At 34.0% G+C, this 1,153,433-nt stretch overlaps 1 protein-coding gene, 1 non-coding gene and 1 pseudogene across 2 annotated transcripts; 2 read left to right on the top strand and 1 right to left on the bottom strand.

The window, feature by feature from the left end:
• The first annotated feature begins 342,498 nt into the window (after window positions 1–342,498).
• LRRTM4 (leucine rich repeat transmembrane neuronal 4) lies at window positions 342,499–1,028,043 on the top strand. The gene is made up of 3 exons (XM_045548887.1): window positions 342,499–342,766; window positions 344,952–346,498; window positions 1,027,695–1,028,043. Exons 1-3 carry the CDS (start codon window positions 342,760–342,762, stop codon window positions 1,027,914–1,027,916), a joined length of 1,776 nt encoding a protein of 591 aa, XP_045404843.1. The 5' UTR covers window positions 342,499–342,759; the 3' UTR covers window positions 1,027,917–1,028,043.
• LOC123636637 lies at window positions 786,062–787,234 on the top strand (annotated as a pseudogene).
• LOC123637562 lies at window positions 809,897–810,001 on the bottom strand. The gene has a single exon (XR_006734930.1). It is a non-coding gene; the product is annotated as a U6 spliceosomal RNA (small nuclear RNA).
• Window positions 1,028,044–1,153,433: the final 125,390 nt, after the last annotated feature.

Below are 1,153,433 nucleotides of genomic sequence, written 5' to 3'. Positions count from 1 at the left end.
ATTTGTATTTTTATTTTAATTCACTTTAAAGAATTTTTAAAATTTCTCTTGAGATGTCTTCATTTGTCACCACAGAGTATGAAAATATTAATAGAACTAAATGATTATATTAAGAAGAATAAAAGTTCTCAAATAAATAATCTATTTTACTACCTCAAGAAACTATAAAAATAAGTGCAACATATTTTAATTTTTTAATGGACATAGTTGAAAAAGTAACATTCTATGCTGTATTGGTCTTCTTTTTCATCCATTCTTACTATTGATCCCATTTCCTATCCATTCTTAATTTATTTTACCTATCTTTCAAATTCAACAGCATAGGACTAATTGAGTACCTGTCAAATAACATAATTTGTGAAGTTGACAAAAAACCCAGTTTTAAAGAAATTCTAGTCCAGTATATTTTTTTAACCACAGTGGCCTTTCTTTATATTGCAGACCTGAGTTTTTAGTTTGTTTGTACATACTTATATAACCAATACAGGAATAAATATTCAAAATGGTGTCAATAGAATCTATTTCCCTATACTATATGCTAGTGAATATTTATTTGCCATATACAGTGGAGATTATGATAGTTATGCAAGTAATTCAACACCCTTAATACTTATAGGGATTAATCAATATGTTGTCAATATAACCATCAAAAAAATAATGGATTGCTATCTAACATTTTAGAATCTATCTTTTATAATTTTAGACAAATAAATTTTATTCACTGAAATCGACCTGAAATATCATTGAGAAGGTTGATTCTTTGACTTATGCTCCATTACCTAAGAATAAGTCTCAAATTATTCTCAGTCCAAACCAGGTGGTTGAATGATATAGAGGATGTTATTTAAGAACATGACACCTGAATATTTTATGATAAAATTACTATGGTAGTCTCCTAAGGCTTGCATATTCTTCTTTCTGTAGAAAAAACCCTTAACATAACTTGGTCAAGGTGACAATATTTTGTGTTAAACTTCCAAGATGGATTTTGTATGTACGTGTGAGTCTATAATGTTCCTAGAAATTAAGTATATTATTTCTGTACAAGAAGACTACTCATTACTGGCACATTTTCAGTTTATACTTTTTTACCTGAAGTCCGATCTAATTTAGAATGTCAAGGATTTTTCAAGATACTTCATGCTTTTCATGTCAAGTCTATGAATTCTTTGCTTAGCCCTAGACCCTAAAATTCTTCCTATTATCATCATTTTATAAGAGAAAGGATATAGTGAAAAAGTATAAAGAGCACAATCTGAGAGTGAAAGGACACATTAATAGATGGAATACATTTGGTTGCATGACAAATTCATCAAACACTAACTTTGTAAAATTAATTTTGCTTTGGATTGCTGAAAACTTTTCCATGGATCTTTACTTAGGCTTAGATTGCAAAAATAACTATACTAAACTCATTTTCTCTCAGATTTACCTTTTATAAATTGAAAATGTTTAAGTTTTACCAAATGACATCTGAGAGAATTAATAAATAACATGGAGAAAATATAAGGCAAAAGAAAAGCTCAGAAAAGTACATAAGGCTGAAAATTTTAAGAGTACATACAACTTAATTGCTTTCTAAAAATAAATGTGCTTTAAACATTTTTTTAAAGGTTTTGTTTTCTTTCATTTTTATATATTAAATAGAGTTGTCCATTCACTTTCCCAGTCAGCCACAGCGGTTTATACAGAAATTTACTTAAATTTTACTTAGGAATTTTATCAGTTCTTGTGCATTTACAGAGAAACAAATGAGGGATAGAACTGTTAGACAGGTGGTCAGATAATTTAATCTTCCTGGGAATACTTATGTAAATATGTGCTAAGGCAATTTGCATGTACTTATTTACATCCATATTTCACTGGCCACTCATGATAGAGCATGTGCCAACTAATATTGTGAAAAACTGGGGGCATTTAATTGTATATAACATATGATATTTGTTTTGATCTTTTGCTAAGGACTCTGACAGGTAAATGTTTGTGAATCTATCCTCTGGCAGATTGGTACTGTCAACTTGATGACATAAAAATAGGACTTTAAGTAGAGCAGCTCCCAGGAGCAGATGGGAGAGCAGAAAGACTTCAAAATCACCCATCATTTTTTATGGATCTTTTTGAGACTACCTACAGGATACAACATAGCTGGTCAAGCCACACAGACTACATAAACAAAAACTCCTGAACTAAGTCTTTTCAGTAACGTGGGGATTCTTGTACAAATGTAGCAAAGACACAGTTGCGTATCTGAATGTGCAGGAAAGGTTAATGAAGTACATGCTCAGCTATCATGGATTAATTTGCATATAAATGCCTTTGCTTCTACACAAAACTTGTTTGGTGCTTTGGAAACCAGCAAATACAGTACATAAAATATGGTTTGTGCATAAATTATTTTTTAACTTTTATGTTTTCCTTTTTCTTTTCTTCTTATCTACCTTCTTTCATTACTCCTACCTTACCTCTGACATGCTTATCACAGTCCTACAACTTATTCTATAAATTATTATGTTATACCAATCCTCATTAGAAATACAGAGCTGTTAAGCAGTGCTGAGGTGAACAAAGTTCTAGTCCTCCACAGGTTGACTATGTATTAAGGAAAACATATAATTATAGGTAAAAAAGTATTTAAATATTTTTATGCTATGGCAAATGTTTCACAACTCTATGATGGTATTAATAATTCAATTCACTTAAGTTTATAATTTTTCTTTATCCTTCTTTGTTAATTTATTTTTCTACTTGATTTGTCAAATTCTGAGATAGTGTCTCATTGTGTATTGACATTTTTTTTCTCAAGGTATCTCTACATTTATAAACAATTTGTAAGTTTTATAATTTTTAAATTAAAAGATTCAGGGCTCATAATTATATATTTATGTATATATATTGATTTAAATATAAAATGTCCCTGTCTCCTTAATTCATATTTTTTCCTTAGCCATATGTGATATTAAACTTGCCAATCATTGTATTTTTGCTTATATTTTCTCAGACAGTATTTTTTCATACCTTTATTCCTATTTTATTTTTTAATTTTTAAGTTTTTTTATTTCAGCATTTGCGGGAGTACAAATATTTAGGTTACATATACTGCCTTTGCCCCACATGAGTCAGAGCTTCACCCATGGGTACTCACTGCATAGGTGTGACTATGCCCATCCTCTCCTCCCCCCTCCCACTTACCTGACACCCAATTAATGTTATTACTATACGTTCACTTGAGTGTTGGTCAGTTTAAGTCAGTTAATACTAATTTGGTGGTGAGTACATGTGGTGCCTGTTTTTCCATTTTTGTGGTACTTCACTTAGTGGAATGGGCTCAAGCTCTACCCAGGATAATACAAGAGGTCCTAGGTCACCATTGTTTTTTGTGGCTGAGTAGAACTCCATGGTATACATATTCCACATTTTATTAATCCACTCATGTATTGTTGGGCACTTGGGTTGTTCCTACGTCTTTCCAATTGTGAATTGTGCTGCTATAAACATTCTAGTGCAGATGTCTTTTTTATAGAATGTCTTTTGTTACTTTTGGTAGATGTCCAGTAATAGGATTGCTGGATCAAATGGTAGTTCTACTTGTAGCTCTTCATACCTTTATTTTAAAATAGACTATTGTTTCTCCTATAATTATTTGATCTACATCCTTTTTACACTGGAATTCTCCTTAAAAAGTTCTCCAATATGAATATTGGAAAAATAAAATTTAGTTCTAGAACCAACAGAAAATATATTTTTTAAGCTACTGAGTTGCCTTTATTTTAGCATGTAAGATCTTTATAAAATATTTTGATCTTGGCCACTTCAGGATAGAAGTATCACAGTTCAATTGCTATGCATAATAAATACTGGCAATTATGAAAATTAGAGGAAGTAGAACAAGACAATAAATGGGAGGTGAAAGATTTGTGAAGAAAAAGAATAATAAACATGATGAGAGGTTTGAGCCAAATTATAAGAGTTAAGCAGAAAATTCTGTTACAGGGCAAATGGCCAACATTTAATTTTAAATTCTTATTGGTATATGTCTTGTCATTTTTCCCTTATGCCTCTCCCTAAAATCTGCTGTATACTATATTAAAGTAGTGGTTCCTTGTGAGTGAAGTGTTAGGATGCTATTCAATGAGTCAGCATTCCTAGAGCAGGGACAACCTATTCAGAATGTAGAACTACAGATTAGGTTGACAATTCATTATTAAGAGAAACTATGTTAGAGGTGGCTAGGAAATTAGAAAAAAACATTTGGTATCCATGAATACCAAATACAGCTTCTCATTGTATTAAGAGTGGGATTTGAATTATTTATACAAAAAAATCAGAAGACAGGTTAATCACTGTGAAATTCCAAGCTGAGATTAGAATAATAAATATTAATAAATAGTATTATTAAGTAGTAATGTCTTCATAACCTATTCAATCATCACATCAACGTGAAATTTCCTCTTACCCATAATGCTCTTTAATTCCTAGGACTTATGCAATAAACTGCAACTGCCTTCCAGATATATATTTTTTCATATTATAAGGCTGGTTTTCAAAAAAATTCCATAAAGCACGTTAAGTAAAGCAGAATTATTTAGACTTAAATAGCATATACCTTTTGCTAATGATAACCATTGCCTCTTACAGTCATTCCTTCCTTTAATGAATTCTGCATGGCTAACTTATTTTTTTTCCATTTTTGTCTGACAAGCCATTAAATATGAGAACTATTATCTAACACAATCCAGTACTTCCTTAAAATGAAGCCATGCTCTGTGGACCAGGTTTAGTAGGAGGTTCCATCATAGGAGTCAATCTCCACTACAGCCAAGACATCCATTTGACACTTTTGGTAAAGACGTACAGATTTCTTACAAGAAGGACCAAATTCACATTCAATTAGATCCTGTTGAAAAGGCTATCATGAAAGTTACCAGCCAGCAGTGCCTGCATTTTTCTTGATAGATGCAGAGAATGAATCTTTCCAGATAGGAAACAAAACGACCATGATTGTGGGGAGATAAAAAGTTTCAGAAGAGTTCCAAACTGAGAAGAACCAGAAATGGAAGGTATGTGTACGCAATAGGCTAGAGTAGCCTGCTGGAGAAGCATGGGAGGATTAGAGGGAAGATACTCATCTTGGACCAGCTTTTCTTGGGCAAAAACTGGCTCCCATTCTAACCTCTGGTTTCCACAGATGTATGAACTATACAGCCATTTTCATGAGAATCTCAATTCCTACAATCACACAAAATACTATCTTCTCCAAAGGCAAGAAATTTAAGGGCTCTATAGGGTAGGCTTTCCAGGTGGGAATCTGAGGCTTTAAAAACTAACCCTAAATCCTAATTTTATATATATCAAGATAGTTTTGGTGTAAAAAGTAGACAAATAAAAAATTGAATTAATTTACAATAAAATAAACTTGATTTTGATATTTGGCATCTGCATTAAGTTCAAAAAAAGCAAGTATGACTGATGCCATATCTACATTTAAAACTCTTTGGAAATCCTTGGGAAATTAAATAAAACTTAAAATCTTGGAAAATTATTCAGAAGAAATGTGCTATTCAAGGAGATTTGGGGTCAATAACCCTCAGTTAAAATCCTAGTTCCAACACACAATAAATAGTATTAGCACTTTGAGTAAGTTCCTTTGTTAAACTTCATTTTCCTCTTCTTTAAAAGTAATATACTATTAGTACACATTTTACATACTAATCATAATTCTTAATATAAAATAGGCACAAATAAAATTACCTATTATTACTTTATTATTTTAGAATAGTATAAAATTTTAAAATATGAGAAGCTCTTTCTGGCATAGAGTTAGTATTCCATAATACTAGTAATTATTTTATTTATTACACTTACAATTAATAAGGAGCCATAATAAAGAAGCTATCAGACATAATATAAAAATTAATATTTTTCTATAAAACAATTATAAATCCATTCCTGACACATCAAATACATAAAATTCCTAGAAATAAATTAGGAGGAAATGTGCAAAATATTTGTGATGAACAATGCAAACCTTTACTAAGTAATATTCAAAATAAAGACACATGATGACCAGACAATATTCCAGCATCACTACTGTTGCTATTTGAGGCCATTGTTAAGTAAAATAAGGGTGACTTGAACACAAGAAACCCTGGCAATTGATCTTATAACGAAGATATCTACTAACTAACAGATTGGTAGTGTATACAGCCTGTATATACTGGCTGGACAGAGGCATAATTCATGTCCCAGGTGGGATGGAGAGAGATGGCATAAGATTTCATCATGCTACTCAGGATGGCATGCAAATTAAAACTTATGAATTGTTTAGTATGAGATTTAATAGTGTACCAATTTGTTTTGAAATATAATGGGTTAAATTGAATGCATAAGGTTAAATTATTACAGAGATTTCCTCATTTATTTCAGGTGTACATACTATCACATATTTAATGTCATTATTTTCAATTTATAATTTATCATTTTGATTTGTGTTTGGAATTCAGTGTCTTTTGTGTTCTTTCCATAGTTGTTAAATTTACTAAAATTCCTTGATAGATACACTACATTGTTTCTGTTTTAACAGACATAAATTAATCTGTTTCCCTTGAAATTCCTCCATATTGTCATTTAAGAAAAAATTCACTCTATTTTATTTTTATTTCTTTTTTTACAGAGTCAAAATCAACAAGGTCTTGGTCTAGAACACAAATAGAATAGTCCATTCACTTCATGTCTTCAAAGAGTAATAAAATTGTCTATTCATAAATTACCAAACAGATTTCAAATGATTGTTCTCTGGAAAAAGTAATTGCATTAGTTTTTCTTGCTAAATTGTGATGGGAACTCGTTTTATTGGGAGCAAAAAACATATTAAAAGTTTATCCAGATAAAACTTTCTTTTCCCTTTTTCTTTCTTTCTTGGAAAGTAACCTCTGGTTCAGATGGTTTCGATGTTCTTACACTATTTTTAAAAGCATAAAACTGTAGACTTTGCCTATGATATTTAGCAGTAAAGTTTAGGGAAAACAATGAATTAAAATTGTAATTATCTTTAGTTAATAAAAGAAATGATTAACAATATATAATGTACCATCTTCAGTAAAAACTTTAACTCAAGTTGTAGATAAAACATTTGTTTTCCTAATATTTATGATGAGACAGCAAAATAAATTGAAAATAGAACATCTGAAGTCAGAAATGAATATGACTTCTTCAATTGAGTAGCTGGTAATTGGGCCCTGGAGGATTTAGCTCATAGAGTTATTGTCTTCACCTGTGGTACCTGTCTCTTCCATCTTTTTTCTTAGCTGTCTCATAGTCAGGATTTTTGACAGCAGCCCTGAGGACAAACACCTAAAAAAAGAAAATAAAGCTAATTTTTGGGGTCAAATTAAAAGGGTCTGGGCTTCATTCAGTTATGCTATCCTCTCAGGAATTGAATCATAATATGAAAGAAATTTATATTTTGGTTTGAAGGAGAAAAGTTCAATTTGAACTCAGGCACTCATCCTCTATAACTACAATCTTGTTTTTCCTCTCTAGAGAATATTTTAATACTTTCTCTTAATAGTTTACTGAAATTATACCATACCTTGTAACCTGATTGGACCTTTGCGAATTTATTGTAGTTTGGAATATGTTCACTGAAATCTAAATGATTTTGAGCATTATAGACAAGAATGTAGAGCCCAGTGGTTAACAGCTCGATCTCTGACAACCACTAAACTATCTCCTTCTCACCCCCAAGAATGGCTAAAATTAAAAAGACTGAAACATCAAAAGTAGAGGAAGATGTGGAACAATCATAAGTTATATATTACTAATGGCGGTGTAAAATGGTATAACCATTTTGTAGAACTGTTTGACAGTTTCTTGAAAAGTTAGCAACTTCCTTCTGACTCAGCAATTCTACTACAAGTTATTTACCTTAGAGAAAGGAAAACATAAGTGCACAAAATGATCTGTACAAGAATGTTTAGAGTAGTTTTATTTATAATTGTCCCTCCCAAATGGAAACCACTCACATGTCCATCAATACAAAAAAGGATAAAGAATTTATGGTATGTTATTAGGTTATTAAGTATAAAATGTCCTAATTCCTTAAGTACTAAGTTTGACAGTTGTTATCTCTGCCATTTTACTTTGACACATCTAGTTTTATTTTTATTGCAAAGGTACATCCTCAGTCTTTCAAACACACCTTTTGGTTGTTATTATCTTTCAAATTTTTTTTAGAGCAATTTTTGTGAAACCATGAATAAGTCAAAAATCTGTATTATTTTCAGATATGAGTTCTGTCCTGGAACCGATTCAGAGCAGAGTGCTTTAAGTATCAAGGAAGTATTTGGGAAAGATATGACTAATGAATGCACAGTATGTCGATGGTTTGAGAAGTTTCATTCTGGTGACTTTAATCTTGAAAATGAGCCATGTGGGCAACTTGAGACCAAGGTAGATAATGATGAGCTGAAAGCTATAGTGGAAGGGAATCCATGTCAGCCTATGAATGAATTAGCAGCAAGGTTTGATGTTACTATTTCAACAATATTGGGCCATTTGAAACAAATTGGAAAAGTAAAGAAGGTGGATAGGTGAGTTCCACATGAATTGAATGAGTGGCAGAGGAAAAATCATCTCAAAGCTTGCTTTTTTTTGCTGTCACAACACAAAGATGAACTGTTTCCACACTGTATTATTTATGTGTGATGAAAAATGGATTCTTTTTGACAATTGCAAGCATTTGGCACAATGGTTGGATAAAGATGAAGTGCTGAAACACAGTCCAAAACCAATTATTCATCAAAAAAAAGCTAATGGTTCCTGTTTGGTGGACCAGTGCTGGTATTATCCACTACAGCTTCATGAAACCTGGTCAGTTGATTGCAGCAGATAGTTACTGCAACCAATTGGATGAAATGATGAGGATGCTTGCCATTAAGCAGCCAAGATTGGTCAACAGAGATGGCCAATCCCCTAGCAAGATGCTCAATCACATGTCACACAAACAAGGCTTCTCAAACAACAGCAGCTAAACTTGGAAATTCTGTCATCCACCATATTCACCAGACCTTGCACCAATTGACTATCACTGTTTCCATGCTTTGGACCACTTCTTGGCAGGGAAAAATATTCAATTCTCTACAAACTATGGAAAACACCTTTTATGATTTCATCAACACTCGCCTCTCCAGCCTTCTTTGTTACTGGCATAAACAAGCGACTGTTATGATGGCAAAATTGTGCTAATAATTTAGGTAGATACTTTGATTAATTCTACTGCTTCTTGCTTGGGATATAATAAACTACACTTTTGATTCAAAGCTGGACATTTCATATTTAATGACAATATGCAATGGGATATTAGTTCATAATAAGAAAGAATGGACAATTAAATAGGCAACAATATGGATCAAGCTTAAAAACTTTATGTTGCATGAAAGAAGCTCGGACAAAATATTAAATACTATCTTTTCATTTATATGAAATTCAAGAACAGGCAAGGGATTGACTCTGAAAAGTCGCAACATGGTACTGTCTAAGATGTTATAGATACTCTATAATGTAGTTTGAGTAGTGATTACACTAGTGTATACAACTGTCAAAACTAATTGAATTGAACACTTCATATTTGTGCATTTTAAAGTTTGTAAATTATATCTCAATTTGAAAAGTTTTTTTTTTTAATAAAAGCTGGAGATCTGAAGGCCACATGACTGAATTAGAATGCATGCTCCTCATCCTAATAGCTGTATGTCTGTGGTAAGATTATTTAACTCTGTGCTTCTATAAAGGACATGTAAGGATAATAGTACCTATTTTAGGGGGTTATTGGGAAGAAACCAGTACTGGCATATGATAAATTCAAGCACTTAGGCTATTATCATGTTTTCATGGCCTATTTTTGGTGTTTATTGTTTCAATTATAACACTTTTAATAATCATAATAAATATAAAATTTTACTAATCAAACTTCAGCATATACCTGATTTTAATATATTAGTTTCATCTTTTGTAACATGAATGATGTTCATACATGTGTATGAGTCTGTACACAGAGATAATTTAATATATTCAGAATTAAATGTATATACCTATGGATAAAGAAACTATATTTGAATAGCTTAAATTATGTGCCAATAATCAAAAAGCTAGCTTTGACAAAGCTACTAACTTAGATCTCTCTCATTTCTCCACTTTGGATGTTTTATAGGTATACTCAAAAGGAAAAGAATGCACAGGATAGGGACTTCACAGTTGACTTACTGATCAAATGGTTAGTTGATTCATTTTAAATCTTTATTCAATTTCTGTGCTGTATATATAATTATTATTCTTTACCAAGAAATGAAAAAACTTATTCTGCTCACTTTGATTGCACTAATTCTGCAGAGCAAGTGTTTATTTTTCAGTATGGACTCAATTTATGCTTAAATGTGGCCTCTCCAATTTGAGGTAATTTTGTTTCTTTAAATTTCATGTAACTGTGTCTTGTTAGAAACCATCTGATGAATACATCTAATCACCAGATCTTACCTACATCAATCATTTTATCATTACTACTATGATCACTATATTAAAAGTTATGCCCTATGATTTAAAAATTAATTGGAAACAACTTTTTCATCATCTTTATTTTTGCCCTTAGTTCAACATCATTGCCATAAACTAGGTATTTGAGTCTATGAGTAAGTGATTGACTTTTCCTTAGAACCCATGTCTCGGGTACTCCTGATAATAAAGTATAAAGATCAATGATACTGAATAAATCATAGGAAAATATTGTGCTCCATTTGCTTAATTAGAAGATGAACAAAAAGCTTAGTTAAGAGTGAGACAAAGACCTTGTGCAGAATGATTTCTCTGCATTTTTTTGCAATTTAAAAATTACTTCTTTTAATTCTTTTAAGCCCACCTGGGTTATTTCAACCCAATAATTTTTTTTTTATTTCAACATATTATGGGGGTACAAAAGTTTAGGTTATATATATTTCCCATGCCCCCCTGGGTGTATACCTACATAATGACTAGACTTAAAGGGACAAAGAATATCCAAAAAAAAAAAGTCTTACAACTATTTCTAATCGTTATCCTGGGCATTAAGAGAAAAATCCTTCTGGTTTTTCCTCAGGTTCAATAGGGCTTTTGTTGAGGAGTCTTGTTCAGTCTCAAGGCATAATTTGAACATCCAAGACTTGCACTTGCAGCACCCTCCTCCCGTCTGGTGCTTCTCGTACAGGGCTAATGAGTTAGAAACATGTGATGTTGTGTTGGGAAGGTGAGTGAGATGTGGTTGGGTGATACTACTGATAGTTGGAGATAATGGTTGGGGACCAGGGAGACCTAGTATTTATATTAACTATTTTAAAACTTAATGTGTCCCAAAGATTCAGCCAGAGAAATGAGAAATATGTCATTAGCTAAACAGTTTAATATATATATATATATATTCCTATATGATATATATTTTTAAGTATGTGTACATCTATTACGTATTTATTATATGCATTTGATTTTTGCCAACATTAAAGAAATACACCAATCATAATGAGGCAATTTCCATGAATGGGACCCAAATGCTACTTATGCATATCTTATATTACCTCCCTTCTAAACTTCTTGGATTTCTACCTTCCCACCGTGTGTTTTCCTTGGTCAATGGGTGTGTATTTCATTTTGTGACAAAAATGGGAAAATTTAATTTTGGTTTGTAACAAGAGCTTGAGAATGCTGAAGGAAATGGAATAATAACATGGATCTTTTTCACATCAAGCACTTGAACTCTAGTTGAGTTGAATGAATATTGGAGAAAGGGCCAGAAACCAGTAAATCTATAAATATGTTTCACAAATTGATGGAAATTCGATCAAATGATGCTCATTAAAGCTCAACATAAATGTTAAAATGAGACTTTGTAACACTCCTAGAAATAGAAAGCCTTCTTTGGAATCCAGGTGATAAAGTCTCATATAGGTTTTGGGAAGGGCAGTTATTGTCATTTATGCCCATTACACATTGATGCTCTAACACCACAAGAGTTGGAAACATTAAGAGGATTCATAAACAGCGTCTCTTCTATGTCAAACATTTTCATCACAGCTAGTAGCAGGAGTAGGTTTCTCTGAGTGGTTCTGTAAACAGTGAATCCAATGGACAAGTTGAAGCTGGAACAGTTAGAAAAAACAGGGTGAAGTCGCCGCATTTGTATACATAATGGCAAATATTTAGCTACATTTGTAACAATGGGGAAGAACTTCAACTCTTCTAAGTACTAACATATCCAATAACGATACTATATCTAAAAGAGTAAGACGAGTGCACCAGATCCATTCATTAACGAACCAAATTGTGTTAATAGTCCAGTGGCAGATCCATGTCCTGAGTGTTTGATATATATTGCAGTTAAAATTGGTAACAAACAGAAATTATTCAACAATAAAAAAATTTTGTGACACGTTGATTAAATAATAATTAAAAACCTCAATCTCTGTCAAAATAATTATAAAATATATTTTAGCAGGTTTATACATAATTTGTAAAAATAGCAAAACCACAGAAGTAGAAACATACACAAGTATCTAAACTTAAGGTAAAAGCTCCATTTAGTTATTTTTCATATATATTATATGATAATTCATCCACATATTCTTGTAAAATATTTTAAAATATGGAAATAAATTTAGTAAAATATAAATATCTTCATTTGTATTCACCCCAGAAATAATCATTGCCAAAACATTGCTTGGAAATTTTTGTCACTTTTTATGTAGTTATATGTATACATATACTTAAATATATTTAGATGTATTTAAATATATTTATATAGAGATAAAACTATAGATGCATGCACAAGCCTGAACATATACATATACATATTTTTGCCATTTGTATATAACATGGATTTTACTATTTATATTTTTAAAATGTTTTTCTTAATAAGCTTCAATGTATTATAAACCATAATGGAAAATGTAACTTTTCATAAAACGTAAAACTTCTATATCAAAAATATAAAATGACAACTACAGATTTATCAGTAACAAAATTATAGATCAGTTGATAACACTGTTATGAGAAAAGTCATCTTCCCATATCAAATGGAATGGAATATTAGCTACGGGTAGAGTGGCAATGAGTATATTTAATTCTACTTCTGGAGAATTTGGAATAAAATAAAATACAATAAGATTGAGATGAGTGGGAATTTTGATGGACTTGCTTAGATATACCAATTTTATACTAAAACTATTTGCTTGGAAATTTCTTAGGTCCTAAAGTCCAAATCAACTTTCAGGTTGCAAAGTATAGTTTCTGTAAATGATGAAATAAAGATCTGTGAATTTATACAGACTCAATTGATTTATCTAATGGCATTGTTGTATGTAAGAAATCCCCACTTGAACAATAACAAAGCAAAAAAACCACAGATAAGCAAGTTAACTATTAGCTGTGATTCAAACAGCATTTCTTAGGGGATTTGTTTCAAGATACTCATTTTTGAATGAGAAAATTTGTACAAGTTAAATCTAGTGTAATGTTTCATTTTTTACCAGGTGATTGATGATCACAATGGTAAACTTGATCTTACTGAGTCAATCTAAGAGATAAGAAGAAGCGGACTAGGCCTTGTATCACCACACACCTTGCTTATATTACCATACATAATAATCATTAATCAAATGTACAGGAAGATTTTTTTTTTGGTTAGACTTCAAACAGGAAAAAGAAATGATACAATCATAATAATTAGTGACTGAATAAGACTAAAAATGACATGGCTGTGGTATGTGTCATAATGTAAAAATTTGGCATCTGAAGTTGTGTAGATCATAATAATAATTGCCTATGTTTTATCACACAAGTAATTCCACAAGTATATTTTTATCACTTATGGTTATAGAACAATTTGCTTGGCAGTCTAGTTTGGTAAGATTAGTGGAATGATGTAAGATGTAACTGAAAAGCAAAACAGCTTGCCAAGTTTTGATCTGTTCTTGGTAAACACAGTTTACGAGTACAACAGAGAACAAGAATAAAGCTGAACATTTTACTTTATAGGTGGGAATACCTACTAGTGCATAGTGAACATTGTAGTGACTTATGGAATAGAATGGCACAGCCTTTCACAATATTGAATGATATTGTTTCTGAAATAATAAATCACGTATGACTGGATTTTAAATAAAAATGTCCTCACAAAATAGAGAATATTCAAAAAAGGAAAGGGAAAAGGAAGTATGGAGGCCAGCCTGGGAAATTATCAGGCCAGGCTTGAGAAGAAGAGAGTGATTAGAGTGCATGAAAGATATTATGGGCCAGGGTCCATCACTTTATCCAGACAACATTGGCATTTTGTTGCCCTAAAGAAGTCTGGGAAATATAGTTGAGCTTTGTGACTAGGAGGGGATGTAGACAGAGATTGCTAACATAAAGTAATCTTTATCACCCTTCCTCAGATCCAAAAGTAGCTTGGGATAGTACTAGAAAATTAATGATATAAATAGAATAGGTCTCATGCCAATTTGCTTTGGGTAAAATCATAAAGCCGTGTGTCTCAATATAATAGATACCATATAAAAAATATCCGGAGGATCCCCCTACCTTGTCTCCATTCCTTCTCTTCCCTCCCCCCCAAAAATTATCCAGAGCTTGAGAATGATTAAGTACGAAAAGCAGCCCTTTTATATGAAATATAACTTTATGTGGCAAACAGACATTTGACATAAAGTAAATGTACATTTTCAATGATTTTTACCATGTCTCAAATCTTCAGAAATATCATTCGGTTCACTTTTAGATGGACTTCATATTTTTTTAACTAGGGTATAAATTATTACTAACCTTAAAATCTCTTTCAGAAGGTGGTAAGTAAACATAAAATTCAAAGAAGGATATACTGTTGCAAGAAAACAAAGTTAAATATGCTATTTTGTAGACCAGATAAATCAAGGACTAATTGTGCAAGTTAAAAAGGATGTCTACTCTTGGCAGGCATCCTTTATTTTTTATTTTATTTTATTATTATTTTTTAGTAGGCATCCTTTAATCATGACTCTTTTCAACCCAGATTGAATAATTATAAATTATTTATAGCACACAATTTAAATAATTTAAATTCGCATTTTTGAACCTCCTAATGAAAAAATGAGATTTACCACTATAGATTTAATTATTGAAGTCTTAATTTTCTTATATCTATCATATAAATAAAAACAAAATATAACTAAGTGAAAGAATGTAAAACTATAGGTAAAACTGACTTGCATAAATGAATTTTAAAATTCTAAAAAATTAGCAAATTGAATCCAGCATATATATATCATATGTCATATTATATATAATATATAAGCAAACTGAATCCAGTATAATATAAATTATATGTAATACATAATACATATATATTAAAGGTCAAATTATTTCAAGACTGAAAGGTGGTTTGGTTTACCTGTATAAACTAAATTAACATAGTATATTACATTAATAGATGACAAGACTACAGGAGAAAAAGCAATTGATCATTTCAAAATTTGCAGAGAATGCATGTGATAAAAAGTTAGTACTACTCCTAATTAAAACACTTAACACTGAATAGAAAAGAATTTCCTTGTCTTGATAAAGGGTATCTGAAAAAATCCAAAAGTAAACATCAGTGTAATCAATACTGAAATGTAAAAACATTATCTTGAAAATCAGGAACAAGATAAGACCATGACCACTTCCATTCATCATTTTCAGGGAGTTCTTAAAGTGCTTAGAAAAAACAAAATCAAATGTAACAGTTCTTAGAACTGAAAGTGAATAAACCAAATTGTTACAGTTAATAAAATAACAAAAATATGATGAAAAGATCAGTATTCAGATATTCAAATATCTATTGTATCTCTCTGCTTAGGAACAAAGCATTAGAAAATCAAATAAAAGAATAAAATGTTCAACCACACAGATTAAGGAACCAAGAAATTCACTAAATAATATACTTGCAACCTATTGGAGAAAAAATATATAACTATATGGAAAATGCATTAAAGAAGGAATAAGTAAATAGAAAAATATAATTTCTTCATGGATATAGAAGCCAATATTTTAACAATGTAAAATATCATCCAAAAGGATGCCCAAATTTATGCTATATCATTAAATTATATCAGGGTTTTAAACAGAACTTAACAAACTTACTTTAAAATTTATGTGTAAGGAGAAAAGGCCAATAATAGTCAAGACCTTCCCAAAGAAGATTGGTCGGTGTGAATTCCAGGCATAGATTTATTGGTCAGTGGCCTCAGTAGGAAGCCTAGAAGCACACTCATACATGTGGAACTTTAGAGATCATAGATAGTATCTGAGAAGGTGAAAAGAAATGATGATTTAATATAATTACAATATTTTTTCCATATTAAAAAATGTAAAAAGTAATTGATCCACACCCCAAACACAAAATAAATAATTCTAAGAAGATAAAAGATATAAAAGTTATATAAAATAAGTTACTTACAGGAAAAAGTAGAAAATTATTTAATTCATGGTAGAAAATAATTTCTTAAATAAGAAATAAAATAGGATAATGGTAATTTTTTAAAATGATACATTACAATAACAAAATTTTTAAATTTATTTGAAGCTGCCATAAGGAAACACCTTATGTAATGCTTCTGGGAGTTCATGCATTCCACATATGTAATTCCCAAAGTGTTATTATTTTAAAAATGCAAACATATACCTACATACATATATGCATAAATTCTCTTAGAAATAAAAAATAATACAACTTATGAGAATTCTATGCAAAAACAAAACAAAACGGGCATTTCAGAAAATTGGCAGTACCAATAATGAATAAATGTGAAATATCTTTTTTCCTTGGCTATAGTTAAAAAAAAAGGGACAATGATTATCAACTTTAAAGGAATATGACAAAATTAGTAATTAGGTAAATGAAAATTAAACTACAAAAAATATCATGTTATATCCATTAAGATAGCAAATGTTTTAAATCTGAAAATTTAATTTTTGAAGAATATAAAAAACAAAAGAAGCTGTTATTTATTGTTGGGAGGAAAAGTTGGAAAAAACTAATTTTGAGGAAAATTATTATATTCTTATAAAAATTAAATATGTACAAACCCCAAATACCAACAATTTCTCTTCTAGGCTACCTTTGACTTTCTGTTACCTGCATTCAGTGTGCACCAGGGTACATATACAAATATGTCCATAACATCATTGTTGATAATAGGCAAGAACTGTAAATTATCTAAATTCTATTTGGAGAGCAAATGAAGTATTGTTTAAGTTGGGTACTAAAAATATATATGCAGGTTTAGAAAAAAAAATTAATCATTCCTAAAACAGAAGTTTATATTAAAAAGAAAGATTCAGAGGAAAATATACAGAAAAATAACATTCATAAATATAAAAACAGCTACAAGTAAACAATATAATTTCATTGGTGTTGCAAGTGTTTTAGGTTTTGACCACTCTGACAGGTGTAGTGGTATCTCATTGTTGTAATTTGAACTTCCCTAATGATATATGATGTGGATCACCTTTTCTTATGCTTATTGGCCAATTTTATATCTTCTTTGATGAGATGGTTGTTCAGGTTTTTACCAAATTTTTAAATAAGTTGCTTATTTTCTTATTGTGGTTTTTGAAGAATTCTTTGTATATTTTGCATGATAGTTCTTTATCAGATACACCTTTTGCAGATATCTTCTCCCAGTCTGTTGCTTGTTTTCTCATTATTTTGATGACATCTTTCATAGAGCAAAAAATTTTAATTTTAATGAAGTCCAGCTTACTGATTATTTTTTTCCTGGATCATGTCTTGGTGTTGTATTAAAAATCTCACTAAATCTAGATTTTCTCCTTTGTTATCTTATAAGATTTTTATAGTTTTGTGTTTTACTTCTAAGTCTATAAACTAATTTGAATTAACTTTTGTGAAAGGTATCAAGGCCTATGTCTAGGTACACTTTTTGCATGTGGATGTCCAGTCATTCCAACACCATTTGTTGAGAATTACTTATTTTGAAACTTGATTTTCAAGTTAAAACAGGGTCATTATTATATATTCTCTTGGTTCAATGTAACTTTTTCATTATTAAATTATAAATATGTTCCAAGATTTGTCTAATAGTATTTCAGAGAAGTAAACAGTGTTAGAGGAAGAAATGGATAATCCATGAAATAATAGAAAAATACTTCCCAGAGATGGAGTAAATAACACAAACCTGCAGTGAAAAGCAGGACAATAAAAAGAACATCTTGATATATTATGGTAAATTTATCATGCCAAAGATACATGGGATTTAAAAGACAGAAAAATACCAACAAAGAAAAAATAAATAGATTTTTATTAGATGACATTGTCCAAACTGGATTCAATAAAGCAACAGAACAAATATTCATTTTTTTTGCAGAAAATTCATTTCAAATTTTAAATTCTACAAACAGCCAAAATATCATCCAAGTGTGGAAAAATAAAATTATGTTCATTGATGTAAGGACTGAGGAATTTTAACACTTGTAAGACACTTCTGAAAAAAAAAAACAAAAGAAAGTCATTTGGAAAAATGAACGTAAATCCACAAAGTAATATATGTGATATCAAAAAAAGAGTTCATAAACAAAGAATCTAATAATACATATAAGTAAATTAAATTCATCCTAACTTTTAAAATGATGTAAATGTGTTCAGTTTTTCTATTAAAAGACAGATTCTCAGATTAGATTTTGGGGAAGAATGACTTTAGTGTATTTGCAACAGAAATATTTTAAAATGTTACAAAAAATTTAAAATAAAATCACAGAAAAGAAATATCAAAAAGAAATAACTATTACTACAAAAAGTAGTAGTTATCAGTTATAATTTTAAGCAATAAAATAAACCAAGAGTAAATATTTTATAAGTGTAATATTCTATTTCTTGGTTTGGGTGGTGGAAATATTTTTTTAATCATACTAATGAATAACTTTTATGTATCAAATGTTTCATAATCTAGAAATGCAAATCAAGAGTGTAATCAAGTCCAACTGTAATGTAACAAATTTGAAAGCTAAACATATTCATGTATAAAATTCCCAGGTTATGTATGCACATGTGTGTGGGTATGCCTTTAGCTTAGAATCAAATTATGCACATAAATTTGTTCTGTGGACTTTGTTTTTTTTTTTTTTTTTTTTTTTTTTTTTTTTTTGAGACAGAGTGTCACTTTGTTGCCCGGGCTAGAGTGAGTGCCGTGGCATCAGCCTAGCTCACAGCAACCTCAGACTCCTGGGCTTAAGCGATCCTACTGCCTCAGCCTCCCTAGTAGCTGGGACTACAGGCATGAGCCACCATGCCCGGCTAATTTTTTTGTATATATATTTTTAGTTGGCCAGATAATTTCTTTCTATTTTTAGTAGAGACGGGGTCTCACTCTTGCTCAGGCTGGTCTCGAACTCCTGACCTCGAGCGATCCACCCGCCTCGGCCTCCCAGAGCTAGGATTACAGGCGTGAGCCACCGCGCCCGGCCTGTTCTGTGGACTTTGTAATAACAAAGTAACTTTCCTTTATATGTAATAACTTTGAGTAATGTCATTACCTAACTATATTGAGACCATTGCATTGTCTTGTTTTTACACTTGACCTTTAAAGATTACAACAATCATTTTAAACTCTATTTATATATTTGAAAAAATTTGAACTTTTATAATTGATTTTTTTAAATATCTTAGGGAATAAAATATGACATTAAATTTTAAAAACAGAACACACACTGATAATCAAATAAAAAGTTTATTTGTATAGAGATTTTCAGTTCTATCATTAAAAATATATTCAAAATTGCTAACATACTGCACACAGTTTTTAAAAATATGGTTTAAGTATCCAAGAAGTAGTTAATTCTGTTTTCTTTTCTTTCTTGTTTCTCAGTGCTTGTAACTGGAGTGGTAAAAAAACTTGACTAAAGTGTGACTTGGAGCAATTCTCTCTGGGTGGTATATTTTCTGAGTTCTCTTATTTCTAGAACTACATTTTGTTACCATTCTGCCATGAATGATAATTTGGCCAGAAACATACATAATTTTAAGTTTGGGTGATTTTTTTTTTCATCATTTTGAAAACATCTCTCCTTACATAGATTAATTGTCATTGTAGCATTAATTTTCATGCCAAATTTATGTGGGCAGGAGTATTTTTTCACCAACTTTGACATGAATGTGTTGAGCAATTTTAATACATGTGCATAGGCCTTCTTTTGGTGCAGGATCATTTCTTAATTGACAAGAAGTTATTTTCTCCTTCATAGTGAATTTTATGTATTTTATTCTGGTCATAATTAGCCTTACTTATTCTTTCCTAGGTGCTGTGTCAAAGCCTACGAAATTTACCTTATGCTTTTCCCATACAAACTATTTTTTTCTTTAATATTACTATATGAATTCTTCTGTTTTCTTCTCTCTCCTTTATAATTTTATATTTTTTCCAGGTTTCCTTTTACTGTATCCCTAATTTCAATAACAAATGAATAATAATGATATACATTTAAAATTACAAATGAATTACATTTAGAAGTTCATTTGCAAAAATTATTATTAGCATTTGTTTTGAAATGATATTTTCAAGACAATTCAGCCTTATTTTGCCTACCTGTGTATTTGATACTCGTTGTAGATTTCATACAGCAATATCTCTTGCATTTTTATTTTAATTCATATTTTGGTTTCTTAGTAATTTTTTTTCAGAAGAGATATATAAGTGTTGTGTCTTTTGATTCTTTGAGCACCTAACCATTACTTTGGCTACACACATAATCTTCTTTTGTTGTGATAAAATTATAAAATCATAATATTTTTCTTTCATGGTGTTATTGTAATTTCCCCAGTGTTTGTTTTTTGGCTAGGTAGGCTTTTATAGAAAAAGACAAAGGTCATGCTGTTTTTTCCCTATAGAAATATACCTTCTTATATTATTCTCTTGGCAGATTGCTTGTCGTGTTTTAAATTCAAAATTTTGACATAGTTATAGACTCATATATGTATGTAGATATGTATCCATTTTACATTAAAATTAGGCTTTAAATATGATTTTCTTTTAATAATTTTAATATGCCTAGTTCCATGCCCCTGAACAAATCAGAATATCTGACACCACATCTTGGTAGTTCTGCAAGTTTTAAAAATCAAATCATACTCACGCTGTAGCTACAGCACTGGGATGAAAAATCTTGAAATTTTGATAACTAATTACTTCTAATTCATATATTTATTTTAAAAATTGACATTTAGAAACTATCTTAAATAACAGAATAAAGAGTAAGATAAGTGATTTTGAAGATTGTGATTATTTCCTTTATTCTTTTTTTAAATGCCTGCTCAAAAATATGCGGTGATCTCTTATACAAATCCCATATGTTTATATCCAAAAAGCAATTATATTTAAGATTCTTATATTTTATTTATAAGTACATCTGAGTATACAGGATAGTCTGATTCCTTATTTATGTTTTTAATTAAAGTTTTGTACATTTTCATCATTGTAAGCAATTAAATAGAAGTATTTGTAGCATAGCTGGAAATGAGGTAGCTTTTAAAATGTAAAATAGGGATTATTACTTTTATTACATTTATGGTAGGTGAAGGTAACTTAAACTATATCTGTGAAGGTTCCTTAGTCACCACAGAGAGATCTAACACTAATAAAGATAAAGCTGAGTCCATACTAGCATTGTTAGCTATTTTATTTGAATGCACAATGGGAAAATATATGACTCAACTGAAAATTTAAGAGACTATAGCACTATGACTATAGTATTCCTGTTTTCTTTTACAAAACTCAAACTTTAACAAAATTACTGTTTTACAGCTTTTGTTTAAAAAAATGCAAAAATCCTTTTCGATATACTTTAATTATGGGCTCAACCATTCTCTGTCTCCTTGATGTATCACTTTGAACCAAAATCTAAGGTTTTTCTCATTTAGTCTTTTACTTTTCATCACATTGAAATTTAGTTTTAAAAGCCCTTGCTTTTATTTTCAGTGCCTCTGTCAATCTTTCAACAATTCACTTGACCTTTCTTTTCAATTGGTAATCATGGTGGAAGTAATGACTTTCTCCTACAATAATCATCATAAGAGAACAAATAATTTTTATAATGACAGCCTGCACTTAGTGAAGAAATGTTCTATAAAAGAGAGATTTATTATCATTATTATATAATTTTCTTGTGTGTAAGGCAGTGTAATCATGAGACCTTACTTTTATTTCTGGTGCTTTTGGAGGACTGCTGAATGACCTTAAATATGTTTCTTAACTCCTTATTTGTCAGACAATGATGGGAGTTTCATGCTTTAAAAATTTTTTGGAGAAAATTATGTCTTTAGACTTACTCTTTTCACCTGATCTCATTTGATTAATTTTTCCTGGTAGTTGGTGAGTCTCTATTTTTCACTCAGATGAGAACATTCTACTACTATCTCTTGAATTATTTTTTCTATATTTACTAGGTTCTCTCCTTCTGGAGTCCTTATGTTAAGTGTATCGGTTCTCTCGAATTATATCATAACACTCACTAGTTTAATTTATTTCCTTTTATTTTTATAAGAATTCTAACTTTGCTAATTTTCTCTAGTAACTTCTCTGTGGAAAATGTCACTCATTGCATTGAAAAGTTTAGCAGTTATGAAACCACCTTATATAAAACTAATAAAGTTCCACAAGGTGGGAACTGTGGTAGGGGCCTGAACTCTGCAAAGGTATGGACACAGTTAAAAAAATATATAAACACACATACACACACACACACACACACACATACACACACATATAAAACCAGCCATTGATCCCTAGCTTGCTGTCCTAAAATTGCTTACTACTCAAGATTCATATAGCTGATGGTCATAAAGATTCTTAACTTTCTTCATTGCTCCCATAAATAACATCACTCTTGTGAAACCTAAAAGCTAGTTTTTGAGATATCTTCCAGTCCCTGTGTTCTGGTGGACCAGCTGACCCACCCAGATCAGTGGCCCATACCAAGAAAGTGACTCAACTGGTCTTGCAATCCACCACCCCCAAGAACTGACTCAGCACAAGAAGACAATTTCTACACCCCTGTGATTCCACCCAGAATTCAACCAATCAGCAGACCCAATTGCCTAGCCCCTTGCCTGCCAAACTATCTTTAAAAATCCTTTCTCCCAAATTCTCTGGGAGATGGCCTTGAGAAATTCCTCCTGTTTCCTCACATGGCACCTGCAATATTAAACTCTCTCTCCACTGTAACACCTGCTCTCTCACTGTGTTGGCTTCCTCTTGAGCAGTGGGCAGTAAACCTGGTTGGGTTGTAACAGTTATGTTTTTCATCTAAGAGAACTTTGTTATCACAATTTTTTCCACTTCTCAAAATTACTGAATTGTGTATTTGAATTAAGTATTCTAAATTATTTTTTCCCTTTCCTGAATTGCAGCTATTGATGATTTTAAACTTCTAACGCTATTTCCTTCTTATGAGCTACGGACTCATTAAATAATTTCTATTATTTCTCGTACTTTGTAAACCAAAAATAAAATCTAAGCTTCCCTTCTTACTGAATGCGCCCCCTTTTGGCCAAGAGAACTCCAGAAAAATCTTAAAACTGAGTTCCTGGCCATGAAGAAAGAGGAAATCAGCCACATCTCATTATACCTCCTCCCTCTTGAAATTTAGATACAACAACTGACCAGCATTAATGTTTGGTAAAACAGGGAACACAAGACTGACAAAGCAGACTCTTTGTGACAATAAGATACTAAATTTTTAATAGGACCTGAGGGCATGCAAGGAAAAGATTAAATCACACCTGCAGGCCATCAATTTTCTTAACAGATCACTTGAGTCTGTACCCTGTGGCTTGTCTCAGATTAACAAACTTCCTTATCTTAACTTAAAACATTTCAAGCCTTTATTTCCTTAAAAAAAAATACTTTATTTCTTTAACCAATGAAAAAACAAACAATCTTTGAACCTACCTATAGCAACCTTTTTGAGTCAATGAGCCTGTATTATACCAATGTATACCTTTTACATATTAACTTATGATTATTAAGCCAAACTGTAACCTTGGGGACATTTTCTTAGGATCTTTGACACTATACTTCCCAGGCATGGTCACACATGTTGAGCTCAGAATAAACCCCTTTAAGTTATTTTAGAGTTTGACGTTTTGGTTTTTTTTTCCTTTAGCAATTTATAGATAGAAGCTTATATTTGTTGGCAAATGGTGTGAGTTTTGAGTAGAATTTGGGTATCACAATTCAAATATCTGATCTGTATAAATTTTTGCTCTAAATAATAAACTTCTTTTATATTATTAGCTTATTTCCTTCCTTCCTATCTTCTTCATTGATAATTTTGCCTCTAAAAATTATTTTTTGACAAAATCTTATTTGAACTGATATGAAGGTAAAGGTGATACATTCCAAAAGAATGAATACCAAATGAATAATCATAAACTTCCTATTTCTAGAAACAATTCAGAAAATTAAAAGCCCTTTTTATTTTTATTAAATTTAATCCTTCTCATTACTTATTTACTGAAGAACTTTCCTTTTCCACACAGTTACTATACCTCCTTCTTTTTGTAAGTCATTGTGTTTTATAAATTCATAAGCAATGAGGGTGATGCTGTCAATTACAGAATTCATAAGGGATTTGTAAAAAATTTACATAAGCTTAATCACAAGCTGTTATCACTAACATATCTTCCAGAATGATGTTTTGCTAAAAATAATGTTAGACTCTCTCCTATGATAATGGCCTTATTATTTTACTATGAAAGATGACACCTCACAATAAGGAATGCTTAAATCTTTAGCCACATTCCGTGAATTCACTTATTTTAAAATATTAACAAACTGTGAAAGAATGAAAATTCAATCATATAAAATGTTACTTCTTATGGATAGGAAAAATAAAAAGATCAGGTAGTTAAACTTAACTTTATTAAAATACTCTAAGCCTTTCAAATGATAAAAACATCATTTAATATCAATATAAAATAGCTAATTTCAAAATACTTTCAGACTTGTGATAGTGAGAGAAAATTTATACATCATATAGAATTTTCCACTTTATGAACTTGATTACATTATAGAAAATAATTTAGGATTAAGTTATAATTAAAATGTATGTCAAATGTGGTTTTAAATTGACCTCAGAAGTGGGCTGTAAATAATTGTATGTCCAATCTTTGGTTTTCTTTGCATGTTTTCATATTATTTTAGCATAATAACAAATTGTAATAAATAGATAGATGAATTTGAATCCTTATCTCGTATATCTACATCTCAAGAGTTTTAACGACCCCACAACTTAATTCCTTCCTTATTTTTTTAATGTCAATTTTGGCTCTAAGAGTTATTTATTGGCAAAATATTATTCAAACTGATATGCGGATGAAGAGAATATACATCCTTCATTGATTCCAATTGTAATGAATGCATATATTTCTCTGCAAAATCATAATTGGTAGGTTTAATTACAGAGCACTGTCCCAAACCACTTGTGGCATTTTTGGTAATATACAGATTATGTATTCCTTACTATTATACATTGAAAATGTAGCTATTTAATGTCTTTTTCCATGCATGCAAGAACTTAAATTGTTGTAACATTATAATTTGATAATTGTGATGGAAATTACATGATGTGAAGAAATTATGCTAATAGAATAGAACAGAAATTCACAGATAATTTACCTGAGACCTGAAACATGGATGAGAATTAGCTAGGCAAATCACTTGCATGGAGTTTGGAAAGGTTGTATAAAAGATTGTTTTCAGGAGTCATAATAGCATATGTAATGGTCCTTTGTTTAAGAGGATATAGTGAATACAAAAGTTATAGTAAGATAAATGTACCTATCATGATGACCATGAAGGTGGGCAGGGGGAAAATTGAGGCTAGAAAAAGGGTAGGGCTAAATATATAAGAATATCAAAATATTGTTCTTATCATAAGATTAATAGGAGGCTTTGAGTATGTTAACATAGTCAGATTTGGCTGACTTTGGAATATGAATTTTGTGGCAGGCAATGAGAGGTGGTGTAGGTAGACCTACAGTTAGAACCCTATAGATATAGACTAGGAAACAGACTGATAGATAGTGTGGAAATAGTGAATATTAAAAATAATGAACAGAGATCCAAGGTATGGGTTGGAAGGGGGGAGATACCTGAAAAACAAAACAAAACAAAACAGTGTTTATTTCTTAAATGAATCAAAGGATGATAACTCTATTCACTACTGGGAAATTGGAGCAGGTTTGGGTGAGAGGGAGAAATCATTAGTTCCAATGTGAAAATGCTGAATTTGAGTTTCTTTTGAGACAGCCAAGTGAAGATTATAATAAAACAACTGAATATAGGTGTCTGACGCTTAAATGAAATTGCTGGGCTGAAGGTGTAAATTTGTGAGTCATCATTTTATATATGGCCATTAAAGCTATGGATATAGATAAAATTGCCTAAGAGAGTTGAATTGCCAGAGAGTTGAATGACAGGGCTTAAGGCTGTGTATAAGGTTTAAAAAAAAGTTGAATTTCAAAGTAAAAAAAGAAGAATCAAAAACATAAAGTGGGAAAATCAGGAGCTTATTGAGTCATGGTACTGAAGGAAAAAAAAATATTTTCAAGAAGAAAAACCATGAGTAATGTGTTTCTGAAAGAGAATGTTCTTTGCATCAAGGAAATTAAGGTTTTTGGCAGAAAAGATGCTCCAAATAATTGATAATTATATTGCACGGACAATGGCTGATCAGACACTAACTGTAAAGCTAAAGTAGGACCCTGGAAGATCCCTGGTATGCCAAGCACAACATACAGTGAGTGAAGATAAGAAAAAGGAATTGTTCTATAGACAGTTTTTTAATAGATATAATTTGACTGATAGAGACAAGTATGTAACTGGGTGGAGATAATTAATAGAATAGAGTTGTTTTGTTTAAATAGAAATTTTTTGGTAGTTGTTGTTTAAATTTCAGAATATTGTGGGAGTACAAATGCTTTGGTTACATATATTGCCTTTGTACCACCCAAGCCAGAGCTACAAGCAGGCCCAACCCCAAGATTTCATGCACTATACGTAGTAGGTGTGAATTTACTCATGCCCTCTTCCCTACCCCTACCTTCCCGATGACCTATGAATGCTGCTTCCATATATGCACGTAAGTGTTGATCAATTAATACCAATTTAATGGTGAGTACATATGGTGCTTGTTTTTCCATTCTTATGATACTTCACTTAGAAGAATTGGCTCCAACTCTATCCAGGATAGTACAAGGGTATTAGTTCATCATTTTTTATGGCTGAATAGTCCTCCATAGTATACATATACCATATTTTATTAACCCATTCATGTACTGATGGGCATTTGGGTTGTTTCCAAATATTTGCAATTGTGAATTGTGCTGGTACGAACATTTGAATGCAGATGTCTCTTTTATAGAATGCCTTTTTTCCTTTGGGTAAATGCCCAGTAGTGGAATTGCTAGATCAAATGGTAGTTCTACCTTGAGTTTTTTGAGGTATTTCCATATTAATTTCCACAGAGGTTGTACTAGTTTGCAGTCCCACCAGCAGTGTAAGTGTTTCCATCACTCCACATCCATGCCAACATTTGTTGTTTTGGGACTTTTTAATAAAAGCCATTCTCACTGGAGTTAAGTGATATTTCTTTGTGGTTTTGATTTGCCTTTCTCTGATGATTAGAGATATGGAGTATTTTTTCATGTGTTTGTTGGCCATTAGCCTGTCTTCTTTTGAAAATTTTCAGTTCATGTCCTTTTCCCACTTTTTAATGGGATTGTTTTATTTTTTCTTGTTGATTTCCCTGAGGTCTACACAAGTTCTAGTTATCAGCCCTTTATTGGAAGTTTAACATGCAAATATTTTCTCCCATTCTGTAGGTTGTCTGTTGGCTTTAATGATAGTTTTCTTGGCTGTGCAGAAGCTCTTTAATTTAATTAAATCCCATTTATTTATTTTTGTTGTTGCTGTGATTGCCTTTGGGGTCTTCTCCATAAATTCTTTGCCTAGGCCAATATCTAGAGAGTTTTTCCAACCTCTTCCATAATTCTTATAGTTTCATTCCTTAGGTTTAAGTCTATTATCCATTGTGAATTAATTTTTGTGAGAGGTAAGACATATGGATCCTGTTTCAATCTTCTACATGTGGCCATCCAATTTTCCCAGGACCATTTATTGAATAGGGATTCTTTTCCACAGTGTATGTTTTATCTGCTTTGTCAAAGATCACATGGCAATATGAGGATGGTTTTATATCTGGGTTCTTTGTTCTGAGCCATAGAGCTATGTCTCTGTTCTTGTGCCAGCATCATGCTGTTTTGGTTGCTATAGCCTTGTAGTACAGCTTGAAGTCTGGTAAAGTGATATGCCCCAATTTATTCTTTTTGCTTAAGGTTGCCATGCTATACGGGGTCTTCTCTGATTCCATATAAAGGATAGAATTATTTTTTCTAGACTTGTGAAAAATGATGTTGGTATTTTAATGGGATTGCATTGAATTTATAGATCACTTTGGTTAGTATGGACATTTTAACAATGTTGATGAGCATGGTGCAGTTTTCCATCTGCTTACGTTCTCTGCTATTTCCTTCCTCAGCATTTCATAGTTTTCCCTGTAGAGGTCTTTCACTTCCTTAGTTAAATATATTCCTAGGTATTTCAGCAAAGTCTTAGGTTACAAAATCAATGTACACAAATCAGTAGCATTCATATGCACCAACAATAGTCAATCTGAGAACCAAATAAAAGACCAAATACCTTTCAAAATATCAGCAAAGAAAATAGAAATATATTTTATAACCAGTGTGACTGATGATCATGTTGAGAAGTAGAGGAAATAAGGCAAGAAATTGTATAATTCATATTTAAAATGATGGTAAAACTATTACTTTTAGAAAGTAAAGAGTTGCTTTGTTTTGGGTGTATGCCTATATGATGAGTGCCTTGCACACCGTCTGGGGAATGGTCATGCTTGAAGGTGCTCACTCAGGGAGGTGGGGGGTGGGGGGAGGGGATGGAGGTATGACTACATGGTGAGTGCCAGGCGCACTGTCTGGAGAATGCACACGCTTGAGGCTATGACTCAGGGGGATGGGCGGGACACAGACAATGTATATAACCTGAGCTTTTGTACCCCCATGAAGAGCTGAAATTAAAAAAAAAAAAAAAAGAATATGAAGATAAAATGGTAAATAGAGGGGAAGAAAAATTCAAAAGAATAGAATGATTATTGTGAAGGGCAGCAGAATAAATTGACCATGGAACTTATGTGGTTTCCAGGCTTTGAAATTTTTATCATGAATTTGAATTTGAATAAATTCACCATGCTTGTTGATTTCTGTAGAAATTTGCATATCTCTGTCATTTTTAGTGTACTCAGGAAAAAATGGGATAGTTGAGATCATCCATGGTTGGAGTGTAATGTAGCAATAGAGATCAATAGAGTTTAGGGTGTTGTTAAGAGATCATCTATTGGTAACAGAATGGACCCAAGCATTATGGACCCAAGGAAATAAAAGGTAAATATTCCAGGACATCAAAAATGAGAATTATCAATTTACCCAAGCGGGAACACTGTGGTTTGATACCTCTATCCTGACTTTCCGTATACTTTCCATCAAATACAGATCAACAAGAAAGAATATAATCTATCCAAAACTTCTATCAAAAATGTTTCTAAATGTATCTTATTGCATCACACCCTGTATTGACCAATTTCACTGAGCAAAAGTGATATAAAAATGTCAAGAGACTATTTTATGTTTTTAGAACAAGACAGATTTTTAAATATGCAACTATAAATTCAAAAGACTGCTTGTTAAATAAAAACATCTGTCAAGCTCTATAACTCAACTTATGATTTTCTAGTAAATTAGTCATTTCAAATATTATTATTATTGAAGAATTAACTTATGGAGTTTACAAAAAAACTTCATGGAATGGAAGGATCTTGGAACTATATAATATATAATAATAAGCCAGACACAAAAAGACAATCACCACATGTGCTCACTTACATACGAGGGCTAAAAAAGTTGATCTCATGGAAATAGAGAGTAGAATGATGGTTACCAAAGGCTTAGAAGGGTAGAGTGGCAGGAGGATGAAAAAAATTGATTAATGGGTACAAAAAAACATAGTGAGATAGAAGGAATAAATTCTGGTTTTCAACAGCATACTAGGGTGACTAGAGCTAACAATAATTTATTACATATTTCAAAATAGCCAGAAGAGACAATTTGAAATGTTCCCAACACAAAGAACTAAGAAATGTTTAAGGTGATGGATATCCTAAATATCCTGAATTGATCATTACACATAGTATGCATATAATAATTTTTAATTAAATTCTCAAAAATTAAGAGAAAAAGAAAGACAATAATTTCCAAGTTTTCCAAAACTATGTACTTTTCAAAATAATAGAGTCCATACAGAAGATTATAAGCAGTTAGAAATTGAGCAGGAAAGTGACTTATTTCTGTGGATCCAATATTTGGAAGAGAGGCAAAGCTCAGAAGTAGAAAATGTATGAAAAATATCTGAGATCTATGATATCTAAATCTCACCTCTTAATTTTGACTCAGGTCATCACCATTTTTAGATTAGCTTTTGAACCTTTTATTACACTATTCTTATCTTGCCCCAAATGGGCCTGAGAACCTATCACAAGATGGTGTTCTAAATAACAGATTTAGAATGCCCATGGGGTTCTATTATTACTAAATTGTATCTTTAAGAATAGTATAGGAAGGAGCTAGGATAACCCCAATTAGAGTTTAACCAAGGTATAGAGATATAATGCTGACAGTCAGAGTAGGAAGTAATGAAACACATTTATCAAGGTCTAGACAATTATAGAGGGTGACTGTCAGAGGGTAGCAGTATTTCCAAAAAGTTTAAGAATGCACTGTATGACATTAAAAATCTTTTTAACCTGTAGAGTATGAAGAAGCCAGGCAAGGAATGCCAATGAAAACAATGAGGCACTGTTTTCTAACACTCCTCTTTCCCCATTTCAGCCAAAAAAGGATTCATATAGCATCTTGCCATTTGGGAAGAAGGGGAGCAAAAAGATAGAAAAAGCAAATGCTACTCCTACCTCCAATACTGTCAGCACCAACACTATAAATTGAAAAAGAGATGTGTTCCTAAAGTAAGCTGCATTTATCATTAATCATTCACTCCCCCAAGGATTCCTTCTGGACAAAGTACATTTCTGATCACCTCAATCCCCCCAAGAACAATCCTCTGGCTTCTATTATACTTTATCATCCGGACTCTGTGTACCTCCGGCTCTTTACAGCTCATCATCTGACTCAATCTCCAACCTCTTACAACACACAAAATACTCCAATTTGCAATTCATGCTCAAAATAATCTGTGATATCTTTAACTTCACCTGTGAAAGTTAGCTTTCCCCTCACTACACCAATTTTTCAGAGCTCTTTCAGAATATTACTTTTTCACATACACTCCAAATACAATCAGGTCTAGAAGGGAGGCAGTTGCTGTTCTTGTTCCACATGCCATCTTTCTGCCCCTTCCTAAAAACCATCTATTTCTTTCAAACAGTTGCCAACAAGGTCATTCTCCTTTATCAATGAATCATTACTAGTACCAGATCACTGTATTTCTCTCATTTGCTCCTGTTACTTACCATCCTTTTTGCACAATACATTCTTAGCCTCCCTCTAAGATTCTTGCGTTCCTCACATAATGTGTCCTCCCCTCTAGCCCTGACCTAAACATTTCTAATGTGAGAATCACCTCTAAAATATCAATATTTACTTTCTGACCAATACCTCCTCTTTCCCTCTAATACCTCCATTTCATTTATATACTATCCCCATTGCAGCTTCCAATTCATTCATCTACTGTTTTTTCACAGTCCATTGTCCATGTTCATTTCTTCACTTTCCTCCTTATCTATCTTTTCTCACAAAATTCTCTAAATTTATTTTGTAAACTTATATCCTTAGTCTTCTCTCCTCTTACAAAGTATGATATTTTCTGACTCCTATTTAAGACTAAGCACTTCATGTACTTACTAAATTGCATTCACTCTGTAATTAATGCCATTCTCTACAGTATAATCTATTTTTTTCCTTCACACTTTCTTTTTAATCAATAAAATAGCTATAATATTTACAATCTTAAAGAACAAAACCCACTAAACCACTTTTGAACCTAGATTCTTTCAAGAAACCAGTTGGTTTCTTATTTTTATGTCTTTTTTCATGGTAAAATAACTTTTTTAATGTTTTTGCTATATCTGCTTCCTATTTTCTACTCTATTTTAAAGTCACATCAGTCTAGCTTTGTCCCCACTATGTCTTTATGACTCTCTTTCAAGATAACCAATATGCTTCGCAGCTGCCAAATCCAATCCTGAATTCTCATCCTAGTAGCTCTGAGCACCATTTGAAAAAAGTAGTCATTCCCATTTTTTTGAGACATGTGAAATAATTGAAGATAGAAGAACAGCAAGTGAACCACAAAAATCAGAAGTTTATTTTAGCGTATTCTGAGTTTAAAGTCTGTGTGTATAAATAATTATCTCTCTAGTATAAGCTCTGTAGAGCCTATTTTGCATGTTTCTTATGGTATAAGCCATGATTTCTTGGAGACCCCAATGAAATAGGGGGAGCATATGATAAAGGTTTGTGCATTCTTTTTTATATTTTTTTAATTTTATTTCAGAATATTACAGGGGTACGAATGCTTTGGTTACATAGATTGCCTTTGCACCACCTGAGTCCAAGCTACAAGCGTGCCCATCCCCAGACAGTGGTCACCACATCTATTAGATATAGGTTTATCCATTGCTGCTCCCCACTCCCACCTGCCAAACACCCTGTGAATGTTACTTCCATATGTGCACATAAGTGTTGACCAATTAGTACCACTTTGATGGTGAGTGCATGTGGTGCTTGTTTTTCCATTCTTGTGACTCTTCACTTAGAAGAATGGGCTCCAGCTCCAACCAAGATAATACAATAGGTAGTTCATCATTTTTTGTGGCTGAGTAGTACTCCATGGTATACATATACCACATTTTGTTAATCCACTCATGTATTGATGGGCACTTGGGTTCTTTCCACATCTGTGCAATCATTCTTTTCATTTTGATGTGCCTCTGGATCACCCAAAAGTAGTTGTGTAGCAGAAGAGCTTTGCTTGATTATATGGTTTGGGCATTGTACAACACTTAGATAATTGTTCCATAGGAAAGAAAGAAAAAGCTTGTAAAATAGGGTAGGAAGCAAGAAAGACAAAGGAGACAGATGTAAGAACCAGCAGCATGTAAGAGGAGTGCACTGTACCAAAACCAGTATCAGACTATAATGAATAGTCAAAAATATTCAATGTTTACTATTATGAGAAAATGAGTAAATTATGAAAACAGAAAAAGTAGACCAAATTGTACTGCTTCGTAACTGAATTTACAATGAAAATTGATTATATTCTATGATAAAGTATGTTAATCATGTACAAATTATTATTTTTACCTTAAGCCATTATTCAACATGACCAGATATCATAGGTATTTACAAATATATGTAGGTATGTAAGAATTATTTGTTGCACCTAAAAATAACTTCTGCTTCTGCTTCCACCACAAAATTACCCCTAAATTGAAGAGAAAAGCAGATTCTAGAGCTTGTTTCTTATTATTTCTATAATGATAGGACTGTAATGGCAGTCTAATGATAGTAGTCCCAGTGACTCCATTCAGAGAAAGAAGTGTGAATTGCACATTTATTTTAGCAAATAAGCATGCAGTTAATTATAGCTCTTGGCTTCAATCTGCCTTTCTCTTGCATCTTTGGAAGCTAGATTCACATAGTTCATTTAAATAGCAGTTTTCATAAGAATTACAATGTTTCTTACAAAAAAAATGACACAAGAATTCATCTGCTACCTAAGGAGTAAAAAGCTTCTTTTCTTTGTAAAGACTCAATAATTATTTAGTACCTAAACAAATGGACAATTGAATGGAGAAGTATTACCAGTATTGAAGTTCATATTGCTTTCAAATAACTTTGTGCTAATCACCATATTTGTTTTCCATGTGTGTTTTAATTGCTTACACAATGTATGCCCTGCATTTGTGTATATTGCTCATCCTAGTTATATTTGTAATCTTTAAATGTGAACCCAGAATGAGCGCTCATGTTATATAAATATGGTGAAAGAAATGCAAACTGCTTCAAAATTCCTGTGATGACAGAACACAGTGGAAGTTAAACTTAATATTAAGGAGTGGGGAACAAAGAAGCAGCCAAGGTCTTATGACTGGCAACCTACAGGCTTTGCTGGAACAGATAATTTCCAGAGTCACAAAGAACAAATGATTTCCAAAGATAAAAGTAAGAGGAATTCTAAATAGATGTGATAGAGAAGCTGGATGATAGCTGAGTATCACTCTATCCATGGAGTCTGTGCAAGGAACTAAGTAGTTATAAATCCTCATTCTACTTCCAATACCAAGAAGTATTGAAAAGAATCTCTTTATCCTATCCCACTAGATACTTGCTATGGATTTTTGTTTGTTTGTTTGTTTTGTTTTGTTTTGTTTTTGTTTTTTTGATCATTCAAAGGCATTTAGTGAGATAGAATAATAGTCTTTTATGTTGCCCTTAGAATAATTACAGTGTAATTAACATCAGGTCCCATGAAAATTTGTCCTCAAGGGGTTCATACTCTATTTACTCCACTTCATAATGGAATAGATAAAAGAAAGAAACTTGGTCCATTAGTACCAATTTGATGGCGAGTGCATGTGGTGCTTGTTTTTCCATTCTTGTGACTCTTCATTTAGAAGAATGGGCTCCAGCTCATTCTGCCTACATTTTTATTGAAACATCCAAATGAATGAGCCTCTGCTTTGCAGATTTAAGTATTCTGGATTCAAGAATACTTAATTTGACAGGACTTTTCTAAAACTGGAGGGAAATTAGGAGTCCTAGTAAGTTCTACGATCTTTAAACTTCAATGACAATATGAACCTAACATGGAAATATAGTTCATGTATGCTTCAGATGTGGTTCTGTTGTCTTTGAAAATCTATGTTGCAGTCTAAAAAGTTCAGAACTTACTAGGTCAGATTCTAGTTTTATATACATCATTTTAGAAGGTTTTCTTTGCTATGTATTGCAGAGAAAAACTATAAAAATAAACACCAGAAAGGACACCACAGTCTAAAAATATGGGTACATTTATGCAAAAATAATGAAGTCACTTCTCTTTCAATAATGAAAGATCTCTCACAATCCCCTCCCAGTTCAGTGAATTAATATCACTTTAACCAACTACATTTCATAGTAAGCACTTAAAACACTCAGAGGAAAGTAATAGCATCTTCACAGATGTGCCACTAGCCATAACTGGCTGTACAGTTGGTTGCCAGAGTAGCTAAAGGGATGTCCTTATACTTTAGGAAATTTAAATGCAATTTGGTCATCTTACTCACTTAAGGTACATAAAATGCAATAACTTCATCCTTGCTGAACCCCTGAATTTATGAGATACAGCAGTATGCAATTAGCATTAATAAGCTCCTCATTATACGGGAGTAATCCTGGACACTGGAGCCAGAATACTATTGTATTTATTTTTCTCAACATCCAGCATCAATAATACATCAAGATTAAGCAAACAGAATATTAAATAAAACCTTCCTGGCAATTTTGGGGAAGATAAAAGATTGAAAATCTAACTATTCAATATTATTCACAGACACACATACATGAGAATAATAAGTATATATATAGTGATTAAACAAAGAATCATTAACTATAATGTTAAGATACCTCAGCAATATGAGTGAACTCAAGAAAAAAAAAAATCTAGTAGAAACTGCAGGCTGATGGGCAAAATTCCCTTCATTAAGCTTAGTCCTTAGTCCTTAGATTATACCTCACATAATGACTATTGTTTCTGTCCTGTTTGAATAACTAATAGCTATTATCATATTAATATGTTCATTTTAATGACAAGTTTATTATTAACATTGCATAGTTGGTCCATCAGAAATCTGGTTGCTAGGAAAGTATAACCATTTCCTTAATATCTAAAGCTAAGAATTTTAGTGCCATATTTTGTTTCTCTCTTTTCATCATTCATGCATTCACTACTTCACCACATTTTGTGAAGATTAACAGAAAAGAAGTTCCTAATAAGATTATGTTTATCCCAAGTCGGGTCCCATTGAGGCACATATTTGCTGAACAATACGTAATCTCTCTTCCTGAGGTTGACAATAGCACCCTAATACATTCCCCTGCCACATCTTTTAAATTCCAGTTCAATCTCTACTTTGTAACCAAAAGTTGTCATTTGCAGTATTGATATTGCTCATACTTCACCATAGTAGGCTAAATAAAACCTTTCATGTCCCTCCCCTTCAAATGTCCATGTCCTTAGTCCCCAAATCATTATATTACATGGCAGAATGAACTTTTCAGATGCGACGATTGTGTTAAGGATCTTGAGATAGGGAAGTCATTATGAATTAATCAGTGGGCTCCATGTATTCACAAGTGTTACTATAAGAGAGAGTCAGAGGGAGATTCCACTACAGAAAAAAGAAGATGTGATGCTGGAACCAAAGGTTGGAGTGGTATATACATTTTAAAGACAGAGGAAGAAGACCTAAGCCAAAAAATGCAGGAGATCTCCTGAGGCTGGAAAGGGAAGGAAACAGATTATTACTTGAAGCCTCCAGAAGGAAGACAAACTTGCCAATGCCATGATTTTAGACTTATAAACCCCAGAAATGTAAGAGAAACAATTTATGTTTTAAACCACTAAATTTCTGGTATTTTGATACAGTGGCAACAGAAAACTGTCACAGATTTTAATACCTGGAAGTGGAATGCTGCTGTCACAAATACCTAAACACGTAGCAGTGACTTTGGGATTGAGCAATGGGTAGAATCTAAAAGAATTTTTGAAAAACATGATAGAAAAAGCCTCGATTGCCTTGAACAGACTGTTAGCAGAAATATAAATAGTAAAGACTTTATCCATGAGGGCTCAGAAGGAAGTAGATGCATGGTAAAAAACAAACAAATAAACAAAAAAAAACATATACTAATTTAGAGAACAATTAAATTATCATAAACACACAGTTGATAGAAATATGGATGATAAAAGCACTGCTGAGGGCTCAGAAGGAAATGAACATGCTATTGGAAACTGAAGGAAAGGGGATCTTTGTTATAAAATGGTAGAATCTTAGTTGAATTGTTTCCTACAGTTACAAAGACAGCAAAATCTGTAAGTAATTAACTTTGATATTTTGCTGAGGAGATTTCAAAAAAAAAAGATATTGAAGGTGTGCCCTAGTTTGGGGGAGAGGGGGTTGTTTATTGTTGATGCTTATAGTAAAATGAGAGAGGGGAGATATATTGAGGAAGATCTGCTAAGCAAAAGAGAATCAGGACTTGATTACTTGGGAAAGCCTCAGCTGATCCAAATTGCAAAAGACCGTAAAATTAGGGGATTTACTTTCAGGAAAGTATCTTCTGGAATGAAAGCCAAGGGTGTGGCTGGGCAAACTTCTCTAGTACCTAGGAAGGACAAAAGGCCACAATATTCAGTCACACAGCAGGCTCTTTGAAGAGATTAGGTGTATAACTCATTGGTCCTCTCAGCCATCTCAGCAGAAATCAAAAGTAGAGATGATGTAATCTAGGAAAAAACCTGTTCAGAAGACTCTTATGCAATGGCAGGAATCCCTGGGACATGCATGGGAAATCTACAATGGCCTTGAGGATAACAGCATAAATATCACCAGCACCGATTGAAAGGAACAGATAGAGGACAGAATGAAAGATGGCTGTCAGATTAACAAAATTCTTCAGGCAGGAAACAGGTTGACCAAACTACTCAGCTGAAAACACATGCTAACCTTCATGAAAAAGAACAGTGATACAAAGGTTGCCTTGGGCCCAGCCTTGTGTTGAGCTGAGGGCCCCAAGGAAGGAGTCTTGATGGGTGGAGCTTCAGATCCAGAGGGAACTGAGAGAAATTGATTATTTCCAGACTTTGAAACCTAATAGAGTTTGCCTAGTTGGATTATATAATTGCTTGGGACTGGTGACTCCTTTCTTCCTTCTATTTTCTCCCTTTTTGAGTGGGGATGTCTGTAACTGTTATCTTATGGCTACCTCACTTTTATTTTGGGAGGAGATAACTTGTTTTCTAGCTTCACAGTGCACAAATGGAGAGGAATTTTGCTGTAGATGAAATCATACTAAAAGTCTCACCCATACCTGATTAAGTTAGATAATGAGATTTTGGGACTCTTGAAATGATCATATGTAGAGGAAGTTTTGGACTTTAAATTCATGTTGTAAATTATTAATAGTTGAGCTGTTCAGGGATGTTGGGATGGGATGAACATAATTTGTGTTTTAATGACTATGAATTTTGGTGGGCCAGTAGGCAGACTATGGTAGGCTGATTAATATCGCCAACATATCCATGAACTAATCCTCATAACCTGTAAATATGATACTTTATGTGGGAAAAGGAACTTTCAGAGGTGACTAAGAATCTTGAGATGGTGAGATTTTACTAGATAGTCCTGATGGCCCTAGTATAATCACCAAATGTCTTTACAAGAGACAGACAGAAGGAAATTTAACTATAGGAAAAGCAGATGTGATAGTGGAACCGGAGATTGGAATGATACACTTTGAAGGTAGAGGAAAGATTACAAACCAAGGAATACAGATGGGCTCTTGAAGCAGAAAAGGAAAAAAAGGGGATTTTCCCCATAAAGCATCCAAAGAGAATAAAATCCTGCCAACATCCTGATTTTAGACGTCTCACTTCCAGAAATGTAAGAGAATAAATATATGTTATTTGAAGCCACTAAGTTTGTAGTAATTTGCTACAGTGACCCAGCAAACTGATAAATTTACCTTAATTATTAGAAAGTAAACTGGTGGCTCCTCAACCCTTAAGGACAAAGTTTAAATGTATCATGATTCCAAGATATCTATACTCCTGTCCAAAAATACCTCACAAATCATGCTTATAATTAAATACACTTATGAATCATGCTCTAATTTTCACTGGTTCTCTAATATGTCCTATCAATGTTAGATAAATATGTCAAATATTTTCTTGTCTGAAGTGCTTTCCACAAACTTTATCACATGCAAAAAGGTCCTTTCCTCTAATTTTTATCTCAAATTTCACTTACTCTGTGTACTCTTCTTCAGCTCTACCAGAAGGATGACCTACTCCTCTCATGCCAGCACTATAATGGCCATCCTTGAACCCTGTAAATTGTTTGCTGGCATTTACATCAGGATGTACACACCTGGCTTTCCTACATACTGAAAAATTTTTCTCCGCAAAGTCTGTGCCCTAATCATTTCTTCATCTATAATGATAAACAGAGTGTCTGACACAGGGGATTCAATACCTATTTCTAGCTGAATCTACTATGAATTTTCAAATTTATAAAAGAATGAATAAAAGGGTGAGTGAATGAGTGAGAGAGGAAATAAAGCTTATATGCAATATTGAAATAACATTGTAGCTGAATGGAATCTCATCAAATATGCAAGAGATAATAAAATGTTTAAAAATTTGAGTTGATTTTGCTTTAGGAAATATATTTGAAGAATAGTGGTATGCATGAAAGATAAAATGAAAATTTGAGAGCATATACAATAGTTCTTTGGAAGAAGAAAGCTAACAATTTCCCATATGTTATGATTAGATAATCTGTAAGATGGTAATAATAACAGACATGTATATAGAATTTGTAATAAAGAGTAATTGTTCTCCATTGAAAAAGGAGAATAAGAGAAAATGAACTAAAATGTCTCTAAGAATACTTTTAAATTGGGCCTAAAAATGAACAAAGGAAAGAAAAAATGAATTATATACTTTTCTTTCACAGTAATTCAAATGTCCTAAATAATCCATATGTTTCCTCTTTTTTGTATAAAATAGGATAGTGATAGTAATTTTCTGCCCACATTTTGAGATCCATTTCCATCTCAAAGGAAGTGAACTGTGTTGTGTTATAAAGAATCAATGTACTTTTCAAGCATTTAGTTGTAAAATTTTTTAAATTCCTTAAAATAACTATTTTTCCAAATGTGACTATAAAGTGGCTTAGTTTTTTTGATAATCAAAATTCATGTATTTATTCATTCAAAACTGTTTATGAGCATCTCCACACTTCCAAACAATGTTAATAGGTACTGCAGATACAATTATGAACAAAAACAGGCACAATTCAAGCTTACAATCTAGTGGAAAGAACAAAAATTAATCACAGAATTATAAAATACATCTATAAATATAAATGGTGATCAGTTTTATGAAGGGGAAGGACACAGTTCTGTGAAAATTTGTAATAGACATAACTAATTCTACATAATAGGAAGGAAAGTTTTCCCTGAGAAGTTTATATTTGAGATTTCATGGATGAGTAGGAGTTAATTTGGTGAAGTTCATATGAATGTTAGATTTATCATAGATTAAATAGTAATTGTTGAAAATGCTATTGTGAAGTTTGATATACTTCCGAGGAAAAGATTTCTGAAACAGAAGAATGACAATGGCCAAAATTCAACAATAAAATAATAATTACACACAAAAGTATCAGATGATGTAAACCAAATTCTGATTTGGGAATGGAACAATAGAATGGAATAAAAAGATAGAAAAACAAAGGTATATTTTGTTTGGAACTGTGATATAGAATGTTCATTTCTAAGAATTATAACATAAATTTAAATAAATTTGGACATTTTAATGAATAATTATTAGTGTGATACAAATAAGACACAGAATATTTTTTAAAATGCAGAATGAAAACTTAATAAATCCAGAAGAACACTCAATAAACAGAATGACAAGATAATTGCCTGAAATAATAACAAGAGGTCACTATAAAGTAATGACTACAGTTGTGAAGAGGGTTAATTGCCCTATTAAAAGGGAACGAACCTTGGTATATTGCTTAGATTCAGTTATATGGTATTTTCAAGACATTATTTTTCAAACAAAAATTTTTCCCTTTTCACTAGTGTGATAGGCAACCTCTAAAATGGCCACAGATTATCCTACCTCCAGATATTCATGTTGTTATCTCATTCCCTCCCCTTGCTAATGTGCTGGATTTGGTAACTTGTTTCTATCAAATAGAATATGACAGAAGTGATGATGTGCCACTTTCATTTGAGGTTTTGTTTTGCTGTGTAATAAATACATTAGTCTGCTCTGTATAAATCTGTGACATGACAATGACATTAGAGTCATATTTGGCAGTTTTCTCTCAAATCTACATCTTCTTTTTACAGGCTCACAGAATGATATTTGTGTTCAGACCCAGTTAAAGAGTTGTTGCAGTTTTAAGATAATCTTTACCATTCTTTGCTTCTTTTATCAGCCTCATTTAAATGGGTCATATGACTCTGTTTTGCCACAGGTACATAAGTTATGAACCATTTGGGTTGGGTATTAGAAGGCTTTACTCACCTGAAGGTAAAACAGAAGTAACTGGTGATGTCCTTCCCTCTTGTTCCTTAATTTTAACAATGGGTGGGTGGAGCCACAGCAGCCATGTTATTTAATATAAGCAACAGGGACAACAATGGCCGCTCTGATATCATAGCACAAGCTTACCAAATCCAGCAATAGCTGTTTTTCCAGACTTGTCATCAGATTAGAAAAAACAAGTCTGATTTTATTATGCCACTGGGAGTAAGATTCTGTAATTTGTTGTCCCAACTATTCCTGATTTGTTACTCCTGAGAAATACATACACACAGACAGTATTGACACATCAGGATCTCAAGTCTACTCTGTAAAGAGCCACCAAAAAATGGTATCTATAAGTAGTCTGGGAAGGAAGTCTAGCATCCTACTTATATCATTGATTTTTATTTCTGAATAACTTGTTCTAAATATATATTGTATTGGGGACCCAAGGGATATAATGGAAGTGTTGGTTAGAACTGATATTTCTGGTTCATTTGTCTCCAGAGATCTTATCCCTTAGAGTCTTTGCATATTCTAAATACAGAATCTGGGGTTTTAACCTGAGCCAGAGTTCTGAAAATAACCACAGTCTATGTCTTTTAAAAAGCATAGAGTTAGTCTATGGAACATAATCTCTATGTATTACTAATTATACTGGATTTTCATATATCTGTTTAAATTAATATTGTAATAACAAGAGTATTAGTTCTGAGAACCAATGAAAGCAACATGTCTGATTCAAAAATTCTACTAATATTTTCTTTTCCCTTTAGACATGTTAAATAGGCTGATTAAATCAAGAATTTTCATGTTCGTTAATCTTAAGTGGGTAGCTCATAACCATTAAATATTTGTGCTTATTTATAAACCACTATAGACTCAGAATAAAGTGAATATGGATAGTTTTGAAGAATTATGTATCCAGGTATTAGGTTTAGAATGTGGATTGGTTATGAAGTTGTTTATTTTCTCAGTAAGTTTGAATTAGGTTCTATGTCATAACTTCCTGTTTGACTAGAACTGTGTGGGGTACTATAGTTCACTGTGAAGAAAGCTGATTCAGAGTGAAATAGATCTGAATTTACTTTTTGATTCTGGCATTTATTATATGTGTAATGTTGAGCAAAACTTTTCTGAGCATTCATTTTCTCATATTCAAAATAGGTAAAATAATGGCTAATTTGCTGGAACATCACTGTAATCGTTAATGCTGGTGATCAAACGTCTCTGATCTTCCCCTTTCTGAGCACATGGTATCAATTCATCTCCTAGATCCTGTTGTTTGCGTGGGACCAGGTGACTAGCGCTGGCCAACACACTGGGAACCAAGCACTGTTCCTTTGGTCTAGGGAATTTAATTGCTGAAACCAGATCAGCAAAAGTTGTTGTTCCTTCTGTGATAATAAGTAATTTTATTCATGGTAGCTGTTCCACGTCCCAGAGAGAGGACAACACAGAGAACAACACAAGCAACCCTCAACAGACATATAGAATGGCAAAAAAAAAAAAAAGCCTTTGTTTCTTAAGCCTCTGTTGTTTTGGTAATTTTATTGCATCACAACTGAAGATATCTGTAGTTACAATTATTAAGAGGACTACAGCTAAAGGAAGGAAGGAAGGAAGGAAGAAAGGAAGGGAAGGTGGGAGGGAGGGAAAGAAAAGAAAGAAAAAAGAACCAGTGATAGTTTTGGACATTTGAGGGTGCCAAATAAATGATAGTCACAGTTACTGTTGGGAATAGTCATAGTCATTGTCATTGTCACTTGGTACTTTTGAGGTTTTCTGGTAACTGGGTTCTAGAATAAAATGACTAATTTTAATTACTACTGCAGTAATTTCCATCTTAAGCTTGAATAGTGCAGAGAATAAAAAGGGTGTGATTGAGAAAAAGGATAGAAGAACTCTATTTAGATTGTGAAGATTTACAGGAGCTTTGTTCTCTAAAACTAGAATTGATGTCTAGAGCTGAGGGTGACCAACACAGGTGTTTACATTTTAAAGGAATTAGCTTCCATGTATTTAGGTTGTTTTTCATAGGAAACCAGTTAATGCTTTCTTGAAATAATAGTAATAATAGATAGTAATAGAAATCTTTAAACCAGGACAAGAAAACTAATGATAATTTCACATTTTACTCTTCAATGGTTTCTATGACATAAACTGAAGAAAAATTGCTACCTCTATATTCACTATGGTACCATCAAATAATAATCAGATTTAAATTGTGTATAATATAAAACTATATAATACATATAGGAAGTCTCTCTCTTTCCTCCTTTTTTTCTCCAAGCATAGAAAAATGCTCCCACTCACCCACATAAATACATAATTTTAATGTTTCAAAATTGAGAAAATACTTCCTCTGCATTAGGAAATCATCAGAAAGAAATCTTTATCTCAAAATTGTTTTTTTCTCAATATTACTTTTGAAATTCTTAAAATTATTGAAAAAATGAGAAATATGTTATATTTTATCTTTTAATGTATGTCAAAAAAGTTTAACACTACAATTTATGATATCATATTATTTATATCTTGCAAAATGTAAACATTATCATATGGCTCTTTAATCCCTCAGTGAAAGAAAATGCCTTCTATACTGAATTTCCAAATGAAATAAAGCAATGATTTGGATTTCTGCAATGTTCATATTTCCCTAAATTTGGTCTATATCTAAATTCTATCAATTCTTCAGGAGAAAAGAAATTTTCAATAAATTTTTCACTTCTCCCATATTAAAAATCTAGCCTTGGTGTTATAAGTAAAATAAATTTTCATACTGCAATAAAAAATCTGAAAACCTGAACTGTCTTGTTTAAGATGTCTATCTGACCACTATGTTCTAAAATGATTAGTGTCCATACTGCTTTTTCCAAACCATCATAAATTTATGTATTATAATGGAACAAAATACCTAGCTTTTATCTAATTTCTCTAATTTACATTGATCATGTATACTTTTAGAAATGGAAAAAGAATAGTTTGGGCAAATAATTATAAATTTATTTTCCCATTAAATATTTCAATTATATGATTTTTTTTCATTGACCCAATATAGACACCAAAGTGTTTAAAACTTCTCGGTAAACATTATGAACATTTAAACTACTATCATGCTATAGAATACAAAAATAAGATTCTATGATCTTTGTAAGCAATGAAAAAACTAGGTCTTCAATTTCTCCTTTATTACACCCAAAGATGAGACTAAAGTAAAAAAAATTAAAATTGATGAATATTTATTTGTAAACAAGGAAGTCTGAGATTTTAATCCATATGTTTATCTAAAGCTTGATTTTATTTATTCTACTATTAAGTAACATCATCTTATTAATAGTGATATAAAATATAGGCATACTTAACTATATGAAAATAATAAAATTGAAAAGTAAAATATTAAGAATACATCAATTTAGTGACTTTATTGAAGTAAAATTCACATAACATGAAATTAACCATTTTAAAGTGAACAATTCCATGGCATTTAGTACAGTAACAGTGTTATACAATGACCACCACTACCCAGTTCTAAAACAATTTTACCACCCCAAAAGAAAACCCATACTCATTAAGCAGTTACTTCCTATCCTCACTGTTCTGAACCCCTGTCAACCACCAGCAAGTGGTCTCTATTATTCTACCTAGTCTGGACATTTTATATAAATGCAATCATACAAAATATATAACCTTTTATATCCAGATATTTTCATTCATCGTAATATAATATTTTTGAGGTTCATCTGCATTGGATGAATAAAATAGTATACACATACCACATTTTGTTTTTCATTTATCTACTGATGAACATTTGGTTTGTTTCTACCTTTTAGCCATTGTGAATATTCTATGAGCATTCACGTATAAGTATTTGTTTGAATGCCTGTTTCAATTATTTTGTGTATGTATAGCTAAGTATTGTTGGTTCATATGGTAATTCTGTTTAACATTTTAACAAATTGTCAAACTGTTCCACAGTAGTTCTACCATTTTACATTCCCACAAGCAATAGATGAGGGCTCCAATTTCCCCACACATTCATTAACATTTGTTACTTTCTGTTTTGCTTTTTTTTAATTGTAGCCATCCTAGGAAGTATAAGGTGGTATTATTTGCATTTGATTTGCATTTTCCTAATAACTAATGATACTGAGCATCTTTCCATGTGCTTGTTGAACACTATATATCTTTAGAGAAATGTCTAATCAAGTCCTTTGCCCATTTTTAATTGGGCATTTGTTGTTTTGTTGTTGAAATATAAAAGTTATCTGGATATTAGACCCTTGTCTGATATAGTATATAATTTACAAATATTTTCTTCCATTCTGTAGCTTGTCTTTTCACTTTCTTGATAATATTCTTAGATGCCCAAAAGTTTTTAATGTTGATGATGTGCTCCCGGATCACAAATGATCCTCAACCAGGTTGAAGGTTTGAGACTAATTTTAAGCATTGCTGGGACAGGAACTGAAGAGGTAATAAACCTAAGAAGGTAAAGAAGGAAAGAAACTGCTTCACTTACTTTCTAGTCATGTCAATGGAAGAAGTAGGAAATAACTCCATCTTGATCTTACCTGCATCTTTTGGTTGAACCACTTTACCTTTTTTTGATGCTCAGCAAAGCTCTTCTCTATTTTCAGTCACAGGACAGAATGTTTGCATTTTTCCCTGGACACAAAGTAATCAAGTATTATTAATAATAACATTAGCATCCTGGCCTCTGATTACACCACAAATGTTTTCTCCAATTTTTCTAGTACCTCATATTCATTTGATGTATTTTTGGTGTACTGTAATGTTCAATGTACTTAAAATCTGGAATAAATACTGATGAACTTTTATACATATATCAGTCTCCATTTTCACACTATATTACAATTTAGGAAACCCAAACAACAACAGTAAAAGGAATAAATGGACTGTGGCATATTCATCCAATGGCTAGTATTCACTAATGAAAATATACAAATTACCTATACTTCACAGAAGGAATGAATGTCACAGATGTAATATTGAGCACAAACAATAGACATAAAAGAATACATGCAGGTGCATACATGTACATAATGTACAAAATCAGGCAAAATTAATGTGCTGTAACAGAAACCAATAAATTTAGAGGTGAAAATGCCTTGAAGAGGGAACAAGGGAGCATCTCAATTTCTGTTTCTTGGTTTGGGTGGTAGTTACACAGGTGGTTTTACTTTGTAAAAATTTGTTGAGCTGTAAATGTATGTGTTCAATTTTTTGTGTATGTCAGGCTTCAATTAAAATAGTTTAAGTAAAATAAAATGTAGGAAAATAGGGGACTGTAACTTTTGGACGAATACACAGATTAGTGCCAGTGTCTAGGTTGTGTGGTGCCAGTTTTGTGTCTGTGAGATCAGCATGAGGTTGGAATAGAGATTTCTCCAACCTCCACCCCCAACCTTGCAATAGATTTCACTATGAGAAAGCTGGAGATAATTATTTTTTTTCAAAGTCTAAACATGCATTTTCTATTTCAGTTTCATAATCTTTGTACTTACTGAAGATTCAACCTTAAATTTTCCATTAGATAAATTTTATTCAAGAATTTAGGGGGCCCCTCAGTCTTGTTTTTCTTATTTTGTTGGGAAATTCAAATATAATCATAATTTGGCTACTTTTCACCACCCTATTTTCATCACTAAGGTGCAAACCATCTTCCTATTTCACCATATTATTGTAATAGAGTCTTAACTGAATCTCTTCCCATTCCCCTCATCAACCTCAATCCTTTAGTCTATTCTCAGCTCAGCAGCAAAATTATCCTGAGAAAATGTAATCCAAATCTTGCCATTCTTTTTCTTAAAGCCCTACAATGACTCCCCATTTCCATAGGATTTTAAAAGCCCTCTTATTTTTCTGACTTCATACCCTCCTCTTCTCTCCCTCCTTCACTCCCATCCAGCAACACTGGGCTTCTTGCTATTCTTATACCTACACTTCCTTCTACCTTGGTGTCTACCCTCAGATAGACTCTTTGGTCAGCTTTCTCACAACCTTCATGCATTTACTCAAGCTTGAACTCCATCCTTATTCCAAAACTTCATCCCACATTTCTGATTTATTTGTCTCCCAAATGTTTATAACTGTCTGGAATATTCTATTTATCTTTCTCCTGTATGTTTCACTCACTATGATCAGGGATTTCCCCACCCCCTTCCCATCCCCACTGCCCCTTTTTTCTTCACTGCTATTTCCAGAACTTAACAAAGTGCTTGGCAAAAGGTAGAGTCTCAATAAAAATTTGCTGAAAGAATGAATAAAATATTTCAAGAGATATCATTTTCAACTACAAACACCTTGGTTTCTTTTTAGCTGTGTAGGCAAATGTAATATTAATGAAGAGACAATTCTCATCTATACAGACATGAGATGTAAATCTCAGTTTTTATTCCTTTTTGTGCAGAAATTATAAACTGGTAAACGAAAACAATTTGAGTTCACTATACCTTTAAATAAAATTTCTCCTGATAAAATTAAAAGCATTTATAAACAAATGTTACCACAGAATCTGGTATTTAGACACTAATATATAAAAATGGCTTATTCATGCAAGTACAAAAAAGAGGTAGGAGAAAGAGTTTCAGGAAATATGCATTTCAAATATTTCAGAGCATCAAATTGACACTTATATTCCTAATACTGGTTAAGGAGTCATATGATCAAGTCTTCTTAGTCTTTAATTTTTCCCTTCTACCTCCTCTGCCACAATTGAATACATTTTCTTATTAGGATAGGCTTCATCATTACTGGTGAAGCAAGAAAGTGAAGTAAGATTGCATTTCTCTAAAGAATCTCCAATTATGAAAAAGCTGTGAAAATAAATGTTGGCTTATATATTCAAAGCTTTAATGAATCTGAGATGAGGAAATAGGTAAAATGAGAAAGAATAAACTTATATAATCAGAATAAAAAAGAATAATGGATGAGAATATAAATGGAGTATATACCGACTTAATTAACTTCTCTTTATGAAATGTGAGTTGATTATTTTTCGTGTACTACCTAGACTCAAATGTGCTGAGGTATTCACCATGTGCTCTCGCTCACTAATTTATCAAGTGTTTTGTTATGGCATAGATGTGGTTTGAAAATGTGTTATCCTTCCTCACCATTTCCAGTTTAATAACTATTTGTTACCTCCTCGCCTTCAGAAGTGTTTAGGGTCATGGAGGTAGGGGGAAGTAAGTGTATACTATCATATACTATGATTGTGTATATATTTCTTTGAAATGTTACTATTTTGCTATTTCTATAATGATCTTATTTCTGTTAATCTAGCAGAATGGGGAATTGGAAATAATTAATTCATTAAAAGTATAATGTGACATATTTTCTCATGTTTATTATTCCTTAAATATACCTCAGAAAACAGGACATTGATATTGTAAAGGTATTTTTCAACTCTAATTGAACTGATACTTCAGCTATGGTTGCTGTCCCAGTCCTCTGCCTTTTTGGATAGGGTCTCTTAGCAGATTCAAGGACCAGAAGGTCACAACCAATGTAGCCGATTTTCATAGATATTAGCTAACAAGTATGCAAACAAATAGACCTAGCTCCTGGAAACCAGCAGAAGAATAAATTGCGTTAAATCCCAGTACAAGCTTCCCTTCATGTCATAATACCTTCTGATTGGCTACCTGGACATAACAACTGGTAGTGCTTCACCCATACATTCTTCTTTTTTTTTTTTCTTTTCTTGTCTTGTTCTGTTGCCCAGGCTAGAGTGCCGTGACGTCAGCAACCTCAAACTCCTGAGCTCAAGAGATCCTCCTGCCTCAGCCTCTCAAGTAGCTGGGACTACAGGCACGTGCCACCATGCCCAGCTAATTATTTCTATATATATTTTTTCAGCTGTCCATATAATTTCTTTCTATTTTTAGTAGAGGTGGGGGTCTCGCTCTTGCTCAGGCTGGTGTTGAACTTCTGAGCTCAAACAATCCGCCTGCCTCGGCCTCCCAGAGTGCTAGGATTACAGGTGTGAGCCACCTTGCCTGGCCATCCATACATTCTTGAACTTGCAGTCAATGCCTTCCACTCAGCTCTTTTCTGGGAAATGTGCAATATTTTACACATCTTCCCAAACTCTATCCCAGAACTTCTCTCTGTTTGATGGTTGCAAGGATGTCTAAATAGTACACCACTTATTAAGGTTTAGTTTCCAATTATTGTTCTGCCTTAGAAAAGGTCATATTGACAGATATATTGAAGTAGAGTATTTTTATTTCTATTTACATTTATAAAACTCCATGTCTATCACTAAATTTAATATATTCAACTATTTTATACCAGTCATTTCCCTCATGATCCATCTGGTCCATCAATGTGTAGACTACAGTCAGGAGTTTCCATAAATAACCTTTATATAAACTCATATCTCTTTCTATTTGTTCCTGTATAATGGCTTAATCCCATCAAGATATATTCCCATCCTAGCACTCTGGGAGGCTGAGGCAGGTGGATCATTTGAGCTCAGGAGTTCAAGACCAGCCTGAGCAAGAGCAAGACCCCATCTCTACTAAAAAATAGAAAAAAATTAGCTGGACAACTAAAAATATATGGAAAAAATTAGCCAAGCATGGTGGTGCATGCCTGTAGTCCCCAACTACTGGGGAGATTGAGGCAGAAGGCTTGCTTCAGCCCAGGAGTTTGAGGTTGCTGTGAGCTAGGCTGACACCACAGCACTCTAGCCTGGGCAACAGAGTGACACTCTGTCTGAAAAATAAAGATATATTCCTGACTCTGTGTTCTTTTTTAACAGTTTGTCATTTGCCTTCAAATGTGTGTTAATATGCTTTAATTAGTTACCAGACATTAAGTAAAAGGTGATAACGTTTTACTTTAAGCTTCCAAATGTAAAATCAAACATGATGATAAAATCATAGTGGCTTGAGATCAAATCTTAATGAGAGTTTTATAAAGTAGATATTTAAATAGGCACTTACTTAAAAGTCATTTTCTCCTATATTAACTCACTGGAATATTACAGAAAAGCATTCTTAGCAACACAAACAATCTACCACAAAATACCAGTAAAGGATAATGAACAACATTGAATATACAGAGAATTTCTATGAAAGCATGTCATTTCAAAATAAAGACATTAAACATGATGTAAGACCTTTCTTATTATTTAATAAGTATTTTTTAATTTTATAATTTAATCTCTCTCAAGCACTGCAGCAAAAGTTAATGCACTTTTATTATTTTGCCATGACAATTATTTTTGTTCATTGCAACTGTAAAATTCTATAGGAGCTTATCAACACCTACCTTCTTCTTTTAGAAAAATGCACTTCTGTGATTCTTCAGTGTAATTATTGTGGTTCATAAAAACTGTGTTATTATGTTGGCTTAGTATAATATGCTTTTTACATCAAAATAACTTATAGTTATTTTCTCCTCTGTTGGTAATTATAACCCAAGTCCATTGCAGTAATAAACTTGGGCTGAGTACTTGATAGACCACTTTATTTTATTCTAACTACCCTTTTTCTATTACGACTATTTATTATGTCTTCATAAATGTGATGCACAGCAACAGTAAAGTGCAAAGACACCAACACATCTAACTCTTTTCCTGAGGTATGCTTTTTTCTTAGGCAAAGGCTTCAAGTTGTTATTTATTTGAAATATTGGAAAGTATTCCAAAGCCATATTATCCCAGGTGTTTTCATCATCAAAAAAAGCTGTAGGAACACTTATTGTTGAACACAAACAACACTTCCCATAAGGCATGACCTTGTTGCCTATTGCGGCTTCACTCCTGATTTCACTACAAAAATGAAAGAAAAGCATTAGGGAACACAAGAAATGATTTTGGCAAGTGGAAATCCGGTTAGTGTTTATTATTGAGGTTGCTAAAAAGTGAGAACTAGTCTAAGATATTTCCTTTCCTACACTGCCCATAGAAAAGATGAAATTTATCCACTATGTTTGTATAATATAATTCATATATGCCTTCTTATTTCCATACCAAGAACTATTGTTTTGTTTTTTATATATTTTTGTTATGACTGAAGATATGCAAATTCATCTGCTGCAGAGATAAAACATTTCCTGAAATTGACTTATATAAAATGCATTATGGGACCTGTTATAAAAGGCATGTAGTAATGTCATTACCCTGACCTCCAGTCATAATTTTACAAAAAAAAAAAAAGGGGATAATCAGCTAGATTGTGTTGGTAGCCACAGTTTATGAGCCCATTGTATGACAACATAGTGAAAAAATTCTACATCTAATGATATTGTTAACCAGACATTTTGGCCTATTATGATCCAGCCTAATTTGATTTAAACTCATTTTCTCTTGTCTCTCATAAATAAAAACTATTGATTACATATTTCAAAATATTTAGATTATCTTCTCTCTGTTGCCAAGGTTGAATTCACTTTTCCATTCCACGTGAAAAATTTTTCTTTTTTATATGAATTTTGGTATGCTTTCCATGAAGGTCTATACTTTCTACAGCCTTCTAATTCTAGGAGCTATAGCTTTCCTTACCATGGAAAGACAGAAAAACAAAAAAAAAATCTCTAATTTCATTTGTATAAATTAGTTCAGATGGATCTATTCTCCATCCTGTGGCATTCATGATAACCAATATGTTGTTTTTTCTTTAATATTCTTAGTGATGAAATAATTTTCCCTAAATTGAGCCTTCCATTCTCAAACAACTGGAATTGTAAATAATTATTTCTAATGATTCAATTTCTGTGTCTCTGAAAACCCACTCTTTGGCCCTGGATCTACCTCTAAATGGTGAGATTGTGGAAGTCACAAATCCATGTCAAATATTTATACTATTTATTAAAAATTATTTTTATTACATAAATAATACCTATATGATTATGTTTTAAAACTTCTTTACACACTAAATACATTTTCATTGAAGTAAAACAGAAATGGAAATAATATAAATTTAAAAAAATTATTAGAAATCTCATATACAGAAAGAATCATAATTATTATAGAATATATTTTTCAAAATGCAAATATATACATGGGTATGCATCCTGCATATGATAGATTACCCCATATAAGAAATATTGTACCTTCTTAACATATTTAAACATACTATTCACCTTTCTTTGCTTCTATTCATATAACTAGACACATGTCCCAGAAGGCCCCAGAAAGAAGTATAAAGTGTGACCCATGAGAAAGTGTGATAAACACCAAAAGAATTACATACTTTTTCAAACTTATAAAGACATAAATTTGCATAATATGTGTGGAAGTGGATATTAAGGGTATAGCATTAAGCAAGCAGAAGTGAGAAACTGGATCAGTTTGAATTTAGTGATATGCACCCATTAAACAGAAATTTTAGATTCAATGTTTTAGATAGAGGGATATTGTCACTGGATATTAAAGTCTAGGGTGATAATATTTTCTTCACCACTTTGAAGATATCATTTGATCATCTTCTAATTTACAGAATTTCTGATAAAAATGAGCTGTATTCTTAAAATTTTCATCATTAAAAGAAATGGATATTTTCTTCTCTGGCTGTTTTAAAATTTTTCTCCTTCTCCTTGGTTTTCAGTACTTTTACTTAATGTACGCCGTTGGGGTGTGTGTGTGTGCGTATGTGTATGTGTAGTTCATTCTGCTTGGGGTTTGCATGGCTTCTTGAATTAGTGTGTAGAGTATTTTCATCAATTTTGCAAAATCTCTTCCAGTATCTATTCAAATATTGTTTGTAACACTGTCTTTTCTAAAGTCATGCTTAAGAGTGTAATCACCTGTATATTGGAACTTGATGTGGTACTCCATAATCATTTTATATTATTTTGTGTATTTTTCAACATTTTCCCCTTTTCTGCTTCACTCAGTATTTTCTACTGATAGGGAACACATTCTGATGTCTTAGTGTGATTGGGCTGCTACAACATAGTACCATAAACTTAGTGGCTAAAACAACAAAAAATTATTTCTCACAGATCTGGAAAATCTGGGTACTGGCCAATTCAGTTCTTCAAAAGGGCCTTCATCCTGGCTTGCAGACAGCTGTCTTCCTGCTGTGTCCTCACATGGCTGACAGAGAACCAGCAAGCTTTTGTCTTCCTATAAGGACACTAGTGCTATCATGAGGAACCCACCCTCATAACCTCATCTAAACCTGATTACTTCCCAAATGCCCACCTCATAATACCATTTCAATGAGGATATTATGTCTATTCACTTCTAATATCCATTTACTGAGTTTTTAATGTTAGTTATTATGTTTTATTAACACAATTTTTATGTAATTCTTCTTTAAAGATTTAGATTCACCTGTGGGATGATCCATCTTGTCATCTATTTCTTAACCTTATTAAGCACAGTTAACAGATTGCCCATGTACAATGATTCCAAAATCCTAAGAGAAGATAGTGCTTGGATGTATGGCAGTGAGAGTAAGGTGAAAACAGAATTGATCAAATCAGCAGTTGCATTGGTCTGAAGTTCTTTGGGCCTGGGGTGAAGGTTGAAGTGAAAGAAGTCATGTTTAATTCTAGCTTTCCTTAATTCCAGATTATATCTCATCAGGGAATCTCAATAGAATTACTGGCCTGTTGACCAAGTACACAGTTCCTATTAAGCCAATGCATTCCATTGTTTTCCCTCTTTGCTCTGTGAGCCAGCTTTATGGTTGGTTTCCATGTCTACTGCCCCTGTAGAATTTACTGATAGATTGTAAACTAAATACATATAGAAGTTCAGGCCCATATCTGTAGTTTTCTTTAGTGCAAATATCTGGTTTCCTAATCTGGATTTCAAGACTATGCTACTTCAGTTGACATGAATGCTAATTTTCTTATTCCTAGACCTTTGATATTTTTGAAAACCTTCTAGGTTGCTGCTTTTGGCAGGGCAGCAAATTTTTTCATCTGGAATCAACAAATGACCTGAGTGAAGGAAAGATGCAGGGGAGGAGTATTCTCTCTAGCCCCTTCAAGTCCTAGATTTATTGCTTACTTTCTTATGCCTTCAAACAGTTGGGATTTTTATTTTCTTGGCATATTATCTAGTTTTATAGTTGTTCTCAAGAAAAGAGTTGGTCTGATATAAGTGAAGCCATCATAGCTAATTGTAAAAGTCTGTTTCATTCAGTTTAATTTCTTTCTCATCAAATACTATAAAAGTTTGATATTATAAATTTACCTCAGAGCTTTTCAATAGCTATGTATTATAGGTTCCAATATGTAGTTTATTTTCTAGGTTCTGGAGTTTTAATTTAACCCATAATTGTTTAAAGTAAGTTTATAATTTTCTAAGTAATAGGGTTATTTGTCTTTCATTTTGTTACTCATTTATAATTTTATTGGATTTCCATAAGAGAATGCCTTGTACTATTTCTATTTTTATAAATGTATTGTCATTCTTTGTTGTTTAATATATGATACCAGAAGTTTTAGTGCCCATCGATACATGAATGGATTAATAAAATGTGGTATCATATACCATAGAGTTCTACTCAACCACAAAAAACAATAGTGATATAGCACCTCTTGTATTATCCTGGATAGAGGTGGAGTCCATTCCACTAAGTGAAGTATCACAAGAAGGGAAAAACAGACACCACATGTACTCACCATCAAATTGGTATTAATTGATCAACACTTATGTGCACATATAGTAATAACATTCACTGGGTGTCAGGCAGGTGGGAGGTGGGAGGAGGGGATGGGCATATTCACACCTGATGGGTGCAGTGCGCACCGTCTGGGGGATGGACACGCTTGAAGCTCTGACTCAGGAGGGGCAAAGGGTATATATGTAACCTAAACATTTGTACCCTCGCAATATGCTAAAATAATAAAAAAAAGTAACCAAAGGGAATGGAACTAAATAATCTCCTAAGGCCCCTTTTCTATGCGAAAGTCTATTTAATAAACTGTTTCTACTGTAATAAAAAAAAGAAGTTCTAATGGCATCTAAAATATTTGATACATGTAGTATCAAACGTGTAGTTTGATACATGTCTGTATCTCTTACAAGTTGTGAGAGTCTTGAGGGCATAGGATCTTTCTTCATTTGTGTATCTACAATGCTTGACAAAGAAAGCCAGCCAATGAATTGTGCTTATCGGAATGCTGTAATAAATACCATACATAATTAAATACAGTGTCTGATTTATTAGAGAAATAGCCCCTTTAGAGGAGATATAGCTTTGTATTAAGACAGATTTAATGCTCTCAAATAATCCACCTTTCCCTTCAGGAGAGACAATACTCTTATCGCTATTTTTTTTTTTTTTAAAAACCTCCTTCATTAACCTGTACCAAAAAAAAAGAAAGAGAGAGAGAGAGAGAGAGAGAGACATATTCTTTTAAAATGATTTTAACCATAATGTCATGAATAATTTTCTCTTGTCCATTTTCCTGATTCTACCATTGTAAGGTAGAATTATAAAGTACTTTTCATGTAAAGGTTATTTCCAAAAATCATCTAAATAGCCTTGAAATTAAAAAAAAAACACAAGGTAAGTATTAAATAGTACATAAGATTTCTAACATACGCTCTTGTCAGCAGACTGTTAATTCAAAGAAGTCTACCTCCTACTTTTTTCTTCTTGAAGTAAAGATTAGAAATTGTACTTATTGAATAGCAAACATACTGATGGTAAACAATAGAGAAATTAACAGCCTTGCTAATAATATTTTCTATCTATCTATAGGCAGGTAGCTTCAAAAAAGTTTGGAAGATACTGCACTTGTATGTCTAGCTAACTACTTATCTATGTACCATGTGAACCTCTGCAAGTGCACACAAGAGTATTTTCTCTTAGAGGTTTATTTATTTATTTTTTTGAGATAGAGTCTCATTCCATTGCCCTGAGTAGAGTGCCATGGCATCAGCCTAACTCACAGCAACCTCAAACTCCTGGGCTCAAGCGATCCACCTGCCTCAGCCTCTCAAGTAGCTGGGACTACAGGAGCACACCACAACACCTGGCTAATTTTTCTATTTTTAGTAGAGATGGGGTCTCGCTCTTGCTCAGGCTGGTCTGGAACTCCTGAGCTCAAGCTATCCTCCCACCTTGGCCTCCCAGGGTGCTAGGATTAGAGGCATGAGACACTGTCCCCAGCCTTAGAGATTTATTCTTACTGAATTTCTTTTGATGTGTTATTTAGTTAGTACATTGAAAATTTTATAGTATTTCTATAGTTCATGTTTCAGAGGGCGAGGGGAGGCTGTTGAAAAATTTATTCTAATGTTCCTTATTTCCTTAAGAAGGACTGCTTCTTAGCATCTTATACACAATGAGAATTGTTCCTATTTTCATGTAAAGTTCAGAATTTTAAAATCTTATTATCTTTCAACATGACATCAATAGTGAGCAATAATAAGAATTATTTTTGAAAAGTAGATAATACTATGAAATGTTGAATTTTATTATGTACATTTGAGTATTCTTAAATGACAACTTTAAAATGAAATTGTACTCTGACCCTTTGCTTTCAAAAAAGTTTTATAAATTCAATTCTTACTTCTTATAAAAGTGCTACATCAGGAGTGGTATAAATGCTCTTTCCTTCCCAATAGTAACTTAATGTCAAAAGTTAAAGCAATAACAACAACAAAAGTATAAAGAAAGCATATTTTTCTTTTAATATTTAAGATTTTAAACATTTATTTATTTAGCAGCACCTAAGCATCTGAGCTAAAATGACAGGAAGGACAACAAAAAATCACACATTATATATTGAATATTCTACCATTATAAAACTAACACAACTATTATCATAAAAGTAGTAATTTAATAGTCCTTGTAAATATTCTAATATACTGCCTACTATTTCTGAGATAGTTTAGAACCCACCAACTGAACTGGGAATAACACACATACAAACACACACATAAATGCATACACACACACAGAAAGAGGGAGGGAGCAAAACAAAATATTTTAAGAGCAAATTTTCACAACTGAACTTTGCATTACTATGCATTCAGTTTGGAAGTTGATTAGCATTTATCAAGCTCTCACAACAACTTAACTGATTTCAGAAAAGTATAAAATTTAGTCATCACAAAATTTGCAATGCAGATACTACTTTCATTTGTTTTAAAATACCATTACATAAGGGAAAAACATTCAAATGATCTCAATGTCTTACAGCTGGTAAATGGTGACTCTTGAATTCTAACTCTAGTCTATCTACCTTCAATGTACATGCACTTTACATTATATGTCACTACTTTCAGGCTTAAATCTAACAAAAAGTATGATTGATAAATCGGTTGGATGAACAATAGATCAAGCCTTGAAGGCCAAGAGGGAGAGATTATAGCATATAAAACAAGATGATGGATACTGTGCTTAGAAAAGATGATTCCATTATCTACTCACAGGATGCATAGGTACATAGGAGCAGGTAGAGACAAAATAAGCCAGGAGTTATACACACTTATGGATCTATTCCAACTAGTGAAGAATAAGCCAGTGGGCCCTAGAAAATAATGGCATTAACCATTACTGGAAAAAGTAAATAAAAAAAGAGAAAGAATGGGAAACTCTAGGAAGAAAGGTATTAGGATAAATTGCATGGAAGGATGAAAAAGTGGCAAATTTAAAATTATGTAAGATTATTTTATTGGGAAAATTAGAGACAGTGTGAATATTAATAACAACGAATTTGAAAATGCCTCCAATAAATGTGAGGAAGGGAATGATGTCTTTAATCTTTCATATATGAAAAATACCATTCTGTAAAAACAAAAAAGCTATGTATGTGGGTGTTAGTGTATGTTCCATGAATCAGTTGAATAAAATAAATAGTTGTGGGATTTACTGTCAGGCAACTCATGATTTAAATCATGTTTCTTTATTTTTTACTTTGTGATCATTAGGGAAAAACATTATCTTTGTCAGCTTTCTTTACTTACCTGTAAAGCAGAAATACAGACATGTACCTGGTAATATCATGATAAAAGCCATATAAGATGCACATAAATTATGCCTGAACAGTGTAGTCATTCAATAAAGAATTATTGCAGACTATTATTGCATTATCATTTTGGAAGTATACATCTTTTCTTTCAAAAGTACTTTAGAACATTTGGTTTTATTTTTATAACCAGACTCAAAGGAATTATTTAGACATAACCTTAGCATTTATTAAGTAATATTACTTATTACTGCTGAATATATTTTCCCTCTATAGTTAAGCTTTGTATTTCCCAATAATGAAACACATTGAAGTAAAACTTTTAAAATAAATGTAAAGACTTGTGTTTTGGTTTTTATAAAACAAATATATATATGAATATATTATAGAAACAATAGACAATGTGAATAGCTAAATGTTTTGAAGAGTTTTGCATCAGGTAATCTAAAAATAATCTGTATGTCCCCCACTTACAATTATCAAACATTGCAATAATAAATTGTTGGGTGTTTTTTAAGTTGATTTTGTTTTCCCATGAGTATTCATATAAAGACTTTCCTTAGTACAAAAAAGAGTTATTTGTTCTATGATCAATTGGTTGTATTTTACTACTGTTTTTGTAGACACTCCAAATCACAAACGAGCTTTGCATTTATTCTTCAATTTTCCCTTCAAATGTTTTATCTTCACTTATTTTTACATTTAAAAAAACTAATACTGGAAAAGCTCCTTGAATTTCTTTTCTATGTGGCAACTTTTGTTTTTTGGAGTGTTCATCAGCTTTGTAATGCCGCCAGTGTGGATTCTATAAATTTGTTTTAATTTTTTTACACAATTTACTTCATGTATGTAATTTCATTTTTCCCATTGCCTGTTTCCTTATCAGGCTTTATCTCTTTTTTACTTATTGCTACTAATTGACAGAATCTAGATATTCTTATACTGTAGAGAATATAAAACATTTTCTCCTGAATCTTGCATCACATACTTCTATTTCTTTGTGATATTCAGTATGTCCAACATGGCCAAATGTATATTTGCATGAAATAGGGAGATTGAATAGTCATTGGTCCTGTATACTATTTATTTCTATAGTAGCACGATCAAAACCCTTCTCAGATCAACAGAGGAAGTACAGGTTAATACAGTGAAATCCAAATCAACATTATAGGTTTAAAGATGAATTCTCAGCAAATACTGCTATTTGATTCCTTTCAATGTTTATTTTCCCTTCTCCACTATTTTACTCAAGTAGATCAAACCAGAAATTATAATACCAATTTGCTTTACAGAATATAAAATACTGTGAAAATTTAAGGGACTGTGATCTTAATTTTTTCACCTGTGTACAATGTTTTGTTCCTTTTACTATGCCTAAAACCAAAGAGTGGTAGATGATCATAGATGAGTTTCCACAGAAAGTAGGCTCTGACTCAGATTTGTATGCATGAGGTGATTATTGGAGAGAGCTTTTGGGGAAAATATATGTGAGTGAGTGACAAAAGCAGGATTGGATAGAGGGAGATATTGAACTATGTTACAGTGACCACAGAGTAGGGAATCTAGCTCCAAAATCTCAGTTCCAACTAGATTTCCTGGGAAACAGAGTCTGAAAGGCAGATTTACTTGCAGAGGGTTTATGAGGAGAACTCCTAGGAAAACATCTGTGAGTGGGAGAAGCTGGCTTTCACAGAGGGAGAGATTGAACTGAGGTGTATTTGCCTCCAAAGCTTTAGCAGATCATATAGACAGCTGCAGCTGGGATGGCCATTCAGAGCCGTTCTGAACTGAAGTGAAAAGACTTGACCTTTGTACCGTACATCAACCAGTTATTAAATATGGGTTCCCCTTAAGGAGAGAGCATAACCTTAGTTGAGACAGCTCCTTTCAGCCAAGGTCAGTCAAGGGTGAAGGCTCTGTCCTGTGCCATCAACAGGCATTATTTCTAGCTCCTGGAGAGACCAAGTACCCTGGTCTTGAAGGGCATCACTGTGTCCACTATGAGAACATAAACACCATTGAATATGTGTAGTAGGAAAGTGCATTTGTAGATGTTTATTCATTTATTCTAGCATCTTCTGTACTCTTTTTCCTCACATCTCCATACTGACTATATCAATAGGTATTTGATACCACCTGGAACTAAAATGCAATTACTTACCTACATAACTCAAACACCTCTTGTTATGAGCATAGAAGTGATAACATTTTAAGAGAATTATTAAGAGAAAAGAGGAATTTCTAAATTCTTTAGCAGGCCAATGTCACACTAAGAGCCAGAACCACAGGTCTTCACCTTGGTGTTTCATGGGATGAAGGTCTTCTCAGTGGAAAGGAGGAAGTGGAGAAAGCAGAGGATTTCCATGGTACAGGACTGCGGTAAAGACAAGAGACACACATGCCCATCTTTGTTCTTTTTTCCCTCTATTTATCTCTCTTGTTATGGAACTCCAAGGAGAGAGAAAATATTTAAAAATCCTAATAAATCAGACAGCCAACAGCAAGTAATGGCATGCTTACATTGGGAGGCATAACTTGGGGGAATTCCAGCCCCTAAGTCACATCCAGTATCTCCTGGGAGAGATAATGTAAACAATTTGCTAAGAAATGTGGCCTAGTTGATAGCCTTACAGAACATTCCTGGCTCAGCAAGTTTCATAGAGGGCATGCACACATTCCAAATACTCCAGTAAATCATAGCGAGGGAACAGGGGATGGCTCAGAAGGCTGGACCACAAACTGTGGCCTGGTACAGAGCAAATAGGTGGAGTGTAGATTCTTTTATATTGGTGCACATTTCTTAGTTCACAGACCATGGCAGTGGGTGCTATTATTAATACAATGCCCAAAAGACTAGATTGAATAGTTTGCAAATCAGTGGTCATAAATCCAGTGACCAGATCAACATAAGCCAGCACAGATCAGAAAACTCACTCTGCAGCCAGTTTTCTGAAGCCTATTCCCCTACCCTACGCACTCAGAAAGCCATCCAGGAGATAAGCAGGCAGCATAGGAAATCTGGGCACTCACCTCGAAGAGACTGAATCTTCAAAAGGAGACCGTTCAAACTAGCTCATAATAGGACCATGAATCTGAGTTGATTGCCGGTTTAAAAGACTGTTCAAACTGGAGGACATTGTGAAATCATTAATTAGCAAGTTACTTTTCCCATTTCCCTAGCTGGGAGAGGACAGTGGAAGTGATTATTCAGTTACAGGATATAAAGATGTTACATTTTGAGTAACATGAGTAGTTTGAGTGAATTTGTTATGCTATTCTGAATGTACAAGTGAATTGACTTGAATTCAGAGACCTCGTTTAAAGCTCTGCCTTCTTCTCCATTTACTTGCAATAGTTAGTGCGTAAAGGCCACCAGAATTTAAAAATAAGCTCATCTGCTGAGAGCCATACTAATCACAATCCACAAATACTTATCAAAGAGAAAGATTTTTGGAACTCAATAAATCTAAGGCAAAATTTCAGAAAAATGTAAAAATTAATATAAAAGAAAGTCATACAATCTTGCAAATATATTTGAAGAATTAATGTGTTAGAAAGAAGACAAGCTGGAATCCTGAAAAGAGAAGGTTAAAATCAGAAACTGGTGTTGTTCACACTTCATTGTCTGGTAGACGTGATAATTCTTGTCACAAGAAAAGAGTAATTTACTTTAGGTCAAAAGGTATATTTATTCATTTTTTTCAATCAGTGAATCCTTGAGTGCTTACTATAATTGAGGCCCTATGCTACACATGAGGCTTTGAAGATAAATAGGACATGGTCATTGTTTCTGAACACTTCACAGTCTTATAAGAGTAATAGAGAGAAAGCAAATTATCTCAATAAAGGGTATTAAATTCTGCAATAGAGATTTATGGAGAGAAAAGGGAAGATCTGGCTTGGAATGTAGATGGAAGACTATTGAATAAAGAAGGTAGGCAGTGAACAAAATCATAAGCAATTGGGCAATGTTATTGGCAACGATATCCCTAGCATGAAGTATACAGTACATTATATATTAAAAGACAGAAATGTTTGAGTTTTTTCTTTATTTTTATTTTTATTTTATTTTTTTTGTATTTTACTTCAGCATATTACAGGGGTACAAATGTTTAGGTTATGTATATTGCCTTTGCCCCAGCTGAGTCAGAGCTTCAAGCATGTCCATCCCCCAGACATGCGCACCGTACCCATTAGGTGTGTATAAACCCATCCCCTCCCCTCCCCTCCCACATGCCTGACACCCGATGAATGTTACTAATTTAATTTAGTAACTACTTAAGTGTTGATCAGTTAATACCAATTTGATGGTGAGTACATGAGGTAAGGAGAAACCATTTCTGAATTTAAAGCAGGAATATAGTATAACCTGATTTTCTCTTCGGAAAATCAATCTTCTTGCACATGGTAAAGAATGATTTGAATAGAAACAAGAATATATTGTTAGGAAGTATTAGGGATATATTCCAGGTTTTGAAAAAATAAATATGATGAACTAATCTGAAGCATTTAAACCAACACTAAGAAGAAATACAAGAGTTATTTAAGTTACTGAAAAAATTGGATTTGCTGATTAAATATGGGGAAATGAAGAGAAAGGACAAATCAGTTATGAGCCCTGATATCTGCTTTATTGACTGGATAGAAATTAATGCCACTCTCTGAACAGTAGAAGTAGAAGAAGGAGCTGTTTGTTGTTTGATTTTTTTGTTTGGGAGGGTTGGAGATGGTGAGAAGGAGGTAAGTCCAGTTTCCATTTGATCTACTCTGATTATGATATGTTTAGGTGTTACTCATATTTATCAGAATGTATAATCATTAACTAGCAATGTAGGTCAAAGCTGAAGAGAGGCCAGGCAAAGTGGCACGTTCCTGTAGTCCCAGCTACTTGAATGGTTGAGGCAGGAGGATTGCTAGAGCCCAGAAATTGAGTCTACAGTGAACTATGATCACACCACTGCATTTCAGCCTGGGAAACATAGCAAGACCTCATCTCTTAAAAAAAAAAAAAAAAAAAGAAAGAAAGAGAGAAAGAAAGAAGCAAGCAAGGAAGAAAGAGAGAGGAAGGAAGGAAGGGAGAGAGGGAGAGAGGGAGGGACGGAGGGAGGAAAACAGAAAAAGCTGAAAAGAACATTTAGAAATGAAAAGGTAGATTTTGCTATTCTTCAGATGGTGTCATGTGAAGCAATATGTGTGAGTTTGAACAACCTGAACCGATTCTCAGAATTAAAACTGAAAAGAGACAAGGGGACAAACCTAAAGAGAACTGAATTTTTAAGTAGTGAATAAAGGGAAGCAGAAATGGTAACAGAAAAAGAATAGGGTGGCTGGATATTAAAAGAAAGAAAAAATAGATTTCATTATTAAAGATGTGCTTTGCGCTTTGAAGGTCAAAAGGAGGCATACTTCAGAAATAGAAATATTCATTAGTACCATTCTGTATGTCAGAGATGGTAAGTCAGAAGAAAAAAACCCCCAGTGAATGCATAGGCAAAGTGATTGAAAATAAGGGAAAAAACCATACGGGAGAGTCTATTTTTTCAAGAAATTTAACTACATATAGGAGAATTAAGCCTGAGGATACATGGAAAATACCCAATTGAATTTTCTTCTTCTTTTTAAAAAGGGTGGGAAAAAGAGGAGAAAAGGCCATTAGTGAATAAAGAAGTTGTGGTATTCAACATAAAAAAAGGATTATTGAACAAGATTCATGAGCAGACCTTGGTATTGCTGGTTTGCTCATCAGATCAAGCCCTCTATTCCAGATGTAGGGCATAGATTTTGATGAAGTTGCAGATGTTAGTGGAAGGATGGAGTGGGGAGAGAGATTTGAAGAGATTTGCATTTAATGATTTTCTTTTATCTCAGAAGAAATTTGTACTGTGTTGAGAGCCTAGGGAGAGGTGTTGAAGTATGGGGCTTCAAGATACTGGAATACCTTTTGGAAAGATGTTATAAAATTGAGAGAGACAGCACACAGAATTCTTGCTCATCAGTGGGGAGGACCTAGTTAATATTATTGATCTTGAATTTTTATTGGATCCAATTCATATGTTTCTGGACTTCCCTTGTACCAGTGCTGGGTGACTTGGTTGCAAAGGCACATCTCGCATTTTTGAAGTCAAGGTGGAGGATAATGACTTAGTGTATTTAAAGACATAGGAAAGAGTTGAAGTCACAGAAAGAATTAAGGGAGTTAGAATGGGTAGGAAAATAACAAATCCAGGGCAGGAATAATATAGATAGGAAAAAATGGAGACGTCAGGAGATCAGAGATGAGGTCCCTATCAAGACAGAGAAGAGCAGTGAAGTAAAGAAGAGAGGGCTGGGCAGATTCCAGGGGTCCTGAGTATGATGTAATGTTGACAGTGTCAGAAGTGGTCTTTCCTAGAATGCTATCTTTTCAAACAATCTCATTGGCCTTAGTCCAATTCAGTGATGATGATCCAACAGATGGAAAAAAAACAGACCAAGGAGATGCCTCATTTTATGGCACTGAATCCAGCTAGCCTTCCTTTTCCACACCATGTTTGTTATACATACAATTTGTTTCACATTGGACAATCCACAAATATCTTTTCCTCTGTTTCTTATTCATATAATGTTGAATTCATAGAATTTTTGAAAAATTCTAGTAACTCACAATTTACTGAATATTAAGTAAACATATGTAAACCTTCCAACCTCACTAATGCAGAAGATGAGCAAATGTTATCGTTTTAGTTATTAAATATGAAAAAATGGAATTTTCTTTAATATTACGTAGGATATGGTACATAAAATGTAGTAAATATCAATAAGCATTAATTCATTCAAATGACCACATTATAAGGTCTCAGAACCCCATAGCTTGCAAATATAATTTAAAAATCTGGTTCCATAAATGGTCATAAGGTAAGCAGTTTCATTTAGGGGTAATAGAAACAAACGCTGGCAGTGTTTCAAAGCTAATTTGAGAAGCAGTTGCCTACTTTAAAGTATTTGTTAGGTAATAGCTTCCCCTGATTCATTTAAAGTTTCATATAATTAGTTGTTATTGTGGGAGTGACTAAACATATAAGAAAAATTTACATGAATATTTTTGAAGAGGCTTTTGTGTTGGATAAATTGGAACCTAAGAGGGTAATGCAAATGTAAGTATATTTCACTAAAAGGAAAAAAGCATATGTGGCTTCATATAGTTCCTCACAGCCACCGACATCCTAATGATACATTCAGTTCTTAATATTTATATGCCTTTTGTTTGATTTAATGGATTCTGTTTAGGTTCCAAGCACTAATCTCAAAACTTCGTAAATTGTTTTCTTTTCACCAATAAAACATTTCGGGGATATGTTTAGCATATGTATTCAAGATTAAAAAAAAACACTAAAGCAATGCCTGATTTAAATCTTAAATTGAAGAGGAAGAGGAATCATATTAATTTAAAATATTCATTTTTTACAAATGTACTGTCTCAAAATCTTTTGAATTAAGTATTTTGTAAGTATTTTTGTTCATCTAAATTTCAGAATTAAAATTATAACAGTCAGTAATTAAAGTATATCTAAAGGGTTAGAATTGAGTAAATGGACAGTATCTTCATAGCACTCCTAAATCCTGCCTTTCATTTTTAACATATTTTTTATTTTTCCCATTGCAAAGACAATTCTAGAATAATAAAAAAAATTCCAAAAAAAAGAAAATATACAAATCATGTATAGTATGATTATCCCAATACAGAGTGTGAATATCTGTATTTATAATTGATAACAAAGGCTTCCTCATTATTATTATTATACAAGATATTCATTGAAAAAGGAGGATAATGTTTTCAATGAATAGTGTAGGAGCAATTGAATATCCATAGGAAAAAAAAAGAACCTCAATTTAAAACTTATAACATAAAAATTTAACTCAAAATGCATTATAGGTTAAAATGTAAAAGGATAAAATCTTCTAGAAGAAAACATAAGAGAAAATGCTTGAAACCTGAAACCTAGGGCAAGATGAAAACTTATAATCTATAAGAGGAAAAAGTAGATAAATTGACTACAAAAAATAGGTTTGCTATGTTAAAAACTCTGAAAAGTTGAAGATTAAAAGAAAATATTTGTAAACCTCATATCTGACAAAGAATTTATACATAAAATGTAAAAACTCTCAAAACACAACAGAAAAAACTCAGAAAAAAATAGGCAAAAAATATAAATAAAGTTTTCACTAAAGAGCAAATATGGATGACAAATAAGCACATACAAATATAGTGAACACATTAGCCATTAGAAAAATGCAAATTAACCTAACAATGCAATACTACTACACATCTAACAGAATGATTAAAATGTTAAGATAAATGATAATAACAAAGGCTGGCAAGAATATAGAGAAACTGGATCTCTCATATATTGCTAGTAAAGATGTAAAATTGCACAACCACTCAAAAATTATTAGATAATTACTTATAAACTAAACATGTACTTACCATATAATCCAGCAATTACAGTCTTGGAAATTTAACTCAGAGAAATGACAACTTATATTGACATTGAAACTTATACATGGATGTTCATAGAAGCTTTATCTACAATAGCCAAAAACTGGAAACAACTCTGTCCTTAATAGATAATAAACTAAAAGAGCTAAATAAACTGTGATATGCACATATCCCGGAATATTCATCAACAGCAAATAGAAATAAATTATTGACACATGTAACTACTTGAGTGAATCTCAAGGACACTGTCTTTAGTGAAAAATGGCAATCTCAAAACGTAGTATGCTGCATAATTTCACTTTATATAAGTCTTCAAATGACAACACTATAGAGAATAAGAATGGATTTGTGATTACCAAATTATGGTGTGGAGGGAAGGAGAAACTATAAAGAGTAGCAAAAGAAAATTCCTTTGTGGTGAGGGAACAGTTCTGTATCTTGAGTGTGGTGATAATTGCATAAATCTTTATACATAAGGTAAAACTGTATGGAACTACGCACACACACACACATACATACAAACACTGATGAAAACTAAAGACTTAAATCTAGCCAATAATATATACCGATGTCCATTTCCTGGTTTTGATATTATATTAGAGTTATGTAAAATGTTACCATTAGGGGAAGTTTAGTAAGGATATTCAATTCTCTGGACTGTTTTTGTAAATTCCTCTAAATTATAATTATTTCAAAATGAACAAATTAAAAGATAAATAGAAGAAAGAGAATAATGAAAAATATGGGCAGAAATTAATGAATTTAAAAACAGGTTGCAGAAGATAACAATAGAAAATGATGTTTAATTTGAAGACACAAGTTAAATAGCCAAATGTCTGACAAGAAAGAATGATTAAGTAGATAAATTGTAAGAATAGAAAAAATGACTACAGATAGGAGATTTTACAAATTATAAATCAAATACTTTGAAAAAAATTTAGACCCAATATATATGAAAAAATTTTGAAACATAAATTCTTTGCAATTATAAATTGAAATATAATGAAAACAAAGTGTGAAGCTAACTATAATTATGAAAATATTTGAATCACTTTTTAAAATCCATATACCAAAACTCATCTCTGCTGAACAGTTCAGAGGGAAATTTCACAAACTTGGAAAATGGAAATATATGTATCTTCCACAATGTTATAGAGATTAGTTTGAGAGGCAATGTGTGCAATTCTATTATTGAGCTGGTGTATTCTTGAGAAACCCAAGCCAGAGAGGTCCTATGAAACAGAAAGAGCTTAGTGCAATCTCAGTTATAGACAGAGAGGCACAAATCATAATAAAGTCAGACAAAATAAATCATACATATGAAAAATTGAAATTCAGAAGGAAGATGAGTTTTCTTAGGACACTAAGAATTACTTATATGTTAGAATACCAATTGATGCAATATACTACATTAAAATACTAAAGAAGAAAATACTATTATCAAGAGATGCAAAGAATAAATCCATTAGATTTACTGTTAGCATATATTTATAATTTAAAATCATTCTTAGAAATTTTTCTATAGAAAGGAGCATCTTTGATTAGAGACAGTAGACAAATATATATATATTTATCATTGAGAAATATTAGAAAGATCATTTAAACTCAGGAAAATAAGAAATTTACTTGTATTGGGAATAATAACTAATGGACTAAGACAAAAATATATATATAAGAATTAGAAAAAAGAAACAGTCTCTTTTCGTAGACATTGTGACTATAATCAAATAAATTCCTATAAGAATCTATAAAATATTAGACTTAAAGAGTATAGCAAGTTTTGGGATATAATTTCAATTTTGAGAAATCAATTACTTTTCTGTATATTAGTCATAAACAGTATATCTCTTTTCAAGCCCCTATTTGTAAAGATAAAATTATGATATATATAGAAATAAATTGAACTAAATATGCATAAGGTTTTATTGGAGAAAATTACAATATTTTTGATAAAAATATCTGACATATTCTAAAGTGGATATTTCAAGTTTATGAATGAAAAGACACAAACATTGAGAAATTTATTTTATAAATTCAATGGAATTTCAAACAAAAATCTCAAAATTTCAACAAAGTTCATAGAGCATGAGGCTTTTTATTTCATTTAAGAGTGAAACATTACCACTACCAGTAATGTGTGTTTTTTATAACACAGAAAAAAAAGTACCAATCTATATTCTATAAATGACTAAAAGTGATAAAAATATATGAACATTGAATATTCATAGAAAAAAGTAGGAGGCTAAATTTACATAATATGTTTTTGGTAGGAAAAATTCTCCAAATTACAACAGAATTACACAATTTATAAAAGAAACGAGTGAAAATTTCAATTAAAATAACAGATTTTTTAAATCAAAAGCTACAATAAAAACTGTGAAAAAAGTTACATACATGAAAATGATATATACAAACAATATAAATGGAAAAGGATTAATATTCATTTAGAACATTTCAAAATTCTTTATTTGCTCTGAGTATACTGAAAGGTCATACCCATAATATTCCCTGTAAGGGAAGATTACAAAAAAAAAAAAAGTCATTCATATGGCTCAATGACTCAAAAAGGTTTTTGTCTTTCTTTGACCTGAAAATTTTTCTTCTATTATTTCCTTTTCTTTTTATATCTTCTTTACTATTTAATATATTTTTTACTTCTGTAATTCCTAGTAAATGAGTCAGTTTCACTGATCTTTTATATATATAAACTCTTGTCATATAAAATCTGAAAATTTCCTGGGCCACTTCTTCAATCACTTCTACTGACTATTTTACTTCCATTGCGCATGCGCACGTGTGTGTGCGTGTGTGTGTGTGTGTGTGTGTGTGTGTGTGTATGTATGTGGGTACATCATCCACTCTTTCCTATTTACTTGATCCCCATTTTTCATAGCAGACTGTTTTATCATCTTTAATCTCTCTGTAAGATGAGAGGCATAGACTGGCAAGCTTACTTTTACTTACATAAAAGGGGAGAAGTAGTCATGGCATCTGATCCAATCCAAAAGGAAGGAAAACTCATTTGGCATGCCAATTCACCTCCTGAGATTCTGTGTCTTTCCAAGCATACCACTCCATTTCTTTAAAGTCTTTATTATGTACCTTAATCTGTAGGCTAAAGCAGATGCTATGCAAGCAGAATTGAATGTGAGAAGTATTCTTTCCACATACAACTCTCAACTCATCACTTTGGTCTTTGCCCCACTTAAGGCATTTGCTTTGAAGCACTTAATATTTGTGGGCATGATGCTCAATGCACCTTGTGAACAGCTCATTTCATCACCACAAGAATCATATGAGTTATATATAATTTTGCTGTTTTTTTTTCAAAGAGAGCAACTATGGAAGTTTAAGTAATATACTCCTGATTTCTCAGTTGATAAACATTGTAAATGAGCTAAGGCAAATCTCACTCTAAAGACTATTTTCTTACTTGCACAGCAAATTTCTTCATTTATGTAGGGATTTATAATCTTACATGGATTTAGAAATGTTCTTTTAGGGCACTTCCATCAATAGTTATTGTCTTTAAATAGGATACCAAACAACATATATAAAACCAAAAAGTAAATGTTCCTTTCTCTCCACATCCACACCAGCATCTATTGTTTTCTGACTTTTTAATAATGGCCATTTTGACAGGAGTGAGGTGGTAACTCATTGCGGTTTTAATTTGCATTTCCCTGATGATTAGTGATGTTAAACATTTTTCACATGTTTCCTGGATGTCTTTTGCAGCAATGTGGATGGAACTGGAGACCATTATCCTAAGTGAATGACCTTAGGAATGGAAAAACAAACATCATATGTACTCACTAATAATTGGGAGCTAAAAGATGGGCACACACAGGCACAAAGAGAAGTAAAGGACATTGGAAACCAAGAATGAAGAATAGGGGGTTAAGGGGTATGAGGAGTAAAAAGTATCTGGTACAATGAACACTATTATGGTGACTGGCACACTAAAAGCCCTGACTTAAGTATTATACAAGGTATCCATGTAACAGAAAAATTCGTATCCTCTCAATGTTTTGAAATTTAAAAATAAAAACAAACAAAAAAACCTAAGACTGCAGAGGGAAAAGCTGGAGTGCCTGGGCCAGGTAAGGCCAACATTGTGGTGAGTTAAGAGGATCACCATGGACTTCTCTTTCCTAAGAGAAAGTTACAGGAAAGTTCTCTATTAGTAATATTGAGGATTATGTGCAAAAATAATTAAAATAAAATCAAATCATAAGGATTCCTTCATCTCTTGAACCATGTTTAACTGTGCTTATTCTTACCTTTGTTAAGTTCTGAAACTGGCTAAAAAGGTGACAGTCTTCATAAAATTTGAGTAGCCAATAGATTTCTGTAATCACAAGAGAAATTATATACCCAGTACTTAGTCTGAGCTGCTTTACATGCGCCACTGATGCTCAATGTAATTTTGTGATTAAATCCAGATGCTCCTTTCCACTTGTAAAATCATATTAAATAAAGGATAATGTACAACATTAATCATGTCATTTTACTTGATAAATCATAAGGGGTTCTTCTAAATAATCAAAGGCACTAAATAATCTAAAAACATAAATGTCATTAAAAAAATAAGTGAAATTCTCCCATGGGTTAACAGTTCAATTAAAATGGATATGCTTCATCAACACCTGCAATTTGCAAGATGAGTAGATTAGGTAACATCATCCATAAGGTAATGGTGAAAAAAAGTCAAGATAGCAGCATCAGCATAAAGGGTTTAGAGATGGATTCTAAAATTTCACATTTGAGCTTAACTTATATAAAGCTCTCTTCATTGATACACTTCAGGGTATAAATTCAATGATGCCAAAAAAATTGTTTAATACCTAGCAAGTGGTGTTTATCGAAAGAAATATTATTTAACTAGTCCTTATGTACACAATACCTCTCTTTATTCACAATATAAGTCAAAAATAAATATATAAATCTATAAATTAAAATACAAAGCTCAAATTATATTATAGACATACAAACAAGATGATATTTAAGCACAAAAGCTGAGGAACCTAACCTATGCTTGAGGAAATCTTAGATGCTTTACAGAGAATAAATAAGCATGAAATTTTTTGAATTGTATTCTGTTGAGTTCAATTCTACAAATAATCAATAATATCTGCTATTTCAGGGACCCTGCAAGAGAAAAGGATAGTGTTACCAATTGTTTCAGAGTATATACATTATGTGAAAATCAAACAGAGGAACAAATCATTTTAGATAAAATGTGGCATTTTCAGACGTTAATCTAGAGATAATCATAGATGGAATAATGAGGGGTAGCAGGAGAAGAGGTGGGGACCTGAGTATTGGAGGTTTAGGGAACAGTTTGCAAAGTCATGGAAGTATGCTCTCCACTCTGAACAGTTATGATGGGCATCTTGAGCAAAGCTGGAGTGTGTGGTTTTATTAAATTTGGATTTATTCTGTAGCAATTAGAGACCATAGGTTTTAAGCAGAAGAGTGACGTATTTGACTTTGTTTTTCAGGAGTCAATGAAGAATGGCCTGGTGCAAAGGAGGCTGGTGTCAGGAGTCAAAGCTGGTAGTAAAGACTTTCAGACGTTGTCAGAAAGAGGGTTTGAAAAGGAGAGCTGGAATTTTAGAGATATTTTTCTAATACAATTGATGGAGTCTGGTGAATAGATAGATGTGATGAGTGGAGAAGGTCAGAGAGAAAGAAGTGAAAGATGGTTTTGTTTACAGCTTTGGTGTCAGTGTTATAACTGGATAACATCACTCAAAATATTATATTGACAGGTAGTGTAAGTAGGAGGTTGGGGCTAAGGATTTTACAAGGCCTAAAATGCATGCCTTGTGGGGATTTTTAATGTTTGAAATACTTGTGAGACATATGAGTGGTGTGGAAAAACCCCGTAGGAAACTATAATTCTATAAATGAATGACAGGAAGAAAAATTATAGAGTCATCACCGTTTAGACGTTAGTAGAAGCTGTAAGAATATATGCAATCAGTCAGGGAGAAATTATGGATCAGAAATAAGAGGCCTCTTCTATTATTGAAGGCTTATGAATATATACTCTCAGGAAATCAGTTTAAATTTGTTGGAGGATTTAAATTCTCATAATCAATACGAGTCATGATCAATATCAGTGTTTTTCTTCCTAGATTATAAGGTGGAAAAATCATTTTCTTTCAGTTTACAAGAAGTGTTTTCCCTCCAGACTAAATGCACCAGAAGTGAGGAAAAGAAAGCAGCAAAATTGTTTTCCATTTATTGTATTTGGGGGGCCAGAGTTTATTCAGAAACTGATTATACAGTTGTCATTGGGTTGCCATTGTCCAAGAAGTAAAAAGAGTTGGCCATTAGTAACTCAGAGTGAAATTAAAGCACTACTCAGAACTGATGGGGGAAAAAAAGTAATTTGTAGAGAAAACTTAGAAGTTTAACTCCCCAGATGACAGTCCCTTTGCTTTGGCTCTCTCCTCATTTCAGAAGAGAAAAGTAAAGAGCAATAGAAAAATCTCCAAAGTGTATGACAGGTGTGTAAAAGCTAAAAATGCTGCAAGCTTGCAGAATGACATTTCAACTATTTGCTTCTCTGAGAAGTTAACTGTATCTGGCTTCTTACTAACACTCCACATCCCCATTCCCCTGCCACTCAACTCCTCAGTTGCCTTTGCTTCTAAATAGTGCCTGTCTTTTGACATGTAAACTTTGATTCAGATCCTGCTTAATTTTCATAATCTTTTCAGGTCACTACAGTTCATTTAGATAATGACCTTTTTGCTTGAAGTTAACCATGTACCACTGATGATTTACTTGTTTTCTCTTAGAGCTTAGTTTAATCATTCTGCCTTAGTTCAAAAGAACAGATTGCTTTCCACATTGTATCTGGGGAAGAGAATCTATTTCATTATGCCCTTGCTCATTACTGTTCCCTCTGCCAGTTCTGCTATTCTTCCTCCTGTCTCCCTTGCGTCATTCTAGAGCCATGCTATTGATTGAGCCCAACAATTTCCACAATATCACCCCTCCTCTACCATTGTAAGTACACGTGTGCACTTAGCCATAACTCTGTCCCACGCCCTGCAACACTAGGCATATTCTGTTGAAGAATATTAGAATTCTTTTACACCAAAATATGGCACTTTTGACATACTGGATTGGCTGAAGAACCCTCAAGGTCTCTCTGACTGTCCCCCCCGTCACCACCACCACTGCCACCATCCACTCTCCCCAAATCTTTGACATTTCTTTATCTGCCTGAGATCCAGACCCACCTAGGAGAATAATTGTCCTTTTCTTCACCTCCCTGGAAGACCAGAAGTGTGAGCACAGCTGAAGGGACTCTTTAAGAAGACCACTGTCCAGTCTCTCAGACTAATTTAAATTCTAAAAGGGAACTATTTACTAGTTAATTTTCTTCCCCCATGCATCAATCCTTCCTGGAGTCCTTTGTCGCACCTCCATAGAATTCTTCTTTCCCCCTTCCCATAACCCATTTTACCAGAAAGGCATATAAGCTTCTGAACCCCACTGAGGAGTTGAATTCTCATTTCTGGGGGTTCCTGTGTGTACATGTTAAATACATTTGGTAACTTTTCCATTATTAATCTGCTCTGTTGTCAGTTGATTTTTCAAGGAACCTTCTGAAGGCAAAGGGGAAATTTTGCCTTTGCCCCCCACTGCTATTGCAGCACTCTCCAAATCTGGGGGCTCCTTTGAGACATCAGTAATCTTGGTTAATACACATCTATCCTGTTTGATATCTTACCACAGTCCTTGACACTCAATAATACACAGTTCTAAACCATCTATAAATTGTAGTTATTTTGCAGGATGTAAATGTTGTATCCTCAGTTACATTGATTTTGATATTTCATGTCTAGACCCCTAACACCACAAAAGATGTTGTTATAAAATCCCACAAATATGAGAAAGAGACAGCAAGCCCCTGAGATAGGGAGATAACTAATCTTCTGAGGTAGGAAAAACAAACAATGAAACAAACATTAAAAATGCAAATTTTTAAAGGCTTCATAGCAGCTGTGCAGCTTTAGGGCTGGTAGCTTCATAGCCAGGTAGACACCTATTCATGTATTATACCCTTTGCTCAGAGACCATGAGCACTTTTTCAAAGTCATTTTTGACTTTAACATGTAAAAAAACAAGTGATACTGATATTCCTGACCTCAGCACACAAGTCACTAAATCTGCTTATCAGAAAAATAGGTTTCCATTTCCATATTTAAAAATTTTTTAATTATACATTGACAAGTTGTAGTTGTATATGTCTTTGGGGTACACAGTGATGTTGTGAGGAATACAGTGTGGAATAAATAAATAAAGCTAATTAACATATCCATCACCTCAAATATTTAATGTTTTTTTGTGATGAGAATATTTGAAATTTATTCTTGTTAAATTATGCCCCTGGCTGACAGACAAAATGGACTCCTCGTAACTAACTGAGGTACTCAAAGTTAAAGCAGAATCAGGTGGCCATGGCTGGGTGAGGGGGCAATTACATACTCTGTGTTCCTGTAAAGGTGACATTGGACTTCCCTTTCTACAATCATGCCAAGCCAGTTCTTATTGTTGATGGCGAGAAAAATTGTGGATGGGACAAGCCCCCCTCCCCACTCAACAATCACCAGCCTTTTGGAAGAAACATTTGACAGACTTCTGGTTTGGGGCTTGGAAAGCACCCAATTAGGACTTGACTATTTCAACCAATCAGGGCTTAACAAGTTTGAGCCTTTCATTTGCATAAACAGACTTGATGAAAACTGGGTGAGAAATTTCCCTGTTTAATCTGGACCCTCCCTTTGTCCTTCAGAGAGCACACTTTCACTTGTGTTGAAAGCTGTGCCTCCCCAGTCTGCAGATTGTTTCTTATAGAAAATAAAACCCTCCCTTTTTCCTCTACACATCTCATGATCTTTTGTTAACAGTCTTAGTGATTTATAAATGTGCATGACTCAGTTATTAACTATATTCACCATGCTGTGAAATAGATCTCAAAAACAATTGAATGTATTCCTCCCATCTAACTGAAGCCCTATATCCTTTGACTACCATCTCCCCATTTTCCCAATCCTCAACTCCAAACAACCACCATTCTACTCTCTGCTTCTATTACTTCAGTTATTTTTATTTCTAACATAAGTAAGAATGTGCTTGTGCACAATAAAGGAAACAATTAAAGCTCAAAAATACCAATGTTCAGGTAGGCAATGTGCTCCAATTAATGTATAAATGCTTCATAGTTAGTAGGAAATTTTCCCCAATTAAAATCGTTTTTGGTGTCAACCTAAAATAATCAAAATGGTCAGAATCTAATCTAAAGAGAGTTTGAGGACTGCTTCCCAGGAAGCACTGATTCCAAAGAATGGACATCAGTGTTCTGAAGTGTAGAAGTTTGGGATCATTTATATAGAAAAAGTTTAGGGAACCTTAACAGAATTTCAGCATCTTTCTGTATAAGGCTTCATGTATAGTTACAATGATATGATTAGTTGAGGTCATCTTTTTCTTTTGGGAAAGAAATATTTAATATTCCACACTGAAAATACAACAGCTATGAAGTCTTTTGCACCATCTGCTCAGAGTTAGGTATAGGACAATAAAGGAAGAAATTAATCTATAACAAAGATCAGTGATTGGAAGAGTCTGGGCTCTGGTCTCTCCTAGTCAGAGCAGGAACAGGAACAATGAAGAAGAGAGTTAATATACAATCTAAGAAGCAGAAGTTGCAAACATGCTACATGACTCAGTCTCCAGGGCTTAACTTCCCCCTTGGCATAATAAACTTAGAGCGCCCTAAAACATTATTTTCTTTTACAATGCTTCTCTCTCTCTCTCTCTCTCTCTGTCTGTCTCTCATACTTTTATTTTTTAAAAAATGAGAATTAAGATATAGGTTGAATGATAAATTCCTATTCCGATTTCCATACTTAGTATTTGTGCTAGCCATCTCTCATTATTCCCTATTAGGGTTATTACGACTCATTCTTCTCTTTGTGTTTTATTTTTCCTTTCTTAGTGCTTGAATTTACCTCAGTTATTTTAAGTAACTTTTCATTGTTCCCCTCTTTAGGTTTTGAGGTTCACTTGTATAGAGACTGTGTCAAGCTTATTTTTTATGTGCAGGGTATAATAAAACAGATACACAAATATAGACATGAACAGATGGGCCACTCTTATAGTTGGTTGGAAGAAAATGAATTATTTACAAAGGTGCCTCATGACAGTATGCAGTGAACAGTAAAGATTTTAGATGATTGGCCTTTAAGTGAAGAGAAGAAGAAATCATTTCCTATCTTTTAATGTGGCTTTTTATTTCTTAAACTAAACTAAAATTGTCCATGAGTTATTCTTTCACATTTTGATTTATATAAGTTAATTGTTACTGTTATTTCATTTTTAGACTTAATTTTTTAATAAAAACAGCAGGAATATTAAGGTTTATCTAATTTATTATAAATTCACAGTTAACACTCAAAGTAAACAGACTATGTAATAGATATACTGATTACACCCAAAGTAAATAATTAATGTATTGCTGTTAATTTTCTTATTATTTCAAAAAAGTTCATTATGTTATAGCTATACATTAAGCTATTTGGGACCAAGAGTCTTCATGTTAACTTCCCTGTTCCTGATGTTTGGCACAGTGCCTGACACAGAGTAAGCTCTCAATTGATGATTTTATAATCATGGAATGAATAAATGGATAGACGGATGTTACAATTAACAATAGCCTTGGCTGATACTTTTCAGCTGATTCCATGATTAAAAAGAGTGAATTCTCTTTTATAATTTCTTCTATACTTTGGTCCTGAGATTATCTTAATGCCTAGTATAGTGCTAATCAGAAGTCATAAACTTACTGGGGACAATCCAAGAAGACAATATTATTCTTCAGACACTTTTGGCAAGTGCAATGTAGAGAGACTAAAAATATCCAGAATATATTTGCCTCAGACCCAATTAATAAATTCCTACTTTGTGATATTATTTGTGCTTGTATCACAAGGCCTAATTATCCACAAGCTCATCATGCATTGAGCCTGAATAGGTTTTAAAAGGTCTCCACTCATAGATCTCAGGGGGACTTTAAACTGGATTTTTAATTTCCTGCAGAAGCTCTTTCAGTCCTACTATCTCACAGTATTAAATTCCATGTATTATCTATTTCTCCCACACTATCATAGGGGCCAGTCCACAATTTTCTTTCAGTATGGGTTTAATAACTTAGCAATATATAAATATAACAAAACATCATATTGTATATCTTAAATATAAGAATTTTTATTTGTAAATTGTGTTTCAATAAAGCTGGGAATAATAAATTAATTATTTTAAAATTATTTTTGAGTGTGAAAAAAAATTAGGATACAATCTATGGTCCTATATGCCAGAAACTCACCAAACTTGGCTCCATCCCTGTTCTGGTTTGGTGAGCACATGTTTCAGTACCTGAATAAGCAGTGGTGCTTATCCTAATAACTGGCTCATCTAAATAACAAGCACACTTAGCAGATATATTCAATACGATCTTTTTACTTCTAGCAATTTGCCAAAAACCCTGTGTTTGTTTTCTCTCTTTATATGACTAACAGAAAGTGAAAGTTTCTCATAGAGACTTTCTAGAAAGCAGACTTTCTAGAAATCAAACTTTCTAGAAACAGAATGGCTTTCTCATGAGAATAATGGATCCTTTTCTATAAAGACAAATCTCTTTTTCCTTCAGTCATATAATATCTTTGTTTAATAGAACAAAGATATTTTTATAGGACAAAGATATTTTAATAGGACAAAAATAAAGATATCTTTATTTACTTTTGAACAAGATAAGCATAGAATAAAAGTAAAATGACACATAAAACATATGAAATTTGTGGAAATGAACTGTTAAAAGTCTGTGTGCATGGGGGAGAGTGTTCCTCAGAATAATTCTAAGGAGTTTTGAAGGACACCATTATTGTAGCACTGATTTGCAATTTCAGTGTTTGCAACAAGATGTGTAGAAATATGGAGCTAGCAAACTTTGTCACAAACTTTTTCATTCAAATGTTTCAAATCCTAACAAGTTTATAAATCTGTGACTAAAAGAAATGGTTAATTTTTTGGCCATTTTCATTTTCTTTCTTAAATACCAGTGCATAGGAAAATCAGTTGAAAGTAGTCCTTACAACATGGATTGCAATATTTAATATAGGCATGATATTTAGAAAATAAACAGAAAGATTTAAAATCCATATTGAGCTTATTCCTGCAGATTTATTAGGATAGATAAGTAGCTTTTTAAATATTTTATTCCATAAATATTCCATAAATATTCATTGTACACACACTCTTCAGGTGCTAGGTACATATCAAAGCACATGTTCTCAGAAAGTGAGCAAGACTAATAAATACATAAAGGCAAAAATAAAATTGTGTTATATACGATAAAAAAATAAATAAATGTAGCAGTATTTGGTTGTTTAGAGAAAAACTTTTTGAGGAAGAGACAGTTGATCTGTGGTCTACTTATCAGATACTGTACCAGGAAAAATTTATATTTTATGCATAGAAAGAAAGTATCTGTGGGGCATAAAATATATATCAGTCACTCTGGAGTTACCAAATTATGAGAAACAAAGTCTTTCCTCCAGGAACTTGCAATATAGTAACAAAAACCTGGCATTTGCACACAGGTTTAATGTAAAGAAATTTCTTTAAATGAAGTTTAGTTTAGTTTGTGCTTCCTATGCTCCAGTGCTGTTCTGAAAGTTTTTCATTTTTTAACACTTTTTTTCTTCCAAATTCATTAGAAGGTAGCCTTTACTGTCATATGTAAGCAAACTGAGACAATAGAAGTAAGCTTCTCAATGTCACAAATATAATAGTTTGATGAATTGAGATTAAATTCAGTCTAGCATACAGCCCACAATCTTAATTTCTATGATAAGTAATTAATGTTATGATATAAATGCAGTGCTATAAAATTATAAAAAAATAGATTTCTGGCTGAGGTGGTCTGAGAAGGTGTCAAGGTATATATGCTCCTTCCTACATATCCGAGGAAATGTGAAAGGAAGTATTTTTTTGGACATGCCTCCAGGGCAACAGTGCCAACAATTACATTGACATTAGGTTAGCAACACAAATGGAAATAGTAGCTTAGGTCATAGAAGACCATCAGGAGTACATGCAGAAATTTCTCTTGGGACATTTGCAATGTATCTATAATGCTAAGATTATATATGACTCTTTTAAAAAAACCTTATATATATTAATATATGTATATGTGAATATATATGTGTATGTTAATATTGTAACATATATATGTAAATATTTAAAAAGAACAGGCGTGGTTATTAAACAATAATAAAAGAAAGGATATGAATGAGCAAATGCCTTGTGAAAATACATTCATTTTGAAGACCAATCAAGGCAATGGCAATTACAAATGTAAATCATGTTCCAATGACATTCACAGGAAAAAAAAAAGAAACAGAAAGAAGAGGAAGGAGGGAGGATAAGGAGGGGTGGAGAAAGGAAGAGAGGCAAGGAAGAAACCTCTGTCTCAAGGGTTTGGAAGGTAGCAATCTTCATATAGAGGAAAGAACTGAAAAATATATTGGAAAAGCTGTTTAAAGTTCAAGTCCTTTAAGACAAAGCTGTTTGACTTCTATAAAATAAAAACATATATAAATGTTTAACTTTAACTTTAATGAAATAATTTTAAAATATATGGATGAATATCACAAAAACAATCAAAATATATAAATACACTTATAGATATGAAAATACATTGAAAATAAACTGAGTTTAAAAGTTGTTTATACAGGGTGATGTTGGCTTCATAAAACGTGTTGGGAAGGATTCATTCCTTCAATGTTGTGGAATAATTTCTGCAGGATAGGCAACAGTTAGTTCTCAATTTACCAGACTTCAAGCTATACCACAAGACTACAGTAACTAAAACAGCATGGTATTGGCACAAGAACAGGGACACAGACCAGTGGAGCAGAACTAAGAACCCAGATGTAAAACCATCCTCATATAACCATCTAATCTTTGACAAAGCAGACAAAAACATACATTGAGGAAAAGAATCCTTTTTCATTGAACAGTGCTGGGAAAACTGGATAGCCTACATGTAGAAGACTGAAACAGGATCCGCACTTCTCACATCTCACAAAAATTAACTCACGATGGATAACAGACTTAAGCCTAAGGCATGAAACTGTAAGAATTCTAGAAGAAAATGTTGGAAAAACTCTTATAGATATTGGCCTAGGCAAAGAATTTATGAAGAAGACCACAAAGTCAATCACAGTAACAACAAAAATAAATAAATGGGACCTGATCAAATTGAAAGCTTTTGCACAGCCAAGGAAACTATCATGAGAGCAAACAGATAACCTACAGAATGGGAGAAAATACTCCTATGCCACACATCCAATAAAGGGCTTGTAACTACAATCTATATAGAACTAAGAAAAATCAGCAAGAAAAAATCAAACAATCCTATCAAAAAGTGGGCAAAAGACATGAACAGAAACTTTTCAAAAGAAGACAGAACAATGGCCAACAAACATATGAAAAAATGCTCAACATCTCTAATCATCAGGGAGATGCAAATCAAAACCACAATGAGATATCACTTAACTCCAGTGAGAATGGCTTTTATCAAAAAATCCCAAAACAATAAATGTTGGCAGGGATGTGGAGAGATAGGAACACTCCTACACTGCTTGGTGGGACTACCAAGTAGTACAACCTCTGTGCAAAATAATATGAAGATACCTTGAAGAGATACATGTAAAACTACCATTTGATCCAGCAATCCCATTGTTGGGCATCTACGCAATGGAAAAAAAGACATTCTATGAAAAAGACATCTGTACTAGAATGTTTACAGCAGCACAATTCACAATTGCAAAGATGTGGAAACAACCCAAGTCCATCGATACATGAGTGGATTAATAAAATGTGGTATATGTATACCATGGAGTTCTACTCAGCCACAAAACCCATGGTGACCTAGCACCTCTTGTATTAACCTGGATAGGACTGGAATCTATTCTGCTAAGTGAAATATCACAAGAATGGAAAAACAAGCACCACATGTACTCACCATCAAATTGGTATTAACTGATCAACACTTATGTGCACATATAGTAGTAACATTCATCAGGTATAGGGCAGGTTGGAGAGGGAAGTGGGGAGAGATATATTCCCACCTAATGGGTGCGGTGCACACTGTCTGGGGGATGGATACACTTGAAGCTCTAACTCAATTGGGGCAAAAGCTATATATGTAACCTAACCATTTGTACCCCTGTAATATGCTGAAATTAAAAAAAAATAGTTATTTATACAAATTTCCTGTTTTGCCTATAGAGAGAAGTATATTTTTATGTGTCATAGATTTACTTGAAGCTAAGTCCATTTAAAAATGTAATGAATGTCTTCTGATTCAACATTTTCTGGTTAAATTTAATATATACCACTATGCCATTTCATTCTATAAGAAATGTATCAATTTTAAAATTGCTCTATTGTTAAGTTTGACTACATTTATTACAACGTATCTTTTCTTTAGTCTGGTTTAAATGAAGCCTTCTTTTCCATCCTTTAAATGTATTCTCTACAATTCAGGCATGGTTGACTCTGATTTTTCCAGTATTAATTTTTTATGGCTTTTGTTTCTTTTAAAAGCATTTGCCAGTGAGATAAAGTAATTCATGGAAATATGTCATTTAGCTCTCTATTGTATTTTTAATTAATCTCTTTATGTTGAGATAACAGTAGGCTCACATTCTGTTGTAGGAAATAATTCAGAAAGATCCTGTGAACACTTTACACATTTTGTCCCTATGGTGACATCTTGCAAAACTATAACACGATACCAAAACCAGGATGTTGACATTGATACTGATTAACAACAAGTTTATTCTATTCTTCCAAGGATATCTCATGTTGCCCTTATAAGTACATCTACACCCCTCCCCTAGCCTTTCCCTAACCCTTGGCAACCACTAATCTGTTCTCAATTTTTATAAATTTGCCATTTCAATAATGGCAAATAAATATAGAACATGCAGTAGGCAAATTTTGAGATTGGCTTTGTCATTTGGCATAATTTTATGATAATTTACCCAAGTTGCCACATATATTAATATTTCTTTCCTTTTATTGCTTAGTGGTATTTTTTAGTATGAATGTATCATAGCTTATTTTGCTATATACTCATTGGAGTGTGTTGGACTCCTTCCAATTTGGGGCCATAACAAATAAAGTTTTGTCATTTAGAAACTGTTATATAAAAGGAATTATCCACTATATGATCTCTTGAGATGGCTTTTTTCACTAAACGCACTGCCCTTGGGATCTATCTAAGTTGTTACAAATATCAATAGTTTGTTTCTTTTATCCTTGTTTAGTATTCCATGTTGAGTATGTGTCACAGTTTATTTAACCATTTATCCACAGAAGTGCAGGGTTGTTTACAGTTTTTGGCTGCTACAAATAAACCTGCTATGAATATTCATTTACAGATAGGTTGTCATTTCTCTGGGATGAATGCCCAAAAGTGCAATTCCTGGGTCATATGGTAAGTACATGATTAGTGTTGTAAGTAACTGCCAGATAGTTTCCAAAGCGAAACTACAATGCTGATTTATATTCTTACCAGCAAAGTATGAGTGATTCAGTTTCTGCAAATTCTTGCCGGCATTTGGCATTATCACTATTTTATTATTTGTTTTATTTTAGCCTTTCTAATAGGTGTGTTACTATATCTCATTGTGGTGTTAACTTGCAATTCTCTGATGATTAAAAACATTCAACCTCTTTCTTATTTATTTGCCATTAGTTTATCTTGTTTGGGGGAATGTGCATTCAATTCACGCCTTGCCCCCATTTTCTGATTGGATTGTCTATTTTTAACTGTTGAATTTTGAGAGTTCTGTCCATATTCTACTATAATTAAAAATCTTTTGGTGAATAAGAGGTTTGCAAATGTTTTTTTCCTAACCTGTAATCTGTCTTTTCAATTCTTTTAACAGGGCCTTTCAGAGGGCAAAGATTTTTAATTTTGATGAAATATACCTTATTATTTTTTTTACGGTTTGCACTATTGTTATCAAGTTTAAGTCTTTGCCTAATCTCAGTGCCAAAGATTTTATCCTGCTTTTTGCCAAAACGTTGATAGTTTTATATTTTTCATTTAAGTCCAAGATAAATTTATGTTAACTTTGGCATAATGTGTGAAATTAAGGTTAAGATTTTTTCTTCTTCTTCTTTTTTTTTTTTTTTGCTTGTGGATGTCTGATTGTATCAACATTATTTGTTTAAAAGGCTATGTTTCCTGGATCAGATAGCTTTCATGCCTTTGAAAAAACTCAATAATCAAATATATTTGTGGGGGTCTAATGTTGAGTTCTCTATTCTGTCCCTTACAGCTCCACTAATACCACACTGTCATGATTACTATGTAGTAAGTCTTACTATTAAGTAAAGAGACTCCTCTCAAATTATTCTTCTTTTTCAAAATTGTTTTAGATATTCTAAGGGCCTGCACCTTTGCATATAAATTTTAGAATGAGCTTGTCTAAGTGAAAAAAAAGAAAAAAACAAAATGAAAAACTTTTTCAGATTTTATAAGAATTTCACCAAAGCTATGAAACTATTTCAAAAGAAATGATGTTTTTGCTATATTGGGTCTTTTTACAAGTACTATATACTTTTACATTTATTAGGTATTTCTTTTACTTCTTTCATCAGTGTTTTGTAATTTTTAATATATAGATGTACATGTTTTAACTTTGCATTTAAGTATTTCATTTTCTTGGAGAAACTGTAAATGATACTGTATTTTTAATTTTGATTTGCATATGTTCACTGTTATTACACAGAAATGTAATTTGGGTTTTGTGTGTGTCTGTCTGTGTGTGTATGTGTGTGTGTGTCTACACATGCTAGTCTTATAGGCTCAACCTTGCTTAACTCTTTTATGAATACTGAACAAGTTTCTACTTCATAGATTCCTTGAAATTTTCTACATAGATAATCATGTCATCTGCAAATGGGACGAATTTTGTTTCTTCTTTTCCAATATGTGTCTTCTATTTAGTTTTTACTTAGTTTACTGCAGTGGCTAGATCTTCAATTTCTATGTTGAGTAAGAGTGGGGAGTGTTGCCATTTTTTTTCCATGTTCCCCATTTTAGAGTGAAAACATTAAATATTTCAACATTAAGTATGGCATTAGCTCTAGGTCTCTAGGTTTACTCTACATATTTTTGTCAAGTTGAAGTAGTTTTATTTTGCTCAAAACTTGCAATATTATTATTATTATCATGAACAGATGTTAGCTTTTGTCAAATGATTTTTCTGCATCAATTGATACCACCATATTATTTGCTTTCTTCACTTGTTAATATGTTGGATTACATTGATTAACTTTTTCATATGACACCAGCTTTGCATACTTGCAATAAACTCCACTGAATCAGGTGTGTAATTTTTCATATATATATATATTGTTAGATTAAATTTGAAAATATTTTGTTGAGAATTTTTGTGTTAAAACTCATGGGTTTTTTTGTTTTGTTTTGTTTATTTTTGGTTTTTTTGTGTGTGTTACTTGTTTATTCTTTACTGTTTGGTTTTGGATCAGGGTAATATTGTCCTTATAAAATGATTTAGGAAGTGTTCTCTTCTATTTTACAAAAGAGATTGTATCAAATTGGTGTTAATTCTTCTTTAAATATTTAATAGAATTCTCCAATGAAGCCATCTGGGCCTGCAGATATCTTATCTGTGAGCTTTTAAATTATGAATTCAATTTCTTTAATGGTTTAATATCAGTCAGATTATTTATTTCATCTTGGTTGAATTTTGATAGCTTGTGTTTCTTTAGGAATTTGGTATTTTTTTTCTAAATGGTTGAATTTAGAAACACAAAGTTGTTTGTAGCATACTTTAATTATCTTTATATTGGCTGTAGGATTTTCAGTGATAGTCCTGTTTATTCCTATACTGGTGATTATATCTTCCTGCTTTTGATCTTTGTCAGGCTTACTAGAGATTTATCAATTGTGTTAATTTTTGGAAGAATCAGCTTTGTGTCATTGATTTTCTCAAATGATTTACTGTGTTTAATTTCTTTGATTTTCCCTATCTTTATTATTTCCTTTGTTCCTTTTTGTTGTTGTTGTTGTTAAAAACCAACACCAAATAAAATAGCCCTTTCTTTTCTAGTTACATGAGGTAGAAATCTAAATGACTGACTTGAGACTTTTCCTTTTTTTAATATAAGCATTTAGTGCTAAAAATTTTCCATCTCAGTATTGATTTAGCTGCATTCCACATATTTTTTATGCTGTATTTTTATTATCATTCTATTCTATGCATTTTTAAAATTTACTTTGATTTCTTCTTTAGCCCAAGGATTATTTAAAAGTATTTATTTTAATTTTCAAAGGCATAGATATTCTCCTATTTTCTTGTAATTTCTAGTTTGATTCATTCTTGGTCAGAGAGTATACACAATATAATTTCAATTATTTTAATTCCTTAATGTCTGTTTAATGACCAGGATATGATTTATTTTGGTGTATATTTCACAGTACTCAAAAGAAAATGTGTGTTACAATGTTGATGAGTGATCTATAAATATCATTCAGAACCTCTTAGTTGATTGTGCTACTCAGACCTTCTAGATATTCAATAATTTTCTATCTAAAGTTTTATCAGTTGCTGAGAGTATTAAAAAATAGACTATAATTATGGATTTATCTATTTTTTTCATTCAGCTATACCAGTTTTTGCTTCATTTATTTTGAGGCACTGTTGCTTTGGGCATACAGATTTAGGATCATTGTGTCTTCCTAGTGGATGAGTCTTTTTATCCTTATGTAACATGTCTTTTTTTCTCATACAATTTCCTATACACTGATGTGTGTTTTACATAAGATTATTAATAAAATAGTCATTCTTGCTTTTTAAAAAATAACATTTACATGGTATATCTTATTCTATCCTTTTACTTTAAATTATCCACATTGTTAAATTTGAGATGAGTTTCTTATAAACAACATAGAGTTAGGTTATGACTTTCCCCCCACCCAGCCAATTGCCTGATTTTAATTGGTATGTTTATACTATTTATATTTAAGGTGATTATTGTTATAGCTTAGGACCACTATTCATTATATATTTTCTATTTCTTTTCTCTGTATCTCTTTCCTTACTTTTATAATAAAAAGTCCTAACTATTTGTCTTCGTTGTTTTGTATTGTCATAACAGAATATCACAAAGAGGGTAATTTATAAATAGAAGTTTATTTTGCTCACAATTCTTAAAGTTTGAAGTCCAAGAGCATGACACTGTATTCAGGAAAAGGCCTTCATACTGCATGATCTCATGGTAGAAGTTGGAAGAGCAAGAGAGAGTGAGAGAAAGAGATAATGGGGGCCAAACTCATCCTTTTTATCAGGAACACATTTCTATGATAACTAAAGTATTCCCATAATAATAGCATTAATCCATTCATGATGCCATAGCCCTCATAACCTGATCATCTTTTAAAAGTCCCACCTCTTACCCCTGTTGCATTGGGAATTCAGTTTCCAACATATGAACTTTGGGGGACACATTCTAACCATAGCACTTTTTAATATTTTTTTAGTTATTAATCATTTGATCACTGTCCTTTTGGCCTCATTTCTCAATTTTCTTACATGCATTCTGTTAATAGTATAAAATTGCCTTCAACTCATTGTATTTCCCTTGCTCTTATCTGATTTAGCAGATTTTGCTTTCTTTGCTCAGGATATTCTTCCCCAAATTTTATTTTTGGCCACATTCTACTTGTTGCTCGAGATTTAGCTTTGTACTTTCTTTTACAGAAAACCTGCTTTGCTCCATTCTCCCAAACTGTATAACCTTACCCATCCTTTACTAAGAATCAATCATCTAAATTTCTATCTTATCCCATGTATTCTTCAATTTTGGCACTCGTTGTATGTTATAATTATTGGTTTACTTCTTTGTCCCCCACACCAGATCCTGAAACTTTTGAGTCTGGGTTTACAACACACTCCTCTTTATATTCCTATCAGTTAGCACTGTGCCTGACACATAAAATTCACTTGCTAAATTCTGGTTCTATGAACACATTAAAATATCTCACATATAATTCCTCCTGGTGAAAATACGTAAACAAATAGTATTTTCTTATTAATTTTGAACTACTCTATATAGAAAATAAAGTGGTGAATTAACATGCAGTAAAGATTTCTAACCATATATTCAGCACTGAATTGGGTAGAGTTGGAAATACATAAGACTAACATCCTATTCCGAGGTTATAGCAATCTGTTTGATCAGGTTTGCTTACACTATAAAATAGTTCAGACTATCCAAAAGCTAATTGAGGTTTAATAGAAAGGTGAGTCAAGGAGCGTGCACTAATCAAAAAAGAGTAGAAAATGTGAGTCTGAAAGCAATACTTTCCAAACTATAATTTGCAATTCATTACTGGGTTTCCAAATCCATTATTTCTACCAGTTCATTCATAATTAAAGCCAACAATAATATAGAGAAGTTTAGCTAAAGAGGAAAAGAAGATTTGCTATGCATATTTGGAAAACTTACTCAAACTTTTGTGCTATACTTTATTCCTTCTATACAAAAAGGGGATACCATAGAAAATTATATCTGTCTGTGAAGGCTATGAATAAAATAGGGAATAAAATCTACATGTTATGAAAATTTAGGATCTTTGAAATATAAGCAGAAATGTTATCAATCTGTTTATAACACTGAAAAAATATTTTCTCATGATGGAAAACACTGTACTCCAACATTTTTAATATAAAATATGGTTTATGGAAAAACTTTTCCGAACAGTACTCTCCCCAAAGCCCATAAACAATTCTGAAATATTCTCATATTAATAATAGTATTATTAAATACTCTCATATTAATGAAAGTATATGGGTGCTTTTGACTAATACCTAGACTACAGCACTACTTAGAAGAGAAACACACCTCTCACACTAATTAGAGTTCTTGAATGACATTGAAAGAGGGAGCTGGTTAAATCATTTTCTCCAGCACTAGGTTTAATTGACATAGATATAATGCCAATGATAATTTTATGCAATTGCAAGATCAGGAGTTTAATATATCTGGCAGTAAGGCAGCGATTTTCTTTCTCTGACAATACTGAATAAACCTCTCTAATCCTTTTCCTTTAACTTTCCCTTATTTCTAGGCTTACGCTTAATAAAAGGCTAAAAAAATCAGGATTCCTCTAGGCTTCTCAAGCTCAAGCATAGGAGAAAAAGATGTTATCTCAGGGAGGTTGTGGCTCAGAATCATTAAAAAGACTAATGGCAGGATCACAGGGCTAAGTTTACAATTCCCTTTGTATATTGCAGAGGAACCCTCTCCTGCAGTAAACACTTTATCTGCTTTCATCTTGCTTCCAAATCACCAAGATAGAGACAGGAGCCCAAGAGGGATTGGATGATTTTAGCTTACAAGGTGCTCAAAATGTTTCCTTGAATGTTCAATTTGTCTTACATATGATGTTTGTTTATTCATTTACAAGTTATTCCAAAGCCTTGCTATACAGAACTGGGATGTTTTGACAGAATAGACTTCCACAGCATGTTTCCTGAAACATTTAATGTTTTTCAGTTTAAAATAGTGATGATCCATACAAGGCAGCATCTTTGTGGGACATTTGGCAGAGGTGATAAAAAGCATGATATTTATTGAAGCCTCTGAATTAGGCCAAATGATTGTCAGTGTAAGAAGCCCCCACCTTTTTTTTTTTTTTCTCTGTTTTAATTATAAATTACAAAATGCAGAGCTCAGGCAGTCCTGAAATCTGGATCTTTATGCCCCTGGGACATTCCTGTTTTCCGTGTTTGTTTTATACTTTTCATTTTAACTCTTTGAACAAAATGCCATATTTATAGCATTTTTTCTCTGTTGACTTTTGGTCAATATTATAGGTGTTAATAAAAAATGTTCTCATTTTCATGTTTTCTAAGACTTCTGTAATTATGGTTTTTATTAACACTTAGACCCAAAAATTATTTAATGGACTATATTTTTCATGTGATTATTTTTTTCCTTTATACTTTTTTAAGCCATATTTTAGGTTGAATGTATGGTGATCCTGGGATGTAGCCTCTGAAATGTCTCCTTTTAAAAAAATTCATTGAGATTTTCTTTGTAGTCTAAAGCAAAATTATTTTTTCATAAATGGGCTATGGTAATTAAAAGGGCAAGCTATAGAATAAAACTCAAGATATACTTATCAAGTCCTCTGAAATCAAAGAATTTGTTTTGTAATATGTTTATTTTTTAAATAAAGCATAATTTTCATAATAAAAAATTAAAGAAACAAATACCTGGAAATTGTTAAATAGATCAATGTAATTCCAAGTAGTAGCATAAAATGCAACCGTTAAAATTCATACTGTATAAGAACATTACCAAGTTATATTAAGTGAGAAAAGCAAGTTATCAGAATATACAAATAATGTTTTAAAAAGTATATCTTGTTTTTCCATAATTCCCCAAAGGGTAGACAACTCAAATTTTAATTTGAGGACAGTATACAACAGGAACAATGAAGTATACAGTGTGCTATAATGAGAAAACAAAATGTAATCGTGTTTCTTATTCTTGTTCTTATTTTTTTAATGAAGGAAGAATAGTTTGCAAGTAGTAATGAGGATATGGAGGACACTAGTACTACCTCCAGGTCCAGTGGAATGAGATCTACATACATTAAGTAGAGCTAACGAGGGTCCTTAGGATTAACCAGGGTCCATTAGAACAAAAGGATGAAATAATTGTTTAGGATATATGATGAAGGTGTAAGTATTTAGCTATTAATGGAGCATGAATTTCAAATGGAATATGGGAATATTATAGTGTTTGGGTCAAGGTGAAGGAGAGGAAGGATGTACAGAGCTCTCTCTTTATTGTAATGATTGAGTAGACAGCCAGCAAGCAAGAAATGGTCCTACACCCAAGGTTCCAGGTCAGTCTGACTCTCTGTTGAGGTAGGAGAGATCTTCCTCCAGGTATGTGCACTACCTTGATGGCTTGTAGAATTCTTTAGCAGTTGATTGTTACATTAATCATACATAAAATTAAGTTGTGCCTATAGGTGAAAATGTCTACAGACATGCCATTTTTCTGTTTTGTTAAATTCTGAAAATCATGCATTGAAAGCCTCTATTTTTTCCCAGAAATTTCTCAACTATTATTTCCTGTCTTTTTTTCCAGATGTCCATTTTTTAAAAAAACTTTGTCAAACACCACTATAAAGAATTTGATTGCAACTACTAAAGCTATAGTCTGAAGGAACTATACGTCATGTATATCTGGAATTAAAATCTCAAAGAAACAATTAAGTTTTTAATTCTCATTTGAAATCTTACCTTTATTAAATTTTTCTTACTGAAATACTACTCTGTAGTCAGTCCTTAAGAGGGATAATTACCATATTTTGTTTTTGTCCTCTATTGATGTGACTGAATGTAAGGCTTGCGTGTCCTGGTGAATTTTCTGTGCATATGGTGGCTAAATTTTGGCTTGGGCATCACCGGGCTATTATTTTCTTGTGTGATTTTAGGAAATGTTTGGATACACAGACAAATTCTTCACAGGTAAAGTTTCTTGTCTTTTTTTAAATATCAGGGATGTTTTTCTCTCCTTTTTTAGAGGAAAAGTTTTTCATGGACTTCGTTCTTGCTTCTGGTATACTAATTCGGGAATCACTCAGTTGGCAACCACTTTGTTCTTTGAACAAATATGGAAAAATTGTGCTTATGCTCATGCCAGACATTATATTTTTCTTGTTAAACAGTATGACTCATTTATCAATTCATAAATTACATATTGAGTTTCTACCATGTGCCAGAGTTTTCAATGTCTGAAAAGTAATGGTAAATAAAATTAACCATAATTCTTGCTAATGCGTAGCCTACATTAAAATGAGTGATGTGGAATAAAGATAGAAAATAAACAATATAACCATAAAGCAACTCAATGTAATGGTGTGTTAGAATATGATAAGTGCTATAAAAAAATAGAATAGATTGAAGGAAATCAAGCATTTTGGATTGAAAAGTGGGTTGCAATTTTACATAAGGCTGTTGGAGCAGGTCTCACTTATCAAATGATGTAAGTGCAAATAGTGGGAGAAAGCAATATAGACAGAGAGAACAATCAGTGCAAAATGTCTGATATGGGATGTGGCTTGTGTGTTTGAGGAAAAACAAAGAGGTCATTATGGAAAGAGCTGTATAAGCAAGGTAGAACTAAATGAGGTCAGAGAGCTAATAGGTGCCAAATGATTTAGAGCATTATAGGCTATTTTAAGAAATTTCTATTTTATTCTGAAAAAAAGTGAGAACATTAAATGATTTGAATAAGAAAATAACATGATCTACCTTCTATGTCAAAATGGAGCACTCTAACTTCTGTTTTGATAATAGACTGCTCTGGGGCAGGGGTGAAAGCAGGGAGATGAACTTGGAGGTTAGGAGATCAATCAATACCAGAAACAAGGATGGCTTGGATCAGAGTCATAGTGGTGTAATAATGTTTGTATCATGCTGTATTTTTTAAAGTAAGGCCAACAGGAGTTCTTGGCAGATTATATGTGATACAAAAGAAATAGAGTCAAAGATGACTCAGGGCTTTTGGCCTGAGCCATTAAAAAAAGGAGTTGCCATCAATCAGCTGAAGTGGAGAAGACTGAGTGTGTGTGTGTGTGTGTGTGTGTGTGTGTGTGTGTGTGTGTGTATTTGTGATGTCTATTAGATATGTTAGTGGAGATGTAAGAAGGCAGTTGGACATACACATCTGGAGTTAAGGAGAGAGACCAACCTAAAGGTAAGACTTTAGTATTCTAGGCAAATATTTGATTATAAAGTAATCTAACTGAATAAAATGATGATCCAGTGAATGTGGATAGAAAAGAGAAGACAACCAAAGACTTAACTCTAATATTCACACATTTAAAAGTCAGAAACAGAAAAAGAAATCAGCAAATGCCCCTGAAGACACTAGTAAAGTAGAAAGACCGTAGAACTTTGTGATACCCTGGAAACCGACTAAAGATGAATGAAAGAGGAGGAGTTTGTGATAACTTAAGTACCTATAATGGTGTACTAGATAAAATGTGAGGCTGGTGGTAATAGTGAGAAAATTAAATCAGGATAGGAAACAGACAACTTAAAGTTAGGAAGTCCAAAGTGGAGGAGAATGGAGAGAAAAGCATGAACATCTGTATCCAAGAGAGTCCAACATGCATTTCTTTGGGACTAGCCTGCTGTTGCCCAACTTCTCAGCACAAAATCAGTCCCCTTGGTGTAAGACAGACCTTTGGTTGCCTACAGTTTCCATTCCTGGTGGTTCTGGTATGTTTGTTTGCTCTAGTTAGGCTGTATGTTTCTATCTCACAACCCACACTCCCTTCTGGTGATGGATCTCTCATTCTGCAATACTTTGAAAGAAGAAACATTGCTAAGCAAAGGAATTCTTCAGAGACAGTTCTAGGATTTTGTTTTCCTGTGGTGAATATCCAAATTTTTCCACATTCATGTCATTTCTGAAAACATAATATATGACATGATGTGACATAGAAGAAATCTTGATATTCCATCTTTAACAATAAATTTTCTAAAATATTTTTCACTTTAACAAATGGAAATTGACCCTCTGGGTGGGTCAATCTCTTTTGAATCTTCATAAATTAATATAATTGAATGGTGTAAGATAAAATCTAGGGGCAGCAGCTTTCACCAACTTTCAGGGCCAAAGACATAGCAAATCAATCATTGTAAACCATCACATCAACAATATAAAGAAGAAAACTCACATAATCATATAATTCAATAGAGAAACAGCATTCAACAAAACCATCCATTCCTGATTTTAAAAAAAAGGCTCAAAAAACTAAAGATAGAGGGTAACATCCATAATTTAATTTAAAAATCTGGAAAACAAACAAACAAAAATTACCTAACCTCATACTCAATGACGAGAACTTAAATCTTTTGAAACATGACAAGCATGTCCTCTTACCATTGTACTGGAAGTTCTACAAAGTACAATATGGCAAAAAGAGAAAATAAAAGGTATAAACATAGAAAAGGAAGAGATAAAACTGCATATATTAACAGATGACATAACTGTCTGGGTAGGGAATTCCAAAGAATCAACAATAACAATAATATTATAAAAACTCTTGTAACTAAAAAGCAATTATACAAAAGTTTCAGGATATAAGGCTAATGCAAAAAAGTCAATTGATTTCTCATATACCAGCAATGAACAATGAAATTATAAATCAAAAACATAGAACCATTCATATTAGAACAGAAAAAAAAAGAAATACTTAGATGAAAATTCAAATAAATATGTGTAAGATCTATATACAAAAACAAAGAAGATTTAAATGGATATTTTATGTTCATGGATTGACAGAGCCAACATTAAGGTGTCAGTTCTTCCCAAATTGATTGATAGATTCGAAGCTAAGCCAATTAAAATTATAGCAAGCTACTTTATAGATAGCAACATTGATTCTAAAGTTTATATGAAAAAGCAAAAGATCTAGAATAGCCAACATTATACTGAAGAAGAAAATCAAAGTTGAATTACTGACACTACCTGATGTCAAGATTTACAATAAGGCTACTATAATCCACACAGTGTGGTACTGGTGCAGGATTAGACACATAGATCAACAGAACAGAATAGAGAGCCCAAAGATAAACCTACATATATACAGTCAATTGATACTTGATTAAGGAGCAAATGCAATTCAATGGAGAAAGAGTAGTCTTTTCAAAAAACCACGTTGAAACACTTGGATGTCCATAAGTAAAACAATGAACCTAGACACAAATGTTAACCTTACAAAAAAGTAAATCATGTTGGACCTTACCTCTAAACACAAAATACACAACTTTAAAATGTTCAAAGATTACATAGGATAAAATCCGCATGACCTTGTGTTGAATGGAGTTTTCAAGTACCAAAATAAAGAGATGGAAAGCATATTATTGGTTATTAGTTGTGTATGGCAAGGGAGAGTTAAATAGGTAAAGCAAGGGGATATTTTAAGGTGGTGATTTTATTTTGTATGATACTGTAATTAGGTATTTGTCAAAACCCACAGAACTTTACTAGACAAAGAATAAACCTAATGTATACAAATTTAAAAAAAAATAGTACTGATGTTGGAGGATCCTAGGACAAAAGGAATGCGACCAAAGAATCTAAATGTATTAGAAATGCATTAAATAACATTAATTAAGGGATCTTGGGAATAAATAATAAAATAACTGAAATAAATAAGTTTGGAAATAAGTGAAGCCCTTGAGACTAAAGCAAGAACTATACATAAGTATTATATCTAGTTAAAAAGTTGTATCCTGTGGGCGTACGGGTTAAAATTCTGAAACCACTCTACATATATAACAGAATTGGATAATTAAGGAAATAAATGTCAGATGATGGGAGCCATGTTCCTTACTGTTGCAATGGCAAATTACAAAGAAATGAGGAGTAGAGCCTAGAATGACCAATGTGGTATGGATTAGTGTGGGAGACATCAGTATGAACTCATGTTCAGCTTAATATCTGTACATATGGTTCCATGGGGAATTATTATAGATGTTTATATACACAAGTAGACACCCATACTGTCTCCTTGCTCTGTCAGCTACAAGGACCTAGAAATAATGACATTCCAGTATCAATGAGCACACCTTGCATCTGGATCTTGGTTTCTAATACAATTCTTCACTAAAAGGAGCAGGGGCTTTTTATTGGATAAATGACTCATTCTAGGACTGGGATGGGAAATATACAAAATGAGCCTGGAACATCTGTGCATTATAGGGTCAAAAAGTAAGAAAGTGTTCAATAAAACAAAACACAACAAAACACACATGCACATATGCGTGCACACACACACACACACACACACACACACAAGATGGAGGGTATATCAAAGGGACATAGAACAAATAAAAGAGTTCCAAATGGCAAAATTGGAACAGTTTCAGCAATGAAATAAATACTGTTGTATTATAATAAAATATAAAATAAATATTTATGATAGAAATGATAAAATGCATAAACAAATGGATGAGAATAGATAAATCTCTCATGCGGAAGAATTCAAAGTAATTTATGTAGAAACTGTGCCCTTAAGAATGTGAAGCATAATCCTCCCCTTCTTAAAAGTTCACTTCACAGTGAATTTCTTCCAAAGAGTTCTGTATGTAAAGTGAGTAGCAAAGAGTAAATTTAGATTAAAGTGGCAAATAATATCTCAAGCTAGGCAATCAAGGTTGAAAACCACAATGATAAGTGTTAGTGATAGCATATACCTTCATATGATGTTATAGAAACTTTACCACTGTGATCTTCCTCCTCAAAACCATAACTCCTATATAATCATGAGAAAAATAACAGATCCCAGTTGAAGGACAGTCTGCAAAATATCTGAACAAGTAATTCTCCAAATAATCAAGGTCATCAAAAACAAGGAAAATCTGAGAAATATCACAACCATTAAAGAATTAAGAAGTGATTCTTATTGGAATTGGCACTAATTGATCAACACTTGTGTGCATATATGGAAGTAACATTCTCGGGTGTTGGGCAGGAGGGAGTGGAGAGGAGGGAATCGGTAAATTCACACCTAATGGGTGCGGTGCACACTTTCTGGGTGAGCGTGCTTGTAGTTCTGACTTGGGCGGTGCAAAGGCAAAGGCAATATATGTAACCAAAGTGTTTGTACTCCCATAATATTCTGAAATTAAAAAAAGAATTAAGGAGCTATGAGTACTTAATGTAGTGTGATATCATGGATGGGATCCTGGAACAGAAAGGATATTAGGGAAAGACTAAAAAAATCTGAATAATGTATGGACATTTGTTAATAAAAGTGTATCAATATATTGGTTTACTAATTGTAACAAATACACCTTAGCTGCGTAACATGTTTGTGTTAGATAGGATAATGTCCCCCACAAAAAGAAGTCCATATCCTAATCCCCAAGCTCTGTGAATCTCTTATATTATATGGAAACAGGAAACCTACAGATGTAAGTAAACTAAGGATCTTAAAATGACGAAATTGTTCTGGATTATACAGATATGCCCAATGTAATCCCAAGAGTTACTATGAGAGGGAGACAGGAGAGTCAGAGTTAGAGAAAGAGATATGATGATGGAAATAGAGATGCATGTGAGTGGGGTGTGTGTGTGTGGGTGTGTGTGTGTGTGTGTGTGTGTGTGTGTGAGAGAGAGAGAGAGAGAGAGAGAGAGAGAAAGAGAGAGATTTGAAGATGCTATGCTGTTGGTTTTGAAGATGGGGGAAGGAGGCTATAAACTAAGGAATGGAGATAGCCTCTAGAATCTGGAAAAGGCAAGGAAGTCGATTTTCCCCTACAGTTTCCAGAAGGAACACCACAATTTTAGGGCTTTTGAAGATTTTAGGACTTCTGACCTGTACAACTATAAGGCAAAAAATTTGTGTTGTTTTAAGTAACTACATTTGTTGAAATTTGTTACAGCAGGTATAGGAAACTAACACAGCTTTAATAATAGAGAAAATTAGATGTGATTATACAGGAATTTCTGAGTTATCATTGTAATAATTCTGTTAATTCAAAATTATTCCAAAAATAAATAGTTTATTAAAAACCAATTTAAATAATTGAATTATATGATGTAAAAACCAGCACACAGGATAGCAATTTATAGGCTTCTGACATATCCTGGCTCTTAGAGAATATATTTAGCTTTGCATTATTTGTCTTCCCTCTGTCTTTGCTTATATCACTCCTAATGGTTACTCAGCTCTCTTCTCAGGTATTACTTCCTTAAAATTTTCTTCTTTTATTAACTCTGAACTCAGAATGCATTTCTTCTTCATATATCCCAACTAAGATTTTCTCTAAAAATAATGTTTAAAGGAATATAGATAACTGTTGAAAATTTGGAAGGAGAGAATATTTTGCCAACTGGAATTATGCAAAATGATTTACAAGGAATCCAGTTGGTAGACTATCATGCAGCCCTTGAAAACATGGCAAACAACTAAAGAATGCTTTTGGAAGAAAAAATGTTCAAATAATTACAGTTGTATTCAAATTTATATAAAATTATTATTTTTAAATTTAAAATACAAAGTTTTCATAATCGTGTTTAGGGTTAAAAGTAGTAAAATTTCCCCAAATTATATTTTTTACTTTATTCCATTATTTAGTTTATTTTATCTACTTCATTATTTTTTCTGATTCAATGTATTAATCTAGTCAATAATGCTATTTATTATTCCCTTTAACTGGAAACCGTATTTTGAAGCACTAGGAAAAGTTCAAGAGCCAGCAGTTTAGACAAGTTTGATTATGTAACTTCTTTTAACCTGCAGCATTTATCATCTGAGATTATGTATAAATTTTTGCAAACCATGAAGTTCTGTCCACTGGTGTAGTGGTTATTAGAGGAGTTTTTGGAATCAAAGATCTCAGAGTCCTTACTTCACCATTCCTGTCCTAACCTTTTTTTCCACTAAACCTCAAAGACAAACTTCCTGTATACTGAGAGTTAGTCAACATTTATGGATTAGGATACACTTTTATCCTGCCAATAAAACTGTTTTTTTCATTCTATTCACGGTCCACTTCTCCTTACCCTATACCCTTCTAAAGGTTCACATGAATTCCAGATGTTTCAAAGAGACTTTTGCTAACTAATCCATTCCAAAGCTATCACCTGATATCCTATTAAATATATTTTTCCACTACTAGCTTCTTAATTTTTATTTATTACTAGAGACACCTCTGACCATACAGGCACCAGGAGTTAGTCACCATTTGCAGGGTCCTTCTTTTTTCCCATCTCTGTAACTAACATGGTTTCTTCTGGGTCAAAATGACAATATCAGATTACCCTGTAACAATGGTTTTCAATGAGTATTTTTCAATCTCTGGTGCCAGTGCTATAAAATAGCTAGAAGAGAGGCTTTTGAATGTTCTTACCACAAAATTATAAATGTGTGAGGTGATAGATACCTTAAACACCTTGATTTCAATATACAACAGTTATATGTATCAAAATATTGAATTATAACCCATTAATATATGCAATTATAATGTGTCAATTAAAAAAGAATAAAATCATTGGTGGAACTTTTTTTGATGAATAAATTATAATATTAGAGCACATTATATAAAACAGACAAAATTAGAGATGTCCTGGTACAAAAGTAAAAAGAGAAAAGCACCTGGAAGAGCTCCTTCTCCCTTCCCTTTCTGTCTCCTTCCAATTGGTTATTTAATGCCCTTGGATTTCCTATCAACAGAGTATAAAATCACTGGGCTAAAATGTAGAAATTATGAAAACTGACTGAATAGATTAGTGGACCCCAATTATTTGATTGTATATTCTATCAGTTAAAAAACTGAACTTCTCATGTCCAATATATTTCTATTTATGTGTTTATAATTTATAGTTAGGTACTACTATACTAATGTATTTTATATTGTACACAATATACAAACGTTTGAATCAGAAAATAAACATTTTTAAAGGGTGAAATTTAAAATCTAATTACAAATTCAAGTTCTAATATTTTTTTCTGAGCACACTGTTACAGTCCCTTGCACACCATCTGGTTGACTTGCTTGTCACTTCAGAGACCATTACCCTAGATCAACAATCCTGAAAAGCGTATTTTCAAACTAGATGCTGTCTGTGATCAAATTTACAATTGTAAATAGTGAAATCTGTTAAATAAGAACAATGTAATTAAATGTTTACAAAGTTAAACTGATTAAATTTAGAGGACAGTCCTTTATTCTGAAGTTATTTAATTCCTTGTGTTTAATATACTAAATATGATTATTTTCTTTTCTGAATGCCACTGACAATATCATATGTGTATATTGTTCCAGATTTTAAAATGATTAAACTCTGTTAATTCCGATGTCTGGGAACTGTAGTTTTGCAGAAAATTGTTTTATATATACAAAATAAATAGAATGAAGTAGTCACACAAGTGAAGCTGATAAAGTTTGCTTTGAGGTAAGGACTATATTTACATTCTAAATAGATCTCTGCTAAGTGACAGAGTGTCCCAGCTGTTTTACATGGTAAACTATGAGAAATACTTAGAGAACAAGGCCTATTTTTGAAAGTTTCCCCAGATGACTTCTTATTGGTGACATTTCACGGATCCTGTTCTACCTAAAGTGCAAAAAGATTCCATCTATTAGAAATTAACAAAAAAACTCTTCTCACTAGCAAACATATGTCCTTTCTGAGTACTTTTGTAAAGTGCAAATGCAGCTATAAGAAATACCACCAGAGATGAGAATAGTCAATTGACTGCCATCTCAAGTCAGACATAGGAGTAAAACTGAAACTCTAAGCCCAGAAAATGCATGCTAAAGGGATGTTACCTTTGGAATTTGAGGTTTACTTTTTTGACTAAATTTTGTCTATTTTGGAAGAATCAGAAAAAAGAAATGGAGAACTTAACATTATAGAGAACTAAACAAGAGCAAAAGGAAAATATAGCATCTTTTAATAGGCTGAAATAAAAAATAAAGCACTTATGAAATAAATGTTTTAAACATGACCCTGAATTTATTTTTGTTTATTTAATTTATTTCATTAAAGAATGTGAAAGATCAATGTCATCTAAGTTGGATTTTTTTAAAAAAGTATTAAAAAGGTTATTTCATAAAAGACTTATTATATTTAGCATACATAAAAAAATCTCTTTTTTAAGAATGAAGAAGTAGAGACGCATTTTTTCATTAACCAAAAATTTTCCTTCTTAATCCCAAGAAACTCATATGTAAAAATATTTTATGAATATCTGATTGATGCGGAGACAGCGTTCTAACCTACCTATAGCATAAAACTCCAATGTGAAAAATAAAGAAAAGAAAAGTGCTTTTTAAAATTTGGTAGATTGTCCAGAACCCTATTCACAAGTAGTGCCTTGAAAACTTGAAGGCAAGTTCTCTGGTCATCAGTGGTTCTTTGAAAATCATTCATCTAGGTCATAATGCAAGTGGAGTTATATTTTCTTTAAAATATCAAGTCGTTAAAAGGTAATTTCAATATAAAACTATTATCTTCCAACAGTAAGAAATAATTTTATTCTATATTTAACATATTGAATTTTGAATAAATGCTTTAACACATATCCAGTGGTAAAAGAAAGCATAAAAAACAACATTCAGGCCCAAATTTGTTTTACATTGTGAAATCTACTTTTTCTGGCATAGGAGGTCCTAGGAGAGGAGCAAAATGAATAAGTGAGCTGCTAATAAATGGTATGTGATTAGCGTCAGCCCAAGGCAATCCCTATGAGAAGATATTCTGAAAGAAGTTCCTCACTATCTCAGCAATATCTTTGATCTCTTTGCTTAATGAAATGTCCTCAGGTAGACAGAGGTATGAAACTCCTTCAGGTTCTTCTAAATACTAACTTTTATACAATATATGGCTTTTAAATGTTCAATAAAATGTCATAGCAAAAAATAGAAGTTTATAGCATGTGCATTTTACAAATATCAATTTCATAATATTTCAAATGTTGTCAACCTCTAGGTATATGTGGAGAGATACACAGAAAAATTAAAATTTCACTTTTCAAGAATTTAAGGCATTATTTTCTATATGCTCAATAAACCTCTCAATCACACACAATTAATCTATAAAAAATAGCAAAAAGTAGCTACATAATAAACATATATTTTGTTGTTCAGAAAAGAGATCAGAATTCAGGAAAGGTGAATTGGAGAGGGTAGTAGGGGAATTTTCCTAGAGGAAGTACAACCTCAAAGAACATACATAAGAAGTGTCAGCTTTCAAGGTGTGCCCCACCTTGATCTCTGGTCTAACAAGATTTGCAGTTACTTTGGTTGCACAGTGTTAGAAGACAAGGCCCAAAGCCTAATTGTGATGTGAACAGAGTTTCTTTCATGTATTTTACCATCTTTACTTTGAATACTTTCTTCCTTTTCAATGCTTCACAAAAGATTGGCCTGCCTTTTGTGAGAGAGGAGTAATACTCTCAAGAACTTGAAAAGAAAGATATCAAACTCATAAGGGTCTATATTTAAAGAGATCTTTTCTTTCCTGAATAGCTGCCCACATTAGTAATGCTCAGTGAAGGGGAAGTAACATTGTCTCCTCCTTCTTGACCCAAGCAATCTGTGAATCCTTGCAGAAATTGTGTGTGTGTGTGTGTGTGTGTGTGTGTGTGTGTGTGTGTGTGTGTTTGAGATCACTCTTCTAACTGGAAATTGTAGAAATAATCATGTTACCAAAATACACAAACCAACATCTATCGATTATGATTTTATACTGTCATGACTGACTTTTAGTTAACAATAGTCAAATTAGATGAGCCTAATCTTATTAAAAATGAATAATAAAGAGTAGTTAATACATCCATAATGAAAGATAAAATTACATAATACTTTGCTTGATGACTTGGGAAATAGAAAAAAATACATAATACTGAGTATGAACCATTTTGAAATAGTTGCTTAAGAGACCAGAGCCAAAATAAGTAGGAAAGGACACTATATACTTACCTACATGCAATAAGAACTGAGAAATGCCCTTCAGGTGGAGATTGGGTAAGAGTTTGCTCTTCACTGAAAATAAAATTTCCTCTCTTACAGTGGCTTAGGCGAGAATAACACTTGGAATCTATTTTTAGAGATTTGGTAATAGAATACTACTTTTATAAAATATAAATAAAAATGAAGCTTAGAGAGGTAAAAACAAAGCAAAAACAAACAAACAAAAACTTTCCCAGAAACACATAGTTATCATATAGTTATGTATATTTAGAGTTAAAGCAGGTATTCCTTTTCTTAATTTTTTTATGATTTGGTTCTGATTTCTCCCTAGACCTGTTCCATGGTAGTTCATCTCTTGTCCTTATTTCTTATTTAATAATGTCAATTGAAGAGAGAATAATATTCGCCAAAACGTTGCATGAGAGGAAGAAAAAAAAAAAACCACTTGTATTATTATTTTAAGTTTAGAAATAGCAATATTAACTTATCTTTGAGGGTGGTTGACATTTATTCAGCAATGTTAGCCATTCAATTTTATTCTTTTTCACAGTTGTTGAGGCCATTCCTGGTCCTTTGAATTTCTATATGAATTTTAAAATAAGGTTATCAATTTCCATGAATAATATACTGAAATTTTCACTGGGATTTCATTGACTATATAGCTCAATTTGTAAAGAATTACTATCTTACTAATTTTTACCCATAAAAGAGGTAAATCTCTTTACTTATTTTATTTAGGTCTTCTTCAGTTTCTCTTAGCAATATTTTGTAGTTCTCAGATTTTTTTCCAGCAATTCTCAAATTTATCCTTCTGTGTTTTCTATTTTTTATGCAAAGGCAACTTAATTTCTAGGAGTGAAACAGAACAGACTACCTTAATGGAACTTATGTTTTGTGGGGAATATAAATAACAAACAAGTAAAGAAAAAGAGGCAATTATAAATTTCAAAAGTACAATAAAGAAACAGGTAAAAAGCAAAGGGGAAATTTAGGGTAGTATACATACTTAGAAATAATGATCCAACCAAGAAGATATTATGGTACACATAGACTAAAAATAAAAGACTTAATTTCTCCTATAGATAATGAAGAGATTTTTCTCCCCTCCTTTTATGTAAGAACATTTACCTTAGAAACTTGTAAATGTTAGTACTTTCTCTGTCTCTTTAAAATGTATTATTTTAGAAACTAAATAAGACTTTTTCTCACTTTCATTACCTAGGAATATCTTCCTCAAGGACTTGAAAGCTATCTCTTCAAAATGTAAATATTAAGGGAAATTATCTCTCTATCTCTCAGTTTATGTGGGATGCTAAAAGCCTAAACTCAGTAAATACCTTGTTCAAAGTTGTAAAACTATCACAGTCATAAAGACAGGAGTTTCTTTGTTTTGTTTTTGTTTTTGTTTTCCCTGCCCTGGACAAAGTCAATTGGCTAGCATATAAGTTCACTCTAATTGGCAGATAAAAATAGGATGAAGTATGTGTGACCAAGTCCTCTTATTTGAGGAATAGTTATTGTTTATCTTGAAAACATATATATGAAAGATTGTATCTGCTCACCTACATAAAAGGGTGAGATTTCTTTCCATTGCAATGTCAGAGGATTGCCTGCAATGTATACCACAGAGTTTAATGCTTATCTAATAATAAATGTGTTTTCTTTCTCTACCATCTTTGTAGAGAAGATTTCTGGGCTGGAGGAAGATTATTTTAAAATTGAATTTTCCCAATAATATACCAAAAAAAAACATTCTAGAGAAGTGCATTTCAATGGAATAGTATCTGTAAAAATCCAAAGTGGAAAAAGAGTTTGAGTTAGTTGAAAAAAATACAGGAAGTTAGTGAGGCCAATTTGTGTGAGCTAGAGAGAGAATCACAAGAGATGAAGGTAGCAGGGATAGAAATATATATCAAACTATATTATGTAAGGATATTATACTGCAATAAGGGTTTAAATTTTATCTGATTGCAATGAATAGATATTGAAATGATTTGAGCTGTATCTAATTTGCATTTGTTAAGAATCCAACCAGCTGCTGTGTTGAGAATTAATTTAAAGGTTAAGAGTGGAAGGGGGCAGTTGGTATTGCAGTATCCTTGAAAAGAGATGATAATGGCTTTGTAGAGGTGAAGGAAACTTTCCTTCCATCCTCTGAAGGTTCAATCTCTGGGATAAATTTAACAATAGACAGACTAACAGGAGAAAAAGCATACAAATTTATTATATGCATATGCACAGTAGTCCCACAAAATATGAGACTCAAAGAAGGGAACGATGGTTAAAGCATACATAGCATTTTGAGCTACAGAGAGAAAAAGAAGCTTGTTGTGGGGAGGTGGTAACACCAGATATGGGAGGGTGAGGGAAAGAAAGGCATGATGAGCAAAAGTTGTCTTATTATGCAGATAAATTCTCTCAGGTAGCAGCCCTTAGAATAGGTGATAGGCTATGCCAAATTCTTTCTGGGTTAGGTGTAAATATGATCTTTCCTATATTTGTTCTAGGTAGATGAGGGTCCCTCAGAGAAAGCCTCTGTTTGCATTTGATGTTTACTTTATTAATGTAGATAGACATTTTTTTTTTTTACAAAAGGACAGTTTTTCAGAACTATTCCTGTGTCTGCAGCTTCTTTGAATAGCCATCTCCAAATATGCCAAGCAGTATGTTTTGGGGTGGCATATTTTAGTCTCCCAGAGTCATATTTTGGGGTGGTATTTCCTGAGACCCAACAGCTTTGAGAATAGGAAGTTCAAATGAAAAGGGTGCATATATATATTTTATATTTAAAGCAAAGAACAAAAGTTAAGAGAGAATATGGGGACAGGGAAGAAAACCAGAAACAAAATAATTCTTAAGTTTTTTTGGCTGGAGCATCAAGGTAGATGCTGATGCTCTTTACTTAAAGTTAAGAAGGGTCAAATTTGCTTGGAGTGGAAGGCAAAAATTATTTTGATTATCATTTTTTTTTACTCCATTTGAGAATAATAAAATATAGCTATATTTTTTTAAAACCTGATTTTTCATCATGTTATGGCACACCACCCTATGAATATATGCTAATGCAAATGAATATTCCTCTACTGTTTAATATTTGTTTCTCTATTATAAACAATATTACAATTAACATGCTTATAATTAAGTATGTATATGGGCTAAATTTGTGTTACTTTCTAAGAATTAAATTGTGGAAATAGAACCTTTAGTCTTATGCAATGTTTCAAATGCTTTGATACTGTTGACTGTTGCCCTCCCAGAAGACCAGTACAAAAAACTGTTGATTAAGCAAATCTAAGATTATTAGACTTACTGCAAAAAGGGGAGAAACACCAACTTGACATAGTGTCAGGATGGGAAAATTAGGACAGGATATTTATATGGTTTGAGTACTGGAGCTGTGTGGTTTTAAGTTAGAACTTGTAATTTGTATAACTAGCTGAGGTTAGCAGAATGTATGATAAAGTGGCTTTGGATTAATCAGCAAAGTGAGTTAAGGGTTTTGAAGTAAGTCTTAAACAAGCTATTAGTCTTGATAAGAAAGCTATTATAGTTGACTCATTGTCATATCTTCCAGAAGCAGTTATTTGATTGCCCCCAACATCTTAGGATAAGGATGGGGAATAGTCCAATATTGTTCAATACATGAACAGGGAATCATGTTGATTTTCAGCACTCAAGACATGTTGTCAAATTGGTCTCAGTGAAGTTTGCTTCAATTTAGATTTTTCTATATTTACTCTTTGGAGTTTTATTGTTGTCACTTATTATATTTTTAGTTGGCTCTAGGGCATAATTATCCTAAAGATGTTTTACTGATACTCAAATTTTGATGTATTACATTATCACATCTGATTTTTATTCATGCTATATTCTTAATGAGTTCATTACCTAATAAGGTAAAGAATAAAGTTGATCATTAATTATTCAATAAATAGAAATTTTAAAATATTCATATGCAAGCCAAGCATTAGTCTTCTAAGAGGAAGTACTAAATAAGAGAAAGGTGTTGAAAACAAATTTCCCTAAACTTCAGGGCAAACATAGGAATTCCTCTTATAAAAGACACTTTTGCAATATTTCCATTATAGAATTTCAACTGCCAACAGGGATTAGTGAGCAAAGATGGCTTTGGCATATTTCCAAAATGATCCCAGGAATTGAATCCTTCGTTTAAGGAGTTTTAGCAATGTTAGACAGATCATTATGGAGTCTCTTCCCAGTAGGAACACTTGAGTTGTATCTCTCACTTATCATTCTCATGCATAGCTACTATCAGAAATAGCAGTAGGAGATTAGCCAGTTTGGCTGGTTTTATCCAGGCAGAGCTTTCGTGGCAGGTATCAAAAGAAAGACACCTAATACTCATAATCTTTGTGAAATATAACCTAAGGGGAGAAATTCCATTTTTGTTTAGAAATTTTACAGGAAAATGTTTTATAAAGCAACAAGCATTTCAGATAATGCAATTCAATATAATTATTTTTCTAATGGCAACATTGACCTTTTCACTAAAAAAAGTCACTTCCTTAGAACTCAAAATAGAACAGAAGAGTAAAAGCGTCCAATCTGCATTCTTTAAGATTGCAGATAAACATACATATGTAACCTTTTTGCTGGAAAAGAGTGAAATATAGAGGATACTGACTTCTTGCTTTTTTTAAGATGTTGGATGAATACCACAGAGTGTGAACTTAATGGATTCATTTTTTGATTTCATTAACTTGTTATTGTAAATTAACATTATTTACTTAATATTCTAGTTAAGCTTTCTACATACGAGTTTGTCATGTAAATATTTATTTTCTTATCAACAAAGAAGTACGGGGTAATTTTAGATTCTTTGGCAAAGAGATAACTTCAAAGAAGGAAAAAATTACCTATAATCATAACATTGGAAAATAATTTTGAACATTTTATGTATATATATATCTCATTTAATATTATGCAGTAAATTTTGCTTGCAAGTTCTCAACAACTTCAAGTAACATATTTATAAGTATGAAAATAATGAAATGAGTAAACTATTTGATGGAACTAGGAGATAGAATTAAAACCCTATAGAAAAGGTGATTATATCCAAGAGTATCTAACACAGTGAACCAATCATATAGACAAGAAACAGAAATGAAAAAAGATTCAATGGATTGCTGGAGTTGCAGAGGACACACAGACTCATTCTTAGGACCCCTACCTCTCAGGTCCAGGCCTCACTCCCCAACTCCTGTCCTGTACCTGGCCACTTCACACTTGATCGACTTTCATTCCTCTAGGAAAACAGAACTCTATATACTTTCTGAAAAGGAAACTTCCTGTTACTTTAGTAATTTCAATAAGACTACCTCAAAAATGTTTCATTTTCTGAAAAAACAATAGTAGCAATTATGTTGCCACATAATTTTATAAGAAAAAAGTTTTTTGGCTTATGTTCCAAATAATTGGAATTTGTGCTTTTTACAATTTTCCAACAAATGCCAGGGTAGAAATTTTTTGGTCCTCTGACCCAGTTGTTACAGTAGATATTTGGTGTAACCACAAATGATATAAGCTTATGAGTACTTTGAATATATATTATTTTAAACTCAAACATGCATTCTTTTTGATATTGTCATTCAAAATAAATGGCTGTTTATTCTGTGGGGAATAAAAAGAAAATTAACTTTTTATCTAAAGAATATGTACCCCTGTATATTATTGGGCCCAGAGAGACATTGCAATGAAACAACAGTCACTTCACTCTCACTTAAGCTAAATAATCATTTCTCCAGGCCACTTGCAATGTGGGCTCCAGACGAACTAATGCCAAGAAGCCATAAAATGCCCCATACACAGGACATTATAACTCATACGCTATACTTCAACAATATATAGCCAATCATTAATCAATGTTATCTCTGTAAACCAATGAGAATTTCTGTCACACAACTTTGTGTCAGACAACTTTGTATCAGCCCACTCTTTTTTTCCCTTTGCCTTTAAAAACCTACCTGTAACAAAGGCTGACTGAGCATTAATTACCCAAGGCTACTTAGAAATATGTCAGGGCAGCTGTCCTCACTTTGGCTCAAGTAAACCCTTTATATTAAATTTTGTGCCTCAGCATGTTCTTTTTAGGTTTACAGGTCAAAAATAAGGAAAAAAAACATATTTTAAAACTGCATTATTATTTTTCTAATTTATTTAACTTGGACTCTTGCTAATTTCTGTTTGTGTTTTAAAAATATATATGTATTTACATATATTTATAGTCATTTTTCTTTGAGTTATTTAAATTTTCTCTCTTAGCCTTACCTGCAATTTTTAAAGTATCAATCTATAATTAACCTGCATTACATTATGATAAAAAATTTTAAAGTTGTTTAAAAATGCCCATAAGCATGTTTAGCTTTAACATGAAATATTAAGTGGATTTTCTTTCATTAACTATTTTTTTCAATTTTGTTATTTATCTTCTTTTTAGGAGGTGTTAGTTGAGTTTCTCTTTTTATTAATGAACCATAATTTGTTTATACAATCACATTGTATCGTATGTGTAAAATTTTTACAACTTATTCATTTTTATATACAATGGCTAATGAATATCAATCACATGTATATAGACCTCTGAAAATATATTAACTGCTTTTGTAGGATGTACTCTTTAAAAAGGGGAACTGGAACAAGTGTATGTACTTTTTAAAGGAAGTTTAAGATGATGTCTGCATTTTGGTTTATCTGCCTGGAGATTTTTGACTTTAAATTTACTCTTCCTTCAAGATTTCATGAGTTTGACAATTTCCCAAATACGCTGATGACACTGGACACTGCCATCATTTCTACTTTTGCCATTTTACAATAAAAAGATGCTACAGTATTATTGTTTCATGTTGTTTCTTTGATTAATAACAGATTTAAACATGGCATATGCTTATGGATTTTTTTTATTATAGCTAACTTCTTGGAGACAAACATATGCACAATTAAAATTGAGACATAATGTTTTTGCAATTAATTTTTAAGATTCATTTCTAAACCGAAGAAGCATCCTTACTAGCATATGCAATAAACATTTTTTTCTCATATCATCATTTCTTTTATAATCTGTGCGAAAATTTTTAACATACAGTTTATTTTTATATTAGTCTATTTTAATGTTGTGACATTTTTCTAGTTTATATCTTATATTTAAATATTTAATATGCCTATAATTATTTTTGTGTAAAATACCAGGTAGTTATATAACTTACCTTTTACAAAAATCAATCTAGTTTTAATATTGATTTTAAAAGTTTCATTAAAGCCCATTTATCTATCTGTTTTGTAATAATAATTATAATATTAGTACTAGGAAAGCTTACTGTGTTACAACACATTTGTTTTCACAATTTTCCAAATTATTTCTATTTATAGGTGTTAGGCTAATTCTATCAAGTTGCTCCAAAAATATATTTGAGGTAGTGATTTGGAAACAACTATAAATATTGATTTGTGGAGAATTACTATCCTAAACACATTGAAACACTAGGATTCATTTTCATTCGTTGGATATCAATTGGTAATTATTTCTACATCCATATTCTTAAGCAAATTTTTCTGGGTTTTATTTATTAATTTTAAAAATTGACAGATAAAATTGTATGTATTTACTGTGTACAATATATCTTGAAGTATGTGGTCTATATTTGTGTTGTATTTGTTCAAAATTTATATCTGTATGCCAATATTTGTTATAAGTACTGAATACATTTCAAAAATTATACTGTTTTTCTTTTAGCTTTGAAATATTTAAAACAGAATAGAAATTATTTCTTAACTCTATCCGGTAAATTTTGAAGGCCTTGGGCTTCACTGGGAGATATTTAAGAGACAGCGATATAGAAAAATGCAGTTAAGTGTGATGAGAAAAAGTAATAGAGTTCAGACTTTAAATTCAGAAGTGCCTAGGTTTAATATGCTAGCTAAGTAAATATTTTGAAGCATCTGATTATTTAATTGGACATAATAAAAATTGCTTAACTTATGTGGGTAGTTCAGAGCCTTGAATATATCTGACACAAATTAGAGTTTTCTTATCATTAGTTTTTGAAATATTTTATAGAAAAAACAAATAGTAACAGATTATTATCGTAGATTATTACAAAAAATAAGGTTTTCCAATACTAGTAAATTAATTTATATAATTAATGTCATTTATTAAAAATGAAGAAATTGTTATTACCTGGACAAAGGATATTTTTTTTTATTTTTTTGTATTTTTTATTTCAGAATTTTACAGGGTGTGCATTATTGGATTGCATAATTTGCTTTTGTACAGTTTGTATCAAAGTTCTAAGTGTGCCTTTCAGCCAGTTAGTGTGCATTGTACCCGTTAGATGTTAATTTACCCATTCCCTCCTCCCCGCTCCCACCTACTTGATTTCCCTTGAGTTTTACATCCATATGTGCACATAAGTGTTGATCGATTAGTTCCAATTTAGTATTGAGTGCATGTGGTGTTTGTTTTTCCATTCTTGCAATACTTCACTAACAAGAATGGCCTCCAGTTCTAGACAAAAAATATTTATTCTGCAAAGAATACATTCACTTTGTATATAAATTTAAACCTAGTTAGGATTACAAGTATGTTTTCTTTGTATAATGAAGCATAGCTATTTTCAACAACAAACAAAATTATTTAAAGTAACAATCAAAATGATATAAAATGCTCAAGGGGAATTTCCACCTGATAGCCAATTCCACAACAATAATTTTTTCTTACAGCAATAAACAGGTAGAAAATATAATTGTAAATTAATGAATGTTTAAAATAGCAATACAACTTTTGAATACAAAAATATGAGTACAAAAATGAATAAAATTGTAGCAAAAATTAATAAATTTTACAGAGGGGAACAACATTTTTGAATGAATGAGAGGACAATAGTGTTAAAAACTTTATTTTATCCAAACTGATTTTTTAACCAAAAGCAATGTTAATCAGATTCCCAACAATGGACAATGATGATGTACTCCCTGTCTACAATCTCTTCTCATTGAGATTTCCACATTTACAGCTCTTCTAATGGTGCAATCCACAGGATGAAAAAGGCCATTTGAAAGAGTAGAGAAGGGAAACTACAGGAAGACAATGCTTAGAGGGTGAAGACTCTCTTCTGCACTGGTTGGAAGAGAAAAAAGTGTGACAACACACACACAGAGTTAAAAGTAATAGAGTGATAAGTTATAAGTTACACTGCATTAATATCAGGGCATTCAAGTTATGCTGCAAATTATTACTGCTAAAAGACTCATTGTGCATCAAACTCAGCTAGGAAGTTCTGATGTAGTTCAACAAAATTGCTTGGATTTCCTTGGGTCTCCTGTCTTTCTTATTACTATGCAAATTCTTATAAAAAATTCACCCTAATTCAGGAGGCAATCTCTATTTCTTACAAATAAAACTTCCTAAAACCGTGTAGAAACGAGGTATGAAATAAGAGAAAGGTTATTTTATTTAATATTGCATGAAGAATATTTATTTGTGTGTTTGAGAGAAAGAGACAGACAAGAGATATCCATATATGTAACCATTGAAGGAAAATTCACCCAAAAATATCACTCCTTGGTAGGAGTTTTTGAATTAAAGGCCCTTAGATATCAACAGGCCCTTGGAAGGGGCTTTGCCTCTATCTGTATAAACCAGACTGACCCTTCAAAAAGAATAACTGACTCCCTTTCTCCTCCCTATTATCTCAATATATCATAGAAAAGAAGATTAATGATGCAACCAGATCTGGCCCAAATCATTTTAAATGTAATACCAGTTTCTCAGGTTAATTTAATTTTCAAAGAGAATCATTTGCAAGTCAATCTCTTTCCCCCATCCCTTCATCTTCCCTAGCAACCATTTATTGCCCTGTAGGAGGAAGCTCAGCCTTCAGAAATTGGAAGAAAAAGCGAGTGGCAGTGGCAGGTGAGACACGCTCTTTATTGTGGTGTGGGGGTGGGATACAGCAGCCATGAAAAGCATGGCTGAGAACATGGCGAGCACTTACATATGGCTCTGAACAATAGTGGCAATGTGCCATGGGAATGTGTGATCACATGAGCTTACATAGGAGATAACACCTTGCTTACAGAAGTGTGCTGACTCATGCCTACTCGGAAGGCCAGCTAGCTGGGGCTGGGGGTGGTGCTGGGGGTTTAGAGGAGGAGCTGGGCAGGAAAAAACACTGCGGCAGTCATCTTAGTTTGGCCTAAGAAAACTGTTGCCTATACAAATGCATTTTCCCTTGTATGCCCCTAAACAGAATTTCCTTTATTCCTCATCTCCACCTCTCCTCTAAAACGAGGATATAAAAATGTTTGGATCCCATTGGAATATTGGGTAATCACTCTATGACTTTCCCTGTGCACACGGTAAATAAGCCTCTTTCTCTTAATATTGGCTTCGATTGTGAGTTGAATAAACCTCTCTCTCTTAATAATGTTTCTTAATTGTGAGTTGATCTTTCAGCAAACTTTTAAGGGGAAAGATGAAGTTTCTCCTCACTCCCACACTATCTAGCAACAAGAAATGTATAGGACTCTCAATAACCTAACACCCTCCCTGCAAGAAACATTGCCAAACATTATTGTGAAATAGAAAATAGAAAGATAGGTATAAATTGTGAGAAAGAGACCATAATTCTGGAGGGTAACTTCTCAAATCTTTTAAAAGTTAGTTCATAACTTTAAATCAATTGTAATAAAATTCTGTATGCATAAGTTGTATTGATATGTTTTAATAAAAAAGTGGAATAGCTTTTAACTGGAAGATTCCTCTAGGAATTTTTCCTATGAATAAAATAAGAAAATTGTTTTATGTTTGTCACAATTGTGCATGTGTTTTCTTTCCTTTTTTGTGTGTAATATTTTCATATAATTTCAAACTTAAAACATTTGCAAAAATAATATAAGGAAATTTCATATTGCTTTTACTGAAATTCTCTATGCCCCTAATTCATTTGTTTACATTTTACTTCATTCTCTCTCTCTCAAAACCTAAAAATATATTTAAATATAGAGATGTATATTTGTGTGTCTGTATATTTATGATACTTATTTTTCTCATTTTGAAAACAATTTAAAAACATTGTATTACTTTGCCTCTAAATAATTTAATATTTTTATCCCAAGAATAAAAAAAAATTGTTAGAGTACAGTTGTCAAAATGAGGAAAAATATATATATACATAATACTTTTGCCTAAAATTCATACTGAAATTTCTTCAATTGCACCAATAATGCCTTTAATGAATATTATTCCTCAGGCAGGATCTACATTGCTTTACTTATTATGGGCTTTAGTCTACTTTAATCCAGAGCTGATCCTGAGCCTTCACATTTGCTTTTTTACCTTGCATTTTTTGAGGAGTACAGGCCAGTTATTATGTTGAATGGCCCTCTGTTGGGATCTGATGCTTATTCAGTAGATATCTACTTTATATACTTTTGAAAGGAACACAACTGAAATAATGTGTCCATTTTAGTGCATTCTATTAGAAGGCACATGATGGAGCTTTACTTCAAAATGGGTGATATTAGTTTTGATAATTAATGTAGTGTCCTCCAACTTTCTTCACTGTACAATATTTTTCCCCTTTGTGACTTAGTAAGTTTTAGACAGACTCCTTGAGACTAGTTTGAGCACTCATTGTTGCTTTTGTAACTTTATCATTTTTTTACATGTATTAGCATTCTACTATAAGGAAGCACTTTCTCTTTTGTTATCATTTTTTTAAATCTTGAATGTTTTGAAACCATTCAAATCAATACAAAATGTGCTAGTATTGACTATATACTACTCCAGACATACAACAGTATAAATATTGAAACCAGAATGTGTAAGAAATAAATATTTATTCTTTATTTTTTTGTGTGGTGTACAAAATCTACATTGATATCCATTTTTCCTTGAGGTGAAAATGCTTGCATTATTTCTGTTTTTAATTTTACGGCCTTACATAAGTGCAGAAGTAATTTCCTTAAGTTACATTTTTAGAACATAGAACTCTCTCCTTTACGTTCTCTGCAGAATTTGTTTGCCCAAGTGGGATGCTTATATTCATTTTTTAAACTTTAAAACTATAGAAAGTTCAAGCAATCAATCGATATTTTTGAGTGTCAAGTATATGCAAAGAGTGTAGAAAATGCAAAGATAGTTGGAGAATTTTAATTACTTTATTATCTTGCTTAGTAGAAACTGCTGCAGCCATATGGGTTGGTGCTTTCTCAGGGCCTTCAGAGCAGATATCTTTTGTCATTTTTCCTTCATTTTTATCCCCAAAGCCTGGCATAGAGCCCTGTATATAGGAAGTGTTCAATTCTTTGTTTAATTTGTACATACAATTCCTAACCCTTCTGAAAAACTGTAGTTGAAGAGAAGGCAAAACTTAAAGTAAATAATGCATATATAGAATACACAAAAAAATATAACCTGTCATGTATTTAGACTCTAAATTGACAGATTGTTGCCACCAATGGCAATTATTTGTCAGCTCTCAGTATGTTCACATGAGAGATGCTTAATATTGCTCTACACATACTAAACAGTATTAGACTGAACTCTACTAAGGGGAAAAAATTTAAATTAACACTATTTTTTCCTCTGTAAATTCCTTAGGCAAGTAGGCCTTCTGTCATTTCTACCCTGCCACAGCACCTGCAGAACTAAAGAGTATTCAATAGCCTTTCCAGCCTCATATGAAAGAAGCCTTCTCTAATCTCAAAGGAGAAGTATTCTGAAGGCATTTTCATAATCTTGGTTGGAGCTGGTGTGGGCTCTTGCAACAAGCATATAAAGAAAATCAGAATAACTTCTTTTTCCTTTGAATCCATGAAATGGAGGCTATCTAAAATTTTTGATCTAATGCTGCTGAGTCTTACATAATCTTAAATATTTCAGAGACTATGAGATGTCTAAAGCATAGATTTCCAAATTTACTTGGCAGAGTATTATAATTCCTGAGATACACAGAAATCTAGGAAAGAGATTAGATTGACATATTGAAGATGGTAACACCTAATGCCTTCATTGATGTTTTCTTTTGTCCCCCTTGGTGATATAGTTATGGTGATAGGAAGATTAGCATTATAGTGAGAAAAGCTAGTACAGTTGATCCTCCATATTCGGGGGCTTGACATCCCTAGATTTCACCACCATGGATTGAAAATAATAAAAAAAAATTGGTTGTGTCTCTACTGAATATGTACAGACATTTTTTCCTTGTGATCATTCCCCAAACAATATAGAATAACAACTATTTACATAGTATTTACATTGTATTAAGTATTAGTAATTTAGAGATGATTGAAAGTAGACAGGAGGATCTATGTAAGTTATATGCACATACCACACCATTTTATATCAGGGACTCAAGCTTTCATGAGTTTTTATATCTGTTGAGGGGGACGGTGGGGAGTGGGTCCTGGAGCCTCTCCTCCACAGATACCAAGGGGCTATTGTATTATTGGTAGAAATGTCCTTGAAGGCATAGGTATTTAATAAAATTGGGTTTCAGCCTCACTCATGGTGTCATTTGCCATCCCATAGCCAGTTTCTTCCTCTCCCTCTCCCTGTGCTCTTTCTTTCCTTTCCCTCTTCATCTTCCTACTTCTAACCCTAGGGTTAGCTGAACTTCAAGGTTTAGAACACAGTTCTCCAGAATACCAAGTCTGTCCAGGACTTCTGACCCCAACTGCAAGGAATTAGGGTTAGAAAGATGAATTTCCAGTTAGAAAGAAAAGTGCCCACAAGACCACTCTCATTTCCAATACCAATTGTAAATCTGCGGTTTCACAAAATCACATTCAATTTCACTAAATCACTAAAAAGACTCACAGCGTGCACCAAGAGCTATTATACTCATGGGTAATTATACTCATATTTATACTTATTTACAGAGAAATGGTACAAATTAGAACCAGACAAAGGAAGAGACTGATAGGGCGGAATGTAGGAGACTTCTAAATTTGAAACACCCGTTGTCCTCCGGATGTAACCGTCTGATATCCATGTGTGACAATGTGCCTGGGTTATTACCAATTCAAGAAGTTCACCTATGCTTCTGTTATGGTCTGAGATGCGAGAAATGACCACCAAAGACCGAATTGAGCCAAATCAGGAGTCTTTGTTGGCTGGCCAGCGACTACCCTCCGCACTGCCAAAGGCAGCAGCACAGAGTGCAGCAGTGAGCCTTTGAAACAGAAAGTTTTTATATTGTAAGTTTGTGGGTGGAAAATTATTAAGACAGAGCAAGCACATGTACAAAAAGCCTTGAGTAAGCATTACACCACTTTCTTATCTTTGGTGTAATAGGATCTGGGCAGTTTGGGCTCTGGGCCATATCTTGTTCACGCAAAATATGAGTGTTGTAATAGCTTCACGCAAAACGTGGGGGCTGTAATCATTTTACACAGAACATGGGTGTTGTAGTCACTTAGGAATTTCTGTGTTGGGGGTAGCAAGCAGGAGCAAGCAGGTTTTACGGAAGTAGAAAGGCAGATTAATGATTTTTTCGGCACGAAACTCAGACTGTAACACTTCAGTATTCAGTTGTATTGAGGCTTTATATGATTGATACATCATCCACATGGTTTAACTCACTTTCTATAACAGCTGAAACCTCCTGACCAAAGCCTCACCCTAAATCACATGCGTGTCTTGCCGGAATCGTCAGCGCCTCCCCCCCAACACCATCATGTGGACTGTTCAAACTCTGAGTCATCTCATTAGCATAGTCTATCAGTTGTGGTTAAAGGAGCCCACCATGAATAAAAAAGGACCAGCAACATCAGTATCACCTTGGAACTTGTAGGAAATGAAAATTCTTGAGCCTAGCCCAGACCTACTGCATCAGGAACTGTGTGAAAGAGGCCCATTTTAACAAGCCCTCCAGGTGATTCTCATTCATGCTCAGGTTTGCAATTGGCTATTCTAATCCTCAGACCCTTAATAGTCATGCAATAAGGAAGACAAAGGAGTAGAATTTAGGAGTTTTTCCAAAGGAGTAATATCACTGAAAAATTAAGCAGTGTTTAAATACACAGATTGCTATTCTTTTGCTTCCAAAAATTTAAATCAAGTTCTTCAATTTTGTGTCAAAGGAAATTTATGAGACACCTCATTCATCTTTCTTTTTGTTTTCTATTTGCTTAACTTTTAAAATAATTGCTAATTTAGGTTGGTAGTAATCATCAAAGAATTATGCAGAAATATATATATATGTATTTTTTTTTTTTTTTTTTTTTTTTTTTTTGAGACAGAGTCTTGCTCTGGGGCATCAGCTTAGCTCACAGCAGCCTCAAACTTCTGGGCTCAAGCGATCCTCTTGTCTCAGCCTCCCAAGTAGCTAGGGCTACAGGCATGCACCACCACACCCAACTAATTTTTTTCTATTTTTAGTTACTCAGCTAATTTCTTTCTCTTTTTAGTAGAGATGGGGTCTCACTCTTCCTGAAGCTGGTCTTGAACTCCTGTCCTCAAGCTATCCTTGGCCTTCCAGAGTTCTGGGATTACAGGTGTGAGCCACCACACCCTGCTCCAGAAATATTTTTAATAAAATAAAAGTCATATTTTCATTGTCAATGGTAAGTTTGTATTAAGTGTTTTCATTTTCCCAATTGAAAACAAAGATTTTCTCATAAGTGGAGAACTTGTATCATATTCTGAAAGATGGAATAATTTTTTAATATCCCAGCTATAAACCATTCAACTTGGGGTCCATAATATGAAGGCCCACAGTTTGTAATGTAGGGTTTAATTAAATTGAGCACTGCTATAATTAAGGGTTTTGAGTTATTAATGCATCACTCTGACAAACATTTAATTTTTATCTCTCTGGTGAAACCCTTATTAAAACAGGATATTAGGACAGTTAAATAGAATTTGCTGCAGAAATGGTTTGGAATTTTCAGATGTAATTCAGTACAATGCACTACAATGATTGTTTTTATTTTAAATAAAAAAAAGAGGACTTTTGCAACCTCAAGAAAATGACTACAGGCCAAGATAAGGGAGCAATTTCATTAAAAAAAATCTTATATTAGGTGTAGTGAAACTAACTTGCAGAAGGAATTTCTCTAAATGTTCAGTGTTGATAATCTGTCTATGCTCACTCCAAACTGCCCTGAGATTTTGTGCCCTCAAAATTGAATCTGAAGTTTAGGTTATTTCAATGTCACATACTATTTTAGAAAATATTTTACATATTTCATTTGCATCTACAAAAAGCAAAAGGGCAGATACAACCTTAACTTGTTGATTCCAAGTTTTCTGTAAGAGATAATATTAATTAGCAGTATCGTCTTTATTTATCCATCATGGGTTCTTGATGACTCTCCTAAGTAGACATGTTATTCTTAGCCAGCATTCCAATGCAGATTCAGTTATATTGTTCTTTCACTGAGAGTTATAATCTAAAATCTAGAGTGCAGAATCACAAAGTCCAGTATTCCCCAGGGAGAATTCTAAGGAATATTAGTTTGAGGGTTCAGTCTTCCATAAGGCAAACACAAACAAATAAAATTGGTAAATATTACATTATTTATCCCCTTTGCAAGATTAAAGTTATATAATAATAGTATATTACAAATTATGAAGAGTACTGTGGTTAGAAAACATAGGAATTTTTTTTTTCAATAGTCTTCAAACTTAATTTACCACAGGGTCCCTTCCCCACTCCCCCCATAATGTTGTTCCACAAAACACATGTTGGAAAATGTTGTCGTAATGAAAAGAGGATTGGTTTAGACATTACCAGACTCCAAATCAATCCTGCTTCCATTATTTGCAAATTATGTGAACTTAAAGATATTAATTAAATTCTTGAAGATTCAGTTTCTCATCTCTAAAATAAAGTTGGTAACTCTACTACAAGATTGTTGGTGAGGATTAAATGAATATATAGGCTCAAAAACTTGACAGACTTTAAAGTACAATTAAAAAACTTATTTTAATTTCTTCATCTTGTCAACCTAAAATAATCAAAAAGGCCAGAATGTAGTTTAAAGAGATTCTATTTAAGGGCAACTTGAGGACTGGCTGCCCAGGAAGCACAGTTTCCAAAGAATGAAAGTCAATGTTCTGATGTGTAAAAGTATAGGATCACTTATTGTCTTTGCATTGCTATAAAGGAATACTGAGGCCAGGAAATTTATAAAGAAAAGAGATTCATTTGGCTCGTGGTTTTGCAGGCTAGAGAAGAAGCATGGCATCAGCATCCACTCCTTGTGAGAGCCTCGGTAAGCTTTCATTCATGACAGAAAGTGAAGGGACGCAGGAGTGTCACATGACAAGTTAGGGAGCAAGAACAAATAGGAGGTGCAATGCTTTTTTTAATAATCAGTTCTTGTGTGAACTAACAGAGTTGAACACTCATTACCATGATGAGAGCAGGAAGCCATTCATGAGGGGTCCACCCTGGTGACACAAGCACCTCCCAGTAGGCATCACCTTCGACATTCAGGACCAAATTTCAACATTCAGAATCAAATTTCAACATGAGATTTGGAGGGGACAAATACCCAGACTACATCACTTACAGATAAAGTTTAGGGAAGTTTCATAGAATTTCAACATATTTGTATGTAAGGTTTAATTCATAGGTTTTTTTTTTTTTTTGAGACAGAGTCTCGCTCTTTTGCCCTGGCTAGAGTGCCATGGTGTCAGCTTAGCTCACAACAACCTCAAACTCCTGGGCTCAAGGGATCCTTCTGCCTCAGCCTTCTGAGTAGCTGGGACTACAGGCATGCGCCACCATGCCAGGCTAATTTTTTCTATATATTTTTAGTTGTCCAGCTAATTTCTTTCTATTTTTATTAGAGATGGGGTCTCGTCTTGCTCCGGCTGGTCTGGAACTCCTGAGCTCAAACCATCCGCCCATCTCGGCCTCCCAGAGTGCTAGGATTACAGGCGTGAGCCACCATGCTGGCCAGGTTTAATTCATAGTTACAACATCTGATTGGTCCAGGTGATCTTTTTCTTTTGGAAAGCTATACTTAACTTTCCTCCTCACTGAAAACGTAACAGTTATAGCGTCTTCAGTGCCATCTGATCTGAGTTAGGTACAGGACAATAAAGGAGGCAGTTAATCTATTAAAAAGATCAGTGATTTAAAGGGGGAACAGGTCTGGTCTCTGGTATCTCTTACTCATTTACAGAACAGGAACAGTGAGGGAGAGAGTTAATCTATAATTTAAGAAGCAGAATTGCAAACATGCTACATGACTTCATCTCTTAGTCTGTTTTGTGCTGCTGTAACAGAATTCTAAAGACTGGGTAATTGACAACAACAGAAAAATTGTTTCTTACAATTCTAGAGGCTAGGAAGTCCAATGTCAAGGTGTTGGAATCTGACAAGGACCTTTTTGCCTTGTCATCTTATGGCAGAAAATGAAACGGGGAGACACAGAGAGAGAAGGGAAAGGGGCTGAGCTCATCCTTTCATCAGGAACCCTCTCCTTCAATAACTAACCCACTCCTGCAATAACAGCATTAATCCATTCATGAAAGCATAGCCCTCATGATCTAATCACCTCTTTAAAGCCCCACCTCTTAAGACTGTTACATTGGAGATTTAGTTTCCAATACATGAACCATTGGGGGACACATTCAAACCATAGCAGTGTTAAGCACAATGACAGGGGTACAAATCCATATCCATGTACGTCTCTACTAGCTAGTTAACAATAGTCAGTTTCAACAAAAGGATTATAGATATATAGATGATGGATGGATAGAAAGATAGGTAGATATGGAAAAAAGTAAAGTCTAAGCGTTACCAAAAGTTCAGTGCTTGTTCTCAAGGCTGAATCAGTGAGAATGAAGAATGAAGACTAGTGGTTTGAGGAAAAGGAAAGAGAAGTGTATTAGTTTTCTAGTAAATGAGGAGTGCAGTGTACTAGCACCTCAAAGACCACCATCCTGTCGTTGAGCAGAAATGCAGAGTTTTTTAAAAGGGGGATTTCAGCAGCTGGTCTTGAGTCTACATGACCAATGTCACACATTGTGGCTTTCGGCTGTTGTTTATAACTGGCGGTTTCATTCAATCTTATCTCCGTTGAGGATGATCTCATGACCCTTGTGCAGACATTTCCGTTCAGCCATTTTGTGTGGTTTAAGATACTAGAAAACAAACAGCAAAGAACATTTTTATGCCCCTTTGATTACTGGCCTTGGGGAGGAATGCAGGTTTTAATTCCCAAAAAGGTGAGGAGTTTTAAAGAGATAACTCATAAGATATTTTGTTGCCCTTTTTCAGACCTTTATCTCTTAAATAAGTTGAATATATAATATGAATTAGCCCTTAAAGACTTTACTCAATAAATAAAACTTGGTTATAGTATGGACATTTGCAAAGAGAAAACAGCATAAAGGTAATTTTTGTCTAAAAAAAAGGAGGGTTTTTCTTATAATCAGTTTAGGGGGAGAATTGAAAAGAAAAGATTTTATAGCAAGCCTATGATTCTCTCTTGCTGGTGATGAGAATCGTTTCTGAGAAAATTGAATAGGAGTGGTGAGCCTCCAATAAACTTTCTCATAAACATAGTATGTCCTGGACCAGACTGATTGTCAACTTGCTGATGCTAAAGAACAATTAATCTCTTTTTGTTTTCTTAAATGAATCATTTCAGAAGGCCATATCTTGTCTCTATAGATAACTTGTGATAACTAAACAACCTGGAATTATAGATTTATAAAGCATAGTTATCTGGAGAATGGGAGATAGTCCAGTAGGCACTTTATATTCCCATAACTAACAGAGTCTAAACTGCAAAGCCCCAAAATTAAAACAGCTTTTTTTGTAAACTATAGTTCTTTGAATACATCATTCAGAGACTTATTTGTTAATCCAATACCAGGCAGGGCCCTAATCTAAGAGAAAGAAATTTCTTGGGTACTGTGATGAACAATTATCTGCTGCGCCAGAGTGAAATTATTTGTGGTCGGTTCTCACTTGAATCTGTGAATTATTTGTGTCAACAAAGCGTTCATGAATGGCAATGAACATCTTTTTTATTTTAGCATTATCTGTTACTGTCCACCACCCCATTTCTATGACATGCCTCACAGTTACTGGGATGCTCTTTCAATGTTCCACCCAAATCAGAATCAGGATCTCTAGATTTCAATTTTTTTTGCAAGCTCCCATGCAATTAAGTGCCATAAAGTTTTAGAACCACCGTCATAAGCTGCATTTTTTTATCCACTTTAATTAGATAGTAATGGTTTCACCCAGAATATAATTTGTACCAGAAACTTTATCTTTCAGATACTACAGTGTAACGGGCCCACTAAAAGAGAAATTCCTATATTTTATATCCCAGGAGGTGACTGACAGTAAACGATTTTAGTATGAGATAGTTACATCTAGGATATAACTGATTTAACAGAAAGAAGAATCTAGCCATAAAGTCTAATGTTTCACTTTAAACTTTTAAATACTTTAAATATTGAAAATGACTCTGTTATTTATAGAGAACCTAATACAGATCAAAATCCCTGAATAAAGAGATTACACATGTTTATATTTGTTAGCTTGGGAAATAGTGTCACTCTTTGACTTTTCAGAAAATCTGTGATAGTGGCAGTATTTATCAACCTTATAGAAATCACATATTTTAAAAATCTAGTGCAGTATCTTAGTTGAATAGTCTCCATTTAAATGCAAATTTTAGGTTCCTTCTGTCATAAAAAGAATTTTTCAATAAAAAAGAGGTGTGTGGTTTTTTTAATGCTAATGGCCTGTTTATCCCACTACATGACTTGGCATTAATATCCAACGAGGTTGGTCTTTGGGAGGGGATGAGAAAGACAGATGCACAGGAAAAATGCATAAATCTTCCTGGGGGGTAGGATTTACTAATGGAATATGAAAAAGTTTTTAAAGAGGAATTTTGAAAATGGTCTCTCTTAGGAAACCTAATTCTATTTTATGACAAAATATAAAGTCAAATAGTCTTAGTGACTGCAGTTTCCTGTAGGGAAAAGGATTTGCAGTTTTATAAATCTTCTTACTACAGTATAAAGAAGTATGGCTGGGTCTGTTGCATTCCAAATTTAAACAATTTCTTTTAAGACCTAACTGCCAAAAAAAATAAAAATAAATAAACTATTTCTTTTATTTTCTTAATAGCTTATATTTTTGAAATGAATAAACATGTATCGAAGAAATAACTATTGACAGCCCCTTATGCACAAGGCACCCTGATAGTCAATTGAGGGGATGATCAGTTCCTGTTTTGCTTTCTGTAGTTTCATTCAGCTGAGTAAATAAATATATGACCAACATTTTTAGTAGTTATCCTAATTCCTGCAATGATTCTAACTGAGCAGGTAATTAGAGCAGTACTTCAGTCTCCTAGCGTTAAATCTGAGAGATATAATATAATTATGATTACCAGGAATGCAAGGTAAGACATGACACGTAAATACAACCAATACACAGAGCAAGGACAGGGAAAACATTTGTGTTGGATCCAAGAAACCAGTATCATTTAAACATTGAAGAGGGATAAAGATGTATATGAAGATATGGTGGAAAAAAATAAATTTTCCATCTGGAAATGTTTAATAAATAAAAAGACACTAAATTAAATCTTAGCAAGTTTTATACAGTAATTGTAAGGTAATACAAAATAATGAAACAATAAAAGAAAAGAAAATTTTGGTTGGGGTCAAATTGAGGAAGGCCTCGAATGGCGATGAACTTAGTTGTAATTTTGGGGATAATAGAAGGAAAACTATGAAAGACTTCTAAAGAGAAGGTACAGATAACAGAACAATTTCACTTGGAAAACTTAGTAATTTATTCTTGGTTGCATTATTCACTGTTTATTGGTCCTGTTCTCTCATGTTGATAACATTTATGAATATAGAAGAAGGCTGTTTCTAACTTAGTCTAACCCCAAGAAAAGTGCTAGATTCAAGTAAAGGCTACGACAATGATTTTGTGAGTCAAAAGCTTGATCCTCAAATGTAGCAACCTCATATGCTTGTATTCCTTTACTTTCAACTTGACTCTCCAGTAGAATGCTTCCTCCCATCAGTCCGGTGTGTTAGGATGGTTTGGCTACATTCCTCAACTGGGAATTTTTAGAGATTAGCAGTTAAGGTCAGCTCTGCTGTGAAACTTCAGAACAGACTTCTCTTTCCCTTATCTCCATCTCTTGCTCTCTTAAATTCATAGTTTGCCCTCTCTTCCCACCAGAATAACTAAATGATGTACTTCAACAAGTTAACATAAGTACATGCAATGAAACAATGGATCTCAGAGGCAAATCATATCAGACAGTCAAAGTTAAAAACTAATTTTATTTAGAACTGCACTTATGTGGGTTATCTTTAGATTAAAAAAAAAAAAACCACCTGGCTTTTGTATTAGGAGACAATTTTGAAATCAAATTGGATGGCAGAAATTCTGGAGCTGGGTCAGCTATTCAGAGCAAGTTACAACTCAGAAAAAGCCAGGAGGTTGAAGATTTTTCTCCATTCCCCATTTTTCCATCTCCTCATCTTCACCCTGGAAATGGTCTGTTTTCTAGAGGCAGAGAAAAAGGCATCTGAAAATAGAAATGATTTATAGTGAAGTTTTATGAGATTTCTTAAACAAGATTTTCAGTAAAGTTATTATTTCATATGATGAGGGTTTACGTTTCAATTGCTGCAGCAGTGGGTTATTTTTGTTTGTTTATTTGTCTGGGCTTTTTCCTTCTATTTGTGTATTTCTGTGTTCTTTTCAGTGAGAACTTTGAGGAGGTTAAAAGAGGTGCGCTTGGAAGTATGTTCACTAATACTTCTCTATCTATGGAAAGAGAAGAGGCTTTCGAACAGTGTGCTTGGAGAACACTGTTGAGATGCTTCAAAGGTAGAAGTATTTCAAACTCAAGAGGGAAGCAATGATAATTGAAAAGCTCATTCCTTAGGTCACTATTTTTTTTTTCTTAAGATTAACAGTGCTTTTGAAACCAGAGCCAAAGTTTTGAGGAAACATGAATGAAAGTTCAGGAATGGAGAGACTCATAGGGTCATTTGAGGGCTTTTAAAAACTACTTATTCAGATACAGGAGGTAAAATTTCTAAGAGGAGATAAAAATTGCACCTACCAAGGTACCTGTTGAACACAGAAACATACAGAAAAGATCTCACTCTTAATAAGTCACCATTGCAGATCATTCCACTCACATAATTCAGGGCTTTAAACGTGAAATGCAGCCTTCAGATCTTAATTTAATAACACCAATCCTGAAAACTAGAAAATTAAAAAAAGGGAGGGTGCTCAAAACAGATATTGCTACTGAGAATTCTACAGTATCTATGTTGGGTAGTAAAAATTAGGTTCTAACAATATATCAAGTTAATGAGAAAAACCTTATAGGCCATCAATTAAAGGATTTTTATCCAAGCCATGTAAGACTAATTTTTCTGGAATAGATTGATGTGAGCCCACTACTCATTTACTTTATTGACAAGACCCATAAACTAAATTTAATAGCAATGATAGCAATCTCTTATAATTTTAGCTGCTATAGACTACATGAAGGAAATCTGAAAATGGTAGGTTATCACTGGGATGAAGTCGGCTAAGGCTTTAAAGGATACACCCAGATTCTAATGATTTTTTGTTTGTTTCTTTTGCCATCTCTACTGATAAGGAGTGGGGGAACATAAATAGTTAATTTCATTTTTTCATTTATTCACTGATGAAAATTCATCCAGAGTATAACTTATAAGTACTTACTGTACTCTTGATTTTTCCAAAGTGTATATTTCTGAAGGAAAAAATAAATATACAGGTAGTTCTAATAATTATTTTCATGGCCATTATTTGTATATATTATATTCAGATTTCTTGGACTACTTAGTCTTGGACTTTCTTCCATTTTCTTCTAAGCTTATCGGTTTCTATTTTACTGAGGATTATATTGTGATTATTTCCATTAAAACTTATATTCACCTTCAATGATTGACCTTTATTTCTATTTTATAAATTTATCCACAAGGGATTTGCCCCTGCTTTCCTTACCTTCTACATAAATAAATTATAACATCACCTCAACTTCTTATTCACTAATCAGTGCCACTTAAGACTAAAATATGTTTCAGTCACAATACTTAGGGCTTATAGAGAGAGATATTTTTAATTTCCACAATATCTGGAGTACTGTGTGAGGGAAATTATTCAGATAAAAAAAGGATTCTTGTATAATTCATTTCATTACACTAGTGCTCTGTTTTAATTTGATAACAGTGTGTTATGTAGAGGAAAAGGTCAGTCCATACAAAAGCTAAAAATGAATATAAAAATATAAGACAGAACAAAACAGCTCCAAAGTTATTGCGTGCATCAAGTTAATGTGTTTTCTACTGAAGAAGATTCTAAGTAAAATTGCTCAGTGGCTCCATAAAGGGAAATAACAATCGTTCAGCATCTTATTCTCTCTTTCAAAGGAAATTTGTCATTAAAATAAAAGTAATATTATGTAGATAGGGAGGGATTTTGGATCTCTTGGGGGTGAAAGTGGGTGCCTTGCCCTGGTTCTGCCTTGAGCGATTGCCCCACCTGGGAAGAAGTAAAAAGGCAGACCCCAGGCTCTGTCTTGATGCTGCCCAACCTTAATCGTCTCCTGAGAGACTGCCATACCTGGGCAATCAGAATTTAGCTGCCAACTGCAAAAGAATGCAGAGCATTCTCTAGCCCAAGGGCCAAGTGGGATAGGTACAATAGAGTCTGGAAGGTGACTTAGGACAACCTAAGTCTAATTAGCATGTCAGTAGCTTAAATCTGCCTTGTGGTTCACCCCCCTCTCAATGGGCTTTCAAAGAGGCTCATGGGAGATCTGATGCACAGTAAGACTCGGGTCATATAACTCCCAATTGTCCATCAAAGTGGTCCCATGATGAAGTCTGAACCACAGGGAGGTCCCTATCCAGACATTGTAAAACAAAACCCAGACTATAATCAAGGTCTCTTTTGCTACAACAAGGGATCTGGTCATCATCTGTGGCATATGTATCTTGCTCTGTAACCCTATGTCTTGCTCTTGCTCTATAATCCTATCTTCCTCCCCCTCAATAAATTTTACTTCATGCTTGCCTTACTTTGGTGTGTTTGGTCATTCTCCAGCCAAGAGTGTACCAAGAACACAGCATGAGATAGCCAAACGTGACAATAATGCATTGAAATAAAATAATCAATGTATTCTTTAAATTGTAATAAAAGGTTTTTAAAAACCCTTGATTTTTGTGTATAGAAACAAAATCCCAATATTTTGTTGTCTGAGTTTTCTAACTAGAATACTGCTGGGAAAGAAAATGCATCTACTGTTTCATTGCATTTTCCCATGCCTGATTAAGAAAGAGTTGCATTGTATATGTAACTGAAAAACAAAATCAATGACATATCAAAGTCCAAAGCAATAGAATGTTAAAAGTGCCACTATTATAAATAGCAACTTTAGATAATTAAATTATAGGTTAACATATAGAAATTATCATATGTATGCCTTCTGCTTGGCACTATAAGCCAAATTATTTATTACCCAAATCAGCTCAGCCTCACCTGACCTCTGTGTCTATGCCATTTGCTTTAGTTCTGGTTTAGAGACATCCCAGTGATGGCTCAGGTCATTACCAAGATCACAATGGCCTGTGCTGATGTGATTCATCATGAAAGTGTTGCTAGTAAGCAGACCACACCATTCATCTGAAAAGAAAGCAAGAGACACAGCAAGATAAGAGGACCTTGAACTAGGTTCAATGAAATTAGAACCACCAAAGCTCTGGTTTCCCTAAGGTTACCTGGAGGGGCCAGGTCAAATAAGTGGAAATACCAATGAAAAGCAGATAAGGAGCCAGCAGATAAATAGCTTGTACATCCTCTTCACTGTTTTGGGAAGCAAGGACTTTATCAGAGATATCTTACATGAACTGTCAATCACCTGCTTTCTTCAGAAATTATACCCAATCCGCAATGAATCTCCTTCTGTGTATTTTTCTTCTTTATTCTCCCCAAACTTCCTTCATTTTCTCTTTTCCTTCAGCCTATCTTCTTGGAATTGCACCTCCTAGTAAAGTGTTAGTTTGAAAATGTGCCTTAGGATTTGTTTCCTGGGAAACCCTTCAAAGACAAACTGCATAAACTATTTTCTTCTCTTGAATATTTTCTTGGTGAGTAGTTCAAAGTTTCTATTGAATGCTTTATTATTTTACAGCACTAAATTACAATTTTTTAAATAATTTTGACACCTTTGGTTATGTCACCTTTGAAGGATAAAGAAGAGTAATGTCAGCCTAGGAGTGAGATATTTTCTAAAGAATTCCATTATAATTTGCCTTGAAAATATAAGTAAACAACATTTTGAAAAGGTTTGCTTTTAATGTACAATGAAACAGAGAAAGCCTTGTACTTCTCAATATTAAAATTTCAGAGAAATATTTTAACACCCAATTATTATTTAAACTCTGATCTTTTAGAAAAAGCCATTGGGCAAAGAACAATTGAGCACATAATCCTCTGAGTGATTTTAAGAGAATATAAGCCAAAAAAGAGAGATAATTTCCAAATCTGATTAAAAAACATGAATGTTCATTAAGAAATTAGTTTTTGTAGCCTATAAAGGCAATATCATAAACTATGTCCCCAAATCTTCTCCTGAAATGATATGAAATATTATTACATTAGCAAAAATTCTATGTGATACTATGTCCTCAGCATTACCTGAAGACGAAGAATGTCAAAACTATAAAACAAGTATATGGAAAATGAAAAAAAAGAATCATTGAATAGCACTGCCAAATTCTCATGTGCTCTCAACTGCCCCCACCTGTCACAAAGCTTAGTGGCAGAAAAACTGAGAAAGAAAGTTGGGACTCTAAGAAAGGGGCCTAAGAGTGATGAGGTCCAGCACCCACCAAAAAGGTTAACTATACCCTAAATATGAAAATACTAAAAAGAATGTAACCAGGCCTACCAGATAATGAATTACACAGAAAGAATTTCAAAATATTTAATCCTTGTAGAAACAGGCATTAAAAAAACATGTCAGGCAAATGATTTAAATGGATGGATTCTATTTAATGAAGCAAATTCATTTAGAAGGACAAACAATTTAAGGGGACAGTCTTAATCCATGTATTTTAGAGAAGAGACAAAAGCCAAAAGGAAGAAAAAAGTATCATTGGCAACTGAATGATGACACAAATGACAGAGAGGTTTAGACCACTAAAACATAAAATAACACCACAGAATTGAAGGATTCACAACTCCTACCCTACTATACAAAAAAGCAAACAAGCCCTATAAAGCATGTGGACTTTGCCACACTGACAGAAAAATGTCAGGGATTATGTAAAACACCTCAATATAATAAAAGTTAACAAAAGCAAAGTATAATCCACAGAGAACTATTGCATAAATGCAGGAAAAATAAATTAAAACAAGAAAAGAATCATGAAGCAAAAGAAAACTTTGGTTTATATTTTAAGCAAATATACATAAAAATAATTTAGAATATGTAAAATGAATTTGAAACAAATTTAAACACATACACCTACAATACTAAATAAATAAATAAATGAGTTGATTGAACTCAGACATGAAATAGATGAAGCAGGAAAAAATTATCTCAGGATTGAAGAGAATAAATCACAAATTTCCCAGGGGAGAATATACACAAATTAAAACTTAACAATCGGTATAGAAGAAAGTTAAGAAACCAAAAGAACAAAAAAAAAAAGTAGAGAAAACAATGAAAATAAAGGCAAAGAAGGGATAATATGTGTATTATAGTTCTTGAAAAAGATAGAGAACATAATAGGGTTAATATTTAAAACTGTGTTCTAAAAAAAAGTCATAAATAAAACTGATATTTGAAAATTGAGAAGGCTTACTGGGTACTTGGAAAAATTACCAGGAATGATTAACTCCAAACATATCATAGTAAAGCTATTAGATTTCTAAGATAAAGATAAGATCTTTGAGAACTTGAGGCAAAAACATCAAATAGCTAAAAATGGCAAAAAAATTTAGACTAATGTAATGCTTTTTGAAATACCCATTCAAGGCAAGAATGGAGCAGCATTTCTTTAAAAAAATCAATGAGAAAAATGTAAACCAAAATTTTTTTATTGTTCATATATTAGATCACAAAGAAAATATATGTTTCATAAGGTAGTAATAAATACTACAAAAAACTGTTTCTGGTCACAATGCAATAAAACAAGAATTAAATAAAAACAAACAAACAAAAAAAAAACAAACCCAGAAAGGACCATTCATGTAGAAATAACAACCACCACCACCACAACAAACGCAAAATTCTATTAATCAACTTCCAGTTGAAAAAGGGAATACAAATGTCTGCAAGAAACATACTTCCTCCATAAAGGCACACATAGACTGAAAATAAACAAATGGAAAAAGACATTCCTTGCAAATGGAAACCAAAAAAGAGCAGAAGTAGCTATACTTCTATCAGATAAAATAGATTTCAAGACAAAAACTGAAAAAAAAGAGAAAAGGTCAGTATATAATGATAAAGTGGTTGATTCAGCAAGAAGATATAACAATTCTAAATATAAATGCACCTAACACTGGAGCACCCAGATATACAAAGGAAATATTATCAGAGTTAAGAGAAAGATAGACCTTAATACGATAACGATTGGAGACCTCAACACTCCACTTTCAGTATTGGACAGATCATCAGACAGAAAATCAACAAAAAAACAATGAGCTTAATCTGTACTATAGACCAAATGCACCTGATAGATATTTACAGAATGTTTCAAACAGCTGCAGAATACATATTCTTCTCCAAAGCTCATGGATCATTCTCAAGTATAAACCATATGTTAGGTCACAAAGCAAGTCTCAGAAAATTCAAAAAAATTGAAATCTTGCCAACTACTTTTCTTTTTCTAAGACTAGAAACCAATGCTAACAGGAACATTGGAAAATATACAAATACATGGAAATTAAACAAAATGCTACGGAAAGACCAGTGAGTCAATAAAGAGGTTAAGAAATAAGATTTAAAAATTCTTGAAACAAACGTAAATGAAAACTCAACATAATAAAATCTATGGAACACAACAAAAGCAGAAGTCAAATTATCCTTACTTGCAGGTGATATGATCTTATATTTAGAGACTCCAGCCACAAACTATTATCTCTGATAAACAACTTCAATAAAGTCGCAGGATACAAAATCAATATGCAAAAACCAGTAGCATTTCTATATGCCAACAGGAAACAATCTGAAAAAGAAACCAAAAAAGTAATCTCATATACAATAGTTGCAAATAACATAAAATACCTAAGAATAAACTTAACCCAAAAAGTAAAATATCTCTACAATCAAAGCTATATGACATTGATGAAAGAAATTGAGGGGACACTAAAAAATAGAAAGAGATTTCATGCTCATGGAGTGGAAGAATCAATATTTTTTAAATGTCACATTGTACGTCTGTATCAAAACATCACGTGTATGCTATAAAGATATACAACTATTATGTACTGATAATAATTAAAAGGAAAAAAGAAAACAATGGCCATATGACCCAAAGCAATCTGTAATGCAATCCTTATCAAAATATCAATGACATTCTTCTCATAAATAGAAAAAATAATCCTAAAATTTATGTGGAACCACAAGAGACCTAGAACAGCCAAAGCCATCATGAACAAAAAGAACAAAACTGAAGGAATCACATTACCTGACTTCAAATTATACTACAGAAGTGTTGTTACCCAAAGGCTAGGACTTCTTGAGTAGTACCACGAAAGCACAGGCAACCAAAGCAAAAATGGACAAAAAGAATTATAGCAAGCTAAAAATATTCTACACGACAAAGGAAACAATGAGCAAAGGGAAAAGACAGACTGGGAGAAAATATTTGCAAACTACCCATCTGACAAGGGATTAATAATAAACTCAAACAACACAATAGAAAAAAAAACTTCAAATAATACAATTAAAAATAGGCAAAATGGGTCCGGGCGCGGTGGCTCATGCCTGTAATCCTAGCCCTCTGGGAGGCCAAGGCGGGTGGATCGCTTGAGGTCAGGAGTTTGAGACCAGCCTGAGCCAGACCCTGTCTCTACTAAAAATAGAAATAAATTATCTGGACAACTAAAAATATATATAGAAAAAATTAGCTGGGCATGGTGGCGCATGCCTGTAGTCCCAGCTACTCAGGAGGCTGAGGCAGTAGGATCGCTTGAGCCCAGGAGTTTGAGGTTGCTGTGAGCTAGGCTGACGCCACGGCACTCACTCTAGCCTGGGAAACAAAGTGAGGCTCTGTCTCAAAAAAAAAAAAATAGGCAAAATACCTGAATAGACATTTCTCAAAATAAGACAAATGACCAGCACATATAAGAAAACATGCTCAACTTCACTAATCATCAGAAAAATGCAAATTAAAAGTACAATGAGATATCTCATCCCACTTAAAACGGCTTTTATCTGAAAGTGATGGAATATGAATGCTGATGAGGATGTGGAGAAAGAGGAACTTTCATATACATACTGTTGGTAGGAATGTAAATTAGTATAGCCAGTGTGAAGAATAGTATTGAGATTCCTCAAAAAACTATAAAACAGACGTCTGCGCTAGAATGTTTATAGCAGCACAATTCATAATTGCAACGATGTGGAAACAACCCAAGTGCCCATCAATACATAAGTGGATTAATAAAATGTGGTATATGCATACCATGGAGTTCTACTTAGGCAGAAAATACTATGGTGATATAGTACCTCTTGTGTTATCCTGGATAGAGCTGGAACCCATTCTACTAACTGAAGTATCCCAAGAATAGAAAAGCAAGCACCATATGTACTCACCATCAAATTGGCATTAACTGATCAACACTTAAGTGCACATAAAGTAATAACATTCATCAGGTGTCAGGCAGATGAGAGAGGGGAGAAGGGGATGGGTATATACACACCTAATGTATGCATGCGATGCACCATCTGGGGGATGGCCACGCTTGAAGCTCTGACTCAGGTTGGGAAAAAGCAATATACATAACCTAAACATTTGTACCCCTGTAATGTGCTGAAATAAAACAAATTAAAAAAACAAACTAAACATAGAACTACCATATAATCCAGCGATCCCACTGCTTTGCATGTATCTAAAAAAAAGGAAAATTAATTTATTGAAAAGATATTTGTATTCACATGTTTATTGTAGCACTGTTCATGATAGCCAAGATATGGAATCAACCTAAGTGTCCATTAATGGATGAATAGCTAAAGGAAATGTGGTACATATACACAATGGAATATTATTCAGCCACAATAAAGAATAAAATCCTGTCATTTGCAAAACATGGATGGAAATGGAGGACATTATGTTAATTAAAATAAGTGAGGCACATAAAGACAAATTTTGCATATTTTCATTCATATATGGGAGCTAAATTATTTTTTTAAAAAAGGAATTCAGCTCATGAGGACAGAGGACAGAATGATAGTCATCAGAGGCTGTAAAGGATAGTAGGGTTGGGGGAGTTGTAAAATGGTCATGGTTAATGTATATAAAAATAAGATTTGATAGAATGAATAAGATATATTAATAATTTTCAGTAGCATGATAGGGTGACTATAGTTAACAATAATTCACTTTATATTTTAAAATAACTAAAAGTATGAAACTGGAATATTTGTAACACAAAGAAATGATAAATTCTTGAGGTGATGGATACCCTAATAACGCTGATTTGATCATTACACATTGTATGCCTGTATCAAATCATCACATGTACTCCATAAATGTATATAACTATTGTGTACTTGTAATAATTAAAAATTAAAAAATCAATGGCCTTCATATATACAAATAGCAATCAGAGAACATAGTGATGCATAAAATCCTATTTGTAGAAACAAATAACACTAAATACTTAGGAATAAATTTAGCAAGAAATATGCAAATATCCTCTATTTGATGGATTTTAAAATAATCCTGATCCTGAAAGACACAAAAATATATCTGAAGAAATCAATAGACCTTAGGTCAGTCCATAGATTGAATGGCATAACATCATGAAGATTTTACTTTTAAGTTAATGTATATATTCAACGCAATTTCAATAAAAATACCAACAAAGCATTGCATATAGTCAAACAAGTTGATATAAAAGTTTATATGGAGAAAATAGACATGCAAGAATAGCCAAGATATTAATGAAAAGGATAAACTACAAAGAGTGACTAGCCCTACCATTCATGAAAACATACTATAAAATCTCTATAATTAAAAGAGTATGGTAATGGAATAGACAAAGAGATAGTGTAATAGAATAGCAAGTCCAGGTTAAGACCTAAACAACTGTTGGGGAAAGAAGTTACAAAATGGAAAGAGGATTAGCTAAAACGAACTTAATGATATTGAATTGGAAGCTAACACATTATTCTAAACTCATCACTTTTAAAATAGATGAATGAGTAGATAGCGATCTTATCTAAAAACCCAAATAGCCTGAAGAATCTCCAAATGGCTAAAGTGTGAACTAACTAAGCAAGAAAATAATGATAATATTAGATTACAACCACAGAATAAAATATTCATGTGCCTACATTAATACAAATAAATAATTGATTAAATAAATAGAGGAGAAGGAATTGATCTTCCCTTTAAATGTAAAATGCAAAAGTGAAATAGAAAATCTCCATTTGGAAAATGCCTGTTTAATAATTAATGAAGATGCTATCTACTTAATGAAGACAGACATTAAAATTAGTGAGTAAAAATTTGAGGATAAATACAATTACATAATCTGAAAGCATGTACACAAGGTGTTTATTAACTACAAAGGGAACAATAGTAACCTTAGGGTAGAGAAATCTGGAGAAACTAACTTGCATAAGTGATCAAGGTCAACTTCATCAACAGATATATCTTCTTCATGAACTCTGAGGTATAATGCATCAGAAGGACATACTGTTATTTCCACAGTATTCTTGCCAGGAAAGCATATTTGTGACGACGAGAAAACATCAGACAAATTCAAACTAAAAAAGATTTACAAAAATAACTGATCAACGCTCTTCAAAAATGTTCAAGTCATAAAAGACAAAGGAAAAAGGAGGAAAGATTATAGACTGTAGGAGACTAAGAAGAAAGAAGAAGTATGGATAATGTGGGAATAAATGGGCTTCTGGAAAAGAAATAAAATATTACTTAAACCTGGTGATACTTGAATAAGCTCTTTAGTTAAGTTAATAGTATTGTACCAGTGTTAATTTTCTGGTCTTGATAATTATACAGAAGTTATGTAAGATGTTGTTGACATTTGGTGAAACTATGTGAGAGATATATGGAAACTCTCTTTGCTATTTGGGCAGCTTCCTATAAGTCTAAAATTAGTGTCCGAAAATAACTTTTTTTTTAAAATCAAAAAAGAAGATAGTCTTACTCTAATGGACAGAAAATGGATGCCTTACTGTTATACTCTTGTATGGATGAAGACCTGAAATTTAATCTTATCCAGAAAAGAAAAATGTCCAGATCAAAAGGATACCTTGCTCTGGAACAAAATATAGAAAAGTAATGACAAAAAATGACAAAAAATGGTTCTATATGCCCTGGTCTAATATTCCCAATAATTATGCCTTTTTTTCCAAATATTTTTGTTGTCCTTTTAAATAAATTTGTCTTTTTGGTAATGGCCATCCTAGTTGAGGTGAGATGATACCTCATTGTGGGTTGGATTTGCAATCAAATGATTAGTAATGTTGAATATTTTTTTCATATATATTTTGGCCATTTGTATGTCTTCTTTTGAGAAATACTGTTCAGATCTTTTGCCCATTTCATTTTTATTCTTATTTTTTTATTTTTTTATTTCAGCATATTAGGGGGTACAAATGTTTAGGTTACATATATTGCCTTTGCCCTACCCAAGTCAGAGCTTCAAGGGTGTCCATACCCCCAGATGGTATGCACCACACCCATTAGGTATTAATATACTCATCCTCCCCTCCCCCCCCACCTGCCCAATACCCAATGAATGTTACTACTATATGTACGCATAAGTGTTGATCAATTAATACCAATTTGATGGTGAGTACATGTGGTGATTGTGTTTCCATTCTTTGATACTTCACTTAATAGAATGGGCTCCATCTCTATCCAGGATAATACAAGAGGTGTTATATCACCATTGTTTTTTCTGGCTGAGTAGTACTCCATGTTATACATATACCACATTTTATTAATTCCATTTTTAATTGGATTATTTGATCTTTGTTGTCAAGATGCTTGAATTCCTTATATATTCTAGATATTAATCCTCCATCAGATGAATGGTTCGTATGTATTTTCTCCCATTCTGTAGGTTGTCTTCCACTCTGTTGATTGTTTCCTTTGCTATGTTTTTAGTTTGATATAAATCCATTTGTTTATTTTTGCTTTTGTTGCCTGTGCTTGCTGGTGAGGATGCAGAGAAAGAGGAAATCTAATACAATTTTAGAGGCAATGTAAACTAGTATAGCCACTATGGAGAACAGTAAGAGGTTTCTCAGAAATCTAAAAATAGAACTACCATATGATTTAGTAATTCCACTAGTGGGCATTTATCCAAAGGAAAGAAAATCAGTATATTAAAGAGATATCTGAATTCCCATGTATATTACAGCACTATTCACAATTGTCAAAATATGGATCAATCTAGGTATCCAACAACAGATGAATGGATAAAGAAAATATGTTATATATACACAATGTGCAATACTATTCAGCCATAATAGAATGTTATTCAGGCATAAAAAAGTGTAAAATCCTGTCATTCATGGCAACATGCATGGAACTGGAGGACATTATGTTAAGCGAAATAAGCCAGGGACAGAAAGTTAAACACCACATGTTCTCACTCTTATGTGAAAGTTAAAAAAAAGTTGATCTCAAAAGAAGTAAAAAGTAGAACAGAGAGAGTATACTAGAGACTGGGAAGAATAGGGGGAAAGAGGGATATTGGAGAGATCTGTTAAAGAATATAAAATTACACAATTACAGCTATATAGGAGGAATAAAAAATTACAAAAGTACATCTAGATAGGAGGAATAAGTCCTAGTGTTCTATATCACTGTAGGATGACTATAGTTAACAATAGTATACTGTATAGTTTCAAATAGCTAGAAGGATATTGAATATTCCCAACACAAATAAATAAATGTCCTAGATGATGAATATGCTAATTACCCTGATTTGATCACTATACATTATAAGTATCAAAACTTCACTATGTACCATTTGAAAATGTAAAATTATTTTTCAACTAAAAATAATAAAATTTGTAAAAGACCTAGTTTAATGCTGAGAGGCTTTTAAGGTGATGAAATTATTCTATATGAAAATATAATGGTGGATACATGTTATGCATTTGTAAAAACCCATAGAACAGTACAATAAAGGAGTGAACCTTAATGTAAACTATGGACTATGGTTAATAATAATGTATCAATATCGGTTCACTGACTATTGCAAATGTACCACAAGTACAATGTCAACAGAAGAACCCACAGGGGATAGATTGGGGGTGCAGTGGGATGAGTAATACAGAACTCTATGTACTATTTGATTAATTATTCTGTTGCTATGTTTCCATGGCTTAAGATAAATACTCCATTTGTTGATTTCTTTCTTTCTTTTTTGAATTTTGGGAAAAATTCCTTTAGGATGGACACAAGGAAGGTGGGTTATTTTAGATAAATATTTTGAAGCCATCTCTACACTGTAGAATTACAAATGTATTCATTTAACCTACAAGTATTCAAGGTGAATGTCATGTGTCTCTACAAGTAGGTGAAAGTTGTGTCAAAAAAGTACCACCTTGTTGCCAAAGGAACTATTGTTTAAATTAATCTTCCAGAAGAAGAACTAAAAACAATGAATGCATATTACCAAGAGGTAGCTGAGAGGAACTGTTGTGAAATCTGTTTCATATTTACAACTGTGTGATGAAAAATGCATTACAAATGGTTAGGTTTAATTTAGAAAAGACTAAACAAGTCAGGGACACTTGAGAACAAATTCTTATAATAATTTGCAGTGTATGAAAAGTAAAATCATCAAATTCAAGACTGATTATTATAATAAAAACATTCAAAATTAGTCAAACTTTTCTCTAGATTTTATTTGGGCCCTATTCAAACATCTTTAATAACACTAGTTTAATTGTATTGATATTGGTGTACTTATTTTCCTTTTTCTGCACTTAGTCATGAATTCCTAACTTAGCCTGATGCCCAGAAAAAAGCAGACACTATATGTGTATTAATACTTTAAAGGAATAGGTAAAAATAATATCTTAGTCATTTCAGATGCTTCACAATAGAGTTCCTATTTCTTAAATTTATTCTTTTCAAAAAAGTACTGATATTTTCTTAATTAAAAGCTATGTATATTCCTTGTGATAATAAGGAACATTTAAAAAGCAAGTCAAAAAAATCACCTAGAGATAACTACTACAAATGTTTGGGGAATAGACACGTGTTTGTTCACTTCCAGTCTGCTTTTTGGTGAACACACACCACATACACGTACACACACACAATAGAAAATAGCCTTCGACTTTGTATTTTAAGTTAGATATGAGATTGTTGTATTTTCAACTATAGCTTATACTTATTTATAACATATTATTTGGCAAGCAATGTATTAAATAACTGTTCTGAAATGTTATCTTTCTAAAACCCTATGAGACATACAATTGTCTCTAATTTAGATAAAAAGGAACTGTGTTAGGGGAAACAGTGTTGGAAAGAAAAAGAAACAAAAAAATGAAAATAAATATTTTTTACATAGAGGAAAATCTTAGTTTGTCCTAACAATACCACAAACAACACAAAATATTCAAAAACATTCTATTAGATATTAAAAATTGCAGGAGGCATTTAAAATATGTAATTACAACTTTGCTCAGTTTTATCATTAAGAATATTTATTGCACAATTGTATTAAAATATTATAGCCAAATATTAATAGTAATATAATCAAAAACATGTGCTTGAATATGGTACCTCCTTCAAATGGAGTACTGTGCAATAATTGCAAGTAACATCACAGAAAAATATTTAGTGACGGGAGGAATATTCATGGTACTCATATAAATGCAAAAGCATTTTTCCCCCGGTGGTAACTAAGCTTATAAGCATATATAATACCTCTTTATCTCTCTGTATACATTGTGTACATCAAACAGAATTTTATCATCTTATAACTGAAAGTTTATACCCATTGACCAACATCTGCCCATTTTCACTATCCTCCCCCGTTCCTGGAAACCACCCTTCTTTCTACTGAATTCCATTATATATTAATATATCAAACATAAAATAAAACAAAATAAATATGTTGAAGAGATATCTGCACCTCCATGTTCATTGCAGCATTATTTACATAATAAATAATATGGATATGAAAACAACTGAGGTGTCCATTGGTGAATGAATGGGCGAAGAAAATATGGAATATTATTGGAATGGAATAAAATGGAGTATTATTCAGCCATAAAAAAGAAGAAAGTCTTGCCATTTGCAACAATATGGATGAATCTGGAGGACATTATACTAAGTAAAACAAGCCAGACACAGAAAGACAAATGCTATATGATCTCACTTACATGTGGAATCTAAAAAAATTTAAGTGGATTTTAAATATTAATAGATTTCTTTCTTACAAGGATGTTTGCTACTGCTGTCTTATGTATTACATCTGTGAACATTATAAATTCCACAGTACAGTATAATAACAATTTTTTTTTCCTAAAAGTTTTACCTTTAAGTCCATGACCAGCTTTGAGTTAGTCCTGGCATGAAGTAGGACATTGAGGTCAAGGTTTATCTTTTCTGCCTATGGATGTCCAACTGCTCCAGAACTGTTTGTGGAAAAGGCTATTCTCCCTGCATTGAATTTTTTTTGTGGCTTTGTCAAAATTCAGTTGGGCATATTTGAATATATTTCTGGGTTCTGTATTTTGTTTCATTGATTTATGTGTTTCTATTTCTGCCAATACTATACTGTCATGATTAATATAGCTATGTAGTAAGCCTTAATATAAGGTAGAGAGATTATCTCCTTTATTATTCTTTGTCCAAATTGTATTAGATATTCTAAGATCTGTATATTCCCATATAATGTTTAGAAAAAACTTGGTTGTGTGTACAAAAAACCTGGTTGAAATTTTGATCAGAATTGTATTAAATCTATAGATCAGTTTGTAGAAAATTGACATATTTATTATCAACCTTTGAGTCTTCCAGTCTGTGAACACAGTATATATTTTCATTTATTTAGATCTTCTTTGAGTTCTTTAATTAGCATTTTATAATTTTGAGTATATATACTTTGTACATGTTTTATTAGGTTTATATCTATGTATTTCATTTTTCTGCATTAACTGTAAATGGTACTCGATATTAAATTTGGTTTCTACATATTCATTGCTAGTAAATAAAAATACAATTTATTTTTGTGTGTTGATTTTTTATGCTGCAACCTTACTGAACTCTGTTATGAATTCGAGGAGTTTGTTTGTTCTTTTGTAGGTTCCCCATGTCATCTGCAAATAGGAAAAGTTTTATGTTTTTTTCCCTTTAAATATGTATGTGGGTTTTTTATTATCTTTTATTTGTCTGTTTTGCCTCATTGCAGTAACTGAGACTTTCAGAACTATGTTTAAAAAGGAATGAATGGTAAGAGTGGACATCCTTGACTCCATCTTTCACATTAAGGACAATTATTAATCGCAAATTTTTTGTAGATATTCTCTGTCAACTTGAGATAGTTATGTTCTTATCATTACTAAGTGTGAAATTTTGAAAGTACATTTTCTACACCAAATCATATCATTTTCATTCTGTAGCCTGTTGATATGGAAGATTATATTGATTAATTTTCAAGTGTTTAAACAGCTTTATATACCTGAGAAAACTTCATTTAACCATGGTGTGCAATTCTTTGTGTATACTGTTAGATTCAAATTGCTACATTTTATTGAGAGGTGTATCTAACTTCATGAGAGAACTTAATCTGTAGTTTTCTGTTTTAGTACTGTCTTTGTTTGGATTTGATATCAGCATAATTTTAGCTCCTTAAATTGTTCACTGATTTTCTATATTTTGGAAGAAATTGTGTAAAATTGGTATTAATGTTTTCTTGAATGTTTGAAAGAATTCCTCAGTTAAACCATCTAGAGCTTTGTGATGTCTTTTATTGGTGAGGTTTTAAATAAATAATTCCAAGTCTTCATTGGTTATAATTTTATTCATATTATCTATTTCACCTTGGCTGAATTTTTATAGTTTTTTATGTGAAGGAATTGGTCCATTTCTACTATGTTGTCAAATTTATGAATATCAATTTTTTTGTATCATTCCCTTATTATCCTCATAATGGCTACAAGACCTGTGGTGATACCCCTTTTATTCATAATACTGGTGACTTGTTTCTTCTCTCTTTTTATCTTTGTAAGTATTATGAGATAGAATTGGATCAATTTTTTTGAATTTTTCAAAGAAGTAGCTTTTTGTTTGATTGATTTTTCTCTATTGAGTCCCTTTCTTCAATTTCATTGATTTTTTAGATTTCATCTTTATTATTTTCCTTCTTCTTTTTGCTTTAGGTTAAAATAAATACCAATAAAATAGCTCTTCCCTTCCTAGTTACTCTAAGTGGGAAGTTAGATGATTGATTTGGCAACTTTCCTCTTTTCTAATGTATTTATTGCCATAAATTTCCCTCTTAGCACTGACTTATCTTCATCCCATATATTTTGATATGTTGAATTTTTTTCTCATTCAGTTTTATGTATTTTAAATTTTTCTCTGAGATTTCCTTTTTAGACAAGTGGGATTTGCTTTGTCTTATTTTGTTTTGTTTTGTTTTGTTTGAGACAGAGTCTCCTTCTGTTGCTCCAGGTCAAGTGCAGAGGCATCATCATAGCTCACAGCAACCTCAAACTCCTGGGCTTAAGCAATCTTCCTGCTTCAGCCTCCTGAGTAGCTGGGACCACAGGCATGCCACAATGCTTCACTAATTTTTCTATGTTTAATAGATACGGGGGTCTTGCTCTTGCTCAGGCTGGTCTTGAATTCCTGAGCTCAGGCAATTCTTCTGCCTTGGCCTCCCAGAGTGCTAGGATTACAGGCGTGAGCCAATGCACCTGGCCAACATGTGATTTTTTTGTTTTTCTAAGTATGTCAAGATTTTTCTTTCTTCCATTTTTGATTTACAGTTTTTCTCATTATGGTCAGAGTATAATAATTTCAATCTTTAAAATTTGTTGAGGTTTATTTCAAGGCTCAGGGTATTGTTTGTCTTGATGAATTTTCGATGGATGGTTAAAAAATAAAGGTGTATCCCAATGTTGGAGTTTCTTATATGAATCAAAACTTGTTAGTTGATTGTGTTGTTCAGATTTTTATGTTTGCTGATTTTTCTCTTTAGTAGTTCTGCCAGTTGCTATCAATCTTACAGTCCCCAACTTTGAGAATTGTCTATTTCTCATTTCATCTTGTTTTTGTTTCATGTATTTTGAGGCTATTTTTTTTTTTTTTTTTTGGCAAACACACATTATAGATCTTATGTCTCCCTGGTGAATTGATCTATTAATCATTATGTCATTATTACATTTTTTTGTCTCTGGTAACTTTCTTTGCTCTTTATGTGAATATTATTATAGCCACTTCTGGACATTTTGGCTATAATATCAGGAGACTCTGGGTCCAATTTTAATCTTTTATGCTTTTCAGGCAGTCACCCATTTTAGGCTTAGCATGTAGGTTCTGTCCTTCATTGAAGGCTGTAGTTTTTCTGGGCCTTCGTTTTCTCTCAGTGGGGGAAGGGAGTCTCTGGGCTGCAGGTCAAAGAAGCTTCTTGGGTGAACATTTTTGGTGCAATTGCCTTTGACCACACTCCTCGGCTGAATGGTATGTCTTGGTGGGGAACACAGGTTCAGGCCTGACAGAGAGACCTCATTGTCTGGCTGCTTATGGTCACTGGCACTCTCAGTCAATTCTGCTGGTATTACCCTACTGTTCAGTGTTGTCAGTTGGAATTCTATTCTGGGGGATGAAGGAGACCACCTGAGCTACCTTGTCTTGTTAGACTGAGTATCAGGAAATGCTGGGCCTGTGTTGTCTTTTTCTCTTGGGTAGAAGGGTTATAAGATGTCCTGCTGTTACGTTAGTCTTCTAACCTCTGAGTCTTTAGCCAGTCTGCCTCTTCTTTCTACCCTTCAGAGTTCTCCTTTGCTTGCCTCTTGCATTATTTCTATTGTTTATGGTTGTACTTATTTTAAGGGGGAGGGACAGAGAGAAATAGTCCATGCCATCTTATTCAGACTGAATATCTGCTGTAGCCTTTATCAGTCCCATAATATTGTTATAAACAGTTGTATGTATTTTAAGGAAATTAAGAGGAAAAATTAGTATTTATGTACATAAATAGCTTTCCAATGTACTTAATTTCTTTTTGAAGATTTGACCAGAATTCTGAAAAATTTTCATTAGCATTTATTTAGTACAAAACTACTATTATCAAATTTTCTTTTTGTTAAATCTGAAAATGTCATTATTTAGTATTCTTGGAAAATATTTTCATTAGATATAGAATTCTAAATTGACCAATTTTCTTTTTTTTAGCATTTTTAAAGATTTTGAGCTACCAAGGCTACCAACTTCTGGTCATTATTATTGTTAATAGCAACAATATTATCGTATACAGATATTAGCACACATACACTTATCAGTTCATACCTATTTATATCTTGCATACTATATATAGGTATCTAACTATAATGCTGATTAGCAGGATCACAAGTATATTTTAATATCTTCTTGCTTTTTTAATCTAACTACAGTGAACATCATCATCTTATAATTAGAAATACACAAAATGTAATTTATTTAAAAAAATTGAAGAGGTAGTGGCTGTTGTATACTGAGTTTGAAACTTTAGAATCATCTTCCAACTCTATCAAAATATGACTCTTCTATGCTGTACAATTCATGGCTTATGGCCCTATTAAAAATAAACAAGCGAGCAAAAAATTAACAAAAATCTTCCAAAATTTATTCCCTGAAGTGTAACTGGCTAATTATGGTTTAGTGTGTCATGCTTCTAAAGAGTTTAGCTTACTTCTAGAATCATGGTGTAGTGTCAGAATGAATGAAATCCCTGGAGTGAGAAAAGAGTATTTGAAATGCTTCTGTCTTTGAACTTGAGTGCTGCCTTTTGTTACCTTTTTGATTTGGGGTAATTCATTTAAATACTTTGAAGCTTAATTTCTTTCCCTTTAAAATATGTATAATAACTATATTGTGCCTAATATAGAGATGTTTTCCAAAAATATTGAAATATTCCTTAAATCTATCTAAAGATTAAGTAAAATATACATGCTAAACTATTTAGTAAACTCTCCAAACTATATAGTATTCAGTTGTAAAATATACTATTTAAGTGGTGAATACATTTTAGTGGCATAGAAAGCTGGAGAATTTCGAGAAGATGGTTAAGAACTGGAAGAAATGTAGCTTTTTTTTTAAAGCTCATTGATTTGTTCATCAAACTGTATCAATACAGTCTAAAATAACATATTGCATTTATACCATTTACCAAATATTGGTGTGAGATTCAAAGGAAAACTAGGCACAATTCCTGTCTAAAAGAGGCTCACATATGGTGGGGGAAATGAAAACAGAAATAAACAAGGAATGTTTTAATATGGTCATAGAGATGTGAAAAGCAGGAGGATATTGCAAACCAGGCAACTAGAAGAGTAATATAATTAGCCTAAATATGGGACTTCATTGAAAACTCAGAAGGAGCTCAAATCTGCCCTCTGTTGAGTCATTATTCTCATGCTGAGCACTCAGCTCCTCAAAGCGACTTTTCAATGTGCACAACTTAATCTTCATATTCCAACTTGAACCTTGAGAGTATTAGTTCCAGAGTTTGCCAGGCTTTAGTATTTCTTCTAACTTCTGTATAATTTGTCTCTATTTTATCAATTTCACTAATTTGTGTCTTATTAATAAAGACAAAATGATGTGTGCATTTATTACAGAAAATGCTACAATGCTTACTTTTCACATAGTGGTTTGGTACATTTTTAATTTAATATGTAAATAAACTATATAAGGGGTTTCCATTTTATAAAAGTTTAAAATGTCATCAATAAACTGATGTGATGGCACATACACAGAACCAATATTTAACATTTTTACTAACTTAATCTTTTTTGCCCTTTTATTTTACTTGCTGATTCACTGGACAATAAACCAGGATAATGGGAACCAGTAACTTGGGGTCTAAGGCCAAGTCACCGTGTGACACAGGACAAGATGGATCTAATATTTTGCATTCCATTTCTCTACTTATAAAGTATGTTCTATCAGTGGTGGTGATAACGATTGTTAGAAAGATCCAGCTAAAATGACCCGCCATCTGTGAACAAATCTATAGGTATGGTGAAAGAAAACCTATTCCCCTCTACTTTACTCAATAACTCCATGCAGTGTTGCCAAACAGTAACTTCAAGCAATAAAAGCTGCAGAAAAATGTTTCGCTTCACTGTTGATCATTCTTGTAGTTAGGAATGTTTCATGGCAAATGCTTGTTATTTATTGTTCATAAAACAGCATAATCAAATAAAGTGCTTATTTTCGGAATTACAGTAGATGATACTACACTAAATAAGATGCTGATAGAAATTTGAAGGAGGTTGAGAGAAAATGAATTCTTCACTTTTTAGATAGAATTTTTAACTCAATTTTTTTTAAATTCAAAAGCTGAGGGTCAGAAAATTGTGTATTTAGAGGATATTTCTTAACTGAAAATGTGAAAATATTTGTTCTACATTTCATGCATTAAGTCTGTCTTAGTAAGGCAAAAAATTAGGATTGTAAAAAAGATATTATTTATAACTTGAGGCTACTAAAGAAAACTTATGTTGAGTTTTGGCAATAACTTATAGTGACAATAAGTTATCTGTATAAGTTATTAAAGGAACCACTTAGTACTTGTTTTCCCTCTCAATTCTTGTCAATTTTTATAAAATACCACCTTTTGTTGTTTAAATGTTCCTTTGCTTCTTAAAAAATACCCAACAGAAGTCAAAAATTTCTACCTCTGACAATGAGTATGGTTGCTATGGAAATAATTATGACTTTTGGTGTGAAAAGGATATAAAAGCTGGAGAATTTGAAATGTTAAGAAATAAATACACTATTATCATGCAAAACTGCTTGGTAAAAAGAGATATTTAAAAGTATATACTGAATTAATCAGAATTGTTTCTAAATAGAACATTTTACAAAATCTTTTTTTTTTTTCTGGAGAAGTTTTGGGAACTTTGAAACTTCAGTAAAATTCAGTCAGTGAATGGAAGCTTTGCACATGAATGTTCCACACTGGCTCCTGTGTTACTTATATGTAGAAGCACAGCAATTTTAAAAATTGAATTAATTTTTCCAATGAACAACTGAATGCTGAGATTAGCTGGTGCTGTTAATCCATAGTTATAAAAAATAATATGTATAATATTTTCCATTGTAGGTTATAACTTTATTTTTCCACTTCAGCATTGCCATATTCTTCCTGTTTCCATTTCACAATAATTTATGCAAGAAATAATATCAATACAATATACTCTTAATTATATGTATTCAATTATAAAATAAAAAAGTAAATGGAATCCCTTTTCATATTATTCCAACAGGAAACACTTCCTAAATTTATTTTTGAAAACTGTCCATATAGTAAAAGAAAATATTCATAGGTGAATACATACACATATTCTAAGCCTTTTTATTTTACCAGGAATGTTTACATGTTCGTTTTTTTCATAACTATATGTCACGCATCTTTCCATGTTAGTACATAAGGATTTACCACACTCTCTTAAATGGTTACATGGTATTAAAACTATGGATACAATATTATAGGTAATTAATCAATACATGATTGATAATATATTGAGAATTTGAAAATATAAATAATATATATGTAAAGTGTACATATCACATTAATAAATATATATACATATGCAACACTAGATTTTCCTTACAATAATTTTGTAAAGTCTGTTTATGCACATATACTTTGAACACATGAGAGCTATTTTATAGGCTAAATTTTCTAAATATTAAATCATATTGGGAAAATAAATGCATTTTTGAAGCTTTTAAGAAAATTTGCAAAATTGATCTTCAGAAATATTGAAACAGTCAATGCCATTTACTGTCTGTATTAAGAAATTTTAATGATTTGGCACTTGGATTAATTCATTTAATAAATATTTATAGATTTATTACTAAGTCTGAGGCATGTTGTTGGATCCCAGACATGAATTATTTACTAAAATAAACACAGAATATATACTTTACCGGAAGGTAACTTTTTAAAAATCTCAAGAACTTTGATAAAAATTACAATAGGAAAATATAAGTTGCTATTGAAATGTGCTAAGAGTTCTGAAAAGAATATTTTAAAATGGATCTGAGGGAATCCAATTTAAGTACTCTGTTAATGTACTATGTTTTTGTTAACATTTTTCTTTATAGCATGTGAAGTTCTTCTTGAAGTCATGCTTACTGTGCTGGAATACCGTGAAGTAATATTCAGAGAATGTGGGAAAATTATAAAATATCTAAAACTTTGTGATTTGAGCCCCTAAAACATCAGTAGCAATGGCCTCCAATAAATCAATGAAATAGCATAGGAAGTCAAAGATCAAGTAAGCTGACCTGGGCTCCTGTCACACTTAGAGAAGAGAATTTCATGTTGTGTCTTTTTTGCTTACAGTTTTTCTTCATGTTGCAGTATCATTTACAATTGCTCTGTCTATACCCATGAAAATTCATCCCAGTAATACTAAACAAACACAATCTGAGGCAATGGTAAGTAAGTCTGCAATACAACTTTTCCTCCAATGTAGAGGAACTTATACTCACTGATCTCATATGAATGACCATTAAAATCAGTAGTTGACACAAAAACAGTAAGCAGAGCATGAAGACTAGATGTCCCTTAATCAGTAGCTTCAGATGAGAAGCAAATGATAGCAAAAATATGTGTGTCAGAAATTTGATAAGCACATTGAATCAGTTAAAAGATAAACACCAAAATTTAGAATGATAGCCCTTAGTAAGACCTGCTGATTCAAGTCCCAAATATTTGTGATTCAGTAATCATTTGAATTTCTGTATTTTACCAATACATTTTGGCTGATTAATATTTTAAACTTCTTTTTGGGGGCAGGAAGTTTTTAAAATCTTGGTCACAAGGGCAACAGTCAAAATTTCCCCATATTTACTATCAATATATATGATTGTGTAGCCCAAATTTAGACATCCCGAGAAAGGTGAATAATTTCAGTTCTTACTGAGTCAACCCCAGTCATACAAAAGGACAGCAAAATGGGATTGCAGAAGGTAATAGTTTGTTGTCCATAATATTAGCAATCATAATATCAACCAATTATAATAACAAATGATATTTATTTATGACTTCAATAGTCCAGAGTTTATAGGAAATTCTATTTAAGTCAGGTTAGAGTAGGTTTATGTTTCATTAGGACCACACACACACAGGTACACACACATGTACACAAATACATGGGTTCATTTCTCACTTACACCAAATCCTTTATAGGTCTGGTGAATCTGGAAAGCAGTTGACCATCATGGAGCCGGTCAATGGTCAATGGTCTGAGTTGCTGCAGTTCTGCCATGCTGACATGTCCATATGTGGCTCTAAAGGGGAAGAGGTAGAGAATAAAGGACTAACAACCACTTTTGTATACTTTCACCTGGAAGACACTGGGCACTTCTGTTCTCACCCCATTGGCTACATGGTTCTGCCATTTCTACAAGATAAATGAAGGGAAGCGGAGATGGAGGAGCAGAGTGGGCTCATCCATGAGCACTCTATGTGAATTATCACATTTAATATTCACAATAGCCCTGCATCGGAGAGGAAAGCCAAACTGGTCAGGAAGGCTTCTGTCTAAAGACAACCACGTTTAGATTTTTATCCTTTCTTAAATTTCTTCACCTTGAAAATGAGATCACCTGCTCATATAAACAATTTGAAGTATTATAAAGCAAAACTACTCATTTGGACTATGTGGATATAGGAGACATTTTTATGTTTTACTCTGAGCCTATTTAAATAATTATAATTTAAAAGCATTTAATATTATATATGCAGTAAAGGACAGTTTAGATTAAATAATATTCAGTATAGGCATGTATATAATAAAGTAAAACAATATTAGAAATAATTAATGACAGCTAACAGTTGAATAGCAGTTTAGGAAGAATCCTCAAAGCACACTTTCCTTTGATGAAAAGCAGCTGAGCACAATGATTAATAGCATAAGCCCTGGAGGCTGATTGCCTGGGGTGCATCTGGTAAATACTTAACTCTGTGCTTCTCTACTCTGTCTGTAAAACATCAATGATAATATGACCTAGCTCATAAGGCCATGTGCAAAGTAAATGAATGAATACTTATAATGTTCTTAGAACCGTACCTGGAAACTGGCAAACATACAAAAATGCTGTTTTTATAGCCATTATGTAAACCCCTCAGTTGCCTATGGGGTCAATATAATAAGCTTGACTCTTGTACTAATGAAGACATCTAGGCTTAGGAAGTGAAGTATTGTGTCCAAATATCACACGACTAAGAATAACTATTATAAAACTCAGGGGTTATTTTGGCTTCATATGCAGCTTTCCAATGCTTTCTCTGTTCAGGTCATAAGAATCAGTAAAATTTCCGTGCATGCTTTTAGTGTTTAGCTAGTGATCATCTGGGACTTGCGGTTTCATATAAAAGGCTCAGTAATGCGTGAAAACTAGTTGTCCATTTTCCTAATGTTTTACAGCAATTTATTCACAGAATTAAATTTGCAAACTGTGCACTGACAAACAAAAGATGTGTCTTAGTGTAAAAAATCTTCATTCATTTTTTTTTGTTATATTTATTCACTGAGTTGAAGCACATGGATGGGGTATGAGGAGAGGCAATGGTATGTTTTAGTAAAAATAGAATTTTTGTTTTAGTCACACACATCTGGATGCAAAATATACTTCTGTCATTAACCAGTTGAACAATAGAAATTTTTTCAAAAAATATCAGTCCTCTGTAGAACAGGAATTAAAATAGCTTTCCCATAAGTTATTGTAGAAATTAAAATGTATTTTAAGTTTCCCTTGGTCCATTTAAAAATGATTCAATGTGTGCATTTTCTGTTGGAACACAGATTTTCATGAATTCATAAAATGGACAAGTAAAAGTCAAACTATAATTATCCATTAAAGGAAATGATCCTCTACTATTATTAAAATGATAGAATCTTAGGAGTGTTTCATGGCTCTGGCATAGCTTGCCCTATGAATGCACAAATCTAAGGTCAGATAAAGGAAACATAACATTTGGCTTTCTTTACTTTTTTAGTTAATGAACACAGAAGATTCTTGAAACATCAGAGTAAATTTCAGCCAAAAAAGAGCAACTGGCTATTAGCAGATCCGGTATGTCCCAACTGCAAATTAAAATGTCTGTAGAGAACCAACAATTATGAAAATGAAAAAAAGACTGCGAAAACTAAGATTAAGAGAGAATTTCATCTACAGTTTTAGAGTCTCTACTCACTAACAGGCATACACATTCATAGTATTGAATTGAAGAAAACATATGCAGAAACCTAGTTAACAGAGATCATTGAGGGGAAACAGGAAAATATTCTATATTTTTCCCATTTCTAGCCCAGGCTGGGAGACACAAGGACCTGTGCTTTTCTTCCTACCACTGATCGATGAGGTTGATTTCCCTTTTAAATGCCCCTTACCTTCATCTCTTATATATCTCAGAAAACAATAAGGCAAAAATATAATAGCTGATGGTACACTGAAAACTAAAATTATGACATGTAAACCTTATTGTTTCTGAAATTAAGCTCTTGGACAAGATACTGTATTTAACCTATAAAATATAATTCTGTCCTTATCTAATAGAATTGATGTGAAAATTGAATAAAAGAAAACATTAAATGGGATAATACATTTAAATTTATCAGGCACATAGTATCAAGTTTGTGTTAGCTAAGAGTATTAGTTCATACAAATAAATAACTGCTAGGCAGAATTGGAGGTAAATTATTATAGCATTTTAGATTAGAGGTTTTTCTTATATATTCCTTTGGAGAAGACTATCAGAGAACTACACAGTTCAGTAAACTCTCACCTCAACAGAAGTGAACTCAGAGTAGAATTGAAGATGGTGGAAGCCTGACAGAAATGGCAGCTGGATGTCCGCCTTCTTCTGAGCACTTCCTTCCTGATTTAATACCTTAGAGTGAGCATAGGCACAGATATGTATGATCTGTGCATTTATACTCGACATTGTCTCCTAATTAAAATAACATATTGACTATGCTCTTCTATCTGTAGAAGATCAGCCCAACCCTTGTGACCCAAGTTCTCATCCCTTTCCTCTATTCAAGGGAACCACTCCACTGAAGGCATTTCCACTGCCCCCCACACCGCTTTGTCATTTTTTTTTTTTTAATTTTTTGTTGGAGCTTCTAGGGTACTGGATTCACTTAGTTCTTCTACCTTGATGGATGCTCAGACTCAACCTGCTTGCTCTTAAGTTCTCCTTATTGTGACTCATGAGCCTCTCCCGGTTTCCATGACTTTATTTACCACTATTTTTCCTTGTGCTCCTACTGATGAACCACTCTGGCACCTTTAATTCTCACAACACTAGATGTTGGTATTTTTATTTCAGAAGCTTTATTCATACTTCCTTTTCCTGGAATATTTTTCATAGCGATATTTGTATGATTCTGCTTTTGCTTCTTATAAGTCTTAAATATTATCTTTGAATTTTTTGACCACAGTATTTAAGATTGCAAACACACAAACATACAGGTGCATGGGCTCACACACAGATATACACGCATCCTTTCCTTTGCAGTAATTTACTCCTTAGACCCTATTATCATCTAATAAACTACATATTTCTTACTTTTCCTATTTATTGTCATCATTGCCACTAGAATGTAACTTCATAAAGGCAGACTGTCAATAATTGTATTTACTGTCATAACTGTGCATAGGACAGTGTCAGGCACACAGTTGAGGTCAATGTTTACCTGTTAAATCAATAAATTAACAGAGTGAAGTAAAATACAACACAGAGTAAAGGGTAGTTTAAAAAGTACTCATAAAAATTTTAAAGATTGGAAAATTAAATAGAAATTCAGGGACAACCCACAGCAAACATGATGTAAAAATACAGATTAGTGAAGTACAAAGTAAATATAAGATGGGCTTCCAAAACACAAAACTAATAGAACTTCCCATCGGAGACTCACAATGCCAAGCACTTGACTGATAACTCTGCATATTTTAATGCATTTAGTTATTTCAAAAATGCTTTTAGATAGGTGCTGTTATCCTCTCCCTTCTCTGCTAACACGGTTCTTTTTGTCCTAAATTAGGGACAATGATAAGTTTCATAGGGTTTTAGAAAGTTTCAAAAATATAACATTTGAGAACAGTTATTTAATAAATTGCCTGCCAAATAATATGTTATAAATGAATATAAGCTATGGTTAGAAATACAACATTCTCATATCTCATTTAAAATACAAAGTTTTTTAGTGAGTGTATGTGTATGTGTGTGTGTGTGTTTGTGTGCGTACATGTGCGTGTATGTGGTGTATGTTTGTTCATTTCCAGTCTGCTTTTAGGTGAACATAGGCTCGGCTCTGTTTTTCTAGAATTATTTAATACTTTCACAGGGATTATTGTTTGTTATTCTTTGTTTATTCCTACTTAACAGAAGGAGACATGTCTTTTCCCACCTGAATGGTTTACTCTAACTCCTATTAAAGACTGCTTGTTCCTGAACAAATCTTTAGTCACAGAAGGGGGAAAAGCTAAGTTTATATTTGCTCTGATATTATTTTCAGACACTGTGGTTCTGATTGACTTTGACAAGTAGGGAGGGAGTGAATGCAGGGGTAACGTAGCATCAGAGAAATCCCCTTCTGTGCTTAGAGATCAATTTTCTTGTGGTTTTCAACACCCTTGTACGTAACCTATTGCAATTAATACCTTTGCTTTATTTGACATGTGCTTCAACCACATCTACAAAGGTAAAGGAGAGAGTTGGTTAGTGGCTGGACCAGCCACTTAATTATCTGGCAAAGGTCTTTATCATACTGGCTGCCTTTGGCCACCTTTGCCTTTAGTCGTTGTTACTTTAGCATTAAGACGTTTTTACAAATACAATTACTTTGGTAAGTACGTTGATGTGAGCAGTATCTCTTCTTTCAGTCTGCATCTGGGAAATTTGCTGTATTTGCTTATATTACCCCAGGGAGATAAGCCAGCCAATTCCATTTGAGATGGCCCTGTTATTCACATGCTTTGAATCAAAAGTTATAAGTACTTCCTTTCTACGATGCAAACTTTCTATAGTATGTAATTCCAAAATACAGTGAAAGTTTGGTCTGTGATGACATCCTTCTCTGCTCTTCAGAAATGATGCAATTATTATTTTTCCCTGCTTTAATTTAATTGTTTTGGTCAATCCCATGACAATTTGAAAGTGAATATATTTAAATATTTGGATTAAAATGAATATCTTCAAAACAAAGAAATTGGTTTGTATATTAATGTATCTAATATATACAATAAACATATCACTTTTATCACTAAAATAGCACAACTGCTTTAAAATTAAGTCATTGTCTTGTTCTCCTTAACTAACACTATTTCCCTAATACCACAGATAATTTGTATATCAACTAAAAAGCATGAAAGTGCAAAAAAAGTTTTCATAGTTTTTGCAGTTTTTGCAGTTTGAGGAAAATATTGTTATCTTTTTCAGATGAATGCAAGTGCTGTAATTTTCAGGAAGCATAATCACATTTTTAAGTTAAAGGTATGCCTTTTTGTAACTTTTGACCTTTCTAATAGCTAAGGCAAGATAAGTAATTGATGTTTCTTCTTTAATGGCTCTGAAGGAGTGAGTAAAAGTGACCTTTTGATAGCGACTCTACTTAGTGATTGTGCCAACGCTGCAATTGGCATAATAGAATTTACAAAGTTGGGCCCAGGTATGTGAGTGTGTATGAATGTGTGTGCTCTTTAAATACCCATATTGAAATTGAAACACTAACTCAACAGAGGCTTTCTGCCAGCTGGCCCGAGACAGGTAACATTCAGCTCTTTATGGTTCACCTTCAGGTGACAGATATTTAGATAGGAAGTTTTTCGTTTTTTGTTTTTTTTTTTATTTTTACTCAGCTACTGCATCCAATCTGGAGGTGCAGTGGGCTAACAATTAAGTAATAAAATCAATTATATAGTGTTTCTCAGTTTATAAACACCTTTGCATTTATTACGCCCTTTACTTCTTTCAGCATAAAAGATAGATATTCATACAAGCATCATTTTTCACATAGAAAAAAAGAAGCTAACTCAATATAGAGATGTATTTGAAGCCCAAGTGTTATGTTTGCATATTTTTTTTCTTTTCATTACAACATACATCCTTACAAATATATATAGGTATTCTAGAGAATATTTTATAAAGCAACTATTCTCCAAGGAAATAGATATAAGAAAACTTTCAGAAATGCTTATGTATTTTGCCTGGATTAAAAAATTACATTTTTTAGACTTATCTGTTTGGTTGAAAATCCATCAAAAATACATTAAATGCACAATATAGCTAGCGTCTTAGAGTGGCAAATAACATTATTTCCTCCTCAGTTTATTTTAACTTCACAATTTGTCTCCAATAAAGGAGACTTTAATAAAAAAGTGAAATGAAGACAGATAAAAGGAAAGATTTGCAATTTCCTCACTTTTCAGTGCCAGACACCGAGAAAAAAAAATCAAAGGCAACTTCATAGTTATTGCTTCACTTTTGAAGACAGTAAATAAGACTACTTTCTCTTTAAGAGAAAGTAGAGGGACAAATAATATAGTAAGTAAGTCTATCAGATATCAATAATATTCTTTTCTCTCTGAAAAAGCAGTTTCTATTTAATATCTAAATAAAACTGTTTTATCAGAGAAATTTTGAAAATAAAAAGTAGTTTATAAAAGTTAAAAATCATCTACAGAGAGTTAATTCTGGTTAGGATATAAAGGGATTTGTAAGATCTTTACTTCCATGGCAACACCTACAAAATCTGGATAAAATACATATCAAAGAGCATTGTTTAAAAGGAAGCACAGATGAACTGAATTTCAGTCCATTCACAGATGAACAGAGAGTGGCAATAGGCTCCTAGAGGCAAAAATATATATTTTTTATATCAGAATTATTGTGAGGGTACAAATGTTTTGGTTACATGAGTTGCTTTTGTACTGCTTGAGTGAAAGTTAAAAGTGTGCCCATCAGCCAGATCTGTACATTGTACCTATTAGGTATGATTTTACCCATCCCACCTTTACGATATCTGCTGAGTTTTACTTCGCTCTATGCACATGAGTGTTGATCAGTTAGCTCCAATTTAATAGTGATTACATGCGGTGTTTGTTTTTTCATTCTTGCAATACTTCACTGAGGAGAATGGTCTCCAATTCCATCCAGATTGTTACAAAAAGTATTAACTCATTGTTTATGGCTGAGTAGTACTCCATGATGTATATACACCACATTTTATTAATCTACTCATGAATTGATGGACACTTGGGTTGATTCCACATCTTTGAGGTTGTGAACTGTGCTGTGATAAACATTGAAGTGCAAGTGTCTTTTTGATAAAATGATTTTTTTTTCCTTTGGGTCAAACCCAATAGTGGAATTACTGGATCAAATGGTAGGTCTACTTTTAGTTCTTTGAGGAATCTCCATATTACTTTCCATAGAGGTTATACTAGTTTGCAGTCCCACCAACAGTGTATAAGTGTTCCTTTCTCTCCACATCCATGCCAGCATCTCTAGTTTTGGGACTTTTTTGGGAAGAGTGGGGGGGGGGTGTTTTGGTAAGAGCCATTCTCACTGGAGTTAGGTGATATCTCATTGTGGTTTTGATTTGAATTTCCCTGATGTTTAGTGACGTTGAGCATTTTTTATATGTTTATTGACCATTTGTCTATATTTAAATACATGGTGTCAGTGCAGGAAGGCAGAGGATGTGGCTTGTTGAAGATCATCTGGGTTGAAGAGAGATGGCTGAGCTATTAGCAAAGGTGGAAGGCAAGTACAACCTAAAAGAGTCTGGAAGACTCCAAAATGCAACAGTAATTCCCTCAATCTTATAATTTTTCTTGCTCTAGCAAGAAGAACTGAGAAAACCACCAAAAGATAAATGTTTGTTATTTGAATAATTAAGAAAATTGGTAAATTCCTAACAAGACTTATCAAGAATAAAAGAGAGAAGGAAAAACAAATTATTAATATTGATGTTGGTAAAGGGATGTCATCACATATTCACAGACTTTAAAAGATACTAAAAGAATAATATGAACAGTTTTATCCTAACAAAATCAACAACACAGATGAAAGAGGAACATTCTAAAAAAAAAAAAAAAAATCAACTTACAAAACTGACACAAGATAAGGTGGACAACCTCACAAGCCCTACATCTGTTAAATAAACTGAAATAGTAAAATTTTAAAAAAAACCTCAATGGTGAGTCTTACAAAACATTTAAGAAAAAAGTGAAACTAAATATACACAACTATTTCAGAAAAATGGGAAAATATCCTAACGTGTTTCATGACCTATTGTAATCCTAACATCACACCTTGTTAAGGATATAAAAAATAAAATTTACCAATTTATATTACAAACATAGTTACTAAAATCTTTAGGAAAATTATCAAATTGATTTCTGCAATATTGAAAAACAGAAAAATACACCATAACCAAAGAGGATACCTCAGAAATGCAATGTTGATTTGACATATCAAAATTAATCCATATATTCTTCACATTAACACAATGCATTTGAGAAAAATCATATCTCAGTAAATGCAGAAAAATCATTTGACAAAATTATTACCTGTTCATGATAAAATATCCCATCAAAGTAGTAACAAAAGAAAACTTTCTCAAACTGAAGAGCTTGTAGAGAAATCAACATTTATTTTCTTCTTAATGATAAAATATAAATTGATTTTCTCCTAATGCTAGGAAAATGTCGAGCATATCTTATCTCACAACTTCTATTTAACATTAACTGGTGGTCTTAGTCAATGTAATAAGGCAAGAAAAAGAAATGAATGATATTAATAGCAGAAAGGAAAAAGTGTCTTTGATTTTACTAGTGGAAGATATGATTGTTTAAGTATAAGCACAAAGGAATCTACCCAAACGTAGTAGATCTAATAAGTGAAACCAACAAGGCACATTTAAAAGTTTATATGAAAATTCAGTTGCATTTCTGTACAAAAAACTTAGAAATTGAACAAAGCTGTCAGCTATAATAGCAGAAAAAATACATAAAATATGAGAAATATACTTAAGAAAAGATGTAGAAGATCTGCTTACTGAACATTACAAAACACTAGTGAGAAAAAATAAGAATAATTTAAATAAATAGATATATAATATTCATACTTGTTAGAAGCAATATTGTAGAAATGTTGATTTCTTCCAAATTAATCTATAGGATCAATGAAATTTTGATTAAAACCACAAATGGATTTATGTAGAAATTCATAAAAAAATAGTAAGACTTATAGAGTGATATAAAATCTATGGATTTGTCAAAATAACCTTGACAAAGAAGAATAAATTTAGAAGCATCACTCTAGCATATTTTAAGTCTTACTATAATTAAAATATTATAATTAGGTTATAAGTAAAAGAGTGGGGTGCCCATGCAAGATTAGACAAATGGTCAGTGGAAGATAGGACAGAATTAGATATACATATCTATAATAAAATGATTATTGATAAGCATATTATTGAAAGCTAAGGGAATACATATTCATAAATATTGTTAGAACAACCAAACCTATAGGAAAAGAAAAACTGAAAAAATGACCTATACCTCACACCGTATACAAAATTGATAGTTGTCGATTGCAGATCTAAATGTTAAAATGAAAACTACATATCTTTTTGAAAAAAACAGAGACTGCATTAATTACCTGGAGTAAAGAAAGATTTTTTAGACAGAATTCACAAGCACTAAGAATAAAATAAAATAAAATAAAAAATAATACTTTTTTTTGGACAGGTCAGTGCTAGTAGCCGTTTTTACTTTATTCTCTTATTTATTTATTCATTTATGTATTTACTTATAAATTGTTTTACTGTAAATATGTATATTCTATTCCTTATTAACTATAATTTCATAGAAGTAGAATTACTGAGTCAAAATTATGAGCATTTTTGAAATCTACTAATAAATGTCAGCAAATGTGTTGCCATAGAAGAGAAACAGTAACCAGTGAGCAACTTTTATTTTAGTTAACTTTTAAGAAATTAGCCATAGAACTCTTGTTAAGCATATAAACACATGCATTTATATGTATATACAGTCATCTGCTACATAGCAGTGTTTCAGTCAATGAATAAAAAGATATATGACAGTGGTCCCATAAGATTATAATACTGTATTTTTACTGTACCTTTTCTATGTTTATGTCTGTTTAGACACATAAATACTTACTATTGTGCTACAATTGCTTACAGTATTCAGTACAGTAACATGTTGTGCATTTTTGTAGCTGAGGAGCAATAGGCTATTCCATATAGCCTAGGTGTGTGGTAGCCCATACCAACTGGGTTCGTGTAATACTCTCCATGATGTTCACACAGCAACAAAATTCCCTAAGGTGCATTTCTCAGAACATATCTCTGTCACTAAGCTACACGTGATTGTAAGTTCACCTTACGTGTATTGCTTTTCCAGTAAGTAGTTGAGATAGTACGCCATTATATACTAATGCAAAGGTGATTTTCACAGGAAAGTCAGAACTCTAATGTAACCATCCATTTACTTTAAATATCAAAGAATAATTTTGCCATTTAGATATGTTCTTTGTTCTGTAGAACTGAAATCTAATGAAAATGTGTAAGTGAACCCAGAAATGGACTTAGCAAGGAAAATGTGGAGTTAAAACGTGTAAAAGGCTTGAAATCATGTGTAATAATGAATTCGCCATTGGAGCTGTTCAGAGCATTGATATTTAGTGCACCCACTCCCTCTAATCTTCTCCTAGGTGTCCACATGGCAAGCTTCCTCAATTCCTCCACTGTTTGTCCTCCTTCCCCTGGTATGTGTGTATGTGTATGTGTGAGTGTGTGAGCATGTGTGTGTTTATCTGTGTACATGTTTGTGCACGTATGTTTATTATCCCTCTACTAAAACATAAACTCTTTGAGGTCAGAGACTTTTTCTTATTTGTATGATACTTCAGGGACAATGACTTATATGTCACTTTATATAAGTTATATAAAGTTTGTTTTTGTTAGTTTTGTTATTTGATTGTTTTTGATTGCGTGCGTGTGTGTGTGTGTGTGTGTGTGTATGTATATGTAACCTCTATTATATGCTGCTCTCTAGTTGAAAGCAGGACCAATTCATATGTTTCCAAGTTGTTTTAATATGACAATTCTATATTTTAACATCTTTTGTATTTAAGTGTAATGGGCAAGTGACCAGCTAACCTGTCCTTAATTTGATTATTATTATGTGCAACTAGATAACTTCATGGCACAGAATATATAGGGGATTGTTTTCCCATATTATATTCTCCCATCTTCTCTCTAATTATATCTTTTTACTTCAGGGCTTTATGTGTGTTTTACTTGTGGGAATATACTACTGGTGATCTTTTCATATTAATTATATGTCAGTACTCTCTAGGAACAAACAAAATGTGTCATCAGACTTGATTTTGACCTCATATTTTAAATGCTTGATATCATCATTCTTATTTATTTATTTGTACAGCTATTGGTTACATAATATACTGAGTTTTCATTCTTAATGGAACTTTGTGTTTCTTTTGCATGCTTATAAATGTTACTGAATGATTGCAAGGTTAATGTTGGTGGCATTTTATTTGGTATGGCATATATTTATCATTATATCAATTGTCAGTACCAGTTAATAAACTTGTCTCAGTCCTACTGCACATATTTTACAAATGTTTATATTGTTATATTTTCATTTTTCCTTTATCCCAATTTGAAATCCATTTCAATTTATATTATAGAAGGATTACTAAAATTTTTGAAAAATAATTTTTTCCAGGCCCTGTACATGATATGTAGATTACATTAATTGCAGCTTACGAATGTATTAAATCTCACATATCACCCCTTCTAGTCTAAGTATAATTGATTAGTGGGACTACACTGACATATCTTTGCAATGAATAAATGAAAGAAAATTAACATTAATATTTGCAAGAAAGATGCATAATTTTGGCAGTTTTCAGGGTTTCATGAAAGCATGCTGTACACATAAACACATTAACATGTTTTGTTTTCATTTAAAATTAATCTGTTACTATCAATTTGAAAATCATCTGTTGAGTGAAAAATCTTTTACTATGAAGAATTTGCTCTTGCATTTGATTCTTGGAATTATATAGAACATTGCTCTAGATCAAGGCTGGGTTGGCAAACTTTTTCTGTGTGGTAAATATTTTAGTTCTTATTGGCCATAGAGTCTATGTTACAATTGTTTAACACAAATAGCAAAAAAAAGTGCTGTACACAATACAAAATAAATGAATATAGCTATGTTCCAATAAGATTTTATTTTCAAAAACCGGTAGAGAGCTACATTTTACCTACAAAATGTAGTTTATACATGCCTGCTTTAGATCAAGTAATAAGCAATTCATGTAACCTAAAAAATTTGTACCCCCTTAATATTTTGAAATAAAAAATCAAAGTAACAATTTGAAAAAATAATAGTAAGATAAAACAATTATAACAATTAAAAAAGGAGAAAAGAAACAAAGTATAGGAGGCTTTTAAACACACCAATATTAACTTTCTATTAACATAAATTTATTAAAATACTGTAAAATTTATAATATATACCCAGGATATGTGCAAATGGAGATATTTATTTTCATATGGTTATAAATGCAAGACTTATGTTAATGAAACAATACTCAAAGGCTGTAATTTATGTTTTATTATCACTATCCTTTTACATTTGCTCTGTAGGAATGATGTTTTGTTGCTTGTGGATCAAAATTAGGGTAAGCTCCATGAGTTTTTGAGTTAATATCAGGTAAGATAGCAAACTCAATTAATACATAATATATCTAGACCAATATAATCATAAAACCTTTAGACTTCACTCAAAGTTGTAGCTGCCACCCTTGCTGAGCATGGCCTAGAACAGGTTGGTCCTCTGCAGTGACAGAGGGGTGCCTGATCCCCACATCCATATCTCACCCAGTCGACGAATCATAATTTAATATAAGCCATCCAGGTGTGCTCAATGGAGAGAGAAGTGAGAAAAGAGGGCAGAAAAGTTCTTACTTGACTAATATTCTCATGAGATAGCATTAAGGCCTTTGGGTATGAGAGGTATTTAATACTAATTCTTTTTCTTATAGGGCCCTATGTGAGAATGGAATAGAAATCTAACCCCTTACCTAGAGATCTCAAACCTGAAGTTCCTGTGAAGTGTGGGGAAGCAATATTGTTTTTCAACAGTTGTTGACTACCCGTTTTCTAAGCCCTTTGGCAACAGAGTTCCACTTAGCTTCTGGTGAGATATAACCCTCATTCTAGGTGACAACCACACCCTGAAATTCTCAGCACTATGGCCCACATCTGGTCCATAGGAATCATTCACTTTTTTTCTGAAATACTTTGGGAGATCGGATCAGTTCCGACACATCCACCTCTCCTTGGCCTCTTAGTTAAGGCAGACTGACCAACTTTCACATTTTAGACTCCAGACAGAAGTCAAACACTTGGTCCCTGTTTCCCTCCGATCTGTAGAGATCATTTATGAAGTTTTCCCAGTGGCAGGAAGTCTTCATCCAGTATGTCCTTTTTCTTTTGGGGTAAAGGGAAAACAACACCAATTTTGACAAAATTAAAATATTCTCTCTAATTTTCAACATCTTTAAACTCATCATAGTTTTCTTGTGAGTGAAGATTTGAGAATTTTGCAACTGGCTCAACTGCATTCTTTATAAATCCTACATCCTGGCTTCTCTACTCACCTTGGAGTGTGGCATCTATTGCTATAGTGACCCAGCACAGGGCTGAGGCTCTGAAAGGAAGTGCAATTTGGCCACAATAACACTTTAGAATCTGTGTGAATGGTATGCTGTGGGGCTGCTGCATATGGCACTTATCCACCAAAAATGAGATTGGAAAAGTTATGCTTTAACATCCAGTTGCACAAATAAAATTTACTATAATCAGGAGTATGAGGAATTCCAGTGTTTTATTTGCATATTTGGTCACCACCTGAAATCTGATATATTTCAGGACTTGTCATATTTGGTAAGGCATTCCATACTATCAACTATTCTATTCTTTTCGACAAACTGTTATTTCTTTAATTTCATGTCATTTTGCTTTTCTGATCTTCCAAGTTTCTTGGTTTCCTCTCAGCCTCCTTACCAGGTCCTCCTCCTTTATCTATCTTTAAATATTGGACCTCATTATAACTCAGGCCTGTCACTATTCTTTCTTACAGTGTACATTTTCTCTACAGAATCCCATCCAATTAATTCAATGACCATTTATACACTGACATGTTCAAGATCATATTTTTAGGCTAAGCTTTGCCTTTATACATTTAACTGCCTACCCAATATGTCTTCTTTGAATATCTTAAAGGCACCTCAAATTCAACATGTCAGTAACAGAAGCCATGACTGACACCTCTACAGCCTAGTCTTCTCCATTTCTTCTTAACTTAGTAATTATCTTTATCCATTCAGTGCATCCTATTCAAGTAACATATAAAAAGCAAATCTGGTCATATACATTATCTTCTTAAAGCTCTTCAATATGTTTCCACTGCTGTTTAGAGAAGCTCACCAAATGCTGTGGACTACAATACCCTTTCCTTTTTTAACTTCTCTAACCTTGTTGCCTGATATTCCTATCCCTGTTATGTGTGCTCATTCAAACCTGACATTTGTTTGTTTTTATGAGTGCACCATGTTACAAGGATTATACAGAACCCCCACATTATTTTACCTCTATCTAGAACCATTATCCTCAATCTCCTATAACTAGTTCTAGAAGGATTACCTATTAAAACTAGATCTCAGCTCAAACAGAACATCCTTGAGAAAACATTTCTTAGGTTTTTCTAAACAAGATCAATTCTCTTTTTAGATACACTTCATCTAGCTTCTGATTATTTTTTTTCACTAACATCTACCAAAATACTTTCAACTGACTTTATCATAATTTTTGTCACCTTTGTAGGTCTTAGGAGGATGGATATTTTCACTTTTTTATTCACCATTGCAACCCTAATATCTAGTCTAGTGCTTGGCAAATAAGAGCAGACATTTTTTGAATGAATAAATAAACATGTTTCTACAGTGCATAGTGAAATTAATGAAAAATGAATAAAGTGTGATTTTTACACTTTTGTTCTCTAGGCAAATTATGTAAAAATAATAAACAGGACTTGGAAAAGTGAGGGCAATTAATCTTTTCTAGCAAAGAGTATAAACATTCAATATATTCAGGTAATAAAAAAAGAAAAACAAAAACCAAAGATGTGTTTCTAAATAGTGAACACTATATAAAATATTCATACTTTTTAAAATATGAAAAATGTAAGAACTTATTTCTATAATAGTTGAGGGTTGATTAAACCTATTCACAACATAGAAGAAGATTTTCAAATTAATTCTTTCTTGTTTTCAAATACTTGTTTCTGTGTATTTAAAAAACATGTAATGTAAAAGATGTTAGGAATAATAAAGAAAATACCTGGGTAGACTATAAATAAATATGCAAATAAATATTTCTTCTTTCATTGCAGTCTTTATAAATTTATTTCCTTTTATTGTCTTCCCATTCTGCAAGCATTATCAGTATAATATTAAATATATACCGTAATAACATATCTGTTTCTAGGGTTTATTGCAAAGATATTATGTCTAATGTATCTATAGTAAGCCTGATGCTTGCCCTGGGTTTCTTACTGATATATTTTATTAAGACAAGGAAAAACATCTCTGTGTCTATGTTGATAATAACATTAACATGAATAGATTTTTGAATTTGATCAAATGTTTCTTTCTGCACAGTAATGATTATTGCTTTTTTCTCTTAAATATTTTTAATTTGTTAATTGCATTCACCAGTGTTCTAATAATAAATCATCCCTGTGTTCCTATAACATACTAAACCTTGACATGTCATATTGTATGTATGTACATGTGTGCATGTATTAAAAAACATGCAGTTATTTATATACTTATGTGTATATATATTTATTATCTGTATAATAGTCATTAATAAATATATTTTATAATAGATATGACATTTGCATACTATATACATATATTTACATGTATATATAGAAATATGTATGCAAAATCTAATTGTATAGACTAATTCTGTGTGCTAACATATAGTATACAGTTTCCTAATGTGATATAATGCTTAAGAAGTTTTTAGTCTGTACTAAACAAAAAGAATGGTGTAATTTACTTTTCTTAAACTCTCCTTGCCCAATTCTCATGTCTGTTATACAAGACTTATAAAATAATGTCAGTATGTTTTTTTCCCATAATACCTGATATAGGTTATGCAAGATTAAAGCAAGAAATTTCTTTGAATACACTGTAGGAATCATTTGTATAAAACAGATATATATTTTATATGAAATCTTTAAAAAATATACATTTAAACTTCACTTTATAGGAATATGAAGATTTTCTATGTCTTTAGAAGTTAGATTTTTAAAGGCATGGTAAAATATATTTCTATATTGGAATTATATGGGAAATTGATCCTGCTTTACTGAAATAGAGAGTGGTATCCAGTGGAAATTAAAAAGCAGAAGAAATAAGGAAGCAAACATTCTTATTCTCAAGTCTAGCTCTATCTCTGGATACTTTTATGTTTTTCACATGAGTTATTGTTAGCTGAAAAGAGATGCTTATGGTTGGTGCAGAAGGAAAACCAAAACAAGCCAAACTAAATTAAGCAATGCTAGAGAATTATTTACCAGATATTTATATTTTTATTAATAGTACGGTATCTGACTTGAAGCTTATGTTATTTAAATATGTTTAAATGATTGTTTAGGGTCAGGAAGAAGCTGGTTTTTAATAAATAAAATTGGCCTTCAGAAATAAATTTCTAATAAATTTACTTCTGCCTAAAGCAGAGTCAAAACTTCATTGTGTTTTGTAATCACCCAAACATTTCTCATGTATCTTTGATCTTATTCTATGTTCATTCTTCTTTTTCAATTTTCAACACCAGACACTTCCAGAAGAACATGAAATGGTTTACTGCAATTACTAATTTGATAAATTTATCCGTACCCTAACTGTACCAGGATAGTAGACCACTTTGAAATAATCACTCATTCTTCTGTTACATGAGTAATCAGAATATGTCAGATCTAAAAAATAATAAATAATAAAAAATAAAAATAACTTTTTAGTTCTGTTTTATTTTTATCACTCAAACAAGCTAGTACCATTATTATTATTTTATAAAGTTAATGTTTATTTAAATTTCTCAACCTGATTCTCAACTTCTTTATTTGATATTCCTTTGTACATCTTCAGCTTTTCTTCTGGGACAATTTTCTTCTTTCCAGATTCTATCCTTCAGAAATTGGTGGGAAATTCCCAGTTTTTTATTTATCTAAAAATGTCTTTACTCAACTGATTATTCCATTTTTTCCAGGTGTAAAATTTGAGATTTACTATCATTCACTTTTATCAATTTGCATATAGTCTACTGTTTTTGTGTTTTCTTGTGTCTATGGAGAAATTCTCTTTCAAATTAAGTGTTTTCTTTTTATGGTGGGATGTGTGTGTGTGTGTGTGTGTATGTCTGTGTGTGTGTGTGTGTGTGTGCGCACACGTATGTGCTGTATTCCAATACAGGCAGAGTTATACCATCACTAAGAAACTACCTTTTAATTATCGCTCGGAATTTAAAAGCATCATTACATTGAATGTAGCCTTTTGCCCACTTATTTTTGCTTTCTCCTTCTGAAGCTCTTAGTAAGCAATGAACAAATTTCTCACTTTGTGACATATATCTTCAAATTTCTCTGAGAAAACTAATAAAAAAACAGATAAATCTGCATCTGGAAAGAGTAATGCCATCCATAATAAGCAAAGTATTAATATATGCACAAAGCAAGATCAAAAGTAACTTGAATTTCAAAAAAAATTGCAGTATTGAAAGACATTCACGATGACACAACCAGTGTTTTATGAGACCTAACAAATGTATTCTACAAATTATGCAAGTACATATGACTGGTGAGACTAGATTTAGTTTCCTGGATGCTTAAATGCAAGAAATAGCAAAAAGTACAGAACAAAAAATATGGAAAGTGGGAGAAAAGATAAGAGACTTGGAAGTAAGATCCAGGGAACTTAGCACATATATAATAAGAAGTACAAAGGAAGGTAATAGAACAGAGGAAATTACACAAAAGCAAAGAAATGTTCACTGAGCTATAAAAAGCCCAGAATCTGTAGCCTGAAATGCCTCACTCTAAAGCTGGGAAAAATTATGCAAAAAGACATTCGTCTCAGTATCATCTGTAAAATCACTTAAGTGTAGTGAACATTAAAAGTTCTACATGCCTCTTGAGAGAAGCATGTATGATGTCTGTAGATAAAGAATTTGCTGCTTTAGACTTATCTACCAAATGAGATGCTGAAAGACTGCAGAATGGATGCTACAGGCACCTGTGAAAGAGCCTGGTGACCACAGATTCAAAGTAAGGAATAGACATTTGGGGATATGTAAGAATTCAAAGAACATATCATGCTGATAACAGATTCTAAAAAAAAATACTAAAAAATAAACTTTTTTTTTTTTGAAAGAACAGGAATATGACATGAATACAGGAAAAACTGAAGAGGATGAAGTGGAATCAATAAATTTAACAAAAGCCTCATGAAATAGAGACATCTACGGAACTCCATCATGAAAGAACAACAAAAAAACCGTGTGTTGTAAGGGGTCAGGAGGCACAACTGAAAGCATTCTAAAGGGCTTCTGAGGCTTAAATAGGAAGATGAAGGGGAGAATACAGAGAACATTACAAAAGGGTCATTGTATTAGTCCATTTTCTGTTGCTTATATCAGAATACCTAAAATGGGTAATTTATAAAGAAAAATGTATTTCTTATAGTTACAGAGGTGAAGAAGTCCAAGGTCAAGGGGCCCCACCCATCTGGTGGGAACCTTCTTGCTGGTGGGTACTCCACAGAGTCTGGAGGCAGCCCAAGGCATCACACGTTGAGGGGGCTGACCATGCATGCTAGCTTAGGTCTTTCTCTTTCTAAAGGTGCCCGTTCCCCTCCTTTGGTAACCCCTTAATCTATCAGTTCAGAGCCCTCATGATGTAATCATCTCTTAAAGGCCCGACCTCTCAGTACTGCCACACTGGAGATTGTTACAAAATTGGAGGGGACATTCTAACCACAGCAGTCATCCTGTTGGCGTTTAATAATTAGAGGAGAAATAGTGAGTCATCATCAGAAAGAAAAAATTTGAGTTCTTTTCTAAATAGTAGTAGAAAAATATTTTTCTGTTTGTGAGTTTTGATTGCTAAGAAAAGATACAACTTTTGTTTTTCTGGAAGGTAATCTGTCAGTACTTACCAAATTTAAAAATATTCAATTCAGCAATTTCATCTCCAGAAGTTTATTTTTATGATAAAATTCCACAAAGAAATGTCTATCGGATATTCTCAAAGAAATTTTAAGCCACTGTAAATGTTTAATAATAAGAGTTTGATGAAATAAATTATAGTGCATTACAATGATAAAGTATGATAGTAAAAATATATTTATTGACTTTAAAAGCCTCTTCACTGATAATACATCTTCTTATATAGTATTATCTCATTCCTGCATATATCTACGTACGCACATGCACTGAAAAGTGACTAGAAAAATAAATTAGTAAATATTATCAAAAATCTTTTGTTTATTCTATTTCTGGTCATTTTTTTATGTTTCTGCATCATAATAAATACACATTAATAAATCAAAATGTGTATCCATATTTCAAAATTTTAAGAACAATTTTAAATTTAGAAATCAATGCAGAAAATATTATGATATAAAAATCAGTAAATCTGATACAAAAATTACACATTATTCATAAATTGTCATAAATTGATCAATAGATATCTAGCAACAATATTTCATTAATGCACATTGAAAATTAAGGGAGTGTTATTCTAGAAAGAAGCTGAGTATACTGTTTCCTTTTATTTCTTTATAAGAAATTTTCTAAATTGGTAGCAAATGAATAGAAAAAAATGTTCAAATAAGAAATGAAAGAAGGATGATTATTACTGACCTAGCAACAATTTTTAAAACAAATATAAGAGAATTCTATGAACAAATAAATGATAAATTTTTGATAATGTAGATAATATAAGTTCCTGAAATAACACAAACTGCAAAACTGACCCAAGAAGAAATAGAAAATCTGAAAATACATAGAAGAAATAACGAGATTAAATTAATAATTAATTCTTTTTTAAATATTTGGAAAAATTCACCAGTGCAGCTATCTAGGCCTGGGCTTCTGTGGGGGGGGGGCAGTATTTTTAATTATATTATTACTAATACTAAATTTTCTTCAGTGAACGTGGATTGCTTTACTAATAAAAATATTAAAGAACCACTAGCAATGAAATTAAAATTCAATTGACACATGAGGAAAAGTATAAAAAATATGGATTATATTATATTTATAAACAGAATTCCTTTCTATAAAAAATATCCTCATGCATCAATGAGAAGAAGATAAGCACCGGAAGAGAAAGAACTGGCAAAGTTGAGGGGCGAAAAGCCCAGTCACATAATATTATAATTCCATGTAGGAATATTACATGCTACAACCATTCTTAAGGACAATTTGCAATTGTACTTTAGAAAAAATCATGTTTAATTCTGAAATCTCATTTATCATAATGTATCAATGATTTAATTAGATTATTTTTGGCCAATTGAGAACACTTGCTTTTCCTTTCCAGTGTTCTTGCATGCTTTCACATTGGGAATGTCAACTGGAGAGAGTTATCTGCCTATGTTGGCATTATCATCTTACACTGTGCCTCATCTCATTTTACACGGAGAATATGTTAGAATATATTGCTTGTTGTAACACACAGAGAAAAAACTGTATAATGGCTCAAATGTGATAGAGATTTTTCACTCATACAGAGTCCAAATAAATGTTTTTAATTGATGTTTCTCAAAGCAATGTTGATAGATGTATCCAGGACCCATTTGGGCTTCTGCATTGACAGCAGGGGGCTTCCAAGGTCTCAGTGATCACCAGCAGCAAGCAAGTGAAAACACTGAAAAGAGTTTAAAGGAAAACATGGAAGATTTATTTTATGGACAGATTTGGAAGTAAAGTACATCCCTTCTGATCTCCCTCCTTTTGTTGCCTAGATCTTGGTCATATAGCCCCCCTCCCTCATAACCACATGGTAGGCTGGTGAATGCTGTCTAGCTACCTGTGAGAAATGAGAAACAGTCTTGAGGAATAACTTGCCTGTTTCTATGACAGGGTAAAAGAGAAATTATGCTCCCAGGGAAATGTTTTCACTAACACATATTAGTATTTTTCTCTGAGTGTTATGAATTTAAATTTTTGCTATGTAGCACCCACTACATATTATAATTCATTTGAAAACCTAAAAATTCTAATTATTCATGCTTGGTTTAAAGGTTTCCGTTTCTTTGCAGTGCTTTATCCTGCCTCTGCTCTGTAACAGACATCCACTTTAAAAAATGCAACCTTATTTTACCTATTCCCTCTTAACTTCTTTCACTTTCACCAAAAGTATTTTACCTCATTACTGCTTTACCTTTTGACTTTTTTCGATCATCCAAACGGCCTGTTATGTAAGTTGTGAAAAAAAGAGCTTAATATTGCCCCAATAATATGTCTTGTTCAAATAATTAACTCACTCAGATAGGTATTTGTGATCTGAAAGAATATGCATGATTTTATGAATGATCAACAAAGGCCAGCTATGAATAAAGGAAATCATTGGTAAATTACCTAATGTTTGTTTTTTTACCCTACACTATATCTCTCAATCCCTAAATATTACTTGTTTTCAATTTACTTTTATTTATTGGAGTTGTATAAGCCTATGATTTAAAAAGTAATAAAATAAAGCCCCAAAACAGTTACAATGGAAAACAACCTGCCCATGCCCTTATATGTACTCCAAATCCCAATTCTCAGAGTTAACTCCTTTAATTTTTTTTATTTGGAATATTATGGGGGTACAAACTCTTTGGTTACATATATTGCCTTTGTATCACCTGAATCAGAGCTACAAGCCTGCCCAATTCCCAAACATTGTGCACTGCACCCATTAGGTGTGAATTTACCCATCTCCTCATCCCTCTTCCCACCTATCCAACACCCTATGAATGATACTTCCATATGTACACATAAGTGTTGATAGTTAGTATCAATTTGATGGTGAGTACATATGATGCTTGTTTTTCCATTCTTGTGATACTGCACTTAGAAGAATGGGCTCCAGCTCCTTCCAGGGTAATAATGTAGTTTTGGCATCATGCCAAATCATTATTTACAGGAAAGAAATGTACAAGTAGAGGAAAACTAGTGCTTGCCCAGTAAAATGTGGAGGGCATATGAGGACATTTTTCTTTCCACCCCCATGCTACTTGGGATAGAGCTTAGCTCTTATTAGATACTTTTGTTATTTAGGATACTGGTGAAGCAGCTATAATAAGAGAACAAAAGTTACCATGGATTATATAAATGACAAGTTTATTTTCATTTTTTGAAAAGTCCATTTTCCAGGCATATGACCCAAAAGTAATAATGTAATAATGTTTTTGAGGACTTAGTTTCTTTCCATTTGTGGCTTTGTAGTTTCTCAGCACGAATCTTCTAATTTTTGATCCAGTATTTATGCTCCAGCTTCCACTGTCATATTTGTTGTTCGGCTAACACATATGGAGTGGGGAGGGGAGAGAAGAGTACACCAAATCATAATCAAGGAAAATCAATGACCATATTATGTAGGAGAACTCAACCTGGACAGCCCATTAGCATCACCTGGCACCTCACCAGGACTGTTCAATCAGGCCCTTTGGGAAACCAGTAAAGAGTGATTTCAAAAACATCACAGGTGGTTCCAACATGCAGCCAACATTGAATATGCTGAACTTAGGTGAACACAGATCACTGAGAGGATAGTGAAGGATATGTGTTTGAATATAAAGAATAGGTCACTCCTGTTGAAGTAGAACTCCTAGAATATCCACATGTGGAATTTAAATACAAGGAATAAGTAAAAGCTGTTAAGGAGATGAAATTAACACATAAAATATTTTCAGGCACTATAATCAAGGACTTTGAATTTTAACATTTGATAGACTAAGTAGAAATAAGATGGACACTATTAAGAGACAAGTTAATCTTCTGGAATTTCAAGTGGAAGAAATGTCTCAATATTCACAGTAAAAATGAAAAGAGATGGAAAAATGAGCAAAAAGAAACTTCATGTACATATACATTAGTTATCATATGTAGCACATAGGCCTTCCATAAAACAGGATATTAAAGAGAAATAGATTGAATTAGTAGAGAAAAATGTTTATTTTGTAAATAAGTAATTGACTCTACAGATTGGAGGGCTTTTGTAAGGCCAGGAAAAACTAAAAGAAAAAGAAGTAAATTCAACATCAATATTGAATATTAAAATATTGAATAAAAGATTAAAATTCAATATTGATATTAATGATTATAATAGTGAAAATCTTGAATTTCAAGATCAAAGAAAATAATCTTAAAGTTGAGGACAAATATTTTAATAGAGAAAGAAAATTTAACAACATACTTATCCTATACAAGTAGAGGAGACTAAAAGTGAATAGTAATAAATACACTATTCAGAGTTAGGAAGAGAGACCCAAGAATCCTATTCCCAGTTAAAATATTATTCACCCGTCAAAGGAAAAAAAGGAATTTGTAGTTATGCAAGGATTCAAAGAGGACAGCGTCCATATAATTAATATGAGGAACATTCTTGAAAAATGTTCTAACCAACAAGTAAAAAACTTTTTTTAAAAAATCAGGCAATAAAACGGGGACAGCAAATAGTAGAAAATTATTTTTAAATATATGTGTTATTAAATGTAACTTTATAAAGAAATTTTTAATATGTGTTTTGAACTAAAAGTTTAAAAGGATATCATCTAAACTCAGGAGTTGAAAAATCAAAAGAAGGATGGAGAATAAGAAAAACAGGGTTGGCGAATGTTTTCCTGTAAAGGGCAGGACAGCAACTATTTTGGCTCTGTGGGCCAAGTGATCTTTGTCACAACTGCTCATCTCTGATGTAACACAAAGGCAGCAAAGTCTGCCATAGACAACACATAAACACATGAAGATGACTGTGTTGCAATCAAACTTTATTTACAAAATCAGCAGTGGGACAGATTTCGTGTGTAGGCGGTAGTCTGACAACCTCTGTTCTAAAGGGTTTATTTATTTGCAGGGGCAGTGGAGGAGCAGACAGATGAATTAAAATATAAATGTATAAACAAACAGAAAAAGACCTATGGGGGACACCTTTTAGAATGACAGCATGAGGGGCTGTGTGGTTATGCTCCTCAGTGAAACACCCATAACTGGTAAAAGTTATATATATATAACTTTTGTTGTATGTTTGTTTGTATATACAGTGTACAGACATTAAAGTCTTTGGAAATTGTCCCAAGGGCATACATCAAATAAAATAACATTTATTCAAGAAAATCTACCAAATCTCAGAAAAAAGAGTGAGAGTCTGTGCCACTTGAGCTATACCCCTTCCTGCCTCCTACCCTCAGGTCAGTGTGACAAAAGCTTCACTATGAGTAGGTATGGCTAAAAAGATTAGGCTTCCTCATTTCCCAGTTCCCAGTCAAGGGCTGTGGAAGCTCCCTGGAAGGGGCAAGCCACTAGCATTTCTCATTTTCCCAAGCTCCACGTTACAGAGGCTAAACGCTGAGTGCAGACAGGGATTGGGAGCTCCTTCCCTCTACCTAAGAATATTGGGAGGACTTATCTCCCTCACCCCAATTTACTTGTAGAAATGTTGTTCCACACCAGGAAAAGCAGGCCAAAAAGACTGGGACTACTCCCCCTGCCTAGCACCTGGCTGGTAATGTTAGTGGAGGTTTCCCAGGTTCTTGGTGATCATCAGGAGAAAAGAATTTCTGCACACACTACTTAAGCCAAATAAGCAACAGTTTGGTTTTTTTTTTGTTTTTTTTCTTTTTAATTGAAAGTAAAAGTATGAGAGAAGAGAGAGAGAGAGAGGGAGGGAGAGGGGAAGAGGGAGGGAGACTGGGCAGGCTTTAAAAGAGCAGCTACACTGGGAGGAAGTGGTTTCTGGTCTTTTAAAGTCTTACTAATTGAGGGCAGGAATATTCAAGGCTAAAGGGTTGCTTTTAACTAAGAATTTGGGTAGTAATTCATAGAATTGGGTTCCCTCCCATTTTTATACTTTATATGGTTGTCTCAGAACTATCATGTCAATTTCAAGGGCAGAGAAAGTTTAAAACCACAAGGTAAATGATATTATAATTAGCCAGAGTTCATGTAAGGAGAGAGAGACAGCTGACAAGCCAGCTGAAGCTGGTTCTTGCCTGTAGTTATCAGCCCTAGCCCCTTAGTTAGCTCCTGCCTGAGGTTTGTTTACTTTAAACACCTGCACCCAATCTTCAGGCACCTGCATCTGGCCTCAGCCCTGTCTCTAATATCCTACTCTAACAGTAAAGCATGAATAGTCTCTTAAGAAGAGCAAGCTACTGTCACTGAATTTTATATGAAGATTACGGATTCTGAAAAGTTACACAGATACTCATTATAGCATTACTAATAAACATAAATTAGAAACAAAAATTCAATTTTATTAAGAATTAAATGTTTTTTTAAAATGTATGGCATATCCTCATAACATAAAATAGAATAGTCAAGGAATCCTTGAAGAAAAGAAAAAAAAATAGGGAAAGATGCAATTAATAAACTACAAAACAAAGGCAGAAGAAAGAGGATTAACAAAACTAAAGTTAACTCCAAAAGATTAAAAAATTAACAAAATAAGTGACAAAAATGAACACAAAAAGGTCAAGTAAACAAACAATTCCTGAAAGTAATTAAAATGAAGAATATCCACCTAGTTCCTGAAAATATTAAAGAGATAAAAAAGTATATCACAAAAACATTTTATGCCAATACAACTGAAAATGTAAATGGAATAGCAATATCCTGGAAAAGTCTTACCAATACTGACAAATTAACAAACTAGACCTAAAAGTTATGAATGAGCTTCACAAACACAACTCTGCTCAAAAGAATACAGAAACCGATATAATGTATACAGTTTAATTCCATTTTTGCATGTTTCAAAAACTCAGCAAAGATAAACTGCACTATTTAGAGAAGTGTGTTTATTTGGTAAAACTCTAAAGGAAAACAAATAAATTGTCTTATTTTATTTTGTTTTTTACCATAATGATCAGGCTAATTGTTCCCTTTTAGCAGGTAGGCAGGTATGTAATTTCAACTCAGCATGAGGGAGGTTTCTCTGGTGGTAACAGATTCTACTTCTGGATTCAGGTTACAAGGATGTTATTATATTATAATCACTGAGTGTACAACTTTTTTATTCCAATTTTCACAAGTATGTTGAATTTAACATTTAGAAAGAGTAATTGATGCATAAGTTACATCTTCACTATTGAGTACAATTAGGCTGGAAAAAAAAATTTGAAAAGTCTCAATAGATCCAGAGCAAGTAAAAGAGTTTAAAATCTCTCCTTCTTTTTATTTGACAAGAATGAACAACAGAATTACCTTTTCAAAAGTCATTTGCCCATGTATGTGTGAATCTATTTCTTGAGTTTCTATTCTGTTCTGTTGATCAGTTTTATCAAACTTGACACAATACCACACCATCTACTGTAGTTTTATAATAATTCTTGAAATCACATAGTGTTAGTCTTCCAACTTTGTTCTACATTTTCAAAGTTGTTTTGGTTATTCTAGAACCTTTGTATTTCCATATGGATTTGAACATTTATCATTCTTTTAAAAAATGGCTGCTAGAATTTTGATTGGAATTATATTGAACCTATAAAAAACTTTGGAGGGAAGGAACAGTTTAACAATATTAAATCCTCTGACCCATGAACAAAATATCTCTTTATATTTAATTAGATATTCCTTAATTTCACTCATCAATGTCATCATTCCATCCATGTTACCACAAATGATAGGATTTCATTGTTTTTTTATGGCTGAACAGTATTTCATTGTGTATACATATATCACTTTTTTATCTAGTCATCTGATGATAGGCACCTAGGTTAATTCCAAATCTCAGCAATTGTGAATAGTGCTGGCATAAACAAGAGATGCAGATGTCTCTTTGATGTAATGATTTCCTTCACTTTGGGTAAATTCCCAGCAATGGGATTGCTGGATCATTTGGTAGTTTTATTTGTAGTTTCTTGTATAAATAAACAGTATTTATTTATACTGTTCTCCATAGCAGCTGTATTATTTTGCATTCCCACAGCAATGTATAAGAGTTTCCTTTCCTTCACATCCTTGCCAACTTCTGTTACTTTTTGAATTTTTGGCAATAGCCATCCTAACTGGGGTGAGATGATACCGCATTGTGGTTTTGATTTGCATTTCCCTGATGACTAGTGATGTTGAGCATTCTATTGCTTGTTTGTTTGTTTGTTTTCTATTTCACTGATTTGCCCTCAGATCTTTTTTCCTTCTCCTGTTTACTTTGGTTTTCACTTGTTTTTGTGTTTATTTTATGTCTTTTTTAAGGTAGATGCTGATTTAGGACCTTTGGTCTTTCCTAATATTGATTTTCAGCACTATAAATTCCACATTAGTATTGTTCTAATGGCATCTCACAAATTTTCGTATGTCATGTTTTATTTTTATTTATTTCAAGAGAGTTTCTAATTTCCATTTTTATTTCTTCTTTTATTTATAAGTTATCTAAAGTATATTATTAGTTTCAAAATACTTGGAGATTTTCCAATAATCTTTCCAATAAGATTTCTAATTCTATTCAATTTTTCCAGAGAATATAATTTGTATAATATGACTTCTTTTAAATATGAGAAATGTTCAGTGTTCCAGAATATGGTTTATCTTGGTAAATGTTCCATGTGAATTTGAAAAGAATGTGTATTCTCATGTTGCTGGGTAAAGTATCCTCTAAATATCAAATAGGTCATGCCGGTTGATAGTGTTGTTCAGGTTATTCTTATTCCCACTGATATTCTATATACTTGTTCTACTAATTATCAAGAGAGAAGCATTAGAATCTCCAACTATGTTGTGGATTTTTCTATTTCTCCTTGTAGTTCTGTCAGTTTTTACCTCTTGTGTTTTAAATCTTTCATATTTGGATATATAAACATTTAGGATTGTTATGCCTTCTTGAATTAATCCTTTATTTTTATTAAATAGACTTTTAAAAAGTTTTTAGTAATATTCTTTGCTCTGAAATCTACATTGATATTAATATAGCCACTTCCCACTCTTCAAAAATTTGTGTTAGTTTGCTGTCTGTATACTTAATGTGTGTTTCATTTAGGCAGCATAAAGTGGATTTTGCTTTTTTGTATCTTATTTCATATTCTGTATTTTTAATTAGGATATTCAGGACACTTATGTTTAATGCGATTACTGATATCATTAGCTTGAAATCAATAATCTTCCTACTTGTTTTGCAGTTTCCCCATCTTATTTTGTTCCCCTTTCCTCCCTATCTGCCTTCTTTTGGATTAATTACTTCTTTTAATTCCATTTCATCTCTCTTCTTTGCTATAACTCTTTGTTATTTTAGTGCATGTTTGAGGATTTATAATAAGCACCTGTAGCTTTTCAGATTCTACCTTCCAGTGTTATTATATCATTTCATTTAAGGATTTTACAATAACATGCTCCCATTTCCCTTCTACTGTCTTTTGCGCTACTATTGTCAAATGCATAAACTCCATATGACGTTGTTGTTAATTTAAAGTCATTTACCTTTAAAGATATTTAGATAGTATAAAAAACCATGTATTTACTTATGTACCCACCACTTCTAGCACTCTTCATTCCTTTTTGTAGATCAGTATTTTTTTCTATTGTCATTTCCCTTCTGCTGTAATGACTTTCCTTTAATGTTTCATGTGGTACAGATTTCTTGTTGATAAACACTTGTATTTCTGGTAATGGTTTTGCATTTCTGTTTTCTGGATTTGTTCTGGTACGTAGTGAAGTTATCTGAAGATAGTTTGATCCTTTTGGGTTTTGCTTTTAAGATTTGTAAGGACCAGAATAAGAGCTCAGTTTAGGGCTAATTATTTCTCACTACTGAGAAGCACAGCCGGTCTTTGCACCTGACACAATTTCCTGTGAATCATGAGGTTTCACAGTTTACGGTGGGAAGAGGCAGTATTCTTGGACCTGTGTGAGTGCTGGGTACTGTTATCTTTCATCTTTTCTGATGGGTTCTTTTCACAGCTTTGGCATAGTTGTGTTGATCAGTATTCAGCTAAATACTCAAAGGGGACCCTGTGCAGATATCTGTGGAGTTCTCTCTCTGGGCAGCTCTTTTTTATTCAGCCCTCTGTTAATTCTCGCCACCCAGGTCTCCCAGACTTTCAGGTCTATCTCTATCTCTTCAATTAAAGGGGCCCACCAGTGTGCTCAGTGGTACCCCATTCCTCAGCCTGGAAACAATCTTAAGTAGCATTTATTATAGACTCACTTTGTTTTCCATCTTTCAGAAATCAATGATCTTCGAGGCCTGATGCCAAGTGTCTTGAAACCATTATTTTAGCAGTTTTGCCTATTTTCTATATTTTAGGGACTAACCTATCCCTGTTATTCCACCTTGGCAGGAAGTAGAATTCCCGAGGGTTATAATTGCCTGAAGTAGGTAGTTCAATGATTTGAAAAACAAAATCCTTCAATTAAATATAAGGTTTACTTACTTTTTTTTAAATTTCCTCTTAGAAGTAGGTAAATATGAACGTATAATTGAAAAATAGCCTTATATATTTGAATGATTCTTTCCAAGTCATCTAAAACAGGCTGGATTCCTGATGTTTTTACCATTATTCGGGAGATATTTGCATAATGCTAAGTCAGCCTCTGACTCAAAATCATTGGCAAACCAATTCACTATTTGCTAAATGCATAAAGATTACATTTGTAGATTTGTAGATTGCTTAGGTTTCTCTAAATTGATTCCAAAAATCTATACCATGTTAATTTGTGAATCATTCACAGACTTGGAGAATTTTAGAACCTGGCTTTTTAGCATCGAGTCAAAACAAAAATCTATACATTGAGGTAGCATAGCCATTTCAGAGACTAAAGAGAACCTGAAATTCTGTGCACGTGTGTTTTTTCAATTTTCAAACAATTGTTAATTTCTTATTTGATGTGGCCTTTGTAATATAAATGACTCTTCTTGAATAAAAATTTAAAGCCCATGTGAAATACATTTTTAAAGGCCTCTCAAAACCTCACTATGAGAGCCTATTACACAGAACCTAAAATTTTAAACTATAAATTTGTGAGATTGACAGAAAAGAGAAAAAGTTTAATGTCCTCCAGTGAATGCTCTAACTATGGAATTATGGCTGAAATGATAATTTATTATTAACAGGGATTTCAATTATAAGCTTTGTCATAAAAGCCAAAATTACCTACCAATAAGGATAAATTTGAAGTAAAAAAATGATAGCAAAAAATTAAACAAAGTAAATGACAAATAAACAGTGTGAACAGCAAAAGCATATCATCAAAAGTAATATGTATTGCTATAGATTCTAGAGATTCCTATTGCCATACTTGCAAACTATTTAGATATCCTAGGGTGAATAATTGAAATGGTGAATTGCCCCGAGCTGTTTTAATACAAAGTTTTAGCCTTACTGGTCTCAGAAGGACTTAATTTTCATTTTAACTTTAAATAAAAGCAGATGTCTATTTTGCCAATAATCTTACTTTTTTTTTAACATCTGTTGAATTGGAGATTCATATTCCCTTTATGTATAAAGGAAATTGATATTAATATAGAAATATTATACCTTCTGTACCTAGATTAGTTTTATTGCTGTTGTGTAAGGCTGAAAAATCCATAGGATGAAAATAATTTTTTTAATTTAAAATTGGAAAGAGAATTTACGCCATATACATATAGTTAAATGAACTTGAATTATGCTTAAGTCAGGGATCTTAATTATTTGTTATCTTATTCTAGTCATTATTAATAAGACTGACAAATAGTAGCTTCTCAATAAAAATTTTGCCTAACGAGAACACTAGAACAACTTGAGCACAAAAAGAAGAAACGTACAAACAAAACAAAAAGGAAAATGTTCTTCCAGAAGTGTCTATTTATTTGCAAAAACGTCCCACATTTCTTAACACTGTTTAAAAATCCATTTTTTCTCTAATATTCAGCACTTAAGCAACCACCTTTAGAGTAACATAATACCCTCTTATGATCCTGGATTTTCTTGCTGTAGAAGAAAAAGTGCCCCTCAGAGCAGGCTGTCTCTGCAGAATTATTTACACCAATCTACAAAGTGAGCTGGCATTGTCAACGCATTTATATATGCAAACATTCATGAAAGCACACACAAAAAAACCCTAGCTGTAACCAATTTGGGGAAGTATCATATAAAAAACAATCTCTGGCACTGTCAGAGGTTGAATAGCTATGACTTTTTAATAACCTTGAAATTGAACATAATTACTACTTACAGGCTTTCTGAGTAACTTTCACACATTTTTAATTTTTAAAATTAGACATGATAAATAGGAAAATGAAACAGTTTAAAATTAATTTTATCTAATTAATTTAACAACTAACATGAATTTGAACCTCTTGCAACCTTATTTGGGATTATTATAATAATTTCCACATTCATAGTTCTCTTATGATTATGGTTCAACTCGATCCTCATAGCAGCCTAATAAGAAGAAACCAATCTTTCTTATTTATAGACTAGATTAAGGAAACGAGGTTGATTTTCTCAAGTTTCTACAACTAAGTGAATCTATATGTCAAAACAATGTATCCTTCCCCTTCCTCTTCAAAGATTTTTTTTACATGAATGTTCCTTAATAAATGTTCTTCAGAACAGTCTCCACAGGATGATCAGTTTGATGTTTGATGTTAATTAATTAATCTGCCTTCCATCCCTACCCTTTAATATATTAAAATATTACAACTATGAGGAATTTTATTATAAATTTAAAAAAAAGAAATCATATTAACCTTCTTTAAATAGAATTATTAAAATGATTTTATTATAGAACTTATTTTTCACATAACACCTATTTGTATTTTAAGAACAGACCTTTAAACCAAAAACTTATTTAATTCTGATTTTCTATTTCAGAAGACACTGTTCCTCTTTAAGTGTTGTGGACCATTTCCGAATATCAGAAAACAAAACATACCTAGATACTTATTCGTACATTGTGATATACTTACTCTGACAAGTATTTTGGATAGTTCTAACATAAGCCAATTTTATATAGCATTTTACTCTACATTTAACTGCAGCCTTTGCAATCATTAGTGTAAAATAAATTAGCAAATATTCACATTATCTTCATCATTTATATATTCAGTTTAAAAAAATTTTTTTATCTTGTGCCAAGTCCTTTTGGAGGCACTGGGAGGTGAACGGTGAAAAAAAGACATATGAACTATGTACTACAGAGCTGTAAATATAGTAAGAACAAACGTGGATTGCTTACAGTTATCAAATGCTTATTAAGGGCTGATGAGTATTATATATATTTTATATGTATTACTTTATTTAATTTTTCTATCTAATTAAATATGTTCTATTTTTACTTTCTGTACCAAAAAATACCCTCAAAGATTGAATAATTTGTCCAAGGTCACACAATCAGGTAATGACAGACCAATATTTAAGGCCAGAATATCTCTCTGAATATTAAAAAAAAAATACTACAAATAAATAGGTTAACAGCATTTTAGAACTTTAGGAACTGAGCCTACAGGTAAAAATATAGTTAATTTACATTTGATAGCTTTTACTCACAACATAGAGCATCTCTGCAGGGTAAAAAAGAGTTTTATGCTATCCCCGTCTCAATGAGAAAGAACTGTAAATTCTGCTTATGGTTCTGTTTTTATAACATTAATGACACAGGTGTCATTCTATGGCACTAACATAGTAATAAAAGTTGTAATACACTAGAAATAAAAAATGGTTATAAACAGGTACATGTGTTATAAAGGAAGGAACAGGGTGCTATGACAGTTAGTAATAGGGGTCAGCTAATCCTCCCATGGACTATGTCACCAGAGTTGCAATCTGATATATGATTAAGGTTTAAATGGGTCAAGAGATGGGGGCAAAGGTTCCAGGAGTAGGGATTGCATAAGCAAACATTTGAGACAGGATGGAACATGGGGTGTTCAAGGAACCGAATGAGGGGCTAAAGCATAATGAGGAAAAGGAAAATTAGTTTGAAATGAGTATTGAGAGTCAACCTAAATAACAAACTTAGTGTCTTTCTAAAAGAAAATGATATTTATTTGAGAAGGAGCATTGCAGTGGGAATACGTGTGCCATAGTAAACAATGTGCATATTCAGGGAGGTAAAGGAAGACAGAGGTTTTTAAAGAAAAAATGAGGAGGATTACACAAATGTTTTGAGATAATTATGCTCGCCTACAAGGATCAATAGCAAAGGTGGCACCAGTCTAAGATTGGCCAAACTGTTGCTGGGCAGAAGTATTTTATTTTGTGCAGGTTGTGATGGCCTTTGCACAAGGCTGTGGTTTTCTTAGAGGCTTTTGTAGATAGTTCTTGTTATCAGATGTTTCTGCATGAGACCCCTTCTCTTCATGGCCCACACTATTTGTTAGGGTTTTGAAAACAGGTGATTCCATTCTGACTCTTGTAACTTTCACAAGAGTAAGAAGAGATCTCCTCCAGCCAAGCTGTTTTGGCTATGAATTTAGCTATGATCTAAAGTGCAGTGGAATGTGATTACAGAGTTTGAAGCTGTGTGACATGATCAGCTACAGTCTATACAAGATTATCCTGGCTGCTATGTAGAAAACCGGTAGGGGTAGAAGACATAAAGTAGGAAGCATAAGCCAGTCAGTGGGCTTCTGCGGAAGTTTAAAGGAAAGACCACACTAACCTGCAGTAGATGGTATTGGTAGATGATGAGAGAGATGGCCCAACACAGAATATATCCTCAATGTGGATTTTGATGTAAGAGCATGAAGGAAAATGATGTGTTAAGATTTCTAATATTTTTACTAGGAGTAAGGAGTAATAGGTACTCTATGAGGTAACACTGAGGAAGTAAAATTTTTATGATGAGAGAATAAAAAAATAATTTTGAACTTTCTAAGTTTGAGAAGAATATGTAACATACATAGGAAGATATCAATAAAGCATTTCAATATACACAGTTTAGAGAAGAAGTCTGGGTTTGATGTAAAATTTGAGAAACATCCGCATTTGGTTATTTTTGCAGAGTTGGGAGTGAATGAGATCGTATACAGAGAGGGTACAGAGGGGCAAGGCACAGGGAAGAATCTGTGGAATATCAACTTAGTTTCAAGTGACATTGATAAAATGAGTCCAAAAATCTAAAAGAAAAGTCAGGAATGTACTAACTTGGATTACATGCTGTGAAGAGGTCAATCATGTCCATTAGATTTAACAATGGGCAGCTCGCTAGTGACTTCCCGTGAAGACATTTTGTCTATAGTGTTGTAATAGTGATCATACCACAGTGATATGAAGAGCACATTTATTGGTGGAGAAAGATTGAAAGAGAAATGAAATAACTCTCAACTTTACTAAGAACCTTGTCTACTCTGAGGTGGTAAGAGATAGAACACATCTGGGGTGGCTTGCAAGGTCACAAAAGTGTATTATTTGTTTGGATTTTTGTGCTTTATGTCTTAATTAGTATTTATTACTTTGAATGTAGAGAAAAAAACAGGCAAATATAACCTGTATCTAAGCGCCTGATATTAACATTTTGAAAAATGCTGAAATTTGCTTCAGATCAATTTTCTGTTTTGTATGTGTGCATATATATATATATGTTATATATATATGTCTCCACTCTACCTCAAATTTTTCCTCCTTTTCTCCAGAGAGGCAACACCTAACATAAAGTATGTGTGAATCATTCTAATGTGAGTTTTGCATTTTTGCATAATTTTTACATAATTTTGCATAAATTTGTAAATAAGTAAGTATGGAATTTTGTTGTGTGCTTTAATATTTATAAAAACTTTCTTATTCTCATACTGTTTCATACTTTGACAACTAGCTCTTTAAACTTGAGCTATGTCTTTGACATTGATCCAGGGATACATGTAGAGAAAGTGCATTTTAATTATTATATATTATTCCTTTGTTAGAATTAATTTGTTCACTTTTGAGGGACATTTAAAGTTTTCACATTTTTTTAGTTTTTTACAGAGATACAATAAACTTTCTTATAAGTCTCCTTCAAAACATAAGAGATTCTCTAGAGTAGACATTTAACAGTAGAAGTGACAGGTTGCAAGTTACATGAATTTTCTTCTTTGGTTGGTAATTTCAAATTATTTTTAGCATGTAATGGCAATTTTACTCTTTCCAAAATATATGAACTTTTATTTACATGTTTGTCAAAACTTGACATTATTACACATTGGTTTTCTTATCAATTTGTCCATCAAGAAATATTAATTATTATACTTATTAATGATTATTAGTAGGATTGAGCATGTATATATTTGATTATTGGCCATGCATTCTTAGACTTCATAGAGGGAGAAATCCATTTGTGAATTTTCTTTTTTGAGTTGTAGGTGATCTAAGAGACTTGAATAATAGTAGATTCTGGGCACACGAATACATAAAGGCAACACTTTGTCATCATTTGGGACTCTTCCGTATGGTATCTAAAACCCTTCACAAATAGAGAAAACTTATTAAATGTTAAAATAATGATGATAATTATGATGATGATGATAATAAAAACCTAAGAAGGACAGAGAATAGAATATAGACTTGAGTAAATGATCACACACAAATAGGTCTCTCATAGGTTTGGAGTGAAAATAGAAAGTTTGAATTATTAGATGATTTAATAAAAGGCAAAGGATGAGAAGTAGGAGGAGAAGAGGAAGTGGAGAAAATAGAAAATATATATAATCCATGTAATCCAACATAGAGTCATCCGTCTGTATCCATAAGGGATGGTTCCAGGAAAGCCCTTCCCTACCCCCACAGATAACTAAAATCTGTGGATACCTAAGCCCTTATATGAAATGGAGTCATAAATCATCTCTAGATAACATGTTATACCTAATACAATGTAAATGCTATGTAAGTAGTTGTTATATTGTATTGTTTAGGGAGTAATAACAAGAAAAACAGCCTGTACATATTCAGTACAGATGTAACCATCATAGGCATAACTACATTTTTAATCCTGGTTGGTTGAATCTAAGGATGGGGAACTGGAAGATATGGAGGTCCAATTGTATACACATACATACATATATTAATATATATACATACACATTTTATGTATACACATAATCCGTATATGTAGATTAATTTATAAATGTAATTCACATATATACATTTGACCCTTAATACTTGAAATGTTTGGGTCCCCTTATACTTGGATTTTTTTTTTTAATAAATGCAGTCACCCCTCTGTATCACAGGTTCTGCATCTACAACAAGATGCTGATTGAAAATACAGTATTAGCAGGATTCAGAACCTGCCTATATGGAGGATAAACTTTTCATATACATGGGTTCTTCAGGGCTGACGACAGGACTTGAGTATTCATAGATTTGGGGGTATGCAGGGGTCCTGGAACACACTCCTCACATGTATGGAGGGACGACTGTATATGGATTACATATATCTTTTCCCAGATTTAATCTGATTTTTTTTAAATAATAAAGGTGATGATGTTGAATCATCACCACCATCATCATCATAAACAATACTCACACAGCACTTATCATATAGTAACAAGCACTGTTCTAAATACATTTATTAATACATTTATTCTTAACATCAGCCTTAAGAGTTTCATGATATTGTTAATGCAATTTTATAAATGAGGAAACTGAGGCATTAAACTTTAAATCTCACCCTTGGTTATCCAGCTAATACATGATGCAGTCTGCATTTGAGCTAGTTTAGTCCAGAATTGGTGCTACTCACCACTATTAGGTCTTCATTTATTTCCTTCTCTTATATGTGGAAATGGAAGTACATCCAGCAAGTAATCTGGAAGAAGTGGACTAAAGTCAGAATGAGGAAAGAGATGAGCTACATCTTGAAAATAACAACCAAAACAATTATCCAGGTTATTGGTTGTAAAGACCCACATAAAACAATCAAGAACTCCTCACTGTCTCTCAGTGTATCTCTAGGATGAATACAGGCTTTTGGGTGATGTGGAGTTAGAGCTGAAAATCAGGGAAATTCTCTCTCTCTACATTTCCTTAAAAGGAAAGAATGAATTAATGGATTTTAAAAAGCCTTTACTGGGTACTGATGTCAGCCTCAGTGATGAAAAGGGCCATTTCACAGCATGAAGTTAGGCTCTCGGATTGGACAGGAGGTTATATAGTTCAGATAATGTCACTAGTAGCTGCTTGCCAGTTAAAGGCTTTTAGGTTCCCAAGAAATCTGTGATGAGACAAGTTGTGTTTTTTTCCTTTCTCCATCTTACCAAAGAGCTTCAGCTAAGTTGCTGCATGCTTTGATGTATAAATTAGGAACTTAAATTAGTCCTTCCAAGTATAACTGTGATCTTTATCTACCAATTTGAAACTTTGTTGGGATGTTCCAGAAATCTTAAGATAAAGAAACAAGAGTGTAACATAAGAATGATGGTTTTTATTTAAAGAAAATAATTACCATTTTAATTTTTTGTTACTTTAAAAAATCTTTCTAAAGCATTATTCCAATTAAGAAAATATATGCCAAACAACCTGTCTCATGTACAGTGAAGAGAAGCAACACTGTCAAAATAGGCAAGTATTTTAATTCTAACGCCCATATATTCACTCCTACCTGAAGCTTAAACGGGAGGTCTAACATAAGCAGAGTGTTGTGAAGGTTGTTCTTGCTTTTGCTGTTTAAGAACAATAATGCTGAAAATGTTCAGGAGCCTGGGAGACTCTTTAAACAAAATTATAAATATAATAGTAATAAAATTGTAATATTAAAAACAGAGGTTGCATTCCAAAGAGAATTTTTTCATTCTCTGACTTCTATAATAGAAAAATCAAGACATGGAAATACATATTCCCATTGATAAAAATTCTAAAAGCTTAGTCTGTAAAGTAGTCAGTTCAATCAGTGAAGGACGCATCTCAATCAAGTACAGTGAATGGGAAAAATTCACACAATTAAATTGCATCAGTAAAGTTTGTTTCTTGAGTTGTTGTAGAGTAATCTAAAATTATGAGTAAATCAGGCATCTATGAACTTATGCAACATTTTAATCAATTATGCCCTGAAATGCTTTGACAAGAGTAGTCAAATCAGTAAAATCTGCAACTTATTCATAGAATAATGCATATTGATCATCACATTATGGTACTCGATTACCAATGAGTAACCACATGTTGCAATTCATCATATTTATTTCTGGCTTTGTATCTACTTAAAATTCCAACCAAACAACATCCTAATACATTAAATATATCCTTTTTCACAAATCTTACACATCTCAGAGTTCATCATTCACTACCTCTGGGACCCAGGTAACACAAGAAAAGATATTCAAGTAAATACTGACTGAGTTTGAATGTAGCCTTGAATTCTGCAAATATCCCATAAGTCAGGAGAAAAATAAACTCATTGTGCATTTTGCAGCTGTGTAAACCACACACAATTTTCAGATCCTATTGTTAAGCTTGATCTAAACATGACTCCTCCATAACTCTATGACCCCCTCAATTTGCAAAGAGATTCAAGGTTGTCTCAAGTTTTCTTTTTTTCTTTTCCTGTCTTTGTTTCATTTTTTTAAGGTTGGAAAAGATGAAGCTCTTCATTTTTTTTTTTAGATGAAGCACTTAGGGAATACTAGCCTTCTTCCTTTTGTAATGCAAACAAAGTCAATCATTTTATCTAATTGGAGACTTTATATTAATAATAGAAGAATTATAAATGTGAGGTAAAAAGGCACTACTCCGTCACTGCATCTTGCCACTTATTGTTCCTCCATCCTAGCTAACTTTATATATCAGCTACTTTATTTCCAATTTTTCACATTTCTAGTTTAGATAATAATCACAGATTACTCTCACATACCTATGATTCATTACACAAATACATAATTCATAAATATATACACCCACATGCATAAACACCTACTTTTCATGGTGGATTAACTTCCAAAAATGTCAACAATGTGATTAGAGCTATGAATCACAAAGTATGTAAAAGGGCCTTCAATTTTAATATAACATACTTTGTAGGCTATCTTTAGGTGCCAAACCACCCACGGGGCCTTATTCAAAAAGCATAAAAACAAGGTAGGAATATAAAAGAAGAAGTAAAAGTACAATGATATAATAAGAACAAAGTGTGGGGATGTGGGAGTGGGGTGGAGTATAATAAACAAAAATGTGTAAAACAATATCTAAAGCACTTTATACAATGTGTAGACCCAAAATTTTCTCAGCCTATGAATATCTCCTTAAATCCTGCCTTCCTAAGTGCTATAGTAATAAAATTTCCAGGAATTAATTATCAAATTAACTTGAACTTTACAGAATGGCCTCATGCCCTGCAGCAAGCTAGTACTCTGGAAATATATCAACACGAAGCATCATTTCACTTATTTCCAAATATTGCCTGTGGATTGGGATGGTGTACATGGTGAGAAGGCAATGCAATGACCTTCCAGGGTTTCCTGGACATGAGTCACCATTCTCTTTAATATCGATTCATGAAAATGTTAGGTATTTTGAAACATACATATTACGTGAAACAGAAAGGGTGCCAGGGACATTGTGTCTTCAAGCATCAATCTTCATTTATAAGTATATGCTCTAGCGCAGCAGTCCCCAGCTTTTCTGGCAACAGGGACCGATTTCATGGAAGACAATTTTTCCACGAACCAGGGCAGGGAGATGGTTTCAGGGTGATTTAAATGCATTACAGTTATTGTGCACTTCATTTCTATTATTACATTGTAATATATAATGAAATAATTATACAACTCAACATAATGTAGAATCAGTGGGAACCTTGAACTTATTTTCCTGCAACTAGATGGTCCCATCTGGGGGTGATGGGAGACAGTGACACCCAAAGTGTGTTGCTTATGTCCAGTCTACTCTGTAATCTCATTTTGGTTGCTGTCACTGCAGAAAATCGTGGTTCGCAAAGATAGAATGTTGGAAATGGAAACAGCCTTTTCGGTGTTTTGTAGCAATCTCAGGATATTCTGCCTTGACTTTAATCCAGTACATATGGAGATTTGAAGATGTCTCAAACATACTTTTAAGGTCACCATCATTTGTGATGTCAAGCAGTTGATCCTCTTCTAGCACAGACAAAGTTGATTCACCTGGCTTATTTCACACATACGTTGCAAACTGATTCCTTCCCAGTTCGGGAGTATTTTGTGGTTAGGAAATAATGCTTAAACTCTTTTGAAAGCTGAGATAGGTGATCATGAATCAGCTAGGAGAAAGAAGGCCCTGGCTCAGTCTCTTCCAACATCTCTGCTAATGTTTGCAACATGTCAAAAAACCCAATGTTCACTCTTCTCCCCCATAATTTCAGTTTGGCTTTGAATGTAGCTACTTGATCTGCCAACTTGAACACAGTTGTCCTTCTCCCCTGAAGTGACAGATTGAGTCTGTTGAGCAGGTTGAATATGTCATGCAAGTACATGAGTTTTGCAACCTATTCTATGTCACCAAAATGTGCTGCCAGTGGTAACTCTTTTTCTAAAATAAATCTCTGGAGTGACTCTCATAACTCAAAAACTCTGGCCACTGATCTACCTTTAGAAAGCTATCTCACATTTGGGTATAAGACAAGATGTGTGTGCTATGTGTCCATCTTCTCACAGAGCTGCACAAACAGATGTGAGTTAAGGGGATGTACTTTAATGTGGTTAATAATTTTAATTACATCCTACAAAACATTGTTTACTTCAGGTGACATTTTTTGGATAGCCAGCATTTCACTATGGATGACATAGTGGGTAGACTCAAATTCAGAAGTGACTTCCTTGACCCAAGTAGTGAAACCAGAAAGCCATCCAGTCATGGCAGCCACTCTGTCTGTGCATATACTGACACAAAATGACCAATTCAGTTTTCCTGATATGTAATCATTCAAAGACTTGAATAGTTCTGCAGCTATGGTGTTGGTTGGTAACAAAAGTACACATAACATATGCTCATGCACATCCTTCTGAAAACTATATGGCACAAAACAAGCATTGTTGACTTGTCATCAACACTGATAGACTCATCAACCTGGATTGCATACCACAATGACTCATTAATCCTCTCTAACAATTTTGTCTGATATCCTCTGCTATTTCATCAGTTTTGGTTATGGTGGTAGCCCAAAAAGGAACACATGTCACCTTTTGAACTGCAGCTTCTCCTAAAAATTCACAGCAGATGTCCTTAGCAGCAGGCAGGATCAACTCTTCACCAATAGTAAAGGACTTCTTAGCTTTAGCAATGCAGTTAGCCACTAAAAAATGATGTTCTCAGTGCATATACATGTGATGAAGTGGTGGTCTTCAATAAATTGCTTCTGTTCCTCATGTTCACTTTTTTTTTCTTTTGAAAAACTCCAAAGTCTTGTCTTTTAATGCAAGGTGCTTGGTCTCCATGTGGTGAAGCAGTTTTGAAAGTTCCATGGCTTTGTTGGATAGCCGGTAGCCACATATCATACAAAGCCAGCTTGAAGAATGTGAACCACCTGTTGCAATGAACCTGTAATTTAAGTAGGACTCTTGGTATTTTCTTTTAAATGTAGCTTTCATTTTTTGGGCAGTCTTAGAGTCTTTTGCTCTCTCATCATTTTGTCTTTCCCCCCTTTCAGAGAAGTTCCCAGAGACATTTGCTTTTTACTCATTTTTGCTAGGGTTAGCTTATGGGCTTCCCAAAACTATGACTGAGACAAGTGTGCAGTGCAGGAAAGAGGCGCAGATGGAAGTGGTAAAAATTCCATGGGGCTACCTTATTGGTAAGAGCAAACTTTGATATTTGGTAAAAGGGGGCAATTTAATCACTAAATATCTCAGAAAGATTCATAAGTCAGTAAGTGTACACTTGCCATTTTTTGGTTTTCTAACCTCTTTCTTTTGGGTAAAATTTACCCAAACAGGTGATAGGCAAGGGGTTTAGAGTCTGGCCTCTCTCCATAAAAGCCACTGCAGTTAAGACTTTATATTATCTCACCCACTGGGAATGCTGATCAGAGATTATTTACTGTGATAAAGGTCCAGTGACATGGCAGGAAAGAGGTGCGGCAGCTTGGACAGTGCATAAACCTAATCAGCTCTTCCAGTGACGGGATTTTTGGCTTGGCTTTGCTTCCCTTGGTGTGTATACTCACCAGATTTCAAATATTTTTATGTGAGCTACTCACTACTCACTGCATGTCTAAATTTTCCTTTCTTTCTCTTTCCTCCCTTTCTTTCCTCTTTCCTTCCTTCCTGTCTTCCTTCCTCTCTTTCTTTCTCTTCTTTTTTTTTTTTTCATTTTGCTTAAATTAACTTGAACTGGATTTTATTATTTGTACTCATGAAAGACAATTACTTGCTCACCATGTGGAATAAAGTCCGTAATGAAGGAAAGGTTTTTGGAGTACAAGGCAGTTATTGTAATAGAAACAAAGGGCATAAAAACTCAATGATTCTACATAGATCTGGTATAACTTTGTAAATACTGACATAAATATCAAAGTCTGATGCAATGTATGTGATTGGCTGTTTTTGTGGTTGCTCTCAGAAAATAAAATTAAAAACACCAGTAATTTTGTAATAATTTAAGAAAAAAAGGAAGTCAAAACTTTGGGAAACAGGATGCTGTAAATAATTTATCATATTACAATCACCTAGTAGTGTCACCCAAAAGGATACAGAACACACTGTCTTCAGCAAATTCCTGAGAAACACATTGTAGGGGTGAGCTACACACCTCTTAACAGCATTTCAATGACCATTCTCTGTAGTTGGTATTCAAAATACTCAGCATGATTTCAAAGAGCATAGGAAAATTCAAATAAAGACAAATAGCAATGAGTGTCATTTAAATGAAAGAGGTAAAGTTAGGTTAAAATGATCATTGGAATGGTTTGGTCTGTAGATATATTTGACAGTGGCTAATATACAGATAAAAGGGTAGTAATTATTATAAAATAAATAAAAAGCATTACACCAGTTGAACACATGTTTGACTTGAGCCCTGTATGCAGGTGGTTTTAAGGATGTAGGCAAGTTATTACCTTGGGTCCTGTGAGGACCATCTAAAGGATCCATATATCTTTTATTCCTCAGAAGCCTCTCTAAATAGCTGTGTAACATTCTGGTCCCACCAGAGTAGTCCTCATCTTAAATCCAGAATTAGACCAAGGTTCACTATAATAGTATCATTCTACAAAAGGGAACATTTGGGTGTCAGGTAGTATGAATGTATTCCATTATTAAAGTTTTAGTTGGTTTCTATGAGTGTCAGTCTGCTAAATTGCTTTGCACTTGTCACATGCTTTGGATGACCCGACATGACAGATTTCTCACTTGCTACACAAGGGAAATTAAGAATGTGGTCACAGTGTGCTTTCCCTCATTACAAGTGCTTGCATCGATTTGATTTTTACTGGTTTCCATTTCTCTTTCGATTCAGAATAAACTTTACATTAACCCTCTCTGCTTAAGTCTATCTGATGTCTCTTAACTGAATGACGTTTCCTTATTCAAAACTGAAATGAGACCTATTTCTTTGTAACAAATAGTCTTGTCCTTGATTCTTTGCTTCTTTAACTAAATTTCAACAGTATTTCTTTTAACCATACCAACCCAGAACAATCACAGCCCACATCTTAATGCCAAGCAATCTTTTTTTATTATTCATCCTTCTTTAGAAAAGTTAGACTTTCTCAATAGTGTTTTCCCTTCCTCCTCACCCCTTACCTCCTATATCCTCATACTTGGTTTCCTCATCTGTAAAATTCTTTCTATCTTAGAGTGTAGTTGGTGGCTGAACGTGATAATGTTCATGAAAGTGCTTTGTATTCCTTAAAGCACAAAAAAGAAGGAAGCAGCTTATATTAATATTCACCAAATATACTTTCCATTTTTATATTTACCTATTTTTTTGAATTTTGCTTTATTATCTCATTCATGGCTCCTAAGTTCTTGATCCAGCTTTTCTATATCTCTGTTTCTCAAGGAAACAAATAAAAAATTTTGATCTGAGTTAAAAGTAGTGATGAAGTTAGTATGAAAGCAGCTCCTCATTTCAAAATCAGTGGGACAAAATATTCTCCAGTTTTTGGACACTTGAATCAGACCTTCCCACATTAATTTCCCATTATTCTCTTGCAGACATCATGGGACTCACTTGGTTCCAGTCAAACTGAATTGTTCATATACTGCAAGTATAGTCTAGGCTTCCCTGGCTCAATAAATTTGCTCAATACAACATTTACTATGTCAACATCTTGCCATTCTCGAATACAATCTCCATTCTCAAGTCCCTTGCTGATCTGCTTTGCCGAATGTGAGCTCCTTCTTATCAAGTCTTTAGGTCTTTGAGTTTTTCTTAAGGTACTTCTCACACTCTGCCATGCATTAGTACGGCTGTTGGGTGTGTCTTCTCCCCACATTCTGGTAAGTTCTCTGAGGGCAGGGTCTACACTTACTTGTTTCTATATCCTCTATAAAGTGTACCATGCCCACAGCAGGAACAATGGACATTTTGAACTGAATATGGTTGAGATACTATTTAGAGTAAAATACCAGAATACACCTTTCAAGAAGGATAATACAAAGTTTATAACTTAGCCAGGAAATCTCAAGAGATTAATTGCATTAGGCCTAGAGCAAAATTCTGACTGGCAGTGGAATGATGTTAAGTGTTCGGTAGGTATCTGAGTGACTCTCATCAGAGTCAGGAGATATGCTACTACCCCATGGCCACTCAGATTTAGGTGGCAAGAACATTTAGCTATAGGCTTATTTCCTTCTATTCACCATGTGATCACGTGCTCACAACTGTTTCTCCCAGACATCCACTATGTAACCAACTCTGTATCTATAGATTGCAAGGTTTTTTTTTCGTTTTTTTTTGTTTCCTCTAGAATGTTTTTACATTCTCTTGGTAGTTAGAATAACACAGGTACAGGTCATAAATGTTCCTTTGAGTAGGTGTTATGAAAAGCAATTTTCTTATACTGATAAAGCAATGATTTTTATTTTATCTTCCATTTTAACTAATTTATTTTCTAATGGAAAGTCCCAAAGAATTTCCCAGAACTGCCTCAAACATTTTCATTATTGGTAGCTAAAGATGTCCCTCTGATTTAAACCTACTGCTGCATTTGCTTTTTGTTGACCAGAACCTATTTTATGGATCTTAAAAATTACCAAGTCTTGTATATTACTTCCATGGAAATCCATGCAAACAGAACCTACATTAGACTTGCAGACTATTTCCATTATCAAGACCCAGTAATAAACAGTTCTCTGCACACTTTGAAACATAGGGGATTTGGTTGTGTTTGCAAAGATGTCATCTCCCCTCCCATATTTTCCTATCTAGATAGAGGGATGTATGAGAAATAAAACCTAACCCTCATAACTAATACACAGCAATTTTATAACTTCTGTAGAGAGTCCTGATCTGAAAAGAATATTACTAGCATTTAAAATATTTCTGGTAACTAAGTTCTTGAGAACACTATATTTATCCTTTTTGAAATAGCTGAGCATATGAATTTTACATCCCATACCTCTGAAAATCTAGAATTACAGGGATAAATTGTTTCATAGCTATGTTTATAATGACCTCCTAATATCTCTTGCCTGGTAGTTTGTCTGTTACCTTATTAAAAATCCATACTCATAAACTGCTGTGTGGATTATATATTAGTATAAACTTTTTGGTAAGCAATTTGGTCATGGTTATAATGGTGATGATTAAAATGAAGTAGAAGTACAAGATCTTTTAAGAACCTATCATAAGACTTAGGAAAAAAGGGATTGAAACCACAAGGTGGGCATTTTCAAGAAAAAAGTATGATTCTCTATTTCCTGAGTCAAGACATAACATTAAATTTTTACAAAGGTGACAGATTGAGTATATACACAATCACATTTTTGTCAATAAATATAAATTTATTATATCATTATATTTATGCATGACAGAAAAACTAAAAGTACATAAATCAAATATACCAAGATGTTAACATCAATTATTTCTTAGGGGTATGATCTCCATTTTATTTTTTTATGTATGCTTTTTGTATTTCCCAACATTTTCTAATAAATTAAAAAATATGTAATAAAAATTACTATAGATATTTTTTTTTCACAGGTTAAGAAAACTATGGTCCTGGAGGCAAATATACACCACTATCTTGGTTTTGGAAATAAAGCTTTATTAGAGCACAGGTATGCCCATTTATGCTGATTTTTCTTACTTAGTGTCAAAGGCTGTTTTTATAATGTAATAACAAATTTGAGTAGTTGTTAAAGAGACCATATGGCCAGAAAATTCTAAAATATTTATTGTCTGGTGCATTAACAAAAAAAATTTTGCTTACTCTCGCTTTATGTCAATTGTTTCTCAACTTACCCTGTATAGCTGCAGTTCCCAACCCCTGTTAGTGAGGCTTCATCTGCGTTTACAGCCACTCCCCATGGCTGGCATCACCACCTGAGCTCTGCCTCCCCTCCCTGCCTGGTCCGTGGAAAAATTGTCTTCCATGAACGCAGTCCCTGGTGCCAAAAAGGTTGGGGACTCCTGCTGTATAGGATATCCCAGAGAACAGTTTATAGGCCAACACTTTCTTAAAAACATAATCTTACTTTTATAAAGATCAAGAATGTTTCCTAGGTTTAATTTTTACGCCAGTTTAAATTCACAGGTGGAAGAATATGTCAACAGATGCAAAATTTTGATTCCTGCTATATTTTAGTAAGCTATTTCAACAGTCATTTTTATTTAGTTAAAAATATTTTTATTACAATTCAAGCTTAAATAAGCTCTGTGTCTGTCTGTTATGATACTTTCATTTTCTGGCCTTTCTTTTGAATCCTTTTCTGAATAAAAAACAGATGGGATTCCAGAACTAGAAAAACAGTATGAATATTTGAGTTACTTGTTAAAAGTAGAAAAAAGAGAAAAGTCTACAGATATCTTAAAATTAAATGAATAACCCAGAAATGTAATACCTTACATGCACACCGTTTATGATGAAAGTTGTTGATACATTGTTTAGTTTGTGTATAATTTGATTGTATAGTTACAATATATGTGATTAAGCAATGTAAACACATTCTCTTTCAACAAGTGAATTGTGCAGCTATATGACACACAGTAATGCACTAAAGGTAGATCAAACTAATAAATTGGAGAGATCAAATAGAACCAGGGATGATGTTCAATACTTTATTCATGGCCTACAACATTCTTATAGATGGACCACAAGGTTGATTAAGATTTCACGTAGACAACATGGAAAGGGAAGTTTCCTCAGTCGTAGTTACTTGTTCACAAGATGAAAATAGATACATTTCCCAGAAGAAGCACAAATGGTTTTATTTAGTACAAACTCATTCTCCAGGAAGCCTCATAAAGAGGACAACTGAGTTAATGAGAGCCTCCTCCACCCCATTTCATGAGATAGCAAGGAGAAAAAACCTTATAGCATCTCATTATAAGCTGATGATGTCACATACATAGGATAATTTATTTATTTATTTATTTATTTATTTAAATAAAATAATGTTCTAATGGGGAGACCAGGTCTTTGCTACTCAGATCTACGGCAGGGATAATTGTTACAAAATGTTAAAATAAGTTAATGGATTATTTTACTGGTCAAAGAAGCTTCTCTATATGATACTATACATATAATACATGTATATCAAAAATATCATGTAATATGTATTTTTTAATGAAAATAGAGGTACATACATTATACACACACATATATATTTTTCTCAAAATTTCTTTTTATACAATGGGTGGAAATGACCTCTTAAAGTGGAAATAACATTGTTAGCAATGGATTTCTCCTACATAGAAATAGCTGATTTGATTTCTTTCTTTAACTGTGTTTTCTAGATTCTAAAAGAGTCAAGTGTTACTTCTTTAATAAGAAATACAATATTAAACTGCAGTGCACCTTAATCTGTCCACTACAATGGTCTACGGAATTATCGGTTTTTTCTTTCCTTGATTAAATTTATTATTAATGGATTTTCAGGAAGTTTTATTTTTCAAACACCTGTGTATAATTTCAAAGTGTAGCTGATGAGAGTTTTGAGGCCCCCCTTGCCACCTGGGTAGTAGTGAGCTAAAATCAGATGGGCAAGTTTAGAAGATATATTTAATAATTAACCTCAAATATCTGAGAAGAAATATATGATATGATTATGATACATGGTGCCACATTTAATTTAGAGTTAATATATGTGTACAGATTTATTTAAAACCCTAAATTATCTAATAAAAATTTATCAGATGTTTTTGCAACCTCCATAGTAATCAAAGAAATACAAATTAAGAAAACCATGAAATACTATGTCTGAGGCATTAAATTACAATGTTGCAATTATTTTTTGATGCTAATTTTAGTATTGGTGAAAGTGTGTAGGATTCCTAAAGCATGCTCTTAAAACTATTATTGAACAGAAAATTCCTTCATAATAGTGGTTATATACATCAAATGCATGACCTTTGATCAAGCAATTAATTTGTAGTTTATATACAAAATAACCACAAGGGTATGGCAAGATGTATACTCAAGGACAATTATCAATCAGTTCCAACAAGTAAAATACAGGCGATTTAATATAGAGAATTGGCTACACAGGTTATGTCAATTAGAGAATTAGAAGGTTGACAATAGCAGGAGTCTCCAATATCCTAGATTGTAGTGAGAAAGGAAGAAGATTCAGAGCCCAGAGACTGGGATTATTTGATAAGAGCTATAACCATGGTGAAGCTTTTCAATGGGAGCTGGAGCCTCAACAAAGAGTAAGCTGATGCCAGAGATTTCACTTAAGGCAGAGAGAAAAATAAAGGTACCCACACTCTTTTTTCTGCCTTCTAATGGCTCATTAATCAAACCAGCCAGAAGAAAGCTACCCTAGAAGCCCATTCAAACAGGTGGCAGAGTCTGTGTTTTGAGGTACAGAGCAGATCAAGGTCAGAATGGCTAGAGGGCAAACAGGAAAGAACCAGCAAATTACCAAAACCTGTGAGTAATCTTTCAGTCAACAATTATCCTACAGCCATATGAAGAGGAATACATAATATGCAGTTATGGAGTATTACATATAAAAGAGCTTGTAAAAATATTCAAGATCTATTGAAAAAGCCATATAAAATACTTTATAATCTATATTAGAAAATATGATTACAACATCTTAATTTTTATTTTTAACAATCTATATTACCTCACCCTTTGTGTGTGTGTGTGTGTGTGTGTGTGTGTGTGTGTGTGTGTGTATGCGCGCACTCACATGAGCACATCTTTCTCTCTCTCCCCAAAACCAGGAAAATAAGTGATTGGACACATATTTAACAAATAGTGTTGTTTTCTTTTGGAGTGTGGTGATAATTATGAGAGTTGTTTAAATGAGATTGATGGGAACTAGGGAACGATGTGCCCTCAGCACATGTAACATAATTATAGCATTTAGACGTGAAGCTCTTAACAAGTGATAGGAAGAAAATATCTTCATAAAATTAATCAATATATTAATTTAACACATTCAAAGCATTAAACATTAGATATCATATACATTCACTTTGAATTTGACAATGTTGTTTATATAGAACTTAGAAGACTACGTGATTTGGGTTTTATCATTTCAGAGATTCAAGTGACCACGCGTATTTATAAAGGGATTTACTAGGACAAAAGTATGCCATTGAAAGTTTATTCCTGGTTGACTTGAAGATGGAGAAACGGAGAAAATAAACACATTCTCAATGCTATATAGTGTGACTAGGATAAGATCTGGAATTTGCCTATGAAAGATAAAAAACATTACTAAGGGGGCAACCTTAGTAATGGGTACACTGATTTATAACTGGGTTCCTGATGGATACAGAAAGTGGTATTGAGAAAATCAGTGCTTTTATAAGAAGAAATGTTTTCTGAAGGTTTAATTATATAGAAACACTGCAACCCTTTCCAAATGTTTGTTATTAATGTGTCTTTCAAAGAGGTTTTTAGAAGTTTTGTAACTTCCTATCACAGGGTCATCTTCCCTACAGGCTGACACATCTCTTCTGCCTGAATATCTGAGAGTCCCCTATTACCTCCTGCGTGCCCTACACCCCACCCATCCTGAGTACCATGACGCCTTCGTCCCCTTGGCTCACAAAGGCTTCCTCAGAAAGGGTCTTGGGTGGTGCTCTGGGCACAAGACACCCTGTAATTTTACATAAACGATGTGATATTCCCAGCCCCCAACAGTGAGCAGTTTCTTCGTTTTTTTCCTGCAGTGCAGGCTTTTCAAAAGATTTTCACGATTATTAATAAAAATTTTTGAATTCTGAATCTGTGGTCTTTCCATAATAGCGAGAATAAGTAAGCTTGGAAAAAGGGGCAATAAGATAATATCTCATGTTTTGACATGTCAAGTTTTATTATTTTAATGAGATATCCAAGTGGAGATGTCCTATTTGATAAAGGAGCTATCGAACTAGATTAGATTTTAAATCTATGACAATGAAGTTTGATTCCATAATGTCATAATTCAACTGTGTGAAATAATTCAGAATTTCTGACTGTTGTTAAAAATAAATTAGATGGTCACTTGCCTCAGGACATTTAAGTGTTGTTCATTTTAAAAAACGGTTAATTAAATGTGCTTACATCATCACAATCTTTGCTGAAAAGAAATCTTAAAGAAGGAACAGCACATATACACTTGAACTTTGCTACTTAGTATATACTTTAAGATATTGCAAATTTTATCTGATGTATTTTCTTATAGAAACAAAAATTTGGGTTTTTTTCTGTGTTTTTTTTCTCTTGCTAGATTCAGAAGCAGTATCTTTATTGAATATCTGAGATATATGAAATGTAATAAATATTAGTTGTTCTCAAATAGAATGTTTATTGGTATCATGTTAAAGGAAGCAATGCCACAAAATGTTATTGAGGCAGAAAGGAATACTTTTAAATCCAAAAAAACTATCTGGACAGATGATTCATTTTGGAAACCTGAAAATTGTCATTTTTTTATTGCAGAATTTGACATCTTAATTAAATATGATTTTGAAATACAAATTAACAAATTAATATAATATTTTTATGCTTCCTATGTTATTTTGACTCCTGATTCATTCATAGATATTTTGGAGAAAGGGATTAAGTTAGGCCTCACCTTCTTGATAATACAAATTTCTGTTCTTACCATGACGGAAGTAGGATATAAAATTATTTTTTTTCATGTTAAAAATATAAAAAGGTCAAAACATTTTATATTCCACTTTACATCCTCACTTAGGTAAATATATGTTCAATGGACTATCTTTGAATTTTATTTTTTAATTAATTAAATTTTTCTGGAGCAAAAAATATTCGCCACATGTAAATAATGAGCATTTCACCACTGAGATTCAATTGGTATTTCTGGATCCTACATTTCTTTTGTATTTACTTCCACAGCCACTGTCAAATTCTCCTAAGGTTTTTACTTAAGTGACACAAGGGACTAAGCAATGCAAAATATGTACCACTACAAAATTTGACTTCTTTAATGGTTTATTGTAAAGTAAAATTGAGAAAAAGGATATCTTATAATTTGTACTATCCATAGTATTTAATTGCTTAAAACTTATTCAAAATTGTAAAATGTATAGAATTTTTAGAATGGAAACAAAATTTGAAGTAGAACCATATTCTAGTAAAAATAATTTATTTTCTTGAAATAACTGCCTCTTTTCGTATGGGACAAGTTTATTCACTACTTGAAACAAGTAGGTTATAGAAAATTATTCCATTTTGTTTTCATGTAAGAGAGATTATAAGTCAATATATTGTAAAATTTTAATAACCATTTATACTTACCTAAAAATTTCAAGGTAAAAACCGTGACTATATATTTTAAATATAGATATTACTGCACATTTCTTTTATTTCTTAATAATGTGAAAAATGACTTGTAATTGAAATGATAAATAACATTTGCAGAAACATCAGAAGGCTTTGCCATGATCAACAAGGCCCTATATGATCTGGTTCCAGCCTACCTTTAAAATCTTTCACAACTTGCACATTAACTCACTCTGCTCCTGACACACTGGCTTTCCTGCTTTTTCAACATGCCAGACTCATTCCTATTTCTAGGCCCCGATTCATTACATGTGATTTAGCAGATGCCTTTATACTTTGTCCCTTAATCTAGCTTCAGTGCTAGAATTATAGGAACTATATATATATTTCCTCATGGTTTTCAAACACAGCTACATATATAGGCACCCACACATGGGTGTATCATGCATACATACATGTCCACACACACACAAATACTTTAAATCTAATAACCTCCTAAGTTCTTCATGTAACTATTTCTAATAAAAGTAAATTACCTGCCCAATTTCTTCTTTATTAAAAATGTTTTTAAGAAGCTCACGGATATATCATTAAAGAAATAGGAAAATATTATACACTTAATTCATTGTGTTATTAAATCATGTCAAAATAAAGAGTGTTAACATAGAAATACTTTATGTAATCAGTGGAATTCAATTTGATGATTAAGTTTAGATCTTATTACATGAGTGAAAATAATCTTTTCTACGTTTCATGTAGCCAGGCCATTAACAAATTTATTAGTGCTGAGATGTTAGTGATAAGATATCCTAGGTTTAAATTATTAAACCAGTAAAAATTTTATTCATAGAAACAAGCTTCCAGACTTAAAAATGAACCAGAGCATAGAAAAAAAGTTCTCAAAACATTTGTAACGCTCATAGATACAATACAAAATCCTGAAAATGACAGTGCAATAAAGAAAGCTATAGAGCCATAATTTATAAGAATATAGATTTTAAAATAGCAATATATTTAAGCAAATGTTATTAAACAGCATATTAACAAAATAAATTAACATACTCCAAGAATAAAATATCCTAGCATTTCAAGGTTGGCTCAATAAGAGAAAATATAATAAACAATTCATTTAATCAACATATTTTTATTGAATACTTACTATGTGCCTAGCCCAATTAAATGAGGATGAAATACTACATGTAAAAAACTATCTTCCCTCATGAGACCTGTATTTTAGATTAGGGAGAGAGAAAATGATAGGGAGAGAGAAGATGATATTAAGTGTAATATTTAATTTGGATAGTAGGTTAGAAGGTGATAAGTGCTTTCAAAAAATAGAGAGGAGATGAGGCATTGAAATTATCCATGTTACTTAATTTGATAAGAATAAAAATATAAATATTGAAAGACTAAATTTAAGAAAACATACTGAAAGGCATTTGGAAGATGAGATATCTATCTCAAATATACAGAACATTGATAAAATAGGAATAGAATGATAATGTTCTTTTTTTAAAAATTTTTTTTATTTTTTCAGAATATTACAGGGGTACAAATATTTAGGTTACACGTATTGCCTTTGCCACGCCCAAATCAGAGCTACAAGCATGCCCATCCCCTAGACAGTGTGTACCGCACCCATTAGGTATGAATATATCCATTCCCTCCTCCCGCTCCCACCTGCCCAACACCCGATGAATGTTACTTGCATATGTGCACATAAGTGTTGATCAATTAGTACCAATTTGGTTCTATCATGAAAATATCTGTACCCCAAATTCGTAGTCAATAGAATTATTTTAGATTAACGTGTGTGACCTGTAGCCTTTTTAAATTTTTTGTCTTGACAATTTATGATAATATTTTTTGTCCTTTGTGATAATAGTGGATTGAACTCAGGTTCTTTTTTAGTTGATATAATTTTTTCCATCCTTTTATTTTAAATTTTATTTTAATTAATTCATTCAATAATTATTTGTTGAAAGTCTATAAAAAGCCAGGAGCAATACTTTTATTTAAGAATGTCAGTGAGTAAAACAGACACAAACAATAATCATCATTAATAACTGAATCATAAAATGTCAGAATGATCAGAATCACAGAAAATAATAAAGGAATGTAGAACTCATGGATTATCATTTAAAATAGGTTGCTCAGAATAAGCTCATTGTAAAGGTGACATTTTAGCAGATTTAAGGAGGTAAGGGAATTTTTCATGATGATATCTAACCTAAAATTGTACCAGACAGAGGAAACATCCAAACTGAGGTCTATAGGCAAGAGGGTATCTAGTAAGTTTAAGAAAAAAAACAGAGGAGGTGTAGTGGTAGCACATATGTGTTGAGTCAGAGGGAAATGTGAGCTCAAAGAGATAATGGAGGAGGGGGGATGGCACTTTTTGCACAATCCTTGTGTGTTATTATGTAGATATGGATTTTTACCTTGAGCAAGTTGCAGAACCATTAGATGGTTTTAAATGAAGGAAAAACAAAACCAGGTTTATAGGCTAAAAGAATATTCTTAAGTACACACTGAAGAGGACAATATTAGAAATGGTGAACCAGGATTTTTATTATAGAAAACTACCCAAGAGATGATGATGGGTGGGAAGTACTAAGACATTAACTGAGTTTCTAAGAAATAATGTAATTCTGATATATTGTGAAAGTAGATCAAGCAGTATTTCCTGGAATATTGAATTTGGTATGTGAGGGAAAATGATCACATATTGAGCTGGAACACTTAGAGAATGGGCTGTCATTAGCTCAAAGGGATAGATTATGTGTGGAATAAATATGGGAGGCAAAAACAAAAGTTCAATTTGAATTTAAAATGTTGATGTTAGACCTCCAAGTAGAGATGTTGAGGAGAGAGCTCGATATAGAGCTGGATTTAGCCAAATAAATATGAGCGATAAATATAAATTAGGGAGTTAACCAGAATTTAGGTAGTTTTTCAAGATATCACAAAAGAACTAGTTTAGTGAAAGCAGAGAAAAGAACCAAGGACTGAATCTTGGGACCAGATCTTGAGACAAAGCCCTTAACATTGACATGGAAAAATTGAGTGAGAAGGAATAAATAATCAGTAAGGTAGTAACACAACCATTGGTGTGTGGTGTATTAGAAACCAAGTGTAAAAATGAGGAGAGAATGTTAAATTTTGACCAATGCTTCAAATGAAACAGTACATCAAATTAGCCATTTGATGTAGCAATTATGAAGTTATTGGTGACCTGAATAACTCAATGACAGTGGAAGTTCATGCTGAGGTCATCAATCAAAGCTTGTTTTTAATGGGTTTAAGAGAGAATTAGAATAGAGAGATTATAAACAACGAGTAAAGATATTTCTTTTATTAGAAACAATGAGTAAAGCTATTTCTTTTTAGGAAACTTTGCTGCAGAAAGGAGCAGAGAAGTGGAACATTACCTGGTAGAAAAGTAAGGAAATAATGGCATAATAATTTTTGTTATAAAGTTGGAAGATAACAGCATATTTCTATGTTGAAGAAAATTATATAATAAAGAGCAGAAACTAACAGAGCATGAGAGAGGGAAGAATGTTTGGAGCCACTTCTTTAAGTAACTGAGAAAGGATGAAATCTAGTATATAAGCAGAGATATTGGCTTCATATAGAGCACAGATGGTTCACTATAGTAATAGGTGGGAAGGTAGATAATTTGAGTACAGATGGTAGAGTGTTGATAAGTGAAGTTGTGGGAGTTTGTGGAAGTTTGCTTCTGCTTGTTTTATTTATTTATTTATTTCAGTAAAGTAAGAAAACTCGATCAGTTGAGAGTAAGCCTGGAAAAGGTGTGTTATAAGGTTTTAGGATAGATAAAAGGTAAAACAATTATCTGAGGAAATGGTAGAATGTATGTTAGAGAAAAAAACAGTATAATTAGTGTGTGTTTAGGTACCACTTCACGATCATGGTTATGAGTTAAAGTGGGGCTTGTCAATATGCCTTTTTTTTTTTTTTTCCTGTAGCCACATTCAGTAGCATGGCTATGGGTGTGGAGTAGGCGGAATGATGTTTAATTAGAGTTGTGATTTTAGGAAGTAAAATGATGACAAAAGAGTCAATCTGAGGGTGGGGGAAACTGAGGACATTGGTAAGGAAGTGATTATGGTGCTGGATTATGGAATTTAAAATGAGTACATAGAAAAGAATCAGGATGGTGAAAACGTAGTGTGATAAACAGATTGAATGTGTTAGAGGGGGAAGGACTTTGGATTAAGGTAGCAGAGGGTATGAGAATATATATAGGTTTGTGAGCATTACTGGGACAAACGCAGTGAAATTTGTGGAGGGATTGTAGTTACTGGGATAATAAAACTTTAGAATATGACTGGGTGTGGTGTATGGTTCAAACTGGGTGATGGACAAGACTATGGAAGGAGAGTTCAAGGAAAGGAGAGGCTATAGTGTTGAGAGGGTCATCATCTGTATATCAAAATCACTGAGAATTAAGATAGGCATCATGTTAGAAAGATTAGCAATGATCCAGAAACTGAAATTCTTGAGAAATTTGGAAGAATGACTCTGGTAATTAACAGCAATAATGAAAGGAAATCTAACCCTAGACTTCTAGGCAGTACAATCTTTTAGTTGGATTCAGATTGTCTGACACAATTTAATGCGACCCTTTTCTTATTAATATTTTTTCACTAGCATTTTTCTCTGTTTTCCTTGGTTTTTGTTTACCAAGGTTCAGCTTTACTCTCTAGAACTTGTGGAGTCTCATGCATTATTTTCTACTTCTAATGTCTGAGTAATTTATCCCAGACTTTTAATGTGGATTTTTGTGTGGTGAATATTCTGAGGGCTTGAATGCTTGTGGATATTTGGGGTACATAATGACATATGACAGGTGATTTCACAAAATGCCAAACCACAGAATTAATTTGTTTTTTTCCTTGAATACTTTAAAACTATCATTCCATTATTGTTTTACATATAGAATAGCATTCAAAATTCTTATATAAATATGGATTTTGTTCTTCTGTAATTAATGTATATTTTCTCTTTAAACTTAGAATTAAATTTGTCTCTCATAGTCTCTCAGAATATTACAGTATGTATAGGTTGGGTTTTGCTTTATTCCTTGTGTTTATAATTCTATGAGTACATTCAATCTGAGGTTTTCCATCTGCCTTGAATTCTGAGAAATTTATCATTATATCATTATATCATTTATCATTATATCTTCAAATATTCCTTATTCTTCTTCTGAGGTGGCTATTATGTAAATGGTATATTTCATACTGCCTTCTATTTTGTCTTACTCTCATTTTTATATGCAGTTCATGGAAGGCATTGCAGTATCCTTAGGAATGTCACTTCATCTCGACAGCTATCGTCGGCCCAAGGATTTTTGCTAGCAAATATCTCCTGGGCAACTCTGATTTCATGCTAAGCTTGCACTGGCTAGTTTTCTCTTACTTTCTTAAGACCCAAGTCTGTGTGTTTGTGTGGAGAAAAAGATATTGCTATATTTTATCCAGAATTTTCAGGTGTTCTGTAGCTGGGGAAGTTTTCAGAATATATAGTCTCCTATTTTTCTTAGGTCTGTAAATCCCACTATGTCTAACTTTTAGTATTGTAGATGAGAAGTTGAATCCTATGCTGATATTTTTTTTCTTTCAAACATAACTCTTTTTTATACATAAACTCTTCTCTCTTGTATGTATATTTTTTCTTTACTGTATGGGTTCATAAATTCTAGCAAGAGATGGGATTTTTTTCTTAAGTTAGTATATCTGACACCCAAACTTTTTATTCTGAAAATCTAAGTTAGTCATGTTGGGTACTTTATTCCTTTATTAATTTCATATTCTATTTATGATTTCTTCTTACTTAACCAAGAATTTCCTTCCAGAATTATTTATTTTTAAAATATTATTTTTTATTTTCTATTTAAGCAATTATTTTTTTCAGTGGCTACTCACCTGTGGTTTCCATATCTTTTAGATCAATCTTCCTTTTTAAAATATTTGACCTTTGTTGTAGAAGATGCCCTCCATTTAACCATTATTTTGATTTTTCACCATGCCCATTCTTTTCTGCCATGAAATAAAGGCATGAAGTCTGTGAAGTTTTCATGTTATCTTCCAGGAGATAATTTTCTGAGACATATTATTCTTTACGTACCTTTCCAGAAGAGTTTGTCTTCTTGGTTCTGCAGTGTTCATTCCCATGACACTGGGAACTAATTTGTTATGCTTGTTCTTTTAATTCTTTAAATTAATCTTCTGCTGTTTTCTTGATTTTAAATTGCAAAGCAGCAACTTGATGTTTATAACCTTCAGATCAATTTCCAGTTTTTAAATAGTTTTCTATCAGGGACCCTCTATTCCAGAAATGGAAACTTCCCTACCTCCACTGTCTGTTATTGTTATTATTGTTGTTGGTGTTGTTTTGATATTCTGAATGAATCAAATATTTTAAAAATAGTCATGAAAACCATGTACTTTATTATGTTTGTTCCTCCCAGAGTTTTAAAACAGCCTCTTATATCCTTTGGGTCCTTCATATCAGAAAGTTTGAAGGTAGCACTATCTCTTAAAGCAAGAGATCATATTGCAAGAGTGGTGAAGGGGACTAGTCATGGTACAGGCAGAAGGAAACCAAATTTTGGCTCTTTATTCCAGAGGCTAAGAAACTGTTTCCTTTATAGTGCTATACCAGGGTCCCTGGATCCTATCTATATAGGCAGTGTGGGAAATACAAATAATACTTTTCGTTTTTTCATGTTATCTGCTTTATAAGATGTTAACTGAATGGGTTTTCCTTAATTAGCACATTTTCAGTATAGAATTTCTTCAAGCTCTTGCTAATAATTCATGATTTATGTGTAGTTTGATGAATTATTGGGAGGTTTATTTTATATTTATAATTTATCCATAGATATTTTCATTGGAATTTTGGAGAGACTACACTAGGGACAACTATTCAGATCTCCTTTGTGGAAAAGTTATAATTTTTTTTTTTTTGTTACCGATATATTTGATCTTTGTTTTAGAACACAATTGTTTCATTTGGGAATTAGAATTCATAGACCCACTTTTATTTAAACTTGTATCTCTTAAATGTGCCTTCTATTATGATAATATTTGAATTTTTTAATGACTTGTATTTTAAAAGTTCCTTCATTTCTCATATTTAGGAGCCAAAACAGATTGACTTACAAATTAATAATATGAAAGGACTAAATACATTTTAGTGGGATATGTAAATGCCAGAGATATTTTCTAATTTCATAGAAATCATGGTCAGAAATTCTTAAATCCTAAAGCTAAATACTAGAATATTTCATATTTAACTTATTTAGAGTTTTTAATTTATAGAGTAAAAAGGAAATATCTAAAATTAGTGCCATACTGTTTTCCTGAAAACAAGGTTATTTGGTTTGCTAACTATTTCTAAGAGTAAAGGTGGTTAAAAAGTTGGAAAGGGAGAGTAAAAGTAGAAGTTGTAGAATGAAAAGGCATTATGTTTCTTTGCTATGATGCCATCAGCCTCATTTACAATTCAATTTTGATTTGTACCTAACACATTTCACACAAATATTCTTCCTTTATTCTCCTTTGCCAGACTCCATGAAAGTTCTAACCATTGAATTAAGCCATTCTTAGCAGTAGACTACAATGACAGCCTCATATCTGTAGATGTTTGTGTATCCAAAACAAAAGAAATACAAAAAGAAGCATTAGTGATGTCCTCAGGATGTGAGAGTTGCCTAGGCATTGACTGCTGTTCTCTCACCATCATTTCTGCTGCTTACCAGTTGGAGACTCTAAGTACATGCCAGCAATTCTGTTTAACTCACAGAAACAGTCATAAAGATTAAAAAATGAGAGAAAATAATTTTTATGCAAGTCTAGAGAAGCTAAGACCTAATGCAACAAACATTGTGTTTTGGCTTTAAATTAATTCACAAAGTCACTAAATAAATATAGATAGACATTATACATCTATAAATATGCTTGTGTATAATATACATATACACACCCCCCATCCATATTTGTTTCTTAGAAAGAGTTTGATTGAACACTGGAGTTTTTGAATAGTGTTACTTTCATTTTAAGCATACTTGTTCCTAATTTGTGATATACCACCTGATTTCAAACCAGGCTTTTAAATCCACAATGATTATAAAATAGAATGAAATTAATATAAGATGGCTTATAATTTAAACATATAGTAATTTGGATACTTTAACATAATTTATTCCAGATTCCACAGTGTTTTAAATCATTAAATCCAAAATATAACCTACATAGTAGTTATGGTCATAAGTGCTCTGACAGCAGTCTTACTGCTCTCATTGGCCATCTGATCGATGAACTCAGCAAATGCATTAGATGTTGAATTGTGTTCCAGTTATCTACAGCTTCATAACAACCGTCCCCAAAATTTAGTAGCCTAAAGGAGAAATCATATTATTTTACTTCATTATTAACCAGGGCATAGTTCTGCTGGGGAATCTTTATACTCCAACGTAGCATTGGCAGGGGTCACTCAATGATGGTATTTAGCTTGTGGTCTGGATGGTCCAATATGGCTTCACTCATATGTCTGGCGCTTTAACAGGGATGGCTGGAAGACTAGACTCAGCTGGGCCCTTCTTTTTCTCCAGGTAGTCTCTGGGCCCCTCATGTGGTCTCTACATTAGGGTAGCTATGCTTCTTACATGGTGGCTGAGGGATCCAAGAACAAGTGTTCTCACAAACACAGGTGGGAGCTGTAACCCTTCATGTAACTCAGAAGTCTCAGAGTGCCATTACTAACACATTATATTGGTCAAACAAGTCTCTAAGGCCACCGCAGATCAAGGAAAGGAGTGTTAAACCTTACCTCTCAGTAGGAGGAGTGCCAATGATTTTGAGGCCATCTTTCTTCTGCCTCGGCTGTGTTTGATCCCATGTGCCTACCTCCTAATTAGGATATCCTAGAGAAATAGTTTTTTGTTTTGTTTCTAACATCTATGAACTTTTTTAAAAAAATCTATATTTCTGGAAAAAAGTCCCGGTGGTACTTCCAGAAATCAAAGGAATACATAAGGTTAAATACCTAACCTTACCTCTGAAGGTGAGAAAATTATTAAGCAAAGCAAAGAGGATCTTACATTATGAACTAGAAGAAACTACAGAAGAAGCAGTGAATAGAAAAGCAGTTGTCATGGTGAGTCTGAGAGACATAATGGAAGGAGAGAATGAAGAGGTAAATTAAGACATCATAAGATTAAACTCAGCAGTAGCAGAAAATTAGATCCAAGCCTACTCATCTGCTGCTTGGAAACTGTAGCCAATTCATTTTTTAAAGTAAGAATTGCTTTCCCAAGCAGGGACCACAGTTGTAGAGTTAGGTTACAGTTTGGCTGTGTATTTCATTTGCTGTTTGTTAATAATAATATAATTGTGTGAACTTTACTTAAAAGCTTAGTATTTTTGAGCTATAATTTATATTGTCTTAAAGACAGCAAAACTAGACAATAGCTGGAGAAGTTGACAAAGCACAGCACAAATTGCAGCTTCCAGGTCCCAAGTGACTTGGATAGGATGGTCTCAGTACCAAGACAGTTTGGTAGTTGTATATTATGTAGTGGTAAATAGGGGTCAGATTAGAGTGGTATATAGCAGTAAAAAAACAAGGGTCATATGAAGGGAACAGCTTTTAGCCAATGGAGTGGTAGCAAATTCAGAAACCACATGCATTTCTTTAACTATTTGGCTATCAGTGATATTAAAGTCATAAAGGCAAAATAAAATTCAGATTCCTGTAAGCCTCAAAAAATCATGTGTCATTGATTAAACATTCTATTCTCCCCCCTTAATGTCTCCTTGTTTGCCTATATTTAGATCACTAGGTGAACAAAAAATGGCCTCCAAACTCCAATGATTGGCTCAGAGATCTGGCGCATGATCAAGGATTTCCCAGATCAGGAGCAGAAAGACTTCAGTTGAATTTCACTGCAATAAACTTGAACTGACCCAGAACACACTGAGGAGCATCTTCTTAGAGATTGAGGTCATTATAGACATTCAAAGTTTCCAGATTTTTCAAAGTATGTGTCCAATCAGCCAGTATAAGAATTAGACCCCTACATCAGCAGTTTATTTATGTATCTTCCAAATTATTAATCAATTTGGATAAAATGTTTCTGTATAATACCCTAATATTTAGTTGAGTTATCTACCATGTGTCAAGTACCATACTGGGTATAATGCACTGGATTTATTTTACATAACTAAATTCTGATGAGGACTTTTTGTGGCTGGGTCAATGAAATTGTTCTCAGAGAAAAACTGACTTCATTGGGTGTATATGCTTTGAACCTAATTTGGTCTAAAAGGCAGAACTTTGAGTGTTAATTAAATGCACTTAATAAAACATTTGTCAAATGATTTTCTTGAATTTTGATGGAGTTTGGAAAGTAGTGTTGAAAAATATAGATATGGAAAGGTTAAGAAGGTTAAGCATCATCGTGTGACAAGAGAGTTCACAAAATTAGAGACTTGACAAAGGTATTTTTAATAATGGTATGTGAAGATTTTCCTTATGGACTATAAAATTATTTCTTTTACTTCCTTCAGAAGGATTAAGCAGTACAGGGATAGGTGGCCAGGTCAAGAACTTTCTTTTCTTATGAATATTTAATCATATCATTGCCTTAAATTTTAAAAATAATTTATAATTTTAAAATTGCCTATAATGATTCTTAATTAACATATTTAAAACAGTTTTTAGTAGATATCTTTCTAATTTCATATATAAGAAAACAGGCACAGAGAGGGACAGGGTTTCTGTTTAATATCACAAAGCTAGGATGCAGATATATTAGTCATAAAGCCAGATATATTTTAGTCAGGGATAGGACATTATGAGCTCACCCTCTGATATTTACCTTAAGACTCTCATTTAGCTATTCAATAATGATTTTTGTATAAGATCTGCCACTTTTTTATGTAAATGGAAGTTTATGTAGGTCTGGCTAGAAGAGCAGAAATAAGAGTGCAGAAAGTGCCTTCTTCCTAACATTCCAGAATTAGCTTTCAGAATGCTTTTCCAAGAAATATTATCAGAGTTGAAACCCAGTAGTTAACAGAGATCAGGAAAATAAATATCACTCCAGTTAGTTCAAGAGAGGAATAAACACAACTAGTAACTAAAAATGTTATAAGAGATCAATAGTCAAATAGGAGATTGTAATGTAATCCAAGCTTTACAAGAGTGGATTTTCTACCATCTCAAGGGATGGAAGAAATGTGTAGAAAGGATATTACTAAAACTTAAAAGCTCAGGTCACTTGGAAGGAGTTGGAACAACAGTGGAGGCTCCCCCACATGGAACTGTGTCCATGGAAAGAAGGGATGTTAATTTGGGGGGTCATATCACAGTAAAAATGTAGTCAATACCAGAGACTCAGCCCTGAACAGAGAGAGTGAAGGCATGAAATTCTAGTTTACAGTCTCTTCTCAGTACCTCCCATTTATAAAATATAATTTAAAAAAGAATATGCAAAGTCACCAAGTAAATGTATTTTCAGGAACGTGGGAAGAATAGAGGAAGTATTACAATAGAAAAATGCGAAATCAAATAGGCATACAAAAGGACAGATAATTGTATATAATCTAAAAATCATGGCCCATTGTCTATTAAGTATTCACAGGCTAAAATTTAAGTTTTATTTGCATATATACTTTAAAGTAGTGTTTAGAGTAATCCATCAATATTGGTTGTTTGAATTAGATTTAATACTTCACATAAGAAGAGAGAATATTTTAGACCATATCCCAAGAGTCACTGCATTCTTGGGAGATAACCATATAACTAATGTCTAATTTTGTCAGTTAGCTATAATTTAGGACCTTAGTCAATTAGCCTCAATTTAGGTCATCAGTGGATGATTTGTACTTTCAGATTTGGAGAGCAAGAAGTTACAGCATCTGGTTCATCTTCAGCCTTCTTCATAAAGATCTACGACACAGTTCAATGAGACAGAGAGAGAAAAAAAAGAGAGACAGTGAATTGATACTTCTGGAAACTAGGACTATGATGTGATGAGATGCCAGAAAATAAAAGGAAAGAAAGAAAGAACATCTGAAGCTTAAAATATGGAAGACCATGCCAGAACAGGACAATGATATAGGGGTTTGGGGGCCAGGAGAAGGGCCATGGAATTTAAGTTGAAAGGCCACATATGAAGCTTTATTAATTGCCTTGACTAAGGAAAGGGGACTCTGTTCTCACATAAAGGAAGGGATAAAGGAAAATGAAGGGTGAAAATTGGCACTACCAACCACTGTTTATTGCTTATTCTCTTGTTTAAGACCTCACCTTAAGATACACATCCTTCTCTACCCTGCTTACACAATATTTAAAGGAAGCAAAATAAATGTTAATACATTATAGTATCTCAACATTTATTCCTATATATTCTGTGCTAATGAAGTTGTCCTTCTTTCTTCACAAAAGGTCATAGAAACTACCACATTTTTCCTGCAAATACAACCCTCAAATTTTTCTTTTCAGCCATGGTTTCTTTCTCTACAACTTGTGATGAATAGAGTCATGGAGTTTTCATCAATTAAGGAAAGCTAGTTCTTTGCTAATCAAAATTGTTTCCTGGAAGATCTGTCATTGTACCATAATCCATTTCCCATTCTAAATCTTAATTGTTCTGTTTGGAGCCAGTGATTCATGCCATTTAAATCATAAGATACAAAACTGATAGTTGAAAAGAATTGAGTTTGGAGAAGACATTGGAATGGTGTAGTCTTGTAATAGTTAATTTTAGCTAGAAGAAAGAAGAGACTATTAATACATATGTCAAACTATGCAAAAATAAAATTTACCTCTTAGAAAAAGAATAACATAATGGGAACCTCAGACCCATGGACATTCATAGTCTTCAAAACAGCAGAAAGTAACTTAAAAGTGTTTTTGTTTGGTTGGGTTTTTTTGGGTTTTTTTTTGAGTCAGAGTCCCACTCTGAGTGCCGTGGCGTCAGCCTAGCTCACAGCAACCTCAAACTCCTGGGCTCAAGCAATTCTTCTGCCTCAGCCTCCCAAGTAGCTGGGACTACAGGCATGAGCCACCATTCCTGGCTAATTTTTTCTATATATTTTTAGTTGTCCAGCTATTTCTTTCTATCATTTTTTATTTTTTATTTTTTTAGTAGAGAGGGATCTTGCTCTTGCTCAGGCTGGTTCAAACTCCTGAGCTCAAACGATCCACCCGCCTCGGCCTCCCAGAGTGCTAGGATTACAGGCGTGAGCCACCACGCCTGGCCAATTTAAGTGTTGATATCCATCAGTCTTTTAGTAATAAGTTCTAACACAAACAAATTGAGTTGAGATGAGAACAAACAAGAAATCATACAATCAGGTAGTCAAAAATAGGTGTTAAAATGAATGAAAAATGTGATATAAAACAGGTCTATTTGTCACACTCTAACAAAATTTGATTAGTCTTTCTAAGCTAATCTCCCTTATATAATTCTTTTAATTATCTATCAATTCAATTTGCTATGTAGCACATCCCACCACTCAATTCTACAAACTCTTCTACCCCAAACTTGGGTTGTTAAGTGTATGAGAGGTTTTGTTGTTGTTGTTGTTTTTAATGGAGAGAGGAAAACTAGAGATCACTATTCTAGATCTTCAACTATAGTAAAAAATTCAATCAACAGGAAATTATTCTGCTTTATACCACTAGCATTAGTTTTCAACTTATGAAACTACCAGAAAACAATCTAAATAAGTCTATAATAGTTTCTACTGATGCTGTGTTTTAGAAAACAATTGGATGTTGGTCGGGATGATCTATCAACTTTAAGTATTAATAGCTAGGAATTCTTTAATGCATGCAGTATTTGAAAAAAACCCAAAGATCAATTGTAAATTTGTAGTTGAACCCTGAATTTTATGTCCCATAGTAAATTTTTCATAAGTAAAAATGGGGCTAGATAAAGAAGATATGTAACGAATTTGTGATTAAATGCTTTGGCTTTTAACAGAGTGAGAGTTTGAGTGAGTGAGATACACTCTTAGGAATTGTGTTCAGTTCTATGCAAAGTGACATAAATGAATTAAAGTGAATTCTAAGAGAGACCAGGACAGTGAAGACATTCAAGGCTATGGAATGTGAAGGACATTATATTAATATGAAAGGGGTATTTACATTTTGGAAGAGATAAATAAGATGGCATAGGAAATATCTCTTCAAAATGCTTGTAAAGCCGCCTGTGGAAAAGAATCCTGTGTGACTCCAGAGCTAGAATAAGGATGAGAGAATGGAAGTTTCAGAGAAGAATATTTCTGTTTAAAAAACAGAAGAACTGTATATCAATAAATACTATCAAAATTAGAATGAGTCTATGATCTATTTCTTAGAAAGGATATTAACAAATAATATTTTGTTTGTATCTTATGGGGAGAAGGAAGAAACAGAGAACTAACAGTAGAAAACTTGCAGGAATTTTTTCATCTCTTTCTGAAATTTTGTGAAATTATATACCCAAAGATATAGACCTCATTTAAGAATTATTAAAAAGATGTGGTAGAAAATTTTACCAAAACTATTAAATGTTGCACACCTTAAATAATTCTTAATTTTACATGATTTTTAATCTGTGGGTTGCAACTTCTTAGTAGGCACAAAACCAGTTTCGCAGGTCAGAACAGCATTTTCAAATGAATAAAGTAGAATAGATAAAATTGGAGAAATGGGGAAATTTCATCTAGCAAGGTTAAGTACTATTGTGCAAAACTTCTGCTTGAATGTGTATGTGTGTGCACACACTCTGTAATGACATAAAATGTATTTTTCACTACGGAAATATTCTAAAACTTTTTCAAAACATTTTTTCAGACCATGTCTCTCTATATAATTGTCACAATTTTGGTTGAATTGGATAATGAAGTAATAGGAATATATACAAGAGGCTAATTGTCGGATATTTTTGTCAATTAATTAATTTTAATTACTTTATTTCATTTACTATTACCATAATTCCATATTAGTAATCTTCTCCCATAGTGTTTCTCCCTTAAAAGTAATTGCAATGTCTTTCTTTGAGATTAGATTAAGATCCTTTGAAACAAAGGAGTGTTTGGGGACTGATGTTTCAAACAAGAACAGATAAACCCCTGGGTCCAGTGCTCATTTAATTTTGAGATCTAATTCAGAACTAAGTTACAAGGAGTTGGTAGAAAAACTAGTTTTAGAGCTGGGCATAACTGGGTTCAAATATTGGCACTTATATTTTGTTTAACCTTGGACAAATTGTTTTACTTTTCTGATCCTCCCCTATTGATACAGGTGTGTGTGTATGTGTGTGTGTGTGTGTGTGTCTGTGTGTCTGTGTGTCATTTTGACTAATGACAGCTACATCATGCCTACGTAAGTATCCTAAACTTAGTTACGGGTGTCAATAGGCAGTGGAGGTTTGAAATTTCAGTATATATATATATATATATGTATATATATATATATATATAGAGAGAGAGAGAGAGAGAGAGAGAGAGAAATTTTTTTTCTCAGAGTTTGATTTTTGTGCCATGTGCCATGTACCTCCCCTAAATCTAACTTCATAGGAGGCATTCAGGTCACAGAGAACACTAGAGCCATTGCACTTTATAATGGAGTCTTCAGTAAAATAATAATAATAATAATAAGAAGAAGAAGAAGAAGAAAGAGAGAAAAGAAATGGAGTTAAAATCCCTTCTGTCTGCTTGTCGTCTAGATATGTTATCTTTCGTGGAAGGAAGTATGCCTATCTAATTAAACTCTTTCCTTAACATGAGTATTTGAATCTACAGTAAGGCCAAGTGTAAAGGGAACAAACAAAAAGGATCTTGTTTCATAGACAAGATTTGATTGGGGTAAATGGGGTACCTGTGACAGTTTTATCACAGGACATCAAGGTAGATCCCCAACTAGGAATTTTAGACAGAAGGGTTATCTAAAAATTAAGAGTATCATTTTGACTAATGACAGCTACATCATGCCTACATAAGTATCCTAAACTTACTTACGGGTGGCAATAGGCAGTGGAGGTTTGAAAATTCAGTGTTCTAAGTCTTAAAGACAAATACTCAAAACTCATAAGCAAGGCTCCCAAAGCAAATACTATTTGTAATGACCCATTTTTTTGTCATCTTGGCCAGCAGATTATCCCTAAAGTAGTTGACATTTATAGAGCTTGGATATAAGGCTGACTAGTATATTTTGATTATAATGGAATAATTTTTTTTTTTTTTTTTTTTTTGAGACAGAGTCTCACTTTGTTGCCCAGGCTAGAGTGAGTGCCGTGGCATCAGCCTAGCTCACAGCAACCTCAGACTCCTGGGCTTAAGCGATCCTACTGCCTCAGCCTCCCGAGTAGCTGGGACTACAGGCATGAGCCACCATGCCCGGCTAATTTTTTTGTATATATATTTTTAGTTGGCCAGATAATTTCTTTCTATTTTTGGTAGAGACGGGGTCTCACTCTTGCTCAGGCTGGTCTCGAACTCCTGACCTCGAGCGATCCACCCGCCTCGGCCTCCCAGAGCTAGGATTACAGGCGTGAGCCACCGCGCCCAGCCTATAGTGGAATAATTTAAATTAAGACATGCATGTGCACGCACACACACATATATGAAAGAGTGTGCTTGTATTGAATGGTATGTTGGAGCTGAAAGGACAGAATTGCTAGTAACCTATCTAATGGAGAAAAATAAACTAACACAAAGAAAGAGGGATAAACTCACAGCTTATAATTGCCCCTTTGAAGAGAAAGATCACAGCACACACCTGAGGTTTATTTGATTAACCACCTGGGCTTAACTCATTGTCTTTAGTGTTAATCACCTGTGACTTTTCTAAGAGTTTGCTTTTCAGCACCTGAAAAGCAGGTGCACTGAGCAGATAGAAGGAACATGGACTCCCAGTTCCTGCCAGACTACATTCCAAGGACCCTGAGAAGCCAGCCTCACAAAGAGAAAAACAAAAAGGGGAGGAGTGGGACAGATGCAGCTGCCTTTTGCTATCAGCTGGCAGCAATCACTCTTTTTTTACCCCTTAAACTTCAGTAAAAACCCAGAACCTCTTACCCTCTCTGCTGGCACTTCTTCTTTCTTTTTTCTTTTGTTTGACAAACGCTTTCCCCCTTCTCTCAGGGAAAGTAAAATAAACTTTTTACTTCTTTCTATCCTAATCCTTGTGCCAAGAATTCTTTCTCATCCCATGCTATGAGTTCCCACCCTAACAGGAGCCAGCTTATAATGGCTCATGAAAGTCAATTTTTAAATTTTTAGGAACTTTTCAAAGTGCTTATTAAACATAGACAGCATTAAAAATTAAATTGTATAAGTGTCCCTTTTCATAAATCATTTTAAAGTGATAAATCCTCAGAATACTCAAACACATCACTTTCTAATTATTTTACTACAGTTTACTATTATCTACATTCTTGAGCTTATTCATTCTATTGTTTCAGTGTATTATAAATACAATGGTATGATACTGTGCATCTTTCCCCAGTGGTCAGTGATATCATGCTATTAGCTTGAAATAGATATTGTTGGGAATATTTACACCATAAACATTGGCAAGCACTATAATCAGGGCTTTTTTTTTATTCCTCCAGAAGAGACAGTTGTTAAACAATTGCTATTACCCCAATGGATTTCATCAAAAGATTTTAAAAGTATTGGTGACTTACATTTGTCTAGATCTCAGATCATGTATTTCCAGTTATTTCAATCTCATTTTGTTATATCACCCACCCTCAGTTAGGTCAGGGAACACCAGCGCTTTTAGAGGGAAGGTCTGAAGACTCTTTGTCTAGGACACCTGAAGGCCACAGTGTATGTGCCTAGCCCTTTCCACTACCTGAGAACCACTGAAGTAAATGCTCTACCTCATTTATATGAGAGTAACTAGAAACACTGTGAATAGTTCTTGAGACAATTAATATAAGCACTTTTTAATTTTTATTTTTCTTCAGTCAAATAAATCTTGCTTTTTCCTCAAGTTGAATAATTTTCTCTTGTACAAGTACATTCTGATACCTAAATAAACATGTGGTGAGAAGGAGATTTCCATTAGATTGCCACTGGATCATACAGTGAGTGCCCTGGCATCAGCCTAGCTCACAGCAACCTCAAACTCCTGGGCTTAAACGATCCTACTGTCACAGCCTCCCGAGTAGCTGGGACTACAGGCATGCGCCACCATGCCAGCTAATTTTTTCTGTATATATTTTTAGTTGGCCAGATAATTTCTTTCTATTTTTAGTAGAGACGGGGTCTCTCTCAGGCTGGTCTCGAACTCCTGACCTCGAGCGATCCACCCGCCTCGGCCTCCCAGAGTGCTAGGATTACAGGCGTGAGCCACCGCGCCCGGCCTGGATCATTGTTGATGTGTAGAAATGCCTTTCCTTTTACTTCTCCACTCTTCACTGCAACCCTTCATTACAAACAATATCTTTGTCCTAATGCTGAAATTCAATGAAAAGATCAATATATAATAAAGTAACAAAATCATGAATCAACAATGGAGGCTATGCTGACAGCTTCATAACACATACAAAATACACTGATCGTTATGCTAGCTAGAGCTCTCTTGCTGCATCAAAAGGGAGTTCTGATACGGGGGTTTTCTGTCTACTGAGATGAATGTAAAAATGTGCATTACTGAGATACAGTGGGAAGTTAAGATGTTTCTTTTTTTTTCAGACTAGATGGTGAATAAAAGAGAATCACTGTTACAACTGTGGAAGTAAGAGCCTATGGCAAACTGCCTGCTGTGTCCTCTATGGACACAGCTCTTAATGTAGTTTATTCTGTTATCACTTCTTTGCAAAAAAAATATATTAACTTGAGATGTAAGAGATTTGAGGATCCATCCTGTTCAACTTCTAGTAGATAAGCATTTTTTTCTATTAGAGAATAGAGTCTATTCTCTTCCTGGATATGCCATCATGGTATTTCTTTTTTTTTAAAAAAATAGACATTTTTAGGCAGTTTTAGGTTTACAGCAATATTGAACAAGAGGTACAGAGATTTTCCATATGCCCTCTACCCCCACATATACATAACCTCCCCCACTATCAACATCCCACACTAAAGTGGTACACTTGTTATAATTGATGGAGCTGCACTGACACATCATTATCACCCAAAGTCCATAGTTTTCATTAGGGTTCACTCTTGGGGTTGTAAATTCCATAGGATCTTAAGTTTTATAATGCTTTAAAAAGTCTGTTACTAAAAAAGCCAAATTACTTTGTGCACATTGTACTGTGGATATGTCACTAGAAGTGAATTTAAAATTTCAGTAAGTGCACTGAGAAATCGATTTACCACCTAATCTTGTCTCTGTATGTTATAGCAATAAACCATTATTCAAAACGTGTCAGGGTGTCTGGCACTTGCCTCAGAAATGAGAACTGTCAGTAAAATAGTTATTTATGTTTAGTAAAAATTAATGTAGTTTGAAGCACTCTGGAGGAAATTACAGGTGGATTAAAAGTCTTTGTGTATAATTATAAGATTCAGAATCTTCACAAACATAATATTCTCCAGACTTTTCTATTATTTTCTTCACTTTCACAGTTACATGCATTTTACTTTCATACTTTCTTTTATAATTGATGTGCTATGTAGATTAATCCATTTTGTAGAAAGATTAAACACTGAATTTTCTGACAAATCTCAAACTCAAGTTCAGACCAAGATAGTATTTCATAATCCCATGATATTTGTTTATATATTTATTCCTATCGATAGAATACACTCAACTCTACTCTAAGAGAGAAAAATCCCAGTACCAATGAGTTATTACTGACAATCAAAGTCTTAGATCTCTGAGGTACATGGTGCTCCCTCTCAGGTCCATATGTGGTTCCTTCTAGGAAGGAATGTCCAAAATTAAATGCACATCCAACAAACAGTGGGTGAGTATGGGTGGAATAATGACAATTCAAATTCCCATTGAGAGAATGAAAAACATATAAATGTCACCATTGAATAAAATTAACAGATCCTGTAATGAAAAAATTACTAAGAACCCTACTCCAGAAGTAGAATAAGTGCTTTGGTTAGCCCATCTGGCCTACCACTGATTATGTTCTCAGGGTGGTAAATTTTCAACCTTAACCTAGCGCAAATTTGTTCTTTGAACATTATCTTCTCTGGCCCATATGAAGTGGGCATTGAAAAACATCACATTTTTGGAGCCAGTTTTACCATCTTATATTTACTAGTCAGCTTGGGAGCCTCTTTGAGGTTATTTTAGGGATCCAGCAATCACAGTTGCTTTCTTAAGCAAAACTAATATGTTTGGCAATATAGTCCTTTCAGAACTTTAACAGGTTTCTGTCTATTGCATCTTGGGCAATTCTAGGGCAACACTATTTAGAAATAGTTTCTAAGCCTAAAATCTGTGGTCTTTTATATACCAGTCTTGTGCTTTGCTCATCCGAGTCTCTCTCAACTTAATCATACATAACTTGGGGCCACCTGAAACTATAGGTTTCAGTGAAAAGTAAACCTATTATTTTGTCTATGCTGCTTGGCTGGCTCTCATTATCTGGCAGAAAACAATTCCCAGGAGATGTTTCAAAAAAGCTTAAGGGCACAATCTTATTTCTTGAGATCCATCTCTTACATCAGCTTCAGTTCAGGACTAGGTTTTTCCCCATCTATATAGACCTCAGTCATCTTTAAGTTACAGCCAAAAGAGAACCCCTAACAGAGTTGTTTGTATAACAGTTTATATAATGGCTAGATTTAGACAAAATTCATTCCTGTTTTATAGGATTTTGTAAAAGCAAAGAAAAGTAGCCACATGCACTATATGCACTATAATTCTTTTTCCAATCATTTTCTCTAGAAATATAAATTCTATTGGCCCATTGTTTCCCTTGCAAGGTATTATAGGCTCTACAGCAATCACTAGATATCTAGACTGTGTCTTTTGTCCTTGTTGCCCCCTGTTGCCCTGCTAAGCCATGTCATATATTTTAGGTTTTTCATATATTTTTCATATAAAAGTTGAAGATTGTAGGTTGAGTTTTCATGTTAGAATTTGACATGGTCCTAGGCTCCCTCTAACTTATTGCTTTTCTGTTCTCAACACGTGGCTTTCATTTCATTGTGCATGATGACTGCTCCATTGTTTGCAACTATTCCAACCAGTGGGGATAAAAAGAAAGGCAAGACCTGGCCATGACCCATTACTTTAAAAACATAACCAGAAATTGCATATTGGCTAGATCTTGTTTATATATCCACATTTGCCTTGAAGAAAATTTAGGAGATATAATATTTGTTCTGTCATAGAATTTTATTACATATAATCCAAAACTGTTAAAGTTTATCAGGCAAAAGGAAAATGATGCTAGATGGAGAGCAAAATACACATAAAGGTATTTAGAGCAGTAGAAATGGTAAATATGTAGGCAAATACTTTTTTAAAAAACTAAATTCTTTGAAAGATAACTGAGTGTTTAAAACCAAAAATAATAATTTTATACACTGTGAAGTAAAAAATGTATGTGAAAAAATATGAAAATGAAATCCTCATTTAGGGTAAAGGGGGTAAAAGAACTATATTTTTACAAAGCTCTAACATTACATTTAAAGTGATATGATATTATTTAATTGTATATAGCAATAAGTTAGACATGCACATAAAATTCTTACAGCAATCAGAAGAAAGAAGTATGTAAAAAGGCAAAAAAATACATAGATTGGATAACTATATCAACTATTATAGAAATAATCAACTAATACAGAAAGCAGAAAAAGGAAGAAATACTAGATAACATTCCAATTTTTATAAGGCTTAACAGAAAAGCTACTGTCTTACTGACTTGAGTAACAAGAGTATGTAAATCAAGATGCTTCCATAAGTAGATAGTAAGGAGGGAAATTTATTTAAAAATGGAGCAGCAGAAGGCTACTTCTCTCCTACCTATAAACTAGGTCTGAATATTGGTCTGATCTATAAAGTATAAGTGCCCCGGGAATACCCCAAGCAGTACAGCTAAGGCTAAAGGAACTGACAAAATATTTCTGCTGCTTCCTGCCACAAGAGAGACAGATTTTATTTCAAATCTAGGAAGTTTTCTGTCCATTAAAACAAACAAATAAAAACAAAATACTTTAGAAGAGCATAACAGAACCCAGCATCTCTACAATGTATCATTAACAACGCCCAGGACAAAATCTAAAATATCATACATGCAAGAAAATATGACCCCGTCTTAGTCCGTTTGTGCTACTATAAATACCATAAATGTGGTTGCTTATTAACAAAAGAAATTTATGCCTCACAGTTTGAGAGTTTGGGAAGTCCAAGATCAAAGTACCAGCACATTCAGTGTCTGGTGAGGACCTGCTTTCTGATTATTATTCAATGAGATGGACCATATGCTGAGTAATTTTTTAAAAGTCTCAGTAAATTTCAAAGAGTAGAAATTACAGAGTGTGGTCTCTCATTACCAGGAATTTAAATTGAAATCAATAACAATAACATATCTGGAGAAATTCTGATCAGTTTGTAAATTAAGAAACAAACCTTTAAACAACTCATTAGTCAAAAAGAAACCTGGGTAGACCATAATCCTAAGTGAAGTATCTCAAGAATGGAAAAACAAACATCATACGTACTCACTAATAACTGGGAGCTAAATGATGCACACATATACGCACAAAGATATGTAAAGGGCATTGGAAACCAAGAAGGGGGGAGGTGGAAGGGTGATGTGAGTGATAAAAACTTACATATTCGGTACAATGAACCCTATTCTGGTGACAGGAACACTGACAGTCACTACTTAAGCATTAAATGAGGTATCCATGTAACAAAAACATTTGTACTCCCTTAATGTTTTGAAATAAAAAATAAGAATAATAATAAAAAGACAGAAAATTTAAAAAAAATTCTTGCCTACAGCCTATATTTGTGAACAAAATTTTATTGAAACACAGCCCTACCCATTTGTTTATATATTCCCTATGGCTACTTTCACATTACAACAATAGTGTTGGCTAGTTGTGTTACAGACCAAAAGACCTCAAAAACCTAAAATATTTACAATCTCATCCCTTATAGAAAAAGTAAATGGAAAAAAATCCACAGCAAAAACAGAAATAGTTTTCCAATTAAACTAAAGACTGATTTTATTCTTTTAGGGAGAAATATTTTTTTCCTGATGTATATAAATGATAATCATCAAACTCACTTTTTAAAATTATTATAAAAATATTTCACATTATTCACCATGGTCTCTAGCATGGTTTTTGAAACAGTAGCTACAGCATTATTTGTGAATTTGTTAAAATCCAACTCTTGGGCCCTATATCATAAGTAGCTCATGAGTATTTGAGAACTACTGATCCTTAGATAATGTAACCCCTGTATTGACTGCACCAGGTTGGGAGCTCACACTACTCCATCCTTGGCATTTGACTGCCTGTCATATTCTCTGTCAAATCTGCATCTTCTGCAGTCTTCCTCTTTTTACTTAATGTCAGCACTACTCTTCCTGTCACTCAGAATAAATACACACAAACACACACGTGCATGCATGCACACACACACACAGCACACATGTTCTGATGTAGGCTGATACAGAACTGGTGCCTAGTAAATATTTGTTGAATAAATGACAAAGTACTAACACCCAAGGGGATTACATCACCTGCTCAATTTCACAAACTGTTCACAATAATTGAATATCATTGTTAGAATAAAGGAGCATCAATAGCTAACATTTATTAAGTGTGTACTGTGGATCAGGCGCTGTTCTGAGCTCTTTGTATGTATATTTAAGTCTTTAACTCAAAAGAACATGGTGTGAGAGGTACTATTATCATTACATCTGTTTTAAAAACAAGGACATTGATATACAGAGAATTTATAAATTGACCAAAGTAAAAAAGCCAAGGTTTATGATGCCAGCAATCCATCACACATCACTTGCTTCAGATTCTGTGTACTTAACTGTGCTTTTTATCTGTTGTTTTATAACAACTCACCCTAAAATTTAGAAGCTGAAATCAATAAACATTTGTTATTTCACAATTTCTCTGAATCAGGAATCTAGGCACTGTTTAGCTGGGTGTCTAAAGAGAGATTCAGGGTCTCTCATGATGCTGCAATTAAGGTCTTTGCTAGGGGCGTGATTATCTGAAGGCTCCACTGGGGAAGGACCTATTTACAAGGTCACTTCTTTCACTGTTGTCTACTCTCACATTGTTACTAGCAATTGTCCAGAAAGGTCAGCGCCTTGGCACATGTGCCTCTCCCTAGGGCTGTTCAAAGTATGGCATTGTAATTCAGGGTCTTTAAGATAAAGAGTACCCCTTTAGTGATTCAGAGAAACATAAAATGAAAATAAAAATTTTATTACTTAAAGGTCCTGGGGTTACACTGAACATGCAGAGGCCACACACATGGAGGTCAGGAAACTGGAGAGAGAGAGAAGAACACACACACACACACACACACACACACACACACACAGACGACACATATCCAAACGAGACAATGCCCTTTTTAGATACAGAGCATTATCCAGATATATTTCCTAAGGGGAGTTCTAATTGATGGGCTTAAAGCAAGCAGGCACAAGTTCCAGGAGGGTCACACTATGACTGAGAGGTAGTTACTGTGGCATATCTGCACAGTCCATGTGAGGTGTGAGGACTGTCACAGTGAGGCCAGTCAAGTAGGCTATAATTAGTTGTGCCACAGGGAAGTGAAAGTGGTCACCAGGGAGCAGTGGCATAAGACAGATATCTGGATCAATTACATTGAGGAACTGGGAAGGGGATGGTGGGTATAATACTAGAAAGTGTGTAAAGCGTGACTGGATCCTGATTCTGTTGTGACAAAGTTAAACTGATATTCAAAATGAAGGCTGAGGCAACATAAAATTATAAGAATTCACTACAGCATGACTTCCTGCTTTCCTTAGAATAAGTGCTCAGAGACAGAACAAAAGTGAAACAGGGCCCATTGGAGGGGAAGTCACAATCTTTTTATGATCTTTAGTCATGAGTGTATATGAATCTTCAGTCTTCAATTCTTTACAAGAGTTGTCGGGTATATTTTCTGTTGGTCTGTAGCAAAAAAAAAAAAATCATTACATTATTGATCATTTAGCTTTTAAGGAGTTTGTGGAAATCTAGGCATCTTCTTATGAATACATTTTAGGTGTCAGTGGTCATTATTTATAACTGACTGAAAGTCAGCTGATTATAAATTTAGTCCATTTATGGGACTGTCATGGCAACAGAATCTAAAAGCAGAATACATTTTATACAAAATATTTTATTTTATTTGTTCTAAATTTGCCTGCTATTAATTTGATCTAATGATCTCTTGTTTTTAAATAATGAGCCACTAATTTTTTTCCAGCATTTTTATGTTAGTTACCAGGTAGGTGCAGCAATAAAACCCTACTATAAAGTAATTTAATCTCAGTAAGAAGAATATTTTTGCCATTACTCTCTCAATCCTTCAGCCAGGTTGCAAAAAGTTCTTTAGCCACCTAGTGGTTAGGTGCATTTGAGCAAAAATTTCCCCATTTTATGTTCTTAGGAATCTGAATGACTGAAATCTAATTGTGACCATGGAAGCACTTTAAAATACATTTGTTATTATCTTAATAAAATCCTTATTTCCATTTCTCTGCTGCTAATGTGAAATATAAGAGAATGGAAGAAGTCTGCAGTATATCTATCACTAAATAAATATGAAGACTCAAAAATATGATTTAACCTTACCCTTCTTAAGAGCAATTGGTCCAAATCAAGGCCTGTGGGACCAGAATAAAAAAGAAAACCTAAGTTCTTGTGTAATTCATCTTTCTGAAAACACAGTAAAGCTTAATTACAAGTATGTAGAACAGGCTTAGAATTGTTGACCGTAAAATAGATAAGAATTAATTCACTTTTGCACAGACAGATTGTAGGCATATGAAGACAAGAATGGTGAATGCTTTAAATGTGGAATAAAAGGACTAAGCTGTGAGCCCAACCCCAAGCCTAGTGGAAGGCATTTTAAAAATACCAAGTAGACTAAAGTATGTTTCTTCCATGAGTCTCTGCTAATATTTTACCTACAAAAAAGAAAGATAATGTGGTTTGCTTCGAACATCAGCTTTAAAACATTAAATGATATAATACAATGGAGTTTTATAAGGAAAGATGTTTGATCATAAGATGACAGTATTTTTTTTTTTTTTTTTTGAGACAGAGTCTCGCTCTGTTGCCCAGGCTAGAGTGCCATGGTGTCAGCCCAGCTCACAGCAATCTCAAACTCCTGGGCTCAAGTGATCCTTCTACCTCAAGACTATAGGCATGCACCATCATGCCCGGCTAACTTTTTCTATATATATATTTTAGCTGTCCAAATCGTTTCTCTCTATTTTTTAGTAGAGACGAGGGTCTCGCTCTTGCTCAGGCTGGTCTTGAACTCCTGACCTCGAGCAATCCTCCCGCCTCGGCCTCCCAGAGTGCCAAGATTATAGGCATGAGCCACTGTGCCCGGCCCCAAGATGAAGGTATTTGATTGCTATATTTCAATTCAAGTATAAAGGTAGTAAAATCTTTTTCTCAGACATGCAATACCACAAAAAGAATATGATCACTTTTTGAAAAGTAAAACAAAACTAAAATAAATGTATTCTATATTTGGAATATTTGTGTCCGCTCCAAATTTATATTTTGAAATTCTAACCCCTAATTTGATAGTATTAGGAGATGGGGGCTTGGAGAAGATGTTAGGTCATGAGGGTAGAACCCTCAGCATTGGGATTAGTTAGGGTCCTTATAAAAGAGAATATGGAGAGCTAGCTAGGTCCTTTGACCATGTAAAGATGCAGTGAGAAGACACCATCTATGAGAATTGGGTCCACACAAGATTCCATGACATTGGACTTCCCAGCCTCAAGAACTATGGGAAATAAATATATGTTGCTTACAAGTCACCCAGATTATGGCATTTTTTGATGTATCAGCAATATGTGAAGAATTACAAAGGAAGATCCATTTCATTTGTAGGTGGATCATAATGAACAACTTATTAAGAGGGAAGTCATAGCACTAAAGCTTTTCAATAATGTGTTATTGCTTTAGTCCTAAACTGAGAAAGTTTTGAGTAGAAATACAAAGCCATTTCCTGGTGTGAGAAGTTTATTACATGATTAGAAAATTACAGTGAGTTAGTTTTAAGAAAAGAAGATCTGAGGCAAAAGTTAAATTATTAATTTATGTGTGCCTTTATGTGTGTAATATCACTTTCTCTCAATTCATATAATACAAGGAGGGAGGGTCTGTGACTCCTTTCCTCACATACAATAACAGAACTGAAATAGAAACAACCTAAGGTAAAAAAATCTTTTGTAAACTCCTGGGCATATTGAGATCATGCTAAATGCCCTAAAGCAGCAGTCCCCAATATTTTTGGCACCAGAGACTATTTTCACGGAAAACAATTTTTCCACAGACCAGAGGGGAGATGGTTTGGGGATGATTCAAGCACATTACATTTATTGTGCACTTTATTTCTATTATTATTACATTCTAATATATAATGAAATATTTATGTAATTCACCATAGGTTTAGCCCATTGTTAAAGCCTTCTGGGGTGTTTTAAAATTTCCTAAATGACTCTTCCATTTCTCTAAGTTCTATCATATCCTTTCTTATGTTGTCTAGCTCTCTGGTGACTTTTTACCTTTTGTATTGATTTCATGAAAATTTTTTTAGCTTCAATTTGTTGGTTTTTAACTTTCTCTTCAATTCCATTCATCTTACTTTCCATCATATTCTGAATTCCATTTCAGTCATAGGATTAATAGGGTTTATAGGATTAATAGGTTAATAGGATTGCAGGGCACCTGTTCTTTTCTGGGCACTCTCTTAAATCAAGTCCAGGCAGGAATGATGGCTACTGAAAGCTGGGGGTCCTGAGTGAAGTGTTGGACTTCAGGGAGGCTCTGCCAGCCCAGTTGTAGTGGTGGAGATTCAGTGGTGAGGTCTTGGGGTCCAAGTACAACTTTGCTGTCTCAGGAGTGGAGTCACAGGTCCAGCAGGGGCCATGGAGCTACAAGGTCAGAGCCTTGCATTTGGTCACAATGAAAGCTTCAGAGCTGGCTCGGGGGATTTTGGAGGAAGAGCTTCCCATATGGGGGGCTGTTCCACTAGTGTGGGGACTGCTGATGCCCAGTCTTATAGGCTGGGGTTTGCCTTAGCAGCCCAGGGTCCATGTGGGCAGGCCAGTGCTGCTGGTTGGCCAATGTTCTCTCCCCACACCTAGGTACCACTGAGGCAGTCACCCCAGGCTTTCCAAGTGGTGCTTGTGGCATCTGGGGCTCCTCTTCTGCTCAGGTTCCACATTGGGAAAGCATTGTGCATGGCCCAGCCACAGGACACAAAATGGGGGAGCATCTGTTCCCTTCCCAGCCTCATGGGGGTAATGCAAAGGCTACTGCTCAAAGGCTGGGTCCTGAGTTAACTGGGCTCCATGCTCCAGAGTGATCAGGATGGTGTCAGTAGCAGAAACCTGGGATTGGCAGGTTCACCTGCTCTCCAATGGACTGTCTCTGCACAGACTCTGAGCAGCTCCTTGATCAGCCCAGAGATCTGCAGTGGAAGAGGGAGACCCCTTACAGATTGAGCTGCCTGTAACTTCTGTTTCTCTCCTATAAAGCAGTGTCCCTTGGGTTGCTTCTATCATACTGTCTTCATCTCTTTCCAACAATGTGATTTGTATTGTGACCCTCAGCTTAACCTCTGAGATGGCAGGTGATCGTTGTGAGTAAGAATCAGCCATGCCCTGTTTGGTTGAGTTGGTAGATGTGGTAATAAGCTATAGAGTTGTTCTCCCTGCCAGTGGTTGATGCTTGCAGGAAAAAGCCAACTGCAGAGATGTTCTTTTATCCATGGAATAAGCTCTAGTCCCTCTGGAGAAGCACTTGAATTCCCCAGAGTTTGGCAGGGGCCCTGTAGCTCCCAGGGGGTTGCTTCTTCTCCACCACAGCAGAGGTGGGTGGAGGAACAAGGGTGGGTGTGGTTAGGTTGGGCAAGCCTGGAGCCCTTGCAAAGCCTTGGCAGGGATCAAAGGTCATTTTACCAGCTGCTAGGAGGAAAGGCTGGAATGAGGGTCAAGGCAGGCTCTCCAAACCTGGATGACTGCTTATGAAGAAGAAGTCATAATTCCTTGACTGGCTATTGGGAGTGAGCTCCGCCCCTCCTGTGTCACTCTTGCCTTCCAGTGTCTGGTTGCAAAAGGGTGCCTGAAGGTGCTGCACTTAGTTGCTATGATGCCATAGGCTACGATTTTCCCTGCCAGAGGACTCACCCTAGTTCCATAGCATGGCTTTCCTGGAGAGGGATGCGCACTCCCCCAGATCTCCATGTCTTGGACCCCCACTGTATTCTTCCATCAGTTCTGCCTACATGGGCTCCCTTGCCTCCTGAGCTCAGCTCCCAAATCTCTCGGCTGTGTCCCCTAGCGATCTGCTTGAGTCTGGCAGCATGGAATCCAGCTTGTGTGTCTAATCGGCTGGTATGCATCTTTGGGCACTTCCAGTAACAGGGAGCTTCCAGATTGGGCACCCTGGGTCCACTGCAGGTCCTCAAGAGGAAAGGTGTGGGTCTCCACTCTCTTTGGAAACCCCAGGCTGGAGGAGGTGCCAGCTGGGGAGAGCTGGCTGCTTGCCAAATTCTCAGTTTAAACTGTTCTCCCAGTTGCAGTGGGTAGCGGAGGGGCAAGGAAGTATAAGAGTCTGAATGAAAGAAAGCCAACTGCCCCACTTCTCCCCTCACTCTCCTTGGAGGGAAACCCTGCTCAGAATGTTCAAGCTCTGGGATCATGCAAGTTCTCCCCACAATTCCGTGGTTGTCACAGTGCTTGGGCTTATGGGTTTGGAAAAGCTTCCAAGTAACTTGGTAGCCTCTGATCACAAAAGGAGTGTGGGAAGGAGAAAGGGCTCTCCCCTTACCCCTTCACTGGGCTCCAAGCCTCTCTGTGTTGATCTGGCTCTGAGCCTCCCTGTGTTTGATCCTTGCTGATATCTTTTTTTCTTTCTCTTCTTCCTTCTCTTTTTCACAGTTTTGCTCTCTGAGGTCCCTAACAGGCTCTGGTACTTCCTCTGACCTACACCTGAGGTGTGTCCTTTCTCCCTCTCCTTTATCTGAAATCCTTCCTTCCCTCCGGGATGGTCTGGTAATCGATGTCTAGTCAGCCATCTTTCCCTACTCTGCCTGTTATCATTCTTATTTTTTTATTCCCCAAAATGACTTAGAACTGTAACTGTTGCCTTAGCCATAATGGAAAATAATGACTATTAGTGAGGCAAAATCAAAGGCTGACAGCAAAAGTCATTTTACAAATTTGATATAATATTTATAATTATACGTGGAAAACTATATAATATTATAATTAACAAAAGTTTAAAATTTGTGCATGTTAATGTCAAGAAATATTATAAATATAATTATGAAGACAAATTATACAATAAAATACAATAATAAGATTTGACACATGAAGAAATAATTAATGTTACTATTATATAAATAGTCCTGTGCAAGTTAAAAGAAAAAAGTATACTAAGAGGCAATCTAAAAACGAAAATTAGGCTGGGCGCGGTGGCTCACGCCTGTAATCCTAGCACTCTGAGAGGCCGAGGCGGGCAGATCGTTTGAGCTCAGGAGTTCGAGACCAGCCTGAGCAAGAGCGAGACCCTGTCTCTACTAAAAATAGAAAGAAATTATCTGGCCAACTAAAATATATATAGAAAAAATTAGCCGGGCATGGTGGCACATGCTTGTAGTCCCAGCTACCTGGGAGGCTGAGGCAGTAGGATCGCTTAAGCCCAGGAGTTTGAGGTTGCTGTGAGCTAGGTGGATGCCACGGCACTCACTCTAGCCCGGGCAACAAAGCGAGACTCTGTCTCAAAAAAAAAAAAAAAAAAAAAATCAAAAACGAAAATTAAAATGGCTAATAAATAAAAATTAAAGAATTTAAAAATTAAGTGAGATAGCATGTCATCTACTTGAACTTCAAAGATGTTTGGATTGTTTCTTTTTCTAATTAAGGTTGTTTTGTGCATCTGGTAAAAGAGGGCCTCTCAGTTCACATAAGAGTTTAAACTGATATAAACTTTCCTGATTTCCACTTAGTGACACATACCAGAAACTTTAAAAGTAATTGCACCTTCTTACTCAATAGTTTCCCTTTTAGGAATTTAAAGAAGCAAAATTAATTATCACAAGGATTTCTGTATGAGGATGTTCACTGGCCTGTTTACTATACTTTTAGAAACAGTCTAAATATACAGATGATTCAACTATAGAGAAGAGAATCAATTGGTTTTAGTGTATTGATAGAATAGAGTTTCACTGAGTCTTGTATGTATTTCTAAGGAATAAGTAGTAATTGCAGTAAATCATATTGTTAGGTAAATAGGTAGAGCATCAAAGAAAAATAAAACACATTTTTAAATTTGTAACAATATGGATTGTAAATATTTTAATAAAAATTCTCAAAGGATATATACTCACATATAATGACCATTCTTTGGGTGCTGGATTTAATGCTAATTTTGTCTTATTTAACTTGTATTTTCCACATTTTACAATTGGAGCCATATGTTATAATTATTAATAGTTGTATAAAAATGTCCATTGACAATTATTGTGGCACATCTTTGTTAAAGCAGAGTGGTACTCAGTCTTCTTCTAAGTCAATGGTGTGGTGGAAATAATTTGCACTGGCTTGTGGTAGGGCAAATTTTTGCATCTTTTTCTAACTCTATGCTCAGAGATGGCATGTCATTGGCTTGATACTAGCCATGGAGAAATTTTACACCATGGAAATCTAAAAATACTGTTAATCTGGCTTTTTTGTTATACAAAGCTAGTTGCCTAACATTTACCATCACACCTCAGTGCTAAGAAAAGCCAAATAAAAATACTTCAGAAAATATGTTTAGCAAACAATTCACAATTCTCCTGAAAGAGATAGTTTGATGTCTGCACATTTATTTCTTAAAAAATAATAACATTCATACTTAAATAACAGCTAGAAAACATATTCTTTCCATGACTCTTATTTTATGTTGCCCTTGTCATTTTACTTTCCATTTAAACTAAGTTATTATTTTCATTTATTCTTAAGTCATTTTTGTTTAATGTTTACCCTCATGTAATTATGCAAAAGGCCCTAGTAAGATTCACACCTTTACCAGTCAATATTTATGAAGTAAACAGATACTAGAGCAATAGCCATAGATTTGGTTCCACGTAATAACATCATAAAATGAAAGATATATAAATATAGCACATATTAATAAAACTACATCTTGCTGGGAGAAACTCAGCCTTTTTAAATCACAGGTGCTAATGAGACCATACTTGCTGAGAAAGGGAAGCTGAACATTTTATGTAGATATATAGATTTAGTAAACACTATGAACTGTTAGCCAGACTTACCAATGAAGATTCAAGAACCATAGAAAAAAATGTATTTTAATATCTGTTATGTTTTATGTGTTTTAATAATATTTTGTGGGTTTCTAATGCTTGCATTTTGATAGTTTTTCCTAAAAATGAAGCTTATTTTTTGAATTGTTAATAATTAGTCCAATAATCCTTGGTTACTCAAAGTGTAGTCTGTGGACAAGTAACAATTGGAAGCTTGTGAGAAATGTAGCTTCTCAGGCCCAATCCAGAACTAGTGAAACAGAACCTGCAATTTAACAAGAAGCCCACATAATATGTATGGACATGAAAGTGTGTGCAGCAACACTCTAATCAATACTCATTGTCATCTTAGTAGCTAATTTCTTTCTATGTGTTTTAAAATCAAACAAGTCAGTTTATAAATAATTATTATATTAATAATTGAATGTGATTTATATTACATTATTCAGGTCTTTATTCTTTCATTATAAAGTTTAAGAAACTATGTGGTTAATATGCTATATATAAAACTATTGGTTTTTTTTTTTTTTTTTTCCTTTTTTTTTTGAGACAGATTCCCCTATGTCACCCAGGTTGGAGTGCAGTGACATGATCATAGCTCATGGTAACCTCCAACTCCTGGGATCAAGCAATCCTCCTTCCTCTGTCTCCTGAGTGGCTAGGACTACAGGAACATGCCATAATGCCCAGTCAACACAGTTCTTTAAATATCATTTTACAGAACCATATTTAGCCAAATCCTTATTATAGAGCTGTGTATATTTATTATCCTATTATATTTGTTTTATATTACTTGGAAAAGTAAAAAGATTCATGTCTTTTATGATTGGATTTTATTTGTATTACAGTGCTCATGCTAACTAGGCATCTTTCTGTGCCTGCGTTATTAATTGTAGGGACTACTTCATGTATCTTTGAGAAAATAAAATGAATTTATTGATAACAAGCAGCTGACATATATTAATTAATAGAAATGTGTTCTTTCAAGTTTATCAGTATCTAAATTTCTGATACATCTGAAACATTTGTCTTACTTAATTCTCCAAGTCAACATATTAGATGCATATGATTGGATTTGATAATCAAGAGACAATGTAGAAAAGTTAATTAAAAGTATCCTACATATCACGAGTTTTTGTAAACATACTACAAAAAGATAATAAGCTTGTTCCATCAGGCTTGATGCTAAGAATGTTTCATTTGATCAGTCCATAAAGGAAGCTTGAGATTCCATAAGAAATCTTGCCATAGCTTAAGTTACTTTGGAATACATCTAAGGAAGGGAATGCCTGATATCTTGAATTCAATTTCAAACAAGTGACTATGTTATAATCCCATCATATTTATGACCTTAAAAATGTCAACAAGATCAAGAATTATTGGTCTGGTATGTAAATAATCTTACAGACAGGGTTTTCCGAATTTCTTTTATGTTCCCATATGATTTTCAGTAGGTTCTTTGGAAGTGGCATAAAGCCTCTACGTCCTGATTGAATCTCATACACTTTAAACCAGAAATACTTCCTTTCAGTCTTTGCTAACTTAAGGCCTTCTTTTATAATGTTCATCACAGTGTTGTTTACAATAGGAAAATTTTTGAATATGAATCTTCAAATAACTCGGATAGGAAAATCAAATATGACACATTTAAACATGAAGGTAACCAACTGTAAAATATAGATGAATATTTGTTGACATAACAACCTATTTATGATACTTTTATATAATGTTCTATTGGAAAGAATACAAGTCAAACTATTAAAAGTAATCTCTGGTGAAAATGTAAATGATTCTTCTTTACTTTTATTCATCTTTTTTTCTGATGAATAATTAAAAACAAATGTTTCATCATAGTCATATAAAAATTCATTTTAAAAATAAGTTTCAATTTCAAGTTTAGAACTTCTTGCAGATTTTATGCAAAATATTACAAAATTTTTATTTCTATGTTTTGTCTGTGCTGAACATGAAAAACTGCTATATGCTATTTGTTCACTGGTTATGATTACTTCAAAGCATTGTAAGTTGATTCGGCCTTCCATTTTAATATGAACCCAAAACTCAATCAATCAACTTTTCTGAGTAAGAAATGGTGTGTTATCTCTAACAGAAAAAAGAAGCTGTGCTCCTTTTCTTTGTTGGAGTTTATGCTAATGTTAATAACTTAGATGTTTGATAATAGGGAAAAAAACAATAAATCAAGACAAAATTTAGTGAGTGCACTGCAGAGAAGTGAGTTTAATTTTTGATAAAAGGAGTTTTCATAAATATAATACTATTATAAGTTAACAAATTATGAATTGAATATAAAAGTGACAATTTTTCATTACAAATATTAAAGTTTAGTTATTACATATGTTTAATATTTTGTACCAATAACATGTCTAAGGATATTCACCCCTGATTTGAGTATTACTTCTGTGATTTGAAGAGAATGAGAAAGAGTATTTATGACTTGCACAACTGACAAAAAAAAATCAATTTGAGCATTTGAAAATTGTTTAATTTACAATAACTTCTACAGAGCAAACCACATTACTTAAGTAGAAGTATTGAATAACTAGAAATACATTTGAAAAGTCATCAATTTTCACAATTTCATGTAATTTATATAAAATGTGAGTAGTTTAGAATTTATTGTTATTTTACAGGTACGTAATTTTACAATTTTCACAAGGCCATGTAGTCATTTATTATATCTGGTAGATCTCAAACCCAGACCTATACTTTCATGTATCTTGCACTCTCCTATACATCATAATTTTTCTCTTAGTCTCTTAATCTTTCTTTCATGACGTTTCATATTATTCTAGCATAATATACCATTTAATAGGATAATTTGCCATGTTAATGAATTGATTGCCTATGTGATTCCCACTGGATATATAATGGCAAAAAAACAAATTGGCATGACTGTGATTCTCTCTATATGAGAAAGAAGAATAATAACAATTATTTAGAGATAGTATTTAGCATTTTTAGACTGCAGAGGCAGTATTTTATTAGTGCCCCATCTTTAAAAATACTTTTGGATCCCAGTTTAATATTCATGCACATTTCATTAACACTACGAAGAATAAATGCTTCAATAAGGGTGGTATAAAACAATTCAATCAGTCATCTTTCATTCTTTTTTTAAACATGAATTGAGTACTAACCATGTGCAAGGCATTGTGATTGCAAATATGTGGGCTATCAAGAATAAAATTGTCATCTCACAGAATATTCACAGTGGAGATAAGACGTAAAGCAATTATATGGATCAAGATTTTAAAAGTTAAGTATAATAGCAAAAAGATAAAATTAGCATGGTGGGCATTTGGAAGAGAAGAGAACTTTATTTTTCTTATGGAGAAGGGATAAAAACTTCAGTAACATAACCTCTCTAAGTAGGCAGGAAGATTTCCTAGAAGAGAAACCAAAATTTAGCTTTGCAGACAAGGTAAGATACAGGAAATTCCACTGTTATATGAGCTTTTGTATTTGGATTTCAGGAATGATAGTAGTTTTTACAATTAGAGGATAGAATTATTTGTTTTATGACTTGACTGCTACACTGTACATTCAAGGTATTGTGTCCCACATAAAAATGTTTTGTAATTAAAATACAGTATCTCCATGTTGCATAATTGATTATAAATTCTAAGAACAAAAATATGGTTTTCCTAAAAATGAAATGCATATCTGACATGGTGAAAAACAGTTCAGCGCATGAGGTTAAAGCTGATGTTAACTTTTTCATACAGCAGGTTAATTGGGTTAATTGTCAAGATTGTGAGTGGCACTTTCATTTAAACACTTTTTGAGTCATTAGACAGAGATCTCAAGTGATTCAATGTTATAATAAAGCAAAGCCATAAAAATAGGTGACTTAAAAAATAGTAATTCATAAGAGTACATTTCAAGTTCATATTCTTTATGCATTTTAAACTTTATCTGTTAATTATGGGATGTCTGTCAATTTGGCTAAGATTTTCAAGTCAGGAAAATTCCAAAATGTTTGATATATCTTTATGCAATTGATAGGAGGTCACAAACATCATTACAAGAAACAGTTAATTTTGTTGAACATAAAGGAAATAGTATACTGATTGCAAAATTAAATGTGACTTTTCAAATATATTTCAAGGCCGGGCGCGGTGGCTCACGCCTGTAATCCTAGCCCTCTGGGAGGCCGAGGCGGGTGGATCGCTCGAGGTCAGGAGTTCGAGACCAGCCTGAGCGAGACCCCGTCTCTACTAAAAATAGAAATAAACTATCTGGACAACTAAAAATATATATAGAAAAAATTAGCCGGGCATGGTGGCATATGCCTGTAGTCCCAGCTACTCGGGAGGCTGAGGCAGTAGGATCGCTTAAGCCCAGGAGTTTGAGGTTGCTGTGAGCTAGGCTGACGCCACGGCACTCACTCTAGCCCGGGCAACACAGTGACACTCTGTCTCAAAAAAAAAAAAAAAAAAAAAAAAAAAAAAAAAAAATATATATATTTCAAACTTGCTGGTTCCTACATTTTCTGCCCCAAATAGCATCAGGATGCTTTTTCTCTCATTTGACCAGAAATTCCTGAATGAAAACACTTGAATTAGTTATTGTTACCAAATAATCACCATAAGATGTTTTAGAAAACAGTTTGGCATAAATTTTTATATTCATAACAAAAATAAACAATATTAAAGAACTAATGTAACTTTTTAAATATTGAAAATACTTTGTTCAATTGTTACAAAGCACTAGATCCTTAGCAATCTCTCAAGTCAAATGAAGATAATTCACATAATAAGGACTCAATAATTGTGTTGAATAACTAAGTTAAAATGCATTTCCAAAATCATACATTTATAGGAAGTATTATCTCAATAGAATGTACCCACTGCCTTTAATTAATTACTGTAATTGTTCAACAATCTGGGTGTACCTTCTTGCTAGATTTGGAAGGGACCAAATCTAGAAGCTCAGTGGCCAGTGTTAATAACTCTGGAAAGCAGAGACTGGTAATCTAAGATAAATTCTAGATTTCTGAATTCTAAAAGTGAATTTCTCAAGTTTAATTTTCAGAAAATGTACAAGAATTGAATTAGAGGGCCAGAACTTTAAACTATTAGTGAACTGTTGTTTGATCTGTCCCAGGATTATAGGCAAGAATCCGAGGCTGAATCACACTGTATAACAACAATAAGGATATAGTCAGGGAGTTATAATAATGTACAATTATTTTATTCAACTGGAAATTCCCAGAGGGGAGGAATCATATTTTAGATATTTTTGTATTACCAGAAAATTTTTCTGTAATTATGGTGAATTATATATTTAATATTTGGTAATTAACCATCATTAATTACCTACTTAGTAAAGAGAAAAGAAAAAGTTTAACATTGAGCCACATACAGATACCAGGATAAAAATGGGACACGTAAATGAACCTCTATCTTTACCTCAGCTAATTTGACATAAATTAAAGGTGTATATTCAAAAGGAAACTTTAAAAATATGCAGAATGAGAGTTGGTCAAAAGAAGGAAATTCTTCGGTTTCGGGAGCAATGGATATTATTACACTTTTTCTTTATAAGAATATTTTTGTACTTTGTAGATATTTTAGTTTCAATATATTTACTTTTTTCTTTTCTATTAAAGAAGATCTATTGTACCAAAACACAAAAAGGAAAAAAAATAAAAAGAAACCCAATGTCATCTATCAGATAAAGCCACAGTTAGCATTGTGGTCATGTAGAATTTTCATATTAATATGAAATATTGATGTTTGCATTCACATGTAAGAGCACACACGCATGCACACACACACTCGGAAAAAATAAATCAGATTTGCTACCTACTTTTAAACTTAAATGTATATTAGAGAACATGATATATTCTATCACATTTTAATGGCCTCACAGTTCTCCATTGTGTGGAGGAAATATATATCTTTACTACAGGGCTAGCATATTCCATAGTTCCAATTTTTGCTCCTATAGGCATAACTTTTATGATCATCCCTGTAACTCTATGTCATATAATTATTATTTATTTAGGATTAATTCATTGAAAAGGAAAGGTTTAATAAAACAAAATATATGTTTTCAACTGTTAAGTTGCCAAGTAGCCATCTGAAAGTTATGCCAGTTTTTATTCTTTTCGAGTAAGTATGACACTGTCCATAGCAGTATGTTGTAAGTCAGTGATGGAAATTACAGCATGTTTTTAGTTTTGATTATGGAACATGAAAATATGATGCCTCGTCATTTTAAAAATCCCATTAATTTCATAATTTACTGATGTGTAACACTTTTTAAAATGTTTACTGGTCATTTAAATTATTTCTTTTACAAATTACTTTTAGTGAAATTTTTCCATTTTTCTAACAATTAATTTTTATTGATTTATAAAACATCTTTAGGAAATAATTTTGCTAACATTTTATATGTCATATATATTGAAAATGTTTCTAAAATTATTTCTTGATTTTTTATATTAATTTTTAGATATTTAACTATGCTCCTTAATTGTTTTTACCTTCAGTATCACAATGAAGTAATTCTTCATCCAAAATTCTATACATATTCACATATTATGTTCTAAATTTTTAATAATTCTTATCTTATCACATATACATGTTTATTCTGAAATACATTTAGTTTTCATTAAATGTGAGATAGAAGCCTAACTTTAAATTTTTCGTAAATCATTACAACATCGAAGTCATTCACTGAATAATCTATTTTTATCTCCTCTAATTGGGCATTTGTAACTATTTTTGAATTCTTTAATCAAAATATATATTAGGAGTTTGATAGAATTGCTATAATCAATAGATTAGTGATCTTCCATTTATATAAATATCATCAGGTTAATAACATTTTGTTTTTTTATTTTTGCCTCTTAAAAAAATGTCCTGTGCCATAAGCCTACTTCTTTAGTGTATATCACACTAATGTCACTCATTTAAATTTGATCATTTGAGTCCTCCCCAAAAGAATAACCATACCACCAGCAAATTTTTTTTCTTCTTCCAATAATCACAACACTTATTTTTGTTTGTTTTTTTTTTGCCTAATTGTAGCTTTTGAATTTCCAGAAACAAATGTGAAACCATTTTTATGCTTGCAAGAACTGTGTGCCTATTTTAAATGTTAACAAGAATGCTTCATTGTAAACTCAATGCTTGTGTGGCATATGCACATGTCTATAAAAATGTTTACATAAATTTCCTCAATTTCTAAAATCACATTCATTAAATTTTTACCTAATAATATTCATATTATGAATAGCATCAGGATTTCTATAAATTAAAATGTTTATGAAATAAATTCGTATTAAGAAGAGCTAATGAAATTCTTAATATATATTAATACATACATAATTCAATTTACTAGTTCCAAATATTTCTAAATAGAATCTTGTTGCGTTTTTTTCTCATTGATGTTATGGTGACTATTTTCTGTACTCCATCAGATTTTGGCTTAATGGGTAATGAAAATGGAATAAGAAGCTTTATATGATCTTGGGAACATTAAATAACATAAATTAGCTAATAGTAGAGTATTTGAATGAAAAGATATTTTGTATTTTTTAGAGATGGGGTCTCGCTCTGTCACCCAGGCTTGAGTGCAGTGGCATGAACATAACTCACTGCAACCTCGAACTCATGGGTTCAAGTGATCCTCCTGCCTCAGCCTCCTGAGCAGCTAGGGCTACAGTCATGTACCACCATGCCTGGCTACTGTTTTTATGTTTTTAAATTTTTTGGTAGATAAAGGGTCTTGCTATGTTGCCTGAGCTGGTCTTGAACTCCTGGCCTCCAGCAATCCTCCTGCCTCACCTTGGCCTCCCAAACTGTTGGGATTACAAGGCATGAATCACCATGCTCAGCTCTACTGAAGGAATTATATATATATAATGTATATATACTGCTTTCAAAATTATTTGTCTGTCTCAAAAATTTGAGTCTCTGTCTGTTTAAATATGTTTGCATTGATCCTAATCTTGGCTCATTTGGCTTCTTGAATATGAATGTCCATTTTCTTTCTCATTTTTAGGTAGTTTTCTTCCATTACTTTTTCAAATAAGCTTCCTACTCCTTTCTTTCTCTTGACTCTTCTGGATCTCCTGTAATGTACCTATCATTTCACTTGATGGTGAAATAAAGCCTAAGTCCTTTAGGCTTTCTTTATGCTTTTCCTTTTTTTTTTTTTTCCTTTTTTTCTCCACTGATTGAATAATTTCAAATGGCATTTTTTGATTTTATTTATTCTTTCTTCTGCTTGATCAAATGTGCTCTGAAATGTCTTTAGTAAATTTTTTAATTCAGCTACTGTATTCTTCAGCTCTCCAATTTGTTTTTTTTTAGTATTTTCTCTTTGTTGACATCTTCATTTTGTTTTTGCATAACTTTCCAGAGATCATTGAACATCTTTTTGATGGTTATTTTTAATTCTCATTCAGGTAATTCATATACCTCTGTTTCTTTAGTGTCAATTTCTGAATTTTTACTTCAGTTCTTTCATTAGGCTATGTTTTTCTGTTTCGTTCTGTTTCTTCCAATTTTGTGTTGGGATCTGCACATTTTGAAAAGAAATCCACCTCACCTCTCCTAGTCTTTATTTACTGGCTTTGTGCAGAGAAAGAATTGTCCAGAGAGAATGCATTCAGCTGAATATTCTGGGAATTTCTCAAACCTTTTCTGTAGATGCATTTCTCTGTACTTGGGCATGTAAATTCCAAGTTAAAGGGATTTTCCAGTTTCTATTCGCTAGAGCCCATAATCTCTTGCTTCTTCTATTGTCTGTATGTTGTATTGCAGGTTCTCTGGAACTGTTTTAAGCTGCTGCAACTCTCTTTTGTCATTAGAAACCCCCAGAATTATAAAGTTGGCAACCCATCTGTGTTTTGTGTCAGGCAAGATAAAAGCTAGTTCTTTTGGCAGCCCACTGGATATCTGGAACTTTAGACACAAAATCTAAATCTTTTCCTCCACAGGGAGAAGCCAGGAGTTGGAGTTTTTCTCCTGCTTATTTCACAATGAGCTGGGAGGGGAGGGACTATGGCAATGAGCTTCATGAATTCTCTTACTAGCTTCAGTGTGACTGGTTTTGTGCTTACCTGGGGTTCAGGGAGCTCTTAACTGGTTTCTTGATTTCTTGCAACGGGAACCAGTCTATATATTGTTGTTGAATTGTTGTCTCCATGGGTTGAAGGAGGGTCTGGAGCTTCCTATTCTTCCATTTTCCTGATGTCATCCCCTATAGAATTTCAATTCTTAATTGTTCCTTACTAACATGTAGAAATACAAAGAATATTTTTAAATGATCTTATAACCTGCAACTTCTCTAACCTGATTAGTTATAATAGCTTTTGGGGGTGCACTTATGAAAACTTTCTACTCTGATGATGATGTCATCTGTGACAGCCTTCCTTTTAATCTGTATGTTTTAAATATCTTTATTTGTCCTTTGGAACTGTGTAGAACATCCTGTGCTGTATTTAATGGAAGTAGTGAGAGAAGATATCTAGACAACTTTGCCTTCTTTCCGATCCTGAGTATTCATTTTTTCACCATTTCACTATTTCAAGACCAGAACCATTAGTTCTGTAGAGTCCATTATTATGAGGATGGGGAACATAAAATTCCATATCAGTCACTGGGAATAATGGCATATGAGGGCATATTTTTATTGGTGACACATCATCTTCTAGTGATCTCTGATTTAATAACTGTACTACATTATTAATTTGGCACTATACACTTTCAGAATGTTTCCTCTGAATTGGTGATTCAATTCCACCTTTATAATGTAATTGGAATCACCATAGAAGTAAGATGTTAATAACCCAAAAATAATTAACCAAAAATCTTTAATCTTCTGCATCATCAAAAGAGTAGAATTAAATGAAAATGTTATAAAAATCACCACATTATCTTCTAAAGTTTTGAAGATTTTTTTTTTTTTTTTTTGAGACAGAGTGTTGCTTTGTTGCCCTGGCTAGAATGAGTGCCGTGGCGTCAGCCTAGCTCACAGCAACCTCACACTCCTGGGCTTAAGCGATCCTACTGCCTCAGCCTCCCGAGTAGCTGGGACTACAGGCATGCGCCACCATGCCCGGCTAATTTTTTTTTCTATGTATATTTTAGTTGGCCAGATAATTTTTTTCTATTTTTTTTAATAGAGACGGGGTCTCGCTCTTGCTCAGGCTGGTCTTGAACTCCTGACCTCAAGCGATGCACCCGCCTCGGCCTCCCAGAGTGCTAGGATTACAGGCGTGAGCCACCTCGCCCGGCCTAAAATTTTGAAGGTTTTTATTAACCTCTGCAATCCTCTATAGGCTGCAGTATTGTTTTGAATTAACTATGAGAAAGGATCAATCCTTGTCCTCAAGTTGACACTACCATAATAACTCTTACTACACAAGACAAGGAACCATTGTTGGTATTCTCCCAGATGGTCATGTGACCAACATTAAAAGGAATTGAAATGCCAGAAATTTTGACTTATAATGTAGAAGAAGGAATCCAAAGATTTAGGAAGGTAGGAATGTTGGATTTGATTTAATCAAAGTGCTGTTGAATGAAGCCAATTATGCCACATAAGAAAGCATTCAGAATAATGCATTTACCATAGCTTTAAAATGAAATTTTGTGTGGGGAGCATAGTTTTTGTTCTTTGTATGATGGCCAAATATTTAGTTTTGGAGAAAATTGCTAGAGCTTGGTTATGAACTCACTGAATTCTTTGTAAAGTGAACCCCAAATAAAAATCCGTTTATTTTTCAACCCCCTTGACTTCTACTTTACCTGACTGAATAAAAAGAGGTAAAAGATGACTGAGTCTGCAAGAATAGAGTCAATATGGAAACAGCTGCCCAATAATTTTCAAAAGATCTGGGAATTTTATTTTTCCCCAGAGCCCAATTACCTTTTAAATAACTTGTGTTTACTTTGAGGTATACCAGGAATATTTAGAGTGAACAGTTGTGGAGTATTGCGAGACCTTTGTTGTTACTGTCAATTTCCTTCTTCATTTGAGAGTATCTAGGACTTTTAATTGCATCAGGCTTGGAATTAAATGAAATGTGATAAATGCATGTCTTTCCACTTAAAGTGAGCTCCCATTGCTCAGACAAGTTTGTTGTTACTGTTGTTGTTGTTGTTTCTAATTATAGAGATGAAACTAGACTTTACTTTCTTTCCATATATTTTCTATCCTAGAAACACTGTAATCTATTAATGATTACCAGTGATTTCTTGGATCAAATCATTTTGGCTCATGGGGACTGCTACATTGTATGATTGTTAACAGGGGAAACAGCCTGGAAAACTTCCCCCACTGTTTTGGGAACTGCAGCCTGCCCTGCGTCACTGAGGCAGGTTAAGTCTTTTGTTAAAACTCCCAGGTGGCACCAGCCCTCCAAGTGGGCAGCTGGCAGAATTCAGAGATGGGACTATTAGAATAGTCAACCACAGTAATTGCCTGACGCTGAGAACCCTCCCTTTAAAAGCTCTGTATTTCTGACTATGTTCAGGAAATTTGGGATTTTGAGACAAGAAGGTCTACCATATTTCCTCCTTTGCCAGCAAAGTAGACTCTCTCTTTCGCTCCTCCTCAAACCTCTTGTCTTTGCTATTCGGCCTCATGGACAAGTGGCCGAGTTTTCAGTAACACGATAACTGCTAACGTCCAACTTTTCTTTAATGTTTTGGATTCCTTTCTCAATATTAAACTTGGGTAGTAATTTAACAACCCACAGGCTCTAATTTCCTCTGCATTTGGCCACTTCAGCCCTATACCTTTAAGATAAAACAGGTTGTTTTAGGGAAGCAATGGAAACTCCTTGGTCCTCGAATCAAACATGGAGCCAGATTATTATCTCATCATTTTATTTACTTAAGTTTTACAGCATAAATATAATTAATTTACTCCTCAATCTATGTATTCCTCATTCTCATTGCCTTGGTGACAAAAGGTACTTCATTCCATAATAGGAATTTAGAGGAAGTATGTTAAATGATTCTTCTCTGCATGCCATGAGGAATGAGGATGAGGGAGTCAATCATATAAGTTAAATACACTTCAACATTTCCATATTCCTATATCTTTATGTTTCCTCCTAATTTTTTATATCAATGTTATTTTCTAGTTGGAACAAATCCTCACTGCCTACAAACTGTATCAGTTGAGACTGTAATTCCAGATTTTTATCCTTGGTGGTTTGTTGCCTGCAGCCATTTCTTCTATCAAATACTTTTTAAGTCAAGGTTAAATTTCAGAAAACAGAAACAATTCTGGTGTTTTAAAGTAGAAAGGAATTGAATGCAAATGATTAGATTTTCACACAGTCTTTTAAAGAGTTGGAGAAATACTCTGTTTCCAGGAATGACTTTCAGATTAACATTGCCAGTCTGGTCCAAGAGGGGTGTTGTTATTTTGCTACAATCACAAAGATGAAAAATAAGAAATCTACCTCTGAAAATACTGATCTTGGTACACATCATTTTATCTATGATACAGATATCAGGAATCTGCTACTATCATAAGTGGTTGGACCACCATCTAGATCTAGGGAGGATGTTTGTGCCTTAGTGCCCTATTTCTGACAGTCAGGAAAACCTAGTGCTTTCTTAACAATGGTAAAAAAGAGAAATATCAGAAGCAGAAGAAACAAAGCCTCTTCCTTAATCATATCTAAGATCATATCCATGATCCTAGCAATAAGATTGTTTGGAAAAATGCATTTTTTAGTCGGCTTGCCTTTTCAGTATAAATGAACACTGGAAGAAAGGTAGAAAGATGCCAAGAGCCATTCAATTATATACCCCGTGCTGAATATTTCTAAGTGAGCATATTATTCGGTCAACAGAAAAGAAGACAAACTCTGTAAAATAATTTAAGTAGGTTTATTCTGAGCCAAATTTGAGGACCATGGCCTAGAGCCATGCCCAAGAAGCCTTGAACAAGTGGACTCGCTGTGGTTATGTTACAGTTTGATTTTACACATTTTCAGGGAGACAGGAATTACAGATAGAATAATAAATCAATACATGGAGGGCATACATTGGTTTGGCCCAAAAAGGGCAAGACATTTCGACGTGGGGGATTGCAAGTCATAGGTGGATTTAGGGATTCTAGTTGATGATTGGCTGAAAGAGTTAGGTTTTGTCCAAAAAAAACCATGAATCACCTGAAAGGAATGTTAAGGGCCTTCAATCTTTCATGTGATCCAATACTGGAATCAGTAAACATCATAAAAACCTGTTTAATGAGTTTTTATCATTTGTAGGCGTGACTCACTAGGCCCCCTTAGAAAGGAATTTTTTTTTCAGGCAAAGAAAAAGATCAGAATTCAGTCCGCAATTCCATTAATTTTTGCATCAAACTCATTGAGTCCTTTAGATCTGAGTATATAGATCATGCGACAGCTCAAGAAAGCATCTATGTACTACTATTATTGTTGATTGCTGCTGTTGCTTTTCTTCCATTTTTTTGTCACAAATTTTTTAAATTCCTTAATTCTGCTTCAAAAATGACTATGACAGTCAATTTATTTACCTCTTCTGTTTCCCAGAAAATTATTACTAAAACAAGAATAAACATATGAAGAATAAGAACTGCAAAATTTCTCGATATAAAAGAAATGCCACTAAGTTAACAGCTGATAAAAGTGCAATATCATACAGCATGTAAGTCACAGTGTATTTTCCCAACACAGTGCTCAAATTCCCAATTCAGTTTCAGAAGAAGCAGAGAATGAGGGAAGCCCATAAAGCAGCTAGTAGGGTAATTTATTACCCAATTAAAAAAATAGCTCCTGCTCTTACAGTTTGTGACTTTCGACCCCAGATTAAATACAGAATTTTTTCTTTTTTTATAATGAGCATAAGCCATTGGGATTTTTTTTTTTTTTCCGCTGACCTTATGGATGAGAAAAAAAACATGGCAATACTTGCACATGATTTCAAGCTTCCTGAATGGTTGTGAAGGTTTCTGTGGAGACATGTGCAATAATGTTTATGACAGCACAGTTCATTACTGTCAAAAACTGAAATAGCCCAAATGCCCATCAACAGTAGGTGGATAAATACATTGTGGTATATTCATAAAATGGATTATTATACAGCAATAAAATAAAATAAATAGCACAGCATATAAACATGGATGAAAATCTCAGAAAGATAATATTGAGCAAAAAATGATATACATACAACAGTGCATAATGCAAGACTTAATCTATATTCAAAGAATAAACTTGAATGATGGTTTTTAGATATTTAGAGATACATAATTAAATGACACAAATTTGTCTATGTATCTATTTAAGTTAATAAAATATCAGTATAGTAATTACCATGGATTTGATAGAGTAGAATGAATTTTGAAGAAAGGCATGGGGGAAGATTTTTGGAGTGCTGGCAATGTTTCCTTTTTTGACTTGCATAGTGGATACATAAATGTTCATGTTATGATAACACATTGAGCTGTATAATATGATTTGTACATTATTTTTGTATGGGTATCTAATGATAAAAGATGTCAACAAAATCAACAATAACACAGATGGCAAATTGAAAAGGAGCTGATCATCATCAAGCCAAAAAACAAGAAAAATAAAATAAAATTTTTAAAAGAAAATAATCAGCTTTAAATTACTAGCTTTACAGAAAACTAAAAGATTCTGTATATATCAAACAAAAAGTGGGTGGCAGGGAGAAGGAAAGAGGGGAAGAGGAGAACACTCTTTGAAACAGCTCTTTGAAAGTAAATAGATAGGGATTGATAAATATAACTGCAAAAATAGTTACCATATTTATCTTATGTAAAATCTGAGGAGTTCTCGCATAAAATAGTCCAAGACAACAAAGATAAAAATTATGAAAAAAAACCTTGAGAGGTCAAAAATTGATCCAATATTTCCAATATCCATTTATTATTTATTAGGAAATTCAAAGGAAGGGATATAAGACAATAAACATGTACAAATACAAAAGTGTAATTGAAGAAAATGTGCCCAAACTTATGAAAAGATCATGGAAAGAGACAAAAGGAACTTTAAAAATTATTAACATTAATGTGAGATAAACACATTAATATGTACAAAAGAAATATTAAACTCAAAAAAATAAATAAAAAGTACTAGGTGTCCAAACATTTGGGGAAATAGGGGAATATATTTACATAGGAATAAAATCATGGATGTTTTCAGATTATTTAACTGAAAAAAACCATTCTGAAATCAGTGGATCACTGCCTTCAAATTCTAAGAGCAAGTATTTTAATTTAGTATCCCATAGCTGGCCAAACTTTTGATCAAATATTACGTAAAATAAATACATTTTTGGCAAGTAAGGACTCACCAAGTTTATGTCTCATATATCCATTCTGACAAAAAATTAAATAAATCTAAGAAAAGAGAAGATATGGATATAAGAAACATGAGGAGACAAGTAAGAACTAATACATATAATTAGATCTAAATAATTGCTGTGTAGTCAGCTGAGAAATTTAAAGCAACTGTTAAAGATTTTAAAAATAGAAAAATCATAATGTTCAAATGAATGAGAATTCTCTTTTTCCCCTCTAAAATGTACAAACAGAAGAAAGAAAAATGGCCAAGAGAATTTTAATAAAATCTGTGAACAAGGATATTTTAGGCAAACTTTAACAGCAACGAAAGTATTAAAATTAAAACTTAAATTGCCTATAATGGTGTTAAACTGAAATGATAATGGCATTTAAACAAGATTTACAGTACAATTCAACAAGATTAACAATACAAATCTCTATGTACCCTGAATGATAACATTAAACCATCAGGATGAAACTGTTAGATATTGAAAGGACAATAGATAATCTCAGTGGGCATATTTAACAAACCCCTTTCAAATACATGCAGATCAAGTCAATAAAACAAAATCAGAGTATCTAGGGAAATTAAGAGAGTTGTAAACATACATGGATGTATTTAGATGTTTTTCGAATTTTCTGATTGAATCTACCAATGAAATGAAATATCTTTAGCGTACACTATAGCATTTTGTATACTGGAGACTAATTCTTCCTTCATATTTTGTTCCAATGTTGGATTTAATCATTTCTCAGACACCATCAGACTGATTTAATTATTGTGGCTTCAGGATGGTTTAATGATGGTCAATCTAAATTAGCCACTGTTATTCTTTTTGATTAAAATTTTCATTATTAACCTTGCATCATTTATATTGCCAAATTTCAAAGGCAATTTGAAAAGATAAAGATGATTTATCTTTATATTTAAAAACTAGACATGTTTATGATAATATTGAATTGTCTTATCCGTCTGTTTGTTTTCTGCTTCTTACTAAAACTTCAGAATTCGCTTATTTCTTGGTTTCTTCCTAGATTATGGAGAGGTTTCTGCCTCAACTATGGCCTGTGACCAATTTTAGCCTGGAGCTTTCTCCATCATGTGCCATTTGTTAATATTCTTTCAACTGCTTGCTGCTTCCCAGAACTGTACTGAAAACTCTTGTCCATTATGGCTCATCTCCACTGCTCTTGTGTATATAAATTATTTCCCTTTGTCTTCATTTATAGAAAATTAAATACAGTCATTGGAAGTTGAGATATGAGCTTAATTTTCCATCTTGAATTAAAATCCACCAAATGAGTTTAAATGGTCTTAATTTGAGTTTTGTTTTACCAACCAAGCTATGAGAATTTTCTTTGGTAGGAAAGTTAGACCAGTCAACGTACTTAATTTAATTTATATCTGTTTGGGTATATATGCATTTAGAGCAGTAAGCAGGATTGTGATTAATTACCATATAATAATATTAACTGTTTTGCATTTTATTTTTTCTACTGTTTTTGATGTTTTGAAATCCATATATAAGCTGACAAAGACTCTGATTTAAAATTATTTTTATTTTTTCTAGGGAATATTATTAAGAATATGATAAAATATGAAAATGTATTTTTTCAAGAAAGATAAAAATGTGCCTGAAAATGCTTTACAGTAATAGAATAAATGATCAAATTTTTTTTTAGTTTTAATTCTACACTTATACATAATTTAAACTTTACTTATTGAAGAAAGAGTCCAAAGATACTTATTATTTACTAAAAGGGAAAGAATAGTTTCACTTAAGCAGATGTCTCAACTCATTTCATTGTATCATTTAATTTAAACATTTCCTGATAAGGAGCATCTGAGGAAGATTGAGGATAAAGGAATTAGCTGGTCAATATTTACAGAGGATGTAAAAATGGATCTCCCTCACTAAAAATCTGCAGACAATTCATCATTATTCCATTTTATAAGTACATAAGAAGAAACAGGCTATAGTTTACCAGAAAACAGACAATATAGTTATTCAAAGTTAGGATTCTAGCTCAAAGCTGCTCTGGATTGTCCTAAGTTAGAAATGGCAAATGGATTAATTAATTAATTCTCATGCACATGAAAATTGACATAAGTTAAATGTTGTCTTATGAAACTTATTTACTTCTGAACACAATACTCAATTCGCACGTGTAATGCAATGGTATCACAAGGATCAGGAAGAATTGTCTCAACAAGTCCTTTTGGGCTTATTTGTGATAAAAAAAAAGTCAAAAACAGTTATGATCTATTAGTAAAGACATTATTTAGCCAATATTTTTGATGGGCTTTGTAGCTGCTTCTACTTAATAATGACAAATATGACACAAGATGGAATCACCTGATTTATCTAATTCATTGGGAAATGCCTCAGTAATTTTTGTGGTGAGAAGATCGGAAGGTGTTTGAGTGGCGCCGCATGACTCTATTACCATACAAGGTGAACTTCTTTTTTCCATGCTCCTCACACTTAGTTTATCTTACTGCTTCCCGGCTACCTATACACATGCTTACCACTTCCCAGTCCCACCCAAATTCATCTTCCTGTGAAGGATTTCCTATTTGCTGCAGGTCTTTCTTTCAGTTCTTTGAAGTTTACCTGCGTTTATCTTCTATCGCTCTTATTTGTTGTAATTTAATGCTACTCTGTATTTTGTTTCTTTTTATCACGGCTTCCCAGGCAAATATTTTTTTAAAAAATAGAGGTTGTGATTTATACTTTCTATCCATCATGACAGTTAGCACGGTTCTATATGCATACAAGGCTCATAAAACAAAATATCAAACATAAATTAGTAAGATTTAAAACCAGCATTTTTCATTAAACATAGCACCCCTGAGTTTGGCTTATTTTATAACTTCTGGTACATTTATGGCTATAAATAATTAAGTCATATTCATAAATGCCACTACTATATGTCTCTGCAAAAATATAATAGAAACCTTTATTTTTTTTCTCCTGGAATTTTTTTCAATAATGAACTAAATAAGACTTCATTAGTAGTAACTATTTTGCTTTTTGAATATCAGCATTTTTCTACAAAGCTGACAGAACTATGGTAGACATATGAAGAGACTTGTAATTCTATTTTATTTCTTTTCAACTTCTCAGTTGTGAATATGATAGTAAATAAATTTGATAAATTCTTCTTATGCCTTTACAGCAGGTATAGCTTGTGGCTTGTGGTATTCAATGCATACATTCATTTATTTATTCACCTATTTATTCATTGAACTATTCAATTAACACCTACTGATTACATATTATGTGCTAAAGCCTCTACTGAATTGTGGGAATAAAATGCGACATATATGGTTGCTACATTTACACACCTTACAGCATATGGAGAGATAAATATACAATTACAGGTAGAACTTGGTGGGTGCTACAAGAGAAGATGCATCAGATGCTTTGGTAACCCATAGTTTGCTTTATATATCTGAGGACGATAACCTCTTCAAGTAAGCCATTTGATCTAAGACGTAAAGGAATTAGTCCTAGAAAGAGGGAAGCAGCTATGTAAAGACTTAGAATCCACCAAAACTCTTAGAATCTTCATGAAAATAAAAATAATTCAGTTGGTCTGTAAGTGCAGTATGTGGAGGGTGTTGAAATAAATATATGACTGGAAAAGTATCTTTAAAGGAATGTGAAATTTGGACATTATCCAGAAGCAAATAGGGCACCAATGAAAAGTCCAAATCATTTTTATGATTAAACTCAAAGCATGGCATTAGGATTCTTGACCTTAAAACCATCTTCCTGGATTCCAATCTTATCACTACCCTTGGAATTTATTAATTTATGACAAGTAGCAATCTCTGTATGCTTGTTTACTCATTATAAAATCAGAGTAGTAATAATACCTATCTTGTAGAATTGTTTGGAGGCTAAAATGACCTAATTTTTGATGTTTAGAAAAGTATGTGGCAGATAGTACTACATCAATGTTAAATATTTTATTATTGATTTGAAACATTTATTTTTATTAAAGAATGGAGAACAGATAGGATAGAGGAAACCTAGAGAAAGAAGAATCAGCTAAAACAACATTAATATAAATGATACAAAAAGAATCTTGGTGAACTCTGATTCCACCAGGAGCCCCATATCACTTCCATTAAATTGAAAGTTAAAGCTGCTCCTGGTGACTTCAGCCTCACAGAACAGGCAACAACAGAGATTTCTGTGTTGCCGGGGGTATTTTATGCTCACTATTAAGGGACAAGGATCACTCCCTCAGAAAAGGACAAAGAGGACTAGTGATAAGACCCAGTGCAATCCTGGGGCACTTCCTAGCAGTACCAGATCAAATAGCAGAAGTTATTGAAAGTCTATAGTAAAACAGTATCACTAAAAATTATATCTTGGAAAATGAAAGTTTGGTTATACTCACTAGATAAAAAATTCCATTGAAATAATTTCCTTAAATGAGAAGAAAATCTAAATTGAGCAGTAGAGGAAGAGAGTCACAAATCTAACAATGGCCTCATGACCAACTGCAGAAACAAGGGCTGAAGGATCTTCCTGTATATTAATAACATTTTTCTTTATCATATTTATGTCCATGTGTATAAACATAGACATATATAGAGAAACACATGCACACTAATTTGCATGCATGTATATTAAACAAATGCAGTCTATATATCTTTATGTTTATATTTTAAATTTGTATTTTGTACATAATATATATACATACATATACATGTTTTATTTTTCTATGATTTTGTTTAAGCATTTCTACTTTTTTAAGTATTATTTAATATTTTTCCTTTATTATTTTTCTAAGGTTTTAAGCACGGTTAAAATTACAACTTACTTTCTACAAAATATCAAGTTAACATTGTGAGATAATTAAAAAGGAGTGAACAACACCCACTGATTTTGGACTTAGCAATGGATGCAATAATTGATAGGACACAAGAGAATTATTTGTTTAAGGGATATTTGCAACATGCTAGAAAGGATAATGGGGGTGTTGGTGGAAGTGGTGGTATAGCAGGTTTATTTGTGGAAAATGGTGCATTTGGTGTAGAACAACTAAGTTGTGAACTTAAGGGGATACATTATTTAAGGCCATTTTTGAATAATTTCTTTCTATTTTCTAAATTTCCATCAAAATGAGTCCATATTAACCAGACAGACTCCAATATCCTCAGATTTTCTTACAAAAATATTGCATTTATATAAATTAGTTCTACCATCCAGCATCCATTTTCAATACTTGAGTCCAGAGCAAAATGAGTAATGAATGGAAACTTATCTTTGGATAGGTATAGTTGCTGTGGTAGTCAAGCCTTTAAGTATGACATCCAAAGAAAAGACATCACATTTGTATTTTGAAAGGATTACTTTGGTTTCAGTGTAAGGGAAAGACTGCAGAAGAGGTGGAAGGGAGTGTATGAAGTTGGAACAGTTAGAAAATCATTGCAGTCATCTGGCTGGGCGCGGTGGCTCAAGCCTGTAATCCTAGTCCTTTGGGAGGCCGAGGCAGGTGGATGGCTTGAGGTCAGGAGTTCGAGACCAGCCTGAGCGAGACCCCGTCTACTAAAAATAGAAATAAAAATTATCTGGACAACTAAAAATATATATAGAAAAAATTAACCGGGCATGGTGGCACATGCCTGTAGTCCCAGCTACTCGGGAGGCTGAGGCAGTAGGATTGCTTAACCCCAGGAATTTGAGGTTGCTGTGAGCTAGGCTGATGCTACGGCACTCACTCTAGCCTGGGCATCAAAGTGAGATTCTGTCTCAAAAAAAAAAAAAAAAAAATCATTGCAGTCATCTAGGCAGGATATGATAGTGACTTGGACTAGGGTTGGGGTGGTGATTCAACAGGCGAGCATGCTCATTATAAAAGTGCTAACAGATAAAGCTAGAAAATCTCCTTAATGAATTACTAGCAATGGTGAAGGGGGCATGAGGTAGGAAATGATGAATCAAACACCTAAGCTTATCTAGGTGAATAGCACATAGAGTGGTCACTCTTGTGAGCACATTTTACAGTGTATTTTTTTTTTAAAGTTATGTGTTGGCATCATTGTTGCTGGCTATGAATTTAAAAAAAAAGTACAGAGAGAAAGCCTTATGAAAGTAATTCACTGAGAAAAGTAGAGAAATAATTATCAAAATGTGCTGGGATTTTTTTTTTTTTCCTAAAACCAATGACACAGTTCTTGTCCACAACCCTTTGAGTGTCTGTATAGATTCCTTGAAGACCAGGCTTTCTTAAGGATCACTTTTAAAAATGGAGGCAAGTACAAATAACAACAAAATATCATATATCATTTGTTCCTCTGAGCTTTTCCACAGATAATTTTTTTTATCTTTAAGTGAATTACTTTACTTTGAAATGAGTTATTTTAGTCAAGTAAGATGTTAGTTTTGCAATTAAGAAATTAGCTAATTAACCAAATTTTTCAATGTCAGTGAGAATATAGGCTCCTCTTTTCAACCTGATAGACTTAAACTAATTATAAGGAGAGGTTATTAGAGCAGATGCTGGTCTATGGAAAGTCAAGTCATTAATTTTTCCTATGAATTTCAGAAATTAGTAATATTTATTCCTACCTTTTTTTGACATTTTTTCATGATTCAGTATATGGAAAAATTATTTGTTTATAGAGAAGATGAATTGTGCCTTTAACAACGGAGTGCCTTCCTTTGCGAATTACCTTGCTTAACATGATTTCAGCTCTTTATGAAGCAACTTTACTAGCAGTTTAGAAAAGAACACTAAATATAACGGTAATTTTTAAGATGTAAAATAGAGACATCTCTCTATGAAAAAACATTAACATTCATGTAAAATATGTGCATCTATATTTAAACCTGGGGGATTGGTTTTCATTATAAAGCTCAAATATTATTATGGTTATAAGTACCATTACAAAAAATTCCAATGACCAAATTATAAAATTGTCCATAAAAATATTACATTGGTATATTCTTCACATGCATCTTCTTACACATTAGAAACCTCATTCCATTATAAAATGTTTGCACTTCAACATATCTAAATTAATCATAAGTACGTATTACAAATCTATTAAAATTGTATTTTAGATTTGTAATGCTTAAAGTGCAGTTTTGTTTTGTTTTGGTTTTTATTATGTTTTCCAAACGTAGAGCTTTTCCACCTTGATAATTGTCTATGTCTTGGTTTGAAGTCTCCTTGCCCTGCATTGTGAAAGCTCTTTTCTGTACTTTGTATAGTAAAATTCATACAGAAGGTTTGCATGCCCTCTGCAAATGGTTTAAACCAACGATCCCCAACCTGTTTGACACCAGGAACAGATTTTGTGGAAGACGGTTTTTCCACGGGCCTCGGGGAGGGTTCGCAGCCTTGGCTCCACCTCAGATCATCATGCTTCGGATTCTCACGGGGAGCGCGCAACCTGCATCCCTCGTGTGTGCAGTTTGCAGCGCAGTTTCTGCTCCCGTAAGGGTCTGATGTGCTGCTGTGGGGGAGAACAGAGGGCGGGGTCCATCAGTGATGCCAGCTATGGAGAGCAGCTGTGGGTGCAGGTGGGGTGTCGGTTGCTCGCCTCCTGCTGTGCACCAGGCGATTGGTGAAGGGTGTTGGGGACCGCAGGTTTAAATGATAATTTATAGTATTCGCTTTTAAAGATAGTTGTAAATATATTAATAATAAAATAGATTTTCTTATTAAATTGTTAATTTCAAAATTTAATTTTAAAAGATATAAAATTAAATTTGTGAATGGCAACTTCAAGACACAATATACAATATATTGATAGGCTCTTAAAAATGTAGGTAAGGTTTTATTAGCTGTAGAAAAATAGTATTACATACTTCATCTTACTGATTTTCCTTCTACTTTTCATGTTTCTTCTTACCTACTGGCCATCCATTTCAACTGAATACTATTAGCATTGATATAGACACAGCTATCAGATTGCTGAAATGTTTTCTGCTGTAAATTTCTGTTCATTTATTTATTGTCATATTTATCAAAATATTATTTCTACATTCTGATATAATGATCTTTCCATCTTGCTCTGGAGCAGAGCATATATATATATATTATGTGACTGTATATCATATCTACAAAATTTCAGGCCAGTAGGGCCAATAGGGTAGGTGTTGGCTTTCATTCAAAGTTATGCTATTTAATGGAGAGATGACATAATGGCTTTAATAATACCACATATTGTGTTTGGCTGAGGTGATCTTTACCAGTACACAATAGATTTTGCCATTAGATATTTCAGTGGTGAATTTTGGGTCACAATAGGCTTGACTCAGGTAACCTTGATTTTGATATTCCAAGGATACTCCAGCCCTGTTTTCTTTCTTTAGGCTTCTGAGTGTTTGAGACAGAAAAAAACATTTTTGAGAAATCATTTATTGACTCAGATATTCAAGAGAAATTTCACAGCCAGGTGCAGTGGATCATGCCTGTAATCCCAGCACTTTGGGAGTCCGAGACAGGAGGATCACTAGAAGATAGAAGTTCATGACCCGTCTGGGCAACATAGTGAGATTCTGTCTCTACAAAAAATTTTTAAAAATTAGTTAGATGTTGTAGTTCATGCCTGTAGTCCTACATTTGGGAGGCTGAGGCAGGAGGATCACTTGAGCTCAGGAGTTCCAGCCTGGGCAACAGAATGAGACCCTGTCTCAAAAAATAATAATAATAATAATAACATCAGAATTCAATATTCAAGAACATACAATGCAAATTTCTATTATGCGGAAGGGGAAAGTAAGGAAAGACAAGAAGTAAGGAGTTACTTAAGTCTAAGTAAAATGGAATATGGAGGGTACTGAATGTTGGTCCAGCCTGTTTGGGAACTGTCAGAAAAAACAAAAAAAGTACACCTAGTATAGAAGATGTGTTAATCTCCTCTGGAAGAGTAGCTCAGTCATAAAGAGCCTGACTCTACAGCCAGCTGGCCTGATGCTGTCATATACTAGCTATGCTTTCTTCAATAATTTAAGTAATTCTGATATATGTTTCTTCCATTATCTATACGATGGGTGGAAATATTGTTCCAGATCACAAACTTGTTTTATGAAAGAAATCAGTTAGGATCTATGAAGTACTTAGAAATATGCCTAAGAATTATTATTATTTTCATTATTATTCTTATATAAGTTTCTGTGAGTCTGGATTAATAACACAAATTTCAATGTATATCAAATAATTAGAATGTTCTAGCCTAAGTTACCTGAATATCCAGGGACAACCCATGTACACTAGACTTTGGTCACATTGCAAGTGAATGTTCATGGAGATGTGGAGTGTAAAGGGAGGCAACATGGGGATAGGAACACAATGCTGGAAGGATCACTCAGTGTCATTACTGATGGCTTTTATCCATCCTGCCCAAATATAATAAACAAGCAAATCTCCCTGATATTTTACAGTGCTGTTGAAATCTCTTTATCTCATCCTTGGCTTGTATTTACCTGGACTGCTCTAACATTCCTCTGAACTCAACTAGCTGCTTCTGTGCTTTTACTACCTAATCCATTAATATCTTAGTGCAACTGAAGACCAACATTTATATAGGGCTTTATAGTATCTAAAATGCTTCTGCACTAATTTCTCACTAAATTTACTTTATCTTTCCCCAGAGAAACAAAAGTACAGCTCCAATAGAACCAGTACCAAGCTTTCCCTTTATTCCTATGCTGTTTTTATGAAGTTTGTTACTGTTAGATTTTTAAAAAATCATTTTAATAATAACTTTAGGTTTCACTGAAAATTTAGGAAGTAAAAATATATTACTTACAATACATCTCTTTACATATCCTTATATGCTATTCATTCTGTTTCTTTAGAGGAACCTGACTGATACATACATAAAACTAACAGTAATCATATCTATAGAACTAAAGCAAAGTATGAGAACAATGTCTTACCAACTAGACAATACCAAAAAAAGAAATTTATATGTATACATTTGTGTATATACATACATATGTGTGTGTATATATATGTACACATACAAATTCTGGAATTGAAATTTGGAATAGCTCAAACAAAAAATGTGCTAGAGTGGCTCAATATAGTGTTTGAATTGGCAGAAGACAGAATCAACAAATTTAAGGAAAGGACAATTGATATTGTTCAATCTTAGGGGCATGTGGAAAAAGAATGAAGAAAAATGAAAAAATCCTCAGAGACCTGTGGAATAACACCAAATCTACAAACATCCACAAATATGATCTCAAAAGCTCAATGAACTCTAAGTATGAAAAACTGACACTAAAGATAAAGAAGATATCATATAATGGTAAAAGTATCAATCTATCAACAAGATGTAACCATTATAAAAATATATGCCCCTATCAACAGTAGTTGAATATTTCAATAGCTCCCTTTTAACAATTGATAGAACAACTATGCAAAAAATCAACTAGAAAAATAGAAGACGTGACCAATACTATAAGCCTACTATACTTACCAGACATCTAAAGAATGTTCCATCCACAATAACAGAATGCACATTCTTCTCAAATACACATGAAAAATTCTTTAGAGTAAACATTATGTTAGTTGACAAAATAAGCCTCAATAAATTTAAGAAAGGAATCAAAATCACATAAAAGAATCAAAGTCATATAAAGTATGTTCTCCAATGACAATTAAACTGTAAATCAACAACAAAAAATGGGGAAAGTTACAAATATATGGAAATTAAGCAGCACACTCCAAAATAACCAATTGAACATAGAGGAGATCACAGGGAAAACTATACAATATTTGGAGATCCATAAAAACAAATAAAACACATATCACATTTTATTGACTTCATATAACTCAGACTAATGGCCAAGAAACATATGAAAAAACGCTCCACATCTCTAATCACCAGGGAAATGCAAACCAAAACCACAATGAGATATCATTTAACTCCAGTGAGTATGGCTTTTATCAAAAAGTCCCTAAACAACAAATGTTGGCATGGATGTGGTGAGATAGGAACACTCATACACTGCTGGTGGGACTTCAAACTAGTACAGCCTATATGGAAAGTAGTATGCAGATACCTCAAAGAACTGAAAGTAGAACAACCATTTGATTCAGCAATCCCACCACTGGTTATATATCCATAGGGAAAAAAAAAGACAGTCTATAAAAAAGACACCTGCACTCGAATGTTTATGCCAGCACCATTCACAATTGCAAAGATGTGGAAACAACTCCAGTGCCCATCAATCCATGAATTGACTAATAAAATGTGGTATTATTATAACATGGAGCATAACTACTCAGCCATAAAAAAAAATGGTGAACTAATACCTCTTGTATTATCCTAGATGGATCTGGAACCCATTCTTCTAAGTGAACTATCCTAAGAATGGAAAAACAAACACCAAAGGAACTACCATTAAATTGGCGGTAATCCATCAAAACTTATGTGCATATATGGAAATAACATTCATTGGGTGTTGGGCAGGTGGTAGGTGTGAGAAGGGGATAAGTAACTCACATCTAATGGGTGTGGTCAGCACTGTCTGTGGGATGGGCACACTTGTTGCTCTAACTCAGGTGGTGCAAAGACAATTTATGTAACCAAAGAGTTTGTACCCCCATAATACCCTGAAATAAAATGAATAAGTTAAAATAACCCATAACCCCCTACCAAAAAAAGTACAAAAAAGGACAAGGAGATACCACTTCAAACCCACAGGACTAAGATTTAAAAAAAAAAAAATCGGAGAATAAATAGTGTTAAAGAGGATGTGGAGAAATTGGAACTCTCAAATATTCGTGGAAGGAATGTAAAATGATGCAACCTCTTTAGAAAATGGTTTGGCAGTTCCTAAGAAAACCTAAACATATAAATACCATATAACCTAGTAATTCCACTTCTAGATATATAATCAGTAAAAATGAAGATATATATCTACTAAGAATTTTACACATGTTCATAGCAAAATTATCCATAATGGCAAAAATATGGAAACAACTCCTACATCCATCACTGATGAATGGTTAAACTAAATGTTGTCTATCCATACAATGAAATATTATTCAGCCATACAAATACATGAAGTACTAATATATGCTATAACATGGATGAACCATGATTATATTAAGCTAATGAAATATCACACAGTATGATTGCATTCATATCAAATGTCTACACTAGGCAAATTCATAGAAACAGAAAGTAGATTTGCAGTTGCCAGAGGCTGTAGAGAAGAGGGAAAAAGGGAGTAACTGCTAACGAATACAGTATTTCTTTTTGTGGTTATGAAAACGTTCTGGAATTATATAGTGGTGACGGTGGTACAACTTTTTGAATAAACTATAAACTATTGAATTGAAAAATTAAAAAATTTAAAACAAACCAAGAAAATATAAATGACACTTCATTTTTGGGGGGTAAGAAAGTGAAGTTGTATTTGTCAATGTAAAGTGAGATCATTTCTCACACTGGTTTATCAGTTCCTGCTCTATGATAACTATCTTCCTTGAAATACTGATCCAACTCTTAATATTCTTGCGATTCCATAAGTAATTAAAAGAACAATTTTGTTTATGTATGTTAAGTATCCAGTGCAGATTTGGCAGACTAATTAAATAAAGATCTAAGATAATAAGAAAAAAAAACGTGGTAATAGCAAATAGCAGTATGAGATCCTGTGGCAACTTTTTAAGGTCGTAGGTGGTAATTTTAGGCTGCAAGGAGGTAATGAACCACAAGTGCAAAGAAGAAAACCTTGCGGACTTCTTTCTTTTAAGTGAAGAACATCCACTAATTCACACTACCCAGAGGCAGCACTGGAATGCTCTGCCAATTATTAGATACTGGCACACATAACTAATGCCTGCTCTGCTCCCTTATGTGGTCAGCTAGTCTTAAAATGTACAAAATGTGTGCTCAGTTATGTCTATTAGTGTTAAAACTGACAGCCAGTGTCCCTTGTATTGCTAAGAGAATGTGTTCAACACTGTTATATGCTATCAGATGGGTGGCCAGTTATTTGCTGAATTGAGGAATTTTATTAAAATTTCTGTTTCAACCTGAAAAAAAATTTTTCTAGCACAAAGTTTCCATAAAATCACTGCTTTCTTTCACACATTCCATTTGGTGATAGCTCCTAGATGCATTAATATGCATCATTGTAGCTTTAGCTTCTGAGTTTATCATATATATCAGTTGCAGCAGAAGGATGTATTCAATTTTTCACACCATTTGAACAAGTTTTGAATATTAAAGAACAAACACAAAGAAGGACCACACTACCGGAACTGCTGACAGGGCTTTGGGTCCAGTTAATTGCTGTAAACAGAACAGTTCCTAATGCTCTTTTTAGTTATGTGTTTGCGGCTGCCAGCAGCCCTCAATGGGGCCTTTATAAATTCCCTCTTTATCTCTGACTCCAGTTGATTGACATGTGAACCATGAGTTGGTGGTGTTTGAAGAAGTGCACTAGATTTCTATAAAGCTATGAATATTTCCTGAACCGAACACAACCAGATCTAAATATGACAATTTCAACTGCAATTTTTTAATGCCTGAAAAATCACTGGGCTGGCACTTCAGTCAAATATTGTAGTTCAGTTCATTCCTTCATTTATTGAAAATGCATTCAGTGAGTATAAATTTGATGGAAGGGGGTTTTTTGTTGCAACATTTACTAACAAATATTTTAACTACGTCTTTGCATGTTAAAATATGAAATCTTTTTATTTTGATTTGTGCTCTAATTTTAGTTATATTAAGAAAAATCTACGTAATGCACTTTGTTTCTTCATTATGTTATTAATAATTCAGTTACTACTGATTTTGAGGAAATACTACAACTGTGACTTTTTTCAGAGAGGGGGTATAATATTTCTGTTTGTAATGAGTAAAAGATCCAATATTAGAATGTAAGTGCTCTTCTCTTTTTGTTTTGTTTTGTTTTGTTCTTGTTTTATACCTCCGTGGTAGCTTACTTTACTTTTAAAAAGAAGAAATTTTACCCCTAAATAATGCTGTGAAATATGGTAATAGCACTATTTATAGGAATGAAGTTCAAACAAGCTATATTATGTATTTTGACCTAAAATTATCTGTCTTAAAAGGGTAGAAATCTCTCATCTGAGAGATAGTAATTAAAACCTTTTTTTCCTTGTTATAAAAATCCTTATTAAATCTTTCAAAAGAAGAATGTGACAGGGTGTAATCCACTGTGGATTGTAAAGGCAAAAAATAAGTTAGATGTTTGATACTAAAGATTTCTTTTATGCCATAGATTACAACATTCTGTGGCTAATCTTCTCTTTGAAATACAACTTCAAAATACACCCCAACTGCAACTGTATCTTTATTTATATTGTTATTCCTTTGTAAAAGTATAATTTTAAATTTTTGTGCTATTTAATATTTCCATGAGCTGATAAAACATGAAGTAGATCTTAGGTGTTGGCAGTGAATGTAGACAAGAGGTTGATGAACAATACTGTTCAAAAAAGAATCAATATCTTCTATTCTGAAAAGAACATAGCCTCTTCAAAAACTTGACTTCTTGGTGTGGGGATAGTTTGTTTCATTATAAATAGCATTGCATATTTTCTCCATATTATTTGGGGATTTACAAGTTTTTCTTGGGTTTTGCTCCTTTCAATGGGCTGAACAGAAAATATTAATTCTCACAACTCAATTTACTGGATTATATGAAATTAATTTTAGGTTGGGTGCAGTGGCTCACACCTGTCACTCTAGCACTCTGAAAGGCCAAGGCAGGAGGACTGCTTGAGCTCAGGAGTTTGAGACCAGCCTGAACAAGAGCGAGACCCCATCTCTACCAAATACAGAAAAATTAGCTGGGCGTCATGGCACGCACCTGTAGTCTCAGCTACTGGGGAGGCTGAGGCAGGAGGATTGCTTGAGCCTGGGAATTCGAGGTTGCAGTGAACTATGATGACACCAGCGTACTCTACCCAGGGTGACAGAGCAAAACTCTGTCCCTCCCCCCAAAATAAATTAATTTTAAAGTGTTAGCCTGAATATATTATGTAAAACACAAACTTCATTAAGGATACAAAGACCTGATCATAGACCAATTATTCCATGATCACTACATGATTGAAGGTTCCTAATTAGTATCTCAAGGACTCAAATTTATCATATCTAAAATATGTGGTAGGAGGCAAAGATCTCAAAGGCGTTTGTAGTCTAAAACTGCATGATTTTTCTTAATCCAGTAGATGTGGAGTGTTGTCTTTCTAAATGATATAATTATTTCTTTGTGTATGTAGCAATGTTAAAATAAATATATACATATGTATACATATATATATATAAAACCTACTGTTCTAATAAAATGACAAGAGGGTGTTTCCACACATTTATTTTATAAATTATTAATATTAAAAGCATTGACAAAACAATGAGAATCCAGTTGAACATGATAGTGACAGAAAAGTTATTGCATACTGAAAAATAATGGTTCTAGTCATGTCTTGGCAAAACTTGGAGTGCATACAACTCTCATCTGTTCTGACTTGGAAGTTGGACAACTCCTGAGCCATGGCTTTTGATGAAGGTATCTAACTAACCAGAATATTTGAACATGGTGGCTACGTCTGCTGCTGTTAGTACAAGAGAGGATATCAGAGAAGAATTGGCCATTTGCAGAAAATGGAAAGAAATACAGTTCTGCAAAGGTAACTCTCTGCATGTGGACTACAATATAAACTGACCAAGAGCCCACTAATTGAACACTCCCCAGTTTGGAAAAGGCAATTGATTAAAAGAAAAAAACCTAAATAGGAACACATACAATTTTCTCTTAGAGCATTCTAGTAAACCTCCAAGGAATTATTCTTGGCCATATGATAGATGTAAGCAAAGAGGCAAAGATCAAATTATGAATTTGACCACTTTATAATGTAGAAATTTTGTTTTACTTTCTGATCCAAGCCTGTAGTCTCAGATAGGCTCAAATAGAGAAAGGAGGAAAGGCCAAGAAAAGTTCCTTTACATAAAAAAAGAGGCCAAAAAGTGGGAGGATTGTTTCAGCTCAGGACTTTGAGACCAGTAACAGCAGGACCCATCTCTACTGAAAATAGAAAAAATTAGCCAAGCATCTTGGTGCACACCTATAGTCCCAGCTACTTGGGAGACTGAAGCAAGAGGATCACTTGAACCCAGGATTTTGAGGCTGAGGTTGCAGTGAGCTGTGATGACCAACCTTCACTATACCTGGCGTGACAGAGTGAGAGTCTGTCTAAAAAAAGAGGGAGAGAGAGAGAATTCAGGTTCAAAAATTATATCAGAGATTTTAGTTTATCCTTATTTTCCCATAGGTCTTACCTGAAACAAATCAACTGGATTTCTTCTAAGTTTTAAAAATTTACTGCCAAGCAATCTGCCATCCTGGCCTAAGAATAGGTGTGATAAATTAACTTATACTCTAAACCAGCAGGAAGTAAGCTAAAAACACCCATGTAGGCTTTTTAGGTAGGATATTTTATTTCAGTGTTTTGCTTCCAATTCACATAAGCCAAGTAGACTGAAAGGAAAATCCACATGTATGTGAGGATTTATATATATTACAGGTGAATATATTAAACTATTTGAAATGATATTAAAACCATGACAATTCATTTGGGAAAAATAAAGTTATATGTTCATTATTTCATACACAATAATAAGTCCCAGATGAATGAAACAGCTCAACAAAAGAGTATACACACATACATATGCACACACTTACATATATCGTATTATATGTCTACAGACACATACATTATAGATAAAGATATAAACATATAGTCATAGATAAAGATATTTAAACATTTTTGGTCTTGATGAGCAAGATGACAAACCATGAAGAATTTATAAAAGAAAAGATTGATGGATTTGCTTATATAAAAATTAAATCAATTTTCAGGTGGCAAAGACAATAAGGAAATTCTGAAAAATGAGACATCCTGAAAAACAAGAAAAAAGACTGGAAAAATTTATTTGCCATATATATTACAAACAATAGGTTAAAACATAATTATATAAATATTTCTTTCAAAGCCATGAAAAGGACTCAGCCCCACAGAATAAAAGAGAGCAAAAGTTGTGAGCTGTCATTAACTATGGACATGAGTCGGTTAACATAAAAAGCAATACAAATCCCCATGAGCTAATTAAGCATATTTAAAGTGTTCAATATCTCAAATTATCTCTAAAATTCAAACTAAACACCTGTGAAATATCATTAAGATAAGCCAATTTAAAAATTGATAATTCGCAAGGTTATGGGGAAATGCTAATACAATACACATTTATTGTAAATTTACACTGGAACATCCCTTTTCAATGGCATGGCTACCAAATATACCAAATTTTGATGACTTTTGGCTACCAAATTGACCCATCAGTTACATTTCTTCTATTTTCAGAAATACTAACACCAAACTATAAAGTTATGTGTTCAAGAATATCCATTGGAACACATATAATGGGGAAAGGTTGGAGTAGAGTAACAGTCATTATTAGGGAAAATTTTCAGGAATATTTTGCTGTAACTAGAAGAAAATAATATGTCTATTTTTTATATAGGGAAATATTTCCAGCACATAATTCCATTTATGTAAATTCAAAATCCAGGAAAAAAAATCTAAGTTAGTGGTACTTAGAGAAATATCTGGGAGGGTTGTGGTTTTTGAGGTGTGTCATGGTACTGGTTGCAGAGTTTGTGGGGGCATTTTAACTTTGGAATACATAAAGTCGAGTATAATCTGAAAATTTTCACAAAAATAATTGCAATATTAATTTTAAAAAATATCAAAACTTTTCCTTTTGTGGATTGTGCTATTGCTAGATTATGACAGTTTGAGGTTTATATGCACTGATGGGGTTATGAAGGGTATTTATTTAATATGTTTCTAAAAATAACTCTGACACAATAATTTCTGCTATAATCTGTTTAGCTGCCCGAGGCAAAGTCGTTATCTCTTTATGTTCATTACAGTAGAACAACTTGGCATGTATATATTTTGAGGAGCTGGAATTTTAAAAGAACCAATGATTCCTACAACTGTGATATAAATTGCATGATTATTTTTCATGAATAACAAAACATCTGCAGAATCACACAAATAATGTCTACAGAATAACATGAATAACAAAATGTCTGTGGACTAGAAAGCTTTATTACTGGAATAGGCAACAGAATATTATATTCTACTCCTATCTCAGCACTAATTAGCTGCTATATGCTTATAAGTAAATATTTAAACTTCCCTAGCTCTTAATTTTGGTAACTATCCAATAAAAAGACAGACTAGGCAATATCTACATTCTATTCCAGCTCTTGTTTTATATTTGTTTAATTTTGTTTTCCAAAAGCCCAGTTAGAAAACCTAGTAGCTTCCCAAAAGTCATGGTCACATTTATTTCTTGTGCAATGAAAAAAAAATATGGTAAGCAGAGGATTAATAAGAGATAAATGCCTAAAAGTGAAAAGACTGAGTTACGGGGTAGGCATATTTTAAATTTAAATTTTAGTGACAAATTGTCCTCAAAAATTATGTATCAAATAATAGCAGCCACAACATTGTATAAGAATAATCTCTCCCTCATATCTTTGATATCACTAAACAATATATAAGATTTTTTAAAAAAATTAGTCATGGTATCTGATTTTTAAAAATTTTGTTGTATATCTGAAGCCAAACTAAATTGGTTTTAATCCTGACTCTTTACCTTGGTAGCTGTAATACAGGGCAGCTGGAATATTGGGCAATAACCTCTCTGGGTTCAGTTAGCTCATATGTAAAAGGGAAAAGTAACAGAAACTGTACCTAAGGTGATTGTGAGAACTAATTATATAATTTGAATAAAGAGTGGAGACAGTGTCTGACAGAGAGTAACTGCTCAGTATTCATGGTATTTATTATTGTTATGCCTTCTGGCTTCTGTGTTTACTGTTTTACTTAATATTGCCTTCCGTGTGGTCAAGACTATAAATATACTCACAAAGAAAATTATTTTCTTTGATACTATAGAATACCTCCTAAAGCCATTTAAAATGTATCCTTTATTATGGTGTAAAGTAAGAATTTATTGTTTTCCCCTAAACAGATGACCTATAATACATACAATGTATTCTATAGTCCATCTTTTCCTCACTTATGTCAACTATCACCTTTAATATTCCCTACTAAATCCTCATGGCTAAATGAATTTGTTATTAATTTCTATAATTGAAAAAAATACATCATGTCATGGGGAAAAATAAATATTAATATGTAATCTGAGTCTTCTTATATTAATACTTTTGGTCTCAAGTGTCAATGGGTTATATCATTAAGCTCTATATGCTGGAACTTACATTATTCCATTTAAGAGCACTGGAATATTAACTGTTAGTGTCATTTCACTGCAAATCTTACTAACATATTTTTCTTTGTAGTAAAGTTATAACTACCTTAATAACATCATGAGCATTTTCAAGTGGAGAACAATTTTAAACAGTGATCCTAAAAATATACCAAGAGATGTAACTAGGCATTAAGTTTGAGAAATACTTCATAGTTTGCCTTCCCTGTCATTTGGTTTAAAAAAGAATTAGGGAAACAAAGAATCACTTATCTAAGCTTGCTTAGCATAGAGTTCTTCCAAACATAACCAGCATCTTTTAAAATAACCTTTGACATCTCATAGGATCCAGTTTTCTATGTAGTATAACTAGAATTGGGAACTGCATCATCTGATTTTTAAAAAGTACCAACTCAAGTAGCCTATCTTGAACACATAAAGAATAGAAAGTCTCCTAATAATGTGTTAATAGACTTTCTCCCTTTGGAACCAAAGCACAAAAATCTCATATAATATCCATGGGAAATAATCACTTCAACCATACAATCTAATTCATAACTGAATGGAGATTATAGGGGATTCACTCTAACCTGCAAAGAGGAAAGAAATGTCTTCTTGAATTGATTCCAACATACTTTCCTTAGAAAAAGAAATATACTTTGATGCTCGGTCTTAATATGCTATGATTTCAAAGTGTCCCCCAAAGTTTAGCAACAGTGTTGAGAGATAGGACCTTTAAGAGATGATTAGATCATGAGGGCTCTACCCTCACAAATGGATTAATGGCATTATCTCAAGAGTGCAGTAGGCTTATTATAAAATCAAGTTTGGCACTCTCTCATCTGCTCTCTTGTACTTCAGTCTTGCACCTTGGGATGACAGAAAGAAGGCCCTCACCAGATGTGAGGCCCTTGATCTTGGACTTCCCAGACCCCAGAACTGTAAGAGATAAATCTCTGTTCCTTGTAAATTACCCCATCTCAGATATTCTGTTATAGCAATGGAAAACTGACTAAAATACGCACTATTCTACTTGTTAAGATACAATAATCCAGAATTTTAATACTGTCATTAGGAAGATTCAAGGGATAACTATTTGAATAATAGTGTATACAACCAGCCTTCCATATCACGTGTTCCTCATCTGTGGATTAAACCAACTGGGATCAAAAATATTTGGGAAAAAAAAGTGGTTGCATCTATACTAAACATGTACAGACTTTTTTCTTGTTATTGTTCCCTAGACAATTCAGTTTAACAACTGTTTACATTGTATTTAGCATTCACATTGTATCAAGTATTATAAGTAATCTAGAGATGATTTAAACTATATGGAAGAATACATGGAGGTTATACACAAATACTACACCATTTTTATATAAGGGACTTGAGCATCCATAGATTTTAGTGTACACAGGGGGTCCTGGAACCAATTCCCCATGGATACTGAGGGATAACTGTACAAAGTGTTAAATTATTTAAGGGTTATAGTGCTTCGATTTGAATCTTGGATCTACCAGTTATGAGTGAAGTGACACTAGAAAAATTGCTTAAAGTCTATGGACCTCATTACCTCATAAACAATTAGAAAATAATATAAGCATAGTTATAAATTTTTGTGTTAGATTAAATGAGTTAATATACGTAAAGCTTTTTAAAGAGTTTCTGGCACATAATAAACATTCAACAAAAAAGTCATTTCTTATTGTCATTCTGTAAGAGCAGTTTCTATTTCCTTTCTGACTTGACAAGATTTTCTTTTCTTGCCCAGAGGTAGATTAAGATTAAATATTTTGTTGTACATTCTATGAGTGTTATTTCAACCTATGTGGTTAAGCAACAAAAAATAAAATCTTGACAAGTTTTTTTCATAGAAATTATAGAAATTATGAAATTATGTCTTTTATATATTTTCTCTTATGTCTGGTAACCTTGAGGAAAAACATGGTTTCTGCTTGCTTATTTCAGATAATTACTGCAATTCCTCCTGAAAAAGAAATATATATATAATTTATTACTTATAATTATTTAATAGATATATATTCGCATGCCTATATACTCATAAATACGTACACATATATGTTTGTAGTAAAGGAATATATGTTCAAATATAAGTGTAAATAAAAATATATATATATGTGTATGTGTATGTATACATTGACTATACCACCCTTCACTCTTCCTAGCTTATTGTCTTTCAAATTATGGCTCTTTCTCTCCCATTGGTTCATTTAAGATTTTAACCTCTGCCCAAATGTCTAAGCCTTTTACTGAATGTGTATGTATAGTTTTTCTCTGTCTTTTTTTTTGGTGACCCCAATATACTGCCTCATATAATATGGCCACTTATTTTTTAATGTAATTTCTAAGAAACACTTCTCCTATTCAGCCACCTATTTTCAAAAGACTGTACACTTTTTTATCACCATAAAGAATGATTTCAGTCTCAATCATTAGTCTTCAATTCTTGTCCCTCCACTTTATACTTTACAGTTAAAATTTTTTTTGCTTACTTTTATAGTAATAAATTATTACAAGCCCACACTCTTTAACTTATACTTGATGAAAATTGTAGTGGAAATCAAAATACATATGTTTCAATGACACCTAATGAAAAAACTATAAAAAATGCTGCTGGTTTGTTTTTATTTGAGCTCCCCCTGCATCCTTACGTTTTTTCCACTAGGCTGTGATCTTCTGGATAGCAGAAATCTTATCATATGCACTATTATGCCTTGTGTATAGTAGGTACTAAATAAATGTTGATTATATTGAGATTAAATACACAGGTCCCATAAGGATAAAATCCACTGGATTAACCATAATGCAATTTTTAAATAATCTGTTTGGATGAAGACAGATTCATATATTAGATTGCCTACTTAACATCACTACTTAGAATTCTGATATCTTAAAATTAATTTGTCTGAAACTGAATTTTTCTTTTCTAAACCTCACCTCCAAAACATGTTCTTTCATTCTTCCTCATTTTAGTAAATGACAACTTCACGCTTTAAGTAGTTTAGGTCAAAAATAGTGAAGTCATCCTTAACTCTTTCAACCTTATATCCAACCCTCAGTGAACTCTGTCATTGTGTGTGTGTGTGCGTGTGTGTATCCTTATATGTGTGTATATATATAGTCACATATGTATGATTATAACAAGACAATAGAGGTGATAAAATGGAATAAGAATACAAATCAATCCAACAGTTAGCAGGGAAAAAATAAATAAAAAATTAAACAAATAGAAAACAAATAAGATTATGGTTGACTCAATTCTAATCATATCAATTGCATTAAAGCAAATAGTCTAAACACCAATTAAAATGCAGATATTGGCAGATTTTACAAAATAGCAAGGCCCAACTATGTTAAAAAATACTTTACATAGGAAGACAACATGGATAAGTTCTAAGTAAAAGACTGGGAAAATATATATCATGCCATCACTAAAAGAAAGCTGAAGCACTTATACTGTTACCATTATAAAATAAAGTAGATTCCATGAAAAATGATATTATCAGAGATGAAGACCAATATTTCATAAAGTCAATTCACCAGAGCTTCAACATGCATAAAGAAAAATTGATAGAAATAGATAATTCTTGAAATATATTTAATATTTGGAGAGTTTATCACTTGATTTAGAGATAAAATCAGTAAGGATGTAAAGTATCTGAACAAAACTATCAACTAACATGGCCTTATTTATATTTATGTAACATTCCATCCAATAACACAAAATACTTATTCTCTTCAAGTACACATGAAACCTTCACCCAGATAGCTGATATTCTGGACCATAGACTAACCATGAGCAAATTTTAAAAATTGAAATAATAATAAAAGCATGTTCTCTGAGAAAGGGAACTAAATCAACAAAAGATAATTCCCAGATATTTGGCAGTAAAACAATATAATCTTTAACTCTCATGAGTCACATAGAAAATCACAGTGAAATATGAAACTATTTTAATTTGAATTAAAACTGAAATACAACATATAAAAATGTGTTCAGTAACCACTGAAAATGACATCAGTGATCAAATATTAAAAACAAGGTAGATTTCCCAGAGTTAGGAAAAGCATTTAGAATGTTTTTTTCTTTGCATAGGAGTTATCGAGTAAAAACAAATGGGAGTTTTACCAAAAACAGTTTATAAACAATACAGAATCCATTGAACACTCCAATTTCGCTTACAGTACTTCTTTCACTTTACTTTCCTTCTTTTTAAAACAATATACATGGTCACTATTTTAATGGACTCCTTGCGAATCATCTTTTTTCCCTCATTTTTGTTCTTTTTTCTTGCTCAGAAAAATGTTTAATAAACCCTACAATCTACATTGTCTGTGTTGGCCTGGAAGTAGTGAAATTTTGCAACGGAAAATTACACAAATGTCCCAACTGGTTTCATCTCGAATTCATCTCCTCAGACCTCCTTTTGGCCCTACTCAGCAGTCTCAGGATATGTCTCTCAAGCATTTCCTTGATACCATGATGAGATTTAGCAACTTTGCAAAGGTGTCAGCCACCTGTGTGTTCCTTTGCCTATGAAATGGCATGTCAAGCTTTAGGTCATTTTCTTAGTGGGTCTTTTGTTTTGTTTTTTAGGTTTTCTTTCCATAATTTGAATATAACTTTATTGATTGTACTTGAAAATAACTTCTCTCAGTTAATGATTTGTCTTTTCAATCACTGTAAACCATTTTTTGTTTGTTTGTTTTTGTGATAAAGAATAGGCCTTGGCTGGGTGTGGCGAATCACACCTATAATCCCAGCACTTTGGGAGGCTGAACTGAGAGGATCACTTGAACCCAGGAGTTAGGGGCCACAGTAAGATATGTGAGCAACAGGGTGAAAAAAGGGCTTAAACTTAACAATCTTTTATTTATTCATTTACATTTTGGGAAATGCTTTTCTATCCCAATGCCTGGTAGGAAATGGGAATTCGATTTCATATATTTGTTCTCATACAGATAATTAGTTCTCCAGCAACAGGTATTTATTGATTTCTCTGCAATTTTTGCTGTATCATAAAATGTGGTATCTTTGTACATGGACTATGTCTTGTCTCCATACATACTACAGTGGTCTGTTTGGATACCCTTGCAGTAATAGCCTACTGTCTTAATAAATAAAGTTTCAAAATATGTTTAGATACCTTGGTATGGTAGAGCAGTCTCTCAAATTTATTAGAGTTCTTTAGGTTTGTCTTGGATAATCTTTTTCATTTTCAGCATACTGAATACTAAATTTCAGGATTCACTTATTCAATTGTATGGAAAAATCTCTGTTGGTATTGGTACTGGAATTGAATTGACTTGTGGGTTTAATTTGGAAAGAATAATCATGTTTAAGATATTATAGCCTCTTATCCGTAAGTATTTTATGGCTCTCCATAAAGTCTTATGTAATGTTTTTCATGAAAGTTGTTTGAAAGGTATTTCATAAAACATCATTCATGACAAAGGTGTTATGTAACATTTGTTAGATCATTTTGTCATTTTTATTTTTAAAATTGCATTTTGTAACTTTTTTGACCTTTTAGCTTATATATCAGTTATATCTGGCGAGCTTTAATAACTTTCTTATTGCCTATATAATTGGTATATACATTGGGCTGATATTTTAAGGATTCCTCTGCCTTCTATGTGAAGTAAAACAAACCTAACATTTACTTAGTGTTTACTATGTGCCAAGCACACATTTAAAAGCTCCATATGAATTATTTAACTTTCACAATAACTAAAAGTAATAGATACTATTGTTGGTCTCATTTTCCAAAAGCAGTAATTTTCTCAAGAATACACACCAGTGAAGTGGTGAATAGATAATAGAAAGGCATAAAAAAAAAGAAAGGCATGTCAGATAGGAGGCTTTTGTGATCTTCCAGGCAAGAGGTAATTGTAGCTTGGATTAGAGTGGTCAAAGTAAAAGCTATGATATATGGTAAGATTGAATACATTTTGAAGATCCAGTCAATTTGAGGAAAGATTGAATGTGGCATATTAAGGAAGTACAGAAAAAAAACAATGACTCGGTGGTTTTATACATTGGCAACTTAATGAATGCTTGAATCAATTACAGAAACGGGGGATCTGGGGAAGGAATGATTTGTGGTTAAAGGGGAGGATGTGGAAGTCAAGAATTACGTTTTGAACCTGTTAAGTTTATAAAGCCTATTATGCATCCAAATCAAAATCGTTAGAAAGGCAGTTGGGTAGGTGAACTGAACACAGAAAAAAAAACGCTTTTTCCACACCACTGGACCCTTAAAAACTTCACTCAAGATTAGTGACACAAGCATAATAGGTCTTATTTTCCAAAGTAATAACATATTTTTGTTTGTTTGTTTTTCCATTAGAGGAATTGTTTGCATTCTGTAACATGCAATAAAGGTCAACACACCAAGAAAAACCACAGCCTGGGATGCAATGTTGAAGGTAGCTTTTCTGGGAAGGCATACTTATCTCAACAAATTGAGCTACATGAAAAAAAAAAATTAATCTCTTCTTTGTCATGCCAATTTTTTTTTTCGTTTCCACAAAGAATTCCTAAAACAATTTTACCATATAACTTTTTATTAATTTATTCAGATAACTTAAGGGTGTAATGCTTCCCCCTTGATCAATTCCAAGTTCTTCTATTCCAGCCTATCCTCTGGGGTTCCAGGCCTTTAGTTTCTGCTCAGATTCATCTATTATAGCCTTGTCCTCAGGCTTAACCCCGTGCTGCAGCTTGTGCACAACCAATAAAAGAAAACACTGACAATGCACTCATCTGACATTTTATCTCCAAAGCAGTCGGTGTTGTCTAGCATCGTGCAAAGGCCTCATTCTGTGGTGGCAGCTGTAACACACAGTAGGCAGGTCCCCTGGCGACCGCTCAGTTAGAGCGGCGCTGGCGCAGCTTCTGCATGGGGTCTCAGTTTGCTTCTCCTGGGTAATGTTGGAGAGGGTCTGCTTCGTGACAATGTGGAAAGGCTCTTCCCCACCCCATCTCTAGGGTCTGACAGGACGGTGATATCTGGAAGGAGATTATCGATTGTTTGTTTCTTGTGGAAAGCTCATTGAAAAGCTCTTGGCCAGTCTCAGCAATCTGAGCCTCGGGATCAATGAGCCGCGCAGCCGTTTCCCTCCCCTGCCCCTTCGCCCTTATCACGGCCTGTAGGATCAGGTGAGTCCTTTTCCCCTCTCGCCCAGCTGCATCCTGGAAGTCAGCACACAGATGTGGTGTCCAGGGGTCTGCCAAGCGGGGAAGTGATGGCCGGATCCCCAGTGGCAACCATGGCATATCATTTTGTAATTAAAAAAAAAACAAAACATGAAGGGAATACATAAAGGAAGGTAGTATGTTACTAGTTTTGTTTATTTTTTTATTTATTTTTAATTTTGCTTGCTCTGTTTTTTAAAGTAAACTTTCCTCAGGCAATGGAGATTGTGTCTCTGAGTCCTCAGAGATCCTGTTCCTGTTGCTGAGACCCTAATTTTTCTCTGTTAATATCGTAAGTTTCAACCAAAAAAGAAAGAAGAAAGGAAGGAAGGAAGGAAGGAAGGAAGGAAGGAAGGAAGGAAGGAAGGAAGGAAGGAAGGAAGGAAGGGAGAAAGAAAGAGAGAGAGACAAGAAAAACACCTTGCAAGAATGTATATTCAGCTCTTGTTCTATATCCTCAATTCTGTGAAATCTGTTGCTGAGTTTAATAAAGTTCTCTATATAGGTTTAAACACTAAGATTTTTTGTTTGTTTGTTTATAGTCTTTGCATTTTATTCCATGCCTTGAGGCAAAAATTCAAGTTTGTGCTTGTCATTCTGTCACTTAATGTTCCTATGAGTGATCTCCTTTGGTGTAATAGGAAGGATAATGATTAAGTTTCCTAACAAAGGCCAAAATAGCAATGGCTGAACAAAATAGAACTTTAATGTTCTTTCTCAGTGCAATTCAAATATAAGTAGCCCAGGGCTACTGTGAACATTTCTCAGTGTGACTCTGACATTCTAAACTCTCATACTCCGTATTGTGGACTAATATTATTGTTTTGGCCTCTTTTACCAAGTCAATTTTCTAGCTAATGGAAAGGTTGGAAGAGAAAATAAAGAGCATGCCTCTTTGCTTTAATGGCACCCAGTAATTCCACAAATACATTTACTTACATCCCATTGGCTGGACCTCAGGCACATGACCATACCTAGCTGCAGGTAAGCATGCATAGGCAGTCTTTGACTAGTGACCGGAAAAATCTTGCCATTCTCTATGTAAAGGAATAAAAGCAAAATGGATAAAGAAGAGCAAAAACTAACCTTTATCACTATTGGCATTATTCATCTTTAAATTGACCTATCCCCATATGGGCTCATTAATTTCAGGCTTCATTATCAATGATTCTGAGTGATTATTTGAATATCTGGTTCCCCAAAACATCCTATATAATGCTATTCTGTCCAGAATGGATCTACCAACCTTGCTGTGTTTCATCCCATTTCTTTCTAACAATGAATTACAAATAATCCCACATTTCACTTCAAGTTTTTTGCTTACGCCTCTCTTTATCGGATAAATTGCTTTGAAAGTAACAGAAGCCAAATCTAGTTAACTAGAGGGGGAAAAAAAAAAAGGATGTTATTGAAAGTATACCAAGTGGCTCACTGTATGAAAAGGATAAAAGTCAGCAAACACTCGCGATGTTGTCTCTCTTACTTGGATGATCCCAGTCATTCTTATCTTTCCATTTATTGGAATACTTTTATTGACCTCTACAAAAAGAGAAGTAAAAAATTATTCCATCATAATATTATCCCCTTGCCTCTTAGATAAGTATTTTATTTTCCTTGGGCATTAGTTTTGTATCTTTAAAATGAGAAAAATTATTTTCTTTTAAGTTCCTTTGTATATTTATATTAGATAATTCTCATGCTGTCAATTATATTATAGGACTTAAAAATATAGTTTCCACATGTATTAACCAATATTACAGAATTATTTATTTAGCTTCCAATTCTTCCATTTGTGGTTCTTTTTCTTTTATTTCCTTTTTGGTTTATGTACAAAATAATAAACTCAAGAGATCACTTATTAAGTTAAATTGTTATCTTCTAAAATGTATAATTCAGAGCTAATCATCTATTTAGCATTCCATAAATACTTCTTCATTAATTGATAGTTGCATCTAAATTTTTCAACTGTCACAGTTTTACTAATTCCTTAGATTTAAAGGATAAAAAGGAAGAAAGTAACTTTATTAAAAAAACACCCACAAATCTGTAATCCTCCATATGTCAACTTCCGTTGATCAGGCAAAGCTATGTGGAGTTTGACAGTGAGAAGTTTTTGAATCATGATTGAGTGAAATTCAGTAGAAAAGTTTGCCTTGATTAATTACGGTACAGATGAGGGCATGGCAACATGTATGATTACTTGACAAAAGACTGGGCGTCTCAAACAGGGGCAATAGAAAGCACTTGGAAGACTAGATAAAATGCAGATTCTGTTTCATAAGATCTGGGGTGGGATCCAAGATTATTATACATTTTTAACAACCTGTCAAATGATGTGGATGCTGCTAGTCCACAGGCTGCACTTTGAGTATAAATGTGATAAATGTTTCCTAATCAATTAGACCATTTCTCATGGAGGTTTTTTTTTTTTTTGGCTGTATGAATAAAGATTCATGCATGCATGAATGCAACAAATATTTATTGACTTTCCCCTATGTACTTCGCAATTTTCTAAGTGTAGAAATACAGGCATAAATAAATTAAGGCAAGTCTCTTATCTCTTGGCTTGTACATTTGTGTGTGTGTGTGTGTGTGTGTTTGTGTGTGTGTGTGTGTGTGTGTGTGTTTAAGCAATAGAAGAGTAGGAGAGGAGAGGAGTAGAATAGCAGAAATTAAACAAATTAGCAAATAAATAAGTACCTAAACAAAGGGTATCTTGAGCTGGGAATATTTATCCCGACTTCGCTTATCAGTTCAGGAGCTAACCTAGCTAGTTGTTCTTAAGCAAATAAAAAGCTTGAGTCATTTTTTAGCAAATATGACAAGTTAGATTGAGTAAAGCAAATACTAGGCACCCCTGAGATCTTTCTAGTCCACATACCTTTAATTGTTCTGCCTGACATAAATCATAATATGACAGCATGGATTCCAGTATCAGGTGCCAGAACTTTATCCTAAATTACCAAATGGGTCAGCTACATTAAAGCAATCACTAGTCCAGTGATCACTCTAGACCTTGCCACTCACTACAAAGACAATCCAGCATATACAGGTAATATCCAGTCCCAGCCCACTACCTTCTTTTATCATTACAGTGAAAACACGATAGGACTCTCACCCACGGTCATCATACAAATAAGAGAACATCTGGAAAGTGTTAGGCCTTGGGGAATGAGAATTCAAATCTGAAAAACCCCAAGAGTCATCTCTTCCTGAGAGAAGAGAAATGCAAGCCTGAAAAATACTATGACAGAAGTGTCTTCTAACCAGTCCTGAAGACAAGGACTTTTTGGATAGAATTAATATTTTAGCTGAAATAAAATGGATTAAACTAGAAATAAATGAGTTTATTGTTAATTGGCAGGTCTAAGTGTGTTTGTGACCCAACAGAGTGGGAGCTCATAAGAATGATAGAGAAATGACAAAAAAAGCTATATATATATTTTTTGCACATTTGATTATAGCATGGGTAAATTAATGACCACATTTTATAGCCACAGACTACATCCTTAGACCCTTCTCTGCTGGCCCCCTTTTTGTTCACCCTCTGCTACAGAGGACTTTTGTGATATTGTCACTCAACTCATGATATGCAATGGTAAAAAAAAAAAAAAAGATGTATTTTTTTTTCTTTTGGAAAAGGTAAAATGCTCTTCACATTTGATCATAATACAGCTAAGATCTGAAGAATTTGATGAAGTCATTGCATAAAAGGAAATTCAGTGCAGAAGCTAGATGAGCACAAAACTAGGGAAAAAAATGAATTCCCTGAAAGATGGCAGCCCCTTTGAACTCATGATCCCTTCCTGGGCTACTTTACATCCTCACATCACACATATGGAGCAACAGCACAAAATAAACAATATTTTTACCCATTTGGCAGACTTAGTGGTAAAAATATTCCCAGGGAATACAGTAGTAGTACATCTAATTTTCTTATTAGAAATAAAGGTAGCACTTCAGCTTGAAGTACATCTCTCTGGGTTACCTCACTATTCATAGCTATAAGACGAAGAACTATGGGTAGGTCTTGCCTTCAATCCACATGACTTATAAGGTCCACCCTACTGTGTCTGTCTCAGAAAAAAAGTGAGAATATTTTCCCAGAATGACTCCAGTCTTCAAACTGAAAACTAGAAACTCTTTCAACTCTACAGTAGTCAATTTTCCAGCTGAAATTAAGGTTAGTTTAGTCTCTACCAGGTACTCCTTCAACTCAGGGCCTAATTTCTCCTTCTTTTCTTCTTTTGTCTCTCTCTCTCCTCCTCTCTTTCTTTCTTTCTTTTATTCTTTTTTTTCTTTCTGTGTACTGCTTAGGATAAAGATAACCATCATTTTAAAGACTTAGGTATAAATAAACCAGTATTAATACAATCGGCTTTCTGTATTCATGTGTTCTACATCCACAGCTTCAATTAAACATAGATCAAAAATATTTAGAAAAAAATATTTCATTCTTTTTTATGGCTGGGTAGTACTCCATGTTGTGTGTGTGTGTGTGCACGTGCACACGTGCATATGTGTGTGTGTGTATATATATTGAGTGGAGAGGGGTGACAGCGCCCAGACGTGTGAAACGTGTACGGTTCCAAAGGAAGAGGAGGGAGGCCAGTTGGGTTTGGGGTTGGCCATTTTTTTTTTTTTTTTTTTTTTTTTTTTTTTTTTTTCAATGTCCATCACTGACATGTTTTAATAAGAGATGAACACACACATTTGGCTTCTTTGCAATGTTTACTCCCAGCAGAGGGTCCATCTTCCCTGGCCTTTGATGGCATCTGCCAGCTTCCTCCCTCCTTGTCCAGGTCCCCTGCCCTCACTGTGGGGAACAGGCTCGTGTAAACCGAATCCCGGAAGTGGATACAGTCTGCTGAGATGCAGCTCCAGCCCCCTGAGGCCAACCCCAAACCCAACTGGCCTCCCTCCTCTTCCTTTGGAACCGTACACGTTTCACACGTCTGGGCGCTGTCACCCCTCTCCACTCAATGGCACCCCTGCCAGGGGCTCCGGCGCTGGAACCCTAGGGGCTGTCTTTGCGGCAAGACCAAGACAGCCCCTGGCGGAAGGACAGCTTTGCGCCAGGGATTCCTGGTCCCCTGATCCCGATGGGAGGCGGTGGTTGGGGTTTGGTTTTTCCGCCCATCCAACCATCTACCCGTGCACAAAATCCAAATCCCTGAAACCTGAGTCAACTGTGATATATATATATATATCACATTTTCTTAATCCACTTATGAATTGATGGGCACTAAGGTTGACTTTACATTTTTGCAGTTGTGAATTGTGTTGCAATAAACACTCAAGTACAGGTTTCTTTTTGATAAAATGACTTCTTTTCCTTTGGGTGAATACCCAGCAGTGGAATTGCTGGGTTGAATGGTTAGTCTACCTTTATTTCTTTGAGGAATCTCCGTATTGCTTTGCACTAATTTGCAGTCCCACCAACAGTGTATGTCTTCTTTTCTTTCTGCACCCACACCAGCATCTATTGTTTGTTGACTTGAATAGCCATTCTGACAGGGGTAAGGTAGTGTCTCATTGTTGTTTTAATTTTCATTTCCCTGATTATTAATGATGTTGAGCATTTCTTCATATGTTTGTTGGCCATTTGTTTATCTTCTTTTGAAAAACTTTTGTTCATGTCTTTTGCCCAATTTTTAATGGGGTTGTTTGGTTTTTTTGTTGTGTTTTGTTTGAGTTCTTTGTAGATATGAATATTAGCCTTTTATCAGATATATAATTTGCAAATATTTTCTCCCATTCTGTAGATTGTCTATTCACTCTGTTGATTATTTCCTTTGCTGTGCAGAATCTTTTTAATTTAATCAAGTCCTATATAGTTATTTTTGTTGTTGCTATATTTGCTTTTGGGGTCTTCTTCATAAATTCTTGGCCTAGGCCAATGTCTAGAAGAGTTTTTCCTACATTTCTTCTAGAATTTTTATGGTTTCATGCCTTACATTTAAGTCCTTTATCTATCTTGAATTAATTTTTGTATATGGCAAGAGATAAGACTCCTGTTTCGTTCTTCAATGGCTGTCTATTTTTCCCAGAACCATTTATTGAGTAGGACTTCCTTTCCCTAGTGTGTACTGCTGTCTTCTTTGTCAAGTATCAGTTGGTTGTAAGTAGATGGTTTTATATCTGGGTCCTCTGTTCAGTTTCATTGTTCTATCTCAGGAATGGAGAAATAAATACCACATCTACTTTCTAATAATTGGGAGCTAATCAATGGGCACAAGGAAATGTATAGGTCATTGGAAATCAAGAAAGGGGGAAGGGGCAGGGAAGAGGTGTAAAAACTTACCAAATGTTCCCAACATAAAGCAATGATAAATATTTTAAGTGAATCATGTTCCAATTACCCTGATTTGATCATTTATATGTTATATGCTTGTATCAAAATATAGCATGTACTCCATGAATATGTACAATTATGTATCAATAAAACATTTAAAAACAAAACCTTACCTATCCGGTACAATGAATACTATTCTGGTGATGGGCACACTAAAAACCCTGACTTAAAAGGTACTCATGCAACAAAAACCTTTGTAACCCCTTAACATTTTGAAATAAAAAAAAGTCAGAAAAAAATTTGTGTCTGTACTGATCATGTACAGACTCTTTTTTCATTATCCCCTAAACAATACGGTATAACAACTATTTACATAGCATTTACATTGTATTAGGTATTATAAGTAATCTAGAGATGATTTAAAATATACAAGAGTATGTGTGTAGGTTATATCCAAATACTGTGTCATTTTATATGAGAGACTTGAGCATCTGTTGATTTTGGTATCTGTGAGAGGTTCTGGAACCAATCCCCTAACCCAATGAGTATATTTTACAAGACTATGTATATTGGCCATTTTGAAAAAATCGAAAAAAAAAAAATCTCCTTTCTCTCTCTTCTGTTTTTCTTTTATACCTTTGGAAGAAGCCATATCATCTACATTATTTATTTTTCCAAGAGGAATGACATATAAGAGTCCCCTTGGCACAGACGGTTAAAAAAAAAGGTGATCAGGGCTAAACACTATTCAAGATAAAGTAGAATTCTTGAAAAGTTGAAAAAAACATAGGAAAATATACCTTCTATTATTGATGTGAAATAGATTTTTTTTATTTGAAGAAAAAAAGAATTGGCCCTTAGGGCTGAAAGAAAATGTTGAACTCACGAAAGTCAAATGAATGTTTCTTCTAAAGTTTAAATAATATAATTATCAATCATAAAATGTCCCACATTTTATATCCTGTTACACTTTCAAAATACGTTCCCATATGTTTTGATATAATTTTGTCCTCATAAATATCCTTGTGAAGAAGGGTGGGGAGTTATTAATTTTCTCTCTTATTCTCAGAGGCAGTCCCAAATCCTTGCTGAGTAGATTAAATATGCATAACTTCATTTTTCATTCCCTGGCTGATTCCAGAGTCAATATCTTAATATTGCTAAAAGAAGTTGCTTTCCTTAAACTAAGGCCTCTGTGATACAGAGAGAATATTTATAAGGTAATAAGTAAAGCATTTTTATGAAGGAGAGCCCAGGCATTAAGAAAAAAATGCATTTCACATTTATTATACAACTTTAATTATCGAAGAGGAAATGTTTCAACCAGGTAGCTAAAATTTTTTTCTATAAAATAGTGACATACACTTTTATTAAAATGCATTATTTTTTAAAATAAATTTTTGTGTGCTCTAAGATTTAACTCTTGCCCATGAGATAAGATTCTGAGTCTCTCACAGATTGAGGAAGAGGTTGCCTCATAAACTAGGAATGTGCAAAAGAGAACACCAAAGCTGATATCAGAGGTCGTGATTTCTTGTTGTGCAGCAAAGCCTGCAATGGAAGTCAGGGCATCTAGGAAAGGTAAATAAACCATGGGAAAATGAAGAAGATGATAGTTTCAGAAGGAGCAATGAATATGGCTCTTCTCTCTAGGAAGGAATTGTCTAAGAAAGAAAGAAAAAGAAAAAGGCCAAGGAGAGATCTCCATATTTCTCTGCAGAACTTATTAATACTACCATGAAAAAAAGCCCATCACTCAGAAATAGTCATTGGTTTGGGAGGTAAGTGTTTGTAGATTTTTCTGTTCCATGCAAATGTACATACATACATATTGCTTATATCCATACATACAGCTATACCTAAATTTCTGTCTATTCTGTCATCCACATATATCTAGAACAGTGCTGTGTAATGGAAATGTAATGTGAGTGACAAATATAAGGCAGATACACAATATAAATTTTCTAATGATCAGATTAAAAAATTTAAAGAAACAGGTAAAATTATTTTTAATAATATATTTATTTAACTTGCATCCACAATATTATGACTTTAATATATCCTAATAGATTTATTTAATAGATAAAATATTTAATATATTTTAATAAAAATCTAACATATGATTTTATATCACAATACTTGATTAATATGAAATTTAAGGTAATATCTCCATCCTTGAGGATAGAGGCTAGAAAAAAATGGGACAATTTTTGACATCATTTATTTCTATGTCATTGACAGCCCTAATAAAAAGCCCTTAATTTTTGAATCTGGGAATAAAGACATGTTGATTTCATCAGCTATGTGCATGTATTATAGAGCAAACAAAAGTAGTTTCCTTATCTTTATTCTTTTGGGTAGTTAACACTTGAAACACAACTCAGAAAATAAAGAGTTCAGTTTTAGTAGCCACACAGCACTCTTTTGCAATACTTAAAAAATTGGATAAAATTTGCTATTGATAAAGGTTCCTCCTCTGTTTTTGCATTACAAGCAGTGCTTGATAATCACATTTGTACACAGATCTTTGCCTGAAGGTATACCAAAATCTTTGGAAATTCAAGTCATGGGAAGAGGGATTTGGATAGAAAATTATAGCTTGGACTAAGATATCAGATTACTATCTTAAGTTTTTATCCAACTACCATTTTCCTTCAGGTATCTGAGGAAAAAAGATGCACATAGGACACAAGGGTACCCTCTATGGAATATGTAACCAGGCAACTTCAAACCTTGAGCTTAGTGAAGTTCTGTAGTGAAAAAGGCTTGGCTATGTGGAAATATAGTTTACTCATGCTAGAGAAAGGTATAAAAACAAGTCATTCTCTGCCTAAAGGGTTTTAGAGAGTTTTTATTAGGGAAACAGCTCTGACCCTGTCTCTTTGTAGCCTGTGATAAATAGGCATGTTTGTGATGCATGCATGACTATAACTAGGGTATAATGACTCTCTCCCCACCATGCCCACAATCCCTAGTGTTCTGCCACAGCCCATTCTCAACCTCTTGAGAAAGTATTATAAGTCTTTGGTTTAGCAGAAGTAAGAAAGAAAATCATCTAGATTAATGCAGGAAATCTAATTAATGTATTTCATTTCGCCATACAAAATTTTATGAATTCCTTAATAGTTAGTAGAAACAAGTCGTTAAAAAAGGAATAATTTGTTCCTTTAGTTATTCTGCCAAATCAGGTAACTGATTTTTACAAATTATTTTGCCTCTCTTAATACAAAATGTCTTATAAGTATACCAGAGCTGTCACTAATAAGGATGGAAACAAGTCAGCTTTTAAGTCATATATCTCTTAGGGCAGTGCTTAGCCTAGATTTATTTTGTTCAAATACAGAAATTAGAAAGTTGTATATTAAGGTACCATAGAAATTGGTGGGGGAGAGGGGAAGATCAGTATCAAAAAGACTTTAAATTGTTTAAAATGATCCACTTCAATTTCCAGAATAAAACTTTGATATAATTGATAGACTCTCTAAGTACAAAGTGAGAACAATTCCATAAAAGTGGTTCAGAAAGTCACCACGGGGAAAGGGTGAACTGGAAAGGAAGAAAGATAAACTACCAAGACAAAAAGATGGGGTGCAAATGGAGAATAATGAGACAGAGCAAATTTTCTATACACTAAAATGTTCACACAGGTTATTTGTTGTTTTTGCAGTTACAGTGATTTTTTTTAAAGCTTAGTTTTGCTTTTATATATTTTCCAAAATCTCTGCAGTGTATGTACAATAACATGACCACATACAAAATTCAAAAATTATATGAAATACAAAAAAAAGTTAAGAACAGAAGGTATTGAAAAATAGTTACAAAAATATTCTCAAATAATGAAACCTCAGAATTAATGGTTTCACTTATTCCATGCAAATTTTTAAAAAGCTGATTATTCCAAAACACTACAAAGTACTCAAAAATGATAAAGCACAACATAATGATGTATATTTTGAAGCTACACTATGCTTGTAACAAAAGATAACTATACTAAAAAGGTAATGCATGACAATACTTATAAATCAATACGCAAAAAGTATTAAGTATTAGTAAAGAGAATTAAATCGTATTTCTGAATACCAATTATGTAAGACTAAGCAGAATCTAATAAATGGAATAAAAGTTTATCTTAATATGAGAAACCCTAATGTAGGCAAACTATACATTAGAAGCATTGCAAAAAACAAAACAAACCATATTCTAAATAAACTATATTTTGTTTCATCAAAGTAGTTATGGCTTTCTGATAATGTTTATGTATATATATCATATATATGTGTAACACTTTAAATGTATTTATAGATATCAGAAAGCCATAACTTCTTTATATTTTTATATATATACACATACATCTCCCATCTGAATATCCTTACAGGTCTTCGGTCTATCATTTTTTATGTTAATGCTAATTTTTTCTCTTGCATAAACTACACCTTCTGAAATAATAGCAGTAACATAGGCATTACTTTTCATAGAAGCACAATTTATAGTATTTTTATCTTTAGGGTATAAACTATTTTAAAAATAGAGATCATTATGAATAATGATATTTCATAATATTTCATTATGAAATATGCATAGAAGCATAAAGAAATGCTCCTATGTTACTTTTCCCTAAAAATATTAGTAGTTATTTTTTATTGCATCAAATATCTATTTCACATTTCAAGATTACATATATTTTATAGTTTCTTTATATATTGATACAATGAATTATGTTTATAGATTTCACAATAACAGGATGAATATTCCTTTCAGAAATATCATTCCTTTCAGAAATATTATTCCTTTCAGAAATATCAGTCAACTGATATAACATTTAGTGTCTTTCTTATATTATCTTTAAGATAGGATAGACTTTTGTGAGGCTTTGTTTGGGTAATTTGTCTTTATATCTTTGCCTTTGCTTATGGAGCATCCATTCTCTCTCTGTCTGGCATCTCTGCATCCATGACTGCCCATCCATCCAGCTACTTTGCACCAGGAAACTGCAGCTTCCTTCTTCCTTGGAGCTGAAAGTTCTAGTCGGCTTCAGAAGGTAAAACACCTGGAGTCAATCCAAGAATGTGTTTATCACTCTAACAATGTTAACAACTAGAGATTTGTTGTATATAGACAAATCTTTCTTCATAGTGCTGTCATCAGTACTTTTCATCTTTTAAGTATGTTCATGAATATTTTTTTACCAAAAACTCATTGATAAGCCCACAACTATGTAATACTTTTATTTTTATATGTTGACAGGCCAACATTTATCCTTTCTGAATTTTTTACTTTATTTTAAGATATAGTAATTCTTACAGTGAAAATGCCTTCCAAATAATATAATTGGTACTTTAAATATAAAAGCATATAAATTAGCTAACTACAAAACAAATAATTACAAAATGCATGCCTATGACAAAGAAATCAACTATTAATGCTAGAGGACAACTATGGCACTATGATAAAAAGAAAAAGAGGAAAATAATGTAAAAACAAGTCTATTTTATTTTATTTTATCCACCCTTTCTCTCATACATATGTGAAAAAAAACATTCCCATAGTCAGAAACATAACTTTTCTGACTATAAATCTTTAATCCTCTGGTGCTGAAGTGACTGGGGAAAAGCTCACGAACACAATTATTAAACACAGTTTAAGTTTATGATCACAAACCATGTGTGGACCCTTAATACCCCCAGGAAGCCACATGGTGAGTCCCTGGTCCACTCAGTTTCATTCTTTCTTTCTCTCTCACAAAGTATTTCTCAGCTTTTTCTCTATTCTTCAAGCCAATACCTCTTCTTCCATGTTCATTCTTTATTTATGCCTTTGCTTCTGCTTCACTATAAACATAACAGAAGTCAGAAGTGAAATGAGACACCTCCTCCCACACCAAGCCATCCATCAGCTGGTCCCGGCCACCACTCTTTCTCCCATGAACTTCAGTGAGGTCTTCCTAACTCCATGATCTTCTGACTTGTCCTCTGTAGCTGGTGAATAGACTTCAGGTGAGACATGGTTTACTTTAAGCATACCAGCTAGTGTGTTAGGGAACTAATCTAATTGCTATATAAGAACAGGCTCAATTGGAGGGCCTATCTCACCCAGAGGTTCAGTTCTGTGAGTAAAGCATGGTAATAGCTACTTGGGTTTTGGCTCACATAAGGTCCAAGAATTGTGTTGTCACTACAAACTGAAAGAGAATAGCAGATCCCCCTGGGGGAGATGCGAGAAGCCAGGGGCCACACAGACTGTCACTTTAAAACATTTACCCTTGGGAGTCTCATTTGGACCTTTTATCTTCTCAGTGAGGTTATGACAGTTTATAATCAATGGCCCAAGAACTGCAAAAGTTCCAGATGTGTCCAGGCTTCTAATATTTTGACACTTGAGCATGTGCCAGACCTAGATCTGTCTTCCCAAGCTATCTGGCATCCATAAATCAAAATCCTAAATTAAATACATGCTGTGTAGCAGACAGAGAAAATATCCTCATAGCTTTATATATCCAGATTACTAAAAAGACTGAAAAACACAGGTCTTCTCTTAAGATAAGGAAATGCATGTATTGTGGAAGAAAAATGTATTCTATTGTAATTGCCTTTATTTAAGAAAACAAATGCCATTATTCCTAAAGCTAGTGACTCATCCTAATTTTGTATATTTATTTATACAAAAACATAAAAGAATTTTGAGCTGACCAATGCCAATGTTTTTTACTGTAAATTGAATCAAATTACTAGATAGAATTCCATGTATTTCAAATATGATTAATATTGCCTTCATAAAATTATATTCATATAATTCACCACATGGTATATTTAAACTCTTGTGATTCAAATCACTTTTTTATACGAACACTGTGCTATGACATTATCAAGATGAGGCAGACTTTGAAAAAATAATAATTTTTTTTTAGCCACAGTTTATGACAGAAAAGAAAGGAAATAGAGGCATTGATCATGCTTTAATTGGTTGGCACATTTCCTTTGATTGCCATTTCTCAAGGTGATGAAAATGTCCTTTCATTTTTGCTGATCTGTCAATATACTTTTTGAATGTTGCAAATTGCTCAAAGGAATTTGACATCTAAGAAGATGATGAAAAATTATCTTTCATCTAGCTGTAATGTTCTTACAATTCCAAAGAACAGAACATTTAAAAAGGGTATTTAAATACCTAAGCCTGGAATCTACATCACACCTCTGAGTTTAGGAATATGCTGGGCAAGAGGTTCATCAAAACCCCTACAGTCTTGTTTTAATTCTATTTTTGGTAAATGTTTTCTTTCTTCCTCTCTCTCTCTTTCTCTCTCTCTCTCAATCTCTCTCTTCCTTTCTTATTTTTCATTCAACTTACCACTACTACTAAAGGCTAAGTCACCTTTACTCTTAAATTGGAACTAATAGATCAACACTTAATGTGCAGATGAATAAGTAATATTCATTGGGGATTGGGCAGGCAAGAGTGGGGTAGAGGGGATGGGTAAATTCACAACTGATGGGTGTGGTGCACACTGTCTGGGGGATGGTCACACTTGTTGCTTTGACTCAGGCGGTGCAAAGGCAATTTATGTGACCAAAGAGTTTGTACCCCCGTAATATTCTGAAATTTAAAAAAAAATTCCCACACACGGTCTACCTGGAAGAGCCCTTTAAATTGCACCTGCCTTCTTCTGATGGATAAAGGAGCCCCTCTTGGCTGTTCACTCCATTCCTATCTCTTCTAGACAGACCTTCTTACTAGGGTTGGTTCTCAAAGGCGAGATTTGTCTGTTCATATTTATGTCCTGGTTGCATACTCCATCAGAATTTGGTTTTCCTTTCGACCCTAGGTTTTGTTGATGGGCTAATTTTGGCTCCATGTCCTGCAGCTTGTCCTTTTCCAGTTCCAGTCTTTTATCTCCTTGACCATGCCTTAAAAGAGGGGAGTGAAAAGGGAAAATCGAAAGAAAATATAATGAAACTTAAGGTAATAGCATCTTTCTTGGTATATTTGTTTAGAAAGGAAGGTAGAGGCCAGATTGTGGAAGACCTTGACTGCCGAAATGTGTAACCAAGGAGTTTATTGAAGAGTTTGTAATTAAGGCAGTAAAATTTTGAAAGTGATATTTCCTCAAGTTTATTTTGACAGAGATGTACAAGAGCGATTAAACAAAGTTAATGCTCAAAGGACAGAGCCCAGTTTGGAGGCATTGCGCTTCATAGCCAAATGGCACTAGAAAGACGGGATTTCTATTCTTCTTTTTGAGTAAATGTACTGAATATCCTAAATCCAGTACATTAAAAAAAAAAAAGAAAAAACACAAAATTGTGTGCTGATTTATAAGTAATTATGAGATTTTCCTCTAGTTCATTTGTCTTGACTTATAGCTCTGTATTTGTAAGACAGTGCTGATTTCTTGAGAAATGTTTCCAAGGATTCAGTTTGGACACGTGTATCTACAGCTCTTTGAATTTTCCAGCTTTTCAGTCCTATAAGCATAGATATATATTTTGTTAAACAAACTACATGCAAATATTTTCTGCTCCCCTTGAAGAATTATTTTATGAAGCCCAAATATTTAGAAACTAATATCTATTGAAAACTTATGTCTCTTTGCTGTGAATTATTTATCTGCACTACATTTAGAAAGTTTAAAAACTACTACATATCAAAGGAAGCAATAAATTTAGTATGTATATGAACCATAATCATATGCATATACTCTGTGTTCTGCATCTTTTCTCAATGTGATAATAGAAAAAAAAAATGAACCTAAAGAGAAGGGTTAATATTTTAGTTTTCTATGTAACCACTAAATTCATTATGTTTCAGGAACTAAAAGTGCCTTTCCAAGAAAAACATATTTAATTTACCTAGATATTATCAGAGGATATATTATAGAATTACAATAGCCTAATATGAAAATATTATATTAATATATTCTTACATGTTTGTGAGAGTTGAGGACTTGTGGCTTGCTATGTTGCAGAACTATTTTGTAATGAAATGTGTAATTTCCATATAGGATAGAGTGAGGAAGAAACTTAGCAATCATCCATATCAACATCTTATTTTGTAAGAGAGAAAAATAAGACTAAAAATGGTTAATTTATTTATTCAATGTCTCTTGGGTTTGGCATAACTAATCCAGGACTAGAACTAAGGTCTCCCAACTCAGTATACTTCAAATTTTACTCAAACTCGTCTTCTTTTATTTCTGGATGACATCCTCTATGTCTTTCCTGTCATATAGGAAGCAAAAAATTCAGATGTGTCTTTTAATGTTTAAATATATCACCAGCATACAAATTTTGACATTGCCTATGCACAAATATTGCCTTGATAAAGGCACCAATATTTCCTTCTCCCAGACTGCTGACATGTTCTCTTTAAAACCTTACTACTTTGTGTGCTCATGTACATACAATATTTCCATATTTCAAGTAATATTTTTAAATGAATGATTATATAAGTATAAAGAACTTTGTCCTCCACATTAAACTTTAATTATCAAAAACTTGGTCTGTGTTTCATAGACATAGTTAGGGAAATTAGGAAAAAAAAATACTTAGGTTTAATGTAAATAACCAAACAAAATTAATGTTTACCAACATAATTATTTTTAAAAGTAAGTTAATGGAGAAGTTTTACTTTATTCAGTTTGATTTTTTTAAATAGGAAGATAAAACCATGCTTTTGGATTTCAAAAGCATTATCTATTCTAAAAATCCCAACATGTATTTTATAATTTGTAAAATGTTTTCTACAATAAATAAATGTTATAAGGTTAGCAGGAGTGTATCTCCTCATTTAGTCTATGTAAGCCTGTATAGGCACATAAAAAAACACAAAAATATTTTGAGTGAGTTTAATAAAATAAAAATAATATGATTTTAATTAATTTTTAACTATCAAATCATGCGGTATTAATATACTCCTATACATTATAGATTTGAGAAGAGAGGTGATGTTGTCTAGTATCATACCTTGTTGAATTTGGCACTAAATATTACTGATTAGGCTAATATCTAAATATTTTGTAAACTCTCTCTTTAAATGATTTTATTCCATGCCAAACTTTAAATGCCATCTACCTGCTCATGACTTCTTTTTTTACTAACTCTGAACTCTTATTACTAACTGAATACTTCATACTTCCACTTGGCTGTTCAATTCAGGGATTGACAGACTTTTTCTGTAAAGGGCAAATAGTAAGTACTTTAGGTTTTGTGGGCCACATACGGTGTTTGTCACATTTGATTTCTTTCTACCACTTTTTAAAAATATAAAAACCATTTTTTGTTCACAGGGCATATAAAAACAGGTCATAGTTTTCCAACTCCTGATCTAATCCAGTTCTGCCCTATAGAAATATGTGAACCACAGATGTAATTTTAAATTTTCTAGTGGCTAATTTTAATATTTTATTGAATCTGATATTTACAAAATATTATCCTGTCAACTTGTAATTCAATATAAAATTATTAATGAGATATTTACAATTTTTAAGCTCTTTTATTTTTATATTAAGTTTTGAAAGTCCAGTGCATATTTTTCACTTACTATCATCCTAATTTTGACCATTCACATTTTGAGTGCTCAACAGCTACAAGTGGTTAGTGGCTACTGCATTGGACAGCACAGATTTAAGCATCTAAAACTACTGTGTCCCAAAGAGAGCTCTTGATTTTTCTCTATAAGTTTGATTCATCATCTTCCTATACTCAGTGAAGTGTGGCCCTCCCAGTTGCTTAAGCCCCAACATTAAGATATATTATTTATTTTACCCTTCATAATAATTCATCATCAAGTCCTGCAGGTTCTGCCTCTAAATAGAAAGCCAGACTCATTCTACTTGTCTGTGTTTCCCAGTCTCTAGTCCAGTATACTGCTAGCACTTGTCTAGATGACTAAAATGGCCATACTTCTACATCTGTTCTCTCTAATCTACTCTACTGTTATGCTATTATTTAAATCTATATCATACTATGTCACTTCTCTACTTTAAACTTGAAAATATTTCTAAGTTTTGTTTTGATTTGTTTTTTGGGTTTTTTGGTTCAGTCTTTAGATTTTCTACATAAGTGATCATCTCATCTGCAAACATGGATGATTTTACATCTTCCTTTCTAATTTGGATACTTTTTATTTTATTTTATTTTTTCATGAAATACTGTTGGTAGGACTTCCAGTACTATGTTGAATAGAAGTGGAAAGACTGGGGATTCTTGCTTTGTACTGGATGTTAGAGAAAAAGCTTTCAGTTTTTTTCCCATTGATTATGACGAATGTTAGCTGTGGCATTTTCATATATGGTCTTCATTATGTTGAGGTAAGTTCCTTCTTTACCTATTTTGTTGAGAGTTTTTATCATGAAAGGATAGTGAATTTTCTTCAATATTTTTTCTGCCTCTCTTGAGATGATCATGTGGTGTTTATCTTTTTTTATGTTAATGTGGTGTGTAACATTTGATTGATTTGCATGTATTGAGTAATCCTTTCATTTCAGGGCTAAATCCCAGTTGGTCATAGTGTATAATCCTTTTAATATGCTGTAAAATTCTAACCCTTAGTGTTTATAGAAGATTTTTACATCTTTGTACATTAGGGATATTGGCCTGCAGTTGTCTTTTTTTTTAATGTCTATGTCTGGCTTTGGTATCATGGTCATGCTAGTCTCTAAAAAATGAATTTAGAAGTGCTTCCTCTTAAATTTTTTTGAAGAGTTTAAGAGGAATTGGTATTAATTATTTATTGAATATTTGGTAGAATTCACCCATGAAGCCATCTGGTCCTGGGCTTTTCTTTGTTGGGAGGTTCTTAGTTATTTGCTCAAGCTCTTCATTTGTTATTGATCTATTCAGACAAAAATGTCACTTATATGTGAAATCTAAAAGAAGTTGAACCACAGAAAGTAGAAGGGTGGTTACCAGGGGCAGGGAACTGGGAGTAATGAGGAGATGTTGGTCAAATGGTCTGAAGTTTCAGTTATGCAAGGTAAATGAGTTTTGGAGATTCAATGGGCAGCATAGTGACTACAAGTTAGCAATACTGTATTGTATACTTACAATTTACAAAAAGAGTAGATCTTAAGTGTTCTCACCACTAAAAATATTAATAAACAAACAATTAAACTTTTGTGAGGTGATTGATATATTGATTATCTTGCCTGTAGTGATCATTTCACAATATATACATATATCAAAATATCAAGTTGTATATCTTAAACATACATACAATTCTTATTTGTTAATTATACCTTAATTAAGCTGGGAAAAAATAAATGTGAAACTAGTTTCTGTCACCTTTAAAATCCTCCCTCATTATCATGGCATGCAAGTTCATATGTGATATGGGTTTCTCCTTCTGTCACTTGGTCTATGCCATAAACTAATTAATAATTACTGTGAGCATAAATTGATTTAGTGGATATTGACAAACTTTTTACATTTTTGGAGTGTGCATTAATGTAATTTCTTATTTGTCTACAAAGAAGGGAACTGTCTTACTTCAGGATTTCTACTTAAGGCAAAGCATTAGTGTATGCGCCCTTAATAGAATCATCCGAGAGCTGATCAGAGAAATGGAAAATCAAGAACATAAAACAATAATGTAATGGACAATCCTTATTTTCTGAGTGAAGAAGGAATTGAAGAAGATTTGGGTAGTATATTATTTAATGATATAGGCTAAGTAAATGCCTCAAAACCTAAAAATCACTGATAGGGAACGTCTAATTATTCACAGCACTTTTTTGTTGTTAATCGTGATGCTACTTCAGTGTCAGTAGAGGGTCCCAAACATGTTTTTCTTCAAAATTTTAGAAAAGCATTTTTGACAGGGAAGGAAGAATTGAGTGAAATTACTCAAATATCCACTTTATTTGATGGATAGTAATAATAATTTAGGATATTTCTCATGAAATTAACATGCATATAAATATTTAAATACAATTCAAAATCAACTTACATATATATATAAATAATGCAGTGAAGTCTATGTGTCACTCAAAAGAACTATAAACGAAATAACTTAGAGTATTCCATTAGTTTAAGCTTTCTAAAAATCATCTCAGAATTAGGTCAAAAACACAGCTTCTTATTACTTTACTTATGTAACTTATGTGACCTCATTAAATCAGAGTTTTCTGAGTCTCAATCAAAACGCTTGAAAAGCCAATTTATAACAATTCTATTCAAGGTCCTTGTTTCACAAACATAATGCATACTCTGCAAAGAATGCATGGACTTTGGTCAATTTTTTTCTAAATTTGTGGAAGTTGAGTGAAACCATTTCACTATGATTTAATTTTAAGAAGGCATCAAAATATATTTTCAAGTTTTAATATATAATAGGACTTTGGAAATAATACCAGTTTTTAAGATGTTATAAAAAACAATTATGTTATATTGGCTGGGTGCGGTGGCTCGTGCCTGTAATCCTAGCCCTCTGGAAGGCCGAGGCGAGTGGATCGCTCGAGGTCAGGAGTTCAAGACCAGCCTGAGCAAGAGTGAGACCCCGTCTCTACTAAAAATAGAAATAAATTATCTGGCCAATATATATAGAAAAAATTAGCCAGGCATGGTGGTGCATGCCTGTAGTCCCAGCTACTCGGGAGGCTGAGGCAGTAGGATCACTTAAGCCCAGGAGTTTGAGGTTGCTGTGAGCTAGGCTGACGCCACGGCACTCACTCTAGCCAGGGCAACAATGTGACACTCTGTCTCAAAACAAACAAACAAACAAACAAACAAGAAAAACAATTATGTTATATTATGGACTGCTCTCATTTCTTGGAGAAAATTAGTAGAAAATTAATCATGTTCCCTCAAATATTTTAATTGTAATATTATAAAAAAAACTTCATTAGCATTAGCCTAACTCAACAATGGCTCTATTCTCACAGTAGCATCACTAAAGGATTCCACTGTAGTATGCACATGCCCTAATATAATAAGTTATCATATAGTCCTATGTGCCTTAAGTGTTCAATTTTTCCTTATTATTATTAGTGATTCTTTCCTTGATGGTTATTTTACACATTTAATTAATAGTCACAATTTTGAAAATAACAACAGTAAGGCAGTAAATCTAAGCAATAACAAGTATGATACCTAGGAAATTCAGAGGGTGAAAAGGAAAAATAAGGGTGATGTCAAGTCAGTGTAAATAGAAAAATAACAGTAAAATTTAAGTTTACTAAAGATATTCCATTTCAAATTCAGGCATGTACAAGTTAATACCACCACAGTCACATGCTTCTCCCACTAAGGAAAGAAATAAAAGAAGCTTGTATGAAATTTGGCTCTGCGGACCATTATTGGCATGGTTGCCAAATATTTTAAAGATGAAGAAACTGTGTGGTGAGATTTACAAAAGTCCAATGAATTCAGTACTTTTACAGGATTAATACTTTCTTAAATATTCACTTTTCCTTGGAATTCAACTCTATTCCTTATGCTTAATATATCTTTCACATTTGCATGGTGTTTTACAGTCTACAAATTTCCGAATGGGAATTATGGCCTACAAAAGCAGCTTGAACCACATATCACCCTGCATTTAATAGTGAAAACTTCTAGGGTGTCTAACTCTTCTGACTCTAAATGCCCTTTTTGATTACACAGCATATTCTGCAAATCATTCCACTTAAAACCTTTGATCACTCTTTTGTGGTGAGTTCTGATCTTACTGAGTTTTGAGTTTGGAAGAAGCTAGTGCTTCTACCAAATTTGAATACAAAAATAAATTTTCAAATTGTAAAGATATGCTATGTTATTTTTTTCTTCATATATTCATTTTAGATGGCATTATCAAGATATAATTTACCTACAATATAATTCACCCATTTAAAGTATATAATTCAATGAAATTTAGTGGATTCATATATATTTGCCACCATTACCATAGTCAATTTTGGAACATTTTCATGTTCCAAGAAACCCTGTTCCCATTAGCTATCATACCACTATCTCCCTATCACTCCCACAGCCCTAAGTAACCAATGATTTTCTTTCTGTCTCTATGACCAGAAATGCCTATCATAGAAATTTCATATAAATGAAATCATATAATATGTGGCCTTCTGTGGCAGCCTTCTGATGGGTATGCAAACTGCAAATATTTTCTCCCAAATTAAAAGCATTTTTAAATATTTTTAATTTAAAGCTTTCTCATGAATGCATGTCACTTTCATACCATCATAAAGTCCAAAAATTGTAAGTCAAGCCATCATAAATCAAGGATTTACATATACATAAATTGTATATAACTTACATATATAGTAAGAACTTCCAGGTTTTGAATCTCACTTTTTGCAATTATTAGCTGTTTGACTATGTGCAAATTATTTAACTTCTATGTGATAGGATCCTGTGCTTCTCAGAGGATTATAGGACAAGTACATGAGATAAAACAAGTGAACCAAGTAGAATAGTACCTAACACTGAGTAAGGATTTAATAAATACTAGCTATCATTAATATTAAAGATTTATTACCACTTTTTCTTATAGTTGTTTATGTGCTTGATTCAGCTAAGAAATTCTGAATGAAGATAATATGTTATTCATCTTTGCAGGCCTTCAGCACCTGCTAAATATCCAATATGTAATAATAAACGTTGGCTGACAAAGAATGCATAAATTAACAATAAATATACATAAAAATTAGTAATAGAGGTCTGAGGAAAAAATAATAGTGTTGGTTTATTTGATAAATTCTAGGTGAGTCTTTGTAGTTATAGAAAGGGTATTTCTGTCTAATTTTTTATGTGATGTTGACTCATACTTTCATTAGCTTTCTCAAAGGACAACTGCTAGAGAAGGAAGAATTCTCAAGTTCACAGTGGGAAAGAGGAAAGGGCATAGATTGCATGCTGACAGTTTTTAGTCTATCTGTTGACCTCATTTTTGCCTATTACCTTTAAAATCATTGCTTTTGATTATAATAGTAGCAATTTTACAATGAATTTTAAGATTAAAGTGAGGTAAAAATTTTTGTTTTCATGAGTAGAATACTGGAACATTCAACAGAATTTTAAAGTGATATTATATTATTAATAGCTTTAAACATGTTTCTTAGTACTGTGCTCTCTTCCTTTTAGTGAAAAGAAGGTGAAATTAAAGACACTGAAAATCATCCAAGAGGACTTTTGATTTCTGGTTTAGTATGTTAAGAGCTGGGAAGTCGTCACGCTTATTAAAAAAAAAAAAAAAGAACAAACTGAAAATCAACATCACATCTTAAATTAATCAGAGGATTGAGATCACAAGAAAAATTGCCATTCTGAAATTCAGAGACACATGAATGCAGCGAATGAGAGCTGACTGGGAGCAGAAGCCACAGTCAGAGTCTATTAGGAATACTTAATGTGCAATCACTGAACATACTCACATGAGAGAGAAACTTTCTGGGGGCTCTGGTTCAGAGAAGCCTTCACACTTTCCTCAGTATTATTTCCAGAATCCCTCAAGAGTTTCTCAGCATTAAGATTAGGAGAAAAAAACTCTCCTGCTTTCCATTTTCAAAGGAGAAAAAATAAACCATAATGAAATACACCACAAAGCATTCTGTTATTATTAAAAGCCTACCCTTAGAAGAAACAGTTTTACCAGAGCCTAGCCAACACAGTGAAATAGAAATACCCAACTCTCATTCCCTCTAGTCTGTATGTCGGGTTGCTTAGAAGAACTTGTAAAGGTCCCAGCCAAGGGGCACAGTACCACTAAAAGACTAAAACCACCACATCAACAGGGCTCCCCTATTTGGGGAGATTATAGCTTAAAAGAACTGTAAGACTCAGAGTCTATTTAATAAGGAGTCTCTGTGGAAACCCAAAGACAATAGTAGACATAAGAACAGAGACAGTAGAGAAAATCTTAGCCTCTGACACGCATAGCCAGAGCAACTAATAAACAAAGCCTAACTCCTAGCCAGATAAACACAAAACCTAACACAAAAAACCTATTTTCCTCGGTTCCCTTCATCCGGTATACAGTGTCCAGCTTTCAACAAAAAATTACAAGGCATGCTGAAAGGTTAAAATATAAAGTCTGAAAAGACATGTTAACCTTGAGACCCAATATTTGGGACTGGTGTCTGGAGTGAAAGCAGTATTGTGTGGCTGAGCCCTTAAACCTGTGAAGTTTGATGCAAATTTCCGGTAGTTAGTGTCAGAATTGCACTGAATTACAGGACATCAAGTTGGTGTGCAGAGAATGGAGAATTGGTTGCTGGGAAGAAAAAACCCTACACATTTGGTGTCAGAATTCTGAGTAAAAATTGACCTATAGGAAGCCCACTTTGTGTATAAAGACACGGGTATATTAAAAGTAAAGGGATGGAGGAGGATATGCCATGATAACACAAACTGAAGGAAAACTAGAATAGCTATAATAATTTCAGACAAAGTAAACTTCAAAGAAGGAAAATTATCAGCAATGAAGTACAGCATTATATAATGATAAAGGGGATAATTTCTAAGACAATAAAACAATCCTTAATGTGTATGCACCTAAAAGCAGAATGTCAAAATATGTGAGGCAATTACCGATAGAACTGTAAGGAGAAATAGACAAACACACTGTGATAGCTGAGGACTTCTTCTATACACCTCTATCAGTGATTGACAGATACAGCAGGCAGAAAATCAGTAAGGATATTATTGAACTAAAGGATACCATCACTCAGCTGAATTTAATTGACATGTATAGAGTAATTCTACAAAACAGCAGAATATACATTCTTCTAAAGCTTAAATGGAATGAATAATCACCAAGATAGACTACAGTCTGTAACATAAAACACACTTCAACAAATCAAAAAGAATAAAAATCATACAAATTATGCTCTCAGACCATAATAGAAGTAAAATAAAACCTAGTGACAGATAGCTGGAAAATCCCAAAATATTTGGAGATTAAACAACATATTTCTAAATAACACATGGGTGAAAGAAGATATCTAGAGATAAATTTAATATATATATGTATAAAAAAATCAAAATGACAATGTGGGGGCAAGGCGAAACTTCCCTTTTTCTGCTGAAAGTTCACTGAAAAATCAACTCACAATTAAGGTAGATTAATAAAAGTAAGAGATTTATTTACAATGTACATGGGGAGAATCACAGAGTGATTACTCAATATCTCATTGGGATCCAGTATTTATATACTCACCTTTTAGAGCGGAGGGGAAGATGAGGAATATAGGTAATTCTATTTAGAGGCAATAAATGGTTGCCAGGGAGGATGAACGGAAGGGAAACAGATTGACTTGTAAATGATTCTATTTGAAAATTAAATTAACCTTGAGAGACAGGTATTATATTTAATGATTTGGGCCAGGTCTGATTACATTCTTGATTTTCTTTCCCGCAATATGGTGAGATAACCAAGAAGGAAAGGGAAGGGAAATTTATTGTTCATTTGATGGGTTCATCTGGTTATACAGATAGAGAGAAAGTCCCTTCCAAGGGCACGTTGATCTCTAAGGGCCTTTAATTCAAAATACTCTTTGTACCAAGGAGTCATAATTTGTGGTGAAATTTTCTAAGCTCCTTCAATACTATAACATCAAAATTTGTGGGATGAAAAGAAAGCAGTGCTCTAAATTAAATATTAAAGCATTGAAATGATATAGAAGAAAAAAGAAAGATCTAAAATCAATAATATAAGCTTCCACCTTAGGAAACTAGAGAAAGCAGAACAAATTAAATTCAGAGTAAGCAGAAGAAAAGAAACAGTAAAATTCAGAGTAGAAATCAATGAACTTGAAATCAATAGAGAAAAAAAAATCAATGAAACGAAAACCTGCTACTTTGAAAAGACTAAAAAATATTGATAAAATCCTAGCCAGGCTAACCAAGGAATAAAGGGAGAAGACACAAATTACTAATATCAGAAATGAAAGAAAGTCTATTGCTACTGATCCTATGGCCAATCAAAGATAATGAGGGAATAACTCATTGCCCAAACAACTCTATGCCCAAAATTTTATAACTTGGATGAATGGACCAATTTCTTCAAAGACACATTTTATCAAAACTCATACAAAGATTTTCTCATGTAAATAGATTTTCTGAATAGCTGTATAGCTATTAAAGAAACTGAATCCATTATTAATGAACTTGAATTCTACACATTAATAAGGAAATGATACCAATTTTCCTCAAGAAAATTTTCCAATATCAAATCCAGACAAAGATATCTCAAGAAAGTAAAACTACAGATCAATATCTCTCATGAAAATAGATGCAAAAATTCTCAAAATCTTAGCAAATCAAATCTATAATATACAAAAAGGAATTATATACCACAACCAAATAAGGTTTATCCCAAATATTCAAGTCTGACTCAACATTTGAAAATCAATTAATATCATTCATCATCTCAGCAAGCTAAAAAAAGAAATTCATGTGATCATATCAACAGATAAGTCAAAAATATTTGACAAAATCCAACACACATTCATGACTTAAAAAATATCAAAACTCTAAGCAAACAAGGAATGGGGCTACTTCCTCAAATTGATAGAAATAAATCTGTAAAAATCCCTACATCTGAGATCTTATGCAATGGTAAGAAACTAGAGCTTTCTCCCTTAGACCTGACGTGATTGTCTATGTAGAATATCTTAAAGAATTAACAACAACAACAAAAACTAGAACAAATAAGCTATTACAGCAAACTTGTATGATACAAGGTTAACATATCAAAATAAATTGCTTTTCTATATAACAGAAATAAAATGTTGAAATTTGAAATTAAAAGTACAATACTTGTTACATTAGCACCAAAAAAATGAAATATTTAGTTATAAATCCAACAAAATACATAGGAGACCTATGTGAGGAAAACTATAAAAACTCTGATGAAAGAAACTGAAGATTTTATTAATAAGTGGACAGTATTCCATATTCATAGAAAGGTACACTAAATATTAAGATGTGGGTTCTTGCCAACCTGATCTGTATAATCAAGACAATCTCAATCAAAATCCTAGCAAGTTTATTTGTTGATATCGACAAACTGGAAGGTTTCTATGGAAATGCAAAAGATCCATAACAACCATTACAATGCTGAAGAACAACAGTCGGAGAACTGATACAATCAGACTTCAAAAGTTACTAAAAGGCTACGGTAGTAGAGATAGTGTGATTTTGACTAAAGCATATGTAACACGGAATAGCCTGGAAAACTTCCCCCACTCTTTTGGGAACTGCAGCCTGGCCTGCATCCCTGAGGCAGGTTAACTCTTTTGTTAAAACTCCCAGGTTGCACCAGCCCCCAGGTGGGCAGCTGGCAGAGTTCACAGACTTTGTTTTTGGCAGAGATGAGACTATTACAATAGTTAATCACAGTAATTGCCTGAAGCTGAGAACCCTCCCTTAAAGCTCTGTATTTCTGCCTATGTTTAGGAAATTTGGGATATTGAGATGAGAAGGTCTACCATGTTTCCTCCTTTGCCAGTAAATTAGACTCTCTCTTTCCTTCTTCCTCAAACCGCTTGTCCTTGTTATTCGGCTTTGTGGACAAGTGGCCACGCTTTCGGTAACAAATATGCAAATAGATCAATGGAACATAATAGACAACCTAGAAATAAACCTACATAAATATAATCAACTGATCTTTGACAGAGGAGCAAAGGCAATCCCATGAAGGAAGGATAGTCTTTTCAATAAACAGTACTGGGACAACTGGACATCAACATGCCAAAAACAAAATCTAAAAGTAGATCTTACCTTTCACAAAAGTTAGAATGTATGAGATCTAAATGTGAAACATAAAACCATAAAAATTCTAAGAAATAACAGGAGAAAATCTAGGTAATCTTGTTTTGGCAATGAGCTTTTAGATACAATACCAAAAGCAGAGTCTATGAAAGAAAAAACTAATAGGTTAGGCTTCATTAAAATTAAAAATTTATCTTTGTGAAGGATTATTAAGAGAATGAAAAGACAAGCCACAGACTGCTATAAAATATTTGTAAAACACAATCTGATAACAGATACAGAGAACTCTTAAAACCTAATGAGCAAACAAATAACCCAAAATAAAAATAGACACACAACACACAGGCCAGGCACGGTGGCTCACGCCTGTAATCCTAGCACTTTGGGAGGCTGAGACGGGTGGATGCTTTGAGCTCAGGAGTTCCAGACCAGCCTGAGCAAGACGAGACCCCATCTCTAATAAAAATCAAAAGAAATTAGCTGGACAACTAAATATATATAGAAAAAATTAGCCAGACATGGTGGTGCACGCCTGTAGTCCCAGCTACGAGGGAGGCTGAGGCAGGAGGATTGCTTGAGCCCAGAAGTTTGAGGTTGCTGTGAGCTAGGCTAATGCCATGACACTCTAGTCCGGGCAACAGAGTGAGATTTTGTCTCAAAATAAATAAATAAAGAGGCACAGGATCTCACAAACACCTCAACCAAGAAGATATACAGATAGCAGATAAGCACGTGAGAAGATATTCAACATCACATATCACTAGTGAACTGCAAATTACTACAATGACATACCATTATACAAATATTAGGATGGTTAAAATCTAAAACATTGACAACAAATGCTGGTGAAGATGTGGAGCAATAGGAGGGCTTATTCATTGTTGGTGGGAATGCATAATGGTATATTCACTTAAGAGACAATTTGGCAATTTCTTATAAAGCTAAACATAGATTTACATACAATTCAGCAGTCATGTTCCTAGATATTTATTCTAGATGAGGTGAAAACTTACACATACACAAAAACTATACAAAGATATTAAATAGCAACTTTATTCATAATTGCCAAAACTTGGAAACAACCAAGATATCCTTAATAGGCAAATGGATAAACAAATGGTGGTAATCCATGTAATGGAATATTATGCAGTGATAAAAATAAATGAGGCCTTGAGCCACGAAGAGACATGGAAGAACCTAAAATGTAATTAAGTTAAAGAAGGCTATCTCAAGAGGCTATATATTGCACAATTCCAGTTATATGACATTCTGAAAAAGAAAAACCTCTAGAGACAGTTAAAATATCAGTGGTTGCGAAGTGTTTGAGGAGATGGAGGAAGGGAGGAATAAATATATGAAGTACTGCAATTTTTAGAGTGGTGAAATTACTATCCATTGTACTAGAGTATTGGATCCATGACATTATGCATTTGTCAAACCCATAAAACTGTGCAATACAAAGAGGGAACCCTAATGTGAACTATGGACTTTAGATAATAATAGTGTACTTGTTAGATTTTAGCCTCAAACTGTCAGTTCTTGGCATACTTGTGGCCAAAGAATGACCAGACATGCCAAAGTTAGGCAAGCATGAAAATGAGGTTTATTGAAGAGAGAAAGATAGGATTACGGGGCAAGAGCAGGATATAGGTTTATAGAGCAGGATACATATACCACGGATGACGACCAACTGGGCCCATCATCGCAGCAGGGAAACCAAAAGGAAGGGCAAAGAGAGAGATTGGCTGGGGTCTGCGTCCTATTTTATAATGCCTGGATAGGGACCTCCCTCATGGTTCAGAGGTCACGATGGAACCACTTTGACTGGACAGTTGGAAGTCATATGACCTGAGCCTTAACTATGCATGTGGGTTCTAGGTCACTTTCCAGACTTTATGGTACTCATATGACTTGGCCTGTGCATTCTTTTGCAGCTGGCACACCAGGTTCTGATTGGCAGATTTGTAGGGTATTTCCTCCTCCCCCAGGTATGGAGAATTACACGTGGACAGGACCAAGAGAGTACAATAGCACTTACTTTTGTCTCTAGGAGAACTGAAATCTCTATCTACCTAACGTATTGATACTGGTTCATCAATTGTAAAAAATGTACATTACTACACTAATGCAAGATGATAATAATAGGGGAAATTTTGTGTTGGGGTGTGAAGTAGAGGGGATATATGGGAATTCTTGATACTTTATGATTTTTCTGTAAATCTAAAATTGCTCTAAAAATAGACTTAATAGGTTAAGACTACTAATAGACTAGTTTTAATAAACTTGAAAAAATGCATATTTTATAAGGTCCAAGGGATGAGAAAGTAATGAAGCAAGACTTCTGAAGAGCCTTAATGTATGTACTAAGGCAAAGTTTACTTACCTGCTTTTGCTTTTTACTTTTAACTACATTTTTGTCTTCAAGATATGTAGAAAACACTAGTAAAAATTTGATTGTGATCATATATAAAGATATTAATAAGAGCTCAGTACATTTTCCAAGACTACAGAAGCCTTATCATTGTCCTCTTACAATTCTCTACAATAGAAGTCACAGCTACTGAGAAAAAGATTATTCTAACAGAGATATCATTTATACTGCTTTATCATTTTAGTGAGTGGAGGTGGAGGTTGTAATGAAGAAAAATATAAGATTAATATTTTGCTACATTTTCTATGTAAAAATAATTTAAAGAAAAATAGTACAAAGACAATGATACACTATAGAAAAATATTTACACTCACTTGGATAGTGTTTGCTGGCAAAATAAAGTAGTGCAACTTAATATGTAACTTTTCAACAGCCTGCTATGTTATCATATAAACAGAGCCTTAATGTGTGCATTGCTTTTATGGCCTGTGAATTTGCTAAATGTAATGCCATATATTATCTTCTTAGTATCTAATAATCTGTCAGTTAAGAGTGTGAACATTTCATTCAGATCAACACTTTCCATACAATTTGCATATATTGTGGACAATTTTATTTTCCTTGCAGAAGAAGTACTCTTAAGCATAATTATTCTTTTTGTAAAAGATATGCCATAACTAGCATTTTGTAATACAGGAATTTAAATCCACCATATAGCAAGCAGTGACTCCTTCTGAGAAACATAATGTAGATGCACTTATTGAAGTAATGAAATCAGAATTCCACTAACTTGCTGTCTATTCCTTGGAGAAAATATCGGAATGAATTTTTCCCTCCCTTCTGAATTTATCTGACAATATTGAAAATGAATAGTCCTGACCAAATACCTTGTCATTCTTAGAATGACATGCAACTAGCATTGTTCATCTTCATGTATCCAGCTACCATAAATGGTACTTCTCCCACTGATAGTCATCATCTGTTCATTTTCTATTAGCTTTAGGATCTTGGTTAATAACATTTGTTATACCCACTTTTGCTTAACTATGTATTGTTTTTGCAAAGTCCATATATGCTTTCTGAAGATGCAATTTATCTTTATGATAAACTATTAAGCTTTTTTAATCCCCTACTAACCATTCGGTTCTTCTTTTATGTTCATAAATTAAATGATCAGAATAAAAGTGTGGCCAGCCATAACTGTAGGAAGCATTATTGGGAAAATGATGCTGGGAATTGCATGCTTCATGGGAGCTTGTTTGAATGCATCTGATAGTCACCGTAATTGAATTTTACTGCCTGCTGTTTACCACCTCTCTTTAAATTATGTAGGTCCATTACCCCCAAAAGTAGTTCCAACTTTAGCCATAGCATATCCTTATTAAAACTCATAATTGTGCATTCATTACACTATATTCATGAATGTTTATTATTATAGTCAGTATAATATCTGGGTATGCAACATATCACATCCTATTTGCTGTTGGCAGGACCACATATCACTTAACTTAAAGTGCTTACGTCCCATTGCATATTTCCTACTGTGATAATTTTTAAATCTTACATGTGAGTGCCTTAATTACATATTGATTTTGGATTTCTCCTTAAACAAGTTTGCTGAGCAAACTCTTGGTTTTGGAATGGGGAAAATTAAATCTGTACAGATTAATTTAGATCTTTCTAAAAATTATTCAAATAATAAAACAAACTGTGAAACATATGCTGAGAAAGTAAATCAAACTTTTTTAGAAAAGAACCTCTCGGTGGAAAGAAATGCAAAACAATTATGCTAGAAATTCATGTTTCAAAAAGAAGCTGGTTTTTTAAAATAATGCCTTAAGTTACCTAATAAGAAAAGTTTCTGGAGTTTTCCAACAGCTGGAGTAATTTTGGTTTCATTTAATGCCCTGGGAAGTGTATGAATGCATAAGCAATTGCCAGAATAGACTTTAAAAAATCTCTATAAACATGTTGCTAATTTGAAAATCTGAGTCATTTTAGTATATGGAGATAAGATTTCTGGCTTTACAGGCAGACTGACAAGACTTACATTCTAACTCTGCACTTTTCCTACCTGAGTGCCCTTGATTAAATCATATGATTTTTGGACATCATTTTCCTTGAGTTCTAAAATGAAGGAAATAATAGACCTATTGTATCAAATGCCAATGATGCCCTGTTCAGATCTCCCAGATTGCATTTATCAGTTTTGTGGGTGTACCAATCCCCTAGTGGCAATGGTGCTTGGGTACCTTCTCTAATGGTTCATTGAATATTCTGTTAAGGAAAGTCCTTGGGGAACTGAGGCTACCGAGCACTCAGATGCTTAGACATACCTGGCTTCCCCTCCTCTACTGCTCACTTTAAAATTTGGGACCATAGCCAATTACTAGACAGGAACAAAAGCCCTGCTTCTTTGACTCAAAGCATGGTAGAGACTGTAGAGAAATTTACTCTCCAGAATTGTTCCCTTTGAACTGAAGTTCTGTTAGACCTCCCCTTGAACCCGTATTCTTTTTTTTTTTTTTTTTTTGAGACAGAGTCTCACTCTGTTACCTGGGCTCGAGTGCCATGGTGTCAGCCTACTTCACAGCAACCTCAAACTCCTGGGCTCAAGCAATCCTCCTGCCTCGGCCTCCCTTGTAGCTGGGACTACAGGCATGCGCCACCATGCCCGGCTAATTTTTTTTTATATATATATATTTTTAGTCATCTGGCCAATGTCTTTCTATTTTTTTTAGTAGAGATGGGGTCTCACTCTTGTTCAGGCTGGTCTCGAACTCCTGACCTCGAAGGACCCATCCACCTTGGCCTCCCAGAGTGCTAGGATTACAGGCGTGAGCCACCACACCTGGCCAGAACCCACATTCTTGATAAGCATAAATTCTATCTCTTCTCTGTCCTACCTTTCACATGCCCTTACTCAGTAAGCGCTGCTTCAATAAATAACATATTCATAAACCTTCTTCTCAGGCCTTGCTTCTGGGAAACCCAAGCTAACTTATCTCCATCTTCTTGAGCTATTATGAATATTGAGTTAATTCATTTAAAACATCTAAAGCCATCCCTAATGCACAGTAAGGATTCAATAAATGTTAACTATTATTTTAATTGTTGATACTGCTTAAAGAGAGGGAAATCATATATGATTTAAAAGGTTAGTTTAATTTAACTTGTAGAAGATCATGAAGACAAAAATCATACAAACAACTTCAGTGAAATGATTAATCAGTTAATGAATTATTAATGGTAATTTTATTAAATAGGCAATTTAAATGCATCTTGATCAATAGATAAATATTACTATTCTTTAAACTTAAGACAAACTGCTGCAAAACAACAAAAAAAACTCCGAGTAGGTAGGTATTTTCAAACAATGTTAGGAGACCTAGAAAATAATTCTGTGTTAAGAATGCATTTGTGTGGGAGGGCAATAAGGAAGGATCATTTGAGGCTAGGAGTTTGATACCAGCCTGGGCAACATAGCAAGACCCTCTCTCTACAAAAAAAGTTAAAAAAATTTAGCCAGGCATGGTGGTGCATGTCTGTAGTCCCACCTACTTGGGAGGCTGAGCAGGGAGGATCACTTGAGCCCAGAAGTTTGAGGTTATGGTGAGCTATGATTGCATGCCACTGCACTCCAGCCTTAATGGCAGAGCAAACTATTGTCTCTAAAAAAAGAAAGAAAAAAAATGCATTGGTGGGTGGATAACTATATGTATGTATTAATGTATAACTCATGTCTATGTCTCATATTCATGTTACCACCTTATAAAAAGTGTGGACAAACAAAAAGATAGCTCTTCATATCTATTAATATATAATGTATGATGGGGAGAAAAATGGCCTGAAAAACACAAGTTGAAAATCATTTGCTATTCTGTTTTTGCAGTCTGACAAACTAAATAGGAAGACATGGAATATGACTAGTTTGTAAACTAATGCTTTGAAAAAAACTCATCTGTAGAAGTTTTAAGCATTATTAATATAATTCTATTATCAGAATATCATTAACATTTTATCACCACAAAATAAATTTTAATGCCAAAACTGAATCATTGTGTTCCATGGTTTGTGAAAGGCCACATGAAAGTCTGAAATTAGTCTGTTTTAGCACTGCCAAACTTCATAATTAAATAAATGATTTTATTTTGTCTCAGTAAAATAGCAAAGTCACACTCTCAGTGTGAAAATAATTAACTATTATTAAATCAATATTTATTCACACAAGTAATTTGGTTTTGTGCTATTATATTTTAAAGGGTAAAATTTAAAGAAATTAAGTTTTTTATTTCCTAGAAATCATAATTGATAAAACATAATTTTTAACTGTGCCTTAATAATTATTCATTTCCTAAAAGAAGTTATTATGCACAAAACAAAGTTGATAATAATCACATAGTATTCCACTACTTACAGATAAATATTATCTTTCTGTTAGATATTCTTCTAGTAATTTTCTATGCACATACACATCTTTAAAAGAGATATACCTATATAGTACTTGTAACAAAGAGTTATGAATATTTGTATATATATTATGAATAGCCTTCTATATCACTATATTACCTATGACATTAACCTAATCATCATATAGTATCCTGTGGTATAAATTCCTGGATTATTTAACTACTTTATTTTAATTATAAATTGAATCTGAATTCTCCTCATTATAAACACCCTGGCAATACCCATCATGATACCAACCAATGTCTTTGCACTTATTCAGGATTATTCCTTCAGCATAAATTCCTCTTGAAAGTTGGCAACAATATATACCCCTCTAGTTACATTTGACAGTGTCCATTTCACCAAAATTTTGCTCTTATTTGGCTATTTTTCTAATCATTGACAAATTCATCAGCAAATATTTTGATTGTGAATGAAGCCAAAGATGTTTTCATTTGTTTGTTAACATTTATATTTATTTATCATATTCACATTGTACACACTTTCTATAAGAATTTTCACCATTTTCTTTTTGATTAATAAAATCACTTTGGCATACATTTTTATATATGTGCCAGGTTTTTTTTTTTAACTTTCAATTTTCATGGTATTTCTAGTCATTGTAAAAATATTAACAATTCAAATCCAACACTCACTATTTTATTGCATTTTTTTATAACTCTTCTATGGAATCTTCACAAGACTTATTGTCAATTGCCTTAAAGTGAAAGTGACAAAGTCAAGGATGAGGAAGAGGGCAGTGAATGAGGAGAGCACGCAGAGCCAGATGTGGCACTGGGATAGAGACTGTCTTTGGACTGACCAGGCTCCAGGGAGGATCCCCAGTGCTCAAACTTGAACAGTAGCAACAGGAGTAGGAGAGCTTCTCCAGTAACATTCATCTTTATAAATCTTAATGGTATTTTCCAACTTCATGAAAGCATCTTAGATGTCCAGCTTCATTATTTAGTAGTAAACAAGTAAATAGGGGCACATGGAAATATCAGTTGGGGGGAACTTTTAAGAAGCATTCTGAACTTCTGGATATAATGGCCAGGTAGAACTTTGAGTGCTGTCTTTGTGACACTTTTGAGGGGCATTATTTCCCAGGTTTAAAGACAACTTTCTTGATCTGACTTAGTTCTAATTATTACAATATCATTATTGGGCTCAGGCTATCTTTGTGCTTGCACATGACTGTTGTTTCTTTTCCTAATGTGTTATTTATTTTTTAACCTTTCTGAGTTGTTGCATTTTAGCTTTGGATGACCAAAACTCCGTGTTTAGAAACTCTGTGTTTTTGATAGTTAATTTACTTGCATTTATAGTCATGAATATTTTGTCTGATTATGCTACCTGCTCTTTTTTTTAATGTCAGAACTATTTTTATAGAAAGGATGATCAATTCCAGGTGGTATTACTACATATGGCTAAAAGGATTTTTAAATAAACTTATTTTAGAAAAACTTTTAGATTTATAAAAATTTTATAAATACAAAGAGATGCTAAACCTAGTTTCTCCTATTATTACTGTTTTACATTAATATGGTGCATTTCTTATAATTAATGAACCAATATCATTATGTTATTTGTTAACTAAAGTTCATACATTTTTCAGATTTCCTTAGTTTTTACCTAATGTCCTTTTCTGTTCCTTGATCTCATCTAGGGCACATTACATTTAGTAGTCATGTCTCCTTAAGATCATTTGGCTGTGAGTTTCTCACACTTTCCTTGTTTTTGATAATCTTGACAGTTCTGAGAAGTACTGGCCAGGGATTTTGCAGAAGGTCTTTCAAGAAAGATTTTTCTGATACTTTTCTCATTATTAGACTGGGATTATGTGTTCTGGGGAGGAAGACAGCAGAAGTAAAATGACATTACATAATATCAAGCACACACACTATCAGTATGACTAACTACTGTTAACAGTAACTTTGATTATCTGACTATAGGTAGTGTTTGTGAATTATAGGCATCACTTGGAGTTATTGAATATTCAGTTTCAGTTCCATAATAAAGTGAATATTGCAAAAAAGAAAGTCACATGGATTTTTTTATTTCCTAGTGCACATAAAACTTATGTTTCTACTATGTTGTAGTCTACTAAGTGTGAAATAGCATTATGTCTAAACAATGTGCATGCCTTAATTTAAAAATACTGTATTGCTTAAAAAATGCAAATGATCATCTGAACCTCCAGCACGTCATAATCTCTTTGCTGGTGCAGGGTCTTGCCTCCATGTTGGTGGATGCTGACTGATCAGGGTGGTGGTTGTTGAAGGTTGGTTGGCTGTGGCAATTTCTTAAAATAAGACAAAAATGAAGTTCACTGCATCAATTGACTCTTCATTTCATGAAAGATTTCTCTAGAGCATGCATGCTGTTTGACACAGTAGAACTTGTTTCAAAACTGGAGTCAATCCTCTGAAACTCCACAGATGCTTTATCAACTAAGTTTATCTAAGATTCTAAATCTTTTGTTGTCACTTTAGCAATGTTGACAGTATCTTCACCAAGTGTACATTCCATCTTAAGAAATTACTTTCTTTGCTCATTCATAAGAAGCATCTCCTCATTCATTTAAATTTTTATCATGAGATTGCAGCAATTCAGCCACATCTTCAGGCTCCACTTTTAACTCTAGTTCTCTTGCTATTTTCACCACATCTGCAGTTACTTCCTGCACTAAAGCCTTGAACCCCTCAAAGTCATCCATAGGGTTAGAATCTACTTCTTCCAAACTCCTGTTAAAGTTGATATTTTGACCTCCTCTTATTAATGATATCTAGAATGACAAATTATTTCCAGAAGTCTTTCAATTTACTTTGCCCAGATCAGAGGAATCACTATCTATGGCAGCTATGACCTTACAAAATGTATTTCTTAAGTAATAAGACATGAAAATCAAAATTACCCCTTGATCAAGGATTGCAGAATGGACGTTGTTTTAACAGGCATGAAAATAACATTAATTTTCTTGTATATCTTCATCAGAGCTCTTGAGTGATTAGGTGTATTTATTATCAATGCACAGTAATACTTTGGAAAGAGTCTTTTTCTCTAAGCAATATATCTTAACAGTGGGCTCAAAATATTTAGTGAACCATGCTATAAACATATGGTCTGTCATTCAGGCTTTGTTGTTCTGTTGACATAGCACAGGCACAGTAGATTTAGCATAATTCTTAAAAGCCCTAGAAATTGCAGAATGGTAAGTGAGCATTGGCTTCAATGTAAAGTCAGCAGCTGCATTAGCACCTAACAAGAGACTCAGCCAGTTCTTTGAAGCTTTGAAGCCAGGCGTTGACTTCTCCTCTCTAGCTATGAAAGTCTTAGATGGCATCTTCCTCTGATAAAAGGCATCAATACTGAAAATCTGTTGTTTAGTGTAGCCACCTTCATCAATTATCTTAGCTAGATCTTCTGGATAACTTGCTACAGCTTCTACATCAGCACTTGTAGTTTCTCTTTCACCTTAATGTTAGAGAGATGGCTTCTTTCCTTAAACCTCATGAAGCAAGCTTTGTTAGCTTCAAACTTTCCCCCTGCAGCTTCTTCATCTGTCTCAGCTTTCATAGAATTGAGGAGAGTTAGGGTCTTGCTCTGCATCGGGCTTTGTCTTAAGGGATTGTTGGGACTGGTTTAATCTTCTATCCAGACCACTAAAACTTTCTCTGTATCAGCAATAAGGCTGTTTCACTTTCATATCATTCATTCATTCACTGGAGTAACACTTTTTTTTTTTTTAATTTTCTTCAAAAACTTTTCCTCTGCGTTCACCACTTGGCTAACTGTTAAAAGAGGCCTAGCTTTCAGCCAGTGTGGGCTTTTGACAAAGCTTAATCATTTCTAGCTTTTGATTTAAAGTGAGAGATATGCAACTCTTCCTTTCAGTTGAACACTTACAGTCCACTTTACGGTTATTATTTTGCCTAATGTCAATATTGTTGTGGCTTTGGGAGGGGTGGGGGGGAGGAAACTGCTGGTTGGTGGAACAGTCAGAGCACGCACAACATTTATCATTTAAGTTCACTGTCTTATATGGGTGCAATTTGTGGTGCCTCAAAACAATTACAATAGTAACATCAAAGACTGCTGATCACAAGTTACCATAACAGATACAATGATAATGGAAAACTTTAAAATATTGTGAGAATTACCAAAATGGAACATAGAGACACAAAGTGAGCACGTGCTGTTGGAAAACATGATGCTGACAGACTTGCTCAATGCCGGATGGCCATAGATCTTCAATTTGTAAAAATCATTCTACCTCTGAAGCACAATAAAGTGAAGTGCAATATTTAAAAAAGGTATGCCTATATATTTACTGCAAAATTATTCTTTTTCTCTCCCTTTCCATATTGTACTTTTTAAAAGGAAGTTATTATATACAGTCTACACTTTAAAAGGAGAGAGTCATGCTACCCTCCCTCCTTTGAGGGTGGAGTATTTACACAAATTGTTTGAAATTACTCTGCATAGGGAATTTGTCTTATCTACTACATTTATTTACTTATTCAGTTATTTATTTATAGCAGTATGAACTCATGGGTACTTACACTTTGGGTTCTAACCCACTATTATGTTATTTTGTTGCTCAGATTGTTTCAGTTTCAGTTCCAGTTAGGAGTTATGTCACTTTCACATAGCCTCCTCATTAGGTTTTTGATGTTGTTATTATTTTGAGTACTTCCTTAATTTTCAGCACAATAAGATGTTCAAGGTTCACCTGTGTATTCCCTATTGCAGCCCTCAAATCAGCTATTTTTCCTAAAAGTCCTGGTTCTCTCTCTCTCTCTCTTTTTTTTTCTTTTGGAGAATGGTATTGAAAAACCAAACATGAGTGTTAAGTTTCTTATTACTCTTAGGGTTTCATTATTCTATCTACGTCCCCTCAAGTGACATATGTGTGTATACTGGCCTTTGTCTTTATAGTGGGTCCTCAAATCACATCATTTCATTCAACACTGTTTTGTGACAATGTTGATGAGAAAAAAATCTATTCCCACCCAGGGCCACTATCTCTGTGGAGTCTGCACATCCTCCCCATGACTGCAGGGTTTTTCTCTCACATCCCAAAGCTGTGCCTGTCAGGTGAATTGGCGTCTCTACACGGTCCCAGTGTGAGTGAGTGTGGGTGAGTGTGTGAGCGCACTCCGCAGTGGGATGTGTCCTGTCCAGGGCAGGTTCCCGCCTTGCAACCTGAGCAGCTAGCATGGGCTCTGGCGTCTGTGACCACAGACTGGAACAAATGGGTAAATAATTATCTTAATTATTTTTATTAAGTCTTCCTAAATGTATGTATAGCTCATTCATAATTCAATGTTTAATATTAGAAGTGTTTGGGGTCTAAATAAGAATTTAGAAGTTTGGTGATCTTTTTTGACTATAAATATAACAACTTGACTCTTGTCAATATAGAACTTGACTCTTGTTTATATCCATTAGCCTATGGTCAAATTGCTTTCATTTGTTCAAAGTCACAATTTCCAAGAACCTATTGATGACATTAAGTGAAGATTTACTGTACTTATATTTATAAATTTATCCGACTATATCAATGTTAATCTAAATATGAGTTCATGGTGATATCGCCTCCTCCAATCAATTGCCCTGTGAATCATTCCAGCCTTCTCTGCTTGTTTGTCTGTGACCTCCAGCAGTGAGAAACCTGGTTCCCACCATCTGCCAGCCATTTACTTAAGTTTTTAATTCCAGTATACATGCACAGTGGTTTCAAATCTGTTAACCTGTATTTCCATAGAAACAAATAAAAAACTTTATTAGGTACAGTAAAGTGCTTCTGTACAGTTCCTTTGTCTTTAGTCACACTCTCCTCTCGCTTCCAAAGTTATTTAATATCAACACCTTTCCCTTACCCCCTTTATTGAGGCCGTTTCATACATTTGTGATAGAATGAGATTCTTTTGTCACAGTCTGCATTTCATCCCAGTGTCCCATGACAACATAATTTATTTTTTTAAATTTGCATGCATTAAGGCTCATTCTTTCTGTCATAAAGTTCTCTGTGTTTTGATAAATGCATAATGTGTCAAATCATTACAGTATTGCACATGATAGTTTTATGACACTAAAAATCCCGTGTTATCTACCTATTCAACCTTTTTCCTTCCTTAAATCCCTGGCAACTACTGAATTGCTTACCATCTCTATAGTTTTGCCTTTTCCAGCATGCTGTTTAAATGGAATCATAATTTATGGTAATCTTAATCATTAATATTATTAGTATATTAATTATATATATCCACTTTATGTAATGTGTATATAGTCTTAAATCTCTTAAATTTGCATTCATTTGATAACTTTTTAAATCAATACAAATTTTAACATATTTCCTAATCTTATCTTTTTTAACTCAAAAAATTTAAAAGATTACTTTTTGCACCTTTGATTTAATTTGTTTTTCATTTGCTATTTATTTGTTGATTTTTCTCTTTATCATTTTCAAATAATGTGAAATCATTCCACTGTTAATATCTGCCAAAAGAGAGTCAATTCCCAAGAATCAATAACTGTTCTCTATTGAATGTTATACTACCTATATTTACATCTAATTATTGCTGCTACAGCTATCAAATATTAAGGGTTTCATTTTCATGTCCCTCGTTATCAGAAATAAGAATGAGATTGTCATTCTCATACAGTCAAGCAAGTTGATCACATTCTATCAATGTATTCCTTTGGGAAAAAATTCTAAAATTGTGACATGTAGAGCATATTTTACCCTGGCTTTCAGAATGAAATCATGTTTTCTTATTCTTGAATTCCTTTGCTAATTTCTGTGAAAACTTAGGAGACTGGAATTTTTCAATCCATGAATTTACATCATACTATTTTAGAGAAATGGAAGCACATTTTAGTTTTCTTTCCCTTAGGTCATTTTGATAAAAAATAATTATTTCCTTTTCTGTCATTTGAGACGATTCTGAAATATTTATCAAAGAATGATAGCTGATTATAGCCAACAATTTTTAATAAGGAGTTATTAGGAGCATTACACAGAAAGTTTAACTAAATCCTAGTGTTTTACCTGATATATTAGTGAATGATAATAATTTATTTTTGAGTTGTTTTGTTTTCTAAATATTATACTGAGCACAATATATTATTTTATTTGCTTATGATTGAAATAATGAAGCAAGTTATAAAATACAGAGGGATTTAAGAGATAAGAACTTAAAAATTAAAAGAACTCCTCTGAGAGGAAAAAAGATATGAGACCGTTATAATGTTTAATAATGTTGCATGATCATTTTTAGCATTTCCACTTGAGGCTAAGAGACATTTGCATCACTAATATTTTACAAATATGTTTCTTTAAGGGATAATATTCTCCATTCCCAAAACAGAAACTAGGATAAAAATTCAGTAAGAAGCACTAATTGGACTCTTGAGTATAAAAATTCCATCTGTTTTTAAAGGACATTTGTGTGTTAGCAGCAGAATATTTCTACTATAAAAATATCTTAATTCTAAGAAAGGCGTATATAGCAAAGTCCTAAATAACCCTTATTAATTACCCAGAATTCTCTCCATACTAAGTATTTCTAAAAATTCCGCCTTGTAAAGATTGGATGGGTAAAATAATAAGCCTTAAATACACATTTTAAGGAACTGTAAAAAAATAAAAATATCTTACTATAATTGTACTTATTAACTATATTGAATTATAAATATTAAAAAATGTACTAAATATATACCATATACATCAAAACTATTTCATCAGAGAATACTTAGATATATAGTATTATTTAATACTTGAGATGTTACTGTTTTTATTTTTGTTATTTTTTTTTTTTAAAGCAAGAAAAGGTGTTTTCTTTTTAAAACCAAACTGCTATTAAAACTGCTATACCCAAAATGTAGTGCACAGCATTTATGAATTATCTATCAAGGGCAAAAGAAAAGTGTCAAAGTTTATCCATATGAGCAGGTATACTTACCTTATTTTGTCAGAAATATAACTTCGATCCAGCTGTCCTTTTATAGGTCAGTGGGTTTGTGTGTGTTGCTATGTTTTACAACCTCATGACTAAAATTTTTAAAGTGAAATTCTATACTTTTTTGTGTATGTCTTTATGCCTATATGTTATGTGTATGTGATATTTTCTTTCAAAATATATGAAAGAGATCTATTTAATTGGCTTAAAGATGAAAACAAGTGCTTAAATAAATATCTTATCAAAAACAAGCTCCTAACATAATTGTTTTTCTTTTTTTTACTTCTTAATTTTTTATTTATTATAAAATTGATAGTTTATAATTGTATATATTTATGGGGTACAAAGTCATGCTATGACTTATGAATACAATGTGAATAATTAAATCCAGCTGGTTAACATGTCCAATGCCTCAAATACTTTTTTTAATTTCAAAATATTAAGGGGGTACAAATTTTCTTACATGGATACCTTATATAATGCTTGTCAGGACTTTCAATGTGCCCATCACCAAAATAATGTCCACTGTACCTGATAGGTAAGTTTTTACTCCTCACCCCTTCCTGGCTTCCCAGCTTCTTGATTTCAAATGTCCTTTATGTCTCTTTGTGCCCACTTGTGCTCATCATTTAGATCCCAATTATAAAAGAGTACATGTGGCGTTTGTTTTTCCATTCCTTAGATATATCTCATTTATAATGGTCTCCAGTTCAATCCAAGTTATTGCAAAAGACATTGTTTCATTCCTTTTTATGGCTGAGTAGTACTCCATGGTGTGTGTGTGGAGGGGGGGGGTGTACACATTTTCTTAGTCACTCATGAATTTATGGACATTTAGGTTTATTCCATATCTTCGCAAATGTGAATTTTGCTGTGATAAACAGGTTTTTTTTTTTTTTTGATAAAATGACTTCTTTTCCTTTGAGTAGATACTCACTAGTGGGATTGCTCATTCAAATGGGTAAGTCTACATTTATTTCTCTGAGGAATCTCCATACTGTTTTCCATAGCGCTTGTACTAATTTGCAGTACCAGCAACAGTGTAAATGCATTCCTTTCTCTCTTCATCCTTGCCAGCATCTATTGTTTTTTGACTTTTAATAGTGGCCATTCTGACAGGGGTAAGGTGGTATTTCATTGTGGTTTTAATTTTGCATTTCCCTGATGATTACTGATGTTGAACATATTTTCATATGTTTTTTGGCCATTTGTCTATCATCTTTTGAGCCTGTTTGGAGGTTGTAGCAGGGGCATGCAGCTACCTTGACTGAAGAATGGTCCTCCTCTATTGGGGAAGGTTGTCCTCTTCGACTGAGTATGCAACTTTGGGAGGGACACACATGGAGTGGTGAGGGAGGAAGGGAACACCCGCCTAGCCAGGCAAATCAGCCAAATCATCCCTGGCAATCAATGGGGTGACAGATGTCGCAGCCAGATCATCCTCACATCCTATATGTCTATCTTCTTTTGAAAAATTTCTATTCATGTCTTTTGCCACTTTTTTTTTCTTGCTAATTTGTTTGAGTTTTTGTAGATTCTCGATATTAGCCCTTTGTCAGATATATAGTTTGTGAATATTTTCTCACACTTTTAGAATGTCTGGTTCACTCTGCTGATTATTTCCTTTGCTGTGCAAAAGATTTTTTTTTTTAATATAATTAAGTCCCATTTATTTTTGTTATTGCTATATTTGCTTTTGGAGTCTTAGTCATAAATCCTTTACCTAGGTCAATGTCTAGAAGAGTTTTTCCTATGTTTTCTTCTAGAACTTCCATGGTTTCATATCTTATATTTAAGTCTTTTATCCATCTTGAATTAATTTTTGTATATAGCAAGAGATAGGGGTCCTGTTTTATTCTTCTGCGTGTGGCTATCCAGTTTTCTCAGCACCATTTGTTCAATAGGGCTTCCTTTCTCCAGTATATGTTGTTGCATGCTTTGTTGAAGATCAGTTGTAGGTAGATGGTTTTATTTCTTCATTCTCCATTCTGTTCCATTGGTCTAGGTCTCTACTTTTATACCAGTACCATGCTGTTTTGGTTACTATAGTGTTGTAGTATAATTTGAAATCAGGTAATGTGATGCATTCAGATTTGTTCTTTTAGCTTAAGATTGCTTTGGCTATTTGGGCTTTTTGTTGTTTTTGTTCCAAATAAAGCATAGAATTTCTAGAGCTGTGAAATATTTCGATGGGGATTCCATCGAATCTATAAATCGCTTTGGTCAGTACGGACATTTTCATGATGTTGATTCTACCAATCCATGAGCTTGGGATGTTTTTCCATTTGTTTGCGTCATCTCTGACTTCTTTAATCAGTGTTTTGTAGGTCCTCTTATAGAGATCTTTCACCTCCTTGGTTAAGTATATTCCTAGGTATTTTACTTTCTTTGTCATTATTATAAATGGTATTTAGTCCTTGATTTGACTCTCAGCCTATTACTAGTGTAGAGAAATATTATTGTGTACATTGATTTTTTTAACCTGATACTCTGTTGAATTTATTTACCAATTCTGAGATATTACTGTTTTTAACCAGACACACCCATTCACACATACACATATCTTATGTTTAAAAAATCAGTTACTGGATGTCATTTTTATTTGCATTTTAAAAGCCTCTGCTATCTCTTCATATCTTCTGTGTTGACTTCCTTTCTCTGTGGTAACTTTTAAGTACAAATACTTGACATTAAAGCAAAAATGACACACACATACATTTAACACGTATTCATTTTACTACTTTATGTAATACCAAAGAAAACATGTGACAAAATATAATTTTCATGTTGTTTTCAGATTTTTCATAAATCCTTGTCCTGACTTTTCTTTGCAAGTTCTGCCTGTTAACCTTGACATTATAATGACTTTTCATACTTCATAAATTGCAAGCCAGTTAGAAATGTTGTAAGAACTTTAATGACTAAAACATCAACTTCACTTTCATCATCAACAAAGTTCAAATAAGCAGGATGATCAGATCTCTTTTCAAAATCTATGTCTAATACCAACTTCTTTCTGCAAATGGAGTTGGGCAAATGAGGGTTCCAAGTGAACCCCACTCTTGGAGCTCATTTAGTGGCCATCTCCACACCCTAATCTCACATTTTACAACAATGATCAAAAGAATGTAAAGTGGATGGATGATAACTGTATCAGTACAAAAAAAATAGAGGAGAATGCAAAGGAGATTTTAAATCATGAGCTCACAATTCTTTGACACACTCCCCTCCATTGGTGGCTGCCTCTTTGAGATCTAGTCAGACCTGTGATTACACCAACCCCCATTAGCTACATGCTGTCATTCTGCTGCCGTAACACCTGTGATTACAGCCCTGATCAATTCAAAGAGACTAGCCCAAATCAGCCATGCTCTGAAGAAGCCAAGCCACACGGTGAAGACATACATATATCTCTAGTCAGTGCTGTAATGTTTAAGCCATCCAATCCTAGGTAGCAGACATGGGAGTGAACAAGCCTTGAGTCATTTCCATCCTTTGAGTTCCCAGCTAAGGTTGCAGACAGTGTAGAACAAAACCCCTGTCCCCTGTTGTGTCCTGTCTGATTTTCTGTCCCTAGAATCAGTGAACAAAGCAAATGAGGTGTTTTAAGCTCCCAAATTTTTTAAATTTTTTTATAAGTCCATAATACCTTTAACAAATGCCTTCTACCTAAAGAATACTCTGAGAAATTTCTCTAATGTACACTGCAACCTGGTTGAAGGAGGAGTAAATTAACCAAAGAATTCACTTGAAGCCTGTTCTGGGATAAACTAAAGAGATCCCAAGAAGAACCATCCTGACACTGACTCCATTAGAATAGAAGACAGAACTGTAAGTGAAATAGAGCTGTAGGAAGGTGGGCATGAGATGTTTGTGCTGGGGTTTGAGTGAAGCAAATTTTAATCTTACATGAATATATATTCAGTGTTGGCACAGAGGAAAATACTCTTTTCAACTTATTTTGTGTTAGCCTGCATCTTCAGTAACATAATGCATTATGATGCCAGAGTGGAATAAGTAAAGGCATATCCATTTGAAAAGCAGGTAAATGTCCCAACTGACTACACACTTCTGGACATCTAAGAGGTAGAAACATATGAGCATATTACTAAGGTGCTGTCTTGCATCTGCCAAGACAGTACCTTGTGCTGCCCTCTCAAGAAGCAGATGCCCCAAGAAGAGCTCTGAGCACAAGAATGACATGGTTTATGTACCTTTTTAAAATACCATCTTGGCTGTTCGGTGTAGGATAGATTAGAGAAAAGCAAGAGTGGAATTGCAAAGGTTTCTTTCAATAGTTCAGGTGAGTAATGACAGTGCCTTAGATGAGGGAGGTCGCAGGGGACAGAGTCTCAATTTATCTTAGAAGTAAACTATAAGAATTGTTGATGAATTAGGCTTATGGTAGAGATAGTGGAGGTTACTCTTTTTAATTTGTTTTTCATTTATTGTATTTATTGGGGTGAATTTTTTTTGCATTTGCTTTTTGAGTGTGTGTATGTGTGCATGTGCACAGCGTGCTTACAATTGTTTCTTTACTTTTATTATTATTAAGGTGTTTATTTTTATGATGGCTTTGACTTAATTATGATCTTATATATTCTCTTGAAGACATGAACCCTTTCACTTTAATATATTTTGCAAATATTTTCCCAACTTATCATTCCCCTTTTACTTTTGTGTATGATGTGATTAGATTACCATTAGTTTAACATTTTTATTTGTAAATATTTGGCTTTACAAAATGCACCACTTCAAAATGTTTTTGTCTCTAATCTAAAGATAAAGAAACAAACACCAATGTAGATCCACTGAAAACATCGTCTTCGCCCTTTCTAAATTTTAATATATTTTGAAGCAAATAAACAGAAAATTATTTCTTTAGGGAGTAATTTATAATGCAAATCATTAGCTTTGCCTAAAGCAAATTTGATTTCTGATTTCTCAAGAAATGCTCATACTGTTGAAAGTTCAAATTGCTCAGAAGGCTATACCCTGTACATTTGTGTTTTTGCTTTTTTTCTCCATAACAACAAGCCTCTATTATTAATATCTGATAAGGTATTTCAGATTCTTGGCTGGGCGCTATGGCTCATGCCTGTAATCCTAGCTCTCTGGAAGGCTGAGGGGGGAGGATTGCTTAGGAGTTGGAGACCAGCCTAAGCAAGAGTGAGATCACATCTCTACTAAAAATAGAAAAAATTAGCAAGGCATGGTGGTACACACCTATAGTCCCAGCTACTGGGGAGGCTGAGGCAGGAGGATCACTTGAGCCCAGGAGTTTGAGGTTGCAGTGAGCTATGATGATGCCACTGCACTCTAGCTGGGGTGGCAGAGTGAGACCCTGTCTCAAAATTAATTAATTAAAATTAGCTAAGCCATCATTCTTCTATAAGTGCCTTACAAAGAGGTTCTCTAACATGTAAGAACCCATTTAGTGTGTCATCCACAGTAATCCTGGAAGTATTACATATGAATTTGAAGTTAGAAATAGAAAGGATAACATGGTGATAAACAAGAAAGGACAATAAGTAATGGTGCTGGTAAAGCATGGTGTTGTCTCATTGCAAATCAGAGAGCCAAAAGAAAAAAAAAAAGCGCTAAAGTTGTGTTAAGAGATAATATATTTCATAGAAAGTTAAGTAATCTGAACCTGAAGTGGGTCAGATTATCACGATAGATAATTACAAATATCTACTGAAGTATAGTTTACACAAGTTACCTCATACCTCATGCCTTTAAGATTGGCACATTAAAAAAGAAATACATAATTTCCAAATTATTTGAGCCCAAGTGAAGAAGATTTGAAATGTGAGCTTAAAAAAATTTGATAAAAATGAAAACATAAAGGGAGATGATCAAAGTAAAAGCAGTCAAGAGTTGTTTTTCTCCATCTCAAATTATACAGAAGATTACATAATCTAAGTGTGATTTGTGATATAATAAGAAATATATATTTGGTCTCTGCCCCTCATGCTGGCACACAGCTACTAACACTCTTGGAATCTCTAGAGTGATGAGTGTCTTTTTTATGCTAATGAGATGACTTGTGGCTGGGGCCCCTAGACACTTTTAGGATGGAAGGTGGTCACCAGAAAGACCAAGGAATGATTAGAAGGTTGGGACTTGCATTATCTCCAAGTAGTGTCAGAATTGACTTAAATTACAGGACATCTAGTTGGTGTCCATTGGAGAATTGCTTGGTGTATAGAGAAAAATAATCCCACACATCTGGTGCCAGAAGTGCTATGTTCAGTGATGAATGAGAGTAGAGGGTAAGAAAAATACTTTGGTCTAAGGTAAACTTACAAATATTATTAGCAATATTATTTTATTAAAACAAAACATAATATTAGGACAAATTAAAGGAATACACAGCGACTTTACAATTTTCACTATCATTTTTGACAACTAGCATAAAGAAAAAACTAGCAAACATTTAAAGAAATATTAATGTCATATGTGTCATATGTGTGTATGTATGACAAAAGATGAAGTACTGTAAAATGTTAAATATATATTTAAATATGCAGTCACATATCTGTTGTATACTAAACTCCAAAGAATCCTCTAACATCTTTCCTAAGTTAAAGGTATAAACTTCTTTTAAAATCATAATTGAATAAGTCTATGAAATAATAATAAAAGAGAAAACATTAAATATCTTGGGGGAAAAATTAAATTTTACAAATAATGCTTTATCAAGGAAACAAAACTATATATTTTTTCCTTTAGGTTTTATTCTAGCAGGTGTCAAACATCAAAAACTTCTAAAAGTAAACAAAAACTCCAACTTATATAGAATGATAAATTTGAAGTAACTCAATTTTTTAGTTTTATGATTGCTGTGCTATCATTACTTATACAAAATTACTGTCACAGTGTTTGGAGACACAAGCCACATCAATGCAATATCCCATGATTCTGAACGCTTAAAAAAATTATTTTCAGAGAAACGGGAAGTGTCCTGCACATGGAAGAAACAGGAAGTGTCCTGCACAACGGGGAAACAGTAAGTGTGCCTCCCTTGGGAGAGGTACAGGAAGTGTCCTGCACAGAGGAGTAACAGGAAGTGTTCTGCACAGGGAGGAAACAAGAAGTACATTTCACAGGGGAGAAACAGGAAGTGTGCCTGCCTTAAGAGAGAAAAAAGAACTGTCCTGCACAGGGAAGAAACAGGAAGTGCCTGCACCAGGAGGAAACAGGAAGTGTATCTGTCTTAGGAGAGAAACAGGAAGAGTCCAGCACAGGAGAGAAACTAGAAGTGTCCTGCATAGGAAGGAAACAGGAAGTATGCCTGCTGTAGGAGAGAAACAGGAAGTGTCCTATGCATGGGAGAAACAGGAAATAAACCTGTCTCAGGAGAGAAACAAGAAACGTCCTGCACGGGGGGGGGGGGGGGGGGGGGGGGGGGGACAGGAAGTGTTCTGCACAGGGGGAGAAACAGGAAGTATGCCTGCCATAGGACAGAAACATGAAGTATTCTGTATAAGGGAGAAACCGGAAGTGTATTGCACAAGGGAAAAAAAAGGAAGTACACCACACAGGGGAGAAACAGGAAGTATACCTGCCTTAGGAGAGAAACAGGAAGTGTCCCGTACAGGGGAGAAACAAGAAATGAACCTGTCTCAGGAGAGAAACAGGAAGCATACCTGCCTTAGGTGAGAAACAGGAAGTGTCCAGCACAGGGAGGAAACAGGAAGTATGCCTGCCACAGGAGAGAAACAAGAAGTATCCTGCACAGGGGAGAAACAGGAAGTGTCCTGCACAGGCAGGAAACAAGAAGTGTGCCTGCCTTAGGAGAGAAACAGGAAGTGGCCCGTGCAAGGGAGAAACAAGAAATGAGCCTGTCCCAGGAGAGAAACAGGAAGTGTCCTGCACAGGGGGGAAACAGTAGGTGTGCCTCCCTTAGGGGAAGTACAGGAAGTGTCCTGCACAGAGGAGCAACAGGAAGTGTCCCTCACAGGGAGGAAACAGGAAGTGTCAACAAAACCATATTAACATATCTGCAAATCAAAAACAAGAAATAATGCATTTTATTTTAAAACTTTAGGATATATTAAGACTTCATTGTGAAGAAAATTGATTCTCTTAAATTTTTATTCTTTACAAAATGGAAAAAGCACTCATCTCAAAACTTAGAATATGAACAGCAGCAATAAATATAATGTGTGAAATCAGTAATAATTATTTGTTTAACAAAATAAAAAAAAGTGTTTAGTAACTCTAAGTACATTTATTTGAAAAGGCCAATAAAAACCTTTGCTACATTTAATTAATAAATAAAATTATAAAAATAATATCATTGCCACCCAACCGGGTTGTATTGCCCGGTGCACAGAGAGGAGCCAATGTACTGAGACAGTCAATGTTGCAATGGAGAAAGAGTTTATTCTGCGTAGCGCTAAGCGGCGAGACGGGAGAAAGTTTCTTAAGTACGCCTCTCCGAGAATCTGGGAGACAGGATTTTTAAGGATAGTTTGGCAGGCAAGGGGCAAAATTTTAGGGGTGTAGAAATCATCTTCCTGTGTTGCATTAGTCCCTGGGGTGACAATTCCAGTTGAGTTGGTTTCTTGGTATGGGCCACTGGTCTGGGTGGGTCAACCAATCCACTGGAATGTGGGGCCTGGAAGATATCTTAAAAACTACCTTTAGGTTTCAAAAAGGTGGTGTCATCTACAGGGAAAGTTAAGAATCTTTATGGACACCAACTCTGGGGAAGAAGTTTGGAATCTTTATGACCATGAGCTACATGGTTCTGGAGTGGAAATTATAGAGAAGCAAACAGGGGGACAGTGGCTAATTATTATTATTTTTAGCTAGACATGCGCCTTATTTTTAGCTTGGCCCTTACCACAGTTCTCAACTTGCACCCCTTTTTATTAATTTGTAGGGATGATTTCAATATGATAAATTTAAAAACATGATAAACCATAAGCACAATTGGTAGAAAAAAGATTTATAAATATTTATTTTATAATTAAAAACATGTTTAAACAAATTTAGAGTCTAGAAAATGATGGATTTTTTTCTTAATTCTCTTGAAAGGAACAGAACACACATAGATAAGAAAATCTAACCAAATGCAAAGGAGGAAATTACAGATAAAAAATTATCAAAAATAACCCAAAATTGATTTCATCATCATATTAATAGAACAGCACAACATTCAAATGTAGGATTAATTCTGAGAGTGAAAATAAAGTTTAATATTAGCTGTATATAAATATAATTTGCCACATTAATAGTTCATGGAAGAAAAAATCATTTGGCCGTGTCTATTAAAGCAAAAACTAATTTTAAAAACTTCAATAACAACTCTTGGTAACTTCTTAGAAGCTATAAATAGTATAATTTTCCTCTAAAAATGATAAATAAAAGCAATTTAATTCTACTAATCTAATCACACTTAATGTAGAAGTATAAGCATTTTTTGAATGCTCACTCATATTTGTTTAACATTTTTCTGTAATTTCTGATTAATAAAATTTTAAAAAGTCAGAGATAAGAGTAGACCTATTGAAAAGCAGGAATCTTTCCTGATATTACTTAAAATTTAAAAACAGACAATTACTTAACTAGGTGTTTGTATATTCTGTCGATGAAATTTTGCAAAAAATATCTGTTGACGTGAATATATATATTTAGTAACAATGTTTTATTCAAAAATTCAGTTTGCTATTTTTGTAAATTATATATGTGTCTGCAAGTGTTTAAACATAGAATGACTTTAGATTTTTATTGAAGACATTAATGTTATCTCTAGGGGAGAGTACTACACAAAATATCTATTTTAAAATTTTCAATTTGTAAATATTGGGTATGTATTACTTGAAATGAAAAGCTCAATGCTATAAAAGTGAAAGAAGCAATGTTATAACAGGATGCAAAAATGTTCACTAATCAATGGGGGAAATGTGTCTGATTTAATACATGATGATGGCAAAACTCGGTAAATGAACTTTTAAACATAGCATTACATTTTATTTAGTGGGAACTTTCCTTCAGTAGCTGCGGTTAACAGGAAAGGTATATAGTATAAAATTTAATTCCCTGGATTCCTTTTGCATGTGGAATCCTGGAATACACGACAGGGCTTACTATTTCACTCATATTTATAATCCTTTTATAACCTCTGAATTTTTTACCCTTCAGGGCTTTCTTCTTTATCCTTCTCTCTCTTTTTTTCTCATTCTCTTACTTTTTTTCTTTTTTTTCCCTAATCAGTTTATCCTCTCCAACTGTTATTGAAAAATTTCAGGGAGTTCCTTATGTTCCACCAGTATGTCACAAATTAATAAATCTGCCTTGTCCTAATTTTTAACAGGGAAAGTAGAAACTAATCTTTCCATTAATTAAAATGTATTGAAGGGTTGTGAAAAATTTAAAAAAATAAATAAAAAGGATTGAAGCCTGACCTGGTTATTACATGTATGGCCTTTATCTTATTCTATGGAGCCACTACCTTACAGAGATCAGGTCTCCTTGGTGACTGTGAGTGATTTCCAGCTCTACCAGTTTTTGTTCAGTCTGCAATTCCTATCACCCACACCCCAACGCCCTTTCCTTTCCATCTCATTTTCTGCAATGGACGTTGATTCCATCAGGATGCTGATGGCCTTGCCCCTGGGACCTTCAGGACAGTCTGCCAGAATACGACAATCCCTATGCAGTCCATTTCTAAACACTCAGGTACTCAGTCTCAAATAATGCATGTGAGGCATCAACAAAATAAACCAGGTTGGTCTTTGCCTCTCTCAGCTTCTTCCTGTTTATGGTTTTTCTGCTAGTGTGAAACCAAGATGTCCTTCCTCTTGTCTGGGCTCTGGATCAGATACCCTGTGGTTAACTACCTGGCCATGGATCTTCCCAAAATGAAGAATAATTTTCAGAATTGCGGTCTAAATCTAATATTGGTGAATGAAACATTACATACAGTAGAGCCATAATAGTACACATAACTTTAACAATGAAGCGGCTTATACAACCTCAACAGGAGCACCAGCTACACACATACACATGAGTTTTACATTTTTAAGAGATAACTGGTCTTTGACCAGATTTTACTTTTTCATAAAAGCCTAGAATAAAGCTTTTAAGGTCCTAAAAAAGCCACTGAAAATTAAAAAAAATAAAAGTTTTAACAACCTAGCCCACATAATATATTTATTATTTCTCCACCTGCCAGTCTCAACTTGAATGTCTATGTGTGCAACCTTAGGGTTAGCTTCTCATAGTGAATGAATTGTGTGATAAGGCGTTTGTCAATGTCTCATAGACAGAAAACTCACTGGCAGTATGTGGATATTTTATCTGTGAAACTCTTTGAATGGTTTGATGTGGTTGTAATATTCTACTATTTTTCAAACCAATTCTATTTATAGAAATCTAAGGCATCACCAAGAGAGAGCAGTGCAAAACTCGTAAGAGGGTCTGTGATACAGTACAGACATATTTAGCAAATCTTGTCTTGATTTAAGAATTGACACATCTCAACTTCCAGAAATGCCAGAAGTTTCATTTTACATTCTAAACCATAAAAAAGCACATGTTAATATAGTATTTGAATATAGCATATCTCGTATGTTTCCTCCTTAAGAACATTAGGAATAAGGACAAGTGACTTAGCCTGTTGAATTGTTCTGAGGCTGACACAAATTATAGAGTTCAAATTTATTAAGAATTCCCAAATTTAAAGAATTTTTATGGCACTGTAGACACAATTAACTAACTTTAAGCTGATCTTTAACATAAGTGATAATTTCTACTTTATAAGAGAAGGGTGGAGCCGGTTCTGATAAATGCAACTCTTTTTTAATGTCATGTTTATTTAAAGATAATGTTTAATTAACAGTTTTATTAGTAAAATTATGTTTCTAATTTCTTTGTCATAATTATGTTTTCTGAGTTTCAAGAAATGATTAGTCAGATTAGTCTAACAACTAATTCAGTGTTCACTCATTTTTTAATACTATTCACGTGTTTTTTGAGAGAACCCAATGTTTCTCTTAGATAAGACATACTTTTCCTCAATTAGCTTTCAGTATAAAATGACTGGCAATTGGAGAATGCCACCATTGGGGAGACGATGTGAGAAATAACTCATTTTGTAAATGCCAGTCATTTTCAGAAACAAAATTATACCAATCTTCCATTTTGAAAATTTTAGAAATAGACATTCAGGGCCTGATATTTAAGGACTAAGAGAAACTGTCAAGAACAGCAGTATTTTTCAAATATTATATTTTCTTAATTTGGAAATTCAAATGATCTTAATTTGTATGGATAAGTACATTATTTTGGTCTTGAAGCTGATTGACTTTAAAGATATATAAATTATTAATCATGTAGTCTTTCATAATTTTAACATAATGAAGCACAAACTTCAAATTTTCAATTTAGTTTATACTGAATTCTGTTTCCTATGTCTCAAGACCTTTCTAGAAAAATTCTTGTGCTTAGATCCTGCGCTTGATTTGTGATCTGTTAATTACCTTAGTCCTCAAGCAATAGCCCTACTAGAGAAAGAGGATGAGTGTATTTTGTTCCTGGGGGACATTTAGTAATATTTGCAGAAATTTTGGGTTGTCATAACTGGGGCCATAGTTAGTAGACACCAGGGATGCTGCTAAATATCTGATAATACACAGAAGAGCCCTCACGAAAATAATCATCTGGTCCAAAATGCCAATAGTGCCCATGTGGAGAAAACTTGCACTAAAGTATTAGCTTCCACATAAAAAATATAACCCCAAACACTGAACCCAAAATTTCCTTTGAAAGCAGCTCCAGCTGCTTTGAGGTCATTGGTAAGGGCTATTTCAAGGAATAGTGTTTAATTGAAGTGTTTCATTTAGTGAAGTCACTTATTAAGTTAACAAGTCAATCAACCACAAGTCACAAATCAATAATAAAATAAGCTTCATTAGTTACAACATTTTCTCCAAGGAACAGTTTCTTAAATCATAGCAAGTAGAAATAATGTTATATTTGTACTGATATTAGAGGCAAAAACAGATAATTGATAATATGGAATTTTGTTATGTGATGAAAATATTAAACATATTGTTTCTTTATTACTCAAGAACCCTTTTACTCTGAAATTTAACCATGGGTTTTACATATTGGTTATGTCAACTAAAACCAGCTATTAAATATTAAAATACCAAATATTGCTTAATTTAGCAATCCTCTCATAAATGTGGGTTTCTGCACACTCAATGAATTATTTGGATTATTTAAATAATATCCACCTTTTTGTAGAATAATATAATATCTACCTCTCTATGAATCATGCAATATATATGTAGTCATAAAATTATGTGTCAATATTGATATACACAACCAGTAGTGTGTGAATAACTTCCCATGACACAAATTAAAAGTTAGTATTGACTAAAATTTTAACAAATTAAAGCTCAGGCATATCTTCTACATCATGATTAACTTAGTTAAAATTCAACCTAAAAGAATAGTGCAAGCAAGAATTGAATTGTTTTGCAGCCTGAGAAGACTTGCATTATGAGAATTTTGCCTGGCATTTCCGTTGACAGACAAATGGCTTTCACCCTTACAAATTTGTTCTCTGTCAAAAGTTGCAAGAGTCACAAGAGTAATTCACTACATTTATATTCTACACGTTCAATACACAGTCTATCACACTCCTTTGTCATGCATTATAGATTTTTAAGTATGATCTTAATCTATATTTCAAAATATACCACATTATTTCCTTCAGAAAGACAGAATTCTTTGAAAATTGGATATACATATATATCCTGTTTCTTTGTATTTCTATTTCTAGCATCATCCTAAGCAAATAGTAGATATTCACTAAATATTTGGTCATGGAGTAACATATTTTTGCCTTTCCCAGTCAATTTTGTAATCAATGAATTGAATTTGTAAAAATATGTGGTTGGAGGAAAGAATTACAAAATTTGAGACCAAAAGGAGAAGTTTCTCCCAAGTCTTCTCACTTTTTCTTTAAGTCAGATGCTTGGTTAAAATAGATGTGTGTGTGTGTGTGTGTGTGTGTGTGTGTGTGTGTGTATGTTTATATGTATGCATAACAACCATGTATATATGTTGAAATGTTCAAAGGTCTGGAAACCCTTAGCCCACCAGCCTTCCACCCACCTGTCTTCCATCATTCAGTTCAATTTTTGCATGAATGACACAGTGTTGCCCTGTATGTGGAAGTAGTCCTTGCTGGAAGCAGTTTGGCATTCTCCATTGTTCCCCGACAGAAGCACAAACTGGTTTCAGGTCACATAAACTCAGTGTTAAAGGGAGGATGCCCAGAGGTTGCAGCTCCCAAACTTTTCTTGGTTTTGAGTGAGTTCATTGCCTTTCTTAGCTCTGCAGGCTAATCATTGTGTCCATACAACTTTAGTTTAGTGTGAAAGTCAACCTGGGCAGGACTGAATCTACCTCCAGCACTGATGGGAACTTGTATTTCTGGTTGCATTCCCCCACACTCTCAGGAGAAGCTGATCTGGGACAGCCTGTTATAGCCAGCCTAGAGGCTAAGGGTGTGAGCTTTGGAGTCCAGCTAACTGCTTTCTAATGCTGGTTTTGCCACATATTAGCTACATAATCTTGAGAAATTTTTTTTAAAAATCCATGCCTTGGTTTTCTCATCTGTAAAATGAAAATTGTAAGCATACATATCACATATGTTTAAAAGAAAAATAGGCTGTTTAGAGCATGAACTGTCATAGAGTAAGGATTATATAGATAGATGTTAGCTGTTTTTATTATGATGATTGCTACCAATGCTGATTATGTAGCCTATCATAGGCAGATGACAGGCTGCTCTTCCATATGCTTCCTCTGCCAGCTGTACTTCAGCTGAGACCTAGAGAAGCAATTTGAATGGATCCAAGGCATCTTTGAGGTTCTAGCTCCTGTATTGCAGTATATAGCAAACATTTCCCAGCCCATTTGTCCTCTGAAACAAGCTCTCATGTCCTTATTGCTGATGTGAAGTACTTGCCTACCCAGGGTAGGCAGTCTCTTTGGCTTTTCCTCTCGCTGGAGAACATCACTTCGTGAGATAAAACCTCTTCCCTAAATCTGTCATACAAGTCATGATCCCCTAGAAATATGTTTTAGTTAGCTTATAGAAGTTTCCAGGTCCATATGCTTTAATCTTTTATTATTAATAGTATCTATTTATTTTTGCCATTACCTTCATTTAATGTATTACATTTTGTAAGACTTGGGCTATATACAGATATGAAAACTGAAGCTGTAAATTGTTAAATAAGTAGGCTGAAGTCATACTCATAGCTGGTATCTGGCAAGCACTAGAACTCTAGAATTACACCACACTCTGCAATTTTAACTTCCTCTGTTAATTTCTAGTGATATCAAGGTTAATTTGGAAGTTTTTCATTGAAGCTAGGGCCAATTATAGAAAAGGTAGGTTAACGATTTTTATTGAAAAAAAGTTTTAGAAACCACTATATTCCATAGGCAATAACTTATAAGAGTTGCATAAGGCAATCCAATATATTTGTATGAACGCATGTATTTGAGTGTGCATGTGTACACATGTACATACAAGAAACCAGTATTTTTAGTACAGAAGTATTTTTTGGTGGAACATGTCTTTCAGGGTAATATCTAGATAGTTCCTGTTTACATTCTAATTATGTGTTAGTTGTTAAGCCTGAAAGCTATAGAAATTGCAGTGATAAGCACCTAAATTCATGTTGCCCAGTTATTTATGCTACTGCAGAATGGAATAAAATCTACTGTCTGCTGCGGAAGCATGTTCATTTGCTATTGTCACTATTAACTTCATGCTGTCTGCTTTAGATGAGAATGACTCAGGGTCATTTGAAGACCTTGTAGCATAAGCTTATATCTTACTTCCCTAACTAAATACAATGCAATACTGACTAAAATTGCTACAATCTATACATAGTCAACTTCTAAGTTGCTGTCTTTTTGTTTTGATTTTCCAGTTGGGCTCTATATAGTTACAAATAAGGACAGTTTATATTTGCAATATATTTAAGTTTTTTTTCCAATTGAAAGGCTTCCTTTGTTTAGAAATACAGGGCAAATTTGTGAAGTAGAGAATTGACTTATAAAACACTTTAGGCAGGTGGGAGTTTAATGTCTTTTTATCTACTTCACTAAAAACCAATTTTTAACATTTTCTTTATTATTTTATATTATGCATGAGATGGATGGAGGGATTTTCAGTGACTGGTAGAATAGACCATGATAGATCCTATTTTGCCAGGGTTTATAAAGGTGAGAAAGCAAGAAGCAGGATGATCAAACATTCCCTTGATTTTTTTTGATGTGTATAACATTTGTTGCTATAATATTATTCAGTTAGAATGGAATTAATTACAGACTGTTAACATCTAAAGCAGTCTGATACTCTCACTTAGGTATGAGGGAAAACAAATTAGTGAAACTATGATGTTCCTAACGTCATTTTGCTGGTTGGTAGTTAAGTGTGGATCATAATGTGCAACACTGGATGATAGTGCCAATGAATGTATGACTAAAGGACTTGAGAAAGCCTGGAAACATACCAGCAATGAAAGTCATTAAAAAAGAAATAGAAATCCTGTTTTCTCTTTTAAGTAAAAAGTTGGCAGTAAAAAACACAAAATATATATAGACAGGCTCAGTTAAACATCACTAAATCTATCAGGAAAAAACTGAGCATGCATTTAATAAATACAAATGTATTGTTATATCTATCAATATGGATATTGATATGAAGATATATACATTTAATTGTCAAAACAACCTTAGAAATACCAATATATCATTATCCTCTTATCTCAATTTTACAGGCAAATAATTGAGTTAGGAATGGTTAATTTACTTTTCTATCAATCTACACAGGGACAGAGATTTTTGTTTTCATCACTGATAACAATGCATGCCCAGCAAATATTTGTCAGATGGAGAAATAGCCACCAATGATGCACTAGAATGCAAATCTATTTTCTTTTTACTTTGATGTTCATTTTTTCTAATATACTGTTTTGCTTTTATTAAAAAAAATGTCCAGTGTGGCAGAAAGAAAAAGAATATTGATTGGCAGTGTCATTTAAAGCTTCACGGGTTAGCAGATGAAGAATACTTGATTGGGCAATTTCAGAAAAAACTATCCTGTATAGTACTTCATAGAGCACCATGAATAAATAGGCACTACCATCTGATGATAATGAATATAACTATCTAGTGAATAATTATAAAGCTTTTGCTTACAGAAGATATTATAAGCCACACTTTCTATAAGGTCAAAATTAATCAACAATAGCAATATGATAATAATTACCAAAATATAACTTCTAGATATGGCTGGATAATATGCAGAAAACAATAAACTTCAGTACAAACTTACTAAATGTATTTTTTAACTAGCTATGTAAACATGAATCTTACTGGCAACATTAGCACTAAGCATTTTTATAATTTTATTGATATAATTTTCTATCATTTAATTGACCCTCAAAATATCTCTAATATATAAATCTGTGTTACCATCTCCTTCCTTATAGAAGATAAACATGAGATATAAAGTATAATGAGATTTATCAGCATGTTTCAAATTCAAAACCAAGAGTAGAGTGTAAAGTACCTATCATAAACAATCACCTTCCTCTAATGGACCTTTAATCAAATGTGTGTATGTAATTGAGAAAGAGACTTAGTTCAAAATCATTTACAAAGTATTCCAGGCCTTTCTATAATAAAACCAGAAAGTTGGATGAAATTAATATGTTATAATTTAGGGTGAAAGTAACATTCTTCTGGGTGTTGTCTTCCATCTTTCTGACTCGTCTTGCATTAAAACAAATAAGCACAAACAAATGATCAGAAAAGTTATAAATTCATCAAGTCAGTTTTTTTCTGTGTTACTTTTGCTCCTTTTTTTGTATGAGCATAAATTTTTTATATGGTTGTAATCATTAAAATGAGTATCATTTTGGTTTCCACTTTTTGCATTTGTTATAAAAATCATTTTCATATTTTAGTGGATGCAAATATTTTATTGATTGATGTGTCATTTCACTAATATACTCCTCTATTTGCAACTTTTTTCTTCTCTTTCTAATTATACTACAATACATATGTTTGAATATTGCATTCTATTTTAGAACATTCAAGGATGGGAATACTATGTTAAAGACTAGAAAATTTCCTATGGATCTTGATATATATTGCCATGTATGTGACAAAATAATTACTCTAATTTATATTTCTATTATAAATATAGGCTTGATATAAAAGTATGTGAAATATAATTTAAAATATAATATTTGACAATATCATCAGTGTATGGTTTAACTTTTATTTCTTTTTCTACCTGGATATTGATTATTTCCATATCTGCTAAATAGTTTATATTTTTGTCTGGTCTGACTTTCTGAATTTCTGATGGCTTATTCACCTATCTACATTGAGCCTGGACTTACGTATTTCTAAGCATTGTTAAATTTTACATGGAAATAAAGCTTAAATCTATTGCTTTCATTTTCTTTTTAAATTTTTCATTGAGCCAAAATTGTGCAAATTATAAATTAAAATTTCTCAGTTCTTTTTTTGGTGATTTCTTATATCACCTTTTATAAAAACAACAAACATCGAAGGCAAATAATTATAAGTGCTTGAGCCAAGAGTTACCTTTTGGTAATGGAATTTCCAATAGTTATTGCCAGTATTGGCTATAATGACAAAATTGCTTATGTTATGTAAACAATGTGATGTCATTAAACATACACTGAATTCTATTTATAGCTTTAATACTACTTGTAAGATATTGAAAAGGTTATGAAGCTTAACTTTAGTTCCTTGTGTCTATTTATATAGGTGTTGTTTATACTACATAAATTAAGTAGACAATCAAATAAATACCCTATCAACATATTATGAACAAAGTTAAATGAAATATAAAACAATCAGAGTAAGTATTGCTTTATGAAAAGTATTTTTAGTTTGGTAAAATGCATTCATTTAGTGGGTGATGATGAAAAAATATATATGCATTTACCTAGACTTATACATACACAAGGAAGCCACTAAAGTAAAACTCATATTGTATTGCTTTATCTAGTTCACTAAATAATCTTTGTTCAGCTCTGCTCAATTTCTATTTAAATCTATCTATAGAGTTATTGATTACAGTTGTGTTCATAAGTTTAGAATTTTGATTTTCTACTTATTATTGATTTCACTTCTCTGTTGAAATTCCCCATTTTGTGATCTATTATAATAACAATTGTTTTTAAATTTTTGTCTGAGAACTCCAATACTGAATCATCTGTGAGTCTGTTTCTATTATCTGGGTTTTTTTCTGTCTTACTTGGTTTTCTTTTGTTTCTCTTGTATTTCTTCAAACAAGCCCAAGTAGTCACATCTCTCAGAATTATTTTCTTATTTTTTTCTGTGCCGTATTCTTTCTCCTTCATTTTTTTTCGGTTTACTCCTAGCTATCCTGTAGATTGCACAAACTTCGGTAATGTATTCATTCTATGAATGTATGAGAGCAGTTTACATGAATAGCAATTAAAATACTTTTGAAAAACCCTTTCCAATGTTCTTATATAAATTACATCTCATTATTGTTTCATAGCATTCTCTTTTTTTATTTACCAACAGCTATTATAATCTGTAAATTACATATATTTATTTTTAATTTTTATTAAATTTTCAATTTCCATCTACCACAATCCAAATTGAAATTGTGAAATATTAATCACATGTTGCACATAATCATTATCTTCTCACTAATATCCTAGCATAGGTGATTAATTTATTTTTATCATATTGTAAGTTAGTTCATTGGTTAAGAAAATGAGACACAGAGTCCATTTTTATGTGTCTATATTTCAATACAGTTTTTCTATGATAGCATTGATAACATGAACGGTATCCTGATTAATATACACATTGGAATTAAAGGTTACAGGTATAGATATCAATATTTCCAAATGCAGCTGAGCACATATAGTAAAATTTTATTTTTCTTTAAATTTTAGCAAGTTAAATAACCAATTATCACTATTATCAGCAATGAGGTGCTGCTAAACTGTGATAAATTAAAAAGGGAGAAAAGGGTATTCATTTTGAAAAAAATGATTTGAGATTTTTCTACGTGTTGAGATTGAATTATGTACATAATTAAAATGTGTCTTGAGGAGTAAACTATTTTTAAGCATGTACGTGTATTGTGTGGGTTTCATTGTGTGTGTGTGTGCATGCATGCATGTGTGTGCAGGAGAGCAGGCACAACCTACTAATTATGTTCGTTTACCATATGAATAGTAAAATTAGGACGTTTAGGAATATTTGGTAAATCAGAGTAAGATGAAATTTGAACATTGAGAATAAAGGAAGTATAGGTACCTGGTGCCAAGGTAGAGCATTAGCAAATGAAAGGTACTGGGAGCTTGTTGTGTTTTGTTACATTTTGTTTGGTTTTGCTGTTGTTAGTTTTATTTTTTGTGTGTTTGATTTTGTGTTTTTATTTGCATGGTTTATATATTTTCTGTGTTCTAAACATCCATCCTTACCCCTTATCCCATTTATACTGCTAACATAAATGATCCCCTGAAATTTAGTATTTTAACAGGGCTTTAGAGTTCTGGGTTCTTGCCAGAAGAGGGAGAAAGACTCTTTCTTAACCACCTTAGCCTAGAAGTAATACACATCAACTCTGCTCATAGTTCATTGGTTACAAGGATTAGTTACATTGGCCCATTAGTTACAAGAATTAGTTACATAGGTCCCCATCTAGACAAGATGTGCCCTGGCAGGACAGCTACTTTTTATGACAGCTTTATCCTTTGGATGGGATGCACACATTTTTTCCTTTCATTTTTCAGTCCATATTTTCTTTAGAAACATCACACCACTATAAGGGTAGAATCTGACTTATATGTAACCCATGCAAAGAGTCTTATTCCTCTGGACATAGAAAATTATTAAGGGGGGAAAAAGAGCACCACTAGAGCCAGTGCATACAATGGGTTGTTTATTGGTACTTGAATCTTAATATACACAGGATTGGACCTGTCTCAAAGCTAGAACCAAAATGGGAATGTTAGACCTGAGAAATGAATCAAAGCAAATCGGGTATCAGTGATACATTTAATCACTGGATCAAGCTATATCTGACTGTGGAATTTTTATTTACCTGAGCTAAAATAATTTTTCATTTTATTTTCATTCAGTTTGAGTTGAGATTTCTTTCACTTGCAACTTTAAATTTCTTAACTAACATAGCCTTTTAATATTTTAATTTAGGAAAACAAATAATATTTTAGAAATGAAAGAAAGTATTGAAGATATTGAAGGCAAAATTAATTTTAATAATAGTGATTGGTTGATTACTTAAGTTACTGATTGATTGATGCTTGCCAGATTCCTTGATTAATTGACTAATACTGCATCTATCCATTTTTAAACATTATCTTGAGCATCTACAATTTGGCAGTATCATGCTATGTACAGATTGTTGGTGTACCAAACAGAAAAATCTCACATGCTGCTACCAAAATGTTATTATAACTTTAAATGGGAAACATAGATATGTCCCAATGGTTGGATATTGTAGAATTGTTTTATAAGAAGAAATAATAAGTATGGAAGTGACAGAGTTAGAAAGAAGCCTTCTATTGGTCACCTGCAGTGTTTCAGCTGCCTTTTCCCCCTTAATACTCAGTTGTGTCTGGGTAGAAAAGAGATATATTTTTCAAATCAGGCCATCACTAATATTTATTTGTTAAAATTAGGTCATATTTAGGGCAATAAATATTAACATGTAGACCCTAGGTACAGTGGTGTGCTGATAATATTTAACAACTGGCTCTCCAAGTGCAATTCCAACATGATTATTGCCTGATATTTTTTACATTAATGAATAAGACAAAAGTGAAACAACATAGACATATATTGAAACTTTGCATGTTGAAAATTTTCAATGACATTAGTTTTTGCTTAATCAGAAGATAGTTTTCAAAAAACAGAAGACTATTTCTCAATTTTGTGCTATTTATTATACAATTAAATAGCTTTAGGCAAGTACACCTTAAGTTTAATCTGTGTTATTAATATTTTCTCCATCACTTTCTTAAGTCTAGACATAAAATAAAACAATAAATTACACCTTAATTTTTAATCTTTACTGATTTTTGTGTTATAAATATCCCTACCATGGTCAATGTCAAGTTACCAAGGTGAGGTCATTGAATGTTCCTCGAGGCAACAAAACATTCTATTGTCTTCTTAGTTCTTGCAGTCTTAAGTCAGTAAATGAAAGTGTTAGTTCCAGCATATTAGTCGGTACCTCACACTTTATACAAAGTGTAAGCATTTTCTCCCAGTTCCCAAATAAGACCAGCTGCAGATGTGCCATCTACTCCCTAGGAAAAAAGAGGAAGCATAGTCAACTCCTCTCATCGTTGCTTTTCTCCTCCCATACTTACTAACTTCTGCTTCTCACCTTATCAGGAAACTTCTTGTTCGACTGGTATTAATGTGAAAAGGATTTGTGATCTCTGAGTCTAAGAGGTGTTGAGAGATATTTCTCTTTTTCATGGATGCATTGATAGATCCTTAATCCATTAACAATAATGGACAAAGATGACAATTTATTCTGCATTTTTCTGGTGTTTGTCCACACTCAGTTTCTGTTTGTTTATTGTTTATCTGATGCTTTGGCAATACACTCAAATGGACTCTGTCTATTGGGGGAGTCTCATCAAGATTTAATATGGCCCCAAGCTGACTCTTCGCCCTGAAAAACCCATTGTTTTTCCTTTGGATATTCCAACAAGAATTAGATCACACCCTGTCATGCTGGGCTCACTGTTGGAAACACCTATCAAGCTCTTCAAGGAAGTCCCTTTCATTAAAGTTAAACCTAGGAGCTGACAAACCCATCACAAACCCTTGGGTGAAGGGTAGCGTGTGGTGTCTGTGTGTACGTGTGTGTGCTCGTGTGTGTGTGTGTGTGTGTGTGTGTGTGTGTAGATAATACCAGCACAGCTTTTTCCAAAAAAAATCTTCCATACAGCATCCTTGGTCACTTAGCTCTCTTCACCCTTTTATATCTTCACAGTGTGTTCAAGAGATCTGAAACTGATTTTTGGCTACCTCCTTTGTAAATTCTGCGTAAAACCTACTACCTACTTTGGAATGTAGCATCTGTTAGGTCTTGGTACTTTAAATAAAACTTGCATTTTAGTCAGTTTTTGCACTATAAATGAAGGTAATAGCCTGTGATTTTCCTAATCCACTATCAAAAACTGTTCTTACATCTTGATTCAAACAAAAGAAAATTTGTTATACACACACACACACACACACACACACACATATATGTTCCCATACATGATGTATTCATTGTATTTACACATTAGAAAACACAGAGAAATTTCAGCATAAAAGATGAAATCAAATACATCTAACATCCATCTTCCAGGAAAATCTTCTCTGAATATTTTTACTCTTATGCAAATAAAAATATGTACAGAAATAGACTCTCTTTCAATGTCTTCAAGTACCTGAGTTCCCTGTCCCTGCCCCTCTTACTTTATACATGGTAGTCTAATTTCCTGTCAGCAAATAAAAACCTTTATTTTAATTTTAATGGCAGCATGCGTTCTATCTCATGAATATATTAATTTTTCTGTTAACTAATTCTCATCATTATATTTGGGTGGGGTTTGTGTTTCTATGTAAACTACACTTCTATGAACAAATTGTATGTGTATTATATACGTTGATACATTTCCTGTCAGCAACCACAATAATAATAATACCTCTTTTGATGTGCATTTGTGTTTTAATAGGTAATAATCCTTAAACTAAAGGCACACATTTCTAAAATAGAAATCCAGGTATCAGTTAATGGGAATGGGCTATATTTGGCATAGGTATTATTACTTTCTGTTCCTTGAGAAATCTTGGTAATTAGACAATGGCCTGTTACTGCCTACTGATAGATCTGAGGCAAATTATATGTGTTATTAATATGATAAGCCCCTCTTAATTATTAACATTTGGGTAAATAACTGAAAACTAAGGAATATTTTGAAAAATATTCATTTGCAATGATCCAAAGCAATTCTAAATGCTTATGTAAAATTCATTTGAACTTCTCACATCTGCTAAATTAGGTTAGCAATCTTACCTAGCAGTCTCTGTCTATATAACATTGGTTCATTCTCCTGGATTATTCAAAAAATTGTTATCTGCTAGAGGATTATGAGATAAACTAGCAAAAATGAGGAGCAAAATGGAGCTGATGTACTATATATTTTTCAATATTTATCACAAATTTAAGAAAAGGGTGTAGGTTTTTAAAAATTACATATTTCAAGTATTGCATCATTTCACCCCTCCTAATTCTGAGGATATTCTGCAAATTTTAGAGAAATACCATGATAATGTCATACTGAAGTGCTTTTGTTTTTCTAGAATTGCACATTACAATAAGTGATTTGCATAAGAAATAATTTGCATTCTAAATGTAGATGAATTTAAGGAAAGTGACTGCACTACAAATGTCAAGCTGGAATTCTACTCTTAGTTATCTTTGCATTTGGTAATACAGCATAGATGATAGAAGCTTTAAGACTAAAAATGTAAACTTTTAGAAACTAATGTTCTAGACTCTTCAATAAAATGCACAAAATTGCAGAATGCATTTTATTTTCAAAGGCTGAGAGTTTAAAGATTAAACATTTTAAATGTAACTATTTTTAAAATGATCGAACTACATTTTTCCCTTGAGTAGGATTGCTTCCCTATGTAGTTAGCTTAAAACCGTAAATAAATAAACCAACAGCAACAATAAATAAAACTCAAATTTTAAAGATTTCTGGAATTGAAAAAAAGATGATTAATCCCCTGTGACATGTGCAGAAAAAAAATTAGGTCAAGGCAACTTTTAGAAACTATTAATTGTGTAACATTTAGAGAAGCAGAATTTTACTTAATATTTGCTCTCATTAAAAGGAACTCCTTGGCATAAACCTTTCATAATTTATATTATTGGAGAGAGAAAAAAAGTGATTCTGTGCCTTTAATTTCCCTTTCTGAGCAAGGGAAGGCTGCACACCACTGACAGGCTCACTTGTTCCCGTCTTTAATGTGCAATCTGTTTTCTCCAGCGGAGGGCACTCAGTGTATCACAAACTCAAGCATTAGCACCAACAAGCTCTGAGCATCATCAGTCTCTGGAAAGCCTTCTGAATTAGACAAGGGCTGCCTCTCAGCACAGCTACAAAACACTTTAAACCTGACCAGCTAAATGGATAAACCTAGCCTGCATAGCTTTTAAACTGGGGTCTTATACAGCACAGGAGGCCTACTTGCTTCAAGAACTGAAAATCCAGAGGATGAATTGCTTTATCTGGGAATGGCAAAAGCCAGCACAATAAGGAATGTCAGGTATTCTGAAGATTTTCTTTTTTTCCTGTCTTTTTACAGAGAAGTTGGTTACCTCCGAGATGGGCTGTAGCTCTTTTGCACAGATTGCCAATTACTGCTGATGGGTCTCTGGTGAATTACACAATGGTCCTCAGAGCCTAGAGGCCCTCTCCCCCCAGCCCCCCAACGGCTTCCTTTTCCCTGCCCCCCATCCCACCCCGTGCTGATTTTTTAAAATACATATGTACATATATATTTTTTGCCTGTCCTCTCCGGGGAAGTTTGTATGGGGCTACTAGCTCACATGCGGGATCAGAATGGTGTGAATGACAGCCGCACTGTGTCATGAAGGTGGTGGTGGTTTCAGGACGAGAGACCAAATAAGAAGAAAGCTGAGAGAGGGGGGAAACGTTTTTGGATGACAAAGGATGGGTAAGTGAACTTTTGTTGTTTCCTTCTTAGCAAAGCTGATCCTCTTGGCTTCCTATCCTCAGTCGCTGCATTAGCTGATAAAAAGACGGGAAAGAGGCAAAAAGCAGCAGGCTTTGAGTTTGCCAGTTGATTCACTATAGTTGCTATTATATTTTTAGATCATTTTCCTTTTTGCAGTGTTTTTTTCTAATCCATAAATGCATAACACAGACTTAAACAGACTCCGGAGAAATATCTTTAAGACTGTCTCTACCGTCTGCGTATTCACAGCTTGGGAATTGAACATGAGATAAATATTGTGTTTGCTTCTATTTCTTGATAATATTAGACATGCTTGTATTTCTGGTTGCCGTCAGGATTACTGTTAACACTTTACTGCGTGTGTGTAGGGGTGGGGTCCTTACTTTATCAGAGGTTGCACAAGGGCTTGTTTTATCTTTGAAGCTGGATCCTGAACACAGCTTCCAAATTTCCAGCAGTCATTTGCCAGTCTTATTTTTTCAAGTGTGACTGGCTTTTCCCCCCTCCTTTCTCCTGTCTGGGAGAGCTGGAATGTATTTCAATGAGTCTGTAGCTGGCAAGGGGACAGAGAGCAAGATCGGGTTTTAAATTATAAAGAAAAAAAAAACTGAGAAGAAGGAGGGTTTTTAGATTAGGGGTTTGGCTGGTTGCCTCTTGGTTAAAAATATGAAAATTTAAGGAAAGAAAGAAATTGCAGCACATGGTAGTTTTTTTTTTTTCACCTTTAAGAAATAATAAATCTACTGTTGACAGAGGAAAGAGGTCCCTTAATATGCAATGATTTGGAAATGCAGCATAAGTGCCAATAGATTGCAACTTTGCAGGCTTTCTGAAGTTAATGGAGGTAGGGGAGAAAAGTCAGTGAGAAATTTGAGCAGGTCTGGGTGTTGGGGAGGATAGTATTCTGCTGTTTCTGTCCTTGTTTATCCCGCAAATTTGCCAAAGCCACTATATTTAAAATAACAGCAAATTAATACTACACAAGATTAGTTTGCATGTAAATAAATATTTAATAAGAATTTGACAGTCTTAACTTTGGAGTATTCTCTGTTATGAGTAGTTAGATGTGTTAGCTACTGTACCACTGGGCAGGGCACCACAGTATGCAATAATATATACTTATTAACAAATTGAGAATACCTCACACTGTTATTAGTCTTCATAGTATGCTTCATTGGCTGCCTATACTAGTCTTAAGGCCATTTTTTAGAGCTCATATGTTGCTATCCCATGTAATAAGTATACAATTTCAGGCAGGGCAAACTTGGGTTGACAGCTTACTGAAGCTCTTTTGCCAAATCACAGCCTGTTTGCTCAGCTAGGAATGACATACAAGTAGCAGGTTTACGAAGTCACTTTTTTGCCCTTACCAGAAGACAAAGTAGATGTCCTTTTGGTCCTATTGTTCAACACAGTGACTAGCTAAATGTTATTGTTATGAAAATGTCAGCATTCAGTGGTAAGAAAGCATCTGTGCTTTTCAGTGATGAGGTACGTAGGAACTCCTGAAACTTGAAAAGGCTTTTCCTAGTTCTCTGGCACTGTGGTGATTTGAAGATCAAGGAAGAAAAAAATGAAAGCTAAACAGCAAACATGCGACACTGAAGAAAATAATGTTCAAACGTTAAATACGTTGTCCTTAAATCAACTGTCCCGTTCCTATGTAGATGGAGTGCCCCTGATGTTGGTAAGCTGGGGGTGATTTATTTTAATAGGTTCACAATGTACATCTGTCTTCTTTTTAATATCGTAGGTTTCCATTTAATTACGCAGCTGAAAGGCATGAGTGTGGTGCTGGTGCTACTTCCTACACTGCTGCTTGTTATGCTCACGGGGGCTCAGAGAGCTTGCCCAAAGAACTGCAGATGTGATGGTAAAATTGTGTACTGTGAGTCTCATGCTTTCGCAGATATCCCTGAGAACATTTCTGGAGGGTCACAAGGCTTATCATTAAGGTTCAACAGCATTCAGAAGCTCAAATCCAATCAGTTTGCCGGCCTTAACCAGCTTATATGGCTTTATCTTGACCATAATTACATTAGCTCAGTGGATGAAGATGCATTTCAAGGGATCCGTAGACTGAAAGAATTAATTCTAAGCTCCAACAAAATTACTTATCTGCACAATAAAACATTTCACCCAGTTCCCAATCTCCGCAATCTGGATCTCTCCTACAATAAGCTTCAGACATTGCAATCTGAGCAATTTAAAGGCCTTCGGAAACTCATCATTTTGCACTTGAGATCTAACTCGCTAAAGACCGTGCCGATAAGAGTTTTTCAAGACTGTCGGAATCTTGACTTTCTGGATTTGGGTTACAATCGTCTTCGAAGCTTGTCCCGAAATGCATTTGCTGGCCTCTTGAAGTTAAAGGAGCTCCACCTGGAGCACAATCAGTTTTCCAAGATCAACTTTGCTCATTTTCCACGTCTCTTCAACCTCCGCTCAATATACTTACAATGGAACAGGATTCGCTCCATTAGCCAAGGCTTGACATGGACTTGGAGTTCCTTGCACAACTTGGATTTATCAGGGAATGACATCCAAGGAATTGAGCCAGGCACATTTAAATGCCTCCCCAATTTGCAAAAATTAAATTTGGATTCCAACAAGCTCACCAACATCTCACAGGAAACTGTCAATGCGTGGATATCATTAATATCCATCACCTTGTCTGGAAATATGTGGGAATGCAGTCGGAGCATTTGTCCTCTGTATTATTGGCTTAAGAATTTCAAAGGAAATAAGGAAAGCACCATGATATGTGCAGGACCTAAGCACATCCAGGGTGAAAAAGTTAGTGATGCAGTGGAAACATATAATATCTGTTCTGAAGTCCCAGTGGTCAACACAGAGAGATCACACCTGGTGCCCCAAACTCCCCAGAAGCCTCTGATTATCCCTAAACCTACCGTCTTCAAGCCTGATGCCACCCAACCCAGCCTTGAAACACCCAGCCCTTCCCCAGGGTTTCAGATTCCTGGCACAGAGCAAGAGTATGAGCATGTTTCATTTCACAAAATTATCGCAGGGAGTGTGGCTCTCTTTCTCTCGGTGGCCATGATCCTCTTGGTGATCTATGTGTCTTGGAAACGCTACCCAGCCAGCATGAAACAACTCCAGCAACACTCTCTTATGAAGAGGCGGCGGAAAAAGGCCAGAGAGTCTGAAAGACAAATGAATTCCCCTTTACAGGAGTATTATGTGGACTACAAGCCTACAAACTCTGAGACCATGGATATATCGGTTAATGGATCTGGGCCCTGCACATATACCATCTCTGGCTCCAGGGAATGTGAGGTATGAACCATGATCATCCTAAAAGCATTTCTACTGCGGGGAAGGAGAGGTAAATGTTTGAAGCTCTAGAGGTGTCTCTAATCACTAGAAAGATTAATGACCCTTTTGCTTTTGGGTTTTGCTCAGTGTGAAAGGTTACTTAATTAAATTACAACCACCAGGAAATTGACTGCTTTTTTTTTTAAATGGTTGAAACTTGAAGGAAGTTCATTCAAGGATAAGTTGGAATAAAGCACTATGTTAAAACATCTGCTTTTTAACAGTTTGTATACAGGGGTTGGACTTAAAAACATACATACAAACAAAGCTCTTTTCATTCTGAAATTTATGTCTGGTTCATGGTGTTTGACTTTTGTAAAGGAGTAAAGAAAAAGGGGCCAGCTTAATTTAAAAATAAAGTGAGTTTACCAAAATTCCAGGAGGTAACAAAGATTTAAACCAAAGAGCAATTTTCCCAAGGGTTGATTTTGTTGTAAATTTTTAGTTTTAATTAAAGCATGCAACAGGGATTCTCATACCCATGTTACTTGCCATTTAGTTATTATACCAGCATAGAGAATGTCAGAGGCCTACTGTGTAATTGTATCAGGCTTAAAAAGGCTTCTTCCTTTCCTTCCTGCCTCCCCTCCCTCCTTCCTTCCTTCCTTCTTTCCTTTCTACTTCTTTTTCTTTTTTAATTACTGGGACATAGATCACTTTTCAAAGGTGTTTTAAGTGCTGGCTATTTGTGTTTAATCAGAATGAAACTTCAATTCCATGTTTTGGCTTTGTCCCTGGTAACAAAAATCAAGTCACGATCTTGTGGATGATTTAGCAATAACAAAATGACAGTCATAACAGGGACTATTTGTCAATATTGCTGTCATCCCCAAAAGAAATGACATGTATTCTTTTAAACTTACTCAAAATTAAGTGATGCAAATATTTATAAATAAAAAGAGACAGGTTTGAGTTCTGGATATTCTCCCTTTTTGTAACAGCCTCAAATGAAGGCATACATTTCAGGTTATATTATTTTTGTTTTCATAAGAATAAGTTTGGACCCAGTTTCTGATTAATTTTAAAGATCACATATAGGAACGTATTAGTGAGTAGAAAAATCGTCACACATTTCCAACTTGTCAATAAGTAATACTGGGTGCAAATTGTTCTTTTCTTGGTAAAGTTGATCGTTATGGGCAAAGACTGTGACTACCAAGGCCTTGTGGCTGGAATAAACTAGTGAAGAGAGGATAAGTTCTGGCAATATGCTGTTTCAGTATCTGATTTTAGATGATTACTTTTTCAAAAGAGAGTTTTAATGAATATTTAAAGACTTTGCCCTTTCTAATGCTAGTTATAACAGTTGAAAAATATAATTTGCTCTTTGATAATATATACTCCAATTTTTCCATAGTCCTAAATGCAGATGCTAATGAAAATGTTTTTAGATAAAGCACTGAATTTGAAATAATCTCCAACTCAGTACAATTTGGACTATTGAATTGTTCTTCACAGAGTTCATTTTCTCTTTTTTTTGTGTACCATTGAAAATAAGATAAATAATCCCAGATAATAAATCCGAAAACTGTATAAGCAATTGCCCTTAAAAATTAAAAAAGAATAAAAGATTTTCTATAAAAGTCTAACAAGGCTTGATGTTTTTATTGCAGGCCCACATTTATACAATATGCTTGAATACTAGTAACACAAGGTTATCCTGTTTTATTCTGGATTCTCCTTATATTTTATGATCCTCTTATAAGGCTAGTAACATAAAAAGAAAAGGAAAATCTAGGTCCATTTGTTCATTTTCTCTGGACTTTTGGAGTAGAATGCTGATTATATTTTTAAGGATCACCAAGAAAGAAGAAACATTCTTAAAGAACTAAGACTTGAGAACAGAAGCACTAAAACTTTTCCAGGGATCTTAAATTCCACATATTATTCCTTCAAAAACTCTAGATATTACTGTAATAAGGACAAAATTAAAATGTTTTATTCCATAAAAACATGTGTGTTTAAAAACACATTCTGATACTGTATGTGTTATACAGAGTGAAGTTTAAATTCATGAAATTGCACTAGCATTGCTGGGGATGAATGTATTATTAAGGCATTAAATGATGAAGAGTTTTATTAAATATTAGAATATGCTGTTGAGTCACAATGGCAGCCACACCAAAGTAGATCAAACTCTCCATGCCCTAAAATGTGGAAAGTGGCAGGCTATACATTTATGACCATTATGTCCATTCGAGAGGATGAGGGGGTGCAATAAAACTACATTTAAATGAATATTAACTTGTTTTCAAACAAAAACACACAGAAACAAACATGGCAGCCACAACCCCTCTTTTTGACCAGAGGTTTGGTATATTACAGTTGTAGATGGATATAAAAAATAAGGAAAAGCAAATTCTTAGAAATTGTTATTAGGGAAAACCTTAATTTCATATTACTTCTTAGTCACGTAGAGTAAAATTTCTCCTGTTGAGAAATATTCCTTGGAGAAAACTTATCTATGAAACGAAGCCAAGAGAGGGCAATGATTTGCCCAAGTTTATAATTTTTTAGGAATGGTAAAGGTATGCTGAATTTTAGTTTGATGTTGTTTTCATAAATCTCATATCGATAGCTTAGCAAATATATTTATAATACCTTTTTGTGAGGTAGGTTTTTTAAATTCAAAACACCAAATTCTACCCAATAAAGCCATAATATTTAACTAGAAAACTAGCACCAAATGCTAATTTTCTAAGATAGTGCCTTGAAGAAGAAAATTTGCATTAAATTAAAAATTCCACTTTCCATCTAACTTTATATTGAGTTATTATGACCTAAATGTAGTTAAAATATTCATTTTGTCTGTATCTTTTGAGGGGAAATTTTTTTAAAAATTAAAGTTTCTCATTAAAATGGTATCTGTGAGCAACCATACAAATTTAGCATGCAATTTTCAAATTACATAATTTAGGCTCTATATTTTGTAAGTTTTAATGTTGAAAAATCCATGTGCACATACCATACTAATAAATTGAGGGATAATATTTTAATAACTTAGGCAGTAAAAATTGCTCATATCTATAAAAGAGAAATAGAGTAGATAGTTATGAATAATTAATATGATATATGGCACAAGTATGAGAGATACATGCATCTCAATCATCATACTTTGAGTGGATCAGTGTGCTTGGTTGAACTGAATCATTTAATTTGTCTGTCCTCAATATGTACTCAGAAAAGAGAACTTAAAACCAAAAGAATACGGCTTTGCCTATAATCTAGTAAAGTGTCATTAAAAATAAAATTGCACATATTTACTATTTAAAATAGCTTATGGAACTTTGAATAATTTATCTCATTAAAAATATTACACGGATTATGAAGTTGCTTCATTCTGTATACCAAATTTTTCCTTCAAGATTGTAAAGAACAGTTTTGAATACCTAGTTCTTCTAGAATTTATCAACCAAAAATAGCAAGGACCTTTATATAGTAGCCAATACGAATATAGGACAAGAGAGGAAATTTCTAGTTTGGCTTTTACATTAAAAAAATGAAATTGGTGAAAACTTAAAATGAATGAAGGTAGTCTCTAAAGAGATTCTCCATCCAAAGTGTTTTAAAAGTTAAGTAATAAAAATATTAAGTTTAATGATCCCTTAATGCTAACTTCTGCCATTAGAAAAATGTTAGCAAAGATGACAATATTTTCCAAATATTTAATATTTTGTTACTCTCATAAAAATCAAGTGAAATAAAAAACATATTGTTTGTCAGTTTGGACTTATATTATTTCTTTCACTGCTGTGCAGTGAGTGGTATAGACCATTTCTAACAATTTATATTTATATTTATTGACTGTATTAGGTCAGGTTCTAACTATTAAAATATGGTGGAATATTAAATTCTTTTGACACTTTAGCAATTGACATTTTACAGTGTACTGAATGGACAAAGCAAAATATATGTTTAAAGATGATTCTAAGTGAAGCAGACCCATTATCATTGAGTTTAATTAACACTTTACCAATATAAAGCTATAAAAAACTTTATATAGGTAGCTGACTAATATTATGTAATGGAAAAATGTTATAACTGAAATTACATTTGTATTTGCAAATAGAATATCTGTGTATGTGTTTTTGTATGTGAGTTTATACGTATTTACCTATTTGTACATGTATGTGTATATATGTGTGCGTGTATATATACAGAGAGAAAGAGAGAGACAACATAAATATTTTCCATCATAATTAATGTCCATTTTGAACATTTGAAATATTAGTGAAAAAACTTGGGAGTTTAAATTACCAGGATTTGTGAGTCAGGAAAATACTTCTTAAGGTAAATGTTTTATCATTTCTAAAAATAATAAGTATCTTACAACTACATAGTCTAAAACTATGTTTTTAAAATACAGAATTTAACATAGTCAAAACTGTATCTATACTACATATTGCTGTTTTTGGTGTGACTTTGGGCTAGTCACTTCATTTCTCTGTAACCTGTCTCTCAAATGAGTGTTTTCAACTAGCACATTTCCCAATGCAAAGCAATCCTCAGATTAGAAAACTATGTAAAATCTCTATCATCATTCTCAGAACTAAAAAAGCAAGATGAGATATGGAGAAAAAAACTGAGTTAATTATACTCAATGAGAAAAGAAAGAGCTTCTTACAAATTGAGGTGCTCAACTCAGGTGAACAGCGGTATGCTTTCTGTATGCTTGAAAGGAAAACATGTTACACACACACACCCCAACGAGCATGAACATGCATGCGTTTGCATTCCCACACATGCACCTGTTAAATTCTAAGTAGTTATTTTGAAAGCATTCAAAACTGTGGCTGCTCTTTAAAAAATCAATTGTCTGAATTTGATCGAATTAAAATCTATTTGTGAATAGAGTTTTCATTAGAATTTGCCAACGGTAAGGGTGAAGAGTGACAGCTACCAAAAAGGCCTGACATGGCTAATTTAGGAAAGGTTTTAGCTGACAATAAATGGTTTAATTTTTCTTTTCTAGAATTAGTTGGTATTAGCATCTCATGGACAAGTTTTTAAAAATTGGTTGCTCTAAGACCCCAAGCTGAGTAGTCTGTGGTTATAGGAATGTATAGCTTTTGACACATCCCAGTAATCTTCACATAATACCAGAATTTTTCTTCTTGAGACTTTTCTATATTCAATAAAATCTAATCATTCCTAGTTCTTCTCAGGAATTGCATTTATAGGTAGTTTTATGCTTTAGAAGATGCTCAGTAATATTATCATTGGGGACTTGGTGACTCATCTGAATTTTCCTGTCTCTGGAGTTTCATGATTCACTAAATCAAAGTGAAACGGTTGCAACCTGTATATCACTAGACATTGAGAGTTTTGAAAAATTATTATGTCTTTTGATCAGTGAAAAGCATGAAGTGATGTTAAATATGTTTTAAAAATTAAAATTGCTTTTTATAGTACCAGAAGAACCATCATTCATTGAGTCAGTTTAATAAAATCTCAATATTCTTAAAAAGAAAAAGAAATTATGAGGCTATTTTTCTCATGTACTCCATAAGCCATTGAAATTGAAACTCTAAGTTAAGAAAGGTTGAGAAAAAGCACAGTACCTCTTATGGTATAAAAACAATTGGCTTTTTAATAAACATCTGCTTGAAACTGCTAGAAATATGAAAAGGCTATATATTTAAACTTTTGCTAAAGAGTTTTAAAATAATGCTTCCACTGTCAAGAGAAATTAAAATCTAAACAAATATAGCTATGGGAAATTTGTCCTTTAACACATCGACTGCCACACTAGAAAAAAAAATTTCCTTGGGGCTGCAATGTTTTATTATGGAAATATAAAAACTTCGAAAAAAAAGAATCCTTTTTAATTTAATGAAAAATTTGTTATTTTTTATTGTTTTCTGTGTGTTAGTTATATGCAACTTGAAAAATAGTTCACATGGCTCCCAAGGTAAAGAGATGTGTGAGTTACATATGCTTCACAAGGGCCAGGCTCAAAACTAGCATGAGTTAAATACAACTCACCTGGCAGTTAATGCGTTAAAAGACCAGGTATGGTGGTGCACCTGTAGTCTCAGCTTCTTAGAAAGCTGAGGCGGGTGGATCACTTGAGACCAGGAGTTCAAGGCTGTAATGTGCCATGTTTGCATCTGTGAATAAGCACTGCACTCCTGCCTCGGCAACATAATGAGACACTGTCTTTAAAAAATGAAAAAAAAAAAAAATTTAAAAAGTAAGACCTGAAGTTTACTTACATAAGTTTTGTAAAGTTTGATCTTAAATCTATACATTACAATATTTCTAAATGTAAGTTTTGGGAATGAAATGACCACAAAGCTGACACACATTAATAAAGCATTAGAAAACTGGTGAGAATATAAAAAACTCAGAAAAGTCTTGTCTGAAAATTATGAAGAAGTTTGACTAGAAGAAAAATGTTGAACACAAACTGATATTAAATAAATAATCAATACATGACTAAATAAGGTGATGGTATTTAGCATTATTGTTTATACATGGAAATGAAATATTCTAATATTTTAATGGTATATAAATATACCACCCTTAAATATCTTTGAATATAAATATGACAATATTGATATCCTTAAAAATAAATGTCAAACTAACTTTACAATATTATTGTAACTAAACAGCCATATAAAATTAAGCATCCATGTATCATATATAAATGTTTCTAAAATACTGAAATGTATATTGAATAGACAATAGAGTCATATATATTTTACTTTTGAATAAACCCGGTTCTGTACTAACTTGTCCAGTTTACAAGAATTGTCTCAAAAGTAAATATTTGTGGGAGATACTTAAAAAAGGAATTTAAACACAAAAATATTCTTTTGTTTCTCTGTCTTTGCCTCAATTTGGTATGAGTGTTTTGTGAATTTTGGGATTTCCATACCACAATATCTTGGAAGGTTGTGGTCTCTCCTTTACCTCAGTTTTTCATCTGTTTGTTTACTAAATTCTTTATCATTTAATCTAGCAAGAAAGGTCATCTTTTCCCTTTTAATTTTATTTTTTTAAACACAAATTCTTAGAAGAAAGTAAGGTATACTAAACATCTTAATCCCAGGTTTTAAAAGAAATTTCAAAGAAAATTGTAAGGTGAAGAAAAGAACTATAACTTCAAAACTTCTGATACAAATTTATAATTTTTGTGTTTTCCTAATATTTCAATGATTGCGATCTTCAAATCTCATTGATTTATAAACTAAAAAATGCACTAATTTTTAACAGTATATTTGAATGTTTCGAAGCAGGTAAGCTAAGATAAATGTATAGTTGAACTGTTTGAGATAACTCTCTGTATTTTTAGGATCTAAATAAGCAAAATGTGTACTTCAAAATAGGAATATAGAGAGTTATGAATTGATTCTATTTTGGCAAAATTTTTACAGTTAAGGCAAAACTATATAGACACTAATTTTGGAATAGCAAATGATATAGAGGAAAAGAAAAAATGCCTGAGAATGTTTTATTTTGGAAAGGTAATACTACTTAATTCATATTCACTGAGTATTTTCACTTTAAAGGATAACAATTGTTTAATTGCCTTCTTTTAAAATCAAATATCATTAGATAAAGCTTTGAAATTACACTGATTTTATTAAGCCAAATGAGAAACAGTCTTTGGTTATACATTTTATACTCACTTTTTCAATTCTTCCCTCCTTTCTCAAGTCACATTTATGGAAACATTGGTTCTTTCATTTGCTCCTGAAGATCTTGAGGTGTTGAGAATTATTAAAAGTTGATTTCTTTTTCCTTTAACTGACTCCTGTTAGACACATTTATGCTCAAGTGACACCCTAAAAATATTGCTTGTTTGTTTCAACATAAATTTGATCATGATGTATTTCACTATTAATTGTTTTGATATTTACAATTTTATGCCAACTGTTTTCAATTGCTTCTCCTAAGACTTAAAAAAAGAAACAATGGAAATATAAATTAATTATGTCTGAGTCTTTTTTAGTATAGTCACCAGAGATGAAAAATTGATATTTTCCTTTGTGTTTATAGATCTGTAAAAGTAATAGCAAGAGAGGTCAGCCTTGAAGGACTTTAGGGTGATGGTCAAACCACAACGTGGACCAATATTGCATTGGTCCAGTGGTTAGACCAAGGGGTGAAAAAGAGGTCTCATATTTGAAACTGACTCGCTTTACTTCTCTACTATTGGACAAGTAAATATATATTTGACCTTTCTGTGATATAATTTTTCCATCTATTGAACTAGGATAATAACTTTCCAAGTAACTTGTTGAAATGATTAATGAGGTACTATTTGAAAACCACTCTAAACTCCTCCATAAAAAGCTTCAGTGTAAATATAAAGACTATTAACCATAAGCCCTACTGTCTACTGAAAAATGCAAAATAAAATGTGGCTGTATTATTTTCATTGTTATTATTAGTTATAATGATGGTTATAATACTCCCTGATGTAGAAACAAGTGTTGTGGTTACATTTTTACTAAAGTAAATAATAAACCTGACCTTTCAGTCCCTTGTCTGAGCTGTAATTTAGTTTGGGTACCAAACCTAGTAATATTTAATAATACCCTAAGATTTGTAAAATACTCCCTTGACTAAACATTTTATTCGCCTTTCAAAAAAAAAAAGCAGCATTTATAATTGTTTTACTGGTACTAACTCTAAAAAAGAAGTGGGTTACAGAAACAACTTATAAATTCCCAAACTCATCAAAGTGATGTACTTCAGTTTGTTTTCTTAACAAGTAGAAGCAGTTTTAATTCCCCAAGTATTCATGCATCACAAGTGGGCATTTTCAACAATATATAGAATATTCTTTATAAATTAAGAAATTAATAAGTGATTTCAAGAACTGATATTTCTCTAGCGCATACATATGTGTATGTATATGCATATATATAATTTAATACTTGAATGTGTATAAGTATTTATATTGGTTAACTATAATTTGAGTTTTGCAGAAATACATATTGCATCATTCTTATTTTTGTCCCCATACTGTGGTATCTTTTAAAGTGAAATACTTTTTTTTTAAGTTTTCCAATGGAATATTTCCTATGATACCATTGTGTGCTATGAAATAGAGAGAGCACCACCAATACTGGTCCTTAACTAAACAAACCCCATACAGACAAAAATGACAAAAGAATCATGTTATCTTTGATAGAGAAGACAAGTTGTTTTCCTTGTGATTGGAAAGGCAGACTTACTCCCATGTGGGGATTCTGCCAGTTTTGTGCATATCTATTCCAGTTGTGTATTGTGGAACTAGGGAAATAGCCACAGGTTAGGTTCACTGGATGCCCTGTGAGATGTACCTGAGCTGAAACTCCATCACCTGATCTCCATGAGCCCTTACTCTGAGTGGAGGATCACAGTGCTATTTGGGATCTCCAACAATCAGTGTCACTTCAGAGTTACTGTCCTGTAATCCCCAAAAGTTTGATTACTTCACGTTCCCCAATACAAATTCACCCCGGTAAATAGCTGTGGCTCTCTTTGGGGCAGACTGAGAGAAAGAGTAGCAGTATAATTTTGGGCAGTGTAGCAGGGTCCTTTCCCAAGGGAATCTGGCCTTGGGTTCTGGATCTGTAAATTCACTCAAGTCTGGGAATTGATTGTGGGGATGTGACTCTTTTGATGATTCATCTTAGGCTTCTGTTGACTTAGAACTCTTCCACTTACGCAGATCAAGTAAGAATTTAATAAACTGTGTACTTTTCTAGGGGCACCATGGTCCGCTAGCCAGCATGATAGTTTTTTTGTGAGTCAGGCCATTCTGATTATTGCTTTGACTTTGTTGTCATTATAGTCACCATGCCCACCTTGCCTTTGGTGATTAAGTGCTGGCACTAGGCCTGTGCCACCTGGGATTCCATTTTTTCATTACATTTAGGGATTCCAATTTGACAGCAGCTGTTCTCACTATAATTTTTGAACCACAGAGAAGAGCAAGTTTTCTCAACCATTCTTCCTTCTCCCTCTTGAGATATGGCCTGTAATACTTTAATCAGAATTTCTATTCTTTTCCTTTTTCTTTTTTTGTACTTTTTGAGAAATTCTGCTTAGATCCCAACCTTGAAACTTGAGAGAGTAGGGAACTTAAAATTTAAATGTAAATATTTAACTGCTTGCAAATCATAATCCCTTGGCTCTCTGTCCACTCATGGTGAGTTTTTTATTAATATCAAATGACTGGAGAATAAGAGATGATTTTAAATCAATATTCCAACTTGTTGCCCCTTCAATTTTTGGCATAACGTCTTCTTTGAGAATGTCTGTATGATTCTCCTACAAATGTGAAGATTGACAAGAATTATTGACATAGAAAGAAGGTAGCATTCATTCCTCTTCTTATTCCATTTTTTACTGAAAATTTATTGAAACATGATTAATTACATAAGCACATAGACTATTTTAACATATAATCTTATACTAAACAATTTGAAAGATGCAGATTATTCTAAAATATGAGGAAGTATAATTTTGTGAATTATCCTAATAAATTTTATTTTCCATTATTTTCTAATTATAAAATGAATACTTCTCTAGAAAATGTTGAAAACATGAAGTTATTTATAAAAATAAAATAACTGTCAGAAGATCATACTATGCAGAGATAATACTTTAACAATTCTGTTATATTTACTTCTATCATATGCACAAGTATGTGAGTCTGAGTGTGGGTATCCTAAAATTAACTTGATATTGGAAACTATATGTATAAGTTTATATGCTGTTACTTAAAAGTTCACATTTTCTAATGAATAGGAATACATTTAAAATTATGATTTCTTAAAAGTACATTCTTGAGATGTGTCCTATTTTACTTAAACCTTCCCTTTTTTTGATATTTATGATGCTTTGTTTCACTGACATAAAAATTGTCATCATATAGACACATTCCTAGAAGAGAAAGTATGTGTCCAGAAAGAATGAAAATTTAATCTTCTTAACTCATATTGCCAAATTACTCTCTCAAAAATATATGCCATTTTATATTTTTATATTGTCACATGTATTGTATATGAGTTCCATTTTTCCACATATATACTAACATTATTTATTCTCTCTTTTTTCAACAAGTTATCAGGTTAATTTTTAGTGTTTACTTTTTACATATTTGGCTTTAGGGTAGTAGAACTTTTTTGTTTCACATTTTGTGTTACTGAATTTCTTATTTTGAGCAGTCCTTGAGGTCAACAATAATAGTTTTTATTATGTTTTCTTATATTGCTTTTATTTTAAAAAGGACTTTCCTGTCCTTTGTATAGTAAACGTTTGCTATATTTTGATTATTTCCTCTATAGGTTTTTTACATTTAATTCTTTAATATATCTAAAACATATTTTAGCATATCATGTAAAATAGAGAACTTGTTTTTTCCCACCAAAAGATTACATTTACTATTACTTTCCAAACAGTAAAGTAAAATTTTCATATGCCCAGGTCATTTTTGTGCTTTCTGTATTCTGCCTACAGATATACTCTGTATTCTTATGTTAGAACCCTATTTTCAAATATCATTATAGTTTCACCGTATATTTTGTGTTTTATAACTAAATGTCCTTACTCTAACTACTAAATTCCACATCTATTTTTTTAAAAAATTGTCTTGGTTTTTCTTTGTTATTTTTATTTGAAATAAAATTTTGCATCTGTCTCTTCTTTCCCTGAACACACACATGGTATTTTGACTAGGATTATGTGAATCTACAAATCAATTTGGAAATAATTAAATCTCTACAGTTGTCAAAATGAAATATTATGGAAAATATTGGCATAAAGCTCCATTTATATCATCCTTTTCTTAGGTCCCCAATACAGATGAGTTGATTTGCTTTATTTTTAAATTCTAATACATATAATACATGTGTATAAGTAGATATGCATATATGTTATCTATATTTTATTACATCCATTAATTTTAATAGGTTATTTTTTTGAAATTTCTACTTGCATTTTTGTCAATTTTATCTATTTATTTACTTATTCAACAATAATATATTGTGTACCTGCATGAGTATCTGCTAATACTGGACTCAATGATATTTTTACACTGGTGAATAAAAGACTTCATTTTTTATTACAGTAATCTTAAATATAGTCTTATTTATAAAATATACATTTATCAGGATAGACATAAAAATGTTACCAAATGAATTATTAGCAATTTTTTGTCATTTTGTGAGGCATATATTTTTCCCCACACTTTGGTTTTTGATTTTATGAATTATATATTTTATTTCCCAATGTTGAATGTTATTTGCATTTCTAGAATAATGATAGTTCTTCTTTCATAGTATTCTCTTCCAGATAAGCTCTCATTGAGTTTACTTTTGTTTGATTTGTAAATTTTAATTCTCTTATAATTTATAAGGGGGCTTCATGTTGTGCTCTCTTTGTCAGTTGAGATATATTTCATACTTTATCTTTTCTAGCTGTGAAATGGTTAAAATAATATGGAAATTATTTTTTCCTTGAAATGTATAAAATATTCACCCAAAATGCCCTTGTAGAACATTTTTTTGGATTTAATACTGAGAAAATATTATAAATTGTATCCAGATTTGTTTGCCTTTTTTTGCCCTTGAGTCAGACACTTGTTAAATTATAGTTTCTTAGCAAAACACACATTTCATTGAAAATTTAGCATGTATAATGATTTGTTTTATGTAATAATTACTTATTCTTAAATATCTTTTCTAGTCATACATTTATTCATTCTATTACTATGAACCACTATGCTAGAAACTGTAAATGAGGCATATGAGCTCCTTGAATCCATACTCTTATAATACAGAATAAAATTGTTAGATCATTAGATGTATTTTTTTCCTTAAGGTTGTAAATTCCTTACAGATATAAAATTTCTTTAGTCTTAGTTTTTGTGTGTCAGTTTTGTTAATTTATTCTTTCTCATAACTGCTAAAAATTTTCAGATTTGTTGATTTTTTAAAAAAGAATTTGTGGGGAATTATCTTCAAATTAAAAGAATTATATCAGTGTTCTAATTCCCAGGGTATAACACTTCCTATGTCTGAATGAATCCCTCTACCAATACTCTCTGACATTCTATTTAATTTTACCTTATCAACTACCTTTCACTTTTTCATATAGTCAATTTATTTCTTTGATCTGGTTCAAGGGTCAGCAAACTATTTCTCTAAAGAACCAGATAGTAAATATTATAGACTTTGTGGGCCATATGGTCTCTGTTACAACTACTTTGTCACCGTAGCACAAAAACAGCCATAGAAAATATGTAAAGGATGAGTCCATCTGTGTCCCAATAAAAAACCTTATTCACAAAAATAGGTAAGCAGGCTGGATTTGGCTCATATCTTATAGCTTTTTGACCCTAATTTGTATCATTTCCACTGGCTTTTAGACATATTTGTTTCACTCAAAAAGGAAAAAAAAAAAAAAGAATTTTCTCCTAACCTTAAATCTCCTCTATTACTGCCCTGTTTTATTCTTCCCTTTCACAGAAAATCTTTCCAGAAGATTTTATCCCAGTCTACTCTTCCCCATCAATCACTAACATCTTCAACCCACTGCAATGTGTCATTAGAGCCTATCAAGCCATCAAAACAGCTCTTGCTAAGCTTGCCACTGACTTCATTATCACTAAATTTGATAGCTGTTTTTTTTTAATTCTTCGCTTCACTTTGATATTTCAAAAGCATTTAACCCATGGCCTTTTCTTCCTTCTTCAAATGTTTTCCTCCCTGGGCTTCTATACAAGGGATCATTCCTCCATTTCAGCATGCTCCTTTCCTATATCTTTGTAAGCTTACATTCTTCTACCAGAATATCATGTTTTCCTTTTGGCTGTATGCTTGCACTCTCCTCTTATACCACTGTGTTCTCTGTCTTTTTCTCTCTGTCTCTCTCATCTCTCATCTCTCTCTCTTTCTGATCTCATTTATAGATACAGAATACATTCTCTTTTATTTACCAAAGACAAGTTATTTCTCTATTGCTCAACCTCCTCTCTGAGTTCCTCACGTGTATACCAACTTCTTACGTGACACCTGAATTCAGATATCTGAGATACCTTAAACCCATTGCCAAAAGCAAGCCATGATCTTTCTTTCCAAACATGTTTTTCTTCCTATGTTTCTCTTTTTTTTTGAGAATGAAGCTATCCATTTTGGCAAGTCAGAATAACAGGAATCATCCTTGACCCTATTTTCGCCCTCACACTCCATAAGCAATCTGTCATGAAGTCCTATTGATTTTATGTCCTAAATTCCCTCAAATCCATCCATTTCTCTCTGTCTTTACTAGTGCCACCTTTTTGTCCTATTCAGTCTACTTAGCTCTTGTTTCACTGGATTTACTTTCTATACTGCAAACAATGTACATCTTTCTAAACAAAAGCTGATCATATCACCCTCCTCTTTTATTTATTTAAAGCAATTTAGACAAGTCCTATTGTTCATAGAATGAGAACCAAAACCCTTAATATAACCTAAAAAAACCCTGAATAAACTGGCCCTGCCTTCACAGATACTCTCCTTGCTCTCCAGTCTCCATATAAGGAGATTCCACACTCCTGCACTGCTCTCTTTTTTTGTCCCTCTTAATTAGTCATGCACCCTCCTTTGACAACATCTTGCTACAAGTCCAGCCTCCAGCCTTGACTCCACCTAATTAGTTTTCATTCATCTCCTCCTTAGGAAGCCATTGCAAAAATCCTTGTATGGTCAAACCACCCTGTTTTACTCTTGCTCATCACCATCAAATATCCTAGATAACATATAACCAAGTTGAGATTATCTCTTTTTTTTTGTAATAATTTGATTAATATTTGTCAATCCTACTTGAATACAATTTACCTAAAGGAAGGTTAACATATGACTGATTTTCTTAGACTTTATAACTCCAATGTCTCACTCCATGTCTTATGTATAATAGAAGCTAATAAATATTTACTGAGATAATAAATGAGTGAATTCCCAAAATTTACTTCTTTTTTTTATTTTCTGCCTTTTAAAAATAATTAGATCTCTTCTTTGAAGTTTCTTTATAAATTTTTGTCTTGAAAGATTAGCAAATTCATTTTACTTAAAGTTCAAAACTATAGATTAACTTTAATATATATATTTTGGTGTGGCCCATTTTTAATATACATTTTTCTCAGGTGTTTTTATTAATATGAAATTTTATTATACAAGTTTATGTTCAAATTGAGAAAATACATAAGAGCAAAAATATTAAAAATACCTTTACATAACTTTTATTACCGTTTTCCTAGCATAAAAGTGTGTATTTTTATTACACAAAAATAATAAATGTAAGAAAATTGTTTATAATTTGCCCTTTTTACCTACTATATTGTCAGCATATTTATACATCAGTAAGCATTCATCTATACATAATTTTAGTTAGTGGATAATATTACTTTATTGTACCTGGTTTCCAGTTCTGTTTTGGTGGTTGTTTCATTTTTGTAATAAATTTAGGATGATAATCTTTGCACTTATGTATTTGCCAATATACATAATGATTAACAACTTATAATGATATTTCAATTCATTTTCTCATTTCAACATTTAAATATTTTTTTAAATTTGGCAGTGATCTTTTCTAATTAAGATCAAACTATATTTTATAATTATTTTACTATTCACCACTTTGATTACTAATGACACATGCAATTTCTTATATTTGTTTGACCTTTGCATATTTTAATGTCTGTATTTTATGTTCATTTTCTTTGTCTGTTCATAATTTTATTGACTCTTTATAGGTTTTAAAGTAGTTTATTAATCCTTTAGTTTATATAATGATCCTAAATTGTTTTTCTCAGAGCTTGCCATTGGCTCTTAACTACTTTAGGTTGGAATTTGATTGCATAATTAGAGAATTAATTTCACATATATAAATTATTCTATATTTTATTTTATTGCCTCTGCTTTTGTTTCTGCCTGAATGGTACAGAAATTCTCTCCAGAAAATATTAAATAATTATTCACTTTTATTTTCTTCTATTAGTTTCATGTTTTTTATTTGCATGGAAATCAGTAACTCAACTGATTAACTTTTTATTGTCAAACATTTTACTTAGTCAGCTAAACTCATTTGTTATTTAATCACAGCTATAAAATTTTATATGTTAACTTATAAAGCATTCATTAGTTACTTATAGACACATTTCATGCATATATATTTATGTGTTATGTGTATAGATTATGTATTCATATATATTTTTCCATATATATACAATATATATGAAAACACGTGCTCTTCTGTTAAAATTTTATTTTGCTGATGGTTTTAAAATACTGCTTAGTTAATCTAATAGGTTATGTTTCATTATTCTTGTTTAAAAATATTTTTTGGTTATTATTTTCATCCAGTTTTCATATTTAATTATAAAATGATATATAGCTATATAAAATTATATATAATCATATAGATAAAAGTGATTCTTTTCCACTGTTTTGTTTTCTATTGCCTTTTATCCTCTCCAGAACCATATTCTGGGAATAAATCATTTTAACACTTTGTTCTGTATTCTTCTGGATATTTTCTGTGCATATAGAAATGAATACAATTTTCTTCTCAAATAATATTATACTAGCTATACTAATCTAAATCTTGTATGTCTGTATGCCTTTGGATTTATTTGTTTCACATAATATATCTTGGATATTTTCCCATTACAGTAAATAAAGATCTACCTCTTTGTTTTTAATTTATTAAAATGATTCTCTAGTGGTAGACAAGTGAGATGTGTGAGGCTATAAAAATGAATATTAGAATTATTATGTCAGTACCCTAATAAAATGCCTTTGATACATTTATTGGAATTGTGTTATTTTTTTAAAATAATCTGGAGTAAATGAGTATCTTTTTAAATTCTAAATCTTTTATCCTGGGATATGATAAATCTCTATTTATTTATGTTGATTTTTATGAGTCAAGTATATAGTAGAATACTACAATTTTATGCATATAGGAGAAATTTTATTTTTAAATATATTACAAATAATTTCATGACTTTTGTTCCTAATGTGAATATAATGAGTTTTCCTTTTTCAGTGTTTTCTGGTTTTTGCTGTCCTATAATGCAGATTTTTTTTGTGTTTATACGGTTGTATTTTTAATGATCCTATTAAAACCAGAATACTAATATATACAATATTAATTCCAGTTGTATTTCACTTTATTTTTTAGTTTCATAAATGTTTTTTATTTTATCCATTATCTCCTGACCACCCCCTATTGTTAAAATTCATATTCTTTATTTTATTTTATTGATCAAACTTTTGAAATGGTGTTGATCAATTAGGAAACTCTGAGGGTCCACAACAACTTCCACCTCTCTCACCTCCACAATAATTCTGAGGAGGAAAAGAATTGCTGTGGGCCAAGAACATGGAACATTCAAAGTGATGGAAGAGTGTTTACAACTGATAACAAGACTCTTCTTCAAGAAGAGGATGCAATAAAGTGCCCTGGCAGCAATCTCCAATTGAAAGTATTCCCACCCTGGGGAGTAGACTCAGACAAGCTGCTCTAAGCTATAAAGAGAAATATCATTTTCTTCTTTAGTATTTTTATAGGCTTCCTCTAGCTCTTATAATATCTGGAGTGGCAAGGACAAGAAAGTAAAAATAAGCATTTGAGTTTAGGGCAAATTTTTAGGAAGGTGCTCTGCTTAAATTTGACCATGGGTTGCATTTAATTGAGTGTAGGCAAATACATATACCTTACAGGGCAAGAGAGGTAAGTATTATCAATGGTACATGAAGCAGCATGTATAAATAAATAAGGATTATCAATTAGTGGGAACTATAGAAACCTATAGCTTGCATAGTGTCTATGAAGGGATTCAAAATTTTAACACTGTGCTGGACAAATAAAATAGGGTTGTCCAAAAATTCCTTTATGGTCATCTAGTTAGAGTGACTGACTCTGGCCTTTAAGGCATTGAACATGTCTTTGTGATTCACATCTTGTCCATTCCAGTTTAGCAAAGTTAGGTACCAAAATCATCATAGACCTAGGCAGCTAATGAAACTTATTTTAAATTCCTGATTTCCATCATGCCTTTACCTCTTTGCATCCTAGAGACAAGATTAACATCTGGCCTATCTGGGCTCAGGTAAGTGTGTAGAGAACTGGGACCAGGAAAATGTTTCCCCAGGGACTTATAAATGCTAAGGCAGCTCTACTTTTTATTGACATAATTGCATACAAAAAATAAAACCTCTGAGGTAGGAATGCAACTTGTAAAGGGTTTCTCAGTTTTCACACTATTGACATTTGGGGCCAGATAATTGGTGGTGGTGGTTTGGGAGTGGTGGTCTGTCCTAAGCATTGTAGAAAACATGCCTAGCCTCTGTTCATAGATATCAGTCAATCTCCACCTTCCAATTGTGACAACCAACAATGTCTCCAGATATTTCCAAATGAACCCTTGGGAAAGCAAAAGAAAAATTTCCGATGGTTGAGAATCACTAATGTACTACACAAATTCTGGTCTTGGAGAGGCTAAGAATACATATCTGAATTTCTGTAGTCAAGGAAGTTTCATTAACAATCCTAAAACTTCAGGAGTTAGAGGTCATATGTAAGAACCAAGGTGTAATCTATGCAGAGATTGGTAGGTATCTCTAAAGTAAACTCAGGGTCACTTCCAAAGTGAGAAAATTTGTGTGTGCAAGCATTTAACCAAGTGGTATTGGAATTGTATTGATGACATAGATGCTATGCTTTGCTTATTGAGGCTGAAGGACAGACAGGTTACTACAGATAAAACTATAGTAGTCCTGTTCCTGGAAAGAATGAGAAGAATAAATGAATGATTTTGTTGCCATCACAATACTGGAGGCCTAGAGAATTTTGAATGAGGAGAGACAATGTTAGGAAAAGTAAGGACGTTGTAGAGAAAATACAACATCACACAGGTTTCTGAGCAATTGGGTTTGGAAAACACATCTAGCACCAACCAAGCCTAAGAATATTTAATATTTAGTTAGGCATCAGTGAATTTAGGGCTGTGACTTTGTTTGCCTATAATATACATGGAAAAGGGAGAGACTCTAATAAGACAGTGCCTGTACTCACTTCAGTGTTGGAAATTATGAAAAAGAAGAGTGAAGGGGAAACTGCAAAGCAAATAAATGGTTTTGAGCACACCAAATGAAAATGTGCAGGAAGAAACTAGCCTCAGGAAAAAATTTGGAGTCTGGCAGAGAGACTCCTGTAATTTTCTGCAATCTCTAAGAAGACAGTAGTTTTAGATGACATGCTCTATTGGAGGAAACAATTTTCACGGATGGTAGAATTTTCCCCTATTATATGGGAGAGATATGGTTAAACTCTTGATGAAAGATTTCTACCAATTGAGTTTCAGGCTTACAGGTAATGAAATCTGAACAAATGCCATAGACTGACATGGAGAGGCTGAAATTAAAAAGAAAATAATATATACTTTTTTCTCTCTATAGAAACACTTTGAAGTCTAAAAAACCTGGGCTCAAACACTAGCCCTGCCATGTTTAGTTTTAGGGTCTCAGACAATGTAGCCTATGGCAACCTGTTTTCTTATCTATAAAATAATAATTCTCTTTGTACTTTCTAAGGTGACATGAAGACATCATGACATCATGTAGTTAAAGGACATTACATAGTCTCTGGCACACAGTGAGTGCTCTTAACAAATGGTAGCTATTATTGTGATATTCTTATTCTGCTTGCAATGTCCTATCTCAGATATCACTAATTTTTGGTGAAGTCTATTACTGTTATCAAGAATTTGCTCCTAAAATAGGATATATGGTATGATTTTGGTATATGCTCTTACATAAGATAAATAAAATGTTTTTATACATATAATTATATGCAAACCCACATATACACACATATACATATATGTGTATTCATGCATGCATATGTATATCTATGCACATATGTATTCATATATGTATATAGTATTGTGTGTGTGTATGTATGAATGCAGATGTAGACTCGTACTTAAGATATTTGTCTTCTTCAATTCTTGAAATGTAGCTTTTTCTATAGAAAAGTGTGACATGAAATTAGATGTGGAAGAAAATCTTGATGTAGGATCTGAAAAAAAAAAATCAAAACCATAACTAGTACCTACAGGAAATTTATAGCAGTATATGGCTATAACAGAAAAGAAGAAAAGTCTCCTATCAATGACCTTAACTTCTACCTTAATAAACCACAAAAAGGAGCAAATCAAACGCAAAGTAATCAGAGGAACTTAATTAATAAAAATCAAATTTGAAATCAATAAAATTTAAAGCAGAAAAACCATAAAGAAAATTAATGAAATTAAAAGCAGATTCTTTGAGAAAAGAAATACAATTGACAAATTCTAGTGAGATTGATCTGGAAAAAAAAGAAATATACAAATTATCAATATTGGGAATGAGAGAGATGAAATCACTACAGATTCTAAATATATTAAAAGCATAGTAAGGCAATATTATAAACATATTTTTTACAAATTAACTTGGCAAGTTAAATGTAATTTACAAACTTCTTGAAAGACACAAACTACCAAAGTTTACTTAAAGAGATAAGCTGAAGATCTCTATACCTATTAAACCAATTACATATGTACTTACACACTTTCCCACAAATAAAAATCCAGGTATAGGTGGCATCACTGGTAAATTCTACCAAACATTGAAGGAAGAAATAATACAAATTCTACATAAATTGAAGAGAATTGAAGAGAAAATTGAAGAGAAGAAATACATTCCAACTCATTCAATAAAGCTATCACTACACTGATGCCCAAAGCAGACAAATACAGTACAGAAAAGAAAACTGACAAATGCACCACATATATATGTGTACAAAAACTCGATGCACATTTTAGCAAATAATACTCCAAAATATATAATCATGACCAAGTAGAATTTATCCCAGGAATTCAAGGTTGGTATAGCATCCAAAAAAGAATCAATGTAATTCATTATATAATTAATATATAATCATCTCAGTACATGCAGAAAAAGCATTTGAAAAAATGCAGCATACATTTCTTATAAAAATTTAGCAACATATGAATAGCAAGGAACTTCTCCAACCTGGTAAAGAACATCTGTAAAAAAAAAAAACAATTACTAACATCATACATAATAAGAAAAATGAATGCTTTAGTCCTAAGATCAAGAACAAGACAAAGGTATTTGTTCTCACCACTCCATTTGACATTACACGAAAGTTCTAACCAGTAAAATAACTCAAGAAAAAGAAATAAAAATCATATATCTATTGTTAAAAAGTCACTTTTCCCCATATTTTTCTGTAGATTCAACATGATCCTAACCAAAATCTCAGCAGTTTTTTTTTCTTTTTTTTTCTGTGGACATGGACACATTTTAAAATACTAAAATTCATACTAAAATGCAAAAGTTCTAGAAAAAAACAAAGCAAATTTGTATAGGAAGAACAAAGTTGGAGGCTCAACACTACCTTATTTCAAGACTTATAAACTTTTAGTATGCAAAACAATGTGGAATTGACATCAAGATAGACAAATAGATCAATGAAACAAAGTTGAGAGTCCAGACATAAACCTATCCGTGGACAATTGCTCTTGACAAAGGTGCAAAGGTAGTTTGGGAGAGAATGCATATTCTTTTTAGCAAATGATGATTGGTATACATATGCCAAAAAACAAAGAAAAATAACCTCACTTCATACCTCATACCAATTTTGATTTCATCAATCATAGACCTAAATGTAACACCTAAAACTATAAAACTTATAGAATAAAACATAGGAGAAAACCTTTATAACCTTGTGTCAGGCAAAGATGTCTTATGTGTGACAAGAAAAGTTTGATTCATAAGAGAACAAAAGGATATATTGAACTTAATTAAAATTAAAACTTTTGCTCTTTGAAAGGCCCTGTTAAGAGAATGAAAATATAGGCCACAGACAGAGAAAAAGACAAAATGAAAATGGCAGATCATACTAAGTATTGACAAAAACGTGGAAAAAATATAACTTTTGAAAAGTTAAACATGAACCTAACCATGTGTCCTAGCCATTTGATACTTCTTGATAATTGAACATAGCAGTTTTATTTGTAATATTCAAAAACTGGGAATAATCCAAATGCCCATCAACAGATAACATATCAACAAATTATGGGACACCACTCAGCAATAAAAAGGAACACATTATTGATACTACAACATAATTAAATCTCAAAATATTTATGTTGAATGAAAGAAGCCGAATCATAAAAGGGTACATTCTGGATGATTCCATACACTTTTTGTACAAAACAATAGGAACTGCAAACTAATCTATGGTGATAAAAGACTGGTTGTTTCCTGGAGATGGAAGAGATTGGTGGTGGGAGGACTAACAAGGGTACTAAGAAACTTCTGAGAATGGCGAATATGAATATTAATACAGTCTCAATCTTGATTGTGTTGATGGCTTCATCAATTCATACACTTTCCAAAACATATTAAATTATATTTTTTAAATAGGTACAGCAACATCTGTGTCAATTAAACCCCCACAAAGCTGTTAAAAATGCAACCATTTAATAGAGTCTTGAAAGAGAACCTCTGGCTGGACCACACAGAATAAAAAGGAAATTTGGAAAAGTAGTGCACAGAGCTGGGGATTTCTCTGTGGCAAGACCTTAGAGTTGTAGAAGCAATAATGGGAGAGGTGGCCTCACTTTCAATCCACTGCTGATCTTTTTTCCGAGGCCCGTCCTGGTGTTCCACATGTTTCAGCCTTTGGAATGCCTAGGAGAGTTATCTAAATGTTGGGGAGCCTTGGATTGAGGGATGACTAGCACAGTTCAGTACCCATCATCTAATACTGTGGAGATGAACTACAAACAGCAATGAGCAAGATCAAGGATAATTAGGTAACAGAGAACTAGCAAGTGGATTGCCTGGGGGTGCAAAACAAAAACAAATGGGCTTGTTAATAGCATTCTGTCTCTTCATTTGTTAAATTTAGTTTATTTTTCCTCTTTTAGGTTTCTAACCTCCTAGGCAAAAACTTGGCAAGTCCTCTGCAGTTCATCATTACATACAAGAGCAGCAGTTGGTTTTAGCTGTAAATGGTTTAACATATTAAGGAAATACTTTATTTCTACCATTTTATGATAAGTTTATAGGAATAAATATTAAAGTGGATCACAGCTATGCCATATCTATGGAGATGATTTCTATTAATTCGTTAATAAAGTAGGCTTATTTTATGAGGTTTTCTAATATTCAGCCATCGTTGCTTTACTGTTAGAACTATTTCTAGGAAATAGCAATTCTATTTCTATTTCGTGGAATATCATGGTAATTACGGCTGAAGTAAATTGGCTATAAAATATTAAGTGTTTTGTATCAATATCTTTAAAGAAAGTTAGCACTTTTTTCTTTGCCATTTTTATTATCAGAATTAAATGCGTTTTTTAAATGAATTGTGAAGCCTTCCATATCTTCTGTGTTCTCTTCTAGTTTAAAGTATATACAAATGGATACTTATTGCTCTCATTCTCACAATTCTTCAGGGCCTGTAACTTTTGGGGAAAGATATATTTCTTAACTCATTTTTATAAACTTCTATGGTCATGGATTTTTAATCTTCTTCATGAAACAGTATTGAAAATGTATATGTTTTAGAAATTAATCAATTTTAGAAATTATAAATTTGAAAATTTTTAATTTTACACATCACTGCCTTTTTGTGATCTTAATGCCTTTCTTAAATACTGATGTCTAGTATTTATATATATGTGTATGTATATACATGTGCACATATATATATATATAAAATCACCCATCTTTCTTTCTTTTTCTTTTTTCTTTTTTTTTTTTTTTGAGACAGAGTCTTGCTCTGTCGCCCCAGCTAGAGTGCAGTGGCATCATCATAGCTCACTGTAACCCCCAACTCCTGGGCTCAAGCTATCTTCCTGCCTCAGTCTCCTGAGTAGCTGAGACTAAAGGTGTGTGCCACCACTCCCAGCTAATTTTTCTATGTTTAGTAAAGACGAGGTCTCACTCTTCTTCAGGTTGGTCTTGAACACCTGAGCTCAAGCAATCCTCCTGCCTTGGCCTCTCAGAGTGCTAGGATTACAGGAGAGAGCCACTGTGCCTGGCCCCTTTTTCTTGATTTTGCTTTCCAAAACTTTGCATATATTTACCATACTCTAAGAAGTATTTATTGAATATACTTGATAATTTATTACTGATGAGTAATTTCTTATTACTTATTCAGTTTTGTCTCCTGATTTCTTATTACTGATTCAACTTTTCCGTGTTTTATACTTATTAATTCGTATCTTCCCCTAAATATCTATTGTTCTACCATTTATATTACTAAGTATATTCAGTTTTTAAATTTTTTTTTCTTGTTGGATAATGAAAGAGTTTAAGGTCATGTTATTAAGTCAGAGTGTAGTGTTGACTAAATTCCATAAATTCTGATGGGTACATTTTTGATCATTGTTAATTTCCAAATAGATTTATTTTTTTGGTGTTTTGTTTTCTATTTTGGCCTTATATAATATTTATTAAGGAGAATACTATGGTTTTGTTTGTATATGTCGATTTATGAGACTTTTAGAAATAATCCTAATTAATTTCTAATTTCAATACATTAATTTATGTTTACTTTATAAGAAAAATTGAGATTTTTCTGTGTTGACCAACAGACAAAAATTTTTTAGTGCTGTAGGCTTTGGGTGTGAAAAAGATATTATTTATTTGTATGGCACAACTTTCAATGTATTAACTCTCCTTGTTCTTATTTAAATTGTGAAATTTCTTGCTGCTTCTTTAAATTGATTTCTTAAAACTGAGAGCTGTGTATTGATTTCATAAAGTATCCTTATACCTTGAAACTTAATTTCATAATGGATCCTTAAATCTTGATCCTTATCTTTTTTAGAGTGAGTAGATTTGTGTATGTGCATTGTTATTCTGTTATTTCGCATATAAAGTTTCAGGAATTTATATGTCCTTTGGGAAGAGTACCAATTAAAACTACATATTGATACATTTTGTAAAGAAAAATGTTCTTTACCTATATTTTATTAAATTTTATTTTAATTATGTGGTTTTGACTTTTTAAAAATGTCCTAATATACTTTCCTATACTCTTTAATATCGTTAATATTATTTTAAATGTAGGTTTACTTTCTTTTAAGTTAAGTGGTGTTTCATAAAATAGTCTTATATATAATCTAATTAGATTTTATCTTAAGGATGATTTGAAATTATTTTTATATATAAACGATATATTTTTTCATGTTTTATAATTCCATGCTTTCTATTTTTAAGCATTCTTTTTCTTTCCTTTGTTGTATACTTTTGCATGTCACCTGTATAATCTTTGTCTCATCTTTATTACTATTTCAGAAGGTATATACCTTCCTTTATATTCTTCAAAAAGATGCCTTTTGATTTTTAAAGGAATTTTTAAATTTTTGATTCCCGTATGTCAATGAAAAATAAGGAAATATAATTATTTTATTGCTATTACCTGAGATAAGGAATTTAGCATTTCTTTACTCTTTCCTTCTTCAAAAATATCTTCTTGAATGTTTTTAATCTAATTTTATTATATTATATAATTTTTATATTCTTTTTAATAATTGCTTTATTTTTATATTTCTCTTTAATATTGTGTGGATTAATTAACAGTATTTTTTTTAGACTTTTCTCTATATCGTTATATAATTACATATATCAGTATGCCTCGTTATGTCATTAGATCATAGCATTTAAGGTTACTTACTTTCTGGGTGATGTAGAATTTTGTTTTACATTATTTTTGCACTTAACCAGGATGTGACAAACTGTAGGAATGAATGATATTGTTTCAAATGTAATGTTTTGATCTAAATATTGAGTTTTTTCATCTCAAGGACATTCCTAATTTTCATTTTTATTTATCTGTTTAAATTCCCTTGTTGCTTTTTCACTATCATATTTATCCTTATTTAGCTTTCTTTCACTTTCCCCTTTATCTATCTTGTAGTTTTTCAATATTTCCTACATTTTTCTGGGTTCCTTTCTAAATCAAGCAATTATTTAAAAATTTTTTTTCTGTTCTACTTTACTTTTCAACAGACTGTTTTGCTATTTAATGCCTTTAATATAGAATTTTTCTCTTCAATCTGATTTTTTAAATTATTTCTTGACGTCTTTGTCTCTTTCTCCCCGATCCTCTCTTCTATTTGTTCATCCTGTTTTTTTTAATACCAACTTACTTTCCAGTTTTGATATTCTGTCCTGGTTGAGAAATATCAGATATTCTGTCCTGTTTAAGAAACATCAGATTCAGTTATACCTTATTGTATGAAAGCAAATTAATCATTTTGTGAACAGTTGCACTGGTCCTTTTCAAAGTTTTTAATAGGTTTGCTTCTTTGTTCCTTTTCTTTGTTCTGTAATTTTCCCTTATCAGACTCACATTTTGTTCTTCCTGAATCAAGGGAAAATTGATTCAGATACAGTGTTTGCAAAGACATGTGGATAGGAATATCGTGTCCAGCAATGAGGTGATGGAATTACTTTCTCAGATATGCAGCAACTCTAGAAGTTAATTTGAGATGCTGGCAGGCTCTGTAAGTTTCCTTGTATTTTCTTGTTCAGACAGAGTGTCACTCAGTGTCCCTGGGTAGAGTGCAGTGATTATAAACTCACCACAAGCTCCAAGTCCTGGGCTGTGAGGGATCTTTCTGCCTCATCCTCCTGGGTAGCTGGGACTAACAGGCGCGTGCCACAATGCCAGGCTGGGTTTTGTGGTCTTGTGTATTTTTTTTTCTTTTTGTATTTTTTTTTTACTTGGTAGAGATGGGATCTCACTGTGCTCGGGCTGGTATCTCAACCCCTGAGGTGCAGCTATGCAGCTATCCTCCCGCCTCGGCCTCCCAGAAAGCTAGGATTACAGGCGTGAGCCACAGCGCCGGACAGAGATGCTAACACGCTCCATACAAACTTCAGTAGGTTTTTACCCAGTGGCCCTTTACATCTTCCCTTATCTAGACTGCTTGGCTGTCTTGTACTTTGCAGCAGGATAGGACAGGAGGAGAATAATTTCTATCATGCACTGCTATCCACGTTAGTGTAATAATAAAAATATCAAATTTTGCTAAGGATTTTTCTTCTGTGGACTACACCTCCCAGAATGTACTGCTACTCTTCCCTCTACTATTATAGATATGCTCTTTTATAGGAGGAATTTAAGTCTTTGTAGAGATATATTTTTTCTCGTTTTTTTTTTACATTTAGCTTTAGTTTTATTCTAAATTTATGAATGAAGATTTTCTCAAGTAGTTAATGTATTGTCAGTGTTCCTTTTCTTTTATAATACAATTTCAATTTCCAGCTCCCTATTTTGCTTCAAGTCTTTATTTTGTCTTCAAGTAATTTTTTAAATAACAAAGTAGGCATAAGTCACATGACTTCTAGATCATTCTACATATGGATACGTCTCTCTGTTCCCTTTGTACTCATCCGTTAGCAGAGCTGAGCCCAAAGTTATTTTGAGACACGTAGTGCTCCACTTGTGATATTTAGTACTATGAATGTGGGACATGTTTGAGAATCATAAATGGAAGAGGTGCTGGTCAGTTTTCTTTGTGTTGCAGTTCCTGTCTCTGAGAACAATGATGGATTGTACGGGAGGGATTAAATGTTGGCCTGGCTATTTTCAGGGACCCATATTTCAAGGCACAAAGCATATTTATTCCATGGGATGAAGCCTGTGTAGGATTGTTTCAGTCTGGCTCCATTGTCTAATGGTTTGAGAGAGCCATCCAATATCTGGAAAAGTATTAACTCTCTGTCCTAGTTTTCAATCTTATTTTAAACCTTTATCACTTTTATTTGTACATGTTTTGATGATAAGTTGGGAGGATATGTAACAAAGTCTGCTAGCCATATGCCATTTTATATATACAAAAAATCCCATGCAGAGACTCTCTGTATCTACACAGACCATACTCAACTCTTATTAGTTTCCTTGGCCTGACCCACCCAATTTTAAAGTAGATCGATTCAACAGATCTACTGTAATATATATGACATTTTTTATAATATAATGTCTTTATATAGCAATTAAACAATTTCTATCACATTTTGCAAAATATGAATACATCTAAAATTTACAATAGACAGTATGTTCTTTACCAAGAGGCTGATTACTTCCATCATAGAAACTTATATCTCCTATCACACTCTATTTCTTCTTTAAATATCTTATAGAAAATACTAAAGCAGATAAAGGGTGGGAGGAGTACATGAAGGTAGAACTTATATATCTAGGAATTTAGGTTTTGTCATATTGGTCCATTCAGCTACAATTCTTGCATATTTTAAGAGGACATTATTTATTTTTTGGATACCTAATTATTTTGGCATTTTCCAAGGCTGACTGTGATAATTATTTCTCAGGCACTGCAGTTCATGTTTTTTAAATAAAGAAAACTCTTAAGGATGCATGTTGTTTTAAATGTCGAATATGTTTCCTTTAGTAAGATTATTGAAAATGAAATAGTTTAGTTTCATGAACAAGCTGTTCTTGGTTACTTGTCCTGTTGATTTGTGCAATCATAAGTCAGAGTCTATATTAGAAATGGTTGTTTAAATATTTTGAATATCAGTAGCCAGTTCTACAAATCACAGTAAAAGCAGACTTCCAAGGAAGACCAATAAATGGTAGTAAATTGCAGTTCTGGGTAAATGAAAACCTGAAGGACTACCTGTGGATATAACTTATGTGCTATCTGCTACCAAAGGGTAATATTTTCACAGGTTCAGACAGATTATAGTCTTCTGGACAGGAAGCAATTTGAAGATATCAGAAGTAAAAGTCATAATGTGGTATTGAAAAATCAAGATATGTAGAGAGATCATCTGGCTATCATTTATGTATTACTAATACACATACGTCTTAGATAAAATGGTAGGCTTTTGTTAATGGTTTGACATTTTATAGGGTCACAAGTTGAAATGAATTTTTCAGTCTCTAGTTCCGTACCAAATAGTTTAGTGCCTCATGTAAGACTCATTCTAGTACCAGGTTCAAAATGGCAAAAATTTTAAGCAAGTAGATAAGAAGAGAGGATGTAAGACAGTTTTTTTAAACTCTGCAATTGATTAGATCATAGTATTAGAAATTACTTTTAAACATAAAATTGTTTTACTTTGGGCTAAAGAAGAGCTTGTTATATTGCCTGATACATTTGCAAATGTATCACTTTAAAATTCCATTAAAGTTTTAACATGTTACTCTTTCCATTTAATGTTTTAATTTCTGTTAGTTAACTTACATTTAAGCAAAAGTGAAACACAATCCTTTGATTTGTTTTAAATTATGTGTACAAGTAGAAATGTTTAGCCATTTAATTTTTCATTCATTCTGCATGCTATATTATCTCTGACACTTTTTCCATTCAAATTAGAGAACATTTCTCATATAGATATATCATTTTTAGATATTTATCAGAAGAGTTGTAAATGGATAATATCATTTATGTGAAACAACACACGGCATATATCTTTGTGCATTAACTCATTTCTACATTTCAATGCTCTTATTTAAAATCATACATAGGCCAGTGATTAATCATACCCCATGTGTAAGATAAAGTAGCTTAATTTTTCTTATACTCTTAAATTTGTTTAACTTGGTTAATAATATAGGCTTTTTCTTTTTCACAAGAAATATACCATTATACTGGATCATTACATGTAATTCATAATTATGGCATTCCTTTTCTTAACATGGTTACAAAACAAGTACACTGTGGTTTTTACACAAAATTCTATTTGAAAAATTGAGTGAGGAAAGGATTTTATTATTTTTTTCTAAGACAGGAAAATATACAAGAATGGATTGTATTTGAGTAGGAAGAGAAAAGATAGCATACTCAATTTTTTGTTTTCAAAATTCATTAGTTAACATATTGTTAAATCACATTAGAACAACTATAATCCCTATTTGGTTTTGTTGAAACTGTTTTACTGAGCTGGAAGAAAATGGATATTCCAATCAATGTGAAGTAATAGCTAATTTAAGCAGTAGTCTTTATGGCTTAATTGTAGATGCATAGATAAAGAATAACCTCTGAATATTTGTTGTGTGCCTAAAAGGCATGATAGAAGTTTGAAATTTATTTTTTTAACTGTCTTCCCTCTTTTCAAGAGGTATATGGGAGAAGCTTGCAATCTCCATTTTTGTTAAGTGCTTCCAGGCTGTCTTCTTCAACAACAAATCTGTGTTACACCACTGATATGAAAATCTCTTTGGTTCCCTTTCTCTTCTTGATAATATACAAACTCCTAAACTCTTTATAATCTTTATACTCTGATTCAGAACTTGTTCTGTGGAATGCCCATTACACATTTTTTTTTTTTTTTTTGCACTAAGAGCACACTGGTCCACAATTATTCAGCAATATAATATTTTTCTCCTATCTCTGGGTCTAAAGACTAGAGTTTGTTTCCTCTCCATGTAGTTTCCTCTCCATGTAAATCATTGCATTTTACCCTATTTTATCTACCTGGAAAATCACCATCATTTAAAATCCGATTCAAATTTTATCTTCAATTCTCCAAGTGACTGTGTGTTACCCTCTTATGTTTTGCCCCAGGCTTGCTTGATCTCTTTGTCTGTCTCCTCAGTTATATTATATACCTTACTTTAAAAAAATCTTTCATTTATACATTATTCTCTGCATTTGAATTTGAGCTCCATGGAGTAAAAAACTATATTGTATTAATCTTTCATATTCAGGAGTCTAGTAAATTATCTGGCACATGGAAGGTTGTCAAAAATAAAATTTAAATATAAGCACGGTTTGAAGAACATTTTAATATTGCAAATAACTCATTGAACAGTAACCACTTCTGGAACTTATCATAATTCTACTTGAGATCTGATTCACTGAGCACTTTTATAACCTGAGTTTTCCTAGTCTTTCTTCAAAGATTCAACAGTTACATATTCCTTGGTCCTATTTGTTGATAAACATGCTATTAACTTCTGTTTGTGCTTGGGTAAACTTGGGTTACAGTAATTAAATTCAGTGATTGCAAGATTGTTCTTTATTAGCTGTTAAAAAACAACAAAAGGAATGTGAGTTTATCACTACAAAAGAAAAAAAAAACAGAAGACCTTGTATTTTTAACTTTTAAGCATTTGTATATAATCAAATAAAAATAATTTTAAAATTATGGTTATATTTGCTTGTGTCAAAATCACTTTTGTGGATGCTTAAAATGTGCTTTTACTTAGCATGCTAATAATTATAAACTTATTCTATCATAATTAGTAAAGCCCTGGCTCTGGGCAGTGCCTTTGAACTTAATGAGGAAATCCTTAACAGATAAACTGTAACATTAGATAAAGAAGGAAAGGAAAGTCCCCATACTATAACTAATCTTGACTTTATGGGCACCCCTTTGCAGTCTCAAGTCTGGCTCAAAGTTATAGTCATCGCTTTAAATACAGACAACTAACCTTGCAAAAGTATGTGAATAATTTCATGATACAGTATACTCTAATTCACCACAAAAGGCCAGACAAAGCAGTGATCCCCAAACTTTTTAGACCAGGTACCAGTTTCATGGAAGACAATTTTTCCATGGACCAGTGGAGGTGGAGAAGTGATGGTTTCAGGATGACTCAAGTGCATTACATTTATTGCGCACTTTATTTCTATTATTGCATTGTCACTTGCCACTCACTGATAGGGTTTTGCTATGAGTCTGCAAACAATTGCTTTATTATGGTCTCTGTGCAATTGAACCTGCTAATGATAATCTGTATCTGCAGCTGCTCCCCAGCCCTAGCATCACCACCTCAGATCCACCTCAGATCATCAGGCATTAGATTCTCATAAGGAGCACACAACCTAGATCCCTTGCATGCACAATTTACAGTAGGGTTCGCACTCTATGAGAATCTAATGCCACCACTGATCTGACAGGAGACAGAGCTCAGGTGGTGATGTGAGTGATGGGAAGTGGCTGTAAACACAGATGAAGCTTCGCTGGCTCATCCACCACTCACCTCCTGCTGTGCAGCTGGGTTCCTCACAGGCCACGGACCAGTACCACTCTGAGACCCAGGATTTGGGGACCACAGGGATAAAGAGTATTAGGGAAAAAGTTAAAAAACAGGGGCTATTGAATATATGAGAAACATTAGCCTAGGTTTGTTAAAACAGCTCAAGTTTATCCAAGAAATCACCTGTTGCTAGCTCAAGTGCTTGGTTATCCAGTGGCCAAAACCCCTGACTTTCTGTGTCAAGCGTACGTACTGCCTGCCTATGAATGATATCTCTTATTTCTTGACCTGTATGTGTCTAGACACCCTAAAATATAATTACTATCCCAGCTATACTTAAACGATCAGCTTTCTATACTAACCAAAATTGGTGTGAGTAAAATTTAATGGTAGATAAAGCTGGTTTTTTTTAAATACCAATCCCCCAACATTTTTTTAATCTACATTCATTCAGATTTCAATTCACACTCAAGGTCATTTTTGTTCTCTAGCTCTCCAGATCTACCCAGCAAAGGGGAAACTCCACTCAAAGGCTTCTTCCAAGGACTTTGTCACCTTACGTTCTACACTTGACTACCTATAAATAAAACAATACTTATGCGGTAGTTTAAATTTCCATTTAAGGTGAAGAACTCACTTACCATATATAAGTTGTTAGAGGATATATATGTATTGTAACTTAGAATCTCATAGCATTTAACCAAATAATGTGGAATTATAGAATAGGTTAAAAAATATTGGGGAGTATAAACAGGTTTTATTATTCTTCAGTTAATAGTTTATTAAATGAAATAATTCTATTAATTAATAAATAAATGAGTTAACATTTTAAAACATGCTTTTGATAATAACTACTAGTTATTTGCATTAAAATTATAGATGAAAAAAATATATTTTGCCATGTAATCTTATGTCTAAAAATGTACCAATCTTTATATTATGTAATGATTTTAAACTTCTTTTAAATTTATCTTGTAATTGTTTTCTTCCTGTTTGAATCAAGACCTCCCTGGAATTTGTGTCAAGCTTTATTTTCTAGTGAATAGAAAATAAAGAAAATAACTTTCCAAAAGAAAAGAAAGTTAATCACAGGTCCCAATGTGTGTGTGTATGTGTGTGTGTGTATGTGTTTAATATTTCTATAGATGTTTTTGTGTTCAAAAGTGCATTCTTTTTTATGGTAATTTATATTTTATTTTTCTCTTTCTCTGGCTTTTCATTTATTTCCTGAAGTCTCAAAAATCTCATGTAGGGTATTCGATTTACAAGCCAATGCCTTGTAGGAAATCAAATGAGAAATAAATGTTCCTCTTGTTCTATCACAGTTGGAAAAAAGATTGGTGAAATTATATTGGGAAAAAGCACCAGCAACTTCAAATTAGTGAGAATCATCTATGGTCTTCATAACATTGCTTCTTTCAGCCATACCTTGTTTTTTTAAAAGTCACTAATTCAAGCTCAGGACAAGTTAGCCATCCTTTAACCTGAGCATATAACATTTGATTTGAAATTTTAGAACACTTTTATTATCTTCATACAGCTGGTTAGAAATCAGAGTTGTACACTATTTACATTGTAAAAATTGCAACAGAACTTCAAAGCAATCCATACCTGCTGAGAAAACTAGTGTATTTTATGCTTAGTGTCAGGTCCCAAAATAACTAGAATTTTTGAAAAAAACCCCAAAAACAAAAACCTCCACCCTCTTTTAATGTTAGCCTTTAGTCATGTGAAATAAGTTAACCTAAAGCAGTAGCCCTTGTCCTTTTGATAATCATACCCTTTTGGAAAAGGAACTTTGTGTTTTGTGGATTCATAGAATGAAACTGACATAGGATGTCTGAGACAAACCCTATATACATCCAAAAAGAATTTCATAATCTCAAATTAAGAAGCAAAGAACATGGAAGAAGAAGTCAAGAGTGGCCTAGTACCTAAGAAGATCTTGAATGGTAGGATTTCTGCCCTTGGCATTTATCCCCTGGCTTTACCTAGAACCTAGAAGACTGGCAGGCTCCAAAAGCTAAAGAACCACCATTTTTGGACGAGTTTAATTCTGTGAAGCCTCTATATTTGAGTTCCTAGTGGAAGGCAGAGCCCACTTGCTCTAGTCTGCTCATTTCACAATGTGCAAAAAGGAGGAGGGACTAATAGAGTGCCTTACTAAAGCCAGATATTATTCACTGTGAAGAAAACAGATTCTGAAACTGGTTTGTTACATTTTAATTGTTACATTTAAATATGGCTATGCCATCTCCTAGATCTATGATCCTAAGCAGATTACTTTACTTCTCTGAGCCTCAATTTTCTCCTCTGTAAAATGAAGATAATAATAGACCCTGCCTCACAGAGTTGTGGCAAGAATTTCATGAGCTAACACACATGACAGTTTAGAACAGGGCTTGATACAGGAAATGTGTTCAATAAGGTTAGTTAATATTCATGTTGCTTTTTTCTGATAGGTGCCCTTCAGTAGAGAATAGATAAATGCTCCTAGTGGAAGGATTGGGAATCTCTCAGTAGGAATGGGCAGAGAAATGGCAGATGCCGTATTTTCATATAAGTCACATTGAAAAAATTTTACATCAATTCAAGGCTCTGTCAGATGTGGTAGTTTGGGATGTGTTGAGTGATTCAGTTACCCTCTGTTGCATTTGGATGTAGTATTCAACTGTGCAAATAAAAAGAAAAAAGAAAAACCTGCACAAGAGTTCTTGCAACTTCTCTCTCTGTTTCTCTTTTTCTCTCTCTCCCTCTCTCTCTCTCTCTCTCTCTCTCTCTCTCACACACACACACACACACACACACACACACACACACACACACACACGAATGCACACATACACACACCCTTAAAACAGCTACATATAGCAAGTTTACATTGAGTTTCAGTGTTGGGCAGTGATGCTGAATGACCCATATGTTTTTGTTTTTTTAATATTGTGGGCTTTTATGCCTGCACTTTCTTATTACCCCCTGCTTCTGGTAGTGCTTAATGTGTCTGCTTTATTAATAGTGGCATTATGGAGTAGGCAGAAAGGATTCCATCTAGGAATTGAAATGATACATTAATTGATTTTTTGAGCCTGCTTGCCTTCACAATGGTGGGTTGAAGAAGTGTCTGGTGTGCAGCTCAAATTAACCCTGGGTAATGCAGTTACTAATTTTCCATGGGCTGTGCTCTCTTCTCTTTGCATTGCTAACATATTAAAATAGGAGAAATAAACTATTCTCTTGGGAAAATAGGACAAGAATTAGCACAAAACATCTCTAAAGAAGAGTGAATGTCTATTGAATGAGCTGAAAATACTCTGCAGCCAGACAACAGTGTTGGAGATATTTTGCAAGGGCTCTGCCTGTCTTCTCTTCTGTGGTTCCTTATGCTTAATAATCTTCTTTTTAAGGTAGAAATCTACAAACATCAACTTCATTGATGAGGTGGTATTGCTGAGGTTGATAATTGAAGGCAAAATAGTTTAATGGAAGGAGCAAGGGCTGAGTTATATACCATCTCTCCCTTACATCAAATTCCAATGCTGCCAGGGCTGGCTGAGCATTCTTGCTCTGTGAAGTTCTCTTTCCTCATCTGTAGGATGGTAATATCACTGGCATATGCCAAATTAGATGTAAGCGTAAATTAAGATCCTAGATGGGAAAACCTGAAGTTATATTTAAATATATTTAAATATTTTTCCCTAGACATTTGGTCTTTTCCTATAGAAATGTTGCTTAAATATCAGGTGGGTTATAGCCTTTGTGAGAAAATGAAAATGTGCAACCATTCCAAGGGGTCTGATGAGCCACAGATGAAAGAGAGAGAGAGAGAGAGAGAGAGAGAGAGAGAGAGAGAGAGAGAGAAAAGAAGCTCACAAAATAACACAAAAAATTGGCAGGATTCCTCCCTTAACCCTGAGACTCATTGTGGCTCAGGATGACTTACAGGGCAGTAAAACACTGTGTACTTCCCACAGGTCACATTGCTTTCCCATTTAAAGTCACCTGTCTGTTAGTTATCTTTGTTTGGGAGTCTGGAGAGATTAGCATCCTGCTAAGGTGCACACTGTCCAGTAAACCCCAAGGACTTGCTTTTAAAACCTCCAGAGTTTTTACAAAGTAGACTGCCTGTTTGATCTTTTTTTGTCAGATGTACTTTGTTAACAGAAAAATATTCATTTCTGGAGTATCAGACTTCCTATACAGTTTTATAATGGATGTTGCAGAGCCCATTAAGAGACTTTTTCACATTTCCTTTCATATAAAAAATCAGACATTAACATTAATGAAAAGGTCAACAAAGAAACTAAATTGCTTAAGAAACAGAAAAGTCATATAAAAGTACTGAATTACATAAAGATCCTTCCCCATACAGGATAAATCAAGACTAGCATTTTTTTTTTCTTTTTAAAAAAGATGAAAACTGTAATCTCATCTGTGGCAATTATAGCAGATACCATCTTCACATCAGAAACCACTTACAGGTCTGTAGTGCCTCTGAAATGACACCGACAAACAGAACTTCATTTTGTCTAATTGACTATCTTGGAAACCCAGATTGTTTTCCAGAAAAAGTGTTAGTGTGTATATGCCAGTGTTTGTGTTCAGAAGAATACCTCTCAATCAATGAGAATCTGGGGAAGGTGTAAAAGTAGCTCAGCACTGAACTAAGGCTTTGCAAAATCAAAGTTCCTCTCCTTAAGGAATCCAGAAAAAAAATGAAATATTTGAAATACTAACTGCTGATCTAGGACACTATCTGTTTAGATATAAAAAGTTTTCTAAATAATCCGTGAGAACTCTAACAACTTAAAAAAAAGACTGAAGAGTAAGACATGGATATTGGTTATGGAACTCCAATTTGAAAATTGTGAAACCTGAGATGTGTCTTAAATGATAAATAATATTTGTATGAATATAGAGATACCATTGTAACTTAAAAATAACATTTTTATATTAGGTCACATTTTGTAGTAACAATAAAAAAAGATGATTTTCTATGAGTAAAATTTAAATTGTGTGTCCCCATTGCACACCTTGTACCTCCGTACAAGTCCTGATCAATTTTTATAATATGTGAGATAGGAAAGAAAATAGAGGGGAAGAGAAATATTGAAGAGGCAGCAAGTAATAGCAGGGAGCACAGTAGCTTTAGATTTTGTAAAAACTGGATTTTAATTTAATTAGTGTTGTAATTTAGAATCTGTATAACCTTGAAGAAGATACCAAACATCTTGGAGCCTGATTCCCTTATTCATAAGATGGAATTTGTAATACCTGCCTCATGTGGTTGTTCAAGGAGTACCAAACATTAAATATAGTTTCAGATACTTTATGGCAATGACAGATATGCATATCAAAATAAATCATCTTTTAAAAAGGAAGATAAAGGAAACAAATTTATCCAATTGTACTTATGGCAGAATTTGAAGTAAAGGTTAAACTCTGCAAAACAGGGCCATCACCTTGACAAATATCATGATAGACTTTCTTTTAGTCGGGATGAAAATATTTCTTACGCAGAAATTCATTGTTTTTGCTAACAAAGTGTCCATCCATTATATCACTCAGAATTTTTCAGATGCATCTTACTAGGTACATACTTTTACTTTCTATGATGGCTCTTGATTTTTTAATTGCATACAATGCTAATAGTTGCCTTGCATGATCTACACTCTATCTTCTCTCTCTCTCTCTTACCCTTTTGCTCTTTATCCTACACCTTCTTTTTCTCTGTCTCTGGAGAAGGGCATTGGAAAGCCCAGTGACCTATTCCTTCAGAAGTTAGCATTTATCATCCTTTTGTCACATTTGTGGCATAAAAACTGCACACACATGGACTCACACACATATCCTTTCAAAATTTATTATTCCACATATTTCTGCATTTACTTTTGCCTTTTTTTTGATGCTATCCTTCAAAAATGAATACATTTACTTTTTTTAAAAAAAGTAGCATCTTTAGAAGAGAAATTAATAATGTACTCCTCAGGAAAAAAGAAAGAGAATCATTTGTAAATTCACCCCATGAAGAAAACCATCATTCACTTATTTTTCTGGTTAAAGCATACATCAGTAAAATGTTCATTTAGACTGTTAATTTTTAAAATTTGGACCCTGGCTATAAATAATGTTTGTAACTGGGTTTACATGAAAATTGTTCCATGTCATGAAACATTCTATTGCAACATTGTTTGGAGACTGCATTTATATGCCATTATAAAGATTTTCCAAAACAAATTTGACTTTGAGTATAGCTTTAACTACAATTCAAAGTTTCTAATTTTTTCATTAGATCCTAAGAATTTTCTGAATAATGTTTTTGGATTTCCTTTTTGATGTAAGAGAATACTTACTTTTATATTTCTAAGATTTTTTACTATTAAAATTATGGCTTTTGCTGCATTGTGGTCAGATAATTTGACCTACATATTTAGTGGTTTGAATTTCTTGTATTTACTTTTCATTTACAATATGATTAAATTTTGTAAATACTCTATGAGAACATATAAGAAGTGTATTCTTTTTATTGTACATATTTCAACACATAGTTCTAAAATAAACCCTGTTTGTTACATTATTCCATTTTTTGATCATCTTCTTTATGTTTCTACAACTTTGTTATCTCAAGTGCTGAGAAAGATATATTCAAATTTTGCTGCATCCCTTCAAAAAAGTGGAAAATTTAAAAAAATTAAAAAGGTAGATGAAAGGTAATAAATTTATGAGTCTCACACATATCTACCAAGAGTTTCTTATTGAGAAATGGAATATCAGCTCCACTGAGCTTATTAACTACTTTAGGACAAAAGAGATAATTTATTCACATAGAGTAACAGTAATAATAATTTTATGAATAATTGAACATATGGAAATAAATGATTAGAAATAAATAAAGGAAGTAAACTAGAACTATAAAGGTAGAGGTTTACACAAGGAAGATTGGAAGAAGAGTACTAGAAGCATAGCTTAAAAAGACAATTAAGAAGGAGACTCCTCTTTGGCATTCAGAGTCCCTTAATGAACTTGGGTGTTTCATGAGATTTTTAAATATCTGTAAACAAAATTTTCTGATCACTATCTCTTTCTGAGAGAAGAGTCCATCACTTTTATTAAATAATCCAATGTGTTTGCATTGGAAAAGGTCAGTATTGATCAATAGAGGAATATAAAAGTTCATTTTTCTTTGCATAATAAAACCTTAAACAAAATAAAAAAAAAGAGATAATATGTAGAATTCTATGATGGAAAAATTCATCATTCTATTAAATATAGGAAAATTGGACCTATAGACAAATTAATCAGTAATAAAATATAATGTAACTTAAATAAAAATGAGCAAAGAATATGAACAGGCAATCTGAGGGGAAAAAGAAAGAAATATATATTGGCAATATATTAAGAAATTCCTAAATACACACATAAATGATAGGCATGCAAACTATACACTAAATACACTAAAAATTAATTTCTTTCTTTTTTTTCTTGCCAGTTTAATAAATATTTTAAAATTCAGTATTGATAAGAACATGGGATAGTGGGAATTTTCATATTTAGTGAGAGAACTTGCCAACCTTTCTAGAAGATGATGTAGAACTATAAAACACTTTAAAACATGCATATTATTTAATCTAAAAATTATATATTGGAATAATTTACCTAAATGAATAATAGACATTCACCTTTTCCTTATCTATAGAATATATTTTACAAATAGGAAAAAAATTATATATGGATTTGCTATATATTCCTGAAATAAAATACTATGTGTTCTTTTAAAATAGATGATATATTTGTAAGTGGTAGTTTAGCTGTTGCTTGTTATGATAGTATCTTATGAAATCTTGCAATATACAATGGGCTATAAAAATGGTTCAGACTATGTGTACAGGTTTAAAAGTCTGAAGTATTTTTTTTCCCAAAAGGAAGCATGTGCCCACAAATTTAAGATAAATTGATTGCTTATGAATGAACTGAGTTGTAAAACCAATACCACCTGTGCTTCTTTGTAAGTGTAAATTGCAGTTGCTTCCTCTGCAAAATGCAACTGGTATATTAAAGAAAGAACAATTTTCCCATCTTTTACCCATTTTGGAAGAAAATTTTTTCCCTCAACATATATTTTCTCTCTTGGTCAAAAGTTTTTCTTTATATCCATATGTCTAAGTTTTTTAAAAAATATTTGTGTATATGATAGTGACTCTCCACCCCCCACAGAAACTTACTTCACAAAGTGCAGTTTGGACTTGTGGATATCATTTGAATGAGCAAAATTTTACATTATCATGCTGTGATGCTGCCTGGCAGTCAACAACTATTTTGTTGGGAAAGCATTAGATGTTTTCATATTACAAAGGTTTGTGCTGATTATTTGAAAATTTTTTTTTTGTATTTCAGCTTATTATGGGGGTACAAAAGCTCAGGTTATATATATTGCCCATGTCCCTCCCATCCCCCTGAGTGAGAGCCTCAAGTGTGTCCATTCCCCAGACAGTGCCCAGACAGTGCACCTGGCACACACCATGTAGTCATACCTCCATCCCCTCCCCCCATCCCCCACCTCCCTGAGTCAGCACCTTCAAACATGGCCATTCCCCAGACTGTGCGCAACGCACTCATCATGTAGGCATACACCCATCCCCTCCCCCACCCCTCTCCTCAGTCTGATATCCAGTTAGTATCATTCCCCGATGTGCATTTAGGTGATGATCAGGGAAACCAATTTTCTGGTTAGTACATGTGATGTTTGTTTTTCCATTCTTTGGATACTTCACTTAATATAATGGGTTCCAATTCTCTCCAGGAGAACCAAAGAGATGTTGTATCACCGTTATTTCTTATAGCTGAGTAGTACTCCATGGTATACATATACCACAGTTTACTAATCCATTCATGAATTGATGGGCATTTGGGTTGTTTCCACATCTTTGCAATTGTCAATTGTGCTGCTATAAACATTCGGGTGCAGGTGGCTTTTTTATAGAATGACTTTTGTTCTTCTGGGTAGATGCCCAATAATGGGATTGCTGGATCGAATGGTAGGTCTACTTGAATCTGTTTAAGGTATCTCCATATTGCTTTCCATAGGGGTTGCACTAGTTTACAGTCCCACCAGCAGTGTTTGAGTGTTCCTGTCTCTCCGCATCCACGCCAACATGTATTGTTTTGGGACTTTTTGATAAAGGCCATTCTCACTGGGGTTAAGTGGTATCTCATTGTGGTTTTGATTTGCATTTCCCTGATGATTAGAGATGTTGAACATTTTTTCATATGTTTGTTAGCCATTTTGATATCTTCTTTTGAAAAATTTCTGTTCATGTCCTTTGCCCACTTTTTGATAGGGTTGTTTGATTTGTTTCTTACTGATTTTCCTGAGTTCTAAATACATTCTCGTTATCAGTCCTTTATCTGACATGTAGTATGTGAAAATTTTTTCCCATTCTGTAGGTTGTCTGTTTACTCTCATGACTGTTTCTTTGGCTGTGCAGAAGAGTGCAATATGAAAGAATTGCTGATCTCACAGACAGCATACTTGAATCAAAGGTGATCAGTGCTACCTCTGTTGAAAACAACTAATTTTGGTTCCCAATCAAAAACATGTTGGATTCAAAGGGATCAAATATGGATTGATTATAAAGTAAAAAAGAAGAACAGGGTAATGGTGGGTTTATAATATTCTTTTAGCAATTTAGTACCAGAATTCTGATAACATATATTTGAATTTTGATGATTCTATTATCTTGATTTAATTTTGACACTTTTGGGCCTAAACTGTATCTATCATGCTGATGCTACCGCAACCTCAGTCTTGACATTACTGTAGCTACTTCTATTGAGAAGTTTCCAATGAAATAGGCTTCTGTGGCTATTTTATATACAATAAATCATCGAGGAACTGGCAGTTTGGCTTAGTCAGAAAGCCATATATACGTCTAAGTTGAAAAAGGAAAAACTGGGACTGACAATTTATTTTAAAGAAATCTTACTTATATAAATAGTGGAAACCCCAGACAAATACCTCAAAATCTACTAAACATCTTGTTTTTAAATATTTTTTAGTGCTACCTCCCTCTTTTGTACTTTCTCTTTCTTCTTCTCTCCTTTCCTTTTCCTTCCCTCCCTCATTCCTTTCCTTTATGTTAGACTATTCCTCCATATATGTTAATTTTTAAAGAGGTTTTCTTTTGATTTTTTTCTCTAAAAATAGAACAAAAAAGCTTGTAAACACTTTGAATTTCATGGTTAATTTTTTTTTCTCTATTACTGACTCAGAAATAACAAAAAAGCATATTTCTGTTTTAGTGTAATAATCAGTAAGAGATAATACTAAGACAAGAGCAAAGCTCACATCCCCCTGGCTCACATTCTAAGCAAGCAAAGCAACTAAGAACACTTTCTAAATTGCAAGAACTAATTGAGTAAATAGTTATTTGTAAGAATGACGTACAAGCAGGCTTGGCTTGACTGTTGCAGAGCTTCGAATTTCACCTGCCAAAGAAAATGGAGAAAATGCACAATAGAAGGAAATCTCTGTTTCATTTCTTTATTAGTGTCACATACACTGGTGCCAATAAAGCTGTCAAGCAGATGTTTCAGCTTAAATACCCCTGGCAGTAACTTTATTAAAAATCAACACAAATCATGGTCAACTATCAGTTCTTACTCCCCAAAGAAACAATTAAGTCAAAGTGACAGCTCAGAAGGCCTCATGAGGCGAAAACCAAAGCTCGAGGTGTGTGAGTAGAAGGTGTTTTGTGTCACAGTTGTCAAGCAGCAACCGGGTCAATGGTCCATTCTTTATTTGATTTCACTTGTGCACCAGTCCAACTCATTTCAGAAAGAAAAGAAAAAAAAAAAAGGCTAATAGAGCTATCAGGTGAGCACTGTGCATAAAATCCATCCCATTAGCCTGAAGGAAAAGCAAAACTCTTGTGTCTGAGTGATGCTAATTTGTGTGTATGTCTTTGATTTCACATGGTTTCTTATTATAACAATAAGCTTATTTATCCTAAAACTACCTCCTGTGATTTTCTTGATAAACATTTGTTTTAAATATCAGAAGAATGATTAATATTGCATAATGATTATTCATTATTTTAATAATATGTCATAACATTTAGCCATTTTCAATTTGCTTTGGTATTCATTATCCTCCTAGATTCCTTTGACAATAGAAAAGCAGGCAGGGAAGATAGGCTTATATGTATGAAATAATGCCTCCTAAAGGGCAGGTAAATGTACTGAGATAGGAGTAAATTCCATATTTTCTGACTCTAGTTCCTCAATCTGCAATCTACCCTAGGCTACTTTCAAGTTTAATCTTTGCCCATATCTATTTAGTGTTTTAATTTTGGAATAATAAGAAATTTTCATATCACAATTAGTTTAATAACAAGTGATGGGGGCTTGCTGTGAGCAAGAGATGATAAATTCAGCTTAGAAGTAGACATACCTGAAACTGACTGGTTAAATTCATTCATTTATTCTTTTTTTCATTCACCAGCCCTGTAGTTATCTACCAACTTCATCTTGAGCAGTACTGAAATTGTTAGGAGCCCAAACACACCGTCTGGTTTCACATCTTAGCACTGACATTTATAATCATGTGACCTTAAGCAAGTGTTGACTTCCTTGTTATAAGCTTCTTTATATGTAAAATGCATGCGATAGCCCTATGACATTGACATGTTGGGAAGATTAATTGATGTAATAATGTGTTATTACTACTGAGCAACTGCTATATTACTGGCTCAGGTTCAAGCATTGGAGATAAATTAGTGAGGAAAACAGACAAGGCTCTGCTTTTACAGAATCCTCTACATTTTAGGAAAGACTATAACAATAACAAAATGAACAAACACAATTGAATCTCGTTCATTGTAGTTATGTCTTATAAAGTCATCATTAACACTGAATTAGCACATACTAACCCATTGGTCCTAGGGAAATACAGAGTAAATTCCTGTGAGTCCCTCATCATAAGGTTTTTGTCAATTGATCAATGCATAACCTTATAGTATGTGTGTTTCACTTTAAAAACAGCTTATGTAATGTGTGTTCTTGATTCATTGAACTTACAGCCAACAGCACTATAACTCATGCCTGAACGAAGCTCATGTAGCACAAATATTTTCTCTGTAAGACACATCATAGTCTTCTTACACTTAAGAACACCAGACAGCACTTCAGCACTACACTTGGGGACCATTTTAAACAGAAAACACCAAAAGAAAAGCACAAAATATTGCAAACAATGTGATACAAAATAGATGGGAAGCGTACACTTGTTTACAGCAAGAGAGCTGAAATAAGACAGAGAGTTGTCCTGCTAGACTCTCAGCTGGGAATGTGCTTTTCAGGTGATGCAAATTTTTCACATTTCTGCACATGCTTATGAATGAGCACAAAAGCACCACAAGGATTATATTTGGGGTTACAAATACATTGAATGAGTAGGCAAACGTGTGAATACAGAATTTACAAAGACTGTATATGTCTGTGTGTTTCTAAAACATACCTGGTAGCAAAAAGCATTATTGAAAAAAATAAGCCGGAGTAAAGCAGCTGAAGAATGCTACTGCTGGTAATGGAGTGTGTGTTATGTCTATAGTAGTCATCAAAGACCTCTATGGTAAGTTGACATTTGAACAAAGACCTCAAGTTAAGGAAGGTGCCAAGTGGATACCTATGAAAAATGACTTCTAAGCAAGGGCAAATGACTTGAGACAGTATCATGATGGGCTTGTTTGAGGGTCAGTGGAGGCCAGCGTGCTAAAATGGAGTGAGGTGGGGGATGTGGAGGAGAGGGGACTGGAGAGGTTGCAAGGCTGCAGGCCATGTGAGGCAGTAGAGAGGGCAATGGCTAATCAGTCAAGAGGAGGTGTGAGAAAATGAGTGACATAATCAGGATCATTTGGCTTTTATGGAAAATAGATGGGAGAGTGCTAACTATCAAACTATCCATTTAGGAGGCTAGTATAATTCTAAAGTTTATTTCAATAGTTTGGCTGAGAGGTGATGATATTTTGGACCAAGATGGTCAAGAGTGGCCAGATTTTGGATTTATTTGGAAAATAGAGTTGACAGGATTTACAGATGGTGTATAATTATAGAAATGGAGGAGTTTATGATAACTCCATGATGACTTTCTGAGCAGCAAGAAGAATGGAATTGCTTTCAACAAGAGGAGGGAATGTATAACAACTGATATTAGGGAGAGGGACAATCAGGGATCTGGTTTTGTGTGTCTCAAGATTTCAGATTCACATTTGAAATGTAAGTGGAAATGTCAAGTCTGTAGTAGTCATGTGCATTTGGAGTACAGGGGAAAGGTCTGGACTAGCCATATATATATATATATACACACACATAGATATAGATGCATAGATATCAGGAGGCAGCAACATATGGAGGGTATTTAAAGCCAAGTGATTAGAGAGGATCACCAAGCAAGAAGCATCAAGAAAGAAGAGGTTCTGAGTGTTGCATATTAAATCACTAGCTGATTTCTGATCTTAATAAGTGGTTATACCTACTTTACTAGTACTAATTGAATCTCACAAAATTTCCTATGATCTTTGAAACAATTAGCATTAACATGATTCTGTTCCATCCTAATCCATAAAATCTTAATGGAGAGGCAAAGTTGTTTATTTAAAAAATACTGGGTTCTACTTCAAAGACTGCAGAGTGTAATTTTGTGTTCTGTAGACACAAAAGCAAAATCTTAAGACAAACATATCATAAAAAACTCTGACAAACTGTTAATTCTGATCAGAATCCACCCTATGATGCTAGGGTACATTTTTATGGGCTGTCAACAACCAAAGTTGTGATTGTACCCTAAACATTCTTTCATTACCTGGTGCAACAGCCCACGGATCTATCTAATGCCTACTCAACTGATTCACCTTTCTGGGTAGCTTCATTGTATAGAAGACCAAATGCTTTTTTGTAAGTTAGTATTTCAGTTGTTCTAAAATTGCATTCTTATGTCTTCCCTTTCAAAAGCATTTTATGCTTTCAAACACTTGCTTTGTGTTATTTGGTCTCTGTTTTATGTAATTTTAAATGTATTTGGCATCAACTTGGTGTGCCTTCCAAAATTCTTACGTCCATCCATCTGCTTGTCCATATGCCAACAACCAGGATATATGGCTCTTAATCCTTAGTTCTTAAGGGAAAAGTTGGACTACTTGGAAAGAAATATTCTACCTTGTTGTTATAAGATGTGATCATGAATGGTATGTACAACTTACTTGCCAAGTATTATGCATTTTAAAAATGTTTTTGCCTACTGTCTAAATATGAGGGTTGTCCAGAAAGTATCCAGCCACTGATAATACTATTTTTCATATTACATGGCTGGATTCTTTCCAGACAGCCTTCATGTATGTCCCTGCTTTTCTGTTCTGTATTCGTCCGAAAAAATTCTGCTTTATGGAACTAATATAAATCCTAAGAAACTCTCAATTCTTACTCTTTCTGACCCAAGCATGCCTTTCAAAGCACTTTATAATATTACCTTTCCAAGAATATAAACTCATTGTGATTAACTGCACTTTTATAAATAAGAAACCTTTGTTTTAATCAACTATGATATTAAACTAATCGTCACTTGAAAATGGAGATAATATCTGCCTTATCTACTCTCAAGAGTTGTTTAAAAATGTCATAAAGAGTATAAAGAACTATAGAAAAAGAAAGGTGTCCTTGAATATGTATAAATTATAATACTAAATATAATTATAGCAATATATGTATTCACATATATGTTTTAAATATATATGCTATACAGATTTAAAAGTTTTTAATCATCTTCCTTTTCCAGAGTGAGATTGATATCTTTAGTTTGCTGGAATTCATCATCTCGCTTTCTTAAAATCTTTTTATATATTCATCAAAATTAGGGCCTTTATTCTGGAATCAGATGGAAATGAAATGAAGTCTTTGGCTTTCTCATTTGCATAATTGCAAAATTTTGATTTATGTGTTAACCTGGCACTAATTCCCATCTATTTCTTGGCAGTGGCTTTACTGCTAGCAACAAGCTTATTTTTTCAGTACATTAGCTCTCTATTACTAAATTTCAGTTTGAATTCTTTGTAGGATTTTTTTCCTGCCCCCTGACACATTCTCTCTTTCTCCATCAAACAGGCTTCTGTTTCAGCAGTTTATTAGTGGCCTTCTGTGAAATAAAGACGCTTCTGTGTGGGCTGCGGTTTGCCTACTGCCCCTGCTTTCAGAGGCAAACCCTTGCTGTTTCCTTTGCCCAGGCATATTCTGCAGCTTTTAGAGATCACCACTGCAATCCGACTACTTCCCCAAATGTTAATGTTTAGGCAAAAATCAAGGTAACCTCTTTCCCTCATCGATTCCCTTCCTCACTATCTTCTGTCTTTCCTTTAAAGAAACCAGCCAAAGTTGGGCACTAAAAGACAGTTTCTATACTCCCTAACAGAGGCACCATCTGCACCAATGGGGCATAGTTCAGCCACGCCTAAGAGAAGAGCTGGATTAGTTTTCAATTTCAGCACAAATGTGACAAAAACGGGCAACATAGTAGGTACTTCTAAGGTTTTGAAAAATTTCAGGTTGAGCCCCTTTTGTGGATGTTTTCTGTCATATTTGCAGTGACTGAGAGTAGAGCTCTTGTGCTGTTCAGATGAGAGAAAGGAAGAAGTATCCATTTGCAACTTAGGGGTATGGGCTTTACGGGGGTAGAACTCACATCATCAGAGTTTGGGCAGGACATTGGCACCAGGAGAGCAGAAAGAAAGCCAGGGTAGTGAACAACACCTTTCAGACTCCTGAGGTCAGAATGAATGCCCCAGGCTGGGTTAAGAGTACCATGATGTCCCAGAGCACTCTGCACCACGGCCAGGGCTGGCACTCTTCATGCTACATGGCGATCGCCCCTGGACACGTCTGTCTTCCCCATTAGACTTGTAGCACAATGAGGACTTGGTGCTCAGATGTTTCAATACTGAAAGATTTTCAGCATTTGAAGTATAAAATAAAGCCCACTTCAAACACACTAGAAACATACCTCGATTTTATAGCACATTGTAACACAATGATCAGTTTGCCTGACTGTGGCTTCTTGTGGGCAAGAAATGTGTATAATGCATCACTGAAGTCTCAAAAAATAGTGATTCGTAGTTCATATGCTTCCCAAGAGCTAACACAGTACTATGCTCATAGTGAGAATTAAACATGAAGACATAAATGGAAGAATGAAAAAAATTATCAGTGACAGCTAAACATACAGAAAATTAATGCAGTTTTGATGAAGTTTTTCCCTGCTATTCTCTAATCTTTCATTTTTTATTCTTTGGAGAAGAAATGAAGGAGGGGTATAAAACAAATACTACACCACAGTCACTGGCAGGATTTTCTATGATGGATATTTATAATATCATAGACATTTTGGAGGAAAAAAAGGAAAATCTAATGAAATAAAAAATAAATAAACAGAAACCCATATGGCATGACATTTTTCACCCCTTGGCTGACATAGAGGACTATATAAATGCCTCTGATTATAATTCAAAAGTAAACAGTGGTGGAGGAAGAGAGACAAGTCAATAAATAACCTCTGGCATTTATTAAAAATATTTTTCAGGGTTGATACCATTGATTTTACAGCATACAAAATGTGTTTCTTCTGTAAAGGTCTTGTCATTTTCCCTACCATCTGCACTTAAGATCACTTTTTCACATTTTATTTCTTAAAAATGTATAATTTTCAATATAAAATGTCATTTTAAATTCTGTTTAAAGCCACTATTACTTTATCTATATACGCAATCTCAGCATAACTAACAATCAAATTGCTATGCTTGGGCCTAATTTCTTTGACATAAATCATTCTTAGAATATGTTCAAAAGATTCCTCTCACTGTCTTGGTCATTAAGAATGCAAATGTACAAGCCAACATGTATACATGTGCACTCATAAATGTGTATTAATAAATGAATGTGTGTACCATTGGGCATCTGATGTGGAATTTCATGCAAGCATCCAGACTCATTAAAGGGATATGAAAAATGACTAGATGGATTTAGTCATCCCTGAGAGTCACTGATGAAAAAGAATTCGGAGCAGCTACTACATGGCTTTTGTCCTTTCTGAATCCTACACGATAGGGATGTCATAGCTGGAACTGTCTGTGGAGGGGGCTGAGTCTTGCTGTCACCTGTTAGAGTGATCATTCCAAACTGAGAAATACGTGAGTAAATAAAGAAACAATGTGCTGATCACCAGTCCTAGTGAAAAAACCCAGAGATCAGAGCTGTACATTAGATATATCTTTCAATCATACACACACAACTCCTTCTTCCCAACCAAAAAATCAAAACAACAACAAAAAGAAAAACAGCCTATTTTATATAAAAATTTTAGCATGTAAAATATAATTTTTCTTTATTTCAGTAACAATGAATTAGCAAATAGAAAGCAAAAGTTACTATAGTTTGGAAGTTTTTATCATAGCACCAAATATTTTATTGAAGATAGATTCTTACAGAAACAAAGAACTGGATACAGAACTTTGTTGTGTTGGTGTCTTATATACCTGAACTTGTTGATTTTCAAGAAAGAAAAATAGTGTATAAGAAGCATAATGTTATTTTTTAAATATTAATAATATAAAATTAAGAGAGGTCTTAAAAATGAAGTAGTAGATGGATGAAATTGTTTATTAAGGGACTCTAGTGAATTCCACCAGCAACCTTCACTTGCTTGCGTTAAGACATCTTTCCCAGACCATTAACCTTAACTTTGAGGTTATAAAACTCAAAATACTTACACTGAGCTGCCAGATATTCTCATTATCTTATTTTTCTCGCTCAGTGGTAACCAAGATCAATTTAATTCAGACTCCCCTGAAGTAATTAATTTGGGGTCTTTCAAAAATCAGAATTCTGCAGAAGCAGGGTTCTTTTCACTTCCATCCAATTAAACTCACAAGCCTTTACTGTCCCCATATGCCCCTTTCTGATAAGCTTTGTTCAGCATAGATACTCTGTGGAGAACTGATCTGAATTTAATTCCATTGTTTCTAAGAAACGTATCCCATAGTTAAAGTCTTATTGTTTTTCTCTAAAACAAAGATCTTCTCCTTACATAAAAAGAGTCACGGTTGCTTAGGGCCAGAGTTAGACAAGTTTTATGTTCTATGAATGGATTATAATTGCTAAGCAAAATAGAAGCACAAAAGAAAAACAGTCCGTATTGCATTTGAGAAGCCTGCTGTTTTTGTCATTACTTTAGGTGCCAGCTGCCTGTATCTATTCTTTTGTAATACAGGTCTAATCAGTGCAGAGGCCAGGAACACAATATCCATGAAAACCAGAGAAACGCTGCTTAAAGTAATAAATCCAAAAGGAAACCATAAATTTGGAAGCATGTATTCTGAAACAAAGTGCTTCCCAGGACCACTGATAGGTAAATTGTTGGCAGAAACAAATGTATTTCTCACTTAAAATTATTAAGCTGAACCAATGTTAAGGGGGGTGGGAGAATCTTAGATGCCTCTCTGTATAATAAAATTATAAGGAATTGTCCTTGTCTCTACCATAGTCACAAGGCAGAAAAGCAAGTGTTAGAGCAACCCCTTATGGATTAAAGATGATCTCTTCAGATGTTTGCTTTGAAAACGCAAATGTCCTTGGGAGAGGAAGTACAGCAGGTCATTAACAACTGACGTAGCAGCAAAGTTATGAATTCACTTTTCTCCCTTACAGGAAAAATGGACAACAGTTATGTAATGACAACCCTGCACATATAATCAATTTCCATTTCATACAATATTTTGAGGTACATATTACGTACAATTTGTGGAATAACAAACTTTTAGTTCACATAGTTAAGTAACTAGCTAACGAAAAAATTTTACTCATTCATAAATCAAATATTCTTTGAACAAGTACTATTTTGCCAGTCACTATCTTAATAGATATATAGAGTATGAATACCATAACTCAATCCCAAAGCTTGTGAAGGTTGTACGTTACTGGAGGCATAAAGACAATCAAAAACTCTATTACAGGGTGGGACTGCAATGAAAAATTAAGGATTTGAGCTTCTGAGACTATGACAACGAGGTTTTCTATAATTTTTGTTCTCTACTATGCTTCCTTTCAAGGTAAAGGATAATTAGAATTGATCTGACTCTAAATTATTAATGGTTTCATATCTCTACATCATTTTTATTGAGAGAGAATATTTTAAAAGAATAATGTTTTTGACCATTGGTGTACATACAAAACACCTGGTTAGCTTATTAAACAATGCTGATTTTCATTGCCCAACCCAGAGGTTCTGATTTAGTCATTCTCAGTAGAGGATTATATTAATAAGTGTCTCAGATGATTCTAATGCAGGTGGTTCGTTGGCCACATTTTGAGAAGCAATCACCCCAAGGAATGAATAATTAACCTTGGTTATCCAACATGATATCAGACCTTGCCAGCAAGGATTCTGAAGGACAAAAACGCCCAAGACCAGTTCATATCTAAGAACTGCTTGTTCAATACATGTGAATCTGAAGCCCTTGAAATGTGCATAGCCCAAACTGAAATGGGCTGAATGTGCAAAATACACACTGGGTTTTGAAGATGTAGTATTAAAAAAATGTAATATAGCTCATTAATAACTTTAATATTAATTACATGCTGAAATGAGAATATGTTGGATATATTGGGTAAAATAATACACATTATTAAATTACTTTTACATTTTTTTTATTTTTAATATGACTAGTAAAAGATTTTAAATTGTGTACGTGACTCACATTATCTTTCTATTGAACTGTACTGTCTTAAACAATATAAGAGAACTTATTTATTTAAAAATCTACGGAAAGTGATTTCATTGTTAACCTAAACTTGCTTCTCAGGGTCATGTTGCTGTAGCACAGATGGTCTTGCTGATATTTCACTGCTTTTACCCCATGTGATAGCTATACTAGACCGTGTGCTCTCTTCCCTTTTCTGTAAATCAGTCTGCATCCAGGTCATTTTCCTTCTGTCCTTTCAAACTAGAATCCATCTCAATTAGTCAACCATCCTACTATTCCATCGAGCTCAGTTCCAATCCTGTCTCCTCTAAGAAACATTCCCCATTTATCTATAATATTTATTTTGTAACTTTATATTCATTAATTCATCAATTTATTCCAAAAATTATAAACTATCCACTATATATATACCAGTAACTGCAGAAGGAGCTGTTGTATAATAGCAATATAGTAATATTTTTATCATTGTATACTGTATCCAGCAACCAGCCATGTAGTTTACAGAGGACATGTGCAATCACCAGCTATGTTAACATTGTAAAATGTATCACTAGAGATGGTGCTGCACTGCAAATACAATTAAATACATGCATTCACTTTCAGTACTTATTATTCTACTTGTAAAAAAACAGTTGATCCAGGAGGAATGTAACAAGGTCTGTGGATGAGAAAAACACCATCTTAGAATCACTTTTAGAACTGTAAAACATATAATGACCTATTATTTATACAAAATATGGTTGCTATTCTCTAGTGAGTTTTCTTGGAAGATAATTACAATCATAAAAATGCACTTAGAAACCATTAAACTTTTTCCATAGTGTTAATGTTACAATACGGGTATCTGCAAGCTATTGCAAATTTAGTAATTATGAACATGTGGAAGATTTTGATCTATTGAATAAAGAGAATATTTATATTCATGCATAATATTTGAGATTTATAATGTACAGGCTATTTATGAAAGTATCTTGGCATAAAAGAACATAGGCATTTGTTATTTATAGTCATGCACCCCATAATGACTTTTTGATCAATGATGGACCACATATACAATGGTAGTCCCGTAAGATTATAATACTGCATTTTTACTGTACCTTTTCTAAATTTAGATATATTTAGATAAAAAAATAGAGCTGCCTATAGTATTAAGTATAGCAACATGCTGAACAGTTTGTAGCCTAGGGGCAATAGGCTATATAGTCTATACCACCTAGTTTGTTGTAAGTACACTCTATAATGTTCCACAATGAGGAAATCAGCTAACAATGCATTTCTCAGAATGTATCCCCATCCTTAAGCAAGGCATGACTGTATTTACTAGGATCATATAGCCAAATAGTAATTAATCCAGCATTAATAATCAAAATAATTTCCTCAGGCTCCTTAGTCATTTCTTCTCTGAGAGTTTCATAACCTTTGCCTTGATTCTCTTCTGTTAAGTCAGTTTGCTCTCACTCCCCAACTCCAAAACACACACACACACACACACACACACACACACACAGATGCACACGGACTCTTCTAGATTTTCCCTAGTCTCAAAATCTTAAAAACCACACGTGCATTGATTTCTGCACAGGTAGGCAATTTGTGATTTTATTTTTCCTTATGCTGATTGCTAATTAGGGTGGATGCAAGACCTGCTTTGTTTCCATTTAAAAGCTTTGCTTGGGAGTGTTTCATCATCGCTGAATCCAGCAACAGCATGAATATCAAAGAGAGAGCTGTTGGTAGATCTTCCTGCCACCTGTTTTTATTTTTTTATTTTTTTTCCTGGTGAGCCAGTCATGAATTTCCATATGCTAGAACATTTCCTTGTAAAGTTTCCTTATTTCAAGGCAGGTGGTTTATTAACTGATTGGTTATGGCCAGGAGTGAGATTAGGAATGGGTCAGAAAGTGTGAAGAGGAGGCTGGGCTCTAAATAATCCTCGTTGCTGTTTTCTACTGAGCTTGTTCAAATTTCTACCCAGGAAGAATGCTAAGCCACAGTAATTCCTATGTGAAGGAACACTTTCCAAATGTGTGGACTGATTGCCTTTTGCAACAATAATAATGCCTTTGAAAGGTTTGGTTTTATTTTGATAATGACTTTTCTCTGTCAGATATTTTGCTATATCCTGAGGATGCAATGGTGCATAATTCAGAACTCACATCATGGCTTTCACAATACTGTGAAAAAAAAACAACAAGCAAACTGGCCATTACAATAGGGCATAGTAAGAGCTTTATATGGAGTATTGTGGGAACAGAGTATATGGTACATTTAAGCCAGACGTTCCGAAAAAACTGTCAATGGAGCTGCTAGGTAAAATAAGTAGGTAACTAGGAGAAAAAGGTAATTTTTCAATTGCTTTTAGCTTGCTCTCAGAGAGGAGTATATTCAAGATATCATTTTATTTAAATGCTCAAGGGTTATGGACTGACTAATGTTAATCAATATATACAGAAAGACAAAAACAACCAGTTAGTTTTTGCTAAAAGCAAGCAGACAAATAAAATAAACAATTGGAAAAAAGAATAGCAGGTCAGTCAGCCATTTGAGACAATTGATTGAAAAATCGTTCTGTTGGTTGCTCAGCATAATTCAGTACTCCCAGGGCAAGAGACCAAAATTAGCCAGAGCAGGGCATGCTCAGTAAGAAGGTTGCAATGCTCCCAAATCCTCAGAAAGAATTGAATTTACTGTGAAGAAGTTGCTTAGGTCCACAGCAAAAGAAGAGAATGCATGCAATTTTTTTTTTTTGAAAATAGTTTGATATTTGTCGTATCAAAAAAACCCATAAAATTGTCCTCATTAGAAATATGATATTCCTTATGATTATTTTACAGTTTTGCACTGTATTTATTTTTTATTACATAGAGGTAATTAGAGGTAGGGAATGGATATTTTGGCATTTCAGCCCATATGGCCTCTGAAATTCTTAATCCCTGCCATGGCCGAAAGATGTGGCTGTTGGCAAGTACTGAGTGTGACTAAATGTCCCTGCACTTGAGGATGTATACGATAACCAGAAAATAAAATTCATGGTAGCAGTGGATATCGCTGGGTGATTTATAATCTACTCTCATATATTTCCATGTTTTATGAAATAAGTATATATTGTAAGTCAGAAGAAAAGACTTCAAAGTCAGCATGTACAACTCTGTTCTGTGTATGTATTAATATTAATAAATTTATCTTTGTGAAAATACACTGATGTTTAAAAAAGAAAATTGAAATGCATTAGAGTTAATTAAAAATGGTTACCTCTAGGTTACAATTTTTTTCCTTTCAATTATTTCTTTATAATTTTCAAATTCTTTAAAATTTAGTCTATATTCTATTTCTAATGATGGGGAAAATTACTTTAAAAAATATCAGGCTTGGAGTGGGGGACATAGGTTGGAATTTTCAGTGTCACATCAGATGACTAAATCATAAAAGCTGTACTGAAATTGTTGTCCCAACGTGGGTAAGGTCAAAGGGGATTTTTAATGGGAGCTTTTGTACCTTTTACTTTTTACTTTATAATTAATATTTGGGTACAGAGAGCCAGTCACTCTAAGCTATGCAAAACGGATTCTCTAACTATCAAATCAGATATGTAAAGCATTGTTATTTTCCAACCAGCACACATTTAAGACAGAGATGGGTCATTTCAAAAAGAAAATTCTTTCATGATCAATTATCTTATTACATGTGAATAATTAATTTGGTCAATGAACCATATAAATCGTCATTTTAAATTCATTTTTATGATTGTCAGGACTTACTAAAATAACCTCAAGAAATAAACCACCTGGGGAAACTCTTTTTTCCCCTTGCCTAGGCCAAATGAACATGCACAAGAGATTTGTCATCATCATCTTCAGGCCAGTAGCTATAATGGCTTCTCTCTTACCGATAAGAGAAAACTCAAAGTAGTTCAGTAACTTAACTAAAGGTTTATAGCTAACAAGTGTGCAAATTCAGCTTTATCTTTGTTCACATTCACACTGTTTCCACTACACATAATTAAATGTGGTTAATAATATGTTTAAAAAAGAAAAAGAAAGAAAATTAAACTTGTCTCTGGTATTGGCAGCAGCCTAGTTTACTTAAATATGCTGGGGATATTCAGGGAGTCAGTATACTAAGCATATTAAATGTATACAATTGTGTGTCGATCAGCAGCTATCCAGATATTTAGGTATTCAGTCTGTTCCTCTTGTGTTTTCTTGTGTTCCTCTGGGCATCCATGGTGAATGCAGACATGGAATTCTTTCAATTAGTTCACTCAAGTGGAAAGAGAAATGTAGTAATTTGAAGATTATCATTTTTCATCATGATCTTAGGAAAGATTGGGAGTTGATGAAACAGTCATTGTAATAAGAAGTATGTGCCTAAGCATAATACAAGGCAGAAGCTCATTGCTAAAAGGCAAGATTAGCTCATGAGCATTCAAGATTCCATCAGCATAAGTGATTATTCAAAAGCCCAAGTTTGGTGTTGAGGTTTTTTGTTTATCTGTTTTGGGAGGATTTTTTTTTTTTTTTTTTGCCAAAACCAATTTATACACTGAAAATATGAAGCCTTTGAAGTTAGTAATGGAAAAAGAATTCACTTTTCTGTCTCCTGTTTTACTGAAATGTATTTCACAGGATATTCACTTGGGCTTGATATTAAATATTTTTAACATGAGTTGTTTATGAAAGTGTCATGGAGTCCATTATATGATGTTTTGTAGGGACCAATATTTTATAGTACTAATCTATATTTGAACTGGGCAGGGCGAAAACCAAAGGCCAACCTTTAATTTTTTAAAAAAATCTGAATTTGCCTTTTATTGGGAAAAACTTTTAAAATAAGGTTCATTGGAGAACCCACATTCTTAATTGTTGTATATGTATATGTATATTTATTTAAACATAGAAAATGATTCTAATTTTTAATATGTTGAGTTTTGGGTGCACCTGAAATAATCACCTTATTTTTGTCATCCAAAAGGGCCAAAAGTATGCTTCACTTTTACTGCTTGCTCCTGAAGTGGTTCACAGCTTAACAGCAAAGTAATAAAGGTTAAGTAAAAACCAGCACACCTCTCCCAGAAATGAGGTGAAGATAAAGTTGATTTTTTAAGGAAATAAATCATAGTCCCTTCAGGCATCTTATGGAGTGAAGTTTATTATTTTATTGTCATTCATTGTTATTTTGGACAAAAAAATGAATATCTGAACTTTTTGAACAAATATTTATAGCAGATTGTGATATATTCTACATGTTTTAAAGTAAGAATTTCCATATAGTATTATACATTTTTGTTTATTTTAATTTCAAAATATTTAGGAGGTACAATTGTTTTTTTTTTTGTTACATAGATGAATTGTATCATGCTGAAGACAGGGCTTTCAGTGTACCAATCACCAGAATAATGTACATTGTACCCAACAGGTAGATTTTTATTTCTCACCTCCATCCCACCCTCCCCCTTCTCAATTTTCAATGTCCATTACACTACTTTATGACCATATATATCCTTCCTTTAGTTCCCACTTGTAAGTGAGGACATGTAGTATTCATTTTTCCATTTCTGTGATACTTCACTTAGGATAATGATCTCTAGTTCTATGCAAATTGCTGCAAAAGACAGTAGATAGTATTATAAACTTTTGAAATATCCACATAGAAGCCAATATGATATCAGAGACAGAGAAAAAACCAAAGGGCATGATGTCATGAACTCATGCGTATGGTACTGTAATTTTCACTCATCAGTTTAATACATACGTAAGATGGCAATCAGAGCTCACATATTTCAACTTTCTGCCTCATTTTCAAATTTCCATTGAAATGACAGAAATAACGCAATAAATGTGCAAATCTCTAAAAATTTTGACAGTTTATTTGAGATAATCTATGTTAATCTATGTTAAACTAGGATGCCAATCAAATATGAAAACTATTGACTCATTTCTACAAAATAAACTGTAGCAATGAACACATAATAGGACAGTCAACCATCCAGTTAGCCTCTGCAAGGAAGGAAAAACTCACCTGGATATAAGGTTCAGGGGCTACACTGTGGAATCTCACTAACATACTTTAGTTTGCACCAGTAGAAGTAAGAGCCAAGGGCAGCTTGTGAGCAGTTGATGGGAAGTGCAAATTGATCTCATTATTTCCCCAGATTTATACCAAACACTGAAGTCAATTCCATGAGACAACCCTGCTGTGGTGCTGCTTCCCAGGTTACATTGGCAAGTATGGCATTTTAAATAAAACAGGGCAATGCTGCAACTGGCTCCAAACGAAAGGAGTGGTGCCAGCTCTAAAGAGTGCCACTGACCCAGCTAATGCCTGCTGCTCTCAGAAATACAAAAAGAAACGACTTGGCAGAAAGGTGAAGCACTATGTCTCTGCTCTTTCTGGCTATAGCTCCCTTGTTACTCCATGCTGGCAAGTGAAAATAGAGCAGCTCTACAACTTGTCCTTTATTCTTTTGTCTGGTACTGAAATATTTGAACAGAGATCAGCATAATTTCGTATAGATCCTACTTCAAATCTAAACCTGAAAAATAATTATTGACTGTCTGTATTCTGGAGGGGTGAAAAAATACTGGACGTATGCATGGACTAGGTTTTAAAAACAGAATTAATCTGAGGATTCAAACCAGTGCTACCTATGAAAGAGGTTTAGCATTTCTCTCACCTGGATCATTTTAACTTTCATCCAGTTGAGCTCCCTCCTTCTAGCCTGGCTTCCTTTCTCCAAATCCATTGTCTGCACTGGAGCCAGAATGAACTCTCTAAAATAAAACTGTGGTGAGAGAGCAGGGTGCGCTAAGAAGGCACCTCTTACAAAGTGACCTTTGAGCTGAGGCATGATGATGAGAAGGTGCCAGGTGATGATATTTGGGAAGACTGCTCTAGACAGAGGAACCAAAAAGGTCAAGGCATTAATTCAGGAATAAATTGGGCACGACGGAGGGACAAACACAGATTGGGTGGCTTCAGTGTACTGACAGAAAAAGAGAAAAGTGTAAAATGAAATCAGGGAATTAGAAAGTGAGTAGTAGGAAGATCATATTAAGTCTTATAGTACAGGATATAGCATTAGAATTTTTTTTTTCTTTTTGCTTTTGTAAAGGGCAATGGAAAACTGTTGGAGTGTTGTTCAGTAGGAGAGAGATGTGATGTAATTTATATTTGGCAATATCATTCTGGCTTTTGAATGAATGAAAACAGGAAATTCAGTGTAGAAGCTGTTGCTATAGTCTAGCTGAGAAGTGAAAGTAATTGGATTAGAATTGTAGATAGAGAGATGGGTTATGCACTGACATAGAACATGAAGAGTTCCTGGATATGTGTGTTAGGAGAAGGAGGTAGTGAGGGAAATAAAAACATCAAGAATGACTTACAACGTAGCCAATTCCCTTTGGAGTTGAGATTTGGAAATCTGAGTAAGAAACGAATTTTGTGGTAAGAGGGGCAAATAAAGTCTGCTGATATGGCTTTGTTAAATTTAAGATACCATTAAAATTTTGGATAATGATCAGAATTGAGGACATAGCTTAGAAATTAATTAGCAAATAAATAGTATTTTTAAAAACCACTGGGCAACAATAAATCACTAAGGCAAGGGAAGTAAAGAAGTCTTGCCAAAGAGCCCCAGCGGTAAAAAAGGAATGAGCTTTTCAGAGAATGAAGAGTCATCAAAGAAGAATAGGCTTGGGAGATGAGAGAAAATGAGGGATTGTATTACAGAAAATTAGAGAAGGAAGCATTTCAGTAGGAGGCAGTAAATAACTGTGATAAATGTTAAGAGTGGAGGATAAGACAAGGTCAGGGTATATACCATGGATCTGCCAAATGGAGGCCATTGGTGACTTCATAAGAACCCTTTCAAGAGTGAAGTTTTACTAAAAGACAGCTGAAAAGCAGGCTATTGCAGATGTAGGGCATAAGGTCAAGGGAGATTTTTACTTGAGATAAACTATGTTAAAACATCTGGATAGGTGGGAATAATTTAATAGAAAGAGAGATTGAGGATATTGGAGAGAAAGAAGATAATTTCAGAAGTGAAATCGATGGATGAGTAAGAAAGGATAGAGAATAGATTTCAAAGGGAGAGGTGGACTTTAGTTATGAGCATGGACACTTAACATACTTTAGTCTGAGAATGCAAAGCATTTGTGGAATGATGTCAGAAACCAAATTTGATAAGGGGAAAATAAAATAGATTCTTATTTTTATCAGTTTTCTATGAAGTATTAGGAAACATCAGTAGTTGAGCATATGATTCAGGGAAAAAATGTTGAATATTTCAGAGAAGTTTCAGGGTAGCATAGCAAATAGTAAGTAGTAGAATGCAGTGGGATTTTCTGGATTAACTAAATGCCTACTTGAAATTTATAATCATAAGTGCAAATTGAATTCAGTCAGTAGGAATTTGTGATTTTTCTGTAGCAATGTTCAGCTGATTGGGTGTAACCAGTGTTGAGATTTCGATAAAAGGGTTCAAAGTGAGGAAAGGGGAGGGATTTAAGCATGTTAACAAGGAATGCACACTAGCTATAAGAGAGTGCACATCAAGCTAGGTAAGGAGGGAAGTGGTCATGAAGGAGGTAATGGATTAGGAAAAGTGGGGGGAAAACAGTGGCGTATAGGCAAAGGGATATTGGAGAGAGGCCATAAGAGTAATTATCCTGGAATGATGGAGAGTGACATCAGAGAGTGGGTTGGTCCAAACAAAGATTTACCGGAAGAGCATCTTCCAATAAAAATAGGATATGGCTATGCAAGTGGAAGGCTAATGCGAGGTGATAAAAAAGAAAATTGGGGCATAAGGGAAATAGTATCATTCAGGGCCAGGCAGAATTCAGGTGGATCAAGCAGCTTAGCATGGAGGAAAGTAGTTGAATATGTAAGAAAATTTACTGATGGCTGACCTTGAGTTCTATCCCCTCATATTTTGATTTTGAAATAGACATTGAAATACTTTTTAAAATTAATATAAAAATCACACACACACAAAGCATCCTTTTAAAAATAAAACATGATAGCCACTATGGTCTCTATGCTCAGGGTTGCACAAAACTTCACATCATTCGTGAAAAAATGCATTGAACTTTTAGATTAAAAAGAAAGAAGAACGCTTGTCATTCATTCAACAAATATTATGAAGCATCATCTATGTGTTTAATATTAACCTACGTGCTGGTGATACATTATTGAACAAAACAACCATGCTCCTGAATTTATTCAATAAATAGTTTAGCTCTCCTAAACTTTGTCAATTTAAAAGACTAGCAAGATACAAAAAAAAAAAAAAAAAAACAATAAACAAAAAAAAAACCCAAACATACAAACAACAACACTTTTCTCTCTATAACTGTACTGGATGATATCCATAGCACTCTGAATAGTAGTAGTTAATTGCTTTTCAATATATACCAGTAATTTTTGCAGCAACCAGTGGAATTTTGAGCTTAACCAGAATCTGTTGAGTTTGTTTCCCAGTCTGTTTCTGTTCTGTGTTTGTTTTCCAATGGTGCAGTTTAATTAAATATGAGATACATTTTGAGGGTTGTTTTTCTATGAAAACTAACTCGAATGCTTTAAGAAATGTGGTGAAAGGAATCATTGAAAACTATTGCTACATCAAATTAGATGTGGGCTTGACAACTTGAAATGATTGGGTAAAAGTAATATAAAAGCAGACTCTGCTCTCAGATTCCCTAGCTAGGGTGCGTAAGTTCTTTCTCCTCTTTTAAGAAATAAAACATGGACCTCCATCAAAGAATAAATGAAGCTACATTTATACACTTTAAGTTAAAATGTTTTAAAAATAAGGTTTGTTTATAGCATTTTATGAATTCCTGCTTTGATAGACTTTATAGAGTAATTGGCCAATTATGAGTCCTAGTCTCCTACTGTAACCAAACAAATATGTAATTGCAAACTGTCATACCAGCTTTTAAAAAAAGTCTGAGGTGTTATGAGAGGAGATAATAGAGAGAGGACTCTGTTGTGTGGGGTATTAAAAGAAACTTTGAGTTGAAATCTGAAAGATAAGCAGTTGCTAACTGGGTGAACCAGAGGAGAAATTGCTCCAGAGAATAGAAATATTGGTAAAATTTGATCAGTATGACAGAAAATAGGGCTAAGAAAACAAGACCAAAATAAAGAAAAACAGGAAGTAATATTATGAAAGTATAAATAAAAGACTACAAATATAAATCTGAATGGATTAAACAATGTATAAGACAATAATTTAGCAATATACCTTTTGCAAAATATGCACCCAAAACAAAATGCCACAGAAAAATAAAAAACAGAAGTACAAAGAAATACAGGTGGTCCCAGGTTACAGAGAGATATATTCCTGAGAACGTCTTTAGGTTGGATTTGTATGTAATTCGGATCTCTGATGAACAATGCATATATGGTAATAATAATAATAACAATACTATAATGGCTCATATGTGGTAATGACAATGCAGTGTAAAACCATTATAATAATAATACCTTGCACTGTAATAATAAGTTACAGAAACTATTGTGCTCTTTCTTTGGATTCAAACAAACAGAACATAAAAACAAACTCATACAAAAAGTTTAGATAAGAGATAGGAGAAATTTCAAAAAAGAATATTAAAGGTTAACAATCACCTAATGTTGCATAAATGCTAGGCTGATAGGAATGTTATGCTTATTTTCATGTTCTAACCAAATTAATAATAACCTTTCCATTTCAAAAAGTAATTCACTACACTGCTCAGTAACAGTTGATACTGTCATTGGAGCGCTGCCTTTCACATGATCTTTTATTCTCACTTTATCCTTTGTAATTGTTCCTTAGACAAGCAACTGAAGCCTAATGCTTTCTCAAGGAATGGTGGCGTCTGGCCTTTCCCTGAATGGTTAATTGTTTCTACTTTTATTTCCATCGTATTCACCTTTCTCTTCACTGCAGGCTCAGCTGTACTTGCAGTGGACTTTCACTTTGGAGTCATGGTCGTAAGCGTTAAACACAGACTTACAAAATCAAATTAAAAAGTTAAGACCAAAGTGATGCTGTGCCTAAGCGACTGTATAAATGAGACTAGCCGCTAGCAAAAGACACTGCGCCAACAAACCACTTATGCCATGTGGGTTTGTTTATGTGCACAAAAGAGGCTAGTTCCCATATGATTAATTTGATTATTTAATTATAAATTAACCTTATAGAGAGACTCCAGAGCCCTTTTGTAAGTATGGAACACCATAAATCAGGCCATCCATAAGCTGGTGACTGCCTGTATTGACAAGTCAAGGAAATGTAAAAGATAATATTACTTTAGATATGAATATTAAAATCAATAAAAGTATAATTCAAAGCTAAAAGCAGTTATCAAATAGCATTGGTCATTATTTTACAAGGATGAAATATGTAATCTACAGTTAAGACAGTCTTCAAATGAATCTTTATAAGTCAATGCTTTGGAGTCAACATTTGGAAAGAAAATAACAATCCGAGAAAAAACTGATAAAATCAAAATTATAGTGGAATATATTAATATGCTTATCTATTTTTGACATATCAAAAAATCACAAAAATAGGGATATGTAGGATTTAAATAGTATTTGTAATAAGTTAAGTCTTACTGTATCAAACTTTCTACCCTATATCAGAAAATTATTTCTAAATATACACGGAATATTTATATAAAAGATCACATAAAAATTATCAACAGATTATGAGAAGCAGTCAGTCTTTAAAAAAAAGAACGCTGCACAAAGACTCGGAAAGTGGAAATGTAAGACTCAGCTCTTCCAGTGACCTATGGTATACTGAATCTGAGTTATAAAATCTCATCTGAAAAAGCCATCATTTTAGCTACTGTTAACCCATCCACAAAATTCACTTTCTATTCTTGAGTATGACTCTCTAGCAGGATCAGCCATGTAATTTGCAGGACTCTGTGCAAAATGAAAATCAGGGCCTCTTGTTAAAAAGTTATTAAGAATTTCAAGACAGTGACAGCAGAGCATGAAACCAAGTGCAAGGCCTCTCTGAGTTTGGAGCCTGTGTCACCGAGCAGGTTGCGCATCTGGTCTCCCTTGATATCGCGTTCCTCTGCCTCTTCAGGTGGTCTATTCAAATGATTTTACTTTATTTTACTGCTGCAATCTAGCCCATTCTGTCTTACACTTTCTCGTACATACATAGAATGTCCTCATTTGTTAGAAATGCCATTAAAGTGAACTCATGACACATTCATCCTCCAAACTCTCAGAATTTTCTTATATCTCTGAGAATAAAATTCTTACCAAGTAATTAGACCTCTGCTTTCTTTGCTTTCAGTCTTTTCCTTTGCTCCCCACATCCAATCCATCAGCAAGTCTTGTTGGTTCTGCCAGCTTATTCACAATTCCATGACTGTCACCTGTTCCATGCTACATGTGCACCTATAATAACTTAATAAATGATTTCCCCTATCTGTTTTTATTTTTAGCAAGCCATTCTCCACATAATTGTAAAAGTAACTCTTAAAACCATAAGTCCTACCATGAGACTACTCCAAGACCTTTGGTGGATTTCCGTTGCATGTAATGTGAAATCTAAACTCCCCCAGAGGTCCACAAGGAGAACCCACATGCCCCTCCCCACAATGCCTCCACATCCGACCCCCCTCATTCCTTATCCTTCCTGTAGCCTGTACATCCAAAGTTTACCGGTAGCATCAGAAATTTTACCTCTAAACACCCTGAACTCATTGGTAACCCAAGGGCTTTGTTTTTACAACTCCCTCTGTCATGAGGGCTCCTGACAAGCCCAGGAATAGCGGCTCAGCTATCACTTCAACAGGCTTGCTACCTGAAATGGCCTTTCCCCTCTTACCTTCTGTTCCACTAACCCATGGATTACATTTGAAGTAATTATTACCGTCTGAAATCACCTTATTTATTTATTTGGTTAGTTGGTTAGTTACGTATTTAGTTGTTCTGCTTCCACCTACCGCACAGCAAGATCTATGAGAAAAGTATCTTGTTCATTGATGTATTATCCGTGCTTGGAATAGTACCCAGAATTTAAGTGAATTACAAACAGAAATAGTGCAGACCTCATTTTCTAACTCCTGTAAGCAAATTAAAAATAATAATAAAAAAATATGAGCAAGCAGAACAGAAGTGTTTGCCCCACATCCAAAATAAAACAGAAATGTACCACATCTGATTTAGTCTTCTGAGTTTCATTTCTAATCAAGTCCACTGAACCTCCAAATTCTATTTTCCAGCTCATCAGGAAGAATAGAATTAACGCTCAGATCGCATCTAAAATCAATCAACAGATACTCATTGATTGCCTCTTATAGGCATTGAACAAGATTAGGTGATGTGGGAAATTAGAAAATATAACATGCAATGTTAAAACCACCTGTTAAAGTAAAGCAGATGCTATCTAACAATGCAGTAAGTACATAGGATATATCCCAAAAGTTCAAGAAGTTCATTAGAGAGATTGGGATTGGGATGACCAGAGGTGATGACTTCAGAAAGAGTTAGTCTTCAGATAAAGCTTTAAAAGATGAACTGGGCTGAGCTGGAATTGAAGAACAAGACTTGCAAATGTAGATATGATCCTCTCTAAGGGAATTTTATGGGACAGTATATGGACTGTTTTGGTTATTGTAAAAGTTTACATATGGAGTTTGCAGAAAATAAGTTGAAAAATTATGTTTAGTTAGATTATAGAGATCCTTAAATGCTAAATGAATTTAAAAATTAAAATACAGGCAGTGAAGATTCATAAAGCATTTTCAGCAGAAGAGTAATATTAGAGAAAGTGATATGTTAGGATTTAATCTACAGAAATTTGTAGAATCGATTGGGCTGTCAGAAACTTGGAGATGGAATAAAAGTTAGGATGTTGTAATTGTCTAGATATAGGTGACAAATGTTTCAGCTGAAATGTTTACAGTGAGAATTGAACTAGGGAGATAAAAACAGCAAGCCACTAGTATATGACCGGATACGATTTCTTTTGGAAGAACAAGAATCAAAACCTTGGGTATTGTTTCAACTCTCTAAAATCTAGAGACTAGAATAGTAGATGGCAAGAATGGTAGATGAGGACTTTTATTAAAAACTTTAGTTTTCTTTACATAGATATATTTCATTTTGTAAAAGTTCAGTTCAGTGACAGTGCTGATTATGGGCACTTATATAAACAATAAATGCACTTGTCTATCTTCTTTATTCAGCTTTATTATCAGACAATATTTAGTTAAAAACAGAATCAAAGACCATATAAAGTTGTTCTCTTTCTATGTTATTGGCTCAAGTGGAGATTTAGATTTAAGTTCAAAACTGACAGACTTTGCTTGGGAAGTGTATTTCTTGGCTAATGGCAATAGCACATAATTTTTATTATGTATCCTGTAACGTTGTACCTGATGTGTGTGTTGAATAACATCTCTCTAAAGCAAATATAAAGTCACCAAGTGGTGTCGGGCGTCATAAAAATATCACATTAAAATGTGCTAAATAATACTTTCAATACTTTAATGAATAACATTTTTCATGACTGAATTATCTGATAAATGTTTCTTACATAATAGTAGCAAGAACTTATCCAATAAATATTTATTTTGTGCCTGCTTTGTGCTAACCTGAACTAGAAGCTGAGAATATAACACTGAATAAGTCAAGTGCTCTTGACTTTTTGGGTTATATGCATTATTACCATAGACCTGGAGTTGCTTAAGTATTTAACATACCGTGTCAGTCAAGGTTTATCGTATAAAGCAAGAGAAACTGATTCTGGCTGATTTAAGTAGGAGCAGAAGTCATTAAAAGTAGAGCTGGAGGGACAGGATTTGAGGTGACATTGCCAGTAGCAGTATCCAAATTTATGCCTTTTGACATAAATTGATCTAGTGAAGCAACACTGTGGTCACACTGGGCACAGAAACTGTAGTTGGCAGAGCTGACTCCACCAACACAGCACACTGGACCACAGAACTGCCACTTCTGAGAACTAGATGTAGTGGCTGCCAGTGGCGCTTCTTTCCACAATGGATTCTATATAGTCTCCGCCATCGCTCACTTCTTATTCAAGGTCTGTGGACAGTGGATCAAATCGGCAGAAACTAGGTAACATGATTATACCCTTGTAATATGGGGGACTGGAAGACGAGCCTGGCATTTTAGCTTCTATAGTGTCAGGAACACTTTGCCTCATGAGATGGGAGATTCCTTAAATAGAGGAAGCTGGTTCAAAATTTGGAAAAAGCAAATAAAAAGAAACAAAAATGAAAAATATCCACTCCTGTATATTACCTAATTTAACTTACCACAGTTTTCGTATTATTATAATTGTTTAAAACATGAGATAACTGGCATGCAAACATTCTAATTAATAAGTGGAACAGCCAACTTTTGAACCGAATCATCTCAAAGCCTATGTTAATGAACCTGTGCTACAAAATGTTTCTGGATTTACATACTTTTTAGATTTCTTAATATAAAATAAAATATTAGAAATTATCTTAAACATATATTCACATTTGTGTAAATAATCAAATTCCCTAAGATTTTAGACCTTTTGTTAACCTAAAATTTATAGCCAATGACAGGGAAGGGATATCTAAACTTAAAGAATAATTTATGATTTTAGACTCCATTCACTGTCATGTATACACAAAATGAGTTATAAAACTACTCCTGATTTATTTATGTTCAACATTCTCAAATTTCAAACATGACAAGGTCAACTGCAAATATATTAAAATGACTTAATCCTGATACTTTCATAAATATGATGTGAGAATTATTGTCTATTGAAACGGTCAAATATGAAAGCAAATCTGCTAAAAATATAATATGTATTCTTAACTTTATTAGATACACTCAGAAATAATATACTGTTTTGATTCTTGCAAAGAGCATACACTTAAAAAAGTAAAATATTACAGCAGGGATCACTGTACAACATGGTGTTTCTATTTTCTAGAATTATAACTCTGAAGGACTCTTCCTCATGCTCATACAAATATTTATAGGATTGTTCATAATAGCCAAAACTGGAAATGACATAAACATCTATTAATAGGAGAAGGGAAAATAGGCTTTTGCTTTATATCATAGAATACGGCAGTGAAAATGCATACATTACAGCTACATACACCAACATGAAAGGATCTCAGGAACATAATATTAGATGAAAGGAGCAAGTCACAAAAATATATGTACAGCAATGTTTGATTTATAACAAGTTTAAAACCAGAAAAACCTAATAATTTTTTATTTATTCATACATATCCACAATGGTAAAATTATAAAGTAAAATTAAGAAAAGATTTATACAAAATTAAGTGTTTTGTTACCTTGGGAATTAAAGAGGTGATTAGAAATTGGTACAAAGTGGGTCTCTAAGGTACTAGAAATGTTTAATTTTTTTTGATCTGGCTAGCTTTTGTTTTATTATTACTTTTTGTAGTAAATGCAGATTTTATATGATATTGATTACATAATATAATTACATTTAAGAAAAAAGAAGACAAGGAAAGGATACCTACATATGACTATTTTGTGCCCAAATCCACAACCTTTTTTTTTTTTTCTTTGAAACAGAGTGTCACTTTGTTGCCCTGGCTGGAGTGAGTGCCATGGCATCAGCCTAGCTCACAGCAACCTCAAACTCCTGGGCTTAAGGGATCCTACTGCCTCAGCCTCCCAAGTAGCTGGGACTACAGGCATGCGCCACCATGCCCAGCTAGTTTTTTTCTCTATATATTTTTAGTTGGCCAGATAATTTCTTTCTATTTTTAGTAGAGATGGGGTCTCACTCTTGCTCAGGCTGGTCTCGAACTCCTGACCTCGAGCGATCCACCCACCTTGGCCTCCCAGAGTGCTAGGATTATAGGCGTGAGCCACCGTGCCGGGCCTCAAATCCACAATCTTAGCCCTTGATTCTACATGACTGCTTTGGAGGACCATGAATGTAAATACTGCTAATTCTACATTGAGTAGTTGAAAAGGAATTTGAATTTGGAATAGCTCTCCCCTTCCCACATCTATCATTTCTACCATCTTTCTGACCTCTAAAGGAAATGCAATATACTTCATTGTTTTACCTCACTTTCTGTCTACCAAAGAATTCATTTCTTTTCAGTGTACTATGTAAAAATCAATCAGCTATCAGCAGCATTGATTTTTTCTGTCCTTTCTTTCTCCATCTCTCATAAATGTTTTTGTTAATGTCTTGCTGTCTTTTAGGTTATAAGTGGGATAGGTTAATTCAGGTAGAACACACATTTGTGCATTTATTAGCACTATATTATTATTAATTAAAATCATAATTATTCCATCAGTAAACAGGTACTTATGTATAGGCCTATATATTTTTTATAAAGAGGAAAATAACTTTTTAAAATAAAATAATTCTTTCTGGGAACAAAGTACTATGTAATTTTTTTTTTTTTTTTTGAGACAGAGTCTCACTTTGTCGCCCAGGCTAGAGTGAGTGCCCTGGCGTCAGCCTAGCTCACAGCAACCTCACACTCCTGGGCTTAAGCCATCCTACTGCCTCAGCCTCCTGAGTAGCTGGGACTACAGGCATACGCTACCATGCCTGGCTAATTTTTTCTCTATATATTTTAGTTGGCCAGCTAATTTGTTTCTATTTTTAGTAGAGACGGGGTCTCGCTCTTGCTCAGGCTGGTCTCGAATTCCTGAGCTCAAACGATCCACCCGCCTCGGCCTCCCAGAGTGCTAGGATTACAGGCATGAGCCACCGCGCCCGGCCCTATGTAATTTTTTGACAACTTAAGATGAAGTGATTTAAATTTGGCTCCAAGAATGTTTTATTAGCATTCCCTTAACTGCCATGGTTCTGCTTAGACGTGATTCACTTGACTATCAGATTCAGAAAAGACTTTGAGTGATAGTTACAATCAATTTAACATTGACAATGTGGATAATATATACAGACTTTTAAATACACAGTAAATTGATTGTGGCCCCCTTCCCCTGTAAAACTTCTCATTGTCCCAGCGAATCAGTTTGGCCACACCCGCTGAGACAGTGCTAACTCTGTATCTTCAGCACAACCACTCATTTTGCTCATCCCAAACCAATAACCTAATAGTGAACATAGAACAGCATGCAATTTCCACATATGTAAATATTTTGGGATTAATTTTTTTCATAGTGTTACTATCTGTACTAGAAAGAAAGAAAACGGGCATTCTTGTCCTGGCTCTGGAACTAGTTAGCTGCATAGTTTTGAACATTTTACTTCATCATTCTGGGTCTGTTTTTCTTCCAACTGAATCAGAGGGCGCACATGGCATGCTCAACAGACGTGTTTTATGTGGTCGGGTACAGTATTTTAAAGAGCACGGAATTAGCTGTCAACATGTAAAAATTGGAAGACTTCACTTAAATATCAGGATAGCCACAGTGCATCTCTATGGATCCTCTCAATCTAACATATGTGCTCTTCCTCAAGCCTGAAGTCACCCTGGACCCACATTCCCATGCAGTCTCCATACCTGAAAATTCACCAAATATTGTCAACTACATCATCAGAGTACCTTGCAATTCTGTTTCTCCTCTCCATTCCCAAAGCACTGTCACTGCTTTTAGCCTTGACCCCATTATTGCTTGCCTGCATAATCACCTTAGATCTCTATCACATTTTCTTGGGTATGGTCTCACCCCATTCCAATCAAATGTGATAGTATTCCTCCGCATAACGTCGTTTAAATTTTTCTTCACCGGACCTAAGACAAATCTTAGCTCCTCATGGAACAGAGGGACAGGGACATTAATTGTCAGCATTACATGATTCCAGAACCTCTCTGCCACTTCACTCTGACACATGCAACTTCTCTCCTGGGCCCAGCAAACTACTTGCAGCTCTCAATCTTGACCGAATCTCTGGCTTTTGGGTCTATGTAAATGCTGGTTATTCCCTCTGTCTGTAACACTGTTACCTCTGTGTTTTCCCAGTTAATTCTTACAGGATTTCCACTACTCAGTTTCTGTTTCACCAACGTGAAGCTTTTCCTGCCCTCAGCTGCGGAGTTAGGCCCTCCTTCTCTCTGGTCCTTGAGTAATGTGTTCATTCTTCTTCAACAGCATGGATTACTGACATTTTTTATTCGTTTAACTGTCTCAGCATCTTCTTCCCATTTGTAAAATACTGAATTACAAAGACTGTTTTCTCTCCATCTCCCCAATAGTTAGCAGAGTTAGGGACAGCTATCTCTTAAATCATTTTTTTCCAGTGGAATCGATGAACTAAATTCATTGAAATAACTGGGCATTTGTACCCACTACCAAACCTACTTCCAGAGACCAAAATCTCTGGAAGTGAGCGTCTGAATTCTTTAGATTTTAAACAAATATCTCAGGTATCTTTTATACCCATTGAAATTGAAAAACCATTGTCCTAAATGAATATGTGTTGAACATGCCTCTTCCAGTCTATTTAGACATACACTTCAACTGACTTAATTCTGTGTTTGATTTAGTCAAAATCATAGATTTTCTACCTGCTTCATCCCACATCTATTTTCTTAAAAATAACATTTTTATCAAGCTAAATATTGGACTTACGATCAGCAACTTCAGAACTCAATAAAGTAGAGGGGAGACGTGGAGAGGAAGTCTGTAATTGCAAAGTGAATGTTGACAGCTTCTTGAAGAACAGATTTCATGCCGAGCACTAAAAAATAAATCTAATCTAACCAGTTAGAGGGCTTCCTTGACTAAGGCTTCTTCAATTGATTTTAAGATATTAAGTGCTCTGAAAGTATTATACTTGTGATTAGTTTTGTGCAGGACCTCATTTAAACCGTCTTGACTTATTGCTGGCAATTTAGCTACACAGGCATGCGACCTATGTCAATTCTTTCTTAGTGCCACCATATCAAATTTATGTCCTCAGAATTCTTAAGAGATTTGGAAGTAAAGTGAAACTATTTGTGAGTGTCATTTGATACATTTCAACTTCCTCTTACTCATCCTTCCATATACTTCCATGCCACCAAAAGGATATAAAATAATTTTTATAATGCTGTTGTATAATTTTATGATGTGTCCTCATCTCTCCTTCTCTTGGAATTCCTAAAGAAGTCGCATACACCAAGGAATAAAATCAGAGTCTGAAAAACCCTTGATAAGCCTTGGTTAAGATGAGGAGTTCTGGAAAAGGCTGAGTTGGAGTAGACTGTTTATACTTGAGGCTTTTGTAAGTATTCTTAATCCTTTAATTTTAAATTTTAGGATACCTGTGGTCAGTTGTATCTGTGTTGATTTAGAGATAGCCATGTCTCAAGTTACTTTTTTAGCAACATGGAACTAGGAAGAGAAAAGAGTGACCATTTCTTGAGAGTATGGGTTTGTGTTGTTGGATAGGCTGAGTGAATTTATCATCTATATCTTCCCAGCCATGTAGACCTAGGGAGATAAACAGAGAGAGAGGTCAGAAAATCCCATGTTGGGGGAAGTTCAGAGGGGAGGAAGTAAGAGAGAGGACAGGCATAGTTTCTTGTGTTTTAAGGCACCTAGTACTCATGGTTCAGTCAATGTCTAATATTTTTAACTATCTGATGAGCATTTTCTTCCTCCTTGAGGGAGAATATAGAAAGGGGTTAGGCGGAAGCTTGCATGAGATATGAAAGGTGCACATAACTTCCCCTAATCCTATACCCCCTGCTTCTTCCTCCTCCATTTTTCATTTTCTTTTTTGCTTTTGTTCTTAGTGGTCAAAGTCACAGTCAAGAGAAATGAAGCTTTCCACATCTAAAGCGGAGAGTAGAAACTATAGAGGAATCTGACTTTCTTCTATGTGGGATTATTATTCAAATACTTCATACAGGTTTTTTTTTTTAATCATCTACTGAAACTTCTAAGAAAGCCATAGACCTGTGCCTCCAAATCTTCCACATCAAAAATTTACCCTGATTGTATTTCCCATCTTAAATCGCACACAATTACAACTGCCAGGTTGACTCTCTAAACATTATACCATGAACTCTATGTGGGAACATAATTCTGATAATAATGATGCATTGCAGTTCAGTAATATGAAGTCCTACAACATTCAGCAAGCCCAAAGCTATTAATATATTAAAATCCAAGCAAGAACCTTCCTTTTCCTCTGTCTTATATAGCATCCCAAAGAAATCAGATTCCCCAACTGCGATCATAAGAAACTCAGCATTACTTTATATTTGTATAACTCAGAATAGCAGTGCCTTCACAAGTCACTTAACCACTCTGTGCTGTTTTTGCTTTTCTACCTGTAGCACAAGGGTAATACCGTAGTGAGGATACAATGACTTAAAACATGTGAGATGCTTAGAATAGTATTGCTAGTATTAATCCGAACCCTAAATAATCAAATTAGCAAATACTGTACTTCTTCTACCCTTCGTGAGACAAATGAAACAAGAAGAGGGAAGTGGACCCAGTATCGAAAGAGAGTTCATGCTCCACGCCTCCGTGGCTGTGATATCACTGATTCTGAGCCCTGTGATTTTCTATTGTTGATACAACGGTAGTGCAATTAGTGATAACATATCCAGTTGGTCAGATCCACATATATATATACATATGTATTTTATACATATATATATATGTGTGTATATATATATATATATATATATATATTTCACTTCCATTTTTTTGGTAGGAAAAAATGGACCTAAAGAAGGAAGGCAGTGAGAATAAGAATCAGGTATATGGACTCCCCAGTTTCTTTCCCATGAGAACACATCAGATAATGATAACTTTAAAATTAAGGCTACATAGGCAAATAAAGATATGTAAAAAAATTTGATGTTTTTGATAATGTAAGTAGAATGATATAGATACAAAACTGTAAACTATTTTCCCCTAATGTTGTAGGCAAAAGAATAATTTAAGGTGAGGCTAGGAATGGTACTATGTATATTATGAGTAATAATTTCATCACTTATGTAAAGGGCTGACCTCTACTAGGAGCCAGAGATGTGCAGGCCTTGCCAATCATCTCATGGTGTCTGCAGTTGAGTGGCAGCACTGGACGGGAGGTTAGAACTTGCTGAACTATCTACATCACAACAGCTGATTCATATGCAAAATCTTACCAACAGTGACAAAGGAGCTAATGGCACCTTCTGTGTAATATGGCACATGTCCTACTTTCTAGCCCCTTGAGAGTAAATGAGAAATTAATTAGAGAAAGGTTGAGGAAAAGGAACATTTTCATAATTTTTCTCCCTTTTTCATCTTTCTTCTGTTTTCCCCTACAGTTCACTCATCTAATCTGCTCTTTAAATAAACAATGCCTTCTCTGTTTTTTTTTAATCTAAAAAGGGAAATATTTAAGAAATAAGTTTTACTATTACAATGCTAAAATTCTCACATAATTCCCACATCCAACATTCTTTACTAAAACCTTTGTGTGGAAACAGTGAGCTAAATCCAACACAAGGAATGTTTGCCAATATCATTAATCTACAGTCAGGGTCAGCTGTAACATGACATATGTGTTGTGAAAAACCACTCTACTCTGCAAAATCATGCAATAAAATCCACAGGGCTTGTGGGAAAATGGAGTTGGTACATAACACTCAAAAACTTTGTCAATGACATGTTAAAAAACAAACTAATAAAAAGCGTAGCATAGTTTCACACATGTTGAATGGTTAAGAAGTATAGAAATGCTACAATAAGTATGGCACATAATCTTGCTGTGCAAGAAGAGTTGACATAAGATGTAGATGAGTGTGACTACTAGCACACAGTTAAATGAGATATTTGAGAATTGTTTGAAATGCCAGCGTTTCTTACTGAGCTTTATTAATCTGAGTACAGTTTTTTGCATATACCTACTGTTCTTGTGGGCACAATTCACATAAGCAAATACATTTATATTTATGCAGAATTCATAAATCTATGTCCTTATAGATATACTTGCTTACATCATATATGTGTGTGTTTGTGTATGTATATACATGTATATATACATATATATATAATTATGACTTAGTACCATTGATATATATATGTATATATATATATATATATAAAATCAATTGCCTTGGAACAAATTTGCATTTTCAAAACAAGTGTTGTAGAACTGACTATATTTGGAGTTATTGAAGTATTAGAAAAACCTTATAAAATATGTGACTTTTCTCCCATAAATATTCACATATACATGCATACACTTATACATACAATAAGATCCCCATTCCTTAAATGATTTCTGCCTGTGGTGACATGTTTAAAATGTTCTTTAGCATCATTAGATTATGTACCCTCTCCACCTTTATTTTGTACAAGTTTTGATTCATACTTTGGAAATTGTTAAATGACAAACACTTATTTGATTAGTCAAGGAAGTTTCAAGTTCACTCTCAAAAATGTTTGTATAATTTTGAGTACTTTTGTGAGTCCTCAAATCCTTAGTCATTATTTAGATTACTTTTCTAGACGGATACAGGGTCATGGCAGACTTCACCAAATTTGTATTACAAGATTGCCAGAGAGTATTCTTCAGAAAAATTACATCTGTTGGGGGAACTGCACATAACAAGGGCATCATGATTTCACAGTATCCATAGTTAAAGTGCTGTCTTGTTGTGGCTAACGTCCAAACCTTGAGTCTACTTTATATCAATAAAATGAAAGAAGAAAACACGGTGGCTGATGTTAAATCTTAATGAAGCAAAAAAGTTGTGGGTTTATGTTGAAACTAGTTCAAATTATGTCCCACAAAGGGCTAATTATTGCAAATCACTAGTGGTACTAAGTCATAAGAATAACCTAAGTATTTTTTGTGCTCTTAATATTCAAGATAACCTGTATCTTGATGTTGAAGATGATAAACTAATATTTTCATTCCTGCAGATCAATTTAGAGCAGTAGTTTTCAACCAGGGGTAGTTTTGACCCCAGAGACATATTTGGCAATTTATGGAGACATCATTACAACTGGCCGAAAGGGGTAGGCAATTGGTATCTAGTGGGAAGAGACCAGGGATGCTGCTAAACAGCCTGTGATACACAGGACAAGTCCTTACAAAGAATTTTATCACTCAAAATGTCAGTAGTACCAAGGTTTGAGAAAACATGAGATAGAGGAAACATAACATTTTATTTTTTTAAATAAACAGATTAACTATTACATGTTGAGTAAAATATTTAGTAAGGCATTAGTCTGTGCTGTCTATACAGATCATACGATGCTGATGCTGTTTTGAAAGTGCTTATGTTATGTATCAGTCCCCAACCCTGCCCCAAAGGAGCTCCAAACATGCCTCATATTTTTTGCTTTATGATTCTGACTCATTTGGCAAAATAAAATTAATAACAATACTAAATAATATCAATAAATAATCTTTACTGTCTGCTTACCATGTGTTAGAAACTGTTTTGAATATTTTCCAGGTTTTATTTTAGTTAATTCTCACAACAACCCATGGGATAGGTGCTATTTTTATCAACTGGTTTACAGATGATGAAATTGAGAAGTTAAATACCCAAATCACACAGCTCATAGTCATGGAACTAGGAAATAGGGAATGGAAATGATTTACTTATAAAACCATTTTTTATAAATCTTGAAATTAAAGCAGCCCATATTTATTGTAACTGTGCCAAATGGTATTTTGTTTGGAAGTGTAAAAATGTACATTTATATCCTGAGCATCTCAAGCTTACTTCCAAATGTACTTCATGGATGCTTAGGAAAACAGTAAACCCTACTCTGCTACACATTTATCTCCAAGTTACATAGAGATTTAGAAATCATATGCAGACTAAACAGAAAACATGGTTAAAGGGTGAAGAGATAAAAAGGTAAGAAAGGGAAAAGAAGAGGAATAACAAAATATGCTGGATATTTGATGTCTGAGTGGTAGAAGAGAGTCATGCCAGCTACAAAGATTGAGAAGGAAAGAAGTCTCCCAGAGACAGAGAAAATGATGAAAATTGATATCTACTAGATATCAAACATTCTTCTAAATGTGTTACATGTGTTGATTCACATAATTCTCACAAAACCCTGGGAGGTAAGACTCACATTTTGCATTGAGGAAATTGAGGCAAAAATGGATTACTAGCTTGTCCAGCACATACAGATAACCAGCACCCAAGACAACATTTGAACCAGAGCACTAGGGTGCTAGCATCACATTCTTAGTCAGATACAATGCCTTATAGGAGATGCTTGAGAAACCAAACAAAAAATAAATGAGTACCTGGGATGTACAAATAGCATTTCTAAGCATAAATCAGTTAAGAATTCATCCCTTTGTGTGTGTGTATGTGTGTGTGCGTGTAACAGAGAGGAGAAAGAGAGTGCAGGTGTATATGTACTGCATTTTAATGTACTTAAAGTTCACTTACAATAGGGTAATAGAGGAAAATGACATGAAGATTTTAAGGTGTTTAAGACTGATTAGTTTTCTGATGTTTTCCAGCAAATAGAAGCTGGAGGTTGAAGGAACTTACGTAAGGAAGTTATTCAATACCCTGTGAATTTAATAAATACTCTTGCTTGGAGTTTAGTAATAATTATGTTTGGCTGAAATCAACATTAAAAGACTTTTACATTTTAAAATTTTAATTTTTTCATTGATGTTTTTCCAAATTACAACAGCAACATATGATTATTGCATGAAGTGTATGAGGAGAGTCACATCGCATGTCTCAACCATATCTCCTCATAGTTCTTCCCGTCCTGGGAATAATCAATTTCATCAGCTTGTAGTGTGTCCTTCCACATTGATTTTTATAAAAAAAAATCAAGGAAACATTTATAGTCTTAAGAGTAAGTGATTATGCCACTACAATGAGAGGTTTGAACTTCAGAAAACATTAATTTTTACTGAAAATATAAAGGCTACTTTTGCTGAGTGAGTTATCTCCTGGAAACTTTGTGGCCGTGTGGCTTGTCTATATGTACCCACATGAGCCGCATCTTTTATAGGTGGACACTGCATTCAATATCTGTATAAGAGCACCTGGCTATGAAATAAATGTTGGAGTAACTGGGTGTTATATTAATAAGACATAATTCTAATTAATTATCATCTTCTTAAAAGTCCCCAAGTTTTGCTATGCCAACCTTCTTGTGGAGGCATACGATAAGCTCTTATTTACCTGCAAACAGCCTTCACAGACATCTCATAACTTCATTTAATTCCTTTAAACAAAGCTCTTATGGTGTGACTGAGCAGTGATCAGTCTACCCTATCCCTGTGTCTTTCTTCAAGCCTCTCTCTTTTCATCTGCATATTACTCTTTTTATTTGTTTGTAGGATTCAACCTAAGTAAGAGTCTCATTGATGTTGGTGTGTGGTTGCCTGATACTACTGTAGCTATGAATCAGTTTGGTGAAAACATTTAATTTAGAAATGAATCAATCAATAACTTCATATCAAATGTGTATGTTAGGAAAGCCATTATACTTTCTATACAGTATTATGAGACCCTGCTATGGCTCTGAAAAATGTTTACATTGTATTACATATTTTTCTACCATGGAACTCAAACTGTTTTACATGCTGTTTTATCATCCCAGTATCTCATTGGCTAGCAATAGTAGTATATGATAGTAATAAATAAATAGCATTAATTGAGTGTTAGAAATTGATAACGGCAGTAAAATTGAGCCCAACTATATGTTATTATTTAGCTATATGTTATATAAATGTGCTATATATTATTTAACTATATGTTATGTATTTAGCTCAACTATATGTTGCTTCTGGGACTCAAATTTCATTTATAACATCCATTTTAATAAAAACATGCACTATCAAACTACCCATCTATATTTTCAAACTATGCTAAAATAAAATATTTATTGACTACCATATAGGTGTTATATCTTCTGTGGTATTATTGCTTTTTGGCTGAAGAAATACTAGTAAGACATCTAATCGATGAATCTGCATCCAATCTGACCCCCTTCCAATCTCTGTGACTCATCTCGGCAAGAGTCATTTTTTTATAACCTCAAATTTGATCAGTTCCTTTTCACTCTCCCCTTTTGAAACCTTTCTTAGAATAAAATTAAAAACAGCACAGCCTGCAAATCCTGGATGGATCGGCTCATACCTACTTTTCCAACCCATCTTGCACAATTTTCCATTTTCTCTTTCCACTCAAGCCATGTTGCCTTTCTTTAAGACCCTTTTATCAGCCCACAATCTCTCATGCCATGGAGCTTTTGAGCATGCTGTTATTGCTGCCTATAATAATAATAAAATCAATACAAATAGCATGTACTGAGTGAACTTTTACTATGTTCCAGGCACCTACCAAAGCACTGTACATGGATTATATCATGTAATCCTCACAATGACCATAGAGTGACATATGAGTGCTTAGAATGATCCTCCATATCCTCTTTGGGGAGTTAAAACCTTTTGGCTCAACCAGCCCTCCACCCAAATGTCTCTTCTTCAGAAGTATCTCCCAGGTAATAGGGATCTGAAAACAAAGTGTTCTTCTTTTCCATACATCATTGAGCACCAAGGGCTATGAGCAAGAAAAGTGGCTTTTGTTGATCACCATTGAATTCTCAGTTTCTCACAGGGTTTGGAACATAGACAGTATCAACAAATATTTGATATATCAATAATGTATGTTTGACATGTGAGATTTAAAGAAGTTTAACACATACTCAACATTGAAAGGAAAAGAGCTTGATACACATGCAGATTTGAGAGAAGTCACATAGAAGGTGATAATGTAATCACTACACTACTTTGTAAGTGGTACCAGTCATAAATTTTTGTTTCTGGAAGGATAAGCAGTTCTGAATTGTGGCATATAAAATTTCTTCTTGCTTCCATCCAAATACATTAACTACTTTTTAGGAAATCTGAAATGGCATCAACTTTAAGACTCACTAGTGTTTTATATACTCCTTAGAGAGTAAAAGGCTGCCAATAAAAACATATGATGCTTTCTTGTCAGTTAGAATTGTGCATATCTCACTAATAAAATAATGTTTTTATACTTGTTTATACAATGACATGTACATTGATAAAAGGAAAACATAGGTGAAATAAATTGGTTAAGGCATTTCTAAAATCTCTTTGCATTTAGCACCCTACTCTTCTGTATCAGGTTTCAACCCAGAGTCCTCTGAGATCATGTCTTTCCATATAATCTTGTTCTCCAGGGCATTAAGGGCATTGGTAGTGCAGAATTTCTGAAGAGAGAATACTCCACTGTCTCTGCTATGTTTGCTTGTATGGTCTTATTTTGTTTGGCCAAATGATGACTTCGGTTCTGCAAGATTTCTTGCTGATACTTTCTTGTTTTTAGCAGAAAAATCAAATGAAGACTTCTAGGCAATAATCAGGACTCATACACCAACCTCAAATGGTCTTTAAATGGTTTATTGACTAAAACAATGTGAGGTCACAGTTGTGCAGCTAAGCCAGCAGAAATAACAAGTTTGCACTTATTCCAGCAAGGAAAACTATGTCCAACTTCCCTTCAGGTTGGCCACAATTATGAGATGTAAAAAAAATATGCTTTTAAGATTTATTGAAATAAGATAATTGGTGATTCTGTATATCAACTGTGTGTCTAAAACTGTGGTGAATATGTCAAATGCTTATTTCTTTAGTCATTATTTCTCACAACTCAGACAGGTAAGCTTATAATCTCCATTTTACAGATGAGAAGACAGAGCCTCAGAGAGAGAAAGAGGTTAACCAATTTGCCGAAAATAAAACAACTAGTAAAAGAGTTGGCATGTAAGCCCTCTTCTGTAAATATGTAACAACAAAAGCATGAACTTACTAGGTCAGCAGTAAATGAAGTAATTCACTTAAAGTGTGTAACACAACACCTGGGAAATAGTGAGTACCCAATAGATAGCCATTTTACCTTGTTCATTTGTTCAACAAGTATTTAGACCATCTATATGGGACAAGTTACTGTTCTAGGCATTGAGTATACATCATTAAAAATATTTAAATTTTTTTAGAAAATAATCTTTGCTCTCCTGAGTATTCATTCTAGTGGATTGTTAACAAAGATGTACTTTTTTAGTTCAAAGGATTTACTTTAAGTAAACTACATCAGACCATCTTCAATTCAAGGTGTGATCGGGATGTTTAAACATTAAAGACCCTTTGCACAAATTTATTGAAGTATGCAAATTTATTAACGAAGTCAAATCTTTAGGCAGACTATTGCAGCAGATTTAGTTCATGGTGAGAATAACTTTTGTAAGAATAATGTAAGTAGCTCCAACATGTATAATTGTACAATAATACGATTTCTTCATTGAATTTGGAAGAGTATCTCTTAATTTATATATGAAATGGCCAATCAAGACTATTCCATTAAAATATGACACTCATTCCTGCAAAATCAAATCTATATGGCTGAAGAAGTAAACTTATCTAATTTTCCTAGGGCATACTTATCTAAAAGAAATTTCTTTATGGGCATAGTTTGGTGTTTTGAAAATAGTATGTAATATAAAATACCATAACCATTAAACATAAATTGTATTTGCACTGCCTTTGTAAGAATCACTTCAGTATCAATTAATTCATAGCTACTGAATTAGTACTGATTTTCAAACTTCAAGACAGAAGATGTTGAGTTTTCATTTATTTGGCATTAACATTCTGAGACATCAAGGTCCAAAATAAAACGATTTTTACAGCAAACATTACATTCTTTAGAAACTCTAGAACAGAAATTTATTTCTGATTTTGTCCCCTGAAGACTTCACTGCCATGTGGCGTTATCTCTCACACATAATTTTTAATACATTCTTTGGTCTATTTGTAGAATATTCAATTTCACCTATCTTTGCTTTGCCAGTGCTACATTATTTTAATTACTATACTGCAGAATAACTTATTATTTTATATGACAGGTAAAATTTTTAATATTTAGATGTACAGTGTAATCTTAAAGGGCACAGTGACTGGGGGCTGCTAGTTTGGTCCATTTTGTACTAGATGTGACAATTAAAACAACAGTTAACTTTTTCCTGTTTCAATTGCTTCATCTGTGAAATGACAAGAGTGATGCTGCCTTCTACTTAATTTTGTTCTGAGGATTAAATGAGATAACATATGTAAAATAACACAGCACTGACTCTTAAATAGTGTACAGTATAGTAGTGTCAACTATAATAATAATATTAATTATTATTATTTGTCTGTACCAAGAAAGTTAACATCTTTCTTAACATACTAACACTGTTAACTTCCAAATATAATCCTGTTCGGATTCTGATTGCTATTGCGTTAAATTTAGAGATTAATATTAGGAAAATAGTAATCCTTAGAATAATATGTTCTCTTATTTAATAGTTTTTTACTAAGTTTTTCCTCAATGATGGTCATTTTTTTTTCCTAAGCTTCTGAACTGTGTGACTATTTTCAACTTTTCTTGTTAGAAAACAGAAAAAAAATAACTTAAAGCTATGAATATGTATGTATTTGACTTTATTTAGCCATATTTGGCTTTATTCCACAGTATGAAAATATGATAGAAGGAGAAAGTTAAGGAAAAGAAAGAGAAAGGGAAGAAGAAGCCAAACATGAGAGTTTAATGTTATAAATTTGCAGTCCCCAACCCCCAGGCCAATGTGCCATCCACTGCCTACTGGGGCACAGAGCTCTGCCCCACCCCCTCTCCTCGCTGGAAAAATTGTCTTCCATGAAACTTAGGAAACGGAGAGGGACCACACAGCAGGAGATTAGCGAAGCTTCTTCTGTATTTACAGCCATTCCCCTACCATCGCTTGCATCACCGCCGAGCTCCGCCTCTCCCTACCCCTCCCCCCCACCATCTGTGGAAAAATGGTCTTCCATAAAGGTTGGGGACCATTGTAATCAATTATAACGAGAGTGCTGGGAGCTTTAAGTGAGAAATTATCTCATTTAATTTTTACAGCATCCTGAGTTTGTTTCTGTATTTAGTCCTCTTTTATAGGTGCAGCATTTTAGGCTTAAAAGGGGTAACTTCAGTCTGCATCTGAAGATCATGAGCTTCACTCTGTTCTGTCTTAGCTCCCTACTTTTTAAAGTCCCTGTGAGTGCAGTTTTGAGTTGCTCTTTGTCTGGAGTAAATTTCAGGGATATTCCTTAATTTCTAATTGGCAGGATAGCTTTGTTTACTTGTGTTGTTGTTAAGTTCTAGTTCTATTTGCAGTATGCCCACATAATAGGATCTATATATTGTATGATTTTCAGAAAGTCTTGAGATTGTATCCATACTGTAAATGATATTTCGTTTGGTAAAATATTCAAAGCTTCCCAAAATAAAGCAACATTTTCTATTTAAATGGTTCACAGTTGGGAATGTATGTGCATATACCTATGGTAATAACTAGCTTATTTTCTAAAACAATTTCTTTAATTTATATTTTTCTAATATCATGATCAAGTGAAAATGTAGCTCTTGGATTCCAACCCACAGTATTTTAGACACACTGTTATTTTCACCATCTTCAGAAAAGAAGCATTTTTTAAAATATAAAAACTGAGTTTTAAATGCATGTTAATATTCTATTAATTTCTGTGTTATATTAATGCAATTTGTGACAAAATTATTTTTGATATTTTTATTCAATGCTGTAACCTGATTTACCACTTTACTGAAATACATAAATTTCATTTATTTCATAGTTTGGCAATATGGTTTGTATGTTTTTTAGGTATGCTTTGTAAATGACATTTCACAGGTTCTTCGATTCTGCAATATAGCTGTCTTTAATTTTAAGAAATTTAGTACAAGATGCCATTGATATGATAATTGTGATATAAATTACAAGCATTTCAATCTCCATAACAAGTTGATAATAATCTTGCTATATGTATAGAAAAGATATACATAGAATGTATACTACTAATTGTTCATAATCATCCCTACTCATTTTTCCTCCCCTCTCATGTGAACAAAGCTAAGAGAAAAATGGTATATTATAATGCTCAGTAAATATGTGCTTAATTATTTTCATTATTTATTCAAGAGAGAAAAATATTCAGAAAGGACCAGAAATAATAGCCTGTAGAAACAAACAAACCAAAAATCCTAAAATAGATATTCATTAAATATTTTGGCTTTATGTTTTCTATCAAACATAATTTAATTAATTTTTGGAATGTACTTTTTACTTTTTCATCACTTTGATAACTTTTACAAGAGTAATGTTAATGTTTTACATTACATTTATCTAGTGAGTTAAATGTTCCTACTAGAAATATACTTTTTTTTCCAGTTCAATGAGTTTTCATTCTTTTATATGAAAAGGTTATGCCCAATTTCCTCAAAGCAACTTGGTATTTTTTAATATATTTCATTTCAAATATGGGGTGTAATAGCTCTAACACCATGGCTTAAAAAGTCAGTGGGGTTGAGATAATGCAATTATCTTGTTTTCTTGCATGAGTCAACAAATAGAGTTCATTAGAGGGTTGAATCTCCGTATAATATGAAGCTGTTGTGAAATGCAAAGCATATTTAGAATTTCTCATGCTTGCCTGATCAGAATGGTATATTTAATAAGCTCAACTTTTCATGTTTAAAAAATACCATTGATATTTCTGATTTCTTTACAGTAAACATCTTGCTTAATCAAAAATTCATAAAAATTATCATACTTAGCCATCTCAAAATATAACAGGCCAATATTATTAAAAGACCATCTTAATAAAAGGAATACTCATAGCAAATTTATTATATCCTAGTTTCTTTCTAATCAGATCACTGTCAAAACAGATAATAATTTTCTTTCTCATCCTGCAAACCAGACACATAAGAGTTACCATAGATCAGTTATTTTATTTATTTATTTATTTATTTTTGAGACAGAGTATCACTTTGTTGCCCTGGCTAGAGTGAGTGCCGTGGCGTCAGCCTAGCTCACAGCAACCTCAAACTCCTGGGCTTAAGCAAATCCTACTGCCTCAGCGTCCCGAGTAGCTGGGACTACAGGCATGCGCCACCATGCCCGGCTAATTTTTTCTATATATATTTTAGTTGGCCAGCTAATTTGTTTCTATTTTTAGTAGAGACGGGGTCTCGCTCTTGCTAGTTATTTTTATTAATATTTATGTTAATATGCATTGTGTGGATTGTCAGCTGATAAAAAAATACTCTTTGTTGTAAATATACCTAGAATGGACTGTAAGTTACATTAAGTCTATTTCCTTAAACTTTTTTATTTTAAGAGTTTACAGAAAGATTTGTATGTACAAATAAAACATAACTTTCATAGTTTAATGTGTTACATATAGAAAATAGTTGAATATTACTTATCATTATAGAACTAATAGCAGAAAATAAAGTGTTGGTAATATTGAAGGTATAACATCTTTACTTCCTTTTTCTCTTTTTTACTACATTTCATCATCTAAAGATTGCATATTGTGACTTATCACCCATTTAAACCATCTAAAACTCTCTAGAATCTTTTTGTTTGTTTAAGTGCATATCATTTCTGGAAGCAATAGATTCTACAATAAATTAATTCCTCTTTCATTGGTCCTCAATTAATTTTCTCCTAATATCAAGCTGTAACTTCTAATTTTAACTTCATTTCATGGTATTATATAATTATATAAAATAATTATAATTATGTTAAGTATACGTACTATAAGTGATATTATATATATATATATAATTAATATAATTGAACTTACATAATTATCTACCCACCTTAGCACTGCTTTTCTTATATTTAGGCTTTTAGCCATCATTAGTTTGGCATCACTAGAATTCCAGCTTATCTGGTCAGTAACTCTACCATTTTGTAACATACTTGGCTTTATTCAATAGTGTATAGTCTGTTAATGATTTAGGTCTTGCTCTAAGTACTCTTTCTTGTCTATAAAAATATACAGCATGTTTTCATAGACAGACAATTTAATAAGTCTAGTACTGCTTTTAATGTATTTTCTTACAACACATTTGTATTCATATATATTTCCACATAAATGGACAGTCACAACTGTCTGTGGATGGATGTTCATATGAAAGAAATAAAGGAATTAAAATTGAGTGAAGGCATGAATCAAACATCTGTCTAATTGTACCATTTGTCCTTGATTTCTTTTTCCCCTTTGGTTATGGTTTAGGTTAAAATGTTATAATGTCCTGACTTGGCAGTTAGCAAGTTTTGTGTTTATTGTTTAATTTTATCATCATAGTTACATAAAGTGGATATTATGATCTTTATTTAAGAAATGAGAGAATATGCACAGGTAGGGTAATTGACCTGTCTAAAAATTTTTAGCTGAGCAACAAATCAATTTGGGTTAAGGAGTAGCTGAGTAATAAGACTTGAAAACACAACTCATTATGCAATTTATTTCCATGAATTGCAAATATGTCTTTAACTCTTCAAATTACTTGGATTTAAGTCTTTAACACCAGTTATGAGATCACAAGAAATCTCAAAACTAGAATCAGAACAGCTGGCAAAGAAAAGGGTCATTTGAATGACCAGTCAGCCACTTGAAATGTAATCCAGTGGTTCTCCACCAGGAGCTCTTTTGCCCATGGGGGAACACTTGGCAATGTGTGGAGACTATTTTGTTGTCACAATGGGTTGGGGTCGGGGCAGGGGGAGAGGTGAGAGCTCTACTGGCATCTAGTGGGAGAGGCTAGGAATGCTGCTAAACATTCTACAATTCAGGGGACAGCCCATCAGAACAAAAAATTATTCTACCCAAGATGTCAATAACTACAAGGCTGAGAATCCCTAAAACTAGATAAGAAGGTCATTTAAGGTAGAAAGTGGACTCAAAACTTTCAACATAGCTTCAGTTTATATACTCACTCACCAGCATCACTATTGTTCCTTATACTCATGAACATATGGTATAGTTTTTAAGGGTAAGAGAACTGGTGTGAGTATATTTGGGTTTGATTCTTGATTCTACTATCTATTCCTTTGGTAACCTGGGGCTTTATGATTTCTAAAATGGGAATGTTGTAATAACGATTTCTGAATTATGGGGTTGTTCTGAAGATAAAATAATGTATGAAAAAAACACCAAACCTGGAGAGTAAGTGCTCAACAAATTACAGCTATTATGTTAATTTTATGTACCAATGGTTATGAAAAGATGTATCAATTGTAGTGTAAAAATATGTATTTTTTTGCATAACCCTAATTAATTTCTGCCACTAGCCCTTTTTAGACTGGTAGTGAAATAAAATTAGACATTTGTTAATAAGCTTAATTTATTAGTATCTTAACATATTAAGAGTTATTGTGTTCTCCCTTTATTTCCAAAGTTGCTTGTACATTTCTGACTTACATCAAAGCCTATAAAAGGTGGCTGGGTTCTTGGTCACCACTGGCCCATTTTGGAATCTTTTGCAGATTCTTTATTTCCCTGGTACCCTTTCAGCAAGAACTATATTGCTCTCACATTTAGAAGGCATTCTTTTTCCAATCTGGGCTCTAATAAAGGGTCTACACACCTCACTCTAGCTGTTTGACATCCTAACCATGATGTCACTCTCTACAGCATTATGTCCTCCATGGGGAACTTTTAGATATTATCCTGTACCACTTTGTCTCTGCGGGAAACTCAGTAGGGCAATCTCACATCTAGACACAGTAGACAATTATGTTTACTTTATTGCTGCAGCAGCATGTTCACATACAGGGAACTCTAGAACCTTGTTGTTCTTGCAGGCACTTAAAAGCAGGCTCAGATATCTTCTGCTCTAGCATCCCAAAACTTACCTAAATATCCTACTATTGTTCCTCTTTCCATGATGATCAGACAGGGTAGAAACACAAGGTAGAAAGCCATTTCTCAGAGACTTGTTTCCAAATTGACTTAATTCTTTTGCTCTTCTCTCTGATGCTCCCTATGTCTCAGCTCACAGATGGGTGAAGAGAGGTTTATCTACTCATTCTGTAGCATTCCAGTGGCTTGGGAATTTTTCTTCCACCCCTCTTGTTAGTGCTAGGACTTAAGCTTTTGAAAACTCAGAAGCCAAGAAATCCTCCTTTTAAAATTTTTAATTTATTTTTTTTTAGAGAGAGGGTCTCACTATGTTACTCAGGCTGAGACTCCATCTCCAGGGCTCAAGTGATTCTGTCACCTCAGCCTCCTAAGTATCTGAGACTATAGACATACACCACCATAGCCCCCACTTTTTGTTTTAATGTCTGCTATGGCTTCCTGTATTTGACTCCAATATGGCCGAAGGTCTTATGGGCAATGGAGAATGAAAAATGCATAGGTAAACCTATCAAATAATATTTACTTTACATGTTACATAATATCTACATATTACATAATATGTATATAATCTCCCTTTACTATACACTCTATTTCATAATAAACATATTTCATAGGTATAGCGTTTGACCTTTAGAAATCTAGCCATTCTTAGATTTGTTAACTTTGGTTCAAGATTGAGATGGAAGATAAGCTTCCTCTGAGCTCAGCAACCTGTTTTGATTTTAGAGTGGCATTGTTGATTCTGTTTGATCTTTCTCAGTTTTTCTTTTCTCAAAATATAATATTATAGTGTCTCTGCATATCCTGTCTTCTTCATACTGCACTCATAACTTTTTGTTCATCTATTCTTTCCTATTCTCCTTTTAAGGAAATAAATGGGCAGTTCAGCTTGAGTCCTTCTTCAGGGCAGCAGTCTTCAAACGATTGAATGTTTTTTCCTGTTAATACAGGAAGAAGGCTCAGAGGTTGCAAGAGCATGGATAGATTTAAGAAATTTAATTTCCATTACATGTACTACTTCCTAAAACTGACCTACCTTAGAACTGTCTACAGGCTGCAGATTTTATTTTCCTTTCTTCTATTCCACAATTGCCCTTTTCCCATTTTAGAGGAAAGACACAAGTCTCACTCATCTACCATCTTTCCACCGGCAAGAGATGTAAAAACCTCCAGGGAATCAAACAAAGAGACAAGTGAAGAATATTTTGTTTTTAAAATATAGTCCCAAGAGCAAAGCAAAGAAAGTTTTAGTAAGAGCTATTGAAAAGGGAAGTCTTATTTCATCCTGTTCACATACTTCTTGCCTATAGCAAGAATGAAATAGGACTTTGCCTCTTTCGATATTCCTTACAAACAGTGTCTTGACATATGTGTGTGTTTGTGTGTGTGTGTTTCTCTATATCTATGTGCGTATTTGTCTCTTTGTCTATTTCTTTCTCTAAATATACATATGCATATATATATTCATCTCAATCTCTTTATCTCTCTATGCAAGGAGTAGAATTCATTAGTGAGAAGATTGTCACAAAAATATATACTATACATTGATTTTCATTTTTTAAAAATGAAGTCTTACTTTTTCTGAGGAAAAGAAGTCTAATTTGGATAAATGATTTGACAAGGAGGACTGCCTTTTGCCAATGCAGACATCTTCTCTAAATTGAATGAGATAGAGCTTCCTTTCTAAGATACTGCCATGGCCTAAATGTTTGTCCCCCCTCAATCATATGTTGAAATCTAACACACAATGCAAGAGTGTTAAGAGGTGGGGAAGCCTAGGGTAACCACAGGCACCTGACCCAAGCCCGTGAGAGCTGCTGCATGGATTGCACCCAGGAAAGCCCTAGAGGTGGGGCTTCCTGGAGCATGGAACCTCACTCCAGTGTGTTCTGAAAGCAGGACATTGAATCAAAGATTATTCTCAAGCCTTGATACTTAATGTACTTAATGTTGTTTGCCCTGTTGGGTTTTGGGCTTACTTAGGACCAGTTATCCCTCAATCTTTCTTATTTCTCCCATTTGGAATGGAAATATCTCTTATGCCCATCCCACCATTGTATTTTGGAAGTATATAGTTGTTTGATTTCATTGATCTCAGCTGAAAAGCAATTGGCTTCAGAATAAAACATATCTTGAGTCTCACCCATATCTGATTTAGATATTTATATATGACTCTGGACCTCAGATTTTTTAGTTGATATTAGAATGAGTTATAGACTTTTGAAGCTATTGGGATAGAATGAATTTTGCATGTCAGAAGATGTGTATTTGGAGGGCAAGAGCAGGATGCTATGGTCTTAATGTTTGTATTTCCTCAATATTTTATTTTGAAACTTAATCCTGAATGTGATAAGAAGTTGGGCATTTGGGGGAGTGATTAGGTCATAAGGGTGAGCCCTCTTGAATGGGATTAGTACCATTATAACAGAGGCCTTGGGAACTTGTCCACCATTTGTACCATGTGAAGACACATAGAAGCCACTATCTTTGAAGAAGAATGAGCCTTCAACAGACATTGAATTTGCTGGCACCTTAATCTTGTACTATCCTGCATCCAGAACTGTGAGCAATAAATTTCTATTACTCATAGAAATTTATTTCTATATTACTCTGGTTCTCCAGAAAGACAGAATTAAAGGATGGATAGATAGATAGATAGATAGATAGATAGATAGATAGATAGACAGACAGATAAGATAAGAAGGGATTTATTAGGGGAATGGGCTCATACAATCATGGAGGCTGAAAAGTCTCACAATGGCTGTCCACAAGCTGGAGAACCAGAGAAGCCATACAACTCTCAGTCCAAGGCTGAGGGCCTGAGACCCTAAGGTGCCACTGGTGCAAGTCCCAGATCCCAAAGGCAAAAGAGCCTGTAACACCACTGTCCAAGGACATGAGAGAAAAGGTGTCCCAACTCCAGAAGATAGAGAACAAATTTGCCTTTCCTCTATTTTATTGTTTTTTCTGGGCCACCAGCGGATTGGATTGTGCCTGATCACATTGGGGGCAGATCTTCCCTTCACAGTCTACCAATTCACACACTAATCTCTTCTGGAAACACCTTCACAAACACACCCAAAAACAATGCTTTACCAGCTATTTAGGTATCTCTTGATCCTGTTAAAAAAAAGAAAAACTTTAGACAAATTAAATTTAACAGAGTTTAATTCAGCAAAAATGATTCATTCCCAAACCAGGAAGCCCCCAAACCAAAACAGGTTTAGAGAGATGCTGCCACTTTTGCGTGGTCGGAGAGGATTTATGGACAGAAAAAAGAAAGCAGCGATACAGAAAACAGAAGTAAGGTACAGAAACAGCTGGATTGATTACAGCCCAGCAAGTCTTTTTTTTTTAATTTTAGCATATTGTGAGGGTACAAATGTTTAGATTACGTATATAGCCTTTGCCCCTCCTGAGTCAGAGCTTCAAGTGTGTCCATCCCCCAGACAGTGCGCACCACACCCATTAGGGGTGTTTATACCTGTTCCCTCCTCGCCCCTCCCACCTGCCTTACACCTCATTAATGTTGCTACTATTTGTGCACTTACTGTTGATCAGTTAATACCAATTTGATGGTGAGTACATGTGGTGCTTGTTTTTCCATTCTTGTGATACTTCACTTAGTAGAATGGGTTCCAGCTCTATCAAGGATAATACAAGAGGTGCTAGATCACCATTGTTTTTTGTGGCTGAGTACAACTCCATGGTATACATATTCCACATTTTATTAATCCACTCATGTATTAATGCACACTTCAGAGATTGATGGGCAAGATGGCAGATGAGAAAAACCACCAGCCAGAGTGTCTCTGCAAGAAAGATGGATTTTAGAAGAAAATGAAAAAAAAAAATAAATAGGCAGACAAACATAGATCAGATAAGGGTCGGAAGGAAGGGTGCCTGAAACTACAGGAGACCTCACAGGAAGAAGTTGCAGAAGAGAACTGAAAGGAGAAAGGTCCCTGAGAAACTTAGAGACCAGTGACAAGGGTAGGTGGAGCAGTTAAATTTACCCTCCCTTGAATTTCGGACTGCTGGTGGGCTCCTGAGTGGTGGGAGAGACTTGCTAACACCAGCCCAGATATGGCTGCCGCCAGTGAGTGGAGAGCCTCGTGCGGACAGGGCACCAGTCTCCCAGCTCCCTCCCTAGCCGATAGGCAAGCGCCATATTGCTTCATTCTCCCCTCCCCTTGCCTACCTGTGGCTGCCAAGAGAGATAATTTAGCCACCACCCTGAGGCATCTGCAGGGAACGGGACCTTTCCTTTTGGGGCCCTACAGCAGACTGAGGGGTACTCAGACTGTGAGCTCCCTACCTGCCAGCACTCCCAGGTGCCACTTGCCTGGTGACTCCAGCGAGTCTTAGTTGAACACAGTTTGAATAGTTGGCTGCCTTTGATTGGCAGAAACTTGGTGATTGGTACAAAAGTAGGTTATAGTCTGTTTACACATCCAGTTAGGTTACAGTTCACTATGTATGGAGAAACTTTTAGATCTGAACTTAAAATATGTAAGAAGGCAGCTTTAGGCTAAATTTAATTAAACAATCCAGGCAAGTTGACACCTAAAATTAATCATCACACCCCATCTAAAACATTTGTTATAGCAGCCCAAATGGACTAAATCAGATGCCAGCTTAAAAAGTGCAAAAACTTACCTAGTTTTAAATTATTGTATGGGCTATAAGACTATTTTATTTTTTAAAAATTGACTTATAAAATTGTATGTATTTATTATATACAACATAAGGTTTTGAAGTATATATACATTGTGGAATGACTAAATCCAGCTAATTAACATATGTGTTACCTCACATCATTAATCATTTTTGTGGTGAGAACACTCAACATCCACTCTCTTGAATTTTTCAAGAACACAATATGTTATTTATTAACCACAGTCAACATGTTGTTCAGTAGATCTCTTGAACTTACTTCTCTTATCTAATTGAAATTTTATATCCTTTGACCAATATCTCTCCAACTTCCTCCTTCTGGCCCCTAGTAACCACCATTCTTCTCTATACCTCTACAAGTTCAACTTCTTTAGATTCTATATATAAGTAAGATCACGTAGGATTTGTCTTTCTGTGCCTGTATTATATCATTTAACATAATGTTCTCCAGATTCATCCATGTTGTTGCAAATGACAGGATTTTCTTCTTTTTCAAGGCTGAATAGTATTTCGTTATGTATATATAGCACATTTTCTTTATCCATTCATCTACTGATGGACACACGTTGATTCTATATCTTGGCTATTGTAAATAATGAATGTTGCAATGAACATGAGAGTGCAGGAATCTCTCTAATGTACTGATTTCATTTCCTCTGAATATATATTTAGTAGTGAGATTGCTTTTTGAATGAAAGAGAATATTGTAATTCTTAGATCATTTTCCTGGATCATAAATGATACCTTATAATCTGTTATTCCATATCTGGAATTGTTCGTTAAATGCATTACTTCACACTTGCCCACACTGGAGCTCAATTGCCATTTGTATTACCCCACACAGCTTCATGAGTTCTTCCTGCACTTTACTCCCACTGACTCAGCATTCCTTTGCTCAGAAAAGCCTGGATAATTTACTGTGTACTCCACTTTTAGGTTATTTATAAAAATCTTTAAATAAAATTACTGTGAAACCTGGAAGATCACATTGTTAAACTTTCCCACCCATTAGAGAATTAATTTAGCTCTGCTATTTTTCTCCTAATTGTGTCTACTCCTTATCCAAGGTAATCAATATGTATTTGTTAAGCAGCACACTATGTGCTTTAAAGTACACCAGAGTCTTGGGTCATAGTTATGAGTTCTAAGACATTATAAGTATTCTACTTAATCACAAGCCAATTAAATTTTATTTGCTTTTTTAACAGTCTCAATAACGAAACTTTGCTTAAGAACATGCATTAGTTATGCTCACAATTTACTATTCTGATTATTCTGTTATTGAATGATCTTATCTGTGTTTTCTATTAACAATACATGGGTAGAATACAACTTTTTTCTCAGTTTTAAATACTAATCCAACAGATCCTGAAATTATTTGGAACTTATATCTGAAACATATGGACCATATCTAAGATTGAAAAAAGGCAATATTTTACTGTGGGCTAGGAGTTCTTCTCATATTATATGAGTGATTTCCCAATGTCAAATTATAGAACAGGGCCAGTCTCCTGATGGCAATTCTGCCATGCCAAGGTGAAATAACAAAAATAAGGACATTCACCACAGTTTAACAAAAAGTTACATTTATTTAATCAAAAGTCTGTCCTTATGTCCTTATGAGTTTTTGTGTGTGTTAATTTACTCTTTCTTTGTTGCTGAAATGATTATTGGATAAGGAACGTGGGCATTTTTAATTTCCACAATTGGTACATGGGAAAATTAGCAAATTTATGCCTGTCTTCTCCAGTTCTTTAAATGTTATATGTCATATGAGATTCTAAATGTTAGCAACATTGATTTATATATCAATAAGCCAAGAATTTCATTTAATCACCTGAGCTTTGGTTTCAAAATCTGAGTAAATATTATCCAAAAAAAAAAAAAAATACAGTGTTCTGCCCCTTAATCTCTCCCCATGGCAGGCTGATGGCCAAATCATATAACTTAATATGAGAATATATGTTAACTCAACAAGTCAACTGTCTGTTAACTGAACGAGTCACTGCTTCACATGGAAGATTCATTTTCAAAAATCATATTGCTGTAAAAATTTTAGCATCACACTATTAATAAAGGAAAATTTTCTCTGCATTCTGGTATATCATTGTTGCATGTGTTTGTGTGCATGCAAATTTGTATGTCTTTTCACATTAGCAAGCATGTTCTCAAGGGAAAAATATTTAACTTGATAAATGCATTAGTTAAAACATACCTATATACATGAAGATAGAATCAATGTAAGAATACATGACTTGACATTATTTATTTATTATTGTTTTGGCAATTTTTTCTCAGATACTAACAAGGTCTCAAGCACTTTGCTGGATGACATAGTCCCTGTCCTTATGGAGCTTAATTAATAAAGGGGAACACAGGTATCCATCAATAACTTCATAAGAAAATACACATTTATCACTGTGGAAAGAGAGAAAGTGTGTGTGTGTATGTGTGTGTGTATGTCTGTGTGTAGACGAAATCTGAACAATAAATGAAAGTTAATAAAAAGGGAATTCAAAGCAGGGCAGGAGGGGAACACCCCGAGGTTTCAGGGAAACAGGTTAACATTAGAGGCTAATTGAATGTAGCAATGAAATGTAGGTAGAGGTAAGTCAATGTTTCTAGAAAGAAAGACAAGCCTGTAAGTGTTTTGCTCAAGGAATATCAATATCAGATCAATGTGATGGAAGTGTAACTCTGGCTGAATGTGGAGAATGGGCTGTAGGGAAGCCAGGGAGATGCATGTGGGTAGATGATTTAGGTCTCTGTAACAGATATTAAGGACAGAGTTAATTGCAGCTTAGACTAAAAAAATAGTGTTAGTGAAAGAGGTGTTCAGAAGCAAATATGCTTGAGTAGCATTTAACAGGCATATTCAAGAGGATTTTTGATTAATTGGATAGAGAAAATAAGGAAATGGATATCATGGTTGACTTTTAATTACTGACTTGAGAGGATAGAGGCACAGGGGTTCCATTACATGTGAAGTCAAGGTTTGAAACGCTATATAGTTGTAGACCATGCAGAAACTAGAGACATCCAAAAGAAGTTGTCAAGGAGGCAGAGGATATAGATGTTTGGAGTTGAAAGTGAGATCTAGCCCAAACAGATAAATTTGTTGTGAATCTACTTATAGGTATCAATTGGCATATATATGATTACTTAGGGGAAAAGTATAGAATGAAAAGAAGACAGACTTTTAGGCTGAGTCTTGAGGTATTTCAATCAGTAGAGGTGAAGCTCCAAATGAGTCAGAGAACGGATAGCCTAACATAAGAGCAGAAATACAAAAGAGAAATGACAGAGCAGCCAAGGGAAAATACAGGACTAGGTCAACACAAATGCATGTTGGTCAAGTAAGATGATGGTTGGAAAATACTGGATGAATTTAGAAAAATGAGTTTGGTGGCTCATAAAAGATTTGAAAGTAGAGTGATGGACTAAATTCATGACTAGGCTGAGAATTATATAAAAATTCAGAAAAAGGAGAGTGAATATAGACTATGAAGAGATTTGAGACATCCTAAAGAAGTTGTCAAGTAGGCAGTGGATATAGATGTTTCAAGTTGAAAGTGAGATCTAGCCCAAATATATAACTTTTTATATCTCTTTATAGGTATCAATCGGTCTATATGTGATTACCTAAGGAAATAGTATAGAATGGAAATAAGACAGACTTTAAACTGAGCCTTGAAGTATTACAATCAGTAGGGCTGTTACAATAAATTTGTTCTAGAGAACTAGGTCTCTAACTTGGTCCTTACTTTTCAAATGTCGGGTTACTTTGAACAAATAAAAACAAAAAGAAAAACTTAAGAAATATAAATGAAAATCTTTGAAGATTATTAAATGCTAAATTTCTCACTGCGTAAGTGCAGTTTTATTTAGCATAGTTTTTTTTGTAATTGGAATAGGTTTTTAATAGACACCATGCTTAATCATCCTCAAGAATCTGCCACTGTGATTCAAAGATGTTTCATATTCCACTTAAAATATCAAGCATCTAAAATAAAAAGAATATATTAGTTCACCTCCTAGAGCTTTAAGATATTTTAATAAAAACAGCTAACACTAATAATGGACTCATTAACACTTGCCAGTGTCATCCATAGGCATCCCTGGGTCTATAGCCAAATATAGGATGACTTCCACCAGGAGTGTATATGTGATTAAGGCTGGAATTTCCTGAAGTTTAAAGCAATCATTCAAAGTACTTGTTTGTTCTGATGCATTTTTAGTTGAATAACCTTAAGAAATTCATGTCAACAGGAATAGTAATTTGTACAGTCATCACTAAGGTGTTACTTGATGGGTTCTGGAAATTTTCCTTTGGTAAAATCATTCACCCATCAGAAAGTTGCTAACAGAGACATCCCATTATAAAATATGCATTCCATTGGGATAAAGAATTGGTTTTTGTTAAAATTAAAATATTCCAGGGGAGAATGATGAATTACCTCAGGCCTATTGTTAATACTTTAGAACTAAAGAGTTTATCTCATCTTTCTAAAGTGACAGTGAACTGGTATAGGCTTACTGTATAATGAGACATATTATGGAGAACTTTTGAATGCCAAGAGGTAGAGCAAACTATCCAGAGGTAAAACAATTTCCATGGAGGATGGGTAAAAAATATTTTTTTTTCTCAAATTCAATTTCCCAGTGATCACTTATTTTTTAACACCACCACCATCACCACAACAACATTAAACTAAAATGTACAGAATGCTTGCGATGTGCCCAAGAGTGTACCATGTTTGCATGACTGCTAAGAGCTGGAGCTTTACACAAAATCAGGGAACTTAACTTCAGATTCTGAACTCATCAATCTTCATTGTAACATCTGCCACCCCCAAGATTATTGAAATAAATGGTTTAAAAATACATTGATACCTATTTAGGCAATGACAAATCACATGAATAGGTAATTTAGAAAAGAAATAGTAAATTAATAAACATATAAAACAAATTTAACCTCAAATACAGCCGAATAAATGCAACTTAAAAATAATATAGCATCTTATATGTAATTATTAAATGAAATGTGAATAATTACACCAAAAATTGGTTGTCATTTAGCACTTTGAGATTCTTGAACCTCAGCTCATGTGCTGTGAATTGGCTCACTCAGCACCCATTCTTGACAATTTATCTCTTTTACGGAGATTAGGAAACAAAACACCACATTTAACTACACAACTTCTAGTCAGGAATGACCTTGCAACACGATTCTCACTAATGAGAAAGCTGAACAAGTCTTCTAGTAATTACTTGCTTATCTACATCAAAGATAATGCTGTGAAAGAAAGTTTTCCCTATTTCACCCTATTCCAGGTTGATCTCTAGATAACGGTGCTTTAGCAACTAATTGTGATCATGAAGTGACATTAGAGACAGCAGAAGAGAAGGGTAGAAGGCACCTGTTACTTAGGACATCATGGTGCCACTCCACTAGCCCTGAACTTTTTATTATGTGAGACAGACAAAACACTTCTTGTTTAGACCATTGTAATACAATGTCCAATTCTGTGTAGCCAAATGCTTTCTTAATCTACGGAGAGTGATTTGTCTTTATGTCTCAATAATCTTTAGAATGATGAGACCTTATATTCAGTTATTTAAATTCTGGGAATTATTCCAAAGAGATGGATTTATGCAAGGCCTGTATGCCCTAAAATAAATGAGTTTGGTTAAAAAATTATATTATATGCAAAGAATATTTATTTCAGCACTATTTATAATATTGAAAAGAAGGAAAAAAATTAAATGGTAAGTAGGGGATGAAAAGTAAATTAAACAAGTAATGTTTATTTAATGGACCATTATATAACAATAAAATGACTCTTTCAAATGAGTAATGCTAAAAGAAAACTTATTTTAATATAAACAGAAAGTAAAAAATAATATTAAAAATTACATATAGTAATGATTAAAATCCTATAGTAAAACAAATACACTAAAGTTAGTGTCAAGTTGATATACATTATGGAATATTTTGTGCTATTTCATTATCTTTTTTTCTTAATATGAATATAGTAATGATTAAATAGGAACTATAAACTTTTAAAATATTTATTATGCCAAATAATTTTTGAAAACATACAAAAATAGATAGAATACTGTAATGAATTCATAGGTCCAAGTTGTTTCATCTATATTCCTATACACTCTTCCGTTTTCATTCTAGATTATTTTGAAGCAGCTACGAACATCATATCAGTTTTCTGTGACAATTTTGTCTGTATCTTTAAAAAGTTATGAATGCTTTTTAAAGTGTTGACCACCATATCATTGTCACACTTAGAAGGATCTAAATGATTTCTTAAGATCATAGTCAGATATTCTAGTTATTTTCAAATTTCTCTAATGGTTTTATAAATTATTTTATGCTTATTTATATTAATGAGAAACCAAATACATTCCATCTATTACAATTAGTTGATGTGTCCCTTCTGCCTCTTACTGCTTCTTAGCAATTTACTTGTTGAAGAAAATGTGACATCTGTCCAGTAGCATTTCTTCAAGTATGGATTTAGCAAATTGCATCTTAATGGTGCACCTATTATATTACTCCACCAGATATGGATGCAATTTATTGACAAAAATATGATGTGTGTGGTGGTGTGCTCTTTCATGTTTATGTGTTATTAAAAGCCTTCAGGAGCAATGCCCAAATCCACCTTTTATTAGAAATTCCAAAAAAGTGGCATTTTACTTTAAATATTTCTACTTTGTTTATTAACTGGAATACTTTTATAAAGAAAAATTTTATCTCTTCAACTACAGTCATGCATTGCATAATGATGGGATCCATTCTGAGTAATGCATCGTTAGGTGATGTTGTCATTGTGCAAACATCATAGAGTGCACATGCACAAACCTAGATGGTGTAGCCTACTGCACACCTAGGTTATATGACGTACATGTTACTGTACTATATTGAATACAGTAGGAAATTATAACACAATGGTATTCCTGTATCTAAACATAGAAAAGGAATAGTACAAATACAGTAGTATAATCTTATGGGATCGCTGTCATATATGCAATCCATTGTTAACCAGAACCTCCTTACGCAGTGCATGACTTTATTTGGTTATCCCAAGTTTTCTGAACCCTCCAGCTATTGGCAGTTTTGGACTGAATAATTCTTTGTTACGAGGGCTTATCCTGTGCATTGTAGGATATTTAGTCGCATGCCTAGCCCCTTCCTACTAGATGACAGTAGCACCCTTTCCCCAGTTGTGACAACTAAAAATGTCTCCAGAAATTGCCAGTGATTCTGGGGGGCAAAAACGCCACCAGTTGAGAACCACTGTGTTAGCCTAAGGTTCATACATGACAAGCATGATATATGTCCAATTTTTTTCCTTTATTTATCAGTTTTCAAGATGATAATTTAGTTCTCAAGCTTTCCTTAGAGGAGATAATATTTTTTAAAAAATTATGAACTCATGATTTTAAAATTAATTTATGCTTTTCAATTCATTGTAACTACTATGTCTATTTCTGCTCATATTTTCTAATTTTTGATCTGTGGGAACCTCTTCAACTTGATTCCTAGATTTCTTTAATACATCCATTAGCCTTGCTTTCTGGTACAAGTTCTTCCAAGCTAATTTTGTACATTTTCTGCCCAGCAATGGAATCCACTTTTTCTCTAAGGAGCTTTGTTTCTTTTTGTAGAAATAGAATTTAAAGAATATAATCTGGGTGCTTGAGGTGCTCATTAGTTTTTAGGCCCTTTCGATGGATAAAAATAGGAAAAAAAATACATATATTCACATACACACACACAAACACACACACATACACCTGGATTCATGCTTCCAATTCAATTTCAGGGCTATAGAATTTTTACTTAATCTTTAACCTTATACCTGTATCTCTTCTCCACTGCTGCAAATTTTAATGCACAATGATATCAACATAGTCAATAATTTGCTTTATATTTTTTATAGTAGAAAGACTTTAAAGTTGCCTTTAAATCCCTACCCTCAGGTAATCAAACCCCAGTGTAATCCCATTCTCTTGAGTGGGGGCTAGACCCAGTAACACTTCTAATGAATAGAATTTGGCAAAAGTGATGGGACATCACTTTCTAGGTTAGATTAAAAAACTTCTGTCTCTCTGACTTTATGTAGTTCTCTCACTAGTTTGCTCTGAGGTAATCCATGTGCTCTGTTATAAACTACCCTGTGGTGAGGTCCACATGGCAGGAAACTGAGGAAGAGCTCTTGACAACAGCCAGAGAGGAACTGAGGCCCTCAGACCAACAGCCCATGAAGAGTTGGATTCTGTCACTTGTCATGTCAGCTAGGAAACATATCCTTTCACAGTTGATCCTTGAGTTGATTCTAATGATTGAAAACCAGTTGAAACCTTAACCTTCATTGCAGCCTTTTGAAAAACTTCAAGTTCAGTCAGTCACTCAGTTAAGCTGCACCCGTATTCCTTACCTTCAGAAATTTCCCAGGTGATGGAGGGGCTACAGCACAAACTGCAGCATTATGTGTTTACTGACCATATTTATTCTACAATTTCTTAATCATTCCTTTTCTTTGTATTTCTGGAAGTCTATGGAGGGTAGGCGCCTGGACAAGTGTGATTTATCTTGGTTTTCCTTTTTTTAGAAATTCTCTTCTAAAATCCTGTACACTTTCTATTTTGAAGCCTACCAAACTTTGTTTGTAATGTCCCAACTCGACGTTGGGAAAAATGGAGATGCGTAAGTTGGCAATAAAACCTAAACAAAATACAGTCAGCTCTCTGTATCCATGAATTCTGCATCCATGGATTCACACAACTGAGGATGGAAAATATTTGGGAAAAAATTGCATCTATACTGAACGTGTATTAATACATACTTTTTTCTTGTCATTATTTCCTACACTATACAGTAAAACAACTATTCACATAGCCTTTACATTGTCTTAGATATTATAAGTAATCTAGAGATGGCAGAGGTCCTCAACCTTTTTGGCACCAGGACCATTTTCACAGAAGACAGTTCTTCCACGGACCGGGGAGGGTGGGATGGTTTGGGGATGATTCAAGTCCATTACATTTATTGTGCACTTTATTTCTGTTATTATTAAATCATAATAATAAAATAATTATACAACTTACCATATGTTGGGGACCCCTGATTTAAAGTATACAGGAGGATGTGTGTAAGTTATATACAGATACTACATCAGTTTATATCAGGGAGTTGAACATCCATAAATTTTGGTATCTGCCGGAGGTCCGGGAACAAAACCCCCATGAAACTCCCCTGCTGCAGCTCTGCTCTCAGTGACAGGCTTTGCTCTTAATGGACCTTGGCTGCAGAGAAACAGGCTTCTCAGCACCAAGCACTCTCACAGCTGCTATTGGGGGGCAGGGGCTGTGGTCTCCCCAAACTGTTCTTATGTCCTGGGAGCTCCGGGTCCTGCCCTCCTGTCTAAGCCACCAGTGGGAGATCCCACAAAGCACCACTGCTCAGGCTCCACTTTCAGTGGCGGGCTTGGCCTCTAACATGCTCCCACCACAGAGAAACAGGCTTCTCAGCACAGAGCACTCTTGTGGTTGCTACGCGGGGGAGGCAATAGGGCTACAGGCCAGCTTGAGCCATAATTACTTTCTGTGGTGACAGGAATGGAGGAAGTGCAGAGCAGGAGATGTCTAGGTGTGAGAATGCCGGCTTTCTGGTCTCATGGCACTCTCGGGGAGTGAGAGTTTTGTGTCCTGTGCTCACCAGAGTCACCCACGTCGGGGAGGGGAGCCCTCTCTTACCCTTTCGCTGGGCTCCCGGCCTCTCTGAATTGGGTCTGCTCCTTCTGTCCTCTCTTCTCTTTCTTCCTCTTTCTCAGCTTCACAGCCCTTCTTGGTGGGGTCTCCACTGCTATCTCTCCCTGTGATCCACATTCCAGCCACAACTGTTCTACCCTCTCCTTGGTCAAACCTTCTACCCTTCAGTCAGGACAGTCTGACAAGCCATGTCTCTAGCTGGCCATCTTCAGATCATTTCTTTGTAATACCTTCTTTATTTCTCTTAAGAATTTGAAATTTAGATTTCTTTGTTTAATCTTAAAATCCTCTCCTATTAAATATTGCTCAGAGTAAATCACCTCTAGCAATTTGTCAATTTGATTACTATTATTCAAACCACTGAGTTCCTTAGAAAAATAGTAAAGTCCCTTTGTCTACTCATACTCTTCCACTCATACTAGACCAAACCTCACCTGGAGTGAGGGTTTTTCTTCAGCCTGAGGACAGGGACCAGGAGATTATCACTTATCAAACAGTAAGCAGAAGCAACTCTTTTCCAGGGGGCTGAAAATAAATAGGCTTTAGAGTAGAGACCCCTCTGAAATGTATAAGAAGTCTCTTATTTCTCAATCTTTGACAAGAGAAGGAGAAAGAAGTAGGTCTCTTTCAGTTGCGTGGTAGAGAAATAATTCCACTTTTTATGCAGAGGCCCCGGAAGGCAGCCAGGGCAGCAAGATCAGCAGTATTTTCCCAGATGTAAGTTTAAGATGCAAACAGAAGTCAGTCATCCCCTAATGTCAGAGAGACATCCTGGACCCAGCAGGTACATTCCACTGATTGATGCCTGAGAACCAAGAATTTACATGTGCAGTATTTCTTCAGACAAAACTCCCCTCTTCATCCTCCTTCATCCCTTCTATCAGTGTTTCCTATTTGTATTAGTTGAGTTATCCCAACGGGTTATGACAGGGTAGAGACAAAGTCCTCCTATGTCAGTTTAACCCTGCAAGATCCAGGCGTCCAATGCCTCTTTATCTTTTTCTCCTCATTCTGTCCTGCAGGTCAGAGCCCATCTCAATCTTTTAAATTTTGTTTTATACATCTTATGCTCTTGTTTTATTCTCTTTAAAAATGAAAGTTTAATAATTTAATAAATGTTCATTTAGCAATAATTTTCTGTCTTCATGTTTATGCAATTTTGTACTACGTATAATTGAATAAATAATGGAATTGAAAGAGACTTCTTGATCTTCATGAGTTTATTACATAGTAGTTCAGGTATGATTAAATAAACAGATAATTAAAGTAATCATGGGATAACCTCCTTGCTGACTTTGATATAAAGTCCTGTGGAAACAAAGTAATGGTGCTCAGAATGAATTTTCAGTTCACTAGGAGATTTATTGGAAAGGTCTTGAAGCAGTTTTAAAGGAAATCATGGATATGAGTAGGTGAAAATTATTACCTAGCCTATGTCAAAAATAAGCAAATTTGAGAATGAATATATAAGAATGATCAGAGGATTCTTAGGTAAGCAAAGTTCACAGGTAACTTAGTTAATATGCTTTAGAAATATATATTAGATTGGTTTTAGCATATGTATATTTTTCATTTATTAAACAATTAGCATTTGAGGCAATATATTTAAAGCTTATTTCATAAGTGCTAAGCAATCTAGTTTCAATGCTAATTATCAGGTTTCTACAATATGATTAATTGTGTCATGGGAAAATAGAATGTGTCAATGTGTATTGTTCTCTGACTTTACCAGTTGTCAGCATAGAAATGGTACAAGAATTCACATAAGAAATTCACACCTCTTTCTCTGATCAAGACTCAGATAAAATTGGAATGAACCCTGGGGAGGAAGGATTTCCCTATCAATATAACATTACATCTTCAAAGGAAATATTCTAAAACACAGAATGGATGCAAAGACATAGCTTGCAAGAGCATCAGCAAAATGTTTTAGTGGATGTCTGATGGAAACTAGTTTGGTCTAACATGTATAGGCTGTTGATGACTTTCTTCAGTGAAGCATGACTAGGGAATAACAAATTGAGAAGAAAGATTGCTTTCTCATGATCTCTCTTGCTGCTGACTTAGAAACTCTTGTAAGTTCATAGCATTTATAATCCCAATAGAATGGTGAAATCATATTAAAATGGTTAAACCATAGAAATGCAATTTCCAAAGCAAGTCCTGAAGGTGGGTTCTCCTTGGAGCATGGACTATATATTTGATGATCTCACTTGGCTTTAAAAAGATATAGGCTGAATCCAGGAGTGCACTTGTAATCCAAGCTATTTGGGAGGCTGAGTCAGAGATCCCTTGAGCATAGGAGTTTGAGTCCAGGCTGGACAACATAGTGAGACCTCATGTCTTAAAAAAACAAGAGAAATACACTATATTCATGTGAAATGACTTATAAAGAGACAGTGAATAAGAATTTCCAATCTTTCAATCATATGACTTCAAAGAGTCAACTTATTTGAATTTCACCTTAAAATGACAATTTAAGAAATTATTTTACAATGCTTGTTTTACAGTTAAACAACAGAGTAATAGTTCATGCACTCGTATGTCTAAAATGAAAAAAAATATTAAATGAGAAGGCTTCTTAGAAGATCAAGGTACTGCTATGTGGTTTTTTTTTAATGGCTAACTTCGTATCATGTTTTTAAATTCTATACCTACTACTTCAGAAACATCTGTTCTTACAGACCTTTTAGTGCAGCAGTCCCCAACCTTTTTGGCACCAGGGACCAGTTTCATGGAAGACAATTTTTCCACAGACCCAGGGTGGGGATGATTTCAGGATGATTCAAGTGCATTATATTTATTGTGCAGTCAAACCTCTCTGCTAATGATAATCTGTATTTGCAGCTGCTCTGCAGCTGCATCACCACCTGAGCTCCATCTCAGATCATCAGGCATTAGATTCTCATAAGGAGCACAACCTAGATCCCACGCATGCACAGTTTACAGTAGGGTTCACACTCCTGTGAGAATCTAATGTTGCTGAAGAGCTCACAGGAGGTGGAGCTTATGTGGTAATGTGAGTGATCGGGAGCGGTTGTAAATACAGATGAAGCTTTGCCTGCTCATCCGCTGCTCACCTTGGGCTGTTCCACCTGGTTCCTAACAGGCCATGGACTGGTACCAAGCTGTGGCCTAGGGGTTGGGGACTGTAGCTTTAGTCAATTAAACCATATTAGCAGGCTATTTACAAATGAAATTTAATATAAATACTTTTCTAACCAGAAGCAAAATTTAATATTTTCTCAAATACTGAAGTTTTAAAAATTTATTATTCATTGATTTTAGAAAATATGTTTGAATTTGTTTTTTAAGTAATTTAAACTATTTAGTTTATTTGGGAAAAAATCTTTTATATAGTTAATATAATTTATTAAGGTATGAGAAAATATACTTGATTTTAGTTTCTGCCCTGCTGCCTTGAAAGCTCTGTGCCCCACAATGAAGATAATAGGAATATAATAACTTAGTACATAACATACCAGTTGATTTCACAAATGTTGTCATAGCATTTAATAAGCAAGAATCTACTTTTATTTCATTTATATTATATCAAGTTTTCTCAAAATAAATATTACAGATTTCTCACTTTTTAAAAACTATTTTTAATGTATAAATTTAAGAAAATCCATACATAATAAATGATTTTTAATTGATAAGTTAAGTACTTAAGGCGAGAAATAGTGTGACAGTTTATAATTTCGTCACTTTTGCTCACTGATCTATCTCTAGCATCTAGAGCCATGTTTGGCACACAGGAGGTCTTCAAAAAATATGTTTTGAATTAATAAATGATTGAATGAGTAGCTACCCTAAGCACGTGGATCTGTAACTTAATTACTAAGGAAGGAGATTTGATGGCTAATGAACTCATATTTTAGAAGACTTTTGAAGTACTTTTTATAACTATATCTAAAGAAAAGTAAAATATTACAGTATTTTCATGCACCTCTTTATTCTAGAAAACTGTTTATTCAGTTGCCATACTAACTTCTTAAAACTCTTTTTTTGTCTCAGTTTCTTCAGTTTTTTCTGGTGGAAGGGATCCCTTTTTACTACATATGGGATGCCTCGTTATAAGCTATAGTTTTTTTTGAAGTGGTATGATTTTACTAAGATTCCATTAATGAATGTCCATAGTAAGAAATACCTTTGACAATAGTAATTGTCTATGTTTATTTTTAGGGAGGGTCAGAAATATCCAAGGTGTTTTTTTTTTTTTTTTTTTTTTGAGAATGAATTTGTAGCCATCTTAATGTAGGACAATTATAAGCTGTTGTAACAGATAGGATATGATTATGAACAAACTCAATGCATCAAACAACAACATTTACAAATAAGTGTTTTCGTACATACCATAAGTTATATATTTATTTCAGAAAAGAATCCAGATGAACTGAATAATGTGTAAGTGACCACAATCTGGTATTTGTCACTAAAGCCCAAAAAGTGTAATAATGCCAGTCTTGTTCATTGGTAGTCCCTTCATAAGCCTACCAAATCATATCATAGAAGTGAATATTTATAAGTTGCTAACTGTAATTAATTTTGCTTTCATAATTTGAAAGTTAATAAGATTTAGATAACAAAATTAAGGAAATATTCTATACCATAAAAAAGTAGGTTGGGAAAATGAAGTCACCAAACAAAAGGTAAGCTAAAACTGCAAATCATTTTTTATTTTAAAGAAAAAGAGATGTGTCATGGATCACAGAGAGAAAATAACTGTATATCCTCACACTACATCTTGATTGTACACTACGAATTAAGGAAAATCTTACCCAGCTGTATAGATTTCCTATAGAGGATTTCAGTCATAATCTAGTAATCAAAAATAAATTAATCATGTTTGGGTTTGGTTAGTTAACTAGCATATAATCAATGAAATTCATTTGTGTTTTATTTATTTATGCATGTGACAAATTTCTAGGGAGTCCTTCTTATGTACCAAGCACAGTGCTAAGATCTGTGATAGAAAAATTGTTTTTGCTCTCAAGACATTAAGGCCAGTAGAATACAGATAAATAAACAGGCAATCACAGTGCAAAATGTTGAGGTAAGAACAAGGTGCTAGGGGAAATTTTTAAAAGGTAAACTGTAAAGGGGATTCTAAAGAAGACTCCTGGAAAAAGTAGTACTTACGATGAAGCAATATGTTGAAAGGGAATTAAATGGGCAAACAGGTGGGGAGATGGCATGTTCTATGCAGAGAGAACAGTGTGTGAAAAAGATCCCATAGAGAGTCAATAGAACATGATATTTTGGAAAAACTAAATATAGTTCAAAATAGCTGACACATGGAACTTAAGAAGGCCATATGAATAAATTTCAAATTCACTGAGAAATCTCGATGGCTGCAAAACAGATGAAAAATAAATTTGAGGAATTATGATAATGTCTTGCACTTTGAATAATGGAAAATAACTTTCAATTGGCAGATATATTATAAAGTGTAGACTTTCATACAATAAAAAGAATAAGTATTAGCATGAAAAAATGCATTTCTCTAAGCAAATTCTGTTACATATAATTAAGACATAATTATTCTTCCATTATAAAAAGTTTGTATAGGAGTATTGTTTTCCTAAAAATATTCCTTCAAAAATGTGTATCAGATATTTGGGAAAAGTGGGCAAACATGCCTTCTTTAACGATTTTTCAGTGAATTTGATTTGCAGTACACTTGAGTGCAAACATAGCAGTACAATTTAGAATCATAATCAATATTCACTCCTTCCTAAATCACTATCAGCAAATCTTTCTAAAGCTTGTGGTTGGATTTTAATAGGACTTCAGAGACTATCTTGTCTAACTTCCTCATATTATGTGTAAAAATGCAAAAGCAAAGAAAAAAGGGGATTGGAAATTATCAAAGTCCAACTTTGATTTTAGTTTTGATACTTGATTTTTCAGCCAGGTAGCTCAGAAATTGAAAGTGCATTTTTCCCCCTGTGTGTGAAGGGTAGAGATGTGCAGCGAGTACAGGGATATTTGTTCATTGATCACATAGACTAATAAGCATGAATGCCCACTTCTGATGCTCCCCAATAGGCTTTGTCTTCCTGAGAAAGCCCGTTTGGGTAAGAACAATCCCTCATCAGTATGATAAATTATAGGAAAAAGTTTATCCTTTACTAATGGTAAATTTTACTAAAAATTCTATCTAACTGGTTCTGTTACTGGTGGTAGCTACGGTTGTCAGAGAATTAAAGAGACGATTAAAACTCTCTGAGATAGACATGTGAACAGGGCTCTTTGGGAACACAGAAGGAGATCACTAACTCAGACAAAGTTTGGGGAAATGACAGGGGAAGGCTTCTTTGTTCAGGGTTGACTGAAATTAGTAAAGAAGCTGTCCATATAATGCTAAGTGTTTACCTTTTTTTTGTAGCATACATCAGACTAAATTATAACTATCTGTGTATCTGTATTGCCTTAAAGGCAATCATCTGGTTCACTCACCTTTGTTTTCTCAGCTCTAGAATAATGCCCAGCACTTATGAAGTCTTCAGTATCTGTCTGTTGAATGGAACGAAGGCAGATAAAAGTAAAAATAGAGAGAAATGTAGAAAGAAAAGGAAAGAAAGAAACCTGACACAGTCATGTGGGATTAGGAGCATTTTAATTTTGGGTGGCAGTGTAGTCTTCTGCCAACCCTTAAGTGCCTTGTCAGTTACGAGTATTGCAATTATTTCCTCAGTGTCTTGGTATAATGAAGCTGATTTGCAATAAACTCTGCCTAGGAGAAAGTCCCATTGATGTTTGGCAAGCAACTTGCAGACCAAGTTAGGGTCAAATACCCCACCTATCCGTACAGTCCAGAATATCTGAGAGAATTAACCCAGCATGTAACTAGACAGAAATATTATCAATGATTTCCTGGTGTTTTGCATTTATAATACATGTGTTCATATGTATACATATAGTTTTATTTCACTGAGGTGATGGTGTGCATTTTTGAGGGGGGAGAGAGAGGGGTAGGGAGAAGGGAAGAGGAGCCCCATAATGGTCATTTGTGTTTTGCTTCTCAACATCAATGCTCCCTCCTTCTTGAAACGGTTTTTCATATTTCTTGTGAGGAGTCACCCTTCTAATTCTCACATTTGGGTACAATTTTCTCCAACACCTCCGGTGTTCACTTAAGCCAGTTGGGACTACCCATCTCAAAAGTAACAGTGATCGGTTCAGAGTAGAGCAAGTAGTACATTCAAAACAAGGAGATCAAAGGAAACATCTGTTGGGGCTTCTGGAAAGGAAAACATTTTGCAGTCTCTGGAATGCTTTGCTGAGGATAGGAGGCTGGAATTGCTACAGCTAATTGGCTACATGAATGGAGGCAGCCTGAAAATGAAACCAGTACCCAGAAGAAAGGACCCTGATACATGGATCTCAGTGACCTGGTTTGAGCTTTAGCTGCAACTACTGCCAGAACTACTCATATTCTTTTCAGGCCTCCAAACTGACAAATTTCCTATTGGTTCAAGCCTGTTTAAGTCAGGATTACTGCCAATTACAAGCAAAAAGACTCTTAATGATGTGAATAGAGAACTGGGAATTATGACACTGATATTTGAATCAATGGTCTGGCCATCAACCAACAGTACTTGGGAGCAAGTCACCTCTACAGTTGAGAAAACTGTCTCCAAAAAAAAAAAGAAAGAAAAAGTCTTTCCTGTCTACTTCAAAGCTTTATTCAGAGTTTCAGTAAAGAAGATGTATGTGAAAACACTTTTTATGTAGTAAATTGACAAACAACTATAAGGGAATATTATTAACACCTTAACACCTCAAGAATGTGAAGTAGAATGAGCGTCATTTTTTTTCCTTCTTACTGTTAATGAAATTGAGGCACAAAAACTAGATACTAGAAAGTTAAATTAGGATATTTAAAATTTCTATCCAAATCTTTGTTAGCCACCCTATGCTGCTTATTTTATTTAATTTTTTATATATGTCAAAAGAATCTTTCTCACTTTCTGGTAAAATGTGGAATAATTTTCAAAATTATGTTTCATTAGTGATGGTAATTTCTGATTAATTTTTACATACTTCCCCTCTTAATACTCTTGTGGCCAAGGATACACTTACAGGTTTTGATTGTACAGACATGACCTTGTGTTTCAATGTTGTCATGTCTTCAGTTACAGACAGACATGATTTGAAGCAACCAATTTTCCTTTTTACAAGACGTAATTCACATTTAGGCTGTTTGAAATACTCTTGGGGTTAGCACATCAAGAAGGCATTATCCCAAGATTAAACACTGGTAGCTACTTGCAAAATGCTTGCAAATACGAAATATTTGCTAGGTGGCTGAACAGATGTAACTGTGGTATGCTGTAGAGATTTAGGGAACGCTTAGGAGTGGAACACATTAAGAGAGGATACTTTTACTCCACTGTCTCTTAGTTTTTGTTCTGAGATAAATTTATTTCTTTCAAATGACATCATTCTAGAATCTTGGCTGTATTGTAGACTGAAATGCTGCCCCCAGGTTCTCTACCTATGCCTAGTGTCCTTGTTCTTCCCACTCACCTACATTTCGTTCCTTGCACTGAGGAGATATTTATAATATGTTGGAGGCACTTGGAAGTCCCTATGAATAATGACAAACAGGCAGAACTCAGCCTGTGGAATTCAGGAACAGGTGGTCCTGAAGGACAGTTGTCCAAAGAACAGGTGTTTTTAAAGAACTCATGGAAAGACCACAGTTGTGCTTATGAGAGAACTAGGTTTGAGGCAGGGCTGATATTTTACCACAGAAGTGCATTTCTAAAATAAAGTGAAAGAAGCAAGAGGACAGCAGAGCCTCAGAACCTAAAACCAGGAGCCTATTATCAGTAGTTCATGTGTTCCTCAAAAATAAATATAAGGTTTTATTCATTCTTGTCCTTCAGAGCCAAGAAAACTGATTTATATAGTAGTGAGCATTTTGTAAATTGTGTAAGTGAACATATTGTTGTGGTGGGAGGGTGAGAGCTATGCTATGGTAGAAACCCGAGGCCCTGGGATCAGATGCTTGGGTAGCCTATCCTGGGGCAAGGTATAGGGAAAAGTAGCTTGAATCTCACACCCCTCCAACCCCTACCTTCATGTGTTGCTGAGCTAATTACTGTCTTAAGTATTTGCTACTTAAGCCTAGCATAGATTAGGGACACAAAGAAGACTAAAGCTCTAGGATAGACTTCCAGTGAACTTCTTTGTAAGGAGCCAGGGGAAGGTAGGGAAAATCAGGAATGGGCCTGGATACGTGCTCTAGGAAGCCTTTCCTGAATGTTCCCTTTAAAGATAACTTACCCCTGTACATTTCATTTATAGAATTTTATATTAAAATACTTAAATTACACCTTGTATTTCCAATGTGCATGATTTATTGTCACTGTTAAATTATAATCTCCTTAAAAATAAGATTCATGTCTAGTCCATCTGTGACATTCACATTACCTGAACATTGTGCCTTCTGTATGGTAAGTTTTCAATGAACGTTTGTTGAATGGAATTGAGCCCAAGGTGGTTAACTTCCTTTCTGTTCATGGCAATGGCATGTATAAGAGAATCACCTGGAATGATTTTAAGAAATAAGCAGACCTGGTTTATCCACCAGAATCTGATGTGTTCAGTCAATTTTAGAGCTTAGGACATAATTTTAATAACCCTCCCCTCACCAGATGATTCTGATATACTTCCTTGGTTAAGAATCATGGCCGGGCGCGGTGGCTCAAGCCTGTAATCCTAGCACTTGGGAGGCCGAGGCGGGCGGATTGTGTGAGCTCAGGAGTTCGAGACCAGCCTGAGCAAGAGTGAGACCCCGTCTCTACTAAAAAATAGAAAGAAACTACATGGACAGCTAAAAAAATATATATAGAAAAAAAATTAGCCGGGCATGGTGGCACATGCCTGTAGTCCCAGCAACTCGGGAGGCTGAGGCAGGAGGATCGCTTAATCCCAGGAGTTTGAGGTTGGTGTGAGCTAGGCTGACGCCACGGCACTCACTCTAGCCCGGGCAACAGAGTGACACTCTGTCTCAAAAAAAAAAAAAAAAAAAAAAAAAAAGAATCACTACTTATTGAATGGAAAAGAAAATAGTGTTGATTTCCAATACATTTATTCCCTAGGAAAAATTTCAATTTGGCCACATTTTCTTTAGCATCCTGCCTTCTCAGCCAGTATTCCTCTTCTCCTTATAAGCACCCCATCCTCAATATACTTTCCCACAGGACCTATCTCATTTAATTAGCTGTCTGTTGGATTGGAAAGCAATCCCTGATCAGGTGTTAGCTGGTGTTTCCTATGGTGTTACATCCTGTAAAGCAATTTCAATTTAATAGGGAAATGTGAGGACCAGAATCTTCAGGCCTTAAGATATCTAACAGGGGTTTCAAGTACCATTATGGGAGCTATTTAAGGGCAGGGAAGTCTTCAAAATAGACCTTAAAAATCACAATAGAACAGGCTCTCTATGAATGTGGTTGTCCCCATTTCTCCAAATATCAGACCCCAGTTATACCTGACATGAAAAAGATTCTGGTGATTACCCTTCTATTGAATTGTAAAGCCCTGATGTTAGAAAACATTTATATGTAGATTTTCCATTTATAGATTTTATTTTAAAACCTATGAGACTTTTTTTATTTTTTTCTCAGATAGATATAGTTGTATTAATAGATATGGAGATAGGTATAGATACAAATGACATATAGATATATAGACACAGATATATGTAAAGAAAAGTCATTCTCCAGAATCTCCACCAGGAAAATATCTCCTTTTCTCTGTTCTGTGTTTGAGTAGCATTGCTCCTAAAACTTTTTCAGTCAACCCTGATATCAACTTAAGGCAAATAATATAAAACAAAAAATAAAGCTCTTCTACTTGAAAAACACTTTGGTGGGTGAATTTCATGGTATACTTTCTAAAAGAATGAAGACTGCATAAATGATATTACTTATTAAAGAAACTTGTAACTTATTTGTCCTTTTTTAAAAAAAAAATCTGAAGGAAATACACACATACACGTACACACACACAGAAACAAATACACAAACTATAGAATCTAAACGACTGCTGTGGTTTGAATGTGTCTTCTCCAAAACTCAGTATTAAAATATGGGGCTTTTAAGAGGTGATTAAATCATGAAGGTTCTTCCCTTGCGAATGGGATTAAGGTCTATAAGAAAGATGCTTCAGGCAGAGTTCAGCTAGCTTGGCTTTCTCCCTTCTGCCATGAGAAGACATAGCAAGGTCCTGACAAGGTGCTGGCACCTTGATGTTGGACTTTCCAGCCTCCAGAACTGTGAGAAAACAGATTTATGTTCTTTATAAATTATCCAGGCTCAGGTATTCTGTTATAACAGCACAGATGGACTAAGACAAAGGCAAACAAATAAACAAAAAGACTTCCAATTGAATAAATGATACTGTGCATCAGACACTGTGACACATATTATTATATTTAGTTCTTACATTAATCCTGTGGAGAGAAACTATTATTGTCTCGATTTGCTTTTCTGCCATTAACTATCTTGAGAAAATCCCAAGTAACAAAATTCAATGTTCATTAACACACACACACACACTTTCAGTGGAAGAATTTTACTTTCATAATTAGATGAAAATAGCTATGTTTTTCCTGGTAGTATTTGGCTTAATTGCAATATATTCTCAGTAAATACAAACTGTTGGTACCAGTAGATAGTAGAACATACACATGTGATTGATTACACATTTTCTTAATTGACTGATATTCATGTTTTTATTGAAACATATTTATTAAGCAGATACTATAGCACCTGTTATTAGACATTGGGAATAGAATATGGGCATAATTTCTTCTTTTGAGGAATTTAGTCTAATGGGGATACAGAAAAGTAAAAAGACAATTATAATACAGAGTACCAAAGGCCACGATGGGGAATCAGAGTTTGACAGAGGAGGAGCATCTATTCCTGGCAGGAGGGTTCAGAGACATGCAGAGCTGACTGGTAATTTGGATGAACATAACAGTCAGTGGTCCAGTTACTGCAATCACTTATTTTTATTAGAAAACACACAAAGACAATTATTTGTGAACAAAATTTCAGCAAATTGAGAATTGATTTTATATTATATTTCATAGGGATTTAAATTCTAAACTTAACAAGTAGATGAAAGTCCTAATTAGTAGCAGCATCTTTTAATGACTTATTTTGAATTGGGATTTATGACCTGATTCAAAATCTGCTTTTGTCTATAAAAAATTATGTCTATAAAAGTATTTTAAACTATGGCAAATATTGAGCTGTTAAGAAAGAATCACTAAATTGGGAGATACATTTCAGTAGCAGATATGAGAGCACAGATTCCATTACCAGGAAATTAGGAAGCATCCTGGTATGATGTCATAAGCATGACAGAGGCCATACTCTTAAAAGACAAATGTATGCAGAAAAAAAAAATCATTCCCTCTGGGATGTAGGATTAAAGAATAGGAATAGAATGCATCAGCAATGAAAACTTATTTTAAAAATGGAAAATATTGATGAGAAAATCTTTTCTTACAAGGGTTGATATATTTTCTGAATGTTTGTCAAGATAGAGATTCCTATATGTGTGTGCCTACAGACTTTGATTTGCAAACTTCTTTCTGAAACTTACCAAGGATAAGAAGACAGGTTATTGGTTTGAATCCAGGGTGCAATGGTTAGGCATTTATGACTTTTTCCTCTCTGTTTCTGGGTTATTTGATGATCACTGTTTCTTCAAAAGCTACACCCACATCAAATATAAATCATTCAAACATGATGTAGGAAAGAGCATGGGCAAGACTGTTGAAAGACAGTTTTGGAAGCATTGAAATTTCCTTGAGAGTGGTAGGTGGAGCTACTTGACATCCTTTAAATGCACATATATGATTTTTACCATGGCTCTTGCAGCCAGGATTTATCAATGACCTTTAACTGGCAAAACAAACAACAAGAAAAAATATATATAAACTAAAAATAAGCCCCAAGTTAAACAAAGCAAAAATGCATTCAAAACTAGAATGTTTTACTCCAGAAGCAAAGCTCTACTCTCCAGAGTATTGATTAGTCAGAAATCAACATGTAAGGATTAAAGTCAGCTCTCAAGATTTTAATGCAGTGATGATATTTCATACATATGAAAACATTTCAGGACCCATTCCAAAAATAATATAAAGGTGAATTTGGTTGGTTTATATAAATTTAATTTCCTCCTAACCACATGCTATTTTACTAGTCCCTGTTTCAAATTGTTTTCAAATGAGGACGTGGAAGACCAGCATACATGTATGAATTCCTCTGACCTGATGAATAATACCACAAAGCAAATAGACAGATACCAGTTCTTTGTAAGGTTTTCTTGGTAGGATTTACTTTTAATTATAAGTGAGCTCAATAATACAGTCCTAAGGAATAAATTCTTCCTCTACAATTAGAAATTATCTATTTAAAAGATTGGTTTTATTGACCAACTTTACAGTAGTTAACTTTGTAGGATATGCACCAGCAGCCTGCTGAAGAAGAATTTATTTCTTCCTGGGCATTGGGCAGTATATTTCCCCAGTTGTTTCTCATTAGAATGGAAAGATATATTTTTGGTGGTCATACTTTTTTAAGATACAAGATTACCATATTCCCATCTTTCCTTGTTATGTGTGGATGTAGAGCCGTAAAAAAAAAAAATGGTTTTTACAGCATTTCTTTATATGAAATGGAAGTAATCTCTCACCACACTGAAGGAACATATTTAACCTCAATTCATGAACTGTGCAAAGTGGTTTCATGACCATCAACAATTACGGCAACAACTATATTAGTGTTTTAATATAAAATTATTTTCTTTCTACTAACTTCAACTAATATTAGTGAAAGAAATATATATGTTAAAGTCCCTGTTATAGAACCTATTACACGTTATTTGGTTGCAGTTGATTAATCAATTGTTTCAATTTGATTTCTTGGTCTAAACTGTAGCCAACAATTTCCACGTATATCTTTCTTTTCTCACTTCCCTGTTTTATTCTCCACGACCGTCACCACTACCACCAAAGGAAGAAAGAATACCATGTCAAATATCAGTCTATTAAAACATGAGTGAGTATATTGGTTTGCCATAGTTTGATCATTAATTTACTCATTCATTTCTTCATCCAACATCTGCTAGGAATGTACCCAGTATTAGGCTTTGTTATAGGACAAAGAAAAAGAGGAAACAGTTTTGCTCTTAAGAAGCTTACTCTCAATCTAGTGTGAGATTCAGACATGTGAACATACAAAGATGGTAGAGAGAAATAAAAATTGGGGGAACCCATGCAGGAACACCTTACTAGATTGAGGAGAGTGTAAGGAAACTGCCTCCTTCCTTAGAACATTAAAATAGATATAATTTAAGCTATTGCGTACAAAAAGATGCTAGGAAGACATGGGATGGGTAGACTTGAGCTCTGATTCTTGGCTCTCAAATTCTTTTTCAAGGCCACTTACCAATTATAGCTGCCAACACCTCCTTTGTTTTAGGTGTAGTTCTGTTGCTAAGTTAATTGCAAATGATTATAAAGAGGATTTCTGGGAGGTATATCTTTGAAGCAAATATCAAACTCAAATAGATATTAGCAAGGTAAAGTGAGAAAGGTGGGAATGAAAGAAGCAGCATTGGGGAAGAGGAATGGTATAAAAAGAGAAAGGAGCATGTCCCTGTTCTATGCTGAAATGAAGCTACATTGAAAGTCTGAGGGAGAGATCACATTCAAGAAAGTGAAAGTTGTTCTATAAAGTAGAAACCAGATTTTAAAGGGTAAGAATGGTAAGAGGTGGGCCATTTCATACCTATCTCCTATCTCTACCATGTTCTGGAGATTTCCCCACCCCCACTACAGTTTTGGTGGGTGAAAAAGTAACACTACTGCTGGGCTTTGTACAATTCCCAGAAGGGCAGCCAAGTCAAAATTAGCATTTTTCCCATAAATCAAAGTAAATAGTATTAATTTTGTTGCAATTAGAGTGAGACTGATAAGTGGAAGCTTTCAACTCAAACATCTGTGGAAGCTTTTTTTTTATGGGACTTTTAAAATTATAAGACTAATTTAAATTATAGCTTGCACCTGCTATTTAGTAAAGATCATTGCAGAGGGTTTAATAAGTTTATAAATTTACCTTAAAAAGTGACATTATCACATTTACCAATAATGTGAGAGTTCAATGACTTAAAAATGAGGAAGGGGGAGGGATTCATGGAAAACATTAGAGACATTAAATGCCAGATGCCCAATAATTCCTGTTGCTAAACTAAATGCTATTTTTTAAAACTTTTACTCCATGCAGCTACCTACTGTATTTAGAAGTTCCCTGCGGTCATTTTAATTAGCTTTCCCACCACTCCTGTGAGATAGGCAGATAGCATAATATGTTGAGTTAACTGAAACTGGCTATGGCTTAACTAATTTTTTCAGAGAAATATGAGGATTATGATGGTGTCGAGAGAAAAATGTTAAATATCTTGAGCCCATTTGATATTTCATTAAGCTGAAGTAATCAGAGATCAAAGTATAATTATGACATATATGTTAAGCCGTCTATGCAGCCACTATATTATCCCAACATTTCCTCTCTCTCTAAGGGCTTCTTTTGCCACTTTAAGTTTGCTTAAAGGCAAATGTTTTTCTTGCTCCTGAAAAGATTTAAATGTGTCATTTTCTGAAGTGTAGTGTCCAATAGAGAAAGGCTTAATATTTAAAAAAATTAAAGGATCACAATATTACCACAGCAAAATGCTGACATGTCAAATTGAATAAAACTCTTTTCCTCTACTGTATTATGTAGCAGCCATCTGAAAAAAAAAAAAAAAAAAGATGATGGGAAAATTAGAGATAGTGACAACTGAAGAGTGTGCTTTTTCCCCAGTACACAATTACAATGATTTCAAATTTGCTTTTCATTTCTGTAAATTAGTTATGTGACTATATTTTAAAGTGGAGTGACTTGCTAAATCAGGAGCTAGAATACCATCATGAAGCATTCCTCTAATAAGAGCTGATCTAAGGGCTATGCTCGTATATGAAACAATAAACTAGAATAGAAGTGGTATTGTCTTATTTATCCATGTAAGGCAATTTATGATCCCAGTGGAGTTGTGTTAAATACCAAGATGGATTCTTTGAAACTATGATAATAAAGTGTATTGTGTTACATTTATCTATAAGACATTCTAAAAAATGATTTAAAATTATTATAGATAAGGAAAAATATCTTAGTGAGTAAAAAATAAAATCTCTCAACCAAATTTCCTTTCCTAAAATATGAATCTGTTTCTCATTTAAGTGGGAGAAAAAAGTCATAATTGCCTATAAAAAATAACCCAAACCGACAATTAGTCATATTTAGTATTGGTCATTACAGGGTAGAGTCAGGGTTAGGGTCAGATCAAGTTTCAAGATAATGGTGGCAAAATGTGACATATAAATATGAAAGCAGATAGAAAACAAGGTTTGAAGAGAGGAATTATCTAAGACCTCGTCCAATAATCTAAGATCTGTCAAATCACAGCCCCAATACTGAGAAGTTAGAAATCATTCATTAACTACTTATTCAGTGGAATAGAAGATAAAGAAAAAATAAAAGGTCAATACATTCAATGGTGAACTTATTTAAAATATATATATATATATATATAAAATCTTCTCAATTTCCATTAGTTCTCATTCATCATTACTTCATTTAGTCATTCATTCATCCCCTCTTTATGCAACTATTAAGCACCTACTCTACTCCAACTCTATTCCAAATAGTGTAATGTACTAAGTCCTGGAAATAAACTGGAACAATGGATAGCTCCTGGTTTCAAGAAAGTTGCAATCACATGGAAAAGACAAGAGATAAAATTAGTTCTGTAGGATTGGAGTCCTGAAACCTAAATATCAGTGAAAGATTTGGGATTATTTTTGTTGTTGGTGGTGGTGAAAAGAAATAGGTATTAAGAAGTCAGGATAGAAAGGCAAACAAATTGTAGAGTTTTTTCCTGATGAGACTAGGGACTTTCTTAACCAGGAGACATTGTTAGGTACTTAGCAGAAAAATGGCATGATAGATTTGTAATTCAGAAGGATTTTTGACAAGAGATAAAATTAGTTCTGTAGGATTGGAGTCCTGAAACCTAAATATCAGTGAAAGATTTGGGATTATTTTTGTTGTTGGTGGTGGTGAAAAGAAATAGGTATTAAGAAGTCAGGATAGAAAGGCAAACAAATTGTAGAGTTTTTTCCTGATGAGACTAGGGACTTTCTTAACCAGGAGACATTGTTAGGTACTTAGCAGAAAAATGGCATGATAGATTTGTAATTCAGAAGGATTTTTATGGTTCAATGTGGAGACTGGCTTAAGGGAGGTGAAACATGAAATTGCTCATAAGAATCTAGGAAATAATGATGTTGACCACAATTAAGGTAGTGACCAGTGGAAAGTAGAAAATTATGTACACATTTTATGATAGAAAGGTCTGAGTTTTTTTGTTTATTTTGTTTTGTTTTTAACCTATCACCATAAGGCAGAGCCATGCAGTGGTAGATACTGAAGTATGGATATCCATGAAAGGAGCAAAGCAAGAATTTTTGAAAATTTTAGTTTGAGGACCTAAATTGAAAATGAAAAGTTAACCAAGGGTGCCCAACATTAAATACTAATGGAGGGGTTGAGGGTAGAGGATCTGAATCAAGCAGAATCATATGAGATGAGATAAGGCCATCACCCAGTTGTGAATATCTGTTCAAACAAAGTATGAGCTGAAAACAAAATTAGGTAAAGGAACAACATTGATGGCCAAGAGAACAATGACCAAATCATTATCTAGAATGGATGAAAGAAAAAATTCAGGTCACTTTGAGGACTAAAGTACCTACATGCAAGTGTATTTTACTAGATCCTGATGTTCAGCCTCAGAGTGTGCAGGACAGCTTAATGCAATAATGCTTGATTGGAAAGTTGGTTTAGGAAGATAAGAATTTAGAGTCAACCACTGACCAATGAAGGATTTTGGTGAAATGAATAATGTTTTTATTTAGAATTACCTTGAGTTTAAATCAATACATCATTTTATATGCATGTATACACAATATATTCTTATGTACAAAAAATTTAAACAATCTCTTTATAAGCAATGTGAAATCATTATTTAAACATTCTAAAAATGATAACCATTTCATGTACATAACAAAATAATGGAATCTACCAGAGATTCTCAGTCCCTGAGCATTTTGGTTATATCCTAGCATTATAGTCCAAATTCCTGAATTTTCAGTCTAATCATGGAAGATATAAGTTATAGAATTTTATAAATATTTAAAGAAAGAAGACCTTAGTCATTTCTGGCTACAGAAATATATAATTTACTTATGAAGTCAGAAACCAGGAAGATGGCTTTCCTTTTATCTCCATGGCAGAAGAAAAGAAGGCAAACTATCACACTTGGGAATGGGAGTAGCTATTTAAGGTAACATTAATTTTTTTTAAATATCATATTAAATATTTATTCATCCATTCATTTGTTCACAAGTATTTAGTGCCTCCTATCTGTCAGGCACTGTCGTATGTTCTAGAAATTTAATACTGAACAAGACAGATACAGTCCATGGGTTATATTTTAGTGAGGACAGGGAGAAGATAAACGAATAAAATAAGAAAATTTATATCTAATGTTATATAGTGATATATAAAGGAAAATAAAGCAGAGAAAAGGCAAAAAGAAAACAGGCATGCAATTTTAAATAGCATAGTCAGGAAAGAGCTCATGGAAGAGCTGGATTACCTGAATGGTAAAAGAATTATTCATTCAAATTTTCTATAACAGTGGTTTTCAAAGGTGAGTGTGTATCATAATTGATAACCAGTGTTTTTGATTTAGCAAGTGTTCAGTTGGGCCCAAGGATTTGTATTTTTAACAAGTTACCAGGTGATGCTAATGCCAAGGACCCTACTTTGAGAACTATTCTAGATCATAGAGTAAGCAAACTTTTTCTATAAAAGTCCAGATATTTAGAACTTTGTGAGCTATGCAGTCTCTGTTGCAACTACGCCTCTGTACCATTGTAGTGCAAAAATAGCCATGGAAAATATATAAACAAATAAGCAAATAAAACTTTACTTATGGACACAGAAATTTGAATTTTGTATAATTTTCACATGTCATGAAATACCATTCCTTTTGATTTTTTGTAACCATTTAAAAATTTTAAAACCATTCTTATCTCATGGGCCCTGCAAAAACAGGTATGGGCAGGGATGTTTGAAAACTTTATTCAAGAAATAAACAGGCCAATGAAAATCCCTGAAGCAGGAGCCTATTTGATATGTTCTAGGATCAGGCAGGAAGACAGTTTATTAAAAGGAAGGAGCAAAGACATGAGAGAGGCTACTGAAATGAGGCAGCCACTCAGGGCGAGGCCATATGGGCCCTAATGAATATGTAATTTACTGGATTTTCAGCAGAGAAATGGCATAATCTGATACATGTTTGAAGTCCCTCTCTGACTGCTCTATATTATCATAAGACTAATCTGTGGAAACATAGAGCAAGAGAAAAAGCAGAAAGACTTGTCAGGCACTTCCCTTGGTTATCTAGGTAAATACTTTGAGCTTGAACTCAAGCAAGGTATAGAGGTAGTAGTAAAAGTTTCTGTGATCTATAAACCACCCACACATGCTGATATACAAGCTGTGAGATGAAAGAGAAATAAGTCAATGACAGTTCTGAGTTGTTCAGTTTTGAAACCTGAGTGAATTGTAGGGCCAATTACTTGGCTGTAGTCATTAGAGCAAACTGTAGAGCCAATTACTCAGCTGTAGACAATAGAGCAAAAAACAAAAATGGTGAAAAGGAGGAATACCTATTAAGGATGGAGGAAAAAAACAAGAGAATATAGTGTCATGTCACCAAGTAAAAAAAGCCTTTCAAGAAGAAATTAAGCCAGGCACAGAAAGACAAATACCACATGATCTCACTTATATGTGGAATCTAAAAAAGTCAGTCTCATGGAAGTAGAGAGTAGAATGGTGGTTACCGGAGGTTGAGGTGATGGGGACTGAGGCGAGTGGGAGGATAACTTGACATTATCTCATTTAGTCATCTTAATGAACAACACTGTAATATAGGGGCTGTTAGCCTGCCACTTCATAAATTAGCCACTAGGAACCCTGAAGTGCCTTACCCCAGTTTTCTGAGATAGCTTTCAAGCTAAGTTTTCAGACTTCATGGTCTATACTTTTAACCACTTCTAAGTGAACAAAGTGAAGAGGGCGCTGAAAGATTTAACATATGCATGTTTTTCAGTTTCCCTTTTAGAGTTAGTGTAGTGTCAGATTTAAGGGCAACAATAGTGATTTTTTATGTTTTTATCAACTTAACAGTGTCACTTTGGGCAAGTTGTTGAAATGTTTTTAAGTGATTTATTCTTCCTTATTTCCATGTAGACAGTAATAGAGCCTAATTCATAAGGTTATTGTGACAATATAATGAGCACTAACTAAATGCTCTTTGATTATAATTAAAGGTCCACATTGTTATTAATGATAGTTACTATGTTATACAATAGATTTCTCAAACTTATGCCTCTTCTCTAACTGAAATTTTGTATCCTTTGACAAACTACTCCCCAAACCACTTTCCCAGCCCCTGGTAACCACCATTCTACTCTGCTTCTATGAGTTCAACTTTTTTAGATTCCACATATAAATAAGATCAGGTGATATTTGTTTTTATTCTTGGAAATTGCTAAAACAGTAAATTTTAAGTGTTTTCAACACACACAAAAAGAATATGTGTGAGGTAATGCACATTAACTCAATTTAGCCAGTCTAAAATGTATACATATTTCAAAACATGGACATGATAAATATATATGCAATTTCTTTCAATTAAAAATAATTATTTAAAAATATCTTTAAAAATTTTCCTGGCAGGCTTCAATAAAAAAATAAATAAGTAAATAAAATAAAACTGTTCTAAAATAATAAGTCCACAGTACATTATCCACAGTTCTGAATCTAAACATTCTGAAACCAGAAGTTGTTTTGTAACTCATTTGCCATCAAAACTTGATGGCATGAGACTCTTTTTAACCTTTATTTGCCTTCTCTACTATAGATGTTCATACATTTATCTGAAAAAATATTAATTTGTTCAATAACAGGATGCAACTCAAACTTCTCTAAGATGTAATATTCAGTATATAAAATATGTGCTTAACTGCTTTTCTAAAATCTGAAATATTCTGAAATCCTAAACATATCTGGTCTCATAGTTTTCAATAAAGGTGTTCTAGGCCTGTTTTATCATCATTATTCATTATACTTTACCAGAATATATTATGAATTGGTGTGATTATGTAAAATGACCCAATTCACTTGCAAGAAAAAGATATTTTTGAGTCATAATACAATTAGAAGAACATGATTTGCATTGGTAGCAATATTTGCATTGGAATATTTATACAGAGAGAGAAGAATTAGAAGTTCAAAGTAGGGCAATGAAATGGATAGTGCTTCTGGGTCAGGCTAGCTTGCTGGCTTTCTTGAAGGCTGGATGATACACAGGAATTTTCTGCATTTTAAAGTCTGGCCTTAAGCCTTGTAATCTCTTGAAATCTGTCAGCACCACTTCAAGAATGGATGTGTCACCTGAAGTTTGACTCGCATAATGAAACTCATGAGGCTGAGGTGCAAACCATAAAGCTAGCCTGGTAATTTCCAGCGGGAACCATCACTGCCAAAGGAATCATGTATACTTCATGTAGAGTATCCCTATAGGCAAGGGATGTGGAAAGCTAAGTTATACTCAAGGTGTCAGTTTAAAAATTTACTGATAAGAGGGCAGCACACTTGGTCCAGCACATGGGAAGATAATGATATGTATAACTATATTTATATAGCATAGAATCAGGATAAAAGAATGAGGATAATAGCTATGAGTAATCATACCAGAGATAGAGGAGCCAAATCACATTCTTGGGCCAAGGCACCTCCCAGCTCTGCACAGCTCTGGAATGAGCACTGCAGAGCTTCTTCTGTGTGAACTTCCTTTATATTCTATGCCCTGCAAACTGCCACACATTCCTAATCTAAGGGGTTAGGTTGGTGTATTATATTTTAGAGATAATAAATAATTTGATCAGGTTGTAATCACATGCTACTAGCCTGTGGGCCATCAAGTCTTTCTAAAATGTCTTGTCTTTTCTTTTCCTTGATTCGTTGTCTGCTGATGGCTGTGTTTCATTAGCAGAAATTAGTCTTAGAGGCTAATTCCCTCTACCTCCCTCTACCTCCCTCTTCGAAGATACTGAGGGTTAGTACATTGTAATATGAAAGGACATAAAATGTAAGTAATGGCCATGAAATATGGAATCAGGGAAACTGAGTTCCAGTTTCGATTTTATAACTTATTTTAAGATGGTAGTTATTACTACATGTGTTACACATTAATTATGGAAATGGAAATATTTTAGTTTTGGCCTCACATAGTTGTTTTGATAATCAAGACAATATATGTAAAAAGAAACATGGGAAATAAAAATTCTGTTTAAATTGCACATATCATTATTAGCTCCCAGCATATATTGCACCCTCTCTACACTCAGTAAATGTTTGCTGAATGAATACACAAATCAATGAGTCAATCCATCTGTTAATCATTATGTCTTGCTGTATTTGAAGCCATAGGTCAAGGTTCCTGTTACACAAAACTTACCCCTGGGTAAAGTAAAGAATTACAATAATAGAAGACAGTAGCTATGTCCAGTCTTCAAGGTATAAATAGATTCTCTTAAGAAAATATATTCAGACATTGATTTCAATTGACCTTGTTGCTCAACACTCTAGCAGCAACAAAGCCATTTAATCACTTGACTGCTCTGTATGTTGTTCAGGAAAACGACTGTTGTGCAGATTGCCTGGTCTCACCAATAAATTGCCTGGTTTCACCAGTAATAGCCTCTTTGCTGTCTGCTATGTGGTGAAACATAAACCTCTGATGCTTTTTTTCCTTAAATTCTCATAATCTAATATACACTTATATCAGTAAGAAATAAAAATTTGGCGAAAGCTTTTATAAAGACTGGATTTACTGCATTTTGATAAAAAGAATTATAAACCAAAGAGTCAAATAAGCAAAATTTACTTTTTTATGTCACTCATTTAACAACATTTAACAAGTACTCACAGTATGCAAAGCTGTGTGGAGGAACTGTGGAAGATATAAGGATGAATTAAACCCAGTTCCTACCTGTAAAAACCTTAGGGGAGATAAAAATATGCATAAATAGCTAGAATACAAGATGGGAAAAAATGATGAATGCCTTAAGGAGAGCATAAACAAAGTCCACTGAGTTTAGCAGCTGTAGAGATTACTTTCTTTCTGAAGGTAAATGTAGATTATATATGCATAGATGCATGTATGTATGTAAATACACACATAGATGTTTGGAAGTTCTTTTATATGTTAATCGGTCTTGGTAATGTTAATCAGTCTTTAAAATAGACAAATAACTTTAATGGTTTTAATAAAAAAACCAACAAAAGTAAGCATGTCCTAATGATAGCATCTAAGTGATTCAAAACGTGATTCTGCTTTTAATGTTCAAAGAAATGTTCCAGTACAAATATCAATTTCAAGACATGAAACATATGAAATGATTAATAATGAGTAAAATTAAATCCTTGGCAAATGTCATCAAATCACATCCATTTATATCTAATTATTTAAAAGCTGGCAAAAATTATGAGAAGAATTGGACCATTTGAGAAAAGAAAATCTAAGGAAAACAGCTGATGTAATACAGAAATGACTGTCAGTGAATGCTAAAGCATTGAAATGTTCTGTGAGTGTTTTGAATAGTTTGAATCAAGGTCTTAGTCTGTTGGATTCAAAACACAGAAGTTTTGAAAATAACACTGGACAGGTAGTCTCATTTGTCTCTGTGCATAGACAAAGAACAAATACAGTTTAATTATACCCAAACAAGCTCAAGTTAGATTTTATAAATTTTTAGAAAGAATAGCCTAAATAGAAAGAAAGCATCAGGATGACTTATTAAGAATTTTCAACTTATAAAATTCTATGAATTGATCAAAGACTCTTGAAAGGAGTAATAGATGAGGTGGTCTCTTCAACAGAAGTGGTACAGGGGCATAGCCACGAGTACCAAAATTCGAGCACTGGCTACTTTGAGGTTCAGCTCTGTCATTCTGGCAAATTCTTTAACCGTTTTGAGCCACATTTAGGAAGTAGATAGATTAAATCTCAGATAACATTAATACCTACCTCATTAGTTCTTTTAACAATTAAATGAGGTTTCATATGTGAAGTTTAAGAATAGCATCATTTCAGACATTAACTCCAAGTAGCTAACTTTCCCATACAATGAAAACAAAATCCTGACAAGGCAAGAAAGAGAAGGAAAGATACTGAGATGGGAAAATTAATTGTCATTAATACTATAATGATTCCTGTCCTGCATGAAGATATGAATGGAAGCTAGGGGTGTTATAACAGAAAAATGATAAATACATTGAATTTTTTTAATTCAAATTTATTTTATTTTTACAGAATCAGCTTTTCTCCAGTCTTTTCTAGTCCTAAATTTGCTTTTTCTGTTACTCTTGACATAAAAGAATGAGTTGTATTAAATGAAACATGAACTTACATCTGCTTTACAATATGGAGGGATTCCTGAATGTTATAAAAATACAGGTACATATCTAATACTTTGTTGCAGTAGGATTTCCAGATTAAATACAGGACACCCAGTTAAAGTTGAATTTCAGATAAACAAGGAAGAATTTTTTAGGGTAAATTTGTTCCAAATTTTACATGGGACATGTTTATACCAACAAGTTATTCTCTGCTTGCCTTTAACATTCAAATTAATGGGGGCATCCTGTATATTTATTTGTTAAATCTGGCAGCCCTGGACTACAGGAAGTCCACTAATTTTCAATGTGCTGAACCAAAAACAAATCAATCAACAAGTAGTTCTATCCATTCATCTTGGTTCTGCTGCCACCTCCTTCGATGAGACCATAAACATTCTGACCCTAATAATTCCAACAGTCTCCTAATTGCCTCTGGCTTTGTTTTCTCCCTTTTCCAATCTATTCTGCACCCTGTAGTAAAGTGATTGTTCTAAAAAACAAACCTGGTCACAGTAACTTACCTACTAAAAACATGCTAATGGTTCCCCAGAGCCCTCAGGATACAATGTAAACTCCTCAGTAAATAATGTGAAGCCCTAGGTGGTCTAAGTCTGCCTTCCTCTCCAGTTTGTTGTAACTTAAACTCCTACAACAAACTTCATCCTGTCCTGATTCCTTTGCCTGGAAAGATCTCAGACTTTTCCCACTTTCTCCCCTGGTGAAGTCCTGCTCTCCAATCTGAGTTATGTGCCTTTTCTCATATGTTATCTCATAATGTTCCAATTTTAGCACTTTATAACAATTATCGAATAGGATTGCAATTGCCTTTTTCACTCTCTAGTCCCCATGGTAGTCTTTATACCCTGGGAGGGAAGGTATTGTCTTCTTATCTTTAATACATACCATTTGACACATTTTTTTAAAAGTGTGTTGAATGAAGGAAGTGATTTCTAATTTAATAATATATTAGGGTAAAAGGTAAGATGAAAAAATAATTTTTGAAAAACTATAACAGCAAAAATAAAGCAAGACTTTTAGTCAACTCTTGTGTTTTATCTACCTTTGATTATTCCTTTTTTTAATTGGCAAGTAAAAATTGTATATATATATATATGGTGTACAACATGATGTTTTGGTGTATGTATGTACTGTGTAATGGCCAAATCAAGCTATTTAACATATGCATTACTCACATACTTATCATTTTGTGTGTAGTGAGAACACTTAAAATCTACTCTCCTAGCAGTTTTCAAATGTACACCATATTGCTATTAGCTATGGTCACCATCATTTACAATAGTTCTCTTGAACTTATTCTTCCTAACTCAAATTTTGTGTCCTTTGACCAATATCTCCCTAATCTACCCAGCCCCTAGCCTCTGTTAACCAACATTTTACTCTGTGTTTCTATGAATTTGACTTTTTTACACTCCACAGATAAGTGACATCATGTGGTTTTTGTCTTCCTTTGCCTGCATTATTTCTCTTAACATAATATCCTTCAGGTTCATCCATATTGTCACAAATGACAGGATTCCCTTCTTTGTAAAGGCTGAATAGTCCTCTATTGTGTGTGTGTGTGTATGTGTGTGTCTGTGTGTGTATATATAAATATAAATATATTTATATTTTATTTTCTGTATTCATTCATCCATTTTCTTTATTCATTCATCCATTGATGGACAGTTAGGTTCATTCCATATCTTGGCTATAGTAAATAATGCTGCAAAGAACATAAGAGTGCAGGTGGCATAGCTCTTGATATTTTAGGTAAATGACTTCCAATTATTTGTTTAAATAATGTACAGAATCATAAACTATAATATCTCATTTTTATAAGCATCAAAGACCGACTGGTACTGACATAGCCAAGAAAGAATTTTCTTACTTCTAAACAAGGTCTCTTTAAATTTGATATAAAACAATTTATTTTTTAGTAGGTAACACAAATAGTACAGAAGGCACTCTGCCCACCCAGCCACTTACTTCTAGTCCTAGAGACAACCATCTTCGGAGTTCTCCAAGTGCCCTTCCAGAGACCGCTTATGCAAATGTAAGCAAATATATGCAAATAGAAGCACACATACATTTCCATTGTTTCTATGGGTAATTAAATCTCCAACTAGTAAAGAATATAAAGTTATAAAGTTTTCATCTGACCTATTCAAGCAGTGGATTTCATAAGAATAATAATTTCATAAGAATAAGAATAACAGTGGATTTCACTGTTTCAATCAGTAATTAAGTAATTAAATATTCATTAATAAAGAATTTGTAATGTCCTGATTGCAAATTTTAAGTGGGTCATGCTCCACAAAAATATGCTCCTTTTCATTGTCTCAAGTTTTTTAAAATTTAAGCAGACAGCCTCTCTGAAAATTATGTTTCCTCCTTTTTAAATATCTTCTTCTTTGCATTGCCTTTTTGAACTTTCTATTTCTCTAAAAATGTTTGTATTCATTCTCATTGCCCAAAAGGATTAAAAATTAAAATAGAACAGTATACGAAACTGTATGCATTTTCTTCAAAATTTTAAATGAAAACAAATCAAAATATTTTCTGGAAATAAGTTATTTTTCTTCTAAAATATTCAATATTATATTACAGAATTTGTTTTAGCCTCTTAATTATGGAAATACAAATTTTAAATCCTATCTATGTAAGGACTTTTATTTAGCAATTTGAAAACAAATTGAATTTATAACTTTTTCATAGTAATAAACCTACTTGTAATTTTAGCTTTCTAGAATGTAAAGAACACTCTGGTTGCTATTGTTAAGAACAGGAATTATGCTTTACATGTGTTACGTCTAAACTTTCATATATGCTCATTTACTAGTTATACCAATTATTTTGTAGTGCAGAATGCTTCTTGCCTGCCATGTGCAACTTGTATGAAAATTGCACAAATGTGTGAGTACCTCTGGAAGCACAAAATGAAATAAGAAAAAAAATAGATGTTCCACAATTCTGGGAAATGGTTTTTCACTATACAAGAATCTATTGCCTTAACGTTAAATTTATAAGAAAATACCTGCATATTTTCTTTTACCTAAACCCATCCACTGCTCAATTCTCTCCACAGTGTCTAAAACAATGTCTATCTCCAGTTCAGTACAGCACACAGATTTTTTCAACATTCAGATACAGTTACCTCTGGTTTAAAATAAATAGGGCAAAAACATTGAAAAGTGTTTCCCTGGGGTCTGAACAGTGTTAATATGAAAGTAGATGATTAGGATTAATCATTATCTTATGCTGAACCTATTCTGAATACTAGATTTTGAGAGACAAGGTGGCAGTGTGTTCTTTGGTACATGTCCTGAAATTGTTTATGATATGCCAAGTATCCCTCCAAGGCTTTAGACCCAGGACGGCAATCACTCTTGCCCAGATTTAAGGGCAGTACTGATACAATCATCAGATTACCTGCTTTCCCTATTGATGATTTCGATTAATGCTCCCCATTGGATTGACAAAACCTAGCACAGTGTCTGCTACTTATTATTAATAGAAGCTCAAGAAATGGAAAGAAGGAAGGAAGAGAGGGAAGAAGAAGAGGAGGGAGGGAGAGAAAGAGGGAGGGAGGCATAGAGAGAGAGAAGAAAGTCAGTTCTTAAATGTATTATGTTCAATCAGAGGAGAACATTTCCTGCTTGTGGGGTGATGGGGTAGGAGGAGTCTCTTAGCTCATGTGGGGGTACTATCTTGAAATAGACATTTTAATCTCCTCTTGGTGGTGGGTAGTTTTGATTATAGGGAAGTGTCAGTCTTCTTGAGATGATCAGCCAGAAAATATATTTAAATTATCAATTCATTTTGCTACATGGATAACCTTTAACAATTCACAAATAACAAGGTCTTTCAAAGTCTTCTTGCCTTTTTGTTTTCTGTCTGAACAAAAAGCTGACAAATAAATAATCACCTGATAATCACCTATCTGAAATTACCTACCTACTAGTTACTTTTGTCTTTTTAACACAGTTGAATGGTTCTGCCTTATCACAAAACTTATTTAGCTTTATCTTTGATCCTGGCTCTAAGAAAGGCTTCAATACCTTTTCTGCAGGTAGATTTTGACATCTAATTAAGTCCCTCAGACTCTCCAAATTTCTTTTTGGAACAAAACCAAGCAGTTTCCAGCCCGTTTAATACCCTGTTTTTCTGTGGTTATATTAAAATATAGATACAATAAAAATGTAATTAATTAGATTTGGATTGGCAATATCATTGGCAGCTATTAAAATACTAATATATTTCAAAATAAGATTGTAAACTTTTACCTAGTATTTTTTATGCTCAATTATACTATTTTCATTAATATTGAATTCCTTGTGAAGACACAAATATTTTGTTAGGCATAAGAAATCCTCCATTGCTTAGAATCTAACTTTATATGAAATCTAAAATATCCTTAGAACTTCTCAAAATGTTCTAACTTCTAGTGAAGTGGTTATATGATATTAATTGCTATTTGTATCAGCCAGATTACTATTTGCAGAATACTTCCATTTATATATGGAACTTTAAAGTAAAATTCATATTCAAGGAAATATATATCTTTATACAAAATAGCACATCTAAGCATCTATAGGCATAGATATATTTCAGTGAATGATAATGACATAAAATACATTCACCAACATGGCTGTCTTGAGAAAGATAGACAAGAAAACTTATAGAAGACATCCCACTAAGTTCAAAATTTCAAATAAAATTGACACCAAAGTGATTCACAGCTATTTACAAATAGAACTCTTCCATGTTTGCTATGGATGATTTGATATATAAATAACTGTGATGGAGGAAACTTTATAAACTATCTTAAGTGAGATGCAATATTTATGAATCTCAAAAATGCTTATAACACATCTAATTGCAAAATAATTGCATGGGAAAAATATAATTCAATGGCCACACTGAAGTGAAGGAAAGAGACAATGAATGAAAAAGAGAAACTCTCTTAGATTTATTTCACCAAAGTCAATGTAACTCTGACTGCTGACTTCTTCTGCATTGCTGTCACAGTTTTGAATGTCTGATGTAGAGAAATTGTATGCTGGCCTTGTAATTATCAGATCTATGTGTCGCCAAATCCATGGAGTGACCTTGGAGAGTGACTGAATCTTTCTAGACCTGGAAGAGATGATATTTATGGTCCAATCCAGCTTTATCATTCTATATCTAATCTAATTCTTTTTGTGAAGATTCATCTTGTTCACTTCTCTACACACAGGACCTCACTTTTAGGAAAACTTACTTTTTTTTTTTTTTTTTTTTTTTCTGAAAGACTGAAGTTACTAATCTGACTTTTCCTTCCCAGAAGATGGTCATGTCTCTCAGTCTTCCATTACACTGTCAGGTAAAGCAATTTGCCACACAGTGACAAGGAAGACCTTCATCCAGGGCAGTAGCATAAAGTTTGCATCCAAAGAGTGATTTGAGCAGAAAAAGAATAAGGACCTGATCTTATTTTTGGTCATTTGAAATTATGAAGTAGAGGACAAATTTAAATTTCCTGGGTATTTTTTTTTCTCTGTCAGTGAAGAAGGATCTAACAAAAGCTTGAGGACATTTTAATAGCATGATCTTTATTCAAAAAACATGGGGAAGTAATCTCATTAATTATTATCCTTATGCTTTCCAATTCATTACTGTTTCCCTAGTTTTTACATAATTTTCCTCATTAGGTAGAATGAATTCCCTATAGATAAGCAGGTCCTTATCAGAAACTATGAAGGGCCCGAGACACTAGCCCTCTTGCAAGCTGCCAAGCTAGCCTGCCAAACTTTCATAGAAGCTAGAAGAAGACACATGAAGATTCCAGGCACAGTAGGCAGCATGAGCTTCATATTCACATGGGTTCCCCTTTCCACCCCCAATCCCCACAAGTAATATATGCACTGGATTTGTGTGACATATGAGAAACTACAAGCTTAGAGACCCCCAGTCTTGTAAAGAGGACTGCTAACACACCTGCTCAACCTTTGCTGCAGAGGGAGACATACTGGTCAGCAAACACCCTGCCTTTTGCTCAGACAGAAGACATAGAGGAACATGAGAGATACATGAATTATTTCCCAGCGGTCCTCAAAAACAAATAAACAAAAATAAAAACAATAACTTAGAAAATTCCCCTAGATTTATTTCCTGAGGAAGAAGCACAGATATGCCATCAACAACCAAATCTAATCATATCTAACATCCATAAATGCCTATTATATTCCAGGCATTTTCCTACATACCTTTAATTCCTGAAAACATCACCATGAGGAATATTATACTAGTCTCAATTTCATAGGTATGAAAACTAATGTTCATGCAAGGACTATTACTTGCCTCTTGGTCATAAAATCATTCCATAGTACCACTGGATTTAAATCCAGTATAACACATTGAGAAATAATTGGTATGAGAGGTTAAAATTGGATGCAAGTAATAACCAACTTTTGATCACATCATTTCTCTTGATTTTGGTCACTTAGTATATACACTGTATTTATGCAATCAACTTGTTAAGAGGTAATATTGTTCCTTATATAAATGTGACAATATAAGATCAAATTGCATTTATAAATTTATAAAATCAGTCACTCTTATTTACATTAGAAAGCATATTCACCTAACTTCTTCAACACTACTTTTCTTCTCTTTTTGGCCTTTTAGTCTTCAAATGCAGGTATTTGGGGGACAATTTTATGAGGAATTATGCTCAATAAGATATCTTAAAATACTTTCTCTTAGAAATAATCTGTTTTTTATTTCAGAACTTCTAAAATTGTACCATGTAAAATATTGTAAGTATATTCTAAATCTTTATTTTTCAAAAAGGAAGAAAAAGAAAAAGTGAAGAAAAAAGAATAGAGTCTATTTATTAACTTATTACAGCAGGTATTAATGAAGTGAGAAAATTTGAGGTTTGTACATTTCAAAACCTTGCCTTAAAATCATCTTTTTGATCATTTTAAGGATATCAAAAATCACACTTCTTCTATCTGAAGTTTTTTGTTAGAAAGCTACTATTTTGAATCTCATCAGAGTCATAGCACAACTGCCTAAGTAGTCGGTGAGTGGGTTAATCGAGGAGCAATGAGTTACACTGCACAAATGTCTTCAAAGCCAACAACCACTAAGAGGATTTGTTCCTATCAGTGAATCTGCTTGGAAAAATCTCTTTGGAACCACAGTAAACACAATTCTATTCTCTTGCCTATTGTTAACGTAGTTATTAGTTGACTTAATTTTGGCTAAGCCTTAAGGATAAAATGTTGAAAAAGGTACAGTTAGAATTAGTAATGGAATTTATAAAATCAAATGGGTCATTAGAGTACAGTCTACTGCATATCCCTTTTGAAAAATTTTATTTTCCATTATCTTGTGATCTGTCTCTCAGGCTTAAGTTTTAGCCTACAGATGTCCTCTGATTGTTACCTCTAAAAATATGTTATTTAAAAATGTTTTTTACCTTTCTAACGGTGTTTTCATTTTTGTTCATGCTTCCTTTCCACATACTTTTCACTTGGCATGGCATTTAGAGGATTAAAATAAATCCAGTTATAACTGATAATTATTAATTCTTTGTAAATGACTACTACTTGAATATTATAATTTCCACAGTTTTTTTATGGGATATTTGGATAACATGTGACATTTGTCTTTAGCAGAGAAGAATTTTAGTTTATAGCAAGGTAAAGTCTACATGTATTAACTTTAAATCTGAGCTGGATCCATCTTCACCTACTTTCCTTCACAAATTTGTTCTCCCATCAGCACTGGTTTTGTCACTTTGCCAGAAATAGTCTTTCAGATAATTTTATTTTTATTTTTTTTTTTACCAACTCCTTTTCCTTTTTATCAGAGAGAGGAATAAACATATTAGCCCATTTAGGTCCCATCTTTTCTTAAACTTTTCCATAAATACCCCAGTTGCAATAATCTTTTAGTTTCTTCATCTTCAAAATGCTTCTATTTTTTTCCTGTTCATTAGGATCTTAATATAAACCTGTCTAATAGTAATACTATTACTAATGGTAGTAGGGATAACAGCACGAGAAATGTGATAAGTAATTAACATTTATTGGGAACTTAATGTATGTTAGACATTGTAGAAAACACACATTTGCTCATTTAATGCTTAAAAAAAACTGGTAAGTTTTTTAAGGAATATTGAGATATCAAGTATTTGAACAGTCAAATAACTTGGGTAATGTCACACAGCTAATCAATTGTTCAAACTGGAATTCAAACCTAGTTTTCCTATTTCAAAACTTCACGTTCTAAACCATCAAACTGCATGTTGTATTTTAGTGATTTGTTTTTAACAAAACCTTTCTTATCTTCCCAATTACAAGTTCTTTGAAGTAAATGGTGATATCTTATGCATTTCTGGCTCTATCACAGAGCCTAATTTCTTGGGCATTGAAAGTTCTTAATCAGTATGAAGCCATTAATTGAATAACTGATACAGTGAATCGTAAAACTGATTGTTTTCAAAATACAAATATTAGGAGTAATAATAAAACGATCAATTGGCCTTACTTATTCAAGTATATCTGTCATTCATTCATATCTAGCTTTGTGTTATATTAAGCACTGAAAGAATACAGTTCAGTGCAGTGATTCTCCCACTTAAGCTTGCATCAGAATTCTCTGGAGGTTATATCAAAACACAGATTACTGGGCCCTACCCCCAGAGTTTCGGAATCAATAGATCTGGGGTCTTTGAGAACCACTCGTTAGTGGTTCCAGAATCAGAAAGTTTGAACTGGAATCCCAGCTTTATCACTTATAAGCTGTGTGAACTTGAGCAAGTGATTAATATCTCCATGCCTCAGTTTTCTCATCTATTTAAAGAGGACATTAGAATTATTTCATAGATTAAATGAAATAACATATATAAATTGCTTGGAACAGTGCCTGACACATACATCATAAGCACTTAATAATTATTAATAATTTTATTTTGATATTAACTATTATTATTAAGTTGCAAACATCTCTATCATGAACTCTTTATTAGACTGCATTTTGTGTTATAGTGCGAAAAGCAAAGCATTGAGAAATAAACTCTGAGGTGTGATTCTCAGAAGAGCATAGAAGAAAAGCATCATGTATAAAAAAGGTATTATTAATAGAAAGGCCTTAGTAGAAGAAGGATTATTGGAATATTGAGATCCAAAATAATTGTACAAAGAACACAGAGAGCCCTGTGTTTGTTTACAGAAAAAAGTATCTGTAAGAAGAAGGAGAAAATAGAATGATTTTAAAAGGGACAGAGCAGAGGTCAGAAAATTTTTAATAAACATTACACTCACTCTGAAATGTACAAAATTCAAGATGAACTTTTCTGACCATAAAATTTTCACTGCTTTATGGATAAGTAATATGATGCATACTTAACCATTTTACTTTTAGTTCAAAAACCACAAAACTGGTGTAATTTCTAAAACTTAATGTGAAGTGCAAAAATATGCCAAATATTCTCTCTATTCTCTGTGAAAATGCTAGAAATAAAATTAGAAACTGAGAGAATTTGGCAATTTACTGCTGCAAATTGAGAACCCTAGCAACTCTGAATCTGCACATTTTCTTAGTAACAGAATGGATTGTAACAGGGTTCCATGCAAGTCAGATTATTTTATTTTATTTATTTTATTGTATTCTAATTTTAATTTTATTTTATTATTTTATTTTTGAGGCAGGGTCTAGCTTGCTCTGTTGCCTGGGTTAAAGTGCAGTGCTGTCATCATAACTCACTGCAGCCTCAAACTCCTGGGCTCAAGACATATTCCTGCCTCAGCCTCCTGAGTAGCTGTGACTACAGGTACATGCCACCATACCCTGCTAACCGAGTTAGATTTTTAAACAGCAAAAGTAACCACATAATAGGATAATACCTAAAGATATGAAGGATATGATATTTGGTATGGCTAATATTTGACCACTTGGCCCATTTTCAGATTAGACCTCTTGTATCTTAGGTTTCATTTTAATTAAAAATTAAAACGGGGAAAATACTTCTTTCATTTTCTAACATCAACTTATTCTAATCTAAAATGATCTGAGCAGAAAATAAGCAGTGGTGCTATTCCCAACTTAACAGTTTCAGATAAGAGGCCTTCTGTGGTCATTGCTGTGAGAATAGATGCATAATTATCCATGCATGCGTCATGAGGGAGACAACAAGGAAAGAAAAACAGATTAACATTTACAAGACTTATATAAAGGACTAATACTTCCACCAGTTTTTCTCAGAGTGTAGTCTCTGGGTATCTCCCCCCAAAGGGTATAAGATGCTTGTGAAAAATTTAAGTTTCTGGTTATCTCCAAGGCCCACTGACTCACAATCTCCAGGGGAATACTCATGAATTAATCATTTTAGAGGTACCGCAGGCAATTCCCTTTTCTCCATAGCCTGTAGCTACCTGATGTTGACAAGTACAGGCTTCCTGGGAGAAATTATATGGTTAAAAACAAATTACATTTTCTTCATCTAGTTTAGGAAGTGTGCAAATAAATTAAGCCCAACATCAGTGATAATATGTTTGGCGAGAGAAGAAAGCACATAATAAACAATATATTATATTTAGCTTGAAAAGTGCTGCCATATTTTCATGTATGCCACAGATTCAACACAGAAAAATCTTCCAATAGTGTATAATAAGCCTAGATACTTGAGTCTTGACCACGTTTTAAAAAACAAGAGAAAATTTCTAGAAAAATGTTCTCCTCATGCAAATATTCTCACCCTGAAAATATCTAAATACATATTCATATAACAATGGTAATGCAGACAAAAATACATCCTATAGCTTATTAGTATTCCAATTGAAAAACTGAAATTACATATATTTGTTATTTACTATATCAATATATTACATATTTATATTTTATATAAATTTTTCTTCTTTTCCAAAGTTACATTATTCTGTCATAAGAAAATGAATCGCCTCATATATTTTTTTCTGTGCCAAATGTGTATGTGTAGCAATAGAGTAAATATATAGAAGTGGGTTTACTGGATATTATTTTTAAAAATCCCACTAAATCCTTTACTTAAAAGGTTATGACAATTTGCACACTCATCAAAGCATCAAAAGAGTCAATGATTTTTACAAATTTTCATCCACACTAGCTATTAATAAATTTTATATCTTTACCTGTCATACAGAATCAAATGATATGTGTTTATTATAATTTTTATTTATTTAATTATGACTGAAAGTACAGATTTTATTGGCTATTTGTACACTTATTGGCCAATTCTGCTACTGTTCTATTTGGATGTTTCTAACTAATTTGTAAGAAACTTTTTATGTTAAAACAATTTACCCTCTGGCTGTCATATATTTGCTATTTTTTTTTTTCTGGTTTGTCATTTTCCTTTGGCTTGGTTTATGATATTGTCTATACAAGATATTTGAAATTTTGTCTAATCAAATTCACCAATGTTTTTTTTTTTCTGTCTTTGGTATATGTAAGATTCTCAGAAAGTCTTTTTTACTTCTCTAAGACTTAAATCTCTTATTTATAAATCTTTTTTTGGTGCTCTCAATACATTAATAATAATTTATACTATATATTACAAACAAGTAGTTTATATCTTCTCTTAATATGTTTGTTGTATTTATGCTAATCAATATAATTGCTTTACCTGACCATAGGATAATTCATATTATCAAATTTAGAAAATAAAGAAGAAAAATTGAAATTATTGATAATTATAATACCTAGATATTAAAACTGCTACTAGTTGATATATATTATTTACTTCTTTTATTATCAATGTTTTTTGTTTGAATTTATTTATTTATGTATTTATTATTATTTTTTTAAATTTCAGCATATGATGGGAGAACAAATGTTTAGGTTACATATAGTGCCTTTCCCCAATCCGGATCAGAGCTTCAAGTGTGTCTATCATCCATACAGTGCGCACTGCACCCAGTAGGTGTGAATATACCCATCTCTTCCTCCCCCCTCCCACCTGCCCAACACACAATGAATGTTACTACTATATGTGCACTTAAGTGTTGGTGAGTTAAGTCAGTTAATACCAATGTGATGGTGAGTACATATGGTTCTTGTTTTTCCATTCTTGTGATACTTCACTTAGTAGAATGGGCTCTAGCTCTATCCAGGATAATACAAGAGGTATGAGACAACCATTGTATTTTGTGGCTGAGTAGAACTCCATGGTATACATAATGGCCTTTATCAAAAAGTCCCAAAACAATAAATTTTGGCGTGGATGCAGAGAGATAGGAACACTCCTACACTGGTGGTGGGACTGCAAACTACTTTCCTCTATGTAAAGTAATATGGATATACCTCAAAGAGCTATAAGTAGAACTTTCATTTGACCCAGCAGTCCTATTACTGAACATCTACCGAAAGGAACAAAAGACATTCTATTTAAAAAATCTATCAATTTTTAATCAATTATTTTTTACCATTTTTGTCTTATTTAACATCTGGTTTTATAAACAATTTTTTAAAATATCACATCTCTTCTCACCTGAAATTTCTTGGAAACAATGATTATACAAGAACTGAATTATATAGGCATACTGTAAGTTTTAAGCATACTACTTCAAGTTTGTTTTTGCTATTTTACTAACATTGTATTGAATATCTTTTTATATAGTTTGCTGAACAAAATTATTACTATGAAAAATTCTTAAAATCTGAATTCTGGATCAAATTATATGAATATATTTTAAGCTTTTTCCATATATTGCCAAATTGCCCTCAAAAAATGTTTTACTGACTGTTGTCTCATGAACTGTGTATGAGGATTTTCATTTAACTGAAACTTGCCAACATGTGATAGTGTTTTTTAAAGTCAAATATATAACAATAAAAATCTTTGAAATTGATATACAAAGAGTATTTTTAAGTCTAATTATAGATTTACATATAATTTTTGCCTTTGTGAAATAAGCATATTATCTAATCAGTCATAAGATAAACAACCCATATATTACTTGAAATTATTGCTTAGAAATATAACTTCATAGCCTACTGGCTTAAAATCTATTACCTAACGAAATGTGAGCCATATATACCCTCTTGTTGCTTGCTATCTGCAAATAAATACATTGTTATGAAACTCTAGATTACCAGATACTAAATGAAAGGCAACTGGAGATAAAAGACATATCAACTACAGAGTAATAACAATGACACTAAGAGCAGACTTCCCAACTTTAACAAGAAAGGTCAGAAAACAATGAAATCATACTTTTAACTTGATGAGAGAAATAACTGCCAGCCTTTTGTTTTATACCCAAATGAGCTACCATTGAAGAAAGGTGGTAAAATAAAAAATGAAACAAAATAGAATTGATTCATAAGCCTTTTTCTAAAGAAGTATCACAAAACTGTAGTTTAAGAAGAAGAAAAACATAACCCAGTCAAAATAACAATTATGAACAAAGAAACTGGTAGTTGTGTGGGGAAATCTACACATAATTAGCTGTAAATATTAATACAGGTACTAGTGGAGGAGATTGAATTCAAGGTAGGAATACAAAAAAAAAAAAAAAGGAGAGCAATAATATGCTATGTGTGAGAAGAACCACTGGAGTTAAACTAATTTAAATATCGGATATTAACAGAGAGGAGAGGAGAGTCGGATATTTTCTTTATATAGTATAGTATATACAGTCTTAGTATTAGAAAACCTATTCATATAATTTATCACAAAAACTGATTTAAAGAAATAAAAAATCATATGATCTTCAGAAATTCAGAAAATGATTTGGTCATATTCAATATTTCCATAAGATTTATTTTTTTTAGCAGTTTGTAGATAAAAGATTAGTTAACCTTTTAAGGAGTATTATCAAACAGTTGCAGAAAACATTGCACTTAACAAGAAGCATTAGAACATTCATTTGAAGTCAGCTATACAAATAAGATGCCAAAATTTAACATTTTCCTGGAGATCCTATCCAAAATAATAAGACCAAACATAAAGTAAAAGATGTAAGAATTATAAAGAAGAAATAAAATTGGCAAGAACAATACAATTATCCATATAAAATACTCGACTATTACCTGCAGAATAATACCACACGCAACATTTTAGAACTAATATTGACAGTCTTAAGGTCAATATACAAAAATTAATAGTGATCTTATGTACCATAAATAGAAAATTAGAAAATGCAATTTAAAAAATGACCATCTAGTGCCCAGAACTTGATTTCTAATACCATTCTCTAAGAAAAGGAATCAGAGATTCTTGGAGAAGTAGAAGGGATTAGCCTGGAGTATCTTTTGGTGCCAAAAAGTAAGAAAGTGCTCAAAACACAAAACCGTGGAGGCATCTCAATGGTACACAGGACCCAACCTAAAAGAACTCTCTATGGCCAAAACCGGAACAAGTTCAGCAGCTAACTAAATAACATATTACCTCAAAACTCAAAGTATAAAATAAATGTGTCCCTACTGATATAAATGATGTATTGGATAAATAAATATAACTATATGGAGAAAGAGACAAATCGCCTGTCGAGAAGAATTACAAATGGTTCTTGTAGATACTCCCTCTACTCCAAGAAAAGGAAGCTTAGTTCCCTACTCCTTGAATATAGGATGTGCTTTGTGATTTGCTTCCAAAGACTAGAGTATTAGAAGAGGTACCAAAGTAGCCTTACAGTGGAGAGACTCCATACACATTACCTCAACCAAGTGATCAAGGCTAACTTCATCAGTGATAAATATTGTTGATAGTATGATAAATCATATTTGACAAATTATGAGACTAGCACTTTACCTCTATGGCCTTCTCCCACAAAACCCATAACCTCTTTCTAATCATAAGAAAAGAGTAAGATAGCAGTCAATTGAGGGACATTCTAAAAACTAACTGACCAATTTTTCTCAAAACTATCACCAAAATCAAAGAAAGTCTGAGAAACTATCACAGACCAAAAGAGGCTAAGGAGACCTGAGGACTAAATATAATATGATATCTGGCATGGTACTAGGGATGAGAACAGAAAAAGGACTTCAGGGGAAAAAAATCAGTGAAATCCCAGTAAACTGTGGAGTTTAATTTATAGTAATGTAGCAATGCTAGTGTCTCACTTGAAACAAATAAAACATGGTATTGTAAGAAGGTATCAACGTGGAGTAACTAGGTGAGAGTTATATGGGATGTCTGTACTATCTTTGCAACTTTTTTTGTAAATATAAAACTATTCTAATATAAAAAGATTTAAATAATTTAGTAAATGGGAAATTTCTTCTAAAAGGAAAACTTCAAGATACCTAAGAATAAATCTGACAAAAGAAGCACAGTTATCATACAAAATTTTTTTTTAATTACATGATAACCTGAATAATGGAAGCATTGATTATTTTGATAGATGAGAGAAATCAATGTTATAAAGCTAAATCATCCCCAAATTAATCTATATGAAGGATCAGAAAACCATGACCCAGAGGCCAAATCTACTTCATGGCTTGTTTTTGTACTATTCTATGAGCTAAGACAGTGGTTTGTTTGTTTTTGTTGTTGTTGTTGGCGGCTGTGGCGGTGGTGGTGGTGGTAGTGTTTTTTGTTGTTGTTTTTTGTTTTACCTGGAGAGAGAGTGGTAATGGAATCATGAAAGGGATTTTCCACAGCTTCTTGAGAATTGAATATTTTTCCTTGCAAGAGGTGGTCCAAAGCCCAGAAGAAATGGTAGTCAGTTAGTGCAAGGTCTGGTGAATATGGTGGATGACAGACAGTTTCCAAGTCCAGCTTCTGTAGTGTAAGCAGTGTTGTTTGTGCGACATGTGGTCAAGTATTGTCTTGCCTGTCTCTGTTGACCAATCTCAGCTGCTTAATCACAAGCATCCTCATCATATCATCCAATTGGTTGCAGTAGTCATCGCTGTAATTTATTGGCCAGGTTTCATGCAGCTGTAGTAGATAATACCAGTGCTGGACCACCAAACAGACACGGTTAGCTTTTTTTGATGCATATTTGGTTTTGGACTGTGTTTCGGCCCTTCATTTTTATCCAATCATTGTGCTGAATGCTTGAAATTTCAAAAAGAATCCATTTTTCATCAGATGTAACAATACGGTGTAGAATGGTTCACCTTTATGTTATGACCACAAAGAAAGGCAAGTTTCCAGACGATTTCTCTTCTGATGTTTGTTTAGTTCATGCTGTACCCATCTATGCAGCTTCTTTACCTTACCCATTTGTCTCAAATGGTCCAATATTGTTGAAATAGTAATGTCAAATTTTGCTGCTAATTCCTGCCTAATTGGGGATGAATTTGTTTCCACTACAGCTTTATGCTCATCATTATCCACCTTGGTTTTGGGTTACCTACATAGCTCATTCTGAAGATTGAAATCACCACAATGGAACTTCTCAAACCATCGACATACTGTGTGTTCATTAGCCACGTCTTTCCCAAGCACTTCATTGATATTTTGAGGTGTCTGTATAGCAATGGTTCCACATAGAACTCATATTCAAAAATAACACAAATTTTTGACTTATCCATGGTTTCACAAAAATTGCTCTAAAAAAATTTTGAAAGATAATCACAAGCCAAAACATGCACTTAAAAGAATGAGGGTGTACCTTCACCAAAAAACAAAAACAAAAGCAAAAAACCAAAACAAGAAATGTCCAAATGAAATATCAGAGATATCAGCTGTCAAACTTGTACTTAAGGAAATCAGACATTCCATACTTAATAACCTAAAATAGTAATAGCTGTAGCCAGTCATAAAAGGACAAGTACTGCATGATTACATTTATGCAAATTATCTAAAATAGTTAAACACATCAAAGCAGAGAGTTAAATGGTAGGAGTTTGTGGGAAGAGGAAATGAGGAGTTGCTATTCAATGAGTATAAAGTCTCAGTTATGCAAAATGATTAAGTTCTGGCCATCTCCTGTACAGCAGTTGATTGTTGATTGTTAACAATACTGTATTTTGCACATAAAAATTTGTTAAGAGGGTAGATCTCCTATGGAAAACAGTAAGAATGTTCCTTTACAAATTAAAAATTGAACTGCCATATGATCCAGCAATCCCACTTCTGGGTATATATCCAAAAGAATTGAAATAAGGATCTCAAAGAGGTATCTGCACTTTAATGTTTATTGCAGCACTAATCACAATAGTTGAAATATGGAAACAACTTAAATATCAATAGATGGTAAATTATATAAAGAAAATGTGGTACATATATGCAATGAAATATTATTCAACCTTAAAAAAAGAATTAAGTACTGCCACATGCAACATTAATGAACCTGAAAGACATCACGCTGGATGAAACAAGCTAGTCACAGAAGGACAAATACCACATGATTACATTTATATGAGGTATCTATGATTTAATAGTCAAACTCATAGAAGCAGAGAGTAGAATGGTGGTTGCCAGGGGCTGGCAGGAGGGGGAAAGGGGGAGTTACTACTCAATGGATATAGAGTTTCAGTTAGACAATGTAATTAAGTTCTAGGGATCTACTGTACAGCATTGTGCCTATAGTTAAGAATATTATTTGTACACTTAAATTTGTCAAGACAGTATATCTAATGTTAAATGTTCTTATCACAAAATAAAACAAACAAAAAGGGACATGATGAAATTTTTGGAGGTGATGATATGTTTATTACCTTCATTGTGGTGATGGTTTCATACATATATGCATACGTCCAAAATCATCAAATTGTATATATTAAACATGTGCAGCTTTTTTTTTCTGTATAACAAAGGTTTCTTTTAAGAAACTGTTAATAAAAAGGTGGGTGGATGTCATGTTAACAGTTCTTACTACAAATTAAAAAATTAAGTTAAAATTTTCCTTCTGAGTTTATAAAGATGGTAATTTGAAATTTGCACTAGGTGAACTCTCACTGAGTGGTGAAGATCACACAGAAAGAGGAAAAAGGCAGTCGGAAAGGAAGGAAAGAATTAATGGATATATGACTTTTAAAGTATATTAACAAAAGGTTTGGACTAAGATTTAGAACAATTTAGGGAAAAGGAAAGCTAAGAATCTTCAAAGATTAGGAGAAATTCAGGAAACTGACTGACAGATTAGTAGGATCATCCAATACTCTCTGGAAGAGATTCTTCTAGAAATTGAAAGTTCAGAGTAAAAAAAGAGAAATCATATTTTTCTTCCATTTCACAAGAAGAGACTAGAGAGTTTTTCACTTTAAAATAACTTTTGGAACTTAAAATTTATAGCAACAAAATCAGGTAGTGGTACAACCACAGAATGTTTGATACTGCATTTGTAAACTATGTATAGATAAATCTTTGGGACCAGATGGTCTCTAGTCAAGAGTTTGGAAGGCAATTAAGGCTAACATTAAAGTTTCATCAATAAATTTAAACAGCCAATGAAAGTAATCGCTCCACTAGAACGATCCTATCCTTGGGAGTGGGTTGATTGTCATACAAAAATAAGGTCTCATTGTAAACTCTAGAATTACCATCTAGTGAACTTCACTTTTTATATTAGAATAGATGGTGTAATCTATGTAAAGATATTGGCGTCACTTATATTTAAACAGATACTTTTGAGAAGAGAAATAGTGTTTGTTTGTGAAAATCATATCAGTCTAATATGAAAACCACACGAAAATGGACTCTACGTATCAGAATCTGGAATATCCTTATTTAACATCCTTGTAAATTTTGGAGAGAAATCTACTGCCTAATTGTATTGTACTCTCTGCAAATCACTTGCCTCTTCTGCCTTCAAAATATTTATCTTCATTTACTTTGAAATTCTTTCTTAGCTCCTCAGTCTTACATTTCATCCCATGCTTGTTCACTCTTAATGTCAGCCTTTTCTTTTCTATAGCTATTTCCTCCCATATCACATCTTCCTGTACTCTTTTGTCTGTGTCAGCTTTCCTGCAATTTTATATTTTTGCTCTGCTGCAGAAAAAGTAGATAGGCAGGATATAGACATAGCTTGCCCACTGGCTTCAAATCTTAGCCAGTGGAAAAGTGGATGCCAAAATCTCCCTGTTCAGTTTCTTATATCTAGTAAGGCTTCGTCTTGTTTGACTTTGTAACTGAGCAGATTCATCTCCAATTTTCACTACATGATTTTCTGGTACTGTCAATTGAACAGCATAAGTTAAAAAAAAAATGTAGCCTTTTCATCATGCAGTAATCTGAACTGTTTCCACCTCTGCCTAGATTTTTCTGGCTCCATGATAATAGGAATGCACTTCTGCAAGAGGCACCCTGATTTCCACTCCCATCCCATTCCCACCTTACTTCCTGGCTATTTTCTATGAATTTTATATCTAAATATAGCTTTACAAATGAAGATGGTTCAGGAAAATTGACAAAATTCAAATAAGGTCTGTGGTTTAGTTGATAGTATATGGTACCAATGGCAAATTCTTATTTTTGATATTCTGTGTTTATATATTGGAGAATGCTGGGTGTAGGGTTCCTGGGAACTCTCTGTACTATTTTTCCAACCTTTTATAAATCTGATTTTTTTTCAAGATAAAAAGTTTAAAAAATGAAGAGGAAGAAGACATATGAGACAAAATCCCATATACCTCAAAATATGGCACCAGTTTTATAGAATGGCAGCTACTCCATTTCATGTTTTATACTAGACTTGGATTTCTGAATCTGGAGGCAGACAGCAATTTAAGATAAATCCTCTTTTAACATTTTTTTTTCCCAAGTGAGTTTTATTTTGGAAAGACAAACTTGGCTTTCTATAATGTAACAACTAAATAAATTATTTGTTTACTTCTCTCACAATCTATTTTACTAGTCTTATAGTTAATGAAATTGTTCAAAAATCCTCATTTTAAGTTGCCCATCCATTGAAATTTTAGATATTTTAAGTGGCTCTTCATCCTTTATTGTTTGTCTTCCTAGTTTTTGGTTTGTTTCACATTTTTATTTTTGAGATTGTTTTTGTTTGTTTTTCAGGACTAGGAAAGGTTATATTAGAATCCATAAGCAGATGCTGTTTTAAGCCCAAAGTATCCTAAATCTGGTTGATATTCCTTATGACCCTCTTTAGTAAGCCTTTTTTTTCCCCAGAAATCATTAAGTTTGTTTCTGTGAGCAAGTAAATTGTGTTTGACCAGCTGTTCTATTGCACTCATTTCCAGAAAGAATTGAATTTGTTTCTGAACTCTGAACTCGCAATGGCTAAACTTGGCAAAATGTGTTTTTTCATCTCTACCCCAAAAGACCAAACACGCACAGTTATTTAATATAATGTGATTTTGACTGTTGGCTTAAAACAAAATAGAGGCTTACAGCAACTACAGCAGTATATTTTCCATGAAGTTCCATTTGTATGTCTTATAGAGTGAAGAAAACACTATTAGTACTGAAATATTATTTGCAATTTATTCTTTATTGGATCAATACTGATATATGTGGAAATTTTTACCAGACCTCAATGCCTAGTAACATTTCAGCAGTTTATAATGAAATGACTGTGTGTGATTTATGATTTATAATTAAGGGCTTTTAAAAATCATCATTATTCTTGAAATGTACTGTAAGGTTCATTTTTGTCAACTAAGAATTCAGTAGGATTCTTCAAGTTTGGTACTGTGCTCCCACCTAGAAAAATGTCTAACATCTAGAGAATATTTAGTAGACTTAAAAAATTAATACAAATTAATTAATTTGTAATTTGTACAATTACTAAAAAATTCATACAAATGAAAGGCAACCTATTGAGGAGCAATTCTCTATGGTATTTCTACATGTCTTTGGGCAGCCTTTATCTCACATTACCTTTTCAAGGACATATGCATAACAAAATGCCATGGAAGATAGAGATAAAATCTCCTTCTAAGTCAGAAGATAGATTTCTTCCTGACTAGAATAACAAAAATAATGACTTCCTCCTGCACAAAGCTGGACGTGTTTGCCAGCAGCCTATGATGACATTGGTGTTCTTTTTTTTTTTTTTTAAGTTTGTGTGGTTCCTTAGACATAACACAAACCTACTGTGTGCACAGTATTCACCTGGGCCACTTGCATCACCACTGTGGGACTTGAGAGGCATAGGGCACCAATGCAATATAAAGCTCATACTTCTTGTTGTGCCATGGGAATAAAGCCCTTTGTCTCTTATTCATGAGTTTTATGTCTTCTACCAGTATGTATGAAACTCTGGCTGACTAGTTTGTTAGCCTTCAAGTAGAGTAAAATCTCACTTCCTTCAAGGTTCTTGACACAACCATTTAGCAAGAAGCACACTATAACTTTCTGAGTAGCTGAGAAGAATGCAGGGCCAAGGGATGGTCCTTAGGATTTGGGGGATGAAGCTGAGAGGGAGAAGCCAGCAGAAAAGAAGCTGAAGATTTATAACAGAGATAAGATTGATAAGGTTTTAGAGTGGAATTGTGAGGAGAACCTCGAAGGCACAAGAGTAAAGTGTGGCTTTGAACAAGAGGAAGGTCACTTCATACTGTTAGATTGGAGAAAAAGGAGAAAGGATGGTGGTTGCAGTAGAAAGGTGAATACACAGAGACGTAGAAAGTTGAGGGAATCAAGCCCAGTGGCATATTTTTCTAGATTGTCATGCTATTTGCTGAGAGGAATGGGGTAGGAATTGAGTTTAGAGAATATTTAGGGAAAAGAGATAGTTATGAATTTGTCAGGAAGGGAATGGGAGAAGTAGCTGACTAAAGACAGATAATGGAATTGGTAGGCTGTGCTGAGGGCTTAGCTGAGTTCAGGAAATATAAATCTGTTGAGTTTTAAATACATACGGTTGCATGATGGTCTCTGGTAGAATTAAGTTGCTATGAAGTAAGAGAGAAGGCCAATTTCAGAAGTTTCCTTCCCTGATAAAGAGTAAAAATAATATTCTTTACTGAGTATGTTAGTATCAACCTTAAAGTTACTGGCCTGTCCCAGGTCATAAGTAATTGCACATTTACACATGTGGCTGACCACTGGGATGAGGGATGAGTAATACCCCTTTGACTGAGGGGCTCACCCTTTGATTCTCAAATAAGAGTTGAGATTGACACACTTGTTCTAACACTTTTCTACTACTTGATATAGACTTTCCCCATCCAACTAATCATATTACAGATTAAATCCACCTTCTTTTGAAATCATGTATTAATGAGCAGCCTTGGGCATGAAACTAGTGCTAATTTGCATGAATGCCTTCGTTCCTTTCATTGTTGAAGACTAGCCAGACCATTTCACCCAGGAGCTCTGAGTGATGGAAACTTCAAAGAAGCACTTGGCAAAGGCATGTCAGAGAAATTCTTAATAATAATAAATCCTCTGACAAGACAAGAGCACTTAAGTCTGATGGTGACAGTTTAGTTTACAGAAATAAAGCCAATGTTCTCTGCTCCATTTTCAGGGTCTGAATGGTTTTAATCATGCTGTTTGGCAGATAGCTACATCAATCCATCTCATCATATCTAAATTCTGCCATCTTTGGCTAGTCATCCATAGATATATTTCTAAACTTCAAAAACAAATCAAACTTGTTTTTTTTTTTTTTTAAATCTTTGTTCAGCAGCCATAGGAACATTCCCTTATTTACAGTTTGAAAATAAATGATGCCATGAGAAATAAAACAATGCTCTATTTTCTCCAAATTAAAAACATAAAGACTACTGTCAAATAACTTTCTGCAAAGGTTGTTATTTTCAGAAAGTAGCAATGCTAAGGGCAGTAGTTATTATGCTCAGACTCAGTAATGTGATGGGCCATACATCTACAGTCTTACATTGAGATTTGTCCCCATTTTCTGCCCCTCTCCTGAGTTCCTTATGCAAAGATCAATGTCTTCCTATCCCTATCTCCAGGCCTGAGTCTGGATTGGCCTTAGGGGAGTACATCACTCTGTTAATTCCATGTTGTAAATAATTAGACCTAATATCTGATCCATAGTCTCTACGGGTTCCTCAACTCCAATATGCTCAATGTCTCCTGATAACTTGCTGATATTGCCCCTAGTCCCACACTTTTCCTGGGATTCCCCTACATTATGCACCCAGCCTTACATCAATATCCTTTCTAAAATTAAATTTTACTATGTATATTTAAGGCATGCAACATGATGTATGAGATACATATATATACATAGCTATGCATCATAATGATATTTCAGACAAGGACAAACTACATATAGAGTGGTGGTTCCATAAGATTATAATATAGTATTTGTACTGTACCTTGTCTATGTTTAGATTTGTTTAGATACACAAATACTTACCATTGTGTTGCAATTGCCTACAGTATTCAGTACAGTAATATGCTATAGGTTTGTAACCTAGGAGTAATAGGCTAGACCACATAACCTAGGTGTGTAGTAGGCTATACCACCTAGGTTTGTGTAAGTTCCTTCTATAATGGTTGCATAATGACAAAATGCCTAATGATGCATTTCTCAAAACATATCCCTATAGTTAAGCAATATATGATTGTATAGTAAAATGGTCACTGTAGTGGAATAAATTAACATACCCATTACCCACTCTTCCCCCTACCTTGAGCAGCTATAATCTACTGATTTAGCAAAACTCCTGAATACAATACACTAATATTAACTATTGTCCTCATGTTGTAGATTAGATTTTTTGGCATGTTCATGCTATGTATTTGCTTATTTGTACCCTTTGGCTTATATTCCCCACTTTCTTCCTTCCACCTAAATCCTGGTAACAACTGTTTTATTCTATATCTCTATATATTTGACCTTTATTTTTTTTAAGATTCCACTGACTACAAAAGCAAAAATAAATAAATGAGACTACATCAAAATAACAAGCTTCTCCACAGTAAAGGAAATAATTAACAGTACAAAGTGTCAACTTACAGATTGTAAAATTATATTAAAAACTATATACAAGATAAAGAGTTAATATCTAAGATTTATAAAGAACTCATACAACTTGATAGAAAGAAAACATAACTCAGTTAAAAAATGAGCAAAGGACTTGAAAATATTATACATTTCTCCAAAGATGACATAAAAATGGCCAAAAGGTATATGAAAATGTGGTAAACATCACTTATCAAGGAAATGCAAATCAAAACCACCATTATTGGGCATATACCCAGAAGAACAAAAGTCATTCTATAACAAAGACACCTGTACCTGAATGTTTATAGCAGCACAATTCACAATCGCAAAGATGTGGAAACAACCCAAGTGCCCATCAATCCACGAATGGATTAGTAAACTGTGGTATATGTATACCATGGAGTATTACTCAGCTATAAGAAATAACGATGATACAACATTTCTTTGGTTCTCCTGGAGAGAGTTGGAACCCATTACATTAAGTGAAGTATCCAAAGAATGGAAAAACAAGCATCACATGTACTCACCAGAAAATTGGTTTCCCTGATCATCACCTAAATGCACATCGGGGAAGGATACCAATTGGATATCAGACTGAGACGGGGGGTGGGGGGAGGGGTTGGGTGTATGCCTAAATGATGAGTGTGTTGTGCACTGTGTGGGGAATGGTCATGCTTGAAGGTGCTGACTCGGGGAGGTGGGGGTTAGGGGGAGGGGATGGAGGTATGACTACATGGTGAGTGCCAGGTGCACTGTCTGGAGAATGGACACGCTTGAGGCTCTGACTCAGGGGGATAGGTGGAACACGGACAATGTATATAACCTGAGCTTTTGTACCCCCATGAAGGGCTGAAATAAAAAAAAAAAAAACATTATGAGGTACTACCTCATACCTGTTAGGATGACTACTGTCAAAAAGATGAGAGATAGTATTTGTTGGTGAGGGTGTGGGGAAACGGGAACCCTGTACACTGTTGATAAGAATATAGGTTGGTGCAGCCATTATGAAAAGTAGTATGGAGGTTCCTAAGGAAATAAAAAACAGAACAAACATATGACCCTGCAATCCTTCTTTGAGTATATACCCAAAGGAAACAAAACTACCACCTTATAAAGGTATCTGTATTCTCAAGTTTATGGTAGCATTACTAACAATAGCCAATATATGGGTACATCAATATCCTTAATATCTATTCCTTTCCTTTAGCTTAAACCACAATGGATCAAAACTGTAACTAACCAAGGGCCATACCTTATTTATTAAATGTTTTTTTAGCCTCAGTTTCTAGCATGACTTGTACCTTACAAATATTATAACATAATGCAAATATGACATGTTTTTAACTCATATAAATCGAGTCGATTTGAATTTGTACTCTACTTATTCTTCAACTCACTGAACCCAAAGTCTCCTCATTTGTAAATAGGAATATTAAAACCAATCTCACGGTTTATTATGAGGATTAAATGAAAGCTACTCAAGTTAGCTTATGTTTTTTAAAAAGTCAGCTTATGTTTGAGAATTCAGGGGTAACTTATAGAAGCCCAAGGACAAGAGAAGAGAAAGGACTGTGAACTAAACTGGATGTGAATATTGCCACTACTTTCGTGCCCCTTCTCATAACTGGTTTACAGCACATGTGCTTTCTTCATTAACTCTTGAATCCAGTTCCTCTGCCTCCCTGAACCACATTATGGAAATCATAATTGAATCACCTAGGGAAAAAAAAGAACATTCTCTTCTTCAGCCCAAATTCCAAATTATGTGGGAAAAGGTAGGATTTCTAGCTACCTGTCCATACCTGTTGCTGAGTGGGGGACGAAGAGAATCCTGCAGCACCACACAGTAGAAAACTGGTTCTTCTAAACCATCACCGACAGCATATGAATTAGGAGGCAAATCTAGATTCAAGTCAGAAGGAAACAATATTTTCCTAATACAGAGTTTATGTATTAAAACACAGATTATAAAATAACATTGTCCAGTGGAGCTTTATATGATGATGAAAAACACTACCTAAAATGCAGCTAATACAAACAAGGAAATGAATATTTGATTTTACGTAATTTAAATTTAAATAGCTATATGTGACTAGTGGCTACTGTATTGAGCAGTGCAGCTATAGAATCTTGTAGTCAACAAATGGGAGTTGTTAATATGAGGTAATTTATAATTGTTTAATGAGTCTGTAAATGATTGATTGAGTGGATGAACCTCTCAGAGTCCAGACCTTGAGGACCATAGAGCACATTTACCTATCATCTCTTAGCACTTAGAAATGGAAATGATCAATTCTGCTATTTTTATATTTCCTATAATTTCCCTTGTTCTTTAGATACCTGGAAACAGAAATTATCCTTGGAGTGATACATAAGCATCACTCAGAAAAAGTAGACCTCGCTGAAGGCTGCCGTGAAAGATACTGAGTTTCCAAGAGTGAGAAGAATTGCCAGAAATTATAGTGAGGAGCAAAAAAGGGAGAAGAGAGCATACATATTAATAATCTCTGCCTATACCACAATTTCTCCTGAGATATGACCTGCACAGAAGTCCTTTAGACAAGTTATTACATTTTAAAGAGGTTACTCCTTCAAGTAGAAAATGTCATTTTCTCATGTACACACTATCCTGATAATAGCTGTGTTGTAATCTCACTTCAACCCCAAAGCTTGGGGTAGAAATGAGACAACCCAGGGAAAGAATATACAGTAAGACAAGGAGTCCCCTTAGGAATAAGGCTTGAAGCATTTGAGTAGTTAATGATTGGGTAGAAGGTAATATGGCTGTAAAGGAAGAGAAGGAATAACTAAAGAAATAAAAGGACAAAAACATGTCTTGGAAGCCAAAGAAAAATATGTTTGAAGGAAAAGGGAATGATAAAGTCAGGTAAACGAAACTAGAAAATTAAGAAAGTTGAGTATTATAAAATGACCACTGTATTTGGTGAACACTCTTGTGGGAGAGGACAGAGGTAGAAGCCAGATTAGACTGGGTGACTGTGAGGGGGAGGGGGAGCAATGGAGGCAGAAATTATGTAATAAAGTCAGCTGTGAAGAGGAGATCCATTATATTCAGTTTGTTTATATTCTGGACCTAACTTTCAAAGAAATATATCAATCTGGCACATTTTATTTCCCCTATATCCATCAAAGATCCATAATTGCTGTTCTATGAACAAGTAGGGATTTATTATTTAGATTTTTTAAAAAATATATGTTATGTAGAGAAAATAAAGATGAAAATTTCACAATCCCGACATTCTAATACATTACTTACATTTTTCATTCCTACTTGTAGTCTTAAGGATAGGTTTGCATCGAATTTATAGTTAAGTTATTCTAAATATATAATTGTGGTTTAAACATTTTTCACTCATCATTATGCCAAATATTTTACCTTACTGTAACAAAATTCTTAAATATTTTTAATGGCAGCATTGTATTCCATGAAGTTGATTAAAACATAATTTTTTAAAATAATAATCATTAGTTGCACATATAAAAACAGATTTTATTTGTACAATGACTAGGTAATATTTATGTTAATATGTATTAATAAAGTAAAGTAAGCAAATTCTTCTTAATTATTTTCCCTCCCATTTATGTGGAAGTTTTATAAATTATTTAGAGAGATGAAATAAATTACCTTTATAAAAATAAAAAAAAAAAAACTACGCCAAGAAAACATCTTTTCAGGTTGTTTGATTACTGACTGACTCTTGATTCATATTTTTTTATGTAATTTAAAAAGGTGTTTTTTTATAGCTGGAACACAGGTTTAGAGGGACATAATGGAGTATTATATTCAAGAGATGAGACTAAACTTTGTGGTATTTGTAATGTAACTAGGTGGTAAGACTTTCTTCATTGACTGCAGCTTTTTCCTGAGAACATCAATATTTAGTAAACATGTTCTGGGTAAATTTTATTCTACTTAAGGCTATTTTTTTATGTGTTAGAGTCAAAATATAGACTTGGATTCACTTGTGGAAAGAAAAGACATTATTCTTTATTTTTTTTCTTTTAAAGATTATTAGTTCTTACATCTTATTCTTGTTGAACTTCTACCCTAAAAATAGAAAATTTAACAAGTAGAGGTTTGGACCTTGAAATGTTTGATGGAATCTATAAAACTGGCATCCTGCTCACTGGAAGAATCAATGTTGATTTTAAAAGTTTGATTTAAATAAATGCTGTTTGTTTATCTGATAAGAGGTAGGATTATGTGATTATTGGGGATTTGTTCTACACTGGTGAATCTAAAAGCAGTGTTTTTTCCTACACAGAAATTACTATAACAATGATCATAAAAATAATAGAGGTGGTTCTGGTTATGACTATGATTCTAGGCTCATTTTATATGCCTGCCTTACTTTTAAGACAGCTATTTATTAGAATGGATTTAGGTAAACTCTATCTTCCTTCTGGGGGTAGAGGATGCATTAGAGGCTATTGACTCACGGAGGGTGAGGCAAACTGCCAGAAGATGGAGGATGGAGCAAAAAGAGGGAATGAAATGGCACCATGGGAATTACAGAAGACACAATAGGAATTCAGCCAGCTCTATAAATTCAAGGAGAGGTATATCCGATTTTCATTATGGCTACAAGGCTGTTAGAGAGTTGTCTCTTTAAAATATGTCCAGCTAGAGGTTTTGCCTGTAAGTGAGCATTTAGTCCTCTGCTCGTAACACATCCTTTCTTGTTTGGACTTGAATCCACAATTTCCTATAATTCTCTAAGTCCTTTAAAATTGAATCAGTGTTGTAGCTTTCTGCAAATACTGCCCCTATATATAGCAGTTAGTTTGAAGACTCAATTTTTAGAGGAATTTGAAACAAATGTGAGCTGAGGAGCAGAAGGTAAACATTCGAGTGCTCAGAAGCCACTCATCCTGCTACACTGTGACAGGGGTACTGATATTGAATGCAAATATTCATGCAAACACAGAGGGGTAAACAAGAGGGTTTCTTTTTTTTTTTTGCTAGTCATCCATGGCATTCTCTGCTTCTAAATACATGGTTGAGAAGAGAGCTTTTACCAACTAAAATTTCTCTTTTGGGATTCAGATTTAGGTGTGTTGAGAGAGAACACATGCAGCTCATTTATCTTTAGTAATTTTGTAACTATGGTAAATGTGTCAATCATATGGGGAATTATATATCACTTGTAATTGAAGCTTTCCATTATGCCAAAATGTACCTTAGTTCGATTATTTTAAAGGAGTTCATTTTGAATTCAAAGAGTTACATAATGTGTTTAGTTAAAATTTCAAAGCATTCCTCCTAATACCTTCTTGAAAAGGAGGACATAGAATCTGTGTTCAGTTAGAGCTGTGGTCTTCACATAGGGGATCAATTATTTATGCTAAATTTGCCCCCTTTTATCAAGGGCCTGATGTTAATGAGGAAGCATTTTAAAGAGCACATTCATTAGTCAGTTACTATTTATTTCACAATTCTGAGTCAGAATGGAATTTTAGGCTGGATGCAAAGCTCAGTAAACTGTATCAGGATGACAGGACATGGAATACATGAAATTATGCATAGCCCTGATTTCTTAAAGGACATAGGGAAATTGCCAGCACTACTCCTATTCAGTGAGGTGACAGTAATAATACTTGGATTTGTTAGATTTCATCTCATTGCTGTCATTAGGACAACACTGGAGTCTGTCAGTTCAAGGCAATAGGCTGTATTCTTGGGAGCATATTTTTTTTTCTATTTCTTCTGTCTTCCTGCCTTTATAGTTTCATTATTTTTCTTTCTTGCCTCCTACTCTTTTTTTCTTTTTGATATTCAGTTCCAAAGACTGAAAATATTTGTATAGCCAGTGACAACTACATAATATAAAATGTAGAGGCATAGTATAATTTTTTATTATGAGCCATGGTAAACCTTACAGTGGATTTTAATTATGAAGTAGGATAAATTATAAAAGGACAAAATAACCTGGTTAAGAACATGAATTCTGGGGATAACTGCCTGGCTTCAAATCCTTATCTTTGCCACTTACTACTTAGTGACCTTAGAAAACTTATTTAACCTCTTAGTGTCTCAATTTTCTCACCTATAAAATGGTGAACAATAATAGTACCCCTATGCATTTTTATAAAGATTCTTGGTTAAATACATAAAATTGCACTTTAGGATTAAATTAAGTTTTGTTTTACTTTTCAAATTAAGAAATGGTATCTACCCAAAGAAAAAGAAGTCACCATATCAAAAAGACACTTGCACCCAAATGTTTATTACAGCACACTTCATAATTGCAAAGATATGGAATCAACCTAAGTACACATCAATTGAGGAGTGGATAAAGAATATGTGTTATATGTATACCATGGAGTACTACTCAGCCATTAAAAGGAAAGCAATAATGTCTTTTGTACCAATTTGGATGGACTAGAGAACATTATCCTAAGTGAAATATCTCACTTCAGGAATGGAATGAAATGGATAAACAAACACCACACGTGCTCACTTACAGGTAGGGAGCTAAACAATGGATACATATGATCATATAGTGGTGTAAAGGACATTGGAAACTAAGAAGGGGCATAGGAAGGAAGTGAGGGATAAAAACTTACCTATCCTGTGCTATGTGCACTATTCTGAGGACAGGCACATTAACAGTCCTGACTTCAGCATTATACAATTCATCCATGTGACAAAAACCCTTGTATACCCTTAATATTTTGAAATAAAAGAAAGGCAATGGGCTAACAATGATCGGGTCAGTTTGAGTTGTATACAGACTGACTATCCTAGTTCTCTTAATTATACTGGCCTGTTTTATCTTACCTAAGAAATCCTCAAATAAGACACTTAAAAGTAGGACTCATTTACTTAGTTGTTATGGATAAAAAGTAAAAGAAGGGAAGGAGTAGGCAGAGTCTTCTATCTTCTGGCCCTGATGGCCGAACAGAGCCAGTAAGACTACCCTCACCATGGTAAGATTTACTTCCCATCAGATGGGCTTCTCTGGGACAATAGATGAATCAGGCCAGTTCCCAAATTACCATTCATGGGGCAGATGGAGAAACAGAGTCAGCTTTGGGGTGACATTTGGACAGATTGGGGTAACATGGTCCACAACATCAGCCTGTGATCAAAGCTCAACTTTTTCTAATATTTTATTCTTTGCTCTTGTCATTAAAACCAGCTATTAAATAGTTTCTTCCCTTCTTCTCTTCTGAGAACATCAATATTTAGTAAACATGTTCTGGGTAAATTTTATTCTACTTAAGCCTATTAAGCCAATCTAACAGTTGTTATAATAGAACTGTTAGATTGATTCCTGATTGGTTTATGTTCTCCCAGACAGAGTGGTGTGTGTCTAAGTTCTATTTATGTTTATCTTACTTAGGCAGAGCAGTCTAATATGCCAAAACCTTCTTCTGACCTGAAAATACTGCACATAGGTGAGAGGCAGAAATGTGTTGGTTAAGACTATGAACTCCAGAGCTAGTCTGCCTGGATTTAAGTCTGGGATATACCACTTTCAGCAAGTTAAATAATCTTTCTGGACCTCAGTTTCTCATCTGTAAAATGTCAATGGCTGTAGTGATAGAAATGGAGAAAGGGAGATGAAGTTAAGAAATATTAATAAAATATTTGATGTTGGGGTTCAAATCCTAAGGTGGCACCCAGACTTTGATTTATTTCAGCAATCAAGTTTAAAAAATTGTCGCCATCTTATTTTATTTGTGTTTATCTTTTATAGTTAGTTTAATGGGAAGTCAGGGCATATATCAGGCATGGTTAGTCCACTGGAAAGATAAATGGCATGTTTTCTAGACAATTCTTTCAAGTAGCTTAACTGTAAAGAGGATATATAGGACCATAGTTAGCAGAAGATGCAGATTTAAGCGATCATTTTCTTTAAGGATAAGATAAAGCTGAGCATTATAATTTGTCTGAGGGAAAAAGCCAAAAATAGAAAATGAATACAGATGAAAAAAATGAAGATGATTGAAATAGCACAACGTCTCACAAAGCAACAGGAAAGGAAAGCTGAGAAAAGGGATAGATTTTAGTTCAGAGAGGAACCTCTTCAACTATTAAAATAGGAGGGAATGATAGAAGAATGCACAGTTTTATTCATTTTCCAATGGTAAAAGGAGGAAGTTTAAAAAGTTCTTACCCAATTGCCTTTTTTTTTTCAATGAAGGAGGAAAGATCATTTTTCAAGAGGAGTGAGTGGGTAAGGCATATGGGACTTGAGAAAAGAAATCAATATTTAGAAGAATTCTTGAAGGAGTTGATAAAGAACTAACTAGGGACATATTGAAGAGGATCTGGCAAAGCTTAGAATCCAGATAAAATTGGATATTTCACAAGGCTGTAACAAGATGGTGAGAGTTTTCTTATGCATTCAGTCAGCTGTCCAAGACTGGAAACAGAGAACCTAAACGGTTGGATTCATCCCAGGCTGGAACAAAGGTGAGGATGTAAACAAGAAAGTTAAGCCTCAGTAATGACAATGGGAGCCAGTGTGATAGTTTCTGAGTTAAATATTGAGAGAAAATAACTAATGGATTGAAAAGAAAATTTAAAACTAAAAACAGGTAGTGGAATAAGAATATCCTGAAGGAATCAGCAGCTACTGACTACTAAAAGTTAACCTTCTCAATTTATGTGTTGTATTTCATTCAGTTCTACTCAGTTACTTCACAACACCTTGGAATACTGGAAGGAGTATAGAATCCAAAGCCCAGTTCTGCCCTGCTACTCTTAGGGGACCTAGGGAAGTCAGGTAACTTTTCTGGGCTAGTTCATTTATGCACAAATTACAAGTACTATTTATTGTTAGCAGGCATTAAATTCACATCAGGTGAATAAATGAGTAAGTAGAATCATTAGAGTTTAAGGATAAAATTGATATGTGTTATAATACATTTATCCCCATAACATTTCACTATATCCTGAGTTTTTTTTTTAAACAAATTCAGAGAAGACTTCATGTTCTATCATAGTAACTAAATTAGAACTTATAAAAAAAATTCAGTATCAGTAATGTCTCCTGTAACTAATTTACATGGTCCATAATATATTTTAAGTTAATTTACCCTGTTGAGTAGACATGTAAAGGAATGTATAAAGCAAATATTATGTACTGGGCAATTTGAACATCTTCTCTCTCTCTTAATTTGTACAACCATTGTTTGGGGAAGTATGACTGTCTCCATCTCATAATTGAGAAAAACAATGAGGTTTAGAGCAATTGTGTATAGAGGCAGACCCAAGGTTTAAAGCATGGCCAATAAAAGATGTGCGACTCAAAAGCTAAGCTTTTCCCATGAGCTACATTGCTTTTAGTATGCAGAAAGATTGAAAAAGACTTTTTAATGTTAATGCAATTTCTAACACTATATTTCATAAAACCTATGCACACTATGTAGTAAAAACTTCATATTTTTCTCTAATTATATAATAAAAAGACTCAGAATGATGAGAGGATAGAGATGGGGAAATTAGGGGAATATGAGTTTTTTAAAAAAGCAACTATAATAGCTAACATAATGTGATATTGATGAAAAACAGACAATGGGAAACTCAAAGAGTGACTCCAAAATCTCTAAAACATTTATATTTATCCTTTTATATGAGAGAGGAGATGATTGATTTCACTAAAAATCTCACCTGAATAATTAGTTTGGATTAAGGGGACATCTTGAAGACCCCTGCCACAAAACGTACAACAAAAATAATTTATCTTAGATTAAAAGGTTACAAGGTTGAAAAACAAGAATAAAAAATAATTAGAACCAAAGTGAAGAGTTATCTGAGCTTAGGTTGTGAAACGTCTATGACCAAGTCCAAATGCAAAATAATTTTTAAAAGTTTCATACATTTATTACTTAAGATTTTAAAAACTTAGCAATCAAAAGCAAAAAAAATAATAAACTAAAAAACATTGTAATTAAATGAAAAATAATTAATATAATTAAGATATAAAATGCTTTCATCACTCAACAAAATAAAAGTTGAATCAATTGAACCAACTAATAGGGGAAATAGACAAAGTATCAAGAGAGGTAATTTATAAGAAAGATTGTGCATTAGTCAAGGTAGATATTAAGTATTTATACCTCACTAGCAATGAAAGATATTTTTAAATTAAATTGGCAAAAATCTTAAAGTTATTAAGAAACTGTTACCAAAGTAGTAAGATAATGGGCAATCTCATTCACTGAGAAAATATCATAGAAGTATCATTGGGAACATATATTAGAAGTATCACTCAGGAATGAAATTTGTTAATGTATATTAAAACTTCTTATTTTTTAACATAGTGATTCAATATCATATAACTACCTCATCGAAAAAATATTCAACGATGTAGGAAAATTAAGCATTGAGATTGTTAAGGTTTGGACATCTGTCTCCTTCAAACCTCATGGGGAAATTTGATCCCTAATGTTGGAGATGGGGCCTAATGGGAGCTGTTTGGGTCCTGGGGGAAGATTTCTCATGAATGAATGGTTTGGTGCCATTCTCCTGGTAGTGAGTTCACTCTCAAGACACTAGATTGGTTAGGGATTGAGGGAATGGGTTAGTTCTTGGGACAGTGGGCTCTTACAAAGCCAGGACCCCCCCTTGGGTTTGCTATCTCTCTATTGCATGTACCTGCTTACCCTTCAACCTTCTCCGCCATGTTTTGGTACAGCACAAATGCCCTCACCAGAAGCTGAGCAGATAGATGCCAGTGCCAAGCTGCTCATAAAGTCTGCAGAGCCATTAGTTAAATAAACCTCTTTTCTTTATAGTTTACCCAGATTCAAGTTTTTCTGAGGCTGGGTAAATACAAAAAGAACTAGGACAGACATTAATGCTATTAAAAAATAAAAACAGAATAGAATTTTTTCTTGACATCAAACATGTTTTAGGAGAAAGGTTAAGGAAATGATTTCAGTACATATGAAGTAGGGGAAAGTCTCATTCTAAATCAAAATCACTATATATAAACTAGGATCTTCATTTTGTCTAAATCACATATATTCAAACATATTATTCATAAACATAGAAAAAATTCAGGGAGGAAAGACATTCAAATAATAGCTGTTCCTTTGAGTGGTGAGTTAATTTCTTTAATTTTTTACCCCATTTGTGTTTCTTAACTTTCTCTAATGAACATTTATTACTTTAAAAATGGTGTGTGTATGTGCACTAATGCTATTCTCATTAAAAATTGCAAGTTTTTTTTAGAAAGATATAAAGTTGCTTAATAAAGTAAATCACATGTCATATTTATCTTAAATTTGTGTAATTTTTAGTTAAGTTTCTAAGTTTGTTGTGATAGCACCTTGTCTTTTAAATGCCTTTGTCTAAATACCTAATACAGCTCCCGGCATTCAGTGAACAATTAAATTTGGTTTGGCAAATGAATGAAGTTCATATTTATATGCATAACCCTTGGGAAGATTTGAAGCAGACATTTAGTCTAAATAGATGTTTTCCATTTAATTAGTATTCAGAAGGACCAGGAATATTGGGGAAGGATTTTCCTAAGCAATGATTAAAATACCAAGGTAAAATTGAATATGTGGCCATGATTCTTCATTTTATATAGAATATTCCAGCTGTGCTAATTTATAATGTGTTGTGAGAAATAGGAAAAGGTCAGTATCATCTTTACTTGTTTTGCAAAACTATAATGACAATTTTTGTAAGATGTTATTCTTACATTTTGTTTGTTTTTCTTCTTCAAAGACTTTTGAAATTAGCCTTCACTTCCATTATCTAAACAAAAAATAAAATCAATTTAAATGTTTTGAAGTTAGAAAAAAGGAATGTGAATGTCATGCCTACACATAATAAAATATCTCAGGCAAAACATAATTTAATCAAATTCTAGTTCATAGCCATTAAACATAAAAGAATAGAAAGTACAGCACCTAGATATTATTTTAAGTCGCGAATAACTTAGGATGCCATTGTAAACTTCAAATTGAAAGGAGGAAAGCATAGTGAATTACTACATATCAGTGTTTCATAATTATGGTAGTCAAATGGGACATTATATTCTTTCAAAGAATTCAAATGTGTTAATTAATTTGGCCTTCACAACAATTTTAATACCTAGAATATAGCACACACTGTTGTTTGCAAACAGGAAAACTGACTCATCAAAAGTTGGAATGATAAATCAAAAATGCCACAATTAACCCTGGTTTTTGGACTAGATTTCAAGTTTCTGTTTTCATCATAATTTCAAGTGGACACTTGCACTTAGCCTTGCCCATTAGCCCTTGTAGTCATTATACAGGTTTATATGACTCTGCATACTGTAATGACAGCACAGTCACAGCAAACATATGGACAAATTGTCTTACTGATGCATTTTAATAGGCATTTCTCAAAACAAATTGACTCTTGTTCTCAATTATAACCAACTAAATTGAAGACTCCTTTTGCCTTTTATGTAGTTTTTGATATTGCTGTAGTTCATAGAAATGTGTTTCTTGCAATGTCAAGGAGATTTTGAAGCTCCTTTCTCTTAGGTTCTTCCATGTGAATATGGTGTCAGCTGTTCTTTTTCTTTGCGTAATTCATGCCTATTATTGAAATATCACTATCACACTATCACACTAGTACACACTTGTAACTTCAAGCCTGGAATACTTCTAGGATCTCCAAATTTCCTTTAAAATATTTTTCAGACCATAATGAAGGATAGTGTCTAGTAGCATTACTGTAGCAATTTGTGGCTCTACAAGTGATTAGAAAAAACTGGTGATTAATAAGAATGAATAATTTTGGCATAGGAAAAAACTTTTTCAACATGGATACTTCACTCTCAGTGGTAAGAAATCCTCAAACAGACCCTCTGAGGTCTTCTGGATACAGAACATGAAAAATTGAACATTTACTCTCTATTGTCCAATGTAAGTTATGAAGGAGGTAGAGTCTGATGTTATATTATTTATACTTAATTTTAAAAACACCATCCAAATTGTTGCTATTTTGATATGAACTGGAATCATTTGGGGAGACTTACAAAAGATACTATCCTACGTTATTTACCTACAACTACCTATAGTATAGTAGAGAACACTTTCATTTTATTAAACCACAGCATAATACATATCAGTGGCAAGTTATTAGGAATTTGAGTGTTTGTAATAAGAAATCCATGCATAAGATGATCATAGTCTTCCTTATATTCAATACTACATGAAATAGGGGATTTGGCAGTGATGAGAGATTATACAGTTGTTTAAGTTGTGTTTATTTCTTTCTATTTTTATCTTTATGTTTATTTAAAACCAATACAAGACAATCGAGGAAATAGCTAAGGGTCCTTAGCTAGTGAGGGACAAAGAAAAGTGAGCGTTGTCTGTGCACCATTCAGTGCTCTGTGCATCTGTAACTCTGTTCTGAGAGCTGCCATTTTGCCTGTAGGTAGAGAGGCACAGGAGTTGGGAGCATGTTCTGGCCCGCTTGTAGGAGGCTCTTAACCAATGGCTAACTAGTGTGGAAGGATGAAAGACCAGCTACCTTGCCTAGAGCTGAGAGTAACTGAAGCATAATTTACATCCTGGAGACCTCTGTGCTGTGTGGCTAAAGCTGAGACTCTGCCTGAAATCAGATCAGTACTGTCTTTTTCCTCTTTCCTGGTCCTCCTTCCTCAGCTCCCTTACCAGTGTCTCCTGGGAGCACTTCCTTTAATAAAATACATGCCCATGTTGGCAGGTTTGAAGATTTGCTTCTGAGAAACTCATTAAGTCATATAGTTGATTAGTGACAGCCAAGTTTGGAACATGGTACTCAAACCAACAGCAGCAGCATTACCTGGGAGTTTATTAGAAATGCAATTCAGTGGCTCACACCCCACATCCAATAAACAAAATTTTTAGGAGGTATGTCCAAGATGTTTGTGTTTTAAGAAGATCTCCAGATGATTTTTATGCATGCTAAAGTTTAAGAACCACTTTTCTGGACATGTATCTCCTAACTGCTAGCCCAGAGCTCTTTTACAGCTTTGTTTTTCTCCTCTACTCATGTCTTCTTCTCTACCATTCTTCCATCTTTCTTTCCCCTCCCTCCCTCCCTCCCTTCCTTCCTTCCTTCCTTCCTTCCTTCCTTCCTTCCTTCCTTCCTTCCTTCCTTCATCTATCTATAGTATGTATATATTATCTATCAGTCTATCATTTATCATTTACCTAATCATTTACCTAGCAAAATAAATAATAGATAAAACTATCTTCATTTATTTACTTTGCCTTTTTCTCTATTCATATTATAGACCTCTCAATAGCCTCAAAGAATTTCTTTTTTTACCTCCATACAAGGGAATGAAGAACGAGCAGATTTTTCATTCTTGTACCATTAAGTAAATGCTAAGCAGTTTAGGTCATAAGTGGCCATTGCTTACTACTTCTTCTCTCTTCCTTTTTGCCATTAAAAATTAAAACAATTATTAATGAAATATACTAAAAAATAAAATTATCTTCTAAATTTATTTTAATGTAACATTTGTATGAAAAAGAATATTTTACCAAGGAATGGATGATTTAGGTAACTGGTAATTAGTATTAGATTGGTAATATTTAATTAATTTGGCATTAATATAATAGGAACAGTATCTTGATAGTTTACCATATGCTAGGTACTGCCTTGCATCACAGGAATGATCTCATTTAATCCTTGTGGTAACCTTATGATATGTAAATTATTATCATAATTATTTACAGAAGAGGAAACTCTGATTAGTAGGGAGTAAGTTTCCAAAAGTTTTAAACTTTATGCAAATTTCTACTGCCATGTAGATTTTTAGAAGGAAAATTATAGACATGGTCAATTTGTCTATTCTTTAAAAATTTATTTATACATTTAATAAAATTACAATTAAAACTCCAAAGAGATTTTTTTTTTAACTGGGGAAAGTGATTTTAAACCACAATTGGCAGAAGAAAAGCAAGAATATTTTAGATTTTGTGAAATTAAGAATGAAGAGTGACTTGCTCTGACACCCAATAGGCTCTAAGTCTGTAATAAGTTAAAAATATCAAACGGGAACCAAAATACCAAAACGGATAGGTTGGTAAATAGCATATATATCTACACATATGGGCATGTGCACACATACATGTTTACATATATATGTGTACCTAAATATGAAAATAGTATAATATACAAATATAAATTATACAAATAGTACCTAAATATACAAATAGTATAAAAGTAAACACATAACACATAAGCAATTTATGACAAAGTTGCATTTCATATCACTGGGAGATATACTAGTTCAATAAATTATATTAGGATATAGATAACAATTTGGTTTAAGAAATTAAGTTATATTCTTATACCAAAAAGCACTTCAAAAGGAAAAAGGAGATAAAATTATAAAATAACTAGAAGAAAATACAAATATTTATATAATTTCACAGTGTCACCATATCTATACATACAAAGAAAAGATATATGTACAAGAATGTTCAGTACAGTTTTATGTGAAATAAGGAAAGAGTTGAAAGCATCTGAAAGCCTAATAACAGGTAATGAGGTTTTCATAGTTAGGTTTAGCCACACAACAGAAAACTATTTAGTCTTCATATATGGCATTGGAGAGTTTATAAACATGAAAAAATATGTGAAATATGAAACTACAACAAAAAATGCACATTTTTATTTCACTTGTTGAAATTAAAAAAGAAGATAAGGCCTTGAAAAATATACATCAGATGTTGACTTCTGTTAAGTGAAGAAGGTAAAATTATAGTGATTATACTTCTATCTTTAAATCCTTTACTTTTATTTCTGCGTTTTGTAATATTACTACATCTAACCTTTATATCATGATGTAAATAAAAACATTTTAAAAGAAAAGAATTTGAATTCCATTTCTTTACATGTGTTAAACTTTTGATACTTAAAAATAAAAAATCAGCATGTTATATGCTTAACTATCATACAATTCAAGTACATAGGATAAAAATTAACCATAAATTTAAATTATCGAAAATTATTCATAAGGATAGATAGTTAAAATTAGTTATATCTACTTGTTTTGATTTGTCTAATGTTACCATTTAGACTCCTTGCTAAAAATGTTATAATTAGGCTCCTAGTTTTTGTGTTCATTTTTGTTTCTCTATTAGTCACCTTTGTCTGAAAAGGCATTTATAACAGCTTGCACTAAGGAACAACAAAAAACAAGTGTTCTTTCTTATTCTCCTTAACACCCTAGAGATTCCAATCCAGATTGCAAAAAAATTTTGTTTTCGTTTGGAAAATGAAATTGTTGTGGGGTTTAATATATCCCTGTATTGCCACATTTAGACCAATATCTCACATTAAAATACAGCTTTATCAAGCAGGGACAAACTTGGTCTCTCCTCAAATGTAAATACTTGGAACAATGAGAACTGATTACAACTCAGTTAATAGCAATTTCTTGGGATAGTTAATATTTTAAATAAGGTGTGCCATGCATAAAATTAATTGCAATTCCTGGAGTTCACAAAATGATCCAAGGGTGATGCAGATCATTTAATAATTGCCAGAATAATCTGTCTTCAGCCTGTTAGGTCACTGAGGGAGAGCTTGAATTTACTCTTCAGTGCAATCAAATGTAGGAAACTAACAAATTTTCCTCTGGCCATCTGGTGGGTTATACATCAAATCAATAATGTGACTTCACTCTTCAAATCTTATTATTATTCAAACATTGGTAAGGAGAACTAAACAAATAGCTTCAAACTGTTATTCCATAAAATGGAAGGTCAGGCTTAGCATCAAGAGGAGAGAGAGCACCTTCTCATGAATGCTAAATGAAAGAAAAGAAAGGTTGTCCCACAATAATAGATTCTTCCCTCATTGCCGATTGATGTTCATATGATTGACTAGGGATTATGACATGCTTGTGCACCTTGATCCTTCATTTCTCATTTTAATTTACACTGTCATATATTTCAAACATATAATGAAGGTGACTTCATTAATAAAGTGTACAAAGTGAAGCAAGGAGGATACTCAGAGAAATGTAGAACAGAATACCATCAGCTGTTTCTAAATGTATTTTACAGGGATTATTATTTGGGTTTAGAAATATTGTTGCAAACACAAATTACCCACACACATGAACAAATTCCTACATATACTTTTTTTTTACTATCTTTTTTTTCCTTTCTGATGTGTTTTATGGTAGATAGCCTGATCTTTTTTTTGTTCCTCATTTTGCATGCTTCCCACCTCCTTTTCACACACATTAATCACCAAGTGGTCTGAAATAATAACTTAACATTAATCCTTCTATATTTTTATCTGTATTCATCTAATCATATACAAGTATGTGTGTATGTACACACTAAGTCATCTAAACCCTATGTATATAGGAGTTTGTCTTTCTTTCACAAAACTGTATTATTTTTGTGTCTTGCCTTTTATCATTTAAAATAGCTCATGAAAATTCTTCCAAATCATTGGGTTCATTTCTTCATAATCTTTAATATTCCATGGTTCAGCTATACCACACGGTTGTCAACCATCCTATTCCTGATGGGAATAGTCTTTCACTACTATAATGTAATATATACTGCAATAAACATCATTGCACTTATCTCTTCAAATATAGTTGTTATTTCTATGAAATAGAATGCTTGGATTGGAAATACCTTATCAAAGAAGACATATATTTCTGAATTTTATGGATTTTTCTACTTGATTTCAAAATGAGCTGTAATAATTTTATTTTCACTAGTAAAAGTTTTATTTATTTGCCTTTTTAATTTTTTCAGTGATAGGTTTATAGTGGTATTTCACTATAGTAGAATGCTTTTATATACAACATATTCCTGAGTACTGGTGAGTCAGAACAGCTTTTCATATGGTTTTTGAATATCTAAATTTTTGTTCTTCTGTGATTGCCAATTTATATCCTTTATTCTTTTTCCATTGGGTTGTTTGACCTCCTATCCTCACTTCACAGAGTTTGATTTTATGGATATTATGAAGGATTGCTTGCTGGTAAAAATAAGTTTTTCTAAATCTATTGTTTGTCCTTTTAATTCATCTATAGTGTTTCTACAAACTGCTTTAACTTATTTTTATATTTAAATATATCTCCATTTTCTTTCGTAGCTTTTAGAGTTTTAGTCTTGATTACAAAGATATACCTTAATGCTGGATTATACATATTACTTCAGAGAAATTATTGAATAAATTTTAGAAAGTAGTTTAAATATGTATTTATTTCAAATTTATTACTTTTTCTCAAATTCCTCTAAATTCATTCTCTAACACCTCAGCATTACCATGTTATTTGTGAGAAAAATTTATGCAGGAAAATGTTGAAGTCCCTGAAGTTGTTTCTCATCATTAAAGATTCTGAACCTAGTACCAAGGGAGTAATTGGAATTTATTATTGCATATGGTGTAAGATAGAGATATAATTTTATATTCTCCTAGATAGCTAGCTAGCTTTAACAACAACACTAATTAAGTAATTTATAATCCATTATTTACATGCTGAATTGGAATAACACAACTTTCACAAGTTATATGCTCATATTCATTGTAAATTTATTTTTATGGTATTATTCCAGTCCACTGATGTGCTATTTTTTTTACAACTTCCATTTGAATTTGATTGCACAAAATTTATGAATTTCCTAATATCTTGTAAAGCATGTACACTGTTTTTCCACTGTTCTTTAGCAAAAAAAAAATGACTTTGGTTTTTTACATATTTATTCTTTCTTATAAACTTTAAGGTCAGCCTACCTCCCTGCCCCAGCAACAAAAGACATCACAACAACAAAACTCTCACAAACCGTTGCCTTCATAATTATATTAGATTTATTGTAAATGTTGGGGAAATAAGTTCTGATCTAGAGTATAGTATCACTTTCTGTTTAAGTCTTATTTATGTCCTTCAAAAATATGTTAAGAGTTTTTGTCACCATTTCTTCTGAACCATTTTTATAAAATTCATTTGTAAGCATTTTCTAGGTTTTGTTGTAAATTGTGAATAGGAAATTTTTTATTCCTATCTGCTTTTCTAATAACTGTTGCTGGAATAGAGATCTAAAATTTTATCTTTTAATGTATTTACCTTGTATGCAGCCAACAATACAAAAGTCAATTGTTAATATTAATGGCTTTTTACTAATCTCTAATATCATAAACAAAAATATGATATTATCTCTACTTTTTGAACGTTATCTTATTTTTTATTGCATTTACTAGGTCCTCAAAAACATTGTTGATTTAAAAAATGGAGCTAGCCAGCATCTCTGCCCACCTCCTGATATTACTGGAAATGCTTTTAGTGGTTTGACATTTATAATCATATTTGCTGTCAGTTTTAATGGTCTTCTATTTTTGTTTTCCTTAGAGTTTTTATTATAAGTGGCTGCTGTACTTTATCAAATGCCTTTTCATTTAATTTTCTCATTAATTTGTGGATGTAAGATTACATTGATAGATTTTTTTATATCTAACAACCTCTGCATTCATGTAATGAGTTCTGCTTAGATATATTTATTTTTGTATTGAGGTCTTCTATTTGCTATTGTTTTTGTACATTTTTGTAACTATGTTCATAAATAAGATGTGGTTATAATTTTATCTACTGTATATATGTACTTATGTTAAACATAGGCTCATTGAAGAAATTTTAAAGTTATATATAAGCACAAAGATAAAATTATTATAATCCCACTAACAGAAATAAATTTTAACATAAAATTTTTTATATTCTTCTAGACATCCATTCTTTAAAATATGACATTTCACTTTGTATATTTATAAGTTATAATCCACTTGACAAACATTTTGTATATTTTCATGATATTGTGTGTGTATACACACACACACACACAGGTACATGTTTTTACAATTTTATGTTAGAGTCTATATTATGTTCCTTTATGATTTTTTGAAAAAAACTTTTCCTTCTGTTTGGATCTTTTTTTTGGATTTATTTCTTCTATTTTTTCTTATCTTGTGGATAGTACTGTTAAGTTTAATTTATCAGGCCAAAGAATATGCTTGTTTAAACATTTAGATAAGTTTTGCTTATTTTTTAGTCCCCAAGTAGTATATAAGAGAGCCCTAATCTCTGAAACTTTAGAAATATAAGGAAAAAGATTTATGTATGTGTGTGTGTGTGTGTATATATCTGTCTGTGTATTTTCTGTTAATTGATATAAAAAATTTCATTATACATTTAACAAATATTGGGTACCTAATAGGTAACAAATACTGTTTAAGCATCATGAACTATATATGTGTAGACCAATGTAAGTAAATATACAGAAATAGATGATATAGATACATATAGATATAGATACAGATACAGAATAGATATAGATTGTATTTTATTTGATGATTTACTTGTTCATATTTTAGACTAGAGTTACCGAGAGTGTGGATTGAAAACTGACAGGTCCAAAAACACTACAGAAGTTAAGATCAAACATTGAGAAACTTTTATAGCAATTTAACAGAGTAATTTTGTCTGTGGAATTTATTCATAAATATAAAAAACATAGACTTGTATATTTTTTAACATTTTATTTTTTGCAATTAATTTTCATTACATTTTATAAAATTGTATATCCACAACGTTATTTATTTATTTGTTTAATTATTTATTTATGAGACAGAATCTTGCTCTGTTGCCTGGGATAGAGTGCAGTGACATCATCATAGATCACTGCAACCCAAACTCCTGGGCTCAAATGACCCTCCTGACTCAGCTTCTAGAATAGCTGGGACTATTGGCACATGCCACCACTCCCAGTTAATTTTCTGCTTATTTTTTTGTAGATATGGGGTCTTGCTATTGCCCAGGCTTGTCTCAAATTCTTGGCCTCAAGCAATCCTCCTGCCTCAGGCTCCAAAAGTGCTAGGATTACAGGCATGAGCCACTGTGCGCAACCCCATGACTAATTTAAAAAACACAACTAATCTGTCACCACAGATAGTTTGAAAAACATTATTTCAGTAAATTATGTACTTTTCCTTTTGTAATTATAAAAGTCCACATAAGTGTTATATAAATAATGTTTATTAATAACTATGAATAATTAATTTTTAAAATAAGAATATAATATAAAAATATATAGTTGTCCAATAGTGTTTTAAATATTCTGCTAATGTATTTGTGAAGATATTATTCAGGATACTGGCAAGAAATATCTGTAATTAAAATGAAGTTATTAAAAAGGTTTTACGAAGTTACTTCCTACAAAGGCATTGAGGGATAATGGCAAGAGATACTGAAAATCCCAAGGCTTGGACCAGTGTGAAGTCTTCATATCCACTGGGTCTGAACAGGAGGCAGTAGTTACTGTAAGTCTATGGAAAATATGCTTTAGAGTTTAACCATTTGACAGGAGCTAGAGCCTTTGGTCAAGGTATGTAACCATTGTCAAATAACAGACAATAGTAAGAGAGCTGAGGCATAAACACTTTTAATATCTTTCTACCCTTCAATGCTGCTAGTGGCCCTATTTGGCTAAAACCAACTGGAAGTCAGAGTGCAAGAGATCCCTCAGATGCAATCCCAGGGCAGGTAGGAGAGAGTGCAGAGTGCATCTGTAGGGGAGAGTAGAGGATATTTAGCATAACGTATATGCTTTGTAATGTTTGGGGTAGTGCACAATTAAGAAATGTTAAATATTTGTGGCTGAGTAATACTCCATGGCATATATATATAATACATTTTATTAATCCACTCAGGGATTAATGGGCACTTGGGTTGTTTCCATATCTTTGCAATTATGAATTGTGCTGCTATAAACATTTGAGTACACATGTCTTTTTTATAGAATGTGTTTTTTTCCTTGGGTAGATGCTCAGTAATGGGATTGCTGAACCAAATGGTAGTTCTACTTATAGCTCTTTGAGGTATTTTCATATTACTTTCTACAGAGGTTGTCTAGTTTGCAGTCCCACCAGCAGTGTATGAGTGTTCCTATCTCTCCACATCCATCCCAACATTTGTCATGTTGACACTTTTTGATATAAGCCATTCTCACTGCAGTTAAGAGATATGTCACGGTGGTTTTGATTTGCATTTCCCTGATGATTAGAGATGTTGAATATTTTTTCATACGTTTGTAGTCCATTAGTCTGTCTTCTTTTGAAAAGTTTCTGTTCATGTCTTTTGCCTACTTTTTAATGGAATTGTTTGATTTTTTTTCTTGTTGAGTTTCTGAGTTGTATATAGATTCCAGTTATCAGCCCTTTATTGGATGTATAGCATGTGAACATTTTCTTCCATCCTGTTGGTTGTCTATTTGCTCTCATGATAGTTTCCTTGGTTGTGCAGAAGCTTTTCTTTTTTTTTTTTTTATTTCAGCTCATCATGGGGATACATAAATTTAGGTCATATACATTGTCCATGTCCTGCCCATCCCTCCGAGTCAGAGTCCCAAGCGCGTCCGTACTCATTCTCCAGACAGTGCGCCTGGTACTCATCACGTAGTCATACCTCCATCCCCTCCCCCCCCCACCTCCCCGGGTCTGCACCTTCAAGCATGACCATTCCCCAGAGGGTGTGCAACGCACTCGTCATGTAGGCATACACCCATCCCCTCCCCCCACCCCCCATCCCAGTCTGATATCCAATTGGTATCCTTCCCCGATGTACATTTAGGTGATGATCAGGGAAACCAGTTTTCTGGTGAGTACATGTAATGTTTGTTTTTCCATTCTTTGGATACTTCACTTAATGTAATGGGTTCCAGCTCTCTCCAGGAGAATCAAAGAGATGTCGTATCATCGTTATTTCTTATAGCTGAGTAGTACTCCATGGTATACATATACCACAGTTTACTAATCCATTCGTGGATTGATGGGCACTTGGGTTGTTTCCACATCTTTGCGATTGTGAATTGTGCTGCTATAAACATTCGGGTACAGGTGTCTTTGTTAAAGAATGACTTTTGTTCTTCTGGGTATATGCCCAATAATGGGATTGCTGGATCAAATGGTAGGTCTACTTGAATCTCTTTAAGGTATCTCCATATTGCTTTCCATAGGGGTTGCACTAGTTTGCATTCCCACCAGCAGTGTATGAGTGTTCCTGTCTCTCCGCATCCACGCCAACATGTGTTGTCTTGGGATTTTTTGATAAAGGCCATTCTCACCGGAGTTAAGTGGTATCTCATTGTGGTTTTGATTTGCATTTCCCTGATGATTAGGGATGTTGAGCATTTTTTGATACATTTTTTGGCCATTCTTATGTCTTCTTTTGAAAAATTTCTATTCATGTCCTTTGCCCATTTTTTGATAGGATTGTTTGATTTTTTCTTGCTGATTTTCCTGAGTTCTAAGTAGATTCTTGTTATCAGTCTTTTATCTGATGTGTAGTATATGAAAATTTTTTCCCATTCTGTAGGCTGTCTGTTTATTTTCGTGACTGTTTCTTTGGCTGTGCAGAGGCTTTTTAATTTAATGAGGTCCCAGTCGTTTATTTTTGTTGTTGCTGCGATTGCTTTAGGGGTTTTCTTCATAAATTCTTTGCCTAGACCAATGTCTGTAAGAGTCTTTCCTACATTTTCTTCTAGAATTCTAATCGTTTCCCATTTAAGGTTTAAATCTGTTATCCACTGTGATTTGATTTTTGTGAGAGGTGAAATCTGTGGGTCCTGTTTCAGTCTTCTACATGTGGCTATCCAGTTTTCCCAGCACCATTTATTGAATAGGGACTCTTGTCCCCAGAGTATGTTTTTGTCTATTTTGTCAAAAATTAGATGGTTATATGAGGATGGTTTTATATTTGGGTTTTCTGTTCTGTTCCACTGGTCTGTGTCCCTGCCCTTGTGCCAATACCAAGCAGTTTTAAGAACCACAGCTTTGTAGTATAGTTTGAAGTCTGGCAAATCAATACCTCCCATTTTGTTTTTATTGCTTAAGATTGCTTTTGCTATACGGGGTCTTCTCTGATTCCATACAAAGTGTATAATTATTTTTTCTAAATCTGTGAAAAATGATGTTGGTAATTTAATAGGAATTGCATTGAATCTATAGATTACTTTGGGTAGTATAGACATTTTAACAATGTTAATTCTTCCAATCCATGAGCATGGTATGGATTTCCACTTATTTATGTGTTCTGCAATTTCCTTCCTTAGCGTTTCATAGTTCTCTTTACAGAGGTCCTTTACCTCTTTAGTTAAATATATTCCTAGATATTTTATTTTCTTTGTTGCTATTTTGAAAGGTATTGAGTCCTTAATTTGGTTCTCCGATTGAATGGTATTGGCATATATGAATGCCTCTGATTTGTGTGTATTGACTTTGTAACCTGAGACATTACTGAATTCGTTAATTAATTTCAGGAGTCTCTTGGTTGAGTCCTTGGGGTTTTCCAGATACAACATCATGTCATCAGCGAAGAGTGAGAGTTTGATCTCTTCTGTCCCTATTTGGACACCTTTGATTCTGCTCTCTTGTCTGATAGCTCTCGCAAGGACTTCCAATACTATTTTGAAAAGTAATGGGGACAGTGGGCAGCCTTGTCTCGTTCCAGTTCTGAGTGGGAGCGCTTTCAATTTTTCCCCATTCAGTATGATGTTGGCTGTGGGTTTGTCATATATGGCTTGTATTATTTTTAGGTAGGTCCCATTTATGCCTATGTTGTTAAGTGTTTTTATCATAAAAGGGTGTTGAATTTTGTCAAATGCTTTTTCTGCATCTATTGAGAGGATCATATGGTCTTTATTTTTGCTTCTATTTATGTGGTTAATTACATTTATAGATTTTAGTATGTTGAACCACCCCTGCATCTCTGGGATGAAGCCTACTTGGTCATGATGAATTATTTTTTTAATCAGCACTTGGATACGATTTGCTAGGATTTTATTGAGAATTTTTGCATCCACGTTCATGAGAGAAATTGGTCTGTAGTTTTCTTTTTTTGTTGCATCCTTTCCTGGTTTTGGTATCAATGTTATATTGGCTTGGTAGAATGTGTTGGGGAGAATTCCACCCTTCTCAATATTGAAGAATAGTTTATGTAGGATGGGCACCAGTTCATCTTTGTATATATGGTAAAATTCAGGTGTGAACCCATCTGGACCAGGGCTTTTCTTTTTGGGAAGGTTTTTTATTGCTGTTTCAATTTCAGTTCTTGATATTGGTCTATTCAGGAATTCTATTTCTTCCTGATTGAGCTTGGGAAGGCTGTGTGTTTCTAAAAATTTGTCCATTTCCTCCTCATTTTCCAATTTGTGTGCATAAAGATTTTTGTAATATTCATAGATAATGTCATGTATCTCTGTGGCTTCGGTTGTGATTTCTCCTTTCATGTTCCTGATGGAAGTTATTAAAGATTTTTCTTTTCTGCTCTTGGTTAGTCTAGCCAGTGGTGTGTCTATTTTATTTATCTTTTCAAAGAACCAACTTTTTGTTTTATTAATTTCCCTTATAGTATTTTTGTTGTCTTTTTCATTTAATTCTGATTTGATCTTAACAATTGCTCGCCTTCTGCTGGGTTTGGGGTCAGTCTGTTCTTCTTTCTCCAGCTCTTTGAGTCTATTCATTAAGTTGTCTATTTGTAAGTTGTCTGTCTTTTTGAAATAGGCATTTATGGAAATGAATTTTCCTCTCAGGACTGCTTTAGCTGCATCCCATAGATTTTGATAAGTTGTGTCACCTTTGTCATTTAATTCAAAGAATGTTTTGATTTCTGACTTAATTTCTTCCTTTACAAAATTGTTATTCAGAAGAAGGTTGTTTAGCTTCTATGACTTTGAGTAGGAATGAGAGTTCCTGTTAGGGTTCATTATTACTTTTATTCCATTGTGATCTGAGAAGATGCAGGGTATGATTTCTATTTTTTTAATTTTTTTAAGACTTGCTTTATGACCTAGGATATGGTCAATCTTAGAGAATGTTCCATGAGCCGATGAGAAGAATGTGTATTCAGTGGATTTCGGGTAGAATGTCCTGTAGATGTCAGTCAGGCCCATTTGTTCTAGCATTTTGTTTAAGTCTACTATGTCTTTGCTTATTTTCTGCTTGGAGGATCTGTCCTGTGCTGTCAGTGGGGTGTTAAAGTCTCCAACTATTAAAGTGTTGTTGTCTATCATTTGGTTTAGATGGAGTAGGATTTGCTTTATGAATCTGGGTGCACCTAGATTGGGTGCATATATATTAAGTATGGTTATGTCTTCTTGTTGAATTGTGCCTTTCACCAGTATGTAGTAACCGTCTTTGTCTTTTATTACTTTTGTTGGTTTAAAGACTAAGTTATTGGAAATTAAACCTGCCACACCAGCTTTCTTTTGGCTACCATTTGCTTGAAATATCAAGTTCCATCCTTTTATTTTCAGTCTAAATGCATCTTTGCCGGTTAAGTGAGTTTCCTGAAGGCAGCAGATACTTGGTTTGTGTTTTTTTATCCAGTGGCCCAGTCTATGTCTCTTGAGTGGGGAAATCAGGCCATTGACATTTAGTGAGAGAACTGATAATTGGGACAGATTTCTGTTTATCTTATTGGGTAGAACTTCTTTGCTATGTTTTCTCTCTTGAGCCATTGTGGTGGCTAGAATTTGATCTTTAGCTCTTGGGTGGTTTTACATTCGTGGGTCTTTGTTGTGATGATCTGTGTGTAACTCTCTTTTGAGTACTTCTTGGAGGGGTTGTCTTGTCTTGGTGAATTCCCTCAGTCCTTGTTTATCTGAGAATGTCTTAATTTCTCCTTCATATAGAAAGCTTAGCTTAGCTGGGTACAAGATTCTAGGCTGGGCATTATTCTGTTTCAGAAGAGTGAGAATGGGGCCCCAACTTCTTCCTGGTAAAGTTTCAGTTGAGAAATCTGGCATAATTCTAATGGGTCTCCCTTTGTATGTTACTTGTTTCTTTCTCCTTACAGCTCGAAGAAGGGTCTCTTTAGTGGATATTTTGGTCAGTCTGACGACTACGTGGCGTGGTGTTTTCCTATTTGCTATGAATCTACCAGGGGTTCTTTGAGCTTCTTGAACCTGTATATCTAAAGTTTTAGCAAGGCCTGGGAAATTTTCTTCTATTATGTCTTCAAATAGTTTATCCAGCCCTTGCTTATTATCTTCTTCACCTTCAGGGATGCCTATAATGCTCACGTTAGGTTTCTTCACATAATCCCACATTTCTTGAAGACTCTGATCTTTTTTCTTATTTCTTTGCTCTATCTCTGTGACTGTCTTATTTAATTGGAAAGAGTTATCTTCGATCTCTGAGATTCTGTCTTCTATTTGATCTACCCTGTTCTTGAGACTTTCCACTGTGTTTTGTAGCTCCCTGAATAAATCCCTCATTTCTAGGAGTTCAGTTTGGTTTTTCTTCAATATTTCTATTTCTTTAGTGAATTTTTCTTCCAAATCCTGGAATTTTTTTGCGGTTTCTTTGCGTTGGATATCAATTTTTTCTTGTATATCATTCAGCTTACTTATAACCCAAGACTGAAATTCTTCTGGCAACATGTTGGTATTCTGAAACTGGCTTGTGCCAATTGGAGGAGAGTTGGTATTTCTCTTTGGGGGCGAGGTTTCCGTTTGGTTTTTTGTGCTCCCCATATTTTTCCGTTGAGCCCTTCCCATCTGGCTCTATCGTTAGATCTTTTCTCACAGCTTTAGTCTAGTTAACAGCACGTCTTGTACTCTGTTCTTAGGCTGTGAAACAGTCTAGGTATGTTGCTTCCTTTATCTAGAGGGGGAGACTGTTGTGTGTTTTTTAGAGTTTTTTTTTTTTTTCTATCTCAGTTGGGGGACTGCTTCTGATGGGTCCACCCCCAGAGGGTTGGCTTGACCTAAGAGCAGTTTGGCAAGTTAAATCACTGTGTTGTGGACTTTCAGTTAGTAGGCAGGATTCACACTATTTGCAAGCAGAAAGCCTCTTCTCCCTCTCTTTTTCTTTTTTCTTTTTTTCCCCCCCCTGACTTTTGGTTCTTCCTCTGGATGTGTGGTTTCTGTCTCTTTCTGCAGGAAAGACACTGGCTAGGCAGAGGAGGCAGTGCCCTCACTCCCTCAGTGCCCCAGCTGCTGCAGCTCCCACGGGCAAGGGTCTACACTGTCCCAGGGTTCCCAAGGTCCGGGCTCCACACTCTTGCGTCTGGGGAAGCACTCAGTGTTCACACCTGAGAAGGGGACCTGGAGAGGGTCTATGGATCAGGGGATGGAGCCTCCTGGGGAGCCGCCTGGCACCCTATGGCTCTGCAGCAGTTAGACCTTGGCCCGCACAATTGCTGCTGCCCACCCGCAGATCACTGGCACTGGGGGGCAATTTTCAGGGTCCGATAGGAATCAGAGCTGGGGGTCTGGAGCACTCAGGGGTGTACAGTAGCTCCTGGGCTGGAGGGCCACCGAAAAGGAGAAAAGAAAAAGAAAGGAAAAAGAAAAAAAAGAAAAAAGAAAAAAAAAAGAGAGAGAAACAATATGAATAACAAGGAGAAGAAAGAGAAAGCAAGAAAGAAAAGAGAAAGAAAGAAAGAAAGAGAGAAATTAAAAAAAAAAAATCTCGCTTTAATATTTCACGCTCCCGGCCCCTCGCCTCAGTGCAGGTCCGCCTCTGTCCCTTTAAGAGATAGGGCGCCGGAGAGCCGCCAGAGGCTTAGCTGTGGGAACCGAGATGGCGACCGCGCATCCGCCGGTTGGAGGCGCCGGGGGAGAGCATTCAGAGCTCGGCAGGCGCCAGGGCCCACAGCAGCTCCCCGGCCGGAGAACTGCCGTAGGGGCAGAAAAGAGCAAAAAAGTCCCGCTTTAATATTTCTCGCTCGCGGCCCCTCGCCTCGGTGCAGGCCCGCGTCTGTCCCTTTAAGAGATAGGGCACCAAGGAGAGCCGCCCGAGTCCAAGCTCTCGCCCGCCTATGTCACCTGTCCTCGGAGCTCCAGGTCTCCCGCGGTGATTCTGCACCAATTTCAGCCAGATCCCTGACCGAGTGGATGTGGGGGTCAGTGGGGAGATCAAGCCGCTCTGCTGTGGGGCTGAACCCGCCCCACTCGCCGGTGAGGCAGGTACGGCCTTCCCGCGCTCCACTGTCTGTTTTCCGTCCCGCACTCTCCAAATTATCTCGGTCTGATTTCCCACTCGCCTCTGTTTTTTCCTGTTCCCCGTGTCCCACGGTGATTCTCCGTGGGTTCACCCCACCCTTCCTGTGGAGGAGCAATCCTCTAGCATTGTGGCAGGTGGAGATCCACGCCTTCCTCTCCGGGAGCACAAATCCAGGTCACCTCCACTCCGCCATCTTGCTATCCTCGTCCAGAAGCTTTTTAATTTGATCAGATCCCATTTATTTATTTTTGTTGTTACTGTGATTGCCCTTGGAGTCTTCTTCATAAATTCTTTCCCTAGGCCAGTGTCTATAAGAGTTTTTCCAATGTTTTTTCTAGAATTCTTATAATTTCATGCCTTAGGTTTAAGTTTGTTATCCATTGTGAGTTGATTTTTGTAAGAGGTGAGAGATGCACATCCTGTTTCAGTCTTCTGTATGTGGCTATCCAATTTTTCCAGCACCATTTATTGAATAAGGACTCTTTTCTCTAGTGTCTGTTTTTGTCTGCTTTGTCAAAGATCAGTTGGCTATATGAGGATGGTTTTATTGTCTCAGTTGTCAGTTCTGTTCCATTCATCTATTTCTCTGTTCTTATGCCAGTACCATGCTGTTTTGGTTACTATAGCCTTGTAGTACAGGTTGAAGTCTGGTAAATTGATGCCTCCGAATTTGTTCTTTTTGCTTAAGGTTGCTTTTTGCTGTAAGGGGTCTTCTCTGGTTCCATATGAAGGGCAGGATTGTTTCCTTATTTGATTTTTAGAAGTAGACTTCTACAGTTAAAATTTTTAAAATTTTTAAGGAATATTGTACCAATTTAAAATTCCTGCTGACAGTTATATGAATGTCTGTTTTTTCACATCCCAGTTGCCCTTGTCCTCGTGTAAGCACAAAATCCCTTCCACACGTGTATTCATGCACTTGTATATATATTTTTCTATCTGTCTTTTTTTCGACAAAATACTTTTTCTTTCTTCTTAAATTTATATTTGTTTGACAAAGATGAAACATTTTTCATATCATGTTAGCCATTTGTAATTCAGTTTTCCATGAATTACCTTAATATGGATTTAGCCTTTTTTTAATTTGGGTATAATTGAGAGACACAGTGGTTTCATCACCTCACCAGTACCACTTCTTTGTAGTCAAACTCTGCCCCTAAGCCTATTGTTATACCAATTTATATTGTACCAATTTGCCCCTCTGTTAGGCAAAGAGCTCATCTATTCTTTGTTCCCATAGTTTATCATTTTCAGAATGTCATATAAAGAATTCGTATTATATATTAACATAAAATTTTAAGAATGGCTACTTTTACTTACCACTGATAACTTCTTGTATTTATTATGTTATGTGTGCCTATAGTTCATTATTTCTTCTTCTTCTTCTTCTTCTTCTTCTTCTTCTTCTTCTTCTTCTTCTTCTTGCCACAATTTGTTTATTCATTCAATCAGTAAAGGACATTTGGGTTGTTTTCAGTTTTTATGATTGTAAATGTAATTGCTATAGACATCATATGCAAGTTTTATGCAAATATAAGGTTTCATTTCTGTAGGAAAAATATCTAAGAGTGAGATCACAAGTTTATATGGTGAATGTATATTTAACTTTAAAAGAAACTGCAAAAATGTTTTCAGAGTAACTCTTTCATTTTGCACTCCTACCAGCAATGTATGAGTTTTAATTGCTGCACATTCTTGCTAGCAGTTGGTATTGTCAGGGTGGTGTTGTTATTATTGTTTTACCCTAGCAGGTATATCCTGATATCTCATTATAGTTTTAATTTGCATATCATAATGGCAATGAAGGATGGACATCTTTTAATGTTCTTCTTACCCATCTGTGTATCTCCTTTGATGAGATAACTGTTCAAGTCTTTTGCCCTTTTTTTTTCTATTGAGTTATTTGTTTCTTACTGTTGAGTTTTTAGAATTCTCTATATATTCTGGTTGCACATTCTTTTTAAGAAATGAGATTTGAAAATATTTTTCCCAGATTTTGACTTGCCGTTTCTTTCTCTTACCACTGCATTGATCAAAGTATAAATTTTTAACTTTGATATATGGAAATTGACCACTTTAAAAGATATATTTCAAAAATCCCGTGTTCTTTATAATTATTGTCATTACACTGTTTATCATTTAATATGATTATTGATATGTTTGTTAGATATGCCACTTTATTATTTGTTTTACTTTTATTCCTTCTTATTTTCATTACACTGTTTATCATTTAATGTGATTATTGATATGTTTATTAGATATGCCACTTTATTATTTGTTTTACCTTTATTCCTTCTTTTTGTTCTTTTTGTTTCTTTTCTTCTTTTGAATTATTTGTATATTTTTGTAATTTGACTTAAGTTTTTATTGAGTGTTTTACTGTCTATTTGTATGGTATTTTAGTAGTTGCTTTAGAGATTGTTGTCTTTAATTTTCAGCAGTTTGATTAGGATATATCTTGGCATAGACTTATTTGAGTTCACTGTATTTTAGGTTCTCTGAATTTCTTAAATTAATAAGTTCACTTTTTTCACCAAATTTTGGAAGTTTTCAGTCATTATTTGTTTCTTTTTTTCTTCAACATAGTCTTCTTCTGGTACCACAATAACACAAATATTAAAATTTGATATTGCTCCATAAGTTTATAAGGCTCTATGTTCATTTTTCCCCCTATCTTTTTTCTCTCTGTTGAAATTTTCAAGTTCACTGACTTTTTTTCTGTATAATTCCCATTTTTTCAATAAAGCCTACTCCATTATTTTAGTTCTAAAATTTTCATTTAGTTATCCTCTATATTTTCTATTCTTATGCCAAGACTTGCAAAGTCTCTATTCATTTCAGGAGTGTTTACCCTTAATTCCTGGAGCATTGTTCTAATGCCTATTTATAGTCTTTGTCAAATAACTCCAATATTTATGTCATCTCAGAGTTAATCGGTATTTGTTAACTGTCTTTTTTTAACATTATGAGATATAAAGATTTTATTATTTCTTGGATATTTTGAACATTATGTTATGGAACTCTAGATGTTATTTATATCATATAAAGAATATTCATTTGTTTGCTTGTTTTAGCATACCTGTGTGAGCACCACTTTGTGGCCAGGCCAGCACAGATCTCTAATTTGATCTATGTATTTTTTATCTAGGACTTTCATGCCTTTTTTAAGCTATCTTATTCTTCCTTCTCTTTTTCCATTGCAATAATCCAATTCCCTGGGGACCTTTATAACAAGTATCCCAACTTCCTGAAATACTCTCCCAGCAATCCTCCTTGCCTAACTTTTATTTTACTTTCAGACATCAGCTTAAATAATCCTTTTTCAGAGAAGTCTTCCCTGACCACCTGCATAGTTATATTTATATCACAATATTTTATTTATTTACCTTATAGCACAAACTACAAAGGTTTTATCTTGTTTATTACTTGTCTTCACTATTGGGATAAACATATCAGTCTTTCATAATGGTAACTAGCACATAGTAAGTGCTCAACAAACAACTTTTACTGAGTGAACAAATTCACTAAATATACCTAGATGTTCTTTAATAATGCTGTTAGATTATATAAGAGTAATACTCATGATATTTTCAATTTGTTGAATTGGGTTTTTTTTTTGTATTTTTTAGAAATATTTTTGGAAAATCATTAAGGGTCACTCAAGTACTAGTAGCCAGATATAACTAAAATTAGAAAATAAATTTTAAAAGTGAATACAGAATAAAAGATTGATGACTACTAGTTTAAAAGCAGCTGGTTTTTAAGAGTTAATATACATTAGATGAAATCCAAAAACTAAATCGGGGTTTTGGAAAACTTAATGTTTTAATGCAGTATTATGATTTGATTTATTTTCTGTGAAACATTTTAATATGTTTCCCATAGAGAATCTATTTTGCTATAGGATCAAGCAAGTTGCCTAGGAGAATGCTTTATAATGTGTGTTAGAAGACATGAGAGCTTTGTACCTCCTATAGAAAAAAGAAATAATATCTGCACCTCTGTTTGTTAGGACTCCTTTGTTTGGAAGTGATGGAAATTCATATGAGCTAGACAAAGGGAAAGGGAGGATGTATTGGCTCTGGTTACCTCATGTGACGGGGCGAACTGGCTTCAGAGATGACTAGATACGGTGCTTAAATTTAACCTTCCTGCATTTCTCATATTTGCTTTCCTCTCAATGCTACCATCAAACTGTCTTACTGTAAAAGAGCTTTTGTCATAACCAGGAGCATTTTATTGCAGTCTTTTTACAAAAGAGAAAGACTGCTATATTCTATCAAGCTTGGAATCCTTGCCCAATTTGGATCATCTATCTATTCTTAGGATTCCAATTGTGGCTTATATCATAGGGTCTCTGGTTTGAACCAGCCCAGGGCACATCCCGCTGGTGTGTTTATGGAATAGACACCTGGGAGTAGACAGCTCAAGCAAAGAGAATAGGGCTCCTGTATGTGGAGGAAAACCAAACAAGCAAAATAACCAATATCATCTAGTTACCACAGTTTTCATTTACTAAGGGGCTGTTCTGTGGTAGATATTTCACTATACACTTTTATATACATCATCTTTCTTAAAATAAGTTTTACTTTCCAAATTAAGTAATTTCATTTCTGTTTTTCCAGTGAAGAATCTGAGGTGTAAACAGATTAATTTGTTTAAGATCCAATAGTTATTAAACAGCAAATGGAGATTTCAAGTCCCATCTGAATCCACAGCCACTGTTCTTTCTGCTATACTAGGGCTTCTCAACTTTACAAAAATATTGTTATTTTGGATCATACAATTCTGTGTTGTGGGGGCCGTCTTGTGTATTGTAGGATGTTTAACAGAATCCCTGGCCTCTATCTGCTAGAAATGAGCAAGTCCTATTTGCACAGTTCTGGAAACCCAAAATATCTCCAGACATTGCCAAACGTACTGGGGTGAGGGGTGGCGTGGGCATCACCCTGACTGAGAGCACACTGACCTACATTATTGACTCCTACATCTGCTCTGTGTACCTCAGCCTTTCATGATGTGTCATGGAGAAGAAGAGAGTACTCTATAAGCAAACATATCAAAAAGTTCTATGCACACTATAACTTCATGATAAAGTGTACTGGTGTAACACATTGGTATAGCAAAATTCTCTTAAGAAATCCCGCAGTGATAAAAGGTATCCGAACTATATTTAACTTAAATGTTTTCTTGTTTCTCAATCACTCATTAACTAACACTGAACTGTGATATTGGGATGCTTCATCCCTCTTGATCCCATTGCATCTGTATATTCTATTAAATCCTTTACATTCTGTCTCTCACATGCCATTATTCTCTACAAGGAGGAACGCTTCCAACTGAAATTGGTCATTGGTCACACTTATCTTTACAAATGTTTTCTTTCTACCCATAAATACCCTTATCCTTTATGCTGATTGGTAAACTCTCATCCATGCCTAAACCACTCCTATGAAAGGGCCACTACTCAATGCGAACTGCTTAGTCTTTCCCCAAAAGAAATTCTTTTTACCTTAGAGATTTCTCAATACTTAGCCTAAATTGCCAGGGCCTTATTTTATTCATTCATTCAACAGATATTTATTGAATACATTCTCTAGTGCTGAACCACAGCATACGTCCTCATCAAGCATATAAGCCAGTAGGTGAAAAAAATTAACATATAATTATTAATGAAAATGTGATAAACATTGTTTTAGAGGGAATATGAATTGTTTTATAGAAGCCAAAGTAGCCTAGGATGTGGTAAGGAAAGGCTTACATGGAGGAGTGACATTTAATCAGAAACTTCAGAGCTGAGTCCAACAGGAAAACAAGAACAGTGGAGCTGGAGGGGAAGCATCCCAGGCAGAGAACAAACTTGAACAAAGCCTCAAAGACAAAAGAGATCATGGTTCATTCTCAGAACTGGAGCAATAACAAAAAGCCTAGGAGGAATTAATCATAGGTTTTGAGCATGAGAAGGAAAATCTAGTGTGGATGAGGATGTATTTCCTCCACCTGGGTATGTTCAGCTAGGCAGTAAGGACTGTGTCTTAGTCTTCACGTCACCCTTGTGGCTAGCAGAGTGCCTGGCTCACATTGGTTATTAAAGAAACATTTTTGAGTAAATTAACCCTTAATATTCTAGATATCCCACAGAATAATAAGAGAGAGTCACTATATGTCACTGTGCCCATGGAGGGTTTGATTTCACTGGTGGTACATCTAAAATTGGAATTGCAAAATGCTTTATATCAGGGTTTCACACTGTTTGAATGTTCTCTGACTCAGAGGTATTTTATGAGGTTGTGTGATATGCACTGTTAAATTTCCTCTCTGTACTCTCACCAACTAACTTTTTAAAAAATCATCTTAACTTGGAAATGCAGATCGTGTACCTTGAGCAAGGTCCATATTTTTATTCTATTAAGCAACTTGTAGTGTCAAATGCCTGAAAAGAATATTGAAATCATGAGTTATGGAGGCCAAAATAAAATAATTTCTGGTGTTCAATAAATGATAAATCAAGAGAATACAAACATAATGGCACTATAAATTCTTTTATTTCTACATTAACTTGAATGCCTGGCTCATAATTCTATCCCTACCTACTCTTCCCCACTCCTTATTCTCTGCATGTGACAATAAAATGTTTTAAAGGTCAACAATCCATGTATGAGCATTACTGTAATTAATTTACTGTTATTTCAGCCTTTATGTTTAAATTTGAGTCCTTAAATAAGAATACCTAATCTTTAGTAAGGACTTACAACGTAGCAGGTAGTATATCAAACTCAATAGATGTATTAACTTGTGTAATCTTTATGGCAGTCTTATACAGTAGATGCCATTATTACTTCAATTTTATAACTGAAGATGCCAACTTAGAATGGTTGTTTCCCCCAAGATTTGTACACTTATAAATTGTGGGCCCATGCCCTTCTGACTCCTAAGCCATTTTCTCTATGCTTCCAACTCTAGCAATTTCTTGGTTGAGGCTGTATATTTAAAATATATATTTTAGTGATAGCCAACAGATGCATACAAAGTTACCTAACAAGAATAAAATTTACTTCATGCACTCTTTCCTCTTGAAAAATGCACAGATAATATGTTATCAATTTCTTAAAAATACGTCAGAATGTAGTGTTATCACATTTCTTGTGGCATCTGTTTCATACTAGTATTGCTTCAAATCCATGTAGACTCATATCCAGATTATAGATTTATGGCCTTTAAGTGTTTGCTCTCTTCTTTGGTCACAGTTAATCAATTTACATCATTCTAGCTAGGATACGAATCAACATGCACTGGAGAGGCTAAAATCAGTTGGGAGGGTTAAAAGAACACAAGTTTCCATGATAACCTTTACTCTGCTGGGGAGAGTAAGCCATTCTTCTTCACTCTTCACACTATCTCCAGCTTCAAAGACAGTAGATATGGCTCTATCCTTCTCTTACTTTCCGCCCAGTCTCCATATATCTGCATTTTCCCCATCTTATATTGGGAAGGGGGAGTCACTGTAATACAGTGGGAGGTTTTAAGGACTAAGACTCTGGAAATGGCAGTAACTAGCTATACGGTCTGGTCTTCACCACTTCATTTACACTTCAAGAGTCTCATTTTCTTCATCTCTAATTGAGGGTACTAATACATTTATTGACAATAGACAAAGTTTATTTACTCATTTAACAAATATTTATTGAACACGTGCTACGTGGCAGGTACTAATTTAAGCAATAGAAAATTTTTAGTTTTGGCCACATTATCTTTACAGAATTACATGGGAGCAAGAGAGAGAGAGAGAGAGACAGAGAGAACATAACACATGTCTTCAAATTATTAAATTTTGGGAATGATAATTACATAAAAAATATTTTTAAAATATCTTTCAGAAAATAATTTACAGCAATTCTTAAGAACATTTAAATATAACTTAAAGGATGTGGCAAATGCCCAGTAGTTTCTTACACTTAAAAAAACTAGCATGGGTAATGACACCCTGTGGTGGGGGTTAGGAAACTAAAAGAAAAGAGGAAGAATATTATCTTGTCTTTAAATAAAACATAGTTCATCTCTTAATAGAGTACCATACTACAAGAAAGATGGGAATAAATTATAGAGAATGAACATAAATATACCAAGGAGGAATATGACTGTACTGTACACAAAGGTTAGGGCTTCTGAAAATTAAAATGTGAATAGCTACAATTTTGAAAAGTTAAAACTATAGAATTCTATAGTCTAGGTGTGAGATACAATGGAATTAAAACAACTAGTAACTATTATGTTATGAAAATGAGTGTAAATTCAATTACGTGTTAAAAAGATGTAATGAATTTAGGGGTGAAGAGGTATTTTAGTATTATTACTGAAAAAAGTAAGATACTTACAGCTATAATCTGATTCTTCTATGGTTTATGTTTAAGTACAAATATGATTAACAAGATTTCCTTGAAGCCTATTTAAAGTTATAAGATAGGTAGAATTTGATATTTGGTTTGACTAAGGGAAGAAATGCTTATGACCAATTCTTATATTATCACTATACAGACATACACCAGTTTTCTAGACCACTATGTTTCTTTGCATTGGAAAAAATTAAGTTTATAATTATGGAGGCGGGCTATTCTAAGATGTTTACTCATAATAGGGGCTGTAATATACTAATTATGCCGTTCTTGATTCCTATCTTCCATTGAACTCTCACCAGAAATTCTCAAATATCCAACCTACTGCCCTTTGTGAAATACATATTTATCGTTTGGTTTCTTTATAAGTCAAAATTACAATTGTCCAAGTCCTATTATACCAAAGAGTACAAGTAACCCTAAAAAAGGATTTGGTTGTTTTGTTTTTTCACCTCATTGCATTTTCTTTTTTTTTGTTTTCTTTTTTGTAGAGACAGGATCTATGTTGCCCAGGCTTGTCTGGAACTCCTGGCCTCAAGCCATCCTCCCACCTTGGCCTCCCAAAGTGCTGGCTATACAGGCATGAACCACCATGCCAGCCCACTGACTGCATATTGTAGAAGTTTATCTTGTATTTTGAAGAAATTCAATCCACAACTTTAGATAGTTTACAATATGAAATAGATTTTTCTGTAAAACTAGGAATGAAAGTTCTTCCTAAGAAACACATTGGCATTTGTATTATTTATGATAACATCTGTCACTTAGCCTCCATACAAAATTGATCTTAATTAATTAAAATACATTCTCTATTCTTGTATATAATTTTTTCCATATATGTCTGGTATTCAGAAAATTTTACAAAAATGACTGAGTTGTGTTTATCCACTTGTTTTTTTAGGGATCCAGCCTCCATTCCATGTGTTTTTGGCAGGGCTTAACACAAAGGATTGAATTATTGAAGTATACTTTTAAAAAATTAGAGATTTCACCCAGTGTCGATTGCTATTAACATTTCTGAGATGCAACCATGAGATACAATCAAAAGATGGAAAAGTCTAAGACCTCAGACACTGTTTCCCCAATCCTTTCTCATCGCGTGAGGATTTACTCCAGGCCCAGATTTACGCAGAAGTTCCCAAACATGGAGTGCAATCACATAATTTCCAGAAGAGGAGTTGATTTGATTCCAGAACTTCCACATTTTCACTTAGATATTTTCATGACTTATGTGTCCTATCTCTTCCAAGGGCAGCCCCCAATAAAAGGAGAGAATGGATTGCAGGACTGCTACTTAATCATTTAGCACACAGTGTCTTTCCCTCTCCACTTCTTAGAGTAGGCCTAGACAATCGTCATCCTTAATCTCATTACCCTAGTAATAGTGTTGGTGCAATGAAGGGTTTGTAAACCAAATGGCCATCCCTGGGAGATTTTGTTTTGTCTTGTTTGGTTTGGTTTTTCCTACTGGGATTGCTAAATCTGTATCATGGAAAGAATGTACGTCAGAAGTAAGAAAGAATAATCCCAAAATGAAGAAAAAAGCAAATTGGAAAGAGAAACAGAAAAAGAGGAAACAAACTAAGAATATTGTTTGACTCCTGGATTAGATTCCCTAAATTGTGTTTTCTTTTTATCTCTAGATCCATTCGCCAGTTGAATTTTTATCTTTCACTTTATACAAACCATTTTTTGAAATGGATTACTGTCGCTTGCAAAGAGTCTTAATGAATAAAAATATATAGAGAGAAATTTTCAATTGAATTCTATAATGGATAAAATGCCATTTTGATATTTTGACAAGTTAATCATTTCCTTTTCCCATAACATAAAAAGCATTATGAAATGCTGGGCTCTGGAACTGATTCCACCATTGAGAAGAATAAAATACATGAAACTTCCTGTATTTTATTTTTCAAATAAGTGGTTTCACTGATAGAATGTTTAGAACAAGTTTTTGTTGACAACTTGTATGAATGTAAAAGCAAAACAGAAATTACCCATTTTCCAATTACCTAAAGATAGCAACTATTAAACTTTATCATATTTTATACATACATATGAAATAAGCATATACATACATACATGTGCATATAAAATAGAAATCAGATTATAAATGCATTTTTTTCATTTTATTTCATATGGTATAGGAATTTCCTTACATCGTTAAAATTCTTTGTAAACATAGTTTGGATGGCAGCTTATCAGCTTATTATTTTTTCATTTAGTGTAGGATGAAAATCATTGAAGGTTCTCTTCTCTCCTCACACAACAAAATAGAAACAATTAGTAATATTTTAAATATCACTATTGATTGCAATCAGCACCATTGAATAAAGCATTATTAATTAGATACATGTCAGCTCCTTCTGTGGGTAGTTAGCAAGTCATTTGAACCATGTGGGCACATTATAAGTAACTAAGATTAGGGAAACCAACAATTAAATTACAAAACAACTCCCTAACTCTTGCTGAATGCCTAGTTTGTACTGAGCAAGTGGTCTCCCTGCCTACAGTCCTGCCCCTTCAGATCACCCCCCTCCAAGTGACATTTCTTTACCAAGTGACATTTCTAAAATAAAAATCTGAGCCAGTCACTTCATCACTCACAGTTCCATCCTAATCAAGTTGGTGTTTAGAGGGAAAGAGGAGCTGTAGTGGTCTGAGCCTGCCTGCCGTGCTCCTCTGCCTCCCCGCTCATGCTCCAGTAAGCCCAGGTCAGCTCCCATCTTCGGTTTTCAGACTGTTCCTTGCCTATATAAATGCACAGCTTCTGGCCAAATAGGAATATTCACCTTATTATTATAATAACAGGATTATAGTCTACCCCTGTGACACCTTCATCCTGGTCAATCTGAAAAAAGTCTTATATATTCCTCAAGACCCAAAACAAATGCCTCCTCTTTTATGAAGTTACCCTTCACTTTCTTTTCCACCTCTCTTACACACATTCAGTCAGAGGTAAATGTTCTCTCCACTTCTCTCCCACACGCCCATGTGCATCCTGCTGTCAGGATATTTATGGCCCAAGTGCCACATTTGGTGACATGCTTGACAACGCCTCTCACTAACCTAGGCACCTTCAGGCCAAGGGCCATGATAGATGGGCCTCTTTATAGCTGAAGTGGAAAAACAGCACAGGGAGCCCTCCCCAGCTTTATTTTTTTCCTTAGCACTTAGCACTGTTAAATGTTAGAATGATCTTACTAAGCTAGCTTTTTTTCTTTTCTTTTTTTTTTTTTCGGTAATTACCAGTCACCCCTTTTAGAATATAAATGCCTGAGGATATGATGTTGTTTCCAGTATGTTCATGCTAGTATTCTTCACCTAGAAGAATTTCTAGCCTGGCACACAATAGGCACTCACTAAATATCTGATGAATGAAACCATTGTTTGATTCTAAAGTCAGAGGACACAGAAGGTAAAGGTATGAATTTATGTGAGCAATTTTTTGGTAATTTGAGCTGATTTCTGAAAAGTTATTCATAGCTGAGCCTAACTAGCCACTGGAGCACCCCAGACTTCTCTGTGATGAGCAGGTAGCTGTCCTATGGTTAGTCTTGTCTTGTGACAAACTGTCTTAAGTGTTGTAACCTCTGGAGAGGACACTCTGTTGACTTAAATGTTCAGCAGACATCTCAGCTGGAAGTTGTAAAATCCTGGCTACTCCTTACATTTTATAGGGAAGAAAACTCAGTTCAGAAACACCACAGGTACCAGGCCAAGCTTCCCAGGTAGCTGTAGGACTATTCGGACTGTTACCATCTCACATAGCTCTCAGAGATCTCTGTTCCAAAGGATTCTATACCTAAAGCATGTGCAGTACCTTTTGAGATATCAGTACTGAAGTATAGAAGCCATTTGTCAGCTTGTTTCAATTTATGTGCCTATAGTGCAGCCCGAAATCCCTAAATAGGAATAAATCACCTGCCGAGTTATGTCAAGAGTCCTGTGTAACTTCTCCCAATGACAGCACTTGTAAACCGTAGATCATAGCTCCCTGCACTCTCCCCCAGGGCTTCACATTTGCTCATGAATGTATAATATATTTGGGAAGTTACAGTTTTAGAAACTGTCATTGTAAAGCTCCCATCCTTATATTCTCAAACTGTGCCCTGAAAATGTTCTAATAAAATGGTTGTGACCAATGAAAGAAAGAAAGAGGATGAGAGACTGAGAGAAAGGAAAGAAGGAAGGGAAGGAGCAGAGAAAGGAAGATGACATCTGCCCCTCCATTACTGCAAATCTCCCTTTTCAACTATACAGTTGTAAAAATGTCAACCCAAACAGCAAGCTTCAGGATTCTCCATGGAAAAATCAGTGAACTCTTTGTCAGCAATCACATCCAAAGCTGGCAAGGTTGCTATGACTGCCAAAACGGGGCTTTTTATGTGGCTGGGATTTTGCAGAGAGCTATTATTCAGTTGGACCTAATAGCAACAACCTTCACCTACACCTTTGAGCTCACTTGGACTTTAAATTCAACTTAATCTCAGGTTATATCAAGCAGGCTATGGAGTTAATGGATAAAACCTATTTGCTGAAATTATAACTTTTATTACTAAAAATAAGAGGTTACCTAGGGTTTAGCACAGTATGTAATAAGAAATGCAATGCCATGTCTCTCTACACACGTATTTCGATAAAAAGTAGATTCTAGTTATACATCTGTGAAATGGCAAATCCATCAAGCACACTTTCTTTACCTGTTTTCACTCTCTTATCTTTTGTTCTCTTCTTCCGCTCTTTCCTTAACTTTCCCTTAAAAAAAAAAAAATTCCTCTCTGTCTCTTCTCTCCTTCTCACTTCCTCTCTTTCCTCTTTCCCTCCTTTCTTGGATTCTTGTTTTTTCTCATTCTGTTTTTTCCCCCCTTTTTACTAATTTACACTGCATTTCTCTTTACATTTTTCTTTCTACCCACCAGCTGTTGTTACTGATTTTGAGGGGGCAAACCCTGTGACTATCACTGCGCTCCCTTTCCCTAAAGAAACACGGTGCCTAGAGCACACAGGCCTTCTTATAACTAAATGGAGGAAAAACAGAAGGCATATAGCTAATGGCATCAGTCTCTAATGCTGTACTTGTATGGAAAAACAAGGAATTTCTCAACTCTTCGGTCTTTCATCACTACTGTCCTGTATAACCTTTTGTTTTTCTTTTCTTTTGGTTACCTATAAGGAATTTAAATTGCTTCTTTAAATAAAAAATGTACCATGACTAAGAAACAGTTTTATGTAATAATCTTTATTATACATAGCCCAATAGCGCTTCATGGGTATCGATATGTTACTGATCACCCTGTAGAAAAGAACTTTACACCCACCCAGGTGGTGTGTGATAGTGGAAAGCTGTAAGAGCTGAGAGCCTTGAAATTATATATAAACACAGCTTGTATCATATTCTTGGGTTACTCCTGTTACAGCAAGTGTTACAGCAGGTGGTCCCAAGGTCAAACCAAACGGCACACGGAGAGTGGGAGAATCAAGGTTTATTCGCTGGCGGGCTCAGAGGGGTCTCACCACCAAATTCGGAGCCCCGTTTACCCGATTTTTCCCACTTTTATTAAGTTGGGGTGGTCCAGGGGTGGGGTCTCAGGTCTCTAAGGCACAGTCAGGTAATAGATTAGTTGATGTGTCAGTTAATAGGTTAGTGCTATGCTGATGTGCCATGTCCTTATCACTCCATCTTCTTTACTTAACCATGTATAGCCTTTTCTTTGTTTTTTTTTTTTTGTTTTTTTTTTTTTGAGACAGAGTCTCACTCTGTTGCCCAGGCTAGAGTGCCATGGCATCAGCCTAGCTCACAGCAACCTCAAACTCCTGGGCTCAGGTGATCCTTCTGCCTCAGCCTTCCGAGTAGCTGGGACTACAGGCGTGCGCCACCATGCCCGGCTAATTTTTTTTTTTTTGTATGTATTTTAGTTGTTTTTGGCTAATTGCTTTCTATTTTTAGTAGAGACGGGGTCTCGCTCTTGCTCAGGCTGGTCTCGAACTCCTGAGCTCAAACGATCCACCCGCCTTGGCCTCCCAGAGTGCTAGGATTACAGGCGTGAGCCACTGAGCCCGGCCCATGTATAGCCTTTTATATTTGGTATAGGGTGATTAGGCCCATAAGTCATTTGAATTCACGCAAAGTTGCCCTTTAGTTCCGTAGAATCTATAAACAGTTTAATGTAAATATTTAGTTTGATTACTATCCTGATGTCCAAGAGATGAGATATCCTCCACCCTCAATTTAAGAAGGAAACCCTTTCCCTGTTCCTTTACTGCATCTGTCTTAGAAGAGAGAATTGCAGATTTAAAAACAAAATAAAATAAAACAAAACAAACTTTCTTTTGCCTACAACATACCCTGTGTCAGAGACAGCTCAGGCCCAGGTTCAGGAAACGTTTTGGATTCTGAAATTAAAATGGCATGAGAGGGAAGCTCATAAGCAGAATGAGGGGGAAAATCTTGTCAAAGGGGGGTCTCAAGCATGCATAATTAAGCGTGACATTTTTGTGACAAGGTGGTAACAGAGAAATAGAAAATAGTGTACAGGATATAATGCATTATCTTTCCATCCATAGACTAAAAATAAGGTTAGATTCTATGGATCCTATTCAAATTAGAGATGAAAAGGGGAGTGACCTAGTTTGCCTAAAAAGGAGGTATAAAGGAGGAAAGATTTCTTTTCCTCATCATTGCTCCGTTCATTGGCCCTTATAGCACAAGATGGATTAACAAGAGAAAAGCAGACACATTTATTTAATCTAAGTTTACTTGACATAGGGGACTTCATAAGAAAATAAAAACCAAAAGAAACAGATAAATTTGTATATTTTGTGGTTAAGTTTGATGAAGAGTGAACAGTTGTGGAGAAATCTTATTGAAGAACAAAATGGTATTTATTGTCAGGTTTGGCAATCTCGTTCTGGATTCTGGGTTCTTGGTGTGCTCTTGGTTGAAGAATGACCAGACACACCAAAGCAAGGCAAGCACAAGGTAAAGTTTATTGAGGGGGAGCAAGATAAAATGATAGAGCAAGAGCAAGATATAGGTTTACAGAGCAAGATACATACGCCACTGATGACGACCAGGCCGTTTGTCATGGCAAAAGAGATTGGTTATGGTCTGGGTCTTGTTTTATAGTGACCAGATAGGGGACCTCCCCATGGTTCAGACATCATCATGGAACCACTTTGATGGACAGTTGAGAGTTACATGACCTGAGTCTTACTACGCATGTGGATCTTCTATGAGCCTCTCTGAAAGCCAGTTGTTCTAGGTCACTTTACAGACTCTATTGTGCCTAGGCTGCTTGGCTTGTGGGCTAGAGAGTCCTCAGCATTTTTTTGCAATTGGTGAGCTAAGTTCTGATTGGCAGATTCGTGGGGTGTTCCCTCCTCCCCCAGGTGTGGCAGTCGCCCGTCTTGTGCCCAGGAGGGGCTGGAGATCCCTAGCTGTCTACCTAACAGTATGTTCTAATGGTACTAAACTGGGGGAAACTTAGCAAGGCCTGTTTGTTAGCATTTTTCCTGGTCTTTCTGTGTCTTTGGCTTTTTTCGTCTGGGTAAAGGGATGGCACTTCTTGAATGAAGATGTTATCCCTTGCTTCAGGGGATCAGGCTGGAGGAAGGTCAGAAAGTGACCTTCCTAGCTTTTATGACTTGCTTCAGGGGAGGAGGGCAAAGCAAAGCTGGAAGTGGCCTTCCTGCTTCTGCTGTTTTCTCAAATGCCAATGTGCCGTATTTTGGGGTAGCATGTTGTGAACCTCTTCAGAGGCAAACTGTGAATGGTTTAAAAATAACTCATAATAGTTTTATCCCCAGAGTCAACCCCAGATAAAGCTAATGTACAATCTGGGTGTGGGGGAGCTTTCACCCAATTTTTTACCAATATGCAAGAGTCATCCAGAAAGTATCCAGCCATGTATCTTCTCATTATATTAATAATGGTTGGATACTTTCTGGGCAGCCCTCATATGGTACAAAGAGCTAATAGGTACAAAAGTATTTGATATCATTTCAGAGACAGCCTCCTCATCCAAACAAACCAAAAGGGCAAATTTCCCAAAGTTCAATACGAAAGGGCCCTCAGAGAGGAAGTAGAGAGAATTCTGTAGCCAATAATAGCTCACTGCCAATTACAAATCTTTGAGGGGAGCCCTGACTCTTTTCTCATTCTTGTCTCTCTCCCATTCCCAGGGCATGTGCATCTTGTGATATCTGTATAATCTAATTTTATTTCCATTCCTTTTGAACTCCAGAGCCCTATATTGCTAAGTAACACCTTGACATCCTTACTTGGTTGGATTATATAGATCTCAAACCCAGTGCAGCCCAGACTGAACTCACATCTATGGCCGGCTCCTCCTCCAGTGCACGTAAAAGTTGTTTTGACCAAAAGATTGAGAATCATCCTGAAAATCTATTGTCATTTGCCAACTGCACTGCCCAGCTATCTTTTTGGGGATTTGCTAGAACTGAGCCTGAGATAGGATTTTAGGTACACAAGATATTTTATGTGAAGGGGATAGTAGTTTGGAGATTCAGTCATTGGCTAGGGGTGTGGGTCTGAGGGAAGTGGAGTGGTGTAAGACTTCCAAGAAGCATATCATATTTCTCTGCAGAAGGGATAAGTTGTGAGACTAGCAAACAGCCTAAATATTAGGGGGTTTAACAGAGAGGTTGTGAGTGGAATATCATAGCATTCTGCCAACTATACCTAGCTCATCACCAGGTTTTATTACTTCAAATTCTTAAATAACTTATTGATTCAGCTACTTTCTTTTGCCATCCTACCATTATCTTTATTCAAGGTAATGCAGCTATTTTGTTCTTCAAGACAAATAAAATATCCTCCAAATTGTTCTTTGCAAATTCACTTGTATGCCTGTTCAATTTATTTTCCACAAAACAGTGACTTCCTAAAAAAACACAGTGAAACCAAACCACTGCCTTACTTAAGACACTTGAGATGAATTTCCAAATCTACAAGTTGGCCAACAAAAGTCAGTATGATTTTGTGTCAACCTGTCCAGCCACTTCCCCAACTGTGTACATTCCATACCTCACTCTATTCTGGCTACAAGAGGCTGTTAGAGTTCCCTGAGAGCACGAAGCTGCTTTCTGCCTCAGTGCTGTTGTGCATGCTGTTGTCTCTTTCCTAAATACATTCCTCCTGAAAAAAACTGGTTCTAGATAAAAAAATCTCATCTTCTGGCATCTTTACTTCTGGACTAGATTTGAGCCACCATTTATCTGCTCTCATAGTATACTTTACTTCACTTTGGTAGCTTTTCTTTCATAAATATGTATTTGTGTGTATAAGCTTACCTGTTTCATAGTCTATCTTCTCCTATGGCCCCACAAGACTGTTAAGCCCCAAGAGGTAAAAACCTTGTCTGCTTTATGTTTGCTACTCCGTCTCCCATCTCCAAAGCTCCTTAACACACGCTAAGCTCTCAATAAATAATTTTTGAGGACAAAATCAATAAAGCCAAATTCATGTGGGATAAGGGGAGAAAACCAGAAATATGCAGCCATTTCTAATCTGAGCTGTATGAAAACCCCATATTTCTACGTTTACTTAGGTCTGTTTATACGCAGTGAGGATATGCCTGAAGAATCTGTATTGTGTTTGTTAGGAAACCTAATCTGGATACTAATAAATTCAAGACTAGTAATTATAAGACCTAATATTTATTGTATGATTATTGTTATATAGGTACTTTTCTAAGCACCTTATATGTATTAGCTCCTTTATTCCTCATATAAGTAATAGACTATTATTTTCCTAAATTTATGTTTAAAGAAATAGAGACCCAGTGAGGTTAAGTAACTTGCCCAAGGCCACACAGCTAATAATGGTGATGCCAAAGTTCAAGCCCATGTTCTTATCCATAGTGTAAGGTTTAAGAGTGTGGACTGTATAACTAGAAAGACTCAGTTTGAATTGCAGCTCTGACATCTTTTAGATGCGTGATCTTAAGTAAGTCATTTAACCTCTACAAATCTGTTTCCTTATCTAGGAAATGGAGGTAATAAAAGCATCTGCCTCCCAGGGAATCATTTAACACAATGCTTTTCAATTACGAAGTACTCAGATGATAACTACTGCTGGATGCCATTATGTATTCATTTTCAAGTAGCAGAAAACCTAAATTAAACTGGTTTAAGAAATAAAAGAAAAGAGTTGGCTCATGCAGCTGAAAAGTCCAAATGTAGAGTGGATTCCTAGCAAGGGTTAGAGCCTCAACATTGCTGCCCAGGATTTAGGTTTTTTCTGACTCCATTCTTTGGCAGTAACAGCTTTATCCAAAGGCTAGATCACATTGTGTTCTCCAGATGTCAGCAAACAATGAAATGCTGGCCTCTTTCTACTTCAGAGAGAAACTGTTTATCCCTTGACCACCAAACAAATTCTGGGGAAAGAAGTTCTGGGATTTACTCTTTTGGAATAGCTTTGATCAGAAGGCAGTCATAGTGAACAGGGGATCGTCATGTAACAATTGCAAAGGTCTGGGTTACTGCTTGATGGGGCAAGAGAAATAGAAGCACAGAGGTTGGTGTGCCATAATCAGAGCACTTCCCAGAAGCCAGTTCCACCAAAATCTTGTGTCTATGACATGGTGGAGAGAGGGTGATAGCTCCAAGGAACTTCTGGACACTATTGACAGACAATGGATATTGGATGGACAACAGATCAATTTTGACCAAAAATTATTTATTACTATTATAGGGTTTTTGTTACTAATATACATATACATGTAACAGATATAAGATGCTGACATTTCTATTTTACACAACTGATTATATGTAATAAACCAGGTGGGGAGTCTCGGACTTTCTCTTGTATATGTATAACAAAATCAAATAGATTTTTAAAATTGTACGTGAACTCTAGATATATCACTTTTAAAAACTAACTCTGGCACCTGTTTGATGAAGATCTCTTATTGATATTGGATTTGTGAAGGTTATTTTTAGCCTAGAACTAAGTAAGTGTTCCTGGCAGAAGCAGTTTCCCCTGAAGCTATGCCAAACCCTTGTTTTTAACATTGCCTATAGAATTTGTATGAATGTATTTTTCTGCCCACTGGATTCAGAAATGTTCCATCACTTAGGAAAGTATCTTTTGAAAGAATTGTTAAATCTGCACTATCATTTAGTGAAAGGAGAATCTTTTCTAGTTTAACTGTCATGTGAGATCACATCTTGAAACAGAAAGCTTATCTTCATGGTGGTTAGAGGAACCAGCTACAGAGTAAATATTCTTAATGTCAATTATTTTACTTAAAATGGTATATTTGGATCACATAAAAGGAGTAGTAAAGTAAATTATAGTGAAGTTTAGAGAAGGTTACTTATATAGACAGACAATTGTATTCACCCTCACCTACCCATCCCCCAAACTCTCAGAAAAATATGATGGTATAATATTAATACATGAAGTTGAAAAATAATGCTTTTGGAAACAATGGGCCTGAATTCAAATGCCAACTCCACCATTTCTACCTGTATGACTAGATTTTACCTAGATTACTCTTGAAACTCAATTTCTCCGTTTGTAATGGTGGGAAATTAATTTTCAAAAAAGAAAAAAAAAGCCCATTTACCCTCCTACAGCTCAGAATTTCATATCTTAAATTTCAGTTTGAAATAATGTTATTCAATCCTCTCGAGAGAATGTAGAAAATGAGTTCTATTGAATTTACAACAAAGCTATGTATCAACATAGGATTTCTTTGTTCTGTGATTTTTAATTCATTAGGACAAATGCTCATACTAAAAGTCTTTTAAACCTCCCAGAATTAATACCTTGCCACATTTTTGAAATCTCAAATAAAATTTCTAAATTTATTCTTTGCATGATGATCTTTCCTTAAAAATAAAAAGAATCACTCCTCTCTTGCTAATGTTAAATTCACACATCAAATTTTGGCATGGTTAAAAATATCTGTCTAATGAATATAAAATATGAGGATATTTCCTCCCCCCCTCGAGTTTGGTCTTATCTCACATCAAGTCATAACAATTAATTTTTTTTTCTTTTTTCATTCAGCCAACATTTATTAGAACCTACTGTGTGCTAGAATCAGGCAACAATCTGGGCTAGTTAAAAGACTTCAATTTGAATTTTGCAATGTCGTCTGTGGAGAAGGCCTCCACACTTCCTGAACTAACAATTGTCTTCTGGTTATGTAAGACTGACTTAGATCAGAAAATACTCTCATTTATATACGTAAGGTTTCCAATAAAAGGCAAGCTGAAAAATTGATTTCCTTTGCATGCACACATATATAGACTAAAACATTCTACCAATAAAATCCACCTTTTCCTTCTCTAGGCTCATAACTTCAATATGCAGAGGGGGCTCTGTACAAGCATGCAAGTGAGAAACGTTTTTCTATTCTTTTATCAAAGGATCTAAAGACAGACAGATTGAAATGCATCCATTTCTAGTAACCACCAGATGGTGCTTTTAGTAATAAAGTTATAAAAGTTTACTTGAATATCCTTTCTGTAGATTTTTTTTTAAATAAAACTAGCCAAAAATGAAACAAGGTATTTCATCATGACATGCAGCAAAGTCTGTATTTTTTATTGTTATTGACATGTATACTAACAAAGCTCACTAAACTTTTCCAGTATTTGTATCAGGTATCTGCCAAATAGTGAGAGGAATGAAATATCAAAAAAGCTGAAGTTAATATAAGCATTATAGCCCAATATCTTATTTAAATGTTGTATGTTTATGTTGAAGTAATACAACTCTCATTACATATGAATTCACATCTATTTTAATTCATAGTGGCTTGGTAACACATTTTTTTTCTTTCTTTGCATAATACTTCTAAATAATAAAAATTGAAAATTTTAAATGACTCACATAGGTAAAATTACCATGAAGATAAGGTTCTTGATCTCTTATAGCAGCAACTTTATTAGCATATGCTCTTAGCATATTTCATTTGGTCTCTTTCTTTGGTTCTGGCCTCAATTTCTCTTATATCAACTTAATTTTATTATGCTTTTCTGACTGGCCACCTCAACTCTTTTTTAGACAGAAACTGATTGAAAATAAATACATAAATATCACTAGGCAGTATTTTAATAATAATTGTTATTTCAAATATGCTGTGTAAGGAGATCAGAGACAAAATCATATTAACGATTTTTGTGGAAGAATTGTGTCCATCACACTTGAGGTCATCATGATGTGAGGATGAAAAGTCATATTATAATATCCATGAAAAGTTTCATTCTCTTTCCATGATCAATGTCTACTATGTGGGACGTCCCTTACAGGAAATTAAGGATGTTGGTGGGATTACCCTACAACTCGTTCTTACCAGCTAAGACGTAATAAACCACAATTACTTTTATTATTAATGGTTTTACCCTTTAGTCTCTTGTTGAAGTGACATCATGCCTGTGTGGGGTGGTCATCTTATCTTTCATTTTTGACTTGAGCATGAATGGATTTAGCAGATGTGACAATAATGGGGAAAAGAGAGGGCAGAGGCACTAGGATACATAGTCTCTGGAAAAGCTCAGAAAACACCAAAGTAGGGACAAGGGAGGTTGAGTGGAGAGCCTGAAGCTACTAGGTCAGTTGCTCCTGGGGACAATGACAACAACAACAACAGGTGGAGGATTATATTTTTACCTTTTCCTTTTCACTCTTTATTGAAAGTTATTGAAAAAGGAATTTGCCTTCTAAGTGAGCAATGCTAAAGAGGATATTCTATGATGGTTTTCAGAAAAAATCATCCAAATATACAAGCCTAGATTTTGAGTCCTAGCTTTATAAGCATATATGAAGCTTACATTTGGGGGAAAATAGCACCTCTTCCATAAACAACAAATCTTGATTTCAGTGTAACCAAAGTCTCTGTATAATGGTTATTTCAAAATGTAGGTTTCCTTAGTTTTAAAGCCAATTGTTAATTGTGCTGAAAGTGCTACACTTGTTCAGCCTACACTTATATTTGAGAAATTTTATAAGCCTGCACACCAGAAAATCTGACATGTTTACTCTCCTAAATTCCAAGTTTCCTTATTCTATAAGATATAGGAGAAAGGGACACAAGGGCAGGTTGAAAGTGTTCCAAGAACCCTTCTGGACTCTGAACCCCTCACTGCCCTGGGTTCCCCATGGGGAACCACCTTGGCTTGATGGGGGCAGAGCGAGAGACAGTTGAGTGGAATCAAGTAGCAGGTGGGTTGTAGCTAAGTTATTTAATTTTTATTGAGACTTGAGGCTGGCCCTATAGCAATACAGGTGAGTACCAAACTCTACCCATTATAATTGAATCTAGCCCTGGATCACCCTGTTAAAAATATTTTCTCCACTTGTAGAGGGTAAGCTGTGTCCTTGACTCTCCCATCAGAAAGAAATAAATTACACACTAAGTATACCAAGGGAATAAGCTTCTTAGGTTGGGTGGGAGAGGCTTCCAATAGTAAGAGTGATAGTAACATCTAAAATATTAACAACATTTCAATTTACCCTGATGCCCATTCTTCATTTTTCATTTGAGATTTAGAGAAATGTTTTTGGAAATAGGTTCTTTTATTGCCTACCCAGTTAACTATATCAGAAAGCTCTTCAAATTCAATATTAGATATTCATCTTTAATATTTATAATTTTGAATATAGTTCTTGAAGTTGTCATACACTGATATCAAAACCCCAATCACATTAAGTTCCCCATAGCTTTAAGTTTGCACTGTCCCTGGTACACTAAACTATATCTATGTTAGTCCTTCCCCTTCCCCTAAGTCCCAAATATCAATATAGAGATTTCGCTCCTGAAAATGCATTATTCTGGTTTTTTTTTTTTTTTTGCTTTACTTGTATAATAACCTCACTTTCAGCTTAATAGAAAAGTGTTGATAACTAGAAATTGGTATTTGAAATAGGAGAAGTTAATTTCCAAAAACATGCCTGTTTTTTCTCAATGATAATTTCTGGTAAGGCATCATAGGCATAAATATGAATTACTTGGTCTGAATATTTTGGGATAGTCACTTGCCAACATTCACCTCTATGAAAGTTCCATGGGTATAATCTACTCTTAAAAGCAAGGATGTAATAGGTTGGAATAACATCACGTAACCGCATAATGGGATGTACTGAGAATGGCTCAACACATCTGTGTTGTTTTTACCAAATATCTATAACTTTAATCTAGCCACGAGAAAACACCAGATAAACACAAACTGAGGGACATTGTACAAAATAACCGACCAGTATTCATTAAAAGTGTCAAAGTCATGGCAGAAGAAGAAAGTCTGAGGAATTGTCACAGATAGGTGGAACCTAAGGAGATTTGACAACTAATGCAATACAGGATGCTGGATTTCCTGGGCCTGAAAAGTATATTAGTAGTAGAACCAAAATAATTCAAATAATATGTGCAAATAAGTTTAAAATACTGTATTAATGTGATTTTCTAGTTTCTATCATTGTTCTATGGTTTTCTAAGTTGTTAACATTAGGGAAGCTGGGTGAAAGTACAAGGGAGCTATACTATTTTTGCAACTTTTCTATATGTCTAACATCATTTCAAAATGAAAAGCAAAGAAAAAGAGCTGATATGTACTTTAAAAAATCCCTAACACTCCAAATCTTACAGAAGTCAATCAGATTTATCTTAGCTTTCAAATATTTTTCTTATAAAATTTTATGTATTAGCCCAGTTTCAAATGAGAGTTTGTGTGTGAAAAGAGGAGTGTTTTTATCCTTTTAAGAAGTTATCCATTCTAAAATTATAATGATCACTCTTGTATGCAAAGAAAACAGTATACATGCCACACAAATGAATCGATACTGCTTCTCTTCTTTCACCCAAATTAGATAAACAATCCTATTTCAAGCCCCAATGATATTAAATAAGGGGATTATTAGATTTGATCTCTGTCTCCAGAAAAGGGTAGTTATATTTTCCAGGTGTTATTTTCATTTTCAGCCAGAAGATATTGTGCTCTGCAGAAATTCTATAGAAGTTTTAGGTTTGAGTTTGCTTTCCCACCATGCTTTGAAGTCCATAAATGTTTATTTCATTTGAGCTTCTTCTATGTCTCCACATGAGTCAGATTTAACAATTTTAAAAATATACCACCTATGCAAACTGATTTACCATGTAAGCATGTTTTAAATAAGAATGTAAGGAGTTTAAAAGAAAATGTTGGTTTAGAGAGAATAACAATAATACACTAGTTTTATATCTATTGAGGAAATAAAATCCTCCATCTGAATATTTGTTAGCATCATCACTAACCTATGAGGAATCTATGTTATTTTGATAGTTCTTAGATGTGAGGTGCTTTCTTTCTTTCTTTCTTTTTTTTTTTAATCAGTAGACAATATACAGTCAGTGGTAGGTTTTATCTGTGTGAGAAACAGAAGTAAGCCAGCAAGTCAAATGCATTTATTAAAAGAGTCAAGGAGATTGCCTTTCAGCTTCCCACTATCCCCACCCTCTGCAGTGCACAGGCTGTATTGACTGTATTTTACCTATTCTGTTGGAACAACAACAAATAACATCATCTAATTTTAGGAATACCAATTGACAACTTCATTAAGAAAATGCACACACCAAAAATGTCCATTTGGGGTGTGGGATAGTCTTCTAAATATAAAACAGTGAGAAATATATGTATTGAGAGATAACACATTTTATGACAAACCTATGTAAAAAGTTAATGAAAGTTCATAAGAATACAGTCAGTCAGATCAGCTATAAGAAAACAGTAAGAAGTGCCTACAGAGAAGACAGAAAACAATATCAAAATATTTATTTTAATTCCTGTTAGAGGAATAATGGCCTAAAAGAAAATCCTGCTTTTTAACTAGAGAATAAATAACAAAGCTGCTTACCTTGATCATTTCTACTTTTTTTGTGATTTGTTATCAAATGTCAGAAAACTGCAAAGATGATAATTACAGTTAGTGTTTTATAATATATTTTTAGACCTCTATATAGCTTCCTTGATACAGAATATATGGATGACAATATATAAATTTTTATTTTTTCTCACTTCACATTTATCATGGAAATTATCCAAATTTTTAAAAGGTTCTCAAATGTGATTCTAAATGTTTATATACTATAGTCTCTTGTATAGTCATACAATGATTTATTTATTTCCTATGATTTGATTTCTTAGGTGGGCTCCAATTTTTGTTATTAGAGATAAAGCTCAGAAGAATCTCAGTATTGATTAAAATTTACTGATTTGAACTATTTCTTAGGCCTATGGAGTAGAATTGCTAGGTAGGTACAATTTAAAGATTTTTGATACTTACTGACAAATTGCCTTCCAGGAAGACAATAGCAATATATATTCCCACCCCTAACATATGAGAGTATTTGCTTTGCCAAACACTGGCCAAATCTATAGAGACATTGTATGCAGCTTTAATTGTTAGAAACTAATACTGTACATTTGTTTCAACCTACTTTAAAAAAAAATACAATTGGCATAGAACATTTTTTTCATGTGTTAATTGGCAGATTCATTTTGTAATTGCCTATTCAGTCCTTCAGACTATCTTTTTGTTTCCAAGGTTTACTGAGTACTTCCTATGCATCATTCCGTAAAGTGCTTTACTTACATTATTTCCTGTGATCTAAACAATTACTGTACTTGGGAGGTGCTGCATGTTCCCATTTACAAATTGGAAATTGAAGCTTAACCATATAACTTGCCCCACACTGTAGAACAGGCAGCAAGAACCCAGAATCACAGTGCCTTTGTTAATGAAAACAATCACACTGGACAAGATGAGCAGAAAGAAGATGATTTTATTCCTACAAGGTTGCCAACAATAGGACAGAGAGCACAAACTAACTGGATTCCCTATTCCAATGAGAAAACAGTAGGGGGAGATTTTCAGAGCTGTGGTGAAGGAATCACAGATCATCTGTGTCTGCTAATTAACCTCACCCAAAGAAAAAATAAAGGTTCTTATATTCTCATGGCAGGGTATGAATTTACAACTTGGAGCAGGGCTCTAACCAGTTTCTATCCTCCATAGAAACTAGGAGAAAGGGCACAGTCTTCCTTTTTAAAAGATAATCCCAGATCCTAAAAAAAAGATAGCCTTAGGTTGTAAAACTGGCAAGAAGCTTTTAAAAATATTTACATCTCAAAAGGTTAGAAAAGGCTTTACAATTACATTGCACTTACAAAAAAAAAAAAAAAATGCTCGTAGAAAAGGTAGGTTAGGGCCTAGAGTCAGGAAGAGTCCTAAAGTTTAGTCAAACTGAGGATAACACTAAGGCTTTCTTGGGTACTCACAATAACCTTTGATATTCAAAGAAATTAATCCTGTGTTAGTCATAATTGTGAATAATTTATAACAACTCTATTTTGCTTTATGATTTAATAAATTTTACAGCACTAGTGATCTACATTTGTTATAGAAAAATGAGGAAAGTGGCAAAACTCTATCGACACTAATTATTTATATATGATATGCAAATGTGTTACTTCCTTTTCCAATTAAAAATGCCTTTTAAACATCATTCCTTGTAAATAACAACACTTCCACAAGATCATTCTAAAGTTCTATTGGATGCTTCATTAGTGTTTTATGATTTAAACAGAATCCTATCATTTCATGTAGATTGCTGTCAACCTAATAATAAAAATATATAGATGCCGTATAATATTCCAGAAAAAGAATTTACTGTTGCATAAAAATAAGAACATACAATTATTAGAAAGTACATACTATACTGTACAGATAGATGCTGCTCCTCTTACGATCCGGTTACTTCCTGATTAAACCCATCAGAAATTGAAAACTCTCCAAAATCAAAAATGCATTTAGTACATCTAATCTACCAAACATCATAGCTTAGCCTAACCTACCTTAAACTGTTCACAACACTTATATTAGCTACAGTTGGGCAAAATCATTTTGCAGTATAGTACACTGTAGAAATTGGTTGTCCACCCTCGTGATAGTGTGGCTGACTGGGAGTTGTGGCTCACTGCCACAGCCAAGCTTGCAGAGACAGTACCATGCTGCCTATCATTATTGTGGGAAATGATCAAAATTCAAAATTCAAAATAAGATTTCTACTGAGTGTGTATCAAATTCAAGAAGTCGAAAAATCAAACCATTGTTAAGTCAGGAATCCTCTGTATATCCTAGGTAATTTGCATTTAATCCTATAAAGAGCCCTCAGGGGAAGGTACTATTTTCATCTCTATCTTTCAGATAAGAAAATTTAATCATAGAGATACTAAGTTATTCCCCTAAGGTCACTCAGCTAGTAAATGATCTTCTAGGATAACTTTTAATTAGTAAAACTGCCAAGGATAGACCATAAAATAAGTGAAAAATGCTGGTTAAAAAGCAGTAAATATAGTATGATCCTATTCTTTGAAAACTAGTACAGATATATGTATAAATGTATAAAAGACTATAAACAAAGATCTGAACAGTGCTTACCTTTGTTGATTGTATTAATTTTATTTTCTTATTTTTCTTTATCAATATTTGAGCATGGAATGCATTTATAATACTAGATTATATATTGGCTTTGTTCACCGAACATTAAAACAAGTAAAATCACATCAAACAAACAAAGAAAATGTACCTAGAATATGAAGAAAGCTATAATTATTGGCACTCTCTATTACAACTTTTTCAGTATTTGAACATTCAAGAAAACCAAATAAAAAACCTAGGTGCTTTGAATATTATAAACAAGCTTGATGTACAATAACTGTGACAATTTGTTCCCTACAATCATCTGAAATCTGGACGTCCTCTGAAAATTACCTCTTTAGCCAAAAATAATAAGTTGTATTATAAACAATCTGGTGATAGCAAGAGAAGTTTGGCTCCAAATTGGGCATAACAATTCCCACTGCAATGTGTCTTCATTTTGCCACTGGCTTTTGTAATAAAACATAAATAACAGATTTTTGTTCAAGGAGGAGAATAAGAATGCATAAAAATATTTTGATTTGGGGTGGAATATGGTTTCCTAAGGAATTTGAATGGCACTGGGTAGCTTTTGGGGAATCACTGATGTTAAGGGATATTTTTGTATTCAAAGAGAAGAGAGTTGGCATTTTTTGAGTTAGGTTTCAGGAAGATCATTCTATCAACTGTATGTGGGAGGAGAGATTGGGGACAAGAACACCACATAGATGATCATGATAGTAATGGATAAACAGAAGCGATATTGTGTGCTAGAACTTCAAAGACGATGAAAATGAATATGCGGCAACAGAGCATCAGGAAGGATGCTCAGGCATGCCAGGAGGAAGGAAAAAGGTAGGGAGGCATATCCTAGCAACAGTTCCTAGGAGACTATTTTGTCACTTGAGGTTGGTTTGGGTTTAAACATTCTCAAAATCTATATCTAGGGGTTAGAAAGAGTTGCCGTCTTCTTTTTCTATAAACGTATTTACTCTAACTCTTGGCCCTTGTCTTTCTCAAGAGCTTTCCCCTGCATTCACAGAGCTCTGATCAAAGAAGAGGAGTTTGCATTAACAACTCACTTGACCTTATTTGTGTGACTTCAACATCTTCTCAGTATTCTTCCTTAACATTTTATGGTTCTAGAAAGGTTGTATCAAATCTCTGTCTTGGTTAGAGTTATCCAAGTTAGTATTTGTTTTCTTTTTTTTCTATGTAAATCAGGCTTATTGGATGATGAATTTCCATTTAATTAGAAAAGATTTTAGGAAAGATTTAATATTTAAGCCACAATTTTGAAAGGGAAGACTGTATATGTATGTTTTATAAGAACCAGATAAGTAATGATGCAGAGATGAACAAACTGAAGTATAGGTTTTATGAACCAAAGAGAAATAAATAAAAAAGATGCTTATATATTAACTTACAAAAAATAAATTAAAAACATTTTGTCTTCAAAGATTAGATTTTTAAATTGAGGTACAAATTAGATAATTGAAACTGTGCCTATTGATCTAAAATTATCTGGTCCTGTTAGCAAAATAAAATTGTATTTACATAATTTTGTCCATACCTTGTTGATAAAGCTGAGTAGGATTCAAGAGGAGCATTTTTCACTGATTGAAGCAATCATAGTCCAAAGAGGTTGAAGTACAGCATGGATAAGCAGGTCAGTTGTACATCATTAGGAATATTCAATGACAACTAATTAATACTGAGGAATTGTACAATTTTGTAGAACAGAATATAGGATTGAGAAATAGGCAGGAGAAATCAATATAAATGACAGGGACCTGTGGGCAATGAAATGGGTTGAAGTCAAATGACTTTTAAAAGAAACATCATATGTTTCAATAACTTGATGTCTAAGGTGGAGGGGTGGGGAGTGGGTGGAGGTTATCTGCACTCTGATATTGAGGGAGGACAAAAGGGAAAAACATACTATACCTGCTATTCATTTGTGGCATTGTAAAGAGAAAAAAAGAGTCCAGTGTACCCAACAGGCTTTGCCTCATCTCCATTTAGAATGGCCATGGTAAGAGTAAAACAAAACTTACTTGAATTTTTCCTGACTACTCAGTATGTTGTTAGACTCTCACCCAATTTTTAATCTAATCTAATTTTCTAACAAAGCTGGAATTCTCAATGGTTTTGTGTCTTTGGATTTTTTGTTGTTTCTGTTATTATTGTTTTTCAATCTGTGTTTGACCTGTGCCTTGAGTAAACAACCAAATTTGTCTTCCCTTTATTATTGCTCACTTCCTCCAATGGCTTTACAGTGGCAGTCCATTTATGGCCTTGCAAATCAGTATCACACCCGTCACCATGTATTTAACCAATAGGACACCCCTTGATATATGCAGTCTACTGTGCTAAACACTTCACAAATATTAACCCATTTGATTGTCAAAACAACCTCATGAGGGAGACAGGCAGTAAAGTAATCAATCACTCACAGTTTAGTGATGTGCAAACTAAGGGCTTGAAATTTGCCAGTTCCCCTCAGAACAGTAAACAGTATTCAATCTCAACTTTTCTGACTCCTGAGATTATGCTTTTCACCCAGATACTCTTTGTTCTCTCACATTAACACCTGCCTGTTAGATGCCCTAAATAAAGAGATTCCTCCTGAGCTCCAGATTTTACCCATATTCTTCTTTGAAACCAGCAGAAAATGGAAGGATCTTAATAAATACAAAAATGACATATGGAAAATAACATAAAAGTCCCAGGCTTTTTCAGTCCATCAAATTTCTATCTTACATCTTAATTTGTTAAGCTAGGGAAATGTTTTAAAGATGCATTTGAATTCAACTGGTCCAAGTGGTTCTTTAATTTGGAGATATTCTGTACCAACAGTTGCAAATCTCCACTTGCCAACGAAAATCAAACTTGCAGGAAGGCTTAAATTCATGCTGAAAATGAAAACCCATGAATTATACAAGATTTAAATCTTTCAAATACATTATCACATTTCTACTTTAGGAATCTATTTTAGGTCAAATAACAGACTAAAAACAAACCATATGTGTGTGTGTGTGTGTGTGTGTGTGTGTGTGTGATATACATATATCCTACACACATATAATTCTCTACGTATTTGTGTGCATGTATATATTTATAAATATATGTAGCTTCGCAGTATATTGCCATGATTATTATTCCCAATGATGCAAAGCTCACTATTATTAAAAAAATGAATTATGGTGGTCTGGTACAGGTATTGACATATTGGTTGTAGTTGTCTGATCCTCTTTCCTGCAGCAACTGCTGGGCTCTTAGATTGAGAAAAGCCTTTGCTGCCACATCAGACAATGGTTTTGTGACAGATGTTTCGTGTTCAACTGAAGGAGCACAGATGAAAATAACAGCCTCTCCATGCTTGTGAGACCACAGTTGAAAATGAGCAGTTGTCCCCCTTCCAGACAACTGCTATCAAACTCATAGAACCTTGAAATAATTTGCAGCTTGCCCTGCAGTAGAATAAGGCCCACATAGTCCTTGAGGCTGCCAAGCTGCACTCTAGGGAAACACAAGAAGGGTCCATTTTCCTTTTCTGAAAATTCAGCTGTTACAAACAATGATTGTACAACCAATGATAAAAATTGCCTCAAAGATTTTGCTCATTTTCTATTGTAAAACATATATATTTTTGTGTTATGTAACATATTTTCTGTATGTATAAATTTAAAAAAAGTCACTGTTATAATAACAAAATGGAGTCATTAATAATCCCAGTAGAGATAGCCATTGTTAATGTTATGGTATTTGTCCTTCCCCATACACATACATATACACACACACACACACACACACACACACACACACTTGGTCTCACATATACACACACTTTTAGTCATTAACATATCTGCTTAGCTTGCATAGTTTGTAACTTCATCTTTCACTTAGTACCAGCTCGTGAAATGCCCTGGTGTCAAATATCTATTCTTATCTATTCTTACCTGGAGTAAAAAAGTCTTTTTTTTTTTTTTGTAAAGGACAAAATAGGAAATATTTAATATTTTAGACTTTGCTGGCCAGATGGTCACTGTCACAACTATTCAACTTGGCCATTGTCTTGTAAAAGCAACCATAGACAGTAGTAAAATAAATGGGGGGGGTGACCCTGTTCCAATAAAACTTTATTTACAAAAGCAGGAAGTATGCCAGAATTGGCCTGTGGGTCATAATTTCCAAACCTGATCTACACTATTATTTTAATAGTTGCCTAAACGTCTGTGCTATGGATATGGCATGGTTTAGTTAAGCCTTTTGTTCCCAAGAGATATTCCTTGTGCTTTCAGCCTTTTGTTATTTTAAAAATTTCTGGCCTACCAAGTTCTAGTGCAGGCATGTTGCTTAATGCAGTGGTTAGTGCCTCTGGGGACTGGCTTTCCTACCCATTAACAACTCTTCTAATCTGATTAGACTTCCAGGCCTTCTCCTTTCCAGCCAGAAGGCCTCAATAGGCCTTGGATTACCTCCAATAATTGTCTCAAGTGTATACCATTTTATTAGAGAGATTAATTATAAGACATTCTTTAATCAGTGTGTTGTTCGACTATGGTCATATCAAACATTCTGCAAAATTTTCAGCATTTGGATGTGTTTTCTTACATAGCTCAGAAAGCTGATAAAGTTTATTTCCCATGTTTTCACATTTCCTAAGTCTTAAGGATGGGAGGGAAAATCAGAAATATGTCACTCTGCCCTTCCTGGAAGACTTGTCCATTTGATTTTTCAGTACTTGTTGCTATTCTAAGGTTATTTAAAAGTACATTACTTGAATTTTTCTCCAGCTTCTGCCATTCTGCATTGAAATGATGAGAAAGAATTATCACAAAGCAGATTTTATTTCTGCATTCTCCTTTCTAACTCACATTATTCTTTTTCTTGAGTAAGTAGGTTAGAAGGATTGTTTGGGCTCAGTTAGCCTTTCTTTTATTTACATTTATGTTTGTTTTGCAATTTGTATTATGTATGCCACGAGATTCTGGGTTTGAAAATTAGATTCTTTTGTGATTTTGAGTTTATAGTTAGTGTTTTATTTTGTTTTTTGTTTGCTTGTTTGATTTTTTGTCATGTTTTGTGCATTCTGGAGAGATCTAGGGTTTGCTTAACTGACCTTCAACACCATGCACAAATAAAGCATAATTTGATTGAGACTGCCACAAAAAAAAAAAAGAAATTGGCCTAAAAGAGAATACATTTGTCTTTTATCAAACCTTGTCAAGGTACATGCATTGCTATGGAGATAGATGTCAGTAGGTGAGGGTGATGGAGGAAAGATGGGGAATTAAAATAGCATTTATTTCCTTACGTAGTATGCCTTAAGAGACATTATCTCAAGATAATAGAACAATAAATAGAGGTTTAAGTATGTTATTTATTATGATAAAGAGAAAAAATACTTATCCATAAAGCTCACATGACAAAGGAAATATAATCTAAATACCTCAAATTAAAATGTGCTAGTCAGTTGATACTGTTTGAGGCTAAAAAATCAATAAGTTGAGCTGTTAGTCTATTATCATTATAGCAGTAAGCAATGCATTAATCAGAATTGAAATGGTTCTTTGAGGACTGAAACTAAAAATGTAAAAGGGAGGTACAAGTGTCTTTCAATTTTTGTTTTGTATCATTCGTTACCATTTAGATATTTTAGCATGAATTTGAATGCATTTTATTAATAAATGAATCTCTTCATTTCATACCAAATATTTCACTATTATTTTTCATTTTTTAATCCTTTTCCTATGCAGAAATAAATAAAATGCTGACATTATATATTATATGTGTGTAATAGAAATGTGTGTATACATATAAAACACTGAATGATTAAATTTTAAAAACAAGCACAAATCATAAACATTACATATTATATATAGGAAAAAAAATCTGATTTTCTAAATGATGTATAAAGTCCTGAAAATTGGTATATTGGATGGATAAATATAAGAAGCACAGCTAAGAAGCAGAAAAGTGACTAGTAATTCATATTTCAGAGAATTTTAGGTTGGCCTCTAATCCATTTATATTTTATTCCATCAAATTTTATAACCCAAAGTAGACTACCAAAATATAGAAAAGCATAATAAAGCTACTATTTTAGAAAAGTATATACGAGGTAATATTTAATTGTATTTTAAAATTATTAAGAACATTAGGGATTTTACCACATCAATTGTAATTCATTGGCATTTAACTTTTTTTCCTATTTCATCACTTTATGACCTGATCGAGGAAAAGAAAAAACAATTTTATTTGAAAGTCAGGGTTGTGTATTGAATCCATCTCCAAATTTAGTTGTTTCTCATAACCTTACTTGGAAAGGTATCAGCATCACAGAAAATTCCAGTAACTTTATCACTAATTGGTTTCTGGTTAACTGTTTTGGGGAGAAGACGAGGAAAAAAATGTTAAGGATTTATAAGCTGCAAAAGCTGACTAGTCATTGCTATACTAGAAGTATCACATTTGCATAACATTTTGGAATGTCTGCTCTCAATGCCTCAGGTGTGCCTTAATGGAAACTATCAAGTTTATGGTTTTACAGTACAGGGCCAATCAGCAATATTTTAAAGCCATGGTAAATTGCACTGGAACTATTGCAAGGAGATTACATACCAAACTGATCTAAGCTATTGTCCCTGCAACCTTTTAGGTTGCATTGTTTAATGAAATGTTAGATGCTTCCGTATGCAAAAGAGCACAAAATTGAATATCTGTTATTTATGTATCACAAAGACAATATCTATTAATATTAAAATTCTTTTAAAAAATCATACTTTTGACCTGGTAATTCCACTTAAAATAATTTTCTTCTGTATATAATTAGAAAAATAAAGAATTAAAGACAAAAGTGAAAAAACTGAATTTAATTATATAATATTCAAATATCTGGCATTGGATACACAAATTATGCTACATTCCTACAGTGAGTAATATGCAGGTATTATGAAAACAATGTAGACATGGACATGTGGTCCTAATACATGGTTAAGTCTGAGTAAAATATAGATTGCAACATGATGTGATTCAATTGATACACAAAAATATATGCACATATTATTATTCTGGCTTATATATGCTTTCAAAATAATCTATATTGAATCAGTAATAATGATTGTATTAATATATTATAAAAGTTAAGATGTAACAAGCTTGTTTTTTATTATGAAAACAAAATAGATAATTCTGATTATGCTATTTAAGCATATTACTTTGCACATTTTTCAGAAAACACATCTACCTTTTTTACTTTAAATTTAAGGTATCATATCAAAAATTCATCTTGTCAACCTTTAGCAGCATAACAGAGCAATGATTTTAAGAGCTTAGCAGTAACGTGGATATACAATGAAAATTTTGAAACAAGCATTGACTTTTAGGACTATGCCTGTTGAATATTAAACACCTGAAATTGCTAGTGCCTAAAGCACTTCATTTCGCAATGTGTATAAACTTTGAAACAAACTATTTTAAGGGACTAGTTTTAATAAATGAGGAACAAGATTGAGAAGGAAGTCAACTGCAAAATATTTTGTTGTAATAGCAATTATTTTAGCTACTACCTGTATTGAAACTTTGGCTCTAAAATGTGTTAAGTTAGAAAAATGGTTGTGAGATTAGTATTTTAACATTTTGAAAATTTAAATTAAATTCAAGCACACCTTTTAACATGTTCTTTAGAATCTCAAAACAGTTTGAAATTTAATTTTTATAAATTAAAAGTTATAGTAGGTATAGTATTAGTAGGTATAGTAGTATAGTAATTTTTATAAATTAAAAGTTACATAGGATTTGCATTAGTAACATTAAAAACTATTTGAAAATTCATGCATAAGGCAACAAAGAACACCAGACAATTGAAGTTTTATTGGTGTTGAATTAACTTATTTTGGGTTTAGAAAATAATAATTAAATCATATTCTCTAATAATTAAGTTTTATGTGTTTTTTTTCAACTTCAGCTTATATAGTCCAACATTCTCAGAGACTGATGAGCATTAAAAATTGTTCCTTCCTTTCATACATATGCATGACATGATACTCTATGAAGAATTAATCCACAATGAATGAATAAAAGGATTGGCTAATTTAGACTGTACGTAATTCCTGGCATATTATAAAGGGACCTTGAATGACATTGTTTTGATAAAATGAAATGTACCCTGACATTTTAAGAAGCTCTGGAGTCAGAAAGGCAGGCATTCACGTGAATCTTGGCCTCACTGTGAACTGTGTGATTTTGGAGAAGGTAATTAATCACTCTGAGCTTAAGTTTACTTATATGTAAAATGGACACAACAATGCCAGTTCCACATGAATATTTTAAAAGCTAAGTGAGATAATGCAGGAAAAGCGCTTAACATAATGCCTGATCACATACTAATTGCTCAGTAAATGAAATAGTTATTACATTAACTCAATTATTAGTTTTTCTGGCATCAGTACACATAGTGGTAGCCATTGTAATAAACCAGAGGAACAAGAGCTATTCCCCTCTAGTTTTTCTGTTTGGCTTCTCTTCACCTTAAGTTTCAGGTATTTTTTTCAAATATGCCAGTTGACTATTTTTTTTCCATTCATTCTCAAACATTTGGTTGAAAGTATCTTTTAACCGAAGGCTAGATTATATTAAGACACTTTGCTTTATCCTGACATTATCTTCACAGGAGGTAGCCCTGTCCCCTCCCTTCTCTAATATCTCTCTGATAGCTGTTCTAACACTTAACTCATTCTAGTCTCAGGAAAGAATGTGTGTTCTTGTACATCTCACTCAAACCACTGCAGAAGTCACATTGAGAAAGTTTGGAGAGGCCAGGTGCAGTGGCTCACGCCTATAATTCTAGCAATTTGAGAGGCCCAGGCAGGAGAATTGCTTGAGGTCAGGAATTTGAGGTTAGAGTGATCTGTGATGACACCATTGCACTCTAGTCGGAGTGACAGAGTGAGACTCTGTGTTAATAAAAAAAAAAAAAAGTTTGGTAGAATGAGTAGCTTCGTCTACCTAGTATTACTAACACAAATGTCCTCTGTTGTTGAAAGAATCCCCATGGGATATTACAAATCAGAGTAAGACTGAGCAAATATTTGTTGAAAACACCTCCCTATTCCCATAATGGAGGCCCTGTGCTATTTACTTCTTTTATTTAATCCTCATAACAACACTGATAGGCATATTCTGACTTTAAATCCTGTGATTTTTTTTTCATTATATCTTATGCTTTTGAGGAACGCTTCAATCCCATTATTAAAGCTTTTGAGAGCCCTTATCAGGGAAACCAGCATTTGAATTGTCAGGTTGGATGAATCAAGATAAATATATTATATACTTAATATAACAAAAGTGTTTAAATTTTAAAATAAAAAGTAAATATGTCTACTATTTATTGAAATAAATAAAAAGAAAAATGTCTTGAATGCTACATTGAATCAAGACTATAGTGTTGTAACTCAATTTTTTGTTTTTGTATTAGATGTGTATTTTATTACTTTAAATTTGGACTCATTTTGGAATATTTTTGATGGAAATTTTACTGCCTTGATGTGAGTTTTCAGTGATGACTAGAACCGTATGCCTTTATTTCTATCTATTCCTCTATTGCTTTTCTGATGCATGGAAAATGAGCCCATTTCTGCTTAGCTCTCTTTTTCTACATAAATGACATAGAAACTATGTCTAAAATAGCTTTTAAATGATTTCACCTTTTCTTATTCCTGGTGAGTCTTCCATGACTTTAATATTTTGAGGTGTTGCTAGGCAATATTGCAACTTTTTTCTATTTCTTGCAATTCCTTAACTTCTCCGTTTCTGATAAGGTAGAAGTAGAGGTCATAGACAAACAATATGTGATAACTACCCTGTGTTTGAAATTTCTCTGTGGCCCAAGAATAACTGAGTCTCATATGAAGGGAATTTGCAGTTCTATCAGCAAAAATTCTATCTAGTAATTCAAATATAGGGAGAAATATAATTACATGAATGGATTGCTAGCTGTCTCCTTGCATTCCTCTTATGTCTCATGGGGCAGAATAAAAGTGACTGCAATTATATTTCAAATCTCAGAGGGATATTAATGTGATAGTTTTAGCAATAGCTTCCTTATTTTTTATCAAGTTTTGTTAATAAAAAGTATGGCTCTGGTAATTTGTACAATATTACATTTTGTTAGTAGTAATCACTACTTAATACAGTCTTTCTGACATAATGACATAAAAAAAAATATCTTCCCAGGATATGTACCATCTCAGGGTCAACCTCATGAAGATAGGTTTTAGTAATTATTTATTAAATATTTTCTAATAATATTTTATGTTGGTTGTACCTACTTACATCCTTTTTTATAATAATTTATTTCATTAGCTATGTTATATTTTTAAAATTTAGTTACTTTATTATATAAACTCAAAATTATAAAATCTCAACATTCACGATTATAACATTTGGAAGCATAGAAATTATCTATTTTCTTACAAACCTGTTTAAATATGTAAAGTTGTACAGAAAAGCAACTTTAAAAATTTCATGAAGCATCTATTTCAGAGTATATTGAAAATGTATAAAGTGCATTTTTTTCTGTGGTAGGTTTATATCTGTTCTGTTTACCCTAGAAAAACCAAAAAGTCCAAACAAGATTTATAAGACACATGGTATGGCTTTATATCTTATTTTTTAAAAAAGGAAAATGTCCATCTCTCTAGAGCCATTCAAAATGCTTTGATTTTTTTAAGTGATTTTTTATTTATAACTAGATTTTCATTAGTATTGCATCTTCCTTTAACTTAGTATTTATTGTAATTTTTAACAGAAAACACAGGATACCATATAATTCAAGTTGCTATCCCAATCAAGTAGATGAGGATTATTGATAAGCACTAAATGAACATATGGACGTGCATATTAAATATATGCCTCAGATCCTTTTCTGAGAAGTAGTTATTAATCAGCACGTGAAGATATGCATACATGCTATGTAAGTATGATTTACAGCAACAGTAGCTACTATTTATTGAGGGCTTCCTATGTGCTAAGCACTGCACTAAATATCCTCCATATTTGTTATAATTTAGTCTTCACCACAACCCTATATGCTCTTTTTTAATAAATTCTATATATTACAAATGAAAAATGGAGCCATTAATTAAGCAATTAACCCCAAATTACCCATCTAGTCTTTGGTAGAACTCCACTCCAATTCTGGATTGTAATGCCAACACCTCTTAACTCTTATTTTTTTTGGCTACTTCTTTTAGGAATCTTACCAAAGTTTAAAATATTTTGATTTTCCACCTAAATAGTAGCATTGAAAGATTAGTACAAGTCTTCTAGCTTTGATAACAGTTCTGATTAAAGAAAATGACTTGTGAATAATGATTTCTGCAAAAAAAAAAAAAAAACCTTGCATTTTCTATTATAGAAGACATTGCTTTCTTGTACTCTATTAGACTGCATGGGCTTCAAATAAACTTTTAAAACTCATCATTACCTCACATCAAATCCCCACAATCAGTGACAATGTGTTGTTATCTTCCCATATATCTGTCAACATGTTTTTTTTGAAAGGTTAAAAGTGATTTTTTTTTTCAATAAGTTATGATAGATAAACTGCTTTAGATTTCTTGGCTACTTCTTAGAGTCTCACTGTGTCTTACAATGGATAATGTAATAGTTTTACTCAGGCTTTTATTTTTTTCTCCACTTCATTTTAGAAATAGATGGCTCAAAGGAACAAACATTCTGCTACTACATGGAAGGGAAGTAATTTCCCAGTTCTTAGAGTCGAGGCTGAATTTTAAAGTGTTTATTATTTAGTTCAGGAATCTTCTGTGAGTTGTTTTAAAGTTGAATTAATTATCATTCACCATTCATAGTGTAGTAATAAAGAAAATATAAGTAAGACTTATTGTGATATCTGTGTGTATGTGTGTATAATGATGAGTAGGAAGAACTATGCATTTTTCTTTCTTCTTAAAGTTGGTCTGTGTTGTTGTCAATGACCATGTAAAGTGTCGTATTAAAATGTAATTGTTATTCCTTATATTTGTGCTTTTAGTTTACACTTTGGCCAGATTGGAAACGTTTTTCTGTTTAACTGATTGGATTAATTCACATTGCATGCCTGTATCATAACAACACATGTACCCTATAAAGGTATGCAACTTTTATGTGCACATAATAATTAAAAAGAAAAAAGATATTCTATACGTCATCTTTTTATATATCTTAGAAATCATGTTAGGTGTTTCTCATAGACCTTAATCAATAGTAAATATTACTAACAATATAATAATAAATATTTATCAATAAGAGATTAGAGTTATAATTAGTAGTAAGACAAGATAATAATTTAAGGTGTCAACAAAATTCAATTTTGTATTGGAAAACAAATGCAAAAAATGGCATTGTTTTTATTCAAGTTATTTTTCCTCTCTAATGGTAACAGCAGGACATTTTCTGATAAATGTAACATTAATTAGTCAATTGCAAACTTCATAAGGTTAAATTGCATAGAGGATTGGCAAAATGCATTGGTAGTTTGTGATTTTGGTTTATCAGCTATCAAAGTGGTTTTCAACTCTGGCAGGGCATAAAAATTGCCTCTATAATTTTCAGACAATATCTGTGCCTGGGTTCCACCATTGGAAAGAGAGAGTGATTTTGTAAGTCTGGTGTGGGACCTGGGAGTTGATTAAAAAAGTTCCTTTAGTGGTTGTTATATGAAATAATTTTTATGACTACTAGTCTATGTTAATTAGATTGTCTTCATTTAATAATAGATCCACATAGAACAGTAGGTGATACTACTCCCAATGACTGATTAATCCACTGTCTCTTGATTTTGGATTAGTAAAAGGCAAAATTTACTGCCTTTCTTTTGAATTTTTTACAGATCACATGTTCATCCATCATACTTAACTCTTAAGGGTGCTGAATATAATTAGGAGTTTACGCCATATTAATTTTTTTTTGGAACTGATGCTAGGTTTAAAAGTAAAAAAAACAAGAAAAAAATATTCTTTTTGTAGATGAGTAATCCTTTGACCATGTGCTTTTGTGTCAGTCCTAAAGTAGCATTATAATCACAGATATCACCAGTATTGATCATCACATTGATGAATTAGGAAGAATACTAGAGTGGAAAACTTCTCTCATTACGTCATTAATTTATTTGAAAGTTCTACTCTCTTGACTCTTTTATTAAGGTGAAAATCTAAGAATACCTCATATAACTACCTTCAGGAACAACATTTGGAGGCTTCTGGGAAGACTATAGCCAGACTTAGTAGGAGAAGAACCCTAAGGCATAAAATATTAATACACCAAAGAACAACCCAGACTTAGTTAATCCCTAGGTCCCAAGGCATGGAGAAAAAGAAGTAAATACTAGCTAGTTAATGCGTGAGGAGAGTCCCTAAAGAACAGCCCTCTACAGTTCGTCTGTAGATTTCTTTCTTCTAACTCTTGCTTATAGACAAAACCCCTACATAGGAGATTGTAGCTTCATTAGGTGCCCAATAAAATGTAGTGACTATAGAGTAATTAGGATGCTCTCCATAAATCAAATAAATAATCAGTCTCATTAAATTTTAACTAACTTTTTATTGACCTAAATAGATCAAATAGTATATTTTTTATTATAATATAAAACATGTATAAAAAAGGAAAATTTTTTTTAAGTAGTAAAAGATAGACAAGGGGCTTCTACAGCCCCCTTGTGGCTTCAAATATGATTGAAGAAAATCTCCATATACAATGGATGCAAAAGACAAAAACCAACCAAAAACAAAAACAAAACAAAACAAACAGAAAAACCAATAACAAGATTTACTAATGCGGGAATATGAAAGGAATCTCCATTTAACACCTAATGGAGCCATGATGAGGATCCCAGAGCGGGGAACCCTATCTTCCATGCCGAGCCCTGGTGTCACCTTATAAAACAGAAGCAGAATGAGGGGCACAGAAGGTTGGTCTTTGTCACTCTTTGCATACTGACTCAGAACTAAAAAAGTGGACAGAAATTCCTCCCCCAAAGTCTGGTTTCATTCTGATACCAAAAAGGTGTTCCCAATCCCACTATGAGAAGCAAGATCTGGGATACAGTTAAGTAAGAAGGAAGTGTGACTAGAGGTGGCCCCGCTCACTCTGGGGAGTGCAACACCTGAAGGAAAACACTTCAGGCAGGCAAAGTTCCCAATTTAAAAATGATGGTAGACACTGTGATAAGAGATAAAATCCAATTATACATTCTTTATTTGTTAAATAAGTGTATTTTTATATAAATCTAGTAAGCATTACAGACAAAAGTGTTGTGTTTTTTAAATTTAGTACATAAATTAATACCACATGTACTCACTATTAAACTGGAACTAACCAATGAGCACACATGTGCATAGAGGGAAGTAAAACTCAGTGGAAATCAAGCACTGGGGAGGGGGAAGAAAGGGATGAGCAAAAACTTACCTACAGGTACAATGAACATTATCTGTGTGATGAGCACACTTACAACCCCACCTCAAGCATAACAAAATGGATACATGTAGCCAAAGACACTTGTACCCCTGTAATATTTTGAAATTAAAAAAAATTGTGCTTAAGAGCAACACACCATAAATAAAATTAACAGGCATACCAAAACACAGAAAAAAAATGCTATAATATTTTATTACAAAGAAAGTAATGATATTGCTACGGAATACATAGGCCAAAAAATGCTATTCCTTATCTTAAAAAAGGAAACAGAAAATACTTATATAAAAAGCATTTAATACCATTGGTATTTTAGAAATGCAAATAGAAATAATGATAAACTACTCTGTTTCCCTATCAAAGGAATAAATAGTAACTTTTAAAATATTTAATCTTCAATATTTGGGAAAATATTAGGGAAAAATTTCTTAAATATTGCTATTTATATCCACAAATTGCTATGAATTTTCAGGAGGTAATTTTTTCAAGAAGTATAAAAGAATAAGAAATGTTTACATTCTTTCATCTGATATATACATATATGCTGAGCAGTATAGTCTAAAAGTGATAAAACATGTATACCAAAATTTAACTACTATTTGCCGTAGAATTTGTAGAACAATTTTTGGAAACAAACATTTCCAATAAATGATATTATGAAATTAAATGATTGTTATGAGTTGAATTGTATCCCCTCAAAATTCATATGTTCAATTTTTACCTCAGCATATGACTGTATTTGGAGATAGGGTCTTTAAAAAGGCAAGTAAGTAAAAATTAGTTAATTATAATGGGCCCTATTCCAATATGACTGGTATCCTTATAAGAAGAAAAAATGTGGACACAATAGATACAGGTGAAAGTCAATGTGAAAGGGAAAATATTGCCACCCACAAGTCAGGGATGGAAGCCTAGAACCAGGTCCTTCTCTCACAGCCCTCAGAAAGAACCAGCCCTATTGATACCTTCATTTTAGACCTCTAAATCCCTACTGTTTTTTAAGCCATCCAGTCTGTGGTACTTGCTGTGGCAGCCCTAGCAAATTAACACAATGATGCTCGAGTCATACAATCAGATATGATAAGTTGTCAATATTATTCTTGGAGGAAGAATTTGCCTGGAACTGCTAATGTAGGCCTAAAAGTGCTGATCAACATAAAAACTCCTAATGATCTCCTTAATTAACATACACTTTTAATTTTGAAGAAAAAAATATATCCTAGTAAGAAAAATTTTAAGTAGTAGAAACTTTTCTGACTTAAAAAAAGGACTTTTAACATAGGGTAAAACAATTGCTACCAAAAAAGCTACTTCTGTATCTAATGTAATATAAAAGAGTACTGTAGGTATGTTCTTAAAAGTAATATGTAAAACAAAAAAGTTTGCTTTAAGTTAAACACTTAAGAAGATTGACCATATTTTAATTTCCAGACAAATTTTTAAATTTATAACAAATGACAGTAATATAAGCACTATGGCTAGAAATGATAGTATTATTGCAAATATGTAGACTATACCCTAGAAATGAGATAATTTTGATTCATCTAGAGTAATTTTATGTTTATACATTTTTCATGATAATCACACAAATGTACTTTATTTTACAATATTATACAAAATGTTACTTAAATGTAGCACATGTGTTAAATATAGAAAATAATCATATATATACTGAATATTTGTTTTAAATTTTTTGGTTTTAAAATATAGATGGTGATAAAATATAAATCCTGTGTACAGTACCCATTGCAACTGAGCTCAATTCTTTTCCAGTGTCATTTCAAGTTCCCTGTTGCCATAGTTGCTGCTAAGAAAATGTATTTTTCTAAAAGATTTATAAATAATGATTGCAATGTTTTTAGCTCTTTGTAGTGAAATACAATATCCAATGCCTCTGAGAAGAATATAAATCCAAGCACCAGGGAGCCATTCAGGTCACACTTGAGTCTTGTTACAAGTAGGGCAAGAAAAGTGTCTCATTGGTATCCATTAATGTGCACTCTCCTGCCCACTCACAAGATAAATTCCATGTAGTTAGGTTCTGAAGACATACATAAGACTGTATTTAAGCTATATATCTGCTTTTGTTACACCAATATCTTGTCAAACATGAAGAGGTTGCTATTTATTAACCCTTCTATTTTTCTGATATTGCTTACTTTCATCATTCTTCTAAATACTAAATTAAAATATTTAATCTATATGAACATGCTTTACCAATCGCATGCATTCTTCTATCTCAGAAAATCAGGTAAATTCTAATTTTTATTTAACAGGGAAACAAAGATGTCTATAGTTGATGAACTGATTTTAATTATGGCTCTTGATATAACTGAAAAATCAATATGCAAAAGCCATTTCCCTCTTGATTTTCCAAAAAACAGTCACAACTGATTGAATAACTGATTATGTTATTCTCCATATACTGCACAACATCTGAAGTAGAAAATGTACTTCAGTAAAAACCCAAAAACCAAAACCAGAAAATAATGACAAAATAACACATCTATAATCCAGAGATAAGAAAACAATGTTTTTAGTGTTTTACTTGCACATTGATGATACATATATACATATTTGGTACACACACATTACATGACTAGTCTAGGCCATGATGCAGTAAGAAAACCTTATTTCAATGACTTAAAACAACAAAAGTTTATTTCCTGCTCATATTTACATTCAACACTGTTCAATGAAAGGGTTAGCTCTCATTTATATCATTCAAGGACCCTAGGGTGACAGAAGTTCCATTATCTTATGACACCACCATCTCATCATGAGGTTTCAGGGCTTACCGTGGTAGGGAGGGAGAGTGCGGATGATGCAGGGTTCTATACCAGCGGTTAAACGTTTTGGCCATTGCCCATTAGTTACAGTTAGTCACATGGCTCTGTCTAACTGGAAGCAATGAGAAAGTGTATTCCTCTCAAATGTCTGAAAAGAGAATAAATGGCTGTGGATAAGCACTAGAAGGATCAACCACAATGTTCTTCCATACAAGTATTCATTCTCTTCTTTCTTCTGTGATTCTTTCTTGTTTTCTGCCTCTCAAACATGTACATGAATTCACACTTTAGCTTATTTTTGCGCTGATCAATAGTGTTCAATAATAATATTGGATATTTTTATGTTAATAAATAGACACCTACATCATTTTAGTGGTTCTCTGGTTTTCCATTATATGGATTTCTGGAAAAGTTGTCTATTTGGTTTACTTACACCCTTACCTGGCATATCTCTTAACGGGTTGAGCCATGTGCTGGTTACAGTGCTTAGCACATACTGTGTCTCATGAATCACACAGTTTAAAATTCACCTTGTTATCTTGTGTATGCTTTCATTTGGCATACACTAAGTTCTCAACAGATGCTATTTCTTATTACTTTTGCTTGCAATCACAACTTTCTTCACTTGGGTCCCATTTGCACTGTCCCTCGTGAAAATTCCTCAATTTCTTATTTAATGACACCCCCCCAACCCTGATTTTACATTTTGGTTCTACTTCCCCAATATGACATATTTTCCCTAGATTTTCATGCGAATTTGACATGAAAAGCAATCAAGTACACAAATTAAATGTACTGTCTTTATATGAAACTAAAATATTTTCTCTTGATACAATATAATATATTTAAAAAGCATGGAGGACTTTAAGCAATGTGATCTTGATTAAATTTCCAATTCTGCTATTAACTAGTGTGCTTTTGTGAAGTCATCTAATGGCGCAGAATTTTTATTTCACCATTCAAAATAAAAAGGTAATAATAGGTTTACTTAAGACCTATGAAATAGAAAAATATAGACCATGGTGCTAAAATGTAGTAGCCAGTACATATGTGACTGTTTATTTTTCTGTTCTAAAACTATTTTCTCTTCTAAGTCTATTTTCTTTTATTAAGATTTCCAAACAGCTTTCTTTTATTGGAAATTCTGAAACACACAGAAACTGTGCTAAATATTTGTATGTGAATTAGTTCTAAGTTTTTGGTCTTTACTAGCAATCTTTAAGTTGGTATCACTAGAAATAAATATGATAGAACTAAGTAAATACAAAATAAATTATAATTTCATGGCTTCTTAAATTTTGAACTATAATTTTGAATTATGTGTCAAAAATACACAAGACAGAATTTGAGGAACAGATAGTTTAAATCAATACTAAGATCTTGCTGACTTTCCAGTTTTCAGTGCTTTTAACACTGTTTATGTGACAAAACTTTCTTCCATATTTTTCTCACAAAACTCCACTTTTTATACCAAATAAGTTTGAATTCTATCACAACTTTTAGTAACCCCAATATGCTTACCAGACAGGTGTAACAAAACCTTACCTTCATTAACACAACTATATTTTACTTCAATTTCTCACTCGTATAATAAAATCCCAAACAATTTTCTTAGCATTAAGAAAATCGATAGCAACTTCTGAATGTCTTCCACTGGCAACACAATATTGAACAGGCCAGCACCCCTACCTTTTTCAATAGGACAGAAGGTGGAGTTATCTGTGAGCTAAGAGTGCAGAGAACGGGCACATAAGCCAGCAGTGATATTTTCCTGTAGGAAGTTTGTCTACACTGATTTTGAAAGATGCCTGAACTGGCAGATCACAGTATACTGAAGGGGTGTGAACATAGCCGGCAGCAGATGTGGCATGGAAGAACTCAAGTTCCAAGAACTCAAGTAGCCCAGTGTAGCTGGAGCATTAAAAAAACAAAAAAACAAACAAACAAAATCTTGAAATTGTAGGGAAGGAAAGAAGAAAAGGAGGCTAGAATTACAGGTAGGGCCATGTTCTGAAGGAATTTAGATGCTAATCCTAGAACTTAGATTTTGAAAGCAATGAGATACCACTGAATTCAAGTGTCCAAACATACCTATCAGATGCATGTTTACCTATCTTGAATAAATAGCAGACAGTGACTGGGAAACTGTCATCTAATAGTTACTGCTACTCAGTGATACTAGGATTCACATTAGTGTGGACTGGGCTTTTTATCTTCTCTAGTATGTCTAATAAATCACATAGTTTAAAATTCTCCTTGCAGTCTTGTATATGTTTTTATTCATTTTCACCCTTTTTAAGTCCACAAAAAGACTGTCCACAATTCACAATTTCAAATTGCATATGAAATATTATTTCTTTTAAGAAAAAGCAAAAGCCAACTGTAAAGAAGCAAAACCCTTCATAATACTACAATAATTCCTCCTAGATATGCTTCATGATTTTTCTCTGAGGAATGAAGTGATAAATTAACTGGCAGAGAAGGGCCCAAAGAAAGGATAAAGAAACACTATTTCGAGAAATATGAAAAATGGCAAAAGAGATACATAACGTGTGCTGCTTCATAATAAACAAAAAATTTCACCTCAGAGGTTTCAAACATAGAGATGTTTTTATTTCAAACAGAATTAAATTGGCAAAAATCTTATTGTGTAATCCTTGAGTACAAAATTCAATCAACCAGCCTACTTTGGAGACAGAAACAAACCTGTTTGATTATAACCCTAAAGTCCACATTGTCAGTAATAACCCAGTTTGCACTCCAAGTAATGATTCCTAAAAAACACAAGCATACTTTCTTGATCCTGCATGTGTTACTATTGGCATGAGATGAAATAACAGGTTTCTTTGTCAACTGTGCATTATGAAGTCCATGGTTAATATAAATGTTAATCAGGGCTATGATAGTAGCTCCAGGGATTGTGATAATCCTGTAGCATATAAGACAAGCATGGATATTTCAATTCAAGTGTAAACATGTAGTTAATGAAGGGTACAATCACTTAAAAAACTGTTTCCATACTCACAGATTTAGAAATGTTGGGGATAGATAAATTCATTGCCTTTCAGATCTTCCTTTTAAAAATAAAACCCCTATTATTAGTACCTAAATTAAGTATTAGTACCTAAATTAAGACATGTTATTGTCATAAAGAAATAAAGATAAAGGAATGAATTAAGAAAGGAAGTATAAAAACTACGTATAATTCTACCATTCTTTAAACTCTTTTCACATATTGGTGATACTGTGCAAGGTCCAGTTCATACATATAGTATTTTTTTAAATAAAGGAATACGACTATACATAAAGACTTTTAACCTGCTTAAAAACCACAAACACTATGTTATTTTAAATATGTTTGTATATCAGCAAACAACTATTCATTTTCAAAACATTTGAAATGGCAAATAATGTACAGGATGAACAGTACATTAATACATAGTCTCATTTATTTTCTTTCCAAATGTCTAAAAATCATAAGTAATGTAGTAATAGCCTTGTAACTTCATTTTGATACATCTCCACCTCAGCTGACTTCCTCTGAGATACCACTGAGGAAAGATAACACAAGAGCACTCCCAGCTGCAAGAAAGTCTGGGAAATTGGAAAAAAGTATAGTCAAGATGAGTTTGAACCAATCATAGTATTTGTTTCCTAAAAATTGTATAAATACTTTTTCATTTTCTTCTTTTGCCATGTAAAAAATTGAAGGCAAACAAATTTTCCTTTGTGTCAAACAAAGAAATCTCTTTGTGTGTATTTTTTCCTGCTTGTGTACTTATGAATTATATCTTTATAGTTCAAAAGCAATGGGATATTTATGCACTGGACACAATGTCTTGGTAAATAATGAGTTCTTAAAACCAATATGCATAATCTTTTTCATAGTTTATGAATATTATCTTCTAATATGGCATTGGCTTTTCACTTGTTTCTTTTATTTTTCATCTTTCCTTCAGAAAGATCAGCTTTTCATATATTGCTCTTTCCACAACATCTACCCACCGTCCCTCTCATTAATCTAATTTCCTTTTACTTTTTTTGAAACAAGTTTGTTTTCCATGCCATTTTTCTGCAATATTATATTTGTTATTATATCCAAAGTATATTATAAGTCCATTGTATTATTTTTATTTTCTTTATTATATGATCTTTTTGTGTTCATATTATAAATTTATTATTTCATCTAATTTTAAAAATTATTCTCTCTATACTCTGCTTCTGATTGATAGGGGCCATTTTCTATGGTCATCTCTTTGGTATGTCAGTGTTCTGTGTTTTCCTTCTAAAACTTCTCTTGGGACTTATTTCTTTTATATTGGGTCATATTGCTTTTACTTTTCTCTCTAACCAGAAGACCAGTGTTGTCATAGCTTGCTGTCTTTTGTTTGTCTTTCCAAATGTCCAGACAACAGATTTGTCTAATGCTTGGATATGAATGCATTGCCCTTTTTTGTATATAGTAGACTCCCTTTATCTACAAGGAATACGTTCCTAGATCCCCACTGGCTACCTAAAACCATGGATAGTATCGAATCCTATATATATTATGTTTTTTCCTATACGTACATACCTATGATAAAGTTTAATTTATAAATTATGCACAGTAAGAGATTAACAGCAATAACATAATAAAGTAAAACAATTATAACAATATACTGTAATAAGAGTTATGTGACTGTGTTTTCTCTCTCAACTACTAAATGACGTGAGTGGGTAGCTTACACAGAATGAACACACTAGACAGAGAAAGCATTCATGTTCTAGGTGGGATGGAGGGGTAACCGAACCCTTGGAAAGCAAAACTGTGGATAAGGAGGTCCTACTATACTTGTGTTTTGGATAAGATTTTATATATACATGAGATTATATATAATATATATTTAAAATTTTAAGGTGAAGAGTGAGTAGAAATGAAGAGCTCCCAGTCTGTGATAGAGTTTTTACTACAATTCCTGTTGTTCTAAGATGGTGTCATTTCCCTCCATGCATTGCTTGGTTCTCTTCATTCTGAAACAATGCAATATGAAGCAAAGGAGGCAGACATAAGCTATAGTTCGCTGTCTGAATTTCCATGATACCTTTCCCTTTCTGCTTGCCTCCTCAGTAACCTACACGGGCTTACCTGTGCAGGGATGCTGCATTCATAATCTGCATTTATTTACCCAATGAATGGTCCAGTGGGACCTTGTTTTGGGACTGTGGTTTTGAACACAGCATTATTCTTGATCTTCCCTAACTGCTCTCCCCATTTGTGAAAAGATGGAAAGGCTGAGATAGGATTGGACAGGTAAAAAGCAATTGTACTCTTGCAACCTAGAAGAAGGAAAGAGAGGGATGCTTTATGACATGAATATCTTTTAATTCTGAGGACAGAGGGTGTGGAATGCGTGAAACATCTTCCTACATTTTTATAAAGCAAATCTAAGATATTCAATAAAATTAATTTTGAATAGGTTTTCCTGCAGGTAGGCCATAATCTTCAATTACAGTAATTTTTTCCTTAAAAACATGAAAATAGCTAGATATTTCTTTGATTACAGTTTTTCCTATTGTTGCTTAATGACTACTTTTATGAAGTCTGAGTTAGACTAAGCTGGACATTGCTATGAAGATACCTATTTAAAATAGAAGCCCTCTTCTTAGCTTCTACTGTTTGTCTTAAATATCACTGTGTAGTTTCTACAATGTGACTTTCTTCTTTGCTAGAGATTTTATATATATATATATATTTTTTTTCTTGTTGGTAATTTAGCAAAGGAAAAACTGCCAATTGAGAAAAAATCATTTGCATTTTGTAATGTTAAAATAGCAGCTGCTTAAAGGGCAAAATATTAGTTAACATTTAGTATGTTTTAATCAACTAGGTTGGTTTTGTGATGTTTTTTAAGATTTTAAATATTTTTAATTTGAAAAAGAGTGTGATTATTAATAATTACAAAATTTTAAATAACATCTATTTTTAAAATCAATATCATAAGAATGACTCAGAGTGGTTTATTAATGTAAGCTTTGACTACCCTGTGTTTTATATGTTTAAAATAATATTTTTATTTTAATTTTAATTATTCACTGAGATTAGCAAGAAGAAATAACCCCTTCAAAAATCTAGATTTTAACCTACATGTTCCAGCAGAATTCACAAGACTGAAGCAACTTGACTGGTCCATAGCATTATTTTAACTCTATAAATAAAAGGAAACATATATTTGCCCTATATAAGATTATAATCTATCCAAGGTTTATTAGATTATAATCTTCCCATTGGCCATATCCAATGCAGTTTAACATGCCACAAAATATAAAGTTTATATATCTATAATTATCTCTAAAGAAAGGCTATTTATGCTCATGGAAAATATTTTATTACTTTGGTAATATAGGTTTGTTATATTGCTTCTTTAAGCTTTGATTTGTATCATTTTATTAGTGTTACCAACCAATATGATGTGTCCTATCCTACGTTGTGAAGATAGAGATACACCTAATTGGTAAAATTTAGAAGACAGAATACCTAAAAGTGTATGTTGCTTGTCCTCTTCTATTTTAGACTATCAGGATCTATTTTTAATATTTCTCTTTCTTAAGGGATTTCTCTAATATTTGCTTGCAATTCCTCATGGTACTATAATTTTTAGTATTTCTATTGGCTACATAGAATTTTTCTATTTTGTGCTAAAAGTAAAATTAAGTTTGCATAGATTTAATTATACTTAACGATTATTTAACACAGTAACTGCCATGTGAGTTGTATTTAACTCAGGCTAGTTTTGAGCCCAGGGCATCATGAAGCAAAACCCTGCAGTTAGTTCATGAAAATCTTACTTGTTGATGTTCTTATTGTTACAATTAATATTGACAATTTAATTTTAAAAACTTGGATTGCATTGCTTATAACTTGTGCAGAAAATAATAAAAAATAACAAATTAGAAAGGATCATTTTATTTTAATAAAACACTGTAGCCCCAAGGAAAATATTTTTTCCTAGTGTGGCAGTCAATGCGTTAAACTGAGCACTAAGCCATTTCTTTTTACTGCAAGTTGAAAATATTCCCATCACTTTTTAAAGAGAATTTGTGCTAGAATGCTCTTAGATAGTTATTGGGTTGGTTTCTACTGAAAGAACATAAAAAACTGAAGGAAAAAAACCTGCAAAATGTTATTAGAATAAAGTTTACTAGCCCAGTTTTGCAGATATCAGAGGTTTATATCATTTGGCCTTTAGTTAAATACTCTGAGCCTTCAGGAATAAAGGGTGTATAGTAGCGTTAAGTATTATTGCTCTTATCTTCATCATCTAAATGCAATCTTTAAACTACTTAAGATTCACCTCTCACTGTTGGACACTTTCTTTAATACCTCTATAATTGTAAAGAGGGCTTTGATGAGTGTATTAAGGTTTCCCCAGCTTCTAAGTGAATTGCCTGTTTAGTTATAGATAAGCAGACTTCAAGGACTGTTGAGATTATCAACATCAAGTTTCCTTTGATTTCTTCATTTTCTAATTTCTTTAAAATTCACCTCTTCCTCACTACTGTGAAATCATGCAAGGAAGCACCATGTTGAGATTAAAGAAACATAGAAGAACTTTGGAGAAATAAATTACATTTTTAACTCCATCATTAACTTTTAGTAAGATCTTGACGAAAATTACTTAATCACCAGCAAAATAGAGGGAGCAGCATTAAAGACTATCTGACTTGAAAATATTGAGTTTATTTAAGAAGTTATTTAATGCTGACTATATATCTAATCATCTTTTCAGTGATTCACAGCTATTAAGTAAGAGCATATATTTCACCTGTCCAACAGTATTTTAAATCTAGTTGTTTTTCATTTTTTACTACTTTCTATGTGTAAGAGAATGATATTATATTGAAAAAGCAAAACATTTTATTAATATATATGAAATAAAATGTAATTGCCCATCAGTTTCATAAACTTGAACTTAGTCTGTATTATCATCTAACTTTAACCAATATTAACAGAATATTATTTTCTGGGACAATGAGTAAGGATACTAAGAGAATAATCCCTAACAGACCATTGTATATACCCAGGATCATAGGTGTACATCCTCCCCAAGTGAAACACATCCCAAAGAAAGGCTTGGGCTATAAGTAGCTGTTATTTATCAACTCCCAAATGAAAGTGAGCATCACTTATTTGACAAAGAAAGAAAAACAATAGCATAATTTTAGACCCATCTAAGGCATCTAACAGTGTTATTTTTAGATATTTAGAAAGCAACACAGGGACAAGGTGCTCAATTTAAAAAAACACACAGTGTTAATGAAATTTCTTTGATATTTTTCACTTGTATTTTATTTTAAGTTATTTTACGTAGCATACCAAATGCCAGAGAACTGACATAGTGTTTAGTGGTGAAGCTTTCTGTTTTGTGTACTCTTTCTGTGCTTGACTGTTTTTTGACTCCATTTGCATGTTTTTCTTATCACATTTACCTAAGTTAGAGCTTTAATCTTACCTATTTGCATGTACCTGCCCACCCTTGAAAGGCTGAAGGTATTTGGATATAATATATATCATTTCTGGCCATGCTTATTTTTTTTCTACTGAGAATTTAGCAATTGAGAACAGTTGCAAATTGACAGCCCCATTACGTAAAGCATAAATTAGATCATTTCTTTCTTTTACCATAAAAGCAGAGTCATACAAGAAGCTGACATGTGAAAAGTCCTATTTCATCCCTGTTAGTTTTTAAATCTACCTTTATCATTTGTCTAAGAGATAAATTGCTATTTAAGACAAGGTAGCTCATTGTTCCTCAGTAGATGTTTGGAGATAGCAAGCAAGAGAGGACAGAAGTGTTTAAATGGTAACAGATAGAAGCTCCAGGTAAGAAACAAATCTAGAAATTTTAAAACATGGGAACACTGTTACACTGTACATATTGGAGATCATAACAATCTATAGAAATCATGAAAAATATGAGGTTCTGGAACCCTAAGAAAGACCTTTGCTAGACTATGAGCTCCTTATATCACAGGAAGCACTAAGCATGGTTTCTGGAATGAAACATCATACAGAATAGAGGTACACTGGGCAAACCTTAGCCAAATGAAATTGACATTGATTTCAGATGAAATTCTTGGACTAATTATGAACGAACTTATTAGTGAGCACTTGAAAGAAGAAACAGATATGACCCAGCTTCACTATGGGTTCAAAAAGACTAAGTCATGTCAGACTAATTTAATTTCTTCTTTTAATAGGGTTAGTAGCTTAATAGATCAGGGGATATTAGAGATACTGAAGACAGGGTCTGGATTTCAGCCAGGCATTTGACAAGTTTTCTGCTGCTTTTCTTGTTGATAAGATAAATAAAATAAGCTGGGTTTAGGAGCAATTTCTGCTTGAAGAAAAGTTTATGGTAATGTATAGGTAATTTTTAAATATGAAAATAATGATAATTATTTATAACTTTTTATGTGCAAGCCACTGTTTATGAACTTTACACATATACTCTAACATTCTTAATTCTCATAACCCATGAAATATTATATATATTTTTAAAGTTAAAAAACTGAGGCAAAGAGGGGCTAAGTACCTTGTACAAGGTCATGTGGATAACCTGGCAAAACCACAATTTGAATCCAGTAAGTTTAACTTCAAAATCACAGCCTTAACCACTATGTGATATAACACTTGACTTGTTCTGTATCTTTGGACATTTTAATTAATTAGAGCAATGAAGATATAAAAAACACCCATTTTGGCATAAACTGCATTTGAAGTAATAGAAAATATTCTGGACACTGTAATTAACACTAAAATTATCTCCCTTGCATTAGGGTTTCCATAATTACTATAACGAAGTCCCACAAACTTAATGGCTTAAAACAACATGAATTTATTATCTAACAGTACTGTAATCTTGAAGTTTAACAAAGATCTCACTGGACTAAAATCAAGTTTTGAGGAAGCTGATATTTTTTCTAGAGGCTTTAGAGGTGAATCTGTTTTATTATTTTTCTCAACTTCTGGAGGCTGCCCACATTCCTTGACTTGTGGCCCCATTTCATCTCCAAAGCCAGCTAGGCTTTATGTCTCTGTACTTTTCTTCCATAGTTACATCTTTAACTGACTTCTGTTCCCATCTTCCACATTTTTGATTATTACACTGGGTTCACCCAGATAATTCAGGTTAATCTCTCTATTTAAGGGTAGCTGATTAACAATTTTAATTCCATCTGAAAACTTAATTCTCCTTTGCTATGTAACCTAGAATAGCCATACGCTTTGAGGATTAGGATGTGAACATCTTTGAGGGGAGAGCATTATTCTGTCCACCACATTCCTTATAATTCATTCTCTGTGTTATAGCAAGACTGAAATTCTAAGACATGCATTGTTTTTTCCTCTCATGACTACTAGCATGAGCTTACTAGTGCAATTCCTAGTTTAATATGTCCTGCTTAAAACCTTGTATTCTCTATTCATTACCTTACAGATAATATTCAACCAACTTCATATCTTGTGAGACCCATAATGGTCTGTAATTTGAAAATTATTGAAGCTAAGTGATGGGTATATGTGGTGTTTATGAAGTTAAACTACCTTTGTATATGTTTAAAGTTTTTCCTAATAGCAGTTTAAAATTAGACTCGGGCATTTTAGTAGACTACATAATAGACAGCCATATTGTTAAGAATAGTATAAAAACTAATGCAATATGTGTTAAATGAATTGAATTATAATATCTAGAACAAGAGAACATGTTGTCTCATATAGTAGTTAAACAACAAGTGAATTATATTCTCTTTTGAGTACTACATGAAAAGAAATACAAACTGGTACACATGCATAGGAGAGCAGTTGAAATGATGTATGAGTAGCAATATAAATAAATTTGGCTGAAGGAACAATATTTATTTTGTCCAAAAAAGAGCTGGGCTAATATCATCAAATATTCAAAGAATCATTATGATAAAAAAGAATTCGATTTGTTTTTTTCTGGTCCCTGCTAAGACTGATACATATTTAGAAGGTACATGGAAAGAGGTTTTGGAGTCTATAATAATTGAAGTTGTTCAAAGATGAAAGGAACTGTCTTGAAATGTAGTGATCTGGATGACCCCAAGAATAGGATAAAAGTAACAGTTTGTTTTTTGGACTTCAAATGTTTATAATTTCTTCTAACCTAGGCTTCTCAGAATTTAATAATGAATAGAACTGTGACTCTTTTAGCTATTAATAGCAACAATCTCCAAAACCGTGCATCTTGCTCTACTTGGTTTCTTAGTTTACAGAGTCACTATTGCCTATTGTAAATACACTGAATTATTTAGACAAGTGAAATACCATTGCTTATAGCCAACATACAAATGATACACTATGCATGCTACTTGACTGAGGGCAGTAGGGTGTACTGGTAAGTACTGAAATATCAAGCCCATGGGGGTGGTCATGGAAGGAAAAACCAATACTTGCCAAATGATAATGAGGCAGAAAGTGGGAGAGTCTGTATGGCATACACTCTTTTCTAATCTGACCTCTACAAATTGGTGAAGAAAGATGTGGGTGGAGTATCAATATCTCCCAACTTTCTAGGTCTTTCCTCTTTAGCTATATTGGGATAAATGTCCCCTTAGCTCCCTCTAGGCATGTCCTGAAATTCAGATTTTTGGTTTTTAAGTTTTCTTTCCAAATCTTCCCATATACTCTTCAGGGAATATCAGTTTTGGGAAAACATTTTTTCAAGTGATGTTTAGGCTTCTACCACCATTATTTGTAGGCAACTTTAATCTCTTATCTATTGGTATGAAATGGTTGAAGACTGCAAACCATATTTCAGAGATATGAATCAAGCATGCACAGACATAAATATGGTGAATTTTTAATCTCCTTCCAGCTATTATAGGACAATGTTATATGCAAGGAATATATTTTTAACTTAATAATTGGTTTTTAAACTCATTTGTTTATAAATTTATAAATATTTCAGATTTAGAAAATCTCTTTTGGTCATTACAAAAACTGTTAAAAAAGAAAGAGATCATGAAGACACAGAAACCCACCTGCTTTGCCCGTGGTCACATTGGTGATGAAAGGTGAGCAGGGCCAAAGGAGTGCCAGACAGCAGGAGAACCCAGCCTTGAACCTGGGACTTCTAATTATAAGTTCAGTATTCTTTTCACTATGCCATGTGACCTTTCCAAGTAAAATGCCACATCTTTCCAATATGGTAATTAGCTTTCAGTGTGACTTTGAGGCAGTGATTCTTCTAGGAGGAAGAGGAAGGGGGGAGGTACAGAGAAAGAGAGAGAGAGGCAACTCAAGTGAAATACTCTAGTTAACCCTGGAAAATGAATTTGATTTATATTTCTTATGAACCTAATCAGGGTTGGAATTAATCTGAAATGAATAGCTACAGTTTTCTCATCTTTGGTGTGCTATACAGTGCTACTTTAAAAAGTACTCAGTGACATTTTAGAGTAAATATGACAAGCAAATGTAAATGTAATTACACAAGTCATGTATGGTGTGAGTCATTTGTAAAGTTCACTACGAATGAGCTATACTGAACAGAATCCATTTGTCATTTAAGAAAATGAGATCATCTGCTCTTACATATGAACGGAGAAATTAACAGTGCACTAGGCTCTGTCAAAGCCAGAAAATATCCAAATTACCATTCTCCAGTGGCTCAGGTTCAGATAATCAAACTATGAGGATATTCATCATTCACTTCTTTCTTGATGAATGCTGGTAGAGAAAAGGAATGGAAAATCTGAAGAATATATATGAGACTAATATTTTGGGTGTTTGAAAGACTATATGATTAAAAGATAGAAATCTTTGTTGTTTAACCTCTTCATTATTTTATATCTTGATGGTATAAATTTTTGTAATACACAAGTTCAAATTTTCTGTGAGATAATATGCAATGAACAAATGATTATTTTCTTATGATATAATTGGTCAGTTCAAAGGGAAAGTGGTTAAATTTATACTGAACTATAACGATGCATTTTTCATCACTATATGGAGGTACTAAACTCTGATAATAGTAAAATTTATTTTCTCAGAATGTATGTTCTTTGCACCATTGTTGAAAACTCTCTGTAATTGGTTTTGAATATAACTTTTTCCAAAAAGTAAAAGTTTAGAACAATGAGGCACGTGCCACATTATAGAAAGTCATTTCAAAATACACACACTGAATTGTGCCCTCTACCCTGACATGTACTCTATAGTTGTAAGTCCCTGACCTTGCCTAGTACTTTTTAAAGAATGAACATGAGAGCACAGAATACTCATAGAGAATACAAAGCCATTATCTCAAGGACAAAGTGAAATAAGACAACTGCTATGCTTGCCTACACCTTGCACTTTTTCCCTGGCCTTGAAATTTGGCCTCTTCCTCTGATTATTTTTGTTTGGGGTGGCTAAGTCCCCCCTTACCCTTTATCAGAGAAAGTTTTCCTATCTCTTGAATGCTGCAAGGAAAGGTTTTTTCAATTCCTATGTTCATTCTTGCTTCTAAGATTTTTCCCTCCATTAATCACTCTAGCAGCTAGGATCAGAAATAAACATGTCTCCAGAAAAAATATACATAAATAAAATTATATAGTAGCTATATATCTACATATACTTCTTATGACAAGATTCCTTCTTTTCTCCCTCTTTTCCTTCCTTCATTCCTTCCTTCATTCCTTCCTTCCTTGTTCCCTTGAGACTCAGAATTATTCAATTTGGGAACTTTTTGGTCAATCCAAAAACCAGCAACTTATTTTTAATGGTTGGAGTTATAATTTAATGATAAAGGTAGAGGAGAATATGAACCTCTTTAACTTAACAGACTTAACCTTGAGAGCAACAGTTGAGGAGAGATTTAATACAATTTTTTCTTTATTTGTTTTAGGCCTCTACACTTTATATTTAAGTCAGCTAACTGTTTCCTAATCAATAACTATGCACTTCCCATTTAATTCCCAATTTTTGAAAATTAGTTCTTTCTTGAAGACTTAACTGGAAGGGAATTGTTATCTTAAGTGTGAGGAACTTAGATGAAATCTCATCATTAAAGTTGAATACATGTTAACATTGTTTGCCCAGGCAAAACCACTAAGAAAAGTACTTATTTATCTTTTTATGTACCTCTATGTATATATCTATATTATCTGTATCTTTGTTTGGTATCACATTAACCTTGAAGGTACAGGAAGTTTCTGATGTCTGCCTTTAACAGCAGTGTGCAAGCTTGGCTGATACTGCTACTTAGATTGTGTAAAGGCCAGAACAGGAGAGGTTTAGCACAGGGAGGATGCCTGGAGGCCTATCACCTCCTACAGACCTGAGGGAAGCCAAGTAAGAGATGTAGTAGTTTTAAAAGCCCTCCTTCTATATATATATGTCCCTATATATATAAATGTTCCTCGATATTTTTATACTCCTAATTTTATTTTGGGGGCCTTTTTGTACAATAACATAGCCTAATGATTTTGTCTAATTATCATTATATTTTTAAATTACAGTAAAGAACATTTACTAAGCTTCTATTAATTGTATCAGCCTATATTTAGTTCTATAAAAAATAATTGAACAAATAGTTATTTAGCACCAATTATTGGTCAATGCCTTGGAGAGAGGGGAGAATTGAAACATTGTAAGGTGCCAACCTTGTCTTATAGGATTTTATGATCTAGCTTAAGAAGTTATAAAGAAATCTTCACAGGAACAAATAACAATGCAGATCAGTGTAGGTGGGTTCTAAATGTGTAGTACAGAAAAGTGCTGTGGAAGTTTTAAGGAAAGATATTATTTATAGTCAGTCAGAACTTCTTATACATAAGTCAGGATGGGTTTAACTGGTCCATGGCAACCATTTTCTTTCTTTTTTCTTATGTCTCTTTCTCTATACTTATTTTTTTCTTTCTTTTAAGACTTAAACTTTACATTTGGATAGGATATGGTTTCCATCATAGTCGAGGAAAGAAGGAACTTAATGAAAGTCACTATTAGTTAACTCTTCTGTGGTTTCCTTTGTCTCCATTCTAACAGTTAGATAGGCTTTAGTGGATGCTATGAATGAGCATGACATTAAAAAGCATGGAAACAACTGAAGTGCTCATCAATACATTAGTGTATTAATAAAATGTGGAATATGTATACCATGGAGTTCTAATCAGCCACAAAAACAATGGTGATCTAGCACCTCTTGTATTATCCTAGAGAGAGATGGAGGTCATTCTACTAAGTGAAGTATCACAAGAAGGGAAAAGTAAGTACCACATGTACTCACCATCAAATTGGTATTAACTGACCAATACTTTTGGGCACATATAGTAGTAACATTCATAGGGAAGGTCAGGAGGGGAGGAGGGGATAGGTATATACACACCTAATGGGTGCAGTGCGCACGGTCTGGGGGATGGACACACTTGAAGCTCTGACTCGGGTGGGCCAAAGGCAATATGTGTAACCGAACATTTGTATCCCCATAATATGCTGAAATTAAAAAGTAAATAAATAAAATAAAACACCAAAGCTATTGTAGTGTAGTAATATAGCCAAAAAATCCCTAAGACCATACATTTAATACAATAGTGATAATAGTTTGTTTGTTTGGTTTTTTTTTTTTTTGTCAAAACTTCTGGCACATTCTAATTTGGTTTTATTAATGTCATTTGGAAATTACTGATTGAGTACCTAAATTGCAGTCTTTAAATATAGTAGGAAAAAATCACTACAGGGTTATAAAATATTTCCCATTATCTCCCAACACCAAATTAGAAGCACTTTTATAGTTTCTTAAATAAAAAGTATTTTTTCCTACAAAATAATATAGATAGGTGAGCAAATTTATCATCCAAACACCATGACCTTTATTGCACCTGTGGTTTCACCATGTTTTTCTGCAGTTTGAGATGTTTTTCCCAAAGGTATAGATACAGCAGAAAGCCAAAGCTTCATTTAAAATCACCAAATGAACATTAAAACCCCTGGGTTCCATCTCATCTGGATGGTCATTAACCTTTTTGTGATGGATTGTTTGGTATCTTAACATACAGACCGGACAACAGAAAAAATTGCTCTCTTGGTTGCCAAAAGGCTTGTAGGCATGTGTGTTTGTGTGCATGTGTGCATGTGTATACGTATGTATTCATACATGAGAAAGAGAAAGCATTAGTTAACAAGACTGTGAGGGCTTTGGAAATATAAAATTTGGCATTATTTCCCCAGAGTGAACATAAATGCTTCCAGGGTAATCAGATTAATGAATCTCAAGCATTGTCAGTCTCAACTTTTAGGAGAGACTACAAAAAAAACCTACTTTGTGAAGGTCATTTCCTAAGAATTTTCTTATTACTGAAATAAGTAAAATATGTGCATGCTGCATTTACTAGTAAGAAAAAATGCTGGTTACAGAATGAATGCTAGGATACATTACTGTCCACATATTTTGTGAAATTATTCAATGCATGACCATCACATGATCAATAATTTCAGAATGTCACAAGGTGTATCTGTTCCGAAAGGCCTTCAGATGTCAAAAGCAAAACCAAAAACTTAAAAAATTTTAAAATTTCTACTGCTGCTTTTGTACATTGGTCTTGTCATTTTGTTTCCAAAGAGGAAGTATGAAAATTGAAAAGAGCCTTGTATGTTTATCCCCTTTAAACACTTGAAAAACCTAAAATCTGGTTCCCAGAAACTTGTAAATTCTATTCAGCTTATTATAATTACCCTACATAATAACTCCCATTTATAGCCCACCCAAATTCTCAGGTTATTTTTTGAATGTTTTGTCCACATGGATTTGACCATTAGCTTATACTCTTCCTTGTGCTAAATCTATATTGAAACAAAAATAGAATTTTAGTGATTAAGATTTTTGCCATAATGATTATAAAATTAAGGTAACAGATTATACAGGTTAAAGGTCTATTTTCTTCAGAGTGCTTGTTCACTGCATAAGAGAATCTAAACTGTTGAAAATAAACAGATGTGCTGAAAATTATTGGGCTTGTACTTAATTTATGCAGTTTTCCCATTAATGGCATTATCTATTTAACACATCCATTACATATCCTCAGTGTTAATTTAGATGGAAAAATTGTAACAACTTCACAAGGAAATCTTCCATTAAATTAAGGATATTGACTTTAATGGATGTCCCAAATAGACATGAAAATTAACAGGATGAAAAAACAAGTTGATTAAAAGTGGTCCCATTACAATTTGTTATGCCAAATAGAATGAAAATATTAAGACGGGATTCACTAAAAAAATACTGCCATCAAATTTTTTTTATACTCTAAAATACATGATTTTAAAACTGTCAAATCATAGAATCATGTGTAAAAATATGGCTTTCCATAATCCTGAACAAAATCTGTGTCTAAGTCTGTTTTGTGATGCTATAAAGGAACACCTGTGGGTGGGTACTTTATAAAGAAAAAAATGTTTCTTTGGCTCATAATTCCCTGGAAGAAACTTTTGCTGGAAGGTTTAAGATTGGGCATCTGTGAGGGCCTCGGGCTGCTTCCACTCATGGTGGAAAGGATGGGGAGCCGGCCTGAGCAGAGATCATATGGAGAGAAAGGAAGCAAGAGGCTGGAGGGAAGAGCCAAGCTTTTTTTAATAACCTTCTTTCAGACTTCTGGGAACAAAGAGAGTGAGAACTTACTCAGCACTGAGGGAGGGCATTAATCTATTAATGGGGATCCAGCCCCATGACCCAAAAACCTCCTACAGGCCCCACCTCCAGTATCAGGGAATCAAATTTCAACATCAGGTTTGGAAAGGGCAAACATCCAAACTATAGCAGTCTACATCTTGGGGAAAGAAAAAAAAAAAAAAAACCTTAGTATGTACAATGTTCACTTTGCTTTGAGGGTCAAGGAATTAGAAATGATGATCAATACATATATTTAATGATCCGATTTTAGGGTCAATTACTACTGCTTCCCTTTCATTTTTCTCCTCTCCCTCTATCCCACACCTTAACAAGAGGCTGTTATCATGTTCATTATATTGCTTGAAATTCCTTTTTGGTGATTCATTCTTTGGACCTTAAAGTATTTAATGTTTCTGTTTTCTAAGACATTCTCATTAAAATGCTAATATACCTGAGTCATAAACTAATACACAGCTCAATAAAAGTCACAGGTGGCAAGGATTATCCAACAAAATCCACAAAATTATCCCCCAAATCTATATAATATGTCATGTATTGATAAATGCATGGAGAAGATCAGAGTGTTACAGAGCGAATGATAACAATGCTTATTGAGAAGGGGGGAGGGATAGATGGAGAAGATTCCAAAAAGGAGTTAGAATATGAGCCATCTGGAAGGAGGACTAAGAATTAACCAGTCAGACAATTATAAAAGTGGGATTGGACATTTTGGGCAAATGAACACAGTATAATGTCTTGAAGGTGTTAACATGAAATAATCAAAGAAAGTTGAATAATATCTTATGTTTCCATAGCCTGTACCTGTGGAGTAAGTATGCATGGGGCATGGTGAGTGAAGGCATATTTTTGATGTGAGATAAGAATGAATAAGTAATCTGCTACTGAATCACAGAACACCTTTAATCCTATGACAAAGGATTTGGCCATTAACCAAAAGTAAGTGGTAGCCAAAAATGGAAGGATGGACAAATGGTATAATCAGATTGATATTATGGAAACTTTAGCCTGAGAAGCAGCCTGGCAAATGAATTATAGGAGGGACATCGTAAGTCAGAAAAAGACCTTTGAAGAGGCTGTTACACGGTCTGAACTCTAGGTGGTCAATAAGGCATGAACTAAGAAAGGAAGAATAAGGATAGTATCAAATCTATGAAAAGTAATGTGGAGATATGGAGATACCTCAAAGAGCTAAAAGTAGAACTACCATTTGATCCAGCAATCCCATTACTGGGCATCTACCCAAAGGAAAAAAAAAGACATTCTATAAAAAAGACATCTGCACTAGAATGTTTCCAGCAGCAAAAGTCACAATTGCAAAGATGTGGAAATAACTCAAGTGCCCATCAATACATGAGTGGATTAGTAAGATGTGGTATATGTATACCATGGAGTTCTACTCAGCCACAAAAAACAGTGGTGATCTAGCATCTCTTGTATTATCCTGGATAGAGATGGAGCCCATTCTACTAAGTGAAATATCTATCACAAGAATGAAAAAACAAGCACCACATATGCTCACCATCAAATTGGTATTAATTGATCAACACTTTTGTGCACATATAGTAGTAACACTCATTGAGTGTCAGAAGGTGGGAGTGGGGAGGAGGAGATGGGTATATTCGTACCTAATAGGTTTGGTACGTGCTGTCTGGGGGATGGACATGCTTGTAGCTCTGACTCAGGTGGGGCAAAGGCAATATATGTAACCTAAACATTTGTACCCCCATAATATTCTGGAATTAAAAAAATTAAAGGGTGGGTGGGGCTCTTTAAAAAAATAGAAAAATTTAAAAAAAATCGTCAGATAACAATGAGGAAGAATAGTAACAAGTGTTACAAAATGAAGATCCTTGAATTTCAGGCTCATAAAAGGGAGTAGGCATTTTCTTCTAATGCCGCAGGGTCTTCTACCTTACCTTTATTATATGGTACTTTGTTGCTACACAAAATTAGAATTATCTTTTTCACAGAAAATAGCATTTGGAGAAGAACCAAGCAAATGTGACCTTATTTTCACACTAGTCATCATGAAGGGATCTTGGTCTAAATAATCTCTTTTTAGTGGGCATGAAGAAAGGGCAAAAGGATACAGTTTAACAACCTTCCTCGGCAAACCAAGAGCAAGACCTATTACCTTTCAATTTTTTTCTTACAATTAAGTCCTAACTTTTCAATTCTCTAGGTCACTTTTCTAAGCTGTCTCTTTCTTTCTTAAAACCAGTGACCCAAATACATAACTTATTAAGATAGAGGTTTTTATTTTTGCCCAACCCTCTGCAGAGGGATGCAGATGTGTAAGTGCTGCCTTATCAGTCAATCCAGACATTCGGCCACACACAGTTGAAATCTTAAGTAGTCATCTTTATACTTTAGCGTGTGCCTGTGGACAGAGGACCTCAACTTTTGTGTCTGTTAGCAATCACAAGTAGGAAAGACACAGCGTTGGAAGCATAGTCCTTTATGAAGCACCTATGTTGCTTGGTTACCAGACAACATAATTTGGAATGTAAAGAACCAGGGATCCTGGAGTTTAATTCAAGCTCTTTCCAATAAATCATTGTTCCCAAGGATAAAACATTTAATGATTCAGTCTCTTTTATTATTTGATTTTTGTTGAACATTACAAGATTTTTATATAAAACATATTCAAGAGATATTCAAGAGAAGCATAGATTGAACAATGCTCCTTCAGCACTGAAAGAAAAAGAAATTAAGGAAAAAAACTTAACAAAGTTCCTTGTTTATAAGTGTGCACTGTATAATCATGCTCTGTATAACTAAATACCTCTTTTAATATTAAAGTTATTAGTGATTAGCAACAATTGGTGCATTTGAATTTCATTTGTATTTGCAAATGACACTGGCTTAGAATCTTTAGCAGACACTTTAATTGAGTAAATTTTATATAATGACATATAATCTATTGTCTTAAATTAGTGAATGCTTGTCACTAACAATACAGTGTGCTAATTGGCTTTTATCATGTACCTTCGCCATAATTTTATCTCCGTATTTAACATATTCACAGCAACCTAATAATATATTGCGCATCTTTTCTGTGCCACCATTCTGGAAAAATTATATGAGTCAGTCTAACCAGTTCCAGGCTCTCCTATTTTATAATGTCTTGTTTGGGAGATAGACATTTAATCAAATGATCTCACAAATATATAATCATACACTGTAATAGTTGGTTTGAAAGAAAATGCACAAAGCTATGACAGTTCATAATGAGAAATTCTAAACTAGACATATGGAAAGGTGGAAGGTCAGACAAAATATCCCAGGAGAAACAAAATTTGAACTGAGATTTGGAAAATGATTAGAAAGTAAGAAAAAGGGAGGAGGGAGAAAATTGCAGGTGAAGAAATCAGTATGTAAAAAGGTTCAGTGGTTCTCAAAGTGCATCAGAACTACCTGGAAGGCTTGTTAAAACGCATATTTTGGGGCCCCACCATAGACCTTATGATTTAGTAGGCATGGGGCAGGATATAAATATTTGCAGAAATTGCATTTCTAACAAGTTCCCAGGTGCTGCTACTGTTGCTGGTCCAGAGAACACACTTGAAGAACCACTGGATTGGGGAAATTAAAGAAAAGCCATTACGGCTAGGCTAGTGTAACCATGGAAACAAATGATGGGGGGGGCAAAAACATAAGGAGAAGAAACATAACTTAAGCCCTTAAAAGATTTTTTATTTTCATAGGTTTAAGAGCAATTGTGTACAACTCTTATATATCAATAAAAGAAAAAAAAGAGCATTTGTGATGACCTTAGTAGATTTTAAATGAGGAACTGATGTGATAACATTTGTCTTCAGAAAAGATCACTTAGTGCAGAGTATGCAGAATGGCTTGGAGGGGAAGCAAGAATGCTAAAAGAGCAGTTAGGAGAATCAGGAGTTTAGGTAAGAACAAGGAAGAGTGGTAGGGGTAGTGATACAAAGATTTAGAGAGACGTAAGGGGTATTTAGCAGGAAAATATCAATAGGACTTGGTGATAAATTAGACATAAGAGTAATGGAGAGGGAAGGGTAAAAATTCTGCTTTCCGCAACTTAGTTATACTACCCAGTGAGGAAGATTCCTGGAAGAGGACCAAGTTGGAGATGAAGGTAATGAAAGTAAAGGGGGATTACAGTGGATATTTAGCACATTGAAGCATTTTTTTTTAGTGGAAATGTCAATGAGCATTTGGATATATTTGGACCTGGAGCTCAGTTGACAAGTATATGCCAAAAAATACAAATTTACAAGTCATTGACCTATTGATGGAATTTGAAGTTATGGGTATAGATCAAATCATCTAAGGATAAAGTATAGAAGAGAAGATGAAAGGGCATAGGACTGAGTTTATGAAAGAAAAACTAGACAACAAAGAACCTGAACTGTTAAAGAAAGCTGAGAGGTAATAGCCAGAGATGCAGGAAGAAAAACATAAATTACTGTTAAAATGCCTAATCATTTTCATGTAAACCTTTCTCTAGTGTGTGTGTGTGTGTGTGTGTGTGTGTGTGTTTTTCTCTTTTCTGTAAATGTTTAGCATCCTTTTCAGGGAACAGGTTGGGAAAATAGGGAAAGGTCTCTGCCTTTTAACATGTCAACTTTCACTCCCTGTTTCATCCTGAAACCTCATCCTGCATTCTACTGTGCCTGGAGTCCTGCACATCTGGAGCTTCAGCAGTTCTGTTGCTCTGCAGACTTGTCCTGCTGCTTCCTGCAGCGGAAGAACTAGGTTTGTCAGACATATTTTTAGCACCCACTATTCAGTATCATTCCTGCTATACTGTCTCAGGAGATCAGTGGAGCTAATAGACCCTTTTCTTGCCAGAATCACCTCAGCAGGCTTGTGGAATACAATTTCTGCCACTCTCCTAATCATTTACAATTCTTTTTTTTTTTTTTTTTTTTGAGACAGAGTCTCGCTCTGTTGCCCAGGCTAGAGTGAGTGCCATGGCGTCAGCCTAGCTCACAGCAACCTCAAACTCCTGGGCTGAAGCGATCCTCCTGCCTCAGCCTCCCGAGAAGCTGGGACTACAGGCATGTACCACTATGCCCGGCTAATTTTTTCTATATATATTTTAGTTGGCCAGATAATTTCTTTCTATTTTTAGTAGAGACGGGGTCTCACTCTTGCTCAGGCTGGTCTCGAACTCCTGACCTCGAGTGATCCACCAGCCTCGGCCTCCCAGAGTGCTAGGATTACAGACGTGAGCCACTGCACCCGGCCCATTTACAATTCTTTATCTTCCTCATTTTCCAAAAATCAGTTCAAATATTTTTGTCTTGATGTCTACTTTTTTTCTTCTTCTGCATCTCTTTTTTAAAAACATCATTGTGACCTTTTATTCTCTTACTTTCATTTTTGATATTTTCATTTTGGAAATGAGAGGATATAATGTCATGTGTTTTTTTTTTCCACTGTGTGATTATCTCACTTTAATTTTGCCTTTTGATTTTGTATAAGTGGCTTAGTTTTACATGCAGAAAGTTTACATACTTCAATAGCCCAGACGTCTGACTACTCCTGTATTGTGTCTACCTTTATGGCCATGTTTAAAAGGTCTTCCTTCTGGGTGATGGACACACATATAACTTTGACTCAAACTGTACAAAATAATTCATGTAACCAAAGCATTTGTACTCCCATAATATTCTGAAATAAAAAAAAACAAAAATAAAATCTCTTCCTTTATCTCTAGATCAGGGATTAGCAAATTTTTCTGTTAAGACCCATATAGTAAATCTATAAGGTTTTATGAGCCATATGATCTCTATCACAGCGACTCAGCTATGATATTGTAGCACAAAAGCTAACACAGACAAATGTGTAAATGAGTGAGAATGACTGTGTTCCAAAAAAATCTTCATTTACAAAAACAAGTGGCAGGATGGATTTGGCCTATGAGCCATAGCTTGCCAATTTCTGCTCTGGAGTATAGAAATATTAACTTACATTTTCAACAAATAATGTTATGCTTACATTTTTACATTTAAATCTTATTCTATGTGAAATGTAAAATTATATTTTATATATATAAAATTTCTGCTTTTCTTTTCTTTGATATAATCAGCTGTTCTAGTATAATATATTTAATCATCAATTATTTTCTTATAAATTAGTGATTCTAACTTTCTTATATGCTAAACGCTTTTATACACTTCCTCTGATTTGAGAAGCCTGTTCTCCAGGTTTCGTATGTATTAAATCAAATGAAATTATATGTAAAACTGTGTAGCATACTCCTTTGAACATGTTAATACAACAGTGTCTTAATCTGTTTTGTGCTGCTGTAACAGAATGCCACAGACTGGGTAATTTACAATGAACAGCAATTTATTTGTCTAATAGTTCTGGAGACTGGGAAGTCCAAGATTGAGGGGTCACATCTGGTGAGGTCCTTCTTGCTACACCATGACATGGTAGAAGGCATAACTTGGGAAAGGGTTGGTAGAGGGAGAGAGAGAAGAGGCCAAACTCATCCTTTTCTAAAAAACTCGTTCCCACAGTAAAAGCATTACTCTGACCTAGTTATTTCTTCAAGACTTACCTCTCAACACCGTTGCACTGGGGAACATACTCAACCCATAGCAAACAGATATTACTGTTTTTGTCTCAAATATGATAGAATAGTCAAAATACAACTCTATAAATGTGCTGAACAAGTGGAAAGTAGAGAGAAAAAACCATTTTATACCATTGCTGGATTTTTTTTCTCTCCTGTGTTAAGTGAATGCTCTCCTTTGTCCTTTTCTTAGCATATTATGATAACATGACTTTCCTTTTAGTTTTAAAGCCTATTCAACTTATAAAGGCCATTCATTATGACTTCTCTTGGTGAATAGCTTATTATAATTTCCAAGATCCTGTTGTTATGCCATCTTTGAAAACAAATAAAAATGACACTTCTAAATACTCCACTAAAACAAACTAGATTTATTCTCAAGAGTTCAGTGGACAGAATTTTGAATGAGATCCATAATAGGCTTTTTAATTAAATGAATATAGTCATTTCATAGAGGCAATTCCCATTAGTAGAACAGTATCAAGATGACCATTTCATTTTAATTGTGCTGCATATTTACATAAGGGACCACATTTTAGTGTTGGTTTGAATAGATTCATATCTAATCATGACACCTTATGCATTTGAAATGTGAATATTATTGCTTTCTCAAAGACAAATAACCTCAATTAAAATGAGCCTTTTTTTCTAGTAATTTGTTGTTCTTTCATTTCTACTGGGTGAGAGATTTCATATATTGCCTTCATTAATTCTTTGAATTGTTGTAGATTTCTGTACTTTCTGTTATAGACTGAACTTTGTATAGCCCCAAAATGTGTATGTTGAAGCCGTAAGCCTCAGTGTGGTTGTATTTAAAGACAAGGCCTCTAAGAAAGTAATTAAGGTTAAATGAGGTTATAATAATGGGGTCTTGATCTGAGAGGATTGGTGCCCTTATAGGAAGAGACACCAGAGCACATACTCTCTTTCCAGTGTGCTCTCTCTCTATCCTCACATGCACCGAGGAAAGGTTATGTGAGAAAACAGGGAGAAAATGGTCATCTGCAAACCAGGAAGAGAGCCCTCGCCAGAATCTTACCCTGTCCTTGGACTTCAAGGCTCCAGAATTGAGAGAAAATGAGTTTCTATACTGTAAGCCACCCATTTTGTGGTATTTTGTCATGGTAGCTTGAAGTGAGTAATATACTTTAACACCTGCAATTCTGAATTAGTAAAACTCTGAGTTGCTGTGAGAGGTGTGCAAGTGTTGGGTGAAATTCTACAGAAAAAAAAAAGAAGAAGAAGCCCAAGCTCCACATATATTTCTAGAACAAGTTAGAACCTTTAATACCTGAAGGTCTTCCTTGGTACAGATACAATTAGGAAAGGGTACCAAGAAGTATTGGAATATTCCACAAGTGCAGAATGAGAGTCCAGATAGAATTGTTGGACTAGGTAAAATTTAAGTATAATAGCATGTATGAGTAACTCCCTTCTATAGGGTACAGTATGGAAAGAGAGAAAAAGAAAAACTTTACAGTGGGAGAAACTTAACAAACACTACCTCATCCAGATGATGAAGAATAACATTATCAGTAAAGGCACTGTAATAGTGTGTACCTGTATAGAAGAAAGAAAAAAAAAAAAACTTGTTTTCTCCTACTATATTCTCAGCACTCACTTAACATTTTACTTCTGACACCAGATGTGTGAGGTTTTTTTTTCAACATCACCTACAAATCAATTCAATTCTGAAACTATCTACCTGGAGATAGTAGGGGATCCCACAGGTTAAGGTCTTAGTTCCACAAGATTACCCCCCCTCCGATCAAAAATGGTAGGTCTCTAGATTCCTAACAACTTCTGTCCAACTTGGCTATGAATCAGAGGTTCCCATGCCCTTTTCTAGAGTTTGATCATTTGCTAGAGCAACTCACAGAACTCATGAAAACAGTTTCCTTATTAGACTACTGGGTTATAGCAAAGGATGTCACTAGAGAACAGCCAGATGGAAGAGACGCATAGGACTAGGTATGGTGGAAGGGGAGAAATAGCCATGCCCTCTCCATATCCGCACCACCCTCCATGTATTCAGCAAACCCGATGCTCTTTAAACACTGTCCTTTTGGGGTTTTATGGAGGCTTCATTACTTAGGCATGGTTGATTAAGTCATTGACCATTAGAGATTAACTCAATCTTCAATCCCTCTACTCTCCCAGAGGTCTGGGGACAGGGATGCAAATTACAACCCTCTAATTAACTGTAAGACTAGAGTTCCTTCCCTGGATAACTAACCTCTAATCCTGAGGGCATTCTAAAAATTACCTCATTAACATAAACTCAGGTGTGATTGAAAGGGTCTTATTATGAATAACAAAAGATTCTCCTTTCTCCTTTATTACTCTTATCACTTAGGAAATTTTCAGAACTTTATATCTGTGCTGGGAATGAGAATAAATATATTTCTTATTAAAAATCACAATATTTCAGTACCCATGGTATGATGTGATATTTCCACTCAAAACTCATTGCTATAGTTTAACCGTAAGAAAAATATTAGAAAACCCAAATTGAAAAACAGTTAACAAAATACTGGACCAATACTCCTCAAAATTGTGAATAAAACTTATCAAAAACAAGTGAGAAACTGCCAGAGTCTAACAAAGTTTGAGGAGACATGAAAATGAAATGATACGTTATCCTGGGTGGGATCCTAAAACAGGAAAAAAAATTAGGTAAAAAGTCAACAAATGTAAATAGAGTATGGACTTTAATTAATATTAGTGATAATGTATCAATAATTGTTCATTCTTTATAACAAAGTACCAAATTAATGTAAGATGTTAACAATAGGGAAACTTAGGTAAGGTGTATATGGGCACTCTACTGTATTGATTTTTTTAAGTAAATATGAAAGTACTCAAAAATAAAAAAGTTTATTTTAAAAATTCATATGCAGAAGATGCTGTTTTGTTGTTGTTGTTGTTGTTATTTTTTAACTCAATGTCAATAAGATGCAGGGACCAGGACAGAGAACCCTCTCTCTCCAAGATCAGTAGTCCTAAGGCTATCAGGACTACTGTGTAAACTCATGCATCCATATTAGATCCTGGGACCCTTTGCCCAGGCCCCATGTGTATTAGTCAGGAAAGTTTAGGTTTAGCAATTTAAAAGAAAAATATAATTAGAAGCTTAAAGCAATCCAGCTTTATTTCTTTCTTATGCTTCATTGCCAGTTTGGGACATCAAAGGGACTCAGGGACCAAGGTTGATGGGAGCCTCACAGGAAACCACCATCGCAAACAAGATTCTAGTTTCACCAGAACAAAGAAAGGTTACAAATAGGCTATCCATGGCCTTTGTTCATAAATGACTTGTGTCACTTTTCCCCACAGCTCATTGACTGGAACATGTATGACCATGGCTAGCTGCAAGAGGCCTAGGAAATTTAGGGGGAAAAATAGAATACTTGGTAAGCAATAAATTTACCACACATTCTTATTTTCTCATTCTTTATCACCCTTGGCTTACTTACATCCAACTTCCTTTTTTTATTACTACTTCCAAAATATGTGAGAACTCTGCTTTTATGAACTCTGCTTAATATTCTGTACAATATGCTCAATGCCTTCTCTAGAGGAACTATGAACACCAATATAGATCTCAGTTTTTTACCTGTAGACTAAACACAATACTCATGCTTCCTTCAATTTGTGCCTGCCTAAGACTTTTCCATGGAAAAGATAATATAAAACATGAAATGAATATTATATGTATGAATATGGGAGACTGTTATTTTGAAATTATTGCGTAATGAAGGGAAATAGTACAAATTTCTCTGTGGTTCATCTCCTGAATTCATTACTCTAAGATTATCTCCAATTCCAGTGTCATACATTCACACAAGTTTCTCAAATGCATTTTGATCAGGCTTGGTGAGGCTTTATTTTCATATGGAAATTGCCTTCCTGCCTTCTAAATTGCATAATTATGATTTTAACAACCCACTCCAAAATGTAAAAGCCCAATCACCTATGAAAATGGTATGTTTTGACATGCATTTATTGCATGTGTCCCTATGAGTACAGTTGAATTAGCTCTTGTATCCTGTTGCAAACTCGGTTTGCATTTACCTTTCTTAATAACACCAAGAACGAAATTATGACAAATTAGAATCTCTTTCATGATGCTGCAGTAGTTAATGGATATTAGAAAAACATTGGTTTTTCTAATTGGTTGCATCAAAGAGTGGTTTGGTATCTAAATGCTGTTACCCATTTGTGTAGTATTTGTGTATTATAAATCTCAACTGATAATTGATAGCAGGCAATCCACTATTTACACATATACATGCACATACATACACACACATGATTTCTTGGTAGTACTTCCAATATCTTTAATAATAGATGAAATAGTGGAAAATATTTAATGCAGGAAGCCCGGCAGAGATTTCCCTATGCACTTTGTTCTGTTCATGTTTTCTATCTGTTCAATCGCTTCAAAGAAATTTCAGATGAGTTTATTCTTTACCTATATAACCTGTGCCCTGATCTGTATCTTTATAAAGCTGAATGTTGTATAAATTCAAGAAATATTACCTTTCTTAAAAATCTAACAGAGATTTTTTATAATCTCCTAATACAGAATTATCTCCTGCTAGTTGCAAGAGGAAACCTATTGTCTATTAGACTGCTTCTTTTAATTCACGTCTTAAATCTCTTGACACTAATTTTTTTTTCTGCTTCATAACCCTCTAGATAGAACGCCCTCTCCTTTTCTTTCTGTGTGACTCACAATAATCAATTGAAGAGCCATAACATTATTTTGACCGACAAGGCTCTTGAGATGGGCTGATCTATCGAACCTCTTTGTGCATCAAACATGTAGGTGTTATACATGGAAGGCATGAAAAGGAAGCTGATCATATTAACATTGTGCAAATTATTTCTTCTGAGCCTTGCATATGATGTGCCCTCTGGATTCTATCACGCTTGCTGGCTTAACCCATTTCTCCTCATTCCTCAGTCTTCACCTAGGCCACTCTTACTCATCCTTCATATATAACCTTAGGAATCACTTATCTCAGAAAGGATGTGCTCACTTTTTAATCCTGGATCTGGCTTTTCAACTATTAACCCCCATACTCTGCATACTTCCTGTGTAGAAATAGCTTACTCTATAACTACTTGTTCATTTGTCCATATCCCTCTTACATTTTCCACAGGCGTCAGTATATCTTTATTATTGCTTCACCAATGTGGTGGTACACAGTCCTTAGCACATGGATATCCCTCAAGAAATTGCTATTGAATGAATTAAAATTTTAAATAATTATGAGTATGGCAGCTAATATATATTGAGAACTTGCTATATATAAGACTTAGCATATTGTCTCCATCGTCTTAACATTCATAACTCTTTTTAAGGACGGTATTATTTTTCCCACTTTACAAGTGCTTGTAAGATGTTTTTGAAAAATTAAAAAATTTGCTAAATGTCACATGGCCAGTTAATGAACAAGCCAGAATTTATATCATACTTAAGTTTACTTGATTCCTAAACCCATATTATATGGACTAAGCACGTTGTGTTACTAATATTATTTATTACTTATAGGACACTTAATTATTCTTTTACATTATTTGTTTTTGGACTTTCTGATTAGTGCCAATTATTTCCATGCTAATTTCTGGTCAATACTGTATAAATTTAGTTACAGTAGCTTAGTATATACTTTGATGTCTTCTAGTAAAATCCATAATTCCTGCTCCTTCAGGCCTCTCCCAAATCCCTGCTGTTATACATCTTTACAATTCTTTTGTTTTGTTTTTATTTTAATTTCTGCCCAGTATCTTTTAGAAAATATTGGAATTTTATTCTTAAAGGTGAAATTTATCAGAATTTAGTCTTATTTCAATAAAAGTCCTAGTGAGATTTCTATATGAGTTGTAGAACATATTATATATCCATATATATACATTTTATTAAAAATATGTATTTATATATTTATTTTATATGTATAAATAAAATGAGAATAGTGGGGACATTCAGCCAACCATTTCCCTTATTTTTACGTTTTTGATAATTTTCCTTAACACAATATAAATAATCATTTAACAATAACACAAAAGATTTACTAGTTTACTAGTTTACTCAATGCCCTATGTTTATCTTATTTAATTATCTTGGGATTTTTTTAATTGTTGCTGCTAACTTTTTACTTTGAAATAATTAAAATTTCACAGGAAGCTGCAAAGAAAGAACAGAGAGTTCTCAGGTGCTATTCACCCAGCATCCACAAGGATTGCATCTTACATAACTATAATGCAATAGCAAAACCAGAAAACTGAAATTACTATAAAATTTGATTATAGCTCTGTATTCAAATTTTCATTTCAATGCATGAGAATATTCAGGAAACCACTGGTACAATATACAATCAAGATATAGAATTAATGGATCACCATTGTGCAATTGATCTGTTATTGATAATGTATGTTTAGCTTTTGAAGAAACTGCCACGGTATTTTCCATAGTGCTTGCCATATTATGTTCCCATTAGCAATGTTGAGAGATTGAGTTTCTTCACATCCTCAACAGCATTTGGTCTTATTCCTAGTTTTACTTTCACTCATTCTAATATATGTGGAGTGATATCTCATCATAGTCTTAATTTGAATTTTTTCCTATGGGTACTGATATTGAACATCTCACATGCTTATTTGCCATTTTTGTCTCTTTTTCAGTAAAATGTCACTTCATGGTTTCCTCCATTTTCTAATTGTTTTTTTTTTCTGTTGAATTTTGTGTTTGTTGTAAATTTCTGATCTAGTTCTTTTTCATATTTGTGATTTGTAAATATTTTATCCCAGTCTATAACTTATCTTTCCCTTTTCTTTATAGAAACTAATACCACGCAAAAGTTTTTAATTTTGATGAATTCCAATTTATCATTTTTTTTCTTTGTGAATTGTTCCTTTGGTGTGATGTTCCTTTGGTGTGACCTCACCAAGGCTGAAGTCTCCAAGTTAAAAAGTTTTGTAGTTTTAAATTTTGTATTTAAATTTTTGGCCCATTTTGAGTTAAATTTTATATCGGTTGTGAGGTGTAAGTTGAGATACTTTTTTTTACCTATTGGTATTATATTGCTCCAGTATGCTTTGTTGAAAAGACTATTCTTCCTCTATTGAATTGCTTTTTAACCTTTGTAAAAACCAGTTAGCTGTGCTCCTGTGGGTTTATTTCTGGATGTTCTTTTCTATTTTATTGATCTGTCTATTCCTTTGCACTAACCACAGTCCTAATTACTGTAGCTTTTTCATAAGTCTTAAAATCAAGTAAACTGGTAACTCGTCCCATTTTATTATATATATTTTTTGGAAATGTTGCGGCTATTCTACTTTCTCAGTCTTTCCATATATATTTTAGAATATATATTTTAGAAGATTCTTGTCTAAATCTACACAATGTTTTGTTAAGATTTTATTGACTTCTTTACTATGTTGATTCTTCCAATCCGTGAATATATTATGTCTTTCCATTTGTATGGATCTTCTTTTTTTCATTAGCATCTTAGGCTTTTTTAGACACAAATGTTCTGCATGCTTTATTAGTCCACTTAAATATTTCCCTTTTTTGAGTGGTTGTAACTGATATTGTATGTTTAGTTTTGGCTTTCACATGTTCTATATGGTGCTAGCATATAGAAATGCAATTATTATTTTTTTTAGGTTTATTTTGTACTCTGTGACTTTTTTGAACTCATTTATAAATTCCAGGATTTTTTTGTAGATTTTTGGTATTTTGTACATATACAAGTCATCTGCCAAGAGGGATTATTTCTTCCTTTCTGATCCATTTGCTTTTATTTCCTATTTTTGTCATATCATATTGGTTAGAACTTCCAATTCTCTGTTGAATAGTAGTGATGAGAATGGATAGCCTTGCCTTATTCCCAATCTTAGGGAAAGACACTCAGTCTTCTAACATTAATTATGATGTTAGCTACAGAATTTTTGTAATTTTAAAAAGTTGAAGAAATTTCCCTCTAGTCTTAGTTTTCTGAGAGTTTTTCTCATGAAAGTGTGCTGAAATTTGCCAAAGGCTTTTTATGCATCAATTGATGTTATCATGTAATTTTCTTTCTTAGCCTATTAATATGGTGGGTTACATTTTTTTGATTTTGAAATATTGATCCAGCCTTGAATCCCTGTAATAAACCCCAGTTAGTTATGTTGTATACATCTTTTCATATATTGTTGAATTTTGTTTGCTAATATATTAAGAATTGTTTGTGGTCCATCCTTCCTCCCTGCTTCCCTTCCTTCCTTCCTTCTTTCCTTCCTTCCTTCCTTCCTTCCTTCCTTCCTTCCTTCCTTCCTTCCTTCCTACCTTCCTTCCTTCCTTCCTTCCTTCCTTCCTTGTTATGATATGGTCTTTGTCAATTGGATTTGATAACAGAATAATATCAGCTACATAAAATGTTCAGGAGTCTGCCATTTTCTTCTATCTTTCAGATGAGCTTATTTAAAATTTTTAATTCTTCTTGAAATGTTTGGTATAATTTTCCAATGACACCATTCACACATGGAAATTTATTTTTCAGGATTTTTAAAATAAACAATTAAGTTTCTTAATAGATATTGGGCTATGTACATTGCCTGTTTTATATTGGCTGAGTTGTGCTAATTTGTATTTTTAAGAATTGGTCCATTTCATCTATGTTGTACAATTAATTTTTGTAGAGTTGTTTGTACTGTTTCTTTATTATCCCTTTGATATCTGCAGAGACTGTAGAGATCTCCTCAGTTTCGTTTGTGACATTGGTGTTTTCTCTATTTTTTCTTTGCTGTTAAACTAGAGGTTTATCATTTTAATGCTCTTACCAAGGAACCAAATGTCATTATGTTGAGTTTTTCTATTGTTTCTCTATTTTTTATATCATAGATTTCTGTTCATGTCTTTTATTATTTAGTTACTTCTGCACAATTTGGGTTTATTTTGCTCTTCTTTTTCTAGTTTCTTAATGTGGGAGTTAAGATTACTGATTTGAGGCTTTTTGTTGTTGCTAATGTAGGCTTTTAGTGTTATAAATTCCATTTTCATCACTGCTTTAGGTCCAACTCAAATATATCGATATGTTATAATTTAATTTTTTTTCTGTTTAATGTATTACGTTTCTCTTTCCCCAGAGATGTTCTCTTTGATTCATGGATTAATTCAAAGGGTAGTGTTTAGTTTCCACATATGTAGAGATTTTCCTGTTAATGCTCTATTATTAATATCTACTCTGATGCCAAGGTAGTCAGAGAATACACTCTGTATAATTTCAATTTGAGTCAATATTTTGAAGTTAGTTTTGTATGCTATGGTCTATTTTGGTACATGTTCTGTAAACACATGAAAATGATGTATAATCTATGTTGTTGGTTAGAGTACACTATAAATGTCAACTAAATCCTGTTCTTTGATGATGATAATATTGAGTTCTTTTACATACATGTTGATTTTCTGTCTAGTAGTCCGTCACTGCTTGAGAGGTGGATATGGAAGGACTGACCATAATTGTGGATTGCCCTGTTTCTCCTTTCACTCTTTCAATTTTTGGTTTGCGTATTTTTCAGGTCTGTTGTTTTATGAGTACACATTTAGGCTTACTATCTTCTTGGTGGATTGACCCTTTTATCACTATGTAACGACCCTCTCTATACCTGGTAATTTTCTTTGATATGAAGTCTTATTTTGTCTGATATATTAATATAGCCATTTTGCCTTCTTTTGTTTATTTGCATATTCTGTATATATAGTCTTACTTTCAACTTACATATATCATCATATTTTAAGTGAGGTTTCTGTTAGACAGCCTATAGTTGCATTACATTTTAAAATCCATTCCTTCAATCTTTGTCTTTTAATTGTCATATGTAGATCATTTATATTTAATGGAATTATTGACATGCCAGGGATTATGACTGTCATTCATATTTTGCTTTCTGTTTATCCTGTTTTTTATTTCTCTATTTTCCTTTATTTCTCTTCTTGCAAGTTACTTGAACATTTTTTAAAATCAATTTTTATTTATCTAGAGTGTTTTAAGTGTATCTATTTTTATAAAATTGTAAAGTGTTTGATTTAGGTATTACGCTACGTATGAATGACTTGCTAAAATCTAGTGGTGTCAACATTTTACCAGTTCAAGTGAAGTGTAAAGAACTTTTCTTCCTTCATGTCCCTTTACCCTCCCTCAATTGTAATGTAATTGTCTTAAATATATTTCCTCTACATTTAGAGAGAACAACTTTAAATCCTATTAATTTTTTTGCTCAACTGTTGAGATAATATAGAAAACTCAATAGAAAAAGAAATGTCTAATTTATTTACCCATATCTTTGCTTCCTGTTGCTCTTTCTTTTTCCCTAATGTTCTAAGATTTGTTCATTTATCATTTCCTTCCTGTTTACAGAACCTCCTAAAACTATTCTTTTAGGATAACTTGCTGCCATCAGTTCTTTCTTGTTTTTATTTCTCATATGTTACTTTTATTTTCCTTTTTCCGAGGATGACCTGAAAATATTTCCATTTTTTATGCCTGAAGAAAATTTTTGCCAGATAGATTTTGGGATGACAGTTGTTTTACTTTAACATTTAAAGATGTGGTGCCACTGTCTTTTTGCCTTGATGGTTTCTAATGAGAAATCCACTGTCATTGGAATTTTTTTCCCTCTATAGGTAAGGTGTCATTTCTCTCTGCCTGCTTTCAAGGTTTTTTTCTTTCTTTAGTTTTCAGAAGTTTACTATTCTATGACTAGGGATGATTTTATTTATTTAATTTTTTGATTTTTACTCTCCTAGAATGTGTAAGTTCATGTCTTCCCAATTTGGGGAAATTTTTAAGCTTTATTTCTTTGAATACTTTTTCAGCCTTGCCCTATTTCCTCCTGCCAGGAATCTACTAACATGAACATTAGATCTTTTGTAATAGTCCTAGAGGTCCATGAGGCTCTGCCTTTTTTTTTTCCAGACTATTTTCTTTCTGTTGTTCAGATTTCATAATTTCGATTGCACTGTCTTTATGGTTTTTTTTTTATATATTCTATTTCTTCACTGAGCTCTTCTATTTTTTATTTGTATCACATGTGTCATAATTCCTCATAGAGACAATTTTATAATGGATGATTAGTAATTCTTATCAGATACCTCTAACATCTATGTGGCATCTTTTGGCATCTGTTGTTTGTTTTTTCTCATTCAAGTTGAGATTTTCCTGGTTCTTGGTGTCAAGAAATATTTCAAATTAATTATGGATAACTGAGTATCCATATGGGGATGTGTCTGAGACTCTGATTCTCATTTAAATATTGCTTTAGTTGGCTGTCTCTAACATTGCTCTGGCAGAGGAAGAGGCAGTTCTCATTTTTGCTAGATTAGAGTTAAAGTTTAGATTCTCTAGTTGGCCTCTGTTGACAGCTGGAGTAGGGGAGAGACTCCTCTTTAGTATTGAGTGGTGATAAAGTCCTGACTCTCTAATTGGTTCATTCTTGACGCCACCGTAAGCTGAGTAGGAAGTTGTACTTCATAACTCTCAAGTGGGAATGAAAATACAGGATTCATCTATGGTCTCCACTAATACTAAAACAAAGAAAGAGGCCTAGTGACCACTCAACAAGAATGAAAGTTCTAGTTCACTGTTCAGTCTCTCCTGATCCATATCCATGGGGAAGAGAAACCGGGCAGCTCTTTATAGCCTGTAGAGGGTAGAAGTCTAGTTTCCATATGGACATTTGCTGACATGGGTGTGGATAAGGCCATGTTTTTTGTTTTTTTTTTTTTAATGTGATGTTTGTATGGAGTAAAGTGGTTATTTTCTAACTGCTTTTTATCTCACGGGGCTGAATCTTTTCTGTTCCTTTTACTAGAGAGGAGCAGGCTTTTTGTTGTGGCTTTTATTTTTGGTCTGTGTGTATTGGTATTCCTAGGTTGCTGGCTTTTCTAGCACCAAGCCTGGTACATAGGAAGCAAAATACAAACCCTGAAAACTCACCACTGTATCATTCCTTGAGTGCCAACATCCCTTGCCAGTCAGCCTTCTTCTCTCCAGTGCTTTTACTTGCAGGAAGAGTAGAAAAAATTACTTCTACTCTATCTCTCCAGAAGTAGATTATTTGCTTGTTTATTTGTAATTCTATTTATTGTAAATATTTTATTAAATTAATTTCTTATTCATTTGGAGTACATTTTTGAGAGTTTTTTGTTTCTTTTTTAGGTTAAATGGCATTTTGAAATTCTAACATTTCTGGCAATGTTCTCTGCCACTATTATTAATGTTTTATAGATTAAAATAAAGAAATAAATGTGTATATAAAGACATATAGATGTGTATGTATACATATATATTGATATGTGTCTGCATATGTATCTACATATGTATGTATATGCATATGTATATGTATACCTCCCTCCCCCAAACTGTGTTGTTACAATTATCCTATAGCTCTCTGACATTACTGATACAGAAGAGAAGTATGTCACCAACAGATAATGTTTTTCATTGTGAACTGTATACGTGTGTGTTTTTCTGTAAATGCTTAGAAACTTTTGGTTTGTTTACTTTATCCTTGAAAATCAGAACTTCCTACAAGATATAAACACAAAGTTGAAGTTCTCTGTATATTTATGTTTCCTGGGAGCTGGGAGTTTTTAAGCCATCTTGATCTCTAGACTCGTGTGTTCCTTCAGCCCAGGAAGATTTGTTTTATTACTTCTTGATAATTGATTTTCATCTTGCTCCTTACCCAGATCTAGACTACTAATTGTATTCCATGGCATTTTCTGTGTGCCTTCCTTGCTTTTATAATTTATATTCTCTTTTCCTTTTTCTTAGGTATTTTATGGGAGATTTCTTAAAGTTGACATTTAATTTACTCATGTGGGTCTCTACAATATCCAATATTCTCTATACTCTCTCCATTACAGCTTTTACATCAGCTATCATATTTTTCATCTGAGGTGAAACACTTGTTTCTCTGAATAGCTGGCACAAGAATTCCTCTTAGACAGAAGACTTTATTGGAGAAATATTTTGCATGGATTAGAAGCTAAGGAAACAAAGATGATTGCTGAATTGTAATTGGTGAGAGGAGAGGTGGAGAGAATCCAGGAGGTGATAGAAAGCTCTGAGATACTCATCATGACCCCCTAATGGGCCTCCAGCACATTTTTAGCATATGGATGTTTGTTTAATCAATTGTATTCACTTCTGCCTTTTCCTATGTTTGAAAATGGGAGGGCTAAATGTCATATTTTATGTTAGGGCCAATGTACTAGAGCCAGTAAATAATGTAATGTAACATAATGTAAATCTGGCATTAGCACAAATGCTTGGGAAACCCTGGCACTTCCAGGAACTATAAAATCAGGGGGACTATGATTGGCCGTGGAAGGAGTTCAAGGCAATTTTACATAGATTTACAAGCCAGGAATTGAACAACACAGAGGAAAGAACATGTGAAGGCTTAGGGGGAAGATCACCATCTACAAGCCAAGGTTAGAGGCCTCAGAAACAACAATCTGCCAACATCTTGGTCTTGGACTTCTAATATGCAGAACTGTGAGAAAATAAATTTCTGTTGTTTAAGCTCCACACATTCACACCCCCTAAATACTCCAGGGATGTTCCTATCTAAGACGAAGGTAACTTTTTCCTTACACACAACTCCTTCCCTTCCCCATTGTTGCCTGTTTTCTTTTAGACACAGTGATGCTTTCTTCGTTGCTCACCCAGTGTGCTTGTGTTTCATTGAATTTTTGGAAGGGTCATTCCAGAGACTGGGTTTGTTTTGGTTTGAATTATTTAGAATGAAACAAGATAGAAAACAAAAAAAGTTTATATTAATTTTAATTTTCCTTTCTGGTTCAGAAACCCTCAAATCTAAGAAGATTTAAGAGAAAACCAACAACCATGGAGTCAAAGCAGAAAGCATGATATAGGTCTTCTTTCTCCATTTTGGTTGTGCCACTAAGTTGGTTAGGGTACTTCTCTGGTTCTCTCAGACTCTGGTTTGACCATGTTTGTTAGAAAAACTAACAAGCAAAAAACCTAAACCTCATTGCCTGGCAAGTTCATCTGCCCCAGATATAAGCAGGTGTACGCCAGTGCAGGGTCCCCACACTGTTACACTGTGTCATCTCAAGTTTCTGGTGACCTTCCCCAAGGCCATGGTTGGATCAAGATTACACTCCTCACTGCTCCAGCAATGCCCTTATCTCTGGTGGCAGGTATTCTGAAACAAGATCTATTGGAATCTGCTTCACACATTCCTGAGGTAGAATGCTGTCTTGAATTTGGAGAATGATGGGTTTGTTGACCTTTCATCAGATTCAGTTCTTTCTGTATTAAATCTTGCCTAAAGTCCTCAAGTTTCTGTCTGCAAGTGTTTGGGAATATTATTTTTTTTAAATAATTGTTCTCAATTAACATAATTATGCCTCAGAGCCCCCATTGCAGTAGGCTGGCAGAAAATTTAATCTCAGGAATTTTCAACCTCTAACAATCACCGTCCACTCACATATCATCACCCTTAGAAAGACAAATTCCTGGGGTTTTATTTAGTGCCATGACAGTGAGGAATTTACCAATAAGATACCATGTAGGTGAATCCTAGAATCCCATGCAGCCATTAGCAGTGAATAAATATTGTAGGTAGGTCCAAGGGCAAACAGAGCTAAGCGATTCTGAGTCATATACTGTTTCTACTATCAGTTGTGTGGCTTTGGCTATTACATAACCTCACTTTTTCTCACTTTTTTTTTATTTGTCAAATGTAAATTCTAATACTTGATCTCAGAATATTTTTGTGAAGATTAAATGAAAAAACACAGGTGAAGTTTGTGGAGCAGGACCTCATATACAGCTAGCTTTAGACGCATGTTTGATATTATGCCACCCTGATGTCTTGCATTCTCCCTATGGTGGGTTTGAGAGTGCATATTAGTTAGCTCCCCTTCCATCTCAGTCTCCTTTCCGTCTAGACTTCTTAATTCTCCTTCCTCCTCCATTTGCCTGTAACTTCTAGCAGACTCCTAGCAAACTTCTAGCAAACTCTTTTGCTTGGCTTAGAATTTCACAAAAGAGAAGGACATTTAGCTTTTTTATGGTCATTCAACATCAATTTTGAAAAATCCCCAAACCCAGCTACTTTCTGGAAATGGGAGGAAGAGTTAAGTACATAAGGAAAATATATGAACATTATCCTGCTGCACATAATCTATGCCTTTGATCATTTCAGTGGGAAAATTGGAGAGGAGTAGAAATTAAATCCATGTGCTTAAATTTTTAGCTTTCTGAAAAGTTTCACATTTTCCTATAGAATTTGTGTCCATATTTTATTTTGCCAATGAATGTATATATGTACATTTATATATTAATATGTACATATATATTTATAAAACCATTTAAAAAGATCAGTTTATGTACTTATAATCATATATAAGTATATATTTATATAGCATATGATCTATAAAATGGTTCAGTAGTTTTTTGCTTATTTCAGTAACTTTATTTTTTAAAGCAGTTGTAGATTCACAGTAAAATTGAGTAAAAGGTATGGAGATTTCCCATATACCTCCTGCCCCATATATGCATATTTTCCTTCATTTTCAACATCCCCCACCCAATGGCATATTTGTTACAGTTAGTGAATCTACACTGACAATCATCATTCAAAGTCTGTAGTTTACATTAGGGTTCACTCTTGCAGTTCATTCTATGTATTTGGGCAAATTTATAATGACATGTATCCACCATTATAGTATCACACAGACTGGTTTCACTTCCCTGAAAATCCTCCGTGCTCTGCCTCTTTATTCCCCCTTCTCTCCAACCCCGGGCAATCATGACTTTTTACTGTCTCCATAGTTTGGCCTTTCCAGAATGTTTTTCAGTTGGATTCACATCATATGGACCCTTTCCAGACTGGCTTCTTTCACTTACTAATTTACATTTAAGTTTCTTCCATGTCTTTTCATGACTTGTTAGCTCATTTCTTTTAGTGCTGAATTATCTTCCATTATACGGAGGTACCACAGATTATTTATCCATTCAACTACTGAAGGACATCTTAGTTGCTTCCAAGTTTTGGCAATTATGAATAAAGTTGCTATCAACATTTTTGTGTAGGTATTTTTGTTAATGTAAATTTTTAACTCCTTTGGGTAAATACCAAGGGACATGACTGCTAGGTCATATGCTAAGAGTATGTTTAGGTTTGTAAGAAACTGCGAAACTATCTTCCTGTCTATGCCATTTTGCATTCCCACCAGCAATAAATGAGAGTTCTTATTCCACCACATCTTTGCCAGCATTTGGTGTTATCAGTGTTCTGGATTTTGGCCATTGTAATTGATTTGTAGTGGTATCTTATTGTTGCTTTAATTTACATTTCCCAGATAATATATAATGTGGAACATCTTTTCATATGCTTATTTGCCATCTGCATGTCCTATTGTTTGTTTTCTTATTGTTGATGTCTAAGAGTTCTTTGAATATTTTGGATAACAGTTTTTTGCAAATATTTTCTCCCAGTCTCTGGCTTCTCTTTTCATTCTCTTGACAGTGTCTTTGGCAGAACAGAAATTTTTAATTTTAATGAATTCCAGTTTATCAATTCTTTCTATTAATATCATGGATTATGCTTGTGTTGTATCTAAAAAGTGATGCAACACTCTTTAGTGTTCAGCTTAGTGAACCCAGATCATCTAGATTTTTCTTCTATGTTATTCTCCAGGAATTTATAGTTTGTCCTTTGAGATAATTTTTGTAAAGGGTATAAGGTCTGTGTCTAGATTCATTTTTTGTATGTGGATGTCCAGTTGTTCCGACATCATTTGTTGAAAAAACTAACTGTAGTGTAATGTCTTTCCTCCTTTGCAAAGCTCAGTTGTCTATATGTATGTACATCTATTTTAGGGCTCTGTATTCTTTTTCATTGATCTGTATGTTTATTTTTTGCATACCATACTGTCCAGATGACTATAGGTTTATAGGAAATTTTAATACTGGATAATGTCAGACTTATAACTTTGCTTTTCTTCAATATTGTATTGGCTCTTCTGGGTCATTTGCCTCTTCATATAAATTTAGAATCAGTGTGTTGATATTTACAAAGTAACTTTCTGGGATTTTGATTGGGATTACATTAAATCTATAGATCAAATGTAGAAAAACTGACATCTTGAAAATACAGATGTCCTATCCATAAACATGAAATATCTTTATATTTATTTAGTTCTTCTTCAATTTCATTCATCAGAATTTTGTAGTTTTCCACATATTTTGCACATATGTTGTTAGAATTATACCTAAGTATTTCATTGTTTTGGACTATACTAATTTTGTGTCTGTATTTTACTTTGCAATTGAATGTATGTATATACACACAATTATTTTGTGTGCACATATGCAAATGGATGCATATATATACACATTTGTATATATTTATAAAAAACATTTAAATTAGTTTATGTGTATATAAATTAATATATACATACATAATGTATGATATATAAAAATGCTTCAGTGATTTTTTAGAAGTTATATTTGAGTGTCTAATGATCATTGTGGTTTGCTAGAATAACAAACTTTCAAAGGAAAACAGCCTCTAAAGTTAAAATAATATGCCAATAACATTAATTAATTATACTATATCATATAATTAATTAATATTATTAATACAATATATATTATATTATTACAATAACCAATTTCTTCTATATGAAGTACTAAACATAAAAGTACAATTTCAAAATATTAATTCATCTCAATTTTTGTGTGCAACATTTTAAATCACATCTGTTGTCCTAATAGTTTTTCTTTAATATTTACTATGTGCCTATTATTGGAAAAACACCTCATTTGGACATTTTTGTGTTGCTCAACATTTTCTGTCCAAACTCTCAATAATCACAAAATATTGGCAGAGTAATGAGTACAGGGAGATGTGTTGAGCAAATAAGTTATGAAAAATGAGTCCATTTAGAGTTATTAGGTAATTTATAACTTTCAGGCATAGTATCTTCAAAATGGCAATGAATTGGGCAAAGTAGTTCTGTTCTGACTGCAATGTATGAAGCATAAATAGACCTATCATTCCTAAAGTACCTGTCGAAGAGACACCATTGCTAGAAACTAGAAAACAGAGGGAAGGTTTTCCATGTATTAAACAAGGTGAAAAAGGAAATGTGCAATGAGTCATATAGAACTTTGGTTTTGTGATCATTTGATTCACTTACACCAAGTCTTGAGTGAACAGAAATTGCACGTACTCAATTTTGTACATTGCATATTTCTCACTCCTTGTGAAGTTATATTTTGGTTTCATTTCAGAGTTATAATTCATATTTTAGTAATTTAAAATGATTGTATTGTCAAGTGGTTATTACATTATTAAAAAAATCCTATAACACTCCTTCATTGCTGATAAACAAAATGTAGTTTCATGCCAATCACTAAATTTAAAAACAAACAAACAAGGCTCACCCTATAGAAAAAAGATTTTTATTTAGAAAATGAAGTAAAAATTACATGGATCACAGTGGTAAAAATGTGATCTTAAAAATATTAAAAAATAGTAATTTATGAGTGTAAATATAGAATGTGCTACTTTGCAAATGCTTTTCTATAAGCCACCATATTTGCCTCTGATAATCGTCCTATAAATTCATCCAGAGGTTTTATATTTTGATTGATAAAAAAAAGGCAAAACAATGGAAATAATGATTATAATAACACATCCTTATATGTATAAAGAGTTTTTTACATATATTATTACATTTGATCATCATATCTATATTGTGAGGTAGGCAGGGAATTTCACCTTCATTTCCAAGGTTGGAAAATCAAAGAGGATAATGTCTAAAGAGAAGAAGCTGTTGTACAATAGAACTCTGTGATTATGAAAATGTTCTATATGTGTGCTTTCCAATTTGGTAGCCACTAGACTCATGGGCTATTGAACAATTAAAATTTGTTTTGTGTGACAGAGGAATTAAATATTTAATTTAACTTGATTATAATTTAAATGACAATATCCACATGTGCCAACTTTGAACAACAGAGACACACAGTATTGTTCATTTATACACTGATACACTTATTTATTTTTGAAGTATGTATTGGAGAAATGTTGACAGAATTGGACTTATGCCTTCTGAGTAATTCCATCATGCTGATTACACCATGAAGGCAGTGAAGTTTCTAGCCTAATTCTCAACTTATGGGGAAGCAGAGATTAGAAAGTACATTCAGATAGAGATGTGCTCTAATCACTAAGCAGTTAGATTGTGGCATATAAACTGTTGATCAGTCACTGAATCTAGTGAAATAAATTGTTTTGTCACTTGCAAATGTTTATATCTAGAATCACTCATATTTCAAAGTAAAGGAAGCTTTGCCTACTCACCAGTAAAGTTGGCTAGTCAAACCAGGATTGGAAAAACCCAGAGAGGATAAATAACCCAGCTAAGGATTTACAGCATATTTAGTGGCATTTAAGATTAATGATACTGGCTGATCATGTTATGTGGTTGACCAATGTAGATTTCTGGCAATTTAGCAAGGACTGGATTTCCTCTTGTAAGATTCCAGAAATATATTAATAATTCGTGCAGTCCAAATGTTGCTGCACAGCCCTAGTGTCCACTCTGAAACTGGAGAAGAAATAATCATCTGAAACTATATCTCTAATAAGGATTGAGAAAGCTGCTTCAATCCTTTCCATTCTTTCCCATCCCGGAGCTTCAAAAACCTAAACACACATGCTCTATGTAGATGCAAAAATCTCTATTTTTATAAGCTAAACTGAGAGCTAGTTTGCTCTGATGAAGAAAAAGTGCAGGCTGCTTCATGTTGACACTAGAAGCTATCACAAAAATGTGTTTAAAATAAATCCTAGTTGCTTTCCTCAGAAAATATAATTCTGAATGTCAATAATTTCTGACTTCAGGAACACACTGAGTTGTACTTTTAGAGAAGCATTTCTTTTTGTCTTCTTGCACTTGGAGATTATTGCCTTCTTTGAACTTTCTCATAATCCTTAAGCACCTTTCTTTCTATTTCACTCAGTAGTATTTGCCATATAACTGTCTACTTTGATGTAACAAAGCACCCTGAAATGTAGGGGTTTATAAAACCATAATGTCACACTTTAGATGGGTCAGGAATCTGGGTTTGGCTTGACTGGATCCTCTGGTTCTCAGGTCTCACATAAGACTTTAATCAATGTGTTGTCCAGAGCATCATATCAAGGCTTGACTGAGAAAGAATCCACTTCCAAACTTACTCATGTGGCTGTTGGCAGGATTTGTTTCTTCATGGGATTTGAGCTGAGGGGCTTAATTCTTGGCTGACTTCTGGTCACAGGCTTCCTTCAGTTCTTTGCCTGTGGGTGTCTTCATAGGATAATTAGAATCATTGCAGCTTATTTCATCAGAGTGAGCAAGTGTGGGGATGGGGAGGAGAGAGAGAGAATATTATGAATGAGAACAAGAATAAAGCCACAATACTTTTAACCTAATCTTAAAAATGACTTTCCATCACTTTTGTCACATTTTATTAATTATGAACCTCAAAGTCCAGCCCACACTCAAGGGGAGGGGATGGCATAAGGACATGAATATCAGGATGGGGTGAAGGGCATACTTGGAAGGCATTTCTGAAGCTGCCTACCATAACCTCAATTTTTAGTTATCTATGAATCCCAAATATTTTTCCCATTCTGGTGTTACAAATTTCTTTTAAGCATCTAGACATAAGTGTCAGTTATTGATGATAATGACATTAGAATATCATTAAACAAAAGTAATACACATTACTTCAAGAGATATAATACCAACAGTCATCTTTTTAAAATAAAATTTTAATTTGAGAAAATACACATAACAGAACTTATCATTTAACCATTTTTAAGTGTACAGTTCAGTAAAGTACATTCACATTGTGTGCATCACCATAATCCATCTCCAGAATTATTTTCATCTTGCAAAACTACAACTCGATACTCATTAAACTACTCCCATTCTTCCTTTTGCCCAGACCCTGGAAACCACCATTCTGCTCTCTCTATAAATTTGGCTATTCTAGGTACTTTATATAAGTAGAATCATATGGTTTTTGTCTTCTTTCTGACAGGCTTATTTCACCTAGCAGAATTTCATCAAGTTTTATCCATGTTGTAGCATGTGCCAGAATTCCCTTCCTTTTAAAGTTGAATATTATTCTACTTCATGCATACACCACATTTTGTTTATCCATTCATCTATCAGTAGACACTTGGGTTGCTTTCACTTTGGGGCTATTGTGAATAACTGTTATGAACTTGGGTGTACAAATACCTCTTTAAGACCTTGCTTCCAATTATTTTAGGTATATATCAAGAAGTGGAATTTTTGGATTATACAGTAATTTTATTTTTAATTTTTTGAGGAATTGCCATGCTCTTTTTATAGCAGCTACACCATTTTACCTCTACCAATAGTGCACAGAGTTCTAATTTCTCTATGCCTTCGTAAACATTTGTTATCTTCTGTTCTTTGCTTTTTTTTTTTGGTTATGTTTTGTTGTTTTTTTTCATTTTTGATAGTGGTCATCTCAATGGGGTGAGGTGGTATCTCATTATGGTTTTGATTTGTATTTCCCTAATAATTAGTGATTTTGAACAGCTTCTGATGTGCTTATTGGGTATTTATATATGTTTTGAAGAAATGTCTATTCAAGCCTTTTGCCCATTTTTTAAATAAGTTTTTTTGTTGTTGAGTTATAAGAGTTCTGGATATTAACAAATTTCTTATCAGAGATATTATTTGCAAACATATTTTCCATTCTGTGGGGTGCCTTCAACTCTGTTGATTGTGTCTTTGATATACAGAAGTTTTTAATTTTTATGTAGTACAATTTGCTTATTTTTTGCTTTTATTGCCTGTGGTTTTGGTGAAATATCCAAAAATTTATTGCCACTTAATATTTGTAAGATGTCACTATTACCCAAAGCAATCTACATATCCAGTGCAATCCCTGTCCAAATCCCAACGACAGTTTTTGCAGAAATAGAAAAATGCATCATAAAATTCAGATGGAATCTCAAGCAGCCCCAAACAACCAAAACAATCTTTAAAAAGAACAATGCTGGAGGTCTCTTATTTCTGATTTCCAAACTTGTTACAAAGCTGGTACGGCAATCAAAATAGTGTGAAAATGGCATAAAGACAGATATGTAGACCAGTAGAGTATAAAGGCCAAAAATAAACCCATGTACACATGTATGGTCATATAATTTTCAACAGAGATAACAAGACCATTCAACGGGGAAAGAAAGGACATTCTTTTCAACCAAATGGTATTGGGAAAATGAGATTTGACCTTTACCTTACACCATATACAAAAATAAACTCAAAATGTATCGAAGATCTAAACATAAGTGCTAAACTATACAACTCTTAGAAGAAAATGAAAACCATGCATGACCTCTAATGCTGCAGTTTTCAGTCTGGATGCTAATAAGAATCACTAGGGAATCTTTTAAAAAATATTGATGTCCAAGTCCCAAACTCCAGAGAATCTTAATTAATTGTTGTGAGCAGAGCTCCGGCATGAGTATTTTTTAAAAAGTCTACCCAGGTGATTCCAATGTGTAGCTAAGGTTAAGAATCACTGCTCTAATTATTCTAAATGGTCCTATAAATCTATAACACATTTTAGCATATAAGCCATGATGTTCTTAAATACATCATAATCACAAATTTATTTGGTGATACTTTTTAATCCTACCTCCTATAATGAAACCAACCAAGGCCACATTTTTTTGCACTTGTAAACACACATTCTACCAGAGGCCACATCTAAACTATAGTCATGGAGTATTTGAAATCATTATAGTGATTTGGTTCTGTGAGCTGAGGAGAAAAATGTCTTATCCAAGGAGTTAAATCAACCCCCTTAGGCTGTTCTATTTTCATGGTGGGGTAGGCTATCAACTGAAGTTCCTTTGAATGGTCTGCACAGAATATTAGAAATAGTGATGGTGGTCAAAAAAACAAGGACATATATCTCCTTTATATGATCTGGTTTTCACAACCCAATTAAATAGATGTTACCATTATATTGTCAGCTACATCTTCTACTGTATACCTGGCACATACTTTCTACTCAAAAAAATGGTCTTAAATAAATAAGCCAAATAGTTACCAGCCAAGTTTCATAAATAGGAACTATCCTCTGAGATTTTGATTTACAAACATATGCTTTTAATAGAATGGTTTTAATTGTTAAGCAATTGAATTATATTTGAACTTATTAGTAAGCAAACACTAACATTTTTCACTCAAACCATAAAAAATTTGAGATATAGAAAATTTGAATTATAGAACTTTAGATGTAGAAAATTAAATAATTACAATGTAGCAATATAAATAGAAAGATAAAAATAATAAATAAGCATATGTACAACTATGATTCCAAGATACCCCAGGACTCATATTATTAAAAATTTATTATAAAATGTCACATCTGAGTACTAGAGAGGTAAATTTAATATTTGAACTCTTCTATTATAACCCAGCTGGGAGTGAGGAGGTTCCCTGAGGCCCAGTTCTGTGTTATTTCAAAAATCAGCTATAAAACCAAGCTCCCAGTTGGGAGTATGCCAAAGAAGATTAAAGAATGGGCAAAAAGGAGAAAAAATTGGTAAGTTTTAAGTTTTAAAACACTTTTAACATGCTCCTCAATACTCCAAATATTTCATAAACAGTGTTGTTTTTCTGTAAAAGGAGTTAATTTAAAATATTAATTTGCCATACAACTCACGTGACCCTTAACAGGTAGAGTTCTTACCCATGATTCACCCTGGAAAACTCTGATTTATTGAACTCAAAAATCTCAAGCAATACAATCAATCTCTTTATCCATTTAGCAATTTATCTATCATCTATCAATTTATATTGTACATGGTTAATTTTCTTTAAAAAATTGTTTTGTTATAGTTTTGCCACACTCTAAAGTCAAGTAATTGTTTTTAGCATATTCTTCTGATAATTCCTCTCAGAAATAAAAGACATATTTTGACTTAAATGCAAATATATTAATGAGAAATAATATGATTTTAAAATTCAAGTTGATTCCACACCTTGAGAATTTATTGATATTAAAAACATTGTGTTTTCTCTGAAAACTCTAATTTAGGAGTAGCAAAGACCCTAACATGTAAGTATTGAATGTCTATGGCAATACATTCATGTTGCCATTTATAAAACCTTAAGATTATGTCACATTTATGCTATTGGCAAAATGGGGAGAGTTCAGAGATTGCTTCTCTGATCTTCACTCCATACCCAAAGAGAAGGAGGTCAGATGAAAGCAGACTTCCCTGGCTACACATTTAGGCTTTGATGCCTGTGGAAGGAGGACTTAGACTTTGTTCTAAAGACACAAGAGAAAGCCATGAGGATCATAAGAATCCTCGTTCAGCCAAACAGAGCAGTATTTGGGATCATTTTCTGAGGAGTTTGCCTGGAGTTACTCTGTAGAGGACATACCTTTCAAGAATAGAATTGAGACTATAAGGATTCAAATTCTGTTCCTAGAAAGAAATGAAAAATCATTCTTAGTTCAAGGTCTGTATAAAACAGGCCCTGGTCCAGATTTAGCCCATAGGACATAGTTTGCCAATCCCTGCTTTGTATATTGAATGGATCTTAACTGCATTTCTAAGATCCCTTCTAGTTTTCTGAGTTCTTTTTCAGTGACACATCAGAGCTGCCTCTTACTGGCTCAATACTTCAGATTGGCCAATACTGCATATTAAGCTTATGTGCATGTGTGTCCATGAGCATGTGTGTATGCATGAGCACATGTATATTTGGCAAGCCTGTTTATCAGCATACCACAGCTTCAGTTAAAAAATAAAAGCAAGGATTTTATTTAGGGTTGCTGGATAAATTTCAGGCAGCCCAGTTAAACTTGAATTTTAGGTAAAAAAAAAAATATGAAAAAATGCTCAACATTTCTAATCATCAGGGAAATGCAAATCAAAACTACAATGAGGTATCACCTAACTCCAGTGAGAATGGCTTTTATCAAAAAGTCCCAAAACAACAAATGTTGGAAAGGATGTGAAGAGATAGGAACATATTGCTGTTGGGACTGCAAACTAGTACAACCTCTATGGAAAGTAATATGATGATACCTCAAAGAGCTAAAAGTAGAACTACCATTTGATTCAGCAATCCCATTATTGGGCATCTAACCAAAGGAAAAAAAGACATTCTATAAGAAAGACATCTGCACTTGAATGTTTATAGCAGCATAATTCACAATTGCAAAGATGTGGAAAGAACCCAAGTGCCCATCAATACATGAGTGGATTAATAAAATGTGGTATATGTATACCACGGAGTACTACTCAGCCTCAAAAAACAATGGTAAACTAGCACCTTTTGTATTACTCTGGATGGAGCTGGAGCCCATCCTACTAAGTGAACTTTTACAAGAATGGAAAAACAAGCACCACATATACTCACCATCAAATTGATACTAATTGATCAGCACTTTTGTGCACATATGGTAGTGACATTCATTGGGTTTTGGGCAAGTGGGAGGGGGGAGCGGGGGATGGGTATATTTACACCTAATGGGTGTGGTGCGCACTGCATAGGGGATGGGAATACTTGAAGCTCTGACTTGGGTGGAGCAAAAGCAATATATGTAACCTAAACATTTGTACCCCTGTAATATTTTGAAATAAAAAAAAATATTTTTCAAGTATAAGTATTTTCCATTCAACACTTGGAACATACTTATGCTGAGAATTATTTACTATTGATCTGAAATTCAAGTTTAACTGGGCATTTTGTATCTTTATTTACTAAATCTGGCAACTCTGCCTGAATGAATCACAAATCTTGTGAAGAACAGTGACAAAATGTATATTTCAAAGTAGAATTTATTTTATTTATTTTTGATGATAGCTTGTGTTTTATATATATATATATATATATATATATATAACTTTTTATTTTTAACTGATAACTATTTCTTTTAAAATAAAAGTATATTATAGATAAGTCCTGTTATTCTGTGGCCATATCAGTTAGATGGCTCATTGAGTCTATCTTGACCTTATTCTTATAACAATAACTCAAGACTTATTCTGTGCCAGGCAGTAGATTATGTGTTTAACCCACATTTTCCTCATTTACTATGCATAAAACCCCTCATTAAATAGATGAGGAAACTAAGAATCAGAGATTTAAAAACAAAACCTTACTGAAAGTTTTAGGAAAAAAAAATGTCAAAGATCTTATAGTTAGCACATGTTGGCCTTGTATTTCTTCTAATTCTTACATTATATTCAAATTCTATCAAGACCCAGTCTAATTGCCAGGTATGCAACACAGCTTTGTATTACTGCTCTTTGCCCATCTAGAAATCTTTTATCCCTTTGGATTCCTAGATCATTATCTCTATAACTTTTTCTTTCTGTTGATACTTACTAATTTACATAGTGCTTTTGAGGGAAACAAGTACGTCTTTCTTATATGTGCATGGTGTATGCCCAATGGTATTTAGCATAGTCTCATACTTATATGAATTTAAAAACATATTTAATGAATAATTTATTAGCATTGAATAATTATTTATAGAGTGATAATTAACGATATGGTTGTTTAGTATATATGTTGAATAAATGCAAAGGGTGTGACTCTTTTATATTAAAATCTTTTGTTTTGAAACTAAAATTAACAGCAAGACACTGAAAACTCCAAAAGGAGTGCCTTTAATATGCTGACAAACAGGCGCCTAGGCACTGACAAATTAGAGGAATGACGATAATAACATAGCCCTGCTTTCCTATAGAGTATATTTTTTTCTGGGAAAGACAAACAGACAATAAGCAACTACAAATATAACATTTCCAGTGGTGGTAAATGCAATGAAGAAATGTAAAGCAAGATGAGTGAATAAAATGTTATCATGGGGGATATGATGTTTTATATCAAAAATTTAAATGGCAACTCTAATAAGGTGCTATGTGACCAGAGATTTGAAGAAAATAAGAAAGCAAGCCATTTCCAGTATTTAAAAATAAACTAGCATTCCAGGCAGAAGGAAAATTTGGTGTAAAAACCTTGAACAGCACATGTACTCAGGATATTCAAGGAAGAGCATTAGACTAAGTCAAAACCCTCGCTTTGCTGCTGCTATTTGGAGAATATTCACTAGAATAGCAAGAGTAAAAGTGCAGAGAATAGGTAGGAAGCTCTTGGTAAATCCAGGCTGGAGATAATGGTGCTGTAGACTATACAGGTATCAGGAGCTGTGGAGCTGAGGAACAGGGTTTGGATTCTGAACATATTTCAGAATAATTGTCAACATAATTTGCTAATGGCTTAGAAGTGGGCTATAAGAGAAAGAGAGGGGCTGGGCACGGTGGCTCACGCCTGTAATCCTAGCTCTGGGAGGCCGAGGCGGGTGGATCGCTCGAGGTCAGGAGTTCGAGACCAGCCTGAGCAAGAGTGAGACCCCGTCTCTACTAAAAATAGAAAGAAATTATCTGGCCAACTAAAAAATATATATATACAAAAAAATTAGCCGGGCATGGTGGCTCATGCCTGTAGTCCCAGCTACTAGGGAGGCTGAGGCAGTAGGATCGCTTAAGCCCAGGAGTTTGAGGTTGCTGTGAGCTAGGCTGATGCCACGGCACTCACTCTAGCCCGGGCAACAAAGTGACACTCTGTCTCAAAAAAAAAAAAAAAGAGAAAGAGAGGGATCAAGAATGATGATGAGTAATTCCAATTATCCAGAAAAATGTGGTTGCCATTTAATGATGCTGGAAAGACTTGGGAAGAATCAAGGTTACAGGTGAGCAAATATGGACTTATTAAACTTGAAGCACTAATCATGAAGCTAACTAAATATTTCCTTATAGATCAAGGAAAGTTAGAACTCATTTACTTAAGACTCTTTTACAAAGTTGACAATCTGAATTGGATAAAGAAATATATAATTAAGAGAAAATTTTGGTGCTGGAAATACAAAGCTGTTATTCAGGGATTACAGGTGGTATTTCAAGGCATGAAACAGGGTAAAGTTATCTGGGGAATGAATACAGAGAAGTGTAAAGAAGGATCAAATACTAGGACATTCTAATTTTACAATTTATGAATTCAAGTGTGATCGAACAAAGAAGAATAAGGAGGAATCACTAATAAGATAGGGCAAGAAACAAGAGTGTGGTATTCCAGAAACTAATTATGAAAAGTTTCAAAAGAGGGGGCGGAATGATCAATGCTGCCAAACGCTTTTGCTAGGATGAGTGATATAAGGTAGAAGAGTAAGCATGGAGGTGGTTCAGTAATTTCACTGGTTAGTTGGTGATTTTCGTTAACAAAGGCAAGAGGTCAGATGGTCAAAGTGTACATCTATTAGTCATCCTGGTTACATGGAAAGGAGGAGAAGAAACAGATGGGTAGATTCCTTGATCTTCACTTATTCTAAGGTAACTCTCAGGTAGCTAGTGGGGATAGGTATCAGATACCAAGGAGTCTGATTCTTGGCTTTGGGAATTTTATGGTGCTTTAAGAAAGCATGAGCTCTTCTGATATGAACAAGGACAGGACACAATAAGAGTATGTTTTGACAGAGCCTTGGCTGCAGCCCAATCCTGCTAAGTCAGCTTTAATGGTTGGGAGTAGTACCAGATTTTTCCCTGAGGTGATCAGTGGGCTAGAGTCCAAGCCCTGAGCTTGTAGCTGTGTAATGTAGAAAGCTGGCAGCAAGATTCCCAGCAAATATAACAATACATGGTTGGAAAACCATCAGACCCTCCTCTGGCATGATCAGGTGAGCTGAATTTCAACTTTGGGAGTGTTTATAATTAAATATCCTATTCACTGGGGTTTATCCAGTTTTCATGGAAGTTTTCAGAAGGTGCATTCATTTTCTGAGTGACCAATCTACAGAAGATCAATTGATCAGGGTAACTCAGTGTGGAACAAAACCAGATTGGAATGGGATCAAGAGCAAAGGAGAGGGCAGAAAGTGGAATTAAAGAATATAGATCACATTTACCAATGTAAATGCAAAATTATTATGTAGAAAAAATAAATTTTGATGACCACATCATGAATTTGGACAGCACTCACAATTATTAAAACCTTAGATCTGCTATAGAATGTGAGCAAAAAATTGAGTATCTTTCATTCTGTTTCTTCAGATTTTCTCTGCCCAGGCTTGCATTGAGCTACAGGAATTTATAATTGTGTCCTATTTCAAAACCAAGTTAATAATATCTTTAATATTAGCTTTACTATCTCTATGCCCTCCATATTTTATTTTTCCTGAAAAATTCTAGATAATATATTTTTGATAAATCAATTACTATTTAAATAGTAACAATAAGAAAAACAAAATAGTCTTACTGTAGTTAATTTTGCATGAAAAAGTAATAATGTAGGCATATACATAAGACAAAGACTTAAAAGTACAAGCATATTTTAAAGACTAGAAAGTATGTTCCTTTCAACAATCCTCATTGTAAAATGATAACTACTTTTTAAAAGAGAAGTTATTGTGCAACATGATTGATAAATCTAATTATAAACACTAGATGCAAGACCACACTGTATAATCACTGTTTAAAAATGTTGTGAAACAAGAGGGAAGCAGAGATTAGAAAGGAACTAACAACTGTAAACCCTACTGTGTGCAGTGTCCCATTAGATTAATTTAATCAAGTGAGTTTGGGACATATTTATAATTAAATTGACCTAGCTTTGTCATTGTACAACTCTGTCTTTCTGTTATTGAAGAAAAAAATAAAACAAGGGCTCCTTGATTAATTGCCAATTTAAAAATCATAATTGCTTCATCTATTTGTTTTTCGCTCTTCTGTTTCCTCATAGTTTTCCTCCTGCTCATAGACTCTTCAAGCTCTTAGAGTCATTTTTGTAGATATTACATTGAATCATTTATTAAATCGTGTTTATAAACTTTCAAAATATGCTCATTAGTGCTAAATTTATTTTACTTGGCAAAACCCACTGGCAGTAATATTAAAATAAAATAAACATTGAGTATGAGCTCTGGCAATTTGGAAATTCATAAAAATGTAATTTTCTTTCCTTTTGTTTCTCAGAGGCTGTATGTTAAATTCTTAAAGCAGATTGCTGCTAACACGCATGAAACTGAGGTTGGGGCAGCAAGAGTGATGGAGGCATTATTCCATCTTAATGGAGCAACAACTAGCATTGAGAATTAGAAAACCAGGTGGCAGTGCTATTAACCCAGTCTCATCTTGTCCCTAGATATGGCTGGGAATAAGTGTCAATAGAGAACACATTTAATTAACTTTCCATCCAGTAGGAAACATCCAAGGCAACACATTGGAAATATAACCTACAGCATAGGAAGAGAGGTATGAGGTGTTGAATGGGACCATTTACTTCTTAGAGGCATGGTGTATTCACTCTGTCAAAAACCCATCATCTTCCTAAAGTCGCTCAACTATTAGTACATTTTCCCTTGTGCTTGTGCAAAAAATTGTATTTTCAGGATGAAAGGTTACCCAACTAGTTCCTATTTAGGGATTCAAAAGAGAGGTTTATAGAATGTATGTTTGCCTTGAGTAGGAAAACCTACACCTGAAAACAAGTGTTTCACTTATTAGGCTCAACAAATGCACTTTATTTATCTTTTGAGACAACATTATGCCATTTGACAAACTTTTCTTAAAAAACTATTAAGTGCAATAATTATTTTTAGCACTAGCAAGATATGTATAATTCTTCTGTAATAAACACATCAGGAGAAAATATTGAAAAACAGAAAACAAACACCAACAATAGCAGGATGTGTCTTTATTCATTTTCATTGTGGATATGTAGCATAAATAGACCTTTATATATTTCTATGCTCTAATGAAAAAGACATTGAACTTTATGATAATAATTAAAAAAGAATAGAAGCTATGTCTGATCATTCCTAATTTTTACTTTGGCTTTATGATCTTACATCCTACTGGCACTTATTTTACCCAGAGTAGGAGAACAGTAGAAGGAACGAATTCTCTGATAGATGTAGATTAAAGATATTGCCTTTTTAAATGAAGTATTGGATAGAAGATTTACAATTGGTTTTTAAATTTTGTTCTTTATAATTTTGAGTTTTTCCTAAATAATCTAGAATAAACATATTTTCCAATTAAAAATAAGCAATTTTTTTAAATAAGTAATTTAAAAATGTATAACTATACATTTTATAAATTTTTTTAAAAATTGGAAATAAAATATTTACACCTTTTAATATTATTTATTTTTACTACCCTGTAATAAGAGTAAATTACTTATCAGATACAATAGTTACTCTTCATTTGTGAATGTAGCTGTTTGATGTCATCTCTGTGGACAAATGAGAAAATCTATTTCTGTTTTCTCTTTAAAATATTATACAAAATTTATACAAAATTCAATTCATACTAAAGTGAAGACAAAATAGCTAGGCAACTCAAATCAAATTTCACATACATTTTTAATTTTCCTCTCTAGGTAAACTAAAGCTATATAAAGGCCTGGCTGTAATACACATTGAATCTGTATTCACCATAGCTTATATAGGTCTAGGCAAATAGTAATTACCTATTTACATACAGTGTATACCCATTATTAATTAACTCAATAAATATTAATGGAGAATTGTGAGACTAATATCATCCTGTAGACATTAAGTTCCCCACTATTCACCTAACAAGTACTCAATAAATACTGGCTAAGGAACAGAAAGAAGGGAAATGAGTTGCTATGTGTATACCCTTAGAATGCTGGGCACACCATAGGCACTTTAACAGCATTAGCTGTTGTTATTGTCATGGAAGTGACTTCCCCAAAGTCACCAAATTGCAGAGTGGCAAAGATATGGCTCCAATCTTCCCATTCTTTTCTGCCAAACTTCACTTTCCATCATGCACTGACCCTGAGATGAATAAACATCAGGGAAGTATTTACACAGTATTAACACATTGACTGTCACACAAACAAGTCAGAAACTTTTCCTTGGGGCCATAGAGTTTTATTACAAAAAGAGAATAAAAACTTTGAGTGTAATTTAAAGGTAAACATAAATAGAAAAACAAAATTTATTGACTTCTATTCATTTAATCTATGTTTTTAGAATTAAATTGTCAATATTAATTGTAACGATAAAAACATCAACAAGTAAGATTTTATATATGCTTCATGCAGCCCTGGGGTCAAAACTAGAGTGAGTTAAATGCAACTCTCATGGCAGTTAATGTGTTAAGGATCTTCCCAATATTTTTATTAGACTTTGGAAATGAGAAATATCAATCTCTTTTCTGAAGTTATCAGTACTGTGAACAAAGGTACTGGATATTTGTTTACCATATGTTGCCACTTGTTAAATCCTGTTCCTATTTTTTTCCTATGGGCTTCCTGACCTTGAAGGAGTGTGCTAAACAACCAGACATCTGGGGGAAAGGACTTGAGGACTTCTGATATTTTTTGTTTTAGTGACTTTACAGGCTGTATTCTTTGGTCAGTAATCCAGATGATGACCAGTACAAACCCCTACTGTATAGGCAAAGTAGATACAAAAAGAACCTGGTGGTGCAATCTTTGTTTCTCTATGGTTCTCCAATTGCTCTTAGCATGTGATAAAGTCTCCCAAAAACCCATACGCATGGAAGAATATACAGTTAAACTCATCCCTAGCTAAAGAATTCAATGAATTGTCAGGCTAAAAATTATAGGACTTCTCTTGCCTCTTTTATGACATTTTAGTAGGGAGGAATCAATTTTAATCACACCTAATTATTTATCAAGAAAGAATTCTGTAGTAAAAATCTGATTTTAATATTACTGACAGGAATTTCAATAGTCTGCCATTCTGGGATACTCTGGCAATACCTAGGTGTATCATGACACACTGTGTTTTATATGTTTACATTTTCTTCTTCCCCACTTTATTTTTGAACCTCTTGAGGGTTGGGGTCCGGTAATTTTGTGTTTAAATCTCAATATCAACAATACTTTGAGTGATATCTGGTACTTTATTCAATGAAGGCATCACAAATTTTGCACAAACAGAATTGCAAAATCCACCCTATCCAATTTTCCTGGAGTCATTGCTCAGGTGAAGCTGAATATACAACTAGGTATAATTAAATACCTAGGGGGCTACAGCTAGGAGAAATGTTTGATAATGCCACCATGAAAGTATCATGGGTCTCGTGATTTTAAATATTTGGGGGGAATCCTCCAAGTCTTTCTCAGCTGAAAACTGTTTATTCTTCATTAAATATTGGACAGACCTTAAAACCATTTTTAATATCACAGTAACAATAAAAAAAAATAAAACAACAACAACAACAAATCCAAAGCAGAACAGAGTGGAGATGTAAGGAATTAAGAAAGATGTATTAACAATTTCTGGGATAAGAGAAAGCCAACTTTTTTTTCTCCACTCTTGTTCCTTCCTTGCAGAAAGTTCACACTGATGATAAAGATCTGAAATAAAATATGGTAAAATATCCAAAATAACTCCATCCTGAGCAATGTTTTTTTAGAAAAAAATAGCACTTAGTTTTTTTTTGACGAATATTTATTGAAACTTTTCCTGTGCTGGGTGCTGCATGATGAGTAAAGTAGCCAAAAAAATAAGACACAATCCTTAAATATATTGACACTTTTCATTATATTTATTTAGGAATCAAGGTATATAAAATATGTATGTTCTGTGCCCTCAATAGCAATTGAGGGTAAAGCAGATTACTATATGAAAATGAGAATGGCAAAAACTATGCTAAAAGAATTAATTGTTAGCTATTGTGGATAGAAAGACTTACGATTTCTCTTTAATTGGTATACAAGCACTTAGGAAAAAAAGAAACCATCTCAAAACAGAGGTGGGACGGGGAACACAACAGCATAGCAGCAAATGGAGCAGAGCTAACATGCCCGCAAAACAGACAGTCATGCTTGCCTTGACACTTCCAGTCTAGCTTAAGTGAGGAATAATCGGAACCCAATTCTAGGAACACAATTTATGTTAATTGCACATTATTTTCAATTTAAAGGTTTAATGGAGTTCATTCTGTGACGTAGCCCAAGTCATTCTCAATTAATATAATTAACAACTAGACACAAACAAGATAGGCATTACTAAATAGTTATATCTCTAGTAGGTTAACTTCAAAATTCTGGTTCCTAGAGCAAGCAGATTAGGTCAACAGGACTCTCTACAAAAGGATAAAATTGTTGTCAATAATAGTCGTACATCAGAGTCACCTGAAGAATTTTTAAGAAGGAAAAGAAATCCATGCCTGGCTACCAGTCCTGAATGATCCCTGAAATCCTGATCATTGACCTAGGATGTGACCCTTCCATTTTTTCAAAAGCCTCTCCAAGTGATCCGAATGTACATCAAAGCCTGAAAATCTCTGAAATACGCCCTTATTAACATGTTACCCTTTCAAATAGAAAACACAAATCTAAAGCACTCGTGTCTACTTGCCTAGGTGAACCAATTATCTTCAAGGGAGAAATTTTAAGTAAATACTGTTATTTACAAATACATCATATACTATATTTCTTAAAGCAAGCATATTATTATTTTTTGAGAAACACTTCATTAGCCTTGTCTTTGAGTTACTCTATGCACAAAAATTATAAACACTCATTTATGTTAAAATATTTGGGGTGCTTCTGCAACCAGATCCACCCTCATTTTCCATTTTGTATTCTGGCAATGGTGTCATGCATATTTCACCTCGCTGTTTTTCCAGGAAGATTTCCATTACCCTTTCGATATCCCAATAATGCTTTATAAATGTTTTCTAGTATATCCAAGTTCTGATTGTATTGCTGTGAGAGGGCTTTTCAAAGCATCACAGTCCTCAGCTTTTCTACAGGGAATAAAGCCTCCCCTCTTTCTTCTCAGCTCAGCTCCAACATTCTACATGCAGCACATCAAGGAATAGCAGCAGGGATCAAATGATGTGGGGGAGGGGATATTAGTTGACCCAGAATTTGTCAGTGTTGCCCTTAGCAATAATAATTCTAAAGAATAATAATATGCATAGATACACATTCGTTGAAAACCATGAATTAAGACTATCTCAGAGGTTAAAATCTCTGAGGTTTTACTATGATTGACATTGTTCAGCAGTGGCAATTAAAATCAGCCATTCCAAAGAAGTGAGACTGACCAAAGTTCAATTAAACTTTAAAAGAAAGAAAAGTCTGGAAGTTTAGCCAGTTCTGAAGCAGTTCTTTACTATGATGAATAAAATAGTGCCTCATAGTCACTTCAAATGTAGTTGATAGGAGCTAGCGTCAAAGTTTCACACCAAATGTGAGTCTTCGATTCATTTTTGCCCTAAGTATGATGGAATAAGCCAATTTGTGTTTAATGAGGAGATACCAAGAATAGTTAAAAAAAAAAAAGGTCATAATTCTACCCAGTTAAAGATGCAGTGTTAAGATTACCTCCTAATTAGCCCATGACATTTTCTTAAAGGCAAGTGATGCATCTGGTCATACAAATGCCCAATTGCGTCACATAACTTTGAAGTGTATTTTGGGACAAGATACTCTTTTAATTAACGAAGCATCTAAAACACGTTTCTACTTTATAAAGGCCACAGGTTTTAAGTGTGACTTGCTTTTCCCCTGACCTCATTCCCTTCAAAACCTTTGTCCACAATTACTTTTTCTTTCTTTCTTCTTCCATATCATTTTTTCTCTCTTAAAATGTGTCTTTTGGTCATCACACAACTAATTGTAGTTGAAATTTTAAGGCTGTTATACTGTTAAATGAAAAAGACTTAATATAAAAACAGAAAGTTTGCTTATGTTAATTGACAGTAAGTAGTAGCCATCCAAAATTGATTCCATTAAGCCACATCTGGAATACATGAGTAGTCCTTACCAGCTTACTGTAAAGAGACATTTTGAAAGTAACTAGGTAAATTTTATAACATAGGCCAAATTATATAAAAACTTTGATTTTATTTAATCCAAAGAAATCAAACTGTAGATTATTAAAGAAAATATTATCATGATACCTCACAGAAAACTATTGTCATTCTGGAATAAAAGTGAGAGAACTGCTTCTTCAGGATGCCAAATACCACAACATCTGTTTGATTCAAAGGACTATATCCTGATAGAATTATAAATAAGTCTATTTCCAGAGAGAAGAGTTAACAAATGGCTGGACATGATTGTCCATATTAGCAAGTTAGCAATGGTAAAAAAATATATATATAAAAATTTGTAATTTTGCAACTTTTGCCTCTTTTCCATATTGTACTTAAGGGAAGATTTAATACTACAAGAAGTGCATGTAACATTACAAACCATGAACTCAATAAATTAAATCTTCTCATAGCTCTTTATATTGAAAATGTCAAAATAATTTAGCATACCAGAGCCTATTTAAGGAGGCCACAGTTAAGTTCTGCCATTGTATAGAATAATTGTCATTTCACTGAAGACATAAGCTAATAAAATAACAATAGCCTCGTTTATTGTGAACCTACTGTGCATCTGGCACAGTGCTGGGTATTATGGTATATTATTTAATAATACTAACAATTCTGCAGAGCAATATTAGCATTCCTATTGTAAAAATAAAAAAAAATCTAAATGACTTAACCCCAAACAATTAATAAGTAATATGCAGAGTTAGGATATGAACACAGGTCTCTTTTGTTCCTAAGTGACAACTTTGTCCCACACATCTTTTTATTGGTTCTTGTTTTCATTATCTCACTTGCATGTTAATACTATATTGTGATATTGCTTCCATATAAGATCATGAACTCTCAAGTAAAGGTGAAACTTAATGAATTCTTTATTGTTAGAACAGTAAGGTTTTTGCTTAGACAACATCTAAGCTCAGCAGGAAACCTTGATCATTCCACAGGACAATTCTGAGTCCCTACATTTCGCTTTCCTCTAGGGCTGAGAATACAGTCTTTTATTGCAAGAGCTGATTGATATTTTGGTTCCACATTTATTCCATATCTCTTCCTTATCTGCCCTACTACTGGGATAGATAAAGTACAGCACTCTTCTTTCTGCTAGAGTTCCATCAAACAAAGGATCAATTACACCTTCCCAAGGACACCGAAGTCTCTCTAGCATCTCTTAACTGAAGGGAACTGAAAGATAAGAGAAGAAGATAGCTCAACCTATCCTATTAGTTCCACACAGGTTTCTGAGCATCCTGAAGTTGAACATTACAGACTTCAGCACCCACTGGGCAAGGATAGCTCATGGAGAAGTGGAGAAGTCTTTCTTGTCTTTTGATGTTGGAAAGTAATATAGGGCCTGTTTTTCACATTCCTGTACACCATAATGACAGCAGCTAACATTACTGAAAGTGTACTATGTCCCAGGTATTGCTCTATGTGACAAATATGCATGAATTTTAATGACACCTCTATGAGGGGCCATTATTATGATACCACACCCATTTTATAGGTAAGGAAGCTAAATCCCATAGAGGTTAAGTGACACAAAAAGGTGGCACAATACCTAGAGGAACTGGTTGGAATTCAGATCCTGTTCATCTAGCTCCAGAGTTCTTGCTTTTGACCATTAGTCTGCACTGCCCTGCCCTTTGCTGTCATACTGGCAATGTTCCCCAACAGTCTGATAAAAGAGCACTTCCCTCGTTTATAGCTTTCATGCTGACAGTATTTAAAACAAAATGGAAATTATACTTAAAAAATTCATTCTTGACAGAATGACCTACCAGTGTCTTTTGTTTCCTGGTAACATTTGCAGTTGTTAACAGGTGTTAACAAAATTGCTGTGCCACTAATTCAGAACAATTAACTTTGATTAGAAAATCCATTTTTCACCTTGAAACAAAATTTTGACAGACAAAAATCTTCAAAGGCTATAGATCCTGTATTTTTAATGAAGCACAGTAAAAGTTCATTACCTGATCAGTGGGTACAAAGAAAAAAGATTTTATGTGCAGAAACTACATCTCATTCCCAAAATGTCTCCTTTCTCCTTAGTCTCAAGAACTAAGTGTACAAAATAAATGCAGTGTCTTTTTTTAACTAAGAAAAAGATTGTATAAGCAACTATAATAGAAGTAAATTATACCTAATATAATTATGCACTAACTACCTTAGAGTTTTTGTATCAGACACAGCATGGTGTAAAGTGAGGGACAAATACTTTCAAATAACAGAACAGATTGGGGTTCTCAAACTAGTGCTAAAATTTGCCAGTTATTTGATATAAGGGAGTTTGCCTAAATTTCTACACCTCCATTTTGTTTGGCTGTAAAAGGGAAATGAACATATTTATCACATGAGTTAATTATGAAGATTACATGAGAAAATATAAACCACTTAATATTCATTTAGTAATAGTTCCAAAATTCTATAGTGGTTTTACATTTCACAGAAACACTTCTGTCTAAATATGTTATTATTATCATTATAATAATTATTAGAATTTTGTTAAGTAATTAACCTAAAATATTGCTTCCTTTCTAAATATCTTAAACTTAAAAATGTCATTTTGTGACATCTGTGTTCCTGTGCACTTAAGCAATCTTGCATATACTCTATGCCTTTTAATGTATAATATATGTGTGCTAAGGAAAGAGGAGGTGCATTTCATTAACTCTGCAATCTGTCACAATATGCATAACATGGATCAGATGCTATTGGGACTGGCAGACATATTATTCATTGTTTTTATTCAAAAAAAGGCTTATTATTAAGTTGGAAAAAATATTCATGAAGAATTACTGAATATGATAGTACACAATAAAATTTTAATTACATGGGAAATTTAGGAAATACAGCTAAATATAATAATGTAAGAAATATATTTTATTCGTATTACATGTAATATAAGATAAAGATTGGTGAAAGCTTTGGATGATCCAGAGAACATCTAAGGAATATTTAACATAGAAGTTTTTTTCAGTATATATTTTTTCTCTTTATGTGTGCTTTTATTAATGTTTTTTGTTCTGTGACACAGAAATAGTAAGGGAGAGGATAAAGGAAAGGATAGAGCATTCTATCCTCCTCTTCCCAAACACAACCAGTATGTTTTAAAGTGTCAAGAGACATGGCTATGTGAAAGGAGTTTTTCTGATGGCTTCACTGGCATTAAATTGATCATGGTTAGTCACAATGAATGCATTTACCCACGCATACTTTTTTGAAAAGGATAGTAGTGGTAATGAGAGAATGATCATTGTCATTATAAAATTAAAATCCGCAGCAAACATATACCTTTCTTTATTATTAAATAAGAATGATAAGTATTTGATTTTTCTTTAAAATAATTTGTTTTCAAAATCAAGTCATGAGTGGATTGGAGGTTGGGTCAATCACTAGCCTATTTGGTCTCAAATTTGTTTCCCTTGCTGTGTTCCCCTGACCAATGGCTTCCTATTATTGATAGTTTCCTCTAATGTAAGCACCAGCTGGAGATTGAGGTGAAGAGGCCGGGAGAAGCCAGAGTAGTTATTCTATTACCCTGCTTTAGGGCTGACTACAGCAGTGTCTGCTTCTTTTTCGTGATTTGAGTACCTACTGGGTGCCCTTCTCTGTCTTCCACATCTCCCTTGGTGGTCTTAGCACTAGTTTCTGGTAACAATATTCTCTCTTTGTCCTTGCAGCCCTAGAGCTGAGAGTATTTTCTATAGTTGTTTATCGTTGGGTTACCCCACCTTTCCCAGTGTTCAGCTTTTTCAATTATTTTATGAAAAGATTCTATGGAATTACCTGGGTTCTATTTTCCTGAATGGACTTTGAACACCACAAGGGTACAGAGGGACTTTTTGTGAAGGAGTCTTTATTGTAGGTTGACTATATTTTCACATCCATTACATCTTCTAGGCAATGAGTGGCTGCCATATCTGTTTCCCATTGCTAAGCAGAGCTTCTTATACTTACCTGACCACAGAGACAGTGCACTCTGCCTCTCTCTGGGCTTCGTATATGTTCCTCTTGCAGCTATAGATGGTGAACTTGCCTGATAGAAAATATACTTGTTTTATTTAGGAAAATGATTGGCTTAATGTCTTCAGGTAGAACAATCTCTCGATTTCTGTCATAACTTTAGAGACATCACCGGACGCTGAAACTGCATGGGGGAGAATGGAATATAAGATTAGGAGTTAAACTGAACTTGATTAGAGTTTTATCTCCACCTTGAACTAGCTGTGTGATCTAGGGTTATGGAGAGAGAGAATGGTAAAGATTGCAGGGAAAGAAGGAGACTCAATTAAATAAGCACACAAAAGTGTTCATGGATATGACACAAAGATGGAAAAGGTCAACAAAATGGTGATGCATGCTTAATCAGAGTGGTGAACATATATGAAATTTTTCTTTTCAATTTCTAAACTATTTTTAAGATTGTCTTATGACTTTTTAAAGAATTTTAATTTATTTTAAAGGATTTTATTCTTTCCAGATGTTGGCTAGCTAAAGGAAAGCTGGGGAGGGGGAAGGAAATACAAGGAAAAGGAAAAGTTCTAGAACCATGTGTTTCCAGACAAGGCAGGAAGGGTTTTGTATTATCGTGAGACAGGAAAGAGAGATGGTATTTCTAATGGGGTGAAAAAAGGCATCAGGATGTCCAGAAGTGATAAAGGATAAGCTAAAACTATTTTTCTCTAGATTCCTCCTTCAAATGCCTACCCAGTCTCTTGCCATGTCAGAAATTATCAGCAACAACATTAGCAATTCTTTTTGTAAATAAAATAGACCTCGTTAAAATAGATTTTGATACATTTTAATGCATTTATTAGTTTTTAATATCCTAATAAAAAGTGTAATCCTCAGGCAAACTGGGCAGAGAACTATATGATTATATTCTAGGCTGAGAACAGAAATTTTTGAACCCAGGAGTCAAAGAGTTACACTCTGAAAAAATAAGAATCGTAAAATTTGAAGTAGATTTAACAGGGATTTACTTTTGTGGTCCTGCTGAGTTACTATTATCCAAAACACACAAAAGCTGTTTTCACTTTGTTCACAGTTTCTCCTAATGGCTTTTTCCAGATAAAAGTATTTTCAATGCGTGATTATTGAGGTCAGAGCATTGTTTCAGTGTAATTTTTTGTTGTTGCCTTTTAGAAAGTGGCATAAGAAAATTATGGTTTACCAGAACCTTTGCTTTTTTACGTTTTTATTTTTTTCTAAATGAATTATATGCAGGTAAATGGACAGATTGACAACATGTTGAGTGTTCTAACAAATGAACCTTATTTATATTGCATCATTGTTGATAATATCTAGCTCTAAATCATCTTTTGTGATCTGAAGGACATTGACCTCACCATTGCAAGAGAAGTAAGAATTGCAATTTTTGCACTTTTGCAGTTTGAGTGGTATTAAACTGGTTAGTTTTTTTTTTTTTCTTCCAGACAAAACCACTCAAACACATTACTTCTCTTTTAATGCCAACTAGGTAGTAACACTATGGTAGATACGGCACATTAAAATCATCTTTAGAACTTTCCTCAAACACAGATGCCCAGTTCCAGCCTCCTGGGAATTCTGATTTAGTGTTTAGGCAAGAAGCCCAGGCATCAGTATATTTGTATGTGCATCTTGGTTGGGAATTCTGCTGTCGAGAAAACAAAACAAAACAAAAGCAAGGCAAAATTTCTGTCATAGAGTGTATAATCTTGATAACCATTCGAAGTCATAAGTACTTAAGTCCCCTAGGAAATTGGAATGGAGGGAGCCATGTGAGGAGAGAAAGCAGGTGATTGGGCAGGTCAGGTATTCTGGACCACAGAAGGGGAGAAGAAGGCTGAGTAAAGGTTAGATATGGGGTGAAAATTTACCTGGAAAAATTGAATATTGGTAAGTTAGTACTGAATTACAGAATCACTGACATCTCTAAAATATGTCAGTATTTTTTATAATTCTGTTTTATCGAACTATGTGGTACAAATAGCCAATTGGATTAATCTACCCCAAAATATAATTATTTTAGTATATCATTTGAATATAACTCATTTTCCAGCTCCCATCAACACTTCCACACCCTTGATCTCAGCATTTTCTAACAAACTATAAAGGTGCTTATGGCTTCATTTTCTAGTCTAAACCTATGATCTACCACTCCCCACACTGACAATCCCAAGCAGTCATCCTCCCCAAATCCCCTAACTCAACTCCCTCTCCCTCCACAGAAAACCTAGCCTCATACTTTCTGATATAATCGTGGCCATCCCAACTTCTTCTGCAACAGGTGACCAACATGTCCATCGATAACCTCTCCTTCATCCCTTCTGACTCAGTGAGAGGAAGTAGCATTCCTCCTAAACTCTTCTCACTTGCTCTGGACCCTCACTCCTGCCTGCCTCTTTGTGTGTGGAAGGAATTTCTTCTTCACATAATTCTGTTTATCCTTTAAAATCCTGTTGAAGCTTCACCTTATGAGGGGAGGCTTCCCATGATTTATATTCCACCATTTTGTGTGTGGGAGAAAGAGTGGATGAAGGGACTAAAATCCTTATAGTAACCCAGTTCCCATATGTACCATGTAAATGTTGACTCAATTGTTTGTCTTCCCACTATGCTCTATAACTCCTAAATGAAGCCACATTGCCTTATTCAACTTTCACTTACCGGTACCTAACATGGAACAGAGTATACAAAAACACTTCCATCCAGACAGGAGAAAAACAGGATATGATCTATTTTTAAATAAGTGACAGAACATATAATACATAGCTTATTTATGAGTTTAAAATATTAAGGAGAACCTAGAGACCTGCTAAAATCTCCACATTATCCAGAATTGTTAGTGATTGTTATAGGCATTTAAAGGTGATAGCATAATGAAACATCAAGGAGACCTACTTGTGAATCTCTGTATGAATTTATAACAAATGGCCAAATGCTGTGAGCTCAACTCCGCAATGGACAATAAGTCACAGCCAGGTTGAGAGTCAGCATCAATTATAACCTCACTCTGATGACACACTACAAGGAGAACAGAAGGTAACATCGAAGCATGTTCCATAGTTTTCTGGTGAGAAAACAAAATGAAATCAGAAAATAACATTCTTTTTCTTTAGTTTCTTCAATCTGAATTTCAATTGGTTGCAAACAAAAGCAAAAAATGGTAAGTCATATTTTGCACTGAATGCTTCATGCTCTGAGGAGACATCTTGGGAAATTATCCATGAATAACCTTGCCACCTCTGTGAGATAATTTGAGTGGTGGTGCTACATGAGCTGTAGTTATTGTAGGAGACTTTTCTATAGTTTGGTAATTTTTGGTCCCAGTTTAAATTAGCTGTCTTTGATGTGAAATGTGACCCACACTGCCTTAATTAAGGCTGTTTTTATTGATCTGTCAACAAAATCATTTTGGGTATGTTGGAGAATAGAGGACAATTAGACTGAAATATTCAACTAGAAGGATTTTGAAATAATTATGTAGTATTGAAAAAGAGGCAAAATTTCTAGCAACATTATTATTAACGATGTTTGAAGTTTATGTATAATGTGTTCATTCAGCAGTCATAACAGAATGGGTACATTTTCCTCATAATAGCCATGATTGTTTTTTATAACCTAAATCTACTGAAAAAAAAAAAAAAACCAAAAAAACATCATGGGTTTCCACTAGGATCAGAATAACACCCAGATTTTCACCACACTTGAAATCTAAGGGATCTGGACCCTCCTCCTTCTCTGACCTCACCTACCTCCACTCTCCCTCTTCTTCTTTTTGCTCTGCCTGCTGTGTGTTCCTGGTTCTTTGCACAGACTGCACACACTGCCTTCTGAGAGCCTTTACCTCTCTTTTTACTTTTGCCTGGAATGGCATTCCCCCCAGGTCTTTGCCGTGCAATCTCTTGTCATTGCTCATATCTGAAATAAGTCATTTCCTCAGGCCATCCATGACCATCTAACCACAAAGAGCCCTATTACCTTGCAGGCTTTTGCATTCCATTATCCCATGTTATTTTCTTCTGTGGCAGTTTTCAATATCTGATATTATCTTACTTGCTTGGCTTCTTTTCTCTGTTTTCTTTCTTCCTCCCTGGAATATAATCTCCATGAAAACAAAATACTATATTTATCATGTTCACTATGGTGTCTCCCACATCTAGGATGGTCATTTCAGATAATGGGAAGAGACACTCAATAATGTAGTCAGTTCAGGTCTAGGGTTGCTATAGTGACTTACTCTGCTACCAAAAAGAGGGCAAATGCACACTACCTCCGGCTGCTAGACTGAAATCAGCCTTGAGTGTTAAGTCTCTTATAGATATCTTGGTGGAATAGCATGTTGCTTCAACTTAACCTTATAATATAATCTTTTGAGTACAAAGTCCCTGGAAAGAGGAGAGTTTCCATTCACTGGCTGTATCGAAAGAATGTATCTCCATTCATTCAGAGGTGAAGACTAACCATCACCTCTGAACAAAACTTCTGTACTTGACTCTTTCCTCTATACATTCCCCACAGATTTTTAAAGGCTTTGTCATTAAGGTAAAGCCATCAGTTGTGTATGCTGAGCCCACACTCTGGAATGCCATCCTGGATATACACAGTTATTACAGCTGTCTGGTCTGGCTCAGTCATGAGTCTGCATCCCTTCTTATCCTCACAGCAGCAGTGAGTTCCTGCAGTCCTGTCTGTAAGCTAGGCCTCACGGCCATGCTCCAACACCAGTCTTGACCTAAGGCAGTGGGTAGTAAACAAGCTCAGTGTCTACTGGGACTCAGTTTCAAGTTACATATGTGCTTTTTCAATGATGACAGTGTGACACAGTTCTCAAAATCTTTTTCTTTCATTGTTTACCAGTCCCTGTCCATCTCCAGGAGTCAAAAGTTGTATAACTTAGCATTTGCTTGTCGCTGCTGTTGAAGAACCTGTCCATTCCTCTCCTGATAATGGAGGTCTGCTTTTGTCTCATCTGCTTCTCTTTGGGGACGTCATAGGCAATTGAGTAAAAAAATAAATGCTGAAAGGTGTCACTCCCTATTGCCAGGCCACTGAGATCCTTTTGCTACTTGAATGTCTATTGCAAAATTCTCAAACTCAGGTAATTATTGAGACCAGGTAGGTAAAATAAATGTTTGAGGCCAGCCACGTGGGGAATATGGTGACCCAATGGCATTTCCAAGGGGTCACAGCTCTTTTGTCAGAACTCATTCTGGCTGAGGTTGAACCTGATCCTTGTGTTCCCATATATTCTTCTTTTCCTTAGAAGGTGATAATTTGCCTTTTGTGTGAAGTTACTAAATTTTAAAAATTGGCAACTGATCAAAAAATTATACAAACAAACACTGAGGAGACAAAATATAAAACAAAATAAACAAAACAAAATGACAACTATAACAACATTCTGGAACTGGCCTAAGGCTTTCAGTTTACACCAAAGGCTGATATAACTCCAGTAATATTCATCTGGGATACCAGAGTCACCTACAAAATCCTTCCTTGTGTTAATATAGCCCTGGTATGTGGATCTAAAGTCAGGCTTCAGCCTTACTTCTTAGGCCCTGTCTTAATAGCAAAAATACCCAAATTCCAATGTAAAATGGTAATCAATTTTGGTTGATCACTTCCAGAGAGGTAATTGAAAGCTATGGACATTTATGGATATATACATTAAAGTATGTAGTGCTACATTTATGGTATTACTGGTACTATTACTAATAATAGTAATTGGTAGTAATATCACATATCAGAAGTTTTCAGACTTGGGAATGTCAGGGGCAAAACTCCAGATTGATATGTCTGGGTGTTTCCTATTTCAGCTAATCTGATTAAGTTCTTCATTTCACTTTCCATGTAAAGACAGTGTAATCATCAGCAGGAGTGGTGATTTTAAAACATACCTGAGGGAAAATGAAACATCCAGGATCCCCAGGAAGAGCTGATAAGTTTACTCAAGTCACTCTTTCCAATATCTGAGGCCACTTCTATTTCTAGCACCCTTTTACTGTTACTGAGAACATTCCCAGTACCCTCTCACCTGACAGCAGCTGTCATTAGAAAAATTGCCAAGCCAATTGAGAGAGCATCCACTCAATGGGGGGGACTTAAACTTTTATCAACCTTCAAGAAAGCCTAGACTCATTACTACTTCTTGTCAGCTTGTACATGAGCTCATCTTTTAGTTGCAAAAAGTTGGCAGATTAGAAGATTATATATGACAGATCTGAAATAGCATCGATGACACCCTTCCCCAGTAGTGTCTGAAAAGAAGCATAATGAAAAATCAAATTTAGAAATTTGATAAGTACTTTACAAATTGAAGGAGGTTCATAGCTAACTATTTATACTCTATTTCATTTGTCTGTAATAAAAGTCCTAGCAAGCTATGCTTTTTGAATATTGCAGGGATATTTATCAAAAATGCTACAGAATGTTGCTTCTTGGCACATGTTGGATTTTTGCTCTTATTCCTTATTCCATTTATTTCACTACGGATATTGGAAGAACGCTAACCTTTTCTTTTGAGTAAGGTCCTTTCTGCTTGAGAAGCTGCCTCTTCTTTCTCTGCATTCTGTTTCTGGAGTTGGGTTATACTGCCATACACACACACACACACACACACACACACACACACACACACACAGAGACATATACATATGTAAATAAGCACGCATATATGTACACACATGCGTACATACACATATGCACACATACATACACATATGCATATACACACATATATGCACACACATTAACAAGCACATGTGCACATGTATACATATATGCACATGCATGTACACATACACATATGTACAAATATGCACACACATACACAAATATATACATACACACATGTATACACACATATATATGCACACATATATACAAACACACATATACACATACAGATATGTAGAAACACACATATAAAAACTGATAATATATAATATACCTCTCTGTCACAGTTTCTGAAAAATGTTTGTCAATCAAGCTGTTGTTTTTAAATGATTATTTCTTATTCCAAAAATTCAATGAATTAGCTATATATGAAATATACGTAGAATTTACAATTTGCAGAGATCAACATCACATAACCAAAGTCTGCATAGGTGCTTAAACTAATTCTAGGAAAAAGAAAGAAAAATTTAGCAGTTTGCTTCTCTTGGGTACTCCTGTGATAGATGACTCACATTTTGGTTTCTGAAACTCTAAAATATACTTTACAGATTCCTGTTACTATCTGTGTAGTTTACCTCTAAAAAAAAATCCAGATTATCAACCACCACACTAGAGTCCCATTTGAAAGGTTTCTAATTTCTCTCTTTTCCTTTACTATTTGTTGTTCCTACTTTGAATATTTTCTGTTCTTTTTTTGTAACTCATTAATTCTAAGCCAAGACAGCATAAAGGATAGTCCTCCTCAAATCATTGTTTTGATGAAAGAAAGGTGTTGTATTAATATATTTGCATTGTAATGTGCTCATTTACACTTGCCTGGGCAGACTGTGCCTCAGGGTTTGTGTTACATACATACCCATGATTTTGGCCAGTGGGTGGGCATTGGAAGCCAGCTGTGGCAAGTAGAGTTCAAAATCCCAAACTCATATTTTATAAGTGATAAGTCATCAGTAACTTAGGATTCTATCCAGCCCTCCTTTACTGGTTTAATGAGGTAAAGGAGAACAGTCATCATATTAAATTATGTCAGTTTTTCTGGGAACAGGTGACAGAACAAATCATTTCAAACTCCCTCCTTCTACATTCTAAGAATCCACTGAGGACTATAACTGCTGACCTTTGTAGCAGTGAGCTGTAACTTGAGAAAAAAAAAAAAGAGTGAAGATTATATTTCACTGAACATTTTTACCCTAGCCAATATGGTTTTTACCAATAACCACCACTATAAAATGTTCTTCTGAGAACATGAATACATCCATTAAAAAGAGTATCTCCAGTATGGATATTCATATTTTTCATAAACATTTTAAGAAGTTAATTGTTTTGTTCAGAATTGAATTGAAGAAGAGTTTATATTTGAAATACATGTGCATATATACACATAACAATGATGCATTTACATATATATGCACACAGACATACTTTTAATTATTTTGTCAGCTAATGGCTATGTCATGCCACAGGGAAATTAAACTTTTCATTCACAAGTTATATTATTAAGCCAGCTAAAATTTTATGCATGTAACAAAATTGTACATGTACCCCATACATTTGTACAAATAAAAAAAAAGAGAGAGTTAAAGTTTTATTATGTTTCTTTCAGGTTCCTGGGACATTTATAATAAACTCACTATTTTTAAATTTCATGTTCCCTTAGCTCCCAAATCAGAATTTATTATTTTCTAAAGAAAGTTTCAGGGACCATTAATCACCCAAGATGCTTCATGAAAGAAATAGGGGTTCCATGGCCAAGTAAACTGGGAAAGGCTTTTATTCCTTTTAAGAAAAATATATGATTCTATCATTACAGTAAAGATTCTAAAAATTTTACTGAACTTTGGTTAATCTAGAATTTCCCTCCCATTTTACTTATCAAACTAAAATTCTCTAATTGCTTCCTAGAGATATTTGTTGGAAAAAAAGTTAGCTAAAGTTTTGAACTTTTCAGGAAAATATATGATGTATTTATGAGTGGCTGCTTCAAATGCTTTTGATTTCTAACTTTTTCTTGGTTATAATATATGACACTTCCACTTATCTTGGGCATGGCATTCTTGAAACTGATTTGTGTTTACTAGTAATTAATTCTAATGAGTAAACCTTCCTTATTAAACACCATGCTATAATTGTTCCTCATCTTTGAAGTTTAATATCATGACAGCATAAGATGTTATAAGTAAAATTTGTGTCACTTCAGTCAGCTATATTTGAGTAGAGATTATGAAGATTCTCATATCTAAAGTTTTGTAATTTAAAACTATTTCCCTAACCTGACTCAGGGACACATGAAATGGAAAGTGGGATCTGGAGATCATTTGCTCTCGATATTTTTTTTTCCTTTTATACGTAAGGGAAAGAAAACAAAACAAAAGAGGGAAAATGACTAATCCCAAATAAGAATCCTTAGTGAAGGTAGAATCCACTAATTAAGAGGCAGTGTAACACAGTCGTTAAGATCACAGGCTCTGGACCCAATATATCTGGAGTCAAGTCCTAGCTCTACCAATTACTAACCATTTGACCTTGAATAAATTGCTGATCCTTTGCCTTTTTAATTCCCTTATATGTAAAATGAGCATAATCATTGTACCTTCCTCAAAGGGTGGTTGTTTGGACCAAATGAGTTAAAATATGTAAAACTTTACTATCTGGTATATAGAAAGAATTGAATAAGTTTTTGTTATTTTTGTTGATAAGATTTAAATCTCTGATTTCCAGCTAATTGTCTTCAGTGAACAATTTATTTAATGCCCCTATAGGGAATATTTAATAATATTCAGTGAATTAGCATTTAATTACTACTATCAGAAGAACAAAGGAAGGTTTGTGGTCAAGGCTCCAAAGTGGCAAAGCAGAGATGCAGACATCAAAAACAGGAATTCAGAAGTTGGAGAGGTCAGTCATAGTTTAATGGGGTCCAAAGGTACAGTGGCTAACAGGGAAGCTGCAGTCCCTGCCCATGCAGCGCAGACAGTCCGGAGAATGTGGTGGTCACAAGTAATTAGAAAAATAATGTCTGTAGGAAACATGATAAACACTAAGAAGGTGGAAGTCGGGGCGTTTACAGAGTGATTGCTCTGGATCTACATCCGAGTGAATAGGCAAGGAGGACTGAATTAGTAGAAGGCTCTATAGAGGAGGTAAACTTGTCCTGAAGTTGAAGAGTGAAGGCCATCTAGCAGCTTGGGAAATGCCAGTGATTTAAACTTAAGTAACTAAATTCACTGATTTGTACAGGTATATGATTCTTAGAAAAAAGCCTTCTGTATAAGTTCTATGCCAGATGGATCTAGGATTTTTTTTTTTTTTTTTGCTTTCTGAACTTTTATACCTTCACCTCCAAATAATAAATTTTTGACTTAGATTGGCTGAATCACAATTTGTTTTAAATTTGACAATCTTTCTGATAAAGGGTTAAAAAACAATCAGGTTGATCACATTGCATCTGAAACGAATAGCAACAAACAGACAAACATATGTATAATTTCTGAGCCAAATGCATTGCCTCAGGTGAGCTTTTAGAGCTGTTTTCTAATGTCCAGATCTCCTCACTTTAACTACAATGCGAAAGGATAAACCTCCTGGCCCTAAGGTGGTGACGTGGGGCTCTGTTCCAGCCAGCGAGTGGTGAACGGAACAGCATGTGTCATGTCCAGGTCAGAGCATCAGATCCTTTGTGTGGGGTTCTTCAGAGGCTCCTTCTCACCAGGGCAGAGAACAGGAGGCTGTCAGGATGAAGCTTGAGTCGCCCCAGGTCTTAGAGAACCCACAGTGAGCAAAGCCACCCTCAGTTCACAAGTCATACGAGGAAAAAAATAAAAGTTTGCTGTTTAAACTACTGAGGTTTTGAGAGTTTTACTGTACTGCAACATGACCTAGCCTAACCTGACTGATACTCGAATCTATCAACAGAAAATCTTGTGTGTGTGTATATTTATTTCTTTTTCTCTTAAGAGTGAAAAAGAAACTTAAATGAAAATCAAATTCAAAACAGTACTTCCCCTGGTTGATATAATGCATGAAACAGAAAGAACTGGAACCTTCTCTATGTCTTTGCAAGCCATCACGTTTTCAGTAAGTGAAAGAAAAAGAATTAATCTTATGTCATTTCATCATTCCCTTTCAAAGTGATATATTAGGTAAATGAGTGAGGATGAGGAGAATGGGGTATGGCGTAAGAGAGCCTCACTATACAAATGGCATAACTGAAAGTCAGCTATTAATATAATGAGTTAATTTCCCACAGTCGCATAGAAAGTTGCAAAATCATAAAAAAATGTGCCTTATTGAGTCCACAGACCGGTGTGCTACCTCCCAGCTTACTTCCATTTTCAGTATGTGAATTGCACTATAGAGATTTACAGCAAAGCATTCTAGGAGAATCTTAGATTGACCTCAATTATTTCAAATAATAACTTATATTAGTTATATTAATGTGTTCAAGTAGAAAGTTGTAAGATAGGTATTTTTTCTTTAACTCTAAGTACCTCTAAAATCAGCAATCTGAAATAATAGTAATGGATGCTGCTCCTCCTTTGAAATAAATAATACAGATATATGGAAAAACTAATGACAATTTTACCATTCCATTTTTACTTTGTGGTATGTGTAGATTATGACATTTACTTTGTAATAAACTAAGTCCACTAACACAGTTAGTTAACCAACAGCAGGTCAGGTTCCCCTTCCTATTTTACTGCATGTCCTCAATAGTCTCAAAAGCATTATAATTTCCCAGGAGCACACTTATTTTGCATGCCTTAATTTAGTCTCAATGAATTTAATTTATTTAATCATTATTTAATTTTATTAATTTATTCCCAATGTGGGAATTTCCATTAACATTAGGAAAAAGGTAAGAATGTCTACTACTGTTTAACATTGTACTAGAGGTACTAGAGATACAACTTTAGGATGTCTTAATTTAAAATAGATAAGTCTATTGAAATCAAGAGAGAAAAAAATGTCAAATTTGCTAACAGATTTAGTAACTGGAACTCATGGAGCCAATGGGAGAAGACCAAGAAAGTTATAGGTTGAAAAAAAATTCTGAAATGCACTTAAAACTGGAATTTAAAGAAACATGGTGCTCAGCTATTTCTTAAATCATCCTAATATTTCAACCAATTATTTTAAAAATGGTTTCTTTTCCATGTATTTATTGTTCTTTGTATTAAGTATTTATATATATTTACTTTTAGATTTAATTTTCTAGATTTTAGGTATTAAATAGTATTTTTTTCTTATATTTACTTCTGTGATGTATTTTGGTACCCTGTAGTATCCTTTAATTTTTCAAGATTTCCATTTAATTCTAGCCAAATTTATCCCCTTATTAAAAATATAAATTTGTCTTTTCTAGCACCACCATCTTACTCAATGACAATAGCTAAACAAATGCACCATTATTTTTAATATATTAATAAATGCTACATGTCTTCATCTTCCAAGGTAATATATCTGGATTCTATCAGAAGTATTGGAAGGCCATAATGGGAAGGACTGGTTTCTTCTTGTCCAGGAAGCTTAACTGTTTGTCTACACATATGGGTGTTTTTTTGTATAGATTCAATCTTCTAGATCCAATTTAGATAGTGGCTCTTCTGTAAACCCGTTTCTAGTCGTAAAATGACCATGCATTCTTGTTGAACCTCAGGACATGCCGTAATTAACAGCACCCACTATTCTTTCTTAATAGAATGTTCATATCCTGTCTGGATGATAAATTGTATGATCACACACCTACATTATAAATTTAAAAAATTAGAATCAAAATCAATTTTTGGTATTATCATACTATATTATTAATGCTTTTATTTTAGAATTTAATTAATCTTGAATTTGTCATGGTTTCATGACTATATATCTATATGATATATATATTATATTTGCTTAAAAACAGATATTTGACATTGTATATACTTAAAGCTTTACTTACAGATACAGTGCAGTGAAATGCAGCTAGCAGGTATTTGATAAATTTCAAATAAATGAGTGATCTTAGTTTTAGATATAGTTCTTTTTAATGGGTGTAAGTCTTCCTACTTGTTAAAGTTTATTAAATATGTGTATAATGGTCCTGTTTATTCAAGCTATAAATTCTTAGCTTTTTAAATTCTTTATAAATCCTTTCTCCAGAAAGAACCTGTTGTATATTTCTATGGAATAGTGTCAAAGAAAATATTTGTAAATATTAATAATATTAATAATTTATTAAGCATTTTAAATTGTAAATCAATCCTAATATATTTTCAGTGATATGTCACTATAGCAAACACAAATAAGAGAAAAATTTAATTCCTACCACCCTATAAACTTCTTAAATTATATAGTATACGCTTATTTTAAATAATTCAAATAATACAGATTCATACATAGTAAATATATGAAAATAAAATGAATATTATTGAATTTACTGTTCTAAAACCTGTTTTTAAATTAAGGATATATCAAGGAATCTTTTGCATCAGAGACTATCAAACATTTTAACAGCTTCAGCATATATTATGTAAAGAAAGAACCATGAATATTTTGATTTTAGAACTATGCTATAATCTTTATTATTAACAAATAAATGTTCTTATTTTTTCCTTTACTTAATGTGAATACATCTAGTGCTCCGATGCAGGTACTTTGGGCTATAAATGAAAGAAAACTCAGATATGTTGGAATGTTTGTAGTCAACTTGGCATCATCAGAGCTTCCATCTCCACTCCCTTCTGTGTGGATGCAGAAGAGCAGCATTTAGTACATGTGCACCCAGGGTCTTTTCCCCTATAGGTTAGGAGTCTGACTTTGCTAATGAGAGGACATTGTGCAAGATTTATAAGGCTCAAGGGAAAGACAAGCCTTTTTTTCCTCTGGAGGCTGTTGCAGCTGGATGAGTGAATAGTCAGGAGACGCACAGTAATTTACCAGCAAGCTCTTCATTTTCTCCTGATGACTGAGCACTCAGTGGAACTTAGGTGATCTTAATATTTATAATTAGAGTTTTATTTTTAAATATTTGTTGGTATTAGTGATTTTTATCCTAGTGAAACTTGTGAAAAAAGTGTATATTTCAGTAGTCTACTGAGTATGCTTATTTTTTTTACTTATATTTACTGTTTTTCTGTTTTTTAATTAATTTCAGATTATATCGTTATATTCCCTTCTGTCTTATATAGGTTGTTTTTTCAATAATACTTGAGAGATAAATATTCAGACTTTTAATTTTTTCTTGAGAAATTGATTTTCATATGAATATTCATCGGATTAGAGTTTTGATGATATTCAAAAAATTTCCATATGCCCTGTTCTTATTGTTCTAGATTTATGATTAGCCTTATTTTAAATTTTATTTCTTTTTTGATTGAGAAGTCATCTGGGAGTGTGTTTTGAAAGGAAAAGTTCTGAGTTGTTTTAATCATGGATTTAAAGTGTATGACCCATTTTTACTTTTTTAATTCATTTATTTTTTTGAGACAGGGTCTTGCTCTGTCACCTGGGGCTAGAGTGTTTCGGAGTCATCATAGCTCACTGCAACTTCAAACTTCTGGGCTCAAGTGATCCTCCTGCCTCAGCCTCCCCAGTAGCTGGGACTACAGGCATATGCCACCATGCCCAGCTAATTTTTCTATTTTTTATAGAGATAGAGTCTTGCTGGTGTTCAGGCTGGTCTCGAACTCCTGAGCTCAAGCAAGCCTCCTGCCTCGGCCTCCCAAAGTGCTAGGATTGCAGGCATGAGCTACCATGCCAGCCTCATTTTATTTTAGTTATTGGTATTCAAAGAATATGTTCTGTGTGTACATTTGGAAATAGTATTACTGAGGTTTTTTTGTTGCCTTTTAAATGATCATGTTTTAAAAAACGCGGTGTGCAAGAAATGCTGTTGTTTTTATTTTCTAGGAAGAAAGTTTGCCATAATTCTACTAAATCAAACTTATAAATTAGATTCAATAGCATAAATGAGCTTAAATAGAACTTCCTCTGGAAAACATTCCATGAACATTACATGTTCCCAGGCTAGGTTAGGTATGCCTGCTACACAGTGCCATAGCATCTTACAATACATCTACATAACACTTATCAGGCTTAATGAAGAATAAATGCATATTATTTTTCTACAACTTCAATGAGTCCAGAGACTCTATTTATCTTAGATGTATTTGCAAATTTCGTATTTTGGTTATGTATTGTATGTGCTTGTGTGGTATATATTTGTGGCACTTGGTGTGTGCACATGAAAATTAGTCACATATTTAATGAAAGAGTGAATCGATATTTGGATGGATGGTGAGTTGAATGCACTGAAATTCCTATTTTATAAGAAAAAGTTCTGTTCAGAACAATCTAGGATGCAAAAATGTTATTTGTGGGCCCCATCTTCAACCAATATACAAAGGAGTTGACAAGAAAAGATTAATGATGATAATATTCCAAGAATATAATCTTATGGAAGAAGGATTGACACAAACTAGACCCAAGAGAAAGGAAAGAGAGCTATGGCTAGTGAGAGTGAGCCAATGGTTCAAGAAGCCACTGGAAAATGAGACAAAGTTTTAGGTATAATTAGCACTCCATACACAGGAAAGAAGTGAATCAAAGTTTGAATTCCCTATATTGTGTCTCATTATTGCTCTAATACTCAAAATAGATTTGATGCCTCTCTTGAGTCAGATAAATTCTACCAAGTAAAAAAAAAATGTATGTTTAAAGTTAGTCAATTTTATATATATACACACACACACATACACATAGTTTGTATGTGAAACTGTATATATAGTCAGATTGTGTGTGCATGTGTGTGTGTGTATATAGTGTGTGTGAGTGTGAGCATGTATAAAATTAGTTTGGTCAGCTATAACAAATTAACAGAGACTGATGAATTAAACAAAAGAAAAAATTTAGTTCTCACAGTTCTGGAGGCTGGAAGCATGGATGGAATCAGGGTACCAGCATGGTTGGCTTCTGCTGAGGACCCTCTTCAGGGTTACAGACTTTCAATTTCTCATATCCTCACATGGCAGTAAGAGGGCTGGAGTGCCCTCTGGAGTTTCTTTCATAAAGGCACTAATCCCACTCATGAGGGCTGCACCATTATGACTTAATTAACTCTGAAAGACCCCACCTTCTAATGCTATCTCATTAAAGGTTAAGACTGCAACAAAAGAAACAAAAGCAGTTTCATTAAGAACTGCTGAAGATACAAATAATCCACTTTCTTTAAAACAGCCTCTTCTTATATGGTCTTTTCTAGACAACCTTTTGATTTGAGCATTTGAGAGGAAATATTTGTGAGTTAATTATTGAAATTGTTTAGATTGTTTAAAAAATAGCTGGATAGTTTGATAGATTTTACTTTGTATTCATTGCTAAAAGTACTTTTAGTACTTGCCCACCTGCTCAAAAGTAGTTTTTTCTTTTTTAATTCACTGGGTATAGAGAGACTTTAATTATTGGAAATATTATCAGATTGATCTGGATCTGAATCTGCCATCTGCCACATATTCATTGTTCAACTTTGCTTCTATGTTTATACAACGAAGAAGTTATTACTATGGACAAGATGAGATCAGATGGGAGACTGGAATAGAGAAGTTGCTAGTGGTAATTATTAATAAAAAAGATTTAAGGATATTTTGGAAATAACATGGTAGAATTTGCTGGTGCATTGGGATGGGAGGCAGAAGACAAGGATTACTACATGCTTCCAGCTCGAGCGTCTAGTGGGGTGGAAGTGTCAAGAGCATAGCAAAGGGGAGGGCTGTGGGGACAAATATCACCAAGCCACTTTATTGAAGAGGCAGCTGAATGTGCAGGGAAATTAAGTACACACTTAATGTATCATCCTCTCCATTCCACTGGGCGGTGGCAATCCCTCGGTTGTGGATGATAGGCAGAGGGATTTCAGTGTGCATTGATCATGTTTGTAATGTGGATGAAGTCTCTAAAAGGAGATTGCAATATGGGACTGGATAATTGCCTAGAAATGCAGGCTGGGCTAGAAATATACATTTAGGAGACGCAAACAGAAGGAAGAAACAAAAGGACTCTTTTAAAAAGTGACCAAATATGTAGGAGACAAACTACAACTTGTTATGTCCATGAAACTAAGAACAGGAGTTTGAAGAAGAAATTCACTGGGTTAAATGAAATAAATAGAGGAATAGAGAAGTGGCCAGAGGAACTTTTGGATCAGGGAGGATTTTATTTTGTATCATTTCGCTCATAGATGGAAAATACCAGGAAAAAGTCATTAGAAAATGACGATGCAGGGGAAAAAAAGGTGAGTGTAGTCTCTAAGAAGGTAAGAAGGAATGAGGCTCACAAGTGAAGTTGGCCTTTGATAGGAGAGGACATCATTCCTTGTCTTCGTCACAAAAAGGAAGCAGAAACAGCGCTGATACAATCATACAAACAGGTTGAAAATTTCAAGGAATAAACAGTCAATATATTCCAAATCATCAGGCCAACATTTTTAAGAAATAAAAGCTAAAGGTGAAATTTGGTATGTAGCACAATTTAAATCTAATACAAACTACAAAAAAGACAAAGAATACAGAACAATCTCTATAATAAAAATAGTATTTGCAACTGCTACTTTAAAAAATGACTTTCTCTACCTATGTATTTTCATAGGGGGTATGGATTACTATTTTATCAGAATAAAAATTTTGATACTCTTCATTCTTTTTTCTGTTAATTTTCTTGAAAAACTTTCAATTTGCAACCTTGCATGGAGGACATATTTTTCATTTTTGTTTTTACCCAGTTCAGTGATCAGGCTAAAAAGATTCACAGCTTTTGTTTGGTAAAGAGTTAGGAATTAAAAAATATAAAATAAAAATAAAGAACTATCTATAATACCCAACACAATGTCTTAGTATTTATATAGGTAGACTCTGAGAAGCTATTTCTTGCAGAATTGATTTGCTGAAGGAGTGCTCACAAGAGAATAACCAATGAGAACACGTGATAAGACAGGGGAAGAAATGAAACAAGGTTGTGGTTTGGCTGAGACTGAGGTTCAACATGGTCCCAAGTAACTCTGGAGCATCAGTGGCACCATACTAATCCCACCTCAAGGCAAGTGGATGGGGCTGTTAGTATCTCCACATCAACCAGTCATGGGTGACAGACCTCCCTCCTTCCCATTTCTGAGTGTGATGGCCCCTGGTGTAGACAAAGATCCAGGTCTGAGCATTTTACAGCCACGGGTGGGTGTGTCTGCAATAAATGGTATTTGTGTGAGGCAATCACACTTTCACTATAAAGGATAGTGGAAAAAGCCCTGTCCTTGGGAGTCAGAAGAATTAGTATCTGATCCTGGTTATGCTTTTATTCAGGAAAAAAAAATCATTTTCTTATTTCTTCCTCACAATGCAATTTCTTTTTTAAGCAACTTCTGTGTGATGACTCTGAAACTTATTAGTAGCTCTTGAGATTTTGGTGTGAGGATTAGCAATAATATGGGAAAAGCAAGCTCCTTTCAACTCATAGCTGGACACAAAATATTAGTTCCCCAATATAAATCTCTCTATAAAACAGTTGGAGGAATCATATAACTGATATGCACTACATGGGTGGGAAGTTACTTTATGCCAATTCATTTTCATCCTAGAGAATGATTTCTTTTTTATATGACTACTATGGCATTTTAATTGGATTTAACTTGGTCATCGCTTCTACAATCTCATTATTGTAATTTTTTTGAGAAATACAGTGCTTTCCGTGTGAATATTGGCAGGTTCATTAATTTTTTTTCATTTGGCTAACACTTAATTCAGTGCTTATGCTATTTAAGGTAATGAACTAAACAGAGAAATAAGACATAAATTGTACTACCCAGGAACATAAAATCCAGCAAGATGATTGAGACATATTCATAATGCATTTCAACCCAAGGAAATCTCTGAGTGAGACATATTCATAATGCATTTAAACCCAAGGAAATATCTGACAAGTCCTACATGAGAGGTGATGGCTATATTTGTTAGGGCAAGCCACTCATGATGATCTGGGAGAGCTACACAGAGGAGGTAACATCCTACAACACTAGACCTAATAAACAGCCTTGAAGAACAGAAAGATTGGATGTGGACATCTCAGAGGCACAAGATTGAGTGAACACTCTCACATAATTCTCCTGCCAAAAAGAAAGCTGTCATTTTACAGAGGAGCCCACTAAACTTAGAGTGTTTCTGTAACTTGCCTAACGTCACCCCATTGGCAAATGGCTGAATAGAAATTCAAACTAGTCACTTGACTTCAATTTTGACAGACCTAACTATGGCCTTATTCTACCAACCATCTGCCCTGCCTATTTCTCAGAGTGAAGGGCATATTTAATAGATGCATGTGGTTTATGGACAACTACCATCTTAAATGAGAAACAATCTGTGTCTGTAATTTAAAGTTTTTTTTTTTTTCTTGTTCATTCTTTAGTTTGACTTTTCCACATTTACCACCAACCCTGACCTCCATAATTATTCCAAATATGCACACACACCATGCTTATTGTATGACCTTGGTCATTTTGCCTCCTTAGTTCTCCTGAATATAGGAGGGGACTTCAAAATTTTATGGAAAAATAGAATTGAAAGATAGATATAGATATATAAACTTTATTTCTCAAAATAAGCTCCATCAAGTTCAAGACATTTTTTTAAGTGATGATACGAGCCATTTATTTATTTCATCCTTGAAGAGCTGAGGGTCTTGGGAATTTGGCCATGTCAATGTAATCTTTTTTATTATATTAACTGAAGAAAAATGGATGCCATTTAAAGTTTTTTTTTAAGATTAGGAAAAAAAAAAAAAAAGGAGAAGGAGCCAAATCAGGACCGTAAGGTGTATGCTTAATGATTTTCTGTCAAAACTCTCACAAAATTGCCTTGTTTGGTGGGAGGAATGAGCAGGAGCATTGTTGTGGTGAAGAAGGACTCTCTGGTGAAGTTTTCCCAGGAGTTTTTCTGCTAAAGTTTTGTTAACTTTCTCAAATCACTTTCACAACAAGCAGATGTTATTGTTCTTTGGCTTTCCAGAAAGTCAACAAGCAAAATGCCTCGAGCATCCCTAAAAACTGTTGCCATGACCTTTGTTCTTCACAGGTCCAATTTTGCTTTGACTGTACCACTTCTACCTCTTGGTAGCCATGGCTTTGATTGTGGCTTGTCTTCAAAATCAAACTGGTAAAGCCATGTTTTATCTCATGTTATAATTCTTCAAAGAAATGCTTTAGAATCTTAATCTCACTTGTTTAAACTTTCCATTGAAAGCTCTACTCTTGTCTGCAGCTGAGCTAGCACAATGGTTTTGGCACCCATCAAGTGAAAAGTTTGAGCAACTTTAATTTTTCAGTCCGAATTGTGTAAGCTGAACCAGTTGAAATGTCTATGGTGTTGGCTATTGTTTGCACTATTAATCAACAGTTCTGTTTAATTAGGACATGAACAAGATTAATTTCTTCCTGGGAAATTGATGTGGAGGGCCTGCCACTGTGGGCTTCATCTTCAACATTTTCTCATCGCTTCTTAAAATGAGTTATCCATTTGTAAACTGCTGATTTCTTTGGGGCATTGTCTCCATAAACTTTTTTTAAAGCATCAGTGATTTCACCATTCTTCCACCCACGCTTCACCATAAATTTGGTGTTTGTTCTTGCTTCAATTTTAGCAAAATTCATGTTGCTCTGATTGGGGTTCTTTGAAAACTGATGTCTTATTCTTCTTAGTGTCTCAAACTAGATCCTGTTCAGACATGCTATAACAAGTTACTATGAATTTATTTGGGGGAAAAACATTTTTGAAATCCATGCACAGATTTTTCATGATACGGATATCCCGTGAAGTTTTTGAAAACCTCTACAAATTACCTTGCAATGTATAGAACCCACCAACAAGGATTGGTGAGTTCTTCCACAGAACAGTTCTTTCATGTGAATACTAGACAACATGGGGAATAAATGTTCCTCCAAATTAATGCTATCTTATTTTCCAAATACATTGATGTGTAAGATGTAAGAATACAGAGTATCTTTCTGGTTTTCAATTTTATTAGCATTGAAGTAAATATTAGAATATTTCTTTCTGATGAAAATAACTATTTCCACTTTTATAAAAAGTGGTACCAATTTAAGATTTATGTGGAAATCAGTATCTCCCAATTGTGCTTGTTTTATTTATAGCTGGGAGTAGAGAAAAATAGAGTGATGTGAAATGATGACCCAGATCATTCCAAGTACAAACTTTTAAATGGAACTCCTTTGGTAAAGGTTTTATATATAATCCATATAGTCTGAACATTATTATTGAGATTACCTGGATAAACAGTAACATTTAAGGAGCAGGGAAAGAGCAATAATTCCAGTTCCTTTTCATTTTTTAATCAAGTGCTCAAAGATATTCTCAGTAGAATGTCATTTTTATAAAGAATCACTCATCAGTTTTAAATTATCTGTCTCTGTGGGCATTTTTGGTGTTTTGTGAAATATAAGGAATGGATATGAGTCCTGATACTGCCAATTTCTACCCCATGAGACCCAGGGCAGGTCAGGATTATCTTCTCTGTGGCTGTATTTTCCCATTTTAAAAAAGGAGACTATAAGTCATATTTTGGAATAGCACTGTGAATATTAAATGAAGTAAGCATGTGAAGCTCCTTAAAAGTATATGTGTGTGTGTGTTTGTGTGTGTGTGTATGAGAGAGAGAGAGAGAGAGATGAATAAGATAAATTTGAATTAGGTAAATATCTGAAAAACTTGCTCACATTGAAGAATTCTATATCCTGTCTTTCTAGCTCCAAGGACTATCAGAGTACTTTTTCATACAAGTTAAATGGAATGAGGTACATATATTAATAATGCTTGGAAACATCCAAGAAAAATATTGAAACCTTTGGGCATTAATATAATTTTAGTGTTCATTAGATTGCAGTTATGGAAATTAACTTAACTGCATATTTTGGTACTTAATTTGTTTTAATATATTTTCATAATATCTTTCATTAAAAATTTTAATAAAATATTTTATGATAGAATAAAATAAAAAGTAGATAAACAAAATGGAGAAGAGGAACATAACATTAATTCCACTGCCGTTGTTTATATAGCCACATATGTTTTGGGTAAACAATACTACATTTGGTATGATTCAAATCTCTTTGCAATTGTTTCTTCTGTGGTTTCAAGATAAGGTGCTATTGGTGCTTTAACTTTTCATTTCAGTACTTTTTCAACTCCTTTTAAAAAACATTTTTTATTCAATTACGTTAGTCTTACAACAATAAAGAAGTCAGATATTTTTGTGTTTTTTTATTTAAATGAGAATGTCTACATTAAGTGGGATTGTATCTGTTCTTTCTGATAATCAAATTTGTCATATTTTTGTCTTACCCTTTAATTTCTATTTAGAAAGAGTGTTGTATTTTTTTCAACACATCCATTACTTATTTTTTACAAGTCATCAACGTGTGTTAAACTTTATTAAATGCTTTCTGGGAGCATAGTTCCAGATCATATGTTCTTTTACTTTAAACCTCTTAATGTGACGAATTTTTTGTCATATTTTCTAATATTGGACCACTGCCAGAATTTTGAACTTAAACAAAGATTTTTATTTTCCCATTTTTTGTCGCCTTTGGCGATTTGGTAATACATCATGAGATTGTTTGAATAGTTGTTATATTTTAGTAAAAAAGAAAATGTCATACCTAATTATTTCTACTGAAATCATAGGTAAAACTGAATCATTGGCTCTTCCTATGTAAAATGAAAACTTCTAGTATATTTTTACTTCCTTCTGTGCATGTTAAACTCATCCCCCCATTTAAGTGTCACATAGTTATATTGGTGATATCTTAGCTGTAGATGATAATGGTTTTTAAGCAATATGTCTTTTACTTCAATGTGTTACCATGGATTGTGCTTTGTAGCCATGTCACCAGTAATTATTTAGACATTAAATGTGGATATAACTGTTTTCATTGCTCATATATTATTATAATTTGATATCAAGCTAATAAATTTTATTTTATGAACTTTGTGATTATTCCTATTTGCCAGTATTTATTGCTAAGTGTTGTCTACATACCAGTACTACAATTTAATTGTTGAGATTTTACATTGTATTATGTACTAAGGCTAGTGCCTCCATATTTCTATTTTTTCTGAACTTTACTATTAATTGATATCATCTGATTATGTTTCTATGTGCACTTCAAAAAATCTTATTAAATTATTTAATAGGCAATTAAATATTGATTTTTATTGCATCATGTCAAACATATTAGTTAACATAGGGAGAATTAACATCTTCTTTTTTAACAATATTAGCTGACTATCAATCTATTCTTATTCTCTGTTATTTGTGTGTATCTAATTTAGCCCTCAGTTTTTGAAAAATGTATGGCTGGGTAATTTATTTTTGTTGTTGCTGTTTGCTATTTTTATAGGAATTTTACTTTTGTTTGTAATCCTTTTTTGTTGTGTTAGTAAATGGTAGTTAATTCTTTCCTGACTGGTACCACTGTCTCTCCTTTGAATTCATTTTAAGTCATTGTTGCTTTTTGCTTCACCAGCCATTCAGTCAAAAGCAAATTCTTGGCACTGGGATGTGAAAGTTTTGTGCAGCCTCTAAAACCTGGGCCACTCCTCTAAATCTTCAGTGATATTGAGACTTGCTCAATTCTTCTCCATTCCCCTTTCCCCATGTGCTTCACCATTAGACATCAAATTGGTATTTTAAAGCAAGATTGTCAATGGGTCTTTTGGGCACTCTTCCCATTATAACCATGTGGGCTTATTTTTTTAAGCAGCAAGTCATAGACCCTGCCCTCAACCCAGTAGAGCCTGCAGTATAGTTTACAGACATTTCTGAAAACATCTGTCTGATTTATGTCATTCTTTGCTGGAATCAGTTCTACTCATTATTACATTTCTTTGGTAAAGTCAATTGAGATTGCTCTATTGGCTCAAACCATCTTTTCCATTCCTCATGTCTGTGTATTCTTCTAAATCTTTTAAAGAAAAAAGATTAAAGGGTTTTATTAGAGTAAAATATAAAGCTATAGAGGTTGGAATTTATATAATAAATGCAAGTGTACGGAAACATTGTAATGTTTAGTTAACGGTTATTATTCATTCCTTATTCTGAGAGTATGAACACAATGTCTGAAGAGTTTGGAACAAAGTATTCCATAACCTTCTAGATTCACTATTATTTTTCAAAAAAATTTGTAATATTTATTTGACATAACTTTTATGACAAATAGATATTATCAATTCATAATATAGTGACATAGAGAAGGCAATCAGAATTTTCTTCTTGACACAAATGGAAGTGAAATCAGCATATATTCAATATCATTATATTAAGGAAATAATTTTCATGATTTTGCACAAACTTTCTGGAGAAAGGAAATGATAATGATGGTTATCTTGTGTTGGAGTAAGTATTTTACATGAATTTCTCAACAAGTCTATGAGATAGGAAGAACTAAATCTCCATTTTATTGTTGGAGTAATTAAAGCAAAGAGAAATTAAACTACTTATACAGGTCACAAAAACAATTAGTGGAAGAGTCAGGATTTTAAACCCGAGTAATTAAACTCCACAGCTGTACTGTTGTACTCTTTAAAGTATTCATAATATGATCATTACTTCTGTGTTCATAAAACATCGTGAGGAAGAGAAAGAGAGAGAGAGTTATTAGACAGGCCAGCAGGGATGTCATACATTTTATTTTACCACATACTAGTATTCTCCATTTTTGAAAGATATCTTTCTGGTGCTGGTAAAGTTGTAATTACTGTTGTTTGTAAGAGACTGTAATAGTCCAGCTAGGTTCCCAACAAACCATCCTGCATACTTATATTGCCTCTGATGGATTTCTGATGCTAACTTCTTATACTTTGATATCTAAGACTATTGCTGATCTTATAAGCAATTCTAATAAACTGTCTTGTTTTCTTTTGCCTCCTACTTTCTGATGATAATTTTTATTCAGCACTTGGAAATAAGTCTTTAGTTCTTTAAAAAAAACATTTAATTCTGTTATAACTTTATATAACACACTTGGATAATTCTGATTAACAATTTTGTTTGCTGGTGAGTTTTTATTTTTGTTTTCCAAAAGCGAGAGAAACTAGTCATTTAAAAGAATTAGTTTTCTAGTCTATAGCCAAGATGCTTTTCAATTTTGACTAAGTTGAGAACTGCATTCTGGATGTAAGGTGATTATGCTGATAAGAAATCAGTCTTGTCTTAGTAATAAAATGAGTTGGCTCTTATTCTCATTTTTTTTCCTCCAGCTGAAGCCCGAATCATCCTTATTAGGACAGTTTTATGGTCTAATTTTTTTAATAGAGTAAAACCTGACATAAATCAATGGAAAATCGAACACTAAACCCCTAAACCTTAAGTGACTTTACTCTCAACTTAACCACGCAGTCTTTTTGAAATACTGATGAATGACAAGTAATTACTAACTCAATGTAATGCTTGTCAATCAACTGAACAAACAATTACTAAACTTCACATAATATTATTCAGCAAAACCCCAAGCAACACACAAGGGGAAAAGTTAAATATTTCAAAGACAACTGACTTAGGACATCTGTAAGTACATTTATTCTGACTTTGTTCATTGACTTCTTTGACTTACATTAGGTATAATGCCAAATTAGATTTCCTAAAATAAAATGATCCTAGCTGCTACCACTATATTTCAGGGAATTTGCTAGCTGACATGTTAATTCTGCTTGTAAAATGGTAAGAGTTCTAGTGTTGACATTCAAAAACCCAGGTGTTGCTTTTTCAACACTTGCTGAGTATGTCATCCATACATTTGCCATAGCACTTTTTTTTTAAATTTCAGAATATTATGGGAGTACAAACGCTTTGGTTACATAAATTGCCTTTGCACTGCCCGAGTTAGAGCCACAAGCCTGCCCATCCCCCAAACAATGCGTACTGCATCTGTCAGATGTGAACTTACCCATCCCTTTCTCCTCCCTCCCACCTGCCCAACACCTGATCAATGTTACTTCCATATGTTCATATAGGTGTTGATTGATTAGTACCAATTTAATGGTGAGTACATGTGGTGTTTATTTTTTCCATTCTTATGATACTTCACTTAGAAGAATGGGCTCCAGCTCCATCCAGGATAATATAAGAGGTAGTTCATGATTTTTTTTATGGCTGAGTAGTACTCCATTGTCTACATATACCACATTTTATTAATCCACTCATGTATTGATGGGCACTTGGGTTGTTTCTAATTCTTTGCAATTGTTAATTGTGCTGCTATAAACATTCTAGTGCAGATGTCTTTTTTATAGAATGTCTTTTTTTCCTTTGGTTAAATAGCTGGTAGTGGAATTGCTGGATCAAATGGTAATTTTACTTTTAGTTCTTTGAGGTGTCTCCAAACTACTTTCCATAGAGGTTGTACTAATTTGCAGTCCCACCAGCAGTGTATGAATGTTCCATCTCTCTGTGTCCATGCCAACGTTTGTTGTTTTGGGACTTTTTGATAAAAGCTATTCTCACTGGAGTTAAGTGATATCTTATTGTGGTTTTGATTTGCATTTTTATGATGATTAGAGATGTTGAGCATTTTTTCATGTTTGTTGGTCGTTATGTCATAGCACTTTTGTGTCTTAATTATGCACCTCCTATCTTTGTCACTGAATTTTAAAGATATTTTGAATATATAAAAATATGCTTCAAAAGGATTTTTCTTTTTTTCTTTTCTTTTCTTTTTTTTTTTTTTTTGAGACAGAGTCTTGCTCTGTTGCCCTGGGTAGAGTGCAGGAGCTTCATCTTAGCTCACTGCAACCTCAAACTCCTAAACTCAAATGATCCTCTTGTCTCAGCCTCCTGAGTAGCTGGGACTATAGGCATATGCTGCTGGACCTCGCTAATTTTGTATTTTTAATAGAGATGGAGTCTTGCTTTTGCTTAGGTTGGCCTTGAACTCCTGATCTCAAGCAATCCTCCTTCCTTGGCCGCCCAGAGTGCTAAAATTACAGGTGTTAGCCACCATCCCTGGCCAAAAAAAAATTTTAAAATATAGTTTATAAAAACAAAATACAATTATTTGACTAAGATTAAATCAATTTACATGTATGTATATGGATATCTACATACATTTATAAACATTTGAGAGGATGTGGGAAAATTTGCCCTACCCACATGAATGTAAATTTGCCACACCTATTTGGAGAGCAATTTTACAATGAATCATGTTTTAAAATTATACACTTAGGCCCAATGATTACCCTCTAGAATTCAATCTTGAAAAAATAATTAAGACTTTTCTGAAAAGTTTAGGTAGAAGAATGTCATTGCCAAAATTTATTGAGAATAATAAAACTTCAGGAACAATTGATGCTCACTACTAAGGAATTCCCATTTTATAGCTACATGAGAAAAGACTTCAGTCATTAAGTGAATATATGAAATAGTGAAACAGTAAAAAGGAGGTTTAAAAGTTATACACAACATAATTTCAAATATACACATATTGTTTAACAGAATATTGAAAATGGTTATCTCTGAGCAGAATAATTTCAGATAATTTCTATATTCTCCTGAATGCAATTTCTACATTCAATAATGTGATTGAGCCAATTACATAATAAGAAAATATCCATTCATTATATGATAGTATTAAGAGATAGGTCTTAATACTAGCTGACATCTTCTGAGCACTTGCTATGTGCCAGGTACTCTTTTAAATACTTTACATGTATTAACTTGTTTAAATATGAATAAGGTCACTGTTGATATAGCAATATATAAACCTACGCAAGCATATAAAATAATATTTCTCCTTTGGGCTTCTCAATACAATGAAAGTTCCCCAAAAGGAATTATGTTGCTTCTAATTGGCAGTAAATCTCATGGATTTTGGAGACATCTGACTAGAAGAAAACAAAAACCAAGGTGCTGGGGAAAGGCCTGGGAGCAGCTATGGAGGCAGCTGCTTTCCAATACAGGGAGGGGTGAATCCATGAGAGTTGCAGCTGAAGTTTTAGCTGAAAAGAATCAAGTTCTTAAGAAATCACCCAGTCCCAATGTCACTTGCACCCTAAGGTACTTATCTGAAAATGTGGATGCCAATTATGAAAATTCTTTAGTCAGTGCAGGTCGTAAGAAAGCATTCTGATGTGGCAATTCTGTCGCTGAGAACCCCACTCCATGGGAATGGGAAGACTGTGGAACAAGAATGCTTCTGTTAAAAGCAGTAGATTTCCATGCCTTGAGAAATTCTAAGAAATTGGAGAAAACTTTGAAGCATTTTGAAGGTAGAAGACATTTAGGACTAGAAGATGATGGGAAGACGGGAGAAAACAGTTCATGAAACATATCCATGAATTTCTTTCTCACATTTTGGATAAAGAGAATTCTTTTGCTTTCTAAGTGTGCTCCTAAGAGACATTCTGAGAGGCATGCGTTAGCTAATCTGCCACTGTCTGCGTGTGCATCAAGGATCTAATGCAGATGACTGAGGCTTGGGCATTGTTGGAACAGTGGAATGATTGAAATATCATAACACCAATAGATAAAATCAGTCTCCTAAATTACTCAATTCATAGCATAGTAGATAAAGGAGTCTATTATTATTTATCACCTTGGTTCTAACAATCCAACTATAAATGATCTAAATTGTTTGTTTCTCATGTCATCACCCCCCTGCTGCCTGACTATTGATTTGGTCATTAGCATCTTTTCCAGAGGAATTACCAGAAAGAAAGAAACAGCATTGAAACCAGATCTAGAAGAATTCCTTTTTCGGTGATGGTTGAGACCCCTAGAGCAATGTGTACCATTGTAAGGTGGCCAACTTATTTCAATTTCCACAGGACTCTCCTAGTTTTAGTACCAGAAGATGTGTACCATGGGAGATCCCTTGGTCTAAGGCAAACTGGAACCATTGGGAACCTTAATTGTACGATTTGTATAAATATCACAACAGAGGTCAGATACAGTATCTAGATCGGTAAGTGGCAAATGTGAATAGGCGTTGATAAACTGAACAGTAATCACACAAGTCTGAAAACATTAACCTGATTACTGGCTTAAATATCTGAGAAAATGTTATATTACAGAAAAAGGAAGTAATATGTCACTGCAGCAGAGTACTCAGTGGGAGGACAGTGAGCTAGATTTTTGGCTTAATGTACTAAAGACCATTCAAATCACCCATCTGCCAACTACCCACCTTTCAAGCTTCAGGGCTCAGGCAGATAACTTCCTATTATTACAGTGAGATACATAAGCACAGACTAAATATACATCAGGATAATTATAGAAAATATAAGAATTGAGAGTCAGATTCTAAGATCTCTCACAAGTCTGACATTCTATGGTTCTATGATGTCCAGATAAGGAAAGTAAGAGGAAGTCTCCTCTTTCTTTGAATTTAAACTGACTACAGTGGGATGGAACTGTACTCATTTTCTATTCATTATGCAGTATTAATTCAGAATCTTTATGATCTGGCAATAGGAAATGAAATCATGACCAAATTCAATTTCAGATCTTGTAAGTTCAATTGAGACTCTGCCTATTGATTGTGGCGCTTATTTACATTTATTTTTTTGGCAAACTCTTCACTTTACTTAAGGCTGGATCTTCCTTTTTGTAGTGCCATATTTTATTGAACAACCGGCCCATTAGTAGCAGCAGATCATATCATTCCTTGCTTTACAGAGACATTTAGGGCATGTAACAGGAAATCCCATATTTATTGTCTTTTTCATCCCAACATACTTACCTCTTTACCTTATCTTCTCAACCTCTCTCCACATTTTGAAGCATGGAAATGTACCATGACTTGGAAATAAACTTTTTTTTTATGTTAAGCCACTGATATTTAAGTTTTATTTGTTACTAAACCATGACCCTACTTATCCTCGCTAATATATCACAGGAATGTCATAACTGAGCTAGAATAGAAATAATATCACAGATATTTATCATACAGAGATGATTTCTGAGAATTTTCATCTACACATTTTGGGGAAGAAAGTAAAGCATATTTTTGCTGTGTAATAGATAGTTACATCAAGTTAGATGAAAGGATGCTATTGTTTGTATACTGTGGTTTAGATATTTAGTGAAGGTAGAAGGATTATATATGGATGCTGAGTATACAAAGGGGTACAATGTGCTCAACTGTGTATTGTCAACATTTCATCAATACTACTCCATCCTGCAATCTCTTCAGGACACCTAGAACTGCATTTTTCAGAATCCCCTTATGTTTATGGGTCATATTAGATTTTATCAGTGACGGATATCCCTGTACAATTTGGAAAGTGTAAGAGAAAGAGATTGTGACAGTTGCAGGCAGATACCTTAGATAACATCAATTTTTGAAAATTGGAAGTTGAGGTTGATAGCAGTGGCACTATCTGAGAGTCATAAATTTTATTTGGCTACCATGTAACCACCTATGAATCACTCATTTGTAGCTATGATATCTCGAATTGTATACCCCAGCCCTTACCAAGTTTGTGCAAGCCTGTAATTTGCTACATGAAAATCTTCCTACTTGGAATATCTAGAGTGATTTTTGTTTTACTGACAGTATACATTAAGACCAGTGGTTTTTATGCATTTTTCTTTCTTTTTTTTTAAGAAAATGTTATGAACTATTTAAAAAATACAGATAAGTAGAAATGCTAACTCAACCAATTTTCTTCATCCAAATTTAATAAAAATTAATGTGTCCTTATGTGTATATGTTTTAATTTGAAATATAAACAAATGTAGAAGACTAAAACAGGACCCACAGCTTTCACCTCTCACAAAAATCAAATCACGGTGGATAACAGACTTAAACATTAGGTGGGAAACTATTAGAATCCTAGAAGAAAATGTAGGAAAGACTCTTACAGACATTGGCCTAGGCAAAGAATTTATGAAGAAGACTCCTAAGGCAATCACAGCAACAACAAAAATAAATAAATGGGACCTGATCAAATTCAAAAGCTTCTGCACAGCCAAAGAAACAGTCATGAGAGTAAACAGACAACCTACAGAATGGGAAAAAATTTTCGCATACTACACATCAGATAAAGGACTGATAACAAGAATCTATTTAGAACTCAGGAAAATCAGTAAGAAAAAAATCGAACAACCCTATCAAAAAGTGGGCAAAGGACATGAATAGAAATTTTTCAAAATAAAATATAACAATGGCTAACAAACATATGAAAAAATGTTCAACATCTCTAATCATCAGGGAAATGCAAATCAAAACCACAATGAGATACCACTTAACCCCAGTGAGAATGGCCTTTATCAAAAAGTCCCAAAACAATACATGTTGGTGTGGATGTGGAGAGACAGGAACACTCATACACTGCTGGTGGGACTGTAAACTAGTGCAACCCCTATGGAAAACAATATGGAGATACCTTAAACAGATTCAAGTAGACCTACCATTCAATCCAGCAATCCCATTATTGGGCATCTACTCAGAAGAACAAGTCATTCTATGACAAAGACATCTGTACCCCCATGTTTATAGCAGCACAATTCACAATTGCAAAGATGTGGAAACAACCCAAATGCCCATCAATTCACGAATGGATTAGTAAATTGTGGTATATGTATACCATGGATTATTACTCAGCTATAAGAAATAATGGTGATATGACATCTCTTTGGTTCTCCTGGAGAGAGTTGGAACCCATTATATTAAGTGAAGTATCCCAAGAATGGAAAAACAAGCATCACTTGTACTCACCAGAAAATTGGTTTCCCTGATTATCACCTAAATGCACATTGGGGAACGATACCAACTGGATATCAGACTGGGGGGGGGGGTTGGGGGAGAGGATGGGTGTATGCCTACATGATGAGTGCGTTGCGCACCGTCTGAGGAATGGCCATGTTTGAAGGTGCTGACTCGGGGAGATGGGGGTGGGGGGAGGGGATGGAGGTATGACTACATGGTGAGTACCAGGCACACTGTCTGGGGAATGGACACGCTTGAGGCTCTGACTCAGGGGGATGGGTGGGACATTGGCAATATATATAATCTGAGCTTTTGTACCCCCATAATAAGCTGAAATAAAAAAAAAAGAAAAGTTATATTGAGCAATGAGCAATGTAAGAAATGATTTATTGCTCTATTATTCCTGTTATAAAATTTATAAAAAATATTAGATAAATTATATATATGTAATGTATAATAAATATTCTATAACATATATTTGTATGAATAGTTGAGAACTTAAAAACATTTAACAAATTGTCAGATTTATAGAGATGATTCTAAAGAGGTAAGCTAGCTTGCTAAATCTAGTTGCTTTCCATGGGAGGCCAAACCTTGGCTTGCATAAGGTAAAAAATTCTCTCCCAGACTTAACTTCTCCATTGAGCCAGTACCTTCAAAGCATGACATCATTAAGAGTAAAGTTAATATCTATGTATTATATAGTTTGTAGTATATTATATATTATACTTTATATATTAACTTTATATTATTAACTTCATATATACTTCTCTATATATGCATACATACATACATATATATATTTGTTCCAACTTAGAATGACATGGAAAAAGCAAACAAAGAAAGCCCTATGATCATTTATAAATACAGACTGATAAACATTGGTTTAGAACTGAATTTACATTACCTGCTTGGCTCAGAAAACATATGCAAAGACTTAGATTTAAAGATGCTCTTTTGCCAGATGTCTGCTAGAAATAACTTCAAACTCTCTTTGGAAGAATGACCCTGTATTGGTTTTCTGTCACTGCAAAAACAAGTTACCACAGACTTAGTGGCTTAAAACAACGTACATTTATTATCTCAGATCTCTGTGGGTGAGAAGTCTGAAGTAGTCCAAGTCTCCCTGGACTACAATCAAGGTGTCACTAATGTTGTGTCATTTTCTGGAGACTCTAGGGGGGAAGCTGCTTCCTGTTCATTATAGTTATTGGCAAAATCCAGTTCCTTGTGGTTGTAGGATCTAGATCTGCATTTTCTTGCTGACTTTAAGATGAAGTTTTTTCCCAGCCTCTAGAGGCTGTGGCTGCATTCCTTGGCTCCTATCTCTCTTCTTTCCTCAATTTTCAAAGCCAGCAATGGCAGATTGAGTTTTTCTCACATGCATCTCTGATCCACATTCCTGCCTTCCACTTTCACTTCTAAGGACTCGTGTGCTTAGATCGGATCCACTCAAGTAATCCTGGATAATATCTCATCTCTAATCATAATTACAACTGGGAAGCTCCTTTTGTCATATACAGTAACAAATTCACAGGTTCCAAAGATAAGAACAGGGACATCTTTGGAAGATCAATATTTGGTTGAATGCACCTTCCATTGTAGCATAAAATTCAAAGAATTCACAGAAATGAAGTTTCCAGAAGTCCAAGATTTTTTCAACAAAAAATAATAGATAAGTAAATATGATTGATAGCACCCACAATAGACAACAAAATTAGAGCTAAAAAAACATTTAGACAAAGTGAAGAAGAGGATTAAAATGTTGAAAGAAATGTAAGAAGATACAGGAAATGTCTCAGTCTCTTTTGTGTGGCTATAACACAATATGACTGACTGGGTAATTTTTAATGAGCAGCAATTTATTTGGCTTGCAGTTCTGGAGGCTGGAAGTCCAAGAGCATGGCACTGGCACCTGGCAGGGGCATTCATGCTGATGTGCTATCCCACGGTGAAAAGCAGGACAAGAGAATGTGCAAGAAAGAGAGAGAATGGTGAGGAAATCTCATCTTTTTTATTAGGAACGTCCTCCCACAGTAACTAACCCACCATCATGATAGCAGTGTTAATAATCTCTGCTCTCATGACCTAATCCCCTTTTAATAGTCCCACCTCTTAATACCATAACAATAGCAATTAACTTTCAACATAAGTTTTGGAGAGGGCATTCAAATCATAGTAAGAAATATGAGTGAGGAACATAGATTATAAAAAAAAAATTCTACCAAATTTTTAAAAGAACATGAGGTTTGTCATAAAATGTTTTCTAAGAGTTGATTACGTAGGCATCTAAAATAAATAATTTTTCTTTCTCAAAAGAGTACTGTCTGAAAAATAGCAGCATTTTCCATTTTTAATGGATTTACCTTTAGAATGACCCTCCAACAAAGAGAAAATAAGAATGGAAAAACAAACACCACATGTACTCTCTCTTAAATTGGCACAGATTTATCAACACTTATGTGCACATATGGTAGTAACATTCATTGGGTGTTGTGCAGGTGGGAGAGGGGATGTCGGGATGGATATATTCACACTTGATGGGTGCAGTGCACACTTTCTGGGGGATGGGCATGCTTGTAGCTCTGACTTGGGCAGTACAAAGGCAATATAATGAATTTATCAAGACTTACACAGCTAAACATTTACAGACCATACATGGTGCTATTTGCAGTCAAGAAAAATATAAACAAATATAAAAATGCAGTGTTAAAGTATAACTGCATAAAACTAACTGTAGTACAGACTATTACTGAAATAATTTTGTAGCCGCCTCCTGTTGCTACTGCAGCCAGTCCAAATGTTGCGAGTATCTACTTGAGACACTAACTATAAGACACTCATCATCTCCACAAGAGCAGTTCATCTCTCCAGCAAATTGTTTATCCAGGTAAAAGGTGATCTCTCATGGTTCTTGTGTATATTTCATCATGTTTAATGCAATCCATAAACCTTACAAAACACCATGGGACCCATACAAATTGTCCCTGGTGATGCTGGAAGTACTCCCGAGAAGCAAAGTCGTGATATTACAAGAAAAAGTTGAATTGCTTGTTATGTACCTTAGATTGAGGTCCACAGCTGCAGTTGCCTGCCATTTCAAGTTAAATGAATCTAGTGTAAGGATGATAGTAAAAAAGGAAAAGGAAATTCAGGAAGCCCTCACTGCAGCTACACCAGCAAGTGTGAAATCTAACATTTTTTGTGACATACCCTTTATCTCATACTGAAACTGCAGCTTTTATGTGGGTGCAGATTGCTATAAGAAAGGCATACCTGTAGACTCTAATACACTTCAAGAAAAAGTGAAGTTATTCTATGACAACTTAAACCAAAAGGAATCTGAAGGATCTAAAGCTGGAGAATTTAATGTCAGCAAAAGATGGTTTGACATTTTAGAAAGAGATTTGGCTTAAAAAATTTCAAGATAACAAAAGAAACAGCTTCTGCTGACCAAGAGGTAACAGATGAGTTTCCACATGTCATTTAAGAAAGGCTACCTTCTTGAACAGGTTTTAATGTAGACAAAAGTGCCTTATTGTGGGGAAAAAAAATGCCATACAGACATTTAATAGGAAGGAAGAGAAGCAAACACCAGGACTTAAGGCAGGAAAGGATAGTCTAACTCTACTGTTTCATGCCCTTGCAGTCAAATTTATGATCAAGACTGCCCTTATCTATAAAGCTGCTAACCCCTGAGTCTTGGAGGGAAAAGATAAATACCAGCTTGCAGTCTTTTGGTTGTACAAGGAGATGTGGCCAATGAGACCCTTTTTTATGAATTGGTTCTACTGATGCTTTGTTCCTGAAGTCAGAAAGTACTTTTTCAATAAGAAACTGACTTCTTAAGTTCTTTTGATGTTGGAAAATGCTTCTGGCCACCCAGAAGCCCATGAGTTCAACACTTAAGGCATTGGCATGGTCTACTTGCCCCCAGAACAATATCCTAATTCAACCTCTAGATCAGGGAGTCATAAGGACCTGTAAGGCTCATTACACATTGTACTCTATGGGAAGGATTGTCAGTGTTATGGAAGAGAACTCCAATAGAGAATATCATGTAAGTCCAGAAGGATTATACCACTGAAGATGCTATCTTGTTCAATAAAAAAATGTATGAGAGCCATCAAGCTCAAAACAATAAATTCCTGCCGGAGAAAATTATATCTAGATGTTGTACATGAATCCATAGGGTTTATGACAGAGTCAATCAATGAAATCATGAAAGTGATTGTGAATGTGGCAAAAAAAGGTGAGGACTAAAGAGTTTCAAGATATGGATCTTGGGGAAATTCAAGAGCTAATAGACACCACACCAGAGGAATTAACAGAAGAGGACTTAATGGAGATGAGTGCTTCTGAACCAGTGCCAGACGGAGGAAGAAGACATAGAAGCAGTGCCAGAAAACAAATTGACAGTAGACTAGATGACAGGAATCTTTCAATTATTCAAGACTGCTTTTGACTTCTTTCACAACACGGACCCTTGTAAGATACAGGCACTGAAACTTACCTATCGGGTACAATAAACACTATTCTGGTGATGGACACACTAAAAGCCCTGACTTAAGTAATATAGAAGGTATCCATGTAACAAAAATATTTTCACTCCCTTAATATTTTGAAATAGAAAAAGAAACTAAAACACATGGTGGAAAAAGGATTGGTACCATACATAAATATTTTTAGAGAAATAAAAAAGTAAGAAAGTCGGAAAGAACTCATGAGATATTTCCATAAAGTTTCATCCAGTTTGCCTGCTTATTCTGCCTTCCTTCCACTTCCTACAACTCTTCCACTTCTCCCACCCCTGAGACAGTAAGACCAACCCCTCCTTTTTCACCTCCTCCTCAGCCTACTCAGTGTGAAAATAACGATGAAGACCTTTATGATGATCAACTTGCACTTAATGACTAGTAAATATATTTCCTCTTCTTTATGATTTTCTTCATAACAATTTTTTTTCACTTGCTTACCATATTATAAAAATATAGCATAGAGTACCTATAAATATATTAACTATACAGTGTATACATATAAAGAAGATTTGACTTGTGAGAGAACCAATACAAATATGCATTAGTCTACTGTTTATCTTGTCAGTAGTGCTTCTAGTCAACAGTAGGCTATTAGTAGTAAGTTTTTAAGGAGTTAAAATTATACACAGATTTTCAACTGCATGGTCAGTCAGCACGCTTACTTGGCACTCCTGGATCGTTCAAAGTTCAACTGTTCTTCAGAACAAGAAATCTAATTCCACCAGAAAATATCTGAGTTGAAAAAAACAAACGGTTCACATAGAAAAATTTTAAAAGTTATTAAATTTAATAAATATTAATGATAACAACTATAATATAAAGTCAATTAGTGGTTAAAGTATAAGACTATATTATGGGGGAATATAATAGGTATATGAACCAAGAATAGTTGAAAAGTAAAAGCATTCTGAGAAACTTACATTTGGCAGAAGGCAAGTGGTAATATATTTTGCATAATTTGCTAATTACAAAGTTAAGGATCCTTGTTAATTTTTATCATACCTGCTATAAGAATAGAAATAAAATGTATAATTTTTTAGTTAATAGAATAAAATTAAATGGAATGAGAAAAAACAAACAGTTAATTAAAAGGCAAGATGGGAGAAAAAAAGTAGGAAAAGTAGAAAACACAACATAAGGTAGAAATGAATCCAAATATATCTTAAAACTACAATAATATGAATGGACTAACTGCTTGTCTTAAAAGCAAAAATTATCACATTGCATGAAACATATAATGCAGCTCTTTTTGACTTGTAATATATATCTAAAACATAAGAAAACAGAGGTTGCAAAAATAGATGAAAAATAAACTGTGTTTATGAAATGCATGACAAAATATAACTGCTGTCATTCTTCTCTATAGTGTAAAACAGAGCTTAAAGTATAACTAGAAATATTCAAAAATATGATAATAAAATGTTTGTTTCACTGAACAGATAAAACGATTTCAAACTAATATGCATCTAACCACATAGTGTTAAAATACATGATATAACATTGACACTTCTGTGAGGAGAAATTGAGAAATCTACTGTCCTTGTGGGGAATTTAAACTTTAATCTTCCTCCTTATTTTTTGACCTTTTTATTGTAAAATAAGACAAACAGAAAACCACACAGAACAAACATACAACTTAGTGAATTATTATAAGGCAAATACCCTTGTAACCACCACATGGAGCAAGAAATGGAACTTTGCCAGACACCCCAGAAGGTTCCCTCTGTGTCTCCTCCCAATCACAACCTCACCCTCCCTCTCTCTATAAGCAACCACTATTCTGACTTTTATAGTAATAATTCCCTTATGTTTTTTTCACCCAGTGCACATCCCTGGACACTATAATTATTCAGGTCCGCTTTTCAAACTTTCAAGATTTTTTTAAGTCTTTTACTTTACAAATTCTTCCTCCATCCCTTTCTTTTTCTTGTAATTTATCTGTTGAAGAACTGGAACTATTTGACCTGTAGAGTTTTCCTAGTCTAGAAATTTTCAAATCTGCCTACTTCATTTTTATTTTTTGTATAGTGCCTTTCCTATTTCTATCTGTATTTCTTTAATAACTTTACATTCTTACTTTAAAGCTTTTGTTCTATTATTTCACACTTATGTTTCCATTTGCTAAACCTACTCTCTCATGGCACTTTAGGTTTTCATGGTGTTTATAAATTATGATTTGTTTTAACTGGGCACTCATCTTTAATGCAGCCCTCCCGTTCCACATCAATATACCTGTGTGGGTCCTTTATGCACTGGGGAGGAAGCCTAGGGCTCTATTTCTTCATTTTTAAAAAAATTCTTTATTAACATATTGTAATTGTACATATTTATGAGGTACAATCTGTTGTTTGAATACTCATCTGTGTTATATTTTGATCCAATCAGGGTAGACAGTGTATTACTTATGTTATGAATTTATTATTTCTTTGTGGTGAGAACCTTCAAAATCCTCTCTTTTAGCTATTTTGTAATATACAATATTTTACTACTAATCATAGTCATCCTACTGTGCAGTGAAACACCAGAACTTATTCCTCCTATCTTACTGTAACTTTGTACCTGTTGACAAACCTCTCCCTATCCTCCCTTCTCCCCTACCCACCCAGTCTCTGGTAACCACTATTCTACTCTCAGCTTGGTTTCAGGTCCCACTTTTGTGCTCCCTTTGAGTTGTCTCTTTATTCACGACATCTGGGAAAATTGTCTTTCTTTTCTTTCTCTTTCTTTCTTTCTTTCTTTCTTTCTTTCTTTCTTTCTTTCTTTCTTTCTTTCTTTCTTTCTTTCCTTTCTTTCTTTCTTTCTTTCTTTCTTTCTTTCTTTCTTTCTTTCTTTCTTTCTTTCTTTCTTTCTTTCTTTCCTTTCTTCCTTCCTTCCTTTCTTTCTTTCTTTCTTTCTTTCTTTCTTTCTTTCTTTCTTTCTTTCTTTCTTTCTTTCTTTCTTTCTTTCTTTCTTTCTTTCTTTTCTTTCTTTCTTTTCTTTCTTTTCTTTTTCCTGAGAGATCAGTATTAAAATGTTTATGTAATATTATTGAAAATCTTTCTATGTGCTTATAGCAGAATTTAGAATCATTTTGATTTATCACAATCTTTTTGTTGTCCAAAATCTTTTAAAATATTTTATCATTTGTTTGATCCTACCTATGGTGATTTCTCACACTATCTAAATGCAAAGCAGATTAGAAAATATTTTATCTTTTATCCATTTTATTGTAATTAGGTATAATCAAACATTCTATTTTTCTTTAATTCTATCTTAAAATCTAATGAATATAATCAGTGTTTTACTTGACTTTTGTCTTATATACAAGTTAGCAAAGAGGCCAGGTGTTGTGGTTGACACCTGTAATCTTAGCACTTTGGGAGGCCCAGGAGGGAGGATCACTTGAGGCCAGAGGTCAAGACCAGCCTGAGCAAGAGGGCGACCCCATCTCTACTAAAAATAGAAAAATTTAGCTGGGCATATTAGCTGTAGTTCCAGCTACTTGGGAAGCTAAGGCAGGAGGATCACTTAAGCCCAGGACTTTGAGGTTGCAGTGAGCTATGATGATGCCATTTCACTCTAGCTGGGGCAACAGAGTGAGATTCTGTCTAAAAAAAAAAAAAAAGAAAGAAAGAAAAGAAAACTTAGCAAACAATAAAATTTTTTTCTGTAAAAATTAAACAATTATCTGTGAATATTATAGAAAAGTTATGATATAAAAATTAAAATATAATTTATATGTAGTTTTTAAATTCTCTCTCACTACGTATATTTAATATAGGACTGTACTTTGCATATTACTTTGCTTCCATGTAACTATTTAGTTTTTCAAACTTAGTAAATAATTAAGAATTACATCCTATGCCATTTGACACAGCTTTGCACAATCATTGCTAATGATGATTAGGAGGGCCCATTATCTGAATTTATACTAAAATTGATAGTTAATAGTGCAAGACCCAATACAGATTATGTTTCCTTTAGTTCTCACAACAACCCTCTCATGAAGATACCATTATTATTTCTAATAAAAAGGGTCAGAAACTGAGTTTTATGATGGGTAAGGAATTTGCACAATAAAATAGAACTAGGAAGTTTTAGAGTTGTAAAATGAAACAGGGTTTTTGACTCCCAAGCCCATGCATAGTCTGTTATTACCCTGTGCAGAGTCCACCAATATTCATGTAACTTATTTCTTATTCTTTAAATTTTATGTTTTCATGTTTTGTATTTTGTTTTTTTCTATTATGAACAATTGTATACTAAATGTTCTTAAGTATAAATGTAAATTACTTTTGTAAATGTGCCTATCATCTCAGCAAAAATTCTTAGAAACTGGAGTGTTAGATTAAATGGCTATTTTTATTGCTTTTTATTCATTTTGGAAAATTACCATCCATAAATATTTTACTAAATGTGCACTTGCTTCCACATTTTAAGAAAGTGCCATTATCCTCTGTCTATGCCAATACTAGCTATGATCAGTCTTTCTCTTCTTTTCCAATCACCAATTACATTATCAAATCCAGAAATCATTAAAAGTGTTTTGACTTGAATTATTTGATTACAGCTAAGGTTGGCCATATCTTCAATTGTGAATTGCATTTATGAAATTCTTCCTTTTATTGAGACATCAAAGGCACAGAAAATTGACCGGGGGGGAAATGAAAGTCTTAAATAGCTTGCCTCCAAGACAAATTGAAAAGCACATTTAGCTAAAGTCTATAATTGTTAGACATGAAAATTAAAATGAGAAGAAGCTGATGGCTTCACCAATGTCACAGCTTTTATAAGAGTGCCAGGAACAAAATCCCAGTCTTCACAAAGCCAATCCAGGACATTTTACTCTATCCCACAACTTCTCTGCGTTTGGTGTTGATTGATGTTGATCTGATATTTTAGTAATTGAAAAATGTGTGATTGAGAAATTCTGAGAATAGTAAATTATCCTAACCTCCTGTGAAACAATTCTGAAAGTTTAAAAATATGTCTTAAACATGTCTTACAACAGATTTGGTGTGATGAAATAAATTAGATGTCAACTGTGGACCACTATAAGCTTTAAATAATTAAATGCTTCGTTTGTCAACAGGGACAAAATATACACTCTTTAAATCAAGAGGATAATTATTTTTCTTGACAAGACTTTACAGTGCTTGATTGAGATTTTTGGATGCATATACATGAGTTGACAGTTTGCATTTGCTATGTTTTCCCCTAGGTAAAATCTAAAAGCGTTCATAAGTTTAATGAGAATAGAGCCCATTAACCCTAAGAATGCCCTTTTTGCTCAAAGGAATATTCCACCTAGAAAGTGATATAAAAAATAAGTCTCATCTGAAATAAAATCCCGGCTTTTCAAATTTGGCATGTGGTCCTTTAACTTGAGCCACAATAAAAGAAAGTGATTCTATATCCCTTTTCGTGGTAATAACTGTATTTATCTTGGCTTTTAAAGAGGGAGAAAATGACTCTCTTTATTTTTTGCATTAAATTTACATGTGTTAGAATTTCTTAGATTTTTAAACTTGGGAGCTGTGCAAAATATTTATGGAGCTAACTTCACCAAAGACTATGTACCTAGGAAGTAAGGCAGCCTTGCCTTTAAATACATGACAAGCTATCACAGAGAAGTTGGGCAGGGAGACATTCTCCCCACATCTTCAGATGACACGGTTGCAAGCACATCTATGACTGTGAAGTGCGCAGCACTAATCTGACACACCTATGCAACTCTTTTTCTGGAAAGCCCACTATTTGTTCTAATGAGGAGGGGCTTGTATATGAACATTAAAGTTACTAGTTAGTCACTTTGGTGCATATTGGAAGGCAGAAGAAATCGTACAGTAATTATCAATATAGAAAGATGGAGGTTAAGGGTTCAAAATCTCAGTTAGACAGGAGAAATTTGAGGTCTTTTTTTTTTTTGAGTTCTACTGCACAGCATGGTGAACATAGTTAATAATGGGATATTGTCCATTTCAAAATTACTAAGAGAGTAAATTTCAAATGTTCTCATGGTAAAAAAAAAATTGTTAAGTATTTGAGATGATGGATATGTTAACTAGTTTGATTTAATTATTCTACATTCTATTCAAAATTATAGTATCACTTTGTTCCTCATAAATATATAGAACTATAAATTTTCAATTTATAATTAAAAAAAGGATGGAGGTTGAATAAAAGAAAAATAATGAATAGTAGCACCTATTGAGTGGTTGCTCACTATTATATGTGCTTCTCAGCTCATTTTGTTCACACAGAAGATACTTGAAGTATAATCACTACCTCTATTTTGTAAATGAATAAACAAAGACACAGAAAAGTGAAGAAATGTGTCCAAGGTCCCAGATCAGGTGTGGGGTGCACCTTGGTAAGGCAGCTCCAGAGTAAGCGCTCTTGAGGCCAAGCTCTCAGCCCTCTGATAGGGTCAGATGGCAGGTCCTACATGTTGTCCATGAGGACACTACTTGGGCTCCTTTGTAGGCCCAGATTTTGTAATTTCCTTTTGCAATTCCTGGGAGTTGGAGGAACAAGGTGGCATGAAGCCAAATCTTCAATTAAGAAATTTGAGCAAAGAGACCCGAGCTACATCTAATTTCTAATTTTCTTCTTTGCATTTTTCCAAATGTTGGTTAAATTTTTCATCCATCTTGCTTATATGGTTATCCTCTTGAGATACCCAATTTGGTACAATTCCATTACAAGCAAGTACATTATATGTATAAATTTCTTCATGTTTTAAAAAATTAAGGTCTGTATGTACTAGTAAACATAAGTAGAAGAAAGTAGTGAGTGAGATAGAAAGCTTTTTAAAAAAGTTATTTGATCTGCTTTATAATTAAAGAAAATAAAGCCTCTCTGTTCCCATAATTTACATACAATGCTTTAGATTCCAATCTGCTTTCTCTTGCATGATTTTTTTTATTTATTCAGGACATTATGGGGGTACAAATATTTTGGTTACATGTAATGCGTTTGCCTCTTCCAAGCCAGGGCTACAAGCGTGTCCCTCCCCCATACAGTGTGTTCTGCTTCCATTAATTGTGGGTTTACCGTACCCAGCACCAGCCCCCTTGACTGGCACCCAATGAGAATTACTACCTTGTGAACACCTTAGTGTTGATGAGTTAGTATCAATTTGATGGCGAGTACATGTGGTGCATGTTTTTCCATCCTTGTGATACCTCACTTCGAAGGATAGGCTCAATCTCCATCCAGGATAATATAAGAGGTGCTAGATCACCATTGTTTTTTGTGGCTGAGTAGTACTCCATGGTATACATATACCACATTTTATTAATCCACTCATGTATTGATGGGCACTTGGGTTGTTTCCACATCTCTTTGCATCATGTTTTTAAAAGTACATAAATGCTGTATTGGTCCTCTTGTGACCGACTTACTTCACTTAGCAAAATGATCTTTGTGTTCATCCATGTTGTTACAAAAAGCAGGATTTCCTTCTTTTTTCCCTTAGGCCATATAATATTCCATTGTATGTTTATACCACATTTTCTTTATCTGCGTATCTGTCAATGGACACTTGGGTTGTTTTCATATCTTGGCTAGTGTGAGTAATGCTGGAATGAACAGGAGAGTGCGGATATCTTTTTGAGAACCTGATTTCAATTCTTTTGGATACAACCAGAAGTAGGATTAATAGATAATATTTCATTATTCTACTTTTGTAAGGTATCTACCATGGTCAAACTCATAGAAATAGAGAAGACAATAGTGGTTGCCAGGGCATATGGTGTGGGGAAATGGGGAATTGCTCAATGAGTAGACAGTTTCAATAATGCTAGATGAGTAAGTTCTAGGAATCTACTGTGCAACACTCTGCTTATAGATAATAACACAGTAATACGCACTCAAAAATTTAAGAGGGTAGATCTCATGTTAAGTATTCTTACTACAGACACACACAAAAAGGAATACAAGAAAACTTTGGCAGTATTAGAGATATTTATTGCATTGATTATGGTGATGGTATCACAAGTGTTTACATATGTCCGAACTCATCAAATTTTGCACAGTAAATATGTGCAATTCTTAGTATATCAATTATTCCTCAATAAAGCTGCTAAAACACAGTGTATGTGTTCAGCTTGTTGAATAAATGGAAGGTGAGACAGGAAGAAAACTAATTTTAAAACAACGATGAAGAAAGACTCTGAGAAATAAAGATTATGGTAAAGAAAGAAGATATAGCAGTTGAGGGTGGTGGTGGTAGTATGACACAGTGATTTGGCATTAAAAATATTATTTTATTTTTAATAATATAAGCACATGGTATACAATGTGTAAAGTGAAAATAGCCACCTCTGCCCCTGAGCCACTCAGACTGCTATTTTAACTGACAATCATTAGGTTAGTTTCTTGCATATTCTTCCTCAATTATATTAAAATATATATATACACATATAATATGTAATATCTATTAAATACAGTAGTTATGTAATTTCAAAGTGTAGTACCAATTGGTGATAAGCCATAGTTCACTAAAAATGATATCTTAAAATAAGTAGGGCCTTCTGGACCATCCTTATAAACGCAGTCAGTCAGTTAATCTATCTGTCTCTTTGTGGTTAAACTCACATCACGAAGCAGGTTTACAGGATTGCAAATGCAGTATTTCATTAAGAGAATTTTGAAATCTTCATTTTGTTTGCAAATAATTTTCCTCATAAATAAGGAATAAGGAAGAAAAAATGGAGAAAGGAGAGAAAGACAGAACAGTGAAGTTTATGTTTTCCTGGTGACACTGTGGTATCCTGGGATTTTTGTATGCTATTTTAAAGAACAGAGAAAAGCACAAAAAGAAGATAAAATTCTATTTTTTAATATTCTTCTAATTCTATTTTTATTATCCCCATTTCCTAGTCTAACAAACTCCTATGAGGAGAATTGTCATTGCAGTTTTGCACAGGTTTACCAAACAACTGACCACTGCTCCATCATTTAAGGTCCAAATTCTGTGCCAAAGTAGTAGCTCTTTTACACTCTACTAAGTAGATAACATCTAGGAGACAGCTAGAAAAAGAATTAATATACACATTAATGAGGAATAAATACAAATTTTCAGCCTTGTTCAGAGAAAAAATATCCCCAGAGGATCACATTGATTTTTTTCAAGTCAATAATGTATATAAGTGGGCTATGTGGACTCCTAGGCGAAAGCAAGGAGAGATTTCTATCAAAGCAGGCGGAGGAGTGAGGCAGAGAATGATTGGGGTGGTCGCCTGGGAGTCCGAGTTCAGCGAGCTGTGAGATGCTGGCAGGTAGGCACTCAGCGCTCACCAATGAGGCATGCAGCCCCTAATGAATGTGCCTCTCCACCAAGTCACATTCAGAAGTTCTCACATGCATCTTCCCTCACACAGAGAATTTTCCCTGAATCGGGTAAATCTCTCAGAAAAGCCAGAAACCAATCTTCTTAATGAAAACTCTAACAGGTTTTTTATGCCCCCTGATAAAGTGGTTCCCACATTTTTCACAGATCAGATACATTTAACAAGTATTTTTCCAGCATCCACAGTAGGACACACATCTTGAAGAACTCATTCTTTATCTAAAGAGACTCAGTGAACCTCTGGTTCTTTTTTCTATAATGGACCAAGGAGTCTGTGAAATTAATGAAAGTTCTAGATGAATGCTGTCCAATAGAGGTACAAGGGGAGGTACAATGGGAGCCACATTTAATTAAAATTAAAATTAAATGGGAATTTAATTTTTCTAGTGACCACAATGAACAATTTTTTAAAAAAGGATAAAATAAAATTTAATATTTTATTTAGCTCAATACATCTGAAATATTATATTTTAACATGTCATCAGTAAAAAGGTTATTGAGATATTTTATACTTTTAAGTTTTTAAAATCCACTGTGTATTTTTTTACTTATAGCACATTTCAATTGAGGCCTGTCATAGTTCAAATGCTAAATAGCCATGTGTGTCTAGTGGCCACAGCATTTCCTAATACAGTTCTTTATTCTCGCCTCAGAAAAGCATGGTGTGAATACATAACAAACACATTTTGGACAAAATTATAGAGGGTACTTGGATCCTCAGATTAATATTTACATAATAAATACTCTTTTTATGAGATACTTACATCAGGAATTGAAGAAATAGCTTTAAGAGGACACAGGGTAAAAATCTTGCCAAGTGTAGGCAGCCATATAAAAGCTAAAGGCAGATTGTTTTACAAATCCCTGCTATGACACTGCTATTGTTTACTTTCTAACTTTTGGTTCCTTATTGGATTGTGAATATAGATAGTCCTTAATAGTAGTTCACCAACACCTTGTGGATTGCTGTAATTACCCAAATAAAACTGCTTCCTGAAGGATCTGAAAACTGCTTTCCACTCTCAATTATAGGTGCTTTCTATTCACCCCTGATTTGTCTAATTTCAAGCCGATCCTTCCCTCCTCTTCTCTGCCATTTTTCTTTTCCATGTTTGCCTCATTCCTGTGTTACAGCAGGTGCAACAAGTGAAAATCTAGTTTCATTCCCATTCTTCAAATGCAACAGAAGTACCATTTGTAAAAGTAAATTGACTAAAGTAGAGCGTTGTGTTTGGGGCAATGCCAACTATTTGTATATCTAGTTCTTTGAAAAAAAGGAAAAGAATTATGAGTCTCTGGAGAGGTTAAATTCCTAGCATAAGAGTTTAAATAACAATCCCCAACTTGATTGAGTTTTCAGACTAGTTCTCATTTTATCTCCCCATTCATTCCCCACAAGCATTTCAAGTTATGCCAAATGATTTTCATTTTGCAAACCATCCAAGGCATTCTCAGAGTACATTTGCCAGGCTGAAATCAATAGAAACCCAAGGAATGCACATGTTCATGAGGTACATGTTAGAAAGAAAGGTAGATACTGTAAAGTAAGTGGTTGCATGCCAGGAGATGGGGGTGTGAATTGTGTGCCAGGGTGTGTTAGCCATGCAGTAAAAGTGGCTAATAAAATTCACTTATATTGACTGTAAAAGGTACTTAGATTATCCAAATTTGGGAGAAATATTCCATTGTAACATGATTTTGAAATTCTGTTCCATTATTAATAATACATTGAATAATTTTTCACATCTCTAAGAGCTGCATGAAATAGGCTTCATTTGAGTAAATATTTAGAAGCCCTCAATGCTTAAAAAATAGAAAGTAAAAATGTCAAAAACCAATTTTATCCATAAAGTGGATTAGTCTTTTCTATTTTTTTTTTACATATTTGGCATTTCTCCAGTGTATGCCTTCTTACAAATCACCACAATTCATATCAATGCTCTTTTTTAATTATAGTTTTTAATTTCTCAGTTTATAGTTTTGAATGTTCTCAATTAAGTCCAAGAGGGAGCTTTCACTGAAACTGCCAATACCTACAAATAACTTTTAATGATGTTTAGAGCAATACAATAGAGTAACTAGACAGAATTTGGAAAAATAAAATACAAAGAGCTTCAGTGGTAGCTGGGAAAGTATAGAAGCCAGAAAAGAAGATCTTGTGTGGATGAGAATGCAAACCCAATTTAAGAGTGTCTTGGAAAGAGGATAGAAATGTGATGGTGTAATGTACATGACAGATCTTTTCTAATCACATAAAAACCAAGCCCTTGGAACCCACAGAGAAACACTGTGCCATTAATTCTCCTCTGCTCTCTTGCACACTAACAGTTCTTGTCCTAATTAAATATGCTCCTGGAACACAGGTTTTATTGTCTGAGCTGTGTCACTGTATTTGATATACTCATGACTCCTGTCACCTAGGGATAGGAAATCCCTCTTGGAGACACATATCTGCATCAATGTCTTCCTTAAGCAAAGGGTACTTGAGTATCAGATTGTACTAGCAATAAACAGCAGGTCTAGACAGAAGAATCACAACAATTGAAACCATTTTTTGAACTTTGTATGCTTAGAGATTTAGTGTAAAACAAAAAATATATATATATATGTGTAGAAACAAAATTAGCTTAGTTTACCTATCCTGGCTTTTATGTATCATTCCTAATTTCCTCTGGGCAGGTCGTGTAGTTTTAAAATTAAAAATTTATTAATTTTTATGATTGACAGCTAATGATAACTGCTTTCATTATTAAATTAAATTAATTTGAATTGGGTTCTCAGATAAACTGGTCCCTCTAAATTCTTTTTCTGTATCAAATAAGGTATCACTCAAGTAATTTTTGATAAGAAAGGAGAATGAGGGAAATAGGATTGATCCTTAATTCTTTACACTGTCTGAATGAGTTGCTTAACTGAGTAAATGACATTATTTATGATTGATTTAACTGCTTGAAGACTAGAATTTTTTTCCATTGCAATAAAACAAATTGTGTCCATCAGGGTAAAATAGAGAAATACTGACTGGCGAAATATATATTTTATTTTCTGAAACATCTGGTTTCTACCCGCTAGAAATCTCTGACGTTTGAGGGAATGTGGCACCAATGAAAAAAGAAAGTTTTAATTCTAGTTACTTCTGGCCTAAAATTTCAGAGCCTTTCTTTCTTTGCTAATTTTCAAAGATTCTCATTTGAAACAAGGCCCTTTGTTTCCTAGATTTTCTTATAGTGTGATGTCTCAGTTTAACTTTTCAGCTATATAGGTTAAATCAGGATGAACCTGGCATCGTATTTCTAGTTTCTGTGTCATGTTCCCCACACAATTAAAGGTAAGCAGAATAACTGATCTTGAAAATGTTGGAAAGTGTGAGTTGAAACTGAGACTGTTGGACATGCACAGTATTAAAAAAGAGTTTTTGTTAATAGCCTTGTTGAAATTAGACATGAAACCTGTCACAACTATGATTTTGTTCCAAGTCCTTAGATGCTCAATCGGTACAGAATAATATGGAGAACAGGACCTTACATTCCCAGGGACAAAATGTTCAATGATATAGTGTTTGAACATTAATTCTAAAATAAGGTTTAAGGAAAACAAAAGAATAGATATACACTAAAACAACAATTTAAATATATATCAGCAACTGAAGGGGTCTGAATATAGATTTTAAAAAGCCAAATGTTTAGTATTATTTGCACAACTCCTATCAAATGGAGGACCATAGATTAAAGGTTGGTGTATTGAATGAGCTGTAGCAATAATGGAATTTGAAAATGTTTGACCTTAACTTTTCTTGAGAGAAGAATAGTCTTTAACACACATACAGGGAAATGCAAATCAAAACCACAATGAGATATCACTTAACTCCAGTGAGAATGGCCTTTAGCAAAAAGTCCCATAACAATAAATGTTGGCGTGGATGTGGAGAGACAGGAACACTCATACACTGCTTGTGGGACTGCAAACTAGTGCAACCTCTGTGGAAAGTAATATGGAGATACCTTAAACAGATTCAAGTAGACCTACCATTTGATCCAGCAATCCCATTATTGGGCATCTACCAAAAAGAACAAAAGTCATTCTATAAAAATGATGCACCCAAATGTTTATAGCAGCACAATTCACAATTGCAAAGATGTGGAAACAACCCAAGTGCCTATCAATACATGAGTGTATTAATAAAATGTGGTATATGTATACCATGGAGTACTACTCAGCTGTAAGAAATAATGGTGATATAGAACCTCTTATGTTCTCCTGGATAGAGTTGGAACCCATTCTACTAAGTGAAATATCCCAAGAGAGGAAAAATAAGCACCACGTGTACTCACCATCAAATTGGTTTCACTGATCATCACCTAAGAGCACATTTGGGAATAACACTAATCGTGTGTTGGGCAGATGTGGGGGGGGAGGGGAGGAGTGTATACCTACATAATGAATGTATCTGGGGAATGGACACGCTTGAAGTTCTGACTCGGGGGGTGGGGGTGGGGGGCAAGGGCAATATACGCAACATAAACTTTTGTATCCCCATAATATGCTGAAATAAAAAATAAAACATACTAGGAATGTCTAAAAAAATGGTCTTGGGCTATTATTGCCTTTGCTCACTTAATCACACATACAACTTTTAAGAGAAAAACTCTGATGACTTTGATGTTTCCAATTCCTTCAAATATTATTCTTTATATTATTCACTGTTTTTGTCATGAAATTAACATGTATACAGTATCAAAATTGTAAAACATAAATTGTGGAAAAATAAAAGAAGAAAAGGCTTTCTTGTGTTCAAGATTTTTTTTTTTTTTTACTTTTTCTTCAATTAATATTTCCCTGTTGGTTGCTTCACTCTTTACCTTTGGAGTTTCCATTCCATGAATTTGGTATCTGTTCTACTCTATGTCTGTTATCTTTATCTCTGCCAGTCCATGCTATCATTCTTTTACACTGAATTAATACATTTTAACTTGTTTTTTGATTCCATAAATTGGTTTCCTACATGTTTTATTTACTGCCCATTACTTGCATTATTTTATCTTTAAAAATTTATCCAACTATGTTTTCATACCCAAGCATATATTACCAATCTCACTCTTTTCCCAGTTCATAAATCCAATATCATCTCAAAATTCCTTGTGGAAATATAATTTCTAATGATCTTTACAGTAGCTCTGTTGCATTGAAATATATTTGCTCTTCTTCTTTTTGTTTTGTTTTGGTTTGTTTTTTATTTTTTTTATTTCAGCATATTACAGGGATATAAATGTTTAGATTACATATATTACCCTTGCCCCACTCGAGTCAGAGCTTCAAGTGTGTCCATTCCCCAGACAGTGTGCACCACACCCAGTAGATGTGTATATACCCAACCCCTCCTCCCCCTTCCCACCTGCCCTACACCGAATGAATGTTAAACTACTATATGTGCATTTAAGTGTTGATCATTTATATGTCCTATTCTTTAATACTGCTGAATCTCTTTATATGACTTGTGTTATTTTCTCTTTTATCTTCTTTCTATCTGATAGTCTATAGGATACCATACAGTTGGGAAGCTAAGAGGAATCCTACCACATTTGTGACTTCCTCTTCTAATATTTCACATTAGCATAAAAAGAAAAGGGAAAAACTTAGCTCTCTGAAGTTTTATTTTTCTAGTGCTGAAGTCCTATTACCTCTATTTGCAAAGTAGAGTAGAGCTATAGATGGAGGCAGCTGTGGCAGATCGCCTCATCTGTGGACCAGTGTGTTTTTCTTCCGTGTAATGCACAGCTGATTCTATGTTCCCTCCTCTCATCAGTATTATTATTCTCATTAGAAAATGGTTTTATTTTTTTCCCCACATAATATAGTCATCTTGTTATGGCCTGATTCAGTGTAGTAAGCACTGTGATGTGCTGCCCAGGTTTCCATTCAAGGAAGAATCAAGAGCCCTGGCCATGGAGAGTATGGTCAGCAGATAGCCTCTAGGTACTAGCTTCTTCAGAAATTGCCTCAATTATGCAGAGCAACTATGTGCAGGGCCACAGCCATTCCCAGGAAAATCCACATTATTTGACTGGGGATGCGGGGTCATGAAGGCTTGGCCATCTTGGCTTACCTTGGGACAACTCAGAAGCATCATTCCAGCTCCAGAGCTTCTGCTTGGTTTAACCAAACCTATAACTGCACCTTCATCACATCTCAACTTCTTCTGCTTGTTCTGCTATCCTTCTCATCTCTTCACAGATGTTGTCTTCAAAGGAATAATTTCCAGTAGATATCCTAAATATCAATTCTTGTCTCCAAATTTGCTTACAGGGGAACACACTCTCCCTTGCCCCTTGACAATAAGTTACATGTGATGACCACAGGGTATTTTGTCTGTGTGTGAATGCATTCACTTTGTGAATTTACAAGAGACACACGCAATATCTAGATCTGGCCCCTTTCAATGGCCAGCTTAGAATTAGCAGGTGGAATTGAAAATCCCTCCAGTAATTTTGCCCATTTATTTTATTGCTAGGCTCTTACTTTGCATATTGTGAATAATAAATTAGTTGGCTTCTCCATCAATCTAGCCTTGTCTTACCTATATCTTGCAAAAATTCTGAAATACTTTTGGCTTTGGGATGATACAGTTTTCCTAGTTTCTCATTCTTTTTTTGTTTGTTTTCTCTGTTTTTGTATACCATTAATTATTTTCACAGAAATTTTGGAGAAACAAAGGAATCTATAAGCATGAGCAAGGATCACAATCTGGAAGCAGTTGTTCCTGATATATTCTTAATAACAAAATTAATATATCTTTTACCATTGCCAGAGGGAAAGTAAAATGGAGCACAGAAATTTATTAAAACAAAAATTACAAACTATTGCAGTGGTTTCTTTTTAATACATATAAATCATATTTGAAAGTCAGATTAAGATATGATTATTATCTTAAAATCACTTTGATTATAATGATCTACTTGTTCAAATAAGACAAGAACTGCCAAAAATTTTCTGAGTTTGCTTTACTCAGTTACAATTGGAATTAAGAGCCTAAATTAAAAAATCATAGAACCTGGATTTGAATTCTGGATCTTTCACATACTTGCTTCAATATTTCTATCTGTAAAATGGAGCTAAGAATAATCTCACAAGATTATTATAAGGATTATGGGAAATAACGTATATAAAACTTTTAACTCAGTCCATGATACAAATAAGCATTTCATGAATGGTGTGTGTTGCTATTACATTATTATTGGTGGTGTTGGTATTGGTGTTCATTTTAAAGGTGCGAACAGAGAACTCAAATGTAGGGTGAATGTAATCCTTGGATGCAGCTCTATTCTCTGAATGGAAAACTTAGATTCATATATGGCTTTGTCACAAAAGGGGTGACCTTAGGAAATGTTTTAAACATCACTATTACTTAGTTGTTTTCTTTTTTTACCTAAAAATGCAAACTGGAAAACACCCTTATATTAAAATGTTTAGAGTCCATATATTATGAAAATCAGATTAGAGGATATATAAAACTGTTTTGAAAACATTTTGCTATTGCAAACATGTAAGGTCTCATCATCATCATTCTCTACCTCAATATCCTTTCTTGAAGTTTATAGAAGTTCTTACCACAAGGTTCAGGGGTCAATGATGGTCTTATCATTATACTAATACTAAGTCATCTGACTCATTTACTGGGGATAAACTTAAAGAATGTGATAGTAGCTAGCTTTTTAATTCAAGAATTAATTATTAACATACTTGGTATATTAAATTTAGAAATAATCTTATATACATCTAATCAATATCACTATTACTTTGTTCTTTATTTAGTGAAGCTTTGAGAAAGGGAGAGAAAAAGGGAGAGAGAAAAAGAGCAAGAGAGAGGGACTGGGGATTGTGTTTGTGTGTGTGTGTGTGTGTGTGTGTGTGTGTGTGTGTGTGTGTGTTGTGTGTGTAAAACAAGTAGCAATAAAAAGGAGAATGGCTCATTAGGTTTTTGATCTAGTCTAGTCCTTGGACTAAAGATCCCAGGAATCCATGCACACAAGAATAAGAACTCAGTCACATAGTACAACATAGACGATTTCAACCTGCTAAAAAATCTTCTAAAAAATTTCAGCAAAGTACAAAACAATCTGATGTTGTACATGTTCTAATACATTCAAGGTTATCAATTCCCAATGTTCAAATCACTAAGGAAGACTTCCAGTAACAATTTTCCAGAAATGTCAAGGTTGGGGCCAAACTAAAACATACTGTCTTCAGTGAGGGGAACACTTATTACTTGTGTTCTGTCTATACTTCCAATCTGTCCATAACTGAAGATTTTTCAGTCTGTTTCAGTACTGGCTCCAGCACAGTTCATTATCATGAATTCTAGAGCTGGATGTAATAAGCCAAGAAGAACAGAATTGTGATTGAGATAAAAGACCTTAGAGTTGAAGCCCTGGATGTGTATTATCTCTCTATTACCTTCTTGCAATGGTATTTCTATGAGTTTCGATTTCCTCAACTGGTGACTGGGCATGCTGATATATTTAGGGCTGTCGTGTCATAATATAAACCATTAGGTGATGTATATAGTGGTAAAAAATAAAAGTTTACAATAATAATCAAAATATTTGGAACAAGTAACAAACATCAAACACATTTAACAACTCATGTTAGAAAATAAAAATTTAGGAGCCCTCTTCTTAGAGTAAATTCATAATTCATAGTTTGGGATGGTAGAGTTAAAACTTTTAAAATAATTTACCTAAATTCTGTATTTGGATATTAATTTTCATAGTAATTTGACAATGGTTTATAAAGTGATGTTTTGAATAGCTTTTTTGTAAAAAAAGAAAATAAAAATTTATTTACTCATTTACTACTTTAATTCTTCTCACATTGAACTATTATGTATTTTCTTGTAATTCTCATACATGTAGCAGTTACTTTCACAGAATTAGCTCCCAAATTTTTTAACAGTCTTCAAAAATAAAAATGTTACTAAAGAAATTCAAGAATATTCACAACAATGGACTCCCCCATTGTCAATTGTTTATTGAGAATTTTCAGAAGCTATCGATGGCTTTCTGTTTCATAGCAGATTTACGAGAAGTTTGTGAAATGAAATGATTGATGCAGAGTAATTAGAATGAGTCATTGTAATAAAATATAGCATTCATTTTCTCGATCAAGTTGTCCCATAATATATTTTATCATATAGAACATTTATGACACTGTCGCTGATCATATTGATATCTAATGCAAAACTGCTGGGGACTTAAGATACCAGAAGACCCTAAGTAACTCTGGAAAGAGTTTTTTTCTCATTAGAGTGGAGAAGTCCTTACTGATGTTACGTACTCTGGCTATGATGAAGGCAGAAGGAAGAAGGCACATGTCATTTTTTTTTTTTTTTTTTTTGAGACAGAGTCTCGCTCTGTTGCCCGGGCTAGAGTGAGTGCCGTGGCGTCAGCCTAGCTCACAGCAACCTCAGACTCCTGGGCTCAAGCGATCCTCCTGCCTCAGCCTCCCCAGTAGCTGGGACTACAGGCAGGCGCCACCATGCCCAGCTAATTTTTTCTATATACATATTTTAGTTGGCCAGATCATTTCTTTCTATTTTTAGTAGAGACAGGGTCTCGCTCTTGCTCAGGCTGGTCTCGAACTCCTGACCTCGAGCAATCCACCTGCCTCGGGCTCCCAAAGTGCTAGGATTACAGGTGTGAGCCACCGCGCCCGGCCTCACATGTCATTTAATAACGAATGTCCCTCAAGGGAAAAATGCCCCATCTCTCTGAGAAGGGACTCATGGACCTACCTTATGCAGACAATTCTCTGGGGTCATTTAACACTAGTAAGACTATTGTTAGTGATGTCTTGGCCAGGAAGCTGATCCTATTAGAGTTGGCACACTGTTAATCAAATTTAAGGTTTTCAAAATTTGGATTGAATGTTCTTACCAGTCTGTTTGTAGTCATCGCTGTTGTTCTACCTGTAATTTTCAGTGAAAGTCATTTCAGGATTTATATTTCTAGTACCTTTTAAGTAAATTCTGCTAATGCCTCTGAAGATTTTGGATGTCCTTAATAATCTCCTTCCCTCTATATAGAACTAAACTTGCCATTCATTGTTAGCTGGCTTTGTCTGCAAATGGGCACATTTCCCCTTTTCATGGGACCTTAAGCATAGTTGTGATATATAAAGGACATATTTGTGTTTTTTTTAAATTTAATTTGTGATTGATTACATAAATGATGAAAAAAAAAATGTTTTCCTTTGTTGTCTGCACCTAAAAGACCAATAATGTTGGGCATGTTCTCAGGGTTGTGTTACAGTAAGATTTCGGGATCCTTTTTCTTTAGAAATGATATTTTCAAGTGTACAAAGACAATAGATAGAAATGTAGGAGCTAAGTTTGTAAAAATAAAAACAAATTTGAAAATGAAAAGAAAAAAACACTATATTTATGATAAGAAATTATGTATATATATATTTATGTGAAAATTGAAGCATTAAGTCCAGTTTTTTGGTGTTCCTTAATAGAGCAAAATCTATAAATAGGACAAATGCATTTCATATATTTTTAAATCATTGTCTCCTGAATCTTGCACTTTTTGTGGCTAATATAAAGCTAATAAAACTATTTTCATGATGGAAAACATGTATAAAAATATTGGACAAAGTCATCAATTGAAAAACAATCACCTCAGGCTGGACAATGTGCCCTAGTCTGTAAGCCACTTACTAGACTAGAATATATACTGAATATCTTTGTCATAAATAATCCATGACACTATAAGACCTAAATTCCATATAAATTTAATCTGGTCAATTTTGAAGGGCTAGCACCTTTCTTAAAACAAAAATGCATCAATATCCATCTCTATTAAAGCCAGCTCTTGATTCTATGTTTTTAGGTTTGTAGTTTTATATATATAATATGTATATAATATATGTATAGATAAAATATAGTTAAATATAAATATATCTCGTATTTACATTTAACAGAATTTTTAAGTGCTTTTTAATCTTTGCTAATTTTCATTTTTAGTTCCCAAAGAGGAGTATACTAACATTAATTTTTAGATTTAACAGAACTAATTTTTTTAAATCCCTTATCATTTCAAGCCAATATAAGAATGGCTTATAATTCTTCCAATATTCATATGGAAAACAAAATGGAATAAACTTTTGTTCAATCACAAACTTTGTTTAATCACATACTTTTATTCCAACTGACTATGGAAACCCATGCCTCAAGAGTCAGGGTGACAGTCGATGGCATAAAAGTAATAAAGTGAGGAGGGAGTTACCATTGTGCTATATTTTCAAGGTACTCACAAGACCAGGGTGCATATACATCCATGCAGAGAAATTATTTATCACTCCACATCTAAATATAACTTAGTATAACTTAACTAGATGGCAGATTTTTGAAGTCTGTGATATTGAAAACAAAACCAAAAAATCTTTGGATTATTAGCTTACTAGTTGATAAAGTCCAAATGGCATCTTACCAAATTATCTTATTCTCTTAGTAAAAATTAATCTACTTTAATATGAAACTGACCCTTGAATTAGCACATTTCTGTTTTTTAAAATTTAATTGGACAAGTTTTTGTCTTGTTTTTCTTTGGCAAGTGTAAACCATGATCTGTTGATGTTTCTAGCAGATTTGGCAGAGGAAGAAAACCATTAAATGATTTTCCAGTAAAAGGAAAAAAAGAAAGAAAGAATAAAAATATAGTAACTGAGAAAAATAATAAAGAAAGAGATGCGTCAGTAGTGTCATGTCAGACTAAGTGTTCTCAATATTTACCTCAGTTACTGCTGAGCTAGCATGTCTCTGTCTTAGATATTTGAAAAGCTGCCAACACTAGCATAGCTCCATTTCTAAACAAATAAAACCCAACAAAGACATAATTTAAATTCAAAATGTTTATCAACCACTGGCTATGCTCAACAACTTGAAGTAGATTTGCTCTGAAGCTGCTACATTTACTCCAGGACTGGTCCAGTTCTGATGGATGTTTTCCAGGATATAGATGAACCTGGGCAAATAAATGTCAAGTGAGAGTGGATTAATGTGTATACTAAGCTACAATTTATCCATCTTCCTCCTTCTCCACTTCCTTCTCAACTTCTTCTACCTGCCTCTTCTCTCTCTTTCTCTTCCCTTTCTCCTTTTTTTAAATGTGTGCTTCTTAGTCTGCTATGTTTGAATGTCCCCAAGAATTCATGGTTGAAACTTAATTGCCAAAGCAACAAGATGTGGAGCCTTTAGGAGGTGATTAAGTAATGAGGGTGAAGCCCTTGTAAATGGGATTAAGGCCTTTGTAAAAGAGGGTTCATACAGGGTTCAGCCCTTTTGCTCTTTTGCTCTCCCACCCTGTGAGGATACAGTATCTCTCCCCTCTGGTGATGTAGTGTTCAAGGCACCATCTTGGGAGGAGAGATTGGGCCTTCACCAGACACAGAACTTGACAGCACTTTGATCTTGGACTTTCTAGCCTCCAGAACTGTGAGAGAGAAATTTCTGTTCTTTATAAATTATCCAGTCTGATACTTGCACCCCCATGTTCATTACAGCACTATTCCTAATGGCAAAGATATGGAATCAATTTGTGTTCATCAATGGATGAATGGATAAAAAAAATACAAAATGGAATACTACTTTGCCATAAGGAAGAATGAAATCATGTCATTTGTAGCATCATGGATGGAATTGGAGGTCATTATATTAAGGGAAATAAGGCAGGCTCAGAAAGACAGATATAACATGTTTTCACTGATATGTGGGAGCTAAAAAAGTTGATCTTGTGGAGGTAGAGGGTAAAAGGATAGTTATCAGATATAGGGAATGATGTGTGAATGTGTGTGTGGTTGGGTGGGGAACGGGGATGAAGAGAGGTTGGTTAATGGCTACAAATACACAGTTAAATAGAAAGAATAAGTTGGAATGTTTGATAGCAGAGTAGGATGACTATAGTGAACAACATTATATTATGTATTTTTAAGTAGTTAGAAGAAAGGACTTGAAATGTTCCCAACACATAGAAATACTAAATACTCAGGATGATGGATACCCTAAATACCCTGACTTGATTGTTACACATTCTATGTATGTAACAAAACATCACATGTACCCCATAAATATGTGCACATACTTTGTATCAATAAAAAAATTTAAAAATTATCCAATCTGTGATATTTTGTAACAGCAGCACAAACAGACTAAGACAGAATCCTTCAGGGATGTTTCTCCTAAGTATTTTCTAGTCAGGTATATTCTCAGAAAGTTCATTGAAAAGAACTTTTAGATCCTACCTTTGAAAACATTATTCTAAATTCTCCCCCAGTGTCCTGGGCCATCAATGTTCTCACCATAATGTAAATCCCAGATTAGCCTGATCTGTGACTAAATGAACTAATAGATAAATTTGTGTTTCTCCTTTCTCCACCTTCCTACTCAATATATCACTTTTAAAACATAAATTATGTTCTGATAACACACAACATATGAGCACTATGGATTGTAATTTTGGTTTGGTTAATGACCCAAACACACGTATTTATATTACTAAGGAGAAGACAGGCTAACTCCATCCATTCTGCTTTATGCTTTTAACATACTAGATCATCATAGCCAATTATGTGTCAGTGATGGGGACACTCATGTATGAAAGAGTTGGAATTTCAGGACAGCTTACATCTCATCACAGCTTTCACACTTAGTAGGAAAGTTGTCTCTGTTAGTTTAAACTCTCTAAATCTCAATTTTTTCATCAGTAAAATGAGAATAACACTAAGAACTGCCCCATAGGTTGCTGAAATGATTAAATCATACACTATTTACTTGCAGTTTTGTTTAGCATACATTCAAATATCAGGGCTCCATCTTTGTGTAATACATATAGAAATAATATAACAAAAGAAAAGTGAAACATAAATAATTATATATGATAGTATAGTGCCTGACATTCAAAATAATAACATTTTTATTTAGGAAATTTCTTCAACACTTTCTGCACTGTACAAATAATGATTTAAAAAAATAAAAGAAAATATGGCTGTCTGGCACAGCCCTAAATAATCCAGATAGTGACATGGAAGAATAATAATGTTTCACCATCCTCGAGGAAAGGATATTGACCTCTGGAAAACCTGAACAATTTAATAATGCCCACTTGTTAATAAAGTTGGATTTTCACTGAGTGAATAATATATTCAATTATACTTATTTTTGTGTGTGTGTGAAATTCGATAAGTCTTTACTGTAACTAACTTCCCTGCTAATAAATCCATTACAAAGCACTGAGGCACATTAAAAACAGTTATGACAAATAACTCATGTTCTTGCCCCCAAGCCACACTTCAGACATCTTTGTTCTTTCCTGTAGTCTTTTGATAGTAAACATGGATTAAGTCTAGTGTGTTACAAGACTAAAAGCTGCATTGAGCAATATTATCAGGCATAGAATAAGTTACTCAAGAGAAAAAAAAAAACCAAGAGGCTTGCTTTTATTGGTATTTGTAGGTATAACACTCACACACACACACATACACATACTTGAATCTAAGGAAGGAAACATTCCTCGTTCTTAACTTTCTTAACAATACAGTCATTTGCTATATTCGTAAAGTTATAATTTTCATGGTAAAGAGTCAGATTAAATAATAAGGAGGTAGACACATTTGGGTAAACAGACTGTTTTAAGGAGAAATTAATAGTGAACACATCATCCAGATCTGAAACAGGGTGAGTGAAAAGGCTTTTGGAAATTTTTCTTGAACAAACATCATTGAAAACTTAAAGATTGAAGCGCCTGAGCCCTGTTTTTAATTTACGCCACTCTTATTTGTTAACTAGAGGCAGATATCTTAATTAAAATAAGAAAATAGTGTGCATTTACTCATACAAACTATATGTGATGCTTAAAGTCACTGATGAGGATAAAATGAGGCATATTTACGGAGATTCTGGTAACTCATTTTTCTGAAAGCAAGGTGATTAGTTGACTCAAAGAACTTGTAGAAAGATTATACAGCAAGACATTGAGTATATCTCAAGCAAGGAATACTCTAATGAATAAGAACTTCCAAAGAAGTTCTTGGGGGGGAAGACTACATGATAGACAGATCTATTATAAATGTGACTGCATAGGTTGTTGCAGGTTGAATTCTAACCTTAACATTTCAGGATGTTTTAAATCACTAATGAGCTCCTGGGTTACTAACAGTTGTCTTCCTTAGGAAATGCATTACCCTAAAGGAGAAACCAATGGGTCTGGCTTAATAGTAGACAGTGACAATTCTGTGGAAGATCCCATGGGAGAGCTGAGGTTATATCATGTAGCAAGTCACGTACTTGACATATACATGGGTTCTACAAATCATGTTTTTTTTTTTGGTTTGTTTGGATTTTGAGACAGAGTCTTGCTTTGTTGTCCAGGCTAGAGTGAGTGAGTGAGTGAGTGCAGTAGCGTCAGCCTAGCTCACAGCAACCTCAAACTCCTGGGCTTAAGCGATCCTACTGCCTCAGCCTCCTGAGTAGCTGGGACTACAGGCATGTGCCACCATGCCCGGCTAATTTTTTCTATATATATTTTTAGTTGGCCAGATAATTTTCTTTTTATTTTTAGTAGAGATGGGGTCTCACTCTTGCTCAGGCTGGTCTCTAACTCCTGACCTCGAGTGATCCACCCACCTTGGCCTCCCAGAGTGCTAGGATTATAGGCGTGAGCCACCACACCTGGCCTACAAGCCATGTTCATACGGAGATTTCCCTGGAAGCTTTGTGTCACTAGAATTATGCTCTCCATTGAGGACAGTTTATCCTTCCCTTTACTTAAGACTATGTTTGACAGTGCCTGATTCTCACCACAAAGGAACAACTGCAGCACTTCATTGAAACACACAAATGAAGTCAGCAATCCAATAGGCCAAGCAGGTTTTGGGCCAGATATTTTTTTATCCAACATAGTAAAAGTTGGAAAGAACCAGCTTCAGACAGGAAGAAATATGTGATAAGAAAAGCAACAGAGGGCTTGAGTCCAGTCATTCAGAGTGGCCTTGTACTCTAGAGAGTTCTACATTTTCTTGTGTGAGACCACTGGAGAATCAAGAGATCAATCAATTCTGCAGGCTGTGAAAGGGAGTGCATTGCACTTTTTCCACTACTTGCGTTATCTTCTAGATTAAATCAGTGCTCTCAGACCATGGCTGTGGAAGTGGATTCCTGAAAATATGTCTTAGCAAAGAGAAACCCCAGAAAACAAAGGTGATTTGGAGACAGAAATATGTTTTGTTTGATTGAGAACACCTGTTTGCAAAGACACAGTAGAAAATCAAATATGACATGAATAAAAATATGAGAAACATAAATTTCAGTACAATTTGCAAGTATAAAAATGTCAGCACAATTCTCATGTCTCATTATAATGTACAATGAAATCTTTCTTTTGACTATAAGAGGGAAGCATAAGATTGGAAAGGTTTTATATGGTTTTACCAGATGGGACTTCTTGGAGTGATTACTCTACTGAGGTAGCATTGCTTATTGTGTTTGAGTCTGACCGTCACAGATATATAGGGCTAGGGACATCAGTATGAAATGATTTAGTCTTAAATTTGAAGGCACACTTCTTGACATGTATCTGTAATTTGCAGAATTTCACATTTTTGGTTCTTTCATGGTTATCTTCCACCTTTAAATCCAGATATCAAACTTCAGGTGAAGAACTATGCAAACCTTATCAATTGCTTAGAAATGGCATTTATTATACATATGAACTTTTTAATATCTATTTTTCCCCAAATAACCTTTTTGTATGATATCATCTCAAAGCAGCAGCTTAAAACAGCAAACATTGCTCTCACATTATTTCGGAGGCTTAGGAATCTAGGGGCTGCTTTATGGTGTGATTCTGTCTGTCAAACTGTCTATTAGGGTTACTATCATCCTGGAGTACTGGGACTTAACTGGGGCTGAAGGGTTGGCTCCAAGATCGCTCATGGGTTTTTTTTGCAGGATATTTAAGTTCTTGTCACATGGGCTATGGGCCATTTATAAGATTGCTGATAACATTTCTTCCTCTAGAGTAAGTGATGAGATAGAGATAGAGAGAGAGAGAGAGAGAAAGTGGGCACACATGACCATGATGGAAGCTTCAGTCATTTATAACCTAATCTCAAAGGTGACATATCATCATTTTTATAATATTCTATTGTTCATCCAGACAAATTCTGGTACAATATGGAAGGGGACTATTCACAGCCTTTGTGAATATCCAAAGCTGAAGATCAGTGGGGGCTATCTTAAAAATGAACCATCTGAGCATTTATTATTTTATAGATTGAATGATTTATGCAATTAAATTTAAATGAGTATTTTTAATTATTTATTTATTAAATATATGTTAAGTATATACATCAACCATAAGGAAATAACAAGGCAGCCTTGAAACAAGATATTTAAAGATAAATGAGAGAAGCTCTAGCAGGGTTGGGCTTAGGATTCTATTAAAGCACTAGAGCTTGGGTGGCCAGGGATGACAAGTTAGATTGTCACAATCTAAACTGAGGAAGAAAGGAATAAAATAAAACTTTCAGGAGTGGGAGTAAAAAACCATGGCATATCATGAAAGTTTTCAGCATATTTAGAGGATAATAAAAGATTAAGGGTGGGAAGGGGAGAGAGATGCATTTGTAGACAAAGGAAGTATAGAAAACCTTCCAAAAGCCAGTACCAGAATCAAAAACAAATTTCAAACCCTTTCACAAATCCTTAGCTTTGCATAATATAATTCTCAGCTGACCTCTAAGAAGTAGGGAAAAAAAGTGGTAGGTAAATATTCTTGAACCCAAAGGAATGCAACCCTCTCCTGGAAAAAGCCAGTGATGCAAACACCTTTCAGGGACTGAATGCACAATTTTCCTTTTATCATCCTAAAAATCTTCATCTTCTTTGTTCTTCCATTTCTAGGTGTTATTAAATCAACTCCCTGAAGACCTCATTAATAGCACCAAACTTTTTAAGGAATGACATGACAAGACCCCTATGTCGTTTCACATTTCTTTCTACAGCTCATATTTCACTTGTAGGATGAGAGAAATCTATATAAAGTGAGTTTAGAGAATTGATTTCCCATGAAGGAAATCTATCTTTCTTACTTAAATGGCTCTCTTGTAATGGAATCACCATTTTACTTACCTTTGGGATACTGGATGCAGAACCTGTTTCCTTTCAATGCACACTAGAGGCAAGGTGAGGATACAATAAATGATACAGAAGCCTAGAACACCTTCCAAACCTTTTCTCTGCTTCTTGTTATTTTATACCCTGTAGTCCCAATATGACATTCCTATATTTATTCCCTTATTAACTTGTTGTTAATGATGCTTAAATATAATGTTTGTTTGTTTCTTTGATTTCTAGTTTATCTTTAAGAATACTATTAATTAATATATTTCTTTATTAGACTATGGCACCAAGTTTGAAATAAACCACAATCAAGGCAAGTTAGCTTTACAACACAAAGGCATAGAGGGCTTTGAAAAAAGCAATTGGGTGGGGGTAAATAACTAGGAATTTCATAAATTTATTTCCTTGAGATTATAGCTTAGTTATTTTAGTCTCTTATCACTGACAATTTATTCCTTTTATTTTTACTCAGTTTAGACACAATGCATATATGGATATAACCCAGAACCTATTTGTATATATGTGATCTAGTATATGTCCATATATACACAAGTATATATGCATACATATACACAGATGTGGTCTAGAGTAGGTTTATATATACAAGTGTCTATACATACCTATACACACATTTGTATGTATATACATATATATTGAACACATATATTTACACATATGCAGATATACATAAATGTGTGTGTGCACATGTAATACGTAATTCCTTACTTGTTTAAATCATTGAAGTTAGAGCTCTGTTACTAATTTCAAATCGTTTTTATTATGCACAACAATTTTCAAGTTATATAAACTAGAAATGATGATCTATATTTTCTAGGGTGGAGGTTAAAATGTTTATATCCTTATATCTTTTTAAAATCACACACATTAGCATCATACAAGAATGTATACTTCCATTTGTTTGGTTGGGTACACCAAAAACACTATTAGGTATAAAGAAAGAGCACTCTGGGAAGCATCTTAAAAATGGTAAATTCATTAGCACAGGACAGGATGGTCCTGACTTGAGTTGGGCTTTTAGGATGGCAAACAGTAGAATACTAAAAGCAAAGCCCGGTCTATCAAATGCGTGTCAGATTTCACAACCTCCAATAACAGAGAAGAGGAAGCTGGTCGTGGTGCGATTGCGCTCACATGCACCTCGATCTCTGATGGAAAACTTTCTGGAATATCTTCTTTATCAGATGTCATATAAAATTATAGAAAGAGTGTTTACAGAATCTTTAAACATCATCCTAGAACCAAGGACAACTACTTCACATAAAACATCCAAAATATGGCTTTCTTTTATGAAAACAAAAGTTTGTGATGCACTAAGACAGCCAGAACTCCAGCAGAGGTGTGTGGCCAAAAACTGTAGAAGCAAATTCTACTGAAGTCTATCTATGACGGCATTGGAAATCATTTTGGATCCTTTTCAATCAGTTTTCCATCCCAATTAAAAATAGCAATTTATTTTTATGACTTTTATGGAGCCCTGATTAGGAAAATAGAGAAAGGAGCAACTGACATGCTGTTGCTGTTTATGCAAAGCATGTTCTGCTTAGCCAGACCCAGAATGCTCCCCAAAACTACATATCTCTGTTTGCAAATTCCTGTTCCCTGAAGACACATCTGCAAGACATTTGGGACAACAGACATGTTTTTGAAAACTCAGCACAATGTTATGTATTTACCTGAAGAAGATGGATGTCATGAACTACATCACAGCCTCAAACACTACAGTCAGCAGAATATCTCGCTGCCATGTTGTATTGTATGGAAAACATGCTACATAAATCTGTGCTGATGGCTAGAGGAGCACAAAACTGAATAAAAAATATTAACATTCCCTTCAGGGAACTTGAAACATGGAGAACGACTCCAGTATTTCCAATCTAATCAAAGGTTGACAAGAAGTTATAGAGATTGCATGGATCATCTGGTGAGGTTTTTTGACTTTGATAGGAAAGAGACATCCACCATACCTTGTTGAAAGCTTTCATCTAGCACAAAAATTGGCTCATTGACAATAAATTTTTGTTTTTCATCTTCTGAACTAGTGCTGCTTTGTGCCGAATTTTACAACCAATGTTTTCTTGAAGTAGGGAGATTTAAAATACTATTCTGTGTCTTTAATGTCACAGCCTAGAGAAAGTCATGTCATTTGGATTCTGCTTTAACATTGTCCTAAATGTATGTAACTTGCTTCCTATTTTTGTTGCCCTGAACAAGCCCTGGGCCACTTCCATATTCCATCAGTCTCTTTATTTCTTTCTTCATCTTTGCCCTGATGTCTTGGTTCTCATTGTCTTTTGCCCCAGTTGCTCCATATAGGACTCAAGTTTGAACTTGCGCATTCCTCCTGTGATTAAATTTCTGCCCCTGAGGGCTAACTCCTATGGCTTTATTCTCTTTGACGTCAGACATCCTGAGGCTATGATTAGAAAAGTGAGTAAATCACTACTTTACTCACCAATAGGCATTCCTGACCATGAGCCACAAACACTCTCTAGCCCATGTTGGCAAAATTTCCTTGTCTCCTCCACTTCTGTACTTTCCTTATTTCTACTGTCTAACCCTTACAGTGTCACATAAGTGTAATATTTTCTTATTTTTTCCCTAACACCCCAGGAAATTGCACCAGGATTACTGATACTTACTGTCAAGGCAGATGGGATAATGGGTGAAGTGTCATGTTAGTGTAGTTATACCTTTTGGGTTTAATTGGAATACTGGTGTACATGTCATGGAAATCACTTGTAGTGCCACACACATGTGTTAGTATAAGAATTATTAACTCCTGATGTGAAAACAAGATTTAAAAAAACCTGCATTTTGTGTTAAGCAGGAAATGGTATGGTTTCTATCATCGTTCCTTCCAAAGGCAGAGAAATAAAATTAGGTGAAACTAGAAATTTCTAAAATAGAATAAAAGAAAACCATTCCTTTTTTATCCAAATGACACCCCAAAGTGTTTTTGTTTCTTTATTTTCTCTGTTTTAAATATGATACTTCAGTTCAAGAATTAGATATTGGATGCATGGACCTATGCAATTATGGATAATATTTGCTCAGATGTGTTTCTTAACATCACTGTTATTTGCAAAGGCATAGTCCCACAAAAATGCAGAGAAATTAATGAACATGGGGGAAGTACTGCAACATTGCCATTTAATTTTCTACATAGTTCAATTGGGGTTTCTTCTGTTTTTATTTAACTGAGGCTGTAAGCCAGAAAACAGGAAAAAAATTTTATTTAATTAAATGGAGTTCAACAGGAAAGTTAATTTACTTTAGTGTGAGGATATTAAAAGCATGCCAAAACAGCAAATTAAAAGACTGAATTATGAATTACATTTCTCTCTCTCTCTCTCTCTCCATGTGAGATTGGGGTTGAACATAAGAGAGTTTTATTTATTTATTTTTTGTTTGCTTAAATATATATTTTTTGCCTTAGCTGATCTATTTGCTTCCATGATTGGTTCCCACTATGCAAATTAATTTGGATATGCAGTGTTAGAAAAGAAAATATTTTTCACATATTTGAATTGATTCTAATCCATTTTCCTTTGTTCTTAACACATTGAGCCATGCCAGCAATTTTATTATAGGATCTCATCATTTTTTGACTCTTGGAGGAGACAGGTATAAAGTTGACAAGTCCTAAATAAAGAATAGCCTTGAGGGACTGCTGAATCACTCAGAGTGATAAAATAACACAAATAATATTGTCATAATTATTTCTCATTCATTACATATTGTTGGATTTTCTCAGTTTTGCCTCTCCTTGAGCTTATTGTCCCCTATTTTTTGAGAAAAAAAATCTTTTTATTTGGATGATCTTCTGTCATTTATTCTGTTAACTTAGTGAACAGGCAGTCCCCTGAGGAAAAGTACATTTATGATGAATAGCAGAACTTTCGGATATTAACATCCAATTGCCTCCTATCAGACTTTCTGAGCCACACGTATGCAGATTGCAAGAATGGTCTGTGCCTGCCCAATGTTTGTCCTTTCCAAGATATACAGATATTTTAAAATCTAGTGAATTCTACCTCATGAAAATTGCCTTGAAGTAAGATAACTAAAAAGAAAACAAAAGACAAATGTATCATGAGAACTCATTATGCTTACTTTCATACTACAAAAATACTTTGAATCTACTTGACATTATGCTAAAGGTTGTAAGATGACTAATGTATAGTTGGATTTAAATAGCTCCCATTGAATTCAATTTAATTATTTTACTTGGAGAATGTTTGTGCTGTTGCCTTCTGTGAAACTCGATTCTTTAATATCTCTGTTAGTATGAACCTTGTTAAAACAATTTTTTTAATTTAATTGTTTATAAAGTAATACATACTGCATAGGATATATATTTATGCATAAATATATAAAAATTGTACATGCCTATGCTTTCTAAAACAATAGTAGTAGTGTCAACATGTTAAGCAATTATTGATAATGACATTGCACATTTTGCAAAATTACACAATAATCTTGTCTTATATACTATTCCAAACATAGATTTAAATCAGATTTATGGCTCAGTCTTCCATCTGAAGATTCTGCATCGCACTGGGAGCTCACCACATAGAGGTAGAGAGCATTGCTGCTTGCTTGTCTTTACCAGAAAGACAGTAACCTTAAACATCATCTCATTTGGTTTTAGCAAATGGTAGAAAAGCAGTTGGCTATTGTCATCTACCTAAAGAAATTGAACTAAAATTAACCTTGAAGTTAAATAAGTCCAGATAGTCAATCTGGATCTCTAGTTGTACAATAACACTTCTGCTGTTTTCCTGTGGAAATTTATTTGCACCAAAACCTTCTATCATCTTCTGAACTATTTCAATTTTGTATATTTCACGGCATAAAAATCATCTATATTTGTAAATAAGTAAAGTCCTGTCTACCTTGCAAACTCAAATGTCTCAGAGTTTTCCAAAGCAGCCATTGTAGTTTTAAAATTTTAGATATGTGTTTCTAAATGTGGAGCATACAAATAGATATATCTTTTTCTTAACACTTTGTCTTTGCCTTAAATTGAAGCAGTCCAACACCATTTATCCTGCCCGTGAATTTATTGTACTATGTTCTTGTCTAAGTGCAGTTCAGTTTCATTTAAAAAGATGTGCATATTGATATCATTTTTACAACAATGAGGAGCTGATGATAAAATCGTTAGATATAGTGCAGTCTTTACAATTCAGATACATACTTTCATGTAAAAAAAATTTAGAGTGATTACAGCTGTTGGAAGCATTAAATGAGATGGTGAGTTCCTAATTTGTTTTTCATATTTTTCCCCTATTCCCCAAAACTAATCTTCTATCTAGATGTGAGAGTTTGACACTAAAACTGTTTACTGTCTCCGTTATTTCTCTTGTCATTATCTTCCAAACAATATACCTGCACACACACAGAGCCCATAGACAAACACATAGACTCCTGTGTTTCTCTTTTTGAGATTTGCTTTAAAATCATTCTAAACACTTGAAGTTCTGACTGAAGGGCTGTAGACTGCTGTTAGAAAGCCAAATTAAATTATATGTTCTCAGATTGTCAAAGACTAAGAAATGTTGATAGAAAAAGGCTTTCCTTCACTGACACAAATACCATGCATCAGTGAAGTGAATGGAGTATTTGGCTCTATCAGAGATGCCAAAGATATTCTTTCAATGTGCAGATTTTGTTTTCCTACCAAGATAAATATTGTCCTCATAAAAATATATATATTTTCAGCACTGTCAAGGCATTTCTCAGTGGACTTGTGTCTAAGAAAGTGAGCAGCCAAAGAAAGATGCTCCAATCTAGTTTTGAAAATGAAGTATCAGGGGCATGAGATTACTTTATTGACCTAGAAAATTAGTGAAGTATTTGACAACGTTATATATACCTTATTTCTGAATCCTTTAAAATGACAGTTTTAGTATTCCCCTTTATATTATTGAGCTAATATTGGAGAAGTGATCTGCCTTAAGTAGTTTCAATAACTTTATTTCTGAAACTTATTTCTTCCATCTTTAATAAACCATATCTTTTGAAATTATCGCCACTAACATTCACCTCAATTTCTGCTCAAGGTCTAGACTGAATTTAACTATAGTACGTTTCTCATTAGCCAACAACCCATGTAATAATCTCCTAAATCTCTTACAAAGTCATGAGAGAAATTTGTGGAATCATGCTTTCTGTTGGTTGAATATCTATATGGTCCATATATTCCAGCCCTTGTCCGACCACCTGAGGACAATGAGCTCTAGGTACAAGAGGTGTGAAATCAATCTGGATTGAAGTATTCAAAAACCATTTTGAAAACTTCTAGCACCTCTTTTCCTTTTTGGTGATGTTTTGTGCAGGCCAGTATAGCGAGAGTATGTTCACAATGAAGGAGTATGTTGGATCACTGAATCCATATGGAAGCTGTTCTAGAGATCTGCCCAGCCGGTAGCACAATTTCCATGAGCAAAAAAAGTAGACATTTATCAGTCAAGGGACTGATATTTGAGGGCTGTGTGTTACCTCACCATAAATGCAGGTTATCCTAACCAATATAATATATCTTTACTAATATACACTCTTCAAGTAATAGGTCCCAGACAAACTAACCCAGAATATTTTCATACTTCACTCACAATCATAACCCAAAGAGCAGGAAAGAAGCAGGGAAGACAGGAGTAAGTTACCCAGGGCAGTGCTATTTAAAATTCTATGTATCTAAGCCAAGTCTCTTTTGAAAATTCTGCTACAGAAGCAGATACATCATTGGCTACCTCTTTTTTTCTTAAGCTTCTCTAAACCTGCTGTCACTTGAGTGTATTTTCAGGAAGCTCCAAGCAGCAGGGACTATCTCTTCATTGTTCTGTCTACAATATCTGCCCCAGTGCTTGGAGTAGAGTAGGCATGGTTAAAACGGCTTGCATGAATGAATGGTTATTTGATAGCAATACCTATGAGCAAAGTCCCTGGGACAATGGCCAGGTTGAATTTTGATCTTAATTGCTCTTAGATACCTAGACTCAGCCAAGGTCCTTAACATCTGAAGAGATTTCTGCTCTTAAACTGTAATGTGAGGGAACTCACTCAACTGGAAAAAAAATTGTAACTTAATAATTTCTTGGTGAAAGATCAACACACTTTTTAGTCTCATAGACTACTAAATCAATTAAGCAATGTCTATGGATGACAAAGTTAGAAGCAGCAGAGAAGAAAAAAGAAGTAAATGGACTAAGGAAAAGACTGAAAAAGAGGGAGTGGGAGGTAGAATGGAGGTGTAGTAGGGATAAGAGTGCTAGGCAGACCACTGACAAAAGAGAGCGCATATTGTATAGACAACTGGATCAAGGAGACTCACTGAAATAGTGAGTTCTTCATAATATTTTAAAAATGGATTGAGTTGAAAAATCAGTTGGATATATAAAAATTAAAATAATACTAATCTTTTCTTACACTAATTAATACTAGATGATGAGTACTGTGCTATGTGCTTTGCACAGAGTAATCAATGCCCAGCTTGCTTAGTACATCTCAGTTTATGTATGTTATCCTGTGAATAGCTTCCTTTTGCAAAGTGTCCTGACTAGAACAAAAACTTATATGGTCCACCTAGCCTTATAAGACTTTTTCATTTGATCTTCAAGCAATTTCCTATGCCATTATTATTCTTATTTTCTTGACAGGTGAGAAAAATGAGGCCTAAAAATTTGAATAACTTGTCTCTAGCTCTCAAATAATTAATAAATAATAAATCAGATAGCAAGTCTCTATAATATTTGTTCTTAACCACAAAGCCATACTGCTTTCCTCTTTCCAGGAACATATCTATTGCATTCAGAAATGATCATTCATTCATCTTGATTGATTGAATTTTAGTAGATTCCAAAATTATGCTTTAGTAAAAGCTGAAGAGTCTCAGAAATAACTTTGTGTGATGATACCTCAGCAGTGTTGCATGCTCTATCCATCACTTGAAGATCTAGAGCATTAATAATGAGCAACCATGACTGAAAGAAACTGTATGTCCCTGCCAACTCTTAAACCACAGCAAATAATAAAAAAGGATTTAGTCAGTGACTTATCATCTGTACTGATGTTACTAATCAGTAAATAATTTTCCTTCATGAAGAAAGTAGATACTCCTGAGTTTTGAGCTTGTAGATTTTTCTAGATATTACATCAATATTTCTAAGCACTCAATGTTTCTAAGCCAAAGCTAAAATTTAATAATGTTTGGAAGTAAAACTATAGCTTTATTTTTTAAAGATATTTTATCAGTTTTTTTTCCAGCCACAATGGCATGAAATGGGCCTTACTCCTGGTGACTGTGTTTTTACAAAATCTAACAATTTCTACCGGGGATAGCATTTGACAAAAGCTCTGGCCTTGTATAAATAAATGAGGCCAACGGAATGGGATGAGGAGGCAGATTTCCTGAAGACAACAAATCTACTTCTTGTTATAGTATGAATTTCTAAATTCACTAAACATGGGAAATAGGGATTCACTTGTGAAATAAACTACAGATTTTGATCATCAGCAATTTGCTGTGCACATTTTTTGTGATGTTTGAATTTTGCAGACAGAGGCCAAATTCTTCTATAGTGCAGGAATTGCATCTCCTCAAACAGCAAAAGGATAAATAGAATCAACTAACTATTGAAATCTTAAGCAGAAATAAGCTTCAGCATTTAGAGCAGGTCCAGGCTCTATTAATGTTTTTAGAATGTTTGAATAAATTAAGCCTTGTGTGAGTTTTTAAAAGGTAACAGAAAAGTATATGTATTTACATTTGTATATAGCATTTGTGATTTTCACATACAATTAAAACTATACCTTTTATTCCAAAATATTAGGCAGCATAACGTTTTGTTACATGGATATATTGTATAATGCTTAAGTCGGGGCCTTTAGTGTGCCCATCACCGCAATAGTGTTCACTGTACCCAATAATTAACTTTTTACCCCTCACACCCTCACACTCTCCACTCTTTGTGATTTCCAATGTCCTATGCATCTCTTTGTGCCCATCTGTGCCCATTGTACAGCTCCTAATTAGTAGAGAGTACACGTGGTGTTTGTTTTTCCATTCCTGAGATACTTCATTTAGGATAATGGTCTCCAGTTCCATCTAAGTTGCTGGAAACGACATTATTTCATTCCTTTTTATGGCTAAATAGTGGTATGTATAAACACCATATATATACACACATTTTCTTTATCCACTCATGAATTAATGGGCACTTAGGTTGATTCTACATCTTTGAAATTATGAAATGCACTGCAATAAACATTCAAGTGCAGGTGTCTTTTTGAAAAAATGACTTCTTTTCCTTTGGGTAGATATCCAATGGTGGGATTGGAGGATCAAATGGTAAGTCTGCATTTATATTTTGAGGAATCTCCAAACTGTTTGTCATAGAGGTTGTACTAATTGGAAGTCCTACCAAGAGTATATAAGGGTTCCCTTCTCTCTGCATCCACACCAGCACTTATTGTTTTTTTGACTTTTTAAATAATGGCCATTCTGGCAGGGGCAAGGTGGCATCTCATTGTGGTTTTCATTTGTATTTCCCTGATTAGTGATGTTGAGTATTTCTTCATATATTTGCCATTTGTCTATCTTCTTTTGAAAAAATTCTGTTCATGTGTTTTGCCCACTTTTTAAACAAGATTGTTTGGTTTTTTTTCTTGATGATTTGTTTGAGTTCTTTGTGGGTTCTGTATATTAGCCCTTTGTTGGATATATAGTTTGTGAATATATTCTCCCATTCTGTAGGTTGTCTGTTTTCTCTGCTGCTTATTTCCTTTACTGTGCAAAAGCCTTTAAATTTAATTAAATCCCATTTATTTGTTTTTGTTATTGCTGTATTTGCCTTTGGGGTCTCAGTCATAAATTCTTTGAGTAGGCCAATGTCTAGAAGAGTTTTTCCTATATTTTATTCCAGAATTTTATGGTTTTATGCCTTGCGTTTAAGTCTTTTATCCATCTTGAATTAATTTTTGCATATGGAGAGAGATAGGGATCATGTTTCATTCTTTTGCTTGTGGCTATTCAGTTTTCCCAGCACCATTTATTGACTCGGGTTTACTTTCCCCAGTGTATATTATTGTCTGCTTTGTCAAAGATCAGTTGATTGTAGGAAGATGGTTTTATATCTGGATTCTCTATCCTGTTCCATTGGACTGTGCCTCTACTTTTATATCAGTACCATGCTGCTTTGGTTACTATAGCCTTGTAATATAATTTGAAGTCAGATAACGTGATGCCTCCAGATGTGTGCTTTTTGCTTAAGATTACTTTGGCTATTTGGATTCTTTTTTTGGTTCCAAATAAAGTGTAGAATTGATTTTATAGATTGGTGAAATTTTATGCTGCTTCTGTGCTGCATCTCCCTACTGTGTTTGTCAGTGGGCCACTATGACTGGGCCAACCGCTGGTGCCAGGCACACCCACAAGGTGCAGCTGGCTGGCAGGGCAGGGCTTGTAGTCAGGATGAGGAGGTCCAGTGGGCGTGGCACCCACGTGTGCAGGCCAAGGCAGCTGAAGCACTAGGCTTGGGTCTAGGCAAGGTCAGCACAGGGAGCAGAGCTGGGCATGGCAGGTGCTGGGGGCATAGTGGCCCCATAGGCCCATGGCTCACGTGGCGGAGCAGGATCCCCAGACAGAGTGGACCCACAGGTCAGGGTGCCTACTTGGGATGGAGAAGGTCTGCAGGCTGTGACGCTCATGCCCCTGGGCCAGAGGGATGGGCTGGGGCACATGAGTGGGCAGGGCACACGTGCAGGATGGTGCAGTTTGTGTGCAGACCAGATCCAAAGGCTGTGGCAGTGATGGCCTTTCAGGCAGTGGTGGCGGCAGCTGCAGTTCCGCTGCTCCAGTAGTGGGCAGTGGGCCCTGATGGCTACTGACATGTGCTCTGCCCAGGTCCTGCAGCAAATGTGGTTGAGCAGGACCACCCAGGCCACAGCTGCAGGTGCTGGGCCCTTGGTCTCCTGCTCTGCCCAGGGCCTTCCCCCCTCCCAAATCCTGCCCCGCATCCCCTGCTGCAGTGGCAGCAGTGGTGCACTGGGATTCCCCACTTCCTCCCCATCTGGCAGGGTAAGGAGGAGGCTGCAGTTACAGATATGACCCCGGGGCGAAAGTAGCATTCCAGGGTTGGGACATTACAATGGCACCAGCCACAGTGCCCAGGGCTTGCAAGCCAGCAGTCCATTCTCTCTGAAGCAATGCAGCCACACAGCCTCTGTATCAGTCTGGAGGCCTGCTGCAGTGGAGGGGCCCCTCTGCTGTTCTGGTTGCAGTATCTTCAGGGGAAGCGAGGAGCCTGGGATTCTCCTCTTTCCCTTTCCCACGTGTGAGCGCGTGGATGTGTGGGTGTCTTCCCTACATACCTCGTGTCCTGCTGAGCAGCTCATCCCACTTCTATCTTCTTCACTTCATTCCCACTTCCTCTCCATGGATTCCCACTGTTCTCGCTCTGACAGTGGATCCAAAAGTGGGTATCTACTCACCATTTTGGTCTTCTTGCTGAGAGGCGTGTTGTGCAGGCTGCTTCTAGTCCACCATATTGGCCTCCCTCAATTAAAACTGTTTTTAAAATCAAATCAGTTGAGTTTACTTTTTCCCTAATTTAACTGCATAAATAGAAGTTGGTTTTACAATGTTGTTTATTTATTTGTTCATCACTGACATGGAGAAAAAAATTATTTTTTATATACTCACCATGCCCATATGAAGCAGGTGGTTTATGGTAAAAATGGGAAGGATGCCACCTCAGGAGAAATTGACATGGGAAATTATAATTGAATATTAGACATTGTGTGTAATGTATTTTTCCATATTCATGAATAAAATGGATGCCTATAGCACATATTAATAAAACATGTAGGAGATGATAAACACGTTTTCCAAGTTTTGAAATGAAAAGCAAGTAATATTTTTACCATCTATTGATTAATTCTAAAATTTCATATTTCCAAAGTTTCTTACTCTCTTTTAATTAATTAAAAGCACACAGATATTTGTACCATATGTCAAAACAGCCCAAAACATCTAATGTTCTTCATCCAGTGAATGATAGATAAACCACGCAAAGAAATATCATTCAGCAATTAAAAGAAACAAACTATGGACACAAGTCACTACATGGATGAACCTCAAAAACATTATGCTTAGTGAAAACTTCCTGAAATAAGATCCTGCATGTTCTTGATCCCATTTACATGATATGTCCAGAAAAATGCAAATCTGTAGAAACAGAAAGGGGTTGCCTGGGGCAGATACATGTGTGTGTGTGTGTGTGTGTGTGTGTGTGTGTGTGTGTGTATTAACAGTTTTTGTGCATGAGGGATCTTATTTTGGTGATGAAAATGTGCTAAGAGTGATTTATAATGACGGTGGCACAGCTTAGCAAATTTACTGAAATATCATTGAGTTACAACTCAATTACTTGAAACAGATGAATTATGTGATACATAATGACTTTGGTTGCTGTTAAAAACAGAAAGGGGGATGTTTGAGTATATATATGAGCAGAAAGAAACTTTATTTTGGATAAAATGAAAAAAAGGAAAAGAAAAATTTCACACAATAAGACAAAGAGCACGGAGTCCTGTAAGGTTCTGGAGGGCTATGTTTTCAGCCACTGAAATACTCCCAATTATCTGAGCAATAGCTTGTTGGGCTTGCTACATATAGATAAAGGGCCATGAAGTATAGCTGATTATTTTTCTCATAGTTAAGAAATGAGTGGCTTGCAATGCTAAGTCTAAAATATTAGTTTGCTAAAAATAACCTTCAAGCTTTTATGAATATCCCTCCCTGAACTGCAATAATTATATATACGTAATAATTACACATTCAAAAAACCATTAGGTTCTTTTTCCTTTTATGTTTCTCCACATAGAATGTTTTAATATTAATTTGAGTTGCTTCTTATATTTCCGTTATTAAAGATATTAGAGAATGTATTCATTGTTATAGATTGACTATGTTATGTAATTTTTTTAAATTTTCTATATGCTTTGCCTTATACAATTTAACAGGTGATATCATCCAATCTGTCTAAGAAATCATATTATAGCTGAGTTTTACTGTGTTATACTTAAGACTTGTGTTCTGCTTTTATATAAGGTGCTTTGGTAGAATTATTGGTGTCATCTGAATCCTTAGATTCATGCCTCTTTCATCCTGTTCAGTAGAAATTACCAGAGAAAAAGCTTGTTACACCACATTTCTCTAAAAACTCCTCTGCCTTTAAACCCTTTATAAGTGAATCTCAAGTACTACACTTAAAAATCAATAAAATGTTTTCTGTATCATTGAATACTTGTTATAGATCTGTTAATTGCAAAAGCCATATAAAAGAGAAATAATAGCTCTTAAATTTAAGAATGGCTTTTCAATGTGATGTCCATGTGTAGAGTTGTATTGATATAGTTATTTTAAATAAAAATGATAATAAGATACCACATATTTTGCCACTTTATACTGTACTTATTAGTCTCAGTGGAAACTGGTAGAATAATGTCATTCTTGGTCATTCAAGAAAATAAATAGGCAGTTACAGGTTCCATTTGAAAGAAAAACATAAACAAGTAGAAGTAAAGCGTAGTAATCGCCAAAGACATTTACTAAAAATCAGTTTTCATATGATTACATTGCAGACTTCTGGATATATTATCACATCTGGAGATTAGGCAGAACACACCCGGTTTCCTTAGAAACAGTCTTGGATTCACCAAGGTACTTTTCACCTCCTCTTCTCACCACCCTCCTACCTCACACATTTTCTAAGTTAAACACATGAAATTAGAGGTAGTGGTTCAATGTTGAAAAACTCAACACAGTAGCCCCCTCTTATCCACAGGGGATATGTTCCAAGACCCCCAGTGGATGCCTGAAACCACAGATAGTACTGAGCTCTATACGTATAATGCACATTTTTTTTTTCCTCTTCACAATTTCATCAGTAGAATATTATTCTTACCATAGGTCTTAGCAACCTCAGCATAGAATTTTTTCTTTACTTAAGTTGAAAACTTTCACCGTTCACTTAAAGGAAGCACTATAAGCTTCTGCTTCTCTTTGGCACATCCAAATTGCCAGCATTACTACTCTTGTGCTCTAAGGTCATTATTAAGTAAAATAATGGTGACTTGAATGTAAGTACTAGACACTTCTATAGTTGATGTAATAACCTAGATGGCTACAGAGTGACTAGTGGCTAATAGGTGGTAGGTTAGACAGGATGGATACACTGGGAATAGGGAGGATTCATACCCCAGTGGGACAGAGTGGGATGGGCCAGATTTCATCAGGCTACTCAGAATAACACATAATTTAAAACTTATGAGTTGTTTATTTTTGAAATTTTCCATTCAATATTTTCAGACCACAGTTGATCGTGGGTAACTGAAACCTTGGAAAGTGACTGCTGTACTTCCTTTCACACATGAGCTAATCAGAACAGCTATTTCTTGCTCATACATTCCTTGTTTGAATTCTGTATCATCACATTTTCAAAAATTGAGGTCACGTTCATGCCACAAAATAGCAGTTATCGTTAATAATATTTTTTCTGAGTACAAAAGCAAAAGCTTTAGAAATAATTTTAAAATATTGTCAAGCACAAAAGGCAACTTAAAAGTATTCACAACTCTACTGTCATGGATAACTAATCTTCATATTTTGGGGGATATGTTTCTAATAATATTTCAAAAGAATTATATATTTACACTGTATATAACACTGTGGGCTGCTTTTGAAAATGGTAATATACCTTAGACACTTATCTATGCTTTTAGATAGATGTCTTTCTATAATAAAATTGTTAATGATAGCAGAGTATTTCAACATTACATGGTATATTTCACAAGTCCATTCTTGTTCGGGGTCAAAAATATTTCTGATTTCTGTATAATAGAAAAATGTTCTTGTGGGAAAATATTTGCAGATATCCATAAAAAATTATTATGATAAAAGTTATAGATAAAAATTTCTGGTGCAAAGACATGCACGTTTTTAAAGTGTATAAAGGCCAATTTATGTCTGTATCAATTTAAACTTTCATTAACAATCCTTGCTAATGGATTTGTTTTATTCTCCATACATAATATCTTATAGGAGATAGTTCAGCACGATTCTGATAGTAAATTTTCATTTTTATCAGTCTGAACATGTTATTTTTTTTAACTAGTTTTCACACAGTAGTTTTGGTGGATATAAATTCTAGATTGTCCAAAATTTTTACCCAGTATTTTAAATAGTCAGTCCAGTTACCTTTTTCTTTTTCTAAATAAGTGCTTGGTTATTTCCCACTGATTAATATTACTCATTATTTTGCTGTTCTGGAGATTCACTCCAGTGTGATTAGGTGCATGTCATAGTTTTTTTCTTTTTTCTTTCAGCCGAGTAGTACTCCATGGTATACATATACCACATTTTATTAATTCACTCATGAATTGATGGGCACTTTGGGTGATTCCACATCTTTGCAGTTGTGAATTGTGCTGCAATACACATTCAAGTGAAATGTGTTTTTGATAAAATGACTTTTTTTCCTTTGGGTAAATACCCAGTAGTGGGATTGCTGGATCAAACTGTAGCTCTGTTCTTAATTCTTTGAGGAATCTCCATACTATTTTCCGTAGAGATTGTACTAATTTTCAGTCCCACTAACAGTGTAGAAGTGTTCTTTTCTCTCTGCATTCATGCCAGCATCTGTTGCTTTGGGACTTTTTGATGAAAACCATTCTCACTGGGGTTAAGTGAGATCTCTTTGTGGTTTTGATTTGCATTTCTCTGATGATTAGTGATGTTGAACATTTTTTCATATGTTTATTGGCAATTAGTCTATCTTCTTTTGAAAAGCTTCTGTTTGTGTCTTTTGCCCACTTTTTAATGGTGTTGTTTGATTTTTTTTCTTGCCGATTTGCTTGAGTTCTTTGTAGATTCTGGTTATTAGCCCTTTATCAAATGAATCACATGCAAACATTTTCTCCCATTTTGTAGGTTGTCTATTTGCTCTGTTGATTGGCTGTGAAAACCTCTTGCTAGATTAACCAGAAATAGAAAATAAAGGACCCAAATAAGCTCAATCAGAAATGAAAAAGGAGATATTACAACTGATACCACAGAAATACAATCTATCATCTGTGAATACTATAAAAATCTCAATGCATATAAACTCAAAAATGTTGAGGAAATGGACAAATTCCTGGAAACATACAACCCCCCAAGTCTCAATCAAGAAGAAATAGAACTCCTGAACAGACCAATAATGAGCAAAGACATTGAAGCAGTAATAAAAAAAATTTCCATCAAAGAAAATTTTCCTGGACCAGATAGTTTCACAGCCAAATTTTATCATACCTACAAAGCAGAATTGGTACCAATGCTGCAGAAATTATTTCATAACATTGAGAAGGAAGTACTCTTCCCAAACTCATTCTGTGAAGCTAGTGTCACCTTGATACCAAAGCCAGGAAAGGACACAATAAAAAAAGGAAACTACAGACCAATATCCCTTATGAATATAGATGCAAAGATTCTCAGTAAAATTTTAGCAAACTGAATTCAGCAGCACATGGAAAAAATAATCCACCACAGCCAAGTTGTCCCAAGGATGCAAGGATGGTTCAACATACATAAATCCATAAATGTGATTCACCACATAAACAGAAGCAAAAACAAAGATCATATGCATGTCATATTTTTTAATCTGCTTAGGTTTTTTTTGTGACGTCTGTATCTAAGAATTCATGTCTTTTATCAATTGTGAAAAATATAAAGTCATATCTCTTCATATTTTTCTCTCCTTCATGTTCCCTATCTTTTTTTCTTTTCTTGAACCATAATTAGGTACACAATTTTCTTTTCCTTTCTTTTATATATATATATTTTTATCCTTTTAGCTACTTGTGCTGTATTGTGGGCAATTTCTTCACATCTGTCTTTCAGCCCACTAATTCTAATGTCTTATATTCTTTAAGACATTTGTTTAGAATTTTAGTTATCATATTTTTATTTCTAAAAGTTATTTTATTTTATTTTTCAATTGTCCTGGACTTTTCTGTACTCTCATGTTTTGAGTCTTCTTTCTTATACTAAAAATTGTATGCATGTTTAGCTGGGTATCATGATGGCATAAAAAATTGGCAAATAAAGTGTGCCTGTGTATTTATAGTTTCAGTTTCTGTCACCTTGGGAAATTCATTTTTTTTTATTATATGCTTCAGCATTGTATATAATGGAATATCTGTTTTATTTATTTTAATACATATATTTTACAGAAATTATTTTTGCCTTATCTGGTCTGCCAGGTTAACAGAAATTAAAATTTTAAATGATTTTTACTTTAGGTCTTTTCTAGAATTATAAAATTTGGGGATAAGTTTTATTCTCTTATGTTTTAGATTTAAATACATAGAATATTTATGTTCTTTGAAAAATTAAATAACTTTTTCTTCAAATACCCTATAATCATGTGCCTTTCATTAAGTAGTTCCTTGAGAAATTAAAAAAAAATTCCATAATTAGTTAAGTCTATTAAGAGTGACTATTTAAATCTTTGTCATTAATATTTTTGCATTATCATAAAGTTTTAGGAAAATTCCTTATAAAATGATGTGTTCTTTATAAGACTGATAATATTTCTCCTCCTTCTCCTCTTTCTTTTTTTTCTTCTTCTTATCCTCTTGATACTCCTTCTCCTCATCTTCATCTCCCTCCTCCTCCTTCTTGTTTCTTCTTCCCCTTTGCTAATACTGCACACTTATGAATTATCTTTTGCTTCTTTAGACTGCCAGTGATGGTATATTTTGTTGTTATTTTCAAGGAACGATTGCTTCAATTTAGTAATTTTTATTATTTTTCTTTTTCTTCCTGATTTAATAATGTTTTCAAGGTCTTCCTTCCACCTAATTTTTCTAGGCTCACTTACTAGTTGTTTTTCCACTCAGTTTAATATTCAATGAATTTAATTTCCTTTATTAATTTTGAAATGTAAATATTTCCATAGCCATGAACATTTTTCTGAGGAAAATGTCATCATATCTAATACATATATAGTTTCAGTGAAACTTTGTTATTTTCAAACAATTTATAATTCCAAGTTCCTTTGCTTTTTGAACCAAGAGCTGTTTAAAATAGTTTTAAATCCCAAAGTTACTTTTTAATCTTTTGCTATTTATGTCCAGTATGATCATAAAGTAGCATATTTCTTTCTTATATTTTGGAACATACTGAGATTTAATTTTTTCCAAGCATAGAAAAAAGTGTAGGCATGTATATATTTAAAAAATATATTCTATTTTTTGTCATATAAAGTATTCTCTTGCATTCTCCCCATTTATTTTTAACACCTACAAATAGCTTAATCAAGCATATACTTGTAATATATAAAAGCACTGTAGTTTATTATTTTTAAACCTGTTGTGCCAAAGCTGAGAGAGGTATTAAATGTGGTTTCTTTCTTAATGTTGTTGTATCATATGTTAATAATATCTGTGGCAATGTCCTTTTAAAGTTAGAAATTTAGCATTAAAAAATTTCTCTTATTCCCACTCCTTAACTTTCAATTGTTGAAATGATATAGACACTTATATCCAGGTTAACATGTTTTAAAAGATTACACTTATCTTTCAAAATTTGATGCAGCACTTCAAGGAGTATATTACAAAGATTACTTAGAAAAGTCTACATTATATTGCATATATTTCTGAATCAAGTTTCTTTTCTTATCAGTAGCATACACATGCAGATTTGTATTTCTCAATATCTAGATGTCTATGAAGCTCTTTCTCTTTACTTGACTAACATTGCTGGACGTAGAATTCTAGGGGAAAAAATGTATCTTTTAAATTCTTTAGATATTTTCCACTTACTTTTTGCTATTATTATTATTGTTATTATTGGTGGCTTAGAGGCTTGATGGAAACTTGTCTGGGTACCTTCCCCCATAAATATGTGATTTATTCTAATTTTGCTTTTGTTTATGCTAAATAAGAACTTATTTGGTGCTAAAATTTTTCTAGCTTTGTAATTCTAACATACCAAGTATTTTGCCTATCACTTGGGCCTCTATCTTGTTATAAGTCTTCATAACTTTCTTAATCTTATAAACATTTTTTCTCTCCATTATGCTTTGTTTTTTTTCTGTGTGTTAATCTCAGTATATTAGTCAAAGATAAATGAGTCAAAAGACAACAGGAAAAAAAGGTACAGAGGCAATATTTATAGCAGAGAATACAGAACTCATGACAAAATTTGATATAAATAAAGAAATTATATTAATTAATGACAGTCTATAAGGACAATATGCAAAATGCTATTCTAGGTTCTGGGGATACAACATAAACAAGGCACACAAATTTCTGCCCCTGTGGAGTTTAAATTTTACTATCATGAAAATTTTGAAGAAATAGTTTTATAGAATCCTGATGTTGGTATGAAAACAATTTATATTTTCTTGATGAGAATGCTTGCAAAGGTAATGTAAATTAGGAGAAAGTGATATTTAGTTTGAGATACTAAGCATGAATTAAAAGAAGCCAGGCTGCTGAGACTGGGAGAAGATCACTCTGAGAGAAATAGAAAGCTGGTGCAAAGGCCCTGGGATGGAATCAAGGTACGGAACAGAAAGGCGAGAGTGGTTGGCGACAGTGAACTTCATGGAGAGAGAGACTGAAAGTTGTGTGACAGTATGCCAGGTACTAATTGAGTGAGGAATCATAAACTGAAGTCTATATTTCAGTTTTTTGTTTTTTAATAATAATTTATTATATAAGATTTCAAACATATGCAAAGACCAAATAGTACAACAAAGCCTCATGTACCAATATTTACTTTCAAGGATAATCAAAACATGGACAATCTTATTTCATCTGTGCTCCCATCCAGTCCCTCTTCTTGTTTTATTTTGAAGGAAATCACAGATATTTTGTCATTATTTATGTAAATATTTCAGTATGCTTTTCTATAAAGTATGGACTCTTTTTTAATAATCAAATTATCATCACACATAAAAAATAAGAACTTGATAACCACAAATATCCAGTCAGTGCTATTTTTTATGGTGTCATAATTTTTTAAGGATTTATTTTTGTTTGTTTTTAAAGTCAGCATGCAAATAAGATCCACAAATTGTGACTTGTTAGTATATTTCTAAATTGTTTCTCTTGATCTCAGTATTTTCCCCTCCATCCATTTTTCTCCTTACCACTTGTTTATTTTCCAGTTTTTCTTCTAGCTCATTTAAAAATACCCAGAAATTTACTGTGGTAGAGCAGGTAGCTTTTCTTAAACACTTTCTCTTATCATTTTTTGCAAGGTTTAAAAGTCTTGCACTTTTAAACAGTCTAGCTTCCCTCCTCACCTTTATCTGATTTTCTCTCCTGGTTTTCTTCTGTACATGTTTGGATTCTATATCCTGAAGTTCTTCTCAGCATGGGGCCCTGCCTTGAAGAGAGCAGTGGCTGGTTGACATCTTCCCTTTGTTACCCTAGTGCTCACCTCCGAATTAGACTGTGCTAAATAAACCTTTCCCTGTTTCAGCTGGTGTCATCAAATCATCAAACTGCCCCAAGCTTGGGACTGAATATTTGGGGTTTCTCTATTCAGGTCTGTCAGATCCTGTGCTTCTTCTGTACAAATGCTGATCTATCTGAGTCTTTAGCTCTTAACTGTTTTCCACCACCTGATCATATTTTGAGGTCAGTGGGAATATATTAGCATTAGTTTTACTGTAAGTATTTTATGTGAGTTGGAGATTGTGCTTTTCTAGTTGTTCGAAGGGAGTACCTCTGAAAATTGAAATCTCTATCAACACTGTCTTCAAATTTCTATTACACATTCTTACAGAAAGAAGTCATTTGAGGATCCTGGTGGGAAAGTGGCATGATCTGACTTACATTTTTAAAAGATCACTCTGATCACCATATGGGGAATGGGCTGGTAGAAACAGGGGTAGAAGCAGGGAGGCCTGCAAGGAGGTTTCCATCTCAGTTCAGGTGAGAGATAACATTGACCTGAACCAGTGAGGCAGGTTGGAGGAAGAGACTGAAGATGATAGGGATTTACAGATAAATGTAGGCACAATGGGCAGATAAATTATTTATAGAGTTGAGGGAAGAGAAAAATCAATGACTTTTAGATTTTGGCCTTGAACAACTGAAGAAAGGTGATGTTAACTAAGATGAGAAAGATTGTAAGAGAAGGTCTCCTTTTTGAATCTTTTTAATCTAAATTCGAGCAGAATTCCTTGCATGAATTAATTGAGTTTCCTGCAGTTTGTGATCTGCTATTTACTGCCTCCACTGTGCTTTTAAATAGGACAATCTTTCCCTCTGAATAAATTTTCCCCATCTTGGAGTATTGCCTTTACATAGCTGCCTACTCTGTTATTTTATATCTGCACGTTTATATCTGCGTATACATATAAAATACTCTCCTAAGTTACTTTGAGAGTGCCAATTAAAAACACCATATAATTTTAGCTTTTCATATTGGAAATGTATTTCTAAGAGGATATTGGTGTAGAGTTCAAAGATTGGTCCCCCTTTTCAACTGTTAAATCTATTCACATGCCCAGTGAACAAGTACTTTCTTATTCTTACAGATGGATGACTATTTTTTACACTATGGGGAATTCTCTTGGAGACTGTGTTGAGTTGTTTAAATTTTTCATGACAAGGGAGATGGAAAAAGTTTAGCTTCACTTTTCCAACTGAAATCTTCAATTGCCTGTGCAATCTCTCTCATATCTGTTGTATCTGTTTTATTTTCTGTGGTAATCATGTTGTTACTGGTATTTTTCTTCTTGGAATGTCATGACCTTCCTCATTAGCAGCTTATAGCAGTGCCCTCTATCTCTGATATATAGACTGCTTGCCCCTGCCACCAGATAAAACCTGTAGTGAATGATATAGTGTAATATGTAATCTGTGTGGGTTCTTGCATCTGTTGTAATATTTGGAATTAATATTGGGGTTCACCTCTGTTCAATACAAGTGGTGCCATATTTGCCCTTCAATCTAGTGTCAACCATTTGACAAAACTTTTTCTATTAAAGGCCCAGATAGTATGTATTTTAAGTGTTTCATATAGTTTCTGTCACAGTTGCTCACCTCTATCTTTATAATACAAAAGCAGCCATAGACAATATATAGATGAATGAGTGTGACTATCTTCCAATAAAACTTTATGAACAAAAGCAGACACCAAACCAATTTGCCCCACCAGTCATAGCCTGATGACTCACATTATGCTTTCACTAGAAAGCATTTTCGTTGGATTCAGTTTCCTAAGTCAACCCCAAACCACAGAGTTTCTTATTGTTGTTGGTTAGCACTTCCTTCAGTCTTCTTCCTGGACTCAAAATCTAGCAGGAGAGTTTCCTGGTTTGAGGCTAGCAGTATTTGCCACCTACCCTATGGTGGTATTATATTCCTTTGATCATTTGAAAAATAATATCATAAAATAGAAGATTTAAATATGTGCTAAGATTCTCATTTTGGAGCATGTGTTACTCAGGTCTAGTTGGGTAAACAGACTAAATATTTCAAACAAAGGGAATCTGTTTTCCTGGATTGTTGAAAGTCTGAAAGAACAAAGAGAACTCTGAAGGAATCTTGTGATTCATCACTGCAGGAAGCAGCAGTCACCCCTAGGGCAGGTAAAGGAAGTGGAGGCAGATGGAATTAACTAAATCTAGGAACAGCAAGATGGGTATCCAACAATGTAGTGTGGAAGCAGGGACACAGGGGAGCAACAGGTAAGAGGTGTTTGGTCTTCCGAGGAAAGAGTAAGGCCTGATGGGTACCTGAACATGCAGGGAGGTCTGGGAGCCTGCAATGTGGTTAAAATTCTAATTGACAAGAAGTTATGGCAAACCTAAGGTCTGAGTATAGAAAAAAGCTGCAGGTAGAAGCCAGTCGCTGTCTGCAGCTGAAACACCACACACAGAGTGACTGGAAAGCAGGAAGGAAGTCCCTTTGTTTATGCTAAATTCTCCACTTTGTTTCTGCAATTATTGTAATAGGACGGAATGCCAACTGACAAGGTAGTTTGCAGGATCATATAAAAAGGAGATTCTAAAATAAAGGTGGGCTTTGCACTGCAAGATAATATGTAAATAACCAGCATATACCAGATTTAGATATCTTTACCTTAAAGTTTTAATAGGCTAACTATGATGTTCAGGTGTGCCATGGAGGCATAGGAAAAGTCATATTTGGAAATTGCTTAGTAGAATATATATACAAATCTAACAATTTTAATGTTAGTTTAAGAGCATTATTTATTTTTGTTAGTTCTTGCTTAATCTTCGCTCTCCTTATTTTGTGTGTATTCTGTTTTTGATAAACCATAGTTTCATATAAGAAGGACTTACAGTATTTCAAATGTCATTATTCCTGGGATTTTGAATATATATGTGTGTGCGTGCATGCACATGTGTGTGCATGCCTGTTGTTTAAAAGCAAGTGCTTTATTTACCAACTATCAAAATTGTTTTTCCCATGTATTAATTTAAGTATTTTCTAATGTCTTATATGCATATAGCATTGTACAAGATCCTAAGTGCATCCAAAATAATATTTTTTATACTTAAAATGAGATAATATAGTTTGTAGATGATAAGATTAACTTAAAGAATCAGAGCTAAATTAATTTAGTAGAAGCTTAAAGCAATTTCCAAAGGTCCATTTGCTTTGGTATGATTTCTTAGTGACAACAATATTTTTATTTTTGATAACCACCATGCCATTATTTCATTTAAAAAATAAAACAAAAACATCTTAATATTGTATAATAACCAGTCCATATTCTTTTCCTGATTGCCTCAATGATTTTTTCCCAACATTTAGTTTATTTTAAACCAATCCAAAGTTGGCTTCCCATTGCTTTAATTATTACATCTGTGAGGAGGTTTTTAAGAAACTCCATCTGTGCTTTTTGTGATATTATTGTTGAAAATGCCAGGTTATATGTCCTGTAGAATGTCCCACATTCTGGATTTGGCTGATTGCTTCCTTTCAGTGAAGTTTAACTTGACCTTCTATCCTTGCTGTTTCTTATAAACTAATATTAAAGCTAAAAGTATGATTCAACTCAGCCCCAATACTTTTGCAGCAAGAATACTTCATCAGCGGTGCTGTGTATTTCCTATTTTACTTTATAAAAGTTTTACAATAGAGGTTACTGGGAATTGAGAGGTGTCCAACATGAAGTCTGCTTTTTGGAGAAGTATATTAAGGTATTATGAAGTGTTATCTGATAAAGTGCTTAATGGTATACAATAAATTTCTCAACTCATGTTACCTTAAATTCTTGAAAGAGTGATGGATATTCCCTCTTCTATCACAGTCAACATTATTAATGCAAATGTGTCAAAATAGTTGCATGAGGCTGACAAGTAGGTTAATGTGTAAATGATGCAGAAATGACAGAAAATTCATTGCATGTTAGTCAAAGGACCAAGAGGACACCAAAAGATGAGAAAAATCAATCAGTAGCTTGGAGAAAGAAAATAATAATTTGTAGAAAAGGATGATTCAGCTATTATAAAACAATTACACTTCTTGTTATTGATGAAATAGCTTGTTATGGGTTCTGGAAATTTATAACATCTGACCTTTGTAATCTACATTCATGAAAAACACATAAGTGACAGTGACTAATATATTATTACTTTATTTAATTTAAAAAATTATGTTTAGAATAATGTTAAGTTTAAATGAATTTAATTATATTCAAATACTTTGAAGATTAGTGTCCAAGTTCCTAGCTTTCAGTTAATCATCATTATCCATCCACACAATGGTTTTTTCAACTTCTTAACATAAGCAGACATTGAAATATGGTGGTCTGATTGTTCTTCCTATTATTTAACACATTAGAAATTATATCTCACACACAGAAAGAATAACAACATTCAAGTGCCCAATATATACCTAATAAAATAAAACATTATAAATTCTATTACAGTCTCCTAGGTACCTTTCCCACATGCATCTCATTTTTTTTCCCTGAGAGTAACTATTTTCTGCAATTTGCTTTAGATTATTAACATATATATATAATATATATAGTCTCCTTAAACCATGTACAATGTTGATGTGCAAGTTTTAATATACACAAAAATAAAATGAGAATATATGCATTATATTGCAACATTTTGGCATAACAATGTTTTGTGAAGTTTATAAATTTTGACATTTATAGGTCTAACTTATTAATTTTGAGTGCTATACAATAATCAATCATGAATATGTTATAATTTATTTTTCCATTATCCCATAGAGGGATAGTATTTTGTATATGAGAACTAATACTATTATGAATTTATTTTGCTATGAGAACTAATACTGTTATAAATATTCTTGTATTGGTCTTCTTAGGCAAAAGTTTCTTTAGATTATATCTAGAAATTTGCATATTTACTATATAATGCCAAATTACTCCCTAAAATGTTATAAATCAATTTAAATTACCATCAGAATGTATAATTTTCCGTAGTTCCCCCAACTTGCCATCATTTTACATTATCAGACTTTTACATTATTGCCAACCTAGTAGGTGTAAAATGATGTCTCATTATGGTCTTAATGTTAATTTCCCTATTATTAAGGGAGTTTAGTAATTTTTCCTTTTTAATTGACTCTTATAGTTCCCTCTTTATAAATTTCTTCTTAATATCTTTTGATCATTTTCTATTGACTTGTCTATATTTTATTGATTTCTAAGTAGTCTTGATATATTATGGAAACTAATGTTTTGTGGGTAATATGTGTTAGATAGATTGTATTTTTTAGCCGATGATTTGTATTTTCACTTTTTAGCAGAATCATTCAAGTCACAGAAGTGTGTAACTTAAACATGATCAATTTTATCAATTTTATTAATGTTTTAAAATTTTTATATTTTGTTGAAGTAATATTTCTTTACCAAGAATTCTTATGAATATTCTGTGATATTTATTTCTACCCCTTTTAAAGTTTGGATTTTTATATTTAGGTCTTTACAACTATAAATACAAATTTTTGTCTTTGGTAGGAAATATCTAATTTTGTTTGTTCTTATTGGAATAGCCTTTTCCCAGACATCATTCCTGAAGAGTCTATCTTGTCCCAAGGGAGCTTCATTGTTATCTGTGTTACATAGTAAGGTCCTATATCTATATATCTACTGTTCTTTATTCTGACCTTTTGATTATCTTCCTTTGGTCTATTTTTCCATTTCTGTAGCAATACCACACTTATGACTACCACACTGGCATAATGATCTGATATAGGGCAAGTTGACCCAAGGATTTTTAAAAAAATTTAATTTGGCTAATTGTGGCCCTTTCTACCACATAAATTTTGGCATCAAGTTCTAGGCCCAGAATCAAGTTTTAGATGTATTTGAGACTTCTATTTACTTTTGAGTGAGAATAATATTTTCTTTCTATGCAAAAGCATCTATCTTAGTCTTTAAATTTATTGTCACAATGTTGTTTATAATATTCTCCAATTAGGTTATAAATTTTTATTGGATCTATAATTTTGTCACCCTATTATTCTTATCATTTTTGTTTCTTCTTTTATAATTGTGAATACTCTCTCTAGAGCTTATAGATTTTAATAATCTTTTCAAGCAGTAAGTTTTGGCTTTAACAATCCTTTCTATTGTGCCTTTTTTTCTCTGTCATTAATTGCTACTTCTATCTTAATTATTTTCATTTACATTTTTGTATCATACTGTTCTTTTTCAATTCCTTAGCTCAAATGCTTGGATAATTGGTTTTCACATTTGTTTTTTTTTAAATAGTTATTTATTTATTTATTTTTGTTTCAGAATATTATGGGGGTACAAATATTTAGGTTACCTATATTGCCTTTGCCCCATCTGAGTCAGAGCTACAAGCATGTCCATCCCCCAGACAGTGTGCACTGCACCCATTAGGTGTGAATATACCCATCCCACCCTCCTCCACTCCCATATATCTAATCTTTAGTGGATGTTTTATTTATTTATTTATCATATGTCCCCATTCTCTTTTGATAATGCTAGGGAGAATGTTTCTAGTTCACCAATTTACTTAGGATGTGGGTCTTTGAGAGTTCAACCTGAGTGTGTTGTATGTGTGTGTGTGCCCACTGTCTTGATGCCATGTGCTTTTTTTCCTGTCTACAGAGCCATTATTAGAACATTATTGATCTTGCTCCATAAGATCAGCAACTATACACTGATTGCTTCAGTTTTAGTATTAACATTCAGATTTCCAATTGTGTTTTGTTTTGTGCCTCTGATAATTGCAATATTATATTGGAAGATCAGCTGCAATGTTTAAAAACAATATGCCAAAAAAATGTATATTATGTTAAGCCCAGAATGCCTATGTGTTCTCTGTCTATTGTTTCTTCAGGTTATTTAGATAGCATTACTGCCAGAAACAGAAGTGTGTTCTCTGATGTTGAATTGTGGTATTAATTTACTGTGTTTGGGCTTAACAGCCTTGTACTAAGTGGGCTTTTGAATTATTACATATAGTCTCTAATCAGGATTTCTTAAAAACAAACATGAAAAATGTTTAAAAATTGGAAGAGCAATACGTAAGAGGCAACAAATTATACTGGTGAAAAGCATAAACTTTGGAGGCAGACAGCGTAAACTTGTCTTCTGGCTCCATCGCTTCTGTGATGTTAGACCTTCAGCCAGTTGCACCCTCCTCGATTCACTTTCTCATCTACAAAATAGACATACAAATAATGGTATATACTTAATTGGATGGCTAGGATAATTAAATGAACTTAAAGTATAAGAGTGTAGAAGAATCACTGGCACATTAAAATGATCTATGAATAGTTGCAATTATTATTAATGCCTTTTACAGTCCACCTTCAGTGCAGTTCTGAATTACTTAATCGATATGATCAAGGTAGTCTTTCATAAGATATTTTTTTAATCTGAATTTAACTTACGTGCTTTCACCCTTTCTCAAAAGTTGACTGATGTTATAGTACTCTCATGATAGCATAAGAGAGTTTGTTCCTTTTGGCTCTTTATTATCCACATAAGTTTTGTGAGGATAGGAATATTCATGCCAACAGGAAATCTTTAAAAGATTTAGGAACTGAGAACATTTAGAAATCATTTTGGCTCCATATATTTTACATTGGCTAATCAGTTTGTGATAAAAAGCCATATATAAACCAACAGAAAATCATTAGATGATATACAAAATACTGAAAATAGGGAAAGAAAATATGATATCATTTTTGAAATAGAAAATAATTTGATTGTTCTGTTTACTTGGACATATTTTTCTTGCTTCAAAGTAAAGGAATTGTATCAGGAAGAAAATTGTGTTTCATATGGTATTTTCTGAAAATGAACAAATGGCATATTAGCAATTAGTTCTTCCTTAGAACACAAAACCACACTACTTTTCTTCCTTAATGCATAATTCTGTGTTTCAGAGAAAATAATAAATTACATTAATCTTTAAAAATTTTTAGTGTAAGTTAATTATTTACTTAGAGAATTAGTGTCAGACTCAAAAGCCTCCAAAAATATACAGATATTATTAAAACAGCAGGGGGGAAAAAAAAACAGGGAATGCTTTTTCACTCAGCTCTTCAAACAATGGTTCTTAAGCTATTGTTAGTACATCACACTAATATGTAAGAAATATCCAAAAATAAAATGCTGACTATAAAAGTAATTTCATGTATCACTAAAACATTTTATGTGATTTATTATATATACATATAAAAGAAAATAAAATGTGATATTAAAGAAAAATGCCCATAAAATATTTCTTCATAAGCTTAGGTATATATACCTAAAATTCTCAGACATAGCCTACCTAACACATGACAATATTTCGTTTCCAGCAATAGAAAGAAAGATTTGCTTCTAAAATTATCTTACTAAAATCAAATCAGCTTTAGTTGCTGTGTGGGCATTCATTGTTGAGTATTTATAAGTATTATAAAATTTTTCTTATAGAAAATATAACTTTAACTTTTACAACAGATATTTTAGAATTTAAAATTTATTGTGTGTTTGTATATGTGTATAAAATTATCATTATCCTATTTAATATTGAACTGTAGCTCACATTAATTGTCCAGTACTTGTTCTACCACTCATAATTAGAAAAATATGTAATTGTAATTTTATATATGCATATATATCTACAATATAAAATTTTAGTACTTAATATATGTTCTCAAGTATGCTAAGCCCTTATATACAGTATCTAAATGATCTCATGACAATATTATGAAGCTGTAGTTACTATCATTATAGCTGTTTTATGATTTAATCAGTTGATGCTTAGAGAGGTTAAATAACTTGAAAATATTATGCATCTAGTAAAAGGCAGACCAAAGTCACTCAAGCTTCAGAGCCATACTTTTAACCATTAGTTTTAGATATACAATCAAGAATGTAGACAATTGGTAAAACACCCATTAAGTCAAAAAATAAACTGGGAGATTCACCATAAATAATGTCAGGGTAAATTTGGAAATACTAAGTATGAAACTTAGAATTACACCTGGATCTGAGAGAGACGACAGCATATTAAACATGGCTAAGCAAGAGCGGCACTCTTTTCCCACGTAACATTCTGGAGGCTACCATAAAAAGTCCTCAGGATGTAGACTGATTTCAGCTCACCATCCTTCAGGCCTAGGCTATGGTCTTCATCTTTAGGGTTCAAGATGATTGCTGGTAGCCAGCCATCACACCCCATATTACAAGTGTCAGAACGTAGGACTGTTTGAAGATGAGCAAAAAACAAAATCAGCTTACTTTTAAGGGACGTTCATTGAAAGTGCCCTCAGGCATTCTTTCTGTTCATTTATGATTATTGAGACTTTAATTATATTCTTTATTTAAAAACAATAATGTGTCCAGTTAAAAATTAGAAAGTTCTATTACTATGAAATAAAGAGAGAACAGTTACTTTGAAACAAGCTCTTTACCAGAGTAAGTCAAAGGGGTCTTAGAATCACTGTTTTTTTCCTAAGTGTTCATTAAGAAATAGACAAAGGAGAGGAACTAACATTGTTTTATGGTCTAATATTTGCCAGGACAAGCCTCCCATGTCACGTAGCTGGTTTGGTCTTGTTTTGGGTTAGTTTACTGGTCTCCATTGTTAAAGTCAATCATTAATAAAATATGTGGTAGATTTTCTACTGGCTACAACTTCTGACTTGATTCTATGGCACCTCCTGTTATTTTTGTTCCTATGTTGGCAAACCCTTCAGAATACCTTGGGATTGGGGATATTAAGGAAGCATAAGCATGCCTCAAGACCCCTAGCATATAGCCTATGCCACAGCTGGTGCTTGATGAGATCCTGTGACCCATGGAGTGGCTAATTGGGGATATGGGGATTTGAACCATACCCCTACTGCATTTTGTGGCTTTTTTCCTTCACAGAATTTCTGCCATGCTGACTTGCATTTTATAGAACATTAAAGAGCTTGGAATTTTCCACATTTGCTTATAAAGAAAATAATGAACAAATCTGGATATATTTATCCAAAAGCATACATATAAATATATTATTCTTATATCAGTCAGATGGGTATGTTGATATAGTTAAAAGTTGTGAGTTAATAAAACAATAAAACCTTGAAAATATCACCACATCGCTGAGTTATTTTTCCTTCCCTGGGATATTTAGAAAGCATGAAATTATTCCAAACACAAGATGCATAACAAGCTGGTATCCTAAAATAATGTAATATAATAAACAAATAAAGAAAGAAATATTGCTTTTATTATGTCTATAATATTTAGCACAGGGCATTTGTGTTCCTTCTTAAAGAGTAACTGCATAGCATATCATAAGAAGTAATGAAGTCTTTTTTTCCTCTGGGTAGATACCCAGTAATGGGATTGCTGCACTAGGATGTTTATAGCAGCACAGTTCACAATTGCAAAGATGTGGAAAGTGCCCATCAATACATGAGTGGATTAATAAAATGTGGTATATGTATACCATGGAGTTCTATTTGGCCACAAAAAACAATTCAATTTCTTAAGCCAGATGCAATTTTCTGCACTGACTTATATGCTATATATAATGCAAATGTGCCTTTTAAAATGCATTTCTTAAGTAATTGTTTTTAAGTGAGGTTGAAAAGTTGTCTTCAATAATGGAAGATTTTAAATTATTCATTTTAAATGTAGTTAAAATGAATAATTATTTCTATGACAATGAGTTGTGTCATAGAAACAATTAAAACCTTAAAAACTTAAGGTTTATAGTAAATTTGCACAGCTTCCATTATTAAAGACAACCTTTCAACTTCACTTAAAAACAATTTTACTTAAGAAATCCATAAAATAAATAAAGAAAGGAAAATGGTAAGGTCTTTGAATTTTGGGATCTGGGTCCCTCTTAGCATATAGTCCAATATTAGTTACATCATAAGTGTTCAAAAAGTAAAATTATAGTAAAACATTTTTTTGAATCAATAAAAGGAACTGGAAAAAAAATAAGAATTACCTGTGCCTTAGGATCAAAACTCCAAAAAGCACAGCAACATTCCTAGAATTTTACATGAAACATTAAAGATATGAAGAAATTAGGACAGAAAAGCAGATGACAAAAGGCCTTCAAGAGATGAAGTATTCTTCTGGGATCTATGTATCTTCCTGAAAATAGAAAAGAATAAATAAGCAACAAAAGAAAAATACAGAACAAAGGGAAAACGTGTGTACTAAGGTTGCTAACCTTAAATCTTTTAGAGAATATGTACAGCATGTAAGACAGTAATCTCATTATGATGGAATTTTGATAGCGATTTTCATTTCTTTGATTATTTAAAAATAAAAATCAAAAGGCTGATCAAATGTGTCTTTGTAAATTCTCTAATAGATTTTGTGGCTGTCACTATTGTATTATTGCTTCCAGGGAAGAATATATCTGATTGGTCTAGGAGAATATTTAGTTGACTCAGCAATTGCTCATGGCAAGAAAGTTGAACTGTTTTTCAGTGTGCAGTATTATCAGAAAATTAGGTTGAGAACGTTTTTTTAAAACCCATATCCAGAATGCATTTCCAAACAGATAAACTGCTACTGAAACATAAAATTTGAGAAAAATATTTAGACCTTCAAACTTGAAAATATACCTGCCATTTATTGGGAAGAAAGACATTTCTCTACAGTAAAACTTTTGAAAGTGATGAAAGCCTCAGTTCTTCTGGTGTGAGTGGCAGGTGGACATGTTTGCCTCTATGTGCACACACCTATGTGTTAATTTCTCATTATTGAAATATTTATATAGATTGCCTCCAGGTACTATTTTAAGTGCTAAGAATGTATTAGGGATTCTAATCTAAAAGATTAGTGAAAATCTAAAAGATTACTGTCTTCATGAGGCTTATCTTCTATGGGAGGGACAGATAAATTAAAAATATATATAATCAAAAAGCAAATTATAGACTGTAAGAGGAGATAACATACGCAATGGATAATAGAAAAAGTAGATCAGGCTGATTAGTTATATGAGCAGAGTGGGAGTCATTGAGAAGTTTCAATTAATGCAAGAAAGGAATTGAGGAAGTTACCAAGCATGTAGCTGGGGTTGTGGGAGTTTATTGGAAAGTGGGAACGTGGGCAGAAAGAAGGACAAGCACCAAAAGTTCTAAAGTTGGACAGTACTTCCTGTAATTATAGAACTTTGCAGAGGCAGTGAAAGAGGAACAAAGTATTAATAGTAGAGAAGAGTCAGCAGGGGGCTGAGCACAGAGAGCCTTACAGGCATTTTAAGTACCTAAAGGGCAAGAGATGATGATGGCTCAGACCAGGGCAGTAGCTATGTGTGAGGCTTAGTTCTGGCCATAAATTGAAAGTTGAGCTACTGTGATTTGTTAAACTGAGGTATAAGAGAAAGAGAGAAGTCAAGGATAACATTGAAGTTTTGAGCTTGAACCACTGGAAACAGAGTTTCCATTAACTGAGATGGAGTAGATGCTGAGTCAATTTGGGAAACAGTAGTGGTCAGGAGTTCAATTTCGGATAGGTCAAATTTGAGATATCTGTTAAATTTCCACATGTAGACGTCCAGAAGGCAATAAATATAGTTCTGGCACTGCAGAATAATCTAAGAATGTACATTTTACAGTTGTCACTTTATAGAAGAGACTTAAGTCAGAGATGAGATGTGCACAAGTGAGTGTTGACTGCGAAAGTTGATCAAGACAGAGACCGAAGGCAATCTACAATTGACAAGAGATTAGGGAGAAGAAATTAGTCAAAGGAGATTGAAAACAAGCAATCAGTTATGTAAGGGGAAAACCAGGTATAGATAGAATTCTAAAAGCCAAGTGCAGAAAGAATTTTAGGAGAAGGGAGTGATGAACTTTTTGAATGCTGGCAATAGGTCAAGTAAAAGAACTGAGAAGTGAATATTGAATTTAGCTATGTAGGTCACTGAAGACTTTAATGAGAGAAATTTTAAAATCCTTGTTGGGGTACAATCCTGATGGGAATGAATTTAGAGAGAATGAGAATAAAAGAATTGGACCCAGTGAATAAAGATAACTCTCTTTTCAGGAATTTTGTTGGGAAAGAGCAAAGAAATATAATTTTTAAAAGTACATTTTAAAATGTATTCCTATTGATAAATGCATATTTAAAATTAAATTAAAATGTGTTTTCATTATAGAAATTATTGAAAAAATTAGAACATACAGAAAGTTAAAAAGAAAACAGTAGAAGAATGGCAATAAAATCACCATTTCTATCATTCAATAAAAGTAATTGCCTAACTTTTAATTAATAATTATTAAGCTTCATGAAATAGGAAGATGAGTAATCAGAATACCTTTTATGTAAAGGAACACCTAGTAAATATTTTGGGATTGCAGGTCATAAGGTCTCTGTCCTAACTACTCAACTTTGCAGCTATACGATTAACATAGCCACAGATAATATGTAATAGGCAAAGTTGTGCTTCAATAAAACAGTATTTTCAAAAATAGGCTTTGGTTCCCATTTGGCTTGTATGCTGTAGTTTGCCAATCCCTATGCAAGACTTCATGACATTTAAGATTCCAGACCTTAGCTTTAACTCCATAAAATAAGTTGAAATGTTTGATATTCATAAGGTCCAAATCCACCACTCACAGAAAGGCAGTTTTCCTAATGTCAATGTGTTTCCCTTTACATATGATATATTTGCTTTGGTCTGAGTATTTGTGTCCTCTTTAAATTCATATGCTAAAATCCTAACCCCCAATGTGATGGTATTAGGAGGAGATTAGGTCATGAGGCCTGAGTTTGCATGAATGGGCTTAGTGCCCTTTTAAATAGGTCCAAAGGAGCTCTTTTTCTCCTTCCACCATCTGAAGACCCAGAGAGAAAGAGCCATCCATGAGCCAGGAAAGGAGACAGAATCTGCCAGGGTCTTGATCTTGGACTAGCTTCCAGAACTGTGAGAAATAAATTTATTTTGTCTCTAAGCTACTCAGTATTTTGTTATAACAGCTGGAATGGACTAATATGGTATTCCAAAGTAGCTTCCTATTGAGAAGGCAATTTTAAAAGAAGTTTGTACTTGTTTTCCATAGTCTTTTCTTTTTTGTTTTTTCAAATTAAATCCTTGTGACATGCCATAGTCTTTTGCTTGTTGTATAAGGTTTGCCACTGTACTACGTGGGTATCAGATCATCAGATTTTTGCCAAAGTCCCTGAAGATACGCATCTACCCAACATAATAATAATTGTTCTACCATAAATCATGACAGCTTATCTATATAAAAGATTCTTTGGCTGGTTAAGTTAATAAAATATTGGTTAAAAATTATATATATACATATATATATATAGTTTATAATAAATGAAGAACAAGGTCAGCTCAGGCAACATTGGTTGTTTTTGTTTTTTATCTTTTTTTGTTTGTTTGCATTACTGCTGGTGCCTCTGTTATTTACAAGACCAGAGAGCAGTGTACCAGAATATATATTGATGTGTTATCATTGTTGTTTTAGAAACTGGATATAAAAATAAAATGCCAACAGGAGAAAACAACACTTAGAACCAATTCAACATTACATCCTTTACTGGATTACTTTGTGGCAAATGTAGAGATATAAGATGACAGGATTCCTAAAGAAATCTCAGATGGATATTAGGGGTGTGTGTGTGTGTGTGTGTGTGTGTGTGTGTGTGTGTGTGTATAAAGTTGAGGACAATTTTCCCTATTGCTGTAAAGTAAAAAGTAAAAGCATGAAATCACAAAGAAAATCTTGCTTGCAGACAGTTGAAAGAGTAGATCACCTACTTCAGAAAGGAAGGGAAGTCTGGAATTCATTGCCTATAAGTACTGAGAAACTGGGATTAGAAAACCTCCTGATGTAAACAGAAGGAAACATTATTTTACTTCTTTGTGTCTCTCTTTTTTACCTGAAAAATGCAATGTCCCCTTTGTTATACGAGGCTATGAAGATTAATTATTTGACATGTACTAAGTACTATGAATGTGCTCTATATAACTTCCTCATTAATCAAAATAGAAGTTCCTTCAATCTTGCTCAATGTGCTGGTTTTAGAATCTGCTGGGCACTTTCTATGCATGTAAAGCCAGACTGTGAAGCATTTGTTTAGACTTTTTCCCCCCAAATATACTCCAGATTTTAGGGCTAGTTACTCCCAGTTGCTATAATTTCAAAGAAGCCAGACATATTTATGCTACTAGAAGTCCTTGTGGATCGTGTGCACTGGAGTCATCTCAGTGTGTTATACAGACTGGGCTATAGTTGGAGGATACTGGAGAGAAACATCTTCTACAGCTTCAGCCAATTGGTTTTTCCACTGTGGTGCACAGGCAGTTCTGGAGAGTTATAAATGTCTAAAAGAGATATGTTTATACAAGAATTTACCAAAGTTTCTGACCTAATTCCAAATGGTTTCTGGAAGAACTGAAAAATATCTTGAAAAATATCTTTTTTAAGAGTGTTTCTTTTTTTTATTTCAGCATATTACGGGGGTAAAAATGTTTAGGTTACGCATATTGCCTTTGACCCACACGAGTCAGAGCTTCAAGTGTGTCCATCCTCCAGACAGTGTGCACCGCACCCATTACAGGTGTATATGCCCCTCCCTTTCTCCTCATTACTGGTAGATGCCCAGTAATGGGATTGCTGGAGCAAATGGTAGTTATAATTTTAGCTCTTTGAGGTAGTCCACATTACTTTCCACAGAGGTTGTACTAGTTTGCAGTCCCACCAGCAGTGTATGAGTGTTCTTATCTCTCTGCATACATGGCAACATTTATTGTTCTGGGACTTTTTGATAAAAGCCATTCTCACTAGAGTTAAGTGATAGCTGATTGTGGTTTTTATTTGCATTTCCCTGATGATTAGAGATGTTGAGCATTTTTCCATATGTTTGTTAGCCATTAGTCTATCTTATTTCAAAAAGTTTCTTTGCCCACTTTTTGATAGGTTTGTTTGATATTTTCTTTCTGACTTTCCTGAGTTCTATATAGATTCTAGTTATCAGCCCTTTTTTGGATGTGTACCATGCAGATATTTTCTCCTATTCTATAGGTTGTCTATTTGATCTTGTGATAGTTTCCTTGGCTGTGCAGAAGATTTTTAATTTGATCAGGTCCCATTTATATATTTTCGTTGTTGCTGTGATGGCCTTTGAGGTCTTCTTCATAAATTCTTGGCCTAGGGCATCCAAATGGGGCAGAAGAGGTCAAACTATTATTCTTTGCTGACTAAATGATCTTATATCTAGAAAACCCCAAAGATTCTGCCATGAGACTACAGGAATTGATAAACAAATTCAGCAAAGTCTCAGGTTACAAAATCAATGTACAGAAATCAGTAGCATTCCTATATGCCAACAATAGTCAAACTGAGAACCAAATCAAAGGCACAATACCCTTCACAATAGCAACAAATAAAGTAAAATACAAAGAAATATATTTAACTAAGGAGGTAAAGGACTTCCACAGGAAGAACTACAAAACACTGAGGAAGGAAGTAGCAGAGTACGTAAACAGGTGGAAAAACATACTATACTCATGGGTCAGCAGAATCAACATTGCTAAAATGTCTATACTACCCAAAGTGATCATCGGATTCAATGTAATCCCTATTAAAATACCAACATCATTTTTCACAGATCTAGAAAAAATAATTCTATGCTTTGTATGGAACCAGAGAAGACCCCATATAGCAAAAGCAATCTTATGCAAAAAGAACAAATTGGGAGGCATCAATTTACCAGACTTCAAGCTATACTACAAAGCTATAGTAACTGAAACAGCACAGTGCTGGCACAAGAACAGAGACATAGACCAATGAGACAGAACTGAGAACCTACATATAAAACTATCCTCATATAGCCATCTGATCTTTGACAAAGCAGACAAAATCATACACTGGGGAAAAGAATCCTTATTCAATAAATGGTGCTGGGAAAACTGGATATCCGCATGTAGAAGACTGAACCAGGATCTGCACCTTTCACCTCTCGCAAAAATCATCTCACAGTGAATAACAGACTTAAACCTAACGCATGAAACTATAAGAATTCTAGGATAAAATGTTGGAAACAATGTATGTTTCAATGTTTTTAAATTTATTGAGACTTTATTTTATGGCCTAATATATAGTCTATACTGAAGACTGTTCTATGTCTACTTGAGAAGAATGTGTATTTCGTTGTTGTTGGATTTGAGTGTTCTATAGATATCTGCTAGGTCTAGTTGGTCTATGATATTTGTCTATTTCTATTTTCTAGTTGATCTCCTGTCCAGATTGAGGCATTTTGAGGCTTTTTGGCTAGGTGACTATGTGTTTATTATTATAATGTCTTTCTTTATATAATAAGGTTTACTGTTGCTGCGTATAGTTGTTTTTGTACTAACTCTGTAAAATCTGTATTGTTTGTTATGAGGTCACTATAGTCTCTCCTCAGTTAGTGTATTAATTAGCTAACAATTGGGCAACTTACTTAAATGTCTGCAATGAATCAATTTCTCAGCGTTTGCCAATGGGCTCTGTGTGTGTATGCTGGGCCTGCCTTCAATTCTCATCCAACTAATTTACAACTCCCCCTTATCCTTCCCTTCCTGCTTGTGAGGAACTTCACAGTCAGACAGCTGTGAGAACACAGGGCCTTCTTAAGCCTTTCTTTAACATGTTTACAGCCCTACACATGAGTGGCTTTCTAGGTTCCCAGGAATATACTGTAGTTTTTCAAAGATCTTATGGATGATCACGCTTCTCAACTTTTCCTTTTAAGCTTTTTGGTTAGTTTATTCTTTGCTCAACTTTTTGGCTTGCCTTTTCTATCAATTGCCTTAGGCAGCTGCAAAGTTTAAAACACTTACCTGTAAATGTATTTGAGGAACACCTCCAGGAACAAGCTTTTAGGTCTGGAAAGCTCTATTCAGGTCAAATAAAAACAGGGCTTTTGAGTAGGGACTTCCAAGGAACCATGTAATAGATCAGATAATCACAACTCTTTGGAAATGTGGCTGGGAAAGAGCTCCTGCTCTCTTCTGCTCCAGCCTGTTCTTGGAATGCAGGCTGTTTTATTTTTATCAAGGATAGTGCTGAGCTTGAAAACAGGGAATGGGACTAGGGTAACACAAAATGTCACCAATCTCGTGAGTCTTACAGAGACTTAGCCATTTTTCTTGAATAAATGCTTCACAAGTTGCTGTGAGACTTCGGCTACTACCAATAGTCGTGAAAATGTTGCTTCTGACAACTTTTGCCAGTCTTTGAGTTGATTTTCTAGAGGGACAAATTTTCAGAGGTCCTTACTCTGCCATTTTCATGGATGTCACTCTTTATAGAATAATTTAAAGAAAAAATGTAAATAACAAAACTGCATCCCAAAAATATTCAATCTTTCTATTATGCAGAAAATCAAACTAAGGCTATTTTTTAATTTATCACTTAAATTTTGGCAAATGGTTTGTATTTACTCATTTTTCTGTTTTTCTTTCTAAAATTTGTACAGAAATTTCTATACTTTTTTATAATATCAATTAAAAATAAGTATTTTAAAGTAACCATTTTAAAATTCAACGACTGTATTCCTTCTGAATATTGAAGTTTTCATCCTAAGTAACCCTCAGGATTACTTTCTGTGCATGTTTAATATTTTATTCTCTCTTTTTACTCTAGATATCACATGTCCTTTGGGAATAGTGTACATGAGTAAATACAGAAGGATAAAGAATATTTCACAAAAAGCTTTGAGATCCACACCCTCAAGGACAAAAAAAAGAAATCAACATTTTCACAAAGGATGTCAAAGTGACACATAAAATCCCACTGTCATCTTTAAGTTCTATACAATAACTTTATAACTTGAACTTTGATTTGGGTCCAATAGCAAAAATTTCCTAAACCTAAACTCTAATTGATATATTTATATATTGTTACAATTTTCCAGAGACCTACAAATGCTTACTAAATTTCCAATAGGCATTATTTTGATAAAATTCAATGAAAATTAAAAATATATGAATTATATAAAGACACTTATCTAATATTTTAATACTCATTTAACTGTTGTGCCTAAACCTTTCATATTTTAAGTGTAATGGAGTTTACTAAACTGAAATATTTCTTCTGAATTGTTCTGACGGAAGACTAACAGTAGCAATCAGTTATAACTATGGCCTATAGTGGCAAGAAAAGAGAATCAGACATGAGCTCAGTTCAAACAGTATTATTAAAAATCTGAAGCTCTAACCATATGAAAATGAAGAATACATAAAAAAACTAACGTTAATTATTTTATTGTGTTTAATAATAATCAACTAAAAAATCTGTTTCTATTCATGGGAAGTAGGCTATAGATTTTTAAAAATAGGAAAATTCAAGAATATCATCCAATCTCTATTGCTGAAAAAGAAAAATCTTCAAATGGGATCCAAAATCCAACATTTGTAAAGGAAAGTTGAGAAGACAAGTGTCCAAGCTTTGTCTGTGTACTCTCTATCTACTCTAAATCCCTGGCAGTATCAAGCTAGTTGGTATTGAAAAGTACGAGAACTGAAATTTTTTTGACTTGGTAAGACTCCCTTATTTTAGTTGTTATCACTCAACTATGCAATTTTTTTTTTTACTCTTTCTACTCCTCAAAAATTCTCACTTGTTTTTGCCTAATAGGGAAATATACATTATTAACAACATATTTATTAATACATTAAAATAAAATTTCTCTGGAAAACTCAAAGTTGTAAGAATGTTATTAAATATTCAAATGTTGAATTTCATGCTGTCAATTTAAAAATGCCAGAATGGGAACTAATGACTACTGTCAACAGCATAACAATGAGAAGAAATTAAATCAACTGATAACAATGCTGACTATATTTAAAAACTACCGGTTAATCTATTCTAAATGGGTGGTCTTTAGCTGAATATCTAGCTGACTTATGTTGCCATAGTTATAAATTTAACAAATTATTCATCATAATTGAGGCATTATGTCCATGAAAAAAATTTGATGGTCTATATACATATCTGATCTCAAAATAAATGCATCCAAAGGCTTAGGACATATGATTAATTAATTTCCCAACCTACAATCCTGAAACACCCAAGACTGCCTTACCAACCCCTCCCACAATCTCTAAAGTTTATCTGATTTTCTCAGTTATCCAACTACTTGTGTCTGTCAGATCACTGTAGAAGGCTTTGGAAGATGATGGTTTGTTAGGATAGAAATAGTTTTGTTGTTTTTCCCTAAAGATTATAGCAGAGATAACAAGAAAATAGGTTATATATATTTTATCTAAATTTATTTTATAGTCATTTTTATAACATAGTAACTATAAAATTTAAATATAAATGTATATGTAAGACAGAGTAAATATAAATTATTTATTACTGAAAATTTTGATAATAGAGAAAAGCATAAAGAGGAAGAAATATTATCCTTAAGCACACCATATAGATCCTTGCTTCCCAAAGTGTGATGCTCAGATCAACAGCATCATTGACATCGTTTGGGGCACTGTTAGGCGTGTGGAATATCAGCCTGCATCCTAGACCAGCAGAATAAGAACCTGTATTTGAACAAGATCCAGGAGATTCATATGCCCACGTATGCCTCTGCCACAGAGGCAACTACTACTGAAATTTTGGTGGGCACCTTAGCACTTTTTTCCCCAGTATGTTACAGGTTATATATACATATAATATCATTAAATATCATAAATTGTTTATTGTATCAATAATTTGTAAATATTATTTTCTAATTGTACTATTACATATGAAATAGTTACAGCATAAATAATTTAGTGAAATGGGCCAGAAATTAAAAGCTACCCATCTCTTTTTTTCACCTTGTATAAAATTTTGATTCATATTGTTACAGTCATATAAATAGATTTATTAAAATATTATCTATTATACATAGAATATGGAATTATACAATATATAAAGTCCTGTAACCTCCTTATTTTAATGGCACTTTACTTTACATATTTCATTTCTATATTTATAATTCCTCCCATGAACATGTTTTCAATGTGATATTCCACAAATTAACAGTTTTGATTATGTCCCTAAGACTGAATTATAGGGATGTGCAATGTATTTTTACACAAAAATTATCCATTATTGATTCTTAAGTTTTGATTTTTTTGCCTCATTGATCTTCAAATACATTGTAAAAAATGAGGCATATGATGAGGGAATGTGTATTATTGTGGGAAATATAAGATGAATTCTAGTTTCATGTTATAAGGAAAATCTCTGATTTTCTTTCCTTTATAGATAATGCCTTTTTCTGTTTGAGTATTTAATTTTTTCTTTTTACAATAATTTAAAATTCACTTTGGCTGCATGTGTGACCTTTTGCAAAAGATTTTTCTAGGAATGCGGCGAATACCTTTGCTTTGTATATCCTTGTCTTTTTCCAGCTGAAGACATTTTATTCACTATATATGATTTTACTGTTTGTATGTATGAGAAATGCATTCTTAATTAGCTCTACATTATTTTTCTTATGAATATCTTATCATTGTGCACATTTATAAATTTCTCCTGCATTCTGAAAACTTTTACAAGTTTGTTCTTCATATCAAAGATTAAATACTACACAGTGCCATTTTACATTTAATTTTGTTTAATTCAATTTTCAATGTTCTAATGGATATTTTAACTGCCTCCAAGTTCATCTTTATCTATTCCCCTTTAATTTTTATTCTCATGTTTTATCATCTTAACCTTTCTACTTGTTGTCAAACATAGACCACATAATCCTGCCAACCTTTGCTAACAGTGTGGGTTTGTGGTTGCGTTTATTTGTACAACCTGTCTCATTGAGCCTGCTGATCTGCATCTTCAGATTTGCAGCTGGAAAGTACATTTTTGTCCACAGTCTCTTGAATACTTCCCTCTTTTGAAGTACACTTTATCATTTGGGAATGAGCACTAATAAAATCACATTTCTCTTTCCCCCACTGCTTGGAATTATAGAAACTCAAGGTTAAATATTTACCACTCCTGGATTGTCTGTGTTATTAAGCCTATGGTACTCTTATTTCCTGTGACTGAATTTCCAAGATTTCACAACCCTGTATTTGCCCTACCGAATTTTATGTGTGTGTGCATACTTGGCTGGATGTATTTTATCACTGTGAATTACAGTCAAATGGAAGGAGAAACAAAAGTACTGATTTGGCCAGAGGAAAGGTGAGCCGTTCTGGAAATTAGTCCTAAACATTAGAATGACAACAGGTCAATTGTTGCAGATCTGGACTTTTTAAACTAAGAAGTGAACAAAGCTGAGAATAGATTTTCTCATAATTCCCAATTTGCACTGCAAAGGTGTGTCGGCATTTGAGTTAATCAAATACATTTCCTTACGTTATTGTTTAAAGGAAAACCGGACATACAGGCAGAGGTTTGACTTAAATGTTACTTTTTTTCAGAGCTTAATGAGATTTTACTATTTTCTGTGTTTTAATAAGTACTTCAATGGAAATGTAGTTGACATTATATCCACACTCCTAACTAGCTGCCAATTTAACCAAAACTATCTTTGAGTCATGAAGACACAATCAATATCCCTGTATCAAAATTCAAGATTAATTAATATTTGCTTGTATTATCATCAGTAGTGCTTTCCTATAGTATAGATATTAGGTAAGATGCTTTTGCCAATATCTGCTAGATTTGAAGTTGAAACAGATTTAATATAAAATATAGATAGTTCACCCTTTTAAAGCTTATCCAGAAATTGATTTTGGAAGGAATGGTTTGGTTTTTAAAAGGGCTAATTATTTATTATTTCTTCAACTTGTAAAACTTAGTCTTAATCATAAATTAGCTGGGATTCTGTGAGAGTTTTTTTATTTGTCTTAGTAAGAAAATCAGAAGTTACATGTTTTAAATTTCTTCAGACTAAATAGAGCCTTGGGTTTATATTTCACAAAAATATATGACATGCCTCATAGCAATTAAGAAGATACAGCTAAAGGGGCAATAACACTAAATAGTATTTAAGATCCCTGTTATAAACTTGTCATGAAAAATAAGTTCTACATTTTTCTCTCATGCATGCAGATAGTATCCAAATATGATAACAAGATTCAAAATTAAAACTAATTTTCAATTTTGTTTTAAAAGTGGGATGAGGAGTTAAGCTGTTTTCTTATAGGGTCATTCTACACTTTGATGTAGACTTCTTTTCAAGAACTGTTTCCATTTCTTTCAATACTTTTTCCTAGCATTATGTTGATCTGTGAGGCTTTTGACATTTCCATAAAGCAAAAAGGCATTTTCATTCTCTCAGAGCCATTTTTCAAAGAGAAAAATGCTGCAGCTAGGGAAAACATTAATTAAAAGCACATCTAACATAAATGGCTTGTCACTGTTTTACAATACTTAGCGGAACTTACACTGTCCTTGGAAGATAGAAAAATTCCTTCAGTGCTTGGTTTAACTTGAGAAGTTAACTACTCTAATTTGTAGTGAAACATATTATGCACAGGCTGCAATGTATTTGCATATTTTAAATACTTTAAAGAATATTTCACCAAATGAATCCCTAATGGAATGTAATTTAGTTCACAAGTTGAAAAATGGGATAATAGTTTCAGCCCCCATCACTCTCCTAATGCTTGAAGTATAGCTGGAGAATAAAACAAGCAGTGCATAAAAAACAGATATTACAGTAACAACTGTCATGATAATGAGAAGGATACACTGTTCTGTTTTTGCTTATTTATAACAAATGAGCATGAATATCTTGTTATGTTTCTTTGGGGAATAGTATTAATTCTTTTTGCTACATTGAAATGAAGCATGAGTAATGTCATTGAATGTGTGCCTAAATGACTCTAAAATGTTACATTAATAGAATTGATATGATAAAAGTAATGCAAATGAACATAATGTTTCTATCCTCCATATTATTTGGTTTTAAGTTGTGTGATTTTGAGATAACTTTTCATTGTCCAAAATACCCATGAATGTCAGTTTATTTGAAAAGTAACCTCTGAGAAAACAGAAACTGTGAGTGCTTTCTCAATACTAGATCTGTGCCAGATTTGTAAGTACCAAAATTGCATCATTTATCCCTTTATCCCTCTATTAACTAACTATAATGAGATGAACATCACCATCAACAGCAAAAATGCAGCAACTCTAAAAACAGGCACTGCAACTATAGTAATCATTCCCTTCTCCAACAGAATACTTGTTGAATAGTACCTAGATGGTCTGGAAAGTAAAATTCATTTCCTTTGTATTAGTATGTACATAAAGTATCTCACCATATGAAAAATTTTATAGAAATCAAAGAGATAATGTTTTATTGATTTATGAGCTTGATATAAGAATTTCTTTTCATGTAGCAAGTCACCTTTTCACTTATAACAGAAGCATCAATAAATTATGACACAGATTTCACTGACTTATCCATGTATTTCTTGAAAAGCTATAATCACCCTGAAGAGGTGAGATGGAGGAAATTTAGTCTTATAGCAAGACTGGTGCTAGTTTATTTCCAACCTAGAAATATGGTAAGTTTTACTACATCCTAAGAGATATCACAAATTAGACATACAGCCCATTCTACTAAGTGAAGTATCACAAGAATGGAAAAACAAGCACCACATGTACTCACCATTAAATTGGTATTAACAGATCAACACTTAAGTGAACATACAGTAATAACATTCATCAGGTGTTAGGCAGATGGGAGGGGGGTTGGGGATGGCTGTATACATACCTAATAGGTGCAGTGCACACTGTCTGGCAGGTGGGCATGCTTGCAGCTCTGACTCCGGCTGAGCAAAGGCAATATACATAACCTAAATATTTGTACCACAGTAATATGCTGAAATAAAAAACAATAAAAGAAGAAACATACAAACTATATTCTCTGACCACAACAGAGTGAAATTTGATATCAAGAACATAATGAAATTTGGAAAATTCACAAATATGTGAAAATTAAAAGGAAATTACTAATTATCAAATGGGTCAAAGACAGCATCAGAAGGAAAATTAGAAAATACTATGAAATTTATAAAAATAAAAACAAACATACAAAAACTCATGGGGATGCATGCAAATTATTTATAAGCAGTAAGTGTCTACTTTTAAAAACATAAGAAAAGACCTCAAATTAATCTTAACTTTCTATCTTCAGAGTGTAGAAAGAATAGCAAAAAAAAAAAGTAAATGGTAGGCAATAAATAAATGTTAGAGAAACAAACACACACACACGCACACACACACATACACAGAAAATAGAAAAATAACTGAGAAATCAACAAAATCCCATAGCTGGTTCTGTGAAAAGATCAACAAAATTTACAAATTCACTAACCTAGAAAAAAGAGAGAATGAAGACTCAAATTGCTGAAATTACCAATAACTATCAATCTTAGAGAAATACAGAAGATTATGAAGAATACTATGAACACTTGAGTACCAACAAATTAGATAGCCTTGTTGAAATGGACAAATCTCTTTAAACATATAAACTATCAAATCTTGGTAGATTTTCTACGAAGTCGTAGAAAATCTAAACACATCTATAACAAATAAAGAGATTGAGTTAGTTCCAGACAATTAAAAATCAAGAACCAGATGGCTTCATTCAGAAATTGTACCAAATGTTTACAAAAGAATTACCACCAATCTTTCTCAACCTCTTCCAAAAATCATAATAAAAGAGGAAAGAATGCTTTCTATTAATAACTCTTTCTATGAGGTCGGTGTTACCCTGATACTCAAACCAGACGATGATATTATGAAAAAACAGGAAAAAAAATTGATATTCCTTGCAAATATACAGTAAATGCAAAAGTCATCAACAAAATTCTAGCAAACTGAATCCACCAGCATATAAAACACATTATACAGGATGACCACATGGGATTTATCCCAAGAATGCAAGACTTGTTCACATACAAAAATTAATCAATGTAATATGTCAGTCAAAAGAACACAGAGCAAAACTCACATGATCATCACAATCGACTCAGAAAAATTATTTGACAAAATCTAACACCCTCTCTATTTGTAGTTTAGTATAAACACTCAACAGCCTAGGAATAGAAGAAAATTTCCTTCAGCTTATGAAATACATCTACAAAAAACACACAGCTAATATCATAGTAAGTAGTGAAAGATTGGATGCTTCACTCTTAAGAACAAAAACAAAACAAGAATGTCTTCTTTTAGCATTTCTAATTTGTACTGGAGGCTCTAGCCAGGGTAATTAGGCAAGAAATTAAAATGAAAGGCATCCAGTTTGAAAAGGAAGGAATAAAACTGTCTCTATTTGAGATGATATAATTTTATATCTAGAAAAATCTAAAGAATCCACAAAAATCTATTAGATCAAATAAATGTGTCTAACAAGATTGTAGAATACAAGATCAATACATAAAAATCAGTTGTATTTCTACACACCAGCAATTAACAATCTGAAAATGAATTGAGACAATAATTCCATTTACAATAGCATTGAAAGGAATAAAATACTTAGGAATAAATTTAATCAAACAAGTATAAGACTTGTTTATTAAAAGGTACAAACCATGTTGAAAAATTAAAGTAGACCTAAATAAATGGAAAGACATCTTGTGTTTATAGATTGGAAGACTTAATATTGTTAAGATGAAATACTCCCTAAATTCATCTACTAATTCAATGCAATACCTGCCAAAATTCCAACTGTTGTTTTGCATAAATAGACAATCTGGTTTTAAAATTTCTCTGAAAATATAAGGAGCACAGAATAACCAAAACAATCTTGAAAAAATAAGAAAATTTGGAGGACTCTCAGTACCTGATACCAATACTCACTATAGAGTTATCCTAATCAATACAGGAAAGTATTTGCAAATCATATATCTGATAAATGCCTGATATCTAGAATATATCAAGAATGCTTAAAATACAATAATAAGACAACCCAATTGAAAAATAGACAAAGGATCTGAATAGACATTTATCCAAAGAAGATACACACATATCCAATAAACACATGAAAAGATAGTTAACATCATTAGTAATTATAGTGGGGCTGTAAAATGGTGTAACTGCTGGAGAAGAGAGTTTTGCCAGTCCTGAAAAAGTTAAATATAGAGTTACCCTATGACCTAGTACTCCTGGGTACACATCCAAGAAAATGTAAAAACACGTCTAGACAAAAAAGTATATGTTAATAGCAGTATTATTCATAATAGCCCACAGCTGAAATGACTCAAATGTCCTCAACTAAACAATGGATAAACAAAATGCAGTGTAGCCACACATTGGAATATTATTCAACCATAAAAGAAAATGAAGTACTGGTATGTGTTACAACATAGATGAATCCTGAAAAAATTATACTGTTAAAAGAAGCCAAACACAAAAATTCACATATTATATGAATTTAGTTATATGAAATGTTCAGAATAGGCAAATCTAGAAGGACAGAAAGGAGATTAGTGGTTGTCAGTGGTTGGAAGAGAGGAAGAATGAGGAATGAATGCAAATAGGTTAGGGGTTCCTTTTGGGGCCAATGGAAATATTCTGAAATTAGATATTGGTGATTATACAACTTTATAAGTAGACAAAAAAAACCCATTGAATTGTATGCTTTATAAGGGTGACTTTTATGGCATGTGAATTGTATATCAATTTAAAAAAAAGTGAAGCATTAAGAACTAAAGTGAAACAACCACCCAGTTTCTGATTGCCAAATGTTTCCTCTTTTCATATTATAAACAGACATTTTTTTAGAAAGTAAGAAGTAATATTTCAAAATATTTCAAATATATGGTCTTATTTCCATAACAGATTATAGACAAATAAACCAGTCTCTGTATTTCTTAGAAAAATAATATAGTCTCTAAATATTTCTTGTCCATATTTCACCTCTAGTATCTATATATTTTTATTAATAAAAATATATTAATTTGTAAGAACTCTTTATATATTTATCCATCCATCCTCCTTGTAGATTGATAGTACATGTCCCAATATGTCATTTTATTTTCAATTTATTGTATGATACTTTAAGAAATATAATAAAGTATATCATTCTTTTGATGTATATCACCATTAGTTTTATACTTATGGAAAGAGATACTAAGTGTATCTCTTGTGTGCACTCAATAAGAGATTTTCTGTCTAAAGTGAGGCTATCTTTGGGCTCAGAAATAATATCTCTTATTATGTATTAAATTGTTTCTCCCCAATTTCTGTTTTCTTCATTTTTTCTGAAATTTTTATTTTATCTATATATAGGTGTATGTATGTGTGTGTGTGTGTGTGTGTGTGTGTATATATCTATATATATATATATCAAGTCCATCATCCTAGTTCTTCGTTTTATGGCTTTCTCGTAATACTTATCTTCTTATTCTTTTCCCTGAGTTCCAGAGAAATTCTTGTTTTTTATCATCTACATTACTGATCTGTTTTCTACAATATTCCATCTGATCTTTAAAAGATTATTTAAAGCTTTAGTTTGCTGTATCAAGATCTGAACCCATTGCCATATCTTCCTCCCATTGCTTGTGTTGAAGTCTTTTTCTTTTGTCAGTGATGCTAATCAGAAATTGTTGGTTAGCTTAGTGTCAGACTTTATTATCTAGGGTACTTTTATCTAATTTGCAATATACAATGAGGCCCTCATCTCTTTTCACTATCCTGTCTCACCTGTATATTATTTTTTAGAAATTCTTTTAGTTTTCAGAACTTTTTCCTAAATTTTAAATGTGATTTGTATGTTCTCTATTTATTTTCTTTTTATCAGTCAATTCAATAAAATTTGTGACAAAAATGGTGTTAAATTCAGATTGTCTCTTGACAGATATTCACTTTGCTTATTTACAAATGTGTTGCAATAGACAGTATAAAGCAACCAGAATTAGACATATTTCCAGTTCTATTAATTGGCAATACTCTGAATTAGAATTACAATGGAGTGTTAGAACTCCTCCCTCTCTGGCCAATACATTGTCATTGAGTAAATTTGAAGTTGAATGCCTCCTCCAGGGAGAACCAAAGCAAGGCTCCTGGGTTTATGATCAGATTATGGGCTAGAATTTAGTATTATTTTAATATTTCATACATACCATTCATATTTAAAAATACACATCTATATGGGTGTGTATATGCATACATATTCATAGTTTGTATACTTGTCTACACAGCAAGCCCCTCTTATGACAAGGACTTGACATCTTTTGTCTTCATGTTGGCATTTAATCAGAGTAGATGCTCCAATAAAGAGGAATTGTTGAACTTTCACATTAAGCTCCTCAAATTTCATCCATTATTGTACATACTTTTTGCCTTAGTGACTCTTTGTCACAACTTGAACTTTAAAATTGAATCAACTTAGAGAACTTGAACTTCAGAGGATGAATCTATGACCACAGGTGGCTGTACCTGCAAAGATGGTGCTGTTATACTCCTGTTTGATGGTGTTTACTACATGCCAGTGCTGTTCTAAGTCCCTTTCTTGTTTTATTCACTTAATATAATAGACCTAGCAGGTCCAGTACTTCTATTAACTTAGTTTTATAGATGGAGGAACTGAGACTTATAAAAACTAAAGTAACATATTCAAGGACACAAAATAGTAATTGATAGATCCAGGAATTGAAAAAAACAATCTAGCTCAGAATCTAAGCTCTTAACCAGTATACTGTTCTGCCTCTCACTAGGACAAGTTCTTACTATTTGCATTGTGGAATCCAAGAAAAAGCTACTATGCATCATTTTTTCCTTTGCTTTGAGAAGCTGTAGCTTCTTTTACACCATCCTCGATATACCTTGTAGAGATTCCATACTGTATAGGAAAGATCTATTGGATCTCATTTTACCCTAAACAAACATTTGTTAAGCACTAACTATGTGCTTGGTGCTGTTGCAAATATTTTACACATATGATCACATTTACTATGAAGTACATAAGGCTAGCATCATTGTCCTTTTTACTAACATGAAAATAGAGGCTCAGAGTTTAAGTCAACCATGCAAATATTAATAGTTGAAAGGTAAATTGGAAATTAACTCCAGTTACCTAAATGGGAGGAGAATCACATGATAAGATTAACAAAATTTCCTGGCTTGGACCAGGAATTCACTGAACTTGCCAAATGTTTTGTACCTGTGCTACACCCCCCCTTTCTTGATACTGAGTACATATCTCCTAAATCACAGTTCCAGACTTTTCCTGGCATTACATGAAATTCCATTTCATATAATCCAGAATGTTATTCTGTCAGACTATATTGTCACAAAATTTGATTTAGTAGCACATAGTAGTATTTATTCACTCATTGAGCAAACACGTATCCCCTATGGGAAAGTTGAGATGCTAAAGATAATAAGACCCAATGAAAAAGGCCAACAAAGAGCAGGACATGCATTAATTTTGCATTGCATTTTAAATACATTTTTCATAATTAATTTCCATTATTATAATATGAGTTTTCTGAGGGCAAGTACTGTGTCTTTTATCTTTATAATTTCTGAGCCTATCACTGGGAATTAATACAGGGATGGGAACAAGTGCATGGCTCCAGAGTCCAGCAGATCTGAGTGGAAAAGTAGTTCTGCCATCTAATTAGCAGTAGGGAAATTAGTTAAATTCCCTTTTGAATGAGAGTAGTAATACTTGAAAGGATTTTGATCAGAACTAAATGAAATAATGCTTATAAATTGCCCATTGTAATATTTGACACATGGTAGTTTTTCAATAAAAAATATTAATTATTACAGATGTTAAATCAATATGTGTTAAATGAACCACAGTAGAGCGCAATCGGTGCTATAATCAACATTAATTATAAAGTTTTATAAGATCATATCATATCTAGCGACTAGTTGTGCCTAAGTGAGGAGCTTCAAAATGTGGGTCACATCATCAGTAGGTTCCTCAAGGGTAGGTTATGTCTGCCAATCAGAAGAGGGCAGGAAAAAGAGGGTACCAAAACAGCACAGTCCAGATAGAATATTCAAAAGTCCCCCTGCCTATGACAAAAATTTTTCCAGGTACTGGATAATTTTATGGGTATAAGTTCCTTAGAGAATATGAAGAAAGGCATCAAGCAAATCTAAGATGTCATTCACCTTGTGGGGGAAACATGCTGATTGATAGAGTTCTGAACAGAATGCCAGAGCTCAACCTTGCTTGAAGATAAGCTCAGCCCCTCTTAGATATGCACATTCCTCATTTGCCTGAAGAATGTAGCTGATAACTGCGCTGTGAAATGATTTTTGGCGGGTGCCTTTCAAAGCATTAGTATCCCTGTCATCTGTCACAATTTGCCTAAAACTTTAAATGAGAAAGAAAATTCCAACACTGAAATCTACTTTTAAATTAAGTTATCAAGATACCATTTCTTAGCTTCTTCTGTAGCTCTCCATGGTTATCTCCATTATATATACTACAGTGAATGGGGTAATTATCAGGTTGCCCACTGAAGGCCTATTTTAAATAATACATAATCATACTGTGACAACACATCATTTTACAGTTATCACTTTCTTAAGCTTATGCAATATTATCTAGGGTGGAAGTACTTATTGGATAAAATTAGAATTCCCCAATCCTGTTTTTAACCAAAGCTGAATCAGTTCTGAGATGAAAATGTTAACGTTTTCCCCAATGTATTTTTTTAAATTATGATTCCACATTAATGGGTACATTAAGAAAAACAAGGAACAACTTATAAGAGTTCATTGCTCCTTAGAAGTCAGGCTGTAAGTATATGCACACATGCACATGCTGACACACCCAACTTAATGTCTCCTCCCACTCTTACTTTTGAATCTATTTTTCCCCAGTATCCTTAACCTCCTTCTGAAAAAATAATCTAGGCCATAGGTAATCTTCATTTTATTGAAATGACTTCAAGGACAGTAGAGTATTAAATTGATTGAATTAGGGGAGAGAACAAAGAGAAGGATTAAATATTTTATTATAAATTAAAAAATTTTGTATTATAATAATAAATATTTGGCATTATGGGTACTATCTGAAATAGAATGTTTCTAATCTAATTGTGACCAATAACATGGTCAATTTTTAATGTTATTGAAGTTTGGGAGTTACAAAGTGGGTTGATTTGGTTTTGAATTTGAATAATATTGGCCTTTTACGTACAATAGCATCTTTTAAAGATTTCTGGAAAAGAAAGCATAATTTGGAAAAGATTAAAGATGTGTCTCCTGTGGACAGAACAATTATTATCACAAATGAAGGCTCTGTTTTCCTATTTTATACTTTTTCTTCCCAGGACAGTAATTGTACATGTAATTTCATGGAAACATAGAGGTATAGGATATAATGGCCCCAGGGTTAGCAAATATACAAGCCTAAGGAGGCAGTGTTGCATTTTTCTAAACAGAATTAACTCAGCAGTTGTAAAACAAGTCTTTGAAGATTCTACTGTGATATAAAATCTGAATACAATGATGCCCAGCAGATTATGCTCCCATTAAAAGGACGAAGAGAACTAAATACAGAAGAAAAGTATCAGAAGACTGTCTGAATCCTACAATTTGCATTGACAACGGTTAAGGCCCACCTCTACTTTCCTTCTGTGCTGCAGGATGTTGTATCCTGTGCCAACATCATAGAACGCTGAAGAAAGTGATTAAGCTTTGGACATCCATAAGTGACCTGCCCCAGCTACACTTTGTTGGAGGCATGAATAAGGCATCTTGAAAGATCTGAGAATATGTCATATTGGGAAGAGAGAGAAAGAATAGAATATCTGAGTTACCATCAGAGTCCTGCCTCTACTTTTGTGTTTTAAAGTATTGGCATAATCACTGCATGTTGAGTAGGCAGAAGTGCCAGGTTATTTTTCAGATAAGTCTTCGGTGGGTTGGAAAACCTGCAATAATTACCAGATCAGATTACTCATCAGTATAAACACTGATTAAAATTATTATAAACTTTAAATTGATTGCATTAAATTGCAAGTGTTAGTTATTCTCCTCAACTCTTGAATTGTATCATTTTTCTGCAGGAACTAAAATTCTGCTGTTATGTATAGTACTCTGTCATGTCACCTGCTTTTCTCTCTGCCATGCACTCTTTGATTAATCTATTTTAGGAGCTAAAGTAAACTGCATACTGATGATTCCATTTTGTTTAGATCTTAGAGCTACTGTCCAAGGCAAGCTGATTTTGCCAGTTTGGAGGTATGTCCAATAATGTAAATATGCAGAAAGTTATGCAAGAAAAGAAAAAGCATGTCTTCTCCAAGGGTTAATTCAATCAAATGTTGACCAATGAGCCAAATGTTTTGGTCACCCCTATCACCTCTCTATGCCCCTCACACATCCATCACAAGCATATCCCGGAACATTAGCTATTTTCATTGTGCTATGCTTTATAAGGTCAGTTGTGCTTTATACATTCTCAAGGAGCCTGCATAAAATATTTTGTTTAATTGGCTCATTAACAGCCATCAACTATTAAGTACTGTGTAGATGACTTTGAAAGTCAACTCCGGTTCAATTTATTCATCAGGCAATGATGATAATCCAGAGTGACTAGTTTGTATGTATATATAAAATGAGCGAGAAAGCTTGTTCAATTAACTCATGATTGTTCACACTAATGAATCACAGTTTCACAGAATTTGATGGATAGGCATCATATTGTATGTAGATCATTCAATATGGTGGATAATGAAAAACTATATTTGAGAGTTGGTTTGATATCTATAAGAACATGATATTTTCTACTAATCTGAAAATTAGCAGTGCTGCAAACAATGCTGTGTTAATCATGCTCAACTGGCCCCCATGCTGAATCCACTTCCTAGAGACATTGGAATGTTTGTCATCAACCCTCAGGCTGATGCAATAGACCAGCCTAAAGCAGAACTGATATTGCTTTGAAAACTTCTGCATCACATTGAATGGAGAAGTTATTAACATGCTGACTCTCAGCATCTCAGCAGGTTTACCATTTCTATTTTGAAGAATACTTTTTTTCAGATTCTGGCGTACTAGAGTAAATTAAGGAATTGGTGAGGGCAGTCTTAAAACCTTGGATTTAAAATTTGAATTACTAGCATTAGCAATATAAACTTAGTTTGAAGATTGGCCATGTATAATCATGATAATTAAAATTTGTATTAGTATTTATAATCTAACAGATATTCCATTATCTAATTTGCTTCTCACTATAACATTGTGATATAAGGACAACTAATATATATGCATTTTATAGATTTAAAGAAACTAGTGATAAAAGAAATCTAATGGATTGTCTAAAGTTATAAAGCAAGGAAATGGCAAAACTAGGACTTGAATTAATATTTTTTACTCCAAACGACATGATTTTTATGATATTCCAGTAAACTAGTGTTTGTTTTTTCTGATACAACTTTATAATCTGGTACTGTTTCTATTCTGTACTTAAAAAATAAAGTCAAAAACATAGAGTAAATTTATATAAATTGTGGTTGAGTCATAATTAGACATTTGCATGACAGGCATTGACTAAAATATTTCCATAAAATATTCTAATTAACCCTCAAAACGCTCTTATTAAGGAAATACTACATTTTTCCTCATTTTGGAGAAAGGAGGTAAGCTGCATTTTTTATAAATTGTAGTTACCCAAGGTAAGAGCAGTTAAATGGCAGAAGCCATATATTAATTGTAAATAGACTCCAGATCTAGAGCTATTTAGCAGTAGACAATAGTGTGTATATCATATATAGATATTTCTTTGTCTTAATATTGGATTGCCTATATTTTGCCATCCATTCAAAATAATTGTTAAATTATATATTATACTCCTATGTTTTCATACTTGGTTTTCTTAAAAAATTTAAATTGTTTTTTAATACAAATGAAAAAATATGCAGCTCAATTTTCTTAGTTTTGTATTTTACAGATTTCCAAACATATTTATCTAAATCTCTTTTTCTAAACATGCTAAAATGCTAATCCATTCTGTCCAAGGACATTTAATCTAAACTCTTTCCTTTTACTATTCAATATTGTTAATAGCATTTTTATGTTACAAAATAATTGTATGTTTATCACAAAAACTTTTGAAAATGCCACTCCCTCAAAAAAGTCACATGGAAAAAAATTGTCAGTGATTTTGCCATTAGGAACTGTTGTTAACATTAACACTTAGGCATATACTTTTACACGCTTTTTTCCTAAACCATACATGTTATAAGTAAGTTAAGGCACAGGAAGACTGCATAACTGGCTCAAGGTCCAATAGCCAAAGATGGAATTCAGACAAATTGACTCCAGTTGTTTCCTATCATCAAATAGATTGCGAATGTTTATCTGTGAAAAAAAATCTTAGTCCACAAATGACACACAAATAGACAGAGGGTCATATTGGATGTGTGAGCCATAATTTGCAAATTTCTGCTCTTGACTGCTGCTCTACCCTTCTTCTAAAGCCAAAACAAAACAAAAACTGAAAAAACAAAGAGCTTTGTTTTGACTGTGTTATTTCTTAAGATGTATATTTGACAACCAATTGGAGATATCAGGTCTGGGGTTCTTGGGATTAACTGGAAATATGATTTGTGGTATAACAGATTATATGAGGCCACAAAATATACATTTAACATAAAAAGTGACTTTAAAGTGTGAGTAAAATGTCTTTTGCTTTACCTTTCATTCCTCCCAAAGTGGTCAGGTAATGCTCATTGAGCAAACATTTACTTCCCTTTATGATAGCCTACAGTGCTGCCATTGTATGTGAGTTAATTACTTGGTATAGAACATACTCATAAAGAAAAGCATTGTTCTGTTTAAGGAATCCCATGTAACTCACTTGAAAAGGAAACAAAATTGTTGAGTCTGTTGGGAGTGACTTGATTCTGAACAAATTATGCTGGTCGGGCATACAGAATGTGTTCCAAATGATGATTGAAGACGAACTGGCACCTCACTTGCAGAGTCGTGCTGATTCTTGGCCAAAACATAAGCCATTATGTTTCGTTTCTTGCTATTTTATTCTAATATATAAATGCTGAAGCTACCCAAGTGAGAAAGAAAAAAAAAAAAGAAAAAAAGACTTTGAAATATTTAGATAGCTGTACTGAAAGAATTATCCACTATGACAAGATAATGGTTTATTACTAAAAGACAAATGGTCTTCCAAATCCCAATACATTTATCAGGAAATAAAAAAATACTTCAGACAAACATGATATATTTATTCTGAAGTATATTCTTTTAGGATGATAGTCTAGTTTCTTTGATTCAAGTATGCTAAATAACCATGTATAAAGGAATAAATTTAGCTGCAGATTCTAAAATCATTGCCAAGTTTAGCAGATAAAAAAGGAGACTTACAAAGTTTAGTGGGAGAAGAAAAAGACTTTGTTTTCAAAATGACAACTTTTTGACTGGCCTAAGTAATGAAAAAAATTATGAAAGTTGCTTAGAAAATGGTTATTTTAATACTCAGTGAATCAGAAAATTTTCATTTCTAAATATATTTATAGGAATTCAATGAAAAAAAATTAAGTAATAAAATCCAGAACTTACTGTTTTGAGATTCAAAGGAACTAGCTATTGAATGTTACCTATACTGAATTAATATAATAAACCTATTTAAAATAAGTATCTAAATTGATAAGATCATTTGGATCAAATACCTAATACAGAAAACAAGAAAACACAAAATTCTACCTTTGTTTAACAGTTTACACTATCTTCATAATGTGTTTTAACTATTTAAAATTTCTTATAATGTTATGAGTTCTGGTTATAATCAATAAAACTAAGTATTCTTTTTTTAATTTCAGAATATTTTGGCTACATAATTTGCTTTTGTACAGTTTGAGTCAAAGTTATAAGCTTTCTCATCACCTATATAGTGTGCATTGTACCCGGTAGGTGTGAATTTACCCATCCCCTGCTTCCCTCTCCCACCTGCTTGATTTCCATGGAGTTTTACTTTCATATGTGCACATAATAAGTGTTGATCGATTAGTTCCAATTTAATATTGAGTACATGTGGTGTTTGTTTTTCCATTCTTGCTATACTTCACTTAGAAGAATGGTCTCCAGTTTCATCCAGGTGTTAGAATAGATATTAGTTCACCATTTTTTTTTTATGGCTGAGTAGTACTGCATGGTATACATATACCACATTTTGTTAATCCACTCATGTATTCATGGGCACTTTAAAACTAAGTATTCTAATTCCTCTTGAAATATATTAGAAATACAAAGATTATTATGGAGTACTTTGTTTTGAGAAAACAAAGGAACAAATGTAAGAAGAGATGAAAGTAGGGAAGAGAAAATACTGAGTATGGAAGGAAGAAAGCAGGAAAGAAAGAAAAAAAAGATGATGCAGAAAGATAAAGAGGATAGAAGTACCTTAGGCTACAATGGGATCCTAAGGAGTCATATCATATTGACTATTTAATGGCCTCTCTCTCCTCATCTTCCTCTAAGGAAAGCTGACTCACCAATAGACTTGGCCTTCATGGGCAGTAGCTGTAGCTAACTTTCACTGGTCTCACTGTGGCCCTAGCTCTTTTTATTTTTTCCCCTTCAGCCAGAAACACTTGTTACATGATCAAATACAAGTAATCAGAAAAAGATTCACTAACTAATGACCCCTGATCTGTGACCTACAAAATGCCATCAAATATGAACAACCTCAAAACAGATTGTTTGTCCTTTGGATTTGTTGTTGGTTTGTTTGAGTTAAAAAACTGAAGGAATTAGTAATGGAAAAATAAAGACATTACCATTAAATGTTTCAATAAGGTAGACTTGGTGCCAGAGGCCCATGAAAAATCCAAACTATTGACGAAAATTTATGGAGGAACAGAAGTCTGCAGAAGCCAGTTGGTAGCAGGATATGGAAAAGCTGACACAGAAAATGAGGTTGAGTCACATTTATGCGTATATACACTCTTATAGGGTCTTTCCTCAGCTCTAGGTTCCATGAATCTCTGGGCTATGATGAATCTTATGCTTAGTTTTCTATGAAATTCACCTCCCCAATTCATACACATCCTTAAAATAGGTTCCACTTACATTTGTATGTATGCATATATTTTAATAGCTCAGTTCTTCTTAACTATGGCTGCATATAGGAGCTTTGAAAAATTACCAAGAGGTCCTAATTTAATGGGTCTGGAGTGTGAGAATGGCACTGGCATTTTGTTTCTAATGTGCAGCCAGGATTTACAACCACTGGACTAGCTTGGTTGGATCCCAATTCCTTGAGATCAAAACAGCCAGACTAAAATTCATGTTATTAATAGTAAGGAAAGGTAGAATTAACCACTGCTGCACTACCATTTAACAACTAAATTGTACGTTACTGTACTGTGATCTAGTTATTCCTCTAAATAATGGCCTGCTTCTGGCTAATGATAATCCAATTAATTTGTTTAGCTTGTCCTTGTTTTCAAAGCATTTCACAAACATTATCACAATTGCTTTCAATGGTTAGCTTTTATTATACTGCTAGCCTATCCTCTTTCACATTTTTTTACATATACATATGTTTTACAATAACTTATCACAGTTATCTAGACTTTACCACCTATTTTATAGAATTCTCCTCAAAATTTATTTCACATTATCTATAGAAAGCATAAATGTGTGACAATCTTTCTGAACCATTATATATCCTTCTAATTGGGAATGAGAAAATTTTGTATCAAGGCTCAGGAAAGTTTTTCTATAAGAAAAACAGATCGTAAATATTTAAGGCTTTTCAGACTATGCAGTCTCTCTTGCACATACTCTCTTCTTTTAGAGTGAAACCAGCAACAAACAATATGCAGAAGAATGGATGTGGTTATGTTACAATAAAGTTTGATTTACCACAAGAGGTGGTATGCCCAGTTTGGCACACAGGCTAAGTTTTCCAAACCCTACCGTATGTGAACTACAGTTTAGCTGTATAAACAATCCCTGAACTACAATCATTATCTTCTAAAACATTGCAGATGTTGCACCTTGTCTTTATATATTTACCATATGAAGGGAAATTAGATAACAAACAGGACTTTTTCTCCAAAATAGACAACCACTGGGGAAGGGAAGCATGATGTTTCTTTGATTTTTTCCCCCTACATCATTATGATTCAAAGTCATACTCAAGAATATACCCAGGTACATATAATTTTTCCTGATAAACGATAATGAAAATCTGAAATATTTCTACAGTGAATGACATTTTTTATATCTTTTACCATATTCTTATTTTTATGTGTAATTTTCATGACAGCATTTTCATATACTGTAATCCTTTTTTCAATCATTTTCTTCTCTTTATCCTTTTTCATTGATTTTGAGCCTTGATTTAAGTCATTTATTCTGTTTTCTTTTATAGTCAATCTGCTCTCAGTTGCCTAGTATGTATTTTAGATTTATGTTAGTCTTATTCTTGTAGTTTTCCTTGGCTTCATATTAAGATCATTTCATTTCTACCAGTTCTTGATGTATGCAGATGATATAACTTTGAATATACTGGAAAATACAAATTTAAGAATTTTTTTCAAAAAACTTCTCACTTTTTGACACAATCTTATTTCATAATATGGCATCTTTTTAAAATGCTTTTACTGGTTGTCATCCCTTTAAACTGCTTAATTTTTTCATATACCACATAATTATTCTTATGTTGGTTTTATAAATAACAAAAGATGGATTTATGCCCAGAAAAAAAGCAAGTTTAATTTCTATTAGCAGTAAAGCATGTTCTTCTTTGAGAATCAAAGACCGAGTCACAGAGAAGAGGAGCAATTTAGATGTGGTGTCTTTTTATTTTGCTTCTTCAGGTCTCTAGCCGCCTGCTGGAGGTGGGTGGAGAAAACATTGCAGGAGAGAGTTGTGGCAGGGAGAGCACCAGGGTGCTGGACAGCTCCTTTTCTGTGTTTGTGGTGGTAACTCTGAGTAGCTGAGTCTGTATCCTCATCCTCTGCTGACACTGTTACTCCCTTGGGAGCCAGCTAACATAAGACCCCCTGCTCTCACCCCTGCCTTGCCATCAGAGCAAGAATAAATGCAGCTGCTGTATCCCTGCTCTGGGAGAAGCAAGTGATCGGGTTGCAAATAAATTGTTTGGGGAAAAGGGTTGCAAATGAGTAAGTCAAAAACAAACTTGTTGAAATGATAAATTGGTGAAAAATGAATTTTTCCAGTCACTGATTTTGCAATTTTTCCAGTCACTGATGCCTGCTTTACTTTTAAAAACAGCAATTACTCAAACTAGAGAAATCGTAGTCTCATTGTCTCTACTTTTAAAAACAGTGGTCAGCCAGTGGTAACCTCTCTACTTTTATATACCATGATTCTTCAAACTAAGCTTACAGCTTTCTCTAATTATAAATGCATGCAATTAAGTCAATGGCTGTAATGATGTCCATACTTATTGGGAATGCCAAATTATTGAGAAATAATCTAGTTTAGGAATTTTTTTCTGAATAGCACCTACTTTAGATATTTAGCTATGTTTACTCCATTTCCTCTACACAGTTTTTTAGTTCTTTAATCAATTAAATAGCTTTGATAAAGTCTGTTATAAAATGCCAACTGATGCAAATTAATGCATACTACTTATTATTGTGAGAAATATGTGTCTAGCATCTCCGTCATTGATCAGACTATCAGATAGTCTCTATGATCTTGTTTGTCCAGTTATTTGCAAAGCAAGAGTGGATGCCTCTGAAAAAGTGTTTTAAAGTTAGTAATTGGACATAGTCACATTCTATTAGTTTGTAATTTTGAACAATGTTTAATATATTTTTTAACCAATTTGTTTTTGAGGAGGTGACTTGGAATCATTCCTTGTGGCTTTTAAACATTTGCACATTTGGATATGAACTTACACACTCTATATAGGCATCCTCTCCAAAGGTCTGCCACCCCCATGTACTCCTCTGAGCAATTTCTTGAGGTAGGTATTATTTTATCCTTATGTTTCAATGAAAAAAAACTGAGGCTAAATCTCACAAGTAGAAACTAGACCAAGCCAGATTTCATTTTAGGCATGCTGACTCAGTCAGAACACTGAGACTTACAATAAAATACCTACCACTGAAGAATTTTTTAAAAAGTCACTAAGTACTTCTCTAACTCAAAAAAATCACTCTGGTTTTAATTATCTACCACTCATATCAACACAGGTTGTTTGAAAATTTCTTTATTCAATTTAGCTGATGTTTTTAGCTATTGTCTTAGTAAGATGCCTATATTTAACAAACACATTAAGTGGAAAAATATTTCATATAAATTTATTTTAGCTCAAAATTTAAATTTAATTTCCCCTTGTTTTTTTCTTAAGTTTCATACTGTGACCTAATTGTGTACGCAATGTTCCTGTTATGTTTGGCAAAGAGACTCATTAATTCTATTACCTCTAGCAGATAAAAGGGGAATTTTGAAATGGCTAGCAGCTACAGATCAATACCCTAACTCAATAGAGATAATTATTGAAATCGCTAGGAGACTAGCAAGCTGTCAGCTGTAAGCAATCATTTTAGGCCTGGGATAAATCTTCAGAAAACACAAAGCACACTCTAAGTGTATTATTTTAAAATTGAGAGTCTTCTGTGATGGTTGTCTTTCTGTTATTCATTTCCCCAGATCTGTTATCATTAGTTCCTACTGATATGTATTGATTTATAAATACTTTGGCCCACTATGCTTCCTATTGAACTTTAATTCCCCTGTCTAATATTTCCCCCAGTTAAAATCCCTGCCTTGTCCTTTTAAACTATTAAATTTTATTTACTTTATATTTTAATATATGAATATCTCACTTGAACTCAAGCATTTGCAGTGATCAGCCACAGAAATGTAGAAGAAAATTGTTATGTCTATAAATGAAAGTAAAATTTTTCATAAATATAGCATTTCTGCTGTATTTGAGTTCTGCCTGAGTGACAAATTTGCATTTTTTGTGCTAGTTATGGTTTCTTTGAGGCGGTGAGGCTGTAGTTATCATCGAGAACTCACTTTCTTCCTTCTCTCAAAGAAACACACAGCTTTCTATTTTTCCTAAATTATGTTAGTAAAATATCCCTTTCTCTTCATTTGATAGCTTTTTTTTAATCTTCTATCCTGGGATTCCTAGCTCCCTTTCAAAAATTATTGAATGGAGGCTAAAACCTTATTATGTTCGGGAATTCAAATGGAAAGCTATTCTATTGTATATGTTCTGAAGAAAATCAATGAGGCTGAGCCCTACATCAAGTACATTTTTCACTTTTGTTTTGAATTGCTGTGTCAGCATCCTTGGTATTATAAAAAATAATCAAAATGGAAAATTAATAGAACCTTTCACAAGGATATTTACAAACACACAATTTCCTATTATAGAGAAGTAAAAGCAATGCTTATAAAAATGTTAGCTTAAACCTGTTGTGTAGATTTTAACCTATCATTAAAGAATGTGGTATGGTAAGGCTTCTTCCCTCAAATTAGTAAAAAAAAAAATTATATGAGACAAAAGATGGGAGGAAATTTTGTAACTTATTAGATGAGTAATATAGTCATCAATGGTCACTGTTAAGACCTTGATTCTCTCTTTAGTCAAAAGGAAGATGTAACTTTATTTCCTCTTGTATTTCTAGTCCTATGTTGTAAGTGCTGTTTTTCTTTTAATGATCTCTCTTGTGATCAAAGGTCAAGAATATCTCAAAAATAACCTACCTCCCACTTACAAATAAAATACATTTTTTTAAAAAGTCACATATAAATTACTGCAGAAACTTGAGGAAAAATGGAAATGAAAGCATTTAAGACCCAAGAAAAAATTACATTTCTAAAAACAGTAGCATACTGGAAGGAAATGGATGGTTGATTTCCATAGTTGCTTCCACTGTCATGAAAATCATCCACTGTTTTTAATTTTTTATTTGACAAGGTGAGACAAAGAGTGAAAAAAAATAAAGTCTTTATCCAGGTGCTCAGATTGCAAATTTGATAATCAATTTAGTCTTTATGTAAATAGTTAATGCTAACAGATGACAACCGTACACAAAAACTGTCTTTATAGATGTCTAGGGACCTTTAAAAGTTTGGTGTATTATCTATCCCAGAGAAAAAGTATAGAAAGTAGTGCCTAGCCATGACATTACAGGTATTAATTTTAGGATCAGACTCACACACATGGCTAGTGATCCACTGGGGGAATTCATTTATTTTGGTTTCAATCACTTAGTCCCAGGCATTAAGATGATGGATTTACCCTGATCCTAAAGGTTTTCTTTTGAAAGTCAAACTTCCGTGGTCCAGAGAAGAGCACTTAATTCATTTGACAATGAGAACTTCTTCTCTAAGAAATATATTGTACAAACAGAAACAGTTCCTTCATTTTCCCTCAGCCTTTCTCTGCACGTATCCTCCTTTTCTGATTATCTTTTTTCCCACTTTCCTAACAGTAATTCTTTAGTTTATGGTTGTAAATATCTCTAACATAGGGTTTCTCAAATTCTGCACTACTAATATTTTGAACCAGATAATTCTTTGTTATAGGAGGCTGCTCTGTGCACTGCATGATGTTTATTTAGCAAGATCCATGGCTTTTGCCCACTACATAACAATAGTACCCATCCCTAGTCCTGATAATCAAAAATATCTGTAGACAATATCAAATGTCCCATGGGGGACAAAACTGCCCAGGGTTGAGAACCATCACTCTAATGTTTAGTATTACCTATTTTTTTCATTTTTGGCATCTGGTTTACCTAGATACACAAAAGTAAGTTAATTATCCATTTTTTGAGTCATTTGAGAAGACATTGCTATGATTATTTAGAAAATGGGTCATTGGATTATAAAAAGGTTTGTATTAAGAATAATAATGGATGACATTAATGAGTGCTTACTCTGGCAAAGATAATTCCAAGCAGTTAAAGTGTATTTACTCATCCAATACTCACTTAAGCATATGAAATAAATACAATTACTTTTCCATTTTACAGAAGTAGAAAGCATGGTTCAGAGAGGTTAAATAATGCCAAAATCACACAGCTAGCAAGAGAAGTAGATAAGAAATGTACCTTGCAATATTCAAGGGTATAAGTATAGATCAGAGATCTAGTTTGTTTCTATCAGGTAGTTAGTAGCAATAACTTGTCAAATGTATGAATGCACAGACTGTTGTGGGTTCAGGTTCTTGGTCTTCGTAATGATGCCTGAACTTTAGTGCCGTAATTCCTTACAGAAGTATTCTGACACCTGATTCATTCAACTTAGTTTCCATAGATTGAAGTTTCAAGTCAAGATGATGAACCCATACACTATCTACAGGGTCATATAATTGAAGGGGTTGGGATAAATTAAAACAAAGAAGGAAAGCAAAAACCAAAAACCCTGCAAAAATAAATAGCATCTGGCAACAGGCCTCAATGGAAAGAGTTGACAATGGTGGGTCCAATGGCCACTGAAGAGAACCTGCCCAGCCAAATGGTCAGCAGCTTTTTAGTGCCAGCTAATGGTTGCCATACAGGAATACGGGGCCAGGGATCCCAGATCTGCTGATTTCACGAGAAAAGCCAGAATCCCAGATTTTTACATGAAATTTCCTGATTGTATTGCTTGTAATGAATTCAAATTGAAAAAAAGAAAAAGGAAAGTGTTTTGTTCTAACAAAATACATCTACATACAAAAACAGTCTATCAGATACTGTTTTTAATCTCTGCTCAAAATAAGTGTTTATGAGTTAAAGCATACCATGGAGTCAATTCTTTATTGCCAAAAAAAAAAAAAGAAAGAAATATTGTACTTATACCCATCCAATTACTAAACTTTTAGTAATTTCACTGCTCTTTTGATCACCTCTAGAAGTGAAAGTCTGCCAAGTTAAACAAAAACAGAAACCTTCAATCCCAAATAGTGAAACTACTAGAAGAAAACAGGAGAAACACTTCAGGATATTGATATGGACAAAGACTTATGGAGCAGATCTCAAAAGCACAGGCAACAAAGCAAAAATAAACAAATGGTATTATATCAAAATAAACAGTTTCTGTATAAAAGGAAACAATCAACATAGTAAAGAGGCAACTGGCAGAATAGGGAGAAAATATTTGGAAACTAGTCATCCAACAAGGGTTAATATTGAGAATATACAGGGAATATGAAAAGAACTCAAGGAATTCAAACACTCAACAACAAAAATCAAATAATCCAATTACAAAATGGGCAAATGAGATGAACAGATATTTCTCAAAAGAGGATATACAAACAGTCAATAGGTATATGGAGAAATACTCAACATCAATACTCATTGGAGAAATGCAAATCAAAACCACAATGAGATATCATCTCACCCTGTTTAGAATGGCTATTATCAAAAGACAAAAAATAACAAATGCTGATGAGAATGTGAAGAAAGAGAAAGTTTATACATTGTTGGTGGCAATGTAAATCAGTACAGACATAGAAAACAAGATGGATGTTCCTCAAAAAATTAAAAATAGAACTACTATATGATCCAGCAGTCTTATCACTGGATACATATCCAAAGGAAAGAAAATCAGTGTGGTGAAGAGATATCTGCATTCTTATTTTTATTACAGTACTATGACAATAGCCACTATATGGAATCAAACTAAGTGTCCATCAGCAGATAAATAGATAAAGAATATTTGTTATATATACACAATTGAAAACTATTAAGTCATAAAAAGAAAAATATTCTGTCATTTAAGGAAATATGGATGATTTTGCAGGACATTAGGTTGAATGAAATAAGCCAGCACAGAAAGATAAATATCACAAGTTCTCACTCATATGTGGAAGCTAAAAAGGTTGATCTAATATAAGTAGAGAGTAAAATAGTGGTTACTAGATGGTGGGAAGAGTAGTAGGGAGGAGGCATAGTCAGAGATCGGTTAAAGGATATAAAAATATAGATAGATAAGAGGAATATGTTCTAGAATTCTATAGTACTATAGAGTGACTATAATAAATAATAATTTATTGTTTATATTCAAATAGCTAGAAGAGCAGATTTTGAATGTTCACAACACAAAGAAATGATAAATGTTTAAGGGGACGGCTATGCTAATTACCCTGATCTATAAAATTTGCATGCATGTATCAAAGTATAGCACTATACTCCATAAATATGTACAATTATTATGCCAATTAATTAATAATAATGATATAATGGAATAAATTTAAACTGGAGAGAGAAAATGGCTTCAAAAGTAAATATATAGAAAACAAGGATTTTTTTTTCAAATCAATGAAATTTATTTAGACCTGTCTTTTATTTTTTACATTTTTAATTTTTTTATTTTAATAGATTTAGGGGGTACAAGTTGAATTTCATTGCATGTATATATTATATAGTGGTGATGTCTGGATTTTTAATGTACCCATCACCCAAATAGGATACATCATACACCATAGATAATTTTTGATCCCTCACCCCCTCCCAACCTCCTCCCTTTTGAGTCTCCAATGTCCATTGTGTCACCCTGTGTGTCCTTATATAGCCAGAGTTTAGCTCCCACTTATAAGTAAGAATATGTGACATTTATTTTTCTGTTACTGTGTTACTTCACTTAGGATAATGGCCTCCAGTTCTATTCAAAGAAACTGTGGCAAATGCAGTCTGCTCATGTTTCAGTCTCAATAGAAGCTCATAGCAAGGTGGTAGGGACCTTCCCAGGCTGCATGGAGGCACCTAGTTTCCTCTATTCCTCCTAGGAGCTATGCAGTGGTTGCAAGTGTACCTGTGGTTCCCTGGTATCCAGGCTCTCAGAATAGAGCCCAGCTCAAGCTACTTGAGGCTCATATACCTGAGAAGGTCTTCGTGGTTTCTCTTTCTAAAACAATATCACTGTGCAATATCCAAGCAGCTCCCTATGTTAAGCCTGAGATCTGCATGGGTTAGGGGTCTTGTATAGCCAAGATTGTAAATGCTTGTCTTGGAGTGTGGAGCCCTGGGGGTTTCTCTCATACTGTTTCCTTGGGTCCAGGAGCTTCTTTGGCTTTTAGTCACTTCCCATTCAGGCAAGTTGCCCTGAACTTTCTCTTTACCTAGTTTTGGTGCTTCCTGTCACTTCTCTGGTGAACCCTAGGGTTCTCTCTTAGATGATCTGTTCAAAATGTGAGAATCTGCTTACTATTCTGGTTTCCTTCCATGGAGGAGACACATGTTACCTGTGTCTAGTTGGCCATCTTGATCCTATCTCAGATGAGCTAGACTTCTTTTTTAAAGCATGGCTTTAATCATATGCATAAAGGAATTCTCCATTTGAATTTTTAGTTTTTAGAGGATTTTATTAAGAAGCTCTAATTCAAATTGACTTTATTGCCTATTTCTAAAAATTGATTTATGATGATATTTATGTGCTCTTTTTTTTTTTTTTTTTTGAGACAGAGTCTCACTTTGTTGCCCGGGCTAGAGTGAGTGCCGTGGCATCAGCCTAGCTCACAGCAACCTCAGACTCCTGGGCTTAAGTGATCCTACTGCCTCAGCCTCCCGAGTAGCTGGGACTACAGGCATGAGCCACCATGCCCGGCTAATTTTTTTGTATATATATTTTTTAGTTGGCCAGATAATTTCTTTCTATTTTTAGTAGAGACGGGGTCTCACTCTTGCTCAGGCTGGTCTCGAACTCCTGACCTCGAGCGATCCACCCGCCTCGGCCTCCCAGAGCTAGGATTACAGGCGTGAGCCACCGCGCCCGGCCTTATGTGCTCTTATAATATAAAATAATCCATGCTAAAACATGGTTACAACACCAAAATACATGTATGGTCCCCTACTCTTGATTTACATGTCATAAAAACAAGTTTTCCTAGTAATATTTCAGCAGGCCCATCTGAATGTGCCCATACATACATACATACATAAATGTATATCATTATAAAATCATGATTATTTTGTGTATACACAGAAGTATATGCTGCTTTATTTTTCTCTGTTAACACAGTATCTTCCATTCCCTGCACCTGAGTGTTTTCTTTAATTTATTTTTATGAGATATCAAAATAAAAATACATAGAGATGTAGGATGAGACCACTGAAAGACATGTTTTGTATCAAAATATATTTCTATGTAGATATAAAAATAATTACCTTATAAAACAAAACACAAATGTGTTACTTTGAAAAAAGTTAACTCGTACTTCACTGGTAGAGATGAATAGCAAGTGTTAGCTTGTATTTTCTGGCTTCTATTGATACACAGGGATAACTGAAATCTATTCAGTGGTTCTCAATTAGTGATATTTTGCCCCCCAGGGAATATGTGACAAAGTCTGGAGCCAATTTTTTTTTATCATTATGACTGGGATGAGAGTGTTATTGGCATCTAGTAGGTAGAAGAAAGAGATGCTGCTAAACATCGTGTATTGCACAGTACCATCTGTACCTCAACCCCAACTCCAGCAAAGAATCATCAGGTCCAAGTTGTCAATAATGCAGCCAGGAATGGTGGCTCACACCTATAATCCCAGCACTTTGAGAGGCCAAAGCAGGAGTATTGCTTGAGGCCAGGAATTCAAGACCAGCATGAGCAACATAGACTCCATCCCTACAAAAAAATAAATAAATAAATAAATAAAATAAAATTTAAAGTAAGTCAGTAACACCAAGGTTCATAAACCCAAATATCTTGTCATCTAAGTATTATTGGTTTATATTGTGTTATGGGTTGAACATTTCATATGTGGAAGTCCTAATCCCCAGTAGCTCAGAATGTGAATTTATTTGGAAATATGGTTATTGCAAATGCAATTAGTTCAGATACAGTGAAGACACTGGAGTAGAGGAGGCAATTAACCCAATATAACTGATTGACTAATATCCTTATGAAAAGGTGAGATTTTGACAAAGACACTCACACAGGGAGAACATCATGTGAGGATATAAGCAGAGGTTGGGGGGATGTTTCTACAAGCCAATGGACACCAAGTATTGCCAGAAAACCACCAGGACCTCAAGGGGAAGCGTGGGAAAGATTCTTCCCTACAGCTCTCAGAAGGAACCAACCCTGCTGACACCTTGATCTCAGAATTCTAACCTTCATAACTCTAGGACAATAAATATTTGCTGTTGATGCAATTCAACTTGTGGTTCTTTGTTGTAGCAGTCTTAGCAAACTAATACATTGTCCTTTTAACTTAACTACTAGTATTCATTTATTTAAAGATTTTGCTCAGGAACAGCTGTGAAAAAATAAGAACAGCAACAACAATAAGCTGTGCCTGAAGTGACTAAGGTGCTGTCCATTTATCAATGCACTCACCTAACTCAAATCAATGTTATGCTTGAAACCAAAACAAAGACAACAAATACTTTGCTAAAGGTATTCCAAGAACAAGGATTTCTTCTTGCAAAGGTTTCTACCAGGTCGAGATATAACATATCCCTGAAACAGTAAACATGTGTTTCAATACCTAAATTATGGCAAAGTGTGTCTTGATTTTTAAATGTTTGCTCCCAGATAGAAGCAAGATATCCCCATACAGAACAAGTTAGCAATTAAAATAGATCCATTTCTAAGTATTAGGTTTCTGTTTCCTTTTCCTTTGTTCAGCCAAAGTCACCTTGTTAGCTTTGATTATAACTGCAATGTGAATAATACAAACTCTTCAAAGTTACCCTTTTTCTGGATGAGAAAAACTGTGTGTGTGTGTGTGTGTGTGTGCACGCGTGCGTGTGAGATATGCACAGATATATGGGCATGTGTGACTGACTATGTGGGTACACCTCCTTTTGCCTTTTACCCTACACTTAAAAAAAATCTGATTCATTCCACTATTTTTCGCAGTATGAATGAGGCAATTGCTACCTGGAAGGAAAATGGATCATTCTGCATTGCAATGTCAAGGGTGCATGTGTCAGACACATGGATGTTTCTCTGTTGAGCAGTATCTACTCTAGTCATTCTGCCAAAGCCTCCTCCAGGGACATGATCACTGAGACTGTCTGCTAGGGCTCTGTGGCAATTGGATATCAGATTATTTTCCAGTGTGCAATTCAGTGGAGTGATAGAGAATATTGGCTGGCACTAAGCTTCCATTTACCAAAGATTTGTAATTATTTTCCTGGAAAAAAATCTGCCTATTGCACATCTTGCACTTTGGTTGTCTCTGTGTATTAAAAACAAATACTGCAGGTACTCTCACTGCAGTGGGAGCTGAATGATGGGTATACACGGTCCCGCAGAGAGGTATAAGCTGCAGTCCCCAACCTCTGGGCCGTAGACCAGGCCACAGAGCTCTGCCACCACCGCCCCCTGTTTCCACCCCCAACCATGGAAAATTGTCTTCCATGAAACTTAGGAAACGGGAGTGGGTGGGGGTACACAGCAGGATGTGAGCAGCAGGTGAGGTAGCGAAACTTCGTCTGTATTTACAGCTGCTCCCCATCACTTACATCACTGACTACGCTCTGCGTGGCCCTCCCTCTCCACCCACCCTGTCTGTGGAAAAATTGTCCTCCATGAAACCGGTCCCTGGTGCCAAAAAGGTTGGGGAGTACTTGAATGGACTTTGGAGACTCAGAAGGGGGGAGGGAAGAAAGCAATAAGAGACAAAAAATTACCTATAGAGTACAAAGTACACTACTCAGGTGACTGGGGTACACTGAAAGCTCTGACTTCACCACTATGCAGTTCATCCACATAACAAAAAAGCCACTTGTATCCCCAAATCTATTCAAATTAAAAAGGCACAAAAATGTATCCCTAAAGGTGGAGTTAACAGATTAGTGTAAAGGAAGAGAATCTTCCTTGAAGGCAAGAACATGCATTTTCTTTATTTCTTATTAGTTATTTTTATTTATATTTTTGAAATAGAGACATGGTCTTGCTCTGTCATCCAGACTGGAGTGCAGTGGTGCAATCATAGCTCACTGCAGCCATGAACTCCTGGGCTTAAGGGATCCTCTGCCTCAGCCTCTGGAGTAGCTAGGACTATAGGCATGTGCCATCATACCTGGCTTATTTTTTTTAGTTTTTATTCATGTAGAAATGGGGGTCTCATCTCTATGTTGCCGAGACTGGTCCCAAACTCCTGGCCTTCAGTGATCCTCTTGCCTCAGCCTCCCAAAGTGTTGGAATTATAGGCATGAAACATCACACCTGGTCTTGGAATCAAATAATTTTCCTCTAGATTTCTAGAACTGGTTCTGTTGCAATGTACAATGCATAGGATTACCCATGAAATGCTTTTGCCTAAATAGTTGAACTACAATTACACTAAATTGTTAGACATAGTTTCTATTACAGGCAATATGAGAAAATAGAAGAACAACTTGATGCTAAAAGGAATCAAAACATAGAAATCCAGAATGTGGGACATTCTATAGGATAAATAATCTGCTTTCTCTAACAAGTCAATGGAATTAAAGAAAAAGGAAGGAAACTGTTCTATATTAAATAGACTTGAGACATAACCACCAAATGTAATGTATGGATTGGACCTTGATTCAAACCAAGTATAAAAAATATTTCTGAAGCTATAAAGAAAATTTTAATATGGGCTGGATATTAGATGATAGCAAAAAAAAATGTTGATTTTTGTTTTAGATGTAAAACATGTTCATATTTTTTTTAAAGGTGAGTAGAGATGGAGCTTGCAGATGAAATGACATGATGCATAGAATTAGTTTTACAATACTTCAGCAAACAATATAAAAATCAGTAATAGATGAAATAAATGAGGCGAAAATCCTGACATTTGTTAAAAGTGAGTGATGGGTATAAGAAAATTCATTGTGAGATTTTTCTCTACTTTTTTGTGAAGTTTGAAAATTGTTGGCATGAATGTGGAGAGATAGGGTCACTCATACACTGCTGGTGGGACTGCAAACCAGTACAACCTCCGTGGAAAGTAATGTGGAGATACCTCAAAGATCAGTAGAACTCCCATTTGATCCAGCAATATTACTGGGCATCTACTCAAAGGAACAAAAGACATTCTATAAAAAAGATATCTGCATTAGGCTGTTTATAGCAGCACAATTCACAATTGCAAAGATGTGGAAACAACCCAAGTGCCCATCAATATATGAGTGGATTAATAAAATGTGGTATATGTATACCATGGAGTTCTACTCAGCCACAAAACCCATGGTGATCTAGCACATCTTGTATTAACCTGGATAGAACTGGAACCTATTCTACTAATGTAAGTATCACAAGAATGAAAAAACAAGCACCACATGTACTCACCATCAAATTGGTATTAACTGATCGACACTTAAGTGCACATATAGTGGTAACATTCATTGGTTGTCAGACAGGTGAGAGGGGTATATACACACCTAATTGTTGCAGTGCACACCGTCTGGGGGATGGACACACTTGCAGTTCTGACTTGAGTGGGGCAAAGGTAATATATGTAACATAAACATTTGTACCCCCATAATATGCTGAAATAAAAAAAATTAAAATTAAAAAAAATTGTACTAAACATTTGAAAAGTTAGAATATCGTCTCTAGATTCACACACTTCTGGGTTCGATTCCTACCTCTCCATTTAGATTTACCATCTTTGTGCTGGGTTAACATTTCAGACCTGATTTTCATATTCTCTTTAAAAAGTACCATATTACTTTTTTATACAAAGATAATTTATTTTAACATATTTAGAAAGCAGGTACATAACATATTAATAATAAGTACTTGGTAACTGATAATTATTATAGTCATAGTATTTTCACTATCTAAATATATGCCAGCCTCTCTCTCTCTCTCTCTCTCTATATATATATATATACACACACACATATATAATATATATTAATATATGCACACACATGCATGTACTTGTATATAAAATGTATTTGTATATATGCATATATACATATGTGTGTATATACATTCACATGTGTGTATATGTGTGTATATGTTTGTGTGTATATGTGTAAGGTTATGTGCATGCATATATGCAGCCAAAAATTATCAAATGTGGAAAGTACATCAAATAAACTAGTTTCCATTCCCACCACATCCCTCCCCTTTCACATACATGCATACATACACACACAGAGTTGACTTATATCTGCAGTTATTTAGAAAAACACATTATCATAAGAACATTTTGAATGTCAACTTTAAGAGCTGTATGGATTTCCTCTTTTCATATAGCTTCCTTTTCAAAGAGAACAGGATCAGGGTTAGTATTTTTGAGCTTTGCATAAAAAGTAGTGTTTAGACTGATGCAATTGGCAGAGTTTTGAATAAACATTCTAAGCATCATATTTTCCAGGTAATCTTTAGTTGAACTATTTTATTTAAGTAGCATATGTTTAATTTCACTAAAATGATATTACCTTTACAAATTTCATGTGCTTTATATACAAAGGGGTTCAAGGTATTCAGGTATAAAGGACAGTGGGTCCTTTAAAATATATTCCTATGTGGGATAACTGCAAAAGGATATTCTAGTATCTTTAAAATCAGTCATTAAAATACAGGACCTTCCCTAAAAGACCAAAGGCATTTATTATTTCTATCTTCATTTTTTGTTTTAATCTGGGAAGAAGACGAGTAAGAAAGCAAACAAAAATGAAGGAGGAACTGAGGAAATCTTCCCTTTGGAAGCATTATACATTCTGGAATAAGTGTACAGCTGTCCCCATAGTTGGTATGCACAGTAATCTCCTGATCTGGATGTGGGTCAAAAAATATTTTTGCCTGTTTGTGGGCTGCAGAAATGACCATTTGCTATTTTAATTGCAAATAAATTATTAATATAATTGATTTCTTTTTTATCTGACATATAGAGCTTAATATCCATTAGTTATTATTCGAGTAGAAATCTTTCATCACTTTAAGACGAAGGATGTTTGCAAGAGGAATTCTGCCAGATTATAGGATCATTAGACTGGTCCTGATTCATCATCCTTCATAAAGTTTGGCTGTAATCTGCACATTTATATGATAATTTTCCAGTTATGATTAAATGTTCCTATATTATATCTTTCCAATAAAATAGCACTTGCTTAACTCTTTCTCTTTCTTCTCTCATGCAATGTCACTGTTCATTATAACTTAAATTTGATTTCAGTAGATTATATAAATTGAACACAGTGCATTCATGTAGACATCTTAAAAACCCCTGTACAAGCATTACAGGAAGACCCTTCAGGGAATTAGAAATTTCTTAAAAATTGTTCCTTGTTGCAATATTATATTTTGTTTTAGAATTGCAGATACTACATGTTGAGAAGATGATGCCTGAATCTTCACTTTTGATCCTCCTCTAGATAACACTTCTGGCAGGTAGTGGAGAAAATTTAAGCACACTGAAGAAGGTCAGTCGTTGGTGGGAATATTAACCCCCAATCTTAATGGCTAGACTAGAGTCACCCTTTGACCTGCAACCAAAATAGGCAAAGTGGCCTCTTTTGCTCCCAGAATCACATCTACTTCACACCAATAACAATGAGAGATAGTAAGTACCAAAGACAAAGCAGCAAGGATTGGGAAAGCAAGGCTTGCTTCCCAAGTCCGAGGGCAGAGTTGATCTACCAAAACCACAGAGGAGCTTCCTTAGGCCTCACTATTCTCAAGAGGCTCAACCATGTATCTTTTTTTATTATTATTATGCTTTAAGCATATTATGGGGGCACAAATGTTTAGGTTACATATATTCCCTTTGCCCTATCTGAGTCAGAGTTTCAAGTGTGTCCATCCCCCAGACGGTGCGCACTGCACCCGTTAGGTGTGTATATGCCCATCCCATTCCCTCTACTCCAATCTGCCTGACACCCATGAATGTTACTTATCTTGAAAGAAGAGAGACAGAGCCCAAAGAAGAGACTCCTCCATTCCCTTTTCCCACTACCCCCAGATTTAGTTTCAATCCCTTTGTTTGGTACAGAAGCCCTATTCTTCACCACCATGACCCATTCCAAAGGCTTTGCTCAAGAAGTGTCGGAGGGCTCAGAGAGGGTATCTAGGAGAAAAAAGGGGAGCCTTATGTTCTTGAGGCTACGAGTGCTGTTGTTACACTTTTACAGTTCCATCATTGGAAATGTTCTTGATGAATATGAGTTTATAAACACTTCAATAGTAACATTAAATTATACAATGTTCCCATAAATCTTTTATACACCATCATAAGGATTATATAAAATTAGATTTATGTTATAAAAATATTTTCTTTATGATAAAAAGACCTTGCATTTCATTACTATACTGTAAAAAGACCCCATATTTTATGCTAGTCTCTATTATACACACAAGTTACAATCTTGCTATAATTCTGATTTGGTTGAGGACCCATAATAATAGATATTAAATAGCTACTGTGTTTCATACATCAAATTAAATTTTATAATAGAGATTCTTATTCAAAACTTTATAAAATTTTTTAACTTTTAATTTTGATGTAATTTAAGATGTACATAAAGCATAACATTGAATAAATAATTCCCATAAATCTTTCACTCTTATTTTCAAATGATAACATTTTGTCATATTGCCTTACTGTTTTCCTTCTATATTTCATTCTAAACTATTTGAGAGCAACTTGCAGACATAATGTTCACTTACGTAAGTAGTGAGAGATAAGGGTCTAGTTTCATTCTGCATGTGAATATCCCATTTTTTCATTTATTGAAGAGAATGGGTTTGCCCAATGTGTGTTCTTGGCAACTTTGTCAAAAATAAGTTGACAGTAAATGTGTAAATTTATTTCTGGGTTATCTATTCTGTTCCATTGGTCTATGTATGTCCGATTTTATGCTGGTACCATGCTATTTTGGTTACTATTGCTTTTTAGTATATTTTAAAGTCAGGTAGTGTGATGCCTCCACCTTTGTTCTTTTTGCTGAAGATTGCTTTGGCTATTCAGGGTCTTTTGTGGTTCCAGAAAAATTTTAGGACTGCTTTTTAATAACAAGAATATCTAAGGAACTCGAACAACTCAGTGGAAAAAAATATGATTAAAAATGTGTGAAAGATCTGGATAGATATTTCACAAAAGAAGACATACAAATGATGAAAGGTGTATGAAAAAATGTTTAACATCCCTAATCATCAGGGAAATGCAAATCAAAAACACAATGCAATATCACTTCACCATGGTTAGAATGGTTATTATCAAAAAGACAAAAAATAACAAATGCTGGTGAGGATATGGCAAAAGGAGAATTCTTATACAATGTTTGTGGGACCATAAATTAGTATAGCCATCATAGAAATAGTATGGAAAGTCCTTAAAAAATTAAAAATAGGACAACCATATGATCCAATAATCTCACTGTGCATTATATATTTAAAGGAAAAGAAATAAATACTTTCAAGAGACGTTTGCCCTCCCATGTTTATCAAAGCACTATTCATAATAGCCAAAATATGGAATCAATCAAAGTGTACATCAATGAATGAATAGATAAAAAAATGTATAGTGTAAACACACAACAGAATACTATTCAGTCACAAAAAAGAATGGAATCTGTCATTTGTGACACCATGAATGAACCTAAAGGACATTATATTAAGTGAAATAAGGCAAGCACAGAAAGACAAATACTGCATGATCTCACTCATATATGGGAGGTGAAAAAGTTGATCTCATAAAAGTAGAAAGTAGAATAATGGTTACCAGAGGCTAAGGAGGGTAGTGTCAAGGGTGCACAATAGGGTGATGTAATTAACAACAATGTATATTTTTAAATACCTAGAAAAAAGGATTTCGAATGCTCTCATCCCAAAGAAATGGCAAGTATTTGAGTTGATAGATATATAAATTACCCTGACTTGATAATTATACAAGATATGTATACATGGATACATCATACTTTACTGCATAAATAAGTATAATTATAATTTGTTATTTAAAAATGAAATAAAATTTTTTAAAAGGTAAAATAAAGAAAAAAATGGACTTACACAGTTTATTCTGAAACTACAACCATGGGGGAGTGGGCTGGTTTCCAAATCTTCATTTATTTGGTTTCCTAAACTCAACCTCAATCCAATATATATCATCTACCTTACCTAATACACTGAAAAATGTACGTGGTTCTGTATTTGAGTAAATAAACCTTTCCAACAACCATATGCAAAGGTGTCATTGTATTTTGTTCTATTGAGGAGCCAACCATGCACTAGCACTTTTAAGTAGGACTGTCAAATTACAAGCTTGATGACCTTTTTCCCCCCTCTTATTACTGAATTTACTGAGACTTAGTTGAAATTTATCAATTTGACAATCTCTTTCAGCTTCATATGGTACGACCTTATGCAAGCTTCATTTAAAGTTTCAGTAGATTAAACAAGACCTGTTTATATTTAGTTATTACATGTGTAGCATTTGTCAAAATCTATGCAGGCATTTAGCAAATGAAGAGCTGTAATTGGAATTCATCACGATTATATACATGGTAGAGAACATAAGGGAGATTCAGATATGTGCCTTGTGTAAGAGAAGAGCAATTATAATTCAATTAGTATTTTACTAAATGAAAAAAAAAACCACGGAAAATCTCTATAGGTTTATGAGGTGTTATGGATTTGGACCACAGTGAAACTCATGATGTCATTAATCAGATCGTGGTTTTTACTTTTCTGCTGCCTGTCTGTTTCACAATAAAAAGGCATTCATAGAGATAAGTTGATTTAGCCAAGACGATATACACAAAAAAATGCATATACTCTTGTCTATAAAGAGAGTTTATCGTCTTCAAGTAATTAACAGCTAAGAAAATGATTATTTAAAAAAGATTTCATTAATATTATCTGATGAGAAAATTACTAAGTTGAGCTTTGTTTCTTTCGCAATATTATTCTATTAAAATAATTTAAAAGTAAGCTTCCTTTTTGTGAACTTGATGTTGTTCTAATTATTTTGTAATAGTTTTTGGCTTTATATAAAGACTAAGGCAAAAATAAAAGGAAACAAACAATGTTCCTTGGAAATTACTAATATAAAAAGGAGGAAACATTCTAATGTAAGTATCTAATCTGTGTATATAAATAAACACAAATTGCCATTAAATTATTAATGTATGATAAGGTATAAAAAGTAGACTTTTTTATTATTTTAAAATAGCATAATTTCTCAACAAACAAATTATTAATAGATTGAGAAGCAGTTTGTTTTATAGAAATCCAAACGTAATTTAACTTTAAAATTGCTTCTGACTACCAGTCCTAAATGTGTCTTCTAAAATTAGACAGAAATATTCATGGTGACAGAATATTAAGAGATACATATATCACTGATACTGAAGGAACTGACACTAATGCTTAAAAAAACGAAACAGCTTGATTAAAACAAATATACCAGAACCTCAGTTCATAGTATCCTCTGACTTCCATTAAAAAATTATAATGAAAAAATATTTGAAAGATATTTTGGACTCATCTCACCATATGTCCCCATGTCCCCAGACTCAGACCTAAAGCCTGTATCAAAGATAAAACTGAACTGCCCCTTAGTGTCTCACCCTAAAGTTATTTTGTCATCCTCTTGCTATATGATGTCAGATCTGTCAATCTTAAATATATCTTATTTTTCCTTAATATTTTATAAATTGATTACTTTTCTTTTACTATTTGAGCAAAGAAAAGATTTTCATTGATTTTTTTTCATTAATTTCACTCATTGTTTCACTGCAAATAGCCTTGCTTCATTTTCTTAGGAGCTGAATGGGGATTTACAAGTCTATTGACCTCCACCAGACCTCTAATATTGCAAATGCTATTTTACTGATTTTGCAGATTTTACATAATAGAGCATTGCCACATAATGCCACATAATGGAGCATTGCCACATGTGTAATACAAAGTCAGTTATACAAAGAAATAAAATGCAACATGACATGGTTAAAGCCATGAACAGTAGTATATGAGAGAGAGAAACTTTCCAACTTATTCCTCTGTTAACATTGTGTTGCATAATAACTAAGTCAGCAAGAAGACTCTTAATTAACTGTATTTTGAGGATAATTTCTTGAGATCTGTCTTGGTAAAAAAAAAAAAAAAAAGAAGAAGGAAACTAAAACTGGGCTGAGAGTGGGGCAGGAAACTGTTGTGCTAGCAGTTTAGTTCTATCAGTAGCTTAAATCTTATGAATATCGTAAAGGTGCTAGTAGAGATGATGGGAAAAATCTAAATTGAAGAGAGCCCAGAATTTTGTATCACTTCTGCATTTCACATGTGACATATATAATACTTAAATATGACTTCATAGAGTCTGAACAATGCTTCAAAATTTTTCTAAGATAAAAATTTAATCATTAAAATATAATGGTAACTTATGAAAAACAAAACAAGAGCAAATGCTATTTTAAGACTGCAGTTAGCTTAACATGCCTAAGGTCAAGTGAATTCTAATAGCAAAGCTGTGTCTGACTGTGTGTGGCAAATAATAATCTATTAGGCAAATTTCAAATGCTGAAATTTTAATGCAATGTGGTGATTAAACTATGCTCTTCATTTACTTCTTTTAAAAGTAGAGTTGAAAACCATAGTAACAATATTGAATTATTCCTTGTAATTTTTCTACTCAAAAGCCCATAGAAATTATCCTTGGAAACATAGTAGATATCCATTAGTAAATATTTAGGAAGAAAGTGATCAAAAAAGAAACAGATGGATACTTTATTAAGAAGGAAATCTTGTTACTGTAATCAGATGGATTCCTTGAGGACCACTAGGCTCTGTTTCACTTCAGCAAAGAATGTGAGTCTGTACACCCTGAGAGTTTTACTGGTCACCGGCCTCCTGCGAACACACTTCACTCCTAAAGTCCTCAAAAGAGTGGACCAGGTAAATAAGTACTTTCTACCAAGTCCATTAATATAAAACCAATTTAAATTGTAAAATTAACATTTAAAGAACACTGGCGGTGGCTCACGCTTGTAATCCTAGCACTCTGGGAGGCCGAGGCAAGTGAATCGTTTGAGCTCAGGAGTTCGAGACCAGCCTAAGCAAGAGTGAGACCCCGTCTCTCCTAAAAATAGAAAGAAATTCTATGGACAACTAAAAATATATATAGGAAAAATGAGCCGGGCATGGTGGCGCATGCCTGTAGTCCCAGCTACTCGGGACCCTGAGGCAGGAGGATCACTTGAGCCCAGGAGTTTGAGGTTGCTGTGAACTGGGCTGATGCCACAGCACTCTAGCCCAGGCAACAGAGTGAGACTCTGTCTCAAAGTAAATAAATTAATTAGTTAAATTAAATAAAAAAATAAAGAACACTGGTAATCTAGAATTATTAGGTTATTAAGTATGGAATGTCTGATTTCCTTAAGTACTAAGTTTGACAGTTGAGATACCTGACATTTCACTTTGACACTTTGTTTTATTTTTATTGTGAATGTGCATCCTTTCTTTCAAATACATATTTTGGCTTGTGATTATCTTTCAAATTTTTTAGAGCAATCTTTGTGAAACCATGCATAAGTCAAAAATTCATGTTATTTTTTGAATATTGGTTGTGTCATGGAACCAATGCAGCACAGACAGCTTGAAACATCAACAAAGTGTTTGGGAAGGATGTGACTAATGAACGCACAGTACATTGATTGTTTGAGAAGTACCATTCTGGTGATCTTCAGAATGAGTCATGTGGGTGACCCGAGACAAAAGTGGATAATGATGAGCTGAAAGTTGTACTGGAAGTGAAATCATCTCAACCTACGCATGAATTAGCAGCAAGGTTTAACGTTACTATCCCAACAATATTGGACCATTCAAAATAAATCAGCATGGTAAAGAAGCTGGATAGATGGGTACCACATGAATTAAATGAGCCTTAGAAGAGAAATCATCTCAAAGCTTGCCTTTCTTTGCTGTCATAACATAAAGGCAAACCATTTCTACACTGTATTGTTACGTGTGATGGAAAATGGATTCTTTCTGACAATTGCAAGTGTTCAGCACAATGGTTGGATAAACGTAAAGTGCCAAAACACTGTGTAAAACTGAATATTCATCAGAAAAAGCTAATGGTGTCTGTTTGGTGGTCCAGCACTGGTATTATCCACTACAGCTTTATGAAATCCAGTAAATCGATTATAGCGGATGTCTACTGCAATGAATTGGACAAAATGATGAGGATGCTTGCGATTAAGCAGCTGAGATTGGTCAATAGAGACAGGCCAATCCTTTTGCAAGACAATCCTCAAGCACATGTTGCACAAACAACGCTGTTCAAACTATAGCAGCTGGACTTGGAAACTCTCTGTCATCTACTGTATTCACCAGAGCTTGCACCAACTGACTACCACTTCTTCCAGGCTTTGGACCACTTCTTGCAAGGAAGAATACTCCATTCTCCACAGGCTGAGGAAAACCCCTTTGGTGATTTCATCACCACTTGCTCAGCAAACTTCTTTGCTGCTGGCATAAGCAAGCCACTATTAAGATGGCAAAGCTGTGTGGACAGTTTAGGCACATTCTTTGATTAATTGTAGTGCTTCTGACTTGAGATATAATAAATTAAACTTTTGACTCAAAATTGGACATTTTATATTTAATGACCTAATATTTAATTGTGTGCAAAAATGAACTCTGGTGGTAGATGTTCCAAGCTGAAAACAAACAGACAGACACATTTTGTCTATTGTGAGAGTATGTAGAAATATCCAAATTGTCTACTTAAAGTATGTTTAAAATAATCCTCATTATATGAGCATTTACATTTTTTAATGGAGATTTGTATCCTCTTTGCATGAGATACAATGTGTTAAATTAATGTGAAGCTTTTCTTTGGTTAATGTGGTAATAAGGAAAACACTGACAAAAAAAGCGATGGACATTTGTACTTTTTTTGTTTGCAAGTAATGCTTCAAGCATTGAGAGACAAACAGAACATTTAGGAGCTGTTGATATATGATACTTGTGATTACATGCAAGGAAGAATTAAACAATGCTTATAGAGAGAAATATTATAACCCACAGAGATTTTTGTGACTGAGTTCCATATAAATTCAAGACTCATAAAAAGATAACAGGTGGCCATATTGTTTGATAACAAACATGAACATTATCTCTAACATGGTTTGTATAAGTTGCTTTAACACTCATTATATTGGACAAAGATCCTTGTTGGGAAATCAGGCTCTATGATGTCCACATCCTCTCTCTCAGTAGTAGAGAAAATATGAGTGCGTCTATACTCCTGGATACCTACATGATTACACTCCAGACAGTGTAATCCCATTCCACTGCCTTGGTGACATGACTTGCATGAGAGGGAAATTGGTGAAATTGATTCCCAGAGTTCCAGTCATTGATGGGCCTGCTCGGTCAGGGCCAAGCAATTGGTAAAGTGATCCACAGGATCCTAAATATCTGAGTAACCTCCAGTTTCTGCAGAATTGAATAGGGCTCAATCACTTCCAGAGACTTTTAGAGAATTTCCTCACAACCTTAGATGAATAAAGAATTGCTATGCTTTGCCTGGTCAGCAGGAAATTTATTTAAGAAATCCTTAAGTTGGTGTGGGAAGTATATGGATAAAATATTTCTCAGCTTTTTGCTTCAGTTACTATTAAAATTGAATCTATTGGAAAAGACTCTTCTTCCTCCTAGAGATACAGTCATTTTCAGTTTACTAGCCAAGAGCCAAACTTGTTAGCTCCAAATATCTACTCTGCGTATTGATTACTTAGGGGACTATGAATAAATAGCATAATTGTTCCATAGAATAAATAATTTTTTAAAAGATAAGATACATTTGTGTGCAAAGAAAAATGCAACATTTAGAAAATGCCAAGAAGTAAATGCATGGTAAGGATTGCAGGAACCTAAGGGTTAATAGAAATCTACTTTATCTGGATTGGTCAGAAATAGATCTGTTGAGAATGAGATATCTGAGCAGGATGCTTAAAGAAAAATTTCTAAGAGACAGATTTTTGTTTGCTGGAAAAATTAATAATGGTCCGGGTTTTGAAAACTGGCCTGAGAAAAAGAACATATACTAACATAATGATACTTTAGTCCATGAAATTGTGAAATCTCTATGTAGAAATGTGGATAAAGCCAGAAATGCTACTTGCAATGTAATGAACTTTATTCTGCAATTACTTTACTTTTTCATCTTTTCCTATACTGACAAATTTCTCTTCAATATTTTTCTGACTTTGCTTCTTATGCCAACATAATGCTTTCCTCTAATATTTCTGCTTTATGGTCTACATTATTTCTTTAAGCAGGCAATCCATTGCTAGTCAGGCATATGAATAAGTTATTAATTTGTATTCTTCAGCTTTTTTTTCCCTACTCTCCTAGTTTTTCAGGTGCTTTAGCTTTTATGTGGTAGCATCCACATCGCTATGGGAATAATATGTCTTAATTAATTAAACATCAAAACTAATTCCTGGGAAGGTAGACTCTTTAAGACTCTAGAGAGGTACGGTTGAAGTCTGGAATCTGAAACCATTAGGCTGCTTCACAAGCTTAATAAGATCTAATTCTAAGGGAACAGAGTGTGGAAAGAGCCCCTGCTGGTGGTTAGATGCTATCACAGTACATATTTAGTATCTTGAGAACATTTTCTAAATTAACTTCACGTGTAAGAGCTAAAAACTGGAATTAACTCAGTTGTCCTTCAACAGGTAAATTATTAAACAAACTGTATATGAGACATTCATAACACGAAATAGTACTTAGAAATAAAAGGGATCATTAATACACACAGTGACCTTGATGTCCAGAGAATTATGCTGAATGGAAAAATTAGGTTCCAAAAAGTTACTTATTGTATAATTCCATTTTTATAAAATTCTTCAAATAACAAAATTGTAACAACTTATGTGGTTATCTCAAGTTTGCATTAAAATAAAAGCTAGTAAACTCTTTTTATTTAAAAAAGAGAAATAACAAAATTATGGAAACACTGAACAGTTAGTGTCACCTGAAGTTATGAAGGGGCTGGGAAGGTGAGAGAATGAGCCATGGTTATAAAAGGGAAACAAGAAGGACCTTTGTAGTGATAGAAATGTCCTGTGTCTTGACTGTATCAGCGTCAATACCCAGGTTGTAATATTATCTATAGTTTTGCAAGATATTACCATTGGGGGAAACTAGGTAAAGGTTACCTAGGATTTGTCTGTATTTTTTATGATTGTATGTGAATCTCCAATGATCTCAAAATAAAAGGTTTATTTTCAAAAAGCCTAGTTAATCGCTTTTGGAGAATGACAAGGAACCAATTTGTTTTCTTGAAAAGCAGTTAATTGCCTTTAGCCTGTGTTTCATATATGAACTACAACATTGAGTAAACTAATAGTAGAGGAAGGAAAGCTTCTCTTTATGGAATTATTCCTAAAAAGAAAATAAAAAAGAATATTAGAATTAGAATATCATCATGTCACAACTCTCAAAAAGTTAATGAATCCAGGAACAGAATTTTAGTGATTGCTAACATCACCGAAAGATAAACAAGCAGACGTGATATGCTTCCTGAAGATAGAAAACACCTATAGCCTTAACAAAGTGATCAAACATGAATCTAATCAAGCCTCTCAACTCAGCTGCCTATTTTCAGGAAATACAGGAGGCAAAAGAACTCCTAAAACTGCACCATGATTATGATATTAACAAAATCCAGATTGTGAGAGATCCAAATTCCCCAAGGGTTTTCTACCTATAAATAGTAGAAAAACGATAAAAAATGGAGAGAAAAATCTGAAGATTGAACACAAAATATATTATATTTTTAAAAATAGAAGAAGATTAAACTATCATGTCTAAGGATGTACACTTTAGTATTAAATATAGAAAAACTTATAAGAAAGTGATTGCTATAAACTTCAGGAGAGCAATTTATGTGTGTAGGAAAGGAAGGAGCTATGATTTAACTGAGACACTTGGATAAGACTTCTAGAAGGCTGGCGAAGTTCTGTTTCATGACTTGGATTGTGGTTACAAGGATATCCACCTTATAATGTTCCATTAAGCTCTGCATATACTTTCTGTTTGTGTTTTAAAGATTTAAGAAAAGATTCCATTGTAAAAATTTCCTAAATTTTCAAAATACATTGAAATCCTTATTTTAAAAGTTTTATTGTGTATTATGTATTACATTAGGATATACAATGTTTGTATAATCACTTGCCTTTGTGATTTTCCAGTTTTCAATTACCAATAATAACAGTATAGTAAGCACACTTTTTATTAAGAAAAAAATCTTGAAATATTGATTGCATTATACTTTCAGCCTCAGGCATTGTGGTCCTTTGCTTACTGCCCCCAAAGTAAGGAAAATATAAAACTGTGATGGCCTGAACATCTACAATGTAAGTCTTTATTTAACATTGAAGTAATCTATCTCCTCCTTTACAAATTGTTTTTTCCTATTAGTTTGCTTAATAAAACATTATTAAATTTTAAGAGACAAACAAGAAGTAAGATTTAAAGTATAATTAAACAGCCTTATTAATATTAGAAATTAACTGTAGTACTAATGAAAAGTATAAGTCCTATCTCCAATGTAGACTTTTACACAGCATAGATTATTATCACCCTTCAGCCCTAAATGTGGGGAATTGTAATCTAACATCAGATCCTCAAGGAGAGAAGTTTGTAGATTTGTGGTAGAAGAATTTTTAAAATGTTCTGTTTTAGAAATATCTGTTCTTTCAATGAAATTGATATTCAGTACACAGGGAAATGGTGATTTAATTTGTCAATATTATTTACAGCTCCATGGCCAATATTGTATACAATATTAATATATTAAGAATAAAAAACTAATTATGCATTTATTGCTTACATAATTATGAGCTAATTATGCTACTAATGGAAAATGTTTTTCATTGCTGTTAGACTTCAATAAAGATTTTTTTAATAATCTTTACTTGGCATTTAGTGTGCAATAAATGTCTTCATAAATATAAATTCAATGCTTTCTTGAGAGAGCCCATTTAAAATAATAAATGCATGTGACAATGATCTTGTTTAGAAAATATGAGTTTTAAATACTGAATAGATTACAACCTTTGGTTGGTTCCTTGAAGTTATTGTTCTTTCTTTGTAGCCGAAGTTTAGAGCCATTCTTCCCAAGAGACCTTATTTCTGTTGCAGTTTTCATTTGCTTTTCAACATAAAAACTCCAGGTAACTGGATTGTGATTGTCTCAAAAGATCTTTCTTTCTTCTCATCTGTGTGCTATTCTATTGGGAGTTAGAACATAGTTATTAAGTATAAAATGTGTCATAGGTGAATTACTCTTACTTGGTACAATTAGTAGAACTATGTTCTCTGGTATAACAGGCAATTAGAACCCAGCAAAAAATAAACCTTGTACATTATGACATATTGACAAAACCGGTAATAAAATGGATATTTCTAAACATATCATTATTGAAACATAATTACTATAAATAAAAACCATTTACAAATCAGAGAAATTTAAAAAGAATTAAACGGAAAAGCCTTAAAGAAGGTTGTAATGCAGGCTTTTAGCACATGTTAAGGCTAAAGCATATAAGACTGTAAAACATTAATGTTCAATTTTCCCAAAAAAATAACATCTTTTAGGAAAGAAATAGATTAAAATAGACTGAAACAGATCTTAATGAGTCAATCTTACTTTCATTTATTCAATTATTTATTTATTCATTCAATAAATATATTGAACTTCTATTTTATGCCAATTTCTGCTCTAGCATATGGCAATGTGAACAAAACTAAGTCCATGTTGTCATGGACCTTATAATTTAGTGGAAGGAGAAAGATAATAAGCAATAAAATTGATAATATATAATAGTCCAGTGGTAAATGCTTTGAAGAAAAGAAAAGAAAATTAACAGAGAAATGGGAGAGGTGGTGGGGAGTGCTATTTTATATGAAATTATTAGACGATCCTCTCTGATATGGTGAAAATTAAAAAGGGGTTTGAAGTAAATGAAGGAATTACAGAATGACAATTTGAGGTACTTGCTTCAGAAAGAGGAAATGGTAAGTATGAAAGTTCTGCAGTATTTGAGGGATAGCGAGAAGGCCAAGTGCAGCTGGAATGACAGCTAATGAGGCTAGAGGAGGACAAATCCTATAGAGCATGGCAGGACATACTGAGGAAGTTGGACTTTACATGTTAAGATAGCTATTTGGCATGTCAACGAAAAACATAATATTTAAAGTAAATGGCAAATGTAGAAATATATACTTTGTTATTTAAATAACAAAAAATATACATGTATGTTCTACATAATATACTATAAACTGCACTTACAAATCTGGAGAAATAAATTCTCCAATGGAAATATGGGAAAATAACATTAACAGTTTAATTACAAAGGAAGAAATAAATACCACAGTCCCAAAATCTCTTGAGTAGTTGCAACACTAGAAAGATGGCGGAGCAAAAGGAAAAAAATCCCTTTGGTTCCAGAAAAATCTCCTGAAAAAGAGGAAGGCTTACCAAACCCTCAAAGCCACCCAGGCAAAGCAGGCACTTTTGGCAAAGAAAGAGCAGAGGAAAAGAAAAGGTTTAAGTGACTGGAATCATTTCTACATGATTCCTGGCGGCAGCAACGCGACAGGGTGCATCTCAGACAACTAGAAGTGAAACCTCATGCCTTGGAATTGCTCGAGAAACATTCCTTGGCCTTTGTTGTACGCATCCAAAGGATTAATGGAATGAGTTCACTGGTGCAAAAGACCATAGCAACTAAAGAAAGTTTTCAGTGGCATCTTTGTTAGAGTCACCCTTCAGAGCCTCAAATTGTTGCAAATGGTGGAACCTTATGTGACCTGGGGATTTCCAAATCTGCAGTTTGTCCGGGAACTCATCTTGAAACATAGACAAGCCAAGGTCAAGAATAAGACCATCCCTCTGACAGATAACACAGTGTTCGAAGAGCACCTGGGGAAGTTTGGTGTCATTTGTTTGGAAGACCTCATTCATGAAACTGCCTTCCGGGGAACTATTTCCAGGAGACCTCATGGTTCTTGCATCCTCTCCAACTCTCAGTGGCCGGTCATGCTACCGAGAATAAAGTGGGCTTCCTCAAGGAGATGGACTTACCTGGCTATCGAGGTGAATGCATCAATCAACTCATCCACCAGCTGAACTAGACCCAGAATTTCTGAAAGCACCATGCATTGGAAGCATATGTTTTTGGGTTTTGGAATTATCAAGTATCTTCAGAGAAGATTATTTTCTGCTCTACAAAAATGAAGGGAAGGGTCAGGGAAAAGACGGTCGGTTTTGCTCATGGCAGGAATCTCTCAGCACAGTCCAGTTCCAAGGAAAAATTCCAGTGTTTTCCACTTTGGCTTCTGCCACATTTGAAATCACATGCCATGGAGAAAGGAGTCCTGCTTTGTCAGATCTTGTATCCTGAGGTTAAACGTTGGTGAATGAATGACTCAAGCATGTGTATGAGGATCTCTAAGACTCCTGCAACAGTGGACCAAGCCCAGGGGCATACTTGAGTCTGGGTATTCCCAGGGCTTTGTTTTGAAAAGATTTGAAATACAATTAGGAAGGAGAATGCAAAAAAATATCTCTTAAAATATTTACATCAATAATCATCAACATCTTGCAGACACTCACCTAAGAAAGTAACATAGATAGACACTCACCTAAGAAAGTAACATATTAGAAAACTGGATAGTGTCTAAGCTTTGACAGAGTGCAAAGAACAATTTTTGAAAACGTTGCTAACAGGAATGTATGTTGATAAAAATTTTCTGATAGATTATTTATCATTACTTATTAAAGATTGAAAGATTGTCAGTAATCTTTAGCTTAGAAATCATCTTTTGAGATTTTACTATGAGGAAATAATGAGGTTTTTTTAATAGTGGCATTTGACTTATATAATTTTATTTTCATAGCATATCAAATTGTTATCAAGAAGTCATCGTTTTTGTTTTTATTGTTCATTACCTTTTTAAAGATATATTAATAGATTTTTTCTTTTTCTTATCTTCCATCAATTGGGAGAGTATAAATCCTGTTTAAGCATTTATATTCATCATGTTTAAGATTTTATAAATTTACATTTAAATTTTAAACATTGTAATAAAAAACCTCCTTCTTACTTTCAATGAATATTTATATTTTTATCATTTTGTTTTGGGGTGAAATCGGTAATATTTAACACATTGTTTCACATGAAATTTCTTTAGTAAAATAAAATGAAATTTTTGAAAAGAAAATGAAATTTGAATTCAAGATTGTTTTGTGGACATACTTACAAATTCCTCATACTAAACTCTACATATTAATTATTGTAACAGTCACTGCTAGACTTTTTATACTATAATATTACAATTCTTGAGTTATTCATTTTAATCCTCTCATTTTACCTAATGTGTGTGTTTTTTGTTTTTTGTGGGTTTTTTGGGCCTGAGTCTCTAGGATTCTTGGTCAACACTGTAACCTGTCTTATCTTACAGATTTTGCTTCACTATTCTTGGTCTCTTCTTCTATTGTTTAAAGGTAGTGGATGATTCCTTTTATATAGAAACAAATCTTTCTTCTGCTCAAGAATTCTTTGTGTTATTACATCTTTGGTTATCACTTGTTTAGCATTTATTTCCTCTCTTTTTCAGGAATTCTAATCACCATACTTGGGATTTTTATTTTCTGTTCTCCTTATCAAATAATCTCTTTTAGAGTTTTCGTCTCTGGCATTCACCTCTAAATTCTGGGCTTATCAAACTTGCCCACTAAAACATAGACTCTGCTATCTGCACGGATGACTCTGATTTGATCGCTAATGAATGTTTTAGTTCTGTGGTTTTTGTCTTATATTTTAATTTTTCCCTATATCACCATCTGCTTTTTTATTGTGTCCATTTCTCATTCTTTCTTTTCATCAACATTAGAATCATTTTTGTTCCATCTTTCATATTTTCTCTTGTTTTCAGAATTTATATTTTCCTCATTCTCATTGACATTACGGAGAGGATGAGTTGAGAGTATTGTTTCCTCTATCTTCTTTCAGTCTTGCCCCATAGAATCTAATATCCAAGTGAAATTTTTGAAGATGTAGTCATATGGATGATCCCTTTTCATATCTTTAAATTCCCTTAGGCTTTTCTAGAAGTGTTTTAATGGAGTGGGGGAAGGTTAGAAAGTTGATCTCAACTCAACATTTTTCCTGGAAATCCTCTGATTAATGTTTTTAAGTGGTTTCTGACACTTGATTTCCATTCACACTTTTGGCTCCTGATGTTCTGCTTCTGTATCACTGAACACTAGCCAACTTTCTTAATCTGCGCACCTTTCATTTCTGAATGAGTCATATGCTACCTTTTGATATCTCTTCCTTTTTCAAATCTTGCTTTAGACTACAGATTTGAGAATATATGCTTTTACTTTTCCCGGATTAATGCTAAACTCTTTGAGCTAACATTCCTTTTGTCCAGGCAGAGTCTAATAGAGGTAGCAGCATGAATAATTGCTGATATATTTTAATTTGAGCAAAGCCTAATCAAAGCTTATATGCCTGTGGAGTGAAAGATCATGAGTTAGTTTTTTATATTTTTACATTATTCCAAGTTAGCCTTTTTTTTTTTTATTTGGAAACAGTTACTAAAAATGAGAAAAAGGTATAGTAAGCAGTTAAAATATTTCACCATTAACTTTAAGGATAATTTTTATTCTGGCTTTGAGAAGTATAGCTGCTTTTCAAGTAGAACTGTAGTGAATGCATTCTTTTGGATATTGAAAATATAATACATTAAAATCTGCCATGAATGAACCGTGCAAACATGCTATAATTAATGCAACGCACATCATAATTCTAAAGTCTTGATATTTGTAATGTTGCCCTTACGTGCTATTTAAAAGAAAAACACTCAATAAAAGATTGGTCTAGATAGAATGCTCCTTTAGACAATTCATTACTAACTATAAACATTTAGAAGGCTCTTAGTGATTCAGAAAGCATATTATGCACTTAGGGCTGATAGCACTCTGGTAGGATTGGTACAGTCATGCCATTTGTTAAAATATTAAAATGCTTCTACACTGGTTGGTAAATAGTTTTTACCATGAGGCCCCTGCAATGGCTACTTGCACTACCACCCTACTGCAACCACCTGGCTATCCAGATTAGGAGCACTTAAATGTTCCTAAACCTTTTAATCACTGATGCATGCATGTACTGCAAATTAATTTTGGCACACTGTGACTATTCAGTCTACTACATAGGCTATTTTAAAAGGCATTTATGTCTTCCTTCTTAAATTCAATTCATCTTCTCCACTTTTATAACATTTAAAAAAGCAATTCTCAGATTAAGGCATCTATTTCCCTATGAAAAATTGAACCTTATTCTTACATAGTGCTTCCTTTGGTATGAGAAGCATGGGGGAAAAAAGCGGTGATCTTACATTGCCTGTGTCAGAAGAGGAGCTTTGCAGCTAGTGGTGGAGACTGTCCATATATAACATAAAGGAAAAGGCAAGGAAGGAGTGGCATTGGGAGGTATGGAATGTGGCACTTTAGGGGTTATCATAATCTCAGAAGTTCCTTGTAATACGGCAAGTATCAGAAGACATAAGGGATGGTGGGGCAACTCAAGATTGTCACAGAATTCCAACTACCGGAAAAGAGTTTTTTTTTTTCCTTATCTTTAATTCAGTTATATCGCATATTTTCATTCAGAATAACATCTCCTGGAACATCTTACTAAATATTCAGGAACACATTTAATACTTATTTGCATTGTATTTATAGATATTGATGTCTTCTTTTGAATACTTGTGTATTCCTACAGTCCAACATCGTGGGTTTCCTCAAAAATATTATTTCAGACATAAAATTTTAAAATAGTATTTGAGTGAATACATGTTTGTATTTGTGTGTGACATGCAAACAAAAATGCAAATAATACTTATTGCATTCCAAACTTTACTTTTTATATGACAATAAACTGCTTTTCAGGCTTTGAGGAAGTATTTACATACAGTTTAGATAGAGTCTGATATCAAAATTTTAAAAATTCACTTATCACTTTGGTTGTAATTATGCAATATAATACAAAAAATGATTAAACTCACTGATGTGATAATTTAGACTTTTTTGTTAGTGCACTTGTGGGACAACCACTCCTATAATATTATATTGGTTAAAAACCAAACATTTAGGATTTGAAATGCAGTTGACTCTCAGTTTCACCTTTCAAGCTGCATAAGGTGTTTAATTTCTCTGAGCCTCATTTTCTTTATCTGTAAAGTCAGAAAAAATATAATATCTACCTCTTAGGGTTTCAGCGAGGATTGATTGAGATGATGCATGTAAACTGCTTCAAACAGCCCCTAGAACATAAATGGTCGCTATGATTATCCTTGTTGTAATAAATCAAAGGAATCTTTTCCTTGTAATGCTAATTACTAGAGAGCATTCCAAAGAGTATGCTCTTGTGTCATTACATCCCTAGTAAAATTACTTACCCAAGGCAAATAAAATAAAATTTTGTTTTAGTCAATGTTTGTAATGTATAACTTTATTTTAGAGCTATGAATTCATTGTTCTTCCATTGCACATACTATATATCAATTTAAGTAGGAGACATGTGCAGACATGCCCCATGGCTTGTTCTTTAGCAAGATAATTGATCAGTATTTGGGAGGAGTGGTCATTGACTTCAGTTTCTTGGAAATACTGACTTAACTAGGATCTTCTGCTGGATTTATGTGGAAATGGTTGTTGATGAAATGAGATCTAAAATACGAAGTGAAAGAAAGAAGAATCATGTACCTTGTGTATGTAGTAGGGTGGGATGGAGGTAGTTAAGGCTTTGTTGTATTGTTTTTCTCTAGGTCAACATTCTTCAGAAGTTCCGTATCTATCTGATCTATTTTTTTCCCATCACCACCTCACCCTGAACCTTTCCCTATAGTCACTCACTAAGCCACTGTGAAACTGAGAAGAGAGAACAGACTCAGTCTTTCTGACACCCAATATTGCCCAAGTTATGAAAGACATGATCTGTTGAAATATTGATGTCATATATTTGCATTCTGATTATTGAAGGAAAAATAAACATAGATTTAGAACATTAATAAGAGGAAGAAGGAAAAGAGGTAGGAGCAAGAGGACAAGGAGCAAAGCGAGGAGGAGGAAGTGGAAGAATCTCTGTCATTTCTAAGAACTGCATTGTAGGAAACAAGAAGAGATTAATGCTTATCCATCAGGGGGTGGGGACAAGGTTTCCGTTACATCTCAGCACACACAAGACCTCCTCCCAGATTTTTCCTGTGCTTATTAGGGATAGAAAGGCTGTGCTACTCAAGTAGAAAAGATTAGATATTATGATAAACAGCAGAAGAGGAGAATTGGATCTTGTAGTCATAAATCTACCTACTTCAAAGGGATTATTTGAAAAGATTACTGATAACATATATTTGAAAGAGCTCACAGTATTTTTCCATCACAATTCAAAGTAAGTGTGAAAATATAAATACTTTGAGTAATTGAAAGTCTTAGAATTTCAAAAATATGGATTAAGAGTCTTTTTCACTGTATTTGAAACAGAAGGCAATAATTTCTCAAACTGATGACTATTGGTGAAAATTCAAAAATATTACCCACTTACATTATCAATTAAGAAGCTCATTACATTTGAAACAAGATATAATACTAACTGGCTTTCCAAACATCCTCAGGGAAACAATGTGCTAGATTCAGTGCTTAAAATATGTTTCCATTACTGGAATTCTTACTATCTATTTTTATAAGCATATTAAATATGGCTGTTCTATATTTTTCAGAGTGGTTCACATATATCATCTCATTTAATTCTGAAATAAGAAAATGTTAAGTGAGTAAAATAGAACGTATCACTCCATTGAAGACAAAAATATTCTAAAAACAAAATGCAAAGAGGTATAAGACTTACTAGCAGTTATCCAACTCATTAATAAGAAATGGATTTTCCCCTTTTTCTTTTCTGTTGTCTTTTTTTTTTTTTTGAACCTGTATTTTCTTATTCTTTTATTGACTCTTTGAAACCAGAGACATGCATTTGTAAGGTAGACTGCTGGAACGTTTATAATTTAGCCATAATAAAGAAGGAAACCTGCCATTGGTGACAAGATTGATGAACCTGGAAGACATTATGCTAAATGAAATATGCCAGACACAGAAGGACAAATACTGTATGATCTCACATATATGAGGAATCTAAAATGGTCAAACTCATGTAGACAGATAGTAGAACAGAGGTTACTAGAGACTGAGGAGGTGGGGGAAATGGGGAGATGTTGGTCAAAAGATATGCATTTTCAGTTATAAGGTGAACAAGTTCTGGGGATCTAAGGTATAGCATGGGTGGGATAGATTTGTTAATTTGGTTGCGGCAATCATTACACGATGTACTTATATATAAAATCATCACATTATACACTCTGAATATATACAAAGAATTTATGACATTAGTAATTTAATTGATTATCTATTGCTGCACAAGCACACTGAAAATCCAGAAGCTTCAAAAAAATTATATTTTTTCTTGATTTTGTGGGTTGGAAAAGTTTCCTAATTTTACCTGGTTTTACTCATGCAACTGCATTCAACTGGCAGTTTGGTTAAAGGCCGGGCTTAGCTAGGATGGCTGGAATAACTGGGGATCTCTCTTCATGTGATCTTTCAAATGTAGCACAAAATGTGTGACCATTTCTTCACATAGTGACAGCTGGCAAGCTCAGATGTATAATCACTTATCATGTTATCATATCTTTGCTTGTATCCTGTGGGTTAATGTCCGTTTGGCCAAAATAGGTAACATGGACAAGTCCATAGTCAATGTGAAAAGGCATTACCTTAATGCATAGACAACAGATGAAGGGATGCATTGGGGGCCACTGATGTAACACTTCCTCCTGGTCTGTGCTCTAGCTCCAGTGATGCATATCCCTGTAAAAATGAAAATATACTTCTATGCCCACAATTTTCTCCCCATTTCTCCCACCCTCTCAGTCCCTAGTAACCACTGTTCTACTCTCTGTCTCCATAACTTTTTGGATTCCACATATAAGTGAGATCATACAGTATTTGTCCTTCTGTGGCTGGCATATTTCACTTAGCACAATGTCCTCCAAGGACCTGGCGTATGTCTGTAAAATATACACATGCCCTCTCAGCACCCCCAATATCTTATCCCATCATAGCATTCATATTGAAGTTCATGATCTTGTTCCCTGTATCAGTTCTAGATATAGGTAAGGCTTCTTTCCTGCAGTTCCTTTAGTGTGTTCCTTTTGTTCTAAGGACACACAACCTAAAAAGACATGTCATACACCTTTACACTCCCAACATACAATGTTGAGACACATATAGGATAACTGCAGTAGAAACTCCCATTCAAAAATCCAAAAAGTGAGAGTCAGTCACTGGTGCACAATAATTCTGAAAACAGTTTGGTATATGTCATCAGAACTTTCTAATCCAAGGGCAGAAAATATTCCTTGGTTAGAGTCTGGTTGTCCTCCTTGGAAGTACTATTCTCAAATCCTTTGTCCTTGTTGACTTGATTTATGGACGTACGCTGTGAGATATCTTTCCTTTTCTATAAGAAATGGCCAGTGTTTGAAGCAGGGTATCTTCTCAGGCTGCTTCCTGGTCATAGAAAATTATGAGCATAGAGGTATCTTTTCATTTTGAACTGTCTCTGCTGCCTCTTTCAGTTTGACCTATTACCATTTCCTTAAAAACATTGTGGGTTTCATATACACGTAATTGGTATTGACACCTTGCCCAAGAAGCCATACCTACAATGGGTAGAGGGTCATGGAGAGAATAGAAACCATTTTGTGTAGCTGATGGAGTCTACTAGGTACTTACATAAATCTTTCTAAGATATTACCAGAGGCTCTTACAATTATACTATTAATAGATTTAATCCTCTGTGGCTGTTTCTTACTTTGAGAATCTTTTTCTATCTGGAAATACTGGAGAAAATGCAAGTTTCTTTGCAAATCAAGCTAGTTTTGTACCTTCTATATTTCCTATTAATACTACTTATAAACTGAAATTTTCTACCTTAGTTCATCTTTCTCTTCCCTTACTTTATAATATATAGCTAAAAGAATCAAATTTATAATATACAGCCTAAAAATCTCCTTAAATTCATAATTCATTAAACATATTGTATGTTTTTCAAGTAACCCAGTAAAGATGGATTGCCAATTGCTTCACTGCTAAAAACACAGACCATCATTTTATACAACTTCTAATAACTATTTACTTCCTTTCTAGCCCTCACTAACATTTTGTCTGTTCTCCTTCCAACCTTCCCCAACAGACCCTTGGCCATTTTTCTAGCCTTTTCCCACTAAGTGGTACCAAAGCCAGTGTTACATGTTTTTAAGTTTTTATTATATTAAAGCCCCACTTCTAATAAAATTTTCTGGTTCAGTTATCTATTGCTGCATAATGAGTACCATTAATGTAATAATCTGTTATTATAACCAAGTTTGTCTCTCCTAAAATTGATTTAGATATATCAAAAACAAGAAGTTGGCTTTATCTGCAACTGATATAATTTTCATCACTGGGTTAGCAGTGTTAATAAATGCTAACCTTTTTTAAGCAATTACTCTGTGCCAGGCCTCGTGCTAAGGATTTAAATTCATTTTCTCATTGTATACTCACAACAGCTCCTTCAGTGAGATTTATAATATTACTTAACTGGTATGGTAACTAAAGCTTAGGTTTGCAACCCTTCCAAGGTCACATAGAGAGTGAGAAATTCAAGATTTAAACCTTACTATTCTGATTTCAGAGACAATAATCTTAAATACTATGCAGTGTTGCCTATAATGTTGCATACTTAACATTAAGGCCTTCCAGAGTGTAATAATGGCAAGGGATGTCAATAAGCAGGGTCGATACACTCTGTCTTCTTTTTTGTAGAGGGGGAACAAGCTTAGTATGCAATAGTATGTTCTTGAATAAACCCCATTTTGTCCAACTCAATAGTATCCATTTGTTAGTGAAGCTATATTCTTACTCTCTACAACAAGTCTAAAAATTGAGTTTCCATATTTCATTCAAGAAGTTTTTCGCATAATGCTGTGAAATGAACAGCAGATTGGGGCCTTCCAACGTGTGAGATTTGAGATTGGAGTTGCAAATTCACTGCATTTCTGTTATAAGGTATTTCTCCCTTTTTCTTTAGAGACTGAGATGGTGGGATAAGTGAAAATGATCAAAATTTAAAATATTCAAAGAAATCGTGCTTTACCACATTCAACCACCAAGTTTAAAATTAGATCAAAATATTGCTACACCTTAGGAGTTCTTTGGAACCTGATTTCATGAAAGAAAAATAATAATAATTGACATATCAAATGTTTATAGGCAAATTATAAGTTTTGAACTTCATCAAGGGACTGAAATATTTTTAAAGGGCTTTAAACTTTGCTCTGACAATTGTATTTTCCTATTTAGTTAGAAAGCTTTCTGAGTTATGGTTAACCTTCAGCCTAACTTCCAAACAACTGGCAACTCAGAATTAAACTTCAGGAAAGAAAGATATACATATTTCCTGTCATAATAAAAATCTAATAATTCTGGAAATTGTCCTAGAAGCTGTTGTTAGAATAGGGAATGGAGACTGTTGGTTTCTGCTTTCTGCTCAGAGGAATACTATCAGAAATCTGAGTCAATAGCCATCATGTGTTAATCCATACACACATATATAACATGGCAGCTACATGGTTTGTTCTCTGAAAGGATGTAAATGAGAAAATCCCCGCCATCAACAAACAAAAGAACCCTTAGGAGTCCTTCTGGTATCAAAGAGGGCTTTATACCCCTCCTGTTCCCTTTTCTCCTGCTCACAGTCAGAAAAAGAGCAAAGACAAAAAACAAAAGCAATTGAGAGCTCAGAACTCTATGGTTAAGTGAAATGCACTCTTGAAGAAAAAAAAAAAAAAGTATTTTTCTTTAGGGGACCTATTTTCCATCACATAACAGACATTAAATGTTTGAAATGGAAACTAGATTTCAAAAACATCAAAATGCAAAGTAGATCTTTCAATTGTTTCTTCTACTAAAAAACTTGTATGCCATATCTACAAATAAGAAATCAAGTACATATTGACCTAAACATGATATAGATGAGCCAGATATTTAGATTTACATTAATTGTACACAAAATATATTTATATATCATGTCATTAGGATTATGATTATGTCTTATCTTTTTTGAGCTAACATTTTCTGTTTTAAATAAAGACATTTCCCAATATATACTTTTTGCATGATTATGAAAACTTGCTAAATATAAGTGAATTGGATTCTCATATTCAAAAACCTTGTAAAAAGCTAAATTAATCAAATGATGAAATTAGGAGACTATTCACATGGTCATTCTTAAAATTACCTGTTTACCCTCCAATCTCCATTTATTTTTCCTTTTAGATATTTTAATAACTAGATGGTGTGGAAACGAACAGGAGGAGAGGAGTTATTTATATAGATCATGTATTTGGTTTAAGTAGTCCATGGCCATGTCGAGGTCTAATCAAATTGTCCTTACTGGTCAGAAATTTCGTTTCTGCAGATGGTACACCAGCACATGAGAGATGGGGACATTGCTTTTATGTAGCTTTGGCAAATGTTCTCTTTCCCTGTATTTACCAGACCTTAGAAGGAACAGCTAATGGAGGGGATATATTAAGAAGAAGATTTTTCTCAAAATTAAAAAGAAAAAATAAAGGGAAAGGGGAATGCGTAAGACCAATAAGGATGGTATTTGTTCTACAAAAGGAGTTTCCAGGATATTATTTTTAGTAGACCATTCACAAGTATATTTAGTAAAATGGAATTTAATTTAAATGTGGCTTTTAGAGAATACATACATTCCCTAAAGTGGCAAGATGGCAGAGCAAAAGGAGAGCAGACCTTAGTTAAAATTTCATTTCTGCCTTGAATACGACACTTTATTTCTGTGGCCTCAGTGTCCTCATCTATGATGATACTTATCCCGGAGAATTCTTTGCTGATGACACTTAAGGGATATCAAACAAAGGGCAAAGTGCCTACAACCCTGTGTTGTTTCTCTTCCCTCAGGCTTTTAAAATGAATAACATCCAATATATTTTAGCTGAGTGTTATTGAAAGGAAGCATGGAGTGTGAATATTTTGCCACTATGAAATAAAGAAAACAAGATCTGACCCTAATTACAGTCAAACAGAGTACTACTACACATTTCTCTGCTGGCTATGTCTCCCTTATTAAAAAAAAAAAAGTCAATAAACTATCATTTGAAATCTCCAATTGGCCTTGCTTCCTAATCAGCTTCTGCAGCCAGAGGCAGCAAATGTTGAACAAGGCAATAGGTGAGAATGTGAGGTTCCCAGAAATAGAAAGTGTAATTCTAATATGTAATTCACTAGAGGGAACACTTCAAGGCCTCCATTTATCATTTCTGAGTGGGAACCTCTATCAGGAGAAGTTTATTTGCATTTTCAGGGGCAAAATGTTCTGTCTTTTTTCAGAAACAGGTACCTAGCAAAGAGGGTATAAGGCAATACATGCGATCCAGTTTCAAATGGATGCAGAAACACTTTCAGCTAATAAAGCGCATCAACATGATTGCAATACTCCCCAGCCTTTGAGGTACCATGTCAAAAAATCTTAGCTCTTAGTTACCCCGACCCGTTTGATGAATTTGTTTGTATTCAGTAACCAGAGCTTGTTTTCTTTTCCCCATCTTCCTCACTCTTCCCTCTTCATCCACAAAGCAAGAGTTGGTTAGCATGTGTAGCAATCACCTTGGTACTTCTGTTTCTCTGACGTTTTAGATATAGTACTTACAGATATTTTCTGAGAGTTTCAAATTTCTAGGTTTTTTTTTTCTTTCTTCCCTATGCATTTCATGCATTCACTAGGCAGATGAGTGTCTCATGGTCGTTTATTTCCTACTTCAAAATGACATTCTGCAGCAACGTTCTTTGTAAAAAGCAACACGTCCTCCCTGCATCAGTCAGGGAAGTAGAACCAGAAGGAGATACATATTAAGAGATAAATTGTGAGGAGTTGGCTTAAATGATTGTAAGGACTCTCAGGTCATTCTGAAATCCGCAGGGTGTACCGTCAGGAAGGGCAGACTGAAGCTCTGGGCACGAGAAAAGTGACTACCACAGAAATTCTTTTCATCAGGGAAGCCTCAGCTCTGGTTTTAAGGTCTTTCAACTGATCTAATCAGACTTACCCCAATTATCCAAGACTCTCTCCTTGCCAATTGATTATGGACTTTAATCACATAAACAAAATAACTTCACAGTGTATCTAAATTTGTGTTTCTTGCATACCTAGAGATAGTAGGCTAGCCAAGTTGACACATCAAAAAACCATCATACTCTCCAAATAAAAAAGCTCCTTGAAAGAAATGAAAAGCCAATTATGGTAAAACTATCTTACGATATATTATATAATCATTGTTATATAGTCATTAAAGGTAATATTTATAAGACTTTTTTATGAAAGGAGACAAATGCTTCTTCCATTATAATGTTATAAGAAAAAGAAATAGTCAATCATAAAAATAGTGTTTATGTAAAAGTTCTTAGATGGAAGAGGGGCAGGAAATGATTCATATTAGTAGGATGAGATTGTCTTGTTTGTATTCTGTACATTTCATATATTTCAGTGGGCAGTTATTCTTTTTATAATAAATTAGTATTTGATTTATAAGTAGAATATGCACCCATATCCTCCTATATTCTAAACATACATGTATTGACACTCAGTTCATCCCTTGACCACCTGCTTCTGCCTGATTTTTATTGTTTCTTTTGACTTTGGCCTTCTCAGCCTTGTTTGCTTTCATGTACTTTTTACCATCCACTCCCTCCATCCAGCCCTGCTCATCTGTAGCCTGTAAGGGGAACAAGAAGAAGCTGTTTATGTTCATAGTCACCATGCAAGCTTGATCATACTGATCACACTCCCTCGTCATGTTCATACCACAGAGCAGAGCATTCACTTCCTTTGATTCCCATATGGGGGAAAGAAAAAAAGTAAGTTTATTTTCCACAAAGAACCTAGTCCTATCTTTAAATGCCTTTCAGTAGGGGCATGATGATCCTCATTTTACGTATAGGAAACTGAGGCACTGAGAAGTTAAGTAACCTGTCCAACTGAAGGAACAGACTCTTCCCACTTTAAAATAGTCTTTTTATAGGTTAACATGATTTTTGGGGGAAAATCTATAATTATTTAAAATTTCCATTTTTTTTTTTATTTCAGCTCATCATGGGGGTACATAAGTTCAGGTCATATACATTGTCCATGTCCCACCCATCCCCCCGAGTCAGAGTCCCAAGCGCATCCATTCTCATTCTCCAGACAGTGCGCCTGGCACTCATCATGTAGTCATACCTCCATCCCCTCTCCCCCCCACCTCCCCAGGTCTGCACCTTCAAGAATGACCATTCCCCAGAGGGTGTGCAACGCACTCATCATGTAGGCATACACCCATCCCCTCCCCCCACCCCCCACCCCAGTCTGATATCCAATTGGTATCCTTCCCCGATGTACATTTAGATGATGATCAGGGAAACCAGTTTTCTGGTGAGTACATGTGATGCTTGGTTTTCCATTCTTTGGATACTTCACTTAATATAATGGGTTCCAGCTCTCTCCAGGAGAACCAAAGAGATGTCGTATCATCGTTATTTCTTATAGCTGAGTAGTACTCCATGGTATGCATATACCACAGTTTACTAATCCATTCCTGGATTGATGGGCACTTGGGTTGTTTCCACATCTCTGCGATTGTGAATTCTGCTGCTATAAACATTCGGGTACAGGTGTCTTTGTTAAAGAATGACTTTTGTTCTTCTGGGTATATGCCCAATAATGGGATTGCTGGTTCAAATGGTAGGTCTACTTGAATCTGTTTAAGGTATCTCCATATTGCTTTCCATAGGGGTTGCACTAGTTTGCATTCCCACCAGCAGTGTATGAGTGGTCTTGTCTCTCCGCATCCACGCCAACATGTGTTGTTTTGGGATTTTTTGATAAAGGCCATTCTCACTGGAGTTAAGTGGTATCTCATTGTGGTTTTGATTTGCATTTCCCTGATGATTAGGGATGTTGAGCATTTTTTCATACGTTTTTTAGCCATTCTTATGTCTTCTTTTGAAAAATTTCTATTCATGTCATTTGCCCATTTTTTGATAGGATTGTTTGATTTTTTCTTGCTGATTTTCCTGAGTTCTAAATAGATTCTTGTTATCAGTCTTTTATCTGATGTGTAGTATGCGAAAAATTTTTCCCATTCTGTAGGCTGTCTGTTTATTTTCGTGACTGTTTCTTTGGCTGTGCAGAAGCTTTTTAATTTAATCAGGTCCCATTCGTTTATTTTTGTTGTTGCTGTGATTGCCTTAGGGGTTTTCTTCATAAATTCTTTGCCTAGACCAATGTCTGTAAGAGTCTTTCCTACATTTTCTTCTAGAATTCTAATCGTTTACCATTTAAGGTTTAAATCTGTTATCCCACCGTGATTTGATTTTTGTGAGAGGTGAAATCTGTGGGTCCTGTTTCAGTCTTCTACATGTGGCTATCCAGTTTTCCCAGCACCATTTATTGAATAGGGACTCTTGTCCCCAGAGTATGTTTTTGTCTATTTTGTCAAAGATTAGATGGTTATATGAGGATGGTTTTATATTTGGGTTTTCTGTTCTGTTCCACTGGTCTGTGTCCCTGCCCTTGTGCCAATACCAGGCAGTTTTAGGAACCACAGCTTTGTAGTACAGTTTGAAGTCTGACAAATCAATACCTCCCATTTTGTTTTTATTGCTTAAGATTGCTTTTGCTATACGGGGTCTTCTCTGATTCCATACAAAGTGTATAATTATTTTTTCTAAATCTGTGAAAAATGATGTTGGTAATTTAATAGGAATTGCATGGAATCTATAGATTACTTTGGGTAGTATAGACACTTTAACAATTTTAATTCTTCCAATCCATGAGCATGATATAGATTTCCACTTATTTACGTGTTCTACAATTTCCTTCCTTAGGGTTTCATAGTTCTCTTTATAGAGGTCCTTTACCTCTTTAGTTAAATATATTCCTAGATATTTTATTTTCTTTGTTGCTATCTTGAAAGGTATTGAGTCCTTAATTTGGTTCTCCGATTGAATGGTATTGGCATATATGAATGCCTGTGATTTGTGTGTATTGATTTTGTAACCTGAGATTTTACTGAATTCATTAATTAATTCCAGGAGTCTCTTGGTTGAGTCCTTGGGGTTTTCCAGATACAACATCATGTCATCAGCAAAGAGTGAGAGTTTGATCTCTTCTGTCCCCATTTGGACACCCTTGATTCTGCTCTCTTGTCTGATAGCTCTCGCAAGGACTTCCAATACTATGTTGAAAAGTAATGGGGACAGTGGGCAGCCTTCTCTGGTTCCAGTTCTGAGTGGGAATGCTTTAAATTTTTCCCCATTCAGTATGATGTTGGCTGTGGGTTTGTCATATATGGCTTGTATCATTTTTAGGTAGGTCCCATTTATGCCTATATTGTTAAGTGTTCTTATCATAAAAGGGTGTTGAATTTTGTCAAATGCTTTTTCTGCATCTATTGAGAGAATCATATGGTCTTTATTTTTGCTTCTATTTATGTGGTTAATTACATTTATAGATTTTCGTATGTTGAACCACCCCTGCATCTCTGGGATGAAGCCTACTTGGTCGTGATGAATTATTTTTTTAATCAGCACTTGGATACGATTTGCTAGGATTTTACTGAGAATTTTTGCATCTACGTTCATGAGAGAAATTGGTCTGTAGTTTTCTTTTTTTGTTGCATCCTTTCCTGGTTTTGGTATCAACGTTATATTGGCTTGGTAGAATGTGTTGGGGAGAATTCTATCCTTCTCAATATTGAAGAATAGTTTATGTAGGATGGGCACCAGTTGATCTTTGTATGTATGGTAAAATTCAGGTGTGAACCCATCTGGACCAGGGCTTTTCTTTTTGGGAAGGTTTTTTATTGCTGTTTCAATTTCAGTTCTTGATATTGGTCTATTCAAGAATTCTATTTCTTCCTGATTGAGCTTGGGAAGGCTGTGTGTTTCTAAAAATTTGTCCATTTCCTCCTCATTTTCCAATTTGTGTGCATAAAGATTTTTGTAATATTCATAGATAATGTCATGTATCTCTGTGGCATCGGTTGTGATTTCTCCTTTCATGTTCCTGATGGAAGTTATTAAAGATTTTTCTTTTCTGCTCTTGGTTAGTCTAGCCAGCAGTGTGTCTATTTTATTTATCTTTTCAAAGAACCAACTTTTTGTTTTATTAATTTCCCTTATAGTATTTTTATTGTCCTTTTCATTTAATTCTGATTTGATCTTAATAATTTCTCACCTTCTGCTGGGTTTGGGGTCAGTCTGTTCTTCTTTCTCCAGCTCTTTGAGTCTATTCATTAAGTTGTCTATTTGTAAGTTGTCTGTCTTTTTGAAATAGGCATTTATGGAAATGAATTTTCCTCTCAGGACTGCTTTAGCTGCATCCCATAGATTTTGATAAGTTGTGTCACCTTTGTCATTTAATTCAAAGAATGTTTTGATTTCTGACTTAATTTCTTCCTTTACAAAATTGTTATTCAGGAGACGGTTGTTTAGCTTCCATGACTTTGAGTAGGAATGAGAGTCCTTGTTAGGGTTCATTATTACTTTTATTCCATTGTGATCTGAGAAGATGCAGGGTATGATTTCTATTTTTTAAAATTTTTTAAGACATGCTTTATGTCCTAGGATATGGTCAATCTTAGAGAATGTCCCATGAGCTGATGAGAAGAATGTATATTCAGTGGATTTCAGGTAGAATGTCCTGTAGATGTCAGTCAGGCCCATTTGTTCTAGCATTCTGTTTAAGTCTACTATGTCTTTGCTTATTTTCTGCTTGGAGGATCTGTCCTGTGCTGTCAGTGGGGTGTTAAAGTCTCCAACTATTAAAGTGTTGTTGTCTATCATTTGGTTTAGATCGAGTAGGGTTTGCTTTATGAATCTGTGTGCACCTAGGTTGGGTGCATATATATTAAGTATGGTTATGCCTTCTTGTTGAATTGTGCCTTTCACCAGTATGTAGTAACCGTCTTTGTCTTTTATTACTTTTGTTGGTTTAAAGACTAAGTTATTGGAAATTAAAACTGCCACACCAGCTTTCTTTTGGCTACCATTTGCTTGAAATATCAAGTTCCATCCTTTTATTTTCAGTCTAAATGCATCTTTGGCGGTTAAGTGAGTTTCCTGAAGGCAGCAGATACTTGGTTTGTGTTTTTTTATCCATTGGCCCAGTCTATGTCTCTTGAGTGGGGAATTCAGGCCATTGACATTTAGTGAGAGAACTGATAATTGGGACAGATTTCTGTTTATCTTATTGGGTAGAACTTCATTGCTATGTTTTCTCTCTTGAGCCATTGTGGTGGTTAGAATTTGATCTTTAGCTCTTGGGGGGTCTTTGTTGTGATGATCCGTGTGTAACTCTCTTTTGAGTACTTCTTGGAGGGGTGGTCTTGTCTTGGTGAATTCCCTCAGTCCTTGTTTATCTGAGAATGTCTTAATTTCTCCTTCATATAGAAAGCTTAGCTTAGCTGGGTACAAGATTCTAGGCTGGGCATTATTCTGTTTCAGAAGACTGAGAATGGGGCCCCAACTTCTTCTTGCTTGTAAAGTTTCAGTTGAGAAATCTGGCGTAATTCTAATGGGCCTCCCTTTGTATGTTACTTGTTTCTTTCTCCTTACAGCTCGAAGAAGAGTCTCTTTAGTGGATATTTTGGTCAGTCTGACGACTATATGGCGTGGTGTTTTCCTATTTGCTATGAATCTACCAGGGGTTCTTTGAGCTTCTTGAACCTGTATATCTAGAGTTTTAGCAAGGCCTGGGAAATTTTCTTCTATTATGTCTTCAAATAGTTTATCCAGCCCTTGCTTATTATCTTCTTCACCTTCAGGGCTGCCTATAATGCTCATGTTAGGTTTCTTCACATAATCCCACATTTCTTGAAGACTCTGATCTTTTTTCTTATTTCTTTGCTCTATCTCTGTGACTGTCTTATTTAATTGGAAAGAGTTATCTTCGATCTCTGAGATTCTGTCTTCTATTTGATCTACCCTGTTCTTGAGACTTTCCACTGTGTTTTGTAGCTCCCTGAATAAATCCCTCATTTCTAGGAGTTCAGTTTGGTTTTTCTTCAATATTTCTATTTCTTTAGTGAATTTTTCTTCCAAATCCTGGATTTTTTTTGTGGTTTCTTTGTGTTGGTTATCTATTTTTTCTTGTATATCATTCAGCTTATTTATAACCCAAGACTGAAATTCTTCTGATAACATGTTGGTATTCTGAATCTGGTTTGTGCCAATTGGAGGAGAGTTGGTATTTCTCTTTGGGGGAGAGGTTTCCGTTTGGTTTTTTGTGCTCCCCATGTTTTTCCACTGAGCCCTTCCCATCTGGCTCTATCGTTAGATCTTTTCTCACAGCTTTAGTCTAGTTAACAGCACGTCTTATACTTTGTTCTTAGGCTGTGAAACAATCTAGGTATGTTGCTTCCTTTGTCTAGAAGGTGAGACTGTTGTGTGTTGTTTAGAGTTTTTTTCTATCTCAGTTGGGGGACTGCTTCTGATGGGTCCATCTCCAGAGGGTTGGCTTTACCTAAGACCAGTTTGGCAAGTTAAATCACTGTGTTGTGGACTTTCAGTTAGTAGGCAGGATTCGCACTATTTGCAAGCAGAAAGCCTCTTCTCCCTCTCTTTTTCTTTTTTTCCCCCTGTCTTTTGGTTCTTCCTCTGGATGTGTGGTTTCTGTCTCTTTCTGCAGGAAAGACACTGGCTAGGCGGAGGAGGCAGTGCCCTCACTCACTCAGTGCCCCAGCTGCTGCAGCTCCCATGGGCAAAGGTCTACACTGTCCCAGGGTTCCCAAGGTCCAGGCTCCACACTCTTGCATCTGGGGAAGCACTCAGTGTTCACACCTGGGAAGGGGACCTGGAGAGGGTCTATGGATCAGGGGATGGAGCCTCCTGGGGAGCCGCCTGGCACCCTATGGCTCTGCAGCAGTTAGACCTTGGCCCGCACAATTGCTGCTGCCCACCCGCAGATCACTGTCACTGGGGGGCAATTTTCAGGGTCCAATAGGAATCAGAGCTGGGGGTCTGGAGTGCTCAGGAGTATACAGTAGCTCCTGGGCTGGAGGGCCACCGAAAAGGAGAAAAGAAAAAGAAAGGAAAAAGAAAAAAAAGAAACAATATGAATAACAAGAAAAAGAAAAAGAGAAAACAAGAAAGAAAAGAAAAAGAAAAAGAAAAAAAAAATAAATAAAATAAAATAAATATATAAAAATAAAAAAATAAAAAATAAATCAATAACAAGAAAAAGAAAAAGAGAAAACAAGAAAGAAAAGAAAAAGAAAAAGAAAGAGATAAAAAATAATAATAATAATAAAAATTTTAAAAATTAAAATAAAATTAAAAAAAAAACCCTGTTATTCCGCGATCAAGAGTCTTAGCTCTTTCCCGCTGATGTCTCCCGTCCACAGAGTTCACACAGAGCCACGGCTCTTGGCGTTGTGTCACGGGCTATGAAAGAGGGAGCTGCGCGGGGACCCACGTGGCCCCCTATGGATCCCTGACGGCTAAGCTGTGGGAACCAAGATGGCGACCGTGCACCCGCCGGTCACGGGCGCTGGGGGAGAGTGTTCAGAGCTCGGCAGGTGCCAGGGCCCACAGCAGCTCCCTGGCCAGAAAGCCGCCGTAGGGGAAGAACAGAGCAAAAAAAAAAAAAAAAAGTCCCGCTTTAATATTTCACGCTCACGGCCCCTCGCCTTGGTGCAGGTCCGCGTCTGTCCCTTTAAGAGATAGGGCACCGCGGAGACCCGCCAGAGTCCAAGCTCCTTTCCGCTTATGTCTCCCGTCCACAGAGTTCACACAGAGCCACGGCTCTTGGCGTTGTGTCGTGGGCTATAAGAGGGGGAGCTGCGCAGGAACCCGCGCGGCCCCCTATGGATCCACGGCGGCTAAGCTGTGGGAACCGAGATGGCGACCGCACGCCTGCCGGTCGCGGGCGCCGGGGGAGAGTGTTCAGAGCTCGGCAGGCACCAGGGCCCACAGCAGCTCCCCGGCCGGAAAGCCACTGTAGGGGAAGAACAGAGCAAAAAAGTCCCGCTTTAATATTTCACGCTCGCAGCCCCTCACCTCAGCGCAGGTCCGCGTCTGTCCCTTTAAGAGATAGGGCACCAAGGAGACCCGCCGGAGTCTAAGCTCCCTCCCACATATGTCACCTGTCCTCGGAGCTCCACGTCTCCCGCGGTGATTCTGCACCAATTTCAGCCAGATCCCTGACCGAGTGGATGTGGGGGTCAGTGGGGAGATCAAGCCGCTTTGCTGTGGGGCTGAACCCGCCCCACTCGCCGGTGAGGCAGGCACGGCCGTCCCGCACTCCGCTGTCTGTCTTCCGTCCCGCACTCTCCAAATTATCTCGGTCTGATTTCCCACTCGCCTCTGTTTTTTCTTGTTCTCTGTGTTCCACGGTGATTCTCCGTGGGTTCACACTGCCGTTCCTGTGGGGGAGCAATCCTCTAGCGTTGTGGCAGGTGGAGATCCATGCCTTCCTCTCCGGGAGCATGAATCCAGGAGGTCACCTCCACTCCGCCATCTTGCCGCCAGCCTAAAATTTCCATTTTTTACCTGAGTTGTTTATACAGAAGTGTTCCTACAGCTCTTCTCTCCAAGAGATTATGTAAATGTATTGGGAAGATGGTTATCACTATTGGCTTTAGGGGTGAACATTGATCTCTGCCTTTGTTGCTACCATTGATGACAAGCCAGAGGCTACTGTAACTCACATTCTATTCTCTTAGCACAGGCTGTCAGGACAAGATCTGGGCTATATGCCCATTGATCCTGATAATCCTACTCACTTTAATTTTTAACAGTGTTTCAGGTCCTCTTGGGCCTGGCTGTGACTTCCAGTATTCCTGGCAAGCTCATGGCAAGGCCATTGTTCTCTCACAGTGGTGATCACACAGGCAAGCTTGCATCCCAGAAATATCTCTTCTATACTACCCAGGAGCTGAGGGAGAAGGGCAGACACTTTCTCTGGCTCTGCCTTTGCCCAAACATGTCACAACAACACATCTGCTCTATGCAGCCAGCTGACAGCAGCAGAAAAAACTGGAATCAAGGCACACATCATCTGCTCTGTGCTTCTACCTCAAGTGCTCTGACTGGATCTACCTCTTCCCTTTGAGAGTCAACCCAAACCTAGGTGAGTGAAGATTTTTGTGCAATGATCTGTCTCAATGGGAAAGCCGAAAGAAAAAACAGAAAACAAGAATCATGGAAAGTAGAGTGAAGGTTATTCATTCACTTGTGCTATCATTCATTCATTCATCATATTTTTTATGCTATATTCTATATAATTCTGTCACAATTAAGAGTATACTCTTAATTTGTATTTTCCTTGGTGGGATGTGCCATAAGCCTACTAGTCATTTAATATGGTATATGCCCATTATAGAGTTATTAATAGCATTATGGCTAGTAATTACAAATAGGTATTATGCATCTATGGTAGCTTATGTTTAATCATGAGAGCAATCCTTGTTTGAATTAGTGATCTTATCTGCTTATGTTATCTTATTTTATTATTTTATCTTATTTTGTTTCAGTTGTATTGTGTTAGATCTTTGAAAACCAGAGTCCCCTTTTTGCTAAATTGCTACATAATCACATGATTTAGAGGGTCACTCAATTCATGTTTCTGGGTATCAGTTCGTTATCTGGAGATTCAGTTGACAACTTGAAAAGTCATTTTTAGTTCTAAAAGCCTATGATACTTTTACTTTAAAAATCCCATTAGAATTTTGACTTCAAATGCAATAACACTCATCAATCCTGCCTGGGCTCTGCAGATGGTTCTTTATAACCTTCAGTATATCTGCAGTTGAATGATTTAGTGTTGGTGTATATCGGTTTGAATTAAAGAAAAAGGAGAAGAAGAAACAGGAAGGAGAAAATATACCAATACAGATTCTATAGGCATTAATTTCTCAGTGTTAGAATGGGTTATGTGCTACAAGAAGTTTATGAGAACTTCTGTTTCAAACCCCTGTGTTGTAATATTGATTTTCAAAGAATAATTATTATTTGTAGAAATAATAATGTTATTTGGAAATAACAATTATTTCCAAAGAATAATTCCAGTTTTGACAGGACTTGGAAATACCTGAGTAACCTTCCCACATGCCTATGGGGCAATTATACTGTATCAATTTACTGTATACTGTACAATATACTGTACTGAAACTACATTTCCCAGAATTCATTCCCTGAATGGTTTTAGGTCTGCGTTGGCCACAAACAACAACATTTTGCGTGAAGTTTGGAAGACAGAAGTAAAGCAGTAGCCGTATCTTTATGCTTCAAAGTTCTATGTAGGGCTTCAAATACTGTGGCATCTGGCACATGTCACTCATTTGTTAGCTTACTTTGTAAGTATAGGGTAACATCTGATCCTGTAGCTTCCTCACCTTCCACCGATTCTTTTCTTCCGGCAACTTCCAGTTCTGAACTGCATGAGTGGTCAGGTCCCTGGTGAAGGGCATCAGCCTCCCCTATGAGCCATGACATCTAGGTTGGAGATGGTGAGAAACACACGTGTTCCAGTTTGTCCTCATGTGTTTCACTTTTTCCTCATGCTTTTGCACAAAATACCTTCTTCCCCAGTTGCCAGTCTGGCTGACGTTTATTTATTTTTATTTTTTTTAATTTTTTTTTACTTTTTTTGGGGGGGTCATCCTTGTGCGGGGGCCATGCTAATCTTCTCTGTATTGTTCCAATTTTAGTATATGTGCTTCCAAAGCGAGCACTGGCTGACCTTTAGAGACATCAGATTCAAAAAGAAGCACAGAACTTAAATCTTGCATATCTTCCTTTCTTTCTGTTCTGATAGTTATGTAAGATTTAATCCAAATAATAAATCCCTTATTCTAGCTCTATTCTGTCCGATGTGATAGCCACTAGCATATTCAGTACTTAAGGGTAACTAGTCTGAATTGAATGTGCTATGAGTATAAAATATACTCTAGATTTCAAAAATTTAGTGTGAAAAAAGGAAAATTGATAATATTACATGTGATTATATGTTGAAATAATATTTTTGAAAATATTGTTTTAGAGAAAATACATTAAAATTAATTTTCTTTCTTTTTTGATTTTAAAATATGACTACTGGAAAAATTAAATTGCATGCACAGCTTACATTTGTGGCTCGCATTATATTCCTACTAGATAGGGCTGTTCTAGATTTCTCATAGTAGTTTTCATTCTCTGATCAAAAACTAAATATCTTTAATATCCCCTGTTCCCTATAGAGATGAATAATATTACAGAAAGTCCTCAAATGATATTTAATTGTTCAATTGTATTTGAATGTTGTTTTTCATATGATCATACTGTAAGAATGGTGAAGTATAATAACATTCCCTTCCATGGTCTCCCCCAAACAATCAATCTCAACTTAGAAAATTGTCTGTGGGTAAGTCTTTAGTTGACTATATCATTCTGAACAGTGGATTCATTAATTTATTTATTCATTCAACAAATATTCTCCAAGTACCACCTTAAGTATCAGTTACTCTTCTAGGTACTGACTGGTTGGAGGGAAGGAGGCAGATATAGCTTTGAATATGATACAAAAGCATTCTGCTCTGTATGAAATCAGTATGTCAAAGAGATATCTTCACTCTCATGTTATTGCAGAGCTATTCACAAGAGCCGAGATATGGAATCAACCTAAGTGTTCATCAACTGATGCATGGATAAGGAAAATGTGGTATATATACACAATGAGGTTTTAGTCAGTCTAAAACAAAGAAGGAAATCTTTTCATTTGCAGCAACATGGATCAACCTGGAGGACATTTGTTAAGCTAAAGAAGCCAGGCACAGAAATACAAATACCATACAATCTCATTTATACATGGAGTGTAAAAGATGAAATGCATAGAAACAGAGAGTGAAATGGTGGTTAGCAGAGGCTGGGGGATGGAAGGAATGGGAAAATGGTACTCACAGGACAAAAAATTTCAGTTAGACAGGAGGAACAGGTTCAAGAGAATTATTATTGTGTACATCATGGTAACTACAGGTAATAATGTTATATATTTGAGAATTGCTAAGAGAGTAGATTCTCACCACAAAAAAATAAATACATGAGGTAATACATATGGTTAAATAGCTTGCCATTCCACAATGTACACATATATCAAAACATGATGTTGTATACTATAAATATATTCAATTTTACCTTGTTAATTTAAAAAAATAAAATTAAATAATTAAGTAATTTTTAAAAAATAAGGGGCCCTACCTTGATGGAATTTTGAGTTTAACAGTGGAAGGCAGATCATAAATTCTCCTGAGCAAAATAAGAAAGAATAATATGATAGTGACTTGAAAAGGTTTTTTTAATATGATTTGGAAAATGGTCATTTCTTTTCCAAAGTATTAAGAGATGTAAACTTATATTGTAATAAAAGGAATTAATTTATTGATACAAAAAGTTTACTTAAGCAACAAGGAGGAAATCATGGAAAACTATGAATACAGAAGAGGGGTTGACTGCTGTTGATAATCAAGATGTGACTAATCGGATGACAGAACTAGCATGTTCAAGTTTAATGTTAAAAATGCAAGGCTTACCAGAGTCTTAACTTCATTTTTAATTCTAGACAGAAAGTAGAGGATCAATTATAGTTTTATGAGCAAGTATGAAGGAATCATACCTCTTGGTGCTTTTAAATGTATGTCTTAATATTTAATGTGTCCATAAGATGCTTTGAAGGATGTAGTTTATACAATTAGAACATTTAAGAGGGATGAGTCATAGCTCATGAATCATGTTTGTAATCTCTTTTGAAATTCAAAATCATTAGCAGACTTTCAAAATGCATGTTCAAGTTCCAAGGAAAATGTGAGAGGACAAACCTCTCATCATAAAGAAAATAATATCATGAACATGTTTCAGAGAAAAATAGTATTTCTTATAGACTTCAGTGTTAAAAATCGTACGTAATTGCAAGAAAAGAAATTCACTGGATCTGACATTTTTCCTTTGGGTTAGTCTATGAGTTTTCTATGAATGGTGTCAGCTTTCTACTTGCGCCGAAAACATTCAGCGGTTCATTGCCAAAGTGGTTTTGACAAACTTTTTCATTGTTGCCAATTCTCCTGGTGGTGTGCTCTCAGCGTTTGCCTTTGAATTTCAAATGGTTGTAAAACTCCAGGGGTTCACACTCTGTGAATGAAACAAGACAAGAAGATGTCAGCAAAACTGTTTAGCTGCATTTCATCATTTTTTTTTTCCTTCTTGGCTCCAATGTGGCTTGAGACCTGGCATACTGTATGATACAGTAAAGTGTTAGACAGAAAGTGCTAACCCAGTCAGAAACAGTGAATCCTACAAGGCAAAAGTAATAAGCTACTAGAAAGGCATTGCCGACGCCTTGTCATGCCTTCAGGCCTAGAAAACAATTATAAAAATGGTACATTTGGAAATCACTGTGTCCCAGGCAGAAGCAATAAATTGACTGAGTTAATGTGCCTGATTTGACTACTGATACAAGCATGAGCTAGATGGCAAATACACCTCAACAAGAAACACAAGAGTTTAGTCTGTATCCAGATGTTATTCAAATACACAACTGTTAGGCATTGCATTGCCAACATTTAGTGAATTTAATCCTTTCAGCCCCTACATTATTTGCTTCATGGTGACAACTGCAGCAACCTCATTCAAAAGCTTAACCAGTACCACATCAGTGGTGAAATCCCGCTGCTTACAGTTACGCTAGCTTTTTAAATAAAGCTAAATTATTTCAAACATGTTGAGGAATCTGATTCATATTTTCTATAATAGCACCAGGATTCTGCTTTTAGGAATTCTACCCGAGTCCAAAAAAAATGTAATATGTAATAGATTATATTAGACAATCACAAGAGAAACCAGGGTTCGAGGTTTTACATGTCAACTTTCATTTAGGATGTTGGGATAAACATAAATGTGTGTACCACCAATTCAAGTAGGTTTCTTGTAGTTATGAGGGCTTAAACATAAAGATTGTCATTTGAGATGACATTAATATACATTAATACCACAGCACATCTGAGGTTTTCATATATTTCCTTGTTTTGTTTTCTGCTTCATCAGTGCATCTGGCCAAACATGATAAGTGGTTGACTAAACAACAGGATCCTACAATTGCTCACTTTTGTGTGGTTTATATTTTCCTTCTGTATTTCAATTTGCTGCAGGGAAGATTAATACCTTAGATAATATATCTGGAATGCAGTAAAAGTGTGTATTTTCAGTGAATGACTCAATTCATTGAAGGAACAACGAAGCTATATGAATGCTCTCTTGGATGTAGGACAAAATCACTTAACCTCTGTCGTGTCTTTTGTAGGGTGGTGTAGGTTATGGAGTTGCACTCAGCAGCTGATTTCAGGAGAGTAATTAGGAAAAGAGCCAATTTTCTATTCACTGAACTCTTTCTGAAGCAGAATAAAAGACATACAGCCTTTCTTTTCCACTGACCCATTGCAAAAGTCTGTAAATGCTTTGCTTTATCCTGTTCCCTTAAGAGACTCTTGAATGGTGAGATTTAGTTGCAAAAATATACAATAATGTGCCAGCCAAACGTACAATTTATTAACATACTCATGTTGCCATTTTAGTAGACGGGGAAAGGACTATGGCAGATAAACACTTTCTCAGACCTCTTAATCAATTTTTCGTTAGCTTTCTTATAGATGGAAATGCCTATTTCTATTTATAGACTTTCATTGCTTTTCAAATATATTGTTTCACATGGGAAAAGAATTTGATCATACAGACAATATATCTCAGCTGATTTTACGTGCATGAGTGCTATCTTCATATTGATCTTTTTAAATTGCTATCATATTTTGTGCTGTGTCTAAAGGCACTCAGTGTTTCTTTTAATATAATATACAAGGGAACCTTGATGTTCACCTCCTCTTTTCACTAACAATCCTTTGTATTTCTTAGTCTTACTTCTCTTAAATAACAGAATAGCTGATGTGTACACATTCCATCTTGTAGGTGCAAAAACGTCTTAGTCTCCTTTATTTTTTGTAAGAAATGTTCTAATTCTCTTGAGTTTTCAGTCTTCTCAGCTCTTCCAAGTTAAAACTGGATCTTTGTTTTTAACTCAAAATATTCCTAAAAAAGGTAAAAAAAGAAATAAAAAATAAAAACCTCTGTGATTTAATCCTAGTGGGGTATTCTTTCCCTCCTCAAATCTGCATGTGAGGGGAAGTGTGCATGGGCGTGTTTGGCCAGAGACACATGTGGTACAGCTGCTGCACTTTGGTCCTCTAGACCTTTACTGGTCTATACAGGGGCCAGGTGGGCCCCATCCTCTTCTCTTTGAGTCAGGCTCTGGTGTCCACTGAATGTTGGCTGGTCCTGCCTGTTTCTTGTGAGTGGCTTGTTGCCACCTGACATAGAGCAGTGGCAAGAGATCCAATTTTGTAGTTCCTGTATTCCAATCCCAGACCTTTCTAGTCTGCCAGTTCTGTTACCATACTCCATGACCCTCCAAAGTCTAGGAAACTTCAGTTTATTTTGACATCATGTTGGTTCCTGGAGGGCTGCTCTTCAGACCAACAGTTTACACATCTGCCTTAGCTCTAACCCCTCCACACCTCAGAATGCCGTGTAGAATACAGGACTTTGCTAAGGACAATCGTTGTTGGTACTAATGTTATAGTTTTCTTCTCTTTCCTCTATCCTATCGACTAAAATAAAATTCTCTGGAAGCTCTACTACTGGAAAGATAATATTCTTAGTAATATTTCTCAACCTTTTTTTTTTTTTTACCATGGCCCAGGGAATATCTCTTTGATATTTGATATAGTAAAAATGAACTTTGGAACTTAGAAAAATATTTTTCTCAGCATGGCCTAGACATAAAATTATTGTAATTCTTTGGATTCCCAAAATATTAAGTTTGAGATTAAAAATGACCAGTAACCCTTTTATTCTAGGCCATATTGTTTCCTCTTGAAGGAATGAATGCCTTTTGTTTAGCAGCTATAAATTATCAAAAGAGCATGATTGAAAAGGAAACAAACATATATGAGAAAATATTTAAAATATATGTAATTTGGGGGGCTTGACATATTTATTCATTTAATCATTTGGATTCTGGATTATAAGCTACCCAGATCTGGCTCCTCTGTTTACTATGTAATTATAAGCCTTACTTGCTCTCTTTGTGCCTCAATTTCTGTGTATGTAAAGTAAGGACAATAATAGTATCCACGTAATCACACACAAAGATATTATTAGTAAATGAACTAATTATTAGTAAATGAGCTAATTAATTGTAAATGAACTAAGGCTTATGATGTGTTTAGAATCCTTCCTGGCATATTATAAGCTCTATATAAGTAGTTAATAATATCGATAATGACAATGGTAATAATAAGCAAATAAGATAAAAAGTTTAGTTACTAAAACACACACACAGACAAAATTCCATCAACAGGAAGAAAATAACATAAATAAGAACATAAAAATCTGAAGTTGAAGCCTAAAGGAATTTTGGAGCCGAGAAATTGGACATATTCCTTTATTGCAAAATAATGATTAGACATAAAAAAACAAATTAAAAAATAAATAAAAATTAAACTGAGTACCCACTATGTCAAGTCTATTCTAGGTATTGGGGTTACCACTGTAAACAAAATAAGTTTCTTGTTCTAAGTTGCATAAATTCTTGGTGTGTGCAAGAAGGCTACTAAACAAGTAAAAGTGAATAGAACAAATTAAAATATTGATAAGTACTCCAAAACGTAAGCTAAATAAATAGTACAGGTTAATGTGATGAAGAGTACCAATGGGAGAGGTAGAGATTAGATGCCATATTCGAGAGGGCATCTCTGAAAAGGGGCCTTTTAAGCAGAAACCAAAATGATGGGAAGAAGCCAGTCTTGGGAGGATGTGAGAGCAAAGACACCAAGGGAACACCAAGGGCAGAGAGAGAATGAGCTCAATGTTTCCAAGAATCACAAAGGGCTCTGTGGAGTGAAGCCTTGGGAGCTAAAGCAGAAGAGCGACACATTCTGTTTTATGTTTTTAAAGGAAAGCTTTAGCTGCTATGAAAAGAATAGATCGCATGGGGCTAGTGTAGATGCAGGTATACCATGTAGGAGGAAATAGTTGTAGTTCAAATGAGTGATTGTGTCAGCTTGGACAAAATCAGCAATAGTGGTAATTGACAGAAAGAACTACATATCATGAATCTCGAAAATGAATTTTGACATTTGCTGAGGAACTGCATGCAGGAAAAAATGAGCCGCTCCAGCCAAGAGTCAGACATCTACCACACTTCTGTCATTAGCACATAGTTTTTCCATGTTCTCTTTTATACATGAGTAGAACCCCAACTTTCACTACTTGTTGAGTTGCTTTGGGGTCCCCAGATTCTAGTGGATCTTATACTGGCCAGCAAATTGACTCTAAAAGGCTACTGAAAAGGGAAATTAATGTATACATTTGAAAAGAGGCTAAGTATATGTTTGAAAACAGGACTCACAATGTTACTCGAGAATTACACCAAGTGTGACACTGAAGACATGAAAACCATCATGATGTTGATTCTAAGACAGTAAAATTTCGAGTGTACATTTTATACATTGTGTAGAAGAAAATCAATCAAGCACCATTAATATAAACCTTTACTGAAAATGCCAAGCATGAAAAGGCTCCAAATGAACATTCTAACTTGGGGCAAAGGGCAGAAGGTTTTAAGGAGGTTTAACAGGAGGTCTGAGATGAAGTTCAGCTAGTTTTAAGAGTAGTTTGTCATGGATAATTCATGAAAAGGAAGGAATTGTTTGTGCAGATCACCAGCTATCATTTAGACAATAACGATTTGTCAAGAGGAGTTGGGATAAAGCAGTTCGGAGCTAAGGTCATGTCGAAGAGGGGATGGGAAAAAGGCATGGGAAGTACTATGGAAAATTCTCTGTTCTTCTGTGTCTGTCAAGATTGCATTTTGATTTCTAGACTACTTTACATGAACTCTGTTGGATATGGAGGGGTTGATTTTGTAGTAAATATAGATGTAGAGAAGTAACTATGAGGGCAAGGAAAGAGAGGGCTCAAGGATGGTACCTTGATTTGGGGCTATTCATTGATTCTATTATTACCTGCTGTCTCCAGAGAAGTATTAACGGAAAATTCTGTCACGCAGAAAAAGGAATGTTTGAGCCACTAAACTAATACATGCACACACTGGCTTGGAAAAGTTGTACTGCATTCTGATGAGGCTGTCTTGTTGAGACAGCAGGGTAGATCACATTCCTGGGAATTGGGACCTAGACTCTCCATCCAATCTATTAATCATTCTAGACTTCCTGTCAGTTATTCGTGGAAGAAAGTGTGGTTTTAAAACAAAAATCAGAACTCAGAAGGTAATTCTAAGGCAGGCTGGAGAAGAGCTGTCTTCTCTCTTTGGGCCTCACTCCTTTGAATGCAGATTTTAAGGAGGGCTGGTGCAGGTTTCTCTGAAGCAACTTCTGAGATGACACCTACCACAGCACTGAAAGTCAGTACTTTAATGCGGCTGGGTTGAAAGCTTCAGAAAACAAAACGGATAACATTAATTAGTGAGTTTAAATATACTGGACATATCCTCTTTGCGTTATCCTATAGGCTTAGGAAGAGAATTTTGTTTTTGTGGCTTAATTTTTGTTGTTGCTTAAATGTCTCAAACTGTTCTCCTCTGAGTTATAAGGTAGATTCTCTTGGAATAAAGAATTAATAAGCCACAATGCCTTTCCAAGGGTAAAAAATTCCCAGTAAATGAGAATTAGGGTATTCCCTTGTGAAATTTCTCCCAACTGCCACTTTGAAGAAGCATGTATTGATTTCAAGAAACTAAAAAAAGGAAGCTTCCTGGGACAAGGAGCACAATCCAAATAATAGCTATAGAGAAAAAGAAGAGGAAGATGGAGGAATGGCCAAAGTCATTTTAGTTATTCTACTACTCTTCGGATCTGCAAGTTTCCAGAACAACCCAAGATATGCACCTCTCTTTGGCTCTGTGTTTCACAAACTACAAAATGATGGGTCAGTATAGATATAACTTCTATCACTTCCCACTTAGGGCATCCCCTTTTACAAACAGACAATACTACACCTTTGCAGTCTCTTGTCCCTGAGGACACTTCGTGTCAAAAAGTAGAGATTACTTAATGATCTCTCCATTCCTTTCTCATCATAGATACAACCACCAAGACTAAAAGCATAACCATGCTCAACCTTTCTGTTGCCAGGTTTGCAGGCTAAACCTGTTTCTCCCAAGCTATCACTTCTTATAACCCTTGAAATCTGAAATACCAGCATCTGTGTCACGGAAAAGACCACACAATTACTAACACTTTATTTCTCCTAGAAATCCTGTAAGGCAGAGAAGAAGATAGACTGTACGTTCAGCCCTGAAGAGGAAATTGCTCCCTAATGAGGGCAAAGCATTCTCCTGTCCCTCAGCTGCCCCCACAGGCTCATTCACAGTTTTGATTCCGGGTCACACTTTTCCGCCTATGGACACAGTCCCAGGCTTTCTCCATCTCAGCCATTGTCTGAGGCTTTTGTCCATGCATCAAGTTAAATGAAGCTAAGAAATCAAAAAAATCACATAGGTTATATTTTTCACTTACCTTCAGTAACGTGTAGAGAGGAACGATCTATTGTACAGTTTCCTGGCTGAAAGAAGCTATTATGATTGTCCATTTAGTTCTATCCATAGTACATAGGGCTGTCACACTGCCCTTGGGCACCTTTAAACTGTAACGACTTAGTTTTAAGATACAATAGAAACCACCTAAAAATGGCATATTGAAGCAGCTTTATAGCAGTTTGAAATCTATATCATATAATTGTTCAAAATGATGATTTCTTATTTGAGATTCTGAGATGAATGGGAAATAGCGACAGGTATGGAAATTCTAAACAGTGTGCTGTGGAAGGCAAAACTGAATTCAGTATTTTCTGGGTGGAGACAATTAGGTGCATCAGGTATGTGCGGATTCTTTCCACTGTTTTAACAGCTTAAGTGACTCATGTTTTAAATCTGCAAGGCAGAAATGTACGGAAACTTCAAATGCCCTTCTATCACTCTCATCACTCAAAACAGAGGAGCTCTCTGTTAGCCTGCCTAGGCTAAATATATGTTGATTATATAAAATTGAGAGAAACTGTTTATGTACCTTACATTATCATTTGCAGACTCCTCACCAGCCCTTTTGTGTGTGTGTGTGTGTGTGTGTGTTTTCTTTCTTGGGTTTAAGCATTTTTTTACAGCCCCAGGATTGGCCCCCAGAGAGTCTTAAGTCACAGGCATCATTACTGTGTACCAGTTGCTCAAGTACATCTTGAGATTCTATCAAAGTATTTTCTGAAATTGTTCACATGAGAATTGTATCTCCTCCTGGGATAGGAAATGAAAAAAAACATGTTAGGGCAAGTAGTTACAGTTCTTATACTGTTGAGTAATATTCTTTATGATAGTGATTTAATTACATTGATTTATTGATTTTGCTGCAGTTCAGTTTGAAAGTGTTTGGGATGAGTCATAACCACAAAGGGACTGTAAGTCAGGACTGACTAAAAGAAGCTTTAACTTATGCCTGATGTTAAGAAAAAAAACAGAAAAGAAAAAAGAAGAAGGAAAAACTGAAGGAAGAGTAACTAGGGATTGTGGCAATGACTCTTCTTCTTTTTTTTCCTTTGGATTGTTTTTTTTCTCCAAAGGAATACACATAGATTTTATAGCAGTGAGTCCCAGGCTTCAGTGTGTACAAACAGCTCCTAGAGTTTCCTGTTAAATGTGCAGATTCCAGAGTCTCCGCCTGGAGTTTCTGACCTCACAATTGGTTGTTGTTATTATTGTTGTTATAGTTGCTGTTTTGTGGTATGTGTTGTGATCGATCTGTATGTTTAGTCAGCACTCAAGTTGATTTTTATATGGATAGTACAGAGACCGCACATTAACATTTGCCACATCTGTAGGTGCCCCGATACTGTGTGCCAGGTCCCTGTGCTCTCTAGTTAAACTAATGATGTAACCCTGTAAATCTACATAGACCATAGTAAGGATTAAACAGAACACACAGGATATCAGGTAGTGCATTGCATGTAGTAGATACTCCATAGAATGTTGGGTCAATTTCTCCTAGCTCCTTTACCAATCACATATCCTTAAACATGACTTAATGAGTTGTTTGTAAAACAGGGATTGTGTAAATTAGTAGACTGAGTCAACTGCTAATGTGGTCTCAAGGAACACTGCTTTGAGTTTTGCTGAATCTCATGAGATAGTACCTCAATTTGATTACATCATTTTAGGATCTCAGATACATCTTTTATTAGTGTTGTTCATGGGTGATGAGGCCTGTGCTGGAGGACTGAGTCATGCTAAATAAAACATTCAAAAATCTAAGGTAAATAAGAAATTGCTAGATCATCAAACTTATAGTGAGAAATAAGACATTTATACTGGCAGTTACACCAACATATTTACAGTCAATGATCTCTGTCCCTGTATTTGAACTGCACGGGAACCAAGAAAAAAAAAATCAGAACTGAAAGTAATAATTTGCTTCTAGAAATCACTGTCAAGGAGAGATCATAAATATTTGAAGCCCATTTGATTGGGCTTCATAAATTGATGGTTGCTTGGGGAGAAAGGAATCAGAATGAGGAAAATTAGGTTAATTAAAATTTTACTGACTTTGGAATAAGATGTTCTGAGAAAGCAACTAAAAAAGTCTAGTTCTGCATAAATACTCAAAATAACTTGAATACAACCCATCCTTTAGCTCCAGCTCCTTCTTCCTTGATGAGGAGCAGCATTTCCTTCTCAGAGTGTGCATCTGCCAGCCTTGATATGTGCTCTTAATTGTCTGCTGGACTAATTAAAACATTGACAAGTTCCAGCAAAGCATCTGCAGGAGTCAGTCTCTAAGAAAAACATTGCGATAGGTGTGAATCTTAGGCCAATAACTCAGTTATGCAAAATATATAATTTGGTTTTCTATAACAACACTTAATTTTATTTTTACACTTTATCTCAGCAGATTGTAAGGAAACTTTTCATCAATCATTAACATCACTGTACATTTACTCCCAGAGAATATTATCAGAGGTATTTTGCTCCTAATGCCCTGCTGCAATCATAAGTGATTATGAAGTTGTTTCAACTGTTCAGGCAAGAGAGCATTTGTATTAAGATTTCACTTAGGAATTAGTGTAGCTTTATAGTCATTCTTGTTTTTTTTCTTGAGATTTTTAGTTATATATGTTGTTTAGCAAAATTTTACTTTATTTTATGTAATCATTAAGAGTTGGTTTCTTTCTACAACTCTTCAAAGAAGTAGCCCCATTTTATAGATACATATATATATGTATATATAAAATATTTAAAATAATTCTTTCTTTGTTTTGGTAATCTACAAAAAGAACATTTTACAAGACACTAAGCAAAATTATGCAGGTTGACACAACTTTCTTTAGTGAGACACTGAGAATCTCTCATGATTAAGGTTATTTCTTTAGCGATTGCCCAAAAAAAGATTTGGCAAGATTTGGTTTAAGTCCATGAGCTTTTTAAACCATATTCATCTAAACCACCAAAATTGATCTAAGTTATACTACCTTACAGTTCAATAATTTTCTCTATTGTAGTTGCCCATCTGAAGTTTATTACATCTATTGCTTGTTTATGATAAAATTTTTAATTTCCAGGATTCCTAATTGGTACTTTTATATCTCAGCTCATTCCAGATTTATATCTACCTGTGTTTTGTTCCATAATTTCCGATTTGTGATTTATGAATATTATTTCTTCCTTTATATTTCTGAATACTTTAAGGAGATTCATTTTATGGCCCTTTTAAAAAAAATGCTATGTTATCTGCATACCCTCATAAGTTTATTCTCTCTTCCTGAGTATTTTAATGATTTTTAAGTTACTAGTTTTTCTTTGTGCTTTAGACCTTGATATGCCAATTCATCTTGAATAGGTGTTTGTGTGTACATGGGCACATATTTATTTTCTATTACCCATGCCCAACCATCTGTGTTTAGTGGTTTCTACCCTACAAATTGAGAAACTACATTTATATTGGAGTTTCAGTGTTCTCATCTTGTACACATATCACAATCAAGTTCCTGAATCTAGATGGCTTTCCTTGGTACCAATAGAGTGGACATCTGTATTCCCTCCAGCTTTCCTGGGCAGCAACCCTAGGCAGTGACTGTGGCTTTTTTATGTCGACTTTTGTGGGTGTTTCAAGATTTCTGCATGGCTCTTTCTCACTGCCACATACAGGATAGCTTGGTAGCTTCTACTTTGATAGTCTTCCAACTGCCTCCAACAGCTTTTGATCTAGAAAATTCACAGCTCTGTCACTCAGGCTCCATTTATTGTTGTGAGTTTCAGTCCCACTTGTGTTTCATTGAGATACCTATATGGTGTAAAAATACTTTAGCTATCAAATGCCAGGTATTTAGAACTAAGGGAGGGAGAGATTTCACATAAAGGTACAACAATATCTTGACAAGAATTCACAAGTATAAATATTCTGCATTCATAGTTCTTTTGAACACAAATTCAAAGGCAAAAAAATGCTAAATTGAATACATTGCTCTAGACTATGCTACCTTTCAAATATGTATAAATTTAACTTACAAGGAACATTAATACAAGGAATTATCTAGGTATCTCTTTCAATTCAAAATTATTTCTTCCCTTTATTATTGTCTCTCTCCCCTACCCCTCTCTTTACTTATTTATTTAATTTTTTAGAAACAAGATGTTGCTTTGTCTCCCAGGCTGGAGTGCAGTACCCTAATCATAGCTGCCTCAAACTCCCGGGCACAAGGGATCCTCCTTCCACAGCCTCACAAGTAGCTAAGAATACAGGTGCATGCCACCATGCCTGGCTATTTTTTAAATATATTTTTTGTAGAGAGAGGGTCTTCCTACATTGCTGAGGCTTGTCTTGAACTTCTGGCCTCCAGCAATCTTCCTGCCTCAGCCTCCAAAGTACTGGGGTTATAGACATGGGCCACAGTGCTTCTTTTTGTTTCTTTTATGCATTTTCTGAACTTTATTTTCATATAGCAAACTTTAAAATTTAAAAGTTGTTTCTCAAGTCAAATTTCTCCTTATAAACTTGTCTTATTATCGGGGGTTCACAACGTCCCCAATAAAGATAGGGTCCCCTGGCAGAATGTGTTGCAAGAGATGAAACAAACAGAGACACAGACACAAAAATAGCATTTAAAAGAGCAGAGAAATCAGGGGACCACCAGCACTCTGGTGCCAAGGTGGCAGTGACTGAAACCCAGCATTTACTTTTTATTCTCTTTGCCATGCTGCACAATACAATGATCTCATGTGAAAAAATCATGGGATACAATGATCAAAGGTCTCAGGGATCCCCCCCAAATCACAAGGTGTCCTAGCTAATTTGCTTTTCATTTCTAGAAGTGAAAAACACATAATTCTTTGGTAGGTACAACCCTTTTGATCAAGGTAAACTAACTAATTTTATCCCAAGCTCAGTCTGTACACATGGATATCAATCTTCTGACTTCAGTAGCTGTGACCCATTTGATCAAGGAACAAAGAAACTACATGCTTTCCACTGGGAGACTGGCTTTACATTAACTGAGGCATTGTAGAGAGAAGGGGAGGGAAGGAACTTGGCCCAGTGTTCTAACAATGGAAGCCTTAAGACCCTTCTCCTGGGCTGACATATGGCAATCTACCTCTACATCCTTGAGAAGTTTTCATGTCAGGTCGCTCCGCGGCTTTTCATGCATGAGACCCGTTAGGCTCTGAGGTTGGAGCATACTTTGCTGTACTCCCAGATCACTGATATATGTCCCCCAACTAGGCAGTTAACATCTGCCCTTATTTCAGGCTTCTGCTCAGGCAGTTCCTTCACCTCCTGTCCTCTCACAGCCTCAGACATAGCATTCCTGTCTCAGTGGTCTTAATCCCATCATCATATAATACAGACTTCTCAGTCATCAGGTTCAACTCTGAGGTCTACCATTGGAACGTTCCTCTTCATTCAGTTCAAAATATCAGGGGGATGGTTTGAGCAAAGAGTTCATTTTCCTAGTTGGGTCAGGTGACCATTGAACGTGGATAGAATGCTATAAAATAGAGTTTCCTAACCTTTTCCGAATAAAACTTTTTGTGTATTGTTGTTGAAAGTAGGAGGAAATCAATTTTGCATGTTCATCAAAATAGCAGATCATACCCTTTTAGGTAATGCTTTACCAGTTTTCATTCACTGTAAGTACCATGTTTATAAAGTAGTGAGTTAAAACTTCAGTGTGTCAATTACAGATTATTCAAACAGTTCTTTTCATTTTGATGTTTCTTGAAAAACTAATGTTTCATAATCTCTTTTAAAGTTAAACTGAGTCAAAAATATCAGCATCTGAAATTTTACCCTACTAACAAGCTGATATATTAGCCTGCCACAATTTCAAGATGCTAGCAGAAGTCATAAGGGTCCTGGATCAGAGACAAAGGATTTTACTGCTCATAGCAACAGCGGTAGCCAGAGCCTCCTGCTGGTTTACATCAGTTCTCTACACCACCCAAATCCTACTGTCGAAATGCAAAGGGCCCATCTTGGATGCTTGTACCTAAAATTGGTTAACGTTGCCAGATCGGAACACTGCTTAAGAGATTCACCACCTCTTCAGAAAGCAGAAGCAAGCGTATTTTTGTCTGCATGGAGAGTCAGGTGGGAAAGGGGCTTGGCAGAAAGAGAAAAGTGGTGTCACCTAATCTATCAAGGTTTCCCTGCAACTACAACCCTGAGAAATGTTCCTGGTAAAGAACAGTTAGGTCATTACCTTCTAGATTTACCCAGCAAGAACTTTCAAGGCTGTGCAAAGTTCATGGGGGATTGCCTCTTCCCAAACCAAATAAGGCAGAGCAATGGAATGACACTTACTAGATATTTAAAGAATACTGCTATTAATAATAAAAATGAACATCCAACCATTACTAACTATTGTGCTAGGCACTTTATTTTATCACGGTTAGCTTTTATCATTACCCCCTTGAACTTTTAATCACTCGTTTTCAGATAAGGAAGTCAAATCTTAGATATTTTAAGTCACTTGCCAGTACAGACAGAAAAAAAAAGAAAGTTAGAAATATCTTTAAAATGACTTTTAAAAATTAATGATAATGGCAACTACAACCCCAATAACAATAATAGTAAGATTTTATGTGACAGGTATAGATTTATTTTTTAACTTAATTTTCACAATACACTGAGGTCCATTATTAGCTTTTTCTAGTTCAGGATACTGAGATTAGGGAGGTTAAGTACTTTGCCCAGGCTAAATACAGAGGGAAAGATAGCATTCTTAATCCCTTTGTTGTATTGTCTCCCAAAAAATAATTATGGCTTCATATTAAGTAAAATATCTTTCTCTTCTACTATATGCAACACATGCAGTTTTTGTCCATGCTATTTCATACAATTGCAGATTTTAAAATTTTATTAATTTCTCTGTTCTGGTATGCCAATGAACTACTCTGCTTCAAATCTTGACATTATTAATAAGAAAATCTTTTTTCATTCTTTTTGGTCTCCTATTTTCCAAAAAAAATTAAAAAAAGAAGAAGGAGGAAAGAAGATCTATGTTCTGGAGTTAATCATGGAACACCAGTGTTTCTTTTGTGTTTTGTGGCAATGTGGGAAAGAATAAAAGCTGAGCAGACTATTGTGGGTGCCATATGAAATACATTATTATTATACTTTTCGAATCTGGCCTTCTACTCTGCTACTCAATCACTTTTTTCAAGGACAGCAAAGTCTATGACCAAGACTGGCAATAGCTAAAGCATTCCAGAAATAAAGGGAGATACCAGAATGAAAACTTAATATATGTAATAATATATAGAAATTACATTCACTAGAATGCCTATTGAGAAAGTATTGAAATTGTTAGGGAAAAAATATATGATAAGATACTTGAAGGGGGAGTTAAGAGAAAACACATTGGCTTTCATAACGATTTATAATACCTGAACTATTTTCTAAGTAAGTATCCCTCAGAGGTCATTTGTTTTACTAAGCACTACAATAGGATTTATTTCACCAATGTGAGGCTTGTAGCTGAACTGTCCCTCCTCACCATCCTCCTCCGGAATTAGAAGTTTTCTTGTGGGAATTTTGGTAGGAAAGTGATAGAAGTTGTCAAGCCCAGATGCATTAGAGAATAAAGAACTGGGGAAAAAATACCAACCACGGGACTGAGGAGAGTGCTTGGAGAACAGACATATCTAAAAAGGATTTTAAAGGTATTTCACTATGACATGTGCAATGTGATGACTATATTTATACACTCTTCAAATTATGTAGTAGAATACAACAAAGTGACTATAATCAACAATAAGTCAGGGTATACTTTAACATCACTAAAAGAGTGGAATTGGAATGTTCGTAACACAAAGAAATAATAAATGTTTGAAGTGATGGCTACCCCAATTATCCTTATTTGATTAATACACATTGTTTGCCTGTATCAGTATATCACATATACCCTATAAATATATACAACTGATATGTACCCATAATAATAAAAAACAAAAAAATTTAAAGAACACAATAAAGATTTGCGACACCTCTAAAAATATTTAGTAGAAAATTTTTGGCTTTTGAAAGGTTTTGTTGTTTCCTTTTGAGGAATTTGAAGGGGTGACTACAGACATGTGATTTCAGTAGTTATAGGATAGAATCAGCTGATGTCTGCCATATAAAAGAAAAAGAAAACTCTCATGTAAACTAGCATATTCCATCAGCATGATAACTTCATGGAGCACAAATTTCTCTGAATTTGCAGCTGTGTCCAGGGAACTAGTATCATCAACTAGTTCCCGCCCCCCACCCCCAGATTTAGATCCCAGTGGTGTCTGTACCATGTTTTGGTAGATTGCTGACCTGGCCCAGCCATGTAAAACATTCATTTTACTCCTTTCTCATCCTGTGCTTGAGAGTTGCTATGCAATTATTGGGTTGGGCCTTTACGTGTTTGAGTTATCAATAACAATGACAGAAGCTGGGAGGAGAAAGGATTAGGAGGAATTAGGTTGGCTGCAGACTAGAAAACATAGGAGAATCCATGGTGATGATTGGAAATAATCATAGAGGCAAATAAAAGTTGGCAAAAGAAAAAAAGAACCAAAATCTAGACTATCAAGAACAAATTTAAGAATAGTTTAATGGTCCCCAAATATTTTTTTATCACACACAATTCTAGTAAAAAATTTTTAAGCATTTACCCTGTATATTTACTGTTTAAAATTACACTCACATAATACTCTATAAATATATAATAAAGGGTTCTGTAGCAACTATTGTTAGTACTCACCAATATTCAACTCTCCTTTCTTTTTGGGCCATATGGGTGACTATACTTGCTGGCCCTCTTATAGTTAGTCGACAGAGCAGTGAAAAGCCCTACAGAATTTCCCCACTGTTCCCTTCACAGGCCTCTGAAGTAGAAGAAGCCCTGTGTTCACACTGGTGCATCCACAGAGAAATGGAGACCCTGTCCTCCTAAGTCTCTGAGAAACTGGAACAAAGCCCTCAGCCAGCTTATTCTGGACACAAAGCATGAGAGATAAATGTATTTTACAGTGTCGAGCCATTGAGATTTTGAAGTTACTGCCACATCATGACTTAGATTACTGTAAACAAGACGCACGCACACACAACATAGGTAAAGCTTAAAAATTGTAAGTATAAAAATGCATGTAGAAACTCACATATTTTCTTTCTGTACTCCATTATATAGTTCTGAGCATTCCCTTGGGTATATTTGCTCCCCTTTGGAAATCACTGTGGTATATATCATTTAATATTACCAAGGGAAAGAGATAGAAATAGAAGGTGCATTGTGAAACTGCTTCTTTAGAGTATTAATTTTTAAAGAATAAGTGTATGTTACATTATTTAATCCTGAAGAACTTGCATGTTGTTGCCTTACGTGTTGTAAGTGTGGGGATTCTGACTAGAATCAGATATTACCCACTCCTTGGTTACAAAAAGAAACAACACTTCCTCATAGAAGGAAAATAAAGCAATTAATAGTGAATACTAAATTTAAAGACAATTTTTACATAGGAATTACAAAGAAGTGAGGATCACATAAATAAAATCAGATTTATTATTCCTAACCCACATCATCCTTCCAAAATAATCTAAATTGTATCTTTTTCCTGTTGCTTTCAATAGAAAAAATAAAATAATACTTTATTAAAGCCAATTCCCCCTCACTACTGGATATTGACTTTCAGATAGACATGGCATCCAAATGTTCATACTACCTAGTTGTTTGAAATGCTTTCTACCAATTACCATGCAAATTGAAAATGAGGCAGTGTGGTTGTCGTGTTTATTTAGTCACATATGATAGAAAGCAAAATCAAATTAGCTAAAGCAAAAGAAGAAATGGCAGTTATATATCGGCCTATATAACCGTGAAGTCCAAGTAATAAAACTTGCTCCAGGCATGGCTAGGTCAAGGATTGCAAAAATAGCTGTGCCAGTTAATTCCGGCCTTCCATTATCTTCAACTCCTGAGATTTCAGTAGCAAGAGATATTTTTCATATTATCACCCATCAAAATATTCAGACTGGCCACACTCGATTATATGTCTTCTCCTCTAATATTAAAGCACAGACCAATGACTGGTTTTTTTGCAGAAAAGGGAACCTCCGTAAAGGAAAAGGCAAAAGTAGCCTAGAAATAAAAGAACTGGCCATATGCAGGCAGGGCCTCTGATCTAGGTTTCACAGTCTTTTTGCCCATCACATCTATTAAAAAAAAAATCTATCCACTATATATTGGTTAAAGACTATGAAATAGAATCTCCTGCAATACTAAATCTCCTGCAGCTAAATCTTTTTTATTAATCAATAGCAGAAGGGAGGATCATCAAGCTCAGCTTTACAGCCTAAGGACAGAATTTCAAATGTCTGCTCTTCAGTTCAAGTCAAACAATGAAAATTCAGGTAGATATGCAGAAGGAACATCTCAAAAAAGTAGCACTGCTAAACTTCAAAAGACCAGAGTCCAGTGAAAACAGAGTTAACATCATTCCAAAGACCAGAGTCCAGTGGAAATCTAGAGTTAACATCATTCAAAATATGATTATATTAATCAGTCATATCCCTCTATGTAAAGCAGATGATAAATTCAAAGTTATAATGTGAATGGAGGGTCAAGAATTCTACCCTTTACTAGAATCAGCAAAGTGAAAGATTATGAATTGAGAGCTCAGTGGTTCAGAGGGCGGAGTTCTTTGTTTTCAGCTCTTTGAAACCTCTAAGTAAGTCTGACTGGAATGAAATGGGGCAGATTCATTCTTTACTGCACATTCATTAATGATTCATAATTTATTTCAATATTCTCTTTTATCATTAAATATTATGAGCATGTGGTATGATAATAGAGTTACCGTAGTATACTAAGACTATGCCATTAAAAGAAGCCAGCTTTTGGCAAAAGAAAAAAAAAAGCATTAGATTTCATCCTCTTTTAGATTGCTTTTCACATGTTACTCAGAAGATTCTAACTTCTTGGATTCCTTAATAAAAACTTCAAATCATGCAGCAAGACTTTTGACATAACAGAATTTTCACTAACATCCTTTCAGCAGCTGGCGACTTTTGTCTCAGGAGGGATTCTTTTCACCCTGCTTTGGGTTATTAAAACTAATTAAAGTGATGACCCTTGTTTGCCTTACTGTCACTCAAGGTCTCCAGAAGGGGCATCTTATTCCTTCTTGTCCCTCTGTTCCTTTCCTGTGGTATTAGCAGAAGAAAGGAAGGGAATGCTATCCCACAGGGGCTCTAAGCTGAAAGCAAAACCTGTGATTCATTCTTTCTACAGAGGAAGCAATCTCTCCATTTACTCTTAAGGAAATATCATCTTCCCATTAATTTACTGCAGAGGACTGGTTTAAATACATACAACTTTAACATGTTTCTAATATAAACTCTCCCAGCACATTTTCTAGTTGGGATGCATCATTTTTTTTTTAACCCAAATAATTTTAAACAAGATTTTAAAGGATTTTCTGAAGAATACCAACATTTTGATAAAAGGTAAAGAATTCCTCTTAGAGGAATTATATAAGAGAAACTGCTTGGATTTATGGGATTTTGAAAGACCCAATCACACAAAGAAAATCCATACTTTAGAAAAACTTTAAATGTCTAGAATGTTGTGGTAGTGAAACTTTTATTCTCTAATTGCCTCCAAATTTCATAAAACAATACTCACATTGCTTTGAAATTTAGTAAAGCTTACTTTATCAAACCTCCCCTTTACAATCTGCTTATGCAAACCTATATATGTTATGTACACTTCAGGTTTTTAATCATGTTAACTTGAGAGTGAGCAGTACACTTAGGAATGCTTTAGGCTGCAGCAAATCCAATTAACATGAGCTTAAACGAGTAGGAGTTCATCCTCCTATATAAAGAACCTTGACAATAACAATTTGATGCTGATTCAGCGGCTCCACCATTCCCCCAATGTCTTAGGCTTCTTCTGTTTTTCTGATCTACTAACCTTCATGTGTGGGTTCTTGGTCTCAGGTTGCCAGGAACCTCTTTATTTTTAAATATCCTAGTTTATGGTAGGAAGAAGAGGGTGGTGCGAATAGCCTTCTAGCTGAGTATTTGCCATCCAGCAGACTTCGCCTTAAGTCTCATAGGCCAAAATGATGTCACATAGCCATCCATACACATCAGTAAGTTCAGTAACAAGGGATTGTGGATGGAGAACAACCAAACCGTGCAGCAGTATCTGCTGTGAATCTCTTGTTTACTCACTTTGAGATAAACACGTAATAGTAACCAGATACTCCATTGATCCTTAATTCTACATTGTTCCTATATTCCAGACATTTTTTAAAATATTGAAACATTTCTGAATTTGAGAACAAATTTTAATCAATGTGTACTAATATTAAATACATTTTATTCCCGAAAAGCAGTTGTTGTTATATCAATAATACCTCTTAGAGCAATGCCTTATGTGAATCACAATATGTCAATTTTTAGTCAGATGATTGCTTTGTATTGTACATGTCTATTTTTCTAAATGAGATTACAAACAGTTTAAAATACAAATTTCACTAATGCTGTAAATAATTCATAAGTGTTTGGGTAAGCATGCAGTGAATCTTAATTCAGATGATGATCACAAGCAGAAAGTGCTCATGTGGTCACACTGGGAATTGCCCTGCTTGTTTGCAGATGAGTGTGTGTCTAATTTTTGATACTCTTCATCTTAAAATGTATACAAAGAACTAGATGCATGCCATCTGAGAGCACAATTTTCTTGTGGCCCAATATCACTGATTTGATTGGCTGTTTGTCTATAAACTTGGTCATTATGAAGGCAAATGACTTTTAAAATACCTAATGGTCTTGTCTTTTTTAATCCCACTGAGATAATTTGTGAAGTTGGATTATGTAAAGGTGATTGGAAACAATCCTCAGATCATTTCCTTCTGTGGATGACTGATGTGCCTAGTGCATGTCTGTGACATAAATGGTCAAATTAAGAAACACTACAGTTCAGTAATGTGGGACTTAGAGACTAGAAAAAGGGTTAGAAACTTAAGGCCAATTTGGGTCCTTTTGCCTTCTTCTTATTATATCATTATCTTACATACTTAAGTTTATTAAAACATTACTGAGTTGTACAGAAGCTTTCCCTATACTGGCAGAAATGAGTGGTATTTATCATTTTACCATTATGCTGCGATTAAGTGGACTATTACTTAAAATTTGTTTGAAAATATAAAAAACACAATATTTACAGTAAGAGGACTTAAAGATGTATCTTAATTTAATTTAATATATGGCCTCTCATGTAACTGCTAGATCCTCAATTTACTTATCTACAATTTGGGCATAAGAAAAATTGCTTAAGAAATGCTTTTCTTCTGTGAAAAAGAGCTGTTGCCATAGGAATAGATTTTTAAAAACTAAAGTAAAAATTGTAACTTTCTGCCCCTCATTTCACTTAATTTGCAAGTGTATCTTGTTTTTTGCAAATGTGTCCTATTTTTTTCACTCTATTTAAATTTAATTTGCAAGTGTGTCCTATTTTTTGCAAGTCTATTTAAACACTGGCTTTCATTATTTACCCTGATATTAGGTTTACACCTGACTCCCTTTCATCTCAGACTTTCATACTCTCCTGCAACTCTGAATTTGATGCAAAGGATCCAACCTCCCTTCTTGTCTCTCTGGATCTGCTCCTGGTCCCCGCATGCTGTAGCATGGATGATAGGTCACACTCTATCACTCAGCCTGTTTCTCCCACTCTGATCACCCTTCACCCACATTGTCCACTCTACCTCACCCATATGGAGCCATGATGCATGGAAAATTATAAAAACTATGCAAATCTACCTTTTTATGATCATCCTTAAGATGAGAGTAATTAAGCTTCCAATACTTTTCTCCTTTCCACTTAATTTATGCCCAAGGAAAGATCCTGGTTGCTTGAAAGTAAAATCTTTGCATGGCTAAAAATATTTTCCATTTTGCATCACTGGGATTGTCAGAGTAAAATATATAATTGTTTTGGTATGGCTTAGAAACATTCTAGGGATTCATGTTGTTTTGATGATTTTTCTACTCAGGGTTTCTTACTCTTTATGCAAATGCAAGAAGACTCTGAGTGAATAAATGGAAATTAATTGCAGACTTTCTCTTCAAGTTGATGTGACTAGAGAATTAGAGGAAATGTGACAAATGGTTGATTTTAACAATATCTATGGACACATAGTGGAGTAAGACATAAATTGATAACTTTATATAAAAAAGTGGAAACTTACTGAGAACAATCCTTTTGTTGGCAAACATATTGTTACATTTTTATAAGGGGTTCCCTTCTATTGAAAAGCCAGTAAGCCTTCTCCAATGCAGTTTAATTTTCAGTTGCCCAAAGATTGATCAAGCCAGGGAAACATTCTTGAACTACTTAATTTGTATATGTATTGTCTGTCTAATGTTTGTGACAAAATTCATATTATATGTTCCATGACTCTACATAGAAGCCTAGGCACTTTCTTAGCAAATTAAAAAATGTATACGGTTAGATTATATTTCCAAATATTACTAATATTAAATTTTTATAACAAAAATAATTTTTGATTTGCAAACCCCAGCTGTCTCTGCCATGGCAGATGTATGCAATTGGGGCAGATGTCCTGAGGCAAGATGTTGATAGTGTCTAGTTGCTGTTCCCAACTGTGAATTTCTGAGTGAGGGATAGACAAGAAATAATTTCCTTTCTGTGTTTTATTACCTTCTGAATTTTTCTTTTAGGGCAGAGACTGAATTTAATAGTCACATCTCCATATTTCCCACATATAACCAGTCTGTGTTGTCTAAATCACAGTCAATGAATGTTGAAAAGTGAATGAATGAACACTATCACTTTTTAATGCAACAGCAAGATAAATAATGATTATATTTCTTCGGTTAATATGAATATTTTCATAGCATATAATATGGTGGCAAGCACTTGTAATGGAGCTAAACAGCATCTGATAACTATCTTCATCATCTATTTACAATTTTGCCCCAAGGGAATTTAAGGCCAGTGTTAAAGAACAAGGCACTGTGTTTTCTAGTTAGATAAGAAAACTTAAATATCAATGTGTAACCACAGGAGACTTAATCCCCCAATTTCCATTAACATTTTTAAATTTTATAAGAAATAAAATGTAATGCAGAGATTTAAATTGAAAGTACTTCCACTCCTCTGAATCCCTTAATACTTTCTGGGAATTTTTTCTCATATCATTGTTGGCTGTGCTCACTTCAGGAGGCATTACCCTGGAACCCGAAGTCCTGACCACACTTCTCTCAGCTTCGGGCCTAAAAAGTACCTCCTGCTTTTCATCAGCTTGCTGACATACTAAGCTAGTGTTTACCTGTCTTAATCATGCTCATGCCAAGAACTTGTCATCTGAGATCTGTCCTCTCTTTTCTTGCATCTTTCTGCAAGTGACACATAGAGTTGTAGAACTATTCCACCTGTTTTCTCTACCACCTTTAATTTTCTTTGAAAAATTCATATACTTGATGAATTTTAAACAACCTAGATTTATTGTTCAGGACCATTTTTTTTTCTTTTGCAATATATACTGACCTCAAATTAGCTTGAACAAAAATATCTTGGTAAAGGTTACGTGGATGTTCATGGAAACCAAGGATAGTAGTGTCTAAAACTCAAGGGAGTCAACTGCCATCAGTATATTTTCTGCATTTCTCGTTGTTGCTTTTCTCTGGACATCTATGACATTCTTTTGTCTTGCTAAGGACTGGCTCCCTATAATCCTAAGTCTGCTCAGCAAAATATGGTTACTTGTAATATTTGAATTTACATTTTATAATTTTGGTTATGTAGAGAAAACCTAATCTCATTGTTTGTCATATAAATTCCAGAGAAGACCATGATTGGCTGAACTTGGGTCAGGAGCCACCATGAATAAATCCCCTGTGGCCAGGGGCTCTGAAGGTAACCACCTGGATAGAGTGTGAAATATCTTTAAAGAGGCATATCTTCAAGAACATCTGTCTATCTATCTATCTATCTATCTGTCATCAATCTACCTTTATTAACTCTTGTTTATGTCCTAATTGAAACCTGTGGTTCAAACACAGCCAAGCTCTTGAAAGTCCAGGAATGTACCATGGAATGTCTTGTGATTTCCCTTGCTGAAGTTGCTTTTGTGCTTCGTCTGTTATTTTTTTTTTTCTGTATATTTCAAAACTCAGTCTTTCTAAGATGAACTAGATATTCATCTTCTGTGCTTCCATGTAACTCTATTCTCTGAAATCACAGCATCTCACACTAGGTTGTACTTCTTTATGTTTCTACCATATGAGCACCTTGACCTCACATAATGCAGGTATCTCCTTTCTATGGTCAGTACTTAAAATCTAAATTACCCCTTGAAAGTGAGACCTGTTGTTCCTAACCTTTAACAACCTGCGAGTAGGAGTGAGGTCAAACAATAGTAACAAAAACTCTACTATACCTACTCAAGCAGAATTTTAATGATCCATAATTACCTTCCAAGCACTTCTGGGAATCCCCAAGGGATACTTGATATGTAAGCACCTGTATGTCTGATAATAATACCAGAATTTAATATTACTTTCTTGAGCAATTGCTGAACACTAACTAAATATGAGCCAGGCATCCTCATTGACCACTAAGCATCCTAGTCTCTCTGGCTCTTTTCTGCTTGCTGAAAAGAGGAAAAAGCTTCTCTTCTCCATTCTGAGTCATGCTTTATTGTCTGGAGATTTCAGATTGTCTCTTGGTGTCATATATCAGTCTATATGAAAATAGTTTCTGCAGTTTCCCCTCACTTCTGTCACCTCAGACCTCAGGCCCAATTCATGCTCCAGGGCAAGGGAGGACACTGCATTGTTCTGCACCACTCCCAGCCCGTCTCAATCTCCAGATGCCAGCATCTAAAACCTTCCCCTTTCACCTTCTGCCAAAATAAATAAGTTTCATGCAAACCATCTACTTGAGGATCTGTTTACCAGCTTACCAGGCACATCCAGGAAAGTTTGAATCTTAATTTCTTTTGAAAGTAGTATGTCTCATAGGTAGAACCTAAATATGTGTTGATTAAAAAATGACAGCATGAATAAAGGGATGATGAATTAGGCTGCGGTATCTCACTGGTTTTATTTTTATTCTATGTCTGTCTATCCCATCCATTCCTTAGAATGCAATAGCCTTAAGCTAGAGACTGTATAGTGAGTGAGCATTTGGATTGCAGAAAATAAATGTGAAAGCAGAACACTGGAAAAATATATTTTCATGTTATATAAGAAAAAAATGACTACAGCCATTACCATTCATCATCACCAACATAACTAAACAATAAAATCCTCCAACTTAAGCCCAGCATGTGCCTTGATTCTGGTTTTCTGTATCTAAATTTCAAACATCTAACTGATTCTGGAGGAAATGCCTTAACAAAGCATTATTTTTCTGTAGTAGAAGAGAAAGAAACTTGCCTTCAGAGTCAATCTTGCTGAATTGTCCTGGTGGAGGAGGCAATCTGTTTGTAGGCTAAGGGGGAGAATAGTTTGGGAAGGCTCATAAAAGAAAGAAAACTATGAGAAGGCTAATGGTTGCCATCAGAATATAATTTGTATGAGAAGAGCCAGATAACATATTAACCTTCCCCATAGACTCATAAGCCATGGGTTTGGCCATATGGAAGCTCACATTCACACTGAGTGAATGTAAATAAAGGTTTTCAACTCCAGTGCTATCAAAGCCATTTATGTTTCTGGCTCAGCAAGCCTTTCAATTCTTTCCTAGACATATTTAGCATAAAAGGGCATCCAACTGTTTTCACTACGTTTGGAAAAAAAAAAAAAACTTATGCCCTAATCCTTATTTGTTTTCTTCTAATGGGTTTTTGAACAAGAAAACATACTTCCTCTGCTTTAGATTGCTCCTTCATGACTGAAATATAATAAAGAATCACCAATTGACAACCATTATACCAAGGAGAGTGTCACATTTTCCTAGTATAAACATTATCAATATTCCAAAAGAAATAAGCCTTTACAGTGAGTTATGTCTGTAAGGATCTATGAATTCAATAACAGTTTGTGATGGTTATTACATTTATGCTTTGGGCATTGAGAGGTAGCCTCAAATATCTTGGAAACCAACAGGCTGCTGGTTCAAGTGTGACCGACTGCAGTGGGTTAATGCTCTACCCGCCTTCAGAAATTTTAGTTTCATATTGAGAACAAATCAACACTTGCAATCTTTCAGAGTTAGCTTGCAATAAAATGCCTTCATGCTGTGTACACTCTATGCAAAAATTGTGATTTCCACCAGGTGGGTAAGTTTATGAGTGTTTGTACTTAAATTGATCAATAATTAAGGATCATATATTATTCCCAAGAGAAGACCTTAGCCAATGATTTCAAATATGAAAAACAAAATGGGGGGAGACACAGAAAATTTGCATAACATCTAGATGTTTTGTAAAAAAGTATAGTTGCTGGTGTCATTAAGATTGCCAGGAGACATGGAATTAAGAGTTCCATGTTGTACATAATATTCAGGCGAGACTAAGAAAAACCCAAGATAAGGGACCAAATTGCTAGCTCAAAGGGAAGATCTCCACTGAGAGTGAGAAAAATTTCTGCATATACATTGACACAGGTACACACACAAGAAAACATGCACAATACAATTAGTATATTGATACCTTTTTTTCCTTTTATTTTTAGATGACACAAAATTATACATATTTATAGGATATGGAGTGATATTTCCATATAGGTATACAATGTGTAATGATCAAATCAGGGTAATTAGCATATGCATATCCATCATCTCAAACATTTATTATTTCTGTGTGTTGAAACTCTTCAATATAAAATGTACACAAACCAGTTTTCAATGGAAGGACTATATGTATTACAAAGAGAGTTATAATTTAATGGAAAGAAACACTATTTCCCCGAAAATCGACATAAATAGCATGAACCGACCAAGAATTGTAATCTACTTATTTCATTAGGAAAAAAAAAAAAAGAGAAACAGGAAGTCATGTCTTCTTAAAAATGTACTTAGGACTGACTTATTTAATACTTATTTCAAATTACTTGATAATTTTTAATTAGCTACAAGATGAAAAAAAAAATAAGAGAGACTAAGATACTGATTTGACATTGTTATCTGTAAACTTGGTGAATTGTTGTGGCATCATGAAGATACCTCAGGGCCTTTTATAAAGGACCCTGCCAAAAATGGTCCAGTGATAAAGCTTCTTCATGTCTGTCTAATGTTTTCTGCTTAGCAGAATGCTTCCACAATTAACTCCTAACATTAGCCTCATAACTGTCTTTTGATTGTTAGTGGGAGTACGATTATCTTCTTTTATTTTTAATATATAAAAACTCAGTCACAGTGATGTTATATAAAATGCCTAGAATGTTAGGACATAATATCTTCTATATTATTGCCCTGTCCTTTCTGGACACTGTCTCCCTCTGCTCTCAGATTTTCTCTAAAGAAAAAAAAAAAAAAAAAAACTCACATAGGATTAGACCAGAAGAATGAACTTTTTTATTCCTGTTGGATTTTGTGCTCAAATCTGTAGTGAGAAAGTGAGGCTGGATCCTTCTTGCCTAAACTAGGTGTTAAGCAGCGAAATGCTGTTTCTCACCACATACACAGCAAAGAAGGGTACTATTTATGAAATCACTATTAGGAACAGAGACTTGTTTAGGAAACAAATTAGGAGTTCCCCTAACCTGTGATGTTCTCCTTTTTCATGAATGGGCCCAGTGGCCATCACCCAATGATACTAATCAGGACTTTTTGTTTATTTGTTTGTGTTGTTAAATATTGGTCACCATACCAATATTCATGACTCATGTGAGATTTATAAATAGCCACTGTCCACAGTGTTATTTAATTTATCAAATTTTAGCATCAGGAAATGTGGAAAACACAGAAATATAAAAGAAAAAAGAGAAAAAAAAATTATTATAAATACATGCCAAGGTGATTATTGTTTTATGTAACTATTTCTGCAAGCCTCTCATTATTTCCTTAGGTTAAAAAAAAAGAGTACAATGGTTTGTAAAGATACAAAGCATGTAAATTTTTAAAACTTTGGAATACATTTTTTCCTATACCCTAGAAATATTTTTAGAAGATTACATCCATAATACTAGCATATCAGAATACTCATTTGACTTTAATCTCTTAAATTCAACAAATTTTCTCCAAAATTCTAGCACAATTTACTAAAAAATATATCCTTTATACTGATTTGTAATTCCACTTTTGTCAGAGACTAAAGTGGATATATATACTTGGATCATCCTCTGAGCTTTCTCTTAATTTTCACTGAAATATGTATGTGATACACATATATTACAATATAGGTATGTGCATGACAATGGTGATACCATGCTGTTTTACTTATTACAATTTTGCACACATGGTAAGAGGTCATTTAACATTATAAAATACATCATATGTTATAATAATAATACAATCATTGGGTATTTTCAAACTTTCTAGTGTTCTCAAGTTAAATGTTACTAGCTCAAAAAAATTCTTTTCTTTTAATTTCAAGAGAAATGAAACCAAAATATGTTTAAAAATCTGTTAAATCATTGTTAATGCTCTGGTATGTCAAAAGAATCCAAAAATGCGTATATTAAAGCAAGTGTATTAATAAATATATGATTCAGCATTAGAAAGTGTTCATTTATCTGAACAGATGGCAAATCTTTCTCTAAGCAAGTGGAAATTATTCTTAAGTAGCATATTCCTAGCAAGACTACTTTTTCCAAAAAGAGATGGAGAGTACATTTTCCTCCATCTTGAAAATGTGAAAATGACAAGCAATATGACTTGCATTTTTTTCTGAATATGTGTTTCATTGATCCTTTATTTGAGAACAGCTGAAAAGTAACTTTCCATTACATTTACCCCATGACACATAATTTCAACTGTGAGAATTAGTAACAGAATGAATGACAAATGATGGGGAAGGATTGACAGATGCTAGTAATTGTATGTGCTACCTTGGTTATTCTGTTCTGTCCAGACTTCTGTATTTCATTTTGTCATCCTTTATGCATTAAGCCTACTCATCCATCTTGTAGAAAGATGGAAAATTGCATAAATGGGTTATTCGGCTGTATTAGCACTGATAGAATAGAAATGAGCGTTACCATCAAAAGTATATATTAGAGCTCATCAGCAGTGATATGTTCTGCAATACCCCTTGTCACACAGGAAAGTCAGTATTTTCTTGGGGAGAGTGCTCCAAACACTCTGGAAGACTTCCTTCCATCTGAAAACTTTAGAAAATGGGAAAAGTAAATAGTATGTCTACCTTCAGTAGAGTATACTTATTAAATATAATACATATTTTCTAAATTATGCAGTAGGTAGCTGACACTTCTGAGAAAATCTCTCTTCTACTTAAGAATATGAAAAGAAAAAACCCCAAACTCAGCAATTTAATTTAATTGGAAACTAGAACAACTAGTACTCTCCTACTTTATAAACATAATATTGAAAAGAAAACTGCCTATAGTGTGACAGGGGACACTGCTTTCAAGACATTTAGAGATCATAGAAACCACCTTCTAGTCATTCTAATTCAATGCCACTGATCTTCCAACTCTCTTTGTCAGCTGCCAGACTTTCCTTCCAACTACCATAAAATATGTTACTTTTTATGCAATAAAATTAGTTTCTATATCACTAGATTATGTTTCCCATCAACCTTAAAAAATGGAAACATAATTTTATTGTTTCACTATTATAGAAAGCATTCTCATTTTGATCTGGTCACAAACAGTATAATCTTGCCAAACATTGGTAGAAAAATAATCTTTACACAATATTACAGCCTGCCTTTTAAAGAGAATGCAGGAAAAGGAAACAGAATCAACCCTAACTAATCTTTTCTTATTATACTTATTCCATGGTTTCATTTGACAGATGTTCTTTATGAGAGGTGACATAATAAATAAAACACAAATCCTATCATTGGGCCTTCCAAATTCCGTGAGTTTAGGGACATCAACAGTCTTATTTAGAGATGTGCCTATATTACCACATTGCACACAAAGGGAGTTTTAAAAAAGTGTTTAGTGAATGAATTAATTAGCTACAATATATACAAGGCAGAGAATGACAGGTGACTTCAAAATACTATTAATTAGGAGCTTGCGTATATATTAGGAGGAGGAAGAAATCTTGTTCTCCGCTGAGAGGTTCCCAGTGAGTGTTCACTGTATTGACAAAGCCAGTTACTTCTTCTTATCTCCTGATCCTCCTCAGCCCTCTCTCATCTAATTGGATGAGAAGATTTGACCAGGATTTCTCAGAGAACTATTGGGTTCCTCCTTTTTGCTAAGACAAACTCTTCTGAGGAGACATCAGTTGAGAATGGCTTAGTTTTTACAACAGAGGCTGATTTCTAGGAAAGTGCTAGAATAACCACCAGGTTCTAGTGCTACATTTTAAATAGAGGTCATAAAAGAGGAATGACAGTAGCCCCACAATAAAGGCCTCTGTTCCCCTGCAAGTCAATGAAATAGCATGATCTGTGGGATGAAACATAAGACTATCACCAGGATCATCATTCCTCTTTTTATAGAGAAGTAAATAACCATTAAAATGTTTCCACTGCAATTTAATCATTATTGATATTTTGTTCTCTATTTTGTTCATATATTTCTGTAGGGGTGGGATGAAGAGGGAAGGTGTTGCTTTCTGTTCTTTTTCTTATATTATGTATCGATAGCACTTTGAAAAAATCTGCAAATGAATGATTGCACGTATGTTTGTAAATACATTTACATGTAGGTACTACAGTTAAACTCTAACCCTTCAACCTGACTCCTTATTCCCTTTTTCCCATCCATGCTTGCTTCCACATTGCTCCAACAAGGGGCCAAACATATCTATTTCTTCCTTGAGATTGGAGCTCTGATCAAAACTGAGTCTGGAGCCCTGCCGCCATTCTGTCTGACAGATACCCCTGACACCAATTATCTTTCCCAGTTTCCCTGATGCAGTGATCAGCCTTCCCAGTGGAACTCAACTGATATCTCTTATGGGATTTAGCACCTGTTAATTATCTACTTGCCTCTCACCAATTGCCTGTCACCAAGCTATAGATCAATAGTTGTCAAATTTTGGTGTGCATGAGAATTGCCTGGGGAGTTTGTCAGAGGTACATATTCCAGGACCCCAATTCAATATATTCTGATTTGGGTAGATTGAGCTAGAGAATGTGCCTCTTTAACAAACACAGAGGCTGATGCAGATACAGACGATGCTCAGAACAGATGTTGAGAAGGTCTCCTGTTAAGAGTCTGTATGGGGAGACTTTGCTCACCACATGCAATTGTGCCCTCCACTAGCATCAGCCTTGGAGTATCACCCACATGTCTGGCTCGGGAATCTTGAATATTTGGACCGTCAAATTGCTTACCCACATCACTTGCTGCTTTGTATGCCATTTTATTTTCCTTCCTACAAATTCTGGAGAAACTTTGAGTGGAGGGATAGGTTCTAAAGAGCAAATAAATGCAAATTCCATGACTTAAGTGGGCCTCATTAACATCTCAATAGTAACTTCACACTGTTCTTGTCTCAAAATCATTCCCTAAAACTGTAATTAATGGTAACTCAACTTTTCCAACCTCTAACCATGACACTGTGGCAACATAAGCAAAATATATAAGTTAACACCTTCCAATGAAATCAGAAAATTTAGTTGTAAAATAGAAGTCTAATTACATTGCTACAGCTCTAGGCTGTGAGTTTTGGCTTTATATAACTTTTGGCAGAAAGTATGTGAAGATGGTGTGAAATTGCTTCAGGGTATTTTCCTTTTGTGAGAAGTTACAAGTTTTATAATGCAAAACAATTATTTTTCAGGGCTTATTAAGCTAAGGATAATAGTTATTGTATGATATTTATAATAATCCTATGATATGCCATAGATATTACCGAATTTATATAACTTCTCCTTAATCAATTGTATACTTACAGAGTAAGGACCCAAACCAAAATGCTTAGCATTTTAATAAGGAAGAAACCAACAAGGGGCATCCTGAGAATTTGCAGTAGAATAAAAATGACTTTCTCCTTATTCAAAATACTATTAGTGTCATGAGTGCCAGGGAAGAAAAGATTGTTTCAGAACTGAAAAATGTGAAATACATCACTTTTGTCTATGAACAAAATAAGCAGCATGATGTATTCTGTTGAATGTATATATTAGACTTTCAGAGATTTTAAATATTCCATCCCTTTCACCTTGTACACTTATGCACAATTGTTAAATTATGAACTGTAATTTTCTGTAGCCATTTCAGATGTCATGGAAAGAAGATTGTATTATGGAGATTACGTTTTAAGGCCTGCTTTGAAACTCACCTGTTGAGGGACCATGAATACATTGCTTAACTGTGTGGGTTTTGATTTCCTCCTTCTAAAATAAGTGAGCGGGACTATGGGATCCCTCACATTATTTCTGATTTGAAGTTACCTGAAAGTTGTCAGAATTCCCAGCAGGATAAAAGTTTTCAAAAGACATAGATCATGAGAGATAGATTTGAGACTTTGGGTCAACTATGAATTGGCTCCAATCCTTAGTTTCTTATTTCTTATCATTTTTTCCCAAGAAAACAGAGCTAGCAATTCTAACTCTTGTGGTGGTTCTGAGGTGTAATGAAGATACTATAGCTAAAACAAATAGAAAATAGTCCAAAATATATTTCGAGAGTGCTGCCAGAGCTCAAATATCATTACCAATATCATCATCATCATCGTCGTCATCACATCATCATCATTATTACTGGCATTATTTTTATTATTTTGTTGTTATGGCATTTTGTCAGTGTTAGAAAGTCATTATGGAAAATGCAAAGCTTAGTTAGGCATGTAATAAGTTTTTAGCTATCTGGATATCTACCTGAATGACCCAAAATATTTTTCTAAAATAGTTAGAACTGCACTCACAACTTTTCTACAGTTGTGTTTCTTGGAGTAATTTTGTAACATTTGCTTCTGGAGGGAAATACTGAAACCATCTTCTTGCATTTTTGTGTCTCCATATCTGGCATCAGCTAGAAACAAGAAGGGCAGAAAATGAAAAATGAGATGGATAAAAAAGTAACCAGAACTTCTTTAAGATAGAGTAAGGCTTAACTTGCAGAATGACTGGGTAAGAGACAAGTTCTATGCTGTCACTCCTCCGGCAACCTGACTCATCCTCACAAGAGAATGATGAGCTGTGTAGTGGATTGTTAACATGAAGAGTATCTTCAAGAGGGACTAAAAGCTGTTCCTTAAGCATTTTTTTGAGTTCTAAGAAAATTAAATTTCTTCAATTAAAAAAAAAGCAAAATAGACAGTAATAAAATTTTGGATGTAGTATGTAGATGAGGGGAAAGCCCTTCGGGAGGGCAATAAGGGCAGCAGTCTATTTTGCAATTAGCAAAGGCTAAATGACTGCAAGGTAATTGACAACTCCCTAGGCATGGACAGAAAGGGGTAGGTTTTCTTTTAATACATTGAGAACAAAGCTCTGGGAATGTGAAATCCTTAAAAAGAAGCCACAAATCAATGAGAAAGGAGAATCCACCTTAAATGCTTTGCTGAGCAGAAGCCTTTGAACTCTGAAAGACTGGACAAGAGCCTGGACTGAGAGAAGGGTAGTTTCAGAGGGTGAGGATCCTCACCAGATAGTATGGATTTACCAGACATCATGTGCTCATCATCATTAATCTTTTTCCTCATTACCTGTTTCTCTTTTCCTTTCATCACACATATGCTTCTCCTCTTCTGGCCAACATAAAACAGAAGAGTTAGCTAAAGGCAAAAATGAACTAAGGATTAAAGGAAAGCTATTGAGGAAGGATGAAGACTAGGCTGGCTGTGGAAGAGTCATTATTTTTTGAAGTTTAACCTGGATATATTTCTTCCTCTCTCTCTCTCTTTTTCTCTCTCCGTCTCTCCACAGTGAGAAAATACAAATAGATAGGTAGATGGATGGATAGATAGATATAAAGGGGCAGAGAGAGAGGGAGAAATGCAAAAGTAAAAGGTTGATGAGTGGGATTTCCTATACTTTACATATTTTATATTTACATTTTACCAATCCTATAAATCATGAGATTTTAGATTCATTGCTAGATTTGTTTTTCCTTTTAAAAAGAATTCTGTGTTGTCTTAGTTTACGCTAATTTGGTGATCACTAGTGAATTAAATAGTTCTTACATATGCCTTGTGAGCTACTTTTTTCCCTGTGTAGGCTCTGCATAAATTTATGCTTGAATAAGCACCAAAATGTTAATCACAGATAGATCTGAGTGGTTTAATTGAAGTTTGAGTTTCTTCATTTTGCTTACTTACATATTTAATCTTTTAATGATATATTTTTGCCTTTTTAATCAAACAAGTAGTAGAACAACGACATGCAAGTCCTTTGTCAACATGCATTTGTCTTCACATTTGTTAAACAACTGTAATGCATTGAGTACCGAGCTAGTTGCTGGGAATAGATATACTTGTAAGACATAGTGTCTGTTTACTTAGAGTCCATTAGCCAGAGGGAGAATGTAACGAGTGTTATAACATCAGTATTTACAAGGTGTTATTAAAAACAAACACAGAAACAAAACAAAACAAAACCCAATGAGAAGAACTACTCAAAGGAAATGAAGTGAAATGTGAGCCTTGAAGCTTTTGTGGGAATTTGACAAAACTGTATATGTAGCTAAGGCAAAAGGGCATTCTAAGAAAAGGAATCACCATGAGCAAAGGCACAAGTTTTTGTAAATATGGCCAGTTTGATGAATTATGAATTATTTTGTATAGTGGAACATAGAATAATTGATAGGAAAGTTATTTGAGAAGGCTTAAAAAAAGAAGATATGCAGCAGGTCAAAAAAGTTCCATGCCCACATTCCAGTAATACTAAGAAGATTAAAATTTATTCTATAGCCAATGGGGTGTGGCTATTGAATGACCTTATGTTGTAAGTAATGTTATAAAAATTACAACATAGAAATATCAAACCAATTTTTATGCAGGATAGATTGGTGAGTAGAACTATATATGGTGTTATTAGAATCTGAATTAGTAATGACTATGCAACTAAAGAGGAATAGATCATATATATATATATATATGAGATAAAATCTGGGGCACTTTCTGACTAATTGAATTTGAACCATGGTAGGGAAGAAGGCATCTGGAATAAATCCCCTGTTACTGATATAGTTGAGTAGGTAGATAGCAGTGCCTCTGCCAATAATGAAAAAAACAAAACAAAACAAAAAAGCAAGGAGAGGCACTCATTTTGAAAGGAGAGACATGTTAGGGGCTAACAGGTGGAGATAGCTAGAAGACACTAAACAGATGTGTTAGGAGATTCACAGATGGTATGTGATGGAAACAGTGACTTAGGAGTAAGTTAAATAATTTACAAATTCATTTATTTGATATCTAATTAGTTGGTAGTTATAAAAGCTAAAAATATAATGGTAGTATTACACAAGAAAATATGTTAGGACATACATTGAGAGGGCTGAATGAGTATCATGGGAAATATTTAAGGACTCAGATAAACAAAGAAGCCAATGGAAGCCACCTGAAAAGTTGTCAGAGAGGTAGAAGGAATATCCACAGAGAATGTTATTAAGGATCCCCGAAAAGAATTGATTGGCAGCGTCAAACACTGTAAAATATTGTATAAGAATTGAAAATATTACGTTGGAATTGGTAATTAGATTGTCATTAAAAGCATGACATTAGTATTTTTCTGTACAGCAAATATGATGGAATACGATTCAAATTAAGAGGAAGTGAATGGAAGACAAGAAAGTGGCACGTTTTTCAAGAAAATTAGTTATAAAGGAAGGAGAGAAATAAAACAATTTCAAAAGGAGAAGTGCAGGTTTGAAGGATTTTCTTGTTGCTTTTGTGTGTGTTTACTAGCTTGCTTGCTTGTTTTTTTTTTTTTTTTAAAGAGGTGGAAGAGGCTTATGCATGTTTGAAAGCTTTTGAAAAGCATCCAATATTTGTTTCTCTTGTACTACCAAGTAAACTATAAATATGAGGGCAGAATCTGGAGCAAAATCACAGAACAGACACAAAAATAACATTCAACTACTTCCAACCCCCTTCTCTGCATCTCCTTCCTCTTTGTTAGTTATCTATCCCTCCTTTGGCTCCTCCTCTTCCTCATCTGTCAGTACCTTCTTCTTCTGTTTCACCTGCTGCTCCTATTCCTGCTTTCTCCTCCCCTCCATTTCTCTTCCTCCTCTTTCACTTTCCTTTTTGTTCTCAATTCAGTTTTATGTTGCAGAGTTCAAAGTACTTATTGTCATTGGCTATAAGAACTGTTAAGGGAACTTGGTTTTGGACTTATCACCTATGCTTTAGAATCCTTTTCTATAGATTTCACCTTTCCTGAAACTGTTGTCTTATGCATAGCAACTATTTGTAGCCAACTCTTGCCAGTGAAGTGGCTAAGGATTCAGTGAAGAAAATATATACTGAAATTCTGAAAGGTCATTTAAGGTAGCATTCTAGATAAAGTATTCCTTACATTGGCAGAGACAAAGGTCTGGAATGACAATGATTTTTTTTTCTTGGTGTATAAAAATGTTGGCAAGCTAACAGATTTGTGAAATTCCACTTCTAGTATTTCAACTGAGCTGTATTATAGCAGCTGGGAATTTCAAGACTCAGAAAATGATGATGTAGACAAATCTTTCATGTTTGAGTATCATTTCCTGTCACTGCCCCAAATTTCCACTTATATTAAATAAATATTTATTTGCCTATGCTTCCCCCAGATAACAAACACTACTTTATACCATGTTAGATGATCAGAAAAGGCAGTGTAGTAGACCATCAATAAGGGAAAATGTTTTCATCCTCCTGTTATAACAAATAAAAATGAAAATAGATAGTGAGTTAATAGATTTGCACCATGAATGCTGATAGTCAAACTAAAGATAGAATTTTACATTATTTCTATTCTCTCTAATTTTTCACAAGTATTGATTACAAAATCATGTTGAAAAAACAAATCATTTTATATTATTAACTTAATTTCCACAACTTTCCTAGTACAGTGTATTTGCATAGTCATTACTCAGTAAAAATGATAAGCATTTATTGAGTGTTTACAATATGCCAAACATTCCACTAAGCACTTTAAATATATTTCTAATTTTAAATCTCATAAGAATGACATGTTGTTAAGTCCAGATAATTAAGAGACTAGATAAAAAGACGTACAGGTTTTATTTAGGAAAAAAGAAACTTACATAGGGTCACACAAGGAATAAAAATCAGATTTAAATCTTAAAGTTATCTGATTCTAAAGTCCTCTTAACTTTTATAGCATATTGATCTTCAAGAAATTATTGTTGGGTGACTGTGATATTAAAAAGGATATTCATGTGTATATATGTGTGTGTGTGTGTGTGTGCTCACACGTGCGTGCGTGCACATATGTTAATGTGAACAGTCACATGCAGCTGGCTAAAGTCTTACAGGGGCTGTTTTTTAAATAATTTTTGAGAAGGGAAATCATCAATAAAGTTATTGTACAAGTCCACATTGCTATAATGTTTCTTTAGATGGAAAACTTATACTTTTAAAATTTTTAATTTCTTGTCTTTTTAATAATAATTATAATGCTTGTTTATAAAGTTAAAAAAAGAGAAAACCATGAAATAAAGAAATAAAATTTGCATGCAATTGTACTGTTCAGGTTTCATGTTTTCTATGTGAATATATATACATATATATACTGTAACCTCTCTATTGTAGCATTATTATACTTAACCAATATATTTGAAACATTTTTCTATAATATTGATATTCTTCTATAAAACTTATTTTTTAATGTAGAATAAGTCTCTCTTTGAATGTATTAGAATTTGATTAATTCCGTACTGTTTCATAACTAGGAGGGTAGATAGAAAGATGTGGTATGGGCCATCCCTACTGGGAGATCTTGAGTTTTATGTGCGTTTGTCCTCTCAGTTTGGTGAAGTCACTTTGGCATTAGGCCACTAAACTAGGTAGTTTAGCCAGGCTTTATTTCTAATACACAGTAAACCAGTGGCTATGAAGGTAGTAGTAGCAGAAGTGGTCTCTCTCAAGTGCAGACAAAAATGAGATGCATTGCTTGTAGAGATTTTAAATAATAATAGAACAAAATATGAGGTGGTCTTATTTTTTTATCACTGTTCACAGGCATTTATGACAATGTCAATGATACAATACTTTTCTGTGCTGAGATGTGGATCCATCCCCCACCTTTGTTCCTTACCATTATAACCATAACCCACACCCTACCAAAGTAAAGGAAAAAGTGCATCACACACTTCTTTAAATTTCTTGTAGCCAACATCAAATGTTTAAGATAGCTTATTTTGCATGTTGTTTGCATACATTGCATAAACAATTTTCAATAGGAGTGTGCCTTATTTGTTTCAGACAGTGCCTTCTCCTATATTCTTTCCTTATTTATACTAAGGGATGTATGTTTTGTTCTCCCTAGCTCTTTTAAATATATGTACTCCTAATGAAACCAAACCTGTTTTTAAAATGAATGATTTCCCCTTTGTTTTCTTTCTCTCATTTTCTTTTTCCAGCAGAGTTTTGACATTTGTGATATTAGCTATTAGATATACTGATGTGGGATTTTGCTATATTTATATTACTTTTTTCATTTTAGTCTTTTTCTAGGAAAGGGCTGCTAGATCCCTATATTCAAACCACAGTCCTCACCACCCTGACCTTTATTTTTAAATCCATATTGTGACTAACACTTTATATAAGTTTAAAACTTGAGAACTTACCAAGACTATCTTAAAAAATATTTTAATAAAACACTCAGGGTGAAGATTTGGGAATGATATGAAATTTCAAATTTCTGCACCAAGTAATAGACATCATAAGTAGCCAAAGGAACACTCTCGGCTTAGAGGCCTGATGATGCTCATGGTGCAGAACAGGATCAACAAGCAGTTCAACCTTCCAGAGAGGAGGCCCTTGTTGGAAAACACTGACCATGTGGCCCTTACTTGTGAGTTCCCTTTCAACACGGATACTCCCCTTTGCATTTTCCAAGCAACAATCCTGGGAAACTAGTCCAACAAGATACTTGGGCAGTGGGACTGGGAGGAGGAAATTTCAAGATTAAAAATATGAATAGTACATGCTCTACCTTCCCACCTAAACATGAAATTCTTCTTTCATTTACTTTTCTTTGAAATTTCAAAATATTATGGGAGTATACATGTTTTTGGTTACATGTATTGATTTTATTATGCTTGAGTCAGGGTTTACAGATGAGCATTTACTCACTGTATCCTCACTTTGTGGAGAGCAGAGGGTGAGATCCTATTTCTCCTCCTTTTCTTCATATGGGTAGTAACCTCATTCATGAAGGCTCCACCCTCATGATCTAATGAGCTCCCAAAGACCTTACCTCCAAATATCATCACATTGGGAATTTAGGCCACAGCATATGAATTTTAAGGGGACATAAATAGTCCATAGCACTGTCTTGTAGCTTTGTGGACCCTCTTCTTCTTCCCTTGATAACAACTTAACTTGAATCATACATAAAAACTCTACTCTTTTTCTCCCTCACCTTTTAAAAATTGATATCATAAATTACATTTTTTTATATTGTGTGTATATCAACATATTTTAACTTATAGTTTTTTGCTTTGTATTTAACCCCTATGTTAGAATTAAAAACAATTTATAGACCATCACTATAATATTACAATATTTTCTATTTGTCTATAAATTTATCTTTATTAGTGAGTTTTATACTTTCATATTGGTGTGTTGTGTCCTTTTATTTCAACTTGAAGAATTCCCTTCAGCGTTTTTTCTAAGGCAGGTCTAGTGGTGAGGTATTCTTATAGCTTTTATTTATCTGGGAAAGTCTTTTCTCCATTTCTGAAGAACATTTTTGCTGGGTATAGTATTCTTGCTGCCACTTTTTTTCAGCACTTTGAATGTATCATCCCAGTTCCTTCTGGCTTGCCAGTTTGCTGGTGAGAAATCTGTTGATAGTCTCATAGAAGGTCTCCTGTGTATAATGAGTCTCTTTTTTCTTATTGCTTGGAAATTCTATTTGTTATTGAATTTTGTCAATTTTATTATAATATATCCCAGTGTGGATTTCTTTATATTCATCCTAGTTGCAGTCCATTTGGCTCCTCAAATCTGTATATTCATTTCCTTCCCCAGATTTTAAAAGCTTTTGGCCATTACTCTTCAAATAAGTTTTCTGACCCTTTCTTTCTCTTCTTCTTCTTCTTCTGGAATTCCCATATTGGTCATTTCATGATGTCTTATAGGTCCTTTAGACTTTCTTTACTCTTTACCACTATTTTTTTATTCCTCTGTCTTGATAATTTCAAATGACCTATTTTCAAAATTTGCCAATTGTTTCTTTGGATTGATCAAGTTTGCAGCTTGAACCTCTCTAGTGATTTTTTTTCAGTTAAGTTATTGTATTCTATGACTTCAAAATTATTGTTTAGTTTAAGTTTTTTTTTCTAACTCTTTGTTGTTATTCTCATTTTGTTTTTGTATTATTTTTCTGATCTCAGTGATCATCTTTTTACTTCTTTTAAACTTCTTAGTCATGTAATTTGTATAAATCTATTTCCTTAAACTTAGTTTCTAGAGATTTATTTTGGTCCTTTGATAGGGCCATACTTCCCCATTTCTTTGTGTGCCTTGTAGCTTTGTGTTGCAATCCATGCATTTGAAAAAAAAAAAAAAAAAAAACAGGCACCTCTCCAAGTCTTTAAGGTATTTCAGGGAAATGCCTTAACCAATCATCCCAGCTAGAGATTCTGAAGGCTTCTAAAACCTTTATGGACATGCATTTTGTCTAGCCTTGTGCATGTAATTTCCCAATTACAGAGGTTTGCCAGTTTCTTTCTCAGAAGCTTCTAGTCTTTTTTGCTTCCTTAAGTGTCTGTCTTTGGTACTGCAGTTTCTCTAGCACAACCACACATTAATGAGCTCTGTTGTTCTCTGTGGCATCCAGACATCTAAATTATACCAGATCCTCATTAGCACTCTGAGTCAGACAAGACAGAAAACAGTACTTCAGGAAGCTCCCAGAAAAGGTGACTATCAGATGCACATTCCACTCTCCTCTTTCCATCCTAGGAGAGAAGCCACTAGCCAGCCACTTACTCCCAATTGTGGTGAATTATGCTGGTTTCTGTGTGTGGTATTATATGTTATCTGGTGCTTGCATAGCTGCTGAGTGCTCTTTTGATCTCTGCTGTCCCCAGGCATTCAAAGTATGCCAGTTCACTGTCAGCACTCAAGACAGTCCCTTGGGTAGCTTCCCCCAAAGCTGAAATGTTTGATGTGTGTTGCACCCTCCTCTTTCCCTCCCAAAGGAGAGGACCTGAATTGACCTTTTCCTTCCAATTTCCTTCCATGCTGCTTTGGGGGTGGGGATGACTTGTTTGAAATGGAACAGCTTTTCTTACCTGTTGCAAAGTTGCTACTCTTGGCTTTGAGCTTGCCTGGGGTATTGCCAATTCCTGAATGATTTCTGAAGTTCTCATAAAGGCTTTTGGGCCGCATATTGTTAAATCAGTGTTCCTGTGAGGGACAAGGTCTGGAGTTTCTATTGCGCTATCTTGCTAACATCGCTGAACTCTTAAGGTCCATCTCTCCTACTGTGAGAACAAAGGCCCAGTAATTATCATTTGGAACAGCAGAAAAAGATGTTATGTGGTCCACTGACCTGTTTTTCTATAACTGATACAGGAAATATTTTCTCATTATGAAGAGTTGAAGCTATAAGTTACCTATAACTGTCTTTTAAACGAAAGAAATTATATTTGTGGATAGACTGAGAGAGCTGAAAAAGTGAGTGAAAAGGGCTGTCCTTAAGAATAGCAGACCACATTTCACATTTGCCATTAAATGTTGCACATATTGATCAGCAAAATCACAGGACAGACACTTATAATTACCTAATCACTCCAGTTTTGTTATTATCTGATGCTTGCAGAATTACTTTTAAAATTTAGAACAAGTAGAAAGAATTCCATTATATACATTTTCACTTAGTAATTTTTTCCAACTATCATTCAAAGAACAGTTAATCTATCATTTGACTTTTGCATAAATCCTCTATCCCTATGATCATAATTAAATTACATGTGCTACAGTTATTATATTTATTTCTTCCTTAATATAGAAAAATGTTATTATGCATATCTATTCTTAAATCACGTTGATATATTCCTCCTCCAAACTGTTGAAATAAAATAGAACAGGCTGCACGTGAATGCATCTGGTATGTTTGAAGACACATTGTCAGGAAAACAAAGAAGTTTTTCTGACATCTGGGAAACTACAGTTCATTTTAGCTTCATTAATGATGCACACTTAGATATTGGGCAAAACAGCTCCTGAATAACTCAATTATACTTCATCTTGATGGTGATAACAAAGGTTTTTCCAGGAAGGCAAGAGAATATGCTACTGTTATCCCAGTAACAGTCTGACTGTAAATAGTTTTCACTCAAAAATACAGTAATGTACTTTCAGATAGCATGTCATTAATTCCTAATCAATGAACCATTAACAATGTAGAGGATATTATTATTGAATAATCCAAACCTTATATTTTCAGGAGACTTTTATTGCTTGTCCTTGTGATAAGTGCTATAGTTATCCAGAAATAAAAGAGCCAAACTACATCCTGAATATATCAGTAAAGATACAAATGTATAAATTGCCTAGTTAGGAAATATTTGTTATTTTCCATTCAGACATAAACTATGGAAGCAATAAATTAATGTTCCATAGCTTTCAGTGGTGTGGAACCATTATATTGTTTTGTCATCAAAAGCTTATTTTATGAGGGACTGCAGCATTAATACACTTAAAATATTTGCGTCAATAAAAGGACAACTGATTCGCAGGCCCAAATTACAACCAAATTTTGGAAAGGGATAGAGAGAGTTTTATCAGCACCTTGAAAGAGAAGAGTAATGTTTAGAAATTAATTTATTTAGACTAGTTGCATACGTATTCTGAAGGTTAATTTTTCATGTGTGGTTTTTCTCATAGTGTTTTGTCTACACTTATATTTATATTTATTCAGCCAACACATATTTATTGGCAATGAGAAAATGCAGAACAAAACAAAGTTCCTGATTTCAGATGATTTAGAATCTAATCTTAATATATTCAGAGCCCTTTCTTGAAAGCACATTCAACAGCAACCGCTTGTAAGAATCTGTTTTACTTTTTATAAGAATTGAATTCGATAACAATATTTCCTCTTTTTTAATGTTAGAAATACTTTTATAAAGGCTTTAGTTTAAACATGTACAGAACATAGTCTTTATTTACAACTGTTCATAAAATCTATTACTGAAGGTTTGAACAGCACTCTGTTATGGTCAAACAAATATTATATTACACATATGAGATCAAGTATTGCCTTGATCTACCAAAGGACTCAATTTTTTCTAACTTTTTCAATTTAGATACAGTATTCATTTTTTTTTTCTGCTTTGAAGGTTAATAGAATGTTCTTAAATAACTGCCTTTACTTTGCATTAAACAAAGTTTAGAAAGTATAGGTAGGAATTATTTTCTACCATGTGCATGGTTAAGTTGAGCTACATACGTGTGAGGCTATATTGTATTTGTGACTGACTGCACCCCAATACCTGAAGTGCCCTGATCAATAAGCCTTCAGGGACAAGTGAACTAAAATGCAACAATACCAAGAGATCTTTCAGGGGAGTTTTAAGATATGTTTTTAGATATGCTTCAGAATTAGGAGTTTTGTTTACTCTTTTTTGGGCAGAGCTGTTTAAGGATTACTGAGTTCCCATGGAAATGTTCTGAAATGTTTGGGAGAGCTTGATTAACTCTGCATATCAAAGAAGAGTTTGAGATCTTTCCAATGCATCTTGTGGTCACTGAGCATCACCATTTCTCTGCTACTATTTTTGGCACATTTTCCATGCCACCTTCAACAGCTGAAATTTCTCTCATCCATCAAGTCTGGCTGAAAATGTTATCTCTTCTATGAAGTGTTCTGTGAACTATTCAAGCAGAAGAAATTGTTCTCTCCTTGGGATAATTCATTCCCTTCCCTAGTAGAACAGGTTTTACATTGTATTATATTGAGTTGTATGGGACTCTGCTTCTACTTTGTTGGGAATTCCATTACAGTAAGAAGCCTAACTCCTTCATACACTTCATCCTCATAACCCCAGTGTTTAACACAGAGCCAGAAACTTAACTATTAATTTACCTGAGCTCATTTTTTAAAAAAATTGCACCCAGATTCAATGTTGAAGATTTCTCCAATAACTGAGGATGGCTAAGCAACAGAAAACTGGATCCCACTGTGTTTTTATTAGCTAAAGCATTGTCCATTTTCTCCCAAAACACTCTATTTCTCTTAATTGTATGAAATGGTTGAATTTGGGTGTAAATATGGAATGGGGGAACTAAACTTATCAATAAGTTTAAAAATATGGCTTTTGTAAAGACATAATCACTGTAGGCTCCAAATCTCATACATATAGCTTAATCAAAATCAATAAAATATTTTAAATCAAATGCAACAAATATGATATATTTCTTACCATAAAATGTACAAAATCTAGTTATGATTAATGGCATTATTATGAGTCCCAAATCTCATTATTGAGTATTTCTGAATTTACTTGCAGTTCAATGTTTAAATGTAGTAAGATTAAAACTATTCAGTGAGTCCTTATAATGTGTAGCAAATCATTATTACTTCCTCCAATTGTTATTGTAATATTATTAATCATAATGAATTCTTTTGAAATTCAGTGGAGCAGCAATATATTATTCCATATGCATTTCCACTCTAAATTAGCCCTAGTGACTTAAATGTCTAAGAACTATCATTAAGTTACCATGTAGCACTTGCAGAATCATAATCAGACCAAGAGATTTATTCCAAATAAAATTATTCTGACCAGTTCTACTGGCAATGGAAATCAGATAAATGAAAAAAGGTGAGATATCCTAAAATAAAGTATTTCTAAGTAGTGTAAGACTATTCAATTTTCTTTGAAAATAGGCCCAATAGGCTTCAATGAGAAAAGATTAAAATGCTAAGACATTTGTCTTCACCTGAGAAAACCCAAGTGAGTTCAGTTATGTAGGTTATACACATCTCTAGTCTAATTAAACATTGAACAGGATTTATGGGGACAATAAGATCATGGCTCCAAGACAAATTTGTCATCACCTCTATCTGTAAAGTTTTCTGCTCGCGATAACAAGAAGTAATTTTAGAGGAAGAAACAAAAGATAGCCCTTCCTCTCTTGTCATTGAATGGGTTTTCCACTGTGTAATGTGGGTTACTTGCTGTTGCTGTGCAACTGGTAGATTTCACAGTATTGGGGAATCTCTACCTTGACTCAAAAGCTTCTTTCCTCTCCATCCCGGTATGAATAAAATAGATTGAGGATCTGCAAAAAGAGAAAACTATAAAAGCTCAGCTCATTGCCTGCAATTTAAAAAGATGCTTCAGCCCAGGGTGGAAGTGGGGGGTGGGGAAGATCAGGATATCCGGGCAACTTTTAATTTCTTTTTGATTTGAGGAGTCACCTTGCAATTTATTTCTTTCACTTGGTCTTTGATAAGGATCTGGTGTAAATGTACCTATTCCCTCAAATCTAAGCAAAAAAAACATATTTTCAAAGTCAAGTATAAATGACTTTGTGGTTAGTGGGTATATTATATTAACAACACTCCTACTCCTTTCCAAGCACATTATCAAAATTATAATGCTGTTTATATGTACATATAGTGGTCTATACTTGTGTGCAAGGATGTATACAAATGTCTATCGATCTGTGTGGCTATGTAAAGAATTTTCATTTTTATCTATAAATTAATTCTTTGAACATACAAGTATGAGTTAGATAAGATGGGGTTAGACATATATTATGGATGAGCACTAAATAAGAGTCAAATATTTTTATATGACATTGATAAATTAGAGCTTCTAAAAACAATTTATTATTCCCACATTATTGTATATTTAGTTTATAATAACTACTCCTTAGAAGAACCTGGCTTCAAATTCTTGCATGTTCACTTTAGTGTCTTTGTTATTCTAGGTAAGTTATGTAGCCTATCTAAGCTGGCTCTTAACTCTCTCATCCCAACAATGCAGACAATGTTAGTAACAGGGATACTTTGAGACTTATGTGAGAGAAGGCATATAGCATCTTGGTGTAGTCTCAGGATCATTGAGTGCATTCAAGTAAATATTAATTCTATTTCTACTGCTACTTATTATTTCCTGCTTATCATTTCATTATTACTTCTGTTGATTTTCAATTGACAAGGGCACTTAGCATTTTAAGAGCTTCATTTTTGCTATCTCAAACCTAACTACTTCCTTGAAATTCCAAGATCAGAAATTGCCTTTAAAATCCTTCCCCCTGCATCCAAAACTGGTGATTCCATTACACTTATGAATTAAATTTTATTTATTATTCTATAATTGTTCTCTCTTTTCAGGCCTTCCTGGTTATATTGTAATTTTTTTCAGAGAAAGGGACGTGGTCATTTATCCTTTTCTCTACCTGTGTATGACAAGTGTACCTCATTTGGTAGACAAGATATAGTTCAGATAATAGTGTATAGATAAATTCTTATATATTGAATGATGCCTCAAATGATATTTTAAACGTTTCAATAAAACTATACAGAATGAAATAACTCCCCTTTTTATTGCATGTAAATTAGAAGATGATATACCAAATTCTTACTCTAAGTATGAGTTGGGAAAGCATTTAACATTTATTACATGCCTACAATGTTGCCAAAACTGGTTGGGATTTATGTATTCTGTTTGGCTTATTCCTTCAATGAAGCCAGCAACACAGAAATTACTGTCCTGATTTTAAACATGGCAAAATTGAGTTGCCCAATGAGCATGACTTTTTAGCTTATGTTTTTGCCACTTCACTGCTAAAATTTCTTCAAATACTAAAAGTCTTAGCTTTGGTTTTATATCTAGTCCACAGCCTGATTTCTAAGCACAAACAGGAACACTGGACACCTTTTTTCCAAGAAAGAAAGAATAATTTTTACATTTCTCACATAGTTGTTCTAGTTTGAATTTGCCATTATAGTTATAAAAATAGTACAAAGGGGGATGTCAGCAATATGGTGGAGTAGGAGACACCTGACTTTCCCTCCTTTCACATATGCATTGAATAAGCATTGCCAGTTCCTCAATTCCCTCTAAAGATCAGGCAAAAGTTTTATAACTGTGTGTTAATTTATAAATATATATTTATCCTATGCCCATTTAGGATGATTAGTAATGTGATTTCCTTGGAATATTCACTCCTTAGAAGATTTTCTATTATCTTTTAGGAAAGCATTTAAGTCTAGGGAAAATATTGACTTCTAAGACATTACTATCCATAAAGACAAGATGTAATGTGCTTACGTATATGAGATTTGGTAAAGTACTATAATGATACTCTATTGAGCTATCAAGTAAAAATTTAAAAGATTAAAATATTATTATTTTAAGAGAAACTCTTATCTTTTAAAAAAGAAATTGAGTGGAGAGCAAGCATGAGGAGGGATATATGGATTTGTACTACCATTTCTAAATCATGGATATAATTATTGTTGAATATTTGAATGACTTTGAAGTTGTCAACTAGTTTTGCTGCTGTAATTATGACAGTCTACTCTCCTGTAATGCTTTTTGGAAAAATAATTACATATATATACACACACATATATATATACACATATCTATCTATCTATCTCTATATATACTTCTTAATCACTAAAAATATGATTTAGGTACTTTCCATATTGGAACTTTATTAAAAATTTTTATTTCCTCCTTTTCATTTAACCTTGTTAGTTTAGTATTTTAACTGGAGTTTAACGAGATAATATTCTAAATCTTTTTTCTGTCATTCACAAATTAGCTACATATCATGCTTTTTAATGCCAAAATGTAAGAGTGCATTCTTTTGAAAATATTAAATAGGGTGATGTCCTGATCGATTTTTCAATCCCCATCATATCTTGTCATTTTGTTCTGCAAAAACTATTCTGTTGTATGTAAATATGACAATCCATACAAGGTTATAAAAGAAGAGACAAATACACTATCTGTATGTAACCCTAACTCTCACATAAATGATTAAACTTTTAAAATAAAAATATATATAACAACAAAAAATATGATTTCTTGACATATTTCATGTTGTTTACTCCAAATTGTTTTCCATTGACAGTAGTCATGATTTATTGTTTTCTCATTCTCTTTGTGCTTGAGTTTCATTGCAAAACATTTAAAAAGGAGTTGCATTATAGATATGCCAGTCTTTTGTCAGTGCCTAATACATATTTAGATTAAGAATTTTTAAAATTAAATGCTGCTTCTTTTTCTATGGAAAGCGATTTAATATTCTGTATCACAATATGAATCATCTTTTTGCCACCAACTCCATTGCACATTTGCCACAATAGTTTATTCTTCATTTTTACCAATATTGCCCCATGCCTTATAGGGCCATTTTCAATCTGCTAAAATGAAACATGATACATTTTATGGTGGTGGCATTTTCACAACAAATGTTTCTACACTGAGAAAGCTGTTACTCTGAGACCAATAAATATGCATCAAAGTGAATCTTACTCCTCTCAGGAAAATATAAAAAGTGTCATTTAGGCATACTAGTTGCTTTATTTTATGAACACTTTCTCTGGAGTTGGGGTTACTTGTTTATTCTATCTTCTTTTTATAAAGATAAAAGGAAAACTATTAAGTAATTACATTGGGTAAAATTCTCCTTAGATGCTTGCATTTTGTATGAAATATTCACTCTGTCATGATATCCTGACTTTTACTATATCCATGACTTTGGCCAAAACACACATCTGTCTTAAACCTGAATTAATGTTTTCAAATCCTCAAATGTAGGTCCCAACTCCACAGGATGATTTCCACATTCTACAAAGTATGCAACCTCTTATATTAATAGTAGCCCTGGACTCCTAACAACTTCCCAAGGAAGTTCTGTACAAACCCCATAATCTGTTATCTCTCTTCTCGTACCTGAGCTGTAGAAAACTTATAAATATTCTCAAGTAATACAGATTTAACCTTTACAAATAGATTATTTTGATTGCTTTCTAAATTTCTCTGAGGCACTGTTCACTTGCCATCGGTAAACGTCCTGCCCATTTCTCTGAAATAAACTTTGGGATCGTCTGGAAGGGCACTTCTCAGTTTCCCAACCGAACATTCTACAATCTTAATTTTCAGTGGACAAATATGACCATATGTTTTGGAAAAATATTGAAGAAAATGCACTTGAGCTTTTGTAAAATTTTCTTTTGCCCCCTGCCTCTTCCTAGTAATTAATCTCTGTAGATGAACCTACTTATACCTGCTTCATGATAATGTGTCTCCTTTTATGTTCATAAACAATTCATTCACCTCTGATCATTTATTTGCCAAATTTTGTTGAGTGATGATTAATACTTCTCAGGCACTGGGAAAATCACTGGAAATACAGCTGGGAACAAAGCCAATGTGTCCCCATCAGAGAGCTTTTGCTATTTTTCAGTAAATAATCAAGTAGATAGACAATTAAATGTGATGTTTTAGGTGCTATAATGAGGGAAGTACAGTACCATAAGAGCCCCTAAGAAGAACTTTGATCCAGATTTGAGTATTAAGGAAGGCTCCCTGAGGAGGAGGCATGAGAGAAGGAGTCAGGACTAGAAGGGAGAGGAATCAGGACAGTATGATCCCAAGAGTGATGACAGCATGTTCAAAGACGTAAGTAAGAGCATGCATAAAATGGAAAGTTAGTTCCTATGACTAGTACAGAGCAGGGGAAGAAGAAAAGAGACCTGAGAGGCAAGCAGGGGACAATCATGAAGGACATCAGAGAACTCTGCATGCTGAAGACATAGCCCAGGCAAGAGAGGATGATGACACTAGGGTGATGGCCTTGAGTATGATGGATAGATACAGATGTATGAGGGAAAGAATCTATGGGATGTTTGGTGTGTAGGATTGGATGTGAAGGAAGAAGACAAGCAAGACATTAGGGTTGGTGCTTATGTTCCTGGCTTAAACAAACAAGTGAATTACAAGCCCTTCATTGAAATGTATAACAGTGGTGAAAGGGCAGATTTGAGACCAAGGTAATAAATTCGGGGTGTCATGTTTTCAGGGTTAGAGTCCTGCAGATTGTACAAGTGTAGCCATCTAGAAGGTAGTAGGATATAGGAGTCTGGAGCTCAGAAAAGTGATGGAATAGAGTCAAATTGTCATGGATAGAGAGGAATAAATTGTGATAAGAAAGAATGTAGTAGACATCTTGTTATAGCACAGTTACTGTTTCCAGTGAATCTTTTGATTAAGTGATGCTGAAACCAGTCTGCATATTAATCATCAAGATGTCTTTTAAAAATATTGATGTTCTGGCCTCATCAAAGAAAAATTAAATCAGAATTTGAGGATTTGGGGATTTCAGCCTCCAGGGATTGGTACTTTGTAACAACTTTCTAGGAATTCTAGTGTGAAGACAGGGTCCAAAACTATGATGTAGGGCTGATCTATACATTACCATTTTATGGTATTTCATAATGTTTCTGTTTTCATGATTCTCAAAATCTTATTGTTCATGTCCTTTTGTAACAAAAGGGAAAGGACCAGGAAACATATCATTTATGATCAAATAATATATGATTTAAAACTACTCATCACAACATGCAAGTCTTAATTGGCAATATTAATTACCTTCCTTTAGAAAATATCATGTTATTTTATTGATACATTCATCTTGGAATTAGAAGCCATAATATAGAAATTAACATATATTTAATACTTAGTATTTCCCACACTGTTATTAATAATTTCATGTAAGTTATATAATACACTAAAAAATTTAAAACTTATATCTACTATATAAAGACAAAAAAAAATCACTATGGATCCTAGAGGTTTGTTAATTGCCCAGAGTTCCATTGTAAATATATTAGCAGATAGACTCAGTGTTTATAAGACTTTGGATTGAAACTTTTAAACTTTTAAACATTTATAATAAAAATGTATACATTTCCTTTTTATTGGGCTAAAATTGTTTGAGAATGTTTTATTGCCAAAGGGGAAAAAAAAAAAAAAAACAGTGAGCATAGAGGTTTAAGCATCAGAAATACCTATTTTTTTATCTGTTCTCCTCAGGGGGCAGGCACCAATTATCTCTAAATCTTATACTCTATCATCTAATTCTTACTCGAATGCATTTAGAAAGTGTTTAATATAAACAGCTATTTTTTTTGCCTTGAAATTAATCAAATATGACTCAATATATAAAAGAGATTATAATGTTTGTGCTTCCTGCTAGTGAATGCTGCTGCTGACGTAGCTTTTTCTTCTTTTCCTTTGTTCTCTTCTTTTTTTGGTATTAACTCTAAAATAATATTTTTCATCTATTTTATTTTAGCTTCTCTCTTTATTATGTCTCAACTTCTTTTTCATTCCTTTCTTATATTCCACTGAACGACAAATTAGATTCCAGCCACAAAATTTTTTTAGAAAAGAATAAAACAACCATTTGAGCTGCTTTTGCGACGAGAATTAATCTCAATTCTGAAGAAAACTAAAGTGATAAGAAGTCAATAGGTACTGAAATTCTGTGCAAAGCTTGACTTGCTTGCCTTGCAGAAAAAGAGAAAAAGAAAAAGAACTCTGAGAGTGTAATTTTTGCCAGACTATCATATTAGGTTTAAATTCTGGGCAGTTGAGAAGGGAGTTGAGGTAAGCACAATGTAAGCAGGGTGAGTGGAGACCTAATCTGCATACTCACTTCCAGAATTCTCTTTCTGAGTCCTATATAGCAAAGAGAATCTGGGATCTGCACATATAAAACACAAACAAACAAAAAATAATATTTGAACCAACCCCTTGCGAGTTTGAAGTAATAAACAGTTGTCAGTGACATGTTCATTTGAACAAAGGATTAAGTGGTATCAATCAAGTCTACTCTGGGAAAATTCTCCAAGAATTTTTTTTTTTTCAAAATTCCCTGAAAAACAAAAGGATTTATGGATGATCTATGGCCAGTTAGAAGTCAGCTAATATTGATTGCCCAGAAGGATATCATTTAAAAATCAGACAGTCTAGAACTATCTGAATTACCTATAATAACTTCGAGTAAAATTTGTTTGGCTTATTTGGAGTCAGAAGAAAATATGTTATTTAGCAAAGCTGAGAGAGAAACATGGGCATTTATCATAACAGAGGTAAAAATATTGTTCTTTTCTTTCCATGCCAAAATGGGCCACTATGTAGCCACCAAAAATGTGTTTTACTTTCTATAATATCAATCTATCACTGGGAGAGAGCTATCCAACCAGGAATGGCATTCTCAGGCTTCCCATTAATACTGGAAAGACTGTGTGACTATGTTTTATCAATGGGATGTGAAAAGAAAAAATGTGTGCCGTTTTCCAATTTTTAAAGAAAAAGTATGCCTTTACTACTCAGTTGATATTGGATGTGGTAGATTCCAAGGCCTTAGGGAGTAGTAGAGCTACAAGATGAAAGGAATTTGGGTTCATGACTCTTCATGCAGAGGAAACACTCATAGAAAACCTGCATTGAAATGTTATCTGAGTGAGAAATAAATGCTATTGGTTAAGTCACCTAAAATTTAAGGTTTACTTGTTATAGCTGCAAATATTGCCCTAAAAATACAATCACAAAAATTTTTCCAATAACAAGACATCAGTAAAAAAAAAACTGCTAAAAGATATTATCTCCTCTTCTAGTAAACGTGAAAGTTGTTGGAGTTTGAATATTTATCTAGAAAGTAAGAAAAGTGGGGAGTTTTCTAAATTACCCTAGGTTGTTCACAATCTGCTGCCCACAAATTTCAGAAATAACCCTTCATAGAGTTATAATGGAAAGGTTATCAGAGAAGGCCACAAACCTACAATTTCTGAAATCTCATTGTAAGACTAGTATAGGGACATATTACAGAATTTAAATTTAAATGTAGCACCTGATGGAAGTAAGAATTTTTATATAAATTGTGAATAATTTAAACATTTTGATACTTGCTTTCTCTATTAAATTTATTTTTCAGATATAAAGAGGACATTAAAAATAAGCTTCTATAATAGTATTCCTGTTTCATATAATTATGATAAATTACAGAACAGCATTTTAAGACCTCTTCCTGGAAAAAATAATGCTTAGCTATTAAATCTAAACTTTTTCAAATAATGTGTTGAACAATCAGGAAAAAAAGTCACTCGAAATGTAGTATCTCATTTTGTTTATTGGAGCTCATTATAAGCCAGCTCATTAATTCACATATGTAAACACACCATGAGTCAAATTAAACAATAAAAAGCAGTTGTGAAGAAACTCTTTCTAATGAAATTATGTGATCCATCATCAGTAAAGTTTTTCCAAAAAAAAACATTATAATGTAATATAAAATTTTTACAATAATTTATATTCTTTTGTCTTTGAAATTAAGACATATCATAATAGTTTGATCACAACTTCTAAAATACTATATGTATGATACTATTTTCCAGATTCTTAATTTTGCCAGAAAGTTAGGGCCAAATGATGCATTTTGGATTAGTTCAAAACATCAGAACTAATCTCTGTGCTCTCTCTGTACTTGCCAATTAGATGGACTTAGAACTGAGGAATGTAACGGAAAAAATAAAAACTGTTGAAATGACAACATGCAGCTACCAGTCAATAGAGCTCATTAATGGATGTTCTAAAATACTGGGGAAGGAAAATACTCAGGGAATATTAACCAAGGAAAGTGAACAAACTAAAACCCTCCAAATTTTAAGAAAAATGGACTTGTTTCTCTTAAGCCCCTGTATTGCTCATAAGTGATTCTTTGATCTAAGAATTTACCATGCAAGTGGTATTATGGTTATGTATTAAGGTTACTTATTTTTAAAAATATATGAAGATTTGATAAAGGTCAATAAGATCTGCCTATCATCTTGCATAATGCCTAAATTAAAATAATCATTCAATGCATAAAAAAACCATGTTAAAATGTGGAAAAAATCAAGTTTAAAAAAATGGGGGCCGAGCACAGTGGCTCACGCCTGTAATCCTAGCCCTCTGGGAGGCCAAGGCGGGTGAATCGCTAGAGGTCAGGAGTTCAAGACCAGCCTGAGCTAGACCCCGTCTCTACTAAAAATAGAAATAAATTATCTGGACAACTAAAAATATATATAGAAAAAATTAGCTGGGCATGGTGGCGCATGCCTGTAGTCTCAGCTACTTGGGAGGCTGAGACAGGAGGATCGCTTAAGCCCAGGAGTCTGAGGTTGCTGTGAGCTAGGCTGACGCCATGGCACTCACTCTAGCCAGGGCAACAAAGTGAGACTCTGTCTCAAAAAAAAAAAAAAAAATGGGAAAGTTCCATCCAAAGATAGAAATAAAAGACAGTCATAGTGATTCTGCTACCACTTTTTTCATCACATCACTATAGGGAAAAGAGTTGTCAAAGTGTTAAAGCTGCTTTCCAGGAGCACTTCTCAGAAACCCCATTTTTCCTCTTCTCTGATTTTAGTTAAACACTAAGATTTTAATTTGCATCAGTTGATAAACTTGAATATTTTGCCTTATGTATCATAGTTACCCTTAGCTGTAGGGTTAAATTTTGGTCCATAAGCAAGGAGTACTATTTACATTGTATGCCGTGTGAACTTTTCTCTTTCGAGTTGGGTAATGAAATGACCATGCCAAAAACTGTTTTACATTCATCCTCAAATGATGCTTATTAATGCCCTTCTGTGGCTTCCTTTTGTCATTGAAACCATAGATCTACTGATAAAATGACATGTTTTCATATGTGCTTAGTTGTATTTTTGAATGAGAAATTTGCCTTCAAAAAAGTATGACTGCAAAATTTTTTCATACACAATATGCAACTAGCCTGAAAGAAATTGTTTCTCATTACTTAGGTTTGGGTTGCTAGCTAGCTACTCAATGTCATTTATTATCCTTTGTCTTTCTTGCTCCTCAATCCTAATAAGTGTGTACTAAGACCATCGTATTGATTATATTATTATGACTTTCATATTCTTTTCTATTTTTGGTGAATGATATTGAATTCAGAAAGTTTGATAATCAGCATGTTTAATTAAAATTCCTATCTAGGTCATCTCTTTTGTTTTTCCTCCTGAGAATATAAAATTGAGAAGGAAAAAATTTCTAACTACTTTCCAGAATTTTATTTTAGTCATGAATTAACTTTCCACAATTGTTAGATTAAGTTGATAAACCTCTCAATGCATTCTTTGCATTCTTTGTTTTTTTTCTGTCTGTGTAAATGTCCATAGGATTCTATCACATCCACATTCATTCAACAAAGATTTAGTGAATACCTGCTTTCTTGTGAGACAAACTCAGTGAGACAGGGTACTGTCATCTATGTTTTCCAATGGAACCAGTAGTGTGCTGTACCCAGCTAGTGCTAGTTTATGAAATCTGATTCCGTGCATAACTTCCCAACTCCATGTTCAGTGACATCAGGTTGATATACTGGAACTGGCCGTAGTGTAAATATTTACTCATTGCAAATTGGCAAGTGATATTGATCAGGGTTTTTTTTTTTTTTGGCCTGGAGAAATAAGAATGGCTGTTACATGATTTACCTGCACACTATTAGATAAAGTCCTGCAATGACTATGTGAGAAAGGTACAGTAATCAGATTTTACCAATGGGACATCTAAGACTCCAAAACTGTGGTTACTATGCCCCTAGTCACATGACTCTCTCTCTCTCTCTCTCTCTCTCACACACACACACACACACACACACACACACCCCAAATTGGATATAAATGCTGGTCTTCAGATTTTAACTCAATTACTTTTACACCTTTCAACACAGTTACTCTATGTCACCCAAAAATTGTCTTCCAATATAGTTCATCTCTCTGATGAAGTTATATATGTGTGTATATATATACACCCTCTATTATTATATTTACCATTATAATCAAATCATAGTGATATTTTTGTAGAAATCCCGTGAGTGACAAGGACAGAGACCACAGTTTATCTGAATCCTCATGAGATTTTCCTGCAGAGTATACAGTTCTCCATTTCCATTTAATGCAGAACTGCGCTTTGAAAGCTGGCGTCCTGATGCAAAGTGAACACTGCTGAATCAATGTGAATGTTATCGACATCTTAGCCACTGACTTGCAGATGTTATTTTTCAGTATGGCAGTAGCTGTGCAGGGTAGACTATTACCAATACATTCTCAATATCTATCTTTAATATTTGAGTAAAATAGGGAAGGGAACATGTAAATTTGGGGGAAAGGGTTAAATTTCTCATCAACGTTCCTAGAAATGTCATGGCTGCCTCTAAAGCTAGTATTTCCAAGTGCTAATAAATACCAAGCAGGGATAATTCATTGATTCTGACTCTAATGCTGTGTTCAGAAATTTCTCCCTCTTTATTTACTTAAATCATCAGTCTCTGATCCATTCAACATCTTGTAACTGAGGAGAGAATTATCTGGTAGCTTTCAATCCATATAATGGATACTGCTAGTAAACTAATAGATCAAAATCCTGCATAGCATTATTTCAAAGCATGATATCCTAATTGCAGTTATTAATTATAAAATGCAATTAATAATACCCAAGGCTAATTTTAGTAATAAAGTCTAAAAAATTAATAAGCAATCTCTCTTTTTATGTTCTTCAATTCTATTTACTTTCTTTAATCATGCCAGGTAGTTGAATATGTAAATTTTGATACTTATAGCAGTGCTAAAAGAAGATCAACCTCCATGGGCAAGTACCTATTTGTTCCAATTTTAGTATGTGTGCTGCTGAAGTGAGCACTGCAAGTACCTATTTGCATGACAGTGTGACGACAAAGAATGTCTACTTTTGGACAGAGAAAAATTGTTTTAAGATGTAGCAATTGGCAAGTTATACAGTAACAGAATGGGATAACGTATAACTTTATTGTTTGAGAATGCCAATTTCTCTCATTGATTACTCACTGATTACTTTGATATGAGATTCATATGAAGAACTGATATTTCAAGGATTTTACAAATGCATTATTTAGATGTATTTATTGTCATTATAACTTGATTTACTGTTATATTCAATGTAATTTATCTTAATGGCTAAAGCTTGTGCACAAAAAATAGGATGTAAGGAATTGAAGAATATGCAGATGCCTCAAATTATTTTTCTGCATGAACTTCAACTGAATGTGTGAAGTTCTATCATTTCAAATTAATTTCCTTAAAGTAAAAATTTTCCTCTTTTTATGTGTGTATATACACACATATATGTCTATATAAAGAATATATATGTGTATGAATATAATAGTGTGTATGTGTGTGTAAGTATATGAGAGATAAATATATATTTTTCTTTCCTCAAAAGGAAAACACTTCAGGGAATTAACACAATAAGTCACTGACACATTAGTATGAATTAGTTTGGTGCCCCTACCACCAAATAACTTCTAGCCTTCCTCTCTTATCAGGGAACTGACACATAACAAAAAGAATAAATCCAAAAGAAGAAGGTAGTTGGGCTAAAAACAAGCTTTATGTACTTTAAAATTTGCCAATGTCATTTTCTGGCTATACCTGTCTGATGTAGGTTTAGAGTGTTACCAGAAAGTGCTAGGCTTTGCCACCCTGGTAGTTGAATTTTGATGATCATCTAGAAAATCTTTTTCTATTTACAAGGATAAAACTTATATCCAGAGTACAGGAAATACAAAATCCTGGACTAAATACCAAAGAAAGGTGCATCCCCTCCTGCCTTTAGGATGTCCTTTGTACCCACTACTTTCACTTACAGTTCTTTCCCACAGTTTAGTCCAGTGGCCAAACATAGCTGTAATCAAGACAGGGGAGCATCTATACTATGGCTGACTGTGTACACAGATAATGTAGGGGAAAGAAGGAGATAAGGAGTGATTGGTGGGGGGGCAATATCTATCTCTCAACATTGGTACTTTGACCACTCAAGTAATGGTAGGACCCTTTTTCTCATACATAAGCAAATTTGTCCCGTCCCTAAGAACTAAACTCAAGGTTTCAGTCCATTCAGGTTTTTAGCACCAAGCCCAGCCACTTGAGATGTGGCCACTTCTGGATGTGACAGTCTGTGGCTCAAGATACCTTTTTCTGCCTCAATTAATACATAACATGAAAGAAGAACAGGATCCACACGGTAAAATTCACTTTGAAAAGGGGGAGGATGGGGACAACACGGTTGTCACTGATAAGAGTGAACAGCTCCCAGGTTAAGGTGGTCGGAGCCAAATATCTTGGTGAGGCATATTTTTGAATACTAAAATACTATTTTTACTTACTAGCCTCTCGGCTCTGCCCATCCTCTTTTCTCTCAACTTAACGGATTCTATCCTGACATTGAAATTATTCACATAAGATATAGAGCAAAAATAAGCTTTGTGGCCGGTAAACCTGGACAAAAGAAAATACATTGGAATTGAGGGCCAAGTGGGTTTTTACACTTTTCCTCTTTAAATCAAGGCCTTATGATCCATCTATAGAGACAGTTGGATTGTTAGAAAACATGTGTCCCCAGCCAGGCAACTGGATTTTGTGCATCCAACTTTAAGGGCAGGGAAGAATTGTCCTCATCAGTAGAAGGACAGCTGGGAGGCATTAGGTGATGGGGGTGATGGAAAAAGAGAGAATATATTCAGGCAACTTATCAGCACACCAGGAAACCTTGTCCCATATGCCAGAATCAAAGAAGCCATCGTGAGAAAGATAACGAGAACAGTACAACCAAAGGCCAAAGCAAGGAATTAGAGGAGAGTAAGGAAATTGTTTCCCCTTCTCTCCAATCCATTATTTTATTATAGAAGGTGATTTTCACATAATGTTAATAGCTATGAGTATTATTACTAATATTTATTAATATTTGGTTATATTTCTGCTAAAATCTGTCCACAATGTAAATAACCACTTCTGTTCTATAGCTTCCTTATTTATTTGATGGAAATTGGAGATAGCTTCATATTAACATTGGATTTGTACTTGATAAGGAAGTTCAATATGTTTTTTATTTAATTTTTATTTCCAAATGAGCTTTTCTCTTTCAATTCTCTTTCTCTCCCCTCCTCCCTCCAACCCCCTCTTTCTCTCTCTCATTGCTTTTGTTCTATAGTCTTACTGTCTACTGTTGCATATTATCTATTAATACTGCTATAAAACAAATTTCAAATGGAAGTCTAATACCTCAAAAATTACACAGAGTCTATAAGCTTCAAGCAAAGCTGACACAAGTGTCATAAATATCATTGTGTCTGAGGTAAAAGTTTCCTTTGGGATGCTAGAAAATAATTTGGCTATCACTGAGAAAAATTGTAAAAAAAAATATAATTCATTATGATTTATTTTTACACAGCACTTCATAATTTGTTGAGTTTTAAATGTTTTCTCATTTATTCATATAGCACCTCTTAGGCAGCTTTTATAATTACTTACCATTACTTTGCAGATTGAAAGACTAAGAACAGGAAGGGCTTTATCTAGTGAGGAAACTAATCCAGGCTTCTAAATCTGGCCCTCTGATCTCCCATCCCTTGCTCTTCCCACTACAGCATGCTGAAGTCACTAGTGAAAAAGCACTCCATATGTCACACAACATGCTGTAAGAGTGTCCAACTATTTTGAAGAAAATCTCCCAGAGAAATCAATGACCAAGAGAGAATTGCAGAAAGCAGATGGTGTCGTCAGCACACTTCTGGCGTGGCATCTGCGGTTACTTCTGTGCCTCTGGGTTGGATTGTACTTACATCAAAAGAGCCAATATGTGCAAAAGAAAGAAAATAATAATGAAATAAGAACAAAACCCACAGCACAAACACATTGACTAATTACAGAACTGCTGATGGATAGGAGCCATCCTGCGTGTGTGTGCACACGCATGCGTGTATGTAAGCCTGCGTGCCATGAGGCTTACCTAATGCTCAGCAAACGCTATAAAGCTTGGAGGCCCGGAGGCCAAAGGCTGCCCCAAGAGACTTATCTAGAAATCACAGTAATGGAGTTGCAGTGGAAACCCCTACCTAATTACAGATGGTGCTCAAGGCAAAATCCCATTAGGACAAGTTTTATGGGTTTGTTGCCAATTGGCTGTTAGAAATGACACCATCAGTACACAGAGCCTGAAGTCGAAACAGTACTGATCTCCAATCTCTCTGCAGAAAGATAATAAATGAAAAAAAAAACAAAAACACCACAGGTAGTTCTTCAACTCAACTGGATTTCATTCTAAGAAAATTTGCTGTAAGTGAAATTTTTAAAGAAGCACACACACACAAATCCGCCAATTGCAGTTAACACATTCTTAGATCTTTACTCCAAAGCACATTCACCTATTTTTTTTTTAATTTCATTCTAAAAACATGCTACAAAGTCAGAATATGTGAGGTCACTTTGATTTTCTCTTTGAAACAATGTTATTCAATATTTGTTAGATCACCGGATGCCAGGGCATGTAGCCTGTATCTTAATATCCTGATGGTATTTACGTAGAGGGAATGCCAGGCAAACACTCATTTTATTATTATGTAAGAGGGACTTTGTCTTAATTCCCTAAAGTCTAGGACTCTGGGGAATTATGCTAGACTACATGTGTAGCCTAAAGACTTGGCTTGTTTAACTCTTAGAAACATGACTACTCTCTCACTTTTCCTCAAGTTTATACTAGGACATTTAGACTTTCTCACCCTAATGGCAAAGAGAGTCTCAGAAGAAAATAACAAGTAGAAAAAGTTAAGAGCAGCAGAAGTGAAGGTGTAAAATTCTCAGTTCATATTCCTTCCTGAAGTCAACTCTGGTGATTGGACAAACATTTTCTGCAAATGTCCAAGTATCATTGCTAATTGTAAGATCTCTGTACTCAAAACAACTCAATTTTGCCATTGTAGCATGAAAGTAGCTATAGACACTATAGAGATAAATGGGCATGTATGCATTTATCCTAGAACAGGCTGGTTATGGCCCATGGGCCCTAGTTTATGGAACATCTAGGCGTTTAATATCATCCCATCAACAAAGCAGAACAAAATGCCTTCCTTCCTTCCAATGATTTTTCTAACCCTTAAGTCTGTGACCTAATTTGTTTTTATTTTCTTGAGGCATTTCAGAGCTCCTCCCAAGAGGCTGAGTTTGTAGGCTTGAGCTTGAGGTTAAAATATGTAGTCTACAGGATCATAGGGAGGTTTTCGCCAGTAGTAAGCTAAATTTATACTTTAGTCTTTTGAAGTGGAAATGCTCACAAAAAATAGTTAACTCACTCCAAAAGTAAGAGCATAGTACATGACATAAAACTTTATAATGTTTATGTAAAATCAAATATGGTAACATGCAAACAATCACAAGACATATATTTAATGTGATTTTATATTAAAGATAACTGCATCACATTCTTGCTTTTGGGTAGTCTTTGCTTAATGTTTTCATGGTATACATTGATAAATATGAAAGAAAATAATCATAATTTATGTAGTAACCTTGACAAACTTTTTTTTTTTTTTTAATTTCTTGAACTGATTAAAGGTCATTCAGTGAGCTTTAAAAAACTGAGCAGTCACTATCCTGGGCCATAGTTTTCTTTTCGTGTTCATTTAAAGAGAAAGTAAGTTGGCTTCTTTGAATACCTATCTCACTAGCACCAGCAGTTTCCTCCTGTGCCCTGAAATTATTTAAGGCACGACTGCCTTTACAATGCGTGAACCCATATTTGCCCTCAATGTTCCAGCCTTTGATCTTTCACCACTGATTGTTCTACATCATCAAAAATCCTCAAAGCTCCTCTGTGAACAGTGGTCAGGCCCATAGGCACACTGCAGAATTTGATCTTGAAACCACAAAATTGAAAGTCTTTACATCTCAGCCTCTAGTCCTGCACTTGTTTAAACATATTCATAACACTTCAGAATGGCTTTTGCTGTTATTCAGTGAATTATACATGATAGCACTTTTAATGTTTTAAATGAGAGAACTGACAGTCAAAATAGAGAATTCCAATTAACACTGAATTTTTATTTTATCAATATTTTAAAGGATTTTAAGCATCAGATACGAGATGTGATTCTAAAGTGTGACTTTTGTTGCAAACCCAAATTTCCACATCCACATGGCTCCTGTCCTTCTGTTAAATTCAACAAACATTTATTATGTGACTATTATACGTCTGATGTAAAGCCATATGAAAATTGGAAAGGCATATTCTCTGCCTTACGGGAGCATGAAATTTAGAAAGAGAATTGGGACATGTAATTGACAAAATTAGTGACCTTATTTGAATAATTTCAGTGTAATTGCTCTTTAAGAACAAGACTTCTGAAGTAATAAGTCACATGAAAAAATAAATCTCATTGCATTCCTAATTAGAAGAGAGCTTGACCCTTGATTTGAAATTATTTTTACCGTCCTTTATCTCCTTAGCCCCACTGTCTCTTGTCCCAACTGTTGATAGCCCCATACAGAGATATCAGTGCTTTTAAATGGAAGGATTCTTAAGAAAGACACCAAAACAGCAGACTGAATTGTAAACTGGCATAAGGCACAAGCTAGGAAGCTAAATGATGCCTATTCATTTATTTGCTACATTTTAAATAGTTTATTCATTAGGATTCCATCGATTGCAAGTGACAGAAACCCAAGTAAATTAGTGGAGGAGAGCAAAGAAATATATTAGCTCTTACAACACATGACTGTTAGAAAACCAAACCATGGAAAGGCAATAGCTACAAGAACCAAGCTCTGCCAGGAAGTCTGTTCCATCCCATATTTTGTCTCTGTCAATCTCTGGCATTTGCTTCATTGTCTCTCATACTTGACCTGTAGGAATCATGGCTATTAGGAAGAACAAAGGTTTATATCTTGGAACTTTTATATTGGCAAGGCCTTTACAGACTTCCTAATCCTTTCAAGTTCTAAAATCCCAGAGAATGAATTACATTGGATCTTTATGGAGCAAGTTTCTATCACAAAGCAAATAACCATATGTATAATATATACATAGGGTAATTCCTAGGATGGTCATGTAGGAATATGATAATTCCTAAGGTGGAGATATGTAGTTATAGCAAAGGGAGGGATCCCAGGATAAAGGTTACATATCCACTGATTGCAATTACTGTGGCTTTTTGGCCTACGGGTATGATTCTTGCTTTGAGTGCCAGATAACCACCGATAAAAGATCTCTGTAGAGAGCCACTACACACACATGATTATAAGTGGTGCAAATGGCTGATAACCATATATGAAAATTTCATAAGTAAAATCACAATAAACGGCTGCCTATTTGCAATTTGAATGCAAAAACAAATTAAATGTATACAAAATACTATGTCCTCATTCATCATTGTGACACATTTGTATATACTTTTGCTTTGGTCTTAGTGAAGGTAGGAGGAAATTCTGTGTTTACATAAGCTTTTCTGATATAGGTTTTAAGGAATTTTGGAATAAGATATAGGAGACAGATGCAGATAGTGTTAGTCCATTTTGTGCTGCTATAACAGAATACCACAGACTCGTTAATTTATAATAAAATAGAAATGTATTTGCTCACAGTTCTGGAAGCTGGAAAGTCCAAGATTGAGTGGCAGTTATCTGGTTAAAACCATCTTGCAGTGTCATCCCATGTCAGAAGGGCAAAGAGGGGGCAAGAGGAAGCAAGAGGTGGCCAAACTCACCCTTTTGCAAGAAACCCACTGTCACCGTTAACAAACCCACTCCTGCAGTAGCAGCATTGATCTATGTATGAGGGCAGCGCTCTCATGGCCTAATCACCTCTGCTTAGGGCCTACCTCCCAACACTATTGCATTGGAAATTAAGTTTCCAACACATGATTTTGAGGGACACAATAAAGCCATAGCATTCCACCTTGGACCCCCCAAATTCATGTCTTTCTCACATGCAAAATACATTCCTTCCATCACAATAGCCCCAAAGTCTTAATTTGGTCCTGCATCAACTCATAAGTCCAGAAGGTTCAGTCTTCTCTAAATCAGATATGGGTGACACTCAAAGCAGAATTCATCCTGAGGCGAATTCCCCTTCAACTGTGAGTCTGTAAAATCAAAACAAGGTATCTGCTTCCAAAATACAATGATAGGATAGGCATATGATAGACATAAGTGAAGGGTAATTTCTTTTTTCTTGATGAAAGTGCCATTATCATAGTAGTTATAGCAATCCATAAAAATGTCAACTGTAAGTTCTGTTTTACTTCTCAATCTACTCTTTAATAACAGACAATGATGGGCTTTCATTAGAAGAAGGAAACCAGAGAACATATTTGTTACGTATAAAATTTATTGGGTCTATTATAGAATGATTCCGTACTATTGATTGGCAATGGCATATCTTTGTTTAAAGAGTTTTTCTTTGTAAGACTATTATAGTTTTACTTCCTCCATACTTTAAAAAATAAATGTTTTTAAGGTCTTGGTTAATCTTTTATAAAAGTACTCTTAGATGCATTCCACAATTCACTGATTCCTCTAAATACTTACTGAATGGAAAACCTTATGACCCCAAAGAAGGAAACTATATGACTCCTCAATTTATGGAAAGTAGAACTTAGAACAAATTCACTTAGAGTAACAGTTCCTAAATGAAGTGTCAAACTGACCATGTGCTGTTTATCAGGATAGAAGTTGGAAAGAAAAGCCTTATAACAACCCGGTTTTATCCTCAAAGGCTTCACAAGCTATTTATTAATTTAAAAATAGGAGGTGAGAGCAAATAAGACAATTACATTGAATGTCATTAGAAAAATGATTTACCCTTTATAGGATGCTTGCATTTTAAATACTCGTGTAAGGCTTTCTCCCCAAATATATTGTAAGTGCAGCTAGTTCTAATATAACATGACATCTATATTCATAAAAAATCACTTTGCTATATAAAATGGCACAGTAAAAACCACAAGTCCTATGGGAAAAATGGAGTTGAGTCACAACACTCAAAATTTTTGTTAGAGAGACATTTAAGAAAAGATAGGAACCTAATAAAAACAGTAGCACACTTTTACACATAGTGAATGGTTAAGAAATACATGAATTATTACTAAAAAAGGGGGGGGGCACTTTACCTGGAAAATGGCCTGAAGTTTGTTTTTGGATATGAGCATCAGAAGGTTTATTAGTTTTCTGTTGCTGCTTAACAAATCACCATGAATTTAATGGTTTAAAACATTCATTTTTTATCTTGAAGTTCTATGGGTCATACAGTCAGACAGAGCTTAGCTAGCATTTCAGAGACTGAAATCAAGGTGTCAGTTGAGGCTTCCATCTCAGTTAAAGCTCCAGTCCTCTTCCAGGCCTATTTAGGTTGTTGGTGGAATAAACTTTGGGGTTGCAGGTTTGAGGCCCTCAGCTTGTAGAATCCAACCCCGTCCCTAGGCAGTTCATAGCAAGGCTATTGCTTCTTCACAAACAGTAGGAAAACATCTCTACCTTCTTCCCTCTTTGACCTCTAGACCTTCTCTTAAAGAACTAACTGATTAGGTAAAGCTCACTCAGAATACTCTATCTTTTAAGTTAAAGCCAGCTGATTAGGGAACTTTATTACATCTGTAGATTTTCTTCACTTTTGCCATATAATGTTTCATAGTCATGGGAGAGATATCCCATGACCTCTGCCATGTTTTAGTGTTTAGATACAAGTTGCAACTCTCTCCCACTCAAGAGCAGGAGATAAGACAAGAGCATGAGTCCATGGAGGTCCTTTTAGAATTCTGCTTAAGCCAGAAAACTTCCAGCTCATGAGTTATTGTGAAGAGATGGAAGAAGAGCTGTATGAAATTGTATTGAAAGTTTTAACACAAGATATGGATCAATGGGGCTTATAACACATGCAGTGAAGTAAGGCAGGTAGTAGATATTTGAGATGTTATTTTATGTAGTGTTATTTTATGTTCCTATGTAGTGACTAAATTCATCTAGGTGCAATTTTCTGCATTCAGCTAGTGTTTCTCACAGATGAAATCATGCAGAAGCAAATGCAAAATTTGTATTATGCTCAAATTATTTCCTACTATATGAGTAATGTTAGGACTAATGTGCATTTTTAAAACAATCATTATAGCAGAGTGAACTATATGTATTTATCTTTCTACCACCTTCAGTACTTAGAATGTTGGCATACAGTGAAAGTTTAGTAGTATCTTTTAAATTGAATAAAATTGAAGTAGACTTTGGAATTTGGGATAAATACATGAATGGGCTTTAGTTAAATCTATCAAGTATTTGCTGAATTGTGCTCCTGGTTCTAATGAACCGAAGAGAAAGAGAAATGGGATGAATATATGATTTATCTATATAATCACACAGAGCTCGTAAAGAACAAAAATAGGAGAGTTGAGGAAAATATATTGGAAAGGCAGTTTATTGCAGTTTGGATGCCTGTGTTCTAATTTAAAGATTATCATTATGATGTCTATTATATATGTTTTTGCTTTAGTTTAAAAATATGTGTTTGGAACAAGTAAGTTTCTGAAAGTAGCTGAGTTTCCATAACAGAATCTTTCACAAAGACATAAATAGGTATGTCTTTATTTCTCATTTGAGCTGTTTATAAAAATGCTGTCCAGGTAATCAAAGATCCGCTATATTTAAGAAATTTCAGTATATCTTCCCAATAGAATTTACTCTACAAAGGAACCTAAATGAAAACAGGCTATCAAAATAAGCCCTGGAAAAAACATTTCACATCCTATGTAACAGCAGTATTAAGGATATCTCCTATGTAGATCACCTTATGCTACTATTTCAGAAATGTAAAAAAGACAATAAAATACTCTTTGAAGATAATGATTTGTGACCATATACTTAATTTAAATTTTGCCACCCAAAGTACCACTAAAATAACTAAAGAGGCCAGATAAAAGTATTCCTATTAGCCTTTGTGAACTACAGTAGGGAAATAGCATCCAACAAAGACAAAATTTGAGAATTTTTTGCAAAATACTAGTGCAGTGGGATGTGACTAAAGGAATTGGCAAACAAAATACAATTCCATAAAATGCACAGGAAAAGCTTTCCTAGAATATATGGGATATGTGTAGAGGTAAGAATAAAAACTTTGTGCTAAATAGAAAAAAATGTAGAAAAAGAAAATAAATGCAATGGCTAAGAAATATAATAGTAAACATGAATATAAAATCATGTTTGTCAGTCATTGTAATAAAGGTGAACTTCTTAAAACTATCTCAGTGAAAGTCAGTGAATCCCAAACTGGTTCAAAAACAAATAACTACTAAATGTTGTTTGTACAAAATATATCCCAAAACAAATGCCAATGAAAGATAATGGAGAGACAGATAAAGTCCTAGCAGGCAAATATAAACAAGGAAAACATGCTAGTGACAATATTAGATAATTTAGACAAAGCTCAATTCTGATTTAAAAAAAATCTCTGTTTCATTCAACAAATATTTACCTAGTGTCTACTAGAGACAGGAGCAGTGCTGAGGATCTAATCTGTCAGGTCCAGACAAAACACTTTGTGGTTTTACCAGTCTCTCAGCCAGGTCTGACCCATCTCTGTCCTTTCCTAAATAATCCTAGGTACCCAGCATTTCTGCCCTATTGGTCATGAACTTCTGCCATAAGCTCTCCAGAAGAACCAACTGTAATTAGGGAGACATGTAATGTGTTGATCTAGAAATTACAAGTTTTGTTTGATAATCACTGAAGAGTGAACTCATGGTGGGATAGTTTAAACAACTGACTGGCAGTGTAGCACTCTGCTGATTCATGCCTAAGGATATGAAATTCCTGGATTTTTTTTTTAAAGAAGCTTAAAAAGGGAGCAAACCAACTTTAAAAATATAACACAGTCAATGACATTTTAATGCTAACTTGGGCTTGGATGACATTACAAAATAAATTTTTTGAGTTTGTAGTTACATTAAAAAAAGATTTTATCTGTTGGAGATGCTATAGATAACAATGATAATGGGGCAAGGGAAGCAGGTGGGAGAAATGGGTAAAGAAATAGATGAAACAGATTTTCTTGTGTTAATAATTGTTGAAATTGAGTGAAGGGCTTTAAATGATTCAATCATTTTTCTACTTTTGTGCATGTTTGAAATTTTCTGTGACAAAAAAGGGGGGGCCTGGTAGCAATGAGCATGTCTAGCACCCAAATCGTAGTTTCTTTCTTTTCTTTTTGCTCAGTTTTGAATATGTATTACCTTTGTTTTTTTAATATAATTGATTTAGTTATATGCTTATGTAATTTTAACTTTAATAATGACTCTATTTAACAGTCAGTTCACCAACTTTCTAAAAATTTAACATTTGGCTCTTGCAAGCTGTTATAAGCAGTTCCAACACGCCATTGGTTGCAAGAGGTTTCATGAACTCTTTAGACAAAAGTTTAAAGGAAATAAAATCAAAGGGAAAGACTTGGAAAAGAAATAAAGTTACAACCTATCTCTTTTTAGTTTCATTAACAAAAAAGTTTACATGGGCATTGAAAGAAATGTAATTCCTTAATAAGTCAATATGTTCATTTTCCTGAACATATCAAATCATATCTAGCACTTTTGTGTTTCCCCCAGTAAAACATAATAATATTTAGTATTATTGTTTCCCCCTAATGAAGTCAGTTTAGGTAAATGAATAGTACCAAGGATTTTTTACATTAATAATTTCTGACAATTATTCTTTTGAGTGTCCATGATACTTAAAGTTTTTCAGAAATATTTTCTAAGTAGGAGGTAAAGACCATTCTCACCTTGCCTCAGCTTTGTTTTCCTGCTGGCTTCTGGTATAGTTAGATCAAGGCTGTAGCATATGTTGGGGTCAGTCTACACACAAGAGATGTGTTTCTGAACAAGATTCCTGAGCTTCATTCTGACTGGAGATATTTAAGCCACATGCTCACCCCTGAAGTTGAGGGTGAGGTTATGTATTTTTTTCCTCAGCTTTATTGAGGTATAACTATCAAAAATTATATGTATATATATGTAATGTGCAATAGTATGTTTTTATACACATGAATGTTGTGAAATTATTACCACAATCAAGCTATTGACAAATCCATCACCTCACATACTTATGTTTTATGTGTGGTAAGACTACTTAAGATCTACGTTCTTAGTAAATTTCAAGTATATATTATTATTAACCATAGTACTCATGCTGTACTTTAAGTCTCCAAAACTCCAAAACTTATGCATCTTATAACTGAATTTTTATACCCATAGACCAATATCTCTTCATTTCCCCCACCTCTAAGCCCCTGGCTACTGCAAATGTACTCTCTGCTTCTATGAGTTGACATTTTTACATTCCACATATGAGATCATACAGTGTATGGCTCTCTGTGTCTAACTTATTTCACTTAGTATAATGTCCTCTACGTTCATTCATATTGTCACAAATTTTAAAAGCTAAATAATATTGCATTTATGTATGTATCACATTTTCTTTTTCCATTCATCTGTCAACAGACACCAAGATTATTTCTACAACTTGCCCATTGTGAATATGTTGCAATAAACCTGGGAATGTAAATATCTCTTCAAGATAGTGATTTTATTTTATTTTTTTGGATATACACCCAGAAGCCAGATCTTAATTCCTAATGTCATTCTTAATAAAAGGACCCAGGGATTTTTGAAGAAATGGTTGATTCTCAAGCTTTTGCGGGGAATATACAAAATGAGAATTGAACATCTTATATTGCCAGAAAGTAAGGAAGTGCTCAAATACCAAAGCAATGGGGACTTGTCGAAGAGGTATAGAAGCAAACATGAAAGATACCCTATTGACAAAACTGAAGCAATTTGAGCAAGAAAATAAATAATATGCTTATAGTATAAATGTCTGTGAGTTCATAGTGATATAAATAATATAGACGAATTCTAAATAATTTATATAGATACTACCTGCTAAAGTAGGTGGAGCTTAACTCCCTAACTCTCAAGTGTGGACTTTGCCTAATGACTTGTTTTCAAAGAATAGATCATGGAAAAAGGGTGAAAAAGGAACTTTATAGTAGAGAAATCTGGTAACCATTACCTCCACCAGATGATGAAGATTAACACCATCAGTGATAAGTCATCTTTACAGCAAGTACACTTGATATGGTAGCTGAGAGGGTCACTTCATCTTTGTGGTCTTCCTACCAAATCCCATGACCCCAGTCTAACCACCAAAAAAACATTGTACAAATCCAAATTGAGTGACAATCTACAAAATACTTGACTGGTGCTCCTCGAAATTGTCAAGGTATCAAAAATAAGCAAAGTCTGTGAAACTGTCATAACTAAGAAAAAGCCAAGGAGGTTTGATGACTAAGTTTAATGTTGTATCCTAAATAGAATCCTGGAACAGAAAAGGACATTAGGTGAAAACTAGTGAACTCTGAATAAAGTGTGGAGTTTAACCCATAATAATGTTATGAAAGCTGGCTTCTTAGTTTTGATAAATAAACCATCTTCATGTAAGATGGCAAAAACAAGGAAATGGTGGGTGTGTACGGGAACTCTGCACTAGTTTTGCAACTTTTTCATTAACATAAGACTATTCTAAAATTGTTTTAAATGTTTATTTAAATGGAAAAACAGAGAAAGGAGGGAGGGAGAAAGAGAAAAAGAGAGAGATAAGCAAAAAATATTTTAAATAAATTACTTAATTAAAATATGGTACAGATAGAGCCTAGAGTAGTGGTGCTTTTAGCAAATGAAGTGAAAGGTAAAGCCCATTTGTTGAGAATCTACCATGAACTACAAATTATGCTGGGTACTTCATTTTCCATGCCACATTTTATTTATTGCTGTTGCATTATTCTATATTTAGACACACAAGAAAACACCTCTAAACCAACAAACCAGCTGCAAATATGTCCCAGCTGAGTCTCCCAAATTACAAATAAATCAAATTGACAACCTTTGGATGTCATTAAGGCTTACATATCAACTCCTGTGACAGGTATGAAAATGAAGTGTTCTCCAGGTTCCAAATAAATTACTAAAATCTCAATGTCAGTCTTTCACACAAGTGCAAAACTTTCAGAATTCTATAGGAAATTACATCTTTATTTCAAAAATAAGCATTCAAGCCTGGAGATTATAAGAGGTGTCTATAATCTAAAACTATGCTGAAGGACTCAAGGTATTATGGAAGGAACTTTTGGAAAGCTAGAATTTAAAGCAGCTTATCTGAAACTAACAGAGGTTTACATCAAAGTTTATCCTTCTTGACGAAAATATTTTTTTTCTATAGAAGAAGAGAAAGATAGAAAAATGTGGAATCACTGCAAATGAACTATTTCTATCAAGGTTACAATGTCATAAATGTCTGCTTCGAAGTGATTTTTATCACCTGTAGGTGCCAGGCAAGGATTTCACATTGTTTTTTGAAAGATTTATGTGGCAAAGCCTCATTGGAAAACTATCTAACTGAAATTCACAGTGAACATTAAATATGCTTATTGAGAGTTCCTTATGCAAAACACTGGGCTAGTTTAGTGGAAGTAAATAACATTTCAAGAAAACATAAACAAGTAAAAGATGATGAAATTTTTTTAGGATTATAGAAATAGCATTGTGGATATTGCAGCTATTGCATCTACTTAACATTGGACAGAGGGCCAATAAATGCCAGGACAAGAAGACAGACTTTCTGTCATATTTACGTTCACTCTAAGACTGAATTCTGTCAGATATAATTTTTAACATTCAAATTTTACTTATATTCCATGGTGTGCATTGGATGCTATGCCGGTCAAAATTCTTTTAACTGAACAAAAGAGAATAGCTAAATAAAATGGCTTTAAAATAGAATTTATTAATATATTTCACATAAGGCATTCACAGTAAGGTGGTTCAGAAGTGGTAAATCATAAATTCAAAAATGTCAAGACTCTTATCAGCTTCTACAATTCTCCCAACTTTCCTTCTATAGTCACAAGATGAAGGTTACAGCTCCAAACATCGTGTCCTCATACAGTCGTGTCCAAAGTTTGCAGGAAAAGATTTAATCCTCAAGGCCTGGGTTCTTCAAACCCTGCACATTCTTCAAAAAGGTTTGTCCTTTGTGCTGGCACTTGCAGGGCTCCTGGGAGATGAACTCTGAGCCTTTGGAATATTCTCCTTCTTTTTTCTTTTAATTGTATTGTTTTGTATTTCTGAGGCCTTGGGCCATAAGATAACAGTCTGATCAGGTAGTTTACGCTAGCAATGGGATTTATGGTGAATATCTGGTTTTGCTTTAGGAGGTTGGAATCTGAATAGCTGAGCTTAGTTACAGAGGTGCTGCATGCATATATGAATAACCATCCCCCCCCCAAAAAAAGAGACAAAAAACAAAAAACTGGACAGTAAGGCACTGGTGAACTACCCTGGTGGGCAACATTTTGCTTGTATGCCATGCATTTCTGCCAGGAGAATTAAGCATGTCTGTGTGACTCCCCAGGAAAGATTACCTAGAAGCTTGCACATAGTTTCTCCTGAATTTCATCCTATACATCTTTTCTCTTTGATGATTTTAATATATACCTTTTTTTCTGTAATAGACCAGAACCAAAAGTATATCAGCTTTTTTGAGTCCTGTGAATTTTTCTAGTGAATGACTGAGCCTGAGAATCGTCTTGAGATTTCTGGCAAAGTTGGTTTCAGATGTGGAAGGCAATGAGGATACCATTCTTCCATTCTTTCTCATGCTCTTCTTATCAAGAGGAAAATCTTTCCCAGAGTTCCCCCGGAAGACTTCGTAATTTCCATTGATCAGACCCTGGTCACAGCGACACTCCTAGCTGCAACTCAGGCTTAATTGAGATTGTGGCAGTTTTAGCTTCTATCGTGTGAGGTAGGCGGTTATTAAAAAAATAGAGCAAGAAAATTGCTGTTAACTAGGCCACTAAGAGTGATGACATGGATGATTCTTCTGATTCCACTATATCTTCGCATTCTTCCCTTTCTTTGGTCTGTCTCATTTATTCTAAACGCATTTTTCTTTCACATTTTTGCATGGGGTAAGTCTCATGTCCTGCACTTGTATGGCTTATATGATAAGCCAAATATATTCCTAGGCAAAAGTTAGAACTAATAGACAGATGAAATATAAGGGTGAAATTTTGAATTATGTCAAGGAATTTAATTCAAGTCAGTACATAGCTATACATAGGAGATTTATCTATATCTGAACTGAAAGAAAGTAAATACTGTCATTTGATTGCACCTCAAGTAAAAACCCTAGATTATTAAATAAAATTTCTAGACTTAACATTTATTTGCTGCAAGTTTGTTTCAGTTCTTCGATTTTAATCCTTTTTCTGGAAACTGGAGAACTTTTTCATAAACAGATTAGGAGGGCAGGCATTTTCATGACAGTATATTTCTCATACATTGGTATACTGTTACAATTTTTAGTTTATTGTTTTTTAATATTGTTACTGTTTTGTGAAAAGATGGTATATGGAATATTAATACTGGAAAACCAACTAATACCTTGAAATATCAACTGGTGTTTTCATCCCTCTTCCCTGTCCCAACAGGGAAAACATGCCACATTTTTGCCTGTTACAGTCAAGATTCCAGACAGAAAGGACTTGGAAGCATGTTTGTCTTCCCAGCGCACCCTCACCACTACAAATATGAGGGGTGTCAGAGCACTAGTTAACATAATGGGGGTAGAATAAAAATAAAGAAGAGGGAATGAGAAGCAATGTGTAGCTTATTGCTACCCTGCCCCACAAGGGACACGAGTGTATTGTGTCAGGGACGGAAGGGTGATGAGGACTGTTAGGGGCATGACTGAGAATGATATGAACTGGAAAGGAGAGTAAATTTGGAGCTCAGTTGTATCATCTTGATTTATAGTACTCAGCAACCTTATAGGGATAGGCAAATGGTGATCTGTCCACAGTAAGGAACCCCAAATATCCCCCTGAGTTTTCCATGTAGGTAAATAGCCTGGAGGAAGATCCAAAGTTTTGGATGACTCTGAGAGAAACACAGACCTCAGTAGAGGAAGTTACTCATCCAACAGAGAAGCACAATGCATGTGCCTCTGCTTGGGAACATAAGAGACCATTTTCAAGAATGGCAGTGCTAAGAAACTTACTATAAAATACTTAAAGGATTTTAGAGAGTCCTAAGAACTTTGTGTATCAGGATTAGAAAATTACAACCGACAGGCCAAATCGGGCCTGGCTCCTGTTTTTGTAAACTAAGATTTAATATCATATAGCCATGTTTGTTCACTTGAATGCTGTTTATGACTACTTTCATGTGTCAATGACAGAGTTGGTTGTTGCAACAAAGACTCCATGGCCCACAAAGTCTAAAATATTTAGAAAAAAATAGATAGTGGCCAACCCCTGGTCTACACCAAAAAGAATATATTAACAAGGAGCACCTGTGCATGGCCCATTCCAATACAAAAAATATGGGCACAATTCTTCAGATCCTGTAAATTTCTTACTGCGGCATTAGAGTAAGGAAGAGAGCAAATGAACTCAAATATGGGGCTCTTATTTGCAAAGCGATGGTTTTATAAATACCATAGCTGGAATTAGCTGGATTTAAACTGGCTGGAAATAACAGATGAATTTGCCTGCTAAGAAGCTGGCTAGGGTTCCAAGTGAGATATTAAAGACAGTTTTAAAAATATAATTGTATTTTTTCACATCTGAGTTTGTGGATCTAGAATTTTAGGTCATAGTTTTTATCTCAAAACACCATGGCTTTAAAATTAGTGAGGACATACTTTTAACAGTTTTACATGTTTGAGGTTTGTATTTGTGGTCTTTTTCACCCTTTCTACCCTTCAGCTCACCTAACTCCTGTCACAGAAAAGGGAATAATGGGAACTTTTAATTAAAAATTGCCTATTTCTTTCCCTTGACACCTGTGCCTTCCAAGTATTTTTTGTCTGACCATAAGTATTTTTTCAATCTGTGATTATATTATTCTATCACTACTCTAGTTGAATTTTGATAATTGCTCTCTGTTATATGCTGTGCTCTGGAATCAATAGTCTACATACACTTTATCTCCTGTGTCTGTTTTATAGGTCTTTTTTACCTCTCATCACTTCCATTCTTATTTTGCATCTCTGATTGCTTAGAAAATTTCTCTGTTTATCCTCAAATGCACTGACTGGGCTTTTCCAGTAACTAATCTATGGCACATTACTAGATACCTTTGGAAAGGCAAAAATTACCTTTTTTTACCCAATAAATATTTCTTCAGCAAAGTTTATTACTGACGACTTAATAATTGCTCTACTTCCATAGAAATAGTGTTCTATTGAATTTTGATAAGAGTCATTTCCAGAATGATTCCTTTATTTGAAATTTTTTTCATATTTCATTTTTTTTAAATTTTTATCTATCCTCTCAAAGAGTACATATTTCTTATCTGCTATATCCTAGACAAGTTGAGATGATTGATATAGTTTTCACTGGGCATGGCATGTGGTATCTGGGCGACTCTTTTGTGTCCTGGTTAAGGAAGGATAAAAGAAAAATGTTTGGATTCACTTGAGCATCAGAGTTAGATTTACCCAAGTACATTCACTCCAGCCATTAATTCTAGTAATACATCAGAAGTCTTAGCTTTGGTGGTAAAGAAGGACACTGCAGCCTGAGGTGGATGGAGAAAACAATCTTTGCCTATTACTGAAAGTAAATCTTGCAAATTTGTCCAAGGCGGTGTTTCCACACTGCTACATTACCCAGAATAATCCTAAGGGCATACCTCTATTGTAATTGGTAGGACTGGATCCCATGTTGATGTCATTTTCCTTTGCCTGATGACCTTCCAGAGGAACTTAGGATAGATGCTCTCCCCAGACTCCAGCCCACCAGCCTACCTGTTCTCCACTCTGACTACCCTGCCTCCAATCAAGAGGATTTTATCCAGTTAACTCACAGGGTCCACCTCTTATTCCCAAAGCAAATATCTTCTTGCTTGTCAAAAATCCCCTATTGATTATCTTTTCTTTCCTTTTTGTCTTATTTAAATTTTTTTCAGAGATTTCTAAAGTCATTTCATGTTTTGATGATGTTCTTTCCCAGTTCAGATTGTGTCCTGGTAAAGGACAGAAGAACCTCCATGTACCGCAATAGAGTTCAGTATCAATGAAAAAGGGTAAAGCTTTATTTTAATTTCATATGCATAAGATAACTGATTTTTTTTTCTGCTCTGAGTAAATTCAGGTTATTCTGTGATCTAATTTTTTTCCTTTTTTATTTCAGAATATTACAGGGGTGCAAATGTTTTGGTTACATGGGTTGCTTTTGTACTGTTTGAGTCAAAGGTATAAGTGTGCCCATCACCCAGATAGTGTACATTGTACCCTTTAGGTATGCCTTCACCTATCCACTCCTCCCACCTGCCACCTGCTTGGTTTCCACTGTGTTTTACTTTCATCTGTGCACATGAGTGCTGATCGGTTTTCTCCAATTTAGTAGTGAATATATGTGGTGCTTGTTTTTCCATTCTTGTGATACTTCACTAAGGAGAGTGGTCTCCAGTGCCATCCAGATTGTTGCAAAAGGTGCTAATTCATTTTTATGACTGAGTAGTACTCCATGGTGTATATACATACCACATTTTATTAATCCACTCACGAATAGATGAGCACTTGGGTTGATTCCACATCTTTGCAATTGTGAATTGTGCTGCTATAAACATTCAAGTACAGATGTCTCTTTTATAGAATGTCTTTTGTTCCTTTGGGTAAATACCCAATAGTGGGATTGCTAGATCAAATGGTAGCTCTACTTTTAGTTATCTGAGGAATCTCCTTACTATTTTACATAGAGGTTGTACTAGTTTGCAGTCTCACCAACAGTGTATAAGTGTTCCTTACTTTCCATATCCATGTCAACATCTATTATTTGGGGACTTTTGATAAAAGCCATTCTCACTGGGGTTAGGTGATATCTCATTGTGGTTTTGATTTGCATTTCCTTGATGATTAGTGAGGTTGACCATTTTTTCATACATTTATTGGCCATTAGCCTATTTTCTTTTGAAAAGCTTCTGTTCATGTTTTTGCCCACTTTTTAATGGGGCTGTTTGATTTTTTTCGTGCTGATTTGCTTGAGTTCTTTGTTAGATTCTGGTTATTAGCCCTTTATTGGATGTATAGCATGCAGATATTCTCTCCCATTCTGTAGGTTGTCTATTTGCTCTGTTGATTGTTTCCTTGGCTGTGCAGAAGCTTTTTAATTTAATCAAGTCCCATTTATTTACTTTTGTTCTTGCTGTGATTGCCCTTGGGGTCTTCATCATAAATTCTTTGCCTAGTTTGATATCTAGAATAGTGTTTCCAACATGTGTATTCTGTGATCTATAATCTTTGCTCTTTAATTAGTAATGTAACCATAGCCACAATATAATAATGAAGTAAATATTAATATTATGATGAGAAACAAAATTAGTTAAATTTAAAAATAAGTCTAAGATTTGTGATTAAACAAAGATAAGTTTAGGTTAAATAAATTAAAAAAGAATTTAAAAAATGAAACACAAATTTAAATATTCAATTTAAGATTATTTTAAAAACAAATATGGATCTGTGATTTGCTGGGACAGATTAGAGAGAGAGAAGATATTAAAACATGCAGTTCTCAACTTTTCACTAATATACTGTTCTTTTTTTAAGTTGACATAATATGATATATCTTCAATAATCTATTTAATAAACCTACAATTTTATTTTATTATATAAACAGAAAATATGCACTTGTTCAAATGATCATTGAAGCTTTGCAAAAACAAATATATTCCAGATCACGAAGCAAAATTGATCTCCAAATATAAAGAAAAACTTGAGGGAATGCAGTATACATTCTTAATTCACAAAGCAAATAAGAAAAAAATAATAGAAGATTAAAGAAACAAAAGAAGTCAAGCCTCTTGCAAATAAAATGAGTTTAAAAATGATATAGCCACAGTTATAAAGAATATTAAAGTAATTAATTATATATAATTATATTTTAACATGAAATTATTGATACAGTAGATGCTGCTTTTGAGGGATATTAATTAAATTTATGAACAACAAAAGACAGAATACATAAATAAAATACAAACTTTGCTAAAAAGTTTAAAGTTCCCTAAGAATAATCCCACTTAAAGGTACTTTTATGAATACTTTTCAATTTTGCTGTGATACATGTTGTTTTTAAGTTATTATGATTTTTAATTTTATCCCTTTAACACATTGATTGCTATACTAGAAAAAATCAAATTTTCCTTGGAGCCATGGTGTTTTATTATGAAAATGAATAAAAACTTTGAAAACAAAATGATCCCTTACAATTTAATGAAAAATTTGTTATTTTTTATTGTTTCCTAAGCATGAGTTATATGCAAGTTAAAAAATAGTTCTCACAGCCCCCAAGGTGAAGAGACATGTGAGTTACATATGCTTCTTGAGGCCCTGGCTCAAAACTAGTATGAGTTAAATGCAACTCACATGGCAGTTAATGTGTTAAAATATATTTTTACATTATATTTTCTCAATATTAAAGAAATATGTGATTCTAAGCAATATTCAAACTTAGTACAAAAGTCTAGAATATGCTCTAAAATAAAAAAGAAAGCTTATCACTTTTATTATTTTACGCGCTTCCTAATACTTCTAGTAGAGAATAAAATAAATTGGAGTTATGAATATTGGGAAATAAGTAACAAAATTTATCTTTATTTGCAAATATTAAAACTGTTTACCCGAAAAAAAATAATTTTCAACTTATAGTTTCCAGTTAACAAGGGGATTTAGTTTTATATTTACTTCAATAAATAAACAAACATCAATCATCTTATATCAGCAATAATCTAAGAAACACAATCATAAGAGAAATATATCATTCATTAGAAAAACTATATATAGCATAATCAGTGATAAGCTTCACATGAAGCACACAAATCATGGGGGAAACATATTGCGAAATTTTCATGTTCTGGTATATCTATATCTCTTATAAATCAATAAATACAGCAAATATTTCAAAAAATGGGTCAAGGTCATAAATAAGCAAAGCAGGAGAGACATGGACATAAAGACATGTTCAATATGAATAGCAATAATGCTAACAAAGTAAATGACAAGTTTTTTAATTCACAAAGATTAAATGATGATAACCAGTGTTTTCAAAGGTAAGGATATGGGGCCCTATGATATCAAAGATTTCACTGTTAAATATAAATTAGCATAAGCTTTTTCAATGATATTGTTTCTTGTTGTTTTAGTAATATTGGAATCTTGCATTACTAGTTGACTGTAATTTTGCATCTAAAAATTCATTCTAAGAAAATACTTAAGATAGATAAAATTTCATACCAACAAGAGATTCACCAAAGTACTATTTATGATAGCTAAAGATTTGGAAGGAATCTAATTTTAAAAAGTACTGAACTAAGACATACCCTGAAATGGAATATTATATAACTTTTGGCATGGAATAGAGTTTTGATAAAGTAAATGAAACAGATTTATAAAATTTTATGCATAATATATTCATTTTTATTATTAATATATACACATATCTAATTAAAAAGGCATATACCATAACTCATTCTTTCTAGTTAATGGCGATGGGGTTATGGACAATTTCAAGCCACACACACACACAAACACACACACACACACACACACACACGCAATGTTGTTATTCTTTCTGTTGTTTTTCCCTGTATATATTATGTGTCATTAAAAAAAAGTGATCAGCCCATCCTATTTCTATTGACATTTCTCTTTCGCACTGCCTTCCTTTTCTCTCTCCACTGTTCCCTCTCTTTGTTTCTATTATTTCTCCTCTCTCTGGCTCTTTCTTTTCTCTTTCTCTCAGATTTGATTTCTCCTCGTTGAATGAGCATATCAGAGCCCCATAACGAATCATTCAAGGACACAGTAAATCACATCCCACTGCCATTAACTTGAACCATACGAAAAAGCTATAACTCTTAAGTACTAGATTTAAAATTTCAAAACTTTTGGTAGGATTACAAAAATGAAGAGATTTACACTGGATCGATGTAATCATTTTTTGAGAAACAGTATGTTCTGTCGCAGCATCTGTTCTTGGCTATTAAGGAAATATTTTCATTTTTATTTTCAAAAAATCTTTAATGAACCTAAAACAAATAATTGTGTAAGTCCAGTAATGACAATTGCATTAACAAATGGTGGGATGAAATGATCATCATTTTTACTATACTGGCTTCACAGCACATCTATCTGCAATAATTCCCACTGAAAGATTCCTTTACAAAGTTAATACTTGATTGACCCTTATTCTGTGCCTTCAAGAAAAAGTGATTCCTCCTAAATGATTCATTGTTAACTAAAAGGCAGTTATTTTAGACATTTACTTTTCATATTTATTCCCTAAGTAAAACCTATATATATTATGGAACAAAATGAGATTCCTTGTGTTCAGCAGAGGTTTGCTATTTTATATTGTTTCACTGCATTATTAGATTTCAGTAATCCACATCTTTTTCTGAGTAAAGACATTTTGTGTAGATGAATTTATTACTCAGTATCATCAAAATCTTCAGCTATTATTATTTAGTCCAGATTCTACTGAGAAGGATCAGAAAAAACAAATAGGGTCTAATGGAAGAATTGAGATATACTCCCATGTCGAGAGAAATATAATCTGGGAGAGAAAATGATATGAGGGTGATTAACATTTTACACCACAGATGTTTTCGTATAACAGAGTGTTTCTGTGAGTTGAGTGACTTTTTGGCATCTTTGTGGTTATTTTATTGCAAAGACATCTTCAGAGCCACAAAGTTATTACTTAGAGTGGTAAGTAAAGAATTTGTCAGTAGCTCAATCTTTGAGTGCACACACCTACTCTTTATAGGGGGGATTCCATCAATCCATGATGTAATTAGAAATCAGAAATATTTATCTCTAATAATAGGGTTGTAAGAATGAACCCTCTTCAAAGCACTTTTGATGAGTGTGCAGCTCACGCTATTTTCCCCATAACACTTTGTGGTGGGTAGTTTTATACATTTTACACATTTTTTTTTATAAATGTGACATTTGATGTTGCCTCAGGTCACAAAACTTGCTAGTAGTGTAATGGAGTTTGAATATGAGTTTTCTAACTTCAAAGTCAATGTTCCTTCCACTGTGCCAACAGCCTTCTAAAACATTGATGCAGATTCCTCACTGCAAATATATACGGAAATAGCTCCTTTAATGGTATTTAAGATCTATACTCTTACAAAGATTTACATTAACGCTGCTGAAAGATATATAATGTTTAATCAGTCACATTTCTCAAGCTTGCAAAGCTTACGTGAAAGGGACACAGATTATTTTCCATTATAAAGAAATTACTGTAATGATACCTGCAGTTGTAAAACATAAGGTCGGCACATAGTACATGCGTAAGCCCCATCTAATTGAGAGGATCCACGTCCACTCTGTCTGTGATTGTTTCTTCCTTGAGCAATAATCTCTGAATCAAATCTGATGTAGTCAATGTGGTTATTCATTTTATCTTCTTAAAAAATAAGGCTACTCAGAGAAATAAATTTTATTCTTTGTTTAGGTTGGCTAGTTACATAACAGAAACTTTATGGCTTCTTCCCCCATCATGACCTACACAAAGAGTAAAAATATAGAAAATATTTGTCAAGTGAAGAAAAAGTTATGTGATTTTTTTCACATACATTTTTAAGTAAGTATTTTCACATTGATATTCCCTCTAGAAAAATAAAACCATAAACAATCAAGGTTGGAAATAACTTATAAGCATCCAGCCTATTCTTTCTTTGCCTGCTTGAATCCTGCATACAACATCCCAAAGAAGTGGTTGCCTAAACAAGCCATTAAAGCCTCCAGCTACGGTTAGCTCACTGACCTCATTAGGTAGCACATTTCATTCCACTTCTGGGAATTCACACCTACTACTGAGAATATACCTCCTTATAAATTCGACCCAGAGATTTAAACTTCATGCAATAGAACTTTCAATCTTTGAAGGCACTTTTTGGAGTACCTCTTCAACAGCATTTTCTTATTTTTGTTATTTGAATCATATCTACTAAGGACAACTCACTACTGTCTCAGTCTTCTTTTCCTTTTGAAGCAAAGTTAGTTTTAATAAGTTCTTAATTGCATATTATCATTAAATTTTTGTAAAGGTCTCTTAAAAGTAAACTGATGTATGAATTAATTCCATCAACAAAAGTTTCCAGTAGCCACATCATTATTATTAACACTCTAAGCCTTAAGGATATGTTTTTATTTATAATTTCATAAAGTTGAAAATATATTTATTGAATGCTCCCATTACAGTGACATCATCATTATGATTTTGAGAAAAGGATAGTAATTTATTTTATTTGGATTTGAATAACCCATGCTGGAACATTGTTTGACAGGATGCTAAGTGTTGAGAAGTTGACGGTGTATAATCTTAGAAACAGATCTGTGTTCATCTCAATTTTATTTGTTCCTAGCTAGTGAATTTGAGCTAACATTTTATTTTACTTTTTTTTTTAAGACATTGTTTCACTCTGTTGCCCAGGCTAGAGTACAGTAGCATCTTCATAGCTCACTACAACCTTAAACTCCTGTGCTCAAATGATCCTTCTGCCTCAGTCTCCCTAGTAGCTGGGTCTACAGGCACACACCACCATGCCAAGATAAAGGCTAGTATTTTAAATTCTGAATCTTATGTTATTTCCATATAAAAACAACCTTGTTCTGTAATCATAAAGGTATAAAATACATGAAATGGTTGGCATTTGTTGGTATAAAAGAAAAGCTAATTTACCCTCTTACTCAACTCTCTTTTCATAAAGGTAGCATGCTGGATTATTCCAAATCAACCGGTCTTGCTGTTTTTCCTTTTGGTCTTTTTTTGCTTCATCTTTTTTGTTTGTTGAGCATCTAGTCCATTTTCCCTATAAACAAATACTTTTTCTTCTCTTTTATACCCTTCCTACAGATGATTTCTCCAAGTATACTATTTTTATTACAAATAAGTTGTTAAAATTCCATTAGGTGATTGATTGATGCAGCTTAGTTGGATGATGGAAAGGTCTGCTAAGTATACTTCAATTATTCAACAAGACATCCCCTGTGAGGTTAAGTCACATGCTGTTCTGCCCCAGGGCAGGCCTTGGTAATCAGGTAGAATGAGCACTGAACTTGGCCCTTTGTGTCTGAATCTTTATTCTACTATTCTTTGTAAACCTGGGAAAGTTAATTTCACTCCTCTACATTTCAGTTCTTATAAGTAGGTGGGAATCAGACAGATCATCAGTATTGCTTCAAACATTAAATGAGATTGGATGTAAAGCACCTGGCTATCAACATTTTCTCTAAATATGATTCCCACATTTGAAGAAAAGTCACTATATTGATGCTCAACACATTGAGTTGTTAGTAAATAATCTATCCACCAAGGAATTCCATTACAATGAAAAAAATTATATAATTGAGAAAACAAACATAGCACATTTCCTGGATGCAAACTTTCTATGATCAGCTCACTAGTAACTGAATCTATATATATATATATATCTTTTTTGTAACCTAGAATAGTACCATTTGTGTTATTAATATTTAGGTGTAATGAAAATGCTTCATAGCTGTTTCTCCTTTCAATTTATCCCAGTTATAAGAATATCATTTCATTGATTACTGCTCAAAGTCCTAATTTCTCTAGACACCAATGTCATCAACAAACATTATCAAGCTTAGATAAAAGAAGCTTTTGTAGTTTTAATGAAATCTGTTTGAAAGATAAGTGAAACAGTTCAACATATATTAATGAGCTGAGAAACTGTGAAATTTGATTGACAGTTTAAAATTAATTTTACCTTGACCCACCCAATTTATTAGTTTATTATAGAGAAAGTCACTGAGAGTCCCTGGAAATAGAGCTAATTAAGACACACCAAGAAATGCTAAGAACTCAAATGAACATGATAACATTTTCAAAAACTCCGTTGAAATGCACCAGGGAAATCTACCAATTTGGGGCTATGAAATGTACAATTCAATAGAATATTTTAAACCTGGGCACTTTGATTCTAGATAAGTGTTCAGTGAAAAAATAAAGTGGTCATGCATAACAGAACTTAATACAGATAGCAAGTCCAGGTAAAATTTAAAATATTCAGAGTTTACTAACTGACCCCAAATCTCATCCAGGGACAGCCTCTTTGTATTACCCTTAAGGCCTCCATTATGTCCTCTGGTCTTATGAGGCTTCCATTCATGGCTACTATCTTCCAGCTCAATCCCCCAAATTCCAAATTTTCCAGATTCCACTCAGTCATTACGATCATCAAAATCCACATGCCCCTGTTGTTTTTTGTTTGTTTCTTTGTTTTTAAGAACATCTGTTTAATGATAGCTGACCCATTGTATGAATTCTTGCTAAAGCATTAAGGCAGATAATTGCTAAAAATACACTACAATATTTCAAATATAATTGGATGGAGGCTCGTTAATTAATCAAAATAGCTAGTTATTTAATTTTAACAATGGTCAATTTAAAAAAGAGAAACATAAATGACTTCTGACCTGTTTATAGTGTAATAGGAACAGGAGTACTTGGGTATAGCCATGGGGGCCAGGGTGCTGTAGAAGATAAATAGTATATTTTTTAAAAGACTTAGAAGTGGACTATTAATTTTGTCATCAGTTAAATGGATACAATTAAGTAGGCTTCCACTGTATTATTTTTTCTTTGATAAAATTTATAATTTCACAACTTTTCTATGTACCTTGGCCAGAAGAAATCAGAAATCTAAACATTTCTTGTATTCTGGGGAAATCTTCTCTTTCTCGTAGGCAGAATAATGATCCCCCAAAGAGGCACATAGCCTAATCTCTGTGAACATTTAGGCCACATGGCAAAGGAATTAAAATGACTTGTGAAATTCAGGTTGCTAATTACCAGACCTTAGGGGGATTATTCTAGAGACTTCATATGCGCCAATGTATCACAAGGCCCCTTATAAGTGGTAGAAGGAGGAAGAAGAAAAAAGTAAGATGTGGCTATAGATGAATGATCATAGAAAGCAATGTTACTGGCTTTGAAAATGAAGAGTCCATGAGCTAAAAATGTAAGGAATGTAGGAATCCTCTAGAAGCTGAAAAAGCTAAAAATGCATTCTAGCCTAAAGCCTCCAGAAAGAAACACAGCTCTGCTGACACTTTACTTTTAGCCCAGTAAGAAGACCTGTGTTGGACTTTTGAACCAAAGAACAATAAGATAATAAATTTGTGTTGTTCTAAGCTTCCAAGTTTATAGTAATTTGTAACAGCAGTAATACAAAATAGTACTCTTTAAATCCATAGAGCATACCTCCTTCTTCTATGCAAATGGTTCCTATTCCTATCAGCTAAGTCGCTGCCAGAAGCAATGCGAGTGTGTATGGAGGGATGAGAGAATTTTGGTGACCTGGGAACCCTCCCTCAACAAAGATGATGAACAATCAGAGTACCTGAATAGGATCAAAGCCATTGTTTTCTGGTCCCAGATTTCTCTGTCTAAACATATCCACAGACAGTGACAGGACATTCTTGTCCTCAATATATTCTTCTGGATCTCAATTATACTAGAAAAATCATATCTGTGTATACATATATATATATATATATTTTATTTTTTCAGTGTGCTCAGAGATATCTTAAAAGTCCTAAAGAGTTTTCTCTGAACCTTCCATGGGCGGCAAAATGGGAATGAGAGGATGGAGTGCAGGAATTAAAACACGGGGCCTAACCCTGCCCTCCATCTTTTCCCTCTCTAATTCACAGTGGCTCCATCTAAAATATGATTTTTCTCTAGGGCTTCTCCTTAAAAATTTTCTTGAATAAGATAATTGATTTACAAAAAAAAAAAAGGAGGAAAAGAAATGTTAGAAAATACCTGGATTGCTATATTTTTAGGTCTCTCAAAATTGTATTTTAGTAATTCTAATCAACATTATTCAATTCAACAAGTGTTACTGAATGTCAGAGGACTTAGTATTGTACTATTTTTACTTAATATATTGTGAGCATTTTCCTACATTAAATATTCTTTGTGAAGATTAATTCCTTTGATAGTCTATTAAATAGATATGCCACAATTTTTAACCGTTATCTTGATTTTGTAAATATAAAGATTTCCACTTTTTCATTATTTTAAATGATGCTGAAATGAACATTATTTTACATAAATCCTCAAAGACATTTCTTATTTCAATTGGATTGTTTGGTAGAGAGCAATTATTCATTTATTCATTTAAGAAATAGAGAAAACTATGATGTAACAGGAACTGTTTTATGATTTGGCATACAGGAAAGTGCAAAAAAAGTGTAGATACATTGTAAAATAATAAATATACAATTTAAGGTTAGGAATCTCTGTTGTTTTGAAAATAATTAAACAAGATAAAAGAGTAGAGATAGTAGAGATAGTGATAAAATAATAAGTTTTAAAACCTGTGATACTTATTGCTTTCTAATACTTAAATTCACATTCTGTATATACACAAAAAGTATATCAGTATCCCACATTCTACACTTCAAGCATATATTAAGTTATTAATATTCAAGAATGATTTAGTATGTACATCATACAAAAGACAATGTTCTAAGCTCTGAGTTTTTGATAATGAACAAAGAAATGTTCTAGCTCTCATAAATCTTGCTATCTAGTGGATTACCGTTTGTTATAATTGTTGTCAATGTTTCACCCCAGTTTTCTTTCGCCTTTGAATTTATTCCTGTCTTTAATGTCCCAAAGTTGCAATACATTTGTAATAAAACATGCAAGATTTTTGGAAATTCTATTCATAGTTTTAATAACTTTCCTATTACTCTCCCCTTCCTTCTCTCCCTTCCAGCCATCCTAACTTCCTTATTCCTTCAATGTGCCAGGCATGAATTCACATCAGGTTCTTTTCATTAGCTGCTTCTTCCGCATGGAAAGTCTTCCCTCGGAAATCTGCAGGGTTTGTTTCTCACCTCTTTCTAGTCTTGGTTCAAATATCACCTTCTCCATGAAGCTTACCATGGCCAGTCTATTTACAACTCTGAAGCCATTCACCTCCTACAGCTTCTGTCCTTCCTCTCAATAATATTTCTCGTGTACTTTTTGTAAAATATTTTGTTTATTTGTCATTCTCTCCACCCAATAAAATTTAAGTTCTGTGACAGTGGATATTTATGCATTTTGTTCGTCTCAGTATCCCAGCATTTCTCTATGTATTTGTTGAGTAAGTTATTGAAGTTTTTTCCTACCTTGAGGTATGTAAACATTCATCTATATTTCATCATAATTTTTAGTTTGATCTTTTAATTAATCAATAATTTATGTTGATATAAGGAGTTATAGAAGAGTTATATTTCTTCAACTGTGTGGTTAACCAATTTCACAACACCATTTGCTCATAAACCTTCCTTTCTCTACTCATTTGTGAATGAAAATTAATCAAGGAGGACATTCTTATATAAATTACATTCTGTTTCTGGGAAAATTAACCTTTCAAAACATTTGACCAGCTAAATGAAAAAGCAGAAATTAACAATTGGTCTACAATGTGTGCAAAAATTACAAGTAAAACTATATATGTATAAATATATATATGTGTGCCTCTCCTATACCTCTTCTAACGTGCACTAGTGTGTTTTTTTTTTTAGATATCATAGACATAATCCATAAGATTTTTTTTTTTTTTTTTTGAGACAGAGTCTTGCTCTGTTGCCTGGGCTAGAGTGCTGTGGCGTCAGCCTAGCTCACAGCAACCTCAAACTCCTGGGCTTAAGCTGATCCTACTGCCTCAGCCTCCTGAGCAGCTGGGACTACAGGCATGCGCCACCATGCCCGGCTAATTTTTTCTATATATATTTTTAGTTGGCCAGATAATTTCTTTCTATTTTTAGTAGAGACGGGGTCTCACTCTTGCTCAGGCTAGTCTCAAACTCCTGACCTTGAGCAATCCACCCGCCTTGGCCTCCCAGAGTGCTAGGATTACAGGCGTGAGCCACCACGCCCGGCCTCCATAAGATTTAATATCTCCAGATGCTATTAGTATTTGCTCAGGAAACTCTAAATGGTTGTGAAAAATAACATTAATGCAGATTTAGACAGAGGCTATTAATTAAATTATTTTGCTTCACCATCCACTACTATACTGACTATTTTTTTTTATAGACAGGGTCTCACTCTGCCGCCCAGGCTAGAGTGCAGTGGTGTCATCATAGCTCACTGCAACCTCAAACTCTGAGGCTCAAGCAATTCTCCTGCCTCAGCCTCCAGAGTAGCTGGGACTATAGGCATTTGCTACCACACCCAGCTAATTTTTCTATTTTTTGTAGAGATGGGGTCTCACTCTTGCTGAGGCTGGTCTCCAACTCCGGGGCTCAATCTATCCTCCTGCATTGGCCTCCAAAAGTGTGGGAATTACAGGCGTGAGTCACTACACTTGGCTAACTGGTACTGACTTTTAAGAATGTTTAGAAATTACCCTTTTCTATAGAAGTGAAATGTTGATTGAAGTATGCAAGGGACATTATTTCAATGCCTGTTTGTTATAAGACAAATATAGCTATATAATTTGCTTGTTTCTAAAAATTTGACAGAGTTAGCAAAATTTCCAATTAAAATTGCTAATTGTTAAGATATTAAGAGAAAAAAGTAATTTGCTGAAGCATCCCTATGTATTTAAAAACAAAAACATAGTCACTACATAATACGTATTTTATTTTTATACAGAATTTATAAGCATACAAAACCAAGAGTATAACAAAAAGATAACAAGGTATATATAAGTCTCAGTAGGCAGTCTTTAGAATAAATACACAGGAATATTTATTTATAAGGGAAGACAGCCTTTAGGTAGCTATCACATTTATTTTGGCTAGATTTTTTTAATATCAGTACGGGTTTAACCATTCACTCATGCCCTCTCCCTCTTCATTTTTAAAGAGAAACTCTGAAGGAAACTGTGCACAGAGGAGCAAATCTAGACCATTTTTTTAGGGGTTGGAGCTTACCTCTGGAAAAATGAAGAGATTAAAGTATTTTTTCTACTTTAAGTGTTTCTTGTTCAGATTGTCTTCCCTTTTGATGGTTTAATTCTACCAACATGGAAAGTCTATCTCATGCTTCCTCCCTCTATGGAACCAAGGGCACTGCTGTTATTGATTGGCTGGGCAGGAATGGAGGTGGGTCTCAGGGGAAAGGAGCCACAGAGCAAATGCCTAGCTTGAATCTGTGCAATGGGACTCAATATACTGCCAAGCCCAGGTCACTGAAGGAAAGAGCATTCAAGGGGTCATAGCCCAGCTAGTTATTAAAAAAATAGTCTTTGCCTAAAACATATTACCTTCTAGTTGTATTTTGGAGGTGCAAATTGATATAGGTATGGCAACAGATATGATGGCTATCTTTAACAAAAATCCAAAGATTTGAGACTCCATCTTACTCTTTTTCTCTTTTCATTTATCACATCTAATATCGTTCCCATTTATCAGATATTGATAATAAACACATTTGTTATAATGTTATATACTCTATAGAGTATGCCATAATGTAAACAATCCATGAGAAAATTCAGAAAATTGAAATTGATTCATTTTAGTTTCATTTATGCCCAACAGAGTTGGTAATAAAAATAACTGTTCTTTACATACAAGCTCTTATGTTTATTTTAGATATGTACGGAAATAAAATGTGAGATGTCACAGGTATGACCACATTTCTTCCCCTCATCCATGCATGAGTTTAAATTTCAGAGAGCTAAGTTTTCTCTCCATGCAGCCTGGAAGGTGGTTGCATTATTGGGCACTGCCTGCTCTGCAGGGGTAAAGAACTAAAATCAGCTCAAAGCTTGCCTTGTCATCTCAAGTTCTCTGAGTATGTGGGCTGCTTTCAAACTCATTGGAGCAATGACAGCGGAGTTGTCTAAACAACCACCTCCTTGCTGAAATTTAAATAACCTAAGAATGTCCATCTTAGTTAAGTATGTTAGGCATCCTCATTAGAATATTCTCTTTCCCAAATTCAGGACAATTAAAGGCACAGACTATAGATTTCTTCTAATTTCCTTGTTTCAAAAATGTATAACTCATATTTTTGTACAATTTCAACTAATTTGGTAGAAATTGCTTTATATAATTATTTAACTCTGCCTTTTCTGCGTATCTAGTATTGCCAAATAATGTGCTCCTGGTACAAGGGAACATCATGTAAATCTTGCACAGCCTTCACTGTCTATAAGACAGAGCTATCAGAATGTGTCTGATAAACACTTGCTTACTTGAAGTGAAAACTTTTAAAAATCAGACAGACCCTTAAAGATTTGATCAGATGACATCTTCATTAACTAAGTGAAAATATAAAAAGACCATAGTTTTAAATAAAGTGATTCCCTTCTGGGAAGACTCTCTAAACAACTGACATGTAACCTATAACTTTGAACCATATAAACTTTTGCCAATTATAGTATATCTAAATTTTTGAATCTTTGCCATATCATGAAAAGTTTCTTCTGAGATTAGCCACATGGATTGTTCAAGCTTGATGATTTTTTGTTATGAAATAGAACATAATTTGCAGTATCCTGAATCAGGGTCAGGTAGAAGGTAAAATATATCCATATCTGATGAAAATTGTCATTTTCACTCTATTTTTTTTAACCCAGATTGCATAGTTTAAGGTGATTATTATCTAAATTATTTTCAAGTGATCATTTGGATACACTGATGAGAATACTGTAACCAGGAGACTAAATTTGTGTGTGTGTGTGTGTGTGTGTGTGTGTGTGAAGGAGAGAAACTCTAACCAGTGTAAGACATTTTAAATATTTACATTTATTGTTTGAAATTTTCCCATAAAAATATTTTGTAGGGCTCATCTACTTAATAGATCTTTAACATCTATGGGACAAAACAAAGTGTTTTTCCAAGGACACAGACTTCACTTGGCACAAATTTGCCTTGTCTTCATATACAGGGTAGCACACAAACCCGCTGAGTGCTTTTCTTCACCCTGTAAACCTGACAGATGTGATCCCAGTGAGGTTCCACCATCTTCCCCAGATGAATAGAGCCCATATGTTATTGAAAAGAGAAAAATAAAAGAAGAAGATTAATTCAGTTGTCAATGTAAGTAATAGGGGTTGTGTTGCCACCCTCCCCAGACTGCATGGAAGTTAGCAATTTTCTTAATTATTTATAAAAAACAGAATTGTGTTCACCATCACCAATATATTTTTCACAGTGTGTTTACCCCTGTGGCTCTTCACATTCTATTCAGAGGGATTGATGAAGGCACAGATTGTCGTCTTAATTGTACAACCTAAAGAGTGTACTGAATTTATGGACAGGTAATGGGCAGATCTAGAGTTCAGAGTAAAGTAGAGAAACATTTAAATCTCTAACAGTCTGATTCTTTTTGCCAGAAGCCACAACTGAGTGCTGTACTTTCAATTCCATGCCATTGATTAGAGAATGAACCATCTTACCTTGATATGTCACCCAAGTTTGTCTTTGTTCTGAAAATCTATATTAAAATTAAATAATATTTATCAGCTTGATTTATAAATTATACAGGCTACACAAATATGTATAAGGCATTGTTTTTATTATTACCACACTTTCTTTCTGAGGGATAAATGGTACAGCAGTTTGAGAGTAGACTCACTAGTAAAGAATTGAAAAGTAATCTATTTTACAAAGCTTATTTGAGTATGAGGTATTTTTATTCATAGCAAATCAGTCTACCATCTTCCACAAGTTTTATATAAATAGAGTTGGAAATTAACACAGAATGCTATAAAAAGTAGTTAAGTTACAAATAGAAATGCAAATGATATGCCAAAATTTTATAATGGGAAAATATCTACCTTGGATTATTCTATTAAGTTTGAGTCTTTTTTTATTTTAACCAATTAGATTGTTTGTCAAAGTATTTTCCTTTGTTTCATTTTAAAATAAAATGTAATTCTCCAATATTTGGTAAATGAATTTTCTAAAGAAGTGAAAGCTGCAAGATTATAAATTATTAATATATAATATAATGCATAAAGTTGTTTATGAACTGTATTATTTTTAACTTTCTAGTATAGCTATGTGCATGTGTGTGCACATACATTGTGAATAAACAATGTATGTGTATATATGTGTACTCATAGGTGTTATATATATTATGTATATAATATATAACACAGATATATGGTGAACAAGTTTATAATCAAGTGATTAGAACTGTTTGACTACTCAAATGGATTGAACAGCCATTTTATTAAAAAAAGTCACTCAAAATATTTTCAAAAAATTTGTAATAGTGATTTTATTTATAATACATCTACCAAATAGAATTCAAAGCCTTACAATAGTGTTAATGCTTTGCCCATTCCAAAAAAAGAAACATTAACGTAAGGTTTTCTTTTTGTAATGCCATGTAATTAAAAGCATAATATTGAAAATCAGCTGATGTGCTGTTTTTAACTATTGTAGCAACCTAACTGAAAGTTCCAATTGATTGTAAATAAGTTAATAAGATAAATTAGATATATTCTTCTCAAAACTCACCAATTTAGAAACTGTAAGTAGACAAAGCCTCTATCTAGATGCAGTGGATCATATGACTCAGTATTTTTACAAACAACAAAGCATCCTGGAATTCCAAGTCTAAGGGACCTACTATGACATATTGTCTAATTACCTATCAGCACTTGAATTCTTGTGAATACATTATCATCACAAGGTTTTCTAGCATGAGGATGAATGCCTGAAGTAATGGACTGTCCACTGCCTTCTGAGAAATCCTACTTCATTTTAAAGAGATTTAATTTTAGAGAAGTTAAGTTTTGAACAGCCAAATTATATCTTTCTGTAAATTCCATCCACTGGTCATCTTAGTATGTTAACAATATATATTGATGATGACCCTGACTACATTCAATTAACTGATCTTTTTCAGTATAATATACACATTTGAGTGTATCTAATTGGGAATATTACTTGTAGTTGATTAAACCAGATATTTTATAAACTTGAGTAAGGCCATTTAAAACCTGCCATAGTTCTGCTCCTATGACAGATCCATTCATATTTGTTGGGGGGAAATTGCATGGTGTACACTGATTCATCACCACACAGTGAAAAGTGGCTTTCTCCTCTTCTAATGTTAAATATGTGAGATGTACAAATAGAGTGCATCCTAAAAATGTATAGAATTTTCAAGTGTTTTGGTCTTATTTAAAACTTATTTTATTCTTGGGACTCAGAGATGAGTCTGTGATTTTTTTTTTTTGGAGACAGAGTCTCACTCTGTTGCCCGGGCTAGAGTGCTGTGGCATCAGCCTAGCTCACAGCAACCTCAAACTCCTGGGCTCAAGCAATCCTCCTGCTTCAGCCTCTCGAGTAGCTGGGACTACAGGCATGCACCACCATGCCTGGCTAATTTTATTTTTTTCTATATATTTGGAACAGATAAGAAGGACAGGGTACATTGAAAGAACTAGAATCTTTCTTACGTCTGGCCTTGAGATTTAATTATTGGGTCAAGCCTGTCAATATTCCCATCTACTTAGGATGAGTTCGCTTTCAGGAAGTTCCTAAGTGCTCCAATTAAATAGACTCTTGGAGGACCCATACCTTAACTGTTTCAGAGAACTCAATTTAGAGTTATGCAATATTTGTATACACACACACACACACACGTATCAACATAGGATGAGGCTGAGTCAAGATCTCTGTGGAATTCCACTATAAATAAATTCTCTCTTCTTGTACATACATATATTATCAGCAATATTTTAATGATAACAACAAATATACAACCAATCCCCATCATAAATTAACTTGGAGTTTACCAGTTTATGTTGCATTTCATAGATTGTTACATGGTTAGACAGCAACAATAATTTGGGACTGTTTACATCTTTTTTATTGCCTTGAAACAGGCTTAAATAATTTAGAAAATATATGTCTTTGGAGGTTTGAAATAACTCACCAAGAATTATCTGTATTTAGAGCCATTTTAATTATTGTTTTTTTATTTTTAAAATTATTGTTATCGGAAGTTATCAGGGATTAGGCTATTAGAAATTTTTCCACCACTGTGAAAGTCAATAATGGCTTTTTCAAAAGTTCCCCTTTCTTGGAAAATTGCCATTTTTATTTGGATGTAACTTTTGAGAAATCTAATTCCTTGTATGTCTTGTGAACAACATATATTGCATTTACTTTAAAGACCAAGTGTCAAAAACGTTTTCCTTTAATACAAAATATAACTAATTGATATTTTGTAATGAAATAAGAGAATAATTTTACTTCATTTTAATAAAATTTAAAATAAAATAATATTATCATTACTTGATGGTTGACTTATGAATTCAAATTCTATGGTCAATTTTCTTTTAACTTTTGTATATTGATTTTTTTTGCTTGTTTTCTGCTAATAACGGTTATTCCTGTTTCTCTGAGGTTCAAATTAAGTAATACGAATTTAAGTTAGGAATTTTGCATTGATATGTATAAGTGAGATTGATAACTGCGTATGTATAGTATGTGTGTATGTATGTGTTTAGTCATTAATGCTAACTTTGCTTCATCAAAAGAATCTGATATTTTTCCACTATTTTAATCTGTAGAAAAATGTAAAATAACATTGTGATTATGGCTTTTGAAAATTTGATAGAGTTCCCTTGTAAAACCTTCTGGGACAGAAAGTTGTTCTGTGAGAATTTTCTGCATTCCAACATCCAACAGCAGAAATGTTTCCATTCTTTTATTTATTTTTTTTTTCCTTCAATTAAGTCTGTAAGGATGATTCCTACTCTTTCGCTTACTTTGAAATTTCCTATATTTTTCTGGACCAGCAATAACAACAGTGATTCTTCTCAGGCAAGAGTGAGTGATTGAATTGGTTGGCTATATGCTTTTAGCTACATGCTACATGTTTTACTTCCCCTCTTGTTATATTGAAGTAAATATTTTTGTTAACTGTTGCTCAGCAAACTTCTTGGGAGGAGAGATGCTAGGAAGGAATTGGCATGTCCTCTGATTTTGTGATTTTCTTTAGTTTCTGCAGGATCTTTCATTTTCATCTTTTCCTCCTTCTTTCACTTCATTCTTCTTCTTTCCCTGAAGTGGGACCTTAAACCCATTTTCAGTCCCATGAATTTCAAGACCTTTTGCAGCCTTGTCAGTGTTCATTCCCCTGAAATATCAATGTCAGATCTGTTCTGATTTTCCCCATCACAGTGTGCCTCTCTGTTTCTGGAAGCTATTTATCCCAAGATAGGCCACCATTCAGCCCTTGCAGACCTCTTCTTTTCTCAAACTGTCTCTGCCTAATCCTCTATTCTGGCATCCAAATCAGAGTTGGCTCTGCCAGGTTAAAGTGTTTATTCTCTTAGTTCTATATGAATACAACTTTGTAGCAGTCTCTTTCCAGCAATTATACTTCAGGTATGAAATGGATTATGGTCAGTTACATTTGTTATTTTTGTGATATGTATGATTTTTTGAAAGTTTAGTTGACTGTCATTATCCTGAGAAAACATGGATGTTCTCTTTTATTGTTTATAGAGTTTATTGCAATACTGTTTTTATATATATGTATATAAATATAAATATATATAAATATTTTGTAAACATTTTTCTCTTTTACTTGTCAGGTGTTTATTTTGTTAAGGTATACATTTCAATGTGCAGTAATATATTAAAAAGTGTTAACTACATCTGAGGAAATGTGGACACAAAACATTCTAAAGAAAATGTAATCACCATTGACAAAATCCTGTATCTTCCTCTGGCCTCTGAAGCAACTTTTGATAATTATGTAAATCATGCTGATAGAGCATGATAATAGAACTTGTAGAGTAGAATATTAAGACATTCAGGACATAATATTGCTTGTTCTCACCTTTGGTGCATCCCTGTTTGAAATTTTTATTTGTAGGAATAATAATCTGTGGACTTCAAATATTCCTAGATCTGGGAATCATGTGAGACAACTTGTTGTGTGGCCTTTCACAATCATGAGTCTTGGCTTCTTAGCATAAAATTATTGGACTGCTGTGGAGGGATGATGAAATCTAACTCCAAGAATCTAAGATTCTATCTTGCTTTTGATAGCATGTGTGCTGCAGTTATTTCTTTTCATTGATCCTGAATGGGACATTCACCAGCAAATGACCTCAGATCTTTTTGCTCTTCACAGAATGACAGAATGCACCGAATATCCCTGCAGTCATCCATCTAAGACTAGGTCACAGAACAGAATGTCCTGAGGCGAACAGTGGTTTGATACCTGCAGCCCTGGCTTGCAAGTCCTTGATTGCTTCCTTTTGCAATCATTCCATCTCAACCTCTCTCGTAGTTCTCTTTTCTTGTCCTCTTCTCCTCCCTCCCCACCCCCCCCTTCTCTTTTTTCTCCTATATGGAAAAAAAATACAAAGGAAGATAGAAACAAGTATAATTTTCCTGCTATAATATTTAAGAATCCACTAAAAATTTTCTGGGAGCCACTGCTCAGGTTAAAATACAGCCTGCCTCTTGCTAATTGGATCATCAGTTAACTTGATCTTGCATTTGCTTCAGTCAGTATCCTTGGATCTTTGGAGCCAATTATTTTCATGTATCTGTTGCCTGGTTTCCATTCTCTCATCATCACCTTCATTTCTTAAATTCATATAAATCAAATACTAAACACTAATAATCGTTAAGAATCATGAAAATATCAAAGGAAATGATAGTTGATTTTCCATTTTAATCCCATTCAAAACAAAAGACATATTTCAAACCAGACCTCTTCTCATTTCTTTTCTATAGGAATATACACACAAAAAGCAATTTTTTGAAGTCTGTATAAAAATGTACTCCTTACGATCGATATACGGTTTTTCAATCTAAGTTGCCTGTAGCTAAGAGGTTTGTAACGAAGAGTTTTCAAAACTAAAATCGAAACCTTAGTTTAAATAGATGAGTAAAATGATGATTAAGATAACATCATTAGTCTCACAACAAATACATAGTTAATTTAATCAATGCAAAGATCAATCATCTTACCTCTCTCTATGAAAAAGGCAAATAAATAAATATTTCAAATTCACTTTTGATAAAAGTTTTTGTGCCTGTGTGATATTCTCATTGTAATTCTGAGTTAAAATGGAAATGTTGCCATGGGGTATTTAAGTGCATAGGCTTCCTTAAGCAAAAAAATATTGTTGAAATATGTCTGTTTTTCATAGACATATTAGATTATTGACATGCTTTAATTGAAAAATTTACTCTCACATTCTTTTTTTTTTTTTTTTAGACAGAGTCTTACTCTCTTGCCCAGACTAGAGTGCTGTGGTGTCAGCCTAGTTCACAGCAACCTCAAACTCCTGGGCTTAACCAATCCTCCTGCCTCAGCCTCCCAAGTAGCTGGGACTACAGGCATGCGCCACCATGCCCGGCTAATTTTTTCTATATATTTTTAGTTGTCCAGCTAATTTCTTTCTATTTTTTCAGTAGAGACAGGGTCTTGCTCTTGCTCAAGCTGGTCTCGAACTCCTGAGCTCAGAGGATCCACTCGCTTTGGCCTCCCAGAGTGCCAGGATTACTAGCATGAGCCACAGCGCCTGACCCTCGTTCTTTCTTAAAGGAAAAAGCAGAATGTGTCAAATAAGATAACTAAGCACCAAATAGTTTATAATTACTAATTTGACTTAAAAAGCAGTTAAGAAAAAATAAAAATCATTCTTTTGGACTGGGCAACCAGATGGTTTTTGTTTTGTTTTGTTTTGAGACAGAGTCTAGCTTTGTTGCCCCAGCTGGAGTGAGTGCCATGGCGTCAGCCTAGCTCACAGCAACCTCAAACTCCTGGGCTTAAGAGATCCTCCTACCTCGCCTCCCGAGTAGCTGGGACTACAGGCATGCGCCACCATGCCCAGCTAATTTTTTCTATATATATTTTAGTTGGCCAGATAATTTCTTTCTATTTTTAGTAGAGACGGGGTGGGGGGGGGAATGTATCTCGCTCCTGCTCAGGCTGGTCTCCAACTCCTGACCTCGAGCGATCCACCCGCCTCAGCCTCCCAGAGTGCTAGGATTACAGATGTGAGCCACCGTGCCAAGTCTACAACCAGATGTTAAATGCAAAAAATTAAACATTATATCTCCATAGTTGGAAAAAAGGATGTGCTGAACAAAATAAATACTATAAAATAAAACCACAAAAGGCAAGAAAAGAAGGGACAACTAAAATTTAGAAAAACTTACTGGATAATTAAAATGAATTTTGAATAGAACTTAAAATCTAGGTAATGATTCTGATTGATAAGAATACTTGCAGAGCACACATCTTAATTAATTTCCTTGCTTAAAGTAAGCTGAGCTATATTTTAGTGTTATATATACTTTTATTAACATTGCAATATATGTATGCATGTTGTATTTTAAAAAAGAAAACTTGTTACATATAAAAAAATTGCCATCAATAGAGAATAATTGTTAAACTTTGGAATATGACTTTTCAGATGTGTGTGTGTGTTCGTGCAAGAACAAGATATATATTCTCTTTATATGTTATGCATGTGTACCATACATATGTGTGTATATGCATAATTATTTCATGTCAATAAATATATTTCTATAACATAATTTTAATTACTTAGTATATGAGTATGGAAATTATCATTATTTATGCAGTCTGTGATATTGAACTTCAGAGCTATTTTCTACATTTCATTATTATTCCCAGAATACACTCACAGCTAAAGTATTTCTTCTTTAGACTCATACACATACATGTGCACACACACACAAACACATATGTATATATGTATAGTCACTTATATATTTGTGTATGTATATTCACTTATATACACATTATATGTATGTATATTTTGTATGTGTATACATATACACACAAAATACACAGGTATTAGGAACATATATAAATATATATACATACATATATATAATATTCAGATCAATGCGCATATACTTTTAAAGGCTTTTAATAATCAGCAGCTCCAAGAAAATTGTGTCATTTTATCTATTGAGAAGAATATGAGGACTTCCACTTTATAACTTAGGTGTTATCTTTTTTCTTTATTGGTCTTCACAATTTGACAGCCAAAAATTAGTAAATCATTATTTTAGGTCAAATTTTATTGGTTACTAGGTAATTATTTTTTTTATGCTTTTTCTCACCCATTTGGATTTCTTAACTTTTAGTAATATACACATTTTCTACTTTTGTAACCCATTGTATTTCATTTTTTATATGTGTGCACATGCATATGTGCATATATGTGCATATTATGTATACACATAGATGAATGATATATGTTTATATGCATATATATTTAATATAAAATAAGGTTATTAGATTGCAATTTTTGTCGCCTTGTTACTGATTTTGAATGATATTGCTGTTTGTCATGTATTGACATCCATCATGCTTCATTTTTTATATTGACATTGGTGTGAAGTTTAGAAAAATAAATTCCCCTTGTACACTTACAGGAAATGTCAAATTAAATTAAAGGTTACTTTACAAATTTTGAATACTTTATATATTTACTTTCACATTATACTCCTTCCACTCTCTTTAATTTATTTTGGCATATGATACTAGATAATTATTTTTGCTGTTGTTTGATGAGTTCAACAGTTAATTCAAATAATTGTTGAATAATTTATATTTTATGATAAGGTATTTGCTTGCCTGTATCTCTTTGTTTGATTTATACTTCATTTCATCAATCTTTCTATGCCTTCTACTATTAGCATCACAGTTTTTAAAATGACTAATTGTGATGCAATAATAATAGCAATATGCATATTCTTTCTTATTCTCATTCTTCAAAATACTCTGAACTATTCACTTAGACAAATATGAAAATCAGTGTATTAAGTTTTAAAATTTCATCAAAGTACACATTAATTTTGATGGAATCAATGCCCTTCTTGTGTTGAATCTTCCATTTAAAGACACAGTCTCTTGTAAAATGAAAGATTTTCATTTATATTTTTTTCAATTTATCAGAAATGTCTTAGGTTTTTTTCTAAAGGTTCTGTAAATTTTTTGTAAGGTATTTAATATTTTTCTTTGTCAATTTTTAACCACTTCATTTTCTAAATGGTTATTTATAATGTGTAGGAAAGTTGTTTGTGTTTTTACTTTTGCAACAAGCCATTTTAACAAACGCTCTTATTAAGTCTGTTGGTTTTTCAGTTTTTTCCCTTGAGTTTCCAGGTAATAAAATATATCATCTTTAAGTAAAGATATAATTCTTTTTCCTCTGTATTTACTCGTTTTATTTATTGGTTTTATTGCATTGGATAGGATAGAACAGTATCATAAAGGTGCTGATCATGGGAACCTTAGTTATGTTTGACTCTCAAAGGGATGTCTCTAAGCCACAGGTACTTAAGTTTGATGGGAATTTAGGAGAATCCATGTTCCCATCGATATTACATAAAAATGCTGTATGTGCAAGTTTAAGGGTAACAAATTATCATTAGTGAAAATTTCTGAAATATGTTTGTGATCCAAATGATCAAAGACTATTGCTTATCATTAAACTACTCCTGGCTGAGATAGGTATCCTTTACTACACTAAGAGGAAAATATAACACTTTTAAAAATTTTTAATGCTTTTCTTCCCCCTCTATTCTCTCAATTTTTGCTTTTATTTGTCTTGCTTTGAATTTCTATTCAGAATGTTGATTTTCTCAAATGCCTTTCAGTTCAAAATTTGATGAGATAAATTATGCAAACTATTATTTTTTTAAATTTTAGAAATAGGTTCTATTTGTTCTAGAGCACTATTCTAATTTCTAGGGTTTTGGGGGGGTGCTATTTTTGTCAGATTTATGCTTTTAAGCCATTTCTAGCTCCTTCAAATGAATTGAAAAGATTTATTCTTTAACCATCTGGAAAAATTTATATATAGAAATATTATTTATTAGTTGCAAGTTCATATGTATTTTTTATGAAGCTCCCTCAGGCTGGTGACAATTTTTAGGGTTCCTTTTTTTAAAGTATGTTTTTGTCAAAAATTTCTTTCTATTTATAAGTCAGCTCAATTCCTGCACATCTTTTTATTGTTGTTGTTTGTTCAGTTAGCATTTATTGAGCACACAGTGGAAGGCAATGGGAAAACAGATATAAATAAGATAGTGTTCCTGTCTTTTACAGTTTACAGTATAATAGGGAAGGATCTTACTTTACAAGTCACCATTCAAATATCTTTCTCAATTTGCTTGTTTATTTGTAAAAGTAATCATACTTATTTGAGAAAGTTTGGAAGTTAGAGTGATTTTTAAGTATTTTAAATAAAAATAATATATAATGATAGTGGAAAAATCATAGAACATGGAAAATTATAAAGAAGAAAATCAGTCATACTCCTACTACCCAGGGAGAATCTCTAGTAATATTTTGGCATATTTATTTCAGGTATTTTTAATATGTGTTTATATTTTATGATCGTACCATACATACAATTTTATATAATGCAATTCTGCTTACCATTATATTGCAAACACTTACTTTTTGTCATTAAAAATATTTTGAAGACAGAACGTCTATATAAAATTATATCCTATATGTGTACAACTTTCTTGGAAGTGAAATGTCTCAGACATTTAAATTGTTTACATTTTTTTACTTTGATGAACATTTTTACACACAACTATTTATCCACTTTCTAGATTATATTTTTAGAACAGATTATAAGAAGTGTAATTATTGAGTTCAAAGTCTCAACATTTTAAAAACTTTTGTTACATTTTGCCAAAGAACAGAGGAGTTATACTGGTTCTTGATCCTTTTTTCTCCCATTCCCAAGTTCTTTTTGTTTTTGTTATGTTTTGTTACAGATAAATATATCAAATATATATAGTTGTAATCATACTTCATATATAATTTGCCATTCTAATTCTTTGGCCTAAGAAAGGTCTTTTTGAAAGTGCTTATATATCATGTACACCTTTTAATAGGTGCATAATAATCTTTGGATGTAATTATAGTTTGATTAAACATTTGTCGTTGTTGGAATTTAGTCTTTTTCCAATTTTCCACATTAGATACAATGTAATTTTTATGTATTAAAAAAAGATCTATAGTAGTTATTATCTGAGCTTGGAAAGCTGTCTTTGAATTCCCTGCTCATTTCTAATTAGTTCCATGACTTGGGCAAGTTACTTCACTTCTATAAGTCTCTTTCTTCCTTCCTAAAAAAGGTTATAGTTTTGGAAATGTCTCCTTCATAGGGTTGTTGTGAAAATCCAATTAAATAATATAACAAGGAATCTAGCATGATACCTGTTACAAAATGCTCAAAAACAATAGGATTCAAGGCATTTTTTAAAATCTCATTTCCCTTAGTTGGCTTGCTTGGTTTAAATCAGGTACCAATAAAAAATCCAAATCTTGATTAGGTTAAGATCAGTATAAAAGACCTTTACTCCAGCTAACTCATAACCATTGTGAGTGTGTCCACAGTGCTCAACATTAGTTCTCTCAGCACACTGAAGCTGACATGGCTGATGAAATTATTTTAGCAAAATTTTCAGTGACTGTGACCCTTCCCCAAGTTCTCCAATTCCCACGCTGAAGATTTGTGAGAAAAGGTGAGGGTGAGAAGAGTGCAGTATGGTGAAAAGCCTTTAACTTTTATGTTTGCTAGTAATAGGGGTCTCCTCTTGTCCCAGCCCCCTGCCCCGGCCATGCATATCCCATGGGGGTGGTTTGATTAACTTTCTGGTAGAGCTCATGTGCATTGGACTCTCAAACCATAACTTGATCTGGCTACAAAATCCTCTTGCAAACTTAGTGCTACTTTTCTTGCTTTTAAGGAAATGTAGGATTGCTACTAAAATGTGGCAAGCCTGCCTTTCAGGGTCAAGTCTCCTTGGTTTCTCAGAATGCAACAATGTAGTAGAAACCTGCTGGGAGAAATCCCTCTGGCATCTGAATAATGAGGGCTTGGGGATGGGAAGGTGCTGCAGGTGAAGTGTAGAACCCAGATCCACAATTAATGCATCCTTTGGTCAACAAACATTTATTGGACACTTCCTGTGTGCTAGGCATATCGCTACATGGGAGAGATGCAAATATAAGTAGGATGCAGCCTCAATCTCTAGTGCTCATGCTAGCACAGAATGATTAAACATGCAGTAGAAGTAGGCTGGCTTGTCACAAGAGAGGAGAGAGGCTGGTGGAAAACTTCACAGGAGAAGTGATACTGGGGTTTGCAGCAATCTGGTTGAAGACAGATTTCATGTATGGGGGCACAGACCTGGATACAGGTATACTCACAGGAGCCAGCACTTTGAAAATTACAGTCACACAGTAGCCTGCTCCTGGAGTCTCTAAGGCTGTAAAGCAGATGAGACCACCTGGCCAGCAAAGGGGAACCAGCTTGGTCTGGTGGCAGCTCAGATGAAAGGGGTGACATTGGAAGCCAAGAGGGCGATAGTAAACAATCCAAGCAAGAGAAGAAATAAACTGAAACTGAGACCAAAGCTTGGAAGGTAGGCCCATGCAAGACAGGAGGACCAGGACTCCTGACTCGTAGCTCTGGAATGAGGATTCCTCCCGTGGTCAGGAGACCAATTTCCAGAAATTACAGTTACATTTCTTTTTTTTTTGAGACAGAGTCTCACTTTGTTGCCCAGGCTAGCGCGAGTGCCGTGGCATCAGCCTAGCTCACAGCAACCTCAAACTCCTGGGCTTAAGCGATCCTACTGCCTCAGCTTCCCAAGCAGCTGGGACTACAGGCATGCGCCACCATGCCCAGCTAATTTTTTCTATATATATTTTTAGTTGTCCAGATAATTTTTATTTCTATTTTTAGTAGAGATGGGGTCTTGCTCAGGCTGGTCTCGAACTCCTGACCTCGAGCGATCCACCCGCCTCTGCCTCCCAGAGGGCTAGGATTACAGGCGTGAGCCACCGCGCCCGGCCCATAGTTACATTTCTGACCTCAATCTCCCAGCACCACAACTGGTTGGCCACCAGTGGATTCAAGATGGTGGCCCCCAAGCTCTGGTATGTCTTTTTAAATCAATTCTCATAATTTATAGTTCTCTGGATAATGATCTTTCCCATGACATTTAGTTGAATGAGCAAAATGTTGTAACGAGCTATATATTGCTGTTTTTATTTCTTTATACTTCTAATTTAAAATAGAGACATAAAAGCGTGCTCTTATTTCCTCCATATCATTTTGTTATTAAAATATACTAAGTAATTTTTCATTAAAAATTAAGTAAAAATGGTATGAGAACCCAGACCAGCCCTATACACACAAAAACATAACCTTCATATATAAACCCAAAGCAACACACATATGCAATACAAAACAGAAAATATGGGTTTCTTATATAGAAAAATTGACTCAGTCCGAACTTCTCTAACTCAGACTCCAAGCCAGAGCACTGCATTCTAAGTATCATGGAGAAAGAATTTTATACTAAGAATTCAATTTTAAACAAAATTGGAGCTATGGGTAATGTATGTCAAAGTACATGTATTGAATAAATAAACATGGATTTAACTGAAGACCATTTTCACCAATCATGGAATTAACAAAGGGATTCATAGCAAATTTTTAGCAAAAAAATACAGTTGGTAAAACTTATAACCATTTGCAATTGGAATTACATATAAATAGCAGTACTGGAAGATAATATACAATTCAAATATTATAATTTTTTAAAGAAGAAGTAAGGGTATGAGAAAAACAATTTAACAATATATTTGAAACGAAAATGAGAGAGAAAACAGAAAAAAATTGTTATACAGAAGAAAATGTTTAGTACTTTTTTCCATCTTAGATAACAGTGACTAAAGAGGCTCTATTTTACTTTTCATGATGGTTATTAGGAAAAAAAGTAGGTCCCTTTTTTTTCTAAAACATAACACTAGGAGAATTCAAAACAGACTATTAATATTACTCAAATAATAACATTAATGTAAATTTAGTATCTGTGAGGGAAAAAAAGAAACATAAGACAAAAAAGACAGCAAGAATACATTTAAAAGAAAAAAGGTTTTAGCAAGACTTTCAACTCAAAAAAGTCATATTCTTAGATAATAGCAGACATGTCAAATATATATTATCATTATAAATGTAAATGAAAAAATACTCTACTAAAAATATTTAAAAATGTGATAGGCTATGTCTGAATAATAAATTCTGTGAATTACTGAATGTCTAAAAGTATTTCATTTTGCCCTCACTCTTGATTGCTAATTAGGCTTTATATGAGTTTGAACTGATTCCTTTTTTTAAATTGACATGCAATGATTGTACATATATATGGGATACATAGTGATGTTTGAAAACGTAAAATGTATTGTGATCAGATCAAGGTAATTAGCATATCCATCTTCTCAAATATTTATCATCTCTTTGTGTTGGGAACATTTAATATCCTCCTTCTAGCTATTTGAAACTCTATAATATATTACTGTTAACTATAGTCATCCTACAGTACTGTAGAATAATAGAACTTTTTCCTCCTATCTAGCTATAATTTTGTAACCTTTATCAAATCTCTCCTTACTCCTGCTTTCCCCCTACCCTTCCCAGCCTCTAGTATCCTCAGTTCTACGTTTTCAAACTGATTCTTTTAAAGGATGATAATGATGTTCTTCATGTCTTCATAGCCACTAATGAAAAATCAAATAGCAATTGGATTCTCATTCTCTTATTAATCAGCTGTTGGTGCTATTGTTGTTGTAGTTGTGGTTGTAACTGTGGTTTCCCTCTCTGAAAAATTAATTTATCTCTCCTGTCATAAGTTTGTTTTCATGTACCAGACTCCAGGGCCCAGGGATCTAATCAATTTGAAGCACTTCACTTCGTACTTCCCCAGATACTTTTCTTTCAATACTTTATTTGGTTAGAGCCATACCTCAGAGATATTACTGGTTTGCTTCCAGACCACCTAAATAAAGCAAATATCACAATAAAGTGAGTCACAGGAAATTGCTCTTTGACCCATGGTCTGCAGAATGGATTTTTTGTTAGCAGGCATGAAAACAATATTAATTTCTTTGTATATCTCCATCAGAGCTCCTGGGGAACTAGATACTATATCAATGAACAGTAATATTTTGAAAGGAATGTTTTTTTTCTGAGCAGTAGGTCTCAGCAGTGGGCTTAGATTATTCAGTAAACCAAGCCATAAACAGGCGTGCTGTCATCCAGGCTTTATTGTTCCATTTATAAAGCATAGCCAGAGTAGTTTTAGTATAATTCTTAAGGATTACAGGAAACTTAAGATTTTTCAGACTGGTAAATGAGCATTGGCTTCAACTTAAAGTCACTAGTGGCATTAGCCCCTAACAAGAAAATCAATATGTTCTTTGAAGATTTGAAGCCAGGCATTGACTTTTCCTCTCTAGCTATAAAAGTCCTAGATGATATCCTCTTTGCATATAAGGCTATTTCATTTACATTGAAAATCTGTTGTTTAGTGTAGACACCTTTTTATTAATGATCCTAGTTAGATCTTCAGGATAACTTGCTACAGCTGCTACATCAGAACTTACTTCCTCACCTGGCATTTTTATGTTATGGAGACAAGGCTTCTTTCCCTAAACTTCATGAACCAACCTCTGCTAGTTACAGACTTTACTTCGGCAGCCTCCTCACCTCTCTCAGCCTTCATAGAATTCAAGAGAGTTAGGGCCTTACACGGATTAAGCTTTGTCTTCAGGGATTGTTGTGGCTGGTTTGATCTATTCAGACTAGTAAAACATTCTCCATATAAGCAATAACGCTGTTTTACTTTCATATCATTCATATGTTCACTGTAGTACCACTTTTCTTTGCATTCATAACTTGGCTAACTATTTGGCACAAGAGATCTAGCATTTGTCCTATTTCAACTTTCACCGTGTCTTCCTCACTGAGCTTAATCATTTTTGGCTTTTGATTTAAAGTGAGTTATGCGTGATTCTTCCTTTCACTTGAACACCTAGAGACCATTGTAGGGTTATTAATTGGCCTGATTTCAATATTATTGTGTCTTAAGGAATAGAAAGACCCAAAAAGAGGGAGAGAGACAGAAGAAGGGCAGGTTGGTAGAGCAGTCAGAACACACACAACATTTATCAATTAAGTTCACCATGTTATGTGGGTGCAGTTTGTGGCGCCCCAAAACAGTTACAATAGTAACATCAAAAATCACTGATCACAGATCACCATAACAGATATAATAATAATGAAAAAAGTTTGAAGCATTACAAGAATTATCAAAATGTGACACAGAAACACGAAGTGGAAATTTCCAGTCTGTCGGAAAAATGGTTCTGATAGACTTGCTCAGTGCAAGGTTGCCACAAGCTTTCAATTTATTAAAAATACAGTATCTGGGAAGATAAATAAAGTGAAGCACAATAAAACAAGATACACTTGTATTGCCTTTTCTTCTTCTTTTTTTTTTTTTTTTTCTGGTTGTCTCTTTCTGGAACACCTGTTAGATTTTGGATTTGCTTCACTGATTTACCATGTCTTTGAAATGTTTTTTCTTTGACTTTTCCATTTTCCACACCTACAACTTTTTGCTCCATATTATGGAAAGTTATACTGACTTCAGCTCTCAAACCTCAGCTTCTTCCTTCTTATTACTTAGAGCTTATATTGAATTTTTATCTAAGTGACATTGATAAAGTGTTTATCTTGAGAAAAATAAAATATCTGAAAGTAATGAATGAATAGGCAATTTTTTTGTTTTATAGTCCTGAAGTAAACACAGAAGTAATAATTAAATTCCAATTTATTATTAGAGTGTAAAACACAAAGGTAAAACATTTTTATCTTAACTATTTTACTTTGATTTAAAATTCTAATAATCACAGGCATTATTTTACGCTTCACCCTAAGAACACCAAATAACATGTAATTATGAAGTTCTAATCCATTATTTGATTAACCATTGTTCATAAAAGCAAAATAGTCATTAATTCCTGAAAAGAAAAAAAAATCTTATAAATTTCAGTAGCAAAATAATTTCAAAGTAGACTAATTTTTTTCTTCTTACAGCTAAAACTTTACTCACAGGACTATTGTTTTTAAATGTATAAACTCTTATTTTTTAAATCACCTTAAGTCACAAAAAATTATACGTATATTAACTAATTAAGAATCATTTCTCAACCAATGTTTATTCAGACTATTCACTTCAAATTGAAGAGAATAAATGAAATGATAGAAAGATCTTACAAAAGAAATGTGGCAGACAGAAACTGCTCAAAATAAGATAAAATTTAAAAAGCCAGAGATTGGAAACCTTTATTTTAACCAATTTAATAATGTGGCCCTCACTATACTATCATCTCTTTTCTACTACATAGCTTATAAATTTATATGTTACTGTTTACCAAATTACAGAGTAATTTCTCTATTTCTAAGCAAAAAAGAAAATAGGAATTATTTTAGCCGGAATTAAAGTAAAAGTGTATAAATAAAAAACTATATGCTGTTTTTGGAGGCACTCATAAGCAGTTTGTATATGAAAACATGGGCCAGATATATCTATAAATTCATGATATAGTTCCTGCCACTTATGAAAGAGGAAGGTATCGCAGGAGGAAGGGAGGAAGCAATAGAGCATAAAGAACGATGTTCAAGTTTGTATAAGAATTTGTTAACAAAAAAGATTTGAGGCAAATATGAAAAAATCATAGACATTGTAGGTTAATTTAGGGTATCAGGTACATAGATATTTATTATGTTAGCCTTCATAGTTTTCTATGTTTTTATCTGAGGAGAATGAAAATTAAACTTATAATTCATTAATAGAAATACTTCAGTAAATACAATATTCATTCCAATACATTTGCTGGGCCTTTAAACTACTAAAAATTATGTAACAGTTTTATAATCTTAATGTAATAATGCAAGGTTTTAGGCAATTTTATGCTTCTGTAACCCAACATTATATCTGGTAATTCGCTAGCCTTTTATGAGTGCATTTTGAATTAAGAGATATTATAAAAGAACATTACTTTAAAATAAATTGTAAATATATCAGTATTTAATAGAAATTAATCCAAATCTTACTCATTTCTCTAAAAATTACTTCCCTTTCCCTCTAAAATCTTTAGGCATACTGTGTTCTTTACTGTGTGTGTATAATTCTTACCTCAAGGGAAAACACCAATTAGACTTGATTAGAGTAGATTCCTTAGGGACAACTGGAGAAAAGCTCATTAAATTCAATGATTGTAATGATAGCAACAAGTTATAAGATATTTTCTTCTTATAACTCGTGTTCCAAACCAGTAAATACTCTCACTGAGGATGTGTTCTCTTGTCGGTGCTCCTCTAATGAAAGATAAAGTTTTATAACAAAATCCAGTGGAAGTAACAGTCTACCTGTGGCAATTTCTCACAGTCCCACAACACAGCCTCCAGATTTATTGATGCCTTTGAAAGAACAGCTTTCGCTGAGGATATGAACTGACTAGCGAGATCTGGCAAATCATGGGAGGAAACCGATTTCAACACATATAAACTCATCAAACTTTTCCATATCATGAATGAGAACTCAATGGGAGTGAATGATTAGGTATAAAGAATAGTTCTAGAAAATACAGAGAAACAGACAAAGGCCAGAGACTATTACTTTGCTAATGTTTGCCAGTCATCAAAATTCAACTTTCCTATTCCCTTATATCTCCATGCTCTGCAATGGCAAAGTAGATGGGCATACATGGTAATTATTTAACTAATGTATTCATTCCTTTCCTCATAATTCATTCATTTTCCAACAACTCCATGTCAGATATGTGCTAGATATGAGATTGTAAATGTAACATCCCGGGAATTTAGAGGGCTAAAAATAAATCAGTGTATAGTCTAAAAACATATGATAAACGAGTATGCGAAGTTTGTGTAAATTACAGAGAAGTATTAAAGGAGAGATTATTGAGAGGTATTAATGAGGGAAAGTCCTTGAAGTTACAATGTGATAGGAATTCTCTGATAACTATAACAGACATATCTTTTACTGTCTCTTAAGTTTTACCACCGAAATAGTTATCAACCTTATCTAAAGCAAATCCAGACCAGACCCTTCATATATACACCATCAAAAAAAAAAAAGTAAAATCTTTATCCTTTAGTGAACCTGTGCTATTCTGACCCATATGCTACTTTGTCTAGGTTGGCAGAAGCTTCCAGTTTCTGCCATTGTGCAGCAGAATCTGTGGACCTAAAAGTGATTTCAAAAACTAAATGCCACTCCCATGGTAACATGGACCAGGAATATTGTCATATAAACTGGAGACGGGAAATGCAAATCTTTATAACAAATTAAAAGATGGAAGTTATTATAGTTAGATATCTGATAAAGATATGAACAGAATATTTAATCTCCATTACATAACTGTAACATGACAGCTAAGGCTATCACCTACAAAATAAACAAAGTTTAAGAAAGAAAGAATACTCACTGATAACAATATAAATAACTAATATTTCAAAACAAGTAAACTGGCAGCCTTAACATATTCTATTTCTAGGAATTTATTCTGAGGAAACCATCAGAAATAGAGATTAGGATTCCATTACAAAGCTGCTACTGAATTATCTAAAATAGCAAAGTATTAGAAATAACATCAGTGATCAACAACAACAAAATTTCTAAATGAAAAATGGTCCCTTTATTTGATGGGATATTACACAACTGTTCAAAATCATGTTTTCAGTATTTAATCAGCAAAAAAATATAATCGAAGTGTATCAAATCAGGCCATTCATTCATCTACCAAATGTTTATTGCTGTTTTATTACATGGCTAGCTCTGTGCCTGTTTTAGGAATACAGAGAAAAGACATTGTCCTTGCTCTCAGGAGGATTATTGCCTAGCCATAGAAGTAAACAAAGATTTGGGCAAATTAAATTTGGTATTTTGTGTGTCTGTTAAGAGCAATGAACTAGGGAGCACATAGAAAATTGGCAAAACTAAGCTTGTTGAGTCAAAGTCAAGACTTCCTCAAGTGTTATCTAAGATAAGACCTAAAAGATGAGCAGCGTTTATGCAGGCAAAAAGTGTTTTCCAGCCAGAAGGAAAATTATATGCAAATGTCCAGATCAAAAAAGCAGACATTGCTTTTAAAGTATTAATATGATCTGAATATCCTATAAAGGACTCCGATACACTAAGAATGATACTCTGTAGGAGGTAGATTTTTGATTGATATCAAGAATTTTTTTCCTAGTTTTGAAACATTTATTAAATCTTATTTACAATAAACACAATTTGTCATTAAGCTAGAAAAAAATGAACTTTATACATTTTCAAGAGATTAAAATAATCAGAGGAGATTGACCTTCAAAAGAAGCAATCAATACTTAAATTTATTCTGTGCACTGTTCATGAATAGCTGTTGTGTTTTAATACATTAGCATCAGGATTGGGATATCAATCTATCAACCTATTTCACGTGCTTCACCTATTAAAATTTCTGACTTCAGGCAGCAGAACCTGGTGATTAACGATAAGGTCATAAGGTAAAATGTTACCCAGAAGCACATGTTTATCTTATCCATGTCAGGGTCACAAGGCTATCCCCAAATTTAAAGATGGGTCATGCCCAGAGGATCTAGCTTTTTTTTTTTCCAGAGCTTTTTTCCCCCCTAGCCTGTATGTATATAGATGGCTAACTAGGTGATGGGAAATGAAGTTGTACCAAGAAGGGCTCCGGGCCTGAAAATAGTGACCAAACTATGTAATTTTTTACTGCTATGTTGCACATGGATTTCCTCTTGTCTTGAAAATTTTTGGTATTTGAATTTTCTTCTTAAATTGAAGGGACAGATTTTTGTACACCCTCTCTGTTATAGATTACTGTATATTATACTAGTAGTAGAGTGCCTTTGGTCTGTTTGCATTGCTATAAAGGAATGCCTGAGGCTGGGTAATGTATAATGAGAAGAGGTTGGCTTGAGGCTCTGCAGACTGTACAAGAAGCATGGTGCCAAGATCCGCTCCTGATGAGGGCCTGGGGAAGCTTCTACTCATGGTAGAAGGCTAAGGGGATCTAACGTGCAGATCATATGGTGAGAGAGGAAACAAGGAGGAAGAGAAAAGTTCCCTCTTGAGGGAACTCTGGTGGGAACTGACAAAATGCAAACTCACTCATTACCAAGAAGATGGCATCAAGCTATTTATGAGAGAATCTGCCCCCATGATCCTTTTCCCATTAGGCCCCACCTCCACCATTGCGGATCAGATTTCAACATGAGGTTTGGAGGGTCAACTATCCAAACTATAGCATGGAGAGAGATACAAGGTATTGTACATGCCCTTAGAAAGTTAGCAACTACATTAGGAAGACAAGATGCAACTGTGCACTTACCAGCAATATCAATAATACATATTAAGAGCCATGTCAGTGATACAAACAGTATGTTCTTAGGGCAGATGAAGACAAAAACATATATGGGTCCTAGACGTCAGAGAGTGCTTCCTAAAGGTGTCATCTGAGCACTTCAAGAAGTGGGAGACAGGCTGGTAGAGAGGAGCATTCAGAGAACCACTTCATTGTTTGCAAAGACATTTTGCAATGTAATTATAATTTCCTTTTTTTATTAATTTCATTTTTATTATTTTTCCTACTGATTCATCACTGCAATATTGTTTTATTATGATCTTAATAGGGGCTTCATAGTTGTGATGTTAAGTTATTCCTAAGATCCAGAAAATTTTAATGTTCCTATGCATTCCTTTGACTCATTTCTTTTAAATACTACACACTACTATTTTTTTCAGAAGCAAATTGCATTAGTTTTATATTGATGCATAACAAGTTATCACAAACTTAGCAGCTTAAAACAACTCATATTCATTACCTGACAGTTACTGTGGCTCAGGAGTCCAGGCATGGCTTAGCTAGGTCTCCAGCTTCGGGGTCTCCTACAAGGTACTGGCCTGTGCTGAAATTTGATCTGAAGATCTGACTGTAGAGTAATCCTTTTTCAAGCTCACTTATGTAGCTGTTGATGTGAATCAGTTCCTTATACGTTGTGCGACTGGGAGCCTGAATTTCTTGCTGGCTGTGAGAGGTAGCCCTCAAGTCCTTGGCATGTGTGCCCCTCCATAGGGCAGTTTATCACACGGCAGCTGCCTTCATCACAGCCAGTAAGGGAGAGAGTCTGTCAGCAAAACAAAAGTCACAATTGCATGTAATATAATCACAGAAGGGACATCCCATCAACTTCACTGTATTCTATTAGTTAGAACCAAGTGGCAGTTCCTGTCCACGCAGTGATAGGGGATTACACAAGAGTATGAGTACCGGGAAGTAGAGATCATGGGGGATTCATCTTGGAGTCTGCCTACCACAAGAATTTACGTGTTTTATATGCTTGGGATGCATAAGTTATGGTAGAAACACAAGGTTTTTAATGAAATACATGGGATTTCTTAAGATATCCTTGACTAGAAAGTTTGATACAGCTATTTAGATTGCCACACTAGTAACTGGTTGAAAGTACAGTGCAGATTTTCTAATAGCTAGTAGGTAATGTTGGTCAAATCCTCAACCTCATTTATGCTCATTTCCATTATCTGTAATATCAGGAGTTTGGGCTAGAAATTTCCTAATGCAAATATTTTATTAATATACATTGGACACTAATTTTAAGCTTTAAGTTTGGGAAAAGTGTTTATATTTCTTTTAAATAGAAGTTCATTTTTTTCCTACCTAAGCACCTCTATATGTATGGAAATTGGGACAATGTTTGTTCTCTGCAGTACACAATATGCCATTTTAAAATATGGGTGATCACGCTGATATGGTATTGATTTTTTCCAAAGATTTCATAATCCACATTGTACTGTTTTGCAGCCTAATTGTGTACTTTATAAGATGCAGAACTCTGTAAGCACAGTCAGGAGCAGTGGACTCATTCTGGATGCATTTGGAGAACAAAGCTTAGTAGAACGAGAGGGTGATTAAAGTGTGTATTATTAGGGATAGGTTGAGTTGAGGCATTTCTCTGTGTGGTTTCCTGACATCTCACTCTTTAACTATCTGCATTCATGTGAGCCTTGTGCATAGTGATTAGATTTATATGATAAACATAGGATCACACCAAAAGCATGTAATTTCTATAGCATTACAGATAATATTGATTCACTGTGCTCCCAGTGAATTTTTCTGACTTTTTCTACCAAAGAAATCACTTGGGAAGGGGAAATGTTAAATTTTTCATAAATCTGACATGTACAGGAATAGAGAAAAATAAAAGCTCTAGAGAGATTAGGAAAGGAATAGGCCTGCTACTCTGTTCAGCAGTAGAATCAAAGACACTATAGACAGTTAGCTGGAAAAAGAGTTTATTCACCTGCCATAGACCTGTGCTTGCCCTATTGCTTCATTTCCCAACAGTTCCTTTTTGTTGTTGTTTATTTTTAAAGAAAACGTTTTTTTCTCCCAAATGATTTCAGTTCATTCTTTTGGAAAACTCTGAAGGTGGGGTTTGAGTTTGGGATGTTATGACTATGCTCACATAATCATTACTCAACAATACAGGATTTGGTAAGAGATGCCAAGGAGGGTTGTCATCTCTCTTCTTATACACAGCGCACACCCCGTTAGGAAAGGACCTTGTCAGACTACTCAGCAACTCCACAGATCCAAATGCAAACTATATATTCTTCCAGGAGAAAGCAGTAAAATGCACTGGTATGAAAAATGCTGAGCAAGCAGGAAACACTGGAGGACTTCAGTAGGAGAAAAGATCGTATGTCTTCCTGGTGAGAAATAAAAGAAGGATTCTGGCTGCTAGTAGGCATTAAAAGTCCCAGGATGCTCCTCACAGGATAGGACTGTTAATCTATGTGTCTGGGCAACATTCCAATTTGGGTAATTATTTTCTCCTTTCTTAAATCTCTCTTTGCTTTACATTTAGGTTGAAAACGTCTCACTTTCTGTCCTAAATGAATTACACCATCATTCACATAAAAGGGCATATTACAAGAAAGCAAATGTAAGTTCATTGCACTAAATGTAAAATAATGTGCAAGTTTATAATGCTATTATCATTAGCACTACTATTGTTAATTTATATGTGGAATATTTTGCTGTTATTGGGTATTATTTTCACTTGTATCTTTCTTTCAAGTTATTTACAATCTTATACAAACTCTCAATACTATTTCCTAGATTAAGTAAATTCATTTTGCATCCGGTTATATTGGGTTTTTTTTATTTTAATAGCATGAGTTAACTTACATCACACATAATAACAGCCATGTTTTAAGTATATATCCGGAGTTGGCAGACAATTTTTAAAGTTCCCCCTAAAAGGTCTGACCTTTTTTTAAAAAAAAATCAATCATCTACCCTTTTGTAACTCCCATTCATTTTTCAAATCAGCCCTAGAATAAGCCAAGCAGTATCCCCTGAGATTTCTTTGCTTTGCTGGTCTGCATTTATAAGTTTAAGGCAAGCCTAATGGAAGAAATATACAATACTGGTGACCATCCCTGTTATACAATCTGAAAGGCAAAAAAAGTCTCAGCCTTTTCAACTGACTACCTGAAATTGTCTGCCTTACCTTAAGGTTTTATTACCTTTTTAAAATGCAAAACCCCAGAGAGGTAAAATAAAAACTTAAGTAAATTCCCTGCCCTTTCCTGAAAGCAATTTTAATAAGGTGGCCAGGGAATGTGTAATGAGAATACAGGTATTTGGGAAGAGGAAGGGACAAAGGGTGATTTTATGGCAGTAAAAACAGACCACCCAGAAAAGTGTTCAGAATGATCAGAGCGCTACTTCATCCTCTTGCATTTGGGTCTGACTTAGTTTGATTTTTTATGCCTTTCTTTATTCAAGTGACCAAGCTCCTTCCTACATGTCACCTATTGCAAATCCACTGGATAAGTTTTATTACATCCTTAGCAGTATTTCAGCATAGAACTAGACAGTATAAAAATAGCTTGAACTTTCTTAAGTTGAAGGAAGGCTACACAGGCTTTTTTTTATTCTGCTAAATCCTTTCTCTAATATAATCCTAAAATAGCCCCATGAAATTGCTGATAGATCTGTGGGAGTTTAACATGTGTATTCAAGGGAAAAAAATTAATCATGCACAGTATACAAAGAACATTCTGATTGAAAGGTGCTATATAAATGAGAGATATTTTTTTCTTTTTCTGTTCACACTCAAAAAAAATTGTTGAAGACTGGCCATAACATATAAATAGAAAATATTAAAATTTCAATAAATGTGATTCAGACTCCTGTAGGAGTGTAGACTGGGTCCTAAATCTGACACCTTCGAGAGCTATTAATTTACCAACAAAGAAAAAAATAATATTAAAAGATTTAGCCTTGCTTTGAGAATTTTGTATGAGACTCTTCTTCTAAAATCTTACTAAGGACTGAGTTCAGTTGAAAAAAGTATTCTTAATTCCATCAGATGACTTTATATTCTTTTCCTAACTCAGCCTGTGAGACTCACATTAGCCAGGATCCTAATTTCCTGTGTAGGATGGAACATCTGAGTCAATAGGAAATGTCTCTATAGCTGAATTGAATCAGTAGGGCTTTCTTGGTTAACTTGGCAGTAACAATCAATAACCAGTTCTCATGGAACTGATATCTCTAGAATATTCCAAAGGCTATTTAAACCAATAAAACCTTAATGCTAGGTATTCTGGGATGTAGGTGGACTTTCCATTCCTAATCAGAATGAGAAGGAATATAAATTAATGCGTATACATGAGTGAATTAAAGGAAAGGGATGTGTCTGATAGAAAATATATTCTGTTCCAGACAACACATACCCCATAGTGCTAAAAACTGTAAGTCCACAAAAATAAGCTATTTGACAATGCCAGTGGTTACATAGTAAAATGGTATCATCAAGTAGGTGAAATGCACAGGGATGGGAATGTATTATATATATATATATATATATATATATATTTTTTTTTTTTTTTTGGTTTTAGGATCACTGTTAGCATCAGCTGCAGGCTAAGTTAATGACAAATACCTCTTCATCTGAAAAGTATCTGAAGGATTTATTATAGCAGCTAAATTCTATTATTCATAAAAGAAGCAAAAAAATTAAAACAAACACACTTAGCATCCATACCAGATATACTCAGAGGAAATAAGCAGCAAAGGTATTTCCAGGGTTTTGGCCAAAACTCAGGTGTTTTTTCTTTAAATCTTTTATACATGGACCCATTTGTGTCTAATTTGGTTTGCAAACAGAATCTGAATATTTTTGTACTTGTATTCCTGGCAGAACTTTTCGTAAAGCCTCAAAGAAACCTATCTAACAAGCATTGCAGTGCATCCTAATGCTTCTTGTTCGGTTCAGTCCATCATTCTCACTTGCTTGTTGACTGGCACAATGAGAAGAGACAAGAGTTACCTAAAGTGATGTGACACAATATGACACATCAATCAAGGATGGTTTGAAAAAGGATATAGTTCAGAGTTTTAAAAGTTTCGCCTTTTGTAAGGAAAAGGTTTTAAATTTGTCTTACGGAAGAAAAGATGAAGAACCAATCCAAAACTGAAAGAAGAAAAAAATACAGTATCGATCCAAATGCTCCTTGCTGAGTCATAAGGAAATTGAAATTGCTCTAAGGAAAGAAAGGTAACCTGCACAGCTGATGAAAACCCTGAGGAAAGTGTTCAAAATGAGATCACTGCATCATAATTGTTTCATGCTGGGGAGCTCTTCACGGCTTTAAAGAGAAGGATGGTAGAAACTGAAATTGTTTCCCAATGAAAGTGCATATAGATAGTCTTAAGTTAAATTCTGAAATGTTTAGTGCCCCTCAAAGGGATTCAGTTCCTTAATTTAGGATGAATCTGGCAGAGAGGTAGGTAATTGGGGCTCTCCTATGTTAAGAATGTCATCCTACTCTGGAATGAATAGCTCCAAGTTACTCTACTTTGTTTACATTTAGGGATGGGATAAGGAATAAGAAATAGAACCAAGATCCATCCCCTCCCACTCCTTTCACTCTATCTACTAAGTTAAATGAGTGTTTTGATTAATCACACTGATAATAACATGTATCTTCTTCAAATAATTTAAATTATTTCAGTAAAAGAATGTTGATATTCAAAACATTTGTCAAAATGTAGTGATATTACAGCCTCTAACCTTAATTTACAGAGGTCTAGAGATAAATTTGCTTTGCTTTCTTACTTAGAATATACAACATAACAGTCCTGATACATCTTTCATTCATATATTAAATAGGGCCATCAAATGACAACAGTTCTCCCTCTCTCTTGTTTAAATGTATACTCTTCACCTTTTATTTAGTCAGTATCTATGTTCTAGGCAAGTATATTTCTGTCTTATTTATTCCTTTGAAGTAGGAAATGGTCTTAGAGATCCCCTTGATTTTAAAACAATATTTAAATCTTAGGAATTATAGGAGAGAGCTCAAAATCATGTAATTCCAGATGTTCAAAAAAAACTCAGGTGAAAATTTAAAAAAAGAAAGTCTTGAAATTAGGAATAAGAATTTATGAAAGGCTAATACTGTCTCTGATAATGTGATGAGAATGGGCAAAAACTGGGTGAGAAATGTAAAATGTTTCACTGGAAAGGATTTTCTTTAATTTTATAAATTTTTTTTCAAAATAACCATTGAGATAGGTGGGCCATATAAATCCAATAGTGTTGCTGGCATCAATGCTATTAATATATTGGTTTTTGACTCTTTTATTACCTGGCAATATCCAAAAATGACTCATGAAAAGAGGATCCTAGTATGTTATTAGTCATCAATATTTATTGACTACTTCATCCATGTAGTGGACATCAAGAGGTACATGGTCTCTGCCTATGGAGCTCACAGGGAGCAAAGAGAAGGAAAGGAATTAAACACACAATGCTAAATAACTTCCTAAAACAACATATGCGCAGAGTGCTGCAAAAGTATTCATTGTGCTATGGGAAAGTATAGTGGGACAACCTAACACAAACAGAAATAAGGGTGGGGAATGTTTTCAGGGCCTCAGTAACAATTTTCTTCCACAAGGTTGTGAAGAATATAATTAAGTAAGAATCAATATTTGAATGGGGAGGACTGGATCAAGATGGCCAACTAGACACAAGTAGTATGTGCCTCCTCCATGGAGAAGAACCAGAATAGTAAGCAGGTTCTCACATTTCAAACAGATTGCCTAGGACAGAACACTAGGATTAACCAGGGAAGCCATGGGAAGCACCAAAAATGGGTAAGGAAAGGGTTCAAGGCAACTTGTCTGGCTGAGGACTGGCTAACAGCCAGGAGAAGCTCCTGGATGTGGTGAAACAGTAACAGAGAAGGCCCCAGGGCTTCACTCTCTGAGATGAGCTTTTACGATCTTGGCTACAAGAGAACCCCCGACCCACACAGGTATCAGGCCTAATATAGGGAGCTGCTTGGATATTGCACAAAGACATTGTTCTAGAAAGGGAACTCAAACAGAATCCCACAGGCATCCAAACCTAGAGCAGCTTGAGCTGGGCACCATTCTGAGAGCTTAGGTGCCAGGGAATTGTGGGCATGCCTGTAGCCACTGTGTGGCTCCAAGGAGGGATAGAGGTACTCAGAAACTCTCACACACCCCTGGGAAGATCTCTACCCCCTTATGTGGGCTGTGGACAAAACTTGAGACATGGGTGGATAGCATTTCCCACAATTTCTCACCCATGCTTCCTGCCTGGGTGGGGCCCCAAACTTTCCATTCGCTGGTCCAAGATGCCATGTTGTGAGGTTTAACTGGGCATTGCCCCACCTTCAGACTGATTTTGGACTTGATGTGACTGCAGCCCAGTGTGGCTAGGGAGAGGCAGGAAAACCAGGCTTTCCCGCATGCATCTGGGATGGTGTCCACCATTCTGCAGGCAGCTGCTGTAGGATTGAGTCTCAAGTGAACTGACCTGCCCCAGTTTCCTGCCAACACAGTTTGCCTGAGAAGGAGTCCGCCTTCCCTGGCTACAGGCTCAGGATGCCATTGTGGAAGTTTGAAGCTGGGTAGTCCTGAATTAAGCCCTACCCTCAAGCTAAATTCAGGATGACACAGCCCTGTCCAGATGAGGAGGGAAAAGGGAACACAAGCTCTCCTACACACACCTGGGACAATTCCCACTACCCTTATACAGTCTGTAGTGAGACCTAGACAGATAGCACTCTACCCAGCATCTTGCCTACACTGTTTGCATAGAAGAGGTCCCATCCTCTTTGGTCACAGGCCCAAGGCATCATTTGAGAGTTTAAAGCTGGGCAGCCCAGGAAGGGATACGGAGATGGGACCACCCCTCCTCCAATCACCTAATGCCACCGCTGCTCCCAAGCATGAGCTTTTGTTGCAGGTGAGCTGCAGGACAACTTGTTCTAAGCTTGCAGGTGGGATACACCCCCAATAGTACTCTGTTTACCATGCCTGCACTCATTCCCCTGTCTTCATGGACAAGCAGAGTTTTGCAGCTGTACTGACCTGGTAATCTCAACCCCTGGGTATCTACATCACTGGGTATACAGCCATTGTTCCCTAGTACCCATTTGGACAGCAGCAGCCTTAGGGGACCAGTGGGTCCTGGGAAAACTGTGAATCTCCTAAAGCCTGGGCATTCAAGGTGGGCCACTTCCAACTGATAGAAGAATGTAGCATGTCAAAAGATCTGTTAGTACGAAGGGGACCAGGACACCAGCTCCCTAAAAACTGGGGAGTTTTCCTCCTCCTCTCCTCCACTTACTACTGCTGAGGCAGCCACGGCTGTTGTCACCTGGGACCAGTGAGCTTTCCACAGGGGAAGATTAAGCCAGGGCACTTGAGAGTGGTTGCCCAGCCTCTGACAGAGCATCTATCACACACAAGATTCCGTGGAGCTTAAAGTGCATTCCCCAAAGTGCTTTCATGTTTTCCAAGGACTAATGTTACCACCTCTGCAGAGGGAAGGTGGGGTTAGTAGTCCTCTCCCCAACTGATACCAGAGAAATATAAAAGATCACCTGAGAGTATTATGAACTCCTTTGTGCATACAAACTAGAAAATCAAGAGGACATGAATAAATTTATGGAAACACATAATCTCCCAAGCTTGAGTCAGGAAGACATAGATATCTTGAGCAGATCAATAATGAGTAGCAAGATTGAATAACTAATAAAAAAAAAATCTCCCAACAACAAAAACAAAGCCCGGGATAACATGAATTGAGAGCTAAATTCCGTCAGACCTATAAAGAAGAACTGGTACCTATCCTACTGAAACTATTCCATAACATGAAGATGGAGGAAATCCTCTCTAATTCATTCTAGGAAGTTGGTATCACTCTGATACCAAAGCTTGGAAAGAACACACATAAAAAGAAAACTACAGGCCAATATCTCTCATGAACATAGATACAAAATTTCTCAACAAATTACTATCAAACTGAACCCAAAAGCACATTGAAAAAATAATTCACCTCATTCAAGTGGATTTCATCCAAGGGATGCAAAGATTGTTCAACATATGCAAATCAATAAATGTGATTCACCATATACACAGAATTAAAAACAAAAACATATTATCATCTCAATAGATACAGATAAAGTATCCAATAAAATCCAGCACCCCTTCATAATAAAAACCCTTAACAAACTAGACATAGAAAGAATATACCTCAAAATAATAAAAGCCATATATGATAAACTCACAGCCAACATCATACCCAATAGGAAAAAAATTGAAATCATTCCCCCTAAGAACAAGACAAGTGTTCCCACTTTTACCACTTCTATTCACATAGTACTGGAAGTCCTTGCCTGAGCAATCAGGTAAGAGAAAGATATAAAGGATATCCAAATTGGAAAAGATGAAGTCAAACTATTTCTGTTTGCTGATGATATGATTTTATACATAGAAAACCCTAAAGACTCCTCCAAAAGACTCCTAGAATCAATAAATAAATTCAGTAAAGTCTCAGGTTACAAAATCAATGTACACAAATCAGTAGTATTTCTATATACTAATAACAACCAAGCTGAGACTCAAATCAAGAACTCAATCCCATTTACAATAGCTGCAAAAAAAATTTTTTTTGTTTTTTTTTAATCTTTAACCTTGGAATATACTTAACCTAGAGGGTGAAAGACCTCTACAAGGGGAAGTACAAAACACTAATGAAAGAAATTGTAGATGACACAAGCAAATGGAAAAGCATTTCATGTTCATGGATTGGAAGAATCAGTATAGTTAAAATGTCCATACTACCCAAAGTAATCTACAGAACCAATAAAAATTTCTAACAAAATACCAATGTCATTTTTCACAGAATTAGAAAAATCAACCCTAAAATTCATACGGAACCAAAAAAGACCAAGAGTAGCCAAGCAATCCTAAGCAATAAATCTGGAGGCTTCACATTACCTAATTTCAAATTATACTGTAAGGCAAGAGTAAGCAATACATCATGGTACTGGTATAAAAGTAGACACACATACAAATGGAACAAAATAGAGAACCCAGAAATAAAGCCAAATACCTACAACTAACCAATCTTCAACAAAGCAGACAAATGCATACACTGGGGAGAGGACACTCTATTCAATAAATGCTGCTGGGAAAATTAGAAAACCTCATGCAGGAGAATGAGACTGGATCCCTGTCTCTCACGATATACAAAACTACCATAAGATGGATTAAAGACTTAAATTTAAGTCCTGAAACCATAAAAATATTAGATGAAAACCTAGGAAAAACTATCCTCTACATTGGCTTAGGTAAAGAATTTTTGATTAAGACCCCAAAAGCAAATACAACAAAAACAAAAATAAATAAATTGGACTTAATGAAACTAAAAAGCTTCTGCATGGCAAATGATATAATCAACAAGGTAAATAGATAACCCATGGAATGGGAGAAAATATTTGCAAGCTATACATCTGACAAAGACATAATATTTAGAATTTATAAGGAACTCAAATCAGCAAGAAAAAAATAAATAACTATCAAAAAGTGGGCAAAAGACATGAACAGGTATTTTTCAAAAGGAGAAACAAATGGCCAAGAAACATGAAAAAAATGCTCAATATCACTAAAATTCTCAGTGTCACTAATGATTAGTAAAATGTAAATTAAAATGAGATACCACCTTACCCATGTCAGTATGGCCATTATCAAAAAGTCAAAAACAATAGATGCTGGTGCAGATGCAGTATAAAAGCACCACTTAGATTACTAATAGTACAATCTCTATTGAAAACAGTTGGAGATTTCTCAAAGAATTAAAAGTAGATCTGCCATTTGATCCAGTAATCCCAGTATTAGAGACCTACCCAAAGGAAAATAAGTCATTTTCATTAAAAAAGACACATCCACCCATATGTTTATCACAGCACAATTCACAGCTGCAAAGATATCAAGACAACCTAAGTGCCCACCAACTGATAAGTGGATAAAGAAAATGTGGCATATATATACCATGGAATACTACTCAGCCATCAAAAGAATTAAATAATATATTTTGCTGCAATTTAGATATAACTGGAGGCCATTATTCTAAGTGAAGTGATCCAGGAACAAAAAACCTAATAGCACATGTTCTGATTTATAAGTGGGAGCTCAGCAATGGGTATGCATGGTCATATAGAATGACTTAATGAACACTGGAGACTCAGAAGGGGGATGGTAGAAGGGGTGTGCAGGATGAAAAATGACCTATTGAGTACAATGCACACTATTCCGGTGATAGGTATATTAAAAGCCTAGACTTCTCCTCTATGCAATTCAGCCATGTAACAATATAATTCCCTAAATCTGTTTAAATTTTTAAAAAGTAAGATTTTAATGGTATTCTAAGCACTATCTGATGTTAGAATCACTTTTTAAATATCCCCAACAAATGGTTTTTAAATCTCTGCATAAATAATTCGAGGGGTGAGGAAATTTCTACCTCCTGGGCATTTCATTTCATCTTTGGATAACTTGTTTTCATATTGAGAGGAAATTGTTCTACTCCATGTTCTACCTTTCGATCTGAATTCCACCACTTTAAAAACAAATAGAATTAGTTTAATTCTTGTTCCACATGATCATATGAAAATATTGAAAGAAGGCTATGATATTGTCTTCCGTTAGCAAATATCTCTAGTTTCTTTCATGGAATATTCTCAATTTATTTAATAACTTTAATCATTGTTCTCTACGTGGGATATATTTTGTTTGATTTTTCCTGTGAAAATATGTTGAACTATTTATTGTTCTTAATCTTTTTGAGCCTTGCAGATTTTTTAATCAGTGTGTAGGATTAGCATTTATTCTTATTAAATTTCATCTTATTAGGTGCTTACTAATATTCTAACTAGATTAGAACTTTTTGAACCTCATACAGTCACCAGTGTATTCCATGTCCTCGAGTGCCATTGATATATGATAATGTGATTACTTTGCCTTCTACATCATGAGAAAAATTGTTAAAAATCAAACTGGTAATAACTGTGTAAGAAAAATTACTTTCTCTTCTTCTCCATTTTCTGTTTATATTTCTGGGGTGTTATTTACTTGTGTATAACTAGCATCTACTGGACATTATTATTTGAAAAACTCTGGAGTTTAGGCAAGGAAAAGGAATCAAATATAAACAAATATGAAAATCTTCTACCTGCATAGTATAGTGGAAACGATGTCAAATTTAGTGTTAGGCAGTTGGGGATTCATATCCAATATCTTCTACCCTAGCTGTGTGACTTTGAGGACATCACTAACCTCTGAATCTAGATTTTCTGACGTAGAAACACACATACACACACAGTTACATCTGTTTTACCAGGACATCATCATGAGGACTAGAACATTAAATCCAAGTACCTGGCTTTTGGCAGCTAGATTTTCTCTTCCAGAATTTTATAGTAGCCTGGGGAAAATCGACAAGTCCACAAATAATAGAAGAGTTTGAATGAAAGCAGTGGGTACATGGGAGGTAGAAATGTCCAGTGTCAGATGTGTTTAAGTCACCAGCTATATATGCTGCCAATTGTGAATACTTGTGCGGTGATGTGTGATTTTAAATTCTGTGCTAGCAAAAGTGGATAGTTAGAGGGTAGAATAATAATCTGGTAATAGGATCTGCTTTGAGTTATCAAACTGAATATGCACATAGTGTTATCCTTAACAAAGAGATTTTTTGCAGACATAAGAATACATTGTGTCAGCTATGTGTCTTCATTTATTAAAGTTACCTTTCTCTCTTTTAGCTTTGATTCTCCTTAAAAGTGAACAAATATGTGTAAGATCCTCATTTTCAGTTCTTAGATTGTTTGAACATGATTCAACAAAATTCAGTTTAACAGAGAAATTGCATTTACAGAGCATCCTCTGATATTATCATTGCTTTATTTTATGCATCTCACTATATATAAATGTGTGTCTATGTATGTATAATATTTTTCCTTTCCTCTCCTCAAAGTACAACCTTTTTCTTTGAGCCAGGAAGGTCATGCTGTTACTATCTATTGTTATTATATCTAGTCCAGAGCAATGACCTTCAGGGTGATCTTTCCAAGACAATAGCATTTCTCAGCATTTGTTTCTGATCTGAGAAGTGGCAGCTGTCTTTATCACCCTTTCCATATACCTCTCTGAATAAATAACAAAGTTTGCAGCAATTTTAGGTAGGATCAACAAATAACAAGTCATTGCTAGGTCTTGAAGATATCATTATCTGAGTGATGCTGTGAACTGCCATTTAATCCAAGCCTTTCTCATCGTACAAGAACATGCACCCGCCTGAGACAGACTGTGCTCCAGGAGTACAAACACTCATTACCACCAGGCTAGGGAAGCAGAGGAATCAAATGCTACCAAGCACTGCAGAGATTTGAAGGTGGTGGTCCCATTTTTCTTGATTTTAATGTAGTTTAATGAAATAATGAGGAAAGCAGGTGTTAATATTTATAGCAATCTGAAAATAAAAAGCCTACTTTTTTTCAATGCCTAAATGAACAAGTGCCTCTATCTATGGCTCAATACGAATGTTCTTGTACTAAGCATAGCAACAGCCTGGAAATCTTCACAATGAATATCCAGGCAATGGATGCCTTATTTGATACAACATTGCTTTAGCTGCTTTGGGTACTAGAAATACAACAGCAAGACCCCCGGGGTTTGATGATGTATTTTATATTTCATATATGTCTGTGTTACTTCAGATAAATGTCATTATATACTTAAGGATAGAGTAGACATTCTTTTATGTCATGGGAAATTCAAAACCAGCATGTTTCTTTACTCAGCTCCTCACCCCATGCTCTAGTTAGGAATTATAAGCACTAAAAGCCTTTATCAGTATTGATTCATTTGGATAATTGTATCATGTTAAGATTCCTAAAAAGAGGAAAGGGAGGAAATACTTCTCTCAAATGAGCAAGTGAGTATTTTATCAGCCTGGTGGATTTCAATGCCTATGTCAAGATTAAGGGAGCAATAAGGACTAATGCAAAATTCCCAGGAAAGGGCAGAGATTGTGGCTATTGAAAAGAGTGCATTGACACTTGAGATGAGAAAGCAAAATACTACACCCAATAGACCATCTGCAAGAAATTAAACCTGAATAAACCAGATCACTTTGATGGAAAAGTAGAGAAATTCTACTCCTCTTGGAGGTAACAGACATGTAGCTAGATGTGGGAAAAAAAGCAAATCAGTCGGTGACGTGCAGAAAGATTCTTAGTGACTCCAAATAAAAAAAAATATATAAAAATAATACAATCTTAGCTGGTATTGTATTTTATGTGTTCCATAGTCTCCTGCATTCTTGGAATTTTAGCATCTAAGAACAAATAGAACATAAATTTAACCAAATGATAAGATTATTAAGATTGGTAAGGTTGAAATAACTTTATTCTGTAAAGAATACAACTTATCTGAATTTAGACATAAAGAAATCAAACCTAAAGAAGCAAAATGATTTGTCAAGAAATACCTACCACTTAAATACTAAGTACGATCTTTCTATTTTAACCCTAAAAAGACAAAAAAAAAAAATCTTTCCTCTGGAAAAAAGGAATCAACTGCATTCTCAGTTACTACCTTGTTTTTTTTTTTTTTTCTCTTTTAGGTATTCTCAGTATTTTCATATTATGTGGCCCCAGGCCTTTTCTTTTATAAGGTGCTTTCTTTTTTATTGTTACTATGATTATGTATTATTCAAATCCTATACTTGATCTACATTCATTACCAACTTGGTATCACTTTTCTCTGGTCTCTAATTCTTTTTTTTTTTTCCTCATGATATTCCAAATCTGGGGAAACACATTTATACCTCTGGAGGTTATAAAAGGAGGTATTGTATTTAAGTCACCATAAACCTCCCTTTTATTAATATAGTATGGTTTCTATCTTATAAAATTTGTAAGGTACAAATAGAATAGTCTTGAAATCCATAAAGCTGTAGCTAAGTTCTACTCTTATAGAGATTTACTAAGCAAGGCTATACTCACCACCACATACTGACCAGTATTCTTTAAGCAAAGGGCAAACTTTAGTCTGACCCATGGTGCAAGAGATAGAATACCATAGTGTTCACAGCTAGCCCAGAGGGATATTTTCTAAGATGATCTGCACTAAATTTCATGGTAATATCTGTTCTTTGTATCTAACCATGTGGATCGTTCCACATACTAACACAAATTTGTGAGCATTGGTTTGGTGACCCTTAGATATCATCTGATATCAAATTAATAGCATAGACTGTTCTGACTGCTCTTTGTTGCCCAAGCAAACTCTAAATATCTTCTAAGAGGTAGCCTAAGTAACATGTCTTTGCAACTTCCTCCAAATCATGACACCTGTGGCAATGTGATTGCTTAAGCCAACTGACTATTTTAAGCTAAGCTTGAGAATACTATATCCTTTGTGATATCATTAGAATATATTGTAATGTTTGCAAATACTGTTCAACTCTTGAGCATACTTTATTTTTATGTGCGTGTCTTCTTAAAGTATTGTGTTGAAATGAATTCCCAGACCTTTCTGTATTGAGTGAGGAAGGCCATCATGGACAGAAGTGATATTCCATAATGAAAAGAAATGACACTTTTATGCCACATATTTGCATTCTAGGGACTATGATTTGGTTATATGGTTAAAACTTAAATTTAACAACTGATTCTGGCCAATTCATAAATTAGAAAGCCATATATTAATTTGTATTTAGAGATAAACTCTACACAAGACTGGAATAGTTACACCCATGGAGACCAAAGAAGTCCAGGTCAAATCCAGCAAGTAGCTTTAAATGGTAATTGTTTATTTATTTTTTTACAAAAAATGAAAGGGGTCCCCTTAAAATCCATGGGATATGCATCCAAGATGGTTTGACTTTTCTCTAATAGATAACAAATTATGTCTATCTAGGGAGCAGTTTCCAGAGTTATTAATAGAAGACTTTAGGCAAAATTTAGAATTAACATTGGTTTCAAAAACACAATATATGGCATATATGATTATCCATATAGTGTGAAGTTTTATGCAACTTTTTACTGTCTATATATTTTGCACTTAATCACACACTGTCATATATTAAGTAAATGTCATATGTTAAAGATGCTGGTGCAATAACTGAAAGGGAGTGACTTCTAAATTCAACTATGCTACAAGGCAGCTCTTGACTCTTTGCACATCATTTTAACATATCTGTATCTCATTCTTCTGTTAAAAAGCAATCCTATTAATGTAATTAACAGTTAAAATTTAATGAGTGTCTAATACAAACTGGACAGTATCCAACATGTTTGTCCAAGATATCATATACTATATTTCTCAAAAAAATCCTATAAGTAGGTGGTGTCATCATTTCTATTTTATAAATGGAGAACTGAGGAATTGGAAGATTGGAGTTGGAATCCAAGTCCTGCTTTCTCATTGTGTGACCTTTACCTTCAGTAAAGTTGTGATGATAATATTCAATAATGCAGGGGAAATTACCCAGCACACTGAGTAGCAATAATAAGTGTTCAAAATTATTAGTTATAGCTGAGTAAGATTAGAAGAAATAAAGTTTCCTTGGGTCTTCAATGTACATGCACTATGATTCAATTTTATGTAAAAGTGAGCTGTATTAAAACTCCAAAATCATAAAAGTAGTGCTTTTTCTCCTTAACTTTCCTTGTAATCACAGAGATTGCTGTGTGATTACCAAATAGGGTCAAAATTTTAGCATAGTTTAGGATCAAGTGCATAGGTGTAACTTACCACATCTCTAGATGATAGTGTCACTTTGCAGACAGTCTCTTAGGGAAACATAAAACAATGTGACAAACAAACAAACAAAACCCTAAAATACATTAAAATTTCCAAACTAGGCTTTATCAAAATGGGTTCTACTATTGCTTCTTACCATTCAAGTTGCAGTGTTATTTGTGCTTCCTGTTGGCAACCATCCTCCCAACTGAGCGCCCTGTCATCAAGCTCTCTGAGTCCCACACAATACAGCAATGTGCCCACAGCAGGTGATTTCTCCTCTGAGTTAATGCCCTCAGACCTACTTTCTAGACTCATCTGCATTATATGCTTTCCGGAAATCTTCTACAGTTTTTGTTATGTTAATGGTATTACCTGCTAGTTTCTATTTCAATTTTTATTAACAATCATCTGACTTTTTATATGCTTTAGGTGGTTTTATTAAATAGAGTGTGGAGGGCAAAGGAGGAGGGTAGGATAAGTGAAGTGTATTTTCTCCAGCACTAATCCCTTCCCTGTTCCCACAATGTGTTTTGTAATCTGGTTTGGTTTTAATAAGAACTTTATAAAGTGTCTAATATTATTCTACTATTTGTCAAATAAGACAAAATTTTAAAATGTATATCTTCTTTTATAATAAAGTGGAAGATTGGTAAAATTTTAAGAACTTCAGCTGTGTCATTTATGGAGGGGGTGGGGAGATATTTGTTTTCTTATAGAATATTTTAACTCCTAAGGAGAAATTAATCTCATAGAGCAGGAGTTAGTGTTGAAGGATTGTCAATGAGGCAGGGCATTCAGGTCTTGTATCAGTAAGTTTCTTCAGTGATTTCAGCAATAACATTCACCGTCTTAACAGTTGATGGCTTACATGCGCTCCATGATCTTGTTCTTGTTACCTCTGTCCTCCTTTCTCCTGGCTCACTTTGCTCCCCGATGACTCCTCAATCAGGCCACGGAGGTTCCTGAACAACAGCCTTTGCTCTAGCAATTCTCTCTGCCCGGCAGGCTCTTCACCACATTCTACTTAGCTAAACATTTTCTCTCATTCAAAGTTTGAGTCAAATATCACTGACTCAGTGCATCCTCTCTGGACCATTTTATTTATTACTACAATTTTCCTCCTCTGATTACTAGACTCACCTTCTCTTTCTTAACCTGATCTACTGTTTCCTTCTCTTTTTTTCAATAAAACTATCAACTTTTAAAATATTATGTAACGCAGTTATATACTACGTTGATTGCTGATTGTCTTTCTCTCTCTTTTAGAATTTCAGCTCCATGAAAGCAGGGATTTTCTTTTCCTATTTTGCATGATGATGCATCCCAATGCCTTGAATAATCCCTGGCCATCTGAAACTATATCATTGGTTCTTCTCCCCCTCAGCCCTTTGGATTCAGACTGGAATTATACCATTTGCTCTTCTAGTTCTCCAGTTTGTCCACTCACCCTGCAGATCTTAGGACTTGTCAGCCTCCATAACTGTGTGAGCTAATTTCTTTATATATACATAGTTACTATATATATATATATATATATATATATCTCCTATTGGTTTTATTTCTCAGAGAACACTTAACTGATACAAAGTACATTCAATTCTGAAGAGTTCTATGTTATTCTGCAGTAAATAAAATAGTTTTGTCACTGTAGCAGAATTGTTCCTTTAGTGACAATAGACGTATTAAGTAATACGTTGATGTTTTGCTATGTAAACTACTCTTTGCTTGCAAACTGGTTTTCTTTGGCAATTTCGAATTACAGATTGTGCTGGCTAGGGAATATGGATCTCTCTACCCTTCAATATTATTTTCATTATTATAATTTCATTAATATTTCTTGAGTTGTTTATACCCTGGTATCTTGCTAATTTAATTTATGTTAGTCAAAATTTTGAGTCTCCAAATCTCTGGGAAGTCGCTGAATGGTTAAGATCTCTGGGACTTCAAAACTCTGATCCATTCACCAAAAAAATGTTTTTGTCTAAGTGTCTTAGCAGCTAGTTTGCAGCTCTTTTCAGGCTAAAAGGCCACACTGGGGCTCCTTCACACCCAACGCATAGAAGAACAACTGCTATTGAATTTACATTTAGAACATAGTTATACTTCTCAAATTAGTCTCCCATATTATCATCTTATTTGTACTTCATTAAAAAAAAACAAAAAAACATAATGCAGGAAGGTCCGAAAAGCAGCATCTTTAACTTATCGAGGAGATGGAGGATACGGCTAGAGTGCAAGGGCATTGGAGTCAGAAAGGCTAAGTCTGAATCCCAGCTTTGCCATTAACTGTTTCTTTCTGTAAGTTATTTATCCTCTTTTTCCTCAGGTGTGCAATAAATGTTTTGTTTTTTTTTTAAAAAAAACATAGATGAATAGCAACATCTTAAGGTAGATGGTTTAGAGCAAGCTTAGTAGCTCATTTCTGTCATCAGGTACCCAGGCAGTGGTGTTCTGGGTGCTCAGTGATTGGTAGTTTGAATCCAGCTACAGTGAGAGTACTTAACACATTACAATTGGCAAATGCTAAAAATAAGGACTTTTTTTTTTAATTTTTGGCCCTCAGACAGTGATTTATCTTTACACCACTGAACTCAGATTTTTCATTTCTTTTGTTCTACTGTCCTCATTGATTTGGATTTTGGTCATTGTGCTTCTGACTCCAGATTGAAAGATGACTGCCACTTCAGTGGATATGATGATGTTACTTAAAGATTTATTTGTTTGTTGAGGGGAAATAAAAGCTGGTTCTCAGGATACTAGCTGTTTTATTGGATACTCAGTAGCCTCCTAAAATACTAACGCTAGCCTCTCATTGGCCCATACCTGTCACATGCCATCTGTTACACAGAAGATTGTGAAAGTAAATATCTAGCAATGGGAAATGCTCTACCTCTATTGCCTTAGAGGTAATAGAGTAATCATAGCTCATCTCCTGGTAATGTAATTGCATCCCTGAACAAAATCAAGGATTAGTTGCCAGGAAAGAACAGGAGTATGAAGGCTATAAGATTGTCAACTCAGAGTGGCTGCTACTTAAGGGCAGAGACCATGAGGAAAGATTTCTTTAAGTATTAAAAAAACTTTTAAGGAACAAAAAAATGAGCATCTGCAATTTTGAGGAGAGGCAGATGCATATGAATTTTAAACAATATCCACAACTGGGAGGAAAAAGCAACTGCATTTTTTGGCACTGAGAGAACTAATCCCCTTGGATACCATGCATGCTAGGTTAGTGTCACGTAGGATTGGATGTAATGCTGCAATTACACTTGTCCTTGCAGAAAAACACCACAATTCTGTAGTTTTTGTTTCTCTGCCCTCTGGAAAATGACTTAATCTGGAAAGTATCTTATTATCTTTTTATTATTACATGCCTGATATACACTGTGAAAGAGAATTTAAAATACAGCTTTCAAGATATTTCTTCTTTGAGATTGATTAACTTTTCTCTATGCATAAGTATTTGCCACTTAGCTTATTTTAAATAGTACTATAGAGAGATAACTTTTAAATACATTTCAGGGCAGCAGTTCAAGACAAATCATCCACAATTTAGTAGTGTTCTCATTCAAAGATAACTTTAACATCTAAAGGGCAAGGACCAGAGTTTCATTTGTTCTTAAAAAAAAAAAAAAGTCAGCAAAAAAGCAACTGAGTTCTATTTAGATGGTGACAGGTGCTCTCAACAATTTGGATGTTGAAATAAAGGCAGACTTCTATGAGAAAAAAAAAAAAAAGAAAGAAAGAAAAGAAAAAACAATCTAGAGGGACCAAGAGCCTATTTCAATTCAATTCAGTTCTGTTGATTATATTTCGTGAACATCTCTTGTATCAATTTTTACCTCTCCTTCTTCACCACAACTATATTAGTGACAACAGGCCCCTCCCCAATTCATTCTCCACACTGTACCCAGCCTTATCTTTCTAACACCAAATATGATAACATCAAACCTCTTCTAATCACAAAACAAAACTGAAAATTCTTTAGTGTCTACCAATATCAACCCTAAACTTTTCAGTATGGCAGAAAGCTTTCAACAGACAGGTACCAAGTTATGAATTCAGTCTCATCTCTCTCTAGTCTACTTGCTCTAGTACACAGAATCATGACCATTTCCCAGAATAAACCACACTTGTGTCTGCTTTGCATTTATCATTTCTTCTAATATCAGAATTCTTTCCTGTCTGAAAGCTCACTTTTTAATTAATTTCTAGCCTCCTCACCTCAACCACAGCTATTTTCCACATTGGTTCTTATAACAACATTTAGGTCAAGTTTGTTCATGAATTGGATTATGTAGTATTTTAATTTAACTGTTTTGGGTATTTGTATACCCCACCCCACACTTTTAATTCTGAAAAGGTTAAGAGTGCCTTATCACATTTGCATATTTTAGGGCCAAGAAAGTTGAAATTCTTATTAAATAATTGGATTAGTAAATAATAATAAATAAAATGTACTGTATGGTCAGAAAAATAAACTTTTTTGAAAAAGAACTTATAGGTAAACACTAACTTAATAAGTAATAGCATAAGAGAACAATAAATTGCATCCAAGAGTGATAACAAACACAATTCACTAAAAATATTCAGTATTTAGTAAGTAGATGAAGTAAGTAGATGAAATCTTATGTAATTTTTATTTAGATTTCCTAATGGGGATTGGGATTTCATTTGGACCTCAACATAGGCCTAAATTTTGCACAGTCAGAAGAGAATTGAAGAACGTCTAGGATAGAAAGCCAAAAAACAATGTTGGAAAGTGAAGATGACTTTGAGATTGAAATGAAGCTGTGATTATCAGTAGGATTGTGGATTGAATGGAACATCCAGTTTGTGCTGGCTGGTAATGAGGGACATGATTCAGTAGAAATGGTGTTGTGAAAGGCTGCTAGGTTGGAATTGGAAGATTGGAGTTGGAATCCAAGTCCTGCTCTCTCACTGTGTGACCTTCAGTAAAGTTGTGATGATAATATTCAATAATGCAGGGGAAATTCCCCAGCACACTGAATAGCAATAATAAGTGTTCAAAATTATTAGTTATAACTGAATAAGATTCGAAGAAATGAAATTTCCTTGGGTCTTCAATGTACATGCACTGTTATTCAATTTTATGTAAAAGTGAGCTGTATTAAAACTCCAGAATCATAAAAGTAGTGCTTTTCCCCCTTAACTTTCCTTGTAATCACAGAGATTGTTTGCTGTGTGATTCCCAAATAGGGTCAAAATTTTAGCATAGTTTAGGATCAAGTGCATATGTGTAACTTACCACATCTCTAGATGATAGTGTCACTTTGCGGACAGTCTCTTAAGGAAACATAAAAACAATGTAAACAAACAAACAAAACCCTAAAATAAATTAAAAATCTAAGCAGGCAAGTTTCCTTAGAAGAAAACATTCTGGTCTTTGAAGGAAAATGAAGATCACCTACTCCAACTTTGTCTAATTATTGATAAGAAAACAGCCCAGGGGAGATCAAACAACTATCAAAAGCCACAGTTACTCTAGCAGATGGCTTCTAGAGGATTGGTCTCCATGATCTCTTCCTTATCCCTGGTCTAGTGGGCATCTGTCAGCAAGAGCAAGGTCAGACCTGGGTCTTTATCTTTAGATCTTTTAGGTAACTCACTTGTGCTCTATGCAAACCCAATTTTAAGGTATGAAGAGATGCCCAGACAAAAACCCAAATTACATTTGCAGTAAAACCTCTGCTATTTCAGTACATTAGCTACAGATTCAATAAAGGTAAAGTGGTTGTTAAGCTTTTCAGCTTGAATGGCATCATTTTTTTATTGCACTTGGAAGAAAAATGTGGTGGCACCCACCCAAAATCATAAAACCAGAGCATCTAACAAAAGATGCTGTGAGCCTTGAGCTCCATTATAATTTCAGATTTGGTGTGCTTCCCACTCTGTAAATCACCTGAAATTTACAGCTGCACCTGCAAACCCAAGCACGAGGCTGAACTCTTAGATAAATAGAATTGCTCACACTGTTCCCTGAATGTGCACTGTTAGCAAAACTGGGCCCTCAGCCCAAATGGGGCTCCAGATTTACCCAAACTGGCTGCTTCTATTTACCCAAAATCAATTGAGCTTTGGGGATTAAATATATTTAGAAATAGTGTCAATCTTTTAGGTGTTATAAAGGAGTCAATAAGACATGTGGGGAAATAAATGGATATGCCATAAATTTTAGTTATTATAGTTGATCCATTTCTAACTTTCTCTGATTCTATTTTCTCTACTCATTATTAAGAATTGACAAATTTTATTTTGAGAAACAGTCAAAAATTAACAGAATATTTATAGAGAAAATTCTGTATGTAATACTGAATAAGATGCTATGAAGCATGTGGGTGAACACACACACACATACACATCAGATTATATGGGGACATAGTTCCTTCAGATGAGCAAAGTTGTAAGGAGGTGAGTGACAATTGTTAAGTACCTACTATGTGCAAAGTACCTAACAGATAGTATAGAAATGTGCATAATACCTTCCATATCCTCGTCTCTCTTATATGTCTTGCTTAAACATAGCATTTAATTCCTGAAGTAACTGTGGATACTGTACTAATTATTTTCATCCCCAATTACCGAAAAACAAAATTGAGGATCAGAACAATTCATTAGTTTGCTCAGCATCACTGAATTTTTAATGGTGCCAAGATTTGAATCTACTTTTCTTAGTTCCTGTGTTGTGATGTTCTGATTTGTCTGCCACACAATTGCTTATTTTTTCACTGGGCTTCTAGTATATGCATTTCTTTATGGAGAATATTGAACTTTAGCTAAAGATAGAAAAGATGTGAATAACTGAAAAGAAGGAAAAAGACATGGCGTGAAAGTACAGATGATCAGAAAAGATTTAGGCAGTACAAAAATAATGTCATTTGGAGACACTCCCATAGTTTAGAGACAGGTAAACAAAGGGTTTAACTTGAAGACTTGTGAAAGAGAAAATTGAAAAACTGAAGTTAAATTGAGAAGGTTCTAAAATGGTAGAGGGTTCAAAATTGAAGGGCAAATAATTATCCTTCTGTACCAAATGACAGCCACTAATGGGCATAAGGACATATTATTTCTCTCCACCATTCCAACCTGTGCTCCAGGGTTAACTCCTTTCATGAGCCTCCACCAATTGACTACCAATCACCTTCCTTTTCATGTGGGTATGAAGGAAAAATAAAATTATAAATCAGTTCTTTGTATGAAAGGGACGTATCATTAGCATTTACTTTTCTTTTAATTGTCTTCAACTTCTAAGGGATTACTTAGTATTATTTCAAATACTGTGAGAGACCTCAAATTATAAAATACAGACTCAAATACAAAGAGATTGTAATCTAGTTGCAAGCATTTGTGATGAAGGTATTTTGGTTTAGTACAGAAATTAGAAATTGGTTTTTTTTTTTAACTTATTTGCTAAGGAAAAATTTGACAAAGCCTGTTGATCAGCATAGATTTTTTTCTTTGAACCAAGTAGATTTTAAAAAAAAAAATCACCTTCTATAGAAGTATAATTAGCAATATATTTATTTATGTAATCTTTTGCCCCCATCATTATTCTTAGAAATGTTTAGAATTTATTTTGGACAATTTGTTCTGTGGGACTATATTTTATGAGATATTTTCCCCACAATACATCTGGGAAATATTCCAGCTCTGTATTTTCAGCCTTCCTTCATTTGCACAAAGATATTACATGGCAGCAGAGAAACTCCATTTTTCAAAAAGTGAGATTATGCTGTCCCAAGAAAATGTGGAGGAGGATCACACTGATAATGCTGACTTTCTTGATCATGAAAGTAGACAGCCTCCTCCAGATGATTGCCTTTCCCTGGTTTTGCCTTCTCTCTCTTCTCTGCACCATCAACTCCACATCACTCTCAAAACACAGCAACTATCATAGCCCTTACTAAGATTCTGTAGTATCATTTAACCCAGAAAAATTTCTATCCATGCTATTTCAGGGGACACTTAATATAAGAAGAGTTCCTGGAGGTAAGGGAATAGAGAGAGAGAGAGAGAGAGAATCTGGTAAGGCAGAGAATATAGATCTTGTTTGTGTGACATGTTACTAATTGATATCTGGTAACTAAGATTCCTCAAAGTGTTTGCATAGAACATGCCCATCAATGAGGGTTCTCTGACCAAAAACAGTTACCAGAATTCTGTATATTCTCCATAATAAAAACATCTATTAATATGTAAATTCTCTATTGTTCCAAATATTCTCAGAAAATAAATTTTATACTTGGCTTAAGCATAAGTTTCCCATAAGTTTGTCTGTAACTCCTAATTAATGTTCACACGTTAGAGCACAATTTAGAAATCCTTGTTACAAATTATATATAGATAATCCATTTATTTCAAGTAGAATAAAATGATGATGCAATAATTTTTAAAATAATGATGAACAAGAGATCTTATTAAGAAAATTTATAATTTAATTTATTCAAGATGAAATTAAAAATCTGAGCAGGAAATGAACCAAGTAATAATCCAAAAATTGTCAAAATAGCCCCCCAAAGGCAGTGTGTTTAGAAGATTTTGTGAATGAATGACTTAAAATTTGAGAGGAATATATATAATTTTGGAGTCTTTAATCAAGGCAAAGAAAATAAAAAGAAGCCGAAGTTGAACTGTTTAAAGCTATTATTTTCAAATATTATGCTTGTCTTTATAACTCAAAAGAATCAATTGTGAAAAATGATAAGAGTTAATAATTTATTTTCACATGGCTATTTTAAAAATAATCACTTTTTTATACCTTTTGAAGGACTCCACTTAAAAAATACTGTTCCTCGATGGTTCTTGATATCTCATCTATCTGGAGAGCACTAGTCTAATAAATATTTGCCTGTTGTCTTTCAAAAGACATCTAGCTGAAATATGATTTCCCTCATAAATCTTCCCTGAACCTATCAGGTGGAAGAATTTATTTTTATTTTCTATCAACTCTAATAACTATTTATTTGTATTTATCATGTGACCTTAATAATATCATTTATAGTTTATTAATTTTATCTTTCTCCTACCAGATGGTGGACTACCTTCAAGAAAATTTCTAGGTAGATCCATCTTTGCAGTTTCTAAATACAAAAATATTCTTAGAATATAGTTAGGGAAAGAAATGTGAGTGTTTATTAACATTTGCATGTAATGGTACAAAGCAGGCAAATCAATTGAATATTCTATCTATCTAGAAATATTTGTGATTAAAGAGTGCTTCTTTTTTTCCCTGTGATGAACTGGTATAACATTACAGGATAGTTTTCCTGATAGATAAAAGATAGATAGGTACATAGATAGATAGATAGACAGATAGAAGATAGGTAGACATAGATAGATATCTGACAAATATTACACATATATGCACATACATATGTATAAAATGAAGTCAATCTGATAAAATCTGAAATTTGATCTATTTTAATAGTCTGTTTGTGATTATTCAGAATACCAGTATTAGTTCCAAGCAAAATATTATCCGAAGTGAAATTTATGTATAGCACGTGGACCAGGGCAACATGGGAAAAGTGTGGCAGTGGGGGCACAGATTTTTAAGGAGTTTCTTATCAGGTACAAGTGCAAGGCAGCCCCTGAGAGTGAGGGCCTCTGTAAATTTTGCACCCCAAGTGTCTCATTCACATCACTCTGGTCTCTACAACTTCCCTTTTTTGAATCACAGTTGTCCCTCATTGCACATGGAGCATTGATTCCAGGACCCCTGTATTTACCCCAATTCACACATACCCAGTCTCGTAGTTGGCCCTCCAGAACGTACGTATGTGAAAAGTTGGTCCTATGTATAGATGGGTTTTATTATTACCCTGGCAATATTGTATTTTCAATCTGTGTGTGGTTGAAAAACATCCATGTATACATGGATGTGCACAGTTCAAACCCATGTTGCTCTAGGGTCAACTGTGTTTCTCTGTTTTATCAGCTTTCTTCCAGACCTCCACAGCCTTCTCACCACCCTAAGCTTCTGAGATGTTGCCTCTCCTTAGAGCATTGAACCATAGTGGTGTTTAGGAGTCTCTCTCTTCCACTTCCTTATCAAAGCTCTAGTCATTTCTGCACCATTCGTATGAAGAACACTGCTACAATGTAGACACAGTTGTAAATAGCCATTTCATTTTTGAAGTAAAAAAGACTGAAAAATATTTCATGTGAGCTCCCCTGGTGGTACTTGCATTTTATAGGAAAATGCCTTAATACAAAGGAATATATTTTTAGTGTGCTCAATGCTCCCCTCTCCCTGGGAGCGTCTGCTCACATGACCAGATACCACTGACTCTCTCCAGCCTCCAGGTCAAGCCTGCCTCCTGGGGAGCCTCCTCCCAGGGGGTCTAGCAGGGAGGGGCCGTTCACTTTACTACTCTCCACCAGACTCTGCTTCCAGCTGTTCCACACACTTGTACCTTCTTATGTATTGTTATGTTTTGCAATTGTGTTACATGCATTGGTATTATTACCCTAATTGTCTTTTAGTTTCTTTACAGTCAGGTTCTGCATTTAGACTTTTTAAAATAAATCATTCATTCTCTGATATCAAAGCCAACTGAAATACAGTAAAGGAAGCTTTAGGTTTTAGGGGGTGGAGTCTCACTTGCATCACTAAAATAAATTTACATCTGCAATTCAGCCATACCTGTGCCTAAAGCAGGCCCTAGGAACATGTTTTCAAACCTCCTTATTTCCGTCTACTGATTGGTAGCTAAAGAATCCTGTTTTGATTTCTCAAAATGAAGAGAACATAGTCTGTTTTAAAAAATGGCTAATCAACTTTTAAACTGAAATCCAGCCACATAATATGGATGTGTTTGGAAACATTACACCATCTTTCCTCATTAAAAACTTCATGCAATATCCATCCATCATCAAGTAAGATGTTTAATGATTTTAAAAGTGGGGAATAAGGGATATAATTGTCAATAAAAACTATGGTAATGTGAGGGTGAGGGGAAACTTCCCTTTCATCCCACAAGGTTTGCTGAAAGGTCAACTCATGAAAAGGCAGGTTAATAAGAGAAAGAGATTTATTTACCATGCACATGGGGAGAATCACAGAGTGATTACCCAATTTCCCAATGGGGGCCAAAGGTTTATATACCCTCATTTTAGAGGGGAGAGGGTGATGATGAATATAGGTAATTCTGTTGAGTGGCAATAAATGGTTACTAGGGAGAATGAGTAGATACTTGGGAGAATGAATGGATAAGGGAAACAGATTGACTTGTAAATTCTCTTTGGAAACTACTAATGAATTAACCTGAGAGAGAGTATTATCTTAAAATGATTGGGGCTAGGTCTGGTTGCATTCTTGGTCTTCTCTCCTGTTATTAATGTATTGTTAGATAACAGGGAGGGGAAGGCAAGTCAATTTGTTTTTCTATGGGTCTGGTTTTATGAAGATAAAGGGAAAGCCCCTTCCAATGCCTGTTGATCTCTAAGGGACTTTAATTCAAAATATTCTTTATTCAAAGGAGTCATATTTTAGGGTGAAATGTCTTGAGCTCCTTCAGTAACATACTTTTAGCGCAAGGCTCAATAATTCTTAATTACATTATTGGAAATGATGCATTATTTGTGTCTTCACTTCTTTGACAAACTTCATTTAAAAACTAAATTATATAGTAGTGGAGAAAGAAAAATTGTTTCACTTAACTTTTTCTGGCATAGATATGAGAATTAAAAAACAGGAAAGATGATTCAGTTCTCCAAAAAACAAAAATGGTGACCCTTTTATAAGTAAATATCAAGAAAGAAATTATTGTGTTTTAAAGCATGGGATTTGTAGACAAAACAACCTCCTATTAATGCTGTTTTAACTTTTCAGAGTGAGAAATTTTGAACATACACATAAGTAGTAATGTGTAATAAACCCCCTTACCATCTGAACTCAGCTATTGTCAACCCTGGTTAATTCCAAGCCATCCTCAACCCCTGTACAACCTCCCTCCTCAAAATTATTTTGAACATATCCCAGAAAGCATATATTTCATCTGTTTATATTTCAGTTATAATTCCAAAAAAATGGGAACTAATTGTACTTACATAGCTTACATAGCTATGCTATTATTAGATGTAAAACATTTAAAAATAATTTATTATTATTTTTATATATTCAGTCAGTGTTGTAATTTCCAATTGATCATAAGTAAGGACTGGGATTTAGGCTCTACTATTCCACTTACTTCTGTGTGGCCTCTCCCTCATCTACAAAAAGAGTTTGAAAAACCCACCTGAAAGAATTATTGTAAACATTAAATTAGACATATTATTTGTTTTTCTTGTGAGTGCAAAGTGATTAAGATATATATGCCTTTATGAAATCCAACTATATGAGGAGAAATATCTACTTTTCATAAATATATAGTTGGAGTCAGCTGTCTTTCTGTGGGTTCAGAGGCATAGAGAAATGTCGTCCTCTTAAAAATTGCCCCATGGTCCCAAAGTTCTGCTCTGGATAAATGGGAAAGTCTACACACCATGACTCTCTTTTTTAAATCAACAACTTCAACATTATAGTGTAATTTTGCTTTTTATCATTTCCAAGTGACAAGCAGGTGATGGCCATTCTCTTTGCACACAAATACGTAAATTTCAGTAAGGAGAAGTGAGGGCAGTGGGTCTGGGTGAAGCCACACTCCTGGTAGTAGAAAAACAATATACAGAGGCCAGAGAAGGGAGAAGGGAGGAAACATGGGAGGAATCAGAAGGTGATCAGAGTATGGCTTGAGTTTGTTCATGGTCAGTGCAGGTTTGTCAGGCTCAATAACCTGACTAATACATTCCTTGTGACTACATTATTTAGGATTAAAAGAATTATTTGGACTTTGGCTTTAATTGTCAATGTATACTAATATATTTAACATCTCTCCTTTCCATATTTTATTTGAAATGCTATCAAAATAAGGGCAATTCTATATATTAATATTAGGTTTCTTCAAAGAATTATAATCAATAGGACAATATGTGCATATATACAGTCATGCACCACATAATGACATTTCAGTCAAAGACAAACTGCATGTATGACAGTGGCCTCAGAAGAGTATAACAGAGCTGAAAAATTCCTATTGCCTAGTGATGTCATAGCTGTCACAACATTGTAGGGCAATGCATTACCTTTTCTACGTTTAGATATATTTAGATGCACAAATACTACTATGTTACAATTGCCTGCAGTATTCAGTATAGTAACATGCTGTACAGGTTTGTTGTCTAAGAGTAATAGGCTATACCATTTAGCCTAGATATTCAGTAGGCTGTACCATCTAGGCTTGTGTAAGTGCAATCTATGATGTTCACACAACGATGAAATCACTTGATGCATTTCTTAGAATGTATCCCCATCAATAAGTGACATATGAGTACACACACACACACACACACACACACACATATGTGCCATCTGCTCCTCATTCAGTTCACCACATTCAAATGCTAATCTCTCCTGGAAACCCTCACAGACACACCCACAAATAATATTTAATCAGTTCTCTGGGAATCCTATGGCCCAGTCAAAGGGACACATGAAATTAATTATCAAAAGAAATGTCCAATTTTTGCCTTCTGTGAGCAGTGATTATGGGAACCAATTGTCTCACAGCCTCACTAACATCTTTTTTAGTTTTATTCCATTTGATATGTGAAACTAGTATCTCTTTTATTTTTTTAAGCTGTACTTCTTTGGTTTCCAGTACAGTTAAATATCTGGTATTTTATTGGCTGTTTACCTTGTTTTTTTATGTATTTTTATATACTATATGCACTTTTCTATTGGAATTTTTGTCTATTTCATGTTGAATGCTTTTTTCATCTGTACACAGTATAGTTTTTATCTTTTTTTTCCCAAATTACCAGATTAACTCTACACCTTCTATATTTTTGACCGGCATTGTGAGTCTTATATACTAATAACCATTGAAATTATATAGTATTTAAAAGTTGAAGATTTCAAAGTCTTCTATAATAATGGATTTCCATCTCACCCCAGTGTAACAAGGAACTTTTAATGACAATAAATTGAAAATGACATTTACTGGATGTATCATCAGAGACATGGCAAATTTATGATTAGGAACAAAAATCCAAACACCAATACTAACTTCATCAACTCCCACCAACTGTTTTCATATGAAATAGAGAAACTACATCTAGTCAGGGCCTCTGTAAAAACTCAATCAGTCTTTGCTTTTTTACTTTGTTTTAGATATAAATATACATATGTATATCAAATATATATTTAGATATATGTCTCAAATATATATAGATATATATATGGTTTTCTTTATTGTTTGTTTTATTCATGTGAAGATCAGCAGATGAAACTTTGATATTCACTGGTATTACTCCATGACCATGTCAGATGATGGCCAACATTTCATCAAGGATGCTAGAGCACCCATTGGGTGCTCAGGAGTGTGTCCTGAGAGATCCAAGATAAGGGAAGAAACAATTCTGTTATTGTTCCCAAAAGACTGGGTTTGTAGAGGATAGCTTCTGAGAGGATGTCTTTACAGCAACAATTTTGGAGTTTCTTTTGGAATTTCCTTCATAATTTATTTGTATTTCCATTGTATTTTATTTAAACTATGGTTTTGAAGTAAAAGAAAACATACAAAGAATGCTAATGGAGTACCACTCAATTACAAAAAACAATGGTGATTTGGCACCTCGCATATTTTCCTAGATAGAGCTTGAACACATCCTCTGAAGTGAAGTATCACAAGAATGGAAGAATAAGCACCACATGTACTCACCATCCGATTGGCACTAACTGATCATCACTAAGATGCTCACAAGGTAGTAATATTCTTTGGGGATTGTGGGGTTGGGGGTGGGTAAACTCAAAACTAATGGACATGGTGAATGTTGTAGGGGGGAAAAGGTACACCTCAAATCATGGTTTGGGTGTGGCAAAGTCATAACATGTAACTGAAATGTTTGTACTCCCATAATATCCTGAAATAAAAAAAATGCCAACTTGATTATCATCTCACTAAATTTGATTTAAAATGAAGCCCCTTTCCCCATCTTCACCTCCTACTCTTTTATAAGAAAATTCATTTTCAGAGGGGAAACAATGATTTATCACTATTAATGGTATTCAAAAGAATGCTGTTATCAGGACTCATGAAGCAAATGTAAAGGAGGGCTCTTCTGGAGTAGAATCCATATTTGGGCAGCAGGTGGCTCTGCCTCATTCACCACTGTGCCTCCAGGGCCAGACTCAGTGCCTGGCACATAGCAGTCACTCAGCAATTCTAAGTTAATTTTTAAAAATTCCAGAATCATTTGATCTAAACAAACTTGCTAATGTGACACTGACCTTGAAATTATTCCTCATTCCCCAGGAATGAATACCTTTGTGTGTGTGTGTGTGTGTGTGTGTGTATTTTTATAAGCTTTAGCATTTTTTTAAAAGTTTTAAAAATTACTTATTTATTTTTCAAAACAAAGTCTTACTCTGTCACCCCAGGCTGAAGTGCAATGGTACAATCATAACTCACTGCAGCCTCAAACTCCCAGGCTGAAGTGATCCTCCTGCCTCAGTCTCTCAAGTAGCTAGGACTACAGGTGTGCACCACCACACCCAACTAATTTTTTTTTCTTTTTTTTAGAGATAGGGTCTCACTATTTTGTGCAGGGTGGTCTCGAACTCCTGGCCTCAAGTAACTCTCCCTCCTGGGCCTCCCAAAATGCTGGGATTACAGGTGTGAGTCATCATGCCTGGCCAAGATTTAGCATTTAAAAAAATAAGATTGTGTTCAGAAATTACCTGATTTCCTCAAAAATACTTATAATAATAGATAAACTATTATTTGATAAGGAAATAAGTTATATAATATAGGCAAATATGTGCTTCTAAATAAAATAATCTATTTCACTATGTGGGAAATGTGGTGTTAGAATAATTATATTTTCCTAAGAGTTTTCCAGAATAACCATCTCCAGCAAACAGGCATGATTAATTGGAAATGACAGGATCAAATGATCTAGCAGGATGGCTTGATATGCAACTGAGGTTTAATAGATGAGAAAATATAATTAATTACTTAATTATAATGATAATGGACATTATTTATAAATTATCAAATTATTATATAGTAAAAGTAGTTCACTGATTTCTTATTACTTTAGGATCACCATTTGAGAATTTAAGCATAATAAAATGTTTTTAGTTATAAAGAAGTGAGCATTTTTTACTTTCTACTGTGAGTCCTGTCTCCTCTGACACCTGACCAGAATTGTTAATGCAATCTTGTGCTCGTGCTATGAGATTTTCCCTTTAGGAAGCTCTTGTCATTTGAGGATAAAATGTCTGTATCTCTCTACCTCATTGACTTCCCATCTGTTATCAACAATCATTGGAGAATATTTCTTATTTTCCTCACATCGTCCCTTAATTTCTTTTTCTCTTTTACAAGTTTCATAATTAACACTATATTGTGGTAAATATCCTTGAGAAACATGCTACAAAAATATTTCAGTGCAGAATATTTACATTACAAAGGTCTTGAGGTAATCTGGCTCCTATAATGGTACCCAAATTCCCTTTCCTTTTACTGAGGGATAGATGTATAGATTTCATTGACAGTATTGTTAGTAGATACAAAATAATTATGTAAGCTAAACACATCGGTAGGATGAGTTTATTTTCTGAACAAAAAATAAGTATCTTTAAATACTGATTATTAAATTTATGATAAATTTCTGAAATTTCCCAAGATCAATTTCAAAAGTGATATCTATTATAGTTTATCTAACTCTTTAAGTCCTTCCGTAAGCTCTTATTAACACCTCCCATGTTCATTGTCAAAATCAAGAATATAATTTCAATAGAATAACACCAATTCCTTAAAAATACATTTTTATATATTTCTGGATGTTATTTCAGGTGTGATTCAAAGAAGCAACTGACTGCACCATTTCAGAACTCAGGAAGTGTTAATAGCAGCTTCAAGTAGAGAGCAGCATTTTGGCTTCTTTAAGTAGAGAATATAGGTAGGGTGGGGGAATGGAAAACAGATTCCAAACCTAATTTGCAAAGACACTTGCAGTAACAAAATCAGAATAATTTTGCACAAGTTGAAATTCTTTCACACTGTCATTAATAATAGTAGGATAGGACCTGAAATTTTTACTTTATTTGTCCCTGCTTAATAATTTATCATTCTTGATTTAGGGGTATACATTAAACCTATTGCAGAAAGCTTTCTTGTAGCAAACTAACTATAATCTTAGAAGGAAGAAAACAACTATATAAATATATTGAAGAATAAATGAATTGAAAATATGCTTTTGGATAAGTCAACCAAAATCATTTCTTATGGTGAATGATAAATGTGATTCGGTGCCTCTTGTACATTAATTAGTTGACTTTTATGATACTTTTGAGATTACAAATATATATCATACAAAAATAGCTTGAACATCCCCAAATTTTTGCTGCTTCTTCCATTCTTATAAATGTTTAACTTCTGAGGAATCAAAAGGTGACAGAATGATACCAATTTATCATTCACCCTGCCTGTACATAAGATGGGAAAAATCTTCTGATTTCATGATATTGTAAATTATTTTGATTAACTGTAGGAATAAAATTTATATTAAAATCTTCTTGGAACATAAAAGAAAAGACAAAACAACTTCTTTTAGATCAGCCTAAACAACTTTTAGTCATATGTAAACCTTAGTCCCAAGTTACATTCTTCTCTTTGCCTCCTTAGGCTTTAAGAAACATATTATGTATTGAATAGGCAAGATTTTGAGTTCTGAAAATTTTGGAATTTGGACTGGAATCTCGGTTGTGCTACTTATTATGTAAATTTTTAGGAAAATACTTAATATCTCTGAAACTTTATATCTTCATAAATAGTACTTTATGAAACTGTTACGAGAATTAAGTGATATGTATGGGAAGCATTTAGCAGTCTCTAATGTATAACTGTTCATTAACTGTTATTTATCATCAATATTATCATTATTGCCTTTACAACTAAATGGAACAAAAGGACAAGAGGAAAGAAAGCTATTGGAAAGGTGCATGGAAGACAATGAAAGTGAGAAATAAAACTGAAAGGTACAAAGAATGCCCTTGAGTGAGCATTTGCAAATGTTTGCATGAACATGATCAGAGATAAAACAAGAAAGAAGATAATATTTATTGAGGAATTACAATGAACCAAGAGCCTTTGAAATAACTTGTATCAAGTTCGCAAAACCTGATTAGATATTATCATGCCTTTCTACTCATGGTGAAATTGAGGCTTAGAAAAGTTATGTGGCTGAACCAAAGTCACATACTAATATACTACTGACAAGGAGGAAATAATATTCAGATATTTTATATAATTTTTCATGTTTTTAAAAATGTTAGCACATATTATTATATATCAAGGTTAGGAAACTACTTCCAAATACACCTTAGAAAACTTGGACAAACAAGACAGTCATCACTGTCTCAACTTCTCTCCACCCTTGTACCATCTACCCATCTTCTCAATACCAAGAGAGAAAAATAAATATCCTCTGGGATTTAAGAGGTCCTGTTATAATCTAGAAATTCAAAAACATTGCTAAACTATAATATTAACTCAAATTAGTTCTATGGATTTCAGATCACATGATTAACCAATCCAGAATATTTCCAACCATTTTCTCACCCGTATTCATTATTTTCTGATAGCTTAGGTTATATGTAGTTGTAAATAGGATTTTGATCCACCAGGGCAACCCTCATCAAGTGACCTTATCATAGAGAGGTGGATGTATAACAAATATATACCTAGATAAATGTGCAAATTGTCAAGTTACTGGACAAGTTTGCTATTGCTCTTACTGTGCTTTCTTTCCAGAAAATACTCTCACAATTTGAGGCCAATTCTGGTATTGTTTTTATTTAATATTAGAGCATTTTCTTTTGCCTCAAATGATTAAAGCTTAATAATATTATCACAAACCTAAAACAAAACACATGGTGCTTTCCAGTCAGAAAATTCTCTTTTTTTCCTACGTGTTCAAGGAGGAATTAGAGATCCTCACAAATAAGTCACACTCTCTGCATATTTGCCATTTATTTTAGAATTAAGATAACCTAAAGTAGTAGTTTTTTCTTCTTTTTAGCAGAAACATAATGCTTCTCACCTCATAAACCTATGCACATGTTAGGAGACAGACACCCACATTTGTTTTAATTAAGTGCTTTTATTTTTTTCCGCAGGGCTATTTTTTCAACTTTATTGAGGTATAATTGAGGGGCAAATTCTTAACATGTGCAATTTAATCCATTATTTTCATTACAGTTTAAAAAATAAGATCAGTCTAGGAATTTGGGTGACTTGCTAAATACACATAAGGTTATAAATTTTGATGATGTTATTACCATAGACAAAGGATAAATTAGGCAGCAAAGAATGTCTTATTTCAGTTAAATTAGAACATTATTGGTCTTATATCCTACTTACAATGTTATCATGGGGATGATTTCTCTTGATGGAACATATCCTTGAGACCAGAGTTAGATTATGAGGATGTTTATGTTACTAGCTCCCCAAAACTGTCTAGTTTACTAAACATTGAAATAGCTTAGTAATTTAACTGATGTGTCTCCTTACTATTAACTTTTCCACAGATGAATGAAAGTGCAAGCCTTTCTGGTCTTCCGAAAAGCTTTTCTTGGCCATGATCTACTAGCTTAGTGAACCTCGGCCTTCTCTGAAATCATTCACTTGGCATTTATTCAAGTACTGTTGTGTAAAATAATATGCATTTTTTTTTCTATTTTTCTTTAGTGAATTTAATAAATCATCTTTTCAAAGAGATCTATATACTTTACATATGTATCATCTCCACAAGAAGAGTATGAGCTAACAAACTAGGTATTTTGATATGCCCACATATCCTAGCTCAGAAATAAAGAGCAATCTTTGAATGGGAGTTTGAGCCAATGAACATGGAGGAAGTATTCCTATCTCAAATGACATATATTCTAAAATACATTATAAATATTATTATGACTGAAAAATAAAAATATATTACTCCAAAAAAAGAAAACAGAAATGGAAATAGGGTGGAGATGCTCTTAATTGTACTTTAATCTTAAACCTACTCAGTTACAGATATAAAACAATTATTCTTCTCACTGAAGAAAATCTGAAGAACAGATATTTGAAAATAGCCTCTTAAATCCAAAAATAAAGGCTTGTTCAATTAAATTATAATTATCTATTCAATAGAACATTATACATCTTTTAAAAATTACTTATCTGAAGGGTATTTAATGGCATTTAGGGAAAAGAGAAAAAGATAAGCTAGAAAATGAATAAATTGTCTTTATTTGTGCTTAAATAGCCCAGTATACATCGAATGTATATACGTGTCAAAATATTTTGCTATTTCCTCTAAGAGGGAAAATATTCTAAATTTTTATAATTTAAAATTATCTCTATTTTCAAATGTTTTATAATGAGCATGGAAAACATTTTGTAATCACAAATTTTACTGTAACAAATAATTATGATGAAGGTAAATAACTTTAAAGGCTAACAAATTAAAACTATTAATATGTATTTATTGATATCATATTTATATTTATGATTTAACAGCAATATATTATGAATATTAATTTACAGTTGGATATTCCAATATATAATTACACTGAAAAAATCAACTGTCAACCTTCTTTTACTCGTTTTTATAATGATCAGACCATCATACATTTGAAAACTGTGTTATATATCAGGACAGCTTATGCATTTTTAAGTCTTTTTATATCTACTTTCTCCGGAGCAGAAATAAAATATGTTAGGTATAGATAAATTTATGGATTCAACTACTCTGACCCGCTTAGAACATCCATACAAACTTGGAGAACAAATGGCATATTTACAATCAGAGTTTGCTGCACGGATATGGATGGATAAGTCACAGAGGATTCTTTTAAAGGAAAATAGGAGCTTTAAAATAAAACTCTTCAGTCTTTATGATCACTCCCTTGAAGAGTTCATTTACTTTTATGGTTGCAACCATTATTTCTATGTCAAACAACTCCCAAATCTGCTTTTCCAACCACAATCACTCACCCAAGTTCCAGATTCGTATTTCACACACTGTTCCGTGTAGGTATCTAAGAGTCACTGCAAACTTCAAACAATTCACCATCACTCTTCCGATAAGTATGTTCTACTTTCTAACTTTCCAATTTTGCTATTAGTACCAAAAAGCATCTAGTGTACCATACGGTCCCCCATCTCTCAGTGTTGACAATCTTAATTCCTCCGGGTCCTTTAGCTTCCGGATTTCATCAGTCAGCATGTTCTATTGACTCTTTTCTTGAGCTTCCATAGCTTTACATTGCAACTCCCACACCGTAATCTTGCTTCCATCGTATCATATGTAGAAACCTATAGATGTCTTTGTCTTGGATATCTTTAGGTACACCAGAGATGTTATAGCTGGCTTTTAATTAATCTCACTGCCTCAACCTACAAGCTATAGCTAATTTAAAAATCACAAGATTTGGGAATTAGAATTTTGTTATTTAAATTCAGACTCAACGTATTGAGATGAACTCATTTTAGCAGTCTTTGTTATAAAAAACTGGATATATGTTGAGAAAATTCAGACCTTAATAGGAAAGGTAAAAATATGCATTTGTCCTTCAATAAATATATATATCCATATATCCAGGAACTAAGAGAGTCTTAGTCTTATCTAGACTGTTAGGCAGCGTGGAGAAAAGAATCACTTTGAGGATGAACTGAACAGTGTATTAGATCAATGGACTGCAGGAAATCATGAGATGTGCAATCTAGTTGATGGTCAGGGAAGCAGTTGTGTGTATATGTGTGCATGTGTGATATTTTAATCAACCTGAATATGTGAGGACAGCCCCTGCTTTATGTTCGACATATATTCTAGGCTCAATAAGGATATAAATAAGGCCAAGACAAACTTCTAAACTGTTTATAATCAAATTGGTGACAGGAAACTCAGACATGTGAAACACGGGCAAATAAGATAAAATGAAATACAGACATCTCTAAGTATCAAAACTAATTTGTTCCTGCCAGTTTATTGGAGCGTAGATTTTCAGAAAGTGGGAAGCTACATTACATTATTTTAGATGGGGAAAAATCAAGGGTTCCTAGTGTACCCAAACCCCCAAACATATTCATGTAAATTACTAAAATATTTTAATCATCAATATAACAATTTCTTGAGGATTTCTGCAGAATATAATGATTTTAAGACCCTAATTATCAAATTAGTTAATAAACCCAAAACAATATGTTTGTATGTAGAACATAAAGATACTATACTATGTCAGATACAGATATTTCCTTTCTGCACTGCAACAAACACGAACTGGCATATAATTTTTTTTTTTTTAAATAAGAAAAGTAGTGAAGCTACTAAAGATTGTATCTAAATTACTCCTGATTTGATAGTCCTCACAGGTGCTTCGTAGATGCAACACTGAGGCACTTGATGGCTGAATTCTCAGGAAGGATGGGCAGTGACAACAATGGGATCTCATGAGAGGGTTTGAATTGGGGATTTTAGCATTCCAAAATCCTTTCTCCCAGATGTCAACATTTGCATTGATATGTGAACATATTCATTGGACAAGGATTTCAATTTAGATTATGAATTTTGGGAGAAGCATTTGCAAGTCATTCTAGCAAATGTTGAAATATTGAATGATTAGATATCAAATGATACGTCTTTGTATTAGCTACTGAGTTGTGTATTTGGGATTATATATGCTATAGAACTAAACAGATGAGATTCAACAGCAAATCAACACAGGAAACATATTAGGGAGAGGCCAGCTAAGTGGCTACCAAAAATAGATTAGGTATTCCTAGGTGGTATAGAAAAGAGAGGTAGGGATGTAGTAACCATGGAGAGAGGTTTATTTTTAAAGGACAAATGTGCATGCATGTGTGCACACATGCACACAAACATATGCTAATGGAAACACAGAGGTGGAAATACCAAATTCACAAATAATATTCAATAATTGCAAACAAAAACTACCAATATCAACATATATTTATTGTATGCACTATGTGTGTGTTCATTATATATATATTTTCACTGTATTATTGATATATAAATACATACATACAAACACACACAATTCATTATATTGTTAGCCATGACTTACTGTTCTGCAATTACGAATATAATTAAAGAAAAACAATCTCCACTAGTAGCATAACCTTTAAACAAGATGGGAGGTGGAATATCATTAACTTTGTATTAATAGAAGCAAATGAAGATATTCTTAAAAGTAATTGGTTAGTAATTCAAATTCAATTGTGCTAAATTGTAACCATAGAAAACCTTTCTATTTTTGGAAAGGTGAACACAATTAGAAATATAGCATTATTTATATTTTTATATTTTGTTTATTAGGACAGAGGTAAATAATAGCATCTATTTTTAGGATCCGAAAAGCAACCTGGGAATAACATTGTGTACGTTTCACCAAACTTGTATTGCTTGCTCTACTTTAAATATAAAATGTTTAACATAACAATTTTTATCTTCTTAATTTATTTATTTATTTTTGGAGACAGAGTCTTGCTCTGTTTCCCTGTCTAGGATGCACTGGTGTTACCATAGCTCACTACAACCTCCAACTCCTGGAGTCCAGCAATCCTCCTGCCTCAGTCTTCAGAGTAGCTAGGACTACAGGTGTGTGCCAAAACACCAAGCTATTTTTTTCTATTTTTAGTAGAGGCAGGATCTTGATCTTGCTCAGGCTGGTCTCCAACTCCTGAGCTCAAGAGATCCTCCAGCCTCAGCCTCCCAGAGTGCTAGGATTACAGGTGTGAGCCACTATGTCCAGCCTTTACCTACTTTTAAATAAGCACAATCTTTCCATGTCTTGTTTTCACAGTGTTAGTTCATAACAATATTGTTTTCAAGACATTTTGATAATATAAAGATTAATTTTAAATTTTGAGAAAATGATCATAATGTTAATATGAGCATCTTAAAACACAAAATTTCAGTATATAAAAAATACAAATATTCTACTTCCATTCCATTGTTACACTTCCTGGGGCACTAGTACATAAACACACACAGACACACACACACACACACACACACACACATACTCAAAAGCACACACAGCCACATGAAGGACACTTACTTTAAAACATGGAAACATACATAAGGAAAAGGCAGGCAGGTCTACAGAATGTTTCTAGTCTTCCTCTTTTCATACTAACTTCCAGGAATAAAAAATAAAATCCCAGATGGTAGAAATTAAAGGTTAAGAAATGTTCTGTTGGTGCTAATAACTGAAATCAAAGGTGCAGATATTTAAAGAAAAGGCATACACAACTATTAAGGATAAAAGTAGAGTAGAAATAGCTGGCTTAAACATAACATTTCATAGTTTTGCAAAAATGTGCATATTTGATGAAGGGACAATGTGGCATCTTGCACATTGGGTATGGAAAAATTTGGAGTTGCTAAAGATTCCTCCCTGAAAAAAAATAATAGCCCTGGTAATCAGATTACTGTTACTTCTGACATGCAAAATGATGAGATTTCTTTTTCTACCCTGGGAGGTTCATATTATAAATCAGTCATGTTAAAACTGCTCAGAGTCCTGTAGTACACGCTGTTGGTAGTCTAAGGTTAATTGGATGGACAATTAGTCTTTGATCATCTGTCATGAATGCTGTGGATTACTGCCAAAACAGGTGGATTAAACTAAATGACCATGCATGTTACTTCATTCTCCATAATTCTATTATTCTAAAAATAGATTTGGTCAAAATGTGTAAGTGAAAGCTCTGAGGTCTGTAACTCTGATGAATTAAAATGCAAGGCAGAAAGAAGTTTAATACTTTCAGGAAGGAAAGAGACAAAAGCTGCTAAAACACCAGAATACATTGTGTTTATTTTCTGAGGACACATTAATAATATCAGCAACCCAAAGAAAAAAATGGGAGAAGCAGATTAATTTAAATATAAGCCTTGTCCTCCACATACATTTATTTAACAAAAATGTGCTGAGTAATTAATCTATGCACAGCAATTTACTAAGCAGTAAAAATTTCCAGTTTACATGTTATTACACAGGGTGGGAGGAGGCCCTAACCAATCAAAGAACAATTATATGACAATATATAATCACAGATCAGATTGTGGTACAGATTCTAAGAGCTCTGGGCTCTTAAGTGAACAGATTCTCTATGAAATGAGATGATCGATAAAGGTAGTTAATGGTAGGATTAAACTGAATTTTATAGGCAGGAGAGCCCCTAATACTTGTGGAGTTGGAACAGGAGTACAAATGGACACACCTAGTTTGCATCTGCTCCCCCTCTCTGCCTACTTCTGGTTCTTCCTGCACTCAAGGAGCCTTATAACATGTATATAGACACACCCTTAAGCTAAGATATAATCTCTGCCAATAACTGTGTCATTACCCAGTGAATTGTCACTCCTGGGCTCTGCCTTGGGTCCATGTGCCTAGTCTCCAATGAAAGTGGACTTTGGGGTCATCTGAGCAGAGAATTCAGACCCTGGTTTCTTGAAGGAAAGCACAGGTTTTAAGTGGGGATGCTCTATTGATTCCATAGACCCTGGTTACATGGGGATGGTCATACCTAGAATAAAGACAGAGCAAGAGTGTCTAGGGCAGAATATAGTAAGTGTATTTTATGGTATGAAATTACAAAAGAAGGATGTCAAGGCCTAATTACTGATTAGATATTACAGACCAGGGATTAAAGAAAAATTTACAGACAGAATTGAAGATGGGAATGGCTAAGGAAGACTATAAAGCTAGCAGAGGGTAACTGATGAGTTTAGTGCTAGGTATATTAAATGTGTCCCATTCTTCTACAACTACAAAGTGAAAAGAAGCCAGGAGCTAGAAGATGAGTTTGCTTTCAGCTCCTATGAGGAGACAGTAGGTACTATGCTCATATGAGATCAAATTAATTAAAGTGTCTCTTGCAAGTAAAACAGCAAAGTTCTAACTATTTTTGAAAACAAGAAAATTCAGTCATACCTAGCATTCATGTCACCCACAACTTAATAGCTGTAGTAAGAAATTGTTAATGGAAACTGTCTAATGGATCTATACGCTTTTCTCTTGTCCTTTCTCAAAGGGTTGTATTATGCTAACACTTGAAAAGGAATTTTTTGGCTTCTTTGTAAGTGTCATCATTTCATTCTCTGAACACTTCAAAGCATATGAAGTTGAGAGAAATAGCACTGTGTCTCTTTGAAATGTGCATTACAATGATATCACTTCCACTTCATATTATTGCTCCATTTTTAGACACTACACATATAAAATTTGGGCCCAAATAAGATGCAATTATGGAAGAGTTGAAATGGAGGAGGACTTTGCCTCTTGAAGTTTTAAGAGCTTTCCTACTTTACTGCAATTTTGGAGGAAGCAGCAACTTCTTTAGAGAACTCAGTAGTGTTCTAAATGAAATTCTCAGGCAATCAGGCGATCACTTACCATTAGATCATTCAACGGTAAAGATAAACTCACCGGACATAATTTCATTTCAAAAATTGGTGGTAATAAAGAAATGACCTCAGTAGTGACTGCTCCTTTCATTAAATCCCAAATCAGTGTGTAAACACTTAGGCCAAGCAGGACTTTTCTAACATAGGCAACAAATCTTTATTCTGTCACTATTTCCCTAGAGTAAAAGCAAATTACTTTTCTTGTGTGTTTTGAAAATAACATTTCATTTGTTCTGTTGTCTCCCCAAACTAGAGTTACTTTTAGAATCAATAACTGTGGAAAATGAAAATTCTGATTTCTAAGAAATAGTGACAAAACAATAATATTATTATAACTATTTAATTCCCATGAAGAGATAGTTTTTTATTTTTATTTTTTTAATTTTAGACTATTATGATTGTACAAATATTTTGGTTACATATAATGCTTTTACCTCACCCAAGCCAAAGCTATAAGCATGCCCTTCCCCCATACAGTGTGCTCTGCACCCCTTAGTTGTGATTTTACCCACCCCCAACGCCCCCCTCCCACCTGACCAGCACCCAATGAGTATTACTACCATGTGAGCAAGTTAGTGTTGGTCAGTTAGTACCAATTTGATAGCGAGTACATGTAGTGCTTGTTTTTCCATTCTTGTGATACTTCACTTCGAAGGATGGGCTCAAGCTCTATCCAGGGTAATATAAGAGGTGCTAGTTCACCATTGTTTTTTGCACTTGAGTAGAACTCCATGGTACATATATATATACCACATTTTATTAATCCACTCATGTATTGATGGATACTTGGATTGATTCCACATCTTTGCAATTGTGAATTGTGTTTCCATAAACATATGAGTGCAGATGTTTTTATTATAGAATGTCTTTTTTTCTTTGCATAGATGCCTAGTAGTGGGATTGCTGGATCAAATGATATTTCTATTTTTAGTTCTTTGAGATATCTCCAAATTACTTTCCACAGGGACTGTACTAATTTGTAGTCCCACCAGCAATGTAAGAGTGTGTCAATCTCTTTGCATCCACCCCAGAATTTGTTGTTCTGGTACTACTTGATAGAGGCCATTCTCACTGGAGTAAGGTGATATGTCACTGTAGTTTTGATTTGCATTTCCCTGATGATTAGAGATGTTAAGCACTTTTTTATATGTTTGTTGGCCATTATTCTGTCTTCTTTTGAAACGTTTTGGTTCATGTCCTTTGCACACTTTTAGATGGGGTTGTTTGATTTTTTCTTGTTAATTTTCTTAAGTTCAATATTCTTGTTATCAGCCCTTTATCAGATGCGTAGCATTCAAATGTTTTCTCCCATTCTGTAGGTTGTCTATTCACTCTAATGATAGTTTGTTTGGCTGTGCGAAACTTTTTAATCTGATCAGTTTCTATTTATTTATTTTTATTGCTGCTGTGATTTCTTTGGGGATCATCTTCATAAATTCTTTGCTTAAGCCAATGTCTATAAGAGTTTTCCCAACATTTTCTTCTAGAATTCTTAAGGTTTCACGCCTTAGGTTTAAGTCTGTTATCCATGGTGAGTAGAGATAGTTTTAAAGTCAGTCATGATGGGAGAGGAAAAAACAACCATAAGCACCTGGTGTCTTGATAGGCATTGGTATTGCCTCAAACTAAGGCAATATATTTGTAATCTTATCAGTCCTCAATGGATTGACCTTAAATACACAATCTAAGAAATAAAATAAGTTGACTGATCTTATTATCCTCATACATCTTTAGGACATGAATCTGAAAGTTGGTCAATTTAAACCACACATTTTCAGATCCAAATGAGAAATGTATCAGTGCTATGAAATACATACCAATTCATTAAGATGTAGTCATCATGGTGTGTAGTTTCCAGCTTTTACCGTGGTTCTTAGATTATATCTGAGCAGCATTCAGAGGAAACAGTGTAGCCTTATGTGCTTCTGTTTTAATGAAGACTCATACTCACAAACCATCAGTGCAGAGGTACTGAAAAACATATTAAAGAACTATCTATTTGGGATTTGTCTACTTTTATCCCATTTAATTCATGCAACAGTTTTACAAGTATTTTTAAATCGGCTGGAATACTAAATTTGAAAACAGTATAACCTATAAAGACCCCTTGAATCTGACCCTTCTCTTTTAAGGCCCCAAAACTGTCTCTTCTTGTGTTCAGAAATAATTAGGTCCTGAGAGACTAATCCTTGGTAACTAAAATGCCCACAGAGCTGAACCATGAACCAGTTTTTTGGTTTATTATTTTACAATGGAAAATATTGCCTTAGGGACTGAAAATACTCAACATCGGTGTGACCACACATTATCTGCTCTGCTATTCAATGCTGTGTGAAGCCAAATCAAAATCAGAAACCACTTTATTGATTTATCGTAAGAACTAATGGTGTCAGGAGAGAGAGATACTTGACAGTCCATTCCATCAGCACATTCTCTCCATGAGAAAGATGTTCACAAGTGTCTGAGGATGACTTGGTGAGCTTGGAAACAAAACAAGACAACTGTCTGAAGCTTAATGTGCCTGCCTGAGATGACTGGAAGCCACTCTTGTGACTGTGATGAGTGGAAGATATTTAAAGAATAGAAATACCCATCCCCTTGGCTGTAGAGCTTTACAGTTACTTCTACTCCAGAGATGGACTTTCCTTAGGAGGCAGAGATATTTCGAGGGGATGGTTGATGTACACTCTTTGCTGCATAGTACTTGAATCAGTGATATGAACATCTTCCCTGGTGACTTTCCTTTTATCTGCTTTTATGGCTGACCAAACCCTTCTTCTGAAAGGCACAAGGTTTTTTTAAAGCAGTTTAATGCGTTCATATAAAGTACTGCTAAATCCTTCTGGCTCTGCAGCTATCCTGTCTCTTACAGATGAGTTTCAAAATCCATCCTATATATATGCATTTTTTTTCTATGTAGCAGGTTATGTTTCAAAGACAATTCATTCTCCTACTTTCCAAATTCTAGGGAGTACCTTAGTGTTGTCCTCAATATTGTCAAGCTTCTTATTTTTCCTTTTATGTATGATTAGATTATGTTAATAGGGTTTATGTAACTTATTTAAGATTATACATCTGGTGTGTAATGAGGCCTACATTCAAAACCATCTGTTTTTCATTCCTAATCCTAAATTTTTTGCTACTCTATTAAACTACTTGTTGGCTTTCCTATAATCTTTTCCTTTAGTTTTGCTAAGCTCTTCCATTAACAATTTCATTTGTTAATGATCCGGTATCTTCAATATTAAGGAAAAAAATGTTTCTTTGCAGATACCATGAGATTTCTCCCATCCTCTTCATAGCAAATCATATGGAAAATGCTTGTATGCAGTCTCATCTTCCTTATTTTTCATTGTCTCCTCATCTATTCTCTGTATACTTTCATCCATTGAGCTCCAATGAAACTACTTTATCAAGGTCATCAATTACTTCATGTTAACAAATCCATTGTTCATGTCTTTGATTTTCTTTTAACATATTCAGAAAAACTGAATACTTCTTTTGTAAAATAGTTTCTGCTCTTGCAAGCTGTAACTCATAGTCTCTTGGTTTTCCTCCTATCTTACTGCTTGCTTCTTCTCGTTCTCCTTTTCTGGCTGTTTCCCTTTGACTGACCCTCTCAATGTTTAAGTACTCTAGGCTCATTTCCACACCTTCTTCAGCTCCACCTCTGCACTCCCTCCGTAAGTAACCTCATTCAGTCTCTTGAACTCTGTGTATATGCCCCACATTTGTATTTCTAGCTCTGCCTTCCCCCCAGCACTCCAGACAGTGTATTCAATAGCCTACTTAACATCTCTATTTCGATGTCTATCCATCATCTTATACTTAATGCACACAAAATGGACTTTTTAACTTGCTTCCATAGCCATCACCCTCAGAAACCCTCACTTCTGCATCTCCTTTAGTCATTTCCATTTCAATAAATGGCACCACCATCTCCACAATTGCTCAAGTCAAATAGCTAGAAGTCATCAGTTATCCTTTCTCTCTCCATTACATCCAATTCATCAGGATATCAATTCACACTATATTCAGAACATATCCTGAATCAGACTGTTTCCCTGCATTCTGACTCCTGTCAGAATGGTTCGAGCAGCCACTATTTCTAGCTTAGGCTATTGCAGTAGCCTCTTAACTATCCTCTGTGCTTTAACATATATCCCCTGCAATCCAATTCTCCACCCAGCATACAGAATGACTTCTTTAAAATGTAAAGCAGGTCATATTTCTTTCCCCCTTAATCCTCACTATATCCTTCTATTCTCCATTTCATCACATTTATCATTCAACACAAATGCTTTATCCTTTATCAGTCTTACTAGAACTTAAACTACGAGAGCTGGAATCTGCCTCTCTATGTCCCATCACTATATCACAGTGCCTGGAAAAGTTGCCTAGAACATTCGAAATGCTTAGTAAATACGTACAAGTAAATAAGTAGTGCATACACAGTACCCCAACTGGAGGAACTGGGTACACATGTAAAGTGCCATTGATGTTCACTTGGATGTGAAGGCCACCCTGATTAAATTTTTCCCCATTGTTTCCTACATTTGGAAAGCACTCCATCATCCTCTCCATTCACTCAAACTCTATTCCTTCTTGATGATCCACCACATCCACTCTCAACTCCTGTCCTGCCATTAGAAACTTCCTATGATCAATCACTTTTATCTGTCTCTGAAACACCATGAAAGAGTGCTAACACTCCTTTGCTACATTTTTAATCATTATTAACTCATTGCTCATTCAGCAAATATTCACAAACTGCTGAATTTGTACAAATAAGAATGAATAGTTATAGACCCCATGAGATTCTAACTTCCTCTAGGACAAGGATCATGTCTTGTTCTTGTCTGCCTACTTTTGCCTTAGTGTTACAAACATAAGCAATCCTCAAAAGAAAGCAGTTTGCTGATTAATATAATGAACTCAGTGCACAGGTACCACTCAGAATAAGAATTTATCAAATGCCTTATAATTTATTGGTTGAACATGAAGACACTTCAAGGAGAATGTGAAAATATTATATTTATATATAATCTATGACAATCATGCAGATATAAAATGAACACATGCTATAAATTGTATTCTATTCATTTATTTATGAGGGACCCAAGCTGATGTTATAACTAGTCAAAAAAGAATGCAGAAAACACATTTATAGATCAGGAATATTGAAATATTGTACAAATAGAGGCAAACAGTCTTTTCATTGGAGACAGGTGGTTAGGAAGAGTTAATTGAACCTCTACCAGATAAGACAAAATTTGAATCTTTATAGATAAAAATTATTTTTGTACTACTATGAGTTACCTGAAAATCAGAGTTTTAAAATGGCTCAAAGACAATGGAAAATAAGAATCAGATAACCCAGAGAAATGTCCTCTGGACAATACATAGTTTACCATTGCTGAACAAATTTTTCTTTAAGTCACTGAACTCAAGGCTTTCTATATGGGTTAAGTGGACTGGAGTTGAATGGTTTATCATGAATTTCTTAAAGCAACAAGAAATGCTCAGATATTACAGGAATTAAAACATGCATGTTCATATGCTTTTGTTTATTTCTCTAAGTATGATTTTATATATAAATTTAACATTTTTGAACATATATATCGCAAATGTTTTCCAATATTCTCTCTGTTCTTTATTTTTGCTTATGTTTTTGACATGTAGAAGTTTGAATTTTTATATACTTAAATCTAAATCAATCAATTGATCGCCCTCCTTATGCTTTTATCTTGCTTATTATGCTTTGGAAGTACTTCCATTGCCAATAATCAGAACTCACTTACAGATATTTCTTTTTTTTTGTTAATATTTTTGTTCTATTACAGATAATACTGTGATTCACTTGAAGCTTATTTTGACACAAGAAATGGTGTAGAGATCTAACTGAATATTTTCTTGATAGTTAACCATATACTTTCCCACAAATTACTTAGCTCATCCTTGCCACATTAATAAAAATGCAATATTGCTTACATACTTGTAGGAAAAGCTCACTGTTTTAGTGTGTTTATGTGTGTTTGGGGGTAGATAGGTGTGTTAGATAGATATAAATAATGAGCAGCAAAAATGTGTCTCATACATTTGCATGATTTTTATATTATTATGTATTCATAGCCATTTAGTTTCCATATAAATTCATTTTCAATAATTATTTAAAATAAGATAGAAAGTAAATCTTTATTGTTTATTTTATTCTTTGTACAGAATAACCTTTCACTTTTGAGCAAACTATTAGTTGAATTTTACCACATACTCAATTGATATTAATACGTCCCTCCACTCGCATTTGTCTAAGTTCTTAAATTGAATTTTTCTCTGTCCCTTTATATTAAGGCTATTAAAAATAGAAAACAGTTATTTTGGAATATATGTATGTATGTTCTACTGTATTAGTTACTCATTTCTGCATAACAAATTATCCCAAAATGTAGGGCCTTAAAGCAGTAAATGCTTATTATCTTCCCTTTTTTCTTGGGTCAAGAATTCAGTAACAGCAAAACTGGGTAGTTCTAGCTCAAGGTTTCTTATGTGGTTCCAGTCAGTGTCATCAGTGGTGGCTGGCAGTCACCTTGGGCTTGACTGTGGCTGGAGGATCCACTTCCAAGATGATTCACTTCCGTGGCTGTTCACAGGAGACTTGAGTTCTTTAATACATGGGCCTCTTCACAGACTGGCCCATGTATACTCATGAGCACCCAACTTCCCCAAGAGCAAGCAATCCAAGAGAAAATGAATAATAATGAAGCAACAGTGCCTTTGATAACCTAGTCTTTGAAGTTACACACTCTCATCCCTGCCTTATTCTATTAGTGAGTTACTAAATCCAGCCAACACTTAAAAGGATAGCAATTAGGCTGCACTTCTTGATGGGGGGAATACTGAAGAATTTGAGGATGTATTTTAAAACTACCACATTGACTGAATTTGAGTCTTATTTTCATTGTAATTTTTAGCCAATTTAATTACGGATGTTTAGATATGTTTTATTTGCTCTTACTTTTTCATTGTAATTCTTTCTTATGTATTTGCTTCTTTGTTTGTTTTCTTCTACCTGGATTATATTTTTCCTGTCTTTGGATATGCGGACAGAATACCTGTCTTTAATTTTCTCTTGTGATTGGTATGGTGTCGAATCTATTTTCAGTTCTTCTATGGTAACTTTTTCCTTTTAACCTGTTTTATATTCTAATCATGGCATAAAGATTGATATATGATCTTTCTATTCTGTTCTATGTCAAATATGGAAATTCACCATTTTTATTTTGTCCTATTTCTGCTTCTCTCACTTTCGCAGTTATTGATTTTACCCATAGTTTTTTTTTTACAGAAGTTAGTATTTTTAAGTATTATTTTTAAGGGGTTGCAAGTGTTTTTATTACACAGGTATCTTGTATAATGCTTAATTCAGGGCTTTTGGTGTGCCCATCACCTCCAGAGTAGTGTTCATTGTATCCAAGAGGTAAGGATTTTTTAAGTATATTATCTTTTCAATGCTTTAGAAAGGTTTTGTGGGTATTGTTTTTTATTGCCTCATAGATAACTAACAGAATGTCATTATTTTTATATTAGTAAATTCTTGGCTTGAGAAAGAGTTCAGGAATATTGAACACTTTATTTCAAATATCCTTAGGCCAGCTGGCAGGTGAGAGTTGGTTAAAACTCAACCTCTGAAGTTAGTCAGACTTGGGGACACATCCTCTTTTCACCACTTAATTTGTTTTTCACTTCTGAGTGACTTGTTTTTGTTTGTGTTTTCTGTAAAGTATTGACTAATTTCTCTTTAATCCTTGATTTTCTAAATATAATAATCCAGTTGTCCTTAGTCATATTTTGTGGTGGTTGTTCTTTGGGGGTGACAATTGTTTCTTTACATGTTGTTTCAACTCACTTGGAATATAATGGGCTTCCTGCCTTTGCAGTTCCAGGGTTTTCTTCATCTAAGTAAAGTTTATCTCTTGTTAGTTTCCTATTATTTATTGTGACTTACTGTAACATTATTAGTTTCTTCTTTAGAAAACATAATTTTCTCTTTTTAATCTCTAGTCCTCTTTTTCATAGCTAAAGATTTTTAATTTTATTTTCTGCTACATTAATCTCTATTTTAACTATAATATTTTAGTCTACTTATATTTCTTTATTGTACTATCTAGCTCTCTTTGCATTTCTGCCTTTTTCATAGTCAACTCATCTCCCCCATCATTTCAGGTTTTAGCATCTCTTTTTTCAGCTCTAATTTCTTTATGTCCATATTTTATTGCAATTGTTGAGAGTACAAAATACCTGCTGTTTAAAAAGAGATGTATTCTCTAGAGTAAATTTTTTTTTCCAGAGATATAATTTTTGTTTGACTCTGGAATGTCATGTTTTCCTGTTACCAAAATTTTACCGAATGTTTTCATGGGCCAAATTTGGTTTGTTTTCTTTTTATTCATTCAGAAAGGGTTTATTCAGTTCTAATACTTTCCAAAATGAGGATTGGTTAATTTTCCTGGGATCCCCTCAAAAGAAGTCATTAGCCTCTGTTCCAACACACAATGGGCACTATGCTATGCTGCAGGGTGTCTCAGGAGGCATGGAGGTGCAGGGAGAGAGAGAGCAGTGAGTCACTGGTGAGGTTTATTTGTTGTTTGTTTTTGCCTTCCTGTTTGGTAAAATTGTTGTGTTTTCTTTATGACCGATATTAATAAGGTGAGAATGGTAACATTTTGGGAAGAAAACCCACTTCTCCACTCCGCCTGCTGGGATGGACATTTGCTGAATGTATCCGCACACTATCTCCTAGCGTGCCTTTTCTCAAAGCAATTAATACCAAAGAGCCAGAGAAGTCAAAGGAAATGATCCATGCCAGGCACTGCAAGTGGTGTCAATAATGGTTTTCTGTTTTTATTTTACTCTGTTTCCTGATTTCCACTGAAATGAATTTGGTCTCTGGGGCCTTCATTCAATCTGGTTCTATAAGTTTTACACCTAGAAGAATGCTTTTAAATTTTCTGTGAGGTTTTAGAAATGATGAAGGCTTTTCTCTCTTAAAAATATAGTAATTATGTTAGAACTCAGGGAGGAAGAAAGCTAGACATCTATCCTCAATTGTACATAACACCCAAGGATGCACTCGATCTTTCTTCTATTTTAATCTAATTCTACCTAGAGAGAGACAGACATATATGTTTTTTTTAATTCATACTTTATGATTTTTCTCAATTTGTTGAATCTAGGTTTGGGGATATATTTAAAGCCTAATCCTCTCTTCTTAAATATGTGGTTCTGTAAAAGTTTGACCCTGTTTTGCTATACCACACACTATATGCCACATTTTGTTGTACGATTAACTCTTTTTTTCTTAGCCTGGTCACAGATTGCTCAAAACCAGTCACTTGTGTGTGTGTGTGTGTGTGTGTGTGTGTGTGTGTGTGTGTGTGTTCACCAACCTCTCCTATTTATTTTTTATATTCATAGAGTCAGTGGGATATAGACCTCTGCTCAGTATGCTGACATAATGCATGATTTTACATCAAAACAAATAATTAATCACTTTCATTTTAGTGCAAAAAATGAACATCAGATGCATTAGGTAATGTCCTAGCAGTTAGCCCTAATTTTCATAGCCTCCAGAAAACTGATGAAATGAAATGGAGAATTCAGATGCTGTAACTACTTCCTGCTCCTTTTGTGCCTCAATGATTTTGGATTTTATTAGTGTAATAACAGTATTCACAGTTTTATATAGTATGAAATTTTAAATGCATATTATCAGTATTACCAGCTTGATGCTTAAGCTTACTTTTCTATTATTTTTAATGAGAAAGAGAGTTTCAGTGTCTTAATTAATTTTTATGATAATTAGTGATGTGTTGTAAGTCATTCTCTATAGGAAAAAACCACTAAAACAATTATATATACTGGGTAGCAATATGTAATTTCTTTAAGATTAACATATCTAAAATTGAATTCATTATTTTCATCACAATTTTTTTTCTAGTGATACAACCTCACAGAAATTAAGACCAAAATAAAAACAGAGATTTATTCTAGATTCCTGTTTGGCCTTCACTCCTACATTCCTGATGCCCTGGAACAATTTTTAAATTCTCTATTCTTTTCCAATCCCACTACTGTTTCTTTAGTCTGGGACCTCATCTTCTTTGGTGCAGTGGGAAGTCAGGCTGGTGACAGAAGGTAAAAATGGGAAGAAAGTAAGTCCCAAGATGGAAATGTGAGGAATGGAAATACTAAGAAACCAAATCAAAGCTAGATTACCTAACAAAGCTTGAGAAAGAGGCTGTGCAAACTAACAACTTAAAAAGCATCAATTCAATTTAATAATAATTAAATAACAATTTTATTATGGCAGCACGGCCAAAAGCTTGTATTAAACAGAATGAGAATACAGAAGAATAGAGTATGTTTAGTTTCTTTATTTTTTATTATTATTATTTTATTTACTTTAAGAAATTTGCCTAAGAAGTAAGAGAACTATGGGATAGGTATCTGAAAGGGCATGTGGAATCAAGAAAGTTGCCATTGTTGCTAAAATTGGCACTATTAGAACATGGTTACATGTCAAGGAGATAGAGGCTGAAGATTCAGATCACAGAGTGGATGTACAGATGGGGTGAGATTCCAAAAAAAGCAGACATTAGATGGATTGGGCTTTCATGGGAGGGCTATTAAAATTGGAGGAAAGAAAGATGAGTGCACATAAAAGTTGAATTTTGTACATGATCCTGAAATTTGAGCAATTTATACGTGATATTATCTATTTTCTCAATTGAAGGTTTAACCACAGTAGTAGGTGAAGAGTAACAATCTAGAGAATGAATCATACTTTTAAGAAGAGTAGAGAAAGTATCACTGTTCTATTTGACAAGGTCTTTGATTTTTAATTTTATTCAATATTTTCTTGAAATAAAGATTTTTTAAAATATTATAAAGTGAGAAATTGATCAGTGTTTTAAGCACTTCACCTACCAACAGCATTTTCAGATATGGTTTGAGTATTAGTTTTCCAGGTCTTTGTTTTAATTATAAAATGTTTCCTTGCTCTTCCTTAGTTTCTTTTGCTATGTTCTGCTGTATTGGCCACATTTTATTTGCTATTTATATCTTTTTATTTGGGAAATATATATATTATTTTCATGACATGGGAAAATAATGTAACTTTCCTGTCATTCAGTTTCCTCATCTGTTTAATAAAGAAAATATTAATACCTACTCAAGGATATTTTTAAAGAAGATTAAATAAGACAATGTATATATGGCAATAGTAACACAGCAATAAATACTGGCCATTATTATCATTGTTTGTCTTTATCTTATTTCTAAAATGTAGAGGGATATATTTAGCTTCATTTCAGTCATTTTATTTTAATCAGACTCTAATTGCTGGAAAAAGAATATGGAGTTTAGATATAAAATATTACTTATTGCATTATTTATATCTCATTAATTGTTATTTGCTTTGTTTAACACCATGTCAACAATTATTTAGAACAACATGATTTTTACCGGTTTCAATATACCATAACTTTTAACATTTTAAGTTTAGGTGTTTTACATGATTTGTTTTAGTTTGTTACTATAATAATTTTTTTTAAGGATTAACCAGTTGGTTAAATAATATTATCAGGAAACACATGTGGCCAATTATTTATATATTTTTATAGTTGTCTGCATGTGTGGGTGGGATGATATATAGGTGAACTTCCATTTACCCTTTTCAAGAGTACCTCCCTATTGACTTTAAATATTAATTGGACTGCATTAATCAGTCGATTAATATTGACCTTAAATATTAATTGAACATAGAGCAATAATTTACAATGCATCAGTATTTTATTTGTGAGGAATTGAGAAGACTGGTTACCACATTCTTTTCAATTAACAATACTTTTTCATTGTAACATCTGCTTACTCTAGGAGGAGTCTGAGGAGATGGAGAAACCATTTTAGTTCAGATTTCACATTCAGCAGTGTGATGAGGCCTGGCTGTGAGGGAAACATAGCTCTCATATGTTTTATTGCTTTTTTCTACTTTCAGCTCTATTGAATAGAAATTTGTTATTATGAGAGATTTTGTCCTATTAAGTAAATTCTACCGTATTATTCACCCACTAAGGGAACACACCAAATCAATAAAACACCATGTATGCAAAATAAGTTTAAAGAATACATTTAAGTTAAACAACATTTAACTTACTCTATCTCATTATTTCTTAAATAAAAAATATCTTTAGGGGAAAAGAAATATGTCACCAGCTTAAATGTATATTACAAAGAATAATGTATTGAAGCTTTTTTTTTTTTTCCTTTTCCTTGACTAAAAGCTACAAACCACAGCTTCCATGCTTCTATTGCCATCTATATCCTCATTAGTTTTTTAAGGAACCTTTTCTGGATTTTTATTCATTCAGATTTTAAGAGAGCATGAAACCCCTTAGTGTTATGTCCAACATGATTATGTTTTATGAATGATGATATGGTCTATGCTAAATACCACAACTCTTCTTCCCCGGAGAAGAAAACCAATCTCTTCACATGAAAGGTATTACCCTGGCATATCTGAAGCAAGATGATGTTACTCTGCATCCCAGATTCATTAACGCAAATTTGATAGGATCTTTAAAATATCTCTTGTTCAAAGAGCATTTAAGCATATTTTAAAGCACTTTTCAGTTTTAAATGATACTAAAGGAAGTTTTCCAAAGCAGTTTCAGGGGACTTGAGTAGTTATGTTACGGGCATAGCCTCATTCTCTGGCTGCAATTCTGACTGCTCCCAGAACTTCTGATGCGAAGAATGGAATAACAGAATGTGATCTCACCAACTTACTAGCTGCGTGACCTTGGGTAAGTTTGCTAACCTTTCCGAGGCCATTCTTTCATTTAAAAATAACTCGTATTTCTGTGAGGATTAAATGAGGTACTATTCATTCAGTTCCCAGCCTTATAATTGAAAATGTTAATTCTCCATCTCCTATATTCTGACTATAGCTCTACTTTATGCAGCTTCAATTACGTCGACCTTAATGCAGCAGTGAAACCTCTAATTCAGAAACAATCTAAACTGAATTTCTAATCTGATCTCATATTACCTAGGACACATCCTTGCCTGCTATACATTAGAATGGATTATCAAGCTGTTGTGACTAGACTACTTGATTCATTGATACAAGAAACAGCCATGCCCACTCCAGGCACTCACCATTGCTTTCAGGCTGTTCTCTCCATCTGGAATTCTCTTTTCTTCTCTCCCCTCTCAGTTTAAACCCATGCATTCTTCAGAGAGTAAGATCCACTTCATTCTTAAGATTTCTTTTGACCCCCACACACGCCTCTATTGTTAATCTCAAAATTTTAAGATCTAATAGAACAATCTGGCTTAAACAGATTGTTAATCAGAACACACACAATACATTTACAGAACTGTATCTTTGCTTCTGTGGACTGTAATTCTCTGCAAGCACACTTCCCTCAAACATGCAAAGCCATTTCTGTTTTCTTATTTGGCTTTTATGTGAAAAAAAGCATCAATGATCTTAAGCATCTTTACCTCTAAGTAAAAGCAGTGCTCATATCATCCACTGGCAAACCTAAGGCAGGTTATAAGAAAGGACAAAGAAAAAGAAAAAAGAAGGTAGACTCAGGGGGCTTTCTGACCAGTTACCAGCTGATGTTCATAAGACTCAACAGGGTTGATCTAACATATGAAACAGCTAGAACTATTAACAATCATTAAGAAAATATGCACTAGTGGTGATTATTAAAGTTATATTGAGGTTTTTTTTTAAAAAACACTGATCCCAGGTTCCATTCCTACAGATTATTATTCATCATAATAGATCAGTGTGAGTATCTGCTTTCCTGGACAATGCTTGGATACTTCTGATGAGTAGCCGGCTGGAGATCAGAGATTGTTGTGTTTAGACAATGGTCAGTAATTACTCTGATCTCTGTAGGGTCCGTAGTCAAGGCAGCAGTAGGCACTAGGTGACCCTAGTTCTGAAAGCTGCCTGCACCCAGTGGTGTAGAGTCTTCTAGTCTAGTTGTCTATGCTAAAACATTTCCTGTTGCCAAAGCTGTTTAACTAACCCTTTGCTTATGGTCTTCTCTGTATTAGATTCTGTCAGATACCAGTAAGGTCACCTTCTCCAGGCAGACAGAGGAAAGCAGGGAGGACACAGTACAGACTTGTGACCTTATCTCTCCCAGATTGTATCTGTTATTCTAGGACAATTAGAGACATGGGTCAAAGGAATTCTATCCCCCCACCTCAAAACTAGTAATAATAATAATCAGGAAACCAAATACAATTGAAATGTAAATCTTTGGAGAAAGAAGAGGGGAAAAATAATACAATCAATTTCAGAAGTTTTCACAAGAGCCCCACCAGTTATTGGTGGAAGCTAAAATATCCAAAATATAGTGATTCATTCCCCTACATTCATATTCTGTTCTATTCCATATCACTCCATTTCATTCATCTCTGATACACATTTACTCTGTGTGCACCCATAAAATCAGCTTTTCCTGCTACCTTACAAGTTTGCATTCAGCAAGCAGTTCATTCAATCCAAACTCTTTTGTGGATCTCAAAATTTTTGAGGTCTTCAAAATAATTCATTCATACAGATCCATAGATGAGTTAATAACAATAGTTTTTATTATTGTTGTTATTACTACAAGTACTACTTCTCTTTCCATTACCAATATGAACTTTGCATAGCACTATCTGCCAGATCCTGCTTTGAGCCATTATAGATATTAAATCATTTAAATTGATAGATATTAATTAATTTCATCATCTGTTTCAGCTGGCATCAACTATATTTCCAGCCCTGTAGACTTGCAAACAGCAACACAGCTGAGAAACAAATGCAGGGCATTCTAACTAAACTTGAATCTCTTGCTTCTGGCAGGCCTGGAGCCAGGCCCCTCCCTGTAGTGTGAGCAACAGAGTGTCCTTTTTACCTCAGCTTTTTGAGTTAGTTTTCTGTCACTGGCAAGCAGGAGACGTCTACCTAATTCACAGAATTAGACTGACTTTAAGCTTAAGGTGAGCACATCAGCTATAATCTTTTTGTATGGAGAGTCACTGAATCTTTCAAAAGTATTTTTCACTAATTTTATTTCTTTCTTTATTTTAAATAGATAATATCACCCTGTGGTGTTCCAAATAGCAGAAAGTTAAAAAAAAAAAGGGGGGGGAGGCACAATGATGTTACTCTCTAACTACATCCCTTCTTACCCTGGTCTCTACTTCTCTGCCCTTCCCCACCACGAGGGGACCACTGTCTTTAGTTTCTGACGTGTCCTTCCAAAGTACAAGCAAATGCAGGAGTATATATTCTTACGTTTCCATCTTTCTTGTACAAATAGACACACGCTGAGCTCACACTTTTGCATCTTGATACATTTTTTTTTACTTAACTTTATTTCTTGGATATTTTTCCTTATTTAGTTCATAGAAGTCTCCTTCATTTAAAACATCTTTTTTATTTTAATCCATTGTAGGATGTACCATAATTTATTTAGCCCAACTTCTTTTGTGAAGATTTTGGCTGTTTACTATCTTTTGCTAATATGAAAATACTAGGGTGAATAATCTTTTGCATTTGTTATTTTGTACATTTGAGCACATTTTTATGGGATAAATTCCTAGAAGTAAAGTTTCTGAGTCAAAAGGTGTATAAATTTTGAAAGTGGGGCAGGCTGTGCATATGTAGGAGCAAGGGGTATACGGAAAGTATCTCTATCTTCCACTCAGTGTTTCTATAAACCTAAAAATGCTCTAAAAATAAAGAATATTATTTTTTAAAATAAAATAAAACAAAAAGGTATATGAATAAAAAATATTTATCAAGCACTGACTATATACTATATGCTAAGTTTTCAGGTTCTGTGCTCAGTACTAGTGTTACAATGGCAAATATTCATGCATGTGTGAGGGTGTGCAGAGGTAGTTAGAAGATTAATTCCATGGAACTGAAACCATACCAATGATTAGTTTCCTAGGTTTTGTTTGTGGGGTGAAGGGAAAAGCCTTTTAAAAATTCCATGTTATTGTATCCTCCAGCTAAAGCCTAAAATTCTACAATTAATGATTCACTTAAAGTAAGCATTTTCTCTTTGTGCAGGCTTATTAAAAAACATAAATACCATTGGAAAAAATAAAACCCTAAGGAGGTATACCTATAACACTACTGTGATCAGACTGAATCATAATTATTTACGTAGCTACCTCCCCTCATAGACTGTGCTGCTTTCCACGATGCCCATGTTTAGCATAGAACTGCTGCTCCATAAATCTATGCCAAATGGAATTGTGTTAAGTAACAAGTGAAAACATTAGGTGATTTACTGTGTGCTCTGCTATTTGGTTTATGAGATGTTTTCTCCTGTGACAGGTGGGGTCACATTGGCAGCCTATTACTGAGTGTCCTAGGGTGAGGAGCTTTCTGCTGCAATGGGAGGAAAAAGAAAAAGGAAAGATGAGGTGCTTTCAAGACACACTTGACCCACTTTGCTATTCTATCTGCCACTAACTCACTCCTTAGGAACCATTTACCTGGTGATGTCAAGGACAGACAGAGCTCTCTGATATGACTCAGAAACGTGTACTTTAGATGCTGCTTCTTTTTCACTTGTGTTTTCTTTTATTTACATAGAAAATGTACTATTTTTTTTTTGAAGCTAATATCTACTCACAGGTACTGGAATATGTTAGTATTCTCATAATTTGAGAGAATTTGTATTCTCATTATTGTGAAGAAACACAAATGAAATAATTGGGTCTTTGGTGAAGTTGCCTCTGATTATTAACACTTGTTTTAATAATGCTGGTAGGAGGGTGATGTAAAAAGGAAGCAGGATAGAGACACACCCTCTTCACTATAACTTTTCCTTGACCTTTGACCACTGATAAAGATGTATTTATTGGATCTTGAAGCCTTTTCAGTATTGCTCTTGTTATCACAGTCATCCCTTGGTATCCCTGGAGATTGGTTCCCAGACCCCACCCACACCCCAAGATACCAAAATCCAGAGATGTTCAAGTCCCATATGTACCCTACACACATCCTCCCATATATGTCAAGTGATCTCTAGTTACTTATAGTACCTAACACAATGTAAATGCTATGTAAACAGTTGTAATAATGTATTTTTATTTATATCATTTTTATTCTTATATTGTTATTTTTAATTTTTACTTGTTTCCCAATATTTTTGATCCATTGTTGGTTGAATCAGCAGATGCAGAACCCATGGTTAGGGAGGGTCAACTGTATATGATCACAAAATAGATATTCAAGTTAAACAAATACAAAGAGCCAACTGAAAGAGCTCCCGATGGCCAAAATGGAGACAATTTTAGCAATAAAAATAAATATCACAATATTATATTGCAATCTGAAGTATAAAGTAAGTAAGTCCACACTCATATGTATAAATGATTGACTGAGAAATGGAGAATAGAAAAATCTTCAGTGCAGAAGAATTTCAAATATTAATAAATCATGTAGATATTCCTCTCTCAAGAAGATGAAGCATAACTCCCTATTCCTTAAGTGTGGGCTATATGTGGGGACTTCCATCCAAGGAGTACAACAGGGAAAAGAAGGTAAAAAAGAATAACTTTACAGTGGAGAAACCAGACAAATACAGTTATGTGCCGCATATGAACTCCATGTGTTCTGTAAAAGCCTCGTTTGGCGATTTTGTTATTGTGCGAACATTATAGAGTGTACTTACGCAAGCCTAGATGGTATGGCCTACTCCACATCCAGGCTAGATGGTGTGGCCTATTGCTCCTAGACCAGGGGTCCCCAACCTATGATAATTTGTGTAATTATTTCATTATACAAATTCATTATACATAACAATGTAATAATAATAATAGAAATAAAGTGCACAATAAATGTAATGCGCTTGAATCATCCCAAAACTATTCCCCCACTCCCCTGTCTGTGTAAAAATCATCTTTCATGAAAACAGTTTTTGGTGCCAAAAAGGTTGGGGAACGTTGTCCTAGACTACAAACTTGTACAGCGTGTTACAGTACTCAATACTATAGGCAATTGTAACACAATGATAAGTATTTATGCATCTAAACATATCTAAACATAGAAAAAGTACAGTTACAATATGCTATAAAAGGTAAAAAATGATACACCTGTATAAGGCATTTAAGAAGAATGGAGTTGCTCTGGGTGACTCAGTGAGTGAGCGGTGAGTGAACGGCAAGGCCTGGGACATTACTGTACACTACTATAGACTTATAAACGCTGGATATTTAGGCTATAGTAAATTTATTAAAATATTTTTCTTTCTTTAATCATAAATTAACCTTAGCATACTATAACTTTTACTTTTTAAACTTTTTAATATTGTTTAGCTTTTTGACTCTTTCACAATTGCACAGTTTAAAACACAAACACATTGCTCAGTTGCACAAAATATTTTTATATCCTTATTCTATAAGCATTTTTCTATTTTTAAATTTTAAAATAAAAAACCTTGATGAATTTGATGAAAACAGCACTTTACCAAACTCATAACTGCAGTATAATTGTGAGAGAAACATCACTCAAATCCTAACTTGGCATGTGCTACAAAGTACCTGACCAGTACTCCTCAAAACTTTCAATGTCATCAAAAAAAAGGAAGATTTAAGGCACTGTCACAGCCCAGAGGAGCCTAAAGAGACATAAAGACTAAATGTAGTGTGAGATCCAGGAACAGAAAAAGGACATTAAATAAAGACTAGGGAAATCTGAATGGACTTTACTTAATAATAATGTGCCAGTTTGGTTCATTAATTGTGACAATGTAATATTAATGCAATAGTAACATTAGATGTTAAGAGTAGGTGAAACTGAGTGTGTAGTATATGGGAACTCTATACTATCTTCACAATCTTTTCGTAAACCTAAAACTATTCTAAAAAATGTATTAAAATAATTACTCCCCCATTCTTCTCATCTGCCTTATCCTAATCCTGCAGATGTAATAAAATCTAAAGCCTATCACTCAGTCTTAATACAAAACTAAAAAAAAAAAAAAACTCCAATAGTTAACTTGGCTTATTTCATCATTCTTTGCTGCCTGGGATTAATTTTTTTTTCCCTGATCACATACATTTAGTTTTCATCTACAATACATGAATAACATGGGTTTTTTTTAATGAAATAAAAATGGAAAGAATATGAGACATAAAGAGCAAAGTAGCAATGGATATTTTAGTACTCTGTGTCTCAGTGACCTTCTGTCATGAAGTTGTCCAGAGATCTGCACTTTCGTATTTCTCAGACATGAAGCAAAGTCAAGCAAGGCCAGGGTTGGTGAAAGACATTTGATGAGACATCTGATGAGAGATGATAGTCCTTGTCTGACAGAAGCAAGATTATACCACTCATGATGATTTAAGTAAAGAAAAATTGGTCCTATAAACAATTCCCTAGTGGAGTGATTTCCTGTGTATACCTTTCTGAATGAAATGCGTACACATATTCCTCCTTTAGAAGATCTGAGCAAATTTTTTTAGCAGAAAAATTTGCAAACTTTCTCTAAATCTGAACTTTGAGATCCTATTTTAAAGCATAAATTCAGTGTAGGCATCAATTGGTATTAAATATTTAACCCGTCTTCAGCCTAGGCACAAAAAGACTGCTTCATTGCAAATAAAAAACCCTTGTAATAGTATCCTTCATAGGAAGGTGTTGGGGCTGGAGGCAACCCATCTATAATCCAAAGCCAATAATTATACTGAATTAAGTGTCTCTTGGTGATACAGCTTCTTATCAAGCTCATGCTGAGCCTATTAAATCTCATTTCAATCGTAACAAGTATTCCCAGTCAATTTAAACCACAGTTTAGCAAGCTGCCACTCTAAGGCCTTCCCAACAGTCTCTTAAGAATGGAGAATTTACTGCCGGGGCCATTACACCTATCAGCATTTGTTAACCACCATTCCTTCTCAGAGAGCATTTCATTGGTTAGCGGCCAGGAAAACACTCAATGAAGTTTTCATTCTGTCAGTTCTCCTATAATACCAGGCATATACATAATATAATTAAATGTCAAGGAAGTTTATGTGGTGTTTAAGTGACTAGAATGGATCCTAGATCTGAAAATTGGATTAGATATATGAGATGGGAGGAAGCATACATTGTTTCATTCCTCTTTCCAGACCTCAAAGGCTTCCACTAGCTGTGTTTATTATTCAGTTACACTATAAATTTTTTCTTAGTGCTTTATGAAGTTCAAATAACTTCATTTATCAAAAAGAATATAAGTTATTTTAATGTTTTATTGCCATAGGAAAAAAAATAAGCTCAGTGTCTTGAATACAATTCTTATGAAATGTATTTAGCATAATGGAAGTAAGGAAAATGGGAGATTAATATAAGGAAAGTAAATGAGTAAACTTATTATATAATAAAAGCAATGAGTCAGACCCAGGATGAAAGAAATTCAGTTTTATGTGTTTTCCTATCCTGCATCCCTGCAACTTTTTACCTTCCAAATCAAACAAAGGCTTACTTTCTAATTGGCTGCCTCGTTGTTGCTTAGGACAGCTAAAATAAAAATGAGATGACTTTGTTCAAAAATTATTTCATAGAACCAGCATGCAGCCTTTCTCAGGATGGGGTGCACAGGTCATACTCGCAGGAATTTAGCCTTGTTGGTGTTCACACCTTTTGTATGTTGACCCTTGCATTCTACACAAACACATTTGCCTACTATTTCATAGATGTGTGCAGCAGAAAGGAAAGCAGACAACTCTGACTATAATGAGATCCAAAACGGAATAGGTTTTCCCATCAGATAGGTGGCTTTAGGTCAATTCACAAGGAAGGGGAGAGTTAATGGTGTGGCTTCTCTTCCTGAGTTCTCAGGCAGCCTGCTTTCCCCCCTGCAAGTACTCAGTGTCCGTTTTCTGCCTTATGGATGCCCAGGAGTCCCCAGCCATGTGGGTTTTTTCTGTTGCCGGCCTTTCTGTCTTCAAAATATCTATTCATACATCTTGAACCTTCAAGCCTCTGCAAGCTGCTTTGTGATAACTACAAAATTGGATAAAATATATCGGTAAAAGGGCTACAGGATGCTAATGTTTATTTTAATTTTTCTCTGGTAATATTAATTCATGCACACTTGAAAACATATTTATTGGGTGCCTATAAGGTGTCAATAACTTGATATTTAAGCATGTTGGTTATAGCCTTTGGAGCAAAGCCTTAACAGAAAGAAATGATTCCATTGATGGAACTTTCAGGATCTGGGTTTGGTACATCAAGGTAAAGATGAAGCCGGGGTGGGAATGGGGTGGGGTGGGGGACTTTGTTCAAATAAGAAGAACTTTCCATTTCCATATTTTTTCAAATGAGTCACCTACAAATATCTCCTGATTTGTTTTCAGTGGATCTAGCTACTAACATTTCCTTACCACTGATTATGGTATTACTGGCTGTACCATTGAATAATGTGGTATTTCTCAAAATATCCTACAAAATGTGTAAATGATAAGAGAGAGCATGTAATGTTGAATAATAGCTAGAACTACATCTCTTGGGTTTTAATTCTTTGAGAAAACACATTCCCACCTAATCAGCATGCTTGTGGTTTATCCATTGATTTCAAAGAAACTTTTCCACTGAGAGGCCAATAATTCCACTAAAGCAGGGACTTTAACATTTAAGTTAAAAAAATAGAAAGTAAGTAAGGAAGTTAAGTTACAGTAGGCTGCAAACCAAAGTCTTTTATATTTGGAATATAATTTTTATGGATTTTTAAGATTTCTTGGCAAAACAGAATGTTTAGATTTTTTTTTCACTCAGTAGCCTGTATTGATACTTCACTATGTAGCAGGCTGTTTACATGAAAGATCTCAAAGCAATTTTATCAGTAATAACCAAAATTTGAAAACAAGCACTTATCCTCACAAGCAAATCAAAAATACAAGAGCAAAAATGATAAAATCAGTGTTGGTAAGATTATAGGAAAATAGTTATTCTTATGTGCTTTTGGAGGAAGCATAAATCAGGCAAAACTGCTATCAAAGATAATCTTACAGAATGTTCAAATTTTTTAAGTAAGATATGTCTTAGAATGTAACCTTAAGATACAATCAAGGATAATGATCATCACTTACAAGAAAAAATCAAAACAGCCCAATTAAAAGTGACTGGTTAAATAAATTAAAGAATGACTATTATTTGTCACTCACTTTCAAGGTGTTGGGAATATAGTAATTAACAAAAACTGACAAAGTCTCTCTCTTTATTTAACTTACATTCTAATGGGGGAGGTAGAAAATAAATAAAATGAGTAAATCAATGTATAACATTGAACATCAGCTGGTGATAAATGCTATGAAGAAACATAAAGCAGAATGTAGAACAAGTCACAGGTGATGACTTTTTACCAGTTTGTCTGGGCAGAGTCTCTGAGAGGATGACATTGGAAGAGGAACAGAATGAAGTGAGGAAAGGAGCCATGTGGATGTCTGGGGAAAATTGTCACAGCCAGAGAATACAGAAAGTGCAAAGGCTCTCGGAAGCAAGCTTGGCATGTTCAAGGATCATTAAGGACGTGACTGTGGCTGGATCCAAGCGAGAGAGAGAGAAGGAGCAAGAATAGGTCAGAGAGGCAGCACAGGCCAAGGCACATACTTGGTTTTTATTTTTAGTGTGATAGGAAGGTGCGGTGAGCACTAAGCAGAGAAGTGCATAATCTGACTTATATGTAACCAAATGCAGGGTGTCAAAAATGGAAGAGAAGTTTCTCTCATAGACAAGAAAAGCAGCAGTGATTGCCAGGCTGAGGGATTAGCAAGGGAAGGTTGGGAAGTGTGTAGGTTATGGGGTTATGGTGTCTGGATTTCTTTGTTAAAGTTACCAGGATTTTCTGAGGATTGGGTGTGGGTTGTGACAGAGAAGAGTCATGGAAGAGTCCGTGATTTTAGGTCTGAGAAGTCGATGGCCGGGGCTGACATAATGGAAAAGGGGGCACTGGGAAGGGGACAGGTGGGGGAGAGATAACAGCAATGGACTGCAAACGTCAAAGTTCATACTTTAGAAGAATCAGGACCTGTTAAAGCTACATTATGAGATGTAAAGGTTACAAAACAGTATGTGTAATAGGACTGCTTGAGTGTGTGTGTGTGTGTGTGTGTGTGTGTGTGTGTGTGTATAGGAAACTGACCACTGACAAAAATATGTCAACATTATTTACCATTGCTTGGTGTGATTATAGCTGACTCTGCTTTTCTTTGTCATTTCCTTCTCTATTTTCAAAACTTTTTTTTTTTTTACTATAAACATGTGTATTGCATCGGGAGAAGATCATTTGGAATAGCTCTAAAGATCATGGAGAAGGATAATTGGGGTAAAATATGGTTGAGAAAACCCAGCTGTTTGAAAATCACTTGAAGCATCTGACAAACACAAAACACAGCTGGTGTGGAGGACAGAGATATTATACAATTTGAATTCTTTACTGCCTCTGCTAAAATGGAGAAGAAATGGAAGAAAACATCTTTTTAAAATAAGAAGATTGTCATCTATTTTCTGTGTTGAACTAAAGGGCAAAAAATCCAGCAGAAAATTCTCAGCAATCCGTATTGTTTTTGAGTTTCCTAGTTGACTGTGTTGCAGGAGAGTGCACTGGCCATAATTCTACATCACTGGGGCAGGTAATGGCATATTCCAGAATCACTCTACACCAGTTCTAGGAATTTGGAAGTGGCCTTTAGAATACTGGTTTTTACTTTTTAGGAAAATAAAACTATGTGCCAAAATAATGTAAAAAATAATTTTGCATATTTAAAAATAGCATAAAGTTAAAAATATATACAAAGATATAAAAGAAACCCCCAAATGGTGATTCTGTTTGTTTCAGAGTGATAGGATTTCAGGGGTCCTTTTTCTTTTCTGTAGGTTTATATATTTTTTGAAGTTTTGTTTTTTCAAAATCAACGTGCATATATTATTAATATGGTTGGAAATACTTTTATTGAGAAAAAGCAATGAATGAACATTATAGATAATTTAGAAAAAAGAAGGTAAAAATTATACAAACAAGTAAGAAACAATGAAAATAAAAATAAATGGAAAATCATGATTATGGCATACAGAAGAAATCGCCAAGGTTAAGATTTATTTCATAGCTTTGTATACATATAGGTCTATATGAAAGCTCATAATGCATATTCTGAGAACATATTTACTCATAATTATATCTGCCTTCACTATGAAATATTCAATATTTGCACAGTGTTAAACAATGTGGATATACCACAATTCATTTAACTTGTCCTTGGAGTTCAAAATTTGTTGTTCATTATAATATTTTAGTGAACATCCCCATAGTCAAACAGTGTTGATTATTTCCTTGGAATCAATCCCTTGAAATAGAATTGCTAAATAATTAAGTCTTTAATTCCATATGGCAAGTAGGTTTGTATCATTTTACACACACCTTTAAGTGTAGAAACAGCCTATTTGTTCACACTTCACCTATACTAAATTTTATAAAAATGTTTTTAAAATTTTCTCTCGTCATAATTTTTGATGTCTCATAATTTTTTAAACTTACATTTCTCTGTTTACCAGTGAATTTTTACATTGTCATAAGTTTATAAGCCATTTGTGTTTCTTCATTTATACAACACATTTTTAGTTTCTTTGCCCATTTTCTATTAAAATGTTTATTTTTTCTAAATATCATTACATGTTAAAAATAATCTGTCACATGTCATAATAATACAAATATGTTGGTAGATTGATAAATTGTTCTTTTGCTTTAAATTGTTAAAGTATCTTATCACCATCCAGAAATTTAGAGTTTAAATTTTATTCACATTTTTTTCCTAACTTCTATTTTTAGAGTCCCTTTGGAATATCTTTCTTTATTACAAGTTTATACAAATTTTCAATTATGTTATCCTTTAATAAGGTTTTATTTTTCATATATGCATCTAGTCTAATATGTTCAAAATGAGATATTTTCTTTTATAATTTAAGATAGACCCTACTTTTTTTTCTTTGCTAAGTTCCCAACCATTTGTCAAATAAGGCCTTTTCTACTCATTTGAAATATCAACTTCATTGAATACTAAATTCTTCAGTGTAGTTAAATTTGTTTCTAGATTTCACATTCTATTTCTAATATACCACCTTGTTCTATACCCATATTTCAATTTTGTTCATTGTAGCTGTAGTAGGCTGAATAATGGCTCCCAACAATATCAGGAGTTGAGTATTAGCATCCTCTAACCACTTTTCTCCCTTTCCACATATTCCTGGTCTCCTGGGGGTTAGCATTTAATTTAATGTGTAAAGTGACATCCAGTGACTTTCTTCTTGTACAGTGAAAGATTATGGTTATGGTTATTTGTTTTTAAGCTGATTTAACCTACTTTTTTTCCAATGCTGAGACATAATTACACTACAGTTGGAGTATAGTACCAAAAACCATGTATATGATCTTCTTTTCTCACTCTGCAAGTTCTCTTTTTTATGACTAGGAAAACTCCATTTCTCTAAATCTGGGCATTTGTATTTTAAGTATTCTGCCTGCCTCCGGGTTGTATGCTTAGATAAATAAGAGCTGACTTTCTTTCTGAAATGGAACAATATAATGGAGAAAACTGGAAAGTAATAAAATTTATGACCCAGATCTGATACAGAAACATGAGTGGGTGATAGGCTAAGCTAGTTAAGATTTTTGTTTGTTTGTTTGGTTTTTGGTTTTGCTTTTCCTCAAGAATTCTCTGGGGTTTGAAAGTCTATTTCATATTGGAAACTTGTTTATTACAATGTTTTGACTTGATTTCCTATGACAAATATTGTTGGAAAAATAAATAAGTCTAGCTCTGAAACCTGTGGTGCCTGTCTGCTGTGTATCTGCACAATGCAGAGCTCTAGACGCCTGATTCTGTGACCAGTTTGTGTTATGACATTTCCCCATATGAGATCATAATGGGCTCTGAAATTGTCCTTAGCTGGTCCTCACAGCTTAAGAAAGTTTTGTGTACAATTCAGAAGCATTCACTGTATTTTTCTTTCGTCCCATATATTTGGCAGGATAGGATTTATTGCTCTGTGAATATTTATGCTGAAGTAGAGGTCTATCATTTTTTCCCTAAATACCTGAGCCCTATGTCTTCCTTATAATAGCTCAGTATCCATGTGATGTTCTTATTTATCATTCTCTAAATATGCTGAGAAATCATTTAACAATTGTCTATGAGACATATTCCAATTTGGTAGTCAAAAGGCCTTCCATTGAGTTTCAAATCTATAAGTAAACATGGGTGGACTTTAGCAAGCAGCTTAGTATCTTCAAATAAATGATGACTTGCATCATTGTTGAAATAATCACAGTAGAGAGCGGAAATGAGCTCTGTGAAGACCTTTCCACATGTCTCTTAGTTGTGTTAGGGTTTTGGCAACCCACTTCCCCAAATCACTTTCAGCTCTAATAACCTATGATGTTATCGTTTTTCTGATTTTAATTTTGACTTGAGAAGAAGTAGCTTTGTGTTTCATCAGGGCACTTGAATCACTCAAGAAAATATTCATTCTAAACCCTCTAAAGCCTCAGAGTAATGGCTGATAAGTTATATCCCCGGTAATTATCTCTTTGTCATTGTAATCCTCATCTTGGCTTATCAAGTAGCTGGAATAAAACCTTCTGTGGAGTATATTTTCCATATGTAAAGTGAAAACAGGTATGTGCTGCCCGTGTAGCAACTCAATATTCATTGACCCACAGGATGCTCTGTGGGATCCAGTCAGACAGCATCATTGCCTAAATCATGCTTCTAAGTCTCACATTAGAGTGTTTCTATGACAGAGACAGTGGAGTTATATCAAATTTAATCAAAGATTAGACTTATATCAACTGGAAGATATTGATATCTTCCCTATTAGATTTCCCTGGGGAATCTATCCAATTAATCAACACTACAATATGCTGTTCCCCAAATTCAAAAGATCTGTTCCTGATCATGAAAAGTCATGATGAGAATTATTTTATTAATAGCTAATGCTTATTGTATGCAACTTTGTATGAGGCACTGTTAAGACTTTGTCTATTTTCTTATTTAAACCCCATAGTACTCTATGAAATGTTTTTTTCCCATTTTCCTTATTTTATTTTATTTTATTTTATTTTATTTTTTTTATTTTTTTTTTTTTTGAGACAGAGTCTCACTTTGTTGCCCGGGCTAGAGTGAGTGCCGTGGCATCAGCCTAGCTCACAGCAACCTCAGACTCCTGGGCTTAAGCGATCCTACTGCCTTAGCCTCCCGAGTAGCTGGGACTACAGGCATGAGCCACCATGCCCGGCTAATTTTTTTGTATATATATTTTTAGTTGGCCAGATAATTTCTTTCTATTTTTAGTAGAGACGGGGTCTCACTCTTGCTCAGGCTGGTCTCGAACTCCTGACCTCGAGCGATCCACCCGCCTCGGCCTCCCAGAGCTAGGATTACAGGCGTGAGCCACCGCACCCGGCCCCCTTATTTTAAAGTGGAAAAACTGGAAGCTGATCTAAGATGATACTGCTAGTTATGTGTGAAGCTAAGATGACAATCCGGACAGTAGGAGTCCAGAGAATATTTCCTAATCAGAATTTTCCCCATTGCAGAGACAAAAACTCCTAATGTTTCTTTCTTCATTGAGAGACAAAAAATATCCCTCAGAAACAGAGGCAATCCAAGAAAATCCCACATTGTCTCCCTGCAGAGCAGAAGAGAGACTACCACACTAGGACAAAGCATAGCCTTATTGTTAGTTTAAACTTTAACTTCTCCCCCCAGAACAGAAGTCTAGTGAACTAGGCTCAACCTTGTGGTAGCCTCTTCATTAAGTCTAGAAAAAAACTGCTTTGGTACTTCTATTAACAATGTCTCTGATGTAAGGAAAGACCTCAGGTAGCAGTCAGGAGATGAAGGGAGTCTAGGAGAATGAACAAGCAGGAAGGAGTATTTATTCAATTCCCCCAGTAGAGCTGTCCTAGGACACACACCTCAGGCTACGTATCCAGAGAAGGAGCCCTTGGTCCTGGGGGCTTCAAGGGAAAACCAAAGTAGCTACAGGTGAAATAAGTGACAAGCTATATATAAAAAAGAGAGAGTTTGGAATTTCTCTACCGTAAAAGAGTCTCAGTTATCTCCCAAGCAGGAAACACGGAAAAAAGATAAAAATGGGAAGAGACCATGCCTTTCTTCCTAGCCACTTTCATCTCCTCAAAACTTCTGTCCAGAGGCTTGGAAACCTGGAAGGTGGCTATTCCATAACAACACTCCTCCCTCAGGTTACAGAGTCTTTCCACGGAGGTGATTCATACTCAAGAATGAAGAGAGGAGATGTCATGAACTCCTCCTAAACTATCACGTTCTCACTAAACAGACAAACAAAACCTCTTATAAAGTGATATGTCACTGGCATCACTGGAACTTAAAAATAGTCTCATCATTTGTTGGAATGTCCCTGTTTATTCACCTGTTTGGCAAGGCAGAAGCCCCTTGAAGAAGTCCTATTATATCACTGACCGGTGTTTGAGTTACCTTTTGAAGATGATTGTTCTTGGAAGAGGGGAGAGGTCACTAGAACAGAGGTGGGTGGTGAGGACAAGAGGCTGCAGAGTGACAACAGTGGAATAGAACATGGGAGTCGGGGCCTGAGGGCACGTCTCACCTACTTGACCACTTCTTCCTACATTCCCCCTGCTGTTGGTGTTCTCTTTCATTGCAGACTCTGCTGGCACATACTCACATGCCTTTATGTGAGTAATAAAAGAATAAGCATCCCTTCCAGATGGTCGCAGCCCAACTCCAGGGTGCTCCCTTTGAGGCAGAGCATGTGAGTGGAACGTGGGCTGGCACTGAGTGTCTCCAAAGCATCGGGCTCCTTTTTTACTGAGTAGCAGTTTGTAGTAGAAAAAGCCGGGGATGCAGAACCAGAGAAGCAGGTGCCAAGTATTAGCTGTTTAACTCAGCGTAAGAAGCTTTATTTCTGTAAGACTCAGCTTTCTCATCTGTAAAATGTAAAAAATAAAACCTTCTTTTCAATGATGGTTAGGGAATTAAAGGAAATACTGTGTATAGAAATCATTTTAGAAACTATAAACCCCAGAGACATAACATTTATCATTATTATCACAGATTTTAATATAAAAGCCTCTCTGTTTAAGAGTCCTCAACTATAAAAGAGTGTTAATATTCCCTTCCCCAAGCAAATTCACAAGGTCTTCTTTCTGAGGCTACATTGATAGAACAGGTACAAAAGGATATTGAACAGAGATACAGTGCCACAAGATTGCATTATTACTCTTCTCTCTTATGTGATTACCTTTAAAAAGTTGGCATTAAATTTTGATCTAAACTTAACCTTGTATTATAAGCTTCCTTGTACTTATTTTGAAATTCTCCTATTTTTCCTTGGCTATCATTAATCTCAGCCACTGCTAAGTCTACACAGGTTAAATAGAGAACATTGCACTCTGTATCTTTGCTGACTTCCTGGTACGAGTAAATGTGACCTTGTGTTCAAGCTCATTTTTGTTCTGATTGAGTAAAAGAGAATTTATTCACTCCTTGCCTTTGTCTTGCTTCTGTGTTTAATATTCCAATTTCTGATTATAGTTATTCATCAGGGATAGCTAGGGCAAATAATGTGATTGGCTAAGTCCTTTTCTAATCTAACTCAAATGTGGCCCTCCTCCCCCAACTCGTTTTTCTCTTGACTCTGAGGCAGAGTCAATTGCTGTTCTATGTTTCCATCGGACCTTGTACTTACCTCAATTACATTTCTTAACACATTCTACTGGAACTATTTATTGACTTGATTTTCCCACTACACTCTGACCTTCTTCAGTTTTAATCATGATTGTATGCCAGCACTTAGAATCAAAAATGCTGTCTCATAACAACAATGGAAACACCTACAACACTCATTCATCTCTCCCTATACCAGTAATGTTCTAATTGTTTCTATGCACAGTAACTCTGTTAAAAAATATTTTTTAAATTATAAAATCATGAATATCATACAGACATAAATGAAGAGGTAATTAAAGATTTTACCTAAATCAAAATGAAGGTACCAGACAGATGTTATAATTGGTTCACAGAAAAAGTCAAAGAAGTATAAATTTATACAGAGTAAAGGTCTCATGAAATGAATTTACAAATAGACAGGCATTGGCTTTTTCCATGGAGAGAAAAAGAATTCAACTAAACCTCCATCCGAGAGAATATATTTGTTGTTTATAGATAAGGATTACTTTTCACAGTTGTAAAATAACTCCCATAGGATGAGAATTAGATAAACCAAAAACGTGTGCTCTAGTCAATGCAGAGTTTTCCACAGAACCACAAAGTTTTTCCTATAACTCGTTAATCCTTATAAAATAGACAATGTTTGTTAAATTTAACCAAACCACTATAATTTTCCTATCAACTTCATAGAACCTTCCTTTTCTTTTCTTCCCCTGTTTTTAATCGCTATGTCCATTTTCAGCTGAACATCCAGTCATTAAATATTTTGTACTGACCTCAGTAGACAATAGGCTTCCTATCTGATAATCTTGAGTTCTGGAAATGTATAATGTGTTGGAAAATACTATATGAGATTATGCAAAACAGCCTGTATATATCAACTCAGAGGGAAATCAAAGAGATAAAAATAATTATGATCAGGAACTCATACTAATGGCAGACTATACATTTTTAATGCAAATTCAAATCCCTTTATGCCAATTGTGTACTCTAAGTTATCTCTGGAGTAATCTTTCTCTACCCAACCATCATGTTTCCCACATCATTTTTATTTTCCACACGATTTCTCTCTTTTCTATTAGAGATATCTTTTTCTAACAAACCCCTGTTTCCTTTACAGCATGGACACTGCCTTCCATTTTCCTTGCCACATACTGTCTTTCTCCAGCTACTGATAACAAGGTGGCAATTTTCCTTAAGGCATTCTTATGTACGTCCCTTAGATATGCCTTGGGTTACCCAAATCACCTGGCTATGCCTGGAAATTGAAAAATAAGGCAGTAATATTTTCTTCCCAACAACTTTTCATTGTGTTCAGCCAATCAGGGTGTCAAAAACTTGCTGACTGGCATGGTTTTAACTTTGATGCTATCAGCATGAAGAAAAGAAACAGCAAGGGAAGCAATATAAAAATCCAGTTCCCTCTGCATTCTTTAAACAAACTATTTTTGGTTTGTCAACCAAGAAAATGATGCATTCCTTTGCAGCAAACTTATGGCCTGTTGACACAAGATAAAGAAATTGAAAGGGGGCCACTTAGAGAGCAGGAAACAAAGAAGTGGGAGAAATTGCTTGAATTCATCTGTACCTCCCCCAGATATTTTTGAAACCAAATTACCCCTCTGCTCTTAGCTCTCTTTTTATTTTTCTCCTCTGTAGTTTACAGTGGAAAAAAGGTAACAGAAAATTGAATCAGACAACTCCCTCAAAGATTAAAAAGAGCTGTATGGCACATACTGTATTCATAATTTTCATTAAATACTATTATACCACATTCATTTTTAGGGTACTATGAAAATGAAACCCACAGAAGAATTGAAAATACACAAATACTGCTAAATAGGTTTTAGGAATCTTAGTGGACCAGATAATCAGTTTACCTACTCATCATCTGTGGGTTTTTTCTTTTTTTAACTTTCTTCCATTTGTTATAAATATTCTTAACCAATACGATCTCTTTCGTTTTCAAACTTATAATTTAAGGAAAACTAATCACTTGGAAAAGATTGTTTTAAGTGTGGCTTATTTTTAATGGTTCATGGTTCATTGGGGAAGATAAGCTAAAAACTTCATTGCTTTATGAGTATGAAAGAATTTGTAGTTCTTTTCCAATCAATTATGGCAGGATTCCCAGACAAAGTTGAATTTGAGGTGAGGGTTGAAAATGTAGCTTGCCAAGATGCTCGCGTGGCTTATGTTGTCTGGACTCACAGACTATTAAAAAGATAGGAGCAGCTAGGTATCACTGAGCTAAAGTGCATATTGTTCAGAAATCAGTCAAGTGCACTGCTGCTGATTAACTTTTGCTGCAGATTTTCTACCCATGGCTCATTTTGTTTCTGGTCGGCCCACAGGCAAGAAATTTTCTTTCTCGGGATACTCTGTAGATTCTGTCTGGGTGGTCTTTGTCCTTTAATGCCCATCATTATAAATAAAGTCAAGAACATGATGGTTTAAAACCACACTATCAGTTTAAATATGGATTTGTTAAGTTTTTTGTACATCAAAATCAATTTTATTTTCCACTAGGTATTTACAATATCTCAATTATACAACTATAAGAAGGGTAAAAAAAGTCTTGCTTTTAATACCTTAATATACACTATCTGGTCATATACCCTACTATGTCCTTTTATAAAGAAAACTAGTATAAATATATGTACAAGTTAATTTAGTTGTAGAAAATTTAAACACCAGAAACACATTTTAAATTAAATAGAAGATCCCTCCTGAATTACCACTAAAAAGGTGATTAGTGACTAAGGTATCCAAAAGATCTAAAATATGATCTGCTTCTTTTCTTTACCAAAATTAACTCTCATGAAATATTTCTCTAATAGAAGTGTTCTTCAGCCACTTTTAATAAATATACAGTTGATATTATAAAGTACATCATTATAAGTTGATGCTCTATTTTGCTTAATCCTTCTAATTATTACTTTTATCAGATCACTTGTTCCACATGCTTTTACTTGAGGAAAATGATAGCCCCACATTTGAGAAGTTTTCTTTCATTACAAATACTGCAAATCAATTATTAAAGTCCTAATTCCTAAATTTTTTGCAGACTATTCAAAATGCAGATGCCAATACAAACACAAGATCAGAATTTTCAATCAGTTGTTTATACTTCCTTCTCCAAGAATGTATATAGCAAGATATCTCTGAAGGACAGATATCTAAATAGTTTATTACTACTGCAGATTAAATTGAATGTTAATACATCCATATTATAAGAGTGACAACTACAGAAAGTTGTCCATAGGAAATTTGGACATGATAGAATCAAAGTCCTGAATTGATGCAGTGCATGGTAGAGTGCAATCTGCCACTCAGTTGCTCCGGAACTTCATTTGAATTGAATTGATATTGTGCAAAATAATTTATTCTACACCCAAAGCATTCACTACATGCTGTGCTGAACAGTTTCCTTTGAAACATAGTTACTTAACTCTCTTATTATTTCATTTTTGTGAAAATAAATAAACAATCATACAGAAAAAAATTCAGTCTTGACAAGATTACTGGCCAGCATAGTTATGGTATTTTATGAAGGTGTACAAATGTAAAAAAAAAAATGATATTAATAAGATCTTAGGAAGCTATTCATGCATGAAATAAAAAGAACATTACATTCATCATTTCAAAGTCAGTAGTGTCCAATAATAAATACAACTCGAATGAAATTAAATAGAAAACCCTATTTTGCCACCCAAGTGCCCATCAATACATGAGTGAATTAATAAAATGTGGTGTATGTATGCCATGGAGTTCTACTCAGCTACAAAAACAATGGTAATCTAGCACCTCTTGCATTATCCTTGATAGAGCTGGAACCCATTCTACTAAGTGAAGTATCCCAAGAATGGAAAAAACAGCACCACATGTACTCACCATCAAATTGGTATTAACTGATCAACACTTAAGTGCACATATGGTAGTAACATTCACTGGGTGTCAGGCAGGTGGGAGAGGGGAGGAGGGGATGGGTATATTCATACTTAATGGGTAAGGTGAGCACCTTCTGGGGGATGGACACACTTGAAGCTCTGATTCAAGTGCGGCAAAGGCAATACGTGTAAACTAAACATTTTTACTCCCATAATATGCTGAAATAAAAAAAATAAAACAAAATAAGAATATATTAATTGGTCAGGAAAAAGCCCACAGCTGTAAAAAGGAATGATTATGTCAGAAGCTAATGCATAACAATTGAGTTATCTTCATGTAGTATAGGGAAAGGGATACATTCCTTAAACTGTACCTTGCATTCAGCAAGCATTTATTGAGTTCCTGTTGTGGGCCGAGTGCTGAGTCCATGGATAAGAAGAAAGAAAAATCTGAACATATGACAATAAATTATTGCCACAGGAAAAAAAAGCCTTATTTTGAAATATTTCATTGATTTATTTTATGTGGTGACGAAAGAGGAACCTAAATATCAGCTTAACTTCATCACCCAGTGGAAAACACACCATTCATATATCTTTATGTATTAGATTTATTTTAATGGGAACATAGTAATTTATGACCTACATTTTCTATTTGACCATATATATGAAAATTTTCTCATGACACTGTTGTCGCTCAACCAGGTTTATTGCCTGCTGCCCAAGAGGAAGCCAATACACTGAGACAGCAGGTGTCACAGCAGAGAAGCAGTTTAATTCTTCAGAGTGCTAAGCAAGGAGATGGGAGGAATTCCTCAAATCCACCTCCCCAAGAATTTGGGAGGCACAGTTTGGCGGGCAAAGGATTAGACAATTGAGATGGGGAAAAATCTTGCGTTGAATTTGTTCCTGAGTTGGGGACACAATTCCAGTTAAGCCAGTTTCTTGGTATGGGCTGCCGGTCTGGGTGGGCCAGCCCATGCACTGGAAGGCAGGATCTGGAAGGTATCTCAGAAACTACCTTTAGATTTGGAAAAGGTGATGTTACCTATGGACAAAGTTAGGAATCTTTATGACCACCAGCTATGTGACTCCAGAGTAGCAATTATAGAGAAACAGACAAGGGGACAGTGGTTAATTATTATCATTATTTTTAGCTAGGCCTGTGCCTTCGCCAAGGTTAGGACTTTACCACAGTTCTCGCCTTGCACCCCTTCATTAACTTGAAAAGGGCGGTTTCAACATTAAATACACTTTTCAATAATAATTTTCAAAGATTGCATAGGATTGCAGACCATATATTAATGTACTATAAGTTATTTACCTGAATAATATACTTAACAGATGAAACTGAATTCTTTTTCAAAAACATTTATCTAGTGGTAGATATCACTCTCTGGGCTGCTTCTTTTACGGTGATACAACTATAGCCAGGACTGAATGTTAAATCAGATAAATATGACTATATCATGAATTCTGGGATTTTTTTAGCTCAAAAATACAAATTTTTCTTTGGAAATTATTTTCCAAAAATAACTGTATCTTCTCACTTCCACAGTAAAGAAAATTCAAGTAGCAACTTTGTTTGAATTTCAAACATTTTGTTAATATTCTAGTTGTGCACTTTTTAAATGAATAATCTGAGTATTTCCAAGCACTTTTGTTATGGGTCCTTTATACCATAAGCTCATTCATATTCTTCTCCCATCTCAGTATGAACTGATCATAATTGAACATTGCAATTAAAATACAGAGAACTGTTAAATTGTTTTCTACTTGTTTAATCTCAGATAAGGAAAGTATTTGCAAGAAATTTCCCAGTGGAACAAAAGTTTTGTAAGGGCAATAGTGTTGTCCGATGGTGTTGTGAAATTTGTAAATTCAGCAACCTGAGTTTTCATCTTGGATTTGCTGCTAACTAGCACTGGAGTTAGCTTCAGTTAAACTATCTATGAAAGTAATATGAGTACCCAGGGAGTCATAGGGAGGATGAGAAGAAATGAGTGTAAGTGCCAACGCCCCATATACAGCTGTCACACAGTGAGGGGGGGCTAATGTTATCAATTAATTTTCTAGTGTAGTTTCCAGAGAGACTTTTCACATTTGCATTTGTTGAAAATTTACACTAAATGGGTGGTTGCTGGTGGGGGGGATTGTTTAATGAGTACGGAGTTTAAGATTGGGAAGATAAAAACGTTCTGGAGGTAGATGGTCATGATTTTGCACAGCAGTGGGAACATACTTAATGCCACTGAACTGTATACTTAAGATGGTTAAATGGTAAATTTTATGTTATGTATATTTTACTACAATTAAAAAAAATTAAATACACTAAATAAAACACAGATAACTCTTCCAACCATTATTTTCCTTGAATTTAAATATTTCCAAAATTAACATTGTTTTCTTTTATGGAAAGCATGCTTCCCAAGTATTACCAACACAACCAGATAATAAGACAACACTGAGTTCATGGCTTACCATAGGATAGGAGTTACAGTAGTGAGTGCAATTTATTTATTCATTCTGTGTTGGTGGAATATGAGTTCTTCTCAATATTAACTAACTCTGGCCATTTTGTAAATAATGCTTCTCTGAACATTCTTGTATGTGTAACTTCCTGCACCTAAGCATGCATATCTCTAAGGTATATATATTTTTAAAGGATAAGTGATAATAAAAGTTCAAAGGCATTCTTAAGGAATCTATAATCTTTGAATAAATGCCTAAACAATTAGTATATAATCTTTTATTAATTCTAAGATACATTCTCCCCATAATATGAATTGTTTCCCCAATAACAATTTAAAGTTTCTGAAATGAATAAGTGATTTAAAATCAATATAAATGCAATTATATTTATTATACAGTTGACCCTTGAACAACATGGATTTGAACTGCATGGTTCTACTTCTATGCAGATTTTTTTAATAAATATATTGGGGAAATTTTTGGAAATTTAAAACAATTTGAAAAAACTCACAGATGAACCACATACCCTACAAATATAGAGAAAAAACTTTACAAAGGTAGCTATGTCATAAATACATAACATATATGTAGACACTAGTCTATTTTACCATTTATTACCATAAAATGTATACAAATCTATTATAAAAAGTTAAAATTTGTCAAAACTTAAGCATACAAAAACAGACTGTACATGGTACCATTCATACTTGAAAGAAATGTAAACAATATATAGATGTAGTAATAAATTATATCAAAACTACATAAAATTACCTATAGTGCATACTATACTACTGTAATAATTTTACAGCTATCTCCTGTTGCTATTGTGGAGAGCTCAAGTATTTCAAGTAGCCACTTAAAATGCCTTGTGACGCTAATCATCTCTACTAGAGTAGTTTGTTTCTTCAGTAAATTGCCTATTCCAGTAAAAAATGATCTCCTGAGGTTCTTATGTATTTTCATCTTGTTTAGTGCAATACCAAACTGGAATAATACCATGGGACCCAAAGTGGCACTAGTGATGCTGAAACTGCTCCCAAGCAGAGAAAAGTCATGAAATTACAAGAAAAAGTTGAATTGGTTGATATGTACTGTAGATTGAAGTCTACAGCTGTGGTTGTCCACCATTTCAAGATAAATGAATACAGTTTAAGGACCGTTGTAAAAAAAAATGAAAAGGAAATTCATGAAGCTGTCACTGCAGCTATACCAGCAGGAAAAACACCTTACTCTTTTTGAAAAATACCATTTTATCTCTTATCAAAAATATAGCTTTTATGTGGGTGCACAATTGCTATAAGAAAGGCATAACCATAATAGGATTCAAGAAAAAATGAAGTCATTCCATTACAACTTAAAGCAAAAGGAAGGTGAAAGATCTAGAGCTGAAGAATTAAATGCCAGCAAAGGATGGTTTGATAATTTTAGGAAGGGGTTTGGCTTAAAAAATTCAAGATAACAGGAAGAGTAGCTTCTGCCTGCCAAGAGGCAGCAGACTAGTTCCCAGATGCCATTAAAAAAAAATCATTGAAGAGAAAGGATATTTTCCCAAACACGTTTTCAATGCAGACAAAAGTGCTCTATTCTGGAAAAAAAAAAAGTCAGAAAGGACATTTATTAGTAAAAAGGGAAGCACACTCCAGGATTTAAGGCTGGAAAGGATGGGCTAACTCTGCTGTTTTGTGCAAATACAGTGAAGTTTATAATCAGAACTGTCTTTCTTTATAAGGCTGCTAAACCCTAGTCGTGAAGAGAAAAGTTAAACACCAGCTGCCAGCCTCTTAGTTTTGTAACCAGAAGGCCTGAAAAACAAGAACCCACTAATGCTTTGTTCCTGAAGTCAGGAAGTACCTTGCCAATAAGAGCCTGCCTTTTAAAATTCGTTTGATATTGGATAATGCCCTCAGCTACCCAGAACCCTATGAGTTAAACACTGAAGGCGTTGACATGGTCTACTTACTCCCAAAACAATATCTCTAACTTAGCCTCTAGATTAGAGGGTCATGAGGACCTTTAAGGCTCATTACACATGGTACCCTTTGGAAAATTTTGTCACTGTTATGGAAGAGAACATCATGAACATTTGGAATGATTACACCATTGAAGGTACCATCTTGTTATAGAAAAAGTCATGAAAGCCATCAAGCTCAAAACAATAAATTCCTTCTGGAGAAAACTGTGTCTAGATATTGTGCATGAATTCATAGGATTTATGACTTAGCCATTCAATGAAATCATAAAAGACTGTGGATACGGCAAAAAAGTGGGGGTGGGTAAAGGGTTTTAAGATATGGATCTTGGAAAAATTCAAGAGTTAATAGGCACCACACCAAAGGAATTAATAGAGGGTGACTTGCTGGAGATGAATATTTCTGAATCAGTGCCAGAGGATGAGAAAGAAGACATAAAAGAAGCAGTTTGACATAGGACAATCCGGCAGATTGAACTCTACTAATTCAAGACGGCTTTTGACTTCCTCTACAACATGGATTCTTTTATGATGCATGCAAGCACGGAAACTGAAGCATGCAGTGGAAGACTGATAACATATGGAAACATTTTTTAAAAAGTGAGAAAGCAAAAAAGTCAGACAGAAATTACAATTTATTTCCATAAAGTTACATGGAATGTGCCTTTCCTCTCCTGCCAACCCTTCTATCTCCTCCTCTCTTCTGTCTCTGCCACCCCACAGACAGCAAGACCAGCCCTTCTTCTTCCTCCTCCTCCTCAGTCTGTTCAATGTGAAGACAACAAGGATAAACACCTTTATGATAATCTACTTCCACTTAATGAATATTAAATATATTTTCTCTCCCTCATGATTTTCTTAGTATTTTTCCTCTAGCTTACTTTATTGTAAGAATATATTATATAATATATAATATAAAATATGTATTATTCACTATTTGCATTATTGGTAGGCATCTGGTCAACCATAGGCTATTAGTAATTAATTTTGAGAGAGGTCAAAAATTATATGTGAATTTTTAAATCTTTTAAAATCTTTTAAATCTATTTATCATTGATGTAATTTAAGAATTCTGGAAATATGTTATGCCTACTAAATAAAATTTCTTGATTCCAAGATTAAAAGTTCAATAACCTTATTCATAATTTTTTCACATGGTCTGTCAAAAACTGTGAGGAATTGTTTAATTTCTCTTTGGATTTCTAGTTGTTTATTTTTTCCCAAAATGTTTTTGGTTTTATATATTTCATTGATGTTTCTTCTGTGTAAAGATTTACATCTTTTGGAATTTTAATTTAATTTGTTACCTTTGATTTTTTATTTTTCGTTGTTTCTTTGCTTTGAATCTACTTTATCTGAAATTAACATTTTTTTTCTTTCAATTCAACTTCTAGAAAGAAAGCACGTTACCGTACGAAATTATGAGGAGAAATGTATTATTTTACTTGCTTGGATATGCACCACATGACATACTAGCTTTTACTGAAATTGTATGGGTTTTGTCAAAGAAAAAATTGTTCCAGACAAAGTTAAGTAGGCTAGAAAGAGTTTATTCGAGACTACTGAAATAGGGGTGAAAACTATTTCAATAAGGGAGAAAGATTAAATAGAACTCCACTGAAACAAAAAGTGGAAAAGATTCTAAGCACTGGGTGAGCTGGTAGAAAACTGCTGGAGGGCTTTGTGGAGGAGGATGGGCAATGTGATTAGGCCATCTGTGTTTGCTAATTGGTGCTTATGGGAGTTAGAGTCCTATCATTCCACACCGACTGAGAGACATGCACCATCATTCTTGATGACTACATTTCAAAAGGATGGCTCCGGGGTCCTTGAGAAAGACATTTCTGGGTTGTAAAATTGGCAAGAGTCCAGGAAAAGACATATAGTAGCCCCCCCCTTATGTGCTGGGGATATGTTCTAAGACCCCCAGTGGGTGAATGAAACCACAGATAGTGGTTTCAGTCTATATATATTATGCTTTTCCTATACAGACATCCCTGTGATAAAATTTAATTCAAAAATTAGGCACAGTAAGAGATTAATAACAATAATAATAGCGTAGAACTATTATAACAATATGCTGTAATAAAAGTTATGTGACTGTGGTCTCTGTGTGTGTCTCTCTCAGAATATCTCATCATGCTGTATTGAGCACAACTGAAACCCCAGAAAGGGGAATCATGGATAAGGGAGTACTACTGTATGAGGGAAGAATTTACAATTGCAAGTTTTCTAAAGTAAATGCTCTTTAGGAAAAGTAGGACAGGGGCCTATAGTCAGGAAGAAATCTGTCTAAAATTTAGTCAAACTGAGGCTGTAAAGAGTGGGAAACCTGCAGCCTAGACCAGGTGTGGCCTTCTGAATCCTTGAGTGCGGCCTTTTGACTAATCCAAATTTTAGAGAACAAACTCTTTTATTAAAAGGGGTGCAGCACAGAAAGATGAAGCGTTTCTCACCTCATTTTGTGCTTAAAAAAGAATAATCTTGAAATCAGAAGGCTGCAGGCTCCCCACCCCTCCGGTGACAGTCCTCTTCTTGGTTCAAAGACAACCATTTTCTCACTGTGTCCTCACTTGGTGGAAAAGAGCAGAGAGAGCTCTCTGGGGTCTCTTTGATAAGGCACTAATCCCATCATGAGTCTCCACCCTCATGATCTAATTACCTCCTAAAGGCTTCACCTCCTAACGCCATCACATTGGGGGTTAGGATTTTAATATATGAATCTGGGGGTACATGAACATTCAGTCTATAGTGCCATTTTTACATAATCCCCTGTAAATCTTGGCATTTGTCTCATTCCTGGCCCCTATGTTTCGATGTTTATTTTTTCCCCCTCTTTCTTTGATGAGGAAAGGAAAATGCTGGACTGCAACCTGCAACTTTCCTCACAATCACCTCGGTAGGTTTCCCTCAACACCCTCATTGCTCACACAGAGAGAATTAGAGTCTTTCTTGGATGTGAGGTTGAAAGGCTGTTGATGACAAACACAGACTGAATCTAGGATTCTATAGCATCAGACACAAAGGAAGCGACCAGTCCCTTGGGTACGTCAAGAGAAAGATCCTCTGTGCTTGCCCAGTCTCTCACCTCTGCATCTGTTACTGTAGGATGTGCATTCCAGGCCAGCCTTAACCTGATGTGTTTTTCAGCTCAGCTGGCAAGAATTCCAGAGACAGCATGCAGCCTTTTCGCTGCTTCAGGGAAGTGTTCTAGCCAAATCTGTTGGAGGTGACAGCGTGGAGCCTCAAATCTTCAAGGCAGCTACTTAAGAATGCTGGGGAAGCACAGTGGTTAAAGAGGTTCTGCCTGGAGCCATTGCCTCCGTCCCACCTCACCTGCATTCCTCATTCTTACAAATAAGGTCGTTTTAGTGGGATTTTGCCTCAATCTTAACTAAGTCAGACTGAATAGTTTTGAATCAGCCATTGTTTTCTTTCTTCTTTCTGGTTCCTGCTGCATTAAATCTCACAAAAATCCTCTAAGGTCATTGCACATGACTGGCACTTTAAACTACTTCCAAATAACTGATCCAGCAATTCCAACCTCTGTACCACTCTGCCATTTTTTTCTTCCTTTAATCATTTCTTTGAGTCAAAAGTGAGATGAGATGAGGGATAGGAATCTGTGATTATTATATCACTGCATTTTCAACAATTTTTCACGTTTTTAAAAAAACATGTTTTCAGGATTACATTTCAATTAAATCTAAACTAAAAGAATGTGGTGACATTAAGGAACCAGGGATAGCATCAATAATCAGAAATCTAATACTTTTAAGGGCTTGCATTTGACAGTCAAATAGTAAAATTATTCTTAGGATCTTTTCTCACTACTCTATAAACGAGGGGCATGTGCTAGCATTCTATTTTTTGAGGATTACAGAGACAAGACTAACTTGGACTCTTGGAACAGGTAGCACAGTGTGAGTACTTAGTTGACCTAGAAAAGTTCTCCAAGGGATTGAGAAACAATTAGAAATTTAAATGCATGAAAACGGAGACATATTTTATGTTATGTCAAATGTTTCAATTGTACTACTGGGGGGTAAAAGACCTTCCATGACTTTGTTAGTAGTTTTTTTTTTTTTAATGCTTAATATATAAAAGGAGATATACTTAACATAGCTTACTATTAATCAAAAGATCTCAATCTATTTTATAGGCACTTATTCATCTTAAAAGAAAAAATTAGAGTGACCTTTAAACCAGAAGAAAACACGGGACTTTTAATCCCCAAATAAAAATATTAGCAAACAAGTAGAAAACCACATTTGATATCATCTGTGAGGTAGATAAAGTCCTAGGTGGTTTGTGGTTACATAGATATAAGACACAAACCCTACCCTCCAGAACTTTATTCTACTTCAGAAATAGTAGTATAGTGGTCCCTGGTGACAATTATTAGAAAGTAAAAGCCAATACAGATAACAAGGATGGGAATTCAGAACAGCAAAAAGTTACTCTTTTTGGGGAATGGGCTCCCTGAAGAAGCTAGTATTTTATGTAAGTTTTGAAGGACAAAGATTTATGAAGTTGAAGAAAATATAGCAACCATAGTCCCTTCCATATGTATTATGCTACTAATCCTTTAAAACTTGGCATCATTTGTGGAAAAAAGTCCATCTTCCCTCTAAGCCCCTCTTTTGAAACTTACATTTTCTTCATATTTAGTAACTCCAATCCATTCACTTCTAGCCTGATTGCCTACATCTGATGAGTCCATATCTCCCACCCTAAAAGCCAATGTGTATTAAAATCATGTAGGGCCTGTCCAAACAGATTCCTGGACCCAATCCCAGAGGTTTGATTTAGTAGGTCTGGGTTGGGGTTAAATGATTTATATTTCTTACAAGTTAACAGTTAGTTGATGCTGTTGCTCCTGGTGAGGAAGAACCACTTCTCTGCATACTAAATAAATACGTATTATTTTTTGTTTTAATGCATTTTCGATCTAGGCAAGGTAGAGGCATAAGGCTGCTATTTTCTCTATGGAAAGTACAATTGCTGTCCAGTAGATGATTGCTGTGAAACAACTGATCTGTAAAGCAGTGCTTCACAAACATTAATATAACTATGAGTCATCTGAGGACCTTGTTAAAATGCTGACTCAGATTCAGTAAGTATGAGGTGAGACCTGAGATTCTGCGTTTCTCACAAGGTCCTAGGTGATGTGGATTGCACCAGGGGGACCAAGGTGCTAAAGGACATTGGGCATAGTGGGCACGGCCTTCAAAACCATGTAAGTAGGGTTTTTTTTTTTTTTTCAGTTGCAAATAAGCTTCTATTTAGGGACATCTCAAATCCCAAATTCAATATTTTTAATTAATTTCACAGCTTAAGTTATATCATCACTATCATCCACTCCCAATAGACTGCCTTATTCACAGAAAACAGAATAAGGCAAAAGTGGACCTTAAATAACTTTCAAGTTAATTTTTTCATTTCATTTATCAGGACATGTTTCTAGTCCTACATCTGACTGGGAGTAAAAAGAACATAGGGTAATCACTGGAGACCTCTTTTTTGTGTGTTTTCCAGGGTCGATTTAGTCTAACTAAAGAGGAGTTCCTTAAATAGCAGTGGCAGTTTATGAAACCAGGGTAGCAGAACAATCCTTCTCATCCTGTGAAGATGTTAATGACCTTCACCTGCCTCTTTGTATGGTTGTGAAATGAAATACATACTTTATAGCCCCTCTGTTCCTAAAACTACTCGGTAATAATGAGGAGGCCCTCAAAGAAAAGCAGTATCATAAGATGCTTCATTGGATATCTTTGTTCAAGCCTCTCCACAACACTAATTAGAGTGATGTACACACTAAGAGAAGACATTTCTGTGTCAGTTTCATGTGAATTTTAATTAGTGTGTCCCCAGCACATTCTATATCCTACAAACAATGAACTTGGCAATTAATCTCCCCCAATCATTCAGAAATCTTGAACAGTTTTAGACAGGAGGAATCATATCCTGATTTCAGTAAAGTCTCTGAAATGCCAAGCGAGAATATCCTAGTTCTCACCCTGCAAGAGAGATATTTAGAGAGAAAGTTGTCATGAATAATAGAGAATTTTTATTTTCTTAATTACATGAATAGACTTGTGCCTATAAGAGGGCAAAGTAGAAGGAAGAGATCCTTGAATATATAAGCATTAACTGGTCCTCTTTTCATATACAAATTTAGGACAGATATACTCTCAGTTAGTCATAGATATTGAAAGTAATTTTTTCCCTAGGCAAAGATAACTTGTATATCTTTAGAAAGAGTATTTAAAACTCTCTAAAGAAACTGTCAATTCCTAGGTAGTTCTTTTGCATGGTCTAAATTCTGAGTTGATCTAATGGAAAGCCAATATTTATTCTGAGACAAAATCTTATTTCACTTGTCCACCAGTGCATCCATTTATCACAGCGCTGGGAAGATTCAGGTTTTGATATTAAGTGTTGTACATATTTGTTGCAAAAAATGGATAGAAGAAGTTACTATTCTTAGGATTGTTGAATGTAAAGTAACAACTATACTTTTCCCTTGCTGTCATCATTCCTTAGAGAAGAGAAGCTATTACTTCCAAATAGCAACTTTTTATATTTTCAAACCAAAGGCCTTACATAAATTATATAACTTTGTCTTTTTAAAAAGATTCTATCTCTATATAATATGCACATAAATTAAAACCTTCTTTTTTGTGTTTCCTAAGTATAGTCTTTAAGAACCAATTGATTATATGATTGATAATTTATGATAATTTCACAAATTCCTTAAGAAATTGGCTTATATTGTCATTTCAAGACACTGGCACTTGGAAAATTAATGTTTAAATGATTTTATGCCTAACATTTCATTAAACCCCAGGAATAGGCTTAATTAATATTTCATAGATTCTTTCTGCTCCTGATGGTTTGAGTGTCATTCTGACTAAAATCTGAACCTAGTCCATTTTAACTTTTAGATGCCTGAGGCAGAGCTAGATTTTGGAAAAACAGGCAAAGCAAAAAGTGAGGAAAGAGTGGAAGTGAAGAGGTAAGAATAAAAGGAAAAGAGAAACAAAAAGAAAAAGGGAAGAACAGGAGGCAAGAAGAAGTTAAAGGCAGAGAAGTAAAGGAAAGGGAGAAAGAAAAATAAGGGATGTGCAGAATAGAAACGTGGAATGCCATCAAGAGTTGCCTTGAATACCACTCTAAACATTTGTTCGTGATGCACATTTGAATGACAAACTGGAGCCAACTGTAGCTTTCTGTATTGTGAATATTCTAGAGTGGTTTATTTCTGAAGGCAAAGTGCCTACTTGATGTAGTAGTTAAGCACCAAGGCTCAAGAGCCACTTTCAGTATATGAACTTAGGCAAGGCGTCTCACACGTGTTTATCAATTTTATCATCTTTTAAATAGGAATCATATTAGCACCCAAATCATAGAACTCTTGTGAATGCTAAATACCTTAATTCACACCAAGCCACTCATAAAGATGGGTGGCACAGAGACATCACTCGATAACTGTTAGCAATTAGAACTGATGAAAGAAATTTGACATTCCCTCTAATTTAAGCAAAGTGAACATGATGTTAAATGCCCATATTAATTGCTTCATGTAGGCCTGGACTACTAGTTAAAATGCCAGAAAGAGACATTGCATAATCAAAAGTTTTAAGCAAGAGACAATTTACCGAAGGGGATTCTATAGAAAGGAGAGTAATGTTAAGGAGGGATCTGCAAAGGGTGGTGAAGAATTCAAGCCAAAACAGCAAGAAGCTGTTACCATCCTTCCCCTTGGCCTGAAGGGACAAAGCAAAGATACAGTGTTATCAGATCTAGGGAGGAGTTGTAGTTGTGACAGAGGCTGTGTCTAGAGGGTTCATCTAAGAGGAGCTATAGCTATAGCACAGGGTTGCTCAACAGTGGCATTTTTTTGACATTTTAGATCAGATACTTCTTTCTTTGTCCTTTTTTTTATTGGGAGGTGGGGGGTCCTGCACATTGCAGCAAGTTTAGCAGCAACCTTGGCATCTACTCACTACATGCCAGCAGCACTTCAGTCTCTACAACCCAAAATGTCTTCAGACTCCAGACATTGCCAAAAGTTCCCTGGAAAACAAAATTGCTCCAGGTTGACAACTACTGCTGTAACCAGCCACTTCAGGACTATAGCAAGGCCAGAATGAGTGACAAGAAATAAATACTCTGACTTCTTCTACCACCACCATATGCCTCTCATCTACTGAAACTAATCAAAGCCAGATAGCAAGGGAACTCAGTGAAGGAGACTAGTCACAGTGCAAGCCTCCTTGGGCACAAGGCTGGACAGAGGAGGGTGAATAAAGGGTCTGAGGGGGTAAAAGGAGACTACAATACACAGTCCAAAGATGCCTTCATTTAGAGTTACCTGATCCCCTTCTTAGTAGTCATGACCCTTCAGGGTAACATACAAAGACAAAGGAACAACGTGGCTTGTAAAATCTTTTTAAATAGTATTGATTTCATGATCCCCAGTCGGATGCCATAAGAAATAGAGCCTAGATGGATGGAAATGTCTCCAGCATGAATTCCAAGTGGACATTAAAAAAGGCAAATGAAAGGAACAATTCACCTCATGTATAACCCCCTTGCAGCTCCAGCCTAAATACTACGAAGATCAGCGTTTTGTGATGGAAAACGGGAGACTATGTTCAAGAAAGAAGGATTTGAGTCCTCAAGCCCCTGTAGACCCTGCCCTAAACTCAGAGGTATTTTCCCTGGAAGGAGATTGCAGCATCTGTGACAGCCAACATACTGATTCTTGGGGTCTTCCTTTCAGTCCAGAATCAATAAATTAGATAAATACCACTAAAGCCACTACTCTAGTATTAAATTGTAGATCTCACTCATCTTTCTTTCAAGAAATTGTTTCTGGATGTCTGCAGAAGAACTTGCAATACTTTCTCACAAAATGGTTCATCAGCTGTATCACATTTCTTGCATCGCTGTAACAGCATCTTCCTGTCTTCATGCAAAACCTTTCAGGACTATGGCAACAGTGCCTGTGTTAACAGGCTCAGGCTACCGAAACACAATACCACAGACTGGGTGGCTTAAACCACAGAAATTTACTTCTCACTGTTCTGGAGACCAAGATCAAGGTGCCAGCAAAGGTAAACTTCATTCCAAAGTCTTATTCCGAGGCTTGTGGGCAGCAGCCATCTTCTCCCTCTGTGCTCACATGACTTCTTCTTTAGGCATGGAGGCAGAGAAAGGGTGAGAGAAAAAGAACTTGTGATGTCTCATCTTGTAAGGACACTAATCTTTTTGGATTAGAGACCCAAACCTAAGACCTCATTTAGCCTTAATTATTACCTTAGAGGCCCCATCTCCAGACACAGCTGCACACGGGGTGAAGGCTTCAACGTGTGAGTTTTGGACACAACATTCAGTCCATATCAGTGCCCCACAATAAGAACACCACTAGCTAGGTCAAGGGTATAAGGATGCTGCTCTTTTCTAGAATAGAGAAGAAAGGACACCTTAGCAAGGGTATGCCACCTTTAGTGCTTAGTGTGTCACAAAATCTTTCATGAAGCTTTGCATCCCCTTCTGACCTCCCCAATCTGATGACCAGCAGCGATAGACAGGAAGGGGATGCCATCTGTTACTTCTCTTTCGTTCTCCTCAATCTTCCCAGTCTCTGCTTGACCTCCAAGTTCTCCCTCTGCTATCACTCACATCACATAAACTCTCTACCCATCAAGGGCATAGAGCTGGAAAGAGTATTGTCTACATACACTATTAGCTTGTAGAGTTTATGTTAGCTAAACACAAACTTCCTGTTTCACCCAATGAAGTAAACTACAATTTTCAAAAATGCTGTGTGACTTGTGGTTCTCATTAAAGAATCATCCCCTAGTTACTCCAAATCAATGAGGTTTTACTGCAAGTTCAGTTAAAAAGATCATGAGGCCTTTTCATGTTTTCAGTAAGTTAAATACAAATTACCCATCATCCTGCCAAATGGTGCTTTGGGTTGCTATATGGAAACCACATAAAATTAAATCCACCTAAGAATATTGTGAGCCCTTTTTCTATCAAAATCCCAATGCTAGACTCAGTTCCAAGCATCTAGCATTTCCCTGAGCCTAGGTCTAAGTTGATGAAGAAATTGTGAACTTATTTATATTAACTTATAATGTTTTGATTGAGCTTATTTATAACTTATTATAAATAATAAATACTACTTATAATAATAAACCAGAGAACCACAATTAACTTGAAAACATAAAAAATTAGTAAGCTCACTGAACATTCTTAGCAATATTGAATACTCTTCGTAATTATTCAATGAGTCTCTTTGCTAAAAGACTATGATTTATCTGTGTTAAGATACAGTTCAGAAATAAGAACTTGCAAATCAAACTGTGAAGAGCAGCAGGAAATTAGAAATCTAGGCTAAATACCCTGACTATGGTCAGACATCCAAAGGTCAGGATCCAGGAGAAGCACACTAAACTAGAACACAATAGTAGATTATAAGTGACCTGCTCACAGTGACAAGTACAGGATATCTGAATCAGAATAAACAGCTGAGGAAGTTACACGCATTCACTGAAGTAGTGTGGGAAAAGGGGTTCTTAGTAATGAAACCATGGTTTACGAGGTCAGGGTAAAATTTTTGGTAGTAAAAGTAGAAAAGAAATTTTGGGCAGAGAGAAACAAAAAGAATCTTATCGGATTGGTGTAGGGAAGGTATAGATGTCCAGAAAATGTTACATTTTGGGTGATGGCTAAGAAAAATAATGAAGTGCAGCATAGTGAATTTATCCAACTCCTCTGACATACATCAAACAATCCAGCTACTCAATTTAGCTTCATTCAGAAATAGGGACTAATGAAGGCAGTTTGTACAGCTAGTACTCTGTAGGGGTTGGGAAGTATAGGCACGTGAACATGGGGGTGCATGTTGGAGCACGGTTACAAGCGTCATGTAAATAAGCCCTGTGATCTTTGGAATGGGTAGCAGCTGGAGTTTGCGGGTGGGAAGTGGAGGATGAAAGAACAGCTCCTATAAGCTAGTCTCCATAGTCTCACACGTGCAGATCATCTCCTCCTATGATTTACTACCACAAAGGGCTAATTTAATCAATTATGGGTAGATGCTTATTATTTCCGGTGTCAGAGGACACCCTTTTATAGATCCCCCTGTGTATGTGAGCATCAGGTTTCTTTAAAGCAAAGATGAGTTTAATGATCCTTCCCTAAGTTTCTCCTTGTCATTATTGCTTACTTGCTAACACTTTTGGGGTTTAATTCTTTTTCTTCTCTTTTAAATTTATCACTTGATGGAAATAATTGGGAGGTTTGAATATTTTTCAACAGCAAGACTCTTTATTAGCTTTTAAGTAGATAAAAATATCCTTTCTTCCCCATAGTGCAAAGTGGAATGGGCTATTACTACCATCCCAGTAAATTAAATTACTTAAAAAAAAAAATCAAAGGGATAGATTGTGAAAATGTTTACCCAAAGGAGTTCTCCAGCTGACTGAACATTTATGGGCACTTTGCCATCAAGGCAAGGTAAATTCACCTACAAGTAGCTATTTAGAAAACATGTGTATAATGATGGTTGTTAAACTTACCCAACTGAATTATACCTACCTTTAGACAAAAGAGTACAATATATGCGTAACCAAATTGATTATGACTAAAAGAATAGCAGTATAATCACCAAAAAGAATATGAATACAACCAAGTGAAGAAGCTCAAACTGGGGAGACAGAATAATTAGTAGTAATTAATTAAACTTAAGGAAAAGGAAAGTTTAGTCACAGGCTCAAAAACACACATATATGCACCATGTTTGGTGACTTCTGATTGGGAAGTAGTCTGCTCTGTTCTAAGTCAGCCTTCAGGCAGGAGACGGGAATTAGGTAAATTGTACTACACACTCCCCACTGGGCCTACATTTTTTAAAGGAAAGCAACCTAAATTTAACATTAAGAAGTGTTATTAACCTGGATTGCACATGTGAATCACCTCGAATGCTTTTGAAAAATAAATGTGTCCTGGGCCATACCCCAGTAATTCTGATTTAATTGATCTGGGATGGGGACTAGACATAGTATTTTTTAAATCACTACACATGTGTCAAAGTGGCAGCCAGGGCTGAGAAACACAGCATTTAAGGGCAGTTTACGTGGTTGAAGAAATCCCAAATGGCTCCTCTTAGCTTCTGAAATAAAGGCGGTAGGGGTTGATTGTTTTGTTTGGCTTCTGAATCAAGGGCAGTAGGGGTTGATTGTTTTGTTTTGCAGCAGCAGCTGAAAAAGCAGCTGTAGCCATGACCTGTCCTTCCACTTCCTGGGGTTTTGGTCAGTCTCTACTGCTCATTATAAGGTAGGGACGGTTCCTTTGCAAGAAGCTACGGCAATGTTGGGCTGAGAGGTGAGGATAATTGCTGAAGAACAAGGGTATGAAATCCATTGTCTACAAGGTCAAGTTGTGGATGAGGTGGATAGACTAAAATTTGAAAAAGAGTAGCTTTTTGAAATAGATCACCTAGGAAATGGGCTGCTTATAGCACGTATGCTGCCAGGGGCCAGAGCAGCAGTAACAGAGGTGCTGTCTACAAATGGAGGCTCCATTGGCACCAGGATTTCTCTTGGTGCTTTGGGTGACATTTAAGCTGAGACTCAAGATCAGCATGAGCCTGCTACAGAGAACTAGAAGAAGGATAGCCCAGTGGGGGAGAATGGTGAATACAAAGGCCCAGGTATAGGAAAAGGATTAGTGAGATTGAGAAATAAAAAGGCTTATTTTTAACTTCTAACACACACACACACACACACACACACACACACACACACACACACACACGGTGGGAAAAGAAAAAATAACTGTTTATGATTAGATGACCTGTGAACGAAACTTATTTTAAAAAATCACCAAAGTTCTACTGGGCCTTGTGTTATAAGCCATCGTACACCCAAGGGCAGGTTCACTGGCTTGAGTGTCCTAAAAGATCTTCTCTAAAAGGTCAACAGGCTTTTATCCTGCCAGAGTTATGTTTGAGCTAAATAACATGAATGGTGACTTCAGCACTCTCATATGAAGGTTCAAGTCTGACTTCCAAGAACCAAGATTATGTGAATCCAACTCTGTCTGGGATCCACTGACAGCTATTCTAGAGAAGACCTGGGTCTTCACACTGCAATCTGCAATGCCCTCTGACTGGGAGTGCTTTTCTCCCTCTGTTTTACTGATTTGGATTTTGCAGGCTGAACCACAGGGAAGTAGAATCAGGCTTGTCTTATTCTGTCAGTTCTTAATAAGCTCCTTGAGTCAAGTGCCCTGATTTCATTCTTCTTTATATACCCAGCACCTAGCACAATGCCTAGCTCATAGAAAACTGGCCCACAAGCTAAATGGTTTTTCCTTGTTTTAGTGGTTTAAAAAAAAAAGGCAGATTAATATTTTGTATCATATGGACATCATGTGAAATTCAAAGTTTGGCATCCATAAAAAGTTTTATTGAAACGGAGTCATGTTCACTCATGTACATTTTGGCAAAGACTACTCTCACCCGATAAAGGCAGAGTTGGGTAGTGTTTGCAGAGTTCAGTAGTTACAATAAAGACTGTATGGGTTGCAAGCCTAAAATATTTACTACTGGCCATTTACAGAAAAAGTTTGGCAACCTCCGTGATAAATATTTGCCATGTGAATGAATGAATACATAAATGAATGAACTATGATGGCATATTCACTTTTACATAATTACTCCTTAATAGTATAAACTCCATGGCAGAGATCCAGGCATTAACCTAGACCTTTACACATTTTATTTAAAGTATGAGACCAATATTATTTATGCATCCCTCTGTCATGCTATTCTAAACTATATTCAATCAGAATAAAATTTTAATTTCATTTTCTAAATGGACTTTTCCTCTTTTTGTAATTGAACCATATATCTCAATGCTTCTTTTCATTGAGACTAGCCAGTCTCCCAAGAATTTCAGTTTAAAATATTAGATTTGTGGTAGTCATTTCATTCTATCAAGCATGTGTACGTCCTTCTGGGGTTTTCTTTCTTCTGTGTCTGTCAGTTGGTTCTAAACTTTTACCTGGGATATGCAATTCTGTTCTACAAAGTTACATGACTGGAAGAAACTCAGTCACCTCTCTTATATGTGAATTTCATTTCTATCATTGTTAAATAATTTCTAGGTTTTACTGAATACCTACTTGCACTGTCAGACTGAATGCGTTGGGAGGGTCTCAAAGCGAATATATCTTCAAAAAGTGAACAGAACAGTTACATTCTGATTTGGCAGGATGCATGTTTTTACATAAAACAAGCTAAGGGCACTATGAACTGTTTAGCACTAATCCAAACAGAATACTGCACAAACTCATATGGAAACTTGAATTGGCTACTCTGAACATTGGAACAAACGGAAGTGAACTCGAATGGAAATCTCTCTAACATCGTTGATTATACTTGCCTAGCACTGGCATTCCTGCTTCAATTTCCTTTTTCCAAATTGCTGAGAATGGACTAAAACAAACATACCTTAAAGGGAATCTGCTATATGGGTTGATGTTTCTGTTTGTTTACTTTGGTATGATTTTAATTTTCCAGGAGGAACATCGGGCCTAAATAATAATCACTGCCTTCTGTTTTAGGAAAAACTTGTCTTCTGTGTATCATTGTATATCATGGAAATTTCCACAATTTTTTTCATAGAGGAGAAAGTTCTGTGATTTGAAATTTTATCATCTACTTTTTAAGTACTTTGGAAGCAAATTTATGTAGATTCCCTTAAATAGAATGTTTGCTTACAATGTACTATTGGAGAGACCTTACTCTAATTCAGAGGCCAGAGCTATAGATGGAAAGCCTTTAGAAATTAATACCAGCTAATTAATCCAGCTCATTAGTCCAAAACCTCACTGAATGCTGAGAGTGCTGCTAATGTAATAAGCTTCCCAGTTAATGGAGTCAAAGCTAACTTCAAAGAACAGCTAGTACCTCATTCATTAACTTAATCAACTCTCTCGACACCTCATAGACAAGGTATCCTAGTAGGAGCAATAAAGATACAAGTGGATGTTCTGTTCTGTTATCCCCTGGCTGACTTAAAAGTTAAAATTTGACAACCATGAGTGCACAAATAGCACACATTCCCACCTTTAAATAAGAACAGAACAAGAAAAACAAATGCTACAGAGTAACTTTTGTCAGAATGTAAGTTTAAAATGGTCTAAATAGTTACAGTCAATATAAAAAGCCAACATCCAGTGTGTTTACTATTGTGCATTTTACATGCTCTAGCTACTATACACATTTTACCCCATTTAAAAAAATGAAATTGGGACATCAGTTTGCGCCATTATCTTTTTGTTTTTCTTTGAAGGATTTCTGAAACAAAGGTCAACAAATTTAATGAATTATTTAACAAATTTAATAGATTACTTTTTCACATTTATTACTTATTCTGTCTTCAAAACAAAATGAGCAAATGTTAAGATCATTATTGTTCTTTCATTCAACAAATACATGAATACCTATTATGTATCCAATCAATGTTTTAGATGAGGAAATTCGATAAGAATACATTTAAAATTGTTTCTATGTTCATTCATTTTTAGTAAATCTTGCCATTTTTCTAATCTCTTGCATTTATGGTCTTCTTTTAAATTCCTGAATCTTTTTTATTTCTAAAGATTTTTCTCTGTTATAGCTACTCTTTAGAGAGGGAGGTCCTTGTGTGTAGCAACTATTAGGATGTCAGAGATTGGATGGGCCTCTTTTTAATGAAAAGTTTTGTTTGACTAACGAATCAGTTGACTGTAGGGTTGGTGGATAAAGAAGGAATAGCTATTGGTGAGGGCAGATGAACCACAAGAAATAAAATGGTAGGCAGAGAGATTTTGTTTCAGGAAGTTACTTGAAGAATTATCTTCTTTAAATAAAAGGCTAATTTTCTGGTTCAGTCATGCCCTGGCTTTCCTTAGCATTCTACAATGTGAAGCCTGAGAGTAGAATTAAGCTCCTTCTCTTCCTGTGCCTCTAATACTCTTTCTGATTTTACTCATGGTCAGGGAACTCCTCAAATCCCTGCCTTCTTCTCCTTCATCCATCCTGGACATTCTGAGCTGGTGAGAGATTCATAGTTCTGCAAAGAATTTTTCTCCAGCCCAAATCAGCTGTTCCTACAGCTACATTGAATTACATGCTAGTAAATTTTTTTAAATCCATTCTCCTATCTTGCAGAGGTTTCTTAGAGTTTTTGTTTGGTGATGGCAAAACAAACAAACACACACACAAAAAGCTAAAAATACACTTTAATTAAACTTTGTTCATTTGAATGGTAAATTGGAGAGTTATTATTAGTCAAACATCAAGGCTCAAATTTTCATCTTACTACAGAAAAATTTATTAACTTTTGAGCAAAAGGTACTTTTTCAAAATGGTGTTTTAAAATAAGCTAACAAATACTTTATACATAATGCTATGTTACATTGAAAGTTTTACTTTTTAATTAATAGAAACTAATGCTTAGATCACTGATGTTTTCTAATTAAGCAGTAGCCAGCATTAAAAAAAAAGAATAAGAATGTTTCATTGTAATATAGGATTAAATAATCAATTTGTGACTGACAAATTGATTTAGATTCATTACTTATCTAGTGTCATTTTAAAAATGTCATCAATGTCTTCAGATATTCAAAACCCAACAAAGCAAAATTCATAAAATGTAATTGTTAATTTAATTCCTTCAGCTGAGAAGTGAGGCAAGAAAAGTGTTTGTCAGAATTGTCAATTTTATAGTTCAGTCTAATGTCTCATGCTTTTTGGAGTGAAGTGAGGTGGCATAAAATTATTTAATAAAAATCGTGACATAATGATATTTTGTAGGGCCGCCTATTATATTCTACCTGTAAAGAATACCTGTGGCCTTTGTTTGTTTTTGTGGGTTTTTTTTATTTGTTTGTTTGTTTGCTTTGTTTTCTGGTCAACGAGATAATCGACCATTGGTTATCTGGGAGCTGTCTTATCCTTAACAAAACTCCATCCTCATGACCAGAGCTGATAGATTGATTCAACTTAGTCTGTATCAGCCTCTGAACACTATAAGTATAATAAAATTGTTCAGGGATAGACAAGTAAGATGAAATAATCAAGATCTTTTCATTCTTTTCATACTTTTTTTCACCTGGGACCACATAAGACAGTCTCTATTTGGTAGTAGAAGCTACTATATTGGTTTTACTATATAACAAACCACACCAAAACTTATTGACTTAAGACAGTGACTTTTGTTTGAGTCTGTGGAGATTGGCAATATGATGTGGGCTTAGCTCAGCAAATCTGCTCATCCAGGGCCTGCTGGGATTTTATACCCAGGCTCATGTGGTTGTGATGAGCTCGCATGGGTACCAGGGCAGGCTAGGTGGTCTGAAATGCCTTAGTCACTCTACACTGCCTTCATCCTCTGGCTGAATAGCCTGGTCTTGTGCACAGAGTGGTGCTAGGGTCCTGGAACTCACACAGTGTTGTCACTGTGTTTTGTTGGCCAAGAGAAGTCACAAGTCCAGCTTGTATTCAAGGCAAGGGGAAGTAAACTCTGTCTATTGATGAGAGGAGCTAAAAAGAATTGTGGTCATGATGCAATCTACCAGGGTTGGAATATTTAAAACTTGGGAGCTGTCACAGTCATGTGTTCAATCAGCTGTAACAAACTTTTTGGCAGTCAGGATATGAACATAAGGTGCTGAGATTATCAGGCATGTTTGATTGAGAGAACCCTGATAAACTTTGTTTTCTTAGGTTCAGTTGTTCCTAAGATTCAGTGCTGTCTTGGCTCATCCGTCAGTTTACCTGTTAAATTCCATCTTGTATTCTATGAGCCAATCAACTTTCTCTTTTATCCAACTAAGTTAAATGAGTTGAGGTTGTCAGCTTTAATCAAAATTCCTGAAAAAAAACACTACCTAAACTTGCTTGCATATACTTATCCCTGTCTATTCTTGTCACATACTTAATACAACGAGTAGAATAAAGGCTAAGTTATATATTCATTTAGCTATTGTCCTTCATTTTTATATTAATTTTACTCATAATAAGTGAAGTGTCCATCTTCATTAAGCAATTCAACTGTATTGAATTCTTCATCTGGATTTATATGATGGTACTTTTTAAATGGTCTCAATAGTTAGACATTGCCCTTTAATTCTAGAAATTAGAGACCAAATGTCATTTAGGAAATTGAAAATCAACTTTTTATGACTTCAGTTGAAAGAACTCAGACTGAAATGTGAACAATGTTCATGAAAAGTTAATAAATAAGACTAATGATAGTTCATGGTAATTTTAGAATGATCAGACTCTTAAGCTACTTACAACTAATGTTAATACCTTTGAGAAAAGAGGGTAACAATATTGGAATTTTACGCTCATAACAAAACTGAACTTCAAAAGCTTTTCATGATCACATATATCAAGAGTCCATTTCAAATTGCTCTCACATTTACTATACAGACACATTCATTTCTCATTTTAAATGTAAGTATTATGGATGTAAAATTAGGAGATCTGAATCAATTTGCAGATTTCAAAGCTCTACATATCCCTCTATAATTTCACCCTTCCTTCCAAGATTTAAAAACACTCCTTTTCCCTGACTTCTCTCTAAATAACTAACACTAGATGAGCCCCTGTAATTGAGAGGAGTGTGTTGTTTTTCACTCCCTCCAGCCCACTGGAAGAAAAACATTCTAAGAAAAGGGTAAATGATGTTTTTAGGAAACCAGAAAATACACTAAGGTTTCTAAACTTCTTAGTGCACAAAGTAGGACAGAAAGCCTTGGCTAATGAGCCTGTCTGTGATCCCTCATGTGCTTGTGTCTCTTTGAATTAAAAACTGTAAAGACAGGGCATGTTTTTCCAGAAAGACAGTTTCAGTGTTGATTAAAACTAGAAGAGGAATATGTCTTTTTGGTGTTTTCCTTCTTTCTTGAGAATCAAGGAGTACTTTCAGGATGATCTGAAATTTATGGAGGTAAATGAGGTATCACTATTATACCCTTTTTCAGAGGAGTCACAGGAAACTCAAGAAAATTAAAGTGACTTATAATTGGTCATAATAACGATTCCTCCCCTTTGTACCCTATCTTAGGTTTAGTTTTAAAAGATGCCTCTACAAAAGAAAAGTTTAAATGTGATTTATGTTGAAGTGCTTATATAAGTCGGAAATGGCGAAATTTCGGCATAGTACATTTCCCCCAATGTTCCCTTTTATTCCATGTACCACACCTATTATCTGTAAATACAGTGCAGCTTCCAATGCCGTCAATGAACAGTCAAGCATGCTAACAAGGACATCCTTAAATAGTGTTGTTTTGCTGTGCTACAGAGTGGAGTCCATCAGAGAGCTGACGGAACAGGGGGACTGTTTTGAAGGCTCTAAGAACACATTTACAAAAATACCAAATCCACATTAGGCGAAACTTAAGGATACTTTGTTTTGACTACTGAAAAGGAAACAATGATACACACAGGGACCCAGGTGGTTAATGTACTGTACATTATTACTATAAAGCACAAGACCTCAGTCTCTTAGCTCCTCAGAAACCACAAATTCAGTTGATTACATAGTGCCCTACAGAATAGACTTTAAGAGTAAATGAGCAAACATCTCAGATATGCTCTCAAAGCTTGCCAATTCACTTGGCTTTTGAATTCTTGCCATTGGTCTGTTGTGCAGGAGGGAACTTTATAATGATTTCTACCCTGCAAGAGATTCTAAGCCTGTCTCAAACACAAACAGAGAAAATGGCATGAACCCCTGTTTATTGCCATAAAAATAAATAAATAAACTATTTCAACTGTAATAGCAAAACAAATTTTTTTGAGTTCAGAAATGATGGAATCTATAAACCTAAAGCTCTGCAGTTAATGCAGGTCCCTTGACATTTAAGTCAACTTAATTTGAAGACAAATACCATGATTTCTCAGCTGTGAAAGTGTTCTCTCCCATTATAATCTAAGGGTTTTAAGTAAACATTGAAAATGCAACAATGTTCAAATGAGTTGATGGTTTTCATCTGCAGATTGACCTGGTTGGACAGAAGCATCCATAGGGCCCTGACTCTCTCTCACATTCACTGCTCACACATTTGTGGATTCAAGCATCTGCTCATTGCAGTGACTGAAGAAAGACTATTCACAGTGCTACAAGACAGTGGACAGGACTACAACCCATGTTTAATGTTGATTTTGATGTCTTTTAGTAATCTGGCTAATTTGGAGAAAATGAGTCATTTCTTTAAACAAAAGTGTGGAACCAATGTTCTATACCAGTGAATGCTGCTGTCATTTGGAAATAATCTAGTGAATTTTTTATGTTGTTTTCAAGTTATGCTACTTCACCCATTAATAACCAGAAGTTAAGAATGGACTATATTGCTCTTAGGAATGTCTTTTTTGGAACATTCTCCCTGTTGAAATGTCAGAACAAAGTGTCTTCTTCCATTTCTATGCTTTGTCAGAGTTTTGGTGACCCATGACACCAATCACACATATCTCTACCTATCTGACACTCTGCAAAATCCTATGAGATTTCCTAAAATAGCACTTGCTGACAGACATTTTATGTCTAGACCTGTACTGATTTACAGAGAAAGGTATCAATGAATAAGAAATAATAATTACAATAAAAGACAAAAACAAAACTATAGATTTAGGGTGAGGTAGATTAGACCTAACTTTATATGTAGTATCTAGTAATTTGGCTATGCCACTTTAAAATCTTTTCCTCTCTCTGTGTCAGCACAGAAATTGATGTGTGGTATCTAAAACATCTCTATATCAATCACAATTTTGACCTAGTGTGTATTTTTTTCAAATCTCCTTTTTTGATAATAGAATTGTACATTCAAGATTATATCAATAATGTGTTTGATGAGAAATTCTATTCATTACTATTTCTTAAAACACTTGCTGAAAATAGTGTTTATCTTCTCTTAGAAGTTAAAAAAAAGCAATATATATTGATTTAATTCTTTAACTCATTTTGCAAAATAATTAATTAAATTTATATAAGTTAAGAGAAGAGGGAACAGTAAAAACAGGGTGGGAATTTATCCAGGCTATTGCCAATCACTGTAAAATAAACTGTAATCTTCATATTTGTTTTGATCAAGCATTTTTCAAAAACATCTTTCACTGTGAATCCTAGTTTAAAAAAAATCACGATGCAACCCACTATATACATTTATATGCATGCACATAAATTTGAAACAAAACTCTTATGAAGCAACTTACCCTTACCCTATACGCTCACATTTTCTATTCTAGTTAATTTAATTTTTAAAATGCTTATCTGTATTCACTAAATTCATTTCATAACCTACTAATGAGTTGCAATCTTTCATAGAAAACATTGCTTTAATCTAACTCTTAAAAAATGTGAGGAGGTGACTTTCATCTTAATAAGCACAGAGGTATTAAAAACATAATTCTCATACAAATAGTGAATTTGTGTCAACATTGTATTCATCTCATTAATGAGGATAAGAAAACATGAAGCTAGTTTGAAAATCATCTGAGAGACTTACATAGTATGTGGAGGAATAACTTCTGAAAATAAGTTTGCTAAATGAGATTTAAGACTGGTTAACTCCCTACAGAACAGTTAAGCCATAAGACCTCTCTGGTGGTTAACTTCTCTACCAAATTATAAAATCAAAACAACTTAATTTCTGCATTTTAACTTACAGATACAGTCAGACATAGTCTAGTCAGGGGACAGACAACATATCAGTTATTGTAACAAAGAGTTTTTTAAAATAATTACTAACTAAATATAGATTAATTTATTAACTAAATTAACGCAAAGCTAAAATACTGCCCATGGTATCACACAGAAAGCAACTTCAGGGAGTAGCTGCCATCCCTATTATGTGTAGGGCTGAGGGAAAAAAGGGAAGTGTTGGAAACATGAAAACTTAAAAGCCTGGAGGAGAGTCTTTGTGAAGATTAACCTCCAACTTCTCTGGTACTAGTGTTGGTGTCTCTTCTCTGTGGGGGAGATCAAATGTTGGATATACTGAAAATGTTGGAAAGACTACAAATGGATAGCACCTGCTGTTATGGGAATGAACTGATACAGCCAGAGTGAAGAAATGATGTTGGGGTAAATCCCTGGTAGAGGGAAGAAACAGAAAGGAAGCCCTCAATGAGAACAATTATTAGAAATAATGCAAGGGAAATTGTGATTATTTTTAAAATTTTTAAATAAAAGTCATATATGCCCATAATAAAGATTTCAACTGTATACAGACATCAAATGAAAAGTCATATATATACATACATATGTATGTTTATACTTTTATTTACACAAAATGGATCATACTATCTTTTGTACCTTAATTTTTCCTACTTAGTATCACATCTTGCTATATTACAACAGGCTGATCCCCTCCCCCAATCTTTGTAATGTCTGCATTCAAATGCACAGACATACATAATACATATTAAAATTTCCTGGGCATTTAGATTGTTGCCAACTTTCTGTTTTGACAATAGCTAGCTACCTAGATAGATGGTAACACGTTGAAAAATCACCGCATATGATTTTACATACAAAGTATCTAGATACATAATATGCTGGACTAAACAATATTTACGTTCAACAGTAATCCCTGGTTTGTTTAATTAATGGTAGTTCAGTAGCTGATAACTTGAAACAGCATGTAAGAGAACAAAAATGCCATCTGATGAGTGTTGTCTTATCTTTCCCAAGCATTCTAATAATCGACCCATCTTTCTCTTTCTCCTATCCAGATGCCACACCACGTGAAGCCCTTGCCCTACTACAGCTATGACCAGCCCGTGATTGGGTACTGCCAGGCGCACCAGCCGCTCCACCTCAACAAGAGCTACGACCTAGTGTCTCCTGAGCAGGATGAAAGCCCCAGCCTAGAGCTCGGGCGCGACCACGGCTTCATCGCCACCATCGCCAGGTCTGCAGCACCGGCCATATACCTTGAGAGAATAACAAACTAATGCTGAAGCCAGCTCCTCATTAGGGACCTTGACGGGGGTGGGAGGGCCTTCATCTTAAAGAGAATGGGTGTCCAAAATCGTGCAATCCAGCAAGCTCATCGTTCCTGTTAAAACATGTATGGCATAGAGAAAAGAACAAAACGAAACAAAACTGCGTAAAGAGGGCAGCGGATGCACCTGCAGCATAGCTGGGAGGACTACAGAACTTTCTTTGCTTTAAAATATAAAACAAACAAAAATGCTCCCGGATGTAAATAGTAAGAGTGTCAAGTTCTTATAAAAATAGATTTCACCCTAGCTACAATATAGGTTTGTTTGTATATTTGATTTTTCTACAGTGCATGGTTCCTGGGCTGGAGAACCACAGGGGGCAAATACACAAGGGTGGGTGGGGAGTCGGGGAAACAATACAGTTTTCCTTGTTAGGTGTGTGTAATTCTCACAGACTTTATTTCAATTGCTTTCATTTTATTTTTCCTTTAAAAATGCCGTTTGTTCTTGTTTGGTTTGTTTTATTTTATCTTATTTTTTTTTCCTGGTCAAGTGATTCTGTTTCTAATTCAAAACATAGTCATTATAGCTTATGTTGTACCAAAAGAAAATCCGTTTTACCACAGACCACAAAGAAAGAAAGTTGACCACAAGGTTGACAAACCACTAGAAGGAAAAAAATCCAACAAATCTGTGTGGATGTCCCTTCAAGACCCACGTTGTACATGCTATAAGGAGTTTTGCTTTTATCCCATTGGCAGCCCCCACTGTGTCGGAAGTCTGAGAGACCTGCGAAGACCTCCAATTGAGAAGACCAGCAGAATTATTCTCACATGGACTAGGGGTATATGAGAACAACGGCCATGTGGTCAATGAATGAAACTGCCAAGCTGACAAATTTCTAAACACAAGATAATGTGTAACATTGCTTTTTAAATTAATTATCAATTAGCTTTTGTGTAGTTTTTATCAATAAAAAAACATTGAACAATAAATATATTATTTTGTGGTTGATATACCACAGCCCACTTCATGTTGTGTGCTTTATCTCTGTACTGTGGAATGCTTCTAGCCTACAACAGGGTAATTCAAAAAGAACTAATTGGTATCTGTCAGATGCCTTCTGTGTGTTCTGTGGTCAGGTAGGGAGGCCCCTTGAGTGTAGAAAAGAAGTATGAGATGTGGCTTATGCCCTAACAAGTCTCACAATTATTTTTAGAGACATATGACCTTACTCTAATAAAATTGTATAACAAAATAAGTAAAAAGTAAATGTTTAATCATAAAGGAGAGAAAGAACTGTGTAGAAACTGATTACTATCTAGAAAGAAGCATAGTAATCACCGTTGTTTTTTTTTTTTTTTAAACGGCTCTGTCACCCGTTCTGGAAGGCAGCAGTGTGATCATAGCTCACTGGAGCCTCCAACACCCAGGCTCAAGTGATTCTCCTGCCTCAGCCCCCTGAGTAGCTGGGACTACATCACCATGCCCATCTAATATTTTTTGTAGAGACAGAATTTTGGGGTTTCACTATGTTGATTGCTCAGGCTGGTCTGGAACTCCTGGTCTCTCAAGCAATCCTCCCACCTAGGCCTCCCAAAGCTCTGAGATTATAGGCATGAGCCACCACTTCTGGACCATATTTAAATAAAGGAGATGACTATGCACATATCAGCTGATCCATTTTCTCTTGACTTCCTTAGTGTTTTGATGCTGTCTTAGCAATTCTCTGACTCACTATGGACAGTCTCCTGTTGTACCCACTGATATGATTTACCTAATTTTATTTTTAAAACAAAATTGAAGTATCAAACTTATGTTGTCCTTTATTATAACAAATTTTATGTTTTAAAGGGTGCTAATATACAGTGGTACTACAGGGTATTCTTAAGAAGTTGATAGCTGCTATCCATTTAATTCCAAATTCTAATGAAATAATAATAAAAGAATTTTCTAAATACCTTCACATTAGAGTAAACTAACAGATTAGTGAACATTTTTTTTCTCAAAGCCATTCTGTTTTACTACCATTTTAAGTATGATTTGAAGTTAAAGCTTATCTTAATTGATAAAAAGATTACATCATATTATAAAAATCAATCAAGGGAAATTTTTTTCACACTGGAACACAGGGCCATTGGGGTTGAATTCTGGTAACTTTCCTGTTACTATTTATAATCTGGCTTGCATATGCTTTCTTAACCATTCAAGTAGAATGAATTGACTATAAGTTTAAAAATTAAAGAAAATTCTTTGGCATTGTGATTTTTCTTTTGGGAATTGGTCAATGGATTTGAAGCATGTCTTCCCACAGTATAAAGATTTTTTGGTGGGTATCTTTTCAAATTATAAGGATTCTCTTAATCTTTCCCACCTCCTCCCTTTGTCCAGTATCACCCATGTACTACATCTACTGCATCACCCTTGTCAGAGTTGATTTGCCAGAGGTCACACCTGAATAGTCTTGATCAAAGTTGGCTTAAGTCAGCTCCAGTCTATTTCTGTTTCTTATAACCAAAAGACTTCTAAGTAGATAAGATTCCTCATGTTATTTAAAGCTGCCATATTTGACCAGCACTTGGCTCAAGGTTAACATGAAATGGTAAAGTTAACTGCTAGCAAAACAGATTAGCATTATGAATATTTTGTGCCCTCCAAATATGAAAACTTTCAAAGAACTTATTTTAAATATCATTTACCTATGCCAGACATGTTTACACTGAGCTTTGGAAATCTGTTGATGATTGAAACAAACAAACAAAATACCTCAAAACCAACTTTATTTGAGTTGGCTTGGAAAAGTCCTCAATTCAAAAATTCAGGCTTGATATTATAGGAGGAGTCAAGAAGGTTTTCAGAGAAAATGGCATCTTAAAAAAAAGATAGTTATATTTCAACAGATGTCTTAAGAAACAAATATTGGCTTATTGATCCTTTAAGCTTCAAAGTCAATCATTTTTATGCTGCAAGCATGGTATAACCAAGGAGGATGAAAGGCTTCTGTTAGTCACCACTCAGGATAAATTATTGTCTGGACCTCTAAAAGATAGGGAGCAAACATGTCTGAGCAGGTCACTGTTGTTGCATTTCTTGTTCTTTCATGTGCTTTGCTATGCAAACTGATGTCCTCAGAATCCTTCTCCATCAGCATGATCAGTGTTTCTAATTCTGAATTGTGGCCCTAGCTAATATAAAGATTTTTCACTGTCTTCTAGAAGTCAGGATTTATGTTGATTTTACTTATTTTTTATGTTGAAATGTTAAAGAGCCCTCTCAAAGAAAGTTATGCTTTATTTCAAGACTATCCTAATTAGTAATTTGATTTTATACTATAATGTTTATTGAAATTCTGAAAGCTATGCAGGTTCTAATTTCAAAGTTGAGGAAGCTCATGGAGTATTTATAGAGCAAGGGCATTAAAATCATGCCTAAAAGCAATTATCAATGTGACACAATTCAGATTGGAATAGTCTATTATCCAAGCATTTGGATTAACTTTTTTCATAAATCTTCTTAGCTATGCTGAGTTTGCTTTTACTTATTGCAACATGCAATAAAGAAAGAGCTAAGAGCAGAGGCTTGATTGGTATGTGCATAGGTGTAACTGTGGTGTAACTTCCCATCCTACTGTAGCTCTACTCACAATATTCTTGTATGACCTTCTGAGACTCAGAATATAAATAATAAGAACATCATTTGCAGGATGCCAAAATGCCCAAGTACTTTCTAAAATGAAAAGTAGACAAAGTTATAATGTTTTTATATAGTTCACTCAATAATGAAGCAGCATGAGTGAAAGGAGGGTTCTAGGAGGACACCCCAGCATCTGTCATTGACCTTCACGCCACACTTGCATCAGTAGCTCGAGTGCAGACATGGTAGATCTATACTACAAAGTGATCAACACCATAAAACCGAAAAAAAAAAAAAAAACAGAAAAAGTAGTACGTCAGTCTGTAAACATTTGTACATTATGAGCAATCAATACATTTTAATTAAATTTGGGGATTTTGGTTGACAGGTAACATTACTCAATAATGTAACAAGACCACCAAAGAAAAACAAATTATACAAGTGTGCAACTTGAGTAGTAATGGTATTTCTCAAATCTAAGCTTTGCTGGTTAAACCACACCTAGAATTTAGTATTGGTATCATGCTTCCAAGGGGACATCTATAAGTATAGCAACATGAATATTGAAAGTTATGCAATCCATAATTTCCTACTTAATCAAAAATTGAAAGCAGAATCATTCACTGGGTGAAGCTATTAAAGCCTTAGCTCAGTCAAACAGAGGAGGGAAGCAAAGAGAAGCACATTCACTGCTCTATAGGCCCATGCCAACAAAGCAGCATTGGTAATTAATTGTTTAACTGCAAAATGCAAGGCTCTTACAGCAACAAATAACCTGTCTGGGTCCCTTTTATGCTCCTCACCTCTGTACTTCTCTAATTTCTGAAGATACATGGCATCTCATGAAGGCATATTTGCCACACCCCATGCTACATAACCTTTAATTGCCTTTAATTCAGAAAAGCATAAACAGTCCAAGTTCAGAAACTTGGGTTATCCATCATTGAAACCAAGTTGTAATTTTACTGAATCTTAGTTCCCACCTATATCAACATGGTCTCAGCACCGTTTCTATAACAAAATTGCTAACTGCATCCCATTTTGTTCCCTGCAGTTCTGAGTTTCTCCCATCTAACACTGAACACTCTTTCATTTGCCTATATTACCAGGCACCTGATTTCTGCCTTTGAATTTCAGCCATTTGTTACCAAACCTGTTCTGATGGTCTCTGTTCCTTCAACACCCAGTATGCCCTGCCTGGCCAGTATTTGCTTCCACCTATAGAACCCCTTGGGCAGGTGCTCTATTCCCTTGATATGTTGCTCTCCTAGCTTGCTACTCTCCTTCCCTTCCATTGTCATTGAGCTTGCACTCCGGGAGTAGCATCCAGTTTCAAAACACTGCCCATTCTACTCAGTTGAAATCTGAGTTTCCATTCTTTTTCTAATACACAAGATCAGTGGTACTCAAATGTTAGCACATATCCCAATTACCTGATTCAGGTGGTCTGGGGTGGGGTGCAAGAATGCTCCTTTCTAATTAATCCCCAGCTGATGTTGAGGCTGCTGCTATGTGGACTACATTTTAAGAACCACTGCCATACTTATATCCCTTTAGGTAGATCACTTTGTATGTGGACTCAAAGTTGGTATTTAATATTTACTTAGGATTTAATGTTAAATGAATCTTTAAAACAAGAATTAATTAAAAACAAGTAGTGACATTATAAAATCATGCAATCTGAAAGGCCCATACCTTTATATAAAGAGCATTTTCTAAAATATACCGTGTAATACTAACAGAGGATACTTTCTGTGAAAGCAAAGAAGCAGAAAACAGATATCAGTAGCAGCAACGACAACAACAAAATAGGTTTATATGATCTAATTAAATTCAGAAAATGTTGCATATGATATGCCCCTTTGGTAACACACTAGGCAATTTAACACTTAAAGGATATCAAAAATATTGCAGTCAAGAAACCCATTTAACTTTGTTTAACCCTGAGTTTTCTAAACTTATTCAACCACAATACCCTTCCTCAGTTTACAACCTAACAAATCCTGCAGAGCTAAATCCTCCATAGAACTCATCTGGGAAATGTTGATTTAAGGAATGTTCTCCCTTTGACCATCAAGAAGAGCATGTACCTTTGCAGATAACGATTTCTACATTACAAATGGCACAATGTACTCATTTGTGAGATGCATGGAAGGTTTTTTTTTTTATTTTTAAATCAAAGGCTCAACATATTTTAATCTCTCCAATAATAAAGCAAATGTCAAATTCATCTGGAATAAATGAGAATGAATAATTAAAATGATGAAAACCTGATACCGTGGATGGGAAGTAGATCTCTCTCTACAGGACATTCCTCTTTCCTTGCAAAAGATTAGCCCCATTGTTTCGACTGTGTAAGGCATTTCAAAATCATAATAAATCACCAAAGAGCACATGGAAATGTGGATAGCCTCATCATCTGAGTTGACAGGTTCCTGGGCTTGGGTGATGTTGGACATTTATTTGTCTGTTTTGTGCACCAGAAGTCCCCCCAGGCAGGGAATAGGAATGCCAGGAGGACCAAACTCAGATCCAGGTTCATCCTATAAAAGTCATTTCCTTACAAGGTCTAGGGAATTTATTATGGCGTTAGAATAAATTTTAAACTTCCTGTACTCACGATTGTTTTACAAAATGATGTTAGAAATAAAATGCATAAAAACGAGCTTAGACATGAGCTCAGATTTTGTATTCGTTAAGAAAGCTGCTGGAAATAGTGGAAGAACCCTTAGGATTAAAACATTTTTATATTATCCAAATTCTTGACCGTGGCCCTATTCCTTTAGGGGGATACTTACTTGATTTTAGATAATGGAGGGAATACGAGAGAATGACTGAGGCGAGCATTAATTAGGTAGCTGCATTAGGCTGCTCTGACTGCCATAACAGAATACCATAATCTTAAACAACAAAATTGTATTTTCTCACAGTCTTGAGGCTAGAAAATGCAAGATTAAGGATCCAGCAGAATTTGATTTCTGATGAGGCCTTGCTTCCCAGCTTGCAGACAGCTGCTTTCTCTCTGTGTCCTCACATGGTGGGGAGAGAGAGAGAGACAGAGCTTTTTGGTGTCTCTTTTTTTTATTATTTCAGCTTATTACCGGGGTACAAAATTTCAGGTTATATATATTGCCCATGTCCCACCCATCCCCCTGAGTCAGAGCTTCAAGCGTGTCCATTCCCCAGGACACTAATATTATCAAATCAGGTCCCCACCATTACAACCTCATTTAAACTTAATTACCTCCTTATGGACCCTATTTCCAAATACAGTCACATTGGGGGTTAGGACTTTAACACATGAGTTTTACAGATTCACAATCCTGTTCAGGGCAAGCAGGAAACCAAAACTAAATAGATAAACAAAAACAAGCAACTGCAGGATATTTGCTAGAGTGATCCAACTGATTTTAACAAGGAAAAAAAAATACAAAATAAAAATCCAGTTTATTCTAGCAGAAGAATGCTTGAAGGAAAGATAGATTAGTTGGAATTCTAAGTGAGTCTGAACTGTAAAGGTATTTATAAGGAGAGACTATATGGTTTACTTTCTGTTTTGGTCACATGGAGTATTAAAATATTTCTTAATAAGGTTATTAAAAAGTTAATTAATGAAGTTTTATACAGTATTTTAATGTTTTCAGTAAGATCTACTGCTTACAAAAAAACATTTCCCAATCTGGTTTTACGCTAGTCCCAGGGTATACTTGGCACAAAAAGGGTTCCAAGGCCAAGAAACCCTATGGGAAAGCTTCATGTTTTAACCACGCTCTCAGATATTTGCAGTGCTCATTAATATATTAAAAGCTTTGAGAATTACTATAGTAAAGAAGCTATTTTAATTCACCATTTCCCACTTTTATTGGACTGTGAATATTCTTCATTAAAATAAAAGCTATTGGGAACCTGAATAAGTTTTCCACAAAGTACATTTAGAAACACAGTGTATATCTGATAAAGGGCTCACCTAGGAAAGAGAAATGGGAACATTTAGTGTAGGTATAGAGTTCTAACACCTACCAATGTACCTTTCTGGAAGACATTCTACTCTAAGAAAAAAGTAATTATTCATCAAAGTATTTGTAATTATGTACAGCTTCTGATCAAAATATATTATGTAAACAAAGCATAGAGTACCAATTCCTACATAAGCAGAGTATCTGAATTCTCAATATTTTACCATGGTTTGACTAAAGCTGGGACGCTATTTTCTTTCACTTTGAAATTCACTTACAGTATGGTAAATAGAATATTGCGATGTTGGAGATTGCAACAGAATTGTTAAATAAACTGGAAAATTTTAGACTAAAGGAGAGCTTCAAGTAGGGCAAAACATTCCTGTCTTCAAGGATTGAGATGACTATAACATGAAAGTGGGAGCATGATTTTTCCTCTTTCAGATGCAAAAAGTCAGCACAGAAAGTACAGGGTGGCAACTTTTAGTCAAATGTATTCATTCATTAAACTAGTGTTTAACAAACATTACTATGTACCAGATACTATGTATATTTGTCCTATCACAGATTATGGTATCTCTAGGGATATTTTACAGAAAAGAAAATTAGCAATTATACTCCATGCCAAAGATGCTATAATAAGAAATACCTGGGTAGAATTGATATACATATTAGAGGAACATAACTGGCAAGAGTGGAAGTACTGCATGGAGGGTATAGGTGTAAAGATTATTCCAAGACGGAAAACAGTGAACCCAGAGATAAGAAAGAATATAAATGGTTCAAGGAACTGGAATATAATAAGCAAGGGAAGAGGTGGTACAAAGAGAAGTTGGAGAGGTAATCAGAGGACAGATCATGCAATGCCGGAGCACCTATGGAAGGAACTTGGACTTGAACTTAGTGAGTTTAGAATTTATATGGCCACCAATCAGGGGGTTAATAGATTGATCTTAATAATGCAATAAACATATTTTGGCTTTGGTATGAAGACCAGACGGAAAGAGCCATATCAGAACTTTGGGAAGTTACTATGGACAGTGCTCCTACTTGTGGCTTGAGCAACTGAGAACTTGTTGATGTTATTCTCTGAGACAGCAGCCATAGGAGGGATGACCTTGACTGTGATATAAAATAATAAATTCCTCTTTGGACATATTGAGTTTTAAAGGCTTAAGAACTTATAGATGGTGCCATTCAGGGGCCAGTGAGATATGCAGATCTGAAACTCAGAAGAATGAGGATGCTGTATACATTAGAACTTGAATCAAGGGGAATCAAAGAAATGAATTACAAACAGTGTGTAGATTCCAAAGGGAAGGGGGACCAGATCATAACTCTGGATAATAGCAAAAGTGCTGTCAAAGAAGAATAAAAAAGATTATCCAGAAAAATATCATAATAACATGAAAGATAGATTTCATTGAAGCTAAGAGAAGGGAGAATTTTCAATTTTGACAAATAACAAAAGAACCTGTCATGCAAGTAGTGAGAACATGTTATGGAAGTATTAATGCGATTATCTGATGACCGACTGCAAGGATAGTGCACAAAGTAGTTTGGATTACTTAGAAATTGAAACTAGTTAGAAATTTAAACTAGAATTTAATCCAAGATGACACTTGGATTTCTTCTTCTTCTTTTTTTTTTCTAAGATGATGTCTTGCTATATTGCCCAGGCTGGAGTGCAGTGGCTATTCAAGGGGACCAAACACAACACACTACAGTCTCAAATGCCTGGGCTCAAGTGATCCTCCTGCCTCAGCCTCCCAACTAGCTGGGACTACAGGGAACACTGCCATATCTGGCCGATTCCTTCTAACTATAATATAAGATCTTACCATTCTGAATATTTTTCCACTACCTGTAACATAATATATATGACCATCACACCCAAATTGTGTGATGATTTTTAGTACTTGAGATGAAAAACACATCCTACCTAGGTTTCATTTTCTCATTATCAATTTCTGCCAATTTTTTAATTTGGTATGCGGGTATGGTAGATGAGTTAGGTATAATAAAACACATATTATTTGTCAAACTTTTCAATTCCTAAATTAAATGAATGGAAGCTTCTACTGTACTTGCTTCAAATTGCCTATGAACTACTCAAGGGTTTTCAAACTTGCCAAAATTCTGGAGCCTGGCAGACAGACAGTGGCTGTCCAATAAAAAAAGTAAAATTGTGGTTGGGGGGGCTGGGGTAAAAGCGGATTGGAGAATTGCTAATCAACAAGATTTCAGTTATGAAAGATGAATAAATTCTAGACATTTTCTCTACTACATTGTGCCTATACATAATAATACTGTTTTTTCCACATAAAAATCTAAGAGAATAACTCTCATATTGTTTTCTTACCACAGTAAAATGTAAAAAAAAAAATGAATAAAATAAATCCATGGTATGATTTTCATGTTTGAAATTACCATGAGGATACTGGTTTTGAATATAGCTTTTAAATTTTCTAATTCCAGAATACCTTCCACATTTTATTCCATGAATGACTTTTACACCAAGGACAATGAAGGCCTGACAGAAATAGAATGATTATTTGGGTAGTCTCATACATTTTACTTTTTGGATATTAAATATCTATGTATGTAACAAGTTTCAGAATGTGTGTAAGAAATCTTATGAAAACTAAATTGGCCAGTTTCTCATTAACAGTCATAACCACCCCCCTCCCATAGACACATACAATTTCGTTGGGAAATAGTAGAATTCACTATATTGTTTGTAAAATGAGACTGAAACAAACTGGGTCCCGACAAAGTGTTATAAAGTCTGACACCATTTTGATGTTTGCCCTGGGATGGCTTGCAAACCCCACTCTTCCATTCCCCTTCTGCACTGTGTCTGGGTGAATTGATAAGAAAGCTTGCATGCGGCAGCTTTGGTGCCAGGGAGAAGTTCAAACCACACAAACCCCAGGCTGTGCACAAGAACCCACCCCATAACCCCAGCTTGTAACTACCATAAATCCCAAGCCTTTCCCTGATCTCTCAAGATCATTTTTAGATGAGCCTGGGACCCTGCCCCAATCCCCCCAGAGACCCTCATATATGAGTAATAAACCTCCTCATACCCTCTTAATGTACGTGAGGTGTCTCAACATCCAAACCAGAAAAAAAAGGAAAAACAACAGAATAAACAAAATAAACATTGCCTTCAGGTTACTAGGAATTCTGGTCACCTTCTTGGATCTATAAATTACCTGACTTAATATTTAACACCCATTTCTATGATAACAGCATTTGGTAATGGTCATTTTTTTTCAATGGTCTATTACATAATCAATATCTTTCTCTTTTCAGAAGAATGATTTTCATCAGCCTCCCTGCTTTATTCTTCATTGGTAAATTTATATGTCTGAAATTATAATTCAGGTCTTCTTTCTCCTGGTAAATAGAACAAATGAACCAACATATACATGGCCCAAGGAGGTATACTTTTACACATTTCAAATTTATCAACTAAATTTTTAAAAATACATACCCTTCCACCACCACCCCCCAACACACACACACACACATCTTTATCCTATTCTTTGTGTAGAAATTTGGGAAATGTTGCCTAGTTGCTGCATGGATAAGGTAATTATCCTTTTCAAATGTATATTTTTAAAATCCTTTGGTAATTCACCTAACTGTTCATATGTTCCCCAGAGTACAGTGGTGGGGACTAGACTCTGCATTCACCAGATCATTTTTCTCTCCTATAGAAGAATACAGGAAAATTACCATCCCCAGAACGTCTGATGTTTAGATTTGAACCAGTGATTGGGTTCTCCTCAGTACGAAAGTAAAAAGAAGTGAGCTGTCATTTGCAGTCTGCAGTAGTTAAAAACATGTGGGAATTCTCCATTCTCTCTCTTTTCTGTCCAAGTAGCAAGTGAAAAGATCCTGGCTCCCTAAGTTACTACTGTTAAGGAAAAGGTTCCAGATACAGCCACCTGCATATATGCAACAATGCTGGTAATTAGAATGTTGTGCTCAACCACTGAGATTTCAGGGGTTTGGTTATTGCTTCAAGGTATAGCTTGCTATGTCTAATACCAATACCAAGATATCCATCCACAATAATTAATTGATCAATTACCTACAAGTGTGTCTCTATGACCCTGAAATGTCTTTAGTTAGTTACTTTAGTACTGAGACAAATCCCAAATATTTACATTGTGGAAAAAAGTATTCAATGATACTTACTAAAGCATGGTAAGGAAAACTTTATTCAGGACCATTGAGACAGGTATAGGACCCATGGCCATGGGAATTTGCAGTGGGGGAGAGAGATTGGGCTCAATTCTGAATGCAACATGAGTAAGTGGGAATTTATAGCCAAGGAGCAAGGTGGAGGTCAGTGGATGGAAAATTACTAAACATCACGGGTAAGGGGGGATTCTGGCTAAACCAACTTGCTAGGATTCTTGTTGATGATAGGCCAGGGTTATCAGACATCACCTGGGGAATGGTGGAGGATGAGGAACCAGATCAGATATCTCAGATATTGAGGGTGATCAGATATTAAAAGTGGGAGGTTCTTGCTAAACTGACTTAGCAGGGTTCTTTGTGTTTTACAAGGAGGTACACAGAAGGGCCCAGGATAAGGTTCAGAACCTAACTAAAGTTTGGGTAAGCTGAAAAATCTCAGTCAACATCCACCTAATGTATTGTTTTCAAATGTTCTTTTTCAGAACAATCCTTTTTGATTTTCTACCCTCAAACTTTTTTGGTTGCTCTTATCCATCCCAAGGTCACACTTATTTTTCTCAAGTTTATTGTCTAGTTCTTTTTAAGCCCTCTACCTTATTTATATATTTTCAATGTTTCCTTTTCAAATAATACCTTAGCCTTTTGGAATCTATCTTCTTAAAATAAATATATCAAAAAGGGCAGGACACAGGTACACTTGCCATGGCATTATAAATTGTCCCAGACCAATCATAGAAGTCCTTTAACATCATCAAAAGTACAATAAATTATGTTGCCTGGAGTGTGCCTTTAATTTGTATATGTCTGTTCTCAAGTTCCTATTTCTTATTTCAAAGAGTGGGGTAAATTGTCTGCATGTGTGCTAATAAACTAGCCATTTGAAATCATTACTTCTTTCCAATCAGTGCTGATGGATCCCTGAGAATCCAACTCTTGCTGAATAAATGTAGCTTTACCCTAATCTCTGCGTAGAAATTTGGGAAATGTTGACTAGCTGCTGCATGGATATAAAGTAATTTTCCTTTACAACTGTATTTTCTTTGTGAAAATATATTCTCAGACTTTTATAACCCTTCAACTTCAATCTCTTTTTTAAGAGAAAACAGTACAAATACATCAAACATTTTGAAACATCAACCCAAATATTAATGTGATTTCTTCAAGGTGTAAACAAGCAAATAATAAAATATATTGCTCTAAGGTATATGTGACAGATGCTTAAATTGACTTTAATTTGGTTGTAAATAGTTACCTTTTGAAGCTAGAATTATGGATGGCTTGTAGATGTCTTTTGCAAGAAATTGTCGTGTTTGTCGATGATACAGTTACATTCAGGTATTGCAAATCTGGAAATAATTTCTAAAGATATGACTTCTTCCACAACTTTTTAGATTGAATCACAAATCAGTCATAGTCTTTTCTGTTACTTTATTTAAATTGAGACTCTGAGTAGGAAAATAGAGTCACACTGAACATTCATTTCTTCTTCTAAACTCCTGCTATTTGTTTATACTGTTTATTTGGAACTTAATCAGATACCAAGTTACAGACACCTTTTATTATTGTCTTCTATTTTTATTAATTCTATATTATTATTTAGCATTATTTGTTTACAACTCTTGGTTCCCCACTTATACTATAAAAATGTTAGAAGCTTTATAATACCACATAAAGCCTGTTGCATAGTAAAATGTGCCTAAAAATTGCTTGCTAAAATATATAGCAAGTAGCTTCCTCAATTTTATATAGTTCTATAAACCTATAAGGAGCACCCATAATGTATATACCCACATGCCCAAGTGCACATTGATCACAATTAGGTTGTGATGCCAAGAATATTGTCTAAAATCTCAAAATATATTGGACTAACACAGCCAGTGATGGCAGCATTTACAACTGCCCCTTCATAATTATGGAAAGAATATCTGAATATTTAAGCACCAATTCATTGAATGGCTTTTAATAATCCTTCTAGGTAAAGAAGGCAGGCCAAAATGACAAAGAGACAAGAATTATTCTAGGAGGGCACAGCCACACTGGGGACCAAGCTATCTCACCATACACTTTTGGTTTACAAAGTCTAAAAGAGGGAATTCAGTAATTGTAGTAACCCATAATGGTCCATCTGCTGTCAATTGGATGGTGAAATGGTAAATGTCTCAGTGAGAGAAAGATGATTTTTCATGGTACCCATGACAAAGTTTTGCTTGCTATACTGAAGAGTTCATGGTGATTGGTGGATTAATATTTAGGAAGGACAGATTTACACATTTTTACTTCTGAGATTAAAATAGATTTTATTGATTAACTTCCAAGTAACAGAGAAGGTTTTGAAATCCTAGTTTTTGCTTACTAAAATCTTGCTTGTTTTCTCTCTAGAAATGACTAGAAATTTATCTTTCTTTTACTAAATACTTAACAGATTTTAACCGTGGCTGTGGTATAATAAAAAATATAGACTATATATTTAGTCTTTGCCTTCATTTCCAGCACAGAAATTCAAAAACTCTTGGATTTTTCTTAGTAACTTTGTTGTGCTAATGAGGCAACTCTTGTGAAGGCCCCTGGATGGCTTCATGTTGGAGGCTGGTTGCCAGAACAATCAACCACTTTCACTCTCATCCCCTATTGACCTCTCAGAGGGGAGAAGGGATAGAGATTGAGTTTAATCATCAGCAACCAATGGTCTATTCAGTCATGCCTACCTAATAAAGCCTGAGGAGTACATCAATACATCAACAAGCTGGGAAGGTGGTGTACCCAGAGAGGATGTGGAAGCTCTGTGCACCATCTACCCTTCCTCAACACCTTGCCCTATGCACCTCTTTCATTTGGCGGTTCCTGAATTGTATTCTTGGTGATAAAAATGTAATCACAAGTGTGATGCTTTCCTGAGTTCTGTCAATTGTTCTAGCGATTTATTGAACCTGAAGTGAGGTGAGGGAGGGGAACCCCTGAATTTGTAGCCAAGTCAGACAGAAATCTGGGTTGCCTGTATGCCCTACTTGCAGCTGGGGGAAGTCTTGTGGAACTAAACCTTGAACCTGTGTGGTCTGCACCAATTCTGGGTAATTAGTGTCAGAATGGAAATGAATTCTAGGACAGCTAGACAACTAGCGTTGGGAAAATGGCGGCATAGCAAGTAAGCAGTGGATGACTCATCTTCCTCGCCTTTTTTCTACTGCAGGTGCCATAATCACCATTGTCATCCACATAAGCTTTTAAGATCTCTCAAGGAAGGCTAAATAAGATATTGTGGAGCATGCGAAGTAGAATGTTTTAAAACTTATTCCTATAAGATTATTATTGAAATGTAGAATATGTGTGAAAAAGGGGGAAATATAAGGGAAAATTTCTTTATGCTCACAATAGTCTAAAACCCCTACTAAGTACTTTTAAGACTTGTATATAGAGTATATAAAATATGCAAATATTAAACAATCTTTAAAAATTTTATAATTGTTTGTACGCTGACTTTGGCTTGCTTTTAATACATTAATATATTTTCCCATTTCAGAAATAATCTTCCATAATGTTCTCCAAGTTGTCACAGGAACATTCCACACCTCATCACTCTCATTAGTATTTCAAAGACCACATGTCCACAGTTATTCATTTTGTAAGCCCCACAGATGCTCCCAAGAAACCTGGAATCAAAAGAGTGTGTGCGTGTGTGTGTGTGTGTGTGTGTGTTTTGTTTTGTTTTGTTCTGTTTTGCAATCTGTATTCAGAAGTAGCCAGATCTAGGCCAAAATAGAAATTCAGAAGTATTTTTGTTCTTGTTAGTATTTAATTTTTATGCATCAATCTGATTTGCTTTTATGCCTATCTAAGCACTTTATTCATATTCACATATAATTGCACCTGTTTATTAGAGTTTCTTTTTTTTATGTCTAAAATTCACCTAGAATTCACTGTGGCATATAACCACCTGGTTAAGAACTCTGGATCTGCAGTCAGACAGAACTCAGAAGTTTGATGATTTCTTTAGCCTAAGCAAACCTCGGTTTCCTCATTTGCAAACTGAGGATAATTATATGACTCACCTGCTAGGAATTCTGTGAGGAATAAATGAGATATTGAAGGTATCAGGTGTAGCACAGAGCCTAGTAAACATTCAATAAGTATAAGCTACCCTCAATATATTTTTTTCTTCAAAGTTTTAATTATTAATAATCATCCCAGGACCACCAATGAAATAATTATTTTCTCACTGATTAAAAATACCATATTTACCATTCAATGCACAGTTATTTAACATGATAGTGTGAAATACTAAGATCTGTTCTTGCCCTGTGAGTTTGCAAAATATGATGGGGATCAGCCCATTAAAAATAAAATTATCAAATTCTCCAAGGCCAAGTTCAAAGTGTGTCAGTTTCTTGGCAAATGACTCCCAACACACCACAGGCACAAAAGAAGGGACCTTCAGAAAAGTCAAAAGGGAGACATTGAGAAAGGGGGACAGAACCAGGAATAGCAAGCTGTGAGCCTAGAACTTTTGTACTGAGTTTACTTTGTTATCCTCTACAATTCCCCCTCCTGCTCCCAGGCCAGAGAGATGAACATCTGTGCTGATGTGCGTCAACTGAATAGTAGCTACACTTAAACACAGAAGTTAGTGTTCTTTTCTTCTTCGTGTATTTCTGAGGGCATGAAGCTCCAGGAAGTGTCTCCTTGAAGAAGCAGCCCCAGCAGGACAAAACTACTACTGCTTTCTCCAACTATTATATGTTTTGTAAAATTTCCCCCAAAATTTAAGTAAACACCTTTTTGGAAGAAAAGTATTCTCTCTTCATTTGGAACCTAAGAAAACATCAAAGAGGACTCTCAAAGTTACCCTGATACCAGATGAGAAAGCACAGAATCCATGAAAACTGGTCCTGCAGGCCTGGTGGACCCCATTACAGAGTGATACAAAGAGAAGCACACTTTAGAGAAGTGACTGGGTGAGCCTAAAGGCACCATGAGTCCTGCAAGGGGTTACAAATGCCAACTAAGTAGGTTGGAATTAAATTTCCCTTCACCAAGGCTCAAAACATAATGCTTTATGAATAACCATCTTGATCAGGAACTTTGCCAACACAGATATGCAATTACTCACGTAACAACAATTACAGGCAAACAAGAAGGGGTCATTTAAAACACCAGCAGTCCCAAAAGTTAACACTTCATTTCCAGTCCTGTCTAACTCTTGAGAAGCAGGCATCAGGAAGCAGGTTGCTGATGGGAGGATGACGTACTACTACCCTAGCTTCCCCTCAACAGATGCATCCTGAAGTTAAGGACAGATTGGGCTGCAAAGGGAACACTTTGAATTATATATGCAATTAATATTATTAATGGACTAGACATTTTTAGTAACCATAACTAAATTATGGGATTGAATCAAGATATTATTAAAAGAGTAGATAGTGCAAGAGGAAACAAGCTTTCAATCGTTAGTAGTTTAAGAAAATTAAAATCATATCATGTTTAGACCACAATACTAAAACATTTACATGTATTATTATATCTGGTCATCGACCTTCTAGTCAATTTCATTAAATTGTATCATCAATGGTACCAGAGCACCAGTCTACTTGAATCATTGTAGTTTTATTGTAAGATAAAATATATACATTCTCACCTTCCTTAATATTCTTTTGAAAGGCATTTTAGGCTTGTGGTCCTCAAAATGTGCTTCTCATCTCAGCAGCAATAGCATTGCCTGGGAATGTATTAGAAGTGCAAATTCTTGGGCCTCGTCCCAAACCTGCTGAATCAGAAATTCTAGTAGTAAGATCTAGCAATGTAGGTTTTGACCAATGCTCTATCTCTAGATGATTCTGATGTATATTTATGTCTGATAACCACTGTCATAGGCTATTATCTACTTTTTTTTTGCTTTTTTCTACATTTTTCTTCATTTACCTTCACATTAATGATAAAACTATCAGCTCAGGAGAGGCTAGGCTTGATACAGTAACCAATAACTCCCAAATATCAGAGGTATAGAATAGCACAGGTTAATTTCTTGTTTGTGCTACATGGTCATGTGGGCTGGCAGGGCTTTCTGCTAAGAATCAGGTACTAAGGGACTCAAAATAACGGGGCAGTCACCATTTCAGGCATTGTTGCTTGTCTCACCAGAGCTAAAAACCAAAGCCTTCAGTAATTCCCTAGAATGGAAGGAGATCAAGGGAGTCATAAATATGAAGCAGTAGCTCTTTGTGTGGGTAGAGCTCTCAGAGCAAATAATGTGCCTGCCTTTCTACTTTGAGTATAGCTCAAAGCTACCTTATGTTCAACATATATTAGTATCTACAGAAACCAAATATAGTACACTGCTTCCAAGCCTTGTTTATCACAGATTCATCAGTGTGGCATCATGGCTCTCAAAAAGAAGTGTTATGACAGATTTACTGCTTTTGGCCCTGAAAATCACATTTAGCCATATTTTCAATTTGCACCACGTACATTTATAGACATGCTACTACAGAAGAATTAGTTACTAGTGGGATTTAGATCATCCCTGCCAATATAGATAAAACGGCCAAGACCTGTCCATCCACTGAATCTTAGGCAGCCTCAGATTCATTTGGCATCAGTTTCTAATTTGATGTAAAACTCTCTGACCCAGGATAATAAGATGGATAAGCATTATATACATTGTGAACCTTATCTGCTAATTTCTTCCAGTGGTTAAGTAACTGAAATACACACAAACATATTCACATATATTTCAAATATTCCAGTGTAGTATCTTATCCAAATTCATCAAATGTCATACACAGTTCCCCTGTCATATTTTGGGTCTCCTGTCTGGACAAAATATTAAATAAAAGGATATTTCAGAAACTGGGTTGAGAAAGAAGAAACAATGATGAGACAGGTAACACACTTGAAGGCAAAACATACGTTTAAGGGAAAGAATATTCTTGAAGGAAAACACTTATTAGTGTACTGAGGAGAAAATTAGAAGAAAATAATGGAAGAAATTATAATCAGCTCTTTGATTCTGTATCTTGGACTTGAATCGTGAATCTTTTGCAATTTATTTCTAAAAGTTTGGAGTTCAATGGGAAATTTCATAATAAATAGAGATGATCTTAATATTATCCCAATTTATCAAAAAAATGAAATAAGGCAGAAAAGGTAGGCAATCATTCTTTCAATATTATTTGGGAGAAAAGGCCACCAAGGACTCACTGGGGGAATGTACTTAGTTTAGCACATTTATTGTTGATTGAAGATCCAGACTTAGTGAAGTTATCTATTAATTTGAGTATTTTGTTACATTATGTTATGTTTTTCTCTAAGGTTAGAAAAATTAACTGTAATCCAAGAGATTGGCTCTGAATTTAACTCAGATGGAAGCAAAAACACATGGAACATTGAGATAATGGGATGGAGCTAATTTAACATTGCCCATATTCTTTACAGAATCATGCCCACTGAGGGCAAAGTTTTAAGTGAAATATAGGTAAAGTGTACTGAATTAATTACTCTTCATGGCCTTAGTTAAGAATTATGCTAAAATGGCCATCTCATGCATAGCCAGAGGATAGTGGAAGAACTGAATCTCTGTTTGCAGAATTCTCTTCTTCAGAGACTGATGTTTTGATAAGAAATGTTTAGAAATCAATCTGTTAAAAATCAAATTACCAAATTTAGCAGCACATCAATAACAATAATAATAATAATCCACCACAGCCAAACGGGCTTCAACCCAGGGATGCAAGGACAGTTCAGCATACATAAATACAATAAACATGATTCACCACATAAAGAGAAGCAAAAATGAAGATCATATAATCATCTTAATAGATGCAGAAAAAGCATTTGACAAAATGCAGCACTCTTTTATATAAAAACTCTTAACAAAATAGGCATAGATGGGACATATCTCAAAATTATAAAAGCCATATATGACAAACCTACAGCCAACATCATACTGAATGGGGAAAAGTTGAAATAAATCCCATTTAGAACTGAAAGAACACAAGGATGCCCAGTGTCACCCCTTTCATTCAACACAGTGCTGGAAGTCCTAGCCAGAGCAATCAGGCAAGAGAAGGAAATTAAAGGTATCCAAATGGGAAATGAGGAGGTCAAACTATTGCTCTTTGTTGATGATATGATCTTATATCTAGAAAACCACCAATGATTCCACCAAGAGACTCCTGGAATTGATAAATAAATTAAGCAAAAGTCTCAGGTTATGAAATCAATGTACACTAATCAATAGCATTCCTATATGCCAACAGTAGTCAAGTGGAGAATCAAAGCAAAGACTCAATAACTTTCACTATAGCTATAAAGAAAATAAAATACCTAGGAGTATATGTAGCCAAGGAGATGAAAGATCTCTATGAAGAGAAGTATAAATCACTGAGGAAGGAAATTGCACGATATACACAAATGGAAAAGCATCATCCTTACGTATAGGCAGAATCAACTATTGCTAAAATGTCCATACCACCAAAAGTGATTTATAGAATCAATTCAATCCCCATCAAAATACCAATGTCACATGTCACAGATCTAGGAGAAATAATTCTATGCTTCATTTGGAACCAGAGAAGAGCCCAAACAGACAAAGCTACCTTAAGCAAAAGGAATAAATCTGGAGGCATCACTTTACCAGACTTTAAACTATACTACAAGGCTATAGTATCCAAAACAGCATGGTACTGTCACAAAAATAGAAACATAGACCAATGGAATAGAACAGAGAACCCACATATAAAACCATCTACATATTGCCATCTTATCTTTGACAAAGTAGATAGAAATATACACTGTGAGAAAGAATCTGTATTCAATAAAGGGTGCTGGGAAAATTGGATAGCCATGTGTGGAAGATTGAAACAGGATCCATATCTCTGACCACTCAAAAACTAATTCAAGATGGCTAACAGAGTTAAATCTAAGACATTGAACTATAAGAATTCTAGAAGAAAATGTTGGGAAAATTCTTTTAGATATCAGCCTAGGCAAAGAATTTATGAAGAAGACCCCAAGGGCAATCACAGCAACAACAAAAATAAATAAATGAGACTTGATTAAACTAAAAAGCTTCTGCACATCCAAGGAAACAATCAACAGAGCAAATAGACAATCTATAAAATGGGAGAAAATATTTACATGCTATACATCCAATAAAGGGTGAATAACCAGAATCTACAAAGAACTTGAGCAAATCAGCAAGGAAAAAACAAACAACCCCTACACAAAGTGAGTAAAAGACATGAACAGAAGCATTTCAAAAGAAGATAGACTAATGGCCAATAAACATATGAAAAATGCTCAACATCACCAATCATCAGAGAAATGCAAATCAAAATCACAATAAGATATTACCTAACCCCAGTAAAAATGGCTTTTATCAAAAAATCCCTAAACAACAGATGCTAGCATGAATGCAGAGAGAAAGGAACACTTATACACTGTGGTGGGACTGCAAACTAGTACAACTTCTATGGAAAATAGTATAGAGATTCCTCAAAGAACTAAAAGTAGACCTACCATTTGATCCAGTAATCCCACTATTGGGTATTTACCCAAATTTTAAAAGTCATTTTATCAAATATACACTTGCTTTAGAATGTTTACTGCTTGCAACACAATTCACAATCACAAAGATGTGGAATAAATCCAAGTGTCCATCAATACATGAGTGGATTAATAAAATGTGGATTAATGCATAGACCATGGAGTACTACTCAGCCATAAAAAATGAATAGTATCTTTTGCAGCAATCTGGATGGAAATGAAGAACATGCTCCTAAGTGAAGTATTCAAGGAATGAAGAAACAAACACCACATGTGCTCACTACTAAATTGGAACTAACTGATCAGCACTCAAGTGCACAGATGGAAGTAAAACTCAACAGAAATCAAGCAGGTGGGAGGAGGAAGGAGGGGATGGGTGAAATTATATCTGACAGGTACAATGTACACTATCTGGGTGATAAGCACACTTATAACTTTAACTCAAGTAGTACAATAGCAATCCATGTAACCCAATAATATTCTGGGGGAAAAAAGTTAAACATGGTATTACCATATGACCCATCACTCTTAGAAACTTATCCAAGAGAAATGAAAACATATGACCACATGGATGTACATAGTAGCACTATTCATAATAACAATTTGTAAACAGTCCAAATGACCATCAACTGGTGAATGGACAAACAAAATGTGATATCCATACAATGAAATATTGCTCAGAAACATATATGAAATATTAATACATGCTAAAACATGGAGGAACCTCAAAAACATATGCTAACTGAATGAATTCAGTCACAAAAGACCATGTAATGTGTGATTCCATATATAAGCAAAGTCCAGAAAAGGCAAATCTATACAGATAGAAAGTAGATCATTGGATGAGAGGAGGGAAAGAGAGTGACTACCAATGGGCACACAGGATCTTTGGGGGAAAATAAAAATGTTTTCAAATTGTATTGTATTGATGGATGCCTAACTCTTCACATTTACTAAAAATAATTTAATTGTAATACTTAAAATGAAATTAATTTTATGGAATATAAATTATACTTCAATAAAGCTGTTTTTATAAAGAAAAAAATCAAATTACGGGTGCTGAATTCTTGAGAAGAATTGTGGAAACATGGCTAAATATATGAGCTCTTCAACCATGCTGCCAGAATTTCAGATCTTGGCTCCATCCCTTGATAAACATCTGTGACTTCAACAAGACACATAAGTGCCCTCTGCCTTTCGAAACCATGGGGTTGTTATGTACAACACTTAGAGCAGTATGTAGTGCATAATAACTGATTATTATTAGTATTATTTTTCTCTTCCACACAAGAACTACACTATCAAAGTTAATGCCTGATTGGATACATGTCAGATCCTGGCAATTGGAATGGGGCTATGGTATTTAGAAAGAGCAGTGAGGATTGGAGAATACTGATCTACTGAGGCCCCGAAAGCACTTTCCGTTGGATCTGCCCCCTCACTGGCCAAAGTGATGGTCTGATCTTTTTTATGGTGACCCTATCATCAGGTCTGGGGTGGTTTTGCAAGGTGACAATGTGTAAAAATGACAGGGGGATAAAATAGTGCTACTGAGATTCCAATGCCCTGGTGCTGCTGAGGTTCTGGGGGCAGGATTATTAATAAAATACTCATGGGGTGAGAGGAGTCTTGCTCCCATCTCATCTTCACATAAATTGCTGAAGTCCCAAGGGTGAGGTTATTGGGGAACTCCCGCAGCTGTCAAGAGGGGTATGCTAGTAGGTGTGGTGAATCTGGAAATCTGATACTGCCTGGTAAGTAAGATGAGCTTATACGCTGGTGCATCTGGGGCAGTATCAGTTTATACTGTTAACTAGGCCTCCTACCTGGTTAGCATTGATTCAGTTTGAAGTGACCAGATTTGGATGGTCATTATATTTTTATGTTCTGGCATCCTCAACAATGAAATCAATAGGCAATCCACTACATTTATGCTGGAGTCGTATTTAATATTAAAAATTCTTCTCTAGATAAATAAACTTCAGCTGGCATCAGTTGGAAGAGAATTACCATGGCTATCCCTTCAAGAGAATTCCTATAACCCCTCTTAGGGTGGCACTGAAGAAAAATGAAGAAGAGAAATTTTCCCAGGATTCAGGACTTTTTTTTTTTTTTTTTTTTTTTGAGACAGGCTCTTGCTCTGTCCCCTGGGCTAGAGTGCAGTGGTATCATCATAGTTCACTGCAACCTCAAACTCCTGGGCTTGAATGATCCTCTGGCCTCAGCTACCCAAGTAGCTGGGACTACAGACACGTGCCACCACGCCCAATGAATTTTTCTATTTTGTTATAGAGACAGGGTCTCACTTTTGCTCAGTCTGGTCTCCAACTCCTGACCTCAAGCGATCATCCTGTCTCAGCCTCTGAAACTGCTAGAATTACAGCCATGAGCCACAGCGACTAGCCAGAACCAGATTTGGCAAGAACTTCCTTCTGAGTAACTTGTTCAATTTCTAAGGAAATTAGCCAAGATGATGCTTATGATATTTCTTAGTTTCATTATATATTTTTGCCATCCATAAGTTCTGAGTTCTATAGTATTATATGGGTAGTTCACATTGCAAGAACTCGGAATTCTCCTTCAGAATTCAGCAGGAACAAGTTCAATATTTATTAATAGAATTGCCTTGGAAGTTTCCTCCTTTTTCTCTCTTTCAGCTATTGCACTTTGGGACTATTATTACTACTTAAAAGGTATGATTTATCTTCAAAGCTAAAATTAGTACCTTTTCATTAAAAGTGATGAGTAAATAAAATAAGGAGAGAGAGTTACTACAGGTAAGGGGAGGGAGGGAGAGAGGAGACAGAAAGAGGGAGAGAGAGAAAGGGAAAGGAAGGAGTGGGAAGAAGAGACTTTAAGTGAATTCCAGCTCTGATTTACTTCAGTGAGGACTCTGTATCTACAGTGAAACTCTCTTTCTACCCTTTTCTTGACATAATACCTTGAGATTCTGTTCTTGAAAATAAAGGGACTTGATTAGATCTGGTTTAATTTGCTATTTCTGTTGAAAAACTGCCCTGTTGAGTAGGATTGTTTGACTTTAAAGAGACAATAATACATGGAAACAACACAGTATCAGATGATTATCTGGCTGTATTTCATTTACACTAATGAAACAAGTGTAAAAAAATCTGCATTTATGGCTTGACCTCAATCATGTTTGTATGTCTGTATATGAAATTCTGTGAGAATTTTCCTTTTAAAAATTTTGTTTGGGATTATCTCATCTTCAGAACCCAAGAAGGGGAATTTGATTGGTGTCTTTTCTTTCTCCATAGCTGAAATTTAATTTCTGTGAAAGTAAAGGCCACCTTGTTCATCATTATATCACCAACGTGTAACATGTTGAATGAAATGAATGAACGGATCAAATATGTTAGTATATTTTATGTATTGTTCTTTTTTAAAAAGCAAATTTAAACTCTCACAATAATTTCTAATCCACAAATTTGCTACTTTGGAATAACATTGTTCTACTTTACAAAAGGTATCCACAGATGATAAGCCAACAGAGAATAAGTTCTCATTCTTTATGACAAAAGAAATTATAAAAAGGCCAAGCCAGTAGTCCTCAGGTGAGCAGCAGCACAGGGTCTGGCGTAGGTCACGACTTGACTCCATGAGGCCTTGTGAACATGATTTTCCCTGGCACTAGTGAGCTAAGCAAAAGTAGGGCAGTGGGTGATGTCACAGAATGACCTTTGCATTTCAGTTTGTGTCTCCTTATAAGTTCCTCTTGTTTAAATGCCTGAAAATAGAGGTGTGGTTCTCAGCTTGGAATAATTTGGCCCCCATCCCAACCCAGGGGAAATTGACAATGTCTGGGAACATTTTTAATTGTCACAAATGGTATGTGTGAGGTTATCATTGGCATCTAGTGAGAAGAGGCCAAGGATGCTGCTAACTACTCTGCAATATATTAAGAAAGCCCTCTACAACCAAGAATTCTTTAGCCCAAAATGTCCACAGTGCCAGTCCTGAGAAATCCTGATATAGAGTGTTTTGATTTGATCAAACACCTATGAGTTATTGAGTTTGGTACATAAACTGATTAAAGGTGAAACAAATGCTAAAGCTCTGCTGTGGACAGAGATTGAATCAATGCTAATTCACCCCAAGGTGGCCACTGAGAGGTCTGTGAACTCCTAGAGCAAATCAGCTGAAGGAAGGCATGCTCCCAGAGATAACTGCATTAATTGTTAAGCATCTGTTATCAGATCTGGCAATGAAGGGACCGCCTAGAGAAGTGTTTTTCAAACTGCAGATTGTTGCCTATGACCTACTAATGATTCCAATTTGATAGATCATTGTCACATTAAAAAATGAAACAGAAGAAAGAGAATAGAGAATATCAACAAGTATGTCATTACTATGATAATTATTTTATTAGACTTTTAAATATGTGTGTACAATTGCTTATGATGAAAAATGTATGTCTTAATATGGATTGTGGCTAAAAATACTAAAAAAAAACCCCACAACGCTGTTCATGGTTTGCTGGTTTCTTAAGAAACATTCCCAGTTTATGAACCAACTTCTGTCCTCGGTCAAGAAGCTATTCCTCATAGATTGCAAGTAAAAGTAAAATTGGATTCCAACTGCAAATCTGTGTGAGACTATATGCTTATTTAAAAAACCCAAAAGACTACAAAAATGGAAGATATCTACCCAAATGATAGTGATACATATTTCTGATTGTATTGTAACATTTGCTTATTTTTATTTTTCTGTCCTATATAAAAGGTCTACAGTGAATTTGTTACTTTTCTAATCAGAACACACATGTACATAAGAAACTGTGCTGTCATTTGAGAAAGCTATTTCTGATGGAAGACTGATGGAGAACACAGGTTGTAGTGGGTTCAAGAGTAAATTAGGAAGTCAGTGTTTGAAAGTGAAAAGAATAGCAGATGAAGGGAAAACTAGAATATTTTTTGGTTTTATTTTCAAATAAACTCTGTTGGTTTATGGTCTAAACCAGAAAAAAGTTCAAGTTTACGAAGAAGACAACTCCAAAAGAAAGCTTTTGAAGTGATTTTTGTGTCTGTGGCCATACCACTCCGAACATCTCCGATCTCATCTGAAGTGATCTTTGAGATAGGAAAATTTCTTGCTAATACATATGTCCCCAAAAATGCTATTTTGAAAATTGATGTTCATTTAATTTTATAAATTGTTCATTATTGTTAAAATTATCAATCTCACTATTAATAATCACATCATCTAATTAACTAGAAGCATATATACAAAATTACTAAAATGAAAACAAACACAAAGCCTTGTTGCTGTTATTCCTAGTCACAGCAAACTACAATAGTTCACTGTGGAGTTCAGTAGCTTTAAAGGAATTTCCAGGAATTCAAATACTTATGATAAACAGCAGATTTTAAGTATGTGGTAATATATAAATCACACATTATTTATAGGCTATTATATGAGATAAATTATTTGCAAATATTTATAAAAACTATTCACAAGGCACACTAACCTTTTGAAATGATTTATCATGTAACAGAATACATAAAATTATGACGGGTAACAAATAAATCCCTTATAAAATATTTACAGTATATCAGTTGCACTAATATTAATTAGTGTACTCATCATTTCAAGTAATTGGTAAGTGATTTACCAGTTATTTGTCAGTGAGGCAGATGAGGTTTTATGGCTGGATACAAATATATCCTAAGAGAGCATGAGGGGATCCACTTTTTAGATCTTCTCCCTTAGTTTTTCTGTTGAAGACTAAGAGCAACTATTGTAAATCTGAGAAATGGAAGGGTCACTAATTCATGGGAATTAGTCAGCTGGTCACAACTTGGTTAATGGATCATGATTAAGTAGTCATAAGGTTTCCAATAAAGATAGTGAGTAGACCAAACCACAGTAGCTTATAACAACACAAGTTAATTTCTAGATTTTAGTATAGGCTCAGTGGGGCTCTGCTGAGATTCTGCTTCCTTTGAGAGACAATTCTCCATGGTTCTCTGACTTTTATGCATGTCCTGCATGCAGAGGCATGGCTGGACTTTCCTTCAGACTATCTTCTCAGAAATGTTTGTATAATGAGCAGCTTTGGGAAATAGAGATAGTGTCTTCCTCTGAAGCAAAGGGCAGGTTTGTGTACTGTCCAGTAGAATAATATCTCCTTCTTGGGACAAGGTCATTCAGGTTTGTTTCAATTCATTATAAAAGATTTGAGTTCCCTAATTCAGGGTTCTGACAAATATCCTCCTCAACCTGAGCTCTGTCATGTCTCTCCCATGGGGCTTGGGGAGCAACGTAAACTGTCATGAAACACGGAGCTCATGCTGCTTTCCTGTGCTGTGAATAATAATATTTTTTGTCTGACCCAGGAGTCTCGTGCCTTCTTCCATACAGTACTGTGTGTGTATGGGGTGGGGGTGGGGGTGTGTATATTATTAGCTTGCAAATGGGTAAATCTCAGACCTTTCACAATTCTTGATAGTTCTGTGTTTTACTCTAGGAATCAAGATGGTGGAGTAGTCTCTCTATGGAACGTTATCAGAGAATTTAATGATTGGTGAAATTACTCTCAAATCTTCTGCCTGGAAGGAGAAACGTCATTTCTTTTCACATTTTATTGCCTAAAGCAGAGTATCAGAACTTTCGCATTACTTAAATTTGGGGCTAGATAATTCTTTGTTATAGGAATTGTACCTGTACATTGTAGAATGTTTAAGCAGCATCCTTGACCTCTATCCACTAAGAGCAGGTAACAAACCTTCCCTCTAGTTGTGACAACCAAAAATGTCTCCAGATATTGACAAATGTCCTTTTGGTGGCAAAATTGCCTCTGGTTGAGAACCACTGGTATAAAGCAAGTCTCATGGCCAGACCTGATTGCTACAGGATGAAGATACACAATCTCCTCCTTGGGAAGGGCACTGCATAGAGAGACACCAATTATGGATGAACAGTAATTCAGTTTGCCACAGGGGACCACTTATGCTGTCAATTGTATGAGTTAGTAGAGGATGTTTGGTCCTATCTTTGGCTGGCTAAACACATACGTAAAAGCTTTTACTCAGTGGAAAAGATATGCTCCTTGCCTCAACAGCCTTCACTGGAAAAGTTGTGCGCACTGCTAATTTTCTCATTGGTCAAATACAATTGCAAAGATTCTGCACTATCGTCATGAGTTTTACTCTGAATTAAAAAGTACGAAACTAACTCACACTTCTTTTGTTTCCCTTGACTTCCACTGTAAGACAGGCGTACACATCCTTCAGTGAGGATGACCAAATATAAAATGTGATGTTTAAAAGGCATGGAACAATTTGAGGAATTAGAGCCATTATCCCACCATGAAAGATAGAAATACAGAATTAAAAGGAAAGACTTAGCAAGAAAAGTTTCTCGAAATAAAATATACATATAATACAAGAAATGATTTACCCTGAAGGTAAATGGAGATGAATTTACCAAGAAGCTAAGTGGACCATAAGCTTCAGCGTTCCATATTTTCACAGTTCCCTTGTAAGGAACACTATAACAATGTGCCTGCATGATCATTAATTTCTGTGAAATTTGCACTGTATTTTTCTGTATGAGTACCCCTTAATCCACCTTCCTTTTCTTCTAGTGGCATTGGAGTGGCCATTGGCAATTTGGATGTCACAGTCTTAAAGTATGGGGCAATGGGTAGGGATCAGGGTGTATATGTGTATTTGGAGGGGAGAAAATACTTCTTTATATTCAACAACTTGGAATTTCCTTTACTTCTGAATGGAGGCAATAAACCACTATAAATTAGCAATACCTGTGATTATTTTTCCCTAATAGACATTACATATATTTTGTATCATAACAGAGTTATAATAGCTATCTCATCCATTGTTTATCACTGCTGTGAAATTTTAAGGTTAAGATTTTGTTATTTAATGCAATAATAAAAGACACATAGATTAATATAGTATAACTTTATTATTTTATATTAGCATTTTCATATGATTGATTTATTTTATTTGATTATTTATGCATTTATTATTCTGAGGAGATCATAGGCTTCAGATTGCCAAAGAATTTCATGGCACCAAAAAGGTTCAAAATCTTCAGGTAAAGAGGAGATTTTGTAGGGAATACATGTGGTTTAGGTTTAGAGAAATATATTTATGTACTTCACAGTCACTTTTGTGTATAATTAATTTATATCTCCCTGTCCCAGAGTAAAAATGGCCTCCAGGAATAATCCTACCACTCACTTTGCTGACTCACTCACAGCTGATAGTGTAGGGCCAGTGGTCAAATCACAAAGTGACACATTTTATAACACCTGGCATTAGAAATATGTGGATAGTGGAGAAGAAATAAGTTTTGAAATATATGGAACCAGATGCTAATCTGTGCAAAAGTCTTCTAATCATCAGATTTGTAAAACTCTATGCAGAGGTTTCAGGTCTCATGGAGCCTAAGAAACAGAAATTGGCTTCTGTCAGAATATACTTCACTTTAGTATCTATAAATATAGACATACTATCTTTCTTTTGTATGGGAATTAACCAAAATAAAATTTGTCATAATTATTATATCTGTCGAACATAATTATATATTAGTAACACATACAGTGAGTATGTCTGACTGTGAAGATCCAAGTAGTTGTACCCAAGTGGTGTTAGATTTCACCTGCCATGCATCTGGACATGGACAATGCTGGGGTTCAATCTATGCAGCAAAAGAGCACAAAGACACAAATGCTCCTGGAATAAACCTCTATGTGTTATACATGTATCAATAAGTCAATGCAGTCAATGTATATAGTATAAGAGTAACCTGATTTCACAATTATGTAGCTCATTATAACAGAGTGTGAATTTTAAAATACATTTTGATTTTTCCTGTGCTTGTGTTAGTTTTAGACTAATTTTAATTATTATCTTCAGACTTATTAATCACACCAAAATTCATAGACAATGAAAAAGAAGAATCTTAGTGGAATCTGATTGTGGAAACTGAAAGGAAAAACACTGGTAGACATTACGATACAGAAAAAAAGTGGCATATTTTATGTCTACTGAGAACAGTGTAGTTGTATATGAACAGATAGGGGTTATGTGTAGTCACCATTAAATACGATAAAATGTATAAGGCAAAAATACAATATGAAAATATACTACAATATGACAGAAAAACAAATGTACAAAAATGTGTGTAAATATGTGGATCATATTATTATTATCACATATTATGAGATAATTGTGCCATCTCAGAGAACACTAAAATAGTACCTTGGAGAAAGGAGAGAGAGACAGATTTATTTTTACACCTATACTATGGTGTACCTTTTGAATTTTTCAACATTCCAAAAGGTTTAGCTATTTAATAAATACATATATAAGTATTTTTATTAAAATATAATTTTCAAGGAAATAATCAAAACATAAAATGCATCTATATGCAATTATGAGACAATCTATCAAAAATAACCATAAAGAGATTAGCACAATCATATCAGGCAAACCATATTGCCAAATCAATATTAATGGGCAAGTTAATAATCCAGGTGTAGAAATTAGATAAAGAGGATTACATTATTTTCATGAAACTTTCACTCCAGATTGAAAACATTTTGTCATAAGCATTTATACAATTAGACACATAGCATCCAAATTCAAGAAACAATTATCTAAACCCCAATTTTAGTGGAAAACTTTGACTTTTCTGGGCTGGAGTTAATAAATTTAAAAAAAAACTAAATATGAAAAACCAGGGGTGGAATATTATGATTAATAATAACGTTGCTTTAATTGTTCCATATTAAATGCTGCACCTACAGAGAATATATGCTGTTTATAAATGTCTATGAATGTTTTTAAAACGTGAGGTAATAAAGAATATCTTAGGAAGATCACATTATCTGAATTCCACTAGATGATTCCAGAAATTAATAAAATAAACTGAAATAATCAAACTACTTGAAAACCAAAGCACTATACTTAATAACTTTTGGGTCAAAGAGAAATCAAAACTGCAATTATAGGCTCTATAGAAAATATGAAGATGACAAGACTATATATCAAAGCATTCCGGATCCAATTAAAGGTAAAAACAGATGAAAAATAGTAGAAAAAAATATTTTCATCATGAACCAAGAAAGAATAATAACAAATGAGATCAGCATTTAATTAAATAAGTGAAACAAAAGAGCAACAAGATATATATTTCTAAAAACTATCCGGCTACAAATATAGGGGGAAAAGATTTAAAATAAGAGGAAAATTAAAAGTCAAATGAATGAATTAGAAAATATAAAAATTTAAGAGTTGGTGAAGAAATTCTGGCACTGTTTATTTGACTAGATTAATATCACACAAGGCTGCTCAGAAACACTAATTTAAAGGATGAATAATTACAAATGGCATATAACCACAGAGAACTGCAACTTGAGATGACATGTGAAAATTGAATTTTTTTTTTTTTTAGATGGAAGAAGCTTGAGTGTTTCTATATTTGAGGGTAAGAGGCGGGTAGATAGAAATTTATTGAAGAAACACAAGAGGGGAAATCAATAGGGCAAGGTCTCCAAGAAAGCAGGAGCACAAGTTGAGAATTAAGCTATAAAAAGGAGGACAACTCTTCCATTATAACAGGAAGAGAAGAGGTAGGTAGTGCAGACTCGGGGAAATTGGCAGGTGATGTGGTGGGAAGTTAAGGGAGTTCACAGCATAATAGAGCTTCTCTTGTCTTTGTGAAGCAGGCTACAGGGCATCAGCTGCAGTAAGAGGGGAAGTGGCAGGATCTGAAGTTTGAAAATAGAGGTGGAGGTTATAAATAGCTATTGCAAAGAGTTTGAATGGAAAGCTCTCTAGAGAAATAGCATCCAATTGCTGGGCAATGACAAGAAAAACAAGAGACAGTATCCCTGGGTGGGTTACAGCCAAACTCCCCACTGAACCATTGTCTTTGCCAGGTTGTCACTGGTAAGGCTCCCCTGAGGGGCTGGAGCTCTGCAAAGGCAGAGGGCGAGTCAGGCTTGCTGAGTCCCTCCAGTCCCCTCCTGGGATAACTGAAAACAATCCTTCCAGGTAGGTTTGATTTGATGCAAGTGAGGAGGGGGCCTTACAATGATATTACCTGTCAAGAGACTATTAGAGTAAGTCAGTGCATGCAACTTATAAAATACCTAGGACTTTATAATAGTTGTGCAAGCCTTTTATGAAAACTGGTCCACATACATCTTGCAAGACAACTGACTTGAATAGAAGGAAAAGCATTGGAGGTTACCGACTGAAAAGAATTCATACGGTATTGATGTGGATTCTCTCCAAACTTAGTTATACATTTAATATTGTTGTATTTATAATCCCAATGAGACTTTAATATTTTTGAAACCACATAAAGATTTAAAAATGTGTGAGATTAGGAACAATAAATTGAAAGATATTCGTGGTAAAGGGAAAACTACATCTTCAGAAGTTAAAAGTACAATTAAACTACAATAGTTGAAAGAAAGCTACACTGTTCCCAAAATAGAAAAATAGTTTACATAAAGCTTAAAAATTTCAAAAACAGACCCATGAACATATAAGTGTATATGTATATGTATGCATGCATATATGTATATTATGTACTATTCTACAAGTTGCCTTTTTCAAATTACAGAAGTACGTACGAGTATCATCTAACTACTTATATTGGGAAGATGATAGTAGTTTATAGGTAGTAGTTACTACAATGACAACAACAAAATAAAGTTCGAGTTTCTATTTTCAACATGTAGCAAAATAAAACCAAAGTGAAAATATTGAAATGTGAAACTTTAAATAATTTAACCAGTATAAAAATATGCAAATTAAATACACAAGAATAATATAGAGTAGATGGATATTAGGAAAATGATAAAGGCAGAAACCATAAAAATAATATTTTTAATAAATAACATAAAACTCTGTAAAAGAAATTTCTTAAAATTAAGTTGTTTTTCAAAATCATTTGCAACATAAACAAATGTGTGGTATCTTTTATATACAAAGAGTTCTAAAAGATAAATTAGTGACACTATTTATGTAACATTACTGAAATGGCAAAATTACAGAGATGAGAAGACATTAGTGATATTGGTCAGGGAGGGTGAGGAGAGAAGGACGAGTGTGACTGTCAAGGGACAGGACAGATGAAATCTTTGTGGTGCTGAAATAGCTCTGTATCTTGATTGTAGTATGCTTACAATCACAAAATGATAAAAATAACATAAAACTACACACACACCATTGCAATGTCAATGTCTTCGTTTTGATATTGTGTTATAGCTATGTAAGATGCAAATATTGTGTAAAACTAGGTGAAGGTTATATGGAAACTCTCTGCAATATTTCTGCAACTGCCCATGAGGATATAATTATCTCAAACCAGAAAGTTTAAAAAGTAAATTACATAGAAAAACATGAGAAAAATGGTCAAGGTTTTATAAACAACCGTTTCATACTCACATTCACACACTAATACACACACAAGAAATAAAAATGCCCAATGATCACATTTTATCTGTCAGTAATCAAGTCATTCTAAGGAAAACAGTAAAGATAATCTCATTTTTTCTTAATTTATTAAATTGGTAAAGAAATAAAAGTACCCCTGGGTGTGAAAAAGTGGAAATTCTTTCACTCTGCTACTAGAAGTTTAAATTCTGAGAAATTAAACACCAGATATAAAAAGGTCTAAACTGCATCTCTTTTATCCTAGAAATTCCTTTTCCTGTTATTTATCATAAGAAAATAATAAAGGAAGTCTTTATACATGTAACATCTTGGTTATATATTAAAGTATAATTTATAAAAGTTAAAAATTATGAAAAGCCCAAATATGCAACAACAGAGAATTGGTGAAGTGCACATTAAAGAGCCACTGGAGTGATAATTTCCAAATACCAAAAATCCATTTGTTTTGCTAAAAAGCAAGTTATTGCCAAATTATTGAGAAAAAGAAATGTGTGTGTGTGTATATGAAAACACATATATCCAAAGTTATTTTGTGACAGAATTATTATTAATGTATATTTTCTTCATTATATCAATCTCATCTTGCATCCATATTTTCTTAAATGACATGTATATTGCTTTTTAATTAGAAAAATGAGTAATTTAATTTAGTTTAAAATGTATTTAAAATTTTTTTTTTTTTTATTTCAGCTCATCATGGGGGTACATAAGTTCAGGTCATATACATTGTCCATGTCCCGCCCATCCCCCTGAGTCAGAGTCCCAAGCGCGTCCGTTCTCATTCTCCAGACACTGCGCCTGGCACTCATCATGTAGTCATACCTCCATCCCCCCCCCCCACCTCCCCGGGTCTGCACCTTCAAGCATGACCATTCCCCAGAGGGTGTGCAACGCACTCGTCATGTAGGCATACACCCATCCCCTCCCCCAAAAAATTTTTAAAAAGAATATATTCACATCAAATGGTTATAAAAGCCTCTGCTTTCAAAATGCATTCATGGCTCTCTGTTTCACAAGCTAATGTAACACGGCTTACTTCATGTGCATCAACATAATATGTTATTAGCAATTTTACACTGACTAATGCATGAATGTGACATTGGACATTATCATTTACCTTAAGATTTGTTGGCTTTTTACTTATATAATTTAGTTTGACTGTGGTGTCTTTTCAGGAAGAAAGCCAAACCTTTCCTTTTCCTATTCTTGTCTGAAACAACATCGTCAATCTAGTTAACGGTGAATAAGAATATTGGAGACATGTGTGACAATTGATGTGGAAAAATTAGATTCCTGCTGGCAATTACCCATCAAGAGCAGATTGACTGATTGCCAGAGTTGAAACACATGCAAACTGTCAGCCATCATAATAGGCCAAATATCCCAAAACCTTGGTGCAGCATCAGGTAGAAATTCAGTTTTCACTGCTGGGAACCTGCCCTCGATGCTACACATTCATAATCTTCTCCTATCAAGCCAGGTCTACACATTCAGATACGTCCATCATTCCAGCAGCCAAATATATGTCCTGTCAAATACATTCAATGGCTCTCATGATAAGTTGGACGAGAAGTGACATGCTACACATGATTGAGTAGAAGGGCATATCATATACAATTCCTGCTGTCATACTTTGTCATTCCATTTCTATATCTAGCTGAGGGACTTAACCTTGACATTTCCTAAGTTCAGATATTATGACCAAATAATAGAAAAGACAAATGTAAAAAATATTTGAATAAGTTGCATGTAAAACACAAGCATGACGATAAAGTAGATAAGTCAAATAATAAAATTAGTTTGCTCTCTTTTGTGATACATAAGTGAGGTTTGTTGATTTTAAATGTAGAAAATAAGTGTACTGATTAAATGATAAGAAAATCAAAATGGAAATCAGGTGAAATTCAACTTCAAATTTTGCCCAAATTGCCAAAAGCATCTTAAAGATTGAGCTCTGTGCTGATGTGTTGATAGTATTATCTCCTTTATATGTTTCTCATTACAGAAATGAAATATCTATAAATCAACATTGTCATTGTATTCAAAGAGCATTCATTGAAATTCTGGGCTACAGAAAACAGCCTCATCTCTCTGTGGCAGATAATGCATTCTTGGCCATGAGGGGCATGTGTGTGAACGTTGCCTTCATCTCACATTTCTTTTGTGAAGTTTCTGTCAAAAGAATTGGGTTTCTGGGGGTCTTACCAACTTCTCCAGCTGACACTTCTTTTACATTCTAGATCAGGGACATGGGAAAGGAGAAGACACTCCTGACCTTCTTTTGAAGATTCTCTACAATTGTTCTGTAATCTTTCATCCAAAAAAAGAGAGAAAGGGGAAGATGGGGACCAGAGAGAGAAAAAAAAAGGAAAATAACTTGCCCCTTTTTGACATCATTCAGTTAATGTCCTGGTAGCTGTTACTTGTAAAATTCCACTTTGGAAATCAAGATGATATCTGTTACTTAAACCCACATGTTTGTGCACTATCCAACACATGTTGGATACTGGCCTCTCTGATCCTTCACTCTTCTCTTAGAACATTTTACAATCTCCTCACTGTAGCACCCACACCTGTAATTTTTGCCATCTTTAAGTTTTCTGTTTCTATTTTTTATTTTAGCATATAATTCTGACTACTGTTCCTCATCTTACCATATTTCTAACTCCTTTACTCTCATCCCACCAGTCCTGAGTTTTGAGATTTGTGGAGAACAATAAATATTCACTTTGGTCCCTTTCTTTTTCTTTCATTTTATTTTTTTTTATAAACATAGACCATTCTAATTGCACACCCCATTTTTCCCATTTCTTCATTCTACCACTTGCCATTACATTTTCTTTAAATTGACTCACTGTTCTTTGTCAAATAAATTTGTATGCCTACAGGATGAGTGCATTGCGCACCATCTGGGGAATGGTCGTGCTTGAAGGTGCTGACTGGGGGAGATGGGGGGTGGGGGGAGGGGATGGAGGTATGACTACATGGTGAGTGCCAGGCTCACTGTCTGGGGAATGGACACGCTTGAGGCTCTGACTCAGGGGGATGGGCGGGACGTGGGCAATATATATAACCTGAGCTTTTGTACCCCCATAATAAGCTGGAAAAAAAAAAGAATTACTAGGAAAAAAAAAAGAAACAGTTGAAGAGGGAGAAAACATGCGTAAGTGTAGAAAAAATCATGGTGCTTGATATAAGCAACTTTCCCGAATTTAGAAAGCAGAGCTTGAAAATGCTTAGTAGAGCTAAGGCCAATGATCTAGATTTCCAAGAAAGTGAGCCAAAAAGGAAAAATAGCCAGATGTGAAAGAATGAAACTCGAGCTTTCATTTATTTATTCATTTAGTAAGTATTTATTGAATATCAACTAGGATGCAGACAGAATCTAGACACTTGGATACTGCCAACATATTGGGTAATCTAAATTGTACTGAATATGTATCAGAGAAAATTGAATATATATCACAGTCCCCTGTATAGCTTGTGAATACAGTGAATGCTAGGCTTCAACCCCAGAGTCTCTGATTCAACAAGTCTGGGAGGAGGCCTGAGAACTTATATTTCTAACAAGTTCCCAATGATGCTAATAATGCTGGTCTTTAGATCACACTTTGAGAACCACTGAGGAAGGCATTTTATTTATTTATTTATTTATTTATTTATTTATTTATTTATTTATTTATTTATTTATTGAGACACAGTCTTGCTTTTGTTGCCTGGGCTAGAGTGAGTGCCGTGGCGTCAGTCTAGCTCACAGCAACCTCAAACTCCTGGGCTCAAGCGATTCTACTGCCTCAGCCTCCCAAGTAGTTGGGACTACAGGCATGCGCCACCATGCCCAGCTAATTTTTTCTATACATATTTTTAGTTGGCCAGGTAATTTCTTTCTATTTTTAGTAGAGACGGGATCTCGCTCTTGCTCAGGCTGGTCTCGAACTCCTGACCTCAAGCGATCCACCCACCTTGGCCTCCCAGTGTGCTAGGATTACAGGCGTGAGCCACCATGCCCGACCTTGGAAGGCATTTATTCTTCAAAATAAACTTCATAATTATCTTTGCCATGTTTCAAGAAAAGCTAGTCATATTTTTTTATTTGAATCACATCAATTCTTCTTAAATTTTTTTGAAGATAATTCTTCTTGAATTCTCTTGAAGACATTGCTCTCATGAACTTTTTTCATCACCTTATCCCAAAGATAAGATCAGTGTTTGGTTCTTTCTCTCACTTACTGGATTTATAATTGAGAATCTCAGGTTAATATGTACAGATCTGCATTAAAATCATGGTTTATAACACATTTGCAACTCACTATGTGTACTCACTGTGCATAGATCAAATGTTCCTCCTACATACTACCTAATTGTCTGATAGCCTCAACAAATTTGCTTTATTAACAATTGTAATACTAACATTCACTGCTAAAGTAAATACATTTATTTCTATCTAGCCTGCAGTACTGTTATCTTGTAGACTAAACACTGGTGTTAGTAGTATGTAGTCTCTTTACCCCAGAGCCCTACTCCCAACTCTACCCTGGTCATGCTTTCTGGAATTTAATATTCCTACTGGTTTATGGGTAAATAGGAACAAGCAAGATTAAGGTCTTAGATATGTATGAATAACAGTCTGAGCATTTCATTACAAAACATCTGGGCAAAAGGATAAAAACAAAATAAAATAAAAAAACAGCTGCCTGTTTCTGGGGATGACACAAGCCCTGTATCTGTGAGACTGATGAAAGATAGTTGGGAAGATGACAAATGTTTGCTACCTTGTTTCGTGAAAAGATTCAGAACATGTCATTCTATTAAGTACTATCTCAATACAAATTCATCAGTTTTATAATCATTGCTTCTTTCTTCAGGTTGAAATTGGGATGGCTGCTGGTCTAGTTCCAGATGTAGCCCCTTCTTCTACCTCCAGGGTAATTTCAAGAGAGTTTAGGGGAAGGGCCTTATGAACTCAAGTTAGATGTCATTTTAAACCAGAAGGTTCATTGCAAGACTAGCCCTTTTATAATATGTTAGTTTAATTCCAAACTTCTAGACAATTATTAGAAACAATCAAAAAAGGGACAAAAAATTGTTAGTCAGAATCTTATTAATTAATCAATTAATTTATGCAAATGTATAAGCTACTTATAGGCACAGACATATCTATTCTCATTAATATTTTCTATTTACTTAATTCTTTTCAAAATTCTTGTTAATATCCTTTCAAATAGTTCTTAAAAACAAGGAAAAATCAGTCTTCTCAGTACCCCCAGAAACTTAAAATTAAAAAAAAAAACAGATTATATCTATTTTACCTATAGCGGTGTTAGGACATTAGGTTTTCAAAACAAACTAGTTAAAAAAACAGTCCCTATATTTAGTGTTAATCATAAAATGCATATTACAGTCATTTAGACCAAATGCTATTTAATTAATAAAATGTTTCTTTTAAATATTATACTGCTTTACCTTCGCCAAGAAACATGAAATTGAGAAAACAGGGATAACTTTTTATAATGTCAGCATTTTAGCCTAAACATAATAAATTACTCTTTTTTAGGCTTTTCTAATAAACAATCATGACCTCATAAACGGTGACAGGAATAACATTACTGGAAATTTACTTATGAAATAAGTGTACTTGCATATATTTTACTAATGTCTATTTCTTCACCATGTCTCACTTATTCCAACAGAAATTATCATCAAGTTTTCTAGAAATTTTCTCATAGAATCAGGCCACAGAGAAATCTCAGAAACAGATAACATTTTTAAGAGTTGGAGGCAGCTTTTAATCATTGTATAGTTAGATATTTTTTCTGTTTTCAGAGTGAACATGGGATCCCAAATGAAGCAGTAAACGAATCAGCTAGTCTCTGCAAGATGCGATGGCAGCATTGATGTTATTTTCTGTTTAAAGGAGAGTAGAGGCCTCCTTTAATAACCTAACACTTGCTCTCTCAAAGTCATTATTTTATTTTTGAGTTTCTTAAAGTTTTATTTTTAAATTTACCTCTGTTAAACTACAAATTTGGGCTTTTTGTTTTTGACCAAATTTAAATGTTTGTTTAGCACATAAGAATAACAATCGAATAGCTAAAGAAAAAATGTTGGCCCCTAGGATCAAGAAGAAAGCAAAGATATTCTTTCTTACCAATCCTATTCAACATGGTACTAGAAGTCCTAGATAGTATTAAGCTTATTAAATATGAAATGTCTGATAGCCTTAAGTACTAAGTTTGACAGTTGATATCTCTGACATTTCACTTTGACACTCCTTATTTTACTTTTATTGTAAAGGTACATCCTCATTCTTTCAAACTCATGATTTTGCTTGTGATTATTTTTCACATTTTTTAAAGCAGTTTTTGTAAAACCATGGATAAGTCAAAAATTCATGTTATTTTTGAATATGAATTCCGTTGTGGAATCCATGCTGTAAAGACAGCTCAAAATATCAACAAAGTATTGGGGTAGGATGTGGCTAATTAATGCACAGTATGCCAATGGTTTGAGAAGTTCTGTTCTGGTGATTTTAATCTTGAAAATGAGCTTCATGGACAACCTGAGACCAGGGTGGATAATGATGAGCTGAAAGCTGTAGTGGAAGAAAATCCATATCAACCTACATGTAAATTAGCAGCAAGGTTTGACGTTACTATCCCAACAATATTGGACCATTTGAAACAGATGGGCAAGGTAAAGAAGCTGGATAGATGGGCTCCACATGAATTAAATGAGCATCAGAAGAGAAATTGTCTCGAAGCTTGCTTTTCTTTGCTATTATGACATAGAGGTGAACAATTTCTACATCGTATTGTTTTGTGTAATGAAAAATGGATTCTTTTCCACAATCATAAGTGTTCAGCACACTGGGTGGATAAAGATGAAGTTCTGAAACACAGTCCAAAACCAAATAGTCATAAAAAAAAACCCAAAAAACTAATGGTGTCTGTTTGGTGGCCCAGCTCTGGTGTTATCCACTACAACTTCATGAAACTTGGTCAATCTATTACAGCAGATGTCTACTGCAGTCAGTTTGACAAAATGATGAGGATGCTTGTGATTATGCAGCTGGGACTGGTCAACAGAGACAGGCTACTCCTCTTGCAAGAGAATTCTCGACCACATGTCACACAGACCATAATGCTGCTCAAACTACAAAATCTGGACTTGGAAATTCTCTGTCATCCACTGTATTCACTAGACATTGCTTCAACTGACTACCACTTCTTCCAAGCTTTGGACCATTTCTTGCAAGAAAAAATATTCCATTCTCAACAAGCTGTGGAAAATGCCTTTCACAATTTCATCACTACTCACTCTCCAGGCTTCTTTGAAGATGACATGAACAAGCTACTGTTAAGATGGCAAAAGTGTGTCCATAGTTTAGATGCATGCTTTGATTAGTTGTACTGCTTCTTGTTTGAGATATAATAAACTACATTTTTTATTAGAAATCAGACATTTCATATTTAATGACCTAAATACAATAATAAAATAAAATAAAATTATACAGATTGGGAAAGAGGAATTATAACTATCTTTATTCATAGATGATACAGTTGCTATAAAGAAAATCTCAAGGAATCAACCAAAAAAAAAAAAAAACTCCTAGAACTAATAAATGAGCACAGCTAGGTTGCAGGATACAAGGTTAATGTACAAAAATTAATTGCTTTCTTACATGCCAGCAATGAATAATTGGAATTTGAAATTAAAAACAATACCATTTACATTAACATGCACACAAATGATATATTGAGGTATAAATTTTCAAAATATACATAAGATCTACATGTGGAAAACCATAAAACACTGATGAAAAAAATCAAAAATCATCTAAATGAAAGAAGAGATTTTGTTAAGATGTCATTTCTCTCAAACTTGACCTACAAATTTAATATAATCTCATCAAAGTCCCAAAATTTACAGACATCGATTTTTAATTTTATTTAGAAAGTCACACAACTCAAAATAGCCAACACAATACTGAAGAACAAAGTTGGAAGCCCAGACTACTCAATATCAAGACTTACTGTGGAGCTACAATAATTAATACAGGTGGTACTGGCAAAATAATAGGCATATCAATGAGAGTCATAGGACAGAATAGAGAACGCAGAAATAGACCCACACAAAAACAGTCTACTGATCTTTCACAAAGGAGTAAAGGCAAATCAATGGAGAATGGAGAGTGTTTTCAACAAATGGAAAATCCAATGTCCATATACAAAAAACGGAGAGAGAGAGAAAGAAAAAGAGAAAGGATCTAGAAGTTGACTTTATACCTTTTACAAAAATTAACTCAAAATGGATCATAGACCTTAATGTCACACACAAAACTATAAAACTTCAAGAAGAAATCATAGAAGAAAATCTAGGTGAACTTGGGTTTGGTGATGAATTTTAGATATAATGCCAAATGTGATCTACAAAAAAATGATTAGTTGCATTTCATTAAAATTAAAATATTCTGGTCTGCAAGAAACACTGTTAATGAAAACATAAGCCACATAGTGGTAGAAAATAGCTGCAAAACTATCTGATAAACAACTTATATCCAAAATATCTAAAAAATCATTTAAAACTTAGCCCTTAAAACTTCAATTAGAAAGCCAACAACCCAACTAAAATATGGGCAAAAGATCTCCACAGACACCCTGCTAAAGAAGATATATATTAATAGATGGAAAAGAAGAATATAAAAATATGCTTAACACTATATGTATTAGGTGATTGAAAATTAAATTAAATCAACAATGAGATACCAGTATGCACTAATTAGAATAATTAAAACCCAAAATTTGATAATTCCAGGTGCTAGTGGGAATATAGATGAATTCACATTTATTGTCTCTGGGAATACAAAAGGGTACAGCCTCTTTAGAAATCATTTTCGTAGCTTCACACTAAGCTAAACATAGTCTTATCATACAATCCAGCAAACATGCTCCTAGGTACTTACTCAACTGATCTGAAAACATATTTCTTTACAAAAATCTGCAAGGTAATGTTTATAACAACTTTATTCACAATTACGCCAAACTGAAATCAACCAAGATGTTCTTTGATAGGTAAATGAGTAAGCAAAATGTAGTACATCCATATAATGTAATATTATTCGGTGATAAAAAGAAAAAAAATAACCCAGCTCTGAAAAAATATGAATCTTAAATGCATACTACTAAGTGAAAGAATCCATTCTGAAGAGACTACAAACTGTGAATTCTGAAAAAGGCAAAACCATAAAGATAATAAAAAGATTATGGTTCCCAGTGGTTCAAGGATAGAGGCTGGGATGGTTGAATAGGTGAAACAAGGGGGCATTTTGAAGCCAGTGAAAATCTTATACTCATATATATAATATTGTAATGGTAGATAAATGATGCTGTGCATTTGTCAAAACCTATAGAATTTTGCAGTACACACGAAAAAACTTAATGTATACAAACTTTAAAAATTATTTAGGTGGCCAATAGGCCTATGAGAAAATCAGCAGTCCCCAACCTTTTTGGAACCAGAGCCGGTTTCATGGAAGAAAATTTTTCCATGCACCAGGTGTTGGGGGAGGCCCAGGGAGGTGGAGCTCCGGTGGTGATGCCAGCAATGCAGAGAAGTGTCTGTAATATAGATGAAGTGTCCCTAGCTCGCCCACTGCTCACCTCCTGCTGTGCAGCCCAGTCCCTAAGTTTCATGGAAGACAATTTTTCCGCAGGACAGAGAGTTGGGCCAGGGGGAGGCGGATCTCAGGTGGTGATGTGGCCATTCCTAACAGGCCACAGACTGATACTGGTCCGGCCCAGGGGTTTGGGACCACAGAGGTAAATGCTTTCATTTTTTCTGTTTTCAGATGAAACTGAGTCTTAGAGAAGATTAGCATCTTTCTCAGACTCAGAAAGTTAGCAAATGGCCAGCAGAAACGAGAGTGGAGATAAAGACTTCAAATCAGGTTTAAAAATTCTTCAGTGGCTGTAAAGTGACTTAAGGGTTGGTAAATGACAGTTTTCTTAAGGAACTTGAATGCTTCATGGTCCAGAATCTTAGAAAATGGGTATCTTTCAGATTCCTTGAAGAGAATTTGTGGAGGTCAAATCAGTACAGTAGTGGCACACAAGGTGAATATAGTTTCGTTGTTTAACCTACCTGTGGTGGAATATTATCTCCCACACTGAGTGAATGAACAAAGAAAATAGTCAATTTATAATAAACCTCTAAAAGCACTTTTCTTCAAATATAATTTTATTCTTATAGATACTATTTAGTTGGCCAAACTTACAGTTAGATAATATCAAGTGAATATTTATCAATATCAATTTTGTTTGATAGTATCAAACAATTAAATAGATTCTTCAAACAGCTAGATCAAAATACTGCAATATTCAGGTTGTCTGACTTTGTTAAAGCACTCATTCCAAAAGATGCAAAAAAAAAAAAGGCTGGTATTCTGAATCCATACTGCCTAACTGCTGTATTAAAATAATGCTGAAAACAGTATTATTTTAATTAAAAGGTAAGTACTGGCCTATAATATACTCTACTCTCTGGTTTTGCTATACTGATGTTAGCAGATAATGTTTAACAGTCGTTGTGTTGTCTCAGCCCATTAGCTTCCCCATCTGGTTATCTTATTATAGTGGCTCAGTAAATTAGTCAATGTTCTTATAACCTCCAGGAAACCCAGAACAGGTCATGTCTTTTGCTAGATTGACTGGAAATTGCTATCATTAGGTGGTGTGTCTGTATTCTCTCCAAGAGTTAATGGGCACAACTGTAGCACGCGTCTGGGCCTGCGGCCTGGTTGTATTTCTATCTCTCCGTGTAGACCCCTGAGCAATGCAAAGATGAATGATCAAGACTTTTGCAGGTTTATTTCTGAAAATACTCCATTAGCCTCAACAGTTCTAGCTTTATCTTAACACTGAATTGCACTTGTCCATTAATATAATACCTTGAGTGCCTTGGTTCTGGGATGCTGTGTGACGTGTAAGTGCTTAGCAAAAAACCTTTTAAAAGTCTTTGTCATTACTACACCTGCCATGTGGCTGTGGGTGATGTCATTTGGGACCATATTACTAATAGCCTTTAAATTATTTGGTGACTTTTCTTCTTTATTTTTGAATGAGCATCTATTATATATTAAATGGTGGCCAATAAATGCAATAACCGTGATTTTATAAGAATTTTTTTTTACCTTTAATATCCCTACCCTATGTGCTAACCATGTAAAAGTGAAAAACCCTAAAATTGCCAGTATAGCTTATAAATTATAAACTATAAAAAAGAGATATCATGGTACACACAAAAGTTTGGACAAATCTGAGTGGAAATTTGAGATTAAAATGTCTACCTTGTAAAACTTTGTATTATGATAATCTATATAAAATCCTAGTTCATTGGTTAAAATATACAGAGGTAAGATAAGATAAAGAGACTGCAAACGGGGATTAGAAAAGAGGAATCGACATGGCTGGATGTGGCTAAGCAGTTTGGAACTATAACCTTAATTCTGGGAGGTAACGAGATCAAATCAGTGCCTTGGAAACATGAGCTGACAATCCAGAGGGAATAAAGCTTATTGTTTTTTCTTCTTGGGAATTCAGGAATATAGCATTACTTTTGCTACATGCAACAGTGGAAAATGGAACTACACAAGCTTAAAATAGAATTCACTTTGCAAACAAATTATAAAAGTACTGAAGATGATGTCCTTACATAAGTATCAATCCCATTTGAAATTACAATGTGGCTTTTATTTCTCAAATTGGGGTATATTTAAAGAATGAGGAACTCTTAGAATGGAAAGAGAATAGAGTATCATTTTCCTCCATGATATTTCTATCTTTGCATGCAGTGATGACAAGCTTACCATTTAACAGAAAAGAAAATCTCAGTGTGGACACATCTATTTGGGGAGGAAAAGAAAACCTCCTTGCTTGTGTGTGAAATGTTAAACATCCACCTACTAATCCTATTTCTTTCTTTGCAACAAAACTTGCATCTGTTTTAACTGTATTTGTAATAGGGATGGTTTCCTGTGTTTAAAAAGATATAAATGAATATTTTTATTGATATGAGTTTATTTATGTAAATGCTTGTGAGTGATATATACATCTATCTTTTATAATATGGATGGACAGAGTAGGAAAGAAGACACATAATGGAATGAATAAGCTTTGATAAAACATGCCTGGTTTCATGTCCTAAAACATTGAGAAATGGAACAGTTTGCTTTGTTTTATCAAATTGTGTCAAATAGTTTTACTTCTCAAAGGCTGCTACCTCTGGTGCATAGGAGACAGTAGCAGCAGGCTAATGCACCAAAACAGCATGGAATAAGTGCAGGGTCAGCCAAACCTGATAACAATGCCAGCAGGGAAAAAAAAATCACCTCAAGTCAAGGAGAAGTCATTCAGCAGTAGTTATAGCTGTCCATGAGGTTGTGATGTCTGAATCTGCTGCACTGGGACATTTCCTTTGAGTTTTACTTCTTATTTGTGGATTTGGTTTTTATCCTCAATACTAATCAGGAATGTTGTGCTTCATCCATATCATCTCCTTCAGTTTCCCTTGCAACTGTGCTGCAAACACCTGGGGAGGCTGGTGGAACAGTACTCCAGTAAGGATCTGGATATCATGTGAACACACACCTCCGTTAAGTCCACCAGGCCCTGAAGGTGGGTGCAGAGTGACAGCTGGGTCAGTGAGGAAAATGTGGGTCTCTTGGCAGGCAGTGTGATGGAGTCCTCCTACTTTCTCTACCTGTGTTCTTTAGAGCCTGTTCATGTATTTGTTTTCTCCAGTCTCTCCTGCTCTGAAAATTTATAAATTTAGCCCAACAACATTCACTGGGCAGTGAAAAGATGATAGTGAATGTGACTGCTCCTGACCTCAGATAGAATTCACCTCTAGTTCTTCTTGGAAAATCTGTGATTTCTCATTTACAGTCAGAAATAAACATGTATGTGTAGACAGCATGGATTTTTATGCTGGTCGATTAACTTTACTTTTGTGCTATACATCATAAATTAATAGTTATAGTAATAATAGCTACCAATACTGAGTATCTCATATGTGACAAATGTCATATTCAAACCTTTACATTCATTTCTCATTTAATCCAAAAAGCAATGATTAATATTTTACAAAAAATATTTATTCAAAAATGTTTTATGAAAACTCTATACATTTAGTTTCATATATTTATATTATATTTCTTAGAGAGATAGAGATATATTTTGTATATATCTCTATAATACCCATAACTGCCATCTCCAACCACTGGGCTGTGGACCAGTACTGGTTTGTGGCCTGTTAGGAACTGGGCCACACAGCAGGGGGTGAGCAGTGAAGCTTCATCTTTATTTACAGCCCCTCCTCATCTCTCACATCACTGCCTGAGCTCCGCCACCTGTCAGATCAGTGGCAGCATCAGCTTCTCACAGGAGCACGAACCCTAAGGTAAACTGTGCATGAGATGGATCTAGGTTGCGTGCTCTCATGAGCATCTAATGCCTGATGATCTGCAGTGGAGCTGAGGCAGTGATGCTAGCACTGGGGAGTGGCTGCAAATACAGAGTATCATTAGCAGAGAGGTTAACAATGTAATAATAACAGAAATAAAGGCATAATAAATGTAATGTGCTTAAATCATCCTGAAACCATCACCCCTGTTCCCCCACATCCCACGCTGCTTCTGTGGAAAATTGTGTTCCATGAAACCGGCCCCTGGTGCCAAAAAGGCTGGGGACCACTGATCTACAAAATATTTATATTAGAATAAACTTAGAAATTTTCTTCTCTTTTCATAATTTCCTCCAATTTTCTACTTCTTTTTTGACTGTGTTGGTGGTATTCAAAGTTAATCTGAGTTTTTCATTTATCATTATTTTACCAACAACTATCATAAATGCTACATAATTCCACAATAGTTTTTCAAAATGCTCCAACTGCATAATGAAATATTAATGGTATTAAATTATAAGAAGCCATGATATTATGCTTAATTGTGTTTTCAACTTTAATAAGATTAACCCTCCAACCAAATATGGTCTTGCATGGCTCAGCAGTGAGACCAAGTAGAATGGACAGGAAACCAAGTCCTAAGAGGGGCTAGGCCCTACCTGAACAAGTCGGAGTAACACCTCAATCTGCTGACATAGCATTTTCCTTGGGAACTATTCTTCTTGTGCCTAAAAGGGCCTTTCTTTGATGAGGATAATATATTTGCTTTGAGGCTGGAAAAGTTTCTCTTAGAATTCAAACTGCTACTGCAACTAACTACATTTCTTGCTGATACAATCTCATATGGAGCAGAAGAAATTAGAAGATAGAATCTAGTCAGGGCAGGAAGAGGATGTCATTTTAGGATACTATCTCACATTACAAGGCAGCCAAACCCCTATAAAAAGCAAAAAGCCTTGGTGGAGCTAGTGGTTTATTTCCAGGAATGGAGAAGCATTACCTGCAGAACTTAAGTGGCAGGATCTGACTTGTAGGATTCTATGGTCCAAATATTTTTGTTCCACTCAAAATTCATATGTTGAAATCCTGATCTCCAAGATTATGGTATTAGGAGGTGGTCTCTTTTGGATAGTGATTAGGTCATGAAGGTGAATCCTCAGAATGGGATTAGTGCTTTAGGATTATAGAGGAGATACCAGAGAGCTCTCTCACCCCTTCTCCTATGTGAGAATAGAGTGAAAAGAAGCAAGCAGGTCCCCTGGCCAGACACTGAATCTGTTGGCCGCTTGATCTTGGACTTCCCAATCTCCAGAACTGTGAGAAATAAATTTCTGTTGTTTATGAGCCAGTCTATAGTATTTTGTTAAAGAAGCCCAAATAGACTAAGACAAAGGGTCTAGGCACCAGTGAGTGACATTGCATTTAGAATTCAAAGTTCCCTTTTCCTTTTGGGGTGAATGACTGCCATGTTAACCTAGAAAAAATAGAAGGATATGGTACAATAGAAAACTAAGATTGGAATAGTGCACTTGTGCTGTTCTTGGGGTAACAAATTCCCAAAGGCAAGAATAGGCATAGGTTTTAGAAAAGCACTTGAGTAAAGACTACAGCTTGAGAAATAACAATCAGAATTAGCACTGGGATATAAAAGCATTGGGGACTTTCCCAACCAAGAATATTAGGGTAGAGATTTTACCTATTCTAATTATGGAGATCGCTGTTAATAAAAGTATTAAGAATATATCTCTTAGACAGGAGCCCACACTCAATGCAGCACTGAAATACTAGAAAGACAGAAGCCAAAGAGGGAAATAAGAGCTTTTAAATAAGAGAAATAAACAGAATAATCAATGATATACCCTCAAGAGAGCAGTTTAAACTCTCATTCTAGGATTTGATCATATTTTAGAATTTCTTTGAGCACAGGGCTGACACTCTGATAATTGCATGTGATATGTGTCTTGTTGATTCCCTGGGACTTCAGAAGTGTGGGAGACGAGTGATTTGGTATTGGAGTGGTAACTTATTACTGAGGGAGCAACAGGTTCTATTGGACACAGCCCAAACAAGACTGAGTATGGGCCTTCTGTTTGAGAATTGTGGTATAAGAAAAAAATGAGTGTAAAGAGTTAATTTGAACATATGTTACAGCCTTAATTTGCCTGTGAAAACAAAAGATTTTCTAGATGTAGTGAAGGCCAATTTGAAACATTTCTATTGTGTTCATTATAATATTTGGGATATATTGTCATCTGTTTCATGTTGGTTGATGAGCTTAGATAATTTAAACAAGCATTTTTTGAGATGGGAGAGAAGATGTTCTTTTCTTTGAACATCTTTTTTTTTTTTAATTATCATGTTACATTAATTGAAGACAATAGCATGGTGGTTATGAGTACATATGCCAATCAGTAAAACATGGGCTTGAATCCCAGCTCTGAGGAATTCAAGTGATTTAAAACATCCTTGCCTCAATTTTCTTATATGTAAAATGAGGACAACAATCATATCTATCACATAGGGTTTTTGTGAAGATTAATGGAAATAATACATTTTAAAATATTAACTCATTTTTTCACATGCTAGCTAGTTTCCTAAAACTTGTGTACACCAGAATTACCTCAAGAACTTTCTTTTTAACACTTGCAGATAAAGCAGATAGTTCTCATGAGGTGTTTTCCAGGCCACACTGATCCAGGTCCTTGTTTTTTCCCACTGAGCATAGTTTGAAAGGGAATTCATTAATGTCTTTTATATTGGTAAGAAGTAAATAGCCTAAGGAGAATCCCTCTCATCTAGGGTTGCCAGATCTAGCAAAAAATAAAACAAAACAAAAACAAACAAAAATAGGATACTCACTTAAATCTGAATTTCAGAAAAACAATAAGTGCATTTTGTGTAATATGTAAGATAAATTTGGGACTATTAAAACATTATTCATTGTTTAGCTGGGTGATCGTATACCTTTGAGAAAGAGGGTCTAGATATATCTATTTGAGTAAGTGGGCCACCTCTTCCCTCAAATAAAAGTAGCCACAGATTTCCTCTACTCCATACCTTATGAGTTGAGAGAGGTCTAATTAAAGCACAGCTGCAACCCAACCTCAATACTGTCCTTGACCCTAAATACAGCAGCCCAGCCACAATAATAGAGGCTTCTGCAATCCACCTCAGCAAAGGCCAAGTTGCATTGCACAGAAAAGTCATGTAGTGTAGACTTTAATCAGTTGGTTTGCAAGTTGGTTGATTTTCCCTCAGTGTCTTAAGTAACATGTCTCTGCCAAACTGTAACATGATCCACGCTTGGCATGAACATTACATCTTCAGCTTTCTTTGAATCTTCAATTTAAGAACTTCACTCATTCTTTGTAAGGAAGGATTGTTTTCTGAATTTTATGAGGGTCTTTTTCTGAATTTTCATATTGCTTGGGAAGCTTGTGCAATTGTTTTTCCTTTGTGCTACAGCAGGCTGCCTCCTCTGTCCTGTATCACTTTAACCTCGTGCCTGCCACAAGTATGGTAACATAGCTAATAGCTCGATAGCTAAAACATATGCCAGACACTCTCTATGACAGGTTCCATGAGAAAGATTTTACAGACATTGACCCATTAGATCTTACAAAAAATGAATAGTTGAGAAAACTGAGGCTTAGAAATGTTAAATAATTTCCCCCATGGGCATGCAGCCATAGAGTGTCAGATTTTTAATGTAATCCCGGGTTTGTCTGAATCTGAAAGCCATAATGTTCACTGCCTGGTGTATAGCCCTTCAGTGACAAGATCAGGCTATTTAGCTGCTCCATTGGTCCTCTAAGGATGTTCTGCAAACATTTAATGAACTTTTTTCACATGCCAATCTGGGTATCAGGCTCTGTGACACAGATGAATAAGACATGATGGCGTCTGTCCTCCATGACTAGCAAAAAGCTGGCACATATTGGGTGCTCACGAAATATTGGTAGAATGAACAAGTAAATGCATCTCAATAACTTAACATTTAATGGATTTGACATTGTTAAAACAGTGTTTTCAGTTTATAATATGCATGCATATGATAATGTAAACCACAGTTAATGGAGATGTTACTTTAATAGAATTTACAGAGATGCTCACTTAATGAAATGATTGTTTCTTTGATGATGGTGCCTGACCTTGTAATGTCATTGTAAAGAGCTGGGGGATAAGCTTCCAGGACCCAGAATATTCCTGGGATGAAAAGGACTGATATGGTAAAACTTTTCTGTGAGGCACGCTGCTGGGTTAGAAGAAGCAGAGAAGTCTGAAATGATAAAAGAATTATGCAGTAATCAGGCTGTAGAGAAAGGCACCTGGAAGAGGAGAGTGAAACTGATAAAAAAAATCATGATGGGAGACAGTCTCCTAGTAAGTTCCATCTGTGCCCAGGGGAAAACACGGGCAATTTCTACTGAGGTGGAAAGGGGTCTGTGAAGAGTTTTCTCTTTGAAAATCTGAAGGGCAATAGCACGCGTACAGTGCGTATTTTGTAACAGAATTGTAAAGGGACAAAGGAGAAAACACTTACTGGAACATCTGCTGTATAAACCACTTCAAGAAAAATAAGCAGGCGGCAGAATGAGCACATCTGCCTGATGTTCAGCACGTGCAGCGAGGTTGTGGAAAGAGAGCAGCAAAGATGTGGCATAATAAGGAAAGGCTTTGAGGGTGTGTGCGTCCTTCAGATTTCCCCCGAGCTTTAGAGGGGAGGAATTGAAGAAGGGTTAATCATCCAGAGGGTGCTTAAGATAGGGAGACACTCCTCTCAATCTGGCTACCAAATGGAAAGCTGCCTGTGTGGGGAATGTGATTACAGCGGCCGAAATGTAAGAGCAGATCGGAATTAGGTGATCATCATACATGTGGAAATCACTATATTAAACAGGGAACTGGTGAAGCTCCCATAATTTCTTTTGCCTAAGGGAATGTCTGTCCAAAGAATCATGCATGACATGTTCAACCCCACCAGCGTCCATATGACATGACTGAGGTCTTATGTTACATGATAAAACAAACACTTCTATAGGAATTCTAAATACCTGTTTCTCAAATTTAGCACTGTGACATTTTAAATATCAACAAATCTTGGGGATTCTGTCAAGGAGCATGATTAACTAAAAAATCACATATTGTTATGGGTTTCCTGGGCAACGTGTTCTGTGCGACCAAAGGTCCTAGCTTCTCCTGTCTAGGTAGACTATAACAGCCCATGGATTCCAGTTAAAACTTATCTCAGGAAATGATGGGAAATTCATTCGTACTAAGGTCTAAATGACAGATTGGTCAAGAGACTATTGAGTTTTTCCTAGACAATTATTTGTAAAATTTCATGCTTGTTAACATCCTAATTTGTGGAAACTGTGAGTATGTTAGCTTACATGACAATAGGAACTTTGCAGACATAATTTAGTTAAAGACCAAATGGTTAAGGAAGAAATTATACTAATTCTCTACATTCTCTTTCAGTAGAAAGAAGCATAGGGAATACTTCTAAATCATTCTATGAGACCAACATTACCCTAATACCAAAAACAAAGAAAACTCTAAGCAAACTACATATCAATATTTTTCATGAAATTAGATGTAAAAATTTGCAACAAAATATTAGCAAATTTAATCCAACAGTGTATAAAAATAATTATACACCAAGACAAATGGGATTTATACCAAGCATACAAGATTAGTTCAACTTTCCAAATTGATTAATACAATCACATCAACAGGTTAAAGAAAAAAATCACATAATCATTAAAAATACAGAAAAAACATTGGACAAAATTCAATTCTCCTTTGTAATAAAACACTCAGTAAACTAGAAATAGAGAAGGACCATCTCAACTTTATAAAGGATAGCTACAAAAAAACCAAAAAGCAAACAAACAGCAACAACAACAACAACAAAAAACCCTGGAGCTAACATCATACCTACTGGGGAATAATTTGAAGCTGTACCTCTAAGACTAGAAATAAGGAAAGGATGTCTTCTCTCTCTTTTGTATTCAACATCATACTGGAGCTACTAGCCAGTGCAATAACACAGACACACACGCACACACACACATACACACAAATGAAAGGTATCAGATTAGAAAGGAAGAAGTAAAACTGTTCATAGATGACATAATCATTTATGTAGAAAATCCAAAACAATTAGCAAAAAACTCCTAAAACTGAGAAGTTATTGTAGCAAGGTTGCACACTCCTTATGAGAATCTAGTGCCTGATGATCTGAGGTGGAGCTGAGGTGGTGACGCTAGTTCTGGGCAGCGGCTGCAAACAGAGATTATCATTAGCAGAGAGGTTTGACTGCACAATAAATGTGATGCACTTGATCATCCCGAAACTATCCCCACCCCCCTGGTCGATGGAAAAATTGTCTTCCATGAAACCGGTCCCTGGTGCCAAAAAGGTTTGGGACTGCTGTTCTAGGATTTGTCAAAGTGATTCTTGAGTTCATCTTGAAGAATACTGAGTCAAACTTTGAAAAGGAGTGACTTGGCTAGCTCTATAGTGCCAGCTATTCTAATGCATTCTACAGCAACAGCAATTTAAGCCATGCAGTACTCATGCTAGCACACAGGCAGGCAATGGAACTGAGCAGAAATCTTAAAACATCAAAAGGATTACACACAAGCTTTAAAAAATTAATCATTCAACATTCTGTGCTCATGTATTTAGCTGCCTATATTGGAAAAAAATATTAAATGGAATCTTTACCTCACTGCATATGCCAAAATAATTTCAAATAGTTTAATGCACATAATAAAAAGTAAAAGGATAAGAATAGACTATAGAAAATACTTTTGTCTATAACTTTTATAGGGAAAGCCATTCTAAGGGTAATAACTAAGAGAAACTCTAAGGAAAACGAAGGGTTACCAAAAAATAGCCTGAATGTCAAAAATTATCATAAGTAATATTAAGACACAAATGGCAAGCTCAGAACTATGGGGAGGACGGTGAAGGGAAAGGAACCTGTCATACAAAATGAGCAAAGGACCTTGCGATGGAAATGGCACACATTGCCACCCAGATCCTCCCAAATCCCTGCAGCCTCCCTTAAAGCTTGATGGGGGCTGGGAAGCCAGAGACCACCTTCATCTGGCCCTCTTAGCACTTGGGTCCAAGCTCTCACGAAGAAGCTTACAGTACAAAATGTAAGAGACCAGTGAGGTGGAGGCCAGCCTTTTGCTGTTCCTGCTGCTTTTGCAGGCAAGTTCATTTGCGGAGGTGATTGGTTCTCTGGCAACGGCAGTTGTAACGGCCACAGCATCCAGTCCACAGTTTTATTAAGATGCAGGATGCAGGGCATCTGTTATGCTCAAGTGTGTTGAAGTGTGAGCTATACTGGGGAAGCAGCCTTCCCGACTCCCCAGCTTTCAAAGTAGTCCACTAGCCTCCATGGTGGGACAGTTTGGCAATCTTTTTCTCATGATCATTGTGTGCAGTCAGAATCCTTAGAAACGGAAGCTGGATGGGAATTTTTGTGTGAGTGATTGGTAGAGGGAATGCTCTTAGGCAAAGGTGAATTGGGGAAGCAGGATAGGGCTGAGGAGAAACCAAGCAAGGATGTAGCCTGTGCCAGAGGTGAGTTTTAGCTTTGCAGGGAGCTCTGCATTATCAATTGCACTATCTAGACACAAGGGATCTGGCCTTTTGTACCTCATGTCAATCTGTTATTGGCTGTTAATAACTCTGAGAAGGAGGACAGTCTAACCTTCAGGATGAGGCAGGTACCATCCAGGCAAAAGAAAATTCTAGGGAGAAGTGAGTAGCACAACAGCTGGGGCATGGTGTAATGGGTGGTATGGAGAATGTGACACTTCACCAATAACATCGCCTGTATTATATGTGTTCAGTTTCCTCTCTATTGCACTAGGTCTTCAATGACTGTATAAGCATGTAATGCCTTGTATTCCAATTCCCTATATTCCAATTGCTTGAAAGAGTTTTAATGGTTTCTGGTATGTGCAACTAAATCCTAAGAGAGTCATGAAAAAGATTCATAAAATAGAAAATAGAAATTTCCAAAAAACTTATTAATGTTGTTTAGCTTCACTAGTAACCAAAGAGTGAGAATTAGAGGAAAGCTCATGAATAACATTTTCCCTCTATGATTAGGAAAGCTTAAAAAAGATAAGGGTCAGAAAACTGGGCATTCTAATAATTGCTGGTGGAAGGTTAAATTGGTACAGCTTATCTGGAAGAAAACTTGGTAATATATGTTGAAATCTTTAAAATTGTGCATCAATTTCAACCAAGCAACTCTACTTTTAATAATTCTAAGAAAACAATTTCAAGTATTCAGAAAATTTATTTTAAAAGTTGCATAGGCCAAAAAATTTATCACAGCAATATTTATAGTAACAAAACATTATAAATAACCCAAGTTAAATGCCTAATACCTAATGCTGTCTGGAATGTAGTAAGAACTGTATGTATAAGTACGTGTGTGTATATGTATATAATATATAGAAACTATAGTTATGTATTTATAGGAACTACATTATACATATATAGTATATATATTGTATCATATGCCTGTAAGAAATATACAGCCATTACAATTATAGAAGTCTAATGACACTGAAAGTTGTCAAGAAATGTATACGGAAAAGCAGCCTACAAAATAGTAAGTAAAAATGATTTTATTTTTGCAAATATAGTCACGTGAGTATAGAAAAATATCAGGAAGAACCAGGACCAAAATGTTCATGGTCCTGACCTCTAGGTAGTAGAATTGTGGACAATATTTATTTTATTATTTTTTTGCTTATCTTTATTTTCTATTTGTTCTAAAATAAGCCTATGTATCTTTTGTATAATTAAAAATATATATATGCGGTATTGTGTTTAAAAATCAGGGGCCATCTGCTTATTAGAACAATCCTGATAGTTGCAGGACTCAGGTGGCTATGTTACTAAATCAGCCAAAATTTGATGTGGGCTTTGAAATCTTTTTTTCTCTCTCTTTCTTGGTTTTCTGGATGTGACACAAAAGACAGAAGGAACAAATGACTTGTCAATATTCTTTTTCATGCTTCTCCAGATAGACTGTTCACACCTAAATCTGTGGTGTTTATCTACTCAGTGGACCCAAGGGAACATTGTCGGGGAAATACAGTGTGGTGAAAAGGTGTGATGATTTTGGGAACGGAAATCTTTATCATCTCGCAACACATTGGCAGTTCAGAGAGTCAGGTAGCCTTTCAATTGAGAAAGGAATCTGAGCTGTGAATTTCATTCCTGTGATCTGTTTTACTTGCTTTTTTTGAATGAATGGAACAAAAGTTGAGAATTAACCACCCCTCCCCCAACTCTCACTGCATATTGTAATTTTAACCTTGTTCACTGCATCAGCTATTTCCTGTGGTTGATTCAAAGCAGGAGCAAACTGTAGACTCATACTACATAAATTCATAGTCTCCAAACTTATGTAGCTATTTCGGAACATTCTGCAGGGTTGTCTTTTATTATGACCTGCTGTAAAACCTGATGGTGTGTGTACTGTAAACACAGAAAGGTCTAGCTAACAAATGGGTCTCTAGTCGTTTTGAAAAACCCATTCTTGCTTTAAGATATTTTACTTGTGTGTTGGAGCATGCACTTTATTTAGAAGTTCCTTTATTATTATTTTTAGGGTTTTAAAATTATTTTCTTCTCAAATGCCACAGAATGTCTTACCACCCATCTGCTCAAGAGGCATAATTATGAAACTGACAGTCTTTTTTGACACCTCTCTGAAGTGGGAGGAATGAACACATTTTCATTCAGTTAGGGAACTCAAATTATTGGTTTTCTTCTTTTACGGGATTAAGCCTTTTGAACAGGGTCCATATTACATAAGTATTTGCAAGATGTGTAAAAAAACAAGGACTGTTTGGAAGACAATAGCCTTATTGACATTCTTAACCATTTATGTTACTAGTGAAATGAGAAGTCTTCATTTTAGCCAACAACTGGCAAATGTCAGCCAAACATTTAGGCAAGTGTCACACATCTGAGGTGCCTACATTCGTGCCTCCTTAGAGCGATGTAGATAATACATGACATTGTGATATTCTGTTAAGCTCTAATAGTGAATAACAATGGTATTTATGAATAACTTTGTAAGACAGTACAATAAAAACTATGGAAATTGATATTTGCTTAAAAATACTGAACCATGATTGATTCTAATCCATTCTTAAGGAACAATACAAAATTTTCTCTATTGAAAGCACTATATGCTTAATGCTCTTCGTCTCATTTATTTTTAAAACAGTTTTTATTAGGACACTTGAGATGGGCCACTTAAAGATTATTTTGGGACCGCCTGATATATATTCATCATAAGCTGAATCCATTCAGTTTGGCCTTTGGTAGCCTCTGAGAAGGTGATATAATTCTACAAGTGACTTTTCAGCACCAGTAAATCAGAATTTTTGTAACTAAGCTGTCATTTCAGAAATAGCTATTTTTGTAACACTGGACAGATTTCAATTTTAGTAGCAAAAATCTCTGAGTAACAAGTTATGTATTTGTAAAAAAAAAGTTTTATTTTAAAAGTGTACCAAAAAATGAAATAAAATCAAAAAATGACAGAGAGAAAGAGATATGGATATAAGGAATTATTTTGGAACTTAAAAACATTACAGTTATTCAAGAAAGTGGCTTATTCTAAAACACTAGATGTCAGGTTAGATCAGTCAAAACCATTTTTTAGATACCTATAGTGTTATATAGAGCAAGGCATAGAACATAAGCCTTGGCATCCTTGCATGAGTCCCAGACCCAGCTTATAATGTAATTAGGAAAACATAAATATATAAACAATCTAGGAATTAGGTTAGTCCAAGATTATGAATGTTTGAAAGAGGAAAAGCTTGCCAATAGTTTGTCTCATCAGTGAAAGCTTAAAACTGCCTTGATGGCATCATAGGAGGAGTTTAGGGAAAGAACCTAATATCAGATATGTTCCTATAAGGCACCTTGCTCTTCCTACCTAAAGGCTTTTTCTATGACATTCTCTCTATCTGAATAGCTTCTGCCCCAGTCAGAGACAAAAACAGGTCATTACAATGCACAGGTATGAAGTAACAAGGGGTAGAATGATAACATCAGACAGAAAGCTACACTACAGCATCTACTATGCCAGTCACTATTAGACATACGAATGTTCTTATTTACCTCCCAATATTATGGAGTAGGCATTAATGTGCCCATTATTCAGATGAGGAAACTAAGTGCAATGAGTGATGTCACTCATAGAGAACTAAGATGTAGCATGGTAGGATCTGTTTGGCCAAAGTGCATCATACTTCCTTTGATGAAATATGGTGATGATAGAAGAATAAATGATACATAGAGATGGTTTAAGTATTAGGGATAATTGAAAAGTAAGAATAACATATGACTACAAATAGTAAAATGATATTAGTTTCAATGTCAGGTTTGATGTTTAGCAATTCTTTGGATTTCAACTGGGGGAAGGTGCCTGGTTTACAGTGAAGTCTCCAAACAGATATATGCATTAAACAGATAAGATGTAGGTATGTGTGTATTGAAGTGTGTGTGGAATTTAATATAGTTCTTTATACTGACAGAAACCTAAAAATAGTTTTAGATTGATCTACCCTGATGTCAAAGAGTTTTAGAAGAAGCCATCTTCTTGAACTACTGTGATATTTTTAATTCCAAAATAGTTTCTCGTGTTCTCATCTCTGTGTGTGCAAGAAGAAGATAAAAGAGAATATGTGGCATAGCTTAAATCATTTCATAAATGCAGTTTGATATCAAGGACGTAGTATGACCCAGAACTCAGTTGCAGATGAAAACTAGTTCTTTTAAACATGGAGATATTTAATCCTGAAAATTAGAGGCTCACAGAAATTACTGGAAGGGCTGACTGAGATTTGTGGAAGGATGCCACATAGAACTGGCCCACCAAGAGAAGTGACAATTCTGCTACAATCTGGAATCTGGAGAGTGGGAGTGGATGCCAAACCAGCTACCTGAGTCCTGATCTGGGGATAGGGAGCTATTGTCAGAACTGCTGGCCCCAGAGCCCTGTTACAGCTGCTTGATACATACACAACAGCAAACTGGATGTTTCAAGGGCTATTGCCTGTCTCCCTACGTAGCTTAATTACAGATTCAATGCTCAGGCAAGTATATCTAAATGATGGGTCTTAAATTACATTTGGAACCCCAGGTGCAAGGGAGTCTGGGAAATGTAATATTTCATTGTCCAGCCTCTGCTGTAAAGGAAGGCACCTTTAAAGGAGTTTGGAACAGATGGTGAACAAGGCAACATAGCATATCTACTATAACAGACAAGCATAATACACCAGAGAATTGTCAGCCAGGGGTATGTAATCAATGAGGAAAGCAATGATTACTGAGTTCTGAGCAGCCTTGGAAAACATTAGCATAATAAGAAAGACATAGGAATTGGGGAATTTCATAAAACCTATAGTAGAAACTTAGAGCCTTCATCCTCATCCTTTCCAAGATTCCTGTAATGAGTTGGTGTAGTGCCAGAAATAAAACTATCTCAGACTCAAGGCCAAGGCTTTTCTGGACCATTCTCTTTCCTCTGTTGCATGAGTAAAGAAGGTGAAGAACTCCATTAAAGAGATTGAGTGAATTGATCCTAGAACCACGATGATGAAGTTTATTGCAACTGATCTTTTCAAATCCAATTGTGCTGTATGTTCTCGATGCACTTGGAAAATGATCATTCCATATGATAAATTCATACTGCAAATGCTTGTAATGTGCCAAATGAGCTTTTATGTGACACAGTAACTTTTAAAGCTTGCCAAAACTTTGAAATGTTGGAAAAGGTGTTGCTAGCTTTCAACATGTGCTAATTGGGTTTGCTTACCCAGATGGCATAGAAGGGAAAAAAAAAAAGGAAAGGGAAAAAAAAGGTTACTGTTTCTAAGCTGTTCTAATCAAGAAAAAGAATAGGGATAACCATATAGAAACAAATCATTTAATCTCTTTGTTTACATTGGTACATATAATAGGGGGACTTTAATTTTATTTATCATGTTTTGAAGAATTTGTGCGTACAGTTGCTATTTAGGGGAAAAAATAAAACCACAATAGCATAAAATGAATAACTGAGCTCTTATAATATTCTGAGCACAGTTTTCAGAATCTCTAACTTAAAGTGAACCATCCAAATTTTGCAATTATATAAATGGATCTGGTGTAGCTGCTTAAACAGAGTTGCGTCTATGTGAGAAAATTGGTAGGATTTCTTGTTTCTCTGTAAGATTTTGGTACTGAGTTTTATACCAATAATCACTTCTTTATTTTTTTTTTTTCCTTTTTGGGCTGGAGTTCATACTGTGCTTGAAATCTACCAAACTGAGATATAGCTAATCTGTCATGTATAAGTGACTAACAATCAGCTATCTGAAGAGAACATGTCATTTTCTGTTTTAAAGTTCTGTGCTTCTTAATATTCTTATTGACCCAGTATTATGTGTTCCACTATTTTGTGTGAACAGTTTACATACTGTGAGATATTAAAAAATAATTTTTAGCATCTAAATTTTTAACAATTTACTGCCAAATCAGTCACCAAACCAATTAATCTACTTCATATTTTATTGGTCCTTCTTCCTGATGTTGTCTGATATTTGATTCTGTGAGAAGGCCTAACAATCTAAGAACTTAAAGCTAGGAAATCTGACATTATTGGAAATTAGTAAATGATTGCTTTGGAAAACACACAAGATACTTTATTGAAGTCAATGGCAACTATGGTAAAAGTTTAACTTTGAAAATTAGGTTTAAATTACGTGAAATTGTCATTTTCATGAGAAATTAGAAGTACTTTAGAAACTATATTTTCATGTGTGTCAGAATGTTGAAATATTTTTAGCAGGACTTATAGCAACTTTCCCTCTGTGAAAGAAATGTGGCATTGCAGGAACTTAGTAGAGAAGATTATTACAAAACCAAACTAATGCTCAGTCATTTGACGTCAAGGATTAGAGGTTATACCATGCTCTTGTACAGAAAATGATTTTTGCCACCCTGGATTGAGATTTGGGGGCAGTTGTGTGCAGTGGCTTTGGGCAAATGTTGAACCATAGAGAAGGACTTTATCTCAATACAACTCTCCTCTGTTGTAGTCAGAAGAACTAAAATGCATTCTATTTTTAAAATATTTTCCAGATGGACGCAATAAGCCCTGTACATGTAAAATGGATGAATTTTTAAAAATCAGAAAAGAAAGCATAAGACTATTAAAATATAGGCCATCACTTATTTTAATTCCTGACGGTAACTTTTTTCCCCAATCTCATAAGGCAACACAGAGTACATAAATTAAAATCATAGATACATAGGTATTTAGATAAATAGATAAATAAGCATCTTATTTATCTATCTTAAATCTATATTATCTATCTTATCTACCTATCTTAAGTATAGTCCTACTTATATACTATACTATACTAATGCCTATTGGTAAAAAATCTACAAAGATTAATTACTCTCCGAAGATTAATTCATTAAATTGAAGTACATATTGGAAGCAATATAAGTTAATATACTTAATATAAAAAGAGCGCTTAGGAATCAATAACCTTAAAAGTAAGTTATTTAGAATTTCTAAGCCTTTATGTTTCTCAGTTTCAGAGACTTTACTTTTTTTGTATGTGTTAGGTAAGTTAAGATAAGTAAAATTTGTCTTAATATTGCCAGATTGATTTATACCCTGCTTGATTATAACTCTTTATCATGGTCCATAAAGTCCTATATGATCCAGCCCCCACCTCTCTTATAACACTCTACCTTTTGGGGACTCTGTACTGGCTGTGTTTGTTGCTTGCAGCTCTCCTCCCCAGATCTCCGTGTGACTAGCTCCTGCTCATCATTCAGGTCCTAGCTCCACGGGAACCTTCCCGAGAGGTCTTTCCTGGTCACTCTGAAGTAGGCCTCCTAATCCATCCCCGGTCACTCTTCTATCATGGAAGTTGAAATTCAAACCTTCCTTGTTTTTCTACTAGTGTTCACTATGTAGTAGATTGGATTATGCCTGCCCCAAGAAAAAAGACATGTTCAAGTCCTAAGCCCCAGTACCTGTGAATGTAACCTCCCTTGAAAATAGACCCTTGGTAGATGCAGTCACATTCAAGTAAAGTAAAACTGTATTAGGGTGGTCCCTAAATCCAATGACTGGTGTCTGTATAAGAAAAAGAGCAGAGTATTTGGACACAGAGACATGTATGATACAAAGAGAGAGAGGAAGTAAAGGCAGAGATTAGAGTGATAAGGCCACAAGCCACGAAATGCCTGGGAAACCACTAGGAACTAGAAACGGCAAAGGAAGATTCTCCCTGGAGCCTTCAGAGAGTGCACAGCCCTGCTGCCACCTCAATTTCAGACATCTAGCCTTCAGAACGGTGACAGAATTAACTTCTGTTGTTTTAAGCCACCTCAATTTGTGGTAATTTGTTATGGCAGCCCTAGGAAACTAATACACATGGTCTGAAACCAACTTGTTTATTTTTGATGTTCTGCTTATTATTGCTCATCCTTCAGGAACATGTTTATTTTGTGAGAGCAGAAGTCAGTTGTCTTGTTCACCGCTGTCATTCCTGGGACCGGAACGATGCTGCCTGGAGCACAGTAGAGTAGGTGTGTATCAAATGGATGAATAGATGAATGAGTAAACGGATGAATGAAGAAATGAATACAATGGAAAAGTAAAAGGTATAATAATTCATTACAAATGGCCAATGACTATATTAGAAAATTTTCCATTTAATTAATAAAGACAGTTAAGTAAAAATAAGATAAGATCTTTGATCCATTAAATTGGTGTTTAAAAGTCTTGATAATAGCCACTGTCAACAATGATAGAGACATACACAATTTTGTTTAACTCTTAGTATTAAATTGTTACAACATTTTTAGAAAAAAGAATTAAATAATTACATAATGCTTTGACTCTTTTTTTTTTTTTTATTTCAGCTCATCATGGGGGTACAAAAGCTCAGGTTATATACATTGTCCATGTCTCGCCCATCCCCCTGAGTCAGAGCCTCAAGCGTGTCCATTCTCCAGACAGTGCACCTGGCACTCACCATGTAGTCACTTTCTATTAGCTTATTCTTAGGAAACCATCATAAAAGTTGATATTATTCTTTTTTTCTATAAGTATATTATTTCTGAGATTGTTTATAAGAGTTTAAAAATTTGAAACAAACCAAATAATACTAATAGACTATTGACTAAATACGTGTTGGTACATTATGAATTTTATATTTATAATGATAATGTTATATAAAATATTTTAATAACATAGGGATCTTCTGGTTTATCGCTAAGTGAAAAAATGTTAGGCTACAAACAAGTAGTATACTATTGTCTTAATTTTGTAAACATATGAAAATATTTTCATATATGCAAATATGTTTAAAGACATTATATGTGGATAGTAGTTATGCTGCATTATAGGTTCAAGTAATTTTTATTTTCTTTTTTGTAGTTTTCTATGTCTCCCTACATTTTCTACAATGAACAGTTATTACATTTATGGAAAATAATTACAAAATGAGAATAGAAGAAATTCTTTTATGGCTCAGCTATAACATGTCCTTGAATAATGCTAATGTGCCTTTTATAAATGATGGGCTTGCATTTTTCTGTCAATAATACATTTAAGTCTAAAGACTTTCTATAGCTAATGATGTAGCACAAAAAATAATTAGCTAATTTACAAGTCAGAGTTCATTTACACTTCTCTTGGGAAGACTAATAATGTGTTACCTTAACCTGTATCTTGATTATACCATAGTTTGATAAAGTGTAAAATAGGAGAGAATCCAGCTGTAAACACAGCAGAGGGAAGCTCAAACATATTTTCTGTTCTATGGACTAGTAAGAGCTTTAGTAAATACCTTTAGTAAAGGCTAAAGAGTTGATCTAAAATTATTTTCTTTGGAGGAAAAATATGCCATAATTAATTAATTCTCTAATATTTTTTTTTTGTCCTGTGGCCATTATATTTGTAAACTGGGAAAAAAGAGAAAAAAGATCGTCGGGCTTAAGAATTTAGAACTTCATGTTGAAATTTGATATTTCTAGCCACCTATAAAGGCACCATGGGTGACTTGTGTAGATTGAAATTAGAGAATGTAGTTATCAAAGTCCGTGCCCTGAAATGACGGGGAAAATAATGCCTTTGTCATTCTCCCCCAGTGGTAAAAATGGAACCACAGCCCAGAGAGAGCCCTAGCAGGGGGGCAGTTGATGTCCCCAGGCCAACCCTGCCTCACCAGTGCTAGCTCTGCATTCTTGGGTTATTAACATCTAAGGATCCTTTCCTCATTCTTAAAATAGCATAATAATATATACATTATCTGAAAATTTTCTTTGGTGCCTAATAAGTGCTTTGAAAATTGTAGTAATTTTCTTTTCCAAGAGGAAAATGAAGCATATTTCCATATGATACCTGAAAAGCTCATTCAATGTTCTTGCTTATAAACAAATTTATCACTCCTGGAGTACTTGACTTTAATCAATTTACTGAGTGTTGCTTTGCCAACGTTGGGAGAGAGCCTGACTTCTCCGTTAATATCTCAATTTTCAGAAGGATGAACCTGTACCTCATTGACCTATTTTTGACATAATTACCATGCAAGAAACTCAGACCTCCCAAGTTACAGCATAGAAAGTCAAAGAAAAGACAAAGAACCAAGTCTTTTCCTATCAGCCTTGTGTTAGTGTCATTCTCAGTGATTCTACCAAGCCAGATTTATTGCCCTGCATTTCTGCTTTCTCTTGGGCTTGAGCCTTTCAGTCGTCTGGACCAGCCGTCTGGACCAGCCAGCTAAGTGATTCTCAAACTCTTCGGCTTGAAACATTGGCACTTAGTGAGTTAGCGTGAGATGGTCCTGCCCTAACACAAAATTGAGAAACAATTTTGTGCCACATTCCCATATTTTATTTGTAGTAAATCATATGATATATGTATTTAGTAGATTAGTATCATCTGCTGTTTTTCAAATAAACCACAACTTTTATATGATTTCACTGAAAAAGTTTGGAAGATGTTGAGACCTTTGAACTTCATTGGACTATAAGTATTATCTTTCCATTTCTCTTCTTTGACCCATTTCTTTTGGCAAGGCAAAATTAATTATAACTGACAAGACTTTCTTTATCATGGTTCAAAGATGAGGCTCAGGGTTTTTAAACCATGTAAGAACAGTGCACACTCAAAACTATATCTGAGTACCTGGCGCATATTTGCTACTTAACTGGAATTTACTGACTAAATAAATGAATGAATGAAATACTGAGGGTCTGTGACAATCATGTCTTAAACTTTGCATCAGATATAGTGAGACAGTTCCAAAATTATTAGAATGATTATGGAAGTACAACTTGAGTTTCATCTAGCTCAGGATGCCTCTGCAGTTGTTAAAGAAAAAGACAAATAATTGGTTTCAGGCTCTTTTTCAGGCTTTGGAGAAAGGACTCCGGTGAGGCAGAGCTGATTTAGAATTACCACCACAGTATACCCATCAATACGGTGCTCCAGTTTCACAGGACACTCGGAAAATATTTTTACTGATTGTTTCTAACCTTTAATTTACTTTCTATATTTTAGGCACGCTAAAATGAACAACAAAGAAAAAAGTCACACACTTAAAATCTTCATTTGCCAATAAGTTTTACTGGTTTTGTATTTCACCGAGACATTTTTTCCCCAAAATCATTTCACACATTGAGTTAATCTACATGCATGTCTGAAGTTACTCAAGTTTGAACAGCCTTCAGTTTGGGGCAGTGTTTTTTTATAAGAATGATAATAAATTTAAAAAGCTACATTGAATTGATTGTTATAATAAGAACCAAAGGCACTATAAAAGAGACAGGAAATGACCCAGCATCACTTTTTGTTTGCTTTTGTTGAGTAATAATCATTTTTAAAAAGGGATTTTGTTTTATTTTGAACTGAAGAGTGCTTACTTTTCTGCGATTTTAGACTTAAGAAATTTCTCATTTGAATCAGTACTTACTGAGTTTACTCCAGGAAGGGTGACGCCAGTTACGGTGGAAATATCAGGAAAATGTGATCTGACGTAAATTACAGTGGCGTGAGAGCCTCCTTAAAACAGTATATGCATATGTTTCAGTAAAATACAATGGTGCCTCACCCCCAGTGAAGAATATATTGCTACTTCCTGTTCTATATCTTGAGCTTTAATTCCCTTTCAAAGGCCAGGGCTTTCTCCGTTCAGATATTGACAGTCATTTAAGCTGCTGAATTACTCTGCGGTTAGAATAAAAGGATGAAAAATTGCCTTCTGAACTGTGGGAAATTATTGTTCTTTCCACCCTCACTGTTAACAGGAACATGCATTGGCTCTTTTACAAATTAAAGTGAAATTTTAAAATAATTGCAATTTGTTTTATTAGATGAGCTGTGAAAGGTACTGCTACAAATGCTCTTGTATGTGCATGCACAAAATGCATTACATGATTGCAATATTCTTTCATGTAGAAAATGCTTCATTTACACTGAATGTTACATAGGAAAGACTTAGTAATATGGCAAAGTGTGAATATGAAGGCTATTAAAAGATCAGCTCAATATCTTCTTGTTGAAAACTCACTGTTGTGTTGGCCTTGACATGACCTATAGAATTTTCTGTTGGCAGGAAACCAACTTTGAAATTTGTTCTATAGCAAATCATCATGGCAATATGCTTCCAGGAATTAAACCCTTTACATTGTGTGGCAGTGTTGCCAGAGAGCGTGTAGGGTCTCTTCTGATAGGAGCCATGAAGGAGTCTTTGGCCAGAAATTCAAAGCCATATGTTAGTCCTGTCAAAAATGATATGGATCTGCTTACAAAAATCTTGCTCAGTGGCTCTGCCAGGAACCCCGTGGCTATGTCCTGCCGGAAAGCCATTGCTTGCGTTATCACTGCCAGAAATTGATGCTGCCCTGGGATAATCTAACGGCACTAAAAACTCAACCTCTGGGTTTCCACTGCCAGACTTTAACTATTAACAGAGCCTGTGAATGTATTACAAGGAAACAGGGCCTATATCCCTTCTTTAGGGTGAGGGTGGGCAGTCCTGTTAGCTGCCAGTATTTGGAACTGATTAGCTCTTTGGAAAGGATTCTGGCTGGGATTATATTAGTTATTTGTTTCCTAACTTACATAAACTCTAGATAACATTTTCCCCAAAATGAATGATGGCTTTATTGACAGAGGAGAAACGAATAGATAAAAGTTTAGATATTTTGTCTTTAGCAGAGTAGTTAGTGTATTCTAAACTGTACTAAGTATCACTTTAGTATTTGCTATGCAAAACCTAGAATAAGCACAAAGTTCCCAGTTTTGCCCTGGGGCACCAAACCATTTGATAACAAATAATTCCCATATTCTGCAGTTTAGTCAATATTACACAGAGACTTTATTTTGATAAAGTACATACCATAGTGTAAAACACTCCAGGTAAGCCTATGTGTATATTTGGCATATTTTGGTTTATAATTTTGTAAAAGCCATATCAAATTTGAATTAATGAAACTGCTTACCAAAATTTTGTAAAACTGTGCTACAAAAAATGTGCTTTATGGGTTGGTGCCAATTTCTGAACTATTTGTGATCAGTCTGCAAACAGATAAGTACAGAAAATCAGAGGAAGTGCTTAGATAATTTACAGCAATTTGTTATACTGAAAACATTTTCTTGTACTTTACAAAATATCAGTCTAAAACAGATCTGAATTTGGAAAAAAACAAAAAACAATCACTACACCACAGATAGCTTGGAGAGCATTTGCTGTAGAAATGGCCAACTCATTACCATTTCCTAATCTCTTGATGCAGACATTGATAATCAATCACAGTCTGATTTAACAATACATATCTTTATTACTGTTCATCTTAGCTTTGCTCATCATTTATCTATTATAAGTAACTCTGTTATAAAATCTTTGTATGTTAATGTTTAGGTGCCTCTAAATTTCTACAGAGAAACTGTTGATGAGTCAGCCAGTGACTCCACAGTGAGCCCCCTCTCCTTCTTCCCCAGTTCCACTCTAGAGAACTTATAGAAGGAGATTAGTTTGCCAAAAATGTGGAGTCCCTGTCTGTAATTTCCCTTACCTACATGATTGACCCCCACTTGAAAAACCATGATATAATTCCTCTGTCTTAGTGATAGATATAAATTAATTCACAAAACATACTTTGGCCCTAGCGTCATCAAGGGTGTAGTTTGTTAGGTTCCTGGTCACATTGTTTAATGGTAATTGGTTGCCATAATTTCTTTGTCACTCATTGTTATCACTTAGGTTTGTATAATAACAACTCTGGATTTCAAATTCTTCCACTGGCTCCCACAGGGAGCCCATTTTGTTTTTAATATTAGATATCCTCAATTATCCAGTATAACTTTATCTTTGATCCAACACTTATTTTGGAGACCTCCAACATTTGCTGGGCTCCAAGATTACAGCAAAAAACATGAATGCCATGCCTGTTGTCAGGGTATTCACCAACAAGCAAGGGAGAAAAACATTAACAAATAATTACACACATTATTATTAATATATAATGCTAATATAGGAAAGGGGACCAATTAAGTTTTGATTAAGTCATATGTCGGAATAACATAAACCTATATTTTTTGAGATGAAACTATTTCCAGAACATATTGTTGCAAGAAAAGTAGGTTATAATAGCAACATATATAAAAAGTAATGTTCTTGTAATTTTATGTGTATCAATGCAGAGAATTTTGTAAGAAAATTCATCAAAATGCTAGCTGTGTAATGATGTCTAGAGAGCTTGGGAATCATTTTCCTTTTATTTTTTACATTTTTCCAGCTGTTTCAATATTTTAAAATAAGATTTAAGAGTTCTACAAAAAATGTTTAATTTTCAATAGAATATGTTTTCTTCTAATTCTTTCTTTTATTTGTTGAGTTTTTTATGATCAAATATTTTAATTTATCAGTATTTTCATTTATAATTCCTCTCTTTGGTATCATGAATAGAAAGGTCTTCTCCAGATTAAAATTCTATATTAATATTTTCATTCTAGGTATATTTTTAGTTTCATGATTTATTGTTAATTCTTTAATTATTTTGGAATTTATTTTGATGCAGCAAGGGAGGTAAGCATCTTCTTTTTCCCCGAAAGAGTTGATCAGTTATTCTGGTACTATTTATAGAGTAACTAGTACGTTTGCTGCTAACTTAAAATACCACCGCATTCATACACTAAATACATTCTGGTATATTTTTGGCTTTCTGTTCCATTTACTTATCTGTTTTTCTAATCAGTGGCCATTATATTATTTAAATTATGTTGACTATGTAAGTAATTTTGGTATTCTTTAATATTAGCCTCCATATATTATTTATATTTTTCTTTCATTTATTGCAACATCATTTTTCCCTGGAATCAATTACATAAAAATTATTTGAAGGAGAATTATTATATATTTTTATATTGAATTTGGAGGAATCTTAGAACAATTTTGTAAAATTTTGCAAAAAATGCATAATTAGGAATTTTACTTTAATTGGATTAAAATTCAACTAATTTAGGAATTATTTGTGTTATTCAGTCTATCTATTCAATGGCATGGTTAAACAGTATCTTTCACTTTATTGAAATGGATGGACTCTTGCTATTCTTTCTATTTAGTTTCACACATTTATTACTGTAAATATTCCTATATGTTTTACATTTATTGTTATTGTGCTTGGGATATTTTTCTATCAATTATTATGTAAATATTCACTGTTTTGTGTGTACAGTTTTTTAAAATTATCTGTCAGCATTAAATGACAATGATAGGCTACTTAAATATTAAAATTGTTGGACTTTTTGTATTGTTCTATACTCTGGAAAAATTTATATAGCAAAATCCTTCCTCCTCCTTGTCTTTCTTTTATCTTTCTCCAGTATGAACATCTCTTTGCTTAAAAGTTGGTATCTGGTTATTGTATTTTCTGTTCTTTTCCTCTTGCTTTAGATGTGTGGTTTCACATTGATCTATTGTCCTTTCATCCCTAGAGCCATTTCATCTCTCCACAAGTAGACAGAGAAGAAAATTCTTGTTACTCTTTTGAGCTCTGGCTTTAAAAATTAGATAAACCATTATTAACAAAACCTCACAGCATGGGGCTGGATGAGGTGGCACCAAATTTAATAGATGAGTACAAATTAGTTCAAGACCTTAGGAACAGTTGTCCAAAATATTCAAAATTTTAAGAAACATAATTGAGGCTTAAGTTTCATTGTTTTAATAAAAGTCTCATTTACTATTACGATGTAGATGTGTATTCATGAGAACTCACATGGAATAGGCTTACATACCTTGACCAAGGACAGATTTTTATTTGTTTGTTTCCTCAAGTACATGCTATTTATAATGACAGTTAGCCTTTCTCTAATTCAGTGCAACATTCTAGCAATTCCCAAACTTATATACTGTAATTGGAAATCAAGTGATCTGTTCTTGCTTTGTATTATGGTTTTTATTAAATAAATATTATTGATATTTTACAATGTACTAAGAATTGTTCATATTACTAAGGATATAGTGGCGACCATGCCAAAATCTTGGCCTAATAGAGTTTATATTTGGAGCATGGATCATAAACACATGAATATTTGGGGGTTAAGTGTCTCTAAAATTTTGAAAAAAGACAGTGAGTTAAAGAATGACAGGTGGAACATTGGTGCTACTTTAAGCTAAGATTGTTATATGATGCCTCTCTGAAAAGGTAGTTTTTAAGATTAGTGTTAAGAAGATGACGGTCATACAAAGAGTATTTCAGAGAGTGGACAGAGTAAATGCAAAGAACCTGTGGCAAGTCTAAGTGTGGCCTCTTTCAGAGACTGGAAAAGAGACTTGTCTTTCTGAAGTGTGTTTCTGAATAAGGAGGGATTGACAGAAGATGAGCTCAGAAAACTAGGTGGGGCCTTGTCCGTCATGTAGGGTAACATTGAGCTTGAATGTTGGTCTCCTTCACAAATACCACACCCTAACAATCATTGCATCTTGTTTTCTATCTCAGTACCTGAAAGGTACTCTATAAATGTGACTTGAAATACATGTAGTCTCTCAAAAGGAGAATTCATCTTTAATTATACCTATTATTTTAAAATATAAACATGCAAAAACTAAAACTTCAAGTTGCTTATGAATATTATTTTCTTCTGTGTAGCAAAACATATGACTCAGAAGCTGACTTTTTTCCTCTTTTCTCACAAATTCTAGAAAATGAAATATAATTAACTCTCAATAAGAGTTTTCCATTTGGTTAGAAGAAAACACTGACAAACAAAATTAAATTTCCCTCGAAAACTAATTGTTTCATAAAGGAAAGCCCAAACATTATAGAGTGTTCCTATTTCCAAAAATAATGAGTCACTTTTTTATTCTGTTAAAAAGCACTGAATAACTGTAGTGTTTGAAATTTCAAGGACATCATTTGCATCCAATTTATGGCTTTCTTCTTTTATATCCTACTCCCATTATGAGTGGAGTATTTTTTTCTCAACTTCTCTTAATATTATTTTTTTAATGTTTTAGATGATTTATTTCTTTCTGCTTACTACGGGACTGTATCATTATCACGACTACGATCACCACCTTCACCATCCCCATTACTGCCCTTTGTTTCTATGACGGGCTGGTAATCAGCTATTATACTCTCGCTGCCCAGTTGCTATACCACTGAAATACTCATACTGGGTTTGGTAAAACATGGCTCCCTGGAGTTGCCCATATGGCCACAGATGGCCAAACCCCTCCTCTGGATGTCCTCAGTATTCACCATTTAAAGGGCCAATTTCAGGCCCCCAAGACCCTACTCTAGAATTCGCCTGAGTCTGCTCTGATTGATGGATGATCATAATGTTCTGCTTGCAAAATATTTTGAATGTTACTCCTACATCAATGAATGTGCTAAGCACTTTAACTAGATACAACACCCCTGAGTAGTTGATGGTATCTCTATTATGAAAAGTTGGGAAAACTGAAGCTCAAAGTGTCTTAAATGATTGCCCGTAACCTGACCTGGCTAGAATTAATCCAGGACTGTCCTATTCTAACATCTGTGGTGTTAACTAGGGCTTCATGTGTCTCTGATATTGGAAGTTATGAGGGTACTTTAGATAAATGTATCCTTTTATACATATTCTAACCTGATAGAAAAGAAAAAACAAACTATTTTTACCAGCCTGAAATCTAATAGATTTGGGAGGAACTTTCTAGGGAAGGCTGATATTCACATGGTGGAATATTTCAACTATTTGGGGCGGCAGCAGGTACTGCCATGATTAGCCCACTGGGTCTATTGGCAAAATATTTTCTTCCCATTCTGAACTATGTGTAGAGATTTTAAAACTTAAGGGAGAAATATTTCTGCCAGGGATATGACAATATTTACCCAGAATTGGAAGGTAAGCCTGTCACCAGGCCATTTGCTGATGCTTCTGATGCCATTAGATAAACAGGCCCAGAAAAAAATGCTATCGTGTTGTCCAGGTAATAGTTCTTGAATATCAAGGGGTAATCACAGAATTCTGTACTGCTATTTTGTGGAGGTAAGGGACAGACATAGATGGCACCGATGGGATTCCCTAGGTTCGAAAGTAACAAGTAATACAAGACTGCTACAACCTGAAGCAGGCAGAACCACTGAGGGTTCAGATCTGTCAGGACTGAAGACTTGGGCTACCCCACTGTAGACAGATCACTGACCAGCTAAAGTGTTGGGTGAACATAAAAGGAACTTTTAGATATTACTAGACAAGGGAAATCATAAATCCATCTCTTGTGACTAGTCGCACAATTAAGGACTGTACTATATGTAAGTGATTTCTTTCTTCCCATATGTATGTGTGTGTTGGGAGAAAGAAAGGGAGAATACTTTTTAAAATTTTATCTCATTTTTATCCACTGTTGAATATAATAGGTTTGGCTAGTTTTGTAATTTGGTCAGGGAGAAGTAAAGGAGCATGAAAACCCATAGATCATAGTGATATATATGGCTTTGGATGTCTCCTTTTGGTTACAAAGCAAGACGTTTTGCTTGTAACATGCAACAGTCACATTGTAATAGGTAAGAGCACTGTTTTGAAGTGTAAGAAACATATACATGATGTTGAACAATGAAATTTTTAGATAGTAGGTATTTTTAATCATTTTTGCCCATCCATCATCTGAATACTCTTATATTTTGGGGAATATCCTCTGTTTTTAAATCTTCATAGGAAACAGAATCCACTGTTCATTATAGAAACTGAGAAGCCAGGCTTCCTTGCAGCAAAAAGGCAGGCAAATGATATAAGCCTTAAAATTTAAACACACATGGTGATCTTGAAATGGAAGAAAGTAACACATAGAAGTGGGGACATTGTAGACTCAATTTTGGCGATGGTAGTGGTAGCCGCAAAATCAATTTTCTGGAAGCAGCAGTGCACACAGTGGCATCCTGTGTCCTGCACAGCAGCATTAGTGAGGCAGGCTAGAACATCTAGTATTCACTGACACCAGCAAGAGATCTCATAGTTCATAGCTGTGCTTGATTCTACCTGTTGTCCAAGTCTGATCTCAAGGACCCATGGTGATTCTGTTAACAAATTAATATACTTTCAATAAATTATAGGTTTTTCTATCCTTTGCAATTAGAAACTCTTGCTAATGAAACGTTAGATTTTTCTATTGCATTTGTTTGGTCATTTTAGTGCAGATGTGGCAAGATAGTTTCATATTGAGCACATAGACTCTGATTTTCATCAGAGACGGGGAGCTTCTGTTATTTTCTCACATTGAATTTTAATTGGAACTCCAAACACATCATTAATGAATGCTCAAGAGAAGTATGAAAGCCTCCAGCTAAAGTTTAAAAGTCAACTGTGATAAAATGAAACCAGTCCAGGTTGTTGCTTTATTCTACTTTTTCCCAGTGACCATGAATGATTAAGGCTCTTTTCCTTTTAATTTAAATTTACAAGTTAATTTCAAATGATATCTTGGTAAAAACAATTTTTACTCTCATATTGTTGAGGCCTCTACTTATAATGAAGCTGATTTTTCAGTGTGTACAGTGAAAGTTTCCAATTAATAAGATTAAAAAATCTGAGTGTTCACCTCTTTCTCTTCACTGTATTTCACAATGGTTTTTAAAGGTTAACTCATTACTGCTTCAGGTATCCATGTTTCATATGTATTGTGGTCTCCTTATTGAAGTAGGTTTTAGTATATCTTGACTCATTATGAGTTCCAAAATACTATGCTGTCTTCAACTCTTTCTCTAACATGTAGTGTGCTATAATTGCTCATTAACAGTCACCTCTGAAAGACTTGCACTTTATGAAGTAGCCCGTTAATCTTCTGGTTGAGGCTCAGAAAAATTTTATGCCATTTTCTATTGATCTTGCCTTCCCATTGTATATTTCAGCAATATCTACCCACAATTATAACAGGGTCATCAGATTTTACATAATTTTTTTGGTATCTGAGTTCTCTTTACAAGAAAATATTTTCTATTTATCACTAGGCTTTTTCATTGCTCTAAAAAGAAATGTGTGGACTTCTCATTTCTGGTCCAACATGTAAGGAGCTTAGAAGTCACCACTCAGTCATAATAACAAGTTAAAATCTGAACAAACTGAAAAATCAAGAAATCGTAGATACACAAGAAACCTCTCAGAAACCATACAAGAAAGAAAAAAGCAGACTAAAATATTTAAAATATTGAAAAAAAAAATCCCAAGCCACATTCTATAGCTTGAAAAATTATCCTTCAAAAGTAAATAAGAAATAAAGACTTTTTCAGACAAACAAAAATTGAGGGGATTTGTTACTGGTAGATGTGCCTTGCAAGAAATGTTAAAAGAAATTCTTTAGAGAAAAGGAAATGATATAGGTCAGAAACTTAAATATATATAATGAATTGAAGCACACCACAGAAAGAATAAGTGAGGATAAAAAAAATTGGGAAGTTTTCAGCCATTATTTTTTCAAGTATTATTTCTGCCCCTTTCTCTCTCTCTTCTTTTTTTTAGACTCCTATCACATTTCGTTGGTACAGTTGATGATGTTCTTCAGATCTCTTTGGGTCTGTTCATTTCTCTTTATTCTTTTTCTTTCTACTCCTCAGCCTGAATAATATCAGTTGACCTACATTCAAGTTCACTGATTCTGCCCGGTCAAATCTGCTATGCAAACCCTCTACTGAGTATTTCATTTCATTTGTTATACTTTTCAGTTCCAGAATTTCCATTTAGTTTTTTTTATACTTTTTATCTCTCATTGATATTTGCTATTTGTTTATCCATTGTTTTACTACTTCCCTTTAGATCTTTATCTATGGTTTCCTTCTTTAAGCATATTTAACATAGTTAATTTAAAGTCTTTGCCTAGTAAATCCAATGCCTGTATTTCCTCGGGGATAGCTTCTATAAATTTCTCCTGTGAACAGGCCACACTTTCTTGTTTCTTTATGTGCTTCATAGTTTTTTGTTGAAAACTGTATATTTGAGAGATATGTGATAACTCTAGAAATAAGATTTTCCCAAATCTTCAGCATTTGTATTTGTTATTTGCTGAATGGCTTTTTTGCACTATTTTTATAAAGTCTATATTCAGACTGGTAATGTCCTGGATAGGGACTCCTCTGTAAGCCTGAATCCTGGAACAAGATAACATGAAACAAAGTAAGAGCCAACTTATGACAGACATAAAATTTAAGTGAGAAACACTTTTGTTGCTATGAGTGACTGATATTTTGGTGTTGCTTCTTACAGCATTACAAATTAGCTTAAACTAGCAGATACAGTCTACTCAGGGAATGGCTTACCCCATGCTGGGAGAATAAAAATAGATTTGAGCACTAACCCTTATTTTACAATTTCTCAATTTATTTCACTTTGTCTCCTTATTACCTGATATCTCATTACTGTTGACTAGATCTACTTCAATTATCTATGTCATTTTCAAGATGTGCACAGCCAAGAATAAAATGTCCTACCTATTAATGATTCATTATCTACAATTCTAAACTGAGTATGGTTTATAAAGACTGGCCCCGTGTCTGAAATTCATGATCTACACAGATGAAAACTTGAACAAGGATGTCTTGACTTCCATTGGAAATCGTAATAATTATCTATGATGATTCCATTCATATCAGGTGGTTCCATTTTGTATCAGGAATTTTATGCCCAAGATAAGAGTTTAGAAGGAAACTTTCATTCTAGACTTCCTAAATTTGAGGCAATAAAAAGAAATTTTTGAGTTAGAATTGTAGACTTAAATATATATGTATATATATATATATATATATATAAAATGGCATAAAATCATGTAAATAAATATCTTGAATAAGTTCTTGAACTGTGGAGGGCAAAGGACAGGAAATCTGTTTCAAAATATAATCCTCAACTGCTCACCTTTACTTAAAACATTATACAGAGGTAAAATTTATCTGACTTTATCTTAAGAGGCATGTATTATACCTATAACCTGTGAGGTTAGACATCTCTACTCTCTCCCCACTCATATATGCATTCTTGTATAGAGTGAAATAAACCATTCCTACAAAGGCCTGTAACAATTGGGTTGAGTGTTTTAAAATTTGAATACAGGAGGAATTCTACCAAAAGCAAGTCAGGAAATCAATACAAACTGATTTCAGTGACTTCTCAAAAGTGAAAAGTTTTGTTGCTGTTGTTGTTGTTGTTGTTGTTGTTTTAAATCTTAAATTGCCCTGCACAAGCTACCAGAGGATGCCTGGAAACTATAAATTTCGATGAGATTTTATGGAAAGAATTCTCTATTGGAAATTAGCTCATCTAAGTTCCAATCTTGTGTTTGCCACACTTACCCTTTTTTGTAGTCTGATTTTTTTATAAAATGATGTTACTTGTCTAAATTTTTCACATGCTGCTCTTTCTAGCAAATTCCATGTAGGACTTTGGATATATCAAACTTGTTTTCTCTTGGAAAACTCCATTGTTTGGTTTAATTTCTAAATGACTGTTACTGCTGAATGGGAAAAGACTCAAAGCATCACTTAATCAAATATCCTAACTTAAGAGATGAGATGAGGCCTTGATTCAAGGGATTGTAAATTTGATAACAGAGGAAGTTCCGTAGCTCAGTCCTGGACTACCGAGTACTTACCACCTCCACTGCTATGTCTCCTATATCTCTGTTCTTATTAGTTCATTTCTAATAATGCTGGAACACTGATATTTTCTCCTTTTATTTTCTTGTTCCTGGCTGCCACACCAGACTTCTTTCATGAAATATAATGCCTTGGAAACAAAACAAATGCAAGGAAGACTTGTGACACAGTAACAGATACTGGCAGCAGCAACTCTGCTGGCATCTGTGGGGAAGGAGAGGGCTGGGAATCCTGTCAGTGTTCGGAGCTCTAGTGAATAGTACTGAGCATATGCAAGCCTTGTACCATATCACTTAGAGGACAACTGGTGGATTCAAGTAAACTCAAGCTGTCTCTTTCAGGTAGAGGGGGAGGATATTTATATAACAAAGATAAGTGCTGGGTGCATTTCTCAAAGTTTGGGGTATGGGATAGGGGCCACTTCAAATGTGTCACTTCTGGCTAAACTTCTAGAAAGCTGGAGTGAATATTGTAAGGCCAAGTTTCCTTGCATTCTTAGTTCTTAGAGATTTTAACTTCTATCCCTCCTTAGTACAGGAATTTAGGAGGGTAAAAATTATGAGAGAGAGAGAGAGTATAATTAAACATATAGTTTTCTTGAATTTGATCATTTAAAATCTACAAGAATTGCTTTGAAAAACAGTCCTATTAATGACAACAAATCATGTCTTAACCAAACACCCTGTTAGTAATAATTTGTCAGGCGAGTAGCTCAGAATTCTTTTAGAAGAGAGCAGCACAGAGCCAAATCTCTCCTTCTCATCAGAGTTCTTTTATTGGAAATCTCAAGATTCATATATCTTGAAGGCCATCAGATGTGGTATTTTCCTGAAAATATATATAATAGTCAGTTTTAGCTTTGACTTTAAAGAAGGAAACATTTCTATCAGTACCCCATAAGGACAGGATTACATGTGAATTCTTTCTAACTGCATAGATTCCTTGTGATACAGATAATTTAATACTTTCATGAATAGTTAAGTGATTTCACAGGAGAAAATCAATTCAGTGAACATTTGTTGAGTATCATCTTTGTGCCAAGCTTTGTGCCAGGTTTGTCTTTCCATACATTATTATGGCCAGGACTAGAATAGACAGAAACAGGTAATAAAAACAATAGCTAGCAATATTGAGTACTTACTATGGCCCAGGCATCTTTCTGTTTATTTACATATTTTGCATGTATGACCTCATTTGCTCTTCTCAACAATCTAATGAAATAGGCATTATTATGATCTCCCATTTTACTCATAGGTATAAATAATCAAGATATCTTTCTCAGGTTCATTCAGGAAAGAAATGGCAGAAATAAGACTCAAATTGAGACTCAAGTCAATAGCTACATTGTAAAATGATTATTTAGGATGCATTTTGTGTTTTATTTAGACAATTATATCATTTCTTTCCTAACACACTGGAACATATTTAGCCATTGTAGCCACTGGCAGTGAGGGCATAACCAAGACCCAGAAAGCAGGGCACATACACTTAGTCTGAGAGGCCAGGGCTGCCTGGGGCCCCCACTGCTTGGATCCTATCCATCTGTGGCTGGCTGGGAATGCTCAGTTGTTTCCCTGGCCCTGTCCTCTGGGTCTCTTTCACATCTTGAATCACTAGTTTCTCTTGATTTGCCAGTCAAGCAAACTGCTCACAACTTTATCCCTTCTACCTCTCTATTTTTTGGGGCAGAAGTAAGGCATAAAGGGAAGGTTGAATTCTGGGGTGTTTAACCCTGGAAGTAGATGCAGACATATTATTGAGATTCAAAAAAAAATAAATGTTAAAAATATCAGTATTGTTAAATGTAAAATGTATCATCCATTTATTCTTTATTAAAGGCTGAATTATTTCTGAGGACCAATTCTATAGCTTAGAATCCAATATGTAAGGAATCTAATTTCAATTGTTAAAAATATTTCAACAGAAAAAATTTTGGAATACACAAAACTTATGGAAATGTAAACAAAGAATATAATCAACACATATTTTAATATATTGTCATTCAAAAAATACTTAAAAACCCTAGGAAAAATTATAATGAGGTATTTCCCAGTATGAGTTCTGAAGTTAAGTCTCATTTTAAATTCTGGTTTTATCTTCTACTATCTGTATAACCATGGACAAGCTACTTCTTGTTATTGGAGTTTATTTGCCTCATAAATGAAAAAGGGGCCAGGTTAGTGTGTTCCTCAGACCAGTGCTGTGAAGATTATATAAGCTATTGCAGGTAAATTGTTCAGTACAATACTTGCTAGAGAATAATAGATAAACAGAAAAACTAAGAGAACACACTAAAAATGATGGATGAAATCACTATAATGAATGATCATGGACACACTGTAGCCAAGGGTGGTGAAACTCCACAAGGTATTTTTAGCACATACTTGCCGGTTGTTTGTGGGTATTTTCTACCCTAATTGAACCTTAGCTCTGTGCCTCTCCTGAGAAAATTCCTGCACCTCGAGCCAAGAAACCTGCCAACTTCTGACTCCTCACATTTTTCACAGGGTATGTTATTAAAACCCTAGTGCAAGTGACAAGCTTTAAACTTTAGTCTTGTCATGGGTCTACCTGGAATGCACAGTTGGCTCTTGCAAATACAATTTGTATAGCACTTCACAGCGTCAAGGTGCTCTTATCATTAATACAATAACTCATTTGCTCCTCGTGGTTCCAGCAATCCTGTAAATACCCATTAGTAGCCACACTTTAGAGATGATATGTCAGAAAAGCTCAGTCCAACTCAAACACATATCATTCTATTCCACATTCTTTGCTTTTCAAACTTTACCTGGTCTAAATGGGAAATATTTTTAAATTAATATAGTTTCAAGTAGGCAGTTTAGCCAATATGACAAAAATACTCAGAGAATGCTTTGAAGGCCCTGGTCCTGTGTCCATCCCAAAATTCTTTTGAAGCATCAGCTGCATTCAACATGATCCTAATGGATTTGCCTAATATATAAACCTGACTCACTTATTTAGTTGTTTTTTTTCTCATTTTGTAAGTAGCCTATTGAGGGCAATTTGGGTGTAGTACTGATTTCGTCCTGCCAACAGAGTGCAGAAATACCGAGAGATCATGCACAATCAATCATGCAAATATAACATATGTCCATATGCCCAGGGACCAGGAGAAATCACACCACACCTTGAGCATGCCACACATTCTCACTAAATATTTATTTTTGATTGATGAATTGCTTAAAATATGACCAGGTCACTGGGAAATCAGGCAGGGAGCCAGTCAGAATTTTAATGAGCTTGGCTTTTTGCCCACTCCCATCATAATTCGTGCCCTTCTTTTCCCCACTCGCATTTAAAGTTGTGAAGCATAACCTGTCAACTCATTCTCCAATCGCCTTTTTTTCCTCTTTCTTTTTCTTTCTCTTTCTTAATATCTTTTTCTTTCTTTCTTCCTTCCTTCCTTCCTTCCTTTCTCTCTCTCTCTCTTTCTTTCTTTCTTATATTGAATTTGTGTATAAATTCATTTATATTGGCTGTCTCAAGTGGATTTTAAATTATAGTATGCATAAAAGTCACCTCGGGGAGCTTGTTAAAAATGCAAATTTCCTTCCTGGCCTCTCTTTAGAGATCTGCAATGAGAAAAAGCAATGTGCTCTTTTACCTTGTGTTCATTGTCAGGGCCACGCTATATGAAGAGATGTCATAGAGGAATTTTTCTGTTTAGTTTTGGAAGGAAACAGGGTATGAACAACACATTGTTTATTTGTTCTAATAAAGTGCATAGACTTATTTTTTTAATAGCAACTTTAACATAAATCTCACCATTAATCCAACTAGATCTTTGACGAGGAAGAACACTGTCAGGTGGTTTTATGTATTGGTTATGGCACTACTGCTTTCATGGTTTGACCTACAAAGTAGTTGTCAGGTTCATGTTAATGACAATAATTAGCCTTGATCATTATTAACATGGAATGAATATTGGGCCCTTTAATGGAGGGAAATAAGAAATTTTGATAATATACCATGCACATTAATTCATCATTTTTGTAAATATTAAATGCATCCTTTCTGTGAATCACAAATGGAGAAAAAAGAAAGTCAGACTGAGAGAAGAAAGAAATTTTATAATTTAGTATGAATAATACATCAGAAGCTGATTTTAAGTAAAATTTAATAAGAATTCAATGATCTGGTGATAATCTTGAGATTCTTTATTTGGCTATCAAATTAGAATATAGCAGCCAATAATGAGTCTCAATATTATCATCTGATCAAAATTAAATTTTAATTTGGCAATCAAATTTGAATATAACAAAATATCTTCTAGTAGGATACTTTTGTACCTGTGATGTTATTAAGATTGATTGAATTATATTCACTGAAATTTTTCTTGCTATTTTAAAACATGGTTTAATATACATGTTTGTACTCTGCTACACTACAGATATTAATAAATATTTTCCCTACCAAGTCAAAGTTCGTTGCATTCAAATTTCTTTTATCTCAGAAATGTATTAAGTTCACATCTGTAAAAAAGTTATTTGCTATGTATTGTGTTCACCTACGGAGTGATCTATTTAATTCTTGTCCAGAAATTACTCACTTCTGCTGGCATTCACTATGTTTTCGCCTCACAATTCCACTCTCTGGCTGTAGCTAGTTGGTCAAGGTATAGATGCAATCAGATTTTCTCTTCAATAAATTAGAATTGGTGCCAGATGATTCTATTCTGTTTAGGCTGCCACTTGAATGGAAAAGATACTTAGTCCCATCTGCGAACTAAAGAGTAGAAAAAGTTCTTCAGAGAGAGAACAAAGTAGATGTGAATCCTGATATGAGCCCAGATTTCTCCTCTGAACTTCATGCTTATTTAGCCAATTGTCTACTTCACATCTCCACTTAGATATTCACAAGTATTTCTAATGTATGGTTGAGCCTGAAATCCTACTCTTTCTTTCCAAAATTTCTCTATCTGCATTAACTCCATTTCACTTGGTGTAACTACACATATTGAGTATCTTATACAAAAAAAGCACTGGATTATCTTTTATTCCTCTTTTATTTCATATCCCACTCATATTGGCAAATCCTTTGACCCTTTCTTCAAAATATATTCAGAGTGACATCACTTCTCACCATCTTAACTGCTAATTTTCTTGTCCAAATCCCCATCATCTCTCACCTGGGTAATTGTAATAGTCTCCTAACTGGTCTCCTTACTTCAGTCTCTGACCCACTATAGTCTATTCTCCTAAAAGCAGCCAGACTAATCCTTTAAAAATGTAAAATGCCATGATTTCTCTACTCAAAGCCTTATGACAGCTCCCCAGTTCATTCATATGAAATGTCTAAATCATATCAATTGCCTACAAAAGTGTCTTTCAAACTTGAAAATCAAAAGTATTATCTAATGCATCCCAGTACTTTAATGGCCTAACCCAGCCTTGTAAGACTTGGTTTTCACTGCTTCTTACTATTTATAATGACTTTAGATAAATCTCCAAACCCATCTAAATCTCAGTTTGATCATCTATAAATGGAACTAATATTTGCTCTGCTACTCTTATACCATTTTTTGAGAGTTAAAATCAAGAATAGGGGCCAGGTGCAGTGGCTGATGCCTGTAACCCCAGAGCTTTGAAAGGCCCCAAAGAGAGTATAGCTTGAGGCCAGGTGTTTGAGGCTGTAGTGAGCTATGATGGCATCATTGCACTCTAGCCTGGGTAGGCGAGGAAGACCCTGTCTCATAAAAGAAAAAAAAATCAGGAATATATGGAGTGCTGCACATATATAAACTATTTTTATTGGAAAGTAACACAGATTTTGTATTTTTGGTATTCAAGTAAGAGTAAAATCAGTATAGCAAATTCAGCACTTGGAGTAAAGAAAAGATATTGATTTAGTGTTACTCTTTATTGAACTATTAAATTCTCTTAAAGCTGTTCAAAATATAAATGAATTTGAGTAGAAATTTGAAAGATGGTTACAGTAGAGGCTAGAGGTGGAACTAGCATAACACATATAGAAAATGATTTATACCACCTGAGTGCCAATTTGCTACTTTAATATGAAAAAATACTGAATAGAAATACATATTATAGTCTACAAATCAGTGTATTTTCTTTCCACAGACAGAATGAAAATGAAGGTGATGTAATCAGAAGAAAGTTTTCTTTTTCTATTTAGAATTAAAATATGTAATAAGTAAGTAATAGCAGTACAAAATCTGATATACCCTCTTTTTCTCAGATGTCTGAATTTGGAAGACCAGTAAACTATAATTTTTTCCCTACTTCTAAGTTTTGATTCAATAACAACTATTCTATGGTGTCAAATAGATGGTGATTAAAAACATTATAGAGCATTATAATAAGAGGTGAAAAAAAAGGATAATTTTTTGACATTGTTGTCAAATTTTTATTTGCCTGGTAAGGTCATTGGAGAAAAAAATACTAGCATATCATTTTATAAAATAAATTAGGCATTAATATAAAATATTTTTAACAGGCTACTTTGGCTTTACAAAAAATTACTACATTTACTGTATCTTTCTATTTCATAACTTTGTGTGTTTCCACCTGAGAACCATCACTTTGTACTGAGGCAACATTATTGGCACTTAATACCTCCTCCCCAGCGCCCCCACCCCACAGCAAGGGAGCAGAATCCTTTTGTGTCTCTTTATGAATCAGTATCAATATACATTGACTCCCTTCTCCTTTAGTAAGTAAAAGAATCTTGCCTTTCCCATCAGTTCATCACTAATCATCAGCCTTTTATGAAGTGGGGATTTAGGAAAGATGTCTTCTCTTTAGGAGAGAAGTTGAGAATCAGTCCTGGAACACAGCTAAGTTCATCCTTGCTGAACTTGGTGAAGTTACATTGCCCCCTCTTCACATCCTTAGAGGGAAGAGTCTGAATCAGAGTTCCCACAGCTGGTCATTAAAACTCAACCCAATGGGAACCTGAAGGGCAACAGACCTCCTTGTCCCTGAAGGGGTCCTAAATGACTGGAGAGGGTCTCCTGCTGTAACACAGAGGAAAAACTGTCTTTGTCACATTGAGCATCTCTATTCTCAATCTGCAGACACCTCAGTCTCTTCATTCCAATTTGGGAAATTTAGTTTTTCCAGCCTTGCCATACATTGAATATTTGTTTGTCCCCCAAATTCTTATGTTGAAATTTAATTCCCAATGTGATGGTTTCTGGAGGTGGGGCCTTTGGGAGTGCTTAAGTCGTGAGGCTAGAGCTCTCATTAATGGGAATAGTTCTCTTATAAGGGAGACACAAGAGAGATGCTTCACCTTTTCTATGTAAGGTTGCATTAAAAAAAAAAAAAACCTTCTACAAAGCAGACATTGAATCTGCCAATGCCTTGATCTTGGACTTTCCAGCCTCCACAACTGTAAGAAATAAATTTTTATTGTGCATAGGCCACCCAGTCTATATTTTGTTATAGCAGCCTGTAAGTACTAAGACAAGCTTCCAACTGCAACATCAACTTGAATTTTGAAAAGGAAACAGTCAAGTGAAAGTGTCTGGAAATGAGCACTTACAGGGAGTGCAGGCAAGAGGTCCTTGAGAAGTAGGCAGACAGTGAAGAACCAGCCATACTCTGCAAGGAATATTAGGCTTTGTCCTGGAGATAACAGTCAGCAAATGAAAGTTTTAAGCCATATTTCATATTTATATTAAAAAACCCAAGGGAATGTGAAGGGTGTACTGGTCTGTAACACAGAGTGAGTAGACAGAGAAGACTCAGTGAGAAACCTGGAGCACTAATTCGTTATTTAACTATATTTCATGATGTGACAGGTTGGAAAGAAATGCGTTGTTGTGTTAAATAATAGAGTTTAGAGACTTTCTTGCTCTAGGGCTAAAACACCAAAACCTAATTAATGTCCTCCCTCTAGCATTTTAGAACTAATTTAGAAAATGTTTTCCTAAATATAACACTTCCTCTTTCTTCCCTCACACATACTCCTCTGAATACAGAGGTCTCGATGTGGGAAAACTCTGCTGGAGACTTATTTTCTACTCTCTAGGGATGGTAAGTCTAGTCAACCAGCTATCTGGATTAGAAACAGACATATTGTTTTAGGGCTTCCAGCTCTATCTCAGGGTTGTACACTTGCCATTGACTTCCCTTATCTCACATAAATTGATTATCTTGTTTAATTACCTGCCCTGCACCAGACCTTCAAAACTTCTACCTTCAATACTCTGAAATGTATCCTAACCCTAGTTCTTCAGATCAGAATCTTTCTTGGGCTTTTATGATGCCTTATATTTTCCATAACACATTTCTTACTTAAGTTTTGATTGTCGTTCTTTGTTACCACCTTTTCCCTTGTCAGTTGCTTCAGTTCTTCCTAGGTTTAGTTCTTATTCTCTTGAGGTATACCAGATGGCTTGGGAATTCTGGTGGATACTAATGTCCTGTTGGGCATTAATGATGTCCACTTATGAGTTAGAAAAGACTTCCAGAAGGGGTTTTCAATTTTGGTTATGTATCAGAAATACCTGTAGAATAAAAAAAGCAAAACAAAAGAAAATGAGAATAAAAGATCAAAGATAATATACATATGAATGAATTAATTCCTGGTTGTATATTCTTTCCTAGTTGATCTGGATAGGACCTAAGAATCTTTTGTTTTTTTATAAAAGCTCACCAAATATTTTTGATGAGCTGCCAAGTTTGAGAATTTTTTTAACAGATTATATAGCTTAACTTCTTAGTTGTAAAATAGGAATACAAGACCTAACTAACCAAAATCTCATAGTGAGAGACAGAAGTAAAGCACAGAACTTCTCTCTCAGACTGATGTATTTTATATCTCAAAATCCTTTGCCTTAATTACTTGATTCAAATAACTTAGTAAGAATTAATATGCATATCTTTGTAATACTTAACTCATAAGTTCTTTCATTATGGTGGATCAGTAAGCATTGAAACCAAATGCTACCACCTATTGCTCAGGCAAATCTGATGACTATAATATTTAATAAAGCCTTAGATACACCAAAGCTGGTTATAGTCAGAATAGCAACAACTATTTATGTAATCAACCAAATGTGCACAGCTAAAGCTTTCTGGAGCAGCCCAATAAATATCATAACATGAAATTAAGTGTACAACTGTCAGTCTTGCCCATAATTCCATTTTTTACAGCGTTTAGGAGTTTGTGCTGCTAACGAATGTCTGTTAAGCATTACCCCAACCTGTTTGAAAAGATGTTGCACCATTCATGATTATGAAACTGTGTTCACACCAGATGACAAGAATCTGTTTGAAACCTGTTATGTATTTTTGAGCCTTTAGGGAGATTGTGGTACTAAGAGCAATTGCAGACTTACCTCCAGAGTTTGTGTGATTCTTCCTTTAGTCTTGTCTTTGAGCATACTGGCTACCATCACATCCCAAGCAAACATTATCTTTTCTTCGTTTGTACACACAGTTGTTATTTAAAACTACTTGGCTTTGTGTAGTACTTAGTTTGTGAGAAAGCACACCTCATTTGACAAACCCTGCACCTATGCCAACATTTAGCACAATCATTTATACCACATACGTGTGCAATATTGTGCTGTGGACAAATGCCTTTTGATGACTCAGTGAGCAAATCTGTTTGACAATCTCTTTTGTTTTATATCTTGTCAGAGGTGTTATGATTCAAATATGCTTCACTCTGTGAGTGGTTTTATTTAAAGCATGGTCCTACTGGACCAGGCTGTCCTCTAGGAAATGCTATGAAATCGAGAGTTCCTGTTCTGTTTGATTAATTTTTATCAGGGTATTCTGGGTACTTCCTGTTTGCTCCTTTACTTTGCAGTGAGGACTTGAGGACATGTAGAAAAGATGCTGACTTAAACACAACTATTTACCCTCTCTCTATACCCCATTTTCTATTAATTAACAGAAACAGAAATATGTGTATGTGCATATGTGTGTATATATATGTATGTAAGTGTCCATGTGTGCACATGTATATAGCCATAAATATATTTATATAACTATGTATATATACACACACATATAGTCGCAAAATTGAATAGTTTTGATGAGATTTGGTGCAGTGACATAGATAAATATGAAGGTTGACTTGCAAATTCCTAACCAAGAAAGTTGTACAGAGTTATAGAAAATAATTAGAGGAAATCTAGGTAGAAAACCACTCATATTCTATAATTTGGAATATTGCCTAAGGGGACACAAAGAAGTACCCAGTTTATCATCAAGTTGGTTGAGATTAAACATTATTCAGAAGTAGCTGATCTAGAATGCTGAGACACATAAAAGAACACCAAGAAATAAAAATGACTCCAGCGGAAGGTTTGTGTCCAATGTATTTTTTAACTCCCTAGGAGGAATCTCCATACAACATGCTGAGAATTTTGAGCAACAGCTTCACTAAATCCAAAGGAATGAAGATGGGTGAGTAATTATTTTCCTGAGACTATTCCTGCTCAATTCCTCTAACTGCTTGATTACCAAGAAGTATTAATTTATATAAATCATCTCTTGAATTTTGGTTTCTGGTACAGCATGTAAGCAGCTTGGAAGTCATCACTCCCATCTATACAATAACAAAAAACCTCAATAAACTGAAAATCAACAACTCTTCTTAGATCCATAAGAAGACAGAGGTCACAGAGAAAACCACTGCCCCCCAAGTTAAGGAGAAAGACAGGCGAATACAGAGAATTACAACTTTCCAGAGCAGAAACCCATGAACAGAAACTTCAATGGGAACTAGTTTCCAGGGTAGGAAAACCTACAGTGTAATTGTTGAATTGCTGGAGGTTGACTGTGGACAAATTTGAGAATTAAAAACAGAAGGTGGGGCAAGTCTTAGAGAAACACCCACACTTTTGTAGTTTTACCTCCAGGAGCAATACCAGCTTCTCAGAGTGAACATGAGAAAAATCTCTTCTTGCTTCTGGCATGGGGAGGTGAAAAGTAGCCATTTAAAAATACACCAGAGAAGTTTCTTCTTCTTAAGACGGCCTGCCCTCAGGAGAAACAATTTGACCAGAGTCTAACCGACTTGCATAAGGGAAATACTCAACTCTAGCCCTCTCTAGCCTAATTGCTTCAACCAAGAGGAGGGGATGGAGGAACTGAGAAGCAGGTATGAAGACTCACTGAAAGACTTAGACCTAATCATAAGACTATACGATTCCTCTTCCCCCACATGTCACCACATCAGTAGAGCTCCTGTATAATCAGAGAGGAATACAACTGAAAGAACTGCACATCTCAGACTTGACTTTAGAAGTCTCTAGGGAATGACAAATGCGAGGGGAGACAGAAACAAGAACACCAGAGGAAATTTTAGTCTCTGACACATACAAATACAACAAACAGTATATGTAGCCTAACTGCTAAAACCTAAATCTTCACACTAAATGCCTACAGACTCTTTTTTTTACCCACTATATTATCTCTAGCCTTTAACAAAAAATTACAAAGCATACTGAAAAACGACAATAAGAAAAACCCACAGTGTAAATGGAGAAAGTAAGCGTCAGAACCAGACTCAGATATGGCAGAGAAGCTGGAATTATCAGACTCAGAATTTAAAACAACTGTGATTAATATGTTTAGGGCTTCAAGGAAAAAAAATGTAAAACATGAAAGATCACATGTATAATGTAAGCAGAGAGATGGAAACTAAGAAAGAATCAAAAGGAAATGCTAGAAATCAAACTCACTGTAATAGAAATGAAGAATGCTTGTAGTGGGCTCATCAATAAACTAGGCACATCCAACAACAACAAAAAAATCAATGAACTTGAAAAAATGTCTGTAGGAGCTCTAAAATCTGAATTCAAAAGGTAAAAAAAGGAAAAAAGAATGAAATAGATAACAGACAAAAAGCAAAAGGGAAAGAAAAGTGTATATATTAAAAATAAATATATATATGTATGTGTGTATAGAGAGAAAACCATAAAAATAAATATTTTTTTACATTTATGTTTATTTACACATTTATTAATATAAAAAGTCTATTAAAAGGCACAAGTTCAGATAAAAAGCAATAATCAGTTCAAGTCCCTCACAGCTGAATATTTAACACAATGCACTGCATTAGAACGTAATAATGTAATAACATATGTCATGATGACATAACAAGGTCTTGGGAAGTGCTTAGAGTCTCTTTCATGTCTTGACTTTGGGAATGGGAGTCCCCCACCACACTGCCATTAATTGAGCTCTCCTTTTTGTTTAGTCTTCATGGCACTCCTTGATTTCTACCTTTTTCAAAAAGTCTTCACTTGATATATTACCTTTCTGTGATCTGCATTTCCAAAATTTTTGATTGCCATAGTCTCTTCCACAAAATGTAATTTTTAGCTTCTACTATCTATTAATTGCTCCAGAATTGTTTTTTATCTCCAGTTTAATTTGGAGGACAGGAGCCATGCCTCACACCTTCTCTTGATCACCAACAATTCTGAGCAATAAATGTGAAATGAGCCCCCCAAAAGCAATCAGTTGATTCCTTATTATGCTTGCATGTAACAAAGTTTCCACTTTGGATTTAAACAGAAAAAGAACTAAATGAGGACACCCTTTTCTGTATTCTCTGCTCTAATAACACTTTGAAAGGCAGTGACTGAAACTTCTTTGGGTCTGGGGCACAATTAAATGAGAATCTTTTGATATGATCATGCTTCTGTGTCCTATAAGATATCATTCAGTGTGAAAATCCAAAATAGACTTGGTTTGATGCACGAGTTAAAATTTGAGATTAATTTTGCAGGCCTTTACTAAATCTAAAATATACATTTAGTACACAAATAATCTTGGAAATTGGATTAAAGATCATGTATTAGTAAAACCAAATTAACCTATCTTCACTTTATCAGATGTTTTGTAAGCTATCCAGTATTTATTTTTAATTTAATGTAACTTCTAGGCAATTGAGTGTCACAGGAATCCTACAAACTGGCAAGCTTGTCTCGTATCTTACCAAGCACAGTTTGATAAATAGAAAAAGACTGGGGAAGTTTCCTAATAAAATCTCTGTACTTTAAAATGAGTAGCTGACAAGAGAACCAAGCAATGGTGGCAATAACTATGTGAAATATTTTTTCTGGCTCTGTTTATATGCCATAGTTCACTATTAAAATAAAAGTCTCTGTCTGGAGACTAGTTCAAGAAAAAAGGAAACCTGTGCTAAGGGGAATATTTGGTATTAGGACAAATGGTGTGCCTTATGCTGGCAATTTATATCTACACGTCTTCTAAAAGAAAGAAAATAGTTCAAACCATGCTGTTCTAAAAGATAGAATAGCATGTTCAGTGGTATTTCGAGCTCTTCTGAGGTCACTAGAGATATCTCAGGATCTGAAAGTCAGCTTGATGTATTAGAAGGCAAGTGATCCAAGGGTAGTGATGGATGATCAAATTTAAGAGATTCTTCTGTATGTAGAGTTTAATCTCCACATATGTTTTGAATGTAGTGCTAATTTTTATGAACTACAACATGAAACATACTATATATTATAATATATCAATGTTATATAAGTCACTAGAAATCAGTAAAGGGATAATTTCTAGAAATGGCAGTTAGACTCATAGAGTTATTAATTATAAAAAATCTTCAAGGGATTTTTTTAATGAAATGAATATGTATCTTTATATATTGATCATACATATATATGAATTTAGTATACTGTGAAATATGCTTAAACTAAAAGTTAAATTTTAGAATATAAACTAAATAAACTAATAAACTAAAAGTTAATTTTTATAGTAAGTCTTTTTTTTCCCCACTGACTTTTAAAACATCTAAACAGTTTCCAAAAACAGAGTTTAGGAGTTTGGGTTGTAATGAGTTAAGATTGGGAGGGATGATCTATAAGCTCTTTTACAATGGAAAATTATGCCTGACACTAATAACATAATCTATTTAGGATTTTCTTTACAGTACTTCTCTGTCTCCTAGTTTGTTGTAATTTGGAAAATTGAAGGCTGATAAGTGAAAATTGAAGGAAGATTGTTAATGGCCAGTATCAGGCAACAACAAGCACATGATGGGCTCAGTTTGTGATGCTGGAAGTAGAGTTTTGAATGGTCTTCAAGTTTGATTACACAGAAGTCAATGGGAGATGCCATAAATTAGGTACGGTTAAAGAGCTGAGACTAGAAAACAGGAAGATTAGGACCTGGGGAATCAGCCAAGCTGGGAGTAGATAGTAAAATGAGGCTGATATTATTGACTTGGCCGAACAGCCTTGCTCTCACCACACATATTGGTATATCCATCATTTATCTTTTAACAAACAGCTATTTGTGCTTTTTCTTACATCTCAGCAATTTAAATAAGTAAGGGAGACTTGTAATTTATGAACCCACTGTTAGTGTGCAATGATATTTGTTTAGTGAGCATGGACTTGAAGAAGATTTTTCTTGGTATGTAGTATACAAAGTTTAGCTAGAAAGCAAGAGGGCTCTTGGGAGCAATGAATGAGCCTGGCATTCATGCTAGGAAACTTAAATCACCATCTGGTCAAGGAGCAGATTTTTAAGCTCTCCTGCATGTGGTTTTGTGCTGGCCACTTGAGTAAAGATTTACTTAGAAACAGAGGTGATTCTAAGCTGGAATGAAAAGCGTCAGTGGACCCAGCTATCCAAAGGTTGAAGGAAGGGCTGACAATTTTACCTCTGCTATCAACCTCAATAAATCACACAGGTCATAAGAGTTTGTTATTTTCAGGTGATAACTGAGGACAACCGCAGATAATAAAGAGGTAGCAATAGGATGCAGTTCCTAAAATGGAAAGTAGAAATAAAAAAATGGTAGGTATTGTTGGTAATGTGGCCCCATTTAAAATGTAGAGTGATAGGAAGAAAAATAAGCAGAACTTGTGCAAATACAGTCTAGGAAACTCAATAGAGCTTTACACACAAAGAACAAGACATGTCTAACTTTACCTGGGGAAATGGAGGAGTTTGACTGGAGAAGAAAACACTGAGAGTAACTTTAAGTTGCTAAATAGTTGAGAAATGGAAAGAGACTCCCAAACAACCAAAAAAAAAAAAAATACAGCAAATGAAAAGGAAATATGTGGAGACATAAGAAAGAATGGCTAATTCTGAATTTGGGAGATTTGAAGTTTGGAAGCACAGGGGTGATATTCAAGGAAGGAAAGGGTTGGAAGGCATAGTAGAAAGGGTTGGAAATGGAGGACTTCGCACACTGTGCTAAGTCACATAGAACTAATTTCATACATAAAGACTACATATAGGACTGTTTTAGTAGATGCAGCATCTGATTATATTTGCATCAGTAGAAAAGGCGGTACTAAACCTGGAGCCCAATTAGAGAATAATTATAAAAATTGAAGTGGGAAATGATGAGGATTTGAGCTAAAGTACTGATAGTTAAGATTAATCTTAGTGACTAATTAATGAGTAAACATAAAATAAGTGATAATGACTTGAATTAAGGAGAGAATTATAAAAATTAAGAGGAAGAATCATTAATATAATGGACTAGACAAGGTGATCCATTGTGGTGGGAAGAAGGGTGCTGAGAAAGGCATCCAGCATTCATGCTCTTGAATGGCTTGGATAAGTGTTGGTGCAAATAACCAGGTTATTTGTTGAATTTGGTTTTTTATATATGAATTTGGACTTTATTTTTTATTTTTTGGGGGGGAAGGATACATGTGCAGATTTGTTAGATGGATAAATTGCACAGTGCTGAAGTCTGGGCTTTTTGTTAAACCCTCACCAAGTTAGTGTATGTAGTATGTACCCATTAGATAATTTCTCACCCCATACTCCTGTCCCACCTTCCCACCCTTCTACACTTCCAAGTCTCCAATGTCTATTATCCCACTCTCTGTTGACTTGGACTTTAAATGATGAGTCTTATTTGGAAACACGTATATGAGGTTGGATAACATATAGCTGATTATGCAATATCCTAACTTATCTAGAATATCTTTAAAAGCTTAAAAAGACATTTCTGGAATTTTCTATTTTCTGTTTCACTATCTAAGTGTAAACTGCTATGTATTATCAGTGCTTATCTAGGATTTAATTTTTTGAGCACTGAAGAAAGAATTGGGTCAAAAAAGAGAGGTTTATTAATAAGGTTTGTATTAGCTTAGGAGGGAGAGAGAAGACATATTTTCCATTTCTTTAAAGCCTTGATATTACCAGGCATAATGGTAATTGTGAAATCTCCAAGGGAGAAATGAGATTCTGAAAATCAAATACATTACTTTCAATTTGCATTATTCCTGTGTAAGAATCCCTGCAGTGCCTGGTACAGAAGAGTATGGTAAGAACTTGTAGCTGCCTTTAGGAAGCTACCAGCAGGAAGCTTTCAACTGCTATTCATAAGCAACTACGCTATGCATTAAATCTCTACCACCACCTCAGAAAAGCATTCCCAAAACTTAAGTACAGCTGGGCTTCCCTCACCTCCTTTATAGCACTTGTTGCAATCTCCTATCAGTAATTATCTCAATGGAATGCAACTGTCTGGCTGTATGTCAGGTCTCTGTCCTCTGTCTGTCTCAGAGCTTTTCTTTGTCGGGGACACTGTCTCAATGCCTTCAGCCTTTTTAGCATCCAGTAGAATGCCTAACTAATATTTCAGGTTCTTCTTAAAATTGTGTTCAATTGGTGACTGGAGAGTGAACCCTGTCCCAAATGAACAGCCAGATTCCCACCTAGTTTTGAGGAGAGAGATCACACTTCTGTGGGGTCAGACTGGCCTGAATTCCTAGCTTTGCCAGAAGCACCTCACTCCACCCTTGAAACCTCAATTTTCTGAATTATCAAAGGTAAAATAACATATTTTTCTGAAAGTCTTAATTTGCTGATTAATTGAAAGCATGTATTTAGAACCCGTGGCTGTGAAAGTTACTGGAATAAACCGGGAGTCACTTGTGTCAAGCCCTGACAAAAGGAGCTGGGGAAGGGAGGGTCCTCATGCACAGATGCCTGATAACAAGAACTGTCACAAGAGACTGCAGTATCCACAACCTTGCACAGAGCCCACCGCAACACAGAAAATACTTCTACAAGGATGTCTGTCTAGCAACTGCCTGTCCAGCCTTGGACTGGTACCACACTTGCCATGGATCCTTGTAGCCAAGGATAATTGATTCAAAACAACTTACATAATCCTCTTCATTTTGCCTTTAAAAACTTCCCCTTGCCTCAACCTCTTTGAATACACACATAGCTTACTATGGCAAGCGTATTCCCATTGTAATGCTAACTCCGAGTAAATGTCATTTTCTTTTAGAGAGTCTCCCTCTCTGCTCGGTCTTAGTTTGATGTGGCAGATAATAATAATGCAGTAAAATGTAAATCCTTTATGTTTCCCTATTCTGCTTTTTTCTAGATTCTCAACTACATGTGAATTTGTGGTCCCCACAAATATGTGTGTTTCTAGGTGCAATGAGAGCATGGTATTTAGAAATTTACCTTTTAATACTTTCTCCTTTGTCCTTGGTATGCAAAATCTCTAACCAGAATAAAAATAATAAAAATGAGTTGTAACGATCTCCAACATGATGATTTCCCTAGGTGGCTCATGTGAGAATGATTCTAACATTATAGACAAATGGATAAATTATGGGAAATAAAAATGACAGGGGAAGCTGCATTAAATGCAATATTCCTGCGTTAACCGTAGCATGCCCTAAATGTTCCAAGGCTTTAACATTACTATGCCATGACATGAACATTTGTTAAAGTACCTACCTGAAACCCATACTATTACTTTGATCATTATATTTTCTGAGTGCCTTGATTTCTTAAATGGCATTTAGTCAAAATCTCATATATTAAAGGAATGACATGAACACGTAGCCTCAGAATATTCCCTTATTTCCAGGCAGCCTCTGAAGGCAAATTACCTGGTTCTTGTATCAGCCTTCTGCTTCCTGAGTGTGAAGGCTTGGGTACATAACCACCTCAATTTTCTCAAGCATTAAATGGATAAAATGATTCTCTATAGGGTTTTTGTTACAAGTAAATGGGATAATACATGTAAAGAGTGCCTGGTACATAATAAATGCTTAATAATCAATATACTTCTATTATATTGAAAATTATATTGAACTCTACATACACTTCAGTGCCTTGCTTTTTCATAAATAGATATATTATGAATATGTTTCACCTTAATATTGTTCTGTTAGGTGGTTAGCAAGGGACTCCGGATCTCTTAGAGACAAAAGTGGGTGCTGCTGTGTTTAACCCTCCCCCACAAAGGGCTTTCAAAGAGGATCATGGGAGATCCACATGTGCAGTAAGACTCAGGTCATGCAGCTTCCAACTGTCTAATCAAAGTGGTTCCATGGTGATGTCTGAGCCACAGGGAGGTCCCAATCTGGGCACCATAAACAAGCCTGAGACCATAACCAACCTCTTTTTTTGCCCTTCCTTTTGCTCTCCTTTTGCTGTGACAATGGGTCCGGTTGTCATCTGTGGCGTATGTTTCACACTCGGTAAATCTATATCTTGCTCTTGCTCCATAATCCTCTTTCTCTCCTCAATAAACCTCATTTTCATGCTTGCCCTACTTTGGGGCATCTGGTCATTCTTCGGCCATGAGCATGTCAAGAACTGATATTTCAGACTGAAACCTGACAATTCTCTAATATAATTCTAAACTGCATGCTGTTTAATGCTATAAACTATAATTTATCTAACCAATACTATATTATTGAGTATTTAGATTTTTTCCATTTTATCAATCATATCAACTTATCTACATAAAACAATTTTGTGAACATTATTTCATAGACATCTTTGCACACATCTCTCACAATTTTCTTAGAATAAATTTCTAGACTATGAATTAGTAGGGAAAAGAGTATGAATTTGTAAGGAAGAAAGTAATAATATTGTCGGGATACTTAACCATTGGCAAATTGCTACATGGAAGTGCCAAATTTGCTTTCTCATCAGAAGTTCCTCTTGGTCTATTTTTTTTTTTTTTCCTATAAAGCACCAAATACCCTTGGGCATATGTTTGCTACAATTTGAATGAGATTTCATCACACTCATTTTCAACTGATTATTGCTGCATATTGAACATCTGTTGAATTTATGTTGTATCCAGACACCTTATTGACCTCTGTTGTTGTTATAGTTGCAAAGTACAATCATCACTTGCTCATTTCTGACAATGTGACAAACATAACCTGAATATCCTTCAGATATAAACACTTAGAAATGGTGTATGAAGTTTTTAAGAAAAACGTGTAGGCATAGAAGAGCTTACAAAGAACAAAGGAAAATCCTCAGGTACCAGAAATAAAGAACTGAAAATTGCTGCAATTGCATTAGATTGGGGTTTGAGGGGATTGTTGATTCTGGCAATTTGAAGCCATGCAGGTAAGTTTTAATACCCATGCAGGTAAAGGAAATGATGCCTTCAAACTGAATAAGTTGTGGAGTTAGAATTAAGGCCCTCATACTTGTTTGGGACTATCAAAAGCCTGCATGCACTCTACCTAAAAAGGTGATATTTTAAAAGTTTGCTTACCCAGGCCTAGAGACTGTGTCATTGCAGAGAAAACATTTCTATGTTTCTTCATGGTTAGGGCTTTCTGAACAAAGAAACCTGAAACCAAGGCTAAAGGACAGTCCTTAGAACCTAAAAGATGATTTTGATCTCTCTGGAGGACAGATTCTCCTCCCTGGAGGTATTATTTCTAAGGGGGATGATATCTGGAGCTATCATTTAAATTCTAAAGAATTTACTTACGCTAGAAAGCAGAAGATTCTTTTCCTCTCTTGAAGAGGAAGGAGGACTGCCGTGTAAGCTGTCTCATTTAAACTCCCAAATTCCTACTTCAAGGTTCTTCTCCTATGGTGCATAATTCAAGAAAGGGGAGAAATAGAACAGGAGAACTGATGCAGTTACCTCTGTAATAATGATTGTCTGCCTTGATTCAGAAAGTTTGTTCACTTTCAGAAACAAATGTAAATTTAAAAAAATTATCAAACATGACAAAAATGTTATGTATCTTTGCTTGAGCTCTGGATGTAGAAAATTCTGCCCTGAGAATTTGAAACCACTAGCATATAATTTACCTAAATTTGATGTTTTGATTTTTGCTACCTAAGTGCTGTAGAACGTTTAATCTAAGAAATTAATGCAGATAGTGGTATTGAACCAATTATATAAACATTGTTTCTACAGAAAGCAATCTAAATCACTCTAGAAGGATACTTCGACAACCTAAGGCACAGGAATTCTAAAAGAAAGAAATAAAAGCCTAATTTTTCTTTAAAAAAGGAACAGATTTGAGAAAAGAAAAATTAGACTTGTGATTTCATAATTTGGTTTCTTAGTTATTGAAAAAAGACATTGTGTGTTTTCTTTCAGATTATTTTTTATTACCTGATATTCATACTTTCTATTATTTATTGCTGTTTGTGATCTGCTTACTCTACCAATTTATTCTTTTCTTGTGTATTTTGTAATTTTTGATGGTTAGTTCACATTTGTGAAGGATTTTATTTCACATGAATAATAGGATTTAGAGAAAGAGATAAAGAAATTCAGGACAGAAAGCAATAGAATTTATACTAGTTGAGAATTTTTCAAAATTGGCAAAAGTGTCAAAAAATAATAATTCCTATGCAAATAATTAAAAATAAATTCCAACTTAGATAGATAACAGTGGAGCTGCAGAACCAAGCACTATCTTAAAAGCAAATAGAGAATCAGTTATAAATAATAATAATAATAAAAAGTTGTTAGATGTACATCTAATTTTAATTTAATTAGATTTAATTTAATTACTTTAATTTCAGCTTATTATGGGGGTACAAAAGTTTAGGTTATGTATATTGCCCATGCTCCCCCACCCCCCGAGTCAGAGCTTCAAGCATGTCCATTCCCCAGACAGTGCGCATCGCTCTCATTATGTAGGTATACACCCATCCCCTCCCCCCGATCTGCCCAACACCCAATTGGTGTTATTCCCAAATGTACACTTAGGTGATGATCAGGGAAACCAATCTGCTGATGAGTATATGTGGTGCTTGTTTTTCCATTCTTGGGATACTTCACTTAGTAGAATGGGTTCCAACTCTTTCCAGGAGAACATAAGAGATTCTATATCACCGTTATTTCTTATAGCTGATCAATACTCCATGGTATACATAGACCACATTTTACTAATCCACTTATGTATTGATGGGCTTTTGGGTTGTTTCCACATCTTTGCAATTGTGAATTGTGCTGCTATAAACATTCAGGTGCAGATGTCTTTTTTATAGAATGTCTTTTGTTCTTTTGGGTAGATACCCAATAATGGGATTGCTGGATCAAATGGTAGGTCTACTTGTATCTGTTTAAGGTATCTCCATATTGCTTTCCACAGGGGTTGCACTAGTTTGCAGTCCCACCAGCAGTGTATGAGTTTTCCTGTCTCTCCGCATCCACGTCAACATATTGTTTTGGGACTTTTTGATAAAGGCCATTCTCACTGGAGTTAAGTGATATCTCATTGTGGTTTTGATTTGCATTTCGCTGATGATTAGAGATGGTGAGCATTTTTTTCATATGTTTGTTGGCCATTCTTCTATCTTCTTTTGAAAAATTTCTATTCATGTTGTTTACCCACTTTTTGATAGGGTTGTTTGATTTTTTCTTATATCATATCTTCCCTATTTTTGATTTGTGTTTTGATTTTTTTTAATTTCTTGATTAGATGGATTATTTTTTTAAATTTTACTTTCTAGGAAAGGTATATTTTGTGACTTACTTTTGTTTACTGATCTTTCCAAGGAGAGTTTCTTCTTAAATATTTATTTCAATATTTTATTGTTCATTACTTGTATCTGTTACATTCCACTTTTATAAATTTCTATATTTTTAAAATGGTATAATTATTTGGTGCTATAGATTTTTTTGTCTAAAAAGGCTATATTATATTGTCAATTATAGATTTTGAGTAATATAATTTATCAGTTAAGAGATAATTGAATAAAACTTTAAAAATCATTTTGAAGAAAGGTTAATTAAATATTGTCTTTGAAATTAAAAGTTAATAGTTTATTCTTTGTGGCACTATAATATTTCACTGTGTGTATATACCACAATTTCTTTATCCATTCATCCATTGATGGACACTGAGGTTAATTCTCTATCTTGGATATGGTGAATAGTGCTGTGATAAACATGGGAGTGCAGATGTCTTTTCAACATACTGAATTCCCATCCTTTGGATATGTACACAGCAGTGGGATTAATGGGTCATATGATAGTTTTATTTTATTTTTTGAGGAAGCTGCATAGTGTTTTCCATAGTGGTTCCACTAATTTACATTCCCACCAACAGTATACAAATGTTCCCCTTTCTCCACATCCTCACCACGATTTGTTATTGCCTGTTTTTTTTTATTAAAGCCATTTTATTTGGGGGTGAGATGATATCTCATTGTAGTGTTGATTTTAATTTCTCTGATGACTAATAATATTGAACATTTTTTCATATACCCATTGGCCATTTATATGTCTTCTTCTGAGAAATGTTTATTCAGATCCTTTGATCATTTTAATTGGATTATTTTTTTTCTATTGAGTTGTTGTAATAACTGCCTATTTTTAATCTTGGTTTTCACCTTCTGTATGAAGAACTTGGGGGAGTTAGTTATCTGATACAATTATTCCCTCACTAATAAGCTAGCATTAATAATTGTATCTATCTTATTAAACTATCACATAAATAAAATGATATATATGAAGGTCTCAGAATAGTGTTGACATATGGCAAGTGCATGTCATCTTTAATAGTAGTAGTATGAAAGCTTATTTCTTAAAAGTGAGGACTAGAGCTTTTGGACTAATTTCCAGATACTTCTATGTTCTTGCTAAAACTTTTGGACAAGTTACTTAAACTTTTATACCTCAGTTTTATTTCAGTAAAACTGAAACACCTGATATATATCATTTGGTGAGAATTAAAGTAGAGGGAAGAAATATATACCATATATAACTTATTTAGCATACCTGGCATACAGTAATCACTAAAAATAATGTTATCCTTAGAACTCCTAGCACAGTGTCTGGAACATAGTGGAAAAACAAGTATCTATTAAATTAATCAATAAACTATTTCCCTGTTATTGGACAATTATATTATTTTCAATTTAACAATGACACAAAAATTCCATTATTATCCCTGTAGATAGTTAGACATATGCCAATATTAATAAATTGCCCTAAAAGTAGAATTACCATTTAATCTAGCAATCCTACTTCTGGGTGTATATCCAAAGGAATTAAAATTATGTTAATTCTAGAAGTGAAATTTTGGGGCAAAATATTGGAATGCATATGTATCTTAATTATCTTCCAAAATGTTATTCCAGTTTATATTCTCATCTACATTCCATGACGGTTCTTTAATCCATTGAAGATGATCACTTTTAAAACTCTATTAGTTGAAGATAATGATATCTTTTAAAAATTCATTTTTTCTATTAAGCTTAAACTTTTTTTCAAAATGCCTATTAGCCATCTATATTTCTTATGTAAGTCAATATTTTAGGCCTTGCCTCATTTTCTTATTGAGATATTCAAGTTTTAATTTTTGATCTAAAAATTCTATTTATATAGCAAGAATATTAATTCACTGTCTTCCATAAATGCTGTAAATTATTTTTCCTAGTTTATTATTTCCTCTTTGTACAATTCATATTGAAAACCTTACACTATTCATATTAAACATAATTATAAATTATTTAAATTTGAGAATAGCAATAATATAGCACAAGTACATTTTTATTTTGTTTTTATAAAAGAAACAGTTCTCACAGTTGTCAGAAATGGGTCTCTTGCTGAATTTTATATTTATATCAGTGCTAACATCCTCTGGGTTGCTCCCATGCTGTGGTCTGGACCATGATCACAGTTGAAATCATTTATACTTTTGCAGTATCTGGAACTAATACAAGTGCAGTTCAGATGTGAAGCTTTATCTACCCACCCAGCGCCATAGAAGCTACTCATTATCGCTTACTGGGACCATCAGGTATATGTTAAAGTGTTCTAAACTTAGCTCAGCTAATTTAAGCTCTATTAAGATGTGGGCCTCCATGTGAAGTCGGTTTCTCTTTAGTTATAGTCATCAGTGTCAAAAGATTATTAGGGGATAAGGGCATGGACTTCTCTCTGGGCACAGATGGTGGGGATGGAGAAATGCCTGTGATGCATCAAGTTTTTGACTTCATGCTCAAAAAGGCTGTTGTCTCTCAAAGAAACCTTGCTATGGCTGGCAGGGTAACTGTTAAAAGCTTCCAGGTGGGCAATATCTTTCTTTGATATTCTACCTAAATTAATGCCCTGAAGTGGGGCAGGTCGCTTGTGTGTGAGCACTCGGGGCTTAAGGCTTTGAAAGAGAAACCAGTGCTCATGTTTCAGAGACATGTATTAAGAGTCATGAGTTTTACCACATTCCTCGTCACTGGGAAGCTGTTAGGCTACTGAAAAGTGAAATGGCTTACCAGAGACTGACTTGTAGTTCCAGTAGAAAGACAACATCCAGAAAAGATGGGATTCTGTCTTACATAATGGAGTGTATATTTTTTGAATTAGATATCTTATATGATACTTTCCCTTCCATAACCAGTATACATGAATCTAGGAGCCAATGGATGGTAAAAGTAGAAGTGGTTCCTTTCATTAATGTACTCAGTAACCAGCTCACAGGATTTGCTCCCAGTCTGGCTCTGGACCTCTGCTGATTTGAACCTCTTAGTCCCCAAAGGCAGAATGCTTTGGCTCTGCTATCAAAATATATCCAGAATCCAATAATTTCTCACTACCTCCATTACTATTACTTTGGCCCGTAATAACTTTTTGGCTGGACCTTCTCACTAACTGACACTTTCTCCCTTCTAGTCTATTCATATATGGCAGACAGTAATTTTTAAAAATACAAATCAGATCATGTCTCTCCTCTGTGTAATACTTTCCCATGACTTTATTTCTTACCTAAGATAAAAGCCCCAAATATTCATCATGCTTAACAAGGCACTACGCAAGTTGGCGACCATTTATCTCCTGATCTCATTTCCTATCAATCACCTCCTCAGTGTACTCTAGGCACCTGGACGGCCATGCTCTTTTTTTGAATATCCTAAACACATTTTCTTGTTTGTGCCAATTTATTCTCTGCCCAGGGAGCCACATAAATAGCTTTTCATGCCATGTATGTTTACTCAGATGATAACCCATTCTGGAGAACTTTCTATTTCCTCTCTGTAAAAGTGGCACCCCTTACTATCATTCTCTAATTCTCTTGAAGAGTTGTTTTGTCTACATCTTATATATTTGTTTGTTGTGTTACTCTAATGAATAGAGAAAATCTCCATAAAAGCAGAGACTTTGTTTTATAAACTACTGAATACTTAGGGTCTAGATTAGACCCTCAGCACTACTAACATTTGGGGCTGGATAATTCTTCGATGTGCATTGCAGGATGCTTTGCACCATCCCTGGCTCTATCACCTAGAGACCAGTAGAAGTCCTACCCCAAGTTTTGACAACCACAAATTTCTCTAGACATTGCCAAATGTCCTCTGGGGACAAAGGTGCCGCTGGTTGAGAGCCACTGATCTAGATCAGTGTACTGTACAGAGTTAGATCTCAATAACAAATGAATGACTTAAAATATGTATAAATGTGCTGAAAAAAAGATTGGAATGATATGTACAGAAATGTTAGTTCTGAAGAGATTAATTGTGCATATGTGCTTGTTATATTTTGAAAATCTACTTTGATCACTTTATTACTTTTACAGAAAAAAATAAAGCTAAGTAAACCTTGGAACATCCTCGTTTGAGTTCCCACTTCTTGGCTCCTCCAATCTATGTTTAACTCCTCTCTACCATTATGGATACTTTGGCTGTATAACTTTGATCGCAAACTGACATAGACAACATGACCTTCCCTTCCTTTACACTCAAGAAGTTTTAGTTACATATGCTAATTTTCCTCAGTTCATTTTATTCTTATTCCCTAGGAGAAGGTCAGGGAAAATTCTATATATCTGCAAAGTACATGACCATTGTTTTTACTGTTAATGGTTATTAAAAGCCAAAGGTAACTTGGCAAAAATAACTGAACAAGCCAACTTAGCCATTGATATTCACATAACTAGTGTCCTTTGGCCTTCTTAAAGGTAAATCTTCTCAATCATATAAAATACAGAAAACAGCAATGAGATGATTAATCAGAACATTATCAGGGCCTGAAATAGATAATGGATGGCATTGGATGTGATATTGGTGAGTCTTCACTTTCCCTTAGAAATATGACTTGGTCAGTGCTCTATTGTTTTAATCCTTAGGAAGTTGTTTTAAAAGCTTATTTTTACATATTAAAATATCAAAGTAGCCTTTTTTTGTTAATGTTTACTTAATATTTAAACTTCTACTGCAAACGATATATTTTGTATATTGTTTATTTAAACTAAGTATATTCTTATCCCTCTAGCTATTCAGATTTAAAATAGCAGTGCTATCATTCTCTGTTAATCACTCACAGTGATGATTATACTCTTCCGGGTGTCCATCACATCATTACGACTCACTTTTCTTATCCATTCTGCTGCAGCTACTGCAGGCAGACATTCACCACCATAATTACTACAATAAGCTACTAAGGACTCTTCCAAATTTGTCTTCCTTCCTCTAATTACCCAACAGTGATGATAAATGCATCTCCCTAAAGCAGAACTCCCTAACTCTCTTCTCAGAAGATCAGCAATGTGTGTCGGTTGTACATTAGAGTTTCAACTCTTTTAAAAAATTTATTGATATGTAATAATTATATATGTTTTTGGAGTATTGTGATATTTTCATAACTATATACAATGTATAATGATCAAATGGGGGTAACCGGGATACCCATCACTTCAAATATTTATCTTTCCTTTGTTTGGGAATATTATAATTATTCTTCCTTATCTATTTCTAAATATTATATGTTTAAAAATACATAATAAATTATTGTTAACTATAATTCCATACTGTACTTTCAAATTCTAGAATGTATTCCTTCTACCAAACTGTATTCTTGTACCCCTGAACCAAATTCTCTTCATCCCCTCCCTACCTTCCCTTCATAGCTCTTTAGTCCATCCCATGAGGGAACCTGTTACCACACCCTGAGTGTAGTTCTCCAGTCTTAGTTCTCCTTTACTTACTCCACATACAAAAAGATTCACATACTATCCAATTGTCATGTTATCAAAAAAAAAAACTGTACCTAAAATGCTCCTATACAACCACTACATGTCCAAATCCTACCCTTATCTTAAACTCCATTTAAAAACACTCTTTTCCATGATGTTTTCATGCCTCCCACAATAAACAAGCAGTGTCTCTGTTTTCTGAATTTCTAAAACCATCTTATCTTTACACAGCTATGGTAGTTGCTATTTGCCACCTTAGAGTATAGTTATTGGTACAGATGGTGTACCTACTCTGCTCTAGTCATTAAACTTCTAGAAGTTTTCCCATACTTACATTAATAGATTGTCTCCTTTCCTTGGTCTTGTCCAAAATAGGTACTAAATAAATATATTTCGTATGAGTAAAATCTAGATATAAGGTTCCTTGATAAATCTTATGGTCTTATTAAGATTCATTCACTTAAAATCAAACTGACATATCTTTCTTTTACCTTAGTCATAAGTAGGATTACTCTAAATGCTGTGTGGCTGTAATTACTGCCTTTCAGCTCAATGGAATCAAAAGTCAGAAGATAGTATAACCCAGAGGAAACCTCACTGTAGTAAAATGGATCAACTCTGCTTGGTAATGTCATTTTCCAACTTTGTGATGTCTAAGACTCCATTCTTTAACATTCTCTCTAAAGTGATATTTCCATCTATTTCTCTCTTTCTATTACTTACCTTAAACCAAACACATATTTGCTTAGACCAGTAAAATCCCCAAACTATGCTGAGCTGGACTTCTGGGTCTGGCCATCGCTCTGCTTTTTGTACCCTAAGAGTTGATGTGATGGCCTAGTAGGTTTGAAAATACTTCTTCCTATGTCCTCAGCGAAGAAATTCCAAGTATTTTTCTTACGCTGATTTTTGCATGACCTAATCACCTTCAAATAAAGTGCTTTTAATTCAAAGGGATGTTCTGCATTTCTAAAAAGTCACACAATATTTATTTCCTGTGTGATCAGTGCCCTGTACACACATCTTTTTTTCATGCACTTTCAATGCAAAACATTTTTATCAGAACACATACAGCAGCAATTATTAAAAAAGTTCTGACTGCATTAAATATCTTGCTTATCACAAACTGCCACTGCTGGTCTTCTCACAACTTAAAATTGATTCTTCTTCTATGTTATTTTATTAGTATTAGAACTAAATTCACTTTTCTTCTAGTATAAATTGCGAGGAAATCAACACATATCTTGATATGATCAGGAACTTTTCCATGTTTTATTTCAGAATTTCTGTGATTACACATAGAATAATGATTGACAACTCCAGTGTTCCATATTTGGGGCTTATAAAAAAGAGGCCTTAGAGGAAACAGTGCTGTCAATGGGTAGTACACACTTTGAGAACATTCATTTATGCCAACCTCTTACAAATTCTCACTGAAATAACAAATAAATTTAGAAATAAGAAAAATTCTTAATAGCATAGAAACTAGAGAAGTATACCATCTATACACCCAAATATATTTGTGTTTCTGCAAATTATAACATAAGCAATATAAGATTAAAGTCATAATACAAAAAAATCTACAATTTAACACATATAAATGTATTTCATACTTGTACAGTGAATAAAAATGTACCCTTCTATAAGTAGAAATTCTCAATCCTCTTCCACTGGAAGAGGAACTTGAACACAGGCCTGATGAAAAAGAAAATCCCTTTCAGCATCTGGATCATGCCCTTATTGATAGGAATGGAGCATTAAAGTAAATAAAATATATTGACATGAATTGCTCCCAATAAGGCCAAAAGTTAAGTCAATAGGGAACAATTAAATTGCTCCAGTTAAGTGTCTATCATAGCTAATATAAAAATAAATCAATAAACTATCCTTGTGATGTATAGCAAAGGTTATCAACTGTTCACCAAAATGTATGTATGGTCCCTGAAGAACTTCCATATTGTTTTCCATAATGGCTGTACTAACTTACATTTCACCCAGCAGTGTATAAGTGTTCCCCTTTCTCCAGATGTTCTCTAACACTTATCTTTCCTCTTTTTGATAATTGCCATTCTAATAGGTGAAAACTGAGATCATATTGTGGTTTTAATTTTCACTTTTCTGATTATTAGTGATGGTGAACATTTTTCCCTATACCTGTTGGCCATTTGTCTTACTTCTTTTGAGAAATATCTATTGAAATCTTTTGCCATATTTAATTGGGTCATTTTTTTTTTAATTTTCAGTTGTTTAAGTTTTTTATGTATTTTAGTTATTAATCCCTAATCAGACGTGAGGTTTGCAAAGATTTTTTCCCATTTCATAGGTTTGTCTCTTTATTCTGTTGTTTGCTGTGCAGAAGCTTTTTAGTTTGAAATAATTCCATTTGTCTATTTTTGCTTTTGTTGTATGTGCTTTGGGATTCATATACAAAAAATTATTGCCCAGACCAATGTCAAGAAGCTTTTCTCTTATGTTTTCTCCAGTATGTAGTTTTACAGTTTCAGGTCGCACATTTAAGTCTTTAATTCATTTTAAGTTGATTTTTGTATGTAGTGTGAGTTAGGGGTAAATTTATTCTTCTGCAGGTGACTATCCATTTGTCCTAATGCCATTTATTAATGGGACTTTTCTCTCTCCATTGTGTGTTTTTGGTGCCTTTGTTGAAAATTCATTGGCTGTAAATGACTGAATATATTTCTGGGCTTTCTATTCTCTTCCATTCGTCTATATGTCTATTTTCATGCAGTACCATGCTGTTTGGATTACTATAGCTTTATATTAATAGTATATTTTGAAGTCAGGTCATGTGATGCCTCCAGCTTTGTTCTCTTTGTTTAGTATGGCTTTGGTTATTTGGGGTCTTTTGTGGGTGTCCCCGTTCTCCCTCACAAGTCCACATGTATTGCTCCACAAACTACGTGCTCAGTTGAAGGGGGAAACTCTATGTACATTATTACATAGGATGATATCAGAGAATCTATACATGGAAATCTACATATCCATACATAGAAATTGCTTAGACAGAGATGTAGGGAGTAAGAAGAGAGAATTGCAAAGAAACAGTCAAGGAGAGAGAGAAACACAGAAACAGAGGTGGGAGTGGGGTGGGAAGAAGGAGATGACCATTACTTTGACAATTTTTAAAAAATATATGAAACAACCAAAACTTTTTCCTCTCTGGAAAGTTATGAGGAAAGCACTTGAGTTCCAATTCCATCCCAACCTCCTCTTCCCCACTGACATAATTTTAAACTAAGCATGTGTTCTTGCCTTAAATTTTCCAGTTCTTTTCTTACATTTAATAGAGGTATAGCTGGAGTTGAATTCGTGAGACTACCATAGTTTTTCACGTCAAAAGAGTATATCTTTCCCTTGCCAGCTTCTTGTTTTGTATCCATAAGTAGGTACATATTCCTTGCATTTGCTCCATTTTTCTAGCTTGGCTTATGGCTGGCACAGCTAGTAATTGTGCCTTCTTCTTCTTCTTATATTCGGGCCGACCCAGGTTGTGATTTTCTTTATACCATTTACCTGACTTTCATTCTTGGCTGAATGATTTTGAAAAAGTCAAAGAGCCTTCCTCAACTCTGATTTCTTCATCCATAAAATGAGATTTATAATAAAGCTTGTTTTACAGTTTTGTTTTATCAGTCACTTAAGAGAATGCTTTGTAAAATGCTAAACAAACATTAGTTATTTTCAGCATGTCGGGGTATCTTAGTAAACTCTGCTCTGCTACCAGGCACAATCACCGAGTTATTATCAATAAATTACTAACAACAATTCAATACAGCTTTGAAGTTTCAGCTGAATAGATTCCAAATTATAAATCACTCCGAACATAAAAAAGGAGAAAAAACATTGAATGATACCACAGAATTATTCAACTTTGGATTTACATATGGACCTCATATAAAAACAAGTCAGGTGTCATTTCAGTTCCAGAGCTCTGGCCTGCATTAACATATATGCAGGTTGCTAGGGAACGGAATGTGGCAAATTACCAAATATTATCTATATGATCCATGAACATAATTTCTGCATTTTTAAATGAAATAGGAGACAAGATCAGATCATAGCTTCATTTAAACTGCTGATTAATTTAACCTTGGATATACCAGAGAAGTCAGAAGGAAGTTGAGAGAACCCAGAATATAAGGCAAAACTGTGACAGACTTTCAGGGAGCTGGAAGTTGGCAGGGTCCTTATAAGAGAAGAGAACGGGGACCCAAGATGGAACAAGACCGAGAGCCAGATGAGAGGATAGGCTGTAAAAGAGGTTTCTGGTGTGCTCATCTCTTTCCTCCATGTAGGCTGGATGCATCCCTGCTTTCCCATGGCCCGACTGGTAGGGAAGCACCAAAGTCAGTGGAACACAAAGAGGAATTGTCAGGGTAACCTAGTGCTATACAGCACAGGGAGGACGAGGAAAACAGCTTGAAAGTGGCCCTTTCTCCCTCGTAGCCCACGCCAGGAAGCACATAATGTCATCACGAGTAGGATCATGTGGAATATAGGAATGTCTAGAGAGCAGGTACGCTGTTCCCTAATGGACAAGTTCACCTGATGGAAATGAAGTCAAGACCATGGGGGAATAGAGAGTGAGGCTATGGAGAAAAGAGAACCCTTGCACACCATTGGTAGGAATGTCAATTTTTAACACTATTACAGAAAACTATGCAGTTTCCTTAAAAAAATAAAAGTAGAACTACCATGTTATCCAGAAATCCCACTACTGGGTATATATACAAATGAAATGAATCAGTATGTCAAAGATGCGTCTGCACTCCCTGGTCCATTCCAACATTATTCACAATACCCAAGATACAGAAACAACATTAAGTGTCTGTTGACAGATATGGGACAAAGAACCAGCTATTCACACATAAAGAAACATTATTCAGCCTTAAAAAAAGAAGGAAATCCTGTTACTTGTGACAAGATGGATGAACCTGGAAGACATACATATGTTAAGTGAAATAAGCCAGCTACAAAAAACAAACAAATAAACAAAAAAAAATATTTAGTGATCTCACTTATGTATAGAATCTTAAAAAGTACAACTCACAGAAGCAGAGAGTAGAATAGCAGTTGCCAGGAGCTAGGGGTGAGGTGAAGGTGGTGGAATGGGAAGATGTTGGTCAAAAGGTACAAACTTTCAGTTATACACTGAGTAAGTTCTGAGGATCTAATGTGCAGCATGGTGATTATAGCTAATAATACTGTATTGTATACTTGAAATTTGCTAAGAGAGGATATCTTAAGTGTTTTCAAGACACACACACACACAACTATGTGTCAATTGCTTGATTGTGGCAATCATTTCACAATGTATACATGTATCAAATTATCACATTGTACACTTTAAATACATACAATTTTTATTTGTCGGTTATACCTCAATAAAGCTGAAAAACATTAGTAACTGAAGGATGAGGTTAAGTAATATTTTACGGAAAGTACACAGAATGATGAAAAGGATGTTAAAATAAGGGATAAATCTAGTGATATGGAGTATAAAAATAGAGGTGCCATCACCCAGAGCATACGTATACCAGAAGGAGAGAAAAAAATAAATAGGAAGAAAAAATATATTTGGAATAATAATTCTAAAAATCTTCAGTTTAAAAGAAGGTGAAAAATCCATATGTAGTATTAAACAGAAAGATAAGAGCCCATGTTTGTCTATATTATTATAATATTTAAGCTCATTTAATATGAAAAACAGCCTAAAAGCTTCTGAAAGAATAATGCAAATAGCCTAAAAAGTACAAATATTAGATTAAAATCAGGTTTCTCAACAGCCACACTGTATAACAGAAGGTAATGCAATAATATTTATGTGTTGACAGAAGAGAAATTTGAACATATTTTTATTCAGTTAAAATTATAATTTAAATGTAAGGGGAAAATATTGTTCTCAGACATATGAGACTTCCTAAAATTTACTATGCAAACTTTTCTTTGAAAACATTCTTGGAGGAAGTACTCAAACAGAAATAGAAACAGATCCAGGAAGAAACAAGATATAGAAGATAAAACTGAATGAGTAAATCGACAATGCTTTATAGTGGTTTAAATAAATGATGTCCCAAAATTAGGAAAAGAGCAGAAAATATAGTTTTAGTGGGGTTTGGGGGTTTCAACAGAGAGAGAACAAGGAGAATAAAGAAATGGATATTGACAAATTTAAGAAAGAGATGGGAAGAAATACATATAGGGGTGTGTGTGTGTGTGTGTGTGTGTGTGTGTGTGTGTGTGAGTCACCCAATGAGTAAAGACCAAATTAAAAAACTTTCAAATTAGAGTAAGAAAATTGAAGTTATTTAACACACTTAGCAAAAAAGAAAGAACATGCAATAACTGGAGATCTTGAAATAAATATGATATATCCAAAACCTGAAATACAAAGGGAGAAGTAAAATCCTAATCTAACAGTAATTATAAATGTAAAAAATTTACATTTTCCTATTTCGCTCCCTAAGAAAACCATTTCAGAGCCAGATAGTGCTATGGGTAAATGCTATTTTAACTATGCCCTTTCAAGGAACATATAATTTCTAACTTACATAAATTGTTAAAGATAGTAGAAAATCAAAGTAAGCTGCTCATCTCATTTGTCAAATTAATAGAATAGTATTACAGCAGCAGAAAATAAAATTACATGCCTTGCTATTTATAGGTGAATGTGGAAACCTGGAAAGCCAGAAAGGTACAGAGGGTTCCCCCAGCACGCTGGAGCGAAGACTGGCTACATAACTTGCATGGTTCAGTGCGAAATGAGCTCTTGTTCAAAATGATTAAGAATTTCAAGATGGTGATAGCAAAGCATTAACCAAGGATTGGGCCCTTTTATGTGTGAGGCTCTGTGCAACTGCAACTGCATAGGTCTCCCACCCTTGAACCCAGCCCTCGCCCAGCCACTGGAGGTTGAAAGGTAGAATATCTGGTGGGAGCTAAAACCGTGGAAGGGGGACTGCCCAGCAGGAGCTGGAGTCACAGTCAAGCCTCTGTTTAAAGCAAAGAGAGGCAGTAGGAGAATCACATGATGGCTTTTCCACTCTCCTTCTTTCTTCCTTTCTCTCATCAATGCCACCTTTATATCCAGCCTAACTGGATGCTAGAGGGTATTGGAGCCTGGGGATTTATTTCATGGAGGGTCAGTTCACTGTGTTAAAAAGCAGACCAGCAGAAGGGCAGAGGAAAACGTAGAATGGTTGGATCTTAGAGTTGACTGACATAGAGCCCCTGTAGCAGAGAGGAACAAAGGAGATGGGGCACGGATGCAGAGATGGTAAATAATAAAATGAGGAATGAGCATTACGCAGACCACAGCTATCAGTGTACCGTGAATTAAGTGATTTTGTGTATCTGAGATGAACTTTAATAAAACAATAACATTAAAAATAATAAAAATATCAGTGAAATGAAAAGTGTATATGAATCCTTTATTCCTTTCACTGAAAACGTCTGCCCCACCTGCCATCTATCTTTATAGCTTGGGATTCTTTTTTATCCTTTATGTCTACGAAATGACCTCCTTTAAAATACTTTGAAAGTGGGCACCAATTTCTCCACTTGCCTGAGTAAAATGAGCTGTGAAAACAAAGCTATTAAAATATTAAAATGCCAATTATTATAAATCTATCTGGATGAGAAAACAATGGCTAGTAAAGTCAGTTAAAAAAAAGAAATTACAATATCCAACTTTCTGGCCATTGTCAATGAATACATGGCTGTGTATATTCATTATAGATGGAATTTTTTAAAACTTCATATTTATATTGATACAAATGTGTTCTCTTGATTAATTTGTTAAGTGATACTGAGCTTTCCAGCAAATATGAAATGCACCTGTTTCTGCTTTGGATTATTCTGAACAGGAAGAAAACAAGCCTTGTAGAGAAAGAACATTCTGGAAAGAAGCAATGGCTTCAGTTCTACATCAGTATTTCAGGAAAAATCTACTTGGTCGTCCTCTGTTATTTCAGGATCTTGCTTTTCTTGTTTTGCTAAATGTCAGTAATTCAGACTTTGAATTTCTTCAGGACAATAAAGTTTGAATGTCAGGATCAAGACCAGCAATTAAAAAGAGGTGAGGCCAAGGTGAAGAGTCCTTAATCCTCTAAAACAAATCTCTATAAAATCAAAAAGTGACCAAGAATTCTGAAAGGATTGTCCTGTTTGGACAGGTTTAAGTTGTCAAGATGATGTAAAGAAGAAAAAAATGCAGTAAAATTCTTCAATCCTTTTGCTTGTCAGTAGCATGTATCACAGCCGAAATGGCAGAGGTGATATTTGTAGAGAGATAGACAGTGTGGACCAGCCTCTCAGGTGTGTACCCAGAGAAAACAGGCAGCTACCCAGCTGGGACACACAGTACTATGGTCTGAATGTTTGCTCCCCTCAAAGTTTATATGTTGAAATCCTAAGCCCCAATGTGAGGACGTTAGGAGGTGGGGCCTTTGAGAGATGATGAGGTCATGAGGGTGGAGCCCTCATGAATGGGATTAGTGCCTTTATAAGGGGCTGAAGAGACAAGAGTTCTCCCTTTCTGCCATGTGAGGACACAGTAAGAAAGAGTAATCTATGAAACATGAAACAGACCCTCACCAGTTACTTTCCATCTTGGCATCTTGGACTTCCCATCCTCCAGAACTGTGAGAAATAAATTTCTGTTGTTTATAAGCTACACAGTTTATGATATTTTGTTATAGCAGCCCAACTGGACTAAGACATGTGGTTGAAGAATAAAGGCAGTACAGAGCCCAGGAGGAAATGAGGAGGAAGTAAAGAAGTGGTTCATCACTCAGAATCATAATTCCACTTCCTATCCCAAAAAATGTTCTCTTGTCACAGGCCCCTACAAACGTCACTGATGTGTGGTATCAATTAATTAACATTAAGTTTACTAAATTATTATTTGAAGCATGCAACATTTTCAAACAAGGAAAGGCAAAGCTTAAAGCCTCCAAAATAAGCAATTTTAAGTTTCACAAAGTGGAAAGTTCCAAGGAACTTTCCTTTCTACATGTGGGACCTCTTGTTCTTTCATCTGCACCATCTGTTGATGCTCAGAATAGTAACAGGCGCCTCTGCACCAGCTCTGACAGACCCTTTCCCTTTGTTCAGACACCATATCTTTAGCTACTTGTATAATATATTTAATAATTATAATAGTTATACATGCTCATTATTGAGAAAATTATAAGAAAACTTTGCATAATCCAACTGCCCATAACAGCTACTTTTAACATTATATAGGCTTTTGTAAGTTTACACACACACATGCACATGCACACACACATGTATGTATATCCATTAACTGGTATCTCACACTATATAGAATGTGGTACTCTATATTCCTTTTTTTTATTATTATTTTTTTTTGTGATACAGAGTCTTGCTCTGTTGTTCAGGCTACAGTGCTGTGGAGTCAGCCTAGCTCACAGCAACCTCACACTCCTGGGCTCAAGCAATCCTCCTGACAGCCGCCCCAGTAGCTGGGCCTACAGGTGCTTGCCTCCATGCCTGGCTAATTTTTTGTTTCTATTTTTACTTGCCAGTCTAATTTTTTCTATTTTTAGTAGAAATGACGTCTAACTCTTGCTGAAGCTGATCTCGAACTCCTGACCTCAAGAAATCCTCCCTCCTTGGTCTCCCAGAGTGCTAGGATTACAGGTGTGAGCCAGCACGCCCGGCCAGTACCCTATATTCTTGACATCATGTTGTACTGCAAATATTTTCTCTCACCGTCAAATATTTCTTGAAAACACCATTTATAGCTATTTCTTAATATGTGATCATGTAGAAACAATACAATCTATTTAGAACAATATAGGACATGTTTATTTTTCCCTGAGTTTATTTATATCCACTTTGAAATTTAGAATTAGAAAGACTTTTTTTTCTATTATATAATTTTCCCTCTAATATGGGTGAGTTGTTTTCCAACTTTACATTCATAAAAGTAACTGAGAAGCCCAGCTCTAGGCAAAAATCCTAGGTGTGATTTTTAACGCCTGACCATCCACCGCTATAAGGCTTCACCTGACAGATCTCCGGGGGGGAAACCTGCCCTGCCCTCCCCACACCAGACCTGGTGCACAGCCAGTGCTTTAAGGTGCTCTGAGGGGGTTGCAGTTAAGGACTCAGGTCCCTCCTAGTCAGCATTGTTCATATGCACATCTGCTTTCTTAGCCCAGGTGCCTCCACCAAGACCTCCTTGTCAAGGGCCTTGGCTTTTGGCCACCCTCAGTCCTCTTCCACTTCTATCCCTTCCCCTGTTCCTGTTCAACACACCCACATCCTAGGTCCACGAAAAGACAGGAGCCTGTCCTTTCGTCCTCCTGGGCAGTAAGAAGACAACCCCCAGCCACACTGCAGCCACCTGACCTGTGACCAGTGCTGTCTCATGAGAAAAATGGAACAATAGAGAGCTAATGCTTATTTCTGCCTCTTGATTATGTGACCACAGTAAAGTAGTAAAGGCTTAATTGTTACTTCCACTTTGGCTCCTTGTCCTAACTGACCACTTCAACACCTGGCACCACAAAACAAGTAGGTGTTTTCTTTTTTCTGTCCTTTAGATTTGCAATTGATGGCTAGTGGTCTCACATATTTTTTTTCCAGTCTCCTGAGAAAAGAGAGGAAAAACAAGTAAACTAAAAAATGGAAAGAGACAAAATAATGACATTAGTATTTGTGGGACAATTTCTCTCTTGGAAGAACTGACCCAGGCATTTTTTTTAAATCTATATCACATTCTATTTATCTTTACTTTCTCAGGTAGCTGTTGCAAACATGTTATAAGTGAGATATTATTTACCCATTTCAGAGATAGGAAAACTTGGATACAAACCAAAATAACATCTTGAAAATATTCAGCTTTCTCTCTACAGCAAAAAATCTGAGTAAACTTCCTCTTGATGGGCAGTGAAATATTTTAGTATAAGGAGAGTCTATGTTTCTCATTATTTTTTAAAATAGCATGTGCAAATCCTGAAGATCAAGATGCATCTGCTTTGAGTTCATAGCACCAAGTAAAATATCATTCTCCTTGATTTTTCCTCAGAAATATCTTTTTGCCCTTGGGGAGAGAAGATTTCCAGAGAAAGCAAAAGTAAGATCCTGACTTTCATTCTTACACTGTGTTTCCTCTTCTAGTTGGAGGAGCTTGTCAGGAGAACTTTTATTCCTCACAGGAAATAAAGCATATTTAATTCCTGTCAAGTTGAACTCAAAAGCTTGGGCATATGGAAACCACACTGCAGAACAATGTACGAAATGCACCTCTTCCTGCTCTCACATGCTTTCTCATTTTCAATTACTCACTCAGGGGAAAATAAAATGCCAATAATAAGATGTAACTTTATTATACAAGAGAAAAACAATGCAAAACGAGACACGATTTCCGTCTTTAGACAATACTTATACAAAGCAAAACAAAAATGTGGAGCCTGGGTTTTGGAGAAGCCAGTGAGATAAAATATAAAATGGATGCATTAATTATGAGCAGATATATTTACTAGTCTGCAGCTCTAGCAAATGTTCATCTGCATGCTGCTTCTTTATGTCTGTTCTTCTATTTTAGAGATTTATATGTTATGGAATCTCAGAAAAATGACATAGAAAATTATTTTTATAAGTATTGCTGAAGAGAAATCACTGGAAACATAAATTAGGTCTGTGCCCCATACTTCATTAATGAATTCAATGAGTTTCTTTGCTTGTAAGTGATGGTTTGAGCATACTTTATTTAAGTATAAATTAGACATTACCAGATTTTGCTGGGCTAATTAATTGATCTTTTCTTCAAATAGTTTTGAGATATTATCTGTGTATTGAGCTAGCTTTTAGAATTAATCTGATAATGAATACAAAAAAAGAAATTCAGACCTACAGCCATTGATGTAAAAATCAGGAATTAAAGCAAAAAGCTAGAACATAAGAAATAGAAGCCACAGAGTTTTATAAAGTACTGTTCAAACACAGGGGAAAAAGGCTGAAACCCCATGAGCCAAATCAGGTTTTTCTACCTTTCAGAGTAGCCTGCTGTGGGTTAAAATGTGGCAAAATCAAGAATGTTTAGATAAGAAAAGTAAAATGGCATGAAATAAGAAAAACCGTCAATACGCTTCCTCAGCATGTAAAACCTTAAGAGGGCCTTCATCAGAAAGTCTGTATTTGATGGCTTAAGATAAAATGTTACTTCATATTTGCAACAAATAATATCAAACTGCTTAGAACTGTAATGTCAAAGTTAATTATGTTGTGTTTCACAGGAAGGACCGCTTCTCAATCAAAATGATATATGTTGATACTCATAACTGATAACTCCTAAATGTGATCTTGATTACAGAATGGTTTCTGTAGCTTAATTTAATATTTTAATTTCTGTAGGTGAGCTTAATTTACAAACACCAGTCCCATAGTTCAATCTAGTTATTTTTCTGGAAATACTAGGCAATTTAAAGGAAGTATGAGGGGAAAATGAAATATTACATGTGCCACTTTACTAATGCTTCCAGGAAAACCCACATAAAGACCCAAGGTAAAAGATTCTGAAATTTATAAGTTAGATGTTCTTTCTCAGTTACAAATTGCGGTGATACCTCTATGGGCTTTGGCTATGTTGATCTTCCATGGTTTGTTACTTGGATTATTTTTATGTGGAAAATGCCAAGGATTCCTGGTGGCTCTTAAATCCTCTTTGACAAAGGAAGATGTGCTCTGCAGCATGGCCAGCCCTTGACGACAGTAGCTTCTCAGGACTCCTGTGATTAAGAGTAGGGTGAGCTCACCATGTGACTTTGACTCAGAGCTATCACCTTATAAATGGAGTTCTTTCCTTTAACAGCTTTTTTTCTTCCTAATATCCAGGCTTGGCCCAGTGACTTAGATTTAAGGAAAGACGCTTTTATTATACTGGAAGTTCAAAGATTTTACTATTTAGATTATGCTAACCACATAAAATTACCTTAGACGGGACTATATTTTATATTGGTTTAGCATCTGATGTCACTATATTATTTTGTTCTGTTTTAAAAGTCAGAAAAGTCATACTTATTGACAAAATATCCACAATATGGGCTTTAAGATTTTAACCCACAGTTAGATAATCACTATCAGAACTTCAAAAATATTTTTCATAGACATCTTAATATAGATTAATATTTAGTTATAAACTACTTCTAATATTAAAATGATTTTTTCATTTCACAATTGGACAGTAAATAAGAATTTGATAGAAGAAATGGTAGCTACCACTGTATGACTGGTAAAATGCTATAAAAAATGCTATAAAAAAATTCTAGAAAAGGACAATTATAAGACAATTATAAGACAAATTGCAAAAATGCAAAACTCCAAAAATTTCAAAGGCCTCAAAAATACTAAAATTTCCAAAGAAGAATGGTTAAGAAAATTTGTAACACAGTAACACTATTACTGTTAGATGCCTTTATGTCTAAGACTTTTTGATAGTTTAAATGTATAATATGCATTATAATTTATTTGATTTTTATTGATATTATGTTGGATATGTCTAAAATAAGAGATATTAGGAAAGCTATAAATGATTTTTTTTCTTTTAGGTGAAAATTAAAATATCCTTGGATGTGAGTGTGTACATGTGTGTGTGTGTGTGTTTGTGCATGTATTTTTGTTTTATCTTCCCTTTTTCTATGGATTTTGTTTCTACTTCGCCTCTTCACTGGGCTTCTTCACCTCTAACTAGAAATAAAAATCTTAGATTATGTCCTAAATTATTCTGACAGTTCTTATTTGTCCTTTAAAATTTTTTAAACTATTGCTATTATGATTTGAACTCCTACCACTCATTTGCTTTGTGTGGTTATTGCAAAGATGAACAACATCTCACTTGGTAAAGTCACAATTATTAAAATTTGATGTGCTCCTACAAGATAAAAGCAATAGAAATATATGTTACTCATCTTTCTTATTATTGATGTTGCCAAAATTGCAATTGAGAGGCATAATAATTATTAAAAGAGGTGCCACATCTGTGAGGATGAAATTCTTCTTGCAAAAGTATTGCTCTAAGATAAATTAATTCTAAACTATGCAAAAATATGTAATCTAGAATCTTCTATATTTCATTATTTTATTACTTTTATTCAGTTCTAAAATGAAGATCAGCTATGTGTTTTATTTTTATGAGGCTTTAGTTTATCATGCATAATATAAATTCCAAATGTTTACTAATAATATTAATATGGACCTTTCAAACTGAAAATAGTTTAGATCATATATTTGTGTAATGCTATCAGTTAGTTTTATGCTACAGTGAAATAATCTTCCTGGTATGTTGCCTGGGAAATGAACTCTCTTTTAAATCATCTCAATTTAGATTTTCTCCCTCCTCCCCTTTGGAATGCATTTTATATCAGCAACAAATAAATAGCAATGATTTGTACTTTTGTTGTAGATGTAGATCTTGTATGTGACATAGAGAAGAAAGAATTCTAATGATTCATCATAATATATTTGGAGAGCTACAAATACCCACAACAGACTTTCTAACCCATAATATTGACTCTCAGAAAAATCGCTGAAAGACTAAAGGTTAACTTAAAAAAAAGCAAGAAAAGAAAGCTAAACTGTAAGGGAACAAATCACTTTGTACTACCAGCAGAAAGGAAAAGGGAAAAGATTCCTTACTGAGCATTTATTTATTGTGTGGCAGCCTGATTCATGACTATCAAAATTAAGAAGTCTGTAATGGAATAAGGAAGGAGTGTGGTGAAAGATGAATCATTCAAATGACAAAGTGAAGCCCTATAACTGTGGAAATTATAGTTACAGAACCTTAAAATGTAAAAAATAATAAAAATGCAAAATCAGAGTGTTGGAGAAGGGGAAGCAAAGGAAAGTATCTATACAAGGATTTTCTGTTCTTTCATAGCAGGAAGTTAATACAGGAAATATTGGAAATGCTGGAAACATTGGGTGAAAAGACAAATAACAATGACTTCACTCTTTGAGGTATTCCAGGACCCCAGCTACCCTCACTACTAGCTTCAGAGCAATTATTTTTAAAGAACTATTATCTCCTAAAAAACTATTGACTTTAAGTTTAGCAATCTTTTCTCTTTCGTTTCAGGGTCATTTTCTCCTCTTAAATTCAGGTAAAAATTAATACATTTAACTAAAAATATCATAAAATACTATAATATGTTTTAACTATCTACCTGTCTACTATCTTTCTATGTGATATAGATATTTATTGATAGAAATAACTGGAATGTTATAGAACAAATATTAATAATTTCCATCTATGGTCTATATTTCTCCTTTTTCACATTTTTGACTGTTATTTCTATCAATAATAAATTCATTGCCCTACTTATCTATTATTTACTAAATTTAAATTGTATTGAATACCATACTGAAAAACACTAAATGGTTAAAATAAGGTACGATTAAAGCTAGTCTTAAGTTAGTTAGATGCCATTGGGCTCAAACTCTTGACATAGCAAAGCAAGTTGTTTCTCATTTATCACCAAGGAATCTAGGAAAATAAGCATAACATTGGTTAAAATTTCAATCATTCCAATACAAAGAAAATATAAATTAATAAACTAATGAAAATTGCTAAAGATATAGGAAATAAGTTAAAACATAAATATTATAGTTGTAAGATTTAAAAAATAATATTAATAGAATCAATATTACCATTTTTCTCTCTTCTTTCTCCAAAGATATAAGTACCAGTGGCATTTCCTGAAGTGCTCTTTTTTTTTTAATGTTAGAAAATAAATCTATGATTCTAAGCTGCTTTTATAGTGACAGTGACAAGATAATATTCAAGAAACATCTATATTTTTATTTATCTTACCTCTTTAACCACCAGTATTTCATTGCCCCCAAGGAGTGTGATATCTATTGTCTTCTGTGGTTAATATTGTTAAGCAAAAAACGTAACATGTAATAATAAAACCACTTTTTGGTGTACTTTCAATGTGCTAGCTTATTTTGCTAAATGTAATGAGACTATCTCTGCACATTCTTCAGAAGCTGCTTCTAGCATCCCAGTAAAAGAAAAGATCTCTATGAATAGTCAGCTGAATGCTTAAAAGGGCTTTGAACTCCTGGAGCAGGATTTTCTGTTGTTGAGGTCCTCTCTCTGCTGCTTCAACTTGATGTCATTCTGCATACCTTTCAGACTAGCAGAGAGTTTCGATATGCTGTGGTAAAAAGTGACTTTCGGAGGCCTTAACAGAATTCACAGGAGGTGATCTATGAAAAGGTAGTTTAAGTATCAAAGGATTATAGGACAACCATTAAAAACTATTAATAGCTGGATGAGAAAACATCTCAGCCCTTATATGAAGCTTGTGTGGAAAGGTAAGGAGAACAATATAACTAAACAGACATAAAATCACTTTTTCCTAAAAAGATGAAAGAATGAAAAAAACATTAAGATACCATCAGAAAAAATAAACAAGGAATGAGAGACAGCCTCTAGTAATATAATAAGAATATAGTACTTGGTTTATATTCAACTAATATTACTCCAAACACTTTCAACTTACTTTATTTTACTTAATTTAATACTTTTTTAGATGCTGCCAAATTAGAAGTTCAGTGAAGAACACTGACAGACAGGATGAAGTCCCCAGAGTAGATTAACAAGAAATCATCTAGAAGTTACTGGAAAACTAGATCCTGCGCGTATAGTTCTAGAAGGGAGCGAAAATGATGGCAGAAGTGTTACATATCTCTCTGTTCATCCTCATAACTTTGCCCCCACACCCCCACTCTCCACTCTTTCTGAGGCACAATTGCTCTCTTTTGCTCTGATTTCTTGTTTTTTGAATGATTAAATGTTGTTTACTATTATCCCAGATAATTTTTTTCTTCTTCTCAGAAGTGCTGGGCCTATGAATTCAGGCTTGCAGAGGGCTGGTGAGCAGACTTCTCCTGTGGAATAGAAATGATATCCAGGAAGTGGCTGCATGGAAGGGGAAGTTCACCGTGGACCAAGTAGCCAAAAATCTGATGAACAATAAGGGCAGGGAATGACGAGGAGGGCCAAACATGTCAGCAGCCTACCCTAAGGGGCAATATTCTTCAACCTATTCAGGTTTTTAAATAAGCAAGATTTAAAATGATTGTAACAATGCAATACCTGTTCTAACTCTCCTTAGAAAAATAAGTATCCTGTTCCTATCTGTCAGATAAGAAAGCAGGAGTGTGGCTGTCAGAGGAAATTTCTTCAAGGTAATAAAATCTTTAAGTGCTAAAGCTAAGCTTTCCCATCAAAGTTTTCAGGCCTACTTTCCTTTGATGACCTATTGCTATTTCATTATATATTAACCTATCCTTTAATTGCTTGGTTTATTTTGACTAATAATATTATAAACTCCTTCCAGGCAAAGAAAATGCCTTATACATCTTGCTTCTATCACAATGCCTACAGGGCAAAGAACAAGAAGGAAGATTCTCAGAGATGATTCATAAATGGCTGTTTTGCTGAATTAGCAAAACTGATGGATCCATACATAACAAAAACAATCCAAAAGCAAAACTTTTAATAAGTATTTTTAACTTCAGTTTAATTTGAAAAGACCCACTATGATAATCCAGAAATAAAAAAGAAAAGGAAAGAAAAAGAAAAGCAACATTTGGGCCAGAATGGAGGAGGTAAAGTTAAATGAGTTAAAAATTAGGACTGAATTTTATGTGTTCAAATCTGTTGATCCTAGTAACCAACAGCCTCTGATAAAAAAAGACGTTAATTAAATCAGGATATATATTATGCTTACAATTTTAAATTTAGAGAATCAAGAAATTAAATTGGAACAATTCTTAATAAAGTAGATGAACACAATTATCTATATTTATATCCTTTCACCAACCCACAATAGGGATCACAAAGTAATGACATATTTTAGCTAAATTTCAATGCAAGGAAAAAGAAAAGATAGAGTTAGTCATCAAAAATCAATTGGCAACAGCTAGATGAACACCAGCTATCTCGTACTGGGGAGTAATAAACAAGGCTGTATAAAGAATGAATCATGTCAGATTAATCTAATTTCCCTATATGTCAGAGTGACTTAGAAGATCAAGGAGAAGCAATAGATTAAATATATCTTGATGTTAACAAGATTTTCAATGCTGTTTCATTTAACACCATCAATCACTAACAAATAAGGAAAACAGTGGCCAGGTCTGTGCTTATTAGATGGGTTGGCAGATATTTGGAAAGTCTTTGACATAATGTTGGTGATAGCAGCGGTAGGACAGGGGTTCACACCAATCCTTACCGTATTCTATGGTAGTCTAACATGAAGCAGTGGTCACTTATGTAAATTGGTGGGGTTTTTTAATATATCATATTTTCCTTACGTTGATAGAAGATATCAGAACATGTTTACTTCAATATGGCCTTCTGAATTTAAGAAAAATGGGAGAATTTTGCCTCAATTTCCTCTACTATAAAATGAAGATATTAATAGGACCTACTGACATTGTTTTAATAATAAAATGAGATAATCTATACAGAACGCTCATCACAAAGCTTGGCATATAGTAACACTGCAAAAAAAAGTTACATTTTGCAAGTAAGATTATTTCCATCACTGTATAACTTGGAGGTTTTGAAACATATAATTTATTTTCTAGAAATTGTGTGGCAAATTCTTCACAATTCATTCACTGGCCACCTGATCGAAGGTGGTTTGATTTTATATGGCCTGGAAACTTAGAGAGTGGAAAACACTCAGTATAAATATGTTACAAATAATGACTCAGATTAGATTTATAAATTTAAAATAAATTATCCTTGGACACTTAAGGAAAATTAAAATGTAGTAAAGAAGCAGCGAGAATTACAATCTGACATACAATTACTAAGAAAATTATAACTACTGGGTCCCATTTATGAGAGGGTTTAACAGATCTAGCTCTTCCTCCATCTATCAAAATTGTTCCACAGGCTTATATTTCCAGGTACATACCCAGCCTGTCAATATTTAGCTTAATTGCCTTTAAGTAACTTTGTTACTTATTTCAGTTTAAAACTCTATGACATAAAATAATGCCTGTATATCACTTGTTCGAAATTAGCCCATACTCAAGGAATTTTTCTTCCTGCTTAAGCCTAACTTCAACTCTAATAACTCTTTGCAGATCCCTACAATGAAATGCAATTATTCATAAATGTAAATTATTTCTTTTGTATGGATATACTATCCATTTGTTTCTTTTATCATGTACATTCACGTCAAATAGCTATCAGTTTGTTTATAGATTTAGGAAAACAGAGTATACAAAATTAACTTTCTAAAGTTCTGCAACAAATTTGTGTTTTAGTCAGTCTGGGCTGCTATAACAAAGTACCATAAAGTGGATGCCTTATAAACAATAGAAATTTATTACTCACAGTTGTGGAGGCTGGAAGTCCAAGGTTAAGGTGCTAACAGATTCACATACCACCTTCCAAGGCAGATCTTTCCACTGAATTTCTGAAAATAATGCTTCTCTGTTCCTGGAAATTGAACCCTAGCTTTACCAAGGCTTTTTCTCCTTATAAGACTGTCTATATGGGTTTCAGCTGCCTTGCGATTTGAGACCTTCTATAAGTCTGCCCCAAATCCTAAAATGAAATCCTCTTCCTACCCAGACCAGATTCTATCTCCTAATTTCTTCCTCTTCATATAATATTGTGTCAGCAGAAATGCAGCTAGTTGCAGTAGCAGTGTGAATTCTCAGAAAACCTTTCCCAACCTCAATAAAAGTATCATATCCTCATCAAAGCAAGGCCCTTTTAGGGACATGTAGGATACTTTCCAAAGGAGATTCTATGTCAGAAGATTGAGATGTTATTACTACTTGTTCAGGTAGAACTTAGCGCCTTGATTTGCTATGCCATGGAAGACTACATTTGGTTGGGGAGATAATCTTATTACACGATTGAAACTGAAAATACAATTGATTATAATATTATAACATATTGTAATACTACTAATATTCCATTATGGAATTGGGACATTATAAAAATTGTTAAAGAATTATGAAGAAAAATTTTTGATACTTGTTGGTAAAAATGATTCGTTAGTGTTATATCCACTAACATACCATTGACAAAAGCAATTCATTTCTCCAAGCCCAAAGTAAAAGGCCAGGGAATTTCACCATGAGGATATGGCAAGGATGTGGATGCATAGTTTTCAAACAAGAGAGTGAAGAACCAACACCTATAATTCAATTTCCCCCCTAAGGTTTGGTGACACCAAGATCAGTTAGAGGCAATACTGTAAGGTACACAAGGATATTGAAGGATACACTTTCTATGCTACTTCCTTCCCTTGGCATCAATCATAGGATTCTAGAATCACTTCCTCACCAACATTCTTGCTGGTTATCCATACCTGCTTTCCGTTAATGAGACTCTAGCTGTAAACCTCTTACTATATTGCCTGCTACATTTTCACATGTTTATTTCTCATTTCTTTATAGTCGGATTAGTAAACCACAGAAATTAATTCTTATTTGAATGTCAGTCACCACCTGAAACTTCTACTACTTTGCTCGAGGATATTTGCATTTTACCCTACATACCCATTGTTCATACTAAATGAAGTGAGCTTAAAACTATTTTGTACTATTCGCATACATTTTTTGAATATAATTAGTATAAAAGTATTTCTCCAGTTATCTTCCACTGAGGATAAATTTAATGAATTTCATTAACATGTACAATGGGTCATGTATTTACTTACAATTCTTCATCAACTACCTTATCTTCATCTCATTCTTTCCCATTGATATTAATTTGTTACACTAACCCAGGGACAGTCAATACCAGAGATTTTGTCAGCCCACATATAATCATGTTGTCAAAAATGGGCAGTCACTGAAATGTAAG

Source organism: Lemur catta, chromosome 4 (genome assembly GCF_020740605.2).
Source record: "Lemur catta isolate mLemCat1 chromosome 4, mLemCat1.pri, whole genome shotgun sequence".
NCBI lineage: Eukaryota > Metazoa > Chordata > Mammalia > Primates > Lemuridae > Lemur > Lemur catta.
The sequence above is the reverse complement of the archived record's forward strand: the minus strand, read 5'-3'. Positions and strand labels throughout refer to the sequence as shown.

Bases quoted from the DNA above. Each gene is read 5' to 3' on its own strand.
- LRRTM4 (XM_045548887.1), top strand. The intron at 346,499-1,027,694 runs GTATGAACCATG...TCTCCTATCCAG, and splicing joins CTGGCTCCAGGGAATGTGAG to ATGCCACACCACGTGAAGCC.